The sequence below is a fragment of the Microcaecilia unicolor genome, chromosome 3 (genome assembly GCF_901765095.1).
Source record: "Microcaecilia unicolor chromosome 3, aMicUni1.1, whole genome shotgun sequence".
Classification (NCBI taxonomy): domain Eukaryota; kingdom Metazoa; phylum Chordata; class Amphibia; order Gymnophiona; family Siphonopidae; genus Microcaecilia; species Microcaecilia unicolor.
In genome coordinates, this window is record NC_044033.1 from 353,337,633 (window position 1) to 354,291,981 (window position 954,349).

Here is a 954,349-nt window from a genome sequence, read left to right on the forward strand (position 1 = left end):
ATATTACGCTTGCTTTTCCTTGGTGAAAATAATGAACAGGAAGAAATTGGCCCAGGAAAAGTAAGTGAATACAAAAAATGAAATGTATAATTTCAAACAAACTTTTATTTTGTAATTACATGCCATGTAGAATAAAAATAAAAACTACATAATTTGGACAGTTTTTAAATATAACTTCTATGTACATGGAGGACTCCAAGAAAAAGAGAAAAGGAACCCAATTTTACTTTAACAGACTATTAATAAAACATTGACTGAATGGCTTTTAAAATATGTTTTGTAGATGAAATAGTTTTCTCTTAATAAGTAAAAAAAATATCCATTTCCTTTTTTGAGAAAATACACACCCTATAGCTGCTGAAAGTCAACCTGTCACATATTCTCTGTATAGTGTTAGCATACTTAGCTTAAAAAGAATCTTAATCTCTAAGGGGGTCTTTTACTAAGGTGCGTTCATGTTTTTAGTGCACAATAAAATTGGGCATGCACTAAATGTTAGAGACGCCCATAGGAATGCACTGGCGTCTCTAACGTTTAGCACGCACCTATTTTTAGCGTGCGCTAAAAACGTGAGTGTGCCTTAGTAAAAGATTGCCTAGTGGTAGTTCATATGATGCAAACAGTTTTACAATTTAGTGCACTGGTTATATAAACAAAAAGTGCTCAGTAGCAACAATAGCAACATGTACCTAAGATAGACTAATGGAAAAACAGACATTCAAGTCACCATCTGATGTGTTGCATTTCCAAAAAGAACACAATAAGAGCAAACACTCCATTATTTTCTACCTGCTCTGAAACGAGCACAAACCAAACACTTGTAAAATCATTATTTGATTTTTCACATAGTCAGAGAACAATGAAATGAAATGCTCCATGATTAAAATACATAGCAATTTAGCAAATGTAAAGGATTTTCTGTTTTGTTTTTGTACCATGAAAACAAACAGAGCTAAGCAAAATAAGTAAATTAGATAATTGTGTTAAATTTATTACACAATTTTCTTTTGCTAAAAACACAAAGTGCTTGAATATAATTTTACAATATAATATCGATGCTTTTGGTTCATGAAACAAAACCCGTTTTCTTTTTTCAATTTTCACATTTCAAAATCTGCTTAAAACACAATGCAAGAAGAAAGCAGATCTGATTAAAATTTGTAAATCTACAAATAGGAATTACACAGAAGAGAACCTGATACAGTCAACTGCATTTCTTCCCCTATAAATGGAGTTCTTTCAATAGCATTTAAACTAATTTGTTTAAATGAAACAACTTATTTGCCCAATTCACAGGGCAATAAAAGTTTATTTTCAAGTATTAAATAGGAAAATTGTATAAGTCTCTAAGCCAATTTTACATTATAGCTTTTACACTTGGTCTAGCTTTTAAATCCTCTTCAAGCCCAGTGCTAAGTAATTACAATACCATTAATTCTTAATAAAGCAGAAAAACCTAAAAAAAAATAATACAGAGCAAAACGTGGAGCACTGAGTTAGGGATTTGCATAAAGTGAATCCTCTTTTACTGTCCTTTCCCTATATTTTTCTTTTCCTGAGTTATTTGTACATCATCAGCCATGTTTCATTGATTAAGCGACCCCTTTTCTGGAGGTTATTCATTCAATCCAGTATAGGAATGGGGTTTTTTCTCTGGGGTTTAATTTCCTGTATTTTTATTTCCTTTTCAAGAGTTTATGTTTTGACTGTATATTTCAAATTTCATAAATAAAAAGATACAAAAAAACTGCAAAAAAAAATTGATTTGCTAAAAGAAGTGTGATGCAAAAAAGCCATTTTATGGAATCCACACTATGATTCTTGTACTTGTAAAAACTATTTTAGAAAGACAGTCCAGTCTATTCCCATTGATTCATTGGATGGTTTCACTAAAGTTCCTTCAGAAACATATTGGACAGGTTTCAGGAATCCGCAGGAAAAACACATTCCTCTGTAGCATGGAAGAACTCCATCTGCTAAAGGATGCTTTACTAGCGTCACCTTTGGTTCTTCAAAAGAAGCTTTCATATAACTTCTAGAATGAGATGCAACAAAAGAAGGGACAAATTAGAACTATAATGATCACAGCATGTGCAGTTAGCCTTCATAAAAACATGTCGACTCTGTTTATGACAGGTTCATTTTAACTAGTCATGTACAATTCAAATTACTGAAAATAAACAGGGATAGTTACTAAGCTGTAGTAAAATCCACAATTTTACTGAAGCCAAATTTACCACTTAACTCACTAACCTATAGTACCTAATGGCACTGCAGGTTAATCATTCACATGGTAAACTGAATTTTGCATGGCTGCAAGGATGAGAAGACTGAATGTAGACCCATTATCCTTTTAAACAACCACTGTTGGGAAGAGGGAACGCAAACTTGCCCTCACCTTTATCCAGAAATCCCCTTGCCTCCCTATTTGCCCCCCCCCCCCCCCCAATCCTCTCCTGACACTTACCAGCAGTCTCCTGGCGATGAGTGGAGAACTGAAGCGATCCCCAGTTGCTCCTACCTTGTTGGGAGCCAGGTATTTTTTGACAACTTGAACCCTAGCCACAGTACTGTGAGACTTCTCCTGGGGGCCTTGGCAGACATATTGAACCCAGTCACCGACAGGTAGGAACAACTTGGGATTGCTTCTGCCCTACTATCCACCAGAAAAACCACTGGTAGGAGAGGAGAGTTGGGAGTGTTGGGGAGCTTCATGGATCATGGACTGGCCCCCCATTAAGTTCTTCCCTGGGAGGAAACATAATGCCACCTCAAAAGGAGCATTATCCTTCTATGAATAACACAGCTTGCAAGGTTAAATGCAAGCTATGTAATTCATGTTACATAATAATGAGTTGCTTTGCATTACGTAATATGCTTTGTGCTAAAAAACTGTACATTAATGGCAAATAATGCATAATTTTGTCATTTAACATGCATTATTTTACAAAACTCTGCATTATTCCATCAACATATGTTAGTAACTTCCCCACATAGTGAAGCAGTGGTACTCACTGCTTGGACGGTAGGACAAAATATGCTCCTGCTCAGATCAATCAGCACTTTCTTGCAGAAATAATGGCTATAGTCTCCCATACCAGTGGTTCTTAGCTCTGGATATATTTGTGCATATTTGGTACTAAATTCTATAAACAGCACCTAAAAAACTGGTGCCAAAAAATGGCGCTTTGTGCTATTCTATAAATGGTGCTTAAAGTTAAGCGCAGTTTATAGACTAGCACTAAGCGCCAAGAACCACAACTACATTTAGGCATGACCATTACACCAATGAAACCTTGGTGTAAATCCCTGTGCCTAATTTAGATGAGGATCCCCTTTATTCTATAACAATCTGTATAAATTAAAGAACACTCCTGATCCGCCCATAACCTTCCCATAGCCGCGCCCCCTTTTCAGACCTGTGTATAAAATTTACACGTGTAAATTTTAAATTTAATTAGCACCAATAATTGTTTGTTAGATCTCAATTGTTTTCACTGTCTTCGTTACTTAATTAAATTGCACGCTCAAATTGGGCATGTGCCCAAATTTGCACGATTGATTGCTGCTCTTATAGAATTCGGGGGTTGGGTATATTTACATACATGGGTTAAAAAAAGTTAAGTAGAACATTTTAAATTGATTTGAAGACTGATAGGACAAGAGCTGGGAAAAATGCACTATAAGGAGAAGAAGAAAGCTACATTTAATTTTACTTACTATCCTGCAGATTACATCAGTTCCACAAGGGTTTTTGATCTGGCCTATGGAGGTGCATCATGGTCTAGTCCATGGTGGAGCCTCATGATATTTGTACTTGGAAGTGATAGCACTATTGGTATAACTTCATTTTCAAGGGGATTCTCATAGGCCTCACAACCCAGACCAGGCCTCGGTGTGGCTCTTGGGCCCAAAGGTTTGCTGACTGCATTCCCTAGCAATGTTCCATCAGTCATACCACACATATAAAGTGACTAAGAACACAGAGAAATTTAGTGGGAAAGAAACAAAACAATTATTGAAGCACAAAAATAAATGGTAAACGTCATGGCTATGGTATGAGAACCCCATGCGGGATGCCTTCCCACTGGTAAATGTTGCCAAATCAATATCCAGTTCACTTTTCAATGTGGAACCTGAAGCAGCACACTGTATATGCCACAAATATTTTAAAAAGTAAACCAAATTATTTATCTGTAGCAGGTGTTATCCATGGACAGCAGACACAAAGTTTTGCAGAAGGGTGACATCATCTGATTGATCTCTCCAGCTAGAAAAGTTCTGGAAGCCCTTAGACTCTACCAGGCATGCTTGCACCTTCTCACCTTGTGTCAATTTAAAACGAATCGGAGAAAATTTTTCTTCACTCAACGTGTAATTAAACTCTGGAATTCGTTGCCAGAGAATGTGGAAAGGCGGTTAGCTTAGCAGAGTTTAGAAAAGGTTTAGCTGGCTTCCTAAAGGAAAAGTCCATAGACCATTATTAAATGGACTTGGGGAAAATCCACAATTTCTGGGATAAGCAGTATAAAATGTTTTGTACTTTTTTGGGATCTTGCTAGGTATTTGTGACTTGGATTGGCCACTGTTGGGAACAGGATGCTGGGCTTCATGGGCCTTTGGTCTGTCCCAGTATGGCAATACTTATGTACTTCCTTAATATTTGTAAAAGCTAGGTTAGCAGACAACTCCAAGTGGAGACTGGTTATGTATATAGGGACTTGTATCCTGCTGTGTACAGAGAACACTTCCGATAGGTATATGACTTGGATTTCTCCAAGCACAAGCTGGACAAACTCCTAACCCAGGATGAAGGACACAGTTCCTCCTTGCTTACTTGATGTAATAACATGGTACCTTGTCTATGTGGACTAAGAATTTTGTTGGCCAACTGATCCCTGAGCACTGCATACAGCCCTCAATTCTAGAAAATGGATCTGATGGAGGTTTTCATGGACTGACAAACTCTGAGAGTGAGGCCCATCTAAACTGGCTTCTCAGCCTGGTCTGAACACATTTGTGTCCAGATAGACAGAAGGCTTAAAGATACAATTCATCTCCAAAGGCAAAAGCTGTCTGGAAATAATTCATTTTCTCTTGTGGGTTATTACTGCATAAGTAATGCCCTTCAATACTGGGGAACTGTACCTTTTTGGTGGCACCTTGCTTAAGTCATGGCAGTTTTATTAGGCATTATAACAATTCAGATTCTATTTCAATTCACTGATGGCTTTTCCATTTTTCTTCCATTAAACTACAAATTGCAATATTCATTCTAAGGCATACGTACCTGCTGTTTGTTGTGTTTGCACACTATCTACTTGAGGCAATTGTCCTATAGTCCCTTTCTCTTCAAAGGCTATAACTGGATTCAAAGGAATTTGAGGGTTACTACTTCCACTACTATTGATGGAATCTAATCTGGATGGTTTAGAACCCACAGGTAAGTTGATGATCTCTTCAAAACTGTCATTCTGTGCAGATATTCCATTTTCATTTGCTTGTTTTTCTTTATTGTGGGTACTGAAAGACATTTAAAATGGATTAATGAAAAACAATATATCTTACTGATGTTCTTTTCAAGCTCACAAAACTAAATGCTTCATACACTCTCTCATATATTAACTTATACTACTAACTCTGCATATTTTTCTTAACTGTATTTCTCCAGCCTTGTTTCTTCAGACCCTCACAAATATTTGTTACTACATGCAAGCCAGTCAGAATAAAATTAACCTGTAGCAATTACAATTAGTCTGGACACACAAATTGACATCTCAGCTATGAAATCCTCTCTGATGGGACTTAAAAATACTGTAGAACCAAACTGTGAGATCTTTCAGGAAAAAACTGAAAATATGATTCTTTTCTCAACTGGAAAGGGAACTAAACATACCTGAATTACAGACTGATATTTTTTAAGGAGCATAACTGCATTAGAAGTGTGAAAATTTAAGATTTGTTTTCGTCATTTTAAATTATAACACTTGGTTAATGTTTAAACTGCTCTGATGCACCTTAACCAGGTTTTTTTTGGTTTGAAGCTGAATATATTTGCCAATTTAGGGGGTATTTTACTAAAGCTTAGCTTGAGTTATAAGCAGCAGGGCCCATTTTATTCCTATGGTCCTGCTGCAGATAACTCCAGCTAAGCTTTAGTAAAAGACCCCATTAAAGTTCCAAAGCAAGGCTGCAGATTAGCAGAGGGATTATTAAACTAGGGGAGCAAGACGTGAAATGTGAGCCACGCTGGTCTCTAGACTCCTGTTTATGAGTATTCTTTAGGTACTTAATAAAAATACATTTGTTGGTAATAAAAGAAAAAATTGATTGGAGTTTTTTCAGGACTGATAAAAGAAAATGCGAGAGAACTGTGTTGACAGAGTAAAGTTCTGAGGTCTTTTTTCCTCTTCCTTTTTACAATAGTAATTCATTAATTTTTGCACATTTTTTTATATGAAATTGAGAATAGAAATATTTGTGAAAAATGAGATTTCTCTTGATATTTTGTTACTGTGCATAGTCCCACAATCTAGTGTTGTTGCTTTGCAGAAATATAAGCAATATGAGAACTATGAAAAATCTGACTCATCCACCAAAATTTTATCAGTAGCAACAGGGGAAAGAGACTAGAATGGTTCAGGACATGAAGATTAAGAGACAGTGTGCATGACAAGCTAACAGAAGCTCCATGCACTGGAGAAAACCTATTTGGAAATAAATGAGGTGGTAGAATTGAGAAAGGTTCATTGCTCCATCCTCCAAACACTTTCCGCTGCAACAACTGAAATCTACAATTTCAAAGAAATAATGTTATCCATATAAAAGGCAATTCCTTTATCAAAGATGTACCTGTCACAAATATCCCAGGCAAAAAGCACAGACCAAAAAAAGACAGCATTCCCCTTTTGTTTTTAAGCTAGAATAGCATAGTCAACCTATTGACTAGAACCAGGGTTCACCTCCCAACAAGGTATGAATAAAATATTATACCAGTTCCTGACACATCATCTGCTAGCTTCAAGAACAACAACAAAAAAAGTTCTCTCTTGTGTAAGATTTGAATATAAAGATTCCACATCCATAGTTACCAGAAAAATGCCTTCTTCTGGAAGACATAATTTAGATATAGGGGCTCATACTCAAAACAAAAAAATGTCCCCAAATCGTCATAAGGTGGCAGGAGGACATTTTTCTCTCAAAAACAACCAAGTTCTGATTTTTGACATCCTGGTTTTACACGTTTTGCTCCACAATTCGTCCAAATTTTAAGGGGGCGTATTTTAGGCAGGACATGGCAGCACCATAAGATAGATGTTTTTCTGCAACAATGGAACAAAATTAAAGTGTTTTTGGCTAGACCTGTTTCAATCACAATAAAGTGACCAAAAGGTACCCTAAGTGACCAAATGACCACTGGAGGGATTAAGGCATAATCCTCATTACTCCCCCAATGGTAACTGACCCCTCCCAGCCCCCTAAGATGTGCTCTATGACAACTTTGGATATGATGGCCATTCCTATTACAGCATCAAGCAGGTCCCAGGAATAGCCTAGTGGTCAGTGCAGTGGACTGTAGAGAAGAGGACCCAGGCCCAGATCCCCACTCTTAGTGGTACACTTGTGGTGAAAGTGTATGCCCTCCCAAAAACACTAAGGACCCTGTTTACTAAGTCACACTAGAGACATGTTCGTGTTTTTAGCATGCGCTGTGTAAGCGCCCACAATATTCCTATGGGTGCCTTTATAATTAGAGCATGCTAGTTTTGTGCATGCATTAAAAACGCTAGCATACCTTAGTAAACAGGGCCCTAAATACATATTGTACCTAAATATAAGTGAGAGGAGTGGAGGAGTAGCCTAGGGGGTTAGTGCAGAGGTCTTTGATCCTGGGGAATTGGGTTTGAATCCCACTGCAGCTCCTTGTGACTCTAGGCAAGTCACTTAACATTGCCCCAGGTACAAATAAGTACCTGTATATACTATGTAAACTGCTTTGAATGTAGAAAGGCGGTATATATGGTCCCATTTTCCCCTCCCCCCACCTGCAGGCATAAGGGCTATTGTAGGTGGGTACATTAGGTTTTTGATGGGTTTTGCAGGGCTCACCATACAATGTAAGAGAGTAACGGTGAGATGTGTACCTGGGATCTTGTATGTGAAGTCCACTGCAGTGCCCCCTAGGGAGCCCCACTGCTCTGCTGGGATGTCTGTGTGGCCAGTCTACTAAGAATGCTGTAATTGTCTATTGCTTACCTTTGATTTAGTCTTACTGTACACCGCCTTGAATGAATTCTTTCAAAAAGGCAGTAAATTAATCCTAATCCTATATAATAATTTGCACCTCCAACATCTACGTCTGGATACCCGGGTTCGTAACATCCATTCCCACTCATTGCCTCGCCCTCACATCAAAACATAATGACGTCAGAGGGCGGAACAATGAGGGGGACGGGAATGCTGGAGGCGAGATGATGTCAGGAGGAGAGAATTGCAGGACATCGAGGGGAGGGAGGGAGGGAGGAAGGGAAGGAGAGGGCAGGGCACAGGAGAATTGATTGGGATGGGAGGACAGACTTAAATCATTGTAAGGCTTCAACCATTGCTCAGCATACAAAGCTGTAACCACTGACCTACAGATGAACACGTTCCAGAATACAGCAAATAGAACTGTATCCCAAACACCACACCTGAGGATGTTCCCACAGCAGATCATATGAATAAGATTCACTGTACCGGCAGATGTGGGTGAAGGACATGGAGGTACTGCGCTAGCCATGAGGATGGTGACCCCATAGAACCATGCGGACACGAGCCCTGTACAGCCAAAGTGGATTACCAGCGCCACTCAGTACAAAAAACTTTATTCCCAAGCCTTGCATGAAAGACAAGGTAATGTCACCACTGTCAGCCCATGAAACCTAAGAATACTAAAACTCTACAACTCATGAGAGATGACAGTGCTGTCAAACCTCGTATATGAGACATAATTGCACAGTACCCAAGACAACCAATGATGCCATTGTGCAGTAATTGAGACAAGCACCTCGCCAGACATAGAAATGCATCTGTTGTGCAGATCCAGAAAATGAAAATGCCACCAGGGCGCACTTGAACTAGAAAACACCACCTATGTGAAATAAGGTAGCAGACAGTAAGTGGGCAGAAAGCAACACAGCCACCAAAACCTGCTTGGGACTTAGCTGGGTATGAAAAGCAGACCAGATCACATCCCCGATAAGTCCTTGCAAGAAGTGTGGGAACCCAAAGGCAAGCCCTTGGCTGCTGAAATGGAACAGCAAGCACATTGCAAGAATGGCATAGCCAAGAAGAATGTAGTTGCTCACCAAATCTGGGGAAAAAAAATAGCAGAAACCTGCTGACAAAGGTAATAGCAGAATAAGTGGCAGAAGTAGAAGATAACCAATCTTTTAAAAAATTAACACTCAACTCTCTCCAGAAAAGCAAGCAAGGCACCAAACCACATGGAGCAAAGAGCCTCAAAACCACCACAAAGGGCTCAGTGTGTAGGGTTCCCACCAACTGCACAGACAGTTAGAAGCCATTCGTGAAAATAAAACCGCAGCCCATGACCTATAGAAAAATGGTTGATAAGTAAAAATAGAAGGGCACTTACCTGAACCCCAAAGAGAGCAGTAAGAGAAAGAGAAATAAATAGAAACCATACACTTGCTAGTTGAAGGGATCCCACATAGTGAAGTCAGATAAATTTTCTTTTCTTCTCTTGTTCCTGTTACCTCATAGCACATTCCTTATGAGGAAACCCCAGGAAAGGAGTGTAACTTGTGGGGGAGGGGAGGGACTCAGCATCATTGGGTGTCACCCTAGCTGGGGGATGAGGGACCTGACACCACTGGGTATCATCACAGCTCAGTCTGGAACATCTGAGGATAAATGAGCCAATCCAGCCAGCATTAACCTCCTCTCCACTGACACTGACATTAGTGCAGGAGCTACCAGATAAGCACCAAGGAGTTACACGATCCATCCACCATCCACTTGGAGACAAATACTGAACATTCTGGGCTATCACTTATGGGGCGAATCACTTGGAATTATTTTTTCTCTGTCTCCATCCGCTGGTAGATGGACATAACCACTGCTCTGGACTAGTCTGGTATGGATGTGAAGGAAATGGAAAATAATCCAAAACTCTAATCTTTTAGAAAAATAATTCCTCTGATTCTTGGATCATTTTCGTATAAGCTTTTGCAACAATCTTATCCAAATCTTTATTTGAATTAATCTGATTTTTCCTTCATCTCCTCTCATACTGGCAAAGCTGACATTTAAAAAGCCTTATGCCACTGTAATGCCAAGGTGTACTTTTACCCTGGTCCCCACACTGCATTTTCTTTAGCATCAGATTATTTAGCATAATAATCATGTAAATGTCCCACCTATCAACCATTTTTGTAACAAACGGCAATAACACATCACTCTTATTAATAAAATACTCTATCTCTACTAAGCTACAAATACAGTATATGAATTGGCCATTCTGGGGTCAGTGATCACCAACACAGTGTTCCTTATTACTTAGTTAATTATTTATATGGTCCTCCTTAAATGGATAAACTTAACTGGTCAGCAGCTGAATTTTACTGCTATCCAGTTACGTTTTAAGCCATGTCCTCAAAATGCCTTTGTTTCAGCTCTCTTGACTCATCTGTTCCCATTTGCTCCTTTACACTTTCAGTGTCATTGGAACAAGGAATAGGATCTGGTGAGTCTTCATATCATTACCAGGGGATTTCCCTCCCCCCTCTCCAAACACACCTACTCACATTGCAGAAACAGTCCTCAGCTGGAAGGTCATGTATAAATCTTCCTCCTGGAATTCTATAATCATGGGTCCCACATTCAGGGACCATTACTCCCTCCTACTCAGGAGTTGCGAACACTGCTTCTGCAGCATCCCTAGCTCCAGCCAACCCACGAACAGAAGGCCTAACATAGTGATCCAACTGGAGAGCTTCTATAGTGCAGCACACAGCACTTATCACCTGAAGTATGGCCTGGCCCCTTTTCTTATTTTTATATATATATACCCCTAGCTTAATCTAGCCATTGAGTGACAGTCCTTGGGCATGGGCCACAGACCCTGAGAATGCCAGTGGGTGTCATTATTGAATGGTGGTAAGTATTCTCTTATCCCACGGGGAGTGAATACTGTATTCACAACATCTCCTAGCCTCAGATGACCTAGAGTACAATCTGGGCCTAGGAATTAAACCCAGACCCTCTGCTTGACAGTGCACAATTTCACCACTAGACCGGATCCAAGGGTCTCATAGTTAGACTCAACTGCCTTTTCTTTCTCTCGAGCAACAAGTACAGAAGGCATGGCCATTCATAATGGACATTTTTCTTCCATATTGGGAATATAAAGGGTCAAGGGTTTGATATACTGCCTTTCTGTAGGTACAACCAAAGCGATTTACTTATATTATATGGAGGTACTTTTTCTGTCCCTAGTGGGCTCAGAATCTAAGTTTTGTACCTGAGGAAATGGAGTGTTAAATGACTTGCCCAGGGACACAAGGAGCTGCAGTGGGACTTGAACCCAGTTCCCCAAGTTCTCAGTCCATTGCCCTAACCATGTCATGAAGCACATGTCTCAGGACAGTTTCAAGCAAAGGAATAGAATATTAATGCTAAAACACGTTATCAAAAATATAACTAACTTCTTCACTAGCTTTATTTTCAAAAATTTAAATGGACCAACACGACAATTATATTATTTGAAAGAAAAAGTCAAAATGCAATTACAAGATATTTGAACTAGACAACAAAACCTTTAATAAAAAATGACTAACATGTTTTATTTCTAGGATAGAAAGGCTCATTTGAGCAGTTAGAACAAATTAGGAAATCATTCTAAAATAAAAATAATAAATTATCAAAATGACAAAAAAGTTTTATTTTACTTTACGTAATTTGCTAAACCACTTTTCAATACAAAATATCAAAGACTAAAGAAAGCAGGCAGAGAGAGAAAACAAAATAGAAACTCACTGAGACAGAAGTCTAAGGATGGGCTCTTTACCAGCCAAGTGAAAGGAGAGAAACTGAGGCAGCTGGTCTATGAGAAAGCATCAGTTGGGTTTGATTATAAAAACCTCAGGTGTTTCTTCTGGTGAGGTATGTGCTCAAAATCAAATGACCCATGTGTAAGATACCATAGATATACTTAATGTTGGAGAAATGTAAAATACAAATAGAAATCAAAAATATGAGCACGAGCTAATTTATTCAAGAAGAAAATGAGCACAATAAACTATACTATATTTAAGTATATTCTCCTCAAAATCCTCACCTGTCCACAGTTACTACTGGGTGATGCATAATGAACATTTGCGAAGGAGTTGCTGGTTCTCCATTACACGGGATTTCTGCTTTATCCTGGAGCTGTGATCCCTGCTCAGATTCTAACAGAGGAGATGGAGTAGCTACTATAACAAAAGAAATTATATTATATAAAACTTACAACCAAAAGTAGATTTAGAAGACAGAACAGAAAATAATGTACTGGAAAGTGTTCAACAGCTATGGATTACAAAATACTTTCATTTATCAATGCTTTAGTCAGAACATTTCTGTCAAGTCAATATTCAGCTGGTGTGCTAAGTGTTTTTCTAAACACTGGTCATGGTGTCTAAAAATAATATCATTATTATTATTATGAACATTTATACCCCACTTGAAAATGCCACTATCTGTATTGCGAGTGGTGCTGAACATATGTAGACACTGCTAATCATCACTGGCAGAGGCAACACCTAGGTTAGCAGTAAAGAGACAATAAGGGCATTTTGAACACAGCAGCTGGTGTAGATGTACCAGCTGCCTCCCCCTAGTCCCCCTTAGTTATGGATTCCCACTGAATACACTCCAGGGAATTAGATTAAAAAAAAAAAAAAGCACACATCAAAATACAACATATTAAACAGAATAGTATTTGCAGTATTCTGGAAATATATGCAGGTACTTTAACACCGGCTTCCAGTGGGTTGCTAAATGGCAACCAGAATTCAGCTCTACTGGCCTTTAGTATACTGTTGACTTTCCAAACATGTTTGGAATATGTATTTTCTGTATTAGCTGTAACTAATGGTAAGAGCAGCAGGCTGAGAACCAGAGAAGCCAGGGTTCAAATCCTCCTGCCACTCCTTGAGATCATGGACAAGTCAACTAACTCTCCTTTGCATTAGGTACAAAACTTAGACTGATTTCCAAGGACAGGAAAATACTTACTGTAGTTGAACATAACTCATTTTGAACTACTAAGAAAGGTGTGGGCTTTCACCTTGAGCTACTAGTGAAGCGGACTTTGATCCTGTGGAACTGGGTTCAATTCCCACTGCAGTTCCTTGTGACTCTGGGCAAGTCACTTAACCCTCCATTGCCCCAGGTACAAAATAAGTACCTGTATATAATATGTAAACCGCTTTGAATATAGTTGCAAAAACCTCAGAAAGGCGGTATATCAAGTCCCATTCCTATTAAGGTAGGTGTGAAATAAATTCAAATTTGAATTTTTGAAGTAATACAAAACTCTATGAATGCCACTCAGGACCTATACAGCAATTCTACCATACTATGATAATGCTAACTTACAGAAATGATTTAATAAAGATTTTCAACAATATATGGCTCCTGTGGTAAATTTGTCACCATTTGCCATCTCCGCTCAATTGTTTTCTTTGTTGTGCTCGAGAAGGTTTGGTTCTTCTGGGGTTTTTTGTTTGTAAATAGTGGAGTGTCCCACAGATCTGTACTGAGACTGGTATTTTTAATAAATGTATAAATGATCTGGGAAAAGGAGCAATCAGGGGCATAGGTACTATTGAGTGAGCACAGCAAAATGTCCAGGGCCACTTGCAGTTGCACCCCCACAGGTCTTGGCATTTCTCTTCCTCTCTCCACCCCCTTGCAAGTCTGGTATCCTTCCTCCCCCCTCCCCCACATTCGGGGCCCTCAAAATCTGCAGTGAGCAGCCAACAGCAAGGTAAACAGACTGCTTCTGACTAGTGCCGCTAGGGCTTTCCACTGCCACATCCTGCCCACAGGAAGTGACATCAGAGAGGTGGGACACGGCAGTGGAAAGGCCCTAGTGGTAATGGATGAAGGCAGTCTGTTTACTTCGCCAACTCTGCCAGCTGCCTTCTGAGGTTTTTGAGGGCCTTGGGAGGGGGGGGGGGGGGGGAAAGGGGGTGCTAGATGCCAGGATCTGTGGGGGAGAGGGGGAGAAATGCCAGGGCATGTCGGGGGAAGAGGAGGGTTAGAGACATGCTGGACCCTTGGTAGGGGGCAGAGAAAGAGAGGGATACTGAACCTATAAGGGCAAGGAAGAGGGAGGAAAGATGCTGGGACTTGCATGGAGGGAGGGTGGGGTTTGAGTCAGAGCGAAGAGAATGACTGAACGGGGTGAGTGGAAAGAATAGAAAGAGAAGAGAGAGAGAGAGATGCTGGAGTCCAGTGTCAATGGAGGTGAGTGAGAGAGAAAGAGACCAGACCCTGAGGGGGAGAGATGTTGAATCAGTGGAGGGAGAAAGTGATGCCAAACTGTGGATGGGGAGGGAGAGAGAGAGAGATGATGGCCTGGGGTGGGGAGTGTTGAAGGAGGGAAAGGGGGCAACAAGCTGGATCAGTGGAAGGACAGGGACACAGAGAAGAGATGCTGGACACAGGGGAGGGAGAAGGACACTGAGAGGGCAGATGCTGAACATGAGGGGAGGACAGAGATAGATAAAGATGAACAATGGAAATAAAGAATAAATATCAAAATGATGGGAGACCCTGGAAAGAGAGTTGAGAAAAACAGAGAAAAGCAGAAAAGAGAAAAAACAAAGGTAGAAAAAAAAAGTATTTTTTTTACAATGTATTATTTATAATATGACAGCTTTAAGAAATGTGGATCTCTGATATCTTGCATGTCAGTTATTATTTCTATTATTATGACAGATTTTATACATAGGACTGGAATATGATTGCTTTTTTCAGGGTTTGTTTACTGGAATTTTGAAGAGGTTTCTCCTCCTCCATTCCTCCTGGTTCCCACTACCTTGAGATGGAATTATATGGGGAGGGCATCTTAATTTTTCTGCCTGAGGCCCGTTCAATACTAGATACGCCACTGGAAGCAATAAGTGAGGTGATCAACTTTGTAGATGACACAAAGGAGCTAGTTTTCAAAACATAAAAATGTCCAGAAAGTGGCACGAAGCAGATGAACTTTTTTTCTACCAAAACATCCACAACGCTATTTTCGAAACCTGCTTTAAAGACTGTTTCTATGCAGTTTGTCTACAGTACATTAAATCACAAGGGGGCATGTCAGGAGCATAGCTAAGTTGTAAAAGGAAATTTGACACCTTTCTAGAGGAAATGCTCATAAACCATCATTAGCCATGTGGGCTTGGGAAAGTCACTGCTTATCTCTGGATATGAATACTAAGGAATAGATCTACTCCTTGCTTGCAAACTGCACTGGCTACTGATGGAGACTAGGTGCATGGATCCTTGGTCTGATCCAGTTTGGCATATATTATATTCACTTCCTTTCCTAAAGATAAGCTAAACATTATTAATTAACTATTAGAAGTGTTTTTCATTGTGAGGCCCAGGGGACAGTGGCAGCCCCCACTGACCCTAGTGTGACTCCCTAACTCTCTTCTCTAATTCTCCCTACCTAGTCCATGGAGTTGCTGATGGAACTGTCTCCACACCAACTGTTTTCCTTCAGGACTGTATGGTTCTGAATGAATTTGAGTTATGCAGCATACAAACTCCCATGTTATTCTTGCACGACTGTGCAAATAGCAAAGAAATTTGGACACCATGCAGGTCAAACTCACTGAGAGCCACATGATGCTGGAAGGAAATAGAACAGCTGTCCCCTAGGCAGTGCCTGTGGCATTAACAGACTGGGGGAAGATCCAGCTTGGAGAGTGGAGATAGAATGATGGTAGCTGACTGGGAGGAGAGGCTGGTGGGAATTGAGAATGACTGGGATAGAACTGGGGGACTTTGTGTATTGGGGGAAGAGAGTTTTGGGAGAAATATGGGTTGGAAGAGACAAGTGGGCTCATTTTCAAAACAGAAAAATGTCTAAAAAGTGCCATAAAGCAGCATTTGGACATTTTTCTCACAAAAAAAAAAAAAAAAAGTAACAACGAACACGGACAGATCACCCCCATGGCTACCTGAATGTGTAGTCCCCCAAGGATCCCCCCTCTTGCCAACCTTATTCAACATGATGATGATACCTTTAGCCAAACTGCTAGCCAATCAAAACCTCAACCCCTACATATATGCAGATGACGTCACAATCTGCATCCCGTTCAAACATGATCTAAATGAAATTGCCAACGAGATCAACCAAAGTCTCCAAACAATGCACACCTGGGCAGATGCATTCCAACTTAAACTTAACGCAGAAAAAACACAATGTCTTGTACTCACCTCACAACATAATACAAAACACTTCTCCACCATAATCACACCATATTGTTCTCTTCTATCTCACAAAACTTGAAAATTCTTGGAGTCACCATTGACCGAAACCTCACTCTGGATGCCCACGTGAAAAACACGACAAAAAAGATGTTCTACTCCATGTGGAAACTTAAAAGAGTAAAACCTTTCTTCCCGAGACACATCTTCCGCACCCTGGTACAGTCAATGGTAATAAGTCATCTGGACTACTGCAACGCACTATACGCGGGTTGCAAAGAGCAGAATATAAAAAAACTCCAAACTGCCCAGAACACTGCAGCCAGACTCATATTTGGAAAAACTAAATATGAAAGCACAAAACCCTTAAGAGAAAAGCTCCACTGGCTCCCACTTAGGGAACGCATTGCGTTCAAGATCTGCACGATGGTACACAAAATCATTCACGCGGACGCCCCAATCTACATGATAAATCTCGTGGACCTACCTCCAAGAAACGCCACAAGATCATCCCGCAAATTTCGTAACCTACACTTCCCCAGCTGTAAAGGACTAAAATACAAGCAGACGCACACCACCACCTTCTCCTACATAAGCACGCAATTATGGAATGCATTGCCTACAGACCTGAGAACAATCGACGAAACAACTGTCTTCCACAAATCTCTGAAGACTTATCTCTTCAACAAGGCCTACAATGAGAACCGACAGCCACACTAGTACACCTCACCAATCCACTCAATCAAGAAAGCCCACCTCCTATAATTACCCTAATCACTCCCTTCCTTCTTCTTTCTTCCTTCACTTAATTTCTACACAATACGAAAACGTATCTGCTATCCTGTAATGACAATGTTTTCAAAACTATGTAAGCCACATTGAGCCTGCAAATAGGTGGGATAATGTGGGATACAAATGCAATAAATAATAAATAATAATAAATCAGTATTTTTGAAACCTATTTTTAGACGTTTTTCTTTGAAGTCCATCAGAAGTGCGTCCAAACATCAAGGGGGCGTATCAGGGGCGTGTTCAAGGCGGGACTTGGGCGTTCCTGAGACTTAGATGTTTTTTAGCCATAATAGAAGAAAACAAAAACGTCCAGGACTAGAAGTAAGACGTTTTGAGCTAGACCTGTTTTTATAACGAATAAGACACAAAAGGTGCCTTAAATAACCAAGTGACCACTGGAGGAAATCAGGGATGACCTCCCCTTATTCCCCCAGTGGTCACTAACCTCCTCCCACCCCCCCAAAAATGTGATAAAAACATTACTTGCCAGCCTCAGATGTTATACTCAGGTCCATTAGAACAGAATGAGGGTCCCTGGAGTAGTCTAGTGGTGGGAAAAGTGGACCCAGGCTTCTACCTCCCCCTACCTGTTACACTCGTGGAGAAAACTGTGAGCCCTCCAAAACTCACCAGAAACCCACTGTACCCACATATAGGTGCCCCCTTCACTTGCAAGGGCTATGGTAGTGGTGTATAGTTGGGGGTAGTGGGTTTTGGGAGGCTCAGCAGACAAGGTAAGGGAGCAATGGTCAGATGTGTACCTGGAAGCATTTTATGAAGTCCACTGCAGGGTGCCCTACTGCTTTCCTGGGACGCCAGGGGAACCAGTGTACTAAAAATGCTAGCTCCTCCTACATCCCAATGGCTTGATTTTGTGCATTTTGCACTTGGATGCTTTTTTTCGAAAATGGACCAAAACAAAAGATAGGTGTTTTTCTTTTTTGAAAATGACCTTCTTTGCTATTCAGATTTTGGACATTATTTGCAAAATGTCCAAAGTCGTAGACGTCATATCGAAAATTCCCCTCATCATGGGCTAAAGGACAGAAAAAGTCTGGAGAATCAAACTTCATTTTATGTATACACACTGCTCTGAGTGCACACGAGCAGCTTGACTGGCTACATAACTGGAGAGGACCCACCTCCCCCATCCTACCCTCTACTTTATTGCCCAGGGCTCTGGGTATTGTCTGCTTTATCCAGTGCTGGTCTTGGGTCTCACATTGAAGTCTTTTTGCCAATATGGCTCCATAACTAGTGAAGATCACTGAATTAATGGACACTATTATGTAATTTGAAATGTGTCATCACTTTTATATACCCTTGTTTCAACTATACATTAATTTAAATAACTAGCTCTGTATAATCAACTAGCTTCACAGACAATAGAACATTTTCTTCAAGTTCTTTTTTAAAGTTTGTATCCAAAATCAATTTGAAGTTTGGACAGGATTGGTGTTAGACCTACTGGGGCCCAGGGCAGAAATAAAGGAGAGGGCCCCTTACCCCCTCTCCTCAATTTCCCCACTCGCCATTACTACTACATATAAAATAACTTTATATTACCTCTTCACACACAAAACAGAGGTAGACCTTCACCAAATATAGAACAAGGATCACACATTAGAAATAGAAATATGAAGACCAAAATTAAAATGGGAATCCCAACAAGTTAAACTAAGCAAGCACTGGAACACTGGAGAAATAAAGGAGTGGCCTAGTGGTTAGGATGGTGGACTTTGGTCCTGGGGAACTGAGGAACTGAGTTCGATTCCCACTTCAGGCACAGGCAGCTCCTTGTGACTCTGGGCAAGTCACTTAACCCTCCATTGCCCCATGTAAGCCGCATTGAGCCTGCCATGAGTGGGAAAGCGCGGGGTACAAATGTAACTAAAATAAATAAAATAAACACTGGAGAAATAAAAACAGAAATGCACTTCCTTTTGTACTGAAAACAATCAGGGGCATAGCCACAGGGAGCACTAGCGCCTTCCTCCACTTTGGGCACCTCCCTTGCTGTGGCTGGCAGAGGTCCCCAAGCCCTGCCAACTGAAAACCTTCTCCTCTGGTCCAGTGGCCAGAACTCTTCAAGCTCTGCAGGTGGCAGAAGGTGTCCCTGAGCTGTAGCCACACGTGCTTGATTTTCACGTTGTGGGAGGGAGAAGTGCAGTGGCAGCAATTCAAGGACTACAGCCAGTTGCAGAAATGGAGAGTTCTAGCCTTCAGACTGGGGGAAGTGGTCTTCAGCTGGCAGGGCTTGGGTATCCCTGACAACTCAGGTATTTATATTTTGCATTTGGGCAGGGTGTATTGGGTGAAGGGGAGGGGGAAACTTTGGTGCTCAACACCCCCCCTCCAAATCAGACATCTGGCTATGCCACTGAACATAATACAAAGACATCTGAGATGGACATATTCCAAAGGTAACATATACCAGTTCATAAATTCAAAATAAACATAATTTTCTACCTTTGTTGTCTGGACATTTTACTTGTCATCATGTTGGTCCCAGTTTCTCTTTTCTGTTCTCTCTTCTGTTAATTCCATTTTCAGCAGTTGTTATCCATTTGTCTTTTCGCCTCTCTCCTACCTTGTTCCATTCCTTCACTATACCTGTCTCTGACATATTGATCTTTCTCTTTAATCTCTTTTCTGCCTCTGTCCATTCAAATTTCACCCTCCTCCTTCTTTTTTTTACTTTTCAGCTCCCTATCAACTTTCAATCTCCTTCTCTTATGCCCTAGCTTTCCCATTATCACTCCTTCCCCAGTCTTCTATTCCCTTCCATCTTTCATCTATTCCCCGTAACTACATTTCTATCTTTGTACTCACTATCCTCCTCTCACCTCCTTGCTCTCCCCTGCCTCTCCCCCATGGTTCCACCATTTCCAGTATCTTCCATCCCTCTCTCTCCCTCCACTCCTGTAGCTCAGCATCTCCTCTCCCTCTCCCCATCCTTTTGACTTAACATTCCCTGTCCCTTTCCCTCTACCTCCTACTGTCCCATCTATCTTCCCTCCTGCACCCCCCCCCCTTTGTGGTCCATAATCCCTCATCCTCCTCTCCCCCCACCATAGTCCCACATTGTTCCCTTTCTCTTTCCTGCTGTTCTTCACTCCTGTCCCCATGATCCAGATCCTCCCTCCCTTCTGCCCCCAGGTCTAACATTTCTCCATCTCTCCCTTCCGTTAATGCCCAGGTCCAGCACCTCTCTCTTTCTTCCTGACTGCCCTCCCATCCAGCATCTCTGCCTCTTCCTTCCCTCCTGCCATCCAATTGTCCACCATCTCGCTCTTGCTCTTCCTCCCCTCTGTTCTCTATCCAGCAGGACCCCCTCTCTCTGAAACTGACCCCCTCCCACAAGCTACCTTAAAACAGCTTCAGGGGGCCCCTGTAGTCTGGCACCTCTTCCCTATCTCTCACCCTCCTGGTATACCGTTAATGCATTTCTCTTAACAGGGGGCTGCAGACAAGGCAGCAAGTCTGATGTCCTGTCTTAAGTCGCCCTGCAGCTTTCCTTCTCCTGCATTCCGCCCCCTTCTGATGCAACTTCCTATTTCCGCCTGGGCAGAGCGTGGCACAAGGAAAGCTCCAGTGAAGTTGCAGGCAGTGCATCAGACTTGCTGCCATGTCTGCAGCCCCGTGTGAAAAGAAATGTGTTAAGCATAATCTGGGAAGATGAGAAAGACAGGAGAAAGATGTCAAACCAGGGGGGCTCCCTGAAGCTGTGGGGTCCAGGGTAGCTGCCCTGTTTGCTCCCCCACCTAATCACAGCCTTGAGTCTGGAGTTCTACTTCACAATTCTTAAAACAAGAACTGCAATTTCCAGAATTCTTTGTGTTAAACAGTATTAGATTAGAATATTCTATTGTCAGCTGGTCACTCCACTAAAGAAATGTTAAGTATTTTTAGCTTTTAACTCTTGCCTTTTGTACTTGGTTGACTAAATATCTTGCAGTTATTAAAAATACCTGGTTCTTCAAGTGTTCTTGATATTTCTCCATTTCTTTGGGAATCTGATTGCTACAAAGGTAAAAAAAGCAGAGGCATCAGATTAGAGAGATGAATCTAATATAGACTATTTCATGTCTTATAACGATGAGTAACATAGTAGATGATGGCAGATAAAGACCTGTATGGCCCATTCAGTGTGCCCAACAAGATAAACTTATTACATATGGCAATAATGTGTTACTTCATATGTATAACTGATCTTGATCTGTCCTTGACATTTTCAGGGAATAGACCGTAGAAGTCTGCCTCGCACTGTCTTTGTTCTAAAATTTCTGAAGTTGTCGAAGCCCCTGAAATGCTCCACTGTAGCCCATCTAAATCTATTCAGCCACGATCAGGGCACAGACCATAGAAGTCTGCCCAGCACTGGCTTTGCTTCCCAGTTACCGCTACCTAATCTCCGCTTCTTTGGATCCATTCTTTCCAAACAGGATTCCTTTGTGTTTATCCTGCACATTTTTGAATTCTGTTACTGTTTGCATCTCCACCACCTCCCATGGGAGGGCATTCCAGGTATCTACCACCCTCTCAGTGAAAAAATACTTCCTGACATTATTCCTAAGTCGACCTCCTTTCAACCTCAATTCATGTCCTCTAGTTCTACCACCTTCCCATCTCTGGAAAATGTTTTTTTGCGGATTTGTGGGAAGTACCTACCTTATCTGCTGTATCACTTCGTCTAGTTCTTTTCATAATCTCTTCAAGTCGCTAGGGAGTAAAGTAAGAAAAATGCTAAAGAGTCAAACAGCAATACTAGCTTCTGAAACTGATTTTCTACACATTATCAACAGACGCAAATGCATATTTTTGACAAATGTGAGGGAACTTCTGGAGCATCAGCACTAACCTCAGTAAATCTGTGTATTTAATGTTGCTTATATATGCATTCTTCTGATACAGACTATTAGAGACAACAACGTTGCTTGCCTATAATGGGGATTCTCTGCAGAAAGTCAGATAATCAGGTACAGTACTAGGTGACACTACATCATTACATTACATTAGGTTTTATATTCTACATGTACCTTTTCAGTTCTAAGCGGATCACAATAAGAAAAGTCCAGAACAATTACTAGGATATAAATAATGCTGAACATAACATCTGAAAACTTAGCTATAATTTAACCAGTCAGCATATATCTGCAAAACAATATAGTTTTGACTTTCCTTCGGAAATCTAAATAATTATGAGAAGCCTGAAAGAGTTTCACATATTTTTTCCCCACTCTAGCTGCTTGGAAGGCAAATAGACTCAAACATTTTTATTCTCCTTTAGCCCCTAATAGAAGTGACACTAAAAGGATTAAATATACTTTTTCTAAGCGATCTAGAAGAATTAGTGAATAACAAGTGTTCATATATGTATGATGGAGCTAAACCAAAAAGAATTTGATAAAGAATTGAGTAAAATTTAAAATGGACAGCATCAACACTATTAACTATCTCAGATAAACATCAAAGGATACTCTGAGCATGTACAGGGCTTCCTGTGCAGTTGCAAACTCATGAGTCCCCTCAGTCTAATATAAAACTTAAGGGGAACTCCTTTGGGAGTAGGTGGGATGGGTTGATTTACCCTGTTCACTAACAACCTATGTTACAGATAAGCAACTTTGTTTTTTCAACAAGGAAGTAGAAATCAGACACATTATAAGGAATGCCAAACTAAGAGTTGCTCTATTTATGTTTAGTTGACTAGAAACAGAAAAAGCTTTGTAGAACTTCTTGTCCAAATGTACCATTTTTCTTCAGTATATGTTGTCCATACAGTAATAGAATGTAAAGGTATGAGTAACAAACCATGGTGTATATTGACAAATTTTTTCAAAGAAAATTGATTCGAAATTGACAGCTGGGTTTGTCAAGGCTCTAAGTTTGATGAACTTTAATTGACACACTTAATTAAAACCCTGTTAGGCAATGGCAGTACCATATGCAGTTTTCTGGCCAGTTTAGTAAAGTTCTTTCAGCTACTATAGTTCCTAATTTGTTGGGATCAAAGGGAACAAAGAGTTGAGTGGACCTAAAATGCAATAAGCTGGAATTCTTACAGTCCAGAGCACACAGGGCCTATTCACTCTTGTGTAAGTGTGAGGCCTTGGAGGCAAAATGGGAAGCATTATAGACTGACTGATGTGAAAAGCTGATACCACTTCTGTTAAAGCTTTACTTAAGTTTGAAGGATTACCATATTGTGGAAGACATGAAGCACTTGAAGATCACTTACTCTTTAGGCTGAAGCTATAGCTACTAATAAAGGTACTTTTAAGGTTAGTTATTTAGCCCTACTGATTCCAAAGAGTGGTTTCATTAGCTGAGCTAGAGCCATGTTAAGGTACCATGGGTAATTTGCAAGCTATTATCCTCTCATGAATTTGGACACTGAGGATAAAGCAATACAGTGTTTCCACACAGAAGCAAGGTCTCCAAATCGGCTAGTTTTGTGCATACCAGGACAGTAATTAGCCTCACTCCTAATTCAAGATATATGGGCTTTGGTAAGCATCTATTGTTCTCAAATGAACCTTTACTGAGGAGATAGATCAGATTATGAAAAGTGAAAAATACTAAAACGTGCTCCATGGAGAGCAGGAAACAAGAATAGTTTTCCTGAACATACTACAGAACCTCTTCCATTTGAAGATGTATAATTTTTAGTGGATTCTCAGAAGTGATTAGTGTATCTTCCACTTCTTAAGAAAGCTAAAGCAATGCTGTCAATTAGTGTTCAACATCCATGCTGTTAGCGCTAGAAAATTGGTGTTTTGGGAGGAGAATCTCTCCTGATCTTAAGCTATCAGTGTCGACACCCTGGTAAATGAACTGGTGCTTGCATGAAGATTTGATAAGGCTAGGGCAGGGCTATGAGGATTATGGAGGCCTTGCAATGTTTTACTTTTTTGTAGTCTTGAATATTAGCAGAATGCGAGGGGGGAAAGGCACGTGTTCTGTCTTCTGAGGCAAAACAGCAGACATTTCTTGTTATCTTCTGATGCAAAGCAATCTATTACTGGGATACTCCACCACAGGAAGATACCATTTACTATCTCATTATCCAGGGTCATTTTAGAGTTTCCAGTTAATAACTGAGATGAACTACAATCACAGTCTCTGTCCCTGGTAGTATGTTGCTGAAAGGTACATCCACTAAGAGATAGCTCAGTTCCAGATTGCAGTGACTCTTTGCAGAGAGTGTAAAAACTAGTTGACCATTGTTTATATAAATCATCATCACTTGGATGTCAATTTGGATCAAGATTGTCTTTCCCAACAACACATTGGCAAAAGCTCAAAGAGCACAGAAGATTGCTCTTGGCTGTAGAAGACTGATCCAATATGATTTTTACCTTTTTGTCTAAGCTCCTCAGGTGTAAAGTGAGTACATAAGTTGTACACCCTTCATTTGATGCACCTGTGACTGATACTAATGAGTGCTGAGGTTGATGGAATGAAAGACTCTGAATCAGCTTGGCAGAAAAATTAGAAAGTTTTTAGGTATACAGAAGTCTGAACCTTGGGCTGTCTCCTCTCCTTCTGATGAAGCCTCTGTGCCCCGCTTTGAGTGAATCTGTAATAGCTCATCCTCTGAAAAAAGAATTTACTATTGTATGGGAATGCTCTGATGCTGGCTTCTTCTGCAGTAGATGAGTCTGGAGGGTAGAACAATTTTTCTTTTCAAATAAGGACAACAGTTTTCTGAACCTTGACATCAAAGAGGTTCCTTCTGTATAGGGGATATCTACAAAGCTGTCTGACACCCTGAGCCACACCAATCTTCTTGCCCCAAATGTGAAAAGGCTCATATGTCAATCATATCAAGTTCTTTTCACACTCTGTTATTCGCTGGCTGGACCCGAAAAATTATTCTGGGTTCCTGAGGGATATTTGGAAAAGGGTTTTAGCTTCTGTGTGCAAATACTGCATCATATAAAGTTGATGTGTCACTATCTCCCAATTGAGCACAGCATCCTGAAACATAATCTTAATGATAAAATCCAGAACATTTGGATCTTTCATGGATGGGATGTTAAAAATTGTTGATCTGCTGTTAGTGATCTGTAACCTGCCGTTAAATTTGTCTGTAGAACCTGAAGATTGGAGGGTGGCCAATGTAACCCTGATTTTTAAAAAGGGTTCCAGGGTTATCTGGGAAATTACAGACCGGTAAGCATGACATCAGTGCCGGGCAAAATAGTGGAAACTATTACAAAGAATACAACTATGGAACACACAGATAAACATGGTTTAATGGGACAGTTCTTTGAAGGTGTCAATAAATATGCGGATAAAGGTGAGCTGTTGATGTAGTATATTTAGACACGAGAGACTCCTGAGAAAATGAAAGAGTCATGGGACAGGAAGCAATGTTCTGTTGTGGATTAGGAATTGGACAGAAAACAGAGGGTAGGATTAAATGGCCATTTTTCTCAATAGAGGAGAATGGGGTGAATAGTGAAGAGCCACGGGGATCTGTAATGGGATCGATGCTATTTAACATATTTATAAATGATCTGGAAACAGGACGATGAGTGAGGTGATTAAATTTGCAAATGAGACAAAACTATTCAAAGTTGTTAAAACGCATGCGGTCAGTGCAAAGTTGCAGGAAGACCTTAGGAAACTGGAAGGCTAGACATCCAAATGGCATGATGAAATTTAATGTGGAAAAATGCAAAGTGATTTACATTGGCAACAATAATCCAAATCACAGTTATGCTAAGGTCCACTTTAGGAGTCAGCACGCCATCAAAGAAATGGAGCAAATTGGTGAAGCAAGACTTCTTTTGGCTGAATGCATGCTGACTCTATGCCTCTGCGGCAAGTTTCCCTTCATATTTTAGTTCAGCATGGATTTTACTTCAGGCTTTTAGTTTGGACTAGCTGCCTGGATCTTGGATGAGGGGGTTTACGTGTTGGACAGATATACTGGATTCAATCTGTTTGATCATATCTTTATTTTGTATGTTTTAATGTGAATAAACATGTAAAAGTTAAAAATACTCGGAAAAGAACTGATCTTGGTGAACTTCCAGGACTGGTATTGTCTGCTTCTTTACAGGAAGTGTTTTAGCATGGATGTCAAAAAATTCTTACTAATTCCTCAATACTTTTCTTCATGCTTTTGCCAGGGAAAACCCATATAGGACATGGTTAAGGAGAAGAAAACATGTACAGGTGCCTGCCAGTGCTGAGTCTTCTGCCCTGTTGTTCCCTTTGTATTGGCTGACAAATGCATCTGCACTTAAACCCAGACACTCTGTTTGGAACAGTGCGGGAGAAATACCATGCAATAAATGTGGCTGAACAGCTCATAAGAATATAAGAACACAAGAGTAGCTATACTGGGTCAGACCAATTGTCAATCTAGCCCAGTATCCTGTTTCCAAACAGTGGCCAAGTCAGGTCACAAGTACCTGGCAGAAATCTAATTAGTAGCAACATTCCATGCTACCAATCCCAGGGCAAGCAGTTGCTTCCCAATGTCTGTCTCAATAGCAAACCTTCCCCCCAGGAACGTGTCCAAACCTTTCTTAAACCCAGATACGCTAACCACTGTTACTACATGGCAAAGAATTCCATAGCTTAACCATCTGTTGAGTGAAAAAATATTTCCTCCCATTTGTTTTAAAAGTATTTCCATGTAACTTCCTTGAGTGTCCCCTAGTCGTACTTTTGGAACGAGTAAAAAATCAATTTACTTCTACTTGTTCTACACCACTCAGGATTTTGTAGTCCTCGATCATATGTCCCGTCAGCCGTCTCTTTTCTAAGCTAAAGAGTCCTAACCTCTTTAGCCTTTTCTCATATGAGAGCAGTTCCATCCCTTTATCATTTTGGTCGCTCTTCTTTGAACCTTTTCTAATTCTGCTATATCTTTTTTGAGATACGGTGATCAGAACTGAATGCAATACTCAAGGTGCGGTCTCACCATGGAACAATACAAAAGCATTATAGTATTTTCGGTCTTATTCACCATCTTTCATAATAATTTCTAGCATCCTGTTTGCTTTTTTGGCCGCTGCTACACACTGAGCAGATTTCAACGTATTGTCCACAATGACACCTAAATCTTTTCTGACCCCCAAGGTGGACCCTAGCATCAGGTAACTATGACTCGGATAATTCTTTCCAATGTGTATCATCTTGCATTTGTACACATTAAATTTCATCTGCCATTTGGATGTCCAATTTTCCTGCAATATTTCACAGTCCACATGTGTTTTAACAACCTTGAATAGTTTTGTATCATCTGCAAATTTAATCACTTCACTCGTCGTTCCGCAAATTTAAGCGCAGTCACAGTGCTGAGCATAAGGGACAACTGCGGAAGGACTGTGCCTGGGCATATGCTCAAGAGCTGTGCGTTAGGCACAGCTCTTGAGCGCATGTCCAGGCAGAGTTCTGGCCTGTCAAAAAAAAGACAAAAACAAAATAACCTAAACCCCTGGTGGTCCAGTGGACCCCAGGCCCCCCATCCCCCAGAAGACGTAAACCCTCCCGACTAACCCCCTCCTACCTCAAAGAAATGAGAAGGGACTAGAACCCAGCAGGAGGACGGAGTCCTAGTCCCTCATCTTTTCTTCAAGGTAGAAGGGGGGCTAGCCCTCGGGGTTAGGGGTGGTTGGAGTCATCGCCAAAGGGGGTTTACATCTTTGGGGGTGAGGAGCCTGGGATCTAACCAGACCCTCACATCTTTGGGGGTCTCCCCATTCTCTCCAATGCCTTGGCAAACCCTAATGCCAGCTCCAAGCTGGCATAGGATTTTCCACGGGAGGAGCACCCTTGTTTGGTGTGCGGCCCGCTGAGAATTGGGTAGGAATAGAGAATTAACTCATCAGCATGAATTTGCATGCTTGATATGCTATCCCTTGGCGCACTCATTATTTCCCATGATGGGGGCCTTCCAGCATGGTGCACTGGCAAACACAGGCCAAATTGGGATCTAGCTCCTGCGTTTGCATCTGAGAATCGAGTCCTCGGTGCACTTGGCACTGATAATGCTCTTTCAAATGCAGATGTCTGTGGCAAGCTCCCTTTCTGTGTGGAGTACAACTTCTATGATAGAGGCTGATGAGACTTTTGAGCCAGAAAAGTTTTTATACCAAGGATTCCTGCACCAAGATCTGTGGCATATTGATATTTATCTTCTTCATTTTTTGAGGGTACTCACCCTTTGAAGGATGCCCTCCTCAAGGTCCCTTAAAAAGGAACCACTCCATTGGATTATATGGCATTTTCTTTCCTCCCCTATAAAAGGGGATTAAGTCTGCAAAACTTAAAAGGCACTTTTCCCACCTTTTAACGTGCCTGGAGTTTCTTTGATGGTGTAGGAGAGTCTAGAGGTGAGGAATGAAGATCTTTCATCTTGTAGCTTTTGACGCATCATACCCGCTCTGACATTTTGATGCAGTGAAGAAAACAAATCAAGAAGCACCAGGAAAAGGATATTTCTCTTTGCTTTAGTGTGGAGTAGAAAAAATATCAGAAAGAGCACAACCACAGCCAAGAGACTTATGAGACTGTAGCTGGACAGCACATCCTGTGCTTACTCAGAAACCTCTCTTAGGTAATTCTTAGCTCACAATCCACGCAGAAGCCATTGGATGATTCATCCTGTTTTTCAAAGGACAAATGACCTAGAACATCCATTAACTGACCTTCTTTCTTTCTAAACGTTCTTGTTCTTCTCTTTGGAAATGTTTCTCCCGTTGAAATCGAACCCGTTCAGCCTCCTCTCGAAGACGAATTTCTTCTTCTTCTTTCTATTAAAAAAAAATAAAAACAAAAAAATGACATGAGACATATAATTTGCCTTATAAAACTTGTCTCACATTTATAGCCAGTGTAACTTTTGAATGGTGTATTAACTTTTTTTTATTGAAAATAAATAAAAGACACCAACATGGAATTGTCAGTTTTTGTGTTAACTTTATAAGCATTAATACAGTCCCTAATAAAGATAATACCCCTCCACCCCCACTCCCCCTTACTCCCTTCCAATTAGTGCAATTATTATTATTTTTTTTAATTCTTTATCATTTTCATTAGTTTACAAGAATACTTCTTGAACAGGTAAAGCAGTTTAACAGGTTACAGGTAATTTACCATAGAAAAAATAACAAAAGGAAAATAATTATTACCAACTTGTCTTAGACCCCAAATTGAAGGGGCTGGAACTTAATACTACTCAGGAGATGAGTTTCAAATATCTTTCAAAGAAAAAGAAAGGCTCAACAGTATAAACCGCATACTTTTTTTTTTTAACATGTCTCTATTTTCAAGGCTAGTCAGATCTACTAAACTCCAACATAAATTATAAAACCTTTTTCTGTGTAATAAATTGTTTCAAGTGCTCAGAAACAAAAAATACATATTTAACCCCTAGATATTTTACATTGCATTTACATGGGTAATTTAGATTGAAAGAGGCTCCCAAGGCTAATGTAGCAGATCTTAGTGCCAAAAATTCTTTCCTTCTAGTCTGGGTCTATTTAGTAACGTGTGGAAAGACTAATACTTTTTTCCCATAAAATGGGGTTTGTAAATGCTTTAGTGCAATTTTTCTAACCAATTAGTGCAATTATAATCAGCATCAGAAGGCCTGTAACTCTTATAACTCTGAGCCAAAATCAAAAGAACCGATAAGCCTCATTAATCCCCCCCACCCCCCGCCCGAAAACAGAAAAAGCAGGACTTCATGAACAAGCAGAAACCAGACAGAGCGTGTGCTTATAGGCTATTAAGAAGCAAACCTTCACCCCATGGGTGGAGGGTTTACAAGTAAGGTTCCCAGATCGGCAATAATTGTTTTTTTGCTTGGGCGATCCTTTTGCATCTCTAGCCTCCCATGTCACCGACAAGTGTAATTGGTTTCCAGTAATTCAGAGGTTCAGAGGATATCCAGTATTTTAGAATGCATTTATGTGCCACCAAGCACATCTTACAGAATGGGTGTTGCCCTTATGACAACCTCGGTACGCCCACAGATTATCTAATAAAAACTGTTCCACTGTACCCGATATCCCTTCACCCAAAACAGATATGAGGTATCTTCTAATTTTTGCCCTATATCAATCCAAAATGAATGATAAAAAGAATTGGCATCGCGCCCTCACTTAGGAAAAAAGAAGTACTAATGTCCCGCCTATGTGATATAATTGTAATTGAGCATCTTAAGACTGATAACACTCTAAAATAGCATTCCCTTAGTTCTGCACTAGGTGTGAGGGATTGAGTACTTTTCACACTCTTCAAAATATCCCAGTCTGGTACGGGGGTTCTCAAGTCCCTCTTCCATCTATGCTTTAGCTCCTCTAAGTTCTTTTTGGGCGCCCACTAAATCAGGGACCAATAAAGGTCCGAAACTGATATCTCATTTTCAGATATCTCATTAAAGCCCCCCCCCCACCTCCCACCCCCCCGTATTCAGTCTCCTGTTCTGTGATTTAATAACCCTTTATCCAGAGAAGTTATGTAGTGTTTAATCTGGCAATAAGCAAATCTATTACCCCAGGTCACTCCTTTATGAACCTGTAACTCGTCGAAAGAGATCAAATTATCTGCCCTGCCCATCAGATGTTCCAATGAGTACTACTGGCTGGGCTGGATAGGTTCACATCAGGCTCTGCAACTTAGATTAAATAATTACATTTTATGCCTATTTACAACCCAAACTTTTACTGAGTGCTGCTCAGTCTGTTTTGAGGCACCAGTCCTCAATTTTACTTTGAACTTCTTCCATTTATTTTGGATGGAGAAAGGAAATGTTATCTTCCCTTCACATTATAAATAACTCTCCTCATGCCCTGTGATCTTAGCTGGATCCTTATTTACATCTAACCCTCCTGGACAACAAAGAAAAAGCCTACAGCAATCTGCATCAATTGGACTATAAATTGGACCATCCAAGGTTATCAGAACCACAAACTCTAAAATTCATACCTGCAATCCGCGAGTTAAAATTTTATTTTAACTGTATAATCGATTCCTAAAATTCTGAATCTGTTGGATTCCTTAAAACTAAAGGCAAATATCATCAATCTCCTCAGCAAAGCAATTCACATAGAAGTGCTAAGTACAGCCATTTCTTCCTCTGTCACTGGAAGCCTTTGATCTCACAGGCCTGGTCTGAATTTACAACTTTAAAAAGGTCTGTTTCTTTCAGAATATTTAAAGCCTTAACCCTGCATTTGCCAACTAGTAAGATTGCTGATCTACAGGGTGAACTCCACAGAGTGGACTGTAGTGCCACCCAGTGAAATTTTGCCTAACTAGTTTCTGACACAAAAAATGTGCATTTGTCCCAAAGATCATGCAAGTATCCCAGTGGTGTGTGGGAGAGGAAACCATAATCCCCACCAACCAAAGAGAAGGCAAAAGTGCAAGAGGTCAAACACTTAAATAACAGTACTTAAAAAATAACCGTATTGCCACAACAAAGCTACCCCAGCACCCCCAGACTATCCTTGGGAACTATAGGATGGTGAATGCCAGATCAACTGCAAAGAAATCCTCGGTGATCCATGATGCCATAAATGAACAGAATCTTAACAACCTAGGAATAAGTGAAACCTGGCTAGATGAAAGTGGGGTTTACCACTGGCTGAAGTATGCTCAACAGGTTTCAACATCCAACATCAACCAAGATTAGGATGACAGGGTGGAGGGGTAGCAGTCTTGATTTGGGATACAATCAAACTGCGCAGAATTTCCATCTCCTAGCTACATGAATCAGAATGTCTTTTCATCCAACTTGAAGAGGAGAAATCAATCTGGCTGCTCATGGTATACAGAGTACCTCGTAACAACACATTATTTGTGCAAGAACTCCTAGACCTGATTACTCAAGTGACCCTGGATTATCCTAGGCTGGTGATCACAGGAGACTTCCATCTACACATCGAAACACCAGATACCACCACAGCTGCCTTCTTGGACATGATGACACCACTAGAATTTACACTGGTGATCAATTCTCTAACCCATTAAAAGGGTCACGTACTAGACCTGGTATTCTACAAAGGGGCGGATATCCCAGAATTCTGGGATAACAGTATTGAAATAACACCCCTATCATGGTCAGACCATTTTCTAATTAAATTCTCCCTAAGTGACCACCTGAAACAAATGGCACCTCCCAGAGTTTGGAAGGAGATCACAGACAAAAAAAAATCTGACCGCTGAGAATTTCCTAGAGGCCTTGGACTAACCACATATGGATGAAAAGACAACAACAGTGTCAGAACAAGTTGACATCTGGAAAACACACTTAGCCGAGACCTTAGAGAAAAAAGCACCACTAAAAAATGTCTTATGCCCCACTCACAAACGCTCACCTTGGTTTTCTCCAGAACTTTGGATCCTTAAACGTGAAGGACGAAAACTGGAAAGGAAATGGCTGAAATCTCGCCTGGATGAAGACAGACTGAACTGTAGGAAGCACATGGCAAAGTACCGCCAAGCCTTAACAGCAACCAAAAGTATTTCTCTCAATGCATTGCACAGGCTGCTAATTCAACCAAGCAGTTGTTCAGTATAGTAAACAGCCTACTGCAGCCCCCACAACAGAACCAGCCTGCCCAGTCTAAATTGAACTGCAATGATTTTGCTGCATACTTTGCCAACAAAATTAAAAGTCTCCGCCAGGATTTACAAGCAACCCTACCCAATCCCCAACCAGTCAACCAGGGGTGCACAAACTCGCCCCCTCCTGACAGAGCCAGATGGGACACTTTTAACCCAATGACAGAGGAGAGCCTTAACAAAATCCTAAGAGACCTTCGACCAACTACCTGCTCCCTCGATCCCTGCCCATCAAAGATAGTGCAGCAGGCAAGTATGGGCCTTACAGAAGGCGCAACAAAAATTGTGAACACTTATTTTTCTAACGGGCAGTTACCAACAGCATTAAAAAGAGCAGTGGTTCACCCTCTGCTGAAGAAAAACAACCTTGACCAGGACAAACTTGAAAGTTACAGGCCAGTATCCAACATCCAGTTTCTAGGGAAATTCATAGAACTAACAGTCTATGTTCAACTTAATGATTGGCTAGAAAAGAGAAACTGGCTAGATCCATGTCAATCTGGATTCAGACCTGGTTATGGAACAGATGATGTGCAGCAACTCATACCCATTGAACCTGACTTACCTACAGCCTTGAATAAACCGATTACCTGTCTAACATCAATTCAAGAATGGGCTAAACACAACAAACTTTGCCTAAAACCAAGTAAAACCGAGCTTCTCTGGGTCCCTAACAAAAGTGGATACATACCTCACATCACAATCCCTTTTGGGAAGTACGAACTCCCCCTCAAATCACGTCAGGAACCTTGGCATACAGTTAGATTCAACACTTACACTGATTCCCCAAATCCAATCAACCTTTAAGAGCTGTATCTACTATTTGCGACTCCTTACTATCCCTCCTGGAATTGCTTGAGGACATACACACAGATAAGTGTTTGATATCTCCACTACAGTAAATGAGTAAACTCTTACTGAGGATATATTGGTCACATATTTGAATAAGGTGAAATGTAACGACACAAAAGAAGCAATTAGTGACACGATAAGAAATATAAAAATATACAAAAATTGATACGGATGGCAGAGGGCTGTCTATGATTATAATTGTCATGTTAATCAGGCACATCTGATTTATGATAATCTACTTGCCTTGGTGACTGTATGAGACTCCCCCATATCACATTAATTGGGTGACCAGTTGACATTATTTCTACCAGTTTTTTGGTTGCATATGTACACTTTTGTGGTAGAGTACCGCAACTAGCATTTTGACAGTATTCTAGAAATAAGCAGTGGATTTTTCACGAGTCTATTTTAATAATAGTCTATGGACTTTTCCTTTAGGAAGCCATCCAAACCTTTATAAAACCCCGCTAAGCTAACCACTTTTACTACATTCTCTGACAACGAATTCCAGAGTTTAGTAACATGTTGAGTGTAGAAATATTTTCTCCGATTCATTTTAAATGTACTACTTTGTAGCTTCATTGCGTGCCCCCTAGTCCTAGTATTTTTGGAAAGAGAAAACAAATGATTCACGTCTACCCGTTCCACTCCACTCATTACTTTTATAGACCTTTATCATATCTCTCCTCAGCTGTCTTTTCTCAAAGCTGAAGAGCCCTAGCCACTTTAGCCTTTCCTCTTAGGGAAGTTGTCCCATCCCCTTTATCATTTTCGTCACCCTTCTCTGTACCTTTTCTAATTCCACTATACCTTTTTTGAGATGCAGTGACCAGAATTAAACACAATATTTGAGGTGTGGCCGCACCATAGAGTGATACAAAGGCATTATAATGTCCTCATTTTTGTTTTCCATTCCTTTCCTAATAACACCTAATATTCTATTTACTTTCTTAGCTGCCGCCACACACTTTAACTTGTACTAGACTGCGCATTTGGTTTGCTATTCTCTAAACATGTTACAAAATATTACAGGCAAAAAATTCAACAGGAATTAGAGAGAATTAGAAGTCTTTAATTACTCACCCACCAGCACAGCATCAGATAGTTGTAACAAACTTACAAAATCTAACATCAGTACCTCTGGTAATTATAAGTAATCAGACTAATTATATAAAGAAGAGAAAAAGGAAGGAAGAAAAGTTTGCTCCTCATACAAAGGCCACAGAACTGAGAGAAAGAAGAGAAAGAAAGGAAGAATGAATGAAAGAAAGAAAGAAAGAAAGATTCTTAGATATAATTAGTTTCTATGGAGGGGGGAGAGCACCCCCTTCGGGAAAAAAACAGGCCATTGGACTCTTTCCAAACATGCCTAGTTTTTCAGAGTTTCTTTGTCTGCAGCGTGGTTTTATAGGCTGTGGTGAGCAGCCACCTCTCCTCTTCCCTGGACCAATCATAGGTGCTGCATATGTGCTGGAGAATTGTAATTGGGTCTTTCATATGTGCTGGAGGCTTGCATTTGGTGTCCTTGCCATACCTCTTCTCAGTAAATTACATTTGTAACAAGTTATACCAGGTAGCTGAGTTGCCCTAGCAACATGAGGCACCATTAGAGTTGTGACCAGCCAGAACTTCCTTCATGTGGCTGATAGGAAAAGAGAGATGGGGGATGGGAAATAGTGCAGCATACCTGAAGTAGAACTTTATAGCTAAAACTTATAGACAAACTCTAAAGGGGTTTGAGATGGATTGTGGAGGAACCAGTCACCTATATGTCGTAATAAGTATGCTTGATTGCATAATTTCAGATTGAGAAGTCCCAATCCCCCCTGTCGCCACCCCTCTCTAACATGAAAGAAAATCTCATCTTTGGTTTCTTATGAGCCCAACAAAATTGAGTGATGAGACAATTAAGACCTTTTAGATCCTTTTGTAGTAGGTGTGCCATTTCAGAAATATCACCATTTTCACCAAGCTTACTCTGCCTGGGGAGGTCCCGCCAACTCTCCAATCATTTAAACATAGTGGATCTGAGAGAAAAATTACAACAAAAGCTGACAACTGTTCAGCTGAGTATGCTATTATGCAGGTCAATAAAATTTTTGTAAAGCTTGTCATTACAGCTCTCCTGGTGCACACTGCACAAATGCAATAATTAAGTAACCTATCAGTGTGACTTCTTGTACATGCTTGTCCTAGAAGATCTAAACATTCTGTCTGGGTAAATCTTGAGAAAACATGCCATATTTCAAATCATTAAAATAACACTACTTTGGTCTTAGAGAGTTCCATTTCAGATGATTAAAGCCCAGACAATTATTCTCATAACATTATGCATGAAAAATCAAATACCAGTGTGACATTGACAGCCACTGCTGCTCTGGGGCTTAGGGACCAATAGGTATTTGGTTCTGCAGAAACAAATAGTGTCAAATTATACACTGTATTAAGTCACACTTCCAAGCACAGCAATAACTACACAACTTCCACTAGATATCTCTTACTTGAGCACACAGTTATGGAATGCATTGTCGCGCAACTTAAAAACCACTTATGAACTAAATAACTTTCGCAAATCCCCGAAGACCCACCTATTTAACAAGGCATACCAATAAGATCAACAACTATAAATGTAATACATTACAACCTTACCTATTATCAGCAATGTTTTTGCTTATATCTGCTTGTTTGAATTCCGATTACGTTATTTTCTATGGCATCTCTACCTTACCTATTATCAGTACTGTTTTCTACTTATATTTACTTATTTAAATTTCGATTATGCTATTCTTTATGTAACACTAAGAGGCTTATTTTCAAAGCACTTAGCCTCCCAAAGTTCCATAGAAACCTATGGAACTTAGCCTCCCAAAGTGCTTTTAACTGTTATCTCCCAATCTACCATCTACCAATATCAACACATTGTAAGCCACATTGAGCCTGCAAAGAGGTGGGAAAATGTGGGATACAAATGCAATAAATAAAATAAATAAAATATCACATTTTGTACTTTACATTTTGTAATTTGGATAATTTTGACATTTTGCTGTTAACCATTAGTGATGTAATTCCATATACACACATAAACTACACTCACCTGTTTTTTAAGGTGCTCTGCTTCTGCTCTTTCTTTCTGTTCCTTTTCTTCAGCCAGTCTTTGCAACTGCTCATCCTTCTCTTGCCGCTGCTGTTCTTCCCTTTGCTTTCTTTCTGCTTCTTCTCTCTGAGCTCTCTCCTCTTGGCGAGCCCTCTCTTCAGCTTTCTTCTTTGCTATTTCTGCTTTTTTCTGCCTGTAATTACGAACATGGCAGGATCAAGGCATAGGAAAACTAGGCACATATCTGGAGCCCAAATGTTTAAAAAGGATCCTCTCAGATTTGCTAATTCAATGGCTTTCAAGGCATATTCTTGCCTTGGTACATCAGCTGCTGGAAGAAGGTTAAGGAGGGGGTGAACCAGAGCTAGTGCCAGAGAACCAGATCTAGTACTGCCTGCAGAGAATGGTCCATTCTGCCCAACTCCTGTGTACTGTCCTCCAACTGGTAGGAGGAGTTGGCAAGCAGTGCTGCTTACCTGCTGCTGCTTCCTCCTCCACCAGTTTTGCTTTGCAGTCAGAACCATATATGGCCCTATCTGTGGGAGTTTTAAAATGTGTTTCTATTATGATAGAGGGTCCAATGTCCTGTTTGCTTAGTGTCCACCAAAGGGTTAATGCTGCCCTGATTATGAAACCAAAATAGTAATATTGTATTAGTCCTTTAAAAATCCAGTAAGATTCTTTCAGGCAAGCAGGGCAATTGAATGGCAAGACTTAGCAAGTGTTCTGGCCAATGGGATAAACTGCCATACTAAATTCAGAGAGACAACAGTACTTGTCTTTAAGTAGTTACTTCAAAGAAAAGCTCTTGTTTAATTAACTTGAATACAGGGCCAGCCCAGTCAATAGGCAAAACTAGATGGTTGCTTAGGGTGGCAGCTTTTAGGGGGTAGCAAAAAATAAAAGTATGATGTTCTACTGTTTTAAACCCGCTAATCTAACTGCTTTTACCACATTCTCTGGTAACAAATTCCAGAGTTTAATTACACACACATTGAGTGAAGAAATATTGTCTCCAATTCATTTAAATTTACTACTTTGTAACTTCATTGCGTGCCCCCTAGTCCTAGTATTTTTGGAAAGAGTAAACAAGCGTTTCACGTCTACCCATTCCACTCCACGCAGTATTTTATAGACCTCTGTCATATCTCTTCTCAGCCATCTTTTCTCCAAGCTAAAGAGCCCAAGCCATTTTAGCCTTTCTTCATAGGGAAGTCGTCCCATCCTCTTTATCATTTTTGTCTACCTTCTCTGTACCTTTTCTAATTCCACTATATCTTTTTTGAGATGCAGCGACCAAAACTGAAAAACAGTAGCCAAGGTGCGGTCGCACCATGGAGTAATACAAAGGCATTATAACATCCTCGTTTTTATTTTCCATTCCTTTCTTAATAATACCTAACATTCTATTTTCTTTCTTTGCTGCTGCAGCACACTGAGCAGAAGGTTTGAAAGTATTGTCAATGATGACTCCTAGATCCTTTTCCTGATCAGTGTCTCCTAACATGGAACCTTGCATCACGTAGCTATAGTTCAGGTTCCTCTTTCCCACATGTGTCACTTTGCACTTGCTCACATTAAACATCATCTGCCATTTGGATGCACAGTCTTGTAAGGTTGTCTTGAAATTTTTCTCTTGCGATTTAACAACTTTGAATAACTTTGTGTCGTCAGCAAATTTAATTACCTCACTAGTTATTCCCATATCTAGATCATTTATAAATATGTTAAAAAGCAGCGGTCCTAACACAGACCCCTGCAGAACCCCGCTATCTACCCTTCATTGAGAATATTGACCATTTAACCCTACTCTCTGTTTTCTATCCTGTAACCAGTTTTTAATCCACAATAGAACACTACCTCCTATCCCATGACTTTCCAATTTCCTCTGGATTCTTTCATGAGGTACTTTGTCAAATGCCTTTTGAAAATTCAGATACACACTATCAACCGGCTCACCTTTATCCACATGTTCGTTCACCCCTGCTGCATTGTTTGTGATTTGGCAACCACTGTACAGGAGTATTTAGTTTACAATACGTATGTCTAATATTCAGACCTGTCCCTTTAATGAGTGGCATGCATTGCATTTTTTCAATGTCAGAAGTTTCCCTTTTTTAATGTGGAAGTTTTAGACAATAGTTTGTGGAAATAGGGGTAACAGCACCTTTTAAACATTTTTTTAAAATGTCATCACTTGCTCTAGTACTGCACAGGCTATGTGTGGCTTAGTTAAATATTAATGTACAAAATGTATCTCTCTTAGACAGAACAGAGATTATTTTCTATTATATGTGTTGGTGATATGCTAGTTTACCGTTGTTTGTATTTAGGTTTCATGGCCAATATTCAATCGTACAGTATATATTTTTTTCAAATTCATTTTTTTAATAAACTTCTGTATATGTTTTAACCATGCTTGTCAACACATAGATTCTTACGGATCTTATATTTTTATAGAGTCCTGATGAAGGCCAGGTGACCAAAACACAAGCCCATGTTGAGTCGTGCCTTGTTTTAATTAAAGTTTTACAGCACTATTACTGACTTTGTGTGGTTTCGTTGTCATCTTCTCTGTGTCTGTTCACCATTGAGCTGGTTTGAGAGGATTGGTTCTTCTGTTTTGCTATTTTATTAGCCATCTCCCTTAACTGAGAATTCTGGTTCTCTATCTGGTGTTCAGTGTCTTCCATTCGGACCCCCTTATGTCCTGCATCATTCTTTTGAGCTCTCTGAGATGGTTGCAATATCTTTTTGTAAGGCCTGTTTTAAATCCTGCAGGATCTCCTGCTTTGCTTCTTTGTGAGGGGCCCACCACCATCTACTACCTCAGTTTCAAAACAATGTGGGTGTGAAAGTTCCTCAGCTGGTAGGAAGTAAGTAGCTTTTGATTTCTCCATTGCGGTTTGTTTTTTTTTTTACATGGATCTAGCATACTGTGGTCCATGCAACACAGGCTATGTAGAATTTCATGTTCTGGACACCCCATTATCCTCTGCCTAAATAGGAAGTGGTAAGAGCTCCAATGTTAATTTTTTTTTCAGACACTAATGCTAACATTAGTGCATGGCTAGAAAAAGAAATAACTAAAAAGGTCAAATTTACAGCTGCACTAGAAATAGGTTTAGTGTGTAGGCAAGTCCCGTGTTAGGACAGGTAAAGCCCATTTACTAGTCCAGTTTAGTAACTGGGCTCTTAAGTAAATAAATAAACATACACAGTCCTAGGTTCTGAGTTAGGAGTCCCCATTCAATTAAAAAAAGAAATCTTCAAGTTATTGTGGACAACATGTAGAAAGTTTCCATCCAGTGTGCAGAGACTACCATAAATGGAAACAAAATCTCTCCTTCTATGCACATATTCAGCAGATTGCTAAAACCATTCTCTATAATATCACCAAAATTTGTCTTTTTCTTTCTGAGCACAGTACCAGACCCCTTATCTACACTCATCACCTCTCGCTTATACTATTGCAACTTGCTTCTCACAGATCTCCCACTTCGCCATCTCTCTCCTCTTTAAACTGTTCAAAATTCTGCTGCATGACTTACATTCCAGCAGTGTTGCTATGCTCATATTAGCCTTCTCCTCAAGTCACTTCACTGGCTCCCCATCCGTTTCCACATACAGTTCAAACTCCTCTTATTGACTTACAAGTGCATTCACTCTGCAGCTCCTCAGTACCTCTCCACTCTTCTCTCCCTACACTCCTCCCCGGGAACGCCGTTCACTGGGTAAATCTCTCTTATATGCATCCATCTCCTCCACCGCTAACACCAGACTCCGTTCTTTTTATCTTGCTGCACCATATGCCCGAAATAGACTTCCTGAGCCGGTACGTCAAGCTCCATCTCTGGCTGTCTTCAAATCTAGGCTAAAAGGCCACGTTTTTGATGCTGCTTTTAACTCCTAACCCTTACTCACTTGCTCAGTACCCATATTTTATGATTCCCACCTTAGTAATTCCCTTATCTCTTATTTGTCCTCTTTGTCTGTCCTAATTAGATTGTAAACTCTGTCGAGCAGGGACTGTCTCTTTATGTCCAGTGTACAGCACTACGTATGTCTTGTAGTGCTATAGAAATGATTAGTAGTATTCAAAAAGGTGCATAGAATAAAATGAGAATATCGCTACATTCTGTATAGGCCGGTGCAAATACACTTTAAGTATTATGCATCGTGCTGCTCTCCCAATTTAAAAGATCATATAAAGAGCAATTGTTTCATCTCTGGGGAGAAAGGCAAGGGCTTTTGAGGAGGCTACCAGAAGTAAGTTATGGGAATACTAGATGTTCTTTCACAGGGGTTCTACTACAACTATGAGACATGTTGTGATAACTCTTGGGACCGAATTCTTAGATATCTTCGGTAAATAGGGTAAATTGGGGTGGAGTAAGGCATCTTTGAGATCTAGCATGCACAGTCTATTCCATTCATCAATTAAAGGAGGATGAGGAAGTGTGTTCATTATGATTTTTTTCTTTGAAAAGGACAAGTTGAGGTCCGTGAAGGCAAGAATAGAACACAAAGAATAAGAAAATATCCTCAACAGAAGCCTTCTATGGAATATTCCCCTCTCTCTAAAGATTCCTGTGGGATGAAGTCAGGATCTGGGTAATCTTCCAGTCCATAATGAGATTTTTGATTGAGGTAAGGGAGATAGAGAGCAAACTTACTGCAGTTCAGTACAGCGTACTACTGGATCCTGAATGAGTTTCTCACTGCACAAGGGTAATGCCTATAAAGTGAGATACTTAAACTGTGCCTTTTTTCCTGATACTGGACTGATGAAAGTTCTTTACAGTAGCCCTTGACAAAATTACTAAACATTTTTTGTAGAAAACAGGGAAGCTGCTCTGGGAGGGGCAGCTAACCTGAAGAAAATGACTCATCAGCTACCTGGACTAGAACCAGAGTGAACGTTGGTGGAGACTGGTCTGGAGACCACCACAGAACAAGATGACCTCTGGGTTGGATCTGTGCTGGATAGTTCAAAGTTCAATTAAATTTGTGCTGGAAAAAGAGCTGTCATGAACTTTCAGACACACAGGCATTTCTCTGCCCCTTAAACTCATCTTAAACAGTTTCCCTTGAGGTAGCCTTCCAGAGAAAAACATCATACCAGGAAGACAATGTTTAGAGTAATTATTCATGAGTTTATATTATGAGAGAACAGAACGGGCAGTGTCTTCTAAGATCAGAATGATTTGCCCAAAGTCTAATTAATGTTTGCCAATTAAGGATGTATAACAGTAAACTCAGATTTAAACTGTGAATCAAAGAAACAACACAGACCACCAGGTGGTCTAATTTTTAATATTTGATCTTTCCCAGAATGAAGTATATTAGAACTAGACGATTTGTTCAAATTTCCATTTTTTATTTTACCTTTCCTCATCTTCTTTTTCCTTTCTTTCTTGTTCTTCTCGCTCTCTCTGTTCTCGAGCAAGCCGCCGCTTTTCACTTAGTAGTCTTGTGGCTTCCTCTGGGTTGGTGGTTCCCGCAGCAGTCTTTATGGATGCAATAGATATCAAGACAGTAGGTGGTGAAGCTAAAGAAAAAACAAAAGTTTATTTCCAAACATCCAAAAAGTACCAGTTGATCAGTATACTGCATACGTTTATATATTCAGGCAGAACTCTTAAGTGACCTGAATGAATGTGTGTCTAAGTCGAAGAGAATTTTACACACTCAAATAAGTGCTGAAAAATTACTCTGGCATCTAAATGTGTAAAAGTAGGTGCTAGGAAAATGACAACTACTTTTATGCAAGAAATGTGCAAGCATTTCCAGGGAAAGAGAATGGATGGAGGAGGGAAAGGACTGGAATTTAAGCATGTTTCTCATAAAATTTGCAAGCCGACCAAATAATACACCTTTCACCATGGCATTTTTTCTTTTTTTTGCAATCTGTTTATTTAAATCCAGAACAATTTACACAGTGCAAGACAAAACCAGATAATAACCGACATAGGCTGGATAAAGTTTTATATATGTATCTATCATCAATACCCCTTACTCACCATGGCATTCTTAAATATAGGTCAGATCATCAGAAGGTGAATATATGATTCACAATGACTCTTCTTAGATCCCTTTTTTCAAGTGTATATTTAAAAAAAAACATGCTAATCTTATCTCTGAGAAAATATATCCAAAATGGTGAAATTCAGACAGCTCCTGACATGATGTCCAAAGAAAACAAGAAAAGACAAGCAATCTCACAAGAGTCATCAAAAGCAAAACAAGGGGTGTGAATGACCAAGGCGATGAAACAAGAAGAGTTAATAAGGCATTCTTATATATATGTCTGCTTGGATATAGGACAATCAAGACACGGTCCATGTTTCGGACCGTGCATTCATTAAGAGTCTGGATTACAGGCAGGAAAAAACAAGCAGCAACACTGAGTCTCAGTGCAACGCCAGTAAGAGTGAGATATGGTCCAAACGTGGATGTATCTATATCGCAACAGTGACAGGGTATCAGCAGAAAGCAGAGCTCCTGACATGATACCATATTTCGCTCTGCTACATTTTGCGGAATCTTAGCGGAGATTGGGTGGCGACGCCAGTAATTGGGAAACAAAATGGGAGCTGGGCAGACTTCTACAGTCTATGCCCTGATTATGACTGAATAGGTAGGGATGGGCTGGAGTGTAAATTTTAAGGGGCTTCAACGTTAGCTCCAGAACTTAGTACAAGAAAATGCTGGGTAGACTTCTACGGTCTGTGCCCTGAGAAAGGCAAGGACAAATCAAACTCAGGTATACATATAAAGTATCACATCCCATATAAATGAGTTTATCTTGTTGGGCAGACTGGATTGACCATACAGGTCTCTGCCGTCATTTTCTATGTTACATCAGGGTACAGGTTCCTGCAACAACCATTTTCAGCGTCTGACATAACTTAACATTCAGTAGTCTTCAGGCACAATATTATTTCAACACTCTCAAGATGCCGATGGCATCATTTCTTCAGTTATATAGCCTAATCAGCTGGCCTATACTAGCCAATCAAATTAAACTAATGTAATCCATTCCAATTCTTCAGACCTGACGGTGCCTTGGTGTCTAATCAAAGATCCATCTCTTTTCCTTATAATTTGAAATTCAATCAAAATCACCATCTTCCCATCCTCTTTATATAACATCCCTAACATACCACCAAACATCTGAAATACTATCCAGCTGATTTTCGAACGAGATCGCCGCCCACCTTCCGACACAAATCGGGAGATGGGCGGCGATCTCCAGAATCCGGCCAAATTGGCATAATCGAAAGCCGATTTTGGGCAGCTTCAACTGCGTTCCGTCACTGGGCCGGAGAAAGTTCAAGGGGGTGTGTCGGCATGGTAGCTAAGGCGGGACGGGGCGGGATGAGGGCATGCGTTTAGATGGGCGGCTTCACCCGATAATGGAAAAAAGAAAGCCGGCTTTCACGAGAATTTGGTCCGCTTTATTTGGACCCCTTTTTTTCAGGTCCAAGTCCCCAAAAAACTGCCCGAACTAACCAGATGACCACTGGAGGGAATCGGGGATCACCTCCCCTGACTCCCCCACTGGTCACTAACCCCCTCCCACAAAAAAAAAACCAAACATTTTTTGCCAGTCTGTATGCCAGCCTCAAATGTCATATCCAGCTCCCTGACAGCAGTATGCAGGTCCCTGGAGCAGTTTGTAGTGGGTGCAGTGCACTTCAGGCAGGTGGACCCAGGCCCATTCCCCCCCCCCCCCCCCCACCTGTTACACTTGTGGTATTAAATGTGAGCCCTCCAAAACCCACTGTACCCACATGTAGGTGCCCCCCTTCAGCCCTTACGGCTATAGTAATGCTGTAGAGTTGTAGCCAGTGGGTTTGGGGGGCTCAGCACCCATGGGAAGGGTGCTACGCACCTGGAAGCTAATTGTTTTCTTTTTAAAATTTTTTTAGAAGTGCCCCCTAGGGTGCCCGGTTGGTGTCGTGGCATGTCAGGGGGGCCAGTGCTCTACAAATGCTGGCTCCTCCCATGACCAAATGCCTTGCATTTCACCGGGTTTGAGATGGCCGGGTCCGGTTTCCATTATGGCTGAAAATTGGAGCTGCCCATCTCATCTAAACCCGGCGAGCGATTTTGCCGGCTCCAAGCATATTTCGAAAATACGCTTGGCTCCGCCCCTTCGTGGAGCCGGCTCCAAAGATGGTCGCCCATCGATTTGGCCGGCGCCGTTCGATTATGCCCCTCTATGTGGTTTCAGTTGCCAATGTGTTAACACTAAAGGAGCTGACTCTGTCCCAGTTTGAATTCTGGATTTATGTTTATTGAAACGTAATTTGACTGGATGAGTAGTTCTGCCTATGTATATAAGATTACAAGGACATTGAAGAAGATACACAGCATAGGTAGTATTAAATCATCATCCACTCACTCAATACAACGCAAGCAACTCTCACAACCCCTTCAATTGAACTCACCATGACAACACTCCCCCAACACTACCCAAACAACCATACAACACCCACTCCCTCACAAGCCAATGACAACCTTAGAAACCTTCCAGCATCCATATCATCCTTAAAAACAAAAACAACCCCCCAAAATACCAAAACACAAAAAATAAGACAACTTATCAAAATACGCCCATCTCCCCACACCATTGATCCACTTCTATCTGTCCAAATAGGATAGAGCTGTCCTTTGCCAAGAGAGACATCCAGCTGTGACTTCCTGTGTTTGTTGACTGAAGTTATAAAAGAGTACCTGATTGTGAGACGACATTTTATGAGCTCCATTGTCTGTCAGTATATATTCTGTGCAACCACTGATCGACCCCTGATGAAGGCTTTTTTAAAAGCCGAAACACGGACCGTGTAGGGTCCCTAATAAAGCTTTCCTGGAGCATCTCACCCCTTGTCTCGGATTGATCTCTTGAAGTTGTGTTTTTCCACTTTTTTCTTTTTTGATGAACCCATAATAAAGGTCATTCACTTGATATCATCATACACAAACATTCTACAGATCAAAACTTCCTTTTATCAGACATCCACTGGGCTGCCTCTCCCTGGTCCGACCACTACAAAGCAACCCTATCCGTACACTGGCGAAAAAAAGATCAGCCCACACCACCGGAACCCACAACAATTAAAACCAGAGGACGAGTCGAAAAGGACATCTTCTGGAAATTTATCTCCGACAATAATTGGTCGATAGACCCAAACTCCAACCACTTCCTGGCAGATTGGGGCCACAGATGCAAACTCATTCTAGATGAAATTGCTCCACTACACTCCAAAACCCTACACATAAAAGAAAAAACCCTCTCCATGGTTCAACGAAGAACTAAAAAAACTGAAGAAAGAAACCAAAAAACTAGAAAAAACCTGGAGCACAACAAAAGATGACAACACCCTGAATGCGTGGAAACAAACACAAAAGAAATACAAGAATGCCATTAAACGAGCCAAAAGAACATACTACACAAAACAAATCACAACCTCCGGAACAGACATAAAAAAACAATACAAAAGCATAAAGAATCTTCTCAACACAAATCCAGTCACAACTTCACCCTCAAATTGTCCATCTGCCGACCAGATGGCTACATACTTCAACGATAAAATCACTAAACTGTGCAACACAATTCCCCACGATGCTACCAATATTGACACTTTCCTTGACGAACTAGACCCCGATTCGGAAGAGATCCCAGCAGATCGCTATTGGACAAACTTCGCCCCCCTCAGTACTATGGAAATTTCCTCAGCACTATCCAAACTCTCCAAGTCTCACTGCCACCTGGATCCATGCCCCAATTATCTTATGAAAAATGCCCCAGAACGATTCATTACAGAACTCACCACCCACTTAAACTTTCTACTCCAAGGTTCCTTCCCCGCTGAACACGACAACATTCTACTCACACCAATACCGAAAAACCCCAAGAAACCAGCGAATGACATCACCAACTATCAACCCGTGGCCTCCATCCCTCTACTAACCAAACTGATGGAAAATAGCGTAACCTCCCAAATCAACGAATTCATACAAAAGTTCTCCATACTACATGAATCACAATTGGGTTTTAGACCTGCACACAGCACAGAAACAGTATTACTTACCCTGGTATCCAAGTTCAAACAAGAAATCTCAATTGGCAACAAAATACTTCTTCTGCAGTTCGACCTATCCAGCGCATTTGACATGGTAGACCATGATATTCTCACAAAGTTACTGGACAAACTACGAATCGGCGGAAACATCATCAAGTGGATAAGAAGTTTTATCACCACCAGATCCTACCAGGTCAAATCAACCTCATCAATATCACCTACGTGGCCATCAAAATGCGGAGTCCCCCAAGGCTCACCCCTATCCTCTTCAACCTTATGATGATTCCTTTGGCCAAATCCCTAGCCAAATCCGGCCTAAATCCCTTCATCTACGCTGATGATGTCACAATATTCATCCCTTTCCAATCCAACCTTACTGAAATCTCGGAGAAAATAATCACAGCCATGAACACCCTAACATCCTGGGCCAACGCTTTCAAGATGAAACTGAACAAAGAAAATACTCAATGCCTAATCCTTTCATCACAATACTCTACTCTGCTCCCAACCACCCTGATCACCCCCGACATTACAATCCCAAAATCTGACTATCTAAAAATCCTAGGAGTAACATTAGATAAACACCTAACATTAGACTCATGCAATAACCATGACAAAGAAGATGTTCAACATGATGTGGGTGCTGAAAAGAGTAAAACCATTCCTCCCACAGAAGACTTTCCGTAACCTAGTACAATCCACAGTACTTACCCATGCTGACTACTGTAATAGCATCTTCATCGGTTGCAAAGCCCAAATCATGAAAAAACTCGAAACCGCCCAAAACACTGCAGCAAGACTCATTTTTGGCAAATCACGATTTAAAGCGCAACACCACTTCGTGAAAAACTCCATTGGCTCCCTATTAAGGAACGAATAAGCTTCAAAGCCCACACAATGATCCACAAGATCCTCAATGGTGAATCTCCAAGCTATATGTCCAACTTGATCGATCTTCCAGCCAGGAACGGATCTAAATCTTCTCGAACATATCTCAACCTTCATCTTCCCAACTGTAAAGGCCTTAAATACAAAACCTACTACGCATCCAACTTCCCTGTCATAGGCAGCCAACTCTGGAACGCCATACCTTGACACATTCGAAAAACCAATGAACACCTTCCCTTCTGAAAACTGCTGAAGACTTACCTCTTCAAACAAGCCTACCCAAACGCCCCAATGTAAATCTTGAACCTAATCCGCACCACTAGTACTACCCACACTCCAATCCTTTCCACACATCTCTTACTATCATCCTACTCTATATAACCATGTTAACTCTGTGAAACTTTGTACCATACTTTGTGCTATCTCTGTGATACTTTGTACCATACTTTGTAAGCCGCACTGAACCTGCTATCAAGCGGGAAAGAGCGGGGTATAAATGCTATAAAATAAAAATAAATAAATAAAATAAATGAAGTGGAAAAATAAGTTTTGAATCTCTTCTTTGTAACAAGATGTATCCATTCAACTCCTTTCATAGTCACTGCACATCACTGGCATCCACCACACGACATATGATGTTCCTTATTATTACCTTCTTTCTGAATCCACTTGCTGAATGATGCATCTTCACCTACATTTTTACTCCATTATATGAAGTCTTTACCATTCTTTTGAAATAACAGTACTGATAAAATCTCTTAAGTAAAAAAAAAAAAAGCGCTCAAGTTTTAAATTCTCCCAAAGTAGAACATATCCAACTTAATCAATTTACAGGCAAGCTCCATTTCAGCCAGTGAAGATGAAAACAAAGAAAACTTAAATAATTATTGTGGTATGTTTCCTTTCTGGTAAAGGTTGCCTATCGTAGGGCTATATTTGACAACAGGATTTAATTCTGTATTATTAAGAGAGAAACAAGAGGAGCTATTGACTTTTATTTTACCTTGTTCACATTTATCAACAGCAATAGACACCACTGTTTGCAGACACTGGCTTGTAATAGAATTACTCTATCTTTCTTAAGAAACCTATTTTATCTTTAACATAGAGTAAAAATATAGGCAAATATGCGTCATTCAGCAAGTGGATTCAGAAAGAAGGGAATAATAAGAAACATCATACATCACGTGGATGATACCAATGGTGTGCGACAATGGAAGGAGTTGAATGGATACTTCCTGATGCAAAGAACAGATTCAAAACTTATTTTTCCACTTCATGTAATACTACCTATGCTGTGTATCTCCTTCAATGTCCTTGTAATCTCATATTCACAGGCAGAACTACTCGTCCAGTCAAATTATGTTTCAATGAACTTAAATCCAGAATTCAAACTGAGACAGAATCAGTTCCTTTAGTGTTAATACACTGGCGACTGAAACAACATAAGAGTTTCAGATATTCGATGGTGTGTTATGGATTGTATAAGGAGGGTGAAAGGATGGTGATTTTGATTGAATTTTAGTATAAGGAAAAGAGATGGATCTTTGATTTAGACAACATGACACTGAGGGGTCTTAATGAAGAACTGGAATGGATGACATTAGTTTAATTTGATTGGCTAATGGAGGTCAGCTGATTAGGATATATAACTGAAAAAATTATGCCATTGGCATCTTGAGAACGGTGAAGTAATATTGTGCCTGAAGACTATTAGACGTTATGTCGGACACTTATTGAAAACTGTTGTTGCAGAAAACTGTACCGTGACATAGCAGAGGGAAACATGATTATCATGTCAGGAGCTGCCTGAATGTCACCATTTTGGATATATTTTCTCAGAGATAAGTACTTAGTTATTAGCATGGTTTTTATTTAAATATACCCTTGAAAAAAATGATCTATTTAGAGTGTGAAAATGTAGCACTATATTTACCTTCTAATGATCTGACTTACATTTAAGAATAATTGGGTGAAAAGTGTACTATTTGTTTACGTATTTAAAATATTTGTAATCTGCTCCATCTACAACTTTGGGCAGAATACAGAGGAACAAACATAAAAATCAATACAACAAAACAAACAAATACGACTAGACAATCTTTATAGTTTGGACTGCAAACATCTCACACTTAAAAATATTTAATCAAATCAGAACATTTAAATTAAAATAATTTAAAATCATCAATTAACATCAACACCTCAATTTAAAATATATTCATTATATCGGAGGATCTGATATATTAAAGGCCTTTTGAAATAAAATTGTTTTTAGGCTCTTTTTATTCACATTCTAAGATCTTATCTCAAAGAAGATGGTAATGCAATTTAAAAAATAGCGGATCTGTACTCTTCTAATCGAACCCAATGAATTGATGGTACATCCAATAAATTGTCTGAAGCAGATCGTAAGAATGAGAAGGTTAGTATACTTGAAAACTTTTTCATATTACAATAGGAACATTACTGTTTAGAGCTTAGAATATTAATAACAGCACTTTGTACTGCATTCTAAACTCGATAGGTAACCAGTGCAGCTTCACAAACACTGGTGAAATGTGATCACATTTAGATAAGACACATGCAGTGACATTTTGAGCTAATTGCAAGGATTGTTTGGTTTGCTTACTTTCACAGTTATTTACAATTTATTACCATTCTATTATGTGTCCTTAGAAAATATGTACATAAGTACTGATTCTTACCAGCACATATATTTCAAGTCAATTTATTATCCAGGATTGTGGGATGCTATCAAAGGCTCTCTCACAGTCAATCCATGCTATACTGAAATTTTTTTTCTTTTTTACACTTGCCATGATAGCTTTATTCAGCATTAACTGATCTTTGGTTCTTTATGTTCCCCTCTTATTTCCCCTTCTGCACTATTGCCATGAGGTTATTAGAATTGATAGATTATATACCATCTTGATTTAAATACAGGATTTGTAGCATACAGGTAATAGCACATTATCTCATGTGTCTACAGGAGTCCACTTAATTGTAGTTAATCCTCTTAACTTTTTCATTGACTTTTATGGTTTCTCTCCTTTTGTCTATAAACAAGTTCATCATAGTCTTTATCTAGAGCAGGAATGTTATTTTCATCTCCAGTATATGCACTATCACTACCACCATCTCAGGCCCTAGTGCATAAGCTATTAGTGGGCACCTTCTTATCCTGGGTAACAACCAGTATATATTCTTCCTTTTCTTTCCTACCATACTTTAATTACTGAGATTTGATACAGATTTTATAAAATGGAGTCTCTGATGAAGGTATTCAGCAAGACTTGAGGAGGAAAATGTATTCTTTCCCCATAAGAGATAGCAATTCACCAGCTGCTACTGCTGAATTTTACATTATGCTTCCTCCTGGCCCCCACTGAGTGTCTCTCAGTTGTGGAGTAGGCTTCCATTGAAGTTATGGTTGATGACTGACTTCCTCCAATTTTGAAAACAAGTTAAAACCACGTCTTTCTTTAATAGTACTGGAAATAGTACATTCGGTGTACTTTTTACCAGGCTGTTTGCTTAATCCTGTTGATAGATTAAGGGATGGTAATACAAAAGTGTTGCATACTGTGACAATAAGGAGAAGGGTGAGGTTTGATAGGGAAGGGAAATGGGACTTGATATACCACCTTTCTGTGGCTTTTGCAACTATATTCAAAGTGGTTTACATATATTCAGGTACTTATGGAGGGTTAAGTGGCTTGCCCAGAGTCACAAGGAGCTGCAGTGGGAATTGAACTCAGTTCCCCAGGATCAAAGGCCACTGCACTAGCCACTAGGCTACTCCTCCACTCCTATGTTAGGTTTATCATAGTTTTATCTATGGACAAATGGATGTTTCTTTTGTGATGTTTTTATCTTAACTTGCTACAGCAAATACCAATAAACAAACATGAGCATGCCTTTCCAACTGTTGCTTTCAGGCTGCCTGGAACTTCACCCAGGACACGACATAGGCAATGGTTTTTTTCAATTCATCCTAAAGTGAATCCTTTACCTATATTTCTATCACTTCATCTCCTTCCCTCTTTTGTTCTGACAAGTTTTCTTTTTCTGATGGTTATGTCTTGGCTGATAGAGCTTGATGCAAATGATGTGGTTGCATCTTTTGAATATATGATGAAGATGGTTGTTTTGATGGTCTGATTCAGTGACTATAGTCCATATCCTATTTCTCTAAGGGTGTTGGTGACACTGTCTGCAGCACCTCAGATATGATAAAGGGCTATAAAATCCTGAGTAGTGTGGAATGGGTAAACGCAAATACATTGTTTACTTATTCCAAAAGAACAAAGACTAGAGAAGTAGTACATTTAAAACAATCAGAGAAAATATATTTAACTCAACACAAAGCTAAGCCCTGCCAGAGGATGTAGTAAAAGCAGATTGCATAGCTGGATTTAAAAAAGGTTTGGACAAATTCCTGGAAGTCCATAAACTGTTAATGAGGTGGACTTGGGGAGACTTGTACCTTGGAGTGGATAGCATGGAATCCTTTTGCTTTTTCAGATCCTACCAAGGGCTAATCGCTGTAGATCAGTAAACCACAAAACAAAGCATCAAATAGTGGTGATTGGTAGTGGTCACCCACTATTTGAACCTCAACTGATTGTTTTGTGGCTTTTTAGGATCCTGCCAGGTATGTGTGATCTGAATTGCCCACTGTTGGAAAAAGGATGCTAAGCTAGATGGACCTTTGGTCTGACCCAGTTCTAGATGCCGCCTTCATAATGGAATGGTGGGTATTTTCCTCATCTCATCTCGTTTAAGACAACTAATTTTAAAGACTGTCATTCTTGTGTCATTCATTCTATTGTTACTAATATTACATAATACCTCTGCAATATTAACTGTAGTTTGTCAAGCAGTATCTTATGTCACCTGATCACTTGTAAGGGTGGGGGGAACAAAAAGAAACATAAACCTCAGTATTAATGTAATACTACATTCATTTTCATTTCTCTCAGGAAAAGCAGGATGAGAAATCCTTACAACTGGATAATGTCATCTAAACAGGAAAGATTCCTCCAGTTTTCTGTCATGTATTTGCATCACTTCCCACACTGTATTCTTTTGCAGAGCCTCTTCAAGTCTTGCATTTTCCACAGAGTCATAACCCTTCTTATAGAAAATCACCTTTATAATAATGTGTGGCTGTGTGTGAGGGCCTCTCTTCATACTTTTATATTTCCTTAGGTAACGATCTGGGCAGCACTTGGAATTTTTATTTTTTGTGACCTCTTCAGTGTTTTGTTTTTTTCATCTTTAAGCAACACTCTTTATTGATGAATCAAAACAGATTCTTCATTTTTTCAGGTGTCATGGCAGCTCAGCTGGGTCCTTTCCCCATAAACCATCATCTATTGCCATGTCTACTGGCAATTATTTTCCCCCAAAATGGCCCTCAGTGACTTTAAAAAGTGCAGACTGCAGCAAGACTATAAACAGTGTATATTCTCACTAGTTCTTGTAGTGCCTAAGAAGAGACCAGAAAGCTTCTAAATGTCATTTGTGCCTGCAAATGAATCAAAGAGGCTGTGAAGAGCAGAAGAAAAGGTTCTTTGATTCATCAAAATCCAAGTCATATTCATCAGCATTGACACTCAAGCTGCATCAAACTCTAGGGATCGGACAACAGCCAATACTCAAAAGAGGAAAGCAAAGGATTCCATCACTTCCGTGCCAGCATCAAAGGATGTCGATGTCTAGCATCGAGTGGAAGTGAAATGCCATGGATCCCTAGCTGGGCTGACAATGAGATCCCTGAGGCTCAGACCTGCCACAAACTAGGATTCAGAACAAGGAACTGCAAGTAGTAAATTTATTTGTCACTATATCTTATAGAGTTAGTCCTAAGTAAAGCAGGCAATTGAAAATCTAAGTCAAAGAAACAAGGCAAGATTCAGGAATCTCAGGGTAACATGAACACACAAAGATAAACGAACCAATGAAAAGAGCTCAAAAACAGGAAGACAGGTCAAACAGGAGCCAGCACACACAAGAGTTAGAAAATAATCAACCAGCAGGGCACAAGCTCAAGGAACAAAAATGCCCAAATAGGGCTGTTCCCTACTGGGACAATCACAATACAGGAACTCTAATACAAATGAAGGACACAGCTAGCTGTGGAATGACTGGAATCCAGTCACCAGGAGCCTAAATAGCTTTACAGAAATTAACTAGGGGAAAGGGAGCAATTATTGTGTACTATTCCTCCAAAGCTATATAGAATACAATAAAAATAGAAATAGATATATACTATATCTGAAGTTACTTTTATTTGTTATAACATTTCTGACTAATACATATGAGATCTTACCCCCGCAAGTTTATCTTGTTCACATATTAATTGTTCTTCTTAGCACAATGGTTAGTACAACAAATTACATATAGTTATCTCTAATTTTTAACCGATTCATTCAGACATAATCTATGTCTTGATCATGATAGTATTAACCAATGTCAGATGTTCAAAAGTCCTTGTGATTAACGAATAATGTAAAAGTCCCGTAGTACCGTGTCAGTTTACTCCACAGTAGTTCTTGTTCAGCCAAATACACTGACTGGGAGACTGGTGCCCTCAAGCTGGGGCAAAAAAATTAATATAAATAGGCTCAGCCCTCAAGGTTTATGGTCTGCTCAGAAAAAAACTACATAAAATTTTTTTTCTTGGAGACAGGGTCAGTTCAGAATACCCCAAAAGCATGCACAGATTAGTTTGCAACAAAATTATCCTTCTACAGGGAGAGAGGCCAAGAAGGCAGTGTGACTCCCGTGCAGGCTATATATAGCTGTTTACCAGTTATCAAATATAAATGTTTTTTACAGGGCTTCAGCAAAGAGCTCTCTCTCTCTCTCTCTCTTCTCCTGGGCTGAAACTGAAGCAACAGCCAGCATCTTCTGGGTAATTTCAAACTCCAGGCCTATCAGAGCCCAGGACAGTAAAGTTTCAAATAAAAACTGGTTACATCACTACAGGCACTTCCTGTTATCTGTGTGCCAGCTAAAAGAAAGAGAAGTCATGCCTCTGTAAAAGCTTTAAGCATAAAGATGCACCACCTGCTGGCCAAAGAGGATAAATACTACTACTACTACTATTTAACATTTCTAAAGCGCTACAAGGAACACTTCAGACAAATTTAAGACAGAAAAATATCCAATACATTGCTGGCCTGGGATTTCAATCAAGTTTTAGACACCCAAGTAGACAGGTCCGTGACAGAATCTGTCCCTGTGTTCCATGAGGGGAAGGGGCTTCCTTACTTGTGTACCTCATTGGGACAATTAGACCTTCGGCGTACCCTGCACCCCAAAGAACAGGACTATACCCATTTCTCTAGGGTGCATTGTACCTTTTCTAGAACAGATTACCTTTTGATCTCTAGGACAGTGATGCCTGTAGTGGTAAGCTCGTAAGACTGCTGAAAGAGGTTACAGCAGCCATTTTGAGAATACAGCTGACATGAGCAAAAATGATTGGGGATCACTCCTGCCCTGACTACACCACTAGACCACAAGGGATTGTAAGGTTGTCTGGGGGAATTTGGAGTGACAGCTGATGTAATATCTCCACAGAAAGGCTAATTCCTAAGAAACATCATCCCAAATTTAGAGACTAAAATTCCTGCTAAGCTTTTGTATAAAACTGTATAAGCTTTTGCAGACTAGCATTGTTGCATTAAGTATATATAATAAGATGGGTAAAGCAGACCGCAGTTAACCCCCCCCCCCCCCTGCAGTTGTCATACAACATTAAGTATGTAACCTTTACAGTGCTCATTTATATTTTGAAGTATCTTTATTGGTATAAACAGCATCTTTTAAGTACAAAATGCAAGTATCATTAATACCATAGCAAATGCAACACAGTATAGAACGCTGTATTCCCACAAAACTTACTCCCCAAAAATCCCTGAAAAGTTCCCAAACATCAAATTCCCCTCCCCAATTCCCTCCCAAAAGTCCTTCCCTCAAAACAAGTCCTGAATAACATATTATGAACCAGCAAAAACAGTGGACAGCAAGAGTGTCTAGGAATGGTATCCAAAGCTTGAAAAATCTTTTTTGAAAGCGACGTCTTCGAGAGTCCACACAATGCTTATAATCAATTAAATATATTATTTGGAATGTAACAAGTGTGGCTTTTCGACAATGAAGGAGTTTCAACTTTTTAAATGTTTGTTCTATATACACCCTGTGATAATGTTGGGCAAGGAGTCTTCACAAACAGCCGTAGAGTACTTTGAATGAGGAACTTCCCAGATGGAGAACAGTACATAGGAAAATAGGGTATTCCAATTCTTCCCATCTTCAGTAATAAACTCCAGCATCTGCCTGAGGGTTTTGTTGAAGTGCTCAAAGAGGCCATCAGTCTGGGGGTCGTATACAGAGACCTGAAGCACCTTTACTTTCAAAAAAGTGCATACTGGGCCAATATATGCTCCCCGGTTTTCTCTTCACCCAAATGGTCGTCTAACAAGCGACTGTAGGTCAACTGCAATATCTATTGATGATAGGATTGGGGCACTAAAATTTCTATCTCTTCTTCTTCTAGGTTTCCTTTGGCTACTCTATACAATAAATCATGTTTCATTATAAAGTACAGGAGGCTCAGCTTAAAAGAGTTCTAAGTTCCCATTTGAGCCTGTGCTTGGGCATTTTTAAGAGTCTCATCCTCCATTTGGAAACTCTCTTAAAATTCCCAATATTTGCTCCTCACCCTACTCAGGTCAGCTATCTGAGGAACTTGGAAGATCATGCATGCCACCCTTTACTTCAGAGTCCCTGTTTACTGCAGCCCCAGATTCTGGGTATAGTGGGACTTTACTTACCAATGTTGTCACCTTACCAGGGTTTAGGCATTTTAGGGTTTTTAACATATGTCAGGATCTTCCAGTGTGAGTATTCCTTTAATGTTTCTGGTGTAACAATTAGCTGCGTCCAGACAGCTCTGAGTTCTGGATAGTCCGAACCCAAGATAACCCATAAGAACATAAGAGTAGCCATACTGGGTCAGACCAATGGTTCATCTAGCCCAGTATCCTGTTTTCCAAACAGTGGCCAAGCCAGGTCACAAGTACCTGGCAGAAACCCAAATTGTAGCAACACTCCATACTACAAATCCCAGGGCAAGCAGTTGCTTCCCATGTCTGTCTCAATAGCAAACTATGGACTTTTCCTCCAGGAATTTGTCCAAACCTTTTTTTTAACCCACATACACTAACCACTGCTACCACATCCTCCGGCAAACAGTTCTAGAGCTTCACTATTTGTTGAGTGAAAAAAAATTTCTTCCTATTTATTTTAAAAGTATTTTCATGTAACTTCATCGAGTATCCCCTAGTCTTTGTACTTTTGGAACAAGTAAAAAATCAATTTACTTCAACTCGTTCTACACCACTCAGGAGTTTGTAGACCTCAATCATATCTCCCCTCATCCGTCTCTTTTCCAAGCTGAACAGCCCTAACCTCTAGCCTTTCCTCATACGAGAGGGGTTCCATCCCATTTATCATTTTGGTTGCTCTTCTTTGAACCTTTTCTAATTGTGCTATATCTTTTTTGAGATATGGCGACCTCTGAATGCAATACTCAAGGTGCGGATGCACCATGGAGCAATACAAAGGCATTATAGTATTTTCGGTCTTATTCACCATCCCTTTCCTAAAAAGTCCTAGCATCGTTTGCTTTTTTGGCCGCTGCCAAACACTGAGCAGAAGATTTCAGCGTACTATCTACAACGACACCCAGATCTTTTTCTTGAGCGCTGACTCCCAAGATGGACCCTAGAATCAGGTAACTATGATTCGGATTATTCTTTCTAATGTGCATCACCTTGCATTTGTCCACATTAAATTTCATCTGCCATTTGGACGCCCAGTCTTCCAATTTCCTAAGGTCTTCCTGTAATATTTCACAGTCCACATGTGTTTTAACAACCTTGAATAGTTTTGTATCATCTGCAAATTTGATCACCTCACTCGTCGTTCCGATTTCCATATCATTTATAAATATGTTAAATAGTACCGGTCCCAGTACAGTTCCCTGTGGCACTCCACTGTTCACCCAGACGTGACATAGCTCTCCTCTGAGGACTCGCCCGCTCTCTCGCGCCTGGAATACGGGGCCACGGTTCCTAATCACCACCACAAGTGGAGGAGAGTGCGAAGGACTTTATGGACCAATTTGTCACACGTCCAGAGCCAAGCATGCCTCCAAAACGCGGGAAAAAAGACGAGAAAACTTGACCTCAGGATAACAAGATGGCCGCGAGCCCGGCACCAGAGAAAATTTCTACGGAATTTACTGACACGCAATTATGGCAACTGTCCTCCATAGTCAAAACTGCAGTGGAACCTCAACTTCAACAGCTGCAACAACTCTCGGGTCAACTCACCTCCCTTGAATCGTTACTAGCTGAAACCACGAAACGAACTGGGGAGCTAGAACAGAGGATGTCGGCGGTAGAAGACGAGGAGGCCGGAATGGCGACGCGGTTGACAGAGCTTACAAAATTGGTGCAGAAAAACACTCAGCTGGTAGATGAATTGGAAAATAGATCGAGGAGGGACAATCTGCGGATCATTGGGTTCCCGGAATCTATGCCGGACCATCTACTATCGGAAGTGCTGGAGAAATGGTTAAAAAAGGAATTCGCCTTGTCTGATAGTGTAGAACCATTATGCCTCGAGCGCGCCCATCGGGTGGGGCGCAAGCCAGGCCCAAATCAGCGATCAAGAGTAATAATGATAAAAGTACACAATTACATCCATAAAGTGGAAATTTTACGTGGGATGTGGCAGAAGCGAGATTCTCTAGCCTTTGAAGGGACTCCTGTTAAAATATTCCAGGACTTCTCCGCCGCACTGCAGGAGCGGCATCGAGCATTTGGGCCTGTATGCAAATCCCTAGCTCTTACAAAACAAAGATTTTGCTTTGATATACCCTGCGATCCTAAAAGTGTTTCATCAGGAGAAATGGCAGGTTTACAGAATGCCGCAGGAGGTCCCAGCAGACTTACTCCAACCTCCCCCACTGTGAGGATTTTACATCTTATACTCAGAGAGTTCTGGGTTGACAAAGTGACTTAAATGTTGAGGCTGTGAGTATAATACTGGAACAGGCCAGAATACTAGTAGATCTAAGCATTTGTTGTATCAGGGTGGCGGGAGAGTGGGGAGACCACCATCATTGATCTCCGTTAGTTAAAGTTTGGTTCATGGGTAGGAATTGGTTTGATAAGGAATTGGGGCAAATAAGGGGGGCAGGTTGAGATGCACGATTTATGCACATTTTGCGGGTGTGATTGGGTCCACACGGGATTGGCACAACTCGGGGTGGCGATCTAGGCCACAGGATCCCTTAGGCGAGGCTAGGCGCCCGAGTAATGGAGTTAATTTTTTACCATCTGCACTAGATATCCTATATCAACCCCAAAATTAAGTCTCTTTGTTTTACCACTTGGAATGTAGGGGGCATTTCAACTCCGATTAAAAGGGCAAAAATTCTAGCGGCTCTGAATAGGCATAAAACAGATTTTGGTTGTCTACAGGAAATTAAACTCACAGCGGTGGAGCATGCAAAGTTACAATGACAGTGGGTGGGTGAGGTCTATTCATCTGCCTCTGGTGATCGTAAGGGAGGGGTGGCAATATTGATCCGGAAAGGATTGGCAGCTAAGTCAGAGGTAGTCGAATCGGACCAGGGAGGGCGCTATATTTTGATTCGGGTGTGGGTACAAGGCAGAGAAATTATGATCCTGGGTTTATATGGCCCTAATACTTATGATCCTAAACTTCTAGCTCGGTTAACACGATTGTGTATGCCCTACCACTCGAAACAGCTCATGGTGATGGGGGATTTTAATCTGGTGTCCCATCCACAATATGATTGTTCTAATCCACACTCTGCACATAGGGGAGGACCGAGATCGCACGCTCTTTCCCATTTTATGCAAACACTCAATTTGGTGGATTCATGGCGCGGCCTTCACCCCACTGAGCAAGACTACACTCATGAATCTCGAGCCCATGGGACTTTGTCCCGATTGGATTATATATTAGTCTCTCGTTCTATTTTCCCATGGGTGTTGAATGTAGAGATTGGCCCGGAGGAGGTCTCGGACCACTCCCTAGTGTGGATGGATATGGAGTCTCCCAGATTCTAGCAGCAGGCCGGGAAGTGGAGGTTTCCCACTCACCTTTATCAAGATAAAGATTTTAGAGTGCACTTAATTCAGAAGTGGGAAAAATTCTCTCAAAATAATGATCAACATAGGACCCAACCTGGCCTGTTTTGGGCAACTGCTAAAGCAGTGTTGCGAGGTGATATCATAGCCTATGTATCAGCTTATAATAAAAAAATTGCCTCGGCAGTTCTGAAATTAGAAAAAGATCTTAAAAGAGCAAAAAAACAACATCTTAAACTCCCTACCTTTGCCACTAAGGAACAGCTTCACACAGTCCAGGTAGCCCTCAATTCTTTGTTGCATCAACGAGTCCGACGTTACATGGCATACCAAAAATAAAGATTTCAGCGATATGGGGACTGGTCAGGGACCTTTTTAACTAGATTGGTTAAATCCTGGAGCCCGCAAAGACCGATCGTCACTATTAGAGACAATAAGGGGAACCTCCACAACAAGAGTGAGAAAATAGTGGAAATTTTTAAAAATTTCTTTAGCTCTCTTTATGAGTCATCCAAGACCTTGGGCCGCACAGAGACCATCCACTTTTTAGATCAAATAGGTCTACCGCATTTGACAGAAGAGGAAAAGAACTCCCTCGGGCTTCCAGTCAATCTCAAAGAGATACAAGAAGCAATTAAATCTTTACCCATGGGCTCTGCTCCCGGGCTAGATGGATTCTCGGGGGAGTTCTATAAGCTGTTGCCCCCATCTTTCTATCCCAGTATTCATGACTTTTATGAACAGATCATAGAGAACGGTAAATTTCCACCATACTTCAACCAGGCATACATCACATTAATTCACAAACCAGGCAAACCGGAGGATCAGGCTAATTCTTTTAGACCTATCTCTTTAATTAATGTCGATTTAAAAATCCTGGCCAAAATTATAGCGAATCGGTTATCCAATCTGTTGCCTAGATTGGTGGGGGAGGAGCAGGTAGGCTTTGTAAAATCTAGACAAGCTGCTAGTAATGTTCGAAGGCTGCTACTGGCCATGGCACATAGCCAACAACAGCGGATTCCAACCTGTCTATATTCCCTCGATGCTGAAAAAGCATTTGACAAGCTAGAATGGGAATATATGTTCACCGTGTTAACTCATATGGGATTTGGTGGGTGGTCTCTTGGGGCTATAAGAGCCCTGTATTCCGGCCCGGAAGCAGCAGTACTAATCAATGGAGTGCAGTCACAAATATTTCCAATAAACAAGGGGACTAGGCAGGGATGTCCTCTCTCCCCATCGCTTTTATGTTGGCCATGGAACCCCTTTTGCGAGCAGTCAAACAGTCGGAGGAGATTCCAGGGGTGAGAGACAGGGGAGAAACAATTAAGGCCTTATCCTTTGCAGATGACCTCCTGATTATCACGACTCAGCCACAGGCTACATTGGGAAAATTGTTGGATATGATTCAAGAGTTCGGGAGACTATCAGGTTTTACTCTAAATGTGCATAAATCTATAGGCCTCAGGGTTTTTCCTACCACAAAGGGCACATGGGAATCGGGCACCCCTCTATCCTGGGCAGAAAATAAAATTAGATACCTTGGCACATGTATAACCCAGGATATGTCAAGATTATATTATGAGAATGTAACTCCTTTAATGGAAATGACATGTCATAAACTGAGATTGTGGACAGATTACCCCCTGTCCTTACTGGGTAGAATAGCTTTGTACAATATTTTGCTGGTGCCGAAATGGATTTACACTTTTCAGACATTGCCACTTTTCCTCAAACCAGAAGACGAGAAGAAATTGAATAAGCATCTACAAAGCTTACTGTGGAGGAGGAAAAGGGCCCGACTTTCTGTTAATAACTTGTGCGTTCCGGTGGAGCATGGAGGGTTGGGTTTGCTGAGCATTCGCTACCTTACCATAGCTAGTGGCATGCGTCATATATCAGACTGGTTTCGAGCCACTTCGAACTTTTCAGCTACCTCAATAGAAACAACTCTTACTCGGGACACTCATTTCAGTTGTTTGCTTCATGTGGGAGGCAGACCACTTCCTCCCATACTGACTGATTCACACATTTTGCCTACAGCAAAGGCAACATGGAGATGGATCTGTCGCCACCACCAGTTTTCAGCGCGAACGACTCCATTTATGTCAATTTGTGGTAACCCTAAGTTCCCCCCAGGAAACCTTTATCCTTCGTTCCTTAGATGGCAGAGACATGGGCTACTCTATTTAGTTCACATTTTAACGGAGGAGGGTCGGATGCAAACGTTTGAGGAGCTACGAAAACAATTTAAGCTGTTGCCCTCTGATCATTTCCATTATTACCAGCTGCAACACTATGTTCAGAGCAATCCTTGGGTAACTCTAACTGAAGATGTTCAGGAGGAATTGTCCTCCGCCTTCTCCTTGCAAGCACAAACGAAAGTTCCAATGCGGATGCATCACAGACATATTAGAGACTCAGTACAGGAACCTAATTTTTCAGCATTGGCGGCAAGTTGGAGTGAGGAGTTGGCAGTGTCCGTGTCAAGGTCAACTCTTCAAGACTTTGTTCTGCGCATCAAAAGCTCCTCTAGGTTGGTGTCGTACCAAGAGATGGACTATAAGTTTGCAATGCGGGTGCATATGCCGCCTCTTCTATGTGGGAGTGTCCACGGATGGCGCATGTCCTAAATGTCTGGCCCCAGGTGTCTCCCTGGGTCATATGTTTTGGTCCTGTCCGAAGATAATAGCCTTTTGGACTGCTCTTTTACATTACATATCTGATCTGTGGCACTCTACATGGAGGCGTACCCCCTCCTATTGTTTGGACACCCGTCTTTGATAGGCCCTCTACCAGCAGGATTTAAGGGATTCGTGCGCCCATCCACAATAACAGCTAAATCAGTCATTTTGAAAGAATGGATTTCACCCGGGGGTGGGGGGAGGGGGGGAGTTTGGGGAAAAGGGAATTGTAAGTATATCTGTGCATTTGGGTGAGTCTGTATATATATGACAGTTACAAGAATTTATAGGTCATGTTGTATTAGCTGATGTGTGTTTTCAATCCTGTACTCTGTCTTTGCTGTACCATGTTTACTTTGTTGCAATTGCTTGCACGACTCACAATAAACAGAAATTGAAATAAATAAATATCTCTGACTTAGACTCTGGCAGATGATGGCCATAAATGTTTGGGACTGCATTTCTTGCTTGTCCTCAGAGACAATACAGTAATTCCATGCTGCAGTTTTAGCAGATTAAATATTAAAGTTACTTAAACTACAGAAGGAAAGGTTTTTAATTTAAGAGAAGCTTTAACTAAGAACTGAGAAATTAAAACACTATACACAGGAAAAGGCAGTAAGCATTATAAACAACATTGCTTCTTACTGTGCTAGAGACAGAGCTTTTTACCTTGACCAGGGTCTTGATGCCCAGAAAGCACTTTAGTTGTAGATTCTTGTGAGGGTGGTAGATGTGCTATACCTTCTGTGTTTTCTTCATTTGCTTTTGTGGGCTCTTTTTTTGAGTCTTGTTTCTCATTTTTTTTTTCTGTCTTGATTGGCCGAACATTGCCAGGGGATAGGGGACGTGGAGAATCAGATGAAACGTTGCTGGAGTTGGGTGATGATTGAATTTGTTTAGACATGCCAGGAAAAAAAGCAGAAGTTTTCTGTGGGAGCCTATACAAACAATAGGTCAAAAAGATAATTCAGTGAGGATAATTACTTTTTGAGAAGTATGATGTTGTTGCTAGATGTCAAAACTCTTACAAATGCCATATCACTAGAACAGCTGTGGTAATCTGTAACATCATAAATCTCAGATTATTTATTATAAAATGTTTATTATTTAACCATTTTAATACATAACATAATACATAAATACATAAAAAAATATAGATGGGTTTATGACATGACTCTTACCTTCTTGTATAATGTTGTTCAGCTGCATTCCAATCATCAAGCATGAAGGAAACTATCATTAACATTTTTTGTAAAGAGATCTAAGCCAGGTCATCTAACAAGGTCAAAGGGAAAAATCTCATGGCAAGAGAAAAAGTGGCCTTGTAGTTATATCAATGAGCTCAGAACCAGGGAAACCAGGGTTGGAATCGCCTTTGAGCCCCTCACACTCCTTGTGACCTTGGGTACATCACTCTATATCCCATCCCTACATACCCTTATCTCATATTGTACAGGCAAAAGTAAGGTGAGTTTGTACAATGCATTAACAGGGCTGTGGTTTTGAGAGCTTCCTCTGTAGGGAACTATAGCAGAAGCCTGTCCTCTAGTGGATTTACAACAGAAATGCCGGAAATCTGATCGAAGAGAGCTAGCCTATCCTGTCTATTTAAATAGTTGACTTACTGCGGCACAACAGGAACCAGTTAAAAATTAGGAATAGTTAGCCCATTGACTGGCCAGAAAGTACAGTTATCTAAGGCCTTTAAAGACTTATTGTAAAGTTTCACGAATACAGAGATGACAAAAAGACTTGGGAATGATTCGTGCATAAAACAATATGACTTGCTTTCTCTGACCAGCTGACATCATTCCAGGAACATAGTTTAATTGTGTCTTTATAAAATAAAAATATATGTGCACCATATTTCATGACTTTTAAAAACTTTTTCATCTCTTTGTTTTCCAATGGTACACCACTGCCAAAATATTACCAAATTGAGTATATAAAGCATACAACCCCCCCCCCCCACCCACCCACCAAAAAAAAAAATCCTAAACCTTATCACATTCCTCCTCAACCTTTACCCAGCCCTGGGTAACAGTTCTTCAATTTTTCCCAGTTCAGACAATAAGCCCACATTTTCTCAAATGTATTTATCCAGTTAGTGAGAAGGGTTGCACAGATAACCCATTTTTCTTTTATACCTTATAGATCCACACACAGCTAAGGGGATTTCCAATTTGCTGCTACAGTCATCTGAGCTGTAGTCTCTCTCAAACACCGATTTACCCAGGGTCCCTCCTGTCCAGGAGCCCTACCAATCAACAGAGCCACTTCAACTGATCTACAGAGGTCACCATTTATAGCCATGCTGAAGTAAAAAACCTCTGAATATTGGTAGAAATCTGGGCATTCCCACCAGATATGTAGAAATGTCTCCCATTGACCCACACCCTCTCCAACATTTCCCATCTCCCACCTTAAAGGCCTCCTTGATTCGCAAAGGTTTATAGTAACAGCACACCTATCATTTTGTACCCATTCTCTAGTACATAACACACTGCTGAGAGCTCAACTGTCCTTTCAAAGATGTCTTTTCACTCTTCTTGCCTCACTTCTTTGCCCATGTTCCCGTCTCATTGTTATATGTAAATAAGACTATGTTCACCTCTGGTATTCAGTATTCATATTCAGTAGCATATATTTTTTCAAGACAGTACTCTTTTTAATCTGCAGGCCTACTAGTTTGCTTATATGCAGAATTTTCCAATCCCAAATCCCGCATCACCTCTCCTCTGAAGAGATAATATTTTACTTCCAAGTAATAAAACAGCACTCTCTGTTCCAAATTCTATTTACTCCTTAGATCCTCAAATCCCACTATCTAGTTCAATTTAAATAAAAAACTGTCCCATAAATACTAAACTTATGTCTTCCCATCACTAAAAAGTGAAGTTACTCTCCTGTAGCAGGTGTTCTCCGAGGACAGAAGGACACAGATTATCAAGATTAGGTGATGTCACTGACAGAGCCCTGACGGACGCTGCCCAGCATTCAGAACTTTCCTGAAGCCTAAGCCCAAACACGCATGCACATGTGCTTTTCTGCCTACCCAATTTGTGTGGGACCCTCAGTTGGATTACAAAAACAGAGAATACAACTCCAAGGGGAGATGGAAAGGATGTGGTAATCTATGTCCTGCTGTTCTCAGAAAACAACTGCTACAGGTGAATAACTTTGCTTTCTTCAAGAACAAACAGAACTGAATACCATGATTGGGAATCCCTAGCTACCATGCTCACTGAAAACAAGCAACAACGGTCAATAGAGACTTGCAACAGCAAGACCAACCAGAACCAATAACTAACAACCAAAACTTCCCTGTTCTGAAAGTGCAGCCTGGAACAGAAATGAATGGGCTTAGGAGGGTGGAGTTGAATTCTAGACTCCAAACAAATTCTGCAAGACTGCTTGACAGAACCGGCTCCCTTGTCAGGTATTTTGTTCCAGGAAGTAGTGAGATCTGAATGTGTGGACTGAAGACCATGTCACAGCTCTGCATATCTCTTCAATTGAGGATGATCTCAAGTGGGCTACCAACACAGCTATGGCTCTGACATTGTGAGCCATGACATCTAGAATCAGACCAGCCTGGGCACAAGTAAAGGAGATACAGTCCACTAGTCAACTGGACAAGTTGCATTTACAATGCCTGCCCCCATCCTGTTTAGGTCAAAAGAAACAGAAAGCTGGGTGGGCTGTCTATGGGCTTTAGTCCGCTCAAGACAGTGGTGTGCTGGAGCCGGCTCGCACTGGCTCGCAAGAGCCGGTTGTTAAATTTTGTACCGACTTGTGAGCCGGTTGTTCCTGAGTGCGAGCCAGCTCTCCTCCCTCCCTCCCTCCGGATCCGGTCCCTCACCTCGTCCAGCGAATTCTTCGGGGCAGGCAATCTTGCCTGCCCACTGCCGGCACTGACTATCCCCCGCTGCCGGATCGCTCTTTAAAAATGTCCGCCGAGACTTCCAAAGGCGGCCTCGCGAGACTTCTGCTGAAGTCTTGCAGGCCGCCCTTGTAAGTCTCGGCGGCCATTTTGAAGAGCGATCCGGCAGCGGGGGAGAATCAGCGCCGGCAGCGGTCAGGCAAGATTGCCTGCCCAGAAGAATTCGCTGGATGAGGTGAGGGACCGGATCCGGAGGGAGGAAGGAGAGCCGAAGAATTCATTGAACAACTCGGTGGCTGGAGAGTGTAGCAGGGGAGAGAAGGAAGTCTCAGTCACTGGACATGGGTGGCTGGAGGGGGGGCAGGGGAGAGAAGGGAGTCGCTGGACATGGGTGGCTGGAGGGGGGGGCAGGGGAGAGAAGGGAGTCGCTGGACATGGGTGGCTGGAGGGGGAGCAGGGGAGAGATGGGAGTCACTGGACATGGGTGGCTGGAGGAGGGGGGCAGGGGAGAGAAGGGAGTTGCTAGGAATGGGTGGCTGGAGGAGGGGGGCAGGGGAGAGAGGACAGTCGTTGGGAATGGGTGGCTGGAGGGGGGCAGGGGAGCAAAGAAAAAGGTTTTTTTTGTCATTTGGAAGAATATTGAAACAGTAGTACAAGTGGAGTTCTTTTATGACTGATGATTATTAAGAGCCACCTATGTTTATGAAAGTTTTACCTTACAAGTAGGTGTGTCTCGTTTTCTCACTGAAGTCTTTTTTCTCCACTTTATTTATATTTAATTAGATTTTGATGACATTCCTCTGGATACAGATTATTACTGTAGTAGTTACTTTTTTGTGGTGATTTCAATTACCCCAATATTGACTGGGTAAATATAACATCAGGGTATGCTAGGTAGGTAACATTCCTTGATGAAATCAAGGACTGCTTTATGCAGCAGCTCATACAGAAGCCAACAAGAGGAGGAAAAATTCCAGACCTAGTTTTTAGTGAAGCACATGATCTGGTGCAGGAGCTAATGGTGATTTGGCCATTTGATAACAGTGATCATAATATGATCACATTTGGTATTGTCTTTGGAGTAAATACACACAGGAAATCCAATACGTTAGCATTTAACTTTCAAAAAGGAGACTACGATAAAATGAGAAGAACAGTGCAAAAAAAACTTAGAGGAGCTGTTGCGAGGGTCAAAAATTTACATCAGGCATGGATGCTGTTAAAAAATACCATCCTTGAAGTTCAGGCCAAATATATTCCGTGTATTAAAAAAGGAGGGAGGAAGACAAAACGACAGTGACGGAAAGCAGTTGAAGCCAGCCAAAACTGGCTTTCGAATATACCGATTTGGCAGGCCTTAGAAGGCCGGCCATCTCCCGATTTGTGTCGGAAGATGGCCGTCCTTCTCCTTCGAAAATAAGGTTACTGTCCCATTAAAAAAAAGGTCTTTTTCCCAACCACTGTAAAAAAAATGGTCCGGTACACGCCAATTTCACATGCCCACACTAGCACAGGTCACTTTTTACCTAGGTTCAGTAAAAAGGCCCCTGAATTTGGAAGCATTAACAACTTGATCTTCAGTAATTTGTGAATATTCTGGTGGACTGTGACATTGATGTTATAGACTGTGGTTAGGTTTCAGGGATTGATTTATGGGATTATCTTTAGTGCATCAGATTCCCTCATTTCATCTCCTTAGTTTGATACTTGATTTTAAATGTAAAGGATTATAGCACTATGAATAAAAGTTTGTATATTTTATAAATGTATTACCAGTAACAAAAAGATTTTTGAGAAAAAACATTGGTCCCTATATCCAGATAGGAGACTCAAATTGCATATGATATTCTTCCCACTTACAAGGTATTGATAACTTCTGTTGTTCCCCAAAGTTAAACAAAGCAAACCGAAGGAAAAACAGCATCAAAAAACCAGGAGTATTGCAAAGCAGTGAAGTACCCTAAAGTTAGTTATTCCCACATAATACCCTTGTCCTCTTCCCTCTCCATACCCACCTCCAATACCAATGCAATAAGTTTTTTTTTTTTAGGGTGGGAGGAGGTTAGTGACCTCTGGGGGAAACAGGATGCTGGGCCTGATGCACCTTTGGTCTGTCCCAGTGTGACAATACTTATGTACTCTAAGTTACATTCAGGTACCCAAGGCAATGGAGGGTTAAGTAACTTGTACAAGGCTACAAGGAGTGTCAGTGGGATTTGAGGCATCCTGTGGTACAAACCCAATGTACACGCGCTAAAATTTTTTATTTTTCTTTTGAGAGGGCAGGTCTGGGGGCAGAGAATGATTGTGACAGTGTGAATCAGCTAGTGCAGCCACATTACCACGTGCTGATTAGTGAAAGATTAGCGCATGAACCCTTACCACCTACAAAATAGGTGGCGGTAAGGGCTCACATGCTAATAGCAACATTAGAACATGCAAACCAAAAAATACATTTTTATTTGCTACTATTCAGTTTAGCGAGCACTGTGCCATCAATATAGTAAAATTTAACAAATGAAATCTCAAAGCTCCGGGGACAGGCTACCAAGGCCTTTATAAGATCAATCCTTTCCAGGAGACCAATACTATCACAGTTCTTCTTCTTGACGCAGCTCCCTGCGAAACAAGTGGCCCTTGCTGGGGCTTTCGAAAGAATGGATTGGAAAGACTGTGATATGAAAATACAGATGCCACATTGATGACTGGATACTTTCAGGAAGATAAGTGATTGTTTACATTTTTTTGGAGTTCGGTCTTTTTTTTGAAACTCTGTAGTAACTTTGTTTTCAGTTTTTGTGAACACTGTGCTAGTGTTTATTATTTGGTGAATGATACTGTTTTTTTCGAGTAGATATTTTTTTTCCTGTGCGGAGTTTTTTTTCTACTACTCTTTTTTCCAGTATTTTATTGAAACCTTTGATAGTATTGGTCTCCTGGAAGGGATTGATCTTATGAAGGCCTTGGTAGCCTGTCCCTGGAGCTTTGAGGTTTCATTTGTTAATTTTACTATATTAATGGAAAAGTGCTCGTTGAACTGAATAGTAGCAAATAAAAATTTATTTTTGGTTTGGATGTTATTTTTTTGCTTCCCAATTTCAGGGTTTTCATACAACTTTACCACATGGCCATTAATTCAAAAAATCAGCTATTTTCCAGCTGCAATGAAAACGACCCTAGTGCTCATGAAAAACCCACATAAGGGTGAACTAAGGCCACTTTGGACAACAGTTTATTAAGAGGACCCCACAGAGATTTAATCACTCAACATATGCCTTTTTGACTTACCAAACTGGAGAGGGAGCTGGTGATCTGGGTTTGGGGTTGGAAGGAGAACGAGATCTTTTTATGTCGAATGTAGGGTTCAACATTTGTTCTCTCTCATTTTCTCTGTCTTTTTCTTTTTTGTCACTCTAGATGGAATGCAAAACAATAAACCTATACTAAAAAGAGTCAATTACAATGTATTTTACCATCACTTTGGATATGAAAGCATATGTAAAATCCTAAATTATAGCCTAAAGTAAGCAAGAGGACTTATAGGGCACTTAATCCAAAGATGGGTTTACTTATATTTTGTATCTTAAAACTATTTAACAAATTTTATTGTCTATTTACTTTGCTTAATCAACTCAAATCCAACTTTTCTTGATGATAAACATAGCAGAAATATGGCACTTGCTACTTACCTTTAAGTGCATTTAGCAAGAAAAAATAAAATCCCTTAAGCATCACAATTTCTTGTACAATTATTGGTTCAGACATTTTTCGACTGCAGTACTGGACCTCAAAATGGCTCACAGAACAGTTTAGTTATATTAGTTTACAGAAGCCACACTATTCTTAAAGTTGCTCTACGTTACATTTTAGGAATTTTCTAATTGAATTTAGTAGCCATTCTGAAAATTAAAGGATGAGAATATAATTTAAGTATCTGCTAAATCTGGTTAATAAAATCAAACCAATCCAAGATATGTAGCATGAAGAGGTCCTGAGGAGATGTGACCTTACTACATTAGAGCAGTGGCTCTCAACCCAATCTTTAGGACACCCTAGATGGTTGGTTTGGTTTTTAGGACATCCATAATAAATATGCATGAGATATCATTTGAATACAATGGGAATGTTCCAAAGAATATATTGAGAACCATGGCATTAGAAGAAGAATGATGCTTAGGTCTGAAAGACCCAAACTTTCTTTAGAGTCAGGAAGAACCTTCAGTAATATCCTGTCCTCTGTCATGCAATGGGCCAGAATCAACTGTACAAGATCTGGGGCCAAAGGTTTCTCAGAATCCAATTCCTTTAAAAGTTGAAGATTTCAAGGATGGGTTAAGATCAAGGACAGCAAGTTCCAGTGAAAATATTTCTATAAAATAATATTTCAAAAACAAAATATTGTAGATTCAAGGCACAGATGGGTTTACAGTTAAACTCATTGTGCCAAAATGATAGATTACATAGGATGTGATTGGTGCTGGCAAGAAAGACTAACCTGGTATCAACTCTCACATCGCTGGTGCCCAAGATAACAATATCCGAGATAACACTGCACAACACAACCATCAGCAAAGATGGTTCTCAATACGTTCTTTGGGACATTCCCATTGTATGTAATGCATCTGCTTTTGGGATCTTCTTGCCTATCTTCACTTGAACTAACTCTATAAGACTGGTGCATCCTTGAAAGATGTGTAGTGGAACATCACAGCTTAGGACATGAACAATGGGAGAGTAACAAGGTTTGACTTTTGAGCCATCAAATCTGTGTTTCATGGAGTACTGTTGCACAAAGATCTCTGTTAAAGGCTTAGTACTCTTTGATCTTAACTTACAAGTCAGATTTTTCAAGCTGACCTTAAGTGCTATTCAACATCTTTTTGAGCAATACTTGCTAATGGTTTGGAAGGAAATATTTGCCTTTTGGTATATGACACTAAGATCTGTTACAGAGCAGACAAACCTGAGGTACTAGACAAAAAAAGAAGTATTAGATAGAATGCTAAAAGCATGGCTTGGAAATTTAGACTAAATGCAAAAATGTTATATTTCAGCTAAAGAAATTCAAGGGAGAAGTTGTTATATTTGAACTGCGCAGATAAGCTTGGGGAATCATTTGCCTTAAATACTCTTAATGGCATCTTGGTATAGAAGTTGAATAAAGAGACGTCATCATTTGTAGTACTCTACATGGCAATTTATGGCTTACATTTCTGATACAGATACAAAATAAAAAGAGAAAACTGCACAAGACAGACACACTGAGGAAGTAAGCTTTCTGGATGGGCTGCAGGCACCATGTACAGTTCAATTTCAGCAACAGCGAGCAGTAGTGAAGAAAAACTAAAATAAAAACAAATGCTAAAAAATCCACCTATGACATTAATGTGAAAAATGCATTAACATGGAAGAACATTTGTGAAAAAAAATTAGAGGTCAAATGCATACCAAAATCCTCAGCAAGTAGGAATACAAAGCAGATTCTTAATATTATTGAACCTGCAACAGGGTGATGTGACACCATCCACAGACATAGGTGTCTCATATAAGAAGCTTGGGGAGGCAACAGCAATCACGACCTCCACAAGAAGATCCCTTGACTCTCACTCCAACTACTACTACTTATCATTTCTATAGCGCTACTAGACGTACACAGCGCTGTACACTTGAACATGAAGAGACAGTACAGAGCTTACAATCTAATTAGGCCAGACAAACAGGACAAACAAGAGATAAGCGAATATTAAAGTGAGGATGATAAAATAAGGGTTCAGAACTACTGACCCGGACTGCTTCAGCTTTCTTCTCTCCCTCCCTCCCTCCTGCTCCACGTGGTCCGATGATGCTTGCTAACCTGCCTCAATCCCTGCCAGCAGGAGCACCACGGTGATTGAAAGGTGCTGCCTCAGGGCCTTCATCTTCCCTGTCTCCTCTAATGCAACTTCCTGTTCCACTTGGGCAGGACGCATCACAGGGAAGGCCAAGGCCCTGAAATGCCCTTGCCGGAAGCAATTGAGGTAGGTTAGCAAGCACCATCAGTGATGCTGGAATTGCGGGGGAGGGAGGAGAAATGCTGGACCTACAGGCGAGAGGGAAGGAGAACTAAGTGCTGCTCTGCTGAACTAGGAGGGGGAGGGACAGAAATAGGAAGAGGTGCTGGAAGGAGAGGGGGAGGGATAAATGCTGGACCAGCTTGGTGGTGGGGGGGGGGGGGGGGGGGAGTGAGAGGAAGACTGACTGGCTGACTGACTAGTGGACGAAAGGGGAAAACCTGCTGGATGAAAGACAGGAGGAGAGACCCTGGAGACCTAGAGGGGAAACATGCTGAACTGTGTTGGGGTAGGGAGTGGGATGAAAGACGGAGACATCCTGGCCCCAGGGTAGGTTGTGTAGGAAGAACAGAAGAGAGAGGGGAGGGACAGAGACACAGAGAAAAGATGTTAGGTATGGGGGGAGAACACAGAGGGACAACACTGGACATGGTGGGGGTGGGGGGGGGGATAGGGTCACAGAGTGGCAATGCTGATAGCAGGAAGGGAAAGGGAAAGGGACAAAGAGGGGAGTGGAGGAGTGGCCTAGTGGTTAGGGTGGTGGACTTTGGTCCTGGGGAACTGAGGAACTGAGTTCGAGTCCCACTTCAGGCACAGGCAGCTCCTTGTGACTCTGGGCAAGTCACTTAACCCTCCATTGCCCCATTTAAGCCGCATTGATCCTGCCATGAGTGGGAAAGCGCGGGGTACAAATGTAACAAAAAAAAATCCAGGACAGGAAAAGACAAAGACATAGAGGGGAAACTGCTGAATATAAGAATGGGACTGGGGCACTTTGAGGGCAGCTGATGAAACTGGAGGCAGGATAGGCACAGTGACACAGAGGGGAGATGGTGAACAGGATGAATAAGGACGAAGGAGGATGATGAAGATGGAGATTGAACAAAAGTCAAATGGACAGGAGACATTGCAAAGACAAGAAAAAATAAATAGAGAAAAGCATAAAACAGACACTGGGACCGAAACAAATAGAAAAACAAAATGCTCAGACAACAAAAGTAGAAAAAGTATTTTATTAAGAATATGTCAGCTTTTGGAAAAGTGCATCTGTGATATTTTGCATTTCAGTTTCAATTTCTCTTGTATTGTTGTATGCAGAGTTTGGCTTCTTGAGGTTTCTCGTTCAGTTTTTTGCCTTCATATCTTTTGTTGATCTCTGGTCCCTTGTGTCATATTTATTGTCTCATGTATTTTTCGTGTGTGACCAAGGTGCAGTATTCTGCTAGCATGTAGTATTTGTATAGAGATCTTGTTGCAGTCCTATTTGTTTTGTTTTGGGGTTTTTTTTCACTAGGTAGTGTATTGGTGTCTTAGGACCCAGTGTAATATTAACAGTGCTGCCTTTTCACGCAAGAGGTTGTAGCTCTTCCTGTCCTGGGAGTTAGTGCTGTTACAGTTTGGTATAGGTTCTGAGTGTGTTTTTGCCCAAGTTTGTATATAGCGTTTTGCAGTGTAGAGATTGTGTGCTGGCCTTACTAAGGTGACACCAAAACATCAGAAAGGGTTTTAGAGCCTGAATTAAATACAGCTGAATTGTTTCCACAGGGATGTTGGCTGAGGGCATGTGGGATATGTTAAAGTGGCAAACTGTTAAATTACAAGAGGATTGTGAAAAATTGCAAGAGGACCTTACAAGACTAGCTGACTGGGCATCCAAATGGCAGATGATGTTTAATGTGAGCAAGAGCAAAGTGATGAATGTGGGAAAAGAGGAACCCGAAAGCGAAGATACTTACCTGTAGAAGATATTCTCCGAGGACAGCAGGCTGATTGTTCTCACATGTGGGTCGACATCTGCGTCGGCCCAAAAATCGGCATTTTGCAAGCAAAACATAAAAATATTTTTGCCAGAGTCTTCTGGCGCGTGTGTTTTGACAAGGCAAGCCCCAGAGATTCCCCAGTGAAGCAGATAAGCCCATAACTACGGGTCCCAGAAGTCCTTGCAAGAATGAGAGACGAGAGTAGTCCTAAAAAGATGGAATGGATTCCCAGCCCCAGCAGGGGGAGCAATGGCTTGAGGCAGGGTGAGCCTGTTACTCCCTTCCCCACTAGAGAGAGAGGGAAGGATGAAGCTCAGTTTCCCTGGCTTTGTCATCAGTATATAATTCCCCCCAGCTGTGAGAAGGGGAGAGCAGATTTCCTGGAGACTTTCAGTCACCAGGAGAGAGGGGGGACGAATGGAGAGAGAGATTCCATGGAGTATGTGATGGAAGGAAGTAGCCTGCCACTAGAACTGCCTAAGAGAGAGGAGCCAGCTACCATGGAGTAGGAAAATTCAAAGGTTGCCCTGCCCAGCACTTGAAGGCAGTGGAGGAGGCCACACCGGGCATGATGCTGAGAGGTGGGAGAAACTGCCAACCCTGCTCCTTACAGGGTTCCCTCTGTGCGGTGAAAAGGCAGGTGATTTGTGGTATTGGTTTGATGGGCAAAGACTGTCCATGAAGATTTGTTCTGAACTGTTGTGCTATATTGGAAGTGTGCTGAACTCTTACTAAACCCTTCCAAAGGAGAGGGAAGGGAAAGCTAATGCCCTAAAAGAAGACCTGAGTGTTTGCTGAGGGATTTTGGGACCTGGACTGTAACTTTTTTTCTTTTGCAGATTATCTTATGAGGACTGTACCTTTTTCTTTAGAAGACTATATTAAGAGGGCTGCACCTTTTGTTTTGAAGAATATATTATGATTTTTGGTATGAGATTGCCTTGATAATAAAATACTTTGGCCCTGAGTCCCAGTATCAGCAGCATTCTGTTCTGGAACCCTGGGAGCCCCGCAGGCTTGCTGGCTCCACCCAAGAGGAGGAAATGGACCCCCCTTTACAGTGTGCTGTGCCGCACTGCGCATGCGTGGACTGATTCCCCGCCCATCGCGTGAACGCGCTCCCTCAGTTAAATCAAAAAGCATAAAAGGAAGCAAATAACAACTCTAAAGGGGAGGTGGGCGGGTTTGTGAGAACAATCAGCCTGCTGTCCTCAGAGAATCCCTGCTACAGGTATGTATCTTCACTTTCTCCAAGGACAAGCAGGCTGCTTGTTCTCACGATTGGGGTATCCCTAGCAACCAGGCTCACTCAAAACAACGAACATTGGTCAATTGGGCCTCGCAACGGCAAGGACATAACTTAGATTGACCTGAAATCATAAACAACTAACTGAGAGTGCAGCCTGGAACAGAACAGAACAAAAATGGGTCTAGGGGGTGTGGAATTGGATTCTAAACCCCAAACAGATTCTGCAGCACTGACTGCCCAAACTGACTGTCGCGTCGGGTATCCTGCTGAAGGCAGTAGTGAGATGTGAATGTGTTGACTGATGACCACGCTACAGCCTTGCAAATCTCTTCAATGGAGGATGACTTTAAGTGAGCCACTGACACAGCCATGGCTCTAACATTATGAGCAGTGACATGGCCCTCTAGAGTCAGCCCAGCTTGGGCGTAAGTGAAGGAAATGCAATCTGCTAGCCAATTTGAGATTGTGTGTTTTCCAATGGTGACTCCCCTCCTGTTGGGATCAAAAGAAACAAATAACTGGGCGGACTGTCTAAAGGACTTTGTCCGCTCCACGTAAAAGGCCAATGCTCTCTTGCTGTCCAAGGTATGCACACTGCTTTCACCAGGGCAGGAATGAGGACAGGGAAAAAATGTTGGCAAGACAACTGACTGGTTCAGATGGAATTCTGACACCACCTTTGGCAGGAACTTAGGGTGCGTGCGGAGGACTACTCTGTCCTCAGGGATGTGTCCTGGGACCTCTTCTTTTCTCCATCTATACTTCTTCCCTTGGTACACTGATCTCATCCCATGGTTTTCAGTATCATCTTTATGCTGATGACTCCCAGATCTACCTCTCCACACCAGCAATCCCAGCCGAAATCCAGGTCAAAGTATCAGCCTGTCTGTCTGATGTTGCTGCCTGGATGTCTCAGCGCCATCTGAAATTAAACATGACCAAGACTGAGCTTCTTATCTTTCCCCCTAAACCAACCTCTCCTCCTACCCCATTCTCTATTTCTGTGGATAACACTCTCATCCTTCCTGTCTCATCAGCTCGTAACCTTGGGGTCATCTTCGACTCCTCCCTCTCCTTCTCTGCACATATTCAGCAGACTGCTAAAACCTGTCGTTTCTTTCTCTATAATATCAGCAAAATTCGCCTTTTCCTTTCTGAGCACACTACCAGAACCCTCATCCACACTCTTATCACCTCTAGCTTAGACTATTGCAACTTGCTTCTCACAGGTCTCCCACTTAGCCATCTCTCTCCTCTTCAATCTGTTCAAAATTCTGCTGCACGACTAACATTCCGCCAGTGTCGTTATGCTCATATTAGCCCTCTCCTCAAGTCACTTCACTGGCTTCCTATCCGTTTCCAAATACAGTTCAAATTTCTCTTATTGACCTATAAGTGTATTCACTCTGCAGCTCCTCGGTACCTCATCACTCTCATCTCTCCCTACATTCCTCCCCAGGAACTCCGTTCACTGCGTAAATCTCTCTTATCTGCACCCTTCTCCTCCACTGCTAACTCCAGACTCCGTTCCTTTTATCTTGCTGCACCATATGCCTGGAATAGACTTCCTGAGCCGGTATGTCAAGCTCCATCTCTGGCCGTCTTCAAATCTAGGCTAAAAGCCCCCCTGTTTGATGCTGCTTTTAACTCTTAACCCTTATTCACTTGTTCAGAACCCTTATTTTATCATCCTCACTTAAATATTCCCTTATCTCTTGTTTATACTGTTTGTATGTCCTAATTAGATTGTAAGCTCTGTCGAGCAGGGACTGTCTCTTCATGTTCAAGTGTACAGCACTGCGTATGTCTAGTAGTGCTTTAGAAATAAGTAGTAGTAGTAGTTGTGATGAAATTTGATATAAGGTGCATGTACTACCAAGGCCTGAAGCTCACTGACCCTACGAGCTGAAGTAACAGCCACCAAGAAAATGACCTTCCAGGTCAAGTACTTCAGATGGCAGGAGTCCAGTGGTTCAAAAGGAGCTTTCATCAGCTGAGTGCGAATGACAATGAGATCCCATGACACTGGTGGAGGTTTGAAAGGGGGCTTTGACAAAAGCGAACCTTTCATGAAGCGAACAACTAAAGGCTGTCCAGAGATAGGCTTACCCTCTACACGGCGATGATAAGCACTAATCGCACTAAGGTGAACTCTTATGGAGTTGGTCTTGAGACCAGACTCTGACAAGTGCAGAAGGTATTCAAGCAGGGTCTGTGTAGGACAAGAAAGAGGATCTATGGCCTTGCTGTCACACCAGACGGCAAACGTCCTGCATTTAAAAGAGTAACACCTCTTCGTGGAATCTTTTCTGGAAGCAAGCAAGACTCGGGAGACACACTCTGAAAGACACAAGGAGGCAAATTCTAAGCTCTCAACATGCAGGCCGTGAGAGCCAGAGCCTGGAGGTTGGGATGTAGAAGCGACCCCTCGTTCTGAGTGATGAGGGTTGGAAAACATTCCAATCTCCACGGTTCTTCTGAGGCCAACTCCAGAAGAAGAGGGAATCAAATCTGATGCGGCCAGAAGGGTGCAATCAGGATCATGGTTCCGCAGTCTTGCTTGAGTTTCAGCAAAGTCTACCCCACTAGAGATATGGGAGGATACGCATACAGAAAGCCTGTCCCCCAATGTAGGAGAAAGGCATCTGATGCTAGTCTGTCGTGGGCATGAAGTCTGGAACAGAACTGAGGGACCCTGTGATTGATCTGAGTGGCAAAAAGATCCACTGAGGGGGTGCCTCACGCTCGGGAAATCTTGTGGACTACGCCCATGTTCAGTGACCACTCGTGAGGTTGCATTATCCTACTCAACCTGTCGGCCAGACTGTTGTTTACGCCTGCCAGATAAGTGGCTTGGAGACACATGCCATGACGGCGAGCCCAAAGCCACATCTGGACAGCTTCCTGACACAGAGGGCGAGATCCGGTGCCCCCCTGCTTGTTGGTGTAAAACATGGCAACCTGATTGTCTAAATTAAAATTACTTGGTTGGACAGCTGATCTCTGAAAGCCTTCAGAACGTTCCAGATCGCTCTTAATTCCAGGAGGTTGATCTGCAGACTTTTTTCCTCAAAGGACCAGGCTCCCTGATTGTGGAGCCCATCTACATGAGCTCCCCACCCCAGGAGAGATGCATCCTTCGTCAGCACTTTTCATGGCTGAGGAACTTGGAATGGTCAACCCATGGTCAAATTGGATCGAATCGTCCACCACTGAAGAGAACTCCGAAAGTTGGTGGACAGTTGGATTACATCCTCTAGATCTCCCACAGCTTGAAACCACTGAGAAGCTAGGGTCCACTGAGCTGATCTCATGGCCATGGGCGTTATAGGAACTGTGGAGGCCATGTGCCCCAGAAGTCTCAACATCTGCCAAGCCATGACCTGCTGAGACGCTCGAACCATGGACATCAGGGACAGAAGGTTGTCCGCCCTTCCCTTGGGGAGATAAGCTCGAGCTTTCTGAGTGTTCAGCAGAGCTCCAATGAATCACAATTTTTGGACTGGGGTGAGATGGGACTTGGGATAATTTATGACGAACCCCAGTAGCTACAGCACCTGAATAGTCATTCGCATGGATTCCAGAGCACCTTACTTCGAGGTGCTCTTCACCAGCCAATCGTCGCGATAAGGAAACACATGCACTTCCAGTATGCGTAGCAACGCTGCGACTACAGCTAGGCATTTGGTAAACACTCTGGGCGCAGACGCCAGGCCAAAAGGCAGTACACGGTACTGAAAGTGCTGTGTTCCCAGCCGAAATCAAAGATACTTCCGGTGAGCTGGAAGTATCGAGATGTGTGTGTAAGTATCCTTTAAATCCAGAGAGCATAGCCAATCATTTTCCTGAATCTAGCAGAGTACTTCCACGATAAGGTCCACAAGATTAAACTTGAATTCTCAACCAGTTCACCCCCACCTCCTTTTCTTCCTTTCCTGAGATCACTGAAGACGAAACTACACTCCTTCTCTCCTCCTCAAAACTAACCACCTGCTCCTCTGACCCTATTCCCACTCATCTACTCAACACTATCTCACCCACTGTCATCCCTTTCATCTGTCATATCCTCAATCTTTCACTTTCCACTGCGACTGTTACCGATGCCTTCAAACATGCCATAGTAACACCACTCCTAAAGAAACCTTCATAGGACCCTACCTGCCCCTCCACCTATCGCCCCATCTCCCTCCTCCCTTTCCTATCCAAGATGCTTGAACATGCTATTCACCATCGTTGCCTCGACTTCCTATCATCTAAAGCAATTCTTGATCCACTTCAATCTGGCTTTCACCCCTGTCATTCAACCAAAACGGCACTTACTAAAGTCTCCAATGACCTGCTCCAGGCCAGATCCAAAGGGCTTTATTCTATCCTCATCCTTCTTGATCTATCTGCTGCTTTTGACACAGTCGATCACAGCTTACTCCTCGATACGCTATCCTCACTTGGTTTTCAAGGCTCTGTTCTTTCTTGGTTTTCTTCTTATCTCTCCAAACGTACCTTTAGCGTATACTCTGGTGGATCCTCTTCCTCTTCTATCCCACTGTCAGTTGGTGTACCTCAGGGATCTGTCCTGGGACCTCTACTCTTCTCCATCTATACTTCTTCACTTGGTACTCTGATCTCATCCCATGGTTTTCAGTATCATCTTTACGCCGACGACGCCCAGATCTACCTCTCTACACCAGAAATCTCAGCAGGCATCCAGGCCAAAGTTTCAGCATGCCTGTCTGACATTGCTGCCTGGATGTTTCACCGCCATCTGAAGCTAAACATGACCAAGACTGAGCTTCTTATCTTTCCACCTAAACCGACCTCTCCTCTCCCCCCTTTCTCTATTTCTACCTCTCCACTCTCATCTCTCCCTACACTCCTCCCTGGGAACTCCACTCACTGGGCAAATCTCTCTTATCTGCACCCTTCTCCTCCACCGCTAACTCCATACTCCGTTCCTTCTATCTTGCTGCACCGTATGCCTGGAATAAACTTCCTGAGCCAGTACGCCAAGCCTCATCTCTAGCCATCTTTAAATCTAGGCTAAAAACCCACCTCTTCGATGCTGCTTTTAACTCCTAAACCTAAACCTTCAACTGTCCCCTATCCCTGATATGTCCTGTCTGTCCTAACCCTTATCCCTTACTTGTCCCGTCTGTCTGTCATAATTAGATTGTAAGCTCTTTTGAGCAGGGACTGTCTCTCCATGTTCAAGTGTGAAGCGCTGTGTACGTCCGGTAGCGCTATAGAAATGATAAGTAGTAGATAAGTGGTAGAATCATGGGAAGAAGGGTGCCCAGGGAAACCATCCTGAACTTTTCTCGGATAAGAAATTTGTTCAGGGCCCTTAAGTCTAGGATGGGACGCATCCCCCGTTTTCTTTTGCACAAGGAAGTACCTGGAATAGAATCCCAGCCCTTCTTCCCCTGGTGAAATGGGTTCGACCGCTTAGGCCTGTAGAAGGGCGGTGAGTTCCTCTGCAAGTGCCTGCTTGTGCTGGGACCTGTAGGACTGAGCTCCCGGTGGGCAATTTGGAGGCTTGGATTCCAAATTGAGGGTATATCCTAACCGGACAATTTGAAGAACCCACCAGTCGGAGGTTATAAGAGGCCACCTTTGGTGAAAAAATATTAACCTCTCTCCAACCGGCAAGTCGTCCGGTATGTACACGTTTACTGAGGCTATGCTGAACTGGAGCCAGTCAAAAGCCCGTCCCTTGCTTTTGCTGGGGAGCCACAGTGGCCGAGAAGCAGGAGTGTACCTATGCCTAGCATAGGAATAGGGAGCACTCCTCTTCCCTTCATAAAACCTTCTAGAAGAGGAGGTAGTAGCAGAAGAAGCCTGGTGGGAGAGAGAATCCATAGCATCATTGTGCTTCTTGATCTGGTCAACTAGATCCTCTACTTTCTCACCAAAAAGGTTATACCCCCGGCAAGGAACATCCGCCATCCGCTGCTGGACCGAATGATCCAGGTCAGAGACACGCAGCCATGAGAGTCTGTGCATCACTATACCTTGGCAGTTCAAAAGTACTGAACATACCCCTGGCCAGGAATTTTCGATACGCTTTCTGCTGCCTGACCACCTGGCGAAAAGGCTCGGCCTGCTCCGGAGGGCGTGCATCAACCAAGCTGGACAGTTGCCTCACCGAGTTCCACAAGTGGACGCTCGTGAAGAGCTGGTATGTCTGGATCTTGGCAGCGAGCATAGCAGCCTGATATGTCTTCCTCCCAAAAGAGTCCAAGGTTCTAGATTCTCTGCCTGGGGACGCCGAGGCATAGTCCCTAGTACTCTTGGCTCCCTTCAGAGCGAAGTCCACCACCATGGAATTGTGAGGTAGCTGAGACTTCATCAATCCAGGCTCCCCATGGATCCGATATTGGGATTCAGCTTTTTTCGGGATCACAAGATTAGACAGTTTCGCATAAGAACTTCCTTTGTCCCGTCCCGGGCCCTTACCTGTGCTCCCTCGGGGGGGAGAGCGATGGTCGGCGGGGCTCGCGGTGCCCAGGGCGGCAGAGACGAGCCGCCGACGGGGCCGGCGCTGCCGCGGGTCGGCCCGAGGCCGGCGAACCGCTGGAGCGAACGCCGGCCTCGGAGAAGGGAGCACGCCGGCCAAGATGGTGGCGCCGGCGTCGTCGTCTCCCTGGCTCAGCGCAGACCAGCGATCAAGCTCCGCCTACTCGCGCCGGATTGGCGCATTACAGCTGAGACTCCGCCTGCAGGGTGGGCTGACCAATCCAGGCGCTCCTTGCCTGCCAGGGCCGAGGGGATTGGTTCCTCTTCTAGGGAAGGGATGGACTGGCGGGGGATTTAAACTACGGAACGGGAAGGGTCCAGTGCTTCCGTTTCAGATGTCAGAAGCCGACACAGTGGATCTCGGAGTGTTGCCCTTCAGAGACTGTGTTCCTCTTCCAGCTAGCCGTCCTTGCTAGCCACCTTCAGAGACTGAGTCCTCTTCCAGCTAGCCATCCTTGCTAGCCACCTTCAGAGACTGAGTCCATCTTCCAGCTAGCCGTCCTTGCTAGCCACCTTCAGAGACTGTGTTCCTCTTCAAGCTAGCCGTCCTTGCTAGCCACCCTCAGAGATTGTGTTCCTCTTCCAGCTAGCCGTCCTTGCTAGCCACCTTCAGAGACTGAGTCCATCTTCAGTGCTAGCCGTCCTTGCTAGCCACCTTCAGAGACTGAGTCCTCTTCCAGCTAGCCATCCTTGCTAGCCACCTTCAGAGACTGAGTCCATCTTCCAGCTAGCCGTCCTTGCTAGCCACCTTCAGAGATTGTGTTCCTCTTCCAGCTAGCCGTCCTTGCTAGCCACGTTCAGAGACTGAGTCCATCTTCAGTGCTAGCCGTCCTTGCTAGCCACCTTCAGAGACTGAGTCCATCTTCAGTGCTAGCCGTCCTTGCTAGCCACCTTCAGAGACTGTGTTCCTCTTCAAGCTAGCCGTCCTTGCTAGCCACCTTCAGAGACGTAGCCGTCCTTGCTAGCCACCTTCAGAGACTGTGTTCCCTTTCAGTGCTAGCCGTCCTTGCTAGCTGTCTGCAGAGACCGTGTTCCTCCTCAGTGCTAGCCGTCCTTGCTAGCTGCCCTTCAGAGACTGTGTTGCTGACTACCAACCAGGCCGGCCGTCACCCCGCGGTTCCAGCAGTCCCGCTGGCCGCCTGCAGCTGGGGGCTCAACCCTTGGTGAACTGCGGTCGCCGCGGGTGAAGATTCGGGGTGCGCGGCTGTCCTCTGAGGTCTTGCGGGACCTCAGGGAACCTAAGGGCTCACCAATAACCAAAACAGGACATCCTTCAGTAACATTATGCAAAGGAGCCATTGCAGCCTCTCTAGGCAAAGAAGGATAATCCAGGACCTCCAGCATCTCAACCCTGGGTTCATCCTCAACCTCTATAGGGAAGGGAATAGCTTCAGCCATTTCCCAGACAAAGGAGGTAAAGGATAGACTCTCCGGTGGAGAAAGTCTCCTTTCTGGTGGAGGGGAAGGTTCAGAGGGAATCCCTTAGGACTTGTCAGAAGAAAAGTACCTGGGATCTTCCGTTTCCTCCCACGAACGCTCATCTTCAGTATCGGACAAGACATCCGTCAAAGCAGTCTGAAACTGAGTCTGTTTTGATGCCGAGGAGCGACATCCGCCTGGACTGCGGTGAAGCTTTCTCCACCGATGTCGAAGGGGAGTCGACCTGGGTGGCAGCTGACACCGATGCCGCAGGCGGCACCGAGTTTGGGGACCTCACCACAGGTGAAGGGCCAGATGCTGCTGCAGCAGACGGTACAGAAGGCACAAGCACCCCTGACACCGAAGCAGACTGGCGCAGCAATCCTTCCAGAAGCTCTGGAAGCAGGGCCCTGATGCGCTCATCGAGAGCCGCAGTCAGACAAGGTTGCGGGGTTGGTAAAGGAGCCAGTGGCAGAATCTGTCGAGGCTCGGGAGCAGGTACTGGGCTGCCAGAAGACCGACGCATCGGCACCTCCTGAATAGAAAGGGAGTGATCCTCTCGGCGCAGACGCTTCTCGGGTGCCGATTTCCTTGACGCTCCGGAGTTCCCGGCACCGTGTGTCGAAGGAGAACGATGACAGTTCTTCTTCGCCTTCGTTCAACGCCCGTCATCGACACTCCTCGGTACCGATGAGGACGTGGAATCCTCACGCCTCCTCGGGACCAGGTCCGACAAAGGTCGATCCTGGGGGGCCTGCATAACAGGAGGCCTCGAGGCAGGTGGAGAACCACTCGATGATTCACTGTTCCCAGCGTGAATTGGTCTTTCAGCAGCCATTACCTCCGCTCCCGATGCCGCCAACCTCGGTACCGATGTTGAAGGACCGGACCGAGCTCCAAGAAGCTTTTCTCGCTGGGCTTCTCAAGACACTTGGGTCCGTTTCTTCATACGAAGACACAGACTACAAGCGGCTGGGCTATGGTCGGGCCCAAGGCATTGGATACACCAGGCATGGGTATCGGTACCTGAGATGGTCCGACTGCACCGAGTACAACGTTTGAAGCCGCTGGGTGTCTTCGATGACATGGAAGGAAAAACAGCTTCAGCAAAATCAAAAGACGCGATTAGGCCTGTTAAAAGAAAAACGGGCACAAAAGAAGGGGACCTAAGCAGGCCGCGTCGAAAAACAAAGGAAACTTTAAAAGGGGACAAAAAAATAAAGGAAACTTTGGGTACCTTTTTGTTTTTTTTTTAAACGGTAAATTGTTAAAAGATAAGAAAAATAAGGCAAAAAAGCCACGAAACAGACGAAGACTCTTCCCGGGCCTGAAAGGAGCTCAGAAAAAACTCTATCGCACCTTAACGCAGAGAAAAGAAAACTGAGAGGCACGCGCGCCAGAAGACTCTGGCAAAAGATTTTTTATATTTTGCTTGCAAAATGCCGTCCGATTCCCGGGCCGACGAGGACATCGACCCACATGTGAGAACAAGAAGCCTGCTTGTCCTCGGATAAAGCCCAAATCCCAGAAAAAGAATAGGGCTGCAATCTAAAGATGGAAGTATGAAGCCTGCTTGTCCTCGGATAAAGCCCAAATCCCAGAAAAGGAATAGGGCTGCAATCTAAAGATGGAAGTATGAAGCCTGCTTGTCCTCGGATAAAGCCCAAATCCCAGAAAAGGAATAGGGCTGCAATCTAAAGATGGAAGTATGATCAACCTCCAGGGGCTGTGCGTTGCTCGATCCCCTCCGAGACGAACCCATAGGCAGAGACAACTACCAAGACAGAGCCCGACTTGACCTGAATACCATAACCAAGTCACCTATCCAGGCAGAGCGAAGAGCGGTAACCAAAAAAGTGGGAACAGGTAACAGCTAGGAATGACCTGGCCCGACAGACATAGATGGTGGAGCCTCAATGGCCGGAGACCGAGAAAGGACCAGGCTCGTCATCCAAAGTTGGAACCAGGCTCGACGTCCAAAGACGGAGTAGAGGACAATGTTCAAAGACAGATCAAAATCCGAAGACCGAAGAAGGACAAGACTCTAGGTCCAACTAGGGAGCCAGGCCTGATCTCCAAATGTATCAGGGCTCGTTGCCCCAGGCACACTGTGGGAATGTCAGAAACCAAAATGGCTTCAACGCAATCATTTTAGATCTGCGTGTTGCTGAGGTTAAGATGGATGCACAGGTCCACATATAGTAAACCTTTGAGGTTCTCTCTATCTCCACCTGCTGGTAGAGGAACATAACCTACTCGTCTATGGATTGATTTGTTGGACGCTATGGAACTAGATTTTCAGAAAGCTTTTGATAAAGGTCTTCATGAAAGACTCCTAAGAAAATTAGTGAGTCATGGGATAGGAGGTAATGTTCTAGTGTGGATTAGGAATTGGTTATTGGACAGAAAACAGAAGGTAGGGTTAAAAGGTCATGTCTCGCAATGGAGGAGGGTGGAGTGCCACGGGGAACAGTACTGCGACTGGTGCTATTTAAGATATTTATAAATGATATGTAAATCAGAGTGAGGTGACTAAATTTGCAGATGACACAAAACTGTGAAATATTGCAGGAAGACCTTAGGAAATTGGAAGACTGAGAATCCAAAGGCAGATGAAATTTAACATGGACAACTGCAAGGTGATGCACATTGGAAAGAATAATCCGAATCATAGTTACCTGATGCTAGGCTCCACCTTGGAGGTCAGCACCCAAAAAAAAGATCTAGGTGTCGTTTAGATTGTAAGCTCTCTTGAGCAGGGACTGTCCTTCTCCATGCTAAAATTGTACAGCGCTGCGTAACCCTGGCAGCGCTATAGAAATGCTAAGTAGTAGTAGTAGTAGTTGTAGATAATAAGCTGAAATCTTCTGCTCGATGTGTGGCGGTGGCCAAAAAAGCAAACAAGAAGCTAAGAATTATTAGGAAAGGGATAGTGAATAAGACCGAAAATACTATAATGCTTCTGTATCTCTGCATGGTACAACCTCACCTTGAGTATTGCATTCAGTTCTGGTCGTCGTATCTCAAAAAAGATATAGTGGAATTAGAAAAGGTTCAAAGAAGAGTGACCAAAATGATAAAGGGGATGGAACTCTTCTCATATAAGGAAAGTGTTATGATTCTGCCGGTCTGGCAGGGGAAGGGTGTGGACTTCATTCCTGATTGGCTGGCAGGGTTTGTAGTGACGTCAGTGGGTAGTACTTTAGCCTGCATGTTTCTGCTTTCCCTGCTTTGGCATTAGATTTCTTTGTGCCTAAACGCCGTGTGTGTGTGTGTGTGGTGTGTGGTGTGTGTGTGTGTGAAGCCAGCTGCTTGTTGGTTCAGTGGGGGGCTGGGCTCCTGTTCAGCCTCTGACTCAGTAGGCTGCTGGTCAGCAGCTTCTCCCTGATTCTTTGTTTACTTTAGGATCTCTCTCCCTTGTGTTCCTGCTTGCTGGCTCAGTAAGTTTAACCCCCTGTGTACTGTGGCTCTGCCTCTGTCTTCTGGGTATTGTCAGAAGTTTCCTTTCTCTTTTACTGTGTCTTTACCCTGGTATTTGGTTGGAGCTTAGGTTACCCTTTTGTTTGCTGCTCCTGACTCTGGCTTGTGGGGTTGGGGTGTTCATTCTCCCCTCTGCCCTGGGGTGGGGTCCCAGGCTGCAGGGTCCCCGGGTCAGGGGGGTCTTTTGGGCTGTTGTCTCCACATCCGCCTGTGGTTACAGGGGGCCTTCCTGTATTAGTTACCCTGCCCTGCGCCGGTCCCCTGGGAGGGTGTGGTCCCGCTCTGGTTCTTTGTTTTCCCCTGCCCTGTGGCTGGTGTACAGCGCGTGGCTGGCACCGGGGTCCTGGGGGGACTCCTGGGTTCCTTTCTTCCCTCCCTGGGTGTGTCTGGGTTCCAGTTTGGCCGTGAGCCCCGTACGAGTGGCTCTGAGTGTCTGGGTTCCGGCTCAGCCTCGAGGCCCGTTTGTATGCCTATTTACATTTCTTCCTGAGGTGCTGGGGGAAGGGGCAGACTAGGGGTTTGGGTAGTTGGGGCATGCAGTGGGGGGTCGGTCTCCCCCCGGCCTTGGTCTGCGATCTACGGGCCTCGGTCGGGGCTCAAGGGCTCACAACCAACCCAACGGATTACAGAAAGGCATGGAAAAGAGACGGATAAGGGGAGATATGATTAAGGTCTACAAAATCCTGAGTGGTGTAGAACGAGTAGACATAAGTTGATTTTTTTACTCATTCCAAAAGTACAAATACTAGGGGACACTTGAGGAAGTTATATGGAAATATTAAAACAAATAGGAGGAAATATTTTTTCACTCAACGAATAGTTAAGCTCTGGAACTCTTTGCCGGAGGATGTTTATCTGGGTTTTAAAAAAATTTAGACATGTTCCTGGAGGAAAGGTCCATAGTCTGCTATTGAGACAGACATGGGGAAGCAACTGCTTATCCTGGGATTAGTAGTTTGGAGTGTTGCCATTATTTGGGTTTCTGCCAGGTACTTGTGACCTGGCTTGGCACTGTTAAAACAGGATATTGGGCTAGATGGACCACTGATCTGACTCAGTATGGATACTGGACTAGATGGTCCACTAGTCTGACCCAGTATGGCTACTCTTATGTTCTTAATGAATTCTGTTAGAGCAATTTACAATACAACAATCCAGATCACATCCTTTAATGTGAAAAATAAAAAAGTCAGGGGTCCATATATCTGCTTATGGACCCCTGATATGAAAAATCAGCCATTCACAACATTTTGGATCTGCTACTTTAATCACATTTTCCCAGAGATGGTCACAAATTATCTTGGATGCTTTTCATCTGACAGCTGAGAGATATCCTTAGAAATACTGACAGGAAGATCATCAGACCAGATAGGCCCATAAGCCTATTATGCTACTGTTACCTTATCTGTTATGAGTAACTTAAAAAAATCTATCCAAATTAATAAATAAATGCCACTAAATGGTCAGCATTTGCTAAAATGATCATGGCAATAAATGGAAAAGCCTGAGAACATTCTCTCATGACAGCCATGTAAGAACAAATTAGGCATCTGCAGGTCCAGTGCTGAAGGGAAACCCACCATTAACGCCCAATATGTTTTCTATAAAGCTCTAGAATATCAGCACTAGATTAAATTATGTCACTCGTGCATATAGCTTTGTTGCATGTGTTGGTTTTTTTTTGGGGGGGGGGGAGGGGTTAATCAAAGAAAGAGAACTTCAGTTCTATACACTAGTATCTGAAAAACAGAATGCATTTAAAACAGCACTACATCATTAAGGGCCATGTTTACTAAGCCGCGCTATAGGTGCGCTAGTGTTTTTAACGTGTGCTAAAAATTAGCACGCACTAATGCTGGAGACACCCATAGGAATATATGTGTGTCTCTAGTGTTTAGCGCTTGCTAAAAACGCTAGCGCACCATAGTAAACAGGGCCCTAAGAAAAGAAAAAAATTGCTAAGTTTATTATTATATCTAACAAAGTGACAGAACTGAACACACAACGAAGCACCTCTGTATGAACAGATTAATCATAAAGTTCTATGTCTAGTTCACAAGTTTAAACCAGTCTGGTTTTACCTCTTTGTATACAAGGAGACAAAGGTCTCACTTTCTCATTCGGTGCCTTAAGAAAAGCAGGATTACATCCTCATGCATGCAGTAGGGTAAAATCAGGACTAGCTTGACACACAGCTATATGGTCACTCTATATGAAGAAATTATGTTTTCTGAATAATTATTTTTAAAATGGCATTTTATTCTATTTATTCATATGATAGCTGTAAGTAAGGAAGATGCAAGTTACTTTGCTGTACTTACACTGCCAACCAGAGGTGAGTGTGTAGTTCTTCTACGTCCAACAGCTTCTGGTGCCATGACTGAGAGCTTTGGTCGCTCTGCACTTCTATAGTTCACTGTCTTGTAGGACTGAGGGCTGATGGGGCTGCAAGATGCTGAACGAGGACAAATGGGGATAACTAGGATGTTTTAACAGAACAGTGTTGGACAAGTGGACATAAATTCCAACAGTAGGTAGCAGGGAAGCAAAAGAAAGAAAAGAAAGAAGAGGTTAAAATCTACAGAAAAGGCTTAAACCAGAACCATCATTTGATGTCCTTCAGAAACTAAAATACCCAAATTTTGAAAATTAATTAAAAAGGAGATGATTTTGGTAATTTCTGTATAAAAATTATTTTGTGTTTTGAAATATTTGTTCACATTAGTCTCTAGATTCCATTTGTTCTTTTGTAATGATGGTTTTGGAAAACCTTCAGCAATCACACCACCAATAAATGAAGATTGATTAGTTACACAGAAGAGAAGGAAGGAAACTAATTAGGGACATAAAGATCATAGACATTCTTATATGCTACTGAAAACAGAAAGTCCCACCACCTCCCCTGATGAATTAAAGCATATCAGGACAGAGTAAAGTTTAACTTAACAGTAACATAATTTAATTTATTTACATTAAATTTACAAATTCATATCATGCAGTAAAGATACTATTTCATTCCTGGATAAAATATACAAAATGTTTTCAATCAAATCACAACAAAACCATGCTTCCTAACAATCTAAAATAGTTGTACTTAACAGCCATCTTATGTAGCAGAAAAATAATTAACAATACATTATAAGTGGAAACATTTATATTAAAGCATATTTTAAAAAAACAGCTTAATAAATCAAAGAATATAATTTTATTCCTTGCATATATCTAATCTTTCTACCTCTGCATGATCTGTGTTTTATTTGGCTTGACAGTTCTTCCTTTCTCCGTGCTCATTTAGAACATGTGGCGAGGCATTTTCGATATGACATCTAAGTCTGACTTTGGACATTTTGCAAAAAACATCCAAAATCTGAATAGTAAAGAAGCTCATTTTCAAAAAAGAAAAACGTCTTTCTTTTTTTTTTAAATACTGTTTTGAACAAAGTTTTGTGATTTGGACGTTTTGTTTTATGGTCTATTAAAAAAAAAAATCCAAGTGCAAAACCCACAAAATCAAGCCATTGGGATGCAGGAGGAGGCATCATTTTTAATAGACTGGTTCCCCAGACATCCCAGGAAAGCAATAGGGCACCCTAGGGGGCACTGCAGTGGAATTCATAAAATGCTCCCAAATACACATCTCACTACTGCTCCCTTATCTTGCCTGCTGAGCACCCCCAAAACCCACTACCTCCAACTGTATACCACTACCATAGCCCTTATGGGTGAAAGGGGCACCTATATGTGGGTACAGTGGGTTTCTGGTGGTTTTGGAGGGCTCACAGTTTCCTCCACAAGTGTAACAGGAGGTATGGGCCTGGGTCCACCTGTCTACAGTGCACTGTACCCACCACTAGACTACTCCAGGGACCTGCATGCTGTTCTAAAAGACCTGAGTAGAACATATGAGGCTAGCAGCTGGCAAGTAATGCTTTAAATCACATTTTGGGGGGTAGGAAGGGGTTAGTGACCACTGGGGGAGTAAAGAGAGGTCATCCCTGATTCCCTCCAGTGGTCATTTAGGGCACCTTTTTGTGCTTTATTCAATATAAAAACAGGTCTAGCTCAAAATGCCTTAGTTTTAGTCCTGGATGGTTTTATTTTGTTCCATTATGGCTGAAAAATGTCCACGTGCTAGGAACGCCTAGATCCCGCCCTTAACACACCCCTGACATGCCTCCTTGTAATTTGAACGGACTTCTTACAAGCGTCATAGGAAAACATCTAAAAATTGGTTTTGAAAATACCAATTTGGATGTTTTTGTGACAAACACATTCAAATGCACATTTATGCCACTTTTTGGACATTTTTCTCTTTAAAAAATGAGCTCCATACTGGATTTCTGGCACCATACACCAACATGCAGAAGCACCTGGACAGGGATTTTTCTTTTATTTTGATTGGTTAACCCCCCAACCCCACCCCACCACCACCACCATTCCTAGCCTGGTCACTGCAGCAATGGTCTTAAGCCTTTCCAGAAATGTATACCATGGAGTCTCAAGTGGGCCACCAGGTACCACCATTAATGCTGACCATGACTTCCATCTCTCCCATCTCCACTTCTACAAGGGCTATGAATACTGTTGCAAATGCATTCCTAGCCTCATTGTTCTTATCTGTTTAGTAAATAAATCATAAGCAAAAAGGGGAAGGAGGCTAGCCTTTACATGTTACAAGACATCTCAGAAAGATGAGGACAGGAGAGAATACCTAAATAAGCAAAGAGAAGCTGGAAAAGCTATCAGGAAAGCGAAGCGGCAAATGGAGTAAAAGATAGCTAATATAGTAAAATTGGGGGACAAGACCTTTTTCAGATATGTAAGTGACAAGAGGAAGGGCCATAATAGCATTGTGAGGCTCGAAGCTGAGGGAGAGAAATATGCGGAAAAGCTGAACTGCTTAACGATTATTTCAGCTCTGTGTTCACAAATGAAAGACTGGGGGTAGGGCTGCAGAAAACAAAGGCTAAAGGCGATGGATGTATGGTAGACCAAGACCTGTTTACGGAGGACTGTGTTCGAGAGGAGCTCGCCAAACTAAAAGTAGACAGAGCGATGGGGCCTGATGGGATACACTCGAGGGTGCTTAAGGAACTGGGAGAAGTTCTGTCGGCTCAGCTGACGGACCTCTTCAATGCTTCCTTAGATACTGGAGTGGTCCCGGCGGACTGGAGAATGGCGAATGTGGTTCCTCTGCACAGCGTAGCTTTGGGTGGGCCTGAATCTCAGCACAGGCCCGCCCAGTCTCTCTGACCCACCAATCGGTGCCTGTCTTTTCAGGGCAGCCCTCATGAACACTATTGGCTTATTGCAGCATTCTATACAAGCGTTGTGTCAGAGGAGACAACAAAGCACGCTCACCTTCACAACGGTCTTTCTAAAGACCTCCCTTTGTTGAGGATTTGCCTTCATCAAATAGTTCTCAAAAGCATTCGGCATTAAGTCTTTGCAATCCTTGGTCGTCCTCCCACTTTTATTTATTTCTTGTTGTTGTCCGTGGGGCTAGAGTTCTCCGCCTTCTGGCGGATATTTTTTCTCTATACATTCACTGCTGCCTTTTTAAAGGTGCTGTTATTGGCATTTTTTGTGTGTTGAGAACTGGTGGTGTTAAGGTTTGCAACATAGGTTCCAAGTATGTATGTCGTTTATGTTGATGCAGCACAACTGTTAGGCAGACTGTTTATTAAAAATCTGTCATCAAGTGCACTCTAAGGCATTATTTAGGAGTGTCCCAAGAAGCACTACTCACACCCATATACATAGTGCCCACCCATATTAGCTCTGGGCCCACCCAAAATGTTAGGTCTGGCTACGCCACTGCACAAGAGTGGAAGTAAGGAGGAGGTTGGGAATTACAGACCTGTCAGTAAGCCCTCTGGAAAAAGGAAATACCTCCTGTATCCTTATGCAGCTCACATGTCCACTTTTGATCAACGTATGCTTCCTGAGTAACACTTTGTATTTCCCACTGTATCTCTCATTTACCAGTTGTTTTCCTTGTTTAGTAATCTAACTATTTCAATAGTTCTTTTCACTCTTGTTTTGCAAATTCTGTTGTTTCTCATCCCTATGTTTACTGGTGGATACTTAATTCATTCCTTCTACTTGCTGGAAATGCTTGTCCAAGTTTAATAATGAAACAGCTCTGGGTGTTTACTTTAATATTTTAAAACGTTTTGCACGTTTGGATCTGTCAAGACTGTTAAATAGCCCTGGAGTTACTATCTCTACAAGGCCCACTCCTTCTTCAGGTCAAGAATATACAGTCTCAGCATACACTGATGCTTATAAATTACCTGGCTGGCATGAAAATGTATCCTTAATGGTACGTCCAGTTTCTCAAGATCTTTAAGATGCCAGTCTACAATTTCAAAACTATACAAGTGTATGGGAATTGCCAGCTGATTAACTGCTTAAATCTTATTCCATGATGTTAAAAGAACTTTTCAGTATAAATTTTAAACTCCTATCATATTCCTTTTGGATAGTGTCTCTTAATAATTTATGGCAGTTGCTCTTATCTCTACTCCTAGTTGTTTATATAATTTTCCTGTTCAAGGTTTTTTATATCACAATCAAAGAGACGTTTTCAGTTTTGCCCATTTTTTTTACTTTATTTTAAAACACTTCAAATACTGCCAAATCATGCAGGGTGCCACAAGGCAGCTTATAATATACAACTGATGAAAGGTAGAAATGATATTACAAAGTTAGCAAGGACCTATATATAGAAAAGGAGGAAAAAGTTAGGAAAGAGAGGTAACATGTTACAAGTGAGAGCAGGAGTAAATCTGGAGGGCACAGGGGTCAACTATAGGATATCTGGAAAAAATACATTTTAAGGAGGGCTTTTAACTTTTTAAAAGAAGTCTCCATATGAATGTGAGTTCCATAGATATGGTTCAAGATAGCAGAAGGCTGTAGAATGAATGGTGTCTAGCCATATTCGTGATGCAGGAAGCCTCTGAATAGCTCCATATGTATGTGTTGGTGCATATGAAAAGAGAAGAGTGGATAGGTAGTCCAGGCAGCTGGAGGACACACGTTAAACACGCGGATTAGTATTTTATATTTTCCTCTAAAGAAGGTGCCTTAGCACATTTGTTCATGCCAAAGCAATCTTGATATCATCAACCAGCTCACTTTTATCCATGTGTTTATTCATGCCTTGAAAAAAATGTAGCAAATTGATGAGGCAAGACTTCCCTTGGCTGACTCTATGTTCACTCTGTCCCATTAAATCATTCAGTAGATATTAATGCCAAAGTACGGCAAATAAGGTTTTAGATCTTGAAGTTGTGATGAAAGAGGCTAATTTGGATTTAGTGGCGATCACAGAGATGTGCATCACAGACAAGGAGTGGCCTAGTGGTTAGGGTGGTGGACTTTGGTCCTGAGGAACTGAGTTCGATTCCCACTTCAGGCACAGGCAGCTCCTTGTGACTCTGGGCAAGTCACTTAACCCTCCATTGCCCTATGTAAGCCGCAATGAGCCTGTCATGAGTGGGAAAGCGTGGGGTACAAATGTAACAAAACAAAACAAAACAAAAAAAAAAAAAAGACAACCATGACTAGCATTGAGAGAAAGTGCAGTGCCTGGTGGACTTGAGATGAGTAAGTCTGGGGCCTGGTAAAACTAGACAGTGGTCATTTAGTGAGTGGAGGACACTAGAGGGTGTGTAGGGAATGGTGAGCCTAGAGAGATAGTCCGGGTTACCTATCCTGAAAGCCTTAAAGGTGAATATCGCTATTTTATATGTAATCCAGTACTCTACAGTAGCAACATTTTTATTTATTTGTTACATTTGTATCCCACATTTTCCCACCGACTTGTAGGCTCAATGTGGCTTACATAATTCCGGAGAGGTAGTTATGGACCCCGGGGTAAGCAGTTACAAAGTGTGAAATATAGTAAAACAAATCAGTTAAGGACCATCCCAAGCAGATCGCAAAGGGGTAGGATCCTGCGGCAGGGGATTTGTTATTGTTCATTTCCTATTTTTGGTGCTGTTTTTCAATTTTTCGTGACTATGTTTGATGAACATGAGTTATCTACTTTTGTATTTCTGCTAGTAGGGTCCCTAATAAGGTTTCAGTATTGAAATCTCTACAAAATGCACATTGTGTTGAAGATAGGATATTATAATCTTCCAAATAAGCAGATAATTGAAGAGACACAATACATTCAGCTACTTTTACAAATAGCGGAATTTTTACAATGGGTGTGTAATTTGAAAGTTCTTGAGTATCTTTGGTTAGATCTTTTAAAATAGGTGCCAAAATAATTTCACTTAAGGAAGCAGGGAATGAACCTTGTTGAAACAATTCTAATAAGGAGTAATACTTTATTATCTAAATGTAGAAAACTAGTGAGCACTGGAAAGAAAGTTATCATCTTATAATTTGACATGTTGAGCGCTTTCGATGTAGTCGACTATAATATTCTATCCTCACTATTGGATGAGATTGGAATAGCATTGTGCCACAGGGTTCTCCCATTTCCCCCATACTCTTTAACGTCATGATGGAACCATTAGGACGCATACTAGAAGTCAAAGGCTTAAAATCGTTTATATATGAACACAATGTTACTATTTACCTACCTTTTGATAATCTCATTCAGGATATCCTTAACACTATCCAAAACATCCCTGATCTGAAGGAATATTGGGCCTCTGCCTTTCATCTCAAACTAAATTGAAAGAAAACCAAATTCCTAATCATTTCTAATCCTCATAACAGTCCCAACCTACGCACTTGAGTATAAACTGAACATACTATGGGTCGTCATTGACCAATTTTTGACCTGTGAGGACCAATTAACTCCGTGGTCTCCAAAGCCTTCAAGTCTCTTTGGAAGTTAAAAAGAATTAGACCTTTCTTTCCAATAAACACTTTTCATTCTCTTGTTCAAACCGGTTTTATCTCAGGCTATTGTAATGCGGTCTACCTAGGGAATAAGGAATCTCTAATTCAGAAATGTCAAACTATCTTAAACACAGCCACTAGATTAGTTTGCAAAGCATCCAAATTTGATAGGGCATCTCCAATCTTAAATAGGTTACACTGGCTACCTATGAAGCTAGAATTATGATCAAAACTTGCATGTTTATTTATAATCTATGGGACGGCTCCAGATTATACGTTGGAACTGATAGATCTCCCTATTTATGATGCTTTAGATCTCCCTATTTATGATGCTTTAGATCTCCCTATTTATGATGCTTCTCCAAATTCAAGGGACTACTTATTCTGCATTTTCCTAACTACAAAAACATAAGACTCAAATCTATATTAAATAAGGATTTCTCACACTTAGGAGTCAAATCGTGGAATTCAATTCAAAGTGAAATAAAACGTATCTCAAGTTACTTAATTATCCGTAAATTCCTAAAGCCATTCCTCTCTAACAAGTTTCTTCACTACCTACATAGAATGAATGTTTTTGAACCACTATGATTCTTCCTCTGACATCTTGGGTAATTATTACTATACAACTTGCCATAGTGGCTTAAATTTAACTATAATTTCCCTCATTAACTTGCTCTTTTCAACTATTACGATGGCAAATCCATTGGTTGCCTAACTTTTGTAACCCAGTTCGATAAATCTTATGAATTGGTCTTCTCCTTCAGGTTATTCAAAGTCGTTAATTCACAAGAGGATTGTGAAAAATTACAGCAGGACCTTACGAGACTGGGAGACTAGGCGGCTAAATGGCAGATGACGTTTAATGTGAGCAAGTGTAAGGTGATACACTTGGGGAAAAGGAACCCAAATTATAGCTACATCATGCAAGGTTTCACGTTAGGAGTTACGGACCAAGAAAGGGATCTGGGTGTCGTCGTTGATAATACACTGAAACCTTCTGCTCAGTGTGCTGCTGCGGCTAGGAAAGTGAATAGAATGTTGGGTATTATTAGGAAAAGTATAGAAAACAGGTGTGAAGATGTTATAATGCCGTTGTATCGTTCCATGGTGCGACCGCACCTTGAGTATTGTGTCCAATTCTGGTCACCACATCTCAAGAAAGATATAGTGGAATTGGAAAAGGTGCAGCAAAGGGCGACGAAAATGATAGCAGGGATGGGACGACTTCCCTATGAAGAAAGACTAAGGAGGCTAGGGCTTTTCAGCTTGGAGAAGAGATGGCTGAGGGGAGACATGATAGAGGTATATAAAATAATGAGTGGAGTGGAACAGGTGGATGTGAAGCGTCTGTTCATGCTTTCGAAAAATAGTAGGACTAGGGGGCATGCGATGAAACTACAGTGTAGTATTTTATTTATTTATATTTTATTTATAACCATTAAAATTTTTACAAGCGATAAAACAACTTGCCAGAAATACAGAGAAAGTAATATATAGGAATTATTTCAGTCAGGTAATTCTATTCTCTTCCTTAGACCACTAAATAGGGAGAGTGAAACAAGACAAGGAGATCAATTAAACAGTAAACAGGAAAAAAATGTGGTATTAACCTGATTATCCCCAGATATTACTCGTCTAATTCATTATTCCACATTGATCATCTGGTTGGCTTCTTCAAGGCCAATACGGTGTATAGTCAAATCATTTCATTGAAAACATACTTATTGTCCAATATTAGTTAGAAATAATACATCTGATTACATTCTTTCTCTTTTAAAAAACAGAAGTTATTTAACAATACATATACTTAAATTCAGATTCCACTGATTAAAGTAATCCCAGTTTTCACAGGCTTCACTCCTTTTAAAGTAATAATTGAGGAAATATTTCTGAGGAAAACTTTAGGAGTCATAACCGGAACTCTGGGAAAACAATAATCTCGATATTAATCATCTATAATAATGTTCATTATTCAAAGTTTCTGGTCTATTATCATTTTCAAGATCATAATCACTTCTTGCTCTTGTAGAATCATTTGTTATATCAATTTTTCAGTTAAATTATCCTAGATGAAACATCAAAAGTGCCGTAAGCGCCCCTGGCCAAGAATTTATGACACGCCTTCTGCTGCTTGACCAGCTGGCGAAAAGGTTTGGCCTGCTCCGGAGGGAGGGTATCGACCAAATTAGACAGCTGCCGCACCGAGTTCCGCAAGTGGTTGCTCGTGAAGAGCTGGTATGATTAAATACGGGCAGTGAGAATGGCGGCCTGATACATCTTTCTCCCAAAAGAATCCAAGATCCTAGCTTCACTGCCTGGGGGGCGCCAAAGCATAGTCCCTAAAACTCTTGGCTCTCTTGACAGTGGAGTACACCACATGGAATTGTGGGGTAACTGAGACCTCATCAACCCAGGCTCCCCGTGGATCCGGTACTGGGAATCAGTCTTCTTCGGGAGAACGGGGACAGAGGGGACGCCCAGTTCTGCATAAGAACTTCCCTGAACACCTTATGCAGAGAAGCTGTCACTGCCTCTCTAGGTGGAGAGGCGTAGTCCAGGACCTCGAGCATTTCAGCCCTGGGCTCATCCTACACGTCTATAGGGAATGGAATGGCCTGAGCCATTTCCCACACAAAAGATGAAAAGCAGAGGCTCTCAGGAGGAGACAATCTCCTTTCAGGTGGAAGGGAAGGTTCAGAGGGAATCCCAAAGGACTCATCTGAGGAGAAGTACCTGGGATCTTCCTCTGACTCCCATGAACATTCCTCCTCGGTGTCGGAAAGCACCTCCCTTCCGAGCCTGAACCCGCCTCGACGCCGAAGACCCACACAGACTGCGGCAATGCTCCCTCCAGCGACGTCAATAGGGAGTCGACCTGGGTGGCAGCCAATACTGGAGCTGCAAGCAGCACCAAATTCTGAGACCTCACCATGGGTGGAGGGCCAGACATAGCTGCAGTAGACGGCGCAGTAGGTGCAAACACCCCCAACACCTACGTAGATTGATGCAGCAGTCCCTCCAGAAGCTCTGGAAGCAAGAACCGAATGCGCTCGTCGAGAGCCGCCGTGGGAGCAGTCGGTGGCAGAGTCGCCTGGGGTTCGGGAGCAGGAACCGGGCTGCTGAGAGACAGACGTGTTGGCACCTCCTGTATGGAGGGGGAGCGGTCCTCCTGGCATCGACACTTCTCGGGTGCCGATTCTCTCGGCGCCCTAGAGCTCCCAGCACCATGCATCAAGGGAGAACGGCGTCAGTGCTTCGTGGCCTTCGCCTGAATCATGTCACAGAGACTCCTCAGTGCCGATGATGACATCGAATCCCGTCGCCTCGGGTTCGGGTCCGACGATGGACAGTTCCGGGTGGCCTGCATAATAGGAGACCTTGAGGCAGGTGGAGACCCACTCGATGCCTCGCTACTCCCAGTGTGTCGTGGCCTCTCAGCAGCCATGCCTACCTCCACTCCCGATGTCGATGTGTCCCTCGATGTCGATGCAGACGTCGAAAGACCAGACCAAGCCTCATTTTCTCTCTCGGCTTCTCGAGCCAGTTGAGTCCTTTTCTTCATTCGAAGAGTTGAGCTATGGTCAGGCCTAAGGCACTGGATACACCACGAATGGGTATCTGTGCCTGAGATGGTCCGGTTGCACAGAGTACAGCATTTGAAGCCGCTGGGAGTCTTCAATGACATGGAAGGGAAGACAGAACTGGCTAAATCAAAAGTCGCGATCGTGCCCCCCCCAAAAAAAGGGCCAAGCAGCCTAAAAACAGCTGCAACGGAAAATAAAGGAAGCGGGGAAAATAAACTAAAGAAAAAGTAAGGGAATCACTTTTTTTTTAAATGAAATGAACAGAAACTAAAAGAAAATGAGGAAAAAACTCACAAAGCACTGAAAAAGACGGTCAAGGCTCTTTCCCGGGCACACAGAGGAGCCAGAGAAAATCAGTGCTGCTCCTCACATGGAAGAAAAAGAACTGAGGAGCGCGGCTGCACGACGGGCGGAAAGGCACTCAGCACATGCACAGTCAGACGTGCGGTGTGCTAAGAAGGCTCTAGCAAACCTTTTTGCTATTTCAAATGCCGGTTTCCGGGCTGGCGTGGATTTCCTACCCAGCTGTGAGAATACCAAAGCCGCTTGTCCTCGGAGAATGTGAGCTACAAGTATCAATAAATAAATAAATAATATAACTAGTTTATACATTCTGAGGGGGCTGATTGTACAAATATGAAAGACAGATATCTAAAGCACATTGGGAACTTGAAAAACAAGTTAACAGGACATGAACATCAGAAACAGTGAATTCAGCAAAGTCTGCCAAACTTATCAGCTGGAAATGGAAAGAGATCAGAATCAAAGGGTAATTTAAGGTCCAAAAATTCTGTGTTATTACTTTTTTTTCCCAAATATTTTATTGGTTTTCCAAATGTAACAAGGTACAGTAAAGAAATGGATTAAGGAGCAAAAGAAAAATAAGCTGGGAAAGGAAAATAGGAAAAAAATGTCCAGCAATACAGTTGTAAACTCAATATAGGAGATTATCATCAACTGGTGATTTAAACACAGCAGTGAAAACTCAATAATATTCATGTGAGCATAGGCGGTCGGTGGCCCAACTGTTTGGGGAGGCTAAAGGGGGCGGGGTTAGGGGTGGGGCCAGGGGTGGAGCTTAAATCCATAATTGTCTGATAACACACAGAAAAAATAAAAATAAAAGTCATAATTAATACCTTTTATTAAATTTAGATATTAGATATGTATCAAATGTCAAAGAATAAAGTGGTTGCTCAAATCATATACTAACCACAATCGCTCAACTGCAAAACACTATGCACAACTTTGTGCAAAAACACACTCAGAACCTTACTGTACCATAAATATTACACTGGGCAGAACCTAATACACCAATATACCACCCATACGGAAAATGCAGACCGTCAACAATATGAAACAAGGGATCATAATATCACAGTTCTCATGTACAGCCACAAAACACCCTAATTCATGTTTAATGTGGGATAAAATGCCATAAATAAGTAAATAAATATAAACTTTTAACGTTGAACACCTGATTCTCAAAGTGGACATATTCCAAACACTATAATGAAAATAAAATGATCTTTTCTACATAATAACATAGTAGATGACGGCAGAAAAAGACCTGCGTGGTCCATCCAGTCTGCCCAAGACAAACTCATGTGTATACCTTACCTTGATTTGCACCTGTCTCTCCCAGGGCCCAGACCGTACAAGTCTGCCCAGCAGTTTTTCCCGCCTCCCAACCACCTGTCCCGCCTCCCATCACCGGCTCTGGCACAGACCATACAAGTCTGCCCTCCCCTATTCTCGCCTCCGAACCACCAACCCCTCTTCCCCCCACCTGCTCCGCCACCCAATTTTAGCTAAGCTTCTGAGGATCCATTCCTTCTGCACAGGATTCCTTTATGCATATCCCACGCATGTTTGAATTCCGTTACCGTTTTCATCTCCACCACCTCCCGCGGGAGGGCATTCCAAGCATCCACCACCCTCTCCGTGAAAAAATACTTCCTGACATCTTTCCTGAGTCTGCCCCCCTTCAATCTCATTTCATGTCCTCTCGTTCTACCACCATCCCATCTCCGGAAAAGATTCGTTTGCGGATTAATACCTTTCAAATATTTAAACGTCTGTATCATATCACCCCTGTTCCTCCTTTCCTCCAGGGTATACATGTTCAGGTCAGCAAGTCTCTCTTCATACGTCTTGGAACGCAAATCCCATACCATTCTCGTAGCTTTTCTTTGCACCGCTTCCATTTTTTTGACATCCTTTGCAAGGTACGGCCTCCAAAACTGAACACAATACTCCAGGTGGGGCCTCACCAACGTCTTATACAGGGGCATTAAAACCTCCTTTCTTCTGCTGGTCACACCTCTCCCTATACAGCCTAGCAATCTTCTCGCTACGGCTACCGCCTTGTCGCACTGTTTCGTCGCCTTCAAGTCCTCAGATACTATCACCCCAAGATCCCTCTCCCCATCCGTGCCAATCAGACTCTCCCCGCCTAACACATATGTCTCCCTTGGATTTCTACTCCCTAAGTGCATCGCTTTGCATTTCTTGGCATTGAATTTTAATTGCCAAACGTTAGACCATTCTTCTAGCTTCTTCAGATCTTTTTTCATGTTTTCCACTCCCTCCGGGGTGTCCACTCTGTTGGAAATCTTGGTGTCATCCGCAAAAAGGCAAACTTTACCTTGTAACCCTTCGGCAATGTCACTCACAAATATATTGAACAGAATCGGCCCCAGCACCGATCCCTGAGGCACTCCACTACTCACCTTTCCCTCCTCTGAGCGAACTCCATTCACCACCACCCTCTGGCGTCTGCCCGTCAACCAGTTCCTAATCCAGTTCACCACTTCGGGTCCTATCTTCAGCCCATCCAGTTTATTCAAGAGCCTCCTGTGGGGAACCGTGTCAAAAGCTTTGCTGAAATCTAAATAGATTACGTCCATAGCACGTCCTTGATTTAATTCTCCTGTCACCCAGTCAAAGAATTCAATGATATTCGTTTGGCACGATTTCCCTTTGGTGAAACCATGTTGTCTCGGATCTTGCAACTTATTTGCTTTCAGGAAATTCACTATCCTTTCCTTCAGCATGGCTTCCATTACTTTTCCAATAACCGAAGTAAGGCTTACCAGCCTGTAGTTTCCAGCTTCTTCCCTATCACCTATCTACCTTTGTTGTCTGGTGACTTCGTTTTTCTGATCATGCTGGCCCAGTATCCGATTCTGCTGCTATCTGTCCTCTTAACTCCGTTTCCAGGGCTTCCTTTCCATTTATTTCTTTACTTTCCGCCTTTCTTCTTCATTTCTTGTCCTACATCCATAAGTAAAAGCTGGGTCCTCCGCAGACTTGACTGTCCAGTGGATCCAGCTTCTGCCTATTTTCTCCATCCATGTGCAGTTTTTCTCCTCTCTTCCTTTTCCCTCATCTCATCTCCTTCCTCTCTCCCCTCCCCTCTATGTCCAGCAATTTCTCCTCTCTCCCTGGGCCCAGCCCTCCCATCTATGCTCCTCTCTCCCCTGCCCCTCCATTCATCCATATCCAGCAATTCCCCTCTCTCCCTGGGCCCTGCCCTCCCATCCATGTCCATCCATGCTCCTCTTTCCCCTGCCCCCTCCATTCATTCATATCCAGCAATTCCCCTCTCTCACTGAGCTCTGCCCTCCCATCCATGCTCCTCTGTCCCCTGCCCCCTCCATTCACCCATATCCAGCAATTCCCCTCTCTCCTTGAGCCCTGCCCTCCCATCCATGCTCCTCTCTCCCCTGCCCCCCTCCATTCTTCCATATCCAGCAATTCCCCTCTCTCCCTGAGCCCTGCCATCCCATCCATGCTCCTCTCTCCCCTGCCCCCCTCCATTCTTCCATATCCAGCAATTCCCCTCTCTCCCTGAGCCCTGCCATCCTATCCATGTTCCTCTCTCCCCTGCCCCAACTGCCCGCCCTCTTCTCCCCCCCAAGATCCCTTTCCTTTTTTTTTCTTTTAAATTTACCTCCGAGTCCGGCAGCGCAACGTCAGTGAAAGCGCTCCCAGTGAAAGTGTTTCCCTTTGCTCAGTGTCCCGCCTTCTTCTGACGTCATGACATCAGAAGAAGGCGGGACACTGAGCGAAGGGAAGCACTTTCACTGGGAGCGCTTTCACTGACGTTGCGCTGCCGGACTCGGAGGTAAAGTTTTTAAAAAAAGGAAAGGGATCTTGGGGGGGAGAAGAGGGCAGGCAGTTGGGACATGGGAGCAGGAGGGCGAGGTAAGCATGGCTTGGCGGCGTGTTGGGCGGGCCCTGGGTGCAAGACTCGCGCGGGAGGACGGAGGCAGAGACCGGTCTCAAAGATCTGTTTGGGGGAGCGACTGCTCCCCCTGCGCCCCACCTAGCAGCCAAGGGAAGTCCACGATTGGGCCTCCCCAAGCCTCTTATACGGGGCGCCTATGCATGTGAGAATAAGATAAATGAATACATATCTGAGATTGTAATTAATTAAAAGTAATAATTCCTTTTGAGCCTTTGAAATCTAATTATGTATATAATAAAAATCAGTCAATTGTTGACTGGTCAAACAATATTTTACACTAGAATCCAAAAGTAAAGGCAACTGAGGCTTTGAAAGATCAGAAAATATTTTAAATTATTTTTTAGGAATAGGAACAGTAGAACCAATCTGTTCTGTTCTGAATAGTATTTCAACTTAGCTTTCTTAGGGGCCCTTTTACCAAGCTATAGGAAAAAGGGCCCTGCGCTGGCAGTGGAGGCAGTTTTTCCCACATGCCAGGGCCTTTTTTACCGCAGTGGGTAAAAAAGCCCCCAGCACACATGGCCATGCGGTAAGAGAACTCCTACCACATGGTTATGCGATGGGGAGCCCTTACTGCCACCCACTGAGGTGGCAATAAGGGCTCCCGTGCTAACCTGGCAGTAACCAGGCAGTGGGTGGTGATGCCCAATTACCGCCGAGCAAGCCATTTCTGGAGTTTGTCTTTTTCCAAACTATTTTCTAGTCTGAATTTGGAGTTTTCATCCATAGCCCCACACTTCAAGCAAATATTTTTTAAACCTCTCTTTATTAGAAATAACAGGATTATGTGGAAAATTCAAAATCCTCAAGTTGAATCTTCTTTGATAGTTTTCTATATTTCCTAATGTACACCCTTGTTTACTAAGCCATTAAACCAGAGAAGATTGTTTCTCAAGCATTTGAATTTTGAAGGTGTGGTCCAGCAATATATTATCATATACTACACATTTAGCTTGAAAAATCTTATAATTTCAGTAAAATCACCAAACCTCTTACTGACAGTTCCTTGTAATGCCTCTATTGCTAGGGTTACCATATGTCCGGATTTCCCCCGACATGTCCTCTTTTGCCCACCCGCCTGTCTGTCCGGATTTCTGGACAAACGGGTGGGCAGGTGAGCGGCGCCGTGGGTCTCCCTTCCCCTTACTTACTTATCTGCCCTGGTGGTCTAGTGACCTCTTTGGGGCAGGAAACAGCCCCCTCTTCCCTGCCTGGAGTGCTGCCTGTCCTTGCCCTGCATCCTTCTCAGTCTCGGCTCGGGATTCAAAATGGCCGCTGAGAGTTGAAGCGGCCTTGCGAGACTTCAACTCTCGGCGGCCATTTCGAATCCCGAGCCAAGACCTAGAAGGATGCAGGGCAAGGCAATGCTCCGGGCAGGAAAGAGGGGGCTCTTTCCTGCCACAAAGAGGTCACTAGACCACCAGGGCAGTAGATAGTAAGTAAGGGGAATATGTGACAAGGGGGAGCAGGAGAGGGGAATATGTGACCCGGGGGAGGGGAGGGGAATATTTGAAAGGGAGTGGAGTGAGAGCGAGAAAGGGCGTGGCCAGGATTCGAAAGGGACGTGGTGTGGGCGGGGCAGGGGCATGGTGTGGGTGGGGCGTGACACGTGTCCTCTTTTTCAGAGGACAAAACATGGTAACCCTATCTATTGCTCCCAAGATAGATTTCAAAGTGACCACTGAAGACTTACACACCAGTGGTTGAGCACTGTTTGAAGCAGTCCTTTTGCTAGAATCTGAGGTCCCTTTTACACCAGCCTTCTTTATCTTCTCAAGGCTGGACGAGCTTGATGGGCCAAGGGAAAGAAAATCCAGGCCAAACTGCCAAAAACTTCTCCAGACCTGGGCAATTACAGACAAGGCCCACTCAGCTTTGGCACTGCTTTCGGTGGCATGTACGCTCAAACGTCTGGGTATGGGCTTTGCAGGAGAAGATGCCTTCTCTTGAGACAGCTAATGAAGTCTCTCCTGGCTCAGAACCTCACACCACAAAAATGCTACAAGGGACTTAAACACAGGGATTGGGCAACCTTTCCCTTTCATTTAACCATGACAGTGGAGTTCACATATTTTTCCTACTCGGTGGCCATCTTGCTCTCTAGTGCACATTTTTATACCTATGATATTCATTTGGCAATTGTTTATGATTCATAAGATGTTCTTTTTCAAGCTGATTTAAAGCAAAAATTGGATAGGCTTGATTGCTAGATGACTATAAATTAGTTTTAAATTCTAAAAAACGTGAGGCAACGTGGATATTAAGTTCAACACCAACCTATCTATATGAAGGATGCCATTACTTCTTGGGTGTGGAATTGAATGCTAAGCTTTCTTTTGTTTTATATATGAAAGGTAAGAAAAGCTTCATCTTGGGCCTCTTTATAAAGCTGTACTAGGGCAGCTTGATAAAAGAGGCCCTTAGATTTTAAACAACCAAGCAATAAACACACTTTTACAGAAAAGTAATCCATAAGAAAAATAAAAATAAGGGAAAGAAAGGAAATGTAAATGCTTTCCTTTTTTTCTCCTTGTTTTTCCTTTTTTTATTGATCACTTTTCTGTAAAAGTGTGTTTATTGCTTGGTTGTTTAAAATCTAAGGGCCTCTTTTATCAAGCTGCGCTAGCAGTCCCTGGTGCGGTAATGCTGACAAAGCCCATTCACTTTGAATGAGTTTCGTCAGCACTGCCGTGCAGGAACAGCTAGCACAGCTTGATAAAAGAGGCACCAAATCATATTAAAAAAAAAAAAAAGAAGAAAGAAATAACTTGTGTGTCTGGTTTATTCACAGTCCACTTCAGAATTCACTATTGCTAAACTCATTTTCTCCTCCTTTATGTGATTTATTGTTAAAGCATTTTAATTGAAGATTTATCTTGTTTTTCCATTTTTTAATCTTACTGTGAAGTGCCTTGATTTTTATTTTCTAAATAAATGTTAGTGTAACAAAAACTAACGGAACCTAACTCAATAAATGTCACAAACTCAATTTCAACTAGAGAGTGGGAAAAACCTCAGGTAACTGTGGTAACCTTATGGATGTCTATAAAAGTCAGGGCATCCAAACCACAGTTCACAGCTTCTATCATTGGTCATAACCCCCCCCCCCCCCCCCCAACCATCTCAGTAAAATATTTATTTATATATACACCATTTAAGTGCAAAACTGTTCATTCTAGTGCAACAAAAATTCATCAAGAAAATGTGGTAACAGTAGAATAACCCCATATAAGAGGGGGAGAAAAAGTTAAACTTAGCTTAAGTGGCAGTCTCCCGCAGTAAAATCCTGGTCCCAACGGGGACCCGTTTCATCGAGCGACTTCCTCAGGGGACTGAATACTGCAGTGCAATCTTCTACAATGCTGCCCATTCAACTACTGAATCATGATGGCAAATGGTTTGAGCCATAACTGGTTGCCATCATGGTTCAGTAGTTGAATGGGAAGCAATATAGAAGATTGCATCCATAAAGTTACCACAGTCATCTGAGGTCTTTTCCACCACCATTTTCTTATGGTGCCAGATAAACAGAGGTTTTTCCCACTCTCTAGTTGAAACTAAATAAAATAAATCTCAGCAAATAAACAAACCTAAAATGTTTTCAGTTTCATTAGAAGATAAATACAATTGGAACACTGTCATCAAAATAATAGCTTTGCTCACAATGTAAAACCAGAACTCAGAAGGGTTACCTGAGTCTCCAGACAAGGCAGCTGTGCTTTTACTTCTAGCCAGAAATGAGTGAGTAGGTGTCAACAATCTGCTAACAATGCTGCTCTCCCAAGGACTGAGCTGTAGACGACGAGCTAAATGTCAGAAAAATAAAAATAATATTAGACACCATTAATTATTATACAACTCTTCTGTTTCTTTTATTTTTCTTAATACTCCTCAGAATTTCAAAATTTAAGGGCCCTTTTACTAAACTGCGCAAGTAAATGAGCTGACCATGCCCTAACACGGGTCTTACCTGTGCACGAAGCCCATTTCCAGCAAGGCCATAAAAGAGGCATTTTTCAAATTGTTGAGTTTGAGACTATGTGCTGTTACCATCAGCATGAAACCATTTAAAAAACATTAATGTAGGAGGCACTAATCGCTCTCATATTATGGATGAACTATCCAGTTAGCACACTGGTGATATCAGCATGGTAGCTAAACAGAGCTTCCATGCCCATTCTCCACCTTGATACACCCCCTCCCTCTGAACATTTTGAAAATATATGCCATGCGCTTAGCACGCACAGATGGCAAAAATAACACAACACTTTAGTGCATCCCACATTAGGCATTTTCCTGCGTTAAGTGCGCATTAGTGCTTATTGCAGCTTAGTAAAATTGCCCCATAATCAGATATGACAGACCAGATATATTGTTTTTATTCTATTTCATACCAACTCTTTGTAAATTATGTATAATTTATTTATTTGTTGCATTTGTACCCCACATTTCCCCACCTATATCAGTGTAGCAGACACAAATAAATAATTGCCTCCATGGAAAAATTCTTACCTGATAATTTTCTTTCCTTCCTACCAGACCAGTCCAGACAAATGGGTTGTGCCCATCTCCCAGCGGATGAAGACAAGAGAACAAAGTAGTTCCAAGTGATTCACCCCTTAAGGGTATCGCAACAGCACAGACTACTCAATATTTTGAATAGCCAATGATCACCAGATGGAGTGGTTTAATATTAAGACAGAGGTGTGGAGAGGGTTCTATCAAAAATGAAGGTTCTAGACTTAAAAAAAAAATTAACTTTATTCAGATGGGGGATTGCCTCAAGGAATTGCTGTCTGGATGGGAACATCTGTAAGAAGTTGGAAAGTAAGTGGGCAAAACTGAAATGAGCTATTGTAAGGGCAACAAACCTCTTTGAAAGGAAAGTAAATAAAGTAAGAGGAAAAGAAGGTCACTTTGGTTCCCAAAAGTAGTAGCTGAAAAGGTAAAGAAAAAGAGGTTTAAACGCCTTTATAAACTACAAGAGATCACTGAAAGAGTAAGACAGGGACAATATCTAGAAAACCTAAGAGAAGCTGGTGGAATAGTCAGGAAAGCAAAGATGCAAATGGAAGAAAAAATATAGCCAATACGGTAAAATGGGTGACAAGACATTTTTTAGATATGTTAACGATAAGAGGAAATGCAAAAGTGGCATTGTGAGACTCAAAGGTGAAGGGGAGGAGTATGTAGAAGCTGATAAAGATAAGGTGGAATTGCTTAGCAAGTACTTCTGTTCTGTGTTCACAGCTGAAGGGACGAGAGCAGGACCGCAGAAGACAAGCACAAGTAGGAATGGAGGGATGGTAGTCCCTGAACGATTTTCAGAGGACTGTGTTTGTGAGGAGCTGACTAAACAAAAGGTGGTCAAAACGATGAGGCTGGAAAGCATGCATCTGAGGGGACTGAAGGAACTTAGGGAAATTCTAGCGGCTCCGCTGGCTGACCTTTTCAATGCTTCTCTAGAGTTGGAAGTGGTCCCGCAGGACTGGAGAAGAGCAGATGTGGTCTCTCTCCATAAAGGCGAAAAGGAAGAGGTTGCGAACTACAGGCTGGTAAGTCTGACTTCTGTGGTAAGTAAATTAATGGAATTGCTTGTAAAGCAGAGAAAGTAAAGCTTTTGGAATCCAATGGATTAGAGGACCCAAAGCAACATGGTTTCACTAGAGGCAGGTCTCGTCAGGCAAATCTGATTAATTTCTTTGACTGGGTGACCAGAGAGATGGATTGAGGGAGAGTTCTAAATGTGGTGTATTTAGACTTCAAAGCCTTTGACACAGTTCCGCATAGACAACTAATAAACAAACTGAATGCCCTTGGTATGGGCCCTAAACTGACTGACTTGGTTAGGAACTGGTTGAATAGAAGGCAACAGAGGACAGTGGTCAACGGAGCTCATTACAAGGAAAAGAATGTTACCAGTGGTGTGCCGCAAGGTTTGGTTCTTGGGCCAGTTCTTTTTAACGTTTTAGCAAACAATATTGCTGATGGGATGACTGGTGAGGTTTGCCTCTGCAGATGATACCAAAATCTGCAATAGGGTAGACACCCCTAATGCTGTGGATAACATAAGGAAGGACTTAGTGAAGTTAGAGGAATGGCATGAATTTTGGCAGCTTAGAAGCAATGCTAAAAAATACAGGGTCATGCATTTGGGCTGCAAAAACCCAAGGGAGTGGTACAGTTTAGGAAGTGAAGAACCTTTGTGCATGAAAGAGGAACGGGACTTGGGCGTGATCATATGTGATGATCTTAAGGTGGCAAAACAGGTAGAAAAGGCAATAGCTAGACGGATGCCTGGGCGCATATATAGAGAGGGAATGGTCAGTAGGAAAAAGGAGGTGATGATGCCCCTGTATCAGACTCTGGTGAGATCTCATTTAGACTATTGTGTACAATTCTGGAGACTGCACCTTAAAAAAGATATAAACAGGATGAGTCGGTCCAGAGGGCAGCTACTAAAATGGTCAGTGGTTTTTATCATAAAACATATAGGGACAAACTTAAAAATCTCAATATATATATACTGTGTTAGAAAGGCGGGAGAGGGAAGATATGATAGCAACATTTAAATACCTATGTGGAATAAATGCATAGGAGGCGAGTCTCTTTCAATTGATAGGAAGCTCTGGAACGAAGGGGCATAGGATGAAGATGAATGGAGACAGACTCAGAAGTAACCTGATGAAATACTTCTTCATAAGGAACGGCCCCCGGTGGAAGTGGTGGAGATGAAAACAGTATCTGAATTCAAGAGCGCTTGGACCAAATACATAGGATCTCTAAGGGAGTGATAGAGTAGATGGCTTGGATGGACAGATTGGATAGGCCTTATGGTCTTTATCTGCCTACATTTTTCTATGTTTCTAAGCAATGATACTCACAACACTTCTGCTAGATAACCTTGAAAACTTTAGATCAAATGTCTATTCAGGCTTTAGCTATACCAAGCAGTTTGGAATCAACTATACTAACATACAAGTATTGCACTAACAGGAAACATGTGACATAATAAAGTTTGAGGATTTAAAGAAAAAGTGAAGACAACAGAAAAAATATAGCACATAAGTCCAAAAATCCACCAGGAAGGGCCTCTGGACTGGTCTGGCAGGACTAAAAGAAAGAAAGTTTACAGGTAAGACATAATTTTTCCTTCCATTATGTCCATACCAGACCAGTCCAGACAAATGGGAAGTAGCAAAGCAGTGTACCAAAGTAAGGGCAGGACTTACACTTCATAAGAAGAAGAAATTACAATATAAGAAAGATTTTCCCAGCAAAAATTGACTGAGGCGAAATAAGCCAATGCTATGGAAGAAGAGGATGAGATGTGCCCTACACCTCAGGGAAAAACAAAGGAAAAACATATAGTAAAACATGTCAAGCACGTGTGAAGCAAAATAGGGCTCAACTGGACATTCCAAAGGTATTCAGCAACGACCAAACAACTCCAAGAAGGACTTGTGGACAATGCAGCAGTAGATACCGAAAGAGCTAGGAGGGGAGTACTACAATGAAGAATATATTAAGATCAGTGCTATTTTTGAAATTGGATTGAAATTTTGGCTTGAGGTTGATGTTGAAGTTTTCATCAGTAAACATTTAAGATTATATATAAAGAATAAAACTTTGAATTGATGAAGAATGAAGTAACAGGCTAATACAAAGATTAATTTAGCCCACCTTCTGAGGATCCAAGTTTTTGGAAAATAATATTTTGTGCTGGCGGATATGTATTGTATGTTTAGTAGAAACTAGTGCAGCAGATGGAGGTAGAGAAGCGGTAGCCACAAAGGTGTGACACTAGCTACCACTGTGGCAGGTGCCATAGCAGCAAGAATTAGTCAGTACCATTTTGACACCTGCTTTGCTATCTAGGTGGACTTTGTATCTGGAGCAAACCAGGCAGCTGCTGAACCTAGTATTCTCTAGGCGCTGCTCTAGTTGAATCCATCCGGGTGGCTGTGGGAGCTGGTGCCATGCAGGCAACTGTGATGGATGACGTCATGCAGGCAGCAGCCGAAACCAATGATATAGAGTAGGCTGCAGAAGAGGTGGGTGCAGAAGATAGAAGCACACACGTGACTGTGGCAGTCCATGCTATATAAATAACTGCCCTAAACTTTCATAATACAGGTGGCAACATGAGGACACATTATACAGGCATCGCTGGTCAGACTGGATGGACCATTCAGGGCTTTATCTGCCGTCATTTACTATGTTACTATGTTACACAAAATTAGTGCCCCATATATGACTGTCATAGCTGGTGTAAACAGACTGCTGTAGGTAAAAAATCTAAAAGGCACCACCATAAGAACAGTGGGTGATTTAACTAAAGACTGTCCTACTGTAAGCCACTAATGAAAAAATGGCTCAGTCTGACATGTGATGCTGTACAGGCAGTTGAAGTGTCTGTGTCGTAGCAGCATTTACGCCCTATAGGGAGCAAAAGCCATGAAGGCAGCTGCAAGAAGCTAAACAGAGAGAATGATGGCCAGAACAAAGCCATAGAGTCAGCTTGTATGGCTAAGACATGCATTCTACCGAATAAGGTATAGGCATATCAGCCACATCCTGTGACCAAGTGAAGCAGCTATAAAAGACACGTAGAATCAACATAAATGATACAGCTAAGCAACCCCAGTGATCAGTGGAACTGCGACATGCAGGAGGCTATAATAAAACCATATGCCATACAGAAAACTATAAAAAAATTAGTAAAGGATAAATTCAAAACTGATTATAAGCGAGCCTCAAATGCTGAATGCTGCTGGTTATTTTCAAAAGTACAATCTTTAACTTCTGGCCTATGTTCTACTACTACTACTAATCATTTCTATAGCGCTACTAGACATACGCAACGCTGTACATTTGAACATGAAGAGACAGTTCCTGCTCGACAGAGCTTACAATCTAATTAGGACAGACAAACAGGACAAATAAGGGATAAAGGAATTAATAAGGTGGGAATGATAAAATATGGGTACTGAACAAGCGAGTAAGGGTTAGGGGTTAAAAGCAGCATCAAAAAGGTGGGCTTTTAGCCTAGGTTTGAAGACAGCCAGAGATGTAGCTTGCCGTACTGGCTCAGGAAGTCTATTCCAGGTATATGGTGCAGCAAGATAAAAGGAACAGAGTCTGGAGTTAGCGGTGGAGGAGAAGGGTGCAGATCAGAGAGATATACCCAGTGAACGGAGTTCCCGGGGAGGAGTGTAGGGAGAGATAACAGTGAAGAGGTACTGAGGAGCTGCAGAGTGAATGCACTTGTAAGTCAATAAGAAGAGTTTAAACTGAATGCAGAAATGGATAGAGAGTCAATGAAGTGACTTGAGGAGAGGGCTAATATGAGCATAGTGACACTGGCGGAATGTAAGTCGTGCAGCAGAAATTTGAACAGACTGAAGCAGTGAGAGATGGCTTAGTGGGAGCCCTTGTGAGAAGCAAGTTGCAACAGTCTAAGCAAGGGATGATAAGAGTATGGATAAGGGTTCTGGTAGTGTGCTCAGAAAGGAAAGGATGAATTTTGGTGATATTATAGAGAAAGAAATGACAGGTTTTAGCAGTCTGTTGAATATGTGCAGAGGAGAGAGAGGGGTCGAAGATGACCCCAAGGATATGAGCTAATTAGACAGGGAGGATGAGAGTGTTATCCACAGAGACAGAGAATAGGAGAAGAGGAGAGATTGGTTTAGGGAGAAAGGTCAGAAGCTCAGTTTTGGTCATGTTTAGTTTCAGATGGCGGTGAGACATCCAGGCAGCAATGTCAGACAGGCAGGCTGATACTTTGGCCTGGATTCTTGCTGAAATTTCTGGGGTGGAGAGGTAGATCTGGGAGTAATCAGCATAAAGGCGATACTGAAAACCACAGGATGAGATCAGAGTACCAAGGGAAGAAGTATAGATAGAGAAAAGAAGAGGTCCCAGGGCAGATCCCTGATGTAAACCAACTGATAGTGAGATAGAAGTGGAGGATGATCCACCAGAGTATACACTAAAAATACGATGGGAGAGATAAGAAGAAAACCAGGAAAGAACAGAGTCCTGAAGGCTGACTTGTGTTCTTCCTTTTTTCGAGGTTATCTAGGGATATAGGGGCGATTATTGGGCACCATTGGCAGGTATTACAGCTTCTCCCTGAATTTAATATCAGGCCACAGTTAGTGTTTAAAAAATGTAGGTGAAATGTTAACTAATTGGCATAATTTATCATGTTTAAAGCAAATTGGTGGTCATGATATCTGTCACCATTGTCTATATATTTCCAGTATGGTTTAGTAACGCAGTCTGTTACTATCCCTCACTCTGGCAAAAAATTCTATTTATATTCTAAGACCAATTGTGAGACTAACCATGTAGTATATACCATACAATGCCCCTGCTCCCTTTGGTATATTGGACAGACCAGATAAATGATAAAGCAGAGGATTGCTAGTCATCTAATTAACATCAGAGTAAAAAGGATGGAAGTTCCCCTGGTGGAGCACTGGGTTAATCTCACAACCTAAAGGATTTGCATTTTATGGTCTTGCTGTAGGTGCGACTCCCGCATGGGGGGAACGTTTCAGCTGTTTTGGAAAATAAAGAACAGCGTTTAATTTTTCAGTGGAATACTTTATATCATTATGGTTTGAATCGTGAATTTGATTAAGCTTCTTGGTATGCCTTAGGATATATTATTTTTTGTTATCATTTTGATAGCTGTTGGTTTTCAGGAATGTGGTGCAGTTGGGGTTATATAATGGCGTTGTTGAATGGGGGAACTATACTGCGTACGGGTATATTTTCTATTTTGTTGATGACACTCCACTCTGATGGGAGTGTGAGATATCAGCTCTAGCGCTGCAATCTTCATTTGTATGTAGATGTTTTTTTTTACTTTGTGATGTTTGTTATAGGAACTATATTCTTTAGTATGTTTTGAGGGGATTAGTAGATTTTATATGTTTTCTATTGGGATATGTTTTTAGTTTTACAGAGTGTCTTACTCCTGATAACGTCAAATGAAACACAGACTGTGTAGAGTGAGGACTGTTTATTATCCATATCTACGGTGGCGGCTAGCCCCTGGTACTTTGGGATTATGACATTTTCCAAGAAACTGGTGTGATTATTGTCAGTATATGGAAAGAGAGCACTGGTTGAAGATACTCGTCTGATTTCTCCATTTGCTGGATTTACATCTAAGTGAAGGAACTATGGGTTTTTGTTTTTTTTTCTCTGTAATTGGAACTTTGCTCTATTTATTTCTGGTGAAGCTTTTCAGGATTGGATTATTTAATGAGCTCCTTTGGGGCAACTGAGATGAGTCATTACTAACAGGGTGGTAAATCTGATTCATTAAGTTTAGAATAGGTCGGTATTTTACTTGTCTATTTAGTTTTCAGGATTTTGTTGTGCTGAAAGGATTTTTACCTGTGTTTAATATAATTTTGTATAACTGAATAAAGTTTGTATTACTGTTCTTTTTGAATTTAGCCTTTACTAACTTTTGTGTTCATTCATTTTTAGGCTTGATTTTTCTGCTTTATCTCATTTATATTGTTTTAATATATAGAAAACTATGGCAGAAGGGACACCAAAAAAGGACAGAGACAGGTGACCCCAGAAACAAGAAAAAAATGCGCTGTCAAGAAATGGGCGAGCCGCACAGGTGACTAGTACAATTTAGGGTACTCAGAATATTACTGTGACCGAGATTCTCTGGAGGGTGCTGTTCCGTACTAGGCCAAAGGGTGGTGCCATGCCACTCAGCAACACAAAGGGCACTGCTACTATGCAAATCCAAAGTACTGTCACCGCCAGCATGGAACCCCAAAGGTTGCTATCATGCAACTCTGAAGATTGCTGACTCTGTGCAACCTAGACATATGCCATCCCAGAATAGAGGAACTGCCTCTTTAGAGTTACATAAGAGATAGCTACAACTGTACAAAACAGAGAGATGTATGGATCTAAGAATGCAAGAGGCTCCATTACTGTACAAACCAGGAGAATGTGGCCTCTCTACAAACAGGAAAACTGAGTCACACAGCATCCCACAAAAGCTGATGGAGACATAATACCCAGGAGAAGGATTCAACCGAACAGCCAAGAAGATTGTTGCCGCAAGAATACAGGAGAATGGTGTAACAGAACATGCAGGATAGCGTAGCCAATGCAGCTCACTGAATATCACTACCATTTAAAAAGATAGTTCAGCTCAGCTGACAATATAGAAGGAGAAATCCCTCAAGACAGTTTTTTGTATAGCAGAACATGAGAAACCTGTATGTTCATGTGACAGGGTGTATGTACTGTCACAGGGAGGTGAGGATCCCAAGCCCAGGAGGAGTGCTAAAATTGGACTTTATAATTTAACCACTTGGGTGTGAGGTTAGTCCCGTGGCACACCCACTTAATTAGGGTGAGGACCTTGGGCCCCTGCATGTGAGGTAGTAGCTAACAGGGAAAGCTATATGGGAGGTGATGGGGGTGGGGACTAACCCTTCTTGGATTTAGATACATAATTCCCTGAGCATTGGAAGTGAGAGACAAGTATCCAGTAACTGAGCTAGAAAATCCATTTGCATAATATTTGCCTAGACAGGTAAACCATGGACAGTCTGTGCAAATAGGACTGAAGAAGGGAGAAAAGTCCCCTGTTAGGCCAAAAAGAGGAAAAAAATCTCTTCTTCCTAGGACTTGCAGGACAAACAGGGGCTAGACTGCTGGAGAATTGCCCACTCATCTTGACCTTAAAAGGAGAGGCCATTCAGGACCCTGTGGTTGGTAGAAACAAACAGTTGGAGATGGTTCTCTCCCCTTCTTGAAAGAGAGAGAGGTCTTTCTTTTTTTTTTTTTTTTAATTTGTTGTTTTCAAAATAATATAGACCATGTTATACATGTAAAAGACGTGAGAATTAAATTATTCAGGATACAGGATTTCTCCAAAACTATAACAAAAATTATAATTCTTATTTACTTTGACCACAATATTTGGACAAGATACTAGGAATAATTCATTAGAAATTATTAGGAATTATTTTCCAATAAATTGAGAGGAAAAAGCACATAAGCCAACTAGCTGATATTACTAGCATAGACTGTGTGAGTAATCAGGTAGCTCCATCACCACCACTCCCCTCTTTGGCAATTAACCATTTCAGCATTTTCTCAGGGTCAAGAAACACATAATTAACATCATTAAGAGACACAAAACATCTACAAAGATATTTCAGCACAAAAGAACCACCTAATGCGAGAATTCGTGGTTTAAGCGCCAAGAATTCTCGCCTTCTTTTCTGTGTTTCCTTATTCAAATCTGGAAAGACTTGTATCCTGGCACCTAAGAATAATGTCTTCATATGTTTGAAATATAAGCAAAAGATATTGTTTCTATCCAGTTCCAATGCGAAAGTCACTAGGAGAGTGGTACGTTGAGTTACCACATCTAAAGAACTTTCCAGAAATTCAGTAAGGTTAAGTCGAGGTTGAGAGCCTTGGGATTGAGATCTAATTCCGGAAATATACTGAGCTCTGGTAATTGGATAACCCTCTACCGGAACTCCAAGAATTTCACCAAAATACTTCTTCGATATGTCTACTGCAGGTATCAGTGGAGACTTAGGAAAGTTGAGAAATCTTAAATTATTTCTCCTTCCTCGGTTATCTAGAAATTCCAGCTTCCTCGCTAGAATTTCCCTGTCCTTAACCATTACTCCTGTCAAGTTCTGAAGTTTCTGTGTCTCTTCTCCCAGTGTTTCAATTTTCTTATATTTTCCCACATAGTACTATTTGTTCTTGTTTTAATTCTATGAGTTCAGTTTTAATAGACTTTGTTACCTGGGTGAGGGTGGTATTGATGCCCTGGATAGCATCCCACAGCGTCTCCAATGTTATAACAGCGGGTTTTAAATTCACTCGACTTCCCTCAGAAGCAGCCTCCAGAACCAAGGGAGATATCGGGCTATCTGCCCTTAAACTACCAGTTGTATTTTGTTCTGGGGTCGAAGTAGCTGCAGGGCCTCCTCCAGTCGTTCGGGATCTCACCACTTCGGATGGCTCCTCGTTCGTCTTCCCCGCAGCTAACAAGCTGCTTCCGGGTCGTGGGGGCGCTGTAATCTGAGGCGCACTTAACGAAGCCATCTCCATGCTTTGGTCCGATTGACCAGCAACAGATCCCGTCAGCGTTGGCGTCTGCGCCTTCAACGTCTGGATTTCAAATTGTTCCAGCGCCCTTTGCTGGTTAGCCAGTTTCGCGGGGTCGGAGGGGGTTGAAACCCCGGTCTTTCCCTTCCTCTTCCCCATGGTAGACCCGGGGAAGAGTGCTGCTTCCCAGGTATGTCGGCTGAAAATCAGGAGCTCACAGACATACGTCCTCTCACGTCGCCATCTTGTCCCAGAGAGAGGTCTTTCTGGTGGAGGATCCTGGACTATTTGATGGTGAATTATGGAATAGGATCCTGGACTACTTGTTGGTGGATTTCAAAGGAGAATTGTGGACTACTCTATGATTTTGGACTTTTGACAAGGAACTGCTGACTCACCTTCTACTCTGGATTATTGCTTTTGTTTTGAAATCCACAGATATTCGGCCCACACCTTCAGGTGGGTGGTGTGTGACAGTTTAACAGAGTAAGCCAAAGGAGCAAGACAGGGAAACTACTGAGCAGTGGCCAGCAAGAGCTCTAGCTCTATGAGAAAAATATAGATTGGAATTGAACAGCAGATACAAGAAAGGCAGAGCTGATGAATGAGCACTGCTCTGAAAGAGTGACCTAGGGAGAAAATGTTAAAAAAAAAAAGAGTGACCTGAGGAGCTCTGAATAAACTTGACACTAAGAGCTAGTAACAAGGCGAGTTGAATAGATGAGCGCCTATTTCCGTTGTAACACAGCTCCTCAGGGTTTAGCTGAACAAAATCAGGAACAAGATGCTGAACATAAAAAGGTGTATTTTCAAAGCACTTAAGACTTACAAAATTACATAGGGGCTCATTTTCAAAGCACTTAGACATACAAAGTATCATTGTAATCTATGGTACTTTGTGAATCTAAGTGCTTTGAAAATAAGCCCCATAGTAACTTATGGAACTTTTTAAGTCTAAGTGGTTTGGGCTCATTTTCAAAACACATAGACTTACAAAGCTTTGAAGATGAGCCTCAAAATCAGCCAACAGAGAAAGAAGCACAACATTGCACTGTAGAGGACCTTGTAAGAAAAGACAATAAGGACAATTCAAATAGCCCTCCTATGGAGGATACCATTTGGTTTTGTGTGTGTGTGTGGGGGGGGGGGGGGGGGGGTTGTTTTTTGGGCTTTTTTTGCCATATATTCATGGCATCCAACACAAAGATTAAGAAACACCATTTCAATCAGGGTCAGTAAAAAGTACTGGGTCTTCTCCACAACACCTCCCAGAGGTAGTACCAGGACGAGTCCATAACTGTGGGCTAACACCAAGCAAGTTTTTGGTAGGCTCTGTGGTACATTCCAGGTGACAGCAAAAACAAAAGCACAAATGGGCCTCTAAGAATGGAATGATCAAGAATCCTTTAATAAACAGACCTGACACGGGTCGTGTTTCGGCATCTGTATGTCTGCATCAGGGGTCAATTGGAATACGAACTCTTGAGAGACATACACAGATACAGATATGGATGTACATTCCTCAGAATATCAAGTGAACACAATCATAGAAATAGCACCAAATAGCATCACAAGAGATCAATTCAGCAAAATTAAGGGCAGCAAATCACAGGTTAAAACGGCATGGAATCTTGCTACTATTTGGGTTTCTGCCAGGTACTTGTGACCCATTCTCTCTCTCTCTCTCGAATGTGCCTCCCCTCCCGTGCTTTCCCTCAATTCCTCCCTCCCGCGTTCTCTCTCAATTCCTCCCGCCCACCCGCATTGGGTGCTCTAGCTGACTAAGAGGAGGACCTACTGTCCGCACAAAAGGAAGACTGGCATGCCTGAAAGTGGGACTTCTGACCATATTGCCGACGACCAGGCCAGTACTGTTTGCTGTCTCAAAATCAAGATTTTGAGCCCCCTGAAGATGGATGACCAGAGTCTTTTCTCTTATCCTCCAGCAACCTCTATGGTTTAGTTTCCCCTAGTTCTTTCACTAAGTTACTGAGATGTTCTCAAATAATCACTTGGTCCAAAAGTGCAGTATAATCAGACGTGACTTTGATGCTACATCCGTTGCCCAATGCCACAAACAGAGCTGCTGATGTGCCATGTCAGTCAAAAACATACTGCGGATCATAACCCGTAACATGTCATAAATAGCATCCACCAAGTAGGCCAACCTTGCTTCTAGCTGGGTGTTATGGCACCAATCTTGTGTTGCAGACTGTTGATGCCACTTCAGGCATGCTCTTGCCACAATCTCCTGTGATCAGGTCTTGAATGTCTGGATGCATCGGGAAGGCCTTAGAAGGACCTCTAAGCCCACTCAATCAACAAAGATGGAACTCTTAACATTAAAGCAGAAGGCTCCTCAATGGAATGCACCACCAGTACTTCAGAAATAAGAATACTGAGCTCCTCTTTATGAAACCTCAGTACATTAGGGTCATCCTCCTCCTCAGAAGGGAGGTCTCCCTCCTCTAATTGCATCTTCAATGATGGCTCCTATGAATAGATGGGACATCTAAAGACGTGCACTGAAGTGTAAATACAGATAAGGAGGGAGAAGCAGAGATAGTCCTCCAGGAGTGAACAGATGAGGTTAAACGAGATGACTTAGGAGCCAGAGGGGCGAGAACCTGAAGCACCTTGCAGCATCTCTACTGTCCCTGCTTCAAGCAGGTATAAGAGCAATATAAAGTCTGGAGAAAAAAAAGATCCCAATGCAGCTGAATGCTCTGTCAGGCCCTGAGTTTGTAAAATGCAAGCTGTGCTCCACATATGATCAGCAAGAGTCTGTTCCTCACTGCCTGTCGGCCCTGACAAAATGGCACCATTCCCTGCTCTTCTGCATTAAACTGCGCACCTGCCCTGCCAGAGAGCCTGAAGTCCATGGCATATTCAGATGCTGCCGACCATTTCCCCCACGTCTTGCGAGATTCCCGGCTTGCGCGCACTTCAATGCCCCAACGCCGGCCGGTGGGTCCCACAGCAGGAACACTGCTTAACTGTCTCCGCAGGCATTGCTATTCACTCTGACTGGTTCAAACACAGCACAATGCAGTCCCAAGTGATTTGTCAGGATCTCTCCCCTGCACCAAGTAGAACTTGCAGCCATCCAAGCGGTTGAATCAAACTTTAGTAGGACGTACCACTGCTGGCTGCTGCCCCCCCAAGCTTACAGTCTCCACAAACCTTACCCCAGCTGACAAAACATCAGGACTGATACTCTGTCCCATGCTCTCTAGTAAACCTCTTTCCTTTTTTTCAGGTTGTTGTGGTGGAAAAGGAGAGCGCCACAGGAAACAGGGGAGAGATGAAGAGACGGAAGATGTAAATTCAGGGGGCATCAGAGACAGGGATCTGATCCAGATATTATTCTACAATCTCAAGCCACCTGCAAAGCTCAACTGGGGACCAGTTGGCCAACTGGACCAGGAGCAAATCACTCAGTCAGAGGCTGAAAAGTGTGCCCATGCACCTGCAGGAGATAGAAAATATTTATTTTACTACATTTGATATACTGCATGTCACCTAAAGGCATCACAGTGGTTTACAATAAAAGGCTGAGGAGCAGATAGAGATTAGAAATAGAAGAGGAAAGGGGGAAGGACCAAGGGGGGAGATAGGGGGAGGAAAACAGATTTTATGAAGAAAAAGCTTAGTTAAAAAGCCAGGATTTAATAAGCTTCTTAAAAGTAGGTATGAATTTTCAGTTTTGATATGAGCTGGTAAAGAATTCCAGAGTTTACGGCCAAGGTATGAAAAGGCTTGATGATAAAGAGACAAGTGGGACACACCCCTGTTTCCTACCCTATAAAGAATGCTACGAGGCAATCTCAGACATTTGTTATTCCATATAAAGTACACAAGACTTGAAATATAAGAGCCTATGTAAAAGAATCATTTTTATTGTGGCTATTCGACTGAACCAGGAAAGGGACAAGTGATCTCAGTGATCAAGGTCAAGCTTTAAAATCATGCAATAATGCAGGATAATTTGCCTGAAATAAACCAGAATAGTCAGTGGTTATGTAAACACTCAAATATTTTATTTTATTGGCCACCCATTTAAAACTAAAAGATTGCTGAAGAGCCTGTTGAAGAGCACTATCCAGATTAACATTAAAAGCTTCAGACTTATTCATGTTAACATTAAATCGTAAGACTGCTGAGTACCTTTATAAGAGAGATAGCAGGTTTGGAAATGAGACAAGGGGATTACTAAGTAATAGAAGGATATCGTCCGCAAAAAGTGCAATTTTGTATTCAATGTTACCCATATGAAGTCCACGAACATACAGATTGGCACAAACAACACTTGCCAATGGCTCCATCACCAGTGCAAAAAGAAGCAGGAGAGATAGAGGACAACCCTATTGAGTCTCGCTGCTCAACTCAAACTGTTGGGAATTGACCCCATTATTGCGCCTACAGACCCGTGGCTTAGCATAGAATGACGAGATCCAGGCCTGAAAATGGGAGCCCTCACTAGATTTGGACAGAACTTCATCCATAAAAGACCAATGGACATGGTCGAAGGCTTTCTTGGCATCACTGCCGAAAAGGCACATCAGCATCACAACCAGGTCAGTTGTTCTACGAATATTATCAGAGGCTTGACTACCTAGAATAAAGCCTACCTGGTCAGTGGATCAAGGAAGGTGGAATTGCAGAAAGAATGTTGGCCAAAATATATGCCAAATTTTTACATCAGTGTTCAACACTGAGATAGGACTGGCATGCTGTCAGATCTTTCTGTTGCTTAGGGATCACTGCAATCCAATCCTCCATCACATACAGCGGCAAGGGGCAACCTAAATGAACAGCATTCAAGAGATCAGTAAGTAATGGAGCAAGCTTGGAAGCGAAAGTTTTATAGAATTTCCCCAAAAAAAACCATATAGTCCCAGAGACTTATGATTAGGTAGGGATTTAATAGCTTGCAGCATTTCTTTAACTGTGATCTCTCCATCCAGAGAAGCACGTTGTGCAGGTATTAAAGCTGGAAGAGCAAGCTCAGACAAATAAGAATCAATGGCCGCCAAGTCAATCCCAGAGTCCATAGTATTTAATTCACTGTAATATTCCCTAAACTTCTCCTGTATCTGAGTGGTATGGGCAATAAAATGCTAGGTCTATCTTTGATTTTTATATATGTTTCCATTAGCCTGCTGTCTACGCAGGTGCAAGGCCAACATACGGCTTATCTTGTTGTTTTTCTCATAAGCCTAATGTTTCAGCCTGGCAGAGGATTAGGTCACTTTTTCTGTGTAGTAGATATCTAATTGCAACCTGGCAAACTGTAGCTGCTGAAAAACAGATTCAAATCCTGTAAGTTTATGTTATTGCTCTAAGCCGTTAATACGAGAAGTCTTGTAATAATCTAGTCTCCTGCTTCTTACGTTGGGAAGTAGCTTTAAGGAAAAACTAGAAACTAACTTAAGGGCATCCTAAACAACACCTAAGGGCAGGCCAGAGTCCAGGTTATGTTCAAGGTAATCCTTCAGTCTATAAGACTGAACCAGAGACTTGTCTCCCAACAAAGCATTATTGAGGGACCAGTATCTAGTCCAAGGTTCTCCCACAATATCAAATAATTCAACTCAAGAAGGAGCATGATTGGAAACATCAAGTATGCTGATAAAGGATACAAAATCAGCAATGAGAGAAGCAGCGTCAACAAGCAAATAATCGATCCTAGAATAGGAACTGTGAGAATGGGAATGAAATATATAGTCTCAACCCCTAGGATGGCTAGCCTCCAAGCATCTGCCACCATGTGATCCAAGCCAGACTGCAAACAGGCATTGAAATCGCCACCTAAGAATAGTTTACCAACAACAGATGAGAAAAACAAACAGGTTAGCTTCTTTTTAAAAAGCTGCCTGATCTGCATTTGGAACATAAACAGTAGCATAAGTAAAATCACAATCTTTATGTGTAACATGAGCAAATATTTAATACCTTCAGGATCACGCTTCATTTGTTCAATCTGGACAGATAAGAAATTATGAAAGACAAGCACTACTCCCCTCATTTTTGCTCCAGAAACATAAGAAACAAATAACATCTTAGAAAACTGATCATCATGAAACAAGGATTCATGCTCCACTTTAAAATGTGTCTCTTGCAGCATCACAACCTGATTTCTTGCAAAACTAAGTATCTCTTCCCAGGAGAGTTTAAGTTCCTTTATATTCCAAGTTAAAATCTTAAGTTCAATGCCCATGCTCAATAAACTAACAACAAAACAAAAGCAAAGAAATTATACAGTTGGTGGAAAACTGCCCCCACCCCCAGAAGAAAATAAACAACCCACTCAGAATACAAACACAATCCCTTCCCCAGCATGAAAGAACCAAAGTAGTACCATTCCCTTACCCAACAAAAAAGCTGCACCAACCGACAAAAAAAAAAAAAAAAAACCAGTCACCTAGAATCCCCCCAAGCAAACCCAAATATTTAAAAAACACCACCTACAAATGCAAGCTGAAGCCCACATTGCAACAAAATGAAGGATCGCACCCACAACACCTGTCCAGCCAACCCCACCCCTTCCACCCACAATGCAAGAAGAAAAACAAATCCCTTGCATTAAGCAGTGTTCAAATAAGTCAGCAATTCACACAACCACACATGATTCTTAACAAGTGTATATAACTGAATACATCCCTGAAGCTAGCTCTCAAGCCCACTTTTGCAAACAGTAGAAGTACAACCCAACAAAGAGGGATGTCACTTTAAAGGAAAGAAGCAACAGCTCCAAATTTAACAATTAACAGAAATTTTTATTTATTTATTTGTAGCATTTGTATCCCACATTTTCCCACCAATTTACAGGCTCAATGTGGCTTACATTTGCCGTAGTGGCGGTTGCCATTTCCGGGTAACAAAATTGCAAATGGTGTTGCGTTAAGGTGCATACATACATGGTAACCTAGATGGAACATCACATACGTGGAACAGTTCATGGTCTATATATATACCATGTGCATACATACATGGTAAAGAAGAATACATTATGGTATTGCATGAAGGTTCCTGGGTGATAATTGGATTATAACATACATTAGGTCATCGACTATGGAGAGACCATATTTGACATAAGGATTGTAGTGGTAGTATTTGTTCACTAATGGCAAAAAGGTTTGTCAGTCAAGTGATAAGGTTTCGGTTGTGTCTAGGTCGTGTGTAGTCTTACTATTTAATATTTAAGATGGATGTTTATGGTACGCCTTCTTGAACAGAACTGTTTTCAGTAGCCTTCAGAAGATAGTTAGGTCTTGCGATGTTTTTATGGTCTTCGGTAGTGCATTCCATAGCTGGGTACAGATGTATGAGAAACTGGTCACGTATGTGGATTTATATTTTAATCCTTTGCAGTTAGGGTAGTGGAGATTAAGGAATGTGCGTGCTGATCTTTTTGCATTCCTAGTAGGCAAGCCTATTAGGTCTGACATGTAGGTTGGGACTTCCCCGTGAATGATCTTGTGGACCAGGGTGCAGACCTTGAACGCAATTCGTTCTTTTAGTGGGAGCCAGTGTAGTTTTTCTATTAGGGGTCTGGCACTTTCGTATTTCGTTTTTCCAAATATGAGTCTGGCTGCCGTGTTTTGAGCGGTCTGAAGCCTTTTAATGATTTGTTCTTTGCATTCGGCATAAATGGCATTGCAGTAGTCTAGATGGCTTAGCACCATTGATTATACTAGGCTGCGGAATACTTCCCTTGGGAAAAAAGGCTCCAGGGGAGATCTAGGAAATTATAGACCGGTGAGTCTGACGTCAGTGCCGGGGGAAATGGTAGAGGCTATTATTAAAAACAAAATTACAGAGCAACATCCAAGGACGTGGATTACTGAGACCAAGTCAGCACGGCTTTTGTGTGGGGAAATCTTGCCTGACCAATTTACTTCAATTCTTTGAAGGAATAAACAAACATGTGGACAAAGGGGAACCGGTTGATATTGTGTATCTGGATTTTCAAAAGGCGTTTGACAAGGTACCTCATGAAAGGCTATAGAGGAAATTGGAGGATCATGGGATAGGAGGAAATGTCCTATTGTGGATTAAAAACTGGTTGAAGGATAGGAAACAGAGAGTGGGGTTAAATGGTCAGTATTCACAATGGAGAAGGGCAGTTAGTGGGGTTCCTCAGGGGTCTGTGCTAGGACCGCTGCTTTTTAATATATTTATAAATGATTTAGAGATGGGAGTAACTAGTGAGGTAATTAAATTTGCTGATGACACAAAGTTATTCAAAGTTGTTAAATCGCGACAGGATTATGAAAAATTACAAGAGGACCTTACGAGACTGGGAGACTGGGCGGCTAAATGGCAGATGACGTTTAATGTGAGCAAGTGCAAGGTGATGCATGTGGGAAAAAAGAACCCGAATTATAGCTACGTCATGCAAGGTTCCACGTTAGGAGTTACGTGTCGTCATCGATAATACGCTGAAACCTTCTGCTCAGTGTGCTGCTGCGACTGGGAAAGCGAATAGAATGTTGGGTATTATTAGGAAAGGTATGGAAAACAGGTGTGAGGATGTTATAATGCCGTTGTATCGCTCCATGGTGCGACCGCACCTTGAGTATTGTGTTCAATTCTGGTCGCCGCATCTCAAGAAAGATATAGTAGAATTGGAAAAGGTGCAGCGAAGGGCGACTAAAATGACAGCGGGGATGGGACGACTTCCCTATGAAGAAAGATTAAGGAGGCTAGGGCTATTCAGCTTGGAGAAGAGACGGCTGAGGGGAGACATGATAGAGGTATATAAAATAAATAGTGGAGTGGAACAGGTGGATGTGAAGCGTCTGTTCACGCTTTCCAAAAATACTAGGACTAGGGGGCATGCAATGAAACTACAGTGTAGTAAATTTAAAACAAATCAGAGAAAATTCTTCTTCACCCAACGTATAATTAAACTCTGGAATTCGTTGCCGGAGAGAGTAGTGAAGGCGGTTTGCTTAGCAGAGTTTAAAAAGGGGTTGGACGGTTTCCTAAAGGACAAGTCCATAAACCGCTACTAAATGGACTTGGGAAAAATCCACAATTCCAGGAATAACATGTATAGAATGTGTGTACGTTTGGGAAGCTTGCCAGGTGCCCGTGGCCTGGATTGGCCGCTGTCGTGGACAGGATGCTGGGCTCGATGGACCCTTGGTCTTTTCCCAGTATGGCATTACTTATGTACTTATGTATTTATAAGTTTCCACATTGAGTAGAACATTTTCTTTGCTGTTTTTTTCGCATGATCTTCGAGTGTGAGATTTCGGTCAATTGTGACTCCCAGAATTTTTAAGCTGTCTGAGACCGGAAGGGTGTAGTCTGGGGTATTTATGGTATTGGGTTTGTTTGTGTTGTATTGTGAGGTCAGGATGAGACATTGTGTTTTTTCTGCGTTTAGCTTTAGTTGGAATGCGTCCGCCCATGAGTTCATTATTTGGAGACTGTGTGTGATTTCATTTGTGATTTCAGTTATATCTTGTTTGAACGGGATGTATATCGTGACATCGTCTGCATAGATGTATGGGTTGAGTCCTGGTTGGAGAGCGATTTGACTAATGGTATCATCATTAAGTTAAAAAGTGTGGAACTCCGCATTCAGGTTTCCATGGAGTTGACGTTTTTGCGTTTAATATCACTTGATAGGTTCTTGATGTTAGGAAGCCTTCGAACCAACTAAGTACGTTTCCTCCAATCCTGAAGTAGTCCAGGATATTCGAGAGTGTTGCCACTACAAAATTCTTTTGCTCCACTACAGCACTGTGATGTTCCTGAAAATAAAACTGAAGCGGAAAAAAAAGAAAAAGCAAGGAAGGGGGAACAAAAATATGAGAAGGTATCCAAAGAGAAAACACCCTCACAAATCACTCAATGGTTCCCATGAATGGGATGTAAACATACCAGGCTATAATCTTTTTAGGAAGGATAGAGAGGGACGTATAGGTGGAGGAGTAGCTCTGTATGTGAGAAATGATATCGCAGCGACTGAAATGAAAGGGAACTGGGGAAAGGAAGAAGCGATATAGATCACCTTAAAAAGAGAGGATAGAACCTTGGTCCACGTGGGTGTTGTCTATAGACCCCCGACACAATTGGAAGAACTAGATAAAGATCTGATCGCTGATATTCAAAAGTTGGGGAAGAAAAGAGAGGTGCTGTTGTTGGGAGATTTTAATCTGCCGGATGTAGATTGGAAGGTTCCGTCTGCAAAATCGGAAAGAAGTAGAGAGATTGTGGATGCTTTCCAAAGTGCTCTGCTCAGACAAATGGTGAACGAACCCACGAGGGAGGGAGCCACGTTGGATCTGGTGCTCATGAATGGGGATAGTGTGTCAAATGTCCGAGTGGCTGCACACCTGGGAAACAGTGACCATCAAACGGTTTGTTTTGATGTAACGGCTCATGTGGATGGCGGCCACTCTAAACTCAAAGTCCTGGATTTCAAGCAAGCTGACTTTAACAAAATGGGAGAATATCTGAGGAAGGAGCTGATGGGCTGGGAGGATATACGAGAAGTGGAAGGACAGTGGTCCAGGCTAAAAGAAGTAATAAACAGGGCCACAGACCTTTATGTAAGGAGAGTAAATAAAAGCAAGAGAAAAAGGAAACCGATATGGTTCTCAAAGCAAGTGGCTGAGAAAATAAAGATTAAAGAGTTAGCGTTCCAGAAATATAGAAAATCTCAAGAGGAGGAACACGGGGAGGAATACCGGATGAAACTGAAAGAAGCCAAGAGAGAGGTACATCTGGCGAAGACGCAAGCGGAAGAACAAATGGCTAGAAATGTAAGGAGAGGAGACAAAAACTTCTTCAGGTATATTAGTGAAAGGAGAAAGACTATAAAGGGAATTGTGAGACTAAAAGATACAACAAAACGCTATGTAGAAAATGATGAAGAAAAAGCCAATTTGCTAAATAGAGGCTTTTGTTCTGTTTTCACTGAAGAAAACCCTGGGGAAGGACCGAGAGGGACTGGAAAAAGTACACCTGAAAATGAGGTGTATAGAGCGCCGTTCACAGAAGAGAGTGTGTATCAACAATTTGGAAAGCTAAAGGTGGACAAAGCCATGGGGCCAGGCGGGATACACCCCAGAATACTGAGGGAGCTCAGAGAGGTTCTGGCGGGTCCTCTTAAAGACTTGTTTAATAAATTCTTGGAGACGGGAGAGGTTCCGAGGGATTGGAGAACGGCGGAGGTGGTCCCTCTTCACAAAAGTGGTGATAGGGAAGAAGCTGGAAACTACAGGCTGGTAAGCCTCACTTCGGTTATTGGAAAAGTAATGGAAGCCATGCTGAAGGAAAGGATAGTGAATTTCCTGGAAGCCAATAAGTTGCAAGATCCGAGACAACATGGTTTCACCAAAGGGAAATCGTGCCAAACGAATCTCATTGAATTCTTTGACTGGGTGACAGGAGAATTAAATCAAGGACGTGCTATGGACGTCATCTACTTAGATTTCAGCAAGGCTTTCGACACGGTTCCCCACAGGAGGCTCTTAAATAAATTAGACGGCCTGAAGATAGGACCCGAAGTGGCGAACTGGATTAGGAACTGGTTGACGGACAGACGCCAGAGGGTGGTGGTGAATGGAGATCGCTCGGAGGAGGGAAAGGTGAGTAGTGGAGTGCCTCAGGGATCGGTGCTGGGGCCGATTCTGTTCAATATATTTGTGAGTGACATTGCCGAAGGGTTACAAGGTAAAGTTTGCCTTTTTGCGGATGACACCAAGATTTCCAACAGAGTGGACACCCCGGAGGGTGTGGAAAACATGAAAAAAGATCTGAAGAAGCTAGAAGAATGGTCTAACATTTGGCAATTAAAATTCAATGCGAAGAAATGCAAAGTGATGCACTTAGGGAGTAGAAATCCAAGGGAGACGTATGTGTTAGGCGGGGAGAGTCTGATAGGCACGGACGGGGAGAGGGATCTTGGGGTGATAGTATCTGAGGACCTGAAGGCGACGAAACAGTGCGACAAGGCGGTGGCAGTAGCTAGAAGATTGCTAGGCTGTATAGAGAGAGGAGTGACCAGCAGAAGAAAGGAGGTTTTAATGCCCCTGTATAAGACGTTGGTGAGGCCCCACCTGGAGTATTGTGTTCAGTTTTGGAGGCCGTATCTTGCGAAGGATGTTAAAAAAATGGAAGCGGTGCAAAGAAGAGCTACGAGGATGGTATGGGATTTACATTCCAAGACGTATGAAGAGAGGCTTGCTGACCTGTACATGTACACCCTGGAGGAAAGGAGGAACAGGGGTGATATGATACAGACATTCAAATATTTGAAAGGTATTAATCCGCAAACGAATCTTTTCCGGAGATGGGAAGGCGGTAGAACGAGAGGACATGAAATGAGATTGAAGGGGGGCAGACTCAGGAAAGATATCAGGAAGTATTTTTTCACGGAGAGGGTGGTGGACGCTTGGAATGCCCTCCCGCGGGAGGTGGTGGAGATGAAAACGGTAACGGAGTTCAAACATGCGTGGGATATGCATAGAGGAATCCTATGCAGAAGGAATGGATCCTCAGAAGCTTAGCTGAAATTGGGTGGCGGAGCAGTTGGGGGGAAGAGGGGGTGGTGGTTGGGAGGCGAGGATAGGGGAGGGCAGACTTATACGGTCTGTACCAGAGCCGGTGATGGGAGGCGGGACTGGTGGTTGGGAGGCGGGAAATACTGCTGGGCAGACTTATATGGTCTGTGCCCTGAAAAGGACAGGTACAAATTCAAGGTAAGGTATACACATATGAGTTTGTCTTGGGCAGACTGGATGGACCATGCAGGTCTTTTTCTGCCGTCATCTACTTTGTTACTATGTTACTATGTATGGTGACTGACCATGTCGAACATGCTGGACATGTCAAATTGTAGGAGAAGCACATTGTTTCCTGTTGCAATTAATTGTTTAAATTTGGTTATGAGAGTGATTATAACTGTTTCAGTGCTATGGTTGGATCGAAATCCTGACTGTGATTCATGTAGTATATTGAATTTGTTTAAGTAGTTGGTAAACAACAGGTATTGACATTACAGAGAAGTCAAAAAGGGAATCGCTGCATCTTCTACCCTTTATTTGGAACTCACTGCCACTGTTAAAGTTTAGCATTAGTAGCTGGAACTACCAGCGATTGAAGATGATGTAGATGGTATTTATCCCAGAGTACTGATAGAACTGAAAAATGAGTTTGTGGAGCTATTGTTAGTAATATGTAATTTATCCTTAAAATCGAGTGTGGTACCGGAAGATTGGAGGGTGGCCAATGTAACACCAATTTTTAAAAAAGGTTCCAGAGGAGATCCTGGAAATTTATAGACCAGTGAGTCTGACGTCGGTGCCGGGCAAAATGGTAGAGACTATTATTAAGAATAAAATTACAGAGCATATTCAAAAGCATGGATTAATGAGATAAAGTCAACATGGATTTAGTGAAGGGAAATCTTGCCTCACCAATCTACTACATTTCTTTGAAGGGGTGAACAAACATGTGGATATAGGTGAGCCGGTTGATATTGTGTATCTGGATTTTCAGAAGGCGTTTGACAAAGTACCTCATGAAAGACTCCAGAGGAAATTGGAGAGTCATGGGATAGGAGGTAGTGTTCTATTGTGGATTAAAAACTGGTTAAAAGATAGAAAACAGAGAGTAGGGTTAAATGGTCAGTATTCTCAATGGAGAAGGGTAGTTAGTTAGTGGGGTTCCCCAGGGGTCTGTGCTGGGACCGCTGCTTTTTAACATATTTATAAATGACCTAGAGATGGGAGTAACTAGTGAGGTAATTAAATTTGCTGATGACACAAAGTTACTCAAAGTCGTTAAATCGCAGGAGGATTATGAAAAATTACAAGAGGACTTTACGAGACTGGACATCTAAATGGCAGATGACATTTAATGTGAGCAAGTGCAAAGTGATGCATGTGGGAAGAGGACCACGAATTATAGCTACGTCATGCAAGTGTATCAGTTCTAACTAGCCTTTCAAAAGGGCATTTCAGAGGTGGCATTCGGGAGGAGGCAGGAGCTATGCGAATGCTGGTAGTAAGCAGTGCTGGTGATCACATAGATAAGTGACCAAATAGGATTGCATAAAAAGCAGTCCTAACTTTGGTCGCTTAGCTTTGCGGGTTCCAGAACTGAATATCAGCAGGCATCTGCACAGTTTCTTGGTAGCTTTGACCCAGGGGACAGAGACAGACACCTTAAAAGCCTGACTGCATCCTTCAAACAGAAAGGCTACAACTCCAAAATAATCTCCATAAATATTGCCTCCTCCCTCAAAACACCCAGGGAAAATCTGCTACAGTACAAAGAGAAAAAAAAACCACAGACAGGATCCCCCTGGTAGTGACATACAATCCAGAGCTGGAAAAACTGAGCAAAATCATAAGATATCTACAACCTTTGCTCCAGGAGGATGAATTACTGAAGGAAATATTCCCATCCCCACCAGTACTGGCCTTCTGACAGCCACCCAACTTAAAACACAAGCTTATCAGAAGTAAACTGCGAACACAGACTGAAAGTGAACAGAAAGGCACACGTCCTTAATATATCTAGCTGCAAACTATGCCAAAACATTTCACAGGGCCCCACAGTCATGCACAAAGGAAAGAAATTCAACATAAAGGAATCTTTCACATGCTCATCTTCCAATGTGGTATATATCATTCAGTGTAAAAAAATGCAACGAAGGTTGTTATATTGGAGAAACAGGCCAGATGCTTAAGACAAGATTCAATTTACATAGACATCACATGAACAATACTGCCAGTAGGGCCCCAACCCCGGTGGGACAGCACTTTACAGAACCAGGACACTGTACCAGTGATTTCACAGTGAGAATACTAAAAGGTAACTTTAAAACAATTCAGGAATGTAAAACCTTTGAAATCAGAATGATTGAATATTTTGACACCCAACGGATAGGACTTAACAAGGATCTGGGTTTTCTAGCCCACTATAAACCATAAGTTGTATTCCACTGCTTCTCACCCTCTCCTCCCCTCCCCTCCCCACAAACATCCTGCTAGACTTTGGAATGCTTTGAAGTCCCCATACACATCTCCTACCCACCCTGCTAGACCATCTATGATGGACTGATATATACACTGTCAGCTAACACATTTGCTTATTTCTGATCTGATGAAGAAGGGCAACCTTCGAAAGCTAATCAAGAAATGTATTAAGTTATGTCCAATAAAAAAGGTTTCATCTTATGGTTCACAGTAGGCTCAGGCAGACTTCGTCAGGTGACACAGAAGCATCCACCCGCACAAGTGTTGCCACTAAAGAATTCTTTTGCTCCATTACAGCACTGTGATGCTCCTAAAAATAAAACTGAGGCAGAGGAAAAAGCAATAAAGTTGGAACAAAAAGATACGAAGGTACCCAAAGTGAAAAGACACCCCCAAATCACAAATGTTAAAACACATACCAGGAAATATAGATGGAAAGCGATGGCCACAAATGCTCGTAGTATAAGCAATAAAGTTCATGACCTTCAAGCCCTGATGTTGGAGGCAGACTTAGATGTTGTTGCAATCACGGAGACGTGGCTCAATGGTTCCCATGAATGGGATGCAAACATACCAGGCTATAATCTATTTAGGAAGGATAGAGAGGGTCGAAAAGGTGGAGGAGTAGCTCTGTATGTAAAGAATGATATCATGGCGACTGAAATGACAGGGACCTGGGGAAAAGAAGAAGCGATATGGATCACCTTAAAAAGAGAGGATAGAACCTCTGTCCACGTGGGTGTTGTCTACAGACCCCCGACACAATTAGAGGAACTAGATAAAGATCTGATCGCAGATATTCAAAAATTAGGAAAGAAAAAAGAGGTTCTGTTGATGGGAGATTTCAGTCTGCCAGATGTGGATTGGAAGGTTCCGTCTGCAAAATCGGAAAGAAGTAGAGAGATCGTGGATGCTTTCCAAAGTGCTCTGCTCAGACAAATTGTGACGGAACCCACGAGGGAGGGAGCGACGCTGGATCTGGTGCTCACAAATGGGGATAGTGTCAAATGTCCGAGTGGGTGAACGGCTGAAGTGGAGGGCGGCCACTCTAAACTCAAAGTCCTGGATTTCAAGCGTGCTGACTTTAGTAAAATGGGGAAATACCTGAGGAAGGAGCAGATGGGCTGGGAGGACGTACAAGAAGTGGAAGGACAGTGGTCCAGGCTGAAAGAAGTAATAAATAGGGCCACAGACCTTTATGTAAGGAGAGTAAATAAAAGCAAGAGAAAAAGGAAACCAATATGGTTCTCCAAGCAAGTGGCTGAGAAAATAAAGGCTAAAGAGTTAGCGTTCCAGAAATATAGAAAATCTGAAGAAGAGGAACACGGGGAGAAATACCGGATGAAACTGAAAGAAGCCAAGAGAGAGGTACGTCTGGTGAAGGCGCAAGCGGAAGAACAAATGGCTAGAAATGTAAGGAGGGGAGACAAAAATTTCTTCAGGTATATTAGTGAAAGGAGAATGACTAAAAAGGGAATTGTGAGACTAAAAGATACAGCGAAACGCTATGTAGATAATGATGAAGAAAAAGCCAATTTGCTAAATAGATACTTTTGTTCTGTTTTCACTGAAGAAAATCCTGGAGAAGGACCACGAGGGACTGGCAAAAGTACACCTGAGAATGGAGTGGATAGAGCACCGTTCACGGAAGAGAGTGTGTATCAACAACTTGGAAAGCTAAAGGTGGACAAAGCCATGGGACCGGATGGGATCCACCCCAGAATACTGAGGGAGCTCAGAGAGGTTCTGGTGGGTCCTCTTAAAGATTTGTTTAATAAATCCTTGGAGACGGGAGAGGTTCCGAGGGATTGGAGAACGGCGGATGTGGTCCTTCTTCATAAAAGTGGTGATAGGGAAGAAGCTGGAAACTACAGGCCGGTAAGCCTCACTTCGGTTATTGGAAAATTAATGGAAGCCATGCTGAAGGAAAGGATAGTGAATTTCCTGGAAGCCAATAATTTGCAAGATCCGAGACAACAGGGTTTTACCAGAGGGAAATCGTGCCAAACGAATCTCATTGAATTCTTTGATTGGGTAACTGGAGAATTGAATCATCGACATGCTATAGACATAATCTACTTAGATTTTAGCAAAGCTTTTGACACGGTTCCCCACATGAGGCTCTTAAATAAACTCGATGGGCTGAAGATAGGTCCCGAAGTGGTGAACTGGATTAGGAACTGGTTGACGGACAGACGACAGAGGGTGGTGGTAAATGGAGTTCGCTCGGAGGGAAAGGTGAGTAGTGGAGTGCCTCAGGGATCGGTGCTGGGGCCGATTCTGTTCAATATATTTGTGAGTGACATTACCGAAGGGTTAGAAGGTAAAGTTTGCCTATTTGCGGATGATACTAAGATTTGCAACAGAGTGGACACCCGGAAGGGAGTGGAAAGCATGAAAAAGGATCTGAGGAAGCTAGAAGAATGGTCTAAGGTTTGGCAATTAAAATTCAATGCCAAGAAATGCAAAGTGATGCACTTAGGGAGTAGAAACCCAAGAGAGACGTATGTGCTAGGCGGTGAGAGTCTGATAGGTACTGAGGGGGAGACGGATCTTGGTGTGATAGTATCCGAGGACCTGAAGGCGACGAAACAGTGTGACAAGACGGTGGCCGTAGCGAGAAGGCTGCTAGGCTGTATAGAGAGAGGTGTGATCAGCAGAAGAAAGGAAGTGTTGATGCCCCTGTACAAGTCGTTGGTGAGGCCCTACCTGGAGTATTGTGTTCAGTTTTGGAGGCCGTACCTTGCGAAGGATGTTAAAAAAATGGAAGCGGTGCAGAGAAAAGCTACGAGAATGGTATGGGATTGGCGTTCCAAGACGTATGAAGAGAGACTTGCTGACCTGAACATGTATACCCTGGAGGAAAGGAGGAACAGGGGTGATATGATACAGACGTTCAAATATTTGAAAGGTATTAATCCGCAAACAAATCTTTTCCGGAGATGGGAAGGTGGTAGAACGAGAGGACATGAAATGAGGTTGAAGGGGGGCAGACTCAGGAAAGATGTCAGGAAGTATTTTTTCACAGAGAGGGTGCTGGATGCTTGGAATGCCCTCCCGCGGGAGGTGGTGGAGATGAAAACGGTAACGGAATTCAAACATGCGTGGGATATGCATAAAGGAATCCTTTGCAGAAGGAATGGATCCTCAGAAGCTTAGCCGAAATTGGGTGGCGGAGCAGGTGGGAGGAAGAGGGGTTGGTGGTTGGGAGGCGAGGATAGTGGAGGGCAGACTTATACGGTCCATGCCAGAGCCGGTGATGGGAAGCAGGACTGGTGGTTGGGAGGCGGGAAGTACTGCTGGGCAGACTTGTACGGTCTGTGCCCTGAATAAGGCAGGTACAAATCAAGGTAAGGTATACACATATGAGTTTGTCTTGTTGGGCAGACTGGATGGACCGTGCAGGTCTTTTTCTGCCGTCATCTACTATGTTACTATTTTATTTTCCATGTTTTAATTTTGTTTGATTTCTATTGATTACCTTTAAGAGTGGACTAACACGGCTAACACACCTCTTTACATTGGTAGCAGCGAACATTGTATGCACTCCCTAATCCCAATTCCACCCCCTTCCCCATGATCAGAATCACTCTTCCAAACCTACCCTCCAGTTGCAACCCACCTCCCCTCGACGGCCTCTCACGGGGCCTACCTATATCCCCTGGGCAAGAGAGATCCCCATTCACTCCTGTCCCTACTAGCTACAAGCCCTAAAATGGCTGCCATGAGCTCTATATGGAAGGCTAACTTTTAGTGGTAGTATCATGAGACTACCGTTAGAGCTCACAGCAACCATTTTAAGGCATGTAGCTACTAGGGGCAGTAGCAAGTAGGGATCACTCCTTTTGGAAGCCTCCCCCTCCACTGGACCACCAGAGATATAGATAGGTTCTGAGGGGGGAAGCTTGGTCCCACAGTGGGGGTGGTCTCAGGGGCAAGGGGAGGAATCCTGGAAGTTGGTCACAATTGGGTGAGGGAGTGAAAATGACAAAGGCACTTATGCAGGTCTTAGCCATTATTCAGCTGGGACCTGCATTAAGTATTATGCAGATCTTGGCTGAATATCGGTTGCGACTAACATAAGAGTGCCCAGCATCAGTCTTGACAGAGCCAGGCACTGAATATCTGGGTCTAACTTGGCTGACGATGGTCAGTGTTTAAAAACCCATTGTCCACCGCTGGCTGAATACTGACAAATTTACCAATCAAAGGTTTACCCAGATGTGATTCATAGCATGGGATCACATCTTTAATTTAGACAGTGGTAAGAATTCATGCAATCTTCTACAATACAAAAGTCCTCTTTCAGTTCAATTTCTAATTTATTAAGCAATAATCCAAGAATGGGTACCAAACACCACCTCACAGAGTAAGGGGGTATTTAATCCATATAGGAAAAGGATATATGATTTGTGGCATCACTACTAGCAACTAATTTCTGTACAGCACATAATTTGTGCTCCAACAGTAAATTTTGGAGCTTTGATTCTATATTTTGATTCCTGAAGCAGGTATCTGTAAAAACATCGCAGACAGGTAGAAAGACAGTGGAGCGTCAGTCAAATTTGATTAAAATAAGTGTTATTGAGAGTTTACATTTTAAACTGAGAGCATTTGGGAACAGCTGATTTATTATCCATTTCTTTTGTTACAAAGAAACTGAGGCAAATGATGATATATGATTAAGCAAATATGCCTGAATTGACTATGTTTAAAGTGGATGCTTCTTTTGTCAAAAATTTAGGTTTCTGCACAGAGTGTTCTGGTAGGGGTTATCCCTTTTAAAATAAGCATAATATATGTGCTTATTTTGGTCTTTTCATGTTGGTGCCCTGTTATAAATAACTGCCCCAAAATGTCCTCAAATAAAAAAAATTTTCTTGTCACTGTACCTCTGTCTGGAGAATTAAGTAATGTTGCAGATGAGGAAGAAAGTCGCTTGCTAATGACTGGATCGACATGTTTTGAAAGATTCACTGTTGATACTGATCTCCTTTCTGGATCTAAAGCAAATAGGAATAATATTTATTTACAGATCACATGTATAAGAGTAGCTTCCCTAAATCCCTAAAAGGAAGTAATCACTATGAGGGTAATTTTCAAAAGCACTTCCATGGATGTCATAGAGCTTTACCCATGGAAATGGCCTTTCATAAAACTGTCCACCCAATATACTTTACAAATATTCTTGCATACTGCAACAGATTATATGCAGGATGCAAAGAACAGAACCTAAAGGAACTTCAGACAGCCCAAAACTCAGTGGCATGTCTAATATTCACATCTCCATTCTACCAAAGAGCCTCCCCCCTGCTTCAAGCACTACACTGGCTTCATACAAAGGCCAGGATATGGTCCAAGATCCTAACTTTTGTCTTTACAATACTTCATAGCATGTCCCCCAACTACCTGAAGAATCTCATAGATCTTCCACAAAGAAATGTCCTGTTCAGCACTCGAAACTTCCTCCTACTCCACTTCCCAAACTGTAAAGGTGTGAAATACAAATCCATCTACTCTGTAGGGTCCTCATACCTCTCTACCAAACTGTGGAACATGCTCACTACTACCATCAGGAGGTTATATAGAAACACAGAAACATAACGGCAGATAAGGACCAAACTGCCCATCCAGTCTGCCCTTCCTCAGTGCCCACTAACTCCTCCTTTTTCTAAGGGATCCCACATGCCTGTCCCACACTTCCTTAAATTCTGGCACAGTCTTTGTCTCAACGACCTCCACCAGGAGGCCACTCCATGTATACACCACCCTTTCCATGAAACAGTATTTTCTTAGATTCCTCCTAAGCCTATTTCCTCTTAATTTCATTCCATGCCCTCTCATTCCAGAGTTTTCCTTCATTTGAAAAAGGCTCATCTCCTGTATACTAATGCCACTGAAATATTTAAACATCTCTATCATAGCTCCTCTCTCCCACCTCTCTTCCAGCGTAGATTCATGAGCCTATCACTATCACAGTTTGGTAGCTGCACTCTGGACCAACTCCATCCTGTTTATATCTTTCTGTAGGCGCAGTCTCCAGAACTGCACGCAGTATTCCAAATGGGGCCTCACCAGAGACTTATACAAGGGCATGATCACCTCTTTTTTCCTGCTGGTCATCCCTCTCCTTATGCACCCAATCATCCTTCTGGCTTTGACCGTCACCATTTCTACCTGTATGGCCACCATCAGACACAATCACCCCCAAGTCCTGCTCTTCTTTTGTACACAGAAGTACTTCACCCCTATATTGTATTGTGCCCTTGGATTCTTGTAACCCAAGTGCATGACCCTGCATTTCTTAGCATTAAAACTTAGTTGCCAATTATTGGACCATTCTTCAAACTTTGCTAGATCCTTCTTCATGCCATCCACAACCTCTGGGATGTCCACTCTATTACAGAGTTTGGTATCATCTACAGAGACAAACCTTCCCAAACAGCCCTTCTGAAATATCACTCACAAAGATGTTAAAAGAGCCGGACTGAGGACGGACCCCTGCAGTACATCACTGATAACATCCCTTTCTTCAGAGCAAGCTCCATTTGCCACTACCCTCTATCTCCTCCCATTTAACCAGTTTTTAACCAACTATCTCATCTTTCTCAAAATGCTAAAGTCGCACCTCTTCTCAAAATTTTTAATTGAAGCAGGCTAACTCTACTAACCAAGATCTGCAGGATCATAATCTTTATTAATTCCCCCTCTCTTATATCTCCCAATACCATCTTGTAGTTAGCAACATTAAGGACTCTGAATATCAACAGTCGCTCTGTTACTTTAGATTAGAGTTACTATATTAATGTTTCCTGTAGAATCTTTATAATTTTGTTTCAATATGACAGTTTCCTGTATTGTTACATTACTCTTTAAGCCATATTGAACCAAACCTACTTTGGAAAATGTGGGATATAGCAACAAATAAATGGAAATGGATACATTCCGCAATACTTAAAAGTTCAATGTGGATTACCCTCAAAAGGAACCAGACAATCACCAGGAACACCAATCTGAATAACCAACAGTATACAATACTTTCAAGTAATCACAAATTCAGACATTTCCTAAACAAGTAGGTTTTCAATGCCTTCCTAAATTTTAAGTAATTCTTTATAACTCTAATTTGTCTAGGAAGAGAATTCCAAATGACCGGAGCTTGGGTGAATTTGCTTGCATATAAGCCTGCATGCATGCAATCTTATGTTAACTGACTGGCAGCATTCCCAGAGGCAAGAGGCAGGGCCTGCACTTGCACATACACTTTTAATTTGACCCGGTGCACATTATTTAAGCCTGAAAATTAGAGCGTAGCAAAGAACAGAAGTAAATATAAACACACAACTAACCCAGGGGTAATTTTCCAAGTAGAAGTATGTGCATACTTTCACTTTGAAAATCCAGCCAGATTTTCATAGAGAAAAATATACATTTACTTTTTAATAAGTGTGCACTCAGTTACAAAATTACACCCTGCAATTCATTAAAGTGCTATGAAAAGCATGCCTGGAAAGAAAGGTCAACTAGTGCTTGCTCACTATGTATACCTTAGTAGGCTGACTAGTTAGCTTCCAGCTCTTGTAACAGCTGCAAGAATCCAGGTGCAAGGATCCAGCGTTCTGAAATCATTTCATCTCCAATCCTCACTGAGACAGAAATAAATATACTTTTTTTTTTTTTTACACGAACTGCCTCTTTTTAACCTAGCTTTTCTACAGAGGAGGTTTGACAAAACCAACTGAACATACTTTTATGGTTGCTCTTCATTGCTGGCATGTTTTTCAGGAGTTGAAAACATCCTTTAACCTGGAGGAGACATTTCTGTTATCATGGTCTTGCAGGTCACTGTTTTGCATTATCATGGACCTTGTCAGTGCTAGTGAAGCTTTAAGGTGTATGCTGGTAACTGACAACTTCTACATTAAAGAACATGACTTTCCATTACGTGGAGGGGCATAATCAAACACGAACGCCTATCTCCACGGGCGTCTATGTCCGAAAACGGGTACGTGAAGAGGCGGGACAGCCCGTATTTTCGAAAAAAAATGGACGTCCATCTTTTTTTTCGATAATACGGTTTGTACGGACCAAATGCCATGGATTTGTTCGTTTCTGAGCTGGGCTTTTTTTTTTTAGCGATAATGGAAACTAAAAACGCCCAGCTCAAAAACGTCCTAATCCGAGCCATTTGGTCATGGGAGGGGCAAGGATTCGTAGTACACTGGCCCCCTTGATATGCCAGGACACCAACTGGGCACCCTAGAGGACAGTGTGGTGGACTTCAGAAAAAGCTCCCACATGCATAGCTCCCTTACCACGGGTGCTGAGCACCCAACCTCCCTCCCCCAAAACCCACTACCCACAAATGTACAACACTACCATAACTCATAGGGGTGAAGGGGGCACCTATATGTGGGTACAGTGGGTTTTGGAGGCCTCCCATTTACCAGCACAAGTGTTACAGGTAGGGGGGGATGGGCCTGGGTCCACATGCCTGAAGTGCACTGCGGTACCCACTAAAAGTGCTCCAGGGACCTGCATACACGCAGGCCTCTAGGACTTGTTGCTGCTGTATAACTTTGGCACACCAGTTGACACCTGAAGACTAATCTCTCCGAAAATGTCCTTTATTGGAATAAGCACGTTTACTCACAGTTAAATGCAGATCAGAGGTTGTGCCCCACTGGCAACGAGTCTCCCTGGTACTAAGATTAGCAGTAGGTCAGAGCTGGCAGAATGCTGTACAATGCCCTCTTTCAGCCACATTCAAGGGAAGAACTAGGTTCTGTAACGTGGCTAACACATGAAAGGGATCTAAAACTGGCTTACAAAAATGGCCACTACCTCATGGACTACCGGAAAGAAAACAGGGCACACTCTGACCCAGTAAGCAGGGGGGAAAGCACCATGGGAGTACAGCCTACCAACTACCAACATCATGAGCGTTTACCACAAGCTAGTGGAATCATGGAGCCCAATACCCTACACCCACCATAATGCATTGCTGATGTGACTCTGCAGTGCGCATAACTGAAAAGGTGTCACACTCACCCGAGAGCCACATCAGAACCAGGGAAAGGCTGTCAGAGGATAGAACACATTCTGCAGTCATGGAGGTGGGTACGGCATTTGAGGCTGGCATAGAGGCTGGAAACAAAGTTTATAAAGTGGGCTTTTTTTTTGTGCGATGGGGTTAGTGACCAATGGGGGAGTCCGGGGAGGTCATCCCCGATTCCCTCCAGTGGTCATCTGGGCAGTTGGGGCACTTTTTTGGGACTTGTTCGTGAAAAAACATGGTCCAAAAAAAGTGACCCAAAATCACGCTAAAAACGCCTTTTTTTTTTTTTTTCGATTATCAGCTAAAGACGCCCATCTCTCCTCGGCCGATAACCACGCCCCAGTCCCGCCTTCACCATGCCCCCATCAACTTTACCCGTTTCCGCGACGGATTGCAGTTGGAAATGCCCAAAATCGGCTTTCGATTATACCGATTTGGGCGCCCACGAGAGAAAGACGCCCATTTCCCGATTTGAGTCGAAATATAGGCGTCTTTCACTTTCGATTATGAGCTAGATAGTGTTCCACTATTCCAGAACCTGTGGGATAGTTGGGTCCATCAACCAGCAAGTGAAGATAGAAAACTGAAAACTGAGCTGAGACATATCTCTCTTGGCAGTCCTGCTCCTCAGTATTTTCTATGCCCAGCAGGTAGATGGACACACTTTTCAACCTCTAGTTCTCAGTGATTTGCTTCTGGTCCAGTTGGTCAACTAATTCCCAGTTGGGTTTTGTAGGTAAGTTGTAATATCTTTGTCTCTTCTTTTTTTCTAAACAGGCAACATCACAATGTACACAATCCATAAAGGTGTGAATAAGTGGATCTGTCTGTCCCGGGGGTATCCATTTTGAAGGTCTTTTTACAACTGAGACATCTTCTCTGAACACAATATGTTTATGCATGATCTGACCGCGGGTGTTCATGAACACTGTAGCGAATGCTACATACCTGTAGAAGGTATTCTCCAAGGACAGCAGGCTGATTGTTCTCACTGATGGGTTGACGTCCTCGGCAGCCCCCTCCATCGGAAAGTTTACTAGCAAAGGCCTTTGCTAGTCCTCGCGCGCCCATGCGCACCGCGCATGCGCGGCCATCTTCCCGCCCGAAACCGGCTCGAGCCAGCCAGTCCAGTATGTAGCAAAACAATACAGTTCAAGGGAAGACTCAACTCCAAAGGGGAGGCGGGCGGGTTTGTGAGAACAATCAGCCTGCTGTCCTCGGAGAATACCTTCTACAGGTATGTAGCATTCGCTTTCTCCGAGGACAAGCAGGCTGCTTGTTCTCACTGATGGGGTATCCCTAGCCCCCAGGCTCACTCAAAACAACAACCATGGTCAATTGGGCCTCGCAACGGCGAGGACATACTGAGATTGACCTAAAAAATTTACCAACTAACTGAGAGTGCAGCCTGGAACAGAACAAACAGGGCCCTCGGGGGGTGGAGTTGGATCCTAAAGCCCAAACAGGTTCTGAAGAACTGACTGCCCGAACCGACTGTCGCGTCGGGTATCCTGCTGCAGGCAGTAATGAGATGTGAATGTGTGGACAGATGACCACGTCGCAGCTTTGCAAATTTCTTCAATGGAGGCTGACTTCAAGTGGGCTACCGACGCAGCCATGGCTCTAACATTATGAGCCGTGACATGACCCTCAAGAGCCAGCCCCGCCTGGGCGTAAGTGAAGGAAATGCAATCTGCTAGCCAATTGGATATGGTGCATTTCCCTACAGCCACTCCCCTCCTATTGGGATCAAAAGAAACAAACAATTGGGCGGACTGTCTGTGGGGCTGTGTCCGCTCCAAGTAGAAGGCCAATGCTCTCTTGCAGTCCAATGTGTGCAGCTGACGTTCAGCAGGGCAGGAATGAGGACGGGGAAAAAATGTTGGCAAGACAATTGACTGGTTCAGATGGAACTCCGACACGACCTTTGGCAAGAACTTAGGGTGAGTGCGGAGGACTACTCTGTTATGATGAAATTTGGTGTAAGGGGCCTGGGCTACCAGGGCCTGAAGCTCACTGACTCTACGAGCTGAAATAACTGCCACCAAGAAAATGACCTTCCAGGTCAAGTACTTCAGATGGCAGGAATTCAGTGGCTCAAAAGGAGGTTTCATCAGCTGGGTGAGAACGACATTGAGATCCCATGACACTGTAGGAGGCTTGACAGGGGGCTTTGACAAAAGCAAACCTCTCATGAAGCGAACAACTAAAGGCTGTCCTGAGATCGGCTTACCTTCCACACGGTAATGGTATGCACTGATTGCACTAAGGTGAACCCTTACAGAGTTGGTCTTGAGACCAGACTCAGACAAGTGCAGAAGGTATTCAAGCAGGGTCTGTGTAGGACAAGAGTGAGGATCTAGGGCCTTGCTGTCACACCAGACGGCAAACCTCCTCCAATGGAAGAAGTAACTTCTCTTAGTGGAGTCTTTCCTGGAAGCAAGCAAGATGCGGGAGACACCCTCTGACAGACCCAAAGAGGCAAAGTCTACGCCCTCAACATCCAGGCCGTGAGAGCCAGAGACTGGAGGTTGGGATGCAGAAGCGCCCCCTCGTCCTGTGTGATGAGGGTCGGAAAACACTCCAATCTCCACGGTTCTTCGGAGGATAACTCCAGAAGAAGGGGGAACCAGATCTGACGCGGCCAAAAAGGAGCAATCAGAATCATGGTGCCTCGGTCTTGCTTGAGTTTCAACAAAGTCTTCCCCACTAGAGGGATGGGAGGATAAGCATACAGCAGGCCCTCCCTCCAATCCAGGAGGAAGGCATCCGATGCTAGTCTGCCGGAGGCCTGAAGCCTGGAACAGAACTGAGGGACTTTGTGGTTCGCTCGAGATGCGAAGAGATCCACCAAGGGGGTGCCCCACGCTTGGAAGATCTGTCGCACTACCCTGGAACTGAGCGACCACTCGTGAGGTTGCATAATCCTGCTCAACCTGTCGGCCAGACTGTTGTTTACGCCTGCCAGATATGTGGCTTGGAGCACCATGCCGAGACGGCGAGCCCAGAGCCACATGCTGACGGCTTCCTGACACAGGGGGCGAGATCCGGTGCCCCCCTGCTTGTTGACATAGTACATGGCAACCTGGTTGTCTGTCTGAATTTGGACAATTTGGTGGGACAGCCGATCTCTGAAAGCCTTCAGAGCGTTCCAGATCGCTCGCAACTCCAGAAGATTGATCTGTAGATCGCGTTCTTGGAGGGACCAACTTCCTTGGGTGTGAAGCCCATCGACATGAGCTCCCCATCCCAGGAGAGACGCATCCGTGGTCAGCACTTTTTGTGGCTGAGGAATTTGGAAGGGACGTCCCAGAGTCAAATTGGAGCAAATCGTCCACCAATACAGGGATTTGAGAAAACTCGTGGACAGGTGGATCACGTCCTCTAGTCCCCCAGCGGCCTGATACCACTGGGAGGCTAGGGTCCATTGAGCAGATCGCATGTGAAGGCGGGCCATGGGAGTCACATGAACTGTGGAGGCCATGTGGCCCAGCAATCTCAACATCTGCCGAGCTGTGATCTGCTGGGACGCTCGCACCCGCGAGACGAGGGACAACAAGTTGTTGGCTCTCGCCTCTGGGAGATAGGCGCGAGCCGTCCGAGAATCCAGCAGGGCTCCTATGAATTCGAGTTTCTGTACTGGGAGAAGATGGGACTTTGGATAATTTATCACAAACCCCAGTAGCTCCAGGAGGCGAATAGTCATCTGCATGGACTGCAGGGCTCCTGCCTCGGATGTGTTCTTCATCAGCCAATCGTCGAGATATGGGAACACGTGCACCCCCAGCCTGCGAAGTGCCGCTGCTACCACAGCTAGGCACTTTGTGAACACCCTGGGCGCAGAGGCGAGCCCAAAGGGTAGCACACAGTACTGGAAGTGGCGTGTGCCCAACTGAAATCGCAGATACTGTCTGTGAGCTGGCAGTATCGGGATGTGTGTGTAGGCATCCTTCAAGTCCAGAGAGCATAGCCAATCGTTTTGCTGAATCATGGGGAGAAGGGTGCCCAGGGAAAGCATCCTGAACTTTTCTTTTACGAGATATTTGTTCAGGGCCCTTAGGTCTAGGATGGGACGCATCCCCCCTGTTTTCTTTTCCACAAGGAAGTACCTGGAATAGAATCCCAGCCCTTCTTGCCCGGATGGCACAGGCTCGACCGCATTGGCGCTGAGAAGGGCGGAGAGTTCCTCTGCAAGTACCTGCTTGTGCTGGAAGCTGTAAGACTGAGCTCCCGGTGGACAATTTGGAGGTTTTGAGGCCAAATTGAGGGTGTATCCTTGCCGGACTATTTGGAGAACCCACTGATCGGAGGTTATGAGAGGCCACCTTTGGTGAAAAGCTTTCAACCTCCCCCCGACTGGCAGGTCGCCCGGCACTGACACTTGGATGTCGGCTATGCTCTGCTGGAGCCAGTCAAAAGCTCGCCCCTTGCTTTTGCTGGGGAGCCGCGGGGCCTTGCTGAGGCGCACGCTGCTGACGAGAGCGCGCGCGCTGGGGCTTAGCCTGGGCCGCAGGCTGTCGAGAAGGAGGATTGTACCTACGCTTACCAGAAGCATAGGGACCAGTCTTCCTTCCCCCGAAAAATCTTCTACCTGTAGAGGTAGAGGCTGAAGGCTGCCGGCGGGAGAACTTGTCGAATGCGGTGTCCCGCTGGTGGAGAGACTCTACCACCTGCTCGACTTTTTCTCCAAAAATGTTGTCCGCACGGCAAGGCGAGTCCGCAATCCGCTGCTGGAGTCTATTCTCCAGGTCGGCGGCACGCAGCCATGAGAGCCTGCGCATCACCACACCTTGAGCAGCGGCCCTGGACGCAACATCAAAAGTGTCATAAACTCCTCTGGCCAGGAATTTTCTGCACGCCTTCAGCTGCCTGACCACCTCCTGAAAAGGCTTGGCTTGCTCAGGGGGAAGAGCATCAAACAAGCCCGCCAACTGCCGCACATTGTTCCGCATGTGTATGCTCGTGTAGAGCTGGTAAGACTGGATCTTGGCCACGAGCATAGAAGAATGGTAGGCCTTCCTCCCAAAGGAGTCTAAGGTTCTAGGGTCTTTGCCCGGGGGCGCCGAAGCATGCTCCCTAGAACTCTTAGCCTTCTTTAGGGCCAAATCCACAACTCCAGAGTCATGAGGCAACTGGGTGCGCATCAGCTCTGGGTCCCCATGGATCCGGTACTGGGACTCGATCTTCTTGGGAATGTGGGGATTACTTAGTGGCTTGGTCCAGTTCGCAAGCAATGTCTTTTTCAGGACATGGTGCAAGGGAACAGTGGACGCTTCCTTAGGTGGAGAAGGATAGTACAGGAGCTCAAACATTTCAGCCCTGGGCTCGTCCTCCACAACCACCGGGAAGGGGATGGCCGTAGACATCTCCCGGACAAAGGAAGCAAAAGACAGACTCTCGGGAGGAGAAAGCTGTCTTTCAGGAGAGGGAGTGGGATCAGAAGGAAGACCCTCAGACTCCTCGTCAGAGAAATATCTGGGGTCCTCCTCTTCCTCCCACGAGGCCTCACCCTCGGTGTCAGACACAAGTTCACGGACCTGTGTCTGCAACCTCGCCCTGCTCGACTCGGTGGAACCCCGTCCACGGTGGGGGCGTCGAGAGGTAGACTCCCTCGCCCGCATCGGCGAAGCTCCCTCCGCCGACGTAGTCGGGGAGCCTTCCTGGGAGGTGGCCGCGGTCGGCACCGCACGCGGTACCGACGTCGGGGACCTCAACCTGGGCGATGGGCCAGCCGGCGCCACGCTCGACAGTACCGGAGGCGCAAGCACCGCCGGTACCGGAGGGGTAGGGCGCAACAGCTCTCCCAGAATCTCTGGGAGAACGGCCCGGAGGCTCTCGTTTAGAGCGGCTGCAGAGAAAGGCTGAGAGGTCGATGCAGGCGTCGACGCCAGAACCTGTTCCGGGCGAGGAGGCTGTTCCGGGCTGTCCAGAGTGGAGCGCATCGACACCTCCTGAACAGAGGGTGAGCGGTCCTCTCGGTGCCGATGCCTGCTGGGTGCCGAATCCCTCGGCGACCCAGAGCTCTCGGTGCCGACATGGGGAGGAGACCGGTGTCGATGCTTCTTCGACTTCTTCCGAAGCATGTCACCGGAGCTCCCCGGCACCGACGAGGAGGACGTAGAATCCATCCGTCGCTTCCTCGGGGCCGAGACCGAAGAGGGTCGATCCCGGGGGGGCTGTACCGCAGGAGCCCTCAGGGTAGGAGGAGACCCACCCGAAGGCTCACCGCCACCAGCAGGGGAATGGACAGCCCTCACCTGCACTCCTGACGATGCACCTCCGTCCGACGACATCAGCAGACGAAGTCTCGGTACCACCGACGTCGATACAGTCGCCCGATGCCTCGGCGCCGATGCAGAGGTCCGATGCCTCGATGCAGTCGATGGAGCGGCAGCCAAGGAAGATGGTCCGGGCGCTGACGACGTCGATGCATTCGATGCCTCCGGTGCCGATGCCGACGAAGAGCCCGAGAACAAAACGTTCCACTGGGCTAATCTCGCTACCTGAGTCCGCCTTTGTAACAGGGAACACAGACTGCAGTTCTGAGGGCGGTGCTGGGCCCCTAGACACTGAAGACACGCAGAGTGCCTATCAGTGAGCGAGATTACCCGGGCGCACTGGGTGCACTTCTTGAAGCCGCTGGAAGGCTTCGATGTCATGGGCGGAAAAATCACGCCGGCGAAATCAAAAGCTGAAATGGCGAAAATTGAAGCACCAAAATTTAGAGGGAGAAAAATCTCGACCGAGGCCAAAAGAGGCCTACCCCGACAACGAAAGAAAACTTACGGGGCAAAAACTGAGAAATACGGGAAGGGCAGAAAACCCGAAAGGGTCTTCCGGAATACTACCGGAGCGCTTCCCGAACTTTTTCAAGGAAAAAAAGGACAAAAACACGTCGAAAAGGACGCGCGAGGTCGACTCTCTGGGGCACGAACGGCGTAACACGACCGTACCGAGTGCGGACGAAAGAAGACTGGCCGGCTCGAGCCGGTTTCGGGCGGGAAGATGGCCGCGCATGCGCGGTGCGCATGGGCGCGCGAGGACTAGCAAAGGCCTTTGCTAGTAAACTTTCCGATGGAGGGGGCTGCCGAGGACGTCAACCCATCAGTGAGAACAAGCAGCCTGCTTGTCCTCGGAGAATTTATATTATATACTAAGCAGCAATGTACAGTTCCTTTTTTTTGAGCCTGTCTTGAGCCGTTTTTCTATACATATGATTTGGTACCTTTTTCATAATCAGTCTCTGCTTCACCTTTTTATATTTAAACCTTCTTATACTTTGCCGGTTCCCTGTAAACGCCGTTTGTTTTGCCCCTGTTCATTCTGCTCCATGCCCACCTCCTCTTTATGAAGTAGTTACAGAATATACTATCTTTTAGTGTGCACACACAGATATTTGATTCATCTTACTTAGTCTCCGCCTCTCTGTATTCACACTTCAGGGGCGCTTCAATGGTTTATATTCATTCAGGTTTTTTGAAAGTTTTCAAATGTGCTGGCAATCTGACAACGTTTTGACTTTTTTATTTGTATTCATGTGATTGTTTACTTGGCAGCAACATGATCTCATTTTTCAGCGCTTGCAGTGGCTTATACTTGTGTCCGATTCTTTGAATACCATCTCTCATACTGTTATGCCAACCTTTAATGCACTGGTGCTTGTTTAGCTACCTTTGGTTGTTTTTACAATTCCCAGCAATATATGCTTCACATACTCGTATATCTATCTATCTATCTATCTATCTATCTATCTATCTATCTATCTATCTATCTATCTATCTATATATATATATATATATATATATACATATAGATATAGATAGATAGATAGATAGATATATTCAATTTATTACATAGTGCCACTTGCCTTTTGTTTTACCATTCTTATAGAGTGAATGCCTTTGGGCAGCTTCGTTTGTCTGTATATCTTTTAGAGCGAAATGCCTTCGGGCAGCTTTGTTTACACAGCATATATTTCCGGTAAGTGATGCCATTCCTTTAATATGCCTCTAGTGCTCTTGTTTTTTTAATATGCCTCTAGTGCTCTTTTTTTCAATAACTCTCTATTCCTGTTTGCTTTGTTGTACCTGTCTTTACACGACTCTTTTATATACTATTTGAATATTCCTCACATTAGGCTTTTCCTCCTTTTTAAAATGTATCCTTTTTTACAGACTTACACATACTCTTTTAGTTTTGACCTGGGGCACACTTATATTTATTTATTTATTTATTTATTTATTTGTAGCATTTGTATCCCACATTTTCCCACCGATTTGCAGGCTCAATGTGGCTTACATTTGATGTAATGGCGGTTGCCATTTCCTGGTAACAGAATTACAAAAGGCATTGCATTAGGTGCATACATACATGGTAAAGAAGAATACATTATTGTATTGCATATTATTTCATGAGTGAAAGATTGGATTGTAGTATACATTAGTTCATCAACTATAGAGAGACCATAATCGACATAAGGAATGAAGTGGTAGTGCTTGATCATTATTAACAAAGAGGTTATTCATTCAAATGAAAAAGAAATATATGCAGTCTGATTCATGTTTTAATTACGGTATTCTCACTGCTATTTTGGTGTTTAAAGTTTTACTGCTGTTGTCCATAGATGGCATAGTTATCTTGTTGGTATTAAGATTGTTGGTCCACTGATCGTTTACATTTTTTTATTATTGTTATTCTTTATATGTACGAATGTTATTTGTTTATTATCCCTTTAGTTTTTTATCAACAATGTTATATATATTTTTATACGCACATTTGTACTTAGATATATTCATTTTTTTACTTTTTATCTGTAATTATAAATTTTATTTTTGATAGTTACATATAGTTTGTATTTTACATATGTATACTATTTGTACATGATATGTTTATATGTTTTTTTTAGAATACTAACGAGACCCCTGATGCAGGCGTTTTGTGATGCCAAAACACGGACCATGTCGGGTCCTTCTGTATGAGCAAGTAATAAAGAGTCTTTTATGCACTTTCTCCATCATTGGAATTGTCCTTTGGTCAGCCTCTACTCTTGCCTGATTGGACGATTTGACGTAGAGGTTCTTCCTGTTTTGTTTTTCAGTCTCACTATAGAATACCATGGCTCAAGAAGGAAAGTACAAGCTTAGTACATTTCATTCTAAGCTCTGGCAGAGTTGTTACATCCTAGTAAAATGTCAGCCATTTGTGTGCCTCAAGTCCTTCTTGTCAATGGAAAAATTTAATTAGACAAGATATTATGGGTGGGATTAGAGGCTGCACATATGTTTTTTCACTGGTTCTTTGCTGACCAACTAATTTGATTAGAAGGCTACAGTTTAGGATCTGATTCATACAAGCCCAAAGCTGACAAGGGGGCCAACCTTCCAAGCGGGAGGTTTAGCGCCCGCCCATAGCTCTGCCTCAGTCTGGCCATAGCCCCACCCCAGCACACACCATTTCACAGCCAAGGGCACCAGAAGTGCCCCCTTTCCAGAGGCAGCAGGAGACTCCTTCACAAAACATACATCATCTCATGCTGCCAGCAGGAGATGATGTTTTATGAAGGCATTTCCTACTGTTGCTGGAAAGGGAGGCTGTTCAGTGGGAGATCCTGGCTCCCCAGCAGGAGGTGACCTGCAAAAGCAGGAGACTTGGCAGATCTGCAAGCCTCTCCTTTCTTTTTACCTGAACTATTAATGTTTATATTGCTGTGCAAGGCTCCTCCCCAGGACCACCTGTTTAGTTTTTGTCTTGGCTTCTGGCTCTTCTCCATTGTGCGTCGTACAACAGCTTCATGCCGCACCTTCAGAGAAATTAAAATCAGGTATCATTATTTTTGATGAAACTGAACTTAAGTACTAATGAATTCTTTTCTCCTTTCTAGTCTTGTAAGTCTCAATAGTACTTTCAGCCAGAACAAGATGTAGACAATCCTCTGTAAAAAAACGAAGGAGCCCTTTTACTAAAGCTTAGTGTGCGCTAATGGACATTAGTGTGTGCTAAGTGCCATGTGACCCATAGGTATAAAATAGGGCATGCAGCATTTAGCGTGCGCTAAAGGAATTAGATCACGCTAAGCTTTAGTAAAAGGGGCCCCTAAAACAACCCAGTTACTTCCAACATTTACTGGTAAAATTTCCATTCTAATATGAACTATGTCAAATAAAGAAATAAAGATGTCTATTCTGTTTCTTTAAATAAATACATTTAATTTAAATTTAATTTTGATTTATAGCCAACTTAACCAGTTACATAGCTCAAAGTGGATAACATCAATGATTTAATTAAACATTTAAAAAACAGGCATGCCATTAATATCAAATATCATCAAGATCTAAGACAACTCAAAATTACTCCCTCAGATCATAGCATTTCTTAAACAGCTACGTTTTAAAATCCCGACAGAGGTTTCTTTTAAAAACACAAAAGTTATTTTCAATGTATGAAGCCAGATGAATGTGTCAAAAAGCATCCATAAAGCACTTTTACTTGATAAAATGAAAAACCACAAACATGATAATGTGTTTTCATCATCAGAATTTAGTTACATCTACATCTGTTGATGATACTAAGATTTGCAACAGAGTGGACACCCGGGAGGGAGTGGAAAGCATGAAAAAGGATCTGAGGAAGCTAGAAGAATGGTCTAAGGTTTGGCAATTAAAATTCAATGCCAAGAAATGCAAAGTGATGCACTTAGGGAGTAGAAACCCAAGAGAGTCTTATGTGTTAGGCGGTGAGAGTCTGATAGGTACTGAGGGGGAGACGGATCTTGGTGTGATAATATCCGAGGATCTGAAGGTGATGAAACAGTGTGACAAGGCGGTGGCCGTAGCGAGAAGGCTGCTAGGCTGTATAAAGAGAGGTGTGATCAGCAGAAGAAAGGAAGTGTTGATGCCCCTGTACAAGTCGTTGGTGAGGCCCCACCTGGAGTATTGTGTTCAGTTTTGGAGGTCGTACCTTGCGAAGGATGTTAAAAAAATGAAAGCGGTGCAAAGAAAAGCTACGAGATTGGTATGGGATTGGCGTTCCAAGACGTATGAAGAGAGACTTGCTGACCTGAACATGTATACCCTGGAGGAAAGGAGGAACAGGGGTGATATGATACAGACGTTCAAATATTTGAAAGGTATTAATCCGCAAACAAATCTTTTCCGGAGATGGGAAGGCAGTAGAAAGAGAGGACATGAAATGAGGTTGAAGGGGGGCAGACTCAGGAAAGATGTCAGGAAGTATTTTTTCACAGAGAGGGTGCTGGATGCTTGGAATGCCCTCCCGCGGGAGGTGGTGGAGATGAAAACGGTAACGGAATTCAAACATGCATGGGATATGCATAAAGGAATCCTTTGCAGAAGGAATGGCTCCTCAGAAGCTTAGCCGAAACTGGGTGGCGGAGCAGGTGGGGGAAGAGGGGTTGGTGGTTGGGAGGCAATGATAGTGGACAGCAGACTTATACGGTCTGTGCCAGAGCCGGTGATGGGAGGCAGGAAGTACTGCTGGGCAGACTTGTACGGTCTGTGCCCTGAATAAGGCAGGTACAAATCAAGGTAAGGTATACACATATGTTTGTCTTGTTGGGCAGACTGGATGGACCGTGCAGGTCTTTTTCTGCCGTCATCTACTATGTTACTCTATTGTGTGGAAAAAGGAAAGTTACTCACCTGTAGCAGATAGTCTCCAAGAATAGAACCCATATTACCACATATGGGTGACATCAACGATGGAGGAGTGGCCTAGTAGTTAGAGCACCGGTCTTGCAATTCAGAGGTGGCCGATTCAAATCCCACTGCTGCTCCTTGTGATCTTGGCAAGTCACTTAACCCACCATTGCCTCAGGTACAAACTTAGATTGTGAGTCCTCCTGGGACAGAGAAATATCCAGAGTACCTGAATGTAACTCACCTTGAGCCAGGGCCGGTCTTAACATGTGCGGGGCCCTGTGCAGACCAATTTGGTGGGGCCCCATCCTAGCCCCGCCCTAGTTCCGCCCCCACCCTAGTTCCACCCCATTGATAAGATTATTCCATTTTTAGAAATTTTTTTAATTTATGAAATTTCAAATAATTACAAATGAAGCTAAACTTCTACAAAAAAACTGATTGAAATAATAAGCACGACCGAAATCCAAGATGGCTGCACTCTACTGAGACGCTGCGAGTCTCGATCCTAACGATGCCAAAACGTCGAGGGAGATTGACGGCCAGGGCCTCGCCACTAACCCCCTCCTTACCTGGTCCTATCGATTGCTTTTTTAGACCGCAGGAAGTTAATCAAAACAGCGGAATGCTGCTAGCAGAGAGTACCAGCAATTTGGGAGAATCGGTCTCCCCTAGCCTTGAAACCACGCTGAGCCCCGCTATGCGAACTCCACCTCCCCAGCCGGTAGGCACAAGCTCCTTCCTCGCTGACTCGACGGGGTCTCCCTGTTCAGGTGTTATGGACCCGGAAGAACGTCGAGACGAGGTCTGGCTTCCATCAGAGAAAGGAGAGACGCCGCCGCCAATAGAAGGGAGAGGAGCCGAAGGACAGAGTGAGCGTGTGAAAACTTCTGAAAGGTTTGAAATACCGAAGGAATTATTAGTTAAACCGAAAGAGGTTACACTGGACACTTTATGGGACTTAGTTTCTACCCTGGGTCAAACGTTCCTGAAACAAGTTAATGAAACTGCACCTAAAATAAAACTATTAGAGATTGATTTACAAAAAACAGAGGAAAAGATTAAAGTTATAGATGAAAAAACTGATAAAATGGAACAAAGCATTATGAAACTGGAAACGATTCAACCTTTAATGACTAATGACTTGACAAATCTTAGAAAAAAGATGGAAATGTTTGATAATTATACAAAAAATCACAATTTAAGATTTGTTAATTTTCCTAGAACAAAAACTGTTTCTCCTCTTGATATGTTAAAACGTTACTTGCGGGACATTTTGAATATACCAGAGCAGAATTTGCCACCTTTTACCTTGGTATATTACATCCCAGGAAAAGAATTGAATCAAATGCCTGGAACTCCATTGGATATCTCTCTTTTGCTTGAAACTTCTGATTCCGAATTAGCAACTGCTGCGACTTTGGTTGCGACGGTTGCATTATTGCCTGACAAGGATTGGATCTTCCGCTTATTTTTCCGTAATAAAGATAAACCCTTTTTGGGATATAAAATATTATTATTTCCTGATGTCTCTAAGGAGACTCGTAAGCGGAGGAAACAATTCTTGCTCCTTAAGCCTGAAATACTGCACTTGGGGGGTACCTTCTTTTTAAGATACCCCTGCAAGTGCATAGTCAGACTTGAAGAGAAGAAATATGTATTTACAGAACCAACACATGCATCAGCTCTTATAGCCTCGGTGAAAAAGGATAAGCGTTAAGGAAAAGATTATCTCTTTCTAGTAGAGATTGTGTTATCCTTATTAATTTCCTATTATTTTTTTGCTCCCCTTGAATTCCTAAATTTTGGATTTCCAATTTATGGACTTGAGTATCAATATTTGCCTGTTTGATTGTTAATTTCTGTTGACATGGGAAAATTAGGTTCTTACCTTGGCAATTTTCTTTCCTTTAGTCATAGCAGATGAAGCCATTACGTATGGGTTATGTCCATCAACCAGCAGGGGAGATAGAGAGCACTCAAACTCTCACAGTGCCCTCTTGGCCAGCTAGCTCCACTGCCTCTTCAGTATTTGAAGCTTCCAAAGCAGTATGGCAAACCGCAATGGGAATCACAAGAGCTTTCCTCACAGCGAACGATGGCCCATCACAAGGGCATGAACTCATAAAGGAGGGAATGCACATCCTCCTGGAGGGAATAAACTCATCCTCCGTATTGTATAAGTGGAGGGGAACACCCGCGCCTCCTGGAGGGAATCACACATCCTCCCAACACACTGGAGGGAATGAACTCATCCTCCTATTTATAGAACTGGAGGGGAACACACGCGCCTCCTGGAGAGAATCAACACATCCTCCAAAAAAAAACATGCTGGAGGGAATGAACACATCCTCCTAAATTTAAACTGAACATGAATCCTGAAGATTGTTTTCCAACTTTCTCCCAAGGAAGGAACTTCAGGAAATTAGAACAGAACCTGAAAAACAGATTCACAGCATACAGACAATCATACAGGGAGGGCTCATGGCTTCATCTGCTATGACTAAAGGAAAGAAAATTACCAAGGTAAGAACCTAATTTTCCCTTCCTTGTCATCAAGCAGATGAAGCCATTATGTATGGGATGTAACAAAGCAATCCCTAGATAGGGTGGGAACAAGCCACACCACGCGCTAGCACTTGTGCACCAAAACGCGCATCCCTCCTGGCAGCCACATCCAGCCTGTAATGTCGGGCAAAGGAGAGCTTAGAAGCCCATGTTGCTGCACTGCATATCTCTTGAAGAGAGAGTGCTCCAGTTTCAGCCCAAGAGGAAGAAATCGCTCTAGTAGAATGTGCCTTAAAGGCTACAGGCGGAACCCTGCCGGCCAGCAGATAAGCTGAAAAGATAGTTTCTTTGAGCCAGCGGGCAATAGTGGCTTTAGACGCTGGAGACCCTCTGCGAGAACCGGATAGCAAAACAAACAGATGATCAGAAGTCCTGAAAGAGTTAGTAACCCGCAGATACTGCAGCAGAGTCCTGCGCACATCCAAAAGGTGCAGCTGCCCAAAAGATTCTGGAAACTCTTCCTCTGAAAAAGAGGGCAAGAAAATAGGCTGGTTTAAGTGAAAGGCTGAAACCACCTTAGGCATAAAGGAAGGCACGGTCCGAACCGTGACTCCGGACTCTGAAAATTGCAGAAATGGGTCTCTACAGGACAGCGCCTGGAGCTCTGACACCCGTCTCGCCGAGGTAATGGCCACCAGAAAAACGGCCTTCAGTGTCAAGTCTTTCTCCGATGCTCGCCGAAGCGGCTCAAAAGGAGATGCCTGCAGGGTTTTCAAAACTAGCCCCAGGTTCCAAGCTGGACAGGGTGCTCACACTGGAGGTCGGAGCCGAAGCACCCCTCTAAGAAACCGTGCCACATCTGGGTGAGCAGCCAAAGACACGCCTTCCACCTTACCACGAAGGGAGGCCAACGCTGCCACCTGCACCCGCAGGGAATGATAGGCCAAGCCTTTTTGTACACCTTCCTGCAAAAAGTCCAGAATCGGCGAGACAGGAGCCCGCATTGGAACAATGGCTCTGGAAGCACACCAAGACTCAAACAGGCACCAAATCCTGGCATAAGCCACGGAAGTGGACCGCTTGCGGGCTTGCAGGAGAGTGGAAATAACTTTATTGGAATAACCTTTATCCCTCAATTGCGCCCTCTCAATAGCCATGCCGTAAGACCAAAGCGGCCGGCGTCCTCCATGGCTACCGGTCCCTGAGTCAACAGGTTCGGTACCAGAGGTAACGGCAGAGGAGCCTCCAGGAGCATCTGTCGGAGGTCTGCATACCAAGGTCTCCTTGGCCAATCCGGGGCGATGAGGACCACTTCTCCTGGGTGCAGCCGAATCCGCAAGAGCAGGCGCCCTATCAAGGGCCATGGGGGAAACACATAAAGTAGACCCGGAGGCCAGGGTTGAGCCAAGGCAACCAACCCCGCCGAGCGAGGATCTCTCCGTCTGCTGAAGAAGCACGGGACTTTGGTATTGGCACTTGTCGCCATTAGATCCATCACGGGCTTGCCCCATTTGGCACAGATCTGCAGGAATACTTCGTCTGCCAGATTCCATTCTGCTGGATCGATCTGATGCCTGCTCAGATAATCGGCCTGCACATTGCTCTGACCTGCAATATGAGCTGCCGACAGACACTGAAGATGCAGCTCGGCCCAGTGGCAAATCAGTTCGGCCTGTGCGGCTAAGTGCTCTGCACCTTGTTCCGCCTTGTCGATTTATATAGGCCACCGTTGTCGTGTTGTCCGACATCACTCTGACAGCCAATCCTTCCAGGGTCACTTGAAAGGCCAGAAGCGCCTGAAACACCGCTTTCAACTCTAGGCGGTTGATGGACCACTCCGACTCCTCGGGTGTCCATAGACCCTGAGCATGCTTCCCCTTGCAGTGTGCGCCCCAGCCCTTCAGGCTGGCACCTGTTACCACTAGGCACCAAACGGGGAGCGTCAGCGGCATTCCTCGCCGCAGCATGCTGTCCGAGAGCCACCACTCCATGCTGAGACGGGCCGCAGGGAGCCAAGTAAGTCTGCATTGGTAATCCTGAGAAATAGGAGACCATCTCCGGAGTAGGGAATACTGTAGAGGTCTCAGGTGCGCTCTCGCCCAGGGTACCACTTCCATCGTGGCTGTCATCGATCCCAGCAGCTGGACAATGTCCCAAGCTCGCGGGCGGGGCATCCTCAGGAGCAGACGGACCTGATTCTGAAGCTTGCACCGCCTTGGCTCGGGTAGGAACACATAGCCCGAGACTGTGTCGAACCTGGCCCCCAAAATCTCTAGAGATTGTGAAGGGGACAGGTGACTTTTGGCCATATCGACGACCCAGCCTAGAGATTGCAGTACTGAGACCACTCTGGCTGTAGCTTGTAAGCTCTCTGTTGCAGAGTCTGCTCTGATGAGCCAGTCGTCTAGGTACGGGTGAACCCTGATACCTTCTCGCCTGAGAAAAGCAGCTACTACCACCATTACCTTCGAAAAGGTTCGGGGAGCTGTGGCGAGGCCAAAAGGCAAGGCCCTGAACTGGAAATGTTTTCCCAACACCGCAAACCTCAGAAACTTCTGGTGCGGGGGCCAAATCGGTATGTGCAATTAAGCTTCTTTCAGGTCTAGAGACGTGAGAAACTCTCCTGGCTGAACCACCGCAATGACAGAGCGCAGGGATTCCATGTGGAAATGCCGCACTCTCAGGGACTTGTTCACTTCTTTTAAGTCCAGAATAGGGCGAAAGGACCCACCTTTTCGCGGCACCACAAAGTAGATGGAGTATCGGCCGCAGCCTTGCTCGGCGGGAGGCACCGGGGTCACTGCCCCTAACTGAATCAGACCTTGTAAAGTCTCCTCCACTGCCGCCCGTTTGACGGCAGAACCGCATCGGGACTCCACAAACACGTCTCTTACTGGGGCGTTGAATTCTATTCTGTATCCATCTCTGATCAGGTCCAGAACCCACTGATCTGAGGAAATCTTGGCCCACTCCTCGACAAAGAGGGAAAACCGTCCTCCGATGACAGGCATCGAGGAGAGGGCCGGCGCACCATCATTGAGAGGGTCGCCCCTGAACTCCTGGTCTTGAGCCACCGGCTGCGGAACGCTTGTCCGAGCGAAAGGAGTTCCTCTGCTGACCACGGGCACGTGAAGTGAACCCAGCAGAACGCCCCGGGCGGTACCTTCTAGCTTCACGGAAGCGAGGTCTGTACGAGGAGTGGACCGCCTGGCCCTTAGAGGAAGGCCTCTGCCTATCTTCGGGCAAGCGCTGGGGTTTTGGATCACCCAGGCCTTTCACAATTTTCTCTAACTCCTCACCAAATAGGAGAAGTCCTTGAAAAGGCAACTTCACCAACCTTTGCTTAGAGGCCATGTCCGCTGCCCAGTGTCGTAGCCACAGACGACGGCGAGCCGCCACTGCTACTGCCATTTGTTTAGCCGAAGCTCTGACAAGGTCATAAAGAGCATCAGCCAGAAAGGACAAGGCCACCTCCATCCGCGGAGCCACATCCAAGAAGGGCTCCGCTCCATCTCCGGGCTGAGCCACTGCCTGTTGCAGCCAAGCTAGGCAGGCTCTCACAGCATAACAGCTGCATGCAGACGCCCGAACAGTGAGACCTGCAATTTCAAAGGACCGTTTCAACGCTGTTTCCAGCCTACGGTCTTGAACATCCTTCAGGGCAACACCTCCTTCAACAGGGAGGGTAGTTCTCTTTGTCACCGCAGTGACTAGGGCATCCACTGTAGGCATTTGAAAACGAGCCATATGTCCCTCACGCAGAGGGTATAACTGCCCCATAGCCCTGGAAACTCTCAAAGGTCCCTCGGGGTCAGCCCACTGAGCCGAAACAAGCTCTAGGATGGAGTCATGCAAAGGGAAGGCCCGAGCAGCTTTCTTGGTACTAGCCATCCTGGGATTACCCGAGGAGGCCATGCCACTGTCAGGATCTTCAATCAAGAGGGCCTGCAGGGTATCTGAAATAAGCGCTGGCAGCTCATCATGGTGGAAAATCCTCACCGCGGAGGGATCATCCAGATCCTGTGGTAAATCCGCACCTGACTCTGGTTCCTCAGACCAAGAACGTCTGTCAGAGTTCTCCGAATCCTCACACCCCGACCACGGGGGGGGGGGGGGGGGGGGGGGGGGGGGGGAGAAGGTGCACCACAATCTGAAGGGGAATTAACCCTTCTGCGCTTATCTTTAGGTCAAGCATCCGGGAAAAAAAGCCTCACTGGGCAGTCCCAGGCCAGAATCCATCGGGGGGGGGGGGGGGGCAATCAGAGGAGCCTCAGGTGACCCTTGAGGAAGGGCTCTTTTCATCATGTATGCTTTATGCAGCAAAAGCACAAAATCCGGGGAGAAAATCTCACCCTGGGCACCCAAATCCTGTCCGGTGCTAGCCACTCCTGAAATAACCTCATCTCGAGGTGCCCCACCCGGCTCAGGTCTCTCCGTGTCCACGGAGGCCGCGCCATGCGGTGTAAGCAAAATGGCGCCTGCTGCCAGCTCAGAGCGGGAAGAAACATCGCTCGCCATGCTCGGGCCGGCTCCTACGCCAATACAGCACGATTTACAGAGCCCTGCTGCTGATTTGCGCTTGCCACAAGTGGAACAGCGCTTTACATTGTCCGCAGCCATCGCCGAAAAACGGCGGTAAAATCCAAAATGGCGGTTTCGTGCCAAAATCGCCCCGATCGCGGGCCCACCCCGGAGGAGTTGGAAAACACTCTTACCTCAAAGGATCTAGTGTACAACTACGATCCTGCTGAAAATCAGGTCAAAAACCTCTGTTCCAGCGTCTCTGCGTTTAAAAACGCGACGCGACTTTTTTTTTTTTTTTTTTTTAAGCTGTGAGGAAAGCAGAGGTATTGAAGACTCCGGAGGCTCAGATGAGTGGGAAAGGCAGGGAAAGGGCGAACCTATATGCCTGCATCCACTATTGGTGGGTATGGACAGGGAAAACAAGGTAATATGTCCACATCCACAGAGGTATGGGTAAGGCAGGGAAAGGGCTAACCTATGTGCCTTTAAAGTGAAGCTGCTATAGCCTCCAACACCCCGGTTAACAACTGGCAAGCCAGGAACCACCTCCCGGCAGATTTTTCTGGAGCTCGAACAAGCTGCAGCCACCCTGCTAAGGGAGATAGAGAATACTGAAGAGGCAGTGGAGCTAGCTGGCCAAGAGGGCACTGTGAGAGTTTGAGTGCTCTCTATCTCCCCTGCTGGTTGATGGACATAACCCATACGTAATGGCTTCATCTGCTTGATGACAAGGAAACTTTTATTTTTATGATGCTTTTCCAGTCAAGAAGTTTCTTGTATATTTCTTTAAATTGAATAAATAAAATAAAATAATAATAAGCACAATGCTATCATGAAACCTCCCCTCCCCAGAAGTGGAGTGGCCGAGCCGCAGGATCACCATGAATGATGCGGACGGTCGTCCGAGGCGAGCGGAGGTCGGAGCGGAGGCAGAGCGGGGCCCCCTTAGGCGCGGGGCCCTATGCGGCTGCCTTGGTCGCCTCTGCCTAAGACCGGCCCTGCCTTGAGCCTGTACTAAGGCGGAGATTTCCTCTGCAAGTACCTGCTTGTGCTGAGAGCTGTTAAATGATGCTCTCAGTGGGCAATTGTGTGGTCTCTGACACCAATGCAGAGCATAACCGAGACAGACTAATTGAAGAGCCAATTGGACAGAGGTTATAATAAGCTATAGTTAAGCTCTGTGTTTAGCCAAGCTCTGTTCCTGTTTTCCCTGTTCTGTTTCCTGTGTGTGTAGTTCTTGTCTGTTATTTCTGAGAGTCTATAGAAGCCAGCATTGTCTTTAATTATCTCACTGCTATGCGGCTGGGTCTCCTGCTTCTCAATCTGCCTGGCCTTTCCCTTCCAGCTGTGGATGCTGGTAAGCACATTGCTTCTTTGTTTGTTTGTCTTCCCTTAATTCTTTGCCTGCTATGTTTGCTTCCTGGCTCTTGAGCTCTGCTTCTGCTAAGTTCTGTTCCTGTTGTGTGTTGAAGCCAGGTTCTGCTCCTGCTCTATGTTTGAGCTAGTTCTGTCCCAGTTCCCTGCTAAGACAAGTCCCTTTCAGTATCCAGCTCCAGTCAAGCCAAGCCAAGTCCTTTCTAGAATCAAGTTCCAGTCAAACTAAGTCGTCCATTCCAGAATCTGGTTCCAGCCAAGCCCATTCCAGAATCCAGTCAAGCCAAGCCGTTCCAGAATCCGGTTCCAGTCAAGCCAAGCCCGCTCCAGAATTCTGTTCCAGCCAATCCTGTTTGAGAATCCTGAATCCTGTTCCAGCCAAGCCTGTTTGCGAATCCTGTTCCAGCCAAGCCTGTTTGAGAATCCTGAATCCTGCTCCAGCCAAGCCTGTTCGAGAATCCTGAATCCTGTTCCGCAAGCCTGTTCGAGAATCCTAAACCCTGTTTGAGAATCCTGAATCCTGTTCCGCAAGCCTGTTCGAGAATCCTAAACCCTGTTTGAGAATCCTGAATCCTGATCCAGCCAAGCCTGTTCAATAATCCAGAATCCTGTTCCTGCCTTGTTTATTGTCTTGCTTCTTATTCTTGTTGCCTAGCTTCTACCCTGTCTTGCCTGTCTAGTTGTGCTTTGTCTTGTCTCTTTCAGTCTAGTCCTGTCTGGATCCAGTCCTTGCCTTGTCCTTGTCTTGCCCTTTTCTGGACCCAGTTTTAATCTACTTCCGTGTTTTGCCTTGTCTTGCATTTCTAGGTCCCAGTCCCAGTTTTAATCCAGTTCCAAGTCTTGCCTTGTCCTGTCTGGGTTCCGGTTCTGGCCCTTTGCCTTCTTTTCCTTGCCTCGTCTGGATCCGATTCTTGTGTTCTCCATTGTGTTTAGTTACCTCTGTCCTGCCTAGTCCAGCCTGTTTTGATTCCTGCCTGTGCCAGCCCAGGTGATTTGTCTGCAAAAGCTCCGGCTTTGGTCCAAGGGTTCACTAGTCCTGACAGTTGTGACAGATTGCAAAGGCCATGAGCCCAATGAGTCATCTGGTGTTGGTGTTTCTGCCTTGACCTTGATTTTGTCTTCTGTCCTGTCCTGCTTTAAAGAGTCGTGTCTTCAGTGTTCTTCTGCTTTTGTCTAGTTTTGCCTAGGATCTAGCCATTCCCTTATCCCAGTTCCAGCCAGTAGAGAAGTGTTATTCTCGTTCAGAGACTAGGAGACTGCAGATCTCCTGTTAGGAAGGAGGCTTCCTTGGAGCAAGCTTGCTTACATGCAGCCACGGATAATTTTGTGGCTAGAATCCTTATGAACTGATATCTTCAACCTGGTGTTTTCTGTTTTGTCTCTGAAGAACCGGACCACTGGGCGGTGGTCCAGAACCCCAGTCTTTTTCAGATAGGTCTTTGGCTATATTGATAGTCTGCTGGCTACTGTCCTGAATGAGTTCGGTTCACAAGTCCACTCCTGGTTCCAATTTCAGCAGCTCCAGTTCCCAGCACAACTTCAGTTTTAAGCCTAGCCTCAGCCTCTAATTCATCTCTTGCTTTCAGTCCTGGTGCCAGTTCCAGTATCAAGGAATTGTGAAGTCCTGTACCGTGCCCAAAGAACCAGATCATTGGGCAGTGGTCTAGCACACCATTTTTCTAAATGGGTCTACGGTTACAGGAATAGCCTATGGCATCTACTGGCTACTATTTTTGATCCAGTACAGTTTACAAGTTCCAGTCCTGGTTCCAGTTTCAACACAGCTCCAGTTCTCAGTACAACTTCAGTTTCAAGTGTAGCTTCATCTTCTAGTACATCCTTTGCTTCCAGATGTGGTGCCAGTTCCAGTATCAGGGAATTGTGGAGTCCTGTACCTTGCCTGAAGAACCAGACCATTGGGATGTGGTCTAGGACCCCTTTTTGAGTCCAATTGGGCCTACGATCACAGGAACAGCCCATGGAAGTTTGCTGCCTACTGTATTGATTCACTCCAGTCTATCAGCTCCTGTTCTGGTTGGAGCTTAGCACCAATTTCCAGCTCAAGCTTCAGTTTTTATCCTAGCTTCAGCCTCCAGCACAGCTCATGCTTCCAGTCCTGGTTCCAGTTCCAGTGCAGTTTTTTTTTTCTCCAGCTTCAATCTTGCCTCCACACTCCAGTCCTGCGGTTAGTGCTCCAGTCCAGGGTTGTACCACCATAGTTACCTGTGGAAGCCCAGATCTCCTGTGGGGACCATTTTTCAGAAAGCCTGTAAAAAAGGCCTTTTTAAAAAAAGTTTTTGCCAAAAATGGACATACGGCAAAATAAAAATTGGCGCGCGCATCCATTTTTTTGTCTGAGACCTTACCACTGACTTAGCAGTAAGGTCTCATGTAGTAACCATGCAGTAATCGTCTACATGCGCAGAATGATGATTACTGCCCAGTTTCCGCCACACAGGAAAATAAAAATGATCTTCCAGCGCGCATAGTGGACGTGCGTAAAAAACAAAATTACTGCCTGAACCACGCTGTAGCTGGGCGGTAACTCCAAAGAGATGCGCATTGGGCGCACGTAGTCGCCTGCTCGTTTTAGTAAAAGGGCCCCTAAGACACAGATTGAAAATAAGAGCAGATAAAGTGGAAATGTGAGGTACTGCCATGTTCAAAGAATAAGTATCTGAACAAGACTCATTCATCCTCACCTGCATAAAGCATTCAGTCAAGTAAGATGAAAACCAGGAATGCACTACACTTCTAAGTCCCAACACATATAGGTGCCTAAGAAGAATGCTATTGTTAACTGCATCAAAAACTGATGAAACATCAAGAGCCACAAAACAGTAGTGTAAACAATGTCGAATCACATCTAGAGTGGACAAGAGTGGAAAAGAGACGGATGAGGGGAGATATGATTGAGGTCTACAAAATCCTGAGTGGTGTAGAACGAGTTGAAGTAAATTGATTTTTTACTTGTTCCAAAAGTACAAAGACTAGGGGACACTCAAGGAAGTTACTTGGAAATATTTTTAAAACAAATAGGAGGAAATATTTTTTCACTCAACGAATAGTTAAGCTCCGGAACTCTTTGCCGGAGGATGTGGTAACAGCGGTTAGCGTATCTGGGCTTAAAAAAGGTTTGGAAAAAATTCCTGGAAGAAAAGTCCATAGTTTGCTATTGAGACAGACATGGGAAGCAACTACTTGCCCTGGGATTAGTATGGAGTGTTGCCACAATTTGGGTTTCTGCCTTGGCCACTGATTGGAAAACAGAATACTGAGCTAGATGGACCATTGGTCTGACCCAGTATGGCTACTCTTATGTTCTTATGTAAGAGTCACTCTACTGGGAGCCTTAAGAAAACCGTATTGATATAGATTCTCAAGTGTTTATTTTTCACATACCACATTTAAAATTTCAGTGTAAGAAAATCTGAAAACACTATCTGCACTGTAGCGTGCTCGAGGGATATGCTAACATTTCAGTTGAAAACTGCATGATGAATCTTACCTTCTCCTCTTCTAATCTCTGCCTTCGTTTCTCATCTACTGCTATACGCCTTCTTTCTTCCTTTATCCTTTGTTCTTCTAACTTCTTTTTGCGCTCTTCCAAGTGTTTCTCATAGTGCTGTCGGGCTCTCTCTTCTTTTTCTAACCATACAGATTCTCTTGCAGCTGCAAATAAAAAATAAAAATGAGCCCCAAGTCAGAAACTAAACAGGTAGTACAACAAGATCTAACTAAGGATCAAAAACTTGCTGCATTTTCATTAACTCTGTATATTCTTTAAACTTTATTTTATTCTTCTCATCAGTTAATCAAAGCCCTATTTCCCAAAGTGCACCAAGCAGTTAACTTGGGATTTAGCATGTGCTAACAGAACAGCAGCATAAATGTGTACACTAATTCCCATTTTAACTGCACAGAACAGAGCAAGAAATAACATAGTGTAGAGGTAGCTACCGTGCATAATGTGTACTGTCTTTGCATCAACGATATGGGAAGATGCCATATATGAATAATACAGAACATTATATCATTAAATATAAACTTGCTCTACATGAGTAAAACAAACTGTAAACACAGACTCATAGCAACACAACATAAAAAATTATTTGAAATAGAGAAAAAAAAGTGCAGGCTCCGTAAATGCTACACAATAGAAGTTCAGAAAGTCTTACTAAAAAGATCATTGAAAACCATTTATATCAATCACTTAAATACGAATATTGTTTCAGACCTCACTTCTCAGATGAAGACAACCTTGTACTATAGGGATTACATTTCAGAGCATAAATATGATCTAACTAACCTCTTATCATTCAAAGAATGAACATTTTTTTTAAATATATTTTTAACTTATAGGCAAAATAAGCTTACATGACAAATGTCAAGATAGCCAATATTAAATTGTAACAATTCCTATATGAATATAACCACAAACTATAAATTGCCACACCATCCCTCCCTCAGATATCCTTCCCTCCATCCACCTCCCCCACCAAGAGCAATTCTCAACAAGGATAGAGGTCACCTTTACAATCCTTCTTGGCGACCTCATTCCAGAAAGCCAAATCCATCCCTCCCCACTAAAACCTACCCAGACCATCCTCCCTCCCCACTCTCACATGGCATGCCCAGCACCCCAGGAACCACTTTCGAGCTCTATGAGGAACGGCCTCTCACACAGGGTGCCAAGTCTGCTGAAAAGTCCTCCAAATTTTTGGACAGCCCTTCCTAGCTAGCATCCAGCCACTCCAGTTTCAGTAAATGATACATTTAATGCCTCAATTCAGTCAAATGTTGGCGAATGCAAATGCCTCCAGTTTCTCAAGATACATTTACGAGCCAAAACAAACACCTTTTAAAATAGATTATTAGCCCTTTCCCTCAATCCCAGGGAGACAAAGTTAGAAAACAACTGTATATACAGTAAACCCACAATGGGAGAAATCTATGCAGAACAGTTTGCAAATAGACCAAAATATTCATCCAGAACAGTTGTATACGATAACAAGAGCAAAACATGTGTATTAAAGTAGCTGGAGCAAATTGACATCAAGGACATTTGACTGTATCAGAGAAACCAGCCCTAAACGCCCGTCCAGGAGCCACAAACATCCTCAACAAAAACTTGTACTTCTGTTCTTATATTGGCACTGATCTCACCAGCACTTTGATATGTTTCATAAGGAGACAAAGGCCAGCACCCATTTTATGCTTATGGGGTGGAAGTTATGAATTCCAAATAGCAGGTAATGCATCATAGTCCCAGGGCACCTGAAAGACCCCAGACTGTTTACAAAACGAGAGGCTTGCCTTAGTTTGATGGGAAAGGACAAAGATTTCAGTTATCAGATCAGCCATGTCTTCTATCAAAGCTGAACAGTCCAGGCCATCGATATAATGCTTTACTTGGCCATAAGTGTACCAGTCCCTTGTTTGAACTAGTCCAGTAGTCTCCAATTCAGCAAACGATTACACAGTACCACTCACTGTAATCAGATCTTTAATATAGCAAAAAGAATGAACATTTAAATGCAGTTCAGATGCTAACCTCAGAGACAAAGTTTGCACATATTCTAGTAGCTGCTACTTTAAATAAGCTGATCCAATGTGCTTCAGTTATAAGTATTTTACTGACCTACAAAGTATTATTAATCACCTGTAATGGATGTTTTCAGTAGAGAACAGAATTCCACAGCTCAGACCTGAGTGTAAAGCTCAGAGTAGCTGTGGCTCTTTTCATGAATTGTGATCTTCTCAGCATGTCACTAATTCTGTAGATCAAGAAGGAATGCAGCTTTTGGGGAAGCAGGAGGTACTGTGCCTGATCAGTCCTGTATTCTATAGAAAACTGTCACAGGCCAGAAACAATGCTTTTTCCATTGACAAGCAGGATTGAATTAGGAATACAAGGGGAAGCATGCCAAGTGGTGCTTTAAGTGGATGCTTGCACTAGCAGCTCCCATATGGGTTGGTGTGCAGGGCCATTATTACCCTCAGAATGGTAAATGGAAAGCTAAACTCAAGTCTTCGAACCTGGGAGTTGATGGATGTATCCAAAAATTCCACTGTTCTGGGAAGAGAGGCGTTTGTGGAGTCTCTTGGTGAGCACAGTCGATCCCTTCTTTTGCCACAGATAACACAGTCTTTCGGAGACTGTCCCTCTGAAGCACCATCCAGGTCTACTACAATAGCACTGCAAAGACCTGTTGGAACTCATTTCTGCTGTGCAGTCAGGAAATAGTGCCAAAGCATTCCTGACCCCTGCAGAACATGGAGGTTGTTTGGTGTGGAGACAGTAAGATTTGACTAGCATCTCCCCCACTGAGTAGTGAGTCTTTCCATTCCAAGTCTTCTGTGGTAAAAGCAGCTATACCAAGGCGATTCCTAGAGTTATTACATCTGGCTGGAGGGGATGGGGGAGTTGCATCTCCCAAAAAGGTGTCACTAGAAGATATTTGGGAAGTAACGACTAGGATGGAACAAATTCTCTTACACTCAATTGCTAGGACAAGTGATCTCAAAAGCTACTGTGTCCAAACTGGAGAAGAGCAGGACAGTAGATTGAATCAAATGGAACACGAAATGGTCACTGCTGGGAGTCAGATTCAGGCTTTGCAATCTATTGGGGAAAATCCACTGCTTATTTCTGGGATAAGCAGCATAAAATGTATTGAACTTTTTTGAGGGATCTTGCCAGGTATTTGTGACCTGGATTGGCCACTTTTGGAAACAGGATGCTGGGATTGATGGACCTTTGGTCTGTCCCAGTATGGAAATAACTTATGTACTTATGACAGCAATACACTGCAGAATAAAATTCAGGGGCTGGAGAATCAGATATGGAGCTGTAATCTGAATCAAGATTATCCGACGTAAACGGGACCAGTCCATTGTCAGATAAGTGAAAAGTCAAATAATACGGAAAACAATGGTAACCCCTCAAACAATGAACGGAAAACATACTTTACGCACGAAGAAAAGGCGTGTGGTATCTTTAACCCATTAGTGCCCAACGTTCCCATATAGGATTTTATTATGAGAACATTGGGCACTAATGGGTTAAAATATTGTTTATTAACACTAATCAGCAATGAAAAAAATCATACAGCAGGCAACTTGAGCACAAATGCAGGGCAGTATACACAGCACAGCAACTGCACAACAGGCAATGTGAATAGAAATACAGTACTTTAGAGGTACAGAACCGAGCAAGGGAAACCATATTCAACAAGTGCATATACAGAAATTCAGAATCAAGCAGAGCCCCATTTCTCAAGATCACTGCATGTTCAGCCTCACTCGAGTTGTCTTCTCCAGTCAACAGTACCGTATGAAGCAGAACTCAAAACAGCAGAACCAAGCAGAGCCCAGGTCTCAAGACAGCAGAACTGCACCTGGAAACCCTCCAGATCTAACAATGAGAGTAAGAATAAAGGAAGTGCTGTAAATGTAAATGAACAAACAGGAATACAGTAGGTGTACATACGGTTCTGCATAAAACTCATTGTGCACAAGATCCGTTTCTAAAAAAAGCACGGCCTCAGATCAAAAATGGATCCCTGGCAGGAAAAGCAGGCTTTCAAGTCACATAGTGCAAGTCCAAATATTTCTGCAAAAGCAAGGTCTCAGATCAAAAATGGTCCCCTGGCAGGAAAGCAAGATCTCAGCTCAAAACATCTTTAATGTTCACTCTCTTTTGCACTTCCTTTCTGCAAAAGTTTCTGCTCTATAGACAAAACAACTTTTTTCCTCTTTCGACTGGTTCAAACTTTTTGCAACGGTTCCCTCGCTGCACAAGAAGGGTACCTGATACAAAAATTAGTGCCCTGCTGTAATGTAATGAAAGCAAGGTCTCAAGCTTAAAAGTTTTTCAACAGTTCCCTTGCTGCAAAATCGGGGTTCCAGGTCCAAAAATTAATGCTGTGCTGTACTGTTGTAAAAGCAAGGTCTCGGCTGAAAATGTTTTCAATGGCTCCCTCGCTGCACAAGTGGGGTCCCAGATCCAAAAATTCATGAATAGAAGCATTGGCTCAAATCACAAACAGGAAGAAAAGCCATGTACTTCTTAACTCAGATGAGAGGTGAATGAAGGAGTATCAGCAGAGAAACACAGTCTCAGCTCAACATGGCTCAAAGATGGTTTTCTTGCATTGTGTGAACATGAAAAACAGGAAGAGAAGCTGTGCACTTAACAGCACCTCAATGATATCACCAGGATGGTTTGTCAGATATGCCAGAAGGTTAAATTAGTGAAGGTCGGATAATCGAGACTGTACTGTAGTTACATTTTCCCTAGAACAGACTTCTCTCACCTCAAAAGTTGAGGAACATTAAGCCATGGGCATTGTAATTTGTCTGGAAGAAGAAAAACTTTTGCTCAAACTTTATCTAGACTGGCTCCTATGAATGAAATCTTGTCCATCAGGCAAAGTGCTGAATTCTTGAAGTTAGTGAGGTACTTTAGGTACTAATTGTTTCATTTCTGAGGGCCACAAAGAGATTTGCCAAGGAAACTGCATGAAACCAATCTAGTAAAAGGAGGGACCAGACTTTAAAAAAAAGGTATGCTAGTGACAAGTACAGTTACAGTTTATTAAATTTGCTATACCACTAGGCCTTCTACAAAATAAAGATCACAGCTGTGCACAATAATAAAATTAATAAAACATAAAAAGAACTACAAAGTTCAGACAGGAAAGGAACAAACAAGTCAATCATACATATAGCAAAAATAAAACTAATCAATACAGTTACCCAGGGCTCAACCCCAAACATCCCTCAGGGAAAGATATTCCAAATGTAAGAATAAAATAATGTGCCTTAAATGGCCGCTTAAATCGTTTCAACGATTGTTCCATACAAACCTCCAGAGGAAGTATATTCCACAGGAATGGTGACAAGTAAAAATAGGCATTCTTCCTAGTAGCTACAGCACAGGCCACTGGAGGAATCTTCAGCAGCAAAATATGCTTAGAACACAGTCTAGCTGGAGTATGTGAATGTATTGGGCTAAAAAGTGTCTGAGAAACTTTTTCATAATATACTCTATGATTAAACATCATTAATTTAAATGAAACTCTATAATGCACAGTCAATGATAATAAATTTAAAGAGGAATAACATGATCAAATTTAAGAGAACATTCCAATAAGCGCAAATTTGACTGAGTAATCCCTGCCAACACTACATTAGCATAATCAAAATGAGATATAAAAAGCACATGCAGAAGAACCACAAAAACCTTCTCATCCACATAATTCCACACAGCTCTCAACTTACGCAACATCATATATCCTCAACAAACTAAAGTTCTCACCTGATCATCAAAGGTCAACTGAAAATCAAATAACACACCCAAGAAGCAGCACAAGGGTGAAGGGGAGGAATATGTAGAAGCTGATAAGGATAAAACGTTACTTATCTGTAGCAGGTGTTCTCCGAGGACAGCAGGATAAATATTCTTATATCTAGGGTGACGTCATATAACATAGCCCACTCATCAGCTGGTTTACCACAGCTTTCTAGAGCATTACACTGTGAATACATGCACCTTCCTGCCTGACACTGTTACACAGGACCTAGCCAGACTAGTGTATAGCTTATAAAATTCAACTCCAAAGGGAGGTGAGCAGTATGTAAGAATATTTATCTTGCTGTCCTTGGAGAATATCTGCTACAGGTAACTAACTTTGTTTTCTCCAATGACAAGCAGAATAAAATATTCTTACATCTGAGAATCCTTAGCTATCAGGCTACCTTAAACAAAAAATAGGGAACAATAACATGGGTCACAACACGCAAGGCTAATCTGATACCTACATGTATCTTATTTTTGTTTCTTTGTTTGTTTAGGCACCCTGGAACTGAAAGAAATGAGCCTATGGGGGTACAGTTGGATTCTAGATCCCAAATAGATTCTGAAGATCTGACCAATCCAACTGCTGCATCGTGAGTCCTGTTCCAAACAGTAATGAGATGTAAATGTGTGGGCGGAAGACTATATCGCAGCTCTGCAAATCTCCTCTGTGGAGGCCTGTCTCAAGTGCTCTACATTATAAGCTGTAACATGACCCTCTAGAGACAGCCCAGCATGAGCACAAGTAAAGGAAATGCAGTCTGCTAGCCAATTAGAAAGAGTGTGCAATGTTTTAAATGATAAACATTGGAGCCACCAGGACCTTCTTAAGTTCCTTCAACACCCTCAAATGAATTCCATCTAACTCCACTGCTCTACTTTTAGTTTAGCTAGTTCCTGACAAACACAGTCTTCTGAAAATCATTCAAGGTCTACTTCACTTTCATTCCTATTTGTATAATCCTACTTCGGGACCTTCTTCTATGAACAGAGAACAGAAGTATTAATTAAGCATATTGGCGTTATCCCCATCAGCCTCTGCATATTTTTCCCCTTTACTCTTCAGTCTGATAATGCTGATTTTGCACTTTATTCTGTCACTTATGTATGTAAACGTTTTGGACCCCCCCCCCCCCCCACCCACCCATTTTACTCTATTGGCAAGTTCTTCTTTCATCTGCATCTTTGCTTTCCTCACTACTGTCCCAGCTCTCTGAGCTTCTCCAGATACAGTTGCTTGTCTTCCTCTTTCTATGATCTCTTGTAGTCTTCCTCTTTCTGTGATCTCCTGCAGTTTATGAATGCTAAACTTTTTCCTTATCTTTTCCAGCTACTTCCTTGACCACCACAGCAGCCTCTTATTTTTATTTACTTTCCTAACAAAAAGGTTTCTAGGGAAGAAGTATTCCAGAGGGGACATTCTGATTATTTCTCCTCTTCAGAGAATGTCACACACTCATATTCAGACCACCATGCATGCTCCAACTCAGAACCAGAGAAGTACTCCAGAGAGATTGGAGTCTGTTTCTGACTAGAGTTCAAGGCCTCAGGTGAGGGAAGCCCTTAACTGTGGGCATTTAGACTCCAATGACCTTCAATGCCTTGGTAATACTTCCTCCATTGATGCACTGGATATTGATTCCAGAATATTCAACATTGACTCCAACACCTAGCATTGATGAAATGCCTCCAGGTACAGCATGATTCTTGGAAACTGGCTGGGTAGCCCTATGCATCAATCAATGCTGTCAAGTCAGAGGCTCCACATCAAGCAAGGCTGAAGAAACTGCAGTAGAAAGTGGCAAATTCTCATGAGTTGCCTACGGTGGAGGAGTGTACTGGCCCCAGATACTTGAAAGCTGGTGTGGCCTCCTCCAACATCCAGGATAAGTTGCCTTCTGGGGCTGTTTCAAGGACATGGCACCTGTCAATGCCTCTGAAGAGGGCCAATGGTTATTCAACTCAGCTTAACACACAACACCCATGGCCTTCATGTCAGAAGAAGCAGCAGCTGAACCCAGCTTTCTTGGAGGGTAGCAATCAGTTGATGTCAGCTCCCAATGATTTCTACAGATGCCTGACATCAAGTGAGATCGATAATCTCTTGATAACAATCAGGGGCATTTTCGAAAGAGAAGGGCGTCCATTTCCGACACAAATCGGGAGATGGGCGTCCTTCTCTCAGGGTCGCCCGAATCGGCACAATCGAAAGCCGATTTTGGGCATCCTCCTCTCAGGGTCGCCCGAATCGGCATAATCGAAAGCCGATTTTGGGCATCCTTAACTGCTTCCCATCACGGGGATGACCAAAGTTCACGGGGGCGTCTCAGCACCGTAGTGAAGGCGGGACTGGGGCGGGATTAAGAGATGGGCATCCTCAGCCGATAATGGAAAAAAAGAAGGCCGTCCCTGACGAGCATTTGGTCGACTTTACTTGGTCCGTTCTTTTTTCAAGACCAAGTCTCAAAAAGGTGCCCAAACTGACCAGATGATCACCGGAGGGAATTGGGGATGACCTCCCCTTACTCCCCCCCCAGTGGTCACCAACCCCCTCCCACCCTAAAAAAAATTTTTTTTTAATTTTTTTTACCAGCCTCACATGTCATACCCAGCTCCATGACAAGCAGTATGCAGGTCCTTGGAGCAGTTTAGTGGGTGCAGTGCACTTCAGGCAGGCGGACCCAGGCACATCCCCCCTACCTGTTATACTTGTGGTGGTAAATGAGAGCCCTTCAAAACCCACCCGAAACTGAAGATACATACCTGTAGCAGGTATTCTCCAAGGACAGAAGGCTGATTGTTCTCACAATTGAGTCATCGTCCGCGATGGCCCAGGAGACCGGCAAATTCCTAAGCAAACAAAAAACCTTCCAGAACGCACCGGCACATGGGCAGAGCAAACCGCGCATGAGCAAACGTCTTCCCGCCCGCGGCGCGAGCGTGCCCTCAGTTTAATAAACAAAGAACTAGAACAACTCCAAAGGGGAGGAGGGTGGGTTTGTGAGAACAATCAGCCTGCTGTCCTCGGAGAATACCTGCTACAGGTATGTATCTTCACTTTCTCCAAGGACAAGCAGGCTGCTTGTTCTCACGACTGGGGTATCCCTAGCCCCCAGGCTCACTCAAAACAATGAACATTGGTCAATTGGGCCTCGCAACGGCAAGCACAAACATTGACCTGAAAAGAAACACAACTAAGTGAGAGTCCAGCATGGAACAAATTACAAATGGGCCTAGGAGGGTGGAGCTGGATTCTAAACCCAGAACAGATTCTGCAGCACCGACTGCCCAAATTGACTGTCGCTTCGGGTATCCTGCTGAAGGCAGTAGTGAGATGTGAATATGTGGACTGATGACCACGTTGCAGCTTTGCAAATCTCTTCAACAGAAGCTGACCAAGTGAGCCACTGATGCAGCCATGGCTCTAACATTATGAGCCGTGACATGACCCTTCAGAGTCAGCCCAGCTTGGGCATAAGTAAAGGATATGCAATCCGCTGGCCAATTAGAGATTGTGCATTTTCCGATGGCGACTCCCCTCCTGTTGGGATCAAAGGAAACAAACAACTGGGCGGACTGTCTATAGGGCTTTGTCCGCTCCACGTAAAAGGTCAATGCTCTCTTACAGTCCAAGGTGTGCAACTTGTCTTCACCAGGGCGGGTATGAGGATGGGGAAAACATGTTGGCAAGACAATTGACTGGTTCACATGGAACTCCGACACCATGTTTGGCAAGAACTTAGGGTGCGTGCGGAGGACTACTCTGTTGTGATGAAATTTGATATAAGGTGCATGTACTACCAAGGCTTAAAGCTCACTGACCCTACGAGCTGAAGTAACAGCCACCAAGAAAATGACCTTCCAGGTCAAGTACTTCAGATGGCAGAAATTCAGTGGCTCAAAAGGAGCTTTCATCAGCTGGGTGAGAACGACGTTGAGATCCCATGACACTAGTGGAGGTTTGACTGGGGGCTTTGACAAAAGTAAACTTCTCATGAATCGAACAACTAAAGGCTGTCCAGAGATAGGCTTACCCTCTACATGTTGATGATAAGCACTAATTGCACTAAGGTGAACTCTTACAGAGTTCGTTTTGAGACCAGACTCTGATAAGTGTAGAAGGTTTTCAAGCAGGGTCCATGTAGGACAAGAAAAATGATCTAAGGCCTTGCTGTCACACCAGATGGCAAACCTCCTCCATTTGAAAGAATAACATTTTTTTGTGGAATCTTTCCTGGAAGCAAGCAAGACCCGGGAGACAGAAACTGGAGGTTGGGATGCAGAAGTGACCCCTCGTTCTGAGAAATGAGGGTCGGAAAACACTCCAATGTCCACGGTTCCTCGGAGGACAACTCCAGAAGAAGAGGAAACCAGATCTGACGAGGTCAGAAGGGTGCAATCAGGATCATAGTTCCCCGGTCTTGCTTGAGTTTCAGCAAAGTCTTCCCTACTAGAGGTATGAGAGGATATGCATACAGAAGGCCTGTCCCCCAATGTAGGTGAAAGGCATCTGACGCTAGTCTGTCATGGGCCTGAAGTCTGGAACAGAATTGAGGGACCTTCTGATTGATCTGAGTAGCAAAAAGATCCACCGAGGGGGTGCCCCATGCTCAGAAGATCTTGTGGACTATGCACATGTTCAGACACCACTCGTGAGGTTGCATTATCCTGCTCAACCTCTTGGCCAGACTGCTGTTTACGCCTGCCAGATAAGTGGCTTGGAGAAACATGCCGTGACAGCGTGCCCAAAGCCACATCCAGACGGCTTCCTGACACAGAGGGCGAGATCCGGTGCCCCCCTGCTTGTTGGTGTAATACATAGCATCCTGATTGTCTGTCTGGATCAGAATGATTTGATTGGACAGCCGATCTCTGAAAGCCTTTAGAGCGTTCCAGATCGCTCGTAATTCCAGGAGGTTGATCTGAAGACCTTTTTCTTGAAAGGACCAAGCTCTTAGAGTGTGAAGTCCATCTACATGAGCTCCCCACCCCAGAAGGAATGCATCCGTTGTCAGCACATTTTGTGGCTGAGAAATTTGGAATGGATGCCCCAAGGTCAAATTGGATCGAATGGTCCACCACTGAAGGGAACTGAAAAAGTCAGTGGAGAGATGGATCACATCCTCTAGATCCCCTGTGGTCTGGCACCACTGGGAAGCTAGTGTCCATTGAGCTGATCTCATATGTAGGCGTGCCATGGGAGTTACATGAACTGTGGAGGCCATGTGTCCTAACAGTCTCAACATCTGCCGAGCTGTGATCTGTTGAGATGCTCGAGCCATGGACATGAGGGCCAGGAGATTGTCTGCCCTTGCCTGGGGAAGATAAGCTCAAGACGTCCGAGTGTCCAACAGAGCTCCAATGAACTCTAATTTTTGAACCGGGACAAGATGGGACTTGGGGTAATTGATCACGAAGCCCAGAAGTTCTAGCACCCGAATAGTCATCCGTATGGACTGTAGAGCGCCTGCCTCCGAGGTGCTCTTCACCAGGCAATCGTCGAGATAAGGGAACACATGCACTCCCAGTCTGCGTAGCGACGCTGCAACAACTGCCAGGCACTTTGTGAAAACCCTGGGTGCGGATGCGAGACAAAAGGGCAGTACACAGTACTGAAAGTGCCAAGTTCCCAACTGAAATCGAAGATACATCTCGATACTCCCAGCTCACTGGAAGTATCGAGATGTGAGTATAGGCGTCCTTTAAGTCCTGAGAGCATAGCCAATCATTTTCCTGAATCAAGGGAAGAAGGGTGCCCAGGGAAACCATCCTGAACTTTTCTCGGACTATGAAATTGTTCAGAGCCCTTAGGTCTAGGATGGGACGCATCCCCCCTGTTTTCTTTTGCACAAGGAAGTACCTGGAATAGAATCCCAGCCCTTCTTCCCCTGGTGGAACGGGTTCGCCTGCATTGGCCTTTAGAAGGGCAGAGAGTTCCTCTGCAAGTACCTGCCTGTGCTGGGAGTTGTAAGAATGAGCTCCCGGAGAGCAATTTGGAGGTTTGGATATCAGATTGAGGGTGTATCCTAACTGGACTATTTGAAGAACCCACCGTTCGGAGGTTATGAGAGGCCACCTTTGGTGAAAAAATATCAACCTCCCTCCGACCGGCAAGTCGTCCGGCACGGACACTTTTTCTGAGGCTATGCTGCACTGGAGCCAGTCCCTTGCTTTTGCTGGGGAGCAGCAGGGGTCTTAGGCGCACGCCGTTGACAGGAACAAGTGCGCTGGGACTGAGCCTGGGTAGGCTGCCGAGAAGCAGGAGTGTACCTAAGCCTATTATAGGAATAGGGAGCACTCCTCCTCCCTCCAAAAAGCCTCCTTGATGAGGAGGTGGTAGCAGAAGATGCCTGGCGGGAGAGAGAATCCATAGCATCATGGTGCTTCTTGATCTGATCGACCATATCCTCTACTTTTTCGCCAAAAATGTTATCCCCCCGGCAAGGAACAGCCGCCATCCACTTTGGCTATACATGATAACAACTTTTGCTTTTAATATTTTGGGAGTTACTGAAATCTTATTGGCATCGGTAAAAAAAAAAATCGCACAGGGTCAGGCCATTGGGATGAAGAAGGAGCCAGCATTTTTGGTAGACTGGCCACAGAGCCATCCCAGTAGAGCAGTGGGGCACCCTGGGGGGCACTGCGGTGGACTTCACCTAAAAGCTGCCAGGTACACATACACTTCAAAACTGAGCTCCTTATCTTCCCACCTAAACCAACCTCTCCCCTTCCCCCACTCTCTATTTCTGTCGACAACACGCTCATTCTTCCTGTCTCATCTGCTTGTAACCTTGGGGTCATCTTCGACTCCTCCCTCTCCTTCTCTGCACATATTCAACAGATTGCTAAAACCTGTCGTTTCTTCCTCTATAATATCGCCAAAATTCGCCCTCTCCTTTCTGAGCACGCTACCAGAACCCTCATCACCTCTCGCTTGTACTACTGCAACTTGCTTCTCATAGGTCTTCCACTCAGCCATCTCTCTCCTCTTCAATCTGTTCAAAATTCTTCTGCACGATTCATATTTTGCCAAAGTCGCTATGCCCATATCAGCCCTCTTCTGAAGTCACTTCACTGGTTCCCTATCCGTTTCCGTATACAGTTCAAGCTCCTCGTATTAACCTATAAGTGCATTCACTCTGCTGCCCCTCACTACCTCTCCACCCTCATCTCTCCCTACACTCCTTCCCAGGAACTCCATTCACTAGGCAAATCTCTCCTAATTGCACCCTTCTCCTCCATCGCTAACTCCAGACTCTGTTCCTTTTATCTCGCCGCACCTTATGCCTGGAACAGATTTCCTGAGCCATTATGTCAAGCTCCATCCCTGGCCACCTTCAAATCCGGGCTAAAGGCCTACCTGTTTGATGCTGCTTTTAATTCCTAACTTGTCATCTGCTCGTAACCTTTATCTTGTCTTCCTCTCTTCAATAGTCCCCTTTTCCCTATGAGTCCTATCTGTCTGTCCTACCCTTATCCCTTATTTGTCCTGTCTGTCCTGATTTAGATTGTAAGCTCTTATGAGCAAGGACTGTCTTTTCTTCATGTTCAATTGTGAAGCGCTGCGTACGACTGGTAGTGCTATAGAAATGATTTGTAGTAGTAGTAGTCAGAGACACGCAGCCATGAGAGTCTTCGCATCACTATACCTTGAGCAGGTACTCGGGACCCCACATCAAAAGTGTCATAAGTACCCCTGGCCAGGAATTTTCGACACGCCTTCTGCTGCCTGACCACCTGGTGAAAAGGTTCGGCGAGCTTCGGAGGAAGTGCTTCGACCAAACTGGACAGTTGCCTCACCGAGTTCCGCAAGTGGATACTCGTGTAGAACTGGTATGTTTGAATCTTGGCTGCGAGCATAGCGGCCTGATATATCTTTCTCCCAAAAGAATCCCTCGGTACCACGCATGGAAGGAGATCGATGACGGTGCTTCTTAGCCTTCGCTCAACGCTCGTCATCGAGACTCCTCAGTACCGAAGAGGAGGACGTGGAATCCTCACGCCTCCTTGGGGCTGGGTCCGACGAAGGTCGATCCCAGGGGGCCTGCATAGCAGTAGACCTTGAGACAAGTGGAGACCCACTCGATGCCTCACTGCTCCCAGCGCGATATGGTCGTTCGGCAGTCATTACCTGCGCTCTCAAAGTGGATGCTTCCCTCGACGTCGACACCGCCGACCTCGGCACCAATGCCGACGTCGAAGGAACGGACCGATCCGCAAAATGTTTTTCACGTTGAGCCTCCTGAAACACTTGGGTCCATTTTTTCATTAAAGAACACAGCTTACAAGCAGCTGGCAAATGATCGGGCCCAAAGCACTGGAGACACCACGCGTGGGGGTCGGTAGCCGAGATGGTCCGGTTGCACCGAGTACAACGCTTGAAGCCGCTGGGTGTCCTTGATGACATGGACGGAAAAACGGCGGCTGCAAAATTAAAGGACTCGATTGTGCCAATTAAAAAGGCACAAAAAAGGAAAACCCCGCCGAGCAGCCTAAAATGCGGCCCCAACGAAAAAAGGAAAAACTTTAATGTGAAAAAAACTAAAGAAATAAAGGGAAAACTGTTTTTTGTTTTTTTGTTTTTAATTTTTGAAAACACAAACACGGAGAAAGAAAGAAAAGGGATGAAAAAGAACTAAGGAGGGCACCCTCGCGCCACGGGCGGGAAGCCGTTTGCACATGTTTGCTTAGGGATTTGCCGGTCTACTGGGCCGTCGTGGACGATGACCCAATCGTGAGAACAAGCAGCCTGCTTGTCCTCGGAGAAACCCACTGTACCCACATGTAGGTGCCCCCCTTCACCCCTTAGGGCTATGGTAGTGGTGTACAGTTGTGGGGAGTGGGTTTTGGGAGGGGGGTTGGGGGGCTCAGCACCGAAGGTAAGGGAGCTATGCATCTGGGAGCAATTTCTGAAGTCCACTGCAGTGCCCCCTAGGGTGCCCGGTTGGTGTCCTGGCATGTGAGGAGGACCAGTGTACTACGAATGCTGGCTACTTCCATGACCAAATGAGTTGGATTTGGTCATTTTTGAGATGGGCGTCCTCGGTTTCCATTATCACCGAAAACCGGGGACGACTATCTTTAAGGTCGACCATCTCTAAGGTTGACCTAGATGTTGAGATTTGAGCGTCCCCGACTGTATAATCGAAAAGAAAGATGGACGCCCATCTTGTTTAGATAATACTGGTTTCCCCGCCCCTTCGCCGGGGCGTTCTTAGAGATGGGCGTCCTTAGAGATGGTTGTCCCCGTTCGATTATGCCCCTCCACGTATCCCTAGAATCTGATGCAACATCAAGGACCCTCAGGTTCGATGTCCCAGATGCTGATCAGATATTGAATCAGATCTGGATAACTGAGGAACCCTGATCCTTGCTCTTCATTGCCAGAAAGCCCATTTCTTGTAATCTGAAGACAAAGATGACAAGCAGAATATTTGTGGTGAAGCCCTAGGCAGTGCAAGCACCATATTGGATACTACAGTGCTTGCATTTTTTAAAAGGCTGCTGCTTCTTTCCCTGGGCCATGTCCCCCACAAAATATAGCCAAATCAAAATCAAATAACTATTTTGAAACATGTGGAGGGGCATAATCGAACGGGGCGCCTAAGTTTTCCTGAGGGTGTCCTCGCACGTCCCCGCAAAGGGGCGGGGAAACCCATATTATCGAAACAAGATGGGCGGCCATCTTTCGTTTTGATAATACGGTCGGGGATACCCAAATCTCAACATTTAGGTCGACCTTAGAGATGGTCGCCATAAATGTTGAGATGGTCGTCCCTGGTTTTCGACGATAATGGAAACCGAGGACGCCCATCTCAAAGACGACCAAATCCAACTCACTTGGTCGTGGGAGGAGCCAGCATTCGTAGTGCACTGGTCCCCGACATGCCAGGACACCAACCGAGCACCCTAGGAGGCACTGCAGTGGACTAACTGATCCACTAATTGAATGGAAAAAGCCCTTCCCTTACCAATCCCATAGCGATTCGGAAAGGAACAGGCATGCATGAAATTGCATGCAAATGAGCTGCTCGCTGTTAGCTCATTTGCACACGAGTTCCTTCCTAAGGAGGGGAAGCCAGTGCAGAGCAGCCAAGCGTTATGCATGGCTGATCTGCGCATGCCAAGGATCGCTTCATACACGCAGACAAGCTGCATGTATAATAGCCGTCTACAACCTTAAATAAATTGCCGTCTACAACCTTAAAAAAAACACAAGTCCAGGTGAAAACGTCCAAGTGCTCGTCAGGGATGTCTTTTTTTTTTTTTTTTTAGTATGGGTGAAGGTCATCCAAATGTTAGGTGCCTTCGCTATGCCTCCGTCCCTGTGACGGGCAGTTGAGGACGTCCAAAATGTGGATGTTTCTGTGAGAAGGACATCCATGCCTTTGCTATGCCTCCGACACCCCCTTTATTTATTTATTTGGATTTTGGATCACAAGTAGCAGCAGTGGGATTTGAACCAGCCACCTCTGGATTGCAAGACCAGTGCTCTAACCACTAGGCCACTCCTCCACTCCACTCCCTTGAAATTTGGCCGTCCCTGTGGGAGGGGGGCAGTTCAGGACGTCCAAAATGTATGAAAGAAGGACACCCATGCCTTCGCTATGCCTCCACTGAAACAACACACACACTTCCCCCCCAGGGACCTGCATACTGCTGCGATGGACCTGAGTATGATATATGAGGCTGGCAAAAAAAAGTTTTTAAAGTTGTTTTTTTCAGGGTGGGGGGTTAGTCACCACTGGGGGAGTAAGGGGAGGTCATCCCCGATTCACTCCGGTGGTCATCTGGTCAGTTCGGGCACCTTTTTGAGGCTTGGTCATAAGAAAAAATGGACCAAGTAAAGTCAGCCAAGTGTTCGTCAGGGACACCCTTCTTTTTTCCATTATCGCTCGAGGATGCCCATCTGTTAGGCACGCCCCAGTCCCACCTTCGCTACGCCTCCAACACGCCCCTGGGAACTTTGGTCGTCCCCACGACGGGAAGCAGTTGGGGACACCCAAAATCAGTTTTCGATTATGCCAATATGGGCGACCCTGAGAGAAGGACGCCCATCTCCTGATTTGTGTCGAAAGATGAGCGCCCTTTTCTTTCGAAAATAAGCCTGATAAGTTTCAGCCAAGGCACCAAGCAGCAAGGGTAGATAGAAATAGGCTAAACATAAAACTTAAAATCTGACTGAAAAACCTAGTAAGGAGATCAAAAGGAAGAAAAGGAGGCCCCACAAAATGTCAAAATGCGAAAAGGAAAGTTTCACTTAAAATCAGTCAGAAAAAAATATATAGACTGCAGTGAGAAATGGCTGTTCAGAACTGTAGAAAAAAAATATTGAAGTAAAATAAAATATAAAATATATATATATATATTCTCCACAACAGCACAAGGTGAGAAATACTTGAACACATGCGCACTTGGTCTTAGATGAACATCTAGAAATGCAGCACAGTTGTGTAAGCTTTTACCATATGGATTTTTGCCAGATGACACACTCAGATATAAGGGATTTGCTATCTTGCTGGCAATCAGAGAATTGTTTAATCTATACCATTTTAATTGCATTTAAAAGTCTGGTTTCAATTTAAAAAGAGTTATTATACTTGGGGTTCTCAAACTTTTTCTCAACATATCATATAAGATGCTAAACTACAAACTGTGCTAGAGCAGCCAAATTAAGAATTTGCTCATAATATGATAATCTATTAAAGATCTCAGTCATAATAACTATCAATAACATCAAATAAAGGACAATAACTTTCTGACTTACCCAGATGTTTCTCCAGCTCTAATCTTCGTTCCCTGGCAAGCTTTTGTCGTTCATCAACCCTGAGTACAGGATGAAGTTCTGTGTGTGAAAAAAAAAATCAAATGGATCAGTTTTTAAAAATGCAGTTCTACTCAGACCTTGCACTACTATTGAGTATCCAGAAATAAGAAGAATCACTGTGGTAGCAAAGCAGACTATGATTCATGCTGCTTTGTTGAAATCATGAATGAATCAGGGCATCCCTTTCTCAGTCTGACAGAAGCATAAAATGTAATGGAGATAGTACACTTTCTTTTTTAAAGTGAAATAAGATATTTATGAAAACAAAGATTCAGTGGTGAGGAGGGAGGAATGAGAAAGATTATTATTAATATTATATTATCTGGTCACCATGTAGAAAACTGTATAGGCAATACACTTTTATTTTGTCTTTATTAAGCTTTCATTCTGTAAAAGATATTTAACAAAACACAAAGCATGCAATCAGAAGGGGAAGAGAAAACAAGTTATTATTATTTATTGCATTTGTATCCCACATTTTCCCACCTTTTTGCGGGCTCAGTGTGGCTTACAATATGATATGAATGATGGAAGTACAATTTGTTACAACTTGGTTATGGATTACATTGTGAAGAGCTATGCGAGACAATCAAAGTATTGTTGAAGAATATAACAATGGATCAAAGCCTTGAAACATTGGAAGGATACAGCGGGTAGCTAGAAGGGCATTATGTGTGGTATACATATTTCTGTGGGTAAAGGTATGAGTGAGGTTAGATTACGGGGGGTGAGAGTTCAGAAATGGATGTATTGATGCATTAGTGAACAGTGAGTGTGGACTTTATGTGTTTTGGTTCTTTCCGTAAATTCCGTAAACTGGTACAGTTAAAACAAACTAAAAGCTTGTATTTATGCTCAAAGAATGCTGGTGAAAGAGTAACATTCAGAATACTACAGAAAGGGCTGTCAATGTACCTCAAAGTATCTAAGTTTCCCCTCAACTAGGGGCAAAAGCCATTCCATTTCCATAATCTACCAACATATTCAGAGGACTATAATTTTTCTATATGTCAGTGATGGGTAGTTATGTTATTAGGTTGGGTAAGAAACATCCACCAATCAATCGAGTTCTAACAAATGTAGAGTCCAGCTTGAGAAACCTCTTACATGGAAATCTGGTATTAAAAGAACCTCGAAGAAGTGAGTTTTCAGGCTGGATTTGAATCTTGCAAGTGAGGGAACTTGTGTCACACATGTTCAGGAAGTTTAGGAAGGCTATTGTAGACATTTAGTGCAGTCACGTGGATGGCATTGGCACAGAGATGAGATTTGGCTATGGAGGATAAGAGGAATTTTCAAAAAGGCCTTTTTAATCTATGAGATTATTGCTTCAGTGTTAAAAATAAAACTGGTCAATATTCAAATGCCAGAGTAAGCATGTTGTTTAAACCATGGCCATGTAGTTTAAATCTATTCTGTATATTCAGTGATGCAAATTATTTTTTCTGATAACAATGTGAAGTTGGACTACTGTTTGAGGGTAAATAGTGGAATGCCCCAGGGATCTGTACTAGGACCAGTGCTATTTAACATATTTATTAATGATCTGAGAACAACAAATGAGGTGATTAAATTTGCAGACGACACAAAACTATTCAAAGTTGTTAAAATGCATTCAGATCCTGAAAAATTGCAGGAAGACTTTAGGAAGTTGGAAGACTGGGCATCTAAATGGCAGGTGAGATTTAACGTCGACAAGTGCAAAGTGATGCACATTGGGAAGAATAATCCAAATCATAATTATTTGAAGATATGTCCCGCAATGGGACATGTCAAGGGTGTGTTGGGGGTGGGATTTGGACGTTCTGAAAACTTGAATGTTTTCCTGCCATAATAGAACAAAGCAAAAACGTCTACTGCTAAAAGTTAGAAGTTTTGGTCTAGACCTGTTTCAATCAGGACTAAGTCACAAAAAGCGCTCTAAATGATGAAATGACTACTGGAGGGATTAATCTAATTAATAAACCAGTTGTTTCAATAGATTTCAATGGACAGGGGTAATAAGCTCCAGCAAAAAAACTAGTAATCTGTCTCCAAACTTTCACACTACATAGAAACTATGAATCTCTTTATAATAAATAAGTTCACAGACCTCAGTGGGACTTATTTATTATAAGGGCAAACAGCTCTTGACTTGCCGCCTCACTGGTCTGTACAGACTTACTTATAATAGTCCCTCAATTGATTAAGGTAAGTCCTTGGTTTTAAGGCTTTTATGAAAAATGCAAAAATTTATGAAAGGTCCAACTCTGGGAGATCCACTGGCCTAACATGCAACCCACCCATAAGAGAGGACATACATTAGACATCATTACCCATAAATTTTCATCAGAAGCGAACCTCAGAATCAAAGACACAAAATGGACAGCCACACCGTGGTCAGACCACTACAAGGCAAACACCTCCCTCCTTTGGAAAACAAAAGAGACACAACAAAAACAAGAAAAAAAAACATACACTACAAGAGGCAAAATAGACCCTCTAACATTTTGGCAACACATATACACCGACGAATGGACAACAACCTCAGACTCACCCCAATTTCTACAAGAATGGGACAACAGATGCAAAACAGTTCTAGACAAAATAGCACCACTCCAAACTAGAACCTCACATAGGAAAAGCTCAATCCCTTGGTTCAACGAAGAACTGAAAGAACTAAAAACACAGGTTAGAAGGCTAGAAAGAACCTGGAGCAAAAAAAAAAAAAGACGAACACACACTCAAAGAGTGGAAACAGCTACAAAGAAAATACAAATACAAAATCAGACAGCCCAAAAGAACGCACTACAGAACTATAATAGGACCAAATTACAAGGACACCCATAAACTCTTCTCACTTGTAAATAATCTCCTAAACACCACACAGGTCACTTCGAATAGCATAGAAACCCCATCGGCAACCAACCTAGCAAAATATTTCAAGGAAAAAAATCATAAAGCTCCGACGCATGATACCAAGCAATACCACTGAGTACACAAGCATTCTTGAATGCTTAGACCCGAAACCTGGGGAATATCCAGCCGATCGATCATGGACCAACTTCGACCTGATCTCAGTAGACGAACTTACATACTGGCTTGGAAAATATGCCAAATCTCAATGCAAACTTGACATCTGCCCTACCAGCCTATTAAAAGCCGCCCCCAAACAATTCACAAAAGACCTCACGAACCAAGTAAACTACAGACTCCTAAATGGTCTCTTCCCTACGGACAAAGGAAATATCCTTCTCACCCCATTGCCAAAAGTTGCCAAGAAAAGCACAATGGACCTAACCAACTACCGACCAGTTGCTTCGATCTCACTCATAACAAAACTGATGGAAGGCATAGTGACGCAACAACTCACGGAATACCTGACCAAACACTCAATTCTACATGAGTCTCAATCAGGATTTAGATCAAATCATAGCACTGAAACTGTACTAGTGTCTGCAATGAATTCATTCAAAAAAACAATTGCAACCGGCAAGAACATACTCGTACTACAATTCGACATGTCCAGTGCTTTCGACATGGTAGATCATGGAATACTATTACACCTGTTAGAATACTTTGGAATCGGAGGCCCAGTTCTCAAATGGTTCAAAGGATTCCTTACCACCAGATCCTACCAAGTAATAACGAATAATGATAGATCACCACCTTGGACACCGGAATGTGGAGTTCCTCAGGGATCCCCCCTTTCGCCAACTATTTTCAACCTTATGATGATACCACTAGTCAAACTTGTAGCCAATCAGAACCTTAATCCCTACATATACGAGGATGATGTCACGATCCACATCCCATTCAAAAGTAACCTAAACGAAATAACCAACGAGATCAACCAGAGCCTCCAAATCATACACTCTTGGGCGGACTCATTCCAGTTAAAACTGAATGCAGAAAAAACTCAATGTCTAGTTCTCACCTCCCAATACAACACAAACAACTACCCTACCATAACCACACCATACTGCACACTCCCTATCTCAGAAAATCTGAAAATTCTTGGAGTCACCATTGATCGATACCTCACACTCGATACCCACGCGAAGAATACAACAAAGAAAATGTTCTACTCGACGTGGAAACTCAAGAAAATAAAACCTTTTGCCCAAGAAACATCTTCCGTACCCTAGTACAATCATTAGTAATAAGTCATCTGGACTACTGTAACACTTTGTATGCAGGCTGTAAAGAACAGACCATTGAAAAACTCCAAACAGCCCAAAACACCGCAGCCAGACTTATCTTTGGCAAAACTAAATACGAAAGAGCAAAACCTCTAAGAGAGAAACTACACTGGCTACCACTCAAGGAACGAATTGAGTTCAAGATCTGCACAACCATCCACAAAATCATCCATGCAGACGCCCCTCTTTATATGTTAAACCTAGTGGACCTACCACCCAGAAACGCCAAAAGATCGGCCCGCAAATTCCTCAATCTGAACTTCCCCAGCTGCAAAGGAATTAAATACAATCATACGCTACTACTTTTGAGTACAAAAGCACACAGATCTGGAATGCACTACCCATGGCCCTGAAAAAAATGGACAACCTAACCAGCTTTCGCAAATCTTTGAAGACACATCTCTTCAACAAAACCTACTAAGGACATCCTCACTAACTATTCCCCAAACTACTCAGATGCATCTAAAACACCTCTCACAACACCTTACCTAGCACCTTGCATCTAAATTACCTACCTTAGTTTATTATCGACTGTATTTAAGACCATGTAATGACTGCATCATAACAACACTCTGTAAGCCACATTGAGCCTGCAAAAAGGTGGGATAATGTGGGGTACAAATGCAATAAATAATAATAATAATAACATGAGATTAAGTTTGAATATTAAAAAATTCAAACTATTATAAGTCTGTACAGACCAGTAAAGATGCAAGGCGAGCCAAGAGCTGTTTGCCCTTGTGAAACGAGTTGCCACTGAGGTCTGACTTATTCATTATAAAGAGATTCATTGTTTCTATGTAGCATGAAAATTTGGAGATGTTGGGTACTAGTTATTTACTGGAAGAATTAAGATATGACCACCCCTTACTCCCTTACCCCCTCCCACCCCCCAAAGCTGTGAATGAAACAGTACATACCAACCTCTATGACAGCGTCAGATGTGATGGCCAGTCCTACTACAGCAGCAAGCAGGGCCCTGGAGTAGACTAGTGATCGGTACAGTGCACTGTAGAGAAAGGGAACCCAGGCCCAAAACCCACCCTGTTACACTTGTGGTAGAAAGTGTGAGACCTCCAAAACTCACCAAAAACCTACTGTACCCACATACAGGTGACACCTGCAGCCATAAAGGATATTGTAGTGGTGTACAGTAGATTTTTGGTAGGTTTTGGAGGGCTCACTATACAATATAAGGGGGGTAATAGTGAGATCTGTATCTGGGACCTTTTATATGAAGTCCACTGTAGTGCCCCCTAGGGTGTCCCACTGCTCTATTGGGATGTCTGTGCGGCCCCCATACACCCCCAATGGATTGTTTTTGTGCATTTTTCCCTTGGATTTTTTTTTCCAGAAATGGTCACAAAAGAAAAACACACTCGGCACAAAGTGACTAAGAAATACCTATTTTCAAAACAAAGATAGACTTTCTGTGTTTCAAAAATCACTATGTTCGCTACTTGATTTTTGAACGCTTTCAGCAAAAGGTCCAAAATCAGATTTAGATATCGAGAATGCCACCCAACATGTAAAAGTCTACGCATACTCCTGGAACAGTTGACTGATAAGAGACTGGGTAAATACAAACCTGATGCTAAAGAGTGGACTCAATTGGAGAAATTATGGTCTAATACAATGTAAGAAACAGGGGATATAACCAAAAAGTGGACAGAAATGAATAGGGGAGGGTGGGAAAAGGAGGGGGGGGGGGGGGGGGGGGGAGGAAGGGGAAAAAAAAAATTATTAAAACTGATGATACACTGAGATGTAACTCAACTGTTTTATGTTACTCAGAATGTTAAAGGCGGCATAGCCTTATATTGTGTTCTTTAAGCTGTGTCTAATAAAAACAATTTTCAAATTAAAAAAAAAAAAAAGTCTACGCATACTAATATCTCAGTATGAGAGTCAGGACAATTGCATCCAACCTTTTTGCAATTTTAACAAGGAGTTTTGCATCAGCATTTATTAATAAAATTGGTCTACAGGAGTTACAAAGGAACAGGTCCTTATACTTTTGTGTTTGGGGGGGGTCACGTGATGCTCTGAAGAGAGGAAGACGTGGTCCCGCGTCCTTCAAGGCCCTGGCTCCTTAAAACGCATTAAAAAACTGGAAATATAGGGAAGCGAAGCCTCAGAAGCTGTGCAATAGCAGCGCAAGTTTCCATAGACAAATATCTGAACTCGCCAGCACGTACAATGGCGAGCAGAGGGCCAAAAAAAGACAAAGACAAAACTAAGGCGCCAAGCGGAGTCGATGACGGGCAGCAGGCGAGCGGAAGTGTGTCCTTCACGGTGGAGCAACTACAACAGATCACCGAGGCAGTAAGTGCAGCAATAGACTCAAAATTAGAGAAATTATACATGCAGGTCTCTAACCTGGAGGCGCAGCAAACTGACACCACGCAACGAACAGGGGAATTGGAGTGCCGTGTATCAGAGATAGAAGATTCAGCGGGGTCTACGGAGCTTACGCTCCAAAACATGGCCGCCACAGTGGAAACCCTAAAAGAGAAGCTAGACGACCTTGAGAATAGGTCATGACGTGGAAACCTGCGGATAGTGGGGCTGCCTGAAACTGTAAATGATAGAGTGCTTTCATCAGTCTTAGAAGCATGGCTATCAGAGGAGTTTGTGCTGTCTGACAGCGCAGGAAAGCTTTGCCTTGAGAGAGCACACCGCATTGGCAGACGACAAGATGGAAGACAGACCCCGCGGACAGTGATAATTAAAGTGCACAATTATGTGCACAAAGAGGAGATTCTGCGCGGATTTCATCAGAAGCGAAACGAGCTGCGGTATGAAGGACATCCAATGAGTATATTCCAGGATTACTCGGCGGCCCTACAGGAAAAGCACCGACGATTTACGCCATTATGCCAGAAGCTGCACGAGAGACAGGTAACCTTTATGCTGCTATACCCTGCAATTTTGAAAGTAAAACATGAGGGAAGATGGAGAATATTTGAAGACATTCAGGAGGCACAAAAGTATGTTAAAGACATGGAGACATCTGGGCAGGCTGAAACACAGACTCCAGACAAAGGATGATTGCTGTAGAGAGCCATTCAATGAAGGTACTGTTGCCATTACATGGAGAGGCTTATCATAAGGAACTGACATGCTAATTTCCAGTATTAAAAGAGAGTTAACATTTACGGCAGAGGGGGAGGCGGGAAGCCCCTTATGCCCATCTACATATAATGGGTCCGGGTTACAGGGATAGGTTTCAGTGGGGGGATGGGGAACTTGGGATGGGGGCTGGGGGAAGGGAGGGACAGGAGGGGAAAGGGCAGATAGGAATACAAAGTGGAAGCGAAGAGTGGTTGAGTGTACAGGATTGGAAGAGTCAGCAGGAACAGCTGGTGCAACGGCAGATATTAACATGGAGGTTCCACAGGGTGGGCCATGCACGAGAACAACAAATTCCTGGGGGGAGGTTGGGACCCCTGGGAAAGGAATATATAGACAGTTTAACCATCCTAACTGTGATTGAGAATACAGGCTAATCTACTAAGGGGGAATACAAGACTGATATCATGGAATGTGGGCGGGGTTACTTCCACAGTTAAGAGAGCAAAGCTTCTAAGTGCCCTGAAGCGGCATGGGGTGGGAGTGACTTGCCTACAGGAGACGAGACTTTCCCTAGAGGAGCACCAGAAACTACAAAGAAGCTGGGTAGGTAAGGTGTTTTGTTCACCGGCGGTGGGAAGACGTGGAGGAGTGGCTATTCTGTTAAGTAAGACTGTGGCAGTACAGGCTAAGATATTGTTTGCTGACACTGAGGGCCATTATGTGGGGGTACAGATAAATCTGCAAGGGAAAAGCTATTTACTAGTAGCAGTTTATGCCCCCCAGACTGGTGGGAAAAATTTTTCGCGGACCTTTTTGCACAGTGCCAGACACATGGAACGGACCCCATAATAGTGGCTGGAGATATGAATCAGGTCATAGATCCCCTGCTGGATAGAACGGGACGCTTACGGGAGGGGAGGGCCTATGGGTCTGGAATACTGGAGGCCTTCTGTGACGGACTGGGTTTGGTGGACCCTTGGAGATTGTTACATGAGGAAGAGCGTGGTTTCACGCACACTTCGAGGGTGCATGGAACCCAGTCCAGGATAGATTACATTCTGGTGTCACAGCAGCTGTTTGCACGGATTGTGGAGGCTGAGATAGGCCCGGAGGAGGTCTCGGACCACACCATGATTTGGGTAGACGTGGAGGCCCAGCCCTACTACCGCACACTGGGAGGGTGGAGATTTCCGGCATATCTTTATGCTTCACCTGAATTTACCGAACATCTCATACAAAAATGGGAAGAATTTGCGAAGCATAATGAACAGCATGTAGAGACTCCTGGCCTTTATTAGTCTACGGCTAAAGCCGTAATGCGAGGGGAGGTGATTGCATACGTTAGCAGGAGGAACCGCAGGATAACGCAGAAGATAGTACAGCTAGAAAGGAAGGTCAAATTGGCTAGGAGAAGATATGCGAACAATTCTACTAAGGCTAATTTAGAGGCTCTGACTGAAACACGAATAGAGTTAAATAGCCTGCTGCAAGATAGGTACATGAAGGCAACAATAGTCCGTAAATATAACCTTAGTCAATATGGAGACCGGCCGGGAGGTATGCTAGCACGATTAATCAAAGGAACCCGTAGGAAGTCTATTGTTGCTAGGCTGCGTAGTCCGACTGGGAAATATACTTCTAGGCCAGAGGAGATTGCAGATATTTTTAAACAGCATTTTGAAAGATTATACTCAGAAGAAAGCTTGGGATCGGGGATGCGCGATAAGATCAGGAAATATTTACACCAGTCACGACTCCCACAGTTAGAGCAGGAACAGACAGATTTTCTGGATTCCCCTTTGAGTTCCAAGGAAGTGATGAAGGCCTTAAAAGCATTAAAGATGCATTCGGCTCCGGGCCCGGATGGGTTTTCCGGAGAATTCTATAAGATGCTTAAAATACAGGTAATAGGCCCACTGATGAGCCTCTATGAAGAGGTGACTGAGGAGGGACAGTTTCCCAGATACGCTAATGAAGCGTTGATTAGCTTAATACAGAAGCCAGGGAGAGATGCCACGGACCCGGCGGCCTATAGGCCAATATCATTAATAAATGTGGACATTAAAATTTTGTCGCGGGTCCTGGCAGAGAGGCTGGCACAAGTGTTACCATCCATAATAGGAGGAGAGCAAGTAGGTTTTGTCCAAGGCAGGCACTCTGTGATTAATGTGAGGAAACTGATAGCAGCCATGATAGAAGCTCCTGAGAGGACACCTAAGGGCATTGTCATCAGCCTAGATGCAGAGTGCGCTTTTGACAGGGTGGTGTGGCACTTCATGTATGAGGCCTTACATTGGATTGGAATGCGGGGATGGGCCATGAAAGTCGTACAGGCGCTATACGCAAACCTGAGGGCAAGACTAGTAGTGAATGGGATCCGAACCGCAGAGTTCCAGATCATGAAAGGAACAAGACAGGGCTGTCCACTTTCCCCCTTACTGTTCTTGATAGCACTAGAACCATTATTATGTATCATTAGGAGAGTCCCGGGGATCAAAGGGATGCAGACGGGAGGAGAAGAAATAAAATTATTAGGATGACTTGCTGCTGTTAGTCGATGACCCGCAGCGTTCAGTAGCTTGTTTGCTGAGAGAGATTGGGCAGTATGGGGAAATCTCGGGATTCCGGCTAAACCTATCCAAGTCTCTGGTACTCCCAATAACAGATACCACCAGACGTAAATGGGAAGGTCCCTTTCCCTTTAAATGGACAGAAGGAAAGCTGAAATATTTGGGGGTGGAAGTGCCAGTTAATTTGTCCACGCTATATAAAGAAAATGTACGGCCACTATTAGCAGATGCTAGGCGTCTGATGGGTATCTGGAGCTCCTGCCTTCTTTCCCTGATAGGGCGTATAGCCCTTTATAACATGATAATAGCCCTCAAATGGCTGTATAGGTTTCAGATGCTGCCATTGCACCTGCGAGGGCAAGAGGAAAGGGAGTTAAAGGCAATGCCAAGAAAATTTTCATGGAATAATAAGCGCCTAAGACTCCCTCTGGAAGTGCTATATAAACCCAAAACGCATGGGGGCATGGGGCTGCTCAACATTAGATACCTTACCATTGCTTGTACCATGAGGCACGTTAGAGATTGGCTGGTGGGCAGTAGTCAATTTACGAACACGCAGTTGGAAGCTTCACTCTCGCCGGGAACGCATTTGAGTTGTCTGCTGCATACCATAAAGAAAAGACCGGCGAACATGCCCACCATGAACTGGTTCATACGCTCGGCCAGGGCAATGTGGAGGTGGTTGTGTCGCAGACATGGCTTCTCGGCAGCAGCTACCCCTTTTGTCTCACTGTGTTTAAATCCTGAATTCCCAGCAGGGACCATGGGGAAAACGTTTGCGCTCTGGAAGCAGAAGGGCATCTGCTACTTATATCAGCTGTTGAATGAAGAGGAACAACTCAAGTCTCTTGAGGAGATACAGAGAGAGTTTGATTTACCATATGCAGACTTTTATGCGTATGCTCAGGTAAAACACTATGCACACTCTTTGGGAGCGTTTAATTTAAGTGAAGATGTGCAGGACACGCTTTCGACTGCGCTCACATTGGGATCTCAAAATACAGTGCCTCTACGTTTTCACCACAGGCACCTCTTGGATAATATGGAGGACACTGACTATTGTACAACGGCGGAGAGCTGGACGCGAGAGCTCGGGATAGAACTTACAATAGAGATGCTTCAGAACTTTCTGCAGTCTATTTTGCGCAGAGTCCCTTTCATCAGGCAGTGGGAACGGCAGTATAAGTTTGCCACACGAGCATATATAGCCCCGATCAGAGCGCAGAAAGCGGGCTTTGGAACGGGAGACTGTCCTAAGTGTGGAGCAGGCATGGCAACCCTGGGACATATGTTTTGGGCCTGCCCGGCCGTCAGACAGTTTTGGATACAATTGTTGACAGAAATTGGCCACTGGTGGAAGCAAAAAGTAGTGATTAATCCTCTGATTTTGTTTGACGTATTCACTATGGAGAAGCCCATACCATCAGGATATGTTGGATTTTTACGAAAAGCAGTTTTGATTGGGAAGACAGTGATTTTACTCAAATGGAGGGAAGAGCAAGCACCCACCAAAGAGCTGTGGAAGTCGAAAATGACAGAGCTATTGCACCTGGAATTATGTGGATATACTCTCTACAATGGAGGGGAGAAAGATTCGTCTGCCTTCAGGAAAGTGTGGGAGAGATATTGGAATACACTCCTCCACACATCAAAGCGGCAAATTTTGCAAAAGCTGGCTGGCAGAGACCGACCCAAGAATATGCCTACCACTGGGAAAGATAGCGGAGGATGCTCTGACCACTCAGCCATTTAAAAGCAAGGGGGGGAGGGAGGGGGGGAGGGAGGGAGGGAAGGTAGCAAGAGGGAAGGGAGGGGAGGGGAGGAGGAAGGTGGGGTAGGTAGTTGGATGACTAATCCCAATAGAGTAACTTTCACAAAATGTGCCAAATATGGGGAAGTCCCATTTTTATCTGTTTCGCAGTATATGTGTTTTGTTATCATCAATAATGTATGGTAAATATAGAATTGATAAGGGATGTTAGTTGGGTAGTAAGGAGGAGGGAGGGTGAAGGGGAGAAAACTAAAACTGTCTAGTGATCTAGGATTTATTGCATTTGTACTCCTTATTGAATTGTTGTTGTGTTACTACTAATAAAAAGATTTAAACATACTTTTGTGTTTGAACATAATGAGGGAAAATCTTATAAACCCTTTCCACAGAGAAAAAAAACTCTACTAAATTAGGTCACACATAAAAACTTGTGAGGTGCAAGCCTGACAATACTTGTACGGTATGGGTGCTCAGAGATTAGGCTGGAACATGGGCAGAGTTTTGATTCAATCACATATTTGCTAAAGTACAGGCTAATATTTGTGCCTACGATTGAGCAGATAATTTCTACAACTTCAAACTAGGCTCAACTTCTACAGGATTTCTGATAGTATTTTATGAAGACAGATAGGTACCTATAACCCTTATTTTAGAAGTTCTGTTCATATTTTAGAGCTCTGAAAACTGGTCTTTAGACATCTCTATTGCAAGAATGTCCAAATCCCAATTTTATAAAGGAAGTATAGATGTCTAAAACTGCAGTAGGTCCAAAGGGGCGTGTTTTGGGAAGAAATAGGGAGGGGCCAAAATATGGACATCAAACTCCTATTTCAGAAGGGGAAGGAATTTCCATATCCAAAGAGATAGGCCTGGTACTTGGCATGTCCAGGTTGTTGAAAGGTACTCTAATTGAACTATTCTCCACTGGAGGCAGTAAGGCAAGGGTGGGCTAGCTTGGCTCACGAGGGCCACAACCCAATCTAATTTTCAGAATTTCACCAATGAATTTGCATGAGATCTATTTACATACAATGGAGGCTGTTTTCAGTCATCCCCCGATGTTTTAGTGTCCAATAACATCACTGACGTCTGATGATGTCACTGGAACACATTGATCCAGCTGCATTTTTAGCATTTTCCTTGCATCCTTCAGGTCAAAAAATATGAAAACAATGTGATTTTACTAATTTGAGTGTGCTGTTTTAGAATCTGTAATCTGTTTTTAATTTTGTTGTGTTTTAATATTTCTGTCATTTTACACAAGAACGTAACATAAGAATAGCCATCCTGGGTCAGAACAATGGTCCATCTAGCTCAATATCCTGCTTCCAGCAGTGGCCAATCCACGTCACAAGAACCTGGCAGAAACCCAATTAGTAGCACCATTCCATGCTACCTACCCCAGGACAAGCAGTAGATTCCCCTATGTCCATCTCAATAACAAACTATGGACAATTCCTCTAGGAACTCATCCAAACCTTTTTTAAACCCAGATAAGCTAACAACTGTTACCACATCTTCTGGCAATGAATTCCAGAGCTTAACTATTCTTTCAGAAAAAAAATATTTCCTTCTATTTGTTTTAAAAGTATTTTCATGCAATTTCATTGAGAGTCCCCTGGTCTTTATACTACTTGAATGAGTGAAACATCGAGTCATCTCCACCCACTCCACACCACTCAGGATTTTGTGGACCTCAATCATATCCACTCTCAACCATCTCTTTCCCAAGCTGAAGAGCCCTAACTCTTTAGCCTTTCTTCATACGGGAGAAGTTCCATCCTCTTTATCATTTTGGTTGCTCTTCTTTGAACTTTTTCTAATTCCGCTATATCTTTTTTAAGAAATGGCAACCAGAACTGAACGTAATACTCAAGGTGAGGTCACACCATGGAGCAATACAGAGGCATTATAATAGTCTTGGTCTTACTTTGCATCCCTTTCCTAGTATCCTGTTGGCTTTTTTGGCCGCCACTGCAACTGGGCATAAGATTTCAGCGTATTGTCTACAATAATACCTAGATGTTTTCTTGAGTGCTGACTCCTAAGATGGAATCCAGCATCAGGTAACTATGATTTGGATTATTTTTCCCAATGTGCATTGGTTGAATAGTCAATACCATCCAAAAAAAACTACTGGAGTCTGTGGGCAAGTAAATAGCTTTGACTCCTGCAGGTATGGGTGGGGATGGAAGAGATTAATTATGGGGATTGGTAGGGTATGAAATGGATCTTAATGGGTATGGGTTAGATTTAATTGGGGATGGGCAGGGATGGGTGAAAATTCTGTCCCCATGCAACTCTCTACTGTGCACCACATGACATCAATCTGTCTTAAGGATACATTTCTGGCAAATGGTGGAAGTACAATACTTCCTATCCTTCACATTAATACAGATACCAAAATGAGATGTGGCATGATTTTGCAAGTGACTCTTACAAAGAGATTCACACAAGACCTTCTTAACCGGTTCCCTTTCATATATTAAAGATGTTTTCATGGTTGCTCAAGGAATTTTCATCATCAGTTCTGTGTAAGTAATGGTAGCTTCTCAATGTTGACTTTACACACATTTGAGTATGACTTCTGAAGAAGAATTGAGTGGCAAGACAAAGCTATGTTTACACTGCAGTTTTCATTTTGATGTATGTGTCACATCTCTGCTGCTCTCAGCATCTGGGTCTGCCTGTGGATCCTCATCAACTTACTGCTGTTACCTTAAAATGTAGAAGCATATTTTCGTGGAACTTACATCTGTGCACCATGTGATGTCAGACTGTGGGTGGGAATTAGGGGAAGTTTTTCAAAATAATATAGAGTAGTGGTTTTCAAACCAGTCTTCAGGGACCAGGACGCCCACAATATACAAACAGGACATATAAGGGATAAGGGAATTACTTATGGTGGGAATGATAAAACAGACATGGGTACTGAACAAGTGAATAGGAGTTAGGAGTTAAAAGCAGTCTTAAAAAGCCTTAAGCCTAGATTTGAATATGGCCAGAGCTGGAGCTTGACATACTGATTCAGGAAGTCTATTTCAGGCGTATGGTGCAGCAAGATAAAAGGAACAGAGTCTGGAGTTGGCAATGGAGGAAACGGGTACAGATAAGAGTCACCCGATGAATGAAGTTCCCAGAGAGGAATGTAGGGGGAGAGAGAAGAGTGGAGAGGTTCTGATGAACTGCAGAGTGAATGCACTTGTCATGGGTGTAGTTTGGGAGGGGCAAGGGGGTGCTCCCCTAAAATGGCTTGCCGCCTCCTGCACTGCCTCGACATCTCCCGAACTCCCTCTCTTCTTCCACCTTCCTCCACCCTGAAGCCATGCATGATCCATGATCCCTCTACCCCCACCCTGAAGCCCTGCAAGATCCAGGATTCCTCTAACCTTCCCTTCTTCCCTCCCTCCAGCGCTGTGTCTTCAATCTCTCTGGGCTCCCAGCAGAGTTAGCGATGTATACATGCTGCCTTTGCACTGCCCCAGAAGCCTTCTCTCTGCAGCGTCCCTTGGTCCCATCTATGTGGGAACAGGAAGTTAAAGAGAAGACTTCCAGGGTAGACCGAAGGCAGCAGACCAAAGGAGGGGGAGGGGATAATGATCCCGGTCCTCAGAGTGTATATGTGCTTGCGCAATCCTGGACCTCACAGGTGAGGTGGTGTGTGTAATCTGGACTGGGAGAGGTGGAGCAGATGAAGGAACAGAAGATGGATGGGACTGGGAGGAGTGGTGAGCAGAGGGAAGGAGCAGGAGATGGATGGGACTGGGAGGGGTGGTGAGCAGAGGGAAGGAGCAGGAGATGGATGGGACTGGGGGGTGGGAGAGGGTTCAGATATAACGTGAATGACATAGAGACTGGAGAGAGGATAAGAGGCATTGAAAGGGATTGGGGTACTGATGAGCGGTATAGGAGAAGGGGACGAGTCTCTGAAGGGGGTGTTAGGGTGGAAAGGGGTTAAAAAGACGGTGAAAGAGAAGCAATTGGGCATGGGGTATAGGGTAACAGACAGAAGAGTGGCCTTAGAGGCAAGGGAAGGAAGGAGAGACATTGATGGAGCTGGAACCGATAGGGTGATGAGTTGCAGTACAGGGTACATGAGAGCAAATAGGGTGACTACAGAGTATGGGAATGGGGGACTAATGAGGTGGCTGAAAGATAGGGGAGGAATTTAGGAAACTGAGTAAGGGAGAGAATGAGAAGGAGATGGTCAAAGCCAGTAGGTAGATGGATACTAAGGACTAAAGAGTGAGAGAAAAGTGGGGAAAAATGTAAAATGAAAGATCAGTGATGCAGAGAAGGACAGGAAGAAGACAAGAGAAGAGTGAAGAAATGGAAAAGTCAACCTGGAAAAGAATTTAGGAGAACACAGGGACCAGCCCAACTAGAAAATTAGAATGCTCAGACAACAAAGGTAGAAAACATTATTTTTATTTAATGCTTTTTAAGGACTAAGATATGTCTGCTTTGTGAAAATGGGGAACTGAGGAACTGAGTTCAATTCCCACTTCAGGCACAGGCAGCTCCTTGTGACTCTAGGTAAGTCACTTAACCCTCCATTGCCCCATGTAAGCCTGCCATGAGTGGGAAAGCGCGGGGTACAAATGTAACAAAAAAAATGTACTTTTTTTTCTTTTATTGTATTTTGCAGAGTACAGGAGAAAATACATTTCTGTTTCTCTTTTACCAGTATTTTCACCGCTTAGAGAGTCTGGCTTTCTTGAAGCGATCTATATTTCAGTTTTTGTGGGCATGTTTTTTGTGGTTTCCAATTTTGTATCACATGAGGGTCTGTCCGTGTTCTCTATATATGACTGAGGTGATGGTTTCTGCTAGCATATAGTGTTTCTGTAGGAATGTGTAACAGTCCAGCTTGTTCCAGTTTTCCAGTAGCAGGTATATTGGTGCTCTAGAGTCCAGTGTAATATTTATAGAACTGTCTTTTCATAAGTGGGTTAGGGTGTAGTTTTCTGTATAGGTTTTGAGTGTCTTTTTGTAGGGTTTTATGTTATTTCATAAAGTGTCTGGCCCTATTGCTTTTGATATGCTGGCTTCATATTCAGCATTTTAGTCTGGTGCATGTATGTGTTACTTGTTTTTTTTTTTTTTTTTAATAGCCATAATGAATATTTATGAGATGTATATATGCAAATGATATGCAAATGTTCAAAGCCACACCCTCCCCCCCAAATGCAACAAACTACGCCCATGGCACTTGTAAGTTAATAAGAGGAGTTTAAACTGTATGTGGAAATGAATAAGGAGACAATGAAGAGACTTGAGGAGAAGGCTAATATGAGTGCAGCGACATCGGCAGAATATAAGTAATGCAGAATTTTGAATGGATTGAAGGGGAAAGAAATGGCTTAGTGGGAGACCTCTGAGAAGCAAGTTGCAATAGTCTAAGCATAAGGTGATAAGTATGGATAAGGGTTTTGGGGTGCTCAGAAAGGGATGAATTTTAGTGATTAAAGAAACGACAGGTTTTAGCAGTCTGCTGAATATGTGCTCCCAGTCTGAGTGAATTGAAAGAGGATTCTAACTACCAATATGCCTTGGCAGGCATACTGTGAGAGACAGAAATTAATCCATTTGCGCTGAAGGAGGTAAGGGAACAGCACATGTAAAATGCTCACTGAGAGAAATGAGACAGACTGAATGAGTTCATATTTAAACATTAGAACCAGCAGCTGAGCAGGGATAATGGATTATTTTTATAAAGGCCGCACAGCATGCTCTACCACATGGCAGATGGACGCAGGCCTGACTGACTGCTCTGGACTACCTCAGCCCAGGTCTCCAGCATCTCTGCTGTCCCCAGCTCTCTCTGGGTGCACCTAGAGGGATAGACCCTACTTAGCTCTTTACTATGGGAAAATTAGGTTCTTACTGTGATAATTTTCTTTCCTTTAGTCATAGCAGATGCAGCCATTACAGATGGGTTGTGTCCATCAACCAGCAGAGGGAGATAGAGAGCACACTTTTTTCAGTGCCTCATACCAGCTTGCTCCACTGCCTCTCTTCAGTATTTGAAGCTTCCAAAGCAGTATAGCAAACCGCAATGGGAATAACATGAGCTTTCCTCACAGCGAACGATGGCCCTACAACAAAGGGCATTAACTCAGAATGGAGGGAATGAAACATCCTCCCGGAGGGCATAAACTCATCCTCCACTGAGACATAACTGGAGGGAATAAACTCATCCTCCAAAACATGAAACTGGAGGTAATTAAGTCATCCTCCTTTAATTGAACAAGAATCCTGAAGACTGTTTTCCGACTTTCTCCCAAGGACGGAATCTCCAGGAAACACGAACAGAACCTGAAATAGATTTACAGCAGATAGCATCAGACAGGGAGGGATCATGGCTGCATCTGCTATGACTAAAGGAAAGAAAATTATCACAGTAAGAACCTAATTTTCCCTTCCTTGTCATCAAGCAGATGCAGCCATTACAGATGGGATGTATCAAAGCAATCCCTAGATAGGGTGGGAACAAGCCACACCACGCGCCAGCACTTGCGCTCCAAAATGTGCGTCCCTCTTGGCAGCCACATCCAGCCTGTAACGTCGGGCAAAAGAGAGCTTAGAAGCCCATGTTGCTGCACTACAAATCTCTTGAAGAGAGAGTGCTCCAGTTTCAGCCCAAGAAGAGGAAATTCCTCTAGTGGAATGCACCTTAAAGGCATCAGGCGGAGGCCGGCCGGCCGGCAAGCAAATAAGCTGAAAAGATAGATTCTTTAAGCCAGCGGGCAATAGTGGCTTTAGCCGCTGGAGACCCTCTGCAAGGACCTGATAGCAAAACAAACAGATGATCAGAGGTCCTGAAAGAGTTAGTAACTCGCAGATACTGCAGCAGAGTCCTGCACACGTCCAACAGGTGCAATTGCCCAAAAGATTCTGGAAACTCCTCCTCGACAAAGGAGGGCAAGAAAATAGGTTGGTTTAGGTGAAACGCTGAAACCACCTTAGGCAAGAAGGTAGGCACGGTCCGAACCCTGACCCCGGACTCTGAAAATTGCAGAAAAGGGTCTCTACAGGACAGCACCTGGAGCTCTGACACCCGTCTCGCCGAAGTAATGGCCACTAAAAAGATGGCCTTCAGTGTCAAATCTTTCTCTGAAGCACGCCGAAGTGGTTCAAAGGGAGCACCCTGAAGGGCCTTCAGCACTAGCCCCAGGTTCCAAGCTGGACAAGGTGCACGCACGGGAGGACGGAGCCGAAGCACCCCTCTAAGAAACCGTGCCACATCCGGATGAGCAGCTAAAGACACGCCTTCAACCTTGCCACGCAGGGAGGCCAACGCTGCCACTTGCACCTGCAGGGAATTATAGGCCAAGCCTTTTTGTACACCATCCTGCAAAAAGTCCAGAATCGGCGAGACAAGAGCCCGCAGGGGTGTGATCTCTCTGGAATCACACCAGACTTCAAACTGGCGCCAAATCCTGGCATAAGCCACGGAAGTGGAACGCTTGCGGGCTTGCAGGAGAGTGGTAATTACTTTATTGGAATAGCCTCTGCCTCTCAATCGCCAGGCCATAAGACCAAATCGGCCGGCGTCCTCCATGGTCACCAGACCCTGTGACAACAGGTTGGGAAGCAGAGGTAACTGAAGGGGATCCTCTACGAGCATCTGTCGGAGGTCCGCATACCAAGGCCTCCTGGGCCAAGCCGGGGCGATGAGAACCACCTCCTGGATGCAGCCGAATCCGCAGGAGCACTCGCCCTATCAAGGGCCACGGAGGGAACACATTCAGGAGGCCAGGGTTGAGCCAAGGCATCCAACCCCCCCGCGCGAGGATCTCTCCGTCTGCTGAAGAAGCATGGGACTTTGGCATTGGTGCTTGTCGCCATTAGATCGATCATGGGCTTGCCCCACTTGGCACATAATTGAAGAAACCCTTCATCTGCAAGTTCCCACTCCGCTGGATCGATCTGATGCCTGCTTAGATAATCGGCTTGCACGTTGCTCTGACCTGCAATGTGAGCTGCCGACAGAAACTGTAGATGCAGCTCGGTCCAGTGGCAAATTTGTTCGGCCTGCGCGGCTAGAGCTCTGCACTGAGTGCCGCCTTGTCGATTTATGTAGGCCACTGCTGTTGTGTTGTCCGACATCACCCTGACAGCCAGTCCTTCCAGGGTCACTTGAAAGGCCAGAAGCTCCTGAAACACCGCTTTCAACTCTAGGCGGTTGATGGACCACTCCGACTCCTCGGGTGTCCATGTGTTTAGCTGAAGCTCTGACAATATCATAAAGGGCGTCAGCAAGAAAGGACAAGGCCGACTCCATCCGCGGAGCCACATCTGAAAAGGGCTCCGCTCCATCACCGGGCTGTTCCACTGCCTGTTGCAACCAAGCCAGGCAGGCTCTAGCAGCATAACAACTGCATGCAGATGCCCGAATAGTGAGACCTGCAATTTCAAATGACCGTTTAAGTGCTGATTCCAGTCTACGGTCTTGAATATCCTTCAGGGCAACACCTCCTTCAACAGGAAGGGTAGTTCTCTTTGTCACAGCTGTGACTAGGGCATCCACTTTAGGCATAGCAAAGCGAGCCATATGCTCCTCACTCAGAGGGTATAATTGCCCCATAGCCCTGGAAACTTTCAAAGGTCCCTCGGGGTCAGCCCATTGAGCCGAAATAAGCTCTTGGATGGAGTCATGCAAAGGAAAGGCTCGAGCAGGCTTTTTGGTACTAGCCATCCTAGGATTCACAGAGGAGGCTGTGCCACTGGCAGGGTCCTCAATAGAGAGAGCCTGCAGGGCATCAGAAATAAGCGCTGGCAGCTCATCAAGGTGGAAAATCCTCACCGCGGAGGGATCGTCCAGATCCTGAGTCACTTCTGCACCAGACTCTGGCTCCTCAGACCATGAAGGCCTGCCAGAGTCCTCCGAATCCTCGCAGCCCGACCATGGGGGGGGAAATGGAGGTGCAACACTCTCTGAAGGGGAATGAGCCCTTCTGCGCTTCATATTCTGCCAATTATCAGGGAATAACGCCTCAGAGGGCATACCCAGGCTAGAATCCACCGGGGGGGGGGCATTAGAAGAGGCCCATGCCGGGCTTTGTGGGAGAGCTCTTTTAAGCATGTATGCTTTATGCATTAATAAGACAAAATCAGGGGAGAAAAACTCACCCTGGGCACCCGGATCTCTGCCGGGGCTAGTAGCTCCCATATCAGCCTCACTCCACGGCCTCCCCCCGGGCTCAGGACTCTCCGTCTCAGCGGAGGTAACGCCATGTGGTAAATTCAAAATGGCGCCCGCTGCCAGCTCAGAGCACGAAGAATCGTCGCTCGCCATGCTCGGGCCAGCTCTAACGTCTGTACAGCACGATTTACAGAGCCCCGCTGCTGATCTGCGCTTGCCACACTTGGAACAGCGCTTTAATGTCTCTGCAGCCATCGCCGAAAACGGCGGTAAAATTCAAAATCGCCCCGATCGCGGGCCCACCCCGGAGTCAGAAAACACTCTTACCTCACTGGACCGAGTATCACAGCTCCGGTCCCACAGAAAAAGGCAAGGAAAAACCTCTGTTCCTTTTTTTTTTTTTAACGCTGTGAGGAAAGCAGATGTAAATAGAACTCCGGAGGCTCAGGTGAGTGGGAAAGGCAGGGAAAGGGCGAACCTATGTGCCTGCATCCACTGTTGGTGGGGAAGGACAGGGAAAGCTAAGCAATGTGTCCACATCCATGGAGGTATGGGTAAGGCAGGGAAAGGGCGAACCTAGGTGCCTTTAAAGTGAAGCTGCTATAGCCTCCAACACCCCTGCTAACAACTGGCAAAAGCACAGGAGCAACCTCCAGGCAGATTTTAGATGGAGCTCGGAGAAGCTGCAGCCACTCTGCTAGGGGAGATAGAGAATACTGAAGAGAGGCAGTGGAGCAAGCTGGTATGAGGCACTGAAAAAAGTGTGCTCTCTATCTCCCTCTGCTGGTTGATGGACACAACCCATCTGTAATGGCTGCATCTGCTTGATGACAAGGAAAGCATTAGCCCATGACAAAGGGCATAAAGCTAGTCAGGCCAACTGATTTCTTTTTTATTTTTTGGAGTGTATGTGCTGCCGAAGAAGGCACTTTTGGAAAGCCTGGGTGCTGCAGAGGGAGAAAAAAGAAGGGGTTCACACCTTCCACAAATCCAACAAGGAAAACAAATGCAGAGTGGAAGAAAATCCAATCCAAGAAACCAGTCAGAACTCACGTGAGTTCTGACTGGTTTCTTGAATTGGATTTTCTTCCACTCTGCTTATTTTTTCCTTGCTGCAGAGGGAGCCCATGGGAGTGAGAGTACACCCAACAGGGTAAACAGGCAAGAGGGGTGGGGGTGGGGACCCGCACCCTTCAGGCAAGGTCCCGCAGGACCTCACAGAGTGGCACTAAGAAGTGCAACTGGGGGTTCAGACCCAAGCTCCAAGCTCAACCAGGTACAGTCCTGAGACTGTGACTTGGGAGCGGCCACAGCTAGCAGAGCAGGGACCTAGGACAGGGACAGGACACCATCTGCTGAAGGTAGAGAAAAATACTGGATTGCTCTAGGGAGCACCTTTGCTGATGCTGGTGATGTCACTGGCAAAATTCAATTTTCTCTACCTCCACCTTCTGGTAGGAAGGGATAGCACTCATTGGTTCAGAACAGTGGAGCTGACACTAAGAATCAGATGATTATTTATGAGTCTGGAAACTATTTAAGACATGGTATTTTACTTTAGTATTTTAATTTTCATTATGATCATTTTTTGTATCATTGTGTTTTATTGGTTTTGTTGATTGTTGGAGGGTTTTTGGTATCCTTTGCAAACTGTCTTAAGCTGCATTAGAAAAATGGTAAATAAATATAATGGATAAATAATAGTCTATTAGTGCTCCATAACAAAGATGATTAATGCTTTGGCTATCTGAGACCAAACTTCTTCAGTGGATTTGATTTGGGAGAGTAAGGGTCAAAGCACATGCAGCCACGGTCTTTGGGGCTAACTTGGTATGGAAAGGTTTAATATGTGCTTATACATAAATGTTCCAAATAAAAAAAGAAATTTCACTAATACCATGATTTATTTCCAAACAGCTGTTCATTCTGAAATATTTTCTACCAAACTTGATAATGACATAGTAATATAATAAATGATGGGATATAATAGACCACAGTGGTCCATCCAGTATGTCCAACAGCAACATTCATTATCAATTCATTTTTTGAACCAACAATGAAATAATACAACATTTTACTCACTAAGTTCCACTTTACAATATCTTCCCCTTCTCCACTGAGATATACTGCACCTGTACTTATAGCATATGATCTGAATGCGGTATAAAATACTCGCTTCTTGATCTGTCCCTGCCATTTTTAGGGCTCAGGCAGTAAATGTCTACCTGGCACTGGCTCTACTTCCCAATTACTAGAGTTACTGTCGAAACCCACTCCAGCCCATCCTGATCTGTCTTGTCATATCCAGGAAAACAGACCATAGAAATCCATCCAACATTTGCATCAGTCCCACAGTAGTGGAGTGGCCATCTAAGCACCACTCCTGACCATCATAAATTAACTTATAGTTGTTGATGTTTTGTTTTATCTCTGTCACTGCCTCCCTTCCTCTTGTTTCTGTATAGGGTTTAATGATCTCCTTCCTGACCCCCTTCCCTATAATTTGAACATTTGCAACCTAGTCTCCTTGTGTGGTTCTCCTTTCTCTTCTTTCAATTATCTATCCTTTTAATTTTGTAAACCACTTAAGACTTTAATTGTCAATTTATGTTACATGAAATAAAGTTGAACCTTGAACCTTGTTTTGATTATTATCTTCTTTCTATTTAGGCATCATTTGTGTCTATCCCACACATTTTTGAATTCCATCACTGTTTTTGTCTCCACCGCCTCCAGACATCCACCACCTTTTCTGTGAAAAAGCATTTCTTGAAGTTATGCTTAAGTCTACCACCTCACAATCTCAATTTATGCCCTCTAGTGTTATTGTTTCTCTGTCTCTGGAAAAGATTTGTTTGTAGATTAATACTGTTCAAGAATTTAAACATCTGTATTGCATCTTCTCTATACCTTCTTTTCTCTAAGGTATACATATTCAAGTCTTCAAAAGTCTCTTCTCATATGTCATTTCTTTAACTCTCTCAAGTTATGCTAATGGTACCTGTTTTAGCTCCATATGTGATATCGCTTTGATTAGACATAGCTGACGTGGGGCGGCTCAGTGATGCAGTTCTTTTGTCCTGAACTTTATTTTGAATACCTTCAGATGTTATAAAGACAAAAAAATATTAAATTATTATAATATGCACTTCTAGTAAGACTCAATAAAGAATAACAGTGAACAACTCTGTACTCACAGATAAATAGATTAAGATAATCATTTACTAAACTTGTCTGTCACAACTTCAAAATCAGAGAGTGATCCTATTTATAATACTGTGTTATATCACATAGCAAAATGTAAATGGATAACAGTCTCACAAAAAAAAAACGAATAAAAGCCTGAAACTAAGCAAATACAAATGAGCAAGGGCAGAAAAGGGTTTAAAATCAGTTCACATCACTAAAACCTGCTCATGCCACACCAGAACTCTTTACTTGTCATCCCCCATATATTTTCCTATTCCAGTAAGAAATCCTGCCTCACATTTCCAAGACCTCTACCATGTTTTGAAACTTATGGTTTCCATGTTTGAAACCTGTGCACTGGCAATCCCTGCAATAAAAAGCATTTTGTGCTGGGAGAGTTGAAAGAAATGTTGGGATCAACAACCTATAGTAGAGTGAGAAGCTGAAACACCAAGAAAGGAGAGAATGGATCTTGAAAGACTGCAGATGGAGGGAAGAAGGCTAAGAGATACAACTAAATGGGGTATGAGAAGGGGGTGGGGGAAAACACAAGGGGTTGAGTGATCAGAGAGGAAAACGAGTGGAAGGTCACTGATCAGAAAGAGGAGGATGAATGAGTACTAATTTGGAGCCAAATCAATAACCTGGAACCTTTAATTATAGTAAAATTACTTCCTTTTCTATTGAAGTCACAATTCAAGATGGTCCTAATCTGGTACTTTTCTTAATATAAAAAAAGTCACCACTGAGGAAAGTCAAGACATATATAGCTCTTCCTCCCCATGTCATCCACTAGCAGGAACAATACACTCTCCTTGCAGCAGTGAAACAGCGTTTTGTTTAGTAATGTCCAAGCTACATCCTCAGCTCTGCCCCAACATACTACTACTGACTGTAATGTCATTATTTTTTCCATTCATTCTTCATATACATTCTATATAATCTTATTAATACATAATGCTAACCACAAAGTAAAGATACTTACCTGTAGCAGGTATTCTCTGAGGAAAGAAGGCTAATAATCCTTATTTATACAACATTTTTATTAATGACACTTCAATAAAATACACTCTATTGTCCATTTATCTACAGCCTCACAGATATAAATGTTCACAGAGAAAGTTTTTGTTAACCTATTACAGAGTGCCAACCACTTTTCACATTTTATCCCCATCCCCCTCTTTGATATGAGGGATGCCCCCATGTCACTTACACATTGCTTTAGTATTGACTGTACATGGAATTCTCATTCGTATTATGGATCTTAACCTCAGGTAAATATTTGAAATTTCGTGCAGTCAATACAAGAAGCTCCATACAATCATCAATTGTGTGGCTACTATCCTCATCTGCTCGCTGTTACGTGGACAGTATGTAAACCATATTCCCTAATAACTATTAAACTGTGTCCTATATAGTCTTTAGACCTTTATATAGTAAAACTATTGCGAACTTATGACTAAGCAAACAGGTATTCTAACAGCCAGTTTTTCAACAGTCTGTGCACTGTATTGTATCTACCTGTATTCCAGCAGATTACACGCAATTTATGAGTATACATCAACCTTTGGTCTTATTAAGTGTGACAAACAAAGATTGTCGGCCGTATTGAACATGGTACACAACTCGCATCTTAGTGTTTTCACCTTCCAATTAAACCAACGCTCAAAGGAACTTTTTATAACAAATTAGCAAGTGAACACTCCTTATAATGCTCCTTCCCTCCCCCTTCCTATCCTTTTGCTAATAATCCTTATAAGTGGGTCAGCGATCCTCGCTAGCCCGAGATCCAGCATTTGAAAAAGCAAAAAGTTTACTAGATCCTTCTCAGCAAGCTGCGTGTCCGAAAGCGCATGCGCCGAGTGCCTTCTCACCCACCTGCCAAGCGGCCGCGCTCCTCAGTTTTCTTTTTTCCAACATTTTTTTATTAGTTTCAATAGTCAGCTTTACAACCACAAATTATATTGTTCACAATAACACCAACTTGTTCATACTTATCAGTAAATATGCGTACAGAAATCTTCCTGTGTTGAGTTCAACAGTATCCCCCCATCCTCCCCTCTCTTACTCATCCCTCCCCCTCCCTCCCAACTCTCTCTATCTACTTCTAATTCAATCTATTCCCCCAACCCCCTGATTCACTTATGTGGGGTATCTGAGATATTACACAAGGAAGTCCACTGCTCATACCGTTCCCATGTTTTCTAGTGAACAGTCAACTGTCCCCATCGCAGTGCAGTGAGTTTTGACATCAGGCAAATATGGTCCAATTTGTTTAAGATTGCCCGCCAGTCTGGGAGAGTGGGCTGCTTCCATTTCACTGCCAGAACCAGTTTGCTCTCCTCAGTTAAGTAAAGAGTAAAAAAAAAGAGAGACAGGAGACAACTCCAGGAGGAGGTGGGCAGGATTGTGAGGATTATCAGCCTGATGTCCTGCTACAGGTAAGGATCTTTGCTTTCTCCAAGGACAATCAGGCTGAATAATCCTCAGAAGTGGGGTATCCCTAGCATCCAGGCTCACTCAAAACAACATACGTTGGTCAATTGGGCCTCGCAACAGCGAAGATGTAACGTAGATTAACCTGGAACTATATACAAACTAACTGACAGTGCAGCCTGGAACAGAATAAAATGGGCCTATGGGGGTGGAGTTGGATTCTAAACCCAAAACAGATTCTGCAGCACCGACTGCCCAAACCGACTATCACGTCGGATATCCTGCTCAAGGCAGTAGTGAGATGTGAATGTGCGTACTGAAGACCACGTTGCAGCCTTGCAAATCTCTTCAATGGAGGCTGACTTTAAGTGAGCCACCGACGCTCTGACATTATGACATTAAGTGAGCCATGGCTCTGACATTATGAGCTGTGATGTGGCCCTCCAGAGTCAGCCCAGCTTGGGCATAAGCGAAGGAAATGCAATATGCTAGCCAATTGAAAATGGTGTGTTTACCGATGGCGACTCCCCTCCCGTTGGGATCAAAAAACAAACAACTGGGCGGACTGTCTGAAGGGCTTCGTCCACTCCATGTAAAGGGTCAATGCTCTCTTGCAGTCCAAGGTGTGCACGCTGCTTTCGCCAGGGTGGGCATGCGGACGGGGAAAAAATGTTGGCAAGACAATTGACTGGTTCAGATGGAACTCCGACACCACCTTTGGCAGGAACTTAGGGTGCGTGTGGAGGACTACTCTGTTGTGATGAAATTTAGTAAAAGGTGCATCCACTACTAAGGCTTAAAGTTCACTGACCCAATGAGCTGAAGTAACAGCCACCAAGAAAACGACCTTCAAGGTCAAGTACTTCAGATGGCAGGAATTCAGTGGCTCAAAAGGAGCTTTTATCAGCTGGGTGAGAACGACGTTGAGATCCCATGACACTGGAGGAGGCTTGACCAGGGGCTTTGACAAGAGCAAACCTCTCATGAAGCGAACAACTAAAGGCTGTCCAGAGATAGGCTTACCTTCTACATGTTGATGATAAGCACTAATTGCACTGAGGTGAACCATGACGGAGTTGGTCTTGAGACCAGACTCTGATAAGTGTAGAAGATAGTCAAGCAGGGTCGGTGTGGGACAAGAAAGGGAATCTATGGCCTTACTGTCACACCAGATGGCAAACCTTCTCCATTTAAAAGAATACCACCTCTTCATGGAATCTTTCCTGGAAGACAGCAAGAGCCGGGAGACACCCTCTGAAAGACCTAAGGAAGCGAATTCTAGGTTCTCAACATCCAGGCCTTGAGAGCCAGAGACTGGAGGTTGGGATGTAGAAGAGACCCCTCGTTCTGAGTGATGAGGGTCGAAAAAACACTCCAATTCCATGGTTCCTCGGAGGACAACTCCAGAAGAAGAGGGAACCAAATCTGACACAGCCAGTACGTCGCAATCAGGATCATGGTTCCACAGTCTTGCTTGAGTTTCAACAAAATCTTCTCCATCAGAGATATGGGAGGATATGCATACAGAAGGCCTGTTCCCCAATGTAGGAGAAAGGCATCTGGCACTAGTCTGGAACAGAACTGAGGGACCTTGTGATTGAGTTGAGTGGCAAAAAGATCCACCGAGGGGGTGCCCCACGCCCGGAAGATCTTGCGGGCTACGGTCATATTCAATGACCACTTGTGAGGATGCATTACCCTGCTCAACCTGTCAGTCAGACTGTTATTTATGCCTGCCAGATAAGTGGCTTAGAAAAACATGTCGCGATGGCGCGCCCAAAGCCACATCTGGATGGCTTCCTGACACAGACGGCGAGATCCACTGCCCCCCCTGCTTTTTGGTGTAGTACATCGCAACCTGATTTTCTGTTTGAATTCAGATAATTTGGTTGGACAACTGATCTCTGAAAGCCTTTAGAGCGTTCCAGATCGCTCAGAGCTCCAGGAGGTTAATCTGAAGAACTGTTTCCTGGGGGGACCAGGCTCCCTGAGTGTGAAGCCCATCTACATGAGCCCCCCCCCCCCCCCCCACCACAGGAGAGATGCATCCGTCATCAGCACTTTTTGAGGCTGAGGAATTTGGAATAAACATCCCATGGTCAAATTGAATCAAATTGTCCAAAATTGAAGAGAATGTGCAAGGTTGGTGGACAAACAGCTGACATCTTCTAGATTCCCTGTGGCCTGATACCACAGAGAAGCTAGGGTCCATTGTGCAAATCTCATGTGCAGATGTGCCATAGGTGTAACATGAACTGTGGAGGCCACGTGTCCCAAGAGTCTCAACATCTGCCGAGCTGTGATTTGCTGTGATGCTCAAACCTTGGACACTAGGGACAGAAGGTTGTCTGCCTGTGCCTCGGGAAGATAGACTCGAACCGTTCTCATACCACAGAGAAGCTAGGGTCCATTGTGCAAATCTCATGTGCAGATGTGCCATAGGTGTAACATGAACTGTGGAGGCCACGTGTCCCAAGAGTCTCAACATCTGCCGAGCTGTGATTTGCTGTGATGCTCAAACCTTGGACACTAGGGACAGAAGGTTGTCTGCCTGTGCCTCGGGAAGATAGACTCGAACCGTTCTCTTGTCGAGCAATGCTCCAATGAACTCCAATTTCTGAACCGGAGTGAGATGGGACTTGGGGTAATTTATCACAAACCCTAGTAGTTCCAGCACCTGAATTGTCTTCCGCATGGACTCCCAAGCATCTTCCTCTGAGGTGCTCTTCACCAACCAATCGTCGAGATAAGGGAACATATGCACTCCCAACCTGTGTAGTGATGCTGCAACTACCACCAGGCATTTTGTGAACACTCTGGGAGATGACGCTAGGCCAAAGGGCAGCACACGGTACTGGAAGTGCTGCATTCCCAGCCGAAATCGAAGATACTTCCTGTGAGCTGGAAGTATTGGGATGTGCGTATATGCATCCTTCAAGTCCACAAAGCATAGCCAATCATTTTCCTGAATCATGGGAAGAAGGGTGTCCAGGGAAACCATCCTGAACTTTTCGCAGACCAGGAATTTGTTCAGGGCCCTTAGGTCTAGGATGGGACGTATCCCCCCTAGGCTAAAGTGGCTAGGGCTCTTCAGCTTGGAGATGGCTGAGGGGAGATATAAGTACGTAAGTATTGCCATATTGGGAAAGACCAAAGGTCCATCAAGCTCAGCATCCTGTTTCCAACAGTGGCCAATCCAGATCACAAATGCCTGGCAAGATCCCAAAAAAGCACAAAACATTTTATACTGCTTATCCCAGAAACAGTGGATTTTCCCTAAGTCCATTTAATAACGGTCTATGGACTTTTCCTTTAGGAAGCCGTCCAAACCTTTTTAAAACTCCGCTAAGCTAACCACCTTTACCACATTCTCTGGCAACGAATTCCAGAGTTTAATTACATGTTGAGTGAAGAAACATTTTCTCCGATTCGTTTTAAATTTACTAAATTGTAGCTTCATCACATGCCCCCTAGTCGTAGTATTTTTGGAAAGCGTGAACAGATGCTTCACATCTACCCGTTCAACTCCACTCATTATTTTATAGACCTCTATCATATCTCCCCTCAGCTGCCTTTTCTCCAAGCTGAAGAGCCCTAGCTGCATTAGCCTTTCCTCATAGGGAAGTTGTCCCATCCCCTTTATCATTTTCGTCGCCCTTCTCTGCACCTTTTCTAACATAGTAACATAGTAGATGACGGCAGAAAAAGCCCTGCACGGTCCATCCAGTCTGCCCAACACGATAAACTCATATGTGCTACTTTTTGTGTATACCCTACTTTGATTTGTACCTGTCTTCTTCAGGGCACAGACTGTATAAGTCTGCCCAGCACTATCCCCGCCTCCCAACCACCAGTCCCGCCTCCCGCCACCGGCTCTGGCACAGACCGTATAAGTCTGCCCAGCACTATCCCCGCCTCCCAACCACCAGTCCCGCCTCCCACCACCGGCTCTGGAATAGACCGTATAAGTCTGCCCAGCACTATCCCCACCTCCCCCCACCGGTTCTGCCACCCAAACTCGGCTAAGCTCCTGAGGATCCATTCTATTTGCTTTCTTAGCCGCAGCAGCACACTGAGCAGAAGGTTTCAACGTATCATCAACGACGACACCTAGATCCCTTTCTTGGTCCGTGACTCCTAACGTAGAACCTTGCATGACGTAGCTATAATTCGGGTTCCTCTTTCCCACATGCATCACTTTGCACTTGCTCACATTAAACGTCATCTGCCATTTAGATGCCCAGTCTCCCAGTCTCGTAAGGTCCTCTTGTAATTTTTCACAATCCTGTTGCGATTTAACGACTTTGAATAACTTTGTGTCATCAGCAAATTTAATTACCTCACTAGTTACTCCCATCTCTAGGTCATTTATAAATATGTTAAAAAGCAGCTGTCCCAGCACAGACCGCTGGGGAACTCCACTAACTACCCTTCTCCATTGAGAATACTGACCATTTAACCCTACTCTCTGTTTTCTATCTTTTAACCAGTTTTTAATCCACAATAGAACACTACCTCCTATCCCATGACTCTCCAATTTCCTCTGGAATCTTTCATGAGGTACTTTGTCAAACGCCTTCTGAAAATCCAGATACACAATATCAACCGGCTCACCTTTATCCACGTTTGTTCACCCCTTCAAAGAAATGTAGTAGATTGGTGAGTTAAGATTTCCCTTCACTAAATCCATGTTGACTTTGTCTCATTAATCTATGCTTTTGAATATGCTCTGTAATTTTGTTCTTAATAATAGTCTCTACCATTTTGCCCGGAACCGATGTCAGACTCACCGGTCTATAATTTCCCGGATCTCCTCTGGAACCTTTTTTAAAAATCGGCATTACATTGGCCACCCTCCAGTCTTCCGGTAACACACTCGATTTTAAGGATAAATTACATATTTCTAATAGCTCCGCAAGCTCATTTTTCAGTTCTATCAGTACTCTGGGATGAATACCATCCGATCCAGGAGATTTGCTACTCTTCAGTTTGTAGAACTGCCCCATTACTTCCTCCAGGTTTATAGAGAATTCATTAAGTTTCTCTGACTCTTCAGCTTTGAATACCATTTCCGGCACCGGTATCACTCCCAATTCTTCCTCAGTGAAGACCAAAGCAAAGAATTCATTTAATCTCTATGCTACGGCTTTGTCTTCCCTGATCGCCCCTTTTACTCCTCGGTCATCTAGCGGTCCAACCGATTCTTTTGCCGGCTTCCTGCTTTTAATATACCTAAAAAAAGTTTTACTATGTGTTTTTGCCTCCAACGCAATCTTTTTTTCGAAGTCCCTTTTTGCCTTCCTTATCAGCGCTTTGCATTTGACTTGACATTCCTTATGCTGTTTCTTATTATTTTCAGTCGGTTCCTTCTTCCATTTTCTGAAGGATTTTCTTTTAGCTCTAATAGCTTCCTTCACCTCACTTTTTAACCACGCCAGCTGTCGTTAAGTCTTCCGTCCTCCTTTTTTAATATGAGGAATATATTTGGCCTGGGCTTCCAGGATGGTGTTTTTGAACAGCATCCACGCCTGATGTTAAATTTTGAACCTTGCAGTCGTTCCTCTAAGTTTTCTTTTCATTGTTCTTCTCATTTTATCATAGTCTCCTTTTTTAAAGTTAAACGCTAACGTATTTGATTTCCTTATGCATACTTACTTCAAAGCTAATATCAAATCCGATCATATTATGATCACTGTTATCAAGCGGCCCAGCACCATTACCTCCCGCACCAGATCATGCGCTCCACTAAGGACTAGGTCTAGAATTTTTCCTTCTCTCATTGGCTCCTGTACCAGCTGCTCCATAAAGCTGTCCTTGATTTCATCAAGGAATTTTACCTCCCTAGCGTGTCCCGATGTTACATTTACCCAGTCAATATCAGGGTAATTGAAATCACCCATTATTATTGTGTTGCCCAGTTTGTTTGTGTCCCTAATTTCCTTTAACATTTCTGCATCCGTCTGTTTATCCTGGCCAGGTGGACGGTAGTACACTCCTATCACTATCCTTTTCACCTTTACACATGGAATTTCAATCCACAGTGATTCCAAGACGTGTTAATCTATTTGATTCAAGGCACTCGTTAATATACAATGCTACCCCCTCCACCAATTCGATCCACCCTATCATTATGATATAATTTGTACCGCGGTATGACAGTGTCCCACTGGTTATCCTCCTTCCACCAGGTCTCAGAGATGCCTACTATATCTAATTTTTCATTTAGTGCATTCGCATTCGCAAATAGACATTTCAAACTATGTTTGTTTTTCCTATTTGCATCATGCTCTGTACTTGACAGCATTAATTTACAATCTTTTGTCTGATTTTTATTTTTATTTAAGGACACCTGATCTACTATGGTCTGTTTTGCAACCTCACTATCAGGATACTCTATCTTCCCTGATTTGGTGATATCTTTGAAAGATACCTTATCCCGAACCATGCGCTTTTGAGCGACTGTCGGCCCTCCCCCCATTTCTAGTTTAAAAGCTGCTCTATCTCCTTTTTAAATGCGGATGCCAGCAGCCTGGTCCCACCCTGGTTAAGATGGAGCCCATCCTTTAGGAATAGGCTCCCCCTTCCCCAGAATGTTGCCCAGTTCCTAACAAATCTAAAACCATCCTCCCTGCACCATCGTCTCATCCATGCACTGAGACTCCGGAGCTCTGCCTGTCTCTTGGGCCCTGCACTTGGAATGGGTAGAATTTCAGAAAATGCTACCTTAGAGGATCTGGATTTGAGCTTTCTACCTAAGAGCCTAAATTTGGCTTCCAGAACCTCTCTTCCACATTTTCCTATGTCATTGGTACCCACATGTACCAAGACAGCTGACTCCTTCTCCCCAGCACTATCTAAAATCCTATCTAGGTGACGCATGAGGTCTGCCACCTTCGCACCAGGCAGGCAAGTCACCATGTGATCCTCACATCCACCAGCCACCCAGCTATCTATATGCCTAATGATCGAATCACCAACTATAACAGCTGTCCTAACCTTTCCCTCCCAGGCAGCACTTGGAGACATATCCTCCGTGCGAGAGGATAGTACATCCCCTGGTGGGCAGGTCCTGGCTACAGGAGTACTTCCTACTTCACCAGGGTGATGCTCTCCTTCTAGGAGACCTTCCTCCTACAAGGTAGCACAAAGGCTACCAGACTGGAGGTGGGACTTCTCTACAACATCCCTGTAGGTCTCCTATAGAGGTTTATAAAATAATGAGTGGAGTGGAAAGGGAGACGTGAAGCGTCTGTTTACTCTTTCCAACAATACTAGAACTAGGGGGCATTCAATGAAGCTACAAAGTAGTAAATTCAAAACGGAGAAAATTTTTCTTCACTCAATGTGTAATTAAACTCTGGAATTCATTGCCAGAGAATGCTGTAAAGGCGGTTAGCTTAGCGGGGTTTAAAAAATGATTGGACGGCTTCCTAAAGGAAACGTCCATAGACCATTATTAAAATGGACTTGGAGAAAATCCACTGCTTATTTCTGGGATAAGAAGCATAAAATGTTTTGTACTTTTTGGGGATCTTGCATGGTATTTGTGACCTGGATTGGCCACTGTTGGAAACTGAAAGCTGGGCTTGATGGACCTTTGTTCTGTCCCAATATGGCAATACTTATGTTCTTCTGCAGAAGGAAGTACCTGGAATAGAATCTCAGCCCTTCTTCCCCTGGTGGAATGGGTTCGTCTGCTTGGGCCTGTAGAAGGGCAGAGAGTTCCTCTGCAAGTACCTGCTTGTGCGGAGAGGTGAACAAATCAGCTCTCGGTGGGCAATTTGAAGGTTTGGATTCCAGATTGAGGGTATATCCTAACCGGACTATTTGAAGAATTTGAAGACTATTTGAAGAACCCACTGGTTGTAGGTTATGAGAGGCCACCTTTGGTGAAAAAACATCAACCTCCCTCCAAACCGGCAAGTCATCCGGCATGGACACTTTTATTGCGGCTATGCTCTCCTGGAGCTGGTCAAAAGCCCGTCCCTTGCTTCTGCTGGGGAGCAGTAGGGCTCTTGGGCACATGCTGTTGACGGGAACGAGCATGCTGGGGCTAAATCTGAGTAGGCTAGCAAGACGCCGGAGTGTACTTACGCCTAGAATAGGAATAGGGAGCACTCCGTGACCACCAAAAACCGCCTAGTTGATAAGGTGGAAGCAGAAGGCGTGCCCAGCGGGAGAGAAGCCATAGCATCTGTATGTTTCTTAATCTGGTCAACTAGATCTTCCACCTTCTCTCCGAAAAGATTATCCCCCCAGCAAGGAAGATCCACAATCCTCTGCTGGACTGAATGGTCCAGGTCAGAAACATGTAGCCATGAGAGTCTGTGCATTGCTATACCTTGAGAAGATCGTGGATGCTACATCAAAGGTGTCATATGCGCCCCTGGCCAATAATTTACGACAAGCCTTCTGCTGCTTGACCAGCTAGAGAAAAGGTTTGGCCTGCTCCGGAGGGAGGGCATCGACCAAACTAGACAGCTGCCGCACCGAGTTCCGCAAGTGGATGCTCCTGAAGAGCAAGTATGACTGTATACAAGCAGCAAGCATGGTGGCCTGATATATTTTCCTCCCAAAAGAGATGAAGGTCCTAGCTTCTCTGCCTGAGGGTGTCAAAGCATAGTCTCTAGAACGTTTGGCTCTCTAGAGGGTGCAGTCCACCACCATGGAGTTGTGGGGTAACTGAGACCTCATCAACCCAGGCTCCCTGTCGATCCGATACTGTTAATCAGTCTTTTTGGGACTATGGGGACTGACAGAGGGGATGCCCAGTTCTGCATAAGGACTTCCCTGAGCACCCTATGCAAAGGAGCTATCACTGCCTCTCTAGGTAGAGAGGTGTGGTCCAGGACCTCGAGTATCTCAGCCCTGTGCTTATCTTCCACGTCTACGGGGAATGGAATGGCCTGAGCCATTTCCCACACAAAAGATGAGAAGGCAAGGCTCTCAGGAGGAGACAGTCTCCTTTCAGGTTGAAAGGAAGGTTCAGAGGGAATCCCAAAGGACTCATCTGAGGAGAAGTATCTGGGATCTTCCTCTTACACCCATGAGCGTTCTTCCTCGGTGTCGAAGAGCACTTCCCTCAGTGATTTCCGAGACCAAACCCACCTCGACGCTTAAGACCCCTTTTCCAAAAATATAGTAGAGCTGGCGCTGAAAGAGACTATAGGGGAGGGTCCTTGATACAGCTCATGGCAGAGCGAAACATGCATGTCGGGCAGCTGAATTCCCTAGTCTGAAAAAGAAAAGATAAGTGATTTAATTGATAAGAGAATAAATAGAGAGAGTGGAAAATTATAGAAATCGGGTGGACCGATGAAGAAGTGGGTGCTGGTCACATTGCCATGTTTTCATTTCTGACAATGAGTACCGTTAAGGTCACCTTATAAAATAATTATATGTAATTGAACAACTGTTGAGTATGATTCGAATGTTGAAAACCTAATAATAGTTTTTTGTGAAGAAGTGGTCTCTCAGTAGCCATGCCTACCTCCACTCCCAACGTCGATACCTCCCTCAATGCCGATGCCGCCAACCTCAAAGGACCGTACTGAGCCCCAAAAGGTTTCTCTCTCTGGGCTTCTTGAGCTAGTTGAGTCCTTTCCTTCATACGAAGTCAAAGGGCACAACAAGCTGGAGTATGGTCGGGCCCAAGGCACTGAATACACCATGAATGGGTATCAGTGCCTGAGATGGTCTGGTTGCACCGAGAACAGCGTTTGAGGCCACTGGGAGTCTTCAATAACATGGAAGGAAAGACTGCCGTAGCCAAATCAAAGAAACATGATTGTGCTGAAAAATAAAGCACAAAAAAAGAGAAGACTCAGCCGAGCAGGCCTAAGGACAGCCACGACTAAAAAGAAAGGAAACGATGCGGGTCAAACAGAAAAGCTAAGAAATTAAAAGGGAACTCTTTTATTTATTTATTTTTTTAACAATACTGAAAAAACAAAGGAAAAGAAAAAATACAGGCTAAACGCCGCAAAAACAAGGCACTGAAGGCTTTCCCGGGCAAAGAAGCAGAGCCAGAACTGCCGCTCCTCATGCGGGAAAAAAAAGTAAATAGGAAAAGAAAAAATACAGGCTAAACGCCGCAAAAACAAGGCACTGAAGGCTTTCCCGGGCAAAGAAGCAGAGCCAGAACTGCCGCTCCTCATGCGGGAAAAAAAAGTAAATGAGGAGTGCAGTTGCGTGGCAGGTGGGAAGGCACTCGGCGCATACTCAGTTGGACACACAGTGCGCTCAGAAGGCTCTAGCAAACTTTTTGCTTTTTCAAATGCCAGTTCCTGGGCCGGATCGGATTGCCGACCCACTTGTGAGGATTATTCAGCCTGCTTGTCCTCCGAGAAAATTAATACACTGTATGCAGAGGAAATGTTAATTAAATGCCATTTGTATTCTGCTTTTTCCAAGAGGTCAAGACAGATGACTTTAAAATATGCAATGTCACCTCAGTAACTGCTACAGAAACTTCCCTTCAGTGCCAATTACCAAATACATCAAGAAGTAATATAAAACCCTGCAAACAACACATTCAGAGCCTAAAGCAAACATGCCATACCATAACAGCACTGCCAGGTTTCAAACAGCACCAACCTTACCTTTGAAAAGACAGCACTACAAATATTACACTAGGATTTAGAGCACTAATACATCTCCTATTGAGAAAAGAGAACAAGCAGGACTGCCACAGGTTCCTACATAGAGATTTCACACTAGAAGAATAATGTACCTTGGTCACAATGTAGAACAGACAGACCCTCAACAAACAGAACAAAGGATCACAAATTTGAAATGCATTTCTTCACAAAATAGACAGACATCAAAGATGCACATTTTCCAAAGATAACATTCATATTAAAAATGAAAAATAAAAAATATTTTCTGCCTTTGACTTGACATTCTACTTTTCAACATTCTGCCCCCTTCAAATCAGACTTCCTGTGTGAACGGATCAGGTTGAGGCTTCAGCACAGGCAAGGGTTCAAGGGGAGTCCTTGAGCATGTCAGCATAATACAGCACCAATGCGTTGCTGCAGAAATGGGGCAACAGCTACAAGGAGGATCAGGATTACTGTTGGTCCTAATGCAGATGAGAAGATAGAGGGTGCAGGATATGTATGGCAGTACTTTGAAAGGCATAGCGTGGCATAGCAGCAGCAGAGCAGACAGTGCACAGGGCAATCAGAAGGCACTTGTAAGTTATACATCATATAACTTCCTCCTATATACTGATTGTTAGAACCAGGAAGGAGGGATGACTGCCTTATGAAATTTTTAGGGGTGCCATGGCACCTGTGGGGGAATCATTCAGAGATGATACTGAAAATATGAACAAATTTCGAGCTCCTGCTTCCATAAAAACCTGAAAATAAAGTATATACTTTTGACTGCAGAACCTAACTCATCCTATCACAGAGAACCACACACACCCAGTACCAGGTGCTCTAAAGGAGCAAGAAGAATTATTTTTTTTTTAATTGTTGAAACAGCATTTTTTTGTGCTCCACTCTGGATAAGAGTGTTATATAAATGGTAATACTGGAAATGAAATGAAATGAAATGAAGAAGCTTGGAGAGGCTAAGCCTTCCCAAAACTCAGGCTGGCCAACAGGAGAAGAAACACGAGCTGGAGCCATTTTTCAAAATGATTGGTTGGTGCTAAATGCAACACTGATTATCCCTCACTGGACACAGTGAAGCTTGCTCATAATTAGGGATGTTTAGCATCCACAGAATTCACACCTATGACTGAAACATGCAACTCCTATAGACCAAAAACAGGGTGGGCATTAGAACTCCAGTTCCTGCAGTGACCAAGGAATGGCCAACAAGGTGAGTGCAAGAGTGTTGCATGGAGGGGAAGAGGAGAGAACAACTGGATGATGGGCACCGTACTGCACAGGCACCATCTACATTAGAACAATGTGTGACATGCATCACCAAAGTCCAGGCCAGTCTAGCGCAGTAGAAAATGAGCCAGTGAACTACAGAACAGAAATGGAGGTGGAGTGGAAGGTAGGGCAGAGCAGAGAAGAAGATGGAAAGAGATGTGACCCTGAAAAGCTCCTCACCTTCACATGTGGACCTGTAATATGGTTTCTGGGTACAGAGGGTTTACTGTCTCTGGAAACACCTTGGAAATATGCAGGTTCTGGTCAATCTCTTCCCATTCTCTACAGCTCCCTGGGAGGGGGAGTACAGAGTGGGGAAAAGGGAGAAATTAAGTCTTACCTGATCATTTTCTTTCCATAAGTCCTTCCCACTATTCCAGAACCTGTGGGATAGTTGTGTACATCAACCAGCAGGTGGAGATAGAGAACTGAAAGCTGAGCTCAGAGATATCTCTCTGGGCATACAGTCCAGCTCCTCAGTATTTACAACAACCATAAACAACTCGCTAAACGAATATTAACCAGACAAGCAAATGTGTGGACCTCTCTGAACAAGAGATATGCAGGAAGCACAATGCAAGGTGACGGTTGTTATTTGGCCCTTTACTTTGCATTGACTAAACAGAAACCTTGGGCGGGTCTCTGGAATAGTGGAAAGGACTAAAAGAAACAAAATTATAAGGCAAGACCTAATTTCTCCTTTTATGTAGCTTCCCAATATTCCAGAACCTGTGGGATATATAAAAGCAATCCCTAGAGTGCGTTGAATCCTGGCGCTGCTGCCCTAAGAACCGAAGCCCAAAAACTGGCTTCTGAGCATGCTGCAACATTGAACCTGTAATGCTTGGCAAAGCTATGCAGCATCAATCACATCGTCGGCTTGCAAATATCCACTGGAGAAAGTAAGGTAGTCTCCTCCCAGGATGTCTCTTTGCACCTCGAGGAATGAGCCTATAAGGCCTGAGGAGCCTGCTTCTCCACAAGCAAATAAACTGATGTGATAGTCTCTTTCAGCCATCCAAGTAATTGTGGGACTGGAAACCATGAAGCACAAACAGTCTATACAATTTGCGAAACTCATTCTTGACTTCCAGATATATAATCAGAACTTTATGCACATTGAGAAGCTTCAAGGAAGAATACTGAGCCTCGTTGTCTCTGCAAAAGGACAGAAGCTCCCCAGATTGGTTGAGATGAAACGGTGACACTTTCAGAAGAAAAGTGGAGAACGGGATCCTGACAAGAGAGAAACCTGATGCAACAGCCAGCAAGAATGCTGTCTTTATAGTAAGATCTTTCAAAGAAGCCTTCCAGACTTCTTCAAAAGGAGGCTTCTACACAGCCCAAAGGAGTAAATTAAGTTCCACTCTGGACATGGCATATGAAAAGCCGCAAGCAGGCTCCCCTCAAGAATCGAATAATATCCAGGAGAGTCGCATGAAATATCTTCTGTAGTTGGCCCCTGAAACAGGCTAAAGTCGCAACCTGTACCTTTAGAGAACCCAATGCCAATCTTTTCTGAAGGCCTGCATGGAGAAATACTAGGATGTGTGTGATCTGAGCAGAAAAGGAAAAAAGCCCACACTCAGAACACCAGCCCTCAAACACCCTTACATACACCATAGATGTAGAGAACTTCCAAGTCTGAAGCAAGGTATCAATGACTGAATCAGAATAATCTTAACGTAAATAATCTTTATGTCTCAACCAAACCCTTTCAATGGCTAAACCATAAGAACAAAGGAGCATGGATCCTCCATGAGCGCTGGATCTTGCTTCAGTAGGCCATGTACATGCAGAAGACACAGAGGATTCCCATCCAGTAGTCGAATCAGGTGTGCATACAATGAAGATACATACCTGTAACAGATATTCTCCGAGGACAGCAGGCTCAATATTCTTACGTGTGGGTCCTCATCCGCGCCAGCCCCAAGAGACCGGAAAAATCTTCAAAGCTTAGGAATCTTCTCAAAACGTTCCGTCGCGTCACAACAGCAAGGACATAACTCAGATTAACCTGAAAATATATACAAGCTAAGTGAGAGTGCGACCTGGAACAGAACAAAACGAGTCTGGGCGGGGTGGTGGGGGGTGGAGTTGGATTCTAGACGCCAAACAGATTCCGCAACACTGTCTGCCCAAACTGACTGTTGCATCGGGTATCCTGTGATGTGAATGTGTGGACTGAAGACCACGTTGCAGCTTTACAAATTTCTTCAATGGAGGCTGACTTAAGTGGGCTACCAAAGCAGCCATGGCTCTGACATTATGAGACCTGACATGACCCTCCAAGGCCAGCCCAGCCTGGGCACAAGTGAAGGGAATGCAATCTGCCAGCAATCTGCTCGACATCTATGCCACTGTTGAAAAACCAGACTTGGCTCCAAAAATCCTCTCTCAATAAGCCTCTGGAAATCTGGGTCCTCTTCTTCATACAAAGACAGAGAACACAGTTATTAGGGCTATGGTCGGGTCTGAGACACTGAAGCCACCAAGAATGGATGTCTTTCACAGAGATCGTCTGATTGCACCAGGTACAGCACTTAAAGCCACTGGGAACCTTCATGGACATGGAAGGAAAAACTTCCTTGGCTAAATTAAACGAAGCAACAGTGCCTGAAAAAGGAGCAAGGCATGGCAAAAATGAAGGAAAAATCCCCTGACAAAGTCAAGGCCTAAAAATGGCTGAATGACGACGAAAAAGAAATGAAACTTAAAACCGGGCAACATAAACTAGAAACTAAAGGAAATATTTTGTTAAAAAACGGGTTCCACAAACAGGAACACAATAAAGGATGAAAAAATAATCGCCGAAAGGCACAAAAAAATCTCTTTTGAACTAAGCAAAAGTGAGGAGACGGCAAAAAAAAAAACAAAAAAAAAAAAACCACCCTCTCCTCACAGAGGTAGAAAAAGAACTGAGGAAACCACGTTCTTGTGGCAGGCGTGAAGGCACTTGTGTATGCACGGTGGAGAATGTTTCATGCTCCACAAAGCTCTACTTATCTAATATAATAATTCGCACCTCCAACGTTCTGAAGCTGACTCCATGGCAGGGTGGCAGTGAAGCCGTGTAGTGTTCCTGGGGTTCGTAATCGCCCCGCCCTTGCGACGTCAGAAGGAGAAGGGACCAACCACAGGCAATCACACTCATTCTCACTGCCCCGCCCTCAGAAGGAAGGGAAGGCTGCATAGCAACCTGCAAAGAAATGTTACTCTATCCCAAACAGCCCTGATCCCCTGCCCCCCCCCCCAGACACCCAGCGATTCTCCACACTCCCCTGCCCCCCCCCCCAGACACCCAGCATTTCATCTCGCTCTCTTGATTACCTCCGTCGAAGTGGCCGCATCATTGAAAGCCCTGCCCGTCTCCAGCCTTCCCTTCGAGTTCGTTCCCTCAGAGTACCGCCTTCTGACGTAATTTCCTATTTCCGCGAGGGCGGGACTCTGAGGGAATGAACTCGAAGGGAAGGCTACAGATGGGCAGGGCTTTCAATAACGCGGCCGCTTCAATGGAGGTAATCAGGGGAGCGAGGAGAATCGCTGGGTGGCTGGAGGGGGAGGCAGGGGACAGAGGAGAATCGCTGGGTGGCTGGAGGGGGGGGGGCAGGGGAGAGAGGAAAATCGCTGGGTGGCTGGAGGGGGGGCAGGGGAGAGAGGAAAATCGCTGGGTGGCTGCAGGGGGGGGCAGGGGAGAGAGGAGAATCACACACTATCTCTCTCACAGACACACTCGCATCCAGTCTCACTCTCTCTCTGTCACACACACACACTCTCTCTCTCTCACACAGTCATTCTCACACACACTCTCTCAAACCTACACACTCCGTGGAAAACCTTGCTAGCTCCCATTTCATTTGTGTCAGAAACGAGCCTTTTTTACTAGTACTTTTCATAAGTCCCAGACCGAGCGACGTGGGTTGGTGTCACCCAATTTTAAGAATCTATAAGCCTGCTTGTCCTCGGAGAAATGTGAGCTGCCAAGAAGAGAGGATTGTTCTCCGCCCAACTCATAAGGGAGGCCACCTCCAGCACCATTGGACAGCCGCAGGTCCCGTCTTTCTTGTTGATATATGCCACCGCTGTTGCATTGTAGGAGAAAACCTGGACCAGGGTCCCAGCCAGAAAAGGAACAAAGTCACATAAGGCATTCCGCACTACCCTGAACTCCAAGCGATTTATCGTTCACTGTTTTGCTATATGCCCTGTGCCAGCTGGAACTTATAATGAGCTTCCCAACCTGACTTGCTAGTGTCGGTAGTCACCACCGCCCATTATGTTAGCAGAAAGTGAACTACAATGGTCAAATTCCTGGGCGACAACCACCACTGCATACTCGATCTGCCAACCAACATCCAAGGAACATGAAAGTCGTACTTCTGTGACACCGGAGAGCAGCAGCTGAGAATAGACTCCTGTAAAGGCTGCACATGAGCCCTTGCCCATGGCATCACTGCCATCATTGTTCCCAGAACCTGGACATAGCCCAGAACCTGGGCCTGCCATGACTGTACAGAAGACAAATTTGTTGAACCAGCTTTGACCTCCTGAGTTCTGTGAGAAAGATCATCTCCCTTGCTGTGTTGAATATAATACCCAGATACTCCAGCTGATGCCACTTCAGGCATACTCTAGCCATAAACAAACTGCACACTGACACCTGAAGGTCCAAAGAGGCCACTTCAGAGGCTTGTTTCAACAAGCATTCTAGCTTCCTATTCTGTAGGTCATTTAGGGCACTGCCCCCTTCCAATGGCAAGGTAGTCTTCTTAGTCACTGCAGTAACAAAGGACTCCACCCTGGGAAGCTGCAATTTCTCTTTCACCTCTGGAACCAACAGGTAGAGGCAAGCCATGGCTCTTCCCATTCTCAGGCCTACGTCCAGAGATCCATTCTGCAGTAATAAGGTCTTGAATGTCTGGATGTATTGAGAAGGCCTTAGAGGGACCTCTAGGTCCACTCATGACTGACGAAGATGGAACTCCTGACCCCAAATCAGAAGGCTCCTGTATGGAACGCACCACCAATGCTTCAGAAATAAGAGCACTAAGCTCCTCTTTATGAAACAACCTCATACTTATGGTCATCCCCTCCTCTAACGGCTCCTTCAATGATGGCTCCTCTGAAAAGACCGAGGCCACACCAGAAAAGGAGGGAGAAACAGAGAGTCTCATCTGGAGATCTAAACAAGATCTCTTAGGATCCGGAGAAGCAGCAGAGCGAGAAGCTGATGCACCTTGCAGCAACTCTGACTGTCCCTGCTTCGGTAAATAGGCCTGGTGTAATAGCAATACAAATACTGAAGAAAACAAAGATTACAATGCTCTGAATGCTCTCAGGGCCCTGAGGTTGCAAAATGGCAGCTGTGCTCTGCATGTGATCTGACAGAGGCTGTTCCTCACTGCCAGGTGGCCGTGACAAAATGGCGCCTATTCTGGCCCTCTCCTGCATCAAATTACACACCGACCCTGTTGGAGAGCCTGAAATCCCCAGCATATTTAGATGTTGTGCCAAATCCGAAGACATACTGCCGATGACTGTTTCCCATGGGATTCCTGGCATGCATGCAATCTAACGCCCCAACGCTGGCCAGTGGGTCCCACAGCAGGAAAACTGCTCAGCTGCCTCCACGGAAGTCAGCATTCACCCCAAATGGCACAAGCACAGCTTAATGCTCTCCCGTGGTGAGTAAGGATCCCTCCCCTGCACAAAGTAGAACATGCAGCTCTCCAAGTGGTTCTGATTCAAACTTTAGTTGGACTTATCATTGCCAGCTGCACCCCCAAGCTCGCAGTCTCCACAAGTCTTATCCCAGATAAGAAAGAGTCAGGACTGATACTCTGTCCCACACTCTCCAGAAAACCTCATTCCTTCTCCATTTTTTTTAAGGTTGTTGTGGTAGAAAAGAAGAGCTCCACAGGAAAAAAGGGGAGAGATGAAAGGAGGGAAGAAGTAAATTTGCTGGGCATCAGAGAGAGATCTGAAGACCTCCGGATATGATTCTGCAGACTCAAGTCACCTGCAAAGTTCAACTAGGGACCAGTTGACCGACAGGACCAGGAGCAAATCACTCAGTACCAGAGGCTGAAAAGTGTGTTCATCCACCTGCTGGAGATAGAAAATACTGAACAGCTGGACTGGATGCCAATAGAGATATGTTCCATCTCAGTTTTCAGTTCTCTATCTCCTCCTGCTGGTTAATGGACACAACTATCCTACAGGTTCTGGAAAGTGGGAAGCTACGTAATGGAAAGGGTGTTCTCTGCTGAGTGAGATCTCTAGCAAGGAGCAGAACCTATGGTCATCCCTGGAGAAGGAGAAGAAATGGAGAAAGTGTGGGAACCTCTCCACACCTAATCTCAGAATTACCATAACTGAAAAGTTTCCAGATATGATCCAAGAGCCTGCAGGTTGCAACTTAAGGGTGCCAACTAGTTGCTGAAAAGGGGAAGAAACTGCCACGTGAAGAAGCTGTGTGCTCTGAAGCTGCCTCCTGATACAGCTGCTGTTGGAAGCAATTGGACCCATTTGTGTTAAAGCAGAGCCCTTAAAGTAGGAACTAAGGGAGTGATTGGCTGACCTGAGAACCACTGCTGGTAAGGGAACCTGGCTAATATTAAAGATCAGTTAGTTGGGAGGGAGAGAGATAATGAAAGGGAAGGAGGAGGCTAGAAACATGATGGAAGAAAAAGGCCAAATGGCCCATCCAATCTGCCCATCCGCAGCATCCACTATTTATTCCTCTCCTTGAGAGATCCCAGAAGCCTGTCCCATGTTTTTTTTTTTTTATTCAGACACAGACTTTGTCTCCACTACCTCCACCAGGAGGCTATTCCACACATCTACCACCCTTTCTGTAAAAACGTATTCCCTTAGATTACTCCTGAGCCTATAACCTCTTAACTTTATCCTATGCCCTCTCATTCTGACGTTTTCCTTCATTTGAAAAAAGGCTCACATCCTGTACTTTAATGTCACAGAGATATTTAAATGTCTCTATCATATCCCGCCTTTCTTCCAGAGTATACATATTGGGGTCTATAAATCTGTCACCATACGCTTTATGACAGAGACCACTGACCAACTGTAGGCAGAAGGGAGATGCTGCGCAATGTAGGTATATGCTGGGGGCGATAAAAAGGGTTAATACTTGGCAATAGGGATAGAGACCCCATCCAAAACAGTTTACAATCTACAATGCTGATCAGATGAGGGAAGAGAATCAATTAACTATCACTTTATAATGCTACTGAATCCTTTTTAGATATTTCCTCCATTCGCTTATTGATTCATTTATTAGTTGTGAGTCGGCTTCATTACTGTAATTCAATTTTACATTAGCAATTTAGGTGGCTTCAACTAATACAAAACACTGCAGAGAAACTGATTCATGGTGTAAAAAAGTACAGTGGTGTCACTTCCCTACAAAAGAACATTGGCTTCCAAGTTCCTTTCAGATCCAGTTCAAAATTCTAATACTGGTTTATCAAATATTTCTTTATGGTTTTCCATTATTCTTTTCGCAATCCTTTATTCCTTACTCCCCCATCTGCCTTTTGAGATCTTCCCAACAACATCTAAGTGGAGTTTCTAGTCATCTTAAGTTTCTTTTTCATAAGGTTTACATAAGGCGAGAATATCATGGAATTCTATTTCTTCTGAACTTTGTTTTGAGGCTCCATTTAAAAACTTTAAGACATTTTAAAGACCTACGTGACCCACTTAGTGAAAAGGTACCAAAAGTGGATTACAAATAAAAGAGATAATGGCTATAAAAGTTTGGAGGGGCAACTTTCATTTTTGAAAATTTTAAATACTATAGGTTCAGCAGAATGGGACTATACAATTTTTTCACAATTTGATATTTTTCATGTTGTACTGCCTAAACACTGCAGGTACCTAAATGGAATGCTCAGGCACAATCCTCCTGCACTTTACCCTATGATCAGAGATAATAGCGCGTATAAATTTGCATGCTATTATCTCATCATAGGGGGCTTTTGATCATCTGGGCATTTGTTATCTGTTCACATGGATTATGGCAGCATGAAAAAAATGCTTTGTGTTTTACAGACCCCCTGTAATGGTTTCACAGGTTGGGAACCATTGGATTATATTAATACATGGTGTTTAGAGATGGGATTGAAAAGGGAAATGGCAAAGGATGGAGACAGAAAATGGAAACATTTGCTTACTGCCTACCACATAAAATATGGTGGTCAGGTAAGACAGTAGAAAAGCCAAAGGTAATACAATTATGAATGCCATATGATTGATACTGTATTGGTGGTGTACAAATACCCAAAGAGAGTAGAATATTGAGCTTGAGTAGAATTTAAACTGAGAAATCTCAAGCATGGTGAAGGCTGATGCAAATTCCCAAGCCCAAAACAGCTATGGCGGGGATAACAAAGTTACTCACCTGTAGCAGATGTTCTCTGAGGACAGTAGGACAAACACTACCACACATGGGTGATGTAATCCGACAGAGCCAGGCAGAGATGCTACTCAGCATTCTGGATCTGTCTTGTACGACACTGCCATAGGCTTCCATGCATGCACACATGCCTTCCCATCCAATGTGAACGTGCAGGACCAGCAATATAGTAAAATATTAAGAAAGACAACTCCTAGGGGAGGTGGCAGGCTATGTGAGAATGGGAAAATTAGGTTCTTACCTTGATAATATTCTTTGAACACGCAGGGAATTATAGGCCAAGCCTTTTTGTAAACCGTCCTGCAAAAAGTCAAGTATCGGCGAGACAGAAGCCCGCATGGTGTAATCGCTTTAGAAGCACACCAAGCCTCAAATTGGCGCCCAATCCTGGCATAAGCCAAGGAAGTGGAACGCTTGCGGGCCTGTAGGAGAGTGGAAATGACTTTACTGGAATATCCCTTGTCTCTCAATTGCGCCCTCTGAATAGCCATGCTGTAAGAAAACCTTTTTTTTTTTTTAACGCTGTGAGGAAAGTTTGAGGCAACAGCTAAAGAGGCAAATTTCCAACTCCGGAGGATCAGTAGCGTGGAAAAGGCAGGGAAAGGGTGAACCTATGTGCCTGCATCTACAGCGTGGGCAAAGACAGGGACAGGGCTTGCCTATTTGTCTACTCCACATCGGGGGCCGGGTAAGGCAGGGAAAGGGCTAACCTATTTGCCTTTAAAGTGGGCACCATCAGCCACAACACCCCTGCTACAACTGGCAAAAGCACAGGAGCCATCCCAGGCAGATTTTCTGAAGGAGCTTGAACAAGCTGCAACCACCCTGCTGGGGAGATAGAGAATACTAGAGAGGCAGATGGCGCTAGCTGGCCATGAGGCACTATGGTTTTTCAGTGCTCTCTATCTCCCCCTGCTGGTTGATGCACACAACCCACTCGTAATGGATTCATCTGCTTGATGACAAGGAAGTGTGTCCTACTGTCCTCAGAGAACATCAGCTACGGGTGAGTAACTTTGCTTTCTCGGAGGACAAACAGGACAGCACTCACTACATATGGGCATATATAAAAGAAATGAAATCTGCTAGCAAGCAGTGTGTTTACTGGCTGCCCCCATCCTATTTGGGTCAAAAGAAACAAAAAGCTGGGTGGACTGTCTATTGGATATAGTCCACTCCAGATAGAAGGATAAGGCTCACTTGAAGTCCAAGATGTGCAGTATATTTTCACCAGGATGGGCATGAGGTTCTGGGGAAACTGTTGACTGAACAATTGACTAACATGGAACTCCGACACTACCATCGGAAGGAACTTAGGATGTGCAGAGAACTCACACACTCTGGTCTGATGTAAGAGCAAAAGCGGAGTGAGGACACACAGAACTCAAAGTACTGAATTTTAGAAGTACTGATTTTGGTAAAATGGGGGGAACCTGAAGAAGCAGTTGGTGGCATGGGAGGGAATTGGAGAAGTGGAAGCACAGAGGTCCAGGCTGAAAATTGCCATAAAAATGGCAACCAATCTTTACACAAGGAAAGTAAACAAAAACAAGAGAAACAGGATGTCTATATGGTTCTCCAAACAAGTGGCTAAAAAAATAAGAGCAAAAGAGGCTTCGTTTAGGAAATACAGAAAAACGCAACAGGAGGATCACGGAAACGATTACCAGATTAAACTCAAAGAAGCGAAGAGGGACATATGGCTAGCAAAAGTGCAGGCAGAAGAAAAAAATGGCTAAGATGTAAAGAGAAGTGACATGACCTTTCTTTAGATATATTGGGAAAAGGAGAAAAAATAGGAATGGAATTTCAAGACAGAAAAATACTGAGAATAGCTATGTGGAGAATGAGGAGGATAAAGCAATTGTGCTTAATACTTCTCTTCGGTGTTCAAGGAAGAAAATCATGTAGAAGGATTGTGGTCGGCTGCTGAGGATATATCTGGGAATAGAGTAGATATTGCGCCGTTCACGAAAGCGTTTAAAAAGGGCATGAAAATCTGAAAGTGGATATAGCTATGGGGCTGGATGGAATGCATCCCAGAATACTGAGGGAGCTCAAAGAAATCATGGCAAGACCTCTTTAGAGAAGGGAGAATTTCAGCAGGATTGGAGACAAGCAGATATGGTTCCTCTTCACAAAAGCGGAGACAGGGAAGAAGTGGGAAACTACAGACTAGTAAGTCTCACGTCAGTGGTAAGAAAAAACAATTGGGACATGATAGTTAACTTTCTAGTCTCCAACGTGTGCAGGTTCCAAGGCAACATGGTTTTACCAAAGGAAAATCCTGCCAAACGAATCTGATTAATTCTTTGACAGGGTTACCAAAGAATTGGATAAAGGCTATGTGCTAGATGTAACCTATTTGGATTTCAGGAAAGCCTTTCATATGGTTCCTCACAGAAGACTCATGAATAAGCTGAGAGGGCTAAACTTAGGACCAGTGGAGGGGCATAATCGGAAGAGACGCCCAAGTTTTGTTGAGCACGTCCTCGCAAAATGTCCGATGGAGGGGCGGGGAAACCCGTATTATCAAAACAAGATGGACGTCCCTCTTTCATTTCAATAATATGGTCCGGGATGCCCAAATCTTGAAATTTGGGTCATCCTTAGAGATGGTCGTCCCTAGACTTGGTCGTTTACGATTTTCGGCAATAATGGAAACCAAGGATGCCCATCTCAGAAACAACCAAATGCAAGCCCTTTGATCATGGGAGGAGCCAGCATTTCTAGTGCACTGGTACCCCTGACATGCCAGGACACCAACTGGGCACCCTAGGGAGCACTGCAGTGGACTTCATAAAATGCTCCCAGGAACATAGCTCCCTTTACCTTGTGTGCTGAGCCCCCCCCCAAACCCCCTACCCACAACTGTACACCACTACCGTAGCCCTTACAGGTGAATGGGGGCACCTAGATGTGGGTACAAGTGGGTTTGTGGTGGGTTTTGGAGGGCTCGCTGTTTCCTCCACAAACGTAACAGGTAGGGAGGGGGATGGGCCTGGGTCTGCCTGCCTGAAGTGCACTGCACCCAATAAAACTGCTCCAGGTACATGCACACTGCTGTGATGGACCTGAGTATGACATCTGAGGCTGGCATAGAAGCTGACAAAAAATATTTTGAAAGGTGTTTTTCTGAGGGTGGGAGGGGGTTAGTGACCACTCAGGTAGTAAGGGGAGGTAATCCCCAATTCTCTCCGGTGGTCATCTGGTCATTTCAGCCACCTTTTTGTGCCTTGGTCGTAAGAAAAACAGGACCAGTTAAAGTCATGCAAGTGCTCGTCAGGGACGCCCTTTTTTTTTCCATTATGGGTCGAGGACATCCATGTGTTAGGCATGCCCAAGTCCCGCCTTCGCTACGTCTCCAATATGCCCCCTTGAACTTTGGCCATCCCTGCAACGGAAAGCAGTTGGGGACGTCCAAAATCGGCTTTCAATTATACCGATTTGAACGACCCTGTGAGAAGGATGCCCATCTTCCAATTTGTGTCAAAAGATGGGCGTCCTTCTCTTTCGAAAATGAGCCTGAAAGTGGTGAACTGGATTGGAAACTGGTTGACTGACAGGACATGACAGAGGGTGGTGGTAAATGGAATTTGCTTGGAGGAAAGGAAGGTAAGTAGTGGAGTGCCTCAGACATCAGTATTTGGGCCAATTCTGTAATATATTTGTGAGAGACATTGTTGAAGGGTTAGAAGTCAATATTTAAACAAACCGCTGAATCTTGCTCCTAAGTAGAACAACTAAACTCAAACAAGCAAGATGGAATGTGCTGAACGGTATAAAAATGGAGGGAAAAAGACTTCAGAAATTCTGTATTCACTTATAACAAAATTGTGAATCACAGACTGCCATAGATCTCCAAAATTGAAGGGTTAGAAGCAGTGGCGTATCAAGGGGGGCGGTAGAAGCTGTCCGCCCCGGGTGCACGCCGCTGGGGGGTGCCGCGGTGTGCGCCTGTCGGCTCCGAGTTCACTAACTTCGCTCGTTCGCTGCAGCTCCCTCTGCCCCGGAACAGGTTACTTCCTGTTCCGGGGCAGAGGGAGCTGCAGCGAACGAGCGAAGTTAGCGAACTCGGAGCTGACAGGCGCGTGCCGTGGCACCCCCCCCCCAGCAGCGTGCACCCGGGGGGGGGTGTCATTTCACAGGGGGTGGCGCGCTGCATCCGGGGGGGGGGGGGGGGGGGGCGCGCATCGCGATCCGCCCCAGGTGCCATTCAGGCTAGGAACACCACTGGTTAGAAGGAAATTTTTGCTTTTTTGTAGATGACACAAAGATCGCCAACAAAGTGGATACCCAAGAGGGAGTAGAAACCATGAGAAGAGATCTCCAAAAATTAGAAGAATGGTCAAAGGTCTGGCAGTTAAAATTTAATGTGAAGAAGTACAGAGTGATGTACTTGGGGTGCAGAAATCCAAAGAAAATGTATTTAGATAAGAGGTGAGAGATTGATAAGCACAGCTCAGGAGAGGGACATTGGGGTGATGGTGTCTGAGGATCTCAAAGTGATAAAACAATGTGACAAGGCTGTGGCCACAGCCAGAAGGATGCTAAGTTGCACAGAGTGGAGTATAACCAGCAGAAAAAAGGAGGTGTTCATGCCCCTGTACAAGTCATTGGTCATGCCCCACTTGGAATACTGTGTTCAGTTTTGAAGGCTGTATCTTGCTAAGAATGTAAAGACTTGAAGCAGTTCAGAGAAAAGCAACAAAAATATTATGGACTTTGTGCCATAAGATGTATGAGGAGAGACTTGCAGGCTTACTTTCGAAAAGAGAAACGCGTCCAAATCAAGACCAAATATGCTTATGTAGCATCACATCATAATTTGTGCTATGAATTAATCTTGTTGGGCAGACTGGTCTTTATCTGCCTTTATCTACTATGTTACTATCAGGCTCATTTTCAAAAGAGATAGATGTCCAAAAAGAGGGGAATAATCGAATGGCGCCGGCAAAATAGATTTTGGCAGCGCCGCAAACAGCTGGCCGGAACTGTATTATCGAAAAGATGGCCGGACATCTTTTATTCGATAATACGGTTTAGCCCGGCAAATGCCATGGAGTTCGCCGGGTTTGAAATGGCCGGGTTTGTTTTTCAGCGATAATGGAAAGTTATGTCGGCCATCTCAAACCCCAGCCAAATTCAAGGCATTTGGCCGTGGGAGGAGCCAGCATTTTTAGTGCACTGGCCCCCCTGACATGCCAGGACACCAACCAGCCACCCTAGGGGTCACTGCGGTGAACTTCAGAAAAGCTCCCACGTGCATAGCTCCCTTACATTGGGAGCTGAGCCCCCCAACCCCCCCCCCCCCAAACCCACTACCCACAAATGTACTGCATCCCCTAAAACTGCTCCAGGGACCTGCATACAGCCTCTAGGACTTATTGCTGCTGTATAACTTTGGCACACCAGTTCACACCTGAAGACTAATCTCTCTGAAAAAGTCCTTTCTTGAAATAACCATGTTTACTCACAGTTAACTGCAGATCAGAGGTTGTGCCCCACTGGCAAAGAGTCCCCTGGTACTAAGATTAGCAGTAGGTCAGAGCTGGCACAATGGTGTACAATGCCCTCTTTCAGCACCATGCAAGGTAAGAACTACGTACTCTAACGTGGGTAACACAGGAAAGGGAACTAAAACTGGCTTACAAAAATGGCCACTACCGCATGGACTACAACAGGAAACAAAACAGGACACACTCTGACCCAGTTAGCAGGGGGGGAAAACCACCAGGGGAGTAGAGCCCAGTACCCTACACCCACCACAATGCATTGCTAATGTGACTCTGCAGGGCACCTAACAGAAAAGGTGTCACACTCACCCGAGAGCCACATCGCAACCAGGGAAAGGCTGTCGGAGGATACAACACATTCTGCTGTCATGGAGGTGGGTACGGCATTTGAGGCTGGCATATGGGCTGGCAAGAAAGGTTTTTAGTTTTATTTTTTTCAGTTTGAAAGGGGATTGGTGACCACTGGGGGAGTATGGGGAGGTCATCCCCCATTCCCTCCAGTGGTCATCTGGTCAGTTGGGGCACCTTTTTGAGGCTTGGTCGTGAAAATAAAAGGACCAAGTAAAGCCGGCGAAATACTGCTTAACACCGCTTTTTTTTTCCATTATCGGCGAAAGCCGGCCATCTGGTAGCCACGCCCATGCCCCGCCTTCACTTATCTACCGATACCCCCCCTTGAACTTTCACCGGCGAAGCGACCGGAAAGCGGCGATGCAGTCAAAAATGCCACTTTCGATTATACCGAATTCGCCGCTTTTAAAAAATCGCCGGCCATCTCCCGATTTGTGTCAGAAGATGGCCGGCGATCACTTTTGATTATAAGCTGGAAAGTGACATAAATCAGCATTTGGACATTTATCTCACAGAAATGTCCAAATCAGTATTATTGAAACCTCTTTTTGGACGTCTTCCTCTGAAGTCTGTCTAAATCTCAAGGGGACCTGTTTTTAGAGCGAATAGCTGCAGTGGGAATTGAACCCACTTACCAGGATCAAGGTCTGCTGCACTAACCACTAGGCTACTCCTCTACTCCACACAAGAGGTGCCCCAAATGACCAGATGACCAACTGGAGGGACTCGGGGATCACCTCCCCTTACTCCCCCCCCCAGTGGTCACTATCCCCTCCCACCCCAAAAAAATGTGATTAAAAATATTACTTGCCAGCCTCAGATGTTATCTCAGGTCAATTAGAATAGCATGCCAGGTCCCTGGAGTAGTCTAGTAGTGGTGCAGTGTACTACAGATAGGTGGACCCAGGCTTCTACCTCCCCCTACTTGTTTATACTTGTGGAGTAAACTGTGAGCCCTCCAAAACCACCAGAAACCCACTGTACCCACATATTGGTGCTCCTTCATCTATAAGGGCTATGGTAGTGGTGTACAGTTGGGGGTAGTGGGTTTTAGGTGGGTTTTGGGGGGCTCAGCACACAAGGTCAGGGAGCAATGGTGAGAAGTGTGCCTAGGAGCATTTTATAAAATCCAATGCAGTGCTCCCAAGGAGGCCCTATTGCTTTCCTGGGATGTCATTTTTCCACTATTCTACCTGATGCCAAGCTTTCTATTTTTTTCATGACTTCTGAGCCTTGTGTCTATTATTTATAATTAGATTTGTGCTTTGAATTCAGATCTATAGATGAAAAGGAGGTCTCATTACCTATATCTAAATACCAGAGTGCTATTTTCCATACTTCATAGCAAGAGTGTACATTCCCTAATTACCTGTCGCAATGCAACTGACGCTTTTACTTCCTCAGTGCATGTAAATGGTTTCATCCCTGTGTGGATTCTCTGATATCATGTGAGGCTTTCTTTCAACCAAAGCTTTTACCACACTCAGGACATGTAAATGGTTTCACTCCTGTGTGTATTTTCTGGTGCATTGTGAGGTTTACCTTCTGACCAAAGCTTTACCAGACTCTATACATGCAAATGGATTCTCTCCCCTGTGGATTTTCTGATGCACTCTGAGATTTACATTACAACCAAAGCTTTTATCACACTTAGAACATGTGAATGGTTTCACTTTATTGTGGATTTTCTTGTGTATTTTGTACGTTTTGCATTTGGATGTATTTGTTTGAAAATGGACCAAAAAATAAAACATCCAAATCACAAAACATTTTTCCAAACAGCATTTTCAAAAGGAAAAGAAAGACTTTTTTGTAGAAAATGACCTTTCCTGTTCTGATTTGGATGTTTCACAAAAAAACGTCCAAATTCAGACTTAGATGTCATATCCAAAAATGCCCCTTGTGCATTTGACTTGCCCAAAGTCACAAGGAGCAGCAGTGAGAACTGAACCCATGTTTCCAGGATCAAAGCCCACTACACTAACCATTAAGCCACTCCTCCTCTGTTTTGGACATCTTGCACTTGGACGACTTTTGTTCGAAAATGGACCAAAAAAAAGGACGTCCAAATCACAGGACGTCCATAGTATTTTCGAACACAAAAGACAGACGGCCATCTTTTTCGAAAATAACCTTCTTTCCTGTTCGGAATTTGGATGTCCTTGTAAAACGTCCAAATTCTGATTTAGAATTTTTCTTTCGAAAATGCCCCTCTATGTCCCTAAAAAGATTGTCACCTCAGTGAAGGACATCTGCTAGTTTTATAAAAACTAGAACAAGAGGCTCAAATTGGTCTGCTCAGATACAAGTGAAAAAAAAAAGCAGAACAAGTAAAAATAAAAATAAAAAGGAAGTGGTTAATTAAAACAGTTACCCGACGTGGCCAAGTTTCACCCTCAGGCTGCGTCAGGGGTAAAAACTACAAATAAAAACATATATAAAAATAGCACTAATTAAAATAACCAATACTTAACAATAATTAAAATGAATACAATATAAGACTCCAAATATATTAAAAATATGAAAATATAAAAATATATAATACTTACATACAGGAGAGAAGTGATTATGTATATGTGGAACTACAATACAGCGCCATTCTCTATGTGACATGCGGTTTCATAATATTCAATCTGTAATTAACTTAACAGAAGTGCTACTAATGTAGAGGTGCTCACATAAAGAGGTTGTTAAATAATAAATGTTTACATACTTAAACGGGGATTAATACAAAATATTCCCCTAAAAGTTATAACACCTAGAACAAAAAGCAAAAATGTCTCATTGCTTGGTTACAATCTAGTATTCCCAGTTTCAAACAACAATACCATCTAATTTATTATTGCAAAAACTCTGACAAAATATGTGTAAAAAGCTCATATAGATCAACAGATCACTTGAAAGGTGAAAACAAACGACAGGCATAGGTCGGCGTTGTTAAACCACTAGTAAATCTCCCGCTTAAACCGTGGCCTCATAGTTCTATATTCCCGCCTTGCTATTTTCATTCAAACTGTTAGAAATAATGCGGCGTCAGAAAAAAGAAATAAAGAAAGTAGGCTGTATCTGTTGCAGAAATGTGTAATCCACTGGTGATGTGATATTGCTGAGATTTGATTGCACCAAGGCATAAGCATGCATATTGTATTTTGGGGTTGTGCCAATACTATACAATGGAACTCATTGCCTCTTTTGAGCTACATTTCTGCTCAGACCAATGGAACAGTGCTGAAGAAGAACCAGATGCTTTCAGTCTAGAAAGTCTAAACAGAGACTTACACCTGATTCAGCACTCCTTTTTTCAATTGTTTATTTTGAATTATTCAATCAAACATAACATTGAGTCAAATCTATAGATCTGATTCACATAGCATTATACAATACTGTAACTTCACCTTATGCAGAAATAAAAGAACAAAGATTCAAACAGCACAGTTAATGCATAATCTAATCCCTATCCCTTCCTTCCACCCCCCCTCCCTTAAGGATCTAGGTGCGTAGGGAAACACGCACTTTGTTAGCCTCATACCATTTATCATATAAGTCCTAGACTCTATAGTATTGAGCAATCTTTCCTTTTCTTATAGCTGTAAGCTTTGACATTAGCCTAACTTTGTCCAGTTTTTCCAAAACAGTTTGTAGTCCCGGCAGATTTGGCTTCTTCCACGCCCGCCGCAATAACCATCTTACTCGCCACGAACAGCTGAGTGGCAAACTGATGTTTATTCCACATGGTTTAAAATGCAGCAGACAATTGTCCATTTTCATTGGATAAGCGACAGCTGCTACCTTGTTTAAAAATTTCACAACTTCAGTCCAAAATGGCTACAGGTCCACCACACATGGAACATGTCTCCCCTTGATCCACACTGTCGCCAACACTGATCAGTTCCAGTTTTGTACATTTTTTCCAAACGATTGGGTGTGTAGTACCAACAGTATACAGTGGTGGAAATAAGTATTTGATCCCTTGCTGATTTTGTAAGTTTGCCCACTGACAAAGACATGAGCAGCCCATAATTGAAGGGTAGGTTATTGGTAACAGTGAGAGATAGCACATCACAAATTAAATCCGGAAAATCACATTGTGGAAAGTATATGAATTTATTTGCATTCTGCAGAGGGAAATAAGTATTTAATCCCTCTGGCAAACAAGACCTAATACTTGGTGGCAAAACCCTTGTTGGCAAGCACAGCGGTCAGACGTCTTCTGTAGTTGATGATGAGGTTTGCACACATGTCAGGAGGATTTTGGTCCACTCCTCTTTGCAGATCATCTCTAAATCATTAAGAGTTCTGGGCTGTCGCTTGGCAACTCGCAGCTTCAGCTCCCTCCATAAGTTTTCAATGGGATTAAGGTCTGGTGACTGGCTAGGCCACTCCATGACCCTAATGTGCTTCTTCCTGAGCCACTCCTTTGTTGCCTTGGCTGTATGTTTTGGGTCATTGTCGTGCTGGAAGACCCAGCCACGACCCATTTTAAGGCCCTGGCGGAGGGAAGGAGGTTGTCACTCAGAATTGTACGGTACATGGCCCCATCCATTCTCCCATTGATGCGGTGAAGTAGTCCTGTGCCCTTAGCAGAGAAACACCCCCAAAACATAACATTTCCACCTCCATGCTTGACAGTGGGGACGGTGTTCTTTGGGTCATAGGCAGCATTTCTCTTCCTCCAAACACGGCGAGTTGAGTTCATGCCAAAGAGCTCAATTTTTGTCTCATCTGACCACAGCACCTTCTCCCAATCACTCTCGGCATCATCCAGGTGTTCACTGGCAAACTTCAGACGGGCCGTCACATGTGCCTTCCGGAGCAGGGGACCTTGCGGGCACTGCAGGATTGCAATCCGTTATGTCGTAATGTGTTACCAATGGTTTTCGTGGTGACAGTGGTCCCAGCTGCCTTGAGATCATTGACAAGTTCCCCCCTTGTAGTTGTAGGCTGATTTCTAACCTTCCTCATGATCAAGGATACCCCACGAGGTGAGATTTTGCGTGGAGCCCCAGATCTTTGTCGATGACAGTCATTTTGTACTTCTTCCATTTTCTTACTATGGCACCAACAGTTGTCTCCTTCTCGCCCAGCGTCTTACTGATGGTTTTGTAGCCCATTCCAGCCTTGTGCAGGTGTATGATCTTGTCCCTGACATCCTTAGACAGCTCCTTGCTCTTGGCCATTTTGTAGAGGTTTGAGTCTGACTGATTCACTGAGTCTGTGGACAGGTGTCTTTCATACAGGTGACCATTGCCGACAGCTGTCTGTCATGCAGGTAACGAGTTGATTTGGAGCATCTACCTGGTCTGTAGGGGCCAGATCTCTTACTGGTTGGTGGGGGATCAAATACTTATTTCCCTCTGCAGAATGCAAATAAATTCATATACTTTCCACAATGTGATTTTCCGGATTTAATTTGTGATGTGCTATCTCTCACTGTTACCAATAACCTACCCTTCAATTATGGGCTGCTCATGTCTTTGTCAGTGGGCAAACTTACAAAATCAGCAAGGGATCAAATACTTATTTCCACCACTGTAATATCTTATGTCCATTTTCTATCATCACACTCGAAACTGATACTCGTACTAAGGACCTAAAAGCCTGTACCCACTGTGGAAACTCATATGTTACTCCCAGCGCAGCCTCCCACTTAGATAGATAATGCTCCACTGGGGACCCTTGCGATAGCAGAGCTTTATATAATTTAGATATGCCTCCTCGTCCCCCTCCTCCCATCAGCCCCTGTTCCAATGGCGTTTCAGTCAAGCTAAGTTCTTCCCCCACTCGTCTCTTAATAAAGTCTTGTACTTGGTAATACTGGAAGGCTTGTAGAGAACTATGCTCTTGACATAGTTCTGTGTATGAGGCCATTCCCTCTTTTTCATACGTATGACCCAACTCACATAATCCCAGTTTTTCCCATTCCAGGAACGCAGAGTCTAGCTGGCCCGGCCCAAACTGAGGGGCAAATCTGAGGAACATATGTACAAAATACGTTCGCCCTGGGAAGAATTGTTCTCTCACTCTACTCCACAAATTTAGGGGACACTGTACTAGTGGGGGACTATCCTTGATTATCTCCCCCAACCTACGCTTCGGGAGCCATGGCACCGCTCTCAGAGGGATTGGGGCCAATCATCCTTGTTCTAGTCTCACTCCTAACTTCTCTGTCTTTTGTAGCCAGGTTGCTAGAATTCTTAAATGAGCAGCCTGATAATATGCCTGAAGGGAGGGGACCCCCATCCTTCCTCTATCTCTTGATTGGTACATCACTTCTCTTCGCACCCTAGGAGAGTTTTTTTCCATATAATCGCAAATAGTTTCCTCTGCAGGCCCCGTAAAAAACCATCTGGTAGGGCAATAGGCAGCGCCATAAATAGGTATAGGAGGTTTAGGAGAATTATCATTTTCACAGCATTAATCCGTCCCATCCATGACAAGATCAGCCCCTCCCACCTCTCCAACTCCATAAAGAGGTTTCGTATTTTATCTGGGAAATTGTTTTTAAAGACTTCATCTAGTTGACGCGGTATGTTAACTCCCAGATATCGAATGTATTTTGCTGCCCACCTATTTGAGAACTGCTCTTGCAATTGCTCTAGCTGTTCACTGGGTATGTTAACCTCTAAAGCTTCTGATTTGTCAAAATTGATTTTAAATCCAGAGACCTCCCCATACTTTTGAATCACCTCGTCTATTTTTGGGAATGAGACCAAAGGCTCCCTCAGTGTGAGTAAAATATCATCAGCAAATAAAAGAACCCGGGTCTCCACCCCCCCCCCCCCCCCCATCTCGGGCTTTAATCTGTGGGTGGGCTCTATTTGAATGGCTAAAGGTTCCATCATAAGTACATAAGTACATAAGTAGTGCCATACTGGGAAAGACCAAAGGTCCATCTAGCCCAGCATCCTGTCACCGACAGTGGCCAATCCAGGTCAAGGGCACCTGGCACGCTCCCCAAACGTAAAAACATTCCAGACAAGTTATACCTAAAAATGCGGAATTTTTCCAAGTCCATTTAATAGCGGTCTATGGACTTGTCCTTTAGGAATCTATCTAACCCCTTTTTAAACTCCGTCAAGCTAACCGCCCGTACCAAGGCAAACAGCAGTGGGGACAGTGCACATCCCTGCCGCGTCCCCCTATAGAGCAAGAATGGCTGAGACAAGCATCCATTAACTCGCACTGAGGCTTTTGGGGTTTTATATATCAGGTGCAACCAGTTCTCAAATCGCCCTGTTATACCGGCCCTATCACTGCGAAGAGGAAGGGCCACCCCACCCGGTCAAACGCCTTCTCTGCGTCTAATGAGAGAATACAGAGTTGGGACTTCTGGATGTGTGCATTTTGTACCATGTAAAGGGCTCTCCGGATATTGTCAAAAGTCTGCCTACCCTGCACAAATCCAGCTTCATGGATTAGCAAAAGGAGATATTGCTGCAATCTGGTCGCTAAGATCTTGGTGAATATTTTATAGTCCACTCCCAGTAGAGAAATGGGCCTATATGAGCTACATAACTGCGGATCTTTTCCTGGCTTGGGTATGACTGTTATAGTGGCCAAATTCCAAGTTGGTGGGAGCCCCGTCTCGGTGTCCAGCGAATTGTAAAGCCTTAACAGCAAGGGGGCTAGCAGCTTTCCAAACACTTTATAAAACTTATTGGTATAACCGTCAGGTCCCGGAGCTTTACTGGGAGCCAATTCTTTAATTGTGTTCTCTATCTCTTCTAATTTAATAGGATTGGATAAAACTTGCCCTGCACTATTAGATAACTGTGGAAGCTCAATGACTTCTAATATTGCGTTATGGCCTCCTGGTTGTATGTCGCCTCCGGTGTGTATAATTTCTGGTAATAGTTTCTGAAGGCAGATTTCAAGAACTCTAGATCTGAGTGTAACTCTCCACTCTCATCTAGGAGGGCCTCCTACCCCGTTCGGGGTGGCCTGCTGCTTAAGTTTATATGCTAAAAGCCGACTGGATTTATTTCCAAACTCAAAATGTGACTGACGTGCCCTCTGTAGTTTTTCTGAGAGGTCTGCCAGCTCCAGCCCAAGGATCTGGTTATGAAGGCCCCGGGCTTGAGCCACCAAACTCGAAGATGACTGAACCCCCCCCCCCCCCCCCCCCCCCCCCCCCCCCCCCGTTGTATTCTCTCCTCTATTTTTGTCAGTTCCCCCCTCAGCCTATTCTCCTCAGCCACCCATGCTCTCCAAAACTGCGATCTTAGTGCTATAAGCTGGCCCCATAGTACTGCTTTAAAGCCCTCCCACAGGGTAATCGGGGAGACTTCCCCATTGTCATTAAAATGGATGTAATCTTTGATGTGTGGTTCTATCTTAGATATGTTGCCTGGGTCAGCCAATAATGCATCATCTAGCCGCCAGGTATATGGGTGTAGTGTGATATTAAAGTCTCCACCTAACAGTAGGGATCCTTCAATATACTTGGTTATCAGATTGTCATGCTCAAAACAAAAATTCCCCTTGGTTCGCATTAGGCCCATAGATATTTAGTATCATGTAAACTTTTCCTGCTAGGGCAACAATCATCAATAGATATCTCCCTCCCTTGTCTCTTACCACTTTTCGTATCTCCCATGGCTTAGAACTTCTAAAAGCTATCAACACCCCTTTACTTTTTGTGTTGTCAGTATTCGAAGCAAAGTAAATAGAGGGGTATTGCTTATGGTAACAAAGCCGCTCGTAGCGTGGTATAAGGTGGGTCTCTTGTATCAGTGCTACATCTACCTGAAGGCGACACAGCTCCCAAAACAACAGCTGTCTTTTCCGGGGGATATTCAGCCCTTTCACATTCAATATCATCCATTTTATATCAGCCATTGGGATCTGTCACTATTTCCCTGTCACCTCTATTGGCTGTCAGTCTCAAAACACACCCTTTTCCTCCCTCTATCCCTCCCTTCCTTAAATCCCCCCTCCCCCTCCTCCGTGCTTCCTCTCGCCCTTCCCCGTGCCCCTCCCTCCCATCTCCCCCCAAATCCACCAAGATCCTCCCTCATAGTAGAAGAAGTATCTAGTAAAGGAAGCAACTCACCCTCCCGCACATCATAACATTACAATTGTTCAACCTATCAATCGTTCTCACACAACTAACAAATTGAATCATTTCAAACTAAAGCAGAATAACTCTTTTAAGCAATTGTCCCTTAGCTCATATTCCGCCCGAGCTAGGTCCCATCGACACTGTCTTATTCACCTTGCCTTGTACACCTTACCCACAGTCAAGTGAGCTGACCAGCCGATTGCTAGCGTTGCAATCGCTTGTGTCCTTTACCCACTCGCTGCCATTTCAAGTGAGGTGCCTGGGTTCTGTAGTTGTTGGCTCTCCCAGGGGTCCCTGGAGGTTCCTCCTCGGGAAGAATTACTCTGGCTTCAGCTAGCGTTCTCGCTTGATGCATACGCCCATCCTTGTAAAATACTAAAGCAAAGGGGTGTCTCCAACGGTATCGGATGCCCAATTCCTGCAAGTGCCTTGTCACCAGCATCAGCTCCGCTCGTCGTTTTAAAGTGGCGGTCGCTAAATCTTGGTAAATCTCCACTGGATAGGAGTCCCAGTTGAAGCTTTTAAGATGTCTAGCAGCTTGAAACACCCGCTCTTTTAATTTGAAGTCTTGAAAGCAGGCTCTAATATCCTTAGGCAGGTTGTTTCGGGCTGGGCCAAGAGTTCTGTGAGCGCGCTCAAGCAAAACCGCTGTGGTCTCCAGGGGGGGTGCCCGCCTCTGTCAGGACAGCACTCACCACCTGTTGTACCACCTTTTCACAATCAATGTAGTCTGGAGTTTCAGGTATTCCCCTGAAACGCAAATTATGCCGGCGGCTCCTGTTCTCCAAATCTTCCAGCTTGTCCACCAACTGTTGTTGGCCTAGGCGGACATCTGCAACTGCCCGATCTAGCAAGCCCAGCTCTTCCGAGAGCTCCTCAAGGCGGGCCTCCCTCTCCTCCAGCCGGTTTCCCAGATCTTTAATTTCCCCTCTCAAATCAGCTCCTAATGCCGCCAAGTCGGATCGGACCGCCTTGACGTCAGCGCGAATTTCCTGCAGCCATTCCTTGAGCTCCGATAACGGAGCCGCATCCATTTGTTCCAGGTCTTCCCCTGAGGGACATAGGCTCTGTTGGGACACGCCTCCCGACCGCAGCCAAGTACGCGCGGGTTGGTTCTCTAGGCCTGCCTTGCGGTTCGCCGCCATCCCGCCCTTGAAGCTGAACTGGCTCAGCTCCACCTGTTGGCTCATTTCTGCCTGATTCTCCAGCTCTTTAGTTGCCTCTGGTGGCCAAAGACGAGCGAGTGGGACTTCGATGTTGGGAGAACGCTTGATTTTGTTTCGCAGGTGAACGGGAGCAAACTCCTTAGGCGGCCATCTTGCTCGGTGACGTCACTTCCCCCTCATTCAGCACTCCTTTTAATGACTAGATTTTTAAAGCCACAGCTTGATGGTAAGGAGGAAACCTCCAGCAAAAATGATCTGCTTGCTTGAACTGTGAGCTGGCCAGCTTCTATGCAGGACTTCTTTTGAAGTTTGAGAAGCCACTCTTCAGTTCTATAGTGCCACCACAAAGAAAAGAGATTATATTTTCTAACTTTGTGAGCAGAGCCTATACAGCTGGCACAGAACTTGAGTCTTGTCATCTGTCATCCAACAGTAATAAATAGGACAGGAATGGAAAACAGACATTCTCAGAAATGGCTCTGAGCTAACAAAAGAAAATAAACTAAAGTTTAAAAAAATTGATCTAGATATTTAAGGAGACTGCATAACTTTGTGTGGGTTTTTTTTTTTAAATATAGACCCCAGTTATATGCATAGACCACATTGTCAAACAAATATTTTATTTGTAGAACGTATTCTCTGAGGACAGCAAGACATATATTGTCACATGTGAGTGGCGTCATCCACGGAGCCCCTATACGAATGCTGCCAAGTGTAATAACATTTAAGAGCTCTCTGGCGGTGTCCCACTATGCATGTGCAGGTACTTTCCTGCTCTACGCATGAGCGCGGGACCAGCTTTACAATAATAGTGTTAAAGACAACTCAAAGGGACGGCGGGTGGGGATATGAGAATACATGTCCTGCTGTCCTCGGAGAATACCTCCTACAGGTAAGTATCTTCACTTTCTCCAAGGATAACCAGGACATTATCTTCTCACATATAGGAATTCCCAGCTACCAGGTGCACTGGAAACAATCAGAATCTGGCTAGTACGGATTTGCAAACAGCAAGTCTTATGAAAACTCAGTTAACTGAGAATTATATATAGAGAAATATTGCAGGTGTCACCTGGGACAGCAGAAAAATGGGTTTGGAGGGTGGAGTTGGATGCTACACACTATATAAATTCTGCAGAACTGTCTGACCTAATCTACCATCTCAGTGGGAATTCTGCTCCAGGAAGTAGTGGGACGCGAAGGTATGGACCAAAGACCATGTCACAGCCCGGCAATCTTCTATACAGAGGTTGTCCTTAAATGGGCTACCAACGTTGCCATAGCTCTAACATTTTAAAGCGTGATGTGACCTTCCAGAGTCAACACAGCCCAGGTGCAAGCAAAAGATGCAATCAGCCAGCCAAGTAGAAAGTATCTGCTTACTGATGGCTACCCCCAATCTATGGGGGTCATAGAAGACAAGAAGCTGAGAGGATTGCTAATGGATTTTTGTTCTCTCAAGATAAAAAGCCAAAGCATGCTTACAGTCCAGAGTGTGGAGTGCACAGTGCACTCTCATCTAGATGGGCATGAGGTTTAGGGAAAGATGTGGGTAGGATGATTGACTGGTTAAGATGGAAGTCTGAGACCACCTTAGGAAGGGACTTAGGATGTGTAGAACTACTACTACTTAACATTTCTAAAGCGCTACTAGGGTTATGCAGCGCTGTACAATTTAACATAGAAGAACGGTCCCTGCTCAAGGAGCTTACAATCTAAGAGACAAGTGAACGGACAGTCCGATAGGGGCGGTCAAATTGGGGCAGTCTGGATTTAGTGAATGGTAAGAGTTAGGTGCCGAATGCAGCATTGAAGAGGTGGGTTTTAAGCAAAGACTTGAAGATGGCCAGGGAGGGGGCTTGGCGTAAGGGCTCAGAAAGGTTGTTCCAAGCATAGGGTGAGGCGAGGCAGAATGAGCGGAGCCTGGAGTTGGCGGTGTTGGAGAAGGGTACAGAGAGGAGGGATTTGTCCTGTGAACGGAGGTTACGGGCGGGAACATAGGGGGAGATGAGAGAGGAGAGGTAGTGAGGGGCAGCAGACTGAATGCATTTGTAGGTAAGAAGGAGAAGCTTGAATTGAATGTGGTATCTGATTGGAAGCCAGATACTACTCTATTGTGATGGAATTTGGTATAGGGTGGATCCACTACCAAGGCTTGAAGCTCGCTCATCCTATGAGCTGAAGTAAGAGTTACCAAAAAGATGACTTTCCAAGTCAGATATTTAAGGTGGCAGGAATCCAGAGGCTCAAAAGGAGAATGAAACTGAGGTCCCAGGAGGTGCTTTAATAGGAGATTTAGCAAGATGTACACCTCTCATGAAGCAGGTTACTAAAGGCTGTACAGAAATAGGCTTATTCCCAATTCATTGATGGTAAGCACTGACTGCACTGAGATAAACACAAACAGAGTTAGTTTTCAATCCTGAATCTGAAAGAGGCAGGTGGTATTTTAAGAGACTACGCACTGGCAAGAGAAAGGGTCAAGTCCTCAAGGCTCACACCAGATAGCAAACCTTCTCCATTTGAAGTTGTAACAGTTCTTAGTAGAATCTTTCATGGAACCCAAAAGGACCTTGGAGACACCCTCAGGGAGCTGCAAGGCAGTCAGTTCTACACTTTCAACTTGCAAGTCATGAAGGACAGAGACTGGAGGTTGGGGTGTAGAAAAGATCCCTCATTCCAAGTGACAAAGATTGGGAAAGAGCCCAATCTCCAAGGTTCTTCTGAGGACAACAATATATGCCTGGGCAAGTAAGGTGTGATGAGAATCATAGTCCCTCAATCCAGTAGAAGCTTGAGGGAAATCAGAGGGAATGCGTACAGGAGACCCATTCCCCAATAAAAGAGAAAGGCATATGACGCTGGTCTGTTCTGTGAGTGAAACCTGAAGCAAAACAGAAGGACTTTGTCATTGTGGGGCATGGCAAACAGATCTATTGAAGGAGTGCACCCACACCTTGAATATTTTGCAGGCAACGGTCATAATGAGAGACCACACATGGGGTTGCATCACTGCTTAACCTGTCTACCCGAGCCTTGTTCTTCCCAGCAAGTATGTGGCCCAGAGCACCATGCCGTAACAGGTTGCCCAGGTCCACATCTGGACACTTTTGCATTATATACATGGTGTCAATCTTTTTAGGAGCCACCTGAACAGACTGAGGCGTCTCCCATTTTAATGTTTAATATAAGGCTTGATATGGGAAAATTAGGTTCTTACCTTGGTAATTTTCTTTCCTTTAGTCATAGCAGATGAAGCCATTACGTATGGGTTGTGTCCATCAACCAGCAGGGGGCGATAGAGAGCACTCAAATTTCACAGTGCCACATGGTCAGCTAGCTCCACTGCCTCTTCAGTATTTGAAGCTTTCAAAGCAGTATAACAAACCGCAATGGGAATAACATGAACGATGGCCCCATAACAAGGGCATGAACTCAAAAAGAGGGAATGAACACATCCTCCTGGAGGGAATAAACTCGTCCCTCCTCTTTGTATTTATGGAGGGAATACACACATCCTCCTGGAGGGAATGAACTCAACCTCCTACACATGAACTGGAGGGAATGAACTCATCCTCCTATAAGTGAACAAGAATCCTGAAGACTGTTTTCCAACTTTCTCCCAAGGAAGGATTAGAACTTCAGGAAACAAGAACAGAACCTGAAACAGATTCACATCATACAGACAATCATACAGGGAGGGCTCATGGCTTCATCTGCTATGACTAAAGGAAAGAAAATTACCAAGGTAAGAACCTAATTTTCCCTTCCTTGTCATCAAGCAGATGAAGCCATTACGTATGGGATGTATCAAAGCAATCCCTATATAGGGTAGGAACAAGTCACACCACGTGCTAGCACTTGTGCTCCAAAACACGCATCCCTCCTAGCAGCCACATCCAGCCTGTAATGTCGGGCAAATGAGAGCTTCGAAGCCCATGTTGCTGCACTGCAAATCTCATGAGAGTGCTCCAGTTTCAGCCCAAGAGGAAGAAATCGCTCTTGTAGAATATGCCTTAAAGGCTACAGGCGGAGGCCAGCCGGCAAGCAGATAAGCTGAGAAGATAGCTCCTTTAAGCCAGCGGGCAATAGTGGCTTTAGACGCTGGAGACCCTCTGCGAGAACCTGATAGTAAAACAAACAAATGATCAGAGGTCCTGAAAGAATTAGTAACTCACAGATACTGCAACAGAGTCCTGCGCACATCCAACAGGTGCAACTGCCCAAAGGATTCTGGAAACTCCTCCTTAACAAAAGAGGGTAGAAAAATAGGCTGGTTTAGGTGAAACGCTGAAACCACCTTAGGCATGAAGGAAGGCACGGTACGAACTGTGACCCCAGACTCTGAAAATTGCAGAAATGGGTCTCGACAGGACAGCGCCTGGAGTTCTGACACCCATCTCGCCAAGGTAATGGCCACCAGAAAAACGGCCTTTAGTGTCAAATCTTTCTCTGAAGCTCAAAAGGAGAACCCTGCAGAGCCTTCAAAACTAGCCCCAGGTTCCAAGCTGGACAAGGTGCCCGCACGGAAGGACGGAGCCGAAGCACCCCTCTAAGAAACCGTGCCACATCTGGATGAGCAGCTAAAGACACGCCTGCAACCTTACCATGAAGGGAGGCCAATGCTGCCACTTGCACCCGCAGGGAATTATAGGCCAAGCCTTTTTGTACACCATCCTGCAAAAAGTCCAGAATCGGCGAGACAGGAGCCCGCATGGGTGTGATCGCTTTTGAAACACACCAAGCCTCAAACTGGCGCCAGATCCTGGCATAAGCCACGGAAATGGACCGCTTGCCGGCCTGCAGGAGAGTGGAAATAACATTATTGGAATAGCCTTTGCCTCTCAATTGCGCCCTCTCAATAGCCATGCCGTAAAACCAAAACGGCAGGCGTCCTCCATGGCCACCGGTCCCTGCGACAACAGGTTCGGTACCAGAGGTAAAGAAAGGGGAGCCTCCACTAGCATCTGACGGAGGTCCGCATACCAAGGCCCCCTGGGCCAATCCGGGGCGATGAGAACCACTTCTCCTGGGTGAAGCCGAATCCACAGGAGCACACGCCCTATCAAGGGCCATGGAAGGAACACATACCAGAGGCACAGAAGCCAGGGTTGAGCCAAGGCATCCAACCCGGTGAGCGAGGATCTCTCCATAAAGCACTGGACTTTGGCAGTTGAGCTTGTCGCCATAAGATCCATTACGGGCTTGCCCCATTTGGCACATATCTGCAGGAATACTTCGTCTGCCAGTTCCCATTCCGCTGGATCGATTTGATGCCTGCTTAGATAATCGGCTTGCACGTTGCTCTGACCTGCAATGTGAGCTGCCGACAGAAACTGTAGATGCAGCTCGGCCCAGTGGCAAATCTGTTTGGCCTGCGCGGCCAGCGCTCTGCACTGAGTGCCACCTTGTCGGTTTATGTAGGCCACTGTTGTCGTGTTGTCCGACATCACTCTGACAGCCAATCCTTCCAGGGTCACTTGAAAGGCCAGAAGCGCCTGAAACACCGCTTTCAACTCTGCGCGATTGATGGGCCACTCCGACTCGTCGGGTGTCCAAAGACCCTGGGCATGCTTCCCCTTGCAATGTGCACCCCAGCCCTTCAGGCTGGCATCTGTCACCACTAGGCACCAATCGGGGAGCGCCAGCGGCATTCCTCGCCGCAGCATGCTGTCTGAGAGCCACCACTCCATGTTGAGTCGGGCCGCAGGGAGCCAAGAGAGTCTGAATTGATAATCCTGAGATACTGGAGACCATCGTTGAACCAGGGAATACTGCAGAGGTCTCAGGTGCGCTCTCGCCCAGGGCACCAAATCCAAAGTGGCCGTCATCAATCCCAACAGCTGGACAATGTCCCAATCTCGCGGGCGGGGCATCCTCAGGAGCAGACGGACCTGATTCTCAAGCTTGCACCGCCTTTGCTCGGGTAGGAATACATATCCCGAGTCTGTGTCGAACCGTGCCCCCAAATATGCTAGAGATTGCGAGGGGGTTAGGTGACTTTTGGCTCCATTGACGACCCAGCCCAGAGATTGCAGTACTGAGACCACTCTGGCTGTAGCTTGATGGCTCTCTGTTGCGGAGTCCACTCTGATGAGCCAGTCGTCTAGGTACGGGTGAACCAGGATACCTTCTCGCCTGAGAAAGCAGCTACTACCACCATTACCTTGGAAAAGGTTTGGACAGCTGTGGCGAGGCCAAAATGCAAGGCCCGAAACTGGAAATGTTTTCCCATCACCGCACAAACTTCTGGTGTGGGGTCCAAATTGGAATGTGCAAGTAAGCTTCTTTCAGGTCCAGAGACATAAGAAACTCTCCTGGCTGTACCGCCGCACTGACAGAGCGCAGGGTTTCCATGTGAAAATGACGCACTCTTAGGGACTTGTTTAATTCTTTTAAGTCCACAATAGGGCAAAAAGACCCACCTTTTCGCGGCACCACAAAGTAAATGGAGTAGCGGCCGCAGCCGAAATCGGCGGGAGGCACCAGGGGAAACCGCCCCAATGTGAATCAAGCCTTGTAAGGTCTCCTCTACCGCCGCCCGTTTGGCGGCAGAACCGCATCGGGACTCCACAAACATGTCTCTTATCGGGGCATCGAATTCTATTCGGTATCCTTCTCTGATCAGGTCCAAGACCCACTGATCTGAGGTAATCTTGGCTCACTCCTCGAGAAAGAGGGAAAGACGTCCTCCTATAACAGGAATCGATGAGGGGGCCGGCGCACCCTCATTGAGAGGGTCGCCCTTGAACTCCAGGTCTTGAGCCTGCTGCTGCGGAACGTTTGTCCGAGCGAAAGGAGTTCCTCTGCTGAAAACCGGCCACGAGAAGTGGACCCAGCACAATGGCCCGGGTGGTACCTTCTAGCTTCACGGAAGCGAGGTCTATAAGAGGAGTGAACCACCTGACCCTTGGAGGGAGGCCCGCGGCCTATCCTCAGGTAAGCGCTGGGGTTTAGCATCTCCCAGGCCTTTCACAATTTTCTCCAACTCCTCACCCAACAGGAGAAGGCCTTGAAAGGGCAACTTCACCAACCTTTGCTTAGAGGCCATGTCCGCCGCCCAATGCCATAGCCACAGAAGACGGCGAGCCACCACTGCTACAGCCATCTGTTTAGCCGAAGCTCTGACAATTTCATAAAGGGCGCCAGCCAAAAGGGACAAGGCCGACTCCATTCGCGGAGCCACTTCAGACAAGGGCTCCGCTCCATCACCGAGCTGTTCCACTGCCTGTTGCAACCATGCCAGGGAGGCTCCAGCAGCATAACAACTGCATGCAGACACCCGAATAGTAAGACCAGCAACTTCAAAGGACCATTTAAGTGCTGATTCCAGTCTACGGTCTTGCATGTCCTTCAGGGCAACACCTCCTTCAACTGGGAGGGTAGTTCTCTTTGTCACAGCTGTGACTAGGGCATCCACCTTAGGCACTGCAAAGCGAGCCAAATGCTCCTCACTCAGAGGGAATAATTGCCCCATAGCCCTGGAAACTTTCAAAGGTCCTTCGGGGTCAGCCCATTGAGCTGAAATAAGCTCTTGGATGGAGTCATGCAAAGGAAAGGCTCGAGCAGGCTTTTTGGTACTTGCCATCCTCGGATTTCCAGAGGAGGCCACGCCACTCCCAGGATCTTCAATAGAGAGGACCTGTAAGACAATCTGAAATAAGCGCTGGCAGCGCCTCGCGTTGGAAAATCCTCACCGCAGACGAATCATCTGGATCCAGTGGCCCTTCTGCACCTTCCTCTGGCCACGAGGGCCTGCCAGACCCCTCAGAGTCACCACATCCCGACCACGGGGGGGGGGGGGGGGGGGAAGGGGGGTGTGCCACTCTCTGAAGGGGAATTTACCCTTCTGCGCTTCTATTGTGGCCAGCTATCAGGGAAAAACGCCTCAGAGGGCAATCCCAGGCCTGCATCCACCGGAGGGGCAGTAAGGGGGGGCGTAGAAAACCCCTGTGGCTGAGCTCTTTTAAGCATATATGCATTATGAAGCAATAATACAAAGTCAGGGGAGAAAAACTCGCCCTGGGCACCCGGTTCCAGTCCGGGGCTAGTAGCTCTTTAGCCAGCCTCAATTCGAGGGCCCCCTCTGGTCTCCAGACTCTACGCCTCAGCGGGGGTCGCACCATGTGGTGTTTTCAAAATGGCGCCCACTGCCAGCTCTACCGAGCGGGAAGAATCATCGCTCGCCATGCTCGGGCCGGCTCTTACGCCTGAACAGCACGTTTTACAGAGCCCCACTGCTGATCTGCGCTTGCCATACTTAGAACAGCGCTTAACACTCTCTGCAGCCATCGCCGAAAAACGGCGGAAAATTCAAAATGGCAGCTTCGTGCCAAAAACATCCCGATCGCGGGCCCTCCCCGGAGGAGTCAGAAAACACTCTTACCTCACTGGACCGAGTATACAAGCTCCAGTCAAGTTGTAGAAACTGAAGAAAACCTCTTGCTTTTTTTTTTTTTTTTAATGCTGTGAGGAAAGTAGAGAAAACAGCAAAAGAGGCAATCAAATCAACTCCGGAGGTACAGAACAGTGGGAAAGGCAGGGAAAGGCAAACCAATGTGCCTGCATCCACCAAGTATAGAGTGGGAAAGAGCAGGGAAAAGTGAAACTAATGTGTCCACATCCACTGGGAGGATGGGTAAGGCAGGGAAAGGGCTAACCTATGTGCCTTTAAAGTGAAGCTGCTATAGCCTCTAACATCCCGGCTAACAACTGGCAAGCCAGGAGCCACCCCCAGGCAGATTTTTTTAAGGAGCTTGATCAAGCTGCAACCACCCTGCTTGGGGAGATAGAGAATACTGAAGAGGCAGTGGAGCTAGCTGACCATGTGGCACTGTGAAATTTGAGTGCTTTCTATCTCCCCCTGCTGGTTGATGGACACAACCCATGCGTAATGGCTTCATCTGCTTGATGACAAGGAAACCATCTTTCTTAAGAAGAAAACCAAAGCAGTTTACAATACTAAATGAAATCACAGAAGAAAAGGAACTACAATATCACAGACAGGGCAGGGCAGTGAAAAAAAAAGGCCAATTTTACCACGATACTGGCCGTCAGACAAAGAGCTAATGGTAGCAGGAAATGTAAGAGAAAACAAATGTGCTTTCAAGACAGATTGAAATTTCAGGCAAGATTGATCACCTTGAAGTTCAGGAGGTAAAGTATTCCGAAGACATGGGGCGTGACAGAAAAATGCCAAGAGTCTTGTAGGTTCAAGGTGGGAGTAAAAGAGAGATGGAGTAGATAAACAGTTAGAGTGTAAATTCCTGGAGGGAACATATGGTGTTATAACAGCAGAAAGATAAGCTGGATCCCCCAAGTACAGAACTAGGGCATCCTTCAGAATTATATGGAAAGGTACAGTGACACCTTCTTTGGGAAGTGACTTAAAATCCAAACTACTGAGGAGTTCTGAGCGAGGCTCTTCCTCAGATTCATGAAAGAAAGACTTTCAGGCAGAGATTTGCATCTCTCAGGTGTCGGGGAAGGATCAGAGCGTATGCTATAGGGCTCCTTAGCTAAGAAACACTGTGGCCCCTAATTTGACTCCCAGGAGAGGTCCGAAGGAGAGTCTTCAAAGTACTTCTCATGGGTAGTACTAGGACAGATCCTCTCACGAGGTCTGTGTTCTTGCAAGGAGGAGCATCAAGACATAGAACTGCCCTCTGAGGCCTGAGACATATCCTCTCCCAATGTTGAGGGCTGCACCAGGCAGGTGCACACCAACCCCGATGCTCGACGCCCAATCATTGTCTGTGGCTTCACCTGAAAATGAAGACACCCGCAGCTGAAATGAGGCTGGTGCAAGTTGAGCAAAGCATGAATTTCTTCTTCAAAGATAGGTGCCGACTGGGATGGAGAAATCAGCACTGAGTTCTGCACTGAATTTCACAGGTCTTCCTGGACCTCTTTTGCAAGTGTTGACAAAGGGCACAATTTAGGTCCCGGTGGTCTGGGCCCAAACACTGGGAACAACAATTGTGGGGATCTGAGCCCAAAATGACCCAACTGAAGAGAGTACAGCACTTGAAGCCACTCTTTAAATTCTGGGGCACGTAGGGGGAAAATGGCCTACTCTAAGTCAAAGGACTCAATTTTTTCAATTTTGTTGTCTTGGGCCCGGGTCTAGCCAACTTGCATTGAGACCTTTTGGGTAGCTTTCGGCTTTCACTCAACTTCCATTTTAAAGATAATTTTATATATATATATATATATATATAATTGAGGAGAAAAGAAAAAAAAGTAAAGTAAAAAATAGATATAAATGAAAAAAAATATTAGGAAAACAAGCCTGCAAGGGAAGGCATCAATATGCAGAAAAAGTTGAAGCACTGAGGAGAGATCACAAACACGACCTCCTAGCTGTGGAAAACTTCAGACTGCTGGTCCCGCACTCACGTGGCAGGCGGGAAGGCACCTGTGCATGCATGGTAGGATGCTGCTAGAGAGCTCTTATTACACTTGGCAGCATCCGCACCGGGGCTCTGAGGACGATATTACTACTACTTAACATTTCTAAAGCGCTACTAGGGTTACGCAGCGCTGTACAATTTAACATGGAAAGACAGTCCCTGCTCGAAGAGCTTACAATCTATCCATATGTGAGAAGACTGCTTGTCATCGGAGAATTACTACATAAAAATACATACGTATAGCAGAAGATAAGGTTAAGGGCAGGTCAGGAGCCAGCAAAAAAGTTATGAGTGGCGAAATTCAGATGCTCTGAATATAAATTATATGCATAAATGAAGCCATTATGTGTATGAACAGCAATGTCATGTCACTTATATCATTATGAGGCATATTTTCAAAGCACTTTGGGAGGCTAAGTTCCATAGGTTTCTATGGAACTTTGGGAGGCTAAGTGCTTTGAAAATGAGCTTGTATACCTTTTAAACAGCTGGCACTGCCAAATATAAACATAAGTTATGCACTAGTGAAGAAGTTTAACTTTGTATATTAGAAGTGCCAATTGTGCATCAAAAAAAGATTACAAGGAAGAAAAGGTTAAAAAAACATGAAGAAAACTTTCTAAAGAAGAAATGCTTATGAAGGAAGAGCTTCATGAATAACATGCTTCAAAAAAAGCATATAGGGAGTAACCTGTACAGAGTATCAGTCACAACCCTAGACAAAAGAGGGGGTAACCTGCACCAAATGGCAGTAATAACCCTAACCACCTTACTGCTGGTCTTTATCTGACACCATTTACTATGTTACTATATCCTTTCAGCAGAGAAACTGAGGCAGCGATTCCCAAACCTGTCCTGGGGGAGCCACAGTCAGTCAGGTTTTTAGGATATCCACAATGAATATTTATGAGATCAATGTGCGTACACTGCCTCCTCGGTATTCAAATCTCTCATATGCATATTCATTGTGGATATCCTGAAAACCTGACTGGTTGGGTTTCCCCCAGGACAGGTTTGGAAAACCCCGTTATGAGGACTACCATGGGCCAGTGAAGCCACACATACTCAAAGCTTTGAAATAGTTGTGAGCTCAGGGAAAGCTGTTCTATCAGACCACTTGTTAGTGAAGAATACCAGAACTCACAGAACAACATACAACACGGCTCAGCAGCCAGTCTATTTCCTACTAATTCATGCACCAGGACCTTGGAACTGTTCCTGGAGGAAACCGATCATTGAAATTAACAGATGATTTGGTCAGAGGGTAGGTCATACTTAGGCATTATCTACTGGAGATCTATATTCAAAAGGGGGCTGGGGTATCTTAAGGATCATATTTGGCAGTAAGATTTAATGGAGCTATTCAGGACAAAAGGCAAAGTCTCAAGGGTGCATACTAGTTCAGTAGCACCTGAAAAGGGCTCAGATCATGTTGTCTTTCCACCTCATGCAGAGATGCTTCATGTTTGGTCAGGCATGGATATTCTCAAAATTCTCCAATATTTATGATAAGCACAAAAATATTTCATTATTAAATCAAATAAGATAACACTGTTGAAGACCAACAAACAAGACAACCCCCTTCCTCCTATGGGCCAGTGCTTCCATTGGGAGAACTAGGTAGTTTCCTAGAGCATTGAGATCATGGAGTGGCAAAAAGGTAGCGGACAGCAGGGCAGGTAGTTTAAATTCTCTCCTTCTTTAGAGGCACTTCCCCAAACATTTTATCCAGCAGCTCGTTCCCTAGGGCCCACGGGAATACGGCACTTTCTAGCACAGTATACTACGTCCCACAGAGTCTGTCTTTTTAATATCTGCCACAAGATCCCATAACTTTGTGGTACATACTATGAGACTTGTCCCATATGACAGAGGAAACCAATATGCTAGTAAGGACGGGGCCAGGCTGCCTGTGCAAGTGTTAGAGTATGACTTCCAGGAGAGAAAGGTAATTTAAACTATCTGCTTTGTTGCATGATGCCTTTTTGCTTCTTCCAGCGTCTTTTTGAGCTGATGGGATGTAAGCTGTGGCAGGGGTAGGGTTGCAGAGTTCACCTAGGGCACCCAATATTCTTGTGCTGGCCTTGCTCCCCCCCCCCCCCCCCCCACCAAATGCTCAGACATACCAGATTGTTGTTTGGCCAAACACCTACAGGTTTGTTATAGTAACAACCTGATGATGTGGCCTGAGCACCCATCTTTATCTGTATGAAAAACAGCAAGACAGGAGATCAGCCAAACCACTTGCTGACATGTGAGACAAAGTCACATGAGCCCTCCTTAATTCCAGCATAACCGGCAAGTAAACTAACAGCTTGACAATGGATATATGCTGTAATTATCTGCTTCTCCTCCCACCACTAAACAAACAGAAAGTAAAACACCCAGTTAATAAAACTCTAGAAACTAAAACTGGCATCACAGATGCTCTCCCTGTATGCAATATGAATTACTAGGCTAATACATTCTTAAAATTAATCTGTTCTTAAACGGTCCAACTTCATTCCACAAACAAGGTTAGTAAATACTAGACCAGTGATTCCCAACTGTGGTTCAAGAACCCTAGTGAGACCATCACAAAAGTCCACACGAGACAGAAAAAGGAAAATAACCACCTCCCCTTCTTCAGTGGAGTAGACTAGTGGTTACTGCAGTGGCCTGAGAACCTGGGTTCAATTCCCACTGCAGCTCCTTGTGAGTCTGGGCAAGTCACTTAACCCTCCATTGCCCCAGATACAAAATAAGCATATATATATATATATATATATAATATGTAAACTGCTTTGATTATAATCTTTGCTGGTTGGAAGAAGCAAGAGTCCTGGATGAAGAATTAGTAACAACCATGCGACCCAAAGGAGATGCAGTGATGGGAATGGGATAGAGACCAGAGTTATCATACAGGCCAGAAGTAGCAGGAGCTCTGGGTGTTGGATCAGTACAGATGGAGATGGTAGAAGTATAAGCAGAGGCAAATCTACCAAAGTGGAGGACCAAAGATAACCTCATGAAGTACACAAAGCAGTGGAGGAACAAAACAGAGGAAAAACCACCAAGGTGAAGGGCTGAGAGACAAATAAAGAGACTAATAGCGGTGATGGGGGGGAAAGGTGGTGATGGCTGGTTGGGGAAGAAAAACTAACTGGTAAGGATGGGGAGAGTGATGTGGAACGACACAAAGGCTAGTAGAAACAAGTTGGGAGGTGGGGGAGATTGGTGGCATGAAGTGGAAGCTGATAAAGGATCTACACAGCCAAAAATGTTGGCGACCCCTGCCCTGCACTAAGCATTTCACTTACAGTTTGCTATGAAGCAGAAATTGCTATGGTTGTAGATGCCAATTAAAATATTAATTCTGACTTGTTAAAAAAAAATTCTTTACAAAACACAGATTCTTTTTTAAGAGCACTGCTATTTTTGTATTGCCTTCCCACCTAGTAAAGGAGCAAGGAAGAGACAGTGGCTGGGAAGAATATCCTAGGAACGAGGGAATGGGATTTTTTTCACAGTTCTCTGCCTCAAAATGACAATGCCAGGAATTGCCCTGTAGGTGGCACTCTTCCTAGCTGGTGTCAATAACAAAGTAAATTTACTTGTTTTCTTCTGCTTACTTTCTTTAGTGACACCTACCCACTGAAAATGGTAGTTACCTACACTAAATTCTACAGTGGCTATGTAAAGTCTTGATTCTCTTCCAAAATGAACACCTTTTGCTGCAATATTACCTCAAAGTAAAATGCATTACATAATCCAGATATCCTACCCCCCCCCCCCCCCCCACACACACACACACACACACATACAGTCAGGCAATTGAAAAATATATTACAGATGTCCTGAGAAAATAAGGTCCAAAAAATATTGTATAGCTTGGCTAGGTATGTGTCTCCCCTTTCCCCCTTGTAGTTCAGTACCAATCAAATATTTTAATCTTTATCTTCCAAAGCACAAACCAAATACACTGGTGATACTTGTGACACATGATAACATAATAAACTAAGAAGTTCCTGTAAGTTCCCTCTACCTAAGACACAACCATGAGCACCAAGTTGCTGGCAAAAGAATCACTGAGAATTTTTTGAAAAAGCACAGATCAGGGGATTTATTTATAACATTTATATTCTGCTCTTTCAATTATAATTGTTCACAGCACATTACAAGTACATACATATTATTCTGCTACTGATGGAAATGAGACACCTTTGAATCCCTAAGCTGTTTAAGATATTGGACATTCAACTTGCTATATATTTATGGTATACTAGCCGTTAAGCCCGTAAAAACGGGCGAGATTTCCAGCTACCCTCCTCACCACCGCTCCCTCCCCCCTTCGTGCCCCCTGCACTGACCTGACAGTGCCTCTCAACTCCGTGTGAAAGCGCTACAGGCAGCAACAGATCGCTCTGCTGCTGCTTGCAGCGCTTCCAAACGGAGGTGAGAGGCGCTGTCAGGTCAGTGCGGGGGGCTCGGCATGGAGGGGGGCGGGAGCGGCGGCGGGGGGATGGTGGGAGGGTGGAGGTTGTTTCGCGTGATGTTCCTTTCCAGGCAGCAGCGGCGGTGTCCGACAATTCGACTCAGTTTCCCTCTCTGTTCCGCCCTCTGATGTCATGACGCGAGGGCGGGACAGAGAGGGAAGTCTGTACTGCGCATTTGCAAGTGAGTACGGTCACTTGCCGTTTATATGTTTGATTCTTCTAGTTTTCCTCTTTCCCCTTTTTTTTGGGATTCTTGCTCCCCCCTCTATTTGCTGACTATATAAAGCTAATTTCTTTTGGGATTATGTCCCTATTTCTTTGAATTATTTTACTTTGACATATAACTTTATTATTATTGGCTCTCTATCCTAATTCAAAATTGTTTTATATGCAATTTTTGAAAATACAAAAAGAAAAAAAAAAGAATTTTCAAACTTTTATCAACCTTATAACTTGTGGACTCAATCTCTACCACCTTTACCAATAATGGTCTAAAAGGACTGCTCACTACTAACTTTGTCTCCTCTCTACTACGTTTCAATTTAAAAATATTAAACCAATCAAACATTCTTAATTTCATCCAGAATGCCCTCAATCCCACCATTAAAAGGAATGTAAACCCTGACATCAACTGCATAAATATAAGATCATAACCCTAACCCCTCCAATCTCCTCCCTAGAAAAATCATTATATTAAACAATATCGGGGAGCAGGGCTTAATTTGTAGAGAAAAAAGAAGTGGAACTGTGGAGCACCAAGGGCAGGAGTAAAAGGAGAAGAGGGGTTGAATTAGGGAGTAGAGTGACTATTCTCTGCTCAATTCTAGGCTCATCCCCTCCCCTCCTCTTCCCTGTAGGATGCCTAGAAGGAAGGAGCTGGAGCAAAACAAGTGTGTTGCTTAGCAGTCCGAAAAGAAGTGGTGGAACTGAGATCAAGGCCGTTCCCTTAGAAATTAAGCCCTGTCAGGTAGACAGATGAGCCTTGGGGAATTCCACAGGCTGATATCCAATCAGAAGAGTAATAACCCATCATTTTAACTTAATATAATCCAGGCTTGTCCAACCTGAGGTCTATGGATCAGAACTTGGCTCACCAACCTGTTTAGTATAGAGCTGTCTGGTTTTCCACAGATCAGCCAGCTTTATATCAGTGGCGTAGCCAAGGGTGGGCTTGGGTGGGCCCAGGCCCACCCACTTTGAGCTCAGGCCCACCAGTAGCAGCACACCTATGATGTGGCCGGCAGAGATTCCCAAGCCGAAAACTCCCAACAACTGTCCCTCCTGCATACCTTATAAATAGCAGATCTTCGCCTGCAGGAAGCAGTGACTGATACATACTGCTTACATCGGCCCCACAGCCTTCCCTCTGACGTATTCCCGCCTATGCAGAAACAGGAAGCTGCATCAGTGGGAAGGATGTGGGGCCTACAATGAGTAGTGTGTATTAGTTGCTCCTCACTGAAAATCTGAAATTTAAAAGGTGTGCAGGAGAGGAGGGATATTTGAGAGACCATGGAGCTCATTTTCAAAGCACTTAGACTTACAAAGTTCCATAGGTTACTATGAAACTTTGTAAGTCTAAGTGCTTTGAAAATACGCCTCCATATGGCATGCAGGCGAGAGGAGAGACCAAATCACCTATGGGATGGGGTGGGGTACTTCTGCCCACCCATCATGGGCCCAGGCCCACCCAAAATTGGGTGTCTGGCTACGCCCCTGCTTTATATATGTAACTTATTCCCTTATCTATGATCTACAACTAGCCAGTGTCTTCTTGGCCTTTTCATGGACAAGTTAACAACAGGCAGGCTATAAAAGTGTCTGTTTTCAAATAAACCCTGAACATAATACAGAGAAGCACTTTCAGTGAAGGACAAATATGAGTGATAAATATTCAGGGAGATTTGAGGTTGCAGAGGGCAAATGATGAAGCAGAGGTATGTTAAGGTGACCTTAGAGGTTAGAGTTGAAGAATACCAGATAAAAAAAGAGAAAAAATATAAAAGGCATTAAGAAATTAGACACAGAGAAGCTTCAGAAATTTGACAAACACATCTTGGTGTAGTCAGATCTGTTAAGCTTCCACGGAAATACACAGAAAGAGACCAGAGAGACATTTTATTTTGCTTATGCTGAAATTTAGATTCATATAAATAAGAATTCAATTTTCTGTAACACTGAGATAAAAGAATTTTATTGTAATCATTTATTTACTCTAATAAATTTTAGCATTATTATAAAAGAAGAAAAGATATACTGTGTGTTTCCTTTGCCAGAAGGGCCTTCTGACTCTTTCGAAGTGTTTAGTTCCCCTCAGAGGCAAGGGGGAGCTTTACAAACCTCATTTTCTTGGCCCGCAGAAGTTCCAGGTGAAGTCCTTCAATAGGATCCACTTCTCTGCCATGACTAGTCTAACCAGGAGCTTGAGCCGAACGGCACCAGAAGTTGAGGCTGTTCTCACGGTATCAAGTCTCATGAGACTTAATTGCTTAATACCGCAAAACCAACATCAATTTTCAGTGCCGCATGACTCAATCTTGTGGTGAAACCAGTCACAGCAGAGAAGTGGATCCCATTGGAGAACTTCACCCGGAAAAAGGTATAACACAGGTCATTCTGCCTTCAGGCTCCCTTGCCCCAGAAGTTTTGTTGAGAGGCCAATGTTGATGCATATTGATTGCTCTTTTGTGTGCCGACTTCACTGCTTTTCTTTGTGCAAATCTATCCTGAAGATCTCTGGAATGAAATTCGAAACTATACCAAGTCCCATATAACATCTTCAGCACACAAAAGAGCAACCAATGCGCATCGACACTGGCTTCTCAACAAAACATCTGGGACGAGGGAGCATGAAGACAGAATGACCTATGTTATACCTTTTTCCTCTCAGTCTATACATATTAAGAATATCATTAAAAAACACTGGCCCCTTTTATCATTACATGGGTTTAATACAGTCCCAAGGTTTTGTGTTTACTAGAATCAACAATCTGGGAGAGTTGTTACCCAGAAATAGGGGTCAAGAAGTACATATTGTCAATAATGAGAAAGTAAAAGGGCCCCATAGTATTTCCTAAGTCGCTTAAGCGTTTACACGCGCCCATGTGCCAAAATGGAATTACTGCCCGGCTACCGTGTAGCTTTAGCAGTAATTTCTTTTTTGGCGTGCGTCCAATACGCTTGTCCAAAAAATAATTTTTATTTTCGACACGCGTATCGGATGCATGCCAATTGCAATTTGATGCACTTAGGTCATTACCGCCCGGTTACTGCGTGAGTCTTTACCGCTACATCAATGGCTGGTGGTAAGGTCTCAGACCCAAAATGGGCACGCGCCAATTTTGATTTTGCTGCACATCCATTTTTGTCAAAAATTTTTAAAAGGCATTTTTTGCAGGCACGCTGAAAAATGGATCTGCGTGCGACCAAAACATGCGCCTAAACTACCGCAGACCATTTTTCAGCATGCCTTAGTAAAAAGACCCCTATATGTGGAACATGTGTATACTGTAAGCATGCATGGGTTACAAAAGAAGTAGTGCATCCAGCCACAGGGCACAAGTTTCAGCTAAATTTTCATACTGACTACAATACATCGCAGGTGGTATATGGAATAATATGCCCATGTACAAAATAGTATATAGGACATACCAAATGCAAGATAATACACAGGATCACTGAACATTTGAGCAATTTGTGGGCAAACATGCAACAACTCTCTTGGTTAGCCATTGGAATCAATATCATCATACAGAACAGGATTTGTTGTTCGTAGTATTAACTAAAATTAGTTTAAAACGGGAAGGGAACATCTCAACAATTTTATTGAGAAAGGATCAACAATTTATTTTTAATTGGAAAACAGTGACTCCTAGGGGTCTCAATAAAGAAATTGAGTGGCTGACGTTAATACAAATTTCCCATCCCCAATAGTAGGGAAGGGATTAGCTAAACATCAGTGTGCATGTGATGGCATTTACTGCAATGTCTGGATGTGGAACGGTTGATCTCATCGCAGGTGTGCTGAAAGTAGGAGTTTAAGAATTGAATGAAAGTACATATTATGAGATTTAGAATGAGAGAGGCTTGTTTATTGATATGTGTTAGTTTTCTATTTTATGTTCTCCTAAGGATGTCTTTTTTGACAAAACATGATATCATGTAGAGAATGAAGATGTAAACGGTTGACTGGGGAAGCACAGAGACACTTTTCACATGAGTGGGGAGCAAGTCACTGAAGAATCCACATCTATAATGGACGAATTTGCAAGAGGTTGAAGAATATACTGTATGAAAGAAACCCAACCTGAGGATAAGTACACTTGTTCATAGTGTGTTGGATTACAGTTAGAGACATTTAGATCTGAATCACATATATTGAACAGTGACTATTAAGTGACTATCAGCAATACAGTGATATATTAGGCAGGCAGGGGGGACTCTAGTGCAATGATGGATGGGTCAGTGCATTATAGAAGAGATGGATCCCAAAACAGTATAATTCACGTATTCTGAGCACTATATATTTTATAATATATTAAGAGGTTGATGGTAGTAGCATTATTAAGTTTCATATTATAAGCAACAGTTAAAATTTAATGCCAAGAAGTGCAGAGTGATGGAGAGCAAAAATCCAAAGTAGTGTACCAGATAGGAGGAGAGAGATTGGTAGCTTGGCTCAGGATACGGACCTTGGAGTGCTGGTGTCAAAGGATCTCAAAGGTGATGAAACTATACAAAAAGGCGGTGGCCACGGCCAGAAGAAAGGAGATGTTGATGCCCCTGTACAAGTCATTGGTGAAGTCCCACCACTTGGAGTATTGTGTTCAGTTTTTGAGGCCTTACGTTGCTAAGGATGTAAAAAGACTTGAAGCGGTTCAAAGAAATCAACAAAAATGGTATGAGCTTTATATAGCAAGACGTACATGGAGAGGCTTGCTGACCTAAACATGTATACCCTGGAAGAAAATAGAAAGAGGGGTGATATGATGTTCAAATATTTGAAAGGTATTAATCCACAAACATTTTCCAGAGACTGGAACTGAGGTTGAAAAGGGGACAACTCAGGAATAATGTCAGGAAGGTAAAATTATGTCTTACCTGATAATTTTCTTTCCATTAGTCCCTCAGATCAATCCAGAGACTTGTGGGTTATGCCCCTCCTCTAGCAGGTTAGATAGAGAGAACTCCGAAGTTTGCCTCAAGAGGGCATGTGCAGCCACTTAACTTCAGTGTATAGGATACCAAAGCAATAAGAAATAAACCATTGAACAGTCTCCTGCCTCTATAACTGCAGCATATATGTAGGAGAAACTCTCCAAGCTGCCAAACATAACAACTTGTAACCATAACTGCATTTTAAAACCTGTAACCATTCAAATAAAAAGAAACATGAACCGAAACGACTGACTTATACTGTTTCTTAGCAGACATCACGGCAGCGAATCCCAGGGAGGGCCTCTGGATTGATCTGAGGGACTAATGGAAAGAAAATTATCAGGTGAGACATAAATTTTACCTTCCATAGCGTCCCCAGATCAATCCAGAGACTTGTGGGATGTACCAAAGCAATCCTCATCAAGGGTGGGACCGACCAACCCCGGCCGCCAAAACCGACGCCCCAAAATTCGCCTCTCGCCGAGCCGCAATATCCAGACGGTAATGCTTTGCAAAGGTGTGCAAAGACGACCATGTCGCCGCCTTACAAATGTCCTCCAACGGAACCAAACGCGACTCTGCAAAGGAAGTAGCCTGAGCTCTTGTGGAGTGTGCCCGAATAATCAGAGGAGAAGACTTCCCCATCAACAGGTACGCCGACGCAATCGCATCCCGAAGCCATCGCCCTAACGTCGCCTTAGAGGCCATGTGCCCTTTCTTACGACCTGCAAACAGCACAAATAAATGATCTGAGGCCCGAAAAGGATTAGTCGCCTCCAGATAACCCAGGAGGACCCTCAACATCCGTAAGCCCAAATGGAACATGATCCTTCATGACTACTGGACCCTGAGACAGAAGATCCGGCAAATGAGACAGACGAATCGGGTCGTCGATCAGAAGACGAACTAGATCTGCATACCACGGACGCCTGGGCCAATCCGGCGCCACCAGAATTACCGGCCCCGGACGACGGGAGATTCTGGTCAGTGTTCGACTGACCATCGGCCACGGTGGAAAAACATACAGCAGTTTCCAACAGCCACGGCTGGAGAAGAGCATCCATGCCCTCGGAGCCGAACTCTCTGTCTCTGCTGAAAAACGGGACACTTTGGCATTGGTGCGACGAGCCATCAGATCCAGTACCGGAGACCCCCAACGATCCAAAACCAGTTGAAAGGCTGTCGTCGAGAGCTCCCACTCCCCAGCATCTAACCGGTTCCGACTGAGGAAGTCGGCCTGCACATTGAGAACTCCCGCAATGTGAGCTGCCGACAACAACACTAGACGGGACTCCGACCAACGACAAAGCACCGCCGCCTCCTCTGCCAGAGGAGCACTTTGTGTTCCCCCCTGCCAGTTGACATATGCTACCACCGTCGCATTGTCGCAGAGAACTCTTACTGGCTGGTTACTGAGCAAGTTTTCGAATGCCAACAATGCTAGTCTGATTGCCCGAAGTTCCAACAGGTTGATCTGCAACTTGGACTCCGCTACCGTCCAAATCCCCTGAGCCGTATGCCCTAGACAGTGAGCTCCCCAGCCGACCAGACTGGCATCTGTTGTTACACGCCACTCTGGCGTTTCCAGGGGCATGCCTTAAAGCAAATTCTCCGCCCTGAGCCACCACCATAGAGCAAAACGAGCTTGAAGAGTCCAGGGAATTCGAATCGCATAGTCCTCGGACAGCGGAGACCAGCGGCTGAGAAGTTGCCAGTGCAACGGACGCATGTGACTCCGAGCCCACGGTACTACCTCGATCGTCGCTGCCATGGAACCGAGTACCTGGACATAGTCCCAGGCTCGTGGTTCTGCAGTCTGAAGGAGAGCAGAAACTTGTTTCACCTACTTCACCCGGCGCAGATCTGGAAGAAAAACTCTGCCTAGACGGGTGTCCAGACGGACTCCTAGGTACTCCAGAACCTGAGTTGGAACCAGATGACTCTTTTGGACATTTATCACCCAGCCAAGAGACTGAAGCAACTCTACCACCTCCTGTGTCGCCTGCAAACACTCTGCCTGAGATGGGTCGCGAATCAGCCAATCGTCGAGGTAAGGATGAACTTGCCTTCCTCTGGCCCGCAAATAGGCCGCCACTACCACCATGACCTTGGAGAACGTGCGTGGTGCCGTGGCTAGGCCAAACGGTAGGGCTCTGAACTGGACATGCTGCCCCAATACCGCAAATCACAGGAACCGTTGGTGAGGAGGCCCGATCGGAGTATGTAAGTATGCCTCCTTTAGATCGAGAGCTGCCAAGAATTCTCCCGGCTGAACTGCCGCAAGAACTGACCGAAGGGTTTCCATCCTAAAATGCCGCACCGCAAGTGCCTTGTTGACCGGCTTGAGATCTAATAATGGATGAAACGTCCCTTCCTTCTTTGGCACGACGAAGTAAATAGAGTAGCGACCCTGGCCGATCTCATCCACCAGTACCGGCACCACTGCCCCCAATCGGAGCAACTCTGCCAAGGTATCCCTTACGGCCGCGCACTTTACCACAGACTTGCAAGGAGAGTCGAGAAAATTGTCTCTCAAAGGACGAGCAAACTCCAGCTTGTAGCCCTCTCGAATAATATCCAGCACCCATTCGTCTGAAGTCACCCTGGCCCATTCCTCTCCGAACTGGGACAGCCGCCCCCCCCCCTATCGAGGGAGAGGACTGGACCAGGGCCCCATCATTGTGTACCTCTGCTTCCTGGTTGACTGCGGGGAGCGGCAGGAGGGATTCTATGTTCCTGACGAAAGGGCTGCTGCTGTTTCTGAGAAAACCGGGACTTTTGAAAGCCCCCAACTCTTCCGGGCCTATAGCGCTTTGCCTCTTTAAAGCGTGGACGAAACGGTCTCGCCTGGGACTTAGATCTATCTTCCGGCAACCAACCCTTGGAGTCTCCAAGATCCTTCACAATCTGAGCCAGTTCCTGCCCAAACAGGAGCTTCCCCTTAAAGGGTAGTCTGGCCAACCGAGACTTAGAAGGCAGATCAGCTGCCCAGTGCTTTAACCAAATCCAGCGCCGAGACAAAACCGCGAAAGAAACTCCCTTAGTAGAGGCCCGAAGAATATCGTATAAAATATCAGCCAAATAAGCTAATCCTGACTCCAAGACTGGAAGTACTTCAATCAGATCCTCCGGGGATGCCACCTTCTGTACCCAAGACAAGCACGCTCTAGCCGCATATGAACCGCAGACCGAGGCCTGCAGAATCAATGCTGCTACTTTAAATGAAGCTTTGACCGATGCCTCAAGCTTCTTCTCTTGCGGGTCTCTGAGAGCAGCACCACCCTCCACTGGTAACGCAGTCTTCTTAGCTACTGCTGAGATCAAAGAATCTACCACCGGCATTCTCAAGGACTCTAAGTCTTCCTGTCTTAAAGAGAAAGCTTAGCCACAGCCCGGGCCACCCGCAGACTGGCCTCCGGAGAATCCCACTGTGCCCAAATGAGCACCTTCATCACCTCGTGGATATAAAAAGATTTTGACGGAGCCCTAGTGCCCGACATAATTGAGGAGCTGACCGCGGCCGGAATCGCGGGTTCCGGAGCTGATAGATTCAAGACCTGCAAAGCCTGAACAATGAAGGGAAGTAGCTCTTCTTTCCTAAAGAGCCTCGCCGCGGTGGGGTCATCCCCCTCCCCCGCGGGTAATTCTCCCTCTTGCAAGGCCTCTGGAAAGGATTCCCCCGACCCTGGGTCACCATCCGATTCAGAATGACCCGAATCAGAAAACGCGGGCTCCTCAAACTCCAAACGGGACCTTTTGGCTGGCTTCTGTACCAGCTCCAAGCTCGTCTGCAGCGGACCTCCCAAAATGGCCGCCGGCTGACGTTCCCCATCGGAGCGCAGTAAAAATGCCTTGTGCATGAGCAGCACAAATTCCAGGGAAAACCCCCCTATTTCTGACTGTTCCGGGACAGAAAACGCACTGTTTCCCTCAGACGTGGCCCCAAGTGTTCCCGCTGCCGCGCTCTCCTGACCATGCGGCTTGAGAGAGAAAATGGCGCTGGCGGAGACATGCACCGACCCAGGTCTGCCCTTTCCCGCCAAGTCTGGATCAGTTTCCTCCGGCGCAACGGAACCCAACATGCGATCTCCCTGATCCGACGCAGACTTTCCCAACCCAACTGAACAGGTTTCACAGGTCCCCGACGCCGATCTCTGTGCCCCACATCGCGAGCAACGCTTCACCGATTCCGACGGAACAGACATGGCAAACAGCCTTACCTTGTCCCCTCAGTCACAGTTTCGCTCACGTTCTTAAAAATCTGAACGGAAGGGTGCCTCAGCAAGCAAATTTCAAACCGGACTGCAGGCTGGTGCCATCTGACTGACTTCTTTTTTTTTTTTTTTTTTTTTTTTTTTAAAGAGACAGGAGACTATTATAGCCAATTTCAACTAAATTAGTCAGGCTGACAGGGGGAGAAGGGTAGGGACCTGGCACCACCAGGTGTATCCCAAACTGTGCTCCAGCACCTCAATCCCAACAAGGCTCAACACCCCCGAGGGAACGGGATAGGAGCCTGAGAATCACAGAGCTGCACTGTATGCTTCCTTCTACCTGCTAGATAGAGAGAATACTGAAGTTAAGTGGCTGCACATGCCCTCTTGAGGCAAACTTCGGAGTTCTCTCTATCTAACCTGCTAGAGGAGGGGCCACAAGTCTCTGGATTGATCTGGGGACGCTATGGAAGTATTTTTTCACTGAAAGGGTGGTAGATACCTGGAATGTCCTCCTGCAGGAAGTGGTAAAGATGCAAATGGTAACGGAATTCAAAAATGCTTGAGACAAACACAAAGGAATCCTATTTAGAAGGAATTGATCCAAAGAAGCATAGAGGAGATTCGGTAGGAAAGCCAGTGCTGAGCAGATTTCTACTGTCTGTGCCCTGATCAGATTTAGATGGGCTGAATAATTTGGATGGGCTGGAGTGGAGCTTTTCAGGGACTTTGACAACAACTTCAGAAGGTTTACAGCAAGGCCAGTGCCGGTCAGACTTCTACAGTCTATGCCCTAAAAATGGCAAGGATAAATCAAGATTAGGTATACATACGATGTATCACATCATACCATATGTATTGAGTTTATCTTGTTGGGCAGACTAGATGGACCGTACAGGTCTTTATCTGCCATCATCTACTATGTTACGAAGTGGGGCTCATTTTCAAAGCACTTAGCCCCTATGGAACTTTGCAAGGCTAAGTGCTTTGAAAATATGCCTCTAAGTTAATTGGTGGCGTATTTTCAAAGCACTTAGACTTACAAAGTTATATGGAGGGGCATTTTCAATATGACATCTAAGTCAGACTGTGGATGCTTTGCTAAAAACATCCAAAATCTGAATATGAAAGAAGGTCATTTTTAAAAAAGAAAAAGTCTATCTTTTTTCCAAAAATACTGTTGTGAACAAGGTTTTGTGATTTGGATGTTTGGTCCATTTTCGAAAAAAGAAATGTCCAAGTGCAAAACGCACAAAATCAAGCCATTGGGATGTAGAAGGAGCCAGAATTGTTAGTACACTGGTCCCCCAGACATCCCAGAAAAACAATAGGGCACCCTAGGGGGCACTATAGTGGACTTCATAAAATGTTCCAAGGTACATATCTCACCACTGCTTCCTTACCTTGTCTGCTGAACCCCCCAAAACCCACCACCCCAACTGTACACCACTACCATAGCCCTTACGGGTGAAGAGGGCACCTATATGTGGGTACAGTGGGTTTCTGGTGAGTTTTGGAGGGCTCACAGTTTCCTCCACAAGTGTAATAGGTAGGGGGATGTATGGGCCTGTGTCCTCCATTGGTCATATGGTCATTTAGGGTACCTTTTTGTGCCTTATTCGTTATAAAAACAGGTCCAGCTTGAAACATCTTAGTTTTAGTCCTCAACATTTTGTTTTGTTCCATTACGGCTGAAAAACATCCAAGTGTTTGGAATGCCCAGATCCTGCCCTTAACATGCCTCTGACACACCCTCTTGTGATTTGAATGCACTTCTGATGGACTTCATAGAAAAGCATGTAAAAGTTGGTTCTGAAAATACAAAATTGGGCATTTTTGTGAGAAAACTATCCAACTGCAGATTTATGCCACTTTTTGGACATTTTTCTCTTTTGAAAATCAGCTCCATAGTACCCTATAGAACTTTGTAAGTCTATGTGCTTTGAAAATGAGCCTCTATATGTTTTTTTTTTTTTAATATGCTCTGTGTTTCTCTAAACAAGTTTATGCTTGTGAAATTTGTTTCAAAATTTAGAAATAATAATAAAAAAAAAACTGCTGTGAAGGAACAATGCAGAAGTCTTCTTTCATCTTCATGTCTCCCTAAGGAAGTCATTTCAGCAAAACACGGACTATGTAGGAGAGAAATCTATGAATTGCAGCCTGAATTTACAGGCAGATCCTAGAGGAAATATATTCCAGTCTGCCATCTTTCAGCAGTGCAATGATCCTAACCAAAAGTAAAAACCACCCAAGTAGCTCGAGTGGTCCAATCAAAGCCCACAACAAACCCCATTAAAAAATCTGTGGCAAGGCTTGAAGACTTCCATCTAGAGATAATTCATGGACAATTTATAAGTGCTTGAGATATTCTGCCAAGAATGGATAAAATATGAACCATCCGCAGAGTTGAAAGGCACTAATCATACATGAATTATGGCTGTTACGACTTTTTGGATTTAGTATGCCTAATTTTTTTAAATATTTCTATAATTGTTGATTGGGTTGTTTTTATCAGTGAAGCAAATTCCTACTTTAATGAATTCTGAACTGTATTTGTTTATACAACAAACTTAAAAAATACAAGGCAGTGAAGACTTTCAAAGCACTGTATTTCCCTTGCTCATTTCAGAAGACACTTAAAGAGTATCAGGCTCATTTTCAAAGCACTTAGCCTCCCAAAGTTCCATAGAAACCTATGGAACTTAGCCTCCCAAAGTGCTTTGAAAATATGCCTCTATGTGGTAACTTTATACAGAGAAGCATTCCTTAAAGGGGTGGCAAACAATCATAAGGTAATCAAGTAAACAGTTCCTCCTCTGGCCATCTTAGAGATTCTGGAAGGTAAATAATTTTGTTGGTGAAGAGTGGAGTATCAAGTTGGAATAAACATAAATATATACGTAGGGGCTAATTTTCAAAGTGATAACATCTCAAAAATGGCACTAAGTGGCATTTAGATGTTTTTCTCCAAAAAATGTCTTAATCGTGGTTTTCAAAAACTTGCACTTGAGACATTTTTCTCTGCAGTGCATCCAACACTCTACCCACTCTGTAAAGCGAATGCTACATACCTGTAGAAGGTATTCTCCGAGGACAGCAGGCTGATTGTTGTCACTGATGGGTTGACGTCCTCGGCAGCCCCTCCATCGGAAAGTTTACTAGCAAAGGCCTTTGCTAGTCCTCGCGCGCCCATGCGCACTGCGCATGCGCAGCCGTCTTCCCGCCCGAAACCGGCTCGAGCCGGCCAGTCCAGTATGTAGCAAGACAATACAGTTCAAGGGAAGACTCAACTCCAAAGGGGAGGCGGGCGGGTTTGTGAGAACAATCAGCCTGCTGTCCTCGGAGAATACCTTCTACAGGTATGTAGCATTCGCTTTCTCCGAGGACAAGCAGGCTGCTTGTTCTCACTGATGGGGTATCCCTAGCCCCCAGGCTCACTCAAAACAACAACCATGGTCAATTGGGCCTCGCAACGGCGAGGACATAACAGAGATTGACCTAAAAAAATTACCAACTAACTGAGAGTGTAGCCTGGAACAGAACAAACAGGGCCCTCGGGGGGTGGAGTTGGATCCTAAAGCCCAAACAGGTTCTGAAGAACTGACTGCCCGAACCGACTGTCGCGTCGGGTATCCTGCTGCAGGCAGTAATGAGATGTGAATGTGTGGACAGATGACCACGTCGCAGCTTTGCAAATTTCTTCAATGGAGGCTGACTTCAAGTGGGCTACCGACGCAGCCATGGCTCTAACATTATGAGCCGTGACATGACCCTCAAGAGCCAGCCCCGCCTGGGCGTAAGTGAAGGAAATGCAATCTGCTAGCCAATTGGATATGGTGCGTTTTTCCTACAGCCACTCCCCTCCTATTGGGATCAAAAGAAACAAACAATTGGGCGGACTGTCTGTGGGGCTGTGTCCGCTCCAGGTAGAAGGCCAATGCTCTCTTGCAGTCCAATGTGTGCAGCTGACGTTCAGCAGGGCAGGAATGAGGACGGGGAAAGAATGTTGGCAAGACAATTGACTGGTTCAGATGGAACTCCGACACGACCTTTGGCAGGAACTTAGGGTGAGTACGGAGGACTACTCTGTTATGATGAAATTTGGTATAAGGAGCCTGGGCTACCAGGGCCTGAAGCTCACTGACTCTACGAGCTGAAGTAACTGCCACCAAGAAAATGACCTTCCAGGTCAAGTACTTCAGATGGCAGGAATTCAGTGGCTCAAAAGGAGGTTTCATCAGCTGGGTGAGAACGACATTGAGATCCCATGACACTGTAGGAGGCTTGACAGGGGGCTTTGACAAAAGCAAACCTCTCATGAAGCGAACAACTAAAGGCTGTCCCGAGATCGGCTTACCTTCCACACGGTAATGGTATGCACTGATTGCACTAAGATGAACCCTTACAGAGTTAGTCTTGAGACCAGACTCAGACAAGTGCAGAAGGTATTCAAGCAGGGTCTGTGTAGGACAAGAGCGAGGATCTAGGGCCTTGCTGTCACACCAGACGGCAAACCTCCTCCAATGAAAGAAGTAACTTTTCTTAGTGGAGTCTTTCCTGGAAGCAAGCAAGATGCGGGAGACACCCTCTGACAGACCCAAAGAGGCAAAGTCTACGCCCTCAACATCCAGGCCGTGAGAGCCAGAGACTGGAGGTTGGGATGCAGAAGAGCCCCTTCGTCCTGCGTGATGAGGGTCGGAAAACACTCCAATCTCCACGGTTCTGCGGAGGATAACTCCAGAAGAAGAGGGAACCAGATCTGACGCGGCCAAAAAGGAGCAATCAGAATCATGGTGCCTCGGTCTTGCTTGAGTTTCAACAAAGTCTTCCCCACCAGAGGGATGGGAGGATAAGCATACAGCAGGCCCTCCCCCCAATCCAGGAGGAAGGCATCCGATGCCAGTCTGCCGTGGGCCTGAAGCCTGGAACAGAACTGAGGGACTTTGTGGTTTGCTCGAGATGCAAAGAGATCCACCAAGGGGGTGCCCCACTCTTGGAAGATCTGACGCACCACTCGGGAATTGAGCGACCACTCGTGAGGTTGCATAATCCTGCTCAACCTGTCGGCCAGACTGTTGTTTACGCCTGCCAGATATGTGGCTTGGAGCACCATGCCGTTCCGGCGAGCCCAGAGCCACATGCTGACGGCTTCCTGACACAGGGGGCGAGATCCGGTGCCCCCCTGCTTGTTGACGTAGTACATGGCAACCTGGTTGTCTGTCTGAATTTGGATAATTTGGTGGGACAGCCGATCTCTGAAAGCCTTCAGAGCGTTCCAGATCGCTCGCAACTCCAGAAGATTGATCTGTAGATCGCGTTCCTGGAGGGACCAGCTTCCTTGGGTGTGAAGCCCATCGACATGAGCTCCCCATCCCAGGAGGGACGCATCCGTGGTCAGCACCTTTTGTGGCTGAGGAATTTGGAAGGGACGTCCCAGAGTCAAATTGGAGCAAATCGTCCACCAATGTAGGGATTTGAGAAAACTCGTGGACAGGTGGATCACGTCCTCTAGACCCCCGGCGGCCTGATACCACTGGGAGGCTAGGGTCCATTGAGCAGATCTCATGTGAAGGCGGGCCATGGGAGTCACATGTACTGTGGAGGCCATGTGGCCCAGCAATCTCAACATCTGCCGAGCTGTGATCTGCTGGGACGCTCGCACCCGCGAGACGAGGGACAACAAGTTGTTGGCTCTCGTCTCTGGGAGATAGGCGCGAGCCGTCCGAGAATCCAGCAGAGCTCCTATGAATTCGAGTCTCTGCACTGGGAGAAGGTGGGACTTTGGATAATTGATCACAAACCCCAGTAGCTCCAGTAGGCGAATAGTCATCTGCATGGACTGCAGGGCTCCTGCCTCGGATGTGTTCTTCACCAGCCAATCGTCGAGATATGGGAACACATGCACCCCCAGCCTGCGAAGCGCCGCTGCTACCACAGCTAGGCACTTGGTGAACACCCTGGGCGCAGAGGCGAGCCCAAAGGGTAGCACACAGTACTGGAAGTGGCGTGTGCCCAACTGAAATCGCAGATACTGTCTGTGAGCTGGCAGTATCGGGATGTGTGTGTAGGCATCCTTCAAGTCCAGAGAGCATAGCCAATCGTTTTGCTGAATCATGGGGAGAAGGGTGCCCAGGGAAAGCATCCTGAACTTTTCTTTTCGATAAATTTGTTCAGGGCCCTTAGGTCTAGGATGGGACGCATCCCCCCTGTTTTCTTTTCCACAAGGAAGTACCTGGAATAGAATCCCAGCCCTTCTTGCCCGGATGGCACGGGCTCGACCGCATTGGCGCTGAGAAGGGCGGAGAGTTCCTCTGCAAGTACCTTCTTGTGCTGGAAGCTGTAAGACTGAGCTCCCGGTGGACAATTTGGAGGTTTTGAGGTCAAATTGAGGGTGTACCCCTGCCGGACTATTTGCAGAACCCACTGATCGGAGGTTATGAGAGGCCACCTTTGGTGAAAAACTTTCAACCTCCCTCCGACTGGCAGGTCGCCCGGCACGGACACTTGGATGTCGGCTATGCTCTGCTGGAGCCAGTCAAAAGCTCGCCCCTTGCTTTTGCTGGGGAGCCGCGGGGCCTTGCTGAGGCGCACGCTGCTGACGAGAGCGAGCGCGCTGGGGCTTAGCCTGGGCCGCAGGCTGTCGGGAAGGAGGATTGTACCTACGCTTGCCAGAAGAGTAGGGAACAGTCTTCCTTCCCCCGAAAAATCGTCTACCTGTAGAGGTAGAAGCTGAAGGCTGCCGGCGGGCGAATTTGTCGAATGCGGTGTCCCGCTGGTGGAGAGACTCTACCACCTGTTCGACTTTTTCACCAAAAATATTGTCCGCACGGCAAGGCGAGTCCGCAATCCGCTGCTGGATTCTATTCTCCAGGTCGGCGGCACGCAGCCATGAGAGCCTGCGCATCACCACACCTTGAGCAGCGGCCCTGGACGCAACATCAAAAGTGTCATAAACTCCTCTGGCCAGGAATTTTCTGCACGCCTTCAGCTGCCTGACCACCTCCTGAAAAGGCTTGGCTTGCTCAGGGGGAAGAGCATCAACCAAGCCCGCCAACTGCCGCACATTGTTCCGCATGTGTATGCTCGTGTAGAGCTGGTAAGACTGGATCTTGGACACGAGCATAGAGGAATGGTAGGCCTTCCTCCCAAAGGAGTCTAAGGTTCTAGCGTCCTTGCCCGGGGGCGCCGAAGCATGTTCCCTAGAACTCTTAGCCTTCTTTAGGGCCAAATCCACAACTCCAGAGTCATGAGGCAACTGAGTGCGCATCAGCTCTGGGTCCCCATGGATCCGGTACTGGGACTCGATCTTCTTGGGAATGTGGGGATTAGTTAATGGCTTGGTCCAGTTCGCAAGCAATGTCTTTTTCAGGACATGGTGCAAGGGAACAGTGGACGCTTCCTTAGGTGGAGAAGGATAGTCCAGGAGCTCAAACATTTCAGCCCTGGGCTCGTCCTCCACAACCACCGGGAAGGGGATGGCCGTAGACATCTCCCGGACAAAGGAGGCAAAAGACAGACTCTCGGGAGGAGAAAGCTGTCTCTCAGGAGAGGGAGTGGGATCAGACGGAAGACCCTCAGACTCCTCGTCAGAGAAATATCTGGGATCTTCCTCTTCCTCCCACGAGGCCTCACCCTCGGTGTCAGACACAAGTTCACGGACCTGTGTCTGCAACCTCGCCCTGCTCGACTCGGTGGAACCCCGTCCACGGTGGGGGCGTCGAGAGGTAGACTCCCTCGCCCGCATCGGCGAAGCTCCCTCCGCCGATGTAGTCGGGGAGCCTTCCTGGGAGGTGGCCGCGGTCGGCACCGCACGCTGGTACCGACGTCGGGGACCTCAACCTGGGCGATGGGCCAGCCGGCGCCGCGCTCGACGGTACCGGAGGCGCAAGCACCGCCGGTACCAGAGGGGTAGGGCGCAACAGCTCTCCCAGAATCTCTGGGAGAACGGCCCGGAGGCTCTCGTTCAGAGTGGCTGCAGAAAAAGGCTGAGAGGTCGATGCAGGCGTCGACGTCAGAACCTGTTCCGGGCGAGGAGGCTGTTCCGGGCTGTCCAGAGTGGAGCGCATCGACACCTCCTGAACAGAGGGTGAGCGGTCCTCTCGGTGCCGATGCCTACTGGGTGCCGAATCCCTCGGCGACCCAGAGCTCTCGGTGCCGACACGGGGAGGAGACCGGTGTCGATGCTTCTTCGACTTCTTCCGAAGCATGTCACCGGAACTCCCCGGCACCGACGAGGAGGACGTAGAATCCATCCGTCGCTTCCTCGGGGCCGAGACCGAAGAGGGTCGATCCCGGGGGGGCTGTACCGCAGGAGCCCTCAGGGTAGGAGGAGACCCACCGAAGGCTCACCGCCACCAGCAGGGGAATGGACAGCCCTCACCTGCACTCCTGACGATGCACCTCCGTCCGACGACATCAGCAGACGAAGTCTCGGTACCACCGACGTCGATGCAGTCGCCCGATGCCTCGGCGCCGATGCAGAGGTCCGATGCCTCGATGCAGTCGATGGAGCGGCAGCCAAGGGAGATGGTCCGGACGCTGACGACGTCGATGCACTCGATGCCTCCGGTGCCGATGCCGACGAAGAGCCCGAGAACAAAACGTTCCACTGGGCTAATCTCGCTACCTGAGTCCGCCTTTGTAACAGGGAACACAGACTGCAGTTCTGAGGGCGGTGCTGGGCCCCTAGACACTGAAGACACGCAGAGTGCCTATCAGTGAGCGAGATTACCCGGGCGCACTGGGTGCACTTCTTGAAGCCGCTGGAAGGCTTCGATGTCATGGGCGGAAAAATCACGCCGGCGAAATCAAAAGCCGAAATGGCGAAAATTGAAGCACCAAATTTAGAGGGAGAAAAATCTCGACCGAGGCCAAACTAGGCCTACCCCGACAACGAAAGAAAACTTACGGGGCAAAACTTGAAAAATACGGGAAGGGCAGAAAACCCGACAGGGTCTTCCGGAACACTTCCGGAGCGCTTCCCAAACTTTTTTAGAAGAAAATACACGAAAAACACGTCGAAAAGGACGCGCGAGGTCAACTCTCTGGGGCACGAACGGCGTAACACGACCGTACCGAGCGCGGACGAAAGAAGACTGGCCGGCTCGAGCCGGTTTCGGGCGGGAAGACGGCTGCGCATGCGCAGTGCGCATGGGCGCACGAGGACTAGCAAAGGCCTTTGCTAGTAAACTTTCCGATGGAGGGGGCTGCCGAGGACGTCAACCCATCAGTGAGAACAAGCAGCCTGCTTGTCCTCGGAGAACTTGGCTTTATTCTGGCAAAACAAAGTAGGCACTCTTCATACTTTTCTAGCAGTTGCCAATTACACTTCCAACTTCCTTCCCGTTTCTCCCACTCCTTCGCCAACTCCCTCGCCAACCTCCACTCTACCTGGTCTTCTTATAGCCCTGTCTCCCTCTGAGTTCTTCATGATGCCATTAAGGACATGAACCCGTCTGCTTCAGACATGAGCCCATGGCCAGCCCACCTCATTAAATGTAAACCCACCGAATTCTCCAATTGTTCTCCCTGTACTGCAGGCAAGCCCCTTCTCGAGCAATCTCCCTAGCAGTTGGAAGCACGCCCTCATCACCCTCCTGCTGAAAAACACTTCACCTGATCCATCTGACCTGGCCAACATCAGACCTATTTCAAACTTACTGTTTTTCTCTAAACTACTTTAGAAGGCAGTCCACTCTGAACTCTCTCTTTTTCTTGAAAACCCCTCACTCTACATCTCCATTATGCTGGTTTCTGCAAAGGTACCACTTTTCACGACACCAACAGAACTTCTCTAGATAAACACTTACCTGTTGTTCTTTCTGTTCACCTCTCTCCCCTGCATTTGATCTTGTAGATCACAAACTCCTTCTTACCCACCTTCACTCCATCGGTCTTTCTGGGTCAGTCCTAAATTGTGTAATACAAAAGAACGCAACGAGATGATCACGGAAAAGATTACCGGATTAAAGGGAAATACGGCTAGCGCAAGCGGAAGAAAAAATGGCTAAAGATATAAAGACCTTTTTAGATATATTGGGGAAAGGATAAAAGATAGGAATGGAATTGCAAGACTGAAAGATAATGAGAATGCTTTATCCTCATCACTCTCCACGTAGCCAAATGTGACATTGGGGAAATAAGAAAAGATAGGAATGGAATAGCAAGACTAAAAGATAATGAGAATGGCTATGTGGAGAGTGATGAGGATAAAGCAAACGTGCTAAACAATTACTTCTCTTCGGTGTTCATGGAGGAAAATCCTGGAGAACGACCGTGGTCAGCTGCCGAGGGAACATCTGGGAATGGAGTGGATACTGCGCCGTTTATGAAAGAAAGAGTTTATAAACAACTGGAGAATCTGAAGGTAGACAAAGCTATGGGGCCGGATGGGATACATCCCAGGGTACTGATGGAGCTCACAGAGATCCTGGCGGGACCTCTTAAAGATTTATTTAATAGATCTTTAGAGACGGAAGAGGTTCCGCAAGATTGAAAATGAGTGGGTGTGGTCCCTCTTCACAGAAGTGGAGACAGGGAAGAAGTGGGAAACTACAGACTGGTAAGTCTCACGTCGGTAATAGGAAAAATAATGGAATCGCTGCTGAAAGAAAGGATAGTTAACTTTCTAGAAGCCAACGAGCTACAGGACCCAAGGCAACGTGGATTTACCAAAGGAAAATCCTGCCAAACGAATCTTAATGACTTCTTTGACTGGCTGACCAAACAACTGGATGAAGGACATGTGCTAGATGTAATCTACTTGGATTTCAGCAAAGCCTTTGATACAGTCCCCTACAGAAGATTCGGGAATAAGCTGAAAGGGCTGAACTTAGGACCATAAGTGGTGAACTGGATAGGAAACTGGTTGACTGACAGGTGGCAGACGGTGGAGGTAAATGGAATCCGTTTGGAGGAAAGGAAGGTGAGCAGTGGAGTTCCTCAGGGTTTAGAGATGGGCCAATTCTGTTTAATATATTTGTGGGAGCTATTGCTGAAGGGTTGGAAGGAAAGGTTTGCCTTTCTGCGGATGACATAAAGATAGCCAATAGAGTGGATACCCTGGAGGGAGTAGAAACAATAAGACAGGATCTCCAAACCATGGGTTAAATGGGCAGTATTCACAATGGAGAAGGGTAGTTAGTGGGGTTCCTCAGGGGTCTGAGCTAGGACCGCTGCTTTTTAATAAATTTATAAATGATTTAGAGATGGGAGTAACTAGCGAGGTAATTAAATTTGCTGTTGACACAAAGTTATTCAAAGTCGTTAACTCGCGATAGGATTATGAAAAATTACAGAAGGACCTTACGAGACTGGGAGACTAAATGGCAGATGACATTTAATGTGAGCAAGTGCAAGGTGATGCATGTGGGAAAAAAGAACCCGAATTATAGCTACATCATGCAAGGTTCCACGTTAGGAGTTACGGACCAAGAAAGAGATCTAGATGTCGTCGTTGATGATACGTTGAAACCTTCTGCTCAGTGTGCTGCTGCAGCTAAGAAAGCAAATAGAATGTTGGGTATTATTTATTTATTTATAGCATTTATACCCTGCTCTTTCCCACTTGATAGCAGGTTCAGTGCGGCTTACAAAATATGGTACAAAGTATCATAGAGATATCACAAGGTATGGTACAAAGTATCACTGTGATAATACAGTTATGTAGAATAGGGCAATAGGAAGAGAGGTGGGGGAAAGGATTGGAGTATGGGTAGTGTTAGTGGTGTGGATTAGGTTCAAGAGTTAAGTTGGGTCGTTTGGGTAGGCTTGTTTTAAGAGGTAAGTTTTCAGCAGTTTTCATAAGAGTAGGTGTTCATTGGTTGTTTGGATGTGTCGTGGTATGGCGTTCCAGAGTTGGCTGCCTATAACGGAGAAATTGGATGCGTAGTAGGTCTTGTATTTGAGGCCTTTGCAATTGGGAAGATGAAGATTGAGATATGTTCAGGAGGATCTGGACCTGTTCCTAATGGAAACATCGATCAAGTTGGTCATGTAGCTTGGGGATTCGCCATGGAGGATCTTGTGGATCATTGTGTGGGCCTTGAAGTTTATGTGTTCCTTAATAGGGAGCCATTGAAGTTTTTTATGAAGTGGTGTTACACTTTCGAATCGTGATTTGCCAAAAATGAGTCTGGCTGCTGTGTTCTGTGCGGTCTGGAGTTTCTTCATGATTTGGGTTTTGCAACCGATGAAGATGCTATTGCAGTAGTCGGCATGGGTGAGTACTGTGGATTGTATTAGATTGCGGAAGGTTTTCTGTGGGAGGAATGGTTTTACTCTTTTCAGTACCCACATCATGTATAGAATGTTTGTACGTTTGGGAAGCTTGCCAGGTGCCCTTAGCCGTGATTGGCCGCTGTCGTGGACAGGATGCTGGGCTCGATGGACCCTTGATCTTTTCCCAGTGTGGCATTACTTATGTATTTATGGGTGTAGTTTGGGGGATGAGGAGGGGCAATGCCTTTAGTTGAAGCCCCCCAAAAAACAGCTTGCCACAGCGCCACTATATTTTCTGCCCTGGAAGCCCTTCTCTGTACACCAAAGTCTGCTGGTTCCCTCATAGGCGGGAAGCAGTACAGAGAAGAATTTCCAGGGCAGACTGAAGGCAGTGAGTTTTCATTGCTGCGATACAATGAGGGCACCTCTACCTCTGAAGAGCCCCACTGATCCTCACCGGGGATCCTTAGCAGCTCCTGAGGATGATGGGGCTCTGTTATCCCTCACCCTCTGAGCCTCCTTAAAGGGCAACTCCTTGTAGGTCTTAAACAATGCTGAGACACCCGAGGGCCCCATGCCAAAATATTACCAGCCCACAATCCTTTGAATGATCCCAATCCGCAGAGAGGCAAGATGCAGCATGGTGCCAGTCCCTGTGGCAGCTGCTGAGATTTGGACTCCTCCAGATCTTTCACCATGTTCTCCAAATCTTCACTAAAGAGCAACCAGCCCCTAAAGGGCATCTTACTCAAATGCACTTTTGAGGCTGCACTGGCCACCAAAAACTACAGTCAGATCCATCTCCAGGCCATTACTACCAACAGTACAGACCGAGAGCAGATGCGGATGAGGTCATATAGCACTTCTGCCAAAAAAGTAATCCTTGACTCTAAGTGTGCCATCTCTGAGGACTCCTGAAACTGCTGTGCCCAACACAAGAGGGTGTAAACCATGAAGCACCTGCATACAGAGGCCTTTACTCCAACTGCTGAGGTTGAGAAGGCCTGCTTGAAAAGCTGCACCACCTTCCTTGTCAGGCGTCTTTCAACACTGAGCCCCCTTCAACCAGAATTATAAAATCTTCTTGGTCACTGCCATTTTCAGCACATCCACCACAGAGAGACAGAACAGCCTGTCCAAGAAGTCTGTACTCCAGAGGGTACCCTCCAGTGCATCCATTCAACTAGGACCATCTGTGAAAGGGACCTATGGAGGGGGAATGCTTTAGGGGAGGCTTCTGAAGTAACTCAAGGATGGGCTTCCTATCTGTGTGCTCCACCTGGGTCTTAGGCAAGATCCACAGGGCTGCAGTCAGAGTCAATGAGCTGATCATGCCTGAACAACTAGACTACAGGACAGTCCTCCTCTTCCTGTGATGGGAGGTCTCCTGACTGAGGACATAAATTCCCACAGGGAGCCCTCAACTCCCTTTCATCTGTGTCCCATGTGTCCCCCAGAGGGGATGCAGGCAGGAATAGAGCTTGACCAAAGTCAGAATCTCTGCTGTGCTGCTTCAGCCACTTGGAGCCAATAAATCTCAGGAACCCAGGGAAATCTCAGGAACTCAGGGTGAGGGCTCCCAAACTTGGGAGGTTAAAGACCTGCCTCACACAATCATCTATAGGAGCCATTAAGTCACTCGGGTAGACAGGGGACACATCTGCCCCCCCCCCCCCCCCAACCCAGTGGCACTTCTACCCTCATGCAGCTCCACGCTTTTGCAGGAGAGAGGCATAATGGCTGCTGGTCCCACCAAAGTCATGGAAACTACAGTGGGCATGGTCAAGCCCGAAGGGGGTGGGGGGTAACATCACCACTGCAATTCTTGTTCCAGAGCTCCTCAGGAAGCAAGGAATCGGAGATCGTGCCTCTCCATTACAGATATGGCAGTAGGAGCCTGCTCCCTCTGGCAGGATTTTCTAAGAAAAGAGGGTTTGTGGAATGCATCACATGGCAAGGTGGGAATGTTATCATGCAAGGGGAAAGTTGGAAATTTGCAAGTAATATTTGATTCCTCATGTCAGGTGCCGCAGGCAATAAATACAAAGAACCCTCCACTCAAACTCAAATCCCACATCATCAGAAAGAGTCCCAGATCTCTCTGCAAGTAAGCATCCAATATGTTCACTATTTTGTAATGTTTGTTGCCAGAATATTAAAAAGATGCCAATGCCAATTTGATGAAGTGACACATAGTAAAACTCTCCAATAAATGCTTAAAATTCAAATCACTATACCAAGTGCAAATTACGACAAGCTATGCTAGAATTTCAAACCCTAAGAACCCATGTTGTAAAACACTGCCACACATAGAGCAAGTAAATTATGTGGAACACAGCAATTGGAATTTAATTTTTAAACCCTTATAATCAATTAATATTAAACTGCAAAAAATATATAGTAGGGGGCTTTTTTGGTGGGGGAAGGTTAACATCTAACTCCTCCTGGGGAGACCTCTTCTTTTTGAAGTCACAAAAACTAACAAGAAAGCCTACAATATATTTATGACAAATTATAACAATGCACACTATTATGGAATAACCATCTTCAGCATTCTCCCAGTTTGTGTATTTCTTTAATGGAAGATGCCGTTATGCTTACACACTGCATTTTACACAGGCTTGCATAACCCAATACTTCATAATGCTGTAAGCGTAAGAGAAATCCCCTCCCCCTAAAATACACAGAAGACAGAAATACTCCAAAACACTTGCCTCATTACAATATGCCATGTCCTTGGTTGTCTATATAGACAGGCTAATTCTGACATATGAAATCTCTAAACAACACTTCTTTCACTGATAGTTTTAAATAAATAGCAACTTTACTAAGCCAGTATATCTATACAGTAGCTTCAAAACAAATGAATGTATATTCATATTATTAGCACCTAATGACAAGCTAAAATATAAAAAGATCTTAACTACTAATAAACTAAGCGTACCTTTCAGCCTTCTGGCATTTCCATTCTTTTGTTGTTCATCTTCCTCATTAATAGTGAATAAACCAAGAGGATTTGGCCTTGCACTTGTTTTCTTGACTCTCTCCTGTCGGACAGCAGTAGCTGAAACATGCATATTGCTTGCTATTTTTTGTACGAAAATATATATATGTACATATATGAATCAGTGCCTCTTGTGAAACAGCTATCATCAAAGCTGGTTTCTCATCTGTGCATTTTCTAATGCATCCCCTTTGGTTACACAGCGTGCATAAAGCTGACCAATCTCAGTGTCCACTTAGCAACTGAGGGCCTGCAGGTCCCCCACCTTCAAGCAAACCCTAGATAAAGGCACATTGGTCTAGATCCATCTGTTTACCATCTGACCTGTTCAGTCAGATCACAGCGTACAGCTTCTCATCCTCCCTGATGCAGCACCTTTTGCAGCCTTCTTCTCGCTACTCCACACTAAAATATTCAGCATGCAGCACCAGAGGATAAAATATGATACTCCGCAGTTCACAGTTGCCCTGACAACAGTGACATATTCTTATCAAAGAACACTGTCTCCTCAGTGGGAACCCACAGACTGATGGAATGCTTCCACTTAAGTGCTTGAAAAAGGGTTACAGCATAAAAAGCTGAATCTACCTCATCAAATGGGCTGTGCCTTCTTTCCTTTTCGGGGTGGGACAAGAGGGAAGTGATGTTTGCACAAGCTCATGCAAGGTAGGTGGAGGAAAGTCTAAATGGCTTCAGGCATAAGCCTGCATTCTGACAACTGCTCAGTACATTACATGGTTTAATCTACCATGAATGCAACAGTAGCTCAAAATGATAAACTTTTAGAAAACACTATGATGGAAGAAAACTAATTCATACTCAAGACTTCTGCAATATGTCAAACAATTATTTGAAAATGAAAATTAGTCTACATGGTTCTCTAACTGTTTTGCATAGGCAAAGCAAACAAATAGGGAATCTCCACATATTAAAGCTATGTTATATTTTTAATATCCTATCACTGAATTTCCAGTTTTACAAGAAGCAACCATCAATTATCAACTAGTCAACCTTATCCAGGAAAGCTTTTACACTTATGAGACAAAGTGTTAGTACAGGGACTCACACCTCTTTATTAAAGCCTGTATGTTTTGTTTTTTATCAACAGTTTTTGGATTCTGTGATTTCAGCTATTTTCCAACTTTCCCTTCTCCCCTCAAGCATATCTCATTTCTGAGTGCTCCTGGGTGTGTAGTGTCAGTGTATAACACTGCAAATTTGCATTACTCTCCCATAAAATAACTGTTTGATTTTTTTGAAGTCTGTTTATACTCAGTCACATTTTACATATTCTACCATAATTCACAAGTGGTACTTTGCAACTTTTAATTAAGAAGTGCAACCAAAAGCACATAACTAAAATGAAAAACTACCAAGCAACTTTTACAGGCTACTAATGAGCCTCCCAATTTTTCATCCATTAGGAAAAACATGGTGGGGAAAAAATAGATATCTGCTTTAAAGGGAGTTTTAAAATGTGTCCATATTTCAAAAAGAATAGGATTTTCTTTTAAAGGGGATTCACAGTGCTCTTGGTTATTTCCAACAACTGCATTTACATCACAGTTCCTGGAAAAGGTTTTATTGAAAGGGTAAACCAAGCAAGCCAGAAGGTGGCAACACAAACCAAACACCATCAAATATTTTTGATTGTCTCCAACAATTTTTTTCTACATTTTATTTACAGCCAATATTTTCCTATCAGCTGCGCTAGTGATTCCTGCGCGGCAAATGAGAGGAAGCCCACAGGAACTGAATGAGCTTCCTCTCATTTGCCGCACTGGGAATCAGTATCGCAGCTTTGTAAAAGAGGCCCTGTATATTATGTTATCAAGTCAAAGACTGAGATGACGTAATATAGTATGATTAATTACTGGCCATTTTATTAGAACCTTTACACATGTACTGTGAAAGCATTTTACAGCTGTTCAACCCATCTACCTTAAGGAAAGTACGGTAAGTTTGCTTAAAGTGGACCACCAGATTCAAAACTGCGTTTACCTGGAAATTGACCACCGCACTGAAAAGCTCCACAAAATCCATGCATTAGAGTTGCATTTTCAATTCTATCATTACAGCCACACCCTCATATTTAAACAGTAACACTGTGTATTTATATTTTTTAAAAAAAAACATGCTAAGGTGCTGCAGGATGACTAACAGACAGTAATACCTTAATTAACGACACTTCTTTCATTTAAAGTATGCCATGAGCATTAATGAAAAAGCAGGCTTGGAGTACAGAAATTAGTCTTCCATCTCTGGTCCCTGTCACATTAGCCCCTTGACCTACAGAACTGAAGCAGCTCCACTACTGCTAGCCTCAAGTCTTCATACTAGGGGTGACGAAAAAAAACCACCGCAAGAGAAACCTGGTACTATCAAAGAAACAGCAGCACTAGTATGGTAAAATTGGTTTATGGTCTCAAATTATTAAAACATAATAATTTGAAGCAGCTACACTTTGGCAAATACCTGTATCAGCAGTGTGGTTAAAATCACTTATAAATTCAAAGCACTTATGTAGAAATACAGCTTGCAAGGGGAGGGGGTACATTTCAGCTGCCTATTGCATTCCAAGGGGGGGTTCTCTCTTGAGTTTTGAAGACTTATCCTTATGTGAGCACATAGAGAGCAATGTGGTGTTGGCTTTGCAAACGACATTATTTTTCACCCAGTGTCCCCTTTTTTACCTATTTGTGGGAATCCGACGTTTGCTTTGGGTACGGACTCCAGCTCTTTTAGGAGTTGGCCCTCCAAAGGCATTAAATACTTATTGGATGTGGTCACAGAGGACAGACAGTAAGATGAAATCTTTTGGGAGTTACAACAGACATATGCCTTCCGGGAGGTGGGCAGGTTCAACTAAGGCATGTTTTGAGTCTGCCTTGGGAGGACCTATATGAGGATGTGCATGAAACCTTGTCCACAGCATCAATATTCAAGTCTCAACTGAAAGTCCCCCTCACTTTTCATCATCGTTTTCTTCAGGACACAACTGAGGACACTGATTATGCGAGGATGACGGCTAGTTGGAGTCAGGATTTACAAATCACTCTTACTAAAGGGCAGTTGCTCAAAATTGGGAACTTTTATACAGATTTTCCCTATGATTGCACATAGCAACAGTACAGGCTCAAAACTAGGACCTTTTATACAGATTTTCCCTATGACTGCACATTGCTTCGAGACGAGGGCACAGGGTGGGACACAGGGAAGGAAGGCCCGAAGGAAGGCAATCTGCAGACTGCCGCTGCTGCGCTTTTTTCACACGGAACAAGGTCGAGGTGAGGCGCTATGATTTGAATTCAGGGGGGCCCGGCCCGGTGGTGGACGGATGGAGGGGGCGGCGGTGACGAGGACAACCTCGGGGGGTGGGCCTGGGGGCGGCCTTGCCCCGGGCCCGGCCCAGTCTCTCGGCGGCCCTGGAACTCAAAGCACACAAACTGAGCCACGCACCACGGGCAGAGAAAGAGTTGCACACCTCTGGCAAAGATAGAAATGCACTGAACAAGCAGAGAAGAAGCTGACAGTAACAGACAGAGGATGAGCAGTGCCCCACTGAAAGAGCTGGATGTTAGAGGTACCTGCAAAACTGAAGCTGCGGTAGCGATGGAACTGTGTATAAAACGCAGACAAGGAGCTGCTTTTCACACGCAAACAAGGAGCTGCGCTTCTGACACAGGCAAGGAACTGCACTCCAGACGCCAGCAAGGAGCAGCGCTCCACACGCCGACAAGGAGCTAAGCTTCCTAGGCAGACATGAAGCTATGTAGCACCTGCAGTCACAGAGCTATGCTCCACTTCACCCAATTTGCAGAGAAGAGTTGTGCTAAATATACAAAGATGGAGCTAAACAGGCGGTGGAGCTGTGCTCTGCACGCAGACAGGGAGCTGCGTTCCATACGCAAAGAGAGAGCTGCATGCCACACACAGACAAGGAACTGCGTTCCACAGGCAGACACAGAGCTGTGTTCTACACGCAGACACAGGACTGTGCCCTACGCTGAGACCTGCAGAGAAAGAACTACACTCAACATGTGACAATGGAGCTGCGTTCAACATGCAGAGATGAAAGGTTGCAGAATAAGAAGCGAAGGAACGTCACTCAACATGCCATGATAGAGCTGTCCTCAACATACAGCGATGGAGCTAAAGCCAAACTGGAACTGTGGAACTGTGCCCAGCATGCAGCGATGGAGCCGTGCCCAACATGGAACGGTGGAACTGCATGGAATGAAGCTGTGCTCAACATGCAGCGATGGAGCAGTGCTCAACGTGCAATGATAGAACTGCGCTCAACATGCAGCGATGGAGCTGCGCTCAACATGCAGCGATGGAGCTGCGCTCAACATGCAGCGATGGAGCTGCGCTCAACATGCAGCGATGGAGCTGTGCTCAACAAGCAAAATGCATAGATGGAATCCTGGGGAACAGCCAGAGAAGAAGGTGCTGCCAGGAGGCCAACAGGAAAGGAGCACAACTTGTAGAAATGCAGACCTGGCGCTGCACCCCCCCTGGCCCAGAGGGACTAAAACTACAAGAAGAGAAAGCCCCGTGCCCCAAGAGACACTCTCGGCCCTCAAGTGGTCTCTGAGCCACAACGACCACCCTCCTAGGCAACCGACATGGAGCAGCAGTCAACGTAGAGAAAGAACTCCTGCCAAGAGGGTGGTAAGCATCATGGAGCTGGAATTCTCAGACCATAGGGAGCAAAATGCAGCCATAAGGCAGTGAGGAAGAAACAACTCTCGCCAGGCCAGGAACAAAGAGGAAGCTGGCCACTAACACCAAACTGAGGAAAAACCAGCTAAGGGAGAGTCAAACTCCACACCTAGAACAGAGCCACTTCCCTGCAGAAAAGTAGAGAAAAGCACAGAACTAAGAGGTGATAATCCAGATGCACAGCAATAGATCTGCTCCGCAGGAAAGAACTGCGCCCCTTACAGAAAAAGGAAAGCGTGCCAAATGTGCCAGGAGAGAGGCACCTGAAAAAAAAAAAGGCAAAATCCACCTATGACAGGCTAAAACTCCCACCCAAAAGCAATGGAAGCAAGGAAGAGCTGTGGCAAACTAGTCCTAAAAAGGCACATTCCCATAGACACTGAACTGAGTCCAAGCAAAAGACTGGCAAGAATGGCGCTCCCGAGGGTACTCAGAAGAGGGATTTGCACACCAAGGGCAACTCGGACCCCCACCAGAAGGAAAGTACCCTGAAGACAAACCACAGCAGACAGGAGGGATCCACAGGGACGAGAGAACCAGAACCTCTCTAAGGAAGGGAGGAAAAACTGCTGCCAAAATAAGAATCAAATAGCAGGGGCGTCTCAAGCAAGATGCCAGATGCAGCAGAGACCAGACGGTCTGAAAAAGAACTGACCAACAGCCGCGTAAGGCTGACAGGAATGAAAAAATAGCTCTGGACTAAAAAGACCGAGCCTGCAGCCAAACACAGCCAGCGAGAGACTTTCCCCACTTTGGAAATGGCAGACTAAGACCTCCAAACCGCAAAGGTACAAGTTCCAGCAACGGGGCCACCCTCTGCTATCTAGGACTGTGAAGAGGAGAAAAACAACTGAGTTTCGTGATCCAGACATGAGCCGTGCACCACAAAAAAAAAAATCAAAGCAACTGGTACCCGCTCAGAAGGGTCCAAGATCAGAATCAGATGCCGGCCAGCAAAATTCAAAAGAAACTTCGCAAGCGGCCCCCTAAAATACATTGCCAAAGGCAGGAAAATAAATCAGGTAACAGGCAAGAGAAAGAAGGAAAACCAAAGTTTTGTTTCTTTGTTTTTTTTTAAACAACCTTCTTCACTAGTGACAGGAATAAATAAAGGTTTACCTCAGAGGCAGAAAAGGAGGGAAAAAACAAAGTTTCCTTTTTTTTATATAAACAACCTTCTTCACTAGTGACAGGAATAAATAAAGGCTTACCTCAGAGGCAGAAATTCAGATATACCTACCACCACAGAAGAACCCCATAGAGGAGACAAGGTGCTCTATGCCACAATCAACCATCACCCTGCTAGAAAGACAGCCAGGGGAGTTAGGGGAAGGGAGGGAACCAGGGTCACTGGATATCACCCTAGCTGGCAGATGAGGAACTCAGGACCACTGAGTATCATCTAAAACTAGCCCCAACATGGCTACCAGCACACTCCTGGCTCCACTGTCACCAGAAGAATCTGGGACAGGAGCTACTAGCCAGCAATCCAGAGCAGCTGCACGATCTGTCCAACATCCGCTAGGAGACAGAGAAAATACTGAACATTCCAGGCTGCATGATACCCTTAAGGGGCGGTTTACTTGGAACTATTTTCTCTGTCTCCTTCCGCTGGTAGATGGACACAACCCATTAGTCTGGAATGGTCTGATATAGATGACAAGGAAAGTCCAATTTTAACAATAACGCACAAATCATAGGATATTAACAAACCTGTCCAATAAGGAATCGCATTTGAAAGAAAGAAGACAGTTTCTATCATGCTTACTGTTCTACTAGTATAAAAAAAAACTGGTTGGGTGCCACCCAGTTCTTCCCTAAAGAAAGAAACTTGTTCAACAAGCTGGTCATCAGGCAACTCCCTATCATCTCCATTCAAGGAACTGTAGTCTGGGTTGGTGGCCTGACCTACTGTGTTCTTGTGGCCTGGCCCAGACCTGCCACAAGTCATCTCCCCAAAAAAGAATCACAATTTGATCACTTGACAGGTTAACATACTTCAGGGGGCTTTCTGTAATGGGGAGGGGGAGAGATATGTCTAACAATTTGAAACAACTTAGCAAGTCTGTTTTCTGCTATTATCCATTAACCTGGAATATATTTGTTTCAAATTTTCAAGTTTATTCAGGGCTTCTACCCCGCACATCAAACATATTATCAAGGTGGCTTACATAGTATAATCAATAAAGAGAGGTAGGAGAGAAAGGTCAAATAAAGGCTATGGGTTAGACAGAGAGGGACAGGGGGTCAAACTATAATCAATAACAGAAAAGTAGAGGGAGGGGAGAACATGAGGAGGGAGAACATGCAGCTCAGGCTTACAGCCGAAGATGCGCCCAGTGAGACAGTTAATGGCCATAGGCCTTGGAAAAAAAGAAAGGTCTTGAGTTTGAAGGTAAATTGCTGGAGGGAGGAGAATTCCCTCAGAGGATGGGGTAGTTTGTTCCAAAGCTCATGGCCTTGCACAGAGAAGACAGAACACTGAATAGAAGCATGGGAGAGAACAAGTTAAGGAGGGAGTTTGAAGTAAACATTGTTGCAATGACCTGAGGCATCTGAAGGGACAGAATCAGTTTAGAGTCTTAGCTTTAGTGTATATTCTTGCCTATATCTTCCTCAGAATTCAGATTCTAGGTAGTTTTATCTTTCCTCCACCAGTGCACTAAGTGGCACAGCTGCTGTTTGAATAGCAGTATGCCCTCATATGACCAGGAAAACTGTTTACTAGGATTTAGCCACAGTACTTTTTCAGGGGCCCAGTGATCAAATGCCATATTTAGCATTCTATTCCACTGGTCTTCTATCTGATCCAATAAGGATATAGCCCAATCCACAGGATCCCATCTTGAACAAAAAACTTTGGCATTTGATCTCCACTCTTTAAGAGACAATCAGTAATTCCCATCTTTATAACAAGCTATATAATAAAATGAACAGACCATAACTGATACCTGGATGGATGATACTGTGTCACAAGCCCATGTTGTACAACTGTGTTAGAAATCTGTGTTAGTTTGTTAATATAAAATTTAATGAAGTAAAAAAAAAAAAAACAACTGCCCATGCAATGAACTAACGATACACAAAAATCAGAAAACACAAACAAAACACAATTGTGTGCTAAAATGGTAGTAAATGTTACTTCTGCATTAAAATCTGCTCTGTGAACTGTGAAGTATTTGCTTTTAATTGCCTGAAAAGTGTCAGGAAACAGGGGAAAATGCTAGAATAACAGTAGTCCATTTCAATCATGCTTCCTGAACGTGCCCACTCCAAATAAAAAGTAGTTACCTTGCATGAAGTTCTATATTGGTGCAATATGGAGGGATCAGGGCTGAACTAGATTCTAGATGTGATTTTTTTTTTTTTTTGAGAGAGAGAGACAAAGAAAAGAGGCAGTAGAGTTTTGGTATTTCCTGAGCATTTTATGATCCTTTTGTATTCTATCCCATGTGTCCTCTTTTGTGTTTGCAGAAAATGCTTTGGTGTAGTGTTTATTGGTTTGTGCCCTGTCAGTCTTGTAATGTTTATTTGTTTAGATTCCTGAAAGAGGTGTGGTAATTCACGTTTATGTGAAAATGGAGGTGGATTACAGATGTGCATTAGGGAGTAGATGTAGCAACAGGGAGAATGCGAAATGAGGCTTGGAGGAGTGTGGTGGATGAGAATGGAGAGAGAAGAGGGAAGAAGAAGATGATGAAGGAGAATAAAGGGAACAAGACAACAGTAAGAGAGAAAGCAAATGTAGAAGTAGTGACATAAGGGAGACAGGAGTAAGGAGCAGCAGGTAGGTGGCTAGTTGCTGGAACTGGAAGTTGGAAGTGAGAGGAGACAGCAGGTGGAAATAACAGGACAGAGAAGGGAGCAGGAGAAAGAGAAACAATCAGGGTGGAAGGTACCATGACAGACATTTAGGGAAGGTGAAGAGCAATAGTCAAGATTAAGAAGGGAGAGGGCACATATCCAGGATGTGCGGCTCAGTGCAGTGATGGACTTTCTCATATACCATACCTATGAACATTACCACAAAATCTATAGGAAGACATCTACAATGCAGAAGAAGATCTGAGAGGAAATCTAGAGACAGTGAGCAGTCTGGAATGAGCAATAGTGAAGCAGATATAGCATCGATTCAGGACGTCGGTACAAAGCTGAAGAGCAAGACAGTTGAATTCCAGCAATGAACTGGAAGTAAGCCACACTTGAAGGACTGAGTGTGAGCCACATTTTTGCCACCAGCTGTTCCTGGGAATGGCAGCGAGTATGGATACAGCAGAGGTACTGGCTGTGATTGCTATAAAGTAGACTTTTTAATAGCACAGCCTCAACTCTACTATAATAAAAAGCACCTCCAACGTTGTGAAGCTGACTCCGTGGCTTCACTGAAGCGAAGGGTTCGTAAGGTTCGTCTGTCACCATCTCTCTCGGCCCCGCCCTCGCATCAAAACACGATGATGTCGAGGGCGGCGGACCTATCAGAGGCGCGAGGGCGGGGCCAAGAGAGATGTTGACAGACTGACGAACCTTACGAACCCTCCACTTCAGTGAAGCCACGGAGTCAGCTTCACAACGTTGCAGGTGCCTTTTATTACATTACACAGCTCCCTAATTTTGCAGTTAAACATCGCAAGGTGGCTGGAGGGGGGGGAGAGAGGGGGGGCAACGACCCTGGAACTGGGAGGGGGGGCGGGCAAACCCAGAAACTGGGAGGGAGGGGGGACGACTCTGCAACTGGGAGGGAGGGGGAAAAACCCTGCAACTGGTGAGGGGGGCCCCCCTGGAACTGGGTGGGGCCCTGTCACACACTCTCATTCTCACACACACACTCTCGCACCCAGTCTCTCTCTCTCTGTCACACATACTCACACATTCACTCTCTCTCACACACTCACTCCGAGGAAACCCTTGCTAGCACCCGTTTCATATGTGTCAGAAACGGGCCTTTTTTCCTAGTCTTTCTTATAAAAAGGTAGCTATATCGATCCTTCTTACTATTTTCTGATGCTGGTCATCCATATTGCCACAGATCTCTCTCCAAACATATCAAAGGTAACTCTGCTGCACTGGGAGAGAGGTTGCAGCAGACAAACTGTACTCATCAAAGAAGGGGGGGGGGGGGGAAGGAGGCTGAGACCTGGCGAAAATGGATCATTATTTTTTGAACTTGTGTCAAGATAAAAGGGTACTAAAATAAAAGTGGGATGGTTTTGGAGAGGTTAGTTGCGCAAAGAGTACATATCAATGCAATTAATGCAGAGAGCTTTCTCCTTAACATTCCCACTCATCTTGGGGTGAAGGCTAAAGAGGCTGGACCAGGCCTAAATAATTTTGTTAGGAGCTAGCTCCCAAATCTAGGAGTCAGAAAGATGAATGGAGAGGGAGTAAAAGGATATAAGCAGAAACTTGCCTGAGTTCACATGGGAGCGGAACAGGGAGAGAAGAGAACAGGTAGTGAGAGTGTTAAAATAATGAACGTCTATATGAGGAAGAGAATCACAGTTTGAGCTTCTCTTACTCATCTAGAAGTGCATTATTCTACAGAATAAAGGAATGGATAGGAAACCAACGTAGAGACTTGAGAAGAGGGGGGGGGGGTTCCCTCACAACACCAGTGAACTTACAAATCAAACAAATTCAAGAATATGTGAACGATTACAAAATTAAACGAAAACCAGACAAATAAGAATCTAGTTCACATCAACGGGAGAAAAGCAAAAGAAGTTAAATTAAAAAGAAAATGCACATTATCTATTAAAGCAAACACTTAACCTATAACATATTAAGACCCTCAATAATTCACTATTCCACCACCCAAAAAGGAGTCAGAGTCGTCATTTATTTATTTATTTGGTTCACTTGTATCCCACATTTTCCCCGCTTGTGCGGGCTGGGCTCAATGTGGCTAACAAAGTTACATAGAATATTGTAAAGAGTATGTAGGACAGGCCCCAAAGGAACCCTGGGATAGGCCAGAATACCCCCGGTATAGGCAGGCATTCCCCAGGAAAAAACTAGAAATAAAGAACTACAACTCCCAGCATGCCCCAAGGGAGATCGGGGATAAGACAAACTATCTGCATTCCCTGGAGTCTCCAGAGGAGGGCCGCAGGGAAAGAAATAAGGCTGATTCTCCAACCTGGTGGAAGAGGTGGTGGAACAGGTGGGTGGAGAAAGAAGAGCCACCAAAGAGCTTTAATGAAAGAAAGGGTGAGCAGCTGGGAGAAGGGCGGGGCGAGGAGAATATGGATTGGGCTCCTGAGGAGAGAGAGGCAGAGGGTGAGCCTTGCCCTATGGAGTTGACTGAACCGGAGAACACCCTGGAAGAGCCGATGGACTTTTCAGCTCTGGCTCAGCGAAAGCCAAGGAAGTAGCGGGGCCAAGCCGGGTCAAGCGGGAGGAGGTCAGGTAGGAGTATGACTGACCAAGAGGGTGGGACCCTAGGCTTTGAACCCGCGCAAAGCCATTACTGTGTGTTTTGAAAGCCTGGCTAAACTGAGCTGTATTTTGAAAGCTTGGCTAGAACTGAACTGTGTTTTTTTGAAAGCCTGGCTAAACTGAGCTATATTTTGAAAGCTGGGCTAGAACTGAACTGTGTTTTTTTGAAAGCCTGGCTAAACTGAGCTATATTTTGAAAGCTGGGCTAGAACTGAACTGTGTTTTTTTGAAAGCCTGGCTAAACTGAGCTATATTTTGAAAGCTGGGCTAGAACTGAACTGTGTTTTTGAAAGCCTGGCTAAACTGAGCTGTTTTTTGCAAGCTTGGCTAGAACTGAACTGTGTTTTTGAAAGCCTGGCTAAACTGAGCAGTGGGGTAAAGCTTGGCTAAAAGTGAACTGTGTTTTGGGAAAACCCCGCTACACTGAACAAGGTTTTTTTTTTTGCTGCAACTCTCCCCCAGGAGGGAGGGAGAGGAAGCAGTTGTGGAAGCCTGGACTGGGCAACTAACCGGCTTGAAAAAGGTGAATGATATCTGTGCTTTGTTTTTGTGTTTTGGTGCCACAACCGAGGGAAGGAGGGAAGCCCCTCCTAGGCAATAAAAAGAGTCATTGTTTCTAAGGGAAAGAGGAGCAGTACTGGAAGGTGTTCTTCAGACTGTGGAGAGCTGCAACCGCTGAGAAAAGAGGATACACTTTACAATTGGTGTCAGAAGTGGGATCTGTTCGAGGACCTGTCGCTCGAGGAGGCCAAGACCAGCAGGACCGAAAAGCCCGACGGAGGGGCCAACGCTGAGAAAGGCGCAGACCCGTCTGGGGTTCCGGTAAGCGGGGCCTAGATTGGGGGAAATAAAGGGATCCTAGTAAAAGGGGAAACATAAGTAGTGAAACCGCACTTGGAGGTGTCCTCTGTTTTTTTTTTCCCCACCAGGAGTCGCTGTTCCGGAGCAAAGATGGACCCCAAGGAGATCTTCGCTTGGATGACGATGCAGTTCCAGAAACAGCAAGAACTGACGGGGAAGATGGTGGAAGACTCCTTGACGGCGGCACGAGAGCAGCAACAACCGGTGCTGAATATGCTCCAGGACTTTTTTCAGCGAGGGATCGAGGCTCCCAGGGGCGGTGGAGCCGGAGCAACTGGACAGGGGCCAGGAGGAAGCGGTGCGGTAGGACCTTTATCCCTGAACTCACTTACTTGGGGAAAGTTGTCTGAGCAGGATAATGTAGATGATTTCCTGACTGCCTTCGAGAGGGTGGCAGTGGCCGCAGGGTGGCCACAAGAGCAGTGGGCCAAGCAGTTAGTGCCTTCATTATCTGGGGAGGCTCTAGGAGCCTTTAGAGACTTGGCTCCTGGGGACGCTGCCAACTATGGGAGGTTGAGAGAGGCCATTAAAGACCGGTATGGACTGAGTACCCAGGCTTATAGGCGTAAGTTTCGGTCCACTAAATGGGAAAAGGGGGAAACCCCTAAAGCGCTGGCCACTAGACTGATGGACTTGGTAAAAAAATGGTTGGAACCTGATCGCCACACCACGGGAGAGATTCTTCAAGAATTAGTAGTGGAGCAGTTCCTGCAGGGCCTTCCCAGGGAGATTCGGGCAGGATTGGTCCAAAGGGGCTGTAAGACAGTGGAGGCCGTGACAGCCGGGTTGGAGTGTTATTTGGAAGCCCAACATTGGGGAGAACCCGACCTGGAGGGGGGTAAGCCCCGAACTGTGGGAGGCTGGGGTTCCAAAAGTTCCTTCTTTAAGCCAGATCCCCAGGGAGGGAAACCCGATTACGGCTGGGGTGGTAAAAAGCCCGTAGTGCCCTCAGGCCCGAAAAAAAAGGCCCCCTCGTATGAAGGAAAACTCTGTTATAAGTGTGGGAAGACTGGGCACTTCCGGAGGGATTGCCCAGGTCGAGAGGGATGGACCTCGCAGGTTGCCCAAGGGTTTAGACCTCGGTATACTGCTAAGGTGGAGGTTGAGGGTTTACCGATTGTAGCCATGTTAGACTCCGGGGCAGACCAGTCCATGATCTCCAGGAGGTTATGGGAACAAATAAGAAAGAGGAGGACAGGAGGTAAGGATACCTATGAGGGAGCAGTGGCTATTCAATGTATACATGGGGCCAGTACTCGTTATACCCTCTATAGGGTTCACGTGAAGGGGCCTACAGGGGAGATAGAGATAGCCGTGGCCGTTCTGCCCAGACTGCCACAGGAGATGATTTTTGGGAAGGGACTGGCTCCCCTTTACCGAGTGTATTAGTGAAAAAAGAGTGTTGGTCACTACCCGCTCGCAGGCTCGGCGAGACCCTGAGGCTGAGGAAGAGGGAATAGGAGGTATTTTTCCTTTTCAAGGGGAGGTTTTAGGGGAGCCGGGCAAAGAGAGAAAGGGGAAAGCTTTGAAAAAAAAGGAGCAGAGGGGCAGACGGGAGGCCTTGGAGCAGGCAAGAAAAGAAAGTTATCTGCCAGTGGCCCCGAAAGAATTGAGCGAGCAGTTTCCCCAGTTTCATAGGGAGCAGGCCACGGACCCTACTTTAGAGTATGCCTGGGAACGGGCCCGACAGGGGGAGGGCCAGGAAGCCCCGGGGTTCATGATAGAGGGGGACATTCTATATCGCAGGGTACCCAATTGGGAGAACTCTGAAGCGGGGAGACAGCTAGTAGTCCCCCAAGCTTTCCGTCCCCTAGTAGTAAGGCTCGCGCATGATCACCCTTTGGGGGGGCATAAGGGCTCCCAAGCTACCCTGACTCAGATATTGGGCCGGTTTTATTGGCCAGGAGTTTATGGGGAGGTGGAGAGGTATTGCAAGTCCTGCCCCAACTGTCAGAAGGTGGCAGACCGGCTACCGCCTAAGGCACCGTTAAAACCCCTTGCTAGAGTGGAACAACCGGGGAGGAGAATAGCCATGGATATTATTGGCCCAGTAACAAAATCTCAGAGAGGCTTCCTCTACGTTTTAGTGGTTATGGATATGGCCACTAGGTACCCCTGGGCCATCCCTTTGAGAAGCGTATCAGCGAAGGTCATTGCCAGGGAACTGATAAAAATCTTTTGTGAGGTGGGATTCCCCCAAGAAGTTTTGACCGACAGGGGGTCCAACTTTATGTCAAGTATCTTAAGGCAAGTGTGGGAGGCTTTTGGGATACAACATATCCGTACAGCGGCCTACCATCCTCAAACTAATGGGATGGTGGAACGTTTTAATAGAACTTTAAAGGGTATGTAAAAAAAAAGCGTTAGGCGAGGATAGGACAGGTTGGGACCAACTGTTACCCTTCGTGCTATATGCCTACAGGGAGAAGGTGCAAGACTCATTAGGAGTTGCGCCTTATGAATTGATGTTTGGACGGAGGCCCAGGGGCATTTTAGATATTTTACAGGAACACTGGGTACCCCCGGACACCTCCGATCAGTCAGTGGTCGAATACCTACAGGATCTGAGGACCAGATTAGATAAGTTACAGGAATATTCCCAGGAAAGGCTTGAACAGAGCCAAAATCGGCAAAAGGAATATTATGATAAGGGTACTCGGGAGAGGGAGTTTGTAATAGGAGATAGGGTCCTTATCCTAATCTCGGAGGATCCTCATAAGTTTGCCTCTAGGTGGAAGGGTCCCTGGGTGGTGAGGAGGAGACTTGGGCCTCTTACATATGAGGTGGCGAACGAAAAGGGGCGGGTCCAAACCTTCCACGTTAACCTGATGAAACCCTGGGTAGCAAGGGTAGGCTTTCAGACCCGGGGAGATGAAAAAGAGGGAGAGGAGTTGGGACCGCAAATAAGAGATATTTTCAAGCCCGGTGAACCAGGGGTTAATCCCCGGTTGACACAAGTACAAAAGAAAGAGATAGGAAGGCTCTTGAAAGGGTTTGATGATGTGTTGACGGCCTGCCCTGGAAATACTCACCTAGTGGAGCATGACATCATAACGGAAAGGGGTAAAGTAGTTCGGCAAAAGCCATATAGGCTGTCCCCCATGAAAAGGAGGGAGGTGATAAAACAGGTACAGGAAATGTTAGACTTCGGGGTGATCGAAGAGTCAAATAGCCCCTGGTCAAGCCCAGTGGTGTTAGTACCAAAACCCGAAGGGGAGTGGAGATTCTGCATAGATTTCCGCCAGCTTAATAATATCTCGCAAGCAGATGCATATCCTATGCCCTATATTGAGGAGCTGGTGGACAGGCTAGGATCTGCACAATATCTCACCACCCTGGACTTGACAAAAGGGTACTGGCAGATTCCCCTTACGTCAGGGGCACAAGCTAAGACCGCCTTTAGTACGCCCATAGGCCTGTACCAGTTCAAAAGATTGCCCTTTGGCCTTAATTCAGCAGCTGCCAGAGGTTGCTGGACAGGGTTCTCCGACCACATCAGGCATATGCCGCCGCATATATGGATGATGTGGTAATACATAGTGGAGACTGGAACACCCATTTAAACCAGGTAGAGGCAGTGCTGCAGGCTTTTAGGGAGGCAGGTCTCACCCTGAACCCAAAAAAATTTTATTTTGCGCAGTACAGGGTGAAGTATTTAGGGTATAATGTGGGAAGGGGAGAGGTCCGGCCCTTATTGAATAAGGTTAAAAGCATCCAAGAGTTTCCCAGACCAAACACCAAGAAACAATTGCGTAGATTCCTGGGGATGGTAGGGTATTACCGCAGGTTCATCCCTCATTTTTCCGCAATGGCCACTCCCTTAACTGACATGCTGAGAGGGAAGAATCCGGACCACTTGAGGTGGGGAGGGGAGGAGTTGAGGGCATTTGAACAGATGCAGAGGGCCCTGTGCCAGGAACCTGTGCTGAAGGCAGTTGATTTTGAAAAGCCCTTTATCCTCCAAACAGATGCTTCAGGGAGGGGGTTAGGCGCAGTGCTGTCCCAAGAGCATGAAGGGGAGGAACACCCGGTGCTTTATTTAAGCCGGAAGCTCCTGCCTCATGAGGAACATTACTCCACCATAGAAAAGGAGTGTTTAGCCATACGATGGGCAGTGCAGGAGTGTAGTGTTTATTTAGAAGGGAGAAAATTTAAGTTGGTAACGGACCATGCTCCCCTGAAATGGTTGAATGTAATGAAGAATAATAATGGGAGACTAATGCGATGGTACTTAGCATTGCAGCCTTTCCAATATGCTGTGGAGCATCGTCCCGGGCGATGTTTAGGAAATGTTGATGCTCTGTCCCGGGTGGAGGAGGAGGAGGAAAAAGAATGCGGGGGTGGAAATTTAAGGGGGGGGTATGTAAAGAGTATGTAGGACAGGCCCCAAAGGAACCCTGGGATAGGCCAGAATACCCCCGGTATAGGCAGGCATTCCCCAGGAAAAAACTAGAAATAAAGAACTACAACTCCCAGCATGCCCCAAGGGAGATCGGGGATAAGACAAACTATCTGCATTCCCTGGAGTCTCCAGAGGAGGGCCGCAGGGAAAGAAATAAGGCTGATTCTCCAACCTGGTGGAAGAGGTGGTAGAACAGGTGGGTGGAGAAAGAAGAGCCACCAAAGAGCTTTAATGAAAGAAAGGGTGAGCAGCTGGGAGAAGGGCGGGGCGAGGAGAATATGGATTGGGCTCCTGAGGAGAGAGAGGCAGAGGGTGAGCCTTGCCCTATGGAGTTGACTGAACCGGAGAACACCCTGGAAGAGCCGATGGACTTTTCAGCTCTGGCTCAGCGAAAGCCAAGGAAGTAGCGGGGCCAAGCCGGGTCAAGCGGGAGGAGGTCAGGTAGGAGTATGACTGACCAAGAGGGTGGGACCCTAGGCTTTGAGCCCGCACAAAGCCATTACTGTGTGTTTTGAAAGCCTGGCTAAATTGAGCTGTGTTTTGAAAGCTGGGCTAGAACTGAACTGTGTTTTTGAAAGCCTGGCTAAACTGAGCTGTATTTTGAAAGCTTGGCTAGAACTGAACTGTGTTTTTTTGAAAGCCTGGCTAAACTGAGCTGTATTTTGAAAGCTGGGCTAGAACTGAACTGTGTTTTTGAAAGCCTGGCTAAACTGAGCAGTAGGGTAAAGCTTGGCTAAAAGTGAACTGTGTTTTGGGAAAACCCCGCTACACTGAACAAGGTTTTTTTTTTTTGCTGCAACTCTCCCCCAGGAGGGAGAGAGAGGAAGCAGTTGTGGAAGCCTGGACTGGGCAACTAACCGGCTTGAAAAAGGTGAATGATAACTGTGCTTTGTTTTTGTGTTTTGGTGCCACAACCGAGGGAAGGAGGGAAGCCCCTCCTAGGCAATAAAAAGAGTCATTGTTTCTAAGGGAAAGAGGAGCAGTACTGGAAGGTGTTCTTCAGACTGTGGAGAGCTGCAACCGCTGAGAAAAGAGGATACACTTTACAATATCAACTAGGTATTTTTCCCCACAAATTTTCTAAATGAATAGGATTCATGAAGACAAAATGGTTTCCCTCATACTTGACTAGACATTTAGAAAGAAATTTCAAAAAGGAGGCACCACAGCCAAAACACATGGCTTAAGATACAAAGCTACCTGCCTACACAGTTGTGTTGCCCTAGACTCTAAGGCAACACAATGAGTCATCTCCTGTCACTGGCAAGCAAAATCCTGCCTATTTTTGTTCTATCAATCAAAATCCAACTTTAGGTGCAGAAATATTAAACTGAAGATCATCTGCACATAAACGGTAGCTAACACTTCTATGGTATGAGCTGTGTCCTGAAAATGGCAAGGACAGATCAAGATTAAATATACATAGGTTATCAATCATATACTGAGTTTATCTTGTAAGGAAGACTAGATGGACCTATGGAACTTTGTAAGTCTAAGTGCTTTGAAAATATGCCTCCATGTATCATCTCCCATGCTGATACAAGGAGGGAAGAGAACCCCAAACAAAACAGGAATCTCCACAAAATATACAGGAAATAACACAACATGAAAATATTCTGGGTGTGTGTCCCTACTAGACACATTCAGTAAAACAATTATTTTCTGTATTGGGTCAAAATTCAAAGTGATTTAACCAGCCAAAATTGGCTCCTAGCCTGCTAAATTGCCTGTTCAGGGTTAACCGCTAATTTTCAGCAGCACTTAACTGGTAAGTGCCGCTGAAATTAACCGGTTAGTGCCAAACTGCAAACTGGCTATTTTGAGGGCGTTCCGGGGGCAGAGTCGGCACTTGGCCGGTTAAGTGCTGATATTCATTCCCTTAACCAGCTAGGTTAACTGCATAAATGGGGCTGCAGTAACCTATAGCCAGTTAAGTGCTAAATATCGGACTTAACTGGCTATGCAATAGCCAGCTCTGCAAAACCAGATATTCAATGCCGAAGATCCAGGAATAATGCCAGCGGTGGTCATCACAATGCTGAGTGCTGCCAGCTGAATAGTCGCCCCCTATATTTTTATTCATAGAAACTTATTTCAGAATGGACATTTTTTTTTCTATTTCACTTTAAATTAACAATCTATGTAGCTGGTTTGTGACAAAAACAAGCCTTAAACAATTGAACACACCTAATTTATGTACATTTGGACAGATAAACATTTAAGAGGAATCTGATTTTCATATAAAGGGCTGTGCATATAAAGGGCTGTGTCTGTTTGCCATCATGAAAAACTGATTTACAGCTATTAAAGAGGCCACTATAATTTCTATTGTGACATTCTGTAACACTTGCTACTTTATTATTATGCCACAGACATCTAATTAGGAGTGCCGGAAAACTCATGGAAGATATCTTTGACAACCATTCCAAGGTTCTGCTTAAAACACATATTTAAACCCACATTTCGGGTCCTACATCTGAATGAGCCACCATTTCTATATGGGTAGTCATATGTTCTACTTAATACATATAAGAAACATCATTCTCATCCATATGAAATAGAAAAACAGCTGGCATCCATGTGTGCATGGGGTTTAAATACTCTTTTTGACTGAAAAATACATTCTCAAATTTGCTGAAAATTGAGCAGTTGCAATCAGTCTGCAAGGTGTTGTATAAAGGTATGTACAGAACTGACCTGAAGTGACAGTGTTTGAAATGGGAAAACTGAATCTGCTAAGAAAACAAAACTAAAAACATCACATACGCTCAAAATATGAAGACGTCACTGTATTGTTTGATATTTTAATTTTTCAATTTAATTTTTTTAAAATTGAAACCCACTACCAAACAACATCTTTAAATACATAATAAATATTATATTAGACTTAAAAATATATATATCAGTTATGCCACTCTAGTGACACATCCCAGAGTACTTGGCCCTTATCCATCAACTTAGCACGGTAAGAAAAATAAACAAACTTGCACAGAAGGATCCAATCAAAAACAAAAGGAAGCAGGAGGTACATAAATGAATCTAATGCACAAAGTGTGAGAAATATTTTTTTAATGGAAAAATAAGTTTTTGTGTATGTATAGGTAGAACTGAAAGTATATATCTAAAAGATGCCTATTATAATATCCTGATCCAGATGTGCCCTCAATTCAGATCTGATTCCTGGTGATCATTTCTTAACCCATTTTACTTTGCATATTTGTTTGATCACTAACCAGGCTAAACAGATTAAATCCACTATTAATTTGAGGGGTGAAATTGATGCAGATCGCTTTTGAGATTTAGTCTCAGAAATGCCCAATATTCAACTGAAGGATCCAGGCATTATGAATTGTGAATGGGATTCTATTATTATGAGCTCCCTAAACACCATTGCTCTTGTGAAAGTTCAAAAGGATAGATCAACTGCATTTTTTTGAGGGGGTAAGCAAACATGTGGACAATGGGGAGCCGGTTGATATTGTATATCTGGATTTTCAGAAGGCGTTTGACAAAGTGCCGCACGAAAGACTCCTGAAGAAATTGCAGAGTCATGGAATCGGAGGTAGGGTATTATTATGGATTAAGAACTGGTTGAAAGATAGGAAGCAGAGAGTAGGATTGCGTGGCCAGTATTCTCAGTGGAGGAGGGTAGTTAGTGGGGTCCCGCAGGGGTCTGTGCTGGGTCCGTTGCTTTTTAATGTATTTATAAATGACCTAGAGATGGGAATAACTAGTGAGGTAATTAAATTCGCCGATGACACAAAATTATTCAGGGTCGTCAAGTCGCAGGAGGAATGTGAACGATTACAGGAGGACCTTGTGAGACTGGGAGAATGGGCGTGCAAGTGGCAGATGAAGTTCAATGTTGACAAGTGCAAAGTGATGCATGTGGGTAAGAGGAACCCGAATTATAGCTACGTCTTGCAAGGTTCCGCGTTAGGAGTTACGGATCAAGAAAGGGATCTGGGTGTCGTCGTCGATGATACGCTGAAACCTTCTGCTCAGTGTGCTGCTGCGGCTAGGAAAGCGAATAGAATGTTGGGTGTTATTAGGAAGGGTATGGAGTCCAGGTGTGCGGATGTTATAATGCCGTTGTATCGCTCCATGGTGCGACCGCACCTGGAGTATTGTGTTCAGTACTGGTCTCCGTATCTCAAAAAAGATATAGAATTGGAAAAGGTACAGCGAAGGGCGACGAAAATGATAGTGGGGATGGGACGACTTTCCTATGAAGAGAGGCTGAGAAGGCTAGGGCTTTTCAGCTTGGAGAAGAGACGGCTGAGGGGAGATATGATAGAAGTGTATAAAATAATGAGTGGAATGGATCGGGTGGATGTGAAGCGACTGTTCACGCTATCCAAAAATACTAGGACTAGAGGGCATGAGTTGAAGCTACAGTGTGGTAAATTTAAAACGAATCGGAGAAAATTTTTCTTCACCCAACGTGTAATTAGACTCTGGAATTCATTGCCGGAGAACGTGGTACGGGCGGTTAGCTTGACGGAGTTTAAAAAGGGGTTAGATAGATTCCTAAAGGACAAGTCCATAGACCGCTATTAAATGGACTGGAAAAATTCCTCATTTTTAGGTATAACTTGTCTGGAATGTTTTTACGTTTGGGGAGCGTGCCAGGTGCCCTTGACCTGGATTGGCCACTGTCGGTGACAGGATGCTGGGCTAGATGGACCTTTGGTCTTTCCCAGTATGGCACTACTTATGTACTTATGTACTTATGTACTATAACTATATCTAATCCTTGTATAATGATTTCTTAAATAATTTAAAGACGACATGCAGAAGTACCTAAAAGACTTGGAGAACCATGAGCCCTCTGTAAAATTTAAGTGGAAAGAAGCTTTAAGATCTTACAAATTTCATTGTGCTGAGGCTAAAAAGGGATATTACGCCTCTGTTATTGGCTCTGAGTTGGTAGATGCAAAAAAAGTTTTTGCTCTAGTGAATGATCTTGTTTCTCCTCCTGTTCCTGATAAGTTGGCGCTTATGGCGCAACCTAGTGTCCAGAAATTAGCAGATTATTTATTTATACAAAAGTGAAAAAATCCAAGATCTTACTAAGAATCAGCTGCAATTAACTGATTTACATTTGTTAGGTTCTGCTCCTGCTTTACAAACAATTACAACTGTAGATCAGATATGGGACTCTTTTGAATCTATAACTTCAAAGGATCTTCAAGCATTACCAAAATTGTCGTCTTGTGGATTGGATATTTGTCCTTCCAATTTGTTTACGAATCCACTATTGCGATACTCTGGCTTGTGTCTTTTCTTAATTCCTTATTGACTTCTGGGAGATGTCTGGTAGAGATGGATGCAATTGTACACAAGTACATAAGTAATGCCACACTGGGAAAAGACCAAAGGTCCATCGAGCCCAGCATCCTGTCCACGACAGCGGCCAATCCAGGCCAAGGGCACCTGGTGAGCTTCCCAAACGTACAAACGTACTCCCACTTCCTAAAGCTCAGAATTTGGACTTATCACTTACTTCCAGTTTTAGACCAATAGCAGGAATTCCATTGCTTACCAAGTTATTAGAGACATTGGTTAGCTGACAGCTAACATTGTCAAATTCTCCTGATATCATACATCATAATTTGAGTTTAGATCCCAGCATAGTACCGAATCCCTTTTATTGGTATTAAAGATTATTTAAGTAGGGGTAGACAGATAGTTTTGCTCCAATATGATATCTCGGCAGCTTTTGATTATGTGGGTCATGAATTATTGTTAACTAGATTGAGTAGTTAAGGTCTGATTGGCCCAGTGTTAAGGTCTGATTGGCCCAGTGTTAATTGGTTTAAAGATTTTCTTGTAAGCCATTCTGTCTGGAAAGATGTGATGCCAAGCTTTTGGAGACCTAACTGTGGTGTGCCTCAGGCCTCACCTCTCTCCAACACTTTTTAATTTGTTCATAAACTCTCTTTCTGCTATTACATTAGGGCAATGATGAACACTTGGGGCCATTTAAGGTGCGCTAGCATTTTTAGCGCATGCACAAAATTAGCACGCTGTGTAGGCACCCATAGGAATTTTGTGGGCACCTACACAGCAAGCGCTAAAATTGTTAGCGCACCTCTAGCATGGCTTAGTAGACAGGGCCCTTGTTTTCTTATGCTGACAACATCTTAATGTTGGTTCCAGTTTGTTCTACTTTAGGTGAAACTTCAGCTAACATTGCTGCTGCCATGGAAAAAAATTTCACAAATGGGTCATGGAGAATATGCTTCAGCTGAATCAGGCAAAAACAAAATTTTATGGTTTTTGTACTCTCTTGACAGATATTCCCTGTAATTTTGTATTACCAAGTGGTATTATTCTGAACGTGGGAAGAGAATCCAGGGTTTTAGGTGTTCTTTTGGACCATTATCTTTTGAAGTTCAGGATAACCAAGTTTGGAAGATAATTGAAGTTAATTAGATCTTTTTTTTTTTTCATAGTTCTCGTTTTGCTCCTTTGGTTCTGATGTTGGCGTTGTCCAATCTGGATTATTGTAAGTCATTGTATGTTGGACTGAGTCATAAGTTACTTTATAAATTGCAACTATTGCAGAATACAGCAGTCAGGTTGATTTTTCAACTGAAGAAGTGGGAAAATGTATATTGAGTATATTTTACAAAAAAAACTTCATTGGCTTTGTGCTCATGCATGGATTACTTAAGTTTATTTACGACCCTCCTGTGGGGAACCGTGTCAAAAGCTTTGCTGAAATCTAAGTAGATTATGTCTATAGCACCTCCCTAATTCAATTCTCCGGTCACCCAAAGAATTCAATGAGATTCATTTGGCACTATTTCCCTTTGGTAAAACCATGTTGTCTTGGATCTTGCAACTTATTGGCTTCCAGGAAATTCGCTATCCTTTCCTTCAGTATAGCTTCCATTACTTTTCCAATAACCAAAGTGAGGCTTACCGGCCTGTAGTTTCCAGCTTCTTCCCTATCACCACTTTTGTGAAGAGGGACCACCTCTGCCGTTCTCCAATCCCACGGAACCTCTCCCGTCTCCAAGGATTTATTAAACAAATCTTTAAGAGGACCCGCCAGAACCTCTCTGAGCTCCCTCCATATCCTGGGGTGGATCCCATCCGGTCCCATGGCTTTGTCCACCTTTAGATTTCCTAGTTGTTCATACACACTCTCTTCCGTGAACGGTGTTCTATCCACTCCATTCTCATATGTACTTTTGCCAGTCAATCGCGGTCCCTCTCCAGGATTTTCTTCTGTGAAAACAGAACGAAAGTATCTATTTAGCAAATTTGCCTTTTCTTCATCATTATCTACATAGCGGTTTGCAGCATCTTTCAGTCTCACACTTCCCTTTTGTGGAACTCCCTCGCAACCAATGAAAGTACTGGCTTACGTGGACGACCTCTTGTTAACTTTAACCTCGCCCCAGGCCTCACTGTGTAGACTGCTGTCTGTAGTGGATGAGTTCGGTTTTCACTCGGGGTTTAAGCTTAACTTGCAAAAATCTACGGCGCTGCCTAGCCAGCTAGAGATGATAGATCAGTGGGAGGGCAAGTTCCCTTTGAAATGGGCTTCTGATTACATTACATATTTAGGGGTTAAGATCCCCATTAATTTAGCTGCCTTGTACTCTTTAAATGTAGGCCTATTGAAGATTAGGGCGGCAGAAACAATGAGGGGTTGGCAGGCCCTGCCGCTGTCTCTTCTGGGGCATGTAGCGCTGTATAATATGCTGCTCTTCCCAAGTTGGATATATACATTTCAAATGCTGCCCCTATATTTGCTTCATAAAGATGAAAAGTGGTTGCATAGGAAGATAAACTGGTTTCTTTGGCAAAGGAGGAGGGCTCGCATGAGTATAATGAGGGCACAGCTTCCCTGGGCAAAGGGGGGGGGGGGGGGGGTGGGACTCTTAAACCTGCGGTTTTTTCCATTTCCACCTGTTTGAGACACTTATCAGACTGGTTTCGTTCATCATCCCATTGTTCCTGTACTTCAGCAGAAACAAAATTGTTTGGTTCTGTGCATTTTGTGAGTTAGCTGCAGGGGAGGGGAAGGCGGGGTGATACTTTGGGTCAAGCGGAATACATTGTTAGGCCCTTGCAGCAGACTTGGAAATGGGTAACCAAATTCTTTTCCCTGGTCAGTAAGAACTCTCTCCACTGTTGCCCATTCGAAGTAACCCTGATTTCCCGGTGAGTAGCTCCTCAGCGACTTTCCAGGATTGGGCATCCCGAGGTATCCACTATTTATACCATATCTTAACGGAGCAGGGGGAGATGAAAACTGTGAATGATATATGCTCCGAATGTCACACAAAAACAAAGATGTCTTCGCTCATCACCAGCTGAGCCATTATGTTAAATTGCTGCTGAAGCACTCTTTAACAGCAGAGATTTGGGAGAGCTTCAATGCAATGTTGGGTCTGGACGCTCAATTGCGGGTTCCACTGCGATATTTTCACTCTCACCTTAGAGACTCCACACAAGATTTTGATTTTTCGACAGTGGCAATACAGTTGAGCACAGAATTGGGAATCAAACTTCACATGGACCAATTGAGGAGGCAACTATTAACTGCTTCTAAGCTCACAGAACACGTGGTTTGGCAGGAGATTCAGATCAAATTCATACTGGGGCTTTACATTTCTCCTCTAAGACCATGGAAGGCAACGCTGAAGGAAGACGATACCTGTCTCAAATGCAAGGCCCGGGGGGCCCACCTGGGCCACATGTTCTGGTTGTGTCCTGGAGTGCAGCAATTCTGGAAAGATGTGGCCGAACAGGTATCTGCGTGTTGATATACGGATTGAAGGCCCACTCTAAGTCAATTATTTGATTGTTTCTCTAGCAGGGAGCGCATGCCGGCGAAAATTAAAGCTTTTCTGCAACGTGTGGTGCTCATGGGAAGAGGACAATCTTGTTGTTATGGAGAAGCGAGGAATACCCCACTGTGGCTCAATGGCGTTCGGCACTGATTCAGATGTGTTCCTTGAAAAAAAGGGGCATAAAGGATTTATCTTCTACAGTGGTGGAAATAAGTATTTGATCCCTTGCTGATTTTGTAAGTTTGCCCACTGACAAAGACATGAGCAGCCCATAATTGAAGAGTAGGTTATTGGTAACAGTGAGAGATAGCACATCACAAATTAAATCCAGAAAATCACATTGTGGAAAGTATATGAATTTATTTGCATTCTGCAGAGGGAAATAAGTATTTAATCCCTCTGGCAAACAAGACCTAATACTTGGTGGCAAAACCCTTGTTGGCAAGCACAGCGGTCAGACGTCTTCTGTAGTTGATGATGAGGTTTGCACACATGTCAGGAGGAATTTTGGTCCACTCCTCTTTGCAGATCATCTCTAAATCATTAAGAGTTCTGGGCTGTCGCTTAGCAACTCGCAGCTTCAGCTCCCTCCATAAGTTTTCAATGGGATTAAGGTCTGGTGACTGGCTAGGCCACTCCATGACCCTAATGTGCTTCTTCCTGAGCCACTCCTTTGTTGCCTTGGCTGTATGTTTTGGGTCATTGTCGTGCTGGAAGACCCAGCCACGACCCATTTTTAAGGCCCTGGCGGAGGGAAGGAGGTTGTCACTCAGAATTGTACGGTACATGGCCCCATCCATTCTCCCATTGATGCGGTGAAGTAGTCCTGTGCCCTTAGCAGAGAAACACCCCCAAAACATAACATTTCCACCTCCATGCTTGACAGTGGGGACGGTGTTCTTTGGGTCATAGGCAGCATTTCTCTTCCTCCAAACACGGCGAGTTGAGTTCATGCCAAAGAGCTCAATTTTTGTCTCATCTGACCACAGCACCTTCTCCCAATCACTCTCGGCATCATCCAGGTGTTCACTGGCAAACTTCAGACGGGCCGTCACATGTGCCTTCCGGAGCAGGGGGACCTTGCGGGCACTGCAGGATTGCAATCCGTTATGTCGTAATGTGTTACCAATGGTTTTCGTGGTGACAGTGGTCCCAGCTGCCTTGAGATCATTGACAAGTTCCCCCCTTGTAGTTGTAGGCTGATTTCTAACCTTCCTCATGATCAAGGATACCCCACGAGGTGAGATTTTGTGTGGAGCCACAGATCTTTGTCGATTGACAGTCATTTTGTACTTCTTCCATTTTCTTACTATGGCACCAACAGTTGTCTCCTTCTCGCCCAGCGTCTTACTGATGGTTTTGTAGCCCATTCCAGCCTTGTGCAGGTGTATGATCTTCTCCCTGACATCCTTAGACAGCTCCTTGCTCTTGGCCATTTTGTAGAGGTTAGAGTCTGACTGATTCACTGAGTCTGTGGACAGGTGTCTTTCATACAGGTGACCATTGCCGACAGCTGTCTGTCATGCAGGTAACGAGTTGATTTGGAGCATCTACCTGGTCTGTAGGGGCCAGATCTCTTACTGGTTGGTGGGGGATCAAATACTTATTTCTCTCTGCAGAATGCAAATAAATTCATATACTTTCCACAATGTGATTTTCCGGATTTAATTTGTGATGTGCTATCTCTCACTGTTACCAATAACCTACCCTTCAATTATGGGCTGCTCATGTCTTTGTCAGTGGGCAAACTTACAAAATCAGCAAGGGATCAAATACTTATTTCCACCACTGTATACAAGGAGACTCCTTTTGTGCAATTTGGGCCCCCTTCTGGGAATCACTTACCCCATTTGCCCACAGTAGAATCTTCAATTTATGAGGAGGGGAGATAAGGGGAAAAAAATAAAAATTTGTCATTGCGGTTTCAATATGGTTTGCTAAACATTAGGTATGATGTTTATTTATACAGTTGATGCGATGATACAGCAACCTTGTTTGTAAATGATGGCATGTTAATAAAGATGATTAAAAAAAACTGTGTTGTATATTTACTCAGGTTTCCTTTGTCTAATATTAAAAGATCAAAAACAATTCAGTGTGACATGTATGTAATAATAGGGGAAAGCTGGAGAGGAGGTATATTTTCACATCACTGTAGGTGTTTATTGGATAAACACTAGAAAACATCACTTTCTGTCCCCTCTGGCTTATCTCAGGGGTGGGTAACCATGATGTTCAAGGGCCACAACCCAATCAGGGTTTTCAAGATCTATTTGCATACAATGGAAGTAGTACATGCAACTCAATCTCATGCCTATTCATTGTGGTAATCTTGAAAACCCAACAGAGTTGTGGCTTTCGAGGACTACAGTTTCCCCCCCCCCCCCCCCCCCCAACTCATCTTGTATCCTCCACTCAGTTTTTGGGCCTTTTCTGCACCAGCTCCTCCTAAGTACGTATTTGATTCCATCCGAAAAGGCATCCAGCAATAGTACATGTGGAGCAAACACTGTAACACAAATAATTTTGTACCCTCAAAAAAAACCTGATAAAATGAAAATTAAACACCTATAATTTGTTTGCAGCAGGAGTGTTTTATCCATGTTTACTGGTTACAGCCTAAATTCACAAGCCCTATTACAATAATTTGCTATTAGATGTACAGAAGAAACAACTGAAACTGCTGCAGTATGTCAACAATACCCTATAGATCATGGATGGGTTCTGATTACATGATAATACGTTGTCTGTAAGGCTGCCAACTGCCCCTAGAACAGCAATTCTCAAGCTAGCCCATGAGACACGCTTACAATCTGGTTTTCAGGCTATCCACAATGAATAAATATGAGAGATTTGCATGCACTACCTCCACTGCATCAAATTTATCTTATGCATAATCCATGTTGATATCCTGAAAATCCAACCTGTGTATATCCTGAGGACTGGGTGGAGTACAGCCTAAAGGGTATTCTAGGACAGCTGTCTATAGCTCAAAACAATTTACAGGATTTCGCCTGCTTGCTGGAAGGCTAGCCTTTGTAGCAATCCCCTTCTAGATCTCAGCCTTCAGCTTCAGACCAGTGGCGTAGCCATGGAGAGGAGATACTTAGTGCTCCTCCTCCCATTTTGGGCTCAGGCCCCCTCCAAACATGCAAGACCCCGTTAAATGACTGGTGGGGATGCTGAAGCCCCATCAGCCAAAGAAACTCAGGGATCCAAACCACTCACCTCTTTCTCGTGCTGCTGCTATAACGGGAAACATGCCTCCAGCTACCAATGCCTAGACTTCTCCTCGTGCATGCTCCTCACAGTAGATTGAGATCATTTTAGAAGCCTTGCTTGCCATTAATCAGCATTTCCGTATGTTCAATCATTTATACACAGAATTGTCATGATACATTCAAGATTCAAAGGGGGCATGTTCAGGGTATGGTTTGGGTGAACCAAAATATATGAATGTATTTTCCTTTTTACAATGGGAAACCATATAAAACATTTCCTGTCAACATTTACTTTTGCCCAGCATCACACATAAGAATTGCCTCCCTACTCATTTCAACCTGGGTCTCCAGCAGAGACTGCAGAGGTAATCATGCTTACCTCCATAGTGTCTAACACCACCTCAACAATTCAAAAAGTGTTATTTCATTAGGTCTCTTATTGGCGACTATTGTATGCATACTTTTGAGAAATCTGGTACTTATGTAAACCTCCAAGTGATGCCGCTTTTTCTGTCCATGTTTCTTTGTTACATCAATGCTCATGGAACTGTGAATGTCCCAACTTGGCCATCCCACTTCCTACGTAGACAATCGGCTTTTAAGTATGTGAGCACCTATAATTATTTTCTTCAAGGGTCCCTTTATCTGGTTTTTCATCTTTTACAACGCTCTGCAAAACCTTGCTTTTTAGTGCAGTTTAGAGGGAATAATTAGATCTGATGGTACTTTATTTCGTTTTGATTTGAAATGAGTGTTTGTTATGTTATTAGTTCAATGTTTTATTGTACATCTCTGAGGTCTTATGAAGATTATTTACTTAGGGCCTCTTTTACTAAACCGTGCTAGCGATTCCCAGCACAGCATTGCACCACAGCACATTCATTCTGAATGGGCTGCCTCGTAATTGCCGTGCAGGAATAGATAGAACAATTTAGTAAAATAGGCCCTAGTACTCTGTATCCCCTTCCTTTTGTGCAATGGGGCTTTAAACATTAACAATAATTGAATAAAATAACACTTTCCCTTTGGTTCAGCAAGAAAAGCTCATGGGATGAAACGTAGTTTTCCTTTATTACAAAAATGATGTACACAATACTCAAAATATACTGGCTAGCAAAACAAACTATGCTCTCACATAAATTGTAAACTTTGCTGTAAGTATGGACCTTGTACTTATTAATTGACCTTTCTTCTATGTTCCTTTCTTTTGTAGTATTTCTCCCAAAAGAAAGGAACATAGAAGGATTAATTAATAAGTACAAGGTCCATACTTATAGCAAAGTTTACAATTGGGTGCATGCATATAGCAGACAAGAATTAGGTATAGAAATTAACTGTTTAAACCAAAAAACTGTGTTTCTAAGTTTTTATTTTGAAAATTACAAGTACAGCCAAATTATATGCATATTTCTTTTCTAGCATTTCCTTCAGGTCCTAAAAAGTAAAGATAATTGAAATATTTATGCTAAAGGTAGTGGTACAGAAACTCAATACACCTGGACTCTCAAAGACTGTGTTCTCAGTAACAAAAATAGGAAACATTCTTAAACAAGAGGGCTACAAAGTTAAATTATTTTAATACAAGAAATTCACTCAGCCCTGCAATGGCAAAAGGAAGCAAGTGGAATGGCAAATAGGCACTTGCTTCCTTTTGCCATTACAGGGCAGTATTTTCTGGGTTGTTTTCTTTCAAGTCCCTCCTGAAAATTTGATGGTTACAGGACATGAGACACACAATTATTCACATAGTCATAGGAATCTTATAATCCTTCCTTCCCTTCATAAAGTAGGTTGAACAAGATGTTCCATTCAGAATTAAATAGCCTACTTTCTGATCTGCACATATAAGCATTGACCCTAAAAACACCATTATCAGAATCTTCATATCACAGCCAACATGTCCTCAAAATAGTGTGGCTAGAACACCAACCAAAAGAATGAATAAGGAGATATGAGATATGTTTGTGTGTGGAGATATATATAAAATTTTCTTTTCTTTAGAAAAGAGGCAAAAAAAAAAAAACGAAAAAAACAAAACAAAACAAACACTAACAAAAATACAGGGGGGGGGGGGATCAGAATCATGGCCACATCCATAGGAGCCAATTTTTCAAAACTAGGGGTACTAAGCAAAACATAGATTACCCCTCCAGTGAAGACGTTTGCTTAACAGTGAGAGTGCTCAAGCACCCGCTGCACCAGAGATGGCATCTGTATATCAGGTTTATCATGCTACACTTCTTGGCGAGTATTGTAACACGATTTTCAAGGGCTAAGTTTATCTGTTTTGAAACCGACACCAACACACATACAATTATATGCAAATAAACATTTTTGCGCTACCCCTCATTTAAGAGAACCGATTGCAAAACCCCCTTCTCACTCTAGAAAATGCTGAATCATAACATTTAGGATATTGGAACGGAACTACGATTATTCCAAATGACTTGCCGCGTTTTTTTTTTTAGTTCATTAGTTTTATTGAATTTTCTTTATGACAAAAAAAAACATAAAAGAAATAAAAGGCAAACCTTAATACAACAGCCAAATACAGTGCCAGAACATATTTTGCTGCAAATGTAAAGAGCCACCTTTCCGCCAAGTTTCTTCCGCCTACTGCAAAAGCTTTATGTTGTCCAAATACATTGAACAGCAACAAAACTCCTGTGCTTAACAGCATGGGAGAAAATTGGATCCCTTTAGCAGTGAGAGAAGGTAAAGCTAAAAAAAAAAAGTCTGATTGACTGGGATTTTTATGCTATCATATTGTATTTGTACTTTATATTTTGAAGGATTATATATATATATATATATATATATATATATATACATACATACACACACAATAACATCTGTGAAACCTGATTTGAACCTGTGAGTTTCACTAGTTAAAATGTCAACATTAACCAGAACAACTATGTCATGAAAGATGACTAGCCTTAAAACATGGGCGAGGCTTTGAGAAACATCCTAATTCTCCATAATAATAATGGTGTAGGTGTTGGGTACAGCCCTACTACCCGGTAGAGTAGAGGCTGAGCCTTGTAACTTCAACTAACCTCAATTCAGAGGTGTCAGCGAGCGTTTCTTCTGTGTTTATTACCGTATATACAACTCACACAAGACTTGACAATGGAAGTACCTAGCATTTTCAATCCTATGTAGAATCGTGATTTCTACCTTTCAGGACAAACGTTTATTATATGAATCACTAAGAGGAACGGTTTTCTTTTTGCTGCCAAAACGTATGAACTTTAACTGACTATCCCCGGCCGATGCACCTAACACCATCATCACCCCCGAAACTCCCATACTAAGTCTGCAGTGGCGGCCAAAAACAATTTCCCAATCTATCCAAGGAAAAACAAAACAAACGTAGATACACCAGGGAAACAGAATCCAGACGGTGTTCAGCCCTGCTAGAAATGGCATCCCGCACTAAACACCCCAACAACCGGAAAATAAAGTGTTTTGGTTCTGTCACTGTGACCCCGAGAGCGTACAGGGTCAGCTCAAGCGCGCACCTGTTGGACCAGCGGGCTAGCGATAGCAATCGGCGGGGTAAGCGCGCACGCGCGCCTCGGTTTCAGATGACCGTTGGACACCATTTCGGGGCTCGCGCCGGGTGGCTCAACACACAGTCTCCCCATCCCCCGCCCCTCCAGCGCGCGCTTGCGTGCGTTCTATGTCACCTGCACCAAGCGCTACCGGCCTCAACTGGGGCTTCTACCGGCCGCCTGATAGCTCACTAGTCGAGGTCAATCCCACCTTCCGCCACTACCTGAAACCATTTTGTTAACACACACACATACAGAAGTTTTACAATTCTGTAGCTCACCTTCAGCCAGGAAAGCGCTGCTTTCGCCCTGCTCCGCCATATCTTCTTGATGACGTCACAGAAAAACACCCGCCACCCCAGCTACTGCTGTTCTTTCTGTCCCTCCTGCCCCTCCCTCTAGCCTGGGCAGTAGCGAAGGACAGGTGAGTCCCAAGCAACAAGAAAACGTGTTATCAGCTCCCCCAGTGCACCGTCAGCGCTAGAGCAGTCGTGCGAGTTTCTCGAAGAGCTTAGAGCACCTCGCTCCGACTCCGAGCCGCAGGAATTTAGATATGTAAACAGTGCTCAGGCGCCAACTAGCGGGCAGGTGCCCTATTGCATCGAGTAACATCAAGGTGCCTGGGTCCAAAAGGCTTTGCTAAATCGTTTAGTGGTATGCGCAGTCGTTTTTCTAGTTTGAAAGGTCAAAAATTCAACCACTTCCCATTTTGCTACTGTTTTTGTTTGGGAAATCAAAATTTATTTATTACCTTTGTATCCCACATTTTCCCACCTTTTTGCAAGCTCAATGTGGCTTACATAGTACCGTAGAGGCGTTCACCATCTCCAGCAGAGAAACAAATACAAAGAGTTAGTGTGGTTGAAGAAGGTGCACCTGTTATAGATAGAGTGGGGATTCATAGAAAGGAAGAGTTATGCGATGTCTTTCAGGCTGTAGTTGTGTTGTATTGCCAGGTTTAGTTAGGGACGATGGGGTTATGCCTTTTTGAACAGGTTGGTTTTTAGTGATTTCCGGAAGTTTAGGTGGTCATATGTTATTTTCATGACTTTTGGTAGTGTTCCACAGTTGTGTGTTGATGTAGGAGAAGCTGGATGCATAAGTTAATTTGTATTTGAGTCGTTTGCAGCTTGGGTAGTGGAGATTTAGGTATGTTCGTGCTGATCTGATTGTGTTTCTTGTTGGTAGGTCTGTGAGGGCTCACATGTAGCCTGGGGCTTCTCCATAGATAAGTTTATTGACCAGGTGCAGATTTTGAACACAATATGTTGTTTGATTGATAGCCAGTGTAGTTTTTCTCAGAGGAGTTTGGTGCTTTCGAATCACATTTTCCCAAATATGAGCCTGGCTGCTGTGTTTTGAACAGTTTGAAGTTTCTTTATGAGTTGTTCTTTGCATCCCACATATATTCCATTGCAGTAGTCTGCATGGCGTAGTACCATAGATTGTATCAAATTGTGAACTGTTTCCCTCGGGCAGAATGGTTTCACACGTTTGAATTTCCACATTGAGTAGAACATTTTCTTTGTTGTAGAGGTAACTTGGTCCTCAAGTGTAAGGTTACGGTTAGTAATGCTGAGGATTTTCAGGCTGTCTGAGATAGGGAGGGTGTGATCTGGGGTGTTTATGTTTGTGGGCTTGTTCAGATTGTGTTGGGATGAGAGGATGAGAATCTGTATTGAGTTTTAGTTGAAATGCATTTGCCCATGAGTCCATGATGTGTAGGCTGAGCTTGATTTCATTGGAGATTTCTGTCAGGTCATGTTTGTAAGGTATGTATATTGTGACATCGTCTGCATAGATGAATGGGTTAAGGCCTTGGTTGGCTAAGGACTTGGCTAGTGGTGTCATCATTAGATTGAAGAGGGTCGGTGATAGTGGTGATCCTTGAGGTGCTCCACATTCGGCTTTCCACGGTGATGATATGTTTGAATTTGATTTCACTTGGTATGTTCTAGTGGTTAGGAAACCCTTGATCCAACTAAGTATGTTTCCACCAATACCGAAGTAATCTAGGAGTCTTAGTAATATATTATGGTTTACCATGTCAAATGCACTAGACATGTCAAATTGAAGGAGAAGAATGCTTTTGCCTGTTGCTATGTCCTGCTTGAATTTGGCCAGGAGAGTTATGAATACTGTTTCAGTGGTATGGAGGGGCAAAATCCTGATTGTGATTCATGTAAGATTGAGAATTTGTTTATGTACTCATCGAGTTGTTTGGTTACCATGCTTTCCATCAGTTTGACTGCTAGTGGGATAGATGCGACTGGGCGGTAATTGGTGAGTTCACTTGTCTTTTTCTTCATGTCTTTTGGGATCGTGGTGAGTAGGAGTTTGTGTTGTCCATTCGCTATTATATATTTGTTGCCAGAATGTTTCTGAGTCTAGTTGGCGTCTTGTGCTGTAGGTTTTGTGTTCTTGTGTACGGTGTGAGCCCTTCTTCTGCCAATTTAGTGAAAGGTTTAGTTTGTAGTGGTCAGTCCATGGTATTTTTGTCCATTTAGTATCCGTTATTATTACGTTTTGGTCTGTGGACAGTTTATATGAGATGAGGTCTAGTGTGTGCCGCTTGCATGTGTGGCCATTTGAGATCCTATAAGTGGAGGAATTCCTTGCATTCTCGTGCGTTGGCAGAGTTTGGGTCTTCTAGGTGGAGGTTGATGTCTCCTAGTAGCAGTATGTTAGAGTTGGTTGCACAAGTGTTTGAGATGAAGTCCATTAAATTTGACTGGCTTTCATTCCAGTTGCCTGGTGGTCTGTAAAACAAGGTACAATTCAGGAGATCAAGCAGGGATTTGTTATGGATTCTGATTGAGACAATTTCAAGTTGGGGTGTTATGGACTTGGCAGTGGTTTTGGTTGTAAAGTGGGATTGATAGATTAGTGCTATACCTCCGCCTCTCTTTTCCTTTCTGGTCCATTGAGTGATTTTGTATCCTGGGGGGCTTAGGTCGAGGATTATGGGGTCCTTTTGATCATGGATCCAGGTTTCATTGATGAAGATTAGATCAAGGTTTTCTGACGTGATCCAGTCAATTACTGTTGTTGTTTTGTTTACGACAGATCTGGTGTTGATGTAACCCACTTGGATTTTTTGGTATTGGGCTTCTATGTTTGGGGTTCTGTGGATTTTTGTTAGTTGTCGTTTCTTTGTTTGTGTGTGCTTGGTTTGACCTTTCTTTCTGTTGATGTTGTCCGCATGTTGGTATTCTTCCGTTGTTATGGTTAGTCTCAGTTTGTTGAGGTGAGGAGTATCTGGTCAGTCTTTGGTAATTGTGTAGTATGGGTATGATGTTATTCTCTGCGAGTGGGATGGATAGTGTTAGATGGATCAGTGATAAGGAGTAGATAACTAGGAGTATTTTGACGATGTTCATTTTGACTCATTTGGGTTTGGCCGCTAGTAAGCCGTGTTCGAATGGGAGGGGGGATAGTTCTAGGTGAGATTCATTCTTTGAGTTGTCTCCATCAGCTAATTGCTACCACTGTAGGGAGTCAGTATCGGGTGAACATTGGCACATCAGAACATTCCTGAGTTTCTTTCTTAGCTATAGTTTATTTTAGTGGGTAGACACCTACAGTGGTGGAAATAAGTATTTGATCCCTTGCTGATTTTGTAAGTTTGCCCACTGACAAAGACATGAGCAGCCCATAATTGAAGGGTAGGTTATTGGTAACAGTGAGAGATAGCACATCACAAATTAAATCCGGAAAATCACATTGTGGAAAGTATATGAATTTATTTGCATTCTGCAGAGGGAAATAAGTATTTAATCCCTCTGGCAAACAAGACCTAATACTTGGTGGCAAAACCCTTGTTTGCAAGCACAGCGGTCAGACGTCTTCTGTAGTTGATGATGAGGTTTGCACACATGTCAGGAGGAATTTTGGTCCACTCCTCTTTGCAGATCATCTCTAAATCATTAAGAGTTCTGGGCTGTCGCTTGGCAACTCGCAGCTTCAGCTCCCTCCATAAGTTTTCAATGGGATTAAGGTCTGGTGACTGGCTAGGCCACTCCATGACCCTAATGTGCTTCTTCCTGAGCCACTCCTTTGTTGCCTTGGCTGTATGTTTTGGGTCATTGTCGTGCTGGAAGACCCAGCCACGACCCATTTTTAAGGCCCTGGCGGAGGGAAGGAGGTTGTCACTCAGAATTGTACGGTACATGGCCCCATCCATTCTCCCATTGATGCGGTGAAGTAGTCCTGTGCCCTTAGCAGAGAAACATCCCCAAAACATAACATTTCCAACTCCATGCTTGACAGTGGGGACGGTGTTCTTTGGGTCATAGGCAGCATTTCTCTTCCTCCAAACACGGCGAGTTGAGTTCATGCCAAAGAGCTCAATTTTTGTCTCATCTGACCACAGCACCTTCTCCTAATCACTCTCGGCATCATCCAGGTGTTCACTGGCAAACTTCAGACGGGCCGTCACATGTGCCTTCCGGAGCAGGGGGACCTTGCGGGCACTGCAGGATTGCAATCCGTTATGTCGTAATGTGTTACCAATGGTTTTCGTGGTGACAGTGGTCCCAGCTGCCTTGAGATCATTGACAAGTTCCCCCCTTGTAGTTGTAGGCTGATTTCTAACCTTCCTCATGATCAGGGATAACCCACGAGGTGAGATTTTGCGTGGAGCCCCAGATCTTTGTCGATTGACAGTCATTTTGTACTTCTTCCATTTTCTTACTATGGCACCAACAGTTGTCTCCTTCTCGCCCAGCGTCTTACTGATGGTTTTGTAGCCCATTCCAGCCTTGTGCAGGTGTATGATCTTGTCCCTGACATCCTTAGACAGCTCCTTGCTCTTGGCCATTTTGTAGAGGTTAGAGTCTGACTGATTCACTGAGTCTGTGGACAGGTGTCTTTCATACAGGTGACCATTGCCGACAGCTGTCTGTCATGCAGGTAACGAGTTGATTTGGAGCATCTACCTGGTCTGTAGGGGCCAGATCTCTTACTGGTTGGTGGGGGATCAAATACTTACTGTATTTCCCTCTGCAGAATGCAAATAAATTCATATACTTTCCACAATGTGATTTTCCGGATTTAATTTGTGATGTGCTATCTCTCATTGTTACCAATAACCTACCCTTCAATTATGGGCTGCTCATGTCTTTGTCAGTGGGCAAACTTACAAAATCAGCAAGGGATCAAATACTTATTTCCACCACTGTATAGTTTACTCACAGTTAGATGTTCAAAGAGTTGACCCAGGGTGCAGAGGCTCCGTGGTTCTGAGTGCTGTGGTTGGAGGTATGTATCTGGAGAGATATTGTGGTGCAGGCGGGCAGTGTTCCTGCGGGTTGAGGTAGCTCGTGGTTGTGTGGCTGGAGAGTGCAATATCACATCCGAGGGTGCAGGACGCATGGATTCCACAGATGCTAGCACTAAACCAGTGATGGGACGTAGAATCAGTGGGCAGTTTGCAGCCCCAGATCGCCATCACTCCTGTGTGCCGGGTTCCATTGGCCCAACTCTGGGCCGCCTTTGCCACTCCACTGCCGTTGATCCCGACGGCACCGCCACCTTGTGCGGTTCCTCTATGATCTGGCAGGCGAGAGGTCGGGCCGGCGCACGGCCAACACCAGACGGCCCCACACGGCCCTCGTGCCAGAGCGGCAGTAGGCCACTCTCCGATTGCACCGGAAATTATATGGGTGGGAGCGCCGTCCACAACTCCGGTCGTGTTTGCTCCGGCAATTCGGAGCTTCCACGGGCGCATTCCCTCTCAATCGGGAGCGCCGTTACCTGTCCAGCCCTGACCCAGCTCCCTCCGGCGCATCCTGAGTTAGGCGAGGGCTATGTCCACCATCTGGTCTCCTGTCTGGCAGGCGGGAGGTCGGGCTGGCGCACGGCCAACACCAGGCGGACCCACGTGGCCCCCAATTCGGCCATCCGGGAGCCGTCTGATCATGTCTCGCCCTGGCCGGGGGTCAGTCTCTATTCCACCTGACTTCCCCTCGAGCCTGGAGCTCTCGTAGATCTGTCTTATTCGTGCGCCATCTTAGTGATAATTATATTATTCAAAGCAAAAAATAGAGTAGCTTGAACAGCCAGTAGACTCTCACATCTTAAGCAATATTTTTATTGTAGTACTCCAAAATAAACAAAGAAAATCAAAGTTTCAGTTCAGTTGCTTAGAAGAGAATTGTTGCCTTCTGCACCTATAAGCTGTATCTAGCCATCCCAGAGGCAAGGAGATGGCCAGAACCTCAACCCAACTGAGCAGAAAAGCTGTAACACTCAAAGGAGAATAAGGGGGAGAAACTCAATGAAAATAAATGGGGAATGACAGGGGAGTTGGTGAAAAATCTTGATGTAGATTAAGGAGGGATCAGCCTTAGAACAACTGCTAATCACAAAGCATTCTAGCAAGACTGGGCTTTCATACAGCCCCCACAGGGACAGAGAGCAAAGGCTGGGCCTAGCTCAGAGCTAACATAAGGAAAGCTCACAAGGATCCAATCGCAGGATACTGCAAACTATAAAGGGGGGAGGGAGCCCCAGTACACAGTACAATGCAATTGAATACATATAATACTCATATTAAATATACATAACAATGCGTCCTGCCTCCATGAATATAAGTAAAATTGCAGTGACAGTCTTCTACTACTATATATTGAATATACAAAACACTCGGTGGTAGAATTTGTTGCTAAAGTTTGACAAACTTATAATTGGGTATTTCTGTTACACAATTTTTATTTAGGGCAGGTCTCATACAGTCACCGTGGTATTCTTTCCTCGCACCAATTCTGGTGGACCCCTAAATCGTGACGGTTATAATCATTGACCGACCCCCAACCTGCCTAACTTTGTTCTTCTTTTTTCTTTTTTTGTGTTTCTTTTTCCTTCTTTATTTACTGATTATATTAATGAAAGAAGAATTTTTTAATATTGTATGTTTATACCCATGTTCACGGATCACTTGTTCAACGGTGTAAAAAAACTCGGCTATATTTAACCTTTTAACACCCCAAAGGTATTTAGTCCCCCACTTATCTGAGTGTTCTGGTACTGGTCCATGAATATATGGGCAGAACAATAGAATGCCATTTTGTCCCAAGAAAGCACAGAATATGCATATCCACTTTGAATAATGTTTGCTGCTTTCTTTTCCCTCTATCTCTAGGTGGGAGGGGAGGATCCGCCTGCATTTTTTCCATATTTTAACAATTTTATGTCATTTGCATAGCCCCCCCCCTCGGCACGCACCCTCCCCCCCCCCCCGGAGCGCATTGTTACTTACTTTAGATGTGAGGGGCGGGAGGGCCGATCCGCCCCCTAGTCCACGTCGCTGGGAGCTGCGTTGGTTCCATTGGTTCCTTGCTCTCTCTGCCCCGGAACAGGAAGTAAACTGTTCCTGGGCAGAGGGAGCAAGGAACAAACAGAGATGACACCCCCCCAGCAGTGTGCAACCGGGGCGGACCGCCCCACCGCCCCCCCCCCCCTTCCTATGCCACTGAGATTTCTACACTCATTGAGCCTTTTTTCCATCATTTATTGTCACGTTTTCAAAGCTGGAAACTGGGTTTGTGAGCCCTTGGGTCACTGCCGAGGAACGGCAGCGGCAGGCAAAGCCACCCTCAAACCAGGGACAGGGCAGAAGAGGACTGGAACCCCGGACTGGGGTTGCAGCAGAGGCAAACAAGCTGGGACAGGCAGAGCAGGAACCTTAGTCTTCACCTGCGCTTAGCCGCTTTTCCCCAGGAGTTGAGCCCCTGGGTGCAGGCGCCCGGCAGGGCTTTACAGGACCGGGCAGGATACCAACAGGCAACACACAACAGAGTAGGACTAAAAGCTGCCGGCGCAGCCACTAAACATGAAACACAAACAGATAAGAAATAGGACTGAAAGCTGCCAGGCAGCCACTAAACAAGAAACACAGAGAACCCAGAACTAGACACAGAAATACAAACAAGAGTCAAGACCAGGACAGTACAAGCTAAGCTACACAAAGACTAAACTAGAATCAGGCAGGGAACTAGAGCAAGAAACTAAACTAGGCAGAAGTGCACAAGCACTAACATACCAGGGCCTTAGACGATGCAAAGGCAGAGAGTTTCCAAATGGCTAATAAGCCCAGCAGCAATTGAGGCTCACTGCAGCAATCATCAGGCAACTACGGGAGCTGTGCAGGTTCAAACAAAAGGAGCAAGTCTGGCAGTCTGGAAGATCCAGACTGGACTGGGCTGAAATCTGGAACAGGTGATAGTCCATAGCAGCCACCGGTTCTGGCCACCAGAGGGCGAGGTGAGCACAGACGTAACATTTATGACTGTGGTAAAAAGCACGAGTCTCAGTCCATATTACTTGGGGCACACCACTACTGACCCCTTTGCATTTGGGAAACTATTTAGCTCTGCTCTGCTTCCTATCTTAGTCAGTCCCAAGCCATAATAGGGCTGTCTAATGACATTTTAATTTCCTGAGAAGTCTCTCATTAGAAACTTTGGCAACCACCCTTTTTGGGTGGAAATTTCCAATACAAATTAACAGATCAAGGAACTTTGACTAATAAAACATCACCCTGTATTGAACAAAGACACTGAGAAAAATACATACCAAGGAAGAAATCTGGCAATTAGTACACAGGGTAGCTAAATACCCACAGAGGGCCCCTTTTACCAAGCTGTGGCCAAAGGTGGCCTGCGCTGGTGTCAGCATGTGTTTTTCATGCACACCAAGGCCCCCCTTTTACTGCAGTGAGTAAAAGGGAAGTCTTTCTTTTCTGCAGGAAATGGCCGTGCGGCAAGTAAACCATTTGCCGTGTAGCCATTTCAGGGGGGGGGGGAGCCTTACCACCACCCGTTGAGGTAAGGGCTCCCGTGCTAACCAGGCAGCATGCAGCACTGCCCAATTACTGCCAGGTACACCTTGGTGCTATAAAAATAAATACATATAATACTATTTTTGTAGCGCCGGATATGATGCCATGCTAGGGGTGGGAAGTACCACTGGGCTACTGCAGTAGCCCGGTGGTACTTCCTGTTTAGCAAGTGGTAAGCCCGTGCTGGGCTTACTGCTGCTTAGTAAAAGGGGCCCAGAGTGAGGCCCAGGAATTAATGCATGATGAAATGGTTCAAAAGTACACGGGCTTACCACTGCTTAGTAAAAGGGGCCCAGAGTGAGGCCCAGGAATTAATGCATGATGAAATGGTTCAAAAGTACACGGGCTTACCACTGCTTAGTAAAAGGGGCCCAGAGTGAGGCCCAGGAATTAATGCATGATGAAATGATTCAAAAGTACAATATAAAGAAAAAGGACAGAAATACCTCCCTGTTCAACTATCCAACCAATTAAGGATCCTTATAGGGATATCTAGCCTCCCCCTCCTCCTTCCATATTGTCAACTGCTATCTAAGATCCAAGTCAACCCACTCACCTCTATCCACATTGTTTTACACCTTCAAAACAAATTAATAAATTGGTAAGTCTTATCTTCACTTAACTAATGCTGCCTCATTGCCATTAAGCCATGTTATACCTATGTGGTCGGTAATTTTGAGCAGCATTTTAGAAAGGACATCCAACTCAGAATATGGATGGCCAGGTCTGTATGTGTCACACAGTCACTCTCAAACATTCTCTCGATCTCATACACTCTCGCTCTCACAGAGAGTCTGTGTATCACACACATACTCTCTCACACTCTGTCTCACACACACAGTCTCTCTCACACACATTGTATCTGTGAAACACACTCTCTCACACTCACTGTGGCTCACATACGCACTCGCACCCACACTCACTCTCTCTGTCACACACACACGCTCACACAGTCACTCTCACACACACTCTCTCAAACATACACACTCCGAGGAAAACCTTGCTAGCGCCTGTTTCATTTGTGTCAGAAACAGGCCTTTTTTACTAGTCTAATATATTTTAGAACAGGATCTGCCAACATACAGCCTGTTCTAAAATACTTGAGTGATGGACATCCAAGTGCTGTTGACATCCAGCATGAATATCCATTTTACAAACTAAAATGGCCTAATATTGAAAAGGACAAAAACCAAGGACATTGACGTCTTGTGGCAGCATAGGAAGATCCATGTTATAAAATAGTCACATAGATATCCATGCAGAGTAGGGGATTAGCCTAATAGAGCAGTAGGCTGAGAGCTGGGGAGACCAAGGTTCAAATCACACTTTAGCTCTTTGTGATCTTTTTCCTTTAATTTGTGAGCCCTCCAGGGACAAAAAAATATCTATTGTACCTGAAATATATAGGAACCCTGCAAACCTGAAAGCTATTGAAGTGGGGGTTTTTTCTGTCCCTGGAGGGCTCACCATTTAAAAAAAATAAATCACAAAGAGCTGATATGGGATTTGAACCATTAGGCTTCTCCTCAACTCTATGTGGGATTTTAGTCCCATGAACCTACATAGTTCCTGTAGCCGTCATGAAAATCTTGCTAGTTTCACATTCAGGGGAGGGAGAGGGACAGCAACAACTGGGGAATTAAGGAGCTGACTTGCCTGAATCTCTCCAGTGAACAGTTGCTAAGACAGACCCCCTTTTCAGTAACCTGGGTGTGCCAAGTATCAGGTCTAAATACAGACATCCATCTTTTTGTACATGGACATCCCTTCCCCTTCTGAAATTGGATGTCCATATTTTGGCCTCTCCCTAGGCCTACCCAGACCACGCACCACGCCCCTTACCATATGGAGATACTGCAATTTTAGATGCCCATATCCTGGATTTATAAAATTGGGATTTGGACATCCATGCAGTATGGTTGTCTAAATGCTAGTTTTCAGACATACAAAACATGAATAGAGCTTCTAAACTAAGGGCTTTGTATTTTAAGAATAGCATCTACCAATTTGTCCAGAACCAATATCAAGCTTACAGTCTATAGTTTCCTGAATCAGCCCAGGAGCCCTTTTAAAATGTTGGAATTATATTAGCCATCCTCGGGTACTGTGGCTATTTTAAATGATAGGTTGCAGATTTCTAGTAACAGGTTTGCGTTACAAGACGTATGAGGAGAGACTTGCTGAACTAAACATGTATACTCTGGAGGAAAGGAGAAACAGGGGTGTTATGATACAGACGTTCAAATTTTTGAAAGGTATTAATCCGCAAACGAGCCTTTTCCGGAGATGGGAAGGTGGTAGAACGAGAGGACATGAAATGAGATTGAAGGGGGGCAGACTCAAGAAAAATGTCAGGAAGTATTTTTTCACGGAGAGAGTAGTGGATGCTTGGAATGCCCTCCCGCGGGAGGTGGTGGAAATGAAAACGGTAACGGAATTCAAACATGCGTGGGATAAGCATAAAGGAATCCTGTGCCGAAGGAATGGATCCTCAGGAGCTTAGTCAAGATCGGGAGGCGGGGCTGGTGGTTGGGAGGTGGGGATAGGGCTGGGCAGACTTATACGGTCTGTGCCAGAGCCGGTGGTGGGAAGCGGGACTGGTGGTTGGGAGGCGGGGATAGTGCTGGACAGACTTGTACGGTCTGTGCCAGAGCCAGTGGTTGGGAGGCAGGGCTGGTGGTGGGGAGGTGAGGATAGTGCTGGGCAGACTTATACGGTCTGTGCCTGGGACAGAGCCGGTGGTTGGGAGGTGAGGCTGGTGGTTGGGAGGCGGGGATAGTGCAGGGCAGACTTATACGGTCTGTGCCCTGAAGAGCACAGGTACAACTCAAAGCAGGGTATACACAAAAAGCAGCAAATATGAGTTATCTTGTTGGGCAGACTGGATGGACCGTGCAGGTCTTTTTCTGCCGTCATCTACTATGTAACTATGTAAGGTTAGCAATTCCAAGTTGTTGTTTTTTTTTCCCGCTATCAATTTTATTAATCAAATTTAAGTGTTCACACAGAAAATTCCTCACAAATAAAATTAAGAAAAACATCTCCTTTTTAGATGTTTTAAAGTCCACAAATGGTGAGTCCAAGTTATCAATAACTGGAGATATAAGGAAAAGAAATTCAACATTTCAAATATACTAGAACCAAAAACAAGATGTCAGCATTACAGGCTTGGTATATATTCACTTATAGAGCTCTCTTAGATGTTAAGAAGGAACATAATTGGGAAGGGTCAAAATACACATATTTGACATTCTGATAATTAACCAAACATTTACATGGATATTTTAAATAGAACGTTGCTCCTAATTGGAGCGTCTCCTGTTTCAACTGCAAAAACTTTTGCCTACGCTTCTGCGTGTCCCTCGACAAGTCAGGAAATATCCGAGTTTGTAGTCCTCTAAAGGTTTTCTCTTTCTTTAGGAAAAATTTCTTTAATATCCATGACTTGTCTGAGGTCAACGCAACCGTGGCAAGTAAAGTTGAAGCAGTGGGTTGTTCACTATCTGAGCTTTCTATCAATGCAGAGACATCTATTGCCTGATTATTTAAATGTTGTTCATCTTTTTTACCCGGGATATAAAAAACCTGGGAGATAGGGGGAAATTGATCTTCACTAATTTCAAGAACTTCTTTAAAGTAATTTCTTAGCATTTCCCTCGGAGAGACCAGAGGTTGCAAGGGAAAATTTATAAAACGCAAATTATTATTTTAAAGACAATTTTCAAGAAACTCCGATTTTCTCCTTAGGTTTACCAAGTCTTTAACAGTTATTGTTTGCACAGTTTGTATCTGTTGTATTTCTTTTTCAAAGTTTTCAGTTTGTGAGGCCACAGAATTAAGTTTAATTTCTACTTCCTTCAGTTTCCCATCCAATAAGGCAATTTCTTCTGACATCTTTTTCGTCTGAGGGCATAAAGCCTTACCAAGTTCCACAATTAGATGCCAAAGATTGTCTAAAGTTACTTCGGTAGGTTTTTTAAAAGGAAATATCTCTTCTGTCTCAATGTGTATCAGACTTACATTCCCCGTTGTTCCTACCGTCTCCTCAGTAGATCTTCTTTCTATGGGAGCAGTTAAGGTGGGGGTTAACAAACCTCCCAAACCTTCCGATGAGGATAGAATTGCCTCCCGTTCCCCTCCGCTACCTGACTCTCTGGTCTTCGCGGTCGAGTACGGCTTCATCGGAGAGCTGCTTCCAATTGGTTGAGGAGGCGGGTCTCTGCCGTCCGGGCTCAAAGAAACTTCCAGCCCTGCGTTCACTCCACTTTCTCCAGCTAGTGGGTGAGCAAACGGGCCGCCCGTCAATGGCAAAACCATGCCTGCGGCTCTCTGCAAGAAGGGCTCAATCGAGCCTAGAGAAGGTAAATTCCTCGGCTGCTGGGAGGCAGTCGCCGCAGCCCTTCCCCTCCTCTTCGGCATATCAACGATATTGTTCAGGTAAGAGAGAGACAAAAAACGCGTCCGTCTTATTCGGCGGCCATCTTGGACTCTACCAGCAATTCCAAGTTTTAACGCATTAACAAAATAGTTCACCATAAGTTGGTTCCATTAGTGAGTAGATTGCACATGATCTTCAACCCAGATGGTAAGAATCACTATTTTGGCTAGGAGTAGAGCAATGCATAGGAACCAACTTCTTTGAAAATGATTCGGGGGGGGGGGGGGGTTAAATCCAATTAAAATTACCCCTCTCTGGACACAGTCAATATTGCTCAATATTGGGGGTGCTCAAGCACCCATAGAGCTAATTCCTGTAGAGCAATGAATGTGATTCTTCTCTCTGCTACAGAAAAATCTCCCAATTAATCCATTATTCCTAAGAATAAAATGGAAAGTGGGATTGATATCCCTGTGACCTGTTTAATCCTATCCAGTATTATTTCAGATCACAGTTTACCTGTTGGCACCATTGGAAGCAATGTATTAGAGTACTTGTTTTTACTTAACATTTTAAGCAGAAGTTGGAGTCCAAATGGTGAAACTTTTAATCCCTTCTTTTTTATTCAAATAGGCTCCATGTAATAATTTAAATTTGGATTTCCTTTGAGTATAAATCTATGATTTAGTCATATTGCCAAAACCTTTTCCCAAGTCTTCCAAAACTAAAGATTTTTCAATTTTAGTGGGACATCTATGTAATAATTCTATGATTTGAAAGTTAAAAAGTTGTCTCTAACTATTTTATAGTATCTTCAAATCTTATTGAAAGATGGAGGAGCATCATTAAGAAGATACTCTAGCTCCCTAATAACACTTATCTTGTTAAATAATGCCTAGCTTGAAGGTAACCAAATAAATGAGAAGTTGGATGCTCCATTTTATTCTTTAACATCTAAAAGGGCTCAGTATTGGCAATGTCTGATGCTAGTAATTTTTAATGGTTAATGAAACATAATTCCTTCCAAATGTAAAAGATCTGATGTTCCAGAGCAGGAAGGAAATTATAATTTGCAGCCAGTTGTAAAAAAAGGGTGAAATGTTTGGGTGTAAATTATGTTTATTACATCTTCCATTTCCTTATTATTAATGATTTAATTATCTTGAGTGGTAGATCACTGAGCATGAATAGATTTTTTTTCTACAGCGTAACTGTGGCAAGGACCATTTACCAGGAAATTGATGAGAAAAGGGACTATATTAAATTTGTTGACATCCATCAGGATATCATATCTATAGTTAACGTCATATGACAGGTCATGATGTACCAGTGCAGCTTGGACATTGTCAGTTTAACCATTTATTTATTAAGGGATATTTTAGCATAGTTAGTTCTAGCAGCTTCGCCTTTCCAGATAAAACTGGAAAGGATAGATTTAAAAAAAGTATAGATAAGGAACTAGGAAGAAAGGTAGTAATCCAAACAGTAATCAACAACTTCCCATTAAATTTAAACATAAGGACACAGAAACACATAAATTACTGTGGAGCTTTTTTAATTACCAGTGATAGTGATTTTTCCCAGTAGAATTCCCTGGGTTATTGTAGTTTCACCCTCTTTCTCACCCTTCTTCTTTAAATTTTCAGCTACCTATCAAATTCTCTCACCCACTGCAACACTGGAAAAATAAAAAGAGAAATGCATTTCCTTTTCTAGTGAACATAATGCATAGGCATCTGCTATGTACATTTCCGAAAGCTAATATATTTCAGTTAATAAATTAAAAATAAAATGCTTTCCTTATCCTCTTCTCCAGACCATTCCCTTCAAGTGGGTAATATGCACTCCTAACAGCTGAGGGAGACTGAGAATTATTGAACAACGCTCCTGTATAAGGGACTGTACAACCCTGACCTTCTCAGTATTTCTCAGTCTCCCTGTAGAGGTAGGTGCTGTGCAACCCTGCTCCATGTTTTTGGTGGGTGCGCCAGTTTGGCCCCTTGGTTTTCGTTAGGTTTACAGATTCCCTTTAGGGATCTTGCTTAGTGGTTTAGTTAAAAAAAAAAAAAAGGAACAAAAAGATAAAAATCTACATTGGTCTTGGGCTCTTGGCCCCTGCGCCTCTCTTGGGGGGTGTACACTCCGGGTTCTGGGTCCCTACCCCCCTCCCACTCCCTTCTGCCCTTAGCAGTGCGCCTCGGCCTTCTGCCCCCTTCTCTGGGAGAAGTTCCTTCAGGCAAGGCCCCTGGTTGGCATAGATCACTTTTCTCTTTGAAAAAAAAAATTATATATATATATATATATATATAACATAGGAAACGCCTGGGGGTCAGTGAGCACTTTGGTTTCTCCACGCCAGTTTTTGGTGCCTTCGCTTTTGCAGCTGCAGTCTTGAAGAAAAAAAAAAGGAAGTCAGAACCAAGGCAATCTTGGAGGATTGCAGGGAGTTTGGCGGTGGGATGCTATTTCTGGTCCCCGCGAGGGTGGCTTTTCTTCCCATTCTTCCTCCTCCTCTGATGGCGGCGCAGTCTGAAAAGCCGCACCATTGCGCAGCCTGTTCAGCATGTCGCATGGTCTCCCATAGCACCAACTTCAGGGTTTGAGGAGGTGAGGCCCAGTTCTGTGGAGGAGCCGGATTTTGGTATTCCAGCAGTGGTAGGGGCAGCTACAATTCCTGGGCCGGCAGCTGAAGGGTCGGAGGTGCAGAGCAGTCCTTCCCATGGCGCAACGGACGCGGTTTTGGCGGGAACATCCACCATGTTGCTTCCTCTGCTGCCAGTCCCTTCTTTCTCTGAAGAGCCGCTGGTGATGTTATAACAGGACTCCTCAGGGGCTTCAGCAGCTCCATTTTCGCCACAATTTGTGCTGCTTCTCCATTAGGCTTATTGCCTGAAGAGAGGAATTTCTCCTGATGTTGCAGCAGATTCTCCGGCCCCTCCTCCACGGGTTGGGCCCTTGGGGTCTGCAGTTGAGGCATCTGGGTCCAAGAGGCTGTGTCTGGCTGGCGTGGAGGATCTGGGGAAGGCTCTCTCCGTTGGTTCAGACCCTCCGGTACACACAGAGGCGGAGGGGGGAGAGTTTTGGGACACAGGATCCGTGAATGAACCCTCAGAGGCTCCCTTAAGGGAGGATCCTTCGGTAGTATGCATTTTTAGAAGGTAAGAGCTGCCCTCCCTGTTTGGCGGAGGTACTTCAGATGCTTAAATTGTCAGAAGATCCCCCTCAGGTGTCTTAAGAGGGTTCGTAGACCTCCACAAACCTTTCCTTATCATGATTTGAAAGAAACTGGTGGAGACAGAATGCCTAGTTCCCAATTCGCATTTACGAATCGGTCGTGCCATGGCTCGCCTTTATCAGCTCCCTCAGACAGATCTGGAGACCTTTTGGGTCCCCAAGGTAGACGCTCTGGTTACAGCAGTCACCAAGAAGTCAGCTATCCCTCTTGAGGGTGGGGCGTCTCTCAAGGACCCGCAGGATCGCAGGTTGGAGGCTTTGTTGAAGCACTCCTTAGAGGTTTCTGCCTCGGCCTTGCAGGCAGCCATCTGTGGGAGCTATGTGGCTTGGGCCTGTTTTTGTTGGGTTGAGCATCTCCCCGATGTTCCAGCAGACTCCTCTTCTCATTCGGCGGCTGATGTCATTAATCTGGAGATGGGCACCGCTTTTCTTGCGGATGCCATGTATGACATGGTTCGGGCTTCTGCGAGGAATCTAGCACTGGTAGTGTATGGCAGCATACATCGAGGTGGTGCCATGGGCACGGGCACATATGAGGCCTCTTCAGGCGGTCCTCCTGGCTCGCTGGTCCCCTCAGGTGGACTATCTGTTATGCAGAGTTTCTCTCCATCGTCCAGTGTGGCTCAGCCTTCAGTGGTGGCTGGATTGTCATCATCTGAGCTGGGGCATGACCCTCGACACTCCGGACTGGGTGTTAATAACAATAGATGCCAGCCTGATGGGGGGTGGGGAGCCCATTGTCAGGGACAAGTTGCTCATGGCACCTGGTCAGCGGAGGAGTCTCGCTGGTCCATCAATCACATGGAAACCAGGGCAATTTGTCTTGCTCTGTTGCATTTTCAGCCGATGCTCCTGTGTCACGATGTCAGAGTTCAACAATGTGACAGCAGTCATGTCAATTATCAGGGGGGGGACCAAATGCTCTCTCTTAGCGCAGGAGGCAGCGTTGATCATGGCCTGGGTGGAACAGAAATTCTGGCTTTGTGGGAGCATCCAACCTACAGGCGGATTATCTAAGTCAGCATCACCTGGATCCAGGGGAGTGGGCGTTAGCCCCATTCGCCTTTCAGTTCATTGTCGATCAGTGGGACACCCCAGTAATGAATCTGACAGCCACAGCAGAGAATGCCAAGGCTCCGTGGTTTTTCAGCCACAAAAGGGAGCTATTTCAGAGGGTCTCGATGTGTTGGCACAGCCCTGGCCTAATCGAGTCCTCTTATTTACTACTACTTATCATTTCTATAGCACTACTAGACGTACGCAGTGCTGTACACTTGAACATGAAGAGACAGTCCCTGCTCGACAGAGCTTACAATCTAATTAGGACAGACAGGACAAACAAGAGATAAGGGAATATTAAAGTGAGGATGATAAAATAAGGGCTCTGAACAAATGAATAAGGGTTAGGAGTTAAAAGCAGCATCAAAAAGGTGGGCTTTTAGCTTAGATTTGAAGACGGCCAGAGATGGAGCTTGATGTACCGGCTCAGGAAGTCTATTCCATGCATATTTGTGTTACTTGTGTTTCCTCCATGGCCACTCATCGGTCAGGTTCTTCAGCGTATCCAGGGTCACGTTGGTCACGTGATTCTGGTGGCTCCCGATTGGCTGCGTTGACCGTGGTATGCAGATCTCGTGCGATTGCAGGTGGACGCTTCTCTTCCTCTTCCCTCGGAGGATCTGTTGGTTCAGGGACCTGGCTGGATGTCCAACGTGGCTCGATTCTTGCTAACAGCTTGGCTGTTGAGCAGGCACAATTGTTGAAGAAGGGCTACTGAGTTGCAGTGGTGCGTACCCTTCTGAGTTCCAGGAAGTGGTCCACTTCCTTGGCTTATGTTTGGGTTTGGCATGTTTTTGAGGCTTGGTGCGAAGAGCGGGAGGTGCAGCCATTGAGGGCCTCCATTGGTCATCTATTATAATTTTTACAGCGAGGTCTGGAGAAAGGATTGTCGCTGTCCTCCCTTCGGGCTCAGTTGGCAGTGCTCGCTTGTTTTCAGGGTCCACTTCAGAGGAAATAGCTAGCCCTTCATCCGGATGTCAACATCTTTTTTTCTCTAGCACTTAGTGAGTGATGCTGATGTAGGGGTGGGGGAGGGCTGAGTACAGACTTTTATTTTCTTGCCTTCTTCCTTCTCCTGTCATCCCAAGATTGTAGTTCTTTTCCTCCCTATTGAAAATGATTTTATTGGATTTGTGAACCGCATTAGTTTTCCCCTGAAAGGCGGTTTATCAAGTGCTAATTAAACAAAAACACATATATAGATCACATCAAAATAGGTGTACATTTTCTGTATGTGTACTTTCTTAAGCACATATGTGGTAATGCAATTTTATAAGAAGCCCTTTTTGGCACGTAAAACAGGCTTCACACATGGAAAATGCTTTAAACATTTATGTTCTTTGTGACTCGGGTTGGCTCAGGTTAGCTCAGCCCAGCCCCAGTATACCTTATTTATGTTCATCTTCATCCAAATTGCCACATTTTGACTTCTTGCATATCCTTTGCTCAAGGTCCAAACTCCATATTTTGGCATGTCTTGCTGGAGCTAATGATTCTACTCTGTTGGGAAAAATATTTCTATCCATTAGTGTCAGTGAAGGCGTCCTTGTGTGGCTGTACTCACCATCTAATGGAGTCCAAGAAGATGCCAAAGACAGGGCTGCAACTGCTTGAAAGTATTCAGTTCTTCTTCCTATGGCTGTACTCCACAGCTATTTTAATGTATAAATTTCTTACATACTGCACATACCATTTACAGCTCAGAGTGGTTAACCATAAAATTAACTAGGTATATCTAGGAGTTTACAAATGTTTAAAAAGCAATCTTAAACTCTACGCTTAAGATGATAAACATTTCTGAAAAAGATACATGGTTTTAGTGAATAAATCAGCCAAATAGCTGTGTTCTGTACTGTGCAATTTCTTAAGCAGTTTCTTGTAATATATTCCAATAATCTAGTTGTGACAGTAACAGTGCTTGAATCATAAGCTTAAATTGCTCAAACTTGAAATATATTTTTTTAGTACATCTAAGCCTTCTAAGAATCCAAAAGGATTTTTTGACCACATGATGTACCTGAGCTTCCAAGGCCACAGGAGACCAGGGGACTGACCTGGCACAAACAGGAAGCAGCTGGCTGGCGGTGCATTTTCAACTTACTTCTTCTATTTCTCTCCCTCTCTGTGTTTCCTTCCTCTTGCAGATCTTCTTTCTCTCTAGGATTGATCATATTTTAATTACTTGTACCAGTTCTCTGTCTCTCCTGTGTCCATCACATCCACTTTCCTTCTTTGGATAAAAATTTGTTTTATCTTCTATTCTCTATCAATAAAGGGGGAGCTTTTTTCCCTTCCTTTGGAAGATAAGAGTCACACGATTTGCTGACCACTTGTGGGCTACTCTTGATAAACTTGCTCCTCTTCACCTTTTTTTTTTGTCCAAGCATTTTTATTGAATTATAGCATGAAGAAAAATGTGCAAACAATGTTCAATGTGTAGGGACATAGTGTCAAGTGAAAAGTACAACATAAGGCCATAATGAGTAACACAGTAGATATTTATCAATCAGTAAATTAACAGTGTAATGTATCAATCAATTCACAATATGTTTACTATAGATCATATAATAAACAAGCATTATGGTACTAGAGCTGTAAGAGCTTTCAACTGCTGGACATGTATTTGTCAAAATTCAATCATATTTTAGATGTACTTTGGGGTGAACCAAGGTTAACTGCTATTGACATTTATGTAATTGGGGTGATCCAAGGTTATCTGCTATTGACATTTCAAATTTGTATATTTTTTAATATTGTCACCAAAAATGGATATTTAACTGTGGATCAGCAGGAGGTAGAGAACAGTTGGAACCTTCGAGTGTTAGTCTCACTGCATTTCTTGAAGATACTCATGATATATTACCTCAAGAGCTACACTCTTGGTTACTCTTCTTAATGAAAATGATAAACTCCTGGTGCTCAAAAATTATTTTCCCAAGAAAAATTAAAAATTCTGTGGAGAAAAGATTAATATTTTTCCAGATGTCTCAAGGGCCACTCAGCTGAAGTGTAAAGCATTATTGTGCCTGAAACCTCGGGTGATGACTCTCGGGGCTACTTTTTTTCCTAAAATATCCTTGTAAATTATTTATTTACAGTTCATTTCTACCCCACATTTTCCCACAAATGCAGACACAATGCGGCTTCCATGAATTACAAAAGTTAAAAGATACAACACATGAATTTAGCAGTAGAATAAGGATAAAACGTTAGCAGCAATTAGGATGGCTAAACAGCAGAATTACTAACAGAATACACTTGTTCAAAAAGGTATGTTTTCAGCAGCTTCTTGAAAAGAAGGTGGTCAGCTTGCGATTTTAGGTACAGGGGAAGAGCGTTCCAAGTATTCGGGCTGGAGTAGTGGAAAGTAGAGGCAAAAAGAAGCTTGTATTTAACACCCCTGCAAGATGGATAATGTAGTTGTAAAAAGGTGCGTGCTGTTGTGATGGCATTTCTAGTTGGGAGATCTATGAGAGGAATCATATATTCCGGAGCTAAGCCGTAGATTATTTTATGTGTCAGAGTGCAGATCTTGAATGCGATTTGTTCTCTCACAGGTAGCCAGTGTAGATTGAAATGTAGGGGCTGCGCAGAAACCAAGCGCAGTTTGCCCAAGATGAGTCTTGCAGCAGTATTCTGGGCAGTCTGGAATTTCCTCAGTAGATGCTCCTGGCAGCCTGCATAAATCCCACTGCAGTAGTTCAGGTGAGACAGAACTAGCCAGTGAACGAGAGTGTGGAAGAGCTCTCTGGTGAGACAAAACCTAACACGCCGCAGCCTCCACATTGCATAGAACATCCGCTTGGTGACCGCTTGCACTTGCGGATCCAGGTGCAGGTCCAGCTCAACACCCAGAAGTCTAAGGCTCTGTGAAATAGGGAGGGTCTGGTCTTTAATGACAAGGGAGTTGGTGGAAAATCTGGCATGGACAGACGAAAGCACAAGACACTGAGTTTTGTCTTTGTTGATCTTAAACCGGAATACCTCGGCCCAACGTTCCAAGACGGAAAAACTCGCTTTGATCAAATCTGTGATTTCATCTAATGAGGTATGGAAGGAGATGGAGATGGTTATGTCATCTGCGTAGATAAATGGTTTCAGGCCTAGGTTTGCTAGTGCGGTGGCAAGGGGAAACAGCATGATATTGAATAGCGTTGGAGAAAGGGGCGAACCTTGGGGAACCCCACAAGAAGCTTTCCAAGGTGCAGAATGATCTGGAGTGCCTTTGACCTGGTATGTTCTTGTTGACAGAAAACCCTTAAACCAGTGTAACACGCACCCTTCGATGCCTAGGGTGTCCAGTAGATGTAGTAAGATGGTGTGGTCCACCATATCAAATGCACTGGACATGTCGAACTGCATCAGCAAAATTTTCATACCAACAGAAATGTCCCTTTTAAAATCCGACAGGGCTGTGACCAGAACCGTTTCAGTGCTAAACTGAGCATGGAAACCTGACTGAGAGTAGTGCAGAATGTCAAAGGTTTCAAGGAATTCATTTAACTGAGTATTCACCAAGCTGTCCATAACTTTGACAATCAGCGGTATGGACGCCACTGGCCGATAATTTGATGTGACATTGGCTCTTATCTTTGGATTCTTTGGGATGGGTGTGAGAAGAATTCTGCCATGCTCCAGGGGGAAGATGCCAAGGTTCAACATGTAATTAAGATAGGAAGTTAGGTCAACGGTGAAGCGCTTCGGGGCCGCTTTTAGAAGGTGACTGGGGCAAGCATCCAAACCACAATACTTGTTTGAGAACTTCCAGAGTGCTTTAGAAATGTGGTCTACAGGAACGCTTTCAAAGGCAGTCCAAGTGCGATCGGCTGGACAGTAAGCAGAGCACGGATCCAGTGAATCTAAGAAGTCATCCACATCTGCTGGGGAACTAGTTAGCATTGACCTGAGAACTTCTATTTTGTCCTTGAAATAAGTAGCAAGCAGGTCCGCCGAAAGTAGGTCGTCCTGAGAGGTCTCCAGCTTATTTGTAGTGAGAAACGAGTTCAAGAGCTGGTTTACCTGCAGTTTTTAGTTTCAAGGAAAAGTAAAAGCGCTTGGCTTTCTTGAAGGCATACTTATATTTGTGGTGGCAGACTTTCCAAGCTTCTAGCGCTAGACCTGTCTTTTTTTTTGCGGCATGCACGCTCAAGCCTCTGTGTTTCGGTTTTCAGAGATTTTAGTTCAGTAGAAAACCAAGGCGTGGAACTACGGAAATAGGAAGACTTGAGTTGCATGGGTGCTATAGAGTCCAGAACACTCCTGCATTTGTTATCCCAGGCTTTGAGATATCGTACAGAATCAGCTGGCTCTGTCCAGTCAGAGCTGTAAACTGACTTCCAGAATAGAGGAATGTCGATTGCGCCTCTCGAGCTGTAAGTGCAGGGAATCGCTGGGAGGGTATGGCTGGCTGGAGGGGGGAGCAGGGGAGAGAAGAGAGTTGCAGGCCATGGATGGAGGAGAGGGGAGAGAGAAGAAATGTTTACTTTTAATGGAAAGGAGTTTATTTTTTGGGAAGCAACACAGTTAAAGGATTTTCTTAAAGGTCATAAGAAATAACTTGATTTTTCAAAAGGACTTGATAAGGATGGAAGCTCATTTACTCCCGTTTACTAAGCCATGCCAGCAGCTGCCGCATGCAAGGCCGGCACAGCCCATTCAAAATGAATGGGCTGTGTTGGCATTAGCGCGCAGCTTAATAAACAGGGGGGTTAGTTAGGTATTTAATACCAGTGCTTTTTTTGTGCCGGAACGCAACGGTACGGCGTACCGGCACCTTTTTTTTGCCCTGCACCGCGCCATGGTTACCGCCACTTATCTGCCCACCCTGGCGCCCTCTTCTCCCCCAAGGATCCTTTTTCTTTTATTTTAAATTTACCTAACCTCAGTCCAAGTCCGACATGGGCAGCAGCGTCACTGGAAGCGCTCCCCTCCCGAGTCCTGACGTGTCTAGCAGAAGCTTCCTTATTCGTTCATTCTCAGTGTCCCGCCCTCAAGGGCGGGGCACTGAGAATGAATGAATCAGGAAGCTTCTGCTAGAGACATTGGGACTTGGGAGCACTTTCAGTGACGCTGCTGCCCATGCGGTCAGACTCGGAGGTCAGGTAAATTTAAAATAAAAGAAAAAGGATCCTTGGGGGGAGAAGAGGGTGCCAGGGCGGGCAGGCAGGCAGGCAGTTGGACATGGGAGTGGGAGGGCAAGGGAGAGAGGACCATCTGGACATGGATGGCAGGGCTCAGGGAGAAAGGGGCAGGGGACAGAGAAGCATGGGAGGGCAGGGCTCAGGGAGAGAGGGGAATTGCTGGATAGGGGTGAATGGAGGGGGCAGGGGACAGAGAAGCATGGGAGGGCAGGGCTCAGGGAGAGAGGGGAATTGCTGGATAGGGATGAATGCAGGGGGCAGGGGACAGAGGAGCATGGATGGGATGGGAGGGCAGGGCTCAGGGAGAGAGGGGATGGATGCCTGGAGGGGGGGGCAGGGGAGCCAAGGGAATCACTGGGTGGGCATGGATGGCTGGAGGGGGGCAGGGGAGCCAAGGGAATCGCTCGGTGGGTATGGATGGCTGGAGGGGGGGGGAGCCTAGGGAATCGCTGGGTGGGTATGGATGCCTGGAGGGGGGCAGGGGAGCCAAGGGAATCGCTGGGTGGGTATGGCTGGCTGGAGGGGGGAGCAGGGGAGAGAAGAGAGTTGCAGGACATGGATGGAGGAGAGGGAAGGGAGAGAGAAGAAATGCTGGACATGGATGGTGGGGAGGGAAGGGTGAGGAATGAGATGAGATGAGGGAAAAGGAAGAGAGGAGAAAAACTGCACATGGATGAAGAAAATAGGCAGAAGCTGGATCCACTGGACAGCTTTTACTTACAGATGTAGGACAAGAAATGAAGAAAAAAGGCGGAAACTAAAGAAATAAATGGAAAGGAAGCCCTGGAAACGGAGTTAAGGGAACAGATAGAAAGCAGCAGAATCAGAGACTGGGACCAATATGGAAAGAAAAACAAAGTCACCAGACAACAAAGGTAGAAAAAAATCATTTTATTTTCATTTTAGTGTTTGAAATATGTCCAATTTGAGAACTTACAACTGCTGTCTTATTTTGCACTGGGTATACTGGAGCTGTAACAGCTTACAGAAATTATTTATAATGAAAAAGTCACGTTATTTTGTTCTATACTAGTATAAAGTTTTCAATGATGTCTGTTTATATGCACCATAGCTGGTATAAGGGGTGTGGCTATCATAGGGGTGGAGCCATATGTGGTGACCCCGCCCATAATGAGTCCCAGCTACTTTTTTTCTACAAAAAAAGCACTGTTTAATACTGATTTGTTATCATGTGCAGGTTCTCCTCCCTTGATGTGGGCTTCAGGATATAGAAATTAGTTTTTGATTTCACCTTTGATAAGGTGTGAAAAATCCTTATTGTGCTTCATGTGTTGACATGTAATTAAAATAAATAAAAAATGGATATTTAACAGATAGTTATCCTTCCAGTTATTCAAGACTGATTTTAACATATTTGCGAGGAAAATGTTTAATAGTTTTGAGTCAAATTTATCTAGTTCCAGGCCTAATGAGAGAGAACCTTATATGATGATCTTTATTGATAGTGATTATGGAGAATTGAAGATATATTTTTCCAAACTTGTGTCCAGAAGTCATGTGTAAGACAGGACTCGTATAGATAATGTTTGTTTGGAATGAGCTGGAGCCATTTGTATCAACTGCTTCTCTTTCTTTGTCAGGGTTTAAATAAGTCTGCCACTGAGTGCTTTAATGGATAGAAAGCTTATTTTTCGAAAGAAAAAAACTCTCATGATGCATGTTACTTGTTCATCTAGAGGACAATGTACTCAAGACTACAGCAGACAAATGCTGAAGGTTGGTACAACGGTCTTTAATGGTATCAATCTACATTAAAAAAATTGTCACCTTGTACATGGAGTGTCTGCTACTTTAGCACATACATCTTCAATAAGCCCCGATACAACCTGAGTCTTTGTAACAATGGCTGAGGCAGAAATTCCTGAAGCAGCCTCAAATGCATCAATGAGTGCATAAAATATGTGAAAGTATGCCAGGATGGGTTTTACACAACCAATATATATTACTGGAGATTAGTCCTGCCACAGACATTTTCTGAGGCATCCATAAGGCACAATGGTGAAGAAGTACAAAGATTGTACAAAGTTAGCAGATTAAATAGAATGTCCAAGTTTGGACCAGAACATCTCCATTATCTTGTGTCAATTTATGATTCAGATCCACTTTCCGTAATTGTGTAAGGCCAGGCCTTGTGTTGGAGATCTTTGACACGAAAAGTTTATAAAGTTGTGAAGCAACATGTCCATTTTTGAAGATTTTTTTTCTCAATAAAAGGAAGTATTGATGGATGAGATGTGCTTGCAGATATTAACCCCTGGATTCTATATAGCGCACCTAGAGATTCGTGCTGAAATCAGCACAAAATCTATAACAATGCGCCTAAGCTTAAACTAATAGTGCTTAACTATACTGAGCACTAATTGGCATTGATTAGAATTTAGGCTCAGAAGTTGCTAAACATATTCTGTAACGATGTGCAGGAAAAAAAGGGGCATGGCTATGGACAGGGAAATGGGCATTTCATGGGTGTTGTGAAATTTGTGCACCTAGTTATAGTATATCACCCAGTGTGTCTAAATCTATGTGCTGGGATTTATGCCACATTTTCGTTGGTGTAAATGGATGCATGTAGATTTAGGTGCTGAAATATCAACTAAGCTATTCTATAATCGTTGCCTAAATCTAGGCACCGGTTATAGAATATGCTTATTCGGCACCGATTTCAGTGTCAATTTTTTAGGTGTCAAATATAGAACCTCCCCCTAAATCATTACTTGACAAACAATGTTTTAGCTGGCGCCATCTGAATTGATTGGCAGTTAAAGGGCAAATCTCCTTGGTTGGGCCGCTAGTTCTCCCTACCTCTGCTGCTGCGGCATGTGGAGCACAGCCCTCATGGTTATCGCGGCTCCCCGAGTGTCCCTACTCAGGATCAAAGACACTATCTTCTAGTGTGCTGGGCCTTTGAGCCACTGTGCCTCAGCGTCCTCTTGGCAGGGCACCGTGAAGGAGTTCTGGCAGTCATTGGCTCATTGGGGAGCAATCCCGGAGTGGAGGCAGGAGGGCTGCAGAGCACTGGGGTGGTGTGGCTTGCTATATGGTGCGGCAATTTCCTTTAAAGTGCATAATACATTAAAAAAATCTCATAAATATGTTTTCTGGGAATCTACTCATTTGTCTACCTTTTTAGCCACCAAAATGGCTTTCTGTATCCGCCTCAGCACACAGGACTACTGGAGTAGAAAATGATTAAATTGATCTTTGCATCCTTTCTTCAGCATTTTGGTCTTTTCCTCTTAAGCCTTTTGTTTTTCTTTTAAATCTCTCACATATTAAATCCTCCCAAATGTATGGACTTGAGCTATACTTATTGTATTTAAATTTAATTTATTATTTCTAATTGAATGAGATTAGCTTCCTTTTCTTTGACGCGAACTGTGCAAGCTGTTTGCTTAATTGTTATATTGAAAATGAATAAATACATAAAAAACAAAAAACACAGCATAATATGAATGGGGACCAGAAGCTTTTGTCACTGCCAGTCTTTAATCCTGTCACAGAATTTTGCAATATCTGAAAGAAATAAATTATTGAATGGGAACCTAACAATTATTCTATTTTAACAAAAATATCATATACTGCAAAACATTAATGAGGTCAATTTTCAGAATAATTAATGCTATCTCTAATGGGTGTTGACTCCCTAGGTGCTTTAAAAAAATTATGATCCTTAGAATAGTTTTCTTTTGACTATATAAATTGCTATATGGCCAAAGTTAGCCACTAAAAATGTAGGCAGGATCTGGGGTGAACCAAAATCAAATAGAGGTAGTGATGAAAGTTAATTGGTATTTGTTTAAATTAAATATATAGGTGTTTATGCACAAATAGTGAGTATAATTTTATATTAATAAAAGATCCATATAGTTATATGTGTATATGCAGCTGCAGCACTGAATGCTTATCACTCTTGAATGTGTGTAACTTTATACAGGTATCCTACCTGTATTAAATTATCTAGATCTCATACTGAGAAATTATATCTGTTTTTAAACTGATCAAAATGCCTTTTCTTTTCATTAAGCATGCTAAGCTGTCACTCTATTCCAGACTTTTGCTGCTTATTTTTCTTACTATTGACTCCTTGCCCACCTCTTTCTCCTTCTCTCCAGCTGTCGCTCTCCTGTTTTTCAGCATCCACCTTTTCCCATGTTCTCCTCTCCCTCCAGTCTTTCCAAAGGCAGCCTGGGCCCAGCTCCAACAGTGAAGTCTCTTCCATCCTCCACTCTGGCAGTAAAACGGACTTATAGCTTACTATAAACTTTGATACTCACTTTATCTCTCTCTTTTACTTATGCATTTATTCAAATATATTAATGTTATGAAATGTGCTCAGACCATACCCATTCAAACCATTATATCCCCAAGAGGAATATGTGGTAGTGTCACAGATGGAACCATCATCGCACATTTGACGCACATTTGATGTCCCCCATTTCTGCTACCTCAGCCACATGATGGGTACAGTGCAGACCAACAACGCTGCCTGGCAGCTTCAATGCTTTGTATAGAACAGATCTGAAGCTAGGATTGGATGTTAAAAAGTAGCAGAGTCAAGAACGACACATCAGCATGCAGATCAGCACATAGTGCTAATTCTAGATTTAAAGATAATTCATTATACCAGCATTTCCCAAACTGTGCGCTGTGGTGAACTCACAGGGTGTGCAGCAGGGGAGATGGGAGTTCACACGCCAAGCACCACACGCATGCAGTACTTAATCCTGGACCTCATTTCAGGGCCACCCCCTGCAAAGCAATTGCTGTTGCGCTGGAACAAGGAACACCCCCCCTCCAATATTCTCTCTATGTGGCTGAGGCGAGCTACTGATCAAAGCTCAGCTGTGATTGGTTATGGAGCCTGGCTGGTGCCTAAAGGGCAATCCTGATTGGGAAGCAAGAAGTGAGGCCCTGGCCTGTGCAGGTAACCTTCCCAATCAAGATTGCCCTTTTAGGTGCCAGACAGGTTCCATGCCCAATCACAGCTGAGCTGTGATCAGTAGCTCATCTCAGCCACGTGAACACAATGAGTATGAACCCTATTACTGGTGCGGGTTGGGTCGGCCAGAAAACAGCGCTTTTGTAGTACAGTTACGTGCATTGTCCAGGCAGTAGGCTACAACTGCAGCAGCAGCTTTCAGGCATGCCCCTGCGGTCCATGTGTAGTTTGGACCCCAGCCCAGCACTGGCAGAAGCAACCAGTACCCACCTGCCAATAAGCTGCTGGAGCCTGGAACTTGAAGCACTGCCTGGCCCTTTGTGAGACTAGTAGAAGTCTTCTACAGCCCAGCCAGGTAAAAAAAAAGAAAAAACCCTTCAAAAATATATTTTTTATATTTAAAGCAACAAAGTGGTTGGATCTGTTTGAATTTATACTCGCCATATGTCTGGGAACACTGTTCCTCAAAACAGCCCAATCTCTCCAGTACAATAACTCAGCATGCACACAGTCTGATGATAGCAGTGCGCAGAGAACCTTGGAAGCCCAGAGTTCACTGCTGCTTCTTGTCATCATAGACAACTCCATTGTTTCAGGTACAAACTTAGGGGGTCTTTTACAAAGTTGCACTAGCGTTTTTAGTGCGTGCTCTATAGACGCCCATGGGCGTCTACACAGAATACACTAATTTTTTGCATATGCTAAAAACACTAGTGCACCTTCGTAAAAGGGACCCTTAGATTGTAAGCCTTCAAGGGATAGAAATATATCTACTGTACTTGAATGTAATTTGCCTTGAGCTACTAGTGAAAAACCCATCTTTTTAAGAAATTTGTTTAACATTAGTTCAATGTCAGTTATTTAGGTTTGTATTATTCTTACCAAGATATTGCTTGGGGTTCTTTTTTTTACACTTACTGTAAACCGCTAAAAACCTGGTGGTTTCAGTGGTATATAAATACATTGTAATTTAAAAGGCATGAACTAAACCCAAACTTCCCCTTTCTGTTGCGTTGCTCACAAGCCTCTGGTTCAGCAAGCCATGTCTGCCCTTATTTCAATTTTGTTTTTCATCTCCAGGACCTATTATGCTGCACCAGTCTCTCCATTCCCTGCTGGGAAATTATAGCACTGGATGTCCCTCGAGTGCCCAGTAATTCTTGGTACTGTCCCCCCTCCCCCAACCAATAGCCTCTGCCAATGGAAGCAAGAGCTATCCCCAGTGCTCTTACTGCTGTCATGTTGTCCAGCAATCCTTCATGGGCAGCAGCTATCAAGTCAGTATTTCTGGGTTTGGTATCCCAATGTTGTCAACCACTAAACCTGCTGCTGTCTCCAAGACCACCAGTCATCCTCCCAAATCAGCACAGTTCTACAGAGATTCCATGGGCTCTGTACTAGGCTGCCTGCACATAGAAACCCCTTCACGGGCAATACTGGCCACTAATGTAAGTGCATATTATCCAAAAATCAGACCAACCTGAGAAATACTGTTTTATAAACTATTTTCAGCTGCACAAATCCCATAGGAATCAATGAGAAATGAAAATATGCTCACTGAGCAAATGTGCCTCCCTAAAATATATATAATCCTTCATATATGGGAAATTAGATAAAAAATAAAATCAATTGACAGCAAAAAGTCACATAACTGGAACCAAACTAAAGAACCAGTAAATATTAAGTATATCAGAAAATATATATTGCATGTAGCACACTCATCTGACACAGGCATTTAATAGCAATTGACTTAATTTGATCAGTAAACTTACTTCATTGATTAATCATGTTTCCAAATTGTAAGTATAATCTGTACATACTACATTTTCAACATAGTTGACAACAATGGAAGTACAAGGCTCAAGTGCAGAAGATAACCAAGATGCCATATCTATGAACTAGTGTCACCCCTCTGGGATCTCTTCAGCTCAGACTCTGTTTCTAATAGCCAGGATCTCAGCTAACCCACTTCCTCTACAGGAGTCTGATCTTAGTGGGTTCTACAGCTACTGAAAAGAGAAAGGCAAGGTGAACCTCCATCCCAAGTGGTGGTCTTGGTTCATGATGTGGCTGTACGTTTTCTACAACCTAATGGGAGCAGTCTAGAAACACTAACAATGTGTGCAAGCAGAAGATCTGGCATCAAATCCAGACTGCTGTAGATAGCACTGCAGTGGAACACAGGGAGGTGGAAAAACTCAAGTAGAAGGCTAAGGCTGGTTCAGAGGCACCAAGAAGGATAAAGTAATTATCAGGGACTTATACAAATGTCCCTTTCTGAAAAGTCCCTTTGGAAAAGAAGCTACTGTATTACAGAATGTATAACTTCAGGAAGGTGAAAGCTTGGCTCTTTCAGTCTTTTAATGGAAGCAGCAATTATCCTGCTAGTCACACACACAAGGACTAATACCAGACGCATGTACTGTAGCAGAGCTTGCTTATTGCTTATCCACTCCTATCTGAGATCACATTCAGGTACCTTTCTGGTGCTTATCCATGCCTTCTCGAATTCTGCTGTTCCATGCCTCCACCACCTTCTTTGTGAATACTTCCTGGATTGGCCACTGTCGGTGACAGGATGCTGGGCTAGATGGACCTTTGGTCTTTCCCAGTATGGCACTACTTATGTACTTATGTACTTTAAGTCACCCCTCACCTTCTGCATAATTCTTGGCCCCACTACAGTCTTCACCTCCCTCCACTCCCTTAGGCCCTCATGATCAAAAGCAAACTCCAGCGCTAGAGGCTGTTAACGCCATACTAGCGCCGGAGTTGGCTGCCGACTCATGATCAGAGCCCTCGAGCGCCTGAAACAACGCACTCGAGGGCTACTAGCGCAATTAGCTTGCAAATGCATGCTAATCAGCGCTTAACGCATTCATCCCCAATGATCAGCATCCAGCGCGCCAAAGATTGGGTCGCTGGCTGTGGCAAAATCAACGCCAGCTCCAAGCTGGCGTTAGACTTTGCGGATCATTGGGGAGGAATGGTGAGCCCTGTCCAGCATGCAGTTGCATGCTGGCAGGCCCCCGTTCCCCCCCAAAGCAAACGCAAACAGGAGGCTGGAGGTCCGGTGGACCTCTGGTCTCCCCCGACGATCCCACCCCCCCACCCCCCATGTTCAGGGAAGGCTGGAGATCCGGTGGGTCTCCAGCCCCCCCAAACCCCCAGAAATGGTGAAGTGGCCGCCTCCGGCCAAAGGCTCTCCCACCCTCCCACTCAGCGACGGGGGGGGGGGCTGGAGGTCCGGTGGGTCACCAGCCCCCCCAAACCCCCAGAAATCCTCGAGTGGCTGCCTCTGGCCAAAGGTTCTCCCACCCATCGACGGGGGGGGGGGGGGGGGGACGCTGAATGCAATGGGCGGGGCTGGGCGCCGCCATTTTGAAGCGGCGTCGACTGGAAGAGGAGGGAGGCAGGTATGCTGCGTCCCTCCTCCAACGAAAGGTAGGGGGGCCGGGAGGGGGGGTTGTCACCACGGACCACCAGGTAGTCAAAGGACAACGCTGGGGGGGAGGATGGATGGGAGGCTGGGAGAACCTTTGGCCGGAGGCGGCCACTCAAGGATTTCTGGGGGTTTGGGGGGGGCTGGTGACCCACCGGACCTCCAGCCTCCCCCCCCCCCCCCCATCGCTGGGTGGGACGGTGGGAGAGCCTTTGGCTGGAGGCGGCCACTTCACCATTTCTGGGGGTTTGGGGGGGGGGGGGCTGGAAACCCACCGGATCTCCAGCCCTCCCTGAACATGGAGGGGGGTGGGATCGTCAGGGGGACCGGAGGTCCACCGGACCTCCAGCCCCCCCCCCATCACTGGGTGGGAGAGGGTTTGGCCGGCGGTGGCCACAACGTTTTCTGGGGGTTTGGGGGGGGGGGGGTGCTGGAGACACACCGGAGCTCCAGCCCTCGTTGTTCGGGCCTCTGAAAGCTGTTTGACAGGTTTGGGCTTTTGACAGCCCAGACCTCAAACAAGTGCGGAAGGATTGTGCTGAGCGCATGCTCGGGCGCAATTCTCCCGCACTTCAACATGATCATCAAAGATAATAGCACTGCTTAGATTTGCATGCATTATCTTTGATCATCGATGCAGAAAAGCCCTGCGCTGTCCCGGCGCTATTTTTAGGGCGCTGTTTGGAACTGCGCGGGGCTTTGGATCATGAGGGCCTTAGGCAAGCTATCACTGCAGTGCTGTAGATGAATACCAGTGTGAAATACCTGAGAAAATTACCATGCTGGGAAAAGAGCAGGTTCTGTCATTTTGCCCCTTTATACAAACCAGTTCACTGTTTATTATGTGCAGTAAATAGCACATAGAACTGAGTGATATGCAGCCTACCATTATAAAAATCTCTATCTATATATATTGTACATTGATCAAGTCTGAGAATCAATAGTAATTTAACATAATGAATAAAACATTATTAAAATTAATGGATAGGATTTTATCAAAATTTATTCTTGTTTCTTAAAATCATGATGTGTCACAGAAAGCTTTAGAACAAGCTTTGTTACAATTCAGGCATATGCAACTGGTACAGTTCAGTAGGATATAAACAACTGAAATCAAGTCCACCACAATCCAAAAAAACAGTAACTTAAGTTAAAAAAAATTACGTTTCAAATTAATTGGTTCACTAAATAAAATTGTTCATAGGTTTTATACATTAAAATAAACTATATGATTTCAATATAAAATGGAATTATGTAGTCCTCTCTCACATTACAAACAAGAATGAAATGAAATTATTATTCACGCATTTTGGTTTTGTTCCAGTGATGTTACCTTTGTTAGACTATATCATCTTACATCAGCACTGAATATAATTCATATTTCATATTACTTTTATCACTATAATAAAAATATTGCAAATATATAAACATTTAAAATCATTGTAAAATAATGCTCATCATTTGTTTACAGAGTCCTTAGGAATGAAGAGAATGAATTCATTTTGGACTTTGCAATGTTTCCAACATTGGTAAACAAATACTGGTTTAAAGTGCAAGAGACTCTGCACGAGAATAGCAGCTCCATGCTGCTGTACCTCGGCAGATATACATCAACATATACAGCCACTGTCAAGAGCGTGTCTGTCGAAAATCAGTGATAGCCTTCCAGAGTGTGCACAGCATACCCCCTCTAGAAGCAAAACAAACAAGAATATTTTATGCTCTAGGCAACAATATATTAAGGAAAAAAACAAAACAAATCAAAACTCATATTTCTCTCAGTTTTCCCAATTTCAGAACATTAATAGTAAATATATGTATATATCTGTAGATATAACATCTGTAACATTACTTCTGTAGCACTCAGTGCCACACAAGAGCAGTAACATGTTGCTTTGTTAACCCAGAACTGTTTCTAGCCTGAAGGAAGCAAACCGCAGGAGATATAGGGATTTTGCCAAATAGTAACTTATCTTGGCAATTTGAGTGTTTTGATGGACCCTCCTGCTTACTGTATCATGCAGGTGATAATGGGCAACAGCTATTGAAAACCAGAAGGCAGTTAGATTGAAAAATATTCAAACCTAAAAAAAAAAAAATCTGAAATTGAAATTGCATTATAGTCAGCATATAGCTGGATGGGAGAAAAAGATCTCAGAAGCCTTTGCAGAGATTAACAGTAAAATATATCACCAGATTAGGCTGAACGTTTCTTTCCTTGGTCATAAAAAACCCAGAGAGCCATGCTTGTGCAACTTTTCATGTGCTCAAAATAAAAGTGTTTTAAAACCTTCATTCTAATTCCAAACTTCTAATTCCAGTTCCAAAATTTTCTGAACATATACTTATATGAACAATGCTGATTATAAAGACTGTTTCCAGTTTAAAACTTGACCAATTATATAAATCAATACTGGGTGCAAAAACAGTTGACATGGAGCTAGGAAAACTTAACTTTAGATCCACTGAGACCACTGTTTCACCCGACAGCATTCAGGCTTCTTCAGGGGTATAAGCCTAACTCCTTCATTTTCTTGAAATTTTTCGTTAAACCAGGCTATTTTTGTTCCCAGAAACCAGCTTCTCTTGTTTGTTCTATGCAATCAGCATGGCTTCTCAGATTGTTTTTCTGAGGTAGGTAATAATGGGCACCCAGACATGCTTATACACTCTGCTATTATGAGCAAAAGAGGTGAATCATAGTAGTGACGTCTGACCTCCTGTTGCCAGGGAAAATATGTGGTTTTCCATTACAAACAAGAATGAAATGAAATAGTGTCTGCAAAAGCTGCCTAATTTAATTACGTGTACTTTCTTTTGGTGGGAGAAGTATAATGGGTTCTGGTTTGAGTTTAAGGGGTTTGTCTACTAAAGGGCACTAGGAAATAGGCTTGGCATGTGCCAACGCTGGACTTTCCTGCATGCTAAGCCCATTGTGCTCAGGACAGAGCATTTTCAAAGTTTGTATTAGCATGCATTACCTGAAATAAATTAATGAAGGAGCACTTACCTCCTATTTAAGAGGTGTTAAGGGCCCAGGCTTTAAAGCTAGCGTTAACCAGATAGCGCATGCTAATGTAGATGCACTATATAGTCTGCACTTCCCTGCCCATACTATGCCCTCAGCAGAGAAAAAAAATCAGAAAAAAAACAGTGTACTTTGCGTGCGCTAAAGAGTTACTTACCGCAAAGCGGGAGACTCTATATATGGTGCCTAAAAAAATCAGTACAGAAATCAATTTCGACTAAGCATCTAATATAATAATTTGCTCCTGCAACATTCCAATGTGTCTCACTGCGTACGTAACCATCTCCTCACGTCAGCCAGCCTCCAGCGTTCCATTCCCCCTCACTGCCCCGCCCTCGCGTCAAAACATAATGATGTCAGAGGGCGGAACAGTGAGAGGGAAGGGAACGCTGGAGGCTGGCTGACGTGAGGAGATGTTACGAATGGAACGTCACGGAAGCCAACCAGAGCTTTCAGGTACAAATCAGCAAGTTGACTCCCGCTTCCTCCTCCCAGGGGAAGACAATAGGTTTGTTTAACAGAGCTGTTCTGATAATAGAGATATTGAGAGCAAAGCTTTGATGGTATCAGCATGGTCCGTTCCTGCTGTCAGCTACTGTATGAGGCTTCAAACCTTTGCTGGGAACACACACACACACTCTCTCTCTCACACACACTCTCTGTCTGTTACAAACGGAACGTTACGGAAGCCAGACAGTCGGAGCTTTCAGGTACAAATCAGAAAGTTGACTCCTACTTCCTCCTCCCAGGCATTTTAAATGTCCAGTAAACAATTCTTTTAGCTAGCAGCTGGGACGTGTAAAATGCTGTCTATGGGCCATTATGGAAGTAGGTTTCAGTTTCTGAAGTTGAACAAGCAAAGGGGAGGGGAAGATAATAGGTTTAACAGAGCTGTTCCGATAATAGAGATACTGAGAGCAAAGCTTTGATGGTGTCAACATGGTCCGTTCCTGCTGTCAGCTACAGTATGAGGCTTCAAACCTTTGCTGGGAACACAAATACACACTCACTCACACACACACACTCTCTCTCTCTCTCTCTCTCAAATACAGCCTTTCTAATACCATGCCTCTCTCCCCAGAAACTGTCTCTCACACATAAACAGAACGTACCGATGGACATGGATGGAGAAGACAGAATCGCGGGACACGGATGGGAGGGCAGGGAAGAGGAGAATCGCTGGACATGGAGGGCATGGGAGGGGAGGGCAGGGGAGAGAGAAAATAACGCTTACACGAGAGCCTTGCTAGGCAGCTATAGCCTTTTTTTCTATATGATCTTTATCACAGGCCTGCTGTGATACATATGTCCAATAGTACATAATGCAAGCACACTGCCAGTTTTTCATATGCAGCTCCCAAAGTAGAGGGACTGGAGTGGTCATCTTTGCTCACAGGGATAGCACAATACACAACCCCCCACCACACACACACACACACATTAAAATACAGCCTTTCAAATACCATGCCTCTCACACATAAACAGAACATACCGATGGACATGGATGGAGAGGAAAGAATCATGGGACAGGCAGGGGAGAGAGAAAAAAACGCTTACAGGAGAGCCTTGCTAGGGCCCGTTTTATTGTTGCTGAAACGGTCCATTGTGACAAAGTTTACACATAAAATATTGTTTTTAACGAAATTTTAAAAATCTAAACCAGCATTATGTTTGCAATTAAAGTTATTTACATTCTGCTTACTATTTTTAAAAATACTATACATACAAATTTCTAAAAAAACACAGTATTACTCATTATATACCCTGATTTTTGGTAATGGTTCTGTTAACAACATAATTGCAATTACATCATCATTTTCCGAGCGCCCGTTTCATTTCTTTCAGAAACGGGCCTTTTTTACTAGTATTCTATAAGTGGTACCTAGATTTAGGCACAGTATATAGAATACAGGGTGTTGTACAGCTCAAGGGGGATGAAAGACATTTTAAATACCAAATTAAATACTGTTAGTAATTCTCTGGTTATAACATATATTTGTCCATCAAATTTTAACTACCTATAAGTGGTTGGAATGATGGCTAATTGCAACCAGTGTTTAAGCATGAATGACTGCTGCCTGCACAGTGGTGGATGCGACTCTGGCCACCTTGTTGGGCAGACTGTGGAGCTCTTTATCTGCCATCATTTATTGTGCTATTCTTTTAAAATGGCATTAAGCAACTGGAGATTGCCGAATTCTGTAGTAAATCAAGATGCCATAAAAGACTGCCTTTTATCGCACCTTAATAACTTCCCCTGCAAATTGTTTATTTTTAGAATGTTTTTATTTTTTGAAACTTGAGCACTTATTTTAGGGTTGAAAATACATCACCTAAATTGTTTTCCTTTTATTGCATTTTCAAAGCCATAAAACCTTTTTCAGGCAATAAAAAGTATTCACAGAAAAAGCAGGAGCAAATCTCAGCAGGTACTCTCCCAGGGAAGTTTTCAAAGGGAAAATAACATGCATTTTGCAGCGACCCACAATATTTTAAAAATTAAGGGGCCCTTTTACTAAAGGGCAATAAAATCCAGGCACAGAGCTTCCTAATGCGGAACTTTCCTGTGCGCAAAGCCCACAATTTACATGTCCTTTTTAAAAGCATTTTCAATTTTTGTTTTGCAGGTCATTCACTAATGTTGCCATTAGTGTGGGTTAGCTGCAAAAAGCTAACATGGGAGCAATTACCTGTTTTGACCCTGTGTTCACCAGTTACTGTGCACTATTCTATATGTTTACTTTGCTTATTTATTTATTGCATTTGTATCCCACATTTTCCCACACATTTGCAGGCTCAATGTGGCTTACATTGCTCCGCCATGGTATCGTCATGACAGACTAACATAGACAATTGGTAATTACATAAGAACATGGAAACATAGTGTATAAAATCATCGTGTATAGAGAGAATGTTATAGGAAAAACAGATAAAGCGGTAATGCACTATAGTTCAAATGATGGATCGTTATGGTATGTTCTATTAAAGAGGTGGGTCTTCAAAGATTTCCGAAAGTTGATTAGGTTTATATATTTTTTTCAAAGCAGTTGGTAGTGCGTTCCATAGCTGCGTACCTATGTAGGAAAAGCTGGATGCATGTGTCAGTTTATATTTTAGTCCTTTGCAGCTGGGGAAGTGGAGATTCAGGCTTATAAAATCACACCCCTTAATATTTCATTATGCATAATGGAATCATATTTAATAATGATTTTTGATATATTTCAAAATACCAGTTTGCATTTTACAGATGAACATCAAGTGAATTGGGTACAGAAAATTTGATATTTTAACTTTGTTATAGGTAATTTTTTTCTACTAATATTTTAACAAATTTTCATTAAACATATAGCCATTCCTTACTCGCTTCTTTATGCTAAAAATAAGTGTTGCAAAAGTTACCTCAGCCTCAGAGATTTCAAGTCTTCTCGTGTTACATAGCAAAGAACATCCATTAGTCTATATTCTTCAGCCAAAAACTTAAAAGAAATGAACGGCTATTAGTTTGTAGCATTTACAGTAAAAGACATTTTGACTGCCAACAATCACTACGTCAGATTCCATTTACCATGAATAACTTTTGCCAAATTCATTTTTGTGAAATGGAAGGCTTCTACCAGACAATAAGCGGTAAAATGCCAAGGAATTTCTGCCATTTGAACACTACTAGAACATTCAGGTGATACACAATGCAGAGGACCTAGGCCCGATTCCCAGATCGTGTATTCTATTCCCCAGGCCCATTGAAGCTGAGTATGCTATGGAAGCAGAGTTCACAGGCCTTGAGAGAGTGTCCTGGCTATCACCTAATGGCAAACACCCAGTGGCTGGATTTAGAGTCCTTGACGGCAAGGAGCCCAAAGTACACAGCCTCTGGCCACAGCTATAATTTCAATGATTAGGATAAGTGAGTTGGGATGGTGATATAAAATATGGTAAGTCCCGTATGAAGGCTCAGTGCACCGTAACCCAGTAGAGGCTAGTACTAAATGAACTAAAAGCTGCAAGGAGATGGAAGCTATTATGCCAAACAAAAATAAATATGGAACATTTAGCTAAAACCTTGACTTCTACATTCATTTTGAAGTACTATTATTTTTTTAGTGTTCATTCTTAGGTTTCTTTTTACACATATAATTTGTGCCTACATTAATTTTAAATCATATTGTCACAAATTATCTTCTAAAGTTTAAGAGGATCAATTACACCATCTCTTGGATCCTTAGATTTGAACTGTATAAGCTTAAATCCTACACATTAAGATAATGGGGCCCTTTTACTAAGTCACATTAAAACCAGGACTTACATGTTAAGTACAGAATTAATGCAGCAGTATTTAAGGGCTTTTAAAAAAATGTTATTTTTGCAAGTCCCGTTTTCCACTAGTGTGCAAGACTTGCAAAATATTAAGTGGTCCTTTTACAAAGGCATGCTGAAAAATGGCCTGTGGTAGTGTAGGAGCGGGTTTTGGGCGCGCGCAGAATCATTTTTCAGCGCACCTGTAAAAAAAGGTCTTTTTTTTTTTTTTTTTTGCAGAATATGGATGTGTGGCAAAATCAAAATTGCCGCATGTCCATTTTGGGTCTGAGACCTTACTGCCAGCCATAGACCTCAAGAATTTGGGTGGTAATGACCTACGCACATCAGATACCAGGGCGTGCGTCCGCTATGCGCGCCAGAAAATAATAAATATTTTTCAGACACGCGTAGCGGATGCATGACAAAAATGAAATTACCACGTGACTTAGTAAAAGAACCCCTAACTGTAATGCTTGGGAGATGTTTTAAGACTGCATTATCCAGTTAAGGTATGCTAATCAGAATGTGCTAGCTGGAAAATGTTTCCATGCCCACTCCCTACTCATGACCAAACTCAATGGCTCCTTCTCCAAATGCTCTTTTCCAGAACCGCTATACTTAATATCTATACATCCCCTTTCGGTCTCAGATTCCAATCATTCATACAATCACATATACTGTTTTTCTTACTTATATTACTTATACTTTATAGTAGTCTCAGCTGTGCTCCTTGCCTATATAATTTTTGGCAATGGATATAGCACATAAATCGTCATTGACCCACTCTTATTGCCACTTTAAATAAATTAGTATTTTAAATAACTTATCAGATACTCATCTTATGTGAGTTATGTTGGGTCAGGGGCTTGATATTATCGCCCCACATGCATGTTTCGCCCTAATCTAGGGCTGTCTCAAGGGCTGACCCCTAGAAAAAATACAGAGATACATGTAAGCAATTATGGTGTGCTCTACGAGTTATTTGTTATCTTAACTCCCAGACCACCCATATTATTTAAACTAGCTTACCCTTTGCCGCCTTAGCACCAGCTCTGCTCTATACTTAATGGGATGTATCCCCACAAAGATGGCGGCGGCGTCTTACGACTGCCTTAAATGATGACTCAAACCTGACGTCACCTACCTCTTAGGGTCCTATTGGCTAGAGCTTCCTCATTTACAATGGCGATGCCCACTCTAAATTTAGACCAGTGGGTGTTACTGACTTTAAAGAAAAAATATACCACTGTTCACGATAATTTAACAGCTTATTGATTGTTCCCCCCTCATTTCCTTTCGATACCCGTTCCAGAATTCTCCACCTCATATCCTCCACCCGATGTTGCTTCTCTATCCAATGCTTCACCAACGGAGCTTGGGTATTCCTTGTGGATATACGCGATTTATGTTCGGTCAATCTAACTTTTATGGGGTGAGAACTTCTCCCCACATATATCAAGTTACAGGGGCACTGGATGGCATATATTACATTATACGTGTCACAATCCATATCTTCCCACATCCTAATTCTACGGCCGTTCGGAGCTTGCCATTCCATCCCCGTTATAGCTAATCTACACCATTGACATTTCCCGCATATCTTCTGTTCTGCCTCCCCAGTTCTTTCATTAAACTTATCTCTCGGTTCTCTGCATTTATTGGGCGATAACCAGTCACCCACCGTTTTACCCCTGGTGTAAGATATGAGGGGGAATTCCTGGAAACAAGGGTACAGCTGAACCACATGCCAGTGTGCTCTCATCGCTTGAACCACCCTCTGTGCTATCCCCGTAAATGGTAGCACACATATTAAACAACCACTCCGTTCTACATTCTTATCTTCTAGTAACAGAGATCTCTGCGCAAATCTAGCTCTCAAATAGGCCTTGTTAACTGCTGATCTAGGGTAGCCCCTTTGAAGAAACCTCTCCTGTAAATCTTTGGAATGTTTTCTAAACTCCTCTAAGGTGGAACAAACACGCCTCACCCTCAAAAACTGACTAACAGGTAGGCTATATTTCAGCTGGTATGGGTGATGGCTTCCAAAATGTAGAAGAGTGTTGCGACTAATAGGTTTACGATATAAAGTAGTAGAAAGGCTAGTCCCCTCTTTAAAAACCCATATATCCAAGAATTCAATCGCTGATGTACTAGCTGCTTTCGTAAACTGTATATTGTCATCCAAAGTGTTTAGCCATTCTACAAAATCATTTAAAGATTCTTCTGTATCTGTCCAGAGAAAAAAAAAGATATCATCCAGAAACCTTTTCCAGATTCGGACCGCTCTAAACTTTTCTGAAGGATATATCAGCTGGGACTCCAATCTAGCTATGTACAATGTGGCAATAGAGGGAGCCGCCGTAGCTCCCATTGCGACTCCCTCTATCTGTTGATAAAATTGTCCCTGATACCAAAAATAGTTATTATATACTACTAATTCCGCTAGCTGTTTAATCAATTCAGATGGTATTGTTTGTGACTCCCCTCGTTGCTCCAGTGTCTCTTAAATAACCTCCATCACCCCTACTTGGGGGATCCGGGTGTACAGTGATACGATATCCAATGTCACTAACCAAGTCTCTTGAGTCAATCCCTCCAGTTCATTAATTTCTCTCAGAAAATGAGCTGAATCCTTCAAATATGACGGAATCTGTGTTACTCTCTCTCTTAAAAGTTTTTTTAGGAAGCTACAATGTAAAGTATACTTTCTGGACCACTCTAGCACAGTGGATATCTCGTTGGCTAAACCCTCTTCCAAATGGGTGCCCCCAGGACCAATGAACAGTGTAATTTCTACATTTAAAGAATTAATATTTTGGGATTTGGAAGAAATTGAGCGGAGAGTAAATGTGAAGAGAGAACAGAATAATTTTACATCTAGCCAATGGGTGGCACTGAAAGAACTGTGTAAGGACCCTGCAAATATAATCTTGAAAGTGGATAAGGGAGGTGCGACTGTGGTTTGGGAGAGGGAGTTATATCAGCAAGAGGCTTCTCAACAGTTACAGGATAGACAAGCTTATAGGCCACTACCGGGAGATCCGATGGGGGGCCTACAGAAAAGAATTCACGATTTAGTAACACAAGCAGCTAAAGATAACATATTTACACCCAAAGAAAGTAGGTTTCTGATAGAAGAAAATCCACAGACTCCAAAGATCTACTTTGTACCTAAGGTACATAAAAATGTTACTCACCCTCCAGGGCGTCCTATAGTTTCAACGAGATCTTCAGTATTGGAACCCCTATCAAAATTTATAGATGTATTTTTGAGAGAGAGAGTAACACAGATGCAGTCATATTTGAAGGATTCAGCTCATTTTCTGAGAGAAATTAATGAACTGGAGGGATTGACTCAAGAGACTTGGTTAGTGACATTGGATATCATAAGTACATAAGTACATAAGTAGTGCCATACTGGGAAAGACCAAAGGTCCATCTAGCCCAGCATCCTGTCACCGACAGTGGCCAATCCAGGTCAAGGGCACCTGGCACGCTCCCCAAACGTAAAAACATTCCAGACAAGTTATACCTAAAAATGCGGAATTTTTCCAAGTCCATTTAATAGCGGTCTATGGACTTGTCCTTTAGGAATCTATCTAACCCCTTTTTAAACTCCGTCAAGCTAACCGCCCGTACCACGTTCTCCGGCAACGAATTCCAGAGTCTAATTACACGTTGGGTGAAGAAAAATTTTCTCCGATTCGTTTTAAATTTACCACACTGTAGCTTCAACTCATGCCCTCTAGTCCTAGTATTTTTGGATAGCGTGAACAGTCGCTTCACATCCACCCGATCCATTCCACTCATTATTTTATACACTTCTATCATATCTCCCCTCAGCCGTCTCTTCTCCAAGCTGAAAAGCCCTAGTCTTCTCAGCCTCTCTTCATAGGAAAGTCGTCCCATCCCCACTATCATTTTCGTCGCCCTTCGCTGTACCTTTTCCAATTCTACTATATCTTTTTTGAGATACGGAGACCAGTACTGAACACAATACTCCAGGTGCGGTCGCACCATGGAGCGATACAACGGCATTATAACATCCGCACACCTGGACTCCATACCCTTCCTAATAACACCCAACATTCTATTCGCTTTCCTAGCCGCAGCAGCACACTGTATCACTGTACACCCGGATCCCCCAATTAGGGGTGATGGAGGTTATTCAAGAGACACTGGAGCAACGAGGGGGGTCACAAACAATACCATCTGAATTGATTATACAGCTAGCGGAATTAGTAGTATATAACAACTATTTTTGGTATCAGGGACAATTTTATCAACAGATAGAGGGAGTCGCAATGGGAGCTACAGCGGCTCCCTCTATTGCCACATTGTACATAGCTAGATTGGAGTCCCAGCTGATATATCCTTCAGAAAAGTTTAGAGCGGTCCGAATCTGGAAAAGGTTTCTGGATGATATCTTTTTTCTCTGGACAGATACAGAAGAATCTTTAAATGATTTTGTAGAATGGCTAAACACTTTGGATGTCAATATACAGTTTACGAAAGCAGCTAGTACATCAGAGATTGAATTCTTGGCTATATGGGTTTTTAAAGAGGGGACTAGCCTTTCTACTACTTTATATCGTAAACCTATTAGTCGCAACACTCTTCTACATTTTGGAAGCCATCACCCATACCAGCTGAAATATAGCCTACCTGTTAGTCAGTTTTTGAGGGTGAGGCGTGTTTGTTCCACCTTAGAGGAGTTTAGAAAACATTCCAAAGATTTACAGGAGAGGTTTCTTCAAAGGGGCTACCCTAGATCAGCAGTTAACAAGGCCTATTTGAGAGCTAGATTTGCGCAGAGATCTCTGTTACTAGAAGATAAGAATGTAGAACGGAGTGGTTGTTTAATATGTGTGCTACCATTTACGGGGATAGCACAGAGGGTGGTTCAAGCGATGAGAGCACACTGGTATGTGGTTCAGCTGTACCCTTGTTTCCAGGAATTCCCCCTCATATCTTACACCAGGGGTAAAACGGTGGGTGACTGGTTATCGCCCAATAAATGCAGAGAACCGAGAGATAAGTTTAATGAAAGAACTGGGGAGGCAGAACAGAAGATATGCGGGAAATGTCAATGGTGTAGATTAGCTATAACGGGGATGGAATGGCAAGCTCCGAACGGCCGTAGAATTAGGATGTGGGAAGATATGGATTGTGACACGTATAATGTAATATATGCCATCCAGTGCCCCTGTAACTTGATATATGTGGGGAGAAGTTCTCACCCCATAAAAGTTAGATTGACCGAACATAAATCGCGTATATCCACAAGGAATACCCAAGCTCCGTTGGTGAAGCATTGGATAGAGAAGCAACATCGGGTGGAGGATATGAGGTGGAGAATTCTGGAACGGGTATCGAAAGGAAATGATGGGGGGAACAATCAATAAGCTGTTAAATTATCGTGAACAGTGGTATATTTTTTCTTTAAAATCAGTAACACCCACTGGTCTAAATTTAGAGTTGGAGTGGGCATCGCCATTGTAAATGAGGAAGTTCTAGCCAATAGGACCCTAAGAGGTAGGTGACGTCAGGTTTGAGTCATCATTTAAGGCAGTCGTAAGACGCCGCCATCTTTGCGGGGATACATCCCATTTAGTATAGAGCAGAGCTGGCGCTAAGGCGGCAAAGGGTAAGCTAATTTAAATAATATGGGTGGTCTGGGAGTTAAGATAACAAATAACTCGTAGAGCACACCATAATTGCTTACATATACCTCGGTATTTTTTCTAGGGGTCAGCCCTTGAGACAGCCCTAGATTTGGGCGAAACATGCATGTGGGGCGATAATATCAAGCCCCTGACTCGACATAACTCACATGAGATGAGTATCTGATAAGTTATTTAAAATACTAATTTATTTAAAGTGGCAATAAGAGTGGGTCAATGACGATTTATGTGCTATATCCATTCCCTACTCATGACATGCTCCTTTCCCAAAAATATTGGAAAAGTGTGTGGTAATGGGGGAATTACTGCAAATACTAATGTGTTTTGTAGAAAGTGTTTTCTAATGCGTTAAGCATGTATTAGGGCTCAACACCCTTTAGTAAAAGAGCCCCAATGTTTGCTGTTTCCTTTGCATAACAAAGAGAAATTAGGTCTTACCTGATCATTTTCTTTCCATTAGTCTTTCTACTATTCCAGAACATGTGGGATAGTTGTGTCCATCAACCAGTAGGTGGAGATAGAGAACTGAAAACTGAAACATATCACTCTAGGCATCCAGTCCAGCTCCTCAGTATTTACACTGACAAGCAGTAAGGAGAAACTCAGAACAAACACAACAACCTTATTTATTTATTTGGATTTTGCTCACACCTTTTCAGTAGTAGCTCAAGGTGAATTACGTTCAGATAGACTGGGTATTTCCCTGTCCCTGGAGGGCTCACAGTCTAAGTTTGTACCTGAGGCAATGGAGGGTTAAGTGACTTGCCCAAGATTCCAAGAGGCAGAAGTAGGATTTGAACCGGCCACCAATGGATGTCAAGACTGGTGCTCCTTCCATTACACAGCTTCCCACTTCCAGAACCTTTGGGATGTTCAAAAGCAATATCTAGAGTGGGTGGAACCATAGCACCGCTGCCTTGAGGATTGAAGCCTCAAAACTGGCTTCTGAGCGCTCCGCAACATTCCCCTGTAGTGCTTGGCAATGGTATGCAGCATCAACTACATCACAGCCTTGCAAATATTGCTGGAGAGGTAGTCTCTGCCAGGATGTCTAGGTACAGACTGAAGTTAAATACTGAAAAAAGAAATTGCTGACTGATAAGTACTAAAGCTACAAACATCCCAGATTCTATCTGTCTTGCACAAATACAATATAAACTCACGTCAGCTATCAAAGTCTTGGGAATATGGATAGATAACACCTTATCTTTACAATCACAAATAAACACCTTATTCAGAAATCATTTCTCCTTATGAGAAAATTGCATTTAATACGCAAATACTTTGAGGTTGAGTTGTTTAAACTGGTAGCTCAGGTTTTGCTACAATCACAACTAGACTATTGTCATATTTGTTATTTAGATTGTTCTCATCAACAGTTAAGAATAATGTAGACCATTCGTGGCCTAGTGGTTAGGGTGGTGGACTCTGGTCCTGGGGAACTGAGTTTGATTCCCACTTCAGGCACGGGCAGCTCCTTGTGACTCTGGGCAAGTCACTTAACCCTCCATTGCCCCAGGTACAAATAAGTACCTGTATATGTAAGCCGCATTGAGCCTGCCATGAGTGGGAAAGCGCGGGGTACAAATTTAACAAAAATAAATAAAATATGGCTGTATGGCTAATTTTTTGTTTGAATAAATATGATAGATCACTTTGTATTTTGTTAAATTACATTGGCTACCAGTGGAAGCAAGAATTCTATTTAAATCTGCTTGCTTCTTTTATAAAAGTTCTGCAAGGTCTGGCTCCACATTATTTATATCAACATGTGGCTTTTGCCATTTCCTTTAGAAATTGTAGATTTCACAATTCCAGTTTAATTTGTTTTCCATCCATCAAGGAGAAAAAAAAAAGGATAAGATTTTTATAACAACCTTGGGTGTTTCAATTTGTGAAATTATGGAAACACATCTTGCCTTTATTTTATAGTTCTCATTTGAATTTCAGAAAGATAATTAAAACTTGGTTATTTAGGAAATTTGTATTGAGTAATTGATTTATACTTTATTTTACATTGCATGTTATCCTGGGTTATGTCCTAGTGTCTTCTTTGTTAGCCGTTTAGAACCAAGAGGTCATAGCGGCATACAAGACAGTTTGTTATGCTATGTTGCTGCCTGCCTTGTAGAATGAATCGCAAGGCCTAAGGAGCCTGCTTCCCCACAAGCAAATAACCTGACATGATAGTCTCCTTCAGCCATCTAGCAATTGAATTCTTGGAAGCCATGAGGCCAGTCTCTGTTTACAAAAAAGCAAAAACTGTCTGTCCAATTTGTAAAACTCATTCATAACTTCCAAATATCTAATGAGGATGGTGCATGAATGAACCCATCATCGAGATATAGGTGAACTCAGATTCCCTGGCACCAAAGGAAGGACACTACCACCACCATAACCCTTGGAAAACGTTCTTGAAGCTGTGGCGAGACCGAATGCCAAAGCTCTGAACTGGAAGTGATGTCCCAGAACCACAAAATGTAGATACCTCTGATGCAGTGGCCATATGGGTATATGAAAGTACGCCTCCTTGAGATCGAGGGCGGTGAGAAATTCTCTCACTTGAACAGAGGCTATGATTGGTCTTAGTATCTCCATGAGAAAGCAGGACACTTGGAAGGTAGTGGTTTAGACCTTTGAGATTTAACACCAGACGAAAGCTGCCTTCCTTCTTTGGAACACTTATGTAGACGGCGTATCTGCCTTGTCCCTGTTCGGCCTGGGGAGCTGGAACAATGGCCCAGAGCACAAGTAAGGAATCTATAGTGGCCTGAACCTCGATCACCCGTCACGTCGAGTACAGCGCAGCATATGTCTAGTAGCACTATAGAAATGATAAGTATTAGCAATAGTAGTTCCATTTCGACAAGGAAACTGAAAGAAAAGAGGAGCAACTAGGAGGGAAAACTAACTTGTAATCTGTAAGAATATCCAGAGCCCACTGGTCTGACATGATTTTGGCCCACTCATATGAAACTCCTGAAAATGTCCTCCCACTGGAGGAAGAGTGGACCAGCCTTGCATCATTGTGAAACTCTGGAGGCATTGAGCGCTGCAGCTGACTGAGAGGAGGACTTCCTGTCCACATGAAAGGAAGATTGGCATGCCTGAAAGGGGACTTCTGACCATATTGCTGATGACCAGGCTGATATTATCTGTTGTCCCAAAATTGAGGGCCTCCTGGACAACTAGAAGCTTTTAGCATATCCTCCGGCAACTGCTGTGGCTTAGTTTCCCCCAATTCTTTCATAAAATTACTGAGATCTTCTCCAAATAGCCAGCTGCCCCAAAAGGGAAGTTTAACTAGACGTGACTTCAACACATCCACTGCCCAATGCCGCAACCAGAGTTGCTGATGTTCCGTGTCAGCCAAAAACATACTGTGGGCCATAACATGTCAGAAATAGCATCCACCAAGTAGGCCAACCCAGCTTCCAGCTAGGCATTATGACACCCGTCTTGTGTTGCCGAGTGCTGATGCCACTTCAGGCATGCTCTTGCTACAAACGAGCTGCACACTGTCACTTGAAGGCCCAAAGAGGCCACTTCAATGGTTTATTTCAGCGAGCCTCCTAGCTTCCTATCCTGTAGGTCTTTTAGGTCAATGTCCCCTTCCACCGACAAGATGGTCTTCTTAGTCATCGCCATAACCAGGAAATCCACCCTGGAAAGCTGCTATTTATCTTTCTCCTCTGGAACTAATGGGTAAAGATAAGCCATGGCTGTTCCCACTTTAAGCTTCACATCCAGTGAGACCCATTCTGCTGTAATCAGGTTCTGAATGACTGGATGCATTGGGAAGGCTTTAGAAAGGACTTCTAAGCCTCCTCATGATCGATGAAGATGGAACGCCTAATGCCGAAGCAGAAGGCTCCTCAATGGAAAGCACCACCAGTGCCTCAGAAATAAGAGTACTGAGCTCCTCTTTATGTCTTTATGAAACAACCTCAGTACTTTTGGATCCGCCCCCTTCTTGGAGAGGGGGGGGGGGGGTCTCTCCCTCCTCTTATGTCTCTTCTGAATAGAGTGAGGCCACATAAGATAAGAGAGAGTCTCATTTGCCCACTCCTGGAAGTCCAAACAAGATCTCTTAGGAGCCGGAGGGGCAGCAGGTCAAGATACTGAAGCACCTGGCAGCATCACTGACTGTCCCTGCTTCAGTAAATAGGCCTGGTGTAAAAGCAATATAACCTATGGAGAAAACAAAAATCCTTATGCAGCTGAAACTCTGTCAAGCCCTAAGGCTGTAAAATTGGGGCTGTGCTCTGCATGTGATCAGAGACAGCTGCTCCTCACTGCCAGTTGACCCTGACACATGTACTCTCCTGCATCAAAACTGTGCACCGCCCTCCCACAGAACTGAAACCCCAGCATATTTGGATGCTCTGCCAAATCCAAAGATGTGCTGCCGCCAACCATTTTCTCAGAATTCCACAGGATTCCTGGATTGCACACAATGCAATGCCCTGACATTGGCTTGCGGGTCCCACAGTGGGAATAACTGCCTCTGTGGGAGTTGCCATTCACCCCGACTGTCACAAGCGCAGCACAATGTGTCCCAAGTGCTGAGTCAGGATCCCTTCTCTGCACCAAGCAGAACTTGCAGCCCTCCAAGTGGTTCTGAGTCAAACTTTAGTCGGACTTACCACTGCTGGCTGATCCTTCCAAGCTTACAGTCTCCACAAGTCTTACCACAGATGAGAAAGGCTTTGGACTGATTCTCTGTCCCACACTCTCTAGCATACCTCTTTCCTTCTCCTTTTTTTTAAGGTTGTTGTGATGGAAAAGGAGAGCTTGACAGGAAACAAGTAAGAGGTGAAAGGAGGGAAGAAGTAAATTCGTGGAGCACCAGAGACAGGGATCTTAAGACCTACAGATATGACTGCAGACTCGAGCCATCTGCAAAGCTCAACTGGGGACCAGTTGACCAACCGGACCACGAAGATATCACACAGAACCAGAGGCTGAAAAGTGTGTCTATCCACCTGCTGGAGCAGATGCCAAGAGAGATGTGTCTCAGTTCAGTTTTCAGTTCTCTATCTCCACCTTCTGGTTCATGAACACAACCATCCAACAGGTTCTAGAATAGTGGGAAGCATGGTTTCATTCTAAGTAGCCTTCCGCAAACTATTAAAGACTCATCTTTTTGAAAAAATCTATCGAAAGGATCAAAACACATGAAGTCTACACACACTGTTAGCAATGCATTAATACATTCTTTTCTGTACTCTCATCCCCCGTAATTTTATTACATTTAAACCTAATCTACAGATAAAAATGTTATACCCGAATGCTCTCTTGCTATTGTCTTGTTGCCCTATTAGTATCCGTTGTTCTTTCACTGTTCCAACGTTCTTTTCCCATTGTTCTATTCCCCTTAACGATACTCCAACTTTATCTTAACTTAACTCCTCACAATGTAACCCATAATCGAGTTGTAACAAATTGTATTTCCATCATTACAATGTACTGTAAGCCACACTGAACCCGCAAATAGGTGGGAAAATGTGGGATACAAATGCAATGCAATAAAATAAATAAATAAGTCACACCAAAATTAACTGCTAAAAAATCAGAAAACGGACATCAAGAAAATATCATTTGTACCCTGCTTATGGTATCTTCATCAGCGTCATGCTCTCTGAGCCAGTCAATAAGCTCAGGGTTTCATTCTAAGTAGCCTGAAGTCACACCAAAATTAACTGCTAAAAAAAAAAAAATCAGAAAACGGACATCAAGAAAATATCATTTGTACCCTGCTTATTGTATCTTCATCAGCATCATGCTCTCTGAGCCAGTCAATAAGCTCAGGGTCATCAGTACTTGAACCAGCAGGTCTGATATGGCCAACAGAAACTCCAGGAATATCTAAGGAAAATGTGAGAGGGGACGATAACATTTAATTATTATCTTTAATAATAAGCCACTAGACCAAGCACACAAAAACTAAATGAGGCAATTTTTAGTACCCCATTATACATCCTATAAATTTCCCAGAAGGGTGCATCTACAATTAGATGCCATTATAGAATTGATAAGTGCATGGTATTGGGGCGCCTAACTCTTGGTGTCAGTTTAAAGAATTGCCACCAAAGGAGGAGGCAGAGAGGGAGGAGCTCAAGTTGCACTGTGTGCTGAACATTAAGGGTCGTCCTTGTCAGCATGAAATATCAGGTTAATTCAGATAGAGCTAATCTGGATCGGGAAGGTAAAGCAGAGCTGGGAAGCATGTACTCTTGAGGCAATGGGTAAAACCTGTGTAGCCACAAAAGTACTTCAGCATATTTAGTACATATTCTTTAAAACTATTTCCAAAAGACCAAGAGCCTGGATAGTATCTGTTTTTAAAGTTAGTAGGAAAGCACGTCTGAAACATGCCGACACAATTCATGGCTGTTTGTGTGAGTGGCAGAGGGAAAAGAACTAAAAGTATATCTGTTGTGAACACTAAATAAACTTTTTAGCTGCTGTTTAGAGGAAAACTTTCCAGATAGGCTAATTTACCCACATAAACCACTCTCAAAATGAAAAAGAAAAATACATAATCAATAAGAAATAAAATTATTCAGGTCAATATTCAAAAGTGCTTATCCCTATAATATCACCTGCTATCCAGATAAGTGCTGCTGACTGAGATGCTCAGCTGCACTATCTATCTGAATTGTGTCTCAGAATATGATAGTAACATAGTAAATGACAACAGATAAAAACCTGTACGGTCCATCCAGTCTGCCCAACAAGATAAACTCATTTTACATGATATGTGATACTTTATATGTACACCAGAGTTTGATTTGTCCTTGCCTTTCTTAGGGCACAGACTGTAGAAGTCTGCCCAGTACTGTTCTTGTACTAAGTTCTGAAGCTAACATTGAAGCCCCTTAACATTTACACTACAGCTCATCCCTATCTATTCAGTCACAATGAGGGCGTAGACCATAGAAGTCTGCCCAGCTCCCATTTTGTTTCCCAATTACCGTTGTCACCACCCAATCTCCGCTAAGATTCCACAAAACCATTCCTTCTAAACAGGATTCCTTTGTGTTTATCCCACACGTTTGAATTCCATTACCATTTTCATCTCCACCACCTCCCGCGGGACGGCATTCCACATATCCACCACCCTCTCCGTGAAAAAATACTTCCTGACGTTAGTCCTGAGTCTGCCCCCCTTCAACCTCAATTCATGTCCTCTAGTTCTACCGCCTTCTGGTCTCCGGAAAGGTTTGTTTGCGGATTAATACCTTTCAAATATTTGAACGTCTGTATCATATCACCCCTGTTTCTCCTTTCCTCCAAGGTATACATGTTTAGGTCAGCAAGTCTCTCCTCATACAGTTTGCAACGCAAATCCCATACCATTTTCGTAGCTTTTGTTTTCACCTCTTCCAGTCTTTTTACATCTTTAGCAAGATACGGCCTCCAAAACTGAACACAATACTCCAAGTGGGGCCCCACCAACGACTTGTAGAGGGGCATCAATGCCTCTGCACTATACAGATAGTGCCATGGCAGAGCCAGAGCGGTCCCACAACTTACCCGGATAGTGGCAACTGCTATCTGCTTAATTTAGCTGGATAACTTAGGACAGATAAAAGGCTGCCTTAAGTTATTTGGATTACAAACAGGATATTGCTATTATCCGGGTAAGTTCTGGCACTGACCATCTTATCTTGATATTCAGTGTCAGCTACTATCTGGATAATGGCACCAAATATCCTTACAGTTGATGACTACTGCAGCTGCGACTACAAAAAACTCAAAAATCAAAACCCCACTGTGGAGATCACGTGATATGTTGAGCAGAGCGGGTGGCTTCTAGCTCTGCTAGGAGAATAACATCCTTACCTACTGTAAGATACCGAGTGGGTTTTGGGCATGACTGGAGCACTAATACAGCCAGACAGGAGGTATAAGTGCAACATAAGAGGTGTTTATTTACAAAGCAAATAGTCTTGGTCCTGCTACTTCACAGGGCCGGGTCATAGCAAGGATAGTCCTCTGTGGATCAGCAGCAGCCGTAAGCCAGCCTCTAGCAATGGCTTAAACACAGTCTGCGGCTGCAGGGTTGCCATGCCCCAAACACAGTCCTTCACTTCTTTTTATTTAAAGTTTTCAAATGAATTCCAAAACAAATATCTTGTACAGAAACAAGGAAATAAATACAACTAACAAACAAAATTGTTAAATATAAAGCCCTTGAATATAAAATCCTCTACAATGTGGGGGAGAAGATCAATTGAAATTATGAAAAGAAATAAGCACATGTCTGGTTCGTGAGTCCTTGTGCTGAGTAGAACACTGAAGCTTCTTGGAGAAGAGGAGGACCCAGGTCCTGACTCTGCGGTTGGACAACCCTGAGGCTTCACCTGTAGTCACCGCCGTTCCCCGGAGGTTGAGTCCCCAGGTGCAGGCGGCTGACAGAACTTTGAAGAGAGGCACGGAGAGTAGTCAGGATACACGCTGGGTCAATAGGCCGGCAGCAGACACAGAGAATAGTTAGAAGTCACGCTGGGTCAGTAGGCAGGCAGCAGGCACAGAGTAGTCAGAAGACACGCTGGGTCAATAGGCAGGCAGCAGGCACAGAGAATAGTTAGTGGATACGCTGGGTCAAGAGGCAGGCAGCAGGCACAGAAAGTAGTCAGAGGATACGCTGGGTCAAGAGGCAGGTAGCAGGCACAGAGAGTAGTCAGAGGATAGGCAAAGGTCAGCAACGAGGAACCAAGCAAAAGAAAGCTAATACTGAGCAAAATAAACACCTACCGAGGCAGAAGCTGAAGCACGGAACCCAGGAAAGGATCGGAAGATAAAGTGCTGGCGTCTGACATCAGCAGGAGCCCAGCAGGAGAAAGGAGAGCAGCCATAGGGAGAAAGCAGGAGGCGGGAGCAAGCAGGAACCAATGGGAACGAGCCAGGGGAAGAAGCACCCTGATTGGCCATTCGGATGACTGGGGCGGAGCCACGCGGACACGCAGCTTATCGTGCTGCGGAGCCTCTCAGCAGGCAGAGACAGACCTGCCCTCGGAGACAGGCAGAGCGTCACGCTGATCAAGGCAGCGTTGCCAAGGAGCCACTGAGGTAGACGACGTGACAGTACATATAGTAACTAAATGAACACTAAAGCTAGCGACTACTCAGAACTCCAATTATTCCTTGCAGCTCTATTTGGAGAACTAGATATAACAAACCAACTGCAGATGAATATAGTTAACTGTACAGGATCAAAGAATACATATTTAATTGACTGGCACTTAATTATACATTTGCAAAGGTATTTGAGGAAAAAGAGGGCTCCAATTTGAAGAAATCCAGATTTCAAAAGAAGGAAACTGATTCTTCTTCTCAGGTCTCTTTAAACAAATCAGGAAAAATCCTGATTCATAAACCCAGAAAGGAAGTGTCTTGCTTTTTAAAGAACATACGTTGTAACTAGTTACGATCAGAAACCAATGCCAAAGATAATACCAATGTGGCTGAACTTACTGCTTCAGTTCCAGATGTCTCCAGTATTTCAGAAATATTCAAAACTCGACTTCAGGGGCCTGTGCACCCTGAGACATCAATGGCTCTTTCTAACCTGTAGGTAAATAAGTGCAATATTGGGGGCATAGAGTCCTCAGCCACTTGCAAAACTTCCGTCAAATATCTTTTACACATATCTCTTGGCAATATTAGAGATAACTTTGGAAAATTTATTACCCGTAAATTGCAGGATCAAGTATAATTTCCTAAGTTTTCAATTTTCCTCTTAATAATGTTGCTTTCAATTATAATAGAAGCATTGATTGCTTGAAGCATTTTGATTTGAGCAGAGATCTCATTACTTAATTGTTCAGTTTGCTTCATTTGTATTTGTAATACAGTAAACGAAGAGGAATTTGCTTGAATATTAATATTAACAGTCAATTTTTGTGCCGAAAGGGCCTTACCCATTTCTGCCACAGCTGTCCAGAGAGTCTCTAAAGAAAATGGGGCCTCTGAAGTGAAAACTCAGCAAATTCGGCTCCCCTTGGCCTGCTTCTATCAACAGCCGTGGCCACATCTACTTCCAATGCTGCAACTCCATCCGATACCATTCCTGACATCTGTTGACCCATGTATGTATATTTCTTGATTTGGTCAGCGACCTCCTCTACCTTTTCTCAAAAAGGTTATCCCTCCGGCATGGGGAATCCACCAACCTCTGCTGAACACAATGTTCTAAGTCAGAAACATGCAGCCATGAGAGTCTGCGCATTTTTATACTCTGAGCAGAGATCCTGGATGCCACATCAAAAGTGTCATAGGTGCCCCTGGCAAAGAACTTACGACATGCCTTCTGCTGCTTGGCCAACTGGTGTACTGACTCGGCCTGCTCCGGACGGTGAGATTCCGCCAAGTGCAGCAACTTATGCACCGAATCCCACAAGAGTTGGTAAGACTGAATACAGGACACAAGCATTGAAGCCTGGAACATCTTTTTCCCAAAAGAGTCCAAGGTTCTAGATTCTCTGCCTGGGGGCATCGAAGTATAGTCTCTAGTACTCTTGGCCCTTTTGACAGCAGATTCCACCACCATGAAATTGTGAGGCAACTGAGGCCTACTAAAACCAGGTGTACAGGTGGATCCGGTACTGGGTGTTGATCTTCTTGGGAATGACAGGGATCAACAGAGGGGACTCCCAGTTCTGATCAAGGACTTCCTTGAGTACCTCATGGAGAGGGACAGTCGCAGCCTCCCTAGGAGGAAGTGTATAGAACCCTGGAGCATCTTAGCCCTGAGCTCATCTTCCACTTCTGAAGGAAATGGAATGGCCGCAGCCATTTACTTTACAAAAGATGGAAAAGAAAGGCTCTCCAGAGGAGACTTTCTCCTTTCAAGTGGAGGGGAGGGTTCAGAGGGGATGCCATAGGAATCATCTGAGAAAAAGTATCTTGGATCCTCTCCTCTGACTCCCAAGAGCATTCCTCATCGGTGTTGGACAAAACCTCCACATGGGAGTGTCTAGACTGTGACTGCCTGGACGTAGAGGAACCATGTCCCCGAGAGGGCGTTGAGGCGTTGGCTCCCACCTCGACTCCAGCGGAGTTTCCTTAACCGACATTGAGGGGGGCACCAGCCTGGGTGGCAGTTGACACTGGTACCACATGACACCAGTGTCAGAGGCTGCACCACAGGCTGAGGGCCAAGCGGGCAGCAACAGGAGGTATGGCAGACGCAAGCACCCCTATACAGATGCACACAGTTGCATGTGGCCATCCAGCAGTTCAGGTAACAGATACGCTCATCGAAGGTAGACCTCAGGAAAAGCTGGGATGCCGGTTAGGAGACAGGTTGCAGAACCACTGGGGTCGACACAGGATTTGGATCTTGGCTTCTCGGAAACTGGCACTTCTTGAATGGAGGGGGAGCAATCCTCCCGGCACCAACGCATCTGGGGTGCGGATTCTCTCGATGCCCCGGAGCTCCCGGCACCATGCATTTAGGAGAACTGGTGCCAATGCTTCTTAGCCTTCACCAGAAGCTTGGCATCGAGACTCCTTGGTACTAATGAGATTCCATAGTAGTTCTGCAGTTCAGCCAGGTTCAATGCCCCCTGCTATAGGATGGGTGAACTGCCACTCCCTGCAGGGAAAAGCACCAGGGATACCTACATCAAGTCCCTGACTGCCTCACACCTACCTTAATTAGCAGCTATGTCTCCCCTCTCTGCTTGGAATTTCGATACCACTCATACTGAACACAAATCAGAGTGGTTTACAATAACAAAATTAGAAAATGGAAGGAACTCCAAAATCATGGGGATAGAAAAGTAAAACATGCACACACATATCAAACATTCAGGGGAAGGTCTGCCGAGAGGTGGGGCGTGGGGCAAATTTCCCTGGGCCCGGCCTCCAAGGGGGTCTCCCTCTTTCTCTCCTGCTTCTGACAGGCCCCGAGTGATCGGGTCCTGACAAGAGAAGGAGAGAAAAACTCTGGCGCCAGACCCCCCTCCAGCGCTGCTTTTCACTTGCTTCTACCGCTGTGCCGAGTGGCTGCTTTTCCCCCTCAGGAACATGCTCGGTTTTGAAACCGAGAATGCACAACAAGAGAATATAAAGCAGGGCAGGCATGGAATGAAGAGCAGCGCTGGATTCTTTCGCTGGCAGGGCCTTGGGATCCCTGCCAGCCCCAAGGTACCTCAGCTTTGGCAGCGGTGATCCTGGGGGGAGGGGGGGGGGACAGCGGTGATCCTGTGGGGGGGGGGGGGGGGGGAGGTGGGAGCGGCAGCAGCCCCAGGGCCTGGCGGCAGCAACCCTGCCCCAAGCCCGGCTCAGTCTCTCGGCGGCCCTGTTCAGGGGTTTCCAGAAAATGGGAAAAGGAAGAGACAGAAAAAGGGAAAAAGGGCCTAAAAGGGAAAACTTAAAATTAAATAGGGTTGAATGGGAAGGGGTCGGGGAAGGGGGGGTGGGAACTGCTATGTCATTTAGTCAATCCCTCATGGCATGTCAGGCTGAAGGAAATGCTAGGGTGAAAATGTGTGTCTTAAGGGCTGCACGAAACAGAAAAATAGAAATATTCCGCTCTAAGATTACGAGGCAGAGAATTCCAAAGCGAGGGAGCGAGGAAAAAGAATGCAAAAATTTCTGCTTTTGCCTAACTATCTTGGGACGGAGGCGGAAGAACAATTTGATGATCATTTAGGGAATGTCAATAATGGACTGGCATGTAGGGGATGGTGTGGAAGCAACATACTCTGGTTTACCATCATGAAGGGCTTTGAATGTAATGGAGTATCATTACATTCATTATATTCAATCGGAATGGAATTGGAAGCCAGTGCAGTGATTTAAGCAGAAGGGTGGCATATATTAGAAAATATATTAGTAAATCAAGGACTAATATGTCTTTGAAGACTGCTAGAAAGGATAAGAATAAGTAGAAGTCCCATGATGACAACTATAGATACTACATTGCAAGAGTTGAGACCAGGGATGGCAGAATCCATAATACCTTTCCTAATTCAGGAAGTATTTAAGGCCTTAGATTCCCATTTTGAGAAGATTTTGGAGTTAATGATGTGATGGTACAGACTCAATGATGTGGGTAAGAAGGTCTTGGAAGGAGAACATTATATGTATGAGCTCTACATGGCCTGGGAAGAACTGGCTGTATTAAAAGGGTCTCAATGGCCAAAATAGATAATTTGTTCCAGACAAAATAATCTGTGGTTTATAGGTCAACTGGAATTGCTACCAGACCGGGACTGGCAGAGACTTTATAGAGATTGTTTACCCAGGATTTAAACTTAAAACAGAGCCTTTGACTGATTCACTTAGAATGGACTCACCAAAGTGGGTCAGAAATGCCTGGGTAGGAAATCATCTAGACCAGTAATTGTGAAATTCTAAAACTATGCTGTGAAGACGGATGTGCTTCAAGCCTGTACGCAAAAGGAATTTACTTAGGAGGACCAGGGGGTCTTGCTATTCAAGATTACTTGGCTAAGTTGTGCACAAAACACCGAGATTTTCAAAAGGCAGCTCAGCATTATGTTAAGTATGTGTGTTTCACCTATAATACCAGCAGTGCTACGAATATGTAAGGACGGTAAAGTTGAGACCTGTAATAAAGCTCAGGAGGCCAATACACTTGGGGTGCAAACAAAAGGACTGGCCTTTAGCAACAATTAAGCCTGGCCTATTTAGGAACATGATTATGGAAATGGGACTGTAGGCGGCCTGAGTACTATGAGTTTATGGATATCTGTTCTTATGTGCTGCAATGAAGATAGTTTTTTTTCATCATCACAGTGATGTAGACCCAGCCACTGAGAAGTGATTGAATATTTAATGGACATAACTGTCTAGCAAGCTACTCCATATCCTTTTCGTGCAAGAATGAAAAAATGGCTGCAAAAGTGGGATATGAGGTTAGGTGTGTTCAAAAGGTGTGTGGCTACTTGTACGAGTGGGATTGAGGGAGAGATCATTGGGGAGATAATGGACAGAGTAGGGGACAGAGTGTCAGTATGAAACTGGATATGTCAGTTCTTTTAGAGGGGTGGGGGAGTTTCACCTTTGCTGGAAGTGAGGGCATAACCCTCTTCACATTTAAGTGTGTGATCTTGTTAGTAGATGGCATAAGTGATGTTATTTAGGGGTTTACAGAGAAAGGGGTGGGAAATGAAAGGTGGGGATTCTGCCTCAGTCCAGTGCTATAAACTTACAGACTCAGCTGCAGCAAAGATGGTGGTGGTGGGGGTGTTGGGGACTGATGTTGGTGGCTGTAACAACCTTACCAACAGAGACTGAATGCGAACAGAGTAATCGGTTTGACTGAGCGACCAACTGAAGGAGGAACAGCGTTGCATGGCAGATTTTACAAGTACTTAAATAGATGATGTTGTCACCCATTAAGTGAATTAAAACATGTGAAATTAAGGAAATGGTGGGTGGGTGAAATACTAGGCCAACATCAGGGACCAAGGAAAGCTGGGGTGGCAGTTTTGTTTCATAACTCAGAGGTTGACAACCAGAAAATTCTTGCCAATCCATAAGAATGATACCTCATCGTACACGAGGCTGTGAACAGTCAGAGATTTGTGTTTTGCATTGCTTATATTCCAAATATCTGTAGTGCACAATTTTTACAGGAAATTTCTCTGAACACTTCAGGGGTTGAAAGAGAAAACACTGTACTGGGAGAAGATTTTAACCTGGTGTATGATCCAAACATAGATAAATCCCATAATTCCAATCAGGAGAAGGTAAACTGGGCTAGAGGTGTTCCATTGTTCTGTGATCTGCTATATACTGGGAGAGTGTTATCCAGTACAATCCCGTATTAACTATTTGCTGATAGGATCATGCAATGATATGGGTGGATATTGAACTTGGAGGGAAGGGTCAGCGTCTGTGATATTGGAGATTTCCTCTGTGGTTATATTAAGACTAGGGATTTGGGGAAATTTATCCTACAGAAATGGAAAGATTTTTCAGCTTTTAACAAGGCAAATGAGCAAGCACTTGTTTTGTACTGGGAAATGGTAGTGGTCATACGAGGTGAAATCACAATGTACTTCAGTAAATGTTAAGACAGACAGAAACAGGGAATTGATATGTTTAGAGAGGCATATACGAAAAGAAAGTCAACATTAGAGAGCCAACCCCATAGAAAAGGATTCAATTTAATGAGCTAATTCACCAGCGAGCAAAAAAGTCTTATGTTTTACTACCAATATTACCTGTAAAGAAAACAGAGGGTAAGGTTAAATGGCCATATTTTGTCAATGGAGGAGGGTGAATAGTGGAGTGCCGCTGGGATCTGTACTGGGATCGGCGCTATTTAACATATTTATAAACGATCTGGAACTCAGAATGATGAGTGAGGTGATTAAATTTGCAGATGACACAAAACTATTCAAAGTTGTCAAAACACATGTAGACTGTGAAAAATTGCAGGAAGAACTTAGGAAACTGGAAGACTGGGCATCCAAATGGCAGATGAAATTTAATGAGGGACAAATGCAAAGTGATGCACATTGGGAAGAATAATCTGAATCATAGTTACCTGATGCTAGGGTCCACGTTGGAAGTCACCACCCAAGGAAAAGAATATGCTGAAATCTTTTGGCTAGTGTGTGGTGGTGGCCAAAAAAGCAAACAGGATGTTAGGAATTATTAGGAAAAGGATGGTAAATAAGACCAAGAATACTATAATGCCTCTGGTACTGCTCCATGGTGCAACCTCACCTTGAGTACTGTGTTCAATTCTGGTCACTATATCTCAGAAAAAATATAGTGGAACTAGAAAAGGTTCAAATTAGACCGACCAAAATGATAAAAGGGTGGAATTCCTCTCATATAAGAGGAAGAAGGGCAACCTTCGAAAGCTAATCAAGAAATGTATTAAGTTATGTCCAATAAAAAAAGGTATCATCTTATTTTCTTTTCCATGTTTTATTTTGTTTGATTTCTATTGATAACCTTAAGAGTGGACTAACACGGCTACCACACTCCTCTCATATAAGGAAAGGCTAAAGAGATTAGTGGTTGATGGGAGATATGACTGGGGTCTACAAAATCCTGAGCGATGCAGAACAAGTAGAAGTGTATCAATGTTTTACTCTTTCATAAGGTACAAAGACTAGGGGGACACTCAATGAAGATACAAAGAAATATTTTAGAATAAATAGGAGGAAATATTTTTCACTCAATGAATAGTTAAGCTCTGAAACTCATTGCCGGAGAATGTAGTAACATCGGTTAGTGCATCTGGGTTTTAAAAAAAAGGTTTTGACAAGTTCCTAGAGAAAAAGTCCATAGTCTGCTATTGAGATAGACATGGGGGAAGCCATGTTTTCCCTGGGATTGGTAGCATGGAATGTTGCTACTATTTGGGTTTCTGCCAGGTACTTGTGTCCTGGATTGGCCACTATTGGAAACAGGATACTGGGCCAGATGGACCATTAGTCTGTCCCAGTATGGCTATTCTTATGTTCTTATGATATGGTAATAAAAGTAGAAAGATGCTGGCAAGATTAACTAGGAATTGGGAGGGCCATAAGAAAATATTATTGCTCAAATATACAACAGGTGGTTTGGAACACACAAAATAAGATAGATGCTGAATATTTAAGGAGTTCTTTGAAGAGCTATATTGAACCCACAAGCTGGTCAGGGCCACTAGGGACAGTAAAAGTGCCTGAATGTAATAATAAATATTTATCTCAGTTGGACTTACCCAAGATTAATGAAGAAGATAGTGCACTGAGCATTTCACTATTTCATGAGAAGGCAGTTGGTTGGGCTATTCAGCACAGCCCATTCAGTAAGACCCTGAACCCCAATGGATATAGGGGAGAATTTTACAATGTCTTGAAGGAGGAAATAGTGGGATCATTGATACAGATCTTAAATCAAATAACTATAGATAAATTTCTCCCTGAATCATTAAAGTTGGCTTATATCACAGTTGTCACAAAGCCAAGCAAAAGCTCAATTACCTGAAACCTATTGCACGAACCTCCCTATTCAACCTTAAGGCTAAGCTCTTTGCCAACATAATGGTGAATAGGCTGGTCTAGATCATGACATACGTTAGGCTGAACATTCAAATGGGGTCTGTGCATAACAGATAACAAAAAAAAGAATGTGAGACGTATTTTGGCATCCTTAAGAGTGTAAGGAACTAACAGGTGCCATCTCTGATACAGATACATAGAAGGCATTTGACCTCATGTATATGTAAGGTATTAACGAGATATGACTTGCCTGGGAGATTTAGGGAGGCCATTGAGCCTAAAGTGATAATCCAGATCAATAACACCTTGCCAGTGAGTTTTAATGTATACAGAGGAACATGACAAGGGTGTTCCTTATTCCCCCCTTTTGTTCTGAAACTGCATCCCTTCTTATGAATAGTACAGATCAGCCCAGAGATTCGAGAATACAATTAGGCTTGTACAAGATTGGCTTTTTGGTAGACAGAACTATACTCCCTTGGTTTATGAGGGGGCCTTTTAGCTCTCTGACTTATCTGTTACATATCCCTAGAAGTTGCTAGAAGCCAAGCGGATGGAGAGGAGCGCGTGCGTGCATGTTTTTTTTTTTTTTTAAACTAATGGCGCGGCGGCGCCTCATCGTCGTTTGGGGGGGCATTGCCCCCCCTCGCCCCCCCCCAGTCTACGCCTATGCTTGTAACTCATACATGCATATGTTAAATTTGAAATCAGCAGATTTTTCTATAGACTTACCTATCGGTTGTGACTTAGATTTTAGTTGTTGGATCTCTTCATCCTTTTCCTCAATGGCTTGACGTATTAATGCTTGGAATTCTCTCTCCTTCTGCACCAACTCTTCAAGCAATCTTAATAAAATAAATGCAAAAGCTTCAATATTTTTACTCCTCTAAATGATTCTGGTGGAGATAAAGAACCACCCTAAAGAAACAGAAAATGGAAGTAGCGATAGAGTTTTTATTTTTAGGGAAAGAGAATACATTCAAAGCGGTTTACACAGCATATATAGGTACTTATTTGTACATAAGGCAATGGAGGGTTAAGTGACTTGCCCAGAGTCACAAGGAGCTGTAGTGGGAACTGAACCCAGTTCCCCAGGATCAAACTCCACTGCATTAACCACTAGGCTACTCCAATTCATGAACAAGGCAATGTACAAAACCATCACTACTTTGAAGATGTAAGCACAACTAATATATTAGAAAAGGTAGCTGCTAAATTAAAAAACAGAAACTAAACATACACCAACTATCAATAAAAAGCCAAAAACAGAGGCATAATAAAATAAGGATCTAAAACAGTAAATAAATACAATTCATGCATGCATACTTGTATATGATAGAATTCTAGTGAAATACAAATATATAAAATGGGTCATGTTAAAACTCTAACAGAATTTGAGCTAAAAATTAAAAGAATTGAAGCATCCTCTAAACATCCATGTGTAAAAGAACCTAAAAGCAAGATACTTATTCCCTAAATGCAGCTCCTTCACGATTATGTTGCTCATAAAACTGCAGTCCAAGAAAATGCAACAGACAAAATCTTGCCCATTCAAAATCCATATTTTGACTATTGTCAACCAGTGTTTTTCTTCTTCCAATCTAAAGGTCCCAAAGAGGGGCATAATTGAAAGGGACGCCCAAGTTGTCCTGGGGACGTCCTCGCAGGACGGCCCCGTGAAGGTGTGGGGAAACCCGTATTATCAAAACAAGATGGACGTCCATCTTTCGTTTCGATAATAAGGTTGGGGATGCCCAAATCCTGAAATTTAGGTCGACCTTAGACTTGGTCGTTTCTGATTTTCGGCGATAATGGAAACCGAGGACGCCCTTCTCAGAAACGACCAAATCCAAACCATTTGGTCGTGGGAGAAGCCAGCATTCGTCATGCACTGGTTCCTCTCACATGCCAGGACATCAACCGGGCACCCTAGGGGGCATTGCAGTGGACTTCAGAAATTGCTCCCAAGTGAACAGCTCCCTTACCTTGTGTGCTGAGACCCCCCCCCCCCCAAAACCCACAACTGTACACCAACACCTTAGCCCTTACGGGTGAAGGGGGGCACCTAGATGTGGGTACAGTGGGTTTCTGGTGGGTTTTGAAGGGCTCACATTTACCACCACAAGTGTAAAAGGTAGGGGGGGATGGGCCTGGGGCCGCCTGCCTGAAGTACACTGCACCCACTAAAACTGCTCCAGGGACCTGCATACTGCTGCGAGGGACCTGAGTATGACATTTGAGGCTGGCACAAAATATTTTTAAAGTTGTTTTTTGAGGGTGGGAGGGGGTTAGTGACCATTGGGGGAGTAAGGGGAGGTCATCCCCAATTCCCTCCGGTGGTCATCTGGTCAGTTCGGGCACCTTTTTGTGGCTTGGTCATAAGAAAAACAGGACCAGGTAAAGTCGTCCAAGTGCTCGTCAGGGACACCCTTTTTTTTCCCATTGTGGGTCGAGGACGCCTATGTGTTAGGCATGCCCAAGTCCCGCCTTCGCTACGCCTCCGACATGCCCCCGTGAACTTTGGTTGTCCCCATGACAGAAAGCAGTTGGGGATGCCCAAAATCGGCTTTCGATTATTTGGGCGACCCTGGGAGAAGGACGCCCATCTCCCGATTTGAGTCGAAAGATGGGCGCCCTTTTCTTTCGAAATAAGCCTGAAAGTCATGTAAAACTTTAAACTTGAGAAAAAATTATTAAAATGAGCTCATGCAACTGTTGGAAACCAATGTATTCTCGGTATTCTGCTCAGTTTCACTGAAGAAAAAACCTGGCAAATTCCTGCAGATTGGCAAAAATACATATGGGGATCATGCAAATAAAATACACTACTCATAAAAGAAAGCTTTCATGAATAACTTGCAAAACTGAATGTGGACAAAGACTGTTATCAAGTGGCCCTCGAACCGCTACCCCCTGCACTAGATCATGAGCTCCACTAAGGACTAAGTCTAGTATTTTTCCTTCTCTTGTTGGCTCCTAAACCAGCTGTTCCATAAAGCTGTCCCTGATTTCATCAAGAAATTTTATCTCCCTGGCGTGTACCGATGTTACATTAACCCAGTCTATATCTGGATAATTGAAATCACCCATTATTATTACATTGCCCCTTTTTATTTGCTTCCCTAATTTCCTTTCACATTGCTGCGTCCGTCTGCTCGTCCAGGCCAGGCGGACGGTAGTACACTCCTATCACCATTTTCCCCCTTTTCACGTGGAATTTCAATCCACAAAGATTCCAATAGGGGTTTTGTATCCTGCAATATTTGCAGCTTATCTGAGTCAGGGTTCTGATTAATATGCAGTGCTACCCCTCCTCCAATCCTATCTACCCTATCACTACGATATAATTTGTAGCCCGGTATGACTGTGTCCCACTGGTCATCTTCCTTCCACCAGGTCTCAGAGATGCCTATAATATCCAATTTTTCATTGTGTGCAATGTATTCCAGCTCTCTCATCTTATCTCAGGCTCCTTGCATTTGCATATAGACATTTCAATGCATGCTTGCTGTTCAGTTTTATATCACGTTTAATACATGGCATTATTAATATGTTATCTTCTGTCTGGTTATTATTAATTTTACTTAAGGCATCTGATCCACTATGGTCTCTTTGAATCCTTACTACAAGGAACCTTTTTCTTCCCTGTTGGGTGAATCCTCAAAAGATACCTTATCCTGAACCATGCGCTTTTGAGCGACTGTCGGCCTTCCATCCGTTTCTAGTTTAAAAGCTGTTCTAGTCCTTTTTAAAATCTTGACGCCAGCAGCCTGGTCCCACCCTGGTTAAGGTGAAGCTCATCAGATCGGAATAGGCTCTCCTTTCCCCAGAATGCTGCTCAGTTCATGACAAATCCAAAACCCTCATCCCGCACCAGAGTCTCATCCACGCATTGAGACTCCGGATCTCTGCCTGTCGCTTGGGCCCTGCGCGTGGAACAGGTAGTATTTCAGAAAATGCTACCCCCTAGAGGATCTGGATTTGAGCTTCCTTCCTAAAAGCCTAATCTGGCTTCCAGAACTCTCTCCCACATTTTCCTACGTCGCTGGTACCCATGTGTACCAGACGGCCGGCTCCTCCCCAGCACTATCTAAAACTTGTCTAGGGTGCCGCGTGAGGTCCGCCACCTTTGCACCAGGCAGGCAAGTCACCAATCGATCTTCCACGTTCCACCAGCCACCAGCTATCTACACGCCTAATGATTGAGTCTCCAATTACAACAGCTGTAATCGGAGACATATCCTCAGTGCGAGAGGATAATACATCCTCTGGTGGGCAGGTCTGGGTACAGGAGTACTTTCCTACTTCACCAGGCAATGCGCTCCTTTAGGAGACCTCTCTCCTCCGAAGCAGCACAGGGGCTAACCGGTTGGAAGTGGGACCTCTCTACAACATCCCTGCAGGTCTCATCTATGTACTGTTTCTAACCCCATCTATTACTGAGTCCTTGACCAGTTCACTCACCCACAGGACCTCCATTTTCCCTAGGGTTGAACTTTATTATATTTTCTATCATCCAGTCAGAAAATCACTGTACACATCTGTCGATAGCTGAATAACTTGATTATACCTTGAAATGAACAAACATTTAAAACAAAACAAAAATAAAAAAGAAAGAAAAAAACACCCTTACCAATAGCTTGTGAGTGTTCTCTGGATCCTGTATGCTTTCTTTTTAAATACAAAGGAGACCCAAGAAGAGACGGAGATGTTTTAGGAACTTACTATACATACAGAAACAAAGAGGTGCCTCTGTAAGGCAGAACAAAAAGTGACAGATTTATGCAGGTGTACCTGTTTGTTTCTATTTTCAACCTGCCAAGCTGCATGTTGAGAGACCTATGGGCAGTCTGAGAGTCGTGCGAGAGTGTTGAACTCATAGTGCTCACTCCAGAGGTATGCACTGTGTCTTCAATGACTGTGACTGGCTGATGATGAGTTTTATCTTGAGCTCGATCCTCATGATCTTCCTCCACTTCAATGTCATCCTGATCAGCTGGATCACTCTCAGATGCAAGGCTGAAATGGGGTCTCAGTTCTGGGTAAAAGTACAAAGTGTATCATAATGCTCTGTGTAATAGGTAAGATTATTAATGTGAATTTTGTCATTCCACTTAAAAAATAATCTAGACCAGGGCTTCCCAAACCTTTTCTGGGGGACACTCACCTAGTCAGGTTTTTGTGATATTCACAGTGAAAATGCAAAAGAAAGATTTGTATGCTGTATCTCCAGTCATGCAAATTATTCTCATGAATATTCATTATGGATAACTTGAAAGACAGATTTCTTAAGCAATGATTTACAACTTGTGTTGTGCACACTTAAAACAGGATAAAGAGTATCTAATATATATGGAGCAAGCAGATGCATACAAACAGAAATAAATCAGCACTATTTACTAATGTCTGGGATCTTTGACTGGATTGTAAAAATACCTATTGGAGGATGCTTTTATGTGTATTAATTTCCACAATGCTATGCTGTGTCTGTTCAGTATAGTTGTGGTCAAGGATAAAGAGATTATCTGTGCCTTTGGAAGGCAATCTCAGTTAAAACATAGTAACATAGTAGATGATGGCAGAAAAAGACCTGCACGGTCCACCCAGTCTGCCCAACAAGATAAACTCACATGTGCCATTTTTTGTGTATACCTTACCTTGATTTCTACCTGTCTTTTTCAGGGCACAGACCGTATAAGTCTGCCCAGCACTATCCCCACCTCCCAACCACCAGCCCTGCCTCCCACCACCGGCTAAGCTTCTGGGGATCCCTTCCTTCTGAGCAGGATTCCTTTATGTTTATCCCACGCATGTTAAAGGATTCTTTGTGTTTCGTCGTGAAGCGCCTGCCCCCTGAGGCAGGCGCTTCACGACGAAACACAGCCCATGTCGGGTCATTATGAGATTGATCTACACTGTGTAAATAAAGATCTTTGCCCTGTTCACTGAAGGCTCTTGGCACTTCTTTGTGTTTTTGGACTGTATTCTGTACTTTGGACCCTCTTCGTGTTGGCTAAATGTCCATAAGCCAATTATTACTATGGACTTGGGAAATCCAATGCTTATTTCTGGAATGAGCAGCGTAAAATCTGTTTTACTCTTTTGGCATATTGTCAGATATTTGTGACCTGGATTGGCCACCGTTGGAAAAAGGATAAGGAGCTTGATGGACCTTTGGTCTATCCTAGTATGACAATGTTTATGTTCTAAAGTCTATATTATTTCCTATGTTTAACTGTACACAGCTGAGAAATAGATATGATGGGTGGTTTACAACTGTTTTAAATAAACAAAATTTCCCTTTGTCTTGGTACAACAACCCTATTAAAGACCCTGTAACTTCCATCATGATATATTTGTCACACCATTGCTCAAAGGACATTATTGGAGTAATGACAGACTCTCTTCATACACAACAAATGCATTTTTCCATACAGAAACTATCAGTAAGCCCTCTTTTTTTTCCTTTTGTCTCCTTCCCATTTTCTAGTATAAAATTCACATGTTACTGCTCACTACTACTTCATCCTCTGCCCACTGTTATTTCAGATGTTCACCAGCCTGCAACTGAACAAGTGCTTCCAGTTAATTAATCCCTCCGTTTATTTAACATTCCTTTGTATGCCCTCTTTTTTTGCCTCCGTCCCATCTTTTCCCCTTCAGCATTTTCTACACTGAATTTTATCCTTTCTGCTTTCTGATAAAATGAGGAAATCAGAAGGTGCAAGCAACAAGGGATAGAAATCTATATGAAGGACAGAGATTGTTAAAAATATGATCTTGGAAGCTTTATATCATCCTTCCAGGGCAGACTAAGGTGCCACCTTCAAGTTCTTTAGAGTCATAAAAAACTTGCTGCAGCCCTGTTCCAATTTCAGGGGGGGAGCGCTCCAAGGGATCTGCTATCAGTTACTCAAATTAAGTCCTCACAGAACGTTTCCTTGGCACGCTAGCTCCTTCAGTTTGTACAGCAATATTTAATAATTTGGAAGTGTCATCAGGGTTACAATACCCTGAGAAAGTTGGGGTAGTTGTGTGTATATATGGTGGGGATGTAACTATTTTAGGGGGAAGGAGGGTGGCTTTTTTATATTGTTTACGTTAAGTGCTTATGGGTGTATTGGGCACTTTTTACATGGCTGTGATCCTATTTATGTCGATGGTTTGCCATCCATGATATATGACAGAAATTCTGCAGAATTTCATATCACAGTTGTTTGTTAAAAAAAGTAACCACTGCTGCTGTTGCTGCTGAAAATTGATCTGTAAATGAATTCTTTGCTTCAATTTCCCCCTGCTTAGGATGTTGGGGAGATACCCACACAGGAACAATGCATGCAATTATTCAGAGAAGCTAAAGTAAATTATTAAGGGGCCCTTTTACTAAAGGGTTGCCTTTAAGGGGCCCGTTTAGTAAAGGGTTGCCATGTGGCAACCCGGAACTATCACTGACCCAACGTGGCCGCTAGTGGTAGTTCCGCCTCGAGCACATGCTATTTCCAATGCTATGGAAAATAACTCCATAATTTCTAGCAAGGTGGTAATCGGTGCTGCTCAGTTACTGCTGGGCTCTCCCACCCCCTCCCCCCGCATGGACATGTGGTAAGAATAATCTTACCGCATGGCCATGTCTTTTTTTAAGGGGCTTTTTACCCTCTGAGGTAAAATGGCCCTGGCATGAGGCAAAAACATCCTCTGCCAGTACTGCAGGGCCCTTTTTACCGCAGCTTGGTAAAAGGACCCCTGAATCTGGGGGAGGTACCGTAACAGATCAAGAAGTTAAATAGTAGCAAATCACCAGGATTTGATGGTATCCCTCCATAACTTTGAAGGGACCTAGGTATGAAATCAGACTTGATACTGTTAATTTATGACCTATCATTATTAGCTTTTGATACTGTAACCCACCTTGGGTGAACTTTTGCAAGGAGACAGTAAATAACTTTAAGTGGAGGGCAGACAATATAACACAATATTTTAAAAAGGACTTGATGGGGATAATTTAATAAACTACAGATCGCTGAGCCTGACACTGAAGCTGGGCAAAACGCTTGAAAGTTTTGACAGCAGAACTACTACTGGGCATATGGGTAAACATGGATTAATGGGGGAACAGGGTGAACCACTTGGGCCATGGCCCTACCAACCTTTTGTTCCATCAATAACCAGGGAGATTGGGGTTTGTGGGGGGGGGGGGGGGGCGGGGGAAGAAACCAAACTTGATTTGTTTGGCCTTCCCAAGCAAAAAAATAAAATAAAATAAAAAAATAAATACTTTGCTGCTCCTGGCCAGCATAAATTTAGATTAGTAAAGCATGATTTCCTTTCATTATAATGTGGATAAGGTTGAACTGCTGGACACAGAGTATCTGAATTTTCAGAAGATATTGAGAAAATCCCTCATAAGAGATTCCTGAGAAAAGTAAATCATCATAAAAAAGGAAACAATGTCTTACTGTTGACTGACAGTTTAAGGATATAAAACAAAATGTTAAGAGTAGATGATCATCGCTGAAATTGACCATTATCTGCTGGGTATTTACAAGTGAACTAGACCGGTCACTTCTGGAGACAGGATGCAGTGATCAATAGAGTATTGGTCTGACCCAGCATGGCACCTTTTGGGTTTAATTCTATAAAGATTTTCCCAAATGGATAGGCAGTTTTACACAAGGAAAAGGTCATTTATAAAATCACAGAACAGTATGTATGCAGAGCTGGGGTGGAGTTGCACTGCAGGTGTTTTCCTAAAACATGTCAATGAATGCACTCAATTACACTTTCATCAGAGCAGGCTCTGGGTAGCCATTTTATGAAGGCACATAGGTGTCCTCTTATTTGGACTTAAAGCAATCTTGCTGACTTGGCTGCAACCGCAAGGTCCCTCTATTCAGAGGTGACGTACTTATCTAATTATGCAATTGCGCACAGAATGCATGCAAGTATGATATATTTCTACCTTCAAAGGTCATTTATTTCAGAAAGTTTGGGAAAATTTTTGGATGACACTGACTCTCCAAGCTCGCAGTAGATTGTTGAATTTTTGACAAAGTTTTGTTCTAAATTTTGCTTATGTTTAAGGACTCATGGTGTGAAAGATTCTAGGATCAGGAGGGGAAAGCTTGTATATTGTTGCATTCTTGACTGAGGTAACAGTGTGAAACTTGTTTCTTATGCAATAACAAAGAACTTCAACATAAATTACTCCCGTCATGTCTATGTTTCGTCTCCACACTCCAAGGGCTCCCCTTTTCTCCTGTTCCCTTCAAAATCCTCCATCCCTTCTTCCTCTCACCTCCTTCCAGGTCTGTTGTCTGTGACTGATGGTGGAGAAGGGAATGATGGCAAAGGAGCTCAGAGGGAGTTGTGGCTCCCTAATCCCAGAGAGCAAGGAATACATTCTGCTGCTGTATTTGAAGTTGCTCAATTATTTAAAAACAAACAAACAAATAAATACATAAATAACCCTGGGTCATAAGCCAAGATAAAAATTGTACATTGAAGGATTAACCATTAAGATAAAATGGAAGGCAAAAGACCTTTATCTCCAGTTTGGGCAGCTTCAGTGATGTACTGGGAAACCACAGCTCATTAATATTAAGTGATGATGTGAATAAGTAATAATTGTGACTCACCTGGGATTAGAATGGTTATGGCAGTCTGCACCGCTTTTCGAATGATATTGTCCAATGCAAACATCCAGTGGGGCTTGATATTATGGTTCCGTAAGACTTTGTTCACCTAGATTCAGTGGCAACAATTGTGTTTAAATCTTTGAATTAACAAAACACAATATACTCAGTTAATACATTTATTCTCACTTACTTCCTTCTCGCATTATTTTTTTTTTTACTCTCCCAAAAATTGAGTATTCTAAAACCAGAGCATGCCACCTCCAAGTGCCCAAGAACATGTGATAAGCCTTGATACTCTGTTGAAATGCTGTGGTATTTCATTTTAAGAGCTTTAAATTCTGCTCTAGCTAGGGGGAAGGGAGGCATTCTTGATTTAGCTCATGCCTTTTTTCAGTTGTAGTTCAAGGTGAGTTACATTGAGCTACACTATGCATTTTCCTATCCTAGAGGGCTCACAATCTAAGGGGCCCTTTTACTAAGGTGTGCTAAGTTCTAACGCAGGTATTAAAACCTAAAAATGCTTACCGAAAGCAGGGGCATAGCTACGGGTGGGCCTGGATGGGCCCAGGCCTGCCCACCCAAGCGCGGTTGAAAAGAGCACACTGACTGCAACCTACGTTTCTATCGCGTACCGCCATAGGCGTAGACTGGGGGGGACGACTTATGACTTATCTTCTTACCCGACGTTGCAGCGGTGAACTGGCGCTAGTAAAAGCAACAAGCAGGCAGCCTCAACTCCGTCCTTCACTTCCCTGCCCTCTCTGCATCCCGCCTTCCTCTGATGTCATTTCCTTTCGGGCGGGCGGGACGCTGAGAGGTCATGGAAGCAAAGGACGGCGTCGAGGCTGCCTGCTTGTTGCTTTTACTACCGCCAGTTCGCCGCTGCAACGTCGGTACTACTGGAAGTGATCCAGCCAGCCTATCTAGTCCACTGTAAGGAAGGAAGAAGGCAAGCCATGATTTGGTAAATCTCTGGTTTTTCCACTCCCCCGCGCAGCCGTCGCCATTCACTCAAAACATAGCAAGCTGCCAGCTGAGCCCCCAGCACTGCAGGTAATAAAATTTTAAATACTCTTTTTAACATAATTTTTAACATCGTGTAAATTTTTAAAATTAAGTTAGCTGGGCACTATTAAAATTTATTGTTGGGGGATTTCTGGGTGGGGTAAGAACTTCACTGACTAGGGCAAAAATGTATATATTTAATGATTAAAATATACCCTTTTTTGCCTTAGGCAGTGAAGAGCCCACCACCATGACCAGCCAGCATTTTGATTACTCTTGTAATCAAAATGATGGCTCTGATCTGGTGGGCTTTTGGATGGGGGGTAGACGTTTCACTGCCTAGGGCAATGAGGAGCCCATCCCCACCCAGAAATTCCCCAACAATAAATTTTAATAGTGCCCCGCTAGCTTAAATTTTAAAAAGTTATCTCTTATTTTGGTGGGTTTTTGAGTGGGGATGGTCTCTGCAGTGCCTAGGTAAAAAAACATAAAAAAAAAAAAAAGTGTAGGCGCCCGCGCCCTGCAGTTTCCTCTGGGTGGACTGGTGCATGCAGAGGTGGGCATGAAAAGGTCTTTTTTATTTAATTCCATAGGGGGTGGGTAGGGAGTAGGACAGGGCTGATGCTAGGCTACAGGGAGGAGTGGGGTGGTAGGATACTACTATTTATCATTTCTATAGCGCTACAAGGCATACGCAGCGCTGTACACCATACACAAAAGACAGTCCCTGCTCAAACAGCTTACAATCTAGATAAGACAGGCAGACAGACAGAACAATTAAGGGTATGGGAATAAAGAGGTGAGGAAAAAGGACTGGACAGGTGAGCAGTGGTTAGGAGTCAAAAGCAGTGGTGAAGAGGTGGGTTTTAAGCTGATGCTTAGCTATGGGATGGATGGTGGGGAAGGGAAGGATTGATACTGGGATGGATGGGGGGGGGGTGAGGTAGAGAAGGGAAGGGCTGATGCTGAGCTACGGGGATGGATAGAGAGTATTGAAGGGAAAAGCTGATACCAGGCTGCTGGGATGGATGGGGTAGGGAAGGTCTTTATGTTTTTATAATATATAGTGCCCACCCATATTAACTCTGGGCCCAGTCTAAATGTCAGGTCTGGCTATGCCACTGACCGAAAGATGCACTAAAGCATCCTGCATAATTTACCTGTCTGCACGCAGTAATCACATGATAATAATTCTTTTCTATTTATTTTTAGGAGGGAGCGTGAAAGTGTTGAGCAACTAGCACACTGACATCACCATGCGCTAAATGGTTAACACAGACTTAATGTTACAGCCCTTAGCGTCTCTTAAATAGGAGGTGGTAAGGGCTCCTATGTTCATTTTTTTCATTGGCCATGTGCTAATTGCTCACATTAGTGAATGGCAAGAGAATGAAATAACAGAAAATGGGCTTAGCGTGCGGGAAAGTCCCAGTTAGGACGTACTAAGCCCATTTACGAGTGCAGCTTAGTAAAAGGGTCCCTAAGTTTGCACACGAAGCAATGGAGGGTAAAGTGACTTGCCCACAATCACAAGGGCTGCAGTAGGATTTGAACTGGGCTTCCTTGATGCTTAGCCCATTGCTCTGACCATCAGGCTACTCATACTAAGGCACTTTTCACTCCAAGGAAAGAAGTATATATAATCTTCTGATACTGCTAAGAATTTGTCCAAATGTGCTTGATCCATAGATTTAATTATCACATATGTTAGGGATGTCAATAAATGTAACTACAGCTTCCACTGCGTCAGATGAGTTGCTCTCTTGAACCCAGTTCTTGGAACAGACTTCTTTGCAACTAAAAGTACCCTGCTCAAAAACAGTATTTATTTTCAGTCAATGCACTTTCCAGCAGTGGAATTTGTTGGAGGAGGATATCATTATGGATGACTTGTTTGACAAAAGAACTGGTATATCAAATTAAATAAATGACAAACGATAAACAAATCACAGTAGTATAGCTGAGTTTAGAATAATGTGGACAAATTTCTAGATGACAGATTTGGTACAGCTATTAACCATGTATCATAGGAAGCACTACCTCATACTTCTTGGAGTGGGAAAAAGGAATTATCTCCCCCTTTTAGATCTGCTGGATATCTTTAAGTGGCCCACTCACCGCTGTCAAAAACAACGTTGGGCTCTATGGACCACTGGCTTTTTTACATTTTCGAGTTTGGTCTTTCTGTGTATCTTCCGTTTTTTTTGTTTTCTCCACTGATCTGACCCCACCATGGCACTTCTCATGTTCTTCAGCAGAGGGAATTAATACAGGCAAGCCTGTAACCCTAACAGTTCAGCATGCCAACCTTACACATGTGGTTGTGTTTTTGCACATGATTCACTTTGCAGCCTTTACTTATTAAGCATATGAGGCCCTAAAAAGAAACTCTGCATATGGGCCCCACATGCCCCAGACTGTACCTTTGGGGGGGGGGGCATAGGTGGTGGTGGGATTTCTGGGCCTTAAGGCTCGTTAATATGGCTTTCTAAAGCTAAGTTATCTATTCAAAAATTATTTTAAAATTTTATGATCTGCCTACAACCTAAGCAGATTACATAAACACACATTATAAAACAAAGAAAACAAAATCCCTAGTGTGATAATGAAGGTATAATACAAAGCTTCATATTAATGACAATTTTAACAGCCAGAGAAGAAAACAATTTGAACTTAAAAGTAAGTTACCAGAACCTGTACAGTTGGGGCTGGTGTATGAAATTGCACAACTGCAAAAATTAAATGCATTTTTTTACATGATCAATATATCACAATCTCCCTATACATCTGCAACAACATTTTATCTATATATCTAATGTACCTGAATACCTGAATAATGCGCCACGAGCTACCAACGAAAGGTGTGAGCTAAATTTAAAATACTAACATGGATAATAATTTTATGTCAGGAAGCAAAAGCGGAAAAGACACACAGGTGCATACACAGCACCTAGATTATAAAAGTAACACACGTGCCCTGTACAGAGCTCAACTGCTTCCATACAAGTTTGTATAAGTATTTGCTAGTAGGAATCAGCTCATGTGCACTAATTTTATAAAGATACATACATAAATGCTCTCTACTACTCACTTTACTGTCTCTCTCTAAAACACCATAGGAATAAGAGTAATGTTTTCGTTCTTCACCATATTGGTGTGATAACTAAACATGGATGTTTAATTATCATATCAATATGGTGAAGATCGAAAACATTACTCTTATTCTCATGGTCCATTAAAGAGACAGTAAAGTGAGTAGAGAGCATTTATGAATGTATGTTGACGGGTAGCTCCTACTTCTACAATATACTTTTGACCACATTTCAGTACACTACTTTTATAAAGTACATTCATAAGCATCAATTTTGACTCTGGTCCGTGCATTCTCCGAGCCAGGAACATCTAACCATATACCCTGGGATTCTATATATTGTGCCTTGATTTCCATGTGGAAATCGAAGCGTATTCCATAACAATGTGCATAAGTTAATTAGTTAACAAGCTAATCAGCACTGATAATTGGATGTTAACAAGCAACTATCAGCACTAATTGCCATTAGAATTTATGCGCACTACTTGCTAAGCGTATTCTGTAACGTGGTACACATAAATTCTAAGATGCATAGTTGAAAATTGGGCGTGGTTATGGGAGTGGAATGAGCGGGTCCTGGGCATTTCTAAAATCTAAGCACGTTGTTTTAGAATACACTCGCTCTGCCCCTAATTTAGGCACTGGGATTTATACTAGCAGCACTCAGCGTATTCTATAATGTATGCCTAAATTAAAGCGTACTTTATAGAATACACTGATTTCTTGCTTGGAAATCAAGGTGGGATATATAGAATCTAGCTCATATTACATTAAAGAAGATGTTGAGTTTGATATTCAAAATGATTTAAATGTCCAGGAGAGGTTTTGATCTTGGCAAGCTGGGTTCAATTCCCACTGCAGGGATAGAGAAAGCACCTGCATATAATGTGTACAACGCTGCATATATCTAGTAGCGCTACAGAAATGATTATTAGTAGTAATAGTAGTAGTAAAATAGCTTGTGCTATGGTATCCAGGGTAAGCTCTTTTGAGCAGGGACTGTCTCTCTGTGTCAGGTGTTCAGCGCTGCGTGCGTCTGGTAGCGCTATACAAATGCTAATAAAAATAATATTCAGTGGAACTTAACCAGATAGTGGATTGGGTTTATTAATTTGATATACCACTCAATACTAGTGTGTCAGAATGGTTTACAACCTAATGTCACTGAATATCCTCTCTAACCACTTATTGCACTTTATGAATATTTCAACTTAATTTTTCACCCTTGGGAACACTAATGCATGGAGTGCATATAAACAAGTATCTTGTCGGCTCATATTTAAACCAAGATAGGCCCGGATTACAATGATGTGAAAAAGCTCTACTTCCTTCTTAATAAATTAACGGATACTACTGCACTTACATCTACAAGTAAAGGTATCCCATCAGCTGCAGATCTAGCCAAGTTTTTCCAAGAAAAACTCATAAAATTATAGAGTTCCCTTCCAAGGAGCAATTCCAGCATTAGTGATTTTATTAGTGGCCTGGATCCGGGATCCGATGAGCATCCAGCAGACCGTTCGTTTTCACGCTTCTCACCTCTTTCTGTAGATTCCGTTAAGCAGGAGTTCCACAGATTTTCCAGGAAATATTGCAAGCTGGATGTTTGCCCAAACTACTTACTCCAATGTGCCCCTACCTGCTTTCTAATTGACTTAACACTACATCTCAACTTCATGCTTGGTAATGGCAAGTTCCCTGTAAGCTATGGAAACATCTAACTTACCCCAGTACCCAAAGATGCCAAGAAAAAAAGCAATGGCCTGTCCAACTATCGGCCGATTGCATCTATTCCACTTTTCGTGAAACTAATGGAGAGCATGGTAAATAAACAACTCAGTGAGTATCTGGACAAGTTCAATATTTTGCATAACTCACAGTCGGGATTCCGTCCACTCCATAGTACTGAGTCCGTGCTCATCACTCTCCTAACTTTAAGAGGGAAATAGCTGTTGGAAAGAGTATTTTGCTTTTATAGTTCGACATGTCTAGTGCCTTTGATATGGTGAACCATAACATCTTACTGCGGCTCATTGATTACATTGGAGCCAGTGGAAATGTATTAGCCTGGTTGAGAGGCTTTCTAACCTCAAGAACTTACCAAGTTAACTCAAGCTCTAGCTTATCACCTCTTTGGAAAGCAGACTGTAGTGTGCCGCAGGGTTCCCCACTTTCGCCAACTCTCTTCAACATAATGTTGATTTCTTTGGCCACGGCCCTTTCCAAACTTGGGCTCAACCTGTTTATTTATGCAGATGACATCACTATCTTTATCCCTTTTAAAAAAGACCTAAGCGAAATTGCCAATGAAATACGACTAGGATTACACATCACGCTTGACTGGGCCAACTCATTTAAATTCAAATTCAATACTGAGAAAACTCATTGTCTTATTCTCTCCTCTCCCTATAACAAATTCACGCCCCCAACATTAATCACTCCTGAGCTTGTCTTGCCAATCTCGGAGTCCCTAAAAATATTAGGTGTCATTGTTGATAGAACCTTAACCCTGGAGCAGCAAGCGAACTCTACAACCAAGGAAATACTCTTCTCTCTTTGGAAGCTTAAGCGTATCCAACCTTATTTCCCTAGAGAAGTATTCCACAGCTTAGTTCAATCACTAGTTATAAGCCACCTTGATTACTGCAATGGAATCTATGGGGGATGCACAGACATGCTCCTAAAAAAACTACAAACTGCCCAGAACACAGCGGCTAGGCTCATCTTTGGTAAAACGAGATTTGACAGTTCAAGACCACTGCGTGAGAAGATGCACTGGCTTCCTGTGAAGGACCGAATCGCTTTTAAAATTTGCACTCTGGTGCACAAAATCATCTATGGTGAAGCCCCTGCTTATATGGACACCCTAATTAACCTGCCGCCTAGGAACTCTCACAAATCAGCTCGATCGTACATAAACTTCCGTTACCCAGTTTTTTGTGGCCTCAAGTATAAGACCACCTATGCATCCTCCTTCTCCTATCCAAGCACTCAATTGTGGAATGGGCTGCCTCAATTGGTCAAACTTACTCCTGATCACCCGACCTTCAAGAAGCACCTCAAGACCTTCCTTTTTGGTAGAGCATACGCTTCAAACCCACCGGCATCTCTTCCTTCTCAATTCTAACTGTCATAGCGACATATTGTTCACCACTACTCTTTCCCCTTTTTCCTCCTTTGCTATTTCCCTTTCCCGCTTATGACATTGATTGTTTGTTTGCTGAATTGTTGTATGTTTTTATAGACTGTTGTACGCCACATTGAGCCTGCCCATGGGTTGGAATATTGTGGGATATAAATGCTATAAATAAATAAATATATTTGGGTTCCTGATTTTATAAGAGTCTTTTTCCAAATGTAAGTATGCTTTACACAGAAAATACTTGGGTATTTATTAAAAAAACAAACAAACAAAAAACCAGCTCTCTGGGCTGCAACTAGTACAGAATACAGCAGCTAAAATTCTACTGTACAGGTCTAAAACTGATCGAGCAACACACAAGACACCAACTCCATGCACAACCTATGAACAACTTAACAAACCAAAACAACACAGACAACAACAACCCCATTACTTACAAATCATACAACACTCACACAGACACAATGTACACCCCAAACAGCACCCATAATAACTCACCACCAACCCACCAATCATATGCACAACCTTTTGACAACCCACCAAACCAAAGACACAACAACCAATCAAGAGGAATAGCCTCCGGAAACTAGCACAATCGACAAAATGAGGAAAACAATAACAGCAGCAAATTCAACCACCGAAGGAACAGACAACTAATAAAAATAAACACGTCAAACCCTCCCTTGGAACCATATCGCTCAATTCATCTAGGATACATCAATGCAAGATCAGCAGTAAGGAACTCAGTAGACATACTAGACTGGATCATCGCAGATAAACTAGACCTCCTATTTATCACAGAAACCTGGCTCCATAGTCCTACAGATCCAGCCATCTTAGAAATATGCCCACCAGAATACAAAATCACCCACTGGACAAGGAATGGAATAAAAAGAGGAGGCGGAATAGCTATAATTTACAAACCTGAATTCACCATCACAATCACAGGTGAATCTACCTCCCCACAACTCGAAATTGCATCGACAAGAATAAACCATCCAAATCTAACAGGCCACCTCAACACAATCCTATTCTACAGACCCCCAGGGAAATGGCAAGACTCCCAAACACAACTCGTGGATTTCATCTCGAATTCCTGCGTATCTTCCTCAAACATCCTCATACTAGGAGACATCAACTTACACCTAGAAGATGACACCTCACCAAGCACACGAGAGTTCAAAGAATTCTTAAAACTTTGGGATCTACAAGCACCTTACATGCAACCGACTCACGAAAAAGGACACACACTAGATATCATAACGAACAAATTCGAATCGGATTCAACTATCATGATCATGGACACAAGTTGGACACCAACACTATGGTCAGACCACCATAAAGCAAATATCACTCTCTGCTGGCGAAAAACACACTTAAACACGACCAATAAACCCGAGCGAACAACATACACAACGAGAGGAAAAATAGACTCCACAACATTCTGGCAACAGATCTACCAGTATGAATGGACAACAAACGCTGACACCATCCAATTCCTCCAAGAATGGGATGAGCTATGTACAACAACATTAGACAAAATCGCCCCAACCCAAACCAGAACATCACACAGGAAAAAAGCAAACCCATGGTTCACCGAAGAGCTGAAAAAACTTAAAACACAAGTCAGGAAACTAGAACGAGCTTGGAACAAAAAGAAAGATGAACAAACACTAAACGACTGGAAACTACTTCAGAGAAAATACAAATACACCATAAAACAGACAAAAAGACAACACTACAAAACAATAATAGGACCAAATTACAAAGACACACATAAACTCTTCAGCCTTGTGAACAAACTGCTAGATACCACACCAGTTACAAATAACGGTAAAAATATACCAGATGTCGACAGCCTTGCGAAGTACTTCAAGGAGAAAATCATACTATTACGACACAAAATACCCGCCAGTCCCATAGAATACGCCACTCTTCTAGACTGTCTGGACCAAGAAGGAGCACACCCAGCAGACAGAACCTGGACCGAGTTTGAACCACTACCAGAAGACCTCATCTCTAAAACTCTCAAAAAATATGCCAAATCCAACTGCAAACTAGACGCATGCCCAAACAGCCTCATGAAATCAGCCCCTCAACAATTCACAATTGACCTAACGAATCATGTAAATTACATGCTACAAAATGGACTCTTCCCAAAAGAAAAAGGAAAAATCTTACTCACCCCAATTCCAAAAGATACAAAGAAAAACTTGAGCGAAATTACCAACTACAGACCAGTAACATCCATACCACTAATAACCAAGTTAACCGAAGGGATGGTAACCAAACAACTCACAAACTATCTAAACAAACACTCAATACTGCATGATGCCCAATCCGGATTCCGGTCGAACCATAGCACAGAAACAGTACTAGTCACCCTTATGACCAAATTTAAGCAAATAATAGCAACCGGGAACAATATACTCCTCCTACAATTTGACATGTCAAGCGCCTTTGACATGGTCGACCACGAAATCCTACTACACATACTTGAATACTTCGGCATTGGAGGAAATGTCCTAAGCTGGTTCAAGGGGTTCCTAACCCTGCGCTCGTATCAAGTCACATCACACTCAACCAGGTCCAAGGCATGGATACCTGATTGTGGAGTTCCACAAGGATCACCCCTCTCACCAACTATTTTCAACCTAATGATGATCCCCCTAGCAAAACTCCTATCAAACCATAACCTCAATCCACATATATACGCTGATGATGTGACAATATATATCCCCTTCAAACATGACATCAAAGAAATCTCCAACGAAATCAATCAAAGCCTACACATCATGAACACATGGGCAGACACATTCCATCTGAAATTAAATGCAGAAAAAACTCAATGCCTGGTACTCACCTCCCAATACAACACCAACGAATTCAACGCGATAAACACACCAAACCTAAACCTTCCAATCTCAGAAATGCTAAAAATCCTTGGAGTCACTATCGACCGCCACATAACACTTGAAACCCACGCAAACAACACAACTAAGAAGATGTTCTACTGCATGTGGAAACTGAAAAGGATAAGACCACTCTTCCCAAGATTCGTCTTTCGTAACCTAGTGCAATCCCTCGTCCTCAGCCATCTGGATTACTGCAACTCATTATACGCAGGCTGCAAAGAGCAAACACTGAGGAAACTTCAAACAGCCCAGAACACAGCAGCCAGACTCATCTTCGGAAAACCAAAATATGAAAGGGCAACACCACTACGAGAGAAACTACATGGCTTCCACTGAAGGAACGCATCACCTTTAAGGTATGCACACTAGTCCACAAGATCATTTACGGCGAAGCCCCAGCCTACATGTCTGAGTTGATTGACCTACCACCCAGAAATGCTAGGAGATCTTCCCGAACATACCTCAACCTCCATTTCCCTACTTTCAAGGGCGTGAAATACAAGACGCTACACGTGTCAACCTTTTCTCACACGAGCACGCAGCTTTGGAACTCATTGCCATGCAACTTAAGAGCGATCCACGAACAAGCATCCTTCCGCAGATTACTGAAGACCCATTTGTTTGAGACAATCTACGGAAAAAAACCAAAAAACATAGAGTCTACACTCACTTACATCAATGCATCACACATCCACTCATGATCTCTCATCCCCCCCAATTCCACATTACTCATACATATACTTACAGGAATAGGTAAACCATGTGCCTATATGTCTTAACACTGCCCTTAAGCTTCCTACTGTCTCCTCCCAAAGTCTCCCTGTTGATGTCCCATTGTGATATTCTAATGATAATTCGATTATCTCGCATAACTTGTACAATGTAAACCATAACCAATTTGTAACAACTGTACTCTCTTTATTCATATCTTATTGTAAGCCACACTGAGCCCGCAAAGAGGTGGGAAAATGTGGGATACAAATGCAAACAATAAATAAATAAATAAATAAATATTGCAGACATTACATTGGATACCAGTGGAGGCATGGATAAAGTTTAAAATTTTATGTCTACTTTAAAATTTGTATGGAAGATGTCCACATAATACAACCACGATGATGAAGATAAGAAACACTCTGGTTTCTAGCCATCCAGTTCACTTAAATATGACTGAGATCCCTAGAGACTCTCTGATCCATCTAGAGTCATCCTTAAAATACAACAGTGACCCCAAACCTTTGCCTTTTCACATTTGTAAGGGGTCAAGGATTTGATATACCACCTTCCTGTGGGTACAACCAAAGCAGTTTACAATACTATTTCCAGATACTTTTTCTGTCCCTAGTGGGCTCACAATCTAAGTTTTGAACCAGGGGCAATGGAGGATTAAGTGACTTTTCCAGGGTCACAAGGAGCTGCAGTAATGAATCAGAATATTTACATTTTTGTAAAATGTTACAATTTTGGTTATTTTCAGAATATTTTTCTGGTACTTAGCCGAGTTTGTAAAATAAGCTTTTGATTGCTCACATTACGTCAAACTTGCAGTCGCTGGGCTACTTATTGTAACCAAATGGTAACTGAACACAAAAAAAATCCCACGGAGAAGCCAACAAAGTCTTTAAGTGGGAAATGAAAGACAGCTAGACAGACCACTGGTTCAACCAATCCAATTTATTCCTTAGAACAAATATCAAGACGATATTTGTTTTAAGGAATAAATTGGACTGGTTGAACAAGTGGTATGTCTAGCTGTCCTTCATTTCCTGCTTATTGTAAACCGCTTAGTGTTATGGGTGGAGATGGGATATGAAATTTGACATTGTATTATATCACCTCCAAAATGTAGATTTTTGAGAATTCAGAAGAATGCATATGTTTAAGGTGAAAATAACCTATTAGTACCACAAGGAGTCATGGCCTCATATAATCCATAAACTCGCAGCTACATGTAGTCTTGCCTGTGAGTACTTCAATTGGCACAAATTAAGATAGCTTTTCCAGGCAGAGGCATATCAACTAACCACCGTGAAATATATATAATACCTAGTAATCACCACTTTTGTCCCTGGAGGAATAAGGGGCAGCATATTCTTAAAGAGAGTCAAAACCACCAGCTATACAAATCTGTTTAAGTAGTAGATAAATTGATATCAAACTCTATACACCTTTACATTTATTTTCCTGAAAATTTAAATAGGATCCTCACTATCAATCCTCTACTAATAAAACATTATGGGACTCATTTTCAAAAGAGAACAATGTCTAAAAAGTGGCATAAAGCAGCATTTGGATGTTTTTCTCACAAAAACGTCCAAATTGGTATTTCCAACACCTATTTTTTAGACATTTTTCTATGCTGTTTGTCTACTGTGCATCTAAATCTCAAAGGGCGTGTTAAGGGCAGGATCTGGGCATTCCTAAGACTTGGATGTTTTCCAGCCATAATGGAACAAAACAAAACCGTCCAGGCCTAAAACTAAGACATTTTGAGCTAGATCTGTTTTTATAACAAATAAGCACAAATGACCAGATGACCACTGAAGGGAATCAGGGATTACCTTCCCTTACTCCCCCCAGTGGTCACCGAACCTCTCCCACCCCTCAAAAATGTGATTACAAACATTACACGCCAGCCTCAAATGTTATACTCAGGTCCATTAGAGCAGCATGTAGGTCCCTGGAGTAGTCTATTGGTAGGTGCAGTGCACTGCAGACAGGTGGACCAAGGCCCATACACCCCTACCTGTTACACTTGTGGTGGAAACTGAGCTCTCCAAAACTGACCAGAAACCCACTGTACCCACATATAGGTGGCCCCCTCACCAAAAGGGCTATTGCCGTGGTGTACAGTTGGGGGTAGTGGGTTTTTTTTTTGGGGGGGGGGGGCACGGCAGATAAGATAAGTGAGCAACAGTAAGATGTGTACCTAGGAACATTTATCTGAAAGTCCACTGCAGTGCCCCTTAGGGTGCCCGGATTTTGAATGGGCCCCGCTGCCTTAAGCTAAGGCCTGAGAGAGTTGGGAATTTGTAAGACATAGGTGATTGGGACCAATTTCCCATGTCTCCTTTATTGGGGGGAATGAGGGGGAAGGTGGTACATATTTTTGTGAGTTGGTGCTAGATTAGTGGTTCTCAAAATTTTTCCGTTGGGACACACCTGATGGAGGATGCTTGTATAAGCAACACACTGCATACATGACACAGCATGGCAGTTCTTATGAATTAAATGTAAATGTACTCTGTATCCATAAAAACCCTATCTCCCCCCAATAACAGGTGCAGATAAGAACTAGCACATTTTCTCCATGGAAGCTGCAGTACCAAAAAAAAAAAAAAAATCTGATTCTAACATTATCTAAGTAATAGCAACATAAATCTCTCCATTACCAGGCACACTGTGAAATAGAAAACCTGAAAAAAATCCTAACTCAAAATACATATAAGCAAGTCTACCATAAACAGTAGCACTAATTCCTGTGACTCAAATAACATGAATCCTACCTAAGAATAGGTAGCACTACACCTACTACTAGTAAAACAGAACAAGTAGGACTGCTACAGAGTTCTACCCAGAAACTACATGCAAACAGAATACCTCGCCTTGGTCACATGCAAAACACAGACAAACCCTCACCAAGTACAGAACAAGGGATCACAAATTAGAAATAGAAATATAAAGACAAAAATGAACTGGGAACCCAAAGAAGTCAAACTAGGCATCCACCATAACTTATCTTTCCTCAGCCTCCCTCACAAGTTTTGTAGCTTTGTATTACCCCTTCCCCAAGACTGCTTCCTCTTCTTCTCTCAGCAATCCCCCATGAGTCCAGTATCTCTCTCCTCTTCTGCTCTCAGCCTCCTCCTCTGAGTCCAGCACTTCTCCCTCATCTTTCCTCAGCTTTTCCCCATGAGTCCAGTACCTCTCCCTTATGTTTCTTCACTCTCCCCCCACCCCCCGCCTTCCTGGTGAGGCCAGTACCTGTCCTTGTCCTCTGTCACCTCCTCCTCCTACCAGTTACCAAACTTTACTTCTTCGCTGGAGTGGCAGCCGTAATGAATAAAGTCTTTCCTCTGCTGCATCCCACCCCTTTGATACAACTTCCTGTTAACATGAGGGCAGGAAACAGCAAAAGAAAGACTCCAATTCGGCCCAGGTAATTTGTAGCAGGCAGTTTGTTGTTACGGCTGCTGCTGCCAACGAAGAAGTGAGGTTTGATGACCAGGGGAAGGTGGGGTGGGGGAGCTGGCGGTGGATGAAGGACAGGTGCTGGATCTGCGGAGGAAGGGAAGTGAAGAAAGACTATGTTGCAACCAGTAAAGAAAAAAAAATGTTACTCTGTGCTGGTCCTGTGACATATGTCCCGGCTGCTTGCGATACAAAATGGTTGAGAACCACTATGCTGTGAGTACCATGAAATTTTGGCTAAGGAAATATGGAGAGAAGAACAGGTGGAGATGGATGGCGGTGGATTTTGGGTGAAATTTCTCTGTATTTTCTGATCATGTTCCTTTCCATGTGTTCATTCTCCCTTTTCTCTGCTTCTGTCTGTGAATGTCGCAGGCTGGTAGTGGCTCTCATAGGAGGGCTTGCTCTGCTGCCAGACCAAAATGTATTTACAAAGGGCTCCAGAGGGAGATGAAAATCCAGTACTACTAAGAGGCTCTGGTGCTGGGCCCGATATGAATATAAGAGGAGCCGCAAAATACTGTGACCTTCTCCACCACAAAAAAACATAAGAGCAGAAGCAGAAGCAGCAGCTGTAACAATGTTTCTGGTAGTGGCAATTATAACAACTTTCTGAGATGAACAAGGATTTATCAAATACCACTACAACAGCATTGAATTTAAATTGTTTGGCTACTTGCCAACAATAACATGATCATCTCTGCTTTGCAAAAGGCCACTACTGCAGCCAGATGGAGCCAAAGACAAGTGTTTGGAATAAGACTCTAATAATCTGAAAATAATTGTCCTGCTATAGAGACTGCTGAGATCGTTTGTTCAATTGAATCATACTAGGATACTTTTCAAAAGATTCTGTAACTCCAAGACAAACAAAATTCTGAGTAAAGGTGTATGTAATCTAACAGGCTTCTTTACATTTGTTTGTAATAAAAAAAATTGCCCATATGTGTGTCCTGTCCAGAGGTAACTATATTTAGGGGTCCTTTTACTAAGCTGCAGTAAAAAAAAAATGGCCTGCGGTAGTATGGGTGCGTGTTTTAGGTGCACACTGGGCCAATTTTTTTACTGTGGCAGAGAAAGGGGCTTCTTTTTTTTAATGGGCCGGGAAATGGGCATGCGCTAAAACTGAAACTAGCGTGTGCCTATTTACGGCCTGAGTCCATACTGCCACCTACTGACCTAGCAGTAAGGGCTCACGCACTACCCACACAGTAACCGTGCGCGCACCAACTGAGTACCACCAGTTAAGAGAAACGAGTAATTCAGGTCGTGCTGAGAAGTGTTTTAAGTGGTTTGATATTTACTATTAGGGGTAAGATTAGTTTTTACCCCTTTTAGTCTTTTTATTTCTGACGCAGCCTGAGGGTGAAACGTGGCCACGTTGGGTAACTTTTGTAATAAACCACTTCTCTTTTATTTTGGTTTTACTCGATCTGCTTTTACTTTGTTCTATCCTAGTAGGCAGATCGGTGCCTCTTGTTTTATTGTTTCTTCTCTCATCATATACAACATGCTCTTAATTTTCAGAGGGGTAGCCATGCTAGTTTAGAGTATTAAAAATGACAGAGGCCAGTAAAAATCTATTGATGCATGAGCTTTCAAGGTCAAGGGTTCACTTCATCAGATGTATGAAGTGCTCTTAAATCAGTCATGCAACATAATTGGAATTAAAAAGCTCTTCAAGGCAAGAACATTCTAAACAAGGAAATTATTTGGCATTATGCAAATTATGCTTATCATCTGATCCAAGTCACCAGGGATCATACTTGGCATGAGTTTGGATGATTCAAGCCAAAGTAAATTCCTTATGATGAAGAGGTTTAGATGTAATCTGAACTGTGATGTTCCTCTACCAAACTTGGCAACAATGGAAATTGTAGAGCGAAATCACACAGCCTAAAGATTCATGAAAGGACTGTACTAGGCTGCGTTTGGTTTGCTATTTGCTAAAACACTTACGAATTCTATTAAATATCATAGAAAAAATTATACAGGAATTAGCGAAAAAAGTCTTTTTAATTACTCAAGCACCAGCACAGCATCAGACATCAGTTTCAAGTTATAACAAACTTTCAAAATCTAACATCAGTACCTCTGATAATTATAAGTAATTAGACTAATTAGATAAAAAAGGAAGAAAAGTTTGTTCCTCATACAAAGGTCACAGAACAGAGAGAAAGCAGAGAAAAGGCAGAGACAGAAAGAATGAAAGAAAGAAAGATTCATAGCTATAGAAAATTAGTTTCTATCAAAAGGGGGAGGGGGGAGTAAAACCATAAGCCATTGGATGGATCTGAAACACTCTCTCTCTAAACATGCCTGGTTTTTCAGAGTTCCCTTGTCTGCAGCAGGGTTTTATAGGCTGTTGTGAGCATTCACCTCTCTTCTACCCTGGACCAATCATAGATGCTGCACATGGGCTGGAGACTTGTAATTAGGACTTTCATATATGCTGGAAGCTTGCAGTTTGTCCTTGCCACACCTCTGACTCACTTTAGTAACAGGATATACCAGGTATCTGAATTGCTTTAGCAACATGAGACCAGCCAGAAATTCCTTTATGTGGCTGATAGGAAAAAGAGAGTTTTGGAGGGATGGGAAATAGTGCAGTATACCTGAAATAAGTTAATTATAGACAGGACAAAGCTGGCAACACCATACCTTTCATATTCAGCAGCCCTGTAACAATCCATTACTCTCTCCTGTATAGGGTTACCATATTTTGTCTCCCAAAAAGGAGGACACATGCCCCGCCCCCACCACACACCCCGCCCCGTCACACCCTCGTTCCGCCCCCATCACATTTTCCCCTCCCCCCTGTCACATACCCCGTCGCCCCCCGTCACCCCCCTCCCCTTACCTTACTACTGCCCTGGTGGTCTACTAACCTCTTTGAGGCAGCCCCCCTGTCACATACCCCGTCGCCCCCCCCCCCCCCGTCACCCCCTCCCCTTACCTTACTACTGCCCTGGTGGTCTACTGACCTCTTTGAGGCAGGAAAGAGCCCCCTCTTTCCTGCCCGGAGCGCTGTCCTGCATTCATCCTTCCTGTTGCTGATCCTTGGCGCCGAGTCAAAATGGCCACTGAGAGCTGAAGTCTCGCGAGGTCACATCAACTCTTGGTAGCCATTTTGAATCGGCTCAGAGGATCAGCAACAGGAAGGATGCATGCAGGGCAGCGCTCCGAGCAGGAAAGAGGGGGCTCTTTCCTGTCCCGAAGGCGGAAGAGATCACTAGACCACCAGGGCACTAGTAAGTAAGGGGAGGGGAGGCTAGCAATCTGCCCGTTTGTCTGGATTTCTGGACAAACGGGCAGACTGGCGGGCGGGCCATCCTATAGGACAGCCCGCCCACCAGCCTGCTTGTTTGTCCAGAAATCCGGACAAACGGACAGATTGGCAAAACCCGTCCGGTTGCCCGGATATGCCCTCAAAAAGAGGACATGTCCGGGTAAATCCGGACATATGGTAACCCTACTCCTGTATAGATTCTCAATGGATTGTTTTGTCATCATTAAAAAAAAAAAAACCAACAACTCGACTTATACAAATTTAGATGAGGAATCTCAAACTTGTTAATACTGAGGCATGACATATTTACTTACCGCATCCTGAAAACCGAAGAGCACCACCTGGACCTGGCTTATAGCATGGCTGTCAAAGTCCAGCTCCAGCTTTAACTTCGAAAGCATGTTGGCTATGATCTTCCGATCAGTTGATCTCACAAACTCCCTCAAACTTGCCACCAGCATAGTAATATGTTCCCACTTCAGTTTGGTTTCCTCAGCTCCCTGTTGGGGGGAATTAAAAAGAGTTGGAAATCACACCTGGAGAAAAGCTCATGACACACCAATGACTAGTTAAACAGAAGTAATGATACTATACTTTATTCTTGCAACATATAGCTTGAAAAACTGCTGTTTTATAATCAAGCAATTTTTCGAAAGGTGTAAATTATCAGATTACAACATTGTTTAAAACTAAGGGTAGACAAATGTTGTGTGCATTACCAACAATCCATAAGAACGTAAGTATTGCCATACTGGAACAATCCAAAGGTCCATCAAGCCCAATATCCTGTTTCCAACAGTGGTCAATCCAGGTCACAAACACCTGGCAAGATCCCAAAACAGTAAAACCGATTTTATACTGCTTATCCTGGAAATAAGCAGTGGATATTCTCAAGTCCATCTTAATAATGGCTTACAGAGTGATACAAAGACATTACAATATTCTCAGTTGTTTTCCATTCCTTTCCTAATAATCACTAACATTATATTTGCTTTCTTAGCCACCATTGCACACTAAGCAGAGGGTTTCAACATATCATCAACGATGACACCCAAGTCTTTTTCCTGGGAGTCAACTCCTGTTGTAGAACCTTGACTCACGTAGCTATAGTTTGGGTTCCTCTTTCCTATATGCATCACTTTGCACTTGCTCATATTAAATGTCATCTGCCATTTGGATGCCCAGCTCCCTGTCTCAAGGTCTTCTTGCAATTTTTCACAATCCTCTTGTGATTTACCAACTTTGAATAACTGTATGGCATCGGCAAATTTAACTACCTCACTAGTTACTCCCATCTCTAGATCATTTATAAATATGATAAAAAGCAGCAGTCCCAGCACAGACCCCTGAGAAACCCCACTATCTACCCTTCTCCATTAAAAATACTGACCATTTAACCCTACTTTCTGTTTTCTATCTTTTAACCAGTTCTTAATCCATAATAGAACACTAGTTTCTATCTCATGACTTTCTAATTTCCTCAGGAATCATTCATAAGGTACTTTGTCAAATGCCTTTTGAAAATCCAGATACACAATATCAATCAGCTCACCTTTATCCACATGTATATTCACCTCTTTAAAGAAATGCATTAGGGAGATCACGTGACGCCATGGTGCAGGGCAGACGCTGGTAAGCTCAGCTCTGTGCCCACTTAACCCAATAATCGGCTGAATTGGCGAGCCCACGGCGGAAAAAGACACAGCTTCGCATTCCTCAGCTGGGGGAATTGACTCGCGATCGGAAAGACCGAGAGAAGAAGCGGAATGGCGACAAAAACAGTTAGAAAGGAGCGAGATAAACTCAAGCAGGCGGACAACAAAATGGCCGACCAGCGTGATATCGGAGAACTTACAGCAGGCTCTGTATGGATGACGGAGATCACTGCCGAGATCACAGCGGCGGTTGAGGCGGCCCTAGATAAAAAATTACAACAACTTTATGATAGAGCAGAAGAAGCTCACGAGCGCATCGATAGCATGAGTTTGGAGCTGGACGAAGGGCTGCAGCGAGTATCGGAGGTCGAGGAGGCAGCTGAGGCCCAGAAGGAGATCACCGCGAAAATGGAGAAAAGGGTGCAGAGCCTGGAGGCTAAGCTCGACGACTTAGAGAATCGCAGCAGGCGAAATAACTTGAGGTTAGTCGGGCTCCCAGAGTCACTAATAGATAAAGAATTACCAGCATTCTTGGAGGGGTGGCTGCCACAGTCCCTGCATATAGAGGATAAAATCCATAATTTCTGTGTGGAGAGGGCACATAGAGTGGGGCCCCTACGCCCATCAGAGACCAGGGCACGAGTGGTGATTTTGAAAATCCTCAATTTCCGACATAAGCAAGCTATATTGGAAGCGATACGAGGAGGGGGCACCCTGACTTATCAAAGTAAGAAAATCCTGTGCTTTCAGGATTATTCTCAACAGGTGCAAGCACTGAGGAAAACTTTTACGCCATTGTGCACGGACCTGTTCCAGAAAAAGATAAAGTTTGCACTTCTATACCCTGCAAGACTGCGTATCTCTATTAATGGAGTTACAAAATTTTTTGATAAAGTGGAGGCAGCGAGAGAATATGTGCAGCAACACGGGAATGTGCAGGATACGCCATGAAAATTCCTAGAAGGGATTGAGATATTGAAAGTTGGGAAGAGTGAAGATCAGTTTGCAATAAAAGTGAACAGAGCCTTGGGAGACTGGTTTGCGGACATTTGGACTGCGCACCGGATGGCGGTTCGTGGCTGAACGAGCATATGGGATAATACCAGGTTTTGAGGTTAAGGTTTCAGTTATGTTTATAAATTGGAAGCAAGTACAGAACTATGATCCAGATTCCAGGATTCCTTTAGAGGGAAGGACAGATAAAATTGGATATAGTAACTGGGACAATTTTGATCAGAGTATGGCAAACAAACTTGGAGAGACAGCCCCACAGACTGAAAATGTGCAGTTGAAGAGTTTAAGTAGATGAGCCGGATTGGAGTAGATCTCCGGAGTGAGCACGAGCCTGATCGAGATTATATGCAAACGTGAGAATCCGCAGTTTGCACAGTGGACTCTCTGTAAGCTCATATGCAGGAGTCTCGAGGTTGTATGTGTATATGGGATTATAAAAATGCCTAAAGTTTCTGTTGGGACTTTATTTGAAGGGGTTTATATAGTTAACTGTATCTGGAATAGGCTTCTGCCTCCCGAGAGGGAGACAGATAGCCAATGATCAATATGATGGATAATATGAGGTAGATGAGCCTGTATAATATGCTGGGAATGAGAGGGGGAGCTGATGGGTAGGGGGGATATGTTGATTGGGAGAGTGTGGGTGTTATATCGTGATCACCATTTGGAACGGGAGGGGGGGAAGGGGAGCTGGGAGGAGGGAGGGATTGGGGGGGATAGGGAGGGGAAGGTCTTGGGTAGTTGAATCTCAACGGGCAATACAGTGTATACAAATGGAGGTGAGGGAGCGGATTAATGAGCATTTGTGGGGAAGAACAGCGGGAGCGGCGCTGCTGGGACGCCGGGCCTGCTGGGCACTAGACGTAGTATACTTGATAAGGCCAGCATCAACAGGTATAACGTAATGGGACTTAAAGTTTACTCCTGGAATGTGGGGGGTATATCTTCTCCTATAAAAAGAAAGAAAATACTTCATAGCCTCAAAAAGAAAGGGGCTGATGTAGCGCTCCTACAAGAAACACACTTAACGTCCCAGGAGCATGCAAAGCTTCAAACCTGGTGGGTGGGGACCATGCTAGAAGCCCCAGCGGTAGGGAAAAAAGCAGGAGTGGCGATATTATTCCATAAATCTTTGCAGGTGGTGATAGAAAAATCATGTCTTGATGAGGAAGGGAGATATATACTGGCTCAGGTAAAGGTGAATGGTAGTTCATTTCTAATAGTGAATGTATATGCTCCTAACATGTACAGTAAACAATTTTATCAGACCCTCATAAGTAAAATTCAGTGCTTTAATATACAGCATAAAATAATAGGGGGAGACTTCAATGTGGTAGCGGATCACAAGATGGATAGATCTCATACTAGTGCGAGCAAGGCTGTTGGAGCTAACAAAGGCATAAACCTGATATGTGGCGCATTGGGGGTGGTAGATGTGTGGAGGGTATTACATCCAAACCTTAAAGATTATACACATTATTCTAGAGCTCACAACACACAATCACGAATCGATTATTTGCTGATAGATGAAGAGAGTTTTGCAGAGATATTGGAGGCCGATATTGATCCGACGATAATATCGGATCATGCGGCTATATATATCAAATACAGGGATCAGCAGCTACAAAGCAAACAGTATCGCTGGATCTTCCCCCTGGATCTGTATTACGATCCAGAATTTTGGACATATATCAGGGGGAGATGGAAAGAATATACAATTCATAATGCCCCCCATGTAAACACACCGACCCTTTACTGGGAAGCGGGGAAGGCTGTATTAAGGGGTGAAATAATTGCGTTTAGTGCCAGGAAGAAGAAACAGAGAAATCAAGCAATCATAAGACTGGGGAAACAGTTAGTACATTTAAGAAGGGCATATGGGCAGCATTCTGGAGGTCGGGTCGGGGATCAACTCCTGGCCACACAAGCGTCCTTGAATGAGTTGCTGCATCAGAGAGCAAGTAAATCTGCTGTTTATTATAAATTTCAATTACATAAGTTCGGCAATAAGCCAGGGAAAATGATGGCAAGATTAGTGAAAAGAGCGAGGGGACAGAGAAGAGTGATGGCGATCAAGAATCAAGGGGGGGCACTAGTACACACCGATGCAGAGATTCAGAAAGTGTTTCATGATTATTATGAGAGGTTGTATGCAAAGAATGATGCTGATGATCTAGACCCAGATATGTATCTTGAGAATGTCACTCTGCCTAGAATTACGGAGCAACAGAGGATGGAGCTAAACAAACAGATAGAAGTGGATGAGGTGCTTAGAGAAATCAGAGGTAGTGCACTACATAAGGCAGCAGGGCCGGATGGCTTTAGGGCAGAGCTATATAAAATACTAGGGTTAGATATAGGAGAATCCCTTGTCAATGCTTTCAACACTTCGGTTGAATCGGGGGAGCTCCCACAGTCCTTGCGTCTTGCGGATATTATGGTTTTTCTGAAACCAGAGAAGGATCCGATATTCCCCGACTCCTATAGACCAATATCTTTAATTAGCTACGAGGCTAAATTATTGGCGAAGATACTAGCATCGAGATTGGCCAGAGTGTTATCTAAGATAGTGGCAGCCCCTCAAGTCGGGTTTGTTCAGGGGAGACAGAGTGTGAAAAATATTAGACTGATTTTAGCCACAATGGACAGGATGCGTAGGGAAGGAGGGGATTCATTATTGATTAGTTTCGATGCCGAAAAGGCATTCGATAGGGTTGAGTGGGAATTTCTATTTGCCTCACTGCGAGCGTATGGATTTGAGGGATATTTCACTCAAGCGATATCAATATTATACAATATGCCCCCTGTCCCCATTACTTTTTGCCATTACATTGGATCCCTTGATTCGGGAAATTTTAGGGAACCCAGAGATTGAAGGAGTGAAATTGGGTAGCAGGGAATTTAAGATCTCGGCCTTTGCCGATGATCTTTTGGTCCATCTGGCTCGACCTGAGCAGTCGTTGACGGTGTTGATGGAGGTTTTTGCCGAATATGGGGCATTTTCAGGATTCAAATTGAACACCCAGAAGTCGGAGGGATTGCCCACCTCTAATATAGTAAGAGAGCAATGGAGAGGAGAGTTCCCGTTGAGATGGGCGGATAATGAGTTTAAATATCTGGGTATCATTCTAACAGGGGATTTGAGTCGATTATATAGAAGGAATGTGGATGAACTGTTACATCATACGAAACACCAGTTGACTTTGTGGGAGGGTTTGCCTCTATCGTTGAGCGGTAGGGTAGGGCTGTTTGCCATGATGATTTTTCCAAAATGGCTATATGTTCTGCGACAGCTGCCAATTCTGTTACTAACAAAAGATCTTAAGAAACTCCGTAGGATGGTGTCCCGGTTCTGCTGGGGAGGGAAGAAGGCTAAAGTTAAGTTGGAATTTTTGTATGGGAGAAGAGCAGAGGGGGGCCTCGGATTGCCAGACATTAAACAATATAACTGGGCCTGTTTGTCGAGACATTTGGCAGACTGGATATTAGAAACAGAGGAGTATACAGCATGGAGCTATGAGAAAGAATTGTTCAGGCCATATCATCCGTATTATATGCTGCATGCTAAGAGTGAAGTGCTCCCTAAGGGGTGGAGCCAGCACGTATTATTACAACCCATGAGACGCACATGGCAGTATATATTGCAACGTTTGAATAAGAACCCATATAGTACGGATATGCTTCCGTTAGCGGGGAATGCGGACTTTGGGCAAGGGGGGAACCAAAAGAGGTTAATGAGTTGGACACGGGAAGGAGTAGTGTTGGTGGCGGATGTGATACAGGATTCGGGGGAGATAATCACTCGGGAGGCCCTAGTAGATATGGTGGGAACTGAGCATGTGAGTTGGTATGACTATCTTCAGCTCCATAGCTATATATCACACTTGCAAAGGAACAAGTGTGATAGAGGGATATATGACTTATTGTCGAACTTATTCTTGCCTCCGGGCAGAGAGCAGACCTCGGTGTCTGTGCTTTATAGACAGCTGGGTATGGTAATGGTGCAGCGAGATTACGGAGAGGTGGCCAGGAGGTGGTCAGCAGATATGAGGGTGGAGATTAGGAGCGGTGACATTGCCCAGTTTCTGAAGGAGATTGCATACAAGGTGACCAGTGCTAGACACAGGGAGATACAATTTAGGATAATCTTGAGAGGGTATTTCTCCCCCATACAGGCATACTATACTGGAAATATACAAGAGCCTAAGTGTATTAAATGTAATTTTCAGAGAGCGTCCCTATATCATATGCTATGGGAATGTCCTGAAATTAGGAAGTTTTGGGGTAAGATTATGGAATTCTGTGAGTCCCTGTTATATAAAAAGATAAGTTTGCTGCCACGAAGCATAGTGCTAGGACTAGGTGGGAGTGGGAAAGACTTGAGACCAATGGAGAGATTATTCCTATATAAGGCTATTTTGATTGGGAAACAAAGCATATTGCAACATTGGACCCAGGACGTGGGGCCCTCATACTGGCTATGGAGAAATATGTTACATTCACTGGTGACAATGGAGGCACGAAGTGTGCACAATAGTCCAAAAAGTAGACGCCGCTTTTGGGAGGTCTGGGAACCATACGTGCAGGCGCTACCGGGTAGAGCTCGTAGCTTATTGGTCAACTCACTCACATGATAGGTTAGAGCCGGTTGAGGGGAGGTAAACGTAACAAAGATATCTGGGTGGGAGGGTAGGAAGGGGTAGGGAGGACTGGGGAAGGGGGGGAGGGATTGGGGGGGGGAAGGGGGGGGAATAAAGGTTAATATGGTTTGCATACAATGGTGGTTAGCATTCTGGAATGTTTTTGGAGTATCTGCCATGTTAATGTAAATGTGTTATTTAAGGTTTAATGTTTGTATGATCTTTAATACAAAGGTTTAATGTTTGTATGATCTTTAATACAAATGATTAAATATAGAAGGAGGTACTATAGGTACGGGGCTATCAGACATAAGGCCCTTTGCCCTTCGCAATGTACTGATTTGATTTGTCGTGGAGATTTTGTCACAGATTTTTCTATGTATTAGAAATGTTCCTTCTATGTTCACTTTGTAAAACTTAATAAACAGATTTAAAATAAAAGCAATATGCGCTTTTAAGGGAAAAAAAAAAAAAAAAAAAAGAAATGCATTAGGCTGGTGAAGCAAGATTTCCCTTGACTTAAGTCCATATTAGCTATATCTCATTAATCCATGCTTATGTATATGCTCTGTAATTTTGTTTTTTTTATAATAGTCTCTACCATTTTGCCCAGCACTGACTATAATTTCCCAGATCACCTCTGGAAACCCTTTTTTACAAACTGGCATTACATTGGCCACCCTTCAATCTCCTAGTATAATGCTCGATTTTAAAGATAAATTACATATTACTAACAATAGCTCTGCAAGTTCATTTTTCAGTTCTATCAATACTGTGGGATGTATACCATCCAGTCCAGGTGATTTGATACTCTTTAATTTATCAAACTGACCCATTATTTCTTCCAGGTTTAGAGATTTGTTTCAGTTTCTCTGGCTCATCAGCACTAAATACCATCTCTGGCACAGTTATCTCCCCCACATCTTCTTTGGTGAAGACCAAAGCAAACAATTCATTTAATCTCTCCACTATGGCCTTGACTTCCCTGAGTGCCCCCTTTTATCCCTTGGCCATCAAGTGGTCCAGCTGATTCTTTTACCAGCTTCTTGATTCTAATATACCTACAAAGATTTTACTACATGTTTTTGTCTCCAATGTAATCTTCTTTTCAAAGTCTCTCTTTGCTTTCCTTATAAGCGCTTTGCATTTGAGTTGTCATTCTTTATGCTGCTTTCTATTATTTTCAGTTGGATCCTTCTTCCATTTTCTGAAGGATGTTCTTTTAGTTCTAATAACTTCCTTCACCTCACTTTTCAACCATGCCATTTGTTTGGCCTTCCTTTCACCTTTTTTAAATACATGGAATATATTTGGTGTGGGCTTCCAGGTCAGTATTTTTGAACATTCATGCCTCATGTTCATTTTTAACCTTTGCAGTTGCTCATAAGTTGGTTTTTTTTTTATTTTTATTTTTATCAAGCTCCTCATTTTATCATCGTCTCCATTTTGAAAGTTAAATGCTAATGTGTGTATTTACTCCAGATATTATATCAAATTTTATGATCACTGTTATCAAGTGGCACCAGCACCACTACCTCCTGCACCAGATCAAGCGCTCCACTAAGGACTAGGTCTAGATTTGTTCCTCATCTTGTTGGTTCCTAAACCAGCTGCTCCATAAAGCAATCCTTCATTTCACCTAGGAACTTTACCTCCCTAGCATGCCCTGATGGTACATTTATCCTGCAAATATCAGGGTAGCTAAAATCACCCAATAATATTGTGTTGCCCAGTTTGCCAGCCTCCCTAATTTCTGATAACATTTCTGCATCTGTCTGTTCATCCTGGCCATGGGGACAGTAGTTCACTCCTAACACTATCCTTTTCCCCTTCACACATGGAATTTCTATCCATAGGGATTCCAAGATGTGTTTTATGTCCTGCAGAATTTTTAATCTATTCAATTCAAGGCCCTTTAATGTATAACGCTACCTCTCCACCAAGTCAGTCCACCCTATCACTGCGATATAATTTGTACTCTGGTATGAGAGTCTCCCTTTGGTTATTTTCCTTCTACCAGGTCTCACAGATGCCTATTATATCTATCTTTTCATTTAATACAATATATTCTAACTCCCCCATCTTATTTCTTAGGCTTCTGGCATTTGCAAACAGGCATTTCAAATAATGTTTGTTATTCCTATTTTCAACTTGAACAGCAGTTGACGGTAATAATTTGCAATCTTTAAAATCAGCTCTTCATTTAAAGACCCCTGGTTTACTATGGTCTTTATTGCAACCTTGCTATCGGGATGCTCCATCTTCCCTGTTTTGATAATATCGTTTAAAGTTATTTTGTTCTGAACCATGTGCTTTTGTTTCTAGTTTAAAAACTGCTAAAAAACTGAGCTGGATACTGAGGGGTAGTTTTGTTTTACAGGGAGAAACAGGCCCTTATAAAATACCGGGGGGGGGGGGGGGGGGGGGGGGGGAGAGAAAACTGCACAGAAGTACATGCTACCAATACATAGCTATCAATATACAGCTGCTCAGTTTTAGGTGTTAAGAATGCAGGTAAATTACTTTTAAATACATTAAGTGGTTAATTATTTGCACAAATGAACTCTTGTAAAATGCTGACCAGGGGAGAAGTACATGCCATGATATGCTGCTGTCAACTTTGGCAGTGGGCATGTGCTTCAGTGCTTTGGAGATGGTACACCAAATCTTCGACAGACTTCTCTAGTTTTCTACTATCCACTCTGACTCCTAATATCAATTTTTTGTTCAGGATCTAAGGTACTGGTAAATATAACTTTAGATCAAGGACAAAGATATGTACTATAAAATAATAAATTTATCATATATTATAGTGTTTTTTTTTTATTTTGAAGCTGGAGTCGGTACATTTTTATTGACTCCACCCAAAATTACTTTCGACTCCAACTCCACAGCCCTGTTGCACACAGGTGGAGTCTGGGCAGAGTGTGGGTGATGTGCACAAGTGCATTTGTAAACGATAAAATACTATCATGCATGCACACTCTGACTCACATCTAGGCACAGGCGAACCAGCAACTACATCAGATACAAAGGTGGTGTAGGTAATCATGCTTTAAATTACGACACATTTTCAGACACAAGCACTAGTGTTTTATAAAGAAAAGGCTGGCACCTATATAACGTACGTGTCTTTTTTAGTAGGCACCCTGTTATAAAATTACCCCCCCCACGTGCACAGGCTTTCCTGCGTAGGCAGAGATTGTGTAGACATAAGATATGTGCATGTGTTATAAGCAATCGCATGGGCAAGCTCAAAATCAGAATGGGGTCAAAGCAATGCCATCAGTATCTATACCCACATTCCACTTCAAACTACTAAATTAGCCTTTGAGAACATTCTATATCCCACATTTTTCCACCTATTTGCAGATTCAATGTGGCTTACAATAATACATCATAACAAGCATATATATGTGTGTGTATATATTTTTTTTAGGATCATCAGTCTTGTAGTCTTTCAAAGCGCTCTCCTTCTCAAAAGGTGTAGGATATAATAATCTTCATTGATCCTTATTTAAAATGAAAAAGATCACTCGTTACTCAAAAATATTTCAACTTAACTTATGCAGAGATTCAATCTGAGAGGAAGCTGTGGTAGAATGGCGTAATGAATGATATTTGAAATGAAAAAGCAGGATCAGTGAAGAAATGTAGCATACTCCTTTTGAGGAGAAAGCTTTGATGCTACAAGATCCTATACACATACATACATGCATGCTCTCAAATGCTACTTTATTAGTTTGAAGTGGAATGTAGGTATGTTACAAAAGGTACCAGGTCAAAACAGCCCCTGACAAAAGTGCCTGCCCACAATTCGGCCCCCTGACAGATGAACCCCCTGAAAAGTATTTTACCTGTTCTACTCCTGAATTTATTTGTGAATTATATGGGTAAAATAACATATTTTCAATGTGGCATAGTGTGCTGTGAAGGTTGAATTTATTATTATAGTGGGGAAGACATCCTATATAATAATTTGCACCTCCAATGTTCCATCGCTGTCTGGCTGCCTGGGTTCGTAACGTCTCATGACGTCAGCCAGCCTCCAGAGTTCCATTCCCCCTCACTGCCCCACCCTTGCGTCAAAACGTAATGACGTCAGAGGGCGGAACAGTGAGAGGGAAGGGAATGCTGGAAGTGAGCCAACATCAGGATGTTACCAACAGAAGGGAAGCCAGCCAGGCCAGCCAGAAAACAATGAGGTACAAAGGAAGAGAGAATCGCGGCACATCAAGGGGAGGGCAGGGCAGAGCAGAATCGATGGATATGGATATGGATAGGAGGAGAGGACAGAAGAGAAGAGAATCGCGGGACACAGATGGGAGGGCAGGGAAGAGGAGAATCACTGGACATGGAGGGGAGGGGATGGGATGGGAGAATCGCTGGACATGGAGGGGAGGGGAGAGACAAAAAAATTGCTTACAAGAGAGCCTTCCTAGGGCCCGTTTCATTGTTGAGGAAATGGGCTGGGTTCCATAGTTTTTTAATAATAGCACTCTGCCACCCAATTCCACATAACACTCTAGGAAATGGCGTGTTTGTAGTAAAACAGTTTTATCAAGATTTGGGGTTGAGTTTGATTAAATTGATTCCCTTGAATAAATTCTCAGTTACTATGTTTTGGAAATTATTATAATAATGTAGTGAGTTACTATCCTATAAATTCAGCTTGGGCAGTTTATCAGCAGTGAATCAATTATATAATTTTGCAGTATGTAGGTTCACCTATGATAGAAATTGTGAAGGATGACACTGAGTAGAATGGGTGGCTGTGTTGCTGTTATAGGATATCAAGTAATTATATAAGATTATTTGTAAGTCTGTGTAAAAAATAAATAATATAAATTGTAAGATATTTCTACCAGTGTAGAGATGAGTATGAGTGTATGATATATAAATGAGTTCAATAGTGTGGAGGGGCATTTTCAATATGACATCTAAATCAGATTCCAACTTTCTAGTTCAGTTTTTTGCCTTTATATTACTGGTCTGCGATTCCTCAGTTCATGTTTGTACTTTCTGTGTACACATATGTAAGCAGTTCCTTTTGTTCTGCTTCCTCACTGGACAGGGTTATTTTATTACAGGGGCTATTTTGTCAGGGGTCATTTTATCAAGGGCTATTTTTTTGGTGTGCAGCTATAAAATATGCACGAATCACAGAAATTTAGGTAGAAAAGTTGTCTGCATAACTTTTTGCAGGAGCGTTCAGGGAGGCAATGTTATAAAAGGTACAAAGGTTACTTTTACAGAACAGACAAACAATCCAGCCAAAGAAGTGAAGAGATATCAAAAACCAATATTCAAGCAACCCTGCTCTCAAACTCTCTATAGTGTACTATTTGAATTTTTTTTTTATGGACCGTCATATATGAAGCAAAAATTCATTTCTTCAGTCTAATCATAAATCCAATTTTATTCTGTACAGTTTGGCATTAAAAATTCATTGTTTATCAAAAATACTTATGATTGTCCATATAATGTACATAATTAGCATAATCAAAGTTAACTACTCAAACATTTATCTTGGGTTACTTGATGCAATCTTTAGTGGATCACAGATTCCTCCAGTGGGAAGCTATCTTGGCAATGAATGCTAGAGTTTGGAGAAAAGTGGTTTAGAACTAAATATTAATTCACTAGTAAAAAAAAGGCCTGTTTCTTACACAAATGAAATGGACGCTAGCGAGGTTTTCCTCGGAGTGTGTATGTTTGAGAGAGTGTGTGTGAGAGTGACTGTGTGAAAGAGAGTGAATGTGCGAGTGTGTGTGTGTGTGTCAGAGAGAGAGAGTGAGACTGGGTGCGAGTGTGTGTGTGAGAATGAGAGTATGTGCCGGGGTCCCCCCTCCCTCCCAGTTCCAGGGTCTTCCCTCCCCCCCGCCCCCGGTCTGTCTCCCAGTTGCTCCCTTTTTCCCAGTTGCAGGCGTACGTTGTGTGTGGTTGTTTGAGACAGAAAGATGATGGTTGTTGTTGTTACACTGTGTGTATTCAGGGACACGGGGGGGGGGGGGGGGAGTCTGTGTGAGTGAGAGAGAGAGAGAGAGATGTTGTTGGGGTGGTGGGTGGGTGGGTAGCGTGGATTAGTTTGTGTATGATGTGGAGGGGGGGGGGGGAGAGTGTAGGGGGTTTGTTTGTGTGAGACTGTTTGTATGGGGGACAATTAGTTCCCTTTCGTGAGCCCTGTAGCAGAAGAAGGGTTGTGGGTCTATTTATCTTTTTGTTTTGTTATGTATTGTGCGATATGCATGAGCAATTAGTGGTGCCTTTTTGAGGGGGTGTGTTTGTGGGGGAGGGTAGGTTTGTTCTTTAAGAGTATTTGTGTTTCTGGGGTTTTTTTTCGGGGGGGAGGGGGGTTGAGGGGATCTGTTGGTGTGTGTGGATGTGTGAGAGAGAGAGAGATGTTGAATTTCACTGTTACACTTTCTTTAATGAGGGAGTTAGGTGAGGGAGTGTGTGTCTGTGTGTGAGAAACAGAGATGCTGTGTATCCATGACAGTGTGTGTATGTTGGTGTGGGGGCTGGTGAGTTTGCTTGTGTGTATAGGTGTGAGCGAGAGATGTTGATTGTTCATATTAGATGTTGTGTATTTATTTGGGGGGGGGGAGGGGGTAGTCTGTGCCATTTGTGGGTGAGGATAGGGTTCTTCTGTAAGGGAACGTGTGTGTCAGTGGCAGACAGAAATCATGTATGTTGTGTTTGTGGTTGGGGGGGACTGTGTGTGTGGGGAGTAGAGGATAGTTGAGTGTTTCTGTGAGTGAGTTTGATGTTGTTCCCCTGTACTTCCCTTTGTCCTGTAGTAGAGGGAGGTTTTTGAGGGTGGGTTAGTTATTGTTTTTTTGAGGAGTTTGTGAGTTGCATGAGTAATGTGTGCGGATATGTTGGTTTTTTTGGGTTTTCTGGGGGGTGGTTACCGTTTTCACACATCATTTTATGTTGCTGCAAAAAAAAAAAAAAAATTTATGATGCTGCAAAACTAAAAGAAAAAATAATCAAAGACCTTGAAAGACAAATTGAACATTACTATAAATAAAAGCGATGCGCCAAAACGCTTCGCTCAGTACATTCCCTGTCACACAGCCCTGACTGAAATACACTTTTCCATTAAGCGCTCAACTACTTGCCTTTTTGTGTGTGGAAAGAATACTTTGTCTGGCTATCCTCAGCGTAAATGAAACACAGACTCCTAAGCATGGAGCAGAGCCGACACTGAGTCACTCACAGCAGCAGCGCCAAATATGCAATCTTCTGGTCTCGAGAGCGGCCCCCAAACACCGCCCTTTAGGTCCTAGTGCCTGCCTCAGCTAACATACAGAACATAGCACCTCCAGTCCTCCCTGCATTCACCTCTGTCCGGCACAAAACGATACCAGAGCTCTGCCTTTTTCCTAGAAGCACTGGACTGGACAGCTTCTTGAAAAAGCATTACTGTTGGCAGAGGGCATTAATGTGGCAACTCGCTAGCAGTTTTCTTAATTACTAATAAAGTTGTTTACTTGTTTTATTTGTTGGGGGTGGGGGGGGGGAGATTCGCTGTCATTGCTCCGCCTTCGACGTCATCACGTTTGATGTGAGGGCAGGGCAGACACTCATGGGCAAACTTCGATCTACACCACCACGGATTTAGAACGTTGGGACTTTTGGAGGCTTCATTAGAACGTTGGAGGTGCATTTTATATAGAGAGATCTGAGGAAGCTAATTAAGCTACAATACCTGTAAGCTAAGCATGATATCATTAACGGGATTTGCTAGCACCTATGGAAGTGTGTGACAGTATGAAACTTAAGTCCTAGATTATTTTTAAATCAATTTTTAATTGATAATTTAAATTTTATCAAGATTTTGTATGCTGCTTTTACAAGGAATGAAACCTTGGTCATGGCGGATCACAGAAGCGCAAAAATATAGGGCCAGATTCAGTAAATGATGCCCAAAGTTAGACATCGGGAAGATTTTGTGCTAAGTTCTATTCTATAAAGGGGGCTCTGGGTTGAGCTCCCTGTACATAATAGCACTTACGCAGATTCCCGTGTCCAGCTTTGGGCATGAGGACTTATACCTACTGAAACTTGATGTAAATCCTGGCAAGCCCAGTATTCTATAACTGTGTTTAAATTCTGGGAAAGCTCCTGCCCCGTCCATGCCCCTCCACTGGCCATGCCCCCGTTTGAGTTGCACAGTGTTATAGAATAGCATGCAGACCCTAATGTCAATAATTGAATGCTAACAGTTCTTTGGCTAATTAATTTGTGCATGGATCTGAGATCTGCCCTCAAATTTGGGTGACCATTACAGAATTTGGGGAACAACACATCAAACAGTAACAAATGAATCCTAACATAGTAACATAGTAGATGACGGCAGAAAAAGACCTGCACGTCCATCCAGTCTACCCAACAAGATAAACTCATATGTGCTACTTTTTGTGTATACCCTACTTTGATTTGTACCTGTCCTCTTCAGGGCACAGACCGTATAAGTCTGCCCAGCACTATCCCCGCCTCCCAACCACTGGCTCTGGCACAGACCGTATAAGTCTGCCCATCACTATCCCTGCCTCCCAACCACCGGCTCTGCCACCCAATCTCGGCTAAGCTCCTGAGGATCCATTCCTTCTGAAAAGGATTCCTTTATGTTTATCCCACGCATATTTGAATTCCATTACCGTTTAGTGTAAATAACAAAGCAGCCTTCCATTTTCATACTATGCCCAGAATTTAGAGGTAAGGGTCCTGGGAACTGATGAGTGAATCAGGCTTTTGAAATGAATTTCAAGTCTAAAGTATCTTTCATCTGAAGGCATGACCTTCATTTAACACTCACTTAATATTTACTTCTGTCTCACATTAAAAGCTATCTTCTATTCTTCAAAATTAAGATGACCATGAGGGCTCATGAAACTGGAGATACCGTTTAGATTGTGTACACTCGTTCCACTAAGGTTGGTATGAAAAGCTTAAAAATCAAACAAACATGAACAAAATATACTTTAGATCCCCAACCAGAATAAAAATAAATGAGGTTTTAAAAAGTGCAATTTACATTCTCCTAAGCAAAATATCCCTGAGTTAGAAATAAAGCTGTAACCATGTAGAGGGAAAAAATGAAATTCCAATAGTACCACTTGAAATCCAGAATTTCAACAGTTTTGAACAGTAGTTTTACAAACTGAAATACTACCAGGCCTAAAATACAAGGAACTGCTTTACTTTTATTAGATGAAATTAAGACTTTGGGAATTTATTGTGATAGGTTTTTGAGTTTTAATTCCCAAATAAATGCAGTAGTTAAATTGTGTTTCTTTCAGATGTGGTTGATCAAACAGTTGAAGTCTTTTTATTTATCTAAATATAATTTAGTGAAAGTAGTTCATGCATTAGTAACTAGTTCATTGGCTTATTGCAATCCTTTGTATAAAAGTTTGACAACAAACAACCTAAACAGATTACAGCTAGTACAATATACTGTTGCAAAACTGAATTCTGGTAGGAAAAAGGTAAAATTATGTATCATACCTGATAATTTTCTTTCCATTAATCATAGCTGATCAATCCATAGACTGGTGGGTTGTGTACATCTACCAGCAGGTGGAGATAGAGAGCAATCCTTTTGCCTCCCTATATGTGGTCATGTGCTGCCGGAAACTCCTCAGTATGTCGATATCAAAGCCCCATCCGCAGGACTCAGCACTTAGAGAATTACACCCACAAAGGGACACTCTGCCCAGCTCACCATCGCCGACACGGGGGAGGGGAATTAACCCAGCTCATCCCCACACAAGTGGGGGAGGGGAATCCATCCAGCTCATCCCCGCGGAGCGGGGGAGGGACACCACACCCGCAGATGCGGGGGGATCTGGCTTATCCTGCAACCGCAGGAGGAGCTGACTGACCCTAACACCGCCGAAGCGGGAGGGGTACAAAGCTGTCCTACAGCCGCACGAAGCGGGAGGGAGCGCCGGCAGAATTTAGGTCTCAATCCAGCCCCGAAAAACGGAGGAGAGAGGAATGCAGCAGCTCACTGTAACACAAAATCGTCTCAACTCCTGAAGAATCCATTTGAAAAAACTTGAACACGAAGTCCTCCTGAACAGGAACTGAAGTCTAAACTTGAACCTGAAATGCAACCAGAATATAAACAGTACAGATATCTGGGAGGGGCTATGGACTGATCAGCTATGATTAATGGAAAGAAAATTATCAGGTATGATACATAATTTTACCTTCCATATCATCATGCTGATCAATCCATAGACTGGTGGGATGTACCGAAGCAGTACTCACCCAGGGCGGGACATAGAAATCTCTGACCGCAATACTGACGCTCCAAACCGGGCCTCCGCCCGAGCAGCCACAGTCAAGCGGTAATGCCTGGAGAAGGTATGAGCCGATGCCCAAGTTGCCACCTTGCAAATCTCTTCCAAGGAGACGGACCCGGCCTCTGCCATCGAGGCCACCTGAGCTCTAGTGGAGTGAGCCTTCAGCTGGATAGGCGGCATCTTCCCCGCGGCCACATAAGCCGCTGCAATGGTTTCCTTGACCCATCGTGCTACTGTAGGCTTGGCAGCCTGCAGACCCTTACGAAGACCTGCGAACAGCACAAACAGATGATCCGACTTCCGGAAATCATTGGTCACTTCCAAGTATCTGATGATGACTCGTCTCACATCTAGATATTTGAGAGCAGAGTACTCCTCTGGGTAGTCCTCCCTACGAAAGGAGGGTAGGCAGAGCTGCTGATTCACATGGAAGAGAGAAACAATTTTGGGCAGGAAGGAAGGCAATGTGCGAATAGACACTCCTGCCTCAGTGAACTGCAGGAAGGGTTCCCGACATGATAGCGCCTGGAGCTCGGAAACTCATCTGGCTGAAGTGATAGCCACCAAAAAGACTGCTTTCAACGTCAGGTCTTTCAGAGATGCCCTCGACAAGGGTTCAAAAGGCGGCTTCTGCAAGGCTCTTAGCACCAAATTGAGATTCCACGCAGGCACCACCGAGTGCAGAGGAGGGCGCAGGTGATTAACTCCCTTGAGAAAGCGCACCACATCTGGCTGCGAGGCCAGGGAAGCACCCTTCAGGCAACCCCTGAAGCAAGCCAGAGCCGCTACCTGGACTTTAAGGGAACTGAGCAACAGGCCTTTCTCCAGACCTTCTTGCAGGAACGCCAGCACTGAAGAAATTGGAGCAGTGAAGGGAGAAAGTGAGCCTGCCTCACACCACGATGCAAAGGTACGCCAAACCCTGGCGTAAGCAGTAGAAGTAGAGTGCTTCCTCGCTCTCAGCATAGTGGCGATGACCTTGTCTGAGAAGCCCTTCTTCCTCAGACGCTGCCGCTCAATAGCCAGGCCGTAAGATCAAAGGGGGAGGGATCCTCCATCACCATGGGACCCTGATGCAACAGGCCCGGCCCTGCTGGCAGCCGCAGAGGGCCGTCCACCGAGAGCCTGATCAAGTCCGCATACCAGGGACGTCTGGGCCAGTCCGGACCCACCAGGATTATCCGGCCCGGATGCTTTGCCACCCGGTCTAGCACCCTGCCCAACATGGGCCAGGGCGGGAACACATAGAGAAGCTCCAGTGTCGGCCACTGTTGGAGAAGAGCATCTACTCCCAGAGATCGAGGGTCCCGTCCTCTGCTGAAAAAGCACGGCACTTGGCAATTGGCCGATGACGCCATCAGATCTAGGCTTGGCTGGCCCCAGCGCTTCGTGATGTCCAAGAACGCCTGAGCCGATAGCTGCCACTCTCCGGGATCCAAGGTATGGCGACTGAGAAAGTCCACCTTGACATTCATGACTCCGGCAATGTGGGCCGCTGACAGCTGTTCCAGGTTCGCTTCCACCCACTGGCAAAGATTCATGGCCTCCTTGGCTAGAGGGGCGCTCTTGGTACTTCCCTGGCGATTGACATAGGCCACAGCCGTGGCATTGTCCGACAGGACCCATACTGGCTTCAACGCCAGTACCGGGAGAAACTCCAAAAGTGCCAACCGAATGGCTCTGAGTTCCAGGAGGTTGATAGACCACTTTGCCTCTGCAGGAGACCAGAGCCCCTGCGCTGTCCTTCCCAAGCAGTGGGCTCCCCAGCCTGTCAAAGAGGCATCCGTCGTGATGACAACCCACTCCGGGGTCACAAGAGGCATCCCTGTGGACAACTTGTCTGTCCTCAGCCACCAGCTCAGCGCCTTGCGCACCGCTAGGTCCAAGGGAAGGCGCACAGCGTAATCCTCCGACACTGGAGTCCAGCGCTGCAGCAGAGAGAGTTGTAGTGGTCTCACATGAGCCCTGGCCCAGGGCACTGCTTCCATCGTGGCCGTCATAGAGCCCAACAGCTGCACATAGTCCCAAGCCCGAAGAGGAGAGGCTACTAGGAACTGGTCCACCTGAGCCTGAAGCTTGACAATCCGATTGTCCGGCAGGAACACTCTGCCCACTTGGGTGTCGAAACGAACTCCCAGATATTCCAGGGACTGAGTCGGGCGCAGCTGGCTTTTCTCCCAGTTGATGATCCACCCCAGGGAGCTCAAAAGAGCAATCACCCGGTCTACAGCTCTGCCGCACTCTGCATAAGAGGGGGCTCGGATCAACCTGTTGTCCAGATAAGGATAGACTTGTACTCCTTCCTTTCGTAGGAAGGCCGCGATGACCACCATTACTTTGGAGAAGGTCCGCGGGGCAGTAGCCAACCCGAACGGAAGGGCTCTGAACTGGAAGTGTCGGCCCAGGACTGCAAAACGCAGAAAGCGTTGATGAGGAGGCCAGATGGGAATATGCAAGTAAGCTTCCTTGATGTCCAAGGATGCCAGGAACTCCCCTCTCTTCACTGCCGCTATAACAGAGCGGAGAGTCTCCATTCGGAAGTGCCGAACTTTCAAGGCCCGATTGACCCCTTTGAGGTCGAGGATAGGCCGCAAAGAACCTCCTTTCTTTGGTACCACAAAGTAAATGGAGTAACGTCCCTTGCCAAGCTGATCTTCTGGCACCGGAACGACCACACCCAGGCGGATCAGATTGTCCAAAGTCTGCTGCACTGTCACAGCTTTGACCGGAGACTTGCAGGGAGAGTGCACAAACCCGTCTCTTAAGGGTCGGCAGAACTCTAGCTTGTAGCCGTCTCTGATGACTTCCAGCACCCAAGCGTCTGAAGTTACCCTGGTCCACTCACCCAGAAACAAGGACAGGCGTCCTCCAATCTGCACTGGGCCATAGACCAGGGCCCCCGTCATTGGGTACGAGACCCTGGGTGAGGACCGGAGGACGCACCTCCGGGACGGCGGTCTCTGCGAAAGGAATGCTGCTTGGGGGAGAAGTTCCTCTTGAAGGAAGAGGGGGCAGAGGAGCCCGACTTGCCCGGGCAATACCGATGGGCTTCCTGAAACCGTCCTTTGGTGGAACCGGGGCGAGCACCACTGGCCTGAGCCCTGACCTCTGGTAACCTCTTGCCCTTAGACGTGCCGAGATCGGTCACAATTTTGTCCAGCTCGACCCCAAAGAGCAGCTTGCCTTTAAAAGGCAACTTTGCCAGGCGAGACTTAGAGGCGTGGTCAGCAGACCAATGCTTCAGCCAAAGCCAACGCCGTGCAGAGACTGTCTGAGCCATACCTTTAGCCGAGGCTCTCAATACATCATACAGCAAGTCTGCCAAATAAGCCAAGCCCGATTCCAGGGCCGGCCAATCAGTCCTCAAGGAAGGATCCGAGGGGGAAGCCCGCTGCACAATCGTCAGGCACGCCCTGGCCACATAGAAGCCGCAAACTGAGGCCTGCAAACTTAAAGCAGCCGCCTCGAAGGACGACCTTAAGCCCGCCTCCAATCTTCTGTCTTGGGCGTCCTTTAGGGCTGTGCCACCTTCCACCAGCAACGCCGTTTTCTTAGTCACCGCAGTGATTAAAGAATCCACGGTAGGCCAAAGAAAGGCCTCCCGTTCACCTTCAGGCAGAGGATAGAGGCGGGACATAGCCCTAGCCACTTTGAGGCTCGCTTCTGGGACATCCCATTGAGCCGAAATCAAGGTTCGCATGGCCTCATGCACGTGGAAGGTTCTAGGCGGGTGCTTCGTCCCCAGCATAATGGCGGAGCCAACAGAGGCTGAGGGAGAGACGTCCTCCGGAGAGGAAATCTTCAAAATGCTCATGGCCTGCACTAACAGGTTGGGCAAATCCTCTGAGCTAAAGATCCACGCTGCAGAGGGGTCATCCGCTCCATCCGAGCGGGAATCCGTCTCCTCCAAGGAATCCCCAAAGGACCGTTGGGAGAACTCAGATACGCTGTCCTCATCTACATCAGAGGAGACAGAGTCCTCTGGGGCCTGGAAATCCACCCGAGGGCGTTTGCTTCCGGAGGCCTCAATCCCTTTATCGGACAAGGGAGCAGGGGCAGCGTTTTGCATAAGGAAAGCCTGATGCAGCAGCAAAAAGAACTCAGGGGAGAAACCCCCAGACTGTGCACTTCTGCAGCCTGGGCCACGGCCCTAGACACACCCTCAAATGGCGCTCGCGAGAGCGGGGGAGAAACATGCTGCGCATCCAAAATGGCGTCCAGTGCGAAACTCCGAGAAGGAGCCGCGTGGGAAGAACAGCGCTTAACTGTGGCCGCTTTTTTGCCATCCCCCGAATCAAGGGCGACCATAGCATTAACGTCTCCCACCTCGAGGGCGGCCCAAGAAGAAGCCGTCCGAGCAGAGGATGGTGGGGGGGGGGGGGGGGGGGGCCAGCAGCGGGGGATGGGTGTTTATGGCGGGAAAAACCGCTGCACCGGAGGAAGAACCGGGACACTGACCGGCCTCCCAACTGACGGCCAAAAAAGGCGATTCAGGTTTTGAAACCCCCGCATCCCCGCTAGATGCGCACACGCGGTCCGGGGAGCGATTCTTCGCACCCTCCGACGCCATAGGCCACGTGGAGACCGATCGGGGAACCCCCTGCCCGCTACAAAAGGTAAAAATTACCTGCTTCTCGCTCCGAGCTGTAACGAACTGGTGTCCCAGTGAGCAGCTGCAATAGACGCTGATATAAACGTTGAAATAAACGCCCTTAAAGGATGTCCAATTTTTTTTTTTTTTTAAACGGAGCCAGCGGGAGGGGGGAAAAAAGGAGGGACCTGGCACCACCAGGTTTGCACTTGCTCAAGAAGAGCCCTCAACCCCAGGTACTCAACAAAACCTAAAAATTAGGCTTGGAAACCTAGCCAGAGCTGCTGCTGTGTGTGACCACCACCTGCTGAGATAGAGAACATACTGAGGAGTTTCCGGCAGCACATGACCACATATAGGGAGGCAAAAGGATTGCTCTCTATCTCCACCTGCTGGTAGACGGACACAACCCACCAGTCTATGGATTGATCAACATGATGATATGGAAACTTTGATTATGCTAAACCAACTTCTCTTCTTGGTATATAAAGCGCCTCATTTGAATGTGCTGAAATATTTGTCCGATAAATTGAGTACATATGTGCCAGCTTGTATTCTGCATTCATCTCAGAGAGGTTTGTTTCAACTGCCATCTCTGGACATGGTGAGGCTGATAGGAACAAGGAACAGAGCATTTTCTTATGCTGGACCTCACCTCTGGAGCATGTTGCCCAGTAAACTGCACACAATAGTTTTACAGGTTATCAGAAAATGTTGAAAACTTGGTTATTAAATTCTATTTGATTCTTTAATGATGTGATCTGTGATGACAAGATTATTTCTATTTATTTTACATATTGCGTATTCTGTTAATGTATCCAAACTGATTTTTTTCTTTTTGTTTAATGATATTGTTTATGCCTTGTTTATAGTATTGTAAACTGTTATAACACTAAGGGTCCTGTTCACTAAGCTGCTCTATATGCGTGCTAGCGTTTTTTAGTGCGCGCTAAATGCTAGAGACACCCATAGGAATATATGAGTGTCTCTTGCGTTTAGCGCACGCTAAAAATGCTACCACACCTTAGTAAACAGGACCCTTAGTATTTAGTGGTATATAAAGTGATACAATCAAATGAAATTACCACAAACTCCAAAACTGAGGTACAGATCTGAAAATGTATGCTTCCCATGGAGATCGCCAGACCTGCAGATGAAGTATGCAAGTAGTGAACGATATTCTTAATTAATTCATTTTGGTTTACATACAGAAACTTACCTGATGAAGGGTTTCCATTAAGTTTCTCACTATCTTGTCCTGGTCCTCTGTCAATATTCTGTGCAAGGTGGCTCTCCGTTCACTGTCCTTCTTCAGCATGAAGAACCCAGAGTCCTTCTCCTCAGGTGAAGGTGGAGCACTGTGATCCTCAAAATTTTCATCAGGGATGCTGTGAAAATGAATATATCAAAACTGAGCAAAAATATAACCCTTTATCTAAATCCAAACCATAAACAGGGCAATTTTCAAGGCAATTTCTGTGGGTAAAAGTGCTTCGTCCATGGTAATGGGTTAAAGTATGTGAATATTGTCAATTCACATGCACTCTTACCTGTTTTAAGGGGAAGACTTCCTGAGGTTATAGTTCTGAACTACATAAATATTTCAAACTTTCTGAAGTATGTGCACATGTTTGCTCAAAAAAAGAATCCACACACATCAGCAAGTGTGCAGGACTGCTTTTCCTAGAATACATTTGGAAGTAAAATTAAGTGTGAATGTATACTTTGGAACTCCTGCAAAGCTTGCTGGAGTGAAAAGTACATATGTATTTTTCACCAATGTGGGCATTTACAAAATTACCACCACACTTTATATACTACAAATACACTAATCCTTACCCCAGAAATAGCGCCCTCTGCCCTTTTCCGTCTTTTTCTATGTAGGACTTAGCTCTTGTTTTGAAAGAAAATGGATCTGTTCGCAGGTCTGTGTCAGGTGAAACGGAGCCATATTCACTGCTGCTGCTGGTATCTTCCACCATAACTGGTACAGGTAAGGATATACTACGAAGGTATTCTGCACAAAGAGTAATAATAGAAACAACAATTTAACTTCACTGTACACATCTTTACCTAGCAATAATAGATATTTCATGCCTCATTACAATTTTTTTTAAAGTGTGCCTGCCTTTCTGTCCATTCATAATTGAATGAAAATTATATATACACACACATGTAAACAAAACATTTTTGACCTGAATGACAGAAAATATCCAGAGGCCATGCAAGAAATAATAACAACAAAATCATTCGACAATTTAAAATGCCTACCGTATATAAAGTTCTGAGGGGCAAGCATAGAAGTCTCATGACTATATGCAAGGCTGTTCATTTAGGACATTCTGCAAAATATGCTTTGACCTTCATTTCAACAATTCTGTATGCAATGACAACCCATATAAGAGCAACACTTCATAACAGAGTTACTAAAGAAACAAGAGGGCACCTACATGCCTTTATAAGAAGATGCATTTCGTCAGGGATTTTGGGGTGATAGTATCTGAGGATCTGAAGGTGACAAAACAGTGTGACAAGATGCATTTCGTCTGAAATTAAACGCAGAAAAAACTCAATGCCTGATACTCACCTCCCAATACAACACAAAGGAATTCACCGCTATAAACACACCAAACCTAAACCTTCCAATCTCAGAAACGCTAAAAATCCTTGGAATCACTATCGACCGCCACCTAACGCTCGAAACTCACGCTAACAACACAACTAAAAAGATGTTTCACAGCATGTAGAAACTGAAAAGGATAAGACCATTCTTCCCAAGATCCGTCTTTCGCAGCCTAGTGCAATCCCTCGTACTCAGCCATCTGGATTACTGCAACTCACTATACGCAGGTTGCAAAGAGCAAACACTGAGGAAACTTCAAACAGCCCAGAATATGGCAGCCAGACTCATCTTTGGAAAGCCAAAATATGAAAGTGCAAAACCATTACGAGAGAAACTGCACTGGCTTCCACTCAAGGAACGCATCACTTTTAAAGTATGCACATTAGTCCACAAAATCATTCAAGGCGAAGCCCCAGCCTACATGTCTGAGTTAATAGACTTACCACCCACAAACGCCAAAAGATCATCCCGAACCTTCCTTAACCTCCACTTCCCCAATTGCAAGGGCTTGAAATACAAGCTCTACACACGTCAACCTTTTCTCACATGAGCACACAGTTTTGGAATACACTGCCGCGCAACTTAAGAATGATCCACGAGCAAGCTTCCTTCCGCAGATTATTGAAGACCCATCTTTTTGAAAAAATTTACGGAAAGAACCAAAACACATAAAGTCCATACTGTTCATTAATGCATCATACATCCACTTCTGAACTCTCATTCCCGTAATATCACATCACTCATACCTTTACTCACAGAAAGATATATACTATATGTCTTCATGCCTTATTATCGCCCTCTAAGCTCCCATTGTCTCCTTCCAACGTTTCAATGTTTGTGTTCCATTGTTACATTCCTTAACGACACCTCGATTGTCTCGCATAACTCTGCACAATGTAATCCATAACCAATCTGTAACAAATTGTATTTCCATCATTTAACTCATATTGTAAGCCACACTGAACCCGCAAAAAGGTGGGAAAATGTGGGATACAAATGCAATAAATAAATAAACCCATGTGCCAAAAGACAGTGTAAACGTGTGCATGTATAAAGATACTTTATAAAATATGTGCATAAACATCACCTCTACCCCTGCTCTGCCTTAAATATGTCCCTTAAAACGCTTATGAATAGACTGGGTAAATATAAATGTTATTTTTCAGTGCTTCTACTTTTTCTATGTATACCCTGTATGACTTTAGTATAACAATTTTCTATATGTAAAAATGCTTTAGATATGTGCTGGAGAAAACTGCCCATAGATAACATTCCCCCAACCAAAGATATTCAGAAGTTTCTTCCATGTATATACTAAATCCTGAGTCTGGGTCTCAGAACGAACTGCTGGAGCTCACTACCTTGGTCATTACTTTCATCAGTGGCCCTTCCAGTTCTGCTCACAGGTCTGCAGCTCACTCCTCTCCCCTTACCCAGGGTTCACATCTTCTCACCTTCTCAATCCCCTCTGCCAGCCTACTATAAATGTGGTCTTCTGTTGGTCTCTAGAAGTGGCAGCATTGCACATATGCTGCCTGTGACCTGCCCTGAAGCTTTCCCTCTGGCCTGTCCTACCTCCTCTGACATCACTTCTTTTTTCTGTATGGGTGGAAAGGGTCAGAGGGAAAGCTTTGGACCAGGCTGCAGGAATGTGTGCAACGCTGCTGATGACATGGATCAACAGAAGACCACCTTTAAGGTAGACTGGCGCAGGAGTGGGTGATGTTGAAATGCAGGTTGGGGGAGGGGGAAAATGTTGGACTGTGCCGAGAACAGGGGTTGGTAGTGGAAGAGAGTAGGAGAGATGTTTGAAGGAGATGGGAGATGCTGCAGTGTGATTTTTAAAATTGCAATTAATTTTATTATTTATGGCATTTATATCCCACAATATTCCCGCCCACGGGCAGGCTCAATGTGGCGTACAATAGTTATTAAACAAACAACAGTACAAGATACAGTATACAAGGTCACAAGAGGGAAAGAGAAATAACTGAGGAGGGAAAGGGAGAGAGGAGGGGTGATGATTTATCACTGAGAAAGCCGTGGATCAAAAGGATGCGCCGCAGAGTTAACTGTGATAAAATACAGCCCTACTTCTAACCTTTCAACAATACCGCTCGCAAAAATACTGAAACAGACCTTTCATGAAATGGGCCACCGTATATGATTGTGATGCTGGAATATTATCCACTAGCATGTGACAAATCAAAAAACACTGAAGTATAACTGAACAGAAGAGGTTTGAAGCCCAAAAGGGCTCATTTTCAAAGCACTTAGACTTACAAAGTTCCATAGGTTACTATTGGGCTCATTTTCAAAAGAGAAAAATGTCCAAATCAGCATTTTTGAAACCTATTTTTAGATGTTTTTCTCAGAAGTCCGCCAGAAATGTGTCCAAATCTCAGGGGGGACAGCCAGGGGCGTGTTCAGGGCGGAACTTGGCCATTCCTAAGGTTTAGACGTTTTAAAGCTATAATGGAACAAAATAAAACCATCCAGGACTAAAACAAACATTTTGAGCTACACTTTGTTGAAAAAAGAACAGCAATGGATTTTTAGGTTGAACTCTTTACATCCTAATGGCTTGAACTGCAAGATCGAGTGGATTCATTTCTTTTTATAACATTTTTTTGCCTTAAGTTTTTGACTGAGGCAATGTAACCCCTCCCCTCGATATGTCTGATTGGAGGGTTAGTTGATGGAGTCTGACGTCAGATGGAAGTTAAAAATCGCCATGCTTGCTTTTAATTTTGCCCTTCATGCGTCAGTTGGCAGTCTGAACGGAATGTAAGCAGACTAAAAAAGTTTTGTCCGATGTTTTAGAGGTTGAGTGGCTCATTCAGTTTTTGTCTTTTGACAGATTTTTAGACCGGAGGTTTTGAGACAGCAGTGGCGAAACGAGAGCTCACGTCGATCACGGTCTTAACAGTTGAATGAAGGAGCCATTGAGGTGTTTGGCGGAAAAAGTTAAAAGCTAAGTACTGTTTTGTATAACATTGGAATGAGTTCTATATACTAATAATGCTGTAAAAATTTTTTGAATATGCAAATTCTGAAATCAAATTAATTAAATAATTCCAGGAGGTTTTTTTCCTATGATGAAGAAGCCCTAGCCCTTCTATTGGTCATTAAGAACATACGAAGGTGCTTCTTGAGGTTTTTCCTCCTGTTTTATAAAACAACTGGCTTACTGTAGTAAAGTTTCCAAAAATTTATTTCATTTATAACGAATAAGGCTTTTACAGCATTCCACCCCAGGAGAGATGCATCCGTCGTCAGCACTTTTAGTGGCTGAGGAACTTGGAATGGTCGTCCTATGGTCAAATTGGATCGAATCATCCACCACTGAAGAGAATTCCGAAAGCCGGTGGACAGTTTGATTACATCCTGTAGATCCCCCGCAGCTTGAAACCACTGGGAAGCTAGGGTCAATCGAGCTGATCTCATATGTAGACGTGCCATGGGCGTGACATGAACTGTGGAGACCATGTGCCCCAGAAGTCTCAACATCTGCCGAGCCGTGACCTGCTTTGATGCTCGAACCATGGACACCAGGGACATAAGGTTGACCGCCCTTCCCTCGGGAAGATAAGCTCGAGCTGTCTGAGTGTTCAACAGCGCTCCAATGAATTCCAATTTATGGACTAGGGTGAGATGGGACTTGGGATAATTTATGACAAACCCCAGTAGCCCTAGCACCCGAATAGTCTTTCGCATGGATTCCAGAGCACATTCCTTTGAGGTGCTCTTTACCAGCCAATCGTCGAGATAAGGAAACACATGCACTCCCAGTCTGCGTAGCGATGCTGTAACTACAGCTAGGCATTTGGTAAACACTCTGGGTGCAGACGCCAGGCCAAAAGGCAGTACACGATACTGAAAGTGCTGTGTTCCCAGCCGAAATTGAAAATATTTCCTGTGAGCTGGAAGTATCGAGATGTGTGAGTAAGCATCCTTTAAGTCCAGAGAACATAGCCAATCGTTTTCCTGAATCATGAGAAGAAGGGTGCCTAGGGTAACCATCCTGAACTTTTCTCGGACAATAAATTTGTTCAGGGCCCTTAGGACTAGGATGGGACGCATCCCCCCTGTTTTCTTTTGCAAAAGGAAGTACCTGGAATAGAATCCCAGCCCTTCTCCCCCTGGTGGAACGGGATTGACCACTTGGGCCCGTAGAAGGGTGAAGAGTTCCTCTGCCAGTACCTGCTTGTGTTGGGAGCTATAGGACTGAACTCCCGGTGGGCAATTTGGAGGCTTGGAGTCCAGATTGAGGGTGTATCCTAACCGGACTATTTGAAGAACCCACCGGTCAGAGGTTATAAGAGGCCACCTTTGGTGAAAAAATATTAACCTCCCCCCAACCAGCAAGTCGTCCGGTACAGACACATTTACTGAGGCTATGCTGAACTAGAGCCAGTCAAAAGCCCATCCCTTGCTTTTGCTGGGGAGCTGCAGTGGCCTTAGGCGCACGCTGTTGACGAGAACGAGCGCGCTGGGACTGAGCCTGGGCAGGCTGCCGAGAAGCAGGAATGTACCTACACCTAGCATAGGAATAGGGAGCACTCCTCTTCCCTCCAAAAAACCTCCTAGATGAGAAGGTAGTAGCAGAAGACGCCTGGCAGGAGAGAATCCATGGTATCATTGTGCTTTTTGAGCTGGCCAACTAGATCCTCTACTTTCTCACCAAAAAGGTTATCTCCTCAGCAAGGAACATCCGCCATCCGCTGCTGGACCGAATGATCCAGATCAGAGACACACAGCCATGAGAGTCTGCACATCACTATACCTTGGGCAGCGATCCTGGATACTACATCAAAAGTGTTGAACGTGCCCCTGCCTTCTGCTGCCTGACCACCTGCAGAAAAGGCTCAGCCTGCTCCGGAGGGAGTGCGTCAACCAAGCTAGACAGTTGCCTCACCAAGTTCCGCAAGTGGATGCTCGTGAAGAGCTGGTATGTCTGGGTTTTGGCAGCGAGCATAGAGGCCTGATATGCCTTCCTTCCAAAAGAGTCTAAGGTTCTAGATTCTCTGCCTGGTGACGCCGAGGCATAGTCCCTAGTGCTCTTGGCTCTTTTGAGAGCGGAGTCCACCACCATGGAATTGTGAGGTAGCTGAGACCTCATCAATCCAGGTTCCCCGTGGATCCAATATTGGGATTCAGTGTTTTTCGGGATCACGGGATTAGACAGAGGGAACGACCAGTTTCGCATAAGGACTTCCTTCAGTACATTATGCAAAGGAGCCATTGCAGCCTCTCTAGGCGGAGAAGGATAATCCAGGACCTCAAGCATCTCAGCCCTGGGTTCATCCTCAACCTCCATAGGGAAGGGAATAGCCGCAGCCATTTCCTGGACAAAGGAGGTAAAGGATAAACTCTCCAGTGGAGAAAGTCTCCTTTCTAGTGGAGGGGAAGGTTCAGAGGGAATCTCATAGGACTCGTCAGAAGAAAAGTACCTGGGATCTTCCTCTTCCTCCCACGAACTCTCATCTTCAGTATCGGACAAGACATCCCTCAGAGCAGTCCGAAACTGAGCCTGCCTCAACGCCGAGCAGCAACATCCTCGATGGCAGTGCCGAGAAGTCAACGCCCGTTCTGGATTCCAGCGAAGCTTCCTCCACCGACGTTGAAGGGGAGTCGACCTGGGTGGTAGCCGACACCAATGCCGCAGGCGGCATTGAGGTCGGGGGCCTCACCACAGGCGAAGGGCCAGATGCCGCTGCAGCAGATGGTACGGAAGGCGCAAGCACCCCCAACACTGAAGCAGACTGGCGCAGCATTCCTTCCAGAAACTCTGGAAGCAGGGCCCTGATGCGTTTGTCGAGAGCCACCATTGGACAAGGCTGCAGGGTCGGTAAAGGAGCCGGTGGCAGAATCTGTCGAGGCTCGGGAGCAGGTACCGGGCTGCCAGAAGATCGATGCATCGGCACCTCCTGAATAGAGGGGGAGCGATCCTCTCGGCTCCGACACTTCTCGGGTGCCGATTCCCTCGATGCCCCGGAACTCCTGGCACCATGTGTCGAAGGAGAACAATGATGGTGCTTCTTTGCTTTCGCTCGACGCCAGTCATCGAGACTCCTCGGTACAGATGAGGAGGACGTGGAATCCTCATGCCTCCTCGGGGAAAGAGGTAATGACGTCAGAAAGCAGGACTCTGAGGGAACAAACTTGAAGGGAAGGCTAGAGACGGGCTGGGCTTTCAATAACGCAGCCGCTTCGATGGAGGTAATCAGGGGAGAGAGGAGAATCGCTGGGTGGCTGGAGGGGGGGCAGGGGAGAGAGGAGAATCGCTGGGTGGTTTGAGAGGGAGCAGTGAAGAGAGGAGAATCGCTGGGCGGCACAGGCAAACAAAGGCAGTGGTGGGGGGTAGACGTCAGGCAAGCAGGCTTCTACTGCAGGAGAATGACGTCAGGAGATGGTTACAAATGCAGTGAGAGACACTGGAACATTGCAGAAGCAAATTATTATATTAGATAATCAAGTGTGCAACCCAGATGGCATTAATTATAAAAAAAATTACTGTCTATAGTAGCCCTTGCAGTTACTTTTTTCAGCAAAAATGGTCCCATGAAGCCTTTTGTGCACTTTTTTGTATTTGTATGCATTAATGAGCTACTCTGCAATATATTTTTGCTGCTGCAGCAGCTTGTTAAAACATATTTGCATACACTTTCACGCACAGTGGACTTTGCAAGAGTTTACTACCATGAAGTGTGAAGTGACGTTGTAAAAAAAATAGCACAAGACTCATGAACTTTGGGACTTTTACATGTTTGCAGGTGTGTTTTACGCTATTTTTCACATAGTAACATAGTAGATGATGGCAGAAAAAGACTTGCATGGTCCATCTAGTCTGCCCAACAAGATAAACTCATATGTGCTACTTCTTGTGTATACCTTACCTTGATTTGTATCTGCCATTTTCAGGGCACAGACTGTAGAAGTCTTGCCCAGCACTAGCCCCACCTCCCAAACACCAGCCCCGCCTCCCAATCTCCGCTAAGCTTCTGAGGATCCATTCCTTCTGAACAGGATTCTTTTATGTTTATCCCATGCATACTTGAATTCCGCTACCGTTTTCATCTCCATCACCTCCCGCGGGAGGGCATTCCAAGTATCTACCACTCTCTCCGTGAAAAAATACTTCCTGACATTTTTCTTGAGTCTGCCTTCCCATCTACGGAAAAGGTTCGTTTGCGGATTAATACCTTTCAAATATTTGAACATCTGTATCATATCACTCCTGTTTCTCCTTTCCTCCAGGGTACACATGTTCAGGTCAGCAAGTCTCTCCTCATACGTCTTGTAACGCAAATCCCATACCATTCTCGTAGCTTTTCTTTGCACTGCTTCAATTCTTTTTACATCCTTAGCAAGGTATGGCCTCCAAAACTGAACACAATACTCCAGGTGGGGCCTCACCAACGACTTATACAGGGGCATTAAAACCTCTTTTCTTCTGCTGGTCACACCTCTCTCTATACAGCATAACAACCTTCTGTCACACTGTTTCGTCGCCTTCAGATACTCAGATACTATCACACCAAGATCCCTCTCCCCGTCCGTACCTATCAGACTCTCCCCGCCTAACACATATGTCTCCCTGTGGATTTCTACTACCTAAGTGCATCACTTTGCATTTCTTCACATTGAATTATAATTGCCAAACCTTAGACCATTCTTTTAGCTTCTGCAGATCCTTTTTCATGTTTTCCACTCCCTCCCCGGTGTCCACTCTGTTGCAAATCTTAGTATTGTCCGCAAAAAGGCAAACTTTACCTTCTAACCCTTCGGCAATGTCACTCACAAACATATTAAACAGAATCGGCCCCAGCTATTTATCTGCATTGTTCTGCTAAATAAATCATTCCATTTTATATACTGGGGTTGAGTCTTGGGACCTGCGATTAGGTGTGTTTATCCTCGAGATTCAGGGCCATCATCTACATACTTGTTTGTATACATTTTGTGTCAACTCTTTTTCCTTCACGCTGTGTACTATGTGTCATTCCACACACAATGAGAGAAATTATTTAGTAAGTAGGCCACTGGAAAACAAAACAAAAAACAAAGGGCTGTGGAAGTTGAAGTCCTGTTAAGAGGGTGGGCCTGGGCGCCAATTCATCCAGGCAAGCAATAATAAATTGGAAGAGAGCTCCTACCCATAAGAGAAGGAAGAAGCTTTAAACTTTGCATATTTCAAGAGGGAAGTATGTCCTAGAGAGTAAGAGACAAATACCTGGACAGAGTTTGAGGTTTTTGGCAGAGCTTGTTTAACCTGTTTGTTAAAAGGAAATCCCATAAATACCTGTCCTTCCTGTAAATGAAGAATTGTTCCTGGTTTCAGTGTAATATGAATACTACAATAGCAACAAACTGTTGGTGCACAGCAAAGGTGGAACTTTTACAGTAAAATTACATGATTGTGAAACCTGTTAGCTCAGAAATAATATTCAAGCAAGCTTCTGGGGCAGAGATACGTTTTAAATGAGGCAGTAAAGATTAGGTGCTGTGGAGGTCTTGCAGCCCATCTGTATATTCCTTCCAGCATTCTCCGGGGTGACTCCCAGGTCCACCCTTAGCCATATAGGGCCTCTGCTTCAGGTTTCCAGTGCTCTCACTGGTCACCAACCAGGTACTGTGGAGGTCTTATAGCCCATCTGTATATTCCCTCCAGCATTCTCCGGGGTGACTCCCAGGTCCAGCCTGACCCATAACTCCAGGTGCCAGCGCTCCCGCCGGCCTCTTACCAGGTGCTGTAGAGGTCTTGCAGTCCATCTGCATGCTCCTCCCAGAATTCTCTGGGGTGACTCTCAGGTCCACCCGATCTATTCAGGACCTCCTCTCCAGGTGCCCAGCGCTCCCACCGGCCACCTAACAGGTGCTGTGAGAGTCTTACAGCTCATCAGTACATTCCTCCCAGTATTCTCCGAGGTGACTCCAAGCTCCACCTCAATCCACCCAATACACTTGGGGCTTCTGCTTTAGATGCCCTGCACCATTAGGCGCGCAAAGGTTTTTATTTATTTCCAATGTCTACAGTACAATTTCTTTTCTTGAATACTGACTTTTCCCAATCTCTTTCTGCATCTGAAACCACTGCATACCTCAGGACCACATTGCCTACACCTCACCATCTCTTTTGTCTTTTCCCTTCTTCTCAGCTCTCAAGCTGCAACATTTTCTTCCTTTCATTCAACCATCTCCATTCGGTCTGAGTGCATCTCATCGCTGTTGTCATGCCTCTTCTACTCTTCTCTGTACTCTCTTGCTCTCTGCTGGGAGGATATCAATCTCAATCCTGGTCCTTCACATCAGTTCTCAACTTACTCATGCAATTCACACCACAATGTTGCTAATCTTATTTCTGTTTCTATCCTTTCCCTTTCTTCTCTGCCTTTTTTGTGTGCCCTGTGGAATGCCCGCTCTGTCTCCATCAAGCTTGCCTATATCCATGATCTCCTTATCTCTCGTACTTTCCATCTGTTTGCACTAACGGAAATTTGGCTTTGCCATGGAGATTCTGCTTCAAATGCTGCCCTTTGTCATGAAGGTTACCTTTTCTCCCATATATCTCGTCCGGTTGGCCTGCGACTCTCACCCTCTTGTAGATTCCAAACTCTTCTTCCACCTCAACTGCTTTTCTTCCTTTGAAGTCCACACCATCTGTCTATTCACTTTTCTACCTCTCCAAGTAGCAGTCATTTATAGATCTACTGATAAATCCTTTCTTACTGACTTCTGGCTTTCCTTCTCTCTCTTACCTTCATCTCCTTCCCTCATTCTTTGGTATTTTAATATTCATGGTAATGATGCCTCTGACTCGTATGCCTATGTTTCTCACTTTAACATTCTCTTTCAATCTTGTGCTCCACTACCCCTACTCACCTGAATGGCGATTATCTTGATCTTGTCTTCTTCTCCAACTGCTTATTCTCCAGTTTTTGCGCCTCAGTTCTCCCCTCTCTGACCATTATCTGATTACTTTCATACTTAATCACCTCCCCCCCTAGTCCCGTCCAATCTCCACCAATACATTTAAAAATCTTCAGATTGCTGACCCTTGCACCTTCTCCACCAGTGTTTCATCCCTCTTCTCAACCACTATGTTATCCAAGTCTGTCAATGAGGCTGCCTCTGACCTACAGAATCACACGAGGACAGAGATTTCACCCATCCCACCCGTCCCCACTGGAATCTAACTCATGCCCACTAATATCCATTCCATTCCCATACATCCCTGCAAATAATCTCCTTCATCCCCACCCATACCTGCAGGTACTTCTCTCAATACCCTATCCAAACTTTCCTCTACCCATTTTCCTCCCAACCCCAACAAGCTCTGACCTCCTTCCTGGAAATGACTTCTGTGGTGTTTTTGGTGGTATTCACTATTCAACCAATGAGCATTCTGGTTGCCACTCTAAGCATTCCAAGTCTCATTCTGGCTCTGCGATAGCCTCCCTCAGTGCATTCCAAGCCTCACTCTGGCATCACTAGAGAATACCTGTAGCAACTTCTAGCTCCACAGGAAACCTTCAAACACCGAATCAGACCTTTGGGATTCCTGTGATCCCTATTCCCATGCAGCTCTGTACTCTGACCCAAGAGAATTGTTTTCTATTTCTTGATATTGCTGATTAGTTGCTGACCCATGAAAATTGTTTTATATTTCTTGGAAATTTTTCTGAATCCTGAATTTGAGAGAATTAAGCCCAAATGTTTTGTTAATTTTATGTAATGCAATACATGTTTGCAAATAGTAAGAATATTAGCAATAACATAAAACGTAATGCTATATAAAATGGATTTTTACAACTTACCATTTGAACCAGTTGAAAGAGCTGTAAGGGGAAAAAGCAAAGGCATATTCAATGAATAATGGAAACAATACAAATAAGATACAAGTAGCAAATAATAAATTGTTTATAATGGTCCTTGTAAAGAGAATTCCACAATGAGGAACATAAGATTACAGTTTAATCCTAAACTTCAGCATCTACCTCAAGTTTCTCTGCTTGATTATTTGTAAGCTCTATTGAGCAGGGACTGTCTCTCTGTGTCAGGTGTTCAGCGCTGCGTGCGTCTGGTAGCACTATACAAATGCTAATAAAAATAATAATTTGTAAAATGGCAGGTTTCAAAGGGTTTTCTTTGCCTTCCACCCTCCTAAAAAAATGCTTTTAAAATTGTGTGAAGCTACAGGTTAGACATTGAAAGTAACAATGTAATACTTTGGTGAACAAAAGCCACAAGTGTTTCATTGTAAGATCTGTCTTATTTGCTCAATTAATCATGACATAATTCCAGCTATATTATAATGAACCACAATCACAGTAAGCCAAACACCAATGTTTCTTCCTCCCAAATCTACCTTTTATCAAGGAGACTTAGCAGTTATGAAATATAACACTGAATATTTACTGGACCATAACTTGGTTGACATTCTCAAAAATTCCATTGGTTTAGGGACCAGGAGCCTAGGATTGCCTTCAAAACAAAATCTTTATTCCCTCTTTAGTGAAGCACATTTCAGAGTTAAATTTATATCTATTTCTTTCAGAGTCATCCCTCTCCAAGCATAAGTGAAAGCTATAAAATGTGTGATCTAGTTAGAAAGTGTATATACTGCTATGGCAATTCCAGGTTTATTGGGATCAAAAGAAATAAATGGCTGGCTGGCTGGACTTCAAGAGACTATCTGTACCACAAAAAGCTATGGCTCTTGTGCTATCCAAACTTGAAAGGCACATTCACCTTTGTGCACGTGTGAATGGGGGAAAATTGTGGGAAGCACAATACCATGTTAGACAGGAACTTGGGATGTGGGGCAGAATTACTCAGTTGTCATAAAATCTTGTAGATGGTGGAACAGTCACTGTATGTTAAAGAGCAAACCACAAATAATAAGACCGTCCAAGTCAGGTATTTCAGTATATATGAAATCTAACACTGATTTTGCTTTGTCAAAATTATTTTAATTTAAAGACTTAAAATTGATAAAACAAAATGATAATACATGATAATGTATGATATTTTGGAATCCACATAGATTTGAAGATATATCAGGATATAAATTGTTGAAATAAACAAAATGAACTTTCGTCAGCTGAGGTCCCAAGACACCTGTGAAAGACTTGATTGGAGGCTTCAATAAAAACTCTGCTCAAATAAAGTCAACTGGAAGCTATACAGAAATGAATTTACTTTCAATAGAGTGGCAAAGTATGCCAATTATACATAGATAACCCCAAGCTGGGTTTGAAACCTTATTCAAAGATGTAGAAGGTGTTCAAACAGATTTTGTGAGTGATAGGAAAATGGATTTTTCCGTCAAACCAGAGAGCAAACCTTTTAGTCGAGTCTCTTTTAGAAGCCAGAAAGATCTGAGAGATGTTATCAGGTAGATTCAGCGAACTTGGAAAACACCACAGTGGAGAACCCCCCCCCCCCCCCCCAAACAAACAGTGTTGCATGATTCAAAGATTAAAGAGCTCTTTATTAAACTCTTTAATCTTTGAAGCACACTCTACAGTTTGTGTGCTTTTTCTCCACTGTGTGGTTTTCCTGGATTGTCTTGTGGCGTCTGGACTTCCTGTTTTGTTTTTTCAGTGAACTCAATGTTACCCACTCAACATTCAGGTTGTGAGAACCAAAGATCTACTGCTGATATATTTAAATGAGTTCCCCGATTCTGCATGATTAAGGTTGGGTATAAAACTAACCAGATAGGTTCCCTGATGGATAGCTCCCACAAAAATGGGAACAGATTTGTTTCAGCCAATGAGAAGCCAACAGTATCATAGTTCTCTGGTCTCCTCAGCATTTTGGGAGTCTTTCCCACAAGAGAACTCAAAGGATATGCATACAAAGGAGCCTCCCTCCCCCCATCTTTCATCTCTCTGTTGAGACGTCAGAAGGATAGCAAAGAAAACCAACTAAAATAATTTTTAATGATATGGGTGCCTTTCAACTAGAAACATAGAAAACCGAAGGAAGATAAAGACCATATGGCCTATCCAGTTTGCCCATCCATGCCATCTACTACCCCTTCCTCTCCCTTAGAGACCCCCTATGTATTTGTTCAAAGCTTTCTTGAATTCAGATACAGTTTTCGTCTCTACCACCTCCACTGGTTGGCCGTGAAGAAGTATTTTCTCAGGTTACTTCCGAGCCTGTCACCTTTCACCTTCATCCTATGTCTTCTCATTTTACAGCTTCCTTCAAGAAATTCGCCTCCTGTGTATTTATGCCATGGAGATATTTAAACATCTCTATTGTATCTCCCCTCTCCTGCCCTTCTTCCAAAGTACACATAATGAAATCTTAAGTCTGTCCCCATACACTTTTTTGACAAAGACCACTGATCATTTCAGTAGCCACCTTCTGGACTGATTCCATCCTGTTTATATCTTTTTGCAGGTGCAGTCCAGAATTCTACACAATATTCTAAATGAGGTCTCACCAGAGTCTTTCTTACACACCGGCATCATTGTCTCCTTTTTCCTATTTCCTATTTCTCTCTCTATGCATACAAACATCCTTCTAGATTTTGCCATTGCCTTTTCTACCTGTTTGGCCACTTTAAGATCATTACATATGGTTACACCCAAGTCCCACTCCTCTTTTGTGCACAAAGTTATTTACCCCCTAAACTGTTTCATTCCCTCAGGTTTTTGTAGCCCAAATGCATGACCCTGCATTTTTTATCATTAAATCTTAGCTGTCAAATTCTGGACTATTCTTCAAGCTTCGCTGGGTCCTTCCTCATGCCATCCATACCATCGAGGTGTCTACCCTATTGCAGATTTTGGTATCATCCGCAAAGAGGCAAACCTTACCAGACTACCCTTCAGCAATATCACTTAAAAAAATGTTTAAAAAACAAAAAACAGTCATGGCACACCAATGGTAACATCCCCTTCCTCACAGTGGACTCTATTTACTACAACCCTTTGTTACCTACCACTCAACTAGTTCCTAGTCAGTCACGTTCGGGTCCATACCAAGGGCACTCACCTTATTAGTCATCTATGCAGAACTGAGTCAATGACTTTGCTAAAATCTAAATACACCACATCTAGTGCACCCCCTCGATCCAACTCTCTGGTCACCCAATCAAAGAAATTAATCAGATTTGCCTTTAGTGCAACCATACTCCTTGGGGGTCCTGCAATCCATTGCATTCCAGAAACATCACTATTCTCTGTTTTAAAAGTGTTTCCATTAATTTACTTACTACAGAAGTCAGAATTATTGGCCTGTAGTTCCCAACCTCTTCCTTCCACTTTTGTGGAGAAGGACCACACCTGCCCTTCTCCAGTCCTCTGGGACCACTCTCAGTTCTACAGAACTAGATAAACTAGAAACCACCATGTGCTACCAACGTTCTCTCTTAACTGAAAATAAATGACTACTGTGTTTTGGGGTTTAAGTCCTGTATAACAGAATGAACTATGCTGAAACTTAACTAAAGACACTATCTATCTAGTCAACCTATCACCCATGGCCTCCTAAACGGTGTTTCTCAAGTCATTCCTGAAGTAATCACAGGGAAGAACAAAGAAACAAGGTTTCACAAAGGAGAAACATAAGGTGAAAGTAAAACTATGAAAGGATCAGGTCTACAAAAGTTCTTCTCTATTCACATTTGAATGCAGACAACAGGATGTCAGACCACTGTGAATGTAGTATATTACTAGTCAGCATAAGAATAGTTAACCGTGGTAATGAGCTGCTAAGGTGAATGCAGCATTTTTATCACTAGTAAAAACATATCCGACAGAAGTGACAATCTGATGAGTCAGCATGATTTAGTATATTTACCCTCTGATGGTGGAAAAAAGTCAAAACACGGCAATGTTTTATGAATGTTTTATTTTTATCATTATTGTTCAAAGTTTTGATTAAAATGTGTTTATGAATCTTTATTTTTTTTTATATTCTATGTTTGATTTAATATTGTATGTTTTTTGTGGTTTTATGCTTTCACATGTTTTTCTAAATTTACCCCTAACTAGGTTGCTTCTCAGGATATCCACAATGATTATGCATATGCATATCAGATATCTGAATACAATACTTCCATTGCATGCAAATCTCTCATATAATTTATTATAAATTTCCTATAAAGCCAACTAGCTATGGTGCATGCCAAGACTGGCTTGTGAAACACTACTCTAGGATACTATGTTTTAAGTAATTTCAAACTAAAATATTTTTTCAATCAAGAATAATGTCAGCTAATTATTACAACACAATTTTGAACTTTTGGTCCCGAGTTCTTAACAGTAGCACAAAAGTCCTTCTGAAATAGCAGCTAAGTTGAAGCTGCAGACATTACACACAAATCACAACTCTGCCTGTGCTCTGCCACAAATCTTCCCCCAAACATGCCTACTGAACATGCCTACTCTACAAGCCATTCCTAATAGCACTGTGTGTATCTTTAAGTGTCAGGTAATATTACAGAAGCATTTCTGTGTGTGTAAAAGGTTTTTTTTTTAATGTGAAAATTATTTATAAAATTACCTCCTTTATGTTCATTTTGCAATCCCCTCTCTCCCCTCAACTAGGTTATTTTTCCATGTTTCTACTACCTTTCCATGTACAACACTGCAGGAATCTGACATAGTCTCTATGATTAGATAGGTATAAGAAAAGCCCAAAAAGAATGTCACCTATATGCCTTTACAAAATATGCTCCCAGAACCAGCCCCAAACAGTGTACAAATGCTGATGCACAAATTTATACCTGGTCTGAAAAATGTACATTTGAACTACCTGGTCTGAAAAATGTAAATTTGAACATGACTTTCACGTGTACATCTGTATTTTATAAATGTGTGTATATATTGCAAATCAATCTCTACTTCCCCCTTGAAAGCTTCCACATATACAAAAATAGGCATATGCTTTCTGTGCATGTACTTACACACACACACACACACACATATATATATATATATATGCATATATACACAGTGCACTCCATTTAAGTGCGTGTCAGATAAGAGCATGCTCTGTTTAACTGCATGCCGTACTTCGGTCCCGATTTTGGCACCATCAATTTCTATGGGGACAAACTTCAGTTTAGCGCACTACTGATAAGTGCAAGATTCACTTATATGCATGGTTTAAGACCGCTCCTCTGCAGGAGAGACTCCGCATAAGCTCGTGCACGGAATATGGAATCCGATTGGCGCATGACAACCAACAAGATTTCAAATTCACAGCCCCTTTAACTGCCACAGGCAGAATAAGCAAAAGAATGTTGTTAGAGTGTACACTGGAGTCATCGTCGTCGCGCAACTGTAAGACTAACACTGGTTGAATGAATAGAAGTTCTTAAAAAATTAGAAAACAAAGTCAAGCATCTATTGCTAAAGAATATGGTGTCAATCCCAGTCAAATTTCATGTATCTTGAAGCAGAAAGACCTGCTTCTGGAAGACTGACAAAATACAAATCCACACCGGAAACGAAAACGGGCGGGAAAAGCTGAGGAGGTAGAAGATGCTCTTCTTCGGTGGTTTTCTCAAGTCAGGAGCAGACAGTTTCCTGTCAGTGGTCCACTGCTTATGGAGAAAGCTAATCAGCTAGCTGAAAGTCTTGGACTAACTGAATTCAAAGCCACTGTTGGATGGTTGGAAAGATGGAAGGAGAGGAACAACATAAAATTCAAGATACAGCATGGTGAAAAACAAGACGCTGGTGACTTTGGTGCTGAGAACTGGGTTGTTTCAGTTCTTCCTACCATCCTGAACGGGTTTGCACCTCGTGACATTTTCAATGCTGACGAAAATGGTCTCTACTGGCGAGCGATTCCTGATGGAACACTTGCATTCAAACAAGCCGAAACTACTGGAGGTAAAACGTCGAAGGACCGACTGACGATCCTCCTTTGCTGCAATATGGATAGGAGTGAGAAGTTGGAACCACTCATCATTGGAAAGAGCAAACAGCCCCGTTGCTTCAAGAATGTTAAGCGACTTCCTGTGTCATACGAGGAAATTCATGGATGACTGGGGAAATTTGGAAGCAGTGGCTAAAGAAGTTAACTAGAATGTGGGCACAAAAGCGTCAGATTTTGTTGCTTTGTGATAATTGTGCTGTACACAGTGATGATGTCAGGCTGTCTAACGTCAAGGTGGTCTTCCTCCCACCAAACACTACCTCTCTGATCCAACCTATGGATCAGGGTATAATAGTCAATTTCAAACAACATTATCAGGCTCTTGTGTTACGTCGTCTGATGAGCATTAAGGATGACCAGACTGGCAAGGATAAACGTGCTGGTTGAACTGGCTCGTAATCTATCACTGTTGGATTCCCTACATATGCAGAAAGAAGCCTGGAATCATGTTACACAGGCAACCATTGTGAACTGCTACAAGCGGGCAAGCTTTGTTAGGGATGTGGCGAGGGACGAAACAGATGCAGCTGTTGCAAACGCGTCAGATGAACAGGCTATTGACATCCCAACCGATGTTACTGAAGAGGAGTTTCATCACTACATAGCTGTTGATTATGATCTACAAACAGCTGACGACAGCACTGATGTCGAGATATGTGTCTACATGCAGGCAACGGCTGATGATGAAACAGAGGGTGAAATGAGCAGTGAGGCACATGCTGACAAAATTCAACAACCTCCTGCCACTTTTGCAAGAGCGCTGGAGAGTCTGAACACCGTGCGGGCCTATCTGGAGGCCACTGGATGTCAGTGCTATGACAGTTTTTACCGTCTGGCAGACGTAGTCTATGGAACTCACAGACACAAGAGTGTACAGAGGACTATGACTGATTACTTCAAGCAAGCCTAACGGAGACTGTATAACGTCAGTTAACAGAGACTGTATACTGTACGTATAACAGTACTATACATACTTTTATCAGATGTCAAGCTTCTTTGGGTCACAACGGTTAAGTGCACGCTCCGGTTAACTGCATGTATTTCTTTGGTCCCAGACCCTTGCACTTAAGCGGATTGCACTGTGTGTGTGTGTGTGTGTGTAAATATATGAGAGAGAGAGATGGTCACGCAACATTTGTGTGTGTAAAATACATGGAAAAAGAATCTTCATAAAGTTAAAACTTTAAGAGTAGTTTAACAAACAGATGTCTATGTGTGAAGAGCAAAAAAAGCACTATTTGGCAGCCTATTTTATTAGGACTCGTATGTGGCTATGTGTCTTTATAAAACACTAGCAAGAGAAGGGGGGAAGGTTTGGGGAGAGGGGAGTTTTGGGTGGGTTAATTGAACTTTGTACTGCATGTTTTCTGCTTAACCTGTTATTTTACTGTTAATAAAAATGATTTCAACATAAAACACTAGCACAAAAATCCTTCTGAAATAGCAGCTAAGTTGAAGCTGCAGACATTACACACAAATCACAACTCTGCCTGTGGTCTGCCACAAATCTTCCCCTGAACATGCCTACTCTACAAGCCATTCCCTAATAGCACTGTGCATACCTTTAAGTGTCAGGTAAAATTACAGAAGCATTTCTGTGTGTGTAAAAGGTTTTTTTTTTTTTTAATGTGAAAATTATTTATAAAATTACCTCCTTTATGTTCATTTTGCAATCCCCTCTCTCCCCTCAACTAGGTTATTTTTCCATGTTTCTACTACCTTTCCATGTACAACACTGCAGGAATCTGACATAGTCTCTATGATAAGATGCAAATATGCAGAAAGAGAGAGTAAGTAATGTTGTTACCTGAAAGCTTTAACTGAGACTTTCTTTTCTTACTTGACACTTTCAGAAACTCATTCAGGAGCAACTCAAACGCGCTTGCACGTTTCAAAGGGTCTGGCTCAAAACAACACAGGAGGAAGGCCTTGGCTTCTGCTGACATGGATTCTGGTATTTCTGGATGTATTTTAAACATTCCCACCTAGAAGATAGACACAAGATACTGATTTAAATGCATGCGTATCATCTCCTCATACTAGGTTAAAGTATAAGGGTACTGCTATAGTACTGGTACAATGATTTCAGTGGACATGCTGAAAGTTTAGTATGTATTACCCCCCTCCCCCAAAAGGCTAAAAGTCCTTTTATATATAACCCTCTCTTGCATCCTAAGTGGTGCAACAAAAAAGCTGTAAAAATGTTGAAAACAGAAACATTCTGATGCTGATCTGATAAAACAAGTAAACAAAATCTCAGGACTCCCCTCTCCCCTGCGCCTAAAAAAGATATTTCCTTCTGCTACATTTAAATTAAAATGTTTCCTCAATATATTGTTGTAAATATGTTAAGCGCAGATTTAGTATACTACTATGGCCTCAGGAAGTACCTCTCACAAAATACTTACTAAAATTGTTCAGATTTTTCTCTTGCTAAAGTTTACCGATTGCAGCGAAGGGCGACGAAAATGATAGTGGGGATGGGACGACTTTCCTATGAAGAGAGGCTGAGAAGGCTAGGGCTTTTCAGCTTGGAGAAGAGACGGCTGAGGGGAGATATGATAGAAGTGTATAAAATAATGAGTGGAATGGATCGGGTGGATGTGAAGCGACTGTTCACGCTATCCAAAAATACTAGGACTAGAGGGCATGAGTTGAAGCTACAGTGTGGTAAATTTAAAACGAATCGGAGAAAATTTTTCTTCACCCAACGTGTAATTAGACTCTGGAATTCGTTGCCGGAGAACGTGGTACGGGCGGTTAGCTTGACGGAGTTTAAAAAGGGGTTAGATAGATTCCTAAAGGACAAGTCCATAGACCGCTATTAAATGGACTTGGAAAAATTCCGCATTTTTAGGTATAACTTGTCTGGAATGTTGTTACGTTTGGGGAGCGTGCCAGGTGCCCTTGACCTGGATTGGCCACTGTCGGTGACAGGATGCTGGGCTAGATGGACCTTTGGTCTTTCCCAGTATGGCACTACTTATGTACTTATGTACTTATGTACTTATATTACCTCAATTCACTCTGCCATACTTAATTGTCTTGACTTCTGTAATTAACATCTTGCTGGGTGCCCACTTTATTCAATTCACAGACTCCAACTCCTACAAAATACTTCAGTTAAACTGATTTATGGGGCAAAAGATCAGACATTACACCTTTCAGCCCAACACTGGCTTCCAATCAATGCAAGGATTAATATAAGATTCTTCTTTTGGCTCACAGAGCTCTTCACAATGGCCTTCCACTATTCCTCTCTACGCTGGTGCCACCTGCTCTATATTCTTCTACTGCTAATTTACTTGTTGTGCCTTCTATCACCATGATCTTGATTCTTTTTGCTCCATGGTTTTCTGCTGTCTGGCCCCCTATTCTATGGAATCAAATGCCTATTGACCTTCATGCGGAAATTTTGGTTACGTAATTTAGGGTTTATCTGAAGATTTGTTTTTTCTCAAAGGTGATCTTTTAATTTCTGTTTTTATAAATACAGGAGATTTCTCATCCTTTTTTGGGGCCAATTCATGTATTCTTTTCCTTTCCCCAGTTTTGCTGCCCTATTATTTTCCATAATTTGTTAGCAATTTTGTTTTTGGAATGATACTCATACTATTCATCGCCTCCCTCTTCATCTCTCCTTTATTTCTGACTCAAGTTTAGTTTGTCTTATCGCTAGTGTTGGAGTAGTAGTGTGCTCTGCCTTTTGAAATATGGGGAATACAAACTTTGGTACACTTTAAAAGAGAACTGAAAACATTTCTTTTTAATTAGTATTATGGAATAGACTGATGTTTGTCAGTTTAAACTAGAGCTGTACCAAATAGTATATTTTACTATTTGGCTGAATATGAAAAATGTAAACTATTATTTGGTTGAATTTGAATACAAATAATGAGCACTGAGCTTTAACATAAATAACAAAAGAAGCAATGTGAAATCCGAAATCAAGTGTTTTATTTCAGTAGGATTTAGCACAGTACAGCCCTGGATTATTTGTATTCAAATTTAAATCACTATTCGGTTGACTATGAATAATGTATTTGGTATACTTTTCGGGGCTGAATCAAATACGAATATTCAGTGCAGCCCTAGTTTGAACTGAATCAACTTTTCCGTTTCAGATGTTACCACAGATAATACTCAGTCTTAATCAAAAGTAGTATTTGAAAGGTGACCCAATTCATGTTTTAGGTTTTTTATGATGTTACATATATTATGTCATTGTTTTACTGTTTATTTTTATTATGTATGTATATTGTTAATGCAGAATACAAATAAATAAACAGGGTCCGTTTTTAATTACTGGTTCCATGAAGCATTACGTATATGGTATATCAAATCTTCAAAAAATTACTAATATAAGCAAGACACATAAGATTAAGAGTAAATCATCAGTAACCTCTCTGTCTCAAAATACAGTACTTCAATTTAAATCAATCATTGGCAGGCTTCTCAACTACATTTTGCATGCATCTGCTCTCTGACCCCCTCTTAATCTGAAATGCTTTACTAAATAAGTCTTCTGTAATCAAATGAAAACTTCTTTGTTCAGTGTATTCAGCAGAAACTTTCAGTGCAAGGTAGTAGAGCCTGGTTTGGAAATAGACCAAAGATTCCAGATTTAAAAACAGCACAGACTGAATGCAACAGGACCAAGACAGGAGAGAGAGAAAGCAGTAACAAGAGACCGTCGGTTATGAAATAAAGACAGCATCATTATAGATTGAAATCTTATGCTGTGCCTTGTCGGATGAGGGATTTAGATTATAGTTTAATTATTTCTATAATGTATGATGAATGTTGCTGGCAATTAAGTTTACTAATTGTAATTGGCTCTAATGCTATTGCCTTGTAGCATAGTATCAAATAAATCAACTCTAACCAAGAAGAGTACTTTTGTGTCATGACAACATTCCTTCCTAAACGTTAGCTAGTTTTATTAATACTGGATTATTCTAATAATTTTTATCTGGGTCTTCCCAAATCATTGATTCATGTATTACAGATGATTAAAAATTTAGATACATTCAATAGCAGGATATATCAACGTGTCCCCCTCAACTTAAAAACTTTGCAATGCCTGCCTATAGCCAATTGAAAGGTTTAATTTTGATGTTTAGAATACATGATAGAGCCCATCTGAAGACAATTTGTAACCCTGTCTTGTCACTGTGCTCTTCAGGAATCAAATGACAATGCTTCCTGGCTAAGCTTGCAATTACTTGGGCTAGAATATTTTTGGTTTCAGGTCCACTTACATGGAACACATGACCCTAAGAATTTATGGATGAGTAGATTCTTGACATTTGAAGACATATTCTATGAAGGGAGGAAGTTTGGCTGGGGTTATGTCAATTTTTATGTATGTTTCATTTAAGTTTGTATCGTGTATTTTAATGAAAATATGATTCTATGTTTTAATGTAATCCACCAAGAACAGCAGATTTTGCCCTCAATTAATAGAATATACATTTGTTAGGACACCAAAATGTGTCTTCCATTTAACAACATGAGGAACATTCTGCATCCCTGCTCCAGAAGAGTATTTATGAATGTGTGATGTAATGGGGGGGGGGGGGGTTCCATGGCAATCCCAAGGCAGAAGGTGGTTTCCCTGTAGCTTCTGGAGGAAGCTATAACATCTGATGAGGTCTTCCAATGTAACCTGCCCTGAAGTGGACCAGGGAAGAAAGTAAAGAGAGGCCAAAGGAGCCCTGGGCTAAGGCAACAGCCTGGAGTGTGTCCTGGACTGCTGCTAACATTATCACTAATAGAGCAGTGCACCACAGGCCTACTTGGCTTAAACTGAAGCTATCATCTTGACAAAAGGGAGGAAGCAAGGAATCTGGAACTTTGAACTTAAGGTAGCAGTGCCCAGGACTTATCTAATGGAGATGTCAGGCTTCTTCCCTGGAAGCACTGGGTTTATGAGCCCTTGGACCACTACCGTGGAGCAGCAGTGGCAAGCAAGGCACCTTCAAAGCACAGACGAGGCAAGGCTGGACTGGAACCCCGGACTGGAGTTCTGCACTGGAATACACAGGACTGGAACGCACCGGACGGGTGCGCACTGGACTGGAACCCACTGGACTGGAACCCGCTGGACAGGAACACACTGGACCTAGGCTTCACCTACGCTTAGCCACCGTTCCCCGAGGGTTGAGCCCTCAGGTTCGGGCAGCCGGCAGGGCTTACAGGAAAACCGGAACTGGAACTAGCAAGCAGGAACAACAGGAATCAGAATACAGAAGTGCCCCCAGGCACCTAGGCGAAAGCAAGGCAGACAGGCAGGGAATGTCCGGGTTCCGGCAATAGTCAGGTCTGGCCACAGGCAGAGAATATCCGGGTTCAGGCAGTAGTCGGGTCAGGCAGCAAGTATCGGGATTCAAGCAGTAGTCGGATCAGGCAGCAAGATTATGGCTGGAGCTCCAGTAGCAAGGAGTACTGGCAGCGGACAGGACTAGGGCTGAAGCTCCAGAAGCAAAGGAAAACACACACGGGAAAACCAGAAAGCTAAACACAAGAAAACTAGTAAAGCTGTACACAAGTTAACAAGAAAGCTATGCCCAAGCTAACTAGTCACAAGCTAGAAACTCACACTAAGCAAAACACAGGAGAACTCGTAAAGCTGTACACATGCTAACAAGCAAAGCTATGCCCAAGCTAACTAGTCACACGCTAGGAACTCACACAACACACAGGAGAACTAGTAAAGCTGTACACAAGCCAACAAGAAAAGCTATGCCCCAGCTACTAGTTACAAGCTAGAAACTCACACTGAACTAGACAAGGTAGCAGTGCACAGAGCACTCTAACATTACCAGGGACCTTAGACGATGCAAAGGCCAAGGCTGCAGTCTCTAAGTGATTAATAAAGCTCTTCAACACCTGAAGAGCAGCTGCAGCCATCAGTAAGCAACTACGGAGGCTGTCCAGGCACAAACAAGAGAGACAAGTCCGGCAGCCTGGAAGAACCGGACCGGACTGGGCTAAAGTCTGGAACGGGTAGGAACAGCAAGACAAACTATGGCAGCCACTGGCTCTGGCCACCAGTGGGTGAGAGGAGCACAAACCAAGGAGCAGGCAGAGCGCACACAGAACACAGAGAGACTTAGAATACCTAGGTGCAGCACAGAGGAGCAAACAGAGCCAGGCTGGAGACAGAGGTAGAGCTAACTCAGGCAGCACCCCCAGGTGCAGTAGAGTAGAGTAATTAGAGCCATGCTGGAAGCAGCCATCACACAGAAGGAAAACTACTCCAGAAAGGATAGGCAGAAGCCAGCTTAGAAGCTGACCCCCAGAAATAAGGTAAGTCTGAGGGTGGTCACGGCCACAGACGTGACAGGAGAAAAGTATTTAAATACCTCTGCAGCATAAATACACTGGAGACAAGTCTCTTTTAACTGAAAGGAAGATCTGGAATGAGGAAGCAAAGGACGAAGGTGAAAGGGGACAGACTCGGGAATAACCTAAGGAAATACTTCTTCACAAAGAGGGTGGTGAATTCATGGAATGTCCTTCCTGTGGAGGTGGTGGAGACAAAGACTATCTGAATTCAAGAAAGCTTGGGACAAGTACACACGATCTCTAGTGGAAAAGAAGAGATAGTAGATGGCATAGGTGGGCAGACTGGATTGGCCACATGGTGTTTAACTGCCTTCATTTTTTAGTTTCCAAGAAACAAGTACTGATACAACAGTAAACAGAACACAACAAAATAATTAAAGGAAATTGGAATCAATAAAGGAAAACAGGCAACTTATTACTATGTAAGGGTCTCCAGGGCTACCCTCACCCTGACTGACAGATCACCAGATATATAAATATTTAATTCTGGTATACAATAATAAAGAACAAAAGCTGTCTCATTTATTTAATAGCTCCTACTTTCCACACTGGTTAAAAGATGTGTCAACTCAACAGTACTACATTCTTTCACTGACCTCCTGATATGTTCCTAAGGGCAGTCACTGATACTCAAGAAGTTTCTCTTATCTCACTATACATATGAGGAACTGCTCAATGCGATCTGAATAAGTAATACATAAAGACCCTCAAAGGCTCTATTTCAGTGATAAAAGAAAGCATTCACTTTTCTTTATGCTGGCCTGATCAGTATCTGATTTTCAAAAGTATTTGATTTAGTACAAATGGTATTAATATACAGCAATATAATCTTCAGAATGAAATACAAAGGTCAATTTAACAATCACTGTATGAGAAAAACAACTGACTTTAAACATAGCTGCTTGGGGTTCTCCCAGCTCATAAAATGGAGGTTTTCCGGTAGCCATCTCAATTATGGTGCATCCTAAAGACCAAATGTCTGCTGGCTTCCCATAGCCTCTTGGTCCCTTGTCTATTATCTCAGGTGCCATATACTGAAGAGTACCTGGACAAATGATAGTTCATTAAAAACAAAGACATTAGTTTCTCATTCTATGGTTTGTGGGTAGTATAGTCTGCAGACTGACAAAAATGCATATAAGGGTCAAAGTAAAATTCTGGATATGTACTTTGTTTCACAAATGTAGAGGTACAAAGAGTATTTAACAACGAAATTCTATCTGCAAAAATTTTGCCTGTGTGTTCCAGGTGTCATTTGTCTATAATTCTCTTCCCATTCTGCTACTAACTGTAAAAGATCGCTTATTTTTCCAAATCTGAACTCAAGACAAGTTACAAACATAAGTATAATTAGCAGGTCCATTTCCCAGGAACTTAGTCTAAAAGCCTCATTTCTGAATGTGTGTTAACATGCATTAAGTTAACACAAGCCCCATGATTCTCAGTGGGGCCTATTTTATTAATGAACAGGGTCATTTCATAACGCATTTTCCACATGCAAAAAATGGCTTCTAAAACTGTGTAGCTGAATAAGGAGGGGCATGTTTACTAAAGGGCGTTAAGCCCTAATGCGTGTTCGGTGCGTGAATAAAGGCTTACTGCAAAATGCGTTAAAGCGGTTTGTGTTAATTTACCAGTTTGCACATGCTAATCATGTTTTATTTTTTAAAATATTTTTGGGAGGGGGCATATCATGGTCGGGGAATGAACATGGAAGCATTATACAGCTAGTGTGGTCACATTAGCATGTACTAACTAGATAATGGGAGCATTTACTTCCTCCTAAACTGGAGGCACTAATGCCCCGATAATCAATTCCCCACAGAGCACCCTAAAAATAGGCCGGAACAGCACGGAGAATTAACTTCCCAATGATCAATGTAAATAATATGCAAATTTAAGCGTGTTATTAGCATTCATCATCCTGGGAAAGTACAGGAGGACTGTACCTGAGCATGTGCTCAAGCACAATCCTCCTGCACTTGTTTGACAGGTGCAGGATGTCAAAAGCCCAAAGCTGTCAAACACCCCCGGACCCCCCCTCCAAGAGCAAGGCCCTAAGTGCCCCCCCAGATTCCCCCCTGATGTGTCGACACTGGGAGAGGAGGTCCAGCATACTTCCAGCTCCCCAACTCCCCCCAAGACACAAGGGTACGGGGGACTGTAGGACCAGTGGATCTCTAGCCCCTTTAACACCCAAAAAATATACCTTGTGGCAAACGTGGGCTGTTGACCCAACCCCCCCCCCCCCACCTTCCCTGGTGGTCTACTGGCCAATCCGCCCCTCCCCCCAGTACCTCCACATTGGAGGAGGGAGTAGCACTCCCTCCTCTTTCCTGTGCCACCTTCAAAATGGCAGCATTCTGCCCTGCCCAGTGTATAGTTGGGAAGCCTGAGAAACTCCCTTATATGGATGCACTGGGCAGGGTGCCACCATTTTGAAGGCATTGCTGGAAAGAGAAGGGAGTACTCCCTCCTCCTACGCAGAGGTACTGGGGAGGGGGGCAGGCTGGCCACTAGACCCCACCAGGGAGGGTAGAGGCAGTGGTGTGCTGGAGCAGGCTCTCACAGGCTCGCAAGAGCCGGTTGTTAAGTTTTTAAGAATTTTGGGAGCCATTTGTTAAAGTAGGGCCCTCCATGTCTATTTTAACAACTGGCTCCCAAAATGTGGGCTTGGGCCCCCTGCTGAATTCTCTTTTACTTTGCTGGTGGGGATGCTGAGCCCTGCCAGCCAAGTAAATAGACTACTGCTGCTCCCCGCTCCTTGTTTCCAGCTCCGGGCAGCAGGCTGGGACTTCTCGAGCATGTGAGAGAAGTTCCAGCATACTGCTCAGAGCAAGACGTTGGGAGTGGTGGCAGTCCATTTATTGGCTGCTAGCAAAGGTATGCCTAGCGTGCCCACACGAAGGGAGGGAGGAGAGAGAGGCAAGCGTTGCTCCCTCACCCACCCCGGCCACCCCTGGCCCTTCCAACTGCAGAGCTGGCTACGTCCGGAGAAAGAGCCTGTTAAAAATTTACCAGCACACCTCTGGGTAGAGGGGTAGGGTCAGCAGCCCACTTGGGCCACCAGCCCCCCCCCCCCCCCTGTCGCCATCATGGGGGGGGGGGGAGCTTGAGGGGGGCACTAAGCTACCAGGGTCTTGCTTTTGGAGCAGGGACATAGCCAGACACCCAATTTTGGGTGGGCCTGGGCCCAAGATGGGTGGGCAGAAGAACCTCGCCCCATCCCACAGGTGATTTGGTCCCGCCTTCACTCATCTGTATGCCATATGGTCTCACAAACATCCCCCCTCTCCCGCATACCTTTTAAATAGCAGATTTTCAATAGCAGCAAGCAGCAACTAATATGCACTGCTCATGTTGGTCCCAAAGCCTTCCCACTGATGCAACTTCCTCTTTCCACATAGGTGGGAATATGTCAGAGGGAAGGCTGTGGGGCTGGTGCAAGCAGTATGTATCAGTCGCTGCTTGCTGCAAGCAAAGATCTGCTATTTATAAGGTATGCAGGAGAGACAGTTGCTGGGAGTTTTCAGCTGGTGGGGCTTGGGAATCCCTGCTAGCCACATCATAGGTATGCTGCTACTGGGTGGGCCTGAGCCCAAAGTGGGTGGGCCTGGGCCCACCCTGGACTATGCCACTGTTTTTTTTTTAGGGGGGGGGGGAGGGTCTCAGGGTCCAATGTATCCCCAGGACATAGTAGCAGCCTGGGATGCCTGACTAATGAGAGGGGGGCAGAAACAGAGCCTTAACCCTAATGCCAGCTCAGAGCTTGGATAGGGTTAAGGCACTATTCTGCCCCTACGATCAGAGCATTGTGCTCTGATCATAGGGATGGAATACAAGCAGAGTTCATTTAAATCGAATTTAAATGAGCTCTACGTTATTGCTTTACTTAGGCATTGCTTGCCCGTTGATCATGGGAGCACAGGTAAATACAGGCGCTAGTCCAGCACTAGTGGCCTCTAACATTCGCATTTTCCTTTCATCATTGGAGCCTAAGTGCTCCTGCATTAATTCTTTTGAAGTTCCTTATGCTAATGCAAAACTAGCTCAGGACCTGCAAATAAATACTGATGTGTTAAATCTGGGCTTAGTGTACGGGAAACTTGTGTTGAATCGTGTTAAGCTCAGATTTTAACGCGTTTCAGTAAAAGGGTCCCTATGTGTTTATTAGTACACAAGCTGACAAGATGGTGCATAGGCATTCCCACATATGGACAGCAGGTAGACAATCACACATTTAAGTCTTCTTTAGGAGAGGTATAAATTTGTGCACTATTGGGCTGGTTCTGAGTGCCTATTTTATAAAACATAGCCACCTATATGGCCTTTATAAGACATTTTTAGACATAGGCACCCCATGTTATAAAATTATCTCACATGCTTTATCACACATTAACACTCAGCAAATAAGGCCCAATAGACTGTGAGGTGACTTGCACAAGGTCACAAGGAGCAGCAGAGAGAGAGATGTGGAATATGAACCCTGGCTTTTCTGCTTTGCAGCATACTGCTCTAGCCAATATGCTACTTCCTCAAGTCCTGCTCTCATATCAGTGCTCCAATGTGAATCACTAAGAGAATGTAGGGTCACTTAGTGCAAAATAGGCCAAGTATCCTATATAACATGTAGCCAACAACAGATGAAAACTTATATGTTTAAGGATTTCAATGAACACTGTCAGTTAAGGATGTGCATGTGCTGGAAATGACATTTCTCGTATCATTTCATATCATTTTTGTTTGAAACAGGACAAAAAGCCGAAGTTTTATGTCCACTCCCACCCCCAAGTCATCAATAGTGTACCCCAGTGTTTCCCAAGTCCAGTCCTGGAGTACCCCTTGGCAATCAGGGTCTCAGGACTTCCACAATGAATAGGCATGATTTTCATACACTGCCTCCATTATATGCAAATCTCTTTCATGCCTATTCATTGTGGATATCCTGAAACCCTGATTGGCAAGGGGTACTCCAGGACCGGACTTGGGAAACACTGGTGTACTTTATTGACAACATTACTCCTGAATACAAAAAAGCCTGAATAAAACTAAAAACCTGCAAATGACATGAAAAATTATGTTTATATTTATTAAAAATTTGTTATACTGTCAAATACCAATAAAGAGGAACTAAGCAGTTTACAATAAAAAATAAAAATCAATACAATAAAAATGAGAAAGGAACGCCATGCTCAGATAGGACATAAAGATAAGCACACATTCATGATCATTCATAACAGCTGAAACCAAGCAAGTAAAACAACCCAGAAAGCTATGAACCAGGAGTCAAGCCGTCAACCAAAGAAGGTGAGACTGTCAACCAAAGGCTTGTTGGAAGTAATAAGCCTTCAGAAGGGCTTTAAACCTTTGAAAGGATAGCTCAGAATGTAATGGGCCCGGAAGACTATTCCAGAGCAAGGGTGACAAAAAAGAAAAAGCAGAATGCCGAATGACTTCATAAATAGTATGTTGGGGTTGGATATAACCAATCTATTGGAATCCAGGAATCTAAGTTGGCGAATGGGAGTGAAAGGAGTAACCAGATTTGAAAGATACAAAGAGACCCCACTATGATAAGCTTAATAGGGAGCCAACAAAGCCAAAATAATAGAGGCAAGGCACGGTCACATCTGTTTGTATTGCAAAGGAAGTGAGAGACGCAGTTTTGGAGCATTTGAAGTTGTTTTAATTGATATTGTGGTAGTCCCGTATGAATCACATTGCAATAATCCAAGCAGGACACAAGTAAAGCATGAAGAGCAGTGTGAAGTGATTAAAAATCAATAATAGCGTGAACATTGCATAAACAGCGCAGGGTAGAAAAACCTAACTTAATCACCTCTGAGATATGTTTAGTACAGGAGAGTTGAGAGTCAAACCAAACTCCAAGGGACAGGTGTAATTGGCAAATTGAAAAGAATAGGGACAATATCCAGCAAGATGTTGCTTTTTCTGGGTTAAGCTTCAAGTTCTTATGAAATAATCAATCTGCCATTGCCAAAAGGAAATTCTGCAGAGGTTGAAAATCAATGTTTAAAGGTGACACAGGAAAGACCAGTAGAATATCATCAGCATAAATATAAAATTTAATACTGAAAGACTGCATGAGAGTATCTAACGCAGGTGAGTTGTGTACGAAGAGGAGGAAAGGAAGACCATGCCAACAACAAAAGAATGCACAGAAAGAAATGAAGAAAATCATTGGTCTAGTCAAGCTACGGATAAGTCCAAAGGTACAACAAGTGAAAGAAGACCTTTGTCAAGGGTGTAATGAAGATAGTTCAGAAGAGCAGAATTTTAGACCTGCACACCCCTACTGACAATGTGGTGCTGAGTGTCAGTACGCTTTCAAAATGTTTTGGAACCAGAAAACCTCAGATTTTGTTTTGGTTCATTTTTAATCCTTTTTAAAATAATTGTAACTGCTATATCTTAAAAAAAATGAAAGCTTCATTAACTGCAAAACATACAAACACCAAGAACTCAAATAACAACACAAAGAAATGCAAGTACATGTGGATTATTCAATGTACTTGCTCACCACAAAGACACCCTCCCACAGTACAGCTCAGCCCTCCCCCCAACCCACTCCCCTCTCCCCCAGCCCTAGGAGCCAAACCTGCATCTGTAGCAAAGACAGAGCACAAACGAAAGTAAAAACCCCTTATACGTGTGTTTATTCAAAGGTGGGTCAGACGCCAGCACTGAAACTCCCTCCATCTGCTCTCAAACAACACTCCCTCAACCAACCTAACCTGTCCTCCTTCTCCTTCTTAACCCACTCCCTCAACCAACCTAACCTGTCCTCCTTCTCCTCCTTCCCTGAGATCACCGAAGAGGAAACGGCTCGCCTTCTTTCTTCCTCTAAGTGCACCACCTGTTCCACTGATCCCATTCCCACCAATCTGCTTACCAACACCTCTCCTACAGTTAACCCCTCAATCTGTCACATCCTCAACCTCTCTCTCTCCACTGCTACTGTCCCTGACACCTTCAAGCACGCTGTAGTCACACCACTTCTCAAAAAACCATCACTTGACCCCACCTGTCCCTCCAATTACCGCCCCATCTCCCTCCTACCCTTCCTCTCCAAATTACTTGAATGCGCTGTCCACAGCCGCTGCCTTGATTTCCTCTCCTCTCAGGCCATCCTCGATCCGCTTCAATCCGGCTTTCACCCACTACACTCAACTGAAACAGCACTCACCAAAGTCTGCAAAGACCTGTTCCTTGCCAAATCCAAAGGTCACTATTCCATCCTTATCCTCCTCGACCTATCCGCCGCCTTTGACACCGTCAATCATAATTTACTTCTTGACACACTGTCCTCATTTGGGTTCCAGGGCTCCGTCCTCTCCTGGTTCTCCTCGTATCTTTCCCAACGCACCTTCAGAGTATTTTCTAATGGCTCTTCTTCCACCCCCGTCCCACTCTCTGTTGGGGTTCCTCAAGGATCTGTCCTTGGACCGCTTCTTTTCTCGATATACACCTCTTCCCTGGGCTCGCTGATCTCATCACATGGTTTCCAGTACCATCTCTATGCCGATGACACCCAGCTCTACCTCTCCACTCCCGACATCACAGTCGAAACCCAGGCCAAAGTTTCAGCCTGCCTCTCAGATATCGCCGCCTGGATGTCCAACCGACATCTAAAACTGAACATGGCAAAGACTGAGCTCCTTGTCTTTCCACCCAAACCCTCCTCTCCTCTTCCCCCACTCTCCATCTCTGTTGACAACGCCCTCATCCTCCCCGTCTCATCAGCTCGCAATCACGGAGTCATTTTCGACTCCTCCCTCTCCTTCTCTGCCCATATCCAACAGACAGCTAAGACCTGTCGCTTCTTCCTCTATAATATTAGCAAAATCCGCCCATTCCTCTCTGTACAGACCACCTGAACCCTCGTCCACTCACTCGTTACCTCTTGTCTTGACTATTGCAACCTTCTCCTCGCTGGTCTCCCGCTTAGCCACCTACCCCCCCCTTCAATCTGTCCAAAATTCCGCCGCACGTCTTATCTACCGCGTGAACCGATACTCTCATATCACCCCTCTCCTCAAGTCGCTTCACTGGCTCCCGATCCGCTACCGTATACAGTTCAAGCTTCTCCTAATGACCTGCAAATGCACTCAATCTGCAGCCCCCCATTACCTCTCTTCTCTCCTCTCCCCCTATGTCCCCACCCGTAACCTCCGCTCGCAGGACAAATCACTCCTATCTGTACCCTTCTCCACCAAAGCTAACTCCAGACTCTGCCCCTTCTGCCTCGCATCACCTTATGCCTGGAACAGACTCCCCGAGCCCATACGCCATGCGCCCTCCCTGCCCATCTTCAAGTCCTTACTCAAAGCCCATCTCTTCTCCCTTGCTTTTGGCGCCTAACCACCTTCTCCATTCATGATATCTACACTGACTACATAGCTTGTTACCTTTAGATTGTAAGCTCTCTTGAGCAGGGACTGTCCTTCCCCATGTTTTAACTTGTACAGTGCTGCGTAACCCTTGTAGCGCTATAGAAATGCTAAGTAGTAGTAGTAGTAAAAACCCCTTATACGTGTGTTTATTCAAAGGTGGGTCAGACGCCAGCACTGAAACTCCCTCCATCTGCTCTCAAACAACATGGTGCGATGATACTTGATAGCTGTCAGCTGAAACATCTCATATCAATAGTCCATCTTGTCCACCACAAATCTTCAAGCCGGACAAGACAGTTGCCACCAGAGGCAACAACCAGGCATGCTGCCGTGAGAACCAGCTGACATAATTTGTCCTCACCCAGTTCCAGCCCCTCCACAGGTAAATTAAATAATGCAACATCCAGGAGGGCTCCACATGCTGTCCAATAATCTGAGACGAGACAGAAAACACTTGTGCTCAAAAAGCCCAAAGCTTCTCACACTCTCACCACATATGTAGATAAATCCCCTGCTCCATACAGCCACGCCAACACAATCCATCCCTATGCCCAATCATTTGAGCTAAGCGGAGTATGGTACCAACAAAGCAACACATTATACTCATTTTTCACAATCACAGTTGCTATACCCAAAGTCCGCACTATCCCCCAAATCAACTCCCACTCAGACTCTCCCAACTCCCTCCCCAATTCCACCTCCCATACCCTCATATAACCCCACTTGACCTTCCGTCGGTCATTGAGACACTTATAAATTTGGGATGTAGCATTCTTCTGCAACTGTGGGCGTAACAAAAATTCAAAGACAGTTTTCTCCTGAAGGAGTTCTTCCAACAAACCCGAATCATGGAGATAATGCTGAACCTGCAAATATGGGAATTGATCCCTGTCACAAAATACCTAGCACCCAATTGGGGTTAACCCTGTGGCCACATAAAAGGTCTCTGTCCCCAGCACTACTCAGGCCTGCCTGCACCTGGGCACACGCTCTATACTAGCTAACCCTCCACCCCATGCACTAGGTTCTACTTGCTAGGCGAGTCTCCCACCCACAGGTTATTCCCCAGTGATTTCTAGGACAGTGGGGTCACACTCCCTGGGGTCCCACAGTTCCCAGAAAGCACTCGCAGACCCAAAACAAACCACCAGGATTCTTGGTCAGGGCAGGACAGCAGAGCTAATAAACTACAGGTTTATTATCACAGAACTTGAACAGTGAACTGAAAAAGGTGAAATCAGCAAACAATAACAGGTAACTGAATATGGATCAATTATAAAACTATCTAAACATTTGTTTACTACTTGAGTAGTACCTGGGGAGTTCAGCAAATATAGCTGCTCACAGGTTATAAAACATAACTGCTCAAAGGGCCTCAGTAAAAAGATCTTTCTCTCTCCACAACATAGCTGAGACTGGGGAAAATCCAGTACCTCCTGGCTAGATTTGAACTCCAGGGCCAATCAAAGCCCAGAGCACCAACTTTGAAAGTATCTGACCAATGGCACTGCAAATTGCCTTTCCATATGCTTAAACTGGAAAAGAGAAAGTCTTTTTCTGCAACAGCTTTAAAACACAAAACAAGTACCATCTGCTGGCCAATTAAGAGAAATACATATCAATAAAAATAATACAGTTCACAGGCTTAGGAGCCCACTGTTTCATCACAATCCCTCAATGGCAACTCACTTTGCAAATCCCCAAAACTTTTCACACTCCTAGCCCACAAATCACAGCATTACCACGCACAAACCAACCCCTTGACCTCCCACTACTGTAAAAGACCCTGACCACTCCCTGGATCAAACTCCAGGTCGAAATACAACGGGGCAAACCACGAGTATTTACGTCCTTCAAGCAACCAGGCCTGCATCGTAATTGCCCCAAAAGCCCACCCAGGCTCCCCCACACCCTGGCAGCGAGGGCAAATGCAGCAGCGGAACAGCCCCCAACTTTGCCTGCTCTAGAAAAACCCAGGATTTACACTTCTGCCACTCCAACAAGCCACCTGGTAATATTTCTTAATACAAGGGACCGCCAGACTACATCCAGTTTTCCCAAACATATAACACCACCCGCAATGTGAAGATGCCTCCCAGCCCAAATGAAACGAGAGATCCAACGCAGCAGTCTGTGATGATCCTCGATCCAAATTGGCAGCATGTGAAACAAAAAAAGAAGTTGAGGCAGGACCATCATTTTGACAACCTCTATTCTACCCAACCAGAAAAAACACAGGCCCTCCCAATAATCTAAATCCTGGTAGACCCAACGTAAGACTGGCCCATACTTAAGTTCATAAAGTGTCGTCGCCACACCTCCCAAAAGGATGCCCAAATACATCAGAGAATCGAACTTACTTAAAGGGGAACTGAGCTCTCAATTCCTCAACTACCAGTGGAGGAATGAGGACATTCAGGAGCTCAGACTTTGCCATGTTTACCCGAAAACCAACACCCTGCCATAAGCCTCCAGTTCCTCCACTATGCCCCTCAAAGACACCCCAGGATTTGTCAAGGTAAACAACAAATCAGCAGTAAGATCTTCCCAGCACCTTTAAGCTTATAATGTCGTCCCGATCCTGCTGGGCCAATGGCTCGATCACTAACACAAACAGCAGGGGTGACAAAGGACACCCCTGCCTTATCCCTCTAGCCAATGAGAAAGTAGTCAACTAGCTGGCATTGACCTTAATATACACTAAGGGAGAGTTGTAAAGGGTTGCAATCCAGCTTCTCAAATGCAGGCCCAAGCCTATACACGCCAAGACCTAGAACAGAAAGGGGCCTTTTCCGCATCCACCAAGAAAAGAACAAAGTCCCTACACAGCCTCCGAGCTCTCTCCATCAAATTAAGCACCTGTCTTATACTGTCCCCCAACTGACACCCCACTATAAACCCAGACTGATCTGAGTGTACCAACCAGGGCAACCAGCTCATGATCCGATCCGCCAACACCCTACTAAAAAGCTTAGTATCCACCCTCAACAAGGAAATAGGACCCACATGATAACAGGTCATTGCCCTCCTTTGGGATTACGGTCACCCCAGCTAAGCGCATATAATAAGGCAAGGTATCCCCTGCCAAGAAGGCATTAAAGAGCTCCAACACTGGCAAGATTAACAAGTCCTCAAACTGACGATAAATTTGACAGTAACCCATCAATCCCCAGACACTTTCCAGTGCAAATAGAGCAAAGAGCCTGATGAAGCTCATAAGCACATAACCACAAAAACACCGCCATACTGGGAAAAGACCAAGGGTTCATCAAGCCCAGCATCCTGTCTCCGACAGCGGCCAATCCAGGCTTCAAGAACCTGGCAAAACTAATAATAATTTTTTAATAATGTTCAATGGACTTTTCCTTCAGGAATCTGTCCAAACCCCCCTTCAAATCTGTAAGGCCAGCTGCTGTCACTACATTCTCCGGCAACGAGTTCCAGAGTCCAACTACATGCTGAGTAAAGAAAAACTTTCTCCTATTTGTTTTAAATCTACCATATTCTAGATTCATCATGTGTCTCCTGGTTCTATTATTGTTTGAAAGTGTAAACAAACGCTTCACATCTGTCCACTCTACTCTGCTCATTATCTTGTAGACTTCTATCATATCACCCCTCAGCCGCCTTTTCTCCAAGCTGAAGAGCCCTAACTTTCTTAGCCTTTCCTCATAGGGAAGTCGTTCCATCCCTTTTATCATTTTCGTCACCCTTCTCTGCACCTTCTCCAATTCCATTATATCTATTTTGAGATGCGGCGACCAAAATTGGACACAATATTTGAGGTGTGGTCGTACCATGGAGCGATACAACGGCATTATAACATCCTCGTGTTTGTTTTCCATCCCTTTCCTAATAATACTCAACATTCTGTGCGCTTTCTTAGCCGCTGCAGCACACTGAGGAGAAGTTTTCAATGTCTTATCAATGATGACTCCCAGATCCCTTTCTAGATCTGTGACTCCTAACACGAAGTAAACAAACATGTGGACAAAGGGGAGCCGGTTGATATTGTGTATCTGGATTTTCAAAAGGCATTTGACAAGGTGCCTCATGAAAGGCTACAGAGGAAATTGGAGGGCCATGGGATAGGAGGTAATGTCCTATTGTGGATTAAAAACTGGTTGAAGGATAGGAAACAGAGAGTGGGGTTAAATGGGCAGTATTCACAATGGAGAAGGGTAGTTAGTGGGGTTCCTCAGGGGTCAGTGCTAGGACCGCTGCTCTTTAATATATTTATAAATGATTTAGAGATGGGAGTAACTAGTAAGGTAATTAAATTTGCTGATGACACAAAGTTATTCAAAGTCGTTAATTCGCGAGAGGATTGTGAAAAATTACAGAAGGACTTTACGAGACTGGGAGACTGGGCGGCTAAATGGCAGATGACGTTTAATGTGAGTAAGTGTAAGGTGATTCATATGGGAAAAAAAAGAACCCGAATTATAGCTATGTCATGCAAGGTTCCACGTTAGGAGTTACGGACCAAGAAAGGGAAAGCTCAGTGTGCTGCTGCGGCTGGGAAAGCGAATAGAATGTTGGGTATTATTAGGAAAGGTATAGAAAACAGGTGTGAGGATGTTATAGTGTCATTGTATCGTTCCATGGTGCGACCGCACCTTGAGTATTGTGTCGAATTCTGGTCGCCGCATCTCAAGAAAGATATAGTGGAATTGGAAAAGGTGCATCGAAGGGCGACGAACATGATAGTGGGGATGGGACGACTTCCCTATGAAGAAAGACTAAGGAGGCTAGGGCTTTTCAGCTTGGAGAAGAGACGGCTGAGGGGAGACATGATAGAGGTATATAAAATAATGAGTGGAGTGGAACAGGTGGATGTGAAGCGTCTGTTCACGCTTTCCAAAAATAGTAGGCCTAGGGGGCATGCGATGAAACTACAGTGTAGTACATTTAAAACAAATTGGAGAACATTTTTCTTCACCCAACGCGTAATTAAACTCTGGAATTCGTTGCCGGAGAACGTGGTGAAAGCAGTTAGCTTGGCAGAGTTTAAAAAGGGTTTGGACGGTTTCCTAAAGGACAAGTCCATAGATCGCTACTAAATGGACTTGGGAAAAATCCACAATTTTGGGAATAACATGTATAGAATGTTTGTACGTTTGGGAAGCTGCCAGGTGCCCTTGACCTGGATTGGCCGCTGTCGTGGACAGGATGCTGGGCTTGATGGGCCTTTGGTCTTTTCCCAGTATGGCATTACTTATGTACTTATGAACCTTGGATGACACAGCTGTAATTCGGGTTCCTCTTACCCACAAGCATCACTTTGATTTTAGGGATAGATTGCATATTACTAACAGTAGCTCTACAAGTTCATTTTTCAGTTCTATTAATACTCTGGGATGAATACCATCTGGTTCTGGTGATTTACTACTCTTCAGTTTGCAGAACTGACCCATTACATCCTCCATGTTTACAGAGAATTCATTTAGTTTCTCTGACTCGCCTGCTTCAAATACCCTTTCTGGTACCAGTGTCCCTCCCAAATCCTCCTCGGTGAAGACCGAAGCAAAGAATTCATTTCCCCGCTATGGCTTTGTCTTCCCTGATCGCCCCTTTTAACACCATTTTCATCCAGCGGCTCAACCGATTCTTTAGCCAGCTTCCTGCTTTTAATGTATCTAAAAACATTTTTACTATGTATTTTCGCTTCTAACGCTAACTTTTTTTCAAAGTCCTTTTTTGCCCTCCTTATCTCCGCTGTGAGCTGCTCCTTTCAGTCTTTTTTTCACCCTTTTTCTCATTTTATCGTAATCACCTTTTCTAAAGTTAAACGCTAGTGTATTTGATTTCCTAAGTTCACTTCCTTCAATGCCAATATCAAAACTGTTCATATTATGATCACTGTTATAAAGTGGCCCTCGCACCGTTACCCCCCGCACTAGATCATAAGCTCCACTAAGGTCTAAGTCTAGCATTTTCCCTTCTCTTGTCTGCTCCTGAACCAGCTGTTCCATGAAGCTGTCCTTGCTTTCATCAAGAAATTTTATCTCCCTGGCATGTACCGATCTTACATTAACCCAGTCTATAGCCGGATAAGTGAAATCACCCATTATTTATTTATTTATAACATTTGTTATTACATTGCCCATTTTATTTGCGTCCCTAATTTCCTTTGACATTGCTGCATCTGTCTGCTCGTCCTGGCCAGTTGCTCAGTTTTATATCACGTTTAATACATGGCATTATTAATATGTTATCTTCTGTCTGGTCATTATTAATTTTACTTAAGGCCATCTGATCTACTACGGTCTCTTTGACTTACTTACAAGGAACCTTTTCTTCCCTGTTTGGATGATATCTTCAAAAGATACCTTATCCTGAACCATGCGCTTTTGACCGACTGTCGGCCTTCCCCCCGTTTCTAGTTTAAAAGCTGTTCTAGTTCCTTTTTAAATCTTGACTCCAGCAGCCTGGTCCCATCCTAGTTAAGGTGAAGCCCATCAGATCAGAACAGACTCTCCCTTCCCCAGAATGCTGCCCAGTTCCTGACAAATCCAAAACCCTCATCCCCGCACCAGCGTCTCATCCACGCATTGAGACTCCGGATCTCTACCTGTCGCTTGGGCCCTGCGCATGGAACAGGTAGTATTTCAGAAAATGCTACCCTAGAGGATCTGGATTTGAGCTTCCTTCCTAAAAGCCTAACTTTGGTTTCCAGAACCTCTCCCCCACATTTTCCTACGTCGTTGGTACCCACATGTACCAAGACGGCCGGCTCCTCCCCAGCACTATCTAAATCTTGTCTAGGTGCCACGTGAGGTCCACCATGTTCGCACCAGGCAGGCAAGTCACCAGTCGATCCTCACGTCCACCAGCCACCCAGTTATCCACATGCCTAATGACTGAGTCTCCAACTACAACAGTGGTTCTATCTGTTCCCCTGTGGGTTGTAATCAGAGACATATCCTCTGTGCTACTTCGGAGAGAGGTCTCCTAAAAAGAGAGCATTGCCCTGGTGAAGTAGGAGGTACTCCTGTACCCAGGACCTGCCCACCAGAGGATGTATTATCCTCTCACACCGAGGATATGTCTCTGATTACAACCCACAGGGGAAAAGATAGAGCCACTGTTGAACTCCTAGCTCTCAGAGAGTACAAGACTTGGTAGAGATGAGGGAGATAGAACAGTACATAGATGAAACCTCTCTACAATATCCCTGGAGGTCTCATCTATGTACTGTTCTATCTCCCTCATCTCTACCAAGTCTTGTACTCTCTGAGAGCTAGGAGTTCTTTGTACCGGACACACACATATGACTTCACACCAACTGGGAGATAACCATACATGTGACACTCAGTGCAAAAGACTAGGTAGCACCCCTCTTGCTGCTGGACTACTGACTCCATCTCATTAATATATGAGTATTTCAATATATTAAAAACAAGCTACAAAATTAAGGATGTTGGATAGACAAAGTGTTTTTAGGATTTTAATATGATGTATTTTGTTGTTTTGTGATTACTGTTAGGATACACTGAATGTATTGAGACTTTGTGGGAGCAGCACTTGCTTATTACCTTAATTAGAACACTGACTATAAATGAACAGCTGCCCTAGGGTGGGCGGGTGTTAGGGAGGGGGGTGGGCAGAATAAACCAGATCCCTACTGGAATCCTATCTGTTAAGGTAGGATACTCAGCACACTCATCTCAGGAACTAAGCCCAGCCCCAGAGAACGCTTTCCAGGCAGCTCAGCCCAGCCTCCAAACACAGGAATCACAGTTTCAGAGAAAAAGAAAAAAGTAGCCAGCAAAAAGAGCACAAATTGCAGTTTTTAGGCAATAGGATAACAGACAGAAAGGTTTAACGAGGACACACCCTAGTATAACAACAGCAGGGTTTTTTTTTTTCTTTTTTGTGTAAGTTTAGATAGATGAATTATAGATTCAGAAAAGATTTTAGATCACCGGCAGCTTCTGCCAACAAACAAACCAAACTAGCTCAGAAATCCTCTGCTCAGCCCACAGGTCAGGCAGTCCTCCCCCTTTCTCCTCTTTATGTAGTCTTTAAACTACCCTACTGCATACAATTAGCCCCTCCTCCCACATGGTGCTAAGATCCCTACTGGAATCCTATCTGGTAAGGTAGGTTACTCAGCACACTCATCTCAGGAACTAAGCCCAACCCCAGAGAACTCCTTCCAGGCAGCCCAGTCCAGCCCCCAAACACAGGAATCACAGTTTCAGAGAAAAAGAAAAAAGTACCCAGCAAAAATAGAGCACAAATTGCAGTTTTTAGGCAATAGGATAACAGACAGAAAGGTTTAACGAGGACACACCCTAGTATAACAACAGCGGTTTTTTTTTTCTTTTTTGTGTAAGTTTAGATAGATGAATTATAGATTCAGAAAAGATTTTAGATCACTGGCGGCTTCTGCCAACAAACCAAACCAGCTCAGAAATCCTCTTCTCAGCCCACTGCTCATTAGCTGTAAGGGGCTATCCAATCGAGAGGCATCTGCCTCTAAAAGCAAGGTGCAGTGCCACGCAGGGTGCACGGAGCCAAAGATAAAAAGGCGCCGTGCCCCGACGGGCATGCGCGCCAAGGACAGCAAGAAGTGAGGGAGGCACGGAGGACAGGACCCTGTCTCCGGATGCACCCCGCTGGGCGACAGGAGGGGCTAAGTAAAGGGGTTTAAAAGCCAATGGAAGGAGCCTGGACGACCTCTTCCGGCGTTCAGGGCAAGCAGACTGCACCCAGCCCCCCCCCCCCCCCAGTATAAATATAACTTATACATGTGTATATTGTCGCAGCTTTGGCGGGGTACCCAAGCCTGATGGTATTAGCTAGGCAGCTGGTAGCTGCGCTTACGGTAAGTCCCCCTTGCTGTGTGGCGGGGAGCTCGGTTCACGATTGGCCAGTCTTGCTAAGGCGGCGGATTCGGCGTGGGAAAATGAGCCAGAGGCTGAATCGGCTTGGGTATGCCCAGATTGTATAGATGTTTTGTATCACAAAATAAAAGCTGCGGCCAAAATTGTGCCATGTCAACAGAATACCAAGTGTGATGTCTTTATTGGGTTATGGTGGTAAATACAGTAAATGCTAGGCCAGAGGGGTCTCGGCTGCCTATGTTACACCCACCCCAGCATCACAGAATCTAGGTAAGAATCAAGTTCCTCCATCCTCCGGTCCCCCTCTGGAGTATAAAATGCTCCCTGATCTCACTCTCCCTGTGCGTCACCTGCCCACCAGTTTTTCTAATCTGGAAAATATTATTTTGGGTGTTCAATACATTCAGTCTATGAGCCACCAGCCTACTCGCCTTATTGGCAAACTCAAAATACTTCTGCTTAAGCAATTTCAGATTAAACGCAAGGTCCTCAGCCTCATAACTACTGAGCAACCAACAGACCTCAACTAGCTAAGAAAGGATCTCTCTATGCCGGTTGATGTTTGTGTGCCTGCTCTAAATGGGCCAAGCGATCATACAATCTAGTCACCCCTTCTCTTCACCGTCGCTTCTGACCTGCCACCAATGAAATAAGATGGCCCCTCCCATACTGCTGTCGGCAAAGCTTTGCCCCCCCCCCCCCCCATATTAAAATGCAATAGTTCTTCAAGAAGTGTCGCACCATGCCCACTACCTGTGGATCATCCAAAAGACTATAATTTAATCTCCAGTATTTAACCCCCCCGCTTCCCCACCATTATCTGCCAGGGCATTATCTGCCAGGGCATGGTCATACCAAGAAATCATCTCAATACCAGCAGCCCATACCCTCCCCAACAGATCACGGTCCATAGAAATATAATCAATTTGAAAGTATGACTGATGAACACCGGAGTAATGGCTAAAATCCCTGCCATACATCAATCACATTCAATGTGTTCACAAAATATTGAAAATCCTTCCTGTCCTCCTTACTATAGGAGATCCACTGGCCAGTATTATCCAACCCAGGCAACACTGCAAAGTTAAAATCACACCCCAGGACTAAATACCCCTCTTTAAAGTGCGAGACAGTAGGCAAGCATGTCTTTAAAAAATTCCCATTTGGTATTCAGCACATAGAGATTAACTCACATATAAGTAATCTCTCTAACCAGCCCTACAAATAATAAATATTGACCCTGCGGATCTTGAACTCCAGCAAAAAATAAGCCCGCTCCACCCTTCTTAGTATGACCCTCCGTAGAAGCCCAATACTGTAGCGGGAAGAGATGCGTTTCTTGCACAAAGCAAATATGCGCTTGAAAGAAAACACTCCTCTTAAAAGGTGAATTCAAGCCCCGCACATTACAAGACACCAGCTTATACAGCTCCTTCATCATGGAAATCAAAATCTGAGAAAACCATATTGCAGGAGTTAGGTCCCCTGCCCCCCCCTACTCCACCTCCCACACATCCCCTCCCCTCCAAACTCCACATCCCTCCATCCTCTCCCGTTTCCCTTAATATAAGCCACTCAGATATTTTTTGATGGGTGAGATATAAGCCTCTATGAAACTTGGAGTAGTCCATACCTCAACAGCATACATACATCCAAGACCTGACCCCCTCCGTCACACAAACCACCCAGTCACAGATCTGAGACGCCTCCACAGCCAGGGCCCTGCACTGAGTGCCGCCCTGACGACTGATGTAGGCCACTGCCGTCGTGTTGTCAGACAGAACTCGGACAGGAAGACCCTTCAGCGTCCTGTGGAAGGCCAGAAGAGCCTGGAATATCACTCTCAGTTCCAAACAATTGATGGACCATCCCGCTTCCGCGGTGGACCACAGACCTTGAGCATAGCGTCCCCGGCAATGAGCTCCCCAGTCCAAAAGGCTGGCATCCGTTATCACCAGACACCAAAACGGAAGAGCCAGTGGCATCCCCTGCTGCAGCATGCTGTTGGAAAGCCACCAATCCATACTGCGCTGGGCCGCAGGAAGCCACCTTAGTCTGCGTTGGTAGTCCTGGGAAATCGGAGACCAATGCTGATGCAGAGCAAGCTGCAGCAGCCTCATGTGAGCTCTCGCCCAGGGAACCACCTCTATGGTGGCTGTCATCGATCCCAGGAGCTGAACTAAGTCCCAAGCTCGAGGGCGAGGTATCTGCAGGAGCAGATGGACCTGATTCTGAAGCTTGACACCTGTTGTTGGGAAGAAAAACCAACCCCGAAGCCGTGTCGAACCGGACACCCAAATACTCGAGAGACTGAGAGGTGACTTTTGGGCATATTGACTACCCAGCCCAGAGTCTGAAGAACTGTAACAACTTTGGCTGTGGCAAGTCGGCTTTCGTCTGCCAAATCCGCTCTGAGCCAGTCGTCGAGATAAGGGTGAACTCTGATACCCTCTCGCCTGAGAAAGGCAGCCACCACTACCATCACCCTGGAAAAAGTCCGAGGGGCAGTTGCCAGGCCGAAAGGCAAGGCGCAAAACTGGAAATGTTGGCTCAATACCGCAAACCGGAGAAACCACTGATGCGGCGGCCAGATGGGAATATGCAAATACGCTTCCTTGAGGTCCAGAGACGTGAGAAACTCTCCTGGCTGTACCGCCGCAATGACGGAGCACAGGGTTTCCATGCGAAAGTGTCGCACTCCTAAGGCCTCGTTGACTCTGCGTAAGTTGAGGATAGGTCTGAACGACCCGCCTTTTCGAGGCACTACAAAATAGATGGAGTAGCGACCGTAGCCGCGTTCTGCGGGAGGAACAGGAACCACCGCTCTGAGGTTTAGCAACACCTGCAAGGTCTCGTTTACCGCCGCCCGCTTGATGGCAGTGCCGCATCGGGACTCCAAAAACGTGTCTCCCACCGGGGCAGCAAATTCTAGTCGGTAACCTTCTCTGATCAGGTCCAGGACCCACCGATCCAAAATAATCTTGGTCCACTCCTCAAGAAAGAGGGACAGACGATCCCCTACTACGGGAACCGACGAGTGGACCGGCGTCCCAACATTGTGGAGGACGCCCCTGAACTCCTGGGTGTTGCCCGGACGCCGCAGCGCGTTTGTCCGAACAAAAGGAGTTCCTCTGCTGGAAATGGGTATGCTGACCAAACCCCGCAGAGCGCCCCGGGCGATACCTGCGAGCTTCGCGAAAACGTGGCCTGGAAGAGGGGGGAAAAGAAAGACTTTTGGAAGAAGACCTCGACCTATCCTCAGGCCACCGTTGGGACTTAGAGTCCCCTAGGTCCTTAACAATCTTCTCCAAATCCTCCCCAAATAAAAGAAGGCCCCGAAAGGGTAACTTCACCAGCCTTTGTTTAGAGGCCATGTCAGCCGCCCAATGTCGGAGCCAAAGAAGACGGCGGGCAGCAACCGCCACCGACATCTGCTTAGCCGAAGCTCTGACCAGGTCATAAAAAGCATCAGCCAAAAAAGACAGTGCAGACTCCATACGCGGACCGACCTCAGCGAGGAAACCCGCTCCATCGGCGGACTGCTCAACCGCCTGCTGCAACCAGGAAAGGCAGGCCCGGGCTGCATAGGAACTGCAAATAGCCGCCTGTAAGGAAAGGCCCGAGATTTCAAAGGGCCGCTTCAGCGCAGATTCCAGCCGCCGGTCCTGCATATCTTTCAAAGCGACCCCTCCCTCCACTGAGAGAGTAGTCTTTTTATTCACAGCCATGACTAACACATCCACTTTAGGTATCCCAAAGAGGGCCAACTGACTTTCACTCAGAGGGTAAAGGTGACACATAGCCCTGGCCACCTTCAAGGGACCATCAGGGTCAGACCATTGAGCTGAAATAAGCACTTGGCCGGACGCATGCACGGGAAAAGCCCGAGAAGGCTTCTTAGTACTAGCCATCCGAGGATTAATAGAAGAGGCAGCGCCCTCATCAGGATCTTCAATTCAAAGGGCCTGTAGGGCATCAGAAATGAGAGCTGGCAGCTCGTCGCGGTGGAAAATCCAAACCGCTTTAGGGTCATCCAACTCCTGTGGCAAGCAGCCACCCTTGTCTGGATCATCAGTCTGTGATGGCCTGTCCGACCCCTCAGACTCCCCGAAACTAGACCACAGGGGAGAACAGGGTGAAGAGTCCCCCTCAGACGGGGTATTCACTTGTCTACGCTTAACGTCAGCCAAAAGCTCGGGGGAAGAAATATAGTCTTCAGCAGACGCTGGGCTATCAAGAACTGGAGGCAACCCAGTCCGAAAAGAATTGTGAGGAGCCTCAGGTAGTGCTCTCTTTAAACATAAAAGCCTTATGCATCAGCAGCACAAATTCAGGGGAGAAAAACTCACCCTGTACTTCTGTCCCCATACTGGGGGAAGCGGAGGCAATAGCTCCTCTAGAAACCTCGAAACGATGCGTCCCCCTGCACTCGGACCCCTCCACAACCACGAGGGTCGAGTCACGCAGCGCCTCCAAGATGGCGCCCACTGCCAACTCCAGCGGGTGGGAAGACTCACCGCCCACCATGCTCATGCCAGCATTAGCATCTAGGCAGCATGAGCTGCAAAGCCCCGCTGCTGATCTGCATTTCCCACAGTGGGAGCAGCGCTTAACCCCTTCAGCAGCCATCAAATACAGAAAACAAAATGGCACCTTCGCGCCAAAACTTACCCCGCACAGAGCACTGTCAGTGGAAACCTCCCCGGAGGAGCTGGGCACCACTCTCACCTCAGGACACCGAGTCAAACGAGCTTCAGTCAAGCTGCACCGAACCAGGAGCTATGGAGAAAGCCTCTCTCTTTTTTATTTTTTACTGTGAGGAAAGTTAGAGGCAGGCAGCCACAGAGGAACTCCGGGAGGAGGGGGAATGGGGTAAGGCAGGGACAGGGAAAACCAAGTACGCCTTTAAAGTGGGCACCACCAGCCACAACACCCCCCTGCTCTACTGGCAAAGTACAGGAGCCACCCCAGGCAGATATCCAGGAGCTCAGAAAGCGACGTCCACACCTGCTGGGAGATAGAGATATACTGGAGGCAGAGGGTGCTGGGCGTCCAGGAACACCATGTGCTTTCAGTGTTCTCTATCTCCACCTGCTGGTAGGCGGATACAACCCATCAGTTAATGGATTCATCTGCTGTTGATGACAAGGAAGATCCATATTATCAAAATGATATATTTTGCAAAGTAGTTAAGATATGCGAGTTGTGTATTACGCTGGGAATAATTTTGGGCATCTATACACATAGACAGCCATATCCAAATACTAAGGAGGCAATTCTGTAAGCAGGCGCCTCCATTTAGGTACCCTGGTGTTGCACAGTGAAAGCCTATTTTATAACGTCATCTAGTCGCCGAGATTCTAATACAGAGTACAACCACAACCTGGTATTGGAGCACCTAACATTTATACACTCGTAGTTACACCAGCTGTATGTACATCTCTGGTGGTTTGTTACATGCACAGATGCATATAACGAACAGTACTCTGTATGTTACATGTGTAATTGGAAGCCCTGCCCATGCCCTAGCCATGTATACACTCCTTTGCATTTATGCGTCACAACAATAATGTGCACCATAGATGAGTGCTAAGATATCCTGCATGCACTTTTGCAGGTATGTGCTAGTATTCTCTACATTTATGTATGCAACAGGCACCTGGTTTACAGAATTACCTTTTATCCATGCAACTGTGTGTTTTAATTTAGGACCTAAATTAAACTGAAGAGCTCTACATATAGCAGCTGAGTAATATCTTTATGCATATGGCTGGCAGCAGTGATCACCTTATTTATTACACTTCTAGCTCACTCAGGGGGCTCATTTTCAAAGCACTTAAGTTCCATAGGTTACTATGGAACTCTGTAAGTCTAAGTGCTTTGAAAATACACCTCCACGTCTTCCATGTTCTGGGCAGGGAACAGACAAACATTTAAGCATGAAAATATTTTAACAGACAATTACACCCATACAAATAACAAAGGGCCCTGTTTACTAAGATGTGTTAGCATTTTTAACGCGCACTGACCATGTATTTATTTATTTATTTGTTACATTTGTATCCCACATTATCCCACCTCTTTGCAGGCTCAATGTGGCTTACAATTCGTCATGGATACTGAAATAGAAGAGAGTATACATTTGGTTTTACAGAGTGTTTTGGGTTACATGAAGATGAAATACATGATAGTGTAAGAGCAAAAGGCATTATAAGATAATACTGGATGTATTAAGGGTTGTACAGTTACATGTGTTGCTCATTGTGATATATCTTGTCAAAGAGATACGTTTTTAATGCTTTACGGAAGTTGGTCAATTCATATTGTACATGCGTTAACTGTGTATATGCCTACAATATCCCTAATAGGCGTCTACATGGTTAGCTCGCATACTAATTGTAGGCGCATTACAAATGCTAACGCATCTTAGTAATCAAAGCCCTAAGTTAAAAAGCCTGCTAACATAGAAATGTGGTATCAGGATAGTCACATTGAATATATCTGTTTCGTTTTAAATGTCACAGCCAGTGTTTAAAACAAATAAAAATTATAAATTGCCATCATTGCTGAATATTGACCAGACCTAATAACTTAGGACACCTTAGATAAATGAAAAAAAAAAAAAAACTGCAGACAACCAAATAGAAGTGATCCAAGAGATCCACCGCTATCTCCCAATCAATCAAACCTTGGGACACATCCATCCAGTTACAGTTTCAAAATATCTGCAATGACCTGCATGCACGGCCTCTGCTGCATGCAAATATTATACAAATTTATCATAACCATCTAATGTTCGAAGTGTTTTTTTAACTTGAAAAGCTGCAGCACAAATTCCCATACAAATTGCACCACAGAACTGGGTGAATGTGAACTTATAACATAAGCATTCAGGAAGAGTGCCACTTAACACGCTTTGCAGGAGAGGGCCAAAGTAGCAAGGGCTGTTAGTGCATACTCATGTTAACAGCTAATACAGCAATCTGACGTTTACTAATTTCTGTGCTAATTGACAAATGCAAAAAGGGTAGGGATTGTCCTTTACATTTAACTCACATTATGACACCACACATTAATGCAGCAGGATAACAGAGTGACTTAAGTGCATCATGTTACCTGCAATGCAGGGCCCTTTTACAAAGCCACGTAAACGTCGACGCACGCCTAACGCGCACCAAAATGGAGCTACTGACTGGCTCTTGCGGTAATTCATTTTTGGCATGCATCCACTAAATAATTTTATTTTCGGATGCACGCCAAGTGGCATTTGACACTCGTAGGTCATTACTGCCTGGTTACCATGTGAGACTTTACCACCAGGTCAATGGCTGGTGGTAAGGTTGCAGACCTAAAATGGACACGCAGCAATTTTGATTTTGCCGCACGTCCATTTTAAGCAAAAATTTTAAAAAGGCCCTTTTTTACAGGCATGCTGAAAAATGGATCAGCGCGTGCCCAAAACCTGCGCCTACTCTACCCGCAAGCAATTTTTCTGTGCAGCTTAGTAAAAGGACTCCTCTGTGCGTTAAGTATATGACAAAGTGCTGGAAACGCTCCCAGTTAATCCAGAGGCTTTGCAGTTACAATGCATTAATTTTAACCATTAGGATGCAGTAACTGCAAAATCCGTAATGTAGCTTAGTGTACTTTAATGTGATCTACATTGCTAAAATCAAAACAGCACAGGGATCATGAATTTTCCCTAACTCGCTTATTCACACAACTTCCGAATTAAAACATTAAAATAGAGACAGAGGTGATGCATTACGAGGAATGCTGCCGTAACAGATCAATGCCCTCACCATATTTCATAGGTAACAAACACCAATCTCAGACACTCCAGTCACTGGTTTCTGAACTCACTAGCCTGTCCTAATTTCTGGTAGCATAAAAGAAAAACGTACCCACATACATATACCTTTATAAAATTGTGTAGTGTACTATCTTGTCAAAACATACCTGTAAATGTCTCAGTGCAGGGATTGATTCCTGCAAGTCTCTTTGACGTGCCGAAGTCTGAAATCTTCAACACTCCACTGTAAGTGTTTATCAGCACATTATCTCCCTGAAGTAAAGGAAATTGGAAAAGATCCATTTTAGTCACTTATCTTTAAGTGGCTAACTGAAGTAAAAAAAAAAAATATTCCACCACCCAGCACACTTAAAGAGACAGACACCATGCCAGATAGACCCAAATGTGTAGAAGCCCCAATTCCAGTGTGTGCAGATGATTTTTTGATGTACCATATGCTAATTCATGGGCCCATTGCCAAATTTTCTTCAAACACAACAGAAACAAATATGAAATAGTTTTCGACAATTTATTAAATATTTCAAAGATCAAAAAGACAAATTAGAATTAATACACGTCTGCTGCCTACCAACTCTTGCTCTCTGGGTTAGATCACAATGGTCTAAATCTAGACCAGTTTTCAGTCCTTGAGGATATGAAATACAATGTTAATATATGGTCTGTAAGCCAAGTCTTAAGGGCAGCGGTTTCACTGAAAAAGTCACTAGTGATAGCAATCAGGAAAACAGTGGCCTACTAGATATCTGGAAGTACAAACTTACACTTCTGTTTCTAGGAATGATGATATAGAAATGATCTTTTCTTTTGTTGTGGGCCCTGCCATGCCTGCTAAACATCAATTATCATAGACACATTATTTTTAGTACAGTGGTCTATAATACACTAATACCACAGTAATGATTTATGACTCGTCAAACATTATTTAAAAAGTGGTTTTAAGTTTGCTGGAAGCACGTTGCCAGAGTATATTTACCAACTCCTAGGCAGGTATACATAACTGCCGTCATGCCAACTGGGTCAGTATGGTAACAGTTAATTATGTTGAGAAGGCTGAATCATGGGCATGTTCTCCCCTAAAATAAACACAATTCCAGCATTTTCACTTCCTCTCTCCACAGCAACACATTCTCCCCTTTTCTCCTGCTGCTGCCACACACTTCTACCAACACAGGGACCTTTAGTGTAGCAGGAGATGTGCTGCCTAAAAGCATTCTGCATCCTATATGCTAAGAGTGATACCATTAGGACAGCGGAAGTCAAGCCAGAAGTCAACTCCTGCAGGCTAGTTGAGAACTGGGGAGGGAAGAGAAACGGGGTTTAGCAGAGAAGGGATTTTTCCCAAAGCATGTCAAGGTGGTACTTATAATTAGAACTAGGTAGGGAGTTTCCCACAGGCTGTTCAGCCCTTTCACAATGTGCTTCTTTAGCATGGAACAACATGTACTAAGAAAATCTTAGGAACACATTTGCAATGCCAGCAGTTAACACTTACCTTAACATGGCACTATGCCCTCACAGAGTCTGCATAAAATTAATGCATCAAGAACTAAAGCTCCAAGGGGTGAATGCAGGGGCCCAGAGAGGGGGGGGGGGCAGGGGGGGACAAAATTCCTTGGGCCCGGGCCTCCAAGGGGGGCCCAGTGCCGGGGTCAGGCCGCCGGCGCAGTTCCCAGTCTCACCTGCCTGCCTCCTCAACTCCGGGCCCCCTGCATTCGAAGCGGCAGTCACAGATCGCCTCTCTTCTGGCCTTCCCTCCCTGTGTCCCACCCTCGCGGAAACCGGAAGTTATATCAGAAGAGGGTGGGACACAGGGAGGGAAGGCCAGAACAGAGGCGATCTGAGACTGCTGCCTTGAATGCAGGGGGCCTGGAGCCGAAGAGGCAGGCAGGTGAGACTGCGGATTGCAGCGGCAGCGATGGGGGGCAGCAGCGACAGGGGGTGGGGCGGCCTTGTCCCGGCCTAGTCTCTCGGCGGCCCTGGATGAATGCTCAAGACCAACACTAGTGCAAAAATAGAGTTAGCGCTGGTTTGCACACACGTTCTGAATGTTGTAATGGAGAAAACTTTCAACCAGATCCGGGATAGCATTAGAAAGATTGGCTGGCTTCACCAGCCCTCCCCCCCCCCCCCCCACAAAACCTGATAGTTTAATGCCCTCCCTCTGACCCATTTTGAGCATCGGGCCTAACCCCATATTAAAAAAAAAAGAAAATGCCCTAGTGGTCCAGTGGTCCCAATACCCTCCCCACCTCCTTCAAGTCACAAAGTAGTCCCCCAGGCTAGGCTAGGCCTAGCCCCCACCAATTACTTTGTTCTGGTGGTCTAGTGGAAGCCCAGCCCACCCCCCAGACCCCCATACCTTAGGAGGCAAAAGCGATGCCCACTTACTCCTGGATCTCCGGGCAACATCTTCAAAATGGTGTTGCCCCTGCCCCGCACAATGCATCCTGGGATGCAATGGGTGTGGTGTAAGTCATATAAGAGATGGTAGATAGGCTCCACCCAGTGCATCCCTAGGATGCACCGCGTGGGGCAGTGCAACACAACTTTGAAAATGGCGCCTGGAGAAGCAAGAGCAAGTGGGCATTGCTCCTGCCTCTTACAAGGTATGGGGGGTTGGCTACTAGACCACTACATCAAGAGGCCAAAGTGGATGGGAATGTAAGAGGATGGACCTGACCTGCCTAGCTGAGGGGGGCTGTTAGATCACCAGGGCATTCTGTGGTTGATACAAGGATGGGGTCGGGGGAGGGGGGCAACTGGATCACCAGAGCATTTTTAAGGTTTGAGGAAATGGGGGGAGGTCAGGTCGTGGGTGCCACTAGACACCAGGTTTACGTTTGTGGGGGGAGGGGGGCAGGAAGAGGTGTTTGAGTTAGGGGTAAGGAGCTTGCAACAACACCTGGCCAATCACCACTCAGGAATTGACAGGAAAGTTGACATATTCTGCACTGAGCAGCAGATTTGTTGTGATTTTAACATGCCATTAATTTACATACTCATTACTCTGAGCATGCCGTAGCAATGTTTCTGTGCTAGTTTTGTGGTAGTTTTACTCTTAACCTTTGAGCATCAGCCCCTATATTAGAATAACTTAATGCACAGGCTCCTTAATGATGTATTACGTTAGTCCGATAAAAAAAGGTAGCTAATTTTCTATTTTTGGTTTTGTTGTATTTCTCTTTATCTCTCTATATAAAACGCACCTCCAACGTTCTAATGAAGCCGGAAGGCAGCCTGAAACTGGAAGATGTAGTTGTGTAGATCACTTTTTCCTCACGAGTGTCTGCCCCGCCCTCGCGTCACAACGTGATGACGTCGAGGGCGGAGCACTGACACTCACCGAATCGGATCGCCCAAGCCCCTCCGCCCAGGCGCATCACCCAAGCCCCTACCCCCCCCCCCCCAGCAACATCAACCCCCTCGCCACCCGCAGCCGCCAATACTAACGCTGTCCGGCCGCTGCTGCTTCTCCTGTTGAGCAGCAGCGGCCGGTACAAAAAGAAAAAAAGCAAAAAAAATATTTTAAACCTGAAACGCGGTTCTGTAGACAGCCATCTGGCATTGGCTGTCGTCTCTGCAGCTGCTCCTCCTCTCCCCTGCACGTCACTGCCCCTGGAGGAAGACCCCGGAGGAGCGCAGCGACGTCAGCGGGGAGAGGAGGAGCGGCTGCAGAGACGACAGCCAATTCCAGATGGCTGTCTACGGAGCCGCGTTTCAGGTTTACAATCTTTTTTTTTGCTTTTTTCTTTTTGTACCAGCCGCTGCTGCTCAACAGGAGAAGCAGCTGCTGGCGGACAGCGTTAGTATTGGTGGCTGCGGGTGACGAGGGGGTTGATGTGCCCAAGAGGGGGAGGGTAGGGGCTTGGGTGATGCGCCATGGGGGGGGAGAGTAGGGGCTTGGGTGATGCGCCGGGGGGGGAGGGGCTTGGGTGATGCGCCGGGGCGGATGGGGAGGGTCGCTAGACATGGGTGGCTGGAGGGGGGCAGGGGGAGGGTCGCTGGACATGGATGGCTGCAGGGGGGGCAGGGGAGAGAGATGGGCCGCTGAACATGGGTGGCTACAGGGGGGGCAAGGGGAAAGGAAAGGAGGGTCATTGCACATAAGTGGCTGCTGGACATGGGTAGCTGCAGGCGGAGAGGAAGGTTGCTGGACATGTGTGGCTGCAGGGGGAGAGGAGGGTCGCTGGACATGGGTGGCTGCAGGGGGGGCAGGGGAGAGAGGAGGGCCGCTGCACATGCGTGGCTGCAGGGGGAGAGGAGGGTTGGTGGGGAGGGGGTCCTGAGACCAGATGGGTGGCTGCAGGGGGGGGGGCAGGGGAGACAGGAAGGACACTGCAGGGGGAGAGGAGGGTTGCTGGACATGGGTGGCTGCAGGGGGGCAGCGAGAAGAGGGTCGCTGGACATGGGTGGCTGCAGGGGGAGAGGAGGGTTGCTGGACATGGGTGGCTGCAGGTGGGGGCAGGGGGAGAGGAGGGTCGCTGGACATGGGTGGGTGGCTGCAGGGGGGGCAGGGGAGCAAGGAGGGATGCTGCGCATGCGTGGCTGCAGGGGGAGAGGAGGGTCGCTGCACATGGGTGGGTGCAGGTGGGGCAGGGGAGAGGGGGGTCTTGAGACCAGTCAACTCACTCACTCTCTGTCTCTCACATACACTCTCTCTGACACACTCTCTATCACACTCTCTCTGTCACACACACACACAGTCTCTATCTCTTTGTCCCTCTCTCTCACACAGTCTCACACACACACACACACAGACACTCTGTCTCTCACACACTCTCTCTCTCTCACTCACACAAACACACTCTGTCTCTCTCTCTCTCTCATTCTCTCTCTGACACACACACTCCATCTCTCACACACTCTCTCTCTCTCTCACTCACACAAACACACTCTGTCTCTCTCTCTCTCTCATTCTCTGACACACACACTCCATCTCTCACACACACTCTTTCTGAAACATACACTCCAAGGAAAACCTTGTTAGTGCCCTTTTCATTTCTGACAGAAACGGGCCTTTTTCACTAGTTACCTTAATAATAGACTAACACAGCTATCACACCATTTTATCCATGATGGACTTAATGAAATAGTGTTGTCCATTCTGCAGAACTAATGTTCTACTCCTGTATTAGCTCTCAGTGTGTTCCACACACATTTCTGTGTGGACCACAGAAACAGAAAGTAAAGCATTATGTGTTTTTCCCAGAATGAAGGTACACAAATCAATGCACCTATAGCTTCAGCTTCATACCTTTATGTCTCTGTGCACAATCTGATTGTCATGGAGGTACTTCAAACCTTCAAGAATCTGTTTGGTATAAAAGCCGATAGTCTGCTCGTTGTCTTTCAGAGGGCCCCACTTTGATCGCAGAAGAGCAGACAGACTGCCTATAATTCAGAAGTAAAATAGTTTCATCTCATATGCCTATATATATATATATATATATATATATATATATATATATATATATATATATATATATATATATATATCTGGCTCCTTGGACAACATGGAATAACTTTAAGTGTCTCTATATAACAAGAACAAGTCTAGCAATTTATTTGGTATGGACTGGAAAATGACAGAAGCTATTTTTGCAGCACTTAACAAGGCAATGATTTTGTGTGTAAAGAGCCCTAATAAAACTAGAAACTATCCCATTGTAAGACAGCCCCAAATTCTACTCTCCAACAATAATGTGACAAGTCCTACAAATATTCTATTTGGTGATGTACTACCTTAAACCATTTTCCTGACTACTTTGACATTTTCATTAAAAAAAAGTGTATTTATGCTAAAACTGGCAAATAGCACGGACCAATTTTGTACAGGACTATAAATAAGGCTCTGGGCACGACTGGTTTACTGACACTATGCAGGGTTATAGTTCCTTCAACTACAGCAGTGTTTCCCGAACTGTGTGCTACGGCACCCTGGTGCCACAGAGGGAGATGCAGGGTGCCACCACATAGCTGGCCCTGTAGTGAGAGAAGCAAACGCAGTGAATCCTGGGTTTCACCACCACCAGAGGGTGAGAAGTAGTAGTAGAAAGGCTCCTGGAAGCAGCAACGATTCCCACATGCTGCCTGCTAACTAGGGGGCAGGACATGGCAAAAGAGAGGCTTCCAGGTTAGCGAAAGGTAGCATGTGGAATCGCTGCCCCACTGAAACAGAGGGAGAGTTGTGGGTGGGTGGGGTAGGGAAGGAGATGCTGCATGGGGGGAGGGAAGAATTGTTGGGGTGGAGGGGGAGGAAGGGAGAGATGCAGCAAAGGGGTGGTGAGGGGCGAGAAATGGAAAAATCTTGTATATAGGGTGGAGGGGGAGGAGAGATGCTGTATGGAGAGGTGAGAGAAGGAGAAATGTTGGACACAGGGGTGGATGGAAGGGAGAGATGATGAAATGGGGAAGAGATGGAGAAATGTTGGAGATAATGGTGGAAGGGAGGAAGGGAGAGATGCTGCATGGGGTGGGGGAGAAGAGAGAGATGTTGGACCCTGGGCACATAGGAGAGAAAGAGAGAGAGAGAAGGTGGACAGAAGGATAGAGGCAGAAATGTTGGACATGGTAGTGGAAGGAAGGAAGGGATAGAATGCTGAATGGGGGGAGGGGGCCAGACACAGAGGAGGAGGCTTGGCTGTCAGTGGAGCCAAAAGGGAGATGCTCTGTCCCCAGACAAGGTAGGACTCCATGCTGCTTCGGGGTGGGGGTGGAGAGACCTGAGAGGAAATGTCTAGCAAGAGGAGGGGAGACCTCTGAGTCTGAGAAGAAAAGTGTGACCGGGGGGAGGGGGGTGCCATGAAAAATTACTTGGACACTAAGGGTGCCGTGAACTACAGGAAGCATAGTCTAACTATTCACTTTTAGACATATCAATGTGCACAGAATCTGAGAGGTAAATGACACTAATATATTTAAGGTTTCTGATTATCAGTTAAAACCTAACACCGCCTCTCCCCAATGCAAAAATAAAAAAATTAAATAGCTGCTTATTGAATAAACTCTTGGGGGTTAATATTCAAAGTGATTTAACCAGCCAGAAATGGCCGCTGACCTGTTATATTGCTTGTTTGGGGCTATCCGCTAATTTTCAGTGGCATTTAACCGTTTAGTGCCAAACTCAAAACAGGCTAGTTTGGGGGCATTCAAGGGGTGGAATTAGCACTTGGTTGGTTAAGTGCTGCTCAGTGCAACATATTCAGCACTTAACTGGCCTGCTTAACCGCATAAACAGGACTGCATAAAAGTCAGTCCCATCTTTATGTCATCTCCTTTAGCCGGTTAAGGGCTGAATATCGACATAACCAGCTATGCATTAGATGGCTCCGCAAGGAGAAATTAGGTCTTATCTGATAACTTTCTTTCCATTAGTCCTTCCCACTATTCCAGAACCTGTGGGATAGTTATATCCATCAACCAACAGGTGAAGATGGAGATCTGAAAACTGAGCTGAGATATCTCTCTCTTGCCATCCAGTCCAGCTATTCAGTATTTACATAGACAATGGAGAGCAGAATGGGAATGGAGACTTCCGTCAGTATGGAAGAAGTTCCCAGGGGGATGGAAAAATTGCTATGGGATTCCCGCAGGTGTGTAGTCAAAACTTCTGGTGACTCCAGAATGAAGTTTGGAATGCTCTGAGATAGGCAGTTGGAGTGCCAGAATAAGGCTTGGAATGCCCAGAGGCGAGTTGGAAATAAGACTAAGGCTTGGAACACTCATTGGTTGAATAGTGAATACCATCCAAAAAAAAACCACAGGAGGCTGTTGGGGATTGGGAGGAAAGAGGCCTGCAAGCAAGTAAATAACAGAACTGACTCCTGTAGGTACGGGTGGGGATGGAATGGATCTTAACAGGTACAGGTGAGTATGAGTTAGATTCCATTGGGGATGGGTGAAATTTCTGTCCCTGTGCAACTCTACAGTAGACAAGCAGTAAAGGGAAACTCAGAACACACACAACAATCTTAAACAACTCGTTAATCTAACAATAACCAAATGAGCAAGTGTGTGAAACTCTGATCTCTGGACAACTGGCAAGGTGACAGTTATTCGACCCATTACTTGACACTGGCTAAACATCTTAGAAATCTCGGGTGAGCCTCTGGAATAGTGGGAAGGACTAAAGGAAATAAATTTATCATCAGGTAAGACTTTCTCCTTCCATTATGTAGCTTCACACTTTTCCAGAACCTATGGAATGTTCAAAAGCAATCCCTAGAGTGGGTAGGATCCTGGCGTCGCAACCCTCAGGACTGAAGCCCCTGAGCTTGCTGCAATGTCCATCCTCTAGTGCTTGGGAAAGATATGCAGCGTCGACCATGTCACCGCTTTGCAAATATCAGTCAAAGACAGTAAGCTAGTCTCTGCCCAGGATGATGCTGTACGACTCATAGAATGAGCCCACAAGGCCTAAGTAGCCTGCTTCCCTGAAAACAAATAAGCTATGTGATAGTCTCCTTCAGTCATCTAGAAATTGTGAGCTTCAAAGACATGAGGCCTAGCCTCTGTTTACCAAAAAACACGAACAGTCCATCCGATTTGCAAAACTCATTGTGACTTCCAGATATCTAATGAGGACTCTACGCACATCAAGAAGCTTCAAGGAAAAATACTGAGTCTCGTTATCCTCTCTGTGAAAAGATGGAAGCTCTACAGATTGGCTGAGATGAAATGCCGAAATGCCGATACCTTTTTCGGAAAAAAGGAAGGAACCGTACACAAGGAGACACCCGCCTACGAAAAGCAAAGAAAGGGATACCGACAACAGAGAGCCTGAAGCTCTGAAATTCTATGTGCCAATGCAACAGCCACCAAGAACGTTATCTTTATTTATTTATTTATTTATTTATTTGTAGCATTTGTATTCCACATTTTCCCACCAATTTGCAGGCTCAATGTGGCTTACATTTGCCGTAATGGCGGTTGCCATTTCCGGGTAACAGAATTACAAATGGCAAAATTGCGATAAGGTGCATACATACATGGTAACTTAATTGGAACGTACATGGAACATAACATATATGGGACAAATCTTTATTGTAACATCTTTCAATGAGGCCTTATGGAATGGTTCAAAAGGAGGCTTCTGAAGAGCCTGAAGGACTAAATTAAGGTTCCACGCTGGACATGGTGTACGAGCTGCAAGAGACTTCTTCTGCAGTTGGCCTCTCAAACAGGCCAAAGCCGCAACCTGAACTTTTAGAGAACCCAATGCCAATCCTTTCTGAAGACCTGCCTGGAGAAATGCTAGGATGTGCATGATCTGAGCGCAGAAGGGAGGAAGTCCATGCTCAGAACTCCAGCCTTGGCACATCCTCTACACCCTCACATGCACCATGGATGTAGAGCATTTCCAAGCCTGAAGCAAGGTAGCAATGAATGAATCAGAATAATCATCTCAATTGAACACTTTCAATGGCCAAGCTGTAAGACTAAATGAGTACGGGTTCTCCATGAGCACTGGACCTTGCTTCAGTAGGCTGTGTACCTGCGGAAGACAGACAGGACTCCCATCCAGCAGTCGAATCAGATACATGTATCACAACCTCCGTGTCCAATTTGGGTCACCGAGAATTATTCGACCCTGGTGCAATGCAATCAACATGTGGCCTACCATGGGCCAAGGAAGATATACAGTAAATGTATCTCCAGCCAGGGCTGAAGACGGACATGGCTGGATAGTTCCCTTTTCCCAGGTCCAAGGAGTGCCTGTAGAGAAAGCCGCCACCATATTGAGGGACCCAGTGATGTCAGCTGCCAACAAGCAGAGAAGATTGTTCTCCACCCAACTCATGAGGGAGGCCGACTCCCCTGCAACTGGATAACTGCTGGTCCTGCCTTGCTTGTTAATATAAGACACCACCATCGCGCCAGAAAGGGAGCGAAGTCACTTAAGGCATTCTGAACTCCAAGCGATTTATCGACCACTGAGGCACCCGTTCCAGTCAGGTGCTCTGTGCTGGATGGAACTTGTAATGAGCTCCTCAACCCAACTTCCTGGTGTCCGTTGTCACCACCTCCCACTGTGTTATTGAAAAGGGAGCGCCGATGTTCAAATTCCTGGGTGACAACCACTACTGCATACTCTATCTGACAACCAGCGTTCCAAGAAAGATGAAGGTCGTACTCCTGTGACACCAAAGACCAGTGGCTGAGAAGAGATTTCTATAACGGCCGTTATGAGCCCTTACCCATGGCACCACTTCCATCGCTACTGACACTGATCACCGAACCTGAACGCAGTCCCAGACTGGGTATTCCTTAACTGAGAAGACAAATCTGTTGAACCAGCTTCAACCTCCTGTGTTCTTTGAGGAAGATCCTCTCCAGTGTTGAATAGATCACCCAGATAATCCAGAGTTAGTCTGCTCATCTCGACATTGATTACCCAACCCAATTACTGCAGAAGACGAATAACATAGCCCATCGCTGCCATACTGTCCAAATAGGACGATGCACAAATGAGCCAGTTGTCAAGATATCGGTGAATTCTGATCCCTGCTGCCAAAGAAACCACCAACATAATCTTCGTAAACGTTCTTGAAGCCGAGGCAAGACTGAAGGGCAAAGCCATGAACTGTAAGTGATGGTCCAGCACAACAAAACATATAAACCTCTGATGCAGCGGCCATAAGGGTATATGGAAGTACGCTTCCTTGAGATGAAGGGTAGTGAGAAATTCTCTTGCTTGAACTGAGGCTATAGCTGCCCTTAGTGTCTCCATGTGAAAGTAGGACGCTCGGAGGCAGTGGTTTAGAACTTTGAAATCTAAGACTGAATGAAAGGTACCTTCCTTCTTTGGGACGATGTTTGGCTTGGGGAACTGGAACAGTGGCCAGGAGCACTAGCAAGAAATATGCAGTGGACTGCATCTTGACTGCCTTAGTTCCCTTTCATCAAGGAGACTGAAGAGGAGAGGAGTGACCGGGCAGGAGAACCCCACCCCTGTAACCTTCTGTAAGAATATCCAGAACCCACTGGTCTGATGTGATTTTGGCACATTCCTCCTGAAGACGTCTTCCCACCAAAGGAAGAGAAAGAGGAGAGTGAACCAGCCTCACATCACTGCGAAGCTGTGGAGGCAATGGGCACTTTAGCTGACTAAGAGGAAGACTTCCTGTCTGCACAAAAGGAAGATTGGTGTGGATGAAAGCGGGACTTCTGACCATATTGCTGATGACTAAGCAGGTACCGTCTGCTGTCTCGAGATCAGATGACTAGAGGCTTTTGGCTTATCCTCCAGCAATTGCTGTGGCTTGGTTTCCCCTAGTTCTTTCACCAAGTTACTGAGATCTGCTCCAAATAGCCATTTGCCCCAAAAGGGCAGTTTAACTAGACGTGACTGATGCTGCATCTGCTGCCCAATGCCACAACCAGAGTTGTCATAAATAGCATCCGTCAAGTAGGCCAACTCTGCTTCCAGCTGGGCGTTATATCACCCATCTTGTGTTGCCAACTGCTGATGCTATTTCAGGTATGCTCTTGCCATGAACGAGCTGCACACTGTCGCTTGAAGACCCAAAGAGGCTACTTGAAAGGCTTGTTTTAGCGAGCCTTCTAGCTTCCTATTCTGTAGATCTTTTAGGGAAATGCCCCCTTCCACCAGCAAGGTGGTCTTTTTAGTCACTGCAGTAACCAGGGTGCCCACCCTGGGAAGCTGCAATTTATCTTTCTCCTCTGGAACTAACGGGTAGAGGCGAACCATGGCTCTTCCCACTCTCAGCCCTGAATCTGGTGAGACCCATTCTGCTGTAATCAGGTCCTGAATGACTGGATGCATCAGGAAGACCTCAGGACTTCTAAGCCCTCTCATGATCGACGAAGATGGAACTCCTGACACTGAAGCAGAAGGCTCCTCAATGGAAAGCACCACCAGTGCCTCAGAAATAAGATTACTGAGCTCCTCCTTATGAAACAACCTCAGTACAATCAGATCATCTCCCTCCTCCAATGGCTCCTTCAATGATGGCCACATCACATAAGGAGGGAGAAGCAGAAATAGCCTTATCTGCTCACTCCTGGAGATCTAAATGAGATCTCTTATTAGTCGCAGGAGCAGCAGAGCGAGACACTGAAGCACCTTGTAGCAACTCTGTCTCTCCTTCAGTAAGTAGGCCTAGTGCAAAAGCAATACAAACTTTGGAGAAAACAAAGATCCTGATGCAGCTGAATACTCTGTTGGTCCCTAAGGCTGTAAAATGGTGGCTGTGCTCCGCACGTGATCAGTCAGAGGCTGCTCCTTGCTGTCAGTCAGCCCGGACAAAATGGTGTCCATACTTCTCTCCTGCATCAAACTGGCCCTGCCGGAGAGCCGAAAGACCCCAGCATATTTGGATGCTGCACCAAATCTAAAGACGTGCTGCCACTGATTGTTTCTTCTGTGTCCCACAGGATCTCTGGCTTGCACAAATTGCAACGCCCTGATGCCGGCCGGTGAGTCCCATAGCGGGAACACTGCTTAATGGCCTCCATGGGAGTCACCAATCACCCTGTCACAAGCGCAGCAGAACATGTCCCAAATGGTAAGTCAGGATACCTCCCATGCACCATGCCTCGCCTCACCCTATGCTTGGAATAAACTTCCGGAGCCCTTATGCCAAGCCCCCTCCCTACCCATCTTCAAATCTTTGCTCAAAGCCCACCTCTTCAATGTTGCTTTCGGCACCTAACCTTTATACCTTTCAGGAAATCTAGACTGCCCCAATCTGACTGCCCCTATTTGACTGACTGTACATTTGTTCTTTAGATTGTAAGCTCCTTGAGCAGGGACTGTCCTTCTATGTTAAATTGTACAGTGCTACGTAACCCTAGTAGCGCTTTAAGAAATGTCAAGTAGTAGTAGTAGTAGTAAGTAGAACTTGCAGCCTTCCAAGAAGTTCTGAGTCAAACTTTAGTTGAACTTACCGCTGCCGGCTGCCCCCTCCCCAAGCTCTGCCCCCCCCCCCCCCCCCCCAAGCTCAAGTGTCGACAACACAGATGAGAAAGGCTCAGGACTGATAATCTGTCCCACGCTCTCCAGAAAACCTCTTCCCTTCTTTTTTTTTTTATTAAGGTTGTTGTGCTGGTACAGGGGAGAGATGACGGGAGGGAAGAAGTAAATTCACGGGACACCAGAGATAAGGATCTAAAAACTTCCAGATATGACTCTGCAGACTCAAGCCACCTGCAAAGCTCAACTGGGGATCAGCTGACTAAGTGGACCAGGAGTAAATCACTCAGAACCAGAGGCTGAAAAGAATGTCCATCCACCTGCTGGATATAGAAAATACTGAGGAGCTGGACTGGATGCTGAGAGAGATATGTCTCAGCTCTGCTTTCAGTTCTCTATCTCCAACTGCTGGTTGATGGACACAACCATTCCACAGATTCTGGAATAGTGGGAAGCTTCATAATGGAAAAGCCAGATATTCAATTCCGAAGCCCAGACATGGGCCGGCATTGAATATCTGGAAATAACTCTCGCTGCTGCCAGCTTAGTATTCCTATCACCTTTCCCCTTGTCTGCCTTGGATTCTCCACCCTGTACGGGTATAGCGAATGATACATACCTGTAGCAGATGTTCTCCGAGGACAGCAGGCTGATTGTTCTCACGGCTGGGTTGACGTCCACGGCAGCCCCTCCGACCGGAAAAAAACTTCGCGGGAGGTCCCGCACGCAGGGCATGCCCACCGCGCATGCGCGGCCGTCTTCCCGCCCGTGTGCGACCATTTCCGCTCAGTTGAATGACAAGCAAAGGAATGAGGAAAACGCAACTCCAAAGGGGAGGAGAGAGGGTAGGTGAGAACAATCAGCCTGCTGTCCTCGGAGAACACCTGCTACAGGTATGTATCATTCGCTTTCTCCGAGGACAAGTAGGCTGCTTGTTCTCACGACTGGGGTATCCCTAGCTCACAGGCTCACTCAAAACAAGAACCCAGGTCAATTGAACCTCGCATCGGCGAGGGCATAACAGAAATTGACCTACGAAGAACAACTAACTGAGAGTGCAGCCTGAACAGAATAAAATCGGGTCCTGGAGGGTGGAGTTGGATTCAAACCCTAAACAGATTCTGCAGCACCGACTGCCCGAACCGACTGTCACGTCGGGTATCCTGCTGCAGGCAGTAATGTGATGTGAATGTGTGGACCGAGGACCACGTCGCAGCCTTGCAAATCTCTTCAATAGTGGCTGACTTCAAGTGGGCCACTGACGCTGCCATTGCTCTAACACTATGAGCCGTGACATGACCCTCAAGAGTCAGCCCAGCCTGGGCGTAAGTGAAGGAAATGCAATCTGCTAGCCAATTGGAGATGGTGCGTTTCCCGACAGCGACCCCCTTCCTATTGGGGTCGAAAGAAATAAACAATTGGGTGGACTGTCTGTGGGGCTGTGTCCGCTCCAGATAGAAGACCAACGCTTGCTTGCAGTCCAATGTGTGCAACTGACGTTCAGCAGGGCGGGTATGCGGTCTGGGAAAGAATGTTGGCAAGACGATTGACTGGTTAAGATGGAACTCAGACACCACCTTTGGCAGGAACGTAGGTGAGTGTGGAGTACTACTCTGTTATGATGAAATTTAGTATAAGGAGCATGAGCTACCAGGGCTTGAAGCTCACTGACTCTATGAGCTGAAGTAACTGCCACCAAGAAAATGACCTTCCAGGTCAAGTACTTCAGATGGCATGAATTCAGTGGCTCAAAAGGAGGTTTCATCAGCTGGGTGAGGATGACGTTGAGATCCCATGACACTGCAGGAGGCTTGACCGGGGGGCTTTGACAAAAGCAAGCCTCTCATGAATCGAACGACTAAAGGCTCTCCAGAGATGGCTTTACCCTCTACACGATAATGGTAAGCACTAATTGCACTAAGGTGATTCCTTACTGAGTTGGTCTTGAGACCAGACTCTGATAAGTGCAGAAGGTATTCAAGCAGGTTCTGTGCAGGACAAGAACAAGGTTCTAGGGCCTTGCTCTCACACCAAACGACAAACCTCCTCCACTTGAAAAAGTAATTCTTTTAGTGGAATCCTTTCGAGAAGCAAGACACGGGAGACTCCCTCAGACAGACCCAATAAAGCAAAATCTACGCCCTCAACATCCAGGCCGTGAGAGCCAGAGACTGAAGGTTGGGGTGCAGAAGCGCTCCTTCGTTCTGCGAAATAGAGTCTTAAAACACTCCAATCTCCACGGTTCTTCGGAGGACAACTCCAGAAGAAGAGGGAAGCAGATCTGATGGGGCCAAAAAGGCGCGATCAGAATCATGGTGCCGTGGTCTTGCTTGAGCTTCAGTAAGGTCTTCCCCACCAAAGGTATGGGAGGATAAGCATACAGGAGGCCGTTCCGCCAAAGGAGGAGAAAGGCATCCGACGCTAGTCTGCCGTGTGCCTGTAGTCTGGAACAGAACAGAGGCAGCTTGTGATTGGTCTGAGAGGCGAAAAGGTCCACCGAGGGGGTGCCCCACTCTCGGAAGAACTTGCGTACCACTCTGGAATGGAGCGACCACTCGTGCGGTTGCATGTATCTGCTCAGCCTGTCGGCCAGACTGTTGTTTACGCCTGCCAGACACAGAGGGCGAGATCCGGTGCCCCCCTGCTTGTTGATGTAATACATTGCAACCTGATTGTCTGTCCGAATTTGGATGATTTGGTAGGACATCGATCCCTGAAGGCCTTCAGTGCGTTCCAGACCGCTCGGAGCTCCAGGAGGTTGATCTGAAGATCTTGTTCCTGAGGGGACCACACCCCCTGGGTGTGGAGCCCATCGACATGAGGTCCCCACCCCAGGCAAGATTAATCCGTCGTCAGCACTTTTGTGGGCTGCGGAATTTGGAATGGATGTCCCAGGGTCAAATTGGTCCGAATTGTCCACCAGCGCAGCGAACAGCGGCAACTGATGGACAGGCGGATGACATCTTCTAGATTCCCGGTGGCTTGAAACCACTGGGAAGCTAGGGTCCATTGAGCAGATCTCATGTGAAGACGAGCCATGGGAGTCACATGGACCGTAGAGGTCATATGGCCCAGGAGTATCAACATCTGCCGAGTTGTGATCTGCTGAGACGCTCTGGTCTGGGAAGCAAGGGACAGGAGATTCTGAGCTCTCGCCTCGGGAAAATAGGCCTGAGCCGTCTGTGAATTCAGCAGAGCTCCTATGAATTCCAGAGATTGAACTGGCTGGAGATGGGACTTCGGGTAATTTATCACAAACCCCAGCAGCTCCAGAAGGTGAATAGTGCACTGCATGGACCGAAGAGCTCCTGCCTCTGAGGTGCTCTTCACCAGCCAATCGTCGAGATACAGGAACACGTGCACCCCCAGCTTGCAGAGATACGCCGCAACCACCACGAGACACTTCGTGAACACGCGTGGTGCAGAGGCGAGCCCAAAGGGTAGCACACAATACTGAAAGTGACGTGTCCCCAGACGGAATCGGAGATACTGTCTGTGGGCTGGCAGTATCGGGATGTGAGTATAAACATCCTTTAAATCCAGGGAACAAAGCCAATCGTCTTTCTGAATCATGGGGAGAAGGGTGCCCAAGGAAAGCATCCTGAACTTTTCTCGCACCAGATACTTGTTCAGGCCTCTCAGGTCTAGTATGGGGCGCATCCCCCCTGTTTTCTTTTCCACAAGGAAGTACCTGGAATAGAATCCCTGCCCTTCCTGCCCGGGTGGCAAGGGCTCGACCGCATTGGCGCTGAGAAGGGCGGCGAGTTCCTCTGCAAGTACCTGCTTGTGATGGGAGCTGAAGGATTGGGCTCCCGGTGGACAATTTGGTGGAATGGAGACCAAATTCAGGGTGTATCCGCACCACACTATTTGGAGAACCCACTGGTCGGAGGTTATAAGAGGCCACCTTTGGTGAAAAACTTTCAACCTCCCCCCCCGACCGGCAGGCCGTCCGGCACGGCTACTTTGATGGCGGCTATGTTCCCATGGATCCAGTCAAAAGCTTGTCCCCTGCTTTTGCTGTGGAGGCGCAGGGGGCTGCTTAGGCGCAAGCTGTTGACGGGAACGAGCGCGCTGGGACTGTCCTTGTGCCTGAGGAGGCCTTTGGACCGGCTGGGTGTACCTACGCTTGCTATAGGCATAGGGTGCTGCCTGCCGGGCCCGGGAAAAACGTCCACCTGCGGAGGTGGATGCTGAAGGAGCCCGGTGGGAGAGCTTGTCGAGAGCGGTTTCCCGCTGTTGTAGTTGGTCCACCAACTGCTCGACCTTCTCGCCGAAAATGTTATCCCCCCGGCAAGGGACATCCGCCAGCCGCTGCTGGGTGAGGTTTGTCCAGGTCAGAGGCACGCAGCCAGGAGAGTCTGCACATCACTATACCTTGGGCCGTAGCTCGAGATGTCACATCGCAGGTGTCATAGATACCCCTGGACAGGAACTTTCTGCACGCCTTCAGCTGCCTGACCACCTCCTGAAAAGGCCTGGACTGCTCCGGAGGGAGCTTGTCAACTAGGTCCGCCAATTGCCGCACATTGTTCCGCATGTGGATGCTCGTGTAGAGCTGGTATGATTGGATTAGAGTCAGAAGCATGGAAGATTGGTAGGCCTTCCTCCCAAACGAGTCCAGAGTGCGAGATTCCCGCCCAGGGGACGCCGAGGCGGTATCCCTCGAACTCCGTGCTCTCTTGAGAGCAGAGTCCACAACCGCCGAGTCATGAGGCAATTGAGGCCGCATCAACTCTGGGTTTGAGTAGATTCTGTATTGGGACTCCGCTTTCTTGGGGATGGTGGGATTAGATAGTGGCTTCAACCAGTTCCAAAGCAGTGTCTCCTTAAGGACATTGTGCAACGGCACCGTGGAAGACTCTCTAGGTGGTGATGGATAGTCGAGGACTTCGAGCATCTCGGCCCTCGGCTCATCCACAGTAACCACTGGGAAGGGAATGCTGATAGACATATCCCTGACAAAGGAGGCAAAGGAGAGGCTCTCAGGAGGCGAGAGCTTCCTCTCCGGTGAAGGAGTGGGGTCGGAGGGAAGGCCCACAGACTCCTCTAAGGAGAAATATCTAGGGTCCTCCTCCTCCCCCCACGAGGCCTCCTCCTCGGTGTCGGACATGAGCTCTCTCAGCTCAGACCGCAACCGGGCCCGTCTCGACTGCGAGAAACCACGTCCTCGATGATGGCATCGAGCGGTGGACTCCCACGCCGGCGGGGATGAAGCTCCATCCATCGACGTCGACTCCACCTAAGTGGCGGTCGACACCGGTGCCGCAAGCAGCGTCGGCATTGGAGGCCATCTTCATCTGGCCAGAGCTCACCAGTGCCTCCATCAATGGCGCCGGAGGCGCACGCACCCCCGGTGCCGGTAGAGCCTGGTGCATCAGCCCTTCCAGGATCCCCGGAAGGATGGCTTGGAGGCACTCGTCTAGGCCCGCTGTCGGGGAAGGCAGGGGGGGCCGGTGTGGGCACCGGTGCTGGAAGCTGCTCGGGTCCAGGAGACGGTACCGAGATACCCAAGGACCGGCGCAGCGACACCTCTTCGACCGAGGGGGAACGCTCCTCCCGGCACTGCCGCTTCCTGGGTGTCGAGTCGTCCCTCGATGCCCCGGAGCTGCCAGTCCCCTGCATCGTGGGCGAACAATGACGGTGCTTTTTGGCTTTCTTTCGATGCCCGTCATCGGCGCTCTGTGGAAGGGATGAGGAGGAGGTGGAGCCCCCCCGGCCTCAAGGTATCGGATCAGACAGGGTTCGGTTCCGATGGCCCTGAGCAGTGGGAGTGGCCGGGGCAGACTGCCCGTGCGGCCGCTCACCGCCGCCGTCTCCGGCAGGCCAAAGGTATCTGTGCTCCTGGGGTCAATGCCGTAATCGGCGCCAACGCCGTCGACATCGGTACCGGCACCTAAGACCCGGCCGTCGACGCCGATGCCATCGAGGTCGAAGGGCTGGCACAAGTTCCAAAAAGACGGTCCCGCAGAACTTGCCTCGCCACCTGCGTCCGCTTCCGTAAGCCGAGACACAAGGTGTACGTCTTGGAATTATGCTCCAAGCGTGAGTATCAGTCTGCGAGATCTGCCGGCCGCACCGACCACACTTCTTGAATCCGCTTGGGACCTTCGAGGACATCGATGGAAAAATCGCGTCGGCGAAGTCAAAATCGTCGATGGTGGCGGTGAAAAGCACACCTGAAAAAGAAAGAAACGACCGCGCAGCCACCAGGCCACGATGACGCGCCCTCGCAACTGAGAACGACGAGGAAAACTTTTTTTTCCTATTTTCTACGAGAAAAGATAACGCGAATGCGCACGCAAAGAAAAGAAAAAACCGTGGGCTAGGCCACGATCCGGTTTCCAGGGCTGACTAAGAGAGGGACGAGGACACGTCTCTCTCCAGTGCGGAAGGGAAAAAAACTGAGCGGGAACGGTCGCGCATGCGCGGTGGGCGTGCCCTGCTTGCGGGACCTCCCGCGAAGTATTTTTCCCCGTCGGAGGGGGCTGCCGTGGACGTCAACCCAGTCGTGAGAACAAGCAGCCTGCTTGTCCTCGGAGAACATTTTTGTGCCAACATCCCAGCTGCACAAGTTTGATTCAACCAAAAAAGATACACAGCAATGGTACCTGAGCTTTGCACACATATCAACACTCATCGATTTTTCATAACTTCAAATGACCCCTACTCAAACGTATTTATTTTATTCTGCATACTTGATATACCACAAATAGAGCTTAAAAAGGCGACTAGGCGGTTTACACAAATAAAAAGCAAACCTTACTGTGCTGACGGAGGGAGAAAGGGGAATTGCGTAGAGGGTAAAGTCATGAAGATTGGTATGGAGGGATGCAGGCTAAGAGGTTGAATCAAAAGCGACAGAGAACAGTAGAGATTTCAATAGTGCTCTGAACGACTGTGTGAGCAGAGAAGAGAAAGAGTTCCAAAGTTTGGGTATTAAATAACTGAAAGAAGTGTCATGGGAAAGAGAAAGGTGGAGTACAGGAGGAGATGGAATGCAGAGAAGATGGTCAATGGATAAATTAAGGCAAGGGGATGATTCATAGGGAATTAGCAACTTATTCAAATAGGTGGGGGTAAACAGAAAGCAGCCCTTGAATATCAGCATGTGTATCTTAAAGTGAATGAGAGCAAAGAAGAGCTAATGTTCAAGGCGGAGGAGGGGGGGAGGGGGTGACATGATTAAAACAGTGTGCCCAGTGGATGAAAAACATTATATACATTATATATCTACATTATATAAACACTTAATAACAAGCCCTAAATATACTGTCCTTTACAGGCATGTGTGCAGTTATCCTGATAAACGTACTGCTGAATTTACAGCCACATCCAGTTGCTAGCTTCTGAGAGCTGCTGCAGCTTGTTTTATCTCATATGGTTTCAACTTCTAAAGCTTTAAGGAAAAAATATTGGGCAACAAGAAAAATAAAAGTCTACCTCCAGGGACTTGTTCCATGAAGATCTTAATGAAACCACTCTCACTGAATGAGCCCAGATACTGGACAATATTCTTGTGCTTCAGGTGTTTATGCAATGCTATCTCCTCATGCAAAGGTTGAGAGTACCTAAAAGAACAACAAAAAAAAGATGTGCATGTAGTCAAATGAACTTGCGCTTCACATGCTCAAAAACTGAAGACAGAATTAATTCTGCACAATTCAAAGGTGTGGATAATAATAATGTCTAGGAGTTTATCTCCAGAATATAACACTATTTCTCCATATATCTTTCTAGATATTGTTACTCTAAGTATAACAGAAATTAGCATAAACAGTAAGAGACTGCTTGCATGGTCTAATTGTAACAAGCCCACAAACACAAACTGTTATCAGAAGTCTTGAGAGACACATTACTCTGTTTAGAATAGTGCACTTGGACTCACAAACAAAAGTCTTAAGATGAAAGGAAAATTTAAGGATACAAATAAAATTCACATTTGAGCACTTTTTAATTTTTGGATACGTATTACTGTAGAACTCTGGGGGCTTATACTAACCCATGATAGCGTTTTTAGCTTGTGGTAGAAATCAGCTGGCAGTAAACTCAGAGATGCCCATTATATTCCTATGGGAATTTCGGCATTTACTGCCAGCTGATTTCTACTGTGGCTTAGTAAAAGACTCCCTTTATTTGTAATAATTGAGAGGAGTGGGGGGAAAGAAGTTTTAATCAATTTGATCCACTGCACCAGTCACCCTTTAACACAGACAAATACTAAAGATGTTACTGTGTGCATATAAAGTGGAATTTTAGCAGGGGAATGCAGGCATATTGAATGGTGACTTCATGTAAACAAACCTGTGTATGAAGCTCTCCTCTAGCCCAGGAAAACCTTTTCTGCTTTCCTAAGCATGCACAGGTGCTTCCATGCTAGGTAGACTTCCCCCTCTCTCTTCAGTCCACATCACAGCAATTTTGAAACCAATTTTAGTGGGGATGAGAGGTGAGCATTCCCAATAGTTAAGCAATTTCATTTTCTCTGCAGACAAGCAAGGATAATGTAGGCAAGCTGAATGGTGATTTCAAAGTTGAGGGTTGCCTTAGAGCTGTAGAAGAATTGCAGGGCTGCTTGTAGGCTTACTTGGAGATGAGATATGGGCAGCTGAACATTTTTTCCTCTCTCGCTCTCTCTTTAAATGAATAGATTGCATAGTACTGCTTGTCCAAAAGCTATGTCTGATGTGGAAAATATGTTCACCTAGTAGTGCTTGGTAAACATATAGACTGAAGTCCAAACCGCAGCCTTGCAGATATCTATTATAGTGGCCATGAGGAAAACTGTGATGTTTGCTGCTACAGCTGTATGGCAATTGGCCCGAATCTTGCCCTGAAATGGTAGATTCGCCTTGTAGTAACAAAAGGTTATAGCCAATCCGAGACCCATGTGGACAGATGACATTTCAATACAATCATTCATGGATTACTTGGGTTGCAAGTTACAAAGAGATGCAAAGCTTTTCATTGCATGTACATTGGAAAGTAGCACTCTTCTACAAACTAGAGAATAAATCTTTACTTCCAGCAAAGAAAAGAATGATGGTAGAGTGATGGACTGATTTGCACGAAATTCAGAGAAAACGTTTGGAGGAATTTGGTATTAGAACACAGAACCACTTTGCAGGGAAAAAGAAACCGTATAGGAGGTGTAGTGAACCGATGCCTGTATTTCATTAATTCTTCTAGCTGAGGTGATTGCTACTAAGAATACTGTCTTCCATGTGAATGGTAGGCACTTCTGTCAAAGGTCCAAATGGTGTATCCATGAGACCAGCTACCAGCACATTTAAGTCCCATGGTTAAAGTGGAACTTTAAGGGTAGTTTGGTGTTCATCAGATCTCTCATAAATCAGGATATGAGTGGAAGCATGGCAAACTGTTTTTGACTAAAATGTGATATACAGTATTTGCTGATACGTACAGTCTTACTGACAGTCTTAAGGCCCAAGTTAGAAAGATACAGAAGATATGTCAACACTTGTGAAATGGTGCAAGTGAAGGCATCAGATTGTTTGCAGCACTTCATCGTGCAAACCAGGTTCACTTGTATTGATAAGTCTTCCTGGAAGCAATGATAGTCTTAATGTCTTTGGGAACTGGTAATATCTACACTATCTACCTTTCAATATCCAAGCTGAGAGGTTTATGGACTTGATCCTGGGGTGTACAAACTCAATTCTGCTCTGTTAGCAGTGTGGGTAAAATCACCGGAGGTAGCAGCTCTTCTATCATTAAGGAGAAAAGATAAGGAAACCAATCTGCCTTGGCCAGTGAGAAGCTACCAGTATGCTAAGAGCTCTTTGTCTCAAGATATTTTCGGTAGTAATTTGGATATCAATGGAAAAGATGGGAATGTGAAAAGGAGGTCTTTGTTCCAAGGAATCATGAACACATTGTGTGCTTATGCATTGAAGGGCTGGTCATAAAGAACAGAAATGCAGAAACATTTTGTTGCCCTGAGAAACAAAAAAGTGTTGGTCAACCCAATCTTTTGAAACATTTATGCCTCACTTCAGAATTTAGAGACTGTGTGAGCCTCTAGTTGATGATTTACTAAAGTCTGTCATTTGATTCAGTTCTCCTAGTAGATGAGTAGCAAAACGTGTGACCTCAATGGTGCATGCAAAATGCCATATTCTCATTGCTTCTTGATAGAAAAGAAAAGAGTCTGAGGTCAAATATTCTGTGTGCTCAGGTTCAAATGGTGTGTTCTAGAGAGTGGCGTGGGGACAAAGTTTGTCCCCATGAACTCTGTCCCCGTCCCCTCTCCGCAAACTCTGTCCACAGAAACCAGTTTAATCACCCTTAAGATTTACCTTTGGGTTTAAAAAGCAAAATCATGTGCATGTAAGGACAGCATAAACGAATTAAAACAAATGCCCTTAAAATGTAATAATACTGGACTGGTCTGGCAAGCAATAATGAAACAGTGATGGAATATTCATTCACATTGCAAGCAATAATGAGCACTAATTTTTCTAATCATTCTACAACTCCAAGCACATTTAATTCTTTTCTCACTATACAAAACAGGGAACCACAGAAAAACTGAAATAGAGACTTCCCTCAAGAAAGCCAGACTCTGTAAGCTGGGTAAACACTGGTAAAAGAGAAATAGAAATGTATTTTCTCCTGCATTCTGCAAAATACAAAAATAGAAAAGATGTACATTTCACAAAGCAGGCACATCTCAGTCCTTAAAAAGTACTAAATAAAAATATTTCTTTTCTATCTTTGTTGTCCGAACACTTTATTTTTCTAATTGGGCTGATCCCAGACTCTTTTCCACTTTCAACGTGTGTCTTCTCTAAATTCTTTTCCACGTTGGAGTTTCCATTTCTTCTCTCTCCTCTTGGCTTCTTCCTTTCTTTCTTTACATCTGTCTAGCAGTGACTTTTCATTTCATGTCCATTCCCCCCCTCCTTATTTGTGTTTATCCCCCTTTCTCTCACCTTAGTCTCTGTTTCACTTCTCATCTACCTACTAGCTTTTACTGTTGTTCCCTCTGTCTCTCACTTACTATCCAGGCTCCTAAACCCCTATCTTCCCCATCTTTCACCCACTTCCTTAGCCCCCATTCCCATCCTATTAGCCCTCATCTACCCTCCACTGGATCTCATCACCCTATCAGTCCCCAGCTCCATCCTTTTCTCTCTTTCATTCCCTTGTTTCCAAGGCCCTATACCCCATGCCCTTTCTTCCTCTTCACCCCTTGCAAGGTCATGTCATTCTCCCTCTCTCCCTTCCCTCCAAGGTCCAGTGTCACTTTCCCTCCCTCTCCACAAAGTCTGGTATTGCTTTCCCTTCATACCACCCCGCCCCCCCAAGTCTGGTGTCATTTTCCCTCCCCCTCCCCACAAGGTCTTGTGTCGCTTTCCTTACCTCCCCCTCCCAAGTTCGGTGTCGCTCTCCCAATCTTCCTGCCTCCCCCCCACAGGGTCGGTGTCACTCTCCCTCCCTCTGTTCCCACAAGGTCCGGTGTCACCCGCCCTCCCTCCCTAAAAGTCCAGTGTTGCTCGCTCTCCCCCCCTGCCTCCGGGTCCTGTGTCGCACTCTCCCTCCCCCCTCTTCAACCTCTGGTGTCACTCCTCCACCTCTCCGCTATGCTCCCATGCAGCCTTTCCATCTTCCGGGCTGCTGGCAGCATTAGCAATGTAAGCACGCTGCTTTCGAGCGACAGGAAGCCTTTTCTCTGCAGCGAGTGACCTGCCTACGTGGAAACAGGAAGTTACAATAGAAAGAAGGCTTCTGGGCCGCACAAAGGCAGCGTGCTTACATTGCTAATGATGCCGGCAGCACGGAAGATGGAAAGGCTGCAGCGGAAGCACAGCGAAGAGGTGGAGTGACACCGGAGCTTGCGGGGGGGGGGGGGGGGGGGGAGAGGGAGAGTGTAATACAGGACTTGGCGGTGGTGGGGGGAGGGAGAGCGAGCGAGTGACACCGGACTTGTAAGGAAGGGAGGGAGGATGAGAAAAAGGTAGCGTCCATTGTAGCGCAGGTGCAGGGGTTATTACCGATCCTGCGGGCGGGGAAATAACCTCTTTTTTGCACCCGCGGTAAAACTTTGATTTTTCCCATTCCTGCAGTTTTACTGCAGATTACCGCGAATACCCGCTACCGTGTCATTCTCTAGTGTGTTCCCCACCTGTGAGGAGCAACACCCATTGTGAGAACTACCTCATAAGTTGGAGATTGAAAGTCATCCTTTGAATAGGTTTTTCTGATCCTGCTGCCATCACAGAAACTATTTGATAGTTGAGGTTAAGAGGATTGTGTGATAATCATATTTTTTGAATATGTATTTTTTTAAATTTTTAAATATTATAGATATGAATGGTATATAAAAATTTTACAAATGGTATATAAAAATTTTACAAAAGGATAGGTTTGGATATAGGATGCTAGCGTTCATCCCACTGAAACTTGAGATGCCACTGAAGTGGCCTCATAGGTAGCCTGGCTAATGGTACTATATGGACAATGGCAACCATGGGGCCTCAAGAGGCATAACGTGTCTCTAGCTGTCAGTGATTGTACTTGGGAGATGTTGTAGGCCAATGTTGTTAATATGCCTTCCCTGTCTTCTGAAAGGAAAGCCTCCTATAGTTTTGTGTCCAGAAGTGTTCCTATCAATTTGATGGATTGTGTTGGATAGAGAACACATTTTTCCTTGTTCGTGATGAAGCGCAGATTTTGCAATGCTGACGTAGTCCTCTGGAGGGTGGTTTAACATATTTGTGGTGTGGGTCCCAATACTAGCCAATCATCCAGGAAGAGGTTATGAGCAGCTTTGTATAGCTGTGCAGTGACAATGGCAAGGTAATTTGAGAAGAATCTGGGTGCTGACAACAATTTGAATGGTAGTATTCTGTACAGGCAGTACTGATCTAGAAAACCGATCTCAGAATTGGAATTTGCTTATTGGCATCCTTCAAATCTAGAGAGGCTAGCCAATCTTCCTGATGCAGTAAAGGCAAGATCATTGCTAGTGTATTCAATTTGAACCTCTCTCTTTATGGAGATCTTGGAGGTCAAGAATTGGCTGTAGTCCTTCTGTTTTGTTTGTGATAAGGAAGAATCTGGAATAAAAGCCTCTCCCCTTATGATGGAGAGGCATAGGCTCCACTGCATTTTTTTCATAATAGGGCCTGTAGTTCAACACGTAATACTTTTAGATGTTGGTATGGTAGTTTTGAAGTTTCTTCAGTATGGGAGTTGTAGAAAATGTATTTTGTAGCCCTGTTTGATGATCTGTAGCAACCAATGATCGGTACTGATAGATTGCCAAGCCTCTCCAAAACACTGAGATCCTCCCCCCCCCCCCCCCCCCCCCCCCCCCCCCCAAACAGATAGCTGAAAATGAGATTTAGGTTTATTAGGCACAGCCTGGGTGGTTGACTGGTTCATGCATTCTCTAGGCATCTGACATGGAACATAGGACTGAAGCAGCTGGCACTGAGTCACATTTCATGTACAACGTTGGCAATATAGCTGAAGAGAACTGTTAATGGCAGAGTTTCTTGTAAAGTAGCTAATGCGCTAAGACAATTGCTCTGACAGGACAGCAGCTCACACACGGCAGAATGATTATCCTCATTTTGAGACACTATCTTTACCGCCAAAAAGGTTTTCCCATAGTCAAGGGGCAACTGCTATGCAGTCTGGGAAATCATTGTGGAATCCAGAAGGTCTAGGTCATGCTGGTCTTCTTCTTCCTTGCGGCTGTGCAGGAAACTGTACGATAGATTGAAATATAGTAAGAGATATAGCTACGTACATATCTCTGGCAGTTAGGTGCTTATATGCCTGCTCTATGGCTGGTGTAAGTGCTTGTGCCTAAATTATGGACGTATACGTTCACTGTTATACTAGTATTTTATAAAGGAAAGTAGGTGCCTATATTATTTTATAGAACAGATTCCTATCAGGGTGCCCAGTTATAACCAGGTTCCTACCAGGGTGCCCATGCTGACTATTGCAATGGACTGTATGCAGGATGTAAAGAACTACTCATAAAGAAACTACAGACTGCTCAAAACACAGCAGCCAGGCTTATATTTGGTTAATCCCGATTCGACAGCGCCAACCCCCTACGAGAAAAACTGCATTGGCTCCCAATCAAAGAACATAATACTTTTAAAATCTGCACCCTGGTCCACAAGATTATCTATGGCGATGCCCCAAGTTATATGGCTGATCTCATAGACCTACCAACCAGAAACACAATTAGAACATCACGAACATACCTAAATCTTCACTACTCTAGCTACAAGGGACTCAAGTACAAATCAATTTATGGATCTAGCTTCTACTATATAAGCACGCAACTATGAACCGCATTACCGAAAGCCATAAAGACAACGCAGGATCACCTCAACTTCCGGAAATCACTAATGACCGATCTGTTCAAAAAGGTATACCCTACTGATCCAACTTAAGTAACTGAACTCAGCAACACAACGAAACCATAACCTGCAATGAATATATCACTCTTCTTCTCTTGATACTCTAATGTTCTGTAACAACATCACTCTGTATTTGTTTCATCACCGGAGGTGGCTAACACCTCATGGTACTATGTAAGCCACATTGAGCCTGCAAATAGGTGGGAAAATGTGGGGTACAAATGCAACAAATAAATAAATAAATATGGCCCTCTGGCTCTTTGGATGGTCAAGTTGTGCTGTCTCCCATCTGCTGAAGAAGCAAGTGATGGCAGTGTAAAATTTGCAATTGATGCATCTGAACTTTCACTAAGAGCATCATTCGTTGCTAGATTTTTCTTCCTACCATATCTGGTCTTTAGATTTTCTGGTCTCTCTGGATGGTTTCTGTATATTAGTCCTTGATGGTTTAGAATTATTCAAAACTGCTCTGGATAACACAGATTGAAGAGGTAATTGTGGCTGGTCATGATCTGGTGCAGAAAGAACTTTGCATTTGAGCTACAGTCATCTGGATCCAGTCTGAATTGAGATGGGAGAATTCCAATTGTTTAACTGGAGGTCTTACAAAACTTGGTGTACTGGGAGGATGATGACTTCCTTTGGAATGCTAAGCGACTGTAGGATGGCTTGGAAATAGGCTTTGTTGTTGGCTGCTGGTGAAAAACCACGGCAATACCTCTGAGATCTTTAAGAGAAATTCTGGATATGACTGGTCTTCTTAATTCTTCTCTGGAGAAACAATTAGAGGGTCTGGCAGCATAGCTTCTTGATTTGATGGGGTTCTATTCTTCCACATTTTCACTGCTGTAGAAGGATGTGGAAGGACTGGGCATCATCTGAACCTGGAAGAGCCAAATTCACTTGCAGCGGGGAATTCCAGGTACAGTATGGGGAGACCAAAGATTGCTGTAGTGGGCAGGGTGGATGATACAGTGGAACCCCTGGGCAAGTTCCCTACTGCATCTGTATTTTGAAGAAGCAGTGAAGTTATGATGATATTCTAAAGAAGCAGCAGTAAATTATGAGTTACTTCCTGGGCACTAGGTGCAGCCAATGTAATGCAGGCTGAAGGGAGAGCAATAGCATCTGCACTTGCTGCACACTTTTGAGAAGGTTCAGAAAAAATCCCCTTCTGTAGAGAAATGGCTTTTTAGTAGGTCCTGTCTCCTCTACATGTCTGGATTTTTTTTTCTTGTGCTTTTTATCCTCACTGTAGTCTGCCTTAGGCTGGGTAAGTTTTTACTAAGCTTAAAGCCCAATTTTGAATAATTCTGCATACTGCCTAGTCTGTCCCCATGTTCTGAATGGAGCTGGAGATGTGTGTGGGCAATTGCTGGGGGTTATAGATTTTGTTGTTGCAGATACATGAACAGTTTGCTATCTTCTGTGGGAGCTATTACAAGCAAGGCAACAGTGAAGTAAAATTTGAAGCCAGCTTATTGTTCCCAGGCAAGTATGTGATCACTGTTGCTACTCCTTTTTGAGTGTTGGTGTGGCATGCTGGTACCATAGAGGCTAGGCTTGCGGTTTGAAACTCATTCCCACTGACAAAACTGGGGCTAGAAATACTTGGCAGAAAGAGACTAGGGCTCCATGGTCCCCATCAGAACCAATACTGGGTCCAAGGGGCTGTTGATTTGGAGGCATGGGGTGAATTCAGTATCTTGCACGCAAGACACTACTGCTTTTTGACATGATGAAAGAAGTGTGGATAAAAAACATTGTCTGTACATTTTTTCTATGGAGAGCGGAATGTTGCATCCTGTGAGCTTATGGAAAAATGCTGACTGTCCTGATTCAATATTTTGAAATGGTTCTGTGGATGTTTTAATTTACTGTTTATATTTAGAATTTTATGGAGAAATTAGTTAACTACCTGATAATTTTCTTTTATTCCCAAAGGATCAGTCCAGAGAAATGGGTTGTGAACATCTGCCAGCAGGAGGAGATAGAGAACTTTAATGAGTTGTGCCTCATAAGCTCCTTTGCTTAGCAATCAAGCAAGCCAGAATTCGATAAAGTGCTGAAAGAGAGTGACTTCCAGAGAAAAATCTCCAGCCTCTAGATAGAAAAAGAACTATAAAATAAAGGGCAAAACTTGTGCCTTAGAAAAAAATCAAACCAGAATACAAATGTAGCACGATATGAGTTTAATTGTCAGAATTATTGATTTTGTTGGATCAGATACAAATATAAAATATATACAGATGCAAAGACTTTACTTTCACCTTCCCTCTGGAAACTACTGATAACAAAAACTAGCCTGGTGGACACTTAAAGTCCATAAACACACCTCCAAAGAGCAAAAATCTGAAGATGGACAGCAATCACAGAGACTGGAGTTAACCAAAGACATTGAAGCTCCACCTATTCTCAGACAATGACTCAGACTGAAAAGCCCATCTAGCTACCTAATCTGACAAAAGAAGTCCACCTACTCTCAGACAAAGACTCTTGTAATCCTGTGAGATGCCTTCTGGATATGTATCTACCAGCAGATGTCCAGACAGAAAGTCTTATGATGTCATTAAACATGTGACCAGTTACCATGCTCCATCTCAAAACTAGATGAAACCAGTTTTCAGCTATCCCTGAGTTTTCATTGGATCGAGTACACACCCACACTGACTTCAGCCTATGGTCCAACAAGAGATTATAAAAAGCCTGGAAGGATCACGTGATGGACTGAGAGAGAAGAAGACGGTGTTTCTGATCTCTCCTGGGCTAACCCCCCCCACCCAACGCTAATTCCACCCGAAATCAACTGCAACAGATACCGAGAGCAGAGCGGACACGTTGTCTATGGACTCCTTTGTTGTCCGTGAAAGCAGGGTAATGCCAGGCAGGACGGTAAAGAAAGAACCAGAAAAACAACGCGGACACGGAGAAGGCAAGATGGCGGCGAGCCCGAAGCAGGAGGCCGCCTCAGTGTTCAATGCCGCTCAACTGTCTAACTCATGGAAGTGGTGCAGACTGCAATCGCCCCTCAGTTCGACAAATTAGCTGCCCAATAGCTGGGATGAAAACGAGATTAGACGAGACAACTCGAAGAACTGGGGAGCTAGAGATACGAGTGTCCGACATTGAAGACGCGGAGGCTGCTAGAACGCTGGTAATAAAAGACCTACAAAGCGAACTAAAGTCATTAACTCACCACATCGATGACCTAGAAAATAGGTCCCGAAGATCGAATCTCCGCCTAATTGGCAATATCGGAATCAGTCCAGATCGCACCCTCCTCCTTTCAACTAGAGCGCTGGTTAAAATCGGAGTTTGCTCTCTCAGACAGTGCGGGGCCGCTTTGCCTAGAGAGGGCACATTCGCATAGGGAAGCGAAGCATATAAGCAACAGGCCAAGAGTTGTAATTATCAAATGTCACAATTTCATCCACAAAGAGGAAATCTTGCGAGGGGCCCGACAAAAATGGGACAAGCTGATATTTGAGGGATCACCCATAAGGGTGTTTCAGGATTATTCCCTAGCAGTCCAAGAAAAGAGAAGAGCTTTTGGGCCCATTTGCAAACACTTGGCAGACAACAAGCAACGCTTCAGGCTGTTGTATCCAGCATTATTGAAGGTGCAAATAGAGGGGTCATGGAAAACCTTTACAACACTGCAAGAGGCGCAGCAAGGACTAAAGTTTGACCCCACTGTAGAGGCAAGGGCGAAATGACTGACCGGTAAAGAAAGGACTCTTAAGGAAATGCAGGTCACACATAAAGATGGTAAAGTTTGACAAAATGTTTGAATATTGAACCGAAAGTTAATATAAAACTATGTTGAATTGATGTTACAACTGTCCAGAAATGATGTTAAATTTCTATTTTTCATTAAGTTATGTAGTGAAATAATGTGAACAGAGGTGAGAAGCATGCAAGGGGATGGGGGGGGAAGCCGCCATCTTAAGATCTACACTTCTCCAACCGCTGTTTAGGATGGAGAGTGGAGGGTTAATAAGGGAGATAAAAGGGAATGTGGAAGGGAATAGGGGAGGGGAGGGAAGAGAGGGAGGGTTGAGGCAAACATATTTACAGCAATGGATTTGGAGGAATACACATGAAGAAACAGAAGTTCGGGAACCTGATAGATACTGTTTATATAATCAGAAAAGGGCTGTTACTATTCCTGATGAGGAGAGGGACTTAAAGATATTTAAAGAGAACAGAGACAGGGACGCTCTGGTGAGCTGGGCACCGGGGACCCCACAAATCATGAGAATCCGCATAATAGAACTACTGAGTGTTGTCCATGGCTAGAGGCACAGTAACAAGGTTTCTAACTTGGAACGTGGGAGGAGTCACCTCACCAGTAAAGAGAACTAAGATTCTAGCTGCCTTAAAGAGGCACAAAGCAGATGTGGTCTGCTTACAAGAAACTCGCCTATCTTCAGATGAGCACCAAAAACTGAAACAAGGATGGGTGGGAGAAGTACATGCAGCTTCGGCAGCAGGGAGAAAGCATGGAGTAGCTATTCTGCTCAGAAAGGGTCTAGTAGCCAAGTCACACCTAGTAGAAAGCGACCCCCTAGGGAGGTTTGTCATTATCCATCTTTGGCTGCATTACAAAGAGTACCTAGTAGTTGCTGTATACGGCCCAAACCAATATGATAAGGCATTTTACGACCAGCTAGTGCGCTCATGCTTACTTTACAAGTCATTACCAATACTACTAATGGGAGACTTCAATTTGGTGGCGGACCCCCTAATGGACTGTTCCGCGCCTAGACGCGCAGAGAGAGGGGGGCCTGGTAAAAGGGCTCTAAACCAATTTATGCAAGAGCTTAATGTAGTGGATGCTTGGCGTACAATACACCCAGACACTCGAGATTTCACACATCTCTCTAGGGCGCATGGAACGTTCTCTAGGATTGACTACATACTAATAGATAGAAAGATATTTTCACAAATAGAGGCAGTGGAAATTGGGCCGGAGGAAATCTCAGATCACGCGATGGTATGGGCAGACCTTGCAGATGTCAAATAGCACATTCAACCCTCAGGATGGCGTTTTTCCATCCTACTTAGCAGAGAGCCCAGAATTTCAGGAATACTTACAAAGCCGGTGGGCGGAGTACATAGATCTAAATTCAGAATATAAGAATCGCCCAGATGTATTTTGGCCGGCGGCGAAAGCTGTCATTAGGGAGAGATCATAGCATACACAGCAAACCGTGAGCGCAAAATGACGAGGGCTATTGTGTGCTAGAGCGAAAACTCCCAAAAACGAAACCGTAGGTACATGCAAGCTCCACAAGCCAACATAAAGAACAATGCAGGTGGCACGGGTGGCGTTAAATACACTACTTCAAGAGAGAGCCTCTAAGGCATTAGTCCTTAGGAAATATAAGCTGCAGAAATTAGGTAATAAGTCAGGGGCGCTACTGGCAAGGCTAGTTAAACAAAGGGGAGGGCCCCGAGTGATCACAGCGATAAAAGATAAAGAGGATGTGCTTCAATACAAGAGGGAGCAAGTGGCGCAGGTTTTTCAGGATTTTTTTAGTACGATGTACAAGCAAGGACAAGCTCCAAACCTGACCAAAGTGCGAGAATACTTGCATAATACAGGCATGCCCCAGCTAACTAAAGAGGAGGCACGAGCCTTGGGGGACCCGATATCAGGGAGAGAGCTACAAGACATCATCAAGTGCCTACCCACACATTCAGCCCCAGGCCCCGATGGATACACCTGTGAATTCTATAAAATTTTAGGACCTTCGATTATAGGAACACTACACGATTATTTTGAAGAAGTGGTAGGAAAACAGAAATTCCCCCCAAATGCAAATGAAGCCCTGATAACCCTAATTCTCAAACCAGGTAGGCTAGAGAATAAAGCAGATTCATATCGTCCAATCTCACTAATAAATGTGGACGTAAAAATTTTAGCCAAAGTGCTAGCTAACAGATTACAACAATACATTCCTCGTCTTATAGGACCGGAGCAAGTGGGATTCGTGCGCAATCGACACTCAGTAGTGAATGTAAGACGGCTACTACTGGCTATGGGGCACTGTCAACATGCACAGATAAAGTCTGCGCTAATCAGCTTAGACGCTGAGAAAGCGTTCGATAGTGTAACATGGGAATATTTATTTGAAGTGCTCCAGCATATAGGAATACACGGGTGGGCTTATCAAGCGATAAAGTCGTTATATACAAACCCAACAGCAGCTGTGCTAGTTAATGGAATGCGCACCCCACAATTCCCAGTCTCGAAGGGAACTAGACAGGGCTGCCCACTCTCCCCGGTATTATTTCTACTAGCCCTAGAACCACTGCTGAGGATACTGGTCAAAGAACAAGGAATAGTGGGAGTAGAGGTGGGAGGAGAGAATGTTAAAGTGATGGCATTTGCCGATGACCTGCTGATAGTGACCGCTCGTCCAGAGAGTTCAGTGCGAAAGCTGATACAAAGAACCTCAGAATTTGGTAAACTCTCTGGATTTAAAATAAATTTACAGAAATACTACATAATGCAGATGTACCCGCGGGGAGAAACTACAACACTAGAGACAAGTGCCCAATTTAAGCAGGGGAAAGAGATCAAATATTTAGGTGTTCAGATCCCTCAGGACCTGTCTAAACTTTATGACCTAAATATCCAGCCCTTACTATTGAGAACTATAAGGAAACTGGCACAATGGCAGGAGCTGCCTTTATCGCTTTTAGGGCGGGTAGCATTGTATAATATGATGATAGTACCTTGCTGGCTGTATATATTTCAAATGCTACCGTTATATATAAAAAGACCAGATGAACAAAAACTGAACTCAGCTTTGACAAAATTTCTATGGAAGGGGAGGAGACCGAGATTGCCCCTTGCTATGGTCTGTACCCCAAAGGAATATGGAGGACTGGGCCTCTTAGACATCAGATCATTAACTGTGGCAAGCTCTATACGGCATTTAAATGACTGGTTTAGAGGTACGACAGATTTCACTGCAACAAAGATAGAGCTGGAGCTTTTTGGACCATACCACTTCAGTAGTCTTCTCCATGGCTTACAATGCCCCATATCTCCAGCATTAGAGATCTCGCACATCTTACCTACAGCGCAAAAAGCGTGGCGGTGGGTATGCAAACTGCACCGATGTTCCCACAAAGTGACACCTTTGCTTCCCATATGTGGCAACCCAGCATTCCCACCAGGTCTCATATATGGAATATTTAGAAAATGGAAAGAACGGAAAGTTACCTATATTCAGCACATCATCACTGACGAAGGGAAACTACAACCTCAAGCTGCACTGCAAGGATTACAAATACTGGGACCCAATGACTATTTTCATTATTGGCAAATACGTCATTATATCTCAAGTTTGCCTTGGGAAGACCTTGCAGAGGATGTACAAGAGGAGCTTGCCTCAGCACTGTCCTTGAATTCACAACAGAAAGTACCATTGCATTATCATCATAGACATATTAAAGACACCAAATCTGAATTAGACTATGCTAAGTATGCCAGAGACTGGGGGAAAGATCTACCAATACAGATACCAACTAATGTGTTCATGGAGCACGTTCTCTCGCTACGACGCATGTCATCATGGGCTGCACACTGGGAGCTCCAATATCGATTTGCTCTGAGACTTTATGTACCCCCACGCAGGGCATTCCACATGGGATTGTCTACAGATGGAGCTTGCCCAAAATGTAAAGGAAGTGGAGCGACATTAGGACATATGTTCTGGAACTGTCCGAGAGTCACCCGCTTCTGGACCAACCTACTTAGACAAATTGAGAGCTTATGGAAGGCTAAATGGAGGTGTACCCCTCTATTACTGGCAAGCCAGAACTCAGTAAACCTGGGCCTAAGGGATATGTAGCCTTCGTGAAGAGAGCCACTATGATGGCAAAGAAAGCTATTCTAATAGACTGGCTAGAGATCACAGGACCCTCGATTCAGACATGGCGAACTCAAATGATAAATCTCATGAGACTGGAAAGGATACAGACAAAGGAGCAACCTCATACAGAATTAGAACATTTTATGGACAGATGGAGCCCGTTTCTAACAACGTTGACCTCTGAATCTAGAAGTCAGTTATTGAACATGTAATAGAAAGAACATGACAATTGTTGTGTATGTTTTCCATTGGGGTGGAGAAGGGGGGAGAGGGAGGGGGGGGGATGGGGAGTTACAGTGTTAAAATGTTGGTACTAAACATATAGAATTACTTGTACGAACTATGCAATCTGTTACCAATAAAAATGATTTAAACATAAAAAGCCTGGAAAATGCCCAGTTCGCTCCTCTTGCTTCTCCGCTCTGCCTCTTGCCTCTGCTGAACTTCACACACATCTAAAATAAAACTTTCTCCAGGCTCCAGCAACAACTCTGCAACAAAAGACTTCTTTAGCAGTGAGGATCACCTTCATCACTCCAACCAGCTGCCTCCATCAAAGTGAGTTACCATTATCCAGCATAATTTATAATTCAGACCTTTTAATCTTGAAAAGCACATTTCCCCTTGTGAAAGATTCCTAAAAACTGCCTCTCTCTCTCTCTTGTAACGTTATTACATTACCTGTACTGTAAATAAACATTTTAAAATTAAATATATGGTCTTTATGTTCTGAGCACATGTCCTTAAACCTTACAAGTGCAGGTTAATGTAATTCAACAAATATAGTATTTAATTCCCCCTTTTCTTACATATTCTTATTATCATCATATTACCTTATATTTATTTGGTGGAGAATAGAATACAGAAGAATAGAAATAGAATATATAATATATTTATATTATTACTATTTTTACATTTTTCACAAACACCTGAAATTACATAGAACCCAGAAAAACTGAAACCATCACAGAAGGGTGGGCTCTGGACTGATCCTTTGTGACTAAAGGAAAGAAAATTATCAGGTAATTAACTAATTTTTTCTTCCATTACATCCCAAGGATCAGTCCAAACAAATAGGATGTGCAAAAGCAATTCTTAAAAGGGAAGGGACTGTGATATCCCTGCGGCGAGAATCGTGGCACCAAAGGAAGCATTTGCTCCAGCAGACACATCCAAATGGTAATGCTTAACAAAGGAATGAGAAGATCACCACGTTGCTGACCAACAGATCTCTGTCGAAGAAACTGCCCTAGACTCTGCCAAAGAAGTCGCCAAAGATCTGGTAGAATGAGCCTTGATGTGCATGGGAGCAGATCTACCCCTTAGAATGTAAGCCAATGAAATAGCCTCCTTAAGTCATTGAGCCTCTGTCACTTTGAAGGCCGGCAAACCCTTCCGAGGTCCAGCAAAGAGGACAAAAAGATAATCAAACTGCCTGAAATCATTGGTAGCGGTTAAGGACACGCTTTACATCCAACAGTCACAGGGAAGCGTATTCTGCAAAATAGACCTCCCTGGAAAAAGGAAGAAGAAACAGTCCGATTCACATGAAAAGGAAATGCGATCTTCGGCAAAAAGGATGGAGCTGTCTATATGGAAACTCCCGAGTCAGAAAAGCAGAGAAAGGGATCCCTGCAAGAGAGAGCTTGAAGTTCTGAAACTCTCTGTGCCAATGAAATGGCAACTAGAAATAGTGCCTTTAAAGTAAGATCTTTAATAGTTGCTGAATGAAGGGGCTCAAAGGGGGCTGACCAAAGAGCCTTAAGAGCCACTTGAAAACTCCACTGAGTACAAATATTGCGGAGAGGGGGACTTAGATGAGGGACTCCCTTGAGGAACTGCCCTATATCAGGATGAGAAGCCAATGAGGCATTCTGTATCTTGCCTCTATGACATGCCAATGCTGCCACCTGAAACTTTAGCGAATTGAGAGCCATCTGGAGGTTAGAATCAGGGGTCTCCCACTGAGCTGCAATAAGCTCCTGCATAGCCTCATGAATATGGAAAGATACAGGAGGCCTCTTAGTACCTGACATAATAGATGGAACAGGACCAGAGGACTGAGAAACAGGGGAAGAAATGTTTAAAACCTCCATAGATTGTGTGATCAACAGAGGCAACTCTGCTCTCAAAAACAGCCTAGCTACAGTACGATCATAAACCCCGTCTGCCTCTGAAATGTCCATCAGTACCATCAGCAAACTAGGACAGTCAGAATACACAGATTAAAACTCCTCTGAGTCCTGAAGAGGAACATTCTCCAAATCCTGCGAAACTGAAAGTTTTCATTTCTTTGGAAGCTGCTCCTCAAAAGCAATGTGAGGGGGAAGAAGGAGAGGCAGCTTGAGCTGACTTTAATAAAAAGACCTGAAAACAAATTCAGGCAAAATTGGCAGGGCAGAGACTTCTACACCCACAAAACCAACATCCCAGGACATGGTAGCAGGCGAGGAACCCACTGACAAAATGGCCACCGAAGCCTCGCTTGCAGGAGCCAGTAGCCAAGAGCTTAACCCCGCAGCACACAAGACTTAAATAGGCTCAGACATAGAGAATAATAAGTATACTCATAGAAAACAGCCAGTCTCGTGACCTCCAATGCACTGAAGCCCCACAATCTTCCCACAGCACAGGTGCTCTCAAAAAGAACCACAATGGCTGCTTTTTCTTTTTCTAGATAGAGGCAGGAGAAAAAGAGAAAGAAAGAGGTAGAAAGTAGCAACAGGGAGCAGGGAGGGACCTAGACCACTAGGTTTACACCCGAGACACAGGATATTCTCAACCCCAAGCTTAACTGAATCTGCAAGCAGGACAGGAGGCCACAAAAAAGTCACCACAGTGCACAGGAGCAGCTATCCCGCCTGCTGGAGATAAGAGAATACTGGCTTAGATGCTAAGCACAGGAGTTTATGGGCACAACTCATTAGAGTTCTCTATCTTCACCTGCTGGCCGATGATCACAACCCATTTGTCTGGACTGATCCTTGGGACGTAATGGAAATATATATTTTTTTATATTGTAAGCCACCTAATGGTAGGCGGGGTATAATTTTAAAATAAAATAAATAACATTTGATCAGCACTGAAAAAGTTGTACATGCTCAGGGAAGCCAAAAAGCCTTTCCCAAGCTAGAGGAGAACTCCACGTAGAGGTTCATCTGGATGACATCACCATTCAATCTCCCCTGCTTGTCTGTGGCAAGAAGTAAAACAAACAAAAAATATTATGCCATCGGCATGTGGCCATGTACATCAATTTAGAACAGTGCAATAGCGCAACTTTAACCCTCCTCTAGATAATAGGAAGACAACTACTTACACATACTGAACTCTCATAAGAGGCAAATTGTCTCACACAATCATTTTTTTGTCAGTATTTGCTTCCATATGTGCTGTTGTCTGTACAGCTGATTTTTGTTTTATTTACTTGCAAAGCTCGAATGAGGGTGATAAACAATTTTAATTTCCAAAATAATGATGCAATGTTTATCATACCACCATATGGGATAAGAAAGAAGATGTGATAAACAGGAATATTTTCAGAAAATAATCCTAACAGTTCACCTCTTAAAAAAATTAAATAAGAGGTCCTGTCTTTCTTTTTTAAACCACACACTGTAAGGAAAAATCTTTCTTTTCAAGAACACAGGTGTACTTTGCACTTAATCAGGAAGCAATTAGGAAGCAACAAGGACTAGGGGATACATAATGAAGCTACTAAGTAGTAAACTTAATACAAACTGGAGAAAATATTTCTTCACTCAATGTGTAATTAAACTCTGGAATTCACTGTCAAAGAATGTGGTAAAAGCAGTTAGCTAGCAAGATTTAAAAATGGCTTGAATAATTTCCTAAAAGAAAAGTCATTTATTTAGATGGACTTGGGAAAAACCACGGCTTGGAATCTTGCCAGATACTTGGACCTGGATTGGCCAGTGTTGGAAACTGCATACTGGGCTTGATGGACTTTCAGTCTGTCCCAGAATGGCAATGCTTATATTCTTATGTTCAGTACTGGAGCAATGTTAAAAGTGTGAATTTACGGGAAGGACCAGTTTGTCATAACAACTATTTGATGGTTTTACATGTATTTAATTCATTCCTTCCAATTTATATTGCACAATCTAATTAACTCAGCACAATACATCAATTAACTCAATCTGAAACATTCTAAAATAACTTATATTCCACAATCTAATTAACTCAGCACAATACATCAATTAACTCAACTTGAAACATTCTAAAATAACTATTACTCTAACACCGAACACTTGAGTAAATAATATAGTCTTCAACTGTTTACAGAACCTCAGAATTTTTCGGACTATAAGACGCACCGGACCATAAGACGCACCTAGGTTTTAGAGGAGGGAAATAGGAAAAAAAAATTTTTCCTTTTTCCCTCCTCTAAAACCTAGGTGCTCCGGTGCGACTTGTCCGAGTTTTGGACCTCCGTCCCGTACTTACACGATTCCATGTTCCCTGGTGGTCTAGTGACGTCGGGGCAGGAAAGAGCCCCCTCTTTCCTGCCCATCGCGCTGCTCTCCGTGCTCCTCAATGCTTTCTGACGGTCTCGGCGAGATTCAAAATGGCCGCCGAGATGGATAGGGAGATGGTGTTAAAGTTATTCTTTAAACATATGGACTCGATGTTTTTTGGTGCCAAAGTTAGGATTTTTCCAGATTTAGCTAAAGAAACTCAGGCTAGGCGTAGAGCCTTTTTGGTTCTGCGTCAAAGAGTATTAAATCTTGGGGCAACATTTACTCTTAAATTTCCCTGTATTTGTCGTTTCATTTACAAAATAATTATCAATTTTCTGATCCAAAACAACTCGAGGACTTTATTAATGCTAAAGAAGCTGAGAATGCTATAGTTAAAGTTTAGATTTCCATACGGACACTGTATGGTAGATTGAGAATGTACCCGGAAGTATGTAACAATTTGTTATTATTTTCCTATATGCTTTATAATATATCTTGGATCCATTTAAGTATTTCCAATATAGTGGTAGATGTTAAAAGTAACAATGTTTTCCGTATTGTGACAAGTAGTTGTCCCAAGAATGTGATTATTTCCATTAATTTCTTTTTGTTTCTTTATGCTTCTGTGAGAAGATGTGTATTTTGAAATAATAAAAAACAAAAAAACAAAACTTAACTCACGTTATCTTATTCGCATAAATTTTTCAATTTTGCTCAAAAGATATAGGGCCCTTTTACAAAGCTGCTCTTGAAAGTGGCCGGCGCTGTTTGTAGCGCGTGGGTTTTCCATGCGCTGTAGACACATTTGTCTAATTTCCTGTAATGGCCATGCACTAATTTCCCAATTTGCACGTGGCCATTACCAAGGGAGCCCTTACCACCATCTTTTTACTAGACTGTAAGGGTTCCCACACTAATCAGGCAGCACACAACAATGTATCTGTTCTACCCGATTAACACACGGCACACCTACTCTCTGCCCATAGACACACTTCCTACACCACAAAAATAATAACTACTTTTTAGCATGGGATTAGTACATGTCGATCAGCATACTACTGCGGGACACCTCAGTGCTTTTTGGCACACGGAAGACATGCGCTAGTGCCTACCGCGGCTTAGTAAAGGGCCTCACACACATTCGCACCACCCCAGCACAACATTCTCTTGCAAACCTGTCAGTGGAAAGATAATTTATGAAATTCCAGAAATGAAACCTGCAATTGTCAAATTATTTTCCCTGCAGTGCAAGTCATTTGTTTTTATTACCTGGCCTCTCTCAGGATTATTCTTCTGTTAATAACTCAAATGCTAGGAGAATACTTTGAACAGCAAGAATGGATTTCATTGATCCCTATGCAAGAAACACATTGTTACAGACTGTTGCATATCTACTGAAAATGCAACATTTCGTCAGCTAATACAGAAATAGCACTCAATCTAATTTATAATTATAAATGTAACTATTTCTAGATCAAAATGCTCAGCTCCACCTGCTTTAGAGTTTCATGCTTCATTTGGACTTCCTCTGCAGACAGTATAATTGGAAATAAATAACTCAAATATGTACTAAATTAGTACAGTTTTTTTCCATCAGCACTTACAAGAATTTTTCCATCTAAGGCTGCATGGATTTAGATAAGGCAGGCAGTGGTGTAGCAGGGGGGGCTGCCACCCGGGGCGGGGCGGTTCGCCATTGCACCCCCCCCCCCCCCGGGTGCAGCATGATGACACCGCCCCCCCCCCCCCCCCGACGACCAGCTCCCGCACCCTACCTTTAAAAAGAATACCGGGAGTCGCGCACGTACAAGAAATGTGGACTGTTGGCTCTTCTCTCGCTCTGTCCCGCCCTTGCAGAAATAGGAAGTTGCGTCAGCGGAGGGCGGGACAGAGCGAGGGAAGAGCCGACGGTCCACATTTCTTGTATGTGCAGGGCAGGCGCGACTTCCGATATTCTTTTTAAAGGTGTGGGGGGGGGGGGGTGTCGATTCGCCGAGGGGGGGGGAGCTGGCAGGGAGCACCCCCTCCCGAGCTGACACCCGGGGCGGACCGCCCCTCCCGCCCCCCCCCTTGCTACGCCACTGAAGGCAGGGGAATGTTTTTTTCCATTACACATCCAGTTCCAAGCTATGCTACCATCACAGGCCATTTCAAGTCCATTGTGCATACTCTACCTCCAGTTGTGATATTCTAGCCTTTATGATTCACCATCACCCTAGAAGTATTCTGTAACACCTTGCATTTCTTTCATTGCTGTTACAGTACAGGATTTATGCAGTAGCACTGAACATAGAAATTCCACAGGAGGTGGGTCATCACTCTTACATCTGACCAGAAAGAGATTTATGAACCTGGAGTCACAATTACCTGTTATCTCTTTCTGGAACTTCCTTAATGGCAATCCTGACTTGGTTGCTCAGGTCTCGTCCTGCATAAACCACACCATGGGTCCCTTTACCCAAAATAACTCTGTCACTATTTTCATCATAGTCATAATCATACTGCAAAACAAAAGAAGGTGAATGGAATTTAATTCAACTATTCATTTGTTTTTCATTGTAATTATAATTTTTAACACCTAAACCTTCCATTTCTACCAGGGTAGTCTACAGAAAGAGATTTTTTCCCCATCACACTTACTTATTTAAAATCATTTATATCCCACACTATCTCCAAATTTGGGTGAGTTACATCCAAACATATACAACTGATTAAATAACCATCACATAAATCTAAATCTAAAATAAATACAAAACATAATCAAGTATACTACATCTAGATAAACTACCTAAATATACTATAAAACCATAACAACACAGCATACATCCAAGTATACTGGCAAATTATAGTGTCAACTTCTCATCCAGGAAAAGTTTGCATAAATAAAAAAAAAAGTGCTTTAAGTAATTTTCTGAAAATCAAGATGGTGCATTGTAAACTGTCAGGTAAAGCATTCCATATGGTTGGAAGAGCAATTTGAAAGAGAGATTCTTGATAGATATTAAGCCTGTCATATCTGAAAAAAGGTATTTCTAGTAATCCTTTATTAGCAGATCGTAAAGGGTGAGATGATCTGTAAAGTTTCAAAAGAGAAGCAATATATGAACGAGTATCATCATGTAAAGCTTTGAAAATCTATGTCAGAATCTTGAAGTGAATTCTAAAGTGAACAGGTAACCAAGTGAACTTGAAACAAAACAGGAGAAATATGTGCGAAAGGAGTAACATTATCTACTGATCAAACTGTAGCGTTCTGGACCACTTAATAGCTCGCAACAATTACAGTAATCAAATAATGGACAGTTAAGTGCAGAAATGAAAACTGGGAAACACTGCAAGTGACTGGGCTATAAAAAGAGATATTTGAGGATGGGAGAAAGAAGCAAAACTAGCTCCTCCACCAATTCAAACTATTAGCAAAGCTGCATGCCACGTTCCAGGGTGCATCTGAGCAGGGAAGCACAGAATATCAGGTGGATGTCAGCCTGAGGTAAGACAAGAAAAAAAGTCAGATTCATTTAAGATCTTAGGGGGGAGGGAGGACAGTATCTACAGCAACCTGCAAATATTTCATCCATGCACTGGTGGATTTCTATGGATTCAGGGGTCCCTTTTACCAAGCTGTGGGAAAAAGGGACCTACGCTAGCAGCAGGGACTGTTTTTCCCGAACGCCAGGGCCTTTTTTTTACTGCAGTGGGTAAAAAGGCCCCAGCACTCATGGCTATGTGGCAAGGAACCCTTACCGCCAACCACTGAGGTGGCAATAAGAGCTCCCACTCTAACCCAGCAATAACTGGGAAGCATGCGGCAATGCCTGATTACCGCCAAGTTACCACCATGCAAGCCACTTCCAGGGGTTTTCTTTTTCCCCTGGAAATGGCATGTGCTTAGCGCGGGACTACCATCGGTGGCCGCAATGGGCCAGCAGTAGTCCCAGAGCGAGTGGTAAGCCCACGTTGGGCTTACTGCCGCTCTGTAAAAGGGCCCCTCAATCCATATTTTGCCAATATCGGCCCTGGTTCTCTTTCTTCAACCCACATACTGCATATTTTTCAAAAAACAAACAAACAAAACAACCCCCTCCCCCCCCCCCCCCACAAAAAAGAAACAACACAATACAGGACAATAGTGAGATTACATAGTACAACACAAGCAGGTTCAAATATCAAAACATAATCAAACCAGAAACCACTTTTGGGACATCTTAACATCCTTCTGTCACCACTTGTTCTACAGATGAATTAAAGGTACATCAGGCTTGCCATACTCTGACACTTCATTGTGATCTGTTAAGACTACTTTCTCTGGCACAGCCTTCCTCTATACAGTCCAAATATTGTTTAAAAATATTTATTATTACTATTTGTCATTCAGGAAGCCTATTAAGCTGCTCTTTCAGAAATGTGCACACAAAAAAATTAACATAATTTTAAAATTTAACAATTTTGATTATTCTTTTTTTTTTTCAACTGCCCTCCAAGAGGATTGTTCAGGTTCTTGATGTTACTGTTATCTACGCTTTGAACTGCAAGATGAAAGCGGAATATAAGACCAGATGTTGTGTTATGTTATGTATCATGCATGTACCCAATAATTTTTTTCCACTAGAAATAAAACTCTAACTGACCAAACAAGGAATGAGAGAGCACCTCCATTCTACTGCAACAATGCTCTTAGCAGCTAGAAAACCAAGACATCTGTCGCTGGGTTTAGAATTTTAACAGGAAATCCTAATTTAAAAACAAACCAAACAAAAACTTTCTGGCATTAGAGGTAAGTCTCTATGTGTAATCTGTTTAAATTTGTTATCTACTTATACATTCTTATCCTCGAAGCACTGGGCACAATTGCCACACATGACTAATGACCAACCTGTGCACAGTTTCTCCAACACCAAATCACACCATCTGCATTGATTCTGGCTAATCTCACTGGATTCAGACACTATTTCATTACAGCTATCCCTCTGGAGAGCTTGCCTAAAGTGGATGATCCTCAGTGCTTCTGTGTACCAACCCTGTGTTTGCTGGACAAGCAGGCTGGCTATCAAGAATCTTGAGGCTTGATAACTAGAGGCCCCAATATCTTGGAGTATAACCTTGGCACACCAATCACCCAAAGTCTCTATTATTTTTATGAAGTCTCTTTTATTGAATAAATCACAGATAATTTACTCACAGATAGATGTTCAGAGGTGCTGCTCCAGGACACAGAGACTCCTTAATCTGAGACCTGATGGGGGTGAAGATCTGAAGAGAAGTAGATATATTGCAGGGGGGAAGGATAGTTGAAAAGGTAGAAATGGTCCAAAGCTGGGTGACTGGAATGTGCAAAATCTCATTAGAGAGGAGATATTTTCAAGGTAAAAAAAAAAACCAGGTTCGTTACAGGGAGTTTCAGCAGGACACAGCTGTCTGGAATGAGATGGTACATGTTCCATGTCTCTGGCTAGGTGGTCGGAAAGCCTCATGGCTGAAGGGACAAAGAGGTGTTGAGGCTTCACGTGGATTCAGGGAGGAGCAGATAGAGACCAATGGGGACAGAGCCTGCCATCGGGTAGCAAGGGGTGGTCCTAGAGGACGGCTCTCGATTGGAGGGAAAGGTCATACCTGGCAGACCTCCCAGGACAGAGATAGTGCGAATGACCAGGAAATGATAGCAGGAAACAAAAGAGCCAAGCTTGGCAGACAGAGAGAAGAGGTCTGGGCAGCCTCACAACCAGTGGTAACAGTTCTTACACAGCCAAGAAAGTGCAGTTGCACTGCCTGTGAACTACATTACCCACAGTGCATTGCTCATGTATCTTTGCAATGAGAAACTACAGCAATGATAGTCCTTAGAACTGAGAATAACAGTAAAAGTATTACATACATTTTAGGATCACGTTGTAAACTAGTGCGAGGCTGTCGGAGGACAGAACACTGGCGACTGTGTAGTCTGCAGCAATTGCTCACCAGGAAGGGAGCTCTAGAAGGTAGAAAGTGGGGGACACTCATATAATCATTTATGGCAAACTGCTTGCCCCTTTAAGGACCTACTCTAGGACATCTAAAACCTAAGACTACCTAGCATAAAGCACTGGGCAAGAGGAGGCAGGTTCTAAACAAAATTGTGTCTCTCTACCTTGTTTTTATGATAGTCATAATAAATGGGCAGCATATTTGCATACTTTGGAGATCAAGTATATACAAATCTATTTCATGCGTATTCATTTTGGCAATTCTGAAAACCTGACTGGCCAGTTGTACCTCCAAGAACAGGGTTGCGAAACACTGCTACAGAGAACAAAGGAGTAGAACAAAAAGCAAAGGAAGAATAAACCAGTTCACACTGGATATCTGAATTCAGTAGTCTAGCAGTAGTCCGCTGAAGTAGGTTCTGATGGTGGACAAAGCACAAGGTAAGGGCTTCCCTTTGAGCTCTTTAAACTGAAAGACAAAGGCTGAAATCCCATGTGCAACTTGTGGGGAATAAGATACAGAGAAATTTTGCAAATAAATTTCTGCTACCTAACTGAATCCTATGAATCCCAGAAGACCTTGCTCATTAGCTCAAATATTAGTTGTAAGTAACTGGAAAGCTCTGTAAGCTTTCCAAGCTTTAATCTTCATTAAGAGGAAAGTATTGAGAGCTCAGCATATTGGATTTGGAATTGACAATGGCAACTGCTTTAATAAAGGTATTAGTTTAAACTCATTTGCAACTCTACCATCATACATTCTGAGCAAAGCACAGAAAACACCAGGCACAGTTAGAGAAAACTGCAAATAAGGCCACATAAAATAAAATGACACTAGGAAGTACGCCCATGCATTATGCAAAAGTGTTTTGAAAAAGTCTGCCAAAACCACCAACATTTGCAACTTTCTTTAAATTAATCCCCTTATTATTCATACTACTGTAACTCTATCATCTATCTACGGGGTTCTTTTACTAAGGTGCACTGAAAAGTGGCCTGAGCTGGTGTAGACGTGTATATCGGACAAAGGTCCATTTTTCAACACACCTGCAAAAAAGGCCTTTTTTTTTTGGCCAAAAATGGACGTGCGGCAAAATTTAAATTGGAACATCCATTTTGGGCCCCAGACCTTACCGCCACCCACTGACTTTGCAGTAAGGTCTCACGTGTTAACCAGGCGGTAATCGTCCAGCACACGTAGTGGACACACATAAAAAATTAAATTACCACCCAGGCCACGCGGTAGCAGAGCGGTAGTTCCAAATTGGCACATGTTGGGCGCATGTAAGCGCCTACACAGCTTAGTAAAAGGGCCCCTATATGTTCGATCTTTGCTTATACCCTAGACTGTCTAAGAAAACGTTTTATTGCATTTATTGACACAGTAATGTAGAATACTATGCCATACTTTGTATTATTGTTTAAAGATTTTTACTGCTGTAATTGTCTATTGCTTCTGTTTGACTTATTCTTGAGTAAATTCCTTCAAAAAGGCGGTAAATAACTCCTAATAAATAAACAAACAAAAATCACCAGCTTGAAGTAAGATTGTGGACATAGCAAGTGACAGCATCTCACCACAGTAGTGTGCTAGTCATTTCCACTATTTTAGATACACTGTTATGGATCACAATGCCCACTCTGGATTTACACCTTTATAGGACAGAGTAGATACAAGAGGAAGAGAGTTCCTAGGCGCTCTTTATAGAGCAGAGCTCTCAGAGAAACAAACTAGAAACCTCCGAGTCAAAATCAGTCAACCCACAATTCTACTTGTAAGTATATTTAGCAACAACCATATATTCAATCCAAAACATCTATGATATAGGCTAATACATGTTTTAAAACCATATGCATTAAAAAATAAAATTTCTAGCCCACTTTCTATTAGAGCACAGATATATTTTATCAGCATTCAATTTTAAAATTTGATAACAAGACACGGATCTAGACTTCAACTGTATCCAAATAAATGTTAATATGTCGCATAGATCTGAAAATATTTTTTAGCTGCTTATTTTCCCTTATTAGAGATATTAATGGGATATAAGGGCCACAAAAAAAAAGTCTACTAAGCCCAGCATCCTGTTTCCAATGGTGGCCAATCCAGGTTACAAGTACCTGGCAAGATCCCAAAAAAGTACAATACATTTTATGCTGCTTATCCTAGAAATAAGCTGTGGATTTTACCTAAGTCCATCTTAATAATGGTTTCTGGACTTTTCTTTTAGGAAAGCTTTTTAAGCTCCGCTAAGCTAACTGCTTTTAATGCATTTTCTGACAACAAATTCCAGAGTTTAATTACACGCTGAGTGAAGAAATATTTTCTCCGATTTGTTTTAAATTTACTACTTTGTAGCTTCATTGTGTCCCCCCAATCCTAGTATTTTTGGAAAGAGTGAACATGCAATTCACGTCTACCTGTTCCACTCAACTCATGATTTTGTAGACCTTTATCATATCTCCCATCAGTCATCTCTTCTTCAAGCTGAAGAGCCCTAGCTGCTTTAGCCTTTCCTCATAGGGAAATCGTCCCATCCCCTTTATCATTTCCGTCGCCATTCTCTGTATCTTTTCTAATTCCACTGAATCTTTTTTGAGATGTGGAGACCAGAATTGCACACAGTATTCGAGGTGTGATCGAACCATGGAGCGATAACAAAGGCATTATAACTTTCTCATTTTTATTTTCCATTCCTTTACTAATAATTACTAACATTCTATTTGCATTCTTCGCCACACAATGAACAGAGGGTTTCAACGTATCATCAGCAATGACACCTAGATCCCTTTACTGGTCGGTGACTCCTAATGTGGAATATTGCATTATGTAACTACTAGGAAAAAAGGCTCGTTTCTGAAACCAATAAAACGGGCGCTAGCAAGGTTTTTCCTTGGATTGTGTATGTTTGAGAGTGTGTGTGTGAGAGTGACTGTGTGAATGTGCGAGTGTGAGAATAACTGTGTGAATGTGCGAGTGTGTGTGACAGAGAGTGAGACTATGTGTGAGTGTGTCTGTGAGAGAGAGAGAGTATGTGTGTGTGAGAGAATGAGAGTGTGTGCCAGGGTGCCCCCCTCCCTCCCAGGGTCCCCTTTCTCCCTGTCAGGGTGCCCACCTCCCTCCCTGCCAGTTCCAGTGCCCTACTAGTGCCAGGGTCCCCCTTCCCTCCCTCCCTGCCAGTTCCAGGTTCGCCCCCCCTCTCCCTCCCAGTTTCAGGGTCCCCCTCTCCCTCCCAGTTCCAGGGTTCCCCTCTATGTTCGAGGGCACCCCCTCCCTCCCTCGAAGTTCCAGGATCGTCCCCCCCTCTTCCAGGGTACCCCCTCCTCCCTCTTCATCTGTAACAGCTGTGCCTTAATTTTTTTTTTTTTGTAAATTGGGGGGGGGGGGGGGGGTGTTTGGTGGGTTTCCGGGCTTGCGAAACGGGAGGGAGTGGTGAGGGGCATTGAATGTGGTAATTGTTGCTGGCTTCTTATAGAGAGATGTGAAAGGCTACAGCAAGCAACAGCTGTTCGTTTCCCTTCCGTCCTTCCTCCTTAGCCCTCCCTGTCTCTTCCTCTTTTCTTCTACATAATGCGAGTGCAGGACACAGGGAGGGAAGGAGGAAGGGAAACGATCAGCTGTTGCTTGCTTCAGCTTGGTTTGTGTGTGTGTTGGAATGTTTGGGAGGGGAGGGGGGTGTTTGGCGGTGTTCTGCGAACTGTGAGGGAGTGGCGGGTGACGTGTGTGTGTGTGTGTGAATGTTGTTGGGGGGGAGGTTTGGCGGGGTTTTACGAACTATGGAGTGGCAGGTGACTTGGAGGGGGATGGGAGTGGCGGGTGACTTGGAGGGGGATGGGAGTGGCAGGCGACTTGGAGGGGAGAGGGGTGAGCGTTGCTGGGGAGAGGAGGGGGTGAGCGCTGCGGGGGGAGGGGGGGAGGAGAGTTGCTGGGAGGGTGCCGGGCTGAGTTCCAGGCCCCCCTCCCTCCCTCCTCCACTCCAAGTTCCATTCTTGTTTTCGTTCCCCCCCCCCCCCCTTCCCTTGTTTTTTTTTTTTTTTAATTTGCCGGGCCCACTGATTTGCCGCCGCACTCGGAAATCCCAAAACTGTAAACCAGACTCGATCACAACAGCACGACCGGACACCAAAATAGAAAACAATGCCTGAAATAGTGCAATCCCTACTATCAACCCGCACTGCCAACAGTCATATTAATAACAAATATGTATCAATGTCGCCACTATAGCCCCTCCGCCGCTCTTCACTACCGGCAGAAGGCAGGAAAAAACCCTCAAGGCACACAACTCCCTCATACGTTTCCCAAACTTTCAACACATATGAACGGCTATAATCTTACCACACTGCAAATACAGGAAAATATTACCGCACTGCAAATACAGGAAAATAAACCAGCCAATGTTGTTGTCGTTCCAGCGATGTTCCTGTCCTGCGTGCTACACACAAAATGACCCCTTCTCCTGATGCTGCTCCCTTCTTCCCATACACTTCCCTCTGATAGGTCCTTCGACGTCGCGTACCGTTGCCTGGCAACTGTGCAGCGTTGCCTTCACTCTCACTGTTCCGCCCTTGACGTCATCACGTTCTGACGCGAGGGCGGGGCAGAGAGAGATGTGACAGACTTATGAATGTTATGAACCCTTCACTGAAGCCACGAAGTCAGCTTCAGAACATTGGAGGTGCTTTTTATTATAGTAGATAGTTCGGGTTCCTCTTTCCCACATACATCACTTTGCACTTGCTCACAATAAATGTCATCTGCCATTTGGATGCCCAGTCTCCCAGTCTCGTAAGGTTCTCTTGTAATTTTTCGCAATTCTCTTGTGATTTAACAACTTTGAATAACTTTGTGTCATCAGCAAATTTAATTACCTCACTAGTTACTCCCATCTCTAGATGTTAAAAAGCAGCAGACCCAGCACAGACCCCTGGGGAACCCCACTCTGTTTTCTATCTTTTAACCAGTTTTTAATCCACAACATTCCCTACCCAGGGCATCTTACAACAAAGAGATCAAAAAGTCGTACCAAAAACTAAAGTGATTTGGAGATCACATGATAAACTAAGAACTTAGACACTAGACTAGCTAGCAGGAAAATGTGCATTTTTGGCTCAGAAGATAAGACTGAATCAGCATACTTGACCTCAGAGAGCAGCATGCTGCAGAAAAAGGGTACAAGTGGTGAAGAGTGAAGGGGGAGGGTGACTGTGAATAGTTCTTCTTGTTTTGCATGAGTAATATACACAAAACACACATGGTGACAACTTTAAGAAAAAAAAAATAAAACGTTTCATATTTATAACAATCCTGTCGCTTTTTTGAGTTAATCTAGAAGGTACACATGAATTTTCTCTCTTTCTTTTCTTCTTCCTCTTTTTTCTCCACTGAGCTTTTCAGTGAAAACATTCAGATTGCTGTTTACTGTTTAAACAAACACAAAAAAATCCTAATAACAAAGCAAGACAATCAACATAAAACAAAACACCACATTCAAAATACAATAGTTACAACTCATTCACCAACCACAACCCACATATTATAAAAATCAGGTATGTTGTTTTCATTACCTCTAGGGAATCTCCATCACATTCTCCATCTTCTGTGTTCTTTCCAATTTCTTCAGTAATGCTATTCATCATTTCATAAAATCTGTAAGACATGTACTTACTTAGTAGTCAATCTGCTCAATTTCAGGACTTCAAAACATTTCAGATAAAGACAATTGCAAAGAGTTTGCTAAATAAAAATATTTTTCCTTTAAATATGATGCTCAGGGGTTCCTGCATATCTAGACTTATATAAGCACGTTCTGTAGGTAGAGATTAGCCTCGGCTCAAAGTAGTACAGTACATAAACTGGTTTTGAATGGTGACTTCATTTTTGAACTGTTTCAATTGTTTTCATTAACATGTAGGCTTGTTATAAATAAATAATAAATGATCCTTTTTCTAATATGTAGTGGCCTACCTTCACGACACCCAAAACATTTGAAACTGGGGAATGGAGAAGTAACAAGCATGTCGTCACCTTTAACCATGGGCAATAAGGCAAAAGCACTTAGCCTCTGTAATCACAACCCTCATACAAACCCCATAAAGGCTGATGGGAAAAAAGGCTAAATTATAAGAAAAAGCACATATATATGATGGAAAATTAATTACAGGGATACGGTAGATGTACATATATGGATACAGCCCTTGCTTTGGGTTCACCATTCTATGTGGCACTCACACAAGAGCACACACAAAAATATATTTTACACTGTTCAATCAGTTCATGTACTCTCACCTCCCAATGGCACATTTCCTTTCATATTTAACAGTCAGTCTCTTTTGGGGTGCTCCAACCAAACTTTACTAAAGGCTTGTGTGAAACCGAAATTTGCTTTGAGATAGTCTTCCATGGGTGTACAGGGTTGATTAAACACTGTTTCAGTGTATTACTACAAAATACTGCTCCTTCATCTCTATTATAGACCGGTGAGTCTGATGTCGGTGCCAGGCAAAATGGTACAGACTATTATTAAGAACAAAATTACAGAGCATATTCAAAAGCATGGATTAATGAGACAAAGTCAACATGGATTTAGTGAGGGGAAATCTTGCCTCACCAATCTACTACATTTCTTTGAAGGGGTGAACAAACACGTGGATAAAGGGGAGCCGGTTGATATTGTGTATCTGGATTTTCAGAAGGTGTTTGACAAAGTACCTCATGAAAGACTCCAGTGGAAATTGGAGAGTCATGGGATAGGAGGTAGTGTTCTATTGTGGATTAAAAATTGGTTAAAAGATAGAAAACAGAGAGTAGGGTTAAATGGTCAGTATTCTCAATGGAGAAGGGTAGTTAGTGGGGTTCCCCAGCGGTCTGTGCTGGGACCGCTGCTTTTTAACATGTTTATAAATGACCTAGAGATGGGAGTAACTAGTGAGGTAATTAAATTTGCTGATGACACAAAGTTATTCAAAGTCATTAAATCGCGGGAGGATTGTGAAAAATTACAAGAGGACCTTATGAGATTGAGAGACAGGGCGTCTAAATGGCAGATGACGTTTAATGTGAGCAAGTGCAAAGTGATGCATGTGGGAAAGAGGAACGCGAATTATAGCTATGTCATGCAATGTTTCATGTTAGGAGTCACGGACCAAGAAAGGGATCTAGGTGTCGTCGTTGATGATACGTTGAAACCTTGTGCTCAGTGTGTTGCTGCTGCGGCTAAGAAAGCAAATAGAATGTTAAGTATTATTAGGAAAGGAATGGAAAACAAAAATGAGGATGTTAAAATGCCTTTGTATTGCTCCATGGTGCGACCACACCTCGAATATTGAATTCAATTCTGGTCGCCGCATCTCAAAAAAAGATATAGTGGAATTAGAAAAGGTGCAGAGAAGGGCGATGAAAATGATAAATGGGATGGGAAGAATTCCCTATGAGGAAAGGCTAAAGCGGCTAGGGCTCTTCAGCTTGGAGAAAAGGCGGCTGAAGGGAGATATGATAGAGGTCTATAAAATAATGAGTGGAGTTGAACGGGTAGATGTAAAGCGTCTGTTTACGCTTTCCAAAAATACTAGGACTAGGGGGCATGCGATGAAGCTACAATGTAGTAAATTTAAAACGAATCTGAGAAACTTTTTCTTCATTCAACGTGTAATTAAACTCTGGTAGCTTAGCGGAGTTTAAAAAAGGTTTGGATGGCTTCCTAAAAGAAAAGTCCATAGACCATTATTAAATGGACTTGGGGAAATTCCACTATTTTTGGGATAAGCAGTATAAAATGTTTTATAAGCATCGCCATGCTGAGACAGACCAAGGGTCCATCGAGCCCAGCACCCTGTCACCGACAGCAGCCAAAAGAACAAGCAATTTGTCCTGCCCATCCTAGAAATACTGTATTATTCCCTCGTCCATTCAACAACATTCTATGGCTTTTTCCTCCAGGAAGCCGTCCAACCCTTTTTTGAAGTCCGCTAAGTTAACTGCCTTAACCACCTTTTCCGGCAGCGAATTCCAGAGTAACTATGTTACTATGTAACTACGCGTGGCGTGAAGAAACATTTCCTCCGATTCATTGTAATTACCACACTGCAGCTTCATCACATGCATAAATAGACGCTCCACATCGACCCGTTCAATTCCATTTTTTGGGATCTTGCCAGATATTTGTGACCTGGATTGGCCACTGCTGGAAACAGGATGCTGGGCTTCATGGACCTTTGGTCCTTCTCAGTATGGCAATAGTTATGTACTTATGATCTCTTCACATTTAACTCCTGTGGGTCAGTGGTTTCCCGGGTACTGGTAAATCTAGCCCTTTGATTGAGCTTTTCAGTGTAAATATACAAGGAGTTTTTTCCTTTCCACGATGGGATCCACTTCTACAGGCAGACTCTCTCTCTATAGAGGAATTTCCCATACAGTACCTTTGCTCCTTTAGACAAATTGAGAACTGGTGCTCTCTCTCACAATTCTGGTACTTGTAAGTCCAAGCTTTTCAATTCACTCCCTTTTAATTTTGCAGATTGCTTATAGCTTTACCCTTCAGTGAGACAGCTGCATTCTGGGAATGACAGGCTGATACAGCTACCTGCTCTAACTACTAACAGGTAGTAATTGGTATTTTTCTATACTTGGACCTTTTGAGTGATCAGAACTCAGGTGAAGTATTTTACTTTCTGAAAACAGGCAAACAAAATGTTATTACAGAATTTGTATAGTTTACATTTATATTGAAATAGTTAACTGTAATGATATTTTTTCTCACACTGTATTTTAATTTTATTATGCTTTAATTGTTTAAGTATTTTATGTATGCTTTACTGTACCCCACCTATTTCAAAAATGAGTGCCAAGGCTTCCGGTGGCAGTATTGTAAGACTGCAGCCAAAGTCTGGGCAGTCATTTTGAAAACCCGGCAGCACCACCCCAGGCACAGAAGAGCAAAGCGAAGGAGGAGGAGGAGTGGGAGAGGCAGGAAAAAGTGGGATTCTTTCCTGCCCCCGTAGGCGCAGAGGCCACTACACTACCAGGGCGGCCTTCGAGAATCAAGGCAGGTCTTCTTGGGAGGATTGTAGTGTGTGGGAGAGGGGGATTGTGGTATGCGGGATGGGGATGGCGGCATTACTGCTGAGGAGGGGGGTGGTGTTTGGCACAGTATAAGTCATCACAAGGACAAAATAAAAGAAAACCAATGGACTGCTTATAGCCTATTTAGTTATGTATAAGCAAATGAGAGATCTGCAAGAAAGAAAATATTTGTTTTTATAATTTTGACTTCTGAAAACCATTTGTCCCTGAAACATGCTCAAAACAGAATAATCCATTTGAACAAAAGAGAAGAGGTGAAGATGTGATTCCGTGTGCTCCAGTGAAAGGGGAGTTTAATTTTACTTCCAAGACTTCCCAAGGCAGATTACAACAACAGTTAAAATGAACCCTTCAGTAAAGAGAATATCATAGTAACATAGTAGATGATGGCAGAGAAAGACCAGCACGAGCCATCCAGTCTGCGCAACAAGATAAACTCATATGTGCTACTTTATGTGTATACCTGACCTTGATTTGTATCTATCATTTTTATGGCACAGACCGTAGAGGTCTGCTCAGCACTAGCCCCGCCTCCCACCACTGGCTCTGCCACCCAATCTCCGCTAAGCTTCTGAGGATCCATTCCTTCTGAATAGGATTCCTTTATGTTTATCCCATGTATTTTTGAATTCCATTACCGTTTTCATCTCCACCACCTCCCGCAGGAGGGCATTCCAAGTATCCACCACTCTCTCCGTGAAAAAATACTTCCTGACATTTTTCTTGAGTCTGTCCCCCTTCAATCTCATTTCATGTCCTCTAGTTCTACCACTTTCCCATCTACGGAAAAGGTTCATTTGCGGATTAATACCTTTCAAATATTTGAACGTCTGTATCATATCACCCCTGTTCAGTGCATTTTTTCTAGCGAAAAAGGTGCCGGTACTCAAATGCCAGGCCACCCTTCAGGGATGGGGTGATCACTGAGGGACCCACCCACAATAGCCAGGCTCCCTACAACCAGTCACAGAACCTATGACAAGGTAGAATTGGTGTGTAGAGCCTGAGCTCTTTCATTAAAACTTGGGGACAATGGGTCACATTTTAGCAGACAATGGAAAAGATGCCGCTACTCAGTATCCCCAAGTACCCCCTCAAAAAAAGCCCTGCCCCTGTTTCTCCTTTCCTCCAGTGTATACCTGTTCAGGTCAGCAAGTCTCTCCTCAAACGTCTTGTAACACAAATCCCATACCATTCTTGCAGCTTTTCTTTGCACCGCTTCAATTCTTTTTACATCTTTAGCAAGATATGGCCTCCAAAATTGAACACAATACTCCATGTGGGGCCTCACCAATGACTTATACAGGGGCATCAACACTTCCTTTCTTCTGCTGGTCACACCTCTCTCTATACAGCCTAGCAACCTTCTATCTACGGTCACCGCCTTGTCACACTGCTTCGTCGCCTTCAGATCCTCAGATACTATCACTCCAAGATCCCTCTCCCCGTCTGTATATATCAGACTCTCACCGCCTAACACATACATCTCCCTTGGATTTCTACTCCCTAAGTGCATCACTTTGCATTTCTTCGCATTGAATTTTAATTGCCAAACCTCAGACCATTCTTCTAGCTTCTGCAGATCCTTTTTCATGTTTTCCACTCCCTCCCGGGTGTCCACTCTGATACAAATCTTAGTATCATCCGCAAAAAGGCAACCTTTACCTTCTAACCCTTCGGCGATGTCATTCACAAATATATTGAACAGAATCGGCCCCAGCACCGATCCCTGAGGCACTCCACTAATCACCTTTCCCTCCTCTGAGCGAATTCCATTAACCACCACCCTCTGGCGTCTATCCATCAACCAGTTCCTAATCCAGTTCACCACGTTGGGTCCTATCTTCAGCCTGTCAAGTTTATTCAAGAGCCTCCTGTGGGGAACCGTGTCAAAAGCTTTGCTGAAATCTAAGTCTATAGCACGTCCGTGATTCAATTCTCTGGTCACCCAGTCAAAAAATTCAATGAGATTCGTTTGGCATGATTTTAAAACCATGTTGTCTCGGATCTTGCAACTTATTGGCTTCTAGGAAATTCACTATCCTTTCCTTCAGCATCGCTTCCATTACTTTTCCAATAACCGAAGTGCGGTTTACCGGCCTGTAGTTTCCAGCTTCTTCCCTATCACCACTTTTGTGAAGAGGGACCACCTCCGCTGTTCTCCAATCCCACGGAACCTCTCATCTCCAAGGATTTATGAAACAAATCTTTAACAGGACCCGCCAGAACCTCTCTGAGCTCCCTCAATATCCTGGGGTGGATCCTGTCCGGTCCCATGGCTTTATCCACCTTTAGATTTTCAAGTTGTTCATACACACTCTCTTCCGTGAACGGTGCTATATCCACTCCATTCTCATATGTACTTTTGCCAGTCAATCGAGGTCCTTCTCCAGGATTTTCTTCTATGAAGACAGAACAAAAGTATCTAATTAGCAAATTTGCTTTTTCTTCATCATTATCTACATAGCAGTTCGCAGCATCATCTCACAATTCCCTTTTTAGTCTTCCTCCTTTCACTAATATACCTGAAGAAATTTTTGTCACCCCTCCTTACATTTCTAGCCATTTGTTCTTCCGCTTTCGCCAGACGTATCTCTCTCTTGGCTTCTTTCAGTTTCATCCGGTATTCCTTTCCGTGTTCCTCTTCTTGAGTTTTTCTGTATTTCAGGAATGCCAACTCTTTAGCCTTTATTTTCTCAGCCACTTGCTTGGAGAACCATATCGGTTTCCTTTTTCTCTTGCTTTTATTTACTCCCCTTACATAAAGATTTGTGACCATATTTATAGCTTCTTTCAGCCTGGACCACTGTCCTTCCACTTCTCGTACGTCCTCCCTGCCCATCAGCTCCTTCCTCAGGTATTCCCCCATTTTACTAAAGTCAGCATGCTTGAAATCCAGGACTTTGAGTTTTGAGTGGCCGCCCTCCACTTCAGCTGTCACATCAAACCAGACTGTTTGATGGTCACTGCTGCCCAGGTGGGCACCCACTCGGACATTTATTTATAGCATTTATATCCCACACTTTCCCACCCACGGGCAGGCCCAATGTGGCTTACAGTAATTTACAGAAATCATACATCAAACCTACAACAAACAGTCAACAACATTGTAGTAAAAGAGGCTAGAGACTAATAGCAGATGTGGGGAAATGCGGAAAGAGAAATTGAATTCAATGGGAAGAGATGTGGGGTGGGTCTTGAACATAAGCTTTTCCAAATAAGAAGGTCTTAAGATTTTTTTTGAAGGTCGGATGATCAGGGGTAATTTTCACAAATTTAGGAAGACCATTCCACAGTTGTGCGCTAATATAGGAAAAGGTGGAGGCGTAGGTGCTTTTGTACTTGAGGCCACTGCAGATTGGGTAATGCAGATTTAAGTACAAGCGAGCTATCTGTGAAAGTTTCGAGGTGGTAAGCTGACGAGGATGTCCATATACGCAGGGGCTTCACCATAGAGAATTTTATGCACACTATCCCCATTTGTGAGCACCAGATCCAGCGTCGCTCCCTCCCTCGTGGGTTCAGTCACCATTTGTCTGAGCAGAGCACTTTGAAAAGCATCCATGATCTCTCTACTTCTTTCCGATTCCGCAGACAGAACCTTTCAATCTACATCCGGCAAATTCTTTCCCAATTTTTGAATATCCGCGATCAGATCTTAATCTAGTTCCTCCAATTGTGTCGGAGGTCTAGATAACACCCACATGGACAGAGGTTCTATCATCTCTTTTTAAGGTAATCCATATCGCTTCTTCTTTTCCCCAGGTCCCTGTCATTTCAGTCGCTGTGATATCATTTCTCACATACAGTGCTACTCCTCCACCTTTACGACCATCTCTATCCTTCCTAAATAGATTATAGCCTGGTATGTTTGCATCCCATTCATGGGAACCATTGAGCCATGTCTCCGTGATTGCAACAATGTCTAAGTCTGCCTCCAACATCAGAATTAGATGTTGTTGAATCCTCACTGAAATCTGGCCATATATTACTGTATTGTATAAAACTGTAGAAAAAGGAGCACAAAATACAGCCTTTATTAGTGCTGTTTCCACCAGCTACAATAATTTTTTTTTTTAATTTGTACCCTGCGCTTTCCCACTCATGGCAGGCTCAATGCGGCTTAGGTACTTATTTGTACCTGGGGCAATGGAGGGTTAAGTGACATGCCCATAGTCACAAGGAGCTGCCTGTGCCTGCAGTGGGACTCAAACCCAGTTCCCCAGGAACAAAGTCCACCACTCTAACCACTAGGCCACTCTTCCACTTTAAGCAGTTTTAGTGATATTCAATTTTATTTCATGATAGTTATAGCTACATATGAGAAGCTTTCAAGTAAATTAAAAGGCTGTTTAAAAAAAAAAAAAAAAAACTTTTGGGCTGAAAAGAGGGCAGGACTGCCGAGAGTGGGGGGGGGGGGGGGGGGGGGGGGCAAAATTCCCCGGGCCTCCAAGGCCTAGCGCCGGGGTCTCTCTCTCTCTCTCCTGCTCCTGACGGAACCAGAGTGATCATATCCTGACAGGAGCAGGAGAGAGAAAACTCCGGCACTGGGTCCCCCTTGGAGGCTGGGGACGACCCGGAGCTTCCTCCAGTGCTGCTCTTCTGCCCATTGCCGAGTGGCTGCTTTTCCTATCAGGCGCGCATACTCAGTTTTGAAACCGAGCATTACCTGAGAGGAAAAGCAGCCGCAGGGGCAGGCAGTCAGCGCTGGAGGAAGACTTCTTCTGCTGGCAGGGCCTCGGCATCCCCGCCAGCCAAGGTATTTTAATCCTGTTGCGGCAGCGATCTGGGGGGGGCAGTGATTGGGGTGGGGGGGCTGCAGCGGACGATGATGGGGGGGGGGGGCAGCAGCGGCCCTGACCCAGGCCCGGCAGTGGCACCCCTGCCTCAGGCCCAGTTCAGTTTCTCGGCGGCCCTGAAAGGGGTTGGGCTGGGAGAAGGGGGAGAGAGAAGAGAGAAAGGAGATGCTGGACAAGGGGGCGCCAACTTATAATTTGCAGGGTCCGCCAGAGACCCTAGCATCGGCCCTCTAAAAAGGAGATAGAGCAGCTTTTAAATTAGAATGGGGTGGGAAGCTGACAGTCACTCAGGAGCGCGCATGGTTTGGAGTTAGGCATCCTTGAAGGATACTATTATAACAGGACATTTAGGGAATCACAATACAGAGGTTTCAACAATGCTGAAAGAAAGTCAGGAATGTTCAAGGGTAGAACACAGCATAGGTTGCAAATTATCTCTGCCAATTTCTAAGCAGCTTATAGATGCAAAGAAAAGAACACACTTTGAAGTGTCTGTATACTGTACAAAGCTGGAAGCCTAAAAAAATAAGATGGGAGAGTTAAGAGTGTATAGCACTAAATTAAGCGGTAGATATAATAGGTATCTAAGTAGTAGTATCTCAGAGACATGATGGAAGAAAGTCTATCAATAGGACACCGTGTTAACAGGGTACAGATCAATTTGAAGGGGGGGGGGGGGGTTGTGCTGTATGTTAAAGAGGGAATGGAGTCAAACAAAAATATTCTGCATGAAACAGAGAGCAATGTGGAATATTTATGGATAGAAACTCCATGTATGAAGGGAAACAATATACACGTAGGGCTATACTACCATCCACTAGGCCAGAATGATCAGACGATCAGACAATATTGACTGGTAAAATGCCACATCAGGGTGTGTTTAGTACAAGAGGTGACGGTATTGGGTTCTCCGGGAAACAATGATCATAACATGATCAAATTTAACTTAGTAACTAGAGTGTACTCACTAAGGAAATCTACTGTAGCAGCATTTAATTTTCAAAAGGGTAACTTGTTGCACATAGCAGGATTAGAGTTATGACTGCTAAACTCTGGTTGCCCAATCTATGTTAAAATGAAAGACGATAAAGAAGGAAGTTAAAGGGAAAGAAGTTAAGGGGAAGGGTTTGGGGGGGGGGGGGGGCAGGAAGGAGATAAACTGAGACAGAGAATGATCCTTCCATGTTTGAGCTACATGCAGAAATCCAAACTATTTGTACACAGCTGTTCCATGCATGTGGGTTTTATTTTTGAACACGGTTAGTTATTGTTAATACCTTTTGGGACAATTTGTATCTTATGTTTTATGTTCTCTTAATTACATTTAGCTTGTAACTTTTTCATTGGTAGCTCAAAGTGAGTTACATTCAGCTAAAGCAGGTATTTCCCTGTCCCCATACAGTAGGTTATATTAGGGAATACTATGCATTAATTGGTCATTATTTGCAAATTACGTAGCCTAACACAGGATTTTTGTTTTCCAAAATGCACTTAAAAAAAAAAAAAAAAAAAAGATGATCCTGAGAAGGGACCAGCATGGTTAAAAAAAATAGTTTGACCCCGTTCCCACCCTCTCATCAATTAAAAAAAAAATAACTGAGTCCCCTTCCCAGGATCTAACCCTAAACAAAAAAAAATCCCTTCTACAAATAAAGGATTTGAGGGATAAAGATGGGAGGAGCATTAGCGAACATAAAGTACTGGGAATTGGGAAATGGGGATAGGCCTGTACAATACTTTATTTTCAATACTTTCCTAAACTGATCAGGCCATGGGGAGGGGGAGTGCAATTTTTGATACATGGCCCAATCAGCCCTTTACAAATAGCAGGCCCAAGAAGAGGCCTGTTATCTTTGCCTTGCTGTAGCCACAACTCATGAAATTTTTGTGTTGATGTGACTGGAAATACGTTGACCATAGGATTCACTATCCTGCAGTGCAGAGGTACCACAGATCAATGAATCCTATGAAATTTTCTTGCTATATAACAGCACACAAATGTTCTATTTTACCACAGATTAATAAATAGGTCCCTAAGTTTGCACCTGAGGTAACAGTGGTAAAGTGACGTGCCCAAGGATACAAGGAACATCAATGAGAGTTAACCAGTGGCTTCCTCGGTTATTATGAGCCTGCAACAGGCTACTCGTCTGCTCTGTTGCTCTCATTTTTCAGTTGCACAATGGGCATGCTGCTCTAGTGGCTGCAGCAGACGGGAAGAAGGACAGCAGCTCTAGAGGAGAAATATCTTTGAAAACACAGGACAAAGAAAACCTCATGGAAAACAGCATCCATATCTCTTCCTCAAACACTAAAACTGGAACAGTCCAGTGTCAGATTTTATGGACAGCTAAAAGAGAGACACTGAGTGGCATTTTTGACGTGTCTTCTAAACCTGATTTTGAATTTTTTTGTGAAAAACATCCAAACATCCAGTAGCAAACATAAGGAGGGTAATATTCAATGGCGTACCAAGGGTGGGGCGGTGGAGGAGGTCCACCCTGGGTGCAAGCTGCAAGGGGATGCAGACAGCAGTCGTGCGGTTGTCGGCTCCACTGGGTCCCTGCTCCTTCTGACGTTGCTTCCTGTTTTCGGGGTGACCGCTCCCTGCACCCCCAGGAAATGATGCACGGGAGGGGGGGTATGTGTGTGTGTGCGCATAGCGGCAAATCCACCCTGGGTAGCAGCCGACATAAGAACATCACTGGTAATATTGAAAAGCAGTTCCATGGAGGAAGCAGCGATTTAGCTGCAGAAATGATCCACTGTACAATTGCCAACCTGATATACAACTGAACTTCCAGAAGTACAGCCTGTATATGCGTATTGTACGAGATGTTTCCAAAGGTGGAAAGGTTTGCATTTAAGTGAGCAATTCAAACATATGCATATAAATATAGTCCCCTCCAAAAAAAACATATGTAAAATGTGAGTACAGTTTTCTTGCAGTAGTTTTCAAAGCAGAAGTCCTTTGACAATTCAGCATAGTCCACAAAGAGAAGAAAAAAAAAGTATGGAAGTACTTTTAACTTGTGCACCGTTATACAACACAGCTCCTTCCCTCACAGATCCAAATTTTAAAATTTTATGAATAGTACATATATCACATCACTTAATTTCTTATTTCAGAAGCACTCTAGGTGCATTCCCTTCATACAATCTGTTGTAAATTTGGAATTCCTGCATGGAAATAAAGATATTTTAATGCTAGCTATAGCATACTACATCAATACCTACTTCTTACAGTGAAGATCTGTACAGAAATAGATTTGAAAATCATCTGAGTTGTGTAGCACATATAGGAAACAGCACCTCTCTTCGAACTTTGAAATGCTGAAATAGATGAAAAAAAAAAAAAGCTTATTAAAGTCAAAAAGCCAAGAAAGCAGTCTCTCATGCTTATTTCAACAAGTTTGCTATGATTATAATTAAACTACAAAAGCAATATAAAGTATTATGTACTGCAGCAAAATGCTGGATCATGATTTCATAAAAATTATTTTCCATATATAGTACAGTCCTGATTATCCAACCTTCAGCTATCTGACTTCCGAATTATCTGATGGCTGGTAATCTGGGCTCCATCCTCTCTCTCCCAAACAAGATTAGATAGTACCTTACAGTCACTGGTGGTCTAGTGTTGAATCCAGAGTGACTGGGGATCACTCCTACCCCGAATTTACCACTAGACCATCAGGAACAGTAAGGCATGCCCGGGGAGAGGGGTCCAAGAAGTGGGGCTGCTACTGTTCAGAGGGCGAGGGAGAGATATTCTGAGTATACCAGTTGTATCCGGATGCATTGCACCGCTTCAGTGCACAAGATTGTTCATTGTACATTTTTGGATTATACAACATTTTCATTATCCAACCACCTGTTGAATCCCATTTATATTGGATAATTGGGAGGTAAAAAAGGCTATTTTAGCTTTAAAAAAAAAACATGTTTTAAACAATAGTAAAAGGATCCGAAGGAAGAAAACAAACAGCATAAGCACTAGCAAATTAGATGCAAAGCACTTAAAAGGCAAAAGGTGAAATTGAAAATAAACTTTCAATCTGTCGCTTGCACCGCTAACAGCTTTCATTTAAATGCAACTAACTCACCTTGCTTGTTCTGACCTTTAGACAAATCAGCCACCTTGCACAGTAAGTTAAAAGGATCAACATGTAACGCTTACTATTATGCTTTAATTGTAAATGCAGGCTTTGCTATGCTTTGATTATAAAACAAACATGATCAGCATGAACTGTTGCCAAGCTTAACTGTAAATGAAGGCTTTGCTTCGCTTTGAATGTAAACCAGCAGATTGATTGTTATAGCGCCTAAATACTGATATGAACACCAGCAAAACACTCCTAACCATTTACTGTCTCACCCTACTCTTACACGCAAACACAATCCATGACCCAGATAGCTACAACCCCATAACTCACAAATCATACAACACTTACATACACATAATGTCCACCCTAAAGAACATACATAACAACCCAACCACAATACACCAACTCTATGTACAACCTACTAATAACTCACCAGACCAAAGACACAATAACCAACCAAAAGGAAAAATCTCCACATACGAAAACCACCAACAGAAAGAGGAAAAAAACAACAACAACAAATTCAACCACCGAGGAAACAGACAACTAACAAAAATAAACACATCGAACCCCCCCCCCCCACCCCAAAGAACCATACCGCTCAATCCAACTAGGATACATCAATGCAAGATCAGCAGTAAGCAACTCAGTAGATATACTAGACTGGATTACCACAGATAATTTAGACCTTCTAGTCATCACAGAAACCTGGTTCCACAGCCCTACTGACCTCGCCATCCTGGAGACATGCCCACCAGAATACAAAATCACCCACTGGACAAGAAATGGAAAAAGAGGGGGCGGAATAGCCATAATTTACAAACCCGAGTTCACTATCACAACCACGGGTGAATCCACCTCACCACAACTTGAAATTGCCTCGACAAGAATCAATCATCCAAACCTACAAGGACACCTCAACGCAATCCTATTCTACAGGCCACCAGGAAAATGGCAAGACTCCCAAACGCAACTCATGGACTTCATCTCGAACACATGTGTCTCTGCCTCAAACATCCTTATAATAGGAGACATCAACCTACACCTTGAAGACGACACCTCAACAGGCACACGAGAATACAAAGAATTCTTAAAACTCTGGGATCTACACACACCTAACACTCAACCAACACACACAAAAGGACACACACTAGACATCATTACGCACAAATTCGACCCAGACTCACTATCCTACTTACCGACACAAGATGGACACCTTCACTATGGTCAGACCACCATAAAGCACATGTCTTCATCTACTGGCGAAAAACACACATAAACGCAATCAACAAACTTGAGCGCACAACATACACCACGAGAGGAAAAATAGACCCCACAATATTCTGGCAACAGATCTACCAGAACGAATGATCAACCAATGCTGACACCATCCAATTCCTCCTAGAATGGGACGATATATGCACAACAACATTAGACAAAATCGCCCCAATCCAAACCAGAACATCACATAGGAAAAAATCAAATCCATGGTTCACCGAAGAGCTGAAAAAACTTAAAACACAAGTCAGGAAACTAGAACGCGCATGGAACAAAAAGAAAGATGACCAAACACTAAATGCCTGGAAACTACTTCGAAGGAAATACAAATATACCATAAAACAGACTAAAAGACTACATTACAAAACAATGATAGGACCAAACTACAAAGACACTCACAAACTCTTCTACCTCGTGAATAAATTGTTAGACACCACACCAGTTACAAACAACAGCAAAGACATACCAGATGTCGACAACCTTGCGAAATACTTCAAGGAGAAAATTATACAATTACGACTTAAAATACCCGCCAGCCCTATTGAACACGCCACACTTCTAGACTGTCTAGACCCAGAAGACGGAATATACCCAGCAGACAGAACCTGGACCGAATTTGAATTACTATCAGAAGACCTCATCTCTGAAACACTTAAAAAGATTTGCCAAATCCCACTGCAAACTAGATATATGCCCAAACAACCTCATGAAATCAGCTCCTCAACAATTCATAATAGACCTAACGAACCAAGTAAACTTCATGTTACAAAACGGACTTTTCCCAAAGGAAAAAGGAAAAATTCTACTCACCCCAATACCTAAAGATACAAAGAAAAGCGCAAGCGAAATAACCAATTACAGACCAGTAGCATCTATACCACTAATAACCAAAATAACTGAAGGGATGGTAACAAAACAACTCACAAACTATCTAAACAAGTTCTCAATACTGCATGATGCCCAATCAGGATTCCGGTCGAACCACAGCACAGAAACAGTATTAATTACCCTAATGACTAAATTTAAACAAATGATTGCAACCGGCAACAATATACTCCTCCTACAATTTGACATGTCAAGTGCCTTTGATATAGTTGACCACGGAATCCTATTACACATACTTGAATATTTTGGCATCGGAGGAAATGTCCTAAACTGGTTCAAGGGGTTCCTAACCCTGCGCTCATATTAAGTCACATCAAATTCAACTACGTCTGCTACATGGACACCTGAATGTGGAGTACCGCAAGGATCACCCCTCTCACCAACTATTTTCAACCTAATGATGATCCCCTTGGCAAAACTCCTATCAAACCATAATCTTAACCCATACATATACGCCGATGATATAACAATATACATCCCTTTCAAACAAGACATTTAAGAAATCTTCAATGAAATCAACCAAAGTCTACACATCATGAACACATGGGCAGATGTATTTCGATTGAAACTAAACGCAGAAAAAACTCAATGCCTGATACTCACCTCCCAATACAACACGAATGAATTTACCGCTATAAACACACCAAAAATAAACCTTCCAATCTCAGAAACGCTAAAAATCCTTGGAGTCACTATTGACCGCCACCTAACACTTGAAACTCATGCAAACCACACAACCAAAAAGATGTTCTACTGCATGTGGAAACTGAAAAGAATAAGACCATTCTTACCAAGATCCGTCTTTCGCAGCCTAGTGCAATCCCTCGTACTCAGCCATCTGGATTACTGCAACTCACTATACGCAGGTTGTAAAGAGCAAGTACTGAGGAAACTTCAAACAGCTCAGAACACAGCAGCCAGACTCATCTTCGGAAAACCAAAATACGAAAGTGGAAAACCCTTAGGAGAGAAGCTACACTGGCTCCCACTCAAGGAACGCATTACTTTTAAAGTATGCACATTAGTCCACAAAATCATTCACGGTGAAGCCCCAGCCTACATGTCTGACTTAATAGACCTACCACCCAGAAACGCTAAAAGATCACCCCGAACTTTCCTCAACCTCCACTTCCCTAATTGCAAAGGCATAAAATACAAAGCGCTGCACGCATCAACTTTTTCTTATATGAGCATGCAATTCTGGAATACACTACCACGCAACCTGAAAACGATCTAAGAACTAACCAACTTCCGCAAATTATTGAAAACTCATCTCTTTGATAAAATTTATTAAAAGGATCAAAACACATGAAGTCCACACACACTGTCAGTAATGCATCAATACATTCTCTTGGAACTTTCATCCCCCTTTAATTTTACCACATTTATAGCTTTACTTACAGAAAAATGTTATACCGAATGATCTCCTACTATTGTTTCCCATTGTCTCTTTCCATTGTTCTTTTCCCTCAACGGTACTCTGACTTTGTCTTCGCATAACTCCTCACAATGTAATCCATAACCGAGTTGTAACAAATTGTATTTCCATCATTTACAATGTATTGTAAGCCACACTGAACCCGCAAATAGGTGGGAAAATGTGGGATACAAATGCAATAAATAAATAAATAAATAAACTTGCCACACAGGCAAATGCCCATAACACATTTTTTTTCAGGTATATTTGAAGTAAGAAGCCTATGCAGGAGTCAGACCATCAGATTGCTGGTGGGAGAGAGGGGGAAAGTAAACCTGCAACATTTTTCAGCTTGAGCTGGCAGTAAAGGTGATCACTGGGGGTTGGGAGGAAGCTGAATTAAGGAGCAGTTATGGGGATTTCAAGAATCTGGCTCCTTGTTTTGCACAATCTTTAGCCTGCAGGCACACGTGGTTTATTAAAGAAAGCATGGGCTTGCGGTCTGTCAAAGGTTTGGTGCTACACTGATTGAGAACCACAGGATGAGACCCATAGTCTGGGAACAGGTCCAAGGTTTGAATCCTGCTTATCCCATTGACATTCTAGGTGAACTAGGGCAATCTGTTTATGACCCGACAATGGGGAAACAAAAAGGAGGCGATTTTTAAAAGCTATTTCTACACGTAAAGAATGGAAATAATTACAGTACTTAAAAATTGTATGTCTGATATGCATGGAGTTATGCACATAGAGTTTGTTCATGTGTAACTTGAACCAAAGGGGTGGGGGGAAAGAGGAGGAGATTGCAGAAGATTTTCTTTATGCATATAACTTATTCAGAAAATATATGAATAGGAAAGAACAGGTATAAATGTAAATTCACTGAGGTCATTTTCAAAGTACTACTACTACTACTACTACTTAACATTTCTAAAGCGCTACTAGGGTTATGCAGCGCTGTACAATTTAACTTAAAAGGACAGTCCCTGCTCAAAGAGCTTACAATCTAAAGGCATAGGTACTTTTGTTTTCATTTCATTTGCTAATGCAAACAGTACACACACATTTTCCCTTCTGTTTATGTGTACTTCAGGGATTACCATTCATAACACTTTATAAATACTGTTACCCTGTTTCACGCTTAAGTAATGTATTCAGTTGCAAATTATGTACATCAGAATTAGATGTGGTTCTTCTGGCTCACGAAGCCCTACAAATTTAGGGCCCTGTTTACTAAGCTGCGCTGTAGGCATGCAAACTTTTTAGCACGCACTAACAATAGAGACACCTATTATATTCCTATGGGTGTCTCTTATCTTTAGCGCAACCTAAAAAGTTAGCATGTCTACAGCGCAACTTAGTAAACAGGGCCCTTAATGTCTGTATTCTCATTGGTGGCCAGTCACGTGTGTTCCTATGTACTACACCTGGACTTTCAATTAGAATAGTCTCACCAAGTACCAGCTCTTACTTCCATAATAGCTAGTCACACATCAGAGTCATCGTCATCATAGATGTCAGCTCAGTGGGTGCTTGAGCACTCCAAATATTGAGCAGATACCTTCACTTTGTCCAAGGAGGGATAACTGCTTCTTGCTACTGCACTTGGGATTAATAGAGAGCCGGATTTATTATATTTATTTATTGGGATATATTAAATGCCTTTATGAAGAGATTTACCCAAGGCTGTGTACAGCAGGTACAGTTTACCATAAAACTTACAATTTTGTTAACAGCAGTGGCGTAGGAAGGGGGGACGGTGGGGCGGTCCACCCCGGGTGCACGCCGCTGGGGGGGGTGTCCGCTCCGTTGGTTCCTTGCTCTCTCTGCCCCGGAACAGGTTACTTCCTGTTCCGGGGCAGAGAGAGCAAGGAACCAACATAGCCGACGCAGCTCCCAGCGACCTGGACTCGGGGGCGGATCGGCCCTCCTGCCCGCCTCTCGCCTTTAAATCAATTAAAAATGCGCTCCGGGAGGGGGGCGCCGTGCGCACTGAGGGGGGGTGCGCAGCGGCGACCCGCCCCGGGTGTCAGCCACCCTCGCTACGGCACTGGTTAACAGTATAACAATAGTAAAATGACAAAGTATAAACACAAAAACAATAAATGAGGTAAACTTGAAAACAACAAACTGAAACCTTAAATGGTACAAAGAACACACACAAAAAAACCCTTCTTAACTAATTCATTAATCTGATATTCAAAAGTTAATTTTGAGTTTAAAATAATTCCCAACACTCTAGACTTTGCTTCAAATTTAAGTACTACCCCTGAAGGCAAAATTACGTCAACTGTAGAAACCAGTTGTTCCCCAAACCAAAACGATATAGTCTTATGAGTATTCAATTTAAGATAATTGGTGTTTGCCTAATTATCTACAATAGCTATTAGATGTTTTACATTTTGAATAGCATCATCTAATGTTCCTATTTCTGGACAAAGTATGAATATGCTATCTGACCAGAACAGAGAGTAGATATTTAATTTTTCTAAGTATCTTCTCAGGGATTTCAAAAATGTATTAAACAGTTGTGGAGATAAACGAGACTCTTGAGGGACCCCACATCCAGGTAACCAACTTCACAATCATTGCCCAATCTTTACAACTGTATACATTCTTGTGATGGAAAATATTAAAAATTGCTTTTCAGTCTTGCTTTAATCAATAATACATTTTTAAAATCCCCTGTCTTTGACCCAAAAGTGACTTTCCTGGTATATCTCAAAGAACAGGCTGGTATAAGATAAGGCACACTCAAGAACAATGTATGAGATAAGGCACCTCTTAAGAACAATGTATGTCCCTGAAGCCAGCTTGTGCAGAAGGGGGGCGGTTACTCTTGAGGTTTGGTAAATAATTCACCTGGCCAGTGGTTTGTTTTCATGAACCGAGAGAGTGTGATGGCATCCCCACCCACATTTCTGGATAAGTTTTAGCTTAAAAAGGGGGCTTTTTGCAGCAGAGCCTTGGGGCTCATTCTGTGGGTGGACGCATCGTGCACAAAAGACTTGTTCCTGGTCTGGACCCTTCAGGCTTTTCGCTGCAAACGGGCCCCCCAGCTGATGAGAAAAGGGCCTGAATAATGTAATTCCTGACCAGTGATGATGTATGTATATATATAAATATATTTCTTATTTTACTTTTCTATAGCCTTCCTTTAGTAATGTACTTGATTAGTGTGTTTATTTCTTAATCACAGTGATGCAGTAACAGTAATGACTTATACACTCTCCAATTAAAGTGCAAATAAAGAGTTTCATTTACCCAATATGAATCTAAAAGAATCTGTAGTCATTTATTCTGTGAGCAGTCTGTGGTGATCAAATGAGCAGGCTGCAAATACTGAAGCAATACAATTCTATACTTCTAAACCTTGCAAACCAATTAAGAACTGGCCCTACTATTCCCATCTCACTCAGTCTATACACCAATAAATCATGATCAACAGCTTCGAAGGCCACAGAAATATCGAATTGCAAAAGAATTACGTTTTTTCCCCACAGCTAAACATTTTCTTATTTTGCTGATCAAAGTGACCAATAAAGTCACTGTACTGTGCAATGGTATAAAACCAAGCTAAGATTAATATAGATACATTGGTTTAGAAAGAAAATCTGAGAACTGAATATTAACAATAAACTCAAGGAGCTTAGCTACCCATGGGATACTAGCCACTGTTCTAAACTTTTCTTAGGGATTAGGGTCAACACAATCTCAGCAGCATCTCTAGGATAGCTTCCTTCTAATAAAGCAATATTGACAAAACTGGTAAATCAGTTCAAGATATCTAAGGGAATTTCCTCAAGATAAAATAATGAAGAAATATCTAGTGAACACCCCCTTCTTTTTTAATTACCTAGAAATGCTCATCACTAAATCTGAGTAAAACTGTCCCAGAATCTGTCTGCTGGAATCCCTGCCATCTCATCTTCTACCTCCAAAGAAAATATATTTCAAATTGCTCAATACCTTCGTTTAAATGAATTTCTAATGGCATTCACTTTAGTTTGGAAAAAAAACAAAAACCCAAAGTCAGTTGTTCAGCTGAAGGCTGCAATGACTCTAGAATTGCCAGTGTCTGTATTTTCTATTTGTTATAGATCGAAAAATTTTAAATAGCATCTGAGAGGAATTCTCTGCCTCTTGTATCTTTTGATCATAGTAGGCAATTTTAGCTTCTTTAATTGCCAACCTATATTGTCTAATCTTGGTTCTCCAACTAATATAAAGACAATCATCTCTCATTTTCCTCCAATGTCTCTTTAATGACATGCAGCTGCATTTTAATATCAGCAAAGCTTCTATAAACCAAGGATTATACATTTTATTCTTAGTTTTTGTATAAAAAGTTGCTAAACTCTCCAAAATAGAGGAAGAAGCCAAGTTCCATGATGGGATCTTTTAGTGAATATTCAAATTTGATAAATTAAACCTTGATGATCTCTCATGCCAGACAACATCATTACTTGGATACTTTCGGTTTTTATGTTTTCTTATAGAAAGATGCTGAGTTGTTGAACTAGGTTTGGGCAACTTTAAATAAAAATTTAAAAGAAAATGATCAGACCACATTAATGGTTCCCAAGTAATATTATCAACCCATGGTTCTGAATCAGATCCTTCTATAATATTATAAAGTCTAAAGAATTACCTTTATTATGAGTCAGACAGATTGGGCCAATCTTCAACGTAAGAGAAGATAAGAACTGATGAAAACAAACTGATGAAAACAGACAACCTTAGGATCCATGCTATCTTCTAAATGAAGTTTTAAGTCCCCCAAGATTACTAATTTGTCAAGCAATGTATGATAGTAAACTAATGGTTTCTATTCATTTGGACTGAATTAAACCCCAAGTACCAGGTGGTCAGTATAAGAACAAAAATCCAAGTTAACCTTCGTAATCATTATCAATAAATTGATATACCATGTATTCCAAGCTACCATCTATCGAATTTTTCCACCAGTTTAAAACAATATTATAAACTGCTTTGTTTTATGGACACATCAATACTGCACATTTAAATCAACTACAATCTCTTTGGGTTTTGACCAGCAGCAGATTTATCACCCTCCCATGGGCATAGTTTGACTGTTTCATTTGGAGGGGGGGGGGGGGGGGGGGGGGGGAAGGATAGGGTGGGACATATTAGCATATTCATTTGCATATATATATACACACTAGTAAAAAAAGGCCCGTTTCTGATTTAAAGGAAACAGGCGCTAGCAAGGTTTTCCTCGGAGTGTGTATGTTTGAGAGAGTGTGAATGTGAGAGAGTGTGTGTGTGTGACAGAGAAAGAGTGGGACTGGGTGCGAGTGTGTGTGTGAGAATGAGAGTATGTGCCAGGGTCCCCCCTCTCTCCCAGTTCCAGGGTTGCCCCCCCCCCCCGGTATGTCTCCCATTTGCAGGGGTGTCCCCCCTCCCTCCCTTCCTTCCTTCCTCCCAGTTGCAGGCCCCCCCCCCTCCTCCCATCCTCCCTTTTTCCCAGTTGCAGGGTCCCCCCTCTCTTTTTCCCAGTTGCAGGGTCTGTGTGTCTCCCCCCCCTTTTGTCCCGTGGAAACAGCTGTAAAAACGGCAATGAGAAGCAGCTCCTAGGTTTCCTTTTTTTTTTTTGAGTGTATAGGAATGACGGCTGCTTTGAGGAGTGGAATCAGAGATTAACCAATGGGCTTCCTTGCTTACCATAGACTTGCTGTGTACCCTTCCACTCCTGTCTATTGAACGTTCTGCAGCATGTCATAGCAGCCAATCAGTGGCACTTCAGGAATGACATCACTTTTATCTACTCCACTTTCCTTTTCCACGGTTCCAGGCAGCCTCAGAACGTTGGAGGTGAGAATTATTATATAGGATACACACACACACACATACACGCGTAAATGAATATGCTAATATGGAGGAAGGAAGGAAGGAAGGAAGGGAGAAACAGCTGGCTTTTTTGGGAATAACCATAATGAATATGTACATATACATTATGGTTATTCCCAGAAAAGCCAGCTCTTTCTCCCTTCCTTCCTTCCTTCTTTCCTCCATACCCAGCACTCCCTCTTCCTCTCCAGTAGTAGTAGTAGTAGTAGTACTTCCCCACCCCCTTTTCCATACCATGCCAGTGTAGACCTTAGAAATGCATAAACTCTATTTGTAGATCCTTCAAGAGGTAGTGTGTCATGATTTAGGCTCTAAAACCCTTTCTGATGTTTTGGTGCCACCTCAATAAGGCCAACACACAATCTCTCCACTGCAAAACACTATACACAAACTTGTACAAAATCCCACTCATAACCTTACGAAACCATAAAAGCACTAATTCCAAGGACAGGACAAGTTACAACCTTATGCATGGAAAGGCAGCACTGTAATTACACCAGGCTCTAAAACACCAATACACTACCTAGTGAAAAAAAAAAAACTCCAAAACAAAAAGGGCTGCAAATACTACACACACTAGCAGAATACTGCACCTTGATCACACATGAAAAACACATAACAGATATGACACAAGGAACTAGAAATAAAAAAATATGAAGGCAAAATACTGAACTGGAAAGTTACCTCAAGAAGTCAGACTCAGCATGCAGCAATACTATAAAAACTGAAACGTACATACAAAATATCACATATGCACATTTCCAAAAGCTGATATTCCAATTAATAAATTCTGAATAAAATACTTTTTTCTACCTGTGTTGTCTGATCATTTAGTTTTTCTATTCGCTTTGGTCCCAGTGTCTTCTGTTTTATGCACTGTCTTCTTTCCATTTGATATTTTTTCTCTCACCATGTCCACCATCCTCCTGTGTCCTTATGCGTCCTGTCTACCACCTGTAGCCCTGTCCCTATCCTTCCTCCAGTTTCAGCATCTGCCCTCAAAGTGTTCCGATCTAGCCCTTAAATTCAGCAGTTTTCCCTCCATCCATATCCAACATTTCTCCTCACTCCCCTCCATCCATGTGCATCTACTTCCCGTCTTCCCTCCCCTCCATCCACGTCCAGCATGTCTCCTCTCTCCCTTCCCCTCCATCCGTGTGCATCTCCTTCCTTTGTCTTTCCTTCCCTCCATCCTTGTCCAACATTTCTCCTCACTTCCCTGCCCTCCACTTCATCCATGTCCAGCATTTCTCCTCTTCCCTCCCCTCCCATCCATGTGCTTCTCCTTCCTGACTTCTCTCCCCTCCATCCATTCATGTCCAGCAACTCTCCATTCTCCCCTGCCCTCTCCTCCATCCACCCATATCCAGCAAATTTCCTCTTTCCCCTGCCCCCATTCATTCATCCATCCATGTCCAGCAACTCTCCATTCTCCCCTGCCCTCTCCTCCATCCATGTCCAGCAATTCTCCTCTCTCCCCTGCCCTCCCCTCCATCCATCCATGTCCAGCAACTCTCCATTCTCCCCTGCCCTCTCCTCCATCCATATCCAGCAAATTTGCTCTCTCCCCGCCCCCTCCATCCATCCATCTCCAGCAATTCTCCTCTTTCCCCTGCCCTGCCCTTCCATCCATCCATGTCCAGCAACTCTCCATTCTCCCCTGCCCTCTCCTCTATCCATCCATGTCCAGCAATTCTCCTCTCTCCCCAGCCCTCCCCTCTATCCATCCATATCCAGCAATTCTCCTCTCCCCCCCAGCCCACAAATGCAATAAAATAAATAAATACCCTCCTGTCCAGAAATCTCTTCTCTCCCCCTGCCTCTTCTCCATATCCAGCGATCTCTTCTCTCCCCCTGCCCTCCCCTCCCATATATGTCTAGCGATTCTCCACGACAGCCCTCCTCTCCATTCCTTCCTGACCCCCCCCCCCCCCCCGTGGGTTTAACCCTTTTACTTTCAGTCACAGCAATGGCAGTGAAGAACACAACACAGCGGGCTCACCTCCAGCTTCTACCTTCTCTCACACAGTGTCCCACCTTCTGCGATGATGTATTTCCTGTTTCTGCTAGGGCGGGACACTGTGTGAGGGAAGGGAGAAGCTGGAGGCGAGCCCACTGTGTTGTCTTCTTCACTGCCATTGCTGCGACTGAAAATAAAAGGGTTAAACGCGAGGGGTGGGGGAGGGGGGAGGAAGGAACGGAGAGGAAGGCTGTTGATCGGGGAGCTGAGGGCGGGAAGGAGGGACCGTCCGAGAACTGTCTGCTGCACTGCGCCGTGCCGGCCCTACGTTTGGTGGTGCAATGCCCCCCTTGCCTCCCAAACTACGCCCATGCACCCTCCCCAGCTCTCTGCTCTTCGTTGTCACCACAGGATGTAACAGTGCCACAGTCAATGATATAAAGCAAGTAATTCATGCAGCAGGGTCACACTGCCCACTGGTAATTGCCCTACTTTGCCTACTGTACTTTATTTCTCTTGCATCTGTGATACTAATTATGAACTCAACTTGAGTACTTTAGAAATAATGCAAGAAATAAAATGTTTAAGCAAATATATATTGGTGTAATAAATAGTAGCATCCTTTAGAGAATCCAGATTTATTCAGTTATCAACATGGATACTAAAACTCTGCATGTACTAAAAAGTAATGCAGGCCTAAATCATAATTCTATAAAGGTCGCGTGCACTTTATAGAATCGCACCTAGCACAGATTCCACACTGAAATGTTAGGTGCCGGACTTTACGTCTGCTGAAACCAGGTGTAAATACCAGTGCCTAAGTAAGGCGCGCTTAAGTCAAATTTTATAAATCTGTGCATAAATCTGAGGAACGCCCCAACAACCACGGCATGAATTAAGATAGGTGCAACGCTTTATAGAATAGCATGCAGCAAGAAGCGCATGTAAGTTTTTTGAAATGTCAATTAACATCAGTAATTGGTTGTTAGCACCCAATTATTGATGTTCAGGCACTCATTATTCAACTTATTTACATGTGTACAAAATTGGGCGCTGAGTTTTTGAGCGCTATATATAGAATAAGTGGGAAAATTATTTGTAATGGTTAAGAAATCTGTAGTTATTTTTAATGGGAAGTTTGCAAGAAGATCAAAGGCCGTAGAACCCTGTAAAAGCAGGCAAGAAAAGAACAGACATTTAACTTAAATGTATAATGATAAGAATTACAGTCACTATGTTAACCAACCTGTACATTGTTTTCTTTGTTTGCTTTTTGAATGCTCTGTACTAGGGACATTTTACTGTACACACCTAAAATTTACTATGCACATAAAATCATATTTAGACGTAACATGACTTAAGAAGTGAAACAGAAAAATTAATGGGGAATAACAAGGAAAAATGAAACAAAACTAAGAACAAAAAATGTTTCCCAGCACAAATTTTCTCCTATTCTAGATCCCTGTGAAACAGAATAGCTTTAAGAAGTCCTGCAAGGAACCATTAGACAGAGGCATACAGTAAATGAAGAGTTGCTAAAACCTGTCTATTCAAACCCAACACTCTAGCAATGACAGTATGAACTTAGTCAAGTGTGTTTCTATGTTCTCCAGTTTATCCACCAATAAAGTGAAGATACATACCTGTAGCAGGTATTCTCCGAGGACAGCAGGCTGATTGTTCTCACGATTGGGTCATCGTCTGCGATGGCCCAGGAGATCGGCAAAATTTTTCACAGCAAAAACAAAGAACTCTCCAGAACGCTCTGCCACGCGGGACGAACACACCGCGCATGCGTGAACAGCTTCCAGCCCACAACGCGAGCGTGCCCTACTCAGTTTAATAAAAACCAAAATAGAGAACTGGAACAACTTCAAAGGGGAGGAGGGTGGGTTTGTGATAACAATCAGCCTGCTGTCCTCGGAGAATACCTGCTACAGGTATGTATCTTCACTTTCTCCAAGGACAAGCAGGCTGCTTGTTCTCACGATTGTTTTGAGTGAGCCTGGGGGCTAGGGATTCCCCAAAGAAATCTGGTCAATTGGGCCTTGCAACGGCGAGGACATAACAGAGATTGACCTGAAAGAAACAAACTAAATGAGAGTGCAGCCTGGAACAAAACAGAAAAGGGCCTAGGAGGGTGGAGTTGGATTCTAAACCCCAAACAGATTCTGCAGCACTGACTGTCCAAACCGACTGTCATGTTGGGTATCCTGCTGACGGCAGTAGTGAGATGTGAATGTGTGGACTGATGACCACGTTGCAGCCTTGCAAATCTCTTCAATGGAGGCTGACTTTAAGTGAGCCACCAACGCAGCCATGGCTCTAACATTATGAGCTGTGACATGGCCCTCTAGAGTCAGCCCAGCTTGGGCATAAGTGAAGAAAATGCAATCTGCTAGCCAATTAGAGATTGTGTGTTTTCTGATGGCAACCCCCCTCCTGTTAGGGTCAAAAGAAACAAATAACTGGGCGGATTGTCTGTAGGGCTTTGTCCGCTCCACGTAAAAGGCCAATGCTCTCTTACAGTCCAAGGTGTGCAACTTGTCCTCACCAGGGCGGGTGTGTGGAAGGGGAAAAAATGTTGGCAAGACAACTGACTGGTTCAGATGGAACTCCGACACCACCTTCGGCAAGAACTTAGAGTGAGTGCGGAGGACTACTCTGTTATGATGAAACTTGATATAAGGTGCATACACTACCAAGGCTTGGAGCTCACTGACTCTACGAGCTGAAGTAACAGCCACCAAGAAAATTACCTTCCAGGTCAAGTACTTCAGATGGCAGGAATTCAGTGGCTCAAAAGGAGCTTTCATCAGCTGGGTGAGAACGACGTTGAGATCCCATGACACTGGTGGAGGTTTGACTGTGGGCTTTGACAAAAGCAAACCTCTCATAAAACAAACCACTAAAGGCTGTCCAGAGATAGGCTTACCCTCTACACACTGATAAGCACTAATTGCACTAAGGTGAACTCTTACAGAGTTGGTCTTGAGACCAGACTCTGATTAGTGTATAAGGTATTCAAGCAGGGTCTGTGTAGGACAAGAAAAAGGATCTAGGGCCTTGCTGTCACACCAGATGGCAAACCTCCTCCCTTTGAAACAACAACACTTTTTCATGGAACCTTTTCTGGAAGCAAGCAAGACTCGGGAGACACCTTCCAAAAGACTTAAGGAGGCAATTTCTAAGCTCTCAACATACAGGCGGTGAGAGCCAGAGACTGGAGGTTGGGATGTAGAAGCGACCCCTCGTTCTGGGTGATGAGGGTCGGAAAACACTACAATCTCCACGGTTCTTCAGAGGACAACTCCAGAACCAGAGGGAACCAGATCTGACGGCGCCAAAAGGGCGCAATCTGAATCATGGTTCCGCGGTCCTGCCTGAGTTTCAGCAAAGTCTTCCCTACTACAGGTATGGGAGGATAAGCATACAGAAGGTCTGTCCCCCAATGCAGGAGAAAGGCATCTGACGTTGAATTGAGGGACTCTGTGATTGATCTGAGTGGCAAAAAGATCCACCGAGGGGGTGCCCCACTCTCTGAAGATTTGTGGACAACGTCCATGTTTAGCGACCACTCGTGAGGTAGCATGACCCTGTTCAACCTGTCGGCCAGACTGTTGTTTACGCCTGCCAGATAGGTGGCTTAGAGAAACATGCCATGATGGTGCGCCCAAAGCCACAACCAGATGGCTTCCTGACACAGAGGGTGAAATCCAGTGCCCCCATGCTTGTTGGTGTAATACATAGCATCCTGATTGTCTGAATTAGGATAATTTGATTGGACAGCCGATCTCTGAAAGCCTTGAGAGCGTTCCAGATCGCTCGTAATTCCAGGAGGTTGATCTGAAGATCCTTTTCCTGAAAGGACCAAGTTCCTTGAGTGTGAAGTCCATCTACATGAGCTCCCCACCGCACGAGGGATGCATCCGTCGTCAGCACTTTTTATGGCTGAGAAATTTGGAATGGACGTCCCAAGGTCAAATTGGATCAAATGGTCCACCACTGAAGGGAACTGCAAATGTCAGTGGAGAGATGGATCATATCCTCTAAATCCCCTGTGGCCTGGCACCACTGGGAAGCTAGGGTCCATTGAGCTGAACTGTGGAAGCCATGTGCCCTAAGAATCTCAATATCTGCCGAGCTGTGATCTGTTGAGACGCTCGAGCCAAGGATACTAGGGCCAGATTGTCTGCCCTTGCCTGGGGAAGATAAGCTCGAGACGTCCGTGTGTCCAAGAGAGCTCCAATGAACTCCAGTTTCTGAACCGGGACAAGGTGGGACTTCGGATAATTAATTACAAATCCCAGTAGCTCTAGCACTCAAATAGTCAGCCGCATGGACTGTAGAGCGCCTGCCTCCGAGGTGCTCTTCACCAGCCAATTGGCGAGATAAGGGAACACATGCACTCCCAGTCTGCGTAGCGATGCTGTGACAACTGCCAGGCACTTTGTGAAGACCCTGGGCAATGACGCGAGGCCAAAAGGCAGTACACAGTACTGAAAGTGCCGAGTTCCCAAGCGAAATCGAAGATACTTCCTGTGAGCTGGGAGTATCGAGATGTGGGTATAGGCATCCTTTAAGTCCAGAGAGCATAGCCAATTGTTTTCCTGAATCTTGGGAAGAAGGGTGCCCAGGGAAACCATCCTGAACTTTTCTCGGACTAGGAATTTGTTCAGGGTCCTTAGGTCAAGGATGGGACGCATCCCCCCTCTTTTCTTTTGCACAAGGAAGTACCTGGAATAGAATCCCAGCCCTTCTTCTCCTTGTGGAACGGGTTCGACCGCATTGGCCTTTAGAAGGGCGGAGAACTCCTCTGCAAGTACCTGCTTGTGCTGGGAGCTGAAGGACTGAACTCCTGGAGGACAATCTGGAGGCATGGATTCCAGATTGAGAGTGTATCCTAACCGGACTATTTCAAGAACCCACCTGTCGGAAGTTATGAGAGGCCAGTCTCTAGTGAAAAAATATCAACCTCCCTCCGACCGGCAAGCCATCTGGCACGGACACCTTTTCTGAGGCTATACTGCACTGGAGCCAGTCAAAAGCTCGTCCCCTGCTTTTGCTGGGGAGCCGCAGGGGCCTTAGTCGCATGCCGTTGACAGGAACAAGTGTGCTGGGACTGAGCCTGGACAGGCTGCCGAGAAGCAGGAGTGTACCTATGCCTATTGTAGCAATAGGGAGCACTCCCCTTCATAAAACCTCCTAGATGAGGAGGCGGTAACAGAAGACGCCCGGCGGGAGAGAGAATCCATAGCATCATGGTGCTTCTTGATCTGATCGACCATGTCCTCTACTTTTTCTCCAAAAAGATTATCCCCCCGGCAAGGAACATCTGCCATTCGCTGCTGGGTCTTATGATCCAGGTCAGAGACACGCAGCCATGAGAGTCTGCACATCACTATACCTTGAGCAGCTACTCGGGATGCCACATCAAAAGTGTCGTAAGTACCCCTGGCCAGGAATTTGTGACACGCCTTCTGCTGCCTGACCAGCTGGTAAAAAGCTCCGAGCTCCGGAGGAAGTGCTTCAACCAAACTGGACAGTTGCCTCACCAAGTTCCACAAGTGTAGAGCTGGTATATTTGGATCTTGGCTGCGAGAATAGCAGCCTGATATATCTTTCTCCCACAAGAATCCAAGGTCCTAGACTCTCTGCCTGGGGGCGCCGCGGCATAGTCTCTAGTACTCTTGGCTCTTCTGAGAGCAGAGTCCACCACCATGGAATCGTGAGGTAGTTGGGCCTTCACTATTACTGGTTCTCCATGGACTCTGTACTGGGACTCAGCTTTTTTGGGGACCACTGCATTAGATAGAGGGAATGACCAGTTTCGCATAAGAACTTCCCCGAGTGTGTTATGCAAGGGGGCCGTTGCAACCTCTGTGGGCGGAGAAGGATAGTTCAAGACCCCGAGCATCTTGGCTCTGGGCTCATCCACAACCTCCATAGGGAAGGGAATGTCCTTAGACATTTCCCGAACAAAGGAGGAAAAATAAAGACTCTCAGGGGGAGACATCCTTCTTTCAATAGGGGGAGTAGGATCAGAGGGGACCCCATATAACTAAGCTTCAGAAAAGTATCTGGGATCTTCCTCATCCTCCCACGAGCACTGATCATCGGTATCGGACAAAAGCTCTCTAAGAGCAGCCCGAACCCGAGACTGTCTCGATGTAGAGGAACAACGGTCTCGAGGGGGATGTTGAAAAGTCGACTCCTGCCTGGACTGCAGTGAAGCTTCCTCCGCCGAGGGAGAATCGACCCAGGTGGCGGCCGATGCTGATGCCACAAGTGGCACTGAGTACGGGGACCTCCCCACAGGCGAAGGACCAGATGCCGCTTTCATAGTTGAATCAGAAGGCGCAAGCACCCCTGGCACCGAAGCAGACTGGCACAGCAATCCCTCCAGAAGCTCTGGAATAAGGGCCCTGATGCGCTCGTCGAAAGCTTCCATCGGAAAAAGCTGAGGGGCCGGTGCAGGAGCCAGTCGCAAAAATCTGAGGGGGCTTGAGAGCCAGTACCAAGCTGCCAGAAGACTGACGCATCTGCACCTCCTGTATAGAGGGTGAGAGGTCTTCTCGGTGCCGACGCTTCTCGGTTGCCGAATCCCTTGGCTCCCCAGAGCTCTCGAAAGGAGAACGATGACAGTGCTTCTTAGCCTTTGCTCGACGCCCGTCATCGAGACTCTAGTACTGAAGAGGACGTGGAATCCTCATGCTTCCTCGGGGCCGGGTCCGACGAAGGTCGGTCCAGGGGGCCTGCATAGCAGTAGGCCTCGAGAGAGGTCGGAGACCCACTCAATGTCTCACTGCTCCCAGCACGATGTGGTCGTTCGGCAGCCATTACCTGCGCTCACGAAGTCGATGCTTCCCTTGACGTCGACGCTGAAGGACTGGACCAATCAGCAAAAAGTCTTTCACGTTGAGCCTCCCGAGACATTTAGGTCCGCTTTTTCATTAAAGAGCACAGCTTACAAGCAGCTGGCAAGTGTTCGGGCCCAAAGCACTGGAGACACCACGCGTGGGGGTCGGTACCCGAGATGGTCCGGTTGCGAGTACAACGCTTGAAGCTGCTGGGAGTCCTCGATGAAATGGATGGAAAAACGGCAGCTGCGAAATTAAAGGACTCGATCATGCCAAATAAAAGGCAGAAAAAGGGAAAAGAAGACCCGGCCGAGCAGCCTAAAAGTCAGCCGCAACGAAAAAGAAGGAAACAAACTAGTGAAGAAAACCAATAAAATAAAGAAAAAAATTCTTTTTTTTTTTTTTTACTTTTGTAAAAAATCACTACAAAAAGAAGAAAAAAGAAAAAGGGGAGCGGTAAACGCTAAACCAAGTCTCCTGAGCAGAAATTGAGCACAGTCGAAAAAAACGTGTCACTCAAGACGCGCATCAAAAGAAACTGAGTAGGGCATGCTCGCGTTGCGGACGGGAAGCCATTCGCGCATGCACGGTGTGCTTGGCCCGCACGGTGGAGCGTTCTGGAGAGTACTTTGTTTTTGCTGTGAAAAATGTTGCCAGTCTCCTGGGCCATCGCGAACGATGACCCAATCGTGAGAACAATCAGCCTGCTTGTCCTTGGAGAATAAAAGGCAATAGCTTATATACTTGCTGACACAGAGACAGAAAAAGTAGGCAGATAAAGACCATATGGCCTATCCAGTCTGCCATCCATGCCATCTACTCTTCCTATCTCCCCCCTAGAGATCCTGGGGGTCTTTTACTAAAGGTTAACTCGAGTTATCTGCAGCAGGTCCCATTTTATTCTTATGGGCCCTGCTGCAGATAACTGTACTTGTCCCAAGCTCTCCTGAATTCAGATTAGATATCTGCACGGGAACGGAAGCAGTTCTGCGGGGTTCCCACGGGGACGGAAGCAGTTCCTGCGGGGTTCCCGCGGGGATGGAAGCAGTTCTGCAGTGTTCCCGTGGAAGTGTAAACTACACCTGAACCAGCCTCTCATCTACCGAGTACCAAGTTCTTTGAGTGCTGTCTCCTCCTCCTCTTCCTCCTTGCTTTAACAGCACAAATATGGAAAATTTTCCATTAAGGAGTGGTAGAGACACAAATGATGATGGAATTCAAAAAGGCGTGGGATGAACACAGAGGATCTCTAATTAGAAAATGGAAGTTATAAAAAATTCCTAACCTTAAATGGCTGCATGTGTGTGGATGTGTGAAGTAATGCTTAGATGGCGACTCTAGCTGTGATTAACTAGGGCCAATACTGGGCAGACTTGTATGGTCTGTGTATAATATGTGGAAGTCTGGTTTAGGATGGGCTGGATAGGGCTTAGACAGCAACTTCAATGGCTGGAACATAAGGACAGTTCTGGACAGATTTTTACGATCTGTGTCCCACAAATGAGAAGACGCGTAGACTGGAGTGGATGAACATAAGGATAGGGCCAGATAGTCTTCTATGGTCTATGTTCCAGAAACACAAATAATATCACACTCATTGATTTAATCATGAATTGATAATGAGTGTGACTACTGGGCAGACTGGATGGACCATTCAGGTCTTTATTTGCTGTCACTATGTTACAATTAATCCTCTTTGCTCCGGGGCTGATGAGCAGACCTCAGCTCTGACACAGGCATGAGCATCAGATGTCACCTGACCTACTGGCGCGTGCATGTGGTGACCTCTCAGCACAAAGTGCCAGTAAATCAGAGACAAATCTTACATGTGCACCCCAGAGTGTTCCAAGTTTCAGCTTCCATTCCTTCCTTGCCTACAGTGCTGTGGCTCAAATCCAGAAAGAGACTGAGGGAGCTGACTGGAATTTTCTTTTATGTACCATTAAATTCTTACAGTGATGGGTGGGGATGGGTTAAATTCTTGCGGGGACAGGTGGGGGCAGGTTGGTATGGGTTACATTTTTGCGGGGATGGATGGGGATGGGTAAGATTCCAGTGGGATTTCTGTCCCTGTGCAACTCTCTAATTCAGATACTGTTTTCATCCCCATCACTTCCACCGGGAGGCCATTCCACGAATTCACCACCTTGTTTGTTAAGAAGTATTTCCTTATGTTACTTCTGAGTCTATCCCCTTTCACCTTTATCCTATGCCCCCCTCATTCCAGAGCCTCCTTTCAATTGAAAGACTCACCTTCTGTGCATTTGTTCCACACAGGTATTTAAATGCCTCTATCACATCTCCCTTTTCCAGCCTTTCTTCCAAAGTATATTGAGATTTTTAAGTCTGCCCCCATATGCTTTATAGCAAAGATCACTGACCATTTTAGTTGCCGCAATCTGAACTGACTCAATCCTGTTTATATCTTTTTGAAGGTGCAGCCTCCAGAATTGTACACAATATTCTCAGTGAGATCTCACCAGAGTCTTATATAGGGGCATCATCATTTCGCTTTTCCTACTGGCCATTTTTTTCCCTATGCAACCAAGCATCCTTCAAGCTTTTGCTGTCACCTTTCTACCTATTTGGCCACCTTAAGGTCATTACATACGATCACACCCAAGTCCCGCTCCTTTTTCGTACACAAAAGTTCTTCACCCCTAAACTATACTGTTCTCGTGGCTTTTTTTAGTCCAAATGCATGACCCTGAATTTTTTAGCATTAAGTTTTAGCTGCCAAATTCCAGGCCACTCTTCTAGCTTCACTAAGTCCTTCCTTGTGTTATCCACACCATCAGGGGTGTCTACCCTATTGCACATTTTGGTATCATGTGCAAAAAGGCAAACCTTACCAGACAGTCCTTCAGCAATATTGCTTACAAAAATGTTTTAAAAAACCAGCCCAAGAACCAAACCTTGTGGCATATCACTGGTAACATCCTTTTCCTCAGAGTGAGTTTCATTTACCACTACCCTCTGTCACCTTCCACTCAACAAGCTCACTTTAGGGTCCATACCAAGGGCTCTCTATTTATTAGTTGTCTATGCGGAATTGTGTCAAAGGCTTTGCTAAAATCTAAATACACCATATCTAGCACTCTCTCTTGATCCAGCTCTCTGGTCACCTCATTGTGCACATGCAAGGACTGCATGTAATGTATAGCCCTAGGTATATTTTGCAGCCCAACAAAGAGGGCAGGCATAGGAGGCATGCAGCTGTGTGTCAGGTTGGGACATGAAACTCACCTAACACAGTGCAAAGATGGATGATTTGTGTGGCACAGCTCATAGAGATAACAGAGCCCAAAAGCCAAACAAGATGTGCCTATTATCAGCATTCAGAGGGGTAGCAATATTCAGATAGCGGCGTTCAGCATTTTGTTGACTGGAGAGCTTTGACTAAAAGGGGAAAGGAGGTGATAGTGCCTCAGTATAAGCTTCTGGAGACACCTCACTTGGAGTACCATGTACAATTCTGGAAACCAAAGCTCCAGAAATATATAAAAATCAGAAGGAATCTGTTCAGAGTAGCTACTTAAATGGTCCACTGTCTCAGTATTAAAGAACTAAATATGAATACTCTGAAAGAGAATTAGGAGAGATGATACAGATTTGCATACCTCCAAGCTATAAATGCACAGGAAGCAGGCTTCCTTCAATGAAGGAGGATAAAAGGGAGAGACTTGGGAGTAATCTAAAGAAATATTTATTTACAGAAAGGGTGGTGGATGCAAGGATCAGCCTCCTAACTTTGAGGTGGTAGAGACAAGCCCCCTGATATTCAGCCGGCAACATTTTTTTAAAACGCTAATTGTTGCCGGCTTAAATATCCCCCGATATTCAATACTGGGCCATGTCAAGGCACAGGCACTGAATATCAAGGGATAATTTTGGGAGGGCTGGGTGCACTTTGTGTAGTACCACAAATTGCTGCAAGAGGTCATGGCAGCCATTTTAAAGAAGTGCCACAAGGGGCAGGAGGGAGGGGGCTGTGCTCCTGCCCCCAATGACCCCGCTAGAAAACCAGGGATACAGGTAGGCCCGGGGGAGGGGGGTGTCTTGACGCGGGCTGGGATGGGGGAGGGAAAGAGAGGAAATAGGGAGGGGCAGGGTTGAGGGGGCTCAGGGACTTTAAAAAAAGAAAAAAAAAAAGTTATGTGGGGGCCGGCCTGATTTCAGAGCTGGTACTTGCATAGCTAAGTGGCTTCATTTAGGACAGCTCAAGGGTTGAGGGGGCTCAGGGACATTAAAAAAAGAAAAAATAAGTTATGAGGGGGCCGGCCTGATTTCAGAACTGGTACCTGCATAGCTAAGCGGCCCTATTTAGGACTGCTCTTGAGCTGTCCCAAATGAAGCCACTTAGCTATGCAAGTGCTGGCACCCAAATAACCTGGGGCTCCTCCCCAGTACCGCCCCCAGCCCAACACCGCCCATGACCTGCCCACTTTTTGTTTGGGCGGTCTGAGGGAATATTGAGCAACACTCTCCAGTTAAGTGCTGCTGAATAACCCCAGTTAGGCGGCGGGAAGCTATTTAAGAGGGCAGGAACAACTCCTGCCTGCTTAAATCACTTTGAATACTGACCCAAAGGACAATATCGGATTTCCAGAAAACAAAGGAGAAACACAGAGGACCCTCTATGGGACAGGAAGGGATTGTAGAGCTTAACATTTGGTGTGGCTGAGCAGACTGGAGAGGCCATATGGTCTTTTTCTTCCATTATGTTCTATGTATAAATACACAGACACACAAACAAATCCTTTATTAAAACCTTCATACTCAGATGTGGATTATCTCTTAATTTTAAGTCTGCAGCATTCTGACTCTGGCTGCATCGTTTTCCACATTTGTTTCTTAGCACCAGCTGCCACATCTCTTCCCTGCATAAGCTTGTTTGGTTTGTTCCATAGGGATATTTAAAAATAAGTAAGCCTTCTTAGCTACTAATGATACTGACAAATAGAGTGATGTGTGACCAGTATTAGAGAGACAGGCAGAACATACAAGACAAAAGGTTTTACTCAATCTAAAAACTATGCTACATCATAATACAGAATCTAACTTCTCATCTCCATGCATCTTCCTGACAGGGAAGTGCAGACATTGCATTACAGCTGTTTTTTCTCTTCCAGGATATAGTTGATGAGTAGCACTTTATAAGAAAAACCAATCCTCACTAGGGAATATGTTGAGCTCATCTGTAACCTAACTTGCATTTGATACCAGGGGAATCAATGCTAGTATCTCTTCCACTAGAAATGTTGTTTATATCTTGAACTACTACTACTACTTAACATTTCTAGAGCGCTACTAGGGTTACGCAGCGCTGTACAGTTTAACAATAGGACAGTCCCTGCTCAAAAGAGCTTACAATCTAATGGGCGAAATGTCAAGTGTCACGTGGTGGCAGTCTAGATTTCCTGAATAGAGGTATGGTGGTTAGGTGCCGAAGGCGACATTGAAGAGGTGGGCTTTGAGCAAGGATTTGAAGATGGGCAGGGAGGGGGCCTGGCGTATGGGCTCAGGGAGTTTATTCCAGGCATGGGGTGAGGCGAGGCAGAAAGGGCGGAGCCTGGAGTTGGCGGTGGTAGAGAAGGGTACTGAAAGGAGGGATTTGTCTTGAGAGCGGAGGTTACGGGTAGGAACGTAAGGGGAGATGAGGGTAGAGAGGTAAGGAGGGGCTGCAGATCGAGTGCATTTGTAGGTTAATAGGAGAAGCTTGAACTGTTTGTGGTACCTGATCGGAAGCCAGTGAAATGACTTGAGGACAATTACTCATCTGAAAATATGCCACACAGAAGTATAACAAAAATGATCAGAAGAAAAGATCAGAAGTCAGTAGACAGGTTAGAGGTCTCAATAGCTCTACATGAAAGATATTATTTACATAGTGCATGGACAAACCTACACAGGTAAGTCTGGAAAGGTTTATTCCAAGGGACACACATGATTTCCAAAGGCAGGGGATGTAAAATGTGTATTTGCTCTAGCTGTTCATGTATTAAGGTTATCTGCCTTTTCACAGAAATTCCAAGCACAATTTCTGTGTCACCCACACAACTTTCTCCAGCCAAGAAATTTACACAAAACATCTGCACATGCATAGCTGACAAACTATGCAAATGAACACATCGAGTGCATCAAGGTTTCCTATATGTGAAGACCTAAAAACCGGGAAGAAACTACTAAACTAAAATTAAAGAACATACAAGAGGCAAGCTGCGGCAACAGTTTTCTCTATCTCCACATGCTGGTAGGAAAGGATAACACCCATTTGAGCAGAAAAGTGCAGCTGACTAAAGAAAAGAAAATTATCAGATAAGACATAATAGGCTCCTTTTATAAAACTGCGGTAGCGATTCCCAGCATGGCAAATGCGATGAAGCCCATTCAATTCCTATGAGTTTTGTTGCATTTGCTGCACAGAAATCATTACTGTGGTTTTATAAAAGGAGACTATTATGTTTTACCTGATAATTTGCTTTCCTTTAGTCAGCTATACTGTTTTGCACAAATGGATGTTATCCCTTCCTACCAGCAGGTGGAGAAAGAGAAAACTAAATTCTATCAGTGACATTACCTGTATAAACTGGTGGGCTCCCTGGAACAATCCAGTATGCATCTTTCCAAGTAGTAGAAGGCCCCTTTTTTTGTAATGCCATCAACCACTGCACTGCAATGATAAACATGCAAGCCTAACATCAGAGTGGTACTCGCTACCCTGCATACTCCAGGATATAGCAATGTCACAGAAACCCGTATTGTTGCAACTTGCTTCTCATATGTCCTTTAATTTTTTTTAATTTTTTTTTTTTTTTAACTGCAAAGCAAAGTGCAGAGCACATCCAGAGCCCCAGGCCAAAGACTTTCAAAGACGAGTTCCAGTATAGCTGGCCAAAGAAAAGAAAATTATCAGGTAAGAATTTCTCCTTCCTTAGCATCAGCTCCACTGTTCTGCATGAATGAGATGTCCCAAAGCAGATCTAATGAGCGGGAGAAGACAAGCCCCCCCCCCCCCCCAAATGACAGCTCTGCTAAAGACTAAGTGGACTCTGGCCAACATATCCAACCTGTAGTACCTAGCAAAGGAATGGAACGATGACTAAATTGCTGCTCTGCAAATCTCCTCAGAAGCCACTGCCCTGGTCTCTGCCCAGTACGTGGCTTCAGCCCTAGTGGAGTGGGCCTTCAGCTCAAGGTATCGGAAAATTCTTGCAGATGTAGGTAGTCTCAGTAGCCATCTTGATCCACCTCACAATGGAGGCATTAGAGGCTGCCTGGCTCCTCCGAGGACCTTGACAGAAAACAAAGAAGTGATCAGAGAGACGAAAATCATTCATCTACTTTGGGCACTGGAGCAAAGTCCACCTGACATCCAGTTTGTGGAGTCTCTGGTCCAGAGGAGAAGAACCCTCCACCACAAAGGAGGGCAGATAGATTTCCTGATTCACTGGCAGAAAGGAGGGGACCGTGCAAAAGGAAACTGAGTCCTCCATGAAGGAGACATACGGTTCCTGAAAGGACAGTGCCTGCAGCTTGGAAACTCTATGAGTGGAGATGATGGCCACTAGAAAACTGTCTTGAGAGTAAGGTCCTTGATGAAAGCTGAGCACAGAGGCTGAAACAGAGCCTTGATCAATACCAGAGGACGAGATTTAGATCCCATGAATGAAAAGTATGGCAAATCAGGGGGCGCAGGTGAGCCACTCCTTTGAAGAACTGGGCAACCCTCCTTTGAAGTGCCAGAGGTGTGCCCCTTTTCATCCCCTGGAAGCTGGACAGAACAGCCACTTGGACTCTCAAGGAGGCCAATGCCAGCCCCCAGGCTGGTGCTAGGGTTTCTGGTGCCCCCCTGCAGCCCATTAGTTGGCGCCCCCTACCCAACCCTTCCCCCCTCCCATCTAGCTTCTTCTCTCTCCCCTCCCCCTCAATGAGAGCAACACAAACTCCTCTACTACTCTACACCTACACCTGCCCCCAGTGCTTTTTTTTTTAGGAAAAAGGTACTGGTACTCATTATGAATAACCTTAGGGGTGGGATCACTATGGCTCCACCCTTATTGTAGCCACATTCATAGTAGCCACACCCCTTTTACCAGCCATGGCGCATATAAACAGGCATCATTGAAAATATTACACCAGTATAGATTTTTCTTCCTTATAAATAATTTCTGTAAGCTGTTACAGCGCCAGTATACTCTTTTACTTTACCTCGCTTTGCCTTTTCCCCATTATACTTCTAGAACATTAATTGTTTGACCCCTGACATGCTGTGTTTTTATGTAGATTGTTGTAAGCCACATTGGGCCTGCCCATTGGTGGGAAATTGTGAGATATAAATGCTGTAAATAAATAAATAAAATAAATAAATAAAATGACACAAACCAAATTAGCACACAGACAAGGAATTAGGAGAACAGTCTTGCCAATCTGAAACACAATATGTTATCAAAATCTCAGAACCTAATAAACAGACCCCTATTCAGACACTTGGTCTTGCAGTCACACATTCAGTACAGAGATAGCCTATCTTCAAATTCTGTCTGGCACTACTGCGCTGCCTGTGTGCGCTACTGCTCACTTTTTTCTCCTCTCTGGTGCTGGGACTGCACCCTGATGATCTCAGCAGATCATCAGGCCACCGGCCAACAATATGATCATTTCGTGTAGTGAGAGAGTCTCTAGGACACGCGGGATGGGGACGCGGGACAGTGCCAAGTATTTAAAGCGGGTTAGATCCCGCCTCCCTCACCAACCCATGGGACCCCGCAGGAAAATAGCCCAAAAAACCACTACCTGTGGCTTTTGCATTTTTCCCCGCAGGTGCTCGCGGGAAACCACCCAATTCTGTGGTTTTACCACAGAATTAGCAACCTTGCTCTTCTCCCATGACAGCCCCCTTTTTGTTCCTGTCCCCCTGCATTTAAAACCTTTTACCTCAAAGACTTTGAGGTAAAAAAAATTTAAACGCAGGGTGGCAGGAACAAAAAGGGGGCTTTCACGGGAGCTGAGGGTGGCAGGTGAGGACCAGAGGGCTGTGGCTGGAACTGTGAGCCACCAGCGGCATAAGCATGGATTGTGGCACCCTCCAGGGGCTGGCGCCCCCCTGCAATTCTTACCGCACTCACTGGGTTGCGCCAGCCCTGCCAGCCCCTGCTCCAAACCTTGCTGTAAGAATCCCACAATATCATGGGCCTCAACCTTCCAGTGACCACTCCCCACACCAGGTTTCAAAAACCTTCTAGACACGGACATAAGTCAGGGATGTGGAGGATTTCCTGGAGCAAAACATCACAGAAACCACCATGGAAGAAAATTTGAGCTTCTCTAAGGGGCTCCTCTCAATGGCCAGATCATAGGTCAGAAAGGATCTGCGTCTTCCATTTCTACTGGCCCTTGCCGGAGGACATTTTGCCCTCAAGCAATGGAAGAATGTTGCTGACCAGAATGCATTTGAGGTCCACCTACTATGGTCTGTGAGGCTAATCCGGGGCCACCAGCAAGACCCGATGAGGATGGCGCGCATTCCTGCGCAGAAGACAGCCTATCAGAGGCTACAAGGGAAGCCATACAGAGGGTCCTCTAATGGCCAGGGTTGGACTAAGACATCTATTCCAAGATAATGGTTCCCTCCGTCAACTGAAGAAATGCTCTGCTCTGGGTGCCATTAGATCGAACTGCGGGGAACCTCAGTGGTCCAGAACGAGGCAAAAGGTCTGTTGCCACAGATTCCATTCCCTCAGGTCTAGGAGAAAGTGGCTGAAAAAGTCTGACTGTACATTGTCTTTGCCCATAATATGGACCGCTGAGAGGGCCTGCAGATAGTTCTCTGCCCACTGACACAGGCATACTGCTTCCAAGGCCACTGCCTGACTCCTGGTTCCTTCCTGCTTGCTCATGTAGGCCAACATCACTCTGACCATCTTCTCCTGATGCAACCAGGTCCTCTGTACCACCCAAACCAGGCAATGAGCTCCCAAGCTGAGGAGCCTCAAATCCGTGGTAACCAAGACCCACTGAGGGGAACCCCTATCAACAAGTGAGATGGGCTGTTCCACCAGGCTAGATTAATCCTCGGCAAAAGAGGCAGAGCATACATGAGCACACAATACTGGAATACACTACCCCGCAGTCTGAAAATGACCTACGAACTGACCGACTTCCGCAAACTACTAAAGACTTATCTCTTCGAGAAAATCTACGGCAAGGATCAAAACACATAAAGCCCATGCAATCTCATAGACGCGCACCAATACACTCTCTGAACCTCAACTCCCGCGCTTAAACCCTACCTACTGACCAAATTTGTCAGACCTCCCTATTCCCTCGATTATGTTTCCCCCCTCTCAACTCACCCCTGTTATAATCCACTATTCGATCCCCTAAGAATATCTTGAACTTACTCTGTCTTATATAATTCTTCACAATGTAACCCATAATTGTACTGCAACCAACTGCACTTCCATTTTTACAATGTATTGTAAGCCACACTGAGCCCGCAAATAGGTGGGAAAATGTGGGATACAAATGCAAATAAATAAATAAATAAATAAATAAGGAAGTACTGAGAGACTGGGGCCCACAATGAAAACAGGGCCCACTACAGAGGCCACATGTGTGTCCTCGTCCAAGGCACAACCTCCACAGTTGCTGCCATGGATTCCAGGAGCTGTAAATAGTCCCTGACTGTGGGCATTGGAAGCTTGCACAATCTGCACCTTCTCTGCCCAGTCTTCCGAAAGGCACACCAACCCCTAGGCTGTGTAAAAGCAGACTCCAAGATACTCCAGCAACTGAGACGGAACCAGATGGCTTTTGGGCCAGTTTACAACCCACCCCAGAGAACACAGAGCCTCCAGAAGAGAAATGCCCTGAGAGGGGGCCGCTTCCATGGATTAAACAGTTGTCTAGATAGGGATGAACCTGAATGTCCTGGCGCCACAGATCCGCAGCCACCACCACCATCACTTTGGAAAAAGCGCAGGGCACTGTGGTCAAGCCAAAAGGCAGGGCCCAAAACAAAGTGTTGCCACAGCACACAGAAGTGCAGATATCTCCTGTGATGGGCTGTGATGGGAATGTGCAGATATGGCTCTTTGAGGTCAAGAACTCCCCCAAATGGATCAAGGCAATCACTGAGTGAAGAGTTTTCATGTGGAAATCCAGAACTCGCAGACAAGCATTCACCCTTTTGATGGTTAGTGCAGCAGGCTCTGAGCTTGGCAACCTGGGTTCGATTCCCACTATAGCTCCTTGTGACCTTGGGCAAGTCACTTAACCCTCCATTGCCCCAGGTACAAAAACACAGATTGTGAGCCCTCTAGGGACAAAGTACCTGCATATAAAGTGTACAGCGCTGCATACATCTAGTAGCATTATAGAAATGATTAGTAGCAGTAGTAGGTCCAGGATGGGACAAAAGGAGCCACTCTTTGGAGTACTGTCCCAGTCTGTGCTCCGCCAGTGAGACGGGTTCTACTGCCCCCAATGGAAATAGGTGCTGCAGAGTAAGAGTGACAGCCTGCTGCTTGAGGGCCGAGCTGTATGGAGACACCATGAAGATGTCTGAAACCAGGTGTGTGAATTCCGAGTAGCTCCTCTTGACCACCCTCCAGCACCCATTGATCTGAGGTAATACAGCCCATTCATCGTAGAAGAGAGATAGCCTGCCTTCCCCGAGAACCAACAAGGGACATGGTGCACTCTCGCTGGGCAGCTTAGGCGGCAGCAGTCCCACCTGAGGTTCCTGGGGCACCAGCTCTTTTAAGGCCAAAAAGGAGCCCTACTTTAAGGATCTCCCCTGCCCCCCACCTGGACCAGAGAGTGCCCTGGTGACCTAAAAAGGCCCATCCCTTTGGAGCGCACTCAGGAGAGAAGGGACCCCATATCCTTCACCAGCGTCATCAAATCTTCACTATGCAACTTTGTAAATCTATGAGCCCCGAAAATGAGCACCTAAACTAGTTACCTTACACAGCACTATCTTCAATGTGATGAACCTTCATTGTAGAACACCCTTTCATCTGGCCTAAGACTGAAAACATCTTTCCAGAAATTTTAACTTGGTCTGAAAACATCTCTCTGATGTTGAATACAAATCCTGAACTCTAACTTGTTCTATCCACCTCCCTCTTTATGCTGGTGGGATGGCCTGGTGCTGAGCTGAACCTCATGTCATCTTTCTGTTCACTCCTCCTCAAATTGATTGTAATGTAACTTTTTAAATCTTTCTGCATTATATCTTATAAACAAATTTGTTAACTGCTTGGAAGGTTTCCGATTTGGCAGTGCATCAAGCCCTAAAGTGAAACTTGGGACCCTCCATCTTTGTATTCCTGCGGCCAGGAAAGCCCAATAGTGTCAGTGCAAAAGTAAATTTAATGACATATTTAGTAACCTGTGGTACTGTAGGTTAATAAATCCCACAGTAAGTTTTTGTGCATTAAAATATTGCATTTTACTGCAGCTTAGTAACAAGGTTCCTTAAGCTAGCAAACTGGTCTTGCTGAAATTATGGCAGCTTCTGCTATTTGTTAAATGGGTTCTTAGAAAATTATAAAGGTAAGGCAAACTGATATTTTTCTCATCAAGACTACGGCAGCTTGAAAAACAGTCATTAACAGTAAACTATTGTACTGAAAGTCCACAAGGTTCAGACATTGTTTTAAACATCTGGACAAGCAGCAGTTTTAAAACTGTTTTTTTAAACTTGAAGGAAGAACAGAGGAAAACAGCAATCTTAGCTTTTTAATGTTTTTAGTCTCTGAAAAGCACATAACAAACCCTGGACGCAACACAGAAAAATTATTGTAACATCCTATGTTTGTTATTAATAGTACATTACGCAATCACCTTTCACAAATGTCCCTGACATGGACTATTGCTCACAAATATCAAACTTGCACCAATTCAACCAGGTTTCTGACTCTGAATCCAAGGGGTACTGGGAGTCTAACTGCACTTCCGAGTCCTCCGCTGCCACCTCCACGGAGACTGGAACCTCCAAGGCACCTTCCTAACCCCTCTTCACTTGTTCAGTACCGTTTCTGTTTTACCATTCTCACTTTAAGTAATTCCCTTATCCCTTATTTGTCCTGTTTGTCTATCCTGATTACTTTGTAAGCTCTGTCGAGCAGGGACTGTCTTTTCAAGTTCAAGTGTACAGCGCTGCGTACATCTAGTACCACTATAGAAATGATTAGTAGTAGTAGCACCCAAATCCCATCTATGGCGCTTAGAAGTTACAATGGGGCACCTGCCGGTCTCTTCTGGGCCCCCCACCCCAAGGTGAGGAACCAGTGTCCACCTGCAACGCATGCTTAACTATCTGAATTAAGCTCTAGAGACAAAAAATCCAGAGGGCCCATAGAATTCTGCTTTCTCTACCTCCACCTGTTGGAACGAAGGAATAGCACCCATTCATGAAGAGCAGTGGAACTGACGCTAAGGAAGATGCTACAAATTACCAAACTAGTGCACTCAAAAGAAGCTGGTGTTCAAAACAATTTTTAAAAAATCATAGAATGCTAAATAAGGCCCTTAAAATCAACAAGAGATTTACCACATTAATGGGCAGATGATCAAAAGCAAACACGGACGTTAGAGGCCATTAACACCAGACTAGTGCCCGCGTTTGCCTGTGCCCCAAGATCAGAGCCGGTGAGCATATGCAACAACTTGCTTGCTGGCTCTGAACACTAATAGCATGCAACTGCATACTAAACATGGTTTGGGGCCGCTAGACTACCAGCTCTTTTGTTGGGGGTGGGGTCTTCTGCAAGGTGGAGGGGTGCTCTGTCCAGTGGGGGAGGGGGTGTTGGAGGGTGGACCTCCAGCATGCATGGCATATTTGACAGGTCCAGGCTTTCTTTTCACAGCCTGGGGGATTATGCCTTGGGTGCATGCCCAGGCACAATCCGTTCAGAGAAGTAGCCCAATGATCAAAACTAATAGCATGGGAAAATTAGGTTCTTACCTTGGTAATTTTCTTTCCTTTAGTCATAGCAGATGAATCCATTACGAGTGGGTTGTGTCCAACCAGCAGGGGGAGATAGAGAGCACTGAAAAACCAAAGTGCCTCATGGCCAGCTAGCTCCATCTACCTCTTCAGTATTTGAAGCTGCCAAAGCAGTGTTACACCACAAAGCATAATAACATGAACTTTCCTCACAGCGGATGAACGCCCCAAAACTGGAGCTATAAGTCAAAGGAGGGAATGGACTCATCCTCCTGTAACTGAACAGAAATCCTGAAGACTGTTTTCCAACTTCTCCCAATGAGGGAACATATCTACAGGAAAAACTGAACATAAAAGTAACATGAATCACATAATGAACCACTGAGGGAGGGCTCATGGATTCATCTGCTATGACTAAAGTAAGAACCCAATTTTCCCTTCCTTGTCAACAAGCAGATGAATCCATTACGAGTGGGATGTATCAAAGCAATCCCTAGATAGGGTGGGAACAAGCCACACCACGCGCTAGCACTTGTGCTCCAAAATGCACGTCTCTCATGGCAGCCACATCCAGCCTGTAATGTCGGGCAAACGAGAGCTTAGAAGCCCAAGTAGCTGCACTACAAATCTCTTGAAGAGAGAGTGCTCCAGTTTCAGCCCAAGAGGAAATCACTCTTGTGGAATGTGCCTTAAAGGCTTCAGGCGGAGGCCGGCCAGATAGCAGATATGCTGAAAAGACAGCTTCTTTGAGCCAACGGGCTATAGTGGCCTTAGACGTTGGAGACCCTCTGCGCGGACCTGACAAAAGAACAAAAAGATGGTCAGAGGTCCTGAAGGCATTTGACATGCGCAGATATTGCAACAAAGCCCTTCGCACATCCAGAAGGTGCAACTGCCCATAGGCTTCTGGAAACTCCTCTTTAGAAAAGGAGGGCTGGAGAGACCTCGGTATGTCAGAAATGCAATCAGGGATCAAATTCCTTTTTCCACTCGTTCTGGGAATGTAGGCTGACCCAGGTCTTTTGGAGTGAGGTGTACGAATATCTGGGGAGGCTGTTGGGACTTGTTATACCATTATCCCCGGAAGCAATATTACTGGATAACTATGAAACATTCAAAATAGGCAAAAAAAAATCACTCACTTTGATTCTTAGAAAAGCGGGGCTTATGGGGAAGAAAGTGATCTTGGGAGTGTGGGTTGGGGAAGAAGCGCCATTATTCTGGACATGGAGGAATCGATTCCATGCGCTGATGCTATTGGAACCACAGTTTGCTAGGCAAACCCCCAAGCGTTTAACGTTTTTCCAAGCAGTATGGGATGTGTATGTCGAATCCCTTCCGCACCACGCCAGAAATCTACTTTGGAATTCTTGTTAGTCAATAGACTGTTGCAGTGAGGTGGGGATGCTCCGTGGTACAAACATACAGGCATGTCAGATAGAGAAGTAGCAAAGGCTCTGATTGGGTGGGTCCCTCTCCCTCCCCCCTCCCTTTTTCTTTTTTTGTGAAGAGAATTTGTTCAGTTTTGCTTTAAGATACTCAGAGGAGATAGATAATAGAGAACTGTACAAGGGATGGCATTATAATATCACGATAAAATGTGCTGAGCTAGAAATAAGAATGACCTTAAATTATGCAGAGGTTGGTGGATAATATCTGACAAGTGATGGCAGACAATCTCTAATTAATGTTGGGGCCATCTCTGACTTTGGAAAACTGGAATGTGGAAGGGAAGAGGGGAGATGGTATGGGGGAATAATGGGAGGGAAGGGGAGGGGGGAGGAAAATACAATAAAAGGATAATATCAACAAGTGTCAATACCGATTTGAGCAACTGAGGGTTAAACTTGAAATATGTAAAGATTATTGTAGTATTACTCAATTTGTTGTGAATTTTTCATATCACCAATAAAAATTGTTGAAACAAAAAAAAGAAAAGGAGGGCAGGAAAATAGGCTGGCTTAGGTGAAACGCTGAAACCACCTTAGGCATGAAGGAAGGCACCGTACGTACCATTACTTCGGACTCTGAGAATTGCAGAAAAGGGTCTCAACAGGACAGCGCCTGGAGCTCAGATACCCATCTCGCCGATGTCACGGCCACCAAAAGACCGTCTTTAAGGTCACATCCTTCTCCGAAGCTCGCCTAAGCGGCTCGAAGGGCGAACACTGAAGGGCCTTTAAAACTAACCCCAGGTCCCAGGCCGGACACGGGGCCCGCACGGGAGGACGGAGCCGAAGCACCCCTCTAAGAAACCGTGTCACATCTGGGCAAGCAGCCAGAGAGAGGCCAGAGACCTCCCCTCAAAAACATGCTAAGGCTGCCACTTGAACACGCAGGGAATTATAGGCCAAGCCTTTTTGTAAACCATCCTGCAAAAAGCCAAGTATCGGCGAGACAGAAGCACGCATGGGTGTGATCACTTTAGAAGCACACCAAGCCTCAAATTGGCGCCAAATCCTGGCATAAGCCACGGACGTGGAACGCTTGCGGGCCTGTAGGAGAGTGGAAATGACTTTACTGGAATATCCCTTGTCTCTCAATTGTGCCCTCTCAATAGGCATGCCGTAAGACCAAAGCGGCAGGCACCCTCCATGGTCACCGGGCCCTGTGACAACAGGTTCGGTACCAGAGGTAATGGCAGGGGATCCTCTACCAGCATCCGCCGGAGGTCCGCATACCACGGCCTCCTGGGCCAATCCGGGCCAATGAGAACCACCTCTCCTTGGTGGAGCCGAATCCGCAGGAGTACTCGCCCTATCAAGGCCCACGGAAGGAACACATACAGGAGGCCCTGAGGCCAGGGTTGAGCCAAGGCATCCAACCCTGCCGAACGAGGATCTCTCCATCTGCTGTAGAAGCACGGGACTTTGGCATTTGTGCTTGACGCCATAAGATTCATTACGGGCTTTCCCCATTTGGCACATATCTGCAGGAATACTTCGTCTGCAAGTTCCCATTCCGCTGGGTCAATTTGATTCCTGCTCAGATAATCGACTTGCACGTTGCTCTGACCTGCAATATGAGCTGCTGACAGAAACTGCAGATGAAGCTCGGCCCAGTGGCAAATCTGCGCGGCCTGCGCGGCTAGTGCTATGCACTGAGTGCCTCCTTGGCGATTTATGTAGGCCACTGCTGTCGTGCTGTCCAACAGAACTCTGACAGCCAATCCTTCCAGGGTCAATTGAAAGGCCAGAAGCGCCTGGAAAATCGCTTTCAACTTCAAGCGATTGATGGATCACTCCAACTCCTCGGGTGTCCAAAGACCCTGGGCATGCCTTCCCCGGCAATGTGCACCCCAGCCCTTCAGGCTGGCATCTGTTAACACCAGGCACCAATTGGGGAGCGCTAGCAGCATTCCTTGCCACAGCATGCTGTCTGAGAGCACCCACTCCATACTGAGCCGAGCCGCAGGGAGCCACTGAGTCTGCATTGATAATCCTGAGATATTGGAGACCACCGTTGAAGCAGGGAGCACTGCAGAGGTCTCAGGTGCGCTCTCACCCAAGGCACCACTTCCAAAGTGGCCGTCATCGACCCCAACAGCTGGGCTATGTCCCAAACTCGCGGGCAAGGCATCCTCAGGAGCAGACGCACCTGGTTCTGAAGCTTGCACCGCCTTTGCTCGGGTAGGAAGACCATCCCCGAGGCTGTGTCGAACCGGACCCCCAAATATTCTAGAGATTGAGAGGGGGGTCAGGTGACTTTTGGCTATATTGACGACCCAGCCCAGAGACTGCAGTACTCAGACCACTCTGGCTGTAACCTGATGACTCTCTTCTGCAGCGTCTGCTCTGATGAGCCAGTCGTCTAGGTACGGGTGAACCCGGATACCCTCTCGCCTGAGAAAATCAGCTACCACCACCATTATCTTGGAAAAGGTTCGGGGAGCTGTGGCGAGGCCAAAAGGCAAGGCACGAAACTGGAAATGTTTTCCCATCACCGCAAAACGCAGAAACCTCTGGTGCGGGGGCCAAATTGGTATGTGCAAGTAAGCTTCTTTCAGGTCCAGAGACATGAGAAACTCTCCTGGCTGTACCACCACTATGACGGAGCGCAGGGTTTCCATGTGAAAATGCTGCACGTTCAGAGACTTGTTGACTTGTTTTAAGTCTAGGATAGGCCGAAAAGACCCTCCTTTTCGCGGCACCACGAAGTAAATGGAGCAACGGCCAGAGCCGCATTCGGCGGGAGGCACGGGGGAAACCGCCCCAATGTGAATCAAGTCTTGCAAGGTCTCCTCTACCGCCGCCCGCTTGGCAGCAGAACCGCATCGGGACTCCACAAACACGTCTCTTATCGTGGCATTCTATTCTGTAGCCTTCTCTGATCAGGTCCAAGACCCACTGATCTGAGGTAATCTTGGCCCACTCCTCGAGAAAGAGGGAAAGTCGTCCTCCTATCACAGGAATCGAGGACGGGACCGGCGCACCATCATTGAGAGGGTCGCCCATGAACTCCAGGTCTCGAGCCTGCTGCTGCTGAACGTTTGTCCGAGCGAAAAGAGTTCCTCTGCTGAAAACGGGCACGTGAAGTGAACCCAGCAGAACACCCCGGGCAGTACCTTCTAGCTCCATGGAAGAAAGGTCTGTAAGAAGAGGGAATCGCCTGACCCTTGGAAGAAGGCCGCGGCCTATCCTCGGGTAAGCGCTGGGGTTTGACATCCCCCAGGCCTTTCACAATTTTCTCCATATCCTCACCAACAGGAGAAGGCCTTGAAAGGGCAACTTCACCAACCTTTGCTTAGAGGCCATGTCAGCTGCCCAATGATGTAGCCACAGAAGATGGCGAGCTGCCACCTACAGCCATCTGTTTAGCCGAAGCTCTGACCAGATCACAAAGGGCGTCAGCCAAAAATGACAAGGCCGACTCCATCCGCGGTGCCACCTCCGTAAGGGCTCCGCTCCATCTCCGGGCTGTTCCACTGCCTGTTGTAACCAAGCGAGGCAGGCTCGGGCAGCGTAGCAGCTGCATGCAGCCACCCGTAAGGATAGGCCTGAAATTTCAAAGGACCATTTCATAGCTGCCTCCAGGCGACGGTCCTGCATGTCCTTCAGGGCAACTCCTCCTTCCACTGGGAGGGTAGTTTTCTTTTTCACAGCCGTGACTAGGGCATCCACTTTAGGCACTGCTAGGCGCGTCAAATGCTCCTCACTTAGAAGGTATAATTGCCCCATAGCCCTGGCGACTTTCAAAGGCCCCTCGGGGTCAGTCCATTGAGCCACGATAAGCTCTTGGATGGAGTCATGCAAAGGAAAGGCTCAAGCAGGCTTCTTAATACTTGCCATCCTAGGATTACCGGAGGAGGTCTCACTACTCCCAGGGTCTTCTATAGAGAGGACCTGCAAGGCATCAGTAATAAGCGCTGGCAGCTCATCGCAGTGGAAAATCCTCACCGCGGAAGGATCATCTGGATCCGGTGGCAATCCTGCACCTTCTTCTGGCTCTCCAGACCATGAAGGCCTGCCAGACCCCTCAGAGTCCTCACATCCCGACCATGGGGGGAGGGGGGTGCGCCACTCTCTGAAGGGGAATCCACCCTTCTGCGCTTGTCTTGCGGCCATCTGTCAGGGGAAAACGCGCCTGACGGTAATCCAAGGCCAGACTCCACTGGAGGGGATACAGAAAGCAGGGCCGCAGAGGACCCCTGCGGAAGAGCTCTTTTTAACATGTATGAATTATGCAGCAATAAAACAAATTCAGGGGAAAATGGCTCACCCTGGCCTCCCGGTTCCAGTCCGAGGGAAACAGCTCTTTTATTAGCCTCTACACGAGGCGCCCCTCCAGGCTCAAACCCCTCCGCCTCAGCGGGGGTTGCGCCATGCTGTTCCAAAATGGCGCCCGCTGCCAGCTCCATGGAGCGGGAAGGAACATCATTCGCCATTTTCGGGCCGGCTCTACCGTCTGAAAAGCACGCCTTACAGGGCCCCGCTGCAGATCTGCGCTTGCCACAAACGGAACAGCGCTTTACTTTCTCAGCAGTCATCGCCAAAAGCGGCGGAAATTCAAAATGGCGGATTCGCGCCAAAATCATCCCTAACACAGGCCCTCCCCAGAGGAGCTACAAAATGCTCTTACCTCACCAGACAGAGTCTCTGAGCTCCAGTCATGCTGCACAATCAGAAGAAAACCTCTTTTCTGGGATCGCAGCGCCAAAGCACGACGCGACTTCTTTTTTTTTTTTTTTAATAACGCTGTGAGGAAAGTTTGAGGCAACAGCGAAAGAGGCAAATTTCCAACTCCGGAGGATCAGTAGCGTGGGAAAGGCAGGGAAAGGGCGAACCTATGTGCCTGCATCCACAGCATGGGCAAAGACAGGGACAGGGCTTGCCTATTTGTCTACTTCCACATCAGGGGCTGGGTAAGGCAGGGAAAGGGCTAACCTATTTGCCTTTAAAGTGGGCACCATCAGCCACAACACCCCTGCTACAACTGGCAAAAGCACAGGAGCCACCCCAGGCAGATTTTCTGAAGGAGCTTGAACAAGCTGCAACCACCCTGCTGGGGAGATAGAGAATACTGAAGAGGCAGATGGAGTTAGCTGGCCATGAGGCACTATGGTTTTTCAGTGCTCTCTATCTCCCCCTGCTGGTTGATGGACACAACCCACTCGTAATGGATTCATCTGCTTGATGACAAGGAAGCATAAATTTGCATGGTATTAGTTTTTATCATCAGGGTGTTGTTTCCCCACACTGTTCCAGCGCTAATTTTACATTGCTGTTCAGAATAGCGTAGTGAAACTGATCATCAGGTCATAAGTATAGCAAATGTTCCAAGGAAGGTGGGAGCTATGAATATAGCTGTGAAAAGCATTGAAGACATCTTCCTAAACACAAAAAAATATCAAACCAACCCCAGCGAATCTGCATGTTTATCAGTGGAAATATTTAATTTACAGCATAGTGAAGCAATGTGGCTAATGTTCGTTCTTTTAGATACTTGGCATGTTTACTAAGGCATGTTAGCATTTTTTAGCGTGCCTACAATTAGCGAGCACGCTAACCGTGTAGGCACCCATAGGGATATTATAGGCAAGTAGATGGTTACTGTGCATTAAAAAATGCTAACGTGCCTATAAAGCGGCTTAGTAAACAGGGCCCTAAAACTGAAGGTGAAACAAACAGTCACTAATTATTCAAGAATAAGTCACGGTGTTGACTTAACGAATGGAATTTAACTTTCAAAATCTACTCATAAGTGTACCAAGTTAGTGACAATCCAAAGAAATTAGGAGACTCACCTTACTCCTCTGATGGAAGAAGCACTGAAGTTCCACTCATGAATACCTTTCTGTAACAGAGGACAAAACTTGTTTAAACAAAAGTAAAGAAAAAAAAAGAAAATGGATAGAAATAAAATTATTTACATATCACATACCACTATAAAGAGCCAGGATTTAAGAACTGGAAAAAAATACAGCTGAAAAATGTACAATGCCTGGATGTCTATTTTCACAATTTGTAAAACTTCTTCTTTTGCCAAAGGTCTAAATTTCTTGCAATCTAGGAAGGATCCAATTTCATGAAGGTGGGGTGGGGGGAGGGGGGGGGTGCGCAATAATGCATAAAGGCAATTTAGCAAAAATATCAAAGTTGCAGGTTTATGCATGCATGTAGATAGCAAAAGACATGCTATTTCAAAATTAGGCCATCAAACCAATGTACAGGCTGAATCTCTTCATGTGTCCTTTAAAGGCGATAATTATCAATGTCCTATATTATTCACAGTTAGAAAGATAATAATTTAAATTTCATTTGGCATGTCAATCTCACTTACCTAGTACAAAAAAAACTAGCTATTTAAAATAGCCAACATTAGCAAAACCACCTGTCCTCCTTGGTCCAAATGGACAAATTGGAAACCTTTCTGGGAATGTAATGTTACAAAAATATTTCTTCCTTGCTTTTTTCGTACCATGAAGTTGTCATTCCGCTTTTCAGGCATCCTCATTTGTAAGAGGACTTTTTGGTGGTTTTGTATTAGGAAGGAAGACACAGATTGCTGCTTTGCTAGTAAGGTTCATCAGTTTGCCTTCATTCCAAACACAATTTGAAAGTGATGCAGAGATTTAAATTAGAAAAGTTGTTCAATGAACATGAATTATCCAACTAGACTTCTGGCACTCTCATCATTTCATCATGCTTGTTCTTACTGCTCAATCAACAAGGACATAGTTCAACAAGAAGTACAAAAACAATCTTCTATATCGTCTAAAGGGTGGTACAAACTCCTTATCCTATTTGTGATTGACTAATGCAACTTAATTTATTTGGGGCTTCCGAAAAAGCTCGTGCAGCCTGCAGAACATGACAGCAAAAACGATTTTGAAATGTAAGAGATGGACAGGCAACATCTGGTCTTATTGCATAAGTACATAAGCATCGCCATGCTGGGACAGACCAAGGGTCCATTGAGCCCAGCACCCTGTCACCGACAGCGGCCAAAACAACAAGCAATTTGTCCCGCCCATCCTAGAAATACTGTATTATTCCCTTGTCCATGCAATAACATTTTATGACTTTTTCCTCCAGGAAGCCGTCCAACCCTTTTTTGAAGTCCGCTAAGTTAACTGCCTTAACCACCTTTACCAGCAGCGAATTCCAGAGTTTAACTACGCGATGAGTGAGCAAACATTTCCTCCAATTCGTTTTAAATTTACCACACTGCAGCTTTATTGCATGCCCCCTTGTCCTAGTATTTTTGGAAAGCGTAAACAGACGCTCCACATCGACCCGTTCCATTCCACTCATCATCTTATAGACCTCTATCATATCTCCCCTCAGCCGCCTTTTCTCCAAGCTGAAGAGCCCCAGCCTCTTCAGCCTATCCTGATAGGGAAGTCGTCCCATCCCCTTTATCATTTTCATCACCCTTCTCTGCACCTTTTCCAATTCCACTGTCTTTTTTGAGGTGCGGCGACCAGAATTGAACACACTACTCAAGGTGCGGTCGCACCATGGAGCGATACAACAACAGAATAATATCCTTATTTTTGTTTTCAATCCCTTTCCTAATGATACCCAACATTCTATTTGCTTTCCTAGCCGCAGCAGCACATTGAACAGAAGTTTTCAACATATCATCGACGACACCTAGATCCCTTTCTCAATCCGTGACTCCCAACGCTGAACCTTGCATGATGTAGTTATAGTTTGGGTTCCTCTTTCCCACATGCATCACTTTGCACTTGTTCACATTAAACGTCATCTGCCATTTAGACGCCCAGTCTCCCAGTCTCATAAGGTCTTCTTGTAGTTTTTCACAATCTTCCCGCGATTTGACTACTTTGAATAACTTTGTGTTATCGGCAAATTTGATTACCTCACTAGTTACCCCCATCTCTAGGTCATTTATGAATATGTTAAAAAGCACCTCACTGGATTTGAGAATGATCTTTAAGTATCTGACTTTTGTTTTCAAGATACTGCATGGTACTTCTTGCCACACTGTCCTCATTTGGGTTCCAGGGCTCTGTCCTCTCCTGGTTCTCCTCCTATCTCTCCCACCGCACCTTCAAAGTTCACTCTCATGGATCTTCCTCCACCCCCATCCCCTTATCTGTTGGTGTTCCCCAGGGATCGGTCCTTGGACCCCTTCTCTTCTCAATCTACACCTCTTCCCTGGGCTCCCTGATCTCATCTCATGGTTTCCAGTATCATCTCTATGCTGATGACACCCAACTGTATCTCTCCACACCAGACATCACCGTGGAGACCCAGGCAAAGGTATCGGCCTGCTTATCCGACATTGCTGCCTGGATGTCCAACCGCCACCTGAAACTGAACATGTCCAAGACCGAGCTTATCGTCTTTCCACCAAAACCCACTTCTCCTCTTCCTCCACTTTCTATCTCAGTTGATAACACCCTCATCCTCCCCGTCTCATCTGCCCGCAACCTCGGAGTCATCTTTGACTCCTCTCTCTCCTTCTCTGCGCATATCCAGCAGATAGCCAAGACCTGTCACTTCTTCCTCTTTAACATCAGCAAAATTCGCCCTTTCCTCTCTGAACACACCACCCGAACTCTCGTCCACGCTCTCATTACCTCTCGCCTGGACTACTGCAACTTACTCCTCACCGGCCTCCCACTTAGCCATCTATCCCCCCTTCAGTCTGTTCAGAACTCTGCTGCACGTCTCATATTCCGCCAGAACCGATATACTCATATCACCCCTCTCCTCAGGTCACTTCACTGGCTTCCGATCAGATACCGCATTCAATTCAAGCTTCTCCTTCTTACCTACAAATGCACTCAGTCTGCTGCCCCTCACTACCTCTCTACCCTCATCTCCCCTTACGTTCCCGCCCGTAACCTCCGTTCACAGGATAAATCCCTCCTCTCAGTACCCTTCTCCACCACCGCCAACTCCAGGCTCCGCTCATTCTGCCTCGCCTCACCCTATGCTTGGAACAACCTTCCTGAACCCTTACGCCAAGCCCCCTCCCTGCCCGTCTTCAAGTCTTTGCTTAAAGCCCACCTCTTCAATGCTGCGTTCGGCACCTAACCCTTACCGTTCAGTGAATCCAGAATGCCCCAATTTGACTGCCCCTATCGGACCGACCGTTCACTTGTCTATTAGATTGTAAGCTCTTTGAGCAGGGACTGTCTCTCTTTGTTAAATTGTACAGCGCTGCGTAACCCTAGTAGCGCTCTAGAAATGTTAAGTAGTAGTAGTAGTAGTAGTATTGGTCCAGGTTATTTTACATTCTGGTTTTGTACAATATGTTGCCAGATGAATGCTGCATTCAAAGAGTTAAGATTTAAATGTTCCTTCAGTGACAGAAATTAGAATGATCTCCCTAATATGGAACAACTTATCTGAAGATATTAGAACATGCTCCTCCTATCTGGGTTTTCGGAAAATAATTAAGATTCTGAGGATGGGTAAGTGGATTTAGCAGATCTCACTTGTTGCATTGTGTTAATTTTGAAACTTGATCTTAAGTATTGTAGAATGAATGAATATAATGTTTTAAGATGTATATGGCTTAATTGTTCATTTGATTACAAAATTTGGTATGAAGTAGGATACAACAATTTGTATTAATGACTAAATAGGGCAGTCATGCTGATCTCTGCCATAATTCCATGCAAGTACTATAAAGATATACATAAAAAGTATACAGGAAATGAGATTTTAACATAGGAAGTGAAACCTTATGAAGCATTTTTTTTTTATCAGACAGAAAAAAGTCTAGAAATCTAATGAAAAATTAGAAAAAAGATAAAGACGACTAGGCGCGAGTCCTGAACATGGAAACAAAATCAAGACACTGGCAAGAAGATATTTTCAGCAACTCTCCACTGTGGCTTTTAACTAACAACTATGGGCTGTTAGGGATATTGTTTTGCGTCTGCTCATCTACCAGAAAGACTTGTACTATCTCAAAACAATGCTGCTCAACTATTGTTAGCGCCCAAATTTAGTATAATGAGGGTGCAAAAATACACTTTCTCTGAATGCTCCATATTTTTCTACGCATTTATCATCAGTTTGAAGGATCCTATTTTTTTTTTTTAAATTTAGGCTAGATCTTCATTTCTAACTTGTGTCCTCCACCCCCAAACTCACGTTCAATGTATCCCCCTTTTTCTATTTCTCAAGTCCCCTCAGTCCATAAACCTAGTGTCCATCTTTAACTCATCCTTCATGTCTACACATGTCCAAAACATTTAATTTATTTTCTTATGTCAATCTCATCTGATCTCTTTTCTAAGCACAGTAACAAAACCTATATCCGTTCTCTGATCTCTTGCCATCTAAATTTCTGCAACCTACTTTTCACACGTCTCCCACTGAATCTCCCTTTACAGTCATCTATTCAAAATTCTACCATGTGGCTACACCCATCAACACTCCCTGTTCCCAAATCACTACACTGGCTCCCCGTCTACTTAAGTATACAGTTACTCTTATTCATCTCCAGATAGTAAGAATCAAGAATACTGAGAATTAAAAAGTAATGTATACCAGAAATGTACAAATCTTTGTGCTGCACTACAATCAAACTTCTTTTGCCTCTCTCCCCTCTCTTGACAAATTAACATGGTATTTCAGGGTAGAACAATTCTCCAATGACATGTTATTCCTTAGGACCAAATCTAAAGGTGATAATGTGAGAGTCCAATGGATCAAGAGGAATCCACTGAAACTTGGAGCACTTTACAGAAATGTCCACACTTAATTGATGTGATTTTTGTGACTGAATGAATACATTGGATCATTCCCTGCAGTACTTCAATGACTGCTTATTTGCATCAAGTGTCTTATTTAGATGTTATGATATGAAAAGGACAAAAGAGAGTACATACCACCATCTATTGTAATCCTGTTAAATAATTTTTTGCGATGATAGCCATCATCCAAGGAATATGAGAAGCGCACCGGCTGTTGGAACAAATACATGACAGGTACAAAAACTGTCCACCTGGAATGAGTTTACAATCTAGGATTTTAGCAAGCAGGGTGCGTGAGAGAGGGTATCCTTTTGATATTGTTTGTTTTGCTTGAATAAGCACTTTTGTTTGCCAATAGGACTCTCTTTATTGGCTGATCATGATTATGAAAGTTTGGATACTGGGCTATTATTCTTCAAGGACAAGCAAGCCATATTCTCACATGTGAGTGTATCATCCATGTCACCCAGTACGGAGCATTAAAAATGCTAATATTACATTAGCAGCACATGCAGCGTCATCATGCGCATGTGCGAGTGCCTTACCATCTGCCGTGAGAGCATGGAACCAGCAATCTCTTCTCATCCTCTGTGAGAAGAGGACATGCTATTCACGGCTTCTCACACTATCTGGTGCACATGTACCTTCGAGCGAGTGTGACTTCCCTGGGAGATTTTTTTTTCTATTTTGTCTATATTTTGAACTTCCCTTAGTGGTTTAGATCTTTTTTTTCCCCTACTTTTAAGTTTTCTTCTTTTTTACACAGTCTTTAGGCCCCTCTTAGACCTGAGCTCCGTTCGAGACTCATTTCTTATATTTTTTCAATGGCTTTGCTCCGTTTGATTTGGCGAATGGTCTCTCAGCATGGGTGTTGCTTGCGAGATCATCCACGTGTGGGGCACCCCCCTCAATGGATCTCTTTGCCACTCATTTACATTAATATTCCACATTTTCCCACACAAATTCCAGTTCAATGTGGTTAACAAGCAAGGGAGATCATTACAAATATAAAATTCATAAACCCATACAATTCAAGAAAGGAGAAGCAAGATCAAGCGCCATAAATACATAAAACCTGATAATAGAGCATACAGAAAAGAAAGGATGGGGAAATCAAACAAAAACAAAATTCAACAAGGCTTAGTGAATTAGGCATCACTATCAACTAACAGGAATTTATTGAAAAGGAAAGATTTCAAAAATTTGCAATAAACTAAGTAATCATTCCACCATTTAGTACCTTGCTAAGAAAAATTAGTAGAATAGATTGACTTATATACTACTTTCATAGAGGTAGTCTCTTACACCAAAGGTTGCACTGCGAGAAGGTAGAGTAACAAGGGGCAGTACTGTGTAAAATCTGAAATATAACAGCACAGAGTTTGAAAACAATCCTGGCCTTAATGGGCAGCCAATGTAATTGTATCAGCAGCGGAGTAGCCCTACCAAAGCACAGCATACAAAGGATAAATCTGGCCGCAGTATTTTGAGCAGTTTGTAATTTCTTTAAAGCACATTCTTTGCAGCCTGTATAGATAGAATTACAGTAGTCAAATTGGGTCAAGATTGGACACGTAGTCTGAAATTATCAGTTGAGAAGAAGAGCCTAATACAAATAGCCTGCGGGATGGCAGGTTTCATATATTCTAGCTACACCTGGACACTATCTATACCAGGATACACTGCTGGAATACCACCCAGCTTGCAGGGTTTTCTTACATGTCACCTGCACCCGAAGGTAGTCTGTGGCAATAGGTTTCTCACATGCCACATGCACTGGAATATACACTGCTGCAATTGCCACAACAGCACTTGAACAGACAGTATTTCAACAATCACTGGCAGCCAGGTTTCCAAGTACCACCTACAATAGGATTTACACTGTTTCACTGGTGGGGGTACACAACAAGGGCCTTTGCGAATGCAGATTTCCAATATTATAATTGAACCTGAAGGTTCGTGACTTCTATAGCCTTTGGATTGCAGGGGGTTTTTTTTTTATACACCACTGGAACCTGAATAGTCTTCGAATGCAGGTTTCTTTATGTATTATAGGCACCGAATGTACACCTCTTCAAGAGACTTAAGACTTGCAGGTTATAGCCATACAACATGCACCTGTTCAATGCCACAATAGCCTTCAGGCCTGCAGTTTTTCTTATGTGCCACCTTCACCAGATGTACACTACTCCAATAGTACTTGGCTTGTGAGACTCTTATATACCAGAGGCACCGGAAAGTACACTACCTTAATAGCCGGGGGGCACCGTAGGTTGCTTATCTAATTACTGCACCTGAAGGTACAATACTTTAATTACCTTTGGCTTGCAGCTTCTCTGCAAGCATAATGCTGCATTACTACATTATAATTGACAAAACAAACAATTGTGCCTATGCTCTGTCGAGCATCAAAATATAACAAAATATTTAAACACACATGAATACAAGTGTATTGCTTCTTCAGCTTATTGAGAGTGGAGTAGTCTCATATGTAACGCACGATAGAGGTTATTTGATTTTTCACCCACTGACTGGGTGTATTATCTGTGTGTATTGTCTAATCATTGACTGAACCTCCACCACCCTTTGCTAATCTTATATATGAAGATATATTTCTATTTATCAATATGCTATCATCTAATTTTATACAGCACTTAGCTTGAACAAGTTGGTGCTCTTAAAACCCCTCATTACTACATTAGCCAGCAGGCCTGAAGGCTTCCTATATACTTACTACATCTGAACATACACTAGTTGTAAGTTGGATGCTATGCTAAACTGCACATGGCATAGGGAAGTGAGCTACAATAGAATGTGGTTGGAAATCTTTTCTTACCAATTTCGGCAATACCTACATATCGCCCACGGAATTCACATGCCTTATTTCCTTGCACCTTTTGCAGCCTCACACTACAAATCACACATCGAATTCCCATATCTTACCTCTTAGCGGCTCCTGCTGCCCTCACACTAGGACTAGCACAACAGCGAGACTACTGTCATGCCTTCTTCCATTTGGAACAATTCAACTTGAAAGGCACACAGCCCTCATGCATTTCATAGCAATTCTGGAGTGTCACATGACTGGAAAAGAGCACCACATTCAAGAAAGCAGAGCACTACACTTAAGTGGCCTTCCACAAGGCAGCAGCCGGGTCCTGTATGATCATTAGGTGGGGTCACTCAGTGGTGTAACTACATCAGACACAATGCCAGCTGGTTAACCAGTACAGTAAGTAAGGCATTGGTCCCATTACTATTTCTGATCATGCCCCGACCTGGGTAAGGATTTCGTCCATGGCTGAGGTAGATAAAGATAGCAGATGGACGTTAAATGTCTCTTTGCTGAAGGACGAAAAGCTATTGGCTACTTATCGGTCACATTTGATGGAATACCTTGAGATTGATTTGAACTCGGGTTCTTCCTTCTGTGTTCCCAGCCAGTAGTGTAAGAATCTACTGTCTGGTGGTATAATAGGTGTGGGTGAGTGGGTGGGGGGGGGGGGGGAAATGGGGGGGAATTTCTTCTATGGGTGTTTTTTTTCCTTTCTCTCCTCTCCTCATTGGGTGCTGCTGGGTACTGGTTGTCCTGTTTTACTAGAGTTACGATGCCTGTAATAGACATATAAATGTGTGCCAATTTACACTTTTTGTCATATAATGTTAAGGGACTGAACTCCCCTCAAAAGCGTCAAAAGATATTTAAAGAATTGCTGTTCCATAAACCACATGTGGTCTTTCTCCAAGAGACTCACTTAAAGCGGGAACACGAGAAATACTTGACCAATCATCATTACCCACATGTCATTTGCGCTTCTGCTGTTGATGCGTCGAGGAAATGAGGGGTTGCAATCCTGATTCACTCTTCTCTGCAGACTCAGGTAGTGAAGATCAGACGAGATCCTGCTGGCAGATTCCTGGTGCTGCATGTATTATTGAATAATTTACCTCTTTCTTTGGTGGCGGTTTATGCGCCTAATGAATCTCAGGGGGAGTTTTTTGTTAAGCTTGGTAAGGTTGTTCAATCTGATCCTTATGGTAAAGTGGTGCTGGGTGACGATTTCAATGTGTATATTCACCCAGCGTTGGACAAGTCTGGGGTGGCTTCAGGAGTGGATGTAAAGAATTCCAATGGTTCAGTAGGGGTGTGTGATGTGTGGCGGTTACATCATCCCAGAGATAGGGATTATTCTTTCTATTCTCACTCTCATGATTCCTACTCTCGAATTGATTATTTACTATTTAATGTTTCCATGATCCAGGGTAGTTGCCAGTCAGGCATTGGTCCCATTACTATTTCTGATCATGCCCCGACCTGGGTAAGGATTTCGTCCATGGCAGGTGGACGTTAAATGTCTCTTTGCTGAAGGACGAAAAGCTATTGGCTACTTATCAGGCACATTTGATGGAATACCTTGAGATTAATTTGAACTCGGGTCCTTCCTTGGGGACTGTCTGGGATGCTTTAAAGGCTGTGACTCAAGGATTTTTCTTAAAGTCACATTCAGGCTCGGGCTAGCCGAAAAGAAGTTGCAGATTGTGTTTCTCAGCTGTCTTGTTTGGAGGGCCTTCATAAAACCTCCCATTCAATATTGGTCTTGAGGCAAATTCAAGCCTTGCGACTGCGCTTGGATAATCTCTATTCTGATCAATTGCTGTTTATTCAAGGTCAGCAGAAGCAGTTGCATTACTTCAATCAGAATAAACCAGGTCATTGGTTGGCTCTAAGGTTGAGGCAGCGAAGATTAGATCGTACTATTCTTAAGATTGGGGATGGTAATAAGTCAGTGTTAACAAAGAGGGGCATAATCGAACGAAAGCGTCTATCTCCATGGGCGTTTATCTCCGAGAACGGGTCCGTGAAGGGGCGGACTGAACCGTATTTTCGAAAAAAATAGACGTCCATGTTTTATTCGACAATTTGTGAGTTGGGCGTTTTTGTTTTTCAGCGATAATGGAAAATGAAAGCGCCCGGCTCAAAAATGAATAAATCCAAGGCATTTGTTTGTGGGAGGGGCCAGGATTCGTAGTGCACTGGTCCCCCTCACATGCCAGGACACCAACCGGGCACCCTAGGGGGCACTTTTACAAAACAAAAAAAAAAGGTAAAAGAGCTCCCAGGTGCATAGCACCCTTCCTTGTGTGTTGAGCCCCCCCAAATCCCCCTCAAAACCCACTGCCCACAAGTCTACACCATTACTATAGCCCTAAGGGGTGAAGGGGGCACCTACATGTGGGTACAGTGGGTTTGGGGGGGTTGGATGACTAAGCATTAAGCAGCACAATTGTAACAGGTAGGGGGGGATGGGCCTGGGTCCACCTGCCTGAAGTCCACTGCACCCCCTAACAACTGCTCCAGGGACTTGCATACTGCTGCCAGGGAGGTGGGTATGACATTTGAGGGTGAAAATAAAAAGTTGTGAAACACTTTTTGTGGTGGGAGGGGGTTAGTGACCACTGGGGGAGTCAGGGGAGGTCATCCCCGATTCCCTCTGGTGGTAATCTGGTCATTTAGGGCACTTTTTGGGGCCTTATTCGTGAAAAAACAGGGTCCAGGAAAAGTGCCCTAAATTCTAGCTACAAACGCATACCTTTTTTCCTTTATCGGCGAAAGGCGCCCATCTCTGTTCGGGTGATAACCATGCCCCAGTCCTGCCTTCACCACGCCTCCGACATGCCCCCATCAACTTTGTACGCTTTCGCGATGGAGTGCAGTTGAAAACGTCCAAGTTCGGCTTTTGATTATACCGTGTTATTTGTTTTTGTGAGATAAACGTCCATCTCCCGATTTAGGTCGGAACTTGGGCGTTTTTCTCGTTCGATTATAAGCAGGTAAGTCTGCTTTAATAAGGAAGCGTTTTCAGGTCTTTTATCAATCTTTATACTCAGTGGACCCCTCGATCCATCAGGAGGCAACTGAGGATTTTTTAGCTTCTCAGGACCTTCCTTCCTTAACTGACCAGCAACAGTGTATGCTAGATGGCCCTGCTACGGTAGATGAGGTGGTCAAGGTTATTAAGGACCTTCCTAGGGGTAAAGGCCCCGGGCATAGATGGTTTACCAAATGATTTTTATTGGTCCTTCCGAGGGGAGCTCGCTCCCCGCTTAGTTGAAATTCTTAATGGAGTCCGGGAGGCGGGGGGTGTTGCATCCATCTATGATGGAAGCCTGGATAGCTGTCATTCCGAAGCCGGGTAAAGATAAAATGGAGTGTGCCTCGTACAGTCCTATTTCCATTCTGAACTCGGATGTTAAAATCATAGCTAAGGTGTTGGCAAATCGTATGGCCAAAGTCCTGCCTGATTGGATACATCCAGATCAGGTGGAGTTCGTTCCACACAGACAAGCGAAAGACAATGTGAGACGAATGGTCAATGTGTTACATGTGGCCACTACAACAAAAACCCCAATGTGCCTTTTGGGACTGGATGCCGAAAAGGCGTTTGATAGGGTCCACTGGCCTTTTATGATAAGTGTTCTAGAGCGTTTGGGTTTTGGGGTTGGCTTCCGGGAATGGACTCAGGCTCTTTATAATTCCCCCAGAGCATGTGTACGAATTAATGGCGTCAATTCTCTTCTGTTTCCTTTGTTTCGGGGAACTAGGCAAGGGTGTCCACTCTCTCTGATGTTATTTGCATTGGTTATGGAACCCCTTGCTATAGCTATTCGTTCAAACCCTGATATCGCGGGTATAAAGGTGGGCGGTCAGGAATACAAGTTGGCAATGTTTGCAGGCGATATTTTGCACTCTTTAACAAAGCCGTTGTTATCCATGCCTAATTTACTTCAGCTATTAGCGGATTAATCTGCTGTTTCCAGGTTCAAGCTTAACATGACCAAGTCAGAGGCTATGGCAGTCGGTGTTTCGAACCCGATTCTTCAGTCCTTACAACAAGCTTTCTCCTTTAGGTGGAGGAGTGTGGTAGCCGTGTTAGTCCACTCTTAAGGTTATCAATAGAAATCAAACAAAATAAAACATGGAAAGAAAATAAGACGATACCTTTTTTATTGGACATAACTTAATACATTTCTTGATTAGCTTTCGAAGGTTGCCCTTCTTCCTCAGATCGGAAATAAGCAAATGTGCTAGCTGAGAGTGTATATAAGTGAAAACATTCAAGCATTACTATGACAGTCTGACAGGGTGGGAGGAGGGGGGTGGGTAGGAAGTATGCATGGGGACATCAAAGCATATCATTGATATTCTAACAAGGTGGGTGTGGATAGGTGAGGGGAGGGTGATCAACAGAGACATACAGCTTTATGGTTTATAATGGGCTAGGAACCCCAGATCCTTGTTAAGTCCTTTCTGTTGGGTGTTAAAATATTCAATCATTCTGACTTCAAAGGTCTTACTTCCACGATCTTATATATTGGTTGTCAAAAATATTTAAAATAAAGAAGTATTATAATCCACTAAACATGTGAAATTTAATTTATTTCAAGTTGGTAAAAAATAAAAAAATGAAAAATAAATTAATGAATAATAAAATGAAAAATGAAATTGATAAATCAAAAACAAAAAATAATATAAGAAAAAATAAAAAATTTACAAAAATTGAAAAGAAAATATGAAAAATAAAAAAAATAAATAAATAAATGAAAAATAAAAAATGAAAAATGAAAATATAAATGTGTATATATTTAAAAAAATACAAAATACTGAAAATATAAAAAATTTATAAAATATAAGTGTATATATCTCAGATTCAAAGAAATACAGACAGATCTGTTTCCATATTCAGACCATCTGGATATAAAGTCTGTAATTCAAAAATAAATTGTTGTTCTCTTTTCAAAAGAAAGTTGTCAGGCGATGCCCCGCGCCAACTATTCTTGTAGACAAATATAACACAAAAACGAAGTTTTTCAAAGCGGTGTCCTAGATTCTTTGAATGTGCTACTAATGGTTTTTCAAGTACATTCCTTTTTAAAGCACTTTTATGTTCAATGATTCTTGTATTAAATTGTCTCTTTGTTTTATCTATATATGCTAACCCACACGGACAAATCGCAACATAGATGACATTTTTTGTTTTGCAATTTGAAAACTCTTTAAGGTGGATATTTTTGTTAGATAATAGAATGTGTACAACCTTAGTCTTCATGTTGACATTACATACTGAGAAGAATCCACAAGGATGATGCCCTACCGGTAGATTTCTTACTGTTGTAGATGCATTGCGCAGTGTTGATGGAACCAACATGTCTAAGGTTTTTTTCACGTTTAAAAGCTACAAGTAATTCTTTATTGTTAAAAGATGAAACTCCTTGTAGTAAATTCATGTCTATGTTTTACATGTACATTTTACAATTTATATCTATGTTTTATATGTATATTTTATACTTTTTGTTTAGTTTGATTTCTAATATTACATATTTGTTTTTATAATGTTCAGATTCTATAATTTGATATGTTTATTATAGCCCCTGATGCAGCCCTTCTTTGGGCGAAACACGGCCTGTGTCGGGCAACTGTCTAACATACGGTATCTTTAACAAAATATTTTGGATATTATACTGATCTGCTGGCTCATTTTCCACGTTGGATTTTGCAGATCATTTGCCTTGCTGTTTTATAGGTGAATAGATGACTCAGGGGTAAGCACCTGACTGGATCAGAAAATTTCAGTTGCCATAAGATTCAGAGCCAAAGCCTATGAAGAAGTGGCGTTATCTAGCAGTTCCTGCAATAATTAGAGTGTAAGCCCCCTAGGAACAGGGGAATATGTACTCTACCTGAATGTAACTCACCTGGTGCTACTACTGATAAAGTGTGAGCAAAAAAAAAAACCCAAATCTAATAAATACAGGCTATCTTCAACACATATTCTGTACTTTTTGCCAAATAAAACTGTGTACTCAATAGATGAATATAACACACCGCTGAAAGAGCAGACCCTAGAGGCACCCCTAATTCCAGGGGCCATCAAGTGGAGTACTTCCTGTCAAATCATACCTACTTATATATATAGCAGTCACTGAAGATTTACACCTAATTTAGAACATACCTAGGAACCCCAGGGGATTAAAGAAGCTATGCAAGATAGTATGTATGTATGTATTTCTTGAGATTTATTAACCACCTTAATGAAGAGACTCACCCAAGGCGGTGTTCAGCTAAATGTATCAAAGGAAGAGATGACCATGGTTAGTCCAGTGGGCCGAGAACCAGGCTTGATTCTCACTGCTGCTCCTTGTGACCCTGGACAAGTAACTTAACATTCCATTGCTCTGAGTACAAAGCTTAGATTTTGAGCCCACTAGGGGTAGAGAAAGTACCTGAATGCAACATGTAAACTGTTTTGGTTATACCACAAAAAGGTGGTAAATTAAGAATCTAATTAACAAAGAGAAAAAATAACTGTTTATCTACTATCTGGACCAATCTTTAACACACACAGCATGGAGGCAAGTCAAACCTCCATACTATGGACCAGATAGAAAACCAAAATGGAAGGGGTCATAAGCATTGTAATCTTGTAACTGAACAGGGATGACTTTTTCAATTTCTCTAACAAAGGGGAAGGGAGGGGATGGAGTTTAGCAACTGGACGATAATTGACCAGAGGGGTAAAATCAAGGTAATGTCTCTTCAAAATAGATGTAAGATGTCTTGTTTTAGAACACTAGGAATCTCCTCTCTAATGAATCCATTAATGGTACCCACTTTGGTTTCAATCATGGAATCTTCCACTTCCTTGAGCAACTAGTAAGGACCATTGTCGAAAGCAGAGGCAAAGCACACAAGTGTGCACAGGATATCTATCTGCTTTAACATACTATTTACATGCATATGGTGACTGATTTTAATAACCATATTTCACAACACACTCTTGTACTAAGAGCAGTTTACCTTGTCATCTGGGAGCACATGCCAGATAGAGACTGTCTTCACTTCCGCTTCACTGTTGATAGACAGATAGGAAGGCTGGTAGATCTTGGTTGGTTCTAAAATCAAAACCTTAAAAAAAAAAACCACACATACAAACACACAAACACAAAAAAAACTGTAATGCTAAATAAATGAGTCACATTTATTTATCATCCAATGCAGACAATATGATTTCTGTTCTCACAAGGACCACCATGCCCTGCCAGAACGAGCAAGTCAGCTGAAAGCAATCAATTTTCCAAACCACTCTCTCGCGCATTGTTAAGTATTTTGGCAACTAGAGACTAACTGGAAATCAAGCTTCTTTTCTATGTCACAAGCCTACAAGGTTATCCTAAAGTAAAATAATGTGAAATAAAGAGTTGCAACACATGAAACAAAACTATCACCATTGATGCATGCTAGTAAACATCATGTACTGTGTGAAATTCCAAACAACTTAGATCAGCTGTTCCCAAACAGTAGGTCAAAAAATCCTCAGCTAGGGTACTGATTACAACAGAAAAAAAAATGAGAGAGTGGTTTCATTGGCTCATATAATTCAGTCTATGCAGCTTCAGTGGATAGCGGGGCTTGTAGCAGCATTGTCAGCTGATACTAGACGTTGGTGTGCAGTGAGGCTTAGAAGAAAGGCGTAGGGATTTGGATGGCAGGAATGTCTTATGCTGTAAAAAGGTGGCATGGGTGAAAAAAGTTTGAGAAGCACTGATCTAGCCTCTGCGCTACCAAATGCTCAGTTTACAACAGCTACTCACCGGGAACCTAACAACAGACACTTCTGCTTTTGTGGATTCAACAAGGAAGTCCATCCAGAAGTCCACCAATTCCTGCTTTGCTCCATGCTGTTCTGGAGTTGGCTTCTTAAAATGCTGATATATCAGAATAGTTTCCACAAGAGTCTTGAGGAACCTAGAAATAACAGTATTTTTTTTTATTTGTTACATTTGTATCCCACATTTTCCCACCTATTTGCAGGCTCAATGTGGTTTACATAATACTGTGAAGGCTTGCGCCAAGTCCGGTAAAGAAACAAATGCAAGGTGATATTGTGGTCGAGTAAGGTACCTGTGTTTCAGTATGTATCTGTTAATAGGTTTTAAGTGTCTTTTTGATATATAGGACTTTGTGTGGGGCAACTAAACTTAAAGTGAATGAGGCTGGGGTGAGGGCAAAGAAACAAAGATTTTAATATTTGGATTTTACATAAATTTGCTGTTTTAGATTGATTGTAAACCACCTTGAAAAACAGATAAAAAGACAAGTAGGGGGTCTTTTACAAAGGCGTGCTAGCAATTTTAGAATGCACTAAACACGACAGACACTCATACATTCATATGGGTGTCTCTAGCATTTAGTGCGTGCTTATTTTTAGTGTGCGCTAAAAACACTAGTGCACCTTTGTAAAAGGACCCCTTAATATTTAAATTAAACCATGAGCAGACAAGGTTGGACCAGCTTTAAACAAACTTCCACCATATATTTTTCAGGTCAAAGAGCAAGGGTCTCAATTATGACGCTCAAGGGTTGCAAGCATGTGAGAGACATTTGGATACAATGGAGGCAGCGGGTATCAAAGCTCTCTCACACGTTTTCAATTAGGGATATCCTGAAAACTGAACTGGTTTATGACCCTCCAGGATAAGAATTTTAGAACCCTGCCATAGAGGAACAGTTTCAAAATCAAACTGAAAAAAGCAATTCATGTCAGTTACACTGTAGAGTTTATAGAGCAGTATAAAACTCAACACCTTCAAAAGATGAAAAGGTTCAGCAAGCTCCGAAGGCAGTGCTTCAACTAAACTGGACAGTTGTCTCACCAAGTTCCGTACGTGAATGCTCGTGTAGAGCTGGTATGTTTGGATCTTGGCGGTGAGCATTGCGGCCTGATACGTTCTCCTCCCAAAAGAATCCAAGGTCCTAGACTCTCTGCCTGGGGGCGCCAAGGCATAGTCCCTAGAACTCTTGGCTCTTCAGAGAGCAGAGTCCACCACCATGGAATCGTGCGGAAGTTGGGCCTTCACCATTACAAGCTCTCCATGGAGTTTGTACTGGGACTCGGACTTCTTGGGGACCACTATATTAGAGACAGGGCAAGACCAATTCCACATCAGCACTTCTCTGAGTGTATTATGCAGGGGGGCCATTGCAACCTCTGCAGGTGGAGAAAGATAATCCAGGACCTTGAGCATCTCAGCCCTGGGTTCATCCACAACCTCCATAGGGAATGGAATGTCCTTAGACATTTCCCGTACAAAGGATGAGAAAGTAAGACTCTCAGGTGGAGACATCCTAGTTTCAATAGGTGGAGCAGGATCAGAGGGGAGGCCACATGAATCTTCCTCCGAAAAGTACCTGGGGCCCTCCTCCTCCTCCCACAAGCGCTCTTCATTGGTGTTGGACAGAAGCTCCCTAAGAGCAGCCCGAACCCGAGTCTACCTCGACTTGTGGGGGATGCCGAGAAGTCAACCCCTGCCTAGACTCCGGAGAAGCTTCCTCCACCGACGTCGAGGGGGAGTCAGGAGACCTCCTCGCAGGTGATGGCCCAGATGCTGCCTCTACAGTTGGTACGGGAGGCGCAAGCACCCCTGACAGCGAGGCAGACTGGCGAAGCAACCCTTCCAGAAGCTCCAGAAGAAGGGCCCTGATGCGCTCGTCGAGAGCTTCCATCGGGAAAGGCTGGGGGGTCGGTGCAGGAGTCGGTGGCTGAATCTGAGGGGGCTCGAGAGCCGGTACCAGGCTGCCAGAAGACCGACGCATCGGCACCTTCTGTATAGAGGGTGAGCGGTCCTCCCAGCGCCGACGCTTCTCGGGTGCCGACTCCCTCGGCTCCCCGGAGCTCTCGGTACTGTGCATGGAAGGCGATTGATGTCGGTGCTTCTTCGCCTGTGCTCGACGCCCATCATCAAGACCCCTCGGTACCGAAGAGAAGGACGTGGAATCCTCACGCCTCCTCGGGGCCGGGTCCAAAGAAGGGGGGGGGGCCTGCATAGCAGTAGGCCTCGAGATGGGTGGAGACCCACTTGATGCCTCGCTGCTCCCAGCTCGATGAGGTCTTTCGGCAGCCATTACCTGGCCTCTCGGTGTCGCTGCTTCCCTCGACATCAACGCCGCCGACCTCGGTACCAATGTTGATGCCGACATCGAAGGACCGGACCGATCAGAAAAAAGTCTCTCGTGCTGAGCCTCTCAAGCAACCTGGGTCCTTTTCTTCATCAATTTACACAGCTTACAGGCAGCTGTGAGATGATCGGGCCCAAGACACTGGAGGCACCACGCGTGGGGGTCAGTACCAGTTGCAGCGAGTACAACATTTGAAGCCGCTGGGAGTCTTCGATGACATGAGCGGGAAAATAGCGTCAGCGAAATCAAACGGCTCAATGGTGCCAAATAAAAAGGCACAAAAAAAAGAGAAAAAGACGTGACCAAGCAGCTGCTACGAAAAAGAAAGGAAACTTCCAACAGGGAAGAAAAACTAAAAAATATGGTAAACTACTTTTTTTTTTTTTTAATATTTAAAACTAGAAAAAATGAAAAAGGACAAAAGGGGCGTGATAAACGCAAAAAAGACGGTTCTCCTGAGCCAGAAAAGGGAGTAGCGTCGCAACACAACTCTCCTCAAGTGCGGAAGAAAAACAACTGATCACTGCACGCTCGCGTCGCGGGCGGAAAGCCGCCCACGCATGCGCAGTGAGTCAGCCCGCACGACGGAACGTTTGGAAACATTCTTAAAAATAGTAACATAGTAGATGACGGCAGAAAAAGACCTGCACGGTCCATCTAGTCTGCCCAACAAGATAAACTCATATGTGCTACTTCTTGTGTATACCTTACCTTGATTTGTATCTGCCATTTTCAGGGCACAGACCGTAGAAGTCTTGCCCAGCACTAGCCCCGCCTCCCAAACACCAGCCCCGCCTGCCAATCTCAGCTAAGCTTCTGAGGATCCATTCCTTCTGAACAAGATTCCTTTATGTTTATTCCACACATGCTTGAATTCTGTTACTGTTTTCATCTCCACCACTTCCCGCCGGAGGGCATTCCAAGTATCTACCACTCTCTCCGTGAAAAAATACGTCCTGACATTTTTCTTGAGTCTGCCCCCCTTCAATCTCATATCATGTCCTTTAGTTCTACTGCCTTCCCAGCTACAGAAAAGGTTTGTTTGCGGATTAATACCTTTCAAATATTTGAACGTCTGTATCATATCACCCGTTTCTCCTTTCCTCCAGGGTATACATGGTTCAGGTCAGCAAGTCTCTCCTCATACGTCTTGTAACGCAAATCCCATACCATTCTTGCAGCTTTTCTTTGCACCGCTTCAATTCTTTTTACATCCTTAGCAAGGTATGGCCTCCAAAACTGAACACAATACTCCAGGTGGGGCCTCACCGACGACTTATACAGGGGCATTAAAACCTCTTTTCTTCTGCTGGTCACACCTCTCTCTATACAGCCTAGCAACCTTCTCGCTACGGTCACCGCCTTGTCACACTGTTTCGTCGCCTTCAGATCCTCAGATACTATCACCTCAAGATCCCTCTCCCCGTCCGTACCTATCAGACTCTCCCTGCCTAACACATGTGTCTCCCGTGGATTTCTACTCCCTAAGTGCATCACTTTGCATTTCTTCACATTGAATTTTAATTGCCAAACCATTCTTCTAGCTTCTGCAGATCCTTTTTCATGTTTTCCACTCCCTCCCTGGTGTCCACTCTGTTGCAAATCTTAGTATCGTCCCCAAAAAGGCAAACTTTACCTTCTAACCCTTCGGCAATGTCACTCACAAATATATTGAGCAGAATTGGCCCCAGCACCGATCCATGAGGCACTCCACTACTCACCTTTCCCTCCTCCTGTCAAATTCCTAAAGCTGGAAGTCAGCCCTATCAGCTTAGACAAAGCAGAAAGATTTGAAATAGTCCCAAAATAGCAGAATCTAAATCATTCGTCTTCAACAAAGGCCAAACAATGGTCTTCTATTAATTAGAGGTAGGAACGTCCTAGATACTAGACTAGCCAATTGTCTGAAAATTGGCATCTGGTGTATAGGCTCAGGAGGGACCACTGCTGCTGTGGTCGGCTAATGACAATCCTGGGAACAGCTGCTGCAGATTGAGGGTGTTCCCTGTCAGAATGGAAGAAAGACTAGAGAGGAGAGAAATATTCAAAACAGACAAAATGAGAAGAGCATAAAATAAGAGTTTAAAAATTAGACAAAAACAAAAGTAACATGTACTAAGCCAGTAGTATTCGTTCCTGATCCCTGAAGGCCACCGATGGATCAGGATTACAGGTTATCCTTAACATGTAAGCATAAGAAAGAATGCCAGTGGAAATTTGTATGGAAATCTCTCATACATATTTAATGGCTGTCGCCATTTTTGAAACACAGTGTGAGGGCCAGATGCACAAAGCTTACCTTGCTATTAACGTTTGCTTTAGACTGGTTCTAGTCAGTCTAAAGCAAACGTTTACGTAGCTAGTAATGCAAAAAGGGGTTTTCCGTTGCTAACGTACGACGTTAGCAGCCACCGAGAACCACATGCAAATGTATTACAATGAGCTCATTAGTATTCTAATGAGCTCATTTGTAATCTAATGTTTATTCCAGGGGATGCACAGTTCCAGAGCAGCCCTTATTTAACAAGCAAATTTTATGGCTACTCTGGAGCTGTCGGAGAGGAGAGAAGCACAAGCAGGAAACTATAAAGGCTGCCTGCTTGTGCTTCCTACCTCTCACTTCCCTGCCCCCCCCCCCCCAGTTTTTAAAAGAATTTCCCACCCCACCCCCCCTGCATCTTGTTTTCTTTATTTCCCTGGTGGTCAAGTGGACCCTGACCCCCCCCCCAATCTTTTGTCAATCATTCCCTGGTTGTCCAGTGGTCCACGAGCCTTCCTCCCTCCACAACCGAAACCTTTTAAAAAAATTTTCCTTGTGGTCCACTGGACCAAACCCTTTCCCCTGTGCACGCACATACCCCTCCTTCCCACACCTGACCCATACCCCCTTCCCTCTCTGTACCTTTACAACAAGGTGGAGGCATGAGGGCAGGAGCAACAGCTCCTCCTTCCTGCCTGCCCGAAACAAAATTACTACTACTACTACTTAACATTTCTAAAGCGTTACTAGGGTTACGCAGCTCTGTACAATTTAACATGGAAGGACAGTCCCTGCTCAAGGAGCTTACAATCTAAAAGACAGGTGTACAATCTAAAGACAAGTGTACAATTAAGAGACAAGTATAGAGTCAATCTGATAGGGCAGATAGATTGGGGGGCATACTATATTTCTCGAAAGGTTAGGTGCCGAAAGCAGCATTGAAGAGGTGAGTTTTAAGCAGAGATTTGAAGATGGGTAGGGAGGGGGCTTGGCGTAGGGGTTGAGGAAGATTGTTCCAGGCATAGGGTGAGGCAAGGCAGAATGAGCGGAGCCTGGAGTTGGCAGTGGTGGAGAAGGGTACTGAAAGGAGGGATTTGTCCTGTGAGCGGAGGTTACGGGTGGGAACATAGGGGGAGATGAGGGTAGAGAGGTAGTGAGGAGCCGCAGACCGGGTGCATTTGTAGGTAAGGAGGAGAAGTTTGAATTGTATGCGGTATCTGATCAGAAGTGACTTCAGGAGAGGGGTGATATGAGTATATCGGTTCTGGCGGAATATGAGACGTGCGGCAGCGTTCTGAACGGATTGAAGGGGGGATAGATGGCTAAGTGGGAGGCCGGTGAGGAGTAAGTTGCAGTAGTCAAGGCGAGAGGTAATGAGAGCGTGGACGAGAGTTTGAGTGGTGTGCTCAGAGAGGAAAGGGCAAATTTTGCTGATGTTGAAGAGGAAGAAGCGACAGGTCTTGGCAGTCTGTTGGATATGTGCAGAGAAGGAGAGGGAGGAGTCGAAGATGACTCCGAGGTAGCGGGCAGATGGGACAGGGAGGATGAGGGTGTTATCAACTGAGATAGAGAGTGGAGGAAGAGGAGAAGTGGGTTTAGGTGGAAAGACGAGGAGCTCGGTTTTGGACATGTTCAGCTTCAGGTGGTGGTTGGACATCCAGGCAGCAATGTCAGATAAGCAGGCCGATACCTTGGCCTGGGTCTCCGCGGTGATGTCTGGTGTGGAGAGATATAGCTGGGTGTCATCAGCATAAAGATGATACTGAAAACCATGAGATGAGATCAGCGAGCCTAGGGAAGAGGTGTAGATTGAGAAGAGAAGGGGTCCAAGGACAGATCCCTGGGGAACTCCAACAGATAGTGGGATGGGAGTGGAGGAAGATCCATGAGAGTGTACCCTGAAAGTGCGGTGGGAGAGATAAGAGGAGAACCAGGAGAGGACAGAGCCTTGGAACCCAAAAGAGGACAGTGTGGCAAGAAGTAAATCATGATTGACAGTGTCAAACGCCGCGGATAGATCGAGGAGGATGAGGATGGAATAGTGGCCTCTGGATTTGGCGAGCAGGTCGTTGCAGATTTTAGAGAGTGCTGTTTCTGTCGAGTGTAGAGGGCGAAAACCGGATTGAAGTGGATCAAGGATGGCATGAGAGGAGAGAAAATCAAGGCAGCGGCTGTGAACGGCGCGCTCAAGTATTTTGGAGAGGAAGGGTAGGAGAGAGATGGGGCGGTAGTTGGAGGGGCAGGTAGGGTCAAGTGATGGTTTTTTTAGGAGAGGTGTGACTACGGCGTGCTTGAAGGTGTCATGGACAGTTGCAGTGGAGAGAGAAAGGTTAAGGATGTGACAGATGGAGGGGGTGACAGTATGGGAGATGGTGTTAAGTAGGTTGGTGGGGATGGGATCGGAGGAACAGTGGTGCATTTCGAGGAGGAAAGAAGGCAGGAGGTTTCATCCTCGGTGATCTCAGGAAAGGAGGAGAAAGAGGCCTGGGTTGGTTGGTTGTGGGAGAGAGTTAAAGGGTGAAGAGGAGGTGGTGGCTTGGTAGTGAACTCAAGGTTGATCTTTTGCACCTTGTCGCGGAAGTAGTCAGCCAGTGACGGCGCCAGGCCAATAGCTTGATGTGCATAGCTCAGAGTTTTAATTGTATGTATACATATTCATTAGGGATATCCTGAAAACCTGATCCATCAGTAGCCCTTAATGACTAGGAGTGAATACACCACTCCACTCTAAGCATTCCACAAAGGTGCATTTCACAGATTATGCACTTGGGGCACACATCATCCCCCTTGCACTCTTCATTCATCTTCCCATTTCACCATTCTCCATCTCTCCTATTTCTTCTCCTCTGTCATATGTTCTTCTTTGGCAGGCAGAACCGGGGCTCCTCATCAGCCTCATGGCTCTCTCACTGAGTAACAGGAGCCATGAGGATGGTGTTCCCCGTCGTCTCTGAAGTTTACTACTCATACTCTGGGTTTTCTCCACTGGGGGAACCTCCTATTGTCAGAACACTCTCAAGCAGCAGCAACCTGATGAAGCAGAATCACAGGCTCCCACCTTTCCTCCTGCCCCTCCAAATGCAGCCTACTGCAGCCACTTTATGAGTTTAGGAGTTTCATCTTTTGGTGTTTTCCATCTATGTGTAATTCTGGAAAGCTATCAAAAGAATTGCAAATTTCTACCTGTGAGCAATCGATAACTATTCCTTAGCTTTTATTATTGGAAAAAATGATAAAACAATGAAGCATTCTAAAAAGTTGAAACAATATAGATAATAAATTAAAGGTAGCTTAATTCTGTAAAATGAGATACAGTAGTTGAGATGAACTGTAAGAACAAATTTTGCAGACACACATTTTAGAATCATCCCACTGACCTCGACACCATAATTGAAGGCAGGGTGCTGGGCTCAACGGACCTTGGTCTGACTCTGCATGGGCATTCTGCTCTTATATTCTTAGGAGTAATGCTCTAACTTTATTTTTATAATTTCCATGACAGTCATCTATTAGCATCAAAAAAATAAAAACTGACTAAATGTCTTCACTTACCATGCCGGCGTTTTCAGTTTAAACAGCTTTTCTGAAGCCTGAAGCACTTTTGTGTGGTCATTGGCTAGAACACTAGCTCCCAGGAAAAATCCTACATCCCAGTAACTTTGGAGTTTCTCCAAATTTCCTTTTTTACCAAGCAGGCTACTGAGCTTCACCCCTAGAACAGAAAACAAAAACTCACTGCAAGGAACAAAGCAATACACACTGGTACATATCCAGTGCCAGCCTTACAGCCGAGGGCAATTTTCAAGGCCATTGAAGGGGTAAAATAGGTATTTACCCAAACTGACATATCTGGGGGGGGGGGGGGGGGGGGGGCTTGCAGCGATCAAAATTGAGCATTCCTTTGGAATACTTTAGGTTGGGGAAGATGACATACTTATATGAATTTTAGAAAGTCACATGCTGTTTCCTCCAGTTCGCCCACACAAAAGAACAGGTGTACACCATAAAGGAGGAGAGAGTTCAAAATTAAGTCAGGGAGAAAAATGAAAAGGCTACCACAACTTAAAATGCCATTTCACGGGATGTGCTGAGCATCATGCAGTAAACTTCGAATGTGCTCACACAAACCAAGCATTAAAAAGATTTTTAAAAATGTTTCTTAGAAGGGCTATGTCTGAGGAGTGGAGAGTGTTTCTGCGCTAATCAGCTGGCACATCTACATTGTCAAGCGCTGATTAGCGTGGGTTTAGCACATGAGCCCTTACCGTTTACAAAATAGGTGGCAGTAAGAGCTCACGTTAATTTTTGCTAAGGGCAACATTAGCGCGTGGCCATTAACTTGGAAAATCAGCCATTTTCTGGCTGAGGTAAAAAAATGGCCTTAGCACACAGGAAAAAGATCAGCGTAAGAGCAGGCTAAGGCCACTTTCTACTACAGCTTTGTAAAATGACCCCTAATGTTTCAAACACAATTTAGTAAAGAAAAAAAAAGCAAAACAAAAAAGTTTTATCATGCTATTTTTAATAGTCAGTAAAAGGGTTATAAATTAAAATTAGTTTTATTCTACACAGTGTTCATTATAACATTAATATATTTGCTTAATAACATTTTAGCAGAATACGAGAGCTCAGGGGCTGATGAAGAAAAGTCCCTGGCAAGAACAGTTTGCTATTTCCAACTCAGTAAAAATTACCAAGGTGGAATTAGCAAGCCATTTTCAAAAGAAATCACATGCAAATGAGCTGCATGAACTATTACCATGCAGCTCAGTAAGGAAAAAAACAGGGCATGTGTATAGCAGTCAATCAGTAAAGGTGGCTGCTAGGTGCGTGCCGTGAACGCAGCTCCATAGTTGTTAAAAATGCCATCATAACCACTGAGAGGCGCTTCTTGGTTGGCCAAAGTTGTTAAACTTGCTCCCCACTGCTGAAAGGCGCTCCCTGATTGGCTATAGAGTTATTAAGCTCCGCCCCCACACATTTTGGTTCATGACAGCTGTGAGGTGTGGTGCTTGGCGTGCTTTGGAAAAAGGTATGGAGGCATATGTTTGGTAGGAGGGTGGGCAACACAGGAACCGTCTTTGCAATGGTTCTATGGTCCGCTTGTGAGAAGTGGCAAGATCGTGCTGGTGTATTGTTTGTTGGGTTGGGTTCCAGCTTTCGCAACCCCCAGGGGTGAAGTGGATAGTCATGAACACTTGAGAAGAACCAAAGGATTAGTTTGCCTTAAAAATATAGTGCTCTCTCAGCAATGCCCCATAGGAGCTCGCTGTCTGCTACCCAGACTGGACCACAAAGCAGTAAGATAGAGCCTGGCATGCAGTTTTCTTTAGGATCTCTGTACGATCTGTAGGGTGACTGTTTATGAGAATCTGCTCCATGCATGTCTATTTGCTACTCAGAAAGGAGTCCCAGCTGGAAAGGGAGAAGTAATTCCACGACCATGGGCATGTGTGTTGTGACAGATCAATGAGATGTGCACGGGCGTAGTTGCTGGGATTTCTCTGAGGCTGAGAGGGGAAAGGTTTGTAAGATCAGGAGAGCGGGAAATGCCTGCTGTTCAGCCGCTTCTTCTGCTGCACAGGCTGCAGTGGGATGTTGTTCACTATGTTGGGGCTCCGGCCTGTCAGCCTTCTCTGTCTCCCCACCTGCCTGTTACTACGTCTGCTCCAGACCGCTCGTAAAACTTCCCCCGGTAAAGATAGGTGGGCCTTTCTATGCATCACTCGTAAATGGCTGTGCATCCCTTGGAATGTATATTTATTTATTTGTTACATTTGTATCCCACATTTTCCCACCTATTTGCAGGCTCAATGTGGCTTATATAGTACTGGACAGGCGTTCGCCAATTCCGGTATAAACAGTTACACAGTGATGTTATGGTAGAATAGGGTTCATGAGGAACAAACAAACATATTAGGGAATCATATAGAGGAAGACTTACATTATGTCCATTACGTTCTTTGGTTTCATCATGCTGCTGAGTTCAGGTATTTAAGTAAGGTCGGTAGGGTATGCCTTTTAGAACAGGTAAGTTTTTAGTGATTTCCGAAAGTTTAGGTGGTTATACGTTGTTTTCACGGCTTTTGGTAGTACGTTCCAAAGTTGTGTGCTTATGTAGGAAAAGCTGGATGCATAAGTTGATTTGTATTTGAGTCCTTTGCAGCTTGGGTAGTGGAGGTTTAGATAAGTTCGTGTTGATCCGGTTGTATTTCTGATTGGTAGGTCGATGAGGTCTGTCATGTATCCTGGGGCCTCGCCGTAGATAATCTTATGATTAAATACTTGTGAGGAAACAATGTGTTTTAAGTATGTAAAATGTATTGGCAATTTTCTGCATTATGTTTGAAGTGTATTTCTCCTATTTGGCCAGCAGATGGTGCACGTTTATGCTTAAAGCGGTTAGGAGGACTGACGTCTTTATTTGGCACACAGATAACAGCAAGTGTCTGTAATGATGGGAAAATTAGGTTCTTACCTTGGTAATTTTCTTTCCTTTAGTCATAGCAGATGAAGCCATTACGTATGGGTTATGTCCATCAACCAGCAGGGGAGATAGAGAGCACTCAAACTTTCACAGTGCCCTCTTGGCCAGCTAGCTCCACTGCCTCTTCAGTATTTGAAGCTTCCAAAGCAGTATGGCAAACCGCAATGGGAATCACAAGAGCTTTCCTCACAGCGAACGATGGCCCATCACAAGGGCATGAACTCATAAAGGAGGGAATGCACATCCTCCTGGAGGGAATAAACTCATCCTCCTTATTGTATAAGTGGAGGGGAACACACGCGCCTCCTGGAGGGAATCACACATCCTCCCAACACACTGGAGGGAATGAACTCATCCTCCTATTTATAGAACTGGAGGGGAACACACGCGCCTCCTGGAGAGAATCAACACATCCTCCAAAAAAAACATGCTGGAGGGAATGAACAAATCCTCCTAAATTTAAACTGAACATGAATCCTGAAGATTGTTTTCCAACTTTCTCCCAAGGAAGGAACTTCAGGAAATTAGAACAGAACCTGAAAAAAAAAAACAGATTCACAGGATACAGACAATCATACAGGGAGGGCTCATGGCTTCATCTGCTATGACTAAAGGAAAGAAAATTACCAAGGTAAGAACCTAATTTTCCCTTCCTTGTCATCAAGCAGATGAAGCCATTACGTATGGGATGTAACAAAGCAATCCCTAGATTGGGTGGGAACAAGCCACACCACACGCTAGCACTTGTGCACCAAAACGCGCATCCCTCCTGGCAGCCACATCCAGCCAGTAATGTCGGGCAAAGGAGAGCTTAGAAGCCCATGTTGCTGCACTGCATATCTCTTGAAGAGAGAGTGCTCCAGTTTCAGCCCAAGAGGAAGAAATCGCTCTAGTAGAATGTGCCTTAAAGGCTACAGGCGGAACCCTGCCGGCCAGCAGATAAGCTGAAAAGATAGTTTCTTTGAGCCAGCGGGCAATAGTGGCTTTAGACGCTGGAGACCCTCTGCGAGAACCGGATAGCAAAACAAACAGATGATCAGAAGTCCTGAAAGAGTTAGTAACTCGCAGATACTGCAGCAGAGTCCTGCGCACATCCAAAAGGTGCAGCTGCCCAAAAGATTCTGGAAACTCTTCCTCTGAAAAAGAGGGCAAGAAAATAGGCTGGTTTAAGTGAAAGGCTAAAACCACCTTAGGCATAAAGGAAGGCACGGTCCGAACCGTGACTCCGGACTCTGAAAATTGCAGAAATGGGTCTCTACAGGACAGCGCCTGGAGCTCTGACACCCGTCTCGCCGAGGTAATGGCCACCAGAAAAACGGCCTTCAGTGTCAAGTCTTTCTCCGATGCTCGCCAAAGCGGCTCAAAAGGAGATGCCTGCAGGGTTTTCAAAACTAGCCCCAGGTTCCAAGCTGGACAGGGTGCTCGCACTGGAGGTCGGAGCCGAAGCACCCCTCTAAGAAACCGTGCCACATCTGGGTGAGCAGCCAAAGACACGCCTTCCACCTTACCACGAAGGGAGGCCAACGCTGCCACCTGCACCCGCAGGGAATTATAGGCCAAGCCTTTTTGTACACCTTCCTGCAAAAAGTCCAGAATCGGCGAGACAGGAGCCCGCATTGGAACAATGGCTCTGGAAGCACACCAAGACTCAAACAGACACCAAATCCTGGCATAAGCCACGGAAGTGGACCGCTTGCGGGCTTGCAGGAGAGTGAAAATAACTTTATTGGAATAACCTTTATCCCTCAATTGCGCCCTCTCAATAGCCATGCCGTAAGACCAAAGCGGCCGGCGTCCTCCATGGCTACCGGTCCCTGAGTCAACAGGTTCGGTACCAGAGGTAACGGCAGAGGAGCCTCCAGGAGCATCTGTCGGAGGTCTGCATACCAAGGTCTCCTTGGCCAATCCGGGGCGATGAGGACCACTTCTCCTGGGTGCAGCCGAATCCGCAAGAGCAGGCGCCCTATCAAGGGCCATGGGGGAAACACATAAAGTAGACCCGGAGGCCAGGGTTGAGCCAAGGCATCCAACCCCGCCGAGCGAGGATCTCTCCGTCTGCTGAAGAAGCACGGGACTTTGGTATTGGCACTTGTCGCCATTAGATCCATCATGGGCTTACCACATTTCGCACAGATCTGCAGGAATACTTCGTCTGCCAGATTCCATTCTGCTGGATCGATCTGATGCCTGCTCAGATAATCGGCCTGCACATTGCTCTGACCTGCAATATGAGCTGCCGACAGACACTGAAGATGCAGCTCGGCCCAGTGGCAAATCAGTTCGGCCTGCGCGGCTAGTGCTCTGCACCTTGTTCCGCCTTGTCGATTTATATAGGCCACCGTTGTCGTGTTGTCCGACATCACTCTGACAGCCAATCCTTCCAGGGTTACTTGAAAGGCCAGAAGCGCCTGAAACACCGCTTTCAACTCTAGGCGGTTGATGGACCACTCCGTCTCCTCGGGTGTCCATAGACCCTGGGCATGCTTCCCCTTGCAGTGTGCACCCCAGCCCTTCAGGCTGGCATCTGTTACCACTAGGCACCAAACGGGGAGCGTCAGCGGCATTCCTCGCCGCAGCATGCTGTCCGAGAGCCACCACTCCATGCTGAGACGGGCCGCAGGGAGCCAAGTAAGTCTGCATTGGTAATCCTGAGAAATAGGAGACCATCTCCGGAGTAGGGAATACTGTAGAGGTCTCAGGTGCGCTCTCGCCCAGGGTACCACTTCCATCATGGCTGTCATCGATCCCAGCAACTGGACAATGTCCCAAGCTCGCGGGCAGGGCATCCTCAGGAGCAGACGGACCTGATTCTGAAGCTTGCACCGCCTTAGCTCGGGTAGGAACACATAGCCCGAGACTGTGTCGAACCTGGCCCCCAAAAAACTCTAGAGATTGTGAAGGGGACAGGTGACTTTTGGCCATATTGACGACCCAGCCTAGAGATTGCAGTACTGAGACCACTCTGGCTGTAGCTTGTAACCTCTCTGTTGCAGAGTCTGCTCTGATGAGCCAGTTGTCTAGGTACGGGTGAACCCTGATACCTTCTCGCCTGAGAAAAGCAGCTACTACCACCATTACCTTCGAAAAGGTTCGGGGAGCTGTGGCGAGGCCAAAAGGCAAGGCCCTGAACTGGAAATGTTTTCCCAACACCGCAAACCTCAGAAACTTCTGGTGCGGGGGCCAAATCGGTATGTGCAAGTAAGCTTCTTTCAGGTCTAGAGACGTGAGAAACTCTCCTGGCTGAACCGCCGCAATGACGGAGCGCAGGGATTCCATGTGGAAATGCCGCACTCTCAGGGACTTGTTCACTTCTTTTAAGTCCAGAATAGGGCGAAAGGACCCACCTTTTCGCGGCACCACAAAGTAGATGGAGTATCGGACGCAGCCTTGCTCGGCGGGAGGCACCGGGGTCACTGCCCCTAACTGAATCAGACCTTGTAAAGTCTCCTCCACCGCCGCCCGTTTGACGGCAGAACCGCATCGGGACTCCACAAACACGTCTCTTACTGGGGCGTTGAATTCTATTCTGTATCCATCTCTGATCAGGTCCAGAACCCACTGATCTGAGGAAATCTTGGCCCACTCCTCGACAAAGAGGAAAAATCAGGTCAAAAACCTCTGTTCCAGCGTCTCTGTGTTTAAAAACGCGACGCGACTTTTTTTTTTTTTTTTAAGCTGTGAGGAAAGCAGAGGTATTGAAGACTCCGGAGGCTCAGATGAGTGGGAAAGGCAGGGAAAGGGCGAACCTATATGCCTGCATCCACTGTTGGTGGGTAAGGACAGGGAAAGCAAGGCAATATGTCCACATCCACAGAGGTATGGGTAAGGCAGGGAAAGGGCTAACCTATGTGCCTTTAAAGTGAAGCTGCTATAGCCTCCAACACCCCGGTTAACAACTGGCAAGCCAGGAACCACCTCCCGGCAGATTTTTCTGGAGCTCGAACAAGCTGCAGCCACCCTGCTAAGGGAGATAGAGAATACTGAAGAGGCAGTGGAGCTAGCTGGCCAAGAGGGCACTGTGAAAGTTTGAGTGCTCTCTATCTCCCCTGCTGGTTGATGGACATAACCCATACGTAATGGCTTCATCTGCTTGATGACAAGGAAGTAACTGATTTTTATTTGAAACTTGACTGTTCTGGGCTCTTATTGGCCTGAAGTTTTGAAAAATTACTCAGTAGGGCTGACTGTTGCTTCAGTCAGTCCTAGCCAGGAAGGAAAGAGACAAATCCCTTTGCTGAGGCTCTGTGAACAGTTACATGTCCTGACCTTCTCAGGTACTGTTCAGCCAGTATGCAAATGTTTAGTTAGTGTTATAATTGATCCATATTTCAGTTACCTGTTATTGTTTGCTGATTGCACTTCTTTTGGTGCATTGTTCAATTTTTTTAAAGGGGATAAACACAATTATTTGTTAGCCCTGTTTGTCTGGACAGATAAAAAATCCTGGTGGTTTGTGTGTTGGGTCTGTGAGTGCTTTCTGGGAGCTGTAGGACCACTGGGAGTGTGGCTCTAGTAACCTAGAAATCACTAGGGGTAATTTGAGAGCAGGAGACTCGCCCACAGGCGGCTGTGACCCACTCGCTAAGAGCAGGGTGCTAGCATACAGCACAAGCAGCAGGTGCAGGAGGAACTGAGCTGGTCTCAAAGTGGCAGCGGGGTAACCCCCAGGCGGGTGGCTAGGTGTTTCGTGACAATACTAATCATACTAATCAGCTCTTTTAAATAGTGGAATTAGAAAAGTGCAGAGAAGGGTGACAGAAATGATAACGGGGATGGGATGACTTCCCTATGAGAAAAGGCTAAAGCGGCTAGGCTAGGGCTCTTCAGCTTGGAGAAAAAATGGCTGAGGGGAGATATGACAGCGGTCTTTAAAATAATGAGTGGAGTGGAAAGGGTAGATGTGAAGCATCTGTTTACTCTTTTCAAAAATACTAGGACAAAGGGGGGCATTCAATGAAGCTACAAAGTAGTAAATTTAAAATGAATTGGAGAAAATGTTTCTTCACTCAGCGTGTAATTAAACTCTGGAATTCGTTGCCAGAGAATGCAGCAAAGGCAGTTAGCATAGCAGGGTTTTAAAAAAAGATTTGGATGGCTTCCTAAAGGAAAAGTCCATAGACCATTATTAAAATGGACCGGGAAAATCCACTGCTTATTTCTGGGATAAGCAGCATAAAATGTTTTGTACTTTATTGGGATCTTATAAAAAGAATTGAAGCGGTGCAAAGAAAAGCTAGGAGAATGGTATGGGATTTGCGTTACAAGACGTATGAGGAGAGACTTGCTGAACTAAACATGTATACTCTGGAGGAAAGGAGAAACAGGGGTGATATGATACAGACGTTCAAATATTTGAAAGGTATTAATCCGCAAACGAACCTTTTCTGGAGATGGGAAGATGGTAGAACAAGAAGACATGAAATGAGATTGAAGGGGGGCAGACTCAAGAAAAATGTCAGGAAGTATTTTTTCACGGAGAGAGTAGTGGATGCTTGGAATGCCCTCCCGCGGGAGGTGGTGGAAATGAAAACGGTAACGGAATTCAAACATGCGTGGGATAAGCATAAAGGAATCCTGTGCCGAAGGAATGGATCCTCAGGAGCTTAGTCAAGATCGGGAGGTGGGGCTGGTGGTAGGGAGGCGGGGATAGTGCTGGGAAGACTTATACAGTCTGTGCCAGAGCCGGTGGTGGGAAGCGGGACTGGTGGTTGGGAGGCGGGGATAGTGCTGGGCAGACTTGTACGGGCTGTGCCAGAGCCGGTGGTTGGGAGGCGAGGATAGAACTGGGCAGACTTATACGGTCTGTGCCAGAGCCAGTGGTTGGGAGGCGGGGCTGGTGGTTGGGAGGCAGGGATAGTGCTGGGCAGACTTATACGGTCTGTGCCCTGAAGAGCACAGGTACAAATCAAAGTAGGGTATACACAAAAAGTAGCACATATGAGTTATCTTTGCTTTGGTCTTCACCGAGGAGGATTTGGGAGGGACACCGGTGCCAGAAAGCGTATTTGAAGCAGGCGAATCGGAGAAACTAAACAAATTCTCTGTAAACTTGGAGGATGTAATGGGTCAGTTCTGCAAATTGAAGAGTAGTAAATCACCAGGACCTGATGGTATTCATCCCACAGTATTAATAGAACTGAAAAATGAACTTGTAGAGCTACTGTTTGTAATATGCAATCTATCCCTAAAATTGAGTGTGGTACCGGAAGACTGGAGGGTAGCCAATGTAACGCCAATTTTTAAAAAAGGTTCCAGAGGAGATCCGGGAAATTATAGACCAGTGAGTCTAACGTCGGTAGCGGGAAAAATGGTAGAGGCTATTATTAAGAATAAAATTACAGAGCACATACAAAAACATGGGCTGATGAGACAAAGTCAGCACAGATTTAGTGAAGGGAAGTTTTGCCTCACCAATCTACTGCATTTTTTTGAGGGGGTGAACATGTGGACAATGGGGAGCCGGTGGATATTGTGTATCTGGATTTTCAAAAGGCGACAAAGTGCCTCATGAAAGACTCCAGAGGAAACTGGAGAGTCATGGGATCGGTGGTAGGGTATTACTATGGATTAAGAACTAGTTGAAAGATAGGAAGCAAAGAGTAGGGTTGAATGGTTAGTATCCTCAGTGGAGAAGGGTAGTTAGTGGGGTCCCGTAGGGGTCTGAATTGGGACTGCTGCTTTTTAACATATTTATAAATGACCTAGAGATGGGAGTAACTAGTGAGCTAATTAAATTCGCAGATGACACAAAGTTATTCAGGGTCGTCAAGTCACAGGAGGAGTGTGAAAGATTACAGGAGGACCTCGCAAGACTGGGGGATTGGGCGTCCAAGTGGCAGATGAAGTTCAATGTTGACAACTGCAAAGTGATGCATGTGGGTAAGAGGAACCTGAATTACAGCTATGCCATGCAAGGTTCCGCGTTAGGAGTCATGGACCTAGAAAGGGATCTGGGAGTCATCGTTGATAAGACGTTAAAATCTTCTGCTCAGTGTGCTGTGGCAGCTAAGAAAGCGCACAGAATGTTGAGTATTATTAGGAAAGGGATGGAAAACAAACACGAGGATGTCATAATGCCGTTGTGACACTCCATGGTGCGACCGCACCTCGAGTATTGTGTCCAATTCTGGTTGACGCATCTCAAAAAAGATAAAAAGGAATTAGAGAAGGTGCAGAGAAGGGCAACAAAAATGATAAAGGGAATGGAACGACTTCCCTATGAGGAAAGGCTGAGAAGGTTAGGGCTCTTCAGCTTGTAGAAAAGGCGGCTGAGGGGTGATATGATAGAAGTCTACAAGATAATGAGCGGATCAGAGCGGACAGATGTGAAGCGTTTGTTTACACTTTCAAACAACAAAAAAAGCCAGGGGACACAAGATGAAGCTACAATATGGTAGATTTAAAACAAATAGGAGAAAGTGTTTCTGTACTCAGCATGTAGTTAGACTCTGGAATGCGTTGCCGGAGAATGTAGTGACACCAGCTGGCCTTACGGAATTTCAAGGGGGTTTGGATAGATTTCTGAGGGGAAAGTCCGTTGAACTTTATTAAATATTTTTTTTTTGTGGGGGGGGGGGGGGGGGGGGTTGCCGGGCTCTTGAAGCCTGGATTGGCCACTTTCAAAGACAGGATGCTGGGCTTGATGGACCCTTGGTCTTTTCCCAGTATGGCGGTACTTATGTACTGGATTGGCCACTGTTAGAAACAGGATTGGTCTGTCCCAGTATGGCAATACTTATGTACTTAAATACATTAGAATACGACTCCTGTAGTCTGCTGGACCGCATGGTTAAAAGCCCGCAGAGCTCCTTTGTGAATCTCCCATGGAATAACGTGTTCGCTAAACCAACTAGAATTGGTCAGAAAAGCACGTTGCTGGCCTGGTAGGTTTTGTGAATCAGGCCCCCAGTTTTGTAAAATCTTAAAGCCACATATATGGCTGATACATGAGAATATTCAGCCTGTCTTATAAAACATTCAGCTCTGGCCACCCCTACATAAATTTATATCCCGCACAGTTTTGGACAAGACCTTCAGTGCTCAAATTTATAGCATAGTGTAACATACAGTGGAACTTAATATTGCCATATACCATTTAAAGGGAAATAAATTCAGAGGATGTAGCAAATATATTGTGGCAATTTTTTCGGCATCCTACAGTAGTAATATTGCAACATGCATAGTTAAAAACAAAACTGAATAATTTACCCAGATTCAGGATGTGAAGAATTATTTTTTGTAGTGATAGGATTTGATTGCTTTTATTCAAGAAACTGGAAAGTAAAAAAACTATGATAAAAAATGCATCTCAGGAGGACCACATCTCTCAGTTACAGCCCCCCTCAGCATCACATACACATGATCAGCATTACTACCAAAATGCATGACCCTCGCTATCCTTTCTTTGTATATTGGGGGGGGGGGGGGGGGGGGGGGGGAATGTCACATTCTCCTACCATCAACATTGGAAAATAAGGGCAAGAAGCCAAAGATGTTTGCACATACTTTAGTCATCTAAATTGAAGTATATTTAGATGACTAAAGTATGTGCAAAAATCTTTGAACTTATCTAATCCTTGCTCCAGAGGAAATAATGAGGAAAATGTAACATAGTTAATGTTGAGAGATAAAGACCTGCATGGTCCATCCAGTCTGCCCATTAAGGAGGCCAGAGTTGAATCTGGTACTCTGTACAGGTTTCACTTCATGATTAAATACTGGCATAAGAGTCACATTTTCAAAATTATTGAGGGTGCTTTATAAAACCAACAGAAATTACCCCACCCTGTACAAAGTCAAGGAGTTTGCTAAATATTGGTTCCTATGAATACTGGTATACTTTATCTCCGTCTCTCCCTGCCAGTTTTGGAGCACAAGCTACAAGAGACTGCCTGGCACCGGTCCTACTTCCCAACTACTAGAGCTACCGTCAAAGCTCACTCCAGGGTCGATCTTGATCTGTTTTTGACACTTACGGGATCCAGACCACAGAAGTATGCTCTAGAGGAGACTAAATTTCAGGTTTTGGATTTGGCACCAAAACCGGCCCAAAATTCAGATTTGGGTTTTGACCGAAAATGTCAGTGTATTTTTGGCTGAAACCGAAACTCTCTCCTCCCCCCCTTGTGATCACTCTCTGTCCCCCCCCCCCAAAGCAGATGGGTCATCTGGCGGCAGCTTCAGTTCCAGAACCTCCCTCCCCCCCCCTGGCCGCAGCCCTCTCCTTGGCCTACCTTTTCATTGGTGGGTAGTGGATGCAGGAGTGACCCAACTCGCTCCTGCACATGCCTGGCCTAGAAAATGGCTTGCGAGACTGCCATAGTAGGTCCCCACAGCAATCTTGAGAATGGAACTTGCATGGGCAACAACGCTCTTGCCTATGCTGAGGGACCTCCCACGGCAGTCTTGAAAGACTGCCATTGAAGTCCTGGAAGCCATTTTCTGGGCCGGGTACATGCAGGATGCACCCACTACCCACCAATGAAAAGGTAGCCCCAGGAGAGGGCTGCTTCTGTAGGTAGGATTCAAGAGAGAAGTCTGGGTCGGGGGGGGGGGCAGTTTCATTTTCAGCTTTGGTTTCTACTGAAACTGAGCAGCCGATTTTAGTCACAGATTCAATTTCAGTAGAAACCAAAGATCTTGGTTTCAGTCAGGCTCTAGTTTGCCCGGCATTGGTCTTACTTCCCAACCTCTGAAGCTGCCATCAAAGCTCACTCCAGTTATGAGGTCATTTGTGGAGGACTACATCTGTTCTTCTTCAACCCTGTGGAACTGCCGTTATCTATAAGGATACGTAGAACAGCAGTATTTGTTTAGTAGGTCCACCTTTTCCTCATCACATATCAGTTCTCAGCAGCTTTCAGTCTCACAATTCTATTTCTAGTCTTCCTCCTTTCCCCAGTATATCTGAAGAAAAAGTCTTGTCACCTCTACTTATGACTTCAGCCATTTGTTTCTACCTGCACTTTTGCCAGCCTATTTCTCTCTTTACTTCTTTGAGTTTTTATGTGGTATTCTTTTCTATGTTCTTCTTTCTATGTTGTTCTGTATTAATAAATGCCACCTGTTTACCCTTTATTCCTTCGGACACTTGTTTGGTGAACCATACAGGTTTTCTTTTCCTCTTTCTTTTGTTTACTTTCCTTACATAAAGATCCATTGCCACTTTTATTGCTCCTTTCAGCTTAGACTACTGACTTTCTACTTCTCTTACCCTGCTAGCTCTTTCCTCAGTTGTTCCCTCATGTTTGAAATCCAGGACTTTTGAGTTTTATGTGTCTACACTCCCCTCTAGTTCCTATATCCAACCATACAGTGGATACACTATTCCCAGGGGGCTCACCCAGACAGAGACATTTTTCCCATTTGTGAGAATGAGATCCCAAGTTGCCTCTTCTCTGGTGGGTTCTGTCATCATTTGCCTGAGGATAGCATTTTGAAAGGCATCCACTATCTCTCTTCTTCTTTCCAATTCTGCAGATGGAACACTCCAAACTGCATCCAGCAAACTGAAATCTCCCAACAACAGCACCTCACCACCTTTCATTCCTAGCCTTTGGATATCTGTAACTAGATCTTTGACCAGATTTTGTGTCGAAGGTCTGTACATGACATCATCTCTATCCAAGACAATTCATATTATTTCTTTCTTTCCCTAGTTGCTCTGAATTTCAGTCACTTTTGTGTTGAAAACAGTTGTAAAGCAACTGTGCCATAAAATCAACTGACCTTTCTAACAATTCTGTTTATGTTAAAGAGAAAAATAATCACAACTAAATATTTAGAATGGCATATGGGAGTTAACTGTCACTCAAAAATTTAATTAAGCCTTAGAACAAATAACTAAGTTCTGATTTTCTGTACACAGAATCTTTACCATAACAATTAGACCTCATACAAGAATTAACACCTTTTAACAATAAGGTATGTTAGGTTTAAGTTGAAGAACTCTATTAAAGGACTTGATATATCGTATGATGCCCCCGAGTACTTCTTTGCAGTTTATAGGGCGAAGGGCGACTAAAATGATAGCGGGGATGGGACGACTTCCCTATGAGGAAAGACTAAGGAAGCTAGGGCTTTTCAGCTTGGAGAAGAGACGGCTGAGGGGAGACATGATAGAGGTATATAAAATAATGAGTGGAGTGGAACAGGTGGATGTGAAGCGCCTGTTCACGCTTTCCAAAAATACTAGGACTAGGGGGCATGCGATGAAACTACAGTGTAGTAAATTTAAAACAAATAGGAGAAAGTTTTTCTTCACCCAACGCATAATTAAACTCTGGAATTCGTTGTCGGAGAACGTAGTGAAGGTGGTTAGCTTGGCAGAGTTTAAAAAGGGGTTAGACGGTTTCCTAAATGACAAGTCCATAGACCGCTACTAAATGGACTTGGGAAAAATCCACAATTTCGGGAATAACTTGTATAAAATGTTTGTGCGTTTGGGTAGCTTGCCAGATGCCCTTGACCTGGACTGGCCGCTGTCGGGGTCAGGATGCTGGGCTCGATGGACCTTTGGTCTTTTCCCAGTATGGCATTACTTATGTACTTATAATTAAAAGAGGATAACAAAAAGAAAGGAATGTACAAACTCAAAAGGAAAGAGGAAGAAAAGTGAGCACAGAACCTAGATTTGGAGCACACATAGATTGCCAATTAGAGCAGTGCTTCTCAATCCTCTCCAGGAGGCACACATAGCCAATTCAGGTTTTTAAGACCACCACCATGAATATACGTATGATGAGCCTCCAGTATCTGCAAATTTAACTCATACATAGTCATGGTGGCAATCCTGAAATCCTGCCTCCAGGAGAGGGTTGAGAAGAACTGAATTAGTGAATAGCTGCTCCCTCTTTCAAAATGCCAAGTGATGAATCATCCCTTTGTGAATAAATGTTTGAGGATGTGATGGTAAGGGCAAGTGGGATTGGCTGTGGTAGGGGCAAGATTTTGAGACTGTATGCAGCCCTTCTAGTTCATATAGTGAGAGGCCAAAATTCATTTTCAGATGGGAAGATGATCTGGGGAGTGCATTATTGGATTAAGAGTGAAAAACAATATACCAGAGGTTGCTAAAATTTTGATATCCAGGTACTTTTATTGAAAATGGTTATAAAATACTATATAACGGTACTACATGCTGGAATGCTTGCAGCGAGTCTTGGGAACAGGCATTTGTCTGTCCTGGTGCGAGTGTGGACAGAGGCACTTTTCAGCGTATTTGGTGGACAAATTCTCCCCCTTATTGAGGGGATACTGAAATGCACAGTGGGGTTAGCAATGGGCCCGTTCTTGTTGAATTACAAAATAGTTGGCCTTAAGAGAGACTAATTGGTGGCCCAGATAGTGAGTGCAGCTCATCTGGTGGTGGCCGCTCACTTAAGACAGGGGGAGGGACTGTTGATGCAATGTGTTTTGGAAAAGTTGGATTATATATACTTGATATCCAAACTGACTGCGTTAAGAAGGAATAGGACAAGCTCATTCCTAAGAATTTGGGTATCTATGGAAAATGGAGGGGAATTTAGATTGAATAGGATTTAGTGGTGGGCACTTAGGGCCAGATGCACAAAGCTTACTGTGCTACTAACGTTTGCTTTAGACTGGTTGTAGCCAGTCTAAAGCAAGCAATTATTTTTAGCTAGTAACGCACAAAGGTTTTTTCAGAGGCTCTAACGTGTGCCATTAGCAGCCACTGAGAACCCCATGCAAATGTATTACAATTAGCTCATTAGTATTCTAATGTATATTCTGGTAGATACACAGCTCCAGAGTAGCAGTAATTTAATAAGCAAATTTTATGGCTGCTCTGGTCCAATGGACCCTTGTCACCCATCTCCGAATCATTTAAAAAAAAGTTTTCCTGGTGGTCCATTGAACCGGACCCCTTCCTCCCATATGCGCACACCCGCCATCCCAATCCTGATCGCCACTCCATCCCCCCCATCTCCCTCAGGCTCACCTAGAACAAAATGGTGGTGCCGAGGCCTTGCCCAGTGCATTATGGAATGTACTGGGCAAGGCTAAACACAATATAAGGAAAAAAAGCTCCTTAGATGGTATTTAGCCCTGTTCAGTGCATCCCAGAATGCACTAAGCAGGGCCTGGGCGCCAGGTCGGAACCAAGAGGGGGGTGTGCATGCACGGGGGAAGGGGTCTAGTTCACTGGACCACCAGGGAAATAGATTTTGAAGGGGGGGGGGGGGGGTTCAGAGTCCACTGGACCACCAGGGAAATTTTTTAAATCCTGTGGGGTTGGGGTCCAGTGCATCAGAGCTTTCAAATTCATTTGACAGCTCAGACTTGCAAAGAGAGAGCGATCCACAAAGGGCGATCCGTGCAGCTCATTTACATGTGATCCCCTTTGTGCATGGCTGCCTTTGTGCATCAGGCCCTTAATTCACTCCAGGGAGTACACCTCATGGTTTAGGGTTTACTTTATTTGATATGCTGAGTTTCCAAATAAAATACCAAAGCAGTTTACAATGTTGCATAAATAAAAAAAAAAAAGTGAAAAGTGTCAATACAATATAGGAAAAAAGTATAAGGAAAGGGGAAGGGCTGACAGAGATGGCTGTAATAAGGATGATAGTATCCCAGAAGTTGTCATCTCATCAATGTTTCCAACAACTATTAGAAAATAGTCTGGGAGTTCATAAGGAACACAGGGGGTGGGGGGAATGGGAAAAGCTACTGAGATGAGGAAATATATTCCTGTCTGTTAAGCTGCTTTGATGCCAATTCTATTGTGTTAATGTTGACCTAGCAATGTTTAATGTATCAATGCACTGAAGGAACAACAGTGCTTATTATTTTCTATTTTATTTGTAATTGTTATTGTTTTTGAGTAACAGAAAAAAAAAACCCACACATTTGAGGATGTGGCCATACAAAGAAGAGAGGCCATATATTAAGTATTTATGGTGGTCTCTGCTCCTTGGTTGCAGTATTTTTCTTTTTTTAGGCCAAGGTGAATTTTGTTTTGTTGTTTTTATTTTTCAGGTTTTTTTAATTGTTACTTAGGGCCCCTTTGTAAAATGCTTTAAAATTTGGGCAGACGTTTTCCACATGCTAAACCGAGATTTAATGTGTCCATATTTAGGACTTTTAAAATGTATTTATTGCTTGCAGATCCTGTGATAATTACTCAATTAGCACGTGGGACTTGCAAAAACATTTAACATGTAACCACTTAATTCCTCTTATTTAGGAGGCACTAAGCATTCCTGTGTTAAGTTTGCGTTATCCAGTTAGTGTATATTAATGCTAACATGCCAGCTGGATAATGCTTTCATGCCCATTCTCTGCCCACGACATGCACCTGCCCAAAAATATATATATATTTTAAAAAGGTGTAATTAGTGCACAAACTGACAAATTACCACAAAATGCTTTACTGCATTTTGCGGAAAGCCTTTTTTTGCATGTTAAACATGCATTAGTGCTTAACACCCTTTAGTAAAAAGGCCCCCTTAACCCTTTTTTTTTTTTTTAAATCTGTATAGCTCCTGAATATCAACAGAAAAGTTTCTATTCATGTTCTTTTCTCCCACTACTGAGCCATGCAGGAAGACATTCACTGGAACACCTATGTAATAGACTGCAGCAGTATAACATCATTTCACACTTTTGCACCCAGATTCCATATTGTGCGACTAGAATTGCTCATGCAAATCTGGGCATATTCTGATTTATGCACGCAACTCAACTGGTTAACAAGCCAATCAGCGTGCCAATAATTGGATGTTAACAAGCAATTATCGCTAGTCACTAATTAGTTTTTACATGCACTACTCGCTAAGCGTACGCTATAAAGTAGTCTGTGTAAATTCTACCACACTGGGCAGGTAGCGAGTGTTCCTAAAATTTACGCACAATGTTACAGAATAACCCATTCCACGCCTAAAGTTAGGTGTGGGCGTTTACACCAGTATTCCACTGGTGTAAATGGCTGTACCTAAATTTTAGTCATGTGGACATGCTATGCGTATTCTATAAACTGCGGCTTATAGAACACACGTATGCATGTTTTCCAGCTGTGCCAGGGGCTCTCAACCCAGTCCTCAGGACACACCTAGCTAGTCAGATTTCAGGATACCCACAATTAATATGAATGAGATTAGTTTGCATACAATGGATGTGGAGCATGCAAATCTATCTCATGCATATTCACTGTGGATGTCTTGAAAATGCAACTTGCTAGCTGTGTCTCGAGGACTGGGTTGAGAACCCTTGACCTGCGCCAATTTTTTCCGAACCAAATACAGAATCTAGCCCTTGAAGGCTTTGCTCACGAGTGCCCTACGCTTCTGCTACCTGTCACATTCTTTGAAGGAAAAAAAATGTGAAAGCTTCACCTTAGAGGGTGCTGAAATAATGCCCTTAGCAAAGAAAAAGACACAGTGTCACTTTTGTATACATACATAACATACTGCCATACTACATCTGTAGAAAAGAGAATCTGGATTCCCTCATGTAGCTTCCCACTTGTTCAAAAATGAGCTGGTCCCTTCCAAAACATTTCTATAATTTGATAGCACAGTGCAAGCCTGCTGGGAGAGCTCCTTGCAACCAACTCAGATTTTTAATGTTTCTTGCATGAAAAACAAAACAATTTCAAACTGCTTATAAATCAAATCTGATCCACTGAGGCAAGCAATTTGAAAAATGCTATACTCCATGCAAAACGAGACTGTTCTTTAACAATCAGCTCAAATCTATGCAACTGACTGATTAAAATCTTTTTTTTTTACACCCTTAGCTGTTGGACAGGGTCAGAGTACGCTGCATGTATGCAGCATTTGCCTGTCATCAGATAATTCAGGTTCTGATTTGCAATCAAGGCTCATGACTTGGTTATTCTGAAAACAATAGTGGATTCTAGCCCAACACAACTTGAGTTTAGATATCCATGATGTAAACACATGGCACGTTACTTAGTCCATGAACACACAGGTGCTGTGATCTTTTTATGCAGACTTTTCAAACACACAACGTAAGGACTGCTAAGCTATTAGAACAGTTTTTAGCGCACATTTTAACAAATAGTGCACTTAAAAGTCCAGTGCTAACTGCTTAGAATGAAAAGGGACAGGACTGGGCAGAGTACGGTTGGAGATTGAGCGTGGTTTGTACATTGCAGTCTTTGAGCAGGTGGGTCAGTGCGTGCTGACAAATATGCGTTCAAGATTCATTTTTTTTTAAATTAAGCGCTTAAGGAAAAACCATCAAAAGCACTGTAAAATAATAAGAAAAAACACAGTCTTGGATAGAACTACAAAATCACATTAGGAAAGTAAGGAGTAAAAGAAACCTTCCAATTGCTGTCTTCCCATACCCCCCCCCCCAGTGCCAGAGTCCAACCCAACAGCACTATTCAGGGAAAAACAATCTGAACGTTAAAAGCTCTCTGAAACAAATGATCAAAGTTTCGATATCCATGATGTAAACAAATTGGCATGTTCCTTAGTCCATGAACACACACATGCTGTGCTCTTTTTATGTAGAGACTTTTCAAACACACAACAGAGACTTTGAACGTTTGTAATGACAGAATTCTTAATTTATTTATGCAAACTACTACATGTGGTTTACAGATAGTCCTGTTAATTTTTGCAGAAAAAAGTGGTTTGAAAGGGATATCATGGGCAAACAATGGTTGTAGCAAAAGAATCAAAACTGGATATGCTTTGGCTTATACTTCGAGAACAGGTTTGTAAGCTTTAAGCTGATATTACTGTGGAGTTTTCTGGAATAAAGCTTCCGCTGTAACTGTCTCCATTCTCTGCCATATCTGCCTCTTCACAATATTGCTTACATGTGATCCAGGTTATCGGCCATCATACCATTAGTTTAAATCCTCTGCAATCAATGTCTGTGTTCAGATAGCTTTTTCTCCTGCCTGCTTCACAACTGTCTCAGTGCCTCAGGTCTTCATCCTACTTTTTATAGTGCTACTTTACCCCTTCGGTTCTGTATTACAGTTTTCTTCTCTCTCTAGTTGAAAAGGAACTAACTGCTGTACCTTCTAGCCCCAAAATGCCAAGTACAATCCAGGATAACATTTATGCAACCAAATACCTCAGGAGCCCTTTCTATTATTACTGTAGTTATGTTCTATGTCTTGAAAGGCAGTTGGGCAAATACAACTAAAATAAAATAAACCTTGGTGTATTGGTGCTACTTAGAATTCTGATCTGCTCATTGAACCCCAGTGGCCAAAGCATTTAGGGATAAATCCCCCATAAGAACAAGAACATAAGAATAGCCATACTGGGTCAGACCAATGGTCCAACTAGCCCAGTATCCTGTTTCCAACAGTGGCCAAGCCAGGCCATAAGTACCCAGTAGAAATGCAAACAATATCAACATTCCATACTACCAATCCCGAGGCAAGCAGTGGCTTCCCCATGTCCATCTCCATAGCAGACTATGGACTTTTCCTCCAGAAACTTGTCCAAACCTTTTCTAAACCCAGATATGCTAACCACTGTTACCACACCCTTCGGTAGCGAGTTCCAGTGCTTAACTATTCACCAATTAGAAAAGAAAAATGGAAGTCCAAAAGACAGCCGGCGTGGTTGAAAAGTGAGGTGAAGGAAGCTATTAGGGCTAAAAGAAACGCCTTCAGAAAATGGAAGAAGGAACCATCTAAAAATAAGCAGCATAAGGAGTGTCAAAGCAAATGAAAGGCGCAGATGAAGAAGGCCAAGAGAGATTACGAAAAAAAAGATGGCAGAGGCAAAAAACATAGTAAAAAAAATTTTCGGTATAGTAAAAGCAGGAAGCCGGCAAAAGAATTGGTTGGGCCGCTGGATGACCGAGGGGTAAAAAGGGCGATCAAGGAAGACAAAGACATAGCGGAGAGATTGAATGAATTCTTTGCTTCGGTCTTCACTGAGGAAGATTTAGGTGGGATACCGGTGTCGGAAATGGTATTTCAAGCGGACGAGTCGGAGAATCTTACTGACTTCACGGTAAACCTGGAGGACGTAATGGGGCAGTTCAGCAAACTGAAGAGTAGCAAATCACCTGGACCGGATGGTATTCATCCTAGAGTACTGATAGAACTGAAAAATGAGCTTGCGGAGCTAATGTTAGTGATATGCAATTTATCCTTAAAACCAAGCATGGTAACGGAGGATTGGAGGGTGGCCAATGTAACGCCGATGTTTAAAAAAGGCTCCAGGGGAAATCCGGGAAATTATAGACCGGTGAGTCTGACGTCGGTGTCGGGGAAAATGGTAAAGGTTATGATTAAAAATAAAATTACAGAGCACATCCAAGGACAAGGATTACTGAGACCAAGTCAGCACGGCTTTAGTGTGGGGAAATCTTGCCTGACCAATTTACTTCAATTCTTTGAAGGAGTAAACAAACATACAAAGGGGAGCAGGTTGATATTGTGTATCTGGAATTTCAAAAGGCATTTGATAAGGTACCTCATGAAAGGCTACAGAGGAAATTGGAGGGTCATGGGATAAGAGGAAATGTCCTATTGTGGATTAAAAACTGGTTGAAGGATAGGAAACAGATAGTGGGGTTAAATGGGCAGTATTCACATTGGAGAAGGGTAGTTAGTGGGGTTCCTCAGGGGTCTGTGCTAGGACCGCTGCTTTTTAATATATTTATAAATGATTTAGAGATGGGAGTAACTAGCGAGGTAATTAAATTTGCTGATGACACAAAGTTATTCAAAGTCGTTAACTCGAAAGAGGATTGTGAAAAATTACAGAAGGACCTTACAAGACTGGGAGACTGGGCAGCTAAATGGCAGATGACATTTAATGTGAACAAGTGCAAGGTGATGCATGTAGGAAAAAAGAACCCAAATTATAGCTACGTCATGCAAGGTTCCACGTTAGGAGTTACAGACCAAGAAAGGGATATGGGTGTCGTCGTCGATAATACACTGAAACCTGCTCAGTGTGCTGCTGCGGCTAGGAAAGCAAATAGAATGTTGGGTATTATTAGGAAAGGTATGGAAAACAGGTATGAGGATGTTATAATGCCGTTGTATCGCTCCATGGTGCAACCGCACCTTGAGTATTGTGTTCAATTCTTGTTGCCACATCTCAAGAAAGATATAGTAGAATTGGAAAAGGTGCAGCGAAGGGCGACTAAAATGATAGCAGGGATGGGACGATTTCCCTTTGAAGAAAGACTAAGGAGGCTAGGGCTCTTCAGCTTGGAGAAGAGACGGCTGAGGGGAAGACATGATAGAGGTATATAAAATAATGAGTGGAGTGGAGTGGAACAGGTGGATGTGAAGCGTCTGTTCACGCTTTCCAAAAATACCAGGACTAGGGGGCATGCGATGAAACTATAGAGTAGTAAATTTAAAACAAATCGGAGAAAATGTTTCTTCACCCAATGCATAATTAAACTCTGGAATTCGTTGCTGGAGAACATGGTGAAGGCTTGGCTGAGTTTAAAAAGGGGTTAGACGGTTTCCTAAAGGACAAGTCCATAAACCACTACTAAATGGACTTGGGAAAAATCCACAATTCCAAGCATAACATGTATAGAATGTTTGTACGTTTGGGAAGCTTGCCAGGTGCTCTTGGCCTGGATTGGCCGCTGTCGGGGACAGGATGCTGGGCTCGATGGATCCTTGGTCTTTTCCCAGTGTGGCATTACTTATGTACTTATGTAAGTGAAAAAATGTTTCCTCCTACTTGTTTTCAAAAAGTATTTCCATGTAACTTCGAGTGTCCCCTAGTATTTGTACTATTTGAAAGAGTAAAAATCGATTTACTTCTACTCGTTCTACACCACTCAGGATTTTGTAGACATCAATCATATTCCCCTCAGTCATCTGTTTTCCAAGCTGAAGAGCCCTATCCTCTTTAGCCTTTTCTCATATGAGAGGAGTTCCATCCCTTTTATCATTTTGGTCGCCCTTCTTTGAATTTTTTCTAATTCCATTATATCTTTTTTGTGATACGGTGACCAGAACTTAACACAGTACTCAAGGTGAGGTCAAACCATGGAGCAACATAACAGCATTATAGTATTCTTGGTCTTATTTACCATCTCTTTCCTAATAATTCCTAGCATCCTGTTTGCTTTTTGGCCGCCACCACACATTGGGCAGAAGATTTCAGCATATTGTCTACGACACCTATATATTTTTTCTTGGGTGCTAACCTCCAAGGTGGATCCCAGCATCAGGTAACTATGATTTGGGTTATTCTTCCCAATGTGCATCACTTTTCATTTGTTCTCATTAAATTTCATCTGTCACTTGGATGCCCAGCCTTCCAATTTCCTAAGGTCTTCCTGAACTTTTTCACAATCCGCAATCTTGGCAACACTGAATAGTTGTGTCATCTGCAAATTTAATCATCTATCTTTCCAATTGCCAGATCATTTATAAATATGTTAAACAGCACTAGTCCTAGTACAGATCTCTGAGGCACTCCACTATGCACCCTCCTCTACTGAGATAGTCATTTAACTCTACCCTCTGTTTTCTGTCCGATAACAAATTCCTAATCCACAACAGAACATTGCCTCCTATCCCATGATTCTAATTTTCTAAGGAGTCTTTGATGAATAACTTAGTCAAAATCATTCTGAAATTTTGTATCAACATGTTTATTCACACCATCAAATAAATGAGACAGATTGGTGAGGTAGGACTCCCTTGCCTGAATCCATGCTGACTCTGTCTCATTAAACCATGTTTATCTATGTGTTCTGTAATTTTATTCTTTATAATAGTTTCCACTATTTTACCCATACGAATGTCAGGCTTACTGATCTGGGTGATTTCCCAGATCACCCCCTGGAACCTTTTTTAAATAATTGGCGTTACATTGGTCACCCTCCAATCTTCAGGCACTGTGAATGATTTTAATGACAGGTAACAGATTTCTAACAACAGATCAGCAATTTCATGTTTGAGTTCATTTGGTGCCCTTGGATGCATGCCATTTGGCTCAGTACGTTTTCCAGGTTCACCGAGATTTCTTTCAGTTCCTCCGCATCAGCACCCTTGAAAACCATTTCTGGAACAGGTACATCTTCTTTCATAAAGACCGAAGCAAATAATTCATTCAGTCTCTCCATTATGGCATTATACTCCCTGAATGACCCATTTGCTTCCTTCTTGATCCACTGAATACAGATTGCCAAACTTTTTCTCCTCCTTGTTTTGGGGTGTTTCTGTCAACCTCTTCTGGTGCCTTGGGATTTTCATGCCACTGTTTTCTTATTGATTTCACATTACAATCCTATATAACCTGAAGCTGTATTTGGGACTGGTCTGCAGTAGCTCCTTTGTGAGAGTTAAACAGTACACACAAGCCTTCAGGCTGTTTTCCAATCCTCCTTTCAAAGCAGAAGCCCCAAGTCATTTCATGTGACCTTTCTAGCAGTACAATAAATTAGGCTCTCTCTCGCTCAGGGCTGTGCCGACACAGTAAGCGCAGTAAGCGCCACAGGGGGGCGCCTGCCTTAAAGGGCGCCGCGCTGTCGAGCTGTATTTTTAAAAAAACAACTTACTCCTCCGCTCCATCCCCGATTCCCCGGTGCTTTAAATTTACCTCGCTCCGCCTCTGACGTCTGCGCAGCTTCAGTGAAAGCGTTGCCTGTCTAACGTCTCTCCATCAGCCTTCCCTTCCCTCGTTCGTTCCCTGTGTCCCTCCTTCTTCTGACGTCATTTCCTTGAGGGTGGGACACAGAGGGAACGAACGAGCGAAGAGAAAGGCTGGTGGAGAGACGTCAGACAGGCAGCACTTTCACTGAAGCTGCGCAGACGTTGGAGCCGGAGGAGGAGAGAGGTAAATTTAAAGCACCGGGGAATCGGGGATGGAGCGGAGGAGGCTCAGGCCAAACCCAGCCATTTCCTCCATCGCGCCCCAGACATGCCTTGGAGCCAGGCAGGTTCGGGGGGGGGGGGTGGGGGGGGCGCGCGTGCCAACTGATGGTCTGCAGGGAGGCGCCAACTGATGGTCTGCAGGGGGCGCCAGAGACCCTAGGCACAGCCCTGCTCTCGCTGTCAAGTTTTCATGTTAATCCTCTCTATAAAGACACTTGGACATTCCTTCATACACCCCTCAATAAGCTTAAGTCCAAACAAAATTCTGATCCTAATCTTCTTGGTGGTACTTTGTGCTATGCTCAGAGGATTTGGTGGTACTGGTACAAAGTAGACAGAGGTTGGTACTACTTCCTCTTCTAGTGCTTTGGGTTAAAGTGGATGATGGCAGATACAGACAGATAAAGTCCACTGAGTCTGTCCAGCAAAGTTTCTAGGGAATTGTCTGCTATAGAGATTATTTTCCCCATTCACAGCTATTTTGAGTAGAAGTGCTACATTCTTTGTTTCTGTCCTCTTACCATTTAAAAGTACACTGTTTATCACAACCCTTTTTGAATTCCAACACTGTTCTTGCCTCCACCACCTTCAAAAATGATTTCAGGGATGATTGATCTGAAAGCGAACAGACTATTTTCCACATGCACAACCCTGCAAGAGGCTATTACTTAAGTGACAAAAGAGCCCACATTGCAAAGGAGGTTCTGCAAAAATGCTGAGAGCTGAAGCAGAACATTGTTTCAACAGACAACCACCCTCATCATTTTCCAGCTCTGACAGCTAAACTTATCTTTCCCAAACTTTTTTTTTATACCTGTCTATATAACAATCTGTGGAATGAAATATTTATTATTTATCACATTTGTACCCCGCGCTTTCCCGCTCATCACAGGCTCAATGCGGTTTACATAGTAACAAGAGAATACAATCTATAGTATCGGAATCAACAAAGGAGGTATGTGATAGAACGAACAAGGAGTAAATGGGATAGAAGAGGTATGGGAGAACGGAAAGGGATAGGTAAGGAGGTGGAGCGATAAAGGAGAAGTTGGGGAAGAGCATGAAGGGTAAGATTGGTAGAGGGCTGAAGTGTATATTCAGAAGATCTAGGGGCCCTTTTACTAAGCTGCGGTAGGCTCTACATGCATGCAGCGCGTGCCCAAATGAGACTACCACCAGGTCAGCTCACCCTACTGGCAGTAATTTCAGATTTGGCACGTGCCTATAACATGTGGATGAATTATTTATTTACTCCTACACGTGCCAGTTCCAGTGGTAATCGGCACTTGGCGTGCGCCAATTGGTTACCGTGCTTGTAGCGCATGAGCCTTTACCACTAGATCAATGGGTGGAATTAAGGGCTCAGGCCGGTTTTGAGCATGCGCTGGTTTCATTTTTATTCCAGGCCCTTTTCCCGTCCCATTAAAAAAAGCCATTTTTTGTAGATGCGGTAAAAACTGGCACAGCACACACCTAATACAAGTGCTTATGCTACCGCAGGCAACTTTTTTTCACAGCTTACTAAAAGGACCCCTCAGTAAAGAAATTTTGCACATTGTGCTCAGACTAGATTAGTCATTGAGTCCATGTAAGCAGTTCTGACCCTTTTTTTAAATAGATAATTCTTCAAGCCTTTACAACTTGTCACATCTATGTTTATCTTAATACAAAGACAAACCTTGCTAAAGTACAAGGCCTATTCAAAGCAGCAACCCAAAGTTAACAACTATTAAGTTCATATAAAACTCAGTAAACTGAAGTACCAAGCCAGGCACCAAACCAGATGACTAATTCAAACTTTTCCTGTGCACAAATGGGGGAACAATAGAATAGATGGCACAAAAAGGGAAAATTAGGTTCTTACCGTGATAATTTTCTTTCCTTTAGTCATAGCAGATGCAGCCATTACAGATGGGTTGTGTCCATCAACCAGCAGTGGGAGATAGAGTGCACACTTTTTTCAGTGCCTCATACCAGCTTGCTCCACTGCCTCTCTTCAGTGTTTGAAGCTTCCAAAGCAGTATGGCAAACCGCAATGGAAATAACATGAGCTTTCCTCACAGCGAACGATGGCCCTACAACAAAGGGCATTAACTCTGAATGGAGGGAATGAAACATCCTCCCGGAGGGCATGAACTCATCTTCCACTGAGACATAACTGGAGGGAATAAACTCATCCTCCCGGAGGGAATAAACTCATCCTCCAAAACATGAAACTGAAGGGAATTAAGTCATCCTCCTTTAATTGAACAAGAATCCTGAAGACTGTTTTCCGACTTTCTCCCAAGGACGGAATCTCCAGGAAACACGAACAGAACCTGAAATAGATTTACAGCAGATAGCATCAGACAGGGAGGGATCATGGCTGCATCTGCTATGACTAAAGGAAAGAAAATTATCACGGTAAGAACCTAATTTTCCCTTCCTTGTCATTAAGCAGATGCAGCCATTACAGATGGGATGTATCAAAGCAATCCCTAGATAGGGTGGGAACAAGCCACACCACGCGCCAGCACTTGCGCTCCAAAATGTGCGTCCCTCCTGGCAGCCACATCCAGCCTGTAATGTCGGGCAAAGGAGAGCTTAGAAGCCCATGTTGCTGCACTACAAATCTCTTGAAGAGAGAGTGCTCCAGTTTCAGCCCAAGAAGAGGAAATTCCTCTAGTGGAATGTGCCTTAAAGGCATCAGGCGGAGGCCAGCCGGCCGGCAAGCAAATAATCTGAAAAGATAGATTCTTTAAGCCAGTGGGAAATAGTGGCTTTAGACGCTGGAGACCCTCTGCGAGGACCTGATAGCAAAACAAACAGATGATCAGAGGTCCTGAAAGAGTTAGTAACTCGCAGATACTGCAGCAGAGTCCTGCGCACGTCCAACAGGTGCAATTGCCCAAAAGATTCTGGAAACTCCTCCTCGACAAAGGAGGGCAAGAAAATAGGTTGGTTTAGGTGAAACGCTGAAACCACCTTAGGCAAGAAGGAAGGCACGGTCCGAACCGTGACCCCGGACTCTGAAAATTGCAGAAAAGGGTCTCTACAGGACAGCGCCTGGAGCTCTGACACCCGTCTCGCCGAAGTAATGGCCACTAACAAGACGGCCTTCAGTGTCAAATCTTTCTCTCAAGCACGCCGAAGTGGTTCAAAGGGAACACCCTGAAGGGCCTTCAGCACTAGCCCCAGGTTCCAAGCTGGACAAGGTGCACGCACGGGAGGACGGAGCTGAAGCACCCCTCTAAGAAACCGTGCCACATCCGGATGAGCAGCTAAAGACACGCCTTCAACCTTACCACGCAGGGAGGCCAATGCTGCCACTTGCACCCGCAGGGAATTATAGGCCAGGCCTTTTTGTACACCATCCTGCAAAAAGTCCAGAATCGGCGAGACAGGAGCCCGCAGGGGTGTGATCTCTCTCGAAGCACACCAGACTTCAAACTGGCGCCAAATCCTGGCATAAGCCACGGAAGTGGAACGCTTGCGGGCTTGCAGGAGAGTGGTAATTACTTTATTGGAATAGCCTCTGCCTCTCAATTGCGCCCTCTCAATCGCCAGGCCATAAGACCAAATTGGCCGGCGTCCTCCATGGTCACCAGACCCTGTGACAACAGGTTGGGAACCAGAAGTAACTAAAGGGAATCCTCTACGAGCATCTGTCAGAGGTCCGCATACCAAGGACTCCTGGGCCAATCCGGGGCGACGAGAACCACTTCTCCTGGATGCAGCCGAATCCGCAGGAGCACTCGCCCTATCAAGGGCCACGGAGGGAACATATACAGTAGGCCCGGAGGCCAGGGTTGAGCCAAGGCATCGAACCCCGCCGCGCAAGGATCTCTCCGTCTGCTGAAGAAGCACGGGACTTTGGCATTGGTGCTTTTCGCCATTAGACTCGATCACGGGCTTGCCCCACTTGGCACATATCTGCAGAAACACTTCGTCTGCAAGTTCCCACTCCACTGGATCAATCTGATGCCTGCTTAGATAATCGGCTTGCACGTTGCTCTGACCTGCAATGTGAGCTGCCGACAGAAACTGTAGAAGCAGCTCGGCCCAGTGGCAAATTTGTTCGGCCAGCGCAGCTAGAGCTCTGTACTGAGTGCCGCCTTCTCCGACATCACTCTGACAGCCAATCCTTCTAGGGTCACTTGAAAGGCCAGAAGCGCCTGAAACACCGCTTTCAACTCTAGGCGGTTGATGGACCACTCCGACTCCTCGGGTGTCCATAGACCCTGGGCATACCTTCCCCTTGCAATGTGCGCCCCAGCCTTTCAGACTGGCATCTGTCACCACTAGGCACCAATCGGGGAGCGCCAGCGGCATTCCTCGCCGCAGCATGCTGTCTGAGAGCCACCACTCCATGCTGAGTCGGGGCCGCAGGGAGCCAAGAGAGTCTGCATTGGTAATCCTGAGATACTGGAGACCATCTTTGGAGTAGAGCATACTGTAGAGGTCTCAGGTGCGCTCTCGCCCAGGGCACCAGTTCCATGGTGGCCGTCATCGATCCTAGCAGCTGGACAATGTCCCAAGCTCGCGGGCGGGGCATCCTCAGGAGCAGACGGACCTGATTCTGAAGCTTGCACCGCCTTTGCTCGGGTAGGTACACATACCCCAAGGCTGTGTCGAACCTGGCCCCAAATATTCTAGAGACCGTGAGGGGGTCAGGTGACTTTTGGCCAAATTGACGACCCAGCCCAGAGACTGAAGTACTGAGACCACTCTGGCTGTTACATGCTGACTCTCTGCAGCAATTTGCTCGAATGAGCCAGTTGTCCAGGTACAGGTGAACCCGAATACCCTCTCGCCTTAGAAAGGCAGCTACTACCACCAGAACCTTCAAAAAGGTGCGGAGAGCTGTGGCGAGGCCAAAAGGCAAGGCCCGGAACTGGAAATGCTTTCCAATCACCGCAAACCTCAGAAACATCTGGTGTGGGGGCCAAATTGGAATGTGCAAGTAAGCTTTTTTCAGGTCCAGAGACATGAGAAACTCTCCTGGCTGTACCGCCACAATGACGGAGCGCAGGGTTTCCATGTGAAAATGCCGCACTCTCAGGGACTTGTTTAATTCTTTTAAGTCCACCTTTTCGCGGCACCACAAAGTAGATGGAGTAGCGGCCCCAGCCGTGTTCGGCAGGAGGTACCGGGGACACAGCCCCTATCTGAATCAGACCTTGTAAAGTCTCCTCTACCGCCGCCCGTTTGGCGGCAGAACCGCATCGGGACTCCACAAACACGTCTCTTACAGGGGCGTCAAATTCTATTATGTAACCGTCTCTGATCAGGTCCAAGACTGATCTGAGGAAATGTTGGCCCACTCCTCGGCAAAGAGGGAAAGACGTCATCCATTGACAGGACTCGAGGAGAGGGCCGGCGCACCATCATTGAGAGGGTCGCCCCTGAACTCCAGGCCTTGAGCCAGTGGCTGTGGAACGTTTGTCCAAGCGAAAAGAGTTCCTCTGCTGAAAACGGGCACGAGAAGTGAACCCAGCAGAACGCCCCGGGCGGTACCTTCGAGCTTCACGGAAGCGAGGTCTGTAAGAGGAGTGGACCGCCACACCCTTAGAGGAAGGCCGAGGCCTATCTTCGGGCAAGCGCTGGGGTTTAGCCTCACCCAGGCCCTTCACAATTTTCTCCAACTCCTCATCAAACAGGAGAAGGCCTTGAAAGGGCAACTTCACCAACCTTTGCTTAGAGGCCATGTCTGCCGCCCAATGCCGTAGCCAAAGAAGACGGCGAGCCGCCACTGCTACTGCCATGTGTTTAGCCGAAGCTCTGACAATATCATAAAGGGCGTCAGCAAGAAAGGACAAGGCCGACTCCATCCGCGGAGCCACATCTGAAAAGGGCTCCGGCTCCATCACCAGGCTGTTCCACTGCCTGTTGCAACCAAGCCAGGCAGGCTCTAGCAGCATAACTGCATGCAGACGCCCGAATAGCGAGACCTGCAATTTCAAATGACCGTTTAAGTGCTGATTCCAGTCTACGGTCTTGAATATCCTTCAGGGCAACACCTCCTTCAACAGGGAGGGTAGTTCTCTTTGTCACAGCTGTGACTAGGGCATCCACTTTAGGCATAGCAAAGCGAGCCATATGCTCCTCACTCAGAGGGTATAATTGCCCCATAGCCCTGGAAACTGTCAAAGGTCCCTCGGGGTCAGCCCATTGAGCCGAAATAAGCTCTTGGATGGAGTCATGCAAAGGAAAGGCTCGAGCAGGCTTTTTGGTACTAGCCATCCTAGGATTCACAGAGGAGGCTGTGCCACTGGCAGGGTCCTCAATAGAGAGAGCCTGCAGGGCATCAGAAATAAGCGCTGGCAGCTCATCACGGTGGAAAATCCTCACTGCGGAGGGATCGTCCAGATCCTGAGTCACTTCTGCACCAGACTCTGGCTCCTCAGACCATGAAGGCCTGCCAGAGTCCTCCGAATCCTCGCAGCCCGACCACAGGAGGGTAAAATGGAGGTGCAGCACTCTCTGAAGGGGAATGAGCCCTTCTGCGCTTCATATTCTGCCAATTATCAGGGAATAACGCCTCAGAGGGCATACCGAGGTTAGAATCCACCGGGGGGGGGGGGGGGGGGGGGGGCATTAGAAGAGGCCCGGGCCAGGCTTTGTGGGAGAGTCTTTTAAGCATGTATGCTTTATGCATTAATAAGACAAAATCAGGGGAGAAAAACTCGCCCTGGGCACCCGGATCTCTGACGGGGCTAGTAGCTCCCATATCAGCCTCACTCCAAGGCCTCCCCCCGGGCTCAGGACTCTCCGTCTCAGCGGAGGTCGCACCATGTGGTAAATTCAAAATGGCGCCTGCTGCCAGCACAGAGCACGAAGAATCGTTGCTCGCCATGCTCGGGCCGGCTCTAACGTTTGTACAGCATGATTTACAGAGCCCCGCTGCTGATCTGTGCTTGCCACACTTGGAACAGCGCTTTACTGTCTCCGCAGCCATCGCCGAAAACGGCGGTAAAATTCAAATTCGCCCCGATCGCGGGCCCACCCCGGAGGAGTCAGAAAACACTCTTACCTCACTGGACCGAGTATCACAGCTCCGGTCCCACAGAAAAAGGCAAGGAAAAACCTCTGTTCCTTTTTTTTATTTTTTTTTAACGCTGTGAGGAAACCAGAGGTAAATAGAACTCCGGAGGCTCAGGTGAGTGGGAAAGGCAGGGAAAGGGCGAACCTATGTGCCTGCATCCACTGTTGGTGGGGAAGGACAGGGAAAGCTAAGCAATGTGTCCACATCCACGGAGGTATGGGTAAGGCAGGGAAAGGGCGAACCTATGTGTCTTTAAAGTGAAGCTGCTATAGCCTCCAACACCCCTGCTAACAACTGGCAAAAGCACAGGAGCAACCTCCAGGCAGATTTTAGATGGAGCTCGAAGAAGCTGCAGCCCCTCTGCTAGGGGAGATAGAGAATACTGAAGAGAGGCAGTGGAGCAAGCTGGTTTGAGGCACTGAAAAAAGTGTGCTCTCTATCTCCCTCTGCTGGTTGATGGAAACAACCCATCTGTAATGGCTGCATCTGCTTGATGACAAGGAAGAGTGTGATTGCTGTGTTAGTCCACTTTAAAGGTTAATAAACAGAAATTCAAAAAAAATCTGATATCTTTTTAGGGGAGCAACTCAACAGACTTTTTAACTAGCTTTAGAAGCAAAACTTTTTAATACAATCCAGGAATGGAAGTCTTTTCAAGTTAAAATTGATAAGGTCCAACAAAAAAATAAGATACTTCAACCTAAACAAGAAAGGACTTTAAAAAAAATCTGAGCTTCCTTCCATATTATCTAATATAATAAAACACACCCTCAACGTTCTGAGGACAACGTTCTATGAAGCCATCTGACGTCACTCCCAGGCTGAAGGGTTCGTGGATTCGTGGTGTGAAGCCTTCAAGCCAGCCAGCGTCTCTGCCCCGCCCTCGCATCAAACCAAACAAATCCGGAAGCGAAGCGTCAGGGAAGGAGGCGGCGCTCCCGACGTCTAGCCTTCCCTTCGCTGTGTTCCGCCTTCAAAAGAAGGCGGAACACAGCGAAGGAAAAGCTAGACGTCGGGAGCGCCGCCTCCTTCCCTGACGCTTCGCTGCCTGAACCGCCACGGAGGTAAATTTAAAAAGAAGAAAAAAAAAACAAAGGGATGCATGGATGCGAAGGGGGGGGGGGAGAAGAGGGCGGGCCAGGCTGGGACATGGGAGAGAGAGGAGCATGGAAGGGAGAGAGGGGACTTGCTGGAAAAGGATGAATGGAGGCGGCAGGGGACAGAGGAGCATGGATGGGCATGGATTGGGAGGGCAGGTCTCAGGGAGAGAGGGGAATTGCTGGATAGGGATGAATGGAGGGGCCAGGTGACAGAGGAGCATGGATGGACATGGATTGGAAGAGCAGTGGGAGGGCAGGACTCAGGGAGAGAGGGGAATTGCTGGATAGGGATGAATAGAGGGGACAGGTGACAGAGGAGCATGGATGGGCATGGATTGGAAGGGCAGGACTCAGGGAGAGGGGAATTGCTGGATAGGGATGAATGGAGGGGACAGATGGGCATGGATGGATATGGATTGCAGGGCAGGTCTCAGGCAGAGAGGGGAATTGCTGGATAGGGATGAATGGAGGGGCCAGGTGACAGAGGAGCATGGATGGCCATGGATTAGAAGGGCAGGACTCAGGGAGAGGGGAATTGCTGGATAGGGATGAATGGAGGGGACAGATGGGCATGGATGGATATGGATTGCAGAGCAGGCCTCAGGCAGAGAGGGGAAATGCTGGATAGGGATGAATGGAGGGGGCAGGTGACAGAGTAACATGGATGGCCATGGATTGGGAGGGCAGGGCTCACACTTTCACTCTGACTCTCAAACAGTCACTCTCACATACACTCTCCCAAACATACACACTCCGAGGAAAACCTTGCTAGCGCCCGTTTCATTTGTGTCAGAAACGGGCCTTTTTTATTAGTAAACTATAAAATTACACTGCTTTGTCACCTTCTGGTCACTCATCGCTCTCTCCCTGTTTCTTACCCCCATTTCCTCTTCAGGCTGTCAATGGAAATTGAAATGCTTTCATGTTTCACATATATTCTAATAGTCATGTTTTGCTCACACTGACCTGACCTGAGGAAGATGATGGCCCTGGCTACCTTGAGGCTCGCCTCAGGAGAATCCCATTGAGCCGAAGAGTTTTCATGGCTTCATGGATGTGGAAGGTCCTGAAAGGGCGCTTGGTTCCCAACATAATAGTGGAACCCACCGAGGCTGAAGGAAGGCCTTCCTCCGGAGAGGAAATACTCAAGATGCTCATAGCCTGAACAGGTTAGGCAATTCCTCTGAGCGAAAAAGCCGCGCTACAGAGGGATCATCTCCCCCATCAGGGCGAGGATCAGCCTCCTCCAAAGAATCCCCAAGGGACCTTTAGGAGAACTCAGAAACGCTGCCCTCATCTACATCAGAGGAGACAAGAGTCCCCCAAGACCTAAAGATCCACCCGAGGGTGCTTGATCAGGGAAGCCTCTTCCCCCATATCTGACAGGAGAGCAGGAGCAGCGCTTTGCAGTTGAAAGGCCTGATGCAGCAACAAAATAAACTTGGGAGAGAAACCCCCCTGTTTGTGCACCTCTGCAACCTGGGCCACAGCCCTAGAAGAACTCTCAACCTCCACTCCATAGAGCGGGGGAGAGGCGCGCTGCGCATCCAAAATGGCGTCCGGCGTGTCACTCCGCAAAGGAGCCGCGCGGGAAGCATGGCGCTTAAACTTTGCCATCTTCTTACCGCCGCCCAACTCAAAGGCGGCCATACCAGAGGCCGTCCGAGCTGCATGGGCGGCCAACGTCGGAAGGGCGGACATCGGGGGATGGGCGCCTAAGGCGGGAAAGGCCGCCAACGCCCCAGCGGAGGAAAAACCGGCTAAATCAGCAGAGTCCAGAAGGGCGCCCAAAAAGGGCTTCTCTGCCTCCGATCACAGCGCCTTCCCACTAGCCGCGCGATCGCGGTCCGGGGAGCGCTTTTTCGCGCCCTTACCATCCGACACTATGATCCACGAGGGAAACGTTCGGGGAACCCCCTGCCCACTAGGAAAAGGTAAAATTACCTGCTTCTTGCTCCGAGCTGCAACGAATTGTGCCCCAGTGAGCAGCTGCAAGAAAAATCTGTTCTGCTTCAAGATTGTTATTTGTTTTGTTTTTTTAACGGAGCCAGCGGGAGGGGGTAGAAAAGGAGGGACCTGGCACCACCAGGTTTGCACTTGCTCACAAAAAGCCCTCAACCCCAGGTACTCAACAAAGCCTAAGTAAATAGGCGTGGAGACCAAGCCAGAGCTGCTGCATGTGACCACACACCTGCTAGATAGAGAGAATACTGAGGATTTCCTGGTAGCACATGACCACATATAGAGAGGCAAAAGATTGCTCTCTATCTCCACCTGCTGGTAGATGGACACAACCCACCAGTCTATGGATTGATCTGCTTGATGATATGGAATGGGGAATACTGTAATCAACTGAGCAGTAATCAATTATAATCACAGTAACAGGGAGATGCTCGGCTCTCTCCATTTATTGTTCCAAAGCCTATACACCCAGAAGGATGTTCTCTACTCATGTTTTACAAATTAAAACTGACACCAAAGACAATCAGCACCACACTAATGCACAATTATTGAATTTTAAAAGGAATATTTATCAGATCACTCATGCAGAATTAGTACCACTTTAGCTATACTGATATATACATAGTCCTTAAATAATTCTCTTGAATCAGGATAGCATCAGCTCTTCATGTTTATCTGTGCATCCAACTATATACAAGGCTAGACAGATCATGACTAATCTGTAACAGATTATTAAAAACAATATAGATTACCTACTATAATAACTGATCTTCTACTGCTCATGCTATATATATCATTGGACCTCTACATTTGAAAATCAGGGTTCACCATGGATGTGAATTTTCCAGGTCAAATCATACTATCTGGTTACACAGAAACTTTGTGGCAGACAGAGAATATATGGTCTATCCACATTACCTATCAAGGTCTAAAATCCCTTCCTTTCCTTCAGAGATCTCTGATGCTTGTCCAATGTTTCATCTCCACCACCTGTGCTAGGAGGACATTCCATACAACCACTACAGTTTCCATAATGAGATTTCCATAGAATACTCGAGTTTGTCTTTCACTCCCATCATATGACCCCTTATTCCATGCTTCCTTCTAATTTAAAGAGGCCTGTCTCTTGTGCATTCATAACTTGGAGATATTTATATGTATTATCTTTCCCCTAACCCACCTTTCTTCAAAAGTATGCACATCTTGATCTACCTCCATATATGTTTTATGATGAAGACTCTTGATCATTTTAGTAACCACCAATACTCTAACCCAGTGCTTCTCAACCCAGTCCATGAGGCATACTTAGTCCCATCAGGGTTTCAGGATATCCACAATGAATATCTCATGAATATTCATTGTGGATAGCCTGACAACCTAATGGGACTGAGCTGAGAAGCACAGTTTTAACCGGTTTATAGCCTTTTGAAGGTGTCATCTCCATATTCAAACACAGTTCTCCAAATTATATCTTAAGACTTATACAGAGACAAAAACATCTCCTTTTCCTTGCTGGCCACTCCTCTTCCTGTGTACCCAAACATTCTTCTGGCTTTTGCCATCACCTTATCTAACTGCTTCACCACACCACCTTATCAAATATTATCTCCCCCCCCCCCCCCACCCCCAGATCCTGCTCTTCCTTTGTGCAATGAGAATTTAATCTCCTATATTGTACTGCTCCCCTGATGTTTTGCAGCCCAAATGAATTTTCATGAGTTTTTTATTTTTTTGCATTAAATCTTAAGTTCCACTCTAGACCACTCCTCAGACTTGCTGATCCTTCCTCATGTTTTCTGTACTTGCAAATTTTGGTATCATCCACAAAAGGAAAACCTCCAATATCCCTTTAATAATATTGGTAAAATAAACCAACCAAGAGCCAATCCCATTGGTAACACCTTCTTTCACAGATTGAATTCCATTTACCACTATACTTTGTTGCCTCTCACTCAACCAGTTCCAACCCAGTCAGTCAATTAAGAGCCCAAAACAATGCTTCCTCAACAAGTTGCAGTTCCTAAGCTGTGGTCACACTTGGTAGTTACTGCTCGCTTTTCCAGCAAAAATGAGAGTGTGTTATAATTACCAACTTTCCGTAGCTCAAGTGAAGTATCAAACTGGTGACCAGCTGCCAACAGTAGTACTGCATAATTAATTCCTGACTGTAAAGTTGGCTCAGATTCAAACGCCTTCCTGAACCTAGAAAAATAAACACAAACATGCCAGTTTACTTGCTAAATACTGAAATGCTATGGTAATTAGACCATGGAAGCAATTTTAGAAAAATCACAGGACGTTAAATATATAAGTAGTGGATTTAAACATGTAAATTAACATACATATATGAGTACCAATTTTAGAAAAGGTGCCACTAACCTACAAATGCCACTGCACACATTACAAGGAGATGCGTTGAGTGTTCTATCAAAATATACGTGTTCTGCTCCCATTTAAATGTGAGCATGTTATCTTGTTCATACGCATCTGTAATCCAGCTGTACTGTGAACTACAAGACTGCTGAACTTCCTGTAAACTGTAGTCCTGCTATTAATGGTCCCTTTTTGAGCACATGTTCCCTGCTCCCTTTGATTCATGGGCCTTTCTTATTGGCTCTGCTCTGGCTTCAAGACTGCTGGGAAAGCAGTCCCCTCCCTCCCCCAATCATATACCTGGAGAAGAAAGAATCTTTGTGTGCCTTAACATTGGTAATCCTTCTGTTCTGTGCCATTCAAGCCCCTCTAAGGTGCGTTATGTTTTTACTATGAAGTGTTACCACAACTTCCTCAGTAAGCCTGTCTAGCTGAATTCCCCAGCCTCTCCTCTCTGAGAGTGCTAGATATAGAACAGACTTATCTGTAGGGGCAATGATTCTATATTCCAATAACATCTCAACTGTGTATTTTTTTTTCTTTTCTTTTGGATTATTTGCATCAAAGATCAATTGGAACTAGAGTTTTTGAGTCTCCACATGGTGATGTTACAAAATACTGGTTTAGCTCTCTGCGAGACAGAAAAATACATGTATTCTATATTTTATAACAGAAATATACGTGTACCCAGGAATATTTCCCCATGAGCATTTGCACTTGCTTTGATTCACACATTACTCTTGACTAGCTTCTCATTTGGGCCAGGGTATGGAGGAGAGCCTTAACAGTTCGTTAACCCCATTAAAAAAAATAGTAGTATTAAAAAGCATTTTCAGGAGACCATGTGATGCATAGAGGGGTGCAGACATGATTCTGCTCCTCTCCTGGGGCCCCGAACCTTGAGCAGAATATTTAGGCATTTCTGAGAGGACACTTGAGGACTACTGACCTCTACAGCATTACCATACTTTATGAACAAATACTTAGTGGTGAGAACGGGATATATGCCATTGAAAACACCGAGGGGAGACAAAGACAAAGCCTGTGGTGGCACAGACCAAATGGCGCTTATGGAACCCCCCCCCCCCCCCCCCCTCCAGCTTCTTCTTTCAAGCCGACACATCTTCAACAGTTAACGGAAACAGTAAATAAGGCGATGGAGCCATGATGGGAAAAATTATTACTGCAATTGTCCAGTGTAGAATCTCTCGTCATGACAGCAGCAGAGGAGTGACTAGCAGCTGTAAAAGACACAAAAACGGTGGTGGAAACTCGCCTGTCCGGTGCTGGAAAAACAGGTATCAGAACAAGCCGCACACATAGATAGATGACTTAGAAAATAGGGCTAGGAGAGATAACAAGACTAACTGGACTAACAGAGTTCTGGTTACTCTTCTATCTAATTTCAACAGGGAAATATCGAATGGGTTCCAAATCTTATTACTGCAATTTGACATGTCCAGCGCGTTCGACATGGTGGATCATGAGCTTTTGCTGTACCTGCTGGACACATTCGGAAAAAGTGGGAACGTGCTAAACTGGATCAAGGGTTTCCTATCCTCCCGTAGCTACCAAGTCAAAGCTAATTCCAACATTTCTGCACCATGGAAAGCCGATTGTGGGGTACCTCAGGGCTCACCCCTTTCTCCTATCCTTTTCAATGTCATGCTGATTCCACTAGCAAAAGCACTATCAAAACTCGGCCTTAACCCATTCATTTATGCGGACGATGTGACCATCTACATCCCTTTCCGGTCAACACTAGCCGAAATCTCTGGACAAATAGACGCCAGTTTTTCCATCATGGATTCCTGGGCAAAGGCGTTTTTGTTTAAGCATAATAAAGACAAAACACAATGTCTTATCCTTTCGTCCCAGTACTGTAAAGGTTGTCCACAGAATACTCGCCGTTAAGGACTACAAACTTCCAATCTCCAATAGACTGAGAATCCTAGGACTTGTGCTGAATAACAACTTACGCATGGACAATCAAGTGCAAATCATCACAAAATGTATGTTCTATGCAATGTGGAGGCTGAAGCATATCAGGCATTTCTTAATATGGGGCTATTCCGTACCCTTGTTCACTGGCTGGTCCTGTCCCATATAGACTACTGCAGTGGGATCTATGCCGGTTGCCGGGACTATATTCTTAAACGGCTTCAAACGGCTCAAAACACAGCCGCACGACTTATCCTGGGGAAATCACGCTTTGTTCCTGCTCAGCCACTCCATTTTCAACTACACTGGCTCCCTATCAAGGACCGTATTACATTTAAAATCTGTTCACTTACACACAAGATAATCTATGGAGAAGCCCCTGAATACATGCTTACTCTAATCAATCTGCCCTCTAGAAATGCCCAGAGCTCTGCAAGGACTTACCTCCATCTTCATTACCCCACCTGTAGGCATGTAAAATACAAGACTCTTTATGCTTCGTCCTTCCCCTACATCAGCACACAATCCTGGAATGTCCTGCCACGACAGCTTAAGGAGCTCGTCGACCATCAGCAGTTCAAGAAGTCCTTAAAGACCTTCTTATTCGCCAAGGCTTATTCCCCTGGCTACTCCACTGTTTAACCTCTAACACTTGTTGACTCTTCATCCCTGTCCTTTGCCCGTGTCATCCCGTGTACCTTCCCCTCCTGTCACATTCTGTTTCTGTGCCATCTCTATATTGAATTCTATACTCTTGACTTAATGTAAGTCGCATTGCACCTGCTTATGTGGGAAAATGTGGGGTAAAAATGCACCAAATAAATAAATAATAAACTTGAATGCTAGCTCCAATCAGAATTTGCATTACAGGACAGCATAGGCTCGCTCTGTCTTGAGAGAGCACACAGAGTGGGTCACAAGCAGGAGGGAGGCAGCCGACCGACCACGCAACATGGTAATGAAGGTGCATGACCATAATCACAAAACTGAAATACTACGTGGATTTTAACAAAAAAGGGATACACTGATATAGGAGGGTGCACAAGTGTGCATATTTCAGGACTACTCTGAAGCACTGTCAGAGAGGAGGCAACCTTTTTCGCCTGTCTGAACAGAGTTGAGAAATATGCAAATTCAGTTTATGTTACTGTACCCAGCAACACTGAAATTCCATCATGGTGGACAATGGAGAAGTTCTGAAAGCCCTAAGGCAGTACAAGAGTATCTTAGAGCTCTTAAAGAACCTGTTGTGCCAGAAACATAATAGAGCTGTTAGACTGTATTTATTTATTTATTACATTTGTACCCCGCGCTTTCCCGCTCAAGGCAGCTTCAATGCGGCTTACAAAGTAGTTAGGATTTCAGTGAATTACAGAGAGAAGTACAATCTGTAGCAGGTAAAGCTCCTGATATTATGGATGAAGGAGATTTTATGCAGTCTCTCTAGGAAATTAAACACTGTGATATCTATAACAATGGGTAATCAATAGAAATAGAATAAAATAAACCATGGAAATGAAAATGAGATGATACTATTTTTTTATTGGACTAACAATACATTTTTTGATTAGCTTTCGAAAGTGACCCTTCTTCGTCAGATCAGAAATAAGCAAATGTTGATAGATGACATTATATATAAGTGAAACATCAAAGCATTTCAGTAACAGTCTAACAGGATGAGGGTGGGGTGGATGAGGGACAGGGAGATATGAATGGTGATAAGAGTGTGACAACAGAAGTAGAATTTTATGGTTTATAATGGGCTAGAAAACCCAGATATTTGTTAAGTCCTGTCTGGTGGGTTTCAAAATATTTAATCATTCAGACTTCAAAAGTCTTGTATTGTTTTAAAGTTCCCTTTTAGTATTCTCACCACAAAATTACTGGTACAGTGTTCTGATTTTGTAAAGTGCTGCCCCACCGAGGTGACATCCTGTTTGGTATAACAATGGGGAGAGAGGCCCTAAACATCGGGGTGGTCTTCACATATTTTGCCACAGTATAAGTGGGGGAATATGATTGGGAGCATAAAAGGAAGAGGATTAGGGGAAGGGGGAGGTAAAGGGATAGATAAGAAGCAAGCTCGAATACGAGAGGGGAGGGGTGCAAGCATTGTGAGAGGCAGCATGGATATCAAACAGAATTGTGTTCGTATGTGATTGGGTGTTTGAAAACTGTTGTGCGAGGTTGGTCGCCCGGCAGAACACGAAGTCTAGAACGGATGCAAGCGAATCTTCTCCATTTGTATATGAGTAAAGCTCCTACGGGAGCACCATGTTTCTTCTCATGGAATGTCTGCAGCATTATCACTCCAGTGAAATGAAAACAAAATGGGTGGGGGGGGGGGGGGGTTATTAAATAGCCATAAAGCAGATCATATCTGCCTGCAGGAGACAAGATTATTCCCACACGGGAACACCAAAAACTAAGACGACAATGGGTGTGGATGTCTTTTGTTCCCCTTCCGAAGGCTGAAAGGGCAGAGTGGCAATATTAGTCAGAAAGTCAGTGCAGTGTGTGGCGCACCAGATTTTTTGTGATGTTGTTGTTGTTACATTTGTACCCCGCGCTTTCCCACTCATGGCAGGCTCTGAGTACATAAGTACATAAGTATTGCCATACTGGGAAAGACCAAAGGTGCATCAAAAGCCCAGCATCCTGTTTCCAACAGTGGCCAATCCAGGTCACAAATACCCGGCAAGATCCCAAAAATGTACAAAACATTTTATACTGCTTATCCTAGAAATACTGGATTTTCCCCAAATCCAATTAATAACGGTCTATGGACCATTATTTTAGGAAGCCGTCCAAACCTTTTTTAAACTCCGCTAAGCTAACCACCTTTACCACATTCTCTGGCAACGAATTCCAGAGTTTAATTACATGTTGAGTAAAGAAATGTTTTCTCCAATTTGTTTTAAATTTACTACATTATAGCTTCATCGCATGCCCCCTAGTCCTAGTATTTTTGGAAAGCATGAACAGACACTTCACAACTACCAGTTCAACTCCACTCATTTTATAGACCTCTATCATATCTCCCCTCAGCCGCCTTTTCTCCAAGCTGAAGAGCCCTAGCCGCTTTAGCCTTTCCTCATAGGAAAGTTGTCCCATCCCCTTTATCATTTTTGTTGAACTTCTCTGCACCTTTTCTAATTCCACTATATCTTTTTTGAGATGCGGCGACCAGAATTGAACACAATATTCAAGGTGCGGTCGCACCATGGAGCGATACAAAGGCATTATAACATCCTCATTTTTGTTTTCCATTCCTTTCCTAATAATACCTAACATTCTATTTGCTTTCTTAGCCACAGAACACACTGATCAGAAGGTTTCAACATATCATCAACGACAACACCTAGATCCCTTTCTTGGTCCGTGACTCCTAACATGGAACCTTGCATGACGTAGCTATAATTCAGGTTCCTCTTTCCCACATGCATCACTTTGCAGTTGCCACATTAAACGTCATCTGCCATTTAGACGCCCGGTCTCCCAGTCTCGTAAGGGCCTCTTGTAATTTTTCACAATCCTCCCGCGATTTAATGACTTTGATTAACTTTGTGTCATCAGCAAATTTAATTACTTCACTAGTTACTCCCATCTCTAGGTCATTTATAAATATGTTAAAAAGCAACAGTCCCAGCACAGAACCCTGGGAAGCCCCACTAACTACCCTTCTCCATTGAGAATACTGAACATTTAACCCTACTCTCTGTTTTCTATCTTTTAACCAGTTTTTAATCCACAATAGAACACTACCTCCTATCCCATGACTCTCCAATTTCCTCTGGAGTCTTTCATGAGGCACTCTGTCAAACGCCTTCTGAAAATCCAGATACACAATATCAACCGGCTCACCTTTATCCACATGTTCACCCCTTCAAAGAAATGTAGTAGATTGGTGAGGCAAGATTTCCCTTCACTAAATCCATGTTCACTTGGTCTCATTAATCCATGCTTTTGAATATGCTCTGTAATTTTGTTCTTAATAATAGTCTCTACCATTTTGCCAGGCAGCAACGTCAGACTCACCAGTCTATAATTTCCCGGATCTCCTCTGGAACCTTTTTAAAAAATCGGCGTTACATTGGCCACCCTCCAATCTTCCGGTACCACCCTCGATTTTAAGGATAAATTACATATTTCTAACAATAGCTCCGCAAGCTCATTTTTCAGTTCTATCAGTACTCTGGGATGAATACCATCCAGTCCAGGAGATTTGCTACTCTTCAGTTTGTAGAATTGCTCCATTACATCCTCCAGGTTTACAGAGAATTCATTAAGTTTCTCCGACTTATCAGCTTCGAATACCATTTCCGGCACCGGTATCCCACCCAAACTTTCCTCAGTGAAGACCGAAACAAAGAATTCATTTAATTTCTCCGCTAAGGCTTTGCCTTCCCTGATCGCCCCTTTTACTCCTCGGTCATCTAGCAGTCCAACCGATTCTTTTGCTGGCTTCCTGCTGTTAATATACCTAAAAAAATTTTTACTATGTGTTTTTGCCTCCAACACAATCTTTTTTTCGAAGTCCCTCTTAGCTTTCCTTATCAGCGCTTTGCATTTGACTTGACATTTCTTATGCCGTTTCTTTTTATTTTCAGTCGGTCCCTTCTTCCATTTTCTGAAGGATTTTCTTTTTGCTCTAATAGCTTCCTTCACCTCACTATTTAGCCACGCCAGCTGTCGTTTGTTCTTCCGTCCTCCTTTTTTAATACGCGGAATATATTTAGCCTGGGCTTCCAGGATGGTGTTTTTGAACAGCATCCATGCCTGATGTAAAATTTTTGACCCTCGCAGTTGCTCCGCTAAGTTTTCTTTTCACCATTCTTCTCATTGTATCATAGTCTCCTTTTTTAAAGTTAAACGCTAATATATTTGATTTCCTATGTATAGTTACTTCAAAGCTAATATCAAATCCGATCATATTATGATCACTGTTATCAAGCGGCCCCAGCACCATTACCTCCCACACACCAGATTATGCGCTCCACTAAGGACTAGGTCTAGAATTTTTCCTTCTCTCGTCGGTTCCTGTACCAGCTGCTCCATAAAGCTGTCCTTGATTTCATCAAGGAATTTTACCTCCCTAGTGTGTCCCGATGTTACATTTACCCAGTCAATATCAGGGTAATTGGAATCACCCATTATTATTGTATTGCCCAGTTTGTTTGCGTCCCTAATTTCCTTTAACATTTCTGCATCCGTCTGTTCATCCTGGCCAGGCGGATGGTAGTACACTCCTATCATTATCCTTTTCCCCTTTACACATGGAATTTCAATCCACAGTGATTCCAGGAAGTGTTTTGCTTGCTGCAGAATTTTCAATCTATTTGATTCAAGGCTTTCGTTAATATACAATGCTACCCCTCCACCAATTCGATCCACCTTATCACTACGATATAATTTGTACCCCGGCATGACAGTGTTCCACTGGTTAGCTCCTTCCACCAGGTCTCAGAGATGCCTATTATATCTAATTTTTCATTTAATGCAATATATTCTAACTCTCCCATCTTATTTCTTAGGCCCCTGGCATTCGCATGCAGACATTTCAAACTGTGTTTGTTGCTCCTATTTACATCATGCTTAGTACTTGACAGTACTGATTTGCCATCTTTTGTCTGATTTTTATTTTTATTTAGGGACACCTGATCTACTATGGTCTCTTTTGCAACCTATCAGGATACTCTATCTTCCCTGTTTTGGTGATATCTTTGAAAGATACCTTATCCCGAACCATGCGCTTTTGAGCGACTGCCGGCCTTCCCCCCATTTCTAGTTTAAAAGCTTGTCAGGTTCTCAGGTTCAGAGCCCACGGGGACGGGCTCTGGAGCAAACGTGAGCCCTTGGGCTGCTGACGAGAAGCGACAGCAGCAGGCAAAACCAATCAACAACATTGGGCTAGCACACCGGCACAGGCAAGGACTGCAGGCACCGCCCAGCGAGCCGGAACACACGGACTGGAATACACAGGACTGGTCTGCACTGGACTGGAACACACTGGACCGGAACCCACTGGACTGGTTCTTACTGGACTGGAACACACCACACTGGAGCACACAGGACCAGAACACTCTGGACTGGAGTACACCGGACTGGTCCGCACAGCTTCACCTGCACTTAGCCACTGGCCCCCCAGGAGTTGAGCTCCTGAGTTCGAGTGGCCAGTAAGGACTTACTGGATACAGGATAACACCAGGACCAGGATACTAGAACAAGCCTGAACCAGGAGCGCTCCTAGGTACTGAACTAACACGGGTGCTCCCAACAGAAACCAACAAAAGTGCTCCAAAGCACTGAACTAACAAAAGGACTTCCTAAGCCCTATACTAACCGAAGTGCTACTAATAGCACCACTAGGGTAAGCAGGGGAGCCACAGGGAAAGAGCAAGGAACCTAAACACACAAACTAACACAGGTGCTACTAAGCACCAGGCTACAGCAGTGTTCCACAGCATTAAACTAACCAGGGGACAACAGGGGAGCCACAGGGAGAAAGCAGGGAACCTAAACTCATAAACTAACACAGGTGCTACTAAGCACCAAGCTACAGCAGGGCTCTACGACACTAAACTAACCAAGGTACTTCTAAGCACCAAACTACCAGAAATGCTTCCAAAGCACCAGACACAGAATGGAAAGCAGGGGAGCCACAAGGGAAAAGCAGGGAAGCTAAACACAAGACAGAAGTGCACACTGCACTAACACTAACCTGGACCTAAAGCAAGACGCAAACGTTGCAAAGGCCCTGAAGGGAAGAACACCACCTCCTTATCAAGGCCCTGCCTGGTGATGTCACAACTACCAGACACAAGCAGCCAGCACACAAACCCAGAGAGGCTTAACCCACACAGCTGCCGTATAGTGAAGCAATTAGAGTCATGCTGCTGGAAGCAGCCAGCACAGAGAGGCAGAGCTAGCTCAGAAAGGACAGACAGAGGAAACAGAAGCCAGCACAGAAGCTGACCCTCAGAAATAAGGTAAGTCTGGGGGAGGTCACGGCCACAATCATGACAAAGCTGCTCTATCTCCTTTTTAAATGCCGATGCCAGCAGCCTGATCCCACCCTGGTTACAGTGGAGCCCATCCTTTCGGAATAGGCTCTCCCTTCCCCAGTATGTTGCCCAGTTCCTAACAAATCTAAAACCCTCCTCCCTGCACCATCGTCTCATCCACGCATTGAGACTCCAGAGCTCTGCTTGTCTCTTGGGCCCTGCGCTTGGAACAGGTAGCATTTCGGAAAATGCTATCCTAGAGGATCTGGATTTGAGCTTTCTACCTAAGAGCCTAAATTTGGCTTCCACAACCTCTCTCCCACATTTTCCTATGTCATTGGTACCCACATGTACCAAGACAGCTGACTCCTCCCCAGCACTACCTAAAATCCTATCTAGGTGACGCGTGAGGTCCGCCACCTTCGCACCAGGCAGGCAAGTCACCAGGCAATCCTCACGTCCACCAGCCACCCAGCTATCTATATGCTTAATGATCAAATCACCAACTACAACAGCTGTCCTAACCTTTCCTTCCTGGGCAGCACTTGGAGACACATCCTCGGTGCGAGAGGATAGTACATCCCCTGGTGGGCAGGTCCTGGCTACAGGAGAACCTCCTACTTCACCAGGGTGATGCTCTCCTTCTAGGAGACCTCCCTCCTCCAAGGTAGCACAAGGGCTACCAGAGGTGGGACTTCTCTACAACATTCCTGTAGGTCTCCTCTGTGTTCCTCTCTGTCTCCCTCAGCTCCACCAAGTCTGCTACTGTAGCCTCAAGAGAACAGATACGTTCCCTGAGAGCTAGGAGCTCTTTGCATCAGGCACACACATAAGACATCTCACCAACTGGGAAATAATCATACATGTGACACTCAATGCAAACGACTGGATAGCACCCCTCTCGCTGCTGGACTGCTGACTCCATCTTAAGTGTTTTTGAGTTTTTCAATAATTTAAAACTTGCTACAGTATTAAAGATATTAGTCAAATATAAAAGTGTCTTTTAGTTTATATAGTATATTGTATGATTTATTTAGTGTTTCCTTCTTAGATGGTAATGAAATGTATTTAAAACTGTAAGAGCACTCCTTGCTTGTTACCCTAATTACAATAACTGACTATAAATGAAGAGTTGTCCTAGGGGTGGGTGGGCAGACTAAACTAGATCCTGCAGTGTCTGTTAGATTCTATTAATGCTGTGGTACAAAGTTTTTAAAACTAAGTGGAAAAGACTATGGAGATTAGCTGATAAAATTTGCTTTTTATATTTTTATTTTGCCTAATACTAACCTACAATTCCTCCTTTAAACCCCAATCTTTAAGTTCCCAAAGCACAAAGCAAAATAGTGTTCACTTACCAGAAAAATGTTCTCTTCTCTCGGAACTTCTCAGAAAGCAATGACTCCCTACTTGGCCGTTCAGCATAACCCTGACTTTCCACTTGGCGCTGACTCGTCAGTTTTTGCAAGATGGAGATCGAAGGGAATACGCTATCTTTCCCAACTGTTATTGGAGGGTGGCTCACTCCAGCCTTTTGTCGACTTACAGAGGAAATACTCCCTCTCACCCTCGGACCAATTTGCCTACTTACATCTTTGTCACTATGTAAAGAGAGCCTTCCTTGGACAGTTTTATGTGAGGATGTGCAGTACTCGCTAAATTAAGCCTTCACATTGAACTCCCAAAATCGAGTGCCCATGGCATATCACCACAGCTACTTGCAAGAAACTACAGAGGATGTTACGACAAATTGGCTGGTCGAGGTTGGCAGACCTACAAGGCTGCTATCCTAGCGATGCAAATTCAATAAACCCCTCTAAAAAATGTATCGTTGCACACCAGATGCAAGATTATGGGAGATGCAATCTAAATTTGTTTTACAGGCATATGTCTTACCTGATAGGCGACATTTGCAGCATCAGCGGTATGTCCAAAATGCAACTATACCACTGCAATGTTGGGACATATGTTTTGGAATTTCCAGAGGTGTACCTGTTCTGGGTGAAAATAATGCAGGAGACAATGGCCCAATGGAGGCATGTGGTACACTTGGCACCTATGCTTTTGTTTGAGGATTATAACTTAACAGCGCCTAGACTACCAGGCCTGGTGGAGTTCTTCCACAGATCAGTGTTAATAGCCAAACGTGTGATATCCCACCCATCATAACCTAGCTGGCACTCACAAATTATTTCATTACTTTCTATAGAAAGGATAGGCATTTCAGATATTGCCTCTGCGAAAGGGAGGGATTTTTAAAGATGTTGGGAACATCTTTGGTCCAAACTACAGCCAACAGCCCAAAGCCTTCTGTTAAATTAATAACGCCAGACAGCTGTAGCATCTTAAAATGTTATTATTATTAGAACTGGGTGGGGTGGAAAGGGAGGATGAAAATAATATAATTTGTTGAGATGTTAATGTTACACAAAATAGTTATTTAGCAAAAAAAATGCTGCTATTGTGTTGGTTTTGTTGTGATTGCTATTGTCCACCAGTGATAGCAAAGCTTAAGATTAAATGCTTCAGTATTAGTTACTTTATATCATATTCGTTGAATCATTCACATGTGGTTTTCTTGAAGTTTGTTTTCAAAGGCTCAGCCTCTTGTGTGCAAAGTACCAAAGGGTTTGCCCTTTTCTCCAATTTTAGTTTATAACTTGCTCTCTTAGCTATGACTACTTAAATCTTTTTGTATTTTCATTTCTTTTGCTTATGACATTCGGCTATATCATATATTGGTGTTAAAAACTCAACTTATGCTTTCCCTGCTATTGGCTCAACATGGAGGAGCTATGTCCTCTAGAATGGCGTTGAGGAGCCGGTTCACGCCTTGACTCCGGTGAAGCTTCTTCCACCGATGTCAAGGAGTGCCGGTTTGGGTGGCAGTCAACACCGGGGCTGCACACATCTGTGTGAGAGGCCGCACTGCAGGCTGAGGGCCAAGCAGAGCCACAACAAGAGGAAGGGTAGGTGCAAGCACCCCCAATGCTGATGCACACCGTTGCAATAGGTCATCCAGGAGATCAGGGAGCAAGGCCAGGATGCACCCATCGAGGGCCACCACCAGGAAAGGCTGGGCTGCCGGCTCAGGGCAGGTTGCAGAACTGCTAGGGTCAATACAGGAGCTGGATCTCAGTTGCTGGGAGACTGACATATTGGCACTTCCTGTATTGGGGGGGGGGGGGGGAGTGATCCTCCCAGCGCTGACGCTTCTCAGGTGCCGATACCCTTGACACCCCAGAGCTCCTAGCACCATGCATCGAGGGCAGTCGATGACGATGCTTCTTGGCTATAGCCCGAAGCTTGCCATCAAGGCTCCTCCATGTGACAACAGGAAAACAAGGAAACTTAAAACCGTGGGAAAACAAAGAAACTATAAAGGAATAAATAAGAGGGGGGTTCTACAAACGGGAACACAATAAAGGCCAAAAAATGCCGGAAGGCACAAAAAGAAGCTCTTTGGACCGAGCAATGTGAGAAGACTGTAAAAAAAAAAACCAACACCCCCTCTACTCACTGTGGTGAAAAAAGAACTGAGCTCACTGCGTTCTCGCAGCAGTGGGAAGGCACTCGCGCTCCACAAAGCTCTACTTATGCTTGTCTTAAGTCCCAGACTGGGTGACGCGGTCAGCATCACCCACTTGTGAAAATAGGCCCGCTTGTCCTCGAAGAAAATAAAACTCCAGAGGTAACATCATACTTTAAATTTGGTAAGAGACTTGAAGCTCTATAATCCCAGTTATCAACACCTAGCAGAACAACACTGTGTAGTGAAAAGCTTCTCCAGTGCTATCAGGATGACTTAACGGATGACAAAGGAATTTGAACAGGAAGGTATACATAAATATCTAGAAGTAGAGGAAGGATAAAAAAAATCCAACAAATTACTTAGAGAGAAGATCAGTAAAGATTACAGAAGATAAAAATTGATATCGAAAAGTGCTTTAACATCTTGGAATAAGGGGACAAGCTATCAATCAATTTGTAATGCCTAAACTCTCATACAGCTTTGGATAGTATGAACAAGAAAAATCCTCTATTCTCATACAGTCATTTATAAGAATCCGTGTGTACCGAGACTGTGAAGTCCTAGAGTTGAGGAAGGAATGGGCCTCATAAAAACACATGACACATATGCTGCCATCATTGGCTTCCAGGACTACTTAACAGCATCAGCAGGCACAAATACACAAAAAGCAAGGAAGCATGAAAGTAAACAGAGTCCATCTCCATAAACCTAGACAAGCATTCCAATAAGAATGAATGAATGAATGAATGAATGAATGAAAATCCACCAGAGCAGAGAAAGATGCAAGCAAAAGAATTTGCAGAAGACAAAGAATTAAATCAGTAAACAAGGAAAAACAAGTGGAAAATGCATAAATAGATTGGAAAATACAAAGCTTTACCTTCATGAGGCATACATTGACCAAACCTGGACACATGAATGGCTAATGAGAGGTGAAATGAAACCTAAAGATGAGATTGATAATTGCAGCCCAGGAGAAATTACAGGCAAGATGGTTCACAGCAAATAGAGAAAAAACTGGAAAACAGACAACTGTACATTTTGAAAGAAAAAGCTGGAAACAATCACCTCGTACCTGGCTGCAAAATTCTCATGGCAGAAAATTTCTTTATATAAAGGCACAGTAAAGTGGCATATCTCATGCACTACTATACCAAAAAAGAATAAGGATCACAACCTTAAAAGAATTATGGAGAATGAAGAGATTATGATCCTCTTAAATATTCCCTGATTGATAAAAAGCTGAATGCAAGAGAATAGGACATAATGGTAAGGGAGAAAAACATTAGAACAGCATTGATCATACATATCAGTTACAAGCAATTATTCTGCGAATTAAATCGAGAGGGTGAAGATCAGAGACAAATACAATGTGGCAGAAAGATACAGAAATATTACCCATCCTACTGGAACCCACAGGCTTGATTAAAAGTAGCTTCAACACACCTTGATAGGTTGCCAGTACAAATTACATCTTATAAACTCCAGAAGGAAGCTCTCTTTGGCATGATTCAAGTACTATAATGATCATTAACAGTAAATTTGAGAGACTGAGATCACACTCCACATACCCTGCTTAGAAGCCAAGTCCATTACTGTCTTGGTATGCACAAAACTAATCCATTTGGAGACATGCCCTGAAAAGCAATTTTTTTTCTCCATCAACAACCAGGACTGAGTCAGGCACACAAGTCAGCAACTCCCAGACCAAGGGTTGCTCAGCTACTCATTTATTGCCCATTGTCCAGGAAATGGGTATATTCTGTTTGGTAACGGAAATGTTCATGCTTGAATTGTGTCAGGAATAGGCCCTATGAATGACCGTCTGTTTGCAAGATGCAAGTTTGACTTCTGAAAGTTTACCAAAAAAGCCCAGACTCCGGAGCAGGTGAATTGTCTCTTTCCTGAGTAGTACTGTAAGGTTCTCCTATTATGCTGCCAGAAGCCAAAGGAAGAGAAAAAAGTAGTTGCAACAGGACATCTTCATAAACCAGGCCAAAGCATTTTGGGACAACTCTGGTGGCCAATGTACTGTTGAAATGGAGAACCTTGTACTGATAGTGGTCCTTGCAGAGTTGAAACTAGAGATACCACCTGCCATGGTTATGGATTGGGATTTTAGCATTTGCACCTGAGAACCCAGAGTGCACAGCCACTGTCCCTTCTTCAGAAAAGATAGAACGAAGGGGAGTATGCATTTTAAAATTTCTCTTTGCAGAGGAAGTGGTTTAGATCCCTAAGGTCCACGATGTAGCACAGGCCTACTGTTTTCTTAGGAATCAGGAATTACCTAGACTAGAAGCCTCGTTTCTTTTTGTAGAGAGGCATTAAAATTCTATGACATAGGACTGTAGGAGATAACTGACCTTCCTGCAACAGACTAGAGTGGGTTTGGGGTGCATGAGAAAATTATCGGTTAGAGTGCCACATAACTCTTTGAATTTTGAACAAAAAAAAGCACAGAGGCAGCTGCGACTAAAAATGTATCCGTTCAGCTCCACAGAATATGATACACTAACATGGTCCCAGGTGGCAGGCACACGAATGGTACAGCACTCTCAAAAGCTCTTCATTAGTGCCCAAGAAAAGTCCTCAAGGAAGCTCTACTCAAAGTCACCCATCTGTGAAAATTTTTTTTCTATCCTGCTTGTTCTTGAAGAATAAGTAATCAAATCAAAATGCAACACATCAATCTCTCATTATTCAATCCTCACTGAATCAGATTTTTGCTTTAAATGAAATTTATAAGCTGAATTTGGTTAAAGAATGAATTAAGTATGTGAAAAGAACGAGCCTTAGCAACTGAAAATAGTGTTCTAGATCAGTTTATATCCCATAAGAAGTCATTTTTGTTGTACTGAAGAATTATATTTATACTATCCTGGCACACAGAACACAACTCCAGGTTTATGATGGAAATGAATAGCAAAAACAGGTCTTGATTTTTGGAATTTCAAAAGACAGAAAAAGTTCACAGAACCTCTCTCTCTCAGAAAGCGAATGATACAGAGGTGTTCTCTGAGGACAGCAGGCTGATCGTTCTCACGACTGGGTTGACGTCCACGGCAGCCCCTCAAACCCGGAGTAAAAATCTCGCGGGAGGTCCCGCACGCAAGGCATGCCCACCGCGCATGCGCGTCTGTCTTCCCGCCCGTGCGAGACTGTTCCCGCTCAGTTGAATGACAAGCAAAGAATTGAGGAAAAAACGCAACTCCAAAGGGGAGGAGGGAGGGTAGGTGAGAACAATCAGCCTACTGTCCTCGGAGAACACCTGCTACAGGTATGTATCATTCGCTTTCTCCGAGGACAAGTAGGCTGCTTGTTCTCACGAGTGGGGTATCCCTAGCTCTCAGGCTCACTCAAAACAAGAAACCAGGTCAACTGAACCTCGCAACGGCGAGGGCATAACAGACATTGACCTACGAAAACAATTAACTGAGAGTGCAGCCTGAACAGAATAAAATCGGGTCCTGGAGGGTGGAGTTGGATTCAAACCCCAAACAGATTCTGCAGCACCGACTGCCCAAACAGACTGTCACGTCGGGTATCCTGCTGGAGGCAGTAATGTGATGTGAATGTGTGGACAGATGACCACGTCGCAGCCTTGCAAATCTCTTCAATAGTGGCTGACTTCAAGTGGGCCACTGACGCAGCCATGGCTCTAACATTGTGAGCCGTGACATGACCCTCAAGAGTCAGCCCACCCTGGGCATAAGTGAAGGAAATGCAATCTGCTAACCAATTGGAGATGGTGCGTTTCCCGACAGTGACCCACTTCCTGTTAGGGTCAAAAGAAACAAACAATTGGGCGGACTGTCTGTGGGGCTGTGTCCGCTCCAGGTAGAAGGCCAGTGCTCGCTTGCAGTCCAATGTGTGCAACTGACGTTCAGCAGGGCGGGTATGCGGTCTGGGAAAGAATGTTGGCAAGACAATTGACTGGTTAAGATGGAACTCCGACACCACCTTCGGCAGGAACTTGAGTGCGGAGGACTACTCTGTTATGATGAAATTTTGTATAAGGAGCATGAGCTACCAGGGCCTGCAGCTCACTGACTCTACGAGCTAAAGTAACTGCCACCAAGAAAATGACCTTCCAGGTCAAGTACTTCAGATGGCATGAATTCAGTGGCTCAAAAGGAGGTTTCATCAGCTGGGTGAGGACAACGTTGAGATCCCATGACACTGCAGGAGGCTTGACAGGGGGCTTTGACAAAAGCAAGCCTCTCATGAATCGAACGACTAAAGGCTCTCCAGAGATGTCTTTACCCTCTAAACGATAATGGTAAGCACTAATTGCACTAAGGTGATTCCTTACTGAGTTGGTCTTGAGACCAGACTCTGATAAGTGTAGAAGGTATTCAAGCAGGTTCTGCCCAGGACAAGAACGAGGTTCTAGGGCCTTGCTCTCACACCAAACGACAAACCTCCTCCACTTGAAAAAGTAACTCTTTTTAGTGGAATCCTTTCTAGAGGCAAGCAAGACACGAGAGACTCCCTCAGACAGACCCAATGAAGCAAAATCTACGCCCTCAACATCCAGGCCATGAGAGACAGAGACTGAAGGTTGGGGTGCAGAAGCGCTCCGTCATTCTGCGAATTGAGAGTCGGAAAACACTCCAATCTCCACGGTTCTTCGGAGGACAACTCCAGAAGAAGAGGGAACCAGATCTGACAGGGCCAAAAAGGCGTGATCAGAATCATGGTGCCGCGGTCTTGCTTGAGCATCAGTAAGGTCTTCTCCACCAAAGGTATGGGAGGATAAGCGTACAGGAGATCCGTCCCCCAATGGAGGAGAAAGGCATCCGACGCCAGTCTGCCGTGCGTCCTAAGTCTGGAACAGAACTGAGGCAGCTTGTGATTGGTCTGGGAGGCGAAAAGGTCCACCAAGGGAGTGCCCCACACTCGTAAGATCTTGCGTACGACTCTGGAATGGAGCGACCACTCGTGCTGTTGCATGAATCTGCTCAGCCTGTCGGCCAGACTGTTGTTTACGCCTGTCAGGTATGTGGCTTGGAGAAGCATGCCATACTGGCGTGCCCAACGCCACATCCTGACGGCTTCCTGACACAGAGGGCGAGATCCGGTGCCCCCCTGCTTGTTGATGTAATACATTGCAACCTGATTGTCTGTCCGAATTTGGATAATTTGGTAGGACAGCCGATCCCTGAAGGCCTTCAGTGCGTTCCAGACCACTCGGAGCTCCAGGAGGTTGATTTGAAGATCTTGTTCCTGGGGGGGACCACACCCCCTGGGTGTGGAGCCCATCGACATGAGCTCCCCACCCCAGGCGAGATGCATCCGTTGTCAGCACTTTTGTGGGCTGAGTAATTTGGAATGGGCGTCCCAGGGTCAAATTGGTCCAAATTGTCCACCAGCGCAGCGAATTGCGGCAACTGATGGACAGGCGGATGACATCTTCTAGATTCCCGGTGGCTTGACACCACTGGGAAGCTAGGGTCCATTGAGCTGATCTCATGTGAAGATGAGCCATGGGAGTCACATGAACTGTAGAGGCCATATGGCCCAGGAGTCTCAACATCTGCCGAGCTGTGATCTGCTGAGACGCTCTGGTCTGGGAAGCGAGGGACAGAAGATTCTGAGCTCTCGCCTCGGGAAGATAGGCCTGAGCCATCTGTGAATTCAGCAGAGCTCCTATGAATTCCAGAGATTGGACTGGCTGGAGATGGGACTTCGGGTAATTTATCACAAACCCCAGCAGCTCCAGAAGTAAATAGTGCACTGCATGGACCGAAGAGCTGCTGCCTCTGAGGTGCTCTTCACCAGCCAATCATCGAGATACGGGAACACGTGCACCCCCAGCTTGCGTAGGTACGCCGCTACCACCACGAGACACTTCGTGAACACCCGTGGTGCAGAGGCGAGCCCAAAGGGCAGCACACAATACTGAAAGTGACGTGCCCCCAGACGGAATCGCAGATACTGTCTGTGAGCTGGCAGTATCGGTATGTGAGTATAAGCATCCTTTAAATCCAGGGAACATAGCCAATCGTCTTTCTGAATCATGGGGAGAAGGGTGCCCAAGGAAAGCATCCTGAATTTTTCCCGCACCAGATACATGTTCAGGCCTCTCAGGTCTAGGATGGGACGCATCCCCCCTGTTTTCTTCTCCACAAGGAAGTACCTGGAATAGAATCCCTGCCCTTCCTGCCCGGGTGGCACGGGCTCGACCGCATTGGCACTGAGAAGGGCGGAGAGTTCCTCTGCAAGTACCTGCTTGTGATGGGAGCTGAAGGATTGAGCTCCCGGTGGACAATTTGGTGGGGTGGAGACCAAATTCAGGGTGTACCCGCACCGTACTATTTGGAGAATCCACTGGTCGGAGGTTAAGAGAGGCCACCTTTGGTGAAAAAGTTTCAACCTCCCCCCAACCGGCAGGCCGTCCGGCACGGCTACTTTGATGGCGGCTATGTTCCCATGGATCCAGTCAAAAGCTCGTCCCCTGATTTTGCTGTGGAAGCGCAGGGGGCTGCTTAGGCGCACGCCGTTGACGGGAACGAGCGAGCTGGGACTGTCCCTGTGCATGAGGAAGCCTTCTGGCCGGCTGGGTGTACCTACACTTGCTGTAGGCGTAGGGTGCAGCCTGCCGGGCCCGGGAAAAACATCCACCTGCGGAGGTGGATGCTGAAGGCGCCCGGTGGGAGAGCTTGTCGAGCGCGGTTTCCCGCTGGTGTAGTTGGTCCACCAACTGCTCGACCTTCTCGCCAAAAATGTTATCCCCCCGGCAAGGGACATCCGCCAGCCGCTGCTGGGTGAGGTTTGTCCAGGTCAGAGGCACGCAGCCAGGAGAGTCTGCGCATCACTATACCTTGGGCCACAGCTCTGAATGCCACATCACAGGTGTCATAGATACCCTGGACAGGAATTTTCTGCATGCCTTCAGCTGCCTGACCACCTCCTGAAAAGGCCTGGACTGCTCCAGGGGGAGTTTGTCAACCAGGTCCGCCAGTTGCCGCACATTGTTCCACATGTGGATGCTCGTGTAGAGCTGGTATGATTGTATTCTGGTCACGAGCATGGAAGAATGGTAGGCCTTCCTCCCAAACGAGTCCAGAGTGCGAGATTCCCGCCCAGGGGGCGCAGAGACGGTATCCCTCGAACTCCGTGCTCTCTTGAGAGCAGAGTCCACGATCGCTGAGTCATGAGGCAGTTGAGGCCGCATCAACTCCGGGTCTGAGTGGATTCTGTATTGGGACTCTGCTTTCTTGGGAATGGTGGGATTAGATAATGGCTTCAACCAGTTCTGAAGCAGTGTCTCTTTGAGGACATTGTGCAACGGTACCGTGGAAGACTCTCTAGGTGGTGATGGATAGTCGAGAACTTCGAGCATCTCCGCCCTCGGCTCATCCACAGTAACCACTGGGAAGGGAATGCTGATAGACATGTCCCGAACAAAAGAGGCGAAGGAAAGGCTCTCAGGTGGCGAGAGCTTCCTCTCCGGTGAAGGTGTGGGGTCGGAGGGAAGGCCCACAGACTCCTCGGAGGAGAAATATCTGGGGTCCTCCTCCTCCCCCAGGAGGCCTCCTCCTCGGTGTCGGACATGAGCTCTCTCAGCTCAGACCGCAACCGGGCCCACCTTGACTGCGAGGAACCACGTCCTCGATGAGGGTGTCGAGAGGTGGACTCCCGCGCCGGCGGGGACGAAGCTCCCTCCATCGACGTCGATGGGGATTCCACCTGTGGCGATCAAGACCGGTGCCGCAAGCGGCGCCGGCGTCGAAGACCTCATCACCAGACCAGAGCCCACTGGCGCCTCCATCAATGGCACTGAGGGCGCAAGCACCCCCGGTGCCGGCAAAGCCTGGCGCATCAGCCCTTCCAGGATCCCCGGAAGGATGGCTCGGAGGCACTCGTCTAGGCCCGCTGTCGGGAGAGGCAGAGGGGCCGGTGCGGCCATCGGTGCTGGAAGCTGCCCGGGTCCAGGAGACGGTACCGAGGTACCCGACGACCTGCGCATCGACACCTCTTCGACAGAGGGGGAGCGCTCCTCCCGGCGCTGCCGCTTCCTGGGGGTCGAGTCTTCTCTCGACGCCCCGGAGCTGCAAGTCCCATGCGCCGTGGGCGACCGATGACGGTGCTTCTTGGCAGCTTTCTTCCGATGTCCGTCATCGGCGGTCTGCGGCATAGACGAGGAGGAGGTGGAGTCTCCACGGCCTCTAGGCATCGGATCCGACAGGGTTCGGTCCCGATGGCCCTGAGCAGCGGGAGTGGCTGGGGCGGACTGCCCACGCAGCCGCTCACCGCCGCTGGCAGGTCATCGGGCCAAGGAAACCTGTGCTCCTGGGGTCGATGCCATAGTCGGCGCCGAAGACGTCGACATCGGTACCGAAGACCCGGCCGTCGACACCGATGTCGTCGAGGTCAACGTCGAAGGGCGGGCGCAAGTTCCAAAAAGACGGTCCCGAAGAACTTGCCTCGCCACCTGTGTCCGCTTCCGCAAGCCAAGACACAAGGTGCACGCCTTGGAATTATGCTCCGGGCCGAGGCACTGGAGGCACCAAGCGTGAGGATCGGTCTGCGAGATCTGCCGGCCGCACTGACCACACTTTTTGAATCCGCTCGGGACCTTCGCGGACATCGACGGAAAAATCGCGTCGGCGAGATCAAAATCGTCGATGGTGGCGGTGAAAAGCACACCAAAAAAAGAATGACAGAAACAGCCGTGACGAGGCGACCCCGTGACTAAACTCGACGAGAGGAAGGAAAAACAAATCTTTTTTTTTTTTTAAAGGGGAGCAAACGCGCAACAACAAGAAAAAAGAAAAGTAAAAGCGCAGACTAGGCCGCAAACCAGTTTTCCGGGGCTGACACGGAGAGGGACGAAAACGTGTCTCTCTCCACTGCGGAAAGCAAAAAACTGAGCGGGAACGGTCGCGCACGGGCGGGAAGACAGCTGTGCATGCGCGGTGGGTGTGCCCTGCGTGCGGGACCTCCCGCGACATTTTTACTCCGGGTTTGAGGGGCTGCCATGGACGTCAACCCAGTCGTGAGAACAAGCAGCCTGCTTGTCCTCGGAGAATAAATGCATTGTATACATGCACTGTAATTTCAAGTGTGTCTATATGGGACAAACTCTTCATAAACATTGAACACCATTCTTACGTACCAGGAAGCCCCATTGTCCCGGCTCTCTGTATCTGTAAAGCCAGAGTCCAAAAACATATCCTTGTAGATTCGCCCTACAAGGCAGAACATATCCGAAGCAACCTGTTCTTCACATTGTACCAGAGGTAGCATAATTTCCAAAGCTCGCTGCCGGTCGCCTGGGAGATTTCTCCTATTTAAAATAAAATAAATTAATTTCCAAGACGTCCTTCACTCAAACAAGAGAACATTTTAGATCCAGAATGACTGCGACAGAGCTTATTCCAGACAATGGCCAGTCCTAAGCTCATGATTTTTGTCAAATAATGATAGGTTATAAAGTGCTTCGTTGTATATTTGAAAAACTACAAACACCCTATAACTTACATGCAATTCAAGCCATTCACTATTACACATCAGTATGTTACTTGGTCAGTATATAGCACTGGTATTTGCAAACTTAGAGCCTCTACAAGGCAGACTCCTGCAATTTGTCTAGCTGCACGTCTCCACATGCTTTGTTGGAAATGAGTATTTCAGTTTACCAGAGGCAAAGCACAGCACATCTCCCATTTCATCATATCAATCAACTTAGTTTAAAGAATACTGTGGGGAAATGCAGCTTGGTGGTTGAAAGAAACGTGGTGCCAATATGTATAATTAAGTTCCTGAAACTGACTGGAACCCCCAACCTTCTGCTTGTTTTACCTAGCACGTTCATAATGAATTGGCATGAGCTTCTCGGAACATCTGCAAAGCTATAGCAAAATTCCTGAAACAACCTCTGCACAGCTGTGCAAGTGCTGGTAGCATGTGCTACTGCAGAAAACAAAAATAAATGAGACTTGTGAAGTACCATAATGCAAGTTTCCCAGTTCCGATTCACATCAAGGCAACAAACTGATTTCTATAGCATCGTTTGCATCAATGAGCTTAATGGTGATTGGGAGGGAGCTCTCTACAAACACTGCTAGCCATAACATTTTTACCTTTCTGCATGTAAACTAAAAAAAAAAAATCACTTCATTAGAAGAAAAGGCTACACCTGACAGCACCGATTCAGTTTCACTAACCTGAATAAAGACAGCACTGGTAACTTCACATACTATATCAGGATTTCAACAAGAGAGATAATCTCAAGAACATAGAAATGCACAAAACTAGGAAGGGAGGAAGGATGGATTCAGAAATGGCTATACAAATGAGGCCTTGATGCAGTAACCATTTATTTTATTTATATTCCGACTAAACTAAGCAGATAAAAAAAACATACTACTAGATCACATTAAAAAAGTAAGATCAATCATTGTAATTGCATTAGAACACTGTGCTAAGCTTCAATGAACAGCATTTGAGAACATTTACAAAAATAATTAAAAAAAACAAAACCCTGAATTAAACACAGTGTATACCGTGGTGGTAATATGCAGTTGTTTGCTGCATCCAGAGTTAAATATCTCCCTTTCTGACAGTGTGTGATCATAGATTGGATCACACACTGACAGGAAGGGAGACCTTAAATAAAAAAAACAGGCATAACAAACTCTCCAACCTTTGCATCCAGCCCGTAGCCCTTATCCCACCCCACAATTTCCCTAGTGGCCAAATAGGACCCAGACCCCAAACCTTCTGACCCCCCAAAATCGACCCTGGTGGTCCAATTGGACCCTTGATTCCCCACTCCCCCTTTGAACCACCCCCAACCACCCGTACAAGTTGGGATGCCAGAGTAATTTCCACTTGGTGATGTCACTAGGGATCAGTCTGCCAAATAACAAAGGAAACTGGGCATCTAAATGGCAGGTGATGTTTAATGTGAGCAAGTGAAAAGTGATGCATGTGGGAAAGAGGAACCTGAATTATAGCTACATAATACAAGGTTCCACATTAGAAGTCACTGACCAGGAAAGGGATCTAGGCGTCATCGTTGATGATACGTCGAAACCCTCTGCTCAGTGTGCAGCGGCAGCTAAGAAAGCAAATAGAATGTTAGGTATTATTAGGAAAAGAATGGAAAACAAAAATGTGGATGTTATAATGCCTTTGTATCGCACCATGGTGCGACTGCACCTCGAATATTGTGTTCAATTCTGGTCTGATGAAACAAAAAAGTGAGGAGAATGGATGAGGATACCAACTGTTTTATATTTATTCACTTAAAAAATTCACTTAAAAAATTACATGTGCATAAACAGCGACCCGACACGGCCGTGTTTCGGCACAATGGCCTGCTTCAGGGGTCTTTATAACCTTGAATGATGTAGTTTAGAATGTTTGTTCCAAGGGAAATAACAGGAAACAAATCTCTCTGGTCTCCTCTCTTCAAAAATAATATATATGAGATATATATATTTTTTTAAAAACGAGCATCTAAATACTCCTCTCCTAAGAGTTATCGGCAAATTGTGAAAAAGCTTTTTCAGCTTTTTCACAATTTGCCGATAACTCTTAGGAGAGGAGTATTTAGATGCTCGTTTTTAAAAAAATATATATATCTCATATATATTATTTTTGAAGAGAGGAGACCAGAGAGATTTGTTTCCTGTTATTTCCCTTGGAACAAACATTCTAAACTACATCATTCAAGGTTATAAAGACCCCTGAAGCAGGCCATTGTGCCGAAACACGGCCGTGTCGGGTCGCTGTTTATGCACATGTAATTTTTTAAGTGAATTTTTTAAGTGAATAAATATAAAACAGTTGGTATCCTCATCCATTCTCCTCACTTTTTTGTTTCATCTTCACGGTGTCGTGAGGATTTTTTACCTCCTTTTTTGCCTTCGTTCAATTCTGGTCACCACATCTCAAAAAAGATATAGTGGAATTAGAAAAGGTACGCAAATGATAAAAGGGATGGGACGACTTCGCTATGAGGAAAGGCTAAAGCAGATAGGGCTCTTCAGATTGGAGAAAAAATGGCTGAGGGGAGATATGATAGAAGTCTATAAAATAGTGAGTGGAGTGGAACGGGTAGACGTGTATTGGTTGTTTACTCTTTCCAAAAATACTAGGACTAGGGGGCACGCAATAAAGCTACAAAGTAGTAAATTTAAAACTAATCAGAGAAAACTTTTCTTCACTCAACATGTAATTAAACTCTGGAATTTGTTGCCAGAGAATGTAGTAAAAGCAGTTAGCTTAGCGGGGTTTAAAAAAAGGTTTGGCTAGCTTCCTAAACAAAAAGTCCATAGACCATTATTAAAATGGAATTGGGGAAAAAACACTGCTTATTTCTGGGATAAGTACAAATGTATTACACTTTTTTGGGATCTTGCCATGTACTTGTGACCTGGATTGGCCACTGTTGGAAACAAGATGCTGGGCATGACGGACCTTCGGTCTGTCCCAGTATGTCAATACTTATGTACTTATTTGGAAACATTGTCTCATTTGGAAGGCTGACCTCCTAGCAGTGTGTCAGGGCACTCTGCTATGGGCCAGGCACCATCATTTCGGATGATGGAAGTGTCAGAAACAAGAGCAGGTGAGCATTGCTCTTGCCTCCCAATTTTACAGGGAGGGTTGGGGGAGAGGGTGTCAGGTGCATCAGGAGGTCCTGTTTCCATTAGGGTCTATTTTTGTGGTCAGGGAGAGGGTGTGAGTCCAGAGTACCACTTGGGCAACCAAAGATCTTGGGTGATCCGAGTTAAAGTGTCACATTTCACTCATGTCACCCTTCTTCTACTACTTTATTTAATTATGGTTTAACTTTTTTTTATTGATGGCACAGTATGCAATATATAAGTGTCAATAAACATGTACAAAATACAAATCAAATCAATCCGTGACAAACACTTGGACAGAGTGTCATCAAACTTTTACTTTAACTTCCCCCCCCCCACCCCCCCTCCACTCCTTACTTAACTGCTCATTTAATGCCCGTCTTTAACCCCTATTGGTGAACGGGGGTTCCAATCCCCAATGGTACAGAGATTAACATCAACACAGTTAGTCTACCACTGATCATACTTTTCCATGGCTACATGAACTTCTGTGTCACCCTGTTTTTATTTAAGATCGAATATCACTGTCACAGACATCACTAATTACTTGTAATTCAAACGCACCAAATTTTAGAACATTCAAAACCCTTGTCCATCTTTAAGTGTTATCTTAGGTTCCTCCCTCCTTCTATCCCCCCCCCCCCATTCCCCCCTCTTGTGGTAAACTCTATGGGCATCAAAGTGAACTCAGTATCTTCAATCATAATTTATTAAGGATTAGGCTTCTACCTCGCTGCGTGAGTTTGGCTATATAAGGACTCCAGATCCTAAGAAATCGAGCTTTTCGTTTAAAAGAGCCTCTGGCCTCCTGCGCTTCCCAAGTCAATAGTTGGTGTACCTGGTTGCGCCAATGCCAAAACTCAGGGCTGTCCGGTGAGGTCCACGTTTGCAAAATACACTTCCATGCTATCAGACAAAGCTTTCTACACAGTATAATTTCGTCCGCTTTAAGCCCCCTGAATGAGCCAGGACAGTCCAATACCACCTGAATGGGCGTGACTTGTACTCGACTCGGCATCAACAGGGAGAGAAAAGCCACCACCCGCTTCCAAAAACATCTTATGACATCACAACCACATAACCCATGGTATAACGTATTGTCAGATGATTTACATTTCGTGCAGGTAGGTGAATCAATTCCCCCCGCTCTAAACAGCTGAACCTGTGAAAAGTATGCTCTATGTATAACTCGATATGCACACTCTCTGTAACCCGCCCCGTTAATTATTTGTGAAATACCCTTGAGGTGAGCTGCAATGTCCCAGGAGGCAAGATCACATCCCACATCCACTTCCCATCTCCGCCTGAGCTGGGTCAAATCTTTACCAGGTGCCAAAGACCATATTCTCTTCTGAAGACTGGAGATAGAAGGAGCCTCTTCTGAGGTCTCCTCAAATAATGTCTGAATCTTCCCACCCAGTTTATAATTAAGAGCCGCTTTGTCTAAGGAATGTATATAATGCTTCAGTTGGCAGTAGCCAAAGTGTCACCCCAGCTTATTGACTCATGGGGGATCAGCTGTTCTAATGGTCTAAGCTCACCTGTCCAATCCACCACTGCCCCCTCGTTGCTCCCAGCGTTTAAACACTGAGTTCCCGATCCCAGGTAGAAACTTCGGGCTCCCCTTAATAGTTAGAAGTTCTCTCACTTGCGGATCACCTCCCAAATGTTTCCCCAAGAATCTCCAGGCCTCCTGTAAGGGGCCTAGGAGTTCCGATCTTCCCATTAACTGTGGTAGAGAGGATCTATCCCCCTACAATAGAGAAATCAATTGGTATGGTCTAAAAAGAATTTCCTCTAGTTCTAAAGGTGTATGGTAACCTGAAGAGAATACCCAATCACATACATGTCTTAATAGACATGCGATATTATAGTATTTGATGTTAGGTAAGCCCAACCCTCCCTGGCTCCATCGTCCCAATAGCAGCAGCATACGAATTTTTGCTTTCTTATACGCCCAGCAGAATTTCATAACTAAGCGATAGAACACTCTAATATCCTTCGCTAGTAATTGCAGTGGCAACGTTTGCATCACATATAACCACCTAGGGAGAATTACCATGCGAATTAAGCACAAGCGGCCAGACAGTGACAATGTCAAAGTTCTCCAAGCCTCCAATTGCTGTTTTGTCTTGTCCACCAACCGTTGGATATTGATTCTGTATAACGCCTCAGTCCAGGCTACTAGAAGGATACCCAAATAGCTAAATGGATTCCTCCACCCATCTCAATGGGAACTGTCCCGGCCATGCTCTACGAGTTTCAGCAGTGATAGCTAGCACTTCAGACTTGTCATAGTTTAACTTAAAGCCTGAATATGACCCAAATTCTTTGAATATCTCTAAAAGGAAACCTAGCGACTCCCAAGGCTTTGTAAGCATTATTAGCAAATCATCGGCAAAGGCCACCACCTTAAATTCCTGATTCCCAATCCGCACCCCACTAATAGCCGAGCACGAGCAAATATCACGAATCAGAGGGTCCATATACAGTGTGAAAAGTAAAGGCGATAGTGGGCAACCCTGCCGACTCCCTCGACGGATTTCAAACTCCTCCGAGTACATCCCGTTCACCCACATCCTGGCTCGGGGTGACAAGTACAGTGCAGTAACCGCCCTTATAAACCATCCCTGGAACCCATATTTGTCTAGGGTTGAAAATAGAAAAGGCCACTCCACCCGATCAAACGCCTTTTCAGCGTCAAAGCTAATCACAATAGACAGTTCACTGGTGGCCTCCAATTGTTCCAGAGATGCCAAGATGCTTCTCAAATTACGCACAACCGACCGCCCCTGAACAAACCCCAACTGCGCTTCGTGAATGATACCTGGAAGTACCCGTCTCAACCTGTTAGCAAGTATTTTAGCAAAAAGTTTTACCTCCTGGTTAAGAAGAGAAATTGGCCTTATGAGGACACCAAGGTGGGATCCCTCTGTGGTTTGGGCAATAGTATAATCTGAGCCAAGTTAAGATGTTCTGGCAGCCGTTCACGCTCCACCCAGGCATTAAATGCATTGGCTAAGGACGAAGCTATGGGGTCCACCAACATTTTATAAAACTCTGTTTTAAGTCCATCTGGGCCTGGGGCTTTGCCCAACTTGCTGCTTCCAATAGCCCAGCTTACCTCATCACTACTTATAGGGGCATTCAACAACCTACAGTCTGTTTGATGCTAGGGGTTGTAATATTTTCCAGATATAGCTCTCCACTTAGGCCACTCTGTGCCTCCGAGTCATACAGTTGCTGGAAAAATTTTTGAAAAACATCTCGTATCTCTCTATCAGTGTGAAGCAATTGCCCCTTTTCATCCCTAACAGTTAAAATTTGTCTGGAAGTGTACCTAGGTGCTAGTAACCTTGCCAGCATCTTGCCCCCTTTATTACCATATGTATAAAGTTGAAATTTATAATACGTGTGAGATTTAACTGCACGTACTTTATTTATTTTTAAAAATTTGTATTCCGCACAATCCTACAACTCTTGGCAGATCACAGCATAATATACATAATATAATTTTAAAAAAAGACATACACACATGCATGCAATAAACGATTCTACTAATCAATCCCATTTCTCCCTTTTAACTGAAGAACATTTTTATATGGGCTCCATGCAGTGCTTTTTTTGTGCCGGTACGCGACGGTACGGCATACCGGCACCTTTTTTCTGGGGCTCACCTGCTCGCTCCCTGCTGTTTGCACCCGGACGATCTATGCCTCGTAAAACTTTTATTTTTTCGCGAACCGGCAGACTGAAGAAAGAAAACAAACAGCAGACAGGCTTGCCTCCTTCCATCGCGTCGGCCGCTTCGTTTCCCTGCATTCTCAGCACGTCCCGCCCTCCTCTGATGTCATTTCCTTTCCTCAAGGGCGGGACACACTGAGAATGCAGGGAAACGAAGCGGCCGATGCGATGGAAGGAGGCAAGCCTGTCTGCTGTTTGTTTTCTTTCTTCAGTCTGCCGGTTCGCGAAAAAATAAAAGTTTTACGAGGCATGGATCGGCCGGGTGCAAACAGCAGGGAGCGAGCAGGGGAGGGTGAGCAAGTGGGGCTGGGGGTGTGTGTGTGTGGGCAAGTGGGGCTGGGGGTATGTGTGTATGGGCAAGTGGGGCTGGGGGTGTGTGTGGGCAAGTAGGGCTGGGGGTGTGTGTGTGTGTGGGCAAGTGGGGCTGAGGGGGGGGTGTGTGTGGGCAAGTGGGGCTGGGGGTATGTATGGGCAAGTAGGGCTGGGGGTGTGTGTGTGTGTGGGCAAGTGGGGCTGGGGGGGTGTGTGTGTTGGTAAGTGGGGCAGGGGGTGTGTGTGGGCAAGTAGGGCTGGGGGTATGTGTGTATGGGCAAGTGGGGCTGGGCAAATGGGGCTGGGGTTTGAATGATCTTGGGGGCAGGTGGAGGCTGGGGTGAGTCACTGGACATTGAAGGGAGGGGGAGGATAGGGGCAAAAAAGAATCGCTGGACATGGAGGGGATGGGATAGTAGGGCAGGGGAGAGAGAAGAATGGAGAATTGCTGGGCAGGGGAGAGAGGAGAATGGAGAATTGCTGGACATGGATGGAAGGGGAAGGCAGGGAAGAGAGAATTGCTGGACTTGGATAGGAGAGGAGGGCAGGGGAGAGAGGAGAATCACTGGACATGGGAGGGGAGGGCAGGGCAGGGGAGACAGGAGACATGCTGGACATGGATGGAGGGGAGGGAAGATAGGAAGGAGATCCACATGGATGGGATGGCAGGGGAGGAAGGAGAAATGCTGGAAATGGATGGAGAGGAGAGCAGAGCAGGAGATAGAGGAGAATTGCTGGACATGGATGGATGGAGGGGTTGGCGGGGAGAGAGGAGAAATGGTGGGCATGAAAGAAGAAAGGAGGAAAGTAAAGAAATAAATGGAAAGGAAGCCCTGGAAACGGAGTTAAGAGAACAGATAGAGAGCAGCAGAATCAGACACTTGGACCAGTTTGGATAGAAAACAGTCACCAGACAACAAAGGTAGAAAAAAATTATTTTATTTTCATTTTAGTGTTTGGAATTTGTCCAATTTGAGAATTTACATCTGTTGTCTTATTTTGCACTGGGTATACTGGAGCTGTAACATCTTACAGAAATGATTTATAATGAAAAAAAATCACAAGTTATTGTTTTTCTCCTATACTAGTATATTTTCAATGATGTCTGTTTATATGCGCCATGGCTGATATAAGGGGTGTGGCTAATGTGGGTGTGGCTATCATAGGGGCGGAGCCATATGTGGTGACCCCGCCCATAATGAGTATTGGCACCTTTTTTCTACAAAAAATGCACTGGCTCCATGTGAATGCAACATTTTAATCCAAATGAACCAGAAGTTGGATTAAGTTAAAGCATTTTCCTGACAAACATAACAAAATTGTTTTTCTTCTGCTAAGTTACTTTTTCTGTAATATGTGGCCCTTCTTCCAAGTGCTGAATGCACAACTGCCTCTAACCCAGCTCATCAAATTCTGTGGTCATGACGCCATTATTGCAGCCACAGAAAGCATGTGCCCCCAACCCCTCCCCCCCAGCAGCGCAAACTGATGTCGTCTCTATAGAAGGCCTGCCCGGTTGGTGACCCCAAATGTGGCTGGGAAGATCTGCTCTAACCTCTAGTGATCCTAGTCAAAGTTGCAGAGGCAGTACAAATGTCAACCAAGAATCCACAAGAGAGTTCTCAAGGAACGTTGGCCTTTGTTGAATTATAATACATCGCCTTGTAACTTTTAATTACTTGTTAATAAAAAAAGCACGATTCAGCACTAGGAGAAAAAACCCCAGCTAGATTGTCAATCAGGGCCTGATGCACAAAACTTACCGGGACAGCAATGTGCTTTCTTGACCGGTTCCAGCTAGTTTAGAGAGCACGTTATTCTGCGGAAGATGCACAAAGGAGCTCTGTGGGATTTTCACCGTTTGCAGCAGCAGACAATGGGAATTACATGCTAATGTATTCAAACAAGCTGTTAAGTATTCAAATGTGCATTCCAAGGGATGCACAGAAAGGACCGCCCACCTTTAGTGACAGAAACTTTACAGGCAGTCTGGAGCAGCCATAGCAGACACCACCTTCTTCACTTTGCACTGTTTTCTGACATTGGGTCTCTCTGGTATACGTTACTTCTCCTTTTGGAAGTTCACTGACCTGTAAACAACTATTCCTGCTACTCGATGACCCGATTTCCAGCACTTCTCTCCTGCCGCCCCCCAAACCTAGAGAAGTGAATGCATTGGCCGATTGCTACAGCTAGCCCACCACCTCTTAAAGCAATATCACAATCACATTGAAAATGTGCACAGTTTGTGCTCTGGCTTTTGTTTGCATTCCACGTGTTTGCCCCCTGTTCTTTCATCAGCCTTATGGTTTCATACAGTCCAGATGGCGCTCTGAACCGCAGCATCTTTTGATTTTGGCGTCAGAGACACTGCGCTGTCTTCTGTCACAGCTTGTCTGCTGGGTATTTTGAAGCTAATGAGGGTCAGATTTTTTCATATCCGGTGAAAGGACTGTCTCATCTGTCGTTCGGGCAGATGGTGTTTGTTCTTGGTGTTCAGGCAGCTGTGTCAACTGCTTTACATATTGCTTTCAAAAACACCCGCTTGTTGTGAGTATGAAAGCCGCGTGTAGTAAGACTGTTCTGGGCATGAGCACAGCAACCACGCTTACCGATTTGACTGCTATGCGCATGCCCTGGTGATTTCCCTACCTGTGATTTCCCTACCTGAGCTGAACAATAAGAGTCTATGCAGCTCATTTGCATGCAATTTTTTTAATTAACAACTCGCTGTTTCCGCCATGGTGGAAATAAACTGTTCTTTCTGGGGACTTTAGTACATCTCCCCCCGAGTGTTTTACATGCCCTCTGTGCTCCCATTTTAACACAGTGATTTTACTGATGATTTCCCCATACTGTAAAGCAGGAAGATTAGGATGGGAAAACCAAGAGTGAATCCCAGTGGTGTACCTAGCGTATTTGACACTCGGGGCCAATCATTTTTAACACTCCCCCCCCCCCCCCCCATCAGTGATAGTGATGATATATGTATGTATGTATGTATGTCCCCTAGTACTGTGCAAAATATAAATATAGCAGATTAAATTTGAAAAAAAAAAAAACTAACAAATACCAATCACCACTTTACAAATTAACAGAAATAAAACAAATATGGAAAATAAGATAATACCATTTTATTGGACTAATACATTTAGCTTTCAGAGACCAAAATCTTTTTCCTCAGGTCAGTACAGTATACTGCTGTTACAGTATTCTGTACTGACATGAGGAAGGGGGGTTTGGTCTTCAAAAGTTAGTCAAAATGTATTCAAATTAGTCCAATAAAAAGATTTCCTTATTTCAATTTTCTATTAATAAATGTTTATTAACACAACTACAATGATACTTTATCCTAAAGGAAAAAAAGAAAAATGCATTTTTATCTACCTTTGTTGTCTCTGGTTTCTGCTTTCTTCATCTGCTCTTCACTCTCTCCTTTCCATCCAGCGTCTGCCCTCTCTCTCTCTCTCTCTCTCTCTCCCTGCCCCTTCCATCCAGAATCTGCCTCCTCTCTCTGGCCCTTTCCATACTGAGTCTGCCCTCTCTCTCTGCTCTTTTCTATCCAGAATCTGCCCCCTCTCTCTCTTCCCCTTTCCATCCAGCATCTGCCCCTTCTCTCTGCCCCCTCCCATCCAGCATCTGCCCTTTCTCTACCTTCCATCAGCGTCTGCCCCCTCCATCCAGTCTCTGCCCTTTCCTGGCCTTCCATCAGCGTCTGCCCTCTCCATCCAGCATCTGCCCTTTCATGCCCTTCCATCAGCGTCTGCCCCCTCCAGCCAGCATCTGCCCCCTCTTGCTCTCTTCCATCCAATGCTCCTGGCTCCCTTCTCTCTTTTTTACCCTTTCATCCCCCCCCCCCCCCCAATTCTGCTGCTCCTACTCCAAACTAGCAGCAGCAAAAAAGTAAAATAAAAATTAAAAAAGTAAGCCAAGGCAAGATGAAATAAAAATATTAAGATCACCGGGCCTAATTAACTGTGGCTGCTGGATCTGCTCCGGAACTGGAAGTGACCTCAAAGGGGTGGGGTCAGCAGCCACGGGTAGTGCAGAAAGATCTCACGATCCAAGATATTTACTGTTTGCCAAATTGGAGGCGCAGGCTGGAGGAAGGAGAGAGATGGAGATGAGCCGCCCAGAGGAAACGTAGTGGTGGCAGCCCGGCAGGGGTGGAAGTTGCAGGAAGGCTTGGGCTACGGAACATGTTTAAAGTTTCAGGACTGACGGAGCAGCGGGAACAGAACACCCCCCTTTGGTCTGCATCCAGGGTGGTCGGCCCCTACCACCCCGCCCTTGGTACACCACTGAATGAATTATTGCGCTAAAAGATAATGCGGCTTACTGCATCTGGGTCTCTATGGCAAAGATGGCAACATTTTCAAAAACCCTGAATTTACTGATGCATGACACAAAGAGAAATTATGGGGCTCGCCTTGAAGAAGCAAAATTCTCTTGAGGGACTATGTAGTAGAAAAGCATAGCACTGTGTATTCTTCATTAGAGGCAGCACTCTTTAAATCAAAAAGTTGTTTCTGGGCACTATATATACACTCATCTCTACCCTTTTCTCTTGTCCAGCTGTTGTGTGAGGTAGGGAAGAATAAATACAGGGCCGGCACAACCTGGTAAGCATGGCAGGGGGGCACCGACCTCTGGAGGGCACCACAAGCCATGTTTACCGCCGCCAGCAGCTCACAGTTCTTGCCCCAGCCCCCACCTGCCCACCCTCAACTCCCGCAACAGCCCCCTTTTTGTTCCTGCTGTTCTGCATTTAAATCCGTTTTACCTCAAAGTCAAAGCAGCAGCAGCGAAATAATCATGCTCGCCTCGAGCCTTCCCTTACCTCTCAGTCTCCCAACTTTCTTTGATGTAATTTCCTGTTTCCGCGAGGGCGGGGCACTGTACGGGAAGGGAAGGCTTGAGGTTAGCCTGTGTCTTTCACTGTCTGCTGCTGCCATTGCCACTTTGGGGTAAAACAGATTTAAATGCAGGGCGGCAGGAAAAAAAAGGGGGCTGTCACGGGAGAAGAGGGTGGGCAGGTGGGGGACTGAGGTTGGAATTGGAACTAGCATCAGCTGAGAAGTGGGCTAAGGCTGGAACTCTAGGGCTGAAATGGGGGCAGGTGGAGGCAGGGGTGAATTACTGGACACGGATGGGAGGGGAGGGCAGAGAAGAGAGATGCACATGGATGAGGGGAGGGACGAGAGAGGAAGGAAATGAACACGGATGGAGGGGAGGGACGAGAGAGGAAGGAAATGAACACGGATGGAGGGGAGGGACGAGAGAGGAAGGAAATGAACACAGAGGGGAGGGACGAGAGAGGAAGGAAATGAACACAGAGGGGAGGGACGAGAGAGGAAGGAAATGAACACAGAGGGGAGGGACGAGAGAGGAAGGAAATGAACACAGAGGGGAGGGGAGAGAAGAAGGAAATGAACACAGAGGGGAGGGGAGAGAAGAATTGCTGGACATGGATAGAGGGGAAGGAAAAGAGGAAAATTGCTGGGCATGGACAGAGGGGAAGGAAGAGAGAGGAAAATTGCTGGGCATGGACAGAGGGGAAGGAAGAGAGAGGAAAATTGCTGGACATGGACAGAGGGGAAGGAAGAGAGAGGAAAATTGCTGGACATGGACAGAGGGGAAGGAAGAGAGAGGAAAATTGCTGGACATGGACAGAGGGAAAGGAAGAGAGGAAAATTGCTGGACATGGATGGAAGGGGAAAGAGGAAAAATGCTGGACATGGATGGAGGGGAGGGAAGAGAGAGGAAAGAAATGTGTATGGATGGGAGGGAATGGAAGAGAGAGGAAGGAAATGTGTATGGATGGGAGGGAATGGAAGAGAGAGGAAGGAGATGCATATGGATGGTGATGAGGGAAAAAGGAAGAGAAGAGAAACTGCACATGGATGGAGAAAATAGGCAAAAGCTGGATCCACTCTATAACTCCTCCAGTCAAATCCGCAGAGGACCCAGCTTTCATTTATGGATGTAGGGCAAGAAATAAAGAAGAAAGGAGGAAAGTAAAAAATAAATGGAAAGGAAGCCCTGGAACGGAGTTAAGAGAACAGATAGAGAGCAGCAGAATCAGAAACTGGGACCAACAAAAACACAAAGTCATCAGACAACAAAGGTAGAAAAAAATCATTTTATTTTCATTTTAGTGTTTGGAATATGTCCAATTTGAGAATTTACATCTGCTGTCTTATTTTGCACCGTATAGGATGAAACGTGTTTCTTTCTGTTTTTCTAGTATTGTGCTGCATGCAGAGAGTCTAGGTTCTGTAAATAATTGTCACAAATTGAATGCAGTGAAAAACAGGTTCAGGCTTTCTAAAGTAAACTAGGCCTCTAAAATCATAGCATCTCTCAGTCCTGATACTTCACTGAAGAAATTTGGCAGCCTGCTTAACCTTGGCAGAGTTACAAAGTTGGCAAGGGTTGTGTATAGCTGGACATAGGCATACTGAGAAACTATAACACTAATTGGGCCAGGTGAAGAAAAGTTCAATTTAAGGGTAAGTGAAGTTTGGAGATAGGAGAGCTGAAATTTGGTCATAACTGGATAAGAGATAAGAAAACTGAGACTTGGTCATGATTGGATAAGAGATAAGCAAAACTTGCAAAGATTGAAACTTGGTCCTAATTGGATTAAAGATAAGAAACGTAAGGACTTGGGCATAATTGGATATATGTGCCAATTATGATGAAAATGCAGGTGGGAAAGTGAAATGCTCATAGGGATCTATAGGACCAAAATTGTATAAAAGGTCTGCTACCTAAGCAGTGTTTTCGGAGAGAAGAAGAGAGAAGCCAGCAACCTTTGAAGGCACATGTCATCAGTCGTGAAGTGTTGTTCTACCATGTGAATGTCTGAACTGCTTGTACTATCTTTGGGTAAGATGCTTTTGCTAATAAACTATCTTATTATATCTTTTGAATACTGGGTTTCCTCCTAATTACTGAATTTGCTACTGCCTAGACTGTAAATCTGACAGAGCAGATACAAGGTTAGAGTAATTAAGTATCTAGAGGGGATGTGCAGTTCTATCCAGATAGTAGAGAGAGCCCATGGCTTCCGCTGCCCAAACGGGTGAGGCAGACCTAACAAATAAACAGTTCTTAGGATTTCATCTTGATTTTTGAAGAATTTGAAGAGGGGCTAACTCTGTTCTGTATGTGTGACTGCAAAGCCAAGTGTCTGAATAGGGATCTGTTTATTAGGTTCTGAGATTTTGATAACATATTGTGTTTCAGATTTGACAAAACTGTTCTACTTCCCTGACTGTGTGCTAATTTGGTTTGTGTCATTTTGGGTATACTGGAGCTGTAAGAGCTTACAGAAATTATTTATAATGAAAGAAAAATCATAAATTATTTTTCTTTTATACTGGTGTAATATTTTCAATGATGTCTGTTTAAATGTGCCATGGCTGGTAAAAGTGGTGTGGCTACTGTAGGGACGGAGTCATAGTGATCTCGCCTCTAAGGTTACCCATAATGAGTACCAGTACCTTTGTTCCTGCAAAAATAGCACTGGGGAAGGTGTCTGGTAGTGGAGGAGTTTGTGTTGTTTTCACTGAGGGAAGAGGAGGGGAGAGAAAAGGTGCTAGACTGGGGGAGGGGAAGGGTTGGAAGGAGAGAGAGGAGATGCTGGGTAGTGGGGGCTGACTAACAGGCTGCAGGGGGGTATCAGAAACCCTAGCACCAGCCCTGAATAAATATGGTCTGGTATGCTAGCACTGTAACATACTTAAGCACAACACATCTTAAGGGAGCAAATCTCAGTGAGGGTCGCACACAGGTCTGCTTTTCAGAATGTCTACAATCAATATTCAGACGTAGTGGAATATATACCCCCCTCCCCAAAAACCCACCACATACGCACACTCTGGCTGTGACCTTGAAGGACAGGAGTTGAGAACCCCCACCCCCAGGCAATCAAGTTAGTGAGCAGAAATGGCTTCCAAATTTTCTAATCCACTAAAATACACAAGAGAGCTACAAAAGGGGCCAGAGTTCAAAAGTGACCAGTATTTATTCATGACTAGGGAAAGTGCCAGCTCTGGGATGTTTAACTTTCCAGAGCAATTAGTAAGTGAGCACTGAGAGGCAATGTTTGTACTCACTGACAAGAGAAGCAGCCAGCAGTTACTTATTACAGGTAAACACTCTTTTCTGTAACAGAAGTTTTCTGATGAGTCACTGTTACAGATGGAGAGATCACCGACTACCATTACAGTCATTTGCTTAATTTTCCTTAAGTGATAAAATCACAGTAAACATGACAGGCTTTTTCTTTTTTTTAATCATGCTTACTAATATTTAAAATAGGTTTTGCAACATGTTGTGCAAAAAAAGTACAAATTTCTCACTATCCTTTAGTAGGGCAGAACAGAAGCTGGCCGCCATCTTAGGAAAGCATCTTTCTCTACACAGGAGCAGCCCATAAAATTCTAAATAAAAAAGGATTTGGATTCCTGTTCTTCAGAGGTATTTCCTGCATACTCCAGTGAGTAGGACTACAGGTCCCTAGGAAGTCAGGTTTTCAGGACATCCTTACCATGCCTGAGGTACATATTGCTATACTGGTTGGGGGAATGGGGTACATATATGTTTTGAGCATCCCTGCTCCAGTACTGTCTTATCTGGAAGCAAACAGTAGTGGAAGTCAAGACAGACCATGGCACTACTGACAGCCATCTAAGGTTGTCATAGTTATCATACAGTAGTCTCCCCCCCCCCCCCCCCCCCCCCCCAAGGATAACATTTTTCCATAAAGACTAAAAATTACAGTGCAGTACAGTTCTTTAAAAAAAAAAAAAAAAAAAGGACAGAATAAGATCAGGGCCAGCCCAACTATTAGGCAAGAGTGCTAGCTGCCCTAGGCAAACCTTCAGCCTTGTGCCCCTTGAATTAAATTTCCAGCCTTTAGCCTATTCCCCTTTCCAGAGAATTTGGTAATTAAGCCCAACTGTCTAGTCTAGTGTTTGGTCTAGCCCTGCAAAATGCCCTTCTGTTTACAAGAATACCCTTGTACTTTGTTCAGGATAATCTCCTGCTTCCAGGCCTTCTGCATTTACAGCTTTCTAACTACTCATCAGCTAACCGTCCCCCCCCCCCCCCCCCCAGGTTTTCAACAAACTAGCCTCATACTGGTATTGTATTTATAAACAGTCTATGGAGATATCAGATTCATACTGGGGAATAATACCTCATTTTAGAGACAGACCTAACATAAAACTATTCACAGGTGCCTGAAATTGTTGCAGGTGGTGGCTATTCAAAGGACTCCATGATTTTCACAGGCCATATGTGGATTAACTATGCAGGACTTCTGCTTCCTGTTTCAAATATCAACATGCTGAGTGCCACACTGCAAAACAGCAATCTGAAGCTCGCAGGGCACTTTAGCTGATGTGAGACAGCATTATTGCTTAGGAAAAGCAGTATATCAAATAAAGTAAACCTTAATTTTAAAAAAAAACTAATTTTAAAATTTAATGTCAATCAACTGACTAGGAAAACGTGACCACAAAGAGGATCCATGAGCTAAAAACAAAACAAAAGTTTCTAAAGATCATGAGATGCTTTTTCAAATTCTCCCACACTGCTGAAAGTGAGGTGCCAGAGGCAAACAAAATAAAGAATAAACCCAAAAGGAGTGTGAAAACTAGTTTAGTTTCATAAGAAATACTGACAAAAGTTCAGAAACTGTTGATTTATTCAAAAGTGATATGTTCTGAATTCCAACAGAAATATAGTCCTGAAATGAATTTGGGATTCACCCAAGTTCATTTCAAGTGGAGAAGCAGCCTAATGGTTAGAAAACGGGGGGGGGGGGGGGGGGGGGGGGGGGGGGGGAGAGAGCCCTTTTACTAAGCTGCGTAAGCATCTACGTGCACCCAATGCACACCAAAATGGAGTTACCGCACGACTACCACTTGGCACTTGCAGTAATTTCATTTTTGGCGCACGTCCACTATGCGCATCCAAAAAATATTTTTTATTTTCTGGTGCGATTTGGCACACATAGGTCATTACCACCCGGTTACCGCGTGAGACTTTACCGCTAGGTCAATGACGGGCGGTAAGGTCTCAGACCCAAAATGGACACGCAGCAATTTTCATTTTGCCACGCGTCCATTTTCGGCAAAAATCTAAAAAAAGGCCTTTTTTACAGGCACACTGAAAAATGGATTGGCACGCACCCAAAACCCGCGCCCACATTATCACAAGCCATTTTTTAGCGCACCTTGGTAAAAGGACCCCTGGGTGAGAACCCGGGGAGCCGAGTTTAATTCCCACTGTGGCTCCTAGTGACCCTGGGCAAGTCACCTAACCCTCCATTACCCACTAGGTATAGAGAAAGTACCTGCATATAATAAATGTAAACCTCTTTGGACGTGGAATATCAAATCCATGACCCTTTATCTCCTTACCCACCTCCACTAGTGACTGAACAAACTGAAAATTGTTCTTACCTATTCAGGGCGAAAGCATAATGAAACTTCACATGAAGGTGAGAGGTCAGATCAAAAGTTGGCAGTTTTTCCAAGGTTTCTACCAGCTTCACAACAGAACTGTAGTCCTTTCCACACACAAAAGAAATTAACACAGTTGTTCATCTTGTACCCTCTGTATTCACATGTTAAAACAGTTTACAAGCAGCAGGATGAGAAGGTTCATCATGGGCTCAAGAGAATTTCAGAGTTCAAACGGGCCAGATATTTTACTTGGATTTCAGCAAAACCTTTGATACACACAGGTCACTAATCCTTAATATGGGCCCTAACGTGACTGACTGGATTACAAATTGTTTAGCTAGAAGCTAGTACTAGATGACATCATGCCAAATAAAGAGGAGTTACCAAAGTTATGCCCACAGAGATCAGTCTTTGGTCCAGTTTTTTTTTTCAATACTCTTGTAAGCAATATTGTGGAAGGGCTTTAAGGAAAGGTTTGCCTTTTTGTGGTTGATACCAAAACACACAACTAAGTAGACACTCTGGAAGGTACGAAAAACATGGCGAAGGATCTAGCAAAGCAGGATCTGGGAGTAATTTTCTCTGAAGATCTTAAGATAGCCAAACAAGTAGAAAAAGTCTGAAGTACACAGGAAGGGGAATGGCCAGCAGTAAAACAGAGGCAACAGCGTCTCTGTATTGGTCTCTGTTACAACCTCATCTGGAGTACTGTGTATGCAATTCTGGGGACTGAACTGTCAAAGGATATAAACTGAGTGGACTCAGTGCATAGGGTGGCTAATAAAATGGTTAACCCAGTCTTTGTCATAAAGCATATAGCAATAGATAAAGATCTATAGATGTATACCCTTGAGGAGCAGTATGTATTTATACCTTCAAGATATAAATACACAACAGTCAGGCCTCTTTCAATGGAAGGGAAGCTCTGGAACAAGGAGTCATAGGAAGGGGAAGAACGGGCGTAGACTCTGGAATAATCTATGGAAACTTTGCTAATAGAAAGGGTGGTAGATGTATGGAACAGCTTCCTAGAGAAGATGACCTAACCAAGGACAATATCTGAATTCAAGGAAGCAAGGGTCAAGCACCAAGGATTTGCAAGGGAGAAAGTACTGTAGAAATGGGGATGCTGACCATATAGCCTATGTTTCTATGTATCTGTACTTTGTTCTTTCCTTGTCTGTGGAATGACTTACTGTATTGCAACCAACACTTTGAGAAGTGCAGAATATAAACATAATAAATGAATGTTTGTTTATCTGCTATGTTCAGACTGGACTATACATATGTAGTATCACACCATACCTTATGCTATGAGTTTATCTTGTTGAGCAGAATGGCTGGACTATATAGGTCTTTATCTGCCATCATATATTACATTATTACGACTATATTCAGGTCAGAGTTATCCACAACTTTGAAGCTAAAATGGCCACTGAATCCAGCCCTGGTGCAGAATTGAAAACACTGGCACCTTGCAGGCATCCTGCCATTAATATTGGCGTATGTCTAGTAGCACTATAGAAATAAGTAGTAGTAGTAGTACTCTAAACTGGGAATCTGCTGGCCATAATCTAACTGAGGAACATATTGCAGCTATTTTAACACATAGGAAAGGCAGATCCTAGGAGGCTCCAGTACAACCTGCCTGCCCTGCTCAGCTCAAACCACAAGATGACTGCAGCAGGCCCCGTGGTTAGAATGAGGGCAGCAGACACCCACACAGCTTAGATGAGCACTGTTCTCCATGCCTGGCCTAACTGCCTCTCTCATCATTTCCACTTCAACCATAACATAACTACTGAAGTCTATAAAATCTGTGAGGCAATAACACATTTTATAGTCATGTTTTACTAGTCATAGTCATGTTAAATTTAGGATCTTCATTCCTTAGCTCCTTATTCTATAATCATCTAGCATTCGCCTTGAAACTTCTCCTGTTTACAAGTTTCTGATGCTATCTTTCTTACAGAAAAAAAAAGACTCACAGGGTTACACAGTAAATGTTAAACTACTCTAAATGCACAATTAAAACATGTAGATACAATTTATGTCTACATATGCAAGTGGACTAACACCTAATATAGCAACCACATTGCATACCTGTGTGCCATTTTGAAATGCCCCACACTATAGAAAGGTAGTAGTTGGTTTTATTTTTGGAGTAAACTCTCCTCTCACTCCACTCCTTCCCCCCATTACAAACAGCACAGCAGAAATCTTACACATATATATACACAATTAAAAGGAATACCTGAATATCTCTGTAAGACAGAAGCAAGTTGATTACAATGTCTGCTGACAATACTTCACTGTTATCAATGCGCTGGCGAATCCTTGCCAGTTCCGCCGCCAGCTCTTTGCCTGAGTACTGCCCACGAGCCTTCCTTATCTCACTAAGAATGGACTCCCGGAAATACTGACTATTTAAAAAAATGAAGAAAAAGTGTTAAAAGGGAGAAACATCCTAGTTCTTCTCTTCATTTCATAGAAAAATGTACGTTATCTCAGAATCTACTGCAGGTCACATTTTTAATTGTACCCCTCCCTGTCTCAAGGAAGGCCAGTGAAAGTGTCCCAAATTAAAAAAATAAACACTTTTTAACAGCATAATTGAAAGAACATTAAAATATTTCAGAGACAAATGGTGCAGAAGTCCCTCATTTAGGTGTCCTTTTACCAAGCTACGGTAAAAGAACCCCTGCAGTGGTGTCAGCATGCAGCAAACCCACGCACTGAGGACCCCTTTTATTGCAATGGTTAAAATGATTTTTTTTTAATGGAAATGGCCATGCACGAAGTTAAAAATTAATTCAAAATCAGGCTTATCACTTGTGCGTGAAACCAATCACAATCAAATCTATGCAAGTGTTAATAAACAGAGTCTGAAATGCCTTTAATTTCTTTATATGAGAAGACCTCAGTAGCTCAACTATCGAAATCAAGAATTTTTATCTGTATCTTGAGATCAAAATACCATGCCTTCCGGCACTTAAACTGTTAAGCAATTTCTTTACAGGTCTAAAAAACCTCCTCCTTCCACTAATTTCAATTTAATTTGGAAAGATTATCTATATTCTTTATCTATTTTCATCAATCAAGACTGTTTTTTGAAAACATATCCTTATCTGATTCATTGGTCCCGCTCAACAGAGTGCCTCCGTTTTGCTAAGGCTTTCTCGGAAGCTATGCCAATGTGTCCCCCATAAAGTCCTGTTTAAAACAAATTCATCAGACTGCAATCCCTTTCGCAGGTCAATCCTTGCCGCATGGCCATTTCCTGGGGGAGACAGTAAGGGCTTCCGCGGTAACCAGGCGGCACATGGCACTGCTCAATTACCTCGGGTAAGCCCCCAGCATCAGGGGCGTATCTGCGTGGGGCCTCAGGGGCCTGGGCCCCCGCAGATTTTGCCCTGGCCCCCCCTACCGCCATCAACCCTCCCCCGTGCCCGTTCTTACTTTTGCTGGCGGGGGACCCCAACCCCCGCCAGCCGAGGTCTGCTTCCACCTGCCGCTGCCTTCAAAACTTCTTCTTCAGCCGGCGGGGGACCCCAAACCCCCGCCAGCCGCCCCGCGCTGTTTAAATTCATCTTCGGCCTCCGTGGCCGTGCTGCTGGGATAGGCGGCGCTGTTGAAATCCACTTCGGAGTCTGACGTCGTTGTACGTTGTACGTGCTGCGACGTCAGACTCCGAAGTGGATTTCAACAGCGCCGCCTATCCCAGCAGCACGGCCACGGAGGCCGAAGATGAATTTTAAACAGCGCGGGGCGGCTGGCGGGGGTTTGGGGTCCCCCGCCGGCTGAAGAAGAAGGTTTGAAGGCAGCGGCAGGTGGAAGCAGACCTCGGCTGGCGGGGGTTGGGGTCCCCCGCCAGCAAAAGTAAGAACGGCAGCGGGGGAGGGTTGGCGGCGGGAGGGGGGTGGAGAGACTAAGTCATTGGTGGCGGTGGGGGCTCGGCGGCGGCGGCGGCGGCGGCGGCGGGGGGGGGGGGGGCGCTAAAATGTGCCCCCTCCCTCTGGCTCTGGCCCCCCCTACCGCCGGAGTCCAGATACGCCCCTGCCCAGCATTAAAAAAATGGGAAAATTAGGTTCTTACCGTGATAATTTTCTATCCTTTAGTCATAGCAGATGCAGCCATTACAGATGGGTTGTGTCCATCAACCAGCAGAGGGAGATAGAGAGCACACTTTTTTCAGTGCCTCATACCAGCTTGCTCCACTGCCTCTCTTCAGTATCTGAAGCTTCCAAAGCAGTATGGCAAACCGCAATGGGAATAACATAAGCTTTCCTCACAGCGAACGATGGCCCTACAACAAAGGGCATTAACTCAGAATGGAGGGAATGAAACATCCTCCCGGAGGGCATAAACTCATCCTCCACTGAGACATAACTGGAGGGAATAAACTCATCCTCGAAAACATGAAACTGGAGGGAATTAAGTCATCCTCCTTTAACTGAACAAGAATCCTGAAGACTGTTTTCCGACTTTCTCCCAAGGATGGAATCTCCAGGAAATACGAACAGAACCTTAAATAGATTTACAGCAGATAGCATCAGAAAGGGAGGGATCATGGCTGCATCTGCTATGACTAAAGGAAAGAAAATTATCACGGTAAGAACTTAATTTTCCCTTCCTTGTCAACAAGCAGATGCAGCCATTACAGATGGGATGTATCAAAGCAATCCCTAGATAGGGTGGGAACAAGCCACACCACGCGCCAGCACTTGCACTCCAAAATGTGCATCCCTCCTGGCAGCCACATCCAGCCTGTAATGTCGGGCAAAAGAGAGCTTAGAAGCCCATGTTGCTGCACTACAAATCTCTTGAAGAGAGAGTGCTCCAGTTTCAGCCTAAGAAGAGGAAATTCCTCTTGTGGAATGCGCCTTAAAGGCATCAGGCGGAGGCCGGCCGGCAAGCAAATAAGCTGAAAAGATAGATTCTTTAAGCCAGCAGGCAATAGTGGCTTTAGACGCTGGAGACCCTCTGCGAGGACCTGATAGCAAAACAAACTGATGATCAGAGGTCCTGAAAGAGTTAGTAACTCGCAGATACTGCAGCAGAGTCCTGCGCACGTCCAACAGGTGCAATTGCCCAAAAGATTCTGGAAACTCCTCCTCGACAAAGGAGGGCAAGAAAATAGGTTGGTTTAGGTGAAACGCTGAAACCACCTTAGGCAACAAGGAAGGCACGGTCCGAACCGAACTCTGAAAACTGCAGAAAAGGGTCTCTACAGGACAGCGCCTGGAGCTCTGACACCCGTCTCACTGAAGTAATGGCAACTAACAAGACGGTCTTCAGTGTCAAATCTTTCTCTGAAGCACGCCGAAGCGGTTCAAAGGGAGCACCCTGAAGAGCCTTCAGCACTAGCCCCAGGTTCCAAGCTGGACAAGGTTCACGCACAGGAGGACGGAGCTGAAGCACCCCTCTAAGAAACCGTGCCACATCCGGATGAGCAGCTAAAGACATGCCTTCAACCTTGCCACGCAGGGAGGCCAATGCTGCCACTTGCACCCGCAGGGAATTATAGGCCAAGCCTTTTTGTACACCATCCTGCAAAAAGTCCAGAATCGGCGAGACAGGAGGCGGCAGGGGTGTGTTCTCTCTGGAAGCACACCAGACTTCAAACTGGCGCCAAATCCTGGCATAAGCCACGGAAGTGGAACGCTTGCGGGCTTGCAGGAGAGTGGTAATTACTTTATTGGAATAGCCTCTGTCTCCCAATTGCGCCCTCTCAATCGCCAGGCCATAAGAGCAAATCGGCCGGCGTCCTCCATGGTCACCGGACCCTGTGACAACAGGTTGAGAACCAGAGGTAACTGAAGGGGATCCTCTATGAGCATCTGTCGGAGGTCCACATACCAAGGCCTCCTGGACCAATCCGGGGCGACGAGAACCACTTCTCCTGGATGCAGCCGAATCCGCAGGAGCACTCGCCCTATCAAGGGCCACGGAGGGAACACATACAGTAGGCCAAGGTTGAGCCAAGGCATCCAACCCCGCCGCGCGAGGATCTCTCCGTCTGCTGAAGAAGCACGGGACTTTGGCATTAGAGCTTCTCGCCATTAGATCCATCACGGGCTTGCCCCACTTGGCACATATCTGCAGGAACACTTCGCCTGCAAGTTCCCACTCTGCTGGATTGATCTGATGCCTGCTTAGATAATCGGCTTGCACGTTGCTCTGACCTGCAATGTGAGCTGCCGACAGAAACTGTAGATGCAGCTCGGCCCAGTGGCAAATTTGTTCGGCCTGCGCGGCTAGAGCTCTACACTGAGTGCCGCCTTGTCGATTTATGTAGGCCACTGCTGTCGTGTTGTCCGACATGACTCTGACAGCCAATCCTTCCAGGGTCACTTGAAAGGCCAGAAGCGCCTGAAACACCGCTTTCAACTCTAGGCGGTTGATGGACCACTCCGACTCCTCGGGTGTCCATAGACCCTGGGCATGCTTCCCCTTGCAATGTACGCCCCAGCCTTTCAGACTGGCATCTGTCACCACTAGGCACCAATCGGGGAGCGCCAGCGGCATTCCTCACCGCAGCATGCTGTCTGAGAGCCACCACTCCATGCTGAGTCGGGCCGCAGGGAGCCAAGAGAGTCTGCATTGGTAATCCTGAGATACTGGAGACCATCTTTGGAGTACAGCATACTGTAGAGGTCTCAGATGCGCTCTCACCCAGGGCACCAGTTCCATGGTGGCCGTCATCGATCCAAGCAACTGGACAATGTCCCAAGCTCGCAGGCGGGGCATCCTCAGGAGCAAATGGACCTGATTCTTAAGCTTGCACCGCCTTTGCTCGGGTAGGTACACATACCCCGAGGCTGTGTCGAACCTGACCCCCAAATATTCTAGAGACTGCGAGGGGGTCAGGTGACTTTTGGCCAAATTGACGACCCAGCCCAGAGATTGAAGTACTGAGACCACTCTGGTTGTTACATGCTGACTCTCTGCAGCAGAGTTTGCTCGAATGAGCCAGTCGTCTAGGTACGGGTGAACCCGAATACCCTCTCGCCTTAGAAAGGCAGCTACTACCACCAGAACCTTCAAAAAGGTGCGGAGAGCTGTGGCGAGGCCAAAAGGCAAGGCCCGGAACGGGAAATGCTTTCCCATCACCGCAAACCTCAGAAACATCTGGTGTGGGGGCCAAATTGGAATGTGCAAGTAAGCTTTTTTCCGGTCCAGAGACGTGAGAAACTCTCCTGGCTGTACCGCCGCAATGACGGAGCGCAGGGTTTCCATGTGAAAATGCCGCACTCTCAGGGACTTGTTTAATTCTTTTACGTCCAGAATAGGGCAAAAAGACCCTAGATGGATTAGCGGCCGCAGCCGTGTTCGGCGGGAGGTACCGGGCACACAGCCCCTATCTGAATCAGACCTTGTAAAGTCTCCTCTACCGCCGCCCGTTTGGCGGCAGAACCACATCGGGACTCCACAAACACGTCTCTTACAGGGGCGTCGAATTCTATTCTGTAACCGTCTCTGATCAGGTCCAAGACCCACTGATCTGAGGAAATGTTGGCCCACTCCTCGGCAAAGAGGGAAAGACGACCTCCGATGACAGGACTCGAGGAGAGGGCCGGCGCACCATCATTGAGAGGGTCGCCCCTGAACTCCAGGCCTTGAGCCAGTGGCTGTGGAACGTTTGTCCAAGCGAAAGGAGTTCCTCTGCTGAAAACGGGCACGAGAAGTGAACCCAGCAGAACGCCCCGGGCGGTACCTTCGAGCTTCACACAAGTGAGGTCTGTAAGAGGAGTGGACAGCCGCACCCTTAGAGGAAGGCCGAGGCCTATCTTCGGGCAAGCGCTGGGGTTTAGCCTCACCCAGGCCCTTCACAATTTTCTCCAACTCCTCATCAAACAGGAGAAGGCCTTGAAAGGGCAACTTCACCAACCTTTGCTTAGAGGCCATGTCCGCCGCCCAATGCCGTAGCCAAATAAGACGACGAGCCGCCACTGCTACTGCCATGTGTTTAGCCGAAGCTCTGACAATATCATAAAGGGCGTCAGCAAGAAAGGACAAGGCCGACTCCATCCGCGGAGCCACATCTGAAAAGGGCTCCGCTCCATCACCGGGCTGTTCCACTGCCTGTTGCAACCAAGCCAGGCAGGCTCTAGCAGCATAACTGCATGCAGACGCCCGAATAGTGAGACCTGCAATTTCAAATGACCGTTTAAGTGCTGATTCCAGTCTACGGTCTTGAATATCCTTCAGGGCAACACCTCCTTCAACAGGGAGAGTAGTTCTCTTTGTCACAGCTGTGACTAGGGCATCCACTTTAGGCACAGCAAAGCGAGCCATATGCTCCTCACTCAGAGGGTATAATTGCCCCATAGCCCTGGAAACTTTCAAAGGTCCCTCGGGGTCAGCCCATTGAGCCGAAATAAGCTCTTGGATGGAGTCATGCAAAGGAAAGGCTCGAGCAGGCTTTTTGGTACTAGCCATCCTAGGATTCACAGAGGAGGCTGTGCCACTGGCAGGGTCCTCAATAGAGAGAGCCTGCAGGGCATCAGAAATAAGCGCTGGCAGCTCATCATGGTGGAAAATCCTCACCGCGGAGGGATCGTCCAGATCCTGAGTCACTTCTGCACCAGACTCTGGCTCCTCAGACCATGAAGGCCTGCCAGAGTCCTCCGAATCCTCGCAGCCCGACCACAGGGGGGGAAATGGAGGTGCAGCACTCTCTGAAGGGGAATGAGCCCTTCTGCGCTTCATATTCTGCCAATTATCAGGGAATAATGCCTCAGAGGGCATACCCAGGTTAGAATCCACTGGGGGGGCATTAGAAGAGGCCCGTGCCGGGCTTTGTGGGAGAGTCTTTTAAGCGTGTATGCTTTATGCATTAATAAGACAAAATCAGGGGAGAAAAACTCACCCTGGGTACCCGGATTCTCTGCCAGGACTAGTAGCTCCCATATCAGCCTCACTCCGAGGCCTCCCCCCAGGCTCAGGACTCTCCGTCTCAGCGGAGGTCGTGCCATGTGGTAAATTCAAAATGGCGCCCGCTGCCAGCTCAGAGCGCGAAGAATCGTTGCTCGCCATGCTCGGGCCGGCTCTAACGTCTATACAGCACGATTTACAGAGCCCCGCTGCTGGTCTACGCTTGCCACACTTGGAACTGCGCTTTACTGTCTCCGCAGCCATCGCCGAAAACAGAGGTAAAATTCAAAATGGCGGTTCGCGCCAAAATCGCCCCGATCACGGGCCCATCCCGGAGGAGTCAGAAAACACTCTTACCTCACTGGACCGAGTATCACAGCTCCGGTCCCACAGAAAAAGGCAAGGAAAAACCTCTGTTCCAGCGTCTAAGCGCTGAAGCGCGACGCAACTTTTTTTTTTTTTTAACGCTGTGAGGAAAGCAGAGGTAAATAGAACTCCGGAGGCTCAGGTGAGTGGGAAAGGCAGGGAAAGGGCGAACCTATGTGCCTGCATCCACTGTTGGTGGGGAAGAACAGGGAAAGCTAAGCAATGTGTCCACATCCACGGAGGTATGGGTAAGGCAGGGAAAGGGCGAACCTATGTGCCTTTAAAGTAAAGCTGCTATAGCCTTCAACACCCCTGCTAACAACTGGCAAAAGCACAGGAGCAACCTCCAGGCAGATTTTAGATGGAGCTCGAAGAAGCTGCAGCCACTCTGCTAGGGGAGATAGAGAATACTGAAGAGAGGCAGTGGAGCAAGCTGGTATGAGGCACTGAAAAAAGTGTGCTCTCTATCTCCCTCTGCTGGTTGATGGACACAACCCATCTGTAATGGCTGCATCTGCTTGATGACAAGGAAACAATTTTTTTTTTGAGTGCCAGAAATGGCGCATGGCACACATCAGCACTACTGCAGGAATCCGGCAGTAGGGCCAATTTGATACGTGCCACTGCCGCAGTATCCCTACCACAGGCTTTGTAAAAGGGCCCCTTACTGCACATTAACAGCTCCTGCTAAATGTATATCATAGACTCACTTTCTGGTCTAGAACACAACACAAGATAAGAAAAATAAGCACACAACACACTACACAAAATTAACACTATTAAATGCATATACAGAAATACTGCTACTTAACATCCTCATTAAGACACACACGTTTTAGGATCATACATAGGCCAATTTTTCTGTGGAATTGAAGGAAAATTCTGGTAGCAGAGCTTAGTGGTGATTTTGATCAGGAAATAATTTTGTCCTGCAATCCGTTCATCTTAAAGTTTTGGATTCTTCACTTAGGTATTTCAATGATAAACCTTTCAGACTCAATTTATCCAAAACATCCAGCTGTAAAATATTCAACAGGTTTGATCATTAAAACCAAGATTATCCTATGTTTGAAAACTATCCAGATATACTGAACATCTCAGTAGTGGTGTGAGGTTTACAAGGGGGTTTTAGGGCAGCTCTTGTTATAAGCCTTGAACATCCTCCAACTGCCATATATAATTAGTGACATGATATTAATCAGCAATTCTGTGTTAATACTCCCGCTTGCATCTTTCTATGTTCTTTCAGTCTCTACTCTAGATATTCAATCAAAACATTTCTTCAGTTATGCTGCTGCCATCTTTACTTCCCAAATCAGGTTTAGTTCCTCACATTTTAAGAGTAGGTTTTTTTGGATCCTGACAATGTCCTCTTGAAATATTTTAACTTGTTTAAAAGCACCAATAATTCTGTGGCCTTACTGAGCTTTAGTGCATGTCATTCTGTTTTGTTTGTTACAGTACAATTTTCACAGTACCAGAATTCTACTCCTAAGACCTATTAAAAGACCATTAAGGGGCTCATTTTCAAAAGCCTCAAAAACGGCATAAAGTGCCATTTGGAAGTTTTTCTTTGAAAAATGTACAAGTCGTGATTTTTGAAACTCAAATTTGAGATGTTTTTCTCTGCAGTGTATCCAAATCACAAGGGAGTGTGTTAGGGTGGGATTTGGGAATTCCCCATACTTGGACTTTTTCTGCCATAATGGAACACAGCAAAAACATCCAGGGCTAAAAGTAAGACTTTTGGTCTAGACCTGTTTCAATCATGCCTAAGTCACAAAAAGGTGCGCTAAATGACATGACCACTGGAGGGATTAAGGCATGGCAACCTCTTACTACCCCAGTGGTCACTGACAACCCCCCCCCCCCCAAAAAAAAAAAGAGGTGAAAGTACATACCAGCATCTATGAGAGCTGCAGATGTCATGGCCAGTCCTATCACAGCAGCAAGCAAGTTCCTGGAACAGCCTAGTGGTCAGTGCAGTGTAGAGAACAGAACCCAGGCCCACATCCCAATTTAACTGGTATACTTGTAGTGCAAAGTGTGAGCCCTCCAAAACCCAGCAAAAAACTACAGTACCTATATATAGATGACACCTGCTGGGCTATTGTAGTGATGTACAGTTGAATACAGTCAGTATTTGGTGAGTTTTGGAGGGCTCCCTATACAATATAAGGGGCTAATGGTGAGATGTATACCTGGGACCTTTTATGTGAAATCCACTTCAGTGCCCCACTAATCTGCTGGGATGTCTGTATGGCCAGTCTAGGTGGTGGTAAGGGCTCCTGCGCTAACCCAGTGGTAATTGGGAAGCGTGCAGTACTGCCTGATTACCGCTGGGTACACCCCGGCATTACAAAAATAAAAATATTTTTGTAGCACTGGATATGACAGCGTGCTAGGGGAAGGAAGTACCGACAGGCTCCTGCAGTAGCCCAGCAGTACTTCCTGTTTAGCGAGTGGTAAGCCCACATTGGGCTTACCACCGCTTTGTAAAAGGGGTCCCTCAGTGATTCAGCTTCATTTCTTCAGGTCAATCAATATGCAATATGAGGTTATTCAATCTTTAGGATGTGAGGTTAATGGCTCTGGGGAACAAATTCTTCTCAGTTTTCAGCCCTGCTCTTTGGACTTTATTTTTCTTTGCAAAAGAAAAATGCAATACCACATCTCTCAAGAGCCCTCTGTTTTGGCCTTTCCTGGAGGAATCGGAGGGACTTTTATTAATTGTTTTATAAAAAGTCTTCTCTGCCTATATTTTATATTGGGACAATTATGATATCTTCTGTGCAATATTTTGATTGTTTATATTTTATTCTGATTATTGCTATTTGAACCATTTTTTTCATATGCAATGCTATTTCTACCTATTTTGATATATTTTAATGTCTAAATTTTATAAATGTATACTGTGGGTTTATGCTGATGCTTTGTATCTATTTTGTACATTTTTTCCCATACAATAACACTTGTAGAGGGTTTGTCCATTTGTCTGTCTATATGTATCTACTTGCATGGCTGGATAAGCACATATACAGGAGGAGGAACTGGGAGTTACAGAGCAACTGAGGAGCAACCACCTGAAGAAAGAAGGGCAGGGGTGTCCCGTGGATCACTTTTGTGGGCCTGAAGCCTACCTTGTACCCTAAACCATATTCTGAGCCATACTGTCATGGCACATGCAAGATTTCCCGACGTACAGCTTTTCGGGAGATGTGCTGATCCATCAAGGACACGCTGTTTGTAAATTCTCCTTGTCCACTGTTCATTGTGTTGACATGGAGGCGAGTGAGGTTCCCAGCCGTGGACAACCACCAGATAGAACCAGCTCTGATACACTGGACTACCTGGAGAGAACAATCTGTCACCACTGGCCACCTTGGTACTTGCTTTCAGTCACCTGAACAGTGCAGAGAAGATCCAGAGTCTCAGCTAATCAGAAGAGCTTTTCCTGCCTTATCACAAAGCTACTTGGAGGAGTTGCAAGAAGAAATTGGTGGTGTTTTCAGCTCTGACACTCCAGACTCTGCGCAGCATTAAAGCAAAGCTAAGATTCCAGCCTCTCTGTAAAGACTGTTTTTTGTAGCAACAGAAGACCACACAGAAGTGATTACAAAGTGCTGCAGGCATACCCAGAGGATATTTATTGCAGTGACTCTTACCCCTGGACATCAAGGAAGTCTGGCATTCTTGGCAGAGCAGAAGACATGCCATTGCATACCTGAACACCCTACTGTGGCAGTCCTGGCTCACTGTTCTGAAACCAGCTGGAGCAAAGGAGGAGGATCCCATCTGATCCGAAGGGTGAACAGTCCCCAAATGACTCAGAAACCTGGAAAGGTGAGCCAGGATCACTCCTATAGTGTAGGGAAGATAAGATTTCTTTCTTTGCCAGGCAAAATGATAAATTAGATTAAATGGCATGTGGGTGGGTTACACATAGTTTCACTATCAATGGTAATAGGGGAATTTTGTAGAAATTCACTGTTAGGAATTATGTAGTTTGCTTTAACACCCAGGAATCATTAGTGCACTGTAACAAAACAGATCTATATTCTGAGATTTATTTCTTGCCAAAGAGAATCATTTTGCATGCTAGCTTGTTTTATATTTTGCTGATGATGATCTACAATAAATCAGATATATTTTTAATCTGTGCATGTTCCTCCATTAGTCCAGTTGTTTATCCAAACCAGCACAGACCACTTATTTTGTTTGTACCTCCTAGATATACTTTGTGTGCTAATTGCTCCTTAGGAGAATTTCTTCACTCTCAAGTCCCACTACAGCAGGGTTTGAAGAAGCAGTTGCTGAAGTTTTAAAGAGGGTGACAGGTCGCCCAGGTTCTGCTACTGAAAAACAATGAAATAGGTGGTAAGGAGCCCAGGGCCTTGCACCTGAAGAGGTTCCCAGCTGTCTCCAAGGGCCAGATGCACTAAACTTAATGAGCAAGTAGTAAACCCTGGCATGCACTAAAGACTTCTCCAAGCCATTTTCTGACGACTGTAGCAGCTAACGAAAACGGAATGCAGATGAGCAAATTGTGTAGAAACACTATTGTAATGAGATGCACTAACCTTTTCCGATTGCCTTAACGCTGGAAAATCTAACGAGAGGTCTGTACCTGTCGTTCAGGCTGCGCGGGATTGAAAACATCTATAAATGTTACAAAAAAAAAAAAAAAAAAAAATCGGGAAAAAAAGTGCTCGACAGAGACGTCCTTTATGGACGTGCTTCACTCAGCTGAGAGACCTGGAAGTCTCTCACAGCATGTTTAGCTCAGCCCCCCCCCCCCCCCCCCGAGGTCACCGTTGCCGCTCCCCCTCCCCCTGCATTGAAATGACAGCTTCCCGCAGCCCCGGCCTCCCTGCCCCCCCTGATGTCGTCGCCGCCGCTCCCCCTTCCGTCTGCCACCGGGCCGGGCCATCACAGCACCTCTGACCTCCATATGAAGGCGCTGCAGCAAGCAACAGCTGATCACTTCCCTTCGGACTTCCCTCCTTTCCTCCCTGGCCCGCCCTCATCTGACTTAAGTTGCTTACGTAAGTTACTTACGTCAGACGAGGGCGGGCCAGGGAGGAAAGGAGGGAAATCCGAAGTGAAGCGATCAGCTGTTGCCTGCTGCAGCGCCCTCAGGCCCGGTGGCAGACGGAGGGGGCGGGGCTGCGGGAAGCTGTCATTTCAATGCAGGGGGGAGGGGAGGACGTCCATAGGCACAGCTCGTCTTTTTTTTTTGTTTGCTTTTTAGTGAAGGGTCCTTGGCATGCGCAGAGCAGCCAGCATAACGCTTGGCTGCTCTGCGCATGCTCGACTGGCTGACTGTTTTCCACTGGAATAGAGAATGCAAGTGAGCTACAACGAGCAGCTCATTTGCATTCCCTTTCCTTACCGATTCGCTAAGGGAATCGGTAAGGGAAGGGCTCTAACGATTTTTTAGTGCATCTTGCCCCAAGACAGCTAACTCAAGGTGTGCACCATTTTGTTATACAGCTCTGATTGAACATGGCACCAGCTTCAGGTCTGGTCACACCATTTTTTAGGCATAGTCTATAATAAACCTTTAGCAGGCTAGTGAGAACAAAAATCTCAACTCTCCATGCACCCAGTTTAGAGGAGTAGCAGCCTAATGGTTAGTGCAGTGGCCTGAGAACCAGGGGAACTGGGTTCAATTCCTACTGCAGCTCTTTGTGAATCTGGGAAAGTCAGCCCCAGGGTCCAAAGTAAATACTTGTATATATGTAAATCTCTTTGATTGTAACCACAGAAAGACAGTATATCAAATACCATCCCCTTTCCCAGCTTATATCCAGAAACAGACTTCTCTCCAGAGGTGCTGCACTAGGCCTAGAGTAGCAAAATCGCCACAATCAACAGAGGAATTCAGTGTATTGTCTACAATGATGCCTTTCCTGAATGGCAACTCCTAATAAGGCATCTAACATTGTATAGCCTACAGTTTAGCTTATTCTTCCCTATGTATGCCATTCCTCACTTGTCCACATTAAATTTCAGCTCCCATTTTGGTCCCAGTCTTGCAAGATAATGCAGCTCGGATTTTAAAAATTTTGAAATTCTTAGAGGAAAAAAATCCATAAACCATTAAGGTAGACCTGGGCAAAACCACTGCTTATCCCAGAGGTTAAGTAACACGGAATCAGGCTACACTTTGGAGCTCTGCCAGGTACTTGTGTCCTGGACTGGCCATGGTTGGAAACAGGACACTGGGCTAGATGGATCCTTGGTCTGATCTAGTACAGCAACTCTTATATTTACTCTGCATTTGTGCACATTAAATTTCAGCGGCCATCTGGGTACCCAGTCTTGTAGTCTGACAAGACCCCTTACAATTTCTTGCAATCTCACTATGAATTTAACAACTCTGAATAATTTTGTGACATCTGTCAATTTGATCATCTTTGTTCACACTTCAGGATCAGAAGTTGTAAGTATTTCAAGGAAGTCGTACAGACTATTTACTTGAGTTTTAGGGCCAACTTCCATTCTCAAAATACCGTATATACTCTAGTATAAACTGAGATTTTTGGTTAAAAAAAAAAAAAAAAGGCCAAATACTCGAGTCTGCTGGCATTCCTCCACTTCTCCCCCCCCCCCCCCTCCCAGTGGTATCCGGTATTATTTTCCTCCCTCCCCCATGTCATCCCTCCACAGCCAATGCCTCCTCCTCCCGAACAAAGACAGCCCCCTCCCCTCAAACACACCTGCAGGCCAGCCTCTTAACACACCCATAGGCCTGTCCACCTGCCACCCTCCTCTCTGGGCCTACCACTTCGCCTGGTGTCTAATTGAGAGTCAGGGGGCAGGAGCTATTCTCACGTGTGCCCCTGCCCCTGCTGTCTTCTTCACTGAAAACGGCTGCCGTGATGTCCAGCAGCAGTCTCATGGATTGCCACTGGAAATCACATCAGCCATTTTGGAACTGGAGCTGATACTGACAGAATGCTCCTGTCACTGTTGGGGAATATGGAGTTTCTAATTCAGAACTAGATCTTCAGGGTTTATATTGAGATTCTGACCAATTATGTAGAGAATCCAAACTCCATGCCCATAGAGAAGAATGATGAATGGCAGTTTTACTGGGTGGTTGAAACTGTAAGGCGGGGGGGAGGGGGAGGGAGGGTTTCATTTATGCACAGAAGACTGTGGTGTTTATTGCTAATTTAAAAGTGGGGGGAAAGGGAGTTATGATGTGCAGAGTCACTGACTTGCCCCCTCCCCACATACCTAGCTTACCACCCCCCCACCCCAAAAATTTCTGTCTAGAGATGCTACTGATATCAACTGGAACTGGATAATGGAAAAGGGAAAGACAAGAGAAAACTGCAGAACCAGCAGGATCTATAATATTGTACAAGGCAAAGAAAATGGGCAAACTTGATGGGCATATAGTCTCTATCAGCCTACGATTCTACATTCTTCAGGGGAAAAATCTTTTACATCAAATAGCCCTTTTTCAAAAACCTAGGTCAACAAAAAATATTTACACAAAAGGCTTACCTTGAACTTGCCTGTGCCATCTTCAAGATCTGAATAAAGCGATCCAGCAACGGTAAACAAATGGGTCCAAGAAGCAACTCAAAGTTGGGCTGCATTAGCTCCGTCAGTCCTTTCATAAAACTGTTTTCACAGCAGTACACTTTGTTGTGTGGTGTAATCATATATGGAACAAACATGTAGTTACCAGTACACATCTGCAGAAACAGAAATCAGAAAATAATTGAAGCTTAAAACAAGAAGCAATTTTTAAAAATGCATGTAATGGGTACAATGCACAAGTTTTAATTAAGGCAAAATAATCAAGCATTATTATTTTTAGTTTTTCATTGAAAGTTTTTAACAAAATAAATGATGAGTCACTTCATGAACAGCAAAATGTTTCTCTTTTTCTCCCTCCGAGTGTAATTTTATTAGACTTGAGTGTGTGGAAAACCATTTTACCTCATTACATAGGCTCTTATAAAATGGCCCAATGTGTACCTTTGTAAAAAGTAGGGCTATATGTTAATCGCAGTTAACACATTATTTTTATTAGTTGCGATTTTTTAAAAAATAATCGAGGCTAATATTGCGCACATCCTGCACTTCCCTCCCTCGCCAGCTTGCCCGTACTTTCCAAGCTGCTTAGAAAGTAGGGCAGCTCAGCAACGTCTATATGCTGCCTACTTCCAGCTCCGGAGGCTCTCTATGACTTGTCCTGCCCCTGAGGAAACAGGAAATTGTGTCAGAGTGGGTGAGACAGGTCAGAGGAAGCCTATGGAGCAGGGAGCAAGTAGTATGCAGTGTACAGGCATTGATACGCTGCCACTGCTAATCAACTTGGATGATAGAGAAGGAAGTGGGGGGAGAGGAAGAGAGAGAGAAAGAGCAAGCGCAATGTTGGACCGCAGGGAGGGACCAGGGAGTGGAGAGAACACAATGCTGGACCTGAGAGGCCAAGGAAGAGATGGACACAGGGCAGAAATAAGATGCTGGCAGGCATTTTCTAACTTCATGATTAATCACTTGGCATCTTGGAAGTAGTATTGTTTCCTGTACTACTGTATGTTAATGTGTATTATTACTTTAAAATTCAATAAATATTTCAGAAATTAAAAAAAATTTTTTAATCACAATTCAACCCTAGTAAAAAAAGCAGACATTTATGTTATATAGATGAAACACCGAGGAGACTGTTTTACTAGAATCTAGAGTAAGTTGCCAGGTTTGACAGTACAGCTAAATTGCCACCATATCAGTGTTTAGCTCATCCCCTCAGACTTGAAGATGTCTCAATTTAGAAATGGATCTGCCAATGTGCACCTCTGCTTGCCCTAAGGGACTGACCTCCCTTAATCCTCCAGTACAGCGCAGCACAAAATGAGCACTTTCTATAACCTAGATGGTCCTGGGAGCAGCTGTAAATACTGAAGTTGCTCTCAGGGGATACAAACATTCTGCTTCTGAAATGGGAAATGCACACTATGGTTTAGCCCTGCCCTAGTCCTGCTCAAAACAATATATACATATTCGCAATTTGGACTTGTATTTACCAGCTTTCTAAAACTGAAATCTAGCCATGTTGCAATATATACATCCAAACTGTGAATACAGCTTCTAGAAGGACTACCATGTTTATCCTGAAAACCAAACTAAAAGCTGGATTAACTTGTTAATGCATTAATGCATATTGTGCATTAAGACACCATATATACTCAAATATAAACCAAGATATTTTGGCCAAAAACAGAAAGAACCAAAAATGAAATCTTGGTTTATATTCTAGCCTTCCTTCACTTACCCCCTTCTCCCATGGTGTCCTCCCCTCCGCCAACCCCGGAACCAAAAGAGCTCCCACTTCCTTCTTCCATCCCCTGAACAGAGGAAACCCTCTTCCCAGACCTACCCATAAACATCCCCCTTTCCCCTGGGTCTACCGTATCATCCTGGTGGGTTAGCGGAGAGTTGGGGCAGGAGCAATCCTCATTTGCTCCTCCCCATGCCATCTTCCTCATTCAAAATGGTTGCCATGACATCCAGCGGCAGTCTTGCGAGATTGTTGCTAGAGGTCATGGCAGCCATTTTGGGACACTCCACTAAACCACCAGGGTGATACGGTAGGCTCAGGGGAGGGGGGTCCTACGGGTGGGTCCAGAAAAAGGCTTCCTTTGCTTGGGGGGGGGGGGGGGAGAATGCATACCGGAAGGGGGAAGAAGAGGAATGCTTGAATATAGACCCTCATTTTATATTCGAGTTAACATTTTTCTCTTAAAAGGGGAGGGGGGAAATGGGTTTATATTTGAGTATATATGGTACATTATGGCTATTTAGCATGCATTACTTATGTTTAAATCATGCTTATTAAGAATATAACAAAGGAGAATACAACAAGATATAAATCTTTGATTACAATAAGCAAAATAAACAAGCTTCCAAACAGAGATCCATCATAAGAAAAATCAAAGAAAACACCCCCTATCCCCCCCCATCTCCCCTCTCCTTCCCTCCCAATGAGCTGCTAAACAGTGTAGTAATTCAAAAGTCTGCTGCAGGCTGAGTGTCGCCCCAAAACGTTCCCATTTTCATGGCAAGACGTTCCATAGAAAGTAAAAATATCATTTGGATTCTCCAAGTCGTAGGAGCTGCCAAGGACTGCCCATTGTGCCTTCAACACCAAAAGGCAGAGGAGCCCTGGACATCAATGTTAATCATTTAATGCAAGCCCCATTATTTTCAATGGGGTCCATTTACCAATAATGTATGATAAAATATCAATAAATGTGCATTAAAGTGCAATAACACACACCAATGCTGGTCTGTAAATCTATCCTTCAATTTCAACACTGTAGAATAGTTTTTTTCATCAAAGATCCTGTTAGTCAAGTATTTCTAATATGAGAAGCCTAATTTACACACCTACTACTACAGAACCTAAAGGAGTGCATGTGAACACTGGAATGAACTGTGTAAATGGTAAAACAGTAACTCCACGTGTGTTGCAGTCACCCACCATTTCCCTACCCCCAAAGACCTTAGGTGAGCTTAAGAGCTCAGACTAGCCAGTAGCTTGGATACATAATTTAATATCCAGATATCTGTGTCTTATTTTTTTTTTTATTACGCCTCAACAAACAATGAAGGAAAGAACAAGGCCCCCTTCAATTCTCATAATGGAACTACACGTACTAGCCTGACAAAAGAACCTCGACTATGTTACTACAGTGGACAGATAATGGAAACATGTTTCATAGCCTACTTTTAATAAAAAAAATATATAGTGTCTTTCAAGACACTCTCTTCAGGGCTCTGCTTCTTTTCATGTGTTTAATGTACACTGAATGCAATCATTGTATATTATCTTTAAACAACTAGCTAATGAATCACAAGGCACCTTTTCGTACAATGTAAACATAATCCAAGTGGTTTATTCCATCACCGTGCATTCATTTAACAGGCCCTCATCCTATTTAAGGACAACAAGAGCCACTCTGTCTCTGTGGGGAAATGCCCTGGATCAATCTGACCTTATATGTTCAATGTGCAGCCAATCAATGTGTCTGATGTGCTATATTAAGAATGCTCTGGTATTTTTACAAGACTGTTTTATATTGGTGTTAGTGCCTAGAGCCCAGAGAAAGCTCTGTTTACAACAAAGCTGAGCCTGAAGAGCACACAGTTATGTAGTTTAATAGCTCTCCATTATTTTGACATGCATTGCTCTGGTGCAAAGCCAGAGTTTTCAGCTGAAGCAAGGCCGGTGTTAGAGGGTGGCAAACATGACAGTTGCCCTGGGCCCCCATACCAAAGGGGGCCCCAAACCTGCCTCAAGCTAAAGGAGGAATAGGCTGAAGGCCAGCTTTGAGGCCTCCCTCCCTGGCTTCTGCTCTGGGCCTCTGAATGTCTAACACCAACCCTGAGATGAAGTAAGAAACTATATGTTGATACAACTATATGATGAGGCAACATGGCTTTACCAAAGGAAAATCCTGCCAAACAAATTTTATTGATTTCTTTGACTGGGTGACCAAACAACTGGATGAAGGATGTGCGCTAGATGTAATCTACTTGGACTTCAGCAAAGCTTTTGATACGGTCCCCCACAGAAGACTCATGAATAAGCTGAAAAGGTTGAACTTAGGACTGAAAGTGGTGAACTGGATAAGAAACTGGTTGACCGACAGGTGGCAGAGGGTAGTGGTAAATGGAATCCGCTCGGAGGAAAGAAAGGTGAGCTGTGGAGTTCCTCAGGTGTCGGTGCTGGGGCCTATTCTGTTTAATATATTTGTGGGAGCTATTGCTGAAGAGTTAGAAGGAAAGGTGTGCCTTTTTGCGGATGACATGAAAATAGCCAATAGAGTGGATACTCTGGAGGGAGTAGAAACAATGAGAAGGGATCTCCAAACCTTAGAAGAATGGTCGAGAGTCTGGCAGTTAAATTTTAATAAATATATTGCCCTCTGGGGTAACAAAGTCCGTTCGGTTTCTACCTGCTATTTCTAAAAATCATACACAGAAACTAGTCCACTAAAATAAAAAGTAAAAAATCAAAATCAAAAGTGCATTGTGAGTGTAATAAATATTTTTTCTTTTTTATTGCTAATAGTGCTCAGTAGGAGGAGTCACGTTCACAGAACTCTCTTGCAGTATGTTACTGCTGAATCCCTTAAGACATTATCACACTCCTTTCCTCCCTACCATATCACCACCATATTCAAAAACATTTCGTTTTTCTGATGATAACAATGAACTTGTACTTAGCTTGTACTTAGCTTGTCTAGGAGTGCAAGGAGTCATTTTTGAATCAGACGTCCTGTGGGGATCCCCATCCGTGATAGTGACTAAAATTATAACGGTAGTCTACACTACTCCCTAAAATCAGGATTAGAGTCCAGCTCTCAAGATGTTATTTATTATCAGTTCTCAACATGCTGGCATGTTTCGCTTTGTAGCATCCTCAGGGGAACACCACTGTATCTGTAATAATAAGAAGAACAATGTACTGAAGCAAAGACACAAAAGCTATTATCAATCAACCATCTATGAGAGTATATATACCATATCTCTAAATTCTTCCACTTGGTTTTTGAAAATTGTGTTATAACAGCTGACCTGTGATGAGACTTTACAGCTTCCACCTTCCGTCGAAAAGACACCAAGGCATGCGTGGTGCCTATGTCATGACGCAACTCTTAAGCTTTCAAACTTTCATGCCGTCCAATCAATTTCTCTATTCAGGCAGCGAGGCGTAACCGTCCGCCAACAGTAAATGAAACGTTGTTCCTTGCGGATCAGGATAGATGTTATGTCTCCTATCACAGTTGCAGGAATCTGATTCAGCACAACAAATTTCAGACCTATGTCTGTATGTTGCATTTCCGCCCAATGCGATACTAACGGAGCATCTTTTTTCTGATTAATTTTTATTTATTGCATTTGTATTCCACATTTTCCCACCTCTTTGCAGGCTCAATGTGGCTTACATTACATCATGAATAGTGGAAATATATGAGAAAATAGACATTTAGTATTGCAAAAGGATCTTGGGTAACATGATAATAATAAAGCATGATAGTAATATAACAAGCAAATATCATAAGGCAATACTGGATATATGTGTAGGAGTTCACATTTGTTGATCTTTGTTGTATGCCTTGTCAAAGAGATGGGTCTTCAGTAGTTTCTGTAAATTACTCAGATGTTCAGCCACACGATCTTTAATTCTCCTTCTAGTTTGGCCAATATACCACTTTGAGCATGGGCATTGGATCCTAAATATCACACGTGATGATGCACAATTGGTATTTTGTTTGACATCCACTTACAGGGAAAGACTTTGTCCTTAAACAAAATACCAATTGTGAATCATCACGTATGATATATGGGATCCAATGCCCATGCTCAAAGTGGTATATTGGCCAAACTAGAAGGAGAATTAAAGAGCGTGTGGCCGAACATCTGAGTAATTTACAGAATCAGAAAAAAGATGCTCCGTTAGTATCTCATTTGGCGGAAATGCAACATACAGACATAGATCTGAAATTTGTTGTGCTGAATCAGATTCCTGCAAGTGTGACAGGAGACATAACATCTATCCTGATCCGCAAGGAACAACGTTTCATTTACTATTGGCGGACGGTTACGCCTCGCTGCCTGAATAGAGAAATTGATTGGACGGCATGAAAGTTTGAAAGCTTAAAAGAGTTGCGTCATGACATAGACACCGCGCATGCCCCGACGTCTTTTCGATGGAAAGTGGAAGCTGTTAAGTCTCATCACAGGTCAGCTGTTATAAGACAATTTTCAAAAACCAAGTGGAAGAATTTAGAGATATGGTATATATACTCTCACAGATGGTTGATTGATAATATCTTTTGTGACTTTGCTTCAGTACATTGTTCTTCTTATTATTACAGATACAATGGTGTTCCCCTGAGGACGAAACGAAGCGAAACATGCCAGCATGTTGGGAACCGACAATAAATAACATCTTGAGAGCTGGACTCTAATCCCAATTTTAGGGAGTAGTGTAGACTACCGTTTTAATTTTAGTCACTATCACGGATGGGGATCCCATAAGTACATAAGTAGTGCCATACTGGGAAAGACCAAAGGTCCATCTAGCCCAGCATCCTGTCACCGACAGTGGCCAATCCAGGTCAAGGGCACCTGGCACGCTCCCCAAACGTAAAAACATTCCAGACAAGTTATACCTAAAAATGCGGAATTTTTCCAAGTCCATTTAATAGCGGTCTATGGACTTGTCCTTTAGGAATCTATCTAACCCCTTTTTAAACTCCGTCAAGCTAACCGCCCGTACCACGTTCTCCGGCAACGAATTCCAGAGTCTAATTACACGTTGGGTGAAGAAAAATTTTCTCCGATTCGTTTTAAATTTACCACACTGTAGCTTCAACTCATGCCCTCTAGTCCTAGTATTTTTGGATAGCGTGAACAGTCGCTTCACATCCACCCGATCCATTCCACTCATTATTTTATACACTTCTATCATATCTCCCCTCAGCCGTCTCTTCTCCAAGCTGAAAAGCCCTAGTCTTCTCAGCCTCTCTTCATAGGAAAGTCGTCCCATCCCCACTATCATTTTCGTCGCCCTTCGCTGTACCTTTTCCAATTCTACTATATCTTTTTTGAGATACGGAGACCAGTACTGAACACAATACTCCAGGTGCGGTCGCACCATGGAGCGATACAACGGCATTATAACATCCGCACACCTGGACTCCATACCCTTCCTAATAACACCCAACATTCTATTCGCTTTCCTAGCCGCAGCAGCACACTGAGCAGAAGGTTTCAGCGTATCATCGACGACGACACCCAGGTCCCTTTCTTGATCCGTAACTCCTAACGCGGAACCTTGCAAGACGTAGCTATAATTCGGGTTCCTCTTACCCACATGCATCACTTTGCACTTGTCAACATTGAACTTCATCTGCCACTTGCACGCCCATTCTCCCAGTCTCGCAAGGTCCTCCTGTAATCGTTCACAGGCATCCCCACAGGCATCTGATTAAACAGTGACTCCTTGCACTCCTAGACAAGCAAAGTACAAGTTCATTCTTATCATCAGAAAAACGAAATGTTTTTGAATATGGCGGTGGCATTCCTGGCCTGGATGCGCCCCCCTCCCCTCCCGCTAAATGACACCGTCGCCCCCCCCCCCTCCAGCAAAATGACACCTTCCGGGTGCAAGCCGCTGGGGGAGGGAGGGTGCCGCGGCGCACGCCTGCTCCGAGTTCGCTAAACTTCACTGCAGCTCCCCCTGCCCCGGAACAGGAAGTAACCTGTTCCGGGGCAGAGGGAGCTGCAGCAAACGAGCGACGAAGTTTAGCGAACTCAGAGCAGGCGCGCGCCGCAGCACCCCCCCCAGCGGCGTGCACCCGGGGCGGACCGCCCCCACCGCTCCCCCCCTTGGTACGCCACTGGAATATGGTGGTGATATGGTAGGGAGGAAGGAGTGTGATGTCGTCTTAAGGGAGTCAGCAGTAACATACTGCAAGAGAGATCTGTGAACGCGACCCCTCCTACTGAGCACTATCTATATATATAAAAGGCACCTTCAACGTTCTGAAGCCTCAAGCCGGAAACTTGAGGCGCCAGAGATATCCGGTTTGGCAATGAGTGTCTGGCCCGCCCTCTCGAGGGCGGAGCATTCACACTCGGTGAAACGTCATCTCCCCCTGCCCCTCGGCGACCATTTCCCACCTCCGGAGGACTAACATCGCCCGAACAACGGCGGACGGAGGGAGGCGGGGACGCGAGCAGCGGCGACACGCGATCTCCCCCTGCCCCTCGACGGCCAATTTCCGCATCCGCAGGACTCGGACTCACGGACGGAGCCAGCCAGCCTGCCTGCCTCCCTGAACGGGCGAGGAAGGGAACCACCTTCAGCAGACGGAGACAGCCTGCCTTCCTGAACCTGCGAAGAAGGGAACCAGCGTCACCGTCACAGTTTCACCCTGAAAGGCGGAGCGAGGGGGGCACTCGACCCTGAAGCTGCGAGGGGGAAACGGGGAGGCCAGGAAGGGGAGGAGGGAAGACAGGGGGGAGAGGGACAAAGAACGGAAGAAAGAGGGACCACCATCCTGAAAGGAGCTGCGAGGGGGGAAGGGGGGGAGGGAACACAGGGGGGACCACCATCCTGAAAGGCAGAGGGGAGGGGGGGGGAACTCCCTGAAGCTGGGATTCTCTCTCACACACACACTCTCTTTCTCGCACACACACTTACTCTCAAACATACACACTACAATGCAGAAAAAAGGCCCCAGACGGAGGGGCCACGATCCTGAAAGCCACACAGCGGGGGGGGGGGGGGGGGGGGGGGCCACAACCCTGAGGCGCTGTGGGAGGACACATGGGAGGGGGAGGAGAAGGAAACGGGGAAAACGAAACACAGGGGGGACCGGGAAGGACGCCAACAGACGGAGGGGGGGCCCCTGCAGCACACTCTCATTCTCAAACACACTCTCTCACACACACACTCGCACATTCACTCTTTCTCTCTCTCTCTCTCTCTCTCTCACACACACTCACTCTCAAACATACACACTACGATGAAAACCTTGCTAGCGCCCGTTTCATTGCTCTCAGAAACGGGCCTTTTTTACTAGTTAGCAATAAAAAAGAAAAAATATTTATCACACTCACAATGCACTTTTGATTTTTATTTTTTATTCTAGTGGACTAGTTTCTGTGTATGATTTTTAGTTAAAATTTAATGCCAAGAAATGTCGAGTTATGCACTTGGGGTGCAGAAACCGAAAAGAGAGATACCGAATAGGAGGGGAGAGATTACTAAGCTTGGCTCAGGAGAGAGACCTTGGGGTGTTGGTGTCTGAGGATCTAAAGGTGAAAAACAATGCGACAAGGTGACAGCCGTGGCCAGAAGGATGCTAGGCTGCGTAGAGAGGGTCATAACCAGCAGAAGAAAGGAGGTGTTGATACCCTCTACAAGTCGTTGGTGAGGCCCCTCTTGAAGTATTGTGTTCAGTTCTGGAGAACATATCTTGCTAAAGATGTAAAAAGACTGGAAGTAGTGCAAAGAGTGGAGTGGAGGAGTGGCCTAGTGGTTAGAGTGGTGGACCTTGGTCCTGGGGAACTGAGGAACTGAGTTTGATTCCCACTTCAGGCACAGGCAGCTCCTTGTGACTCTGGGCAAGTCACTTAACCCCCCATTGCCCCATGTAAGCCGCATTGAGCCTGCCATGAGTGGGAAAGCGCGGGGTACAAATGTAACAAAAAAAAAATAAAGAAAAGCTACAAAAGATGATCCAAGATAGCACCGTAAAGAGACATTGCAACAGCTGCTCCCAAATTCCACCTTGTTTCGCTGTTGGTAGCTGCACTTCATTCCCTTGATTATGGGGAAAAGGAGAGGGAAGGTGCGGGAGTTTCCCTCGACCCCCACCGGGACCCAGGCTCCGATACAGACGACCCTGGAAATATTTGGGGTTGAAGGCTGGACCCATACAGGTGTCCTCTCCTTCTATCGGTGCTGCCGCGTCAGTGTCAGCCAGCAGTGTTGACGGGACTTCCTTGAGCCCTGTTATGCGAGCAGCTCCCCCACAACCAGGAGAAAATGCTGTTCTGGGAAGTCCTGTCCTTGGATCCTTTCAAGTTGAGGTACCGGGTAAGCAGGGAGGGAACTTACCCACAGCAATGAAGAATTTGGTAGCTGGTCAAGAATAATTTCAAAATGCAGCACAAATTTTACCTCATCAAATAGTGAGTACTCTATGCCAGACTTCCAATATGCCCTCTCCTGGTATACTTTCAGGGGCCTTTAAGAAACCTGCCATTGTGACAATGGAGTCACTCTGGGACTTAACATCTGATATGCACTCCTCTTTACAATCTTTGACTTTTAAAAATACTAATGATATAAAGGTTTTGTTTGAAGCTGCCCTTCTTCAAGCACAGGAGACTGCTCAGCAGTACACTAAAGTAAACCTTCTAGAATAAAAAATTCAGACTTTGGAATCATTGGGAACAGTCTCAATTAAGGATAAGAATTCCACTCATCGTTGATTGGAATATTATCAGGATTTGGTTTGGATGGTGTATTAGATGATCGTAACTTTGGAGGTTTTCGGGTCTTTTGGACTGTTCGAAGATAAGACGGAAAAGCATCAAATATGTTCAGCACAGCACCTTTATGCAAATAAACAACAAGCTGCTTCTGTCAAAGTCTTCTTCCCTGAAGTATTCTGACCATAAAACTACAGTCATGAAGGGACAAAGGGGCCCTTTTTACTAAGTTGCGTAAGCACCTACATGTGCCCAACACGTGCCAAATCCGAGTTACCGCCCGGCTACTGTGTAGCCCGGGCAGTAATTTCATTTTTGACGCGCGTCCCCTACACATGCCAGAAAATAATTTCTATTTTCTGGTGTGCAGCGCTACCAGGTAGTAAAAGGCATCTGACGCGTGTGGACCATTACTGCCCAGTTAACGCGCAAGACCTTATCACTAAGTCAATGGGTGATGGTAAGGTCTCAGACCCAAAATTGACAGGCGTCAATTTTCATTTTGCCGCAAGTCCATTTTCAGTCAAATTTTTAAAAAGGCATTTTTGCAGATGTGCTGAAAAATGGATCTGCACACATCCAAAACCCGTGCCCACACTACTACAGGCCATTTTTCAGCACACCTTAGTAAAAGGACCCCAAGAAGTAAGGGCTGTGAAGGAAACCTAAGCAAAGAACATGTGACAATTACCAAACAGTGGATGGTGGATACTACTGTATGAATCTGTTAGCTCAGTGGTTCCCAAACCTGGTCCTAGAGGAACCCCAGGCAGTCAGGTGTTCAGTATATCCACAATGAATATCCATGAGAGATATTTGCATGCACTGCCCCCACTGTATGCAAATCTCTCTCATGAATGAACATTCATTGTCAATATCCTGACAAACCTAACTACCTCAGGTAACTCTAAGACCAGGTTTCAGAACCACTAGGTTATCCTAACTACCATCAGAGGCAGACATGGTTGTATAATTAACATTATAATTTTATTTGTATTTGGGTAATAACTGATAAAATGCTATCAAAAATTATATTACAAAACATGAAGTTGACTTGGTTAATTTCTGCTGTATATCAACCAGTAGTAAATAATAGTAAAACAATATTAAGTGCATTTTTATAATATAGCACTGCATTCAGCAAAACAAAAGGACCAAGTTCCCACAAACGATCTCTCTCTTTTGATCTAGGCACAGGAACAAAAAAGATTTTAAATGTTCCCAGGTTTCACTCTAATTCATGTTAAATGCAGGATATAAATGTCATACGTAAGTACATAAATAAACAAACTCTGAATGTGGAGCACCTAATTCTCATAATATAATGTCTGTTTTAGCGACCCTTTACCAGGAGAAAAAAAATCTCTTCACGAATACAGGATGTCCCTATAACCAGGCCCTCCAAATGACACACTGATTACAATTTATAACAAACTAGTAAAAAAGGCCCGTTTCTGAAACCAATGAAACGGGCGCTAGCATGTGGTTTTTTGTGTGTGTGTGTGTATGTGTCACAGAGTTATTTTGTGTGTGTGTGTGTGGGTGTGTGTGTGGGTGTGGTGTGTGTGCAGGTTGTTGATGTGTGTCTTTTTTTGTTTTGTCTTTTTGCTTGGGGGTTGGGGGATGTGCTGTGCTGGCAAAGTGGGTTGGATTGGTGTGTGGCTTTGAGGGTGTGTTTCTGTTGTATTGTGTGTGTGGTTTTGTCTGTCAAGGAGGTTTGTGGAGGGGGGTCTTTCTGTTGGTGAAATGTAAATGTGGTTGTAGGGGGTGTCAGCCTTTGTTGAGTGTTGTTTTTTTTTCCATGTTTTTTTTTTGTGTTGTGCTGAGGCAGCAGTGTTGTTTTAGATGGGCGGAAAGTTGAGCAGCACATTCTTTGTCGGTATTTTTTGGCCGTTTCAGGGCTGCTGTAGGGGAATGCTGGAAGAGAAATGTGCTGTTGGAAGCAGCGCCATCTTTTTCCATTGGGCTGGGGTTCTGGGAATCCTGGAGGTGGGTGACTGCTTGCCTGAGGACAGGGATGGTTGTTTTAAGTTGGCGGAAGGGAGAAGAGCATGGTCTCGGGCCGTCGGGGGGGGGGGGGGGGGGGTGATCCGGTATGTTTGGTCCATTTCAGGCCAGCTGCAGGGGAATGCTGGAACATTTATGTGCTGCAGGAATCAGCGCCGTCTTTTTCCGGGTGCTCGGGGAATCCCCGAGGTGGGAGACAGCTTGCCTGAGGCTGGGGATGGTTGGGCACGTCCTTGGCCGCTTCGGCAAAAGGGGAAGAGGAAGGGGGTGGGGAGTTACCTGCAGCCGCCTGAGAAACCATGTATTCTTTGTTTGTTTTGTATTATTAGTTTGTTTTGTATTATTAGTTTGCATTTCTGTTGAAGAAAGAGTGGATGCCTTTCTAATGATGGAGGTGGTGCGTCGGTGTGTGGTTGTTTCGTTAGTTTAGCAGCCATTCTCCAGCGATTCCTAGGCAGGGAAGGAGTAGAGAAACACGCGGAGCGTGTTTCCCTACTCCTCCCCCTTCCTTGGTCGCTGTTTGCTGCTGGCTGGGTCGTGGGTAATCCTTCCAGCTGGGCCGCAGCTTGTCCTGTTCGCCCACGTCCCAGATGGTGACGGGCACGTTGTTTTCCGGCTCCTCTGACTCCATGTCAAGCGATCCCAAATATAGTCTGTGATATAGGCCCTCTGGCACTCTTCAGTACTGGCATTAGGCATTTAAAAATTTGCCCCCCCCGGTCTATTTTTGCACATACCCACAGCAGGAATATTCTTCTCTCGTTCCAGCGGTGGTTCTGTGCTCTCCGTGCTGCACAGATAATGAGCCATTCTGCTGGGGAATGCTCCTCCCTTATTGTCACGTAGTTTCCTCTGATTGGTCCGTCTTACGTTGCCTAGTGTTGCCTGGGAACAGTGTTGTGATGGTCCTTTGTGTTTCAGAATGTTGAGGGTGTTTTTTCTGATTGGTCCATCATGCGAGGGCGGGGCAGAGAGACATGGTCAGTGTTCTGGCTTCACCACCATGAATCCATGAACCCTTCAGTGAGTGACTGAGTGACTTTTGAATGTTGTCTTCAGAATGTTGAGGGTGAGTTTTATTATAGTAGATTACTACTCTACCTATGAAATGTTATTCTGCTATTATACTTCCTCTGTGTACATCTGTATGCTGCAAACATAACTGAGATCAAATAAAAATGCTACCAACAATAAAGAACAACGAGGATGAAACTATTCATAGGTTTGCTTGCTTTGTTTTGAGCGTACTGGATGACGGATGTGCGGGGGAGAAGAAACAGAGATTAACCTAATTGGTTTCAACATGTTGACCATCACTTGGTCTCCTGTCTATTAGATCTCCTTGGAAAAAGCTAACAAACCTACCTGGGTAACTCCAGTAACTACTCCACCCATTAAAACTCCAGCAATCATGCCCTTGTCTATTCATCCCCAATGAGCTACATCCAACTGTTTTATCCAAAACACACGCATAAGAACATAAGAATAGCCATACTGGGTCAGACTAATGGTCCATCTAGCCCAGAATCCTGTTTCTAACAGTGGCTAAACCAGGTCACAGGTACCTGGCAGAAAACCCAAACAGTGGAAACATTCCATGGTACCAACCCCAGGGCAAGAAATAGCTTCCCCATGTCTTTCTCAACAGCAGACTATGGACTTCTCCGCCAGGAACTTGTCCAAACTTCTTTAAACCCAGATGCGCTAACTGCTGTTACTACATCCTCGGCAAAGTGTTCCAGAGTTTCATTATTAGTTGAGTGAAAAAATATTTGTTTTAAAAGTTTTTCCATGTAACTTCCATGAGTGTCCCCTAGTCTTTGTACTTTTGGAACAAGTAAAAAAAACACTTATTCCAATTTCCATATCATTTATAAATATGTTAAATAGCACCAGTACCTGTACTGATCCTTACAGGACTCCAGTATTAACTCTCCTCCATTACGAGAAATGACTATTTAACCCTACCCTCTGTTTTCTGTCCAATAACCAATTCCTAATCCACACCAGAACATTGACTCCTATCCCATGACTTTAATTTTCTTAGGAGTCTCTCATGAGGAAATTTGTCAAAAGGTTTCTGAAAATCTAGATACACTACACATCAACTGCTTCACCTTTATCCACATGTTTATTCATGCCTTCAAAGAAATGAAGCAAATGGCAGTGGCGTCGCGAGGGCAGCTGACACCCGGGGCGGGTCGCCGCTGCGCACCCTCCCCCCTCCGTAGCGCAACACCCCCCCCCCCCCGCGAGAACATACCTGGAAGGCGGTAGAGGGGCGGGTGGGCCAATCCGCCGAGAGCACGCCGCTGGGAGGGTGTCGGCGCCTCGCTGGTTCCTTGCTCTCTCTGCCCCGGAACAGGAAGTAACCTGTTCTGGGGCAGAGAGAGCAAGGAACCAGCGAGGCGCCGACACCCCCCCAGTGGCGTGCACCCGGGGCGGACCGCCCCACCGCCCCCCCCCCCCCCTTCCTATGCCACTGGCAAATGGTAAGGTAAGACTTCCCTTGGCTGAAGCCATGCTGACTCTGTCCCATTAAACCACATTTATTTATGTGTTCCTTAATTTTATTCTTTATAATAGTTTCCACTATTTTACCCAGCACTGACATAAGGCTTTCAGGTCTGTAATTTCCTGGATCACCCCTCGAACCCTTTTTAAAAATTGGTGTTACATTGGTCAATCTTCAGGTACTACAGGCCATTTTAATGACAGGTTACATATTACTAACAGCAGATCAGCATTTCATGCTTGAGTTCCTTGAGTACCCTTGGATGTATGCCATCTAGTCCAGGTGATTTACTACTCTTTAATTTGTCAATTTGGCTCAGTACATCTTCCAGGCTCACCAAGATTTCTTTCAGTTCCTCTGCATCATCACTCTTGAAAACAATTTCCAGTACAGGCAGATCTCTTACATCTTCTTAAAATGTGGGGTAGAAATGAATCATAAATAAAATAAAGACCGAAGCAAAGAATTCACTCAGTTCCTCTGCTATGGCCTTGAACTCCCTAGGTGCCCCTTTTGCTCCTTCATGATCTAACAGTCCCACGGATTCCCTCACAGGTTTTCTGCTTCTGATGTACCTGAAAAAGTTGTTACTGTGAGTTTTAGCCTCCGCGGCAAGTTTCTCTTCATATTCTCTTTTAGCCTTCTTTATTAATGCTTTGCATCTGACTTGCCAGTGCTTATGTTTCTTATTTCCTTTATTTGGGTCCTCTTTCCATCCTTTGAAGGACAATCGTTTGAATGCAATAGCATCTTTTACTTCACCTTTTAACCAAGCTCTTGTCATTTTCATTTCTTTCCACCTTTGCAATATGTGGAATGCATCTGGTCTGGGCTTCCAAGACGGTATTTTTATATAACATCCACACCTAATTTAGTGATCTAACCTTAGCAGTCAATCCTTTTAACTTCTTTTTAACCATTTTCCTCTTTTTTTATTATAGTCTTCCTTTTGAAAAATAAATGCAGCTACAGTAGATATCCTTTGCGGATTCATCCCAGACAGTAGCTCAAACGTGATCATGTTATGATCACTGTTTCCCAGTGGACCCCACACTGCCACCTCACACTATGACCTGCATGCCACCAAGGACCAGATCCAAAATGGCTCCCCCTCTTGTAGGTTTCTGGACCAGTTGTTCCAAGAAGCAATCATTTATTACATCTAGAAATTTTATCTTCCTTGCACTCCCTGATGTAACATTTATCGAACCAATGTTGGGGTAATTGAAATCACTCATTATTAAACTGTTGCCCATATTTGCCAGCTTTCCTAATCTCTGTAAACATTTCTTCATCTGTCTGTTCTTTCTATTTCAGCACACAGTAGTACAGCCTTAAAAGAATACTCCATCCCTTCACACATGGAATTTCTATCCATAATGATTCAATGCTGCTATCTGTTTCATGTGGAATATTTTATTTGACTTAATTCCTTAACATAAAGCGCAACCCCCTCCCCCTCCCAAAATGATCCTCTCTATCACTGTGATACAATTTGTACCCTGTTAACATAGCGTCCCATTGACTCTCCTCTTTCCACCAAGTCTCTGAGAGGCCTATTATATCTACCTTATCATTTAGAACTATAAACTCTACTCTCCCATCTCATTTTTTAGGCTTCTACCTTTTGTAGTGGAAACAAACAAAGCAGATCACTCAGTAGTACATATAAAACTTTATTGTAGGGTAAACACCCCAATGGAAAAATGCCTGACACAGGCTGTGTTTTGCCCAAAAAGGGCTGTTTCAGGGGGCTTAAATGGATAAAGAACTAAAGCAAAATAGCAGGCAAAAAAGCCAGCATACAGGCTTCCTCAGAGACAAAGTCGCACTCCAGAGAATGACAGTGTGTAAAAATTAGCACCATCGACAGTGTGTAAAAATTAGCACCATCAGCCTGGTTCCATCCCGGTTAAGGTGGAGCCCATCCTTTCAGAACAATCTCCCCCTTTCCCAGAATGTCGCCCAGTTCCTAACAAAACTAAATCCCTCATCCCTGCACCATCGCCTCAACCATACATTGAGACTTTGGAGCTCTGCCTGCCTTTTGGGTCCTGCTCGTGGAATGGAGAGCATTTCTGAAAATGCTACCCTGGATAGGAATAGGGAGCACTCCTCTTCTCCCCAAAAAAACCTCCTAGATGAGGAGGCAGTAGCAGAAGGCGCCCGGTGGGAGAGAGAATCCATAGCATCATGGTGCTTCTTGATCTGATCAACAAGATCCTGTACTTTTTCACCAAAAAGGTTGTCCCCCCGGCAAGGAACATCCGCCATTCGCTGCTTGACAGAATGATCCAGGTCAGAGACACGCAGCCATGAGAGTCTGTGCATCACTATACCCTGAGCAGCAATCCTACATGTTACATCAAAAGTGTCAAACGTACCCCTGGCAAGGAATTTTCTACACACCTTCTGCTGCCTGACCACCTGGTGAAAAGGCTCAGCCAGCTCCGTAGGGAGTGCATCAATCAAGCTCAACAGTTGCCTTATCGAGTCCCGCAAGTGTACGCTCGTGAAGAGCTGGTGAGACTGAATTTTGGCGGCGAGCATAGCAGCCTGATACGTCTTCCTCCCAAAAGAATCAAGAGTTCTTGTTTCTCTGCCTGGGGGCGCCGAAGAAAAGTCTCTAGTAAACCTGGCTCTCTTGAGGGCAGAGTCCACCACCATGGAATTGTGGGGTAACTGGGACCTCATCAATCCAGGTTCACCATGAATCCAATACTGGGATTCAGCTTTCTTTGGGATCACAGGGCCAGACAGAGGGGCCTACCAGTTTCGCATAAGGACTTCCTTCAGTACCTTATGCAGAGGGACTGTCACAGCCTCTTTAGGTGGAGAATAATAATCCAGGACCTCGAGCATCTCAGTCCTGGGTTCATCCTCAACCTCAAAAGGGAAGGGAATAGCCGAAGCCATTTCCCGGACAAAAGAGGAAAAGGACAGACTCTCCGGTGGAGATAGTCTCCTTTCTAGCGGAGAGGAAGGATCACAGGGAATCCCAAAGGACTCATCAGAAGAAAAGTGCCTGGGATCTTCCTCTCCCACGAGCACTCCTGCTCAGTATCGGATAAAGACTGTGTTAAGGTGCTTCGACACTGAACCTTCCTCGACGCCAAGGAACGATGTCCTCTATGGCAATGTCGAGAGGCCAACGCCCGGTCCAACTGCGGCGAAGCTCCCTCCATCAAAGTCAAAGGGGAGTTGACCTGGGTGGCAGCTGAGCAAGCGGCACCGCGGTCGGGGACCTCACCGCAGTGAAGGGCCAGACACTGCTGTAGCAATCCTTCCAGAAGTTCTGGAGACAAGGCCCGGATGCGCTCATCGAGAGCAGCCATCGGAGAAGTCTGCGGGATCGATGGAACAGGCAGTGTCAGAATCCGTGAAGGCTCGAGAGCAGGCACCGGGCTGATAGGAGACCGACACATCAGCACCTCCTGTATCGAGGGGGAGCGATCCTCTTGGCGCCGACGCTTCTCGGGTGCCAACTCTCTCGACTCCCTGGAGCTCCTGGTACGTGTGTCAACGGAGAAGAATGACAGTGCTTCTTCACCTTCACTCGACGCCCGTCATCGAGACTCCTCGGTACCGATGAGGACGTGGAATCCTCATGTCTCCTCCAATGAAGGTCAGTCTCGGGGGGGGGGGGGGGCTGCATAACAGGAGGCCTTGAGGCAGGTGGAAACCCACTCGACGCCTCACTGCTCCCAGCGCGAGCTGGTCTCTCAGCAGCCATTACCTCTCTTCCCGACATCGATGCTCCTTTCGATGTCGACATCAACACTACCGACCTCGGTACCAATTTCAATGTCGAAGGACCGGACTGAGCCCCAAAAAGCTTCTCTCGTTGGGCTTCTCAAGACACTTGGGTCGGTTTCTTCATACGAAGACACAGACTACAAGCGGCTGGGCTATGGTCAGGCCCAAGGCACAGGATACACCAGGCGTGGGTATCGGTACCTGAGATGGTCCGGTTGCACCGAGCACAACGTTTGAAGCCACTGGGTGTCTTCAATGACATGGAAGGGAAAACGGCTTTGGCGAAATCAAAAGACGCGATTGTGCCTGTTAAAGAAAAGGGGCACAAAAAAAATTAGGGAATAAGTCAGCCGCATCAAAAAAACAAAGGAAACTTTTAAAAGGACAAAACTAAAAATACACTAAGGGAGCTTTTTTTTTTTTTTTTTTAAATAATAAGATAAATAAAGAAAAAAATAGGAGAAAATAGCGATTACTCGCAAAGACTCTTTCCCTGGGCCTGAGAGGAGCGCAGGAAAAAATCCTACCGCACCTCAACGAGGAGAAAAGAAAACTGAGGAGGCACGCTCACACGACAGGCGGGAAGTCGTCCGCGCACTGCACACGCGCTAGAAGACTCATGCAAAACTTTATTTTTATTTTGCTTGCAAAATGCAAATTCCTGGGCCGACGCGGACGTTGACCCACATGTGAGAACAAGCAGCCTGCTTGTCCTTGGAGAACTAACATATTCCAGTCCATAAATTCAGAATATAAACATTTTATTTCCTACCCTTGTTGTCTTGGCATTTTATCTTTCCAATCATGTCAGTCCCAGTGAGTTTCTCTCTTCTGCTTTACTGTTTATCTTCTGCTGAATTTCTCTATTTGAACTTTCTCTATTTGTCCTTTCTCCTCCTGTCTTCTATTCCCACACATATGTTTCTGACATATTTATCTTTCCCTTTTAGCTCTTTCCTCCCTTTTTCTGCCTTTCTGTCCATTCAAATTTCACTCTCAAGTTCTCCAACTTCTTCTTTTCTACTTTTCACATACCTATCAACTTTCCTTCTTCTCTCAGTCCCTAAACTCTCCCATTTCCGATCTTACTCCTGTCCCATTCTCCCATTCCATTCTGTCATTACCACATTTTTACCATCTGTACTCAATACTCTTCTCTTGCTCACCTCCTTCACAACCCCTCATAGCCTCTCCCACATGTTGTTCAACATTCTGTTCAGCATTTCCCTGCCCTCCACCTTTGAAGCTCAGCATCTCCTTGACTCTGTCTCTTTCCTCCTTTCACCCCCAAACCTTTGTAGCCCATCTTCCCTCTCGCTATTTCTCTCCACCCCCATACTCTTGTAGTCAAATATCTTTCCTCTCCCCTCAGACATTTGTAGCCTATCATCTCCCAGTCCCCTCTTCATTCCCTACCCCAACAGTGCAGCTTCTTGCCTTTCGGCCAACAATGTAGCTTCTACTTTTTTCTCTCTCCTTTCCCCGATAGCCAGCATCCCCCCCTCCCCCTCTCTCTCTCACCCACATTCTTCTCATTTCCCTCACAGTCAGCATCCTCCCCTCTATCTCTCTCCCTATCTCCCATTCTTCTCCTCTCCCCCAATAGTCAATATCTCCCCATTATTTCCTGCTTCATATCTAGAATCCCATTGTCTCTTCCCTCCTCTTCTGCCCATTATGCCCTCTCCTCCTCCAACCAGTGATCCAATATTTCTCCTTCTGCTCCTCCCCTAACCCACCCATTGGTCCAGCTGTTCTACTTCTTTACCCCCACTCACTATTGCTCCAGCTTTTACTCCTTTACCTCTCACCCACCAACCGTCCAGCTTTGCTCTTCTTCCCCCCACCCACCCATCACTGGTCCAGTTTTTCTCCTCCTCCCCATCCACCATTGGTCCAGCTTTCCTCTTTCCCCTCCCCCATTAGCCCTGCATTTCTTTTCTCCCCCTCTTCCCCCACCCACCATCAGGCTTCTCTCCTTTTTGATCCTTCTCTAAAGCGCAACAACATCCCTCCCTCCCACCACTCCCCCCTCCCCATACCTTTCCAAAGCTGTCTTATTGCCGGCAGCGATTCACAATATGCTACTCGTGCTGACATTGGAGCCTTCTGTATGACCTTCCCGCCTATGCAAAAACAGGAAGTTACGTCAGATAGAAGGCTCCAATGTCAGCATGAGCAGCACACTGTGAATCGCTGCTCACTGCTGGCAACCTCTAAAACAGGAATACAGCTTTGAAAAGTACGGGGGTCAGGGTGGGGAGAAGGATGCCATCGAGCATTATAGAAACAGCAAAAGGGAGAGAAGACTGACTGCGGGGGAGGAGGGTCATGGGTGGAAACGTTACTTCCTGAGCCCTAAGAAGTGCCGGAATGCTGTTCCGCTCTGTTCCAGCACAAATTAAGCCCTGGTTATCTGCTTTATTTAGATGCATTGAATTAATATTATTTGCTTTAGAAATCATTCTTTTACACATTTTAAGCAAATAATTACAACATTATTGCTGCATATTGTATATGGAGTGGAGGAGTGGCCTAGTGGTTAGAGCACCGGTCTTACAATCCAGAGGTGGCCGGTTCAAATCCCACTGCTGCTCCTTGTGATCTTGGGCAAGTCACTTAACCCTCCATTGCCTCAGGTACAAACTTAGATTCTGAGCCCTCCTGGGACAGAGAAATATCCAGACTACCTGAATGTAACTCACCTTGAGCTACTACTGCAAAAGGTGCGAACAAAATCTAAATAAATAAAATTACAGCTCAAAGGGAATACATGTCTGACTAGCACCAAACTGTTTAAGTGTCCAGAAGCAAAATTACTTAACAATTTTCAATTGTGTCAAAAGTACAACTGAGCCTCAACATAACTGTTGTGAGGAACAGTATAAGACCAGTGGTTCCAAAGCTTTTCCTTGGCCGTCTTCTCCCCCACCCGCCCCAAAATATTCAGCTTTTCAGCATATCCACAATCAATATGCTTGACAGATATGAATGCACGGCCTTGATTTCATGCAAATCTAACTCATGCAAACTCACTGCTGAAATTCTTAACATCTAAAGGGAGAGGTAATGATGGGTGGGGGGGGGTCCCCAGGTCAGGCTTGAGAACAACTGCACTAGATATTATATCAGTCACACACAAAAAGAAACCATCACATAAGCTTTAGAAAAGGAAAGGTTTAGAGTTTAAAACAAATATCTTCCTCATACTTACAGTGTTCTTCTGGCAAATTATTTCCTGTAAAATAGAAATAATCTATTAGAAACAGGAAAAAAAAAAGATCGACATTCATATGTGTAATATTACTAGTTAGAACAATATATACATATGACATCTGAAGAAGCTGTGTCATTCTAGTCAACAACTCAAGAGTATCCTAAAACACTGTACAGCATAAGAGCTTGTGTGGGTCTCAAGCAGTCAGATCCCCCTTAAATTACAGGTCAGGAACCTTGGGGTTCAGTTGGACTCAACACAATCCCAGAAAGGTAGGTTAACACGTTAGTCCGCAAATGATGCAGAAATGGGTCCAGCATGGGAGTTAGCTTGTGAGGCAGCCATCGATGTGCAGCGTATTAAAATAAATGTTAAGCAGGCTATTAGCTATTTCACCCTGATGCAGAGAAGTTTTTAAGTGAGCACAATGCAAGAAAACTACCACCAGATCTGAGGCAGCATAGGAGGGTTGATTCACCCTCTACATTGGGGCAGAAAAGCTAATAAGCCACCCCCCTAGACCCCCACATCTCCCCCCACCCTCCAGTTCAGGAGTATCTGGAAAAGGCAAGAGTGATGCATACTTGCCCCTGCCTCTGGCACAGTCATTTTGGAAAATGAAGGCGCCTGACTCCTCACAGTGGTGCATTCTGGGATGCACAGAATCTGCTAAATAAAGGAATTTTTTTTCCCTTATTCCATAATCTCTGCTCAGAGTACCAAATAAGGGATGCTCAATTGCATAGCTGCAACATTTTTCTTGTTAACTTTGCAGTAGAAACTGCACACTGAGCCAGCTCGACCATATGGCTTTCTGCATCAGCCTCACAAGACTATAGCAAAGGAGTAGCCTAATGGATAGTGCAGTGGCCTGAGAACCAGGGGAACTGGGTTCAATTCCACTGCAGCTCCTTGTGACTCTGGGCAAGTCACTTAATCATCCATTGCCCCACATATAAAATAAGTACCTGTATATTATATGTAAACCGCTTTCACTGTAACCACTGAAAGGTGGTATATCAAATAACATCCCCTTTCCCTACTTCAGGAAGCAAATGAAAGCCAGGCTAGTCTCACATAACTTTAATGAATGGAAAAGGGAACTAACTAGTCAGTTACACTCAACAAAGACTAACTTAAGAACTTAAGTGTTGCCATACTAGGACAGGTGGCATTATTCCCGGATCCTCAGGAGCTTAGCCTAGAATGGGTGGCAGAGCCAGTGGTTGGGAGGCGGGGCTAGTGCTGGGCAGACTTATGCGGTCTGTGCAGGGGCTGGTGGGTGGGAGGCGGGGATAGTGCTGGGCAGACTTATACGGTCTGTGCCAGAGCCGGTGGTGGGAGGCGGGGATAGTACTGGGCGGACTTATACGGTCTGTGCCCTGAAAAAGACAGGTACAAATCAAGGTAAGGTATACACAAAAACTAGCACATATGAGTTTATCTTGTTGGGCAGACTGGATGGACCGTGCAGGTCTTTTTCTGCCGTCATCTACTATGTTACTATGTTACTATATTCAACGCTGGGACCTGTGCGGACTTTGGCTCTGAATATCTAGTTATTTTTAAGATGCCTAACACGTAGTCACATAAAATGATATTCATCACGTAAGCGACTGTGGGTCACCACACAAAAATAGGAGAGACTTATGCGGACCCTTTTATTATATGTATTTATTTAGATTTGCTCACACCTTTTTCAGTAGTAGCTCAAGGTGAGTTACATTCAAGTACACTGGATACTTCCCTGTCCCCGAAGGGCTCACAATCTAATTTTGTACCTGAGGCAATGGCTATCAAGACCGTGCTCTAACCATTAGGCCAGGGCCGTGCCTAGGGTCTCTGGCACCCCCCTGCAGACTATCAGTTGGCGTACGCACGCCCCGATTCCCGGGCGCTTTAACTTTACCTCTCTCCGCCTCCGACATCTGCGCAGCATCAGTGAAAGCACTGCCTGCCTGACGTCTCTCCACCAGCCTTTCCTTCGCTTGTTCGTTGTGTCCCGCCTTCTTCTGATGTAATTTCATTGAGGGCGGGACACAGAGGGAACGAACGAGCGAAGGGAAGGCTGGTGGAGAGAAGTCAGACAGGCAGCGCTTTCACTGATGCTGCGCAGACGTCGGAGGCGGAGCAAGGTAAATTTAAAGCGCCGCGGAACCGGGGATGGAGCGGAGGAGTAAGGTTCTTTTTTTTTTTTAATACAACTACGGTGCGGCACCCTTGAAGGCAGGCGCTACCCTGCGGCGCTTACCATGTTGGCACAGCCCTGCACTAGGCCACTCCTCCACTTGTGGTAAACCTGGCTGCTTAACTTCTGAATATGAACCCTTAAGTGCTGACTCCACCCCTGGACACCCCCAACATAGCCAGCTTTGTGTTTGGCACTAACCACAATATTCAGCGGCACTGAGAAGGTTAAGTGCCGCTGAATATTGCCAGCTAGCCTCAAGTGATTTAAGCAGTCAGCGGCCGGCTAAATCGCTTTGAATATTCAGGCCCTACGTTTCTATGGTACTTTATAATAGGAAAGTTTAAAAGTAAAAAAACAAATGAACCATCATCCATCACTAGGAATGTGCACAGTTTTTCACATTTTCACATCAATTAAAAAAAAAAAAAAGCATGTGTACTAGATCTTTTTAATGCATGTTATTTGACTTTATATGCATCAATTCCGGTTATTAAGGTAGATTAGACATTTCACATGATCTACATTTTTAAGGCATGCTAATAAATTGTAAGTGTGAACAAAAATATATCTACCTAAGCTCCGGAATTCACTGCCAGAAAACGTGGTAAAAGCAGTTAGTGTAGAAAGAGTTTAAATGAGTAAAAAGTTATATAAGTACATACTGTAAGTGTTGCCATACTGGAACAGACCTAAGGTCCATCAAGCCCAGCATCCTGTTTCTAACAGTGGCCAATCCAGCTTACAAGTACCTAGCAAGATCCTAAAACAGTACAATACATTTTATGCTGCTTATAAGCAGTGGATTTTCCCCAAGTCCATTTTAATAATAGCTTATGGAATTTTCTTTTAGGAAGCTATCCAAACCTTTTTTTAAACCTCACTAAGCTAACTGCTTTTAGTATACTCAATGGCAAAGAATTCCAGAATATAATTACACCTTGAGCGAAGAAATATTTTCTCCAATTCATTTTAAATTTACTACTTTGTACCGTCATTGAGTGCCCCCTAGTCCTTGTATTTTTGGAAAGAGTGAACCACCGATTCACGTCTACCCCTACAACTCCACTCATTATTTTACAGACCTTTATCATATCTCCCTTCAGCTGACTTTTCTCCAAGCTGAAGGACCCTAGCCGCTTTAGCCTTTCCTGATAGGGAAGTCGTCCCATCCTTATTTATCTCTGTACCTTTTCTAATTCCACTATATCTTTTTTGAGATGCAGTGACCAGAATTGAACACAATATTTGTGATGCGATCACACCATGGAGCGATAAAAGGGCATAATAACGTCCTCATTTTTGTTTTCTATTCCTTTCCTAATGCCTAATATTCTATTTGCTTTCTTAGCTGACACTGCATGAGTTCCTCTTTCTCACATGCATCACTTTGCACGTGCTCACATTAAATGTCATCTGCCATTTAGATGCACAGTCTCACAGTCTCGTCAGGTCCTCTTGTAATTTTTCACAATCCTCTTGCAATTTAACCACTTTGAACAACTCTGAGTTGTTAGCAAATTTAATTACCTCACTATTTACTCCCATCTCTAGATCATTTATAAATATGTTAAAAAGCAGCTGTCCCAGCACAGACCCCTAGGGAATCCCAATATCTACCCTTCTTCATTCAGAATACTGACCATTTACCCCTAAAAGAAAAGGCCATAAACTATTATTAAGGTAGACTTGGGAAAATGGGAAAATTAGGTTCTTACCTTGGTAATTTTCTTTCCTTTAGTCACAGAAGAATCCATTACGAATGGTTTGTGTCCACCTATCAGCAGGGGGAGATAGAGAGCACTGAAAACCATAGTGCCTCTTGGCCAGCTAGTTCCATCTGCCTCTCAGTATTTGAAGCTTCCAAAGCAGTTACACCACAAAGTAGAATAACATGAATTTTCTTCACAGCGAACGAACGCCCCAGAACAGGAGCAGTAATTCAAAGGAGGAATGAACTCAACCTCCTGTAACAGAACAGAAATCCTGCTTGATGACAAGGAACCACTGCTTTTTCCTGGGATAAAGCAGAACAAGTCTACTTTGCTCCTGGGATCGCCAGGTACTTATGACCTGGATTGGCCACTGTTGGAAACAAGATACTAGGCTTGATGGATCTTTGGTCTGACCCAGTAGAGCAATGCTTATGTAAATATAATAAATATTTCCTCTCTATGGACAATCATAACGCATCTCCCACAATCCTTATTTGGGACTCCTGACATAGCATTGTGAGACAACACACAGGAGCTTAGGTAGAGCCATTTTAGAAAACGTTGCCACTGGGGCAGAGGTGAACAGGAATCACTCCTGCCCCCTCTAGACACCAAAGATAAATGGTATACACCACGGTCTGGGAGGAGAGAGGCTTGCCTGTATTTTAAAAATGGATCAGGAGTACGGAGTCCTAGGTGACAGCAACAATTTTAAAAAGAGATCAGAATAAAAGGATATTTTCCTTTTTAGCATTCACCGGCTCCTTTAAGCTGCTCAGATTGGGAGGAGGAGGGAGTAATAGTGGAGGAATAGCTTAACGGTTATTTATTTATTGCACATGTATCCCACATTTTCCCACCTATTTGCAGGCTCAATGTGGCTTACAAAGACCTGTTATGGCATCACCATACCAGGATGAAGAATACAATTGTGTTACAAAGAAGTCAAGGAAGACAAGAGGATTTGGTCAAGCAGTTGTAGAGAGATACATTCTAGATAAAGTTGGATAGGTGTTGTGTTACAGTTAGTTATGGGTTCTCATGGTAGGCTTTGTCAAAGAGATAGGTCTTCAGAGATTTGCGGAAGTTACTTAATTCGTTGATTGCTCTCAAGTGAGTTGGAAGTGCATTCCACAGCTGTGTGCCCATATAAGAAAAGCTGGCTGCATGTGTTAGTTTGTATTTTAGTCTTTTACAACTGGGGAAGTGTAGGTTAAGAAAGGTGCAGGAAGAATTTTTAGCGTTTCTGGGGGCAGGTCCACTAGGTCTAGCATGTAGGTCGGGGCATCTCCATAAATTATCTTATGTACATTCGTGCAGATCTTGAACGCGATACGTTCTTTAAGTGGGAGTCAGTGTAATTTCTTTCTCGGGGGTTTTGCACTTTCATATTTTGTTTTCCCAAATATGAGTCTGGCTGCAGTATTCTGGGCTGTTTGAAGTTCTTTGATGGTCTGTTCTTTACAGCCAACATAAAGTGCGTTGCAATAGTCTAGGTGACTTAATACCATTGACTGTGACAGGTTCCGAAAAATGGCCCTTGGGAAGAAAGGTTTTACTCTTTTGAGTTTCCACATGGAATGGAACATGTTCTTAGTTGTATTCTTCACGTGGTTTTCAAGTGTGAGATTTCGGTCAATGGTGACACCCAGAATTTTCAAATTGTTTGAGACGGGGAGGGAGAAGTTTGGGGTGGTTATGGTGGTGAATTTATTTGTATTGTGTTGTGAGGTGATTATAAGACGTGTTTTTTCTGCGTTGAGTTTTAGTTGAAATGCATCCACCCAGGAGTGCATGATTTGGAAGCTTTGGTTGATTTCGTTGGTGATTTCCTTTAGGTCATGTTTGAATGGGATGTAAATTGTGACATTGTCTGCATATATGTATGGATTGAGATTTTGATTGTCTAATAGCTTGGCTAGTGGCGTCATCATTAGGTTAAAGAGGGTTGGTGAGAGGGAGGATTCCTTGGGGAACACCAAATTCAGGTGTCCATGGGACTGATATCTCCGCGTTAGTAGTTACTTGGTATGATCTTGTTGTCAGGAATCCTCTAAACCAATTAAGAACGTTGCCTCCCACTGCAAAGTATTCCAGGCTGTGTAATAATATGCCATGGTTGACCATGTCGAAGGCACTGGACATGTGAAATTGTAAGAGAAGTATGTTATTGCCGGTTGCGATTGTTTGTTTAAATTTATTCATTAAAGTTACTAGTACTGTTTCTGTGCTGTAGTTCGATCGAAATCCTGATTGCAATTCGTGCAGAATTGAGTGTTTATTTAGGTGGTTAATGAGTTTTTTCATCACTAGGCCTTCCATAAGTTTGGTTATCAGCGGGACAGTTGCTACTGGGCGATAGTTGGCTAAGTCATTTGTACTTTTCTTTGTGTCCTTAGGTAAGGGAGTAAGTAGTATATTTCCTTTATCCTTTGGGAAGAAACCACTTTGAAGCATGTAGTTTAGGTGTCTCGTGAGGTCTGTTATGAATTGTTGAGGGGCAGATCTTATAAGATTGCTAGGAGAGATGTCTAGTTTGCATAGCAATTTGGCGTGCCTTTTGAGTGATTGAGAGATGTTTTCGCTCGATAGTGAATCAAAGTTGGTCCATGATCGGTCTGCTGGAAATTCCCCATGTATTGGGTCTAGACATTCAAGGAGGTTTGCATAATCAATTGTGTTGCTGGGTATCATAGTTCGTAGCTTTATGATTTTCTCTTTGAAGTAATTCACAAGGTTGTTTGCTGATGGGGTATCAAAGTTGTTAGAAGTAACCGGCGTGGTATTTAGTAGATTATTTACGAGTTGGAAGAGTTTGTGTGCATCCTTGTAGCCTGGTCCGATTTTAGTTTTAAAATAAGACCTTTTGGTATGTCTGATGGTGTATTTGTATTTTCTTTGTAGTTGTTTCCATTCGTTGAGAGTAGAGTCGTCTTTTTTCTTATTCCATGCTCGCTCTAATCTTCTGACTTATGTTTTTAGTTATTTCAGTTCTTCATTAAACCATGGTATTGAGTTTTTTCTATGTGAGGTTCTGGTTTGAAGCGGTGCTATGTTGTCTAATATGATTCTGCATCTATTGTCCCAATCATGGAGAAATTGGGGTGAATCTGTTGGTGTTGTCCATTCGTTGTCATAGAATTGTTGCCAAAATTTTAGTGGATCTATTTTGCCTCTCGTGGTATAGGTTGATTGTTTTTGTTGTGAATGTTTTGTTCGCCAGTGAAGGGATAGGTTTACTTTGTAGTGATAAGACCATGGTATGGCTGTGCATTTTGTATCTGTTAGTGTGAGGTTTAGGTTATGTGAGAATTTGTATGTGATTATGTCTAGTGTGTGTCCTTTGATATGGGTGGGTTGCATATTTGGAGCTCCCATAGTTGAAGGAAGTCTTTGCATTCATTCACATTTGTTAGGTTAGTATCCTCGAGGTGGAGGATGATGTCGCCTACTATAAGAAGGTTTTCGGTAGCGACATATGTTTGATATGAAATCCATGAAGTGTGTTGGCAATCTTGCCAGTTGCTTGGTGGTCTATAGAACAGGATAAGGTTTAGGTGGTCCTGTAGGGTTGGGTGGTTGATTCTAACTGAAGCAATTTCAAGTTGGGGAAGTATGGATTTGGCTGTTGTTGTGATGATGAATTGGGATCTATAGATTATAGCTAAGCCTCCTCCTCTTTTACCGTTCCTTGCCCAATGGGTGATTTTGTACACTGGAGGGCATAGTTCAAGAATTATGGGGTCTTTGAGGTCATGGATCCAGGTTTCGCTTATAAAGCGAAATTCGAGATTGTCTGCTGTGATCCAATCGGTTATTGTCGTAGTTTTGTTAACTGCAGATCTGGCGTTTATATAACCCATTTGTATTAGTCGATGGGGTTCAATTAGGGTCGGGGATGTGATAATTTTTATTAGTTGTTTGTCTTCTTGGTCTTTGAGTTTGTTGTATCCCTTCTTTCCTTTCTGTTGGTTGTTTTCGTGGGTGGATGGTTATCCCTTCCATTTCTTAATCTTTTGGTTGGGTGTATTGTACTTGGGTTGTGTGCATGATTTGTGTATTGTGGGATGGGTATTGTCTGAGAGGGATTGTTAGTGCGTGGTGAATTAGGTAGAGACAATAGATGATTAGTAATAGTTTGTTAGTATTCATGTTAACGTTGATGTATGCAGTGTATGTGATACAATGGAGCATAGGAGGTGGTTAGTGTCAGCTTTAACAGATTACAGTTCTAGATGCAATGTAATGCCATGAGATGCATAATAAGCATTTAAGAGCATTTAGCAGTGCAGTGGCCTGGGAAACTGGGGTTTGATACCTACTGCATCTCCCTGCAACTCTGGGCAAGTAACATCCTGCATGATTCTACACATCGCGCCTTGTGTTCCACGCCTAAATCAAAGTGTATTTCATAACAATGTGTGTAACTTAATTGGCTTAACAAGCCAATCAGCGTTAACAGCACTTAACTTTCGACATTTAAAAAGGAGATAGAGCAGCTTTTAAACTAGAAACGGGGGGGGGGGCGGGGGGGAGGAGAAGGCTGACAGTCGCTCAAAAGCGCATAGTTCAAGATAAGGTATCTTTCAAAGATATCACCAAAACAGGGAAGATAAGGTATCCTGATAGTGAGGCTACAAAAGAGACTGTAGTAGATCAGGTGTCCTTAAATAAAAATCAAACAAAAGATTGCAAATTAATACTATCAAGTACTGAGAATGATGTAAATAGAAACATAGTTTGAAATGTCTATATGTGAATGCCAGGAGCTTAAGAAATAAGATGAGAGAGTTAGAATATATTGCACTAAATGAAAAATTAGATATAATACGCATCTCTGAGACCTGGTGGAAGGAGGATAATCAGTGGGACACTGTCATACCAGGGTACAAATTATATCGTAATGATAGGGTGCTTCGAATTGGTAGAGGGGTAGCACTGTATATTAACGAAAGCCTTGAATCAAATAGATTGAAAATTCTGCAGCAAACAAAACACTTCTTCGAATCACTGTGGACTGAAATTCCATGTGTAAAAGGGAAAAGGATAATGATAGGAGTGTACTACTGTCCGCCTGGCCAGGATGAACAGACGGATGCAGAAATGTTAAAGGAAATTAGGGACGCAAACAAACTGGGCAAATAATAATGGGTGATTTCAATTACCCCGATATTGTATGTGTATGAACAGCTTGAAAAGCTAAAGGTGGACAAAGCCATGGGACCGGATAGGATCCACCCCAGGATATTGAGGGAGCTCAGAGAGGTTCTGGCGGGTCCTCTTAAAGATTTGTTTAATATATCCTAGCAGATGGGAGAGGTTCCGAGGGATTGGAGAACGGCAGAGGTGGTCCCTCTTCACAAGAGTGGTGATAGGGAAGAAGCTGGAAACTACAGGCCGGTAAGCCTCACTTCAGTTATTGGAAAAGTAATGGAAGCGATGCTGAAGGAAAGGATAGTGAATTTCCTGCAAGCAAATAAGTTGCAAGATCCGAGACAACATGGTTTTACCAAAGGGAAATCGTGCCAAACAAATCTCATTGAATTCTTTGACTAGGTGACTGGAGAAATGAATCAGGGATGAGCTATAGACGTAATCTACTTAGATTTCAGCAAAGCTTTTGACACAGTTCCCCACAGGAGGCTCTTAAATAAACTGGATGGGCTGAAGATAGGACCCGAAGTGGTGAACTGGATTAGGAACAGGTTGACGGACAGAAGCCAGAGGGTGGTGGTGAATGGAATTCGCTCAGAGGGAAAGGTGAGTAGTGGTGTGCCTCAAGGATCGGTGCTGGGACCGATTCTGTTCAATATATTTGTGAGTGACATTGCCGAAGGGTTAGAAGGTAAAGTTTGCCTATTTGCGGATGATACTAAGATCTGTAACAGAGTGGACACCCGGGAGGGAGTGGAAAACATGAAAAAGGATCTGAGGAAGCTAGAAGAATGGTCTAAGGTTTGGCAATTAAAATTCAATGCGAAGAAATGCAAAGTGATGCACTTAGGGAATAGAAATCCTCGGGAGACGTATGTGTTAGGCGGGGAGAATCTGATAGGTACGGATGGGGAGAGGGATCTTGGGGTGATAGTATCTGAGGATCTGAAGGCGACGAAACAGTGTGACAAGGCGGTGGCCATAGCTAGAAGGTTGTTAGGCTGTATAGAGAGAGGTGTGACCAGCAGAAGAAAGGGGGTGTTGATGCCCCTGTATAAGTCATTGGTGAGGCCCCACCTAGAGTATTGTGTTCAGTTTTGGAGGCCGTACCTTGCGAAGGATGTAAAAAGAATTGAAGCGGTGCAAAGAAAACCTACGAGAATGGTAAGGGATTTGCGTTACAAGACGTATGAGGAGAGACTTGATGACCTGAACATGTATACTCTGGAAGAAAGGAGAAACAGGGGTGATATGATACAGACGTTCAAATATTTGAAAAGTATAAATCCGCAAATGAACCTTTTCCGGAGGTGCGAAGGCGGTAGAACGAGAGGACATGAAATGAGATTGAAGGGGGGCAGACTCAAGAAAAATGTCAGGAAGTATTTTTTCACGGAGAGAGTAGTGGATGCTTGGAATGCCCTCCCACGGGAGGTGGTGGAAATGAAAACAGTAACAGAATTCAAACACGCATGGGATAAATATAAAGGAATCCTGTTCAGAAGGAATGGATCCTAAGGAGCTTAGCCGAGATTGGGTGGCAGAGCCAGTGGCGGGAGTCGGGGATAGTGCTGGGCAGACTTATACGGTCTGTGCCAGAGCCGGTGGTGGGAGGCGGGGACAGTGCTGGGCAGACTTACACGGTCTGTGCCCTGAAAAGGACAGGTACAAATCAAGGTAAGGTATACACAAAAAGTAGCACATATATCTTTGTTGGACAGACTGGATGGACCGTGCAGGTCTTTTTCTGCCGTCATTTACTATGTTACTATTGACTGGGTAAATGTAACATTAGGGCACGCAGGGGAGGTAAAATGCCTTGATGAAATCGAGGACAGCTTTATGGAGCAGCTGGTACAGGAGCCGACGAAAGAAGGAAAAATTCTAGACCTAGTCCTTAGTGGAACACATGATCTGGTGCAGGAGGCAATGGTGCTGGGGCCGCTTGGTAACAGTGATCATAATACGATTGGATTTGATATTAGCTTTGAAGTAAATATACACAGGAAATCAATTACGTTAGCGTTTAACTTTAAAAAAGGAGACTATGATAAAATGAAAAGAACAGTGAAAAAAAAATTTAGACAAGCGGCTGCAAGAGTCAAAAATTTGAATCAGTTGTGGATGCTGTTCAAAAACACCATCCTGGAAGCCCAGGCCAGATATATTCCATGTATTAAAAAAGGAGGACGGAAGACCAAACGACATCCGGCATGGTTAAAAAGTGAGGTGAGAGAAGCTATTAGAGCTAAAAGAAAATCCTTCAGAAAATGGAAGAAGGAACCGACTGAAAATAAGAAACAGCATAAGGAATGTCAAGTCAAATGCAAAGCGCTGATAAGGAAAGCTAAGAGGGACTTCAAAAAAAAGATTGCGTGGGAGGCAAACACACATTTTTTTATGTATATTAAAAGCAGGAAGCCAGCAAAAGAATCAGTTGGACCGCTAGATGACCAAGGAGTAAAAGGGGTGATCAGGAAATATAAAGCCGTAGCAGAGAGATTAAATGAATTCTTTGCTAGCGGCTTCACCGAGAAAGATTTGGGTGGGATAACGGTGCCAGAAATGGTATTCGAAGCTGACGAGTCAGAGAAACTTAATGAATTCTCTGTAAACCTGAAGGATGTAATGGGGCAATTTGACAAACTGAAGAGTAGTAAATCTCCTGGACCGGATGGTATTCATCCCAGAGTACTGATAGAACTGAAAAATGAACTTTGGGAGCTATTGTTAGTAATATGTAATTTATTCTTAAAATCGAGCATGGTACCGGAAGATTGGAGGGTGGTCAATGTAACGCCGATTTTTAAAAAAGGTTCCCGAGGAGACTGGTGAGTCTGACGTTGGTGCCGGACAAAATGGTAGAGACTATTATAAAGAACAAAATTACAGAGCATACTCAAAATCATGGATTAATGAGACAAAGTCAACATGGATTTAGTGAAGGGAAATCTTGCCTCACACCAATCTACAGAGAGTAGGGTTAAATGGTCAGTATTCTCAATGGAGAAGAGTAGTTAGTGGGATTCCCCAGGGCTCTGTGCTGGGACCGCTACTTTTTAACATATTTATAAATGACCTAGAGATGGGAGTAACTAGTGAGGTAATTAAGGCCCTGATGATCCAAAGCCCCCCGCTGCTCCAAACAGCACTCTAAAAATAGCGCTGGAACAGCGCTGGGCTTTTCTGCATAGATGATCAAAGATAATGCATGCAAATCTAAGCAGCGCAATTATTTTTATCATGTAGAAGTGCGGGAGAATTGTGCCTGAGCATGCAGTCAGCACAATCCTCCCGCACTTGTTTAACGGGTCCCAGGATGCAATGGACAGGGCTGGGTGCCGCCATCTTGCAGCGGCATCGACTGGAAGAGGAGGGAGGCAGGCTGCGTCCCTCCTCCAACGAAAGGTAGGGGGGCCGGGAGGGGGGTGTTGTCACCACGGACCACCAGGGATTGAAAGGAGAACACTGGGGGGGGGGGGTGGCGTTGGGGTGGGCTGGAGGTCCACCGGACCTCCAGTCCCCCCCCCCCCATTGCTGGGTGGGAGGGTGGGAGAGCGTTTTGCCGGAGGTGGCCACATCACAATTTCTGGGGGGGCTGGAGACCCACCAGACCTCCAGCCCCCCCCCCAACGTCGCTGGGTGGGAGGGTGGGAGATCATTTGGCCGGAGGCGGCCACATCACAATTTCTGGGGTTTGAGAGGGGGGCTGGAGACCCACAGAATCTCCAGCCCTCCGTGAGCATGGGGGGGGGTGGGATCGTCGGGGGGACCGGAGGTCCACCGGACCTCCAGCCCCCTGTTCGCGTTTGCCTTGGGGGGGGGGGGGGGACGGGGGCCTGCCAGCATGCAACTGCATGCTGGACATGGCTCACCATTCCTCCCTAATGATCCGCAAAATTCTAACGCCAGCTCGGAGCTGGCGTTGATTTTGCCGCAGCCAGCGACCCAATCTTTGGCGCGCTGGACGCTGATCATTGGGGATGAATGCGTTAAGCACTGATTAGAATGCATTTGCAAGCTAATTACGCTAAGAGCCCTGTTTAGCATGCATTTGCATGCTACTTGCGCTAAGAGCCCTCGAGAGCGTTGTTTCAGGCGCTCAAGGGATGTGATCATGGGAGTTATTCAAAGTCATTAAATCGTGGGAAGATTGTGAAAAATTACAAGAGGACCTTACGAGACTGGGAGACCGGGCGTCTAAATGGCAGATGACATTTAATGTGAGCAAGTGCAAAGTGATGCATGTGGTAAAGAGGAACCCGAATTATTGCTACATCATGCAAGGTTCCATGTTAGGAGTCACGGACCAAGAAAAGGATCTAGGTGTCATCGTTGATGATACGTTGAAACCTTCTGCTCAGTGTGCTGCTGCGGCTAAGAAAGCAAACAGAATGTTAGGTATTATTAGGAAAGGAATGGAAAATAAAAATGAAGATGTTATAATGGCTTTGTATCGCTCCATGGTGCAACCGCACCTCGAATATTGAGTTCAATTCTGGTCGCCGCATCTCAAAAAAGATATAGTGGAATTAGAAAAGGTACGGAGAAGGGCGACAAAAATGATAAAGGGGATGGTACGACTTCCCTATGAGGAAAGGCTAAAGCGGCTAGGGCTCTTCAGCTTGGAGAAAAGGCGCCTGAGAGGAGATATGATAGGGGTCTATAAAATAATGAGTGGAGTTGAACGGGTAGATGTGAAGTGTCTGTTTACGCTTTCCAAAAATACTAGGACTAGGGTGCATGCGATGAAGCTAAAATGTAGTACATTTAAAACGAATCGGAGAAAGGTTTTCTTCACTCAACTTGTAATTAAACTCTGGAATTCGTTGCCAGAGAATGTGGTAAAGGCTGTTAGCTTAGCAGAGTTTAAAAAAGGTTTGGACGGCTTCCTAAAGGAGAAGTCCATAGACCATTATTAAATGGACTTCGGAGAATTCCACTATTTCTGGGATAAGCAGTACAGAATGTTTTGTACATTTTTGGGATATTGCCAGGTATTTATGACCTGGATTGGCCACTGTTGCGAACAGGATGCTGGGCTTGATGGACCTTTGGTCTTTCCCAGTATAGCAGTACTTAGGTATGTACTTATGTAATAATGAGCACTAATTGGCAATAATTAGAATTTACATGCATAACTCGCTAAGCGTATACTGTAATGAACTGTGCCTAAATTCTAAAATACACAGTTCAAAGGGGGTGTGGCTACGGACAGGGAAATGGGTGTTTCTTGTGCATTCCCAAATTTAAGTGCGTTGCTACAGAATATGGCCCAGTCCACGTAAATCTATGTGCAGGGATTTATGCCACTTTTTGTGTGTGTGTGTGTGTGTAAATGGATGCACATAGTTTTAGGCACTGGGGTATGAACTACGCATATTCTATATACCGCGCATAAATCTTATAGAATTTAGGCGAAAATGATTTCTGCGCAGATTTTCCAGGCACCATATAAAGAATCTCCCACTTAACTCTCCACTGCCCCTGGTACAAAAAATGAGTACCTATCCTATATAATAATTTGCACGTCTGGGTTCGTAACATCTATTCCCACTCATTGCCCCGCCCTTGCGTCAAAACGTCAGATGGCGGAACCAATGAGGGGGAAGGGAACGCTGGAGGCGAGATGATATCAGGAGGAGAGAATCGCGGGACATCGAGGGGAGGGAAGGAGGAAGAGGAGGGCAGGGGAGAATTGATGGACATGGATGGGATGGGAGGACATAGGCGCCCCATATAAGAGGCTTGGAGAGGCTAAGCCTCCCCAGCCCACCCGTGACCTTCCCCTGGCTGCTGCCCCCCAAACACAGGGCTACCTGGCACAGCAGCGCTGCAACCAAGCAGCTCTCAGACGGTCCCTCCGCTCCTTCCTGCCCTCAGCTCCCCGATCGACAGCCCTCCTCTCCATTCCTCCCCCCCTTAGCACATAAGTACCGCCATACTGGGAAAAGACCAAGGGTCCATCAAGCCCAGCATCCTGTCTCTGACAGCGGCCAATAGAGGCTTCAACAGCCCGGCAACCACCTCCCCCCCAAAAAAAAAAAATATATATATATATATATATTTAATAATGTTCAATGGACTTTTCCTTCAGGAATCTGTCCAAACCCCCCTTAAACTCCGTAAGGCCAGCTGTTGTCACTACATTCTCCGGTAACGAGTTCCAGAGTCTAACTACACGCTGAGTAAAGAAAAAAAACTTTCTCCTATTTGTTTTAAATCTACCATATTCTAGCTTCATCTTATGTCCCCTGGTTCTATTATTTTTTGAAAGTGTAAACAAACGCTTCACATCTGTCCACTCTACTCTGCTCATTATCTTGTAGACTTCTATCTTATCACCCCTCAGCCGCCTTTTCTCCAAGCTGAAGAGCCCTAACCGTCTTAGCCTTTCCTCATAGGGAAGTCGTTCCATCCCTTTTATCATTTTCGTCACCCTTCTCTGCACCTTCTCCAATTGTTCTATATCTTTTTTGAGATGCAGCGACCAGAATTGGACACAATATTCGAGGTGCGGTTGTACCATGGAGCGATACAATGGCATTATAACATCCTCGTGTTTGTTTTTCATCCCTTTCCTAATAATACTCAACATTCTGTGCGCTTTCTTAGCCGCCGCAGCACACTGAGCAGAAGTTTTCAACGTCTTAACAACGATGACTCCCAGATCCCTTTCAAGGTCCGTGACTCCTAACGCGGAACCTTGCATGACATTGCTGTAATTCGGGTTCCTCTTACTCACATACACTCTGCACTTGTCAACATTGAACTTCATCTGCCACTTGGACGCCCAATCCCCCAGTCTCGTGAGGTCCTCCTGTAATCTTTCACACTCCTCCTGCGACTTCACGACCCTGAATAACTTTGTGTCATCTGCAAATTTAATTACCTCACTAGTTACTCCCATTTCTAGGTCATTTATAAATATGTAAAAAACCAGCTGTCCCAGCACAGGCCCCTGAGGGACCCCACTAAGTACCTTCTCCATTGAGAACACTGACCATTCAATCCTACTGCTTCCTATCCTTCAACCAGCTCTTAATCTGTAGTAATATCCTACCTCCGATCCCATGACTCTCCAGTTTCCTCTGGAGTCTTTCAAGAGGCACTTTGTCAACGCCTTCTGAAAATTCAGATACACAATATCCACCGGCTCCCCATTGCCCACATGTTTGTTCACACCCTCAAAAAAATGCAGTAGATTGGTGAGGCAAGACTTCCCTTCAATAAATCCGTGCTGACTTTGTCTCATCAGCCCATGTTTTTGTATGTGCTCTGTAATTTTATTCTTAATAATAGCCTCTACCATTTTGCCCGGTACCAACGTCAGACTCACAGGTCTATAATTTCACAGATGTCCTCTGGAACCTTTTCTAAAATTTCGGCGTAACATTGGCTACCCTCCATTCTTCCGGTACAACACCTGATTTTAGGGATAGATTGCAAATTACTAACAGTAGCTCTACAAGTTCATTTTTCAATTCTACTAATACTCTGGGATGAATACCATCCGGTCCTGGTGATTTACTACTCTTCAGTTTGCAGAGAATTCGTTAAGTTTCTCTGACTCGCCAGCTTTAAATACCCTTTCCGGCACCAGTGTCCCTCCCAAATCCTCCTCGGTGAAGACCGAAGCAAAGAATTCATTTAATTTCTCCACTATGGCTTTGTCTTCCCTGATCGCCCCTTTAACACCACTTTTGTCCAGCGGCCCAACCGATTCTTTAGCCGGCTTCCTACTTTTAATGTATCTAAACAAATAATTTTACTACGTATTTTCACTTCTAAAAGAAAATTAGTAATTGGTAATCTTCTTTCCTTTAGTCACAGCAGATGAATCCATTAACTGATGGGTTGTATCCGCCTACCAGCAGGTGGAGATAGAGAACACTGAAAAACCACAGTGGCCCTTGGACGGCTAGCCCCACCTGCCTTCAGTATTTGAAATTTCCAAAGTAGAGTGAATAAGAAATGTAACATCACATAAAAACTTTCCTCACAGCGAACAAATGCCCCAGAACAGGAGCAATAACCACACAAAAGAGGGACAAACTCAACCTCCTGCAATAGAACAGCATGTAAAAACTTTAAGAACTGTTCATCAACTCCTCTTGATGAGATACAATATCTGCATGAACGAACTGAACCAAAACACAAAGTCAGACAGGGAGGGATCATGCATTCATCTGCTGTGACTAAAGGAAAGAAAATTACCAAGGTAAGAACCAAATTTTCCCTTCCTTGTCATCAACAGCAGATGAATCCATTAACTGATGGGATGTACAAAAGCACTCCCTACGTAGGGTGGGAACAGGCAACTCCGCGAGCCAGTACCTGTGCTCTAAAATGCGGGTCCTGCTTCGCTGCCACATTCAGCCTGTAATGCCATTCAAAAGAGAGCTGAGAAGCCCAAGTAGCTGCACGACAGATGAAGAGAAAGGACACCTGTTTCAGCCCACGAGGAGGAAATCGCTCTCGTGGAATGCACTTTAAACACTTCAGGGGGAGCCCGCCCTGAAAGCAGATACGCAGAAAAGATGACTTCTCTGAGCCAAAGGGCTATAGTGGCCTTAGACGCTGGGCACCCGCATCGAGGACCTATCAACAAGACAAAAAGATGATCAGAAGTCCTTTAGTCATTTGACATCTGTAGAAACTGCAACAGAGCCCTGCAGACATCCAAAAGATGCAATTGCCCAAAGGAATCCAGAAAGTCCTCCCTAGAAAAGGAAGGTAGAAAAATGGGCAGGTTTAGGTGATATGCTGAAACCACCTTAGGCATAAAGGAAGGCACTCTACGTACCGTCACCCCGGACTCTGAGAACTGCAGAAAAGTGTCCCGACAGGAAAGCACCTGAAGCTCAGATACGCGTCTAGCTGATGTAATGGCCACCAAAAAGACTGTCTTGAGAGTCATATCCTTCTCAGACGCTTGCAGAAGTGGCTCAAAAGGTGAACGCTGGAGAGCCTTCAACACCAGCTCCAGATTCCAGGCCCGACAAGGCAACTGCACGGGTGGGCGGAGCCGAAGCGCCCCTCTGAGAAATCGGGCAATGTCCGGATGAGCAGCAAAGGACAAGCCAGAGACTTTCCCTTGGTAGCGTGCCAACACTGCCACTTGCACCCGAAGGAAATTGTAAGCCAGGCCTTTTTGTAAGCCATCCTGCAAAAAGTCCAGGACCAGCGAGACCGTAGCCCGCGCGGGTGTGACCTCTTTTGGGGCACACCACTAATCAAACGTACGCCATATCCGAGCATAGGCTGGGAAGTACACCGCTTGCGGGCCTGCAAGAGAGTGGAGACGACCTTGTTAGAGTAGCCCTTATCTCTCAATTGCGCCCTCTCAAGAGCCAGGCCATTAAGACCAAATCGGCAGGGATCCTCCATAGTCACCGGGCCTTGAACCAACAGGTTCAGGAACCCGAGGCAAAGGAAGTGGAGGTTCCACCAGCATCCGGCGGAGATCCGCATACCACGGACGCCTTGGCCAATCTGGAGCGATGAGAATCACCAATCCTCGGTGTAGTCGAATCCGCAGGAGGACTCGCCTTATCAAAGGCCAAGGAAGGAACACATATAGGAGGCCCGAGGGCCAAGGTTGAGCCAGTGCATCCAACCCCGCTGAGCGAGGATCTCTCCTTCTGCTGAAAAAGCGAGGGACTTTGGCGTTTGCAGTTGACGCCATTAGATCCATTTTGGGTGTCCCCCATTTGGCACAAATCTGAAGAAAAACTTTTTCTGCCAGTTCCCATTCCGCCGGGTCGATGTGATGCCTGCTGAGAAAATCGGCTTGCATGTTGCTCTGACCTGCTATGTGAGCTGCTGACAGAAGCTCGGCCCAGTGGCAAATCTGAGCGGCCTCCGCGGCCAGGGCCCTGCACGCCGCCCTGATGCTTTATGTAGGCCACCGCTGTCGTGCTGTCTAACAGAACCCGGACCCACAAGCCCCTTCAGAGTCTTTTGGAAGGCCATAAGAGCCTGGAATATCGCTCTCAGTTCCAAGCGATTGATGGACCACCCCGTTTCCACGGGTGTCCACTGACCCTGAGCATAGTTTCCCTAGCAATGCGCTTCCCAGCCCAAAATGCTGGCATCCGTTATCACCAGGCACCAAGAAGGAAGCGCGAGCGGCATTCCTCGTTGCAGCATCCTGTCGGAGAGCCACCAATCCATACTGTGCCGGGCCGCAGGGAGCCACGTGAGTCTGCGTTGATATTCCTGGGAAATCAGAGACCATTGATGGAGCAGGGCAATCTGCAGCGGCCTCATATGCGCTCTGGCCCAGGGAACCACCTCCAAGGTGGCTGTCATCGACCCCAGCAGCTGGACAAAGTCCCAAGCTCGCGGACGAGGCATCCGCAGGAGCAGACGGAACTGATTCTGAAGCTTGTACCTCCTGTGATCGAGGAGAAAGACAAACCCCGAGGCCGTGTCAAACCAGACCCCAAGTACTCGAGAGACTGAGAGGGGGGTCAGGTGACTTTTGGGTATATTGACCACCCAGCCCAGAGTCTGCAGGACTGTCACCACTCTGGCTGTGGCAAGACAACTTTCATCTGCCGAATCCGCTCTGATGAGCCAGTCGTCGAGATAAGGGTGAACTCTGATACCCTCTCGCCTGAGAAAGGCAGCTTGGAAAAGGTACGGGGAGCTGTGGCTAAGCTGAAAGGCAAGGCCTGAAACTGAAAATGCTGGCCCAACACCGCAAACCGGAGGAACCGCTGGTGTGAGGGCCAAATAGGAATGTGCAAGTAAGCTTCCTTGAGGTCCAGAGACTTAAGAAACTCTCCTGGCTGAACCGCCACAATGATGGAGCGCAGGGTTTCCATGCAGAAGTGTCTCAATCTTAAGGCCTCGTTTACTTGTCGTAAGTTGAGGATCGGTCTGAAAGACCCACTCTTTTGAGGGACCACAAAATAAATGGAGTAGCGACCGCAGCCACGTTCGGCGGGAGGCACCGGGATGACCGCTCCGAGGTGCAGCAAGACTTGCAAGGTCTCCTATACTGCCACCCGTTTGACGGCAGTGCCGCATCGGGACTCCAAAAACACGTCTCTCACCTGGGCACCGAATTCCAATCGGTAACCTTCGCTGATTAGGTCCAGGACCCACTGATCCGAAGTTATCTTGGTCCACTCCTCGAGAAAGAGGGAACGATATCCTCCTACTGCAGGAATAGAGGAGTGGACCGGCGTCCCATCATTGTGGAGCACGCCCCTGAACTCCTGGCCGCGTCCCGGCCGCTGCGGAACGTTTGTCCGAGCGAAGAGTTCCTCTGCAGAAAACGGGCACGTTGAGAAAACCCAGCAGAGCGCCCCGGGTGATACCTTTGAGCTTCATGGAAGCGAGGTGTGGAAGAGGCGAGAAACACAGGACCCTTGGAAGAAGACCTTGGCCTATCCTCAGGTAACTGCTGGGGCTTAGAATCTCCTAGGTCTTTAACAATCTTCTCCAAATCCTCTCCAAATAACAGGTGGCCCTGAAAGGGTAACCTCACCAGCCTTTGCTTAGAGACCATGTCAGTCGCCCAATGCCGCAGCCAAAGAAGGTGGCGGGCAGGAACCACCACAGACATCTGCTTAGCCGAAGCTCTGACCAGATCATAAAGGGCATCAGCCAAAAATGACAGTGCCGACTCCATCCGCGGGGCAACCTCAGAGAGGGACCCCGCACCCTCCACGGGCTGCTCCACTGGATTCTAGCCGCCAGTCCTGCATGTCTTTCAAAGCTACCCCTCCCTCTACTGGCCGTGACTAAGGCGTCCACTTTAGGCATCCCAAAAGGGGCCAAGTGGACCTCAACTCAGAGGGTAAAGCTGACCCATAGCCCTGGCCACTTTCAAAGGCCCATCGGGGTCAGGCTTCTTAGTACTCGCCATCCTAAGATTAACAGAGGAGGCCTCGCCTTCAGCAGGATCAATCAAGAGGGCCTGCAAGGCGTCAGTAATGAGCGCTGGCAACTCGTCGCAGTGGAAAATTCTAACCGCATTGGGATCATCCAAATCCAGTGGCAAACAGGCACCCTCCTCTGGATCATCTGTCCCTGAGGGTCTGCCAGATCCCTCAAACTCCCCACAGCCCGACCACGGGGGGAGTGAAAAGAATATGCACCACTTTCAGACGGGGAATTTACCCGTCTATGCTTAGCGTTTTTCCAACGCTCGGGGCAGGAAATAACATCTGAAGCCATCCCCGGGGCATCAACACCCGGAGGGAACCCAGGATGCAACGCAGTGTCAGACGCCTGTGGCAGAGCTCTTTTCAGCATGAAGGCCTTATGCATCAGTAGCACAAACTCAGGGGAGAAAATCTCACCCTGGCCCTCCATCCCCAAATTAGGTGAAACGGAGGTTGGTGCTCCTCTGGCAGCCTCGAAACAAGGCGTCCCCCTGCACTCAGACTCCTCCGCCATCGCGGGGGTCGAGGCATGCGGCGCTTCCAAAATGGCGCCCACTGCCAGCTCCATCGAGTGGGAAGAATCATCGCTCACCATGCTCGTACTAGCTTGAGCATCTAAGGAGCACATACTGCAAAGCCCCGCTGCTGACCTGCACTTACCACAGCGGGAACAACGCTTAACTCCTTCAGCAGCCATCGCCCGACTGGACGGAAATATAGCAATAAAATAGCGGCTTCACGCCAAAACTTACCCCGTTCGGAACGCTGTCTGGGGAACCTCCCAGAGGAGCTGGGCATCACTCTCAACTCAGAAGACCGAGTCAAAGAGCTTCGATCAAGCTGCAGTGAACCAGAATCTCTGGAGAAAGCCTCAGAACAGCCACATAGTAAAAGCGCGCTTTTTTTTTTTTTTTAACGCTGTGAGGAAATTTGGAGGCAGGCAGCAACAGAGGGACTCCGGGAGGAGGGGGGAATGGGTAAGGCAAGGAAAGGGCGAACCTATATGCTTTTAAAGTGGGCACCACCAGCCACAACACCCTTGCTCAAATGGCAAAGCACAGGAGCCACCCTAGGCAGAAATTCAGGAGCTGATCAAGCTACGTCCACACCTGCTGGGAAATAGAAAAATACTGAAGGCAGTTGGGGCTAGCCGTCCAAGGGTCACTGTGGTTTTTCAGTGTTCTCTATCTCCACCTGCTGGTAGGTGGATACAACCCATCAGTTAACGGATTCATCTGCTGTTGATGACAAGGAACGCTAACTTTTAAGTCCTTTTTTGCCCTCCTTATCTCCGGTTTGCATTTGGCTTGGCATTCCTTATGTTTTATCTTATTATTTTCAGTTGGTTCTCTTCTCCATTTTCTAAAGGATTGTTTTTTGGCTCTAATGGCTTCCTTTACCTTACTGTTTAGCCATGCCCGCTGAAGTTTGGTCTTTTTTCCTCCTTTTCTAATACGCAGAATATATTTGTCCTGTACCTCTAGGATGGTGTTTTTGAACAGCATCCACACCTGATGCAAGTTTTTTACCCTGTGAGCTGCACCTTTTAGTCTTTTTTTTCACCGTTTTTCTCATTTTATCGTAATCTCCTTTTCTAAAGTTAAATGCTAGTGTATTTGATTTCCTTACTTCAATGCCAATATCAAAACTGATCATATTGTGATCACTGTTATCAAGTGACCCTCGCACCGTTACCCCCCCCCCCCCCCGCACCAGATCATGAGCTTCACTAAGGACTAAGTCTAGTATTTTTCCTTCTCTTGTTGGCTCCTGAACCAGCTGTTCCATGAAGCTGTCCTTGATTGCGCGTTTAACCCTTTTACTTTTAGGCGCAGTGACGGTAGTGAAGAGGACAACACAGCGGGTTCGCCTCCAGCTTCTCCTTTCCCTCACACAGTGTCCCGACCTCGCGGAAACAGGAAATGCATCATTGCAGAGTTGTCCTCTTCACTGCCGTCGATGTGCCTGAAAGTAAAAGGGTTAAACGCACAGGAGTGGGGGAAAGAACAGAGAGGAGGGCTGTCAGAGAGCTGAGGGAGGGCAGGGAGAATCGCTGGACATGGATGGGAGTGCAGGGGGAGAGAACAGATGGCTGGAATTGAAGAGGAGGGTAGGGGGAGAACAGATCGCTTGACAGGAGAGGAGGGGAGGACAGGAAGGGAGGGACGGGCAGGGGGAGAAAGGAGATCGCTGGACAGGAGAGGAGGGAAGGTGAGATAGGAGAATTGCTGGACATGGATGGATGGAGGGGGCAGGGGAGAGAGCAAATTTGCTGGACATGGATGGATGGAGGGGAGGGCAGGGGAGACAGGAGATTTGCTTAACATGGATGGATGAATGGAGGGCACAGGGGAGAGAGGAAATTTGCTGGATATGGGTGGATGGAGGAGAGGGCAGGGGAGAATGGAGAGTTGCTGGGCATGGATGGATGGAGGGGAGGGTAGTCAGGAAGGAGATGCACATGGATGGAGGGGAGGGAAGAGAGAAGAAATGCTGAACATGGATTGAGGGAGGGAAGAGAGGAGAAATGATGAACATGGATTGAGGGGAGTCATGGATAGAGTTTGCGTACTCCTTATCTTTTAAAAAATGCTACAAAATAAAAATAAAAAAAGAAAGATTAAAACAAAAAAATGAACTGCAAAACATGCAAATGGAATATCATTTTTATGCACGTGGAGCTCTTCTGGTGTTAAGCAGTGTTGTTAGAAAATGTTCCTTGATGCAGCTTAGTAAATAAAGCTCTTTGACTCTAAGCCCCCTGAGAACAGGGTACCTCTACCACACTTAACTTCAATTTGTCTTAAATCACCAATGAAAATGTGTGAGCTGAATCTAAAACAAGCTCTGTAATAACTTTTGGACAAAAACATGAACAAATAAAGGGGAAAGGGAAATGGGACTTGATATACCGCCTTTCTGAGGTTTTTGCCACTACATTCAAAGCGGTTTACATATATTCAGGTACTTATTTTGTACCAGGGGCAATGGAGGGTTAAGTGACTTGCCCAGAGTCACAAGGAGCTGCAGTGGGAATCGAACTCAGTTCCCCTGGATCAAAGTCCACTGCACTAACCACTAGGCTACTCCTACCACTTTCAGCAATAGTAAAGTATGGGAAAAACTACACGTGACAAATAATTTTATGCCAAATGCTGAAGATGACAACAGATGGGACTAGTATTTATAGGAACTGGGTGGGTCTCACATAATAAGCTCCTTAATTATAGGACTGGGCAAATCCACCCCTCGAGGGCCAAGTAACATTAATGAATGTACATGAGATATCTGCATACACGCTGCCTTAATAGAATGCAAATCTGTCCATGCATATTTGTTAAGAGTAATCCTGAAACAGTTTGATAGCCCTGGGTGAAGGGCATCCTTTATAGGGAAAAAAAACCCCAAAGAACTATCTAAATATGTTGTAGTTTATTCAACTGGAATTTAAGAACAGTAATACTGCTTGTTTTTCCCCCTCTACTATGGAACTGCACAAGCACCATAAGTGGTAGACAAAAATCACTGCCATCACTGAGAAAACGAGACATTCTTGTTTAAATTTATTTATTTATTTGTTACATTTGTATCCCACATTTTCCCACCTATTTGCAGGCTCAATGTGGCTTACATAATACCGCAGGTGTACGCCAAGCCGGTAGAGAACAAATACTAAGTGGTATAATGGTAGAATAAGATACATGTGTTACAGACACATTTGGGAATCGTAGAGAGGAGAAGATTGCGTTAGGTCCATTAGTTACAGCATTTATATCCCACATTTTCCCACCCATGGGCCCAATGTGGCCTACAGTAATTTACAAAAGCATACATCAAATCTTCAACAAACAAGTCAACAGCATTGTAGGGAAAGGGACAAGTGAGTAATAGCAGAGGTGGGAAAATATGGATAGAAAACAGAATTCAATAGGTAGCGGTACGGGGCGGGTCAAGAGCGTAAGAGCGTAAATGACAGCACATAAATGCACATTATTTTCTTTCTACAGAATGAAATACGAGAGCTGTATCCCCTTTATGGTTTCAAAAAATGTGAAATTGTTTAAACGTGATATAATCTTTGACAATTCTTAGTCAATTTATTAAGAAACTCCCTTAGCAAACAATTTGCACCATTTTGTCACAAAAATTTAATTGCTTATCTTCTTCTCTAAGGGGTCCTTTTACTAAGGTGCACCGAAAAAAGGCATGTGCTAGTGTAGGCGTGTGTTTTGGATGTGCGTAGGTCCATTTTTCAGCGCTCCTGTACAAAAAGGCCTTTGGGGGGGCCGAAAATGGACCTAACCACCACCCATTCACTTAGCGGTAAGGTCTCACGCGTTAACCGGGCAGAAATCGTCAGCACATAAACAATGCCGATTACCGCCCAGTTAGTGCTGTGAACCAGAAAATAAAAAATATTTTCCGACGTGCGTAAAAAATGGAATTACCACTCGGGGCAGGCAGTAGCCAGCTGGTACTTCCAAATTGACACATGTTGGATGCGCGTAGGCACCTACGTGCCTCAGTAAAAGGATCCCCCCCTAAATGCCATTTTGCTAAGACAGATCTTAATGGTCACTTCCTGAATGATGGCATTTTGAAAACAGGGATTAGCCAGTTTCTACAGCATCATGCATTAACACCTGTCAATAATAGTAATTTTTTAAAACATAATAGTACATTTGTTTTTGAGTTATTTGGAAAAATATTGGGGGTCCCATTTTTTTCTGAGCACTGTGTACAAGGTAAGGTAAAAAAAACAAGTTATCCCCTACAGTTTTTGCTGTTTTCTCAACAACCACTTGGAATTCAATGTGAAAATTTACAGCTTTATTTGTTGATATTATCTATGTTTATGTGCTGAGTGCAATGAGATTATCTTTATGGCAAAGTTACAGACTTTTTAGTGTGATCACCTAGCAATTTTTGCACGTTCAAAACTATTTGCACTGTAACACTACCATTATTTGAAGAAAAAAGGGGGGGTACCAGCTTATCATTAATGATGTCACACTAACGTAGACTTTTGTAAACAATAATTTGAATAAATTGTATTTTATGAAAATTTACAGATAATTTTTTTAAAGCATTTTGGATTGGTACGCCAGTTATGGGCAAGGTGTTAGTAGCAGACAAAATGAGAATCCAGACACTTTGTGAACAAGGTTTCAGAGCAAAGGTGATAGTGGCTGCATCTCATCTCAAGAACTGGAAACTCAGCACTGTGAAGGAAATTTGTCAGCATAACTGCAAAATTCTGACACGTTAATTGTATCATTTGAATGACTATTTTACTGTGTTTTAGCTGAAACATTTTCCATGTATAAAAATTGCTAGGTAGTAACACTAAAATGTCAGTAACATCAACATAACTTAAGATACTTATATATTTAACAGTAATATAAGTAAGACAAGGTAAGTACGTAAAATTTCTCAATGCAATTTGGGGAGGGGGGGATAGGGATAGAGGGTAGGAGGGGAGGAGGGGGGAAGAGCTGTGTTCAAAAATGTTAAAAAATTCAGGCAGACCAAATATTATGTTGTATTGTATTTTACATTGTGTGAATTTATTGAATTGTCTGAATAAAAAGGATGATTAAAAAAAAAAAAATTTCTCAATGCAATTCAAAGTACTTGCTGAAAAGACTGCAAAAAAAAAAAAAAAACAACAACAACAAAAAAACATGTACGGGGGTTACTTTTTTGCCTCACCCTGTATGGCTCCAAGTAGTATACAAAGCAACACAATAAATAATGGGGTCCTCTTACCAAAAATGAACTAATGAATTTAGCACATGCTAAGTCCATTAGTGCACCTTAATAAAAGGACCCCAATATTTATTACAGTGACAACCCCCCCTCCAACAACCCAAACTCCCCCCCCCCACACACACATAAAATACAGGATAAACAAACAGAAAAATAATGACCTGCTAAAGAAAATGCCCCCCCCCCCCCAAAAAAAAAATAAAAAGGCCAACATTACACAGAAAATACTTGATAAATAAAAACAGAAAGACAGTATATTACCTTCTAGATCAGGGGATGGCAAGCTTTACACACAGAGGGCGACGTGAATGTCAGGACGCAACATTACATAATGTTGGAACATGAAATGCACAGAGCTTCATAGACCTTCTGTGATAAGTACAAATGTAACTAAAAACAATGGAAACAAACTGCTAGAGTGGCTATTCTAAAATATTTGCAAAATACATTATTTAAAATAACCAAAACTCTGGGCCGAATGTGGCCAGTGAGACCATGGGAAGAATACATAGAAAATGAAATTACACCAAAGATTATCCACCCCTGTTCTTTTTGAAGATCAAGAACAAGAAGCAATGACTGTCATTAAGTAGACCCTGTCACAGAGAGCACAGGCACAGATCATAACTTTCTTAAAGAAAGGAAAGAAAGTAGCTCTTCATTGGCAGAGTGCTAGAACTGAGAAGACTGATTAAATTGCAACACTGAAGTCAGATAAGCAAGTGCTAACAGAAAAAAGCAGAGAAACAGGGAATCATTTGGAGGACAGTGAGCATCATTTGGAGGACAGTGAGTAGTAGCACTGCAGTTTCAAGTAAAGGAATCTATTTGTGTGGTCATGTTATTGATCCCTACCCCACATTAACTACCACACATTTAAAGAGCCAAAGTTTCCATCATTGGCACTTAGGTGGAAAAATTTGGTCTTACCACTTGACGTAAAAAATATTCATGACCTTATCAACTTTCGAAAATCACTAAACACCTACCTCTTTAACAAGACTTACCATAATAATCAATAATAGGAACTCTAACACATCATTACTTACTAGAGAATCTGTCTGTTTTCTGATTTATTGAATTGATTATATCCATTATGTTACACTTGTTCTTTATGTAACCAATTGTTTTATCTACTCTTGATTGGCGATTGTCAGGATGTATTATTGTAAGCCACATTGAGTCTGCAAATAGGTGGGAAAATGTGGGATACAAATGCAACAAATGGGAAAATTAGGTTCTTACCTTGGTAATTTTCTTTCCTTTAGTCATAGCAGATGAAGCCATTACATATGGTTATGTCCATCAACCAGCAGGGGAGATAGAGAGCACTCAAACTTTCACAGTGACCTCTTGGCCAGCTAGCTCCACTGCCTCTTCAGTATTTGAAGCTTCCAAAGCAGTATGGCAAACCGCAATGGGAATCACAAGAGCTTTCCTCACAGCGAACAATGGCCCATCACAAGGGCATGAACTCAAAGGAGGGAATGCACATCCTCCTGGAGGGAATAAACTCATCCTCCTTATTGTATAAGTGGAGGAGAACACACGCGCCTCCTGGAGGGAATCACACATCCTCCCAACACACTGGAGGGAATGAACTCATCCTCCTATTTATAGAACTGGAGGGGAACACACGCACCTCCTGGAGGGAATCACACATCCTCCCAACACACTGGAGGGAATGAACACATCCTCCTAAATTTAAACTGAACATGAATCCTGAAGATTGTTTTCCAACTTTCTCCCAAGGAAGGAACTTCAGGAAATTAGAACAGAACCTGAAAAACAGATTCACAGCATACAGACAATCATACAGGGAGGGCTCATGGCTTCATCTGCTATGACTAAAGGAAAGAAAATTACCAAGGTAAGAACCTAATTTTCCCTTCCTTGTCATCAAGCAGATGAAGCCATTACGTATAGGATGTAACAAAGCAATCCCTAGATAGGGTGGGAACAAGCCACACCACGCGCTAGCACTTGTGCACCAAAACGCGCATCCCTCCTGGCAGCCACATCCAGCCTGTAATGTCGGGCAAAGGAGAGCTTAGAAGCCCATGTTGCTGCACTGCATATCTCTTGAAGAGAGAGTGCTCCAGTTTCAGCCCAAGAGGAAGAAATCGCTCTAGTAGAATGTGCCTTAAAGGCTACAGGTGGAACCCTGCCGGCCAGCAGATAAGCTGAAAAGATAGTTTCTTTGAGCCAGCGGGCAATAGTGGCTTTAGACGCTGGAGACCCTCTGCGAGAACCGGATAGCAAAACAAACAGATGATCAGAAGTAACTCGCAGATACTGCAGCAGAGTCCTGCGCACATCCAAAAGGTGCAGCTGCCCAAAAGATTCTGGAAACTCTTCCTCTGAAAAAGAGGGCAAGAAAATAGGCTGGTTTAAGTGAAACGCTGAAACCACCTTAGGCATAAAGGAAGGCACGGTCCGAACCGTGACTCCGGACTCTGAAAATTGCAGAAATGGGTCTCTACAGGACAGCGCCTGGAGCTCTGACACCCGTCTCGCCGAACTAATGGCCACCAGAAAAACGGCCTTCAGTGTCAAATCTTTCTCCGATGCTCGCCGAAGCGGCTCAAAAGGAGATGCCTGCAGGGTTTTCAAAACTAGCCCCAGGTTCCAAGCTGGACAGGGTGCTCGCACTGGAGGTCGGAGCCGAAGCACCCCTCTAAGAAACCGTGCCACATCTGGGTGAGCAGCCAAAGACACGCCTTCCACCTTACCACGAAGGGAGGCCAACGCTGCCACCTGCACCCGCAGGGAATTATAGGCCAAGCCTTTTTGTACACCTTCCTGCAAAAAGTCCAGAATCGGCGAGACAGGAGTTCGCATTGGAACAATGGCTCTGGAAGCACACCAAGACTCAAACAGGCACCAAATCCTGGCATAAGCCACGGAAGTGGACCGCTTGCGGGCTTGCAGGAGAGTGGAAATAACTTTATTGGAAAAACCTTTATCCCTCAATTGCGCCCTCTCAATAGCCATGCTGTAAGACCAAAGCGGCCGGCGTCCTCCATGGCTACCGGTCCCTGAGTCAACAGGTTCGGTACCAGAGGTAATGGCAGAGGAGCCTCCAGGAGCATCTGTCAGAGGTCTGCATACCAAGGTCTCCTTGGCCAATCCGGGGCGATGAGGACCACTTCTCCTGGGTGCAGCCGAATCCGCAAGAGCAGGCGCCCTATCAAGGGCCATGGGGAAAACACATAAAGTAGACCCGGAGGCCAGGGTTGAGCCAAGGTATCCAACCCCGCCGAGCGAGGATATCTCCGTCTGCTGAAGAAGCACGGGACTTTGGTATTGGCACTTGTCGCCATTAGATCCATCACGGGCTTGCCCCATTTGGCACAGACCTGCAGGAATACTTCGTCTGCCAGATTCCATTCTGCTGGATCGATCTGATGCCTGCTCAGATAATCGGCCTGCACATTGCTCTGACCTGCAATATGAGCTGCCGACAGACACTGAAGATGCAGCTCGGCCCAGTGGCAAATCAGTTCGGCCTGCGCGGCTAGTGCTCTGCACCTTGTTCCGCCTTGTCGATTTATATAGGCCACCGTTGTCGTGTTGTCCGACATCACTCTGACAGCCAAACCTTCCAGGGTCACTTAAAAGGCCAGAAGCCTGAAACACCGCTTTCAACTCTAGGCGGTTGATGGACCACTCCGACTCCTCGGGTGTCCATAGACCCTGGGCATGCTTCCCCTTGCAGAGTGCGCCCCAGCCCTTCAGGCTGGCATCTGTTACCACTAGGCACCAAACGGGGAGCGTCAGCGGCATTCCTCGCCGCAGCATGCTGTCCGAGAGCCACCACTCCATGCTGAGACAGGCCGCAGGGAGCCAAGTAAGTCTGCATTGGTAATCCTGAGAAATAGGAGACCATCTCCGGAGTAGGGAATACTGTAGAGGTCTCAGGTGCGCTCTCGCCCAGGGTACCACTTCCATCGTGGCTGTCATCGATCCCAGCAGCTGGACAATGTCCCAAGCTCACAGGCTGGGCATCCTCAGGAGCAGACGGACCTGATTCTGAAGCTTGCACCGCCTTAGCTCGGGTAGGAACACATAGCCCGAGACTGTGTCGAACCTGGCCCCCAAAAATTCTAGAGATTGTGAAGGGACAGGTGACTTTTGGCCATATTGACGACCCAGCCTAGAGATTGCAGTACTGAGACCACTCTGGCTGTAGCTTGTAAGCTCTCTGTTGCAGAGTCTGCTCTGATGAGCCAGTCATCTAGGTACGGGTGAACCCTGATACCTTCTCGCCTGAGAAAAGCAGCTACTACCACCATTACCTTCGAAAAGGTTCGGGGAGCTGTGGCGAGGCCAAAAGGCAAGGCCCTGAACTGGAAATGTTTTCCCAACACCGCAAACCTCAGAAACGTCTGGTGCGAGGGCCAAATCGGTATGTGCAAGTAAGCTTCTTTCAGGTCTAGAGACGTGAGAAACTCTCCTGGCTGAACCGCCGCAATGACGGAGCGCAGGGATTCCATGTGGAAATGCCGCACTCTCAGGGACTTGTTCACTTCTTTTAAATCCAGAATAGGGCGAAAGGACCCACCTTTTCGCGGCACCACAAAGTAGATGGAGTATCGGCCGCAGCCTTGCTCGGCGGGAGGCACTGGGGTCACTGCCCCTAACTGAATCAGACCTTGTAATGTCTCCTCCACCGCCGCCCGTTTGACGGCAGAACCGCATCGGGACTCCACAAACACATCTCTTACTGGGGCGTTGAATTCTATTCTGTATCCATCTCTGATCAGGTCCAGAACCCACTGACCTGAGGAAATCTTGGCCCACTCCTCGAAAAAGAGGGAAAGCCATCCTCCGATGACAGGCATCGAGGAGAGTGCCGGCGCACCATCATTGAGAGGGTCGCCCCTGAACTCCTGGTCTTGAGCCACCGGCTGCGGAACGCTTGTCCGAGCGAAAGGAGTTCCTCTGCTGACCACGGGCACGTGAAGTGAACCCAGCAGAACGCCCCGGGCGGTACCTTCTAGCTTCACGGAAGCGAGGTCTGTACGAGGAGTGGACCGCCTGGCCCTTAGAGGAAGGCCTCTGCCCATCTTCGGGCAAGCGCTGGGGTTTTGGATCACCCAGGCCTTTCACAATTTTCTCCAACTCCTCACCAAATAGGAGAAGTCCTTGAAAAGGCAACTTCACCAACCTTTGCTTAGAGGCCATGTCCGCTGCCCAGTGTCATAGCCACAGACGACGGCGAGCCGCCACTGCTACTGCCATTTGTTTAGCCGAACCTCTGACAAGGTCATAAAGGGCATCAGCCAGAAAGGACAAGGCCACCTCCATCCGCGGAGCCACATCCAAGAAGGGCTCCACTCCATCTCCGGGCTGAGCCACTGCCTGTTGCAGCCAAGCTAGGCAGACTCTCACAGCATAACAGCTGCATGCAGACGCCCGAACAGTGAGACCTGCAATTTCAAAGGACCGTTTCAACGCTGTTTCCAGCCTACGGTCTTGAACATCCTTCAGGGCAACACCTCCTTCAACAGGGAGGGTAGTTCTCTTTGTCACCGCAGTGACTAGGGCATCCACTGTAGCCATTAGAAAACAAGCCATATGTCCCTCACACAGAGGGTATAACTGCCCCATAGCCCTGGAAACTCTCAAAGGTCCCTCGGGGTCAGCCCACTGAGCCGAAACAAGCTCTAGGATGGAGTCATGCAAAGGGAAGGCCCGAGCAGCTTTCTTGGTACTAGCCATCCTGGGATTACCCGAGGAGGCCATGCCACTGTCAGGATCTTCAATCGAGAGGGCCTGCAGGGTATCTGAAATAAGCGCTGGCAGCTCATCACGGTGGAAAATCCTCACCGCGGAGGGATCATCCAGATCCTGTGGTAAATCCGCACCTGACTCTGGTTCCTCAGACCAAGAACGTCTGTCAGAGTTCTCCGAATCCTCACACCCCGACCACGGGGGGGAAAAAAAGGTGCACCACAATCTGAAGGGGAAATAACCCTTCTGCGCTTATCTTTAGGCCAAGCATCCGGGAAAAAAGCCTCACTGGGCAGTCCCAGGCCAGAATCCATCGGGGGGGCAATCAGAGGAGCCTCAGGCGACCCTTGAGGAAGGGCTCTTTTCATCATGTATGCTTTATGCAGCAAAAGCACAAAATCCGGGGAGAAAATCTCACCCTGGGCACCCAAATCCTGTCCGGTGCTAGCCACTCCTGAAATAACCTCATCTCGAGGTGCCCCACCCGGCTCAGGTCTCTCCGTGTCCACGGAGGCCGTGCCATGCGGTGTAAGCAAAATGGCGCCCGCTGCCAGCTCAGAGCGGGAAGAAACATCGCTCACCATGCTCGGGCCGGCTCCTACGCCAGTACTGCACGATTTACAGAGCCCTGCTGCTGATTTGCGCTTGCCACAAGTGGAACAGCGCTTTACATTGTCCGCAGCCATCGCCGAAAAACGGCGGTAAAATCCAAAATGGCGGTTTCGCGCCAAAATCGCCCCGATCGCGGGCCCACCCTGGAGGAGTTGGAAAACACTCTTACCTCAAAGGATCTAGTGTACAACTACGATCCTGCTGAAAATCAGGTCAAAAACCTCTGCTCCAGCGTCTCTGCGTTTAAAAACGCGACGCGACTTTTTTTTTTTTTTTTTTTTTAAGCTGTGAGGAAAGCAGAGGTATTGAAGACTCCGGAGACTCAGATGAGTGGGAAAGGCAGGGAAAGGGCGAACCTATATGCCTGCATCCACTGTTGATGGGTAAGGACAGGGAAAGCAAGGCAATATGTCCACATCCACAGAGGTATGGATAAGGCAGGGAAAGGGCTAACCTATGTGCCTTTAAAGTGAAGCTGCTATAGCCTGCCTCCAACACCCCGGTTAACAACTGGCAAGCCAGGAACCACCTCCCGGCAGATTTTTCTGGAGCTCGAACAAGCTGCAGCCACCCTGCTAAGGGAGATAGAGAATACTGAAGAGGCAGTGGAGCTAGCTGGCCAAGAGGGCACTGTGAAAGTTTGAGTGCTCTCTATCTCCCCTGCTGGTTGATGGACATAACCATACGTAATGGCTTCATCTGCTTGATGACAAGGAAAAATAAATAAATAAATACATTTTCTTTCCATTAGATCTTTCCACTATTCCAGGACTTATGAGAATAGTCTTGTCCATCAACCAGTAGGTGGAGATAGAGAACAAAGAACTGAGCTGTGCCTTATATTCCCAGCCAAACTAGCTCTGTTCCTCATTATTTATGTAGACAAGCAGTAGAAGAAACACTTCCTGGAACTTCAACAAGTTTAACAAAATATAACAATACAACATAACAGTGTGCCTTTCCAAATCTGTGTAGAGAGAGCCCAGAGCACAATGGGCAAATAAGAAGGCACTACAAGAGCGACCAATAGCCACTGTAGAATCCTTTGGGTCAAAAGAAAAATTTCAGAAACATGGGTGGACTCCTGGGATAGTAAGTAGATCTAATGGAAAGTAAATTATCAGGTAAGACAAATTTCTCCTTCCGTTACAAGCCTTCCCACTATTCCTGTGAGATGTTCAAAAGCAATTCCTAAAAAAGATGGATCCCCAGTCTTGCAACCTGCAGCACTGAGGCACCAAAAACAGCTTCAGAACAAGCGGCAATGCCCACCCGATAAAGTTTAGCAAAAGTATGCAGCACTGACCATGTCACAGCCCTGCAGATGTTCGCTGGGGAAATCAAAGTGGTTTCTGCCTAGGAGGCTGCTGTACACCTCATAGAGTGAGCCTTCAACTCCGAAGGGGGTTGCTTCCCCGCAAGTAGATAGGCCAATATGATGGTCTCCTTTAGCCATCATGCAATTTTGATCTTGGATGCTAATCAGACCCAATCTCTGTTTCCCAAAAAGGACAAAAAGCCTATTCGACCTGCAAAAGACACTGGTGACTTCCAGATATAGAAGGAGAACCCTGCAAACACCCAGGAGTTTCAGAGATGAGAACTGAGCATGAAACCAAGCTTGCTCTCATTCAATTGAATTAAACCCTTCCCCCCCCCCCCCCCCCCGCCCCCGGTTTATACTTAAACAGTTTTTCCCTCCTTTTGGGGAGAAAACTTCTCTCAGTTTATTTTGGGATAGGTTTATATTCAAGTATATATGGTAAGTAGAAATTTTAGAGAAGCTGCTACTTAATCAAGTACAACCACAACACAGAATTATGAAGGGGGCATATTTACTTAAAGTTATACAACAAAAAACTGGGCACTAAGTATTCTGCAACGGCAGAGTTGCACAACAAATCTGTTAAAAAAAAATACTAGTGAGCACAACACTTTAGGCACAATCACTTACATCAAGTCTATGACAGGCATAAATGGTGGCGACTAAACGTAGCACCTGAGCACATAAGTAGAATAGTCAGAACATCCCTGACACGCCCCTCCCACATTAACACCCTCGCTGCATTTGCAAATGAGAGAAGTTAGCCATTTGTTAAGGTCAATTATGGGTTGGTTATCACCATTTGCCAATGTAGTGCCAATTAGTTAACTGTCCCTATTCTATAACCCAATTGTGTGCCTACCTTTGGGCACCATTTATCGAATTTGGGGGATAATGGCCAGGCCTGAGAAAGTATATATGTATTTACTTACATTTATAAATACATCTCCAAAGCGCATTATCAGCATAAAAATACATTATCAGACCCCACACAAACCCAAACCACGCAATCTTCCCCTCTTCCTCTCCAACCTGTTCTGCAACGGAAATACACTTGTAGCTTAAAAATATCCCCATCAGCAATTACTTCTGCTCCCTAGGATGTATAAGCATTTGCTAATTGTTTTGGACAGGCATCTCAAAATATGAATAATCAAGGAACAGATGAGACACAAAGGCAAGTAAAACCAAGGTGGTTAGTCAGGAAAGGCTGTTTAGTACTTCAAAAAGAGATACACTTTGAAATATTAACGGGCATAGTTATTAATTTGGGTTACCATTAAGATGTGTTATTTTACCACTAACATACTATTTTAACTTAGGTTCCAATTTATGCAATGAAACCTAGTTCTTAATAACGGGTTAACAGTAAAATTGCACATCTTAATGAGAGCCCACATGGATAACTTTCCCCCTAAATTGAAAATGTTTAAATTTAAATTAAGAATTTTGATGCAACAACTTTATATTAGTTCAAAATTTGTCCATTATAGCTTTTAGAACTGTCTATGAAGTTAATCTTTAGAGGATGAACTATTTCTCACCTGAAGTGTGCAGCTAAAAAACAACCACCCAGATATTACTACTACTCACTTTTGCATCATTTTGTTTTCCTTTTTGGTTAGGGAGATTTTTTGTTAATTTCTGATATATAGACTTGCTATTCAGCTCTACCTCTGACTAACATAAAAGTAAAGCTGGCCCATTTTCCCGTTTTAGAGCTCATCTCTACTAACTGAAGCTGCAAACACACAGTCATTATTTATTTATTTATTTATAGTATTTATATCTGTCACGGTTGTGCCCATGTTTCGTGCTCTCCTTCCTCTCGCCACCTGGTGGCCAGACCTGGTGGCTGCAATGGACTGTCTGGTTGTCACCCGTTCCAGATTTCAGCCTAGTCCGGTCCGGATCTTCCGGGCTGCCAGACTTGCTTGCTTGGATTGAACCTACAAAGCTAGTTGCCAGGTGATTGCTGCAGTGAGCCTCAGCTGCTGCGGGGCTTAGGATGTCAGACTCACAGAGACAGAAGCCTGCGCAGCCTTCTACATGGAATGTTGCTAGTGGAATAGCAACATTCCATGTAGAATCTCCAATAGTAGCAACATTCCATGTAGAATCTCCAACAGTAGCAACAGAATAGCAATAGAATCTCAGTAGTAGCAACATTCCATGTAGAATCTCCAATAGTATCTATTTTATTTTTGATACATTTGTACCCTGCGCTTTCCCACTCATGGCAGGCTCAATGCGGCTTACATGGGGCAATGGAGGGTTAAGTGACTTGCCCAGAGTCACAAGGAGCTGCCTGTGCCTGAAGTGGGAATTGAACTCAGTTCCTCAGTTCCCCAGGACCAGAGTCCACCACCCCAGCTCCCTTGATAGACTTCTTACAGGCTTCACCTTACAAACTTCAGAAGGAAACTTTCTTTGGCCCAATGCAAGTACTATGAGAGGGGCCTCGGGATCTCCGCCAGCCAAGGTATTTCCTGTTGCGGCAGCAATGGGGGAGGGCGGCAGTGATCGGGTGGAGGGGGTGGCAGTGATGGGGGGGGGGGGGCTGTAGCAGAAGCTTAACCGAGATTGGGTGGCAGAGCCGATGGGGGGAGGCAGGGTTGTTGGTTGGGAGGCGGGGCTAGTTCTGGCCAGACTTCTACGGTCTGTGCCCTGAAAATGGCAGATACAAATCAAGGTCAGCTATACACAAAAGTAGCACATATGAGTTTATCTTGTAGGGCAGACTGGATGGACCATGCAGGTCTTTTTCTGTCATCATCTACTATGTTACTATGTTATTAGTCAGTTGGAAATTCTCTGCCTTTGCATCACCTTAGGCCCTGGTATGTTGGTGCTTGTTGCACTTTTGTTTAAGTTCTTGCCTGAGATTCTTGTTTGTTTCTAGTTAGGCTGTGTGTAGTTTAGATTAAGTTGTTGTTTGTTTGCTAGTCCTGTCTCTGGGTTATAGTTTTGTGTTTAGTCTTTGTCTGTGTCTTTATGGCTGCTCTGCAGCTTTCAGTTCTGTGTCATATCATCAGTGTTTTGTTCCCCGTTTTTAGTGGCTGCTTGCAGCTTTCAGTCCTGCCCTTTAGCTTCCCCTTCCTTGCCCTGCTGCCCCTGTATGTTCCTTTCCCCTCAGTCCTGGTTCAGCCTAGTGGGTATCCAGTCCTGCCTTGTCCAGTAAGTTCTGCCGGCCACCTGCAGTCAGGGGCTCAACTCCTGGTGAAAGGCGGCCAAGTGCAGGTGAAGTTTAAGTGTGCCTGCTCTGCTTATTCCTGCTTGTTTGCCTCTGCAGCAACTCCAGTCCAGGGTTCCAGTCCTGTTCTGCCTAGTCTCCGGTGCGGGGTGGTTTTGCCTGCCACTGCCGCTCTTTGGCAGTGGCCCAAGGGCTCACAAACCTAGTTCCAGCTTTGAGAACGTGACAATATCCCACAATATTCTCACCCATGGGCAGGCTCAATGTGGCGTACAGCAGTCTATAAAAACATACAACAATTCAGCAAACAATCAATGTTGTAAGAGAAAAGGGAAATAGCAAGGAGGGAAAAGGGGAAAGAGTAGCGGTGATCAGTATGTCGCTACGACAGTTAGAATTCAGAAGGAAGAGATGCCAGGTGGGTTTGGAGCGTATGCTCTACCAAAAAGGAAGGTCTTGAGGCGCTTCTTGAAGGTCGGGTGATCACGAGTAAGTTTGACCAACTGAGGCAGCCCATTCCACAATTGAGTGCTAAGGTAGGAGAAGGTGGATGCATAGGTGGTCTTATACTTGAAGCCACAAAAAACTGGGTAATGGAGATTTAAGTACGAACGAGCTGATTTGTGAGGGTTCCTAGGCGGCAGGTTAATTAGGGTGTCCATATAAGCAGGGGCTTCACCATAGATGATTTTGTGCACCAGAGTGCACATTTTAAAAGCGATTCGGTACTTCACAAGAAGCCAGTGCAGCTTCTCACGCAGTGGCCTTGAACTATCGAATCTTGATTTTCCAAAGATGAGCCTAGCCGCTGTGTTCTGGGCAGTTTGTAGTTTTTTTTTAGGAGCATACCTCTACCATAAATACCATTGCAGTAATCAAGGCGGCTTATGACTAGTGATTGAACTAATTTGCAGAATACCTCTCTGGGGAAATAAAGTCATATGCGTTTTAGCTTCCAAAGCGAGAAGAACATTTGCCTGGTTGTAGAGTTCGCTTGTTGCTCCAGGGTTAAGTTTCTATCAACAATGACACCTAATATTTTTAGGGACTCCGAGACTGGCAAGACTAGCTCAGGAGTGATTAATGTTGGGGGCATGAATTTGTTATAGGGAGAGGAGAGAATAAGACAATGAGTTTTCTCAGTATTGAGTTTGAATTTAAATGAGTTGGCCCAATCAAGCATGGTGTGTAATCCTAGTCGTATTTCATTGGTAATTTCACTTAGGTCTTTTTTAAAAGGGATAAAGATAGTGACATCATCTGCATAAATAAACGGGTTGAGACCAAGTTTGGAAAGGGCTGTGGCCAAAGAAATCAATACCAAACTATCTCTTAAATACAAACAGATAACAGCAACACTAATTTTAACCATTTTCTATGTGCAGTACCTGAGATTACAAATACTTGGCTTATGTTAAGAAATGAGACCTGCAAGTCACATATCTGGAATATCCATCAACAAAAAATTCTTTGCTGATACATACATCAAAATCTTTTTAATATGTGCAGCTTCTATGCTAATTGGCTATCACACCAATGAGCACAACTATACAGTATATAAGTGAGGCACCGGGTAATAAAAGGTGAGAGAATTAATAGTAGGTTTGGGTTCGAAGCATTCCAGCTTGTACCTACCTTCAGTGACTGTAGACACTCTGAATTTGTATCACAATACAGGATAATATTGTTGGCCATACTGAAACTTTCTCTCACACCAAGGTGATAAAATAGGGAAGGCTGACGGAAGGCATCACTCATCTCTACCACCGCAATATCTACAGACAGAGAAAAAAAGGGAAAAGGCCATCATTAAACAGGTGCTTAAACCATTCTTTTTTTTTTAAACCTGAATCTCATAACAAGAACACAAAGGGAATTTCCCTTTCCATATGGTTTATTTTTACATATATAATGACCAGGAAGTGGGTTTTTTCACAGCTTCTGTTCCTCTTAAGTCACATTTCCTTACCAAGAAAAATGATAAAATACCACTGCAGGGAATAGATAATAAAACTTCACTGTGCATCTGAGAAAGATACACTGCATACAGTTTTATTTTTACACTTACATGTAAAATGGTGAGCATAATGAAGTGGATGCCACTTATGAAAACCTGGAACAAAAAAATGTATGCTTTTTAAGCTACAGTTTAATGAAAAACTGCACAAATCTAATCAGCATTTCAACCCTGTTATCTTAGTAGGACCCCAAGCAACATTCTGAGCTTAAATATGCAGTAATATAATGTAAGGAAAAATTGCTATGACTACTACTACTTATCATTTCTATAGCACTACTAGGCATATGCAGCACTGTACACTGGACATGAAGAGACAGTCCCTGCTTGAAACAGCTTACAATCTAACTAGATCAGACAAACAGGACAAATAGAGAGATAAGGGAATTAATAAGGTGAGAATGATAAAACATGGGTGCTGAACAACTAAGTAAGGGTTAGGAGTTAAAAGCAGCATCAAAAAGGTGGGCTTTTAGCATAGATAGAAGACGGCCACAGATGGAGCTTGACATACCGGCTCAGGAAGTCTATTCCAGGCATATGGTGCAGAAAGATAAAAGGAACGGAGTCTGGAGTTAGCAGTGGAGGAGAATTGTGCAGGTAAGAGAGATATACCCAGTGAACAGAGCTCCTGAGGAGAAGTGTAGGGAGAGATAAGAGTGCAGAGGTACTGAGGAGCTGCAGAGTGAATGCACTTGTAAGTCAATAAGAGGAGTGTGAACTATATGAGGAAACGGATAGGGAGCCAATGAAATAACTTGAGGAGAGGGCTAATATGAGCATAGCGACACTGGTGGACTATAAGTCATGCAGCAGAATTTTGAACAGATTGAAGGGAGAGAGATGACTTAGTGGGAGACCTGTGAGAAGCAAGTTGCAACAGTCTAAGCAAGAGGTGATAAGAGTGTGGATAAGGGTACTGGTAGTGTGCTCAGAAAGGAAAGGACGAATTTTAGTGATATTATACAGAAAGAAAAGTTTTAGCAGTCTGTTGAATACGTGCAGAGAAGGAGAGGAGTCGAAGATGACCCCAAGGTTACAAGCTGATGAGACAGGGAGGATGAGAGTATTATCCACAGAGACAGAGAATGGGGGAAGAGGAGAGGTTGGTTTAAAGGGAAAGATAAGAATCTCAGTCTTGGTCAATGTTTAGTTTCAGATGGCGGTGAGACATCCAGGAAGCAATGTCAGACAGGCAGTCTGATACTTTGGCCTGGATTCCTGCTGAAGTTTCTGGTGTGGCGAGGTAGATCTGGGAGTCATCAGCATAAAGGTGATACTGAAACCCATGGGATGAAATTAGAGTACCAAGGGAAGAAGTACAGATGGAGAAAAGAAGAGGTCCCAGGACAGATCCCTGACGTGCACCAACTGATAGTGGGACAGAAGTGGAGGAGGAACCATCAGAGTATACACTAAAAGTACAATGGGAGAAAGAAGAAGAAAACCAGGAAAGAACAGAGCCCCGAAATCCAAGCGAGGACAGCGTATTAAGGAGTAGGCTGTGATCAACACTGTCAACAGCAGCAGATAGATCGAGAAGAATGAGGACAGAACAGAGACCTTTGGATCTGGCCAGGAACAGGTCATTGGAGACTTTAGCAATCACTGTTTCACTTGAATGAAGAGAGCGAAAGCCAGATTGAAGTGGATCAAGAATAGTTTCAGATGAAAGAAAGTCAAGACAACGGCGGTGAAAATCACATTCAAGTATCTTGGATAGGAAAGGGAGAAGGAAAATGGGGTGATAATTGGAAGCACAGGTAGAGTCCAATGAAGGTTTTTCGAGGAGTGGTGTGACTAAGGCATGTTTGAAGGCATCAGGAACAGTCGCAGTGGAAAGTGAAAAACTAAGGATATGACAGATAAAAGGGATGACCAGTAGGAGAGTGCTAAGTAGATGAATGGGAATAGGATCAGAGGAACACTAGTTAGTTTTGAGGAGGAAAGAAAATGTGCAGTTTCCTCTTCAGTGACTTCGGAAAAGGAAGAAAAGGAAGCAGGGTGTTCAAAGAGGGCTGAGAGATGGAGCGGTGATTTGGTTCAGAATTAAAGTATAATCTTGTGAACCTTATCATGAAAGTACTCAGTCAGGGTCTAGGGAGAAAGTGAAGGCACTTTGCCACACTGAACTCTGTCCTCAAAGAGACATCGAGGGCTTGAGCCAAGAGAATTTCACAACTGGATGTGGTAGTCCTGTTTGGCAAGTGAAAGAGCAGACTGGAAGGAGGTCAGCAAGAATTTGAAATGTATGAAGCCAGCATGGACACGAGATTTCAGCCAAAGGCATTCGGCAGAGCTAGCAAAGGAACATAAGTAGCGGATTCTAGAGGTCAGCCAAAGTTGGGGTGTGGTATGCCTTACAGAGCTGGGAATGGGAGGAGCGAGAGAATAAAGAGAAGAGGAGAGAGTAATATTATAGGAACAGACAGACTTGGATAACATAGTAGTTGAGAGATTTGAAATTAGGTCTTACCTGATAATTTTATTTCCATTAGTCCTTTCCACTATTCCAGAACCTGTGGGATAGTTGTGTTCATCAACCAGAAGGTGGAAACAAGAACTGAAAAAACTGAGTTGAGACATATCTCTCTTAGCATCCAGTCCAGTTCCTCAGTATTTACTTAGAGAAGCAGTAAGGAGAAACTCAGAATAACCCAAACAACCTTAAACTCCATGCTAACCCTAACACTAACCAGACAAGCACATGTGTGGAACTCTCAGCTCTGGACAACTTATAGAGAACAAGAGATATTCAGGAAGCACCATGCAAGGTGACAATCGTTATTCGACCCATTACTTTTCACTGACTAAACATATCAGAAACCTCGAACAAGACTCTGGAATAGTGGAAAGGATTGTCAATTAAGATCTGATTTCTCCATCCATTACGTAGCTTCCCGCTATTCCAGAACCTGTGGGATGTTCAAAAGCAATCCCTAGAGTGGGTGGTATCCTTGCACCACCGCCCTGAGGACCAAAGCCCCAAAACTGGCTTCCAAGCACACTGCAACATAAGTACATAAGTATTGCCACACTGGGACAGACCAAAGGTCCATCAAGCCCAGCATTCTGTTTCCAACAGTGGCCAATCCAGGTCAGAAATACCTGGCAAGATCCCCAAAATAGTTCAAAACATTTTATGCTGCTTATCCCAGAAATAAGCAGTGGATTTTCCCCAAGTCAATTTAATAATAGTCTATGGACTTTTCCTTTAGGAAGCCGTCCAGACCTTTTTTAAACCCTGCTAACCTAACCGCCTTTATCACATTCTCTGGCAATGAATTCCAGAGTTTAATTACATGTTGAGTGAAGAAATATTTTCTCCAATTCATATTAAAGGTACTACTTTGTAGCTTCATTGCATGCCCCCTAGTCCTAGTATTTTTGGAAACAGCAAACAAACGATTCATATCTACCCGTTCCACTCCACTCATTATTTTATAGACCTCTATCATATCTCTCCAACGTCTATCCTGTAGTGCTTGTCAAAGTTATGCAGCGTCAACCACATCACCACCTTGTAATAATCCGCCAGAGACAGTAAGGTAGCCTCCGCCCAGGATGTCACTGTAGTAGAATGAGCCTACAAGACCTGAGGAGCCCGCTTTCAAGCAAGGAAATAAGCGGACGCGATAGTTTCTTCCAGTCATCTAGCAATTGTGGGTTTGGAAGCCACGAGACCAAACCTCTGTTTAACAAAAAGCACAGTCCGTACGATTTGCGAAACTCATTCACAACTTCCAGATATCTAATGAGGACTCTACACACATCAAGAAGCTTCAAGGAAGAATACAGAGCCTCCTTGCCCTCTCTATGAAAGGACAAAAGCTCCACAGATTGGTTGAGATGAAATGCTGATACCACTTTTGGAAGAAAGGAAGGAATCATGAGCAGGGAGACCCTCCCCGACTCTGAAAAGCAAAGAAAGGTATCCCAACAAGAGAGCCCCTGAAGCTCCAAAACCCTATGTGCCGACACAACAGCCACCAAGATCACTGTCTTTAGCGTAAGATCTTTCAAGGATGCCTTCCGGTAGCTCAAAAGGAGGCTTTTGAAGAGCCCAAAGGACCAAATTAAGGTTCTATTCTGGGCACGGTGTACAAAAGGGAGGCCGCAAGAGGCCCGCTCCCTGCATGAATCAAACGATATCTGAGTGAGCCGAAAGAGACATGTTCTGTAGTCAGCCCCTGAAAAAGCCCAAGGCACAACCTGAATGTTTAGAGAACCCAGTGCCAATCCTTTCTTAAGACCTGCTTGGAGAATGCTAGGATGTGTGCAATTTGAACAGAGAAGGGAGATACTCCGCACTAAGAACACCAGCCCTCGTTCTCCACACCCTTGAATATACCATGGTTATAGAGCATTTCCAAGCCTCAAACAAGGTAGCAATGACTGAATCAGAATAACTTTTTTGTCTCAATCGAGCCCTTTCAATAGCCAAGATGTAAGACCAAAGGGAAATAGATCCTCCATGAGCATCAACCTTGCTTCAGTAGGCCATGGTATCTGCAGAAGACAGAGAGGACCCCATTCAGCAGTCGAATCAGGTCACTTGGGCACTTTGACATTTCTTTTCATCACTATCAAGTCCAGAAGCGAAGAACCCCTATCAGTCCACTACTTGCCGAAACCCCTGGCTGGACAGTTCCCATTCTCTTGAGTCCAAGGCCTGCCTACTGAGAAAATCTGCCTCCACATTCAAGGACTCTGCAATGTGAGCTGCGAACAAGCAGAGATGATTTTCCTCCATCCAACTTATGAAGGAGGCCACCTCCACTGCCTTCAGATGACTGTGGGTCCTGTCTTGCTTGTTGATATAAGCCACTGCCGTCACTCTGTCAGAGACAACTCGGACTGGGGCCCCACCAGAAAGGGAGCAGGCTTTCTGTACTGCCCTGAGCTGCAAGTGATTTATTGACTACCGAGACTCCTGTTCCATCCTGTAGGAGTATTTACCTGCAATCTCACCTTTGCTGGTCTGGGGCCCATATATGCCTGAACCATTCTGTTATAACAATATGGATACTTCTGCCTGTGGCCTGAATACATCTGTAACCATCAGAAACCAGCTTTTCTACAAAGGAAAATTACTGCTGAGGATACCATGATGACTTCATCCAAGGACATATTATTTGTTGCAAACTAGCCCAGTTATCTCCTGGGAAGAATGGATGAGAGAGACAAAGATGGCTCCAGGAGTATGGGATCCAACAGGGAAGTTTGCATGCCATCGATAACACTTTCTTCGCTATAACAAAGGTCTCTCTTCATGACCATGAAGCTGGCTGGACATTATTACACCATCTGTGATTGGTCCACAGGTATCATCTGACCCTTGGATGACAAGGTGGGACTGAAGAACAGAAGGAAGAAGACTAGAAGACCTGCAGAAGGATAGAAGGCTCTGAGAGAGGGAGCAAGAGACTGATTTCCTAATACACCAGTGAACTGCAGACCTTGTAATAAACTAACAAGGTTAGCTCAGCTACAACTTACGGCCTTAACTAAAGACTGTGCCATCTGTATCCAGAATACAGACCTTGGCCTTTATTACTGGAGAGACTTGCTGAGGCTTCAGCTTGAGTCTCCAAGGAGGAATCTGCTTCTTTACCACTGGAAGTCCGCCATAACAGATGGCAAGGTGAGATAACTGGATATACTACCTATGGTCATGGGGATAATTAGTCCTTGGCTTTTGTCTGTGACAGATTGGTTTTATGTCAGGACTGATGTCTGTGAATTTAGCTGCTAACTGTGTATTTTGCATAAGACATGTGGTGTAAGTTCTCATAATAATCAATAGGATATCAGTATTGTGATGGGTTGTGTAATCACTCATGTAGATAGTCCGTTTGAATAATCATAGGATAATCATATATCTTTGTATATATTTTGGTGATAATCTATTTTGCTAACTAATCTACTTTTGTAATCTGCTTATATATATATATATTTTTTTCTATTCCTAATAAATCATAATATATTCCATCTATGGCATTGTTCCTTTTTGCAGCACAGCTAGCTAGCCATAGGGCCAAAGAGGTACGCTTCCCCTAGAAACGAGTCTAGAATAATTGTTATTTAGTAGTATTCTGTTAGCTAAGTACCTCTGGCTACATATTAGTTGTCCTCCTGAATATACCCCTACAGTCCAGGTGCCCTGTTTCAGATGTAACTTGTAACAAGCTCCCCAATACCACTTGCTGGTATCCATTGTCACCACCTCTCATTATGTTATTGGAAAGGGAGCGCCAGCAGTCAAATTTCTAGGCAACCACCACCACTGCATAATCTGTCTGGCAACCAGTATCCAAGGAAGATGAAGGTTGTACTTCTGTGATACCGGAAACAAACGGTTGAGAAGAGATTCCTGTATCAGCCACATATGAGCCCCACTTTCCTCCTCCCCTTGCCCATGGCACCACTTCCACCAACACTGTCATCAACCCTAGGACCTGGATGTAATCCGAGACCCTGGGCCTGCCTTGACGGAGGAAAACACCAATCTGTTGAACCAGCTTTGACCTCCTGCATTCCATGAGGAAGATCCTCTCCTGTGCTATTGAATAGAATGCTCAGATACTATAGCATATGCGATGGAATTAGTCTACTGTTCTCGAAGTTGATCACCCAACTCAAAGACTGCAGAAGACAGACAACATTGCCCATCACCGCCATGCTGTCTAAACAGGACAATGTACGAATGAGTCAGTTATCGAGATACGGGTAAACTCTGATTCCCTGGTGCTTAAGGAACTCCACCACCACAACTATAACCTCAATAAACGCTTCTAGAGCAAGACTGAAGGGCAAAGCCCTAAACTGGAAGTAATGGCCAGGCACCGCAAAGCACAGAAATGCGGTAGCCACATGGGCATATGCAAGAAAGCCTAGTTGAGATCGAGGGTAGTGAGAAGTTCTCCAGCTTGAACCAAGGCTATGACTGCTCATAGTGTCTCCATGAGAAAGCGGGACACTCGGGAGGCAGCGGTTTAGACCTTTGAGGTCTAAATCTGGACAAAAGGTGCTTCCTTCTTTGGGACAATGAAGTTGGAAGGAGTTATCTGCCTTGTCCCTATTCAGCCTAGGAAACTGGAACAATGGCCCGGAGCACCAGCAAGAATCTACAGTTCTCTTTTGACAGTTTATAGGTGCCTGGAATGGACACCAGTCAGAGTAAAGCATTTCTCCCAGATGACACTGCTTGCAATCCCAAAACGATGCCACCAAGTCCACACCACAAGACCATTTTTCTAAAGCTTCTAGGACATACGAGGATAAAGTTCAAGTGGTCTGCTTTTTTACTGCTCTTTAATTTTTTTTTAATGATATGAAAGTGGTCCTGTTAGCACAATTTAAGTGTCATTAAATAGGCCTTGTATTTAAAGCTCCAATGAGATCAGTACAGTCTTTCTCCAAGACAGTACAGATTACCCTAGGTGTAAAACATTCTTTGCTTTTATGGCAGGAGTCCTCCAACATACAAAGGGGATACTCTGTATCTGAATTCAAGAAAACCTAAGACAAGTACATAGGATCTCTAAGAGTGATCCCTTTTTGCTTCGTCCTTCCCTTACATCAGTCCAAAAACCTGGAATGTTCTGTCGAAACAACTAAAACAACTGGTCGACCATCAACTGTTCAAGAAGTCCTTAAAAACATATTTATTCGATAAGGCTTATTCCACTGGCAATTCCACTGTTTAACATCTCTCTCATGTTGACTGAATAGGTTATTCGCCGGTTGCTTCACCCTCTGTCATTCCCCCGTGTTATCCCATGTTCTTTCCCCTCCTGTCACATTCTGTATCTGAGCCATCTATATATTGTATTGTATCCTCTTGAATTCATGTAAGCCACATTGCGCCTGCTCTTGTGGGAAAATGTGGGGTACAAATGCACCTAAATAAATAAATAAATAATAGTTGGTATGGATGGGCAGACTGGATAAGACAAATGGCCTTTATTTGCCTTCATTTTTCTATGTTTTTTCTAATCCCCAGCACATCCTTAGTGTGGATGCATGGACAAAGGGTGCTACTTTTTATATCAGAAACCTGGAGCTTCAGGTCATCTACTACTCTCTAACAATATAATACTGGATCACAGTGGCAACCAAACTGTGATGTTTTACATCAAGAAGCAGGAAGGTTCAGGTTCTCTCAGACTTTGTCAAGACAAGAGGCAGTCAGGCTATGGAATCTTGAAGTTTCCATGGGGATGACACTACAAGCCACTTATCTTCTGCTTCCAGGCAATTTGAAGGCATGTGGAGTTGAATTCAGCATATGCTTTTCCCAGGAGCTCAAGGTGAGTTTCATTTAGATAAAGTAGGTATTTTCCTGTCCCCAGAAGCTGACAATTTGGAAAAGTACTAAACACTGAGCGTTTTACTTCACTGCTCTCTGAAACTCAATGCCCTTATTCCTTCATGCTGAATCTTTGCTAAAACAATTCAAAATTGGCCTTAAGACTTGGCTTTTTCACTGTTTTTTCACGACAGCTTGAGAGTTTTTGTCCTAATTCAGTGGGATTTTTTTTCTCTTTTACTTGCTTTAATTGCATCTTTCTTTCCTATCTATTATTGTAGTTCCTTTCCCTCTCTGTGTTCGTTGTAATTTTTAGATTGTAAACCAATTTGGTCTGCGAGTCAGCAAAGGTGGTACAGAAAGTTAATAAATGGAAATGGAAATGTGTGAGCTCAGCATAGCTCTATAAGACACTTTGTCCTACTGTACACATGTACTAAAATCTGAAAGCAAATAAATCCCTTGGCTCCACGTTTAAATGGAATAACTTAGGCTAGCGGTATAAGTTTATTAAAAAGTTCTTGCCTGGTAGCCAGAGATGATGTACACAGGTCACAGTTTAACTAGAGGTAGCGGACTGTACTGAGGTACATGTTCAGAGATGTCAAGGGTGAGCCATCCCAAAGAGTGAGATTTATCACTCCAAGGAGTGAGAGTGAACGCCAAAGATTGAGATTTTTCAGACGATATACATCCAGGGTATAAATCTAGAATGATTTTAAGTGTAGTATTGCTTTGCAAATGAATCAAGGCAGCATTAAATGATATTGGCTTTTCTCTGAAGCCTCTGAAAGAATACAGATAAAGTGGGGAGCAATTTGGATACAGTTTTTGAGCTCTTCCATCCAGTAGTTAAAAGTATGTACATCGGTTTAAGAGCACATGTACTTACAGTAAAGGGAAAAGGAAGAGGGCAAAGGGAAGCAGCAGGCAGGAAGGTGTGCTCAGATTTCTTCCTACTGGTCGGACCACTTGGTTTACTTCTCTAAGGCTTCCCTCTCATGAAAGCAGTGATCAAGATCAGTCTCTGGCACTGAAGCTCTGAGTGAGAAATAGGGCTCCACGAGTGTGAGAGCTTTCAAATGAGTGTGACACACTGCTAATGAGTGAGACATAGCATCCCTGAATATTTGTTTCTCCGAAGACAAGAAGGCTGATTATTCTGCACAATTGGGTCGTCATCCGCGACGGCCCAGGAGACGGGAACTTGCAAAGAAGAACTTTCTAGAATGCGCCGTTGCGCGGGCCGAATGCACCGCGCATGCACGAATGGCTTCCCGCCCACGACGCGAGCGTGCCCCCATCAGTTCTTTTCTTTCCGCGGTCTAAGAGACACGATTTTTCACTGTGGTCTTGTGTGCCCAGGAGACTCAATTAGAGTTTACCGCTTTACTTTTATTCTTTTTTTCTTTTTAGCTATTGTAGTAACAATAATGGTAACAAAGTGGTGTACAAGTACCACAGTATGAACATAATATTAATACAAATGTACATATGAAAAAATAAAATAGTTGAAAAGCTTATTCATATAGCCAGGCTTTATAAGTGTATTCACTCTGCTGCTCCCCAGTACCTCTGCACTCTCGTCTCTCCCTACGCCCCCCCCCCCTCGAGTACTCCGTTCTGTAGAAAAATCTCTCTTATTCGTCCCCTTCTCCTCTACTGCAAATTCCAGACTCCGCTCCTTTTATCTTGCTGCACCTCACGCCTGGAATAGACTTCCCGAACCTGTACGTCTAGCCCCGTCTTTGGCCGTTTTCAAGTCCAAACTTAAAGCCCACTTCTTTACCACTGCTTTTGACTCCTAACCACTGCTCACTTGCCCTGTCCTTTATCCTCACCTATTTATCCCCTTACCCTTAATTGTTCTGTCTGTCTGCTTGTCTTATCTAGATTGTAAGTTCTTTGAGCAGGGACTGTCTTTTTTGTGTATGGTGTACAGCGCTGTGTATGCCTTGTAGCGCTATAGAAATGATAAATAGTAGTAGTAGTAGTAGTAGTAGTAATCTTGAGGCTTTTGTGGTCCTTTCTAGATAAATAAGATCTTATACTCTTAGATACTGATGGTTGCTTCTGCCACTACTGATTAGTGTAGTCATTGAGAATGCTCATGTCCCAGCACGGGGTGACCTTGTATTTAAGATCTAGGCTCTTCAAGGTTACTTGAATGGTTAGTGAGTTTGTCACATTTTTAGTTGCATATCTTTTAAGATTTAATGGACCACCTCTTGCACCTTTGATGACCCACCCTATAAGGCGTACAAAACCCCAACCTTGGCTGACTTCTGCTACCTACGTTCATGTACTCGCTCCGCCGAACGCCTCTGGCGGAAATCTCGGGCCCTTGCTGATTTCTTACATTTTAAGTTCATGCTGACCTCCTTCCAATCTGCTCTTCTACACGCCAAACAGGATTATTATAACCAACTCTCTTGGCTCTAATCCTCGTCTTCTCTTCACCACATTGAACTCTCTCCTCAAGGTGCCCCCTCCCCCAACTCCCCCTTCATTATCTCCTCAGACCCTTGCTGAATTCTTTCATGACAAGGTTTAAAAGATAAACCTTGAATTCTCTACCTCGCCACCTCTCCCTCCACTAGTCCGTTCCCCTCTCTCTCCTTCCCCTTATTCCTTTTCCTCCTTTCCTAAAGTTACTATAGAGGAAACTACACTTCTCCTTTCTTCCTCAAAATGTACCACCTGTTCCTCTGATCCCATTCCCACCCACCTTCTTAATGCCATCTCACCTGCTCTTATTCCTTTTATCTGTCACATTCTCAACCTCTCACTTTCCACTGCAACTGTCCCTACTGCCTTTAAACATGCTGTGGTCACACCTCTCCTTAAAAAGCCTTCACTCGACCCTACTTGTCCCTCTAACTACCAACCCATCTCCCTCCTCCCTTTTCTCTCCAAATTACTTGAGCGTGCTGTTCACCATCGCTGCCTTGATTTTCTCTCCTCACATGCTATTCTTGACCTACTACAATCTGGTTTTCGCCCTCTCCACTCAACCGAAACTGCGCTTACTAAAGTCTCCAATGACCTATTCCTGGCTAAATCCAGAGGTCTCTATTCCATCCTCATCCTTCTTGATCTTTCTGCTGCTTTTGACACTGTCGATCACAGCATACTCCTCGATATCCTGTCCTTACTTGGATTCCAGGGCTCTGTCCTTTCCTGGTTCTCTTCCTACCTCTCCCTCCGCACCTTTAGTGTTCACTCTGGTGGATCCTCTTCTACTTCTATCCCTCTGCCTGTCGGCATACCTCAGGGTTCTGTTCTTGGTCCCCTCCTCTTTTCTATTTACACTTCTTCCCTTGGTTCATTAATCTCATCCCATGGCTTTTCCTACCATCTCTATGCTGATGACTCCCAAATCTACCTTTCTACCCCTGATATCTCACCTTGCATCCAAACCAAAGTTTCAGCATGCTTGTCTGACATTGCTGTCTGGATGTCTCAACGCCACCTGAAATTAAACATGACCAAAACTGAGCTTCTCATTTTTCCCCCCAAACCCACCTCCCCACTCCCCCCGCTTTCTATTTCTGTTGATGGCTCTCTCATTCTCCCTGTCTCCTCAGCTCGAAACCTTGGGGTCATCTTTGACTCTTCTCTCTCCTTCTCTGCTCATATCCAGCAGATCGCCAAGACCTGTCGTTTCTTTCTTTACAACATCCGTAAAATCCGCCCCTTTCTTTCCGAGCACTCTACCAAAACCCTCATCCACACGCTTGTCACCTCTCGTTTAGACTACTGCAATCTGCTTCTTGCTGGCCTCCCACTTAGTCACCTCTCCCCTCTCCAATCGGTTCAAAACTCTGCTGCCCGTCTCGTCTTCCGCCAGGGTCGCTTTACTCATACTACCCCTCTCCTCAAGTCGCTTCACTAGTTCCCTATCCATTTTTGCATCCTGTTCAAACTTCTTCTACTAACCTATAAATGTACTCACTCTGCTGCTCCCCAGTATCTGTCCACACTTGTCCTTCCCTACACCCCTTCCCGTGCACTCCGCTCCATGGATAAATCCTTCTTATCTGTTCCCTTCTCCACTACTGCCAACTCCAGACTTTGCGCCTTCTGTCTCGCTGCACCCTATGCCTGGAATAAACTTCCTGAGCCCCTACGTCTTGCCCCATCCTTGGCCACCTTTAAATCTAGACTGAAAGTCCACCTCTTTAACCTTGCTTTTGACTCGTAACCACTTGTAACCACTCGCCTCCACCTACCCTCCTTCCTGTACACATTAATTGATTTGATTACTTTATTTTTTGTCTATTAGATTGTAAGCTCTTTAAGCAGGGACTTTCTTCTATGTTTGTGCAGCGCTGCATACGCCTTGTAGCGCTATAGAAATGCTAAATAGTAGTAGTAGTAGTAGACCAACAGGGCTATTAGTTCCCGTAGAAAGATAATCGATTATAGAAATCTTGATTACTCTCCTTGAGCTGTGAGACTGATGGCCCCTTTGTCTTTTCTTTTCTTTTACTTTACTTCATTTCTTATATTCCCTTATATTCCGCATCTACCCATAGAGTTCAGTGCGGATCACAACAAGAAGCAAGAAGAAAGACCCTGCGAATTAACAGCCAGTCATTAAATACAAGAAAGTTAACATATTTCAATCATAAAACTTCTTAAAAAGAAAAGTTTTAGAGCTTTCCTAAAATCAAAACAGGCTATGAATTCTTCTCGAGAGCCCTATGGGTGACAAAAGTCCATTGGCCTGGACTGTGTGAGTCTGGAACAGGAACCAGCCCAGCACAGTTGCGAGAGCCCTATGTGCTCTCACTGTGGAGATCAAATGACTGACTGGGCTGCCACACTAGCGAGGCAGGCAGCATTCACCATTCCCTACTTAAATCTGTGCAATAGGTTGTCCCTGCTCCTTTTAAGAGCCTTTGAAGAATTTTGTTCCCTTTACAGATATAATATGCATTTAAGGAGTTTGATTCCAGAGCCAGAAGTGCATTTTGTGACTTGGGTGACTTCCCCACCCAAGAGTCTTGTCCCAGGGGTACAAGAGCCAAGACACGTTGGGAGGGCTGGAGATAAATCATGTTTACTTTGTCCTCCCTTGAGGAGTGATAACTGGTTCCATTTGTGACAGAGAGAAGCAATGTCTGATTTGGCTTGTTTCTCTATATCCACATCCCACCCCCTTGAAAAGAGCTGCTCTACATCTGGCATGGCCAGTGGATGGAAAAGACTCAAAAAGAGAGAGTGAATTCCAATGTGGAAATTCCCATTCATACTCAAGAATATGGAAAAGGCTTTGCCACTGCTAAGGGAGAGTTATAAGCCATCAGGATGACAACACCCACAAGTGTCAATAAATATTGGGGAGAAATGTAAATAAGTGTAGCAGACTCCCAAAGCAAATGAATTACAAAACCTTTTTTGTTGAATGTACTGAGAAGGCAAGTTGGCATCAGACATTTATAAGAACAAGCAATAAGCTCTTAAATCACTCAGCTATTTCAGGGCATGGCTTATGTAGAATCGTCAATCATTTGCTAACATGTCTCTCTCTCTCTCTCTCAATCATTTTTTTTACTTTTATTCAATACTCAGCAAAAATAATATCCAAATAATATCCCAAAAAATATATATATCAAAACAGCAACTACTTATCTTCAAGAGTGCCCACCGCACCGTATGCCAGTAACCAAACATAATATACCCGACGCCTTCGTGAAGAAATGGTGTTTCGGTCAAATAAAGACCTGCATCCGGGGTTAATCACAAGCAGGCACAAGGATTTCCAAAATCGCAGAACAGCGATACACCCACAAGTGTGCCTGCTTCTCTCCTACCTACCCTTGAAGAAATGACTTCAGGGTAATAGTGGAAGTGGAAGACAGAACAGCTTCTAGAGCAGGTGGTAGAGGCAAAACTAGCAAAATTCTAGTAAGTATTGGATAAGAGATAAATAAGTAAATTGGGTCCTAGGTTCTTTACCTATAATCATATTTTTTCTTTCCATAGGAGCCCTGTTTAAGATTTAAAGAGACTCAAAAAGAAGCATATTACATGGAGTAATTAAGTTTGGAAATTTACTGATTTTCCAAGTATTTCTCACCTGGAACTGGTTTACCCTAACAAGGGCCCAAAATATTGCACCAGGTCATAATCATATCTGCAGCAGGCCTCCAAAGTGAACAGCATCTGGCATGTTAGAACGTAGGTAAGGGAAGCTGGCAAGTCAGATCCATAACTCTGGGATAAGAATTGGTTCAAAGTGCTACATCAGATCAAAGGGCTGGCCAAGGTAGAAGGGCTGGCTTTCCACCTTGGTCAGCACCTAGCAACTGACTTAGATCTGGTGCAGACCAGGAGAATCTGAATATTCAATTAAGCTGCTCCTCACTCAAGTGGGAATAATCTCTGGAACTCCTCAATTCTACCAGCCCTGATTCTCCTTGTATTGCTGCTACTTCCAACTTCCATGCCCTTCATGTTTAACCAACTTTCTCCCAATGAATATTCCCCTCTCTGTTGGAATATTCTCAGCCTTAGGAAGCTCTTTGTTCCTAAGACACAGATAAGTATGTATACAAAATAATCCAATGAGGGAACCACACATTTTTCCCAAGACATTTCTATAAACATGCTATTTGCGTGCCTGGCCTAGAATTCAGCCATGTTTATTTACTCTGTGCTACTTCACTTAAAGAAGACATTAAAGAAATGAATCAGCATCTGCATCTCATCACTCGGAGGAAAACAAGACTGCTCTGTTAAACTGTTTAATTATACAACAGAAGTTTAAGTATATAAATCATTTATACTGTATACTGTGTAGACAAAGTTAAGCCACTACAGCACAATCACAAGAGCATTCATCACATCTTGTTACGAACATCCAGGTGTTTTCACCGGGGAAAAGTCAGTAATCTGATTATTTTATGTTTTCTAGGTATGTTGTAAACTTCAGCAAATGTAAGTCGCACCAGGAAAATCTATTGTACGCTGCCTTATCTAAGGCTTCCTAAACCACCACCCTCCATTCAAAACTATGCTGCTATACAAAAGGTACCCCAATTAAGATGGGCAATTTTCAAGTGTCCATTTTGTTGGAGATCACAGGTTATTTATATCCATGGTCCATGTACCAAGTTTCAAAACGGAAGCAGGCGCACACTAATCCTGCGTAATGAGAATAAATAATTGCACTGCGCACAGAACGTTGTCCTTTCTCAAAGAAGTGCTGTGAAACAGCTTGACCACTTTTGTGTGTAATATCTGGTATTGACTCCTGAGGCAGACCTTGCGATCAAAATACGGCTCGTGTTGAGTCATAGACACCTATTAATAAAGTCCTGTACCACACCGTTGTTTTGGGACTTTGCTGTTTGTGTGTTCCTTTTGCTTTGTGGAAGGGTTGTTTTCCCTTTTTGTTTCTTCACATACTAATTGGCAACATTAGCTTGTGCCCATTAATACACCAAAAAAAAAAAAGTTTAAAAATCGGCCATTTTACTGCTGCATTAAAAATGGCCTTAGGGCCTTAGCGCACAGGAAAGACCTATGTAAGGGCCCGTTAAGGCCACTTTTTAGTGCTGCATTGTGAAAGGACCCCTTTGAAATTTAACCTACTAGGCATCAGCAACACAAAAAGGTCATTTAAGACATACAGGCCAATACTGAGATGAAGTGGTCAGTGGAGTTTTTTTTTCTTTAAATGTAAATCTAGGTATTTAATGCTAATATTCAGATAGGGTGGACAATTCTGGTGCTGTTTGGGTAGCAAGACCTAAGAGAGGTGAGAATCCACAGCCAGGAGAACATGGAAACCAGATCCAGGAACCAAGAATGATTTATGGGTCAATGAAGAAAACCCAACATGGCCATGTTTTGACATGCAGGACGTCAGATTCAGAATTTGAAACTGAAGGATGCTTTGCTGCAACGAAAGAAAGGACTTCGGCTGGCGGGGGTTGGGGTCCCCCGTTAGCTTTGCAACGGAAGAAGAGAGGACCTTGGCTGGCGGGGGTTGAGGTCCCCCGCCAGCTTTGCAACGGAAGGACCTCGGCTGGCGGGGGTTGGGGTCCCCCGCCAGCAAAGGTAGGTGATGGCGGCGGGGGAAGGTTGGCGGCGGGAGGGGGGTGGAGAGGGTAGTCAGCAGGGGGGGGGGGGGGTCAAAGTTGGCGGCAGGGGGGTCCGGCAATGGCAGGGGGGGGCTAAAATGTACTCCCTCACACTGGCTCTGGCCCCCCCTCCCGCCAAAGTCCAGATACGCCTCTGTCTTTGGGGCAGGGTCCATCAGAAGAGACAGACAGGGAACAAGCCAGAAAACTCCAAAGGCTGAACTAAAAAGAAACTCCCCTACTAGACTTCTGCAACATATAGGCATACAGAGCAGCAGAATGAGCTTTGGGGGGGGGGGGGTCAGAAGCCCCCTGCCCCACAGAAGCCCCCAGAGTGGCTGGTGTGCATCCCCCCCCCCCAAAAACAAGGCGCATTGCAGGACCATCAGATTCCTTCTGGAAAACTTAGAAATCTAGAACCCATCTGCCCGACATGGGCATAAAAACTCCCCCAATCACAAAAAGGGTTACAAAGGCCAAGCTCTCTTAAGAAGAAAGGTTCAAATTAAGGGTCCCAGAGCAGAGGAAATCCTGCTCAGAAGATATAGAAACAGCTTAAAGCAGTTCTGTTCTTCCCTTGGATCCCCTTGCATAGTGGGGGCAGTTTGAGAAGAATTTGTGCCACTGCCCCAACTACATGCAAACAGTTTCTGACTCAACCGTGATTTTGGTAAAGGAAACCAAACGCTGGAGAAAATAAAGGAATCCCCTGTACCAGCAGTCTCTAATGGAACACAAGGTCCTTTAGGAGAAGCCACCCCTCCCCCCTGCCCATATCAAGGCTGCAGAGCAGGAAAGGATCAGAGCTGATATTAGGAGAAAAGAGAGGGCCTTGCCAACAAAAAGGTGCGCGTTCTCATCATTTTAGCGCGGGAAATGGTTGCCCAGGGAAGAGGAACTTCAGCACTTCCCTCCCCTGCATTCAAACACGCCACCACACAGAGTCCCACTGCACAGCATCTGCTACCGCAGCGGGAACAGCTTTCAAATGCCAGCATCGCCCACATTAAACCACTGTACCCCCACGCCGAAAAGAGAAAGGCAGGGACTCACTGAACAGCAGGTTTCTCTGGAGGAGAAGCAGTCCCACAGACGCAGCAGCCTGCTGCCTAACCAGCACAGAGACTGAAAGCACAGCACTAAGAGAGGGAAACCCTGTACTGCCCAGTCCTGTCAGAAATCTTCTGTTTCTTCTGGGGGGGGGGGGGGGGTTAACACCGAATGAAGGCAAAGAGCTCTCTTGGCTTTTGGAGGTTGTTGTTTTTTTTAACTGATGAGGAAGGCTAGAGCTCTAAAGACCAGGAGACAAGGGGGGAAGGGTGAAGCAGGGACCCAGAAGACTGAGTATGCCCCCAAAGTCGGCACCACCAGCCAGACACCCCTAAACTCAATTGGCCCACAGGACCCAGGAGTATCCCCAAGACAAATCCAGGAGCTGCTGAAGCGCCGTCCACCACCTGCTGAAGATAGAGATGTACTGAGGTGAAGGAGGAGCTGGCCGTCCGGCATCACTGCCTTCAGCTTTGTAATCTCTATCTCCACCTGCTGGTAGAAGGACACAACCCACCAGTTCTTGGATTCATCTGCTGCATACGCTAAGGAAATGTAGGTACTTTCCATGTGGTGTACTAGAGGGACTGTTGGATGCCTGCTTCCCACCTGGAGATAGCTGGGGAGGGGGAGGGTTTAAAGAGAGGGTCAATATTGCAGTCAGAGAGGGAGAGGGAGATGACTTTATTGTTTACTGTACTTTGGGCTCTGTATGCTGCTTTGTATATTTATTTTATTTATGCTGATTTAGCTCACATCTTTTTAAACAGCAGCTCAATGTGAGTTACATTCAGGTACCAAAAAAAAACAAAAAAAACAAAAACACACCCTCAGACTGTGAGCCCAATAGGGGCATATATAGTACCTGTATATAATATATGTAAACTGCTTTGGCTGTACCACAGAAAGGTGGTATATCAAATTCATAGCCATTTACCCTTAATTAGTTAGGAAGGAAAGGTTGGGAGATAAATGGTCTTTTAATATTTTTTGGAAGGGTTTGGGGAAAGGTGGAGAGGGGCAGGGTAATTACAACTGTATACCACTTCACTATATGCCCCTCCTGCCTGAGATTTCTTCTCCACCTTCCTCCTTCCTTGACCCCCAATACCTAAGATTCCCTTCCCACTTCTCTAACCTTCTCTTTCTCTCCTAGCCTAAGTCAACAAGGAAAAATTATGACTAACCTGATAATTTTCTTAGTCACAGCAGATGAATCCAGGAACTGATGGATTATATTCGCCTATCAGCAGGTGGAGATAGAGAACACTGAAACAAGGCAGTGACCCTAGACGTCCAGCTCCTTGCATCTTCAGTATACGAAACTTCCAAAGCAGAACGTAAAAGAAGCACAACATGAACTTTCCTCACAGTGAACAACCGCTCCCTGAACTGGAGTGAGAACCGAAGGAGGGACGCTGTCAACCTCCTGCTTCTTAACATCAACTATAAAAATTCTTTGCATTTATCTTCGAAATCTGTGCAAGAAACAAAAAAAATCAGACAGGGAGGGATCTTGGATTCATCTGCTGTGACTAAAGGAAAGAAAATTATCAGGTTAGTCTTAATTTTTCCTTCCTTGTCATCAACAGCAGATGAATCCAGGAACTGATGGGATGTACCAAAGCACTCCCTAACTCTGGTGGGAACATGCGGCTCCGCGAGAAAGAACCTGTGCTCCAAAACGAGCATCCTGTTGCGCTGCAACATCTACCCGATAATGCCGAACAAAGGAAAGATGAGAAGCCCAGGTAGCCGCACGACAAATCTCTTGAAGAGAAAAAACACCCGTTTCAGCCCATGAAGCAGACATGTTGCCACCAATACTCGCCGGAGATCCACATACCACGGATGCCTCGGCCAATCTGGAGCTACCAGAATCACTCTTCCGCAATGGAGAAGAATGCAAAGAAGAACCCGGCCTTTTAATGGCCAAGGAGGGAACACATAAAGGAGATCTAGAGGCCACGGTTGAGAGAGAGCATCCATTCCTGCCGAGCGAGGATCTCTCCTTCTGCTTAAAATTGATCGACCTTGGCGTTTGAACCTGACGCCATGAGATCTAACCGTGGAGTGCCCCATTTGGCGCAAATCTTCAGAAAAACTTCTTCTGCTAACTCCCATTCTGCTGGGTCAACCTGGTGTATGCTGAGGAAATCGGCCTACACGTTGTCAAGACCGGCAATATGGGTCGCCGATAACAGAAGCAGGTGGTGCTCAGCCCAGTCAAGAATCTATACTGCCTCTGTCGCCAGAGTTCTGCACTGAGTGCCTCCCTGACGTTTGATGTAAGCCACCGCTGTGGTGTTGTCCGAAAGAACCCGAACAGACTGTCCCTCCAGCATCTTGCAGAAGGCCTAGGAAAACTGCTCTCAGCTCCAAGCGATCGATGGACCACCCCGCCTCTGAGGGAGACCACAGACCCTGAGCATAGTGTCCGAGACAATGAGCCCCCCACCCCGCTAAACTGGCGTCCGTAATAACTAGGCGACAAAGCAGGTGCGCCAATGGCAATCCCCGGTGCAACTTGTCGTTGGATAGCCACCAAGCCATGCTGCGCTTGGCCGCAGGAAGCCACGGCAGTTTGCGTTGATACTCCAGAGAGATTGGAGACCAGAGAGAGAGCAGGGAGCGCTGCAGCGGACGCATATGCGCCCTTGCCCAAGGAACCACATCCAGGGTGGCTGTCATCAACCCCAGAAGCTGAACATAATCCCAAGCCCGATGACGGAACAGTTGCAGAAGAAGCCGAATCTGACTCTGAAGCTTGAGGCGCCTGCTGTCGGGAAGAAAGGCCAACCCCAATGCCGTGTCAAAACACCCCCCCAAATACTCGAGAGACTGCAAGGAGGTCAACTGGCTCTTGGAGAAATTGACTACCCAAACCAGAGCTTGCAGAAGAGAAATAACTCTGGCTGTAGCAAGACGGCTCTCTGCCTCCGAATCCGCTCAAATAAGCCAATCGTCGAGATAAGGATGAACCCGGACACCTTCTCTCCGGAGGAAAGCAGCCACAACTACCATGACCTTGGAAAAGGTGCAAGGAGCTGTGGCCAGACCAAACGGCAAGGCGTGAAACTGAAAATGCTGGCCTAACACCACAAATCGCAGAAACCGCTGATGCAGAGGCCAAATCGGGATATGCAAATACGCCTCCTTGAGGTTGAGCGAAGTGAGGAACTCTCCTGGTTGCACCGCTGCAATGACCGAGCGCAAAGTTTCCATACAGAAATGATGCACCCTGAGAGCCTTGTTGACTCTGCACAAGTCTAGAATAGGCCTGAAGGACCCGCCCTTGCGAGGCACATCAAAATTAATCGAGTAGCGACCGCAGAAGCGTTAGTCGGGAGGAACGGGAACCACCGCCACGAGATCCAACAGAAACTGCAGCGTGTCTCTGAGTGCTGCTCGCTTGACAGCCGTGCCGCAGCTGGACTCCATAAAGGCGTCTCCAACTGGAGAGGCGAACTCTAACCGGTATCCGTCTCTGATCAAATCGAGAACCCATTGATCTGACGTAACTTTGGCCCACTCCCCTAGAAAAAGGGACAAACAACCTCCTACAACTAGCACCAAGGAGTGGACCGGCGCCCCATCTGCAGGCGAATCCAAAATGGCGCCCACAGCAAGATCCAGCGGGCGGGAAGAATCCCTCGCCGACGCGATGGCCACACTGCCGGGACCCGAAGCGTCCAGGCAGTTCGTGCTGCACAGCCCCGCAGCGGGAGCAGCGTTTAACAGCCTCTGCCACCATCGCCCCCGAAACAAAATGGCATCTTCGCTCCAAAAAGAAACTTACCCCCAGAAGCAGCGGGAATCCTCACAGGAAGAGCCAAGTCACTCAGAAAAACACCCAAACACAAAAATTTTGGGGTCAGACTGCAGATACTGCCAAATTAGAAGAGAGCCCCAGCAAAACTGCCTGCTCAATCTTCTTCAAACTTTTTTTTTTTTTTTTTAAACTGTGAGGAAAACTAAAGGCAGACAGGCAGCAGAATAGCAGCTGGGAGGAAGGGAGAAATGGAGTAAGGCAGGGACCTGAAGACCAAGTATGACCTCAAAGCAGGCCCGCCAGCCTCACACCTCCTGCTCAACTGGCAAAAGCCCAGGAGCCTCCCCTACTACTACTACTATTTAGCATTTCTATAGCGCTACAAGGCATACGCAGCGCTGCACAAACATAGAAGACAGTCCCTGCTCAAAGAGCTTACAATCTAATAGACAAAAAATAAATAAAGTAAGCAAATCAAATCAATTAATGTGAACGGGAAGGAAGAGAGGAGGGTAGGTGGAGGCGAGTGGTTACAAGTGGTTACGAGTCAAAAGCAATGTTAAAGAGGTGGGCTTTCAGTCTCAAAGGAGCTGAAAGGAATCCGTCCACACCTGCTGTAAGATAGAGATATACTGAAGATGCAAGGAGCTGGATGTCCAGGGTCACTGTCTTGTTTCAGTGTTCTCTATCGCCACCTACTGCTAAGGCAGGTATAACCCATCAGTTCCTGGATTCATCTACTGGTGATGACAAGGAAGACACCTTTCTCCCTCAGAAGATACTAAATGCAATACCTGGACTTAAGAAAATCCACAAAAAACTTTAATAAAAATACAAGTTTGTATAATTTTGTATGCAGATGAACACAATTGCACCCCTCCACCATCAGCCCGCTTATTTTTCAGTGCGACCCAAGAAATCCGATATATCTGCTTTATCCTTCTTCTCAGGTGCTGTTTTAAACTGGCTTAGAGGTTTTTTTTGTTTCTTGCTCATATAAAGTGAAGATGAAGAGAGTTTTCTCAGAGTCATGGAAATCAGTATGTGGGGTTCCCCTTATCATCAATATTATTTACAGTTAACTCATTTAGAGCCCGATAATACCAAAAAATATAGTTCACAATGGGTTACAACAAAGATGATAGATTAAAAAAGAACAACAGAATAGCATAAAAGAATACATTGCAATATAATTGCTTACCTACTACATGTTTATAAAACAACGTCTTTAAATCTTTCTTAAAGGAAGCATAATTAGGCACGTGACTTACTATAGATGACAAAACTGGCCATAGAGAAGCAGTCTGATAAGAAAACAATCTAGTAAACACGTTCTTTAACGTATTACTTTCTAGTTTAAGCAATAAATTTGGATAATCTGGGAGTACAGAATTGTATATATGCAGACAATATAGCTCTAGTTATTCCTGTTCAAAAGGCTATGAAAAAGTGAAGATACATACCTGTAGCAGGTGTTCTCCGAGGACAGCAGGCTGATTGTTCTCACGACTGGGTCGGCGTCCACGGCGGCCCCCACTGTCGGAATTTTTCAAAGCAAAAATGTTCAAAGCTTTGAAGAACCTTCTGGCGCACGTGTCATGCACACCGTGCATGCGCAGCCATCTTCCCGCCCATCGCGCACGAGTCCCGCTCAGTTATATACAAAAGCAAGAAATTAAAGAACAACTCCAAAGGGGAGGTGGACGGGTTTGTGAGAACAATCAGCGTGCTGTCCTCGGAGAACACCTGCTACAGGTATGTATCATCGCTTTCTCCAAGGACAAGCAGGCTGCTTGTTCTCATGAGTGGGGTATCCCTAGCACCCAGGCTCACGCAACAAAGAAAGGTCAATTGGGCCTTGCAACGGCAAGCACATAACAAGGATTGACCTATGAACTAGAACATCTGAGAGTACAGCCTGAAACAGAACAAAATGGACCTAGGGGGGTGGAGTTGAATTCTAAACCCCGAACAGATTCTGCAGCACCGACTGCCCAAACCGACTGTCGTGTAGGGTATCCTGCTGAAGGCAGTAGTGAGATGTGAATGTGTGGATTGATGACAACGTCGCAGCCTTGCAAATCTCTTCCATAGTGGCTGACTTCAAGTGGGCCACAGACGCTGCCATGGCTCTAACACTATGAGCCGTGACATGACCCTCAAGAGTCAGCCCAGCTTGGGCATAAGAGAAGAAAATGCAATCTGCTAGCCAATTGGAAATGGTGCATTTCCCGACTGCGACTCCCCTTCTGTTGGAATCAAAAGCAACAAACATTTGGGCGGACTGTCTGAAGGGCTTGTCCGCTCCACATAAAAGGCCAATGCTCTCTTGCAGTCCAAGGTGTGCAACTGACGTTCAGCAGGGCGGGTATGAGGACAGGGAAAAAATGTTGGCAAGACAATTGACTGGTTCAGATGGAACTCCGACACCACCTTCAGCAAGAACTTAGGGTGCGTACGGAGGACTACTCTGTTGTGATGAAACTTGAGATAAGGAGCATGCACTACCAAGGCTTGAAGTTCACTGACCCTACGAGCTGAAGTAACAGCCACCAAGAAAATGACCTTCCAGGTCAAGTACTTCAGATGGCAGGAATTCAGTGACTCAAAAGGAGGCTTCATCAGCTGAGTGAGAATGACGTTGAGATCCCATGACAATGGTGGAGGTCTGACCGGGGCTTTCACAAAAGCAAACCTCTCATAAAGCGAACTAAAGGCTGTCCAGAGATAGGCTTAACCTCTACACGGCGATGATAAGCACTAATCACACTAAGATGAACCCTTACTGAGTTGGTCTTGAGACCAGATTCTGACAAGTGTAGAAGGTATTCAAGCAGGGTCTGTGTAGGACAATAAAGAGGATCTAGAGCCTTGCTGTCACACCAGACGGCAAACCTCCTCCAGTTGAAAGACTAACACCTCTTTGTGGAATCTTTCCTGGAAGCAAGACTCGGGAGACACCCTCTGAAAGACCCAAGGAGGCAAATTCTAAGCTCTCAATATCCAGGCCATGAGAGCCAGAGACTGGAAGTTGGGATGCAGAAGCGACCCCTCATTCTGGGTGATGAGGGTTGGAAAACATTCCAATCTCCACGGTTCCTCGGAGAACAAGTCCAGAAGAAAAGGAAACCAAATCTGATGCGGCCAGAAGGGAGCAATCAGAATCATGGTTCCGCAATCTTGTTTGAGTTTCAGTGAAGTCTTCCCTACTACAGGTATGGGAGGATAAACATACAGGAGGCCCGTTCCCCAATGAAGGAGAAAGGCATCTGACACTAGTCTGTCGTGGGCCTGAAGCCTCGAAAAGAACTGAGGGACTCTGTGATAGATCTGTGTGGCAAAAAGATCCACCGAGAGGGTGCCCCACACTCCGAAGATCTTGCAGGCTACGTCCATGTTCAGTGATGAAACTTGAGATAAGGAGCATGCACTATCAAGGCTTGAAGCTCACTGACCCTACGAGCTGAAGTAACAGCCACCAAGAAAATGACCTTCCAGGTCAAGTACTTCAGATGGCAGGAATTCAGTGGCTCAAAAGAAGGCTTCATCAGCTGTATGAGAACGACGTTGAGATCCCATGACACTGGTGGAGGTTTGACCAGGGGCTTTCACAAAAGCAAACCTCTCATGAAGCGAACAACTAAAGGCTGTCCAGAGATAGGCTTACCTTCTACAGGGTGATGATAAGCACTAATTGCACTAAGATGAACTCTTACAGAGTTGGTCTTGAGACCAGACTCTGACAAATGTAGAAGGAATACAAGCAGGGTCTGTGTAGGACAAGAAAAAAGATCTAGGGCCTTGCTATCACACCAGACGGCAAACCTCCTCCATTTGAAAAAGTAGCACCTCTTAGTGGAATCTTTCCTGGAAGCAAGCAGAACCCGGGAGACACCCTCAGAGAGACCTAAGGAAGCGAATTCTACGCCCTCAACATCCAGGCCGTGAGAGCCAGAGACCAGAGGTTGGTATGCAGAAGCGCCCCCTCGTTCTCAGTTATGAGGGTTGGAAAAGAGTCCAACCTCCACAGTTCTTCGGAGGACAACTCCAGAAGGAACCAAATCTGACGCGGACAGAAGGGAGCAATCAGAATCATGGTTCCGCGGTCCTGCTTGAGTTTCAGCAAAGTCTTCCCCACCAGAGGTATGGGAGGATAAGCGTACAGAAGGCCTGTCCCCCAATGAACAAGAAAAGCATCCGACGCTAGTCTGTCGTGGGCCTGAAGTCTAGAACAGAACTGAGGGACCTTGTGATTGATCCGAGTGGCAAAAAGATCCACCGAAGGGGTGTCCCACTCTCAGAAGATCTTGCATACAACGCCCATGTTGAGTGACCACTCGTGAGGTTGCATTATCCTGCTCAGCCTGTCGGCTAGACTGTTGTTTATGCCTGCCAGATAAGTGGCTTGGAGAAACATGCCGTAACGGCGAGCCCAAAGCCACATCATGACGGCTTCACAACACAGAAGGCGAGATCCGGTGTCCCCCTGCTTGTTGACGTAGTACATGGCAACCTGACTGTCTGAATTTGGATAATTTGGTTGGACAGCTGATCTCTGAAAGCCTTTAGAGCATTCCAGATCGCTCGCAACTCCAGGAGGTTGATCTGAAGATTCTTTTCCTGGAGGGACCAAACTCCTTGAGTGTGAAGCCCATCGACATGAGCTCCCCACCCCAGGAGGGATGCATCCGTTGTCAGCACTTGTAGTGGCTGATGAATTTGAAATAGACGTCCCAAGGTCAAATGGGATCGAATTGTCCACCACTGAAAGGAATTGCGAACATCGGTGGACAGCTGGATTGCATCCTCTAGATCCCCTGCAGCTTGACACCACTGAGAAGCTAGGGTCCATTGAGCTGATCTCATGTGTAAAGACGGGCCATGGGTGTCACATGGACAGTGAAGGCCATATGGCCTAGAAGTCTCAACATCTGCCGAGCTGTGATCTGCTGAGAGGCCTTGGCAATGGAGAGACAGAAGATTGTCTGCTCTCGCTTCTGGAAGATAGGCATGAGCCATCTGTGAATCCAGTAGAGCTCCTATAAATTCCAGTTTCTGAACGGGAAAAAGATGGGACTTCGGGTAATTTATTACAAACCCGAGTAGCTCCAGCAGTTGAATAGTCATCTGCATGGAATGTAGTGCTCCTTCCTCTGAGGTTCTTCACCAGCCAATCATCAAGATAAGGGAACACATGCACTCCCAGTCTGCGTAGCGATGCTGCAACTACTGCCAGGCATTTTGTAAAGACCCTGGGCGCAGACGCCAGACCAAAGGGCAGCATACAATACTGGAAGTACTGCACTCCCAGATGGAATCGAACATACCTCCTGTGAGCTGGAAGTATCGGGATGTGTGTATAAGCATCCTTTAAGTCCAGAGAGCAAAGCCAATCGTTTTCCTGAATCATGGGAAGCAGGGTGCCTAGGGAAACCATCCTGAACATTTGTGGGACTAGGAATTTTTTCAGGGCCCTTAGATCTAGGATGGGATGCATCCCCCCTGTTCTTTTGTACAAGAAAGTACCTGGAATAGAATCCCAGTCCTTCTTGCCCTGGTGGAACGGGCTCAACCGTACTGGCGCTGAGAAAGGCGGAGAGTTCCTCTGCAAGTACTTGCCTGTGCTGGAAGCTGAAGGACTGAGCTCCCAGTGGGAAATTTGGAGGTTTGGACATCAAATTGAGAGAGTATCCTAACCGGACTATTTGAAGAACCCACCGATCGAAGGTTATGAGAGGCTACCTTTGGTGAAAAAATTTTAACCTCCCTCCGACTGGCAAGCCGTCCAGCACAGACACTTTTACAGCGGCTATGCTCAACTGGAGCCAGTCAAAAGCCCGTCCCTTGCTTTTGCTGGGGAGCTGCAGGGGCCTGCCTTGGCGTACGCTGTTGACGAGAACGAACGCTCTGGGGATGAGCCCGAGAAGGCTGTCGAGGAGGAGGATTGTGCCTACGTTTATTATAGGCATAGGGGACATTCCTCCTTCCCCGGAAAAATCGTCTACCAGTTGAGGTAGAAGCAGGAGGTGCCCGGCGGGAGAGATTGTCCATAGCGGTTTCCCGCTGCATGATCTGATCAACCACCTGCTCAAATTTTTCGCCAAAAATGTTATCCCCCCAGCAAAGGACATCCACAATCCACTGCTGGACTCGATTGTCCAGGTCAGAGGCATGCAGCCATGAGAGTCTGCGCATCACTATACCTTGGGCAGCGGCTCTGGATGCAACATCAAAAGAATCGTAAGCACCCCTGGACAGGAATTTACAACACGCCTTCTGCTGCCTGACCACCTCCTGAAAAGGCTTGGCCTGCTCCGGTGGGAGCTTATCAACCAAGTCCGCCAGTTGCTTCATCGTGCTCCTCAAGTGAATGCTCTTGTAGAGCTGGTATGATTGAATTTTGGCAACGAGCATAGAGGACTGATAGGCCTTTCTCCCAAAAGAGTCCAGGGTTCTAGATTCTCGTCCCGGGGGCGCCAAGGCAAAGTCTCTAGAACTCCTGGCTCTCTTGAGAACGGAATCCACAACCATAGAGTCGTGAGGTAACTGTGACTTCATCAGCTCAGGTTCTCCGTGAATCCGATATTGGGACTCAGCTTTCTTGGGAATGGTGGGATTACTAAGTGGTTTCATCCAGTTCCGCATAAGTGTCTACTTGAGCACATTATGCAAAGGAAATGTGGATGACTCCTTAGGTGGCAAAGGATAGTCAAGGACCTCGAGCATCTCAGTCCTGGGCTCATCCTCAGATACCACAAGGAAGGGAATAGCCACAGACATTTCCCGCACAAATGAAGAGAAAGAAAGAAAGACTCTCCGGGGGAGAAAGCTTCCTCTCTGGCAAAGGAGTAGGATCAGAGGGAAGAACACAAGACTCCTCAGAAGAGAAATAGCTGGTATCTTCCACTTCATCCCACGAGGCATCCTCATCGGTATCGGACAAGAGTTCCTTAACTGCAGTCCGAAACCGGGCCCGGCTGGGTGCCGAGGAATCATGTCCTGGCTGGCGATGTCGAGAGGTTGACTCCCATGCCGGCGGCGATGAAACTCCTTCCAGCAATGTAGACGAGGAGTCGACCTGAGTGGCAGCCGACACCGATGCCGCAGGCAGCACCAGCGTCGAAGACCTCTCCACAGGCATAGAGCCAACTGCCGCTTCTACCAACGATGCAGAGGGCGCAAGCACCACCCGGCACCAGAGCAGACTGGCACAGCAACCCTTCCAGAAGACCTGGAAGCAGGGCTCGGATGCGCTCGTCTAGAACCGCCGTTGAGAAAGGCTGTGGGGTCAGTACAGGAGTCGATGTCAGAATCTGTGGAGGTTGAAGAGGCGGTACCAGGCTGCTCGAAGACCGACGCACCGACACCTCTTGAATGGAGGGTGAGCGTTCCTCCCGGCGTCAACGCTTCATGGGTGCCGAATCCTTCAACGCCCCAGAGCTCCCAGTACTGTGTCTGGAAGGAGACCGATGACGATGCTTCTTCGCCTTCGCTCAATGCACGTCATCGATACTCCTGGGTACTGACGAGGAGGACGTGGAATCCACACGCCTCCTCGGGGTTGGGTCCAAGAGTGGTCGGTCCCGGTGGGCCGGCACAGCAGGAGTCTTCAAGGCAGGTGGAGACCCACTCAACGGCTCACTGCTCCCAGCGTGTGGTGGTCTTCGAACAGCCATTACCTGCACTCCTGAAGTCGATGCCATCTCCGGTGCCAATGTCGACATCGACGCCGAAGAACCGGGCGAAGCTCCAAAAAGATGGTCCCGAAGAGCTTTTCTCAACACCTTTGTCCGCTTTTTAAGGCTAAGACACAACTTACCTGCGTCTGGGCGATGGTCGGGCCCAAGGCACTGAAGACACCACACGTTGGGGTCGGTACCTGTGACCGCCCAGTTGCACCGAGTACACTTCTTGAAGCCGCTGGGAGTCCTCAATGACATGGATGGAAAAATAGCGGCAGCGAAGTCAAAATTCTTGATGGTGCCAAAAATAAAGGGCACAAAAATGAGAAGCCACGATGGAAGAGAAAGGAAACTTAAAAGGACGAAATCTAGTAAATAAGGGTTTGTTTTTTTGTTTTTTTAATTTTGAAGGAAACAGGGCAAACAAAAGAAAAAAGAGACAAGGGAGGAACAATGCTCAAAAAACGAAGGCTCTTTTCGTGGCCGAACAGAGAGAGACCGACAAGCAGTCACTCCCTAACCGTGGAAAAGAAACAACTGAGCGGGACTCTCATGCGACAGGCGGAAAGTTGGCCACACGGTGCGTGTGCCATGCACGCCAGAAGGTTCTTCAAAGCTTTGAAGATTTTTGCTTTGAAAAATTCCGAAGGTGGGGGCCGCCATGGATGCCGACCCAGTCGTGAGAACAAGCAGCCTGCTTGTCCTCGGAGAATTATGTTTACAAGTGGAAGAAAGTGCAATAGCTGTGGAGCCTTGGACTGCATTATATCGGTTGAAACAGAATCTAGATAAAAACCATCTTTTCCATCATTTACTTCCTTATGTAACTACATGGGCCCTTAGATCAGCAGTATCATCTCCTTTATATACCATCCTATCAAGAGGTTATTCATGAGCATAGAAGGCAGGCTATGTTCTCTGTACAAGGCCCTTCCCTCTGGAATTCCCTATCTCAACCTTTTAAACAAATAATTACTTTGGCGCAATTTAAATCAGAGCTTAAGACCTTTTTTTTTTTTTTTTTTTTTTTAAGACGCTTATTCCTAAGCTTTTTACATAGTCCTCATTCTACTTTCCATTCCACTGGGGGCAGTGTGGATCAAGCTGTAGGGTCCTGAGATTTAAGTTCACCATCTTTATGTACTATTTTTCTTCCCCTCCCCCCCTTATCTTTTAAGAATTATAGTTCCTCCCCTCCTTTTGTGAAATGTCTATTGCTAATTTAATCTTGGACTATTCACAGTGAATGTAACTTTAAAAAATTTAAAGTACTCTTAAAGACTTGGGGCCAGATGCACTAAACTTAACGAGCCATTAACGAGCAAGTAGTAAACCGTGGCATGCACTAAATGCTTCTCCGAGCCATTTTCTGATCACGGTAGCAGATAATGAAAACGGAATGTAGATGAGCAAATTAGTACCCCAATGTGTATAAATCGTATTGTAATGAGATGCACTACCGTTTTCCAATTGCCTAACCGCGGAAAATCTAACGAGAGGTCTGTACCTCACATTGGGGCTGCGGAGCCTCTAAAAACTTCTATAAATGTAACAAAAAAAAAATCGGGGGAAAAAACATCCAAGTGCTAGTCAGGGCCGTCCTTCTAAAGCGCCTAAAATGGAAGTCCTTCACTGAAACAAACAAACAAAAAAAAAAAAAAAGGACGGCCCAACTTGTTACAGCACTTATTAGAGCCGCGGGCCGGAGCGCAAGCTACAACTGCTGGTACAGCCGGTGATCCCTGCCACCCCACTCTCGGAAGAAGGGGGTGGATTGCGGCTGACCATGCAGACCCTCCTCCCCAGGAACATCCAGCTCTGGGGGGTGAGAGTTGCACCAAATTGCCACCACAGGCATCGGGACGTGCGAGGACGCCTAACATAGACGTCCTTCACTGAAACATTTAAAAAAAGGACGGACCTGACAAGCAATTTGACGTTTTTCCCCAGTTTTTTGTGATGGGTGTTCTTCAGCGAGGACATCCAAATAAAAACTATTTGGACGTCCCTTTTGATTATGCCCCCCTCCAGGTCTCTCTCCGCCAATCACAGTGCATTTAGCTCTCACCGGTAAGGGAACAGCTCTTCCGAGGACTTTAGTGGTGGTAAATGGAATTTGCTCGGAGGAGGGAAAGGTGAGTAGTGAAGTGCCTCAGGGATCGGTGCTGGGGCCGATTCTGTTCAATATGACATTGCCGAAGGGTTAGAAGGTAAAGTTTGCCTATTTGCGGATGATACGAAGATTTGTAACAGAGTGGACACCCGGAAGGGAGTGGAAAACATGAAAAAGGATCTGAGGAAGCTAGATGGTCTAAGATTTGGCAATTAAAATTCAATGCGAAGAAATGCAAAGTGATGCACTTAGGGAGTAGAAACCCACGAGAGACTTATGTGTTAGGCGGTGAGTGTCTGATAGGTACGAACGGGGAGAGGGATCTTGGGGTGATAGTATCTGAGGATCTGAAGGCAACGAAACAGTGTGACAAGGCGGTGGCCGTAGCGAGAAGGTTGCTAGGCTGTATAGAGAGAGCTGTGACCAGCAGAAGAAAGGAAGTGTTGATGCCCCTGTACAAGTCGTTGGTAAGCCCCACCTGGAGTATTGTGTTCAGTTTTGGAGGCCGTACCTTGCGAAGGATGTAAAAAAAAATTGAAGCGGTGCAAAGAAAAGCTACGAGATTGGTATGGGATTTGCGTTCCAAGACGTATGAGGAGAGGCTTGCTGATCTGAACATGTATACCCTGGAGGAAAGGAGGAACAGGGGTGATATGATACAGATGTTCAAATATTTGAAAGGTATTAATCCGCAAACAAATCTTTTCCGGAGATGGGAAGGCAGTAGAACGAAAGGGCATGAAATGAGATTGAAGGGGGGCAGACTCAAAAAAGACGTCAGGAAGTATTTTTTCACAGAGCGAGTGGTGGATTCTTGGAATGCCCTCCCGCGGGAGGTGGTGGAGAGGAAAACGGTAACGGAATTCAAACATGGGTGGGATATACATAAAGGAATCCTGTGCAGAAGGAATGGATCCTCAGGAGCTTAGCCGAAATTGGGTGGCGGAACCGGTGGGGGGAAGAGGGGTTGGTGGTTGGGAGGCGAGGATAGTGGTGGGCAGACTTATACGGTCTGTGCCAGAGCCAGTGGTAGGAGGCGGGACTGGTGGTTGGGAGGCGGGGAATAGTGCTGGGCAGACTCATACGGTCTGTGCCAGAGCCGGTGGTGGGAGGCGGGGCTGGTGGTTGGGAGGAGGGGATAGTGCTGGGCAGACTTATACGGTCTGTGCCCTGAAAAAGACAGGTACAAATCAAGGTAAGGTATACACATATGAGTTTATCTTGTTGGGCAGACTGGATGGACCGTGCAGGTCTTTTTCTGCTGTCATCTACTACGTTACTATGTAGTGCATCTAGCCCTTGGTTATTTCAAAGGGCATATGCCAGTGAATGAGGTGGCTCCATTGGGTGCAGACGCTTGGGAGTAGCAGGTAAATCTAAGTTCTAATGGAAAATATTGCTTTGTAAATTTCTTGTGTATATATTTTCTTTTCTACTAGTAAAAAAGGCCCATTTCTGACACAACTGAAATGGGCGCTAGCAAGGTTTACCTCGGAGTGTGTATGTTTGAGAGAGTGTGTGTGAGAGTGACTGTTTGAGAGAGAGTGAATGTGCGACTGTGTGTGTGACAGAGAGAGAGTGAGTGTGGGTGCGAGTGTGTCTGTCAGAGAGAGTGTGTGTGAGAATGAGTGTGTGCGAGTGTGTTTCACACAGATACAGTGTATGTGAGAGAGAGTGTGTTTCACACAGATACAGTGTGTGTGTGTGTGTGTGTGTGTGTGTGTGTGTGTGTGTGTGTGTGTGTGTGTGTGTGTGTGAGAGAGAGAGAGAGAGAGAGAGTGTGTTTCACACAGATACAGTGTGTGTGTGTGTGAGAGAGAGAGTGTTTCACACAGATACAGTGTCTGTGAGAGAGTGTGTGTGAGACAGATAGTGTGAGAGAGTATGTGTGCGATACACAGACTCTGTGTGACCGAGAGAGTGTATGAGACCGAGAGAGTGTTTGAGAGTGACTGTGTGACACAGAGAGTGAATGTGATAGTGTGAGACAGAGTGTGAGAGTGTGTGTGTGTGACAGATACCTCACCCCCTGATCTCAGGAACCCCTCCCCCCCTGGTCTCAGGACCCCCTTCCCCTCTATGGTCTTAGGACCCCCTCCCCCAACTCGTGGAGGGTACTGCTGAACTGGGAGGGGGTAGAGACATAGCTGCCAAGAGGGGGGTGGGCAGGGGGGCCGGAATTGGGGCTCCAAGGGGGGCCCGGTGCCCCAGTCCCACCCGCCCTCCGTCGTCGACCGTCTGCCCTCTGCATTGAAATCGCAGTCTCACCACCGTGAAAGCAGCGCTGCAGGCAGCAGAACGCCTCCCTTCGGACCGCCTTCCCTCCCTGTGTCCTGCCCTCGTCTGACACAACTTCCGCAAGGGCGGGATGCAAAGAGGGAAGGAGGGCTGAAGGGAGGCGTTCTGCTGCCTGCAGCGCTGCTTTCACGGAGGTGAGTGCGATTCAATGCAAGGGGCCCAGCCCGGTGGCGGACGGAGGGGGGGAGCGGTGGCAGCGACCACGGGGGGGGGGGGGGGCATAGAGGGGGAGTAGTGGCTGTGGCAACCTCGGGGGTGGTGGAGGGGGGAGCGGTGGTGACCTCAGGGGGTGGAGGGGTGAGTGGCGGCGGCGGCGACCTCGGAAGGCATGGCAGCAAAAGCAGAAGGGGCGGGGCTCCGGGGGCGTCTTTGCCCCGGGCCCGGCCCAGGCTCTCGGCGGCCCTGGGTGGAGATGGTGGTGCGAACTGGTAGCGCGGGCGATGGACAGCTAAAGCGGCTCCTGCGTTGCGAGTGGAGGAAGGGCTGGAGCTGCTCCTGCAACATTCCAATGTCTGTCACTGCGTTCGTAACCATCTCCTGACATCAGGCAAGCAGGCTTCTACTGCAGGAGAATGACGTCAGGAGATGGTTACGAACGCAGGTAGACACATTGGAATGTTGCAGGAGCAAATTATTATATTAGATTGCATATTGCATTTCTTTTCCTATACTTTTAGTTTACTTGTAAACCACTGCAATCTGTTCGTCAGCTACAGTGATATATTAAGTTTTGAATAAATAAATAAATAAATGTTAGATATATTTTACTCTAATACTTAAGTGATTGAGACACACACACAAGCCAATGTCTAGTAGACGACTGTAAATTCCATATAGCAGAATTGCCTCATATCTATACGGGCAATAATGAATAGGCTTTATAATGCTACAGAAATGTGAAGTGGTAGTACTTTTATTTAAAGAATTACCAGGGGGCTCAGCTGTTTGCCAATAGGTATCTGCTCATTGTAATATAATTACCCCAAATATTTGTGTCCATGGCAGAGTCCATCACATCAACAACCTATGTGGACAAGTTTAAAAAAAAAAAAAAAAACATTTAAGGATTTACTAAGGCCACACTGAGGCATATTTTCAAAGCACTTTGGGAGGCTAAGTTCCATAGCTTTCTATGGAACTTTGGGAGGCTAAGTGCTTTGAAAATGAGCCTCACTATCACTTTGAATTTTTTTCAAAATAGCTACTTAAAGGGCCCTTTTACTAAGCTGCGGTAAAAAGTGGCCTGTGGTAGTGTGTGTGAGTGAAATTGGTGCGCGCTGGGCCATTTTTTTTACCATAGCTGGAAAACAAAGGCTTTTTTTTTTTTTTTTAATAGGGCAGTAAATTTATTTTTATTTATTTATTGCATTTGTATCCCACATTATCCCACCTATTTGCAGGCTCAATGTGGCTTACATAGTTTTGTAAACATTGTCGTTACAGGATAGCAGATACATTTAGTATTGTATAGAAATTAAGTGAGGGAAGAAAGAAGAAGGAGGAGAGTGAATAGGGTAATTATAGGAGGTAGGCTTTCTTAACTGAGTGGGTTTGGTGAGGTGGACTAGTGTGGCTATGTGGCCATGTGCTAAAATTAAAAGTAGTGCGCGGCTATTTTCTGCCTGAGCCCTCACCGTCACCCATTGACCTAGCAGTAAGGGCTCAAGAGCTACTAGCACGGTAATCATGCAGCGCACGCCAATGTGGCTGTGCTGCTGATTACCCCCCCCCCCTTCCCCCGAAGTAGTCAATAGAAATCAAACAAAATAAAACATGGAAAAGAAAATAAGATGATACCTTTTTTATTGGACATAACTTAATACATTTCTTGATTAGCTTTCGAAGGTTGCCCTTCTTCGTCAGATCGGAAATAAGCAAATGTGGTAGATGATAGTATATATAAGTAAAACATCCAAGCATTTCATTGATACTCTAACAGGGTGGGGGTGGGTAAGAGGTAAGCAGTTATTTATTTATTTTGGTGCATTTGTACCCCACATTTTCCCACAAGTGCATGGGAACATCAAAGCATTTCAGAGATAGTCTAACAGGATGGGGGTGGATATGTGAGAGAAGGGTGATAAACATAACATGTTTTACTTATATATACTGTCATCTACTACATTTGCTTATTTCCAATCTGACAAAGAAGGGCAACCTTCGAAAGCTAATTAAGAAATGTATTAAGTTATGTCCAATAACAGAGGAATCATCTTATTTTCTTTTCCATGTTTTATTTTGTTTGATTTCTATTGATTACCTTTAAAAGTGGACTAACACGGCTACCACACCTCTCTACCCTCGAAGTAGAAAATAGAAAAATATTTTCTACTGTGGGAAACAAAAACTCGCCAATTTCGAAATTACCACCAGGCACCCACTCTACCCCAGCAGTAGTGCTGATTTGGCGCTTGCTACCTGTGAGTTAGCACTACAACTGCTTAGTAAAAGGGCCTCTCAATATTTATTGGCACTATAATTTTACATTTGGTTTAATTTAAGGTTCTACATTCATTTTTGTTCAGCTGTTCTCTTTTGTTCTCTAGCTTTTGGAATAAAGCGAAAGCTACATACTTGTAGAAGGTATTCTCCGAGGATAGCAGGCTGATTGTTCTCACTGATGGGTGACATCCACGGCAGCTCCTTCAATCAGAGATCTTCACTAGAAAAGACGTTTGCTAGCCCTCGCGTGCACACGCCCACCGCGCATTCGCGGCCGTCTTCCCGCCCGAACGCGCTTGTGTTCATCAGTCCAGTTAATAGCAAAGACAAAGACAAGGGAAGACGGGTGGGCGGGTTTGTGAGAACAATCAGCCTTCTGTCCTCGGAGAATACCTTCTAAAGGTATGTAGCTTTCGCTTTCTCTGAGGACAAGCAGGCTGCTTGTTCTCACTGATGGGGTATCCCTAGCCCCCAGGCTCACTCAAAACAACAAACATAATCAATTGGGCCTCGCAACGGCGAGGACATAACTGAGATTGACCTAACATAACCAATTAACTGAGTGCAGCCTGGAACAGAATAAAAAGGGCCTAGGGGGGTGGAGTTGGATTCTAAACCCCGAACAGATTCTGTAGCACCGACTGCCCGAACCGACTGTCGCGTCGGGTATCCTGCTGAAGGCAGTAGTGAGATGTGAATGTGTGGACTGATGACCACGTTGCAACCTTGCAAATCTCTTCAATAGAAGCTGACTTTAGATGAGCCACTGACACAGCCATGGCTCTGACATTATGAGGCGTGACATGGCCCTCCAAAGTCAACCCAGCTTGGGCATAAGTTAAGGAAATGCAATCTGCTATCCAAATGGAAATTATGTGTTTTCCGATGGCAACCCCCATCCTGTTGGGATCAAACAACTAAGCGGACTGTCTATAGGGCTTCGTCCGCTCCACGTAAAAGGCCAATGCTCTCTTACAGTCCAAGGTATGCAACTTGTCCTCACCAGGGCGGGTATGCGGATGGGGAAAGAATGTTGGCAAGACAATTGACTGGTTCAGATGGAACTCCAACACCACCTTCGGCAGGAACTTAGGATGAGTGTGGAGGACTACCCTGTTATGATGAAACTTAATGTAGGGAGCATGAACTACCAGGGCTTGGAGCTCACTGACTCTACGAGAAAATGACCTTCCAGGTCAAGTACTTCAGATGGCAGGAATTCAGTGGCTCAAAAGGAGCTTTCACCAGCTGGGTGAAAACGACATTGAGATCCCATGACACTGGTGGAGGTTTGACAGGGGGCTTTGACAAAAGCAAACCTCTCATAAAACGAACAACTAAAGGCTGTCCAGAGATAGGCTGACCTTCTACACGGTGATAAGCACTGACTGCACTAAGGTGAACCCTCAATGAGTTAGTCTTAAGACCAGACTCCGATAAGTGTAGAAGGTACTCAAGCAGGGTCCGTGTAGGACAAGAGAAAGGGTCTAGGGCCTTGCTGTCACACCAGACGGCAAACCTCCTCCATTTAAAACCATAACTCCATTTCGTGGAATCTTTCCTGGAAGCAAGCAAGACTCAGGAGACACCCTCTGAGAGGCTCAAAGAGGCAACTTCTAAGCTCTCAAAATCCAGGTCGTGAGAGCCAGAGACTGGAGGTTGGGATGTAAAAGCGACCCCTCGTTCTCAGGGTCGGAAACAGTCCAATCTCCACGATTCTTCGGAGGACAAGTCCAGAATAAGAGGGAACCAAATCTGAAGAGGCCAGAAAGGTGCTATCAGAATCAGAAATGGTCTTGCCTGAGTTTCAGCAGAGTCTTCCCCACTAAAGTTCACCTTCAAAGTTCACTCTCATGGATCTTCCTCCACCCCCATCCCCTTATCTGTTGGTGTTCCCCAGGGATCGGTCCTTGGACCCCTTCTCTTCTCAATCTACACCTCTTCCCTGGGCTCCCTGATCTCATCTCATGGTTTCCAGTATCATCTCTATGCTGATGACACCCAACTGTATCTCTCCACACCAGACATCACCGCAGAGACCCAGGCAAAGGTATCGGCCTGCTTATCCGACATTGCTGCCTGGATGTCCAACCGCCACCTGAAACTGAACATGTCCAAGACCGAGCTTATCGTCTTTCCACCAAAACCCACTTCTCCTCTTCCTCCACTTTCTATCTCAGTTGATAACACCCTCATCCTCCCCGTCTCATCTGCCCGCAACCTCGGAGTCATCTTTGACTCCTCTCTTTCCTTCTATGCGCATATCCAGCAGATAGCCAAGACCTGTCGCTTCTTCCTCTTTAACATCAGCAAAATTCGCCCTTTCCTCTCTGAACACACCACCCGAACTCTCGTCCACGCTCTCATTACCTCTCGCCTGGACTACTGCAACTTACTCCTCACCGGCCTCCCACTTAGCCATCTATCCCCCCTTCAGTCTGTTCAGAACTCTGCTGCACGTCTCATATTCCGCCAGAACCGATATACTCATATCACCCCTCTCCTCAGGTCACTTCACTGGCTTCCGATCAGATACCGCATTCAATTCAAGCTTCTCCTTCTTACCTACAAATGCACTCAGTCTGCTGCCCCTCACTACCTCTCTACCCTCATCTCCCCTTACGTTCCCGCCCGTAACCTCCGTTCACAGGATAAATCCCTCCTCTCAGTACCCTTCTCCACCACCGCCAACTCCAGGCTCCGCTCATTCTGCCTCGCCTCACCCTATGCTTGGAACAACCTTCCTGAACCCTTACGCCAAGCCCCCTCCCTGCCCATCTTCAAGTCTTTGCTTAAAGCCCACCTCTTCAATGCTGCGTTCGGCACCTAACCCTTACCGTTCAGTGAATCCAGACTGCCCCAATTTGACTGCCCCGATCGGACCGACCGTTCACTTGTCTATTAGATTGTAAGTTCTTTGAGCAGGGACTGTCTCTCTTTGTTAAATTGTACAGCGCTGCGTAACCCTAGTAGCGCTCTAGAAATGTTAAGTAGTAGTAGTAGTAGTAGTAAAGGAATGGGAGGATACGCATACAGGAGAACCATCCCCCAATGAAGGTGAAAGGTATCTGACGCTAGCCTGTCGTGGGCCTGAAGCCTGGAACAGAATTGAGGAACTTTGTGATTGTACTGAGTGGCAAAAAGATCCACCGAGGGGGTGCCCCACTCTCGGAAAATCTTTCTGGCTACAGTCATGTTCAGCGACCACTCGTGAGGTTGCATGATCCTGCTCAACCTGTCGGCCAGGCCATTGTTTACGCCTGCCAGATATGTGGCCTGGAGAAACATGCCGTGCTGACTCGCCCAAAGCCACATTCTGACGGCTTCCTGACACAGAGGGCGAGATCCGGTGCCCCCCTGCTTGTTTGTATAATAATAGCAACCTGATTGTCTGTCTGAATTAGGATAATTTGGTTGGACAGCCATCTCTGAAAGTCTTTAAGGCATTCCAGATCGCTCGCAATTCCAGGAGGTTGATCTGAAGACGCGTTTCCTGGAAGGACCAAACTCCTTGAGTGTGGAGCCCATCCACATGAGCTCCCCACCCCAGAAGGGATGCATTCGTCGTCATCACTTTTTGCGGCTGAGGAATTTGGAATTGGCGTCCCAAGGTCAGATTGGAGCGAATGGTCCACCAGTGAAGGGAATTGCAAAATTCGGTGGAAAGATGGATGACATCCTCTAGATCCCCCATAGCCTGACACCACTGGGAAGCTACGGTCCATTGAGCTGATCTCGTGTGAAGACAGGCCATGGGTGTCACATGGACTGTGGAGGCCATATGGCCTAGAAGTCTCAACAACTGCCGAGCTGTGATCTGCTGAGAGGTCCTGGCCCTGGAGAGACAGAAGATTGTCTGCTCTCGCTTCTGGAAGATAGGCATGAGCCGTCTGTGAATCCAGCAGAGCTCCTATAAATTCCAGTTTCTGAACGGGAAAAAGATGGGACTTCGGGTAATTTATTACAAACCCGAATAGCTCCAGCAGTTGAATAGTCATCTGCATGTGTAGATGTGCCATGGGGGTCACATGAACTGTGGAAGCCATGTGGCCCAGAAGTCTCAACATCTGCCGAACTGTGATCTGTTGGGATGCTCGAGCTGAGGACACGAGGGCCAGAAGGTTGTCCGCCCGTACCTGGGGAAGATAAGCTCGAGACGTCTGTGTGTTCAACAGGGTCAATTGAAAGGCCAGAAGCGCCTGGAAAATCGCTTTCAACTCCAAGCGATTGATGGACCACTCCGATCCTCGGGTGTCCAAATACCCTGGGCATGCCTTCCCCAGCAATGTGCACCCCAACCCTTCAGGCTGGCATCTGTTACCAGCAGGCACCAATCGGGGAGCGCTAGCGGCATTCCTCGCCGCAGCATGCTGTCTGAGAGCCACCACTCCATACTGAGCCGGGCCGCAGGGAGCCACGTGAGTCTGCATTGATAATCCTGAGATATTGGAGACCACTATTGAAGCAGGGAGCACTGCAGAGGTCTCAGGTGGGCTCTCGCCCAAAGCACCACTTCCAAAGTGGCCGTCATCGACCCCAACAGCTGGACTATGTCCCAAGCTCGTGGGCGAGGCATCCTCAGGAGCAGACGGACCTGGTTCTGAAGCTTGCACCGCCTTTGCTCAGGTAGGAAGACCATCCCCGAGGCTGTGTGGAACCGGACCCCCAAATATTCTAGAGATTGAGAGGGGGTCAGGTGACTTTTGGCTATATTGACGACCCAGTCCAGAGACTGCAGTACTGAGATCACTCTGGCTGTAACCTGATGACTCTCTTCTGTAGAGTCTGCTCTGATGAGCCAGTTGTCTAGGTACGGGTGAACCCGAATACCCTCTCGCCTGAGAAAAGCAGTTACTACCACCATTACCTTGGAAAAGGTTCAGGGAGCTGTGGCGAGGCCAAAAGGCAAGGCCCGAAACTGGAAATATTTTCCCATCACCGCAAAATGCAGAAACCTCTGGTGTGGGGGCCAAATTGGTATGTGCAAGTAAGCTTCTTTCAGGTCCAGAGATGTGAGAAACTCTCCTGGCTGTACCGCCACTATGACGGAGCGCAGGGTTTCCATGTGAAAATGCCGCACGTTCAGAGACTTGTTGACTTGTTTTAAGTCTAGGATAGGCGGGAGGCACGGGGGAAACTGCCCCAATGTGAATCAAGCCTTGCAAGGTCTCCTCTACCGCCGCCCGCTTGGCGGCAAAACCGCATCAGGACTCCACAAACACGTCTCTTATTGGGGCATTGAATTCTATTCTGTAGCCTTCTCTGATCAGGTCCAAGACCCACTGATCTGAGGTAATCTTGGCCCACTCCTCAAGAAAGAGAGAAAGTCGTCCTCCTATCACAGGAATTGAGGAGGGGGCCGGCGCACCATCATTGAGAGGGTCGCCCTTGAACTCCAGGTCTTGAGCCTGCTGCTGCGGAACGTTTGTCCGAGCAAAAGGAGTTCCTCTGCTGAAAACGGGCACGCAAAGCATTAAGCCGCATTGAGCCTGCCATGAGTGGGAAAGTGCAGGATACAAATGTAACAAAAATAAAATAAATAAAAATAACCCAGCAGAACGCCCCAGGCGGTACCTTCTAGCTTCACGGAAGCGAGGTCTGTAAGAGGAGGGAACCGCCCGACCCTTGGAAGATGGCCGCAGCCTATCCTCGGGTAAGCGCTGGGGTTTAGCATCCCCCAGGCCTTTCACCAACCTTTGCTTAGAGGCCATGTCTGCTGCCCAATGCCGTAGACACAGAAGACAGCAAGCTGCCACCGCTACAGCCATCTGTTTAGCCGAAGCTCTGACCAGATCATAAAGAGCGCCAGCCAAAAAAGACAAGGCCGACTCCATCCACGGTGCCACCTCCATAAGGGGCTCCGCTCCATCTCCGGGCTGTTCCACTGCCTGTTGTAACCAAGCTAGGCAGTCTCGGGCAGCGGAGCAGCTGCATGCAGACGCCCGTAAGGATAGGCCTGAAATTTCAAAGGACTCTTTCATAGCTGCCTCCAGTTGACAGTCCTGCATGTCCTTCAGGGCACCTCCTCCTTCCACTGGGAGGGTAGTTTTCTTTGTCACAGCCATGACTAGGGCATCTACTTTAGGCACTACTAGGCGCGCCAAATGCTCCTCACTTAGAGGGTATAATTGCCCCATAGCCCTGGCGACTTTCAAAGGCCCCTCGGGGTCAGCCCACTGAGCCTTGATAAGCTCTTGGATGGAGTCATGCAAAGGAAAGGCTCGAGCAGGCTTCTTAGTACTTGCCATCCTCGGATTACCAGAGGCGGTCTCAGTACTCCCAGGGTCTTCTATAGAGAGGACCTGCAAAGCATCAGTAATAAGCACCGGCAGCTCATCGCGGTGGAAATTCCTCACCGCGGAAGGATCATCTGAATCCGGTGGCAATCCTGCACCTTCTTCTGGCTCTCCAGACCACGAAGGCCTGCCAGATCCCTCAGAGTACTCACATCCCGACCACAGGGGGAGGGAGAAGGGGGTGCGCCACTCTCTGAAGGGGAATCCACCCTTCTGCGCTTGTTTTGCGGCCATCTGTCAGGGGAAAACGCACCTGACGGTAATCCAAGGCCAGACTCCACTGGAGGGAATACAGAAAGCAGGGATGCAGAGGACCCCTGCGAAACAGCTCTTTTTAACATGTACGCATTATGCAGCAATAAAACAAATTCAGGGGAAAATGGCTCACTCTGGCCTCTCGGTTCCAGTCCGGTGGAAACAGCTCTTTTATTAGCCTCCACACGAGGCGCCCCTCCAGGCTCAAACCCCTCCGCATCAGCAGGGGTCACGTCATGCTGTTCCAAAATGGTGCCCGCTGCCAGCTCCAAGAAGCGGGAAGGAACATCGCTCGCCATGCTCAGGCCGGCTCTACCGTCTGAAAAGCACGCCTTACAGAGCCCCGCTGCAGATTTGCGCTTGCCACAAACAGAACAGCGCTTTACCTTCTCAGCAGCGATCGCCGAAAATGGCGGAAATTCAAAATGGCGGATTTGCGCCAAAATCGTCCCGAGCACGGGCCCTCCCCGGAGGAGCTACAAAATGCTCTTACCTCACCAGACCGAGTCTCCAAGCTCTGGTCAAGCTGCACAATCAGAAGAAAACCTCTTTTCTGGGATCGCAGCGCCAAAGCACGACGCGACTTTTTTTTTTTTTATAACGCTGTGAGGAAAGTTTGAGGCAACAGCGAAAGAGGCAAATTTCCAACTCCGGAGGATCAGTAGCGTGGGAAAGGCAGGGAAAGGGTGAATCTATGTGCCTGCATCCATAGCGTGGGCAGGGACAGGGCTTGCCTATTTGTCTACTTCCACATCGGGGACCGGGTAAGGCAGGGAAAGGGCTAACCTATTTGCCTTTAAAGTGGGCACCATCAGCCACAACACCCCTGCTACAACTGGCAAAAGCACAGGAGCCACCCCTGGCAGATTTTCTGAAGGAGCTTGAACAAGCTGCAACCACCCTGCTGGGAAGACAGAGAATACTGAAGAGGCAGATGGAGCTAGCTGGCCATGAGGCACTATGGTTTTTCAGTGCTCTCTATCTCCCCCTGCTGGTTGATGGACACAACCCACTCGTAATGGATTCAACTGCTTGATGACAAGGAATGGTGCGATAAACAGGCCTCCTTTACAGACAGAAATAGTGGACAGTGTTTTAATTGAAGACATTCAAATTATAGCTGTGAAAGGGGAAGTACTACTAATAGGTGATACTAATATGCCAGATGCTGATTGGGGTACCCCTATTGCGGGGTCTTTTAAAAGTGTGCTATGGAGATAATCCGATTGGATCGTGTGCACCATATTAAGTCCGTAAGAGACAGCATTGTGCCTGAGAGTGGCATTTCCACTACTTTACCCAGAGGGAGGTATATTGCGGAGATACATGCAGATGAAGGATGAAATCATTTTTAATGATCAGCCGATTAGAATTTTTCAAAACTTACTCACTGGCACTACAAGAGAAGCAGCAAGCATTCAGTCCTATTTGTGATTCTTTTGTGGATAAGTGTGTGCACTTTATGCTGCTATACCCAGCTATCTTAAAAATCTAACACAAAGGACGGCATGTATTTGACAGTGCTAATCAATCCAAGATTCTGTCAACCTGACTCTACAATTGGGAGACACGTGCACTTGATCATGTTTCAATTTTAGCTTGATCGTGTTTTCAATTCATCTTGTGGTGGCATGCATTATCCCGATATTAGAACTCCCGTTAAACAGGATTTAAATGCATGTTTTGCTGTTGAGAATTAACAGCTTTTCATTTGCAGGGTGGGCTCTTGTGGCATTATCAGCATAGCTGGTCCTGTTCTCCATAATGTGATCATAGAACATGACAGTGTTTACTTTAGGGTGGGTTTGGAGGGGGAGAGAAGGATGGAAGATGACTGTTTTTACTTCTGTATCAGTATTGCAAGTAGGTCGAGCTTATATAAGCCTGTTACTGTGTGGTTTCTTCTACTTTATGACTTGATATTGAATGTAATGTGGACCAGTATATTTTGCTTTACCAGACAAAGGTTAAGCTGACTTGTTGGTGTTCACATGTTTGCAACCAAGGATCTGGCTCTCTTTAATTAATCTCATGGAATGTGTTGAAGATCTCCTCCCCAATAAAGTGAATCAAAATAAAGCAAGCATAATGCTGCTATGGTGCTACTATTGCCTGCTTACAGGAAACTAAGTTGTCTGCTGAAGAGTATCAAAAGCTTGCTGGGAATTAAGTGAGAGGTGTTTTCTCCATTGGTCCCCATAGCGCTGAAATGGCATGTTGGTGCAGGTTGGGAAGACTTTTCCAGGTCAGATAACTTTGGTGGCTTCGGATTCTCAAGGCAGATACTTTGCTCTTGAATGTACTTTAGCAAGGCATTATTTTTTATTTGTTAGTCTTACAGTTCTAATTGTTATGATCTCAGATTTTTATCAGCAGCTAGTGCGTCTACGTATTCCATATCTTGGCAAGCCATGATCTTAGTAGGTGATTACAATACTATTCTGGACCCCCTGCTAGACAGAACACATATCAGCTACAATTCTAGTGTAGGAGATTCCAAGGGGATTGGAATATTTGTGTAAAGCTTTGAACTTAATACCTGGAGATTGCTCCATCCCAACAATAAAGATTATAATCATTTATCTTGAGCTCACAACTCACTGTCTCAGATTGATTACATTTTGACCTCCCAGCCCTTTTCAATATATAGATTCAGCGGAGATCAGCCCAATGGCCATCTCTGACCACACACCATTTGGCTTATCCTTTGGGCGCCACTATCTGTTCAGGGAAGATGGTCTTGGAGATTTCCAGTACATTTGAAAGATCACCCTGACTTTCAGGACTATCTGCGGAAAAAATGGGAGGAGTATGTCGCTCACTATAGTCAGCATATGGAGGAGCCTTTTCTTTTTTGGAATACCGCTATTGGTATTGCGGAGGGATGTGATAGTTTATGTAAGTGCCAGGAACAAGTGTATTAATCATGGGATAGTTCTCCTTGAGAGGAAATTATTGATGGTTAAGCGGGTTTATATGGCCATCCTTCGGACTGTCTCAAGGATACGTTACTCGCCACTCAGACATCCCTAAATGCATTGCTCTATAAGCGGACATTGAAAATATGTTTTAAATATAAGACGACCAGGTCTTTGCCTATTTTGGTCAAACACTGGGGGTACTAGATGTGTTACAGGATTACAAGATTCAGCAGATGTGTTTAAGACCCACCCACAAGAGATTGTAGATTTTTTTTTAGAATATTTTGTCAATCCTTATCAGAGGCTGCCTCTGGTTAATCAATCTTTACTCGAGGATAACCTGTGTTTACTGTTGAGCAGGCTGTCAGACTTAATATCCTCATTCAGTGAAAAGAGATACAACATGCACTAAAACGCTTGCATAATCTGACAGCACCTGGACCTGATAGCTACCCCCTGAATCTTATGAGCTTTTGGTGCCACAGGTTAGTGCACCATTGGTGGCTTACTTTAATACAGCTACTTACTAGGGTACTTTCCCTAGAGAATCAAATGAGGCCCTTATTTCCTTAATTGTAAAGCCCCATAGGCAGCCAGAGGATCCAGGCTCATATAGTCCATCTCATCACTTAACGTTGATTTTAAAGATCCTGTCCCGAATTTTAGCTAATCGCCTTTCCTTGATCCTTCCAGATGTGACAGGGGAGGATCACGTGGGCTTTGTGCAGGGCAGGCAGTCTATTATATGTGGAAAGGGTCTTGTTGGCTATGTCACACCACCTTCTTTCTGACACTCAGTAGGATTAGATGCAGAAAAGTTATTTGACTTGGTCAATTGACAGGTCTTGTTTGTCACATTACAACACATGGGATTGCAAAATTGGAATAGAGTGCCTGCAATGTATCATAAAACCAAGCGCGGTGGCTTCTTTGATTGTCAATGGAGTCAGGACCCGTCCCTTTTCCTTTGATAGCGGTCAGAGGCAGGGGTGCCCATTTTTGCCCTTGTTTGTGTTATATCTGGAGTCTCTTATGCATACTTTAGCATAAGGGATCTTATGATGAAAATCATGGCTTTTTACAGATGACCTCTTACTGGTGTTGACTGAACCTCAGACATCATTAACTCAAGCACTGAGCCATATACAGCAGTTTGGGCACATGTCTGGCTTTCAGTTTTAACAATTTTTATTGATGACAGTGCAACAAAAAACATAACACACTATAAAAATATGAACAAAGTGTCCAAGATAAAGCCATACATAAATAAAAAAAACAGCAGGCTGAAATATATCATCAATCTTTTCATACATTTATCCCCTGAACTCCTACCCATCGTACACCCCCCCCCCCCTTGTCTTCAGCTTTATTATCAATATATTTAACTTGGAAATAATGTTTATTAAACAACTATGCCCTGTAGCTATACGAATATAGAAAGCTTATCTGTACTTTATCCCACATCACCCCATGTCTGGCTTTCATTTGAATTGTCAGAGATCAGAGGCTATGCCCTTCCATGGACACACAAGAGGAGCCTGGGTGGGCACATTTCCTCTCACTTGGACAGGACAGCTCAATAATTGGGAGTTATTATCCTGCAGATCTTTCCCGCCTTTATGCAGTAAATGTACAGCAACCGTTGTTGTATATGGCAGCTATGCTCCAGATATGGCAAACATTTCCGGTATCTATGGTTGGTTTGTTATCTTATACAACATGATCTTAGTACCTAAGTAGCTGTATGTTTTCCAGATGTTGCCTTTGTATCATGAGGAGTGATGAACAAATCTTATATAAGGCCCTTTCTAAATCTGTGTGGCAGGGTAAACGGGCTCATCTTCCAATTACTCGGGACACGACTCCACAGAAACTTGGGGTGTTGGGTACACTTCTACTACTACTATTTAGCATTTCTATAGCGCTACAAGGCGTACGCAGCGCTGCACAAACATAGAAGAAAGACAGTCCCTGCTCAAAGAGCTTACAATCTAATAGACAAAAAATAAAGTAAGCAAATCACATCAATTAATGTGCACAGGAAGGAGGAGAGGAGGGTAGGTGGAGGCGAGTGGTTGCGAGTGGTTACGAGTCAAAAGCAATGTTAAAGAGGTGGGCTTTCAGTCTAGATTTAAAGGTGGCCAAGGATGGGGCAAGACGTAGGGGCTCAGGAAGTTTATTCCAGGCATAGGGTGCAGCGAGACAGAACGCGCAAAGTCTGGAGTTGGCAGTAGTAGAGAAGGGAACAGATGGGAAAATTAGGTTCTTACCTTGGTAATTTTCTTTCCTTTAGTCATAGCAGATGAAGCCATTACGTATGGGATATGTCCATCAACCAGCAGGGGAGATAGAGAGCACTCAAACTTTCACAGTGCCCTCTTGGCCAGCTAGCTCCACTGCCTCTTCAGTATTTGAAGCTTCCAAAGCAGTATGGCAAACCGCAATGGGAATCACAAGAGCTTTCCTCACAGCGAACGATGGCCCATCACAAGGGCATGAACTCATAAAGGAGGGAATGCACATCCTCCTAGAGGGAATAAACATCCTCCTCATTGTACAAGTGGAGGGGAACACACGCGCCTCCTGGAGGGAATCACACATCCTCCCAACACACTGGAGGGAATGAACTCATCCTCCTATTTATAGAACTGGAGGGGAACACACGCGCCTCCTGGAGAGAATCAACACATCCTCCAAAAAAACATGCTGGAGGGAATGAACACATCCTCCTAAATTTAAACTGAACATGAATCCTGAAGATTGTTTTCCAACTTTCTCCCAAGGAAGGAACTTCAGGAAATTAGAACAGAACCTGAAAAACAGATTCACAGCACACAGACAATCATACAGGGAGGGCTCATGGCTTCATCTGCTATGACTAAAGGAAAGAAAATTACCAAGGTAAGAACCTAATTTTCCCTTCCTTGTCATCAAGCAGATGAAGCCATTACGTATGGGATGTAACAATGCAATCCCTAGATAGGGTGGGAACAAGCCACACCACGCGCTAGCACTTGTGCACCAAAACGCGCATCCCTCCTGGCAGCCACATCCAGCCTGTAATGTCGGGCAAAGGAGAGCTTAGAAGCCCATGTTGCTGCACTGCATATCTCTTGAAGAGAGAGTGCTCCAGTTTCAGCCCAAGAGGAAGAAATCGCTCTAGTGGAATGTGCCTTAAAGGCTACAGGCGGAACCCTGCCGGCCAGCAGATAAGCTGAAAAGATAGTTTCTTTGAGCCAGCGGGCAATAGTGGCTTTAGACGCTGGAGACCCTCTGCGAGAACCGGATAGCAAAACAAACAGATGATCAGAAGTCCTGAAAGAGTTAGTATCTCGCAGATACTGCAGCAGAGTCCTGCGCACATCCAAAAGGTGCAGCTGCCCAAAAGATTCTGGAAACTCTTCCTCTGAAAAAGAGGGCAAGAAAATAGGCTGGTTTAAGTGAAACGCTGAAACCACCTTAGGCATAAAGGAAGGCACGGTCCAAACCGTGACTCCGGACTCTGAAAATTGCAGAAATGGGTCTCTACAGGACAGCGCCTGGAGCTCTGACACCCGTCTCGCCGTGGTAATGGCCACCAGAAAAACGGCCTTCAGTGTCAAGTCTTTCTCCGATGCTCGCCGAAGCGGCTCAAAAGGAGATGCCTGCAGGGTTTTCAAAACTAGCCCCAGGTTCCAAGCTGGACAGGGTGCTCACACTGGAGGTCGGAGCCGAAGCACCCCTCTAAGAAACCGTGCCACATCTGGGTGAGCAGCCAAAGACACGCCTTCCACCTTACCACGAAGGGAGGCCAACGCTGCCACCTGCACTCGCAGGGAATTATAGGCCAAGCCTTTTTGTACACCTTCCTGCAAAAAGTCCAGAATCGGCGAGACAGGAGCCCGCATTGGAACAATGGCTCTGGAAGCACACCAAGACTCAAACAGGCACCAAATCCTGGCATAAGCCACGGAAGTGGACCGCTTGCGGGCTTGCAGAAGAGTGGAAATAACTTTATTGGAATAACCTTTATCCCTCAATTGCGCCCTCTCAATAGCCATGCCGTAAGACCAAAGCGGCCGGCGTCCTCCATGGCTACCGGTCCATGAGTCAACAGGTTCGGTACCAGAGGTAACGGCAGAGGAGCCTCCAGGAGCATCTGTCGGAGGTCTGCATACCAAGGTCTCCTTGGCCAATCCGGGGCGATGAGGACCACTTCTCCTGGGTGCAGCCGAATCCGCAAGAGCAGGCGCCCTATCAAGGGCCATGGGGGAAACACATAAAGTAGACCCGGAGGCCAGGGTTGAGCCAAGGCATCCAACCCCGCCGAGCGAGGATCTCTCCGTCTGCTGAAGAAGCACGGGACTTTGGTATTGGCACTTGTCGCCATTAGAACCATCACGGGCTTGCCCCATTTGGCACAGATCTGCAGGAATACTTCGTCTGCCAGATTCCATTCTGCTGGATCGATCTGATGCCTGCTCAGATAATCGGCCTGCACATTGCTCTGACCTGCAATATGAGCTGCCGACAGACACTGAAGATGCAGCTCGGCCAAGTGGCAAATCAGTTCGGCCTGCGCGGCTAGTGCTCTGCACCTTGTTCCGCCTTGTCGATTTATATAGGCCACCGTTGTCGTGTTGTCCGACATCACTCTGACAGCCAATCCTTCCAGGGTCACTTGAAAGGCCAGAAGCGCCTGAAACACCGCTTTCAACTCTAGGCGGTTGATGGACCACTCCGACTCCTCGGGTGTCCATAGACCCTGGGCATGCTTCCCCTTGCAGTGTGCGCCCCAGCCCTTCAGGCTGGCATCCGTTACCACTAGGCACCAAACGGGGAGCGCCAGCGGCATTCCTCGCCGCAGCATGCTGTCCGAGAGCCACCACTCCATGCTGAGACGGGCGCAGGGAGCCAAGTAAGTCTGCAATGGTAATCCTGAGAAATAGGAGACCATCTCCGGAGTAGGGAATACTGTAGAGGTCTCAGGTGCGCTCTCGCCCAGGGTACCACTTCCATCGTGGCTGTCATCGATCCCAGCAGCTGGACAAAGTCCCAAGCTCGCGGGCGGGGCATCCTCAGGAGCAGACGGACCTGATTCTGAAGCTTGCACCGCCTTAGCTTGGGTAGGAACACATAGCCCGAGACTGTGTCGAACCTGGCCCCCAAAAACTCTAGAGATTGTGAAGGGGACAGGTGACTTTTGGCCATATTGACGACCCAGCCTAGAGATTGCAGTACTGAGACCATTCTGGCTGTAGCTTGTAAGCTCTCTGTTGCAGAGTCTGCTCTGATGAGCCAGTCGTCTAGGTACGGGTGAACCCTGATACCTTCTCGCCTGAGAAAAGCAGCTACTACCACCATTACCTTCGAAAAGGTTCGGGGAGCTGTGGCGAGGCCAAAAGGCAAGGCCCTGACTGGAAATGTTTTCCCAACACCGCAAACCTCAGAAACTTCTGGTGCGGGGGCCAAATCGGTATGTGCAAGTAAGCTTCTTTCAGGTCTAGAGACGTGAGAAACTCTCCTGGCTGAACTGCCGCAATGACGGAGCGCAGGGATTCCATGTGGAAATGCCGCACTCTCAGGGACTTGTTCACTTCTTTTAAGTCCAGAATAGGGCGAAAGGACCCACCTTTTCGCGGCACCACAAAGTAGATGGAGTATCGGCCGCAGCCTTGCTCGGCGGGAGGCACCGGGGTCACTGCCCCTAACTGAATCAGACCTTGTAAAGTCTCCTCCACCGCTGCCCATTTGACGGCAGAACCGCATCGGGACTCCACAAACACGTCTCTTACTGGGGCGTTGAATTCTATTCTGTATCCATCTCTGATCAGGTCCAGAACCCACTGATCTGAGGAAATCTTGGCCCACTCCTCGACAAAGAGGGAAAGCCGTCCTCCGATGACAGGCATCAAGGAGAGGGCCGGCGCACCATCATTGAGAGGGTCGCCACTGCTACTGCCATTTGTTTAGCCGAAGCTCTGACAAGGTCATAAAGGGCATCATCCAGAAAGGACAAGGCCACCTCCATCCGCGGAGCCACATCCAAGAAGGGCTCCGCTCCATTTCCGGGCTGAGCCACTGCCTGTTGCAGCCAAGCTAGGCAGGCTCTCACAGCATAACATCTGCATGCAGACGCCCGAACAGTGAGACCTGCAATTTCAAAGGACCGTTTCAACGCTGTTTCCAGCCTACGGTCTTGAACGTCCTTCAGGGCAACACCTCCTTCAACAGGGAGGATAGTTCTCTTTGTCACCGCAGTGACTAGGGCATCCACTGTAGGCATTTGAAAACAAGCCATATGTCCCTCACGCAGAGGGTATAACTGCCCCATAGCCCTGGAAACTCTCAAAGGTCCCTCGGGGTCAGCCCACTGAGCCGAAACAAGCTCTAGGATGGAGTCATGCAAAGGGAAGGCCCGAGCAGCTTTCTTGGTACTAGCCATCCTGGGATTACCCGAGGAGGCCATGCCACTGTCAGGATCTTCAATCAAGAGGGCCTGCAGAGTATCTGAAATAAGCGCTGGCAGCTCATCACGGTGGAAAATCCTCACCGCGGAGGGATCATCCAGATCCTGTGGTAAATCCGCACCTGACTCTGGTTCCTCAGACCAAGAACGTCTGTCAGAGTTCTCCGAATCCTCACACCCCGACCACGAGGGGGAAAAAGGTGCACCACAATCTGAAGGGGAATTAACCCTTCTGCGCTTATCTTTAGGCCAAGCATCCGGGAAAAAAAACCTCACTGGGCAGTCCCAGGCCAGAATCCATCGGGGGGGCAATCAGAGGAGCCTCAGGCGACCCTTGAGGAAGGGCTCTTTTCATCATGTATGCTTTATGCAGCAAAAGCACAAAATCCGGGGAGAAAATCTCACCCTGGGCACCCAAACCCTGTCCGGTGCTAGCCACTCCTGAAATAACCTCATCTCGAGGTGCCCCACCCGGCTCAGGTCTCTCCGTGTCCACGGAGGCCGCGCCATGCGGTGTAAGCAAAATGGCGCCCGCTGCCAGCTCACAGCGGGAAGAAACATCGCTCGCCATGCTCGGGCCGGCTCCTACGCCAATACAGCACGATTTACAGAGCCCTGCTGCTGATTTGCGCTTGCCACAAGTGGAACAGCGCTTTACATTGTCCGCAGCCATCGCCGAAAAACGGCGGTAAAATCCAAAATGGCGGTTCGCGCCAAAATCGCCCCGATCGCGGGCCCACCCCGGAGGAGTTGGAAAACACTCTTACCTCAAAGGATCTAGTGTACAACTACGATCCTGCTGAAAATCAGGTCAAAAACCTCTGTTCCAGCGTCTCTGCGTTTAAAAACGCGACGCAACTTTTTTTTTTTTTTTTTTTTTTTAAGCTGTGAGGAAAGCAGAGGTATTGAAGACTCCGGAGGCTCAGATGAGTGGGAAAGGCAGGGAAAGGGCGAACCTATATGCCTGCATCCACTGTTGGTGGGTAAGGACAGGGAAAGCAAGGCAATATGTCCACATCCACAGAGGTATGGGTAAGGCAGGGAAAGGGGTAACCTATGTGCCTTTAAAGTGAAGCTGCTATAGCCTCCAACACCCCGGTTAACAACTGGCAAGCCAGGAACCACCTCCCGGCAGATTTTTCTGGAGCTCGAACAAGCTGCAGCCACCCTGCTAAGGGAGATAGAGAATACTGAATAGGCAGTTGGAGCTAGCTGGCCAAGAGGGCACTGTGAAAGTTTGAGTGCTCTCTATCTCCCCTGCTGGTTGATGGACATAACCCATAAGTAATGGCTTCATCTGCTTGATGACAAGGAAAAGAAGGATTTATCCATGGAGCGGAGTGCACGGGAAGGGGTACATTACTCGAGGTACAATACACTGAATGTATTGTACCATACTAGAGCTAGTGGCATGCATCATCTGAACAACTGGTTTTGTGGTTGTCTGCATTTCTCTGCCACATCCTTGGAAATTGCATTACTTAGTCCAGACCATTTTAGCTATGTTTTGCATATGCCCATGGTCCATTTGACTCAGTCCTTTCAATCATATGTAAGTTATAAGCTAGCCTTGCAAAGTAAGCAACAGGCCCTTAATTATACTTCCACACAAATGGTCTGAAGATCTGAAACACGATGTTTCTGCAGATTGTATTAAGTTTTGTGTACACCATATTACCGGAGTTCTTTTGCAGTTATCGACTAGGAATTACAATACAAGTTTTTGCTTCAGTTAAATGTCTCACCACACCATGCATTCCAGGTGAAACCAAGAGAATGCTCATTGTTCTAAATGTGATCATGTCGACCCAACCTTAGGTCATATGTCTTGGCACTGTCAGCAATATGTGAATTTTGGAATACCCTTGCCACTCATATATCCCAATTTTGGTGCCACAGACTGCTTGTATGACCTCTGTTGCTTTTTAACAAGCCTAGCTGTGTTCTATTGCTCCTAAAAGGAACGCGTCAATTCTTGCGATGAGCAGTGTTGACTGCGAAAAAAAGTATCCTGGTTCTGAGGTAGTCTAGTGATTGACTGACGCTGCATCACTGGAGATCTTTGATGAGCCAACTGCTGCATAATGAAAGACTTGCAATATTGGACTTGGATTCCAAGCAGGGGAAACAATTTAAAATGGTTTGGGAACCTTTTTGGTCTATGCTAACACTGTTGGCACGAAGTAGAGTTTTGAATATTTAAGATCCTTTATGCTACAGGAACCATGATGCTATTTTCTTGATTTGGGGGGCAGGAGCTTAGCAGGGTTTAGAAAAGGTTTGGATAACTTCCTAAACGAAAAGTCCATAATCCATTATTACAATGGACTTGGGAAAATCCACTGCTTATATCTAGGATATATACAAAACAAAAATAGTAGAGTATAAGGCAAAAGCCCTTTAAGACTTCAGGATAGGTTGTTCAGAGCAAGTCTCATATAGTCACAGGGATTAATCTTTTATCACCCATCAGGTAAAACCTTATTTAGTGACAAAATTAATCATAGACTACCCCCAACCTTCCTTGATGTGTAGTTCAACTTAATACTTTGTGTGACTAAAATTTTTCTTTTTTTATACGTTTATATATTTTTTTTGATTTTTCTATTTTTTTTCTTACTAATTTTACAATTCGTTAATCTTCTTTGTTGCTACTGTTCACCGTGTTATTGCAGTGATTTTCACTTCCCACACATTTCTACACATTAATGCTAACAAAGGCAACTTTGCTGCACTTATCTGCGTGCCCAGGTGTGGCTGCAACCCGACAGGTGCCTGTTTCGCAATTCCTGCTTTCTCAAGGGTTCATATCACACCGGACAGTCTTTACCAGTGGCGTTCCTAGGGGGGCTGACACCCGGGGCGGATCGCCGATGCGCCCCACCCCCCGTGTGCAGCGCCCCCCCCCAGATGCAGCGCGACCCCCCTGCGAAGGAACCCCCCCCCCGGGTGCACGCCGCGGGGGAGGGGGTGCCGCAGGCGCCTGTCCTCCATTCGTTCCATGCTTCTTCTCTGCCCCGGAACAGGAAGTAACCTGTTCTGGGGCAGAGAAGAAGCATGGAACGAACGGAGGACAGGCGCACGCGGCACCCCCCAAGCGGCGTGCACCCGGGGCGGACTGCACCCACTGCCCCCCCCCAGGAACGCCACTGGTCTTTACTGCGTTCTCTTCAGCCTCCGACCGTCTAGGATCTCCAACTTATCTAGGATAAGCAGCATAACATCTGTTTTACTGTTCTGGGATCTTGCCAGGTACTTATGACCTGGATTGGCCACTGTTGGAAACAGGAAACTGAGCTTGATGGACCTTCCGTCTCTCCCAGTATGGCAACACTTATGTTCTTATGCTATGGTCAGTGTGAGTTGTTACCCTCACAGTACAAAGAATAGAAAATAGTTTAGATCCTGCAGTTTAGTTAGCTAAAAGTATTCCACTTCTAGATTTATGCTGAATATTGTCACTCTCTACCAAGTGCCAAGAGAACCAAACTAGTTTACATTGAAAATGCCAATCACAGAAAAAAACGTGCTTTCAATAGATGTGTACAGAATATATTAGCCTCCCTCAATAAGAAATGAGTGAGGCTAGCAGAAACGTAAATAATACTGACCTTTAAGGCCAGCATTTCCTAACAATTGATTGCTAGCAAGGAGAATTAAAGCCTGAAGTGACAGGGCATTTAAAGCATGTGGAAAACAAAATCTGACCCATGCTACAAAACATTGCACCTTAGAAAACACAGATTGGAAGTGGGGGTCCCTTAAAGAAAGCACCATTAATCAGCATCATAGCGATGGCGGCTGAATCCAAGATGGCGCTTTGATCACACGTACCTGAGTAAGCTCCCTGGGGACGCTGTGAACTGTTGCCTCTTGCGGGTCCCTCGTCTCGTCGTTCGCGATGGGAAAACGGAGGGGGAAGGTAAGGGAGCTCCCCTTGGCTCCTGGGCTCTCGTCAGCATTGAAGCAATCGATTTTACAGTTCCCCAGGACACCAGCGGGACCTCTATGCACGTCGACTCCTTCTGCAACTGTCGACGCACCGACGTCGATGGGAAGCGGAGACGGGGTTTCTCTGAGCCCCGGAGACCGCAGGGATCCACCACAGCTAGGAAGTGAACTATTCGCTGCAGCTCAGCCAGTATCCAACACCGAAGGGGTAAATTCGGAGCTGACAGAGGGGAGGACAGCGGCAAATTTGAGTGGGACCTCGGACCCTGTGTTTTCGGCCGAATTGGCCTTAAAGGTACTGCCGCAAGGTATTGTTAATAAGCTCTCTCGTACTGAGATCCCACCACACCTCCTTTTACCATCAGGTGGAATAAGCAAGCCCTCTATCGTGACACTTGAGTCACTGTGGGATATGGTATATAACACGCACTCCTCTATGCAAAGTATGCTAAAAGAAAATACTAACGATATTAAAACTCTTTCAGAAGCAGTTCTGATACAGGCACAGGTGACAGCACAGCAGTCCTCTAAGATTGAAAAAGTGGATACTAAAATTCAAGAACTGGGGTCTTTGTGATCCGCTTTGGTTAAGGATAATAACTTTTTGCATAAACGTTTAGAATACCTTGAAAACCAGTCTCGGAGACGTAACCTTCGGTTCCTTAATTTCCCCAAGTCTCCTTTAATTCCTCCAATTGAGATGGCGAAAAAATATATGATTGACATTCTGGGAATGGACAAAGATTCATTGCCTCCCATAACTCGGGCACATTACATCTGGAATATCAGGGGGACATTGGGAGACCCCCCCCCTAGACGAGAAATGGGTGAAGAAATGAACATTACTTCCTTCCTGGAAAGTTCATTGGATGCGATTACTCATAGGACTACAATGCTAGTCACTTTTGTGCTGGAGCCGGATCGGAACGCAGTGTTAAGACTTTCCCTGAGGCATTTAGATGAACTGTTTATGGGCTCCAAAGTTAGGATTTTTCCTGATCTTTCTAGACCGACACAAGCGAGACGTAGGGCCTTTTTGGAACTGCGTCCCAGGGTAGAAGCCTTGAAAGCAAATTTTGTTTTACGTTTTCCTTGTATATGTATCGTATTGCTTGAGGGCAAACAATTTCAATTTGTAGACCCTAAACAGCTTAAAGATTTCCTAGATGCTAGAGTTGAAGTGACTGTTACATGCCCTCCTACATAGCAGGCTGGAGTCTGAACTTAGAGGTAGCAATTGTGTAATAATAATCTAATATTTTTGATTTTTTCCTTTTCTTGGAATCGCTTTTCTTTTTATAGTGGACGGAAAATAGTGCTTACTGTTTCCTCATATCTTTATGTAAAGAGATTTTCTTGTTATCTGAATGTGAATTGCATAATCACATTGTTGTGTGAATTGTTAAATGATTAATAAAGGATTAAAAAAAAATCAGCATCATAGCTGAAGTATTTAGCCTGTGAGAACAAACCAATATTTAGAGAAAAAAAGGTTTACAGAAGCATGATAAAATATAGCCATCCTGAAGACCTTTAAATATTTATCACTAGATGCAGAATTTATTGTTTGTGAAACAAAACAAGTTGTAGCTGACCCTTTTTAGTGGGTTAAATTGTAAATAGCTTTTGAGCATTACATTCCCTTGAATAGGTCAGTGCATTAATCACAAATGAACTGTACTTAGTCCACTAAAAAGGGACCACCAACATTCTGGCTTATTCAGTTTTATTTCTATGTATTCAAGTGAACCAAAATGACAACCACACCCTTGTTAGTCATTGCCATGTAAACACATAAGTGCAGCTATTCCTGGGTATGTATACATGACTCAAATATCACTGAAGCCCTTGCATCTTAAGGTATTTCTCGATATGCCCTCTAAGGGGTACAGCTGTTTATATCCTTTTGAAGGTGTGATCACCAGAATTACATACAGTATTCCAAATGACGTCTCACCAGAGAGCAGTACAAGGAAATGTGCCTAAGAACTTTCCAGCTGAGTTCCCAATAAGAACCCAGGAGATATGCTACAGCAGGGCTGTCCAACAACAGTCCCCGAGGGTCGCAGTCCTGTTGGGTTTTAAGGATGTCCCCCAATGAATATTCATGAAATCTATTTGCAAGCACTGCCTCCATTGTATGCAAATAAATCTCATGCATATTCATTGGGGGCCATCCTGAAAACCAGACCTGGTGAAGGCCAAGGTTGACACACCTGTGCTACAGGGTCCTTAGGTTAAGGCCATATTTTGGAGGGACAAGGGTCTTTTGTCTCCCAAAAAGTAGGCTAAGAAGCAGATTTTAGAAATGATGTCCATTTCTCATGTATTTTAGAACAGGATCAGCTGACATCCTAAGAAATGGATGTCCAAGGGTTGGCTATGTTCAAGTGTCCAAACTATGAACAGGGAAAATAAGAGACATGGACATCTTTGAGGCTGCATAAGAATGTCTATATTATTAAATGGCCACATAGAGAGGAAGCTGGTTCAAATCGTACTGCAGCCCTTTTGTAGTTTTTGTAGCCAACTGAGTCTGCACTGATAATCCTGGGAAATGGAAGACCAAAGTTGTAGCAGGGAACACTACAGCGGTCTCATGTGCGCTCTCGCCCATGGCACCACTTCTAGGGTGGCCATCATCGACCCCAAGAGCTGGACAATGTCTCAAGCTCACGGGCGAGGCATCCTCAGAAGCAGACGGACCTGGGTCTGAAGTTTGCACCTCCTTTGCTTGGGTAAAAAAACCAACCCCGAGGCTGTGTCGAACCAAACCCCCAAAATACTCTAGAGATTGAGAGGGGGTCAGGTGACTTTTGGGTATATTGATGACCCAGCCCAGAGATTGCAGTACTGAGACCACTCTGGCTGTTACATGACGACTCTCTTCTGCAGAGTCCACTCTGATGAGCCAGTCATCGAGGTACGGGTGAACCCAGATACCCTCTCGTCTGAGAAAGGCAGCTACTACCACCATTACCTTGGAAAAGGTTCGGGAAGCTGTGGCGAGGCCAAAAGGCAAGGCCCGAAACTGAAAGTGTTTTCCCAACACCGCAAACCGGAGAAACCGTTGGTGCGGAGGCCAAATAAGGATGTGCAAGTAAGCTTCTTTCAGGTCCAGAGACGTGAGAAACTCTCCTGGCTAAACTGCCGCAAGGATGGAGCGCAGGGTTTCCATGTGGAAATGCCGTACTTTGAGTGACTCATTGACTTTCTTCAAGTCGAGAATGAGCCGAAAAGACCCGCCTTTTCGCGGCACCACAAAATAAATGGAGTAACGACCGCAGCCGTGTTCGGCGGGAGGCACAGGGATCACCACGCCCAGGTGCAACAAGCCTTGCAAGGACTCCTCTACCACCGCCCGCTCCAAAAACACGTCTCTCACCAGGTCAGTAAATTCCAATCTGTGGCCGTCTCTGATCAGGTCCAAAACCCACTGATCTGAGGTAATCTTGACCCACTCCTCGAGAAAGAGGGAAAGACGTCCTCCAACTGCAGGAATCGAGGAGTGGGCCGGTTCACCATCATTGAGAGGGTTGCCCATGAACTCCAGACCTTGAACCAGCCGCTGCGGAGCGTTTGTCCGAGCGAAAGGAGTTCCTCTGCTGAAAATGGGTACGTGAAGTAAACCCAGCAGAACGCCCCGGGCGGTACCTTCTAGCTTCATGGAAGCGAGGTCTGTAAGAGGAGGGAACCGCCTGACCCTTGGAAGAAGGCCGCGGCCTATCCTCGGGTAACCGCTGGGGTTTAGTATCCCCCAGGCCCTTGACAATTTTCTCCAACTCTTCATCAAATAGGAGAAGACCCTGGAAGGGTAACTCCACCAACCTTTGCTTAAAGGCCATGTCAGCCGCCTAATGCCGTAGCCATAGAAGGCGGCAAGCGGCCACCGCCACAGCCATCTGTTTAGCCGAAGCTCTGACCAGATCATAGAGGGCGTCAGACAAAAATGACAAGGCAGACTCCATCCGCTGTGCCACCTCCGAAAGGGGCTCCGCTCCATCCCCGGGGCAGGGAAAGGGCTAACCTATGTGCCTTTAAAGTGAAGCTGCAATAGCCACAACACCCCTGCTACAACTGGCAAAAGCTCAGGAGCCACCCCAGGCAGATTTTTGAAGGAGCTGAATAAGCTGCGTCCAACCCTGCTGGGGAGATAGAGAATACCGAGAGGCAGATGGCGCTAGCTGGCCAAGAGGCACTATGGTTTTTCAGTGCTCTCTATCTCCCCCTGCTGGTAGGTGGACACAACCCATTCGTAATGGATTCATCTGCTTGATGACGAGGAAACGTGGGTTTTTGAAAGGTTTTAGAATCTGGGAAAAAGACATCTTGACTCTTATTGAAGGTGGGAGGCTGTTCCAAGATTTAGGTGCAAGACAAAATAAAAAAAAAATAAAAAAAGAAGAGGCGTATGTGGATTCGTAATGGGCTGCACAGGGTGAGGGAAGGGTCAAACAATTGGCATTTAAAGACTTAAGTGCACAGCTGGGGGGAATACCTTGTATTTTTGCTTTATTTCTATACTTTCACAAAGCACTATACACATTGAAAACAATTCTATAATCAAAATAAGCAGTATTGTACATAGCATTTGTTTTTACATATACTAATTCTCAGTACATAAGAAGTATTGCCATACTGGAACAGACCAAAGGTCCATCAAGCCCAGCATCCAGTTTCAAACAGTGGCCAATCCAGGTCACAAGTAGCTGGCAAGATCCCAGAACAGTACAATACATTTTATGCTGCTTATTCTAGAAATGAGAAATGGATTTTCCCCAAATCCATTTTAATAATGGTCTATGGACTTTTCCTTAGGAAGCCATCCAAACCTTTTTTTTAAACCCCGCTAAGCTAACTGCTTTTACTAAATTGTCTGGCAACAAATTCCAAAGTTTAGCTACACATTGAGTGAAGAAATATTTTCTCCGATTCACTTTAAATGTACTATTTTGTAGCTTCATTGCATGCCCCCCAATGCTAGTGTTTTTGGAAACCGTAAACAAGCGATTCATGTCTACCCGTTCCACTCCACTCATTATTTTATAGACAGTGATCATAAAGAAAAAAAATTAAGTCACTAGTCAATTCTAATGATTTTTTAACTAGTAGTTTTCTTCTGCTCCTATGTCCAGCTAATCAGAATTGGAGCTGTGATGCAAGACCATGAGCCTTCATCTGCAGCTAAAAATGAGAGGGGGGGAGAAGATCCCCTGTTCTTATGGCTGCCTGTTATTTTAGTGACAGTCCTCAGCCAGAGAGCAAAGGCACTGGCTTCCTCAGAATCCAGCTATGTGCACCCTAAATCTAGCCAGCAGTTGTCAGTAGTGAGACATGGTCAGTATCCCCTCCCCAACCTCAGCTGACATGAGGAGCAGAGTCCTGGCCCAGGAACAGGGCACAGGTCCTCTGCATGGTAGTGTGCAGCACCCACAACTGAGCCATGAGGCTGGCGTACTTGTGCATAATTTTGGTAGTAGTGGGTTTATCAAGTCACTTCCTGTAAATTCTGCAGCAAACACAAGCTAATTACTTTTTTAAAATTCTTTTTAGACTCATATAATAGAAGTCTATGAAATGCCTGCTTGGCAGAAAGTGTAAGCATCATGGCAAAAAGTATAGCAATCAGAGAACATGAATGCACGCTTTAAAAAAAAAGAATTCTTGCAAATTATCTATTCATTTTCATTGCCAACTCATCAGTCACAACTGCAATTTGAAACAGTTACTTATGTGTAATTTTAAAGGAAAAAAAATAGCACAAACCGTCTTCAGAGGAATCATATAACAGAGATATATGCATTCTAAGTCCCATTTTTTATTTACCGAAAGGACACCAAATTCATTACCACATCACAGTGTCCTTCAATACTAACCCCCCCCCCCCTGTTTATTCAGCGGCGCTAGCGGATGCCATGAACTAATGCTGATACAGCCCACTCACTTTGAATGGGCTGTGTCGGCACTGTCGAATAGTAAACGGGGGGGGGGGGGGGGGAGGGGTTAAATATGTATATTTATAACTTTAGCATCATATCTATGTTAGTTCAAGGTTCTAATACACGCTTGTTAGGTGTATCATTAGTATTATGCTAACAAAGTATATCTCTGATATTTGAATTCCAGTGTTGTGTATATTTTTGATACCATTTCACAGTAGTTCTATTATTATGTTTCAATTTACTGTTTTCAAGTTTACCTCATTTATTGTACTTAGTTTATTCTTGGTTATTTTAGTATTGTAATGCTGGTGACAAAATTACGGGCCCTGTTTACTAAGCTGTGCAGTAGGCACGCTAGCTTTTTAGTGCATGCTAAAAATTAGTGCGTGCAAACGATAGACACCCATTATATACCTTTGGGTGTCTGTAGCATTAGCGTGCGCTAAAACATTTGCGGGCCTACAGCGCGGCTTAGTACATAAGTACATAAGTACATAAGTAGTGCCATACTGGGAAAGACCAAAGGTCCATCTAGCCCAGCATCCTGTCACCGACAGTGGCCAATCCAGGTCAAGGGCACCTGGCACGCTCCCCAAACGTAAAAACATTCCAGACAAGTTATACCTAAAAATGAGGAATTTTTCCAGTCCATTTAATAGCGGTCTATGGACTTGTCCTTTAGGAATCTATCTAACCCCTTTTTAAACTCCGTCAAGCTAACCGCCCGTACCACGTTCTCCGGCAATGAATTCCAGAGTCTAATTACACGTTGGGTGAAGAAAAATTTTCTCCGATTCGTTTTAAATTTACCACACTGTAGCTTCAACTCATGCCCTCTAGTCCTAGTATTTTTGGATAGCGTGAACAGTCGCTTCACATCCACCCGATCCATTCCACTCATTATTTTATACACTTCTATCATATCTCCCCTCAGCCGTCTCTTCTCCAAGCTGAAAAGCCCTAGCCTTCTCAGCCTCTCTTCATAGGAAAGTCGTCCCATCCCCACTATCATTTTCGTCGCCCTTCGCTGTACCTTTTCCAATTCTACTATATCTTTTTTGAGATACGGAGACCAGTACTGAACACAATACTCCAGGTGCGGTCGCACCATGGAGCGATACAACGGCATTATAACATCCGCACACCTGGACTCCATACCCTTCCTAATAACACCCAACATTCTATTCGCTTTCCTAGCCGCAGCAGCACACTGAGCAGAAGGTTTCAGCGTATCATCGACGACGACACCCAGATCCCTTTCTTGATCCGTAACTCCTAACGCGGAACCTTGCAAGACGTAGCTATAATTCGGGTTCCTCTTACCCACATGCATCACTTTGCACTTGTCAACATTGAACTTCATCTGCCACTTGCACGCCCATTCTCCCAGTCTCGCAAGGTCCTCCTGTAATCGTTCACATTCCTCCTGCGACTTGACGACCCTGAATAATTTTGTGTCATCGGCGAATTTAATTACCTCACTAGTTATTCCCATCTCTAGGTCATTTATAAATACATTAAAAAGCAACGGACCCAGCACAGACCCCTGCGGGACTCCACTAACTACCCTCCTCCACTGAGAATACTGGCCACGCAATCCTACTCTCTGCTTCCTATCTTTCAACCAGTTCTTAATCCATAATAATACCCTACCTCCGATTCCATGACTCTGCAATTTCTTCAGGAGTCTTTCGTGCGGCACTTTGTCAAACAGGGCCCTGTGAGTTTACTGTTAAACTGTACCTGCTGTACACTGCCTTTGGTGAACCTCTTCATAAAAGTGGTTAATAAATCCCAATAAATACATAAAAATAAAATAAATATAGTCAACAGCAAAAGTGTTTGCCTTCCAAACTATTCAAAGAGGGTAGGGTTAAATGACCATTTATCTCAATGAAGAAATATAAGAGTGCAGTGCTGCACGGATCTGTTCTGGATTCGGTGCTATTTAACATTTATAAATGATCTGGAAATGGGAATATGAGAGGTGATTAAGGGGTCCTTTTACTAAGGCTCGCTAGCATTTTTAGCACGTGCTAAACATTAGAGACGCCCATATATTTCTAGAGTTTAGTGTGTGCTAAACAGCGCGCACTAAAAACGCTAGAGTGCCTTTGTAAAAGAACCACTAAATTTGACAATGACAACTATTGAAAGCTATTAATCACATGCAGACTGTGACAAATTACAAGAGGACCTTAGGAGATTGGAAGGCTGGATATCCAAATGGCAGATGAAATTTAATGTGGACAAATACATTAGGAAAAATAATCCAAATCTTAGTTACTTGATGTTAGGTTCCACATTAGGAGTCACCACCCAAGAAAGAGATCCAGGTGTCAATGTGGACAATACGTTGAAATCTTCTGCCCAGTGTGCAGTGGTGGCCAAAAAAGTAAACAGAATGCTAGGAATTATTAGGAAAGGGATAGAAAATAAGACAGATTATAATGCCTCTGTAATGTTCCATGGTGCGACCTCACCTTGAATATTGCATGCAATTCTGGTCGCCGTATCTCAAAAAAGATATAGTTAATTCGAAAAGTTTTCAAAGAAGGGCAACCAAAATGATTAAGGGAATGGAACTCTCCTTATATGAGGAAAGACTTACGAGGTTAGGGCTTTACATCTTGAAAATGGGACAGCTGAAGGGGAGAATATTACAGAGGTCTATAAAAGCCTGAATGGAAGAGAATGAGTAAACACTAATTGATTGTACTTTCTGAAAAAGAGTAAAACTAAAACTAAGGGACATTCCACAAAGTTAAGAGGAAATAGGCTTATGAAGAATCTAAGGAAATACTCTTTCACGGAAAGGGTGGCGGAAATTGTGGAGACGAGGGCGGTATCAGAATTTTTAAAAGCTGGAGACAGGCACGTGGGATCCCTTGGGAAAAGGAAGAGTTAGTGGCTGCTGAGGAAGAGCAGACTGGATGGGCCTTTTAGCACGTATCTGCCATCATGATTCTATCCTGTTATATACAGCAGCCCAACTAACTCTTCTTGGCCAGTCACATTTGAATTGCATGCTATACAATCTTCCATCATCACTACAACAGTGATGAATCAGCTGTGACTATCATTAAAGCAAGTTGCTAATTTTTTTTTTTTTTTTTTTGGGGGGGGGGGGGTGAAACTAAGAAAAAAACACACACACCATCCTTCATATGCACAGTGCTGATAATGTAAAATGGGAGGCACAGCTATCATGCACAAATTTTTTTTTAAAGAATAAAGCAAAATGTTAACCAAAAATAGCTGGTGGTTGATTGACTATGGAGACAGCATCCAGCTTCTTTAGCACTCATACAGTGATAGGCTAGACGTTCTACTTTCAGGCATTCACAACCAGGAAAACAAGCAGCTTGAAATACAGTCATCATTTGCACAAGCTGCAAAATGCTATCAATCATACATAAAGTTAGGATTGATATTTTTTTTTGGTGGGGGGGGGAGTGTGAAGAGTGAGATGAAGGCACAGTGAAGTCAGGAAGAATAGGGTGCTTATTAGGCAATGCTCAGACCCTGGCAAGGACAATGTGCTGCTAATAACACCAACTTTTTGGCTGCAGTGGCACAGCTACTTCAATCCAGAAAACAGCAGTACTGACAAGAGACAAAAGTAGCAAAAAGGGAAGATGGAGCTGATGGAAGCACAGGTCTTTGATCGGCTAAGACGGCTGACAACTTACAAAAATGATCATCCCACATATTATCCTAACAGAGTAACCTACCATACCAGCAACTGCACAGAACAAATGAAAAAAAAATGCTACTACATATGGTAGCAAGGATATAAAAATATAGCCAGACACAGAAGGACTGACAGTAAAGGCTGACAGGGTTAAAAAAACTAAAGCTAACATAGTAAATCAGTCAAACTGGGCTCTAAGCAAAAATACTGAAGGAATAAAAATTGGCAGCACAAGCTATGCAGTGCATGATGCAGCATTCTGTAACAGCGGCACTTAAGAGTTTGGCATATGAGCAATGTAAAACATATTGCTTTACCCAATGAATAAATAAAAGGTTTGTAACAAAGAAAAAATAAATTAACAGTTCCTTTTCAGGGATGAAGCGAGAGTTTCTGGTGCCCCCTACTCCCCATCACATTAGGGGGGTTGCCGCTGCAGTGGCCACCACCCTACCTCCATTGCTGCACACAGTGAAGAATGAACGCTGGTGCAAGTTTTCACTCTTGTGAGAGAGAGACTTGCACCAAATTCCTGTTGGCTGAAAACTGAGCTGAGTCAAGCCACACATGCAGAAGGACCAGAGCAAAAGAGATAGGAGTGGTGCTTATCGCAAGTCTTGGTGTTGCCAAATATCGCTGCCCCCACTGTGCTTACCGAACTTACCATATTGTGCCGGCACGGTTCCTTTTCCTTTCTTCTCTTCTGTTTCTATTTTCTATGAAGTTAGTGATGTAAATTTAAGAAAACCTGGATAAAGAGAAAGTGATGTCATCCAGCAAAATGGAGGAGCTCCATCTAACCAAGTGCAATAATCATCAAACATATAAAAGGCGAGTGTCGTACTCACTCGCAAATGCGCAGTAGAGACTTCCCTCTCTGCCCCGCCCCTGCATCAATATGTGATGAGGGGGGCGGGACAGAGCGGGAAGTCTCTACTGCGCATGCCGCAGACGTACTCGCAACCGCTCCGCCCTCCCCCTCCCGAGGTCACTGCTACCGCTCCCCCCACCCGGAGTCGCCGCCACCGCCGCCCCTCCACCCGGCCCGAGCACTGACTTTCTTATTGAACTTACATTGCACCACGCAGACGCAGCAGGCACATCAGCAAAGCTGCCGTCGGGACGGGCTTCCTTCTCTGCCTGTGTCCCGCCTTCGCCGCGTTACATCACACGAGGGCGGGACACAGGCAGAGAAGGAAGCCCATCCCGATGGCAGCTTTGCTGATGTGCCTGCTGCGTCTGCGTGGTGCAATGTAAGTTCAATATCAGACAGTGCTCAGGCCAGGGGGAGGGCAGAGCAGCGGCGACCTCGGGGGGGGGGGGGGACCTCGGAACCCCCCCCCCCATTCCAAAACTAGCCCGTTTACACGGGCTCAACGGCTAGTAAGAACATAAATACACAAGCATCGCCATACTGGGACAGACTGAAGGTGTGAAGATGATGAGGCTATTGTGATGATGAAGCTCCCACCTCAGGATCCCAGGTCCCTCTTTCACTCAGGGTGAGCTGGTTCTCAGTATGCAGATTTTATGCAAATTAATCTACTACCCTTTTCTGCTCAGGGTGACCTGCTTCTCAAAAGGCAAACATAGTCAGGTCTCACCAATCAGGCTATTTTCATACACATCTTTATTCTGTTGCAGGAATTGATGCATGAATTACCCCTATTGTTAGCAGAATCTGTGGTACTTTTTAAACCCCAGATTTTTAAACAGAATTAACACTTAATATAATTTCTTATATACAGTGGTGGAAATAAGTATTTGATCCCTTGCTGATTTTGTAAGTTTGCCCACTGACAAAGACATGAGCAGCCCATAATTGAAGGGTAGGTTATTGGTAACAGTGAGAGATAGCACATCACAAATTAAATCCGGAAAATCACATTGTGGAAAGTATATGAATTTATTTGCATTCTGCAGAGGGAAATAAGTATTTAATCCCTCTGGCAAACAAGACCTAATACTTGGTGGCAAAACCCTTGTTGGCAAGCACAGCGGTCAGACGTCTTCTGTAGTTGATGATGAGGTTTGCACACATGTCAGGAGGAATTTTGGTCCACTCCTCTTTGCAGATCATCTCTAAATCATTAAGAGTTCTGGGCTGTCGCTTGGCAACTCGCAGCTTCAGCTCCCTCCATAAGTTTTCAATGGGATTAAGGTCTGGTGACTGGCTAGGCCACTCCATGACCCTAATGTGCTTCTTCCTGAGCCACTCCTTTGTTGCCTTGGCTGTATGTTTTGGGTCATTGTCGTGCTGGAAGACCCAGCCACGACCCATTTTTAAGGCCCTGGCGGAGGGAAGGAGGTTGTCACTCAGAATTGTACGGTACATGGCCCCATCCATTCTCCCATTGATGCGGTGAAGTAGTCCTGTGCCCTTAGCAGAGAAACACCCCCAAAACATAACATTTCCACCTCCATGCTTGACAGTGGGGACGGTGTTCTTTGGGTCATAGGCAGCATTTCTCTTCATCCAAACACGGCGAGTTGAGTTCATGCCAAAGAGCTCAATTTTTGTCTCATCTGACCACAGCACCTTCTCCCAATCACTCTCGGCATCATCCAGGTGTTCACTGGCAAACTTCAGACGGGCCGTCACATGTGCCTTCCGGAGCAGGGGGACCTTGCGGGCACTGCAGGATTGCAATCCGTTATGTCGTAATGTGTTACCAATGGTTTTCGTGGTGACAGTGGTCCCAGCTGCCTTGAGATCATTGACAAGTTCCCCCCTTGTAGTTGTAGGCTGATTTCTAACCTTCCTCATGATCAAGGATACCCCACGAGGTGAGATTTTGCGTGGAGCCCCAGATCTTTGTCGATTGACAGTCATTTTGTACTTCTTCCATTTTCTTACTATGGCACCAACAGTTGTCTCCTTCTCGCCCAGCGTCTTACTGATGGTTTTGTAGCCCATTCCAGCCTTGTGCAGGTGTATGATCTTGCCCCTGACATCCTTAGACAGCTCCTTGCTCTTGGCCATTTTGTAGAGGTTAGAGTCTGACTGATTCACTGAGTCTGAGGACAGGTGTCTTTCATACAGGTGACCATTGCCGACAGCTGTCTGTCATGCAGGTAACGAGTTGATTTGGAGCATCTACCTGGTCTGTAGGGGCCAGATCTCTTACTGGTTGGTGGGGGATCAAATACTTATTTCCCTCTGCAGAATGCAAATAAATTCATATACTTTCCACAATGTGATTTTCCGGATTTAATTTGTGATGTGCTATCTCTCACTGTTACCAATAACCTACCCTTCAATTATGGGCTGCTCATGTCTTTGTCAGTGGGCAAACTTACAAAATCAGCAAGGGATCAAATACTTATTTCCACCACTGTATGTATAATTATGCCCATGCTGTCTCAATTCCAGCCTCTGGGGCACACTTCTTTTAGCTTAAAACACTTTCACAAGCTTACACAGTTCTTCCAGCTTAACCATTTCTTCTTTTAGCTTAAAACACTTTCACAAGCTTAAACAGTTCTTCCAGCTTAAACATTTCATTTCTTCCTACTCAGTGCCATCTTTCCTTTTAAACATTTCTTCTTGCACAGTTCAATATCCATAGATTTCTTCCCCCTGAGCCCTCTCACACAGGCATTTGGGCTCAGTACTAACTCAGTCCCTGGACACACAGTCCCTCCTTGTAGCACCCAGCTCTAGACCCACAGTCTCTTCAGCTGGGACACAGAGTACCTCTTCACTGTTCTAGACACAGTCCTTTCATCTGGGACACACAGTACCTCTTCCCTGTTCTAGACACAGTCTTTTCACCACCAGGCCATAGGGCTCAGCCAGTACTTCTCATGGGGATCCCTTGCTTTAGTTACCAGCTCTCTTCTTCAGCTGCCAGCTCTCCTTCTGCAGCAGCTAGCTCTCCCCTCACTACTCAGGTGGAGTATAAGTGGTTAATAGCCAAACAGGACCCAGCCCATAACCTGCTGCACCTGTTTCCACCTCCAGGACTCTCCCCGGTCCTAGCGACCTCCAGCTATACCTCCCCTTTCTGGCTCCCTATAGTGACTCACCCAGCCCTTCTCCCTGGACATTTTAGGGGGCCAGCGCCCTCTAGGGGCCTAACCAGGGTAGGATAGCCTCTTCCTTCTCACAAAGGTCAAGTCCAGCAACCTGTTTCCGACATTTGGGATCTTGCCAAGTGCGTGTGATCTGGATTGGCCAGAGATTACAACAGATTTTATACAATTTATCCCAAGTATAAGCAGTGCATTTTCCCCAAGTCCATATTAAATAATGGCTTATGGACTTCTTTTGTAGGAACTCATCCAAACCTTTTTTAAGCTCTGCTATGATAACTGCTTTCACCACATTCTCTGGCAACGAATTCCAAAGTTTAATTAAATGCCCAGTAAAGAAATATTTTCTCAGATTTAAATTTAATCAGGTGCCATTGGAGCATGTATTCACTATGATCCCCTATAACAGAATGTAGAGAGGTTTGTGGAGTTGCAAGGGATGACTACAACTCAGAAAAGAGCAGACTTGAAAGAATTTTCCTACCAAGGGAATAAAACAGAGGCCCACAAGGAGAAAAACATGGCAGACAAAATAGTGTATGCCATTGCTGCAGAACAGAGCATATTGAAAAGAATCACTGTTGATGAGTGCCTCAAGATTCAATTTATTTGATATACCGCATATTTTCCAAGGAAATATAAGCAGCTTACAATCCTATAAATATATCGGAAAAGGGAAAACAAACTGGAACAGTACAAAATACATGAGGAAAATAGGAAAGACAAGTTACAAATTAAAAACAAAGGATAACAAGGGAAGAAAGATAAAATAGGAAGCCTGGGACAAAATCTCATCCATTTACCGGTGTCTAGGAAGCATCAGGAGGAAACGCCAGTAAAAAATAAATAAGTTTTCAGCTTAGATTTCCAACCGCAAGTACTGTGGGAGGGCATCCCAACTTTATGGAATGCCCTCCCACAGTACTTGTGGTTCAAAATCCAAGTTGAAAACTTTTTTTTTTTTTTTTTTTTTTTACTGGCGTTTCCTCCTTACCTGATGCTTTCTATACACTAGAAAACAGAATGAGAATCAAAAGGAAGGAGAAGTCATCAACATATATGAAAAACATGAAACCTAGTATTTAAAGTAGCAAGGTTTAAAACCCTTTAGTGTCCAATGTTCCCGTAATAACCCATACGGGAACAGATTGGTGGGAACACTGGACACTAAAGGGTTAAGGTGCCAAAAAAATATTGAAGAGAATGGGTCCCAAAAATGAACCCTGGGTGACCCCAGAATGTAGTGGTTGTGAAGTGGGAAATAGAGTTAGAATGATACATTATTTAAGAGTGATCAGTTAAACAGGAACGAAACCACTGAAGCGCTTGACCAGTAATGTGTAAATCCTTAAGAAGGATGAGAAGAACAGAGTGATCTACGATGTCGAATGCTGCTGACATATCTAGAGAGAAAAGAACCACATCCCTGCCTCCATTCAATATCAACCTAATGTAATTGGTAAGCCACAAAAGGGCATGTTCAGTTGAATGGCTGGCACGAAAACCTGTTTGGCGAGTTTGAAGAGCATTAGTTTGATCAAGGAAATCTGAAAGCTAAAGAGAATCAAGTTTTTCAAGCCCCCTGATATCTAAAAGATATGTTCTAGAGTTGGTTTAATTAGCACAAGAAACACCAGTGAAGTGAAAGGAGAGATGGACGAGCTTGTGGTAGAGCTTTTGAGCTGAAACGGTAGAGATAGGTCAGTGAATGGAGAACTGCAATTCACAGGCAGAGGAGGTGACTGAGATGATATCACCAGTAAAGCGGCAGATATACAATTTAGAAGAGAAATGTAGAGCAATGGTTGCAAAGCTGGGAGATATGAAGGACAAACAGGTGCAGTAATTTGTGCAAAATGAGGAGTAGCCAGAGCAATTTGCAAAGCATTGATAAATGAAGAAAAGCAGATGGAACCAGAAGCGGATTCAGGACATGGGTCTCTTGGCTCACCTAATATTTCTGGGCAGTTTACTTTATTATCTGTGTCCATGACTTTGCTGTTAAAGAGCAGATTACTGCACGGATGAGAATGGTTAATAAGTTACTGGAAAGGCCATCAGCTAGCAATCTATGTAGATCTTTCAACAACTACACAGCATCATACAAAATAAGTTTAGGATCATTGCCACTCAGATCACACTGAAAAATATAAGATACAGATGACTTCTAATTTGGGCTACCCTTCACTATAAACAGGGTAACTAAGTGAGATGCCACCTTAGAGGAAGCTGCGAATGAGCTAAAAGAAAATTAGATTATGAAACTTGGAGTTTCCAAGGAGAGAGAGAGGCTGGTACTGCAGTACCTAGTGTCATATGAGAGTGAGGCTGGTTAGATAAAGGTCACTGCCCTAGGCACTGCAGGGTATAAGCAGCCGATAGGAAGTGAGGGAGATTGGGGGGAGGGGTTAGCTCCAGAGGATTTGCAAGCATGAATAAAGTAAAATAATATGGCACAGTTAATGGGAGCCAAGGGCTCCATTTGTGGGGTGGTAACAGTCCATGTCAAAGGGTTCAACTTGTGGGGTAAAGGGAAAATTAGGTTCTTACCTTGGTAATTTTCTTTCCTTTAGTCATAGCAGATGAATCCATTACGAGTGGGTTGTGTCCATCAACCAGCAGGGGGAGATAGAGAGCACTGAAAAACCATAGTGCCTCATGGCCAGCTAGATCCACCTGCCTGTTCAGTATTTGAAGCTTCCAAAGCAGTGTTACACCGCAAAGCATAACAACATGAACTTTCCTTACAGCGGATGAACGCCCCAAAACTGGAGCTATAATTCAAAGGAGGGAATGAACTCATCCTCCTGTAACTGAACAGAAATCCTGAAGACTGTTTTCCAACTTCTCCCAATGAGGGAACATATCTACAGGAAAAACTGAACATAAAAGTAACATAAATCACATAAGGGTAAATTAGACCTTACCTGCTAATTTGCTTTCCTTTAGTCCCTCTGGACCGGCCCAGAATGTGACTGATGGGTTGTGCATGCCTTCCAGCAGGTGGAGACAAAAAAAAAACTATAACTCTAGCCAGCCAATAAGAGCCCTTGCCAGCTAGAGAAAGATCCAGTAATAAAGTACCAAAGCAGAAGGAAAGTCATAGAAGAAATACAGAAACTGTGCATCCAAAAACCTGAGCAGCCACCGGCACATTGCCAACAACAGGTGCTTGCCTTCAAACATATCATGGTCCTTCATACTGGACCTTTCAGAAAAAATTTTTTTTTTAACTATATAGATCAAGAAACTAACAACACAGCTCCGAACAAACACCGATATCTGAAGGGAGGGATCTGGGCCGGTCCGGAGGGACTACAGGAAAGCAAATTAGCAGGTAAGGTCTAATTTACCCTTCCTTAGCGTCCCTCCAGACCGGCCCAGAATGTGACTGATGGGAAGTAACAAAGCAGTGAAAATATGGGAGGGACCCTAGAAGCCCCGCCAATAAAACGCGCGCTCTAAACAACTTGACGACGACTGAGAACGTCTAAACGGTAGTGGTTAGATGCAGAGACAACCATGACGCCGCCTTACAAAAATCTTCTGAAGTCAACAGACAGCTGTCTGCCCACGAGGGTGACAGATCTCTTGCAGAGCAAGCCTCAACCTGCTCTGGAACAGACGTCCCAGAAAAAAAATAAGCTGAAGCAATCATTACTTAGAGCCATCGAGAAACAGAGAGGTTAGAGGCTGCCACTGCAACCAGAACAAAGAAACAATCAGATCACCAGATGTCATCAATAGACCTAATATTGTGCTACAACACCGCTTGACATCCAAATACTTCAAAAACCACTGCTCTTCTGAACCAGAAAGAGAACCAAAGACAGGCAATAGCACCGGCTGAGAAATATAAAACACCGAGACACTACCTTAGGAAGAAAGGAAGGGACGGTCTGGAACACTACCCAATCGGACCAGAACTCTAAAAACGGAGAACTACATGACAGCGCCTGCAAATGCGAAACTCGTCTAGCCGAAACAACAGCCACCAAAAATGCTGTCTTCAGAGACAAGTCCGCCAAAGTAGAGGATAACAAAAGCTCCAAGGGGGTCTTCGTAAGAACCTTAAACACAAAAAATCAGATCCCAATGAGGAAAAGAAATTTGTGAGGAAGGGCGAAGGACAATAACCGTCCTCAAAAAACGGACCCCATCCGGAAGACTAACTAGAGACCTCCTTCGGATACGACCACGGAACTGTAACAAAACCGGAAACTGCACCTCAAGAGAGACCAAAAGAAGGCCTATATCACAGCCCTGCTGCGAAAAAAACAAAAGATGCGGAACCAAAGCACAGAAAAGTGATAGGCCCAAAGCCTTTACCCCATACTCCAATATCCTCCAAGTGCGCCTCTCCATCAATGACGTAGAACGTTGACAAGAGCAAAGCATAAACGCAAGGACCTGAGCAAAATAACCTTACTTAACAAGGATAGCACTAACAAGATGCAGGTCGTAAGACAGAATCGATCCGACTCCGGATGCAAGACAGGACTCTGCGACCAGAGAACTCGCTGGACCGGAAGTCTAAAGAAAAAGCCATCCCGACGACGTCAAAGATCAGCGCACCACGTCCTCTGAGGCCAATCCAGTACCACGAAACTCAGACTTCCCCTTTGCGTCTCTACCTTCTGAAGAAAGCGCCATATCAGAAGCATACCTTAGACCGGCTGAGCAGGATTGTAGAAGATCGTCCATTCCCTGCGCTAAGGGAGCCTTTTGACGACTGAAGAACAGAGGAAGTTTTGCATTGCTGGTGGAAGCAAACCGAAGAATTCTGGACACCCCCAACAAATGAGTAACGGCCGAAACGCAACTTCGCTTAGCGACCACTCTCTCGAATGGAGCAGAAGAAAACTGAGAAAGTTTGCGTGAACATTTAGGACCCCTGCTACTTAAGCCGCTGAAAGAACCATCAGATGGACCTCCGCCCAATGAAGCAGGAGCGCCGTCAGCAACGGCAGACTCCCCCGTACCTCATGATCTATTGAAAATTGGGACCACTGTGGCATTGCCTGACCTTAGTGGAACTGCTCGGCTTCTCAGAAGAAAAACACATCTGGAGCCCCAGAAGAAATCGCTCTGGTCCCTAATGCCTTCTGAAGAGACCAGAGACCCTGAGGAAACTGCCCCTGACATCGAGCTCCCCAGCCGAGGAAACTAGCATCTGTCGTCACTACAGACCATCTGGCCTGATCTAGAAGCATACCTTCAAACAAATTGGACTCCCAAAACCACCAATATAAACATGTCTGCACTTAGAGTGAAAGAGGCAAAGTTTGATGAAGCGAAACCTTCTGAAATGACCATCTCGACAACCACTAGGTCTGAAGAGATCTCTTGTGAGTCCTGGCCGGGCCACCACCTTGATAACTGCCGGACTGGTTCCCAAGGCTGTAGAGAACATCCCACCAAAGGAGTAAAATCTGCCCGAAGTGATGAAATCTGAGTCTGCAACTTGAGGACCCGAGTCGACGGAAGAACACGCAACCGTGGCTTGTGTCGAACCTGACCCCCAGATACGTAATCGACAGAGAAGGCAGAAGACTGCTCTTCTGCACATTAACTACCCAATCTAGGACCTGCAAGAATGGTACCACCCAAGCTGCCACCTAAAGATACTTGTGGGAAGACCTTGCCCGGATCAACAAATCATCCAAATCAGGATGCACTAAAATGCCCTCCATTGTGAGAGCCTCTACCACAACTACCCTGACTGTGGTAAACGTACGAACAGTAGATGCCAACCCAAAGGGAAGAGGCTGAAACTGAAAATGGTGGACTAGCACTGCAAAAGAAAACAAAGGAAACGATGTGCAGAACAAATAGGAATGTGAAAATAGGCTTCTGTAAAATCGAGAGATGTCAGAAAACTCCCCTGACCGCACTGCCATAAAGACTCCATCCGAAAGGAGAGCACTTAAAGGACTTGACTGAGCGCCTTGAAATCTAAAATTGGATGGAAAAAACTGTCTGCCTTTCTTTAAACCAGAAAGTAAATGGAGTAATGATCAATTGCCACTGATCTGCCCGAGGGACAGGAGAAAATTGCTCAAAGGAGCAGAAATCTGCAGAGAGTAGCTCTGACGGCCCCGGCATGTGATGCGGAAACGGCAACGAGATTCTAGGAAAACATCTGACAAAGGATGAACAAACCTGAATGCATATCCTTCTCATCTGGGCCCACCTCTCTTGAAATGGTGCAAATTGAGCGTCACGAACAAGGAGAGCCTGAACCCGCACCACTTCATTGCTGAGAGCGGGAGAACTAACCATTATGTGTGAGACAGCAGAAAGACACATAACAGCAGACTTATGCCAAAATTGTAAACTAGGTATAACTCCTGTAACTGCAACATTACAGTACCTAGGTGACCTGTTGAGGATAATCCCAAAGGAAACAGTATACAAAGAGATTAAACTGGATAGAGGTGATGAACATCAGCACTAAACAGGGCAACCCAAGACCAGACATTCAGTGGAGAATCAGTGGAGAGCCTGGGAACAGAGGTGGCTACTGTTGGAGTTGGGACGCTGAGCGTGACAGACCTTTGGTCTGTCCCAGAATGACAACACTGATGTTCTTATAGTCTCATTCAGCCTTGATCGGATGAGTGTGCCCCGACAAATGAGACAACAAGCTCTACCCATGGCTGAATTGAACAGTCTAGTTAGGACGGAGAGGAGAAACTAATACCGGTAGAAAAACAGCAGTCCACACATACCTAATCAATGCTGCTGCTGCCTTCTGGACATGGTCCAGCATTGGAGTAAAATCATAAGAAAAATTGGAAACTGAAATTTGAAAACTACATTAAGAGCTTCTTATTCTAGACCTTCGCACCCTCAGGAAAGGTGGCAAAGGTAGGCAGGGAGGGAGAGGATAGGAAAGATGAGCTTGAGACAAGCTGGTTATATACTGCTCTCCACCAGGTAATCCCTGTCAGTCTACAACCAAACTGGCCCAATCTGTAAAGCTGCATGACCTCACGTACCTCAGCACCATAAAAGTAACCTAGATACAGCATTGAGAAGAAAATAGAAGGAAACATGGCTGAAAACAGAGAGAAACCATTTTGTTTATTTATTCTATTTATTTATGTATTTATTATTTTTTTATTTTATTTTATTAACTGAGGATGCCATGCAAAACATGCTTCAGAGCAAACGTTGGCTGACATAGCATAAAACAAATGGGCATCAGAAATATTTTGGTTAGGAAGCTAGAAACATTAGCTTAGCCTACCGTGCTGAGATGTTATCTCGCCATAGTTCCCAGAGAGGGCAAAAATAGAAGCTGAATCACCTAATGCCGAGAGTGCTATGCCCAGAGCTGAATAACCTGTAAGGTCCTGAGCACTGCTGCCCACTTGATTATATGCCTCATAAGAGTCCCACATAAGAGGCTTAGGAAGGGTAAAACCGCCCCAGCTAGCAGCTCCCTTTTTAAACAACAAGCATGAGGCTTTCTGCCACAGACTGCTTGACGCCATAAGATCCATTACGGGCTTTCCCCATTTGGCACATATCTGCAGGAATACTTTGTCTGCAAGTTCCCACTCCGCTAGGTCAATTTGATTCCTGCTCAGATAATCGGCTTGCACGTTGCTCTGACCTGCAATATGTGCTGCTGACAGAAACTGCAGATGAAACTCGGCCCAGTGGCAAATCTGTGCGGCCTCCTTGGCGATTTATGTAGGCCACTGCTGTCGTGTTGTCCGACAGAACTCTGACAGCCAATCCTTCCAGGGTCAAATGAAAGGCCAGAAGAGCCTGGAAAATCGCTTTCAACTCCAAGCGATTGATGGACCACTCCGATTCCTCGGGTGTCCAAAATTCCTGGGAATGCCTTCCCTGGCAATGTGCACCCCAGCCCTTCAGGCTGGCATCTGTTACCACCAGGCACCAATCGGGGAGCGCTAGCAGCATTCCTTGCTGCAGCATGCTGTCAGAGCCACCACTCCATACTGAGGCGGGCCGCAGGGAGCCACGTGAGTCTGCATTGATAATCCTGAGATATTGGAGACCACCGTTGAAGCAGGGAGCACTGCAGAGGTCTCAGGTGCGCTCTCGCCCAAGGCACCACTTCCAAAGTGGCCGTCATCGACCCCAACAGCTGGACTATGTCCCAAGATCGCGGGCAAGGCATCCTCAGGAGCAGACGCACATGGTTCTGAAGCTTGCACTGCCTTTGCTCAGGTAGGAAGACCATCCCCGAGGCAGTGTCGAACCAGACCCCCAAATATTCTAGAGATTGAGAGGGTGTCAGGTGACTTTTGGCTATATAGACGACCCAGCCCAGAGATTGCAGTACAGACACCACTCTGGCTGTAACCTGATGACTCTCTTCCGCAGAGTCTGCTCTGATGAGCCAGTCGTCTAGGTATGGGTGAACCCGAATACCCTCTCGCCTGAGAAAAGCAGCTACTACCACCATTACCTTGGAAAAGGTTCGGGGAGCTGGGCGAGGCCAAAAGGCAAGGCCCGAAACTGGAAACCTCTGGTGCGGGGGCCAAATTGGTATGTGCAAGTAAGCTTCTTTCAGGTCCAGAGACGTGAGAAACTCTCCTGGCTGTACCGCCACTATGACGGAGCTCAGGGTTTCCATGTGAAAATGCCGCACATTCAGAGACTTGTTGACTTCTTTTAAGTCTAGGATAGGCCGAAAAGACCCTCCTTTTCGCGGCACCACGAAGTAAATGGAGCAACGGCCAGAGCTGCATTCGACAGGAGGTACGGGGGAAACCGCCCCTATGTGAATCAAGCCTTGCAGGGTCTCCTCTACCGCCGCCCGTTTGGCAGCAGAACCGCATCGGGACTCCACAAACATGTCTCTTATTGGGGCATTGAATTCTATTCTGTAGCCTTCTCTGATCAGGCCCAAGACCCACTGATCTGAGGTAATCTTGGCCCACTCCTCAAGAAAGAGGAAAAGTCGTCCTCCTATCACAGGAATCGAGGAGGGGGCCGGCGCAGCATCATTGAGAGGGTCGCCCTTGAACTCCAGGTCTCGAGCCTCCTGCTGCGGAACGTTTGTCCGAGCAAAAGGAGTTCCTCTGCTGAAAACGGGCACGCGAAGTGAACCCAGCAGAACGCACCGGGCGGTACCTTCTAGCTTCACGGAAGCGAGGTCTGCAAGAGGAGGGAACCGCCTAACCCTTGGAAGAAGGCCGCGGCCTATCCTCAGGTAAGCGCTGGGGTTTGGCATCCCCCAGGCCTTTCACAATTTTCTCCAACTCCTCCCCAAACAGGAGAAGGCCTTGAAAGGGCAACTTCACCAACCTTTGCTAGAGGCCATGTCAGCTGCCCAATGCCGTAGCCACAGAAGACGGCGAGCTGCCACCACTACAGCCATCTGCTTAGCCAAAGCTCTGACCAGATCATAAAGGGCGTCAGCCAAAAAAGACAAGGCCAACTCCATCCGCAGTGCCACCTTCATAAGGGGCTCCGCTCCATCTCCGGGCTGTTCCACTGCCTGTTGTAACCAAGCGAGGCAGTCTCGGGCAGCGGAGCAGCTGCAGGCTGATGCCCGTAAGGATAGACCTAAAATTTCAAAGGACCGTTTCATAGCTGCCTCCAGGTGACGGTCCTGCATGTCCTTCAGGGCACCTCCTCCTTCCACTGGGAGGGTAGTTTTCTTTGTCACAGCCATGACTAGGGCATCTACTTTAGGCACTACTAGGCGCGCCAAATGCTCCTCACTTAGAGGGTATAATTGCCCCATAGCCCTGGCGACTTTCAAAGGCCCCTCGGGGTCAGCCCATTGAGCCGTGATAAGCTCTTGGATGGAGTCATGCAAAGGAAAGGCTCGAGCAGGCTTCTTAGTACTTGCCATCCTCGGATTACCAGAGGAGGTCTCAGTACTCCCAGGGTCTTCTATAGAGAGGACCTGCAAGGCATCAGTAATAAGCGCTGGCAGCTCCTCACGGTGGAAAATCCTCACCGCGGAAGGATCATCTGGATCCGGTGGCAATCCTGCACCTTCGTCTGGCTCTCCAAACCACGAAGGCTTGTCAGACCCCTCAGAGTCCTCACATCCCGACCACGGGGGGCGGGGGGGGGGGGGGTGCGCCACTCTCTGAAGGGGAATCCACCCTTCTGCGTTTGTCTTGCGGCCATCTGTCAGGGGAAAACGCGCCTGACGGTAATCCAAGGCCAGACTCCACTGTAGGGGATACAGAAAGCAGGGCCGCAGAGGACCCCTGTGGAAGAGCTCTTTTTAACATGTATGCATTATGCAGCAATAAAACAAATTCAGGGGAAAATGGCTCACCCTGGCCTCCCGGTTCCAGTCTGGGGAAAACATCTCTTATATCAGCCTCCACACGAGGCGCCCCTCCAGGCTCAAACCCCTCCGCCTCAGCAGGGGTTGCGCCATGCTGTTGCAAAATGGCGCCCGCTGTCAGCTCCACGGAGTGGGAAGGAACATCGCTCGCCATGCTCGGGCCGGCTTTACCTTCTGAAAAGCACGCCTTACAGGGCCCCGCTGCAGATTTGCGCTTGCCACAAACAGAACAGCGCTTTACTTTCTCAGCAGCGATCGCCGAAAGCGGCAGAAATTCAAAATGGCGGATTTGCGCCAAAATCGTCCCGAACACGGGCCCTCCCCGGAGGAGCTACAAAATGCTCTTAGCTCACCAGACCGAGTCTCCAAGCTCCGGTCACGCTGCACAATCAGAAGAAAACCTCTTTTCTGGGATCGCAGCACCAAAGCGCGACGCAACTTTTTTTTTTAATGCTTTGAGGAAAGTTTGAGGCAACAGCGAAAGAGGCAAATTTCCAACTCCGGAAAATCAGTAGCATGGGAAAGGCAGGGAAAGGGCGAACCTATGTGCCTGCATCCACAGCGTGGGCAAAGATAGGGACAGGGCTTGCCTATTTGTCTACTTCCACATCGGGGGCCGGGTAAGGCAGGGAAAGGGCTAACCTATTTGCCTTTAAAGTGGGCACCATCAGCCACAACACCCCTGCTACAACTGGCAAAAGCACAGGAGCCACCCCAGGCAGATTTTCTGAAGGAGCTTGAACAAGCTGCAACCACCCTGCTGGGGAGATAGAGAATACTGAAGAGGCAGATGGAGCTAGCTGAGAGAGGAAATCCGCTGGTAAGCGGAGAACTCAAACGTCCCACGGTACAAGACAACAGAACACAAAAAGTGGGAGAGCGACCAAGGATACCAGAGACTGGAAGATGTTCTTCAAAACAAGATTTATTGGTGGTTTGAAACTCGACACAACATTGTGTTTCGGCCGTCAGGCCTGCATCAGGAGTCTGCTGTGCAAGGTGCTGCAGAAGAGTGATGTTTATAAACGCCTTGATAATTTCACAGCAGTCTTGAAAAAGTCTGTTTAAAAAAAATGTACCACATGGTCTGGTCAATCCGCTACACGTGCTGCTTGTAATGCATCTTCCAGTCTCTGGTATCCTTGGTCGCTCTCCCACTTTTTGTGTTCAGATGGAGCTAGCTGGCCATGAGGCACTATGGTTTTTCAATGCTCTCTATCTCCCCCTGCTGGTTGATAGACACAACCCACTCGTAATGGATTCATCTGCTTGATGACAAGGAACAATGTTGATAACAGCAATAATGAGCACTAATTGGCAATAATTAGGCTTTATGTGCACAACTCGCTAAGTGTATTCTGTAATGAACTGTGCCTAAATGTGTGCAGTTCAAAAAGGGCATGGCCATGGGTGGGGAAATGGGTGTTTTGTGGGAGTTCCAAAAGTTACACACATACTGTAGTTATAGAATATGGCCCAGTGTGCGTAAATACATGCGCAGGGATTTACACCACATTTTCATTGGTGTAAATGGAGACGAATAGTTTTAGGCGCTGGGATATCAACTAAGTGTATTCTATATACCACGCCTAAATCTAGGCGCCGCTTAAAGAATACTCTTAGTCAAAATGTTTACTGCTTGGATTTTTTAAGTGCCTTATATAGAACCTTGCCCTAAGCAGCCAGGTTTACTACATAAATGTCTGTCCTATTTTTATGCGGTAACCCATGGCCGCTTAAGTGATGAATATCGACTTAAGCAAATATGTTTTAACTGACTTAAAAATAACTGGATATTCAAAGCCAAAGCCCGCTTTGAATACAAACATGCTCACCGCCGATGACTGTGTGATACAGGCAGCGCAAAATGCAGCGGCAAAATAACTATTAAAATGTTCTAGAACACCTATTCCCTTTGATTTGCATTGCCTTCCAGTGAATTGGTGGGTTCAACTCAAGGTCTTGTTACAGATTCACAAGGCCTTGCATAATGAGTCCCCCAATCAAGCATCAACTTTAAAAACATACTGCTGTACATGAACACTTTGCTCAGCCGAAAAGGGAAAATTAGGTTCTTACCATGATAATTTTCTTTCCTTTAGTCATAGCAGGTGAAGCCATTACGTATGGGTTGTGTCCATCAACCAGCAGGGGGAGATAGAGAGCACTCAATTTTTCTCAGTGCCTCATGGCCAGCTACCTCCACTGCCTCTTCAGAATTTGAAGCTTCCAAAGCAGTATGGCAAACCGCAATGGGAATAACATGAACTTTCCTCACAGCGAACGATGGCCACTTAACAAGGGCATAAACGCCAAAAAAGGAGGGCATAAACTCATCCTCCTGGAGAGAATAAACTCGTCCTCCTCTTTGTATAAACGGAGGGAATACTTGCATCCACCTGGAGGGAATAAACTCATCCTCCCAAAACATGAACTAGAGGGAATGAACTCATCCTCCTAGAACTGTAACAAGAATCCTGAAGACTGTTTTCCGACTCCCCAAGGAAGGAATATAACTTCAGGAAACAAGAACAGCACCTAAAAACAGAATCACTGCAATACAGACAATCATACAGGGAGGGCTCATGGCTTCATCTGCTATGACTAAAGGAAAGAAAATTATCATGGTAAGAACCTAATTTTCCCTTCCTTGTCATCAAGCAGATGAAGCCATTACGTATGGGATGTAACAAAGCAATCCCTAAATAAGGTGGGAACAAGCCACACCACGTGCTAGCACCTGTGCTCCAAAACGCGCATTCCTCCTGGCAGCCACATCCAGCCTGTAATGTCGGGCGAAAGAGAGCTTAGAAGCCCATGTTGCAGCACTGCAAATCTCATGAAGAGATAATGCTCCAGTTTCCGCCCAGGAAGAGGAAATCGCTCTAGTGGAATGTGCCTTAAAGGCTTCAGGCAGAGCCCGGCCAGACAGCAGATATGCTGAAAAGATAGCTTCTTTGAGCCAACGGGCAATACTGGCTTTAGACGCTGAAGACCCTCTGCGAGGACCTGCAAACAGCACAAAAAGATGATCAGAGATCCTGAAAGAATTTGTAATTCGCAGATACTGCAACAGAGTCCTGCGCACATCCAAAAGGTGCAACTGCCCAAATGAATCTGGAAACTCCTCCTCAACAAAGGAGGGAAGAAAAACAGGCTGGTTTAGGTGAAACACTGAAACCACCTTAGGCATGAAGGAAGGCACGGTCCGAACCGTGACCCCTGACTCTGAGAATTGCAGAAAAGGGTCTCTACAGGACAGCGCCTGGAGCTCTCACACCCGTCTCGCCGAGATAATGGCCACTAACAAGACGGCCTTCAGTGTCAAATCTTTCTCTGAAGCACGCCGAAGCGGTTCAAAGGGAGCCCCCTGAAGGGCCTTCACTACTAACCCCAGGTTCCAAGCTGGACAAGGTGCCCGCATGGGAGGACGGAGCCGAAGCACCCCTCTAAGAAACCGTGCCACATCTGGATGAGCAGCTAAGGACACGCCTTCAACCTTGCCACGCAGGGAGGCCAATGCTGCCACTTGCACCCGCAGGGAATTATAGGCCAAGCCTTTGTGTACACCATCCTGCAAAATGTCCAGAATCGGCGAAACAGGAGCCCGCAACGGAGAAAGCGCTCTTGAAACACACCAGACTTCAAACTGGCGCCAAATCCTGGCATAAGTCACGGAAGTGGAGCCCTTACGGACCTGCAGGAGAGTGGAAATTACCTGATTTGAGTAGCCTTTATCTCTCAATTGCGCCTTCTCAATCGCCATGCCATAAGACCAAAGCGGCAGACATCCTCCATGGCCACCGGACCCTGTGACAACAGGTGCGGAACCAGAGGTAACGGAAAGGGAGCCTCCAACAGCATCTGTCGGAGGTCCACATACCAAGGCCTCCTGGGCCAATCCGGGGCGATGAGCACCACTTCTCCTGGATGCAGCCAAATCCGAAGGAGCACTCGCCCTATCAAGGGCCATGGAGGGAAGACATACAGCAAGCCCAGGCGCCAGGGTTGAGCCAAGGCATCCAACCCAGCAGAGCGAGGATCCCTCCGTCTGCTGAAGAAGCACGGGACTTTGGCATTGGAACTGGTCGCCATAAGATCCATCACTGGCTTGCCCCATTTGGCACATATCTGCAGGAATACATTGCCTGCTAGTTCCCACTCCGCTGGATCGATCTGATGCCTGCTTAGATAGTTGGCTTGAACGTTGCTCTAACCTGCAATGTGAGCTGCTGACAGGGACTGTAGATGCAGCTCGGCCCAGTGGCAAATTTGTTCGGCCTGCGCGGCTAGAGCTCTGCACTGAGTGCCGCCTTGTCGATTTATGTAGGCCACTGCTGTCGTGTTGTCCGACATCACTCGGACAGCCAATCCTTCCATAAGTACATAAGTAATGCCATACTGGGAAAAGACCAAGGGTCCATCGAGCCCAGCATCCTGTCCACGACAGCGGCCAATCCAGGCCAAGGGCACCTGGCAAGCTTCCCAAACGTACAAACATTCTATACATGTTATTCCTGGAATTTTGGAGTTTTCCAAGTCCGTTTAGTAGCGGTTTATGGACTTGTCCTTTAGGAAACCGTCCAACCCCTTTTTAAACTCTGCTAAGCTAACCGCCTTCACCACTTTCTCCGGCAACGAATTCCAGAGTTTAATTACACGTTGGGTGAAGAAAAATTTTCTCCGATTTGTTTTAAATTTACTACACTGTAGTTTCATCGCATGCCCCCTAGTCCTAGTATTTTTGGAAAGCGTGAACAGACGCTTCACATCCACCTGTTCCACTCCACTCATTATTTTATATACCTCTATCATGTCTCCCCTCAGCCGTCTCTTCTCCAAGCTATACAGCCCTAGCCTCCTTAGTCTTTCTTCATAGGGAAGTCGTCCCATCCCCGCTATCATTTTAGTCGCCCTTCGCTGCACCTTCCAGCGTCACTTGAAAGGCCAGAAGAGCCAGAAACACCGCTTTCAACTCCAGGCGGTTGATAGACCACTCCGACTCGTCGGGCATCCACAGACCCTGGGCATGCTTCCCCTGGCAATGTGCCGCAACATGCTGTCCGAGAGCCACCACTCCATACTGAGGCGGGCCGCAGGGAGCCAAGAAAGTCTGCACTGATAATCCTGAGATACTGGAGACCATTGTTGAAGTAGAGAATACTGTAGAGGTCTCAGGCGCGCTCTCGCCCATGGCACCACTTCCAAGGTGCCATCATCGATCCCAACAGCTGGACAATGTCCCAAGCTCGTGGGCGGGGCATCCTCAGGAGCAGATGGACCTGATTCTGAAGCTTGCACCGCCTTGCTCGGGAAGAAACACATAGTCCGAGGCTGTGTCGAACCTGGCCCCCAAATATTCTAGAGATTGCGAGGGGTCAGGTAACTTTTGGCCATATTGACGACCCAGCCCAGAGATTGAAAGACTGAAACCACTCTGGCTGTAGCTAGATGACTCTCTTTTTCTGAGTCTGCTCTGATGAGCCAGTCGTCTAGGTACGGGTGAACCCGGATACCCTCTCGCCTGAGAAAGGCAGCTACTACCAACATTACCTTGGAGACGGTTCGGGGAGCTGTGCTGAGGCCAAAAGGCAAGGCCCGAAACTGGAAATGTTTTCCCAATACCGCAAACCGCAGAAACTTCTGGTGCGGGGGCCAAATTGGTATGTGCAAGTAAGCTTCTTTCAGGTCCAGAGACGTGAGAAACTCTCCTGGCTGTACCGCCGCAATGACGGAGCGCAGGGTTTCCATGTGAAAATGCCGCACTCTTAAGGACTTGTTTAGCTCTTTTAAGTCCAGGATCGGGCAAAAAGACCCACCTTTTCGTGGCACCACAAAGTAAATGGAGTAGCGGCCTAGACCTTGTTTGGCGGGAGGCACCGGTGTCACAGCCCCTATCCAGCACAGACTGTGCAAAGTCTCCTCTACCGCCGCCCCGTTTGGCGGCAGAACCGCATCGGGACTCCACAAACACGTCTCTCACCGGGGCATCGAATTCTATTCGGTATCTGTCTCTGATCAGGTCCAAGATCCACTGATCTGTGGAGATTTTGGCCCACTCCTCGAAAAAGAGGGAAAGTCTTCCTCCGATGACAGGAAACGAGAAGGGGGCCAGCGCACCATCATTGAGAGGGTCACCCCTGAACTCCAGGCCTTGAACCGGCAGCTGCGGAACGTTTGTCCGAGCGAAAGAAGTTTCTCTGCTGAAAGCAGGCACGCGAAGTGAACCCAGCAGCACGCCCCGGGCGGTACCTTCTAGCTTCACGGAAGCGAGGTCTGTAAGAGGAGCGGACCGCCTGACCCTTAGAGGAACGCTTCGGCCTATCTTCGGGCAAGCGCTGAGGTTTGGAATCCCCCAGGCCTTTAACAATGTTTTCCAGCTCCTCACCAAACAGAAGAAGGCCTTGAAAGGGCAACTTCATCAACCTTTGCTTAGAGGCCATGTCCGCCGCCCAATGTCATAGCCAAAGAGTGCGGCAAGCCGCCACTGCTACAGCCATTTGTTTAGCCGAAGCTCTGACCATATCATAAAGAGCGTCAGCCAAAAAGGACAAGGCCGATTCCATCCGCGGAGCCACTTCAGATAAGGTCTCCGCTCCATCACCGGGCTGTTCCACTGCCTGCTGTAACCAAGCCAGGCAGGCTCTAGCAGCATAACAACTGCATGCAGACGCCCGAACAGTGAGACCTGCCAAATCAAAGGACCGCTTCAGAGCTGAATCAAGCCTGCGTTCTTGAATATCCTTCAGGGCAACACCTCCTTCAACAGGGAGGGTAGTTCTCTTTGTCACAGCCGTGACCAGGGCATCCACTTTAGGCATTTCAAAGCGAGCCAAATGTTCCTCACTCAGAGGGTATAATTGCCCCATAGCCCTGGCAACCTTCAAAGGTCCCTTAGGGTCAGCCCATTGAGCCGAAATAAGCTCTTGAATGGAGTCATGCAAAGGAAAGGCTTGAGCAGGCTTTCTGGAACTAGCCATCCTTGGATTAACAGAGGAGGTTGTGCCACTCCCAGGATCTTCAATCGAGAGGGCTTGAAAGGCATCTGAAATAAGCGCTGGCAGCTCCTCGCGATGGAAAATCCTCACCGCAGACGGATCATCAAGCTCCTGTGGCAATTCTGCACCCGACTCTGGCTCCTCAGCCGAAGAAGTTCTGCCAGACCCCTCAGAATCCTCATAGCCCGACCACGGGAGGGGAAAAGGGGGGTGCGCCACACTCAGAAGGGGAATTAACCCTTCTGCGTTTATCAGGAGGATAAGCAACAGGCAAAGCCACCTCCAAAAGGCCAGGATCCACCGGGGGGGGGGGGGGCAGGTAGAGGGTCCAAAGAACCCTGTGGAAGAGCTCTTTTAAGCATGTATGCCCTATGCAGCATTAAAACAAAATTAGGGGAGAAAACTGCTCCCTGACCACCCGGATCCTGCCCAGGGCTACCAGCTCTATTAGCCTCACTCAGAGGACCCCCCCCCCCCCCGGATTCAGGGCTCTCCTTCGCAACGGAGGCCACGCCATGTGGAAAATCCAAAATGGCGTCCGCTGCCAGCTCAGAGCGCAAAAGATCGCCGCTCGCCATGCTCGGGCCGGCTCTACCGTCTGTACAGCACGAATTACAGAGCCCCGCTGCTGATTTGCGCTTGCCACATTTAGAACAGCGCTTTACAGTCTCCGCAGCCATCGCCGAAAACGGCGGTAAAATTCAAAAATGGCGGTTCGCGCCAAAAACGTCCCGATCGTGGGCCCACCCCGGAGGAGTCAGAAAACACTCTTACCTCACTAGACCGAGTATCACAGCTCCGGTCCTGCAGAAGACTCTCAAGAAAAAAACCTCTTTTCCAGGATCGCTGCGCTAAAGCGCGACGCAACTTTAATTAATTATTTATTTATTTATTTTCCACTGTGAGGAAAGCAGAGGCAAAAGAGGTAAATAAAAACTATCCGGAGGCTCAGATAAGTGGGAAAGGCAGGGAAAGGCGAACCAATGTGCCTGCATCCACTGAGTAGGAAAGGACAGGGAAAAGCAAGTTAATATGTCCACATCCACGGGGGCATGGGTAAGGCAGGGAAAGGTCTGACCTATGTGCCTTCAAAGTGAAGCTGCTATAGCCTCTAACACCCCAGCTAACAACTGGCAAGCCAGGAGCCACCCCAGGCAGATTTTTGATGGAGATCGAAGAAGCTGCAGCCACCCTGCTTGGGGAGATAGAGAATACTGAAGAGGCAGTGGAGCTAGCTGGCCATGAGGCACTGTGAAAATTGAGTGCGCTCTATCTCCCCCCTGCTGGTTGATGGACACAACCCATACATAATGGCTTCATCTGCTTGATGACAAGGAATAATCTTTTAGATGTGCTTTCATGTCACACAGAAAGTTTACATGCACTTTGGTCCAGTACTTTCAAAATAGCTGGTGCCCAGCTTTGGAATGCACTGCCCTCTGAGCTACGGATGGAGTCTTTCTGGAAAGTACTTAAGACACATTTATTCAAGAAAGCTTTTTCCCCAGAAATAAGGCATGTCACAAGCTCACATAATAGTGGCACTCGATGAGATTAGAGAGAGACTTGGCAATATTCAATGTGGATGTTGCTGCTCTTGTGTATTGTCTGAAGGTACTGTCATATATATGTGACCACCTTTTTGACTAAATGATTTGTAATGCCACAGTCCAAACCCCATCCTTTCATGTGAAGAAAAAAAAAAAGTTACAAAAGTTCAAATATGTAACTTGTGAAGACTGTCTGTGGATCCATGACAAAAAAAAAACATTAAAAAAATCAGCTATTCTCTTTTTTTTAATTCTTTATTTATAATTTTTTAACAATCATAGTACACATATGAGTGCTAATACACAAATCTGAAAGATCTACTATAAGAAAAAGAAAATAATTTTTTTAAGTCAATTACTACTATCGACCACTATATAAAAATCAGCTATTCTCAACATTTTAGATGATACTTCAGTCACCTTTTCCCAGAGATGGTCACATATTGTTGTTAATCAATAATTAGGTTATGTTTTAATCTATTTTAGAGTGTGCCGATATAAATTTTAAACATAATTAAAACTTTAACATAAGAGAGAGAGTTCACATTCTAAGGCCAATCAAAACACTCCAGAGTCTAGACCTACATGATTACAGTCTTCCCTCAGTGTCTGCTTAGTAACCACAGATGGGGTAAGAAGTCACAAAATCAGACTTCAACTGTCTCTGGTTTACACCTATAATAAAGTGGTTTGGTTTATAATCTGAATTACTGCATTTTTCTTTCTTGTTGCTGGAATAACAAAACTTAACAAAACGCTCCAATTCTGTAGGAGTCACTGCTGTTAATACTATGATTGACTGGTTAGCTGTGTGTATCTACTAAATCTGCAAAACAAATAGATCATTTCACAAATGTTATTTCTTCCACACATGGTTTCAACTAAGAGGCCAGAAGCTGCCCTGGAATCCTATCATGGGATGCCCTGCTTCATTTTTTTAATCAACAATTATCTCTCTCCAGGAAAACAAGCTCAGAGTCTTCACCAGGACTTCCCAAACCCATCCTGGTGACCCCCACAGCCAGTCTAGTTTTCAAGATATCCACAAAAGGATGGAATGGAAATAAAATTTGCATATACAGAATTTCCAATGAATGCATATTAGCTGCATGAATATTCATTGCACTTTCAGAAAGCAGTAAAGGCTTGACTAATCAAGAATAGTAGGAGGTATGTGAGGAGGACCTATTTTTAAGATAGATGGATATTTGCATTTTATTTTGTACTAGAGTAAGGAGGAAGATTATTAGGTAGGAATTGACTATTTAGGATTTTATTGTACTTTGGTTTGGTTCTTGTTTTAAAGATGTTTAAAATTGCTTTGAGTTTAATCAAAGACAATAAATTGAAGTAAATAAAAAGCGAAGAGGCCCCTACATAAGTATTGCCACACTGAGACAGACCAAAGGTCCATCAAGCCCAGCATCCTGTTTCCAACAGTGGCCAATCTATGTCACAAATACCTGGCAAGATCTCGAAAAAGTTCAATGCATTTTATGCTGCTTATCCCAGAAATAAGCAGTGGATTTTCCCCAAATCACTTTAATAACAGTCTATGGACTTTTCCTTTAGGAAGCCATCCAAACCTTTTTTAAACTCTGCTAAGCTAACCGCCTTTACCACATTCTCTGGCAACGAATTCCAGAGTTTAATTACACACCAAGTGAAGAAAGGTAAAATTAGGTCTTGCCTGATAATTTTCTTTCCTTTTGTTGCAGCAGATGAATCCAGGAACTGGTGGGTTGTATCCGCCTACCAGCAGATGGAGATAGAGAACACTGAAAGAAGCAGTGATACTGGACATCCAGCTCCCTCTTACTTCAATATATGTTGCATCCCCAAGCAGAGGAGAATAAAATATAGCAAACAAGAAAAAAACCTCCTCACAACAAAGCGGCAACAGCCGACTCCAACAATAGATAAAATAGGACTCAAAAAAACACCAAACGAGTCCAAAGTGAACCATTAGTAAAGAGCTATGTCAAGATTCACATTTTCTTATCAAAATCTACACTTCTGCTGTTCTCTTCTTTTTCTTTTTAATCGGTACATCATCAGCTGAAATGCAAAGACAAAAGAATGTGCGGCAAACAACAGGGCAGGGATCCTGAATTCATCTGCTGCGACTAAAGGAAAGAAAATTATCAGGTAAGACATAATTTTACCTTCCTTAGCCTCAGGAGCAGATGAATCCAGGAACTGGTGGGATGTAAAAAAGCAATCCCCTAAATAGGGTGGGAAGCCGCTGCTCTCTGAGAGAAAACAGTCACCCCAAAGTGAGCATCACCCCGCGCTGCTACATCAAACCTATAGTGTTTGACAAAAGAATGCCAAGAAGCCCAAGTAGCCGCCCGACAAATGTCCTCCAAAGGAAGAATACCAGTTTCAGCCCAGGAAGTAGCCTGCACCCAAGTCGAATGAGAACGCAAAACTTCCGGAGGAGAAACCCCCTTCAGTAAGTAAGCCGAAGAAATGGCTTCTTTGAGCCATCGAGCAATGATCACCTTGGACGCCACATAATCGCGCCTGGAACCAGACAACAGAACAAAAAGGTGGTCAGAACAATGAAACTCATTAGTGACCTGAAGGTAGTGTTTGGGTCTGTTGGTGCCGGGTCTCGGAACCAAAACCCAGCGCCTCAACCCCACAAATTCCTAAACTGATTTCTTAGACCCTCAGGCTTGCTAAGTACCAAAAACTATAAACAAGAGAAGCTTCTCACATTATCAACATTTTATTCTTACCCAAGAACATGAAAAATAAGAAATAATAAAATTAGGAGCAGCACATAAGAAACATGGTATTGAGGAAACATAAAAAAGGGAGGAGCCATGGAGATGGTCGCATATTCCTTAATCTATTGAGATAGACTGAGGAAGATTTTCATCGACTCCCTTTGTCTTCCAGACCAGGCAGTTATATAGGCTGTAGTACAAAGAACTGGTTCTCAGGAATACATCATACGTCATGCAGGATATGCCATTTGTTTCTTACAATTGCCCACATAAAGCAAAGCTTCTTACCTGAAGCAGGTATTCTCCGAGGACAGCAGGCTGGATATTCTCACATGTGGGTGACATCTCGTCGGCCCCCGGAGGATTTTAGTAAAAAAATCGCAGAAGTCTCTTCTGGAGCATTCTAACACGCGAGGCGCTGGTGCTGCATATGTGCAAACACGATTTCCCGCCCATCGCGCAGTCACGCTCCTCAGTTGAATCCAATAGATGAAAAGAAATCAACTCCAAAGGGGAGGAGGGAGGGATTGTGAGAATATCCAGCCTGCTGTCCTCGGAGAATACCTGCTTCAGGTAAGAAACTTCACTTTCTCCGAGGACAAGCAGGCTGATATTCTCACGAGTGGGGTATCCCTAGCCCCCAGGCTCACTCAAAACAATAACCATTGGTCAATTGGACCTCGCAACGGCGCGGGCATAACAAGGATTGACCTAAAACAAGAAACATCTAACTGAGAGTGCAGCCTGGAACAGAATAAAAATGGGCCTAGGAGGGTTGGAGTTGGATTCTAAACCCCAAACAGATTCTGCAGCACCGACTGCCCAAACCGACTGTTGCGTCGACTGTCCTGCTGAAGGCAGTAATGAGATGTGAATGTGTGGACTGATGACCACGTCGCAGCCTTGCAGATCTCTTCAATAGTGGCTGACCTGAGATGAGCCACTGACGCAGCCATGGCTCTAACATTATTAGCCGTGACATGGCCCTCTAAAGTCAGCCCAGCTTGGGCGTAAGTGAAGGAAATGCAATCTGCTAGCCAATTAGATATGGTGCGTTTCCCAACAGCAACTCCCCTCTTGTTGGGATTAAAAGAAATAAACAACTGGGCGGACTGTCTGTGGGGGCTTGTCCGCTCCACGTAAAAGGCCAATGCTCTTTTGCAGTCCAAAGTGTGCAGCTTGCTTTCACCAGGACTTGTATGAGGGTGAGGAAAAAATGTTGGCAAGACAATCTTAGGGTGCGTGCGGAGGACTACTCTGTTATGATGACATTTAAGGTAAGGAGCATGAACCACTAGAGCCTGAAGCTCACTGACCCTATGAGCTGAACAGCCACCAAGATAATGACCTTCCAGGTCAAGTACTTCAGATGGCAGGAATTCAGTGGCTCAAAAGGGGGTTTCATCAGCTGGGTGAGAACGACGTTGAGATTCCATGACACCGGTGGAGGTTTGACCGGGGGCTTTGACAAAAGCAAACCTCTCATGAAGCGAACAACTAAAGGCTGTCCAGAGATAAGCTGACCTTCTACATGTTGATGGTAAGCACTAATTGCACTAAGGTGAACTCTTACAGAGTTGGTCTTGAGACCAGACTCTGATAAATGCAGAACATACTCAAGCAAGGTCTGTGTAGGACAAGAAAAGGGATCTAGGGCCCTGCTGTCACACCAGACGACAAACCTCTTCCATTTAAAAGAGTAACATCTTTTAGTGGAATCTTTCCTGGAAGCAAGCAAGACTCAGGAGACACCCTCTGAAAGACCCAAGGAGGCAAATTCTAAGCTCTCAACATCCAGGCCGTGAGAGCCAGAGACTGGAGGTTGGGATGTAGAAGAGCCCCCTCGTTCTGAGTAATGAGAGTTGGAAAACACTCCAATCTCCTCGGTTCTTCGGAGGACAACTCCAGAAGAAGAGGGAACCAAATCTGATGCGGCCAGAAGGAAGCGATCAGAATCATGGTTCCACGATCTTGCTTGAGTTTCAGCAAAGTCTTCCCCACCAAAGATATGGGAGGATACGCACACAGATGGCCTGTCCCCCCAATGAAGGAGGAAGGCATCCGACGCTAGCCTGCCGTGGGCCTGAAGTCTGGAACAGAACTGAGGGACCTTGTGATTGAGTTGAGTGGCAAAAAGAGCCACCAAGGGGGTGCCCCACTCTCGGAAAATCTTTCTGGCTACAGCCATGTTCAGTGACCACTCATGAGGTTGCATGATCCTGCTCAACCTGTCGGCCAGACTGTTGTTTACGCCGGCCAGATAAATGGCTTGGAGAAACATGCCGTGTTGGCGAGCCCAAAGCCACATCTGCATGGCCTCCTGACACAGAGGGAGAGATCCGGTACCCCCTTGCTTGTTTCTGCAGTACATCGCAACCTGATTGTCTGTTTGAATCAAAATAATTTGGTTGGATAGCCGATCTCTGAAAGCCTTTAGAGCGTTCCAGATTGCTCGCAACTCCAGGAGATTGATCTGAAGACACTTTTCCTGAAGGGACCAAGCTCCTTGAGTATGAAGCCCATCTACATGAGCTCCCCACTCTAGGAGGGATGCATCCTTCGGCAACACTTTTTGTGGCTAGGGAATTTGGAATGGGCGCCCCAAAACCAGATTGGATCAAACTGTCCACCACTGAAGGGAATTCCGAAAGTCTGTGGACAGCTGGATCACATCCCCCAGATTCCCTGTAGCTTGATACCACTGGGAAACTAGGGTCCATTGAGCTGATCTCATGTGAAGACGTGCCATGGGAGTCACATGAACTGTGGAAGCCATGTGCCCCAGAAGTCTCAACATCTGCCGAGCTGTGATCTGTTGAGACGCTTGAACCTTGGAGACCAGAGACAGAAGGTTGTCTGCTCGTGGCTCGGGAAGATAGGCACAAGCAGTCTTCGTGCACAACAGAGCCCCTATGAATTCCAATTTTTGAACCGGGTGGAGATGGGACTTTGGGTAATTGATGACAAACCCTAGTAGCTCCAGCACTTGAATAGTCATCCGCATGGACTGCAGAGCTCCTTCCTGGGAGGTGCTCTTCACGAGCCAATCGTCGAGATAAAGGAACACATGCACTCCCAGTCTGCGTAGAGACGCTGCAACAACTGCCAGGCACTTGGTAAATACCCTGGGCGCAGACGCCAAGCCAAAAGGCAGCACACAGTACTGAAAATGCTGCGTTCCCAGCCGAAACCGCAGATACATCCTGTGAGCTGGAAGTATCGAGATGTGAGTATAAGCATCCTTTAAGTCCAGAGAGCATAGCCAATTGGAGGTTTGGATTCCAGATTGAGGGTGTATCCTAACCGGACTATTTGAAGAACCCACCGGTCGGAGGTTATTAGAGGCCACCTTTGGTGAAAAAATTGTAACCTCCCCCCCCCCCCCCCACCCCGACAGGCAGATCGCCCAGCACGGTCACGTTTACAGTGGCTATGCTCAACTGGAGCCAGTCAAAAACCTGTCCCTGGTTTTTGCTGGGGAGCTGCAGAGGCCTGTTTCGGCGCACATTGTTGTCGAGAATGAGCGTGCTGTGGCAGAGCCTGAACCGGCTGTCGAGAAGCAGAAGTGTACTTACGTCCTCTAGAGGCGTAGGGTGCACTCCTCTTCCCTTTAAAAAACTTCCTAGATGAGGAAGCGGATGCAGAAGGCGCCCGGCGGGAGAGAGAGTCCATAGCGTTATCACGCTGATAGAGATGATCAATCAACTCTTCGACCTCCTCACCAAAAAGATGACCCCCCCCCCCCCCGGCAAGGGATATCCGCAATTTTCTGCTGAGTTCTTTCCTCCAGGTTAGAGGCACGCAGCCATGAGAGTCTGCGCATCACTATACCCATAGCAGAAAATCTGGATGTCACATCACAAGTATCGTAAATGCCCCTGGACTGGACAGGAACTTGCGACACACCTTCTGCTGCCTGACCACTTGGCGAAAAAGCTCGGCCTGCTCTGGTGGGAGTGCATCAACCAAGCTCTCAAGCTGCCGCACTGAGTTCCGCAAATGAATGCTCGTGAAGAGCTGGTACGACTGAATTTTGGAAGTGAGCATGCCAGCCTGATACGCCTTCCTCCCAAAAGAATCCAAGGTTCTATGTTCTCGCCCCGGGGACGCCAAGGCAAAGTACCTAGAAGTCTTAACTCTTCTGAGAGCGGAATCCACCAGCGCAGAGTCATGAGGCAACTGAGGCTGGACGAAACTGGGTTCCCCGTGGATCCGATACTGGGACTCAGCCTTTTTGGGAATAGACAGACAAGAAAGAGGCTTCTCCCAGTTCCTCATCAGCACTTCCCTGAGTGTATCATGAAAAGGAGCTGTGGTACAAGACTTAGGTGAAGATGGATAATCCAGGACCTCGAGCATCTTGGCAATGGGCTCATCCACAGTCTCCACAGGGATGGGAATGGCCTCAGACATTTCCCGCACAAAGATGAAAAAGACAAGCTCTCCGGAGGGGAGAGCTGTCTCTAAGGTGAGGGGGTCGAATCAGATGGAAGACCTAGAGAATCCTCGGCAGAGAAAACTCCATGACCCCCATCTTCATCAGATGAGCCATCATCGGATGGGGCTAGCAACTCAGAAAGAGCAGCCCGGATCCGAGCCCATCTCGACATGGAGGTGCAGTGACCTTGATGACGGTGTCGAGAAATCGACTCCCCAGGAGACTCCAGTGAAGCTTCCTCCACCGACGGCAATGAAGAGTCGACCCGGGAGGCTACCGACCCCGATACCGGAAGCGGTACCGGAGAAGGGGACCTCACCACCGGCAAAAGGCTAGGTGCCACAGGAGCCTCTGGCACCGCCAGTACCGGTACCTCCAGTGCCGGACGCAAATGGTGCAGCACCGCTTCCATAAAATCAGGAAAAATAGCTTTGATACGCTCATCGACAGAAGCTGTCGGGGAAGGCTGCGGTGTCGGTGCGGGCTTCAGAGGCAGAATCTGCAGAGGCTGAGGAGCCGGTACCGGACTGCCAGACGACCTGCGCGTCGATACCTCCATGACAGACGGAGAGCGAATCTCTCGGCATCGACGCTTCTCGGGTGCCGAATGCCTCGACGACCCAGAGCTCACGGTACCGTGTCGAGAAGGAGAACGATGACAGTGCTTCTTGGCCTTCGCCCGACGCCCATCATCGAGACTCCTCGGTACCGGTGAGGAAGATGTGGAAGCCACACGTGGAACTGAGGAGAGTGACCGCGCGACGGGTGGGAAATCATGTTCGTGCATGCGCAGTACCGGCGCCTCACGCGGTAGAACGCTCCAGAAGAGACTTCTGCAATTTTTTACTAAAATCCTCCGGGGGTCGACGTGATGTCACCCACACGTGAGAATATCAGCCTGCTTGTCCTCGGAGAAAAATATATATTGCATTTCCTTAATAGTTACAACTTCAGCACATCCTCAAATAAAAGCAATCTGTATCTCACTTCAAAGGATTCAGGACTCAGTTCCCACCCACCCCCCCACCCCAATAGCATTTTCCTATCCCGTCCTGACAGCAGGATTTCTGTCCCTCTCCTGTCAGCCCCGTCCCCTTGTCACCTGGAACTATAGTTGTGCATCCTAAAAAAAGTCTCCAAAAGGCTAATAAACACACTCATGTAAACAGTGAATGGCCAGGGCTCATTGTCTTACAATTGCTTGGTCAGAGAAAGGTGGGGAGGAGGTGGGGGTACTTGCTCCACACCTGGCCTGCTCAATACCATTCTAATTTACAGAAAGAAAAAAAAAAAGAAATTTCCACTTATCATCTGTATATTAATTCTTAGATATTGGATATTTAGCAGTACTGAAACTGCTTGGTCTAGGCCTTCATAAGTACAAAGTACACCTCCACCAACAGTAGCAAAGAAGAGCCCGACAAACATCCAAAAGACTAAGAAGTGAAAATCCGACTTCCTAAAGGAAGGAAGAAGAAGTGGCTGATTCAAATGAAATGCAGACACGACCTTAGGCAAAAAAGACAGAACCGTCCTAAAAGTAACACCAGACTCAGAAAACTGAAGGAACGGCTCCCAACACGATAAGGCCTGAATTTCAGAAACTCTGCGCGCCGAGGTAATAGCCACCCAAAAACACAGTCTTCAGAGTAAGATCTTTATCAGTGGCTAAACGCAAGAGTTCAAAAGGCGCATCCTGCAAAGCACTAAGGACCAAATTCAGCTTCCAAGAAGGACACAGACGCCGCAATGGAGGGCGAAGATGAAGCGAACCTTTAAGAAAGCGCGCCACATCCGAATGAGCTGCTAGAGAACAGCCCATCACTCGACCACGGAAGCAGGCTAGCGCAGCAACCTGAACCCTGAGAGAGTTATAAGACAACCCCTTGTGCAGACCATTCTGAAGAAAAGCCAAGATCTGAGAAATCGATACTTTAAAGGGAGACCAAGCACACTCCCTACACCATGCCTCAAAGGTGCGCCAGACTCGGGCATAAGCTGTGGTCATAGAACGCTTCCACGCTCAAAGCAAAGTGGCAATAACTGACTCCTCATAACCTTTCTTCCTCAGCTTCGCCCTTTCAAGAGCCAGGCCGTAAGACCAAAGCGGGAGACTTCCTCCATGGACACCGGACCATGGTGAAGAAGTCCGGGAGACGAAGAGAGGATCCATGAGCAGCTGAATCAAATCCGCATACCATGGACGACGAGGCCAATCTGCAGCTACCACGATCACTAGACCCTGATGAAGTCTGACGCGATGGAGAAGACACCCGATCAAGGGCCAAGGAGGGAAGACATAGAGCAGGTGTAACTTCGGTCACGGTTGTAACAGAGCGTCCAGTCCTGCAGAGCCGCGCTCTTTTCTTCTGCTGAAGAACTTGCTGACTTTGACATTTAGACAGGTGGCCATCAGATCCATAGCTGGAGTGCCCAACCTTGACAGATCAGCGGTGGAGGCATCTCATCTCTTGGAGTGGGCGGAGACTCATGTTCTTTGCCTATCAGCGGCTCACATTGCGGGCCAGTCCAATGTTCAGGCGGATTTCCTCAGTCGAACTCTGTTGGATGTGGTGGAGTGGACGCTTTCGGCAGTGGCATTCAGACTGATTTCTCGGGAACTCCGGTGATGGACCTCATGGCCACGGTTCAGAATACCAAGGTGCCCAGATTCTTTTCCCGGAAAAGACAGCCCGAGTCTGCAGGAATCGATGCCCTACTATAGCCATGGCCAAAGCTGGGACTATTCTATGTTTCCTCCTTGGCCTCTGATAGGAAGAGTTCTTCATCGCATCAGTCATCATCGTGAGCTCATGGTCCTGGTGGCTCCAGACTGGGCCCGAAGACCGTGATACGCAGACCTTGTTCGCTTACTGTATGACACTCCACTGCGACTTCTGGTAACTCCAGATCTACTGTGCCAGGGCCCAGATGGAAAATCCCTCCCGCTTTGGTCTTACGGCCTGGCTATTGAAAGGAACAGATTGAGAAATAAAGGGTTTTTGGAACCTGTGATTACCACGCTTCTACAAGCACGGAAAAACGGTCCACTTCGTACGCTTTTGCCCGGGTATGGAAAATCTTTTCTTCATGGTGTGAGCAGAAGACCGGTTCTCCCCTTCTGGCTTCAATTTCAGTGATACTGGATTTCCTCCAGGAAGGCCTTTCTAAGGGTCTCATGTATAACTCTCTGCGAGTGCAAATAGCAGCTCTAGCTTGCTTTCGTGGTCGAGTAGCCAGATTCTCCTTAGCAGCTCACCCGGATGTGGCTCGTTTTTTATGAGGAGTCCTTCATCTACATCTGCATCTTCGGCGGCCTTGTCCTTCTTGGCGGCTAAACCTGGTGCTCAGTGTATTGCAGGCGCCTCCCCTTTGAGCCTTTACATAAGGCAACTGATAAGGACCTTACGCGTAAGGCTGTCTTTTTGGTGGTGATTTCCTCAGCTCAGCGCATTTCCGAACTGCAGGTCTTGTCTTGTAGAGATTCCTTTTTGCAGTTTTCAGATTCGGGGGTCTCGATTCGGACGGTTTCTTCCAAAGGTAGTTTCAGAATTCCATCTCAATCAGACTCTGTTTCTCCCATCGTTTAGAAAAAGAGAATTTTCCAGGGGAGTTTGCTTCCCTTCGGCTATCGGATGTCCAAAGGGTGCTTTTGCGTTACCTTCAGGTCACCAATTAATTTCGGAGATCGGACCACCTCTTTGTCCTTCTTTCGGGGCCGCGGAAAGGTGAGGCGGCCTCCAAAGCCTCTATAGCGCGTTGGATTAAGGAGGCCATTGCGTCAATGTATCTGTCACAAGGTCGAGAGCCACCTTTGGCTCTACAAGCTCATTCTACTCGAGCACAGGCAACGTCCTGGGCGGAGACCTCTACTCTTCACGTGGATGAAATTTGTCGAGCAGCTACTTGGGCGTCTCGGCATACTTTTGTTAAACACTATCGTTTGGATGTCGCCTCCACGGAAGATGCGCATTTTGGGGCTCAGATCTTGGCGTGGGGGATGTCAGCTTCCCGCCCTTCTTAGGGTAGGCTTTGGTACATCCCACCAGTTCCTGGATTCATCTGCTGTTTGTGACAAGGAAGGTAAAATTAGGTCTTACTTGATCATTTTCTTTCCTTTAGCAACAGCAGATGAATCCAGGGTCCCTCCCGTTAGCCAACTATTTTTTCCGCTGCTCTACTCTTTTTCTCTAATGCAGATTCAGTCAGATATGGAAAATAAAGATATAAAAAGGAGAAACTGCTTCGGCAGACATTGTTGCAGCTTCGGTTCCATAGTTACAGTTTTCTAGTTGGTTCTCTTTTATTATAGTGAGGATGGGTTTTACATTAAAGTTATTGAGTTGATTGGCCTAATTCTACTGCTTTCAAAAGACATACTAACTGATACAGGGGCTGGCCATCTGCTTTACTCTCAAGAGTTCTGTTATCTCTATTTCCACCTGCTGGTAGATGGACACAACCCACCAGTTCCTGGATTCATCTGCTGCTTATGACAAGGAAAGGGATATTGTCAGCACTTACATGGTTAACATGGCTTAAAAATGTTAACTTGCCTATAACGCTGCTTAGTAACAGTGGCGTACCAAGGGGGGGCGGTCCGCCCCGGGTGCATGCCGCTAGGGGGGTGCCACGCGCTGGTCAGCTTCGTTTGATTCCATGCTCCCTCTGCCCCGGAACAGGAAGTAACCTGTTCCGGAGCAGATGGAGCATGGAAACGAACGAAGCTGACCGGCGCGCGGCACCCACCCAGCGGCGTGCACCTGGGGGGGGTCTTTCACCAGGGTGGGGGGCTGTCCTTTCGCCGGGGGGGGGGGGGCCCATCAGCAATCCGCCCCAGTTGACAGCCCCCCTAGGAACGCCACTGCTTAGTAAACAGGGCCCTTAATAGTTAACATTATAATTATGTTCACATTTGTGTAACAACAGAAAATGCTGTTGAAAACTGACTTGAAGAAGAAATACATACATTATCACAGAACTAGAAATTGTTGGCACATTTAGACTGACTGGACCTCTGCATGAAGGTAGCTCTGCCCTCATTATTTAATATATTTCTTTTAAATAGAATAAATAATATTAAGTGCATTTTTATAATATACTACTTGCATTCTACAAAACAAAGGAGCAAGTTCCCACAAACCATCTTTCTCTTTTGATCTAGGCACAGGAAAAAAAAATTAAAAAAAAGATTTTAAATGATCCTAGGTTTCAACCTAATTCATGTGGGATATACCGTATTTTTCGGACTATAAGATGCACTTTTTCCACCCAAATTTGGGAGGAAAATGGGGGGGGTGCATCTTATAGTCCGAAGGTAGAGAAATTTAGCAGGCCACCCTCCCTCCAAGTTCGGGATCGGCCGCCCTCCTTCCTGCCGACTTCCGGGATCGCCCTCCCTTCCCCTGCCCTCCCTCCCTCCCTCGGAGGTCTAAAAGTAATTTTACCTAGTCGGGGCTGCAGCGAAAAGCATGCAGGCTCAGGACGTCACTCTTCCCTTCTGTCTCTCTCAGCTCTCTGGTCCCACCCTCAAACAGGAAATGAAGGCGGGACCACAGAGCTGAGAGAGACAGAAGGGAAGAGTGACGTCCTGAGCCTGCATGCTTTTCGCTGCAGCCCTGACTAGGTAAAATTACTTTTAGACCTCAGAGGGAGGGAGGGCAGGGGATCTCGGAACTCAGCAGGGCGGGAGGGAAGGAGGGAGATCCCGAACTCGGAGGGAGGGATTCGGACAAGATGCACCGGGGCACCTAGGTTTTAGAGGAGGAAAAAGGTGAATCTTATAGTCCGAATTTTTTTTTCGTATTTCCCTCCTCTAAAACCTAGGTGCGTCTTATGGTCCAGTGCGTCTTATAGTCCGAAAAATACGGTAACTGCCATAAATAAGTAAATAAATAAATAAATAGAAACACTGAAAGTTGAGCACCTGATTCGCATAACATGACCTGTTCTAGTGGCCCTTTACCAGGAGAAAACAAATTCTCTGCACGAATGTAGTATGTGCTAGGGTGTCCCTATAACTAGTCCCTCCAAATGACACACCGATTACGATTAGCAACAAAATTATTACTCTATGTATGGAAAGTTATTCCATTATTATACTTCCTCTGTGTACATCCATATGCTGCACAAGCTGGCATGTTTGAAAATACAAGTGAGATTAAATAAAAATGCTACCAACAATAAAGAACGACAACGTAAATGCAGCAGCTCATAGGTTTGTTTGCATTCTTTTGAGTGTATGCAGAATGTCTGCTGCACGGGGAAGGGGAAACATAGAACTAACCTACAGTGGGGGAAATAAGTATTTGATCCCTTGCTGATTTTGTAAGTTTGCCCACTGACAAAGACATGAGCAGCCCATAATTGAAGGGTAGGTTATTGGTAACAGTGAGAGATAGCACATCACAAATTAAATCCGGAAAATCACATTGTGGAAAGTATATGAATTTATTTGCATTCTGCAGAGGGAAATAAGTATTTAATCCCTCTGGCAAACAAGACCTAATACTTGGTGGCAAAACCCTTGTTGGCAAGCACAGCGGTCAGACGTCTTCTGTAGTTGATGATGAGGTTTGCACACATGTCAGGAGGAATTTTGGTCCACTCCTCTTTGCAGATCATCTCTAAATCATTAAGAGTTCTGGGCTGTCGCTTGGCAACTCGCAGCTTCAGCTCCCTCCATAAGTTTTCAATGGGATTAAGGTCTGGTGACTGGCTAGGCCACTCCATGACCCTAATGTGCTTCTTCCTGAGCCACTCCTTTGTTGCCTTGGCTGTATGTTTTGGGTCATTGTCGTGCTGGAAGACTCAGCCACGACCCATTTTTAAGGCCCTGGCGGAGGGAAGGAGGTTGTCACTCAGAATTGTACGGTACATGGCCCCATCCATTCTCCCATTGATGCGGTGAAGTAGTCCTGTGCCCTTAGCAGAGAAACACCCCCAAAACATAACATTTCCACCTCCATGCTTGACAGTGGGGACGGTGTTCTTTGGGTCATAGGCAGCATTTCTCTTCCTCCAAACACGGCGAGTTGAGTTCATGCCAAAGAGCTCAATTTTTGTCTCATCTGACCACAGCACCTTCTCCCAATCACTCTCGGCATCATCCAGGTGTTCACTGGCAAACTTCAGACGGGCCGTCACATGTGCCTTCCGGAGCAGGGGGACCTTGCGGGCACTGCAGGATTGCAATCCGTTATGTCGTAATGTGTTACCAATGGTTTTCGTGGTGACAGTGGTCCCAGCTGCCTTGAGATCATTGACAAGTTCCCCCCTTGTAGTTGTAGGCTGATTTCTAACCTTCCTCATGATCAAGGATACCCCACGAGGTGAGATTTTGCGTGGAGCCCCAGATCTTTGTCGATTGACAGTCATTTTGTACTTCTTCCATTTTCTTACTATGGCACCAACAGTTGTCTCCTTCTCGCCCAGCGTCTTACTGATGGTTTTGTAGCCCATTCCAGCCTTGTGCAGGTGTATGATCTTGTCCCTGACATCCTTAGACAGCTCCTTGCTCTTGGCCATTTTGTAGAGGTTAGAGTCTGACTGATTCACTGAGTCTGTGGACAGGTGTCTTTCATACAGGTGACCATTGCCGACAGCTGTCTGTCATGCAGGTAACGAGTTGATTTGGAGCATCTACCTGGTCTGTAGGGGCCAGATCTCTTACTGGTTGGTGGGGGATCAAATACTTATTTCCCTCTGCAGAATGCAAATAAATTCATATACTTTCCACAATGTGATTTTCCGGATTTAATTTGTGATGTGCTATCTCTCACTGTTACCAATAACCTACCCTTCAATTATGGGCTGCTCATGTCTTTGTCAGTGGGCAAACTTACAAAATCAGCAAGGGATCAAATACTTATTTCCCCCACTGTAAATGGCTTCAACTTTTTGATGTCATGTCATTTCCTGTTCTCAATCAAACTCCTTGAGGAAACGGAAAGTTGGTTAAGTAGGTGAAAGGGAAACTGAAGACTGGAGAACAGGAGGAGAAATAATGAAGTCTTATTAGGTAAAAAGGCAGCTGAGAGAAATGTAGAAAAAAAAAAGGAGTAAACAGAAGGATCAATGTTAGAAGGATATGTAGGGAAGGAAGAGAAAACAGGGATGGTAGAGTAAGAAAATGGAAGCGAGATTCTAAAAAAGGACTTAGGAGAAAATAAACATGAGACAAAGGTAAAGAGAGTCCAGGACCAACCCAACTAGAAAAAATGAAATTATTTTCATTAAAAAAAAAGTACAAAAAAATGTTACTGTCAGCTTTTTTAGGGAATGAAATGTCAGCTTTGAAAATGTGTGTTTCTTATAGTTCAGTACAAAAGGAAATGCATTTCTGTTTCTTCAGTGTTCCACAGTTCTCAGAATTTTTTTTCCTTTTGGGGGGGGGGGGTGTCCATTTCATTTTTTATCTGCATATGTTTTTAATTTATAGTGTTATTCTTTACTTGGTGATAACCTGCACATTTCAAGCATAACTGAGGAGAGATTCTGTTAACACATGGATTCTGTAGCAGTCCAGCTTGTTCTTTTTACCAAGCTGGCAACACAGTGGTGTTCTAGAACAGTGTTTCCCCAAGTCCGGTGGAGTACCCCTTGTCAGTCAGGTTTTCAAGATATCCACAATGAATATGCATGAAAGAGATTTGCATACAATTGAGGCAGTGTATGCAAATCAAGTTCATGCATATTCATTGTGGATATCCTGAAAACTTGACTGGCAAGGGTCCAGGACAGGACTCAGGAAACACGGACTAGAATATTTGCAGTGCTTTTTCTTCATAGGTAGGGTTAGTGCACTTTGAGTTCTTGGCCCTGGTACTAATATAGAGGTGTATTTTCAAAGCACTTAGTAACCTATGGAACTTTGTAAGTCTTAGTGCTTTAAAAATGAGCCCCATATTATGGTAAGCTTCCGAGTGCCCACTGGCACGGTTTTGCATTCTTTCACCGCTTCTATAAGAACTTAGTTTATTTTGTCATTACCGATACAACACCAGAATTTGAACAGAATCTTTTTTATACTGAGTTATGAAATAACCACAACATTTTTGAGGAGTTATAAAATGAAATATCTGACTTCTGCTCTGCACCCAGAGTTTTACTAGTTAATCTGAGAATGATCCATATGAATTATTAAACTCTATCAGGACTGATACTTGAAGGTAATTATTTCAATGCATAATTAGCCAATCTATGTTATGAACCTTCTACTATATCACTTTGTATCTGTTATACCGGAACTGGCGATCACCACCACGGTACTATGTAAGCCACATTGAGCCTGCAAATAAGTGGGAAAATGTGGGATACAAATGCAATAAATAAATAAAAGAAATATAGGTCCCTTTTTATCAAACGGCAGTAAAAGGAGCCCCACGGTGCCATCCATATGCCAAGGCTTCCTTTTACCGCAGCCAGTGGAAGGCTTTTTTTCTTTTAAGGAAGAAAATGGCTGTGTGGTAAGTTAAACACTTACCACATGGCCATTTTGTGAGGGACCCCTTGGAGCCAGTAGGGGCTCTGGCAGTAAGAGGCAGCAGTTACCGCTGGGCCAGCCCCCGGCACTAGAAAATTTAAAAATATTTTCTAGCATCAGAATTGGTACATGGTGCAAGTTGGAACTACCACTGTGCACCAAGCCAGTGCTACCCCTGCCACCTTTTTGTGATGAGTAGATATTTGGGATGTTAAATGGCCAGACGTTATCCATATATTTGAGAATATAAGACTAGCCGTACTGGGTCAGACCAATGATCCTTCCAGCACAGTATCCTGTTTCCAACAGTGGCCACAAATACCTGGCAGAAACCCAATTATGAGCAACATTGCATGCTACCAATCTCAGGGCAAGAACTGGCTTCCCTTTGACTATGTCAATAACAGACTATGGACTTTCCCTCCATTAACTTTTCCAAACCTTTTTTTTTTCTTTTTAAACCAGATGCGCTAACCACTGTTACCACATCCTCTTGCAATGAGTTTCAGAGCTTAACTATTCATTGGGTGAAAAATAAATATTTCCTCCTATAAAATGTATTTCCATGTAACTTCATTGAGTGTCAAAACAAAAAAGCAGATAGTTAGTTGCCTCTACGTAAGATTAGCCAGAAAACAGCAGGAATAGAGGATGACACAAGCCACACCCAGCCTCTGTAAAGGTATCAAAATCCTTTAATGAAAGCACCAGATGTTGGACCTGACACGGTTCATGTTTCGGCGGTGAACAGCTGCCGCCTGCCTCAGGAGTCATATGCGAACTTCCACATGAAGGTAAGAAACCAGTGTGACTGGTGCAGTATTTCAAAAATAAATGAATTGGACAACCCCTGTCAGAGAAAACAAAGCCCTTGGAACAAAGTTCCATCACAATAGTGCTTTTAAAGGATTCTTATCCCTTTACAGAGGCTTGGTGTGGATTGCGTCATCCTCCACGCCTAGGGTTACCATATTTGTTTCCCCCCCCCCCCCCCCCAAAAAAAAAGGACACATGCCTCACCCCCTTTCACAACCTGACCCATCGCATATCGCCCCAACCACACCACGCCCCATCCCACTCCACCCCCTTTCACACCCACACACCGCACCGCCCCTTTCACCCCACCCCCATCACACACCCCTAAGTGTGTCCTATCCTCCCCTCCCCTTATTATACTGCCCTGGCAGGCGCTGGGGGCAGGAAGAGGTCACTAGACCACCAGGGCAGTATAGTAAGGTAAGGGGAGTGGAGTGGAGGATAGGACACCACTAGGCCCGCCCACCTGCCCTTTTGTCCGGAAATCCGGACAAACGGGCAGGCTGACAAAACCGGACATATGGTAACCCTATCTAGGCCTGCTGTTTTCTGACTTCACTGAGTGTCCCCAACTCATTCTACACTAGTCAGGATTCTGTAGACCTCAATTATATCTCCCCTCAGCTGTCTCTTCCAAGCTAGAGTCCTATCCTCTTTAGTCTTTCCTCATATGAGAGGAGTTCCATCCCCTTTATCATTTTGGTCACTTTTTTCTTTTAACCTTTTCTAATTCTGCTATATCTCTTTTGAGATACTGCGACCAGAACTTAATGCAATACTCAACGTGAGGTTGCACCATGGAGGAGTGATACAGAGGCATTATAGTACTTTCGGTCTTATTTATCCTTTCCTAATTCCTAGCATCCTGTTTGCTTTTTTGGCCGCCACACACTGGGCAGAAGATTTCAGCGTATTGTCTACAATGACAGATCTTTTCTTGAGTGCGGACCCCCAAGGTGGACCCTAGCATCAAACAACTATGATGCAGATTATTCTTCCCAATGTGCATCACTTTGTATTTGTCCACATTAAATTTCACCTGCCATTTAGATGCCCAGTTTTCCAATTTGACCGAGGTCTTCCTGCAATTTTTCACAGTCCACATGTGTTTTTAACAACTTTGAATAGTTTTGTGTCATCTGCAAATTTAATCACCTTGTCATTCCGATTTCCAGATCATTTATAAATATGTTAAATAGCACTGGTCCCAGTACAGATCCCTGCGGCACTCCACTATTCACCCCCCATCCATTGAGAGAAAAGACCATTTAACCCTACTCTCTGTTTTCTGTCCAATAACCAATTCCTAATCCACACCAGAACACTGCCTCCTATGCCATGACTCTTACATTTTCTCAGGAGTCTCTCATGAGGAACTATGTCAAAAGCTTTCTAAAAATATAGATACACTACATCAACCGGCTCACCTTTATCCACATGTTTATTCACGCCTTCAAAGAAATGAAGTAAATTGGTGAGGCAAGACTTCCCTTGACTGAAAACATGCTGTCTCATTAAACTATGTTCATTTATGTGTTCCATAATTTTTTTAATTTATAGTAGTTTCCACTATCATACCCGGCACCGACATCAGGCTTACCAGTCTGTAATTTCCCGGATCACCCCTAGAACCCTTTTTAAAAATCGTCATCACATTAGCCGCCTTCCAATCTTCAAGTACTAATTACAACTTTAACAACAGGTTACAAAACTAACAGCAGATCAGCAATTTCATGCTTGAGTTCTTTCAGTACCCTTGGCTACGTGCCATCCAGTCCAGGTGATTTAGTACTATTTTTAAATTTGTCAATTTGGCTCAATACATCTTTCAGGTTCACTGAGATTTCTTTCAGTTCCTCTGCATCATCACCCTTGAAAACCATTTCTGGTACAGGTAGAGCTCTTACATCTTCTTCCATAAGGACCAAAGCAAAGAATTCATTCAGTTTCTCTACTATGGCCTTGCCCTCCCTGAGTGCCCCTTTTGCTCCTTCATGATATAACAGTCTGATGTACCTGAAAAAGTTTGTTACTGGAAGTTTTTGCCCCTGTGGCATGTTTTTCTTCGTATTCTTTTAGCCTTCTTTATCAATGCTTTGCATCTAACTTGCACGTGCTTATGTTGCTTATTTTCTTCATTTGGGTCATTCTTCCATTCTTTGAAGGACGTTCTTTTGGCTCTAATAGACTCTTTCACTTCACGTTTTAACCATGCTGGCTGTCGTTTTCTCTTTTTTCCACCTTTGTAACTACGTGGAATGCATCTGGTCTGGTCTTCCAAGACGATATTTTTAAACAATGCCCATGCCTGATTTAATGCCCTAAGTTTTGCAGCCTACCCTTTTAGCTTCTTTTTAACCATTTTCCTCATTTTAACATAGTCACTCATTCGAAAAGCTGCTACAATAGATTTCCTTTGTGGCTTCATTCCAGGTAGTAGCTCAAACCTGATCATGTTATAATCACCGTTTCCCAGTGGACCCAACACTGTTACCTCTCGTACTATACCCTGCACACCACAAAGGACTAGATCTATAATGCCCCTCCCCCCGGTCCATTCCTGGACCAGTTGCTCCAAAAAGCAGTCATTTATTACCTGACCATGCAGAAGGCGACTGTAAAGGATTACTCCATATTAACAATAAAGTGCATGGCACAGTGACAGGTGGAAATGAGGTGCTCAAGGAAAATGCTGCAGCCTCTCCAGCATGGCAAAAAATTCCTGGCACGCCATACAAGAAATAATAGTCTGACAGCTGTATCAACTTATTAAATTTTTCATTTTAAAGGAATGACAGGAATTTGTTGTGAGATGAACAGACCACATGTCAGATATAATCCTCTACTCAAATCTCTCTTGTGCCTGCAGACAGTTGGCAAGTGCCTTATTTCCATTTAAGTAGTTTTCACAGTTTTGCATATAAAATTACATGCATTTCCAGCCTTAATTCTTGTCAAAGCACACGGATGGAAAGGGCTTACCAATAACAAGATTAACAAGACAGTATTTAAGGTTGGAAAAATGAAGGAAGCAGACATTAGTACATAGATTTCTTTCTTTATAAGCAACTGAGAAACACACGCTAAACATTCTGCGCACTTCTTAGACCATGTGTTTAAAATAAAAAGCTTTACTACTGATAAGGTGTTAATGTATTACATAAGTAGTACTCGGAAAGCTCCCCACAATAACCACCATGCATGCAATTCCAGGTTTATTAATGGATGCCAAACCACTAAGTAAGGAGGGATTCTCCACCTGCCAGCTGAGTAATAACTTCTTCTACTAACCTATAAATGTACTCACTCTGCTGCTCACCAGTATCTCTCCACACTCGTCCTTCCCTACACCCCTTCCCGTGCACTCCGCTCCATGGATAAATCCTTCTTATCTGTTCCCTTCTCCACTACTGCCAACTCCAGACTTCGCGCCTTCTGTCTCGCTGCACCCTACGCCTGGAATAAACTTCCTGAGCCCCTACATCTTGCCCCATCCTTGGCCATCTTTAAATCTAGACTGAAAGCCCACCTCTTTAACATTGCTTTTGACTCGTAACCACTCGCCTCCACCTACCCTCCTCTCCTCCTTCCTGTACACATTAATTGATTTGATTACATTATTTTTTGTCTATTAGATTGTAAGCTCTTTGAGCAGGGACTGTCTTTCTTCTATGTTTGTGCAGCGCTGCGTACGCCTTGTAGCGCTATAGAAATGCTAAATAGTAGTAGTAGTAATGGAGCTGGGGGCTGTCTAGACATCTTTTGATGAAGACGAGAGGACCAAGAATCTACCTTTCTGTACCCCCACCCACTCACCATAGTAAGCTTATGGAGTGCATAAAATTTAATGCCATTAGTATGGATTAGCTATATGTAAATATAACTCCTGCTTGGTAAGAGGGGAGGAAAAAGAGGAAAAAAGAGAAACGCTTAATCCATTTAAAATTTTAGTGCACTAGACTTGGGTGCCATGTTAAAAAGGTCTTTGTATATGGCATATGCTTTCAAGTGCATTATTCATTAAACAATTGCCCTGTGGTGCAACAGCACTTATTTCTTTCAAATGCATTGTAATTTTTTTTTCTGTGAGTGTTCTGGGAACCTTCCCATCTAACCAATTTCTTAGCTACTAGAGAGGATACGTCAGATATTACAACAAAAGGACGTGATACCATAAAATGAGAGTTATGGAAAATCTACTTTACTAGATTTTGAGGCTCATTTTCAAAGCAGGTATGCTACTATGGGGCTCATTTTTTAAAAAGAAAAATGTCCAAAAAGTGTCATAAAGTACCATTTGGATGGATTTCTTCTCAAAATATTCACATCGGTATTTTCAAAACCTGTTTTGCAGACGTCTCTCTATGAATTTCGTTCCGTCCGCAGTGCATCCAAATCACAAGAGGGCAAGTCGGGGGCATTTCGAAGGCAGGATTAGGGCATGCCTAACACTGGATACAGCCATAATAGAATAAAACCAAAACATCTAATGGAACAAAACCAAAATGTCTAGGGTGAAAACATTAACGTTCTGGTCTAGACCTCTTTTTTCTAATGAATAAGACACAAAAAGATGCCCTAAATGACCAGATGACCCCTGGAGGGATTCAGGGATGACCCCTAGTCGCTGACCTTCTCCCACCCCCAAAAGATGTGAATAAAAATAGTACTCACCAGCCTCTGACAGCCTCAGATGTTATACCCAGGTCCATTACGGCAGCATGCAGGTCCCCGGAGTAGCCTATTGGTGGGTGCAGTGCACTGTAGACAGGTGAGCCCAGGCCCATACCTCATAAGTACATAAGTACATAAGTAGTGCCATACTGGGAAAGACCAAAGGTCCATCTAGCCCAGCATCCTGTCACCGACAGTGGCCAATCCAGGTCAAGGGCACCTGGCACGCTCCCCAAACGTAAAAACATTCCAGACAAGTTATACCTAAAAATGCGGAATTTTTCCAAGTCCATTTAATAGCGGTCTATGGACTTGTCCTTTAGGAATCTATCTAACCCCTTTTTAAACTCCGTCAAGCTAACCGCCCGTACCACGTTCTCCGGCAACGAATTCCAGAGTCTAATTACACGTTGGGTGAAGAAAAATTTTCTCCGATTCGTTTTAAATTTACCACACTGTAGCTTCAACTCATGCCCTCTAGTCCTAGTATTTTTGGATAGCGTGAACAGTCGCTTCACATCCACCCGATCCATTCCACTCATTATTTTATACACTTCTATCATATCTCCCCTCAGCCGTCTCTTCTCCAAGCTGAAAAGCCCTAGCCTTCTCAGCCTCTCTTCATAGGAAAGTCGTCCCATCCCCACTATCATTTTGGTCGCCCTTCGCTGTACCTTTTCCAATTCTACTATATCTTTTTTGAGATACGGAGACCAGTACTGAACACAATACTCCAGGTGCGGTCGCACCATGGAGCGATACAACGGCATTATAACATCCGCACACCTGGACTCCATACCCTTCCTAATAACACCCAACATTCTATTCGCTTTCCTAGCCGCAGCAGCACACTGAGCAGAAGGTTTCAGCGTATCATCGACGACGACACCCAGATCCCTTTCTTGATCCGTAACTCCTAACGCGGAACCTTGCAAGACGTAGCTATAATTCGGGTTCCTCTTACCCACATGCATCACTTTGCACTTGTCAACATTGAACTTCATCTGCCACTTGCACGCCCATTATCCCAGTCTCGCAAGGTCCTCCTGTAATCGTTCACATTCCTCCTGCGACTTGACGACCCTGAATAATTTTGTGTCATCGGCGAATTTAATTACCTCACTAGTTATTCCCATCTCTAGGTCATTTATAAATACATTAAAAAGCAACGGACCCAGCACAGACCCCTGCGGGACCCCACTAACTACCCTCCTCCACTGAGAATACTGGCCACGCAATCCTACTCTCTGCTTCCTATCTTTCAACCAGTTCTTAATCCATAATAATACCCTACCTCCGATTCCATGACTCTGCAATTTCTTCAGGAGTCTTTCGTGCGGCACTTTGTCAAACGCCTTCTGAAAATCCAGATATACAATATCAACCGGCTCCCCATTGTCCACATGTTTGCTTACCCCCTCAAAAAAATGCATTAGATTGGTGAGGCAAGACTTCCCTTCACTAAATCCGTGCTGACTTTGTCTCATCAGTCCATGTTTTTGTATATGCTCTGCAATTTTATTCTTAATAATAGCCTCCACCATCTTGCCCGGCACCGACGTCAGACTCACCGGTCTATAATTTCCCGGATCTCCTCTGGAACCCTTCTTAAAAATCGGAGTAACATTGGCTACCCTCCAGTCTTCCGGTACTACACTCGATTTTAGGGACAGATTGCATATTTCTAACAGTAGCTCCGCAAGTTCATTTTTTAGTTCTATTAATACTCTGGGATGAATACCATCAGGTCCCGGTGATTTACTACTCTTCAGCTTGCTGAACTGACCCATTACATCCTCCAAGGTTACAGAGAATTTGTTTAGTTTCTCCGACTCCCCCGCTTCAAATATTCTTTCCGGCACCGGTGTCCCCCCCAAATCCTCCTCGGTGAAGACCGAAGCAAAGAATTCATTTAATTTCTCCGCTACGGCTTTGTCCTCCTTGATCGCTCCTTTAACACCATTTTCGTCCAGCGGCCCAACCGACTCTTTGGCCGGTTTCCTGCTTTTAATGTATCTAAAAAAATTTTTACTATGTATTTTTGCTTCCAACGCTAATTTCTTCTCAAAGTCCTTTTTTGCCCTCCTTATCTCCGCTTTGCATTTGGCTTGGCATTCCTTATGATCTATCCTGTTACTTTCAGTTGGTTCTCTTCTCCACTTTCTGAAGGATTGTTTTTTGGCTCTAATGATTTCCTTTATCTTACTGTTTAGCCACGCCGGCTGACGTTTAGTCTTTTTTCCCTTTTTTCTAATACGTGGAATATATTTGTCCTGAACCTCCAGGATGGTGTTTTTAAACAGCATCCACGCCTGATGCAAGTTTTTTACTCTGCGAGCTGCTCCTTTCAGTCTTTTTTTCACCAATTTTCTCATTTTGTCGTAATCACCTTTTCTATAGTTAAACGCTAGCGTACTTGATTTCCTAGTTTCACTTCCTTCAATGCCAATATCAAAACCGATCATATTATGATCACTGTTATCAAGCGGCCCTCGTATCGTTACCCCCTGCACTAGATCATGAGCACCACTAAGGACTAAGTCTAGTATTTTTCCTTCTCTTGTCGGCTCCTGAACTAGCTGTTCCATGAAGCTGTCCTTGATTTCATCAAGAAATCCTATGTCCCTTGCGTGTACAGATGTTACATTAACCCAGTCTATATGCGGGTAATTGAAATCCCCCATTATTATTGTGTTGCCCAGTTTGTTTGCGTCCCTGATTTCCTTTAACATTTCCGCATCCGTCTGTTCGTCCTGGCCAGGCGGACGGTAGTACACTCCTATCACTATCCTTTTCCCCTTTGCACATGGAATTTCAATCCACAGTGATTCCAAGGAGTGTTTTGTTTCCTGCAGAATTTTCAATCTATTTGATTCAAGGCTCTCGTTAATATACAATGCTACCCCTCCACCAATCCGATTCACCCTATCACTACGATATAATTTGTACCCGGTATGACAGTGTCCCACTGGTTATCCTCCTTCCACCAGGTCTCAGAGATGCCTATTATATCTAATTTTTCATTTAGTGCAATATATTCCAACTCCCCCATCTTATTTCTTAGGCTCCTGGCATTCGCATATAGTCATTTCAAACTATGTTTGTTGTTCCTAAGTACATCATGCTTAGTACTTGACAGTATTAATTGGCAATCTTTTGTCTGATTTTTATTGTTATTTAAAGATACCCGATCTACTACAATCTCTTTTGCAACCTGTTACACTTGTGGTGGAAAATATGATATTGTGGTGGAAAATACCCTCGAGAAGTATTCCGCAATCTAGTCCAGTCCCTGGTAATCAGCTGTCTTGATTATTGCAACAGTATCTACGGGGGATGCACAAACCTTCTCCTAAAAAAATTACAAACCGCTCAGAATACAGCAGCTCGACTCATCTTCGGCAAATCGAGATTTGACAGTTCGAGACCACTTCATGAGCAGTTAAAATTGGCTTCCTGTGAAGGACCGCATCGCGTTCAAGACCTGCGCATTGGTGCACAAAATCATCTATGGAGAAGCCCCTTCCTACATGGACTCTCTCGTTAACCTGCCACCCAGGAATTCCCGACGGTCGGCCCGCTCGTACCTCAATCTTCACTACCCGGTTCCTTGTGGCCTCAAATATAAGACCATCTATGGTTCCTCCTTCCCTTATCTCAGCACTCAATTGTGGAACGGGTTGCCTCGAGAGGTTAAATTCACTCCTGATCACCCGACCTTTAAGAAGCAACTCATGACCTTCCTATTTGGCTGAGCATATGCCGTGGACCCTTCTGGTGCCACGCCCTTTTAACCCACAGTTCTCTCTATGATAATTTCTCACCTCCCCTCTCTTCCTTTCCTCCTCAGCTATTTCTTTCTCCCTCTTGTGATCTTGTATTTTGTACTATTGTTTGCATATTAACTATTGTACGCCACATTGAGCCTGCCCTTGGGTGGGAATAGTGTGGGATATAAATGTTATAAATAAATATGAGCCCTCCAGAATCCCACTGTACCCACATATAGGTGACCCCTTCACCCAAAGGGAATGGGACTTGATATACCACCTTTCTATGGTTTTTGCAACTACATTCAAAGCAATTTACATAGTATATACGGATACTTATTTGTACCTGGGGCAATGGAGGATTAAGTGACTTGCCCAGCGTCACAAGGAGCTGTAGTGGGAATCAAACCGATTTCCCCAGGATCAAAATCTGCTGCACTAACCACTAGGCTACTCTTCCACTACTGTAGTGGTGTACAGTAGGGGTATGGGTTTTGGGTGGGTTTTGTAGGGCTCAGCAGAGAAGATAAGGGAGCAACGGTGAGGTGTGTACCTTTGGAGCATTTATATTAAGTCCACAGCAGTGCCCCCTGGTCTCCTGGGATGTCTGGGAAACCAGTCTGCTAAAAATGCTGGCCCCTCCTACATCTCAATGGCTTGATTTTGTGCATTTTTAACTTGTGTGGGGGGTTTTTTTTGGGGGGGGGGGTCAAAAATGGCATAAAAAAGACAAATGCACAAAGCCTTTTTCAAACGTATTTAAAACAAACAAAAAAAACAGACATTTTTCTTTTTTTGAACATTAGTATATTTCTTATTTAGATTTGGTACGTTTAGTGCAAAATGTGCAAAGTCCAACTTGGATGCACTATCAAAAATGCCCCTCTAAATAACTCTGTAAGTCTACGTGCTTTGAAAATGAGTCCCATAGCTTCCTTCCTTATACTTACTTTTTGTGGTTTTCCTTTTATTTTATTTCTCCTATATTGAGTATTGGAATCCCAAGTTTATAAGAGCCTTGAGCTATGTGAATTATTACTTTTTTTAATTCTGTGGTGGATATTTGGCTTTGCTTTTCTGTACAAGATTAATGGACCCTGTTTACTAAGGTGTGCAAGCGTTTTTAACGCATGTTAATCATTAGCACACGGTAAAAACACTAGTGCACACTTCGCACGGCTTAGAAAACAAGGCCCTAATATTGCTTCATTGTAATTGAAATCCTTATAAATAAAATTTTAAAACACCTAAACTGGAGCAACATGAAGATTCAAGCAGCAGCAGCAACAACAGGTCATGAGAACTGGCTCAACAGGATGGACTATTATGGTTTCAACTGGTATATCTACCCGAGCGTACCACAGAGGAAACTAGAAGCAAAAAGCAGGCACAGCAACTGTAAACTCCTTCCTCTCTCACACCATGCTCGGAGATGTATTCCCATTTAAAAATTTTCCTTGTAAGCTCTTTGAGCAGGGACTGTCTTTCTTCTATGTTTGTGCAGCGCTGCGTATGCCTTGTAGCGCTATAGAAATGCTAAATAGTAGTAGTAGTAGTAGTAGTAGTAATAAAAGGTTTTACTGAAAGCATTTCGGCTGGCCCAAACGACTGCGCTCAATCATATAAGCAAAACATTTATAAAGCCACTGCAAATATCAGCCAAGTCTTGCATATTTTCTAATACAGTGCCCATTCTCAACGGATAGAGAACATGAAAACAGCAAACCAAAAGCACAGAAAACACTGGAAAATTCCAGCACATGTACAATTCAAGTCCATTTTATTCTTTACAGTGCAGGGCAGTGGCGTAGCTACGTGGGGCCTGGGCCCCCTGTAGATTTGGCCCTGGACCCCCTGCTGACGACCCGCCCGACCCCCCCTCCTGCCACCAACCCGCCGTCGCCTGCCTTTGCTGGCGGGGGATGGAAGTAAAACCCGACTGGCTCAATCCGTCCTCCTTTTTCTGGAGCCATATGGTAACCCTACCCCAACCCCCGCCAGCCGAGGTCCTCTTCTTCTCGCAAAAGGCAGAAACAGAAGGAAGCCTTTTGCGAGAAGAAGAGAACCTCAGCTGAGAGGGGTTGGGGTCCCCCGCCAGCAAAGGCAGGCGACGGCGGGTTAGCGGCGGGAGGTGCAAAGTCGGCAATGGCGGGCAGGGGTCAGCGGTGCCCGGGGAGGGGGGCTAAAATGTGCCCCCTCACCTCGGGCTCTGGACCCCCCTCCCGCCGAAGTCTGGCTACGCCCCTGGTGCAAGGTAATTGTTCAAGTGGAATCCTTTGCTTTCCCTCCACAGAGTGGTAATCTGACCCAGTTCTATTCTGTAGCTTAGAGATCAAGCACACACCAGACACTTAAAAATTAAGGGGCCCTTTTACTAAGCTGTGATAGGCCTACCGCGCACTAAAAAAGCAGTACAGAGTGGGACACACAAAGGCATCCAGTGGTAGTGTTCCATTTAGCATGTGCTAATCCCACACTGGAAAATATATTTTTTATTTTCCAGCACAGGAGACGTGTTGGGAGTGGAGAGTAGGCATGTCTGCGCTAATCAGGTTGCATGGGCACATTATCACGTGCTACCCTATTAGCGCAGGAGTAGCATGAGAGCCCATACTGCCACCTAAATAGGGGGCATTAAGGGCTCTCAGCGGTAACGACCATGTGCTACAGGGGAAATTAGTGTGTGGCTATTTAAAAAAAAACTTTTTATTTTAAAGCCGACCAAGGCCATTTGTTCACCATGCTAGAAAGCAGCCACAGCATGTGGCAAACCCACGCACTAATTGCAATACCAGCCACTTTCTAGCACACCTTTGTAAAAGGACCCCTAAATTTCCAAGTTTAATCTTAATAAAGCTATTAGTGAACAACAGTATGCTAGCAATGGAAAAAAAATGTTCAAGAAAACGAAGACATTTTTCTCCAGATCCTAAACATTTTGTCTCGATTTTCAACACTATTTTCCTTCTTGCTTTGTAATAGTTGATGCAATAAAAAAAAAACACAGTTTCTTGGCTTTGTGCATAGTTTTGGTTATTAATTTACTTTTCTTTGCTCTCCCCTTCCTAATAATCTCTCTTTATGCTGTCCTGAAAAGCCTTTGCATGAAGAGGGCAGCTCTGATATTATCACCCCTGTAGTTAGCCATTTCACCTTACAGTTGAAATGATCATCAGGATAAATAAAAGGCAGGGAGGGAGGCTCAGTGAGTAAAAAAAATAAAGCTAAGATTTTCTCCTAATACAATACACAAAAAGGAAAACTGAAAACAGGAAGTACTAAAGATTAAAAAGAAGAAAATGTTATCTTCTGGTTCTCATTCTGACTGAAATTTTGATTTGTGCATACAAATGAAGGAGATGTGTCTAAGGCAGCTAAATGAATGGAAATAAAGATTAAACAAGAAAAAAACACATTATAAACAATACTATTTTATTGAACTTCAGTAGTGTGTCAGGTTCTCCTGGACAAATCACTTAACCTTCCATTGCCTCAGGTACAAATTTAGGAGGTCTTTTACTAAGTTGTGTTAGCATTTTTAGCTGGCGCTAACTGCTGAGAGTGGAGGAGTGGCCTAGTGGTTAGAGCACCGGTCTTGCAATCCAGAGGTGGCCAGTTCAAATCACACTGCTGCTCCTTGTGATCTTGGGCAAGTCACTCAACCCTCGGTTGCCTCAGGTCCAAACTTAGATTCTGAGCCCTCCTGGGACAGAGAAATATCCAGAGTACCTGAATGTAACTCACCTTGAGCTACTACTGAAAAAGGTGTGAGCAAAATCTAAATAAATAAAATTATATTAGCACCCAATGATTTTTTAACGTGAGCTAAAAACACTGGCGGTTAGTAAATGGCCCCCTTAGGTTGTAAGCCATCCAGGAACAGGAAAATACCTTACTATACCTGAATGTAATTCACCTTGCGCTACAACTGAAAAAAAGGGTACGATAAATCAAAAATCCCATCGCATTCTAACTCACCCATCAGGGACAGCGGGAAAGAAGAGAGCTAATGATTCATCTTTTCTGCCCTTCCCTTTGCAAAGACACATCTCATACACACAATACCTCCTAGATAAGCAAATAGCATGCAAATTGACCAAATGCAAAAAATGTATACCAACATGCAGAGTATGCTGGATGCATGCACCTATGCTAAGACAACCATGTCTCGTGCACAAAGAATTGTATTGGCACACCATTGTGCATATGCTAAAATGTTATCCTGTGGATACAATGACAACATTTCTGCACAGAAAAGCATTCCAGCATATACACGGATGTAAGCACATTCAATCCAACCAATTCAGATACCCATCCATCCATCAACAATGCAACACTTTACTCTCTTCAACACAACTCTCCTCAATCCCCCATTTTTGGTTTAGTTTTTAACCATGTTCTTCATGGAAGGCAGAAAAAGAGTTGCAGGTCCTTATGCTTGCAGCACTCAGCCTTCTAATTTTGGGGGTGCCCAGAGGTGGAATGAAGGCAACGAATTCCCCTCCCCTCAGCTTTGCTGACAGGGATGCCAAGGCCCCCCGCAAGACAAATAAACACAGTGCCTCCGCTGACGGAAATGTTGGGACTTCTTGTGCATCCTCTAAGTCCCAGCATTGGCACACCACCAACATCTGCAGAAAGGAAGCAGCAGAGAAGAAGGGGAGGAAAGGCACTATATTTATTTGGCTGGCAGGGCTTCGGCATCCCTGCCAGCAAAGGTAAAAGGAGTGCTGCGGTTCTGGAGGGGGCCTGAGCCCAAAGTGGAGAGGCCCAGGTCCCCAAAGCCACCTGTGGCTATGCCACCGGCTTGCAGAACTAAAGGGAAGAAAACAGGTATGAAAAAAACAGAGTGATTCACTTGGGATATAGAAATCCAAAGGTGGTCTATGCAAAAGGAGGGAGGGAGAGAGAGAGAGAGAGAACGAGGATCTCAAAGTGGCAAAAAAAATGTGACAATGTTGTGAGTCTCCTGTCCATGCTGGTTCCAATCACAAAATGGCTGCCAGGACCTCCTGCAGAAGTCTCGCAAGGCTGCCATGAAAAATCTCAGCAGCAACTGCAAATGAAGCAGCAGAACGGGAAAAGGATGAATGGGGTTCATTCCTGCTCCCGAAGACTCCACTAGACCACTAGGCCTTCCTAAGGAAGGCTGTGGAGGGAGAAGTGAGTGTTGAATCTGAAACAGAAATTTGCAGAAATTCGGTTTCCTCTACCGAGGGTAGTAGGATACAGTGGAGAAAAAGAAAATCAACTGAAACTCTCACCCTCTGCAGTTTTAAATGTTGAAGGAGGGAGTGGGTAGAAACCACAAAACAAGTGGTATGTATTAACCACATTTATGAAAAGATTCACCCCAAGGTGGTGCTCAACAGGTATAGATAAGCAAATTAAAAATTCTACTACACTGCAATTCTACTACTAATGCAAGCAAAATGCAAACATTTTGTTTGCAAATGCTATAAGCAAATAGCATGCAAATAGACCAAATGCAAAAGATATGCACATACATATGACTGTGCTTGTGGCAACTATGTGACATGCACAAAAAAAACTATCACCATTCCATCGTGCATATGGCACAGCATCAGTTATAAATGCAGTAACGGATTGGACTCCCCCCCTCTCTCAATTATATATTACACAGTAGACTCAATATAATATAGATTCTTCATGTGTAATGGTCAAATATCTTGGACCCCAATGTCTGTATTGAGTCTACAGTTGAACCACAATAATATGACATAGTATCACTGACAGCAGAACAGTATAACATTCTGGATAGAATTGAAACATGTCAGCAGAATATCAACAGTGCACCATAACAGACTGCATAATAGAGCATTTATGTAACAGATATGATGCCTACGATGCCAGTACAATGGTGGGGGGCTATAAACAAAAGACAATCAGAAGATTTTCAAATCTCGGGAGTCAAAATATGGAACTCTCTACATATTCCCATCAGAACAGAAAGCTACCTCGACTTCAGGAAGAGACTAAAAACCTCTCTCTTCCCAAAGACTGCTTCATAAACACTCTATCATGACTTCCACCTCCTGGTATCATCCATTTTCCTTTCCTTCGCGTTTTTACTCTCATGCATTAATCCAATGACCTCTTAATGTTTCTCATACCTCACACTAAACACTATTTGCTTTTATCTCACCTAGAATGTAAAACGAACTGAACCCTGGAAAGGGGATATTAACGGTATACAAGAAAATTGATTTGAATTAAACAGAAGAAAAAGCAAACAAATTCTGACAGAAAATGAAAGATGAAAACACTGTCGGCCCTTCTGAGCTGCCAGAAAAACTGACAGAAATAACGACCGCGAAAGCTGCAGAGCTAAAACTCAGCCTTTCAGCTTTCACGCAAAACTCAGAAAGGCCACTTATACTAGTATGGGGCATGAAGGAATTTCGATTAATATAATAATTCGATACTTGTTTGAACTTATGATTATTAAGCATATACAGTTGCTGCAGTATAGAAGTCACTCTTGTTTACACGTTCAATTTCAAAAGTAGGCTGGTTATAAATAAGTAGCGAAAACACAAACACGTCCCAACGGCTCCACCGCGCCTGGCGGCGTCTCGCGCTCAGCGTTCGCTCCCCCCCCCCCCCGTCCACGCGCCGGACTCACCTGCGTTGTAGAAGCGATCGAGCACACCGGTCTCGCCGAAGTCCAGCTTGCTGAAGTGCAGCGGCTCCAGGGCAGCGGCCACACTCTCGCACGCCTCCCGCAGGCACTGCAGCGCCGCCGCCTCGCACGCCTGCAGCCCCGCAGGGCTCGCCTCATTGATCACATAGGCCACCGTCGTCCTCCTGCCACTACTTCCCGCGGCGCAACCGCCGCCGCCTCCTCCTCCCTTGGCCCGGGGCCCCCCACCGCTCCCCGCCTGGCAGGGGGCCCCGCTGCAGTCCTCGTGCCAGAAGCTGCCCGCCCTAGGCAGGTGCGGGCTGCCGCCGCCGCCTGGGAACGAGCCTCCGCTCTCCTCACCGGGGGAACCGGGCACTGAGAAAGCGATGCCCTCGCTGCTATCACTCATGGTTTCGAAGGCACCGTGTTTTCTCACCCCCAACCCCTAGTCCTCTCTCCTTTGTGGTAGGACGGGAACTTGTTGCTCCTGAGTCCTGTGGCTGTTCGAATCAGCCCCGGTTTCAGGGAGAGTGCGCAGTCCACATTCCTTCGCTTCTTTTCTTGCTCAGTTTCTCCCCAGACTTCTCTGAGCTCGAAGCAGACTCGTGCAGAACAACAAGCAATTAAAAATAATAATCCCAAATACAACTCAGTACTCAAGCACCGTCTTCTGTGTCGAGTGCCGCTTTTGGTTTTCCCGTGCAATATTTTCAAGCAATATATTTCAGCCTCAAAATCGTACTGGCTTTTCCCCGCTTTCTGATGTCTTATTCACCGAGCCTCTTGCTGTCATTTGAAAGACTAGGTACACGATCCCCTCATTTCACAGTAGCAGGAATATGTAGTAACTCTCTTTTCGGAAGTTTCTCTTTGGGTGATGGTGGTTTCCTGCACTTATGCGCCTTTCGGGAATTCATACACAGTCGCCAGCTTTTGCACCTTGTTTAATTTTCCATCAGCCCCGAGAAGGTGGCAAAACCAGCGACCGGAGTACCAAGAAATTTCAGGTCCATTTGCTCTCAAGTCCTGACTTCGCTTGTTATTTTCTTAATCGTCCAATTTCCTGCGAAAATACGAAAAGGCAGTCTTGTCTGTTTTCTTCCTACAACGCCGCCCTCTGCTTTAGCCCCTTACAAGGCTCTTCTTACGGTTGTAGCTTGGTTTGGTCTGGTCCAGCCCCCGAGGCGGGCCTTTCGCACAATCCCAGCACAGACACACTGGGAGGTGCTTCAGCCTAACCTTGCTGAGAAATGTCACAATTATCTGTCCACGATACCCTCTCACTTCCTTCATTCAATCAGCTTCTCTCAAGCCCTTCCTGGACTGTCTGCTAGCCATTCTGGTTTTCAGGATAACCACAATGAGTATCGGACATATTTGCATGCATTGTATTTGCATTTTATACATATTTCTTTACAAAGGAAGCGATTAAACTGTAGTGTGCTGATCACCATAGCTTAATCGCTTTTTTAGCCTTATAGTACAAAGCTACTTGCAGAGTGCCAGAGTGAACCAATGAATACATAATGGAGGGTCATGGCAGTCTTTGGCCCCATCACTTCTGAAAGAGGAGGAGGTGTTGTGTTAGTCTTCGGGCAATGTAAGCACATTCCTATCCCAGTCTGATCTTCTGTTTCATATACAGTATTTATTGGGATATTTTAATTTTCCACAGGATTCTGTACAGGGAATAGATTAGATTTTTTTTTCATCTAATGGAAGATTTGTCCTTGAATTTCCTGTTATATATGAAATGGGTTATATTGTAGATTTGGATTTTGTTCTGAAGATGATGTTGGGGTTAGGGTTCCAATTCAAATTATACCAATTTTTTGTCTGATCACTATCTTTTAATCTTCTTATTAAATTTGACTTAAACCTAGGGATAAGCATGTGAAAGAAATAATGCAGGATTGGAAAGCTGTGAATACATGTGCCCTCCAAGGATCTGAACTACAATATTGTTAAGTGCTTTCTGAGTTGTAGCCTTAATATTTCACTTGGCTGGCTATAGGTGATATCTGATATCTGTTCTCTAGGCTAGTTCGCTTAATTACTTAGGGGTCCTTTTGCTGAAGTGCATTCGTTTTTGCACTTACGTCATGTTAATATGAAAATGAACATGCTTTCTCCTGATACATTGTCTACAATGTTTGATATTTCAATTTCTTTATTTGATGTATGGAAACAGTTTATTACTTATGTCTCTGCTGTTCACTCTACTGCTTTTAACACTTCTGCAAACTCAGAATTCTCAATTTTATATCAACAAATTACATCAGGGAAAAATAAGCCTCAGTTATATACAAAAAAAATATATTTCTGCAAGTCAACTGTTTATCCCTCCTGGAGACTTGCTGGAGTAAAGAACTTGAACTCTTCCGATATTGATTGGTCATCCTTTTGGTCTAAAACCCTTAGATCTACTTAATCTGCTGCAATAACCCAGTCTTTATTTTTTTTGTACTGTGCACAAAGTCTATTCTGCACAGTAACAAAAAAATCATCTTGCTAGAATTAGTAAATTATCCAAGTCAGATACATGCTGGTCTTGCTCCTCGAAACCAGGATCTTTGTCACACCTGATATTCTACTATAATAATGTTCAAGTGTACTAGCATCAGACATGGGAAAGAATCCTACTCATCCTCAAACTATCATTGGATATACAAATATCTTACAAGACTGTAATCTTACGTGCATCAAATCCTGACATTACCCAACCTGAAGATAAAAGCTTTTCAACCTTATGCTTGCTATAGCGCTTCACCAAATTATAAAGTAACTGGAAGCACAACTCCAAGCTAAATTTTGCGGAGTGGTGAAGTCATTTATGTGTAATCAAAAAATATTAACCTACCTTAGCTATAAAACGTCATAATATTCAATCATTCTTAAAAACCTGGGCACCGTTGAACAAATATTGCAATGGACTGGAGGTTTCTACAAGATAGGTCACTATCAGGCTTATTTTCGAAAGAGATCGCCGGCGATCTTCCGACACAAATCGGGAGATGGCCAGCCATCTCCTAAAACCAGCCAAATCGGTATAATCGAAAGCCGATTTTTGGACACACTCGCCGGCATTCCGTCGCGGAGGTGGCCAAACTTCAAGGGGGCGTGTCGGCAGGGTAGCGAAGGCAGGACGTGGGCGTGCTTACGAGATGGCTGGCTTCAGCTGATAATGGAGAAAACCGGCGATGATGAGCATTTGGCCAGTTTTACTTGGTCTGTTTATTTTCACGACCAAGTCTCAAAAAGGTGCCCAAACTGACCAGATGACCATCGGAAGGAATCGGGGATGACCTCCCCATACTCCCCCAGTGGTCACCAACCCCTCTCACCCAAAAAAAAATTGTAAACATTTTTTTGCCAGCCTCTATGCCAGCCAGCTCCATTACAGCAGTATGCAGATCCCTGGAGCAGATTTAAAGCCAGGTGCACTAAACTGCATGGAAGAATCCTTCCCTTACGGATCCCTTAGCGAATCGCATGAAGGAAATCGCATGCAAATGAGCTGCTCATTTGCACGCGAATTTCCTTCCCTAGGAGGGGAAGCCAGTCAGCCAGCTCGTTAAAAAAAAAAAAGGATCTTGCTGATCAGTTATGTTATGACTTACTTGTTCTGGAGTGCTGTATTTTGTGATACTGTTTTGATAAATGTTCAATAAATACTTCATACAAATTAATAAAGTCCCTGCCATGCATTTTCCCTTGATGGCCGTCTTTCTCCCCAAACCGGGGGATCAAAATTGTTTTTGCTTATAGCTTTTTTAGTAGTAATAGTGGGATTTGCACTGGCCGCTGTTTCTGCTCATAGTGTTTTTAGTAGTAACAGTGGGATTTGAACTGACCACCTCTGCATTACAAGACTAGGATGTAACCACTTGGCCACAGCTCCACTTAGTTGGATGTCCCTCCCTTTTGATTATACCCCATTCAGGTCTCTCTCAGCGAATCACAGCGCATTTAGCTGCCTGTGAGTGGCTGAGAGAGACCTGGAGGGGCATAACCAAAAGGGAGGGACAGCCAAGTGGTTACATTAGTGGTCTTGTAATGTAGAGGTGGCTGGTTCAAATCCCTCTGTTACTACTAAAAAAAGGTGTGAGCAAAAACAGTTTTGATTTTCCCAGTTCGGGGAGAAAGACGGCCATTAAGGGAAGTGCAGGTCAGGGATGGCCATCAAGGGAAAATGCATGGCAGGGACTTTTTAAATTTGTAAGGTCTTTATTGAACATTTCTCAAAACAGTATCACAAAATACAGCACTCCAGAACAAGTAAGTCATAACATAACTGATCAGCAAGATCTAAATATCCAGAAGTACCAGTGCACTACGAATGCTGGCCCCTCCCACGGCCAAATGCTTTGGATTTGGCCGGGTTTGAGATGGGCGGTTCCAGTTTCCATTATCGCTGAAAAACAAAGTCGGCCATCTCAAACCCGGTGATCTATGGCATTTGGCCAGCCCCAACTGTATTATCGAAACAAAAGATGGCCGGCCATCTTTTTCGATAATACAGTTCCGGACAGCTCTTTGCAGTGCCGCCAAAATAGATGGCTGGCCATCTATTTGGCCGGCGCTATTCGATTATGCCCCTCCATGTGACTATTGTTAAAGTTAATAGTGATCACTTAATTTTCTGTCTATTATCTCACACATCACTCGCCTCTCTTAATACTGATCAATCTATGGAAGCCACTTGATGTTATTATTTGTCATTTGCTGTTTCTCCATGTGGATTAGACATCCTTTATATGTATTTGTATTATGAAAATGTCTTCTCAATAAACATTTATTTAAAAAAAAAAAAAAACACGCGGTAAGTGCAAAGCCTGTGTGGTAAATGCAGGGAGCATGCCCAGAATCTACCCTGCATCTAATGTAGTCAAGGGCCAATGCTCAAACGTTCACAGTAGAAAGAAACTACCGTCAATCTAGTGCAGAAAAATTGCCACAACATGCTCAAAATAATGAGCATGAAAATTCATGCCATGTTAAAATCACAGCAAATCTGCAGCTCATGGCCACCAAAAGACAGAGCCAGGCCCCCCACCACCACCACTTGGGACGCAGCTGCTGGGACCAGGTTATTGTGTTAATGCAATTACCCAGGTCCTGACAGAAGCAGGAGAGAGACAGATCCCGGCAATGCCCCCCCCCCCCCTTGGAGGCCGGGCCTGGGGAATTTTGCCCCCTCTCGGGGACCCTGCTGCAGCTCAGTGCAAAAAGTGTTAACTTACATGTCAGTGCCTGAGTGATGATTGACTCAGGCACTGACAGGAAAGTTCAAGCAAAACTCAGAAGTGGACCTAGATGATCCAAAGTGTTGAAAACACTTTCTTTATTGATTGCTGCATATTCAGTCTTGATTAAAATTGTCAACACAGGCCGTGTTTTGGATTTCCAGCTGCATTTCTAGACTGTGCTTGAGATTCCAAGAGCACTTGAGAGACAGTATTAAACTCAAGTAACAGACAAAACTGTTTGGAGCGGCTATGCAGAAAAAAAGTCTTCAAAGCCAGTATCTATGTTGCAGAAATAAGGTTAAAACGTGGCAGTGTTGCTGGGGAACATGGTTATGGAGAGGGTGGGGGGTTAACAGGGGGGAGTAATGGAGGTGTTGGGAGGAATTGGAGGTGTAAACTGTGTCGGAGGATATGAGGACAGATAGGAAGGAAGACTATCGGGATGAAGGGATTGAAGGTAAAAAATATATTGAGGGGAGGAATTGAATATGGGTGGAGAAAGTGCCACCGTAACCTATTGTAACTGCAGCCATGCTAGCAGATTGCCACTAGTGCTTCTGCACTTACTGTCTCCTCTTGAGGTGGCAATAAGTTCTATTCTGGTATCAGCAATTGTAACAGCTAGTGCACAGTAATGACCTGTGTGCTAGCTGTCAGAGCCAGCCACTCCTCCACCTGCCCTTGTCCCACGCACTCCCATGTTAACCAGCTAATGTGGAGGTTTTACTACAAAGGCTTCTGTTTTAGTGCAGTAGAGAGTAACACTGGCCTGTGCTACTGTCTACCATGCTGAAAATTCCGCACTAGCTGCTTAACACATCATAGTAAAAGAGCCCTTTAGTTAATTTGTGCTGATTGTATATCTATATTGTTGGCTGTACTGCTCTGTCTTCAAACCTAGAACTTTCCTGAATATCAGCTGGGACCTACATCTATGAACTACGTGCCCTCTGTGCCCCTGATACGATCCCTCCTTCCTCCCCCTAAAACATCCAGGAGCTCCTCTCCAATCCTTCTTCGCTCTTTCCCAGCACCCAAAAGTACATCTTCCCCCTTCCCCAATTCTGATCTCCCTCCTTCCTACCCACCCCTGAAGCACATAGCCACTCTTCGGATCCCTCTCCTTCCCTCCTCCCTGACAAGGCAAGTTTCCCGCTCCTTCCCAATTCCCCATCCCTGACAAGCAATATCCCCCTTCCCAGACCATATCAAACCATACTTATTTATTTATTTATTTATTTATTTATTTGTTGCATTTGTATCCCACATTTTCCCACCTCTTTGCAGGCTCAATGTGGCTTACAATACATCATGAATAGTGAGAATACAGTGGGGGAAATAAGTATTTGATCCCTTGCTGATTTTGTAAGTTTGCCCACTGACAAAGACATGAGCAGCCCATAATTGAAGGGTAGGTTATTGGTAACAGTGAGAGATAGCACATCACAAATTAAATCCGGAAAATCACATTGTGGAAAGTATATGAATTTATTTGCATTCTGCAGAGGGAAATAAGTATTTGATCCCCCACCAACCAGTAAGAGATCTGGCCCCTACAGACCAGGTAGATGCTCCAAATCAACTCGTTACCTGCATGACAGACAGCTGTCGGCAATGGTCACCTGTATGAAAGACACCTGTCCACAGACTCAGTGAATCAGTCAGACTCTAACCTCTACAAAATGGCCAAGAGCAAGGAGCTGTCTAAGGATGTCAGGGACAAGATCATACACCTGCACAAGGCTGGAATGGGCTACAAACCATCAGTAAGACGCTGGGCGAGAAGGAGACAACTGTTGGTGCCATAGTAAGAAAATGGAAGAAGTACAAAATGACTGTCAATCGACAAAGATCTGGGGCTCCACGCAAAATCTCACCTCGTGGGGTATCCTTGATCATGAGGAAGGTTAGAAATCAGCCTACAACTACAAGGGGGGAACTTGTCAATGATCTCAAGGCAGCTGGGACCACTGTCACCACGAAAACCATTGGTAACACATTACGACATAACGGATTGCAATCCTGCAGTGCCCGCAAGGTCCCCCTGCTCCGGAAGGCACATGTGACGGCCCGTCTGAAGTTTGCCAGTGAACACCTGGATGATGCCGAGAGTGATTGGGAGAAGGTGCTGTGGTCAGATGAGACAAAAATTGAGCTCTTTGGCATGAACTCAACTCGCCGTGTTTGGAGGAAGAAAAATGCTGCCTATGACCCAAAGAACACCGTCCCCACTGTCAAGCATGGAGGTGGAAATGTTATGTTTTGGGGGTGTTTCTCTGCTAAGGGCACAGGACTACTTCACCGCATCAATGGGAGAATGGATGGGGCCATGTACCGTACAATTCTGAGTGACAACCTCCTTCCCTCCGCCAGGGCCTTAAAATGGGTCGTGGCTGGGTCTTCCAGCACGACAATGACCCAAAACATACAGCCAAGGCAACAAAGGAGTGGCTCAGGAAGAAGCACATTAGGGTCATGGAGTGGCCTAGCCAGTCACCAGACCTTAATCCCATTGAAAACTTATGGAGGGAGCTGAAGCTGCGAGTTGCCAAGCGACAGCCCAGAACTCTTAATGATTTACAGATGATCTGCAAAGAGGAGTGGACCAAAATTCCCCCTGACATGTGTGCAAACCTCATCATCAACTACAGAAGACGTCTGACCGCTGTGCTTGCCAACAAGGGTTTTGCCACCAAGTATTAGGTCTTGTTTGCCAGAGGGATCAAATACTTATTTCCCTCTGCAGAATGCAAATAAATTCATATACTTTCCACAATGTGATTTTCCGGATTTAATTTGTGATGTGCTATCTCTCACTGTTACCAATAACCTACCCTTCAATTATGGGCTGCTCATGTCTTTGTCAGTGGGCAAACTTACAAAATCAGCAAGGGATCAAATACTTATTTCCCCCACTGTACATGAGAAGTATGCATTTAGTATAACAGAAGGATTTGGGGTAACATGATAATGGTAAAACATGATAGTATTTTAGCAAGCAATCATAGTAAGAAATAATTAAGAATTGGATAAGAATTATATAGAAAATGTGCATTTAGTAATAGTGAAAAAAACATGATAGTGGTTTGGCAAGCAAATATTGTAAGGGCAGTTCTGGGTATGTGTACGGGAGTTTATAATTGTTGATCCTTGTTGTATGCCTTGTTGAAGAGATGGGTCTTCAGTAGACTTCGGAAGTTGGCTTGTTCATAGATCGTTTTTAGGTCTTATATCAATATATATCAATAGAAGAAATTACAAAGTAAAATTGATCATCATTAATAAACACACAAGATTTCAGCTCAAAAACAGATAAGTTTTGAGAGATTTTTTAAACATTAAATAAGAAGAAGGCAGCTCCCTACATTGCCTAGGAAATCTGTTCCACAGCCTAGCCCCATAGAAAGAAAAAGACAGTTCAACCTGCATTGTATACTTAATTCCTTTCAGAGAGGGAAAGTTAAGCTTCATGTTGTGAATTGTTTGCACTGATGATAGGTTCCTTGGAAACCCCAGATTTGTAATAAGTCCTTCTGTATCAGACCCATAAAAAGACTTAAAGATCAGACAGCTCATTTAAAAATTACATGCGATTTGACTAGTAGCCAATAAAGGTGAAGCTCTATCAAATGTTCCTAAACCAAAGATAAGTCTAGCAGCTGTGTTCTGTAGAAGCTGCAGCTTTTACTGAAGTTAGACAACACTGTATAATATAGCGAGTTGCAATAATCAAGCTGCAGAAGAAGTATAGATTAGGTAACAATTTTAAAACTTTCTTCACTCAAAAACAATCTAATAGCTCTAAGCTAACATAGCTTTAAAAAAAAACATTTTAGTAAGGTAATTAATGTGTGGCTCAAAGAAAATAAATAGAAATAAATCAAAACATATAAAAGAAAATAAGACGATACCTTTTTTATTGGACTGACAGTACATTTCTTGCTTAGCTTTTGAAAGCTAATCAAAAAATGTATTGTTAGTCCAGTAAAATAGATATTTTAATTTCAGTTTTGATTTATTTCTATTTATTACCTTTAAAAATGGACTAACATGGCTACCACACCACCTGGCTCAAAGGACAAACCAGAGTCCAGTATTACACCTAATACTTTAGATTCATTTTCAATCTGTAATATTTCACCTGTGTCTAATACTAATTCATGGGATGGCAGAAAATCAAAATTACCAAACCTTAAAACTTTTGTTTCCTTTTTTTCAGTTTTAATAGGTATGCTCATGACCACCTATTAGTGAGATATTTTATTGCAAATTGTGCAAAGTATCTTAAAAAGTACACAATTCATACCACCTCCCCCACCCCATTAATGATAGCCCTCTTGCCGATCCTACTGAAAATCCCTGGTGGTCCAATTGGGGGCGATGGGAACAGGAGTGAACTCCATTTCTTCCTGCCCCTAGTGGCTGCCTCTGGACCATGGCTGCTGTGACCTCTAGCAGCAATCTTCCAGTACATCAGTAGTATTGTGATCAGCCACTTTCCAGAGGCAGCTGCTAGGGACAGGAGTGGGTGGGCTTTGCTTCTGCCCCCACTGGATCACTAGGGATTTTTGATAGGCCTGGGAGAGTCTATCATCAGTGGGTCAGGGGAGATGGGTATGGACCTGGAGAGAATGGGAAGGGGATTGCCTCATCGGGGGGTGGGAAGGACGGAAATCATAAGGGGGAGGGGCTATGTGCTTCCGGAAGGGTGGGAGTTGTGCTTTCAAGTGGGTGGGAAAGAGTAAGGGAGGATCATAGGGGGACTTCAGGATGGTCTGAGAGGGTGGGAGGGGGTTGGCGACAGTTCAGGCCAGGACCCAGAAGTTAACCAGGCACCAGCCAATATTCAGACCAGTGTTTGGTTAACTCTGCATAAAAGTTAGGACAGCCTTTTTTCTGTAAACAGACTGAAAATCGCCACTAACCAGCTTAGCTTCTGCTCTGCCTTTTCACCCCTAGACTGTCATATTAGCTGGTTTCAGCACGGGTGGTTATAGGGGATATTCAGTAATCCCACTTATGCATGGCTAAGAACCTCTCCTGGCCATTAAAATTGCTTTGAATAGATACCCCATGATCTGAACCTCTCCTGGCCATTAAAATTGCTTTGAATAGATACCCCATGATCTATCACCAAGGTTACATACATTTCATTGGCTTCTGGAATATATTTGTGTATTGCATTCAAATGGTTGACAAATGTATTTAAAGCATTGGTAGGGTTCTGGGTGTCTGTCCAAATAGTGAGCCCTTGGGCCACCGTTGGCTCTGAACCAAGGAGTCAGGAAACTTTGTGGACAGTAGAGAGAGCCACCACCAGAACAAACTGGACACTGGATCTCTGGCAAAACCACGGTTCAGGAGACGGGAACAGTGGAGCTCTGGACCAAGTCTCAGGAACTAGCTGCAGGAGACTGGTACTCAGGAGTGAGCTGCGGAAGACTGGAACTCAAGAAAGAGCAGCAGACTGGACCTCAGGAGCAGCTACTGAAGACAGGAACTTCCAGAACACAGCTGCAGACTGGAACTCAGGAACTAGCTCAAGACTGGAACTCAGGAACTAGCTGAAGACTGAAACTCAGGAACTAGTTCAAGACTGAAACTCAGGAACTAGCTCAAGACTGGAACTCAGGAACAGCTGAAGACTGGAACTCAGGAACAGAGCTGTGGACTGGAACTCAGGGACCAGCTGAAGACTGGAACTCAGGAACAGGCCAGCAACCAGGGGCAGCATGGCTGAACATTGCACAGGCGAGGGCTGAGAGCAGAGAGCTCCGGGAAATACTGCCCAATCCGGAAACGGATCTGCTCCAGGACCCAGCAGGACTTCCTAACGTGGTCATCAGAGCCCGTACCCTAGGAAACCCCACTCTCAACAGGGCTGATGCAGTCCGGACATCTCCCATGCAGCGCCTGAATGCCACCAAGTGCCACCAAGCAGTCTCCGCTGGACAGCGAGGGATGCCGTTGGACTGCGACCCCTGCTGGTAGGTTGAGAAATGCCAGTCATGACCAAATACTATGACAAGCATTACGAAGATTAACATCTCAACATCATTTTTATAGCACTGACACAGGAATTTCTGGGCACTTTGCAAGTTGCAAAATTGGCACTTACATGTGTAACTTCCCCAGTGAAACCACTCTATTTTTGCACTTTAATTTTTGTAAAACGACTGTTCCCACTGTTCATGCTAACAAATATATGTGTACTTCTGCAAGTCCTTGTATATACTTTTAAAAAGCTCCATGCTCAGCAAGCCTTTTGCAAAACACCAGAGATTTTAAATGTCCCAAATGGAATGTACTTTTTATAACCTAGACATCATCCCCCAGATTCTATAATGGCAATTAAAGTTGTGTATGCAAATCAGCATGCATAGCCGATTTGTGCGCACAACTTATTTATTTACCAAGTTAATCAATGCCAATAACTGGCCAATAACAAACAATTATTGGCACTAATTAGCACTAATTAGAATGTACACACGCAACTTTCTGAGGGTATTCTGTAAAATGGTCCGCGTAAATTCCAATGCATGGATCACAAAAGGGGGTGTGGCCATGGGAGGGGCATAGGCAGGTCATGGATGTTCCTGAAATTTACACACACTGTTACAGAATATGCCCGATCCACACCTAAATAAGATGTGGGTATCTAAATTTTAGTCACAGGATGGCCACTACGCGTATTCTGTAAACCACGCCTAACTTTAGGTGAGCAGTGGCTTAGCCAGACCTGAGATTTTGGGTGAGCCCAGAGCTAATATGGGTGGGCACGCACTGTCTATATAAGCATGAGTAGTGTCTCTTGGGATCCTACAAAATAATGCGTTAGAATTCACTTGATGATGGATTTCTAAGTACTCTGCCCAACAGCTGCCCTGCATCAGTATAACCACATACATACTTAATGGAAAAATTGATATTTTTAAATATAATTACATTATCCCACAATCTCTCCACCACAAAATGCTATACACAAACTTGTGCAAAAACACACTCATATCCTTACTAAACCATAACAGCACTAATTCCAAGGACAGGATGAGCTACAACCTTATAAAGGCAGAACTGTAATTACATTAGGCTCTAAAACACCAATACACTACCTCGTGAAAAAAAAAAAGCAAAACAAAAAGGGCTGCAAATACTACACGCTAGCAGAATACTGCACCTTGATCATACATGAAAAACACATGACACAACAGACATGACACAAGGAACTAGAAATAACAAAATATGAAGGCAAAATACTGAACTGGAAAGTGAACTCAAGAAGTCAGACTCAGCATGCAGCAATACCAGAAAAATTGAAACTTACATGTAAAATATCACAGATACACATTTCCAAAAGCTGACATATTCCAATTAATAAAATAAAATACTTTTTTCTACCTTTGTTGTCTGATCTATTCGCTTTGATAAAATTATGATGTAAAAAACCCCACAAATTTATTACCTGCTGCTGGGCTGGCAGCTGCTGCTGCTGCTTGGCACTGGCAGTAAAGTTACCTGGGGCCGAGACAGGAACTCGAGTCCGATCCGATTCTTGAATGATCTCTTCTTCTCAATTCGAACTTTCGAAGACCACCTTTCTTTCCCAATTCCCACATTTCCAGTGAGGGCAGGGCCAGGCTGAAGCTCACACAACCCTGCGTGCATGCGTGCGTACATGTGGCCATGTGCACCTATTTTCTTAGCCTGCCCTCCCTCAGACCACGTCATGAGCGAGCGGAGGAGCCAAGCGGAGTGCGAGCGAGGCTGAGAGCAAGCCACCGTGCACAGCCACGTCCGGGTCCGCTACCGCGTAGGAGGAAGGATGTGTGGATAACCACGATAGCGACGCACTCTCTGCCTCTCTCTAAGCCCGAAGGTAGGTGGGCTGAATCTGATCAATCATTGTGTCTGAGTGCGGGTGCCCACGACGCGATGTACGCTAGGCTGTGTGTGTGCGCTTGGGTGGTGGGAGGGCCTGAAATCGGAGCCTGTGGAAAGGAGAGATCAGCTGCCAGAGCGCCGCGGGTGCCGTCTCTGCCATCAAGTTAGTCTGCTGCGCTGCTGCTGCAGTTGTGTGGCGCTTGGGTGAGTGGCCTGTGCCCACCCAGGTCCACTCGTAGCTACGCCCCTGAGCTGGAGGAAACAGAAAAGGGACTTGATATACCTTCTTTCTGTGGGTACAATCTATGTGATTTACATATTATATACAGGTCCTTATTTTGTACCAGGGGCAATGGAGGGTTAAGTGACTTGCCCAGAGTCACAAACAGCTGCAGTGAGAATTGGTATTTTCAAAACTAATTTTTAGATGTTTTTCTATGAAGTCCATAAGAAGTGCATTCAAATCACAAGGGGGCATGTTAAGGGTGGGATCTGGGCGTTCCTAACACTTGGACATTTTTCAGCCATAATTGAACAAAACAAAACCGTCCAGGACTAAAACTAAGATGTTTTCAGCTAGACCTGTTTTATAACGAATAAGGCACAAAAAGGTGCCCTAAATGACCAGATAATCAGTGGAGGGAATCAGAGATTACCTCCCCTTACTCCCCCAGTGGTCACCAACCCCCTCCCACCCCCCAAGAATGTGATTAAAAACATTACTTACAAGCCACTATGCCAGCCTCAGATGTTATACGCAGGTCCCTGGAGTATTCTAGGAGTGAGTGCAGTACACTGCAGACAGGTAGACAAAGGCCCATACTTCCCCTTACCTGTTACACTTGTGATGGAAACTGTGAGCCCTCCAAAACTCACCAGAAACCCACTGTACCTACATATAGGTGCCCCCTTTACCCGTAAGGGCTATGGCAGTGGTGTACTGTTCGGGGTAGTGGGTTTTGGAGGGCTCAGCTGACAAAATAAGGGAGCAATGGTGAGATGTGTACCTGGGAGCATTTTATGAAGTCCACTGCAGTGCCCCATTGCTTTCCTGGGATGTCTGGGGGACCAGTCTACTAAAAATACTGGCTGCTCCTATATCCCACTGGCTTGATTTTGTGCGTTTTGCACTTGGACATTTTCTTTTTTGAAAATTTACCAAAAAAAATTATTTTCAAATCACAAAATATTGTTCAAAACAGTATTAAAAAAATAATAATAAATAAGATAGACGTTTTTCTTTTTTTTTTTTTAATGACCTTCTTTCCTATTCAAAACTCGGACTTAGACATATTGAAAATGCCCCTCCACACCTTTTTTGAGATGCAGTGACCAGAATTGTACACACTATTTGAGGTACGATTGCACTATACAGCGATACAAAGGCATTATAACATCCTCATTTTTGTTTTCCATTCTTTTCCTAATAATACTTAACATTCTATTTGCTTTCTTCACTGTCGTTGCACACTGAGCAGAGGGTTTCAATGTGTCATCAACAATGACACCTAGATCCTTTCCCTGGTTGGCGACTCCTAATGTGGAACCTTGCATCAGATAGCTATTTAGGGTTCCACTTTCCCACATGCATCACTTTGCACTTACATAGTAACATAGTAAATGATGGCAGATAAAGACTTGTACAGTCCATCCAGTCTGCCCAACAAGATAAACTCATTTTACATGGTATGTGATACTTTATATGTATATCCGAGTTTGATTTGTCCTTGCCATTCTCAGGGCACAGACCGTAGAAGTCTGCCCAGTACCGTTCTTGTACTAAGTTCTGAAGCTAACGTCGAAGCACCTTAAAATTTACACTCCAGTCCATCCCTATCTATTCAGTCATGATCAGGGCGTAGACCGTAGAAGTCTGCCCAGCTCCCGTTTTGTTTCAAATTTACCGGCATCGCCACCCAATCTTCGCTAAGATTCCGCGGAACCATTCTTTCTAAACAGGATTCCTTTGTGTTTATCCCACAAATGTTTGAATTCCATTACCATTTTCATCTCCACCACCTCCCGCGGGAGAGCATTCCACATATCCACCACCCTCTCCGTGAAAAAATACTTCCTGACATTAGTCCTGAGTCTGCCCCCCCCCCCCCCCCCCCCCCACTTCAACCTCAATTCATGTCTTCTAGTTCTACCGTCTTCCCGTCTCCGGAAAAGGTTCATTTGCAGATTAATACCTTTCAAATATTTGAATGTCTGTATCATGTCACCCCTGTTTCTCCTTTCCTCCAAGGTATACATGTTCAGGTCAGCAAGTCTCTCCTCGTACGATTTGCAACGCAAATCCCATATCATTTTTGTAGCTTCTCTTTGCACCGCTTCCAGTATTTTTACATCTTTAGCAAGATACCGCCTCCAAAACTGAACACAATATTCCAAGTGGGGCCTCACCAACAACTTGTAGAAGGGCATCAACACCTCCTTTCTTCTGCTGGTTATGCCCCTCTCTATGCAGCCTAGCATCCTTCTGGCCATGGCTGTCGCCTTGTCACATTGTGTCTTCACTTTTAGATCCTCAGTCACCAACACCCCAAGATCTCTCACTTGCTCGCATTTGGATGCCCAGTCTCCCAGTCTCATAAGGTCCTTTTGCAATTTTTCACAATCCTTTTCTGATTTAACAACTTTGAATAACTTTGTGTCATCAGCAAATTTAATTACTTCACTAGTTATTCCCATATTTATATCATTTATAAATATGTTGATAAGCAGTGATCCCAGTACAGACCCCTGCGGAACACCACTATCTACCCTTCCCCATTGAGAACACTGTCCATTTAACCCTATTCTCTGTTTTCTGTCTTTTACCCAGTTTTTAATCCACAAGAGAACACTACCTCCTATCCCATGACTCTCCAATTTCCTCTGGAGTCTTTCATGAGGTACTTTGTAAAATGCCTTTTAAAAATCCAGATACACAATATCGACCAGCTCACCTTTATCCACATGTTTGTTCACCCTTTCAAAGAAATGCAGTAGATTGGTGAGGCAAGATATCCCTTCACTAAATCCACGTTGGCTTTGTCTCATTAATCTATGCTTATGTACATGCTCTTCAATTTTGTTATTTATAATAGTCTGTACCATTTTGCCCTGCACCAAAGTCAGGCTCACCAGTCTGTAATTTCCCTGATCACCTCTGGAACCCTTTTTAAAAAATCAGCGTTACATTGGCCATCCTCCAATCTTCCTGTACCTTGTTTGATTTTAAAGATAAATTACATATTACTAACAATAGTTCTGCAAGTTCATTTTTCAATTCTATCAATACTCTAGGACAGTGATGGCAAACCTATGGCACGCGTGCCAGAGAGGGCACACAGAGCCCTCTCCCTTGGCACGTGCGCCGTCGCCGGCCTGCCCACTCTCCCTCCCTCCGAGTACCAGGCCGGCCTTCCTCCCTCCCACCAAACACCAGGCAGCCCGCCCTCGCTCCCTCCCTCTTCCAACCAAACAAGCACCTGTCCTCCCTCCCTCCCTCCCAGCACCAGGGCCCCCCTCCTCCTCTGAAATTTAAAAAGCGTACCGGGTTAAGGCGGCGTCGGCAGTGGCAGCGAAAAGCGTGTTCTTCGTTCGGCGCGCCTTCCCTTCTGTCTCTCAAGCTCTGGTTCCGCCTATGGATCTCAATGTCCTCATGGTCTGTGGGGAGACAGGTGGTGGTGTTGCTTGAAGATTTCTCTCTTGTGGCTGAGGCATAGGAGGACTAGAAGCTCAGACTCCTGGACAGAGAAATTTTGCTCCCTGCATAAAGACATAGCTGTGCACATCAAGGAACGTTCCTTCACTTGCAGAGGTATATATGCACGTTTTGCACATGGAGGGAATGTCCTGACATTGCCACAGATGTTTTCTTGATGCTGGGACCAGTACCACCATTGCACGTTTTGTGTAGTTTATTTCCGATTGGCAGAGATGTTTATTCCAAAACATCTATGACATTTACAGTGCATCTTTTTTGGAAATGGTTTTTTTTATTATATTTTTGAATATTGGAAAATATTTACCTTTTCCATTATGGATTTACCCCCCTTTTACAAAGCCGTGCTAGCGACTGCCAGTGCGGTAAAGCCAACAGAGCCCATTCAAGTGAATTAGCTGTGCTAGCATTGCCGTGCGGCTTTGTAATGGGGGTGGGGGTGGTGGTGGTTTTTTTTTTTTTACCTTTTATGATAAACATTTTTTTCACCATTTGGACGTCCTATCCAAAATACCCCTCTTAATCTCTTTAGCCTAAAAAACTGGTAGCCATGTTTGTCCCATAAGCCAATGGATCTCTTTAGCCTGAAAAGCTGGTAGCCATGTTTGTCCCATAAGCCAATGGAGATAAGTTTTCAAATTTCAGCTCAGAATGGCTGGTGATGATGGTCTTGTCACAGCGTGTATTTATAGAATTTCGGCATTTCTATGTGTATGTGTATGCCATTATTTTAATCATTTACATGTGCAGTATATAAATGCTGCTGGTCAGGTTTTAGAATTACCTCCAATCTGGATATTCAGTTGTGAAAATTGTACATTATGCTGATTTATTTAAAGATAGTTGGTCCTGGAGTCACCCCAGCCATTCAGGTTTTCAGGATATCCACAATGAATGTTCAAGAGCGGGGTTTGCATGCAGTGGAGGCAGTGCATACAGATATCTCTCATGGATATTCATTGTGGATATCCTGAAAACCTGACTGACCGGGGTGCCTCCAGGACCAGGTTTGGGAATCACTGGTATAACCCCATAGGCGGTTGTTGACTCAGCTGTTTGCGGAGGCTAAAGTGGGAGGGGCTGAGAATGGGGCAGGGTGGAATCTCACTCCCTAATTGTCTGAGAACATATGTCAAAGAATAAAAGTGGCAAGAAAAATTAGACAGTGCAAACTTCAGTATATATATATATATTTTTTTTAATATAGTTCTTTTAGGCAATAGAATTACAGTGGATTGAAAGAATTGTTCGTAGATAATGTCTATACCTCCCTAGAGGTCTGTAGCCAGCCTGTCTCTCTCTCTCTCTCTCTCTCTCTCTCTCTCATCCCACCTGCTCACAGCCAGTATACTCCCTCCTCTCTCTCACATATCTTCTTTCCCTCTCCTTCTACCAGCAGAAAGGTTGTTGATTTGCTGTCCAATGAGATTAGGAGCTGCAAGATCAACAAGTTTTTCATGAACCTTATTGCTGAAAATGAGAGCTGTGGCTGCATAGTGCAGTTGGAAGGAAAGTATATTCCTGCAGCGTAGACAACCAGAATTTCTGGATGATATAAAATCACCATTACCAAGGTCTAATTTCCAGGCACATGGCTATCTGGCGCTTAGGATTTGTTGAGCTTTGACTTAAATGACCTATATATGTCTAATGTTTCATATTATGAGCATAAAAATCAACAGATCCATAGTTAGCAGCAAAAAAACATATAAGCATACATTAACCAATAGTTGTCCTAGTAACCTCTGTCACTGATAATAACCACAGTGCATATACTCCAGAGAATTAGGCACCAAAACAATATAATAAACAGAACAGTATTTGCAGTATTCTGGAATTATATACACCTACTTTAACACATAAAGCAATGAATAGATATCTAATACTTTTGTTGTGCATGGGACAAGGGTAAGGAAACTGTTGGACACAGGTGTAGAGAAGGAAGATGCTAGACCAGAATGCAGAGATGCCAAGGGTGATCCATCTCAAAGAGTGCAATGTACTACTCTAAGGAGTGAAACTGAAGGCCAATGAGTGAGGTTTTATCTTCTAGTGCACTTGTGACCAGATGATCAAAAGCAAACACAGGCGCTAGAGGCCAATAGGGCCGTACTAGCACCCATGTTTGCTCCCACCTGATGATCAGAGCCGGTGAGCGAGTGTAACAATAGCTCGCTGGCTGTGACCGCAAATTGCATGCAAATGGTCTCCTGCATTCCTCCCTCATTATCAGTGGGTAGTGTGCCAAACAAGGGCGCTGCTTCTGCTGCAAACCCTACTCTAGCTCGACCGACACACAATTGCCTTCACTGCAAAACACTATACACAAACTTATGCAAAAACATACTCAGAAACTTAACCATATCATAACAGCACTAACTCCCAGGACACAAAGAGGAACAACCTTATCTATGAAAAGGCAGCACTGTAAATTTTACACCAGGCCCTAAAACACCAATTCACCACCAAGTGAAAAAAACACAAAACAAACATGACTGCAACAAGATCACATTTGTTGAGCGCCCTTCTGTGTTTTGAGTATGTGACTAAGGTGCAATATTCTGCTAACAGGTGGGAAGGCATTCATATATGCACGGTGGGGACGCTGTTTGTGTTCTTAAAACTATATAAGCTTGCTTAAGCTCCGCAGTGGGCGACATGGATGACTTCACCTACATGTGAGAATGAATGGCCTGCTGTCCTTGGAGAATACCTGCTACAGGTAAGTATCTTCGCTATCACTGAGAGAGGAGATTGCTGGTTACTATGGTGAGTCTAGCTCCTAATGTTTTCCTGTGTGCAGGGGGCTGATGCAGGTTGTTGAAAAATGTTGTTGAGGTCATGCATGCAGCTGGGGAGGCATAGCCTTCCCAAGCCTCTTATACTACTACTTATCATTTCTATAGCGCTACTAGACGTATGCAGCACTGTACACTTGAACATGAAGAGACAGTTCCTGCTCGACAGAGCTTACAATCTAATTAGGACAGACAAACAGGACAAACAAGAGATAAGGGAATATTAAAGTGAGGATGACAAAATAAGGGTTCTGAACAAATGAATAAGGGTTAGGAGTTAAAAGCAGCATCAAAAAGGTGGGCTTTCAGCTTAGATTTGAAGACGGCCAGAGATGGAGCTTGACGTACTGGCTCAGGAAGTCTATTCCAGGCATATGGTGCAGCAAGATAAAAGGAACGGAGTCTGTGCCTATGTATAACCCATTAATAAGGTCTCTAGTAGATTACATCAGTGTTTCCCAACTTCTTCAAGTCAACTGAGTATTTATGAACTCCGACTAGCAGAGATTTTAAAATGGATATTTTATTGTTAAACAGTTAATTAACTAGGCAACATACATAACAAATACAGGTCACTGAAACTTGCATACAGACTAAATACAGACTAAGACACAGTTGGCATGATCTATTATATTTCAGCATTATATAAACTGTTTGGCTCCTTCTTACAAACTGAAATAAAAATTAGCAATGAGATTTAGACAGGGCATATTTATAAAAACATTAGAAAAGATAGTTCTCCATCTTTGTGAAGTACTTTGATTGTTTGTTTTTGTAAATAGGACCCAATGAATCAAGGCACCTTTTTATGCACCTCTCTCTCTCTCATCCCCAGTGGCATACCAAGGGCGGGGCGGTGGGGGTGGTCCGCCCCGGGTGTAAGAACGAGGGGGGGGGGGTGCTCCACTCCTGCTGCGCCTGACCGAAAGGCTGCTGGCACCGCAGTCAGCTCCTTCAACAGCCCCCCGACCCGCTGCAGTTTAAAAATCGCTGAATCGCCGGCGCAGCTCTAGTGTGCAGTGAACTGCCTCTGCCTGTAAAAGAAGCGGATCGCCTCGTCGGGCCTTCTCTCACTGTGTCCCACCCTCACGGAAATAGGAAGTTACATCAGAGGAGGGCGGGACACAGTGAGAGAAGGCCCGATGAGGCGATCTGCTTCTTTTACAGGCAGAGGCGATTCACTGCACTGGGACTGGGGGCTGAAAAGGGGACAGGGAGAAGTGGCTGGGGCTGAAGCTTGGGACTAGTGGGAGAAAGGACTGGGGCTGGGGCTGAAACTGGGGACTGGTGGGATAGTGGGGCTGGAACTGGGGGCTGAAAAGGAGGGGGCAGGTGGGAGACATGGAGGCATATTTTCAAAGCACTTAGACTTACAAAGTTCCATAATAACCTATGGAACTTTGTAAGTCTAAGTGCTTTGAAAATGAGCCCCATGGGCTGGGGCTGGAACTAGGGACAGGTGGGATAATGGGGCTGGAACTGGGGGCTGAAAAGAGGGGTCAAAGAGAGACAGAGAGAGAGGGGACAGATCCTGGATGGAAGGGGGAGATAGAGGAAGGGTAGACCCTGGATGGATGGGAGAGGGAGGGCAAATGGTGGATCGAAGGGGCAAAGAGAAAGGGCTGACAGTGGATGGAAGGGGAAGAGAGAGAGAGAGGGCAGATGGGCAGATGGTGGATGGAAAGGGCAGAGATAGAGGGCAGACGCTAGATGGAAGGGAGAGAGAGGGCAGACAGGGCCGGTCTTAGCAAGTGCGGGGCCCTGTGCAGACCAATTTGGTGGGGCCCCATCCTAGCCCTGCCCCTGCTCTAGCCTCGCCCCCACCCCAGCTCCACCCCATTGATAAGATTATTAAATTTTTAGAAAATTTTTTATTTATGACATTTCAAATAAAGACAAATGAAGCTAAACTTGTGCAGAAAAACTGATTGAAATAATAAGCACAATGCTATCATGAAACCCCCCCTCCCCAGAAATTATTCAGTTCAAGTCCACTACAATTAGTAGTTCCAATTCTCATAACCCCAGGGGGTCAGAGGTGCGGACACACAATCTCTCCACTGCAAAATACACAAACATGTGCAAAAACACACTCATAACCTTACCAAAGCATAACAGCACTAATTCCAAGGACAGGACGAGCTATAACCTTATGCGTGGAAAGGCAGCACTATAATTACACCAGGCTCTAAAACACCAATACACTACCTAGTGAAAAAAAAAAACAAAACAAAAAGGGCTGAATACTACACGCTAGCAGGATACTGCACCTTGATCACACATGAAAAACACATGACACAACAGATATGAAGGCAAAATACTGAACTGGAAAGTTACCTCAAGAAGTCAGACTCAGCATGCAGCAATAGTAGAAAAATTGAAACTTACATGCAAAATATCACAGATGCACATTTCCAAAAGCTGACATATTCCAATTAATACATTCTGAATAAAATAATGTTTTCTACCTTTGTTGTCTGAGCATTTAGTTTTTCTATTCACTTTGGAGGCAGGATGAGTGAGAGTGGAAGGATGAATGAAGTTAAGGGAGCACTGCAGCAAGGATGACTAAGGCTGTAATACAGGCTACTGGGGAGATGAGAGGCTTGGACATAAATATTGGGAAAGGATAACAGGATCTGGAATGGGAGAGCACTAAGGGAGGAAAATGGATGGGGATGTGTGGCAACATTAGTGAGAGAATGAATGATACTGGGAGGGTGGAGGGTGACTGAGGTGTAGTGTGGAGTACAGGTGAGACTTGGGGTGAACCCTGGGGAAGGATGAGGCATATGGGACCACTTAGGGAAGGATGAGTAAGGCTCAGAAGGAAGAATTAATAAAATTAAGGTGCATTGAAGAAGGGAGGTAAAAGATGATTAAAAGGATATCTATGGGTAAAGGTGGGCAGGGACTGAAAGGGGAGGAAGGGGACTACCGTGGCTCACTGGAAGCAAGGGTGGGTCCCACAGGCAAAAAACCTTTGACAAAATGGTGGACATACAGGCAGCTGAAATATTTCTCAAACCACCACAGACAGAGACAGACAGTACTTTAATTTAAAAAGGTTCTTCCTAGAAAAAAAAGTTATCAATCATACCTGGGTTGCTGCCTGCCTGCCTTAATGGAATCCGATTGATTTTGTTGTAGGTGTCAGCAGCGATGATGGCTCACCTCACCACCTCGGACCAGGCTCCAGCTTTTCCCGCTCAGTGACTCCCGCCCTCGCGGTCTGGAAACAGGAAATACATCAGAAGGCAGGACATTGAGCGGGAAGCTGGAGCCTGGAGGTGAGCCATTGTGCTGCAACTGTCTGTCGTCGCTGTCGGGGGCGGGGACGTCACTGCCTGGGCTGGTTCGCTGGCATCGCTGCAAAGTTAGTCGCCGGGGTCCGGGGACTCGGGAGCTGACGGCGGGCTCAGTGGGCCCAAGCCGGGGTAAGCCCCGTGCCGGTGGTGGCGGGAGCGGAGCGGGAGTGGGATGATGATTATGCGGACAGTCGTCCGAGGCGAGCAGCGGTGGAGGTCGGAGTGGAGGCACGAGCGAGGCAGAGTTGAGGCGCGCTGCGCCCTATGTGGCCGCCTCGGTTGCCTCTGCCTAAGACCGGCCCTGAGGCAGATAGTGGTTGGAAGGGGCAGAGGGAGAGAGAGGGCAGATGGTAGATGGAGGGGACAGGGGAGAGAGAGCAGACAGTGGATGGCATGGGCAGGGAGAGAGAAAAGACAGATACTGGATGGAAGGGAGACAGTGAAACGAAGATGAGGAAAGCAGAAACCAGAGACAACAAACTGTAAATAAAATATATATTTTTTTTCTTTTTTTGCTTTAGGATAAAGTAGTATTGTAGCCGTGTTAATAAATGTTTTTATAAACAGAACATGGAAATAAGGTAATATTTTTATTGGACTAAGTTTAATACATTTTGACTAACTTTAACTTTCGGAGAACAAAACCCCCTTCCTCAAGTCAGGATAGGATACTGTAACAGCAGTATACTGTATTGACCTGAGGAAGGAGGTTTTGGCCTCTGAAAGCTAAATGTATTAGTCCAATAAAATGGTATTATTTTATTTTCTACTAGTAAAAAAGGCCCGTTTCCGAAACCAATGAAACGGGCGCTAGCATGTGTTTTGTGTGTGTGTATGTGTCACAGAGTTATTTTGTGTGTGTGTGTGAGTGTGTGAGGGTGCGGTGTGTGTGCAGGTTGTTGATGTGTGTCTTTTTTTGTTTTGTTTTTTGCTTGGGGGTTGGGGATGTGCTGTGCTGTGCTGGCAAAGTGTGTTGGATTGGTGTGTGGCTTTGAGGGTGTGTTTCTGTTGTATTGTGTGTGTGTGGTTTGTCTGTCAAGGAGGTTTGTGGAGGGGGGTCTTTCTGTTGGTGAAATGTAAATGTGGTTGTAGGGGGGGTCAGCCTTTGTTGAGTGTTTTTTTTTTTCCATGTTTTTTTTTTGTGTTGTGCTGAGGCAGCAGTGTTGTTTTAGATGGGCGGAAGGTTGAGGAGCACGTTTTTTATCGGTATTGTTTGGCCGTTTCAGGGCTGCTGTAGGGGAATGCTGGAAGAGAAATGTGCTGTTGGAAGCAGCGCCATCTTTTTCCATTGGGCTGGGGTTCTGGGCATCCTGGAGGTGGGTGACGGCTTGCCTGAGGACAGGGATGGTTGTTTTAAGTTGGCGGAAGGGAGAAGAGCACGGTCTCGGGCCGTCGGGGGGTGATCCGGTATGTTTGGTCCATTTCAGGCTGGCTGCAGGGGAATGCTGGAACATTTATGCGCTGCAGGAATCAGCGCCGTCTTTTTCTGGGTGCTCGGGGAATCCCCGAGGTGGGAGACAGCTTGCCTGAGGCTGGGGATGGTTGGGCACGTCCTTGGCCGCTTCGGCAAAAGAGGAAGAGGAAGGGGGTGGGGAGTTACCTGCAGCTGCCTGAGAAACCATGTATTCTTTGTTTGTTTTGTATTATTAGTTTGCATTTCTGTTGAAGAAAGAGTGGATGCCTTTCGAATGATGGAGGTGGTGCGTCGGTGTGCAGTTGTTTCGTTAGTTTGGCAGCCAGTCTCCAGCGATTCCTAGGCAGGGAAGGAGTAGTTTCCCTAATCCTCCCCTTCCTTGGTCACTGTTTGCTGCTGGCTGGGTCGCGGGTAATCCTTCCAGCTGGGCTGCAGCTTGTCCTGTTCGCCCACGTCCCAGATGGTGACGGGCACATTGTTTTACGGCTCCTCTGACTCCATGTCAAGCGATCCCAAATATAGTCTGTGCTATAGGCCCTCTGGCACTCTTCAGTACTGGCATTAGGCATTTAAAGATTTCCCTCTCCCCCGGTCTATTTTTGCACATACCCACAGCAGGAATATTCTTCTCTCGTTCCAGCGGTGGTTCTGTGCTCTCCGTGCTGCACAGATAATGAGCCATTCTGCTGGGGAATGCTCCTCCCTTATTGTCACGTAGTTTCCTCTGATTGTTCCGTCTTACGTTGCCTAGTGTTGCCTGGGAACGGTGTTGTGATGGTCCTTTGTGTTTCAGAATGTTGAGGATGTTTTTTCTGATTGGTCCGTCATGCGAGGGCGGGGCAGAGAGACATGGTCAGTGTTCTGGCTTCACCACCATGAATCCATGAACCCTTCAGTGAGTGACTGAGTGACTTCAGAACGTTGTCTTCAGAACGTTGAGGGTGAGTTTTATTATAGTAGATATTTGTTTTATTTCTATTTGTTAATTTGTAAAGTAGTGATTGGTACTTGTTAGTTGTTTTCAAATTTACATTTGCTATCTTTATATTTTGCACAGTACTATGGGACATTTTCTGTTTCTGTATGCTGCATTGTATGCAGAATCTGGCATCTTGGGGGTTCAGTTTAATTTTTGTTTAAATAGAAAGTTTATGATTACTTATTCTATAGTGGATTAGGGTGTGTATGTGAAAAAGACAGGGCTTTTGTTGGCATTGACTGTGCAGGATTGACGATCTGTACTATTCTATCTGGTTTTATTTTACAATAGGTGAATTGATGTTCTAGTGCTCACAGTTGTGTTTAAGGTGCTTTCCTTTTCCTTGTGTGACTCATAGAAATTACTGCTTATGGTATGGTAGAATTGCTCCATAGGTCCCGAGTATTTTGTATTCTCGGTATGCCTAGTACAGGATTTTGGAGGGGGGTGTTAAAAAATGACCGGCCCTGGGTGTCAAATACCCTAGGTACGCCACTGCTCATCCCACCTGCCTTCAGCCAGTCTGCCCGTCTCTCTTCTATCCCACCTACCCTCGGCAAGTCTGCCTCTTGCTCTCTCTCAGAGAGCTTGTTGATTTTATTGTCTCATAAGATTGAGAGTTGCAAGAGCAAAAGGCTCTTTTTGCACCTCAAAATGTTCCAGTTACTGCAAAATGTCTAAAACCCTGTCTGATGTTATGACTAAGTAAAATTACATTAAAAGTTTTGATATCACCTCAGTAAGGCCAGCACACAATCCCTCCACTGTAAAACACTATCACAAATTTGTGTAAAAAAAAAAGTAAGAATCTAACCATACCATAATGGTCTCAGGGAGTCAGACTCTGCATGCACAGGAATACTAGAGAAATATAAACTGAAGTACAAGATGTCAGAGATGTGCAGTTCCAAAAGTTGACATTCCAATTAATAAATTCAGAATAGAGTACTTTTTTTCTATCAGCGAATGTGGTAAAAGCAGTTAGCTTTGCAGGCTTTAAAAAAAGGTTTGAATAATTTCCTAAAGGAAAAGTTCATAAGCTATTATTAAGGCAGACTAGGGAAAATCCATTGCTTCCTTCTAGGATAAGCAGCATAAAATCTGTTTTACTCTTTTGGGATCTTGCCAGGTACTTGTGACCTTGATTTACCACTGTTGGAAACAGGATACTGAGCTTGGTAGACCCTTGGTCTGTCTCAGTATGGCAACTCTTATATTCTTATGTTACCTTTGTTGTCTGAGCATTTTATTTTTCTATTCACTCTGTCCAGCATTATCCCTCTTGTGTCCCTGTCTAACAACCCCCTCCCGTGTTCTGGTATTATTATGTGAGTTCCGAAATCAGATGATTGTAGTCGGGCTTGATTTCAGAAACTCACTGCAGAACACCGGAGATGTTGTAGAAAAACACTATCCTCATCTTCCGTCCTCTAAGAGCGGAAGAGGAAAAGGAAACTAATTTTGGATTAGGAATGATGATATCCCCCGAATTCAATGGCACCAGACACTATTGGTAAAATAGTTCACGGATATTTTATTTATCAATAATCCTTCACTTTAAAGTAGGGTGAATAAGTAACAATGTATTCAGAACAAAATTTTATTAATTAACCGTTAAAAACAAGTTTTACTAATGAACTGTTCAAAAACCTCAATACTACTAATTCTATTTTCTTTCTTTCAGAGATCAACACATTAGCACATAAAACCCAACTATATCAGATAAGTATTATTTTTACTTCTTCCTTAAAACTCTGTTTTTTTAGCTAATGTTTTCTATACAAGCAATTTACTTCCTTTTATTTCTCTAAACAAGAATTTGATTCTTTCTGTGTTGTTGTGTTTTTTTAGGATTCACCTTCGTCAAGGAACCCAGGATCACAGGTAAGTATGTAAGTTTTAATTGATTTGTGTTTCAAGTCACTTAGCTGTTTTATAATGCTGCTTTCCTCTGTAGTGCAGGAGTCTTTCTTGCGTTGGGGCCCACTCCGCTCGCCATCCGGACGCCTGGCTCTTCACCCTAAACTTAACCTTAATAACTTAAAGTGAGAGAAACCCTATCTCCCTGATAGAATTTTTAAATAGAATCTCTAGGTGTCAAGTATAAAGGATTACACTTTGGCCATATAATACTTCAAAAATAAAATAAATTAAAATTTCCTGATCTACTGGACCTGTCCTACTTCTTGTTTTTTTTTTCCCTGTTCTAAAGGAGCACTTGCGGCATCCACTCATGCACTGCATCCCCACTACAGCCAAACCACCCTATTCCCTATAAACCCCAATCCAACTCCTTTAAAATTTAACTTTAATTTCTAAGACACTCATCTGCCACACAATCCCCCTTCTTCCTTACCAGCACTCAAATAGTTTTTATTTTCTTCCTCAAATACACCATTCAGTCATCTCTAACCCCTATGTTCTTTCCCACTCTCTGATACTCAGCCAGACACATTCACTCCCTCCGGTGTCTTCAGCTCCTCTCACCAACTGTCCACAGCCCCGTTACCTAAGCAACAGAACTGCGGCCAGAGTTCCAGAGACCCCTTAGCCAATCAGCTGTCCTTTCCAAGATTCCGTTTTCCTCTGCTGACCAATGGAACCCTGGAAAGCCCAACTGAATCTCCATTTTTACCTTTATTTTTCCCATTGAAATCAATGGGAAAACCAAATAAATTTAAAAAAACCATACCAATTTATTTCCAAATTACCCCAAATTTTCCCCAATCACTACACTCCCCATCCTCTGCCGAATTGTATTTTTAAAATTTAAATTTAACTATTTTTTAAGCCCGTCCCATTTAAAAATCCCAAAATTAATGAAAAAGTATCCCACAAATTCACACAACCCCTTACACACCTACCCTGTCGAATTAAAAAATTTAACCCATCCACGACCCCTTTAAACGACACCCTATTAAAAACTCCCACTCAAAACATTAAAATTCAAAATTTAACCCGCAGGAAAAAATCAGGAAAAATCCCCTGAACCCGAAACCGAAAATCAAATTTAAATTGAACAAATCTCTAAATTTTTAAAAATCAAAAACCATATTTCCACATTTGAAAAATAAATAAATTAAAATTTCGGGTCAAAAGACCCCTTACCTGAACCAGGATTTTCCCCTCACTCGATCCCTGCCTTCGGTTCCGGTCCTCGACGTCCTGGGGCCAAAACGGAGTTAAAAATAAAAAAGCACCGAAGCCGGGCCCAAAATTTAGGCCCCCGGCTTCGGCCTAAACGTGAAAACGCGTGATCCCGATTCATGCATGAGGCACGCCGTCTCATGCACGCTCCCACGACGTCCTCTTCGGTGCTTGCGCCTCCCTGCACTCCTCCTCCCGAACGGGCCCGAAATTCGGCCCAAAACCTTCCTTCCAACAGCCTCTTGACTCCTGGAGACGTGCCCAAACGTCCCCAGGAGTCCAAAACAAAACTCGGCGCCGCTGCCTTCCGCCACACATCCCCTCTCCTGCCGACTCCCCCTCACGCCGGCCCCGAACAACACTGGCTCCTCTTTGGAGCATCACCAACGCCGCCTCCGGCCCTAATCAGGGCCCAAAACCCCCAAGACCCGCCGGAACCGGCTTTTGTTTTATTTTAAAAAACTCACGCTGCTACTTGCAGCACAGGCCACCTCAAACGCTCCCAAAACGTCCCCGAACGTCCTCACCAGCACTCCTGTCACCAGAAACGACCCCCAAAATGACTCCGGAGCCCCAGGTAAGTATATTTTTTAAATTTCTTAAATATTATCCTCTTGTTACACCTGTCCCTATGCTCCCTCCATGCTCAGCATCTCTTTGTGTCCCTTTCTCTCCACTCTCTCTTCCCTTCTGCCCGCGCCTCCCACCCTGGAGCTCAGGGTCAGTGCAAGAATTTCTGACACCCCTTGAGGTTATCAATAGAAATCAAACAAAATAAAACATGGAAAGGAAAATAAGATGATACCTTTTTTATTGGACATAACTTAATACATTTCTTGATTAGCTTTCGAAGGTTGCCCTTCTTCGTCAGATCGGAAATAAGCAAATGTGCTAGCTGACAGTGTATATAAGTGAAAACATTCAAGCATTACTATGACAGTCTGACAGGGTGGGAGGATGGGGGTGGGTCGGAGGTATGCATGGGGACATCAAAGCATATCATTGATATTCTAACAGGATGGGTGTGGATAGGTGAGGGGTGAGGTGATCAACAGAGACATACAGCTTTATGGTTTATCATGGGCTAGGAACCCCAGGTCCTTGTTAAGTCCTTTCTGTTGGGTGTTAAAATATTCAATCATTCTGGCTTCAAAGGTCTTACATTCTTGTATGGTTTTAAAGTTACCTTTCAGTATTCTCACTGTGAAATCACTGGTACAGTGTCCTGGTTCTGTGAAGTGCTGTCCCACCGGGGACCCTTGCAACTTATAAATCGGCACCCTCTTCCCACATTAATATGAATAGCAGGTCACACACACCTCTTTTCTCAAAACTCCTATACCAACTCTGTTCACGTGATGCTACTATTGAATTAAAGGTTTTACCAAAGTACAGACACTTACCCCCCTCCACCCCGTTTACTAAGCCATGCTAGCGGCTGCTGTGTGCTAATGCCAGCAAAGCCCATTCATTTTGAATGGGCTGTGTCAGCATTGCCACACGGCAGCCGCTAACACAGCTTAGTAAACAGGGGGGTTAGCTTTTTGTGCTTTCCTGTTTATGAAATTAGCAATTAATTCTCTAATGTCTAACTGGGCACATATATCATTTTCAAGTGTCAGCAATAGTCTTATAATGATATTTATCACATCATGCACCACACACAAAAACATCTCCATCTACATGCTGTCCATGCCCATACTGCACCTTCTCACACATCCACATATATACCCACAAACCTTACACATTTACTAAACCCATATGCACACATACCAACTTTTCCCCACTAATACCACTCTTACTCCCCACATCCCGATTCTCATACACTCCCCCATCCCTTGCCACATCCCTGTAACACACGCTGGCTAATTCTATCCCACTAGACCAATCATGTTCATTAATGTTTAAGCCAAGGCTGCTTTGGGTACAAAAAGGCTGAAGGAGAGCCAACAAATATATTCCTATACTAGGTCACAACACCGACCAATGCGTGCTGACATTCATCTCCACCAGGACACCTGGCCTTGGTCATGCATATAGAACACAGATAGCCCCTATTCAAATAAAGGATAAGTGATGACAAACTAAAAGTACTAATGTAGACAAAAATTAAACTGAACCTCTAAGTCTCAGACTTTGCATGCAATACAACACTAAAGAAATAGAAAGAAATGCATTTCTTTCTGTATAGTGCAAAATATAAAGACTGCAGATCAGAAGCAGAGCCAGGTTGAGCCTGATTGACGCCGCGGGGGGAGTGAGAGCGGTCGTCCGCCGGCGCCGGAGCGGAAGTTCAGTGCAACTCAACAAGAAAAAAATAGGCGCCGGCAGAACTCCATTTGGGGGAGCAGCCACTCCCCTGGCGCCCCACCTAGCTATGCCACTGCTGCAGATGTAAATTCTCAAAACAGACATATTTCAATCACTAAATTGAAAATAAAATGATTTTCCTACCTTTGTTGTTTGGTGATCTTATTTTTCAAGTCATCTTGTTCCTAGTCTCTGGTTCTCCTCCCTACCTGTGCTCTTAACTCTGTTTCCAAGGCCTCCTGTCCATTTGCTATTTCTTTTCTCTCCTTCTTTCTTCTTCACTTCATATTCAACATTCATCTCTGGCACTGATCTTTCGTGTTGAGCTTCCTTCTCAAATCTATGTAGTTTCCCCATCTTTTCCCATCCCCTCCATCCATACAGAGCATCCCCTCCCTCTCTCTTCTCCTCTCTTCCATCCATGTACAGCATTTCCATGTGCAGCATTTCTCCCTCTTTTCTTCACTTCACCTCCATTCATCTTAGCATTTCCTCTCTTTCTTTACCCTCCATCCCTGCACCTCCTTCCTATCTTTTCTTCTCCTTGCTGCCATTCATGTGCAGCATTTTCCCCTTCCTCTTCTCCTTTCTTTCCCTCCATTCAACAATGCCCCTCTGTGTCCCTATCCCTCCGTATGTGGCCAGCATTGTCCCTCTGTATCCCTATCTCTATGTTCCCTGTGTCTCCAGCATCTCCTTACTGTCTGTGTCTATGTCCCTCCCATATTCAGCTTGTCCCCTTTCTCTTTCCTTCCTCCCCATCCTGCATTGACATCCCCCACCTCAGGGCCAGCATTTGTCCTTCTCTACCCCCCTTTGTGGTCCAAAATTTCTTTCTCCCTTCCTCCCTCCCTCTGTGGGTCCAGAGTCTTTCCCCCTCCTCCTCCAGCCCTGCATCCCTTTGCATTATATCTGATATTGCTGCCACTGCCAGAACCAGTACCTACACGCAAGTTCTGGGACAACATCAGTAATCAAAACACTTCCCGCCCTGTGCTTTCACTTCCTGAAGGCCCTCCATGGTCTCGACCCCTGACAACAGGAAGTTTGTGTCAGTGGAGATGGGTCCAGAGAAGGCCTTCTGGAGAAGAGGGGACAGGGTATGAAGTGTTTTGTTTGCTGCTACTGCTGCTGGCAGATCCAGAATTCAAGGGGCAGTACTGGTTCTGGTAGCAGCAGGTAGTGCAACAACATGAAGGGAGATCAGCGCGGGTTGGTGCAATAGGTAAGGCTTGTGGCAGCTCTGGTGCCCTGCAAAGGTCAGCGTCCCCTTGCCACGCTTACTGTGTTGTGCCGGCCCTGCAGGGGGCTGTGTGCAGTATGGGATGATGCTTCCTGGTTCATGGTGCCTATGAGTAGCACACTCAGGGCAGCACATGGAGGGTTGTGGTTGTGGTTGCTGTTGGAGCCATCTGTCAGGTGTTCTTCAGGTGTCATCTGATGTTATAACACAGTGGACTTTGGTCATGGGGGGGGGGGGGGTGATAGGGATGTGACAGGTTGACCTGTCCATTGTGGACAGTTCTGCCACAGCAAGCTGGTGGAGGTAGATACACTGGCAGGTGTGTTTGGCATTGTGTGTGTGTGTGTGGGGGGGGGGGGTTAAGGTTGTTTTATCGTACATGGGAGCTGCACTAGACTAGGCAGAAAGGCAGAATGTGTGCAGTTCTTGGAGTCCCTTGGTACTTTTTTTCTGTTTTTTTTTTTAATTTAAATATTTATATTTCACAGCAATCCAAGGTTCTTGGCGGGCCACAGTCATACATTCACAATGCATAAAACATGAACATCATAAGCATTACAATAAACATAATAACAAACAATCCATCTTTGATTTGTACCTGAAGAGCACAGGTACAAATCAAAGTAGGGTATACACAAAAAGCAGCAAATATGAGTTATTTTGTTGGGCAGAATGGATGGACCGTGCAGGTCTTTTTCTGCCGTCATCTACTATGTTACTATGTAACAATCCATCTATCAATAAATGCAGTCTCAGCTCTTTGTTGGTTTCTCTGCGCTGTGGATTCCCTCTTTTATGGTGCTGTGCTGGAGGAGTAGCCTAGTGGTTAGTGCAGCAGACTTTGATCCTGGGGAACTGGGTTCAATTCCCACTGCAGCTCTTTGTGATTGTGGGCAAGTCACTTAACTCTCCATTGCCCCAGGTACAAAATAAGTATCTGTATATATGTAAACCACTTTGAATGTAGTTGCAAAATACCACAGAAAGGTGGTATATCAAGTCCCATTTCCCTTTCCCCTCTCTGCCACTGTGCCATGACCTCAGCTGTCTGCAGGTGGGTACATGTGCAGTCATAACGTGCTAGCTGCGTAGCTTACCCTGGTCTCAAATAGGTGTGGGGGTTTGTGGGCACTGTAGGTCCTTACCTTGTCAAGGTCTTCCGGATGTCCTCCCAGACCCTTCTTGCTGATGCCTGTGGTACCCTGCACCTGCCTTCCCTAAAGAGGTGGTGCTTGTTTTGAATGACAAGGAGTGCCAGGAGGTTTCACCAGAACCCTACTAGATGTTTTTCCATGTAGGCATTAGGCAAATTCCATGGCAAGGGGACCTCATGAACACTAATTACTACATGTGTAGGAGCAGAGCATGCATGTATTTGCCCCTGTGGTGATGGTTCCTATATCATAGGCACTCTTTCAGAACATTCTGGTTTTCTATGTTTTCCGTGGCGGCATTTTGCGGGACCCACATTTATCACCTATATGTTTTTCATGCTTTTTAGTTGTCTTGGTGGGTGGAGATATGTTGATTTTACTGTATGTTACATATTGAGCCCTGGCATTTTAAAATATGTCACAGGCTCAGCATGTTTTTGCTAAAACGTCTATATTCCAACATCCACGACTTATCTAAAATAGCGCTGCATATCAATGGGTTCACCTTTATCCAGTATTCACACGTTCAAAAAGATGTAGCAGATGGGTGAGGCAAGACTTCCTTTGAGCGAATCCATGCTGCCTTGGTCCCATTTCAGTCATGTTGTTCTTTATAACAGTTTCTACCTCTGAATACCAGCTTTATGTTTTCTGAGTGCCTACTTTTCTGCAAGTATATCCCTGCTCAGTTTTATAAGTGCCTATGTGAGGATGTAAAATGCTGTTCTACATGCTCAAATTGCTTATCCTCTATATGATTAATGTCCCATCAAACCCATAATTAGAAGAGGAGACTCATGCCATTTTGTCCCGAGGAGAAACAGAAAAACCATGTAATACTCAGAGTAAATGCAGCACAGCTGTCGCATCATAATTAGCAATCTAAACAGCCTAAGGCTATCCAAATAAAGTCAAACAGGTACAGACCCTGTGCCTGATAGAGTATATTGGAGTATACTGTCTGAGTTTGGCCTTCCTAAAGTAAATTAACTGTCAGATGTCCAAAAATAGGTGGTTTATGTTTGAATCATTTTTATTGCATATAAAGGAAAAGAACAATTCTAAAGCCATGATGTATTCATACAACAGTTAAGATATACATATTAGATAACAGTCCTTCAATCTTATTGTCAAAGCTCCCTCCCCCACCCCGACCACCCTTCCCTTGGCTCCCCCTGCTACTTTCTAATCTGACATATATATATATATATGTATATCAAGTTATATATTAAACTGCGGGCTCTAGAGGACAGAGTCAAAAAGCTTCCAGGTGTGCTGGAACTGCCTTCCCAGCACACCGTCCAAAGTGGAAACATGCTATCTTTCAAGGCATATATGGTACAACATCAAAGAACGCCATCTTTGAAGAGTCGGTCTACTGGATTCCAGCCAACATTATAGGTGATTTAAAAAGTAAAGAGGCATTTTGGTGGTAACTGATAAAATCTTTGTGTCTAAAGCATATTGTGATAAAGAAGACATGTACACACATAGGACTAGATTCAGTAAATAGTGCCCAAATTTGGGTGCCGAAAAAATCTACGCAAGCCAGTGGCGAAGCTACGGTGGGCCACGTGGGCCTGGGCCCCCCTAAATTGGCTCTGGGGCCCACGGTACCTTCGCAGTGGCAGAGGGAGGGAGCGGTGGCAGGGGGGGGGGCGGAAGCAGAGGCAGGAGAGCGGTGGCGGGGAGGCGGTAGCGGCCACGGGGGGGGGGAGGAGGAAGTGGTGGCGGGAGGGCAGCGGTGGGGAGGCGGGCCAAAATGTGCCCCCCCCCCCACCTTGGGCTCTGGCCTTACCTCCTGTCGAGGTCTGGCTACGCCCCCTGGTGCAAGCACTATTCTACAAATGGCACTTGGAGTTGCATGCTGTGTATAGACTAGCGCTTGGAGCTGATTTCCATGCCAAATAGGCGTGAGGATTTACACCAACTGAAACCATATACGTTAGGTGCGGATCCCAAGTATTCAATAATACTGTGCGCATCTTTAACGTACGCTCCTTACCCACCTATGCCCTCCCATGACCACGCCCCCTTTTGAGTTGCGCACTATAAGATTTGCAAGTGGATTTTTCTAGAATAGCACTTAGCAAGATATGTGCACAAATCCAACTTGTTGCCAATTAACGCCAATAATTGAGTTTTAGCATCCAAGTATTTAGTTGCGCATGCATCTCAGAATAGCATGAAATTTTGCACACATAAATTTATGCACCATTTATAGACTTGTCCTTATACAGCACAAAAATTAAACGTACATGTGAACAGCAGGTCTAAATCTGTGTGTGCATTGGGGTGAGCATCTATTTTATAACAGTATAAAATAATAACAATCTATGCTGGTAATAGGCACCTCTGAATGATGGCCAAGGCTAGACTGCAGATACCAGGGAGACACAGGGCAGATCCAATGCACATACCCATTTTATAAAGGTTATACAAGTTAAGAACATAACATAAGAACATAAGAATAGCTGTACTGGGTCAGATCAATGGTCCATCTAGTACAGTATTCTGTTTCCAACAGTGGCCAATCAAGGTTACAAATAGCTGGCAGAAACCCATTAGTAGTAACATTCCACATTATCAATCCCGGGGCAAGCAGTGGCTACCTCATGTCCATCTCAATAACAGACTATGGACTTTTCTTCCAGAAACTTGTCCAAACCTTTTTCCTTTTTTTAACCCAGACTCCCACATCCACTGGCAGCGAGTTCCAGAGCTTAACTATTCCTTGAGTGAAAAAAACCATTTCCTTCAAGAGAACTAACAGCAACCACAATACTTTATTTTATAAAGGTATATAGGTGTCTACGTTGCCTTTATAGAATTCAAAAACTGCTCTCTGTGATAAACACTCTTCTCTCGAATGTGGATGTATAGAAAAGATGCAGCAATATTTCAGCAGCTATTAATGGAAATCTCAGCGACAGGCCAATCACCTCTAAGGCACTGACAGAAGTGTGATATTTGGTGCTGAGCTGCAGATTATTGCCCAGTTTTTAATGTGGCAGTAGTTTGTGAGCTCATAGCATACCTGCAGGATTTTAAAAAATTGTGTGGGCATTGGCACACTGAGCCAGCTCTACCAAGTATCTTTTTGCATGGCCCCCTCTGTGCTGCTGAATTTCCTTAAAACTGCCTTGGGGGAACAGTACCGCAGAAAGGGGGCCTTTTACAAAAACATCAGCTGGCGGTAAACGCCGAGATGCCCATTATATTCCTTTGGGCATCTTAGTTTTTACCGCCAGCTGATTTTTACCACGAGCTAAAAACACTAGTGCAGCTTTGTACAAGGCCCCCAAAGCTCAGAAAAAAAAAGACGTCTGCTACTACCATAAAGGGCCAGAATCGCCATAGCTGTTTCTCATTCAACCACTTCTTTAATGACACCTCAGTATTTCAATGTTCTAGGCAGTGTGCTTAAGCTATTCCCCCTTGCTCACTGGGTTATATGTCATCTCCTCCCCATCCTTCACCAAAATACTGAAGCACCATTAAGGACCCAGTTAAGTGAGAAACAGCAACTGTGATTCTGGTACTATACAGAAGCAGCAGGCAGCCTCTTTTCAGAGTTTTGTGGGGTGTAGTTCCCCAGTCCCTAAGTCAGTTTTAATGAAACTTGGTGCAAAATTGGGCAAGAGGGGACTGTGATGAGTAGCTGCTGAAATTAACCATTGGCTTTTAAGGTTGCACTTCAGATATTCATATAGATCAGTGAGTATTTGTACAAATTATCAGCATAGGCTTCTGATGATAAGCATGATAGTACTCTTTGATTTCCTTAGATTAGTAACAGTTAGAGCTGGTATGCAGACAATTTTCAAACTGAATTTATTCCACAGCTTTCCAAACCCATCCTGGAGAACCCACAGCCAGCCAGGTTTTCAGACTATCCACAATGAATATGCATGAGAAAAATCTGCATTCATTGGAGATCAAGCATATACAAATTAAGCTAATTAATTTTCATTATGGATGGTCTGAAAACTTGACTGGCTGTGGGCTCCCTGGGACAGGTTTGGAAAGCTCTGGTTTATTATATTGTTGAAAGATTTTTTGTTCTACTTGAGTTTTTCATCAACACTGTTTCATTAAACCAGTGGTAAATGGCATAGTTGTTGAAAGAAACTGAAATGAGACAGGTATGGAATGAAAGATCACAATTTTTTGTAGTAGTGACACCTAGGGGAGAAAAGGATCACTAACAGCCTAGGTAGGCACCTGAAACAGCTGCAGATGCACAACATTCCCTTCAGTGAATTGTACATTTCTTAAACTGCTTCAGTGTGCTTACACAATAAAGACTGGCCATGTAAATGACAGATGAAATTTGGTAGCTAAACAACTCACAGGATATATAAATACATTCTCAATTCTACACAAATCTCAGTCAGGTTTCCGTCCCCTACACAGCACAGAAACAGTATTGCTCACTCTCCTTTCCAAATTCAAACAGGAAAAAGCAATAGGCGAAAACATCCTCCTCCAATTCGACATGTCTAGTGCGTTCGACATGGTAAACCACAACATACTACTAAGACTACTAGATAAGTTCGGGATTGGTGGTAATATATTAAGATGAATCAAAGGTTTCCTAACCACAAGAACATACCAAGTAATATCAAACTAAAAAATATCACCGCCATGGAAAGCAGACTGCGGAGTACCACAAGGATCACCACTATCCCCAATCCTCTTCAACCTAATGATGACCCCGTTAGCCAAGACCCTATCCATCCAAGGCCTTAACCCTTTCATCTATGCTGACGATGTTATGATATACATTCCTTACAAAGCAAATCTGTCTGAAATCACCAATGAAATCAAGATCAGCTTCAACATCATGGACACTTGGGCAAATGCATTTCAACTGAAACTCAACAAAGAAAAAACACACTGTCTCGTTGTCTCATCTCAACACAGCGTGGACAACCCCACAATTATCAACACTTCAGACCATACCCTCCCTATCTCAGACAGCCTGAAAATCCTCGGCGTCACAATAGACCACTACCTAACACTAGAGAACCAAGTGGCATCCACAACGAAGAAAATGCTTCATGCAATGTGGAAACTCAAACGCATGAAACAATACTTCCCGAGGGAAACATTTTGCAATCTGATACAATCAATGGTATTAAGCCATTTAGAGTAACTACTGGAATGGAATCTATGCGAGATGTAAAGAACAAACCTTAAAGAGACTCCAGACCGCTCAGAATATGGCAGCCAGACTTATCTTTGTAAAAACCCGATACGATATTGCAAAACCCCTCCGTGAAAAACTACATTGGCTCCCAATTAAAGAACGCATTGCTTTCAAGATCTGCACAATGGTTCACAAGATTATCTATGGTGAAGCCCCGGGATACGTGACAGACTTGATAGACCTACCTACAAGAAACACATCTGAATCATCACGAACGTACCTAAACCTGTACTACCCAAGCTGCAAAGGACTCAAGTACAAATCAACCTATGTATCCAACTTTTCCTACATAAGCACCCAATTGTGGAACGCATTACCAAAAGCCATGAAAACCTCATACGACCACCTACACTTCCTGAGAACACTAAAAACTTATCTTTTTAAAAATGCATACCTTACCAACCCAACAAATGCCTGATCTCTGCAACACAATAACACTAGAATTCAAAATGCACAAAACACAACTCTCCCACGGTTCAATGACCTTTTGTGGCTGTCCCAGATGAACTTTATCTCATCTCAACATCACTCTGTATTTGTAAACACCGGAGACTGCAAACGCACCTCCGGTATGAAGTAAGCCACATTGAGCCTGCAAATAGGTGGGAAAATGTGGGATACAAATGCAAGAAATAAATAAATAAATAAACAAGTGCAAAAATGAGGCACATAAAGAAAAAATAATCCCAACTATAGGTACATAGTGCTAGGTTCCCTGTTAGAAGGCACCGGTCAAAAGCTCGGAGTTGTGGATATGTTGAATTTTTCAGCCCAGTGTGCCACAGCTTCTGAGATAGCAAACAGAATGTATGGGATTATTTGAAAAGGGATGGACAGCAAAACAGAGAATATCATTGTGCCTCTGTATAGGTCTATAGTATGACTGCACGTTGGGCACTGCATGCAGATCTGGTTGCCCCATCTTAGGGGGGCTTTGAATATAAGAGTAGCCATACTGGGTCAGACCAATAGTCCATCTAGCTCAGTATCCAGTTTGCCAAACAGTGGCCAAGCCAGGTAGGTCACAAGTACCTGGCAGAAACCCAAATCGTGGCAACACTCTATACTACAAATCACAGGGCATGAAGTTGCTTCCCATGTCTGTCTCAATAGCAGACTGTGGACTTTTCCTCCAGGAATTTGTGCAAACCTTTTTTTAAACCCAGATACGCTAACCACTGTTACCATCTCCTCTGGTAAAGAATTCTAGAGCTTAACTATTCGTTGAGTGAAAAAATATTTCCTCCTATTTGTTTTAAAAGTATTTCCATGTAACTTCCTTGAGTGTCCCCTAGTCTTTGTACTTTTGGAACGAGTAAAAAATCGATTTACTTTTACTCGTTGTACACCACTCAGGAGAAGTTTATAAAATATAAACTTTTATAAAATCATGAATGCAGTGGAATGTATAATAGGGGATGATTGCTTAACTTTCCAAACAATACTAAAAATAAGATGACACTCCATAAAACTAACAACCAGCAGATTGAAAACAAATTACAGAAAGTATTTTTTTTTCCATTCAGCACATATGCTGAGGTGTCTGTTTCCGGAGAATGTGGTCATGGAGACTAACAGCAGGGTTCAAAAAAAGGTTTGGACAAATTTCTGGAGTAAAAGTTCATAAAATATTATTAGCTAGGTAGACTTGGGAAAGCCATTGCTTATACCTGAAAATGAGCTATGAGAAACTGATTTTCTTTTTTGGGATCCACATTAGCTACTATCAGAAAAAAGATGCTAGGCTGAACAAACCTTGGTCTGACTCAGCATGGCTTATCTTACAGTCAGTACACAGGATATGTGGTTCCTAAAAACAAACAAGTCAATATTTATACATGGTAGTGAATGTTTGTTTAACACACTGATTGTGGTGTTTAATCCATGTATATTCAGCCCTGCTATTTAGAAAGGTCCTATTGCTGAAAATATGTAAACAAAATACCCCCACAATCCACACTCACCTCAAATAACTACACCATAAATAATATGTTACTTTTTTCTTGGAACATCAAAAATTGAAACACTGTACGGACTCCACTCAGGTGGTATGCCCTTTGATGTCCTTCAGTAAAGCTCGGGAACAATGAGCTTTAAGGCTGCTTTAATTTCTGATGGTCTAAGAAAAAAGTAACAGATTATTTATAGATTAGCTATTTGGGGTGATGGGGGTGAGAGGGAATTATGGAGGGGCGGTATTTGCCATTGTACACTCTCCAGAATAAAATTACAGTGCCATTGAGCATTCACTGCAGCAACTATGAGGACAATTCTTTCACATAAGAAATAGTGTCTTCAAGAGTATTTTCCTCTAGACAAAGAACAAATATATTGGCTGCATAGAACAATGAGAAAATATTTAAATCTGCCAATATATACTCAAGGGGTTTAAATATACATTGAAAATCTCTCAACCCTCCCCCCATCTACTTTATAACAGCTCCAGGGGGCCCCTTTGGTCTGCCATCTCCTCCCCTTCTTGCCACCCTATCCAAGGTCTCCCTCTCTTCTCTTACCCTCACCTTCCATGTCCAACTAAAATTGGATTTTTGAACACAGAAGGTTGCCAGCACAGCAGTGATTCTGATACATTGCCTGCGTCTGCCTTGATGCTGTTCCTCTACTGCTTCCACCCCCTTCTGCTACAACTTCCAGTTTCAGCCTGGGAGGAATGCAGCAGGGAAACAGGGCCAGGGCAGACCCAGGCAATGTATCAGAATCGCTGGCATGCTGGTGACCTCCTGTGAACAAAAACACTATTTAAGTTAGAGAAGGTGAGAGGAAGGGAAGGAGACCTCAGATGGGGTGGTAAGAAAAGGAAGAGGTGGCAGACCAAAGGGTCCCCCTGGAGCTGTTTTAAAGTAGACAGGGGGGGGGGGGGATGGAGGAAGAAATGATGGGCCCGGGAACAGAGGGGAAGAAGAGAAAGAGAGATGGTGGACAATGGGGTGGAGAGAAGGAAGAGAGAGGGAGAGATGTTGGACCCTGGGGTGGTGGGGAGGGAGGGAGAGATGTTGAACCTGGGGGTGGGGAGGGAGAAAGAGAGGGAGAAATGCTAGATGGGAGGGCAGTTGGGAAGAAAGAGAAAGATATTGGAGGAAAGGAAGGGAGGGAGGGAGAGAAAGGCAGGTGCTGAACAATGGAAGGGAGGGAGGGAAGAGAGAGGGAGAGATGCTGGCTCATGTGGGATGCAGTGGGGGGAGTGAAAAAACAGCAGGAAAGAGAAAAGGAGCAATGTGGACCATGGAGGGGAGAGGGGAGGAGAGATGATGTACCATGGGGAGGGGGATGGCAGGTGGGACAAGAGATGGGACATGAAGATGATGGAGATAGAGGAAAAGGGACAGAGATTTCAGGCTATGGGGGAGGGGAGGAAGAGGAGATACAGGGCTACGAGAGTGCAGGGAGAGAAGGAGAAATAGCAGAAATGGCAGAACTATGTGGGAGAGGCCAAGAAGGAGTGGCAAGATAATGAGTAAGAGGAGGATAGTGAATACAGAGGTAGTAATGGAGGGTAGATGAAATATGGAAGGGCATAGGAGGCTGGGGAAGGAGTAAGATGACAAATGGGACAGCTAGGGAATGAGATAAGAATATGAAAAGTTAATAGGCAGCTGAAAAAAAGGAGAAGGGTGAGAAAGACATGGATACAGGATAACGAATCTCCATATTGAGGGCCCTGTTTACTAAGCCATGCTTTAGGCACACGCTTACTTTTTAGCGCGCGCTAATGATAGAGATACCCATTATATTTTTATGGGTGTCTTTAGTGTTAGTGCGCACTAAAAAGCTTGCACGCCTACAATGTGGCTTTGTAAACAGGGCCCTTAATTTCTCTGTGCCCTAGTGGTTATGAAGTTGTAAATTGCCCTAGAATCGGTAGAAGAGGGGGTGATTTGGCATTAGTTTATAAAGAGGTTTTTTTTTATATAAAATTAGAAGCATTTTGTGATGAATACTTAGAAGTAATGTATCAATTTTTAAATTGTTCTAAAACAGGTACTCTTGGGTGTTAACATACAGACCTTCAAGAAGCTGGTTATCATCTCAGCAGAAACTCTTCAAATTACTTTCTTTGTACTCTAATTGGTTCACTGATTTAATAATATTAGGTGATCTAAATTTACATCTAGAGGATAATAACAATTCCAATGTAAAACAATTTAAGCAATTTATTAACTGGAATATCTTAACTTTCAGATATGTGTATCACAGATGTCTTTGTATTGTGTTCAGTGGCATAGCCAGATGGTTTGGTGAGGGCGAAGGGTTGAACCCAAAAGTGGGTGGGCAGCAAATTTTCTCCATGCCCCCCACCCAAATGCAAAATATAAATACCTGATCTCCAGGCCCCTCCAGGTGAAGACTTCCTCTTCCTTTGCCACTCCAACAGCCAGAATTCTCCAAGCTCTGCAGCCAGTGGTTGTGTCCCCTAGCTGCTGCTGCCACTGCTGACCCACTCCTGTGAATGCTTGGGTTTTCTGAATGTGTGAAAGCTGATCATGCACAGGGGGGGGGGGGGGGGGGGTTCAGCAGTGGCAGCAGCAGCTTGAGGACATAGCCACTAGCTGCAGTGCTTGGAGACCTCTGGCTGCTGGACCAGAGGAGGAGGTCTTCAGCTGGCAGAGCTTGGGGATCCCTGCCAGCCACAGAAAGGGTGATGGCTAATTTTGGAGGGTGAGGGCCCAAAGTGTGGGGGGGGGGGGGGACCCAGGCCCCATGTGGCTATGCCATCGATTGTGTTCAATACAAAAGGAAGTGCATTTCTGTTTTTATTTAACTTAAAGTTTAACTTTTTGGGGTTCCCAGTTCAATTTTGGTGTTAATATTTCTATTTCTAATCCCTTGTTTTGTATTTGGTGAAGGTCTGTCTGTGTTTCGTGTGTGAAGAAGTAATTTCAAGTTGTTTTATGTGTGGTAGTAATGGTGGGCGGGGAGATTGAGGGAGGGGGCCGCCTCCATAATTTCTGCCCTCGGCACCAGCATGTCAAAAACCGACCCTGCCTCTAGGTCCGCAGAGATACTGAGGGCATGGAAGTAGTTCCTGCGAGGTTTCCGTGGGCATAGGAACCAACTTTTCAAAATGATTGGGGGTGCTGAAATTTTTAATTTATTTATTTATTTTTTATAGGTGGTGCATTCCCAGGGCCGGTCTTAGCAATTGCGGGGCCCTGTGCAGACCAGTTCGGTGGGGCCCTCCCCAGTCCCACCTAGCCCTGCCCCACCTAGCCACACCCCACCTAGACCCACCCCTTGTTGACAAGATTTTCTTTTATTTCAAATAAAGACAAATTAAGCAAAACTTGTATAGAAAAACTAATTCAAACATGTAAAATGCTATAATAGGAAACCTTTGGGTTAAAAAAGACCCACCCCTTGTTGACAACATTTTCTTTTATTTCAAATAAAGACGAATCAAGCAAAACTTGTATAGAAAAACTAATTCAAACGTGTAAAATGCTAACAAGACACAGTTTAAAGAACACTTCCTTCACAATTTTTTGCATGTGTGTTTTCATATTCAAATTAAAATCAAGCATATATGCATAATGTGGTCACTGTTCTGGCACTATCCATTTAGTTTAGGCCTGTTATCCAGATACCGGCTAAATATCACCAAGATCTGGTAAATTTTAAAACCTGCCCGTGCTCCACTCCAAATCCAGCCCCATATCATACAGATAGAATCAGGCTGTTCAGCCAGATTTTTGGCCTGTGTCTGTATAATTGTTTAAAATAGACAGATCGTGAAGTTATACATTCCCTTACTGCTAGTAAACGTAAAATGTTGTTGAATGTCAGCCCCCAGAAGTCTTTTTACTTGATGAAAGTGACAAGAAAAAATATTTACAGAAGATCAATCTCTTTATCCTTCTATTAAACAAATTTCAACCGTGAGAAAAATTCCTCCACCTTTCCCACCCAGAATGTCGCTTCTTGCCAACCTACTTACTAACTTCTTTCAGTGCACTAACTCCCAGCCATGACTGAAATACTCTGAGCTATGGCAGTCCTTCCACAAACAGCTCTAGCAGGTTGTTCAGGCAGTGTGTATCCAAGGCAATGTTCCCTCTAAGCGGAGATCATGAAAGATTGCTCATAAGTTTTAGGAGCATTGCTCACAGATTTTACATGGTTGCTCACAAAATTTTTTTTGTGCTATATACAGAAATGTGTTGCTAATACTGGCGCTCAAAAATTGTTGGTTTATAAAACTTGTTACTCACAAGAAAAAAAATTGCACACACCAGGCCACTCCTTAGAGGAAACTGATCCCAGCTGTAAGATATTTGATCTATTATGCTCAATCAATGATCACAGGCTGGTTCTACCGATTCCCAATAGGGCTAAGTTGGAATCAGTGAGACATAGTGCTTAGTTCTTTGTTCCATAAGCTAGGTGCAAGAATCTGCCTCTTTCAGTTCATTCAGAGATGTCTTAGAAGCAATTTATAGTCAGTCTAAAATCTTTTTTTTCTTCTGTATAGCTTTCAGTGATGCTGGAGATCTTGGGTGGGGGGTGGGGGGAACTGTAGCATTACAATTGAATGTCACCATGATTGCTGTGGACTGAATGGATTTTAATCTTTCTGGTATGACTGTGTCTATCCTATTTTTTAAATTGGAATTAGGATCGCTTGGTCACTTGCCTGTCTGGTGCAAAAGTGGAGGACCTCACTTGTCACCTAGATAGGATTTTAGATAGTGCTAAGGAGGAGCAGGCTATCTTGGTACATGTGGGTACCAATGAGATAGGAAACTTTGGGAGGGAGGTTCCGGAAGCCAAATTTAGGCTCATAGGTAAAAAGCTGAGGTCCAGATCCTCCAGGGTAGCATTTTCAGAAATACTCCAGATTCCACACACAAGACCCAAGAGGCAGCCAGAGCTCCAAAGTCTCAGGCCCCCTTTTACTAAGGCGCGCTCATGCTTTTAGCACGCACTAAAATTGTGGGCGTGCTAAACATTAGAGATGCCCATAGAAATGCATTGGTGTCTCTAACATGTAGCGCACCCACAATTTTAGCATGCGCTAAAAATGTGAGTGCGCCTTAGTAAATGGGGGCCCTGATGAGTGGTTGAGACACAGTACAAAGGATGAGGGATTTATATTTGTTAGGAAATGGGCAACAGTCTGGGAAAGAGGGAGCCTTTTCCAAAAGGATGGGCTCCATCTTAAGCAGGACGGACCCAGGCTGCTGGCACTAACTTTTAAAGAGGAGATACAGCAGTTTTTATACTAAAATGGGGGGGGGGGGGGGGGGGGGGGGGGGGAAGCATCACATTACCTGTACATCTCCAGTAACCAATAGCAGGCAAGAAACTGAGTACTAATCAGGTTCATTTACCAATCGTAGCTGCCATTTAGAAGACTGATTGAAAACAAATATAGAAGCATAGAAGTCACTGCAGAAGTATCCAGACATCAGTTACCATTCAAGGATTGTATAAGATCATCAAAAGCTTTCAGTTAATCAAATGAAAAACATATAATAATTTGGTTTTAATTTAATTATTTTATTTTTATAATATAATAAAATAACAATTTAAAAAGATGACAATCAGGGGATTTACAGGGGAAAAATCTGCCTACCACTAATATAGAAATAATTTATATTGAGTATCAGGGCTCACATAATCAAAAAAAAACAAGCTACCACATAAGCACAGCCACGCTGGGAAAAGACCAAAGGTCCATCAAGCCCAGCACTCTGTCTCCGACAGCGCCCAATCCAGGCCCCAAGAACCTGCCAAAAACCCAAAATGTAATAATGATCAATGGACTTTTCCTTCAGGAATCTATCCAGACCCCCTTTAAACTCAGCAAGGCCAGCTGCCGTCACTATTTATTTTATTGCATTTGTATCCCACATTTTCCCACCTCTTTGCGGGCTCAGTGTGGCTTACAATATAAGATGAATGGTGGAAATACAATTCGTTACAACTTGGTTATGGATTACATTGTGAAGAGTTATGCGAGACAATCAAAGTGTCGTTAAGGAATATAGCAATGGAACAAAATTTTGAAACATAGGAAGGAGACAAAGGGAAGCTAACAGGGCAGTATTAAGATACGAAGACATATGGTAGAAATAGTTCTGTGAGTCAAGGAATGAGTGAGGTGAGGTTACGGGGGATGAGAGTTCGGGAGTGGATGTATTGATGCATTAGTGGACATTGGGTGTGGATTTTATGTGTTTTGGTTCTTTCCGTAGGTTTTTTCAAAAAGATGGGTCTTCAATAATTTGCGGAAGGAGGCTTGCTCGTAGATCATTCTCAGGTTGCGCGGCAGTGTATTCCAGAACTGCGTGCTCATGTGAGAAAAGGTTGACGCGTGTAGCGTCTTGTATTTCAAGCCCTTGCAATTAGGGAAGTGGAGGTTGAGGAAAGTTCGGGATGATCTTTTAGCATTTCTGGGTGGTAAGTCTATTAACTCAGACCAGTGGCATAGCCAAGCTGCCTGGGCCCACCCACTTTGGCCTCAGGCCCACCCAGTAGCAGCACACCTATGATGTGGCTGGCAGGGATCCCCAAGCCCCACCAGCCAAAAACTCCCAACAACTATCCCTCCTGCATACTTTTTAAATAGCAGATCTTCACCTGCAGCGAGCAGCAACTGATACATAGTACTCGCACTAGCCCCCCAGCCTTTCCTCTGATGTATTCCCTCCTATGCGGAAACAGGAAGTTGCATCAGAGGGAAGGCTGTGGGGCCAACATGAGCAGTGTATATTCACAGCCAGATTTTTGTGAAAATCTGCGATTTAAAAAGTATGCAGGGGAGGGGGTATGTTTGAGAACCATATGGTATGCAGGTGAGAGAGGGAGAGACCAAATCACTTGTGGGACAAGGTGGAGTTCTTCTGCCCACCCATCTTGGGCCTGGGCCCACCCAAAATTGGGTGTCTGGCTACGCCCCTGACTCAGACATGTAGGCTGGGGCTTCGCCGTGAATGATTTTGTGGACTAATGTGCATACTTTAAAAGTAATGCGTTCCTTGAGTGGAAGCCAGTGTAGCTTCTCTCTTAGGGGTTTTGCACTTTCATATTTTGGTTTTCCGAAGATGAGTCTGGCTGCTGTATTCTGGGTTGTTTGAAGTTTCCTCAGTATTTGCTCTTTGCAACCTGCGTATAATGAGTTGCAGTAATCCAGATGGCTGAGTACGAGGGATTGCACTAGGCTGCGAAAGACGGATCTTGGGAAGAATTGTCTTATTCTTTTCAGTTTCCACATGCAGTAGAACATCTTTTTGGTTGTGTTGTTTGCATGAGTTTTGAGTGTTAGGTGGCGGTCGATAGTGACTCCAAGGAATTTTAGTGTTTCTGAGATTGGAAGGTTTAGTTTTGGTGTGTTTATAGCGGTAAATTCATTCGTGTTGTATTGGGAGGTGAGTATCAGGCATTGAGTTTTTTCTGCATTTAATTTCAAACGAAATGCATCTGCCCATGTGTTCATGATGTGTAGACTTTGATTGATTTCATTAAAGATTTCTTTGATGTCTTGTTTGAAAGGGATGTATATTGTCACATCATCGGCGCATATATATGGGTTGAGGTTATGGTTTGATAGGAGTTTTGCCAAAGGGATCATCATTAGGTTGAAGATGGTTGGTGAGAGGGGTGATCCTTGTGGTACTCCACATTCAGGTGTCCATGCATTAGATGTAGTTGAATTTGATGTAACTTGATACGAACGCTGTGTTAGGAATCCCTTGAACCAGTTCAGGACATTTCCTCCGATGCCAAAATATTCCACCATATCGAAGACACTTGACATGTCGAATTGTAGGAGGAGTATATTGTTGCCAGTTGCAATTATTTGTTTAAATTTAGTCATTAGGGTGACTAGTACTGTTTCTGTGCTATGATTCGACCGGAATCCTGATTGGGCATCATGCAGTATTGAATGTTTGTTTAGATAGTTTGTGAGTTGTTTAGTTACCATTCCTTCGGTTACTTTGGTTATTAGTGGTATGGATGCTACTACCTTCTCCGCCAATGAGTTCCAGAGTCTAACTACACGCTGAGTAAAGAAATCTTTCTCCGATTTGTTTTAAACCTACCACATTCCAATTTCATCTTGTGTCCCCTGGTTCTATTATTGTTAGAAAGCGTAAACAAACGCTTCACATCTGTCCGCTCTATCCCACTCATTAGTTTGTAGACCTCTGCCATATCACCCCTCAGCCGCCTTTTCTCCAGGCTAAAGAGTCCTAGCCGTCTTAACCTCTCCTCATAGGGTAGTCATCCCATCCCTTTTATAATTTTTGTCGCCCTTCTCTGCACCTTCTCCAATTCCTTTATATCTTTTTTGAGATGCGGCGACCAGAACTGAACACAATACTCCAGGTGCGGTCGCATCATGGAGCATTATAAGGCATTATAACATCCTCATGTTTGTTTTCCATCCCTTTTCTAATAATACTCAACATTCTGTTCGCCTTCTTAGCCGCCACAGCACATTCCTAAAATGAAGATATCCCTAGCAAACATCAAACCTTGAGGGAGAAAACTCCAAAGTATACAGACATGATAAGAAAATTTATTTTTATTTATATTTGTTACATTTGTATCCCACATTTTCCCACCTATTTGCAGGCTCAATGTGGCTTACATAGTACAGTAGAGGCGATCCCCAATACCAGTATTAACAAATACAAAGTGAGGTTATGGCAGAGTAATGATCAGTGTGATAGACACATTGGGGGCCATAAGGAGGAAGAGTTGGGTTATGTCCAGTACGCACTTTTATATTGTTGTGTTGCGGGGTTAAGGCATTTAGGTTGGATCGTTAGGGTATGCCTTTTCGAACAGGTTAGTCTTTAGGAGTTTCCATAAGTTTAGGTGGTCGAATGTTGTTTTACTACTTAACATTTCTAGAGCGCTACTAGGGTTACGCAGCGCTGTACAAAATAAACAAAGAAGGTCGGTCCCTGCTCAAAGGAGTATGTTGTTTTCATGGCGTATGTCAATTGTCATATCCAAAATATAGACAACCTTCTTGCAATGAATGAAGGGGCCTACTAGGAATGTACAGTACCAGCTGATCTTACCCAAGAAACATGGGGTAAAAGTGAAATTTTCTAGGCTGGATTCCCCTATTTCCCACCTGGAGCAATCCTCCACTTCATGGTTAATACTTTACTGGCAGAAACATTTCTATTTGGTCAGTCTTAGTATCTTGAATCCACCCAGGACCCCCCCCCCCCCCCCCCCCACTTCTCAAGGGTCCTGCGGAAGTAGAGGCAACCAAAGACCTCATGCCAACCCCAACACTAACATTTATTAACTCTAAACTCCTCCCCTACTGTCGTTCAACAACCAGGAATATTTCCCTCAGCACTTTCTTACAAACACTTCCCTTAGGGCTGGGTTTCTCATTCCTTCATTACCAACCAGGTCCTTCCCCACAGTGAGTCCAGGAAAGGGACACTACCACTCTAGTAATCCCCATTATAATGAGGGATTACAATAGTTTAAAATATTTGCTCTTAACTGACCAGAACTGGTGTGAACCACATAATTCAGGTGAGAATACATGGACAAAGAAGACTCTAGTGTCATTACTACATTTCTTCTCTTTTTATCACCAATATGCAAGTTATTAAAGGACAGTTGAGGAGAAGGCCAGGTTGCCCACAAGACATGTCTTTTTCGGCTTCAACGCTAATCTACTTCCAGTCATCCATTCTAAAAGGGAAGTGAAACACTCAGAAAGATCCAGCAGTTTATATAAAATATTACCCATATAAAATATTAGTATATGCATAAAAATGCAAGCCATTGTTTGTTGTTTCTTATATTTGTGTTTATTAGACTAGGGGACCCTCAATGAAGTTTCATGTTAATACTTTTAAAATGAACTGGAGGAAATATTTTTTCACTCAACAAATAATTAAGCTCTGGAACTTATTACTAGAGTATGTGTTAGCATATCTGGGTTCAAAAAAGGTTTGGACAAGTTCCTGGAGGAAAAGCCCATAGTTTGAGATAGAGATGGGGAAAGCCACTACTTGCCCTGGGATTGGTAGCATAAAATATTGCTACTATCTGGGATTCTGCCCGGTACTTGTGACCGGATTGGCTACATTGGAAGCTGGATACTGGGCTTGATGAACCATTGGTCTGCCCCACTATGGCTATTCTTATGTTCTTATATACACTCTACTGCTGAAAACCAAAGCACTACACTGATGTGTACACAACTACAAATCAGGTTAACAGCTATGTGCAATGAAAAAAAACTTTTATATATACTTATGCAACAACACTTTTGTTATTTATTTATTTATATATATCACTCTCAATATTTTTAAAGAGTGCCCTCAGAAATCTCCACCCATTTTAAGGCAATGTCATTAGTTTTGCCGGGTGGCCTAGCAATTATGGTACAGTCAACGGTATCCGGCTTGTACGGAAACGTCGGATGGCTTTAACCCAAGTCCCTGAGGAAATCTGTGAAACCCACGGAGTCAGGCGTCTCCAGGGGAAGCCGTTTGAGCAGTCACATTACGTGACTGGGGGCGTCTCCAGGGGAAGCCGTTTGAGCAGTCACATTTCGTGACTGGCAAGTATACAGCAAGCAAGCTGGACAAGCGAGCTGAGTATTTCTAACAGAAAACATTTAAAAAAACATTCAAAGATAAGTTCACGATTTTTCTTAATATTGTGCACTATATTATTTGATAGCACTTTTTGAATCAGGCAATAGCACTTGCACTTATGAATAAGAGTAGCCCTATGAAAGATGTGCTAGGCCACCCGGCAAAACTAATGACATTGCCTTAAAATGGGTGGAGATTTCTGAGGGCACTCTTTAAAAATATTGAGAGTGATATATATAAATAAATAACATAAGTGTTGTTGCATAAGTATTGTGATAAGTAAGAGGCTGTCCTATCCGGGGTAGGCCACTAGAGGGCGCTAGTAGGAGAATAGATGGAGGTCGCTAGGACCGGGGAGAGCCCAGGGATGTCCACAGGTGTAGGAGGTTATGGGCTGGGTCCTGTGTAGCTAATTAACCACTTTATACCCCACCTGAGTGTGAAAGGAAGAGAAGGGAGCTGGCAGCAGAAGAAGAGAGATCCCCCTGAAAGATACTGGCTAACCTTATGGACTTGTGGTGGACTGGGTGTCCAAAGGAGACAAGCAGGCTGAAAATCCTGGGGTAAGAAGGCCCTAAAGCATTAGAGTTGGACTGTGTGTCCCCAGTACTGGTAAAGAACTGTGTGTTCAAAGGAAGGACTGTGTGTCCAAAGTACTGAGAGAAGCAGGCTGCAAAGCCTGGGGTTGGGAGTCCCCAAAATATTGAAGCTCGTACTGAGCCCATGTATCTGTGTGGGGCGGCTCAGTGTGAAGACCTATGAAAGCATAAAGTATTAAGCTAGAAGAAGTGTGCCCAGGGGCTGGAATAAAGAGTTGCCTGAGAAATATGCAGTTGGTGAGACCTGTTTAATTTGCGTAGTGGGAACCAGGTCACCCTGAGCGAGAAGGGGTAGCCCACTAATTTGCATATGATCTGCATATTGAGAACCAGGTCACCCTGAGTGAGAAGGGGTATATCACAGTATATAAAAGTTTTTTTCATCGTACATAGCTGTTAGTCTGATTTGTAGTTGTGTACACATCAGTGTAGTTCTTTGGTTTTCAGCAGTATCCTATATAATAATTCTCACCTCCAACAGGATGTGCCTGGGACCGTGCCTGCCAGAAGTGGTCTGCTAGGCAGGCACGCACTGACGTCAGTGACAGACAATTTGGCAAAACAAAACAATCTGAGTGCTGGCCATTAGGACACAGGGTTGATAGGAGAGTTTTAAAAGACTGAAGAAACTGAAAGTGTTAAATGGGGGGAGGGGGGGAGTTCTGAACGACTGAAAGACATGCAAATTTGGGACAGGAAAACAATCTCAATGCTGGCCATTAGCACACAGGGTGCATAGCAGAGTTTTAAAAGACTGAAGGAACCGAAAGTGTTCGGGGGGGGGGGGGGGGGGAGGGAGTTCTGAATAAATGAAAGAAATGAAAATTTACGAGAGGAACACAATCTGAATGCCGGGCATTTGGACACAGGGTAGATAGGACACTTAAAAAAAAAAATGAAGGACGTGAAAGTGTTACATCTTGGGAGAGGGGTGAGGAGGAAAGCGGTGGGGTATTCGGATACTGGGAGTTAGGGCCACGGGGGTACATAGACTTTTGAAAGCCTTAAGGAACCCAAAGTGTGGGAAGGAGGAGGAAAAGGAGGGGAGGGAACGGGGTGAGGGGCCCTGCCACACACTCTCATTCTCACACACACACTGTCACACAGACAGTCTCACTCTGTCACACACCCGCACGTTCACTCTGGCTCTCTCTCTCAAACATACACACTCCCAGGAAAACCTTGCTAGCGCCCGTTTCATTCGTTCCAGAAACGGGCCTTTTTTACTAGTAGTATATATTTTTGACCAAGGATTGTGGGGTTTGTTTTTGCTTAAATACACTCTGTCATGACTGTGCAAGCAAAACAATTTACAAATTTAAAATTAAAACGGAAAGGAAAAGATCACCAAATAATTATATAGGACAGAGTGACCATAGGTGAGGAAAGAGGATTACAAAGAATATCCAGAAAAGTATCAGAGAAGTCAAACAATAAATTAATAACAGAATTAACAGACAGTTAACAGATACTGCATTCCACTGGACAGCTAGACCAAGTGGATTCTGTAGAACTGGCAAAAGCATGCGTAAAGAGAAAGGTCTTAAGTGCCATTTTAAACCTAGGAAGGGAATGTTCAGAATGTGGAGAGAGGGGAAATATCTTCCAGTAGAGGGAGCAGGTTAGGTTTAGGTTTATTTCTTTATATTCTGCCTATAACTACATGGAGTACAGAGCAACACAACTACTACTACTACTATAAATCATTTCTATAGCGCTACCAGTCGTACGCAGCGCTTCACAATAAACATAATACATTAAACATACCCACTGCTATCCCATACATAATCTCCACAATCCCATCTGAATAAATCCCCCCTTATAAACCATCTAATATACATATATAATCATTAAAATTTTCCAATGCATTGATTTAATAATTTAAATTCTGAACCCTACCTATTGTGCAATTCCTGAAAATGCATCAGATCCATATGCCTTAACAAAGAGATGGCGCTTCAAAAATCTCTTAAACTGCAATGTGTCTTTAATTGTCTATATCTGCATTGGAAGCTGATTTCACAACGTGAGAGAAAGCACAGTGGCACTGGCATGTAGATTTAAGCCTGGCTCTTATTGCTGATGGAACAATGAGCAATTTACCAAGTGACTGCAAACATAGCTTAAATTAAAACAAGAGGAGCTCCACAACTTTAGACCAATGGGTTGACAAATTGCTCCCAACCTTAATGAGCTGAATTCTTAGGTTCAATAAAGAAACCAACCAATCAAAATTGCTCCAATCCCAAGAGACTCTAAATGCCACCAAAAGAATTCTAAAGTAATTGAGGGCATTAGACCTTCTGTCCAAATATAATTGCAAACCATCCATCAATGACAACAAAACAACCTCTGTACCATGACCTAATACAAAACCTGTCTGAAAATAATCAAAGAAGCTTGTTATCTTTCACAGTTTGGAAAAGCAGTAAAGGACTTCAATTAGCAATCATACCAAAGGCTAATTTTACTCTTTTCAATAAAAGATGGACTCCCAGCCTGCCAGGAGGCAGGTTTTTCTGTAATGAAGAATTGTGATTCACTTCCCAGATAGGCTGAATCAAGTGCTCACCACAGGCAGGGTAAAGGTATGTCATACACATACTTGGCTTAATAGTTTGTAATATTTTCTAAACATCAGTCATAGAAGAAAAAACAAATGTAAATTATTCATTAATCCAGACATTGCAATGGAAACTTTAAGGATGACTATATGCATATAAAGTTACTTTTGAATATGTGTAAGGTGAACTTTGAACTTACCTGTTAATTTTCTTTTCTTGATTCCTGCCAGATCCAGATAGAAACAGTTCAGAGCCAACTTCACTCCCCTTAAAGGGGGCTGGTGTTGCCTTCAGTGCCTCAGTATGTGAAAGTCCTATTTATGAGGTTACCTTAGCTGGTTAAGTGCTTGAATATTGGCACATAAGAGGCCAAGTGCCAACTCTGCCCCTGGAACATCCCCAAAATAGGCAATTTTTAAGTGCTAACTGGACATTTTCAGCAGTATTAACTGGTTAAGTGCCACTGAAAACATCTAGTTATTAGGATTATTAGGATTTATTTACTGCCTTTTTGAAGGAATTCTCTCAAGGCGGTATGGAGTAAGAAAAAAATCAAACATGAGCAATAGGCAATTGCATCAGTAAAAATATTCAAATAACAATACAAAGTATGGCGTGGAGGGGCATTTTCGAAAGAAACGTCTAAGTTGGAATCTGGACGTCTTTGTAAAACATCCAAATGTGGAGGCGGGGAAAAGGTCATTTTCGAAAAAAGATGGACATCCATCTTTGTTTTCGAAAATACCATGGAGGTCCTTGGATTTAGACATCTTTGATTTTCAGCGATTTTCAAACGCAAAGACGTCCAAGTCTAAAACGTCCAAAGTCAAGCCATTTAGACGTGGGAGGAACCAGCATTTGTAGTACACTAGTCCCCCTGACATGCCAGGACAGCAATCGGGCACCCTAGGGGGCACTGCAATGGACTTCATAAAATGCTCCCAGGTACACAGCTCCCTTACCTTGTGTGTTGAGCCCCCAAACCCCCCCCCCCAAAACCCACTACCCCCAACTGTACACCACTATCATAGTCCTTACGGGTGAAGGGGGGCACCTATATGTGGGTACAGAGGGTTTCTGTTGGTTTTTGGAGGGCTCGCTGTTTCCTCCACAAATGTAACAAGTAGGGGGGGTATGAGCCTGGGTCCACCTGTCTGAAGTGCACTGCAACTACTACTAAACTACTCCAGGGACCTGCATACGCTGTCATGGACCTGAGTATGACATCTGAGCCTGGCATAGAGGCTGGCAAGTAACATTTTTAATGGTTTTTTGAGGGTGGGAGGGGGTTAGTGACCACTGGGGGAGTAACGGAAGGTCATCCCTGATTCCCTCCAGTGGTCATCTGGTCATTTCAGGCATCTTTTTGTGCCTTATTCGTAATAAAAACAGGTCTGGGTGAAAATGTCCAAGTTTTAGTCATGGACATTTTTGCTTTTTTCCATTATGGCTAAAAGACATCCAAGTCTTAGGAACGCCCGCTTCGAACACACCTCCGATATGCCCCCTTGAGATTTGGACATCCTTGTGATGGACTTCTGACAAAGACGTCCAAAATCAGGTTTCGATTATATCGATTTGGACGTCTCTGAGAAGGACGTCCAAGTGCCAATTTATGTCACTTTTTGGATGTCCATGTCTTTCGAAAATTAGCCTGCTACTATACTACTTACAATGTCAACAAAATACGTAATAGAACATTTTAATTGACAGTGAAGGGTATAAGCAAAGATAGAACATATAGATAGGTAAGAGAATAAAAAGAGTTAGAAAGTAAGGTGACTAATTTAAAGAAAGGTGCACGAGGTCAGAGAGGGTTAAATATAATATCACCTAGGGTAGGAGTGGATAAAGTTAGCCCCAAACAAGTGATATAACTGGCCAGGAGCCTTTTCTGGATGGTTAAATTGCTTTGAATATCGACCTGTGGGAGGATTTTGGCAGCTAGCCTCTAAAGGGTTCAGTAGCTTGTAGGAGCAGAGGTTCTTTTTTCTCAACATGGAGGTTTGCTAGTTTGTACTTAAACTCTAGTATGCCTGACTGAAATTCCTTGGTGATTTAGATCATTAACATAAAGTGTCATCTGTAAATAATGGATATTTGAGTAGAAAAAAAGGAAATTATGCCTGCTTGTCACATTTCATATCTCAGCAAGGAAAAAAAGTTAAGTCCTTGCCCAAAAAAGCTCATGAAGAAGAGCACCACCTTGCGAAGAAGAAAAAGTGAGGTGTATCGTACTGCAAAAGAAAACAAATTGAGTAGAACAGATGTGACTTTCTTGTCCTTTTTTGAGATTGTAATCTGTTTTTTATTTTAATTAATGCAATAAGGAAAATAAAATAAAAAACCCAGTGGGTCCTGAAACATTTTCCCATGGCAATATATTTTTTTCTACTCCGAAATCAAAACTGTTAATATAATTCCCGATCATTTCCAATATGCATCCTTGCCACTCTATGATTACACCTGCTGAATAAGGCTGCTGATGCATTTCATTTTATCTCCATGAGGAGAAAAACAAGTTCAGTACAGCTTTTTCTGTGAATCTGCAGTCAAGCTTTGAAAAATATATGAACTCTGACTTGAAGAATATTCTACAGCACATGTCAATATTCTTTTCTTTATTTGCCTTTCTAAATGTCACCACGTTGTTAAACATGGATTTCATTCTGCCTGTCTAGCAGAACAGTTGATATTGAAAGACTGATTTTATAAAGCTTACACAGAACCCTCAATAGGCTGTAGAATGAGCTCATACCAGTCTGTTGATGTGTTGGCAACCATTCAAATGACTGTTTATGATAAAGGCTCTATTCAGAAACACATTATGGGCCTTATTCAATAAAGACTTTCTTCATAGGCAGAGACTGGCAAAATGTGCTTTAAGAAAAAGCTTTATGATGGCAGTTCTATAAAGGGTGCCTGTTTGGAGCTTACGCTATGAGGGAAAATGTATTTATTTTATTGAGACTTCATATACCACTTCTCACAATGGTTCATCCGTTCCCTTCGCCCATACCTTAATGATACATCCTGTGCAATGCTGTTTTGCTCCTTGGTTCTTACCAGGCTTGATTATTGTTGTTAATATTTTCTGGTTTGCCACAGGCATCCTCCAAAAGACTTCAAATCATCCAAAACATTGCAATTTGGCTTCTTACCCATGCCTGCAAGTTCAATCATGTGTCACCCTTACTAGCCCACCATTACTGGTTACCTGTGAGATTTTGTGTTCAGTTCAAGTTTCTTAATCTTGCTCATAAGATACTGTATACCAGCTACCCATCCTGTCTGCCCTAATTTTGTCGTATATCCTGGCCTGAGCCCTACATTCTGCCCCAATCTTCTACCTATCCCTCCCTCCTACCCACTCTTTTTGGCTTGAGACCACCCAGCAAGTAACATAGTAGCTGTCGGCAGAGAAAGACCTGTAGGGTCCATCCAGTCTGCCCAACAAGATAAACTCATATGTGCTACTTTATGTGTATACCTGACCTTGATTTGTATCTGCCATTTTCAGGGCACAGACTGTAGAAGTCTGCCCAGCACTAGCCCCAACCAATGGCCCCGCCTCCCACCACCGGTGCTGCCACCCAATCTCTGCTAAGCTTCTGAGGATCCATTCTTTCTGAACAGGATTCCCTTATGTTTATCCCACGCATTTTTGAATTCTGTTACCGTTTTCATCTCCACCACCTCCCACGGGAGGGCATTCCAAGTATCCACCACTCTCTCCGTGAAAAAATTCTTCCGGACATTTTTCTTGAGTCGCCCCCCTTCAACCTCATTTCATGTCCTCTAGTTCTACCGCCTTCCCATCTACAGAAAAGGTTCGTTTGCCGATTAATACCTTTCAAATATTTGAACGTCTGTATCATATCACCCCTGTTTCTCTTTTCCTCCAGGGTATACACGTTCAGGTCAACAAGTCTCTCCTCATACGTCTTGTAACGCAAATCCCATACCATTTTTGTAGCTTTCTTTGTGTGACCCCTTCCATATGGAATGCCATTCCTCCTAACCTATCCCCGTTTATGGGCACTTTTGAAGGCCCACCTTTCCACTTCAGCCTTCTTTTCTTTTGTCACCACCTGGTTGCCGGTCCTGGACCAACTTCATTGTTCTTCTAAATTTTCCACTGTCCTTTCCTAAAATTTTGATGGAGTTCCTTTTCTCTTTGATGATATATTGTACATCTCTCTAATGTCCTGTGAAGGGCGGTATATCAAGCGCTCAATAAATACATCGAAACGGTTTACGAGTTAAAAAAGAAAAAAAAAATGAAATAAAGTGGAAAGAAATTCTTAGTTAGAGAAACTAGAGGAGAATAGCCAAGTTTTTAAAACTTTTATTCCAGCAAATTATGGACCCAGCAGCCAAAATAATGTTGACTGCCACCAGCTGAATATTTACCCCATTCACACATATATACCAGTGTAACATGGAGTTAGGGAAAGAAGAAAAAACAAAGTTGTAAAATGGGGGTTTACTTGTGCTGGCGAACATTCCGCTGGTCAGCAATATAGCTTGGAATTTTGAGAAGGGTTTGGAATGGGAAGCTAAGGAGGGGTTTCCTAGGAAATGGGGGTTTGTGGCAGTTGTGTTGAGCCTACTGCTTTGTAGGAGAAGGATGATGTGTGAGTGAGCTCTGAGTGATTTTGGTCTTCAGTGAGTGAGGAAGCGCTGCAGTGTCTGTGAGTGAGAGGGAGTGATTTTGAGAGAAAAAGGGGAGAATGAATATTTTTTAGGGAAATTTGATTATTAAGGGTAATTAAGAAACAACTTGGTGGGAGTTAAAGCTTAGAGTGGAGTGTGCTCCTTGAGAATTTTTGAGTTGGATGTTTTGGGAGTGTAAGAGGTGAGTGAGTGTGGAAGTATGGTTAATTAAGGTGGGAGGGAGGCTAGGTGACAGTGTTGAGTGTGATTGAAGTTGGGTTTTGGGATCTTAAGTGGGAAAAGAGAAAATAATTTTTAAAGGCTGTGTGTGCACAGGGGGAAAGAAGGAGTGGAATGTTGGGGAGTAAGCCTGTCAGCGGAATGTGGAGAGCTATGCTGCACTGCTGGAAGTGATCAAACACTCTGATTTAGTTTAGGGAACAAAAATACATAGCTCAGGGTTGAATAAGAAAGGGTATTTAAATTAATTTTATTTTACTTAAGTTAGCGGCCCCCAGTTATTGGTTAATGTCATTTATTAATAGAATTTCCTTAAGTTGAAAAGTAGGAAGGCAGGGTTTTGCTTCCGCTTATTTTGTTAAGTGTGAGGTGTAGCCAGAAGACTGCACGGAGAAGAGAGCAACCATTCTGGAAGAATAGTTGGGCCCCACCACAAGAAAGACTCCGTGGACAATTGCTGCTACAGCTAAGTACTTTTGTGAAAACATGGGGAGAATAAGAATACAATAAACCTAAACAGTCAGTGAACATACTTACCTTAAGTCTCCCGGGAGTGAAGATCCTAGAGATACCTGAAAAAGAAAAGAGCAACAAAGAATCAGATTCTTAATAGGAGTGTATATACGGGTTGCAAATACAAAGGGTTTATTCTAAGACTATACATTACACTCTCATAAAGGGGGGGAAATTTGGGAAATAATACTTATCTGATCGCTTCTGGACTGCGATGGTAATTTTGTGGAATGTGAAAAAGGGGAGGAAAAGTTAAAGGGTGATTCTTCTGTTAAGGTGTTGGTACAGTAAAAGAAACTGGAAATAGAAATAAAAGTTTAGTTTTTAATGTTATTTTAGGCTAGTTTCATCTACTTTAATATTTGCTGTTACACAATAAATATAAATTATTAAATTATACTAGCAAGACTGGTCTTTCCCAAGATCAGGATTAGTCCAATTTTTAGTTTTTTCCCCCCTTCACTTCACGGGAGTGAAGGGCGAGGTTAGTGACCTGTACAGCTTCTGACGCTCAGTGGTGTGGAAACTGGGAGTTGGCCACGACTAGTTCCATCAGAATCCCAGAGAAGCACTGTTAACTGAGCATGAGCATGAGCATAGCTGATTACACCAGCATTCATTACAAACCTCTTACTGTGGTACATAAATGCCTTTCTTCAACCGCACCAAGTTATTTATCATCCCTCCTTATAGTCAAAAAAGAAGAAGGATCATCAATCTCCATGATGAGGACATAGCAGACAAACAAAAGTGAGGAGATGGGAACACATTGTGAAACCAACAGTCTTTATTCCAGCAAGTTATGGACCCGACACGGCTGAAAGCAATGGAAGTAAAACCCAGACTGGCTCAATCTGTCCTCCTTTTTCTGGAGCCATATGGTAACCCTACTCAAGTCTTATCTCATACACCTGTCGTGTTGTGTAAATCTGTCTTGTTACCAACTTCACACCCAAAGATGAAGTGCAGATGCTCGTTGGAATTCCAACCGTGTCCTTGAGCTGGCAGTCAGTGTAGAAATGCAGGGAACATTCAGGCAATCATGCCAGTTTGATTCTTGGCCTAGTCAAAGTGTGGTTCAGGCCTCAGTTGCACAAAAGGTGATCACCGGGGACACCCCTGCAGATCTTTACAGCTGATCTTACCACCATCTGAACAGGAGGAGGTAAGTGTACTGGAAGCCCAGTAGCACAGCAGCCCTGTCAATGGTAGTGCTGCAGCACATCTCTTGATCCCCTCTGACACAACTTGATCCACTGATCGCCTCTCCAACCCCCCAACATACCTGATTTCCCCAATGAGTCTCCTTGATCCCCCGATCTCCTCTCTGACCCTCAACATGGAGTTGCTCTCATATATTCAAGGACGACCCTATCAATAGTACCATAAGACTACCGCTAGGGGTTACGAGCACCATTTGGGGTTCAGGCACTGACCTGGTCAGCAGCAGAGAAGGATTGTTGAGACATAGGACCCACTGACCACCAATGCTGTCTTCTGGGTAAGTCCCAGGGGGGATCTGGGAAGTGGGAGGTTGGTAATTTTGTCAGGGGGTGGGGTTTCCTCAAAAAGGCAGGGTTTGACTACTGGAAGCCCCCATTGTAAACAGGGGTGTTGGGGTTGTGATGGGAGGTTCAGGTATGTGTCAGGTTTGGGGATTGGTGTTGTGAGGGGCCTTAAGATTCTGTCTGGGGGATGGGGCCTATAATGGGGGGTAGGAGTGTTTCAGAACTCATTGGAAGGAACCATTATGTTGGGGGAGGGGTTTGGAGAGGTGATCGGAGGGATAAGGGAGCCTCATTTGAGAGGTGTGTTGTGGGGGTTGGAGATGTGGTTGGGAGGATCAGAGAAGTGATTGGGGCATCAGAGAGCCTCATTAGCATGACTAGGTGTGTTAGAGGGCGGGTTGGAGAGATGATTAAGGTTCCCTGATCCCCCCAACCACTGAGGGATTGGGTGTGTTGGAGGGGGGTCAGAGAGGTGACAGGACATCAGAGAGCCTCATAGGGGGGACTGAGTATATTTTTTTTTGGGGGGGGGGGGGTAATTAGAGATGTAACTGAGGATTGGGTTGGTCCTGATCCTCAGGGGCCCTGATCAGGAAGGAAAGGGGGGGGATAAAGAAGCAGATGTGCAGGTGGATCAGCTGTCAGGGAGGGATATGGGGATGGAGTGCCACCATGCCAGTTATTTCTATATAAGGGTGGGCCTGCATTGCATTACATGCACTGGCAGATAGAGTGAATACTTGCATGCTTTCACTTCAGGTAATGAAGTGCCCTGCGTTAACAATCTGCCCTGTGTGGTAAATGTAAGGCACCCCCCCCACACACACATTTGTGAGTGGAGGAGTGGCCTAGTGGTTAGGGTGGTGGACTTTGGTCCTGAGGAACTGAATTTGATTCCCAGCACAGGTAGCTCCTTGTGACTCTGGGCAAGTCACTTAACCCTCCATTGCCTGCCCCATTGAGCCTGCCATGAGTGGGAAAGCACGGGGTACAAACGTAACAAAAATAAAAAAAATTTACTTCACAGCCTTTGCATTTACCATATGATAATTTTGGTATAAAACATGCAGAATGTGCCAAATTTACTGCACTTTAGTAAATGGGGCCCTTAATCTAAATTTTAATTGGAAAGTTCAGTTGAGACCATATTTCACGATTGCTGGTGTCTTGCATGTCTTACACTGCTAACATTGTATTTGTTTGCCTGTCATTCTTTCTGTTTTTTTTTTTTCTCAGTGCAAAGAGTTTTTTCTCTAACCAAAGTCCTGTTTTTGTTCTGTGGTTTTAAATGGCTGTGAAACGAAAAAAAAAAAAAAACAACCCAAACACCCCAACAACAACAACAACAACAACTAAGTACATCAAACTGATTAGGCTTTGCTTTTTCCTGTTTGAAGGATTCTTGTTTGTATCTGTTGCCAGTTACTCTACACTATTTTGCAGTAATTAAAATGTTAGATTCTTGACAATGTGTTAACTACGCTAGGATTTATACTACATCATTACTAATTCAATACTGTCATCTAGTGGCTAAACTGAGAAGTGAAGCTGTGAAGTTTTAATTTGAATATACCTGAAATAAGTGTTTACTAGTGCAATTAAGGGTCCTTTTACTAAGGTACGCTAACAGATTTAGCACATGCTAAATAAGACACCCATAAGAATAAATTGGGCGTCTTATAATTTAGTGCGCACTAATCATTAGCGCGCCCTAAATCTGTTAGCGCACCTTAGTAAAAGGACCCCTTAGCATTGAAACTTTTTAATTATTGTGAAAGCTTTATGGCGATTTAATTTATTTGATAGTTAAAGGAATTTTTGAAGTACAGTTTTTTTTTTACTGAAAAAAAGTAATAAATAGAAATAAAACAAGACAAAGAAAATAAAATAAGATGGACTAACTTAATACCACGTTACTGGAAAAAAAACAATTAATCACTGTAATTGATTAAGATTGTTGCATGGGGATTTTATTTTGGGAAAGGGAAGAAAATAGGATTGTTGAAATTCATTGACCATAAATTGTCTGAAGTTGTGTTCACCTATATTACAATTTTAGCAACTGTTGAAGATAATAGGAATGGTGATTCAGGTGAGGAGGGGGAAGGGGAAGGGGGTTCAGAATAAAGAGTATCTCTAGGTTGGTATGCATACTGTCTGAAATTCTACCCATTGGATAAGTCATGGATATATCAGAAAGGGTGGATAATTGATCATCTGTGTAAATCCTAGTGCTGTCATTATGTCCAAGAAGGCAGCTGTGGTGGTACCTGGGGTTTCAATGTGTAGATTGAAGTCTCCCATGATCACCAGCCTAGGGTAATTCAGGGTAACTTGACTAATCAGGTCTAGGAGTTCTTGCACAGATAAAGTGTTGCTATGAGGTGCTCTGTATACCATGAGCAGCCAGAATGGTTTATCCTTTTCAAGTTGGATTAAAAGAGATTCTGATTCATGGTGCTGGGGGATGGATATTCTGCACAGTTTGATTGTATCCCAAATCAAGACTGCTACCCCTCCACCCTGTCTTCCTGGTCTTGCTTGATGTTGGATGTTGAAACCTGATGGGCATAGTTCAGCCAGTGGTAAACCCCCACTTTCATCTAGCCAGGTTTCAATTATTCCTAGGATGTCAAAATGCTGTTCATTTATGGCATCATGGATCACTGAGGATTTCTCTGCAGCAGTTTATATGTTCTCTTTCCTAATGTGTTTCAAAGATATTGTGTTATTGGTTCTAAATTGTCATGCTACACATTTCCCTTGTCTTTTATGCTTTCTCAGGTATTGTCTTATGTTTCTTTTATTTTAAAATTTGTCTTATTAAGATATTCAATTTTAAATTTGATTTTCAGATTTTATTGTCTTTTTTTAATACTGTCTAAATTATTTTGAATTTCTATTGGACACCACCTTGATGTTCCCTTGAAAGACAGTAAAACAAATTAATCAAAATTAACCAAACTGCAGTAAAAAGCGGCTTTAGCACGTGCGGGTCATTTCCGCACGCTAAGGCCATTTTTCCCACATGGGTAAAATGGCCGCAATTTCAATGTTTTGAATCAATGGCCACACGCTAGTTTTCCCATTAGCGCCTGAGCACTTACCAACACTTATTTTATAGGCGGTAAGGACTTGCGCACTAATCAGTTAGCACACGGCAATATAGCTGCACTAATCGATTGGCGCTGAACACGCCTACTCTCTGCCCTCAGACCTGCTCTCAATGCTAAAAAGTGTGTATCGATGCCAAAATTACTGTGGGATGCCTGAATGTGCCCCACAATAAGGCATTTTAATCTACAGTAAGCACACTTTAGTGCTTAGCACAGCTTAGTGAAAGGACCCTAAACTAAATACAATAAAAAATAAATGATGGATTTGAGACTTGCTAGTGGCTAGATGGAGGAAGGTTTTCAATGTTCGTGAAATTGTTTAGGAAAGGAAGGTACAATTTTGGAAAGAAACCCATCACCAAATAGTTAATAATGTCAGAAGAAAACAATTATAAAAGACAATTGAAGAGTGTACAGAATGTTTAGGTTTAGCTCTCAGGTTTCCTTTTGTACTTTATGTATGGAACAAATAATAGACTAATCAGGTGAACTGTGGAGATATGGGCCTTCTTTAGTGGAACACCTTAAATTTTCAGGAGATCCCTATCTGGAAAATTGAAAAAGTGAATTGGAATAGTGACTAAAGTGAACTGAAACAGGCTAATAGAAAAGGCACAAGATTTTAGGCCAGATCCCTATAGCCAAGATCAAAACACAGTCCACAAACAAGCCTAAGAAAATCTTCCTGCAGCAGTTACAGAAGTGTTCCCTACTTTTATGACCGTGGCTTTGTGTAAATAGACTGTAGTAGAAAGGAAAGGAAAGGAAAGGAAGATTTTTTTTTAACAAGTATCTTGTTCCTTTGTAGAATATTCAGAGTTAGCAGATGCAGCGAAGATAAAATCAGAGCTCATGATAGTATTTGTAAATGGATTAGACCCTAAACTTCAAAAACAGATATACAGTAGCTCATCACGGAATCAGTAAAAGTATAGCCCACCATCTAGGAGCTGAGATTAAGCACCAGCAGAGAGCAGGTGTTGTTCATCTTGCATTTAAGATATTCTCAAGGGGCAACCACAGTCAGCAGCAGAAGAAGAGATACTACTATTTAGCATTTCTATAGCGCTACAAGGCGTACTCAGCGCTGCCTGTAGATGTGGTCATGCAAAGAACTCTGGAAGAAAGTCAGCCAAGTTTGGAATATGCCACTATTGACAGAAGCCTGGCTGCTAGTTTATCTTGAGGTCTCCAAAATTCATCTCCTGGTAAGTCCATTACTCATTGTTTTGAGAATGAGGAGGAATCAGCCCTTCCAAATGTGACTTTGGGTGGGACAGAGGAGACAGAAAACCACAGGTACAATTCAGTAAGCAGGACCAGTCTTAGCAATTCTGGGGCCCTATGCAGACCAGTTCAGTGGGCTCCCACCATAAGCCATAATTTATCAGAATTTAAAAGGAGGTTTAGAGCTCTTGGAACCCCACCTCACTCCATACCTTGATGTGCATCCACTATGTTTCAGTAGAGAGTGGCAGACAGCGGCAGCAATTTTCATATCCCATCAGCTGCAGAGTCCAGAGCCTCCTTGCTGCTGCATCCTGCCCTTGTGGAAGCAGGAAGTGACATCAAAAGGGGCGGGACGCAGCAGTTAGGAGGCTCTGGGCTCGGCAGCTGATGAGATATGAAAATCGCTGCTGCTACCTGATGATCTCTACTGAAATGTGGATGCACATTAAGGTACAGAGCAGGGTGGTGTTCCGAGACAGGAGGACAGACATGTCAGAGATGCAGGGCTCCTAGGAGTGTGGGGCCCTGTGCAACTGCCCCTGTCGCCCCTGCCCAAGACTGACCCTGTCAGTAAGTGAGCATTAAACTCTGACTGAACTGGAATTAGTCATACATGGAAATCCCCTCAACTTTGTAGTAGATACTGGTTCTACAACTGCTCATGTGTGAACTTGTAAAGAAGAACACTAACCTAGACAGACTAGGGCCCTCACAACTGAGGGCATTGAGGTAAAATGTACTCTCCATGAAATGACTGAACCTGTACTTGATAGTGCCTATAGCAGTACTTGTCACTATTTTTTGACTATGACCCAACTACATTTCTATAACATTACGAGACATGTGCAGCACTGTACACATTAGCCCCTGGATTCTATATAGCGCACCTATATATCTATGCTGATTCTACATAGCACATAACTTAATTGGTTTAACAAGTTAATCAGCGTTGATATAAGCTCTTAACAAGCAGTAATGAGCACTAATTGGCACTGATTAGAATGTACACACACAGCCCTCTAAGCGTATTCTGTAACGAAGTGTGCCAAACTTCTAACATGTGTAGGCAAAAAGGGGCATGGTTATGGGTGGGGAAATGGGCATTTCATGGGCAATCTGAAATTTACGCACATAGTTATATAATATGGCCCTGTGCACCTACATCTATACGCTGGGATTTACGCCACGTTTTCGTTGGTGTAAATGGATGCGTGTAGTTTTAGGTGCTGAGATATCAACTAAGCGTATTCTATAATCGGCGCCAGTTATATAATATGCTTAGTTGCCACTGATTTCGGCGCCAATTTTTTAGGCGCCATATATAGAATCTCCTCCTATATGCAGGTACTGTCTCTGTCACTAGAGGGCTCAGAATCTAATTTTTTTTGCATCTGGGGCAATGGAGGGTTAAGTGATTTGCCCAAAGTCACAAGGATTTGCAGTGAAAATTGAACCCAGTTTGCCAGGATCAAAGCCTGCTGCACTAACCATTAGGCTACTCCTCCACCCCATGATCATGGCCAAATAAAATTCTGTGACCCTCCTCCCCCCCAAATATATAGAATAATGATGCACCTATAGAGATCCCACCCAGGCTGCAACCCCAAATGTGGGTTTTGTCACCCCATTTTGGGTCCTGACCCACAGTTTGGCCTATAGTCTTCCTTGTAAGCAGAGCTGCCAAGTGACCCATTCCTGAAGGGAGACTTTTTGGCTGGTTATGGCTTTAAACCAGGGCCCCCGAAAGACTGGGCTGGGCCCGGGGCTGTTAACAAGCACTGATTTCTAGGGCAGTAATAAAAAATTCCTTTAATAAAGGCGACAGTCTGTTCATCATTATAATTAGGCTATGCTGCCTTTAAATGTTTGGAATTTCCAGTGTGGTGATTGCTTCACTAAAAATAGATAGAAATTATGGGGCCTTTTCAGTGCACTAACGGACATTAGCATACACTATGTGCTACTGGCCTATAGGTATAAATAGGACTCAAAGCATTTAGGGCCCTGTTTACTAAGCCGCACTATAGGTGCACTATAATTTTAAGCATGCGGTGTTAGACACACCCATGCTAAAAACACTAGTGCAACATAGTAAACAGGGCCCTTAGTGCATGCTAATGTCCATTAGCATGTGCTAAGCTTTAGTAAAAGGGTCCCTATGTTATTTAACAATGCAGAAAGAGATTTCTTCCCAGGAGGATGTCCAATTGTCAGTGGCATAGGAAGGGGGGTCGGGAGGGGCTCGGGGGGTGCCGGCCCCGCTGGTTCCCTGCTCCCTCTGCCCCGGATCCTGTTCCGGGGCAAAGAGAGCAGGGAACCAGCGGGGCCAACGCAGCTCCGAGTGACGTGCACTCAGGGCGGATCGGTTCTCCCGCAGGTAAGAATGCGGTCTGGGGGGTGGGGTGGGTTTGCGCTCCAGAGGGGGGGGGGGGGTGCGCCGCAGAGGGGGGGGGGGGGTTGCGCCGTGCTGCACCCAGTAACGCTAGAGACACCATAGGAATATGGGTGTCTCAAGCATTAGCATGTGCTAATTTTTAGTGAGTGCTAAAAATGCTAGCGCACTTTAGTAAACAGGGCCCTTAGATGTCCTTGTAATAAATTGTATATCAGGAAAACCAGCCGCAGTTTAAATGTCCATATGAATGAACACAGACACAGTTTGATGTCCACCAAAGGGAGCCCCTTTGGTGGCACACAGTATTTTGTGTAAACACGATTTCAAGGATTTTGAATGGCATGTGATAAGATGTCCCCAAACATTTAGAGGTGGAAATTGGGATCAGCAATGGTGAGATATTTATCCTGTTGGAATTGGTTTTGACGTTTTTGCATCTACCCTACTTTTCACTAATATCCATTTGTTCTTGCACAGCGTAAAAATAAGCAGTTTCCCCTGACCAAGCCAGTAGTGGTGAAACTGTAGGAGTGGACAAGCTAACACTGTATTCGGCCTGCAGCCATCACTAGACTGGCAGGACAACCTCAAGTTCTGTGCATACTACTTATGGACTGACTTTGCTCTTTGCACACAACTTATGGACTTTGCCTTCTTTGTGGCATACTTTATACTTGGGTGTTTACTGAACATATGCATCTTCTTGTATTGTGCCTTAACTATCAACTGTCAGCTCCTGATAGCTAGATAGATAACTGATTGAGACAGGATGCAGATGCATTAGATAAATAGCATAACACACTGTTTATCTTGTGTGGACTTTTTGTATTAACAGGATTTTCTATTTGGACTTTGCATCCACACTTGCACCCTTGCTTTGTACCAAAACCTAAGCTTACATATAATGAGCCTAGACTAAGACCTAAACCTGTGCAGTTTAGACTTTTACTAGCAGTATGCATTTGTTAACCAGCAGCTAGATAACAAGTTGTAGTAGTCAGCAATTTAGGATTGTAGGAAAGGCAGCCAGCTCTGCCAGCGCAGTCTTGTGATTCAGGCATAAAGGCTGTATTGTATAAATGTGCTGGAACACTGCAATAAGTTACATTTCTTGCAAAGTAACAATTTCTATGAAAGCTATGGAACTGACGTAACTTTTCTCTGTGAGAACTACAAAACTACTAATGTATTGCGCATGTGCCTGTACTGCGCATGTGTATGTGAGACGTATGATGCGTTTTATGCGCATGACCAGTAATCTGTATAAGAACGAGTGTCAGATGACGCTCGTGACGCAGTATCCCGAGGCTGATCTCGGTACTGTTCATTGCTAGCAATAAAGCTGCCTCGTTTTCGGAACCATTTGCCTCTTGTCTCCTGATTTACTTAGCCGAAGATTCTGTTACAAAACGGGTCCCCGTAGGAATCTAAAAAGAAAGCAAAAGTGCTTCTCTTTTTTTGCCGTGTAACCAAGAGTTGAAATAAAGGTGTAAACTGAAAATTAAAATTGAAATCACCAAGAAATAATTTATGATAAAAGGTTTTAGTGATTTTGAGCATTATGGAATGATGTTACTGAATAAAGATTAATAAAGCAGGAGGTTTTTGACAGATGATTGGTCTGAATCATAAGGTGCTGTGTTTCTCAAGCTGAGAGATTTTGTTAGTCATATGAATAACTAAAAGCCATAGCAATAACCTTTGATTGCTGAGGCCTTTTTTTCCTCCTTTTTATCATAAGTTTATCATAACTTAAGAAGTTCAACACTAAAAATTGAAGATTAAGGAAGAATAGAAGTATATTCATGGACTATTGCAGAAACTCTTAAAAGAGTAATTGTGAGGTTAGGGTTGATCCCACACAGTTTTTGAAGTTTGAGCGGGGCTGGTTTTTTTTTGTGGGTTAGTTCAAGATATTGCTGCATTTGGGGCATATGCCTTAAACACAGATTGTTTACATTCGTTTATCTAGACCTTACATGCACATGGTATTATTGCTTGTTAAACCCAAAGGCAAACCTAAGTGTGGTTAAACTATTTAGTATAAACTGTGTTGTTTATGACTTTACTTGTTTTGTAATGCTTTGGGTCCTACTGATCTGTACATCTGTTGTATTATTTGGCAGTGGAAATAGTCAGGTGGGCTTATTGGGAGGGAGGAGAGTACAGGAGGGGAAGGGTTCTTAGGGTATGTTGTCTGTAAAAGTTTTTATTGTGCTATGTTGGATGGTTCACAGGGTTTTCTTGTTCTGTATGAAGCTTATCAACCAACATGTTGTGCTTTTAATAAAGATGATTAAAACATGAAAATTAAGTTTTGGATGTGTTTAACCTTGTACCTATGCCCCCTTATCTCTGTCCCTGCCCTCTCTCCCCTCCCCCCTCTGAGTCCTTCACTGTTACAGAGATAGCGATTTGATTTCGTGCTTTGCTGTGTTTTCCTTCACTGTTTGTGTTACAGAGAGAGCGAGGGCGGGGCAGACACTCATGGGGAAACCCCTTCACACTTCCGGCTGGAGGCTTCATAGAACGTTGGTGGTGCCTTTTATATAGAGAGAATATGAGAAGCTTTCACATAAATGTAAAAAGCTGTCCAATAAGTAAAAAAATAAAAATCTTTTGACCTCCACATTTTAAGTCACTGCCTATCCAACTGGAACAGCTTTTGCCATTTTATAGATAGACCAGCATAGGCAGTCCCAGTCCCTTCTTTGGGTTT

At 44.6% G+C, this 954,349-nt stretch overlaps 2 protein-coding genes across 11 annotated transcripts; both read right to left on the bottom strand.

Annotated features, from left to right (window-relative positions):
- Positions 1-518: 518 nt before the first annotated feature.
- On the bottom strand, positions 519-317,986 carry MAP7 (microtubule associated protein 7). 5 transcript variants are annotated; one of them, XM_030198511.1, is made up of 18 exons: positions 317,763-317,986; positions 206,935-207,033; positions 183,129-183,206; positions 165,506-165,669; positions 151,619-151,736; positions 137,772-137,882; positions 107,437-107,550; positions 89,359-89,492; positions 69,855-69,979; positions 63,353-63,621; positions 42,203-42,365; positions 36,815-37,007; positions 28,944-29,048; positions 21,943-21,993; positions 21,243-21,294; positions 12,341-12,476; positions 5,291-5,523; positions 519-2,035 (listed from the first exon to the last, which is right to left on the bottom strand). In XM_030198511.1, the coding sequence occupies exons 1-18, from the start codon at positions 317,800-317,802 to the stop codon at positions 2,025-2,027; spliced, it is 2,196 nt and encodes a 731-aa protein (XP_030054371.1). In that variant the 5' UTR covers positions 317,803-317,986; the 3' UTR covers positions 519-2,024. The 5 variants fall into 5 exon arrangements, with proteins under 5 accessions (XP_030054371.1, XP_030054370.1, XP_030054369.1 ...); XM_030198510.1 differs by lacking the exon at positions 317,763-317,986 and adding an exon at positions 291,433-291,531; XM_030198509.1 differs by lacking the exon at positions 317,763-317,986 and adding an exon at positions 285,408-285,997 and having other exon boundaries at positions 12,341-12,452.
- A 32,532-nt stretch (positions 317,987-350,518) lies between these two features.
- Positions 350,519-884,907, bottom strand: MAP3K5 (mitogen-activated protein kinase kinase kinase 5). 6 transcript variants are annotated; one of them, XM_030198512.1, is made up of 30 exons: positions 883,804-884,907; positions 762,717-762,856; positions 723,488-723,511; positions 701,472-701,665; positions 686,965-687,133; positions 684,708-684,814; positions 666,693-666,863; positions 644,808-644,920; positions 607,875-608,034; positions 599,698-599,851; positions 598,904-599,011; positions 584,110-584,159; positions 543,770-543,865; positions 532,217-532,298; positions 523,059-523,192; positions 501,357-501,484; positions 486,234-486,370; positions 481,126-481,231; positions 456,788-456,945; positions 450,358-450,535; positions 442,460-442,480; positions 430,856-431,033; positions 430,236-430,404; positions 407,112-407,297; positions 389,165-389,270; positions 384,324-384,567; positions 380,262-380,374; positions 368,297-368,409; positions 355,961-356,037; positions 350,519-351,223 (listed from the first exon to the last, which is right to left on the bottom strand). In XM_030198512.1, the coding sequence occupies exons 1-30, from the start codon at positions 884,207-884,209 to the stop codon at positions 351,163-351,165; spliced, it is 4,083 nt and encodes a 1,360-aa protein (XP_030054372.1). In that variant the 5' UTR covers positions 884,210-884,907; the 3' UTR covers positions 350,519-351,162. The 6 variants fall into 6 exon arrangements, 5 of the variants coding, with proteins under 5 accessions (XP_030054372.1, XP_030054374.1, XP_030054373.1 ...); XM_030198514.1 differs by lacking the exon at positions 666,693-666,863; XM_030198513.1 differs by lacking the exon at positions 355,961-356,037.
- Positions 884,908-954,349: the final 69,442 nt, after the last annotated feature.

What these genes read in the sequence shown, in the direction of transcription:
- MAP7 (XM_030198506.1), bottom strand. Translation starts at nt 285,540, where the DNA reads ATGCATGTTTCAGCTACTGCTGTCCGACAGGAGAGAGTCAAGAAAACA. An exon ending in AGAGATTAGAAGAGGAGAAG is followed by an intron (nt 151,737 to 165,505) that starts GTAAGATTCATC and finishes ATTTCTCTGAAG; the next exon opens with GTGCGGCATGAAGCTGTTGT. An exon ending in GCATCAAGACCCTGGTCAAG is followed by an intron (nt 42,366 to 63,352) that starts GTAAAAAGCTCT and finishes TTTTTTCTTTAG; the next exon opens with CTTCACCACCTACTGTCTTG.
- MAP3K5 (XM_030198512.1), bottom strand. Translation starts at nt 884,209, where the DNA reads ATGAGTGATAGCAGCGAGGGCATCGCTTTCTCAGTGCCCGGTTCCCCC. An exon ending in GTGATGGAGATTCCCTAGAG is followed by an intron (nt 523,193 to 532,216) that starts GTAATGAAAACA and finishes TTTGTTTTGCAG; the next exon opens with TATGATTATGACTATGATGA. An exon ending in TCTTCGGTTTTCAGGATGCG is followed by an intron (nt 389,271 to 407,111) that starts GTAAGTAAATAT and finishes CACTGAATCTAG; the next exon opens with GTGAACAAAGTCTTACGGAA.